The following is a 1135238-nucleotide window of genomic DNA, read 5'->3' on the forward strand; positions in this document are numbered from 1 at the left end:
AATTAGTTTTTACTGCGTAACCAAGGACTCCGAAACATATTGGCCTGTGGATCAGCAGTTGAACCAAGTTGAACTTGGCTGGGCTGGACAATCCTTCTGGACTTGGCTGAGCTCATTCATGCAGCTGTGGTCGGTTATGGGGTTGGCTGGGGGGAGGGGGCTGGCTGGTCTAAGTGGTCTCAGCTGGGGTGGCTCTTTCACACTCCATGGATTCTTTCATCCTCTAGCAGACTGTGCTGGGCTTGCTCACACACGGGAGGGTCAGGGTTCGATGGTGCAAAGTGGGAGCACGGGAAGCTTCTTGAGGACCCAGCTCAGAACTGGCTTTCTGGTGCTCCCGCTGCATTCTCACAGAAGGCTGGTTGGGTTTGAGGGAAGGACAAACAAACTCTATCTCTTGACAGGAGATGCTATGCTTTGTGAAAGAACAGGGAGAAGAGCGTTGTGGCCACTTCTACAATCCAGCCCAGTAAATAACATGTATACACGCGTCTTCAGTCCTCCTCACCACCGTCGTCTTTATAGAGCCACCAGCAGGTCCTATAGCACCCACCGGAGTGAAGTCAGTATTCAGTATTTGCCGTATTGTAGTGATTGACACCCACGTATGACTAGAGCTCATCCTGGCCTAGGATTATATTTTCTTTTACATACACAGATTTCTGCTCCAATCCTCCGAGCAAATAATTGTCTTGTTTTGAATTGTGTGCTGTGTTTTTCAAAATCAGCTCCAGTGAAGCTCTCTGCAGTAAGCATGCACTTCCTAAGGACCAATGCAACAGATGAATTGCCAGTTGCTTCCCCCACGGCCTTGGATTCATCCCTTCTGAGCCCTCTGTCCTTCTGTTCCAAGCTGAGCTGGGTGTTCTTTGGGCCTGTTACATAGTAATCATTCTGAGGTTCTCTCCGCTGCTTTCTTCTGTAGAGTGCCCTGTTGCTTGGCTAGAGCATCTGCTTTCTGAGTTTCCTCCTCATCTTGGAGGAACATAACTTCTAGTAGATTCCTGAAAAACAGTGCATGGGAGGCAACTTTTTGAGTCTTCAAATGGCCGAAGAGCAATGCTGTTGCACTTGCAGACTTGTTTGCTCACTTGGAAACTTTATGGGGGAAACCACTTTCTCCAGTGCTGTTCAGGCACTGCTCTTCTACTTTCCAGTATTACTTTTAAGACCACTGAGATCATTCCGATGCCTGATCCTTTGTCCATCATCAGGTATTCTTCTCTAGAAGTTTCTTGAAGAGTCACCTGTGTTACTGGACTTCTGAAAAAACACAGTGCTGTCTGTATCTCATTGGGGGTCTTCTTCCATTCCTGCACTAGGCTTGTTGACTCTGGGTCCAGTAACTTCCATCTCGTTCTGGGACACCTGTTGGGTATCCTTTATAGAGACTCTTATTTTCTCATTTTTCTCTTACTTTAAAACTATTTGTTTTATTTTATTTTTTTAAAAGATTTTTTTTACTTATTCATAAGAGACACAGAGAGAGGCAGAGAGAGAGAGGCGGAAACAGGAGAAGCAGGCTCCATGCAAGGAGCCTGATATGGGACTCGATCCCAGGACTCCGGGATCACGCCCTGAGCCGAAGGCAGACGCTCAACCACTGAGCCACCCAGGTGCCCTCTGAGGCTTCACCTTATAGTCTGGATTCTTCCATATAGTAGTATGAGTTTTCTTGTTTGGAGTTTATGTCATTCTCCACAGAGCGAGAGAATTGTTTCTTGTAAGCATCATCTTTCTTCCCTTCCATTAGGTAATACATGTCCTCTGCCGTGATCTGACCCACGGTATGCCTTCAGTGGACTTCTGCATTGAATTCCTTGCTTTCTGAATCATAACCAGGGAGTCATGTGGTCTTGTGAGGGCCTCCAAAACTATATTAGTGGTAGTTCTATCAAAGGCCTGCAGGTAGGTGAAACACCAGCTTGACAAAGACAATCCTCCTTGTGATTACCTCTGGTCACCCCCCACTTGGCCTTCATAGATCTTGTCTCTGTCAAACCTACTGAGAAACCTACAGGCCAGCAGTAGGTCAGTATGATATGGGGTAGCATGCTTTGTCAGGTGGGTCTTCACACCATACTTTGGAAGCTCATAAGCATTCACTGCATAGGCTATCATATCCCCTTCCATGTAAGCATGAGCAATCTGACATATAACTTCTCTGTCAGTTACTCGAACTGTTTTGGGGAAATTGTACTTATTTTTGTCCTGGGTTAATAAGTGTTTCTGAGCATAATAATCCATTTTATCCTCTTGTTTTCTCCTAGGTTTCATTTGGTATCGCTCAAAGTAGCGTATCTACTTTTAATAAGGACCCATGTCCACAGCTTGCCATAGACCTCTTTTTTGGGAGGTTTTTAAACTTATTTCTCTACATTTTTAATTTAATATTTATTTAGCCTATTATATTTTTTAATACTGAGAGCTCTTTAAATCTGTTGGATGTTCCTTTTTAAGGGCATTCGGTTCTTTGGTTTGGTGGATACAATATTCTCTCTTATTTCTCTGAGGGTTCGTTTGTTTGTTTGCCTGTTTATTCTTTACATTGTCCCCTGGTCCCTTCATGGTCTCTTCCCTCTGTGATGTTTATTAATTTTGAACTTTGCCTTTTATGTTAGATATTTCCTTCAAATATCTGTTATTCCTTGGATGTTGTAAAAAGCTAATGGCACTCCAGAGAGTATGGGTAGGATTTGCAACTGATGGGATCCAGGAGGTGGGTCCCCTTCCCCATAGTATCTGCATGGGTTTTCTATTGCAGCAGCAGCAAATGACCACAAACTTGGTTCTTTCAAACAACACATTTTATTTATCTTACAGTTCTGGAGAGGTCAGAAGTTTGGTACAGTCTCGCTGGGCTAAAACTAGGGTGTTGGGAGGGCTGCATTCCTTTCTGGAGCCTCTCAGGAAGGATCCATTTTCTTCCTTTTCCCAGCTTCTAGAAGCCGCCCATACTCTTTAGATTTGGGCTCCCTTCCTCCATCTTCAGAGCTATCAACATTGGGTCAGCTTCTTTCACGTCACATCACTCTGACCTGTTCTCTCTCTTCTGCTTTTTCAGAACCCTGGTGATTATGTTGGATCCACCTAGATGACCTGGGACACTCTCCCTATGTCAGGGGCAGCTGATTAGCACAATCTTCATTCCACTGCCGTGTAATTCTGCTTTGCCCTGTACTCTAATATATGCACGGGTTTCAGGGATTGGACATGGACTAACTATTCTGCTTATCACAGTATCTGTAGATACTTTCTCTTGGGTCGACCAGTTTACCCAAAACAAAGTCTCCTTTCTCCTATCAGTGCATTTGCCAGCCTGGCTGCCAGCAGTCTAGGAGCAAGAGTACAATGGTGCTGGTGGTGTCATTGCTAGGTTTGCAGATGCTGCCACCCTCCCCCGCCCCCTTCCGCTTAGTCTCCATGGCTGCCATATGTCACAGATGCCCTCAGCCATTCCCAGTGGTCCTTAGTCTAGGATCTTCTTGCTCAACCTCTTTTGAGAATAAACCTCCTGTCTTATATGAGGTAGGGCAGGGATGCTGTAGGAGATCCTCGGTGGAACTACCACTTCAACAGACTTCCAACCACTCCTCCTGGTTCCAGTCCTGCATACACCCCTTTGGAAGCAGCTGGTGCCGCTGCTGACACTATAGACTTCTGTGGCTCTGTTAATCCTGCTTTTTGGCTTCACTTCTCATGGGCTCTTGCCATTCATCTTTCTCTTGCCCTCCTAAGTCACTTATTGCCTATCCATCTGCTCCCTGGCTTTCAAAATATTGCTATTTCCCCTTTTGTTCTCAAAGTCCTTATTGATGTGTGCTTTTTTTCCTTTCTCTTCCTGTCATCTTAATGGGAGTTTGAGAGGGATTGGAGGTAAAGTCATTTTTTTTTAAATCTTCCATGTTTCTCTGGAAGTCCCTATGGTTTGTTTTTTAGGAGCATTAGTAATTGTGAAACCAATTATACTCTTTGTGTTCTGCATGACAGTCAGTTTCTGGTAGTTTTCATTAAACACCAGTGACAAGAGTTCAGAAATTTTTGTATTCCCTCTGAAGGAAAAGGAAAAAAAAATAATGCAGAGAAGGTGGCAATTACCACGTAGCAATCTCAAAATAGGAATGTCAAAACAGCCTTCTCTGCCTGGGCCAGATTGGTACTCAATAGGGCATTTATATGGATTGCATGAGGCCTTCAATGCACTCCCAGGATTGTGCAGGTCCGAGCTTTCACCCCAGCATCTGAGCACAGGCTCAGGCCTATTGAGTTGGTGCTGAATAAATACTTGGTGAATTCATTAGTTGTTTTTCTGAGTCCAAGCTGGGAAAGCAAACTCCCTATTCTCAACATCTGAAATGAAACGTGAAAGTGCCACAATCGATCCTTTTCAATGAAGGTGAAATAACAAAATCCCCTGGAATCATCAAATAGAACTTTGCTATCTTACGTCCTAGTGATGCTATTAGAAGTAGATCAGATAAATTATGTCTACAAGATGTGGATTGATCACCTCCTCGTCCTCTTACATTAATACAGCATCGCTCTCCACCCCTGAAAGCATGAGATTTCATTACTTGTTGGACTCTTGCCTGATAACTTCTGTCCCAGGAATGAAAGCTTGGCCAAATACAATTTTGACAAAGTGTGTGGATGGGGTGGGAACATCACCCAGCTGGAGGCAGGCTGGTGGGTAGAATTCAGTTTCTTTCTCTTAGCACTATGGCTCTTTTCACAAGTACGTGCTGCTTCTTTGGGTGCCAGCAGTTGGTTCCATGTGAATATCTGTGAGAGGTGTTGGGAGCTAGCTCTGGGTTACCAGGGGCCTTCAGGCATCTAGCACTTTTCTCAGACCAATGGCCAATACAACTACTTAGAAGGCTCCAAATGAGGTCATCTGCTGCTCTCAGAAGACTTCTCCTAGCCCTGGGTAATGTCTCCATTGTATTGAGGTTTGTTGACACCTAAGAGCAGCACCTGCATCCAGCAGCACTGTGACACAAAGACTCAGGTTGTGTTAGCAAGGTCTACTTCTGCTCAGAAATGCTACTAATTAGCTTGTTAACACATGACATCCTCACACACACACACCTCAGTGCAAAGAACAACCAGTTCAACCCAGGCATAAAAAGCTGACAACAAAAGTGAGAAAGAGTGAATGGTGATGATACATTTTGCTCCTACAGAGTACAAAAAATAATCATCATCATTTGATAAATAGTATATAGTATTGCTTTGTTGTGCCATATTTATGATTCCAAACAGTCGGGTCGCATCTGGAATGCTGGTGACTGAGAAAACAGAAGGGGAGGGAAAAATATTTTTTTTAATCTGTTCTGCAAAGATATGAAAGGAATGGAAGGGATACTTATTAAAACCTCCACTAGCTTTGTGACCTTGGGCACAATCTTGCGTGTCCTAAGACCTCAAATTTTCTCATTCATAAATGAGGGGACTGGATTACTTATATATTGAGCTAAGAGGTTTCTTTCAATGTTAAAACCTGAGATTCTAAGCTGGGCCACTTTACCTAAAGCGCCAAGGAGGAGAACCTGTGAGAAAGCACATCTCCCATTACATCAGGATTTGTTATAGCCAAGTCTGATTTAGCACCCTTATACACATACAGGTGTCAGAAATTTGTAACAAGCAAGAAATACACTGAAAGGTTGAGTAGAAAGGGACAACACATTGTTTGTTTTTTAAAAATAGCAATATTATTGTTTGAAGAGCTCTGTGCTTTGGGACATTGCCATCTACCAAAGAACATGTTGGTCAGATTTTCTGTTTTCTTTTTTTAAACATTTATTTGAGAGGAGGGGGTGGGGCAGAGGGAGAGAGAGAGTCTGAAGCAGACTCCTCACCAAGTGCAGAGCACAATGCAGGGCTTTATCTCACAACCCCAAGATCATGACCTGACCCAAAACCAAGAGGTAGTTGCTCAACCCACTGAGTCACCAAGGTGCCCCTCATATTTATTTTTTCATTTCATTATCCCAACTACAACGTTGTAAACTGTCATTGTGACTAGCCCACCTGTCAGCTCAAGACTTGGAGATTTCTAAACCCCATAGAAAGACATCGGTATGGCCTGACACTGCTCTTCTCAGCACACATGGCATCTTATTCCTCATTCTCTCAAGCAAAACCCACTTCTTAGACTCAGGGAGACACACAACATGAAGGAATGTTCCTTTACAAACATTCTGAAAGCTAAAGTTCTCTTTTGTGGGTGGTAGGTGAAAGCTCAATGTTTGGTTACCCACAACCTTATGGCAGAGATGAATATTCCATTCCACTTCCCCCCACTTTTCCATGGCACAACGAATATTCCTGATGGATAGAGGAATAAGTGGGCTGACACAACTGTGCGGAGACAATTGGCCTAGGAGCCTCAAGGGGAGTTCAAAGGCTAATCATGTTGTTAGCAAAGTAGGTGGGTGGTTTGGGGTGAATCACTTTCCTTTCTGGATGTCAGTTTCTCTACCAGAACGTAATGCCCATGTCACTGCATTATTGGCAAGGATTTCCTTGGGTGGTTTGCTCTGTGGAATAATGATGCCAGACTAGAATTTTTTTTTTTTTTGTTGCTTTCTTCTTTCAAATTCCTGGCAATAGCTCAAATAAAGAGAGGTATTATTACTAAAATTTCATTTTAATGTGTTAGTTGCCATAAACAAAATTAGCTGTAGTTGAGGAATGAAGGTATCATGTGATCAAATTCTACATCTCCTATGCTTTGAAGTCAGCTACTGATAGTCTGAAAAGCCAGGACACATTACATTCGAGCTTCCATAACACATTGTGGTTTTTGTCTTGTTCCTGTTTCAGTTCTCTGATATTCCTTTCCCTTCCAGAGTATTTAAACTGCATTATGGGCACAGTCTCTGCTCTCAACAAGAAGGAAATATGACCATTAGTGAGCAATTTTGATCTTCTTCCTCTCCCCTTTAATGATTTATAAGGTATTCTTTTTTAAAGATTTTATCTATTTATTCATAAGAGGCATACAAAGAGAGGCAGAGATATAGGCAGAGGGAGAAGCAGTCTCCCTGAGGGGAGCGTGATGCAGAACTCGATCCCAGGATTCTGGGAACATGACCTAAGCCAAAGGCAGACAGACACTCAACCGCTAAGCCACCCAGGTGCCCCTGTAAATTATTCTTATCCAGGCAGAGTATCAGTTTGGTTCTTGCATGAGGGATCCTTGTAAATCTCCACACTCTGTCCTTTCCTATGACTATATTCACTTGGGATTAGGTTTGGCCAAGAACAATGAAACACTAAATCATGAAGACCCACACAAGACTGAAGCCTTATTTCTCATGTCTAAGAAGTCTGGAGATAGGCAGTCTAGAAACGCATCTTCAGAAAGTCATCACAGACTCAGGCTCTTTGTATCTCACTACACAGCTGTTTTTAGCCTTAGAGATTACACCTCAGTGTAAGATGGTTGCTCAAGTTTCACTCATTACCTTGGCATCCCTCTCAGTGGGAAGGAGAAAGGGCCCCAAAGGGGGAGACTTCTTACTTCAAAAGCCAGTTCTGGAAGTTATATGTGGCATTTCTGTTTACATCTCATTGACGGGAACATAGTCACATGGCCACACAGAGATGCAAAGAAGCCTAAGAAAACCTAATCTCCATTCTAGGCAGTCATGGGAGAGGCTGGGTCTGACCCACTCACAAATCCTGAAGAATGCTCCCGCTATCAAATATTAATGAGCTCTTTCTCTAGAAAAGCTACAAGATTAAATAGGAAATACAATCAAGAAGAACAATCCAAAGAGGAGATAAGACAGACAAAGGGTAGCCTCAAGATACAATACAATAATGTCTTGGCACACCCATGCAGAATATATTAACCTAGCAGAGTGATGTAAGGTGGATGGTTGCGAGTTAACTAGAAAAGTTTTAATGGATACATTTCATCCAAAGTCAAAAAGATGGGAAGGATATAGTTTGGTAGGATAATGAGACAGGCTACCTCAGGAATGAGCAGAGATACTCTGGCAAAATGCAGAGTAGATATTCTCCTCACTGACCTTCACTTCTAACGTCTACATATACTCTCCCTCCGTCTCGACACCATTCTCCTCCTGTGAACATGTTCCCTCTATCTCTCTCTCTCATAAACACACACACACACACACACACACACACACACACACACACTAATGTTTTCATGAACCATAATTTAAGAAAAAACCCACTGTGCTAAACTAACTCTTACTTATGTAAGTCTTAAGTTGCTATCTATCCCAGGAGTATTGTGCAAATTTATTTAAAATTAAAGTTCCTAGAATTGAGTGTTGCCTCAATTCTAGTCAACAAGTGCCTTAGAGACTACTTCTTACAGAACCCTATGAGGATATTTCTGCCCTCAAAGAGATCATACTCTGGTAGATGGAGAGCCATGCACATGCCTTCCAAGAAAAACATAGAATATGTTCTTTTAGCTTTTTTTTTTTTAGGGAGAGAGAGAATGCACATGTGTGTGAGCAGTAGGAGAGAATCAGAGGGGGAGAGAGAATCCTAAGCAGACTCCATACTCAGCACAGAGCCTAATACAGGGCTTGATCTCAGGACTCTAAGATCATGATCTGATCCGAAGAGTCTGATGCTCAACTGACTGAGCCACCCAGGCACCCCTGATCTTTTATCTTTTTAAAATATTGTGAGCACCCTGGGAAAACAGAACTCAATCCCATCTTGAGAGGAGGATGGTGAGAAATGGGAAATACTTAGTAGGTAGATTAGACTGGATTAAAAGAGGACATGCCAGGTGGAAGGAACAACCTGAGAAGGACATTGAGGTGGATGAGGCAAGAAGCCCATGGGATGGAACAAAAGGTATCAGCGAGAGCATAATGAGACATGCAGCTGAACACGTCCTTTGAGACCTTCTCAGGAAGGAAGTGGAAAGCATAATATTGAACGAAATGGGCAATACAAGAAAGCTGGAGGAGAAAGTGGTCTGATCCGGACTATTCTATAAGAAGTGTCATCTGGAGGCAGCATATAGGCTGGAGGTCAGAGAGACAGGATCTAGGCAGCCAAACTTGGGGACGGGCTTAAATCCAGACAAGAGGTAACAAAGACTTGAACAAAGTCTGTGGGAATTAAGACTGAATGTATCACTGATGGTGAAAATTAGGTTGAATCCGTGTGGGTAGGGAGCCTTTCCAGGCGCTTCCCAGGTAACATTATGTTAGCCTCCACCTTTCCCAATGATATAAGAACCCCTAGAGCTCCAGCTTAGAGAGGCAGAGGGAGGGGAAGGCAGGGGAAACATAAGCAAACCAGAACATTTTCAGAGATGAGGGGGCCCTGGAGACCATCTACAACACAGCTCACCTTTTTTTTTTTTAACAGATTGAAAAAAAAAGGTTTTGGGATGATAGAGGTGCCAAAAAGAGATGTGTGTCTGGCATTATTAGTGTCTTAGCAGGAGAAATAGTTACTGACTATCCAAAATCACCATATGGAAAGCCGTAAGAATGACAGACTGGGGGAAACATTTGCAAAACATATCACAGATACATGGCTAATATCTGTAATAAAAAGCACCTAGATAACAGGAAGGAAGAGATTAAGCACGCAATAGAAATTGGGCAAGGAACATGGACATACATTTTATACACACAAAACCCACTAAGGGTCCTGAAGCACCTGAAAAGGCAGCCAACTGTAATCAATATAAGAAAGATACATGTTTAAACTGTACAGAGGACCACTTCTCACCTCCCAGACACAAACTTGGGACAAACAGGACTGGAAAGCCGGGGAGAAATGGACAATCATGTTTTGCTGATGAAGCTGCAAGATGATACAGCTCACAGCATTGTGGTATCTACTGTAATTACTCGTACACTCATTCATCCTTTGACCCAGTAAACCTATCTTTGGGTATTTACTCCACCTATAACCTGCACATGCATAAATAACAGAAAGAGAGAGAGAGAGAGAGAGAGAGAGAGACATGCATGCATACATGGGGTTACTAATTGCAGCAGTATTTGTAACAGTAAAAGGCTGAAAGCAATGTAACTGCCAGCCTAAGGAATCGGTTCCATAAACAATGGAAGAGTTACACAGTGGAAGTCTATGCAGCTATAAAAAGGAGAAACATTCTTTATGTCTCAATACAGAATAAGCTCCAGAGTCATGATGTAGACCATATATAAAGTACATTATCTTTTGTGTTAAAAGGGCAAAACCAACATATATATTTAGGATATATATTTGCATTTGTCCTTGCAAAAAAGAATACTGGAAAGATAAATAAGAAACTAATAAAAAAAAAAAAGTAGCTCTCTAGTGGAAGACGTAATGGAATACATGAGAATGTGAATCAAAGCTAGACAGCTTTAGATAATCTTTTTTATTTCATTTTAAGTTTTTAGCCATGAAGATTATAACAATTAAAAATTTCTTCAACTAAAAATTTCAACTGTGACAAATATTTAAATGAGACATTCATGGTATTGTTACAGCCAGGAAAGATTTGACCTAACCAGAGAGGTCAGGGAAGGCTTTCTGGAGGAAGTGGCTATTGAGATCTGAAGAATGAATAGGAGTCGGTGGGTTCAAAGAGCAGAGAAGAGCATTGTAATCAGAGAGGGACACCTGTTCAAAGGCCCTGTGGTGGGGAGATAGTGGTGCTTATGAAGAACCAAGAGCAAGCGGCATAGTAAGCAAGCTGGGAAGCAAGGCTGGACCAGTAGGCTGGGCAGGGCAGACCATGTGGGACTTGTAGATTGTGCTGAGAAATGTTTTTCTATCCTAGGAGCAATGAAATGTTTAAAAGTTGGCAGGTAGGAGGAGGTCCAGGGAAGCCTGTAACTTGTTCAAGGGAATATTCATAGTCATTGAAGATTTAGAGGAAAGGTATGACATGGTCACTGCATTTGTTCTTCGAAAGAACAGACAAGTCCCACCCATCTCCCAGATGCTCCTCTAAAATTACACCCAATGCTTGCTAACAACATTCCACGTATTTCAATTATGACCCATCAGTCGCTATTTGCTAAAAACATTACACAAATTGCACAAAGGATAAAGTTGTATAGTCTAATTTACGTTGGGAACTTATCTCCGTTTCTAGGCAACACCATTGCACTGGATAATGATGGCTCCGACCCTCAGAATCTTTCACAATCTGGTAAGTGGAATGAACACAATTTCTGTGTGTTAAGGCCGGTATCTCAACCTATTAGATCCAGCCTGGGAATAAAACCCATTTTTAATGCACCATTTGATAAGAACACTTAACCTCAGTATGTGTTGTAATTAGAGAGATAATTAGAACTTCACTAGAACCTTTTAAGACGAGGGATACATTTGAAATTCACCTAGAATGAAAATTGCATTATCTAAGACCAATCCAACTTATTTTTTCTTCCACCTTTACCTTGCTTCCTCCCCCCACTCCAAAGATTTTGCAGTCTAAGGAGTGTGAAAAGATAAGAATTTTATATGTAGTGCACATTACAGAAGGCTAATGGATTCCGTTGAAAACTGCTCTACAGTTATTTGAAAAGAAAAAAAAACTTAATTTTGAAAATGAGCTTCAGAGGGCGAGCATGAAGACGAAGTGTGAGTCATGTGTGCAGAGAGAGAAAAAACTGCTCTTGCATGAATCCACTCATAAAATGTTAATATATGCATAAGAAAATTGTGTTCCTTAATCTCTGAAGAAACACTTATCACTAAGAACCCTTTAATTCCTTTCCTGTGCTTGATTTATTAGCTTATGAAATTATGTTAATAACCTTCATGTTAATGGTTTGGGGGCTCAAATGACCTGATTTTAATAATGAAGTAATTTATGCAATAAATGCAATCAGCATCTATGAATCTCACTTAACAGAACATATTGGTGATTAGCCAATGCTAAAATAAGTGACTGTCAGCATGGGGCAATGCATGTGCTTCTGTAGAGAAAATAGATCTGGCTGATGGGTGCAGGGGTGGGGGCTACTCGGGCACATGATCTGAGCTGCAGCTCTTGGCTGCAAAAGCTGTGCCAGAGAGGTTGAGACTGAATTTGAAATTAATTCACGCACTGCGAAATGAGTCTGCTCCTTCAGTAACCATGCAGTAAATCTACATACGAGGTGTATCCATGACAAGGAACACGTGTATCTTTGTTGGCGTGGAGTGACTTCCTGGAAAGAAACTGGGGAGTACAGAAATGAGGGGTGAAGCAGCAGCCAGAAGCTTCCTGGGGGAGAGCAATGCAACGGGAGGGGAAGAGGTCCATTGGAGGAGGCCAACAGATGCCTAGGAGGAATGGAGGGTTTCCAATCCTGCCGCCATAAAATCCATGTCCTAGAATAACCTGATGCTACTGTTACTCAACTTTGGCTTTTCAGAATATTACACTGAGTTACCTTTTTGCTTTGCTTTGTTTTTTACATTTTTCCATTCCCTACAGATCTAAAGCCTATAACAGCTAATTGACACACCATTCTCTACTTTTCTTGATACAGAGACACATTTCAACCTTGCTAGATGGATGAGATTGGTCTCCTGTCTTCCTTCAGAGACCCCCAGGGAATAAGCTTACATTTCTTTCTCTTCTTATTTAAATATTCCTTCAAGAATGCTGTCTCCCTCCCAGTGAAAACCTACTAAACCTCTGACTTCCTAGAAAGAAAGACAGGTGTGGTCATTGCCCTGCCTACCGACTATTTGCCTACTGACTATGCAAAACCCCAGCCCAGGTTGAGGAGAGCAGGTCCTTGTACAAAAGCCGTGTTTCCAGCAGCATCTAGATGCCACAGTAGAGTTCCCCATATCCATGATCTTCACCCTCGACAATAATGTTCCACAAAATATTATTTTTCAATGTTTGAAAACACTTCTGGAGCACTTGATAGAAGGTTCTAACTTCCTCTGAGTCCACCTCTGACTCCTTGTGGAACTTGTTGAGGCCCTTGACTCTAAGGGAGATTTATACTTGTTTTTAGTTTAGTTTAGTTTTGTTTTGTTTTTTTGAAGATTTTATTTATTCATGAGAGACACAGAGAGAGAAGCAAACACATAGGCAGAGGGAGAAGCAGGTTCTCTTTGGGGAGCCTGATGTGGGACTCCATCCCAAGACCCCAGGATCACGACCTGAACCAAAGGCAGATGGTCAACCGCTGAGCCACCAGGTGCCCCTCTGTTTTTTTTCTTTCTATATTTTAAAAAATGGGTGTTAATTTTATAAAATCATAAAATGCATAATTTTGGAAACTATAGATGGAACATATCTTTCAAGAATAGAAATCTTTAGTAGAATTTTAATTCTTCACCCCCTGCTATACGTTGGCACTGTATCAGCTGTAGCAGAAATGAGAGACAACCTCATGTTTCACATGAAACATGAGCTTTCCTCTTCCTTCGGATTTGCACAGAGTTGATCATAGTTGCACCACACGGTAAAGCATGAAGTAAAATGCCTTTGAGAGGAGGCTTTATGTGCCATCTGCAATAAGGGCTGCTATATGTCATTCCGTAATTTAAAAAATTACAAGGGATGATAATGGCTTGAACTCTGCAACCTCCAAAAGTCTCGAATCTACACACAGGTAGTCAAGCCTGGTGCTGTGTTGGTGGTGAAGACATGTTCAACACTGCTGTCCCCCGAATCCCCACTACTGGGATGCATCCACAAATGCTGTTCCATTTTACCAACAGAAATACCTCTCTGCAGAAATACCTGCAGAGAGACCTTGTATTGGCTGTGCTCATGTCTCCAAGTTCTGGATTCTTAGATTATTAAATCATGGCATGGCCATATTTCCCTCTCTCAGGATTCTCAGCAAATATGTGTTGAACCTGGGACCTCACAAATAAGTGAATTAATAAAATTGCAAGCACACTGTCTTCTCATGGCAGAGAGAACGTCTGCAGTTATTTCATCCATTTCTCCTTGTGCAAAATTGTGAGGGTTTTTTTTTTTTTTACATAGTTAGAAAATATTGGAAAAAGAGAGAAATTTTACTTTTTCCCTAATATCAATGTAGAAAGTAGAAGATTGAAGTTAAGCTTTCCTTGGACCCTAAGCAATGGCATCCTAGATGCACAGCTATTGCTTTTGCATTTTTATGGAATCCCCATGGCTTTTAATATTTTTCTGTCTAAGTTCTTACCACTGTTACTTTAGGTGCCTTCTCCCTTACCGGGTAGAGCTTTCAGACTCACAGGGTATTTTCTTACATTTTTGTGGCAAACATCATATCTTGCAAAGCAGGAAGAATAAAAGGGATACGTGTTATTAGTAATGGGGTTGGAAGTGGCCAGCCCCAGGATTCTCCCTTTATCCCTTTCTTGAGCTCCTGATTCGGCACAACTCTCCAGTTTATTTGGGGGGCTGATCTCTTCCACTTTGCTCTAATTTCTCTAGTTTGCACCACATGCCCTCTCTACCCCTCGAGGAACACTGCCCAGCTCACAGCCACTTCAACCATGTTGAGAGGTTGTGTCAATTATTCTTTGGGTGCAAGAAACAGATGCTGCTTCTACTCCTGTGGTGCTGAGACATCCATCATATTAAGAGACACTTGTGCTTCCTCTTGCTCTGAGGAGTGTGGCAACCAACTCCTCCTCTGCCAGCAGCTGGCCCCTGGTAAATCGGAGTTTCTCACACCTTCTGACTTCATGGTTCAAAACATGCTTCTTTCACGCGCTTAATTAAAGCATGTCTCTTATCACTCCCTGCTGCTCAGTAATTTAAACCAGCCATTATGTCAAAGAAAAGAAAATAAATTAAAAACATGATCAGTTATTTAAGTTTTATCACAATTTCTTTTTTCTTAGAAGGAACTTATCACACTTGATCCCAGGAGGGCCAGGAAGATGGTAGCGATCTCTTCTGAACGCAGGCTTGTCTTCTGTATTCTCTCCAAACATTCCTGTCATCTTCTGGCTGTGTGAAGACTGACTTGTTTTGTATTTAAACTCATTTTGTGAAATGAATGAGTAACAGAAAAGAGACTTCCTCCTGCCAACAAAACTATTCCAGGATAAATGAATATATCTTCCTACCAATGGCCAGAAATGGATTATTTAAAAAAAAAAAAATCTAAAAAAAAAAAATCTCAGTGTCCTAGGGCACCGGGGTGGCTCATTTGGTTGAGCGTCTGACTCATGGTTTTGTCTCAGGCCATGATCTCAGGGTCTTGGACTGAGCTCCCATTGGGGTCCTCACTTGGTGGGGTGGGGAGTATGCTTGGGAATCCCTGTCACTCTCTCTGTCCCTATCCCCTCTGCTCTCTCTCTCTACAATAAATAAATAAAATCTTAAAAATAAAAAACAACCCTTGAGTGTCTTTATATAGTGGGAAGACCACAGTATTGCAGTTGTTAAGTGTGGATTTGGGAGTCAGAATAACTCAGATATGAATCCTGCCTCTCTTATAAAGACCTGTGTGACCTCAGGCAATGACCCAAATTTGGTTTTCTCATCTTTACAACAGGGATAATAATACTTCCACCTTTGACTGCGGTGAAGACTAACTGAATTCGTACGTATAAAGCACTTGGAATGGTGCCTGGCATAGAACAAATGCTCAATTACTGCTATCTGTTATTCATGTGATATAAGTAATCCATGAATGATCCCATTAATAGAAGGCCATTCACCCACTGTAACTCCAGGATGATTCTGGGAACTCCAAGTAGGATCACAAACAGGGAAAATGTTTGGTAGGTTATTTCTTCTCCAAGACATTTTCCTCTTTACTAATCAAAAATTCTTTTGACTCAGCACAGTCTTGAAAAGATACTTATCAAGACAATAGTTCAAGGAAGTGTATTCTTTAAATATGACAACTGGAGTCAGCCAGATAAGCATTTGACTCATAATGTTTGGAACCCTTCACAACTTTGGTTTAAGCCCTATGTCACTGAAAGCCAGCGAAGTGTGGCTCTGTGAACTTCTCCACAGAAACAGAAAATAATCAGAGGCCAGAGGATGTTAAGACATTTGTCCTTTTCCTGTAAGAATTTCTCATCTTATATGCTTCAAGTTTTAGGGAAATTAAGATACGACTTCTGGAAGGAATTAGGAAGTAATTGAGCCACACCAGGGGCACCTGGGTGGCTCAGTCGGTTAAGCATCTGCCTTCATCTCAGGGTCCTGGGATGGACCTACATTGGGCTCCCTGTTCAGTTAGGGGTCTGCTTCTTTCTCTCCCTCTGCCCCTCGCATTGCTCATGCTCTCTCTCTCTCTCTTAAATAAATAAAAACTTTTAAAGAGAAGTATTTATCCAAGGAATTTGCAATATTCTATGTGCAGGGTGGGGAGGGTGGGGGAAAGTCACTATTTCTCTTTCTTCCACCCCATCAAGATTATCCTGCAATCTGACATTTCTTAATCTGAGTTTATTTTCCAGGTCATTACTTTAAATTCTCAATGTTTTGCAGCCTTTAAAACTCTCAGTTAAGAAAGCATATTGACAATCATCATTTCCCCTCCTTCCTTATTTTTTTCTTTTCTCCCACTTTTTGGTTGACTTGTTTCTTTAGTCCTTTTTCCATCACTTCTTTTGAGTAGTCTTTGACATTTCTTTGCATCAAGCCAAGCTAACCCAACTTAATAAATCAATTCTGAGTCTCCCAAAGGAGACAAATGGAAAAGCAGGCAGGCCTATATTCTGGAGGGTGGAAACCAGAGGAACAGCAACATGGAAGCAGATATTAATCTTTGCAGTAGTTTTCTTGAAAAACCGCAAACTAGGCTACCAACCAAACAGATAATATTACAAATGCAAAGCAGATCTTCTAAGTGCATCATGCCACCAACTTCACTTTTATCTGCCATTGGAGTTTTAGAGCTGAACCATGTGGGGATATTTCTCTCACCACTGAACATGCTCTTTCTGGTTATAAATAAGAAGAGCTTCTCTTGACCTCTATTTAAGGCAAATCAGAGCTGTCAAAGTACTGAAACCTTTAGGTAAACTGGGATTTAAATTCAGAAGAAAGAAAAATAATGAGAAAAGACGAATTCCAGGAACTTGGCTGCCCCATTATCTGAAACATAAGTTAAATTAGTTCAAGTGAATGTACTTAAGTCTTAGTATTGCAACTTAATAGTCCTATTGTCCAGAATCACAAGTTGAGGGCATATGTGCACATTTGTTTAATTACTATGTCTGGGTACATGTAAAACTTTGGCCACTTAGCCAAGAACGGGCTTACTGGGATTTTCCTTAAAGGCGCTCTCAACTCTGAAATTGCTTGCAACTTTCCATTATTCATATTGTCTGGTGTCAGGGAAGCTTTGACTATTTAACACCTACCTGGAGGTTCAGTGACCGTTCCTAAAAGACCATGCCAAAGCATTTCCATGACTTTCCAAAACAGAATAGACGCTTTCTTCTTGCTTTTCTTCTATCTTGAGGTTTGATCATCATTTTTCAGCCTTTTGGAAGCTCCCTTTCCACATAAAACTCTTCATAAGTATTGCTGTCATGTGTTCAGGCATTTTGTGCTTGAGCTAATGAGATGTATATAAAGGATCTGGGTAGAAATATCTTTGTAAGGTTTTTCTCTGTTTTTGTTTTAAATCCAGAATGCATTTGCTTTTTCTGCATAACAGAATTCTTTAGGATTAGGTTTCTAGGTCAGCCCTCTGAAAATTTATTTAAACTTTAAGGCAGGTGAATTGGAGTGTTAAAAATCATTTCCAATTGTTTCTTTGGGAAACACAATGAACTAGTCCTAATGAATTTTGAAAGTAGGGTGAGAACTGTGCCCTAAATACAGTTCCAGTCTCCAGAGTTGAATTTCCCTTATATGTCTCTCTTCCTTTTCCACTCAGGGACAGATGAGTCCTCTCTTCACTTTTTCCTTTTTAACTCTTACCCAGGAAATTAGAGTGGGTTTCTTCTTCTTGTTCATGTCTCCTCGAATAACAACAGGACCCTCAGGTTCTGCCCAGCAGCCAGAACAGTGAATCTGATATGAACAGTGACAACAGGGTCAAGAGAGAATCTTCCCACAGAAAATTCCTAAAGAGGAAATATCTGATGTCAGCTGTGTAGTCCTTAGGAACCACTGGTAGTAAAAGATAGTCATGGTCAAACTATGGAGACAGTAAAAAGACCAGTAGTTGTTAGGGACTTGGGGAAGAAGGGATGAAAAGCCAGAGCAGAAAGCAGCAAAAATACTCTGTATGATATCATAATGGTGGATACAGGCCATTAAACATTTGTCCAAACTCACAGAATATAGCACGCCAAGAATGAGCCCTAACATAAACTATGGACTTTGGGTAGTCACAATGTGTCAAAGAAGGTTCATCAGTTGTAATAAATGAACCAGTCTGGTTGGGGATGATGATAATGGGGAAGGCTGTGCATGTGTGGGGACCAGGGCATAGGAGAAATCTCTGTACCTTTTCTTCAACTTTGCAGTGAAACTTAAAATGCTTTATCAAAAATTGGAACCTGAATTTTTTTAAAAAGGAAAAGTGGGGAGGGGGAATGAAATATAGTGGATCAATTCTGGAAAAAAAATGCCACTAACATTGTACAATAACCAGAACCTTCCAGGGTAGATATAATTTCGTCTCCCTTTCACAAAGAAGGTAATTGAAGCAATGACTTCAATGAGGTCACTTGGTTCATAAGTGGCAGGGCTTTGGATTCTCAATACTGTTCACTTCATAGTATCAGCTCAGTCTCTGCTATGCAACTGTGCTTCAATAAAACTGAAACAAATATGCAATTGCCTTAAAAGCACTAGTACAGAAATGCAGTACAAACTTTTCACTGTTAATAATCAACTTGCCTTTGTACATTTAAGTAAAGCAAAGTGAATGAAACTTAATGTGTTTTTCTTTAAAAAAAAAATCATATATATACTAATTTAAATAGGCGCCATGCCCAGCATGGAGCTGAGTATGGAGCTTGAACTCATGACACTGAGATCAAGATCTGAGCTGAGAGCAAGTCAGATACTTAACTAACTGAGCCACCCAGTCACCTCTCAAAGCATTTTAAATTTTAAAGCATAGTATTCTACTTCAACAAGTGGAACGCTTGTTTTTTTTTTTTTAAGATTTTTATTTATTTATTCATGAGAAACAGAGAGGCAGAGACACAGGCAGAGGGAGAAGCAGGATCCATGCAGGGAGCCCGATGTGGGACTCAATCCCCAATCCCAGGATCACACTCTGAGCCGAAGGCAGATGCCCAACCACTGAGCCACCCAGGCATCCCAACAAGTTGAATGTTAAGGGCCTGAACATTTGAAAAGCATACTTAAATAATATAGAAAATAAGAATTTATTACAGAAATCAAATAATGACTGAACATTAGGACTTTTATCAACATAACTTATTCCATTAATATAGCAAGGGGAAAATATAGGATTATACTGTTGTGTGATAGAAGAGTAATTGATACAATTCATTAGGCATTCATAGTAACATCTCTAAGTAAAATAAAAATGGAAGGGGGTTCCTAAGCAAGATAGAGTGTTTATTGGAAAGTAACAGATAATGAAATATTAAAGAAATTTTCATTAAAATCAGAAATAAGAAAGAGCTGCCCAATATTACAATATTCTTCAAAAAGTGTTTTGGAGACAGCTGGAATTGATAGGGGTATAGCCAGAGAAAGGAACTACACAGAGCTGCAGCCCAAGAAGTCTGCATGGAGATTTCCCTGAGAGGTGCACACATTGTCTTGATTCTGTGAATTCTGCTGGTGGGAGGCTGAGGGCCAAAGAAAAATATCAGAGATCACACAGACCTTGAAGATCCTGGGATTGTGGCTCAGTCAGAGTGGAGAATCCTCAATGAAAACAAAAGGCATTAGATTAAGACCCTACAAAGCTATGTCTTATGAGTAAAATCTATATCCTAGAATAAGCGCCACACCCTAGGACATGGAACAAAAATAGCAATAAACCACCCTAAGAAAGCTTAAACAAAGTCTAACTAGATTAAGATCAACCAATCATGTAACTGCTACCAAAACAAAACTTAACACCCTTTAGAAGAAGACAACATAATCAATTTTCCCTATGATGTATCATCTACAATGTCAAGCATGCAATAAAAGATTACTAGACTTGCAAGGAAGTAGATGGTATGATCTATAATCAAGGGGAAAAAATGGAAACAGATCCTAAAATGACTCAGATGTTAGGATTATCAGAAGATTTTTTTTAGAAGAGGATTTAGAAACACCTATTATAATATGCTTAAGGATGTGAAATAAAACATGAATAAATGTGAAGTAAGAGATCTTAGTCAAGATATAAAAACTATAAAAAAGAGCCAATGGAAATACTGAGCTGAAAAATACAAAATCTGAAATAAAAGATCCCTGGCATAAGCTTAATAGCATATTGGACACTACAGAATAAAGTGTCAATGACCTTGAAGAAAGCTCAATAGAAATTTTCCAAATTGATGAACGTAGAGAAAGAAGATTGGAATAAAAATAAGCACAGCCTCAGTGACCCGTGGGGCAATATAAAGTAATCTAGCATAGGGTAAATGAAGGTATAGAGGAGAGGGGAGAGAATAGGAAAAAAAAAAAAAAAGCAATAGTAGCTGAGAATTTTTGAAAAATGATAAAAGACATTGATCACCAAGAAAATCATATCTAGGTATATCATGGTCAAAGAACTGAAAATCAAAGATAAAACTGCAAAGTATTCAGAGGGGAACGAAAGACACATTGTCTATCAGGGGACAGAGATAATAATTATGTATGACTACTACTCCTGGAAAACAATGAGAGTCAGAAAATAATGGAATGAGATCCATAAAGCAGAGGGAAATTGGCACCCTAGGATTCTACAGCCAGTGAAAATAGCCTTTCATAAATTAGGTTTAAATTGCTAGAAAAAGAAAGCTGAGAGAATTCATAACCAGCAGATCTTCACTCCAAGAAATACTAAAGGAAGTTCTTCAGACTAAAGGGAAATTATAACAGATGGAAACTTAGTTATACAGTGAGAAATCAGTACTACGAGGCAGAGTAAATATGTGAATAAGTCAAAAAAAAAAAAACCAACCCCTGCCTTCTGAAATTTTAAAAAATGTCTTTAAAAGAAAGTGGACTCTAACTATAATAACACTGGGTTGTGAATTTTATAATATATATAGAAGTAAAATATATAGCAGTTCATAAAGGATGAAATGGGGGTATACAGAATTACGCTATTTTAAGAATCTCATAGTTTACATGAAGTGGTATAATATTAATTTAAGTGGACTGTGATAAATTAAGAATGCATAATATGAACCCTAAGGCAACAAGATTTTTTAAAAATATAAATAGGAATACTTAAATGTTAACAGATGCCCAATAAATGTTGCTTTTGCAATTGGATAGCGATATGCAAAAAAAAAAAAAAGAAAAGAAAGAAGAAAGAACTTCAATCAATACCTCACACATATACAGAAATTAACTCAAAATATAAAGCCAAGAGCTCTAAAACGTATAGAAGAAAACAAGAGGAAAATCTCTGTGACCTTGAGTAAGGCAAAGGTTTCTTAAGACACTAAAAGCAAGACCCATAAAAGAACAAACTGATAAATTAAATTTAATCAGAATTAGAAACTTCTGCCATTTACAAGAAGTAAATGAAGAGGTTGAAAAGACTGGCTATAATCTGGGAGAAAGCACTTGCAAATCATATATCTGATAAAAGATGGATGTCCAGAAAATACAAATTCAGTAAGAATTCAAATTCAAATATTCAAAATTCAGTATGGATTTCAATAAGAAAATAACAACCCGATCTTCTTAAATGGTCAAAATTTGAACATTCGTGTCATGAAAGAAGGTACACAGATGAAAAATAAGCAGATTTTTTTAAAATGGTCTTAGTCATGAAGACAATGCAAATTAAAACCACAATAGGGGCTCAGTGGTTGAACATCTGCCTTTGGCTCAGGTCATGATTCTGGGATCTTGGGATCAAGTCCCGCATCGGGCTCCCCGCAGGGAGCCTGCTTCTCCCTTTGCCTGTGTCTCACCTCTCTCTGTGTGTGTCTTTCATGAATGGATAAATAAGATATTTAAAAATATATATAAAAATATATATAAAACAAAAACAAACAAACAAACAAAATCCCACAATGAGGTGCTACCAGGTATTTGTTGGTGTCTTATAAAGTTATAAGTATACCTCCCTATGACTCAGCAATTCCATACCAGGTATTTAACCAAAACTAACAACAAACAAACAAACCCAAAAAATGAAAACCAAAAAAACCCACAAACACATATATCCACAGCTTTGTTCCAAGATGACAAGGTAGGAAGGCTCTGAACTCACCTTCTCCACAGAACACATCAAATAATACCTATTAATAGAACAATTCTAGAAGAAGAACTGAGGGCTGACTGAACAGCTTCTGAACACCAAAAGATAGAACATCAAGAGAGTCGGAGACAAAGGGGACCTTCAGCTCCCACACTGTGAACTCAGTGGAGAGAAATAGTGTTGAGGTACTGGGAATGGATTCCTCTGTCCTTGGGCACAGAAAGAGAAAAAAAGCCACAGTTTAAAAGAGCAATTAGTATATAAAACACTAGCAACGTCCATAATAGTCAATCTGTGGAAGGAGCCTCGATGTCCTTCGTCAAATGAATGGATAAAGAAGATGTGGGCTATAGATACAATGGAATATTACTCCGCCATCAGAAAGGACGAATACCCACCATTTGCTTTGACGTGGTTGGAACTGGAGGGTATTATGCTGAATGAAATAAGTCAATCGGAGAAGGACAATCATCATATGGTTTCACTCATATGTGGAATATAAGAAATAGAGAGGTAGACAAACCACGAGAGACTCCTACTCTGGGAAACAAACAAAGGGTTGTGAAAGGGGAGGTGGTTGGGGGGGGGGGTAACTGGGTGATGGGCACTGAGGAGGGCACCTGATGGGATGGGATGAGCACTGGGTGCTATACTATAGGTTGGCAAATTGAATTTAAATTAAAAACAATTTTTTTAAAAGAAAGCGACAACACTAGAACTCTGCCAACCAGCAGCAGAGATACAGGAAAAGTCTCTGGTCAGAGGGGCTGGGGAATTACCCAGTTAATGCTCCCACCCCACCCTAAAAGCCTAGACCAGTGTAGAAGGTGGACCCCACAATAGGTGGTTCTGGTCTTCACAGTGAGCTTGTGACTTCAGCAAGCCCAGGGTTTGCAAGCCCACACCAGGCCTAGTGGTACTACGACACAGAAAATAAACTGCCCCCCTTTTTTTCAGTTAAAAAGATGTAAAATGTTTTAAATTTAATTTTTAAAATTTTCTTATTTTGTCTTGTTTTATTTTGTTTTGTTTTTTTCCCCCTTTTCTCTTTACTTTTCTATCTTTTTCTCTTTTTAACTTCTCTCTTCTTTTATTCCAGTTTTCTGTTATTAGTATTATAGTTTTTCCTCTGTGAACAGCAACAACTGTGATTTAGAAGAGTAACTAGCACATACATCCACAACTCCAGCCAGCCAGCAAGACTCACCAAACACCCATCATCTACATAGGGGACCCCATGCATAAGATCATTCCTTCAGAAAGAGCCATTCTGTCTAATCCATAGAAACAAATACAGAAAGTCAAGAAAATGGAGAGACAGGGAAATATGCACCAAAAGAAAGAATCGGGGGAAAAAAAAACTCAGAAAAGGAACTAAATGAAACAGAGATGAATAATATGCCTGATAAAGAATTTATCACGATAGACTTTAAAACAAAGACTATGGGACTCCTGGGTGGCTCAGCGATTGAGCGTCTGCCTTCGGCTCAGGGTGTGATCCTGGGATCCAGAATCGAGTCCCATATCGGGCTCCCTGCAGGGAGCCTGCTTCCCCCTCTGCCTGTGTCTCTGCCTCTCTCTCTCTGTGTCTCTCATTAATAAATAAATGAATCTTTTAAAAATAAAAAAATAAATAAAGACAAAGGGCAAGAGACAAAGGGCATTACATAATGATAAATGGGTCAATCCAACAAAAGGATATAACAATTGAACATACATATGTAGCCAGCCCTGGAGCACTTAAATACATAAAGCAAATGTTAATAGACACAAAGAGAGAAATTAATGGTAATACAATAATAGTAGGAGACTTTAGCACCTCACATACATCAGTGGATAGATCATCCAGAGAGAAAATCAATAAGGAAACACGGTCTTTGAATGACACATTGGATCCAGATGTATACAGAACATTCCATTCAAAGCAACAAAAATACAAAATCTTTTCAAGTGCACATGGAACATTCTCCAGAATATATCCTTTTTAGGCCATAAAACAAGCCTCAATAAATGGAAAAAGATGGAAATCATACCATGCATCTTTTCTTATGACAACAGTTTGAAACGAGAAATAAATCACAAGAAAAAAAAAACTGGAAAAAAAAACAAATACATGGAGATTCAACAACATGATACTTAATAACCAATGGGCCAACAAAGCAATCAGAGAAGAAATAAAATAAATACATGGAGACAAATGAAAATGAAAACACAATGGCCCAAAATCTTTGGGACACAGTAAAAGCAGTTCTAAGAGAAAAGTGTATAGCAGTACAGGCTTGTCAAGAGACAAGGAAGAGCTCAAATAAACATCTAATTTTACACCTACAAATAAAGCTCAAGGTGAGTAGAAGAAAGGAAATAATAAAGATCAGAGCAGAAATAAATGACACAGAGACTAAAAAAGAAGGAGGAGAAAGAGGACTGAAGAAAAGGAAAAGAGAAAAAAAATCAGTGAAATCAGAGTCAGTTCTTTGAAAAGATAAACAAAATTGAAAAACCCTTAGCTAGACTCAACAAAAAAAGAAAGAACCCAAATAAATAAAATCAGAGGGCACCTGGGTGGCTCAGCAGTTTACAGCTGCCTTCAGTCCAGGGTCTGATCCTGGAGACTTGGGATCAAGTCCCATGTCAGGCTCCCTGCATGGAGCCTGCTTCTCCCTCTGCCTGTATCTCTGCCTCTCCCCCCGCCCCTCTCTCTCTCTGTCTCTCATGAATAAATAAAATCTTTTTAAAAATTAAAATAAAATCAGAAAAGAGAGAATTAACAGCTTACATCACAGAAATACAAAGGATTATAAGAGAATACTACAAAAAAATTATAGGTCAACAAACTGGATAACCTAGAAGAAATAGATAAATTCCTATAAACATACAATCTTCAAAAACTGAACCAGAAAGAAATAGAAAACCTAAACAGACCAATACAAGTAACAAAATTGAATCAGTGATCAAAAAATAATCAAAAAATAAAAGCCCAGGACAAGGTGGATTCACAGGTTAATTCTACCAGACATTTAAAGAAGAGTTAATACCTATTCTCCTCAAACTATTCTAAAAACTAGAAGAGTAAAGAAAGCTTCTAAATATATTCAACAAGGCCAGCATGACAGCCTTGATATCGAAACCAGACAAAAACCCTGCAAAAAAAGAAAACTATAGGCCAGTATCCCTGATGAATATAGATGCAAAAATCATCAACAAAATATTAGCAAACTTCATACAACAATACATTAAAAAGATTATTCACCTCAATCAGATGGGATTTATTCTGAGGATGTGAGGATAGTTCAATATTTGCAAACCAATCAAGTTCATGAACTACATCAGGAACACAGGATAAAAATCATATAATCATCTCAACAGGTGCAGAAAAAGCATTTGACAAGATTCAACACCTATTCATGATAAAAACAGGGAACATATCTCACCATAAGGAAGGTCATACATGACAAACCCATAGCTAACATCATACTCAACGGTAAAAAAACTGGAGGTTTCCCTCTGATGTCAGGAACAAGACAAGGGCATCCACTCTCACCACTTTTATTCAACATAGTACTAGAAGTCCTAGTCACAGCAATCAGACAAGAAAAAGAAATAAGAGGCATCCATATTGGTAAAGAAGAAGTTAAACTGTCACTATTTGTAGATGACATGGTACTATACATAGAAAACCCAAAAGACTCCACCAAAAAACTACTAGAAGTAAAAAACAAATTCAGCAAAGTGGCAGCATACAAAATTAATACCCCAAAATTTGTAGTGTTTCTATTCACTAATTAGGAAGTAGCGGGAAGAATTTTAAGAAAATAACACCATTTATAATTGTACCAAAAAGAATGAAATACCTAGGAATAAACTTAACCAAAGAGGTGAAAGATCTATATTCCAAAAAATATATTCCACAAAGCACTGATGAAAGAAATTGAAAGTGACAAACTAATGGAAAGATACTCCATGTTCATGAATTGGAAGAATTAATCTTGTTAAAATGTCTACATTACCCAAAACAATCTATGGATTCAACACAGCCTCCATCAAAATACCAATAGCATTTTCTGCAAAGCTGGAACAAAAAATATTAAAATGTGTATGGAACCACAGAAGTCCCCAAATAGCCAAAGTAATGCTGAGAAAGAAGAACAAAGGTGGAGGCAGGTTTTAAGATATACCACAGAGCAATAGTAATCAAAACAGAATGATAGTGCCACAAAAATAGACACTGATCAATAGAGCAGAATAGAGACCCTAGAAATAAACCCACACTTTTATGGCCAATTAATCTATGACAAAGGAGATAAGAATATACAATGGGAAAAACGCAGTCTTTTTAATCAGCAGTTCTGGGAAAAATGGATAGCTACATGTAAAAGAATGAAACTGGATCAGTTTCTTTTTTTTTTAATAATAAATTTATTTTGTATTGGTGTTCAATTTGCCAACATACAGAATAACACCCAGTGCTCATCCCATAAAGTGCCCCCCTCAGTGCCCGTCACACATTCACCCCCACCCCCCGCCCTCCTCCCCTTGCACCACCCCTAGTTCATTTCCCAGAGTTAGGAGTCTTCATGTTCTGCTAAACCAGTTTCTAACACCATACACAAAAATAAGTTCAAAATGGATTAAGGAACCAATGTGAAACTGAAATCATAAAACACTTGGAAGAAAACATAAGCAGTAATTTTTTTTTAAGATTTATTTATTTATTGGAGAAGGAAAGAGCATGAGCAAGAGGGACAGAGAGGCAGAGAAGCAGACTTCTTGCTGAGTGTCAAGCCTGATACAGGGCTCGATCCCAGGATCCTGAGATCATGACCTGAGCCTAAACCAGGTGTCAGAGGCTTAACTGACTAAGCCATCCAGGTACCCCAGTAATTTCTTTGACATTGACCTTAGCAACATTTTTCTAGATATGACTTCTCAAGAAAGCAAATCTTTTAAAAAATGTTTTTAAAGATTTAAATTATTTATTCATGAGAGACACAGATTGAAAGGCAGAGACACAGGCAGAGGGAGAAGTAGGCTCCCTGTGGGGAGCCTGATGCAGGACTCAGTCCCAGAACACTGGAATCATGACTTGAGCCAAAGGCAGACCCTCAACCACTGAGCCACCCAGGCGTCCCTCAGGAAAGAAATCTAAAACAAAAATAAAGTATTGGGACTACACCAAAAAGCTTTTGCACAGTAAGGGGACCATCAACAAAACAAAAAGGTAACCTACCAAAAGGGAGAAGGTATTTGCAAATGATATATCTGATAAGGAGTCAATAATAGCCAGTACATATAAAGAGTATATAATGCAACACCAAAAAACCAAACAATCTGATTTAAAAATGGGCAGAGGACCTGAATAGACATTTCCCCAAAAAAGACATACAGATGGCCAATAGACACATGAAAAGATGCTCAACATCACTCGTTATCAGGGAAATGCAAATCAAAACCACAAGATATCACCTTACACCAGTTAGAATGGCCAAAATCAAAATGACAAGAAGTAACAAATGTGGGTGAGGATGTGGAGAAAAAGGAACCCTTTTGCACTGTCGATGGGAACGTAAATTGGCACAGCTACTGTGGAAATCAGTATGGAGGTTCCTCAAAAACTTTAAGATATACCACAGATGAAAAATAAGTCAACTAAGAAAGACAAATATCATATGATTCCACTCATAAGTGGACTCTAACACGAAAATCAATCAATCAACAAATGAAAAACAGTATCAGACCTATTGATACAGAGAACAAACTGATGGTTGCCAGAGGGGAGGGGCTTGGGGGGATGGGGAAAATAGGTGAAGGAGAGAGAGAGATGCAGGCTTCCAGTTATAGAATGAATAAGTCATAGGGATAAAGGGCACAGCATAAGGAATACAGTCAATGATATTGTTATAGTGATGTAACAGTTTAACACTTGCAGTGAACATAGCATCATGTATACACTTGCCAAATCACTAAGGTGTACACCTGAAACTAATGTAACATTGTGTGCCAACTCTACTCAAAAAACTAAAAATATATATCCATATCCATAGAAAGACTTGCACAGGGATCCCTGGGTGGCGCAGCGGTTTGGCGCCTGCCTTTGGCCCAGGGCGCGATCCTGGAGACCCGGGATCGAATCCCATGTCGGGCTCCCGGTGCATGGAGCCTGCTTCTCCCTCTGCCTGTGTCTCTGCCTCTCTCTCTCTCTGTGACTATCAAAAATAAATTAAAAAAAAATACGTACATATCTATTAAAAAAAAAAAAAGAAAGACCTGCACAAGAATGTTCATCACAACTTTATTCATAATAATCCCAAGGTGGAAACAATTCTAAAGTACACCAGCAGGACAATGTGTAAAGTAGTTGTGTCATATTCATGCAATTGAATACTACTAAGCAACATAAAGAACACTACTACCACGCAACAACGTGGATAAATCTTAAACCCATTATGTTGTCAGACACAAATCATTGCACACCATATGAATACATTTAAATGACATTTAAGAACACGCAAAAATAATCTATTGTGATAGAATAGAATTTGCTTTTCAAAGGGCGATTGTAACATGATACAAACGAACTTTGAAGGTGAGGAAACTGTACATTTTTATCGAGATGTTGCTTGCACAGGTGTATGTGTCCGCCAGAAGTCATTGGACTTACACTTATTAATTGTACATTTCACTCTCAATAAATTTTGCCTACGTCCAAAATGAAACTCAAAAGATCATGATGATTTAAGTGAATTCAGAGCTTGAGCAGAAATTTTATTCTGAGTATCACACAAAATGATGAGATGTAAAATATTAAATAAATATTGCAAATGTGGCAAAATGTTACCATGTCAGGATGCTGGATATATGGAGTATCTAAAACTCATCTTCTGTGAATTTTCTGCATGTATAAAATATTTCAAATTAAATTAAAATATGATGAAGTTTAAAATGTCTCTCCAACCTTAGTTGTAGGTTTATAGTGAGGCTTGAGTCAGAGTTCAGCAAATTATGTGATTGCTTTAAAAGACGTCAGGAAAGAGAAATTCAAGCTTCATGATCCATGATTTCTGCAAGTAAAGAGTCACTGTTCTATTGCCACTTCACAGTATGGAATATAACCTTTGTCTCAGCCCACGATGGCAGTTTCCTAATTTGTTAGGTTTATCATAGCTTTATAAATCTTATGAGCCAAGGTTTCATCAGATGGGTTGGTAAAATAATTTCTATCCCATCTTTTGTTTTTTGCTGTCAATTTGCTCTTGAAATTTGGGCATCTGACTGTCTCACTCAACTAGAAAACCAAAACCAAGCCCTCTAGGTGATTTACTCTCCCATTTTATTTTATTTTTTTTTTATTTATTTATTTTTACTCTCACATTTTAAATGCAAAGAGCTTTCCAAGTGAATTGGTACTATTGTTTACAATGCCATTCAGTTGTTATCATTAAATTTCACTCAGTCAGACCTACCAGAGGGACCACATCCTTAAGATTCCATTTTTGTACATTTCTCATACCGAGGTGACATTTTAAAAAATCAACTGCGTTAATTAGTATTCTTACTTTATTAACTATACCAATTAGTGTTTGTTGAGTTCTCAGAGGGTGGGTGGTAAATCAGTCTAGCGGTATTTGATTTCTTCAACAAGTCTCAGTGCTTTTAGTTAGACTCAGACTCTTTTCCAAGTGGGAGGTGAATACAAAGATATGTATGATATAGCCATTATTCTCTGGGACTTTCCAATTAGAAAAAGACGTGTGGTTCACACAAATAACTGTGATGCCGGAATATGAGAAATGCCTGAAGAAATGTATAAGTAAAGGGCTTTTGGAATTCAAAGGATGGAAAACTTTCTGGCACCTTGGAAGGAAAATGTGGGTTATCAAGAAAGACGTCTCAGTAAGGTTTTTAAGAGCTAGGATTTCAGTAGCTGGGCAGAGGAAGAGAATTATGGATTGGGGGTGGGGGGGACACATATATAGAGAAGCATCTGGCTGGGGATCCTGAGGTTGTAAAGATCCAGGTTGGAGTTAGGCTGGGAGAGAAAATGAGAGCAGAACAAGACTGTGCACAATGCTTTTAGCTGCAAGTAGTTGAAATACTGACTCTGATTTAAAATGAAAAGCTATATCATATCATATCTCATATCATATATTATCACTGATTTAAAATGAAAAGCTGTATCACATCACATCTCATGTATCATATCATATCATATCATCACATTAAATCATATCACAAGATCTCCAGAGGCAGAGCAAACTCGAGAGTTGCTCGCTTCCGCAGTATGACTGGGCACGCGTTAAGGACCCAGGTTCTTTCCACCACTGTGTTCTTCCATCCTTGGGGTTGGCTTACTTCCAGGAATCAACACCAAACATGCAACACCCAAAGCCAGACTTCGCCTCTCTCCCTGAGACTCTCTGATAAGCAAGGACATCTCTTCAGAGGCCTCCAGCACACTTCCGCTCATTTCTCATTGACCAGAACTGAGTTACGAAGCGCATCGCAAAAGCGATCACTGGAGAGGGGACTGGGATTATTCTTAGACCCATCAGGGCCTCCCTCTTCTCCTGAGATTTGTCTCTAAGTGTGGGGTAAGTGGGAGATCTGAGTGAAGTGAGGGTTCACTCAGGAGAAAGGAAGGAAGACAAGATGGAATTTGGATAGAAACCAAATCCATTATCGGGACCACGGTGGCCACAGGCCTTCTATGTACAGGCACGGGGCTTGCTATACATTTTAGTTTAACCCATGTGCACACCTAGATAGTGAAGAGCTTTTGCAAGGGCCAGGCTGAGCTATCTGGGCATCATTCCACAGACATGAAATGATGTACAGGATTTTGAGCAGGGAAATGGTATAACCAGAGTATGATATTTAGAGACTGAGAAGAAAGAATTTGTGAAAATGGAGAAAATGCACATGTACCCAAATGTTGTACAGCTACCTGCCAAAACTATGATGTCTAACTTTCACGAGTTTTCTTTGCTCTCCATTTGAAGGAGCACCCCTTCCCGAACCTTCGATCTGGCAGCTGGTCAGCTCAGCCATACACAGTCGGCTTTATGAGCGTAGGGAGCAAATCCCAGGGGCATTCAGGATGGAAGGGAACAGTAACTGAGAAAGTCCCACGCTACTCCCGTGAAAGTTTCATGCCATTTCCAGACAAATCCAGTACCTTTCTGTGCCCCTAGCATAGATGTTGGTTCTGAGGTTCTGCTTTTATCAACATCTGAGTTCTCTCGAGTTCAGCTTCCACGTCCCTCTATAGTATCTGAGTTCAGTTCTTCCAACTACTTTGTTCCTTTCACTTCTCATCATACCCCTTTTCTACTCTTGCTGTAAAGACCTTCCCAGGGATGGCCTGTGGTCCCACCATGGAAGCTCTCTCCCCTTCTTTTCATTTGTGGTTTCCTGTATGCCATCTTGTCACTGCATCTGGACACACAGCATCTTTGTCCCTGGGCACCAGAGGGAGTGAAGTTATTTAAATGTATTTTTACTTTTTTTTTCTTTTAAGATTATTTACTTATTTGAGAGAGAGAGAGAAAGAGAGAGAGAGAGCACAGGCTGGCGGGAGGGGCAGAGGGAGAGGGAGAAGCAGACTCCCCACTGAGCAGGGCTCCATCTCAGGATCCTGAGATCACAACCTGCATTGAAATCAAGGGTCAGACGCTTACCTGACTGAGCTACCCAGGGGACCCAATTTTTTATCTTTTACCATCAGACTTTATTTTATTTATTTTTAAAGATTGTATTTATTTATTATTGAGAGACCCAGAGAAAGGCAGAGACATAAGCAGAGGGAGAAACAGGCTCCTCAGAGGGAGCCTGATGGGACTCAATCCCAGGCCTCAAGATCATGCCCTGAGCTGACGGCAGACACTCAACCACCAGGTATCCCACCATCAGGCTTTAAAAGGGTCCAAAATAAATAAAATTTAGAGCTCAGATCCGAATAGATGTTCAAATATTCACAGGCAGAAAAGGCTTCCAGAAACAATGTTGATAACTCATCTTTGACATGGTAACTGTTCAAATAATATTTTGAAAGCATCTGACTTCTTATTTGCAGTCCACGCTTTGTCAGTTATATCTCCCTTACAACCTAGAGACACGTAAGAGAAGTCTCTTCTCTCATGCATTCTCTTGCTCTAGGGGCTCCTGTGCTGGGCCAGGCTCCAGTGGGAACTCCCCAGTCGTGTCTTCCCTAAGGGAGAAAGGGAGCAGGGAGTGAAGGCCAATGCCAGGTCTAACAGGAGCCCTCTTTCCTTCTTTTCCATGTCCCCTATGCAATTCCACAAGCACTTGTGTGCCTGTAGGTAGCACTTAATAGCAGCATGAGGGGATGGTTCATGTTTTCAAGGGGCTGTATTCTGGGAGACTGGGAAGGAGTGATGGGCATGGAAGAGAAGCAGGACAGCTAAACATGGGCTCAGTGAAACAGAAGCTTACCTAGGGAACTGAGAGCTTTTTCCCTATTAAGATCTGACGTCAGGATGTGCAAATGTAGGACAAATCCCAACCCTGCCCCCTCCCAAACTCGTCATCAGCCTTTGGCCAGCCAACCAGTGACAGTTGGGGCAGGAGACGAGGACTCTGTTTCAAAGCAGGACGGTCCTATCAGGGCCACTGCCCTCTGGGGCAGTGCATTCCTACCGCCTCATATTAGGGTTTTGAACAGATGCCCGCCCCCCCCAAAGTGGGAATCTGGGAAAAGTAGGTTTATTGGATTCCTGAGACAGGCCTGTGCTGATGGTACACAGAGTCTAAAATGGAAACCCAGAGAGTCAAACCCATTGTCCCAAACCACACAACACATAAGTTCCAGGAGTAGAACCCGGTTTCCCAACTGCCAGACCAGCATTCCCTTGTAATTATTCCATTAGGGATGAAGTGGGCTTCCCAGGGCAAATCTGAGGCCGTGAACGCTACTGCTTACATCATTTTTATGAAAGGAAAAAGTAGGTGGAATTTCAAACGATCGACTCTGCTAACAGTATAAATAAGGGACATCCTGTACTGAGCTTTAAGTGTTCTTTGCCAATCTTTTCCTCTAAATGCCTCTAGCATGTCTTCCTAGTATCGAACAAACATCACTTCTGCCTGGGTCATGGATTTTGTCAATACACACTGAAAATGTGCCGGCTTTTTTTATCATCCCTAACAGCTTTCTTAATTAACCTGCTGATAGAGTCAACAGCACAGTTCACTGTTTGCTCTCCAGCCACTACAGAGTCAAGACGCTCTTTGAGAAGTACAGAACACTTGCCTGGGGTTGTTTTGTTTTCCAGAAAGAAAGAAAGCAAGGGGGAAAAATCCTTACAACCACAGTGAATTCGACTTAATTGCTCAAACTTCCTTCTGATTGTTTTGCCCCGGGGAATAGCCCTTCCTTAACTAATAGCTTTAATTATAGCAACCACTAGTTATAAAATGTACCTTTTCTCTTGACTTGGTCTGTTCCTGCAGACTTCTAATTATGAAACCAGGGATCAGCAAGTCACTTTCCTGGGTTTTCGTTAGATGGGATGCAGCATCCCTGGAACCATACACACTGTGTGTTGCATGCTCTGTACATCATCAGCCTGTTGTGGCTGAAGTCAATCCGCTAGGTTTGGTCTCTGAGATTTGCCTGACCCACGGGTTGAGTATGAAGCAAAAACAGGATCCTGATTCTCAAAGAACGCATCTTTAGAGGATAGCAAAGTTGAGGACATTGCATATTATCTTTAAAATAAACGTAGATTTCCCAGTAAAACCCAAATCCCTCATTTCATCTCAAAAAGCTTTACTAGGATGGTACAGGTATTATTAAAAAAAAAAAAAAAAAGTACAGCTGGTCAACTTAAAGGCACCAAAACACATCCAATACAAGCCTGTTCTCTGGCTCTGTACCCACAACATTTTCATCTGATTATGAAGAAAATAAACTTTGCCTGCACTTCAGGCTATTATGTCAGGATTCTTGTTATGGGATGGTTATCGGGCAAAGGCCACGGTGGGTTCAGTAACAACGAGAAACTACTTAAATGACCTATTTCATCTGTGTTATTGCCAGGTAAGGATGGTCTCGTGTTTGATGACACATATTCAGTGGTTGATTGTGCAAGAAATGGTGATGTTTTCCCAGTGTGTTTTTGCCTCCTGATGCACCAATCCAGCTTGTATGTCCCCATGCTGCCCCACAAAGCTGACCTTTCTCTTGAAAATCACTGGGCAGTCTCAGAGGCCCTCCCACTTGCTGGTGCAGCCCCACCCACTCTCCATGATGCTGTGTGTGTATGTGTGTGTGTGTGTGTATGGGAAACCTTCTCACTCCCAGTCCACCCTCCGCCCCCCCCTCACTTTCATATCTAAATTGGGAGAAGCAGGAAGGGCGGTTCTCAGCATGTGGCCACCATATGTGGAGGGCGGTCGGCTGGGTGGGTGGTGGTGCACTACCCATCCTTTCTGTCGCGATGATGGACACCCCCCTACCCACATGCCACAAGAATTTCCCACAGCCTCAGTTGAAAAGCTGGATCCTGGCAGATGATTTCCAACCAGTGACTGTATCTACTTAATGGGATGCTGACTGATAAAAGTTTCACTTCTCAGAGTTCTTTCCTGGTCCCTCCTTTCATGACTCCCTTTCTCTTACTGTGGTTCATCATTTACAGAGAGCTCTCATGGTAAATGAGTGCCTGGTTAATCGGAATTTTTCATGTTAGTTAATTTTTCAATGAAAGTACATAGTTATTTAAAATTTGCCAGCCACTTCTTTCTGGCAAGTCCTCTTGGGGGGGTCCCTTTGCTCTAAGAACAAGTTTAATGTAAGTGGGTAAGTCTGCACGTGGGTCTCTGGTGGATTGAAGTAGACTGACCAAGGAGCACTGGCAGAAAAAAACACCAAGGGCCACCAAGGGGGACTTACCATGGCAGCAAAAGAAAGGTCTAGAAATGTAACCTCAACTCCACAACCAGGGAGGATGAAGAGATGGTTCTGGTATGGGGGGCAAGGTGGGTGTGCTGAGGTGCAGGAGTACAGAAAAGCAAGGAAATGTAAATCGAGAGCCATGGCCCCTGACACTGTGGTCGTCATCTTGCCTTAAAGACCCACTCGGCACAAAGATCTGGACCAGCATTGGCTTTGTCACAGGAGAGGCTGGGGGCATTGAGGCGTGACTCTGTGGGTCTACAGGGAGGCAGTGATGGAGCAAAAGCAACCACAAGTGGGCTACCTAGTGAACTGGTCACACATGCAGTTCTCTCACCAAAAGGGGTTTATTTCCAGAACTGAGTAATCTGGATAATGTAGACAGAGGGACTGGAGAGCCTGCCAAACTCTGGAGACCCAAGCTAGATTTAATTTGAAAGACAGAAGAACGTGGCTTCCTTGGTACGCAGGGTGGTACTACAGTCATTCAGGCTAATTTAGAACCAAAAGGGACCACAGAGATCGTTTAGTTCTCATTTTGCAGAAAAGAACTAATCAAGTGCAGATCCACACACTCCATCACAAACCAATGAGGGACAGAATCCGTAGAGAAGACACAGAGCTGATCGCCACCCCCGGGTCATTTCCATGGTCCAAACTTGTAACTCTCCCTGAATGCAGTATGGTTCGCTTCAAACTGAGATTTAACAGGGTGTAAACTTTAGCTCCTACTCTGGAATTCAGAGACAACCGACTTTTCCAGTTTCACACATTGGTACATATGTTATTAGGTATCCTCTGGTCACGAGGAGAGCCTAGAGGTTTGTTGGCGAGGTAACTATAGACATGAACCTCTTATTTTTTACCCTAATCCTGGAGCTCCAGTCCTTTATATGTAACCACCTAGATAATCAGCATGGTTAAAGCCTAGTGTGTATCTTCAGCACCACCCAACCAGCTCCTTCTCCCCCAAATAAAATCCTGTTCCTCCTCCTGAGTCCTCTGTTTGGAGAAGAGCACCTGCCAGCCTTCTCCTCAGCCATACAAAGTCCCACACATTTCAGCTCCTCAAAAGTGATTCTATTTCCTCTTCTCCATTCCCACTGCTGCTGTGGTAACTTTGTAGGATCTTACCATCTCCCACCTGCACTGCCGTAATTCCTAACTGGCCCCCTGGGTTTTGATCCCATTTCAGATCTGTTCCCTTACTGCCACCAATACAATTTTTCACAAACATAAGTCTGATCATGTTATTCTTTCAATGGCTCTGTAACCCATTACAATAAGCTCGAAACCCCTCTGCATGTGCTGAGGGCCCCCACGATGCAGCTTCTACTTTATTTCATCTAAGCCTTCTTCCACGCAGTCCACCAGCCTCGCCTTTTACCAGCCACCCAAGATGCTACATCCTGGCCACGCCAGGCTCTCAGAGTCCCTCTGGGCACCCACCTCTTTTTCATGGACCTGTTTTCTGACTGTGGGTTCCCCTCAACCTGGGAATCTCCCTCTACCTTTTAGCCTGGTTACTGCCTACATCTTTGAAGACTCAGTTCAAGTGCCACCATCTCTAAGGAGCTTCTTTAACCTCTCAACCCCACAGGGTAAAGATGAATGCTCTACCTTGTGTGTCCCGATGGAGCCTTGTTTAGATGTCTATCCTAGCTCCTCTAACACTGCAGGCAATTCTTTGTTTCATGTCTGTCTCTCCCCCAGGATGTTGGGCACAACTTGATGGTAAAGAGCATAACTTACTTATCTTTGATTTTCTAGGATGAAGCACAGTTCCTGGTATTTAGTAGGCATTTGACAGTGTTTTCAGAATAGAGAAAGGAAGGAAGGAGGGAAGGGAGGGAGGGAGAAAAACATATGTCATAATATAATATCGTTCCATTCTTTTATTTCCAGAAAAAAAAGGCATGTGACAAAACTTTGACCATGATTTCTATAAGGTCCTGAAGCTAATTACCCAAGGCATTTCAGGAATTCAATTAGTAGTGTTAAAAAATATATTACTCATTTTCATATGGTACAATGTGGCCATTGGTGAGATACCTTAATTTTTTTTGAGAGAGAGACAGAGAGACAGAGAGAGAGAGAGAGAGGAGAGAGAATGAGCACATCAAGGGGAGGGGCAGAGTGAGAGAGAGAGAATTTTAAGCAGGTTCCATGCTCAACATGGGGCCTGATGTGAGGCTCGATCTCATTACCCTGAGATCATGATCTGAGCCAAAACTGAGAGTCAGATGCTTAAATGATTGAGCCACCCAGGTGCTCTGAGATACCTTAATCTTAAGATTTAAAATTAATCTTAGTGACTATAGTGGACATTGGTCATATTTTTGGCTACTCAGATGCCCTTCTATGTTTGGAGAATTGCCCTGTGTATAAGTCTTTTGGGGAGGCAGAGGTCTTGACTGTCTATAGGAGCTGCAGAAGTGGACTATCCACATTCCCAGCATCCCATTCAGCCAGACACAGACTTACGAGTGCATAGGGCCCACTCAGTGCATGTACCCTAAGGAAGGGGAGCCACTGACAGTAAGGTATGGAAACAAGAAAATGATTCTTCTCTGGTGGCAATAATGGTACCAGCAGCATCAGAGTTCAGCACCAGCAAGCCACATGGACCACAGTGACCTGGAGGCAGAGGGAGGGGGCCAGGAATAGTGTCTCCACTGGCACTTTCTGCCAACAGACTGAGCCAAGGGTCTGAGCTATTACCTCCTTCTGTTTCTGTCCAATTCCCAAATTTGGTCCTCCAACTGTCCTAATGGTTCTCTGAGCCAACTAATCTTTTCAATAAATTCCTTTTCTGCTTAGAGTCTTTTCTGTTGCAACTAACAAACCCAAAAATCTATAACTCTTTGGTGATTCATAAATGCTTCTCGCTTCAAGGATTTAGGTCTACCAGTGGGCATGATTTATGTGAGTCTGGCTGATAGAATATCTCATCCACTGGTGAGTCAATGGTTAATTCATTCCACGTTATTAGAGATATTTTTCCAGGCAGACTATTTTCCAGAAAAGCTTCCATGGGGCAGTTTTTCTTGCCCTAAATCACACTCCTTTGTATTGGCACAGTGCCTGACATATATTAAGCACCTGATAAATACTTACTAAAGGAACTAGTGAATGAATATTTCAAATCCAGGAGACTCATTTTACTCTATTAAATTTGGTACTGTTGAGGCGCCTGGATGGCTCAGTTGGTTAAGTGTCTATGTTCAGCTCAGGTCGTGATCCCAGGGTCCTGGGAGAGAGCCCCATATTGTGCTCCCTGCATAGTGGTGAACCTGCTTCTCCCTCTTTCTCTGCCTGCTGCTCTGCCTACCTGTGCTCTCTCTCTATGTCAAATAAGTAAAAAAAAAATCTTAAAAACAAAATAAAACCAATTTGATACTGTTAAGGTAAAAGCCCTACAGAAAGAAGCAACAAAGAAGGTCTTTAAAGAACCTCTGTCCTGAGGCACCTGGATGGCTCAGTCAAATGTCCAACTGTTGATTTTGGCTCAGGTTGTGATCTTGGGGTCATGGGATTGAGCCCCACATCCGGATCTGGGCTTAGCGCAGTCTGCTTCTCTCCCTCTCCCTCTGTCCCTCCTTGAGTGCTCTCTCTCTCTCTCTGTCTGTCTCTCAAATTAATAAATAGATCTTAAAAAAAAAAAAAGACTTCTTCCCACATGTGATTTGATGATGAACCCACTCAAGAGTAATACCTGCAGATACGCTAGCAACCGGTTCAATGCCACAAATGTTTATTGATCCTTACAGATCCTTTCCTGGAACTGTTCTAGGTGTTCCTGCTCACACTATCTCTTGAGCTTAATCTCAAGCGATTAATCCCAAACTTAATTTTTGTGGCCCTCAGTTTCCTCCTCAACAAAATGGAAATGATAATCGTTCCTCAGAGTGTTGTTACTAAACTCAGGATGTTATTGGTGCTCATTTCTTTCTGCCTTATACTCTTCCTGTTTATATGCTCAGCATCCTTTTCTAAATTTAGTTCAAAAACCCTCCTGAACACTGTCTCTGTTCCACCACTGAGTAAGTCACCGTGGTTACAAAGTTGAGTAAGGGGTGCTGCTACTCTCAAGGAATTGATGGTGTTGTCAAGGATATGGATGGACAAAAACCCCCAGTAAACATGGTGATGATGGCAAACACAGGTACTGGTAGGAAGTATGAGGAAGGGTAGCTGATAGATGGAGAGACAGCAAATGTGGAAGGATTCCTGGAGATGTCCTTGAGGGGAGTCTCTAAGAGGGAAAACTGGGAAAAGAGCAAGGAATGGACCTCCAAGAAAAACAAACTGTAGGGTCAAAGGCAAACATGGAAGCCAAGTCTGCAGGGTGAGGTGGGTGAGATCATGGTGATCCTGTACATTAGAAAAGGGGCATGGGACTAGATATAGGGAGCCTCAAGAGGATTGTAAACAAGTAGGTATTTTTATTTGTTTGTTTGTTTGTTTGTTTGTTTAGAGCAGGTGTGGGCAGGGATGGGGGTGGTGGGGAGGGAAGGGAGAGGAAGAGAGAGAGAATCTTAGCAGGCTCCACACCCAACACGGAGCCTGACATGGGGCTCGATCCCATGATCCTGAGATCAAGACCTGAGCTCAAATCAAGACTCGGATGCTTAACTGACTGAGCCACCCAATAAGCAGGTATTTTTCAAATCTCAGTCTGGCAATGGTAGGAGGATGAATATTGGAAGCCACGAGACCGACAGAGGGGAGGTCCAGTAGAACACCATCATCCCTGGTCCAGATGAATGACCCTGTGGGTCCCAACTGGCGAAATGGTGGAAGGGAAAGAGATGAGGAAGAGAGTCAAGCAGCATTTAGAAGACATTAAACATGCTTTGGGAAGTCCTATTAGTCCCCTCAGGGTTCACCTTGGTTCTGTTTCCTAAATTTTGCCATGGTGCAAAGGGGTTGAGCTGATGATGATAAATGGTCACTTGACACACACATTCCTCAGCCTCTCCATTTTCAAATAGGCTGGAATTACCACTGATCAGGCGCTGTGCCCCGCACCAGGTTGTGGCAGCAGGATTCCAACCACCTTTGATCTATATTCAAAGAGCACACAAGTAGCGGAAGGGCTTCTAACATCTCCTGTGGCAGGAAACATTTTTGACTTGGTGTGAATTGTTCACCTTTCTGGCATTCCTTGTGAGATATTTTACATTTTTCAGACAACCCTATTCAGAAGTTCAAAGGAATCTTTAACTAGGATTTCTTTTCTCATTTTCCCCGAATAGCCTACCTACATTTAAATCAAGCAGGGAAAAGGGGAGCTAAGAGGATATTAGGGTAAACACATGATAACACTGGCCAAAAATGTTGGGAATGGCCGCCCCATTCTGTCAAACAGAAATGAAGCCAGACAGCTATGTCACTGGGATTTAGATTCTCCACCCCAAACAAATCTAATCTCATCCTGGTGTTCACAGGCTAGGCCAGCAGGAAGACGGTCTAAATGTGGAGTGCAGAGATGCAGATATGCTGGCTCCGTTCCCAGGAGGCCAGGTCAGGAGGAGAATCAATATTTCAATAGCTTGGGATTAGGAAACACACATATCAAATCTTGCCCATTAAGGAAACAAACGTTAAACCCACAGACATCCTGTATCTCGCAGGGGCCGATAGGGATGAAGCGTTTGACCCATGTGTAGAAATGCACCCCATTATTCTTGCACTTTCTTGATGAGTACAAGTTGTGTAAAAAATTCTCAGAATGAGACCGAGGTTGCTTAGAAGACTGCCATAAATAATATCTTAAAGCCCCTGATAAGCAGCTTTCCGGGGTAAAGGGGAGACAGAGCGGGGCTCTCGGCGCAGTGGTACAGTCTATGTTATTTGGAAAATAAAGGTCACAGAAATCAAAAAGAGGTAGGATTCAGCTTGGGTCTGCAGCGGCCTTTGCTCAGATTTGACAGACCTCCCCTGGGGACCCCCTGCCCCAAACATTTGGAAAATCCAGGCAACCAAAAGATAGCCCCAGCCAGTTGGTACCTTTCCTGTTTGTATCAAAGGAAAAGCCCTGAAACCACAGGATGATTAATATCAGCTCACACACTGGAACATGCATCTGCAGGTATAACTGGGGTGGGGGGATTTCACATTTACCTTTTTTCCCAAAAAAAAATAATGAATGAAAGCACCAGTGTTTAGAAAAGGGGTTTTCCTCCAGGAGAGTGTACGTCTTTCGTGTCCTAGGGCACACTCAGATTTCCCGTGGCCACACGGGGCTGTTTCTAGGGCATGCCTTGGTCTAGCACTTCCAGGTGTTCAAGACAGAGAAGCAAAGTGAAGCAAAGGGCGGGTGTGGGGTGGGGGTGTGGACAAGTGCAGAGTCTCAAAGATCTAATTGCAACTCTGACAAGCATCAGATCAAAGGAGTCTCTCTTTGGTTCTTTGATCTCTTGATAACCACATTTAGCACCCTCCCCTGGCTGTGCCTGGGGCAGGCAGCCCTCCCTTCTAACTCCCTCCTCATCTTTTTCTAGTTTAAATAATTCAACTGCTAAACAGTTTCAAAGGGGTGGAAATAAGCAAGCGCTTGAAGATCCAACTCGTTTGCTAGATTTAGTAAAGCCTCGTTATCATACCAACACCAGATTGGAGAATAAAAATAAGCACCACAGAGTCCTAGAAAAGGATGGTTATCGCTTTTAATACCTTATCTGAGGGCACCTGGGTGGCTCAGTCGGTTGAGCAACTGCCTTGGGGTCAGGTCATAATTCCAGGGCCCTGGGATTGAGCCCTGCATCGGGTGCCCTTGCTCAGTGGGGAGTCTGCTTCTCCCTCTGCCCACTCCCTGCTTGTGATCTCTGTCTTTCAAATAAATAGATAAAATCTGAAAAAAATAACAATACATTGTCTGACTCACATTTGTGCAGCAACAGCACAGAAATAGGGCCATGGCCACAACCTCACCTCCAGAGGTGCCTAATATGGTACCTGGTCCTTCTACTAGATTCTGTAAGAAGCTGAGTTGCATCTACCATCATGTCAGTCCTCGCCTCTCCTTTCTTCTCTCCCCCAAATCTCCAAGACAAGCAGACGGGCCTCCTCCTTTGAGACCACATCATCCAGTGTCTTCCGGTGTTGGATGCTCTCATCAGGTGCGCCCAGCATGTTCAGCTCAGAAATGGCCTTTATTCTCAGGGTCATGAGTTTGAGCCCCACATCAGCCTCTGCACTCAGCGAGGAGTCTGCTTAAGACTCTCTCTCCATTTCCCTCTGCCCTTCCCCATTGTGCAGTCACTCTCTTTCTCAAATAAATAAATAAATAAGTCTTTTTTAAAAAAATGGCATTTACTATAAAACATTAGGGAGGGAGGAAAAAAAGCTATGCCAGTGAACTTGCTTCTACCATAAGATAATCCTAGGTTGCTGGGTTTAGCAAATAAAAACCTAAGACATCCAGTTAAATTTGAATTTCAGATAAATGATGAATTTTTTTTAGCATGAATATGTCCTAAATATTGCATGGTACACATTAATAGTAACTTAAAAAACTGTTCATCGAAATTCAAGTTTAATTGAATGCTCTGTATTTTATCTGGCAACCCTCCTAGGGTCCCTCTGTCACCAAACCTTGCTAGAATATCTCAGGGGTAGCCTGGCCTCCGAGTGCAACAAAGAGGTTCTCTACTGGGTGATGGGAGAACGTAAAGGGGCTAGCATTTGCTGAGCACCTGTAGACACTAAATGCAACATGATCCCCTCAAGAACCCCAGAGGATGGGGACTATTATTCCCCTTTCACTGTGATGGAGCTAAAGCCCATGAAAGTCAAAGGGTTTGTCAGCTTTAAATTACAGCAGGTAGGATTCTAACCCAGGCGTTCCTAACTTCCCATCTGTGATCTGTCCATTACCTGCCACAGTCTCCTTCTCCCTCCCCAATTAAGGCATGACACACCTTGAGGCTAATGGACTTGTTTCAACATAAACAGGCCTTTTTCATTCCAGATATATCTTTTCATGTTCATCAAAAGTTCTAGATCTTATCCTCTAGAACTCTCTGTCCTGGCATTAGAAAACTGAAGGGTGTGGGAAATCCAATGTAAGAGCAATAAATAGATCTGAACGAGGGTCTTAGGTGTTTAAATAAATTGAAGAGAGTCACCAGCAACTTTCCTCACACCGGAGAGCCTGTGTAAACTCATTAATCTGTATTGAATTCAAACTAGGACACCAGCATATTGTGAAATCCTGACTTCCTTATTCTCCAGGGCAGGTGTTCTCAAATCTAAGTGTGCTTCAGAATCACCTGGAAGGCTTATAAAATACTAATTGCTGGGTCCCGGTCCCAGAGTTTCTGCCTCAGTAGGTCTTGAGGGAGCCCCAGGAATGTTCATTTCGGACTTTTTTTTTTTTTAAGATTTTATTTATTTATTCATGAGAGACACAGAGAGAGGCAGAGACATAGGCAGAGGGAGAAGCAGGCTCCCTGTGGGGAGCCTGATGGGGGACTTGATCCCAGAACCCCAGAATCACAACCTGAGCCAAAGGCAGATGCTCAACCACTGAGCCACGCAGGTGCCCTTGGAAACCTTTTCAGGTAACTCTGATGCTGCCGGTCTGGGGAATCCTACCCTGAAAACCACTGTTCTAGGACCAAAATAACACAGGCATCCTCCACTTTTCACAAGTGGGTATTACATCGCTTCACTCTTACGAAAGACCTACATTATGACCTGTTTTCATTAATTGATCGAAATCATGAGGATTTTCGCTCTTACACAAAAAGGCAAAATGTGAAAATAGCGTTCAGCATGTGTTTTGCAGGAAGCCCTCACAGAGGAAGTGCACCCCAAGAAGGGAGACGGATCCCGAGGAGCTCCTTCCCCTGAGAACTACACTCAGCATTGGGTCCCCAGAGCCCCGGACCATGTCTGGGAGCACTTGCATTTTACCTTGGTTTATTCTGTGCATCTGTGAGCAAAGTATGTCCTAAGGCTTCAGGAAGCCTAGCAGGCTGAGGTCCGAGAATGCTCAGAAAAGCATTCCTTTTTAATCAATGGTGATTCCTTTTTTGTTTTACACCACTTTCAGCTTACAGAAAGTTCCATGGGACCAGTCTACTTTCGGAGAGTGGGAGACACCCACCTGTAGACGGAATTTGCTCTTCAATCCATGTACACGTTGGAATTCAAGGTCACTCCACACCTGTGGTCCCCACCGCTTGTCCCATCCCTTCTATGGCATCTACATCCTTTCCTTCACTCATTCTCCCCACAGATAGGACTTCGCACCCACCACGTACCAGATACTCTGTGGAACCTCAGGGCACGCACAGGAACCGAACCTAGCTTCTGCCAGTGGCCAGGAGGCCATCACATAATCTGTGTAATGCCAGTGGAACGAGAGGTGCTATCATAGGAGCGGACACAGGCAGTCACCAAGGAGGAGAGAGAGAAGAGGAAGGGCGGATTTTGATGCACTTACCCCTTGGGCTGACCCTGAAATGCTGAAGGTAGGTAGGGAGACGGGGGGGGGGGGGGGGGGGGGGGGGGGTTGAGGGTTGGGGGACGTCCATGCAGAGGGAACAGCATGCGCCAAAGTGCAGAGGTGGGAAGCAGCACAGCAAGGTCGAGAGCTGCAAGAGACTTATCATGACTGATGTATACGGTTGACCTGGTGGCAGGTGGAGAGGGATGGGGGATGGGGGAGCCCAACAGGCAGATTAGGATGAGGTGCTTGGTTTCTTTTAAGATGACGATGAGGCATTAGGTGGTTTTAGGGAAGGGATGCCATGTGGACATATGATTGGAAAGCTTATCTGAGTGGAGGGTCAGGATGGCCCCTGATTGTGCATCTCTGTTCCAGCAATTACCACCCTTCATACAACTGCTATAACTTAGTCCTGATTGTTCGGTTTCACTCTCCTCCCGATGGCTGGACATTTATTTATTCACCCCCAATCATTTACTTGCTGACCGGCTGGTAGAGGACATAAGCAAGGAAATGTGCAGTTGGAATTCAGTGTGGCACACAAAACGGTGGAAGTATCTACAAAGACACATGAGACCAAAGAGACAAGAAGGTCGAACCTAAAAACAGTCAATTGTACAATTAATTTTCAAGTCACGTTGCAATTAATTTGTGCACTTGAATAGAAAATATCAATTCATTCCCTAGATTGAAAATGACTTCCCAGAAGATGACGTATTTTTGTTTTCTTTATACAAGGCCTAACGGAGCCTCTCTAGCACTGGCACTTGATAAATATATTTTGGTAATTAAGAAGATTAATTGAACTCTTTTAGCCTATTAATTTCACTAGACTATCAAAATTCCAAAATCAAATAGAATGGTCTTCTATTATCCGACTTTCCCCAAATTACAAATATTTGATTTGATTTTTTAAAATGTTGTTTTGCTTATGGTAATCAAGGACGAGCATGTACTATCAAGTTACTGGATACAGAAATCTGGCCTTGGAGGGGAGAGTTTGACTTATTTTATTTTATTTTTTTTGACTCATGAGAGACACAGAGAGAGAAGCAGAGACATAGGCAGAGGGAGAAGCAAGCTCCACGCAGGGAGCCCGATGCGGGACTCGATCCCAGGACCCCGGGATCATGCCCTGAGCTGAAGGCAGACCCTCAACAGCTGAGCCACCCAGGTGACTCGAGAGCTTGACTTTAAAGCAGTAATCAGAGCCCATTGCTGAGTACACGGGAGCATGAGGACACCAAGGTTCAGAAGTCGCAGCTTTAGGGAATGAACACTTTTTCAGGGATCACCTTCACTCCTGTATTGGGAAAGTCCAGGAGAATGATAAATCAATAGAATCTCTTTAAATAAGGCAAGTTTGAAAACTCATCTTCCAGCAATTTGTTGCCAAAGGCATAAGGTGGAGATGAGAAATTTCACAGCCCGCCAGCTGTTAGGTCAACTGGAAGTCCCGAGGATGGCAGCTTTCCTCCTTAGATGACCCTCTGGCGAGTCACCCACTGCGGTGCCCACAAAGCTGCAGTGTCTGCATTTGAGAGCTGCCTGCAGCTCTATCCATCGGGAGACCAAGGTGGTCAGCATCCGCCCCAAGCCCTGTGCCTGGGCCTCATTGCTGGCGGAGGGGGTGGGTCGGTGGAGGGAACCCACGCCTCCACAGCCCAGGGAACTTTGAGATAAAACCGACAAAATATTAACTGGAAAAAAATGAGAGAAAAGAAATCCAGTGGAATGCTTGAGGATCTCCTCTCCTTTGGGATCCTTCCACTGAATTAACTCCTGCTTGGTCTTGTTCCTGATAAAGGAATTCAAGATTGGCCCTACTAGTCTTTGGGGGACTGAAGGCAGCCTCCAGGGTGCATGGTGGCTCCACCCCAGGCCCTACAGCAACGTGAGGACCAGGTGGCCTCCCAGAGAGAAGGGCAGAAGCCCCGAGGGCCGGTCAGTTCCTTGGGTCCCTGCACCTGCAGCCCCTGCCTTAGGTCACCTGGAAGGGGCCCTGGGGGTGTGTTTCTTAGAGCAGGCATCTGGGAAGTCCAGTTTGCACAGCAAAGAGAGGCACTGAAGAAGATTTTTAGCAACCAGTGCACCAGAAAAAATGTCAATTCTGGGAAAATTGCAAAATAAATCGGACGCATCATTGCTGCCATCCCTTCCTGCATTCATCACCTCCGCTGGATCCTGGGACCTTAGGGGCACCTGCCCCCCCCCCCCATCCAGCTGTTCTGTCTACACAGCAATCTGCATTTGAACGTCTCAGAAACCCATTTCCTTAGAGCACGCCGTCCATGGAAACGATCCCTCCTTTTATCCTCACCTTGGGTATCCTTGCAGTCTGCGTACCTCTCCACGTTCCTGTCTCACAGCGCAACTGACCTCAGATAAGAAGCAAACCCATCCGTTATTCATACTAAGGTGTGAACAGCAACAGCAGCCAGCAGACACGGTGACTCGCTCACCCAGCTCTTCTCTCTGGCAGCTACCTTTCCAGCTCTCTGACTCCGCCACCCCCCTCCTTCTCAGCCCAGGGCTACCCTGGGTTCCCAAGACACAAGGCCACCACCGCTGGGAGTGTCCTTGAGAACATTCTCCTGATAGAAAGGGACAGATGCAGCTGACACCTTTTGCAATCCTTCCACCTGGAAGCGGCATATGAGCTGGAGGTGAGGAGGAGGGGAGGAGGAGAGGGCAAGGGAATCGGGGAGGACAAGCCCTGGCCTGGCTCCCTCCTCTCTCGGTCTGGACTCCAGATCGTCCAGCGCACACGCTCCTGTTGGCATCTCCATTCGCTGTGTCCCCCCCTCCCCACCCTTCACCCCACAATCTACCACTCAGGCTCCATCCCTTTAACAGATTTTCAGGTAGACACAGCGCTGGTAACTGGAGACAGGTGGCACAGCAGAGCTCTGTGACGCGCTCACCTGATAGAACTGGATCTTCAGGTCTCTTGAACAGCAGCTCTACCTCCTCCCTCCCCCCAGGCCCGGCAACCAGCATCCCCCTGTTTCTAGGGGTTTGACTATTTTAGATTCCTCCCGTAAGTGGAGCCACGCAGTGGTTGTTCCTCTGCGAGGGGCTTGTTTCATTTAACATAACATCCTTGAGGTTCTTCTATATTGTCACACAGGGCAGGATTTCCTTCTTTTCTTAAAGGCTGAATGATATTCCATTGTATGCACATATTTGATCTTTTAACCAGTTTTAACCTTTCCCCAGGCCTCATCTGAGGCCAGGAACACCCCCAACCAAACCCCCTAACACCCCCCACCCACACCCAGTGGAAGAAGGAAGATGGAAAATACTGGAACTCTTGAACGATGCTGCTTTCAAGAAGACGCTATGATCTCTTCCTTTGTGTTCTCCTGGTTCTTCCCCCCCCCCCTCGGCTATTACATAGTTAGGGCTCAAGTTGCATTCAGAAAGACCTGGGTTCCTATCCTCACTTTGCCAGGACTGCTGGGTAACTTGTGATTTCTTTCAGCCTCACATTCTTCACGTGTAAAATGAAATCGCGGCACATTTCATCACGGGTTGTTACAAAACACAAATGAGTTAACGTCTAAGTGCAAAAATCACGTTTATCTAATTTTATATTTTCAAAAGATTTTTATTTACTTATTTGAGAGAGAGCGAGCGAGCGAGCGGGAGTGTGAGCATGAGGAGGGGGAGGGGCAGAGGGAGAAGCAGGCTCCTCGCTGAGCTGGGAGCCTGATGCGGGACTCGATCCCAGGACCCTGGAATCATGACCTGAGCCAAAGGCAGATGCTTCACTGACTGAGCCACCCAGGCACCTACATAATACATGTTTAATGGCTATGAGCCATTGGCGGTGCGGGGCGGGGGCGGGGGGACCTGTGCCACCTAGGGCCACCCTTACCTGACACCTCCAATTCCTCATCCCCAAACCCCCTCTATTCTGGAGAGGGAAAAGTACATTGTTACACAGATTAAATTTGTTTCTAAAGGCTCATTATTTTGGTAGAAGGAGCTGGGACGGAATGATAACAGGAGAGCTTTAGCAGGGACAGGAGGCCCGGAGCATGGGGAGGAGGTAGAGGACGCCGAAAAAATGCAGAAGGAACCAGAGCTGACGTGCATTTGCCCCAGAGACTGCCCTAATTAGGCTCTTTTCTTCTCGGTTGCTGTTTTTGCTTCCTTGGGTTTAAAAATAAAGTGTCCCGCTTTTAGCTCTAATTACGCCTTTTAATTTTCATATTTATAAGATTAAGATTGCATAACTTGCCCAGGACAAACTGTGATATAAAGCATTTGATGTGCATTAAAAAAAGGAAAGGGGAAAAAAAAAACCTCAAGCTCAACCCGACGAGGCAAAATGCTTATGTACTATGAGAACATTATTGACTTAAGTTTCAGGATTGTTCTCCCAGGCAAGGAAAACCATCTTAAAAAACAAACAAGCTTGTATTCTGGGGCATTTCCCAGAAAAGACGCAGGTACGGTTTAGTAAGATGGGATTTGGTTTTGTTTTTGGAGCTTGGGCTGGGTGGTAAAAGGTCAGCGCTGTGTTGTAATCCACTCTGGTGCCTCGCTCCCGTAATCCTAACCACAGCCCTCTAAAAGCTGGGCAGCATGGCAATTAGTAAAATGAAATTTCATTTTCTAAACATCTCCTCCTTGATACCTTAAAAACTCTCTGCTGAGGGTTGAAATGTTCTGGAAAGACTCTGGTGGTCGAAATTCCAGAATTCAGTTTCCCCAGGAGAAAGCTGTTAAAATCCCTTCTCCTAAAACTCAGTTAATAAGATGGGAAGAGGGGGCAAGGCGGTATGTCTAACATGAGATCTTAAGAGTGAGTTAGAAAGAAAACAAGGTAGAGAAGTGTGGGAGGGAAGAGGTGTCTTTTTGTTTTGTTTTCCAAAAAATAAGGGCTGTGTCACATTTTGACCTGCAAACGGGTCTGCTCGTGGGTGTGAAAGCCCACCAGCTCTGTCCCCATCTGCTCAAGGCACGACAGCATGTCTCAAGCACAGGCAGCACGTCAGCACCATCCTGGGTCCCGGGCCTCCAGACGGGGATGCTCTCGGGATGCTCCACAGCCAGCCTCGGGTCAACCTGGACTAGAAGTGCCACCTGTGCTACCTGACGGTGTCAAGTAAACACATCCCACACCAGTGAGCATCATTAGAACTAGACACACTAACACTGTGCCTCCTGACGTCAAACTGGATGACAATGCTTACTTCATCATTGTCATTTATAATTAGTTCTGGCACTTCTGGACACGGCCACCACCCTATCATTCGTCATTTTGATGGGAAGCCACCTACACCACGAGGAATTAAAAGCCTCACTGTGACCACCAACTTGTTACTGGAGTTAGTGCAACAAAGTGAGATATGTTGGCTTGGACTTTTTTTTTTTTTCTCTTCTTTTTTTTTTATAAAGATTTTATTTATTTGAGAGAGAGTTGGAGAGAGAGAACACGAGTTAGGGGGAGGGGCAGAGGGAGAAGCAGACTCCCCAGTGAGCGGGGAGCCCGATGTGGGGCTCAATCCCAGGACCCTGAGATCAGGACCTGAGCCAAAGGCAGACACTTGACCGACTGAGCCACCCAGGCACCTTTTCTTTAGTAACCTTTATTATAAGAAGCTGGGAAGACAAAAAAAAAAAAAAAAAAAAAAAAATGAAGAGCCTATATTATCTATAAATTAGTTACTAACCTTCTAAGTTAAGAGACCAACTCTTTTGTTATGTCTTGAATTATGTGCCCCCCACTCCAATTCATATGTTGAAGTTCTAACCCCCAGCACCTCAGAATGTGGACTTACTTGGAAATAGGATCACTGTAAAGGTAATTACTTAAGATACTTTTCAGGAACAGGGTGGGCCCTAATCCAGGACTGTTGTCCTTAATAGCGGGAGAAATTTGGACACAGAGACACACACAGGCAAAGGCCAAGGTAAGGTGGTGCTTCTCAAAGCCAAGGAATACCAAAGATCACCAGCAACCGCCAGAAGCTAGAGGACAGGTCTGGAACAAGTTCTCCCTCCCGGCCTCAGGAGGAACCAATCCTACCAACACCTTCCTCTTGACTTCCAGCTTCCAGATCTGGGACAATGAATGTCTGCTGCTTAAGCCCTCCAGTCTGTGGGGTCCTTTGTACCCCAGCCCTAGAGAACTCAATATGTCTTTGTATTTGAAAACATCGTGATTGACAAACAGGGCCTTCTGATCATGAAGAGTGTAGGTACCATGTACATTCTAGCCAGGTTCCCAACCTGCTTTGTGTCTGTGAGGTGATGTGTGAGGTTCTCATAGTTTGAACAGGAATCTTCATTATGATGAAAAGTGAAATGTGTTGTTTTCACTCATTCACCCCTAGGTAAGTCTTATCTACATCAGGTTTTTTTTTTTTAAGATTTTACTTATTTATTCATGAGAGACACAGAGAAAGAGGCAGAGACATAGGCAGAGGGAGAAGCAGGCTCCCAGTAGGGAGCCCAATGGGGGGACTTGATCCCAGGACCCCAGGATCATGACCTGAGCCAAAGGCAGATGCTCAACCACTGAGCCACCCAAGTGCCCCCACATCAGGTTATTAGCAGGTTAATTTAGTTTCTTTCTTTTTTTTTTTTTAATTTAGATTCTAGGTTAATTTAGTTCCACAGCAGTGATCTGATGAAGATGAGAGGGACCTTACCACCATTTCTTGAACTTCCTATAAAACCATCACACCATATTCTTTGTCACTTTCATCTCTCCCCCATGTGCTACCACCACTCTAAAAGCATCACAGATGTAAAAGGAACTAAGGAAAAATAATATCTGAGGCCTTGACATCAACATTCCCTCTGCCATGCAATAGTCATCCTGCATCCAACTCTTCAGTATATTAAAATCTATTACTCATAAGATCAGTTACCAAGGGCTCAGCAAGAGTCTGGAGAGGAGGCAGGGGATCTTTCGATGCACCAATTGACTTCTTTGGGTTTCATGATTGTGATTGCCAGGACTGAACACCATTCCAGCAGGTCCCCAATGGAACCACCTCTGCCTTACCCAGAGCAGGCCCATTTGGGAAGGTTTCCTGCCTGGGGTCGCACCCTCCTTGTGGCTCAGGGACACCGGCTTCTGCTGGGAAACAGTGACATCAACAGGAAAGCCATGCAGGTTGGGTGAGTATTATCAAGCAGATTTTCTGAACTGACTCTTGCCAAAATAATCCATCCGGTTGACGACTTACATGTGAGCCGATCGTGAAAATACGTTTCTTCTTGGAAATATGCCGTGAGGTGGACTGGCACTTCATCATCCTCACTCTAGCCTGTTTCCTTATATTTACTTTCCCTTACGTTACCTCGCTTTGATCTGGCTTTTTTCCCTTCCAAGCTCCCATGCTGGAATTTCAACAAAACTCCACCCCGAAAGCTGCTCCCCATACTACCGGTCCTAATAATTTTTATAAACAGCAAAACTGAAGTCTAGAATACTAGCATTAAGCAGGGCAGAAAATTATGGCTTTCACTCTGTGCCCCTGAAGGCAACACCTTATGTCCAAACTGCAAAGTGCCAAAGATACCATTTGGTGCTTAAAAGGAGAGAAAGGATGGCCGCAAATGGAACCCAATATGTGGCGCTTCCATGAGGGCTTTCCAATCCACCCATCATCAAAAAAGGATAGATTGCTGGGCAAGGTCATTTTAAGCAGCCGTTTGCAAAAAAAGAAAAGATTCTAGGCTCAAATGGAAGTAACTTGACAATGAAATGCTGGGGGGGGGGGGAGCGGGGAGGACCAACTATTTGTCTCTCATGGGCACACAGAAGATCTGCCTGTTGTAAACCTTCTGAGGGTTTTGCCTGCGTTTCGATCCTCCACGACTGCTTTGGAATGATCACCGGTGAACGTGAAGCCGCACACACTCGGTAGAGTAGGGGCGTGAGGAGAGCCCGGCGTCTGCAAGTAGAGAGAGGCCTCGGGCTAATGGGGGCTGTGCCACTTGCTCACTGTCCGAACTTCAGGAGGTTACTTACTCTAGAGGGTTGTTGTGAGGATCAAAGGAGCTAATGTGCAAAATGCAAGCTCTGATTTGGAAACATGGCAGCATAAAAAAAAAAAAAAATTGGTATCTCCTCGACTGGAAGACTATCATTCTCTCCCTCTGTCATTGTGGAAAAGCATACCAACAGAAAATGTGACCTTTCTGCCGTATTTAAGTGTACAGTTCAGCGGCATTAAGTACACGCACGGTTTTGTGCAGCCACCACCCACTGTGCCCACCAGACAACATCCTTTCTCTGTTACCTTCCCTCCTCTGTGCCACCAGCAGCAGCTTCCACGCTGTCTTGATGGACAGTGGGCCTTTCCCTGCCAAGGCCTGTCCTTCCAACGTTCATGTGAATGAATGAATGAATGACAATATATATATATGTATTTTTTTAAAGATTAATTTATTTGAGGGAACATGAGTGGGGGCCGGGGCAGAGGAAGAGAGAGAGTTTCAAGCAGATTCTACACTGAGCACAGAGCCCACTGTGGGGCTTGAACCCCTGGCCCTGAGATCATGACCTGAGCCAAAATCAAGAGTTGAAGCTCAACTGACCAAACCACCCAGGTGCCACCATTATTTATTGACTTATTCATTCATTTATTTAAAACCCTTCCTTCCATAATAAGCTCCCTCGACGTGAGACTAATTCCGCCTTCACTTCAAGGCCTAGGCGCCACCGCCAGTGCCCTCAGCCCTGGCCCTGCTGCAGCAGGTGACACTGTTCACTGCCTCCTTCTGCCCTGAAGTTCCTTGACGTGGCCTCTGTCATGCTGCCCTTCGGCGGCCCCCCACACCGCCAGTGCCTCCCGTTTGTGTGCGCCCCCTCCCCCTGTCCCTAAACACAGAATGCTTCCTTCTGCTCCTGACTCAGTGCTTCTACCATCGGGCCCAGCGTTCCAGCCGCCTGCAGAGCACTTCCCCAGGGACAGCCTGCCAGCGTCTCAGATGCAATAGGTCCAAGATGAAAGCCAGAATATTCCCTGAGCAGGCCCAGCTGTGCTTCTGGTTCATGGGTCCCGAAGGCCATCATGGCCACTGCCCTCGTCCAGGCCTGGGCGAAAGCTTCCCTTTGCCATGGCAAGGATCTCTATGTGTGACCCCACTCTTGCCCAGCAGGAATCCGCCCTCTCTGCTGCTGCCAGATTAAACCTGGGCTCGGCCGTGGTGCTCACCTGTTCAAGCACATGGGTGACACACACAGACACACCTCTGACCTGACATACAACTATTCCCAGCCTGCCTCTGAGTCTTACCTTGGACAATGCACTGGACCAACTGCAAGACTTCAAGCTTCTGCGGCCCCTGGGCCCCAGGGCCTTCCCCTGCTACCCCATCTGACTCCAGAGGCCTTTCTTTCTTCAAGCTCCTTTCAGCTGATGTTATTCCTTCCATAACCTTTCTCGGATGCTCTCTCCCTATTGCACTCTGTGGCAACTTTCCTGTTGAGTCTCCTCCTGCTCTTAGTGGCTCAGCATTTCTCTCCAATCTCTTCTCCAAACCATCTTGCTCAGTCAGTAAAGTGATGGCTGGAAGCCTTGGTGCCTTCTCCTGTGTCTTCCCACCAGCATCTCTGAGCCTGTGGCTTCGGCGTGGGGAAGGCCTGGCCCAGTACAAAGGACTGTGGAGCCGAGTCTTGGACCTGAGTTCCGCAAGCTGTTCCACACGAACAGGCCATCCGGCCACAGCGGAACTTCATCTATGAAACTAATGATTTAGATTATGAAGATCTTTAAATTCCTGTTCCTCCCAACACCTAAGACAATGCCTGCTGTTTAAAGAACAGAAAGTTAACTGCTTTCACCAATAATGTTATTTCCTGAACCCTCTCCCGCCTCCCAAAAAATTTATTTCCTGGATGTGATCGCATTTTTCAAAAGGAAGAGTTTATTTTCTCCCACTTTCTTTTATGACTCTGATTTCCAACATATAATCAAATGTGTGCTCTAAAATAAGTTATAGGGATTACCTGGGTGGCTCAGTCAGTTGAACATCTGACTCTTGATTTCAGCTCAGGTCATGATCTCAGGGTCGTGGGATCGAGCCCCGTGTTGGGCTCCGTGCTCAGTGGAGAGTCTGCTTGAGGATTCTCTCTCTCTCTCTCTGTCTCCCTTTGCCCTTCCCTCTGCTCATGCTCTATCTCTAAAAATCAATCAACCAATCAAATAAATAAAAAGTAAGTTATGTGCACAAATAGAAATGCTTACACGCAGACTGAACTACAACTATAACCTATATACCATGCAAGTTATTGGCATTCAGGGTTGGCAGCAAATTTTTCTCCACTTGAGCATCTCACCAGGCAGCTAGGAACATTTATGAGCATCAGCCCATGTCCCATTCAGATCAGAGAGGTCTCCTATGCCAGGACTCATCACCTTTCTGGCTGAGATGCCCCTTCTGCTTTCAGGGAAGGCCTCACATCTCCCAGGAGGCTCCTCACTGGAGATAAGGTCAGCTTTCAGGTCTTCCTGGGCTCCTCAACTTGGCCAGGGACATTCCAGGCCTTTCCATTTCCACGGACTCAGTCTTTATGAGGCCCTCGCTGTTCCTGGAAAGTCTGCTTGAGAATAAACCTGGTTCCCAGTCTCCTCGGCAGACTTCCCAAAGTCTAGGCCACATATTTGGCCGCACTCTTCCTCATGGTGGAGGGTCTATGCCCTCAGACCTCCCAGGGTGCATGTTCCTGATGAAGAATGGATGAGAGGGTGTACGCCCTCAGTTCTCCTGCAGGGTATTCAGGGGAACATTCTCCAGATCAAACGCTGCTACTATTTGCTCACCGAACTGCAAATGTTAAAGATTTCAGACCCTCTTGCCCAGTAAAAAGCTTCCCAGAATACGACCATACCTACATTGTCCTTAAGAATGTGGGGAGCTTTTTGTATTCCTTGTCATCTGTTTCTATATTTCATTTTATTTTTTAAAAAAGATTTTATTTATTCATGAGACACACACACACACACACACACAGAGAGAGAGAGAGAGAGAGAGAGGCAGAGACACAGGCAGAGGGAGAAGCAGGCTCCATGCAGGGAGCCTGATGGGAGACTCGATCCCAGGACCCCAGGATCACATCCTGGGATGAAGGCAAGCACTAAACCCCTGAGCCACCCAGGGATCCCTGTTTCTATTTTTTAAATGCCTGGCTAGTACTGATGACTCTCCAGGGCTCACACTGAAAGAGTGAAGGAGGTGGTGGTGTGGCCCGTGCCTACATGTCCCCTGCCCTTCTCACAGTGTACCTGCCCAGCACCCCTCTTCTTCTGGAGAAAGGACCCGACTTCAGGCACACACACCTGAATGTAGAATGGCTCAAAGTGGAATCCAGGTGAATTCCCATCAGGAAGCCCTTGGGTGCTTGTTAACTGTAAACCCCTGGCCTCACGCAGACCCACAGAATAAGAATATTAGGGAGGACTGTTTGAGCTCTGCTGCTTGGGCTTAACATGCATTTCAGTCCACTTGCTAGCCAATCTTAGGGATTTTTTAGTGGAAGGCACTGTTCTTAACTATGGGAACTTGGGGATTTATGACCAATTAGTATGTGGGGTATGGGAGGCCGGAGATGGGGGGGGTACATTTTGAAAACCAGGGGTCTTATTTAGAATGTTAAAGTCACACCACCTTTGGGTCACACCACCTGAGTCTATTCATATATTCTTCTCTAACTAGCTGTCACCTCAAATCTGTGCCAGTTTTGAAATTCTGAAAATAGTTCTGTTGCTGAGCTTTTGAAATGAGCTGTTGGTGTCATGAATGTGACACCCCTCTTTCAGGGCTTTTAACTTCTTCCCACATTCAGCTATAACAATTGTACTTTGGGCACGGCTGGAGGAGCAAATGGCCAAATTAAAACTATTCAGAGCTCTGCTCCCTCTCCTCTCCCTTATATGCACACAGCTAATATATATCCCTCTATCTGCACACAACTTCTTTATATAACAACATGGGGACGTTCTGCAGCAAGAAGCCTTCACAACAGATTTGAGGGATTTTTAGAATCCAGCTAAAAGAGTTAGTGGAACAGCTCCATGCTGCATTTTTTCCAAAAATAATTCTCATACGATACAAAAATACTTCTCTTTACTAAGGAGCATTAATATTTTCCAGCCTAAAGTGAAAGTTGTGTCTGTGTGTACCTTAATTTTATAAACACATAAATGTATACATATATTTATATTTAAAATGTAAAAACAAGGCACATACAAATATTACATATGCTATGTATAATCTATATTAATCCTCGAAGCTATCTTTCAGGGCATGGAGTTTGAGAAAATCTTCTTAGCTGGGGACCATCTCTCCTGCCTAACATTTTTTTTTAAAAGACTTATTTATTTATTTATTTATTTGAAAGAGAGAGAGAGAGAGGGAGAGAGCACACAAGGGTGTATGGGGGAGGGGCAGAGGAGGAGGGAAAGGGAGGGAACCTAAGCAGGTTCTACACCCAGGGTGGAGCCCAACATGGGGCTGGATCCCATGACCCTGAGATCACAACCTGAACTGAAACCAAGAGCCGGAAGCTCAACCAACTGAGTCACCCAGGCGCCCCCCTCCTACCTAACATTTTCTCAACAGATGAAGCCTGGTGTAAATGAGGACAGCTTTCATCGGTAGCATCCAAAAACCGTGGGGGCTTGTGAGCATGCAGATTCCTGGGCTCTGTATTCTACTAACTAAATCAGAATCTCAGCAGGTGAAGGGCAAGTAGTCTACATTGTGGACATGCTCCCCCGGAGACTATCACAGTCGTGATCTCCTATTCCAGAACATAAGTATCAGTTGGAAGGTAGATGTGTTCTTGCCAGGCTAAGAAAGTGCACAGGTTGTCTGGCGAGGCTGGGTGGCAAGGTAAGAGCCCAGTCTTTCCCTTCTGGAATATCTCACAGCATATCATGGGTGCTCCATATGGAAATGTGCTTCACTGTCTGCCCTGCTTTTGATGAAGAGAGGATGGGTCATGACATGCCAGTTAGAGAGTGGGCAGGTGAAGGGCCTCATGCTAATAGCATTTTACCTGTGAACTCCTATCAGCCAGCTCATAGTGATTTCTACTCCATTTTCCAGAGCCCCTCAGACTTCTGATGGAAGGATGGCCCCTTTTGCTCTTCCATGGGCTAGTTCCACTGTCCCTGCAGCTGCAGCAGACAACTTCACCCTGAACCTCTACTTTGATTGGAGCTTAAGTACCACAGACTTCTATGTCACCTTTCATATTGGCTAAAGACACGCTGGCCTCAGACCAACAGTAAATTCTTTCTAGAAATCAAACACTTTGTCAAGGGGGCACCTGGGTGGTTCAATGGTTCAGTGTCTGCCTTCGGCTCAGGGCATGATCCTGGGGTCCTTGAATCGAGTCCTGTATCAGGCTCCCTGCAGGAAGCCTGCTTCTCCTTCTGCCTATGTCTCTGCCTCTCTCTGTATCTGTCATGAATAAATAAATAAAATAAAACAACAACAACAACAAATAATGTTGTCAAGTAAGTGTAATAGTATAGCTTGGTACCGTCACCCCCTGCCCCGCCAGAGAAAGGGAATACTTTTTCAGCAGTCTTTGGAATCACCCTCATTTTAATGAGCCCTCCATAGCCAATGGAATTAAAAGTATGGAAAAACAATATAACAATGTCTTTGGTAACTGAAAATACCCTTCAGAATGGGGAGAGGATATGGGAAGACTGGAAAAAGGACTAAATAATTCAAGAAGTAGTTTTTCATAGTAGTGATGTAAGAACTATAGTCACTGCTATAAAGTTTTAGGGTTTGAATTAGGGGATCTGCACACTATCAAAAACATTAAGTTTATTATTATTTTAACTTTTTTTTTTTTTACGATCTAACTCCCAGGCACCCTCTAAAGCTATATATTTCAAAATAATAATGCTGGGGCCAATTTTTTAACAAAAGAAATTCTTTAAAATGACCATTTTGAGTCACAACCATTTGACTGTGCCTTATTGCACATAAAAAATCTCATTTCAGCTTCCCTTCACTGCAAGATTCTAGGCCTGGCTGGAGCTAAAATTTTCCTTTCCTGAGTGTGGTTGGAATTTCCATGAAGGTCAGGGTTGATCTCTGCAACAGAGGTTAGACAGGTCAGTGATTTGGCAGTAGAATAAAGGGCTTGGGAGGGAGCAAAGAGCGAGATCACAGAGAATATTCAAGTACAGTTTACTGCCCAAAATGTAAAACAGTTTAGCATACCATGCACATACATGAGGCTAATTAACAGAACTACTAGAGACCAAGGAAAGGAGGAAAATTGTTTTCTTTCACTGCTTTTTTTTTTTTGCCCCGAAGATCTTTGAGTTTGCACAGACACACCCGATACATCTGGCTCCTTCCCAAAGCTCCAGACTCTCGGGCTGCTGTAAAAATAGCTAGGGAGAACGAAGAAGGGTAGCAAAGGTCCATGTTCCTGAAAAAGACCTTGCTGGGCTTCAGCCTCAAAGATTTTGACACGTCCCAAGTCATGTGTCCACGTGGATGAACATGGTCACAGCGACAATCACATTAACAGGGCAAATAGTCCCCATGAAGTAAAAGGCTCCGAGGGTGTTCGCGTTTTGAGGGGAAAAGAGTGAGAGTCATTCCAGATGTTGCTAGATAGTCCTGAGCTGTTTCCATAAAAAGCTGTAGGAATGGCATTAGCTCACATGGAAATAATGTTTTAACTAGCTGGGAGTGGTTCCTGGAGCTTGCCCCAGCTCTGCCCAGATCTAATGCACCCTGGGTCACTGCAGAAACTATCCTCAGGTACTGAACTGATAGAACTTGTTCAGCAGAACCCTGAGTAGATATGACCTCTGGTAGAGGGAGCCATGGCATTTATCACTGCCAGTCTGGGCAGCAGTAGAGATGCCTCCGAAGACCAAGAAGAGAACTCCTGGGGCTCTAGGTCACAAGAAATGCTCAGATGTCACCACAGAGATGAAAGCAAGGAGCCCAGTTTCAGAGGACTCAATGGAATCAAGTACATCTTGTAGCAAAAAAAAAAAGTACATCAAGTAGCAAAAAAAAAAAAAAAAAGGCATCTTCTTTCCATAACCACTGGGTGAAATCTGCCACTCTTGGATTATATATATAAATGTGTGTGTGTATATGTATTTCATTCTCTGTAGTAAACAATCTGATGACATGAATTGATTTTACATGATTTCAGTGCTAATGAAATGTCGAGATTGTCAGCTCGAATTAAAATCTTTTTATTTCAGGGTGAATAAATATGAAAGTGTTCTTTGAAATTAGGCTTTGAGCTTGACTCTAGAGATCCTAAGGAAATAATGTGACACCCCTCCCTCCCAAATCCTAGTACTGTATTATGACATAAAACAGTGTAAAAATACTCTCAGATGTGCCTCTGCCTTAACCACATGATTGCTAAGAGCTGGCTCCTCACTCCCTGTGGGGCCTGTCCAAACATCCATCACTGAAAACCCTGCAGAACTCAGCCTTAACGAGATAGTGCTCTGTCAGAGAGACTTCTCTCCTTGTCTTGGCCACCATGGGCATGGAAGTCTTGACTTGAATACATTAGGGAGGACTTCTCAGATCTGTCTTGCCAACTGGGGCAAGAAGGGTAAGAAGAGAACCTTCTGGATCACAATCCTTCAACTGCTACTTGGAAGGGGGCAAGGCTGGCTCTCAGCTGTGGGGTGTGAAGCAGAGAGAATCTGCAGATGACAGGAGGGGGTCGCCTGGCAAAGAAAAGACCCTCTGAAGAGCCAAATGGTGGGAGAGTGGGTGGAAAGATGAGAAAAAACTAGAAGAAAAGATTAAGAATAGAAAACCACATGAAGGGCCTAGTGGCTTTGGAAGGCAAGAATCTGGAATGTTTCTTGAAGCCTTTGGTATTCAAGGGAATGGAGATGTTACAGAGAAATGGGAGAAACATGTGGTGAAGCCATCGAGGACAAGTCAGCTCAGAGGACAACAGCAATACCTGGAGGGGCCTTTAACTGGAGTCCTTATGAGGAAAACAGCAGGTTTTGTTGAGAATGTTGGATATGATGGCCCTCTAATGGGAATTCGATCCAGTTTATGGTTGTCCTGTAAATATAGGCTAGATATTGCACAGGACAGGGATACGTGAAAGCAATTGTTCATTGTGGATCTGAAACTCAACATTAGCTATGCAGCTTGTATTTTTATTTGCTAAATCTGAGGACCCGGATTCAATTTATAATGCGTACTGTGACTTCTTGTATGAAACAAATCACAAAGTTTACTCGGTGGGCTTTGCGCATGCCTCCAATTCTTTTTCCTCTAAGGGTCAAGGCAGCAGGGAGGGGGATAACCTTTAACATAACGTGGCTTCTGAAACAGTCTCTCTTGATCTCAGGTCTCCATGCCAGTGTCTACGCCACATGTGGTTTGGGGATCACAGATCACACAACTGCGCCATGGTGGCCCCTTACTGTCTCCAGGCCCTAATTGCTAAGTCTTTGTCTCCCTTATGCATTCATTCTTAGTACGGTTGCTCAGTACCGAGTCTATAAATCATTATAAATTAACTTTTACAGAAGGCTTTGTTTGCCTCCAAAATATGCTTCAAAAGGCTTAATGACCTGCATTCCTCATTAACTTAGGAAAAGCTGCACAAAATTGCATAGCATCCTTTTTCTGGGCCATAATCATTCTCTACATGGTGTAGCTTCCCAATTGTTATACTTTCTCTCTCTCCTCTCTCTCTCTCTCTTTCTCTCTCTCTCATACACAGGAGACCAAGCCCTTGGAGCTTGTCCACACCTTCCCAGAGCATTCCAGATGCTGTGGAATTTTGTTTCCATTTTCCATCTCCTCGGCTGACAATCTTACCCTCTGCCATGATGTCAACTAACAGCTCCACAGGGGGTGATCAAAAGGCCTGTCTCCAGCTGTGATCTCTTTCCCAAGTTCCAGATTTACACAGCCTGCCCCACCTGGGCACAAGGGTGCTTCATCAAAAGAGCCAGAAAAACATCTTGCACCAGATTGCAGGCCATTCTTAAAAAGGCATGTTGGAGATGAGGCACCCTATCATCACAGGAAGTGGTTTTACACTGGAAAGAAGCATGCTGTGCAGGTGGCCTTCTCTAGGGGCCTCTGAAGGAGAATAAGCCATGGACTCATGGAAAGGAGTTCTACTCTGAAGGGGAGATGCCGGGCATCCATCCCATTTTCTGAAACAGAGGAGCCATGGAAGAGTCTCTGTGCCTCCATGAAAGTGAGTGGAGCTCCCCAAGGCTGGAGGGAAGACTGGAGGGAGATGCTGTTTGGCTGCACTTAACTCAGGCTGAGTCTGGCCAAGAAGGAGCTTCTCCTCCCTTCTTTTCTATGAGTGAGGACAGGTGGGTCTTTGTTTTGTTCTTTCCACAAAGTCTTATGGGGGCTAACATTTCAAGGGTGGTAACTGTGAGTCTGAAAGAACCCTCCTTAGGGACAGGAGTGGTACCTTTTAGCCAATAGTACCTCCTCAGGCAGGGACACCTGAGGAGAACAGTCACCACTGTGCAGTGAAGCATCTGAAAAGGCAGATTTGGTCAGTGCTGTGGATTGTTCCCACAGCCTAAAACTTCAAATTAGATTACTGGCGAGGTGAATTTTCTATGGGATATGGGATTTGGTTTGCATTTTAGAATCAGAGCTCATTAAATTTGCAGTGCAGTTGATGATCTTCCATTTATGAAGCACGTCTTAGAAGTTTCATTACTGAGAAATGTACGTGTGTTGACACCTCCTTAGTTCCAACGCTAAGAATGCAAATATAGGAGCTTCCTATTGATTTTGTCGAATTTCACTGGGCAGCCTACATCCATATTTTTGTTTTAAGATTTTATTTATTTATTCATGAAAGGCACACAGAAAGAGGCAGAGACCTAGGCAGACAGAGAAGCAGGATCCCCATGGGGAGCCTGATATGGGACTTGATCCCAGGGCCCCACGATCACCACTTGAGCCAAAGGCAGATGCTCAACCATTGAGCCACCCAGGCGCCCCCATATTTTATTTTAAATCCTCATCCCAGTTTCTTGAAAAATTAGCACCACTACCTATGCATAATTACAAAGGGGGCAAGCCTTAGAAAACTATTTTTAAATTGTATGGGTTCTTCACAGAATGAACAAAGAATAATTTATTTTTTTGAACAAAGAATAATTTAATGAAAAAAGCTGCTTTAAAGCAATCTTTCTGCCTAACTTAGCAAGTATATGATTCAATACCTTTTGAAGACAACTTATTAGTCTTCTCAGGAGTTGGTTTTTTTTTTTTTTAATAGTACCATACTTATCCAGGTATTTAAAGCTATATTGCAGATTGATAGCCTAGGGGGTGGTGCATCAGATCACAGAATCTGAGCTAAGGAAAACCATCATTTGAAACCACCACATCGAAAAAATACTTAAGAAAGAAGAAATAATCCCATGAAACAGCAAGTCAGCTTTGCAGAACTGAAAATCTCTTCCAGTCAGCTCTGGCTTTGGGTGATATTCCCGACTCTCCTCTTTAAGGCAGAAGAGTAGGTTCAAAGGTAAATAAGAATTTCAAAGAAGAGCTCACAACTTCCCAACTTTTTTTTTTTAACATCTCACTTTCAAGAGACCAGGACTCCTGAAGATTTTAACTAAAGCTGCTGACATGTGGAAAGTTCTCACTCTCTTTTTTAACAGCCTCATTGGATGGCCCATGCCTCAGGGTAATCAACTCAATGAGGAAGATATCTGTAAGGCCTAATAAAACTTTATAAGCATTCTACCTTATTTCCAAATTCTGGAAGCCATACATTGTCCTTTCTGTTTTCTCAATAATAAAATGAGGATTTTATTTTTTTATTTTTATTTTTTTTAAATTTTTATTTATTTATGATAGTCACAGAGAGAGAGAGAGAGGCAGAGACACAGGCGGAGGGAGAAGCAGGCTCCATGCACCGGGAGCCTGATGTGGGATTCGATCCCGGGTCTCCAGGATCGCGCCCTGGGCCAAAGGCAGGCGCCAAACCGCTGCGCCACCCAGGGATCCCTATTTTTTTTTTTAATTAACTTTTATTGGTGTTTAATTTACCAACATACAGAAAAACACCCAGTGCTCATCCCGTCAAGTGACCACCTCAGTGCCCGTCACCCATTCCCCTCCAACACCCGCCCTCCTCCCCTTCCACCACCCCTAGTTCGTTTCCCCGAGTTAGGAGTCTTTATGTTCTGTCTCCCTTCCTGATATTTCCCAACATTTCTTTTCCCTTCCTTTATATTCCCTTTCACTATTATTCATATTCCCCAAATAAAATGAGGATTTTAAACAACACACAGGAGCCCTACAGTAGAGGTTGGGTATTTTTTGCCTCATGGAAAATTTACTTCATGTGGCTGTACATTTAAGGCAAAGTGTGAACTTTGATCAGACTGTCTATCTCCCTGTTCCAAGGGGCATAAAGTTCTTCAACTGGAGTGATGTCTCTGAGTTGGAGACACCATACAACCACCTTCCAGCTCCCTCTTGTGTCTAGAGCTCAAGAAGCCATGAAGATGGCAAGAACCCTGAAGACTTGTTTTTATAGCCTTGAGGTTGTGATCCCAGAGGCTCCCATGACCACATATCCTCTTTGTTTAATGTCTCACAGCCAGACACTTAAGAAGGAACCAGAAAATCATGTGCTGGTCACTGGAATTACCAAAATGCTTTTGTCATGGTTGTTTTTTTTTTTTTTTTTTTTTTTTTTAATTTTTTTTATTTTTATTTATTTATGATAGTCACAGAGAGAGAGAGAGAGGCAGAGACACAGGCAGAGGGAGAAACAGGCTCCATGCACCGGGAGCCCGACGTGGGATTCGATCCCGGGTCTCCAGGATCGCGCCCTGGGTCAAGGGCAGGCGCCAAACCGCTGCGCCACCCAGGGATCCCCTCATGGTTGTTTTTTTCTCTAGGAAAAGCCATATTCAAGAAGTCCTGCATAGTAAAATGCCAGTTTCAGAGGCCAGGTAGGCAGTGGGTTGAGAGACAAAACAAAAAGTCACCAGAGGTTAGAACCCAGGCTGACTGGAGAGTCAATGCAAGACCAATTCAATATAAGTCAACGCAACAAAAGCAAAGATAAACCCTACACAGAATCCAGATGGAGACTCAGGTGAGCAATGGTTCTCAGCTCTGGCTCAACATTAGAATCAACTGGACTATGTGTTTTGTTTTTTTTTTTTTTTGGACTATGTGTTAATCCAAATTCAATACCCAACCCTTCTCCATACTACCTGAATCTACATTTGGAACATGGGCATTTTTATGTTTAAAACAGGTAGAATTGAGAAGCACTACACTAAAGATTTCCTTAAAAGTCAAGCTAGAGCGGACTTTTGTCCGCTTGTCCATGTTGTGGACAAGAAGAGCTTAATCCTGAGTGAAGACAGGAATAGATTGAAGCCAGCTGGAAATAGAGTGGGAGGAGGCCGATGAAAGTAGAATTTGATACAGATGCTCAAGCAGCTGTATCCAACCTGGTTAGAAAACACTTCTGGGCCCAGGAAAATAAAAGAGGGCCTGATCCTCAGTTAGTGGTAGTCATATTGCTATCATTCCCCAGGTCTACATGCATAGTCCCTTCGAAGACAAGTGGACCTGTTTTTGGCTCCCCTACCTCAGCTCCAGGTTTATCAATCAGGATCATGACACGGTCGTCTCCAATTAAACTGCTACACTCCTGAGGTCCTGCTACCTCAGAGGTCCTGCACATGTGTGGGCTCAATTATCCACTTCCTGAAGTACCTGCATTCCCCAGCATCCTTCCCAGTCTCCACGGATCCAACACAAAGATGTTTCAGATCTGTTCCATCCCTTGCAGGAAAGAAAGTTACCACAGATATGTTTCATCCAAAAGTATCTTTGAGCATTGCATTAAAATCTTGTCACGTTCTTTCTTGTCTGATTGTGGATATACCGAAAAGCCGTGAGTATTATCAAAACCATCTTGGAGAACAATCACTGAGGGGAGATACGAGTTTCTGGCCAAGTTCAAAGATGTAATGACTTCCTCCAAGGGTGACTCAATGTACCTTATTTTATTTTATTTTTTTAAGATGTATTTATTTACTTGAGAGAGAGAGAGAGAGACAAAGAGAATGAACAGGGGGAGGGAGAGGGGAAGAGGGAGACAAGCAGACTCCTGATGAGCAGGGAGCCCAACACGGGTCATGATCCCAGGACCCCAAGATCATGACCTGAGCCAAAATCAAGAGTTAGACACTCAACGGACTGAGCTATCCAGGGGCCCTTCACATCTACCTTTTTATAATAAACACAGTCAATCCCCAGGTGCGTTCTCTGTTTTATAATAACCTTCCAAGATTAACAGCTTTGAGTACTTTCCCACCTAACTGGAACTATCCTGTCTTTTATCATCATACCTTCTGAGCATCATTTTAGAGTAAATCGCTTTAGTAGTTGAAGTTCTTTTGTGTGATAACTATGGGTTCTATTATTAAACCAATTTAGAAACCATCTGTTTTTAGCGTTGATGTCAGCAATTTCTAGGTTAGGGGGTATAATATATCCACCAGAGGGATCCTTCTAGCTGTAACAATATTCCCCAAATTGACCACTGCAGTTAAGAAGACCAGCACTAATAGAATTATTTTTCTTTTGACAATCATATTTTCTTTCATGCTTCCTTTTCCTTCATGCTTTTATTCTCTTAAACCCTTAAGAATTATCCCTGTTACACCCTAAGATGCCCAGAATACAAAACCTAGCCTGCTCAAGAAAGCCACTCAAAGCAGCCACACATGATTTTTTTCTGGATTTTGCTGGAAATTTGTGGATTTCCAGGAAGGAGTCACCCTGCAGGCCCCTCAGCCTCTGACTACCTCCCTTGCTCGGCCTTTATTCCTCTTTTCTACTGCACCACACTGAAAAGAATACCTGAAATCTTCCAAAAACAACGCTCTCAGAGGAACCATAATGAAAAAACAGCTTCTCCCTCTCATCACTTTTAACTGAAAACTTTATAGATCAATGTTTGATGTGTTTATTGGAAACAAAGGCTTTCAAATGAATTTTTCTTTCTTTCCTGCCTTAAAAAAAAAAAAAAAACACCTCATTTCTAGTCATTCAAGGTCCAGAGCCTCTCCAAATATACACTCAGAGCCTGGCTTTCCTGGTACCTATTAGAAATATCACCACTCTGGCAGGTGCATTTTTCCACCCTGAGAATGGCTTCCTTAGAACAGGGATTTTTTTTAATAGACTTCGTTTTTTAGAACAGTTCACAGCAAAATTAATCGAAAAGCACAGAGATTTCCTATATATCCTCTGCCCCACATTTGCACAGCCTCCCCCACAATCACGAACATCTCACACCACAGGCGCACACCTGTAACCAGTGATGCACCTACACTGCCACACCATTACTACTGAGTCCATAGTGGACGTTAGCCTTACTCTTGGTAGATGGAAGCATTTTTAGAATCGGGTTTTATGACACCTGCTCTGTGATTTGAGCTCTGCTAGGTCTTCTGAACTAATGCTTACCTTGTATCCTGCATCAGAGGGCAGACAATTCAATTCTGAGTTCTGTTTGATCCCAACAGCCTTCAGTTTTCTGCAAAGTTATTCCTATGGGCTTGTCTTCAAGCTCGGGAACAGAAAAATGAACTTATCTTCAAGTTTTAGAATAGTCTCAAGAGTGATTTTAGACAAGCCTTTGGGGGCTATTTTCATGACACTGTGTGTGTGAGCTTCCAGGAAAGGGCCAATTGCAGTGCCCTTCAAGATTGTAAGGTTAGCCAGCAGAATGCACTGGTACCCCGGCTGTGCCAGGTCCAGGGTGTTTAACTGAAGTCCCCAGTGTGACAGCATCAAAATGTAGGGTAACAAGTTATAAGTGTTATTTAAAAAGAAGAGAGCGTCTTGTCCCTGCTTCTCTCATTACATTTGGATCCTCATCTTATTTCTAAAACAGTCTTAGATCCAAAGCAAATACATCTCAGCAAATGTGCCCTGACAGCTGCCCTGTGTGGATATTCGAACACACCATGATTATTGCTGACCTTCCTGTTGTTTGATTGGAAGAGGCCTTCGTTTTTTGTTTTGTTTTTTTTTCTGGTTTGAAATAAAAAAGGATTTTCTTCTTCTTCTTCTTCTTTTTTTTTTTTTTTAATTAACTTTTATTGGTGTTCAATTTACCAACATACAGAAAAACACCCAGTGCTCATCCCGTCAAGTGTCCACCTCAGTGCCCGTCACCCATTCCCCTCCAACACCCGCCCTCCTCCCCTTCCACCACCCCTAGTTCGTTTCCCCGAGTTAGGAGTCTTTATGTTCTGTCTCCCTTCCTGATATTTCCCAACATTTCTTTTCCCTTCCTTTATATTCCCTTTCACTATTATTCATATTCCCCAAATGAATGAGAACATACACTGTTTGTCCTTCTCCGATTGACTTACTTCACTCAGCATAATACCCTCCAGTTCCATCCACGTTGAAGCAAATGGTGGGTATTTCTCGTTTCTAATTGCTGAGTAATATTCCATTGTATACATAAACCACATCTTCTTTATCCATTCATCTTTCGATGGACACCGAGGCTCCTTCCACAGTTTGGCTATTGTGGCCATTGCTGATAGAAACATCGGGGTGCAGGTGTCCCGACGTTTCATTGCATCTGAATCTTTGGGGTAAATCCCCAACAATGCAATTGCTGGGTCGTAGGGCAGGTCTATTTTTAACTCTTTGAGGAACCTCCACACAGTTTTCCAGAGTGGCTGCACCAGTTCACATTCCCACCAACAGTGTAAGAGGGTTCCCTTTTCTCCGCATCCTCTCCAACATTTGTTGTTTCCTGCCTTGTTAATTTTCCCCATTCTCACTGGTGTGAGGTGGTATCTCATTGTGGTTTTGATTTGTATTTCCCTGATGGCAAGTGATGCAGAGCATTTTCTCATGTGCTTGTTGGCCATGTCCATGTCTTCCTCTGTGAGATTTCTCTTCATGTCTTTTGCCCATTTCATGATTGGATTGTTTGTTTCTTTGGTGTTGAGTTTAATAAGTTCTTTATAGATTTTGGAAACTAGCCCTTTATCTGATATGTCATTTGCAAATATCTTCTCCCATTCTGTAGGTTGTCTTTTAGTTTTGTTGACTGTATCCTTTGCTGTGCAAAAGCTTCTTATCTTGATGAAGTCCCAATAGTTCATTTTTGCTTTTGTTTCTTTTGCCTTCGTGGATGTATCTTGCAAGAAGTTACTGTGGCCGAGTTCAAAAAGGGTGTTGCCTGTGTTCTCCTCTAGGATTTTGATGGAATCTTGTCTCACATTTAGATCTCTCATCCATTTTGAGTTTATCTTTGTGTATGGTGAAAGAGAGTGGTCCAGTTTCATTCTTCTGCATGTGGATGTCCAATTTTCCCAGCACCATTTATTGAAGAGACTGTCTTTCTTCCAATGGATAGTCTTTCCTCCTTTATCGAATATTAGATGACCGTACATTTCAGGGTCCACTTCTGGGTTCTCTATTCTGTTCCATTGATCTATGTGTCTGTTTTTGTGCCAGTACCACACTGTCTTGATGACCACAGCTTTGTAATACAACCTGAAATCTGGCATTGTGATGCCCCCAGCTAAGGTTTTCTTTTTTAAAATTCCCCTGGCTATTCGGGGTCTTTTCTGATTCCACACAAATCTTAAAATAATTTGTTCTAACTCTCTGAAGAAAGTCCATGGTATTTTGATAGGGATTGCATTAAACGTATAAATTGCCCTGGGTAACATTGACATTTTTACAATATTAATTCTGCCAATCCATGAGCATGGAATATTTTTCCATCTCTTTGTGTCTTCCTCAATTTCTTTCAGAAGTGTTCTATAGTTTTTAGGGTATAGATCTTTTACCTCTTTGGTTAGGTTTATTCCTAGGTATCTTATGTTTTTGGGTGCAATTGTAAATGGGATTGACTCCTTAATTTCTCTTTCTTCAGTCTCATTGTTAGTGTATAGAAATGCCATTGATTTCTGGGCATTGATTTTGTATCCTGCCACGCTACCAAATTGCTGTATGAGTTCTAGCAATCTGGGGGTGGAGGCTTTTGGGTTTTCTATGTAGAGTATCATGTCATCGGCGAAGAGGGAGAGTTTGACTTCTTCTTTGCCAATTTGAATGCCTTTAATGTCTTTTTGTTGTCTGATTGCTGAGGCGAGGACTTCCAGAACTATGTTGAACAGCAGTGGTGAGAGTGGACATCCCTGTCTTGTTCCTGATCTTAGGGGAAAGGCTCCCAGTGCTTCCCCATTGAGAATGATATTTGCTGTGGGCTTTTCGTAGATGGCTTTTTTTTTTTTTTTTCGTAGATGGCTTTTAAGATGTCGAGGAAAGTTCCCTCTATCCCAACACTCTGAAGGGTTTTGATCAGGAATGGATGCTCTATTTTGTCAAATGCTTTCTCTGCATCTAATGAGAGTATCATATGGTTCTTGGTTTTTCTCTTGCTGATATGATGAATCACATTGATGGTTTTACGAGTGTTGAACCAGCCTTGTGTCCCAGGGATAAATCCTACTTGGTCATGGTGAATAATTTTCTTAATGTGTTGTTGGATCCTATTGGCTAGTATCTTGTTGAGAATTTTTGCATCCATGTTCATCAGGGATATTGGTCTGTAATTCTCCTTTTTGGTGGGGTCTTTGTCTGGTTTCGGAATTAAGGTGATGCTGGCCTCATAGAACGAATTTGGAAGTACTCCATCTCTTTCTATCTTTCCAAACAGCTTTAGTAGAATAGGTATGATTTCTTCTTTAAACGTTTGATAGAATTCCCCTGGGAAGCCATCTGGCCCTGGACTCTTGTGTCTTGGGAGGTTTTTTATGACTGCTTCAATTTCCTCCCGGGTTATTGGCCTGTTCAGGTTTTCTATTTCTTCCTGCTCCAGTTTTGGTAGTTTGTGGCTTTCCAGGAATGCGTCCATTTCTTCTAGATTTCCTAATTTATTGGCGTACAGCTGTTCATAATATGTTTTTAAAATCGTTTGTATTTCCTTGGTGTTGGTAGTGATGTCCCCTTTCTCATTCATGATTTTATTTATTTATTTATTTTTTTTTTTCATTCATGATTTTATTAATTTGAGTCTTCTCTCTCTTCTTTTTAATAAGGTTGGCTAATGGTTTATCTATCTTATTAATTCTTTCAAAGAACCAACTCCTGGTTCTGTTGATCTGTTCCACAGTTCTTTTGGTCTCGATATCATTGAGTTCTGCTCGAATTTTAATTAACTCTCTTCTTCTGCTGGGGGTGGGGTCTATTTGTTGCTTTTTCTCTAGTTCCTTTATGTGTAAGGTGAGCTTTTGAATTTGAGTTCTTTCCAGTTTTTGAATGTATGCTTGTATTGCGATGTATTTCCCCCTCAGGACTGCTTTTGCTGCATCCCAAAGATTTTGAACGGTTGTATCTTCATTTTCATTAGTTTCCATGAATCTTTTTAATTCTTCCTTAATTTCCTGGTTGACCTTTTCATCTTTTAGCAGGATGGTCCTTAACCTCCACGTGTTTGTGGTCCTTCCATACTTCTTGTTGTGATTAAGTTCTAATTTCAAGGCATTATGGTCTGAGAATATACAGGGGACTATCCCGATCTTTTGGTATCGGTTCAGACCCGATTTGTGACCCAGTATGTGGTCTATTCTGGAGAAAGTTCCATGTGCACTTGAGAAGAATGTGTATTCAGTTGAGTTTGGATGTAAAGTTCTGTAGATATCTGTGAAATCCATCTGGTCCAGTGTATCATTTAAAGCTCTCGTTTCTTTGGAGATGTTGTGCTTAGAAGACCTATCCAGGGTAGAAAGAGCTAGATTGAAGTCACCAAGTATAAGTGTATTATTATCAAGGTATTTCTTGAGTTTGGTTATTAATTGGTTTAAATATTTGGCAGCTCCCACATTCGGGGCATATATATTGAGGAGTGTTAAGTCCTCTTGTTGGATAGATCCTTTGAGTATGAGATAGTGTCCCTCTTCATCTCTCACTATAGTCTTCGGGGTAAATTTTAATTTATCTGATATAAGGATGGCAACCCCTGCTTTCTTTTGAGGACCATTTGAATGGTAAATGGTTCTCCAACCTTTTATTTTCAGGTTGTAGGTGTCCTTCTGTCTAAAATGAGTCTCTTGTAGACAGCAAATAGATGGGTCCTGCTTTTTTATCCAGTCTGAAACCCTGCGCCTTTTGATGGGGTCATTAAGCCCTTTCACATTCAGAGTTACTATTGATAGATATGAGTTTAGTGTCATCATATCTATTCAGTCCTTGTTTTTGTGGATTGTTCCACTGAACTTCTTCTTAAAGGGGAATTTTAAGAGTCCCCCTTAAAATTTCTTGCAGAGCTGGTTTGGAGGTTACATATTCTTTCAGTTCCTGCCTGTCTTGGAAGCTCTTTATCTCTCCTTCCATTTTGAATGAAAGCCTTGCTGGGTAAAGTATTCTTGGTTGCATGTTCTTTTCATTTAGGACCCTGAATATATCCTGCCAGCCCTTTCTGGCCTGCCAGGTCTCTGTGGAGAGGTCTGCTGTTACCCTAATATTCCTCCCCATAAAAGTCAGGGACTTTTTTTCTCTTGCTGCTTTAAGGATCTTCTCCTTATCTTTGGAATTTGCAAGCTTCACTATTAAATGTCGAGGTGTTGAACGGTTTTTGTTGATTTTAGGGGGGGATCTCTCTATTTCCTGGATCTGAATGCCTGTTTCCCTTCCCAGATTCGGAAAGTTTTCAGCTAGGATTTGTTCAAATACATATTCTGGCCCTCTGTCCCTTTCCGCGCCCTCAGGAACCCCAATTAAACGTAGGTTTTTCTTCCTCAGGCTATCATTTATTTCCCTTAATCTATCCTCATGGTATTTTAATTGCCTGTCTCTTTTTTCCTCAGTTTCCCTCTTTGCCATCAACTTGTCTTCTATGTCACTCACTCGTTCTTCCACCTCGTCAAGCCTTGTCGTTAGGACTTCTAGCTTGGATTGCATCTCATTTAATTGATTTTTAATTTCTGCCTGATTGGATCTAAATTCTGCAGTCATGAAGTCTCTTGAGTCCTTTATGGTTTTTTCTAGAGCCACCAGTAGCTGTAAAATAGTGCTTCTGAATTGGCTTTCTGACATTGAATTGTAATCCATATTTTGTAACTCTGTGGGAGAGTGGGCTGTTTCTGATTCTTTTTTTTAAGGTGAGGTTTTCCTTCTAGTCATTTTGCTCAGTGCAGAGTGGCCAAAAACAAGTTGTATTGGGAAAAGGAGAAAAAGAGAGAGAAGGAAAGAAAAGAGAAAAAGAAAAAAGAGAAAGAAGAAAAAAATAGGGGAAAAAGAGAAGAAAAAGAAAGGAGAAAAAAGAAAAAAAAGGGGGGGTGGGGGAAGCAATCAGAAATCAAGAAGAAAGAGAGAGGAAAAAAAAGCACAAAACAAAACAAAAAAAACAAAAACAAAAACAAAAAAACAAAAAACAAAAAAACCACGGGTGAGTATCTTCCGATTCTGTGTAGTTTAAGTCCCTTGACTTCCCTTGGAACTGGTCCGTCTCGCTGGTCTTCTGGGGGAGGGGCCTGCTGTGCTGATTCTCAGGTGTGAGCACTTGGGGGAGCTGCTCCGCCCCTGCCTGGTGCAGGGCTCAGTGGGGGTTGTTCACCCCGTGAGGCCCCGGGAGGAAGCCACAGTGGCGGGGGCAGCTCTGGGACCCTGGAGTCAGCTCCCGCAGTAGCTCCGGGGCTCTCCGTCTGCAGGGCCTGGGGGCTCCGGGGCGGGGCCGCTGATCTGCTCAGTTCCAGGCAGGAGCGTCCTCGCTGTCCTGGGCCCTCCCGGCCTCTGCCTGTCCCGGGGGAGGCCGGATCCTGGGCTGTGTCCCGGCGCCCTGTGCTCCGGGGCCTGCGCTGTTGGATTCGCGCTCCCGGCGGTGCAGCCCCCTCCGCGGAGCCGCCGCCCGAGCCCCTCCGAGCTGTTCCCGGAGCCGCGCCGCCCCCTCCGCGGAGCTTCTTCCTCCGCCCGAGCCACCGCCACTGAGCTGTTCCCGGAGCCGAGCAGCCCCCTCCGCGGAGCCGCAGCCCGAGCCCCTCCGAGCTGTTCCCGGAGCCGCGCAGCCCCCTCCGCGGAGCTTCTTCCTCCGCCCGAGCCGCCGCCGCCGAGCTGTTCCCGGAGCCCCGCAGCCCCCTCCGCGGAGCCGCCGCCCGAGCCCCTCCGAGCTGCTCCGGGTCCGCCGAGCGCTGCAGCCCTTAGGGAGCTCGGCGCACTCTCCCGGGGCGCAGTTCCTCTGTTACTGTCCCAGGGAGCCCGAGGGCGTCCCCGCCTTTCTGGGGATCCTGCTCCAATTCCCGGGGAGCCCCTTTCCGCGGGGAAGGTCGGTGCAGCTCCTGCTCCTCCGGGACGGGGCTCTCCTGTCCTGGGGACACTCGCCCCGGCCTCAGCCCGGCTCCTCGGGGCCCCTCCCCCTTGGAGGCCTTTTGTGTCTTTATTTCTTTTTCCCCGTCTTCCTACCTTGATAGAAGCGTGAACTCTTCTCACTGTAGCGTTCCAGCTGGTCTCTCTTTAAATCTCAGGCCGAATTCGTAGGTTTTCAGGATGATTGGATGGTTTTCTAGGTAATTTGCTGAGGACAGGGGACCTGGGGACCCTGCTCTGCCGCCTTCTTGCCCCTCCCCCGAGGCCTTCGTTTTTAAATGATTCTAAAGACTAAACTCACTTTGGAGGACCATTTCTCAGGGAGCTCATATGTAACAAATGAAGAATTGTCAGGACAGTTTAGCTTATTATTTGTCGCCTCTAAAATTCCTGTTAACACACTAAGTCAGAAAATAATCCTAATTTTCTTGGACATTGGAATCCTGGACAAAAGGAGGGCAACTGGCACTTATTTTCAGTTTGTGGAAAAGCATCTTTTCTTTTTGGAATTGTGGCTAATTTAAGTGCTCATGAAGGAATGAAAATTAACCTTTCCAGTTGGCCTTTTCAACAGTGAAGAAGGGTCATTTAAAAAAAATTTTTTTTTAATTTTATTTAAGGGGCACCTGGGTGGCTCAGTGGTTGAGCATCTGCCTTAGGCTCAGGTCATGATCCCAGGGTCTGGGATAGAGTCCTGCATTGGGTTCCCCGCAGGGAGCCTGCTTTTCCCTCTGCCTATGTCTCTGCTTCTCTGTGTCTCTAATGAATAAATAAAATCTTTTTAAAAATTTTTATTTGAATTCAAATTATGAACATATAGTGTAATACCCAGTGCTTATCGTCATGTGTCCTCCTTAGTGCCTGTCACCCAGCTACCCATCCCCCACCTCCCTTTCTGTAACCTTTTCTTTGTTTCCCAGAGTTAGGAGTCTCTCGTGGTTTGGCTCCCTCTCTAATTATTCCCTACTCAGTTCCCCTCCTTTCCCTTATGGTCCCTTTCACTATTTCTTATATTCCACATATGACTGAAACCATATGATAATTGTCTTTCTTTGACTGCCTTATTTCACTCAGCATAATACCCTCCAGTTCCATCCATGTTGAAGTAAATGGTGGGTATTCATTCTTTCTGATGGCGGAGTAATATTCCATTATATATCACATCTTCTTTATCCACTCATCTATTGAAAGACATCGTGGCTCCTTCCACAGTTTGGCTATTACGGACATTGCTGCTATAAACATTGGGGTGCAGGTGTTCTGGCGTTCCACTACATCTCTATCTTTGTGGTAAATACCCAGTAGTGCACTTGCTAAGTCATAGGGCAGCTCTATTTTTAACTCTTGAGGAACCTCCACACTGTTTTCCAGAGTGGCTGCACCAGCTTGCATTCCCACCAACAGTGCAAGAGGGTTCCCAAGAAGGGTCATTTTAACATAATCAAAAGGAGTGCTTCCCTTTTGTGGCCTTGTAATTTACTTCCCTCCCTCCTCTCTCCCTCCTTCCTTCCTTCCATCTTTCCTTCCTTCCTAGACTTATTTATTTTAAAGGGGTGGTGGGGGAGCAGGGAGAGGGATAGAGAGTCCCAGCTGACTCTGTGCTAAGTGTGGAGCCTGATGCAGGGCTCCATCTCATGACCCTGAGATCACAAACAGAGCTGAAACCAAGAGCTGATTGCCCAAATGACTGAGCCACCAGGCACCCCTGTGACTTGCTTTCTTAAAAATAAAGCTTGGTTGGGGGATCCCTGGGTGGCTCAGTGGTTTAGCGTCTGCCTGTGGCCCAGGGCGTGATCCTGGAGTCCCAGGTTCGAGTCCCACATCAGGCTTCCCACATGGAGCCTGCTTCTCCTCTGCCTGTATCTTGCCCTTTCTCTCTCTCTCTCTGTCTCTCATGAATAAATAAATAAAATCTTTAAAAAATAAAGCTTCGTCAAGCAACTTAACTTTGCTTTTAAAATTCTATTTTAAAAATTAGCCTCTTTGGAGGATAAGACCAAGGGCGATAATTTGCAGTGTTTTTATTTCTCTGTAGTGTCTCACTAACCCATAAGAAATATGTGTTGCTTTTATCATTTTAAAACCTTGTTTATAAATACATATACATTGAAAAACCCTAGGGTTCTTATAAGACAAATTAAAACCTTTCTTGAGCATCATTATGGAATAAAAATAGGGGTAGGTAGGTCGACTTAATTTAATGATATAGCAAACTTAGACCAATGTGGCCATTCCCTATATACCCCAGGGGCTGGGGGCAGTGGTGTGTGGATACAAGTGTAAGGAGCGGCTTCCCCACAGGAAGGGAAAAATTTGTGGCCTTGTGGCCTGATTTGTGGCCTTGTTTATTTTCATGGTGGATCTCAAGCTACTTTGTGATGTCTTGAAGGCAGAGTTGAGGAGCAAAGTTGCATGCTGACCTCTTTTGAGGCCACAGGGGCTAGTGCATATGCCCAGCACACCAGTGGGATAGCAGGTGTACACACAGGCACACATCCTCACCACCAGGGCTGTGTTACAGTGAAAGTACATCTCAGACTGGGTCTGCAAACATTTACCAGCAAACGGTCATACATACAGCACATGTTCTGGGAAGGTAAGTCAAGTCCCAGGTCTCTGCCCTTCTAGGCACTCCCATGAGAGCTGTCTGAGAAAGATTCCTTTGAGTCACATATTCCCAAACCTTAGCAGCAGGATTCAGTTTACTTTCCAGTGGATATCACGTAACAGAATCAGGACCAAACAAGATGGCATTCCGAGGCATGCAAACAGCCAGGCGGGCTACATCCTGAAACCCTGTGTATACAAGGACAAAGGTGCCAGGAGACTGTCCCCAGCCAGCCCAAGCATCTTGAACACCGCTCGGCTTGATGAGCACAGTTGCTCTCTCACACCTACACTAGGTGGCAGAGCCAAGAAGTGAAGCCTTGAAAGAGCTACGTCGAGACGTGGGGACAGAGGATTACCAATGGCAGTGAACCACCCTGCCCAGAGTACACATGCCCCACTGCAGAGTAGAGATTAAAAACCCATGTCTGTCTATCTCATGGCTGGGCTTTTGGAACACACAGGCCCCTAGGTCTAAGTAAAACCGGTGCCAGCCTGGTCCCACACACTCCCCAGGGGCTGTCAGCTGAGGTGCACCCGTTCCATCCCACATGGCCTGCCTCCGTGTGGGAAAGGGCAGCTGGGTTGAAGGCCTTTGGGCAACTGGACCACTGATTGGTCCGATGGCCAGGTCGACCTAATGTCCTGGTCTCCAGATTTGCTGCAGGACAACTCTGGAGCCTATTCCCATGGGCTTGGGTCCATAGCTAGGCTTTGGCAGGTTACTCCGGGGAAGGAGGTGGTAAAGTCAGAAGACAGCTAAGCAGTCCAGAGAAACCTAGGGCTGAACATCAACATTAAGATCCACAATGCCTGGGCCAGCTCCTTTCATGGGATCTCGGCCTATGTCCACAGCTGCTGGTCACGTGACCTGAGGCAAGTCATATAGTCTTTGGAGCCTCTTGATTCCTTATCTATAAAACGGAGATGCTGTGACTAAATGAAAAACAGCCTCTGCAGTGCGGTCACAGGCATTGTAGGACACTCACATTTTTTTTTTTAATTTTCCTTTTAAGATTTATAGAGAGCAGGAGCAGGGGGAGGGGAGAAGGGAGAAGGAGAGAGAGAATCTCAAGCAGACTCTGCACCCAGCATGCAGCCCAACGCAGAGCTCGGGATCTCATGACCCCAAGACCACGACCTGAGCTGAAACCAAGACTTGGATGCTTAACAGACCAAGCCACTCTGGTGCCCCAGGTCACTCAAATTTTTATTATTTTTGTTAATCTTGACTAACTGATGTGAGGCTGAAAAGTCAGGGCTGATGTCATGTGACAAGAAACTCTTTAAAAACATGAAACAATGCTTTATATTCCTCAAGTTTTCTCCTTCCTCCCTCATTCCTATCATTTATTCTGAATCCAATTTCTTGAATTAATTTATCAATCTATCAATTAATGATCTCTTATTTTGTTTCTTCTTTCTTTCTTTCTCTTTTTCTTCTTCTTCTTCTTCTTCTTCTTCTTCTTCTTCTTCTTCTTCTTCTTCTTCTTCTTCTTCTTCTTCTCTTCTTCTTCTTCTTCTTCTTCTTCTTCTTCTTCTTCTTTCTTCTTCTTTCTTCTTCTTCTTCTTCTTCTTCTCCTCCTCCTCCTCTTCTTCTTCTCCTTTCTTTTTTGCATTATATTGATCCCAGACTTGAGAAAGATGGGGAGGCTCTGGGCAGGAACTGGGAGAAATGCAACATTGTCATCATTTTTACACACTAAAAAAATAAGAGCTAAATATAGTTCACTGATTATTCGGGAAAAGAGGGTCTAGATTTGCTGATCTCATATCATCACTTTTATTTCTGCTTGACTATCATGCCTCCTACTGTTTTAACCCAGTTTTTAAAATTTATTCTACGCACTCCAGCAGCATCCTGCCTGTCATGAGCAGTTTTTATTGCCATGATATGTCATGCCAAGAGATTTGTTGCTGCTGACAACATCTTTAGGGGATAACATGATTTAATGATCAAGCCTCTGTGAGTAAATACATAAGCACAAACATAGGCCAGAACATATCGCCCGTAGACACTATCAGGTTAACAAAGATTTCTTCACTTCTGAGAAACTGGCCCAAATCTCAGGACTTTTCTTTATTCTTTCCATTTGTCTGGTTCCCTCTAATGCCTTGGTTACACATTCTGCAAAAGCATCAAGTGAGGTCTGGCTGGCAGGCCTGAGATCGCAGTGTCCTTCTACCCTGTCAGTGCCAGCCTGCTGAGGACCTGGGTGACAAGGAGTGAGCAAGTGCACAGCACAGAGGCGGGCTGACCAGGGAGGGGAAACATGAGCTCATTCCTTCCCTGCTCCCCCTGTCTGTCAGGAGACAGAGGCCACTGAAGGCCGTAGGTCCAGTCAGAAGATTCCCCAGAGGCCTGGCTCTGCAGGAACTGCCAGGGCTGTGCTTGCTACCGGTGCAACCGTGCCTGTGCAACCTTCCTTGGGAGCACCTCCTGGGCAGATGCCCCATGATAGGCTAGTCCAAGTCACCAGAGACAGCATTCCACCCCAGTTTTTCCCAAGGCACCATATTAGGGTCTAAAGACCCAGAGGCAGATAGTAGTCTAATTCCTATTTTATGTCAGAAAGGATGATGTCTACACCCAATAAAAATGGGTTAAGACTGCTCAGTGGGAATATTTAAAAGTCAGCTCGGCCAGTGGCAGGTGCCTATGGCTCTAATGCACACAGTTTTGGGCAGGGGTTCAGAGCTGTTACAGCTAGAGGGCATTTGTACTACCTGGAAGCATCTTAGAGTCTCTACCCTCTTCCTATTAGTGGGAGAGGGAGACAGAGAGTGAGAGGGCAGGAGGGATTCCCACTCCACCTAAAGCTACGACAGGACACCCTCCCTGGCAGGGGCAGCACGGGGGACAGATTCGAGAACTCCCTGACCTGAGCCATGCACCCTGAGCCATGCACCCTGCAAAGGTTCGTCTCCAAGCATAAACAGTGGTGCTTCATTTTTAGAGGCAAAGATACTCTCCTCAAGAGTTGCACAATGAGGGGCGCCTGGGTGGCTCAGTGGGTTAAGTGTCTGACTCTTGATTTCGGCTCAGGTCATGATCTCCGGGTTGTGAAATTAAGCCTGTGAGGGCTCTATGCTGGGCATGGAGCCTGCTTGAGATTCTCTCTCTCTACCTCCCTTTGTCTGCCCCCCACCTCCTGTTTAAAAAAAAAAAGTTGCACAATTAAAGACTGAGTCAGTAGAACTATATAAATCCATTGATGACACTCTCTAGTGGAGAAAATCCTCTTTTCCCCCCTTAAAGAAAATGACTTGGCCAGCTCCTGGAATGAGGAAGAAGGGGTGAAGGGGAAGCTCAGAAGGGGCAGGATACATGAAATATAAGAAGAAAGCACTGGGGGCATGGGGGTGGGAGGGGAGCTGTGAAGCAGGGAGGGAGGGAGGGAGTTCCTTATGGTCCCCAGGGAGGTCTGACTTCCCTTCTGTGCACTTAGGGACAATCCCCTTGGCCTCTTTCCCCTGTTCAAGCCTCCTCACTCCCTACCCCGAGTTCCTGCTCCAGGGGTAGCTAAGCCTACCTCTGCTCAGACCAAGCTGCCAGTCAGGTTCCCGGGCTCTAGGATCCAGCAGAGAAAATCTTACTCACCTCCCTATATTTCACTTACAGCCCCAAGACAGTATTATTATAAGCACATATATCAATGAATATATCTAAATATATATACCATACAAGCATATAAGCCAATGGTTTTATATTAAAAAAAATCTTTTATGGGGCACCTGGGTGGCTCAGTTGGTTGAGCATCTGACTCTTGGTTTCTGCTGGGGTCATGGTGTCAGGGTCGTGGGATCAAGCCCAACTGGCTCTGTATTCAATGTGGAGTCTGCTTGAGATTCTCTCCCTCTGCCCCTCCCTCTGCTGGCACACGTAATCTCTCTCTCTCTCTCTCTCAAATAAATGAATAATCCTAAAAAAAAAAAAAAATCTAGTTTACTGACTTCTCTTCTCAAGGGCTTGATTTAGCTCAGCCCCTAAAGAAAGGAATGATCTTGAAGACTCACACATAACTCTCTGCTAAAGATGCCTCTTTTTATGGGTTGAATTCTGTTCCTCAAAAGGATGGACTGAAGCCCTTCCTAATGCCCATACTTGTGACTGTGTCCTTATTTGGAAATACGGTCGTTGTGGATGTAATGGAGTTGAGATGAGGTCGTGAGGCTGGGCACTCAAGCCAACATGACTGGTGTCTTTATAAGAGAGAGAAGAATGTGTGAAGATACAGACACACAGGGGGGGATGGTGGCCATGTGAAGACAGGGTCAGACGTGGGAGTAATGCAGCCACAAACCGAGAATGCCTGGGGCTGCCAGAAGCTAGAAGAAGCAAGGGAGGATCCTCTCCAAGAGGACTTGGAGGGAGCAAAGACCTGCCAACATCTTGGTTTTGGACTTCTGGCTGTGAGAGAACCAGTTTCTCCGGTTTCACATCAGCTGGTTTGTGCGACGACTTTGCTATAGGCAGTTCCAGGAGACTAACAAACCTCCTTGGCCTTCACTGGCCTACAGGCCTTGACTGAATAATATCATGACCCTTTACTCTCTGTTCCCTGAGGGTGAGTCCCTTTCCAGAGGCTCCTTGGATCACCTGCCAATGGGTCTCGGTGGGACCACCCCACCCTTCCAGATACACCTCGCTCCTAGAATGAAAACAGCTAACCCTCTTCAGCTGGAGCTTCTGCTATTTTTCTCTGAAACATGTCTTTTTCTAAATGTTGTAGACAGAGAGTCCTCTTCAAAACCTATCTTCAAAATTCTCATTTTCTTTTTTTTATAAGATTTTACTCATTTATTAGAAAAAGAGAGAGAGAATGAGCAAGGGGAGGAGCAAAGTGAGAGGGACGAGCAGACTCCATGCTAAGCATGGAGCCCAATGTGGGGCTCGATCTCACCACCCTGAGATCATGACCTGGACCAAAATCAAGAGTTGGATGCTCAATCAACTGAGCCACCCAGGCACCCCTAGAATTCTCCACTTCAACAGCATTTACTGACTAGCTACTGTATACCAACTACTATTTTAGATCAGTGGGGAAGGTTCAAATGAAGTAGATGGTCTCTGCCTTTAAGAAGCTGATGTTCTTGCTAGAGAGGAGAGAGTATATTTGTTTTAAGTGGGCTCTAACTAATAGCATCTAATTCAATGCAAAACATGGTGCAGAGCTCAGGTTCTGAGCATAGGGCCCCAAGATGCCAGAAGCAGCTCCATGCAGACAGGCTTGAGGAGCAGGAAGGCAGCAGTAGGATGGGGAGGTGGAATATTGTGGAACATCCACCTGCCTGGAGCGGAAGACCAGAGAGTCATGACCAAAAAAATGTTCCCAAGATTGCAGAGGGCCTTGAAATCTCAGCAGGGAGATGTCCCTTTGCCTTCAATTGCTGAGGGAAGTGGATGGCTCCACAGGGTAAAATGGGCAGCATGCTAATTAGCTAGCCTGACCCTAAGTTATGATTTTTTACTCTTTGTTTCTATGAGTTTCAAAACTCCTTTGGGACTAGATGTAAATATCCTTTTTTTGTTGTTGTTTTAAAGATTTTGTTTATTTATTCATGACAGACACACAGAGAGGCAGAGACACAGGCAGAGGGAGAAGCAGCCTCCATGCAGGGAGCCCAACACGGGACTCGATCCCAGGACTCTAGGATCACGCCCTGGGCCAAAGGCAGGCGCTCAACCGCTGAGCCACCCGGGCGTCCCTAGATGTAAGTATCCTACTTGCAAGAGCAATTCTCCAAAGATTAACAGAGCAGTGAAATGTCCTGGTGACTCTCCAAAATATCTCGTCCCCTCCCTCCTGCCATAAACAGACTCCCCGCCTCCACGGTTGCACGTGGTGGGGAGGCTGGGCATGTATGAGGTGTCTTCAGGGTGCTCTCAGCGACAGGTTCCACAAATAGCCCTGCAAGCATTCCTCAGCCACGAGCTGCGGATGCCAGATGCTGTTAGCAGCTCGGAACCGTGAAGACCAGAAACAGGGGCCCTGGCGATACCAGCATAATCTAGCTCCTGGTGGTCAGGCTCCTATCACAAGTACCCACTGACTAAGTGGGGAACAATCTTCTTTCCAGGAACAGCCCCCTGGCCTTTGTGCTTTGCTGTTGGCACGCTTGGTCTGTGAACACCAGGCAGCTGAGTTTAGGGTGCCGAGCTCCACAAAGTCGTTGAGATGGACTTTCGGAATGCTGGTGTCACTGAGTGATCCAGACCATCCACGAGGGGAGACCCGGTGGTCCTAAACACTCATTCACACTCCAGCGGGACCTAAGGATGGATGTTTGGAAGCATCACCCAGACGTCTCTTGTGTGCTGTTAAACTTTCAGGATTGCTCTTGTAAGTGAGTGCCTATCTCCGATCCCTAAGGATTTTGGCAACACTATGCCCTCAGCTGCAGTGTGCAATGATGCATTTGTGACAAACGGGCCCTCTGCTTGCTCCACCGGCTCCGAGCTGCATGCCCTTTCGCTCCTCCTTCTACTCGGAGGGGTTGGGCAGTCTTCAGAGATTTGCTGCCAGTGTCCAGACAGGTTCATCACCCAAGCTATTGTCTGGAAGAAGTCTGTGTGCAGCTATTTTGCCACCTTCCTGCTAGATGTGGAGACCTTACCATTAGATCTACCTGGAGAGGCAGGGCAGAGCCATCCGGGCGCCCTAAGACAAGAATTCAGGCCCAGGACCTCACCCTATTGCCACTTCACACTTTCTCAAGTGAAGCAGAAACAGATCTGTCATCTCTCTTCCCACAGACATAACGTGTCCTTGAATATAAATGATTTTTATTATAGAAAAGGGATAAGCAAACTTTTTTCTTTTCTTTCTTTTTTAGCAAACTTTTTTTCTGTTAAGGGTCAAGTAGTAAACATTTCAGGCTCTGTGAACCTCGTGGTCTCTGTCTCAACTGCTGAGCTCCCCATTGGAGTGCAACAGCAGCCACAGATGATCATAAGCAAATGAGTATGGCTGTGTCCCAATAAAACTTTATTTACAAAGGGCATTGTGACAGATTTAGCCTACAGGCCATTCTCTGTTACAGATGTACATATATAAGTCTTTTTGAGCAGCCTGTTACAATTTTGGAAGTGCTTTTGCAGACATCTTTGTTTCTCCTAACCGTAACTGGCAGGAGGCCAGTGCTGTGTACGCCCATTTTATATGTAAGGCAGTTGAAGCTCACTAATAACTTACCTGATGCCAATAGTTAGGAGATCACAGAGAGAAGGTTCAGACCCAGGTCTATTGTTCCAAAGTCCCAACATGTCTTCCACCATGCCAGTATTTTCCAGAATGTGTCTCTCCCCATTGAGAGGAGTTACGTGAAAGAGAAGTACTGGAGTCAAGTAAGTTTGGGAAACCCCGCATTAACTGAGGTTAAGGAGGCTTTTAATGTTTATTATGAATTTCCAAGTGGGGATTACAGCATGCTAAGTTTTCTAAACATATCAGACGCCAGACCTCTTCTATTTTCCTGTCAAAGCAGCTTTCAAGACTCCATGCTTCTTGGATCGGAGTCTAGGAAAGCCTTTGCAAAGCAGAAAAGCAAGCTACAGAGAAGACATTTCAGAGAAGAAATGTTGAACTGGGAAGTTGGACAGGTGAGGGCCCATGGCAGCCCGCTGAAGACAGACCATGGATTTTGATCAGATCTTGGTGCAGCAAAGCAATAACTCAATGGAATTGGGGACCACTATACCCTAGACACAAGCTCAGTACAATGCAGGTAACCCACAAAAGTGAGGAGGGAAACGCATTTTGCTCTGCTCACACTATATGTGTCTCTGCTTCTTCTCCTTGCCAGGAGGAATTACTAATCTGATTAGTCACAATCCAAATTGATGATTGGGCCTCTTTCCCTTGCAATCTCGTGAGTGGAGGGCACAGGCACTAGCCAAGATGCAGCATGGGGTTTGGTTGCAGTCCACAGTGTCTAAAGAAATGCTCCTTTTTATGATGACAGTTGCCAGTTACAGTGAATACAGTATTTCATCGAGCCAACCATAGATGTAAATGTTCCCTGGGAAAGGTTTCGATGACTGTCTTAAAGGTATTTATGACTAGAAACCCAGGAATGTCTGAACCCCATCTGCAAACACCCCACCGCCCTCCAGGATTCTGGAAGGAATAGTAGTAAAGGAACAGTAACAGGATAAGATTCCAAATTCACATTCTTAATAATGGCATGAATGCTCCCAAATCCCCAGTGCTGGCTTTCTCTGGTAAAACCAGGACGGGAGCCCACAGCTGAGGTCTCCAGGTCTAAGTGAAGGCTCTGCTCACTCTTTATCATCAAATCCAAGAATCCAGCACACTTGGATTTGTCTGTGGGGAGCTAGAGTTTAAAATATGGCAGGGCCCTAACAGGGGTCCTGCCTCAGTCTACTAATGATGCTGTGTGTAGTGATAGAAGATGTGCAAGAGAGGAGTTCCTTGTGAGCTTCACAGAACAGAGATAAGAAGACATGGGGGAGCAGAGTATGGCTACTGTGTTACAAGCTAGGCCACAAGTCCCACTGGAGCTTGTTGGCTACATTGCCTGTTGCAAGCCAAAGAAGTTAATGCTTGTCACTCAATGTCCTCTGTCTCTTCCTCTCTGGTCACCTCACCAGGGGGTATTGTAGGATGTTGAGGACATTTCTTCCCCTTAAATGTTTAAGGAGCATGATTCAACAAGCAGTTAAGGAGTCTATAATCGCAGGAAGGCAGACAGTCACTGTAGGAGAAGCTTCCCAGGAGGCCAAGCAAACCTGGGATGACAAGGTTCTTGGTAGAACGTGGGCAGGACAGTAACAAAACTATCCTCCCCCACCTTTTGTGAATCAGTGCTCCTCATGCTCGGAGGCACCCAAGAAGGGCTTGCAAGTCCCAGAGACCACTGGGTAAAGCTGCCAGAAACATATAGATCTAGACTACAAATGATTGCTCTTCATAAAGAGTGTGTGACTTCATGCATCTATCTTAAAACTTTTCTGAAGCAAAGTAAAGTACACAAAAGAAATAAAGGCATTTATGCAATTTGGTCAACCAATCTCTAATGACGCACCTATTTCTAAACTTTTTCCTGTGAGCCATCAACAGTTTTGGATACTGTAGTGGGGTAGATGGTGCCCCCCCCCCAAAAAAAGATGTCCAAGTCCTAATCCCTAGAATCTATGATCTTATTTGAAAAAAAAAAGAGTCTTTGCAGATAGAAGTAAGTAATAGATCTTGAGATGAGGAGATGGTTATGGATTATTCAAGGGGACCCTAAATCCAATAAGAAGTGTTGTCAGTAAAAACACACAGATGAAAAAGTGGTGTGAAGATGGGGGCAGAGATGATGAGGATGATGTGACTCCAACCAAGGCAGGCCAGCAGTCCCAGAACCTAGAGGAGGTGAAAGCAGCTTCTCCCCTACAGTCTTTGGGGGGGAGCACAGCCCTGCTGTCACCTTGCTTTTGGACTTCTAGTGTCCAGAACTGTGAAAGAATGAACTTCTGTGGCTTTAAGTCTCCAGCGTGTGGAAATTTGTTACAGGAAAGGAATAAAGGTGCTCCTTTTTTGAGGTACTTTTTTGTTAAATTTCAAATGCACACCTGTGCACTCACACAGACATAGACGCACACACACACACACACACAGATATTCACTCATACTGAGCTTCTGCAAGTCTGTACCTCCAAGTACCAAGACCTCATAGGTGTCCCATCACACAGACCTGGTCTCAGTTCCTCTCTTGGTTCTGGAACAGGCAAGAAGCATCTCATGCTTACGGGTGGCACACTGTGGGTGGGGAGGATGGGAACCTTCCCATAGGCCCAACCAATGGAGTAAGAGGTGATCAGAGACGTTTACCAGGGACTTGACTTTCGTTTCAGAGAAAAGAAAAAATTAAGGTAATGCCACCAAACTCATATCCACCCCCTCACTCTGCTCAGAACAGTGGGGACACCCCTTGGACAGCTCCTTTCTGAGCTACTAAAATGGGATTCCGTCTGGCTGACTTCCTGGGTCTGCAATCCATAGCGCAAATCTCCTTATCCCCTCTCCCATTTAATCTAGGACAGTGTTTTAATTTGGTCTTGGTTCACTGTCTTTGAAGAAGCTTCTGCTTTACCCAGAGTTGATTTTTGTCTCCTGCGAGAAACTACAAGGGCTAGGATAGAGCCTAGGAGAGCACCAGGGAGCATGGGTTAGCTGAGAAAATTATCGGAGTTCCTGACTTGCACAATTACATGGAAGGCCTTTTTGTTTTGTTTTATTTTTATTTTTGTTTTAATCAATCAATTAGGTCAAAAGGCATAGCAGATTTTGGAGGAATGAAATGACCAAAGGGCACTCCCCCTACGAGGATTTGAATAAGCCCATTTCAATGAAGTTTCTGAGAGGAAGGCACTTAATTTTTCTAATAAACAGGTATCCAGCCAGAAGGCAGCTGTAAGCAAATTCTAGGAAAAAAGCAATAGGCAGTGTTCTCAGCAGTCACTTTTCAAGTTTTTAGGGTCTGGTGCTGTACTTTTCCATTACCAAAAAAAAAAAAAAAAGATTATGCATAGAAAAAAAAAAAGGAAACTAGAAGTTACTGCCAAAACAGATCAGTTCCACCAAAAATGTACCAACGAGCACTCTTTTCCCTGCCCTGGAAATTATGTGGCTCTCTCCACCCTTCTAAATTACACTGTCCTGATAGACTTTATTTTCCCACTAAATATACAGAATGGCGATATTAGCTGATAACATGGCCTGTGCTACTTTTGGCAGAACATGTGTGTTGTTGTGTGTGTGGGTTTTTTTTTCCAAGAGCACAACCAGGTTCTGGATCACAAGGCCTTTCGAGATTATGGCCAGTATTTCCCTGTTTCTTGCAAAACTGTGGCGCCTGTCTCTTATAGCAGAGCACAGATGGGGCCCAGAGGCTGCAGCAAGAGTCCACACGCAACCATTGGCAGAAATCATAGCTGAAGAAGAGGTGCATTAACACCATATTTGGATTTTGCCCCATATGTATGTGTCCCTTGATTTACGCCAGATGATACCCGCCGATCATAAATATTCCAGACCCTGAGACAGAGAAAAAGAGTGGCAGTGGGCTCGGTTTCTAAGTTAAAAGCAATGACAGCCTGGATGTAAAAACGGCAGCCAGGAGCCTCAGTGTTGGCCACAGTCTGGGCTCAGGTTGGCCTGGTTAAGAAATCCACCAGCCTGAGAACCCCGGCTGGTCCCCACCTCGATTACTTTCCACCGAGAGAAAAGCATATAATTTCTAAATGGTAGCTTCAAATAAAGGCAATAATTCGTTTCCAGCTGATACAATTGTTTAATAAAACGCCAGCTGGGTCTCCCAAAGTAATATTCTCCTCTCCTCAGCACCAATGAAAACCACCCCATCCTGGGGACCACCAACTCAATCCATACAAAATGTTCTCGACTTGAAGTACCGTGAGATTTTCAATGACAGTCATTTGCCATATGGAGGAATGAAAAAAAGTTTCAGAGATACATAGTAAACTGGAGAAGGGGAAAAAAAAAACTTAACAGAAGGCTGAAACCATTTCACTATTGTAATAATTATTCTTGTAATGTTTTAATCAAAGGAAACAGCCTGTCTCCCTCCCCTCATCTATATTCAAGCCACCACACTTGGTAGGTGTTAATCCCCACGCCTTCAGGCTGTTCGGGGGAGCCGATGTTGGCAGTCCCCAAACTGCAGAAGCCTGTATGATAACAGTACCTGGCACTGCCCTTAATTATCTCAATTATGTTAATGTGTGTTGTTTGTCAACAGCTAGGAAGAGAGGAGACTGGTAGGCACTGGGAGAGATGGGTTTGTGGATGTAGGTTTGGGCAAGGAAGGTTTCTTTCCTGTGAGGAAGTTTTTCAACTTTTTTAAAAAAGGAGTTCATACTTTTGAGAGTAAAAGGAGAAACTGAAAACATCATTCATAAGCTCAGCAGGTAGGCATTTTCTTAGAGTCATTCATCTAGCATGGTTTCAGGAGTTTCTCCTCTTCCCCATAAGTGATCGAAAACAATATAAATCTATAAAAAAGCTAACCAAATGGATGAATGAATGAATACAAATGCTGTGTACGCAGAACACAGGGGATGAGGGTGATTTATTTTTCAGGGGCTAAATAAATAAACAAACCAATTTTAGAAATTAGGATAAATACGATAAACCAGGAGCACATATTTTGGAATGCAACAGGAGAGCATCTGGCTACCCTTCCAAAAGCAGACGATGCTATTTAGCATCCAAAACCCTAAAACTAGCTGATCTTTTTCAGAGCAGCATGGCAAAGTTGGTATAACGAGAGTCCTGGTCAGTTTGCTAGTCTGCTGCACAAACCGCCCCTGGAACCCAACCTGGTCTATCCAACCAGAGACCCACCACAGAAGTGAACTGGGTCAATGGCTGGGGAGGTATCGCTAGTCCCGGATCAAACAACACAGTGCTGGTTCCCATACCAGCAACGGGAGAAGAGGAAAGTATGAGCTGTTTTTCTTAAGCCACATGCTCTTTCTTACCTACCCTGAATTTGAGCTTTTCTGAGTGTTTTCTGAGCTGCTTGGGTGGAGCTCAGTCTAATCACTGGAGGGAGAGGAACAGAGTAAGGCCTCTCCTGAAGGTCTGCATCCTAACTTCGAATGTCGCGGTCTCCTCACCTGCTGAATTGATGCTCACCAAACCAGCTGGTTCTTACCAGTTAGCTCTTGCAGCCTCTGAGTTGTGGCTTGATGGAGGGGCTGGACGAGTAGGGAAGCAAGATGGGACATGAGTAGAGACAGGCACGTTACCAGAAGCATGGAAAGGTATGCTTCGAACTTTTCTGAAGTCCACAGGGACCCCCTGCATGTGTGACTCCTTTCGTGAAGAGACCTCACAGCAGTGCAGTGGAGTGGAGAGAGAGCAAGGTGACCAGCACTCAAGGGCCCGGCTCTTGCACTGACTGGCCGGGTAATTTGGGTCAGTCACTATTTACTCGCTGGGTGACTTGGGTGAGAAACTTAACATTTCTAGGCCAAATTCCTCACCTGTAGAACGGAACTAATACACTAACTCTTTCCTCGGGTGATCTGTAAGAATTAAAGGATGTCAGAGAGAAAATGTGTAAGCTACCAAATGCTCTACAGACGTCATTCCCTCCTGCCCCCCCCCCCTTTAAGACAAATCCTACTTCTCTTTTCAAGTCCTCTTTATTTGCACTGAGGTGCTGGACATGTCACCCTCCCAGAGTGAATTTTCGTCCAATATTCTGTTGAGGAGTGATCTACCTCCTTGGTCATGTGTTAGAATTTAATCCCACAGAGAAAGAAAAAAAATAATTGTCTCCTCCTCATGAAAGGCAATTGTTTTTAGTTTTTTGGTTTTTTTTTTTTTTTTTGGTTTTTGTTCTTGTTTTTTTTAAAGACAACAATACCGATTGGAAATGAAGCCAAATGAAATATAAGTTTGAGATTTCTGCCTGAAAAGAACTGGAGAGAACTGTAGTTTGCAGTGTCCCCAATCAGAGACCAGCTGCCTGGGACAGTGAGGCCTCTTCCTGCTCTGCAACCAGGGTGAGCCAGGGAGATGGGGGCGGGAGGGAGCCCCATGCCCATGGGTACCTTCCACCCGGTCCCCCAAGCCACCAGCGAGCTAGTGGGACCTGGCCTAGTCACTCCCTTCCCCACAATATTTGAACTGTCATAGGGTTGCCAGATACCATCCGGAATACCCGGTTACATTTGAGTTTCAGATAAACAACAAATGGACTTTCAGAAGGAGTGTGTCCCAAATATTGCTAAATCTGGTCATCCTAAACTGTTGCCAGAGACACCAAGGCGATCGTCCGACTTTCTCTTCATCTTCTGTATGTGAAAGAGGAGGCCCTGAGAAACAAAGCTGCCTGTCCCCATAAACAGCAACAGAACAGAGGCCTAGAATGTTCCCAGAGAGCTGACTTTCTACCAATAGTAATTTTATGACTAATTTTTCTTTTTTTTTTTTTCAAAAAAAGCCAATAAATACACAGGACCCTTCACTTTTTTCTGAAAGTCTGTTCCCATAAATCCAGGAAACTATGGAGCTGTGATTAGTGGTTGCTCTTTTTACACCGAAGCCTATGTGTGCCTGTGGCCAACAGAAACAACCAGCACTACTTAGAAGGCTAATTAATGACCACCTAGACCTACCTCCACTGACCACAGGATGTAAGAACAGGAGGGGACTTTGTCTGAGGTCGGTGATTTCACAGGATTTCCACCATGACCTGACGCAAGATAATGAGGTCACCAAGCCAAGAAGGGGCAGATTAAAGACCAGCTAAGAGAGAGGCAGACCAGGAACAGACTTTACCTCAGAACTCAGAACCCCAGTATCTATGTTTGGTCACAGTCTCACCCTTTGCACTTTTGTCCTTTGACCCCACTTTACCCACAGCCCGGAGGATGCCCTTGCCTCATCCCCCTTCCACACCTGGGCCACAGGTGGGTGTACCCATCCATCAAAGCAACTCCATTTCTCCTCTAAGAAGGACAAGGACTGGGAAATGTTTGCACACAGATTCCTACTTCAAGGTCAAAGCAGGCGACAAAAGAAAACTGTGGCAAAATTAAAGCTGGGTTTGAAAGGAGGCTGGAACACATGCTGTGTTTTAGGTGGCTACAGGGGATAGAGATAATACTTCAAGACTTCAATTTCATGAATATAAACCAGTACCTTTTTTTTCCCCTTTTCTTTTCAAATGTTTTCACCTTGTGCTATGAGACACTGGGTACACACAGAGCATTATAAAAAGAACGCTAGGAGACAAGCTTTGTCTCATCACTTTTTTTTTTCCTCTCCGCACTTCAGAGTTGGCCAGAACACTTTAGCTCTGTAATTGGCCAAGTCTCAATGCCTGCAAAGTGTTTCTGGAACTATTTATTGTATCCTCTTCTGTGACTTGCCTTTAACGGCACACACAGCCCACCAAGGGACTTTCCCTTCGTGTTCAGCACTTAGCACTGAATCTCCCTGGCAAGGCTCTCCATGACTGCACAATCTCACACCTGCCAGTGCTGGAAAGTTCTGGAAATAAGGACTCTGCCAGACATTCCTTCAGAGTACTTCACCTCAGCCAGTTCCTCATTCTCCCAGCCATTGCACAAGTAATCAACTTTTTGAACTTGGTTAAACTTTTCACGGCGACAGTGCAAGGAGCATATCCAAGATCTGAAATGGATGCCAAGGTCCTCGGGTTCTAACACTGGCTCTCGTGCTGTTTTTCTTATGGCTTTGCTTTTTATATCATGCCTCACACTTTCCAGAGCGCCCTCATATCCATTCCTCCTTTGTTCTTCATGACAGCTCCATAAGACGGGGTTGGGCAGGTTCAGATCAGATGACACATTTGTGCCAGGTTCTGTGCTAGGCATTTTCATGTATTCTGTCTCATGTGATCCTGTTGACAATCCTACAGGGCAGGCCAAGGGAAGGTACCCACCATGTAGACAAAACACTTGAGGATCAGAGAGGGAATGCCCAAGGGTTGAAAGCTCACCCTTTTCTGTAGTACATATAATCTGTCTTAAACTCTGTGCCTTAGTTGAAATTCTTTCACTAACTACAGTGAGCCTCAGAGGTGGCACCTGTGTAAGTGAATAATATCTGACTTGCACAGATGTGCATTTGTGTTTGACTTAAACACAATGACCACAACTTGCTACTTATGCCCATTCACAGCTTCCTGGACTGAAACTGGCTTCCATTCAGCCCATTGGATGGATAATGCTTCTTGATGTTACAGGAGCAGTGCTAGGTGCCTCTGCTCTGAGCTCCCGGAACACCCTCAATCTTCTCTGTACTATTTTATTAGTAATTAAACTGCTAATGTTAAAATTCTCTATATTTAGTATTTTATACTAGTAATACAACATAAGGTATAAAAGAAAAAAGCTAATCATCTACCCAATCCCATTTCCCCACAGTGGTCATTATTAATACTGTGCTAGGTCTCTGTGCACACATTTCTCCTTGATCATATAAATAGACAAGCTTATACTTATATTTGCTTTTGCTGGCTTATCTTTCACTGAAAGAGACTCATACCTTTTTCACTATTGTGAAACTCTTTTTTTCTTTCTTCTTCCTTTTCTTTTCTTTTTAGTTAATATCTCATGGATATTCTTAAATCCAATCCTTCCCTAATTTCTTTGTGTATGTATATGTATACATGTATATATGTATATGCATAGGTGTGCATACATGTCTATATGCATGTGTACATATGTGTGTACACATATGTGTATGTATGTGTAAATGCATATGTGTATATATGTCTGATTTTCCCTAATTTTTTATGTGTGTGTATGTATGAATATATACATGCATATACACAGTGGAATATCATATAAGACATAATGAAAGTATAAAAATCCCCATGTAGTGGCTATACCATAATTCCCCTTTTGCTGTCTGTTCTTCATCACTATGAACAAAGCTGCAATAAACAAGGTTGAATGTGTAGGGGAGGAATAAAAGCCCAAACTTTACCCACTTAGGTTCAGTTACTGAGGCCTGCTAAGAAAGCTGGCAAAAGACAGATTAACAAGAGAAGTTTACTGCACATAGACACGGGAGTTTTATAGGAAAAAGTGAGAACCCAAGGAGTGGGGAGGCCTGAGGGTATATATACCACTTTAACAAAGGGTGATGAAGTGCGGAAAAATGACAAGATGAAGGAAATGGGGTTTGGGCTTCTAGGAGTAGTAAGTTGTAGGAAAGTACATATATGTGGAGACTAGTGGAAGGTTAGGCTTGTTGATGCAGAATCAAGTAAATGCAGTCTCCCAGGACAATTCATCTCCTCCTCTTGCTTTGAGTCAGGGAGTGGGAAGATCTTTACAAAGGGAACGTGTGCCATGTTTTAGGCAGAAAAGGGGAGGGCAGAGTCACTCTGATGAATCCTCTGACTAAAATTATCCTTCTGCCAAAGTGGCTTTTTTTGGGCGGTGGCATACTCTGATCCTCTTTAAATGTATGTATTTAAATACATACGTATTTACATATATACACGTATACACATACATACATATTTCTATGGATATATTTCCCAGAATGCTGAGTGAAAAGTATATGTGCATTTTATTTGTTCTAAATGTGGCCAGATCTGTTCCACTGATCTATGTGTCTGTTTTTGTGCCAGTACCACACTGTCTTGATGACCACAGCTTTGTAGTACAACCTGAAATCTGGCATTGTGATGCCCCCAGCTATGGTTTTCTTTTTTAAAATTCCCCTGGCTATTCGGGGTCTTTTCTGATTCCACACAAATCTTAAAATAATTTGTTCTAACTCTCTGAAGAAAGTCCATGGTATTTTGATAGGGATTGCATTAAACGTATAAATTGCCCTGGGTAACATTGACATTTTTACAATATTAATTCTGCCAATCCATGAGCATGGAATATTTTTCCATCTCTTTGTGTCTTCCTCAATTTCTATCAGCAATGGCCACAATAGCCAAACTGTGGAAGGAGCCTCGGTGTCCATCGAAAGATGAATGGATAAAGAAGATGTGGTTTATGTATACAATGGAATATTACTCAGCAATTAGAAACGACAAATACCCACCATTTGCTTCAACGTGGATGGAACTGGAGGGTATTATGCTGAGTGAAATAAGTCAATCGGAGAAGGACAAACAGTGTATGTTCTCATTCATTTGGGGAATATGAATAATAGTGAAAGGGAATATAAAGGAAGGGAGAAGAAATGTTGGGAAATATCAGGAAGGGAGACAGAACATAAAGACTCCTAACTCGGGGAAACGAACTAGGGGTGGTGGAAGGGGAGGAGGGCGGGTGTTGGAGGGGAATGGGTGACGGGCACTGAGGTGGACACTTGATGGGATGAGCACTGGGTGTTTTTCTGTATGTTGGTAAATTGAACACCAATAAAAATTAATTAAAAAAAAATAAATGTGGCCAGATCACTTTCCAAAAAGACTAATAATAATTCACCTTTCACACAGCAATGTGATTCCAGGGGCACCCGTCTCTTTCACATCCTGGTTGGCTTTTGGTATTTGTTAGTTTTGTCAATCTAATGAATGTAAAGTGGCACCACTTTGTTATTCTAATTTGCCTTTTGTTCCCTACTAGGGCAGGCTGAGTATCTTTTTACGTGTTTATTGACCACGTGCATTTGCTTTCCCTGAGTTCCCTCTAATTATGTAATTGTTTTCCCTCTCTCCCTGGGGTGTAAGCTCTACTACAGCAGGTACCAAGTACATCTTCTTATTCTGATTATTCTTTCTAGCTCCTGGCATATGGTAAATACAAAATAAAGAGTTGCTTAATGAGTAAGTGAACATCCTACAACCTAGCATTTCTTCTCTGAGGACCTATATTCAAGAAATAATAATGTCTATATGTAAGACTATGCCCGTGAAAATATTCACTATAGGATGTTTTATAACTGGAAATAAAATAGGTAATGATATTTGATACAAAAGGAAAATAATTATGACAATAACTAACTTTTATTTAGTGGAAACTCTCAGGTAGTATGTTAAAAGTTATTTTTAAATAATTTATCCTGTCTAATCCTCACAATATATTACATTTTAAAAAGCTATTAAAACACTGCATGCACAATAAAATTCTAATTCTTTAAAGAAATGTTTCCATATGCATAAATAACTGAAAGATACATACCGCTGTTGACAGCAGTTTATTTGTGTGATTAAAAAAGTATGGATTATTTTAATTTAATTTAATTTTTTTGCCTATACCTACTTTTATCAAAGTCTTCACCTCTTGTAATAAGAAAAAACATGTAAGAAAACTTTTCTCTTAATAATATTATAGTATGTAGAGGTTTCTTCTTATTCTTTTTAAATAAAGTGCATGTATGTATAGATACATACATATAATATATTTTATTACATATAAGTATATATAAATAAGTAAAATAATACATATTATTTTAAAATGTATATTAAAGTGTATATATAGTCTAAGTACATCTATATATGCATAGAGACCTCTCTTTACACACATATATAAATATATATGGATATGAAAACCAAATAAAGTCCTATAATAAAAACTAAAGCTGATAAACACCCAATGAAATAGCTTATTGGCCATCTCATTTTTCCGAGATAATATATGTCCTGGGGCTTGCTTCCCCATGAATGAGGTATATTTGTCTCCCAGTGTTTTAGGGTTGGCCCAAAGGGCCATTAATCATTCTGTCTGGAGCTCAGAGAGAGCCCTCTGGAAACAGGGACGGGGTAACAGGCCTGTCCAGGCTTGGCAGCAGTGATGAAGGTCCCCAGCCGCAGGGCCAAGAAGGTAATGATGAAGAGGGTCATTCCCTACCTCCCTGGCCTGTGTGATAGGTGAGGCCCGCCCCCCCCCCCCCCCCCCCCACTCACACCTTCTGAGGCAGTTCCAGCCCTCAATGTCATACGAAACCCAGTGAGGTTTTCCTCCCCGAGGAGGTCAAGGCTGGGATCCCTGAATTGTGGTATAGTGAGCGGTAGAACATGACAATGATGAAACAATTGACAATAAAACACAAGGCATCTTTCCCCTTAAAGGCAAAAACACCCAAAACCCAAAGAGATAAATGAGTCATAAATTTAAAAAAAAAAAAAAAAAAAAGGCCTACTCTGGTTTTCCCAGTTTGTTTCACCCGAAATTCCCAATCTGTGTATCAGATACCTTGATGGAAGCTGCCGTGAACAAGTCTTCCCGTTCTCTGCCCTCAGAGCACTCATGGGCTGGTTTCATTTCCATTGATTTAACCTATTTCTAAGGACCCTTTGGACACGAAGTAAAGCCCAGGCCCAGTTCAGAGGCTCAAGGAAGCCTGTATGGAGACACAGCACAAACCCCACAGGTCAGTCCCAAAGAATCAATAAAAGCCCTAACATAAATATGGAAACTGGCCAATCCATGTCTCCCCTCCATGGACTCTAGAGTGAGGCCCACCATCCCTCCTGCTGTGCATCCTTTCCATAGTCCAACACCATGGTACCACCCTCTGTGAACCCAGGCCAGGTGTCAATGAAAATCAGCCTGTAGGCAGGGGTATCCATACCATCTAATATGGTCTTCATATTAGAATAAATTTCCTTTTCTCAAGAGACCCGGATGTGCCGTAAACTAACTGCAGCTCCCTTGACATGGGTGGTTATCCCCACAGAGGCAGGTCTTTACCTGGAGAGCTCTGTAGTTGTCAGGTCCCCATGAGCTCTGAACAGCTGTCACCTCTTCCCCTCAGTGGCTGAGCTCTCCTCTCCTTACCCTCCTTCCAAAAATATTCTGTTCCTCACCGTGTGTGTGTGTGTGTGTGTGTGTGTGTGTGTGTGTGTTCATTTGCCTAAGCAAGCTGCTGGTTTTGCTTCTACACCTGACCTGAGAGGGGACCTCACCTGTTTCTGACACTTGGGGTGCAGCACTGTGGAGGCTGGGGGCCTCCTTTCCCATCACAAGATGGCATGGTCCCAGAAGTCAGGACGGGGCCTAGCAGGGGGGAGGTAGGCACAGAAGCAACCAGCCCAGTCACCAGTCACAGGTGGGGGGGGTGGTTATCAAGGGGGCTGCCCCCCTAGTGCACAGAACCCCCTTCTGCTGCTACACAGGAAAATGCAGGAAACCTGTCTGGAGCCGGCTCATACAGACTCCTGAAAGCCCACGATTCAGCTCTAGGGCAAGTTTGGGAGACAGCTGAGTTCCCGCTGGGCATCAGAAACCTGCCAGTCACAGAAGGCTGAAGCGTGGAGATGAGCGACACTTGCCACTAACAACGAGGGCTCTTTTGGGGGGGTTGCTTGAGATCTGGTTGCTAAGTCTTTCCCAGGTGTGGGATGAGAGGAAGCCTGGGTTCCCTTCCCCACTTCTCTGATTGTTGCCTGGAAAACAGAGGGGGCCTTCCCAGCCTCCCTGTGCCTCTTTTGCTTCCTGGGGTGGGGGACAAGGATGGAGCCCATGGAAGGACTGAAAGAGTTAATCGTTTATTTAAAATGGTAGGAATGATGCCTGGCCCAATGCATTTTCCATTAATACCTATTTTTAATCCTCAAGGACACAGAATGGAGTTAAGACTGATTAAAAAAAAAAAACAAATACACCTCTCCCCCATACCACCCCATAATAAACCTGAATGCTTAATGCACTAGTTTCAGGGCTTAAATGGGACTGGCTGCTTGAAGACATCCAGGTGCTAGAACGTTTCCAAGTGAGTTGGGAAAATGAGCAGAAACACTAAAACAAGGGTTCATCAGGCTTAAAAAAGAGAAAATGTAAAGATATAAAAATGCACGATGAGGATAGCAGCTTCCTTGGCTGATTCCCCCTCCAACATGCACAAATAAGGATGAAGAGACAGGAAAGACGGGAAACCGTGATTAGCTGATACACTTTCAAAGTCCATCTGAGAAGCCGAATTCCTTCATAGCAATTATTTGGACGGTGTTTCTTTTTGCTGTGTTTAGAAGAAGCTCCCAGAGCATTTAATTTGCAGATGCAAGAGATCTCAGTGACTACTTGTGCTTTTTTTTTTTCAAAGCTGCCGCTGGAGCCAAGCATTACCGTGAGCTGCGTGGGTACCAGAACTCATCTGGGGGCTTATTTTGTCCCGAGCTTCGCTCATCTGGCAGTCAGAGGCAAAGATTCAAGTTTGGAATCCTGTTTCCCGCTTCATTTCCTAGAGGACTTGGCCCCCTGCCTTCTTTTGGACTCTGTGACTTAAGATATTTATCATTTCAGGGCCAGGCTTTGCCAAGGGTATTTTGGTCTCAGGCAGAAAACAAAAATAGACTCATTTCAAAAACAATCCAACTGTTGTTATGTTTCTGATTTTTGAATCCCACCCCCCAACCCGTTTAAAAGAAATTCCTGCCATTTGAAATAATCACCTGAATCTCCTAAGAAGCTTTAAATCATGTGAGACAATTAAACAGATCCCTGGCTTTGCTAAGGCCATCTGCATGTACGCAACAGTGTGGAGCCAGAGGGAATAATAGGAAGGCATGCGCAGGTGTAAGCAGTACCATTTTTCCCCCAAGAAGAGACCACATTTCCAGGGAACTTTAATAACATTCCCACGATTTCTTGTCAGCATGATGCTTCCACCACAATTTGGTTGAAAACTGCCTTTTGTGCTGACAAGACCATGTGGGCGTTGAGCCCACCCTTTTTCTCAGTTTTAATAAATTAGAAGACAGAGCTAGAGACATTACTTCAAAACCCTAAACTTTCTTTTCCAAGATTATGTATCTACAGCATAGCAGTGCCCAAGAACACAGACAGGGGGTGCTACGGTAATGTGACCATCCTGGAACCAAACTGAACAAAGGAGCCTAGGCCCTTAAGCATTGGCATCTGATGGACAGGGTTACTTTGAGGCACTGAATGGTTGACAAAGAAGCAGCACCATAATGTATGTAGCTATAAAGAATGCTCCAGTCTTAAATACATATTGTGATCAAAGAGAGCTTTTTTTCCAAGATCCATTATTTATTTTTATTTAAATTTTTTTAAAAAATTTATTTAAATTCAACTAATTAACATGTAATGTATTATTGGTTTCAGAGGTAGAGTTCAGTGATTTATCAGTCTTATATAATACCCAATGCTCATTACATCACATGCCCTCCTTAATGCCCATTCCTCCCCACCCCTTTCCCCTCCAGAGACTCTCAGTTTGTTTCCTATGATTGAGTCTCTTATAGTTTGTCTCTCTCTCTCTGATTTCATCTCATTTTATTTTTCCTCTCTTCCCCTAGGATCCTCTGTTTTGTTTCTGAAATTCCAGATGAGTGAGATCATATGATAAATGTCTTTCTCTGATTGACTTATTTTGTTAGCATAACACTCTCAACTTCCAACCACATAATTGCAAATGGCAGGTTTCTTTTTTTGATGGCTGAGAAGCATCCCATTGTGTATATATACCACATCTTCTGTATCCATTTATCTGTTGATGGGCACTCTTTCCACAGTTTGGCTATTGTGGACATTGCTGCTATGAACATTGGGGTGCACTTGCCCCTTCCGATCACTACATTTGTATCTTTGGGGTAAATACCCATTAGTGCAATTGCTGTGTCATAGGGTAGCTCTATTTTCAGATAAATGGCTAGTAACCAAAATCTATAAAGAAATTATCAAGCTCAACACCCAAAGAACAAATAATTTGATCAAGAAATGGGCAGAAGGGGCACCTGGATGGCTCAGTTTGTTAAACATCTGCCTTGAGTAGGGTCATGATCCTAGGATCCTGGAATCAAGCCCTGCATCAGGCAGGCTCCCTGTTCAGTGGGGCCCTGCGTCTCCCTCTCCCTCTGCCTGTTGCTCCCCCTGCTTGTGCTCTCTCTCTCTCTTTCTCTCTTTCTCTCCATCAAAGAAATAAATAAAATCTTAAAAAAAAAAAAAAAGAAATGGGAAGAAGACACGAACAGGCATCTCTCCAAAGAAGACATACAAATGGCGAATAGACACAAGAAAAAAATGTTCCACATCACACAGCATCAGGGAAATACAAATCAAAACCACAATAAAGATATCACCTCACACTAGTCAGAATGGCTAAAATGAACAAGTCAGAAAAGGACAGATGTTGGCAAGGATGTGGAGAAAAGGGACTCCTCACATAATACTGGTGGGAATGAAAGCTGGGATAGCCACTCTGGAAAACGGTATGGAGATTCCTCAAACAGTTGAGGAGAGCTTTTGACTTGGAATCATTCTACTTACCAACCTGACAATTCCTCTTAATGGACTAAAAAAGGCTGGTGAGGAAATTAGAGTAGACTGACACAAGGGTAGGCAACAGTAGAATGACATAGAATAGACATACACATAAAATGTCATAGAATGACATACACATACAATACATGTTGCGAGGCTCAGTGCATTGCATTAGCCAGGCCACAGAATTCTCTGGAGGCCTTCCAGCAGCAGATGTGAAGATGAGCAGTCACAGGAAGCAAAAGCAGATCCACTGCTACTTTCTTGAGACCAGCCAAGAAGTAAGTTTCAGGAAAGGGCAGTGACTCAGGGGTGTTGGCAAGGAGTGTATAAGATTCAGACCAGACAGGTTGGAGGTGAATGGAAATGGGAAGAACCCAGGGCAGAAGTTAAGAGAACCTAAATGAAACTAGAGGCTCCTTCTAGATTTTATGAGTGGAAAGACAGCATGCAAGGTGTTTGACCCTGGCTGGGGGTGAGGGATGAAGACAGAACAAAAGACCCTAATTACAGACTCCAGAGCAACCAACAGTGAACTAACTCCAAGTCAGGAGAGGAGCAAGGTCAGGAGAGAATGCTCTGTCAATGTGGGGAAGTTCCTCTCTAGAAAGGGCCTTCTTCATATCCAAGCCAGTGGTCATAAGAGGCACACTCACTCTAAAATCTATTTCAAAGCTGAGTGCCCGGAACCCATATTCTAATGGATATCTCATACTTCCATATTCCTCATTCCATACTACACATTGCACTTTAAAGCATTCCAAGATTATATCCTAAAGAGGAAAATCCTTTGGATGTTGGTACTGGAATCTACTAGAAGAAAATAAAGAAAATGTCTGCTAAATTTCAGGCATAAACAGATACGAAAATCTGTCTCTTAGGATTGATGGCAGAGATGGTGTAGAAGAGAAGGTTTTCTCAGATTCTCGAAAGATGCTTTTAGAGCCATGGAAGAGAAACAGTCAAATGTGGATGTTCCTGACAGCATCTCACAGCTTTACTTGGAGAAATGTTAGCAATGTTTTCTGAAATTTGGAGAGTTTTCAATTAGAGTCTATGGCTTTTTTTTTTTTTAGAAAGCTATATTCTATAGAACCAGAATATTACTCTTACACTTTGGAAAAAATGCTACCATAACACTTTGGCTGTAGTAGGTGCCAGAGTGGAGTGGGTGCACCTGTGGGAGGTCCCAGGACAAGCCCCATTATTTATTAGCTATGCAACATTGGGGAAATCACACAAACTCTCCAACCTTCAGGTTTCCATCTGTCACCTGATGATACTGTCTTATGGAAATCATCAGGAGGGATATGGATCAAATGGGATATAAGAAAGTGTTAGAAGGATTGAAGAACGTAATATCAAACTTCAGCGGCATAGCAGATGAACCTGATGTCGCTCGGATTCCTCCAGTTACATAGAGACCTAAACCCTGGATAAAATAGAACATCTAAAAATGTAGAAGGAAAGAAGGGAAACCATCAGGTGCCAGAGATGAAAGAAAGCAGAGCCAGTGGAGTGAGTACGAGCTGAGGAGATGTAGGCCCAGGGTTTCCAGTGCCCACGATGTAAGAGGTGGAACCTCTGCCAATAGAAGGTGACGAGAGAATCATGTTCTGAGTGAAGAGCCACTCCTGACTTAGAAGGGCTGTATTCGTTTGCCCAAGCTGCCATTATGTAATACCACAGGCTGGGTGGCTTCTGGGAAATTTATTTTCTCAAAGTTCTGGAGGCTGAAAGTCTGAGATCAAGGTACTGGCAGATTTGGTGTCACCCGAGGACACTCTCCTGTGTCCCCACGTGGCCTTTTCTGTGTGTGTGTGTGTGTGTGTGTGTGTGTGTGTGTGTGTATTCCTGGTGTCTCTTCTTATAATGACACCACTCATGTTGGATTCGGGTCACACCCTTATGACCACATTTAACCTTAACTGACTCTTTGAGGTCTTATCTCCAAACAGTCATTTTGGAGGGTGGTCCTGGAGGTCAGGGTTTCAACATAGAAATTTTGAGTGATACAACAGAGTCCATAACAGGGGCAGACAAAAGCTCTATGTGTGGGATCAGAGATGCAGGAAGAAAGCTTAAGAAGGCTTGCTGTTTATCAGGGCCTTCGATGGGAAGAGGGGACAGATCACCAGTAAGAAATAAAAGTCCAAGCTTACAGAATGTACAGATATGGGCTGTGAATCTGTCCTCCCACCATGGTATGGGAGCTGGAAACTAAGAAACTACCAAAAATCCTGGTCCAGGGGACCTGAAGTTTCTGGAATTCCATCAGAAACTAAAAAAACTCACCCACAAACAACTCATTTGAGCAAACATTTTACAAGTCAGGATAGGACATTTTACAAATCTTGCTGAAAATGAATGCACTAAAAAAATACATAAACTACACAAGGAAAGTAGAAATTATCATATTGCATCAAATGCATGAGACCAATGGCTCTCCAACTGTGTTCCCTGGATCCATAGTATTGCATCACTTTAGAACTTATTAGAAATGCAAATTCTCGGGCCCCATCCAGACCTGATGAATTAGTAACCTTAAAGTGGGGCCCAGAAATCTGTATTTTCTTCATAAGCCTTCCAGAGGATTCTGATGGCTGATGATGTGTAGGAAGCAATGACATAGAGTAATGGGCATAGCAGCAGTTGCAGAACATGGCACCAGTGGATAACAGTTCCACCTTCTCTTTAGAAGCTGCCAGCCCAGATGCTCAGGCCTCCACCCACACCATCCCCTGCCTTACCCTGTCAGCATATGTTTAAAGCCCAGGTCACTTGTCTTTGCTCCTAGTGGGATTTCCCCAAGCTCACTAACCTTCCCCATGCTCTCCTCAAGGCTGGGTGTGTAGTCAGTACTCAGTACATTTCTATTGAATGAAAGCATAAACGAGAGCTACAGGTGTCACTGGGCTGTGTTCCTTATGAAACAAACACACCCTTGAAGCCCACATTTGATATTTAAAATAGGAATGGTGGGCTGCTGCTCTAACATGGCCAAACTAAGAGAACATGCCCAAAGTTGGGCAAAGAAAGCCAACTTTGCAGAAGGATCCGGTATACGTCTGCTAGGGCTGCTCTTACAAAGTCCCACAGGTGACATGGCTTAAATGACAGACAGGTACTGCCACAGAGTTCTGGAGCCTGGAAGTCCAAGATCAAGGGGTCAGCAGATTTGTTTCCTTGTGAGGCTGTGTGGGAGGATGTCTTCCAAGCCTCTCTCCCAGGCCCTGGTACCCCAGGCGTCCGTTGTCTTCCTGAACGTATTTTCCCTCTGTCTTCACATCATTTTCCCTCCTTAGGTGTTTCTGTCTCTTCCAATGGCATTCTTTTTATAAGGACTCCAGTCACAGGGACTCACCCTACTCCAGTATGGCATCATTGTGACAACTAATTACACTTACAATGGCCCTTTTCTCAAAGAAGGTCACATTGTAAGGACCTAAGGGTTAGGGCTTTGACCTATGAATGTAGGGGAACAAAATTCAACCCATTACAGATATAGTCAGCATAATATGTAAAATTTGAAATTATATAAAAATTTTGAAATACAAAACAGTGCAGTTGTGGACATATAAATAAATGCTTAGTGAAAGTATGAAAATATATATGAGAGTAAAATGAGCAACTTCAGCAGAGTGCTTCCCTCCGAGGAGGGAGAAAAAGAAGGAAATGGTACCTATAAGGGATCTGGAAAGGGCATTTGACTGTACCTGCACCATTCAGTTTTTTTATAATATGAAGCAAATATAGTTCAACATCAACATTTGCTAAATGTCACTGGAGGGGGTATTATTTTATTCTTTGTGTTTTTTTCCACATCTGAAATATTTCAAGATTTGATTTATTATTTATTTATTTATTTATTTTCAGAGAGAGAGAGAGAGAAAGCAGGGGTTGGGGAGGGGCTGAGGGAGGGGGAGAGGGAGAGAGAATCCCAAGCAGACTCCCTGCTGAGCGCAGAGCCTGACTCCGGGCTTGATCCTGCCACTCCAAGATTATGACCTGAGCTGAAATCAAGAGTCAGGAAATTAATTGACTGAGCCACCCAGGCACCCCTGAAATATTTCAAAGTGTTTGTTCGAGAACGTAGTATTGGGGAAGAGGTATCCTTTGTTGTAAGGAACATGACATTGGGCAGCCCCAGTGGCCTAGCAGTTTAGCGCTGCCTTCAGCCTCGGGTGTGGTTCTGGAGACCCGGGATGGAGTCCCACGTCAGGCTCCCTGCATGGAGCCTGCTTCTCCCTCTGCCTGTGTCTCTGCTTCTGTGTGTGTGTGTGTGTGTGTGTGTGTGTGTGTGTGTGTGTGTGCCTGTCATAAATAAATAAAAAATCTTTAAAAAAAAAAGGAACATGACATTGGGACAAACTCATATATAAGGCAATATCAATTTTGTGCAGGTGAAGACAACTTGCAGGGACAAATACAGGGGCTTGAAACCAGGATCTAGGCCAGCCTGCAGGAGGGTGGATGTGTCCCATGTCAGGCTGTAAGTCACAGGATGTGGGGGGATCGGGCAGGTCCACACAGGCGAAATCCAGGCAACACTGCCAAGGTCAGCAGGGGAGGTGCAGCTGCCATGTAGTTGCAAGTGACATCCAGGTGAGCCAGGCCCAGCAATGCCATCCAAACAGAGAAGCATCCAAGATTCAGATGTGCTGCAGGCAGTAAGGTAAGACTGGTGCGGGATCAAGAATTCTCTTCTGTGGAGCAGTACTGGATTACAAATTTTGCAGTAGAATTCTAGAGGGAGAATTCTACAACTTCACAATTGAAGCTTAGGAAGAAAATGACTGCAGTTTAGCAGAGTCCCCCATCCCCACCGCATGTGGGCATCTGGGTGTTTAGCTCTCCTCGCGCTTCAGAGAAGACAGATGTCGGGGGGCAGGGTGCGGTATTAGCCTTGATCCTTTGTCAGCCTCACTTGAGAGAGTGAATGTCTTCCAGGCTTGGAGTAGGCCCGTGACAGGCATGATCTCCCTTCATCTTACAACAGCCCCAAGAAGGTAGTACTATTATTTTCATTGTAGAGATGAGGACACTGTGCCTGTGGCGTAGCCAGCCAGTGACACAAGGCCGGTAGATGGCACAACTGGGATCCAGTCCCTGGTCCAGGGCTTGCAATCTCATTCCCTGTCATCATCTCCTGTCATTCACATTAAAAATACTTGCCTGACTCTGTGTCCAGAGGGAAGTATGGCTCGGGGGAAGCCAGATAATGTCTCTGTGTTCACCGCACTCACGTCCTTGAAAGCAGCTGACCACCCCCACCTCAAGGAGCAAATGCAGGATGAGAGGCTTTTTTAGAACATGTCCCAATAACCTTAGCCTGACATTATTTTTTTAAGTGGTGGAGGAGGGCATTTGGAGGGAGGTGGTGTAATCAAGAGACTGTCCAGGCAGGAGGTCCTGTTACACGGAAAGGCTAGGGTTTCTAAAAGATACTTCTAATCGTTTTTGATGTGACAGGACTCTGATGATGACCTTTGAGCTAAGAGGAAAAGAAGGAGGCCCATCCCACTGGAAGGCCACTGACAGGGAGGCCCCTGCCTGGCCAAGGAGCACACTGATTACGAGTCCAGCCTGAGGAAGAAAAAAGCCAATTCAGAAATTGCTTGTTCATGTCATGGTAAATCCTTAATGCTTTTAATGAAAATTCTTCTCCTTCATGAAATATTTTCTATTTTAAAGAAGAACAGCAAATTAATACAGCATTTCCAATAGCCTTTAAGTCAGGTTTAATTGAAGCAACTCCCTCCAGTGAATCGAAAGATGACATTCGTCTTCATTGCCTGAGTGGAATGTTAAACCGGAAGCGGGGATGAAATGTCAAGGTAAAATAATGCCGATAATTATTCTGAATGTTACATTCCCCTTGACCTTGGAATTTAAAGGGCCAAGATGAAGGCTTTTTGTCAAAAGTCAAGAAGTCATCTAGAGACGCTGCTGACATTTATGATTAATGTAATCTGGGATTATTAGGGGAGAAATGCAGAATATGATTAGCTTCTAGTAACTCAGTAATTCATTTTTATATCATTATAGAAACCGCAGAGTATATGGACATAAAAAGAGCTGACATGCTGTGGATAATCCCAATCTCTAGGAATTTAAAAAGGAAACCTCCAAAGATAAGTCAGACTTTTTAATTAAAGCAGCAGTGACCAAATAATTAAATTTATAGGTCTGTAGTAAAAGAGGGAAGAAAATGACCCCCATCTAAGGAAAGATAATGATTTCTTATGCATAATACACATGTGCACACAAAAGAAATCAAGCCTCTATCTGCTGGGTCCTGTCGCTGCGGAGAATTTTCTGGTTCATTTGCAGTGACAAGAGAGTGCAGCTCCGGGAAAGCTCCCCCGGCACAGTGCCCTGAGCTGGCAAGTCAAGCGGCCCCCGAAAAATGAGACTCTGGGTGACAGCAACGCACCTAATGGGAAAGATGGCTTTCTATATTTGCTGAGAAAAATGTAGCTCCTGTTTCAAATAAAGTTTTTGGTCCAAAGCCCTGGCTTCTTCACCCCCTTCCCTGTTCACCACAGGACATGTCATCTCTTCCCGTCCCCTCTTCTCCCTCGGCCTGAAGCAGGAATGCAGAGTGGGGGTGGGGGAGGGAAGGGATTGATTCTTAGAAAGAAAAATACATAAATAAGAAAGACTCACATTAAATTAGAAACAAATTAAAGGGAGAAAAAAGGCTTTTGAGAGAAAACTATAAAATATGTCCAGGCTGAAATGAAAAGCTAGAAATATGAAGCTTTATGCCACACGGTCAAGGAATCCATATATATGTACAAATGACATATACGTATATGATGTGGAATAATATACTATAAGTAAGGCCCTGATGTTCTCTGTCATTGTTCCCTTGAGAGGGACAGAGGAGAGGTGAGGAGGTGAGACAGTGCATGGAAGGTAGAGGGAGGGGAAGAGTGAGCCCAAACAGAAGCCCACCTATAGGGGCTTGTGTTGTTTCCTAGTATTGCAGGGTGCTGCTGACAGCTTTTTATTAAATATTTTATTTATTCATAAAAGACACAGAGAGGCAGAGACATAGGCAGAGGGAGAAGCAGGCTCTCTCTGGGGAGCCCGATGCGGAACTCGATCCCAGGACCCCGGGATCATGACCTGAGCTGAAGGCAGATGCTCAACCACTGAGCCACCCAGGCGTCCCATGCTTCTGACAGCTTTTGATCAGCTCTCCGGTGACCAGGAGCAGACTGCTGTAAAGGCTCGCTCTCCCTGTCTCGCCCAGTCGGCCTGAGTGCTGGTGGATTTCTACAGTGGTGCACAGATCAATTGATATCCTCCACCTGCAAAAGCCGTGGAGGTGTGAGAAAGGCTCGCACTTCTGTTACGTCTGTATCACCCCACAGGCCCTTAGCATCCTAACAAATAATAGTTTAGGGGAAGTTAAGAGAGGCACTGTCTGAAAAGGGATCACACGAGCACTCCTTATGTGGTACTGAAGGTACCTGGGAAAACAAAGCATATAGGCTTACAAAATCCCAATAAGGCTGTGAAAAATGGTGATAGAAAATCCCACTGAATCAATACAGCCAACACGGGGGCCCGTGAAGCCTTTGAAGCATCTGAGGCATGGTGGTAACCACAGAGCTTTCGACTCATTCCAACCCCCTCCATGTTGCTGTCTTCAATAAGCACACTTTATTCACACGTCCCCTTTCCCCCCTTGTTCTGCCCAACTCCTGTTCCTGCTCTGAAATCTCAGCTCAGGAGTCACCTCCCCAGAGGACTCTTATCACCCCTTCTCCAGAACAGGGGGAAGAGGGGATGTATGTGTGAGTGTCGGGGCGAGTAGGCTGTGGGTGTGCACCAGTGGGGGCTCCCACCACAGTGAGATATGACACCAAGCCCACTTCCAACAAATGGCACCACTGCCTACCTGGTGGCTGAGCTAAAACCATGGAGTCACCTTGATCTCCTTCTTCCCCTCATTGCCCACATCTAATCATTGAATCCTATCAACTTTTATTCCAAAATAGGTCCCGAATCCATCTAGTTCTTGCTTCCTGCCACTTCCTAGCAGAAGCCCTGTCCTTTCTCCTCCAGACTCTACAATGGCCTCCTAACTTGTTCTGAATTGCATCCCCTGCCACCACGCCCCAATTCATATATTGGAATCCTAATCGCCTCACACATCAAAATGTACTACACTTAGAGAGAAAACCTTAATTAAGTGGTTAAGTTAAATGAGGCCATTTTAGGGGCCCCCTATTCCCATCTTTACTAGTGTCTTTACCAGAAGAGATTAAGACACAAAGAGACACAAGGGATACACACACAGATGGGAAAGACCATGTGAAGACTCAGGGAGATGGCGTCTATCTGCAAGCCAGGGAGAGGCCTCAGAAGAAACCACCCCTGCTCACACCCTGATCTTGGACTTCTGGCCCCCAGAACTGTGGGACACACTCTTCTGCTATCTAAGCCTCTCAGTCTTTATATTTTGTTATCACTGACCAAGCAGGTGTCTCAGTCTTTATATTTTGTTATCACCAACCGAGCAGGTGTATACCTCTCTTCCTGCTTCCGCTCAGGCCCTCTAAAGTCCACTGTCCAGCAGCTAAGCCATATCACACCACCATCCTGTTTAAAAACTTCCAGCACCGCACCAGAAAGTGTGCTTTATTTTCTTCATAGAATCCATCAGTATCTGGTAGTTTCTTGCTTATGCAATGGTTTACTTCTGTGCCTTCCTACTGGAATGTAACCTTTATCTCGGAACCTTTATCAGTCACATTCTGTCTCTTGAGCTCAGAACACAGTAGATGCTTAAATATTGTTTTGAATGAATGAACGAGAGCAGAGTGCATGAGCTATTAGAGAAATGCAGGTAGTTCAGGTTGGCAGGTAGTTCAGGAGGATAGCAAAAGAGGGGCCTGGAGAGGTAGACAGGAGTCAGTTAAGCATCTGACTCTTGATTTCCAGGAGTCAGGACATAAAGCATCTTACATGAGCAAAACACAAAGAGCAGGGCATAAAGCATCTTACATGCCAATAATATCATGGCTGAGCAGAGTCGATACCCACCCACCTACACCTGGCATCTGCTGTGCATTCTCGTCAATGTCTCCTTAATTGCTACAGAATATTTAGAGACAATTGAATAGTTATGTAGCCACAAAGCCACTTCATAAGGGAGCTAAGGAGTCCCATGAGAAAGGACCCAAATCTTGTCGACAGTTGGGGATCAACACCCATTAACATGATTGATGGACCCTGGGGGTGAGATGGGTCGGGTCAAGGATGGAGATGACAGATGACACGGGAACAGAGAGTCACTGACAGGAAGTCACCAAGCCAAGAATAAACCTGGAAGAATGGGCTCAAGCACATGGTTGACCTTGAGTGACAGAAGGCTGGAGAAGGTCAGGATACAGCACAAGGTTCATATTTGCACCCATCCGCACGTCTCCCAGATACCTGGGTACCATGGAGAGGAAGAAGCCCTAAGGAAAGTGGCAAAATGTTCTCACTAAGGGGCCTGGTCCCTCTGCCATGGCCTTTCCCCCCAGAGATGGGCACTTTCAGTGGGAGAAAGAGCCTGAGGGATGGAGCTGGGAAACAAATATTGTTTGTGGGGGGGAAAAATCCCTCAGCAATGGGAAGTGAAGCTGAGCCCAGAGAGCCCTTTGCAGAGACCTGGAGATGTCAACAGAGACAGGGTTGATGATGAGAGAGTCACAGCTGGAAGGGAGGAAGGCATGGCGGCGGTGCCCAGTCCATATGAAGCAAACCTACCGATGATGGGAAGAAATGGAAGACTGGAAAGCTTGTAAAAATGGTCTCACTAAAGAGTCAAGTTGACAAAGCCAACAGATATAAGCTTTTAGACTTGGGGGAACCAATGAAAATTTCAAAGTGGGAAAATGCTAACATATCATTTTAAAAGATCATTCTTGATGTCTAACAGAAGAGGGATTGTAGGGAAGAGAAGCCACATAGACGGAGAGCTCTGACCCTTTCCAACTCTCCAAAAATTCTGAAAAACTCTTTGGGGTGTCTACATTTCACCTCAGTTTGACAATATGATTTTTATTATTTCAAAGAACTGCATGGTAATTAATTGCCAGACTAAAAGATTTCTCCCATTCAACATCACTAGAATACCCATCTCCATGAAAGAACACAGTGCTCCGATATCTACAGATACAGCCATTCATTAAAAGTGTGTAAATCACAGAAGTAAAAACTCTCAAGACTTAATTAGGATATTGTTTTTAATTAAAAATTATATTTTCCAACCTGATAAACTATCTTAATTGACAAATTTGGCCCTGAAAGCCTCCCAATTGCTTCTGAACATCATTTCATCCCTGTTAGGGCAAAGATTTGTCAATTTTACTATTGAAAAAAAAATCCTGAGACAGGTCCTGGCAGCATGTGTTTTAAAAAGTCAAAACTGGTTTGAGCAACAGAAATGTTTAGGCAACATTGTTTTAATAAGCTTATAGTCTCAGAAAGTAATGGGGTGGTAGAGGTCACTGGGATATAATTTCTAGCATGTGTATTTTTTAAAAATAAGACTTATGATTTTATATCATATATTTGTATACTTTGGAGTGACAGAAACAAGGCAGAGAACACATATATATGTTTCATAGACTAGAGGCATTGTCAAGATTCTAATGGAATACTTCTAGAATCTCATTATTCTTGAAATGGGCCAAACAAAATGTAATTACAACACATGCAAACTAGCTATATTATAATCAACCATTATGTTCAGTTTCACTTTTACCAAACAAAAGAAGCAACAGAATTCCTTTGGTTCAGTTTCTAAACTGTGGCTGCTTAAAAAATGGCACTAATTTGGATACGCTAATACACATTTATGCAAGATCCCATTAAACAGTCACAGAGGAAGGCCAATTACTTTTGTTTCTGACAACACATCTTTTCCTGGCTAGCACACATTGGCTTCAACTAGTTCAGAGAAGGACAAGATAATAGTTACAATCTACAGAGCTAATTCCTCCTATTCTCCACTCAATATATTCTCCTGCAAAGTTGCAAAAGGTCATTTCTAAAAATCTGCAGTGAAATTCATAAAATACTGGGGGTAGGTGATAAATATCCTGTAAGAAAATTTACTGTTGGAACTAAATATATTTCATCAGCGTCAGTACCAATTACCCAATTACACAATGCATTTTAAAACCCTGTTGGCCAGCTACAATACCGCTTACTGCAGGATAAGGATTGATGCCAGAACAAACCTCAGATATGTTCAGCCTTTTAAAAACCAAGAGATCTCTTTTGTCCAGCTTTACTGAGATATAACTGACATACAACATCGTGTTAGTTTGAGGTGTACCATGTGTTGATTTGATATGTATTACAAAATGATCACCACTAGAGCGTTAGCTAACACTTCTATCACGTCACATAATTACCATTTTTTTTTTTTTTTGTGGTGAGGACATTTAAGATCTGCTCTCAGCAACTTTCAAGTATACAGCACAGAATTAACTATAATTACTGTGCTATACAGTGGATCCTTACAATTTATTCATCTTAAAACCTGAAGTTTTGTACCTCGTGACCAACATCTCCTCATCCTCACCTGCATCAAAACAAAAACAAAAACAAAACAAGTAATTCCTGGTAACCACCACTATGCTCTGTTTCTATGAGTTCAGCTTTTTTTAGAGTCCACATGTAAGTGAGATCACACTACATTTGCCTCTCTTGGCTGACTTACTTCACTTAGCATAATGCCTTCTTCCACATCCATCCAAGCTGATGCAAATGGCAAGATTTCCTTCTTTCTCATGATTGAATAATATTCTTGTGTGTGCACCACATTATCTTTGTCATTTATCTGTTGACAGATACTTGCATTTTCTCCCCATATCTTGGCTATTGTGAATAATGCTGCAGTGAACACGGAAGTGCAGATATCTCTTCAAGCTCCTGCTTTCATTTCCATTGGATATATACCCAGAAGTGGAATTGATGGATCATATGGAAGATCTATTTTTAATTTTTTGAGGAACCTCCAATTTGTTTGCCATAGTGGCTGAACTAGCTTATATCTCATCAACAGTACTGCACAAAGGTATATCTTCTTTGGTGAAATGACTACTTAAATCTGCAAATTTTTAATTGGGTTTATTATTTGGCTATAAGAGAGTTTCAAAATATATATTCCATATAAAAGCTCTCTGTCAGATTTGCAAATATATGATTTGCAGTAAAATTATATATAATATATACCCTGTGTGTATGTGTGTTTTATAGGTACAAGTGCTCCATTAGATTTGCAAATATTTTCTCATCTGTGGCTTGTTTTTTAATTTTCTCAATAATGTGATTTGAGGAGCAAAGATTTTTAATTTTAATTGAGTATAATTTACTAATTTTTTGTGGAAGGTAATTTTGGTGTTTATCTAGGAAATCATAGGCTAACCCAAGGTCAAAAATACCTTTTCCTATTTTTCTAGAACTTTTAGAGCTTAAATCTTAAATTTAAGTCTACCATCTATTTTAAGTTCATTTTTGTGTATGGTGTAAGGTTTAGGTGGAGGTTTCTCTTTTCCTACAGAAAAAAAAAATGCCAATTGTTCTAGCACCCTTTGTTGAAAAGACTGTTCTTTCTCCCATTGACCTGCCTTTGTACTCTTGTCAAAATCAGTAGATAATTAAATGTAAGAGATTATTTCAGAACACTAAATTTTGTTCCATTGGTGTGTATGTGCTTCCTATGCCAATTATATAATCTTAGTTGCTATATCTTTATAGTGTTTTAAAATTGGGTAATGTGTATCAACAAGCTTTGTTATTTTTCAAAATTGTTTTGGCTATTCTAATAGGTCCTTTGCCTTTCATACACATTTAGGATCAGTTTGCCAGTTCCTACCAAAACACAAAAACAAAACCTGCTGATATTTTCATACGGAGAATGCTGAATCTATAGATCAATTTGAGGAGAACTGTCATCTTAATTAACAACACTGATTGTTCAATACATGCACATGGAATGTTTCTCCCTTTACTTAGATCTTCTTAGAGCTGACAGATCTTTCTGTCATCGATGCTTTGCAAATTCTCAGCATAAAAGAGTTGCTCTTTTATTAATTTTTCCCTAATATCTTATTCTTTTGGAAGCTACTATAATTGTTTCCCAATTTCATTTTGGGATTGTCACTAATACATAGAAAAATGAGTGGTTTTTTGTATAATGATCTTTTATCCTGGAAACTTGCTAAATACTCTTACTAATTTTGGTAGCTTTTAAAAAATTTCCTTAGTATTTTCTATACAGAAATATAGAATCATATTGTCTATAAACAAAGATTTACTTCTTCCTTTCCATTTCAGATACCTTTAATTTCTTCTTCTTGCTTTATTTCACTGGCTAGAATCCCCATATTATGTTATACAGGGGTGGTGAAAGCATTCGTTTACTGTTATGTATTTTGTTAACTGTAAATTTTTCATACCTACCACTTGACAAATTGAGGAAGTTCCTTTTTATTCCTTGATTAATATGAGTTTGTATAATAAGCAGGTGATCAATATTATCAAATGCTTTTTCTGCACTTAATGAGATTACCATTAGCTAATCACATGAGGGGTATTTTTGGCCCTTTATTGTATTAATATGGAATGCTACATTGCTTGGCTTTTGGATGTTAAACCAACCTTGCATTTTTGGGATGAATCTCATTTGGTCATGCTGTATCTTTTTTTTTTTTTAGATGTTGCTAGATTCACTTTGCTAATATTTTTTTAAAAGATTTTTGCATCTTTGTTAATGTTGAATATTGGCCTGTGGTGTCTTTGTTTGGCTTTGATATCAGGGCAATTGTGTTTTCAAAGAATGTATTGGGAAGTATTCTTTTCTATTCTATATTATGAAAGAATATGTCTAGAATTGTTATTATTTCATCTTTAAATAGTTGATAAAGTTCCCCAGTGAAGCATTTGGGACTGAGATTTCCTTTGTGGGAAGATTTCTGTTACTATTTTAATCTCTTGTTACATTTCTATTCAGATTTTCTACTGTTTTCTTAAGTTAATTTTGATAATGCCTGTCTGAGAATTTATCGGTATTATCTGTCTAATTTATTGGCATGAAATTATGTAATATTCCATTTATAATTTTTATTTATGTAGGGTCAGTGATGTCCCTTCTTTCATTACTGATTTTGATGATTTGTGTCTTCCCTCTTTTTCTCCTGATCAGTCTAGCTAAAGGTTTATCAATTTTCTTCATCTCTTCAAAGAATCAACTTTTACTTTATTGATTTTCTTTTCTATGCTTTTGCTTTCTATTTCATTGATTTCTAATCTTTTTATTTCCTTCATTTTCCTTGCTTTGGATTTAATTTGGTCTTTTTTTGCTGGTTTAGACTGGAAGCTTAGCTGATTTGAAAACCTTTTCCTTAACATAGCTATTTAAACTTACAAATACTCCTCTAAGTACTATTCCAACTGCATCCATAATTTTTTGGTATGTTGTGCTCTCACTTTCACTCAATTCAAATATTTCCTAGTTTCCCTTTTGATATATTCTTAGATCCATAGTTTTATTTATAATTGTGTTAATTCCCAATAATTTGGGGTATTCCTAAATTTCTTTCTTCTATAGATTTCTACATGAAGTCTGTTATGGTCAAATGGTTTCAATACTTTTAAATTGATTAAACTTGCCTTCTGACATAGCATATGATCTATCTGGGAAATATTCCTTTTACACTTGAAAGGAATATATATTGTGCTGTTGCTGGGTGGAATGTTTTGTAAATGCCATTTGAGACCATTTGATAGTATTGTTCACATTTTTTGTATCTTTGCTGGGTCTCTGGTTAGCTAGTCTATCAATTATTGAAATGAGAGTATTGAAATCTCTAACTCTGATTGTTGAATTTGACATTTCTTCTTTCCTTCTGTCAATTTTTGGTTCATGGATTTGGGGACACTATTGTTAGATATGTATACATTTGTCAACTGTCATGTCATCTTCATGTATTGATTCTTTTATCATTTTATCATTATCTTTTATCATTTATAATTCTCTTATCATTCTCTTCTACATACTAATAGTTCTTTTTTTTTTTAATTTTTTTTTAATTTTTTATTTATTTATGATAGTCACAGAGAGAGAGAGAGAGGCAGAGACACAGGCGGAGGGAGAAGCAGGCTCCATGCACCGGGAGCCTGATGTGGGATTCGATCCCGGGTCTCCAGGATCGCGCCCTGGGCCAAAGGCAGGCGCCAAACCGCTGCGCCACCCAGGGATCCCATACATACTAATAGTTCTTAATTAAAGTCTATTTTGTCTAAGTTAATATAACTACTCAAGCTCTCTTAAGGTCACTAATTTCACAGAATATCTTCTTCTACATTTTTACATTCAATCTATTTGTGCCTTTGATTTGTTGCACACAGCATATTGTTAGACCTTGCTTATGTATCCATTCTGGCAATCTCTGCCCTTTGATTGGGTTGTTTAGTACACTCACATTTAATGAACTCTTTGATTGGGTTGGATTTAAATTTGCCATTTTGCTATTTGTTTCCATGTCTCACATCTTTTTGGGTTTCTTTGTTTCTCTTTAACTATTTTATTTTGTGTTAAATAGTTATTTTCTAGTTTTCTATTTAATTCCTTTTTAAAATTCTTAACTCTTTTTGGACTATTTTCTTAGTGGCTGTCCTAGGTATCACAGTATGCATCCCAAATTATAACGATCTACTCTAGTTTGATTCTGACTAAATTCTAGTAAAATAGAGAAATTTGACTTCAATATAGCTCTATTTCCCCTCTCTTCATTATTATTCTCACAATATTGATGTCTATATGTCATAAGCCTAGCAATACAGTGCTACAATGATCACTATACAATTTTAAATGTCTTTTAAGGAACTTAAGAGAAATATTAATTTATTCAGTCTTTTCAGACTTTTATTTTTATCCATATGTTTGCTATTTCTAACCCTTGTTTTTTTAGTTTTTGTGTTTTTGTTTTTTTAAAGAGAGACTGAGAGTGGAGGGACAGAACAAGAGGGAGAGCTCCATGCTTAGAGTGGAGCCTGACAACAGAGCTTGAGCTTAAGACCCTGAGATCATGACCTGAGCTGAAATCAAGAGTCGGATGCTTAACTGACTGAGCCACACAGGTGCCCTTGTAACCCTTGGTTTTATTTTCTTCCCATATGTTCTCTACTTTAACTTTCTCTTCTACTTCCCACAAAGTGGCCTGGCCATAGGAAAACATGGTGATAATCACAGAAGACATCCTGAAACTAAAGAGTGTCCAGAAGTAAAATTTCTGAGATAAGCTCTGAAAGGAAGAAACTTCAAAAAATGAGTCAAATGCTATCTTCTTATGTAGCCTCTTAGAAGTAATCTTCCTGTGAAGAGCATTTCATTCTATTATCTAACATTCTTCTGCTTTGAGGGTAACTTACGACACTCATGAACTTCATCCTTGAACAGTTGCTGAATTATTCCTTCCCAGAGATATTCCTTGCAATCTCATTTGCTATACAGTTCTAACATCCAGATGTTTCCCTTTACTTCTCGATGAGCTGGTTCATTTCCTTGGTGTGATTACTTGGAATAGTCTTCCTCAGTATTTCTGAATAAGGGGGTGGCAGGAGGATATCTTTCTGACCTACAGAAACCGAACCCAGACTTAAATCTATAAAACACCACCTTGGAAAAAATGAACCCTTCGACATGCAAGCTGTTTCAACCCTAGGATAATTAGAATTCCTAGACATCTAAGTTTGCATTCCCCAAAGAACAGTAAAATAATTATTCTTGGACCTATTAAAACTTGACTAAATGTTTCATTAAGATAGAATTACAGTTTCAGGACATCACTAAGGAAATAATTCCAACATGTCATAGCTGTTTGATTGTATGTATAAACCTATGCATTTGCTTCATGAACATAAATACACATTTGTTTTCTATTTTATTGCTGTTGTTGTTCTTGCTGTTCTCACTGGTAGTTAACATACTGCTGATAGAGTTTCTCATCACTTCATAATAGAAATATAATGTTTGTAGATATAATGTCCCTGACACAACAGTCTGCTTCATTCAGTTGAAAGGGGGAAAACAAAAAGAAAGAAAAAGAAAATATAACCTATGAAATGCTGATGAGAATTGGGAAGAAGTCATCTGTGTCTGAGTCCTTTGCTTGGTCTAATTATTACCTGAAAGAGCAAAATCTTGGAGCTTTGAAGAGAAAGAATAATGGAGAATGAGGTTCAGAGGAAAGTCTGAAAAAATTGTGTATTAGTCACCAACATGCTTTAATTAAAAAAGGTAAAAAGGACGTTCTTTTCCCTCTAAAAAATAGGCCCATTGAAATGGAAACGAGTGATATCTTCAGGAAAATAGAAAGAGTTTGATGCGGAAAATAACTAACATCCTACACAGTAATATTTTGTTATTGGCAAACAGAAAGCAATAGTTCAAAATTTATCAAGCTTATCAGTTCCACCTAATTAAGGATAGAGCCAGAGGGTATCGTAAACAAAACCCTAATAACTCACTTCTGAGCTCCTGGCCCCAGCGAAATCTAATATCCTTCTTGAAATGTGCTTGGTGGTCTCTGTTCATCTCGACCTTCGTCAAAAAGGCGACCATACGGAAACACTGTGCTCTGTTGAGGCCAAGGATAAAATTATTTAGAGATTACATCCTTGTCGTTTATGACATACTCTTGTCTCCAGCCAGAATATTGCCAGAGGATGCATGAAATTTGTATGTGATTCTTTGAGAAAAAAAGAAGGTCTATAGAACCTGGAGGAGGATAATATAAGAATTTCTATTTCAATGACTGCCACCATCTCCACTCCATTTGTTTCAAAATGAAGCCCAATATTTCCCCAGAAAACCTCCCCTCTCAACTTAGAAGATATTGTTCACTGAAAATTGTGTGTTCATCAGGATACTTTGGATGAGGGTCATGAAAGGTTCTCTAAAGCTAAAATTAGAAACAGTTTAAATATTAGGTGAATGCAAATCCAAAGACACACAGGCTCCTTACCTCTCCTCATCTTTTCCCTGCCCCAAATTCTCTTTTTCTTTGGAAGTCACTTCTTATCCCTTCAGTCTATGGCCAGAGAGGAGAGTGTTATGGACTAAATGCTTGTGTTTCCTCAGATTTGTATGTTGAAGCCCTAAACCCTCAATTTGATGGTGTTTGGAGATGGAGCCTTTGGGAGGTAATTACATTTCGATGAGATTATGAGGGTGGTGCCCCCATATGGGACTAGTATTCTTATTTAAAAAAAAAAATGGAAGAGGCCAGAGCCCCTTCCCTCTCCACCACGTGAGCACATAGTGAGAAGGTTGCCATTTGCAAGCCAGGAAGAGAGTTCTCACCAGAACCCAGCCATGCTGGCACCCTGATCTCAGACTTCCCGACTCTAGAACTATGAAAAATAAATGTCTGTTGTTTAAGTCTGTCTATGGTATTTGGTTATGGCAGCCAAACAGACTGAGAAAGGGAGATGTCCTTAAGAAAGGATGGTTGCCCTTAAGCCACATCTCTGTGTCACACTGAAATATGGGTGGCCATAGGAGCCAGCAGCCAAGAGGAACAGGGTAACATGAGTCAGGTAGGGAAGACATCTCTGCAAGAGTGCCTGTGACTGGAAGGGCCAGGTAGATAAATGAGTCAGAGGCAGGAATTCCACTTTTCAAAGGAATCAAATAAGGTAGGGAGTATGCAATGCTGGGTTTACCTGGTGATAAGTCACTGAATACTCTTTGGCTAAGAGCACAGAAAAGCAGAGAGAGAACCAAAAAAGGAATCTGCCTTCATACAAGGTAGTCAGGGTCCTATGCTCTATAGCTTTGGGTCCTCTATAATGCCCTCCCATCATAAGGAGCCTAATAAGTGATTCTTGGAAGTGGGACTGGCCCCACATGAGGTGGTGATATTCTGGGATCATAAAGTCTAGAAACTCAGAGATAAGAGAAACAAGAGAGATCAGTGAAATACTCTTAATTATGCAGATGAGGAAATTTAGAACCCAAAAGACTAAATGAAATTTTCTCCCCAAGGTTACACCATTAGGAGTTACAAAACTAGTTAAGTTACAAATCTTAATGCCCATGTCAGTGCTTTGCATGCTACCTCACAATATCTTCCCTTACACAGTGTCTGGACACAATTACACATCATTTTGGCTTAGATATCAGCGTACTGTCCAGGCACAATCTTGTCTCAAAACAAATAATTCCTTAATGGAGAAGTATACTGCAGCCAAACTACGGAAGATCTAGAATGCAAGCTTATGGAATTGGATTTTCTACAGGTCAGGTTTCTTTATATGAAAATGCTATAGGCTCCTAAAGTTATTGCACCCACACATTTTTCTTAACAGAAACTTTTAAAAAAATTATCATGTAGGTAAAGAACCACTGTTGTAGATAAGAGGGAGTTAAGCTGGAGAATGTCATGATCCAGAATCTTTTCTCCTGGATTATAAAGAAGTGGGATTCTGTTTATAAAGTATTATTTTTAACAACCATCCTTACTTTAGAGAAAGTAAGACTTCTTTTTCTGTCCCTTATACCCTCTCAAAGAAATATATTTCCTTACTCTTAGAAATTCTTTGTGCACAAGTACTTCCAGGAATGTAACTCCCATTCTTCCCGATTGGAGCCATGTTGTCAAGATGAGAAACGCCATTCATAGGTCTGCGTATGCCAAGAAACTTGATCTGGGCAGACAGAGGAGAAAGGGGAGTATACCCAACCTAACCCAGCCTTCACCTAGTGTTCTGGGAAACCATACTTTAGGGTCCAGTTTGCTACTCTGTCATTCTGCCTTTTCTCCGTGTATGACAGGAGAGTTTCCTGTTCCCAGTCCATCTTCAGGGATTGCCCTCAGCAAAACTGAAAAGTAGGAAAAGTTTGCCTTCCTTAGTCTCTGCCACCTTTCTGGCTTTGGGCTTCTAAAAATTGAGTCTGACAGCTAAGCACTTTGTGGTTTTCAAATCATATTGCCTGTCTTGCCATAAAATCCTCCTTTTAACCAAGCTTTTTCCTTTTGTTTTATTTATTTTTTTTCCTTTTGTTTTATTGACATCTTCAGTTCCTCCTCTCTATTAGTGCCTTGCTAAGACATAGATTCACAACTGGGTCTGGTATATTTGTACCTTTGGAAATTTATATCAATGTGTTACTTCTCCCAAAGCTGCTAAAGTGTAGAATTTATCTTCAGATGTAGAATAAAAGGCTTTATCAGAGAGTAATATCAGTAAAAAAAAAAACATCATTTGGGGAGGTAGGGACATTTTCTTAGTTCCTAAAATCACACCAAAGGGTCCTGCCTATGGGAAAAAGCTGTCTTGCCCATATGCACCTGTAAGCCAGGCTACTGGAAATTTTCCTTTAACACAAAAAACAATGTTTGGAAGGAAAGTGAAGAACTATAGCTCCAAAACAGATGCACAGAAATCACCACAGTATCTCTTCAAATATGTATTTAAAATCTGTCGACAATTCTTCTCTAAGTACTAGTGTGCGTATATGATGAATCAATCTATTTAGCACTTAAAAAAAGGCTGAAGAAGAAATTTTCAGCTCTACATGCAAATGTTTATTTTTTAAAAAATGCAGATGTTGCGTGGCTCATAGTTCCACCCAAGCATGTAGAAGATCACTTGATACCAGGAATCCCACCAGGAACTCTGAGGTGCCAGGAATTGTGGGATCATTTTTCATACAAGTCAGAGAATTGTTTTAAATCCCTTCCACACAATTTTTTTTTTTTTTGCAGAAGTTCTGCTAATGCAAACCATACTGTCTTGAGTTCAGTAAATAGCAAACACAAAATGACTACGCCTTTTTAAAGATATTATGCCTTTGCTAACCTTAAGAGAGGAACCAGAACACCATTTTAAATGCTGGAGAAGCCCAAATCCAACTTCTAGATCTTTCCCTTTGGTCACTGGGGAACACTAGCCTTCACCTCGATTGTTGTTGTTTATAAGATTTTATTTATTTATTCATGAGAGAGAGACAGAGAGAGAGGCAGAGACATAGGCAGAGGGAGAAGCAGTCTCCCTGCAGGGAGCCCTATGTGGGACTCAATCGTAGGACTCTGGGATCACACCCTGAGCCAAAGGCAGATGCTCAATCGCTGAGCCACCCAGGTGTCCCTTTCTCTGTTTTTCTAAAGGCTGAACAAGTATGGCTTACAAAAATTCAGTCTGACAGGGAGTTTGAGGACTTTGAATCACATAGTAAGTCTTGCTGTAGAATTCTAACATGGTAATCAAAACATTATGTTTCTGTGAAATCTAATTTTGACCAACTACAGGCAATGGGCATTATCAAACAGGAAATTCCATAATCCAAATAGACCATTTATCTATTTTCTGCATTTCAGAAAGATCCTTGATGGGATTTGAGTTTTTCCAGTTTTCTTCTACAGCCATTGATCTGATGTGTGACATGCAACATATCTCTCCTGGCTTCAAATTCTGTTATCTTGACAAGGGACTTAAAATGCCCCTTACCAGAGAAGTAGAAAAAAAATTCTAAAGTCATCTTGGGTGCTTTGGGATTCAAGATGATAGAGTACACATGTTTGTGAAAATGTGTGAAAATAATAATCCCTAGAAGCACCTCAAAACAACAAAGATGCAGGAATACAAAGTATATGCTTAATGAAACCAGAAGATATCTATAACTGAAACAATAATACATAAAGACAGAAAGAAAACAGAGAAATGGTAAATGCTGCAAAGGAGGCAAAGATCAAACTTAAGTGTTGGTAGGAATGGAAATGCTGAAAAATAAACCATTCTCTATCTCAGAAGTCCAGAAAACGTACCAGAGATACCATTTTCATCACGAAGGAGGTACATATGTAATAGGAGATAAACACAGGGAAATTGTTTGGAATTCTGCACGGGAAACAAGTTGATCCTGGTCCCCTTCTCAAACTTTATTAAGGCAAACTTCCAAAATTGAGAGAACTATAAGTAAATACTTCTCCCCCCAAAAATAACTCAGAGGAAATTAAGACAATGTACAAAGCAGATGAAAACTTCAAGACATTACATTCATGAAACAAGAATAAGATACTATTTAATAATGATGATGATCAGCATTTGAGAGTTTCCAGAAGTTAAAAATATGACAGCCAAACTTGCATGTTCAATAAAGCAACTGGAAGATAAAGTAGACTTTAAAAAAAATAATAAAGATTGACAATAGGAGAAAAAAAGGCAAGAAAATTAAGAGTTCTATGAGAAAGTCCAACAACCGAATAATGCAAGTCCCAGAAAAAGAAGATATTAGGGGGAAACATTATAGTAATACAAGAAAAAAATCTATTACTGAAGTAAATGAAGCTGCATCTCCAAACTGAGAATATCTATTGAGTGAATATTTTTTTAATGACCCACACAAAGATACACTATCATATTTCTGAACTCTAGAAACAATGAACAGATCCTACATTCTTCTAGAAAGGGAACCTAAGTTACATACAAAAGAGCAGGAGTCAGAGCAGCATTGGGCATTGTGTTAGTCTACTCAGGTTGCCATAACAAAATAGCATCGACTGGGTGGCTTGAACAACAGAAATTTATTTTGTCACAGTTATAGAGGCTGGAAGTCCAAGATTGGGGTGGTAGCATGGTCAGGTTCTGGTGACAGTTCTCTTCCTAGTTTGCAGATGGCCACCTTCTTGCAGGGCCCTCATGTTCTTCTGTGTATATATAGAGAGAAGGAGATTCCTCTCTTCTTCTTCTTATTAAGACACCAATCCTATCAGATTAGGACCCCATCCTTATGACCTCCTTTAATCTTAATTATCCCCTAAAAGCCATATCTCCAAATATAATCACATTGGGGTTAGGGCTTCCACATATGAATTTTGGACAATTCAGTCCATAGCACCACAGCAACATCAGAAGCTAGAGGAGGTGTGCCTGAGTGCCTCAGTCAGTTAAGTGTCGGCCGTCAGCTCAGGTCATGATCCCAGGGTCCTGGGTTTGAGTCCCATGTGAGGCTCCCTGCTCAGCAGGGACTCTGCTTCTCTCTCTCCCTCTGCCCCTGCCCCTGCATGCATGCTCTCTTTTCTTTCTCTGTCTCTCTCAAATAAATAAATAAAATATTTTTAAAAATAAGCTAGAAGATAATAGACACATACAAGGGGTGTGGTACAGGAGGTGGAATCATTAGGTAATTCCTCAAAAATAGCAACAGTGTTCAAAGGAGACTACAAAATATGACAAATGTCCACCAACAATGTACATGATACAGTAAAGTTTCATATATGGATTTAATTTTTAAAAAGTGATATAACTAAATTGAGAGGGGAAGAGAAAGGAGAGGAAGAAGGGCATAAGAGCTAAAATACTATGGATCAAAAAAGAAACTTGGTGATATCTAAAATGGATTGATCTGATATTGCTTTATAGGTCATGGCAGAGATACTCTACAGTGACCCCAGTGTGGGATGATGCCCTTGGATACCTCCTCCCCTTAAGTGAAAGTGGAAGCTAACTTGTTTCCCTCCAACAGAATATGGCAAAGGGGAACAGATTTTGCAAGTGCAATTAAGGTCCCAAATCAGTTGATTTAAAGGTAAATGAAATGGAGGTTATCCTTGGTGGACCGGAAATAATCAAGTGAAAGCCTTTAAAAAGAGATTTTTTTTTGCTGAAAGAAGTGAGAGGCCCCGGTGACAGAAAACATCAGGTGGCCTTGAGGAGCTGAGAACAGGCCACAGCTAACAGTGAGCAAGAAAATGAGGATCTCAGTCCTACAACCTCTGCCAGCAAGCATGTAAGCTTGGAAGAAGGTTCTGAGCTCAAGAACATAACACAGCTCAGCAGACATCCCGGTTGCAGTTCTGTGTTACCCTAAGCAGAGGACACTGAAGCTGTGCCTGGACTCCTGACCTATAGAAATAATGAACTGGGAAATATATATTAAGCCATTAAGTTTGTAGGAACTTTTTATGTAGAGTAATTAATACATAGGCATAGTATTTAGAAATATGAAGAAATGTGCCCAAAGGCATTAATACAGTTACTTTTGAAATGCTAGACCCAAGAAGGGTGGGGTGGGGTGGTTGGTTGGTAGAGAAGGATTATTTCAGTTGTTGTTATAAGGCTTTTATTATTATTATTTGACTTTGAAAACTATATCCACATATTACTCTGGAAAAAAAAAACCACTGATTTTCACAGAAGCTAACCTGAGGGAAATTTGAAGATTATAGGATGCCTTTCAAATGAAATGGGATAATATATGTAAAAGTGCTTAAAAATTAAAAAGTACTGTACAAAGATAAGGACTTATAATTAAGTTTCAAAATCTCAGTCTGCTATTAACTTAATATTTGTGTTCCTCCAAAACATCCATATGTTGAAACCCTAACCTCTGGTGTGGCTGTATTTGTGACAGGGCCTCTGCAAAAGTAATTAAGTTTAAGGTGGTCATAAAGGAGGGGTCCTGATCCAATAAGAGTAGTGTCCCAAGAGAAGCCACACCAGAGAGCTTGCTAGTATGCCCTCTCTCCCTCCCTCCCTCCCCCATTCACACAATGAAGAAAGTCCATGTGAGGGCATGGGGAGAAGTTGAGTGTCTGTAAGCCAAAAAGAGAGTCCTCACAGAAAATGAACCAGCTGGAACCCTGATCTTGGACTTCCAGCCTCCAGACCTATGAGAAAATAAAATTCTGTTGTTTAAGCCACCCAATCTATGGTATTTTATTATAGCAACCCAAGCAGACTAATGCAGAATTTGGCACCAAGAAGCAGGTTGTTGTAAATATGTAGAATATGGTTGTGGAACTACTAAGTATGTAGAAATGGTTTTGGAACTAGGTAGCGAGTAGTGGGTGGAAGGGCTTTGAGGCTCTATATTGCTAGAATTACAGCTCTTAGAAGTGACTCTGGTCAGGACACAGAAAGAAAAGAGGAGAAAACACAGAAAGCCTCCATCTTCCTGAAGAACATGTACGTCATCACAAACCAAAGGATAGGACAAATAGGGACACTGGAGGCCATTCTGATGAGATCTCAGACAGAAATGAGTAACAGGTCCCCAGTAATTGGAGGAAAGGCAGTTTTGTTACAAAGTGGCAAAGAACTTAGCTGAATTGTGCCCTGGTGCTTTGTAGATGGTAGAACCCGCAAGTGAACAACTGGATATTTACCTGAGGAGACAGCTAAGCAAAGTGTTGAAGAAGTGGTTTGGTTCCTTCTTACTGCATAACAGAAAAAAAATGCAAGGGGGAGAGTTAAATGGAAGGAATTGTTAACAACAACAATAAAAAAGGAATCAGAACTTGAAGATCTAGAAAATTCTAAGCCTACTCACATTGCAAAACTTGAGGAAGCATATTCTGAAAACACTAAGGATATGGCTGAACAACCATCTCAAGAAGCTCTTAGGATGGGTATGATCTGCACATTTACTCAGCCATCTCAGAAGAAGCCAGGATTACAGCGGCAGAAACACTGCTGGCTGGGACAAAAAGAAACAGAAAAGAAAGGAACTGAAGGCAGACAGCAAATATGCATTATCATTCAGGAAAAAGGAAAAACAACCCCAGAGGTGATTCAGAGATACTCGGGCTGCTATTCTCATCACTGCCCCAGAAGGTAAGATGGCTTCCCCCTCCATTTCAGAGAATTAGGCCCCTCTTCAGTTTCAGGTGGCTGGAGAGAGTTGGGTAGGTGGGGTGCTGGCAGAGAGTGAAGGAGGGAAAGTGCAGGCCACCCTGAAGAGCCTAAGGGTGCTACCACCACCCCAGTGGGCCTGGAGGGCACAGGGTTGAACCAAAGAGGATCATTTTTGAACCTTAAGATCTCAAGGAATTTGCTTATCTAGGTTTTGGACTCTCTTGGGGCTCGTCATCCTCTTCTTCCTTCAGATTTCTCCCTCTGGGGATGGGAATGTCTATCCTATTCCTGTGCCACCACTGTAGTTTGGAGGCACATAACTTTGGTTTCCAAAACTGCAGAGGACTTTTGCCTCAGGACCAGTCTTACCTCTAGTCTCACCCATAGCTGATTTAAATGATATTTAGATGAGACTTGGGTTTTAGACTTTAGAATTGCTCCTGGAATAAATTAAGACTTTGAGGGCTGTTGGGATGGAATAAATGTACTTTGCATGTGAGAAGAATATGAATTTGGGGGACCCAGAGGTAGAATGCTATGAGCAACCCCCACAATTCATATGTTGAAGCCCCAACCCTCAGTGTGATTCTATTTGGAGATGGAGACACTAAGGAAATATTTAAGGTTAACAAGGTTATAGAGTGGGGTCCTGATCCAACAGGATTAGAGCCCTTATAAGAAGATACACAAGAGAGCTCCCTCTCTCTGTGAGTGTGTGCACACCAAGAAAAGGCCATGTGAGGACACAGAGTCTGTCTGCAAGCCAGGAACAGAGCTCTCATGAGAATCTGAAATGACCAGAATCTTGCTCTTCAACTTCTAGTATCCAGAACTATGAGAAAATAAATACCTGTTCTTTAAGCTGCATAGTCTGGGTAGCTAAGCAGCAGCCTAAGCAGACTAATACACAGTCCCAGGTTCTGGCATGTTTTATAGATGAATATAAGAATTTTTTAAGCTCATTATAATTATTTAAATTTAAGAAGCACATTTAAAAAAAGATTTTATTTATTTATTTGAGAGAGAGAGAGAGACCATGAGCAAAGGGGAGGAGTAGAGGGAGAAACAGACTCCCCACTGAGCAGGGAGCCTGACGTGGGGCTCAATCTCTGGACCCTGAGATCATGACCTGAGCCAAAGGCAGATGCTTAACTGACTGAGCCACCAAGGCACCCCAAGAAATACATTTAAAGTGGAAAATATTCTTGCTTCATGGGTGGGAGCAAATAAAACAAGAGCTTCCTCAATATAATACATGAGTACAACTTGAAATTGCTATTGCTAAGTGAATGCGTATGTATGGAGAAAGTAGCAAAAACAGAAAAGAACACAGCAAAGCAATTATCTGATAAGGATGTGCATTAACACTTTCACACAAGGATGCTTACTGTAGTACCACTTGCCAGAGTGAAAAACTAGAGACAAGCTAAATGACCAATAATTAGAACATTAGTTAGATAAATTGTGTCGCAGCCATCCAACGTAATATTATTTAGTCATTTAAAATCAGTTCTACAGGAATAATTAACACCTTAAGAAATCATTAACAATATTGTGTAGAGGAAAGTGTTACAAAGCAGTATGAACAATATGGTCCATATTAGGAGTATGTACATATTTGTTCATGATATATGTCAAAATGTCAATAGTTATCACTAGATGGTAGGAGTAGAAAGAGTTTTATTTTCTTTTTAGGGCTTTTGTCCATGGTCTAAATATTCTGCAATAAGCGTTGCTTGCTTTTCTACTATGTACTTTTTTTTATTTGGAGACCACATTATGATAAATTTCCTTTTATTAGCTCTTAGAGAATTTGACAGGTTGGTTCATATATTTTAATGCAGCAGATAAGCGCTGAATTCACAGTTCTATCTAGCACACTTTCTTCTTCTAGTAGATGAGAAATGTCAGTGGAATGTCCCAAATCTTGCTAATCACAAAAGCAAAGGAATTTGCAGTGGATAGTGAAGGGATCCATTCTGAGGTTTTGCAGCTCCTCCTGTGCTAGACCACCCACCATGTCCACCCTACAGCATATCGCCTCCAAGACTGGAAAGAGTGTTTAGAACATAGCAAATTCTTCTGGTGCAAACTTTCTCTGTTCTTCTAGGGACTCTAGGGGTTTGGGCAAAGCTTTCTCTCCATGATTTAAATGGAGTTGCCAAAGGAGAAAAGTATACCTTCTCCTAGCCTTTCTGCCTCCCTCATATCTCCTCTTCTGTTCCTTCTCCTTATAGCAAAAAACTCACTTCACTGAAACACGGGGACACCTGACTCTCTAAGCAGTGGGTGAACCATCTCTCAGTGTAGGGCTGAGAACTGTGTGGGTAGAGCCCTCTTCAGGGAAGCAGATGTTCCCAGGAGTTGATAAAACTGTGGAACTACAGTAGTAATAATCAATTTCTTTTAATTTTCCCCCATCAGCATTAGCTGAAGCTATTCCAATAACCACAGATTTGACTCATTAATTCACAAAATTATTTTTTAAGATTTATTTATTTATTTATTCATGAGAGGGAGAGAGAGAGACAGAGAGGCAGAGACACAGGAGGAGGGAGAAGCAGGCTCCCTGCAGGGAGACCGATGTGGGACTGATCCCGGGACTCTAGGATTGTGCCCCGGGCCAAAGACAGGCGCTAAACTGCTGAGCCACCCAGGGATCCCACACACAAAATTTTTTTTAAACATGAACCATTTCTATTAAGAAAGGAAAGTGAATGGTGTAGACAATGATTGATAAGCTTGAAGTCAACTGGAAGTGGTACTCTTTTTCTCACAAACAAGGGAGGTGGATATACCATAATCAGTGTCACTCTAAAGCTTCTGAACCACCAAACAAATGATATCTTGGCTCCAGAACTTCTCAGTCACCAGTATCCCACATCACCCCCATTTGGGACTCTGTGTTCCACCTGGAATCCTACCACGGAACTGCCCAGTAGGTAACTCAAGTGATCGGGGTGTAGGAATGATCCATGTCTCCCATCTCAAGGGCCTCCAGGAGTCCTCCAGACTATCCTGATGACTAAGGCAGTCTACTCCTCTCTTCACCCCATTTCCTGCCTAACTCCTTGTCTTCCTCTCCCATCGCCATTCATTTCTTACGAAGCAGCAACCCTATCTGAACTTGTAGAGGTGCACTAGGCCTCACACATGGGATGGAATGCTGTGTTGAGGAGCAGAAAAGAGGGTATGGGCAGTCCTTCAATGAGCTCTGTGCTCACTGCTCCCTGCATCACAGCAGCACACATTTACTTCAGTGAGTCTCAAAGTGGCAGGGGGTGGGAGGGGCGGGTACGGTAAGAGTACATCCCCTCTCAGAAGGTGAAAGAACAGAGACCAGATGTGTGCAAGGTGGCAAAGCACATTTCATTGATCTAATGTTCATTGACAAAACGTCCAAAGGCAAGTTCCAGAATGTTGGTTTAGCTGGTGGGGAAAGTATCACATGAGTTTGAAAGGGCTGAGAAACACAGCAGCCTTGCCAACTCAAAAGTGAACAAAAGATAATCTAATAAGAACTCATAGGGAACAAAATCAGAACACTCAGTGACCAATCATTTAATCAGCAATGGTGTATCTTTTTGCAAAACCTTCTGTAATACCACTGGGTATAGATAAGAACTCTAGGTGACACACTTATAGTCCTCTCGTGGTTAACAATTCTTGGGACATCTTTTTTTCTTGAGACTCAGCAGGGCTGAGTTCTCTTTTTGAACATAGAAAAATAGATTAGTGGTATTATGGGTTGAATTGTATCCTCCTAAAAGATATGAAGTCCCAGTCCTAGTACCTCAGAATATAAAATCTTTGAAAATAGAGTTGTTGTAGATATAACTAGTTAGGTCAGGATAAAGTCATACTGAGGTAGCATGGGCCCTTAATCCAATATGACTAATATCCTTGTAAGAAGAGGAGAAGAGATACAGACACAAAAAGCGAGAAAACCATGTAATGTTAAAGGCAGAAATTGAAGTGCTACATCTCTAAGCCAAGGAGCGCTAGGGCCTACCAGAAGCCAGAGAAGAATCCTCCCCGAGAGCCTGCAGACAGAATATGGCCTTGCCAACACCTTGATTCAGATGTCTAACCTCTAGAACTGTAAGAAAACACATTTCTATTGTTTTAAGCTGCCCAGGTTGGTGATAACTTTGTTATGGCAGCCCAATACAAGTGGCAACTTTCCTCCAACAATTTGTAAGTAACGCAGTCGATCCAGAGTGCAAGTGGTCTGGCTGAGAATCACGAGGACTCATCGCATTTGGTGAGCTTCCTGTGCACAAGGTACAAATGAGGCCAGTGTTTCATGTTTAGAAATAAGAGGAGTAAGATCATGCTGGTTGAAGAGCTGGTGAAGATGCCCAAACACAGATAGGATGCCCACTCAACAGAGATGTTGAAGAAACATTTAGTTTTATATGTGAAGATCTGGACTCTAGAAACACCCTGAAGCATCTCACCAAATGCAATGCCTCCATCCAGAAGTTCCTTCGCAAGAGGTATACAGAATCCACATCGAATCACACTGAATCACTTTGATCATATCTCAGTCAAAACTAAAAATGTTTTGCAGGATGTGCCAAAAGGCCTAGAATATGCCTTAGTTGCTTCTATCTTTTCCACCTGGAAAATATTCTCCTGACATAGAGGTTTGCCAATGCTTTCAAATGAAGGATCATGTATTAAGCACTGACCATGTTGCAAATTTTCTGTTACTTTCCTTTTACACTTAGATTCATGCTTAATCCCGTGTGGTAGCTCCTAATGTGCTGCATTAGCACAACTAAGGTACTATGATAATACCCTTCTAGAAAGACAACACACTTCCCTCCAAACCCATCCTGCCTAGGTAGATAAGTCATGCTCATAGTTTGTGAATCACTTCAACTTTGACCCATACGATGTGCACTTGCAGACATGAACCAATCTGGGATCTTGTCTAATAACTGCAGGGGTGGGCCAGGGAGAAGTTCCGATACCAGCAATTGAAGTGCAAGTGGCAGACCACATCTGGGGTCTGCAGCAGTAGAGGATGCAGGACATTATTATTCAATATCGCTCATTTAGACTTTCCGGTAAGCCCCACACAGACAGATGCTGTGTGGTATACAGCGAACTAATTAAGGGTATGGGCTATTTTTTTAAAAGGAAAAGCAATTATTATCCATTTTAATTTTAACCACTTAGTTTGTGTAGAACATTTTAAGAATCTGTTATAAATTCAGAAGACACATAGGAGTTTTTTTTTTTAAATCTATAAAAGGTATAAAGACTATCATACAACAGCGAATACCTATGTTCCCACATCCTCTGTTTAAGAAGCTGGCATTTTTTTTCTCCTATGATAGAACTACCAAAGTTTGCAAACTATCTTGAAAGAAGACTGACATAAGTCTCCAAATACACAAGGCTGAGTTGATTAAAACTGGTCAAGACCTGTGTAAACTATAGAACTAAATGTGCCCACCTTCCTCTTGTCTGTGACACCTACCAACCCTCAGCAGTTTCTAAACCAGCTCAGTTTCAAACACAAGGTTTCTGGTTACACCCCAGACTAGCTAGCCCTTGTCCCCATGTGAATATAGATGCCTCTATCCACGCAGCCCCACTCTCTTCATGTCAGTCCCACTACCAGTCTCCGTGGCTGTGGGTCTCCCATTCTATGTTCCATCCCAGCCTTTAAGTCAACAGTTCCAGGTGCAGCAGTAGCACACAGAAACCCCAACCCTGTGGAGTGTCTTTGATAGGGGATGATCATTTGCATACCTGAAGTAGAATCATTCATGAGCATCAACAAAACTCTAGCCAGAAAGGTAGAGAAAAAGTGCCTCCACACACATGTAACCCAGGAGACCGCTCCTGGACCTCCCTCCTAGAACCTCCCAGAAAGCTTTCCACAACCATGCTACTAAGACCAACTTTTCCTCATAATAACTCTAGCTGCAAATGCCAGAACCTGTTAAAAAAAAAAGTCCTCCAGCAATTCAGTAGATCAGTTTTCTCAGGATAATGAGATCTTTCAAATACTTTCTCTCTGTCAGCATTTTAAAGGATAAAGATAAATCATGAATCTTGGCTTTCAGAAAAAGGAGTCCATATCTGTGATCTGCTGGCTAAAGAGTAGTCCATGTCTGAAGTTCAGTTCTAAATGATTACTACTAATATAGACATCTATTAATTAGTCATAGATACTTAAAAGAATTTTAGTTCATGTTGCTGCTAATTCATGTTAAAAGCATTTAATATGTGTCCATCAACTGATGAATGGATAACCAAAATGTGGTATATCTGTGCAATGGATAATAGCCATAAAAGGGATTGAAACACTGATAGAAGCAGACATAAAAGCCACATATTCTATGATCCCATTTACATGAAATATACAAAACAGGCAAATCTGGAGAGACAGTAGACTAGTGGTTGCTGAGAATGAGGAGTAGAGAAGACAGGGAGTGCTTATTTAATAGGTAAGAGGTTTCCTTTTGGGGTAAAGAAGAGTTCTGAAACTAGATCTTGTTAACGGTTACACAACATTGTGAGTGTACTTAGGTGTGCTGAATTGCACACTTCAAGATGGTCACAAGAAGTCAATTTTATGTTATGCATATTTTATTTATTCATTTACTTATTTATTTATGAGAGACAGAGAGAGAACAACAGCGGGAGGGGTAGGGGGGAGAGAATCTCAAGCAGACTCCCCGCTGAGTGTGGAACCCAACACAGGGCTCCATCTCAAGAATCTGAGATCAAAGCCTGAGCTGAAACCAGCTGACTACACCACCCAGGTGCCCCATGATGATTTTTTAAAAAAAGGATTTAACCTCTGGCTTTCTATCTCCTGAGCTACATTCATGGATGTATTTCTTTGGCACATTACAGGAAATAGAGAAATGCACTATTTTGTGAAAATCTTTGCAGATGGAAACTTGTACGTAAGTGGAATTCGAGAACCAGCATGCTGACATGTGAGTGACATTCAAGAACCACTCAGTGGCCGACACTGTTCATGACATCAGGCCACTGGGACAAGATGGTAAAAGTGACGATTGTACTCCCCACACATTATAATCCCTGTAACTTCTCTATTCTCTCTCCACCCCCACCCCTGGAGCAAAACAGCTCCCAAGATAAATTGCTAGTCACAATTTACAATCAGAACACTAGTTAGCATAAGCAGGCAGTCATGTTTGTTCCTAATGTATTCTAGGTACTTGATATGCCGAGAGCACAGACAATTTTTTCACACGATTGAACTCCTTAGGGTCTGTCTTCTAGATCATTTTGTTGGTTTAAAATACACCATTGCTCAAGCATTGTGAAGTCTGCCCATGTGCCTGGTGGGCAAAAGAAGAGCAATTCGGTTCACTGTGCTGAGATTTTTCTTTTATGTAAATTGCTTAAGTTTCAAGCTACATCTTTGATTTCTTTCAACAACATCAAGTGTTAGCATGCCACTTGCCTCTCTGTTTCTAGGAATGGAGTCTAGAAATCTCAATACAAAACATTAACTCAGTGGGCTGGTCCGGCAGAGTAATAGATCTTCAAAACTACAGTGGCAAAACCCTGCCTGGGCTTCCTCAAGGGGCGATAAAGCACGGTAGTTTTTTCGTCAAACCAAGGGCATTTAAGTCACAAATCTACCTATGCAGAAAGCAATTGTGGCAGCTCCTCAAATAGATGACAGAAGGAACTATTCAGAACCAGTGCTGATGGGCCCTTGTGCTAACGGTGAAAATAGGTTAGATTAGAAAGAACTGCAGAGACCCCAAGCAAATCAATGACACCCTCAGAATTGCTTATTTGAGCTGGGATCGCTCTTATTTCACATGCAAAGCACGTTACATTAGCAACCAGATGGTATCTTCCTTTTCCTGGTGGGCCTTCTAGAACTCCCAAAGATTCTTGCCTCAATTAGTTCACTTTCTCTGGCTAGCCTAATAAGATTTCAGCTAGCTGACAAGCCTGAAATACAAGGAAGAATGAATCCTAACAAATAAGCACAACTATTTATTGGGCTTCATAAGCAGAAAGGAGAAAGAAAAAGGAAGAACAGCTTGGACATCAATACAGTTGGTACCTTTAGTCTCATTTTGTTAACCCCTGAAACTCATAAAATCCTAGGTCTGGGAGGGATACCAGAGGTCAACTGTTTAACATGCTGGATTTGTCATCTACTGCCACATAACATATTACTCCAAAATATAGTGTCTTGAAAGAATAACATTATCTCACTGTTTCTAACCTTCAAGAATCTGGGTGCAGCCTACCTGGGTCTTCTGCCTCAGATTCGCCGATTGGCTGTAATCCCGGTGTTGGCAGGGGCTAAAGTCATCTGAAGACTGGACAGGGGAAGAATCTACCTCTAAGCCCACTCAAGTGACTGTTGGCAGGAGCCAGCTCCTCATGAGCTGTCGGCCAGGGCTCCCACTCTGCTCTTCCCGAGTGAGTCTGTCCATAGAGCAGCTCACTATATGTCGGCTGACTTCGTCAAGCAAACAATGGAGGGCACAAGAAAACAGAAGTCACAATCTTTTGCAAACTAATATCAGAAGTGATATTCTATTATGTTTTCTATTTATTAGAAGCAAGTCACTAAGTTCCACCCACACTTAAGAGGGTGGATTACACGAGGGCCAGCAACTAGAAGGTGGGGTCACTAGGGGCCATCTCAGAGGCTGCTGGCCACCTATGCCCATTAAACATTTTTATCTTCTCCAGAGACTCCTCACTGGCTTCTGCTTTAACTACTTTTGCAGTGAAGAGCTAACTCACAATCATTTCAGAATCCTAACTACTTAAGCAGGTCTCATGGTTAACCCACCTACTGTCCATGAGATTCTATTAAATACCCAGAAACTCTTAAGAGACCCTTGAATTTAAGATGTTTCTAAAGGAAATGGAAACTCTGGGAGCCATTTGCCTTTGGCTCAGGTCATGATCCCATGGTCCTGGAAAGAAGCCTCATGTAGGGCTCCCTGCTCAGTGGGAAGTCTGCTTCTCCCTCTCCCTCTGCCTGCCACTCTCCCTGCTTGTTCTCTCTCTCTGTGTCAAATAAATAAATAAAATCTTAAGAGAGAGAGAGAGAGAGAAATGGAAACTGCTCATGTGACAAGATCTGGGAAGCACATTAGTGTAGTTATCTATAAGGGGAAGTTTTAACACACTGTTTAGGGCAATCTGAAGCATATAGGTTTTATAGACCAGCTGTGTAAGGGGAAGCCAAAAACCATGATGACCCCTTGGCCAAATTCCACCTAATCAGCTCCATTCAGGGTTTTCCAAATCATTTTGGAGATGCATACAGTTCTGTTTGTCCTTAGAGTTATTAAGGGATGTTTAAAACAACTCTGGACTGTGCTGAGCTTATGGAGATTCAAAGGCATGATGCCAAGGACAGTTGCCTGGGTTCTGAAGGATTCCAGAGCAATCTGTAAAAGGGGTGGAGGCAGTGAGACAGCCCTGGAGATAAGTGAGAAAGGCCTTCTAATCAATCAGGAAAGAAAAGAGCCTAAGAACCATCACCCTGAGGATACAGTCACATCAAAAACCTCAGAGGGGGGCAGCTCAGCGGTTTAGCGCTGCCTTCAACCCAGGGTGTGGTCCTGGAGATCTGGGATCGAGTCCCACATTAGGCTCTCTGCATGGAATGGAGCCTTCTTCTCCCTCTGCCTGTGTCTGTGCCTCTCTCTCTCTCACTCTCTCTCTCTGTCTGTCTGTCTCTCATGAATAAATAAATTAAATCTTTAAAACAAAACAAAAAACCTCAGAGGTCTTGATATCCCAAGATACTGGGTTGTGTCTGGTCAGAAAGGGTTAGAGAGGCATAAATGTGGACTGAAGATAGGTAAGTAGGAAGTGCAAGGGGGGGGCGGGTTCAAGGCCTGTGCCCTGGTTGGTTCTGTTCACCCCATTTCAGTGGTCACATTCATCCTTTTTGCCATAATGCCCAAATGCCACGTTTAAAGTACAGAATGCACACAGAGCTGGATGGGGTGGGGGGAGAGGGAGAAGTGAAGGGAAATCTAGCATGAGTCTGTTCTCCTTGCTCCACCACCTTCACATCATCTGACGTTCCATGACGGCCTCCTGAGGCCTGAACTGGTGGACAGTAATGTTCTAACTTAGACTGTAGCTGAAATCTAACTTACCAACTTCAACAGACCTATCATCTATTAATGAGAAAGCCGAGGGAGTCAGACGTGGTTGGCAGTGGAAAGCTGTCACACTTGGACGCAAGAGCAACGCACTTGCTCTCAGGATCAGCTAAGACCCCCCTGAATCAATATGCTGGAAAGGTTCTTTCCAAGGAGTATGACGGTGGGAGTGCTGGTTGTGGCTGTGCTGACCTGCTTGTCACTTTCTCTTCTTAGCTTCTCTCTTTGCCATTCTACTCAGAAATGAACCATGACCTCGCCACGTGGTTGTCCTTGGCTTCCCAGATGACCGTCAGCACCCGCCCACTGGGAGTTCAATTTTTGTCTTCGGCTCAACCGTAAGGACCAGAAGCAAAAAGTGTAAGCACCGTGCCAACTCTCTAACTAAAATGTTTCTCAAAATGCCCTGGAGCAAATTCAACATGCTCATTCAGCCTCAAATGCTGAGTCACCCCAAGATGACAAACACAAATCCCAACCGATGTAAGAAAGGGCCTTACAGAGCTGACGAGAGCGCATGGGTGCATTTCTCCACGGTGTTCTGCTGAGAACCGGGTCGGCATTGACCATTTAGAGATACTGTGTGCAGGGATGTGACAAACATGAACTCCCAACTTGTACGAAAAACTTAAGCAGACCTGTGAGTGAGCTTCAAAATGAAGGCTTCCGAATCCGAAGAGCCTCCCAGCCTGTCAATTAGTTATCTCCAGTCAACATGAGCAATCTACATCCATACTTTCCACTCTCTATTGCAGGCCTGCCACACAGGGGAAAAAAATCAAGAACAGGGAATTGTGTTTTAAGCTTTAATTTAAAGGAAAATGAAGGTGCCTTCCACCAGTCTGATCAACAACTGATCGATCTTCACCTGTTACAGTGTCAATGTTTCTTTTGTGAACCTTGCACTCTGTGGTTCACAGGTTACTAAGCTAAGGCTCATACAGCAATTTGTACTTTCAAAAGATAAAAGCTTTAAAGAAAAACCTGTTACCAAATGAAGGAGAAGGGGCCATGGAATGGTTTCTTCCCCAATCTTTTTCTACTAGAAGAAAATGCAAGGTGGGCTTCTCCAAACGTGGGCTGCATAAATCTTCCACACAGTCTGTCGGCTGGCCTCTTGTGAGATTGGAGATTACAAGGAGACCAATCCATGCTTCCGTTTCTGGCCTGACTTAATAACTTACTAATTATAATTGACTAAATACCAGGCTTCAACCCACACATGTCAAGACTCATTTCTGTCACCATTTTGGATCTATTGTGTACTACAGACAAGCATGCCGGGAAGAGTCCAATGGGTCACCAGAACATGGTCAATATCACGATCCAGAATATGAAGCCAGATGGTCCAAGAGCCTGGGGATAAGAGCAGGAATCTGAGGTCAAGCAGGCACTGCAGGAGGCAGGAATGAGGTCACTGAGCCCGGGTCACTGTGATTATATGCTCTTAGAGATAAGTGAGTGAGCACAATCCCTCTGAAGGGGCACTGAGTTGTTTTTTTTTTTTTTTTTTTTTTTTTAACAGGGCTGATCTCACACTTAGATAGGTCCACAGCCCAAAGCATACTTTCATTTCTGGATGCCTCTAGTCTAATCCCCATAATTGGAGTTCTTTGCTTCAGGGGATGAGGGAAGGGGAGTAACGGCATGAGACAGTTTTCTAAACATATGAATTCATCTAGGTTTAGGCCTGATGAAGATATAAAGGGGCAGCTTGCCTACCCCATTGTCATCCTTTGTCACCACCAAATAGAATTGTCCTGAGGAATCAGCACAGAGAAAGGTGAAGTGTCTTTGCCAAGGGTCTTCCGAATCTAAAAGATAGACTACAGATAGACCTCGGGACTTCTGATTCCTAACTTCTTGCCCTTTCCAAGTGTACTCAACTATCTTTACATGCAAATTATTAAGAGAAAATAGCTCTTTCCATGGCCTTCCAGCAACAGATGCAAGTCTGTGTCATTTAGAAGCATCTACAAAACTAGGCTCAAGAAACATTCATTCAGATTGTTCTTGACCTCAAGAAGCTTGCACTGAGCGGGTCACCTCTTTGTCCAGACACTGCTCAGAGACACATTCCCCACAGGATCCAGCTTTTTCTTGGCTTCTCTTGAACTGTCATGGGGTTAATCTCTCAACCACAAGAAACCTAGTTATTTACTAGCTTAGGTATCTCTTCCTCCCTTTTTCCCTCCTCCAGCTCACACGGAAGGGCACTGGACCCCGCCAACAACCTTTGCCTCAAATCTTGTCAAGATGGAAGAGCCAGCCTGTTAGCCGTCTGTCCCCAGCCCCATGCGTTTGCTAGGACAGATTTCTTCTCTCAACACTGTATTTATTACTGGGGCGTGAAACACAGATCTGCAGATGTCTTTTCCACTCGCCTGCTGCTAAGAGTCTACTCAATAATTTAGCTCTCTCTCCCTTAAGTACATTTGGTTTCTGTTGGCTGTTGCCTAAGATGGTGCGGGATGAATTTGGAGGTGTCCTGGATTCCTCCCACCCTCTCTTGTGCCTCCTCTGTGTTTGGCTTTTGCAAGTATTGGTTTGCAGCTGCAAGAGCAGCATCTCCTTAACTCTTGGGCAGCCACAACCATCCCTGCTTTTTCACAGCCATAGCACTCCTCTGTCTCCCCATCAGATTCTCACAGCAAATTGATGGTTACTTACACACACACACACACACACACACACACACACACACACAAACCTGTCACAATAGGAGACCAAACACTGGCAACAGATAAAACAAAAGGAGGTACCAAGCTCTTTAATTAAGGTTCATGAAGGCATGTGAATCCTAGCTTTTAGTTACCCTGCTGCGCCGCTGCCTGATTAGCCACAATGCATCTGCTCGGTTTCCTGGTATCCATCTGTACTGCTAGAGAGAAATGTATTCGGGTCGCCCTGATTCTCAATAAGATGGCTCAAAGGCATCAGCTGTAGATAGACTAATGCTTATGCGTGTTGACAGAGTGTTTCCTGCGCTCCTTGCTGTGTTGACATGCAAGATCACACTACCTTACATGTACCTGGGATTAACCCATAGCCACACAGGCGCCCCAAATGAAATGCCTACCCCCAGGAAACTCGGATGCTTTTAGGATGACTCACTTCTTCACTGTAGCGTTTCAAGCTGGAAATATACCTCAAACATACCGCTTTCTTAGAGTCCAGCTATCTGTTCTGCCAGTGGCTTATGCCATAACATTCCTCCTTTCATAGATTAAAAAGACCATGAGAATTGGGATCTTTTGACACGTTACAACTTTTCATTTCAACATGGCATGCGTGTTTGTCTGCGTATGCAGGATTCTTTCTCTAAGAAAGAACCTAAGAAAAGGGCAGCCAAACTCAAGTGACCAGTATTTGGAGCCACTGGGTAGAGCATGCTGTAGAATGAAGGTTATGTTGGCCCTGTGTGACTTTAGTTTCCCCAAAGAGTTTATTTGCCTTATTTATAAAAATGTGTTAGTACTATGTGGATCCTAAAATTCTTTACTAATGTGCCATTCTGTGATCCAGTAACATTAATCTCATAAACTCAGGTTCATAGAATTTGAAACAGCTTACCCCAGACACAAACTCAGACATATGGAGCTTAGAAATATTTTCCTAAAACTGGTGAAATCTGAATACAGTCTGGGGTTTAGTTGAAAGTAGTAATATAGCAGGGCACCTGGGTGGCTCAGTCAGTTAGGCGTCTGCCTTTGGCTCAGGTCATGATCCTGGAGTCCTGGAATCGAGCCTCACATTGGGCACCCTGCTCAGTGGGGAGCCTGCTTTCCCCCTCCCTCTGCCCCCACCCTGCTCATGCTCTCTCTCTCTCCTTCTTTCACTCAAATAAATAAATAAAATCTTAAAAAAAAAAAAAAGGTAATGTACCATTGAGGGTTTCTTAGGTTTGACAAATGTATCATGATAATGTAAGGTGTTAACATTAGGGAGAACTGGGTGAGGGAGGGATGTAGGGGAATTTTCAACTTTTCTGTAAATATAGAATTGTCTCAAAACATTTATTTAAAAACATATATATTTCCCTCCCTTAGGTATAAATAAAAGTAACATATACTTTAAATTGTGTATTACAAAGTAGCATCCTGCTACACCTCCATCAGAAAAGACAAGGTAAGAGGGCAGCCCAGGTGGCTCAGAGGTTTAGCGCCACCATTGGCCCAAGGCCTGATTCTGGAGACCTGAGATCGAGTACCATGTCAGGCTCCCTGCATGGAGCCTGCTTCTCCCTCTGCCAGTGTCTCTGCCTCTCTCTCTCTCTCTCTCTCTCTCTCTCTGTCATGAATAAATAAATAAAATTAAAAAAAAAAAGACAAAGTAAGAAAGAGACATGGATTCACATTTTGCTGTAGTTATGAGCCTGATGTCAGTAGTCATTAGATGTTTCCGTCACTCCCTGAGCATTTCATTCCTACTGCTGTTGTAGGAAGAACCTCAGCGTAAGAAGAATTTCATATTCTTTGTAGAATTCCAGACTGCATGCCTTGAAGACAGAATTGGTATAAAATACTAGGAATAAGATAAACTGCAGGAGGAATTTTTCTTATCAAATGACCAAACCTAAGTACAAAGCTTTATAAATTCTGAGAGTTTGTTTATTGGCAAGAATGGACCAAGCATTGTTTTGTCACAGCATCCTAGATTTTCCACTCCTTGTTCACATTAGTGGATCAATTAGGGTGAAATTTGTTGTGGTTATCATTAGTCTAGGCCTTTCTTTTCTTATCCCCACTTAAGCACCTTATGGAACTTAAAATGGTAGTTCTAAAAAGGTCTTAAAAATGGCCTGACCCATTCTTCTCTCAAGGCCCAGAGATAGTTTTCAAATTAGAGGACACAGAGGCATAAGTACTTTGACTAAGCTGCAGCATAATTATAAGATATCATTACTATTGATATCAGACCAGCCAATCAGCCAAGATCACCCAGCTGCTTTGACCATAGAAGATTCTAAATGCCAGGGAGCCTGGCATGAGTCTTTGTAATTTAATTATGGATAGTTCTGAATCCCACATGAGGAAGTATTTAATAAATAATCAACTGTTTGCAATGTGGGCTCTCATCCCACGCCAGTAGAGAGGTTACCTTTCCTTCTCAGAAAGAGTGAGGCTTGAAGACAGAGCATTTGTTTGCTGGTTTGAACAGGGAAAAGAAAGAAGTCTGTGTTTATTCCTGGGGGAGAATAATGTAGCTGCTATAAGCCTCTGTGTTACATCAATTTAAAAGTAATTTTTCTGAATTAAGAGAAGATTGAGTGGAGAAAATGCTTCCTTTTAGAAATTTAATTCCCAACTGAGTATTTATATGCTGATACTCTTTGAAAGTACACAAGCCATAAGCTGCTTCATGTGCCAGCAACATCAACCAGGACAGGAAAAAAGTCATTCTTCCATCATTCATTTTCTTCTCACTCTTCCCCTTCCCCCACTCTCCTTGATCTCACCAAAATCCAAGCCAACTCCTTTAAAGACAGAGAGGCAGAAAATAATCAAGTTCCATGCTGAATATCAACAAAATCCATGGCAATGAATGGGAATGAAGGAGAACATTTCATTTCATATTTAAAAATGTTAAATTGGATGCTTATAATTCCCCTGATTTAGCTTTTTTAATTAAAAAATTCAAGCTTTATTCAACATTTGCATATTCATGCCTCCATAATGTGCACTGATTGCATTAAAGGCAGAGAAAAAGCATGTAAGTGCAGCATAAATATAGTTACTCATCAAGTGCACCATCTATGTATGCATAGATAAATATTTCCAAACAAATTAACATACACCCGAGCACAGGTGCTCTGGCCTCACAACTCCCTCCAGCTACTTCAACCCTACTTTTCCTTCCATCAAGTTTCAAGAGCCAGAGCATCAGCTTGGAAATTTTGTAATTTGGTATTTTGTAGAATTAGTGAGTCCCTTTGCCAAAGTCTCTGATCAGTGACTGTCTAGTACCAGCAATAGTAAGGGGGAAAAAAATTCAACTGCACTCTTTATTAAAAGCCAAAAATACATCTTCCATAATTCAACAAATACTTCCAATAGTTCGTAGCTGCAAGTCATCAGGAAGGGCAGTGAATATTGTGGACCAGGCATGGTGAGCACCATTAAGGCCCCTCATGAGCCAGTCCCCTCTCACTTCTTACTTATGAAATGAGGACTGTTTGAAGCGACAGTGTGCCCAGCTCTTAGAAGTGGGGTGTGTTTCATCTAAGCCAGAGATTGGCAAACTATCTCTGAGCCAAAGCCAGCCCACCACCTAGTTTTGTGAATGAAACTATATTGGAACACAGACACATCCATTCATTTACTTATTGTCTATGGATCTTCTCACACTTCAAGGATTTGAGGAGCTGCAACAGAAAGCATAGGGTGTGCAAAGCCTCAAATATTAACTACTTGACCCTGGACAGGAAACATTTCCCAAGTTCTGGGCTAAGCCAACCCCAGCCAACGTCTCAGCTTTCCTTGCAGCCAGGAGGATGTTGGATTGTATGCATTAGGTGAGGAAGAAGTCACTGCCAGTGGCTACTTTAGGATAACAGAATAGAATAGATGATAGACACATTCACTGAAATAAGAATGATGGAAAAGCAAGAGATTTGGGGATTAGATTGTAGGGAGGAGGAGAGAAGTTCAATTCATATGAATGTAAGATTTGAGGTACTTTTGGGGAGTCAAGTAAACATGTCAATATACACGTAATAACTCTGAAAAGAAGCCTAGATCTTTAACTTTAATTCAAAGGATGCATCTTAGGTCTTATCTCCTGCAAACTGGTATCTCCAATTAAATCCTCTTAACTACTACTTCCTTCTTATAACTCCATCTTAACTCAGTTTCTGTAGCACTAGCCTTCCTTGGTTCTCTGCTCACTTTTCTGGTTGCTCTTTTATGTCCCTTGCCTGCCCACATCTTGTCCTTCACTCTCTAAATTGGGGGATTCTTTCAGGGTTTATCATCCCATATTTTTGCTTCTCTCCCTTGAACATTCACATTAGCCTCATAACCTTTAAACAAATGACTTTCAAGTTGACTCCTAGCCTAGACTTTTCTCTTCATTTTGACCCACTGTTACCTGTTGTGTATCCCCAAATAGGTGCCATGTTGGTAACTCAAACTCTATGTACCTAAAATGTTTACTTATCTTCCCCTAAATACAGAAAAGACACTGGTTGTAGAGTCAGAACTACTTGTTATGAGTCCTGGTTTTGAGTTTTCCTAGCCATGTGAGCTCTAACAAATGCCTTTTTTTTTTTCCTAAAGATTTAATTTATTTATTTCAGAAAGAGAGTGTGCGCATGTGGGTGTGCAAGTAGGGAGAGGAGCAGAGGAAGAGGGATCAGCAGACTCTGCACTGAGCATGGAGACCTACACAGGGGCTCCACCCCAGGACCCTGAGATCATGACTTGAGACCAAAAAATCGGAGTCGGCCATTCAATAGACTCAACCACCCAGGTGCCCCAGAAGCTGCTAATTCAGAATAAATGGTGAGGAAGCCTGGAAAGACTTTTAGAAGATAATATTTAAGCTTCAAGAGTGGGTGAAACTTCAAAAATCTGTATGTTCACCTTTTAAAGGACCCACCTGATTTAAATCTGAGTATGCACATTAGGTGGAACATGCTCTGGCTTCTGGCCCCCTGCTGGGAAGCAGAAGTTTTTGCTTTTGAACCCTGTTCCATGCTTCATTTCATACTTGCTTGGTCCCAACCTGGTTCTGACCTCTGCTCTGCTGTCTAGGGCCTGTGTTGATTGCTTTGTCCAGCTCATCTTATTCTCTGGCTATTCCTGAAACCTGGGCTTTTGAGTCAGATCAAATTTGATCTCAGGTTTGCATCTCCTTGTCTTAGGCTTTAAACTCCTTGATTTAGAAAGTTATATGGATGATGAGAGCAACAAAAACTAACTGTAAATGAGCTTTACAAAGAGGCATGCATTTAAAGTGGGTTCATATCAAATAGATCAGGGAATACAGGCTAGACCCAAGGAACAACTTTCAGGGGTGTTCACTTAGGCAGCAGCGGCAAAGCTACGCCCTAGGCCCTTCCTTGCCATGGTGGCGTTGCTGCTGGTCACCTCAGAAGCCAACCTGAAAAAAAAAAAAAAAGAAACCAACCTGAACGTGTAATGGAAGTGAGCTCCTCTTGCTCCTTTTTTATTTTCTACACTATATTTCTTTCTCTTTTTAAGATTTATTTATTTTATTGGAGAGAGAAAGAGCAACAGAGAGAACATGAGTGAAGAGGAGAGGGAGAAGCAGGATCCCCACTGAGCAGGGAGCCCTGAGATCGTGAAGTGAGCTGGAGGCAGACACTTAACAGACTGAGCCACCCAGGCTCCCCTCAACACTACAGTTCTAGTTAAGTGTTTGCTCAAGGATCAGCTCTGAACCTTCGTGTTTGACCTCAGCTGAATCCCTTTACCAAAGAATGCATTTCCTGATGTCATAAGCACTCAAAGACCAAATTCAGAATACTTTATTCATCTCCCTTTTAAAGATCTTTTCAAGAAGGCTATCACTCCAGAGATCCACAATGTGGTCTATTTATTCCTACTCTTCAAGAACATGAAAAAGCAAACTGGATATTAGAAGGAAAAGAAAAACAAAAACAATAAACCATTTCCAAGCTGGTGTGGTTCCAAAAAACAGAAAATGAAGAAGGAATTCCTTGTCGCTCTCTCCTGACTGTTGCTTCAGGACTGGGAGCTGCCCAGGAAGATCGAGTTAATACAGAAGCCAAACTTCCCTACGAGAGTCTAGGGGCAGAGTTCTTTCTTTGTAGTGATGACTAGATAGCTCTGCCAGTTAGTGTGGGGCCGTAGGCCTGGCATTTGAACAGGAAGTGGGGCCAATACTAAATGAAATCAAACTGTGAATAAAGGAGGATTAAAATAAAAATTGACAGCACAGTTCACAGAGCTAGTGTGTGGCTCAGCTGCCTGAAAGTCGCTGCCATCATACGCCTTGGAGACGAAACATGAAAAATTGCCTAGATAGCTATTGGCTGAGGAGGTTGTGAGAAGTGCGTCTGCCTGCACTTCGTCGTGCCTATGACGCTCTCAAGGTAAGAGGGGCTGGTGAGAATGTTGACAGGCTGATAAGTTTCTTTGGAAACAGCCTCAAAAGCCTGCCAGGAATGCAGGAAGCTTAATGTTCTAATTCAACAGCTCTACTCCCCATGCTTTATAACCACAGCAATAAGATTTGAAAATAACCATTTCAGAAAGGACATTGGATTAGGAATCGGGAACTCTGAACTCCAGCCCTGCCACTGCTAACTGGACGTATAACCTGGACAAAAGCTTCATTCTTCCAGGCTCTTGTGTTTAAAAGTGTATTTTCAGCTTGGAGGGGAGAGGATGGAGAAGGGAGACTGAGCACAGGGGCTCTGGGGAGGGATGAGACTTGGTTCCTGGGTTTCTGGGCCCACGCTTGGCAGACATAGGGCCCAGAGAACAGAGAAATGCAAAATAGGATGTGACCAACACTGCTTTAAAGAGGTTTTAGCTTTTCTCCACCATCACGACTGAAATATTTCCATCAGCAGTGGGTTGAAGGATGTCTGAGTCCTGAGCATCAGAGCCTGAGTGTGATCTGGTTTGGAAGAAAGATTTTTGCATCTGTAATTAAGGATCTCAAGATCAGATCATTCTGGTTTGAGGTGGGCCCTAAAACCAGCACCAAGTGTCCTTATAAGAGAAGCGCAGAGAGAGGATTGAGGGATCAGACACATAGGGCAGGCCACGTGAAGATAAGGCAGAGACGGGATTCTGCAGCCCCCAGTCAAAGACACCTGGAGGCACCTAAAGTTGGGAGAGGTATGGAAGGGTCCCCTGTAGAGACTTCAGAGGGGGTGTGGCTCTGCTAACACCTTGACCTCAGACTTCTGGCCACCAGATGTGAGAGACTAAGTTTCCTTTTTTTTTTTTTTTTAAGATTTACTTATTTATTAGAGATAGAGAGAGCACAAGCAGGGAGGAAGGGTAGAGGCAGAGGGAGAAGCAAGACTCCACACAGAGCGGGGAGCCCAGGGTCCCAGGACCCTGGGATCATGACCTGAGCCAAAGGCAGACACTTAACCTACTAAGCCACCCAGGCGCCTCTAAGTTTCCATTGTTTTAAGCCACACAATTTGCAGTAATTTTTTAGAGCAGCTCTAACACCCCTGTGAACAGAACAGTCTAGCATCTCTTTAAAAATACCTCCTTACTCATCATGGGGTCTCAGAGATGTTCCTTTAAACCATCTCTCCGTCCTGATTTAAACACAGGCAAGGGATCCCTGGGTGGCGCAGCGGTTTGGCGCCTGCCTTTGGCCCAGGGCGCGATCCTGGAGACCCAGGATCGAATCCCACGTCGGGCTCCTGGTGCATGGAGCCTGCTTCTCCCTCTGCCTCTCTCTCTCTCTCTCTCTCTCTCTCTCTCTCTGTGTGTGTGTGTGTGACTATCATAAATAAATAAAAATTTAAAAAAAAAAAACACAGGCAAGAGGGTAGTAATACATGTCTCTAATTCTATGGAACGGCAACCTATTCCTAGAAAGAAGAGAATTCCCTGCTTTAATTCAACTCTAGATGAACGCCAAAGTGGTAGAGGTACTTCAAGCTGTTTGGTGATATGGCCAGGAGACACTTTTTGACAAGCACTTGCTGAGAAAAGACAAGGTAGGCTGATAGCACAAGAATGGCCAGCGAAGAGTTGTTGGCACTGGTCATTTCCAGTGTGAGTGCTTCAGAGTGAGACTATGGTGCTCAGCACATGCTTGCATACCCTCCCTGACACAGCAGGCCTCCTTACACACCAGTGATACTCCCCCATCCTTCACATGGCTGTGCCATGGACCCTCAGGTCTTGTTCATTCTCTGACTCATTAATGGGATAAGTACATTCTGAACTTGACAGTGGGCTGGCCATCCCACATGCTCACCCAACTGCCCAGTGACCCATGACATGACTTACATAAAGAATGGTAGGTATGCAGAAGAAGTAGAAGGATGGGTGTGGCCCTAGAATAAGTTGAAGCTAATTGGTTGACCAGCAACCCAAGAAGAGAGAGAGACAGACACACAGACAGACTGCAGTATAAATAGGTAACAAAGACTGTTCAATTGCTCAAGAGAGCTGAGATGATTCCTGATTTAAAGTAAAGCCCTCAAGGCTTTCATACTGAATTCACCATCTCTCTGTGCCAGGACCAAAAGAACTTCCCCACAGAACTTCATTCAGGTAAAATACTTCTTTTTTTTTTTTTTTTTTTTTTTTAGGTTCTTGGGGGAGAACATTGAGAGGAATCAGATACGCTTCACAGTTTAAGTGAATGTAAGTGGTTTTACAAAGGGGAGCTACAGAGAGAGACTCTTTAGCAGACTCTGTGCTGAGCATGGAGCCCAACAGGGGGTTCGAGCCCACAGCCCTGAGATCACAACCTGAGCCAAAACCAAGAGTCAGACGCTTAACCAACTGTGCCACTCACTATTTTTAATTGTGGTAAAAACAACATAAAATTTATCACCTTAACCATTTTTAAGTGTGAAGTTTAGTGTGTTTAGTATATTCACAGTGCTGTGCAACCTGCCTCCAGAATGTTTTCATGTTGTAAACTGAAACTCTGCTCCCACTTCCCTACTCTCCCTTCCCTCCAGAGCCCTGGCAATCACCATTCTACTTTCTGTCACGATGATTTGCTCTAGGCACCTTGTATAAGTGGAATTATACAGTATTTGTCCTTTTGTGTCTGGCTTCCTTCCCTTAGCATAATGTCTTTGAGGTTCATCCATGTTATAGCAGGTGACAGGATGATCCTCCTTTTTAAGGCTGAATAATTTTCTATTGCATGTGGGACACCTGTGTGGCTCAGGGGTTGAGCATCTGCTTTCAGCTCAGGGCATGATCCTGGGATCTGGGATCGAGTCCCACATCAGGCTCCTAGCAGGAAGCCTGCTTATCCCGCTGCCTGCGTCTCTGCCTCTCTCTCCCTTTTTCTTTGTCTCTCATGAATAAATAAATAAAATCTTTAAAATATATATTCTTATTGCATGGACAGACCATATTTTTTTATCCATTAATCCAATGACAGATATTTAGGTTGCTTCTGCCTGTAGATGCACAAAATTAATTAAAGCTGTTCAAATCTTATTTTATGGCTAAGATTCTAGTGCTTTTCTTTGCATATTTTCATCTCATTTAGAACTACAATACACAATGTAATTGGTAGTTGTGAATGACCCTGAAGAGATTCCTGGAGGTGTAAACCAATCTTTCTCAAAGTGTTCCTCTTTTATCCAAAAATTCACCCAAGGGAGCCCCATTGCACATTGAGGAAGCAATGTTTAGCAGTTGTATTCTTGCTTGGTCATGAAGAATACATGTAGTTTCTCTTCTTTGCCAAAGGGTTTTGTTATTTACATGCTTGAACTGAAATTGATTTCCATCTTCTACTGGTAGACACTTATCTGCAAATTGTCCCTGGAACTCCCAACTCCCCAAACTGTTTTAATGGATTATTAATAGTATGTATTTTATGGTACAATCTATAAGAAGAAGGCTATATTCCTTATCCTTAATTTCCAGATGAAGTCCTCTGTTACCTTAAGCATAGTTTGAAATAGAGATTTGGGGTTCACATTTCCCCCAAACGTATGTTACAGATCTTATGAGCATTATGATGCTTGCGTGTCATCTTAATTTTTAAAGACAGGGATGCCTGGGTGGCTCAGCGATTGAGCATCTGCCTTCAGCTCAGGGTCTGATCCTGGGTCCGGGGATCAAGTCCCACACTGGGCTCCCTGCGAGGAGTCTGCTTCTCCCTTTGCCTATGTCTCTGCCTCTCTCTGTGTGTCTCTCATGAATAAATAAATAAAATCTTTAATACAATTTTTTTTAATTTAATTTAATTTTTTTATTCATAACAGACACAGAGAGAGAGAGAGAGAGAGAGGCAGAGACACAGGCAGAGGGAGAAGCAGACTCCATGTGGGAGCCTGACGTGGGACTTGATCCCAAGACTCCAGGGCCATGCCTTAGGCCGAAGGCAGGCACTAAACCACTGAGCCATCCAGGGATCCCCAATAAAAAAATTTTTTAAAGACAGTCCTTAATTTCTGTTGAAAGGCTAACATGCATGTTTATGCCAGGCAGATGGTCCCAGGCCAGGTGGCATCTCAGACCAACCACTCCACTGCAAAGACCAAGGAGAACATAGAGACCAGCACAGGAATATAGAAACCAGTCCCTTCTCTGCCCTGACAGCCCTGCCTACATCTTCCTAGATGTCACATTTAAAAAGAGCAAGGGGAAGGGTGGAACTATCAAAGAACAATCACTTATCTGCATCATTAAAGAGGTTCCCAGTCCACCAATTACTTGATGCACAACCCTGGCTCCCCACATAACTGCTCTGTGTCTCAGTTTCCTCATTTGCAGTAAGGGATTAATAGTGGTACCTACATCACCATGTTATAATTATTAAATGAGTTGACATTTCTGAAATGCCTAGAAGACCATCTTATACATATTCAGTTCTCGGCACATGTTAGCCATCATATCATTATTACTAGATGACTAGTTTGGACTGGACTAGAGCCATTCTTGTCTGGCTCTCTCTCTCTCTCCCTCCCCCCCTCCCCAAATACCCAATGAGAACACCCCACAGATTTCACTGGTTTTCACCCCATAGCTATTTGCTTTTGCTGACACAAGCACCCTGAATTCCTCCTTGCTCCCTATTATTCCCCCTGTCCCCACCAGAGCTAATAAGGACCAGCAGCCAGCCCAGGCCTCTGCAGCTGCAGAAGTACAAGATGCCAGCCCAGATCCCCATGACCTCTACCACCATATGTGTGCTGGGGCTAACCCCTCTAACTCTGCACTTGTACTCCACCAACCTGATGCCTATCACTGGTCTCCATTGTCATGTGTGCACTCATGGCAAGATCGTATAGCCATGGAAGTATACACCAATAGTCAAGGCCCTTACAGCTGCTTATAGGCCCAGATTCAGCCCTGTCTCCAGGTACTGGCCTATACCATTGGGTTCAACTGCAACTAGATATCCTCCTCCCCCACCCCTAAGCCTCCACTTGCACACCCCAAACCCAACCTCTGGCACTGGCCTCCACTGTCATTTCCACACATCCATGGTGAGACCATATAGCCACAGGAGGAAATACTGATAGCCAGGGCCCCTGAAGTGGCTTGTGGGCCCAGCTCCAGCTTCTTTTCTGTCACAGGCCTATGCAACGGGGTTTAATTGCAACTAGTCCCACCAGCAATGTACCCGCATGTTTCTGGCTTGACTCCCAACACTGGCCTCTACTGCTGTGCACCCGTGGCAAGAACCAGCAACCATAATAGTATATGCTAACAGTCAGGGCCACCCCGACAGCTACCACCGTGCCTGCAGATGGCCCTGGCCCTTGCTGTCTGCCATGGGGCCCACCTCCATGTTTGCATCTGTACACTGGCCCCTGCCACAAACAGGCACCCATGGCTGGGCCCCACAGCTAAGTGTGTGTACACTGTCAGCTCTGGCCACCACCGCTGCCTGCTTTGATCCTTAGCTATTGGACCTAGAAGTGTTGCCTAGGCTCTAAATTATTCTTGCACCCTCTTTGGACCCTCTCAACACTCATCAAGGACAATGCAGTTGTCAGTGCTGTTGCCCTTTGTGGTCTGAACCAATGAGGTACCACACCCTCTAGACCCAGAGCTGTTATATATCCCTGCACTTAGTGCCTTGACCCATGAGAACCTGTTTTATAGCACATTCCACCAAGCTGCCACCCACAGGTAAACATTTTTCTCTACTTACGTTAGTCCGTAAAGTCTGTTAGAGGCGACTGTTTCTTCAAATGTACACACACCTACTCAAGGCTACAGAATCATGAAGAATCAGAAAAACATGACTTCATCAACAGAACACAGTGAACTTCCAGCAACTGACCCCCAAAAAATGATGATACAGGAATTGCCCAACAAAGAATTCAAAATAATTCTTCTAAAGATGCGCAGAGAAATATACAAGAACACAGATAAACAAGTAAATGAAATCAGGAAAATAACACAAGAACAAAATGAGAAGTTCAGTGGAGATCAAAAACATTTAAAAGAGCCAAAGAAAAACTTTGGAGCTGGAGAATTCAATGACTGAACTGAAGAACTCAACAGAGAGCTTCAACAACAGACTGTGCCAAGCAGAAGAAAGAACCAGTGAGCCCAAAGACAGATCATTTGAAATTAACTAATTAGAGGAGGAAAAAAAGAACAGGAATGAAGAAAATCTATGGATCTTACTGGATACTATTAAGAGAAATCATCTATGCATCACTGGAGTCCCAAAAAATTTTTTTTAATTTTAAAAATAAAAATAAGAAATAATTGTCAAGAATTTCCCAAACTTGGAAGATGTGGGCACCCAAGTTTGTGCAGCTGAAAGGTCCCCCCCAAATTTCAATTGAGAATGATTTTCAACAAGACTCATTATAATAAAATTGTCTAAAGATAAAGGCAGAGAAAAATTGTAAAACAGCAGGAGAAAAATACTTCTCTGATATAAAGGAAACCCATAACACCATCAGCAGAATTCTCAGAAGAAATCTTTGCAAGCTAAGAGAGAATAAGATGATATGTTTAAAGTGCTAAGGGAAAAAAAAAAATAACCCTGCCAACCAAGAATACTTTTTACCCAGAAAAGATGTCCTTCAGATATGGAGAGGTAAGGACATTCCCTAATAACCAAAAGCTGAAAGAAAAGGGCACCAACTAGTAAATTGAAAACATATAAGAAACACAATGCCAATAGGCAATACACTGGTATATAGTGAGTATACAGTCAGATTCATAACACTCTAATACTATAATATGGAGATATGCTAACTAACCACTTGACTCTAGCAAAAAGATTAAAGGAAAAAAATATTAAAAGCAGCTATAGCTATAATAATTTCACATTGGATACACAATTTAAAAATATATAAATCATGACATCAAAAACATAAATGTGGGGCAGCCCGAGTGGCTCAGCGGTTTAGTGCCGCCTTCAGCGCAGGGCATGATCCTGGAGACCTGGGATCGAGTCCTACATCAGGCTCCCTGCATGGAGTCTGTTTCTCCCTCTGCCTGTGTCTCTGCCTCTCTCTCTCTCTCTCTCTCTCTCTCTCTCTCTCTATATATATATATATATATATATATATATATACACACACACACACACACACACATAATGAATAAATAAATAAAATCTTTAAAAAACATAAATGTGGGGCAGGGAAGTAAAAAGATAGAGTTTTAATATGTGATCACAGTTAAATTGTTATCAGTTTAAAATAGACTATCTATATGATGTTTCAAGCAAGCCATGGGGTGACCACAACCTATACTAGATAACATAAAATAGAAAGGAGGGGATCAAAGTATACCACTATCAGCTCAAAAAGGAAGACAGCAAGAGAGGAAGAAAGAAAATATAAAACAGCCAGAAAACAACAAGAAGGCAATACTTGGAAGGGGGAAGGGGGAATGGGTGAAATAGGTAAAAGGGATGAAAAGTACACTTATCATGATGAGCACTGAGTTACTGTATTGTACACCTGAAACTAATATAACACCACATGTTAATTATATTGAGATTTAAAAACTAAATAATTCTTTTTAAAAAGAAGGCAAAAAACAGTTAAGTCCTTATCCATCAACAGTTATTTTAAATGTAAATGGATTAATTTCTCCAATCAAAAGGTACAACAGAGTGGCTGAATGGATAAAAAACAAAACATAACTATATGCTATCCATAAAAAGCCAAAGACTCACTTTGGCTTCCATGACACACACAGGCTAAAAGTGAAGGGATGGAGAAAGATATCCTGCAGAAATGGAAACCAAAGAAAGCAGGGGTAGCTATACATATATCTGATAATTAGACTTAAGTCAAAAACTGTAACAACAAACAATGAAGTCAGGGAGGCTGTGTGGCTCAGTCAGTTAAGCATCTGACTCTTGGTTTTGGCTTAACTCCTGATCTCTGGGTCTTGAAATTGAGCCCCACATCAGTCTCCCTCCCTTAAATCTTTTAGAAAACAGAAAGCCAATAAAGGTTATTATCTATCGACAAAAGGGTCAATAGAGAATATAAAGCTGTAAATATATATGCAACCAATATTGAAACACCTAAACATAGTAAGGAAAAACTAACAGATCTAAAGGGAGTAAAGGATGACAATACAATAATAATAATAGGAAATATCAATACACCACTTTCTTTTTTTTTAAGATTTATTTATTTATTTATTCGTGATAGACACACACACACACACACACACACACACACACACACAGAGACAGAGACACAGGAGGAGGGAGAAGCAGGCTCCATGCCGGGAGCCCAATGCGGGACTCCATCCCGGAACTCCAGGATCGCGCCCCAGGCCAAAGGCAGGCGCTAAACCACTAAGCCACCCAGGGATCCCCAATACACCACTGTCAACAGTGGATAGAACATCTAGACAGAAAATCAATGAGAAAATACTGGACCTGAACTGTACTTAGACCAAAAGGACCTTTTAGATGTATATGGTCTGTTCTATCCAACAGCAAGCAAAATGTAATTCTTCTCTTGTGTATACATTCTCCATGATAGATCATATGTAAGTAAGGTCGCAAAAACAAGTCTCAGCAAATTTCAAAAGACTGAAACCACACCAAGTATCTTTTCCAAGCACAATCATGTGAAACTAGAAATCACTGACAAGAGGAAAACTGGAAAATTCACAAGCATGAAAATTAAGCAACACATTCTTGAATAACAAATGGATCAAAGATAAAATAAAATCAAAAGATAAATAAAAAAGTATCTTGAAACAAATGAAAATGGAAACACAATATACCAAAACTTATACCATGCAGCAAAACCAGTGCTAAAAAAAGAAACTTACAGTGACAAACGTGTGCCTACATTAAGACATAACAAAGATCTCACGTAAACAACCTAACTTTATGTCTTAAGGGACTAGGAAAACAAGACTAAAACTAAGGCTAAAGTTAACAGAAGAAGAGAAGTAACAAAGACAAGAACAGAAATTTTAAAAATAGAGAATGGAAAAATAGATCAACAAAAAAGATCAACAAAACTAAGTTGTTTTTTGAAAAGATCAACAAAATTGATAAACCTTTAGCTACACTTACCAAGAAAAAGGAGAGAAGACTCTAATAAATATAATTATAAACGCATTACAACCAATAGCATAGAGATACAAAGAATCAGGGGAACCCATGTGGCTCAATTGGTTGAGCACCTGAGTCTTGGTTTGGGCTCAAGTCATGATCTTGGTGTCATGGTATAGAGCCCTGTGTCAGGCTCCATGTTCAGCAGGGAGTCTGCTTGGGATTTTTTCTCCCATTCTCCTTCTGCCCCTCCCCACTACTTGCATGCTCTCTTTCTCTAAAATAAAATAAATCATTAAATAAATAAATAGATAGATAGATAATAAATAGAAATACAAAGGATCATAAGAGATTGCTATGAAAATTTATACATAAGCAAACTGAGCAACCTAGAGGAAATGGATGAGGGGCACCTCTGTGGGTCAGCAGATGAGCATCTGCCTTTGAATCGGGGTGTGATCCCAGGTCAGGGGATTGAGTGCCACATCAGGCTCCCTGAAAGGAGCCTGCTTCTCCCTCTGCCTACCTCTGACTCTCTGTGTGTCTCTCATGAATAAATTAATAAAATCTTTAAAAAAAAAAAAGAAATGGATGAATTCCTAGAAATATGCAAACTACTAAATCTGAATCCTGAAGAAATAGAAAATCTGAATAGATCAATAGCAAGTTAGGAGATTGAATCAGTAATTAAAAACCTCCCAACAACAACAAAACTCAAAACAGATGGCTTCATGAGTAAATCCCACCAGACATTTACAGAAGAAATAATACCAATTCTTCTCAAACTCTTTCAAGGAAATTGAAGAGGAAGGAACACTACCAAATTCAGCATTACAAAGTCAGCATTACTGATTGTAAAGTCAGAGAAGGAAACTGCACAGCCAATATCTCTGATAAATATAAATGCAAAAATCTTCAACAAAATACCAGCAAACTGAGTTCAACAATATATTTATTTTTTTCAACAATATATTTAAAGGATCATGTACTATAATCAAGTGTGATTTATCTCTGTGATGCAAGGATCGTTTGACATATGCAAATCAATTTGCTACATCACAGAATGAATGATAAAAATCATATGATAATCTCAATAGATGCAGAAAAAGCATTTGATAAAATTCAACGTCCATTCTTGATCAAAACTGAACAAACAGGATGTAGAAGAAACATACTTTAACATCATAAAGGCCATATATGACAAGCACCATGATACTCAAAGGTGAAAGGTTGAAATATTTGTCTTTAAGATCAGGAACAAGAGAAGTTTGCTACTCTCATAACTTCTATTCAACATAGTACTGGGAGTCTTAGGCAGAGCAACCAGGCAATAAAGGTATCCAAATGGGAAAGAAAAAAGCAAAATTTCCTCCATTTGTTGATGACATGATCTTGAATATGAAAATCCTAAATGCTCCAAAAAAAAATACAACCCCCCAAAACAAAATGACTGTTGAACTAATAAACAAATTAAGTAAAGTTGCAGGATATAAAATCAATACACAAATATCAGTTGTGGGGCACCTAGGTGGCTCAGTCTGTTAAGCATCTGACTCTTGATTTCAGCTCAGGTCATGATCTCAGGGTTGTGAGCTTCACTGGGTGTGAAGCTTGCTTGGGATTCCCTCTCTCCTTCTCCCTCTGCCTCTTTCTCTCTCTCTAATAAAAAATAAATAGTAAATAAATAAACAAACAAATATCATTAGCATTTCTATGCACTAACAGCAAACTATCTGATAAAGAAATAAAGCAATTCCCTTTACAGTAGCATCAAAAACAATAAAGTATTTAGGGAGAAATTTAACCAAGAAAGTGAAAGATCTGTACACTAAAAATATAAGATATTGATAAAAGAAATTAAAGAAGATATAAATAAGTGGAAACATATCCCATGTTCATGGATCAGAAGTGTTAATATTGTTAAATGTCCATACTACCCAAACCATCTATCTGCAATCCCTATCACAATTCCAATGATGTTCTTCACAGAAACAGAAATCCTAAAATTTCTATGGAACCACAAAAGATCCTAAGTAGCTAAGGCAATCCTTAGAAAGAATGAAACTAGAGACATCACACCTTCTTATTTCTAACTATATTATAAAGCTATATTAATCAAACAGCGGGGTGCTGGCATAAAAACATATAGACCAACAACAGAATGAAAAACCCAGGAATAAACCCATGCCTATATGGTCAATTAATTTACAACAAAGGAGACAAGAATATGTAATAAGGAAAGGATAGTCTCTTCAATAAATGTTGGGAAAACTGAACAGCCATATGCAGAAGAATGAAATTATCTTACACCATACATAAAAATGAACTCAAAATGGATTAAAGACCTGCATGTAAGACCTGAAACAATAAAATTCCTAGAAGAAAACATAAATAATAAACCCTTTGTCTTTGGGTTGATTCTTTTAAATGTGACACCAAAGGCAAAGGCAACAAAAGAAAATAAACAAGTGGGACTACATCCAACTAAAAAGCTTCTGTACAGCAAAAGAAACCACCAACAAAATGAAAATGTCAGCTATCACATGGGAAATAATATTCAAAAATCATATATTTGATAAAGGGTTAATGTCCAAAATATACAAAGATCTCATGCAACTCAATAGCAAAAAACAACAACAAAAATCAATTAAAAAATAGGCAGAGGACTTGAATAGACATTTTCTCGAAGAAGACAAACAGATGGCAAACAAGTACATGAAAAGGTGCTCAATGTCATTAATCATCAGGGTGAGGCAAATTAGAACTACAGTGAGGTATCACCTCAGAGGTGTTAGAATGGCTATCACCAAAAGGACAAGAATTAACAAGTGTTGGTGAGGATGCAGAGAAAAGGAACACCCATGCACTGCAGGTGGGAATGCAAATCAGTGCAGCCACTGTGGAAAACGGTATGGAGGTTCCTCACAAAATTAAAAGCACAACGACCATATGATCTAGCAATTCCACTCTGGGGATATATCTGGAAGAAATGAAATCACTGTCTTAAAGAGACATATTCATTGCAGCATTATTCACAACAGCCAAGTCATGGAAACAACCTAAACATCCACCAATGGACAAATGGATAAAGAAAAGGTGATATATATATATATACATAAAGGTGTGTATATATATATATATATAAAGGTGTATCTATATATATATCTACATAATAGGATATTATTCAGTCATAAAAAAGAGGGAAATCTTGTCACGTGTGACAAGGTGAATGAATCTGAGGGTGTTATACTGAGTGAAGGAAGTCAGAAAAAGACAAATACTGTGTGATATCACTTATATGTGGAATCTAAATGCATCAAACTCCTAGAAACAGTAGAATGGGGCTCATGGCATGAAGGAAATGGGGAGATGCTGGGCACAAGGTACAAATTTTTAGTCGTAAGTTGAATACTGTATTGTATGCATGACAGCTGCCATGAAAGTATAGTTTTAGTATTCTCACCATAACAAAAACAACAAAATTGTAATTATGTGAGATGACAGATGTGCTAACTTATGGTAGTCAATACTTCATAACATACACATGTATTAAATAATCACATTCTATACCTTAAACTTACACAATGTTATATGTCTGTCAATCACATCTCAATAAAATAATTTATTTATTTATTTTAAAGATTTTATTTATTTATTCACGAGAAATACAGAGACAGAGAGGCAGACACACAGGCAGAGAGAGAAGCAGGCTCCATGCAGGGAGCCCGATGTGGGACCCGATCCTAGGACCCCAGAATTATGCCCTGGGTGGAAGGCAGGCGCTAAACCACTGAGCCACCCAAGCATCCCTCAATAAAGCTATTTTAAAAACCCACTAATCTCATTCATGAGGGCGGATCCCACCTGCAATTACCATCACCTTGGGGGGTAAAGATTCAACGTATAAGTTTGGGGGGCCTTATTCAGACCATGGCAGGAAACAAGGCTAAACACATGGAGAACTTAATAAAGACCCTGAAACTCGATGTGCCATAGGAACCGGCTGGTTTTGCAGTTTTGTCTGAGTGTGGATGGTGCCAATTTGTGGGTACCACCTGGAGATGGGAAGGCTGTTTGCGAAACCGCACAGGCTTTAGAAAGAAAGAGGTGCCAGCCACAATAGCCTTTCCTCCCTGTGTCCTCCACCTTAAGCCCGGTCCTACATTAGCCCAATGAGTTAATTCCAGAAGAAATAAAGTGCTAATTCTTCTGTCCGTAAGCCCCTCGTCTCAAGAGTCTGTGCCCTTCCCATTGTTCCCTCCTGCTAGACCCTCCCACTAATTCTCAGTGGATACCCCGAGCTGGACCTTCTCTTATCTTTTATGGAAACATCCTTTCAAGGTAATGAAAGAAAGATGTTGATTCTTATGGCTCCTAGAGCTGCTGCAGATACTCAATCTTGCACAACCTCCTACCATTCACTGTATAGTCTGGCACCTCTTCCACGCCATAGTGATCCTAAATTTTCTGTAGCCAATGATGAACTCAAAAGAAGGCTATAATGTGAAGAGGGGTGCTTGTAAATCAAAAGTTCGTGTCCCATGTCTGAAACCTGACATCTTTAGAAAATGACAAGGAGAGCCTTTTTGAGCATCATCACCAAACAAATGTGGAGATGTATGATGTTTTTGGGGAGCGTAATCAAATCGTAAGGCTGATGTGCAATCCCTCTTAGCCTGTTTTCTCATCTGCCAAATAAGAGGGTTGAAATAGTTGGTCTCTGAGTCTCTTACAGCTCTTAATACCATGATCCTGCTAATATTGGAGGGCCTGTGGCAATGCTACTTGGGATTCCCAAATCTTTCACAAATTTGTATCAGATGTCCCTGTCTACTCTGGACCCCAAGTCCTCCCACAGCTGGTGAGGATGGCAGGGACCCTGCCTTTCTTCCCAGCTGCCTCATTCTCCCTCTGGTGTTGAGCCCTGGGTCTGGAGTCCAGAAGCAGCCTTGGGAGCCCGTGGTACTCCCCTCCATTCTCCAGCTAGCTGGGTGGTGCCACGGACACGACTCTGCAGGTGATTGTGACTTTCTGTGCCAGCTGAGCACCTTTGCAGCAGACCCGGCTCTCCAAGAGAGGGGGACTAGCCTCCATCTTTGAAGCTTAAGAGCAGGAAGTCCACCTGGGGTTAGGCTTTGGTTTTGGAAGTGGAGGGCACATGGCCCACAGTTTTCCAGGAAAGGCTTGCTTTGGGTAATGCAGCTGTTATCTCTGTTCCTCATTTGATCCATAGGGTTTGTTCTCAATTAGTTGAACGTTGCAGTCAATGAGTGATGCGTGTGGACACTCCAAGCACTCCAGCAATATCACGCATTTACTGAGGACCTGCCAAAGGCCAGGCACTCAGCTTAGCCACACTTTCAAACTCATGCTCTTTTTGCTGTGCAGATGGCTTTTTGTGCCCATTTCCCCAACAACTAAAGAAACTCTTTCTTCCTATCTGTCAAGCATAAGTTTCAAATTGACCTCTTCCAAGAAGCCTCCCGAAATAATTTCAAGTCAATAGATACCACATCTCTACTTAGAATTTCTTTCTATTTACAAATGCTATGTAATATATTCACTTTAAATATGTTTAAATACACTAGTTGTCTTCCTCAGATTCACCATTTCTTTCCAAATCTGTTAAAAGTTACATGTTTAGAGGGACTCCTGGGTGGCTCAGGGGTTGAACGTCTGCCTTCGGCTCAGGGTATGATACCAGAGTTCTGGGATCGAGTCCCACATCGGAGCCTGCTTCTTCCTCTGCCTATGTCTCTGCTTCTGTGTCTCTCTCATGAATAAATAGATAAAATCTTTTTTAAAAAGTTACATGTTTAGAAACAGTATTTTTTCCAACATCTCTCCTGCTCCTTATAAATACTCTCACTACCCAGATTATCTGACACAGTTTTAACCTTGTGTGATTTTATTAACTTATTCAGCAAAACCACTACCAAACTCCTACAATGGGCAGGCACAAAAGAGGCAAAGATAAATGAAACACAGTCCCAGCCTTTGCGGACTTCAAATTCCACTGGGAGAGAAGTTGCTCTAGGAAATACTTTCACCGAAGTGTGAATAACGTTGGGAAAACAGAAGATAGAACAACTCATTTTGCCTGAGAAAGAGTCAGGAAGGCCTTAAGGGGGAGAGGAAAGGGGGAAAATGTGTGAGTGGCGTTTTGAAGGAAGAACAGGAGTGCCTCATGTAGATTAGGGGAAAATTTATTCTGAACAGAAGACATTACATGTGCAAAGGCAGAGAATCATTAGTGGATCAATGATGGTCCAAAGTATGACCCAGAGATAATGGAAGTCTTAGATGAGCTGGAATGAGTTTACATGGAGATGACTGGCAAGGATGATTAGTTTTGCAAGGCAGATTGGCAGCATGTAGTAAGAACTTTGTGTGCTAAGCAAAGGGGTTTAGACACCATGCGTTCAGAAACTGGCAACCAGTAGCACTTCATAAAATCACCTTTAGCTGTAAGAATTTTTTTTTTTTAGTAGATAGACACTTAGAATACATTTCTGGTGTGAAAATAATGGTCAGGATGTGCACAGTGCCCAGGGTAACGCTGGACACACAGAAGGTACTAACTACATTCCCATGAATATGAAGTCAAAGAGAAGCAGAGGGAGGAACCACGAAAAGAGAGGATGAGGCCACATTTTTCACTTTCCCAAATCTTAGCTGCCATTACTCATTTGACCAAAGATAGGAGGCTCCACAGCGACACAAGGAGAAGCTATTTTTCTTAAAAAGAACGACACTGTGCTTCCACAGGTGCTGCCGATCTTAGTCATCACTGTGATGGCTCAGCACCTGCTCTTGGCAGGTGGGCTGGGGCTGCCCAGGGTTGGGCGTGGCTGCCCTGGCGCCCTGGCTCTCACCTCGTAGCTGAAGGCACCGTGCAGAAGCCACACTCGCACACTCCCATCCTTTCCACGAGGGCGGTTATGATGCCCCCGTCTCATGGTGGCTGATGAAGTGACTCACCGTATCTAGACATGAGGTGGAGAGATCAGATAAACATATTTTGAAACACAGGGCACCTGGGTGGCTCAGTGAGTCATGCGTCCTCTTGATTTGAACTCAGATCAGGATCTCAGGGTCCTGAATGGAGCCCCGCACCAGGCTCCATGCTCATCGGGGAGTCTGCTGGAGATCCTCTCCCTCTCTCTCTCTCTGCCCCTCCCACCACGCACTCTCTCTCTAAAATAAATAGATAATATCTTTGAAAAAATATTTTGAACCATTAGGCACAGAGGGTTGAGTGTTTCTGCAACACTTTCTTAGATTTCTTCTCCTCCTTCTGTTTCCCTCCTTCTCCTCTTTCTTCAGAGAAAGAGATGCAATTAAAGAGATCCCTAGGGTGAGACCCAGTATCAAGTACTGGCTCTGTCCCTTACCAGCTACATGACTCTAGTCAAGTCAATTTACTCCTCCAAGCCTTCAATTACTTTTCTGTAAAATGAGCTGTTGTAGGGATGGCATGAGATAACGTGCATGAAAGGACAAGAACAGCACCTGCTACAAGCGCTTAATACAGGGTTCAAATTATTAGAACAAATTCGTTTTGATATTCCAATCTCTCAGGCCTCCGGATGAATTCCAAGAAGGATGAGAGGATACAGAATGCATCAGGGTGACAAGTGGGGGATTGTCCAGAGAACTGCCTCCTTATATTTTGATGGCCAAACCTATGTTCTCAATTTCAGTTCTCCTTTCATAGTAATTATCACTGAGTCTCCAGTCTTATCTGTTTCGTCTTTGCCATAAAACTGACTGTGTTTCCCAAAATGGCCTGAGCTTAGCCTATCCATAAGCAAGCTTCTGGGTCAATGGCTGGGCTCTGGAAATGCTTTAAAAGCATTTTAAAAATCACTAACAAGTTCTCCAAAATGATATAGTCTGCCCTAGGTGAAACCCTCCAGTTCAAACATAAATGAAGCAATAATATTAAATTATTAATTGCTATTAATTATAAATGAATGGAAAAATAATCTCATAGTTGCTCTGACCTCTTTTTAAATTCAAAGCAGGCGAATCATGAACACAACACACTCTCTTCACCCTTCCAGAATAAGCAGGATTAGTATGAACATAGGCAAGGATTCACTGAAAACAAAGTCCCTTGTAAGAGTGTGAACAACCCACATGCCGGCCCCAGGATGGAAACCAATTAAACCCGGAAGGGCTGCTCCACACCCCCTCATGCCCCACTCCCCACAATTAAAAGATGACATCTCACCCAGCTGTTGGGTGAGAAGGGATTGGACATGGACAGAAAATCCCTTATGAGTCGTTCACAGATCTTTATGTTAATCACTAGTGTTTTACAAGCCAGGAGAGATGGAATTCTTTCTCTTAATTACTATCTCTGAATAGCTTCTTGTCTGTGGTCTGTCTATAGGCCCAAGTGAAAGGGACTCCAAAGATCCAGTTGTTAAGAACAGGCGGGGAAGACCACAGCGATTCCATCCCAGCACCAACGAGCTTCCCACTAAAAGGAAAGCTGCCTTAATGCAATGGTTCTCAGTCCTGGCTGCACACTGGAATCACCTGGGGAGCTTGTGAAACTCCCATGGCCCAGGTTGCACGCGTGACCAATGGCATCATTTTCTCTGGGGGTGGCATCAGGTGTCAATAGTTCCTAAAACTTCTCAGGTGGTTCCGTATGCAGCCAAGACTGAGAACCAGTATGCAAGAGGTTCTGATGTGAGTGGTCCGGCGGGTCGCCTTGGCAGTTGCCACAGTCCCCTGGGGGATGCTCATGGACACAGCCCTTCCTCCGTGGGAGCCCTGAGTAATGGGATCAAATAAGGATGCGGGAGATGGTGTGGAATAAGATGCACTCGTGTGAAGGAATACTGCGAAGTGGAGAGAATTCTCCTTGGCGACAAGGTAACTTATGCTCAACACGTTGCTGGCATTCACCACTAGCTGCCTCTACAATAGCCATGTTCACTCCTTCACTGACAGAGCATCAGTGTTGTTCTGGTAACAATGTGTCCAGCTTAAAACATTACATCCCCCAGCTTCTTGAAAAAAAAATATATATCATGTGAAATATGATTTATATATTAAGTGTACTTATATATTTATATATAATTATATAATTATATACATTTTTTCTAAAATATGTTTATATATAAATATATATTTAAAACAAAGTGAAACTATTGTTTTTCTAGTATTTTGAACATAGAATATTTCTTTACCCTGCTCCTACCCCCCCCATGATATGTTTACATGGTTTTCTTTTTTTTTTTTTTTTTTAATTGTTTACATGGGTTTCTTTCTTGCTGAAGACTGTTAGCTCCTGTGGATGATACTGTGCCTCTTTTATCTCAGATCCCCATTACTTAGCAGACTTTAGCACATAACAGATATTGTTAAATGGAGGGAAGGACAGAGAAATTATAGGTATGTCAGGAGGAGGACAAAAAAACCCTTCCTTGGGGGACATTTTAATGAAGAACAGTGTTTAAACAATTTCTTGTGCTAGCCACTAGGTAATGATGTTGGCTTAAGACAGTCTGGTTATTCAAATTGTGCATAAAATGATTTATTATATATGGGGCATTTTAAACGTGGGCTCTTTGGAAATAGTATGATTTCATTATGGAGTTCGGTTCCTCTCCATGCCTATATTTCTTTTCCAGTCTTTATCCAGCATCCTGCTAACAGGCTGACCTGCACAACAACCAGAGAGGACGGGCCCCTGGCTGCTGTCCTGGGAGGTGAGAAGAGCCCCTGCAGTAGTGGGGGATGGGATGGGCTCAGCCTCCATCTCCAAGCAGTAGCCTTACCGTTCTCTGGCAAGGGCTACATGGGGAGCTTTACTGAGCACTTACTGTATGCCAACCCCTGTGCTAGTGCTTGGGATGCATCGTCTCCTTCTGTTCTCACAGGTGTCCAAATAACAAGGTTATAACCATCTCCACTTTATAGATAGGAAACAGTGTTTGAGAAGGAGAGGCCTGTACCCTAGCTCAGTCTGGCAGCAAACAGTGGGGCTGGATACAAGGTCAGGGGGGTCTCTGCCACAGAGCAGCATCCTTAAGTACCAAGTAACACTGTCTCCCCTGCACCTAACCTGACCTGGCCTCTCAAGGGTGCTTCTCCAACTACTGCTACTCCCACTCATGGATTTCCTTAAAGAAAATATGGCCATCTTTAATTTTCTTTATCTCAATATTAGCAGGTCCTGTCTCAACTCTGTATGGCAAACTATTTCCAGATTTTGATAACTCTAAGACCATTAATTATGTTTGTGAGATGACTCCTGTAAAGTGCCTGTTATTGTGCCTGGAAAAATCAAAAAGCATATGTTGGTTTCTTTCCTCCTTCTTTTGATTGAGAACCATACATGTCCTCTGGAATAGTAGTGTAAGTGCTGATGCTAGTTAATGACAAGGATTGAGACATATTAAGATATTCTTCTATTTTTGCCATGTGTTGTTTCAAATTTTTGTTTAATTAATTTTTATTGGTGTTCAATTTACCAACATACAGAAAAACACCCAGTGCTCATCCCGTCAAGTGTCCACCTCAGTGCCCGTCACCCATTCCCCTCCAACACCCGCCCTCCTCCCCTTCCACCACCCCTAGTTCGTTTCCCCGAGTTAGGAGTCTTTATGTTCTGTCTCCCTTCCTGATATTTCCCAACATTTCTTTTCCCTTCCTTTATATTCCCTTTCACTTGTTTCAAATTTTTTGAAAAATTACCAAGAGCAACTGTTGAAATTAAATAATATACTGGACCCCCCTCCCTGCAGTTTTCTAACATTTTCCTTTCTCCCCTTTATATCTCCAGGCTTCTCTTTTTCTCTAATTCTTTCTGACAAAAAGTGACCGGTTATACAGTAAGTAACACCAGAGGGAGAAGGGAGTGGCTGACAGTAGTGGGGATGGTGGTCCTGGTGCAATTTCCTCAATGACAGTGAGCCTGGGTCTCACTTTCCTGTGCTTTCCTCATGTGAATGGGCAGTGAACTTATGGCCTTGTTTTCTCTTAATTAATGATTTGTGGCTCATGACATCAGGAATGTGCTGATATTGAAACCTCTTAGGAAAAGGTTGATGATGAACAGAAGAGGTGAATCCATTATTTTGCAAATGCCTGGGAGGATATGAAGACTCAAGAACCTCAGATCCTTCTTGGAAGGAGGTAGAAGAATTACTCTTAAATAAGTTAAATCATCTCACAGATAATTCTCCTCTCAAAGATCCATAGTGAGACAGTAATAGCAAATGCTAACCTAGGTCTTTTTCTATATAAATATAAAATAAAATACTGATGTCTAAGGAACCTTACTTTAGAGAAACTGATTAATTTTAAGAGCTTATCAAAATAAAGTTTTTGCCCAGAGAAGTGAATCACAGTTCAAAGTGAATCTCCACTGGTAATTTGAAAGTTATTCCCAAAGCTATTTTAAGGCTTTCATTAGTTCAAATACTGCATTCATTCATAGATGATGAAAAATAAGATTAGTGTTTGTTAAGTAAGATTATTTGACTGGGTATTTTGGGATGAGGCAGTGATTTAACAAATTGAGAAAGGAACAATAGTTGTTAGGCAATTAACACTACAGCTTTATAATAATGAATATGGTTTTGTTAAGATACTCCAAATAATGCTAGACAACTACAGTTGACCCTTAACACAGGTTTGAACTGCACAGGTCTACTTAATTACACATGGATTGTTTCAATATATATAGTAATCTCTAAATTATTTTCTCTTCCTTATGACTTTGTTTCTTTTTAAGATTTTTATTTATTTATTTGACAGAGAGAGAATGAGAGAGCACAAGCAGGGGAAGCATCAGAGAGAGAAGCAGGCTCCCTACTGAGCAGGTAACCTGATTCAGGGCTTGATCTCAGGATCTGAGGTCATGACCTGAGTTGAAGGCAGATGCCTAACTGACTGAGCCACCCAGGTGGCCCTTCCTTATGACTTTCTTAATACCATTTTCCTTTCTCTAACTTACTTTATTGTAAGAATACAATATGTAATATATATAACATACAAAATATGTTTTCATCTACTGCTTATTTTATCAGTAAGGCTATCAGTCAACAGTAGGCTATTAGTAGTTAAGTCTTTGGGAACTTAAAAGTTTTCCATTTTAGGGGTGCCCACGTGGTTCAGTCCGTTAAGCATCTGACTCTTGCTCTTGGCTCAGGTCATGATGTCAGTGGCGAGATTAAGCCCATCAGGTTCCGTGCTCAATGTGGCGTGTGCTTAAGATTTTCTCTCTCCTTCTCCCTTTGCACCTCCCCCACTATGCTTGCTCACTTGCATGCATGCACACGCTCCCTCTCAAATAAATAAATAAATAAATAAATAAATAAAATCTTAAAAAAAAGTGTACCCAATTTTCAACTATGTGGGAGATCAGTCCCCCTGCCTCCTTCATTGTTCAAGGGTCAACTGTACACATTACAATGCTAACCTCTCTAGTATTAGGATGAACAAAAGGATGTAAAACTCCTCCAAACCACCAAACACTTGCCCTTGCTAGTTACGAACACTCAGATAAGAACACTGAATATATATCTCAATGTCCAAAGTAAGGTATCCGTTGTCCACACTGATTAATATAACCTATCTATTGACTACTATTTCTTTTAATGAGGAATGAGAGTGAAAACTAGTTAGCAACCTTGGTCAGTCATGGTGATTTAGCACCCTTTCTTGTGCTTTCTGATTGATTTCACACCAACACATGCAAAGATGACAGAAACAAACAAAATGATAATATTGTACAGCAAGGGGGGTATACTGAGAAGCCAGGTAAGCCCATGCTCCTATCTCTTGCCTACCCTACACCCTGAAAGGTGAGGAAATCACTGCCTTGGCAGGCCCTGGTGGGAACCTGAGTTTAGCTATTTTAGTGGATAATGAAGTTGTGGGCAATGTACAGTGTTGCATCAGAGCAGGGAATGTAGGGTGCTTATTTCTGGTTTATGAAGGGTAGCATTACAGATATAGCATTCTTACTCACACTCTGTCAGTGGGTTGAGGAATAAAAAATAGTGACTTTGAAATATATAAATGTCCTTTCATTTGAATCTTTCCCTGTAGAACCACAGCATTTTCTCTGATGAAGAGCCTACTGACTGGAATCATTTTTTTTGTACAAACCACAACCATAAGCACCACCTTCAATTTCCAGTTTCTGTTTCTTTAAAGAGGAGTGAGAATTTGGCCACTTGTGAAGTCTGGGTGCAAGGTCCTCCTACCCTTGTACAGTTTTTCCCTCTATTCTAGGTATCTTACTCTCCATTTCAATTAATCACCTATAGATCTTGTCACTTGCTTCTATCACGTCTTTACAAAGCTTTCAACATAGTTTCCAATGAAATCATGATTACGAGCCTCCATTTCAAACTCACATTTCATGTTCATAATAGGATTTAAATAAAGTACAGAACTGTGGTAGGTAAAACGGCATTTTGGGAACAACCTACCCACCTCTTGGGAGCAGAAGTCCTGGCAAAGTGCATAGAAGCTCCCAGAGCCATTTCATGGCCTTACAGGGGAGGGAGAACTGGTAGGGGTGACCCTAAGCCTTGGTTTGCTGCAAGAGCATCTACTGAACTCTCTAGTTTGGATATGTACATTTTCATGGATGGTGTTTATTGTTTGTGGATTGTGTTCTATATGTTTCTTTCTCTTTGGTTTTTATATTTTTCACACAGTGTGCAGATGATAGAATGATGTGTATTGTAACTGCTCAAAGTGTGCACACCCTGGAGAGAGTTGTGAGGGCCTGAGAAAATGCTTGCTGTGCGCAGACTGGTTCAACGTTTTCCTGTAGTTTTTCTTTGTGATTTGTTATTCATCACCAGAGACTTATAATGGGAATTGCTAGATAGGGTAAAGGGGCCACAGGGTGAGGGGGTGGGGGTTCTCCTGTGAGTTTGGTGTGGTCTGTGATATAGGACTATTTTCTTCCTTTGGTTGTTCTGATACTTGCTAATAAAATGTCTTCAGACATTTTTATAATAAATGCATGACATTGCCTAGACATATTTAATAATAAGCTTCAATAATAAGCTTTCCTTGAGAGATGAGAGCCCTTTTCCCTTGGTGCTGTTTGAGGGTGTGAGATCTGAGAGAAGGAGGGCTATGGAAGCCGGGGGGAGGGCGGTCACACTCATATTGATTTGGTTTCCAGAACTCATGGTGTGCTCTATGAACCAAGAAACAATTCTGTGTTGTTTCTTTAAAAAAAAAAGAAAAAAAATATGTAAACAGGAATAAGATGCCACTATATAACTATTAGAATGGCTAAAATTAAAAAAAAAAAAAAAACCCTGATAATACCCACTGCTGGTGATAATTTGCAGAAACCAGAACTTTCATTGCTAGTAGAAGTGCAAAATGGTATAGCCACTTTAGAAAATAGTTTGGCAATTTCTTATAAAATGAAACATATTCTTCTTATACATTCCAGCAATTGTGCTTCTTGGTATTCACCCAAATAACCTGAAAACTTAAGTCCATGTTAAAACCTACATGCAAATGTTCATAGGAACTTTATATGTGATTGTCAAAAATCTGGAAGCACCTAAGATGTTCTTTAATAAGTAAATGGATAAACACTGTGGTATATGCATATGATGGAATTTGAAAAGAACTGAGCTATTGAAACAAAAGAGACATGAATAGGTCATAAATGGATATTACAAAGGGAGAAAAGCCAGTCTGTAAAGGCTACAAAGTATATGATTCCAACTATATAACATTCCAGAAGAGTCAAAACCATAGAGATGACAAACAAATCAGTGTTGCCAGGGAATCAGGAGATGGAGGATAGGGCTGAACAGGTTAAGCCCAGGGATTTCTTTTTAGGTCAGTAAAGTTTTACTTTTATCATACTGACTCCGTATGATACTGTAATGATGAATGTAAGACTAAAGCATCATCTAAACCTGTAGAGAGAAACAGCGCAAAGAATAAAATCCAATGTATGAAAATTTTAAAAAAATCATTCTGAGATCAAAGGATCCTAAGAAGAAATGCAAAATGTGGCAAAAAAAAATCTGAATGTATCCTAAATGTATGAAACAATCTCATTGAAGGGAGCAGTGGAGTCATTCAGAGATATCTATCTAATTAACTTTGGAAATAAGTAGAGTCTATAAAATTAGGGAAACTCTACCAAAGAACTATACTTTGGTTGATAAAGTGGCTTCCAGCAGGGATTCACATTAACAATTCTGATATTGCTGTAGATATATACTGGAACAGATCAATTAAGTTAATGGACAGTGATAGTAGGAGCCAGGTTTCCCACTGTTGGACAACAACTTACAGATAAGCAAGGAGAGGAGGCTACAATGATACATGTGGTAATAATTAACAGGTGAAGACATCATAAAGAACTGTATTTTTTAACTTAATATAGATATAGCTGGTTATATATGGAAATATTCACAGAAATACCTATATATAGGGGTTAGTCATTCACACACACATTTCTGTGCTCTTGTCAATGAGAGGGCCTAAGAGCCATGACACCCCAGTAACAATCAGCACACCTAGCATCCAGATCTTGGTTTCTAATACCATTCCCTAATAAAAGGAAACAGGGCTGATTCTAGGATTAGGGCAGGGGCAAGATGATCCTGGAGCATCTTGTAATGCCACAAAGTAAGGAAGTGCTCATAACAAACCAAGAAAACAAACCAAAACCCCACCACATCGATGGGGATATATCAAAGGTGCACTCAGGAGCCAATGGAAGAGCTCCTAATGGCCACAGCTTTGAGCAACAAAATCAATAAATAAAATAGTATTGGATTATAACCCAAAGTATAAAATAAGTATCCATGAGCCTGTAAGTGATACAAATAAATGACTGAATAAATATGTGGGAAAAAAATAATTCCAGAAGAGTTACAAATTATTCATGTAGATACTGTGCCCTCAGGAAGTGCAACATGATCAACTCCCACCAATTCCTGAAGTGTGGGCTGCATGGTGACTCCTTTCCAGAGGGCCTTCCTCCCGGAGTTGGTAGGCTCCTAGCGGGTTAACACATCATCAGAATGACCCCTGGCAGGGATCCCTGGGTGGCTCAGCAGTTTGGCGCCTGCCTTTGGCCGAGGGCGCGATCCTGGAGTCCCGGGATCGAGTCCCGCGTCGGGCTCCCGGCATGGAGCTTGCTTGTCTCTGCCACCATCTCTTTCTCTATGTTTATCATAAATGAATAAAAATAAATGAATCTTAAAAAAAAAATGACCCCTGGCTGAGTCGGCCAAAGTTAGCCAAATTGTAAATAGCGTAAATCCCTGTTCATCTTTCCACTGGACCCCAGGGCACTTTTTGGGATCTCCTTCAGCAGAATAAAGCTGTTTTTCTCATGGTGGAGCAAAACTGATTTGATAAAACTCCATCACTGCGAGGGTGGTGCTCCTACCTTGTAGTTAAGGACTGCCTGCATCCACATTGCCTAAGGCGCTTGCTAGAGACACACATTTCTGGGTTGCAGCCCAAACTTCTTCAACTCTTGGGCTATGGGGGGTAAGCGTGGGGGGAACAGGAAGTTGGGAAAGAGTGAGTGGCAAAAGGGCCAGGAATCTGTATCTTTAAAAAAGTACATGAGGTGGGGGGTGCCTGGGTGGCTCAGTCCATTAACCTTCTTCCTTCAGCTCAGGCCATGATCTCAGGGTCTTGGGACTAAGCCCCACATCAGGCTCCCTGCTCAGTATGGAGTCTGCTTCTCCCTCTTCTCTGTCCCTCCCCCTACTGCTTGTGCTCTCTCTCTCAAATAAATAAATAAAATCTTTTTATTTTATTTTGTTTAAAGATTATTTATTTGAGAGAGAAAGACAGAGGGAGAAGCTCCTTAGCAGGGAGCCTGACATGAGGCTTGATCCTAGGACCCCAGGATCATGACCTGAACTGAAGGCAGACACTTAACCAACTGAGCAACCCAGGCACCCCAATAAAATCTTTTTAAAAAGTACATGAGGTGTTTCCTACATTTGGTTGAGAACAACATCTATAGGAATCAACCACACTAGTAATGCAGAAATAGGTTGTTTACTTTGAAAGAGGATGTAAATAATACCACAAGGGAGACATTGCAGACATTCCATAAGGCACCTAGTCTGCTTTCTTTCACAAGTCAGTGACATAGATAAAAAGGAAAGTGATTAAAATCAACTTAGTGGACACTTCAGACATAAACTAATCAAATGCAGTAGATCTTGTTTGGATCTTGATTCAAACAAATTAAAAGTAAGATAGTATTTTAAGATTATGAGGGAAATGTAAATATAGGCTATGTATTGGTTGATATTACAGGATTAGTGTTAATTTTGTGGTGGTGGTGATGTAAGAAGATATGCTCGCTATTTTTAGTAGTATACTTAAGTTTTTTGGGGGGGTAATTTACATAATGTCTAGTATGTGTTTTAAAAATCCTCTGGCAGGGGCACCTGGGTCATGCAGTCAATTGAGTGCTGACTCTTGACTTTAGCTCAGGTAATGATCTTGGGGTTTCAGGATTGGGCCCTGTGTTGTGCTCCATGCTGGATGTGGAGCCTGCTTGAGATTCTCTCCCTCTCTGCCTCCCTCTCTAATAAAAAAATAAAATAAAATACTCTGACAAAATGTGAGGCAGTGGGTAGAGGAAATAGGAGAAACAGGTATGGATACATGGTTGATGGCTATTGAAGATGAGTAGTAGATACATGGGATTTGTTGTACTCCGCAGTTCCATGTATGTTTGGAGATTTTTATAGTAAATTGTTAAAAAATCTAAGGAAACAGAAATGCATAATCCAACGGGATGAGTTGCCAAAGATGGACTTCTAGGAAAACAGTTTGGCGGCTCCTCAGAAAGTTAAACATAGAATTACCATACGACCCAGCGATTCCACGCTATGTACATACCCCAAAGAACTGAAAACAGAGACTCAACCAAATACATGTACATCTGCATTCTTAACAGCACTAGTAACAGTAGCCAAAAGAGAGAAACAGCCCAAATATCTATCAGATGACTGGAATAAATAGGTAAATAAAATGTGCTACACACACACACACACACACACACACACACGATTGAATATTATTCAGCCATAAAAGTTATGAAGTTCTGGGACGCCTGGGTGGCTCAGCAGTTGGGTGTCTGCCTTTGGCTCAGGGCGTGATCTGGAATCTGGGATCGAGTCCCACATCGGGCTCCCTGCATGGACCCTGCTTCTCCCTCCTCCTGTGTCTCTGCCCCTCTCTATGTCTCTCCTGAATGAATAAATAAAATCTTTCAAAAAAGTTATGAAGTTGTGATACATGTTACTATCATTATTTTCAGGTGAACTAAGCCAGACACAAAGAAGAGAAACACTGCATGATTCCACATATATGATCAGCTATGTAGAACAGGCAAATTCATGGAGGTAGAGGGTAGAACAGAGGTCACCAGGGGCTGGAGGAAAGAGAGAATGAAGAGTTACTGCTTACTGGGTAGTTTCTGTCTCTGTGATGAACACGTTTTGGAAACAGAAGTGGTGGTTGCATAGCTTGCGGATGTACAGAATGCCAGGGAAATGCTCCCTTTAAAATGGTTAATTTTATGTTATGGGACTTTCACCTCAATTTAAAAATATAAGGTGGAATTCTAACGATGGGAAGGAAGGGTTTTGCAAGGCGATGTCAGGTCCCTTGCTCGACCTCCTGCAAGCATCAGCGAACTTAGCGCTACATTTAGCCATTTTGTCTGTGACCAAGGAAATGTTGTGTGATAAGAGAAAATGTAACAAATGACTCCTAACACCTATAGGACACTGTATTTTATAAGCTTACACATTTTACTGACATTAGCTTCTTTGATTCCTTGGAGGGGAATTTTTCATGTTATTATATTAACTCAGGTCTGGAGTCCTTACTGAGGAAAAACTCCTGTTGAGGTTTAATTGAATTAAATGCACAGAATCAGACTGAATTTTAATACATTATAGATTATCATTGACATCATTATTCTGGTTAACAATTAGATATGTCAGAAAGTGGGGTAAGTGTGGCAATGACTTCAGCGAAGTCCGGAAAACGTCCTGACACTAAGTTAGTTAAAAAAAAGGGGGGGGGGGGTGTCCTACCTCTGTACTCATTGAAACCACTGGCCCAAGACACCACCTGATGGTAAAGTGATCATTCTACATAAAAGATGAATCCAAGGACTACATTCCATTTACTACTGAATCTCAATAACTTCTTTGTATACTTTCTTGATGCGTCTTTGTATACTTTCTTGAAGGACAATCTTACTATCTTTTTTTCTCAGTCCTGAAACTAATTTTTATTAGTTTTATGTCATAAATGCTTTGACCCCTTTGCATGATGATCTTCTCCTGGGTTCACTTTGGAGTCAGACTGTGGATGGTACGATTGAGAATGAATAGATGGCACTTTCTGAGGGTCAGCCATGGTTGGCAACCCGGGGTGTGCGAGCTGCTGGGGCACCCCAAGAGGTGACAGGGGTGGGCAAGAGACAGAAAGTCTACAGCAGAAGTTAAAATTTCTCATCATCAGAATCCTCTTTCTTCCCAGAAATACTGATGTAGCAAGCCTTGGACTTTTGCCTGTTGATATGCATTCCATTAGAGTTATTTTAAAATTTTTATTTATTTCTTTGAGAGAGTGGGCAGCTCGGGTGACTCAGCGGTTTAGTGCCACCTTCAGCCCAGGGCCTGATCCTGGAGACCTGGGATCCAGTCCTACGTCAGGCTTCCTGCTTGGAGCCTGCTTCTCCCTCTGCCTGTATCTCTGCTTCTCTCTCTGTGTGTCTCTCATGAATAAATAAATGAAAATCTTAAAAAAAAAAAATTAAAAGAGAGCGAGAGAGAGAGAGAGAGAGAGAGAGAGCAGGAGCAGGGGCAGAGGGAGAAGGAGAAGCAGACTCCCTCCTGAGCAGGGAGCCTGATGCGGGCTCGATCCCAGGACCCTGAGATCATGACCTGAGCTAAGGTAGACACTCAGCCAGCTGAGCCACCAGGCACCCCTTATTAGAGTTTTAAAAATGTAGCTGGAATAAGTCTTGCTATTCCCACAGTGGATATGTGCCGAGTAGGGAAAATTTAGAAGAATTCTTTCAAAAGATGAAACTAGAAATTGAGAAACTCACACGATGTGATCTGGTAGAGGTAGAGAAAGGTCCTGCTTCCAAATTTTCCTCCCCCAAATCGGTCGAAGCAAAAGTAACAAGGTGCAAATGGACGAGAAGCCTCAGTTGCTCCCATCTGTATGGCAGAGCTGGGCACTCGGGAAGGCACAGAGGACACCGGGGCCCTGATGAATCATCTGTCAGCTCGGCCCTGTCAAACTTCCCGCCTACCGAGAAATTCAGGGGTATTGCCGGATGACTACCGTCTTTCATAGGGGCCAACACTTCATCAGAAACAAAGAAAATGAGCTTCACCCATGTGTTTTCACTTGTAAACTCAGAGTCCAGGGAATAAAGTGAAAGAAAAACTCGGAGGGCTTGATGCACTTCTCTGTCAGATATTTCTTTTCCTATTTTCAGATGTGAGAGTGAGGCTACAGGAAACAGAACCGTATCCTTCCTGACACTGCCCAGGTCCCTCAGTAAGGGGGGCGGCTCACAGCAGGCTTACCTGGGACAGGGGTGGCCTTGACACCTCTCCAGTGGTTTCATCTCCTCCTTTGTGTTTTGTTTTTTTAAGTGACCACTGTAAGCCTCAGTCCAGAGCATTCATCAAACAATGCTAAGTAGAGTTGGACAGCCTTTTCTTTTCTTTTTTTTTCTAAAGATTTATTTATTTGAGAGAAAGCATAGGAGCACGTGTGAGAGAGCATGAGCAGGGGGAGGGGCAAGGGGTAAAGGAGAGAAAGAATCCCAAGCAGACTCCCTGCTGAGTGCAGAGCCCCACTCAGGGCTCCATTCCAGGACCTGAGCTGAAGACTAAGAGCTGGACACTCACCTTATGACCTGAGCCATGACCATGACCTGAGCTGAAAACTAAGAGCTGGACACTCACCTTACTGAGCCACTCAGCTGCCCCTACTTTTCATTGTTTTATATGGTAACCATTTTGTATGACCAATGACATTCTTTGTCATTGGAGGAGAAATTTTCGTTTGAAATAAAAGTTTACCTTTATTCATTTATTTAATTTTAAATTATTTAATTTTATTTTTTATCTTTTTAAAAAGATTTATTTATTTGAGAGAGAGAGAGAAAGTGCACAAGGGGAGAGAATCTCAAGCAGACTCCCCCCTCATCATGGAACCCGACTTGGGGCTTTATCTCATGACCCTGAGGTCATGACTTTGAGGAGCTAATGCTTAGCTGACTGAGCCACCCAGACACCCCTCCTTTATTTATTTTAAATATTTTATTTTTGCATAACCTCCACACCTAACATGGGGTTTGAACTCATGACACTGAGATCAAGCGTCACATGCTCCACCAAATGAGCCAGTCAGGTGCCCATAAAAGTTTTCCTTTAAAATAGATACATAAATAGGTAGATAAATAAAAGAGACAAACTTAAGTTTCCAGAGTAACTGACTGAAGGCAAACCACCGAGTAACCCATTCTGCCGATGGTTATTGGCTGTGACAAACCTATGAGGGTTCTAGGTCAGACAAAGCCTTTTGTCCACCGACGACAGCTAATAATTTATTCAGCAGCCACTGTGACAGGCCACTGTGAGGAGCACTTTTCACAACGCTGTGAGGTGGGTATTAGGAGCCCCAAAGGACAGAAGGAAGTTGAGTCTGTGAGGTGAAATTTCATTGTGTGAGATGACGTAGTAAGAGAAGCTAGAATCTGAACCCAAGTCTAATGATCAAAGCTCTACAAAAAAGTTGTAACTCTCAGGGGCGCCTGGGTGGCTCAGATGGTTAAGCATCTGCCTTCAGCTCAGGTCATGATCCCAGGGTTCTGGGATGGGGCCCCATGTTGGGCTTTCTGCTCAGTTGGGAGCCTGCTTCTCCCTCTGCTTGCACTCTGTCTCTGTCTCTCAACTGAATAAATAAAAAATCTTAAAAAAAAAAAAAGAGTTATAACTCTTAGGGGCGCCTGGCTGGCTCAGTCTGTTGGGTAGGCGACTCTTGATCTCAGGGCCTTGAGTTCAAGCCCCACGCTGGACTAAGAGCTCACTTAAAAAAACAGTTTCAAGTCACGCCTCCCGGGTCCTCCTTGCACCATGGGGGCTGTACCCTCTGATCTGGGGGCCCTCCCAGGGCGCCTCACAAGGGGCACTGCCCCACACCCTCCCCCCAGCTTAGGCCTCAGGGGTTACCCTACCCTTCTCTCCTCCATCCAGCTCACGCAAGAGCTGGGGCCCTTTTCCATTTTTTTCGTTCCCTGGCTGAGTGCTTCCTCCTTCTCCCCAGAACCTTGAACCTCAGCTTCATCATCATGAAAACACCCACCTTCCCCGACCTGGTGCCCTGACGACTTCTGGTCAAATTCCCAGTGCCAATTAAAACCCATCGGAGATTCCAAGTTTTAATTTTAAGTTTAAGGCCTCTGTTACCACGAGGAGGAACCCTATTTTCACTCAGGCCCCGGCAAGGGGTCAGCAGCTTGAAATCACTTTGACACTGTCTGTCGGAGTGCTGCGGGCTGTGGGGGGTTAATTCCAGCCGGTCACCTCAGCCGGCACGGGGTCGGGCAAGGCCGCGCTGAGCTCAAGGTGGTCAGGGTCGCCACCGCGCCACAGCAGATGCCACTTGCTGAATCCCTGCAGCTTTCCAGCTGGCTGGGGGGCTGGGGAGCAGGGGCCACTGGACGGGGCCTGCCAGTGGTTGGAACAGCTGCCACACTAACAGGTGGCCTCCCATCACAAAACCGGACTTCCCTCTTCTTTTGCTGAAGACAGAGAGTTTCACAAACACATTTCATTACTCAAGGTGTGCAGCTAAATGGTGCCGCTGTTAAGCAAAAAAAAAAAAAAAAGGTCTGCGGCCTGGTAAGATTAAAGCTGCCAATTTCTAGTCATTCCTTCCTGGAAAGAGTGGGGGGGGGGGTGGCCCCAAAGAGTAATGAAAATAATGAAGACAGCAAGTCCATGTCAGGTTGATGTTCACGATGGATTCAAATTACCTGCCGTCAAAGTTGAACGGAGGCATTGCTTCCCGGCTACGCTTGAGATGAAGAGGATTCAGAGCCCCCACGTCTGGTGACAAAACATTTAGAGACGGAGAAAATTATCTGCAAAGGCAAGGACTTGCTCCCTGTCACCTGGGAAGCCTGGGCGAGTTCTGAGGAGCAGGAGGCAGTTCTGAAAAGAATTTTTAAAGTTTTTCTCCCAAGGGTCAGAGAGGAGACAGAAGGGGCCGGATACAATCGCTTAGGGAGGCGGACACCGTCCGTGGCATTGCTTTTGTTTTGTTTCGGTCGTGGCACATGTAGGCTCCACTTTGTCTCATTTCATGATCTTTAGGGCAAATTCACGTATTCGACTTTACTTCTCCGATTAGAGAGAATTTGCCCTTAGAAGGTCCTTCTGCGTGGGATACCTTCTCCTAAAGATGACCCCACGCCACCCACATCCCCCTCTATCCCTCACTCCTCTCTCCCCAAAACTCCACCCCGCTTCTCTGCTGGCTAAGCCCATCCTCTGCAGCCACCTGCCCACATGCTCCGTGTGCCCCGCCGTCTCGTGGCACCTGGCCCTGCCCCTCCATGTACTTACCGTTTTTTCCCTCCATCTTCGTGGGCCCACCCTCCCTCAGACAGCCTCTGTGGGGTCCCCCGTCCGGGCTGATGGCCCTCCTGTGCTTCTGACAATTCCCTCTAGTTTCTACCTCGAGCAGCTGGATGGCACTGCCTTCGAGCATCACAGGGTAGGGACGGTGTCTGTCTTGTTCACGTCTTTTATCCCAGGGCCCAGTACAGTGCCTGGTGGATAGTAAGTACTCACCAAACATGTGCCGCATTGTCTTTCCCCTCCAGAAGTCTCCATCCCGCATCCAGAAGGGACTCATTTTCTCCCCGTGTCCTCGCATCACCTTAAGCACATCCTAATGCTGAGCCACCTGTGTTCATGGTCTCAGTGCATCTGCCCCCCCCGCCCCCCGTGTGGCACCAACTAAAGTATGCTGCAGGCCCCACAGACTCTAGCTTGAGAGCAGTACAATACGCTGGTCAACAACAGGACTCTAGGGGCACCTGGGTGGCTCAGTCGGTTAAGCATCTGTCTTTGGCTCAGGTCGTGATCCCAGGGTCCTGGGATTGAGTCCAGCGTCGGGCTCCCTGCTCAGCAGAGAATCTGTTTCTCCCTCTGGCCAGCAAATCCCACCTTCCATCCCCAGCTTGTTCTCTCTCATGCACAGTAGTACAGAAACTCCAATTACTATGGCTACGACTCACTGTGTCATGGCCTCAAACGATGTTCTAATTCCAGTCACAAAAGCCATGAATCGTAACCTCAAGTACTAAGGGTTGAGCAATTTCCCTACCAATTGAGGATAGTAGAATGTTTTCTCCTTCAGGGCATACACAACGAAAGACAGTGTTTGTGGTAACAGAGTCATGAGTGAGATAACCAGCCCCTGACACATTGGGTCATCCTGGGACCACTGGCTGTAAGTGACTCTAGTGGATGGTCAGTGACTGTGTGCACTGAATAGATACCAGCTGCTGCAGGGAACCTGGCCCAATCAAAGACACCTAACACTGGGGCAGTTTTAGGAGGAAAGGGTGAAAGTCTGCACTGCTCTGGGTGTGGAGAAGGCAGAGATTTCAGATCTGGTGCCGAAAATCAAGAATAATGATCAGTATATTATAAAAATATAACAGTTGTAACAAAGAGTCTACAAACTCAGAGTATAATGAATATGAACTCCTTTTTATAACTTCATTCAAGTTTCTTTTTATAACTCAACTTTTTTAAAAAAAGATTTTATTTATTTATTTGAGAGAGAGAGAGAGAGTGCACACACTCAAGCTGGGGTGAGTTTCTGTACTAATTTCTGTACTACTGTTGGAGCAGGAACAGGAAACTGGTACAGAAATCCAGGAACAGACATGGTGGGAGGACCTGAAATGGAACAGAAATAAGGAGATGGGTCCTGGGTCACCACTTTGGAGGAAGCTGAAGTCACTGTAGTTTGCCATTATTGATTTTAGAAATCATATTCAAGGGTTGGTTAGCACAGGAGTCCGGGAAGAGAGCACACACAAACTGGGGGTGGGGGTGGGGCAGAGGGAGAGGGAGAAGCAGGCTCCCCCCTGAGCATGCAGCCCAACACAGGCGGATCCAAGGACCCCAAGATGATGGCCTGAGCCCAAATCAGACACCTAATGAACTGAGCTACCCAGGAGCCCCATATAACTCAACTTTGTATGACCCCATTCCAGTGGACAGAGAAAAGTCAACCTGGGCTAATTCACAGCTCCCTACCCCCACCCTCCACCCCCACCAGCCTCTTCCTGCTGCCTTCTCTCTGGGTTTGGGACTAAGAACTCAGGGGGAGGAAACAGCTGTAGTGACACCTCTGGCCCGTGCTGCTCAGATATTCTCTTAGCTGTGAGGGGAGCCTCAAGAGACGCACTCAGTTCTGATATGTGTCTGGGCATAGGTAGGTCTAGGGTTCCACCCCAAGCATCTCGACACCAAAGAGAACACTCTTTGCTCCAAACTAGAGGGATGGCATAGACAAGTCACTTAACTCACTTTCACCTCAGTTTCTCCATCTTTAAAATAAGGGGAAAAAACTCCATGGTTTCCAGGAGCCCCTCTGCTCTTATTCTAGGCTACCCTGCAGCGTTACCACCTCTGCCATCTCAAGCAAAACCAGGTCCTAGGTGAAGCAGAGAGAAACACACTGACCCCTTTCTGTCAAGTGTTGAGCAGGAGCAGTCTTTCCACATAACCAATTCAAACGTCAACTCAAATTTCAAATGTTTCTGTAAGAAAGTTGAACTCCCTGACACATTTGAGAGAAACGGAGGCTGTTTAGGATTGATTACCAGAAGGCAGCCCGTAGTGACTTTCAGGGAGTTTACATTTGTGACTTCAGTGTTATGCTGACATGGGCTTCGCTTTTAATATTAATTGAAGTTACTTCAGCTCCTCAGACAGCTAGAATTTGCCACACAGCATGAGGAAAGGCCGGTATTAAATTGCTTCCCCTACCCCACTTTCCTTTTGATTTGTATGTCTCAAGGCATTAAAAATATTCTTTGACCTGAAATACAATATTTTTAGCTACTGAATTTTCTTGTAGCTTATATAATTCTGATTGCCCAAAGCAATCGGGTTTCATGAGATTACATTTTTTAGACTGCTATCCAACCAACTTCTGCTTTTTGTAAGATTGCTTTGGAACATTTGACCCTTTTAACTTCAGAAATCTTGGAGGCTGTTGTGTTAAGAGGGACAGAGAGAAGAGGGGCTTTAACGAGAGATGTTAGAATCTTGTTTTGAGCAGATGGGGTTAGAGTGCTTCCACACGGAAGGAATGTGTGAATAGAAAAATTGTTGGGAGAATCAGAGACAAAAAAAAAAGATATAAAAAGAAGAAAGATGGTCAAGGACGACAGACATAACTGCTTCCTTCAAAGGTTTGCAGATCGTTCTTTTAAAGGAGACAAAACCCAGCCTATCCTGAATAGGTTAATCCATGTTAAAATGTAAAAAGAAATTTCAAAAGATTCTTTACTTCCTCTGGGTGGGACCTGGACTCTTAAGCTCTGTCTCCTTGTTCATTTTCCATTTGATTTCTGACTTCACTCTTGGAACCAAAGGAGACATGATATTGACCACCCACCACTGTTTCCTGGGTGCAACAGTGGGCTACAGTCAGGTTTACTTACACCCAAAGCCTGGAGTGGAGACCAAATTATAGTCTAGTTTTTTTGGTCTTATAGATGTGACAAGTTTTAATGCGTTAATGGGCCAATCATGAGGAATTTAGGTTGGAATTGAGGGTAGGGGGCCATGATTTGGTATCTATAGGCAGCAGAAGCCCTTCCCTTATATCTCGAGTTAGATGGTAGAAGTCACGATGGCTAAAAACAAAAAATGAGACAAAAATCCAGGAACACATCCTTGTTCTCTAAGGATCACAGCCTGAGATGGTTATCACAAGTGGCTTTTTGGTTAAAAAAAAAAAAAAGTCACATCCATGTCTTGAGAAGAGAGCATCTGAATCCTTAACTGAACAGGTGTATTTACAGAATTTGAGATACAGAGGATCAAACCAGAGAGCTGGAGTCACTCACTTAAATCGCACAGTAGATACACAGGGAAGGTAGCAGGTGCTGGAGGGATAGAGGGTTGCTAGGTCCCCAGACGTCACTCGGTATGGAAGTGCCAAAGCAAAGATTAAAGATCAAGGACGCTGAACTACAAAGACAGGAGCTAGACTCTTAGTGAGGCATTTTCTTAATTAAAATACTGATGGGATCCACACATTGGGTTATCTGTTCGGTGTTACAGCAACAGTTGTAAAATAAACCAACTCCCAGGGTCAGCAGTACTGGTGTCAGTAATGACAATGACAAGAACCATCACCAACCAACTGGCTAAGCTGAGGTCTGCTCACAATTCTCCTGGGAAACAGACAGATTTAGAAGCTTAGCAGCAGATGAAAAACTCAAGATAAAGCACAGAGCTAAACTCTACACCTAAACCTTGCTTCGTGGTCCCGAAAAAGTGGTTATTACGTTGTATGTTTCCAAAAGCCTCATACAGAGTAAGGTGAAGAGGAACCCATTGGCTTGGAACACCAACAGGAGACCAGCCATCCTGCTCACGGACAGTGCTTCTCTTCCCAAACAGGACTTTGGAGCCTTCGATATTTAGAAGTCTGTTTAGAAGTCTGGAGTGGCCCTTCCTTGACTATCAGATAAGGTTGAGATTCCTTCCTTCCTGGTGTCAAAACACTTCACAAATGTGATCTGAGCAGATTTCTTAATTTCCAGTCACTTCCCTTGTATATACTATGCTCTCGCTGCACTCTGTCTCAAAGTCACCATGAACTTTTACAGTATAATGCCTTTCTAATTTTGGTGAAATATGCATAAGAACATTTATCATGGTAACCATTTCTTAGTATATAATTCAGGGGCATTAAATAAATTTACAGTGGTGTATGCCTAACTATTAACAAGGTCTATTTATTTTTTTAAAAAGATTTTATTCATTTATTCATGACAGAGAGAGAGAGAGAGAGAGAGAGAGAGAGAGAGAGAGAGGCAGAGACACAGGCAGAGGGAGAAGCAGGCTACATGCAGGGAGCCCGACGCAGGACTCGATCCCGGGACCCCAGGATCATGCCCCAGGCCAAAGGCAGGTGCCAAACCGCCAAGGACCCAGGGATCCCCGACATGGTCTATTTATAAAACTGTTTCATTATACCCAACATAAACTCTGTACCCATTAAACAATAACTGCCTCTTTCCTCCTCCCCTCAGCTCCTGGTAACTTTAATTCTACTTTCTGTATCTATGTATTAATCTAGCCTAGGTACTTCCTATAAGTAGGATTATACAATATCTGTCCTTCTGTGCCTGGCTTTTTTCACTGTATGCCTAGTGTTTTCAAGGTTCATCCATGTTGTAGCATGTTGTTACAATTTCACTTCTTTTTAAGGCTAATATACCATTGTCTACTACACTGTGTACTACATTTTGCTTATGCATTCATCTATCAATGGACATTTGGATTGTTTCCACCTTTTGCCTATTGTGAATAATGCTGTTAGGAACATATGGGCACCTGTTAGAGTCCCTATGTTCAAATCTTTTGGACCATATACATATATATAGCTAGCATAGAATTGCTGGGTCATAAGGGAATTCTAGGTTTAAATTTGAAGAACTGCCAAGCTATATCCCATCGTGGCTGACCCATTTTATATTTTCACTCATAATAAATGAGGGTTCCAATTTCTCTATATTATCTTTTACTTTGATGGCAGCCATATTAATGGGTGTGAAATAGTAACTCACTGTGATTTTGATGTGTATTTTCGTTTTTTTTTAAAAAAGACTTATTTATTATTTGTACAGGGAAGGGGGGCAGAGAGAGAGGGAGAGAGAATTTCAAGTAGACTCCTCCACTGAGCATGGAGCCTAATGCAGGGCTCGAACGCAAGACCCTGAAATTATGACCCGAGCTGAAATCAAGAGTCAGGCCCTTAACTGACTGAGCCATGCAGGTGTCCTGATTTGCATTTTCCTAAGGACTACTGATATTGAGCATTTTTTCATGTGCTTTATCGGCCATATGTGTATCTTCTTTGGAGAAATATCTACTCAACTCTCTTACACATTTAAAAATATATATTTATTAGAGACAGAGAGAGAGAGATAGCATGTATGCAAGGGGGAGGAGGGGTAGAGGGAGAGAATCTTCAAACAGACTCCCTGTTGAGGACAAAGCCCAACTCAGGGCTCAATCCTAGGACCCAGGAGATCATCACCTGAGTCAAAACCAAGAGTCAGACGTTCAACGTACTGAGCCTCTTGGGCGCCCCTACACATTTTTTAAGTTCAGTTGTTTATTAGTGGTTTGTTGAATTTTAGGACTTCTCTATATATTCTGGATATTAATCTCTTATCAGAGATAGGATTTGCAAATATTTTCTCCCATTCTGTAGGTTATCATCTTGCTTGATAGTGTCCTTTGATGTATAAAAGTTCTTAATTTTGATGGAATACAAAATTTTTCTGCTGTTTCCTGTATTTTGGAATCACATCTATGAAATTTTTACCAAATCTAAAGTCGTGAAGATTTTCACCAATGTTTTGTTTTCTTCTAGAAGTTCTATAAACTTACCTTTTAAGTTTATTTTGGTCTTTTATCCATTTTGAGATCATTTTTATATAGAGAGTAAGGTAAAAGCCCAACTTTATTCTTCTGTATGTAGATATCCAGTTTTCCCAATACCATTCGTTGAAAAGACTGCCCTTTATTGAATGGTTTTGGCTCTCCCAAATGGGAGAGGCAGAGGCAGAGAGGGAGAGAGAGAATCCCAAGCAGGCTCCCTGCTGAGCACAAAGCCCACGTGGGGCTGGATCTCGTGACCATGAGATCATGACCTGACTTGAAATCAAGAATTGGATACTCACTGTACTGAGCCACTCAGATACCCAGAACTTTGTTATTCTTTTTCAAGACTATTTTGGCAGTTAGGGACCCCTTGCAATTCCATTTGAATTTGAGAGTTGGCTTTTCCATTTATGCAAAAAAAAAAAAAAAAAAAAGGCTGTTTTGATAGGGATTGCATTGAATCTGTAGCTCGTATTAGATAGTGTTTTAACATTGTGAAGTCCTTTCTGTGAACAAGGGATATCTTTACATTTATTTAGATATTTAAAAATTTCTTTCAGCAATGGTGTATCGTTTTCAGCATACAAGTCTTTTACCACTCTTGTCAAATTTATTCTTTGGTATTTAATTCTTTAGGTGTTATTGTAAATGGAATTGCTTTCTTTTTTTAATTTTAATTTTTTTTAATTTTAATTTTTTTTAAAGATTTTATTTATTTATTCATGAGAGACTCAGAGAGAGAAAGAGACAGAGACAGAGGCAGAGGGAGAAGCAGGCTCCATGCAGGGAGCCTGATGTGGGACTCGATCCCGGGTCTCCAGGATCATGCCCTGGGCTAAAGGCGGCACTAAACTGCTGAGCCACCTGGGCTGCTCTGCCTTTTTTTTTTTTTTTTAATGGTTCATTGCTGGTATATAGAAACACAACTGATTTGTGTGTATTGATCTTAAAATCTACAACTGGGCCAAATTTGTTTATTAGCTCTAACAGCTTTCTTGTGAATTCTTTGGAATTCTTTTATGCCTTGCTTCATCATGTTATCAGCAAATACAGTTTTACTTCTTCCTTTCCAATTTGGATACCTTTTATTTAATCTTCTTGGCAAACAGCTCTCACTGGAACCTCTAGTACAGTGTTTTATAGCAGCAGTGAAAGTGGGCATCTCTGTCTTGTTCTGTATCTTAGGGGGAAACCTTTGTCTTTTACCACCGAATATGGTGTGAGCTGTGGGTTTTCATAAATAGCCTTTATCGTGTTGAGGAATTTCCCCTCTGTTCCTAGTTTTCTAAGAAGTTTTTGTCATGAAAGGTATTGGATTTTGTCAAATGCTTTGCTGTGTCAGTTGAAATAATCAAATGTTTTTTTTATTTCCCCTTCATTTTATTTTATTTTATTTTATTTATTTTTTAAGATTTTACTTATTTATTCATGAGAGAGAGAGAGAGAGAGGCAGAGACACAGGCAGAGGGAGAAGCAGGCTCCATGCAGGGAGCCTGACATGGGACTTGATCCCGGGTCTCCAGGATCACACCCTGGGCCGAAGGCAGGTGTTAAACTGCTGAGCCACCCAGGGATCCTCCTCCCCTTCATTTTATTAGTGTGATATGTAATGTCAATTTTATGTTGAACTACCCTTACATTCTTGGAATAAATCCTGCCATGTCATGGTAAATAATCCTTTTAATATGTTGTTGAGATCAACTTGCTAATACTTTAAGTATTTTTGAATTTATATTCATAAGGGACATTGGTTCTCCATTTTCTTTCTTTCTTTCTTTTTTTTTTGTGGTATCTTTATTTGGCTCTAGTATCAAGGTAATGCTGGCCTCATAGTATGAATTAGAAAATGTCCTTCCTTTTTCATTTTTTTGGAAAGTGTATGAGAAGGATGGGTGTTCATTATTCTTTATATATGTTTTATAGAATTCACTAGTGAAGCCACTTCCTCTTGTTTGTCCATGCTGCTCAGGAGAAAGTCTAGTGTTTAAGGGAAGAAAGTTTTACTACAAGGCATTTTCTTAAGATGGCCAATGTCCACGGAAGAATTTTCTCAGGGACCCCTACCAGTATATCTCGTTCAATCTAATCTTCACTCACCAGGTATGTTTAAATTACTTCTGGCCATTTCAAAACAGATCACACCTGGAAGAGTAAAGATATCACAGAAATTCCTCCTGCAAGGGCAGAGACTCACAAGCTAGCACCAGGAGCTACATTCAGGATTGAGTGTCATCGGAGTCATTCCAAAGTGACTCTTCAAGGGAGATAACACTCAAAAGTAAGCTGTAGTTTGCAACTAGCCTCATTACTTATGCATACACTATATGGATGGTATGCTTTAGTTCACAAAGGTTGGGCCCAAGTAAAACAAGTCAACAACATGCTTTGTATCTATTTGAAAATCTCTAGGTCTGTTTAAAAACCACATATGCATTATTCCTCTTTGTGGAAATTGGGGGTAAAAACAGAAGTTAAAAGCTTGGACCTTGGAATCAGACAGTCTAGAGTAACATCTGTATTCACTACAATTAAGTAGGCATATTAAGAGCAAATTAGATAAACCTAAGAGTTAAAATTTCTAGTTCTTTAGGCTTTTCTGAATTCCAGGTTTTCTCTTACCTTTATCCAAGGTTGGGCTTCTAAAAATTTGTGTGTGTGTGTGTGTGTGTGTGTGTGTGTGTGTGTATATATAATATGTATATTTAATTATAATTACATAAATGTATTTTTTTCCCTGGGAACTTGCCTTATCAGTATGTGTAAGTATATTCAGATGTCCATTAACTAGGAAGACCATAAGAGACCAAATGAAACTCTTTGGTCCAACCTTTATACAGTTGGGATATTTTGGGTATGGAACCCTTAGAAACAGTACCGGTAGGAAATAATTGACAGAAAAGTAATGAAGAATAATAGTGCATTTCCTTTTACCCCCAAGGCAGGGTGGGGGAGGGCATGACTTCTAGGTCTCCTATTAGTCTGCTTGCTCTTTTCATCTTTGGCCATGGAAAATCTCCTTCTTGATCTTAGATTGGCCACCCAAATCTGTGCCCCATTCATTAATTTGATCTCCTCAAATACAGCTGCAATCCATTTTCTTTGAATTTTTCTTCCTTTGCTGCGTTTGTTAGAATTAGACTCTAAGTCCCTTGAGGCAGGAATCTTTTTATTCCATATATAATTCTTTTGGGTGGTCGTGTGTTAATATCAGAATTTAAGACCACCTAGCCTTATTTATAAAATTGGTTTTCATGTTTAAATGGGCAAAGTAAATCATGAAAGGGGAAGAAATTAGGTGTGCCAAGGACATACTGCTTGATATGTGTGATCCCATTTCATCTTTCAATGATCTTGCAGTGGAATCATGTCTCTATTTTACAGATGAAGGTTAGAAGGTGGCCTGGCTGCAAGTTAAACTGAACTTTTGCAGATGTCAAAAACCTCATGCTCTTTCCCTAAATTATTTGCCTCTAATTTATACTGAGATTTGAGGAAACTACTGAGGTCTGAATCCAGTTGATTCAGATCCTTGACTCATTCACATAAGTTCCTTAACTCAGTAAGTTTTTCTTTATAGTTTCTTTCCTTTTTTAAGATTTTTTTATTTATTAGAGAGAGAGGGAGGGAGGGGGAGAGGAAGAGGAAGACAGAGAGAATCCCAAGCAGACTCCCCACTGAGCATGGAGCCCAACATGGGGCTTGATCCCAGGGCTCCAAGATCGTGACCTGAGCTGAAACCAAGAGCCAATGCTCAACTGACTGAGCCACCTATGCACTGCAAATTTTATAGTTTCAACATCATAAATTCTAGCTCAGTGGGAAGGCAAATGTAAATTTATCCAACACATACTATTAATAAATTAAAAGACTAAAAAATATTTTGAGGAATAATTATGATCCCAGATTAAATATAAATTTGGCATGGATCCTTTACAGGTTATGCCACAGAGCTGAGGTTCTCAAGTTTTCTCGATTCATGGCACTCCTAGCAAATAGAAACAGCTAACCATTCTGTTTACTAAGCAGGTAGGTACTAACAATTTAATAAAAACCTGTGTATGAAATATCTTATAAAATCTGTGTGAAAAAGTAATATAAGTAAACTGAAGTAAATCTATTTTTATTTTATATTTTATTCCAAAATTACCATAATTAATGGAACATGTGCATCTGTTGGGCATTGCACAACTTCTCAAACTGTGAAATAAGGTAAGTCTGTAGTTCCTGTTCCACATTTTCACTTTATACTTGCTTTTTTTGTCACAGCAACTGCCTAAAATCCAGTCTTAGACATGGCATCATGGAAAAGTGTGCATTCCAATACTGAAATGGAACCATTTTGAGTGACTAGTTTGCATGGTATCTGACAGATGTCACTGTGTTTGCCTCAAAAATTTAAAATATCCTGGGGTGCCTCAGGGGCCAGGCAAATCTTAAGAATATCTTTTTCCCGTTTTTCTTCTCTCTTTTCTTCCTTTCTCTCCCTCTTGCCCTTCCTTTACTTCCTCCTTCTTTGTGTTATGATAAAACCCCTTGAAGTTTCATTTGTAACTCCAATTCTCTTTCCATGACTGAAATTGTCAACCTGGACTGAAGTCAACAGAAAAGCATATGTTTTGACTGAAAGACATATGGAAATCTGATGTTTAGACACATTTTCCCAGCAACAAAGCAAAGTTTTCATGAAAGATTTTTTTTTTTTTTTACATTATTCTACTGACTATCTCACACTTGATGAATGAAGACAGAATGAAAGAGAGGAACAGGGAGAGGGAGGAAGAGAAAAGAAACCTGATTAATATATCTTATTTAAAAATGTGATGATGGGGCACTTGGGTGGCTCAGTGGTTGAGTGTCTGCCTTTGGCTCAAGTCGTGATCCTGGGGTCCTGGGATCGAGTCCCATATCAGGCTCCCTGTAGGGAGCCTGCCTTTCTCTCTGCCTATGTCGCTGCCTCTCATTCTGTGTCTTTCATGAATAAATAAATAAAATCTTAAAAAAAATGTGATGATAGGAGATGGAGCCTTTGAGAGGTGACCAGATCATGAGGGTGGAGTCCTGACCAATGGGATTACAAGACCTGGAGAGCTCCCTCACCCCTTCTACCATATGAGATGCATAAGCAGATGGCCATCTCTGAAGCAGGAAGTGAGTCTTCACAAGATATTAAATCTGCCAGTGCCTTGACCTTGAACTGTCTAGTATCCAGAACCATGAGAAATAGATTTCTGCTGGTTATAAGCCACCCAGTCTATGGAAGTGTTATGGCAGCCTGAATGCACCAAGATAGATCTCTTCATAGTTACTTTTCAGCAGGAATAGCCACTATTAAAAAAAAAAAGGGAAATTTAAAAAAAAAAAAAAAAGGACTTTGGTACTAAGGGAAAACATGACAAGAAAAATACCAGGCACATCACCAGCAACATTCACAAATGCAAAGTCAACCATCCTATCATGGCTGACTCTTTGAATGAATCAGGATAGCTTATTCTAGGTGGACAATGCCCAATCTCGGTGGCTTAACACAACTAAAGTTCCTTTCCTGTTTTACACATGTCTAGTGCATGCTGGTAGGGGGCTCTGCTCCTTGGACTCCCTCAGGGACTCAGCCAAGGAAAGCTTTATCCTGACATGTGTGCCCATAATCACCCTTGTACTAGAGTAACAAGGGTGTGGCAGGAAAAGCATATGGCAAATGTACCCCAGCTCTGAACGTGTCTGCCTCAAAGATAGGACCCTTCCACTCCTGTTGCATTGGCCAACAAAGGTCACAAGGCCAGGCCTACCTCCAGAGGGGTGGGCCATGTGCAGTAGTACTGTGGCCAGGAAAGACCTGGAAAGGTGATGGCCTTTCTGATGAATGCACTTGCTCCTAGGGCTCCCAGGCTCATCCTGTCCACAAGAGAACTATGTTGTCAGCAACCACCACACCCTGCCCTTCTCCCTCCCTCCAGCAGGAGGTCATGGAAAAAAGCAAACTGGATTTTCAGACCGTAGCCACCCCTTCTGCCAACTGCTCACCAGTATAGCAAATGCTATCACGTATGGTCTGGTCCCTGCTTTTACACTTTTTGAACCAAAGAGCAAAATGAAGTTGCAGCCCAGGTGGGAGTAAGAAACAGTAGAGGCAGAGAGGAAACAACCCCAAATGGCTGAAACAATCCCTGAGAAGCCCCACCACGGTGGTGAGGGGCAGTGGGGCTGTTGGATTATTTCACAGGAAGGACAACTGAAGAGAGGAGAGTGGAGGCAAGGAGACTAGGGTGCAAAGAGCAGGAGGGGAGGAAAGAAACAGGGGAGGAGTAAGAGGGAAATAGCGGGGAAAGGATGAGATGGGGCTTGTCTCGGGTCAGTTAGGGGCGCAAAGCTCTTCTTGTGTCCTACCCAGCGTGACTCTAGGCTTTAGCCAGGGCCATCCCAAAGGCATGTTCCCCTGGGGGACTTGGGAGGGGCACAGGCAGGTGGTCTGCATCCGAAACGTGTTTTCCTTTTAGCAGCACACGCCAGATACTGGGGAACTGTACTGACACTAGTTTTGTTTGCTTGGTTTGTTCTTTTAGCTGCACTAACTGATGACACAAATACATTTTAATTTGGATTCCTGAAAGACACATAAAAGAGCTGAACAGGAGCGTGGGTTAACGATGAAATGTCCTGTGGTAACCAGAAGGCACCCAAATTCCCTGTGCCTAGATGATCCAAATAACATTTAAATTCTGATGTTCCTAAGGTGGCTTAGTACATCGATTCCTTCTGTTGTGAAATAAGTCACTCTATTTAGTAAAGGCCAAGGGTGTCAGGTAGAAACAAACATTGGTGTCATCGATCAAAACTGTCAGAAAAGGGGCACAGCTGGTTTTAGACAAACCCAGTTTTTTAAAGTTTGTGGGTGCCAAAGAAGTGGGTGATTCCTCATGCTTCTAGAAAATGTCACCGAGAGTCCTTTACCTGGTGACTCTCGTTGTGCATTCCAAGATAATTCTTGTTTTAAACACAGGTTTCTATATAAACCTTCCAGGAAAGCATCTGCTGTGAGAAATAAGATGTTGGTAGCACTGGGACTCCAAACAAAGCATAAGGAAAAAGGTACTTTTTTTTAAAAATGTTTATTGAAGTCTCAAAATTCTTCCCACATCAGGAAAAGATGACTGGATCCGGGGTACAATGAAGTTCTGACTTGAAGACTGGAGAGTGAAAGAAAAATGCAACCACTTGCATTTCTTGCTGCAAATAAACCAAAAGGAGCTTAATTTAGAAGATATGCTATGGCAACAGTTAGTAGGTTTTAGGTCAAATAACCGATGGCCCAACTCAATGCGACAGAGGAAGCCCATTAAAAAGTAGGGCTGAAGGGGAGGCAGTGAGACCAGGATAGATTACTGCTCTTGGAGAACCGACGTGGTTGTGTTTCCATTCGTTGCAGGTTTTACTTAGAAATTTATTCTTCTTCACAAATGCTTCGTTTAGTTGTGTTTTAATTATAGACTTTGACCAAAAAAGCCAGAAGAAGAGCAAATAGAGCCAGGCCCACAGACACCCTCAGTGCACAGTCTTGATGGAGTTTCTGCAAGTGGAGCACCAGTCTGGAGCTAGCAGAGTCCCGCCGCACCGCAGCAGAAGGGTGGCGAGCCGAGCTCAGGTGACTCCTCGGCCCGTTTCTGAAGCCCTAGGAAGACGGGGAAAAAAATGACTTTAAGATGCAAAAAAAGCCCTACTGTGACATCAGTCAACTAACGAGTCCCTAGAAGAAGCTTTTTTTTTTCTTTATTGAGATACAACTGACACATAACATTGTTCTTAGTTCAACATAATGATTCGATGTTTTCTGCATTCCCAAATGACCCCCACGATGAGTCTAGTTAACACCCACTGCCATGCATGGTTCCAACTCTTTCTGTTGCGATGAGAGCTTGTAGGGTCTCCTCTCTTAGCAACTTTCAAATACACAACACAGTATTGCTAACCACAGTCCCCGCGTTGTACATTACATCCCCGGGGCATATTCATGCCGCAACTGGAAGCGTGCACCTTCTGACTACCTTCACCCATTTCGCTCACCCCCCACCCCCTCCTCTGGCAACCACCAATCTGTTCTCTGGATCCACGAGCTCAATTTTTTAATTCTTTTTTAGATTCCACATACAATTGAACCCAAATGATATTTATCCTTTTGAGGCTTATTTCACTTAGTATGTGTCCCAGAGGTCCATCCATGTTGTTGCAAAAGGTAAGATTTCCCTCTTTTTTATGGCTGAGTAATATTCATATATACATAACACACACACATAGGAATATATATCCCACATCTTCTCTATCCATTTATCCACTGATGGACACTTAGGCTGTTTGGATATTTTGATAACTGTAAATAATGCTACAATGAACACAGGGGTTAGTGTTATTTCTTCAAATAAATAAGCAGGAGTTTTTGGATCATTCTGTTTTTAATTTTTTGAGGAAGCTCCATACTGTTTTCCACAGTGGTTACACAAATTTACACTCCCTCACAACAGTGCCCTTTTCTCCATACCTTTACCAACACTTGTTATTTCTTGTCTTTTTGATAAAGGCCCTTCTAACAGGTGTGAGGTGATAGCTCACTGTGGTTTTGATTTGCACTGCCCTGATGATGAGGGATGATTAGCATCTTTCATGTACCCGTTAAGCATCTGTATGTCTTCTGTGGAAAAATGTCTACTCAGATCCTCTGCCCATTTTTTAATCAGATTTTTTTTTTTTTTTGCTAGTGGGTTGTAGGAGTTCTTTACATATTTTGAGTTTTACTCACTTATCAGATATCAGACATGTTGATTTGTAAATATTTTCTCTATTTGAGCAAACTGCTTTTTTGTTTTGTTGATGGTTTTCTTTGCTGTGCAGAAGCTTTTTAGTCTGATGTAAGAAGCAGCTATCACTTAGTTACTGCTTCACCACAGACCCATCTGAACACCCTCCGTGGGCCAGTGGCCCCAAGTTAGGCATGAATAAGTCACATTTCCTTTCCTTGAAGTGTCAGACCAAGTTCATGATTTTCCAGATTATACACAAAATAGATGAGAGAGAGAGAGAGCGAGAGCGAAACAGAGAGAGCATGTTTATGGAGAATCAAGGCAATATTCATGAAACATAATATTTATGTAGAGTAAAAAATGTAACTTTTACGGATGTAACCACATCCCTACTTGGCAAAAAAAAAAAAAAAAAAAAAAAAAAAGAATGACAGAGGAGAGACCATGGAGGCCATCTTTTTCCACAAACATATCCCTCAGGGTGGAGATCCTGGGGTGGGGGTGCTGCTGGCTGGGGCTGCTCCAAACTCAAGAGGGAGCTGGGTCTGGGTGGCCAGAGGCATAGGCCCTCCACACGCAGCTCCCTCTGTTTCTCTGGTGTGCTATGTGGCCACCGTCACTTTTTCTGTGTGCCAGACAAAGAAAAGGTGGAAAGTCCTGCTTGGAAGGAGTATGAGGAACTAGGAGTCACTGCCACACTGCTTTTTGGGTGGTCTCTGTTCCCTGGTGCTTTTTGCTGGGTGTGCAGAGGAGCAAGGAGGGGGCACCTGGCTGCTGTCAAGATGGTTCTCGTGCTTGAAAGCGTGATTTTAATTCTATTATATAAGATCTCCATCTTAGGTTTAGAATTGGTGCCTCCCCTGTTGAGACCTGAGACAAGCCTTTGAAAGATGGAGGTGGAGGTGGGGGCAGGGGAGCACTGACGGGAGGAGCACAGTGAGGGGCGAGGGGCCAAGCCAGGGCAGGACAGCATATGGCATGTCTGTGGGAGAGCCAGGAATCCACAGCAGCACATGTGCGCAGCAGCCATCTTATTTTGCTTATTCTTCCCTTCTGAGCTCCCTAAGGATCTCTCACTGACACCTTCGCCCTCTGTGTGGGGCTCACCGTGCACTGGAGAATCAAGGAGACCGGAATTCCCAGGAAGGTGCAGGGTCGGTTGGAGGGAAGGAAGAGAATGGGAATAGACAATCCAGTGGCAAGTTGAGGTGAGAGGTGATGAGCACTGAGGTCAGGATGATGGCTGAAGGTTTGGGAAGGAGGGGCAGTGGCCGTTTGATGGAGAACCAACAGGATGTTAGTTCAGATGAGTAACAAGAGGTATGAAGTATAGCAATGCGGAAATAAAAATATCTTTTAGAATCCAATGTCCACTGGCTAATGCGTGTGGTGAATGTACAAGAAATCTTGCTTTGACTATAGGAGACTCATTGCAAAGTTAAAACAAAACAAAACAAAACACCAATCTGTTAACTAAAAGGATAAATTTTCCAACCCAACGGCAGTCGTATCATGATTTAGTTCTCTGCTGCACAGGTATGTGGGCCCTCACCCTGCTGGTGTCCACACCTCAAAGAGGGGGCATGCAGCTGAGCAGAGTGGGGGCTTCCTTCCCTGCAGCAGCGGGGGCCGTGCCCAGAGCCCAGAAGTATACCCAAACCTGCCTCTGCCCCAGCAGACCATTCTCTTGTGAGACTGGCTTTCTGTGTGATATTTTGGGCGATGACTATGTTGGCAAACTTTTATTTTGACTAAAAGTAGTCTCTGTATCTCAAGGTCAGCGCTCCTCTGGACTCAGCAGCCTTGGGAAGGAATGCAAGCCTCCCTCAGCTCCAAGGACACAAGCGGTATGAGTTCTTCAAATGTGGGAGGCTGTCTACTTCACCTCTGGGTCCTTGGACCTGCACGGCTGCAAGGAGCGTGCAGGTACTAAGTGTTTGGATGTGAGTGAGTGAGTGAGTGAGTGGGGGTGTGGATTGCAGATGAGGTGCAAACAATCGAACAGCTGCCTATCCAGATCGCTGGTGACCTGTGTGTCCTGTGATGTATTCAGGGTACTAAGAAGATGTTGCCTCTACAGATGAAACCTTCACTTAACTTTGGGCTTACAGGACCCTAACTAAGAGGTTGCTTACTTTCTCCTTGGTCTGAGTTTGTCATATTTGAGTCATACATGGCTTTGAGAAGCCAGTGAAGACTACAGACTGTTCCCCAGAGACCTGCAGACGTGACCGTGCCCTATGCACACAATGCCACTCACACTTCCAGGTATTATGTTAGAAGGTTCATAGACACCCTCACCTAGGAGTAGACCCAGGTAGTGTGGGGGACTGAAGCTTTCTTTTTAAGAAAAAAATATGAATACAAAAGTAAGTACAGGGCCTTGGAAAGGGCCCACTGAAGAGTGAGCCTGTGAAATGAAATGTCTCCCAGCTTCAGGGACAGTCCCCTGGTCCAGTCCTCATTCTGAATGCTGGGCCCTGCTTCTCCACCTGCAATTCAAAGCTGTCACTTGGTGATCACTGGTGCCAGGCCGGCGGTCAGGCTGACCTGCACAAGGCTGGGCAAGTCTTAAGGCATTAAGCTTTCTGTTGAGTTTACAATACACTCTGCTTCACGAAGCTACAGTGCTGGTGAAGTGTTTGTGCTCTCAGCCTTAAAAAGAACCCTTGACTTTTGATGAGCATTTCACAAAATTTCGTCTCCTTCTTGTAACTCATTTGCCATAAAATTTTGCTCCAAACATGAAAGTTACGTATTGAATTGCCACAGTGGATCAGCTATAGTTGTATTTGATGCAGCTGTTCCTCCTTGGGTCCCTCCACACCCTTGCCCCCCCACCCACTCCCATCAAACACCTAAGTCTGAACGTAACTGGTGATGAGCTGCCCTCCTGTTCCTAGTGGCGAAGTGTGCGTCACAGAATCACACCGAGAGCAACAGCATGCGAGGGCAGCCACAAGAAACCCACCTGACCTGCCCCTCTCCCTGGGATCAAGGTGGGTGCTTGACAAACCAACATAGCAGGAGAGGGACAAGGTAGCACTGTGCTTCTTTCATATCCTCACCTCTTACCAACTCAAGATCTTGATTAAAAGAGTGTGAAGGTATATTTTTAAACATAAAATTGAAAGAAAGGTTTCTCAGATGACTGTAATCAGTGGCGGCTGGTTTCATACACTTCAGTTGTCACTAGCAATGGGATACTGAAAGGAAACTATAAAAAATACAGGAAACAGCAGGACTTTCTCATGAAGTCCAAGACACTCCAACATCTAAACGTACAACTATGGCAGATCTCTACACAGGAGCAGTATTCGTGAACAGGAACTAATGCAGCATTTTTAGGATGCAATTAAACAAAAAGTGCTTTGAGGTGATGATACATAACCTATGTTAAGGTACAAGTTTACATATCCACACACACACAGACACAAACACATACACACAGATATACACACACACAAAGATACCCACAGACATACACACACAGACTCTGACACACACACACAGACACACAAAAATACCCACACAGACACATACACACAGACTCTGACACACACACACACACAGAGACATACAGACACACATAGACACAAAGAGACACACACAGACACATAGATACCACAGACAGACACACAGTTACACACAGACACACACACAAACACAGAACAATGTATAGAGCTGACTTAGAGAAATACTTTGTATGGTCAATAGTTCTGGAAAATAAACAGAAGGCGGGATGCCAGGGTGGCTCAGCGGTTGAGCATCTGCCTTTGGCTTGGGGCGTTATCCTGGAGTCCCACGTCAGGCTCCCTGCATGGAGCCTGCTTCTCCCTCTGCCTGTGTCTCTGCCTCTCTCTCTCTCTCTCTCTCTCTCTCTCTGTGTCTCTCATGAATAAATAAATAAAATCTTAAAAAATAAATAAATAAACAGAAGGCTCAAACCTTCCCTAAACTTCTTAAACATCGTTACCAGAAGTTATTAATTCTTGAAATTCAAGATGCACTTCCATCTCTCAAACTGGAACACACCCAGTATGAGAAACGTTATTGCTTGCTAAGACTAGGTAAACACCAACTCTCAAACTTACTTTTTAAAAAATCAAACTCAAAAAAAAAAAAAAATAAATAAAAAAATAAAAAATCAAACTCCATTCAGAATTGCCTTTCTCAAAAGAGATATTTGAAACGAGGCAGGATATGAACTCTGTTCAATCACAAAGATCCCCATTTTCACCCAGTTACAGTAGACTCAGGACAACACTGGGGAAGTGTTCACTTTGATTAACACGGGCTATTCCTCCCTTGTAAATCTCACTGTTCCCCTGATTAATTCCTAAACATACTTACTAATTCCTAACGTAGCCTACTAATTTTCAAAAATATAGCTTATCAAATCCTATTAAAGTAATAAATCTGTTAAAGTAGAACCAAGTACCTACATTGAAAACAAAACCAAACAAAAACCACTTTGATGTTCAGGAACGCTACAGATCAGATTTCAATCAGATGGAGACAAAGACTTCAGAAAAAAACCCTGGTCTGGCTAGATGGTAATGACAGTTCATCTCAAATTATTCCCTCCTTGGAGAGCTATCCGTGTGCTGCTGGGAAAGGAAAGAGAAGCCTTCCTTACTACACCTGAACACATTCAGTGCAACGAGGTATCGCATGGGACCAGTGCCAGGAGCAGGATGTGCACTGGTTCTGGGCTCTCATCCCAAGTCCATCTTAGAATTTGGGGACAAATGATTCATCCTCTCTATTTGCACATAAAATCACCTAAGAGATGGGGATACTGTGAGTGTTTTCACATTAGAGGGTTGTTATGGGATCAAGTGAGACACGCATATTAAGTTCTTTGAGCATGTAAAACTCCAGACTAACACATTCCATGGCATTTTGCCGTTCTAATGGAATTGGCAAACCATCTCAGATATTCTTTTTGTGGGGCACCTGGGTGGCTCAGTTGGTTAAGCAGCTGCCTTTGGCTCAGGTCATGATCCCAGGGTCCTGGGATGGAGCCCCACATCGGGTTCTCTGCTCAGTGGGGAGCCTGCTTCTCCCTCTCCCTCTGCCTACCATTCCCCCTGCCTGTGCTCTCTCTCCTTCTTTGTCAAATAAAATAAAATTTTAAAAAATAGATATATTCTTTTTGTAAAATTAAAAAGTCACTATTTTATTGCTCCTCAAATATGATTAATTGATTTATGTTATTTCCATCCCTTACGTATCATCAGGAGACACACAGTGTATAACCAAGGAGCATAGGGTTCAAATTCTGGCAGGGCAGAGACTGAATCCAGGTTCAGACATTTAGCAGCTGTGTGACCTTGGGCAAGTGGTTTAAGCCCCCTAAGGCTAGCTCCCCCCTCCATGAAGCAGATATCCACATCTACCATAAGCTGATGTCGACAGGGTCAGAGGTAACACTCCCAGTGCCCCAGTGGAGCGCCTGGGTCTCCTACAGAAGGTCTAAATGAAGGGCTATTGTACTACATCTCAGCAGTGTAATCTGGGACAGGGAAAGGCCAGAGCTTCCCAGGGCACTTGTCAGTGGTACCGAGGTAAAGACGTCCTGTCCTGGATGCTGCCCTCACAAGCGCTAAACCACAACCAAGAAGCTACACGTCTCCTACTCCCTGGGCTTGTCCTCTGTGGAATGAGGCTTCTGGAACGGCTCTTAACTAAAACTGTCTCATATGCCAAGGGAAACTCAAACTCCACAATTTATGAAGAGGAGCTCAACTGTCAGATGTGCCATTTTTTACATCTGCTTTTTTCTTTCAATATTTACTTTTGTTATAAAAATTTTTTCAAGGAAACTAAAAAAAGTCACTGCCAATCCCACAAAGGTACACAGAATCTTTTTGCCCCTGGTCTGTGCCCAGCCCGAACCAGCCAGCTCTCCTCCGCCCACCGTCTGCCTCCTGCTTCCTCTCGTGATTGTTTTCCCAGGGCTTGGTCAGACAGGACCTCCTGTCGGAAAAACTCTCTCAACCGGCCCACAGCCCCAGATGAGCGGGGTGCTTCCCCTCTGTGGGGCTGGGCATCCTGTTGGCTGGCCTTCATCATGGCCCTTGTCAGTGGTGGTCAATGGCCTGTCTACTCCTGCATGATCCTGTGCACATTCCTTGAGAGCGGACTCGCCAGTGCCCAGGGCCCAGCACAGAGGCAGGTGGGCAGTGCTAGCTGAAAGGATGTTTGTGTTTTCACCTGTGCCACAGTATGACAGGTTCACATTTTTCACAGGCACAGTCTTTCCATATAAATTGCCATTTATTTCTTATTCGATTATTAGGTAGATAGAATAGAGGGTCAAACATCATCAATACTACAAGGTACAAAAATAAAATAATACCAATAGGGGAAAGCTGGCCAGCAGAAAAATAGCATGGCATATTAGTTTTCTATAGCTACTTTAATAAATTGCCATAAACCTCAGGTTTTAATACAATTCATTTTCTTGTAGTTCTGGAGGTCCAAAAGGCTAAAATCGAGGTGTCAGCAGAGCTGCCAGCAAGCTGAATTCTTTCTGGCAGTTCTAGGACAGGACTGGTTTCCTTGCTTCTTATCGAGCTTCTAGAGGCTGCGCTGACTTGTGACTTTTTGCCTATATCTTGAAAGCCAGTAATACAGGCTTTAGCAATGAGGATCCTTGTGATTTATGCTGGCCCATGGGGATAACCCAGGATAAGTTCTCCATCTCAACCTTTAACTGAATCACGTACCTGAAGTTCCTTCCCTTTTGCCATGTAAGGCAACACATTCACAGGCTGCTGGGATCCCAACGTGGGTTGTCATGTGTGAGCACATTATTGTGCTGACCACTCCTGGCATGTGTGACTTCCCCATGTTCTCATTGTCCCACCAGAAGGTGTGCTTAGTTCAGGCAGAGCTGCACCAGCTGCACGAGAGAATGGGCCCCAAGAGAAGCCTGATGTTCTTCATGTTTATGGGAAAAAGGGCATAGGGCACCTCCCAGCAGCTGTATGGCTGGCTGCCATGAAGCACCTGGTGGAGGAAGATGGTGTCTCTGGGGCTCAGCCTCTGCTAACGCAGACCTGCTAAGCTACCATGTTGGTCCTCCTCACGGCTCTTTCAGCCAAAAGAGAAAGGACCAGAAGGAGGTGGTCAATTATTGTTCTCTGAAAGAACATTTGTACTTCTATGTGTTCCTTTGCATTCTATATATATATATATATATATATATATAAATTTATTTATTTGAGAGAGAAAGAGAGCATGAGAGAGCACAAGCAGGGGAAGGAGCAGAGGGAGAGGAAGAAGCAGACTCTCCACTGAGCAGGGATCCTGATGTGGGGCTCCATCCCAGGACCCTGAGATCATGACCTGAGTCGAAGGCAGATGCTTAACCAACTGAGCCACCCAGATGTCCTATATTTATATTTTCATACAGGTGCAAACATCCTGTCCTTTTCTTGGGAGCTGGATAGGTGTGGCCTTCCAGTGGAAAAAGTCATGCTGTTCAGAGGCTTCTCCTGCCGTTCCTTCTTATCAAAAATATTTGCAAACTGCAATATGTAAATATGCACCAGAACCGGAAGCGTAAGGATCCAGGAGGACAGGTGGATGACAACCTCTATATATAAACACTAAGTAGATGAGAAACATTTAGGCGCTGGTTATCACAGGCCTGGAGGGACTCTACGTGCTCTATATGCATTCTTTCATTCCTCTCGAATTCCTAGGGAACTGTTAACATGACTTAATTCCAATTCGTCCAGTTTATGGAGAGCAGGTATACATGACAGAGTAGACGAGAGGCTTGGCTTTCGTCATACTAAGTTCAACCTTGGTAAAAACCTATCAGAAGCACTTTTATAATGCAATATAAAGGAATAAGAAAAGCCAAGGCACTGCATATCAAATGACTATCAGGACTAAGAGTCCTTCCAAGCAGACTTTATCCACTTTACTTGCCACTGCATCTCATGGACATAATGGTATGACTTTGTGTTTCTTTACAGAAGGCCATTCCAAGAAAGCCAGCCTCAGATCTTGCAGGGACGCTTCAACCTACCTATCTTGCAGTTCTGAACCATGCTGAGATTTTGTAAATGTGACCTGGAGTTGGCACATTGCTGAATTTTCTCTGAACACACACTCACATACACACACATTTGATCTGCACATTAGAACATGTTGCAAAATGTGTTTTAATGAGGAACAGTTGGTCTGGTTCTGCTCAAATAAAAGATATCCCTGTAAGAGAGTTGCCACCTGTCTTCCCATCTTGCAGAGCAGCGTCTAAATGAGTTTTTCTGTCCTCGACACCTGCAGGTATTGCCAGGGCCCTGTGACTGGTCCCTGCGCCAGCTCCGTTCCTCGGACTGACAGACAATCTTGTCCCGGTGCTTTGTGTCATCACCAGACACGAGAACATACAAGGGAGTAAGGGTGCCAAGCTACCTTTGTCCACTACTTTTCCAGACAATTCTTCAAACTGGGAGCCTTTTAATATCACACAGCTAGGAGTGCCCACTGAGCTGTGAACCAAAGATCTTAGTAGTTTTGAGTTCCTGAAATCTCTGTAAAGAATGTTATACCTGTCATCTATCAGCCCTGTAGGTTCACTGGCATGTAACAAGCTCCACAAATGAAACCTGGCATCCATGACACCTTTCCATGTATTTGGGGAGAATATTTACATCATAAGACCTCTGTCACTGAGTTATGTGACAAGAGCACAGTACTGTCAGCCTTTCTGTATCCCTTTGGGCACAGGCAATTCTAAATTAGACATTATTCATATGTAATTTCCCCATATCCTCTCACCTCAAATGTATAATTGCTATCAGGTCATTAAAATCGCAAAAAAAAAAAAAAAAAAAAAAAATTAAACCGGAACATACCCACACACATGAAATCACTATAATCTTGTTTTAGATCTTGTTTTGATGACAGCAGAGTAAATACAAGGCTTTGCTAATAAGGCCAAAAATAAATTATTAAACTATCTACCATATGATCAAATGCATTTCAGATTATATTCTGAATAATTTTGCCTTGACGATCACCAAAGGAAGAGCTCTGATGTGCCTCTGCATGGTCTGGGTGATCCTTCTCTTTCAGGATGTCCAACCCTCTGACTTGAACTGAGCCAAATGAAAGAAAGAGATAATCATACCAAAAATCAAAGCTCGGCATCTACCCATCACATAATTACTATTTTCTGTGAGATCATAATTCATCCGACTCAAGAGATACAAAAACAACTCTTAAGCTCTGAACTTCTTTTAATGGATTCAAAATATTATGTGTAAATTTTTCTCATGGCTCAAAGGCATTGTTAGAGCTTGAAGTGGAAGCTACCAGGGATGAAGAAAAAAATGTTTGATAGCTCTTAACTCAAGATAAATTAGAGTTTAGAATCACCTTCTTTTTTTCTTTTTTCCAACTGAGACTGCACATATGGCCTATGCAGAAAATCTATCAAAACCAAATATGTGATCAATGCAAGGAAATTATGTTAAAATATACATTATGCAGTGCAGTATGCTATCAGAAAAGACCCTGAAAATCTGATTCTGTAAAGTTTGCTTTAAATACAAAATCATCTTTATATCTGAAAGTTATTTCTATCATAAGATTGCATTTTAATTCCCAAAATATAATCTTAAGGAAGCATCTCTTATGTAAGTATCTCTAATGTAAAGTGTTGCCTCAGTCCCTGATCATCAAGAATGAACAATGGTGGTGGTCCCACCTTGGTAAGGCCTCCTCAACTCTCTGGTTGTGGGCTTCTACCTGAGTTCTGTCATCTTCTTTAAAGTTCCTAATCTCTCTTTAACTTAACACAAATGGTGGTTCAAATGCCTTACACTGGCCTAATTTCTGGCTCATTAGATTTACCAAAGTAAGTGTATGGAGGGCAGGATAGAATAGGAGCCAGAATTAATACAATATAAAAATCTTTGCTAACAGTGGTATCTTGTGATTTGCTTATATGTAACCTCCTTAGTTCTACACGAACCAAGAGGTAGCAAGCTTTGCCAAAGGTATATTATTAGAGATCTGGCATCTTAGATGGAGATGCATTTATTTTAATTTCTTATTCATTGTGATTTAAGTCATCTTCTTCAAAGAGAAGGCATATAGGGAAGATTTTGTTGCTAGCTGCACTTAGAACCCAAGTTATTTATTTACCATGTCAAAATTTGGAAACTTGGGATCCCTGGGTGGTGCAGCGGTTTAGCGCCTGCCTTTGGCCCGGGGCGCGATCCTGGAGACCCGGGATCGAATCCCATGTCGGACTCCCGGTGCGTGGAGCCTGTTTCTCCCTCTGCCTGTGTCTCTGCCTCTCTCTCTCTCTCTGTGTGTGTGACTATCATAAGTAAATAAAAATTAAAAAAAAAATTTGGAAACTACTTTAGAATGTATATGTAGGTCTCTCTTTTGTTAACTAAATATCAGCCACGGATGTATACACAAGCATACACACACAAGTACACAAGTACACACACACACACACACACACACACACACACACACACGGGACGGGAAATTAAGAAGGAACCAAAAGGCTCCCTTAGAACTATGCAGTCAGTAGGCACAATGTTCATGATGATGGCAGAAATGTGAACTCCTCTATTCCAAAACATTGGCTGCGAGTACGCATCTGTACAAACTAACACTGCCCCACAGGTGTGGCAAAGCTGAAGAAAGGAAAGGTGGATTGGGTCCAGATGCTTTCCTGATGATGAAGTCTTTTCAATAATCTCTTAAGCTCCAACTGAAACCACCCTCATTCCATGGAGTGTACACAGGAAGCTGCGAACTAGAATGTCGACAAACGGAACAATCAGGTGTATGAAAGTTAATCTTTAAGCAAGCAATTCAATTCAAAATAATTACTCTCAAGGATTTCTTCCCACTAGGTAACCATGAGAGTATGCTGGCAATGTTTGTGCTTTAAAGGAAAACGAAGCCATGTGTAATGCTAACCGCTATGACAATGCAACCCTCCCATCCTGTTCTAAGCATCATTTTCAGTGACACTGAGAATATGGTTCTAGGATCATTGAACTTCATGAACTGCCTAAGATGAATAAAAGAGATGGCAGGTGCTTTGTTCTATTTCAGAGAATCTCATAAATGATGAGCTAACATGTAAAATGTTTCCTATAGATCACCATGAAGATTATTCAGCTACAAAAAATTCAGACAAGCCAGTTAAGAAAAATTACATGGTATGCACTTACCATGATTACATTAAACTCAGTCGTCTGAACCAAGTTCACATTTGTATTTTCCTCACTTCCAAAGTTCCATTATGTGTTCTTCTAAAAATCCATCCCAAGGCATGCTCATTTCCCCTTTCTATTTTTTGTTCTGAATATGGATAGTTTTAAAAAAGTAAAAAATAAATAACCTTACCAAATGTCACTGAAGATAACAGAGAAGATTAACATGAGGAGATTTAATTATTTATATCACGATAAAAATGTGGTGGGCAACCCCAAGATGGCTCCCAGTGATCTTTGCCTTCTAGTATTCACACCCTCATGTAATATCTTCCCTCTCCCTCCCAACTATGAGCTGAATGGGCCTGGCTTTTAATTAATAACACTAGACATAAATGATGGGATGTCACTTCTGAAATTAGGTCACAAATAACTGTGGTTTCCAAGTTTCTCACTCCCTCTGCTTGCTCACTTTGAGGAAAGCCAGCTGCCATGTTGTGAAGTATCCTACGCAAAAGCCCATATAAAAAGAGACTGAAGATCTCTGACCAAAGGCCATGAAGGACCAAGACCTCAACCTCACAACCCATCGGAAATGGAATCCCATCATCACCACACAAGTGAATACAGAGGCAACTCTTCCCCCAGCTGACGGTTCAGTAAGACTACACTCCTGGCTGCAGCCTCATGACAGGTACAAGGCCAGAGGCACCCCAGCTACGCTGTGCCGGGATTTCTGACCCACAGAAGCTCTGAGATAATAAATGTTTTTTGTTTCACGCTGCTAAATTTTGAAGTAATTTGTTCCATAGCAATAGACAACTAATATAAAAAGATGCCAGGCAGAGGGCTAGAAACTGACCCACATGAAAGATGGACTTTCAAAACATTTTCTTAAACAATTGATTATACACATAAAACAATGAAATTTGACCCCTACCTACCATCCCTAAAAATTAATTCCAGGTAGATTGATTATTTACCTGAGAAAGGTAACAGTGAAAAAATTTTAGGTAATATGGGCAGAAAACCTTTCTAACCCACAAGGTAGAGGGACAGCTCTTAAATCACAAAAATACATGATGTTCTAAAGGTGCCAACAAGAGGTTAAAAGACAAGCCACAAACTGAGAGAAGACATGTGCTTCATATACAGCTGAATGTAGACTTTTATAATATAAATAACTCTTCAAAATTAAAAAGGTATCAACTCACAGAAGAAAATGGGCAACAGACTCACATGGACTCTTTACTGACGAAGAAATCTAAATAAATATATGAAAGGAATCTAACAAATGTATATGCATATGCTAACCTCATTTGTAATTAGAGAAACACAATGAGACACCAATTCACAGACACCAGGTTGCCAAAAGATAAGAAGCCATCCAATAGTTGAGATTAGCTGGACTGCTCTAAGGTTTGTGGTTGTGTCATGAGGCATTTATAGTGGCAATAGTTAACTGACATATAAGATGACCAAATATTTGGCCCTGCAATCCTTTTCAGTATCTTTCTCTCTCTTTCCAACACAAATACATTCATTCATTCACTCAACAGATATTTCCTAAGCATCTGCTATGCCATGCCAGGCAATGTCCTAGACATTAAAGACGAAGAAGTGAATGAAGCAAAATATCCCAGCACTTACGAATGGAGTTTCCACTTTAGTAATGGGAGACAAACACATAAATATTTGGTGTGTTTGACAGTGAGATTTTCCATGAAGAAAAATGGAGTATGGATGGGGGGTGGCACTTGGTTGTGGTGGGGATGGTGATGTTATAGAGAGCTAATCAGGAAGGATTCGCTGACAAGGAGGAATTTCAGCAGATACTTGAATGAAGGAAATGACAAATGTGCCACATGAGCATCTAAGAGAAGTATGTTCCAAGCAAAGGGCCTGGCATGTGGACAGGCCAACCCTGAGGGAGTTTAGCTGGTGTGCTCACACTCAAGGAGCAGTATGGAGACCAATATGGGGCTAGACAAGTCAATGATGATGTCAGAGAGGCAATGGTGGCACAAAGATGGTAGGCCTTGAAGGCTTTCCTCTGTAAGCATGAGGAAACTCAACATTTTAAAAAAAATGTTTTTATTATGTTAAGGTATAGGTATATATAACATAATATTCACAGTTTTACTCATTCTCAAGTGCTTAATTCATCAGCATGAATTATATTTGTCATGTTGTACAACCATCACCACTGTTTCTAAAACTTTTTCATTACTCTACTCCAGAGACTCTGTAACCAATAAGAAGTAACTCCCCATCTCTACCTCTAGCCCCAGATAACCTCTAATCTACTTTCTGCTTCTATAAAATTTGCCTATTTTAAGTCTTTCATATAAGTGGAATCATATATTTCTCCTTTTGTGCCTGGCTTACTTCACTTAGCATAATGTTTTCAAGGATCACTCATATGGTAGTATATATCAAAAATTCATTTCCTCTTATGGATGAGTCAAATTCCACTTTATGTATGTATCACATTTTGTGTATCCATTCATTTGCTGATTGACATTTGGGTTCTTTCCCCTTTATCATTATTGCGAATAATGCTGCTATGACAAAGAAGAATGCTGCTATGAATATTGGTGTAGAAGTATTGGCTTGAGTGTCTGCTTTCAGTTTTTGGGTACATATGCTGGGTCATATGGAATCCTTGATGGTTTTAAACATAAGGGAGACACGATCTGATTTATATAGAGGGTAGAAACAGGGAGACCAATTAGGCAGATTGTGTTTATTTTCAGATAATATAGTACAACACAGAACAGGAAATTACCTTCTACAAGAATATCTAAAAGAAAAAGATCTGTAGCAAATAACACTGTCCTGTACCATAGATGTTCTGTGATTGTTCACAGGAACTAACCTCATCTGAAGGGATAATAGAAAAGAAATAGCCACTCAAAGTCAGTGAAAAAGGGGACTTAAATCATGAACATGAATGTTTATTTTAGGCAACTAGACTTTACAAATGCTCTTGCTGGTGATATATGTACCTGAAAAAAACAATGATCAAATCCTCTTCTCGTGGTATATATGTGATTTGTGCAAAACATAACCTATGCCCATGGACACAATATCATTAGCATCTTGATTAACTAGGCCCAGATAAATCTTCACGGATGATCATCATGCCCCCAATTTCATACCACATATTCATTGATCACTTCCTATGTGCCAGGTAATGCTCTAAGTGCTTCCCATGCATTACCTCATTTGTCAAAATCACCCTGTCAAATAGATTCTATTATCCCCAATTTATAAAAGAGGAAACATACCAAGAGAAGGTAAGTGATCAAAGATCATACAGTTAATAAGGAATAGAGCCAAGAGTCCAAATCCACATAGTATGACTCCAAAGCTCATATGCTAAAGAGATACTCTATCTTTCAAAATGGACATCTGTAAGAAAGAAGCCCTCGAGGCCAAGAGTTTCTGGAAGGAACATGCTAATCTTGATAAAGTACATCTACAATTCTTTGTGTGGTCCTTTGCTTTCTCTCTCAAGTGGTAGCAAATCTGAAGGGCATCCCATTTTTTTGGGTTGACTTCCTACCAGATAACTGTTGACTTGACACATGGCTTGAATATTTATGTTTCTCAGTAATTTTATAGAATTGCACTGGGGAGGCAGAGGGGCAGGAGAAAATTTATTTCTCCAAAACCCTTTCCATTTAAAACACTGCAAACTACATTGGAAAACAGAAATATCCATAGTCCTATTATTTGAGGCACATTTCAAAGTCAATATTCTTGAGTATGACAGGAGAAACAGGCTGTCAGTTTTATCATTAGAGGGGAAAAGGGAAGAAAACTCAAATTTATAGTTAGAAGCATCCCAGCTCTAAAGTACTCATCCTTACAGTTTCCATGAAAAGAATTTAAATTTGCAAGATTATTATCAATTTAAAAAAGGGGCTTTTGCAATCTGCTTATCAAGATGTCAAATGACTTCAAAGAACAGGTTGTGTAGCTTGACTATGATTTTTTTCTTTTTTAGCCGTTGAAGAATATACTAATATCCTAAGTTGAAGTAATAGATTTATTCTTAACTTCTCTGCCTCTGGCAGAGAAACTATCCATTCCATCCTGCACGTCACTGAAAACCAAGTTCATTCAACAAACTCAGGAGTACTGGGCCACCCTATCTGTCCTATTCACCAGCAGCCCCAAATCCTAGCACAGTATGTGACTCGTAATTGGTGCTCGATACATATTTGTTGCATATTCTGGTCAATGGATGTGGATCTGCCACTCTTGTGCTGAGGGAGGGTCATCAGCCTGGGTCCCTGAGGGACTGGGTGGTATGGACCATCCCTGATTCCACTTGGCCCACTACAGGATATGAGATGTGTTATAGTGTGTACAGGAAATAGAACTTTGGTAGTGAAGCCCGAGATTTCAGACTTCATGTGTTACTGCCGCTAAGTCTAATGTATATCTCACACATTAGGTAGAAGTTCTATTTGATTTCCAAGTCCAGAGCTCTCACTTTTCAGAGTGGATTCCATTTCTCATGCCTCCCACCTGCTTACATCTGCTTATAGACGCCCAAGTAAGGCCAGATTTATTCCCGTGCTTTCTGTCATTAGACTTGTGTTCCTTTCTCACTGAGAAAAATGTCTTTCTTTGCTTGCCTTACGAGGCCCTTTCCACCCTCCAAGGCCAGTTCTAACCCCAGCACACCCACGAAACCCTCTGCAGTGGAAACTGTCTGTGTAGTGTCTTCACACTGCTGGGTCTCCACACTGGAAATTCTGCCTTCCTTACAGTACAGATTCCAAAGAACATCTCCCATCCTCCTTTGTTGCTGGGTGCAGGCTTGAGGCAGACCCAGGTTCCACACTCAGAGGCCATGCAGTGAGACATGGATTGTGGATAAAGTCGTAAGGAAGCAGATGAGGCCGTCTCTGTGGTGTAGGGTGGGGCAGAGACAGCACGTCTTACCAGGAGCTTCTACTCACCAGCCCTGCAAACAGTTCTGTGAACTGTACCCCTTGGTTAACCCTTTGCTGTTTACACTAGATGAACACTTTTCTGTTGTCTACAAAGAACCCTGACCACACATCCCTTGATACCTCAAATCTTTAGAGGTTTCCTATCTTCCAATTTCTCATTGAGCACTTGCTCTATTACACATTTTGTTTCAAACACACATATCTTCTCTTCCCAACTAGAATTTCTTGTCCTGAGGGCAAGAACCACATCTCAGATTTCTGTGTCCCAAGCAGTGCTTAGCAAAGTGCTGTGTCCACTTTAGAAACTGATGGGATGACTGCATAATGCATCATCCAAACCAGGATATGGTGAAGAGTCAACAAAAAGGCACCATTATTAATTATATCAGGACAACGGATAAAAAACGAGACTGTCTCAGGCAAACTGAAGCCTATGGCCATGCCTGACATTGGTAACTGTTGATGGAGGAAAAGAGGAAAGACGTCTAAAGGAAGAGTCATGTTGTCAAAGTGAGAGCATGAAAGTGCAATTCAGGACAACAGAGTTCCCATCATCACAGGAGACAATCCTCTCCAGGAGTCTCCCTCCTCCCAGTTGGTAGGGATAGGAGATTGGGCTTGGATGACCTCTCATACTGGGGGTTGCTGAGACACCACTTTGGTTTCCATAAGCAAGCTTTTTCTATTTGGTGTTTTTATGATAAAGATTACCTTTTGTTTTCAATGGACTCATTTTAGACTTGGTAAAAATCACGCATAAAACTTTAACCCTGAGAGCAATCACATACCTATCTAAGACCCCCCCCTCACCCTAATCCCTGCCTACAAGGGTCATCAAGAGAACAGCAGTATTACCAGAAGAACACCCAGACTAAAATCTCCTCAGAGGCCAGGATCACATATGTTAATTCTATCTCCGACATTTGGCCCAGTGCCTAGATATCACTATAGTGAGTAAGTGCTGAAACACACCATAAGAAGCTGGGCATCACCCACATGACGTATGTATGAATAATCGAGTCTTAGGGGACCCAGTCTTTTTCCTTCCTTGCTCTGGGAGTATGCCCATGCCTCTGACCTCAAGTCTGCTCTGCCTTCTACTCCTTCCCGCAGTGTGGACAACGGGTCTAGAGGGAAGGACAGCACCTATTCCAGTCCTCCCTGATGCTGCTCCGTGAGTGCCCACAGCATTGTCCATGCGTTCTAATTCCTGTGCTCTAGTTGCCCTGGTCTAGGCTAGAATACTGCACTGAGGAAATCCAGGTAAAAAGCCTCAACACCATGCCCATAGTAGAGGCTCAGTGGATGGGAGCTATTATTATTATGAAGGCACAATTAGTTCCTTGATGCATGTGATTCCCCTCAGCATGTCCCAGCGACAAGCCTCAGGAGGAGGAAAATTATTGTCAGTGGTTGCACAAGTAGCGATGCAAGTGGGATGAAAGCTAATTGTTGAGCATCAGGTGGCTCTCACGATACTTTGGATGGTACAGGAGCAGGTACACAAAAGGTACCACGAGCACACTAAGCATATTTTGAACTGACATAATCACACTAGTTTACCTGTAATGCCCGATAAAATACATAGCTCAGTAGCATAGAATAAGATCTATGTATCTAGATGGTGAAACCCAACTACGTCCTGCCGGGTGGGCAAAAGAAACTAATTAGGAGCAGTATGAAAGAAAGAAATGGACTAAATGTTAAATGGATTATGGTTCTCATTGTGCGTGACACCAATTGAACACAGGGGCAATGAAGAAGTCAATTTTACATAAAGTTTAAAGAGAAAAAAAAGAAACTAAAAAAACTGCTTGGAGTTGGAGCTAATCTCAGGAGTGGAAGGAAAATAGGAAGGAACACACCCTCATTTGCTTCTAACACGGTTAGCTGATCTGTTTGAAATTAGATCCACTTTCAACTGTTTTAACTTAATTATTAAGCCATTTCTTAACCTCATGAATGCAGTTTCCATGTGCTTTCAAATCTGGCCCTGAACTAATGGACCCTTTCACTTCAGTGGTTTTGGAAATGAATGTTAGATGGAGAGGAAAGCACTGTAACGGTGCTTTTGTAAGGGTCAAAGCTCTGAAAATATCGTATAGTTTGTACATAAAACTCAGCACACCTGAATATCCTGCTGGCCCTTTGTCCGGTAATGAAGGCAAACCATGGCACCCTTTAAAACCTCTGCTTCCTTTCCACGTGCAGCCAGCTGTGTGGGTGCCGAGCTATCTAACTGCTCAAGTGAATCCATTGTTGGGATCAAAGTCTCAACACATGAGAAACAGGTGTAGCCAGGCACCCTAAGGGTAGCCTGCCCCTCGCTTGTGAGAAACAGAATGGGAGGTCCAGCTCTCCATTCTAGAATATTCTCCTTTAAAAAGCAGCATAAAGAGAAAGAAACATCTGTTGGGAAGCATGGTCAATGCTATTAAATTGCTACTAAGTCTCTTTCTGCTAATTTGTTATTCTCCTTATGTGGAAGAGCCTCAAGTTTATCTGTTTTCATCTGCCATTTTGTATGAAATCAACAGTTGATGATGACAACTTTTTTTTTAAAGATTTGTTTGAGAGATAGCGAGTGTGTGTGCTTGCATGGCATGCACAGTGGGGAGGGGTAGAAGGAGAAGGAATCTTAAGCACACTCCACGCTGAGCAAAGAGGCTAGTGCCGGGCTCGATCTCATGACCCCAAGAACATGACCTGAGCCAAAACCAAGAGGTGGATGCTCAACTGACTGTGCCACCCAGGAATCCCGATGACAACGCTTGAAATGACAAAAGGTTGGGCAATTTTTAACCCTTTCTGCTTCACTGCTTGGCATGTATCACAAATTAGTAATAATACTAAGAGTGGCCAACCTTTATTGACCATTAAGCCATTTTCATGTAATCCTATGAAGTAGGTACTATTGTTATTCATATTTACAGAGGAGAGAGCGGAGGTGGAGAGAGGCAGAGTAGTTTACCCAAGGTCATACATTTCTTTTAAGTGTGAAACAAAGATTCAGACCCATGTCATCAGAATCCAGAAGCAGTGTTAACTGCTCTACAATGTTACACAGTGAAAGCCAATGGAAGTCAAGTACCTTTTAAGAAAAAACTGAAGTTAAAAAAAAATTAAGAGCCAGGAAATCACTGATTTTTAGAACTATACTTCCTGAATCCCTTTATCAAAGATTAATATACCTATGATGCACCAGGCACTTTGTCCACAATAAGTAATTTAATCCTCTCTAAAGGATTAAATCCTCTTTAATTTAATCCTCCATTTTACAAATGAAAACTGTGATTCAAGGAAGTTGTCCAAGACCAGAGGAAAGTGTAATTCCAATTTGAACCCAAACATGAGAGACTCGAAATCTCAAGCTCTTTTCACAAAGCCACCCTACCTCTTCTTTCTTTAAAGCAACCCTTTTAGGGTACCTGGGTGGCTCAGTGGTTAAGCATCTGCCTTTGGCTCAGATCATGATCCTGGGGTCCTGGGATCAAGTCCTGCATCAGGTTCCCCACAGGGAGCCTGCTTCTCCCTGTGCTTATGTCTCTGCCTCTCTGTGTCTCTCATGAATAAATAAATAAAATCCTAAAAAAAAAAAAACAAAACCCAAAACCCAACAATAATAAGGTAACGCTTTCCTACTAGGAATAAACTCAAAAAGAGAAATATTTTGGAAAACTCACTGCTTAATAAGTTTAGAATCAGAAGAGAATTTTCTTCTGATTCAGGCACAAAATAGCTCTGACTTAAATATCTATTGTAGAAATAGTAGGATTCAAGTGATTTGTTAGAACATGGCCCACAAAAGGAGAAAAAATATCAGAAGTAAAACTAGTTAGCTTTGATCAAGCAGTGGTAGTGTTCATATTCTCCTGTCTTCCTAACACAGGCTGATAACTCCAACGCCACTTTTCACAAAACACAGAGAAGATAGTTAATACTGCCCATTTTCTCATCATTTTCTCTCTCTCTCTCTGGATCCAGCATAAGCCCACACTGGTATATAGAAGAAAACTAATATCCTGAAGTTATCAGCAAGACTCTTGCAACTCCAAAGGGAAAGGTCGTATATGCCTGGTCTAAAAAAAAAACACAGGCCTGACCTCACGCCTATTAGGATGGCCACTATCAAAGAAACAGAAAATACCAAGTGTTGGTGAAGATGTGGAGAAATGGGAAGGCTTGTGTACTGTTTGCTGGGAATAGAAATGATATAGTTGCTGTGGAAAACATTTTTGGTGATTCCTAAAAATATTAAACTGCCATATGCTATAGTAATTCCACTTCTGGGTATATACTTAAGAGAAAGCAAGGTCTCAAAGAAGTATTTGTACAACCATATTCATACCAGCATTATTCACAATAGCCAAAAACGTGGAAGCAACCCCAGTATTCACTGACAGATAAATGGATAGATAAAATGTGGTGGATACATAAAATGGAATATTGTTCAGCCTTCTAAAGGAAGGAAACTGTGATACATGGTATAATGTAGATGAACCTTGAGGATCCTAGGCTGGGTGAAATTAAAAAAAAACACAGATACTGTATGATTGTTCCTCTATGAGGTATCCAGAGTAGTCAACTTCCCGGAGACAGAAAAGAGAACCGTGGCTGCTAAGGGCTGGGGGACAGGTGAATGAAGAGTTGCTTAACTGGAAAAGAGTTTCAGCTTTACAGGATGAAAGATGTTATGGAGATTTGTCACACATTAATGTGAATGTATAGTACTTTTTACATTTCTGAACTGTACACTTCAAAATGGTTAAGATGGTAAGATTTATGTATATGTTACCACAATTCACAAACAAGAACACAGGCTTGAAAGTTGATAAGAATTGCATATAAATCCTGGCTTGCCTCTCCCACCTTCTGATTTTGTGACTTCAGTTCTTTACTGAGTTACTGATGCTCAGTTCCCTTATCTGTGAAAGAAGAATACTAACAGTACCTTCCTCAGAGGGTTATCAGTGAATGCATGTAAGATATTTGGCATAGCACTTGGCCTATAATAAGCATTCCATGGAAGTTGGCTTTGAGTCATAGCAGTAGGCATGGGATATTAGCCAATGACAGAATGGGTACTAAGAGAAGAAAAATCCCGTGACACCTCTTGAGAGGTCACATGAGGTGGCATTTGTTACTTTGGGGAATTTAATGGGGCCAGGGCTTGGCTCACAACCTTGAAAGCTCAGAAACTGTCCTTCACCTACAGAAAAGACCATACAGAGAGGACAAAGGAGACCAGCATACAAAACCAGAATGCCGATTTATTAACAGCACACTTATAGCGGGCTGAATGAATCTATTTTCTTCCTGTAGGCAGATATGCATAGGAAGGCAAATTATAATCACAAGCCTGACTGGTAAGCATGGACTCAACAAAGGGAAGTAAGTGAATCCAATGTATGATGGTACTAGGCTAAGGTAACAAGGTGCATTCATTTCCAAATAGGGAAGGTCTTCAGAGTTCTTGAGCTCCAATGGCCAAAGCATCCTCTCTTCTGGATGCAGGTGTTCATAACCACTATTGGCTTCTGCAGTTTGTTGTGCTTCTATGGCTGACCACTCCTAACCTCTGACTGGCCTACTGGTTCTCTGTCTACCTTAATGCCGTGAGGTAATTCCGTCTATCTTTTCTTTGACCAAAAAGATGTTGGGTTTCATACAGGGTGATATTATTCAACTTAGATGCTAGAACAATATAGACCCTCATGTATTTTAATTTAAAAGCCTAACAAAAATCATTAAAAACATTCATTGAATTTTTATGTACTGTGAGGCAGTAACTGTCAAGATACACTGTCAAGTGAAAAATGGCAAAAGTGTCTACGATTTATCTAGGAAGGAGGTGACAAAAAATATGTACATGTATTTGTTTATATTGTTAAAGTAAACCATTGGGAGAATAAGCTGAACACAAAAACAAACAAAATTCTTTAAATAGGTAAGAAAAGAAACAGGGTAGAGAAGACAGAAGGTGAACTTCTCAGAACATACTTCTGTAGATTTGATTTTGTAAAATATTTTACATAATTCTGAAACAAAATTAAATTTTTAAAATTCCAAAAAATTGAAAACAAAGTGGAACAAATGCCAACAGAAGAGTCATGTGTTGGTATAGCTGTACAGAGAGGAATGATTTCAGCACATTCTGAAACCACTATTTACCTGTACATCCCTCGAAGGATATACCCAGGAACAAAAACAACTGCAAAACCACCACCACTACCATCACCACCACCACCACAACTAAACTCTGTATTCAGTAATCACACTGTTGGTGGTAGTGTTGATATGGTTATTGTTAGTTATGTGAGTACTACAGGACAAAGCTTGTGAGTACTGATGTTGGGTGACTGGGAACTGGGATTTTCAGTGTGAAAGAAAGAAGTTATGGGTGTTAAAGGTGGGTGATGGGTATATGTGAGGATATTATACTCTTCTACTTTTTTGTATTATGCTTGAAATATGCTGTAATATAACATTCCCGTAACAGAGTTGAAACAAAATAACTCATCGATCCCAATCTTTGAATGACAGCTCTCAGGTTAATTTCTCATATTATCAAATGGTCATGAATTTGGTACAGGTGATAGTACACCCTGTTTCCCTGCAGGTTTTCTTTGAGTGAAATGGATGGCATAGCAATTTTCTAAGGAAACTTCAACTGTATAATATGATCATCATATTGAACAGGGTATGTTCAAATTTGGGCTCCATGAGGGGGCAAGGCAAAAACATCACAGCTCTTCAAAATCCTAAAAGTGTGCTTCTTCTAACAGTTCCGATGCCTCTGGCCCCTCTTGCTAAATACCTCCTCCCCACACGTATGCAACTTCTGCACATTCCTGCAATCGTTTTTACAGCCCACTTATGAAGAATTATTAATACATAGATGGTCTCCACCATCCAAGGGGATGCTTGTCTCATGCTACTTTCTGAAGTTGGAGGTGTGAAAATTTGGCATTATAACACTATTAAAAACTGTTTTTATAAATAGCAAACATTCTCACTTGAGAATCATTTTCTTAGAAGAGTGGTTTTCAAACTTCAGCATGCATCAGTATTACCCAGAAAACTTATTAAGAAAACCGGTTACTGCATCTTGCTCTCAGTGTTTCTGAATCATGTCCAGTTTGAATCCCAAGAATTTGCCTTTTTAACAAGTTCCTAGATTTGTTAACTTGGAGACTGGAGACTACATTTGAGAATTATTATCTGAGAACATATATGAAAATCTGTGTCCCTTGCTTCCTCCTAAGAACAAAGCCCCCTGATACTTTCCATATAAAAGCTCATAATCTCCCCCTTTCTTTGATTTATATTTATCCCTTTGAACTCATGATGTCTTCTACTGTTTATTACATAACCGTTTTCTGAAATTAATTATCCTTAAAATGACACTTACTCAGAAATGTTCCCTATTAGCTTACAGGTGGCATTTTGTACCCTTTTCCCCTAAAAACAGACTAATTTTGGCTCTTTCCTCTTGCTCCCTTCTTCCAATCCTCTATTCCTCCAACCAAACTGAAAAGAAGACAGGAATAACCATAAAAAGATGTTACTATGTGCTGTTTTCACTAGCATATAATTTCGTAGAATATAGTAGCCTTCTGGCTTTATTATTGCTTTTCTTTTCCATCATGTTGTGGGCATTTACCTATTATTATCTGAAAATAACAAGGCCTGATGTCTATTAATATTTATAGAATTCAAAGTCCTGCTACAGGGTAGGCATTCAATCCATTTTTGTCAAAATATTTCAATCACAGGATCTCAGAGACAACTGATGTTTGGGGAACCTAAGTGATATACACAAGGTCACAAAGTCTGTTACTGCAAATGCCAGAATGCTATAATCTGGATCTCATGATGCCCACCCAGCCTGTTGTACCACTTACCAGTTTTATCAGAATATGTCAACAGGGCCTAAAGTGAGACAAGATAACTCTAAAGTAGCATAGGGCTAAATACCTACAGAATAATCACAAAATTCTCAATGAGGGTAATGAATGCATTTATCATGGACAATAATTTTTTAACACCATATTTTGCTTTACATGCTCTGAACTTTTCAGATTTCTTTACAAAGTGTAGAGGGGAGGTCAATATTCTAGAAAAAAAACTAAGGAAAAGCCTACAAAATGCAGAAACACATTCCGATGGAACTGGTCCTCTAGCCCTGAACAAATTATCATAATACAGAAATCCACACCCTAGGCTTACTCCCGTACAGCGCATACTGCATGATGATGGCTAAAACAATTAACACAGCCACAACTGTTGGTACCAGGTCATCTTCAGGGTCTGCTTCTTCTAGATACAACTAGATTTAAGGGAAAGGAGAAACAACCACTTGGTAGCTGTTCACTATGTTCTAGGAACTACCAAACAGGCTCCTTTCAATTATCCTAGGAGATAGACATTATTATTTCCATGATAATTAAGAGTAAGTTAAGCTCTGGAGTTGCATGATTAGGGTAAACGGACAACTCCAGATGCAAACTCAGGTCTGTCTGCCCCCAGGTCACGCTTCTAGTATCTGAGACAGGATTACCTCTACCATCTACTTCTCCATTCTATAAAGATGGAAGCTGTTCTCTTCCTGTTTAATTTATTTTGGCTTCTATCATCAGCAAAAAGATTTTTAACCGCAGGATAAATTCATTGAAGAAGATTTTTCGACCCTGAGTGCAGCATATCTTTAAAAGCTGACAAGTAATGAAGTGTAAAGCTAGGCTCATTAACAATAGGAAGTCACAAACGGTGATGGAAGACTTGTCTGATTTTTCCTTTGATGCAAATATCTGAATTGATGACCCTAACCCTTTGGCATCATGAGTGTAGTAAGACTCCTCCTAGAAACCCAGGAGGGCCAGAACACAAGTGACCCTTTCGTCATCTTACCTAGGATCTGGGACAGCCCAATGTGGAGGAAGGCTGGTGGCACAAGAGATGACAACACGTTTTCTAGGCTGAAGGAGGGAGGAATGGAGAGGGAAGAGGCTGCCCCCCGGAATTTAAATGGGGCTGCCCTTGTAGCAACAGTATTATTAAGGAATCAACAGAAGGGTATCGTTTCCCTTTGCTTATGGTAATGTTTCAAAATGTTATCCTTCTCCAATAGACCTACATGGAAGAAATTCAATCTGTGAAATAATAATTTGCACACTACTGCCATTTGCTCTGAAATCCTCTTCACTGCAGCAACTTAAAGCCAATCTTGTAATACATACTCTGTAGAAAAAGAAACAGCAACAACAAAAAGCCAACTTCCTTTAAAAATCTCTAAAGTATCCGCTAACACATCAAAAGTCAAATCTCAAGCAACAGAATTTAAATTCTGAATTCTATTGTTCCTTCCTGGTCATTCATCCCAAACCTCAAGTTTTTTTTTTTTTTTTTTTTAACGACAGCAAAACATTAATGATTATGCTTCTCAAGTATTAGGGTTCACTCCTGGTGGAGCAGGACGGCACACAGTTGGCAGGGTTTTGACAAAGGCTATCGGTCAGATGGCCATGCGCACAGATTCTTCACATGCACCTGTCGGGCTCGTGAGGGGTGTCACTCATGTTTGGACACCAGAGTCCATCACCACAGTAAGTGAGAACATAGATAACAGGACCCTCTTTGTCACTCTGCTCAAAGTTTAATTAACATGCCCCTGCAATTTATTTTGAGCAGAAAGATAATACATATATTTAAACAATTGTGGAACTGTGCGGCAAGATAAATATCGCTTCTCTTTTTTCCGTATGTGAAGTCATTGCTGCATACTTTTTTTTTTTTTTTTTGGAGTGCTTAACAATTGTGTTGGAGAAAGGCCATCAAATGATGCTTAGAAATGTGATACACATTTTCATTTCACACTCCATCAGCTTTTACAACTGTAGCTCAATGAAATGTAAGAGAGAGGTTGGCAAACAGCCATATTTACACCAAGGTATAAAAGAAGGGTCAGGTTACTTTTTTAGAGGGAGAAAAAAAAATTGTTTAATTTTCACTCCACATGACTAAAGCAGAATATTCAATGAACGCCCTAGAGAAAGGCACCCAACCGCCCACACTGCCACGCTGTAGTAGTGCATGTTTAACTGTAGGTTTTACTATATTATAAGCAGCTTTGTAAAGCAAGGGAATCTTCCTTTCCTTACCGCCCCCCTTCCCTTGGGATCTACTGACACAGAAACATACGAGATCAGATGATGTTCAGTGTTCAATCTTACACCTGAAAATAATGCCTTTTGCCCTCTGCTTCTAGCATTGAAGCAGGGACACCTTATTCCCTCTACAGGCAGAGAAGCAAACCTAAGGCATCAGCAAAAATGCATCTTTCTAATTCAGATTGCAATCTGTCAGAAGGGATTAAAGCCTCATGCATACATAAAAAGGGAACTATAAATGATAACAGAAGCACGGTCTGGAATCACTGTGCTTCCACAGCTGCTGTTTTAGCAGAAGGGTAGAGAGAAAAGCATCTTTTACTCACCTCTGTTAAACCTGAGACTTCTCCCTTTGCTAATGGTTTGCTGATGGATGGCGTGTATACTTTGGCGTCTGATACTGGCTGCCCTTTCATAAAATGTTTGCCGGATTCGTAAATGTCCACTTCGATCATTTTCCCCATGAATGTGGGGTTCTTTGGCACTAAAACCTTTAAAAGACATTTTCAAAAGGCTTAATTTAAGAAAAATAATAAACTTTCAATTTTAGAACACAGTTTTAGATTTATAGAATTACTGCAAAGAAAGCAGAGGCTTCCTGGATACCTCGTGCCCAGTTTCCCTAGTTATGAATATCCTACACGAGTATGATATGTTTGTCACAATTCATGAACCAATATGGAGCTATTTCTATTCACTAAAGTCCATCCTTTATTCAGATTTCTCCAGTTGTCCCTTAGTATCTTTTCTTCTGTTCTGAGATCCAACCCTCAGCCAGCTCTACCTTCCAGCTGCTCAAGGATCTGGAGATCCTGTAGGCTGGGAAGGCATTTCTAGGAGGAGCTACGGGCCTGGAGACAATGCTCTTTGATGGCGGGACGCCTGCTGTCCAGAGGCATGTGGCAGGCAGACCCGGGGAAGCCCCCAGCCATCAGCCAGTCACTTCTGGACAGGCCTTTGATATTCTGCTCTCGGCTGTCCCAGGCAATGAAGAAAACTGAGACAACTCTGATGAAAGCCTTATAGTTTTAATACCTGCCAAGTCAGCTGTCAGAAGAACAAGGCCTGCTGGTTCGTGTGTATGTGAGCACTTGTATGTGGGAGCGTGGGCATGTGACTCGGAGGGGGCAGGGGAAGAACATTTAAAAGCGACCCTTTAGTCTCCCAAATTTGTTGTTTTGTAGCTAAATGACTCCTTTGCTCTGTCATGAAATGCATATGTTTGGTTTGTTGCCTCTACCTACACTTAGGATCAGCTGCTCTGAAGGCTGCTTTGGTGAGTTCACAGGAAACTGTCAGCAGCCTCTCACCACTGGAGATTTCTGGTAAAAGTACCTGTTTACATCGAGCAAATGCCTCCCTCCTTCAGAGGTGGCTTGGCACTTAGTGTGTCTCCCCCACGCTTCTGTTTTCCTGCTGCAGCTACTCGCCAGTCTTCAAGTCAAGATCCAAAATAAATAGACTAATTCTAATCCAGTAATACTTTGATACCTAGATGAAATCTTCACTTTTGGAACTCATCTTATTTAGAAAAATCATGCCTCTGAAATCCTTGATATGCTTAGTTGTACAGACAAACACGTCAGGGGAGCTAGAGTTCCACAGCCAATTTCTCTGGGAGGCAGAAATGGATCTTGGTCTTTCTGGGTTTGATTTTTTTTTTTTTTTTTTTAATGGCCACTGCGTACACTGCCTCATCAAAGCATAGGAAAAAGGTCACCTGAGTAGTGAATTACTCCCAGCAAAGAGCTTTAGTATCAGAATATGAAAGCCCCTTTAAATCGTTTTGTTTGTTTGTTTTTTTGTTTTTTTAATAAAACAAGAAAATCTCTAGAAATCTCTAGAGTAAACTATCTCTGGGAGATGTGGTCCCATTCTGGGGAAATATAGCTCTGCTGCCTTGATCTGAATGAAGGGCTCAGTGTTTTTCCCCCCTCCAGTTTTAATAACTGGAAAAAGCCGGACTGCTTTAAATTGGAGGAAACAGCTAATGAGGCATGCCATCGCCTTTAAAATGCAGGGGAAAAAAGCTCCCTGCTGAGGCAAGAACCCAGATGGCAGAGAAACAGAGGGGGAAGAGGCCACGAAATTCAATCAGGTTCCTCCCCAGGGCTGAGCAGGTTGGCCTGAAGAGGTTGGTTCTCTGGGGACAAATAATGAAATGGAGAATGGGTTAGAGATGTGGCTCTGGCAGGGAGTGCTGGGGAAGCCTTCCTCAACAGTAGTACTCTGCGGGTATGGAATAGGGTGCATTTAGTTTGAGCCTTCAACACTGCCCCCCCATGTTTCCCCAGGCTCCAGGGCCCAGGCTGGGACCATTCCCTGTGCAGTGGAGAGGGAGATCTCTGCAACTACTTCCCCAAGGGCAGTGGGCGTTGGCTTCCCCCCCAAGGGCAGTGGGCTTCTCTCACTTGCCCACCCAGCCCTGAAGAGGCTTTTCCGGCTCTAATTTCAGCCCTAGCTCACAGAAAAAAAAAATTCACTTCTCATCTGATGAGAAAGAAACAAAAAAGTAGGAAAACACATTCGATATTTAGGATAAGTTCATCAGGTCCAGTAATGATCAGGATATCCCTATGCCCCTAGGGGAGTCTCCCATTGAGGAAGGCAGATGCCATTGCTTCCTGGGCCTTTTTGGGGCCACTGCCCTTGAAGGAGGCAATGAGTTTTCTTTCATCACTTCTGAACTGCTCGCTGACCTGGGGAAGTGGGATCCCAGGCGCTGCAAGAAAGCCTGGCAGGCCAGGTTCCACGGGCAGGGCATGGCTGTGAATGAGAGGGGTCCCTAGGCGCGGCCCCCCAGTAAGGCTCTCAAAGGGAAGCTGTTTTGCCCCGTACTTGTCTCCAGGGTTGGTCATATGATTTGAGTTGAATCCACAGAACTGACTCTTTTCCCTTGGCCTCCAACATTCTTATCAGGGTGGAAGTTAAGGAAAAAAAAAAAAAAAACACCTAAAACTAAACAAAACTAAAAAAAAATAATAATAATAATTTAAAAAAGCAAGCAACTGCCCGACCACCTGAGTGAGTGCAGGGAGGAGAGGAAATCCCTGCCCTTCCACACTGATGTCTCAGACATCCTTCCTGTGCCCTGCACAGGCCTCTCCCCTCCCCTCTGCCAGCCGGTGGGAATTCCTTCTGGCAGCGGTAACTACCTGTTCCCGATGCCCAAAGCCTAAGGCTGGTCCCAGCAAAGATTCATGAGGAGGAAGACACGTTTACTCCTCTGTGTGGGGTGTTTGGTAGACTAAGCCATGAAGCGGAGCCCCTGGTGGCCTAGCTGGCTTGATGCTCTGCAACAGCCTTGATGCAACAAGACTCTACAACCTCCCTAAAGTTTCTTTTGCTTAAAGTGATCTACCTCACCGCCTTTCCTCACTTTGGGGAAAGCTTAAGAAGGTCAAAGTGTATCTCACCTGCTCATAGAATCGATTGTGTGCCACATAAAACTTGGAATCGAAAGATTCTTCTGTCACTAACACTTGTTGCCTTTCGCCAATCTGTGAAGAATAAAAGGAAAGATAAGGGCAAACACCGGAGAATCCAAACCAAAAATGCCAGCCCAAAGAGTCGTGGGTCAGTAAGCAGTGTCCTCTTGGATTCAAAGTAGACTCTCAATTGCAAGTTACTTAATAGCTAATGTAAGAACTACGAATTCATATTTCCCCAAGAGACATTATTATCTATGTGCTAATATAAAATGAGCATAGCCTGAAATCTTATTTTCTTACACAACTATGAAACAAAACTTATCTTCCTCCTTCAACATAAGATAATTAAAGCTTCGAAGACATATAAAAATCTTCTAAGTATCACTTGGTTTCTTGAAGCAACGTTGCAAAACAAGCCAGAACAAGCTGCTTCTAATCCAAATTCATGAAAATATTTTGGCAATAGGAAAGAGTAGTAATAAACATTAATTTGAGTTATGAGGGATGTAACGCTAAAGAAAGTGCCTCAAAAACTAGTCATTAAGTCCTTGCATCTAAACACTTCATGTATTGCATATAACTCTGAAATTATGGATTAATTCCTACAGCTATTTATTTATTATATACATTGCCTCTCTCATATACAACTGTCTCCTCTTTCTTGCAGCCATGACCCCGTCCTTCATTATTTTATTTTTTATTTTTTTAGAAAGACAGCAGAGATACAGAACTGTTAATTCTCTACAGGATCGATCTACATTTATGTTCTAAGAGTGCAACTTTAATAACCAAGAAGTTAAATCAACCAAAACATTGCTTAAAGAAATATGACTACTTGAAAAAATTCCACCATTTCCAAGTTTGGTCCACTGTGAAATGCAACATTTAAAGTATCAATTACTTCTTTTTTATTTTTTTAAACAAGGTTGTCGAAATGTGTGATGTAGTAGCAACTAGCTGTACTGAATGGTTGTGCCTAGAATTATTTTTGCCTTTGCTACTTGATAAATACAACTCTGTATTAAAGCATGCTGATAAGAAGATTTCAAAGAAGCAGTCCCTATTCTCATATATAGACTTGTCACCATGTTCAGGCAGTTAGCATTTAGGAAACGTAAACACAGCTGTGCCAAACAGACCACCTAACAATTAAAAATAAAACAAAACGCTAAACTCCCCTCTCCATCATACAATGCCAATACCTAAACACACCATCATTTACTATCTTTCTTACTATCTCCTTCAAAACGTGGTCCCCTTAGCCGAAGGTCATAAGGTCTCCAGGACGATAGTTACCAACAGCTTCCTTCACTCCCTCCAAACTAATGACCCTTCCTGCAACAGGAGTCCCTTTTAACAATCAAGCAGCAACTAAGGAAAGTCTCCCCAATTTCTACTTTGAATGGGAACGGCTTTGTTTATTTAAAAAGACTGATGAATACTGGTTTTCACTGAAGTATATTCTTCTGGAGGAAAACTGAGCATGTTTGTACACATTTCACAGTGTGAGTTGCTTATAACTTAGGATAAGTGTCTGTCGATGGTTCTTAAGGAAATCTGCAATTATACTTCATCTCACATTAAGTTTTCGGGAAATTAACCTAGCAACAATATGAGATTGTAAAGCTGCTTCTTTGCTCTTGTGAGAACGAAAGCGGACGGCTGTAGACATCACTGTTGGGCTGTTCTAGTTTACCTGGAGGTAAGAGCCGTGATTGTAAGATATACACAGAGTCTGAAGGACCTGTGTTATGTTTGTACAGTAGCGGGCAGGGCTTTGATCAACCAGCAGAAGAATATTTGTAGGTGAGTATTTAACCATTTGCTGCCAGGATACAAGAAAATGGCTGTGTGCAGTGATTTATGGTGGTAAACATCTCTCCAGTTGTCCCTTCAGTCCCCTCAGCTAAGGATTCTGCATCACTGGTGAGGCTCTTAAAGTTCCTCTGAAGACACTAAGCAAGAATGCGCATAAGAAAGCTAGGACTTTGATCAAGAGCTGCCCCAATCTATCCCAACCCCCTTAAAAAAACAACAAAAATAATAACTGCTCCCCTCAATGTTTTATTTTTTTTTAAGAATGAAGTTGCCATGAAGTGGATATCAAACCTTTAAGAGAATCAACTATTTCCGGTAACTAAAAACACCAGTGATGATAAGGAAGGTTGGGGGGCAGGGGCAGTTCAGGTGGAACTCTGAAGAGGCAACTTTGCCTTGGTGACAGCAAGGGACCTTGTGGGCCAAGGGTTTGTGCATAGGCCTCAAATCTTTTTCTAAATGAGCCACCTTGCCCCATATTTTGCAACTGTTCTCTCCTCAACCCCACAGGATAGATAACCCAGCAGTTAATGACCCACATACAAGAAAAAAGGTTTAGCGTAATCATCCTGATTCGCCTAAGAATGTCTCTGCTAACCAGCAAGGATGTGCCAGTCTGAGAGGAAAAGCAGGCTATCTGGAGAAAAAGGGTAAAGCTACAGATATCCATCCTTAGGCCAGTAGGACAACAACCACAGCTGAGCTATCTATTGTGCTAAAGGCGAGGAGAATCCACTAGTAGGGATGAGTTTGTCTTCCCAGTGGAGAATGATGGAGAGTATGCTACGTCTCATCTGATCTGCAGTATCTATATTCATCTGACATTCTGATATTCTTCTCTGGTTGCCTTACCATCACTGACAGGAGTGCAAGGTTATATCCCTGGCTTTAGACAGCCCTTTGCAGAAGAAGTTAACACAAAGATGACTTGGGTAGTTTTTGTTTGTTTGTTCTTTAAAGATTTTATTTATTTATTTATTAATGAGAGACACACACAGAGAGAGGCAGAGACACAGGCAGAGGGAGAAGCAGGCTCCATGCAGGGAGCCTGATGTGGGACTTGATCCTGGGTCTCCAGGATCACGCCCTGGGCCAAAGGCAGGAGCTTAACTGCTGAGCCACCCAGGGATCCCCTGACTTGGGTAGTTTAAGCAACCAACAAACTCCTAAGAATATGTAAGAGGCTGAAAATGAAGTTTTTCATGAAGATTGTGACTAGTAGCACAAATTAAGATGCTAGTGGAACTGCAAACCTAGAGAATGGTCTGGAGGCAGCATCAGGATAGCTGGAACATTCAAGGAGAGGAGAGAAGGGGTCACTTGGAGGGAAGAGGGATGGTCAGAAACCGGGTGCCAGAGTTCTAGCAGAACCTAGGAAAGAGGAGTCTCAAACAAGGAGGATTATTTAAACATACCAGCTGCCCCATGTTTGAAGCAGATGCTAGGGGGCAGGACATGGGTCTGAGTAGATTATTTTTAAGATAAAAGAGATGTGACTACTTTTTGGTCCTTCACATTCCTTGCCACAGAAAGAAGAGGTCAGTGAAAGTGGCCAGACGTGGGAAAGGGAGAGGTGGGCGGAAGAGGAAATGGGTTATAATATTTAAAGGACCTCATTATTCATTCATGAGAGACAGAGAGAGAAAGAGAGACAGAGACATAGGCAGAGGGAGAAACAGGCTCCTTGCAGGAGCCTGATTGGGACTCGATCCCAGGACCCCAGAATCACAACCTGAGCCGAAGGCAGACTCTCAACCACTGAGCCATGCAGGTGCCCCCAGGAGACTATATGCTTAAAGCCTTCTGCAAATTACAACAGTTACTGTCTTGCTGCATTTAGAGGAGTGTGATCTCTAATATCCACCACAGAAATATTTACAAAGTCTCCCAAAAGCTGTCCTGTGACCTGAACCTAAAGAAGTCTGTCAAAAATCTTCTCAACAAAGCCCTCGTTTCATAATCCTAAGAAAGACAACTTCTTTCTGATTTGTTTTACAGGGATATAATTTACAGTTGGTTAATGAAAATGCTTATTTAACTTTTTCAATGTTTTTGGGTTTAGGAACTTGGGATGGGAAGTTAAGAATTATTGTGGGAGGGGCACCTGGGTGGCTCAGTGGTTGAGCATCTGCCTTTGGATCAGGTCATGATCCTGTGGTCCTGGGATCGAATCCTATTCGGGTGCCTGCAGAGAGCCTGTTTCTCCTTCAGCCGGTGTCTCTGCCTATGTCTCTGTGTCTACCATGAATAAATAAATAAAACCTTAAAAATAAAAAAGAAAAAGAATTGCTGTGGGAAATTCAGTTTCCTTTTACGAAGTCTGACCCTTGGGACATTTATCAGGATTTCTGCAAGCGGCGGTCAGTCCTGGTACCTGCACTAATGAATTAGGCCTATTTTGTCATTTCTTCCTCAAATGTCCATGGAGAAAGCTGTTTTTCTTAGAGTATGCACAATTTCAGTTAGTCCATTTTAACCTAGCTTTAAAAATATGTTTTATGAAGGGCCTCTGGCTGGTTTGGTCAGAAGAGCAAGATGACTCTTTATCTCAGGGTAGTAAGTTCGAGCCCCACACCGGGTGTAGAGATGACTTAGATAAATAAAACTTAAAAAAAAAAAAAGATGTCTTGGGCAGCCCCGGTGGCCCAGCGGTTTGGCGCCAACTTCAGCCCAGGGTGTGATCCTGGAGACCTGGGATCGAGTCCCACGTCGGGCTCCCTGCATGGAGCCTGCTTCTCCCTCTGCCTATGTCTCTGCCTCAATCTCTCTCTCTCTGTATCTCTCATGAATGAATAAATAAAATCTTTAAAAAAAAAAAAGATGTCTTAAGAAAAATGAATTATAAAGACAGTCTTGTGAAACCATTCTTCCATTTCACAGAATGCATCACCAAATTGAGGTGAGGTGTAGAAAAAAAGGACTCATGAGATCCTGCATTACTGGTGACCTCACTGTGGATAAGAAAGAATGCGCAGGCCTTGTTGGAAAGGTAAGAGAAAGGGTCTTATGGTTAGTTATTTGTTTATCCATAAAGGCTGGAAATGAAGGCAGTAGTCCCGTAAAGAGACCAGGAAGTAAGAAGGAGAAGGGAGTTTGGCAATCTCAGATTTCGCAGAAAGGAAACTGAGGTCCAGCAAGATTGCTGGGTGGTAACTTGCTCAGTGGCAGGGGCAGAAGGAAGAGGAGAAGGTCTTGGAACCCATTCTCACTACCTGGTGCCTCCTATTTAAGTGCTAGCTGGAGAAAACATAGAACATCATAGATCTCATTCTGCAGTGCATGACTTTTCCTTGAGTAGAGAAACATCTGTGACAAACAAGACGGAATGTTTTTAAATTCAAGTTTGGGGTAAAATTTTTCAGTGCATTACATAATCAGCTAGCTGTGTTATTTGTGTCACATCTATACTTAAAATTTCCCAAGTGCCCGAAGTTGTGAGAAACATCAGTTCTAACCAGATGGCCAGATAACACACATAAAACACACGATTGCATTAAAAAAGCAGTGGTTTCCAACATTTCCAACAGAATTTGGTTGCTGAATGAATGCTCATTCGAGTATACTCTATTTCTCCATTTGTCCTCAAAAAGTTTCTACGTGGCTGTGTAAGGATTAAACAAAGACATTAGAGTATGTGGGCTTTGACCTTAAACTCAGGAAGAAATGTTACTTGTATGAAGACTCCTTGCACTAGAAGAAGTAAAAGGCTTCTTTTAAACTCCTATATGTGACTTTAAATATCAACTTCACATAAAGTTTATATTTTCTTTATTAGGCACTTCTCACACCCAGCCACTTCTCACTTCTGTTTCACTTATACAAAGAGCCTGAGATAAGGCTTTGGAAAAAAAATTCTAATTCAAGCTCTACTGGAAGGTCAGGTGAGAAAGATCCCCGTATTTCAATAGAATTGTTCTACGTCCAAAAAACATTCACAAAGGACAGATATATATACTTGGGTACCAGTATAAGAGAAATATTTATTTCCTGTAACAGTTATAGGAAGGTAAAGAAATTATTTTGCTTCCCCTGAAGAGTTTCTAGAAATTAATTTTTCTGCCCAATTGCCTTAGGGTAAAAAGGGAGATTAAAACACATATATCAAATGCTCTTGTAATTATTTACATCACATTCCTAATAAACTTGAGTATTATCTTAGTTTACTCTACAAAATATTCTGACATGCAGTTTCTGCAGCTAAGTTGTTGAGGTATTCTTTTTATTATTATTGTTTTTCATTGTTTTCTTGGTTTTTGTAGATAATAAAAAACAATTTTTCTACCTGACTGGTTTCTGAATGCATGACTCTGGGAAATGTCAAATGTCTTTCTTTAGCTCCAGTCAAATTAGTTTTTTTTTTTTTCCCTAAGCTGCCTGGAACATGTTAAACACAAGGCTGTGACCTTAAACTCTGAAATAATATTTCTAGTGTCTGTGCAAAAGCCTGCCCTCACATACACCTTTAGACTAATTACTGCAGTGTAATGTTGCCAGTGAACCACTGTAATTACACTTGGAGAAAAGTATGGTCTTGTTCTTTCCTAGCTAATGAAAATGATAACCTTTCCGTTTTGATTCATCATTCACAACAGGCAGAGCATGCGATGCTGGGTCTCCAGGGTATAGGGTAATTTTCCTGACTGTTTATGCACACTTCTGTTTTCTGGCCCTGCAGAAGCTGGAATGAAAGAACCAGGCATACTAATGCTAAAAACAGTCAACAGTAATAATAGCAATAACATTAAAATTTAATATCATCCTTACTCAACAATTCCATTCTATAATGAAAGGGCCATGACACAGGAATGTGTGTCAAAAACCATGATGCCACAGAAAACAAGTAATGAGACTCAAAGTCCATCGTATTCGAAATGCTTGCCATCAGTTGTTGCTGGTCTACTTAAAAGATTCTTGGGGGATGTTGGATGGTTTATTCTCAAAGGGGCTGACTCATATCTGACTCTTAGACAATGAGTAAAAAGACATTTGATGACACTTTTTTAAAAGCAGTATCTTCTGGGTGAAAAGACATATATTCTTTAGGTCTACTTACTAACAGGAATAAATATATTCAAGAGGGAAAGAATGTTCCTTTGGGGTGAAATATCCATACCTTCACATATTGGACCTATGAATTGCCATGAGTGTCTTAGTGGCACTAATGTTCCTTCCTCACATCTCAGGAGAAAACACAAAGAAAACTGAAAAAAATTATATATATATATTTTTTTTGCCTTTTTGCCTTTTTGCAAAAGCAGTGATGTGATATACAAAGACCAGATCCAAGGTCTCTCTGGAACCAAATCAGACTATGACATTTCTTCTAACAACAGCCCTGTGTCCTGTCTTCTTCAATTGCTGGCTGGTTTTCTTCCAGTCATGTGCCTACTCCAGCAAGAGAAAAGGGAGAGAAGAGGGAGTCTCTTCACACTTAGAGGTAAAATTTCATTCTTGAGAATAGAGCTGTTTGCATCTGTTGGTGTAGAGCCAACAGTAATAGTATGGTAACTGTGCTTTATTGAACTGGTTAAAATAATTCTCAATGGCAAAGAGTTACATGAGAAATGCCAATCTGATCCCTGTTCAGCATTAGAAATGTATATACCTCGGTGCTTGCTGAACTGCCAATTCAAAAAAACAGCCAAGTTTTGACCACCTGCCTGTTCCTTTTTAGTATTCTAGAACATTTTAAGGCATTACCTACAATGCTTCTGTGGATTTTTTTTTAAAACTGTGTTAAGAACACATATTCTCTTAACAAATCAAAACAAGTTGCCCTTTCTTATCACGGAACTGGCACAAAGTATGTTTGATCTTTTTTCCCCACATCAGGTAAAAAGCTTGACTATGCCCAGGCACTGTTAGGAAAGGGCTCAACATTTAACACTATGTCAAATCCTGAGGCCAGATGTTGCCAGTAATATCTATCCATGAGATCTTATTAATGGGATGACTAAATGGTACGAACACCATATGTGGAACCCTTTTTTATTAAAAGTTTGATTCTAAATTGAACAATTATCTCCATGCACTTCCACTTTCCTGATCTTTTCACATTGGTCTCTACCAATCAATACTCAACAAGTCTGGGCCACTCTTCTTTGATGGGCTTCTCTTAAAGGCACAGGAAGTGACCACATTTACAGCTCAGGACTGTTGAATAGAAAAACCTTATTGGAAAGTGTCTTTAGGATTTTTGTTTCACTGATGACACGATAAATTAGCTAGATTACAGAGAGAGAGAGAGAGGGAGAAAAGAAAGAAAGAAAGCAAAGAAAGAAAGGAAAGAAAGAAAGAAAGAAAGAAAGAAAGAAAGAAAGAAAGAAAGAAAGAAAAAGACGATCAAAAAAAAAAAGAAAGAAAAAGACGATCAGGTTTTGGAGATTTAGTGTTTATATAATTCTAGTGCAGTAATTACTTGCCAATCCCCCTCACATCTTTGCTCAAAAACCCCATTCCAAAAGTACTGAGTAAAGAAAGACTGCTGAGTCTAAACTCTACCAAACGCTTTATTGAAACAGTATAAGCCTCAGAAGAATTCAAAGAAAAGTCCACACATTTGGAGGAAGAAAGGTATGGATATGGTATGCAGGACATCTTTCAATATCCTCTATGGTGAAAGAAGGCTTCTTTTCAAATATTAAATTATAGGAAAGGATAGATAAGTTCTAATATATCTAGACCCTAAATGTGAATTTCTGGAATAAAGAATTTCAGAGCTGGCATGGGTGGAAGAATTAATAGATCATTTAGTTCAAATACATCATTTTACAGATGAGAAAAGTAGGGCTCATTAGAGACTAAGTGTCATGGCCAAAGTCATACAGCTCATAATATTTATCCGTAACATGAAAAATGGATTTTATCCTGACAATTGTTTTTATACAAGTGAATTACTGAGTTATGCTAAACCTACACCATCCAGTACAATGGCCACTAGCTCAAGGCTGTTGAGCCCTTAAAATGTGGCAAACCTCAATTGAGAGGTGCTATAAAATACACACCAGTACAAGATACACACTGGATTTCAAAAATTTAACATGAATAGAAGAATTTAAACTATTTTGTGAATTTTATTGATTATAAGCCAAAATATTTTTGATATATTGAGTTAAATATATTATTAAAATTACCTTCATCTGTTTTTTTTTCTTTTTTTTCTTTTTTAGTGTTGCTGCCAGGAAATTTACAAGAGTATCTGTGGTTCATAGGACATTTTTATTGGACAGGGTTGCTCTAAACCAGTATTATCTAGTTTTTAAGGATTTCACAGAAATCCTCCATTTTACTATTTCAGGAAAGACCACACTGGTCATAAAAAAAAAATTTTTTTTTTAACTCAACACACTCATAATTTAGGTAATCATATAAATACAACACTTTAATTTCAGGAAAGAAGGCACATGTATCTATAAATTATAAAGGCAGGAATTTTAAACTGGTTAACTCCTCTTTTTGACCTTTGTATTATTCTTGCTCCTATTTTTCTGGTCCATCAAAGCCTCCCCAAAAGCTAAGGCATGATCACCTTGCTTGTTGTTTTTAGGGAAATCCAGACAACCAAGGGGAGGCTGTCTAAATTTTCCATTCTGTCCTTTTCCATTTTGCATGGCCGCAAAAGCAGTCATTTAAAACAAACAAACAAACATACAATAGTGTTTGTACCAAAAAGGCAGAGATCGAGCATTCTCAAATTCATTAAAAACAAAACCAAAAATGAATGTCCCAAATACATACCGCCTTTGGTAAGAGAAATCTTTTCGTTACCAACCCTGTTACCAGAGAACTCAGCATAGATGTGAACAATAAATAACACATGCACTACACCCCACCATCTTCCAACCATTTGCCAGCCAGGATTGAGGCTGAGGGAAGCAGAAAGGATTAAGCAGAAATCAGACAGCCAAGCTCTAATGGTGTCTAATTAGCATAACAAAAGACACTGCCACAATCTTTCAGCATTGGGCAATACATCTCATTAAAGAAGACTGAATAACAATTATTCTCTCCTGCTCCCCCATCCTTCCCCTTCCCCCCACTTCTTCTTTCTTGGCTTAGCTCCGGGAGACCCTGAGAGCTCAGCTCTAGACCTTCTGCTTTATTGGCCAGGCATTCAGGCTGCAGGGGAAAGAGCCTACTTGTATTACTGTGCACCTGCATCTCAGTGATTTATTCCGATTTTCTCTCCTGCCATGAAAATGTAGCTTCTTCAAGCACATACAAGTCCTGCTATGCAGTTTATAGGTATATAATATAGAGGAATGGCAATGATACCCTAAAAAATGGATACTAGTTCCCCCTAAAATGTCTTTATTTAAAGAAAATTGATGTTTCTCTTCACCTATTATGTTTTTCCCCTTGAATATTACTTCACTGTCTCAGAGTTAATGAAGCTAAACTGAAATTCTACCAAATTTTTATTGCAACCAGTCGTTAGCTGTGAGCATGCGTGCACACAGGCATACATGCGTTGGGGAATTTAAATGGGAGTTGTCTGGTTCAAACCTATCTTCTGTCTCTATTTCCTCTTGAGGATAGAGAACTAAGAAAATATGCATAGAACCCAACCTTGAAAAAACCAAGGCTTTGGGTGAAGGTGGTAGCTTTTGTCTAGTGGGCGCATAGTTTTCATATAAAATTTATACTGGAAATAAAGGATTCTATGTAAACCAAGAACAAAAAAATATTCTTCCATGGTGATTACTAAGAAAAATGGAAGCTTCAAGTCATCCTATACAATCTTTTGTATCAAGCTACTGTAGGGTAAGGACTGGGTCCGGGGCAGAGAGAGAAAAAGAGACAGTTAGCTTAATCCAAACAAATTCTAATTCTGAGCTTTATTTTTTGATTAGGAACACCTTTCAAAAGGGAATCTAGTTCTGAGGGTTGCTTTGATGTCTTTTTTAATGGCCTCTCCTGCCAAACACAATATTATATAGTCTACTGAAACCCGAGCATTGCCAGGTCTGTGCGAGGCTCTAGGAAAAGCTGTTTATCACATATGCAGATGATCACTACCAAGACTACATAGCAGAAGCCAAGCCAGCTCCGAGTAGCTGAGGAAACCCCACTGGTCTGTGTGGATCTTTCAAACTGCAAAGTTACTGTATTGCAGGAACCTAGAGATCCCGAGTCCTCAAGCCATTAAGTAACAGTGCAGACTGCTGACCTGGGGTAAGACATTTTAATGCAACATGTAGGCTGCACATGGGAGCATACAGTTAAAATAAACCTGGGGATATCACTTAAATTCTAAAAGGCCTTTCTCTACATGGTGAACTACTCAGCATTCACCAGTCGGTTCTCATCGTCCGTCCTACAGGTAGAGGATTTTAAAAAATCTTCTCTCCTACTGAATTTCTCCTGTTTCACAGATCACACTGTATTTTGTTTTTTACTTCTTGTCTATTTCCACCTTAAAGCGTTGCCTAAAAGGACACGCAAATGCAATGCATTGTTGTGAAATTCTCTACTGCTTTATCTTTTAAAGCACAATCATTTGTATCTTTTTAAAAAGATTTTACTTATTTATTCACGAGAGACACAGAGAGGCAGAGACATAGGCAGAGGGAGAAGCAGGCTCCCTGTGGGAAGCCTGAGGTGGGACTGGATCCCAGGACCCCAGGATCACGCCCTGAGCCAAAGGCAGATGCTCAACCACTGAGCCACCCAGGTGCCCCAATCATTTGTATTTTAATCCAATCAATGACTAGATTTCTCTTAACAACCACAGTCCCAGTCTATGGCCCTGCATCTCACCAAAGGCTTCTGAGTACCTTGGTATAATCTCCTTCCCTTTTTGAGACAGGCCCCAGCCAAGAGCAGAAAAGCTTGAGGAGTACTAATTAGTAAGTTATGATGGCTTCAGTTTTACCTGTGTCATTCACTAGCTGTTTGACCCTGAGCAAATCATTTCCCTTTAGAGCCTCAGTTTCTCCATCTAAAAACAAAGCAGGGAGGGATTTGCAATCACTGATCTGTAAGGCCCTTTCTGGCTCACATATGCTGTGTTTCTATATTTGGAGTTCCATGGAGAAGGCAGGAACCGGAGGAGTCCTGCAATGATGCGGAGGGCTCAGGGAGGACAGCAAGGTGCTGCTGGCAGTGGCTGTGGTGGTGGCAGTGGCAGCCACAGAAGTGGCACCCATAGCTGGGACTAGCAGTCAGCCCTTGTCTAACAGCGCAGACTAGTCTCAATACCACTGCTCTCTCCTTTCTCTTCCAGAGCTGACACACGGTCTAAAGCTTAATGTTTGCCAAAGGGCAAGGATGAGTGAAGAATGAAAAGGAGTTAACAATTAGGGGATTCGGTTTACCTACGTGAAAGAAATCATTAAGGCAATTTTATCTGGCCAGAGCCTTGAGTTTTCAGATTAATAACCTAGCTTCTGGGAGTCAGTGTATATGCTGGAGAAGTCTGACTACTATCAGTAATACAGCTGATTGCACTACTGCCAGGAGTACATTCTAAGATTTCCTACACCTTCCATTTATTCTAAGAAGATAGCCCTGTGAGCTGAGGCACGTTCATAAGTTCACCATTACTACCAGAGATGTTGATTCAAGCAGCTGGGAGACAATTTTAATTTCAAGTAGAGAAGTGTCTTGCGGCTCTATCCAATTATTGCTTCAGAACAGGAATAAAAAAAAAAAAAGAACAGGAATAACTTTTAGAAAGCAACACTTGGGATATATGACTATTTAGAGTCTAGACTGTTGCTAAACCTGCTAACGAGGCAGTGGCTGCTGGAGAATCCAGATCCCAGCCTTGAGGAGTGCAGGTCAGCAGTCCTGCTGGGCCCTACTGCATCCCTCTGGAGCAATCTTGCCTGAAAAGCAGAGATAGCTCTTGTGGCTTCCTTTTCAAAGCTATGACTCAAAAGGATTTCAGAGAAGGAAGACAAAGCGTATTTAATGGGGAAAGAGGAGGAAAACTGTCCAATATTGATAAAACTACAATTCATTTCTCAGGAGCTATTGGAAAGATGAATTATGCTGAAAAAGATCCGGAGTAGCTTCTTGTCATTTCTAAAACATGATCCTATGTCTGCCTGAAAGAGTTAAGGCTGTATAAATATTTATCATTCTTCTTTCAAAAGGATAAGAAAAATTCCTTTTGCATACATGAATTTCAGATTGTTAAGCAAACATTAGGATATGGTCAGAGGCCCATCATCTTAATGAGGATATGGTAATGATAATGTGTTGGGCTTCTTTTTTGTGTGTGTGGGTTGCTTATATGTGATCCAAAAAAACCTAGAGATTTTGATTTTATACTTAGGCATGCACAGACCCGAGAATAGTTAATGCTCTCTGAAGCATATGGACGGGATGACAGGAATACCATCAAGGGCTTACAGTGGGACCAGGGTGAAAGATTCATTAAAAGTGATAAATAGGATATGCTTTTCTTAATGTTTTGCAATTGCATATTCAATATAGCAGGCCAGTGACTACGCATTTTAACTGTCTTTATTTTTAAGAGAGCTGCCAGATTTTAATTACAGATTAAACAGTTATTTGCAAATGAGTACCTCTTCATTAACATATCAGAATCATAATAATAAACAATTCTCTGCTACAAAACAGCACACAGAACAGTGTGACGTTAAGAACAGTACATACATATGGCATTACAGCAGGGCAAAATATCCTACTTGCCTTGAGCACGCTGATCGGTTAAAAAAAATTTAAGGGAAATAAATGATCTTGGTGAAAGCTCACAGGATTCTAAATTTATGAGATTGGAGATTTTGTTTCTTTTATTTGCAGCCATGTCCCTCGTGCTGACCTCCCTGCCTGGTTTACAGCAGGTTCTCACCAAATATTTGTTGAATGAGTGAATGAAAGAGCCAGCTCTTTTTTTTTTTTTTAAAGGAGTATATAGCTATATTTTTGCAGTTATACTGTCATGCACTAATACTTTTTTATAATACCACTAAACTGAAATCAAATCATCTGTGAGGTTATTCTAAAGGGATTTAATTTGGTAATTTATTTGAAGGGCCATTGAAGAAATGCATTTTTCTGTTACTGCCTTCATAACTTCATAACAAATCACAGCTGTAATAATCTTATTTTATATAGTCCCTCATTTATTTTTATTAAAGACTTAGTTCTTTTCAGAGCAGTTTTACAGCAAAATTGAAAGGAGGGTACAGAGATGCCCCATACATCTCCCTGCCCCCTACACACCACAGCCTCCCCAACTGATGTGTCAGTGTCAGTTCATGGACTGTAGCAAGTGTACCACTCTGGTGAGCGACATCCACAACAGTCCCTTATTTTTCATTTTCTCGTATACTTTTCTTGTTTCCAACTCATAAATGAAGAAACAAAGAGAAGTTCAGTAAGCTGCTACTTTGTGAGATACAGTTCCTAGATACCATGCTTCCAGGCCCAGTCTTTTCTGAAGTATACAGTGTGCTACACCATCTCTTTGCTACTTATTTTGTGTCTGGAACAAAGCACACACACACACACAAAAACTCCTAAAAAAAAAAAAAAGGTGCCATAATAAGCACACACAACATAGTGAAAGCAGAAAAAGACAAGAAATGGAAAAGTAATTTTTGCCATCATTCACTCCATAGAGAAAGATGGGACATAATTAAAGTATTTTCTCAAAACAGTCACTGAGAGTTCCCTGCTTTGTTTTAGGTTACAGCATATCAAATACAGAACTGCTAATGTCCAAACACATGCTAAGAAAGCCATCTTTGAGACTGCCTTCAGCAAGATGAAAATGCACTGGGGCACCTTGCTGGCTGTCTCTAGAATGTGTGACTCCGGGTCTCGGGGTTCTGAGTTCAAGCTCCACATTCGGCGTAGAGATTACTTAAAAAATCAAATCTCAAAAAAACATAGAAAACCCAAGAGGAAGATGCACTGGACTTGGCACCAGTCAGAGATGGAGATGCAGAGAGAAGCAAAGTCAGATTGGGGAGTTTCTCATGTAGCAGGTCATAAGCAGAAGACAAAACCACAAAGGTTCTTCAGAAGATGTACTTCCCCCCTCTCCTTTTTTAAGGGGATCTACAAGATGAGTCATTAATAAGGCAATTCGGTAGCCCCATGGATCATTCACACCTAGGCAGAGAAGTCTTAAAATTCAAGATGTTAATCTAGTTCCTTAACAGTTATTTCAGATTGGCCACGGAGTCCTAAAAACCCCTGGAGCTGTAAATAGTGGATTTTACCAAGCCCACTGGTGTGTTACTGTTGGTACGTTCTTTGGGATCACAAGGACTGACAAGTAATATAAAACTTATAAAAGGTCTCAGATTTACTGTTTCAAATAATGGTGGTGGGGGTTAGCGAGGTCGGAAGGATTCATGATAAAGGTGGAACAATCAGATGAGGGCAATCTCACTCTACTACTTCTATTCACCACCATGGTTATGAGCACAGATACCATCCCTACCACTAATTCTGTTCCAGTGCTGACACGCTTTCCTTTCTTTCTTCACAGAATACCCTCACTCTACAGACCAGAAAAGTAAGGCCCACTAATGTGTTCTTAGCTGAAGTCAGGGTTTATAATGGTGAAGTTGAAGGATTTCTTTTCTTTTTCTTTTTTTGAATGTTTAAATATTCAAAGTGATAGTAATCTATCACTTGGAATATACATAAACATAATTATACAGCAAATAAAAATGTTGTATGAAGGTGAAAGTTAATAGCTTAAAATATTCAGTCATAAAAATTTTATTCCTAATTGTAAAAAAATATGAAGATATATTATAAATAAATGATGACTTTCAAATTCTGCAGCTTGCCAGAAAGCTAATAGGCAAAAAAAGGGGGGGTTTAATGCTAATTATTCACCCCTCTTTCCCCTACACCAGAATTTCCTAGAAAACACAGGAGGAATGCCCCTTGAGGAACCACTTGCTTGCCCCTAACCAGGCAACTTCATCTTCTGTACCTACTTTGTGAAGCATAACATATCTGAGGTTACATAAGGCCCAGGCTGAGCATCTGATTATTAAGAAGTAAACCCATGATAATGAATTGTTGATTCAGGGCCATTAGCTTTATAATAAGAGCCTATTTCAGGTAATGTTTCTATTCTGCTCTCATTGTCCCTCATTCCCCTCCCTCATCTCTGCCGCCCAACACCTCTCCCCACCAACCAGGCAGGCACCATGAACCCTCTTCTCTCTTGCAAAATCCCAGACCTTCTCTGCAAAGGGATTTGGGTCTTCCCTCACCCTAAAAAGAGGTGAGGGAAGACAAGCAGTGCCACGCTCACAGCAGAGGATTACTTTCCTCCTAATGAATCTATCCCTGGCTGTTGTCCTAGGTTAAAAGGTAATAGGTGCCCTGGCAAATAAGAGTTTCTGGACCTGTAAAACTAACTGTGGCAGCAATCCTGTCACAATTTTAGAGTTGAAATGTTTGGTTAAAAAAAATGAAACCAAAACCCAGAAAAATGTGGCAGGCTGGAATCACGCCCTTAGGGGTGTGCTCTGCTAGTGAGTGTTCACAGCACTGCACGAAAAAAGGCAGAAGGTGCACAAGCTGGAGACCGGGCTTTGGGCTCCCCTGTGTTTGGTGAATCCTCCTGGATCCTCACTCAGAGGTGAGTACAGCTGGTTCACGTCACACAGGAGAGCAGGTGCCACTCCTCCGAGAACACAGAGTGTCAGAGATACTGCAGAGGTCCGGGGACTGCACATGTGAATATGTTATTGTCTGGCAATTTTCCTTAGTACCATTTTCAATCAAATGAATTCTTTTCACAATGACTTTAACAAGACCATCTTTCATAATGTGATCTGTCCTTTTCTCCAACTAAAAAACCTTATGTACAAGTTAGAATTAACATTAAAGCAGGTTTTTTAAAAAAATAGCTAAAAAATATGCCCTCCTCTTCATTATCTGGGTTTGGAATTACACAGGGCACACATCGTATGAACAACATGCCCATGTTCTGTCCGCAGATGTATCAGTGGGATTACCACATAAATGGTGGTAATTTACATTTACAGAGAAACAATAAGCATTGGCTTTGTGAAATAGTATTGTGTTGTAAAGATCCTTAAATAGATAGCCCCTGCCATATGGCTTAAAATGACGGTAAGAAATTTAATTTCACTGTTTTCTCTTCTCTCCCACCTCACTCTCTCCCAGTGCACCGCCCTTGCTTTGGACACACTATATGAGCCCCTTGACACTCCATTCCTCACCATCACTGCCCAAGGCTTGCAACTCTGGCTGCTATTTTCTTTTTTAAGTCCTGTTTTCTTATTCAGGGACGCACCAAAGTATCAATGGGTGATAAAAGAGGGTGAGTTCAAGTGAGATTCTGACTCTTCATTTGGACAAGTGATTCATCTTTGACATCTATAAAATGGGGAAAGCTTACATCTAACTATGTTTGAATTAGAAAGACACATGAAAATATCAGTGAAAATACAATAGAGTACATTTAAAAATTTCGCTTCTCCTACTGATTTATCCAACATTTCTGGGTAGGTTGTTAGGCTTTGAGAATATTTTTATCAAAAATAAACTATTATTCTGTGTGTTTGCTTTTATTATCTTTTTGGTAGATCATCAAATAGGCTCAGTAACTGATGATTCTTCAACTTCCTTAAACAAACAAATGTTTGAGTAGATTCAATAGTCATTTTTGAGACAATGTATCTCCCTGCTACTAAAATAAATAAGTAAGTAAGTAAGTAAGTCAGATGGAAACCTTAAATAATACCTAGCCAGGTTAAAGATCATATCACACTCTTTAAATCAAGCCTTTGGGTTTGTAAATCAAGTGTTCTGGTTTTGTTCAAAACACCTACTTTCCTCATGTATCCTTTTTGGTAGTTAATGAAAAGAGGGTAGAAAAAAAACCCCACAAAGTTTCCAAACAGAATTAGTCAGTTAAATCAAATCTATGAAAAATTCATAATCATTACAAACTAGAACTAGCTCTTCTTTGTATCTAATAACAGATATGCCCTCTACAAAATGAAGTGGGTATGGGGGGTGGGGAGCTGATGTTCAATTTATCAAAACAGTAATTATCATGATATATAAAAACTAAGTATCATAAAAATGGAAATAAGCCAGTATATTAAAGCAGAGGGAGGAAAAAAAAACCTAAAGTAAAAGGGAATAGGCCTAACTTTAAAAACAATGCAGTATTTTATAGATTTGCATTCTGTTCAAGCTTGCTTAAATTAACTGAGAATACCCAAAAGTCTAAAATAGCATATTTCAGTATGATTTTAATTTAAGAAGGAGAAGCCTTGCTTATGTAAATAATTGAAATGAACAGCAGAATTGTGGGTTTTAAAAATCATAATTCTTCTCTAATAGGCAGGGGATGGTGAGGCTTGCTTTTCTAAAATGAACCTCATGCTGCAGAGACATTTTCAGACTACAACGGTAGGGAGACACACTGCCTCAGCTGTCCTGTGCCTTCTACGACGTCATATTCTAGCACATATGTGTCATCCTTCATTCATGTATGGGCGGCTACCTGTACACATGAATTCAAAGCAATATTTTTGACTCCTTTATTTAGACTATAATTTACAGAAACCTCCCAGGCGGATCCAACATTTCACCACTGGGGAGATGTGCTGCGTGTTCAGCACATCCACCTGCCTTCCTTGCACATCTCCTAGAGGACAACCTTTCACATCTTTGTGTTTTTGCTCTTTGGCTCCGCAACAGCCACATGAAGTGAATCAGCATGGACACTTGTAAACAAGCCATGGTTTTCTTTCTTTCTTTCTTCTTTTTTTTTAAGCCATGGTTTTCAACTGATTAAGGTATAGAAAGAGATAATAGAAGAATACTCACATAAAAAAACCTAAACCAAAGCTTTAAGACTTTAATGCTGCTTTTATCACAGTCTTAAATAAATGTCTATTCCATCTCAAGATGTTTGCTAGGAAAGAATATTCATTACCATTTTTTTTTTCTTAATGAATACCTATAGCGAGCACTTTACAAATGTTAGCTAGTTCAAATGCTCGAAACAACCTCATGCTGTAGGGACTTCCTCATGAGTCTGAGGTCTAGGGGCACCAAGTCCCTTGCTGGTAAGTGACAGGCACAGCCTGTGTTCAGACCTAGAGGTCTGGCTCCAGAGTCTGAGCTCGTTAACTACCATGTTAGGCTACCTCTTCAATTTTCTTTTTTTAATTTAAAAAATTTTTAAAGAGCGTGAAAGAGTGGGCAGAAGGAGAAGAGCTCAATCCCATGAGCTTGAGATCATGACCTGATCATGACCTGAGTCTAAATCAAGTGTTGGACCCTTAATTGCCTGAGTCATGCAGGAGCTCTGCTACCCCTTCAATTTTAAAGTCAAGCTACAATTTTAAAATGATTTTACTAATGTTTAATTAATCCTGGGAAGCTGATAACTATTGTGTAATCTGCTCTGGAGTTAACATGGTCCCTTTCTTATTAAGAGGGCTTTGCTGAACCAATATAGTATATTCACAACCTTAGGAGATAAGTCAAATGATGGCTTTGAAGTTACCAAGGGATCAAAGTGACTGTGCAGCTAAAATGGTGACATGAATCCTCATTTATTCATTAGTAACTTAAACAGGTCTTTTTTTTTTTTAATGGATACTCAGTGTACAGTAATAGACACACACAACCATGCAGCTTTTGGAAATGAAAATTTGGAGGAGAAAGTGGAAGGTAGTTATATCCTAAACCCAAGCTTTATGGTCACTGCTGCTGGGCACTGAATTTGTCTCTGAGCTTCCTGACAATCAAAACCAAAAGACTAGTATGGTCACCTAGATGCACTCCACTGTTTCCAGAGGGGCAGTGGCCTCATTTGGAAAGCAAACTTAATAAAACCAATAGATTTACACTTTTAACCTATTAGTAAATAGATTCTATAGTCGGGAAACCTATCTTATGTATTTTTTTGTGTATTCTGCATATTTCAGGCCTAGGAAAGTATTTTGTACAAAGGAGCTACTCCACAAATGCACATTAAGAGAGAAGACAAAAACGTACTACGATGTAAGAATGTTTTTGGCTATGTGACAACAGTTTCAGCTCTGTCATATTTTGGGGCCACCACTGATGTGTGACCAAATTAACAGCCTTGTACTGGGAACCTGGCCTCGATCTTTTTTTTTTTTTTAATTTTTATTTATTTATGATAGTCACACACAGAGAGAAAGAGAGGCACACAGGCAGAGGGAGAAGCAGGCTCCATGCACCGGGAGCCCGACGTGGGATTCGATCCCGGGTCTCCAGGATCGCGCCCTGGGCCAAAGGCAGGTGCCAAACCGCTGCGCCACCCAGGGATCCCCCTGGCCTCGATCTTATAGCTCTCTGATCCATTCCTTCTAATCCACCTAGAGAGATATTCTAAACACTGAAGTCTGGTCATGTTGTGTCTCCACTTAAAACGCCACAACGGCTCCCCACTGCTCTCAGGAGAAAGTTACCACATAAAACACTACTTAATTTTTTTTTTTTTAATTAGTGCACAGGAGGCCATATAATGAAGATGTCATAATTTATTTAACTACTTTCCTATTAATAGATGTCTGGCTTGTTTCCAATTTTTGGCTATTACCAGCAATAACACATGTCTCTTTGGACACATGGGTGAGCATTTCTCTAGAAGTGGGATTACAAGGTTGACTGAAGAATATTTAAACTTATGACTGTCATATACACAACTAAATTGGCCTGCAAATGGCTTTATCAATTTCTACATTCCCACTTTGTATATGAGGGCTTTCCTTCCTGCCACCCAGCAAAACTGTCTATTATCAATGAAAAGAAAAAAACAGGGCAGCCCCAGTGGCCCAGTGGTTTAGCGCTGCCTTCAGCCTGGGGTGTGATCCTGGAGACCCAGGATTGAGTCCCATGTCAGGCTCCCTGCATGGAGCCTGCTTCTCCCTCTGCCTGTGTCTCTGCCTCTCTCTCTCTCTGTGTCTCTCATGAATAAATAAATAAAATCTTAAAAAAAAAAGAAAAGAAAAAAACAACTTTGTTTGCAAGCATAAAAAGTGAGCATTTTTGCTGTGATTTTCATTTTCCTAGTCGCCAGTGAGATGAACACCTGTCATATGTACTGTTGAACTCCTTGCCCACTTTTCTGTTGAGTTATATTGCCCTATTCAGGGCAATTATATTTCATAACTTAAATATATTTTGTATTTTTGAGACAATTTTTTGAAATTTGAATAAAATATATTTTATATTCTTTGAAACATTAGTTTTCATCATGAAGATCTTGTACATTTCTTGTTAGGTTTACCTGTAGGAAATTATGTATTTGCTTAGGTTTTTTTTTTTGGTGAATGAGGTCTTTTTCTATTACATCTACCTATCTAGCTATCTACTTTTTTTTCTTTTTTTTAATAAATATTTTATTTATTCATTTATTTGAGAGAGAGAGAGCACACAAGCAGGGGGAGAAACAAAGGGAAAGGAGAAGCAGACATCCCACTAAGCAGGGAGCCCAATGCAGGGCTGGATCCCAGGACCCTGGGATCACGACCTGAGCCAAAGGCAGATGCTTAACTGACTGAGCCACCCAGGTGCCCCATCTATCTATTTTTCTTAAAACTTGTTTAGTTTAAGTATCTTTCAGGCAGCAAACAAATGTATGATGCATTAAAGAACCAGTGAATAATGGTGGAAAACAGTCAAGTCAGAAATGCTTTTGATCTTTTGATTACTAAAGCATTATTACTAATGAGGAAAGAAGGGAAACTGGACTTAAGAGAAACTAATTTATAATTTTGATTTTAAAAATTCCAGAAAATGACAGTGTCTATTTTTTGTAGAGAAAACAGTCCCCTGGAAAGTAACCTGATGGTGTTTCCAGGTCTAACTTCATATTTAAGTCACCTGTGGATTTTTTAGACTCTTAAAAAAAAGACAAGATGCCTTTCCTTAATTGCTAGGTTAGTATTGAACAGACTGTTCTATTATTAATTATTGTTCCTCATCTCTTATGCCTAGTTTAGAAATTAAACTTTATCCCAGGGATGTATATAAAGGGAAAAACTGCATATATAAGTCAATATTCTCTGTGGCATCAGGGATCCATGGAGGGTCCTGGAATGTAGCCCCTGCAGATATGAGGGGAGAAATTCTGTAGCTATCCCTCTTAAGAATGTGTAACGAACCCAATTTATTAACACTCAGCTTCACCAATTAACTCAGGACAAGTCTTGTTTCACGTATTATGCCACCTGTTACCACTACAGATTTCTTTTTACCTATTGATGCCCTTCATCCACTTCCCTTGAGACACCAATTTGTTTTGTATCTATGAGCCCATGTGTGTGTGTTTTTAAGATTCTACATGTAAAAGAGAACAATGGGATTTGTCTTTGACTTAATTTGCTTTACATAATGTTTTCAAGGTTCATCCTATGTTGTTGCAAATGTCAAGATTTCATTCTTTTTTTATGGCTGCATAAAATTCCATTGTATATGAAGGCATTTATGTATCTATGTATAAATGTGTACACACACACACACAAAACACCCCACTTCTTTTTTTTTTAAAGATTTTATTTATTTATTCATGAGAAACACAGAGAGAGAGGCAGAGACATAGGCAGAGAGAGAAGCAGGCTCCCCATAGGGAACCCGATGCAGGACTCAATCCCAGAACCCTGGGATCAGATGCTCAACCACTGAGCCACCCAGGTGCCCCAACACCTCACTTCTTTATGTTCATTCACTGATGGATATTTAGGTTGTTTCCATACCTTGGCTATTATAAACAATGCTGTCATGAATATGGGGATGCAGGCTGCTTTATGCATTCGTGTTCTCATTTTCTTCAGATAAATACCTAGAGGTGGAGTTGCTGGTTCATAGGGTAGTTCTATTTTTAATTTTTGAGGAACCTCCATTCTGTTTTCTAGAGTGATTGAACTGGTTTACATTCCCCTCAAAACTGCACAAGGGCTCCTTTGTTCTCTACATCCTTGCCAACACTTGCTATTTTTTGGTCTTTTTGATAATAACCATTTTAACAAGTATGAGGTGAAATCTCAATATGGTCCTAATTTGCATTTCCTTGATAATTAATAATGTTAAACATATTTTTATGCATCTATTGGCCATTTGTATGTCTTCTTTGGAAAAACAGATATTCCCATCTTTTTAAAAAGATTTTCTTTATTCATGACAGAGAGAGAGAGAGAGAGAGAGAGAGAGAGAGAGGCAGAGACACAGGCAGAGGGAGAAGCAGGTTCCATGCAAGGAGCCTGATGTGGGACCCGATCCCAGGACTCCAGGATCACGACCTGAGCTGAAGGCAGACCCTCAACCACTGAACACAGGCAGAGGGAGAAGCAGGCTCCATGCAGGGAGCCTGATGTGGGACTCGATCCCAGGACTCCAGGATCATGCCCTGGGCTGAAGGCAGGCGCTAAACCGCTGAGCCACCCGGGCTGCCCCCGATGTTCCCATTTTTAAATTCAATTGTCTTTTTAGCCTTGAGTTATAGAAGTTCATTATATATTTTGGATACTAGCCCAAATCACATATATGATTTGCAAATATTTTCTTCCATTCAATAGGTTGCTTTTCGTTTTGTTGATTCCTTTGCTGTGCAGCAGCTTTTTACATTTGATATGGTCATACTTGTTTATTTTTACTTTTGTTTTTGGTATCAGATTTTAAAAATCATCAACAAGATCTATGTCTAGGGGTTTTATGTTTCAGGTCTTATGTTCAAGTCTTTAACCCATTTTAAGTAAATTTTTGTGTATGTAAGACAGTGGTCCAGTTTGATTCTTTTGCACGTGGCTAGTTATTCAATTTTCCCAGTACTATTTTTAAAAAATATATTTGTTTTTAAAGATTTTTATTACTTTGAGAGATAGCAAGAGTGGGAGTGGGGGGTGGAGGTGGGGGTGGGGGGAGTGGTACAGAGGGAGAGGGAGAAGCAGATTCCCTGCTCAGCAGGGAGTCTGACTGGGGCTGAATCCCAGGACCTGGGATCATGACCTGAGCCAAAGGCAGATGCTCAACCAACCCAGCCACCCAGGCATCCCTTCCCAACACCATTTATTGCTTAGACTGTCCTTTCCTCATTGCGTATTCTTGGCTGCTTTGTTGTTAAATTAATTGACCATATATGTCTAGGTTTATTTCTGGGTTCTCTGGTCTGTCCCATGGACCTATATGTCCCTTTAAATTGTCCTTTTCTGTTAATTTTAGTTTTGATGGGATCTTGTAGCTGGCTTATACTCAACTGTCTTGTTTTTCAATTAATTCCATTGTATTTCCTATAATTGTATACTTGTGTTTTCTACTGGAATAAGATTTTCATGACAACATAAACTATTTTTGCCTTTTTACACTACCATGTTCTTACTACTTACTTAGCACAGCTCTTGGCACACAGCTATCAATAATTATTTCTTGAGTTGAAGAGATTTTTAACATGTAAATTCAGGCTCCTTTTCGCATACATGGGTGTCAACACATGTTTATTTCTCCCTACAATGGTCAAACTTCTTGAAGGAATTAACTTTGGATTCTAAATATCCAAAAACTTAATGATTAACCTATGAAAATTACACATATGAAAATTAAATACTTTTCTAAATAATCACTCAATAAAGGAAGAAAAAAAAGCTCCAAATAAGTCAATGTGAAAATAAAAAAAGATCAAAACACTACATGCTGGATATGGAAGAACAAGATTTGGAAGAATAAAACAAGTAACAAATATTCCACTTTAGAAATTAGAAAAATAAGAACAATGATCATCCCAAGAACAGCCATACCACAAAAAGTGCAGAAGAAAGGAATTCATTTAAAAACAGAAATAGAAACTACAAAAATATGGACAAATAACCATGCAAATATATTTGTGTATGTATAAATGTATGTGCATGGGAGGTGGAAGGGTCTCACCAAAACAATACGACGACAAATCAACTGAAGCAGAAAAAACTTTAGCGAAACCAATCATGGGGAAAAACCATAAAATACAAAATGGGGAACCAAGAGGGCATGCTATGACATAGAACTGTGTGCTAAAAAAATGTGAAAAAGAAAAAAAGAAAGCCAATATGCATATAAGCAATTGAAAAGGTTATAAAAACAATTTCCTATTCAAAGACTCTGGGCAAGAACGTTTCTGAGCCATGAACTCCTTTAAACTTTTAAGAAGCTGATAACCTAATGCTACAGGAAACAAATTTGGAGCATAGAAAATATAAGGCCAACTACCCCATTAGGTTTTAGGAAGCTAGCGTCACTATGACTGGAAACAACTGAACAAAGAAACATGAAGAAAGAATAATAAAGACAAAGGTTAAGACCTTGAGAGAGTAGAAAAAAATCATGGTTAAAAGGACAGGTCCTGGATTTTGAATCCCAACTTTACCATTTATTAGATTTGCCCCTTAGGGTGCGATACTTTTCCTCTGTGATGTCCCAGATTGTAAGGGTTAAATGGAATAATCCATCTAAAGCACTCAGTATTGTGTGGGAAACAATATTTTACAGGGGCTACCCCAGATTCTCTTAAAATAGTAAAAATCTGCATTCTGTCAGTATGTTCATTTTCTGAGAGGAAGGTTCACGGTTTTGATGAGATTTCTAAATGAATCATCTATCTCCCCCCACCTTCTTGTTCAATTTAAGACCCACTAACATGAATCTCTCTTCTGAGTATAGATACAGAACAAAAGCCTGGATATAATATAAACAAAATAAATACAAAGAACATTAAAAGAACCACTCATCAATACCAAAAAAATACTAATCTTTGAGATTGAAGGCTACCCTGAGGTGAGAGTGTACACAGGGCAGCTTTTCTAGAAAACAATTTGGTAGCATCTATCACAAATTCTTTAACCTGCTAATATCTGTACTCTTCAACCTAATAATCATGTTTCCAGGAACACATCTAAATAAAATGGCCACTGAAACAAAAAAAAAATGTGTCTATAGATGTGTATTTTGGGGTAATTTATAATAATGAAACATTAGACATAATCTGTCCAACATCAGAGGACTAGTTAATAAATAGATGCATCCATTCAATGATGTGGTCTGTAGCCACTTAAAAAGGGTTTTGAGAACTTCAGTAACACAAAACAATGCTCAAAATACGATTTTAAAAAAATAAGTTAGGTAGCCAGCATCATAAAATAAATGAACATAGTCTAAATGAAGGAAATATGCCAAAAAGGTCATAATGGTTAACTCTGGGTGGTGGGATTATGGGTGATTAATATTTTTCTTTCTTTTAAAAACTATTTCCCAGATATTCTATAATAAGCATTTTATTTTATTTTATTTTTGAAGCTTTTTTATTTAGGTAATCTCTATACCCAACGTGGGGCTTGGACCAGCAACCCTGAGATCAAGAATCACAAGCTCCATTGACCAAGCTAGATGGGTGCCCCCATGATAAACATTTTAAAAATAATCATATAAAAACTGTTTTAGGGGGCACCTGGCTGGCTCAGTTGGTGTAGCAAGCAACTCTTAATCTTAGGGTTATAGGTTTAAGCCCCACATTGGGTGTAGAGATTACTTAAAAAATAAAATCCTAAAAAAATTTTTATCTCAAAATATCCTACTAATAAAGGCATATAATCAAATGGATCATCAGAACTCCTGCTCCTCATGTGTTTTTTGCTTATATTATTTCAGCTTTTTATTTATTATTAAGAGAATTTAAGAATTCTGATAATTAATGAGAGAGCTGCAAACAGACGATTACTGTCTTCTAAATGACAGAAAAGTGTTGGCCAAAAGAAATGTAATTGATTTTGGTAAGTCAGGGTACTGGTATTGTCTTTCTCAGCTTCTGTAAAAAGCTGAGCTTCTTCTGTAAAAGCTTCTTCTGTGTGAGGTCTTCCCTACCTTGCACATGAAAGTATCAGTGAGGGGTGCCTGGGCGGGGATCAGGCAGTTAAGTTTCTGACTGTTGATTTCAGCTCAGGTCATGATCTCTGGGTCCTGAGATCGAGTCCCACAAAGGGCTCTTTGCTCAGCAGAGAGTTGGCTTGAGGATTCTCTCTCTCTCCCTCTGTCCCTCCCCCTGCTCACATGTGTTCTCTCTCTCAAATAAATAAATCTTTAAAAAAATATATGTCAGTGAAAAATGTTCATGGCATCAATAATGTTAGAAACAGTGTCATGATTTTTTGCCCCATATTTTATAAAAAGAGGAAACCTGCAAACGAAGTCATTGGGTAGGTAATACATATGAAATAAGATGACAAAACTACTTTTGTAATCTTCCCTCCTAACTCCAGTATTACACATTCTTCCAGTCAACCAGTCCATCTTTTCTAACTTAAAACATGGTCCTGGTGATCACTTCGGTGGCATGCTGTTAGGTGTGCTATCAGACAAAGCTGCAGACAGCACACACCGAACCTCACTTGTATGCTCCACAGATCATTAGTTGTCTTCACTGTTCCGTTGCTTCCCTCACTGGTAGGTATGAGTTCATCTACATTTATCAAACATTTGATGGCTTTTCTATCATTTTTTTTTCTTCATCCTGTCAGAAAACTGACAAATCCACCAAAGGTTATTGCTGGCTGGTAAATATCACTTTTTAAATTATACAGGCTTTTTAGTGGGGACACACAGGTGTGCAGCATTTGTAATATCTCCTCATCCCTGTTACTGTCATAGGGTGGCGTTTGTAAAATATTCTAATTATATATATATATTTAAAATATTTATATATAAATACTTAATGTCTAAGTTGTAGACCATCTTATTTTGCTTCTTCCAGAATTCCTTTCATCTGATAAAAATTATCCTGCATATAGGTTCCTATTTTCTCTAAGTAAGATTTCTTCATTGCTTCTCATGAATTTCTCACAGGTTTTCACTGAGCTGGACCTCAGTCTCATAGCCCTAGAGGTCTATCTACATTAAATCAGCTGTCTTGGCACTTACATATTTATGTTTTAGCAAAGGAGGTTATTTATAAAGAGGAAGAAAGGAGAAAGCGAGAGGGATAAACAGTGAGATGAGTATAAGAAGCAAGATGGAGATCCAGAAAAATATTGAAGTCCTGTTGGTTTGGGGTAAATGTCTTAAACATATGAAAACTGCTCAAACCTTGTAATTTACATGGGCTATGCATAGATTAGAAATTGTTTTTATAGTTCTTCAAAACTACACTGATTTTTCAAATATTCCCTTTAGCCTGCAGAAACAGATGGTATGCTTTTTATTTTGAAATTACCGCATCAACTTTTCCCAGTTGTGGTGTATTACTTTCTGATTTGTGAGACAATAGCTCTGAGTCCAAGGAAATGTCCAATTACACAAAAAAATTTTCCTCATGTGTAGCTATGTCAGTTAAGTATTAAAGGTTCTTCCCAAGAGTGAATCAAAATTAATCTCTCTGAAGCTTCCATATGTTACTTGTAGAGCATCTGCTCAAATGAGTTGTCTTTCCAGGCTGGTTGACATTTTAGGACCCTGATAATAATCCCATCCTGCTTTAATCTCCAATGCCCTTCCTAAGAACATTGATGAACTAGCTCGAGCACCTGGATGTAACCTGTTTGGAATCTGCTTCTCACCAGAAGTAGAAGTAGAAGAAGTAGAAGTTCATTGATGTCACAAGTTGTCTATTACCTTCCCAGAGAATACACTGATTGACATGATTTCGTTTTCTGGTTTTGTATTCATGTCGCAAGTCATCATGCTCACTTATAGTCAACTGCAATCTCAGGCTATGTACAGGACATCCAAATGCAGCCTGGGATCTTACCCACCACTTCTTGGGCTTCCTGTTCAAACAATCATGCTCTCCAATTCTGCAAAGCTGCTTATAATCTGGTTCCCTTCTTGGGTATGCAAGTCTAGAGTCTATTTATCAGCACACAATAGTTTCAAGGGCTTCTGCAGGCATCTGTAGAATGAGATGGAAGAAGGCCTCAGAAACTCTGACAGATATTCTGACATCAGCTTGCAAGTCCTTGTATCTCTGTAAAGCATCTGAAGCCCCAGGTTAAATGAATTTTATTAAATTAAATAGAATGGAATCTGTGACAATCTTGATTTACTTCACTGGCAAGAAGAATATGTTAGACAAGATGTCATCAACCGGCCATCCATTTATAACATACTTTGAATTTTGGTCACTGGATCAGTGGTCCCTTGAGAGTGGGCATGCTCACTGTGTTCCAAGGAAGGTCACACAACAGAATACAGGGGCTCTTGCACTTTCCATAAATTTGATGTGAATAGACTGTATGTTCTTGAGCACAATGAGGTCTAAAATTATTCAATAAATTTGGTGACATAAACCAAATGACAAAGTTGGGAGTTGAGAAGCCTTTGTGAGAAAAGATTCTCATGTCTATTTTAAATTAGTTGCTGTCTTTGTTTCTATGATAGTTAAATATTTTCAGTATTTACTAAATAGTCCTTCCACATTTCATGGGGCTCAATGATGAGCCCCAGTAGCACTTTCACAAGAAGTAATTAAGTTAATCAACTGTCAGCTTTGACGGTACATTTGGCGAGAGAAATATTTTATTTTATTTTATTTTATTTATTTATTTTTTTTTTCGAGAGAAATATTTTAAAAAGGCACCTTGAAGATTAAAGTTTAACAGCATTACAACTTCAACTCCTTCTTACCTGGTTCAAGAATGCCACTAAAACTGGAGTGCCTGGGGGACTCAGTCGGGTAAGTGCCTCCCTTCGATTCAGGTCATGATCCCAGGGTCCTGGGATTGAGCCCTGTGTCGGACTACCTGCTCAGTGGGGAGTCTCCCTCTCCCTCTCCTCCTTACTCATGCTCTCTTTCTTTCTCTCTCAAAGAAATAAAATCATTAAAAAAAAAAATTCCACTAAAACTAAGCACAAAGTTATAAAAACTGGAGGATAAACAAAAGTCTAAAACAGTCCATTTGGGACACACAGCTAGAAAAACCAGGGCACCTATTCTGTTTTTCTGATTTCATAGCACCCTCACCCTCACTATGGCATCTATTCCTCAGGATGATGATGAGGTATGTAGTATTATCTCCAGGACACAGAGAAAAAGATGGGGCTCCTGGGAAGTAAGGGACACACTCAGAGCCCCCCAGCAGGGGAGCTCACTGGCCCTCCACTCTCACGCCCTACCTCATAACACAACAACACTGATGTACATGTAAGGAAGATATTTAGGAGTCATGGGTGAGGCAGATAGAGTGGGGGTAATGATGGACTTGTTGGCTTCTCCTTCTTCTGAGTTATTTTATTATTCCTCTATTTTTTAAAAATTCATATTCCAAATACCTCATAGTAAGTTTGAAATTTTCCCTTTCAGCAAAAAAATTTCACTATGCTATCTATGATTAATCTAGTAAAAGCTAAGCCTTGGAGCACCTTAGTGGCTCAATGTTTGAGCATGTGCCTTTGGCTCAGGGTATGATCCTGGGGTCCTGGGATACAGTTGCTGCAGGGAGTCTACTTCTCCCTCTACCTGTGTGTCTCTGCCTCTCTCTGTTTGTCTCTCATGAATAAATAAATAAAACCTTAAAAAAAAAGAGGCTTAGCCTTAGTCCATCTAAAGTATTTTAGCTAGTTAAGATCTGAGATGAGGATGAGATGCAAGTACTGATGTTTGGTTTGGTTTGGTTGAAGGCTAGTGCACCAAAGGACCTGGCCCATCACGAAGGCCTTAAAACTAAGAGCTTTTCCCCACCACTCCTAGAGGTCTGTGCATGTCTTCCTGGCTCGTTACACCAGCCACTTTCTATTTTCCTCAGGTTCACCCTATCTGTTCCCTTTCCAGCCTTAAAATTGCAAAGAGGATATTTTTTACAAAGTCCAAATCTAAGCATCTAAAACCTGTGAGTAGGTCTCAAAACGTAGCCTCAAGTTCAAATCCTGCCCACCTGCATGCTTTTCACCTCACTACACTCTTTGGTGTAAAACCTTCTTTTCAGAACAATGCTGAAAAGCTACACAAAGATCTCTGGACATGACATGCCTTCCTGACATTTACTCCTCTCCTCTTAATTGAATTATCAGGTCACCTCACGATAGTAATAAAAGCTAGTTCTGGGCTGTTCTAATATATTAATGTGTCACTAAATGTGGGTGATGCTTACAAAGACCCTACAAAGTAAGTCCTGCTTTATCCCCCATTTAATGAGCACAGGCAAATTATGTTACTTTCTGAGGGTCACACAGGTAATAAATGGAAGAACCAGGATATAAATCAAGGTAATCTGCTTCCAGAATTCTCTCCTAAGCACTGAACTAGTCATTTTGTTTGTTTGTTTTCAGGTAGTCTACATGCCCAGTGTAGAGCCCAAAGTGGAGCTTAAACTCATGATCCTGAGATTAAGACCTGAGCTGAGGGCAACCACAGTGGCTCAGCGATTTGGCACCGCCTTTGGCCCAGGGCGTGATCCTGGAGACTCGGGATCGAGTCCTGCGTTGGGCTCCCTGCATAGAGTCTGCTTCTCCCTCTGCCTGTGTCTCTGCCTCTCTCTCCTTCTGTTACTCTCATAAATAAATAAATAAATAAATAAATGAATAAATAAATAAATAAATAAATAAATAAATAAATAAATAAACTGGAAAAAAAACAAAAAAAAGACCTGAGCTGAGATAAAGAGTCGGATGCTTCACTGACTGAGCCCCCTGGTTGCCCTAGCACTGAACAAGTTTCTTGAAAAGTTAAGCTCAGGCTTCACTTCTTCGTGAAATTTGAGTCATCCCTGTCTGCAGAGAGGTAAGTCACCACTGTTCTCCACTGACAGTATGCCACACACTGTTGGCGTACTATCATAATGCTGACCCCTCACTAACCTCCCTGTCTAGAGCAATAGTCGTTTTTCTCTTCATCTTCTATCTCAGCATCTGCCACATGCTTGGGTATAGTCAATGCTAAAGAAATACCTTTTGATTCAGTAGAATGAAAAATCTTATTAAAATGAGAATAAGTCTGGCTCAGTCAGAAGAGCATGTGACTTTTGATCTTGGGGTTGTGAGTTTGGGTCCCACACGGGATTTAGAGATTACTTAAATGAATAAAAAACTTGAAAAGAGAAAATAAAACAAAATGAGAATAATATGTCAACACAATAATTTACTAATCTAGGTACTTCTGATGGTTCTCAAACCAGAGTGTTTAACTTCAATATTTCCTTCCCCATAAAGCAAGATAAAGAAAATGGGTTTATAAATAAGTCGTTTTTTAAAGCCCCCAAATGTAAATAAGCTATTAACTTGTTCATTATATTGTTTCAGAACTATTCTAAGTAAATAAAAATAATCTGACATTTCAATTTCAGCTGTTTTTTGCTCCTTATATAGTCTGACCTTAAAGCCCAATAATAATAATTTTTTAATAAGTTCAAATAAAAATAATCATTTTACTTTATTTTTTTACTGTAGCACAGGAAAATTTTGGCACCATATCTTAGGTGAGTTGGGGAATAAAGAAGCAGCTGATTTCAGGAGTGGAATGACTGCTCAGAAACACTTAGGAAAGGCTAGTAATTTTTTTTTTTAATTTTTATTCATTTATGATAGTCACACACAGAGAGAGAGAGAGAGAAGCAGAGACACAGGCAGAGGGAGAAGCAGGCTCCATGCACCGGGAGCCCGAGGTGGGACTCTATCCCGGGTCTCTAGGATCGTGCCCTGGGCCAAAGGCTAGTAATTTAAACAAAGACAAAGTAGTCTCTCCTCTCGGAAACCAGAAAATGTAAAGAAGGGAATACTGAAGGTTGTCTTTGCTGTGGCCAAAGCCGTGGTCAGATACTTTGCAACAAGGTTTTAGTTGGGGAGAAGATTCGTTCTTGGGGAAAAAGGAAAGAGTTTTTGACTCCATACTGTATAACAGCATCTTAGCTATCTGTTCTGTTCGTTTCTGTTCAAAGACTTCAGACGGTGTGCCGGCTAAGGTCACAAAGACCAAAAAGCCTGATCCCTTACCTCAAGGAACCTTCCAGTTTAGTGATAGCAACAGACATAAAAAAGAGATGCAATGTAATGTGTGTGTTCACGCTGGTGATAAAAGCAGCAGGCACAGGTACAGACCACAGCGGGCAGTCAAGGTGCAAAAAAGTGTAAAAGGTACTGAGGTGTGGAAGAGTGGGAAGGCTGGTTCAAGCAGAGAAAGGACATGAAGGAGGAGAGGGCCTCCTTATCTTTGATGGTGAGAACTTTCGGACTCTATTTATGAAGGTAAGCTGCTCAGTTTATACTAGATCATTAATGATGGATTGCTACCTGGCTAGTACTGTTAGGGATCAATGCCACCAAGCCAGTTTCGTTTCAGGACAGAAAGTGGTGGGAGTGGATGATGGAAAGTAGACAGAGGCCAGTCCAGGCCTTTGAGTACTGTGTTCAAGCATGTGGGCTTGATTTTGTATATAATGGTGGGTGCTGCAGGGTACTGGGCATGGCAGTGACATGGTTACATTTGTGTCCTGCCTAGATCTATGATTCCTACTCTTTCAGATTTTAAATGCTAGTAAAATTCTGTATGTTGGGGGGAGGTTAAAGGTGTTTTTATTTAAAGTCTGTTTACAAGGTTAAATGCTTTCTATTTTACAAGTAGGGACATAACATTTTTGAAAATTTAGTATCTACGACTACATGTAATATCATTATTTCATAATAAAAAGGGATCTGAAAGACGAGTCCTTTAAAATAGGGAATTTAAACTGACAGTGTTATATGGTCCATATTTTTCTTATGTCAGATTAATAAAAACATCATCCTGGGCCAGGATTTAATAGTCCCAACAGAGCAGAGCACTGGGTCAGATCCTTTTGGGTTTATAATTTAGACAAGGGTAGAGGGGCAAGGCTAGGAGCAGGGGGACTCAACTAATCATTTAAAAAGACAGCATCATTTTCAGAACACAGAGTTTATGGTAAGATTTGCTTTGGAACTCACCTGCATCTACCTTTTCTCTGATTTTCACCTAGCAAATGTCTGTGGCTTAGGAGCCTCCACAGAATGAGAATATTGGTGGACTGGTTAGAGCCATTGAGGGAAAGGCAGTGACCTTGAAGTCAAGATACTCCAGCTACTCTATCCCCAGGCTGCAGATGGTTCGCTCTCTGCCCCAGGCTGGTGTTTGTTTTGTGTTCTTGGGAACGCCAAGAGGCGAGGGTCCAGCTTAACACAGCTAGTGCTGTATGCGAAGCCCCCCACGCTGTAGAAGTGGAAAACAGGTGACGGAAAAAAACCCAGGAAGGGGGCCAACGAACCCGGAGCCCAAAGACTACAACCTCATCTTTAGTCAGCTCAAGGAAAGCAGCTAGTTCACAAGATGGGATTGAGTAGGGAGTAGGGAGGAAGCCAGGAGGACCATGTGCAGCTTCAGCCAGAAGGCATGGGTTCAAGGCCGAATCCTGTGTCGTGTTGTGTGTGTGCCTTGCTGGGTTATAACTGGTTCAGGGTGGCATCAGTACATGTAAGAATAAGTAAGACATGCCCAGGCTTATTCCAGGGCCTTGGGAGTAAACTAGAGACAGGAAAGCTACAAATGTGATGCTGAGCCTGACTGAGTCCGGTAGTTTGGGTTTTATTTTCAATACTGGGGTAGTCTCTACTGAGTGGGATTTCATCTAACACTAGTCACAGGGCCAGGGCTGGTTCCAGGCAAAACTCTGGAATGAATCTTACACTTCTGGGCCCCATTTGTGTGTGTGTGTGTGTGTGTGTGTGTGTGTTGAGATTTTATTATTTATTTGAAAGACAGAGAGAGAGAGAGAGAGAGAGAGAGAGAGAGGGAGGGAGAGAGAGGACAAGCCAAGGGCGCGGTAGGCAGAGGGAGAGGGAGAAGCAGGCTCCCCGCTGAGCAGGAAGCCAGACAGACATGGGCCTTGATCCCAGGACCCCAAGATCATGACCTGAGCGGAAGGCAGACATTTCACTAACTGAGCCACCCAGGGCAACCCCCATTCTCTCTCTCTCTCTTTTTTAAGATTTTATTTATTTATTCATGAGGGAGAGAGAGAGAGAGAGAGAGAGAGAGAGAGAGAGGCAGAGACACAGGAAAAGGGAGAAGCAGACTCCATGCAGGGAGCCCAACGTGGGACTCGATCCCAGGACTCCGGCCAGGATCATGCCCTGAGCCAAAAGCAGATGCTCAACCACTGAGCCACCCAGGCATCCCCCTATTTGCTCTTTTTAAATCAAAAGCAGTTTTCAGTTCTAGGGTCTGTTTTATTTTAAAATGTTGCCTCTGTTGGAGAAATATTCATTCTCAGGACCCACACGAGATGAATCCTTAGGGGGAATTAGAAGTCAACTTGGAAAAAGATGGAAGGTGTGTTTCATCTGTTGCCCTGACTACTAGGCAATGCTTCTGGATGTTCTCTAGATTCTAGAACTGTAAATTAAGATTCCCTGATTATCTGGGATTATTTTTAAGACAAAAATTTAAGAAATTTTGTGGGGTCAGTCATGTTCAATACCTCATAGCATCCACAGATTGAATTTCAGTACTAGAGAAATTAATATTCAGAAAAAAATCCTCAAGAATCAAAGATACTGTACTTAATATGTTTTAGACAGAATTTCAAAAACAGATTAAAACTGAAAGGATGCTGTGTTTAACCAGAAGACAGCTATTCAGCATTACACACCATTCCAGAGTTCACTCTGCCAGCTCCTGGAACTGTCCCAGTGTGTTTTTTGAGTCAGTAGTCAAACTGAAAACCTTTCTTAGACTTAAATTGGCCTGGCAAATTAGTCACTCACATTTTTGGTGTTTGAAACCAATCTTTCCCTTCCTATCAAGGCATATCTCAATCTCAAACCTCTCCTTCCTGTAATTAACACTGTTTCAAGAAAATATCAGCACAAAATAACTCATGGAAGCTGTGTCTGTATTACTTATTAAAAGCCTCACACTAGGCACACAGACATTTGAATGCAAGGGTTGAATTAATGAAAACAGCACTTTGTACTTTCCACTGGAACACATCTTTCCCTAGCACCGTAGCTTAACTTGTTTCTAAATGTCGCTTTTAGTAGAAAGTGACAATTATGAGCCCTTTGAGATTTAAAATCTGAAACTCAAATTATCAAGCCTTAATAAAAGCCTAATAAATTCCTTTATGTGTTAAATTATGTCTGCTTAATTACTCCAAGCCCATAAAGCAAGCAGTGTAGAAGCAGAGTTTGTATGTTAGCTTTACTGAAGAGTGATTTTTGAGACTCCTTCTTCTAAATTTAATTTCTATGTATACATTTAAAAACATATATATTCAGAAACATTGTAAATCTAAAACACAGATTGCTCCTGTAAATATATTAAGTGGATAAGTTCTCTTGGAAGGCAAAAAGTGATTAAAACCACCAGAAAGTTCTTTATCTCAAAACAGTATATTCCCAGTTCGGTGGGCATCTCCTTATTATTGCCAAGTTTATCTATTGCTCTGATAGGAAAGAGAGATACAGTTTGCTTGCTGGAACTACTGTTTCAATACTTTTTCAACAGAACATAAATAATCTTTTAATGAAGCAGGAAGTCACCATTACTTAGAAAATGGGCTTTGCTTATCTGCTGCTGTTTAGGAAAATATTGCAAGCAAGATTATTTTTATTCTGATAATGTCAATCTTATACAGTGTATTGGGGGGGGCGTGGTGGGGGGGAATACAGCCTTGTCAAGCACCGGAGGAAGACAGGCCCATATAAGGTTTCTGCAATGTCTTTAGCTTGCAGGGCAGGGTGATTACTCTCTGCTGATGCACAGTATTGGGCTGGTGTCTCCGGGTCCTCTTCCCTGTACACCTTGACCTACCTTTACTGCACCCCCCAGACAGCCAAGAGGGCTTCCTGTATTAAACCTGACTCTCATTTTCCCTTAATCTGCATCTTCTAAATCTCTAGTAGCTATTTTCTCAACTGAATTAGTCTTTGTTTAAGTAAAAATATATGAGTTCCAAAATTGTAGTGAATGAAAAATTGTTCTTCTCTTTCAAAAGCAAAAGACAGAATGAAGACAAAAAGTAGGAGGCTCACACACCATTTGAAAGCCAAAAGGTTCTTAGTGGTCTTTCACTGAAACTTCTAAACCTAGGATTATTTAGTTCCAAGTGGATCTGCCAAAATATGTGTAGGCCACGAATATGCTCCTTACTGCCTAAATCAGCAAAGTCTACCTCAGAAAACTCTCCCAAGTGGACAAAAGCAAACGGTAATCCCAAATCACAAAGAATAAATCCTATACATGTGGCGTCACAGTGGGATTTTTGTTTTGTTTTGTTTTGCTTTACATCTCTTGTTCTGGAAATACACTGATAGGAAAATAATCAGGCCTCACTACAAAGGTCTTTTTTAAGAGTAGCTGGGAAGTCACTAATCTCCCTCTCTTGTGTATATGTAAACATATCTTCAAAACCAATCCGTGCTCAGTGGAACCAGAGGGAAATTTTTGAATCTCCTGGCCTGGAGCAGGGGTCTACAATGCAGACACAAAACAAATACACAAAGGAGGCAGGATCTCAACAGAGTGGTAACTAAGTGTATTAGATGTCACTATTGAAGAGTGGATATCTGTGAGAAATGTGTAGACCAGGGCAAGTGAAGGCATGCTTTCATAAAAGAGAACATATAACGGATAAACTTATCTTCATTTAATTTTTCCACAAGTCTTCCCTGAGCACATTACCCTACATTAGGCACTGGGCTGGGCTCTGGGGATAGAGAGGTGAACGAAACTAGATTGAGTCCTTGTCCTATGGAGCTTACTATCTAGTGAGAAAGGGTGATCAGATAATCACACAGATGTAAATGCTAACTGATGGGTGTTTTTTTTTTTTTTTTTTTTTTAATTTTATGATAGTCACAGAGAGAGAGAGAGAGAGGCAGAGACACAGGCGGAGGAAGAAGCAGGCTCCATGCACCGGGAGCCTGATGTGGGATTCGATCCCAGGTCTCCAGGATCGCGTCCTGGGCCAAAGGCAGGCGCCAAACCGCTGCGCCACCCAGGGATCCCCTGATGGGTGTTAAGAGCAGTAAAACCTATTGCTATGAGAGTGTATGTGATGGCCATCTGGTCTACTCAGAAAGGTTCTCTGAGGAGGCTCTGGGGCTGAGATCTGGCAACTTGACCAAGAACTAACGGGGTGAAAGACAAGGAGAGCATTTTGGATGGAGAAATAGCATGGAAAGGCCTCATGGTGGGAAGGAGCAGCATTGCTGGGGGTAGCAGAAGGCAGCAAGGACTGCCCAGAGCAGAAACAGCCCGGGGAGGCAGGGGAGAGAGTCAGTCTCACACACACAAAAGGGTTTTGCCTATTTCCTAAAAGGAATGGAAAGCCACTGAGGAATTTTAAGCAGAGAATGCTGCTGAATATGATCAGATTCATTGGCATAGAAGATCATTCCAGTTTCCCTTTGGTGAATAGGCTTGAACTGACAGGGAGCAGTTAGTATAGCCCAGGCAAGAGAAGGGGGCTGCCCAGGCCTGGATGGTTGTAAGCAGAAAATGCAAATGTGTCCTGGTCTGTAATCAGTGTGGTGTTTTTCATCGGTGGATTTCCCTTTATCTGGCTAAGAGATATTGTGCTGTATCTTAGAAATGAAAGCATCTTTTGGCACAATGAAACTTTATCCTGGAAAGACAAATTATACACAGTTACATATGTGATTATAATTATATAAAGCTAAAAACACATAATTACGTACACATAGGTTTCTAGCTGAAAAAAAATAAAGGTTAGAGGGTGAATATTTTAAAAATTAAATGTGCATGTTTTGTTATCCTGGACTAGGTTTTCAAGGATACAATATTTCTGTTTACCTAAATTGAACTGCTCAGATTATAGACCACATTATTTGTAGTTAGCAAGGAAATTCACACTATGTTTCCAGACTTAAACTGTCAATATTTCTATGAATACCATCATATATGATTTGCTTGTGATTACCCAAGTCTTGACAGAAGAAACATGGAAATAGATAAGGAACTAACACATATCCATAAAACAGACTGCATGTTTGTTCTCCAGGAAGGGAAATGGTGGGACAGAAACTCACCCCAAGCTTTAGTAAAGAAGGTAACCAGTGCCTACAGCCTTAATCATGATCACGTGAGTCTCCTCCCTCGTGCCCCCACCCCAGGAAAGCAAGAATAGCATATCAGATCCTTGCAGATGCTGAAAGCTGAAGGCCACAGAAAGAAAAACTTTGACATTTTGTCACTGGGATGACAGGACAAAATGGACTGCAATAAACAACAGTTTGAGCAGGATAATTTGATGCACTGGGTCCTTAAGCTTCTCCAGATGCTGAACTCAGCTTGGAGTGTGAGATAAGAGAAGAGCATTTACCGCCAAATAAAGTCAGGTTGGGGGAAACCTCCTTGTGTTTACAGAAACTGGCTCATTCACATGCGTATCCCCGGATATCGACATCAACCCACCTAGGGGATCGGTGCCATATTCGTATGTGTAACATATGTAAAGCATCAATCACATTTACACACGTGTATACAGTAGAACTTGTCCACTGGCCTAATGAACAACGGGAAAACCAGAAAGACAAATGCTCATGAGGGCTCTTAAGTAGAAATAGCACTAAACCGACACTGGGCTCACTTAATATCATATTGCTCCACAACTAGCACAAATAAAATGCTTCTGAATAACATTTCTTTTCCAAATAAACAAGCACATGCAGACACAGATTTTGACTGTGAAGATTTAATTCACAACAGAAGGATGTTGCTTATGGAGTGAGAAGTGAAATCACAGTCCCTCTGGGCACATCCAGGTGTCTGCCAGTTTTCCATAACAAGGCTGAGTGATGTGCTTGCATTTTCAAAGACTGTTTTGTTTCTGTAAGGCCAGGTTAGGTGACTGGTAGATGGCATAATGAAATAGAAGTACCGCCACACTGCTGATCTGGGTTAGGGTGACTCAGAACCAACAAAGCAGCTTGCTCTTACTGGTGAAGATTTTGACTTCCTTTTTCTTTATGTTACTTTAAGTAAAAAAAAAAAAAAAAAAAAAAAGAAAAACAAAAACAAAAACAAGCCATCAACACAAGCATGTGGTTTTGTAATTATAAGATACTCCATGCTTATGCAATCAAGAACCATGAGAGAAGACAATCTGAAGAACAACAGCTAACATTTATTGGCTATTGTCTTATTGTGAGAGGTATTGAATTAATGACTCCCTATACGTTTATCTTGTTTCACATCATGCAAGGGGGCTGTTATTAGTCTCATTTTAACACTTCTGTCTCAGATCATCAAAGCAAGTTTGTCCAACGTCTTAGAGCTTTTAAGTTACAGAGCAAGGATCAAACCCCTATGTGCTGAATTCTGGTGACCTCCAAGCCCAACTTTTTCCATTCCCCCTACCATCTCTCAAAATATCACTGCAGACACAAAGAACAAGGTGCAGAAAAAGAAATCAGTAAAGATCATACCAAGAGCCAAATTAATGTATGGCTAAAATCTGTGCTTCAGTCCTAGGCTAAAAATCAACCTGGGCAAACAGCAGACCCTTTCCATTGGCAAAGCTTAGCAGGTATTCAGGGCTCTGTTTCCTTCCTACTGCAAATGCCTTGATACATGGCAGGCATACCAGTCTTGCCCCTCAGGGGCAAGTGATCTCTCTGTACCTTTCCAGCTGTTTGAGTTCCGTCATGAAACCTCTATGTTTTACAAACACCTTCCATGTTTTAGAAATTAAAAAAAATACATAGAAGGGCTCACACACAGAAATAAAATCACCAGGGATTAATGCCACTTACAGGTAACTACTGTTAACGTTGTGGTGTATATTTTGCCAATCTTATTTTTTCTAAGTACACATATAATAATTATTATTTTAAAAAACTGCTATTGTGTATGTTATCTTGTAACACTTTTTCAATTTTTGGCATATCAAATAACATTTTCCCCATCATTCAATATTCTTTTGAATATTCTTTTTCACTGTGATTTTCAGTGACTGCATGGCATCCAATCACATCAACCCAGCACACTTAACTCAGCATCTAGTATTGGATATTTAGGTTGTTTGCAACATTCTATTATTATAAACAGTTCTGCAATGAACATTCTCACAGATCTATATTTACTGAGATTTGTGATTGTTTCTTTATAATATATTCCTCTGCACATTTGGAAGGCTTTGATATTGTAGGTTGCCCTTCTCACAGATTTTACAAATTAAGTACTAATGCATGGGAAATGGGTATCTGGAACATAATAAGTAATCACCACTTGCAAAGTGACTTTTAAGTGAATCAACTAATCCATTCACCAAATGCGTATTCATCTTCTAAATGTTCTAAGTACTGGGAATACAGCAAGTAGGCACCATCCTTGGTCTTAGACAGCTTTCATTATGTCAAGAGAGAAAATGAAGGAATGAATAATAAACTATAAGAAGCACAAAAGTGGGAGGCCATGAAAATGAGGAATGGCTGGATTGGAAGGATGAACGGCAGTGGAAGTGGAAGTCTTGGGATGGACAGAGTGTCTTGGGAGGGGTCAGGCTTCTCAGCAGTTTCTCAAACCAACTTTCTAACCCTTCCTGCTGCCACAGCTATCCCCTTCATCTCTTCATGCTTGCTTTCTTTCTCTTAAAAAAAATATATATTTTATTTATTTATTTGACAGAGAGAAAGCACACACAGGGGGAGTGGCAGGCTAAGGGAGAGGCAAAAGCAGATGCAATGCTGAGCAGGGAGGCTGATGTGGGGTTCGATCCCAGGACCCCTAGATCATGACCTGAGCTGAAGGCAGATGCTTAACCGACTGAACCATCTAGGCGCCCCCACAGTAATTATATCCTCAAAATAACTTCATGATCCCCGCATTTTAATATTTTACACAGTATAGCATTTAGCAACCAAGGAAGCTAACGACTTCTACAAAGTAAGCTACTTTTCCATTTCATGTAGATAAGAGCCAAATGTTTAAAACTTTCAAAATGATGTCTAATGAGTCCTAGTTACACAACTGCTTTAGAAACAGTGCACTACTTTCTCTCTCAAAGAACAAATGTATGAGGATTGAAAAATATATGAAGACTTTGATAACATTCTGGTCTTTTTAAATACATTATAATGTTGGTACAGATATAATGTTAGTACAGGTATAATGTTGGTAAAGATAATACATCACTCACCATTTGACTTGTTTGTTTGAGGCACAAGACACTTTGCATTTAAAGGAGAAATGTAGGGGTTAGAGAGAAGGGATATTGAATCATACTTGATTCCTTAGAATGGCTTTATACATGCTAACTTCTTTGTAATTAACTCTAAGCACAGGCATATAAAGCAACCCCAAGTCTTCCATATATATATATATATGGCATTTATCTTTTTTCTTTTTTTTTTTTGAAAGCATTTTTCTGATTTCTTCACACGTATTAGTTTCATCATTAAGACAACCCCATGGGAAAATATACTTTTATTATTTCTCTTTTATGAATGAGGAAACTTAAGACACAGAAAAACTAAGTATCTTTTTTCCAAGAGTATTTAGCTAATAAAAAGTGGAGCTGGGAATTAAAGCCAGATGTGAATATGCATGAAACTCAGAGGGCATCTGGGGTCCCACTGCCCCTTTAGATCTAAGCTCCACCCTCCTACATTTTGTCTTATGCAAAAAAAAAAGCTCAGTGCCTTTCCCCAAATGGCTTCAAACATCAAGGGAAAGGGGACTTGCATTCTCAAGCTCATATCTGGCTCCCAATTCCTGGTCTTCTGACTTAGTTTTGTGGGTCAGTGCACACAGGGAAAAAAAATGCCAGGGCACTTGGATGGCTCAATGGTTGAGCATCTGCCTTTGGCTCAGGTTGTGACCTCAGGGTCCTGGGATCGAGTCCTGCATCAGGCTCCCTGCAGGGAGCCTACTTCTCCCTCCGCTTGTGTCTCTGCCTCTTTCTCTGTGTCTCTCATGAGTAAATAATAAAATCTTGTTCCTTCTAACTCACAGCCTCAGGTTCTCACTTTGTCCATTAAACTGTTTATCAAGATGGTTTCCTAAACAAGGCTTCTTCCTTGCCTGCGAGGAATCCTGTGCCAGCTGAGAGAATGGATGATACCCTTCCTCCCATATGTGCACACAAGGATGGAGGGGAGGCATCCTAGATAATGGTTAGCAGAAAATATACCTACTGATGATTATGCAGCTGCCATAATAGAACAAATCTAGCGTATGTTCACTGACTTATCAGAATAGAGACAGAGGCAATCCAAGTTCAAATGACATCAGGTTAATTCATTAAATTCTTAAATAAATCCATACGGGAGCAATTATTTTTCTTTGTATTTGAGAATCCATGGTTAGAAATGACAAATCTTAATGATAAAAAGAAATCACATACCTCCACCGTGCCAATGAGGTTGTCAATATGCTTAACAAACGTTAAAAAGTCATGTCAAAACACTATTAGAAAAAACGAGTTAGGAATATAATTGGGGGCATATACAAATTACTAGATCACATATATTTAATTCATAGGAAAATGAATTTTCAAAACATCACCTACTTCTAAACCTATGTGGCTTTGTATACTAGAGGGGATTCAAAAGAGTAGGAGCACAGATTTAAAAATAAATTTCAGAAAATGAAATGACCTTTCACAAATTGTTAGTATCGTAAGACTCAAACAAAAATATTTCTTGAGCACCAATGCAAGGCCACCTGGATTGAGATGTATTTGATAATCCCCAGAGCTGAGCAGCACACAGCCTGAGTGGCTGTAGGAGATGACCCTGTGTTTAGGGCACCGGGTTGGGTGATGATTATAAAAGATAAAAAGTAATTCAGTTTTTGAGAAACTGTCTTCAAAATGTTTTCATAATAAGTGAAGAAAAATTACATTAAACATTATGGATATATGTAGAAAACATACTTCATAGTTTTGAGTAGGAAATGAATACAAGTTCACAATGAGAGGTGTTGCCGGTATGGGCTCTAGAAGCAGTGTATACTGCATGATCCTCGAGTGGGAAGGACTGCCATTAGGAGTCATCGGATCTCCTGATTTACTCACTGAGAGTTTGCGGGATGAATGTCTGTGGAAGAGGTTCTTTGTTGAGCACAAAGTTATGAGCTCTGTAAGAGGACAGAGTCTATCTTACTCAGCAATATACCCTTATGACCCAGCTCAATATCTGGTCCCTTCTGCATGCTCCATTCATATTTAGCAATTTAATGGGAATTTGAGAAGGCAGCAGGTTAAATTGCAGGCTATCACTACTCACTGGGAAGCCAACAGGAAGGAGTCCCAAAGAAGGGAGACAAGAGCTTTGTCAAGGAAAAGAGGAACCTCCTCTGAGAAAGGAAGGAAAAAACGGATCATGAATGAACACTACATGTGTATGCAAGGGGGGAAGAAAGAACTTCAAAAAAAAAAAAAAAGTCACAGTTGTCTTCATCTTCTCACTTAACAAAGATGATCATCCCTCTCTAAAAGTGCGTCAGTAATTGCCAGCAGACTGTTAGTATTACCCCATTGGAGGAATGGTGGAGTGAGCCTTGAGAAAAGCCAAGGATGAAAATAATCACTGGCATGCTAGGGAGAGCTAGAAAGTTAAAAAAAAAGAAAGAAAAGAAAAGAAAAGAAAAGAAAAGAAAAGAAAAGAAAAGAAAAGAAAAGAAAAGAAAAGAAAAGAAAATATATGAACCCTATTTCTCAAACCAATGCTTTAATTGTTCAATAGTTTTATCAAGAACTGTGCTAGGCACCATGGGGAATTCAGAGAAATATAAGATATGGCTTCTGTCCCTGAGAAGTTAAATAACAACCCAGAGATATTTCATGGTAGAAGGTAAACGGATGCCAAAACGAGTGGAACAGATAAGGGGTGAATGTTCTGCAACAAGAACTATATTTATTGCATGTTTTCTAAGGTAAATTCAAATCATTCTCTCCTCTACGTCCTTCACTGTTTATTTCGTGCCTTCTTGATGGTGAAGTCATTTTCTGGCCTTCCTATTGGAATAGTTATTTTGGTAGGTATTGCGAGTTCTTCTGTTTGTGAAAAAAACAAAACAAAACAAAACTGACTTCTCTTCAAGGTTCACTGAATGTAACAGGTCACAGAGCTTTGGCTGAACACAGGGTCATTTGCTTAGGTGGACAGGGTGGATTATTTTAAGAACCACCCCGTGCAAATACGGGCAGGCTTCCTGGAGCTTACACGACACACAGCCATGGTTGTGACCCTCCATCTCCACTGAGGCTGGGTCTGAGGGGGTTAAACTACAAGTTATTGTGGCTTCTCTTGTGATTCAACACAGCTTTTCTGTAATTCTCCAGAGCTAGGCAGCTGACAGCATGGATTTTTATTGAAGAAATGCTATGACATTTGTTCTAAATGTCACATTTCTCCCCCACAAGCTAAAAATAGCATGTCACCATACCCCTACCCCTAATAAAATTGTTGGCTTGGAAATGACATTGATAAGCAAAATGAAGCATATAACCTTTTCTCCCCTTTTCTATAAATGTTTTATTTATTCCTGGGTAGCATTTGGTATCTTTTGTGGGCTGAGATCAAAGGGACAGATCAGTAAATTTTTACTGCCGAAGTAGTCTTGACAGTACGGGATTGTCATTTTGAAAGCATGTTCCAGGCAGGCACTGCTGTCATTTGAGTAGCGATCTGGTGACTGACACAAAATATCTGTAGAAATAATGTGTGCTCTCGTAGTGACGTGACATTTTATGAGCAGTTTGACTGTTTTCATTACTCTGATTTCAGTCTGGTTGAGAGAACGTTGGAAAGCCAGCAGTGGAAGATGGAAAGCCTGTCAGGATGAACCTGAAAGGACAGTCCTGAAATTGGGCTGCTGTATTAAATAAGACTTTGTGGCAATGGTCGGAAAGTATTTTAAATATGATGTTGACGTGAATGCTTAATCTGATCAATTCCAAGGTCACCGGTTTTATTGATAAGAGTGCCCAGCTAATTGACACAAGTAGACAGGTTTCAGGCCAACTTTGCAGAGGCTTTGGCTGTGCTGGCCTTCACTACCTGTAACTGTTAGGTCTAGTTCCCAAGGTGAAGACTTAGTTATGTAGCAGAACTTTCAGCATAGTGAACTTCGCATCTGAACCATTCTCTCTGGTGGTGGAACTATGCAAGGAAGAACGTACCACTAGAAAACTCAGTCCTGAACCGAAGGCCATGAGGGCAAGCTTGCCCCACATGCTCTCCAAGGCATCAGCAGGAATTCTGGTTTTCAGCACCGCAAGTAAGGAACAGTGGTGCACCTTGCTTATAAATACTAAACACCCGTCCCGGGTTTAGACTGAATACTAAACACCCATTTCTTTCTCTTTCTCTTTCTTTTCTTTTCTTTTTTCTTTTCTTTTCTTTTCTTTTTTTTCTTTCTTTTCTTTTCTTTCTTTCTTTCTTTCTTTCTTTCTTTCTTTCTTTCTTTCTTTCTCTTTCTTTCTTTCTTTTTTTTTCTCTCTTGGATGTGTGTGTTGTTTGGTAAATGTGTAGTTAATGTGGAAATTCTTTAGGCCCTTGCTACTCATTTGAACTGGGGTGTTCAGGGGGTATGCTTGCTATTTTAATGATGTACAATCTGGAATTCCCCAATGGCTTCAGGATTGGAAGATGGGATGGACCCACTTATTTATTTATTTTTAAATATTTTATTTATTTGACACAGAGAGAGGTAAGAGAGAGCAGGGGGAGGGGCAAAGGGAGAGGGAGAAGCAGATTCCCTGCTGAACAGGGGGCCAGACAGGGGTGCTCCATACCAGGACCCCAAGATCATGACCTGAGCCAAAGGAAGATGCTTAACTGACTGAACCACACCCCAGGATGGACCCATTTAAAGAGTGAATTTAGCCAGTGTTTGCATCTTTACATGGCTTCTTTACTGTCAGCGTACACAGTCCCCTTCAGAGATACCTGAAGGTGCCATTCTAAATTTTTAATTACATTGATTAGCATAATTTAGGGCTACAACTAGAAGCTGTAAGGTTGTTTGGGAATTTGAGGATTTACAAAGGCTTGAGGGTGCAAAGCCAGCAAACGTCAAAAGACCACTAGATACAAATGACTGCAACCAGATTAAGTTGAGATCTATTTCCACCATCTAGTAATTTTATTATGTAAGTTTCTCTTTGAGAAAATGCTTTATATTTCTACATTTTCTATTTTGCTGTAACTCCTAGTCCCACACATGCTGACTTATGCCTAAATTCTCTGATGGAAGCTTAATCTTTTATCTTCAGATTAATCTGTCTTAATCATTTGTATCCCTAAGCACCCAGAGCAGCACAGATGCACAATATATACGGCTATTCCCTTCACGATACTAAAGCCAATGGCTCTCATGATTCTGGACGTAAAAGTTTGTCCTGGTATTCTAGGACTTAACTAAAGATTCAGGCTTCACCTTATATAGCTTTTAATTTTTTTTTTTTTTTGTCAAGAATGATAATTTTTTTCTATCTGAAAAGTATGTGTACCCCTTTTTGGGTTAATAGTCTGCAGCTTGCATTGTGTCTTGCCTGCCTATCATCCACCCCCCCATTCCTCCCCTCCCTGGCCAAACCAATTTTATCATTGGTTTTATCATTTATTTATCATAAATTTATCATTGTCTGTTCCTATGGACATTATATCAGTATACCACGACTCTCTGAAATTACAATCTGATGCTTTAAAAACTGTGATCATTCTCTTGAATTTTGAACATATAATCAGCATACTTTTAAAAAGCTTATAGCAGTAGTTACTAGCAAAAAAAAAAGGTAAGCATATACAGAAAACCTGTAATTTTTTTAAAAAAAGGATAAAATAACAATTTATTTGGAACTAAAAGCTATTTCCATGATCTGTGCTCCATTCAAGACACACAAAATACTGAAAAATGAGTTTCACAAAATAATTACATATTCTTCTGTATATAGTCTATTGTATATGAATGAGGCTACTTAGATTTTTGACTAGATGATGGCTGTACTTTCTATTAGATCAGATTTTTTAAAGGATTAATTAATACTATTATTTCAATTAATTGTAGTTATAAGGTGGGGCAGGGAAGAGCAACACCAAACTCTCAGCATTTCCCTTCATGGCTCCTCGGTGAAGGCACAGTCTCTTGCTTTGCTTCATTCACAAACACTCCCCTCTTCTTGTCTGCTTTCCCATCCCCCTCCATAACAAAACATTTATTAACCGAAGCTTCCAACTGTGACAGAAATTACAGTCATGTTAATGGTACAGATGGTGTAAAAAATGCAATCTAAAAACATGATTAAAAAACTCAGGAGCTAGGTAACCCAAGTTCATCTCGGATATGGCTGACCAGACATCTATGAGGAAGGAAATACACGTTTTTGGTTAATTAATTTGCTTTTATCCATCCCTGTAATTAGAACATGCTTTTCCCCTACTTAATCCTAAAACAGTCATTAGATTTAATAAACCTTTCTCGATTGCCACAAATGAGAAAATGAATTAGTTTAAAAGTAAGTATTAAGCTGGTATTAGCAGGATGATTGTGACATTATGTGAATAAAAATGTTTTTGTTTAATTATTCAAGACTAAATAATATTTTATAGCTTGTTGCAAAAGGGTATACAGGGTTTTCTCCTTCTTCCTTATGTTGTTCATAAGGTAGTAAAAACATTAATGTTGCCTCCACAGATTACATTCCACCAAATGGGGTGATTATTAATCATTCTTTCCAAAAGTCAACCCATAATTAGCTTCTTCTCAAGTCAAAGTAGAGCCCACATGACCAAAGGAGGAGAGGTTGGTCTTGGGTGTGCTAACTTAAAAGCTTGGTTTATATAATTTTCAAGGCTCCTGTGAAAGGATGGTGGAAACAGAGCTACCAGTTAGGCTTTGTTATTTTTATTATTCTAACCTCTAAGCCTTTGTGTGGTGGCCTGCTCTCTCAGGGACTCCTGAATGGCCTCCTAACCTAACAAACAGGTCCCCAGAATGCTCTATCTGCCAATCTGGTAAGAGAGCTGGTTATGCACGTGGTGGTGCTACTTTTCACACGATGAAAGGATAAAATGTTTTAAAGAGTGAAAAACAATATACCAGAAAGTTGAGGACCCAAGCTTTCCAGATTTTCATCTTGTTGAACATTCTCTATATTAAATGAAGTTAGCCTTTCTTAAATGTCAAGAAGCATCCTGATGTTTATAGCAGCATTGTCAACAATAGCCAAGTTATGGAAAGACCCCAAATATCCATTACAGATGAATGGATAAAGAAGTGGCTTACAAATATAATGAAATATTACTCGCCATTTTTATGCCATTTTTAGAATGGCATCTTGCCATTTGCAACAATGTGGATGGAGCTACAGTGTATTATGCTAAGTGAAATAAGTCAGTCAGACAAAGATAAATACCATAGACTTTCACTCATACGTGCAATTTAAGAAACAAAATAGATGAACATAAGGGGTAAAAAGAGAGAGGCAGACCCACAAAACACTCTTAACTATAGAGAACAAACTGAGGGGAGGTGGGCAGGGGATGGGTTAAATGAGTGATGGGTATTAAGGAGGGCACTTGTGATGAGGACTTGGTTTTGTATTTAAATGATGAATCACTACTAGGCTATGCACCTGAAACTAATAATTTACTGTTTGTTAACTAATTGGGATGTAAAAGAAAAAAAACTTTTTAAAAAAGGAAAATTATAAGTCAAACTATTGTTAACTTGCAGACTCTAGATTTTTACTCCACATTTTGGTCAATAGTAGCATGCATATTTATAGTCAACTGTTGTGTGGTTAACTAAAGAGTATGAAAATAAATATTGAATAACCACCACAATGAAGGAGAAAAGAAGCATCTTGGTAAAGTAACTTCATGTATTAAAAATAACCCAAGTTGGTCCTCACCTGGATTGTGTGATACACCCATAGCAAAAAACTCTTTGTAGGATGGTAGGTCGTAGGGCATTGACATTTCCCCCAATTGACTCCCTGCCTGTGCCTGTTGAAGGGGCCTCTGGTCATGGCACCAGAGCTGTTACTGCTTGTAGGCCACACATAACTGTGAGCTCCCACAAATGTAGATCAGGACCAGAATGATCAGAGGGGAAAGTATGGGAGACAGGAGGTTTATGTTGATCACTGGACCACAGTAGAGACTTGAAAGAACCCTGGACAGGAAGGTAAGTTTGAGAATGTATCAGAGAGGGACCAGTCTCTCCCAGGAATAGCAGTGGAGGCTCTAGAAATGATTCCACATATTATCTTCCTCACTCCCAAACTCCTAAGGTTAAGAATGATGGCAATAGGTAGGTCTTGGTGCCTTTCTTTTGAGCTGAACCTTCTTTGGAATTTGTAGGCTGGATTAGAAAGATTAGGGTCAGAGAACAAAGATGTTTTGTTCCTCTGGGCTAAAGGATATAAACTGCAATATTTGGGGGTAATTTTAATGGAAGAATGGTACTCCATGGAGCTGTCAGTTGGTCATGTCAGCCTTCTTATTATTCTAATTTCGAGTAGGTAAAAACCCAAGATCCAGAAGGTGCATGTTGGAGCTCTGTAAATGCCTGATCCCTGACTCCCAAAGCAATATTTGATGATAATTTTTCTCTTACTAGGCAACCATATTACACCACACAGTCCAGACCCACAAAGTGGAAAGCTGTAGCTCTGGACACAAGCAGTTTAGAGATGCAGAATCTCCAAGTCACTTTTCTTATTCATTTACTTGGCTAAAAAAAAAAAAAAAAAAAAAAAAAAAAAAGTTATGTTCTAGTCCTCCATCACTTTTAGAAAATGTCACTGTGCTGCCTGGTGTCACTGGTACCAAACTACAGGATTGGCCACCAATCGGCTGCATGATTCTAGAGAGATAGTTTCTCTGAGCCGCGGTTGCCTCACAGCAAAATGAAGAGGTTAGATAAGACGAGCTCCATGATTCCTTCTAATACTAAAATGACTTGATTTCATTCTATTCCCTAATACCACAGATTGCAAAGTCTGATTTACTGTTCTTTGTTGAGATTAACTTTGAATGCTCCCTAAAAAGAAGCTAGGAATTAAGTGAAGAATAAACTGCTCCTTTATAAATGAGGTGGAATAAAAGAGATGTGTGTCAAGATGGATGCTTGACCTAGGGGTTAATAGAGAATTCCAGTTTTCTGGGATGTTGCTAACACAGTTTCACAGGGAGGAAAAAAATATGTCCTTTCTAATAATAATGTTACAAAGCTTTTGGGATCTTTTTTCTTTCAAGGAGGTGCTACAGAGGAGATATTTATTCTCAACGTGAAAAGATCAGCTCAGCAAATGAAGACATTTACATTATTACTTTAATTTAAAATTTTTATAGACTTTCTGCTCTTCATCATTAAGAACAAACATGAAAATCTGCACACTTTCAGCAGTCAGGACATTGTTCTGGGAAGGAAAATGTGCCTGCCTGGAAACGGAGGCTGTGAATTTTGTGCATGACTCCTGGGCTCTGTAGACCTCACAGAAGCCTGTGGAGGACATTACATCCTTAAGGCTCCAGGCTACCTGAGAGGACATGACCCCCTAGTGCTCAGGCCTAGCAGAATAATGAATGTGGGACACCTGATGAAGTTGAAGCCACTTTTTGTAAATCTCTGGCTTAAATCAAATAAGAATACTTGAAGCAGGACATCCTTGAAAACACTTGAGGCCATGGCTTTCTCTTTGTCTCCCTTCTCACCCAGCCCCAGCTTGCGTGGCCTCATCTCCTCCATTTTTAAGAATAAGTGCATCGGGCCAAACGGCCCCTTTGCAGAATCTGTTCATCGTATGTGATCTGGGGTTCCCCGCTCATAGCATGGTATGTGCTGCATAGTAGCTGTTTTAGAAAGAGTTAATGGAATACGTGTGACTTCACTCTGGTGAACACTTGCTTGAGTAAGCTCTGTGTCTTCTGACCTTCCCAACTGTGTGGCTGATTGGACAACTTGCCATTTTGTGTCCATTTTCACACATCAGAACAGAAGATCATGGAAATTGTTCAAGAGAATACATAGTGGTCATGAGAAGTTTCTTATGTAAAGTGCTTTGTGTAAAGTATAAGTGAAAGTAATAGGATTTTGGCACATTTCTGTGCATTAAGGCAGAATGTAAAACTTCATATATGAGAATATTTTATTTTTTTCTGAATATGATGCGTCTACTAAAATGGTGGTGTTTTTCACCTTCAAACCCCCTTTTCTGTTAGCTGTAAGTAAGGAGATGTTCCTCCTTTATCCCAGGAATAGCAGGGAGTTCAGCCATGGTGAGATGCACTGTTCTACGACCTGAGCTATTCCAGACAGGCTGTCAGTGGGCGTTCTGCTCTCTGTTGAGAGCTACACAATTACCCTCCTGACTGGGGTCCCTGGAGACACAGGTCTGGAAAATTATGGCATTAAGAAACAGTGTTTGGTACAATCAATAGTCTTTCGGGTGGACTTAATGTGGAAAGAAAACATGTATTCAACAATTAGGCTGCACATGAACATTCTATATATGAGTACGCAGTTGATCATTTTTATGGTTTAATAAAAATATATTTGCTTTTGTTTATGACAAATACATCAGGAAACTGAAACATTTCACACAGAATGGCAGCTGGCTGGCAATACACCAGGTAAAAAAATAAAAGCTCAATGAATTAAAAAAAAAAGAGAAATATTCATTTCTATTTTAAATAATATCAAGCCAACTTTTCTTAAGGGTAAACAAAAAAACTTGAGGCTGTCATCTTCATTTTTCCTCAGCAAAGAAGATAACAAAAGGAGTTTTATGATGGAAAACATTACAGGTTTATATGGTTGTACACCTTGCATTCATGAGACACACTTGCTTTGATGATACAATACTTAAGTAGAAAGAAAAAAAAACCGAACTACCAAGTAGAAAGATGCTGAGGGAAAAACAAACTTATAAATGTATTACTGTGTGTGTTTTTAACTTTCCAAATCACAGTATACTGATCTATATGTACTAGTGGTTGCTTTTGTTTTTGATCTTCTAGCAAAATTGTGTCTCAAGCTTTACGAAATAAAATATGACTAAATAAAATATGAACTTAAAGACTGGTTTCACCATCTGAGAATGAGGATTGGGCCAAATCAGCAAATTAACTATGTTCTTTACATTTTGAGCCTAATGGGATGATTATTTGGCTACATGCAGCATAGACCATGCATTCTTCTCTGTAACAAGGCAAATTAGATATTTATTCTTCTATTTCAAACAAAGCAGACTTGCTGTCTGGCAGGAATTTTTTTCTACACTAGTTAGAACTTGAGTAAGTAAAGCTTATGAGTTTGATCATTTGGCACTTCAACCCTGCTGTACATAAACAATCTTTATGAGGGTCATTCTGCTTCTTATTTAGCAGTCAGTAAGTGCCCTACTGCCATTACCATGTCTAACTTCTTGTAATAATGTTGTAAAAAATGTTTCCTTGCTTGAATTTGCACACAAACTAGTTCATATTTTTTCTTTAAGGTGGCTTTACTATAATTTGTACTTTCCTTTTTCCCTAAAGCATTCTACTTGTGTTCTTGCCTAAGCTTCAAATTCTCAACCTAACTGCTCATCTCTCAATCTTCGGAATACCTGGTGCATCACTCCTCACGCCTCCCAGAACCTGCTGGGCTGCTGCTGCTGAAGGTCCACAGCCTGTGAAGCCAGCTGGCCTCCCTTCATCCTGGAGCTAATCACTGCCAGAGTGGGCAGTACCTTAGTGGCCAGCGGCTCAGCAGGAGGCAGGTGCCGGAATTAGCCGTGTTACCACAAACCCTGCTGCTAGCAGTGAGCACTAGGCACCCTAAATTCTGTGGAGCTCTCCTGAAACTCATGATAGGCAGGCTTGATCCACACAAGCAGACTTTTGTTTTGGTTCTCTCCTTGTTCTTGAAAAGTTTTTAGTCCAAGGAAAGACAGGCAGTAAAGAGACAACCCTAATTCACTGGTTTAAATGTCACGGCAGGGGGAAGCACATAGAAGCGCCTCTTATCCCAGTCTGGGTTTGTAACTGACAAAAGCTTCTTGGAGGAGATGGTGCTGGAGCTGAGTCTTGAGGGATTAGAATACATTCACTAGGAGAGAAAGTAGGACCAAAGTAAAAAATAAAACCTGCAGAGATAAAGAATTAGACAGAACTTGGTATGATCAAGAAATAGCTTAGTAGAGCATAAACATAAGAGTACAAGAAGGAGGTGTGAGTTTGAGGTCTGAATGGTAGGAAGGGCAGATGTTATAATGAATCCAGTGTTTCTTAGTGAGGTGTATTAGTGCTATTGTGAACACAACAATTTTTTTTTTTTTGCTGTGAAGGACTATGCTGTGCCACATTCAGGATAATATAGCATCCCTGGCCTCTGAGCACCAAATGCCAGGATACTGTCTGGTGACATCAACCCTCGTTGAGAACATTGGGTAGATGGATGATTTGGTCAAAAACTGGACAAGTCTCTTAGGAAGATGCAGTGGTTCCAATTTGCTGAAATTAAAGTGCTATTTTAAAGGTAAGTCCAAGAAAAACCGTATCAGCCACACCCAAGGAGTTGCCAAAGAAAATCACCTCGGACTCCTCTAGTGTTTACATCTGGCATCTACACGAGTAATTCGCAAGTGACTTTACCATAAATTCAACTCCACTCAGCAAGTATTTATTTAAATCCTATGAAATATCAGCTACTAGCTAGTTTCCTTTCAGAGAATTTGAAAATATAAGATAGAGTCTCTACCCATGAGAAATTTACAGTCTACCTGCTAAGACATAGCTAAGTAAACACACAAGGCAGTATATAATCCAGTGTTTGACAGTGTATTATCCATATGTTTCATGGGAACATTTAGCAAGTGAGTGGACTCCTCCTTATTCCTGTTTCTTGATCTTTCATATCTGACCCACATCCTCTAACAGAAGAGTACAATACAGAAAGACACAAAGTTGGCAGAGAGCTGAGACTCCTGACAATTACCTGTGAGCCTTCCCAGTGTTCCCCTTATTAGAGATTTGGAGAAAAATACTATTCTAACTTACCTGGGAGAAACAAAAATATTCTCGTCTGTAATATAGAGCCTAGTAATTAAGGAGATTTTTGTTTGCTTTCCTATTATTTTCCATAAGTGAAGATTTTTAAGGAAAGGCACCAATAACACTGATCTTGCACTGAAGTTTGAAATTATTTTTCTTTACTTTCTCCAGCTCTGTTATGCCTTTCTTAAGGGATGTTGATGGCCAGAAATATCTACATCTAGTAGCTGAGCTGTAGTTGCTGTCCTCTGCCCTTCCCAATGCCCTTCCTTGATGACAGTATGCATTTTACTGGACTACCCGGTCACAAATATAATGGGCTTCTGCCCAAAGGGAACAGTTTCCAGTGATTTGTGGATCTCTTTGCTGGGGTCACAAGTCATCAAAAATAACCTCTTAAAGGGGAAAAAGCCAATTCAAAGTTATAATTCTCAGGGACACTTATAATTGATAAGTCCCAGAAAGTCTGTTATAAAGTAGGAAAGTTCATTAATATGTGAGAATCAACAATTAGTAGTTAATACTTGGAATTAAATCCTTTTCTCTTATGTTAACATGAAAATAGCCAGGGAGAGTCTCATATTGACCCTTTTCAATAATTTATATCTTGTAATGGAAGTGTTTATCACATTCTCTGCTGAAAGCAGTCTTGACCGTGGATGACTGGAGACAGCAAGAGGTTGTGGTGGTCACGAGCAATGAAAAGGTCATGCAAAGGGTAAACGAGACACTGAGTGCTGGAAGAGGCAAACTATTTCACAATTTTCTCCAGGGTTGGATTTGACTTTGAATTTATGTATAAAAATGGGCTTGCCTGAGCTAATCCATGATGTGTGTATGTTTTCATTATAATGTATTTTTCTCAACTGCCATGGAATGATGTGAGAAATAAAACATGAAAATATTTAATAATTCAGTATTTCCAAATGTCTAGACTACTGAGCATATTAAGTAGTAATTGTTTAGAAGAAAGGGAAGGAAAATGGGTTAGGAGATTTTATGAGTACTTACAATGAATCAGTTGTTCTCAGAGGTTTATTTCTCACAAAAAGTACATCTATTTTCCCTATTTTACAGATGACAAATGTGAGGGGCGGACAGATTAGGAAACATGCCCAAAGTTTTATAGCTGGTAAGTGAGAGAATGCACATTCCAAGCCAGGTTCACTTGAACTGCAAAGCCACTGGCTCTTTCTTGATAGATACCATCCTGCCCCGATGCTTTGGCAAGTCTGAATTATAGAAATGTTAGAAATAAAACTATGTTCATTGCAGAATGGTTGTTAAAAAGCTTCGGGTTGTGCCTATCTGTGGTTGAAAGGACAAAACGATGGTTTCCCATGAACTCGCATGCAAGCGCGTGTGCGCACACACACACACACACACACACACACACACACCCCTCTTGATGACTTTGGTTATTATGGTTGAGCTACCTAATTTATATGGAGGAACTGTTTTCTTTTGCATGACAAGATCTAGATGGCTATAACTATACCCAGATCTTTTGCGGTTGAAGGATACAAGCATCATTTGAAACAAAAATACCACCTCGATAACACTCGTCAAGGTGAACTGCTATGTTAATGTCCAAGGGAGCAAAGGAGGGGAAAATGAATAAAACACCGAGAATAAAACCAAAATGAGACAGAAAGGAGGAGGAAACACTGAGTACAAGGTACGTGTATGTGTTACCTAGAGAACAGTTCTAGAGATGTTTACAAATAATACATGGGGAATAGAAAGTGAATCACTGTGATATTAAGACTTTCTGGAAAAAAAACAAAAGACTTTCTGCTCTTGGGAGAAATATGGACACTATGGCCTCTCAGTCCCTGTATTCTGACAAGCATCTTCCCATCTCGTCCAACATTTAGTTACATTAGTCATTTAAGAGACCCCTTTCATGATACCATGTCTCTGTCATCTGTGAAAACAATGCACTTAAACAGCAACTGTGCTATCATTTTACCCTATGAATAGGTTCTCTTAATGAAAAATTCTTTTCTTTTTAAAGATTTTATTTATTTATTCATGAGAGACAGACAGAGAGAGAGAGAGGCAGAGACACAGGCAGAGGGAGAAACAGGTTCCATGTAGGGAGCCCGACGTGGGACTCGATCCCGGGTCTCCAGGATCAGGCCCTGGGCTGAAGGTGGCGCTAAACTGCTGAGCCACCCAGGCTGCCCCTTAATGAAAAATTATAATGAAATTACTGCATTAGAAGAGAAAACCAATTCATCACATTTTTATATATTAAAAAAAACCCCAATCATAAAAATACTTTTTCAAAAGAGAAGTATCTCATATACTTAGAAGAATAGCTTATATAGGGATCCCTGGGTGGCGCAGCGGTTTAGCGCCTGCCTTTGGCCCAGGGCGCGATCCTGGAGACCCGGGATCGAATCCCACATCGGGCTCCCGGTGCACGGAGCCTGCTTCTCCCTCTGCCTATGTCTCTGCCTCTCTCTCTCTCTCTCTCTGTGACTATCATACATAAATAAATAAAAAAAAATTTTAAAAAAAGAATAGCTTATATATTTATCATTTCAAGGCTTTCTCATGCTTTAACTACCTTTTGAAAATTGTAATGGGCTGTGGAAAAGAAAGTAAGTTAAGGGCAGATCTGCCTTTGGAAGGGAAGGTCAAGTGCACCCGGTGAATTACTGAAATAACTTGTAACTGGTAATACATAGGTTGATCAAATATTACTAAAAATAAATAGCTTTTTTTTTTTTGGTAGCAAGAACACTATCTTCAACTTGAAACAAAATCACTGCAGTGTACCAGCTTAATAACATGAGATGAGGAATTCTAAAAAGCAAGTGTTCTCTCCCTATTCTATATGTGATGAGTCTCAGTGACCTTTTGTTCACATTAAGGCTGACAAAGGCTGCATAATGCATGACTGTCCCACCCTCCAGCCTCTTCCAGTACCTTCCTGCTTTTATTCCAGTCAGTGTATTCGATGGTGGTGGATACGGAACAGGACGCATTAGCACGGAGGGGAGGGGTGCGGAGGGGATAGCTACAGTAGACGTCAGTCTAGACTGTCAGTAACAATGGAGGCCTCCGGGAAAAGTGGAGGGCAAATGATTTATTACAGGAGAGGAGCGATGGCTAGGAAGTAGTTCCTCAGAATTATCTTTATGATTCGAAATCAAGTCTAAAGAAATAATATGAGAGTGTTGTGTTATTAAGGAAAAAGCACTGGACAGTTAATTGGACAGGTGTGCACTCAGTTTAGGGGCTATAAGTCAGACGTGAAACCCAAAACAGGTAAATTGGGACCATTATTGCATCCTTGGCGAATTGGTAGACACACCTCTGCATATGGGTTTCAGGGGGAAAAGAACACGGGGATTTTTAGGTCTTGCAGGGAATGAGGAATAAATGTATCTGAATCAAATACTTGATTAGCCCCGGTCCCCATAACTGTTCTCAGGCGTGAAGACAGTACTGGGTTCCTTGTGCTTTCAAAGCTTCAAATGATCTTCATTTAAACTTTGAAAACATTTGCTTTAGAAGATATTTATACATCGCTATTAACGCTATTAGTAACACTACCGTAGTTAATACCAGTGGGATTAGTGACATTGTATGGGACTGTTAGAAGTAAAATCAGCTGGTCGCCTGTTGCCCCCCAACACATGGCGTGTTGATACCTGGGACCACAGGATACCTGATTTTTTGTGTTCCTAGAGCCCTGTGCACAGCAGCTGAACAAATAAATGAACATGAGTTTTGTCAAATTTTATATAATGACTATTGCGTCCCACTGACAACGCTGACATCAGGGCACGACTTACACTGTTTACAGACATAAAAATCTCTCTGTAATACGAGGTACAGTGTACAGGAGCCACCTGATTTCATCTAAAGTCAAAGGAGACACAAAAGACAGCCTAGAACAGAAGTCATTTTCCCCAGACTGTGGAGAACCACACATATGTCCTTCAGACAAGCTGGAAACACTAACAAAAGCCTGAAATTCAATAATAATGTAAATGTCCGTATATTCATGGTAATGCAAAAAACACAATAGCGTAAACTCCTTAAATGTTACACATTTAAAAAGGACTTGTGTTTTTGCATCTCTGTATTTGAAAGAGGGTTATTTGTCATTCTGGGGATTCACTGCATTTTGCATGGAAGTCTGATGACGACGTGTGGAAGAAGGGGAGAGCTGTCTACTTTGCTAACTTGTCCATCTGTTCATGCCCTCCTTCCTGCGTGGCCCCAGTTCTCCGACAAGGAAGTGAAGCATTGGCCTTTGAAAGCTGTCGTTTTGGCGGCTGCCTCCCTGAACTAAGAAGATGTTTTGGTTTAAAAGTCCACCCCCCTCAACCCCCCATTTCAGTCCTGTCCGAGCTTCAGAATGAATGTTGTTAATTTTAAGGAAGCACAGCCCAATGGTTTATATGTTGCCTGAAGAAGGAAATTAAATTATGCTGCATTTCTCTAGCATATGGTCCTTTACAGGGGAAAAAAGAGCGTTCAGCCTCTGCTGCAAACTCTACAGTGAACTTCTACAAGAACAGGACTTTAAGCACCAGGAAACACCTGTATTCACCATTACGCTGCCTCTCAAATTTATTGTGGCAGGAGGAGAATGGATCCCAGGGCAAACTCTCATGAACAGAACAGATGAGATTCAGGGTAATTCAGCAAACAAAAATAACAATACCTGTATTTTTATAGCATTTCACAGTTTATAATGCACACGGCTAACTCATTCGACCCTTGTGAACACTAACGGTCGATAGAGCAGGGATGATCTCCATTTTTAAGATAAGAAATCAGGTCTGAGGTTCCTCAAAGATATTCCTTTTTTTTTTTTTTTAGATAAAAAGCTCAGTAAGACTATTATATCTTAGAAGGATAGAATCTGGAGACAGGCCAGCCAGCTTGAACCCATTTTCATCCAACTAGTCGAGTGGGAGAGCCAAGGCTCGAACCCCTGCCTTCTCACAGCAAAATCGGTGCTTTTTCCAAATTCCTAGGTCTACACCAGTGTTCTTACACTCATCGGCCTGTTTATTATGGATTTTCTGTTCACTAGTGTGTCAGTTCAGTGTTCTCAGCAGTGAATGTATTTTTAAAAGAACCAATTAATAGGATGAATTAAGCAATAATGGGGATCTCAAGTATTGTATGGCACAACTAAAAAATACCTTTAAAATGAGAAATGGATGAACTGAATATTTAATTTTACTGATTTTATTCCTAAAATGATTTTTTCCAGCTTTCTATAGGTTATCTTAGTATTTTAAACTGTTATGATGTCAGTTTGTACCCATGTGCTACATTTCATAAAGCGTCCATGGATACTGCTCATCGTGCTCAAGTGACTAATTAAGCCTCACTGAAATTACGTGTCAAACAGAAGCTGTAGTTTACTTATTTCTCAGCAAAAACTATGATCATCTGCCTTGTTTCCCGTGCATTATTCCATGATTGATTACTGTTACAGTGTGGATTGTATTTTGCATTCTGCAACACACGAGCATTAATCTTCACTCATTCTTCAATAGTATAATTCATTAAAATACATACTTTGAATCTGGGGCACATACAAGAAGATGTAACCACAGAGGAATATGGTGCTGTTACAACAAAAAATAATTAATAAAACATAGAATGTGTTTTATGAAGTTATGGTTTTAATTTGCTACCTCAAGAAATATGCTCTCACAGTTTTGCACAAGGTAACTTCCCATGAAAATTTAAATCCCCTTACCCTGCCTCCTCTAGGTAGGGAAAGGATAATAATTAATGCATACTAAATCTCCCTTAACTGGAAAAGGTCCTAGCAAATTTCTAAAACCAAATTTAAGCTACTGATAAGTATCATGGTCCTAAATCTGGAGCAAACTTTGTTTGACTTGTGAATTCCTATCCTGCCTCTCCTTGTCCCTCTCTCTCTTTCTCTCTCTTTTCTGGATGTTATTACACAGCAGGGGACAGAATGTGTCAAAAGTGGGCCCAGCCGGAGGCAGCACAAAAGAGCAGGCCACATACACCCCCAGTGACCTCAGCAAACAGATGACCTACATTTGATGCAAGCAGTTCACATGAGAAAAAGTGAATCTGTTGTTGCAGCTTGCATTTAACCTGTATCTTAAGAGGCAATTAGAAATATAACATAAATATGGGGAAGGTAAGTATTACGGACATACATCACTCTAAATTCATAGAAGACATCAGCAAAATTATACATGTTCATATAAATGCACACATGGTCTTCTTTCTCTTAATTCCTCAATCTTCATAAACAAATGTACTAGTGGGAGGTTAATACAAGTAAAAACAGCATTAATGGGTCGCATATTAATATTTATGTTTTACTATATAAAGACCTCGCATACATTATGACTCTGTTTTGCAAGCTGAATGAATAACTAATGTTACATTATGTATGGGTACATATTAAACAGACATGTCTACACTTTCTTAGTTCAGGATATGATTAATGCAGCCTATCAGAAGCCAGATGGTGCAGAACCAGAACCATCAATCAAAATGAAAAGACCACTGCGTGCTATCCACAATGAGGTTCTCACAAATGGAGATTCTGTTCACAGACCCTAACTGGTAATAGGCAGAAAACGCCAAGAACATAGCTACACTGTCCCACTGGGATAAAAAGTCGTAGCTCAGGCTTGGCTAGATAAAAAATCTGGCACAGGAACATTCATTGCTGGAGCCCCGAGCAGCAGAGCTGGGAAAGCCCAAGCAAACCAAATAGCCTGTCCTAACAATTAAAAAAAAAAAATTAGAAGCTTTTAAATTATTTTAATAATGTGTGAACTGATGACAGTATCTGTCATACAGTACCCATTTCCCGTATGATTTAGGATGGGACAGTGCCATGCAGTAACAAAGCAGCTGCTACTGTCTTGCCTGACACGCGAGCTGGCATCTTGTTTCCCTTGCACAGGCTTTATTACAAATAACCCCAAATGCTTTAGTGTTACTTTGCAACCTTTCTCCCTGGAATCTATGGGATTAAATAAATAAATCTATGGGGAACAATTATGTTTAATACTAATCATTATTTTGGGGGAAGTTGTAGGGAGAAAGGCAGTCGAAAGACTAAAGACTTTTTCTGTTCCTTTAATAGCTTTACATAAAAATAACTCTAGAAACACAACATGCTTTTGTCTTTGTAAATGGATCATGTGTGCTTAGAAAATGTTAAATAATCCCCATGCACTGTGGGACCTAAAAAGAAAAAAAAAATTTTTAAACAAATACATAGGTTCCAATTCCTACCAGTCACTGAAATACCATTTGGGGTTCTGATTTTGTAGAGTTCTGGGAGGTAGACAGATATGCAGGCAAGGAGAAAATGCCAAGAAACACAAACTTCTTCCAGAAGAGTTATGTAGCAAAATGAGATAAATTATACATTAAACCCCACAAATATAAAAAGGCTAATAGAAGTGAAAATATTTGGAAAATCAAAAGATATTTCTGCTTCATCATAAAAATTATATTATGGCCTGCATAACTTGACATGTGAGATAATTTGTAAAGAGAACAGCCTACTTTTACTTTTGCAGAAAGACAAAACAGGAGTGACTATGCATATTAATATAAATAAGACTGTAAGTGGAATGATTGAGCTTGAGACTTCAAAGATCTTGTTTTTTTTTTTCCTGTGTTTAATGTTTTACAGTAGGACCAACATCCTAAACTCCTGTGAAATTTTGTTACCATCTTTTCCCTAAAAATATGAGCACTTCCCATACTGTTATAAATTCTGTATAATAATATTTATTGGTTGGGTTTTATTCTACTGCGTAGACACACTGTGATTAACTCATATAGTTAATTTCATTAATGGTGGATGTTTAAGTTTTTACTCTCTCTCTCCTATTATTTAATAATACTGTGGACATTATTGTGAAAGGTGGCATTTTGGTCTTTAAGATTATTTCCTTAGAACAGATTTCTCAGAAGCTGAACTGCTGAGCAAAGTGATAGGAACTTTAAGGCTCCTTCTTAAATTTATATCCTCATCCAGTACTTGGTAGTCTAAATTTAAAAATCTTTAGTAATTTCATAGGTGAAAATAATATTTTGTTGTAAATTAAATTTGTATTATTTTAAGTACCAGCTAGGTTAAGAATGTTTCTGTTGTTTCTGTTTAACAGCTTTTTTCCTTTTTAAAGTCTTACTGATATCTTAAGAAATGTATCATTTTTATCTACTCATAAAAAGAATCAGGGAGTACTCCTTCTTGGAACACTGAATTTGTTTAATTACTTGAAAGTAATGAACGGTACTCCTTTAAAATATTTGAAAATATTTTTCCTTAATTCAGACCTTGTACACATTATGGCTCTGATTTGCAAGCTGGAGGAATAACTAACATTACGTTCATTTATGGGTACACATGAAGTAGACATGTCTGCACTTTCTCAGTTCAGGATGTGGTTAATGGAGTTTCAGTCCCCTTGACACTAGTTCAAATCAGTGAAAATTTAGCATAAATAACTAAATGCTCTGAATGGATCAATAGCATTTTAGAGTAACCATCGAGTTTTTATGTTTTTTTGGTTTGTTTGTTTCCAGTGTTGGGAATGCTAAAATGACAGCTAACTTTTGCAGCAGCTCCCTCCCATGAAATGTGTATCTGGTCTACGTCTACCAAAACCTGAACATTGGGTGGCCAGCCTCAACTCCTCTTGACTTGCTCATTTTGATTTTCTGAAATACATGTATAATATGGATCTCACCAACATAATGAAGATGCATGATATGAAAGAAAAGTAGCTGTGATCAAAATCTGTAAGAACATATCATTAAATGGCTCAACGAGAGTCAAAATTAAACTGATACAGAAACAATATATTTTTCTAAAACTAGATGTAATTGAGTAAATACCCCAAAGGCACTGCCTGTCATGAAGAACCGGTATATTCAAAATTCAGTGATGTAGTAACTGATCGATTTTTGAAAGATTTTATTTTAAAGTAATCTTTACACCCAATGTGGAGCTTGAATTCACAACCCTGAGATCTGGAGTCCCATGCTCTACCAACCAAGCCAGTCAGGTGCCTCAGCGATATTTATATTTACAACATATAATTCGTTTAAAATTGTCAGAGCCTACCAGAATTTGAAAAAATCCAGAGTCATCCAGATTTCTTTTGGCCTATCACAGACTTTTAAAATGAAAAACAATATTTACTCCTTTTATTCTTCATCAGAAGATCCTAATATAAAAAGCAGACAATTCAGAAGCACGTATCATCCTGAGAATCCTGTTGTGTAGCTGCTTACTAAACTTTGGTGTATCATAAGCACTACCGGTATTGTTAAGCAGTCTTTGGGCACATGCTGTCTTAAGTTCCACTGTGGCAGCTGATGCAGAGGGAAAACCACGGGTAAGAGACATACAGAACTATGACAAAAACGTCAAATACAGTTCTCACTGGCAGGGCTTTCTCTTCCTGGCATTGGTGACTTCTTCCACACATTTTCCTCACCACCCAGGTTTTCCAGCACTAGCCACTGTACTCCTTGGGTGCTGGCTATGAGAGGTGTGCCAGAGAGTAAAGGAGCTACCATGAGCCTGGCCCATCCTATGGCTTTCTGCCAACAGAAAAGTGAAATGGGAAGAGCTAGAGTTGCTTTCTTTTATACAAACCCACAATAGGTCTATATAAACCAAGAGCAGTTATCTTCTACTAAACCACTCTAACTTCTGTGATCTCTACGCCTGGCCTCTGATAAAAGCCAAGTAAGCTAAAAGTTCACATTTAGTTGAGCAAATCAAGTTTAAATCAACCCCGGAGGCTTCAAATGTTAAGTCCAGTTTGGCAACAGATGGAATGCAACTGGAGTTTTGAATTGCAGAATAACTAGAAATAAAAGGAGTTTTTATTCTGCAGAATGCAAATATTGAAACTCAACAATAGCCGCAGACAAAAACAAACAACAATGATCAAAAAACGAAAAAAAAAATCTTGTGGTGATGTGTAAGGCCTAGGAGATGAGGAGGGAGCAAATCTGATTTTTAAGGTACAGTCTTATGATTGCCAGCTGCCTGTGCTACTTAACTCCTGTGGACCTTGGTTTTCATATCTAAATGAGAAAGAAGGAAAAAAGAAGGCACTCTATTAAACTGACCTTACAATTCCTCTGGGTGCTAAAATTCAATGATTCTACACATATTCTCTATTACTTTGGCCACTTAGGGGGCAAATATAAAAATCCACCTATTACCGATAATATTGGCATACATACGGTAGTCTTATTTTGGGTTCTATCTAGTTATCAGTACATTTGTTCTACTTTTCCCCCTGCCCTTTCTTATTTGGGGGGGCAGAGGGGTATTGCGGGGAGGGAGGTAAACCAGAGCTACGGTTTAGAGACAGTACCCTGCAGGACACTGCTGTGGATGCAGGGAAATGCCAGGCATGTCACTTAGGCCACGGCACTCTGGGTGTGGCACACATACCCAACCAGATGTGTGGTACAGGTCTTGTCAGCAGAAGTGTGAATTATAAGGTCTACTTCTGGTCCACATGTTAGCTTTCTGACCCTTCCACCACAGGCTTCTCACTGTTACGATATCTTAAACGGCCTCAGTGCTGTTCTAAAATGACTTTAACCAGCTCACAGAACCAGGACAATATTTTCATTTTCCTCCTTTACTCTCCAGCTGGTTACTTTTCTCCAGTAGAGGACCTTGGTGATACTTTCTACTATCCAATCCCATGCCTGCTTTGATCACAAGAAAGTTACTTCACTGCTAATAGTCTTTTGTATCTAAGTATAACAAAAAATGCTTACTGTTTACTGTTGGACTCAGCCTCTGGAGGAGTGTGTGGAGAGCGTGACAGGGGTGCCTCAGGGTTGCTGAGGGGCTTGTTGATGGGGTTTGAAGAGATGATAGCAACTAACATTTATTAAGCACTTACTATATTCAGAGCCCTGTTCCCATCTCTTCCAGATACATTCTCTTTTTTCCTTCCTTCTAATAATCCCATATGGTAGGTACTACTTTTTTCAAAATATCCATTTTAGAGATTAGCTCAGAGAAGTGAAGCAAACTGTGTTGCACAGCTACGACATGGCATATTGCAATGCAGGCTGGTGTGTGTCTCTGTTGAAAACTGTCCAAACGAGTTCCAAAGCTTACTGAGGTTTGTAACTTTCATGGTACGACGGTTCATTATGCTGTTCAATGCCCCTTGCAGCAAGACTGATGGGACACATTCTATTTAGAAATTTGCCTTAAAAAAACATTGTCACTCCTCTTCAATGATATATTTTCCATGACTACACGACGAAAGCTGTGCACTTAGCTGTTTACCTATTTGCTTTTGCTCCCCAGAAGCCCCAGCCTTTATTCTCAGCTATAGCAAGGACTCAGATTTTGTGGGTGGACAACATGGTCCTTCCTATTTTGCCCTAAGATATAGCATTATATACTTTTTATATAAGCTACTCTGAGGCTTTAGACAAAAACAAAAATAAAAACAAAACAAGTTTTCAGTAGTAAAGGCAATATGCTTAGTAAAACAGAATTACATTTTAATTAATAGCTATACTTTATTTGGCCATGTAAAGTCAACCTGGTAAGGTAGAGAAATAATAAATAACAATTAACTGTGCCTTTTTTATTACATGCTTTAACATATATTATCTCATTTGATATAATGACTCTGTCAGATAAGACAGGTATAACTTATATCTGCATCTAGCAAATAACAAAACTAGTGATTAGAGAAAATAACTTATCCAAAGTCACGTGACAAAACATCAATCTGAAGTCAGTTCTTTAGTTTCTACTTATCATACTTTTAATATTTAATAGACTGTTTTATCCTTTTTTTAAAAAAAAAGAAAATTCACAAATTCAATGACAAAGAATGATTTCTTACATTGCTTATAAAAATATATTGCTTAAAAAGTAGAACATATTGTAACTATTCTTTTTGCATTCACTTCACTAGAGATTTGAAATGGTCCAACCTGACTCAGCAATTTCACTATACATGTATGTAGGACACTTCGTATTAAAAGTATATTGTTCAAAGGTGGATGAAACCTTATAGATAATATGATAATTGGTATTATTGTGAGGATTTCTTGTTTCCTTTTCTGTATTTATTCTTTATTCCTTGGGGAATTGACTGCCCCTACCCGCCTTTCACCCACGGTGTAGCCAATGTGGCTTAAGAGGGTTAATTACACCTCTGGCTGCTGGGGTGAGAATCCTAGCTGGCTTAAGTCAATCAACAAGTTAACTCCAAATTCAGGGAAGTGCACACAAACCAAATCAATCAGGTTTGATGGAACTCTGGTTGGATCTTCCAGGACAGTGGCCTGCTCTCTCCTCTGGTTTTGGTAGCATGAGGCATGATGAGTGGAGCCGCGGCAGCCACTTTGCTAACTCCCAGGAGGTAAGCCAGAGAATAGCGGATACATAAGATTGCTAAGTGAAACAGCAAAGATTGCTGGTGATGACTCCCTTTGAGTTCTGAATCAAGTTTCATTTAATGCAAAATCTATCTTGATATTTTAATTAAGGAAGCCAATAAATTATAAGTATAAATTATCTCTGTGTTGAAGCCAGCATTAAGTGGGTTATTCACAGCACAGTCGTGAATACAATATCCAGGAAGTCAATTAGGATCCTTAGTGATCAGTCACATTATCAGTTTAAGTACAATATGGGTAAAAAAAGAAATTCAAAATGGTAGATCCAGGCCTGCTGTTTGACCTGTATAAACAGAAGATCAATTCACAGATAATATGTGTGCAAGCATGTGTGTGTGCATGCACGCAGTATAGGTGGGAGTGTGGTAGAAGAATGATAGATGTTTAGGGCAAGTGCCAGGAAAAATGGGAAAAAGAGCGGAGTGCAGATGCAAAAAAGGATTATGATCGAGGGCTCAGCTGAGATGGGAATGCATGACTTTATAATGATGCCAATTAGCATAATCTCATTTAGAGCATTTGGAAGCAACGTAACATGTGCACACACACACATATACAAGTTGTGCAGACATGTGGGACCCAAGCTTCAGTATATTTTAAAGCACCCCAGGCTATCCTAATGTGCCAGTAAGTTTGTGAACCTCTGGTGTAGAAGGGGCATCACTCCATTCTGAGGAGCTTATACATTCCTCATACAGCTATAGCAGAAAGCACATTCTGCTTTCAAATCATTCTCCTTAATTTTATATAAATGGAACATAACAGGGAATAGAAAATGTGTCTTTTAAATATGAAATATGGAAAACCAGTGGAACCACTGCTTGTTCACATAAGCTTTCTAATTTACCATGTGTGCACAGAATACTGAAGATACTTCAGAAATACATATTCAAGAGTACCTATGCAAGAGACAATCAGACCTTGGAAAACTATTGTCTTCATTCTTTAATTTACCTTTTATTGAACATCTACTATGTGTTGGCCATTGCACTAGTCCTGCAGGGCCTCAGGCCCTACTGACACAGTGCCTGTCCTCAGAAAGTCCACAGTCATCCAGGGGAGACAGAAAGACAATGAGGCTGGGGTTGTCCACTGAACAGACACCTAACCCTGTTAGGAGAGGGTGGGGAGGAGAAGACAAGGATGGCTTTCTGGAGCAAATGGCTGTCTTTGAGTTCTGAAGGGGAGAGAAGAAACAGGTGAAAGAAGTGACAGTAAGTTCTAGAGAAAGCAAAAGCAGGCCATACAAAGACATGGGGAACAGAGATGCTGAGCGTGGACTATCTGGGGAAGGCATGTAACTCAGTAGGGCTAGACTACAAGGTAAAAGGAAGGAGCCACTGGCCATCAGGGGCCTGAGGCAGCATGCTGGGGCTTTTCTTTTGTAAGGGACCAGAGCCATAATGTATTTTACACCCGGGACACACACAACGTGTGCAGCATCTTATAAACATTCCCAGCAAAGCAGTGGAAGACTAGACCAGGGTGTGGGAGGACAGCGAGGGTGGCAATGGGGAAGTCGGTCTGGGGTAGACCAAGAAATCCAGCAGCCAGCTGCTGACCGCCTGCCCAGAGGCGACAGCAAGGATGACGAGGTCATACCCAGAGGGGTCACAGTGCAGATTTGGAAAAATGTGACCGACCAAAGGTAGTGGGTTATGCAGACGGAGAAATCCAGGATACCATTGTATCCAGCTAAGCAGCTGGAAAGATGCGTTCGTGTGCATCAAGGCAGTAAACACAGCATGTAAGGAAAGGATGGGTTCTGTCCCACACACAGTCCACACCATGGAGGGCCCTCGAAAGGAAAGGCCCTGGAGTCTGCTTCATGGATAACTGGGTGGCTGGGGGCAGCCAGACAGGGTGCCTAAGGACCGCAGCACCTAGTGCACAGGCTCGAGGAAGGCGCAAGGCGAAGCCGACTAGAGAGAGAAGCCAAGGAGGTGCCCTAAAGGCCCGGCAGAGATCAGTACTAACATGCATTATTAGCTCTCGAATTCATTATCTGAATATTATAAACTTAGATACCCAGGTAGGTTTTTCGCAGTTCCCGAGGGAAGTGTTAGATGCACATCAGTTACATATCCCAAATCAATTATTATGAATGCTTAATTTGAAAAAGGTTTTCCAGCTGTGAGTTAAAGCCATTTGTCTTGGGACACCTGGGTGGCTCAGCAGTTGGGTGTCTGCCTTTGGCTCAGGGAATGATCCTGGGGTCCTGGGTTCGAGTCCCATGTCAGGCTCTCTGCATGGACCCTGCTTCTCCTCCCTCTTCCTGTATCTCTGCCTCTCTCTCTGTGTCTCTCATGAATAAATAAATAAAATCTTTAAAAATAATAAAGCCATTTGTCTTTATTTAAAACTGAGTGGGGAAAAAATTAGGAGACAAACCATGAGAGATTCCTAACTCTGGGAAACAAACAGAGGGTTGCAAAGGGGAGGTGGGTGGGGAGATGGGGTGACAGGCATCCCATTTGATGGGATGAGCACTGGATGTTACACTATATGCTGGCAAATTGAATTTAAATAAGAAAAAATAAATAAAACTGAGGATATCTGCGTGTTAGAACAAAAGTGGAAAACTGGTCAATGTTCAAGACTTTCAAGTTCCAAAAAGGGGCGTTGACTTCATCAGGCCTAGAGAGGGATCACTGATAGACCCAAGTTGCTGGCAGCTGCTGACCTTCTGGAGGCACATAGTTAGCAACAGCTCGGCAGCAATTCCAATCCATTGTTCTAAGCCTCACTGTGGGCTGTGACAGGATTTTGGTAGGAGGCGTTAAGTTTGCCTCAATTTTTTTTTTTGAGCAAATGTTCAGGTTTTGACTTCTCTCCTTCAAGAAGGTGAAAGGTGAGTGAAACACATGAGCAGACGAGTCTGTGATAAAAGTGGATGAGTTTGTGATAAAATTAAAACACGTGACCTTCCCCCACATAAAGATGCTGGTGCAGGAGCAAGGGGGCCTCATCTCCTTCCACAGTAAGGCCCAGAGCAGGAAAGATTTAGCACATAGGCTGAGTTTTCAACGAGACTTCGACTCAAACACTTTTGACTGAATGTAAGGTAGAAACATGCACGTTTAATTTCTGGTACACCTGAAACCATTCAAAGAATTTTTAAGGCTGGTAAGGTGGGCAATATAACATCAGCCAAAAAAAATATTTGTTGAGAAATAGGTTATATCAGCTAATCTCAATATTAGCTGATTATATTTTGGTCACAATGCACATCTCTCTGCATGTTTTTATTTATCTTATATCTATGTACGTACATACAAATCTTTATTAAAACACATACTCAAAGTCTGTATTTCACATCTTTTTTAAAGTGACTAAATCAATATTGGGTTTTAAATTCTGAAAGTGTCCAAATCAGATCTATGCTTCATGGAAATATTCTAATGCCTGGGGATCCCTGGGTGGCGCAGCGGTTTGGCGCCTGCCTTTGGCTCAGGGCGCGATCCTGGAGACCCAGGATCGAATCCCACGTCGGGCTCCTGGTGCATGGAGCCTGCTTCTCCCTCTGCCTGTGTCTCTGCCTCTCTCTCTCTCTCCCTCTCTGTGACTATCGTAAATAAATAATAAAAAAAAATAAAAAAAAATATTCTAATGCCTGTAACCAAGTTAAATAAAGCAAAGTCTATCAAATCAATCAGTCTGAAGTGAGAAAATACTAAAATTCAAAAAGCAGAAGGTAAAGGATACATGCTTTATATAACACCGAAGAGTTTTCTAAAGCCCACATCTGTATAGCCAGGAAGAAGCAAAGGCTTTCCATAAGAGCTCAGGTTCAATTAAAAAAATACTTTCAAAAGAACTTTCAAAAGAAAAGGTCTTATTTCTTTACTCCTTCTGTAGTGGATGCATAACAAGAGCCCATGACTAGATCAGTTGTAAAAAGAGAACATTGTATTTTTAAAATGCAGACTCTAAAATGGAGGACTTAACACAAATCTTATCAGATGCTTAATAGGAACCTGCACAGATTATAAAAAATACACTTTGACTAGGGTTTAGGGAAAAAAAGTTATACCAATAATATTCTGAAGAGTCCCTTCTAGTCAAAGTTTTTGATTTTATAAATAAAAGTCTGGTTTTAAATGTTTACACTGAGCTCCATAGGGCTCAGGTGTTTTCTGGGTTTTTTTGTTTTTTTGTTTTAAAGGAAATCATGTGGTTTGTGATGAGGTCCAGAAGTCTGGGTGAGTAAGGGGCAGGAAGGGGAAAGTCAAAGAAAACAGAACCCTGAGATCACCAGCCACTGCACTTGCTACTCAGGAAAAATTAGATTCCTACGTATACTTCTTCTGAAGTTTTGGAGGAAGAAATAAATTAATTTCCTCAGTCACTAAATATTTATAAAGCACCTTCCATATGCCAAGCACTGTTTTAGGTGTTGAAGAAAAAGTATTCAATAAAACAGACAAAATTCCTGCTTGCATTCTAATAACTATAAATAACTATACATCGCATTAATAATAACACTGATAATGGGATCAGTTACTGACGATGTACTATGTGCTGGATACCAGTGGTTGAGCTAACATTTTAATAACTCTACCTCTACTTTAAGAACAGGAATAGTCACTGTTAAGTTGACCACTTACTATGCACTGGGTACTCTTCTGGAAGCCTTCCATTTCACCCTTATGACAGTCCTATAAGGCAGGTACTTGCCAACTTCACAGTCTAAAATTCACATTTCTTTACGTTTAGTATCTCTCAGTTGAGAAGTGTCTTCTAATCAGCAGTCTTGACATTATAATGAGTAATGCCTCTTTCCTTCCCTGGTGTTATATAAGTCAGTGGCAAGACTTATAATTAATAGTGTTCTAGAGTCTATGAAGTATAGTATTATTCTCCTTTTACAGAAATAAAGAAAACACAAGGTCATACAGCTGGTAGGTATAGGACTTAGAACTTAAAGTTCTCAATGTAGAGGTAGCTATATAAACTCAAAGACCAAATTATTCTTTGTGAATATTTCTAACAACTGAGTGGCTATACTCAAAATAGAAATATAAAGGGAAATATAATAAACATAAAAATATTTATAAATGATACATATAAATTGATATATTTTAATAAAACTTTTTCCCTAGAAGAGGATTTTTAAAAAAGATTTTTTATTTATTTATTTATTTATTTATTTATTTATTTATTTATTTATTTATTTATAGTAAGAGAGAGCAGAGTGAAAGGAGGGGTCACCCTCCACTGAGCAGGGAGCCTGACATGGTCCCAGGACCCTGTGACCATGAGCAGAGCCGAAGGCAGATGCTTAACCAACTGAGCCACTCAGGCACCCCAGAGGAAAGGATTTTAAAACTCAGTTGACACAGTATATAGGGAAGGGTGTGAGGAAACACTGTTTTATTTTGTCGATACCCTGGAGCACCTTGTTTACTGGGTAACTTGAGATACTTAGGATTTAAAACGCACTCACTTATGTAATGCAGCCATTCTACTTCTAGATATCTATCATACAGTTAATATTTATACATATATGAAATGATACGTTTGTGAGATAATACACTGCAGCACTGCCTGTTAAGATGAAAGGATCAGAAGCTACCCAAGGATCCATCAGTAAGAATCCAGTTAAATATAGTCAATATCTGGTATGGAATATACACATTTACTTTTTTAAAAAGGAATGAGGTAGCTCTGGGATCCCTGGGTGGCGCAGCGGTTTAGCGCCTGCCTTTGGCCCAGGGCGCGATCCTGGAGACCCGGGATCGAATCCCACGTCGGGTTCCCAGTGCATGGAGGCTGCTTCTCCCTCTGCCTGTGTCTCTGCCTCTCTCTCTCTCTCTCTCTGTCTCTGTGTGACTATCATTAAAAAAAAAAAAAAAAAAAAGGAATGAGGTAGCTCTTTATGTACTGACTGAAATTATCTCCAAAACATGCTATCAAGTGAAAAAAAAAAAGCATAAGAATTTATAGTTATGTTAACATCTGAATAAAAAAATAAGTGTCTATATAAAAACACACATGTAGCTATGTGTTGATAGATGCAAAAATAACTCTAGAAATATACACATAAAACCAGAAATAATGATTGCTTCTGGAGAAGGGAATAAGAGTCTGTAAGGGTTAGGAGGAAGACTTCCTTTGAATACAGTATTAAGCATTCTATTACAGATTTTAAATATTTTAGTTCATTGATTCATGAGAGACACACGGAGAGGAGAGACATAGGCAGAGGGAGAAGCAGGCTCCTCGTGGGGAGCCCAATGCAGGACCCGATCCCAGGACCCCGGGATCACAACCTGAGCCAAAGGCAGATGCTCAACCACTGAGCACCCAGGTGCCCCCATTACAGATTTTATAATTAAAAGCCAAGAACAAACTTTGGACCTTCTCCCATAGCTGTGGCCATTACTCCTGGAACATCCCACCTATGTAGTGACATGGACAGAGCACCAAAATACAGGGTTTTAAGCCTGTATTTTCCATGGGGTGATGTGGAAGTGCTTTTGTAGAGTTAGGGATGCAGATCAAAAGAAAAGTAAAATACACTTCATACATACAGCATATTAAATTCTAGTCTCTAATTCAGGGTCTTTTCTTAGAGTGGGGAAAAAAACCTCCACCAAGATATGCTTTCTGTCCTAAAGACATTCACAGTGCAACAGGGTGGAATAGTTATGCTAATAATAAATATATAACATAGCAACCTAATTCAATGTACTATTTGTTGCCATCTCCCTCTGCGACCCCATTAGATTCCAAGCATCTTTTCCATGTTATTATTCATGTTATTGTGCCTGTCTTCTAGGGAAAAACTCACATTTACTGAATGGAACTGAAATCTAAGAGCATAACAAGTCAAGGAATAAAGGCAGATGCCCATCAAAGGAGTAGCATAAGAATGATTTCCTGTGGGGGGTCAGAAAAGATGCAAAGAAGGGGAAATTAAACTGGGCTTTGAAGAATGAATTCAATAGGACAAACGAATGCTTTCCTTACCTATACAGTAGAGGTGTGGTGAGGGGGCAGTAAGATTACAATGAGCTCTAAAGGTGTTCATTCCCAGCTCTATGGTTTGAGACGATATGTAGGGAGGGCAGACCCCAGCGCTGAGTTGTCAGTTACTATCTCCAGCGGAATGGAAGTACCAGGATCACCATGTTGAAGATCCCAAGAGTTATACCCCCAGGCAGAAACATTTTGGAGGGCAAAAGGTGAAAATACCTAAGAAACTGCGTGGAGAAATGCAAAGAGGAATGGTAAGAAATCATGACTGCAAAGAATGGATAGGTGAAGATAATCAGCCTGTACCTACAGACAACTGAAAAAAAACAAAAAACAAAAAACAAACCCAAGAGAATATAAGAATGTCTTGGGGAGGGGGGGGAGGCCAATTGTACCCTTAAGGGCATCAACTTAAAATTTTAAATCAAATCAGAAAAAGAAAGTGTTGATAAGAAATAAAAAGTGAGGAGTAAAGACACACACAGCTTTAAAATCATCCCCCTTCAAAAGAAAAAGTCCTAAATTGAATTAGGAAGATTTTTTTTTTAATGCACAGTAGCTGATTATTATACTTTACGGTAATTAAAAATGGGATAGTCTCCCTTCTTACCCACGTGTGTTTCATATATTAACGGAGCTAAATTAAAAAGAACTTGAGTTTTTAAAACTCTTTTATTTTTATTTGACACGTGTGCGTTTAAAATATCTCTGGAATTTTGAAAGGCACCCAAAGGTAGTGTTGAATAATGGAAAATATTAACAGTCATTAGAAGAAGCTAGTTAACTTTTTTCTCCCCAGATGCTAGAATTCCAGTTTTCCAATTTCAAGAGAAGAGTGTTAATGTATACACTAAAGAAGCACCACAGATGCTAACTGTAATCCTGTCTTCTTAATCTTGCGCAAAAAACCCTTGAGAAAATGAATTATTGGCCCGTGGAAATACTTGCATTTCACTATCCTTGGTCAACAGAATTCTGGAAATTGTGCAAGTCAGAATGTGTATGGCAGGTTGGTAATCACATGAGAGCGGTGCACAGACTGGGGCCTTTCAGCCTCTGTTAATAATGTGCTGAGGAAGACACAGGCCAGGCCTGGGGAGCCCATTCTGCAAACAGCATCAACCCACACTCCACCAATCACAGGACTCTCGACAGTCTTAAAACTTGAGCAGTAGAGCTAAAGAGAAAAAAAAGTAAAAGGCAGAACTAGCTTCCTCATTTCTCTAGTGCCTGCCCTCAGTGCCGGCTGTGAGCATCACTAGCATTAATGTTTCTCCGTGTATCTCAATAGAAACAACTTCGGCTATGAAGAAGTCATTAATTATATTTTATGATAAAACATATTGCTGAGAAACAAAGTGTACTTTTTCAGGGGGGAAATGAAAATCCTCATTCTTTGAAAATAAAGTATGGGTACGTTTTAATTTAACTTCTGTTTGTGTCTTCTAAGCAATTTTCCAGACAGACTTCCCAGGTTAAAACATTATTATAAGATTTTAGAGAACTAAGGTCAATTGAACAAGTTGTTTTATCGTCTTTTTTTTATTTAAGTGTTTATTTAAATCCCAGTTACTTAACATACAGTGTAATATTAGCTTCAAGTTTACAATATAGTGATTCAGCACTTGCATACATCATTGGTGCCATCGCAAGTGCCCTCCTTACCCCCCCATTACCTGTTTCCCCCACACCCCCCCCCCCACTTCTCCTCTGGTAGGTTCTATCTTCTTCTTCTTTTTTTTCTAAGATCATTTATTTATTTACTAATTTGGGGAGAGAGAGAGACCATGTACGTGCAAGCAGGAGGAGGGGCAGAGAGAAAGGATGAAGCAGACTCCCTACCAAGCAGGGAGCGCAACACTGGGCTCGATCTCAGGACCCTGAGATCATGACCTGAGCTGAAGGCAGATGCTTAACCCTCTGACCCACCAGGTGCCCCTGTTCTATCTTCTTAATTAAAATATCTGACATAGGTGTCAGCCTTTGAGAGGAGGCCAGGCATGTTATACAAATAAGGATGGGATGAGGAACAGGAACACACATTCTCACGTCCTTCACATTAAATGCAGGCAAGGCTTTAAAATCATTTTTTAAAAATTTCATTCCATTTTGGACTTTCTTTTCACCTTTCTATCTCAACTTGCCAAAGTGAAATATGTCATACACATGCAGCCTGGGTTGCCAGATAAAACGAGAACACCTAGTTGCATATGAATTTTAGATGAATGAATACATTTTTAATATAACTATGTGCCACTTATTGCATGGGACATAATTTATATTAAAAAATGATCACTGTTTATCTGAAATTCAAATTTAACTGGGTGTCCTGCATTTATACTTGCTAATTCCGGCAAGCCTAACATATCCAGTGGATATTGTGCTAGTCAGACACATCATCCCAGTGGAAACAGGAAGGGTTGGTAAGTGGGTAGTGCACAGTGGCGAGGAGGCACAAAACAGGGTTAGGCAGGTGCAGAGGCTGCCGATGGAGGACGAGCGGGGTGGCTGCTGGAGCAGTGGGAGGCAGCCCAGGGGTGGCTGTAGTACCCATGCTCTAGCTCCTCTGCCCTTTGCTCATTTCTTCCTGATGCTAGTGAACTTCGCAGAGGCGGCATACAACCAATGGCAGTAAAAACGGAGATTCTTTGAGGTTTGAGAAATCATTTGAAAGTACGCTAACTGCCATATCTATGTAGACCTTCTTTTGATTATTTTTTATCAATACTTTTAAGCTGAATGTTGGCAAAGGATTTCATCGTGAACGTTGCTTTCTAGTCGGTTACTAGTATTTCTGAGAGTGTGTGGGTGGAGAGGCGACACAGAGAGAGTAATCTACTAAATACAACATTCTTGGGATCCCTGGGTGGCGCAGCGGTTTGGCGCCTGCCTTTGGCCCAGGGCGCGATCCTGGAGACCCGGGATCGAATCCCACGTCGGGCTCCCGGTGCATGGAGCCTGCTTCTCCCTCTGTCTGTGTCTCTGCCTCTCTCTCTCTCTGTGACTATCATAAAAAAATAAAAATAAATAAAAAAATAAAGTAAAAATTTAAAATAAATAAATAAATAAATAAATAAATAAATACAACATTCTTATCCCAGGATCTGGGAAACTTTCCATCTTCTGCATCACGACCCTACCTGCCTGTTAAAGGAAGTCATGAATGCCCGCTGGTGTCTGGATAAGTGAACGGGACACCTTCTTACCTGTTTCTAGCTGCCCTGCTGCCAGTTTCCTATTGATGTGTCCTGGCTTTACAGGATTTTCTCCTTTTCTCCCCAACCTTTCTCAGTGATTTAGACTCTGACTGACCCTGTTTCTGTGGCCTGGACACCTTCTGCTGTGTTGGTCCTAAAGAATTCCTACCCTTTGGTGTGAAGCCTTGGGCTGCCAGCCACACCTGCCCCGCCCTCAGCTGCACAGTGAAGAGTCAAGGAAGAAAGCCAGTTGGACAGGGCTCTAGGAGGAATGGAGCGCAGGATGAGCTTGATCTGTTGGTCTCTGGTGGTATTAGCCCCAACACCCGCTTTATTCAAGATGTCTTTGCCCCAGGCTGATGGTGAATCAATCAGGTGGGCGGGGGTGGGGGGTGGGATGGGGTGGATGGAGAGTGGAGGTGACAGTGCTGGTTTTCATGATCAGCTTGGCTGCTCTACTGTCTGCTTTACCCGGAGGTCATTCAATGGAATCCTCAATGCTTGTCCCCTACTTCTGACTTCTGTTTCTCTTATTCCTTTTCACACCTCTTTCTAACTAGAGGTTACCTATTTAAATTTAGACTTGGAAGTTGGGGAAAGAGACAGGGTAAGACCCACTTTGACCTTGGGCTTAAGCTGTCAATCTACCTTTTATTAGAGTATCTTACACTCGGGCTTTTCAGCTCCTATGTCAGGGGTGACATAGGAAACTGCTCTGTAACCTACTCTGAGCAGTCACTGAATCTCTGTGTCTGTTTCCTCATCTGTAGAATAGGGGATACTGAGAGTTTTCATCACAGAGGCTGGGTATTAAGAGTAAATTAGGTATGCATATACATAAAGCTTTGAGAATAGCGCCAGTTACATGGTGTATGTCAAAGAGTTTAATAATAATAATAATAATAATAATAATAATAATAATAATAACAATAAAAGGTCCACTCGGATTCCATTCTCTTTGTCAGTCCTTCGGGCCCTGGAAATATCTCTGCCATTGACACATACTTCCATACCCTCCATCCTTGCAGTTACAGTCACAACATAAACTAATGTGTAAAAAAAAAAAAAAAAGGTTTAGTTTTTAGATGTCATTTTAGAAGGAAAAGAGAAAAATACACAGAATCCATTGGCAAGGGTAGGCTCAAGGAAACATGACTTACTGCACTTGAATCACAAGCTGAGGAGGGTTAAAAATGAGGGAAGTGGCTTTGGGTCAGGATGACATGGATCAGGAAGCAAAAGGGGAGTTAGATACATCTACTGCTGAAATAACACACACACACACACACACACACAAATAAAAAATAAAACACAGCCGAACAATGTCTGTCTCTTTGGTAACAAGTATATGATCACCTTGAGAAGAAAGACATTTTAACAAACGGGAGCACAGATTTTCCACCAAGGGAGCGCTTTAGTTATGCCTTTTATTTTGAGGCTGAGTTAGTCATTTGGCTCTAGAGTAGAGCTCCCAGGGCCCATGAGAATGGTTTGCTACTTACTGGAGAACTGGCTTCCCCATGCATCAACGCCATCTCCTGAGCGTGGTGTTAGTACGGCATGTGTTACAACAATACGGCCACTTAATCAGCCGGACATTTATCCACTTGTTCCTGATATTTAGCAACATCCCTGAAATGACTTTTTAAACATTTTTTAGTCTTTGCCAGCAATGGGGAAGAGAGTTAAGTGCACAAATGGCTTTGGACAATCTGCTGCGGAGAACTGTTTTAAGCATGGCATAAACATGCCAAATCAATAACTTGTTTCTTTATCCGCATGTGCCATGAAAATCTGGCTATCATAGAGTGCCGGATCCATTAAAAACTGAATATGCTATTTCCAGACAGCAGATAGCTCAGAGCTCAACGGGGCCAGCAGGCAGGGATCCAAATTCCCATCTCCCTCTCGAGAAGAACCACTCAAGGCACTCTGTTGCTACATTATGTTCCTCAAAGCACAGGGAATAATGAAGGCTTGACAATCCTGTGGCTGCCTCGGGACTGCGTCAAATGGCCATTATTCTTTGAACAGAGAGAGCTGGGTAAAGTGACTTTTGTTATCTTAAATCACTAGGCGAATCTGATTAAGGGAGAAATGTAGATCAATACAGGATTTCTAAAGTGCAACTGCCCCTTTTGCTCCAGGTATGACATATGTGTTTATGAAACTTGATGTCACAGAGGTGAACAGTCTCTTGGGGAAGGAAAGATGGTGGTATGACCCAAGACTTTTTTCCCCCAAGACTTTTAAAATAAATTTTTGCTGTATGCTTCTGATCACATGAAACCACAAACAATATTTTTTTTACACTTTTTATTAAACCATATTTCACTGTACACTAGAAGACATGAATTCCCAGATGTGTTTGAATTAATAGCAGTGCTTCAGGTAGTCTTAGGAAGCATGAGTGATGCAAATTCACATAGACCTTTTTTCGTATATTTAGTATTACACTTAAGAATGCACTGTATTTGTATATTACTTACAATTCTTCTACTCAAGTTATGCCTAGCATAAATCTTTAGATAAAAATATCATATACTTTAATATTTTTATAGAATTATATAAATAAGTAATTTGGGGGGAATATGGATCCTATCCTCATTTTTTCTGCTCACACACGTTTGTGGTCCTTTACCCAACGACCAACACATGTTCAACCACTCTTACCATTTCTCTGTTATTAAACTGCATTCTATAGTAATACTTCATTCAACCTAACCTTTAAAAATCAGCTATTCCTAGACTTTCTAAGATAAATAATATCTATCCTTAAAATAGCAATGTTTCTAAAAATAGACAAGCTCTATTTTAAAACATCTGCTTCTTGATGTAATTTAGGTCCAATTATTTCACTCTGGGACTACTAAACTGTGTAGGGATCTCTGGGTATTTGGGTCCAAATTAACTGGTCCTGGGAAGCTGTACTTTTGGTGTTCCTTTGTTAATGACTTAGTATCTTTATGGCCTTGCCCTTGCCTTCACTTTAGTATGCCGCCACTTTTTAATGGAGCTCTGGCTTCTTGAAGCAATAACCACTCTCTCTGTGACTGCTGCTAGGGTTGATTGTTTTTAGGGAAACCAGACATCTATGTTTGTTAGAAATATTCTTTTTAAAAGTGGATGGCTTGTGGATGGGAGGACTTGAAGAAGTAATGAGGTGGGGAGAGAGAATTAAGCCAGGATTTGGACAGGCTGGGTCCTGGCTGGCGGGCTGGCAGACTTGCAGACTTTGAGCCGGGTTTCAGAGAGCAGAAACTCTTGCATCAAAGGCCTCTGGCTGTGCAAAGCACTAGGATTTGTTTTCTAATTGCTCCAGTGCTAACTCATCAAGCATATCCATACGTAGCTGTTTTGGGGAGCACATATGAACTGTTTATAGTTTAGCTGATGTATGTCTGTGTCTGCAGAAAAATCATTAAAATAACACTAGCCACCAAAAAATAAGGTTGACGGAAGAAAAGCTTTTTCTACCAACATAGTTTTATGATGACATTTCTTCTCACGTGTGTCCATTCATTTGTGTCCATGAATGTATAAAATTATTAAAATAATAATAGTCACTGAAAGAACATGAGATGCCCACTTCACAAAATACAGAACCTATAACAGTGGTGATGGGTTAAAGACTCACTTTTAATGGTGGAATATATATAAAATTATGCAGATTAACTGTATTTAGAAAATTCATTATGCAGATGTTAAAAACCACTATAGACTGAAACAGAATTGTATGCTTTTTCCTTCCAAGCATCTTCATGTTTTATAATAGCTTTTTACATTAGCAGATTATAAACATCTTTGTTTAGCTAATAAACTGAGATTTCTCCCCTGAACACATAGCTCTGATAAAATCTAACAAGAAAGAAAAAATGGGGGGAAGAAAAGGAAAGAGAGAGAGAGAGGGAGATCTTTTATATGCATGGCAATACTTCTTTCAGGCCAGAGACAAAGCACATGCTAATAAGCAGGGTTTTAATAAAAAGTGTTCTAATTATAGCCTACTACTCTACTTACCCATAACTTATCCAAAGAAAAAATTCAACTCTAGTGACATGGAAGGCCTCTGGACCTGTAACCTTTCCTGGTAGTTAGCATGGTGCGTTTTCAGAAATTACAAGCTATGTTTATTATGTGTTTATTAAAATAACAGAGGACAGCATACAGTGCACAAAACAAAATCAGATTACCCGCTGCTTTGGATACTCTTTACCAATGTTCCCTTTTATTATGACAGAAAAATGGGAATTAGCTTTGTGTCAAGCCATTCTGTCCAAATCTGTAGTATAAGAACTGAATATTGTTTTCTTAAAAAAATGGTCATGGAACCAGACATAATGCTCCAAAATGAAATTCTTCTCATCTCCAGCAAAATTTGTCTTAGAGTATAAAAAATAAATCAGATATTTTCCTTAAGACTCGTTTTGAGTGCACATTTTGCTCTAAGCTTTATTTGCTTTCTGCAACAGCATTTGAGAGAAAACCAACTGACCATTTACAACGTAAACAATGGCTTCAGAGTATGGTTAAGAAGTGCACCTGGCCTCACTCAAACAACACATTTGTTTAACCTGGTGACTTTCCTGTGCCTGGGGTCAGGCAGAAGCAATCTTGGTAGGGTTGGGGGCGTTGGGGAGGAAAGAAGAGCAAACATAACTGATTTACTGAGAACACTACGGTTGTATTAACTATCCTTTGTAATTACCACTGTTTTAACAGTTTCTAGCAAGCTAGGCTATCATTTAAGTGACCCACTATAATTTGGGATGAAGCCCCAGGAAATTATGCCAACTTTAGACCAGGAGCTGCATTTCTGAGTGTACTCAGCATAACCAACCCACTGAAATGCTGAGTGTTCCTTCTTTGGTATAAATTTACGTCAAGGGAAAAATTAACAATAAAAGGAATCTAGCTAGAGAAGGAAAAGAATGCCACAACATTCACTCCCAGGAAAATTTCCATCATGAAAAAAAAAAAAAAAAGCAAGCAAGCAAGCAGAATAGCATGATGAACCCCATAAACTCATCACTCAGTTTCAATAATCATCAACACACGGCCAATCTGATTTTATTGTACCCTACCCACTCCCTGCCCTGTATTCTTTTTTTAAAAGCAAATTGCAGAAAGCCTGTATTTTATATAAGCTTTGATTTATAATGTATGTATATATTTAACCTAAAGATCACTATAGAAATCTCACTGAGCTTGAGATGTTTAAGCCAACTCTAACCACATCTTATGAAACATTTTATGCTACAACCTATCTGCTTCGAGAGCTAATTTGTTCGAATATAATTGGGTACTTAAAATGACAAAGCAACTTGAATTGCAACCCCCTTCTATTTTATTTATGGAGGGGAGAAAAAGGGATATTCTAATGAGAAAGAATGTATGTTACTCAATCCCTGTGATGCTAGTCTTTGTAGACACTCATCCACAGAAGAAAAGGTTGACAGTGAGCCGATGAGGCGTGCCTGGATGGAGGTAGAGAACGCGGCAGGAGCTGCCTGGAAATGTTCCCCGTTTCCATCCCTCCACATGCAAAATAAAGCAGAATGCCAACAGGCCAAACCTTTGGAACTTCAAAAATCACTCATCAAGCACTCTAGCTCCTTACGATAATTTATTACCATTTATTACCGATCTTAAAGGAAAGATCAAAAGGAACCCCATCTAGCATTTACATTCAATTCCTCATTGCCCAATGACTAATTTGTAGAGGAATGGAGTCTTCACAAGAGAAGCCAAAATAATCCTGAGGTGACTTTGATACAATGCCACAAAGGATATGAAGAGGAAGCCGGTAGAAGCTGCAAATGGCCAAGTTCCATTAAGAGTTCTAATAAAAGGATAATGGAATTTCCCTTAACTGTGAATTAAAAAATGTTAGAAGTGGGCAAGATTTAGACAAGTCAGGCAAAACCTTTGATTTGTCACAGCCTTTTGTTGTTCTTGAATTTAACTTTAGCCACTGCTGCATTTATGTTAATTAAATGGCTTCATCTAAAAAACAGCAACATTCCTATCAGGAACCTGGCCAATCTCCTTCCCTTTTGCTAGCGTATTACTTATCAGCCTGCACCTTCTCTCGCTACTTGTCAGGCATTACTGGCTCTCCTGATCTCTTTCAAACAAATTGCCATATTCTGCAAAGTGATTGGTTTAACTTGAAAAATGCAACTGGAAGTGCTATAATTTTTAGTACTGTATATTACCATGGTCACACGAAGCATAAACACCTCTTTCACAAATTGTTGGTGCTGAAAGTCAATTGGTCACTATAGAAACACCAGAAGCTACTGAAAATCTTTCAACTTCTATGAACAACTGGCACAGTTTTTCCTCCTGAATCCAGACATCTCCAGTAATTCTCAACTGAGGAAAATAGTTTTCACACTACTTATTTTGGCTAGTTAAAAAATCCCCACCACATGTCTCCTTGTAAATTCATAGATAAAGATTTAAGTTTATATTAGCATTTCAAGTGTGCAAATTTTTTGTTCGCTTCTGAAATCCCTCAAATTAACAGATTTACTAGAACCTTCCATGATATAGAAGTTGTGCACAAGTCTCGGGAATCTTGTAATATATTTCCCTATGATGATGTGGTGTTGAGCATTTTCTTTAAAAACAGAAGTGCTTTTTTTTTTTTTTTAAGAGTTCTTATCTTTTACAAATATTTGGTGAAATGCTTCTAAGTAAAAAGATGTCTAGAAATACAGGGAGTGAAAAGCATGGGGTACGAATGAACCAACACTGGCCATGGGTTTATAAAGCTGGGGGATGAATTCATACGAGTCATGGTGATATTTGGTCTTCTGTGCAGCAAAACTTTTGGCAGTCGATCTTTCAGATATTATGCTATGTACTGCTCTATTATGGATTTTATTTCGAAAAAATAACTATCAAGAGCTATGGAAAATCAAAGAGTTGGCAATTACTATTTCAACTATCTTTACCAATTCAAAGTCAAGTCCATCACTTCAGTGCTTGGAAAAAACAAACAAACAACCAAATAAATTACACCCACAAGTCTGCCTTTACATCATCTTTGAGATTCTAGAACATGTGTGAGTAGATTTTAATATGAATGAAGTATGATTATTTTAGGTCAGAAATAAAGATTTTCTGACTTCCTTAGATAAAGAGTTGACAAAATGAGAACATAAGTGTAATTGGAAAACATACTTCAAAATCACTATCTACTGGTGAGAATTGTGCTTTATGTTCAGAAAGACTTCTATCCAACACACAAATAACAAACTTTTCTTACCTTGTGATCATATGGATTGTAAGAATGGAATACCCGAGAAAGATCTTTTGTTCTTTGCTTTTTCTGTGGAAGAAAATGCAAACATCTAAGTTACAGGTGGCAAAAATATTCACATACATAAGTATCTATGTATCTATGTACCTATTTATCTATCCATCTATCTACACCTCTGTTTACCTATCCACCTGCATTAAGATATTGTTTAGAGATTCTTCCTCAGGCAAAGTGAGGGGCTACAGGGCCAATCTGGGATACATAGTTGCAATAAGAAACCAAAGCCACTTGATGGTTTTGTGGGTCGTGGCCACATGCCAGCCAGGTGACCTTTTCCTATGATTTCATAGTTGAAACACTAATCATCCTCAAAAACTCTATTTTTAAACACATCATTTGGAGGCTAAAATGAAGAAAGAAAACTGAAGAGAAAGAAAACTTAAACCCATTTAGGACACTTGCGATTTCATTTTTTTTTTTTTTAATTTTATTTATTTATGATAGGCACACAGTGAGAGAGAGAGAAGCAGAGACATAGGCAGAGGGAGAAGCAGGCTCCATGCACCGGGAGCCCGACGTGGGATTCGATCCCGGGTCTCCAGGATCACGCCCCGGGCCAAACGCAGGCGCCAAACCGCTGCGCCACCCAGGGATCCCAAGCGATTTCATTTTAATACAAATGGCTATTACTCTGACCTGGGCACCAATATGCATCCAATTAAACATACCTTCCACCTGGCTTCCTTGTCACACCTGGGTTCTGTCTGTTTGAGGCTGCCCTGTTCTGTCCCTGTTGTATAGCTCAAGTGCCTTGCATGGTGTCTCACACACACTACCCAATGTGTATTTGTTTATAATGATGACATAAAGCCTCATATAACATCTTTTCACTGCTAATGACATGTTCTTCTCAAGCTGAACCCACTACTTGAAGACTGTCTCTACCTCCTGCTCCTCCAGTGTCTGTGACAGTGAAGAGAGGGTGGGGTTCACTTATGGTCGGCTATAAGAAGCAGCTTGTTTTCTCAAACACTTCAAACTGTCCACGCACCATAACCACCACAGGAAATTTTGCACATGGTTCTAGATCTTCTGTGCATATATTTTCACATACAATTATTACTTTCCTTTATTTTTTTTTTTGAAGATTTTACTTATTTATTTGAGAAAAGCAGAGTGTGTGCACGAGAGAGCACGGGCAGGAGGAGGGGCAGAGGGAAAGCAAGAAGCAGACTCCCAGCTGAGTAGGCAGCCCAATGCAGGACTCAATCCTAGGATCCTGGGATCAAAACCGGAGCTGATGGCAGATGCTGAACTATTACTTTCAAAGAAAAGGGATCATTCTTTATATGCTGTCCTAAAATTTACTTTTTCCACATCACAATTTATCCTTGCCAAACTTAAACACTTGTATAACCAGATCTGTAATCCCTTATATGGAGTACTGAAGTCACAACACTTCTGAAATCTCAACTTTTTTTCTGCATCTCATTTTTTTAATGAAATGATCATCTTTGCCAGCTTGACGGTATGCATTTTTTTCAAAAAAGATATATTGTACAAGTGCAGATGCAGAGTCAAAGAGCATGCCGTGCCAATCACCTTGATGGATAATGACAAACTGCCTCCACCCTCCCAACACTACCCCAATCTGCCTTCTTACCAAGAGTGAACAAGAGAAGGGGCTGCAGCTTAAGTTGGAAATTCTTAATTTCTCTTTTCCATTTAAAGGTTAGAACATTTCTTGACTCACAGAGCAGATCAAATATCTTTAAAATGGATGTTGGACATCTTCCCAGAGGCTAGTTATAGAATTTCTGAAGTGTCATAGAGTTAGCCCACTACCATATCTTGCAATTCTGGCAGTAGTCTGTTTGTCCTTAATACTCCCCGTCTTGCTTCTGGCTCTACTCTGCTGTTGTTAGCTGAGCTGCTTCTGTCTTCACTTGTGAATGAATCCTTGCCTGGTACACAGGTTTTCTGGGGAAGTATTTCCATATTTCTTTCCTTTAAATTCCAGCATCTGCATGAGCATACCTGACACACCTCCCCAGGGCCAGGGATCCAAGCAGACCCTCGGCCTGGGCTTTACATGACCTTCAGCAGCCACTTGGCTAAGCAGCTGAATCTAGTATTAATTAGGATTTTATATTAGAGTCATTTGTACACACTCACTGTTGTCCCATAGACCAATTTTCCTATTTTAGAATTACCTTTGGAGTTACAATTCCAGCTGGCAGTGCATCAAATCACTTGACTTTGTTTCCGCATCACCCACCAGAAATCACCCATCCCTGCTGCCAGCCCAAATCCTCACCTCCCCCGTGCACCTTGTAAGTGGGCTTCTGACCATCCTAATTCTAAAGTAACATAACACTCCTCCCCACAGAGCAGGGATGAGCCTCTAACTGATTGGATATAGTCTCCACTCTCCAAGAGCCCTGAAATTTGTTCTGAATAGGTCACTTGCTCACCAAAGTTTTCGTTAGCATACAATTTTCTCTTTCCTTCCATGTACTTGATTCATTGTATAACAGTTCTTGGCTTATACTTCAATCAGAAGAAAAATGACGGATATTAACATTTCCTTTGGTAGAAGACTCACTATAAAACATGGGGTAAAAATTTTTTCAGAAAGGAAATTATGCTAGAAAAGATAAAACATGGAACATCAGTATTCAATTTAGGAGGTGTCCGAAAGACTGTTTAGTCTCGAAAAGGTTGAGCTACCAGCTTGAGCTGGAGGGTAGAAATGGAATATTCAGAGGTTGTTTTGTGTGACATTTTCATGTGGTTTTAGATTTACATCTCTATTTTGACAGCTGAAACCTATACATGCCTTTTACTATAAGCTACCTCAAATTATTTTGGGAAGGAAGTGGGGTGTAAATGACAAATAAGTAATACATTTTGGGTTAGCCCCCAAAGAAGCCAGCAAGGAAAAAATGCTCTTCTTTCTGACAACGAATTTATCACATACAAATACGGTGAAGTCTTGGCTAGGAATACTGAAGGTTATGTGTATTAGTTCAGATAAGTGGAAACTACTGCTATTTTTTCCTGGAGGTCAGAATCAAACAGCTCAGTGGTCTATGTTCAGGGATCTAGAATAGGGGATGGCCCATGGGCCTATCTCATCCACCACCTGTTTCTGTAAGTAAAGTTCTACTGAGACACAGCCACATGCACTTGTTTATGTACTTCTATGGCCGCTTCCATGCTACAGCAGCAGCACTGAAGGGTTATAACAGAGATCACACAGACCATTAATGCTAAAGTATTTACTCACTGGCCCTTTACAGAAATAGTTAGCCATCCCAGATCTTGAATCTTTATCTTGGACCATGTCTACTTCTGGCCACAGTCCCTTGTCCCCAAACCAAATAAACAATTACTGAGCAAAATTCCTTGCTCCTTCTACTCAATGAAGACAGTTCAAGGACCAATCATAACCTGTACCCTAACACAGCAGGATGAACAAACCAGGCAAAAGAACCATTAGTTCTTTTGCTTCTAGGATTTTATTTTTTGGGATTCTATGTTCAGACAGAGAATATTACAAGTCAGCTTGTAGGGCACGCTGAAATACACATGGCACTTTTGGAGCTTTCTGTAACCACACTGCTGATGACAGAGATGCTGAGATCCTTTACTAAACTCTAGTGCTAAAGCCAAGGAGAAGATTTCGTGTACTGGGGACTAACGCATGGCCATTATTGCTAGTGAGCCAGTAACTCACATGCAGATAGTGCTAAGAGTGCTAAGCTACAAAACTTGTTGAGCCTTGCTAACAGCAGTTTTACCTGAAACTAAAAGCTGAGCCAAAAATGGAATAATTAGACACTTTCCTATTACATCATAGTGTGTGTCTAAACTACCTCCCACTGTTTAGCCTGTGAAAACAAACATCTCTGTCATGTAACCACCTGATAATTCTCTGAGTATTTAAAAAGTAAACATGTTGAACAAGGTGTATGATGAACTTGGAATGAGGGCGGCCCGAGTACAGTGAGTATGGTGGACATCTTTCATAGAACCGTATGGGGAACCTTCGAGTCCCCTTCATCACGCTTCCGGAGGAACAGGCCACAGAGAGGTGAAGGGATTACAGAGTAACTGCCCACCGAGCCCTGCAGTTGGTGTGGGTTGCAGCTGGGTTTAGAAGATGAGGCAGTCTGAAAATTTGGTAAAACCTTCAGAGTTGGGAGAATCTCTATCCTAGAAGTATTTTCCTAAACTGCTTTTATATTTCACTCGTCAAGAACAGAAAACACTGACGACCCCTTTAATATCCACGCTTAAACTCCTTTTCAGACAAAACCAAATGAAACTCAAGCCCCCAGTGGAGCATTTTTAACAGTTCAGGTTTCCAGACAATGGAATCATTTCAATTTTTATCAAAGGGACTCAAGGAGTTAGATTTGAAAGAGGCTCCACATGCAATGAAAATCTGTATTTTGAAGGTGAGGTTATACAATCAATTAAATTGTAACAACATCCACAGTTTAACTTCTGGGCTCCCCAAATGAATCCAATGTTTTCTGTACTTATCCTCTACTTGTAAATCATAAGATGTAAATCTTTCAGGATACTCAGTGGTAAGAAGCCAAAAGAGCAGGTGTGAGTTTCAGTGCCCTAACTTCCTATTGTCAGCTCCTCATATAAAGAACTTGGAAGTCACCACTCCGGGCTCAACAAGGAACAAGCTGAACAGACTGAAAAGTCAAGAACTCTGTCTTGGATGCACAAGGGAGGGAAAGAAGGAAACACTCCCCAGAACGGTGAGAGACCTGTAAGCCGACGTGGGGAATGCGGCTTCCCAGAGCATGAAGCTGCCCCAGGAACCAGTGCTGAGTAGGAAAACCTGAGCCTTAATTGACCGGCTGCTGGAGGCTAAGCGCAGACAACTCTGTTAGGAACTCCAGTCATGGGGTGTGCCAGTCATGGGGCAGGAGTGGGTGGTCTACAACACTGGGGGATCTACCTCCAGGAGCTCAACCAGGCTCTGGTAACACATATGGAAGGAAAAGTGCCTGTGGCTTCTGGCAGGGGGAGGAGAAAAAGAAGCATTTTGAAATACAACAGAGCCTAGCCTGCTGGGGTGTTAGCAGAGTCTAGCTAAACTGAGAAGGGAAAATACTCAATTTTAGCCCACTAAGCCATCCTGGAACACCCAAGGAGGGAGGAAAGACACTGAGGAAGGAGAAACACCTGCTTACAGTCCAGAGGCACAGGGTTGCAAAAAGACTGAGATCTAATCATAGGACTCTAGAATGCTTCCCCTGTCCTCACACCTCACCATCATGTACTAAAGGTCTATTTGCAGCAGTTCCTTTTACCCAGCACATCATGTGCAGCTATCAAGAAAATTTAAAAGACATACCAAGAAGCAAAAAACAATTTGAAGAGCTAGGCCAAGCTTCAGAAGCAGACATGCAGAGTGCTGGAATTATCAGACTGGGAATTTAAAATATGTTGTTGGTTCTCATGGATAAAGTAGACAGTAGGCAAGAACAGATGAAAAATGTAAGCAGAGAAATGGAAATCTAAGAATGAACCTCTCCCAAATTTCTCTCCCTAAAATGCTAGAGATGAACACTATAATGGAAATGAAGAATGTCTTTGACAGGCTTATTAGTAGACTGGACATGGCTGAGGAAGGAGTCTCTGAGTTGGAGATATAACACCCTCAAAAACCAAAAAGAAGAGAGGACAAGGATTGGGAAAAAAAAGCAAAAACAAAAAACAAACAAACAAAAAAACCCAGAATATCTAAGGACTGTAGGCAGCTAAAAAAAGGTGTAAAATATGCATAACGGGGACATCAGAAGAAGAGAGAGAGAAATATTTCTACAAGAAATATTTGAAACAATAATGACTGAGAGTTTCTCCAAATTAACGTCAAACACCCAACTACAGACCTAGGAAGCTCAGACAACATGCACAACAAATGCCAAGGAATCCTATTCTCTGGCATATTATTTTCAAATTACAGTAAATCAAGGATATAGAAAACTTTCTGATAGAAGCCAAAGGGGGTTGGAATTCCTCATCTACAGAGGAACAAAGATAAGAACCATATCTGATTTCTCAGAAACTTTGCTGGCAAGAAGAGAGAGAAATATTCAGTGTTGAGAGAAAAAAACCCCCACCAACTTAGAATCCTGTACCCTGCAAAATTATCCTTCAAAAATGAATGGATAAAAACCTCCTCAGAGAAACAACAATTGAGAGAATCTATTTATAGTAGACTTTGTCTGCAAGAAACATTAAAAGAAGTTCTTTGGAGAGAAGGAAATTACATAGGTCAGAAATCTGGATCTGAAGGAAGAGCACTGAATAAGTGGAGAAGAGCAAGTGCAGGTAAAAGAAGTTTTTTTTTTTTTCTTATTCTTAATTGATCTAGCAGGTAACAGTGTATGTGGAACAATAATAACAAAAATGTATTCAATTATATATGCTTATGTTTATGTGGAATGAATGACAATGACAGTAAGGGTTGGAGAAAGAAATTAAGATAATTGTGTTATTGGGGGGCTTGGGTGACTCAGGTCATGATTTCAGGATCCTGGGACTGAGCCCTGGTCAGGCTCCCTGCTCAGTGGAGAGTCTGCTCCTCCTCCCTCTGCCTCTCTCCTTCCCCTGACTCCACTTATGCATGTGTGCTCTCTCTCTAATAAATAAATAAAACCTTTAAAAAAAAGATGATTGTGTTATTATTATAAGGTACTCATACTACCCCTGCAGTTGAGTTGTGTTACATCAAAGTGGATGTTTTTTGCTGGGATTGGTTGGTACTGTGTATTGCAAACTCTAGGGCAACCATTAACACAGATTAAATACAAAAGTATAACTGATATGCTAAGAAGGGAGAGTTTCAAGCCGCTTATTTTTCCTTGTCCCTTTGTTGCAGCGAACCTGAGAAATGGTTAACCAACTGACTGGCCAGTAGCAGCAGAAAGTAAACGTGAAAAGATAAGAAGCCAAGACAACTCATTAACTGGGCTAGCAGGTTCTTGAATAGTGATCTTTGTGCCATGCAGGGGCACTTAAGACAGTAAGGCAATCGATGATGGGGGGGTGGGGGGTGCTAGGAGACTTGGGTTCTAAACAAATTTTAAAAGGAGACCGAGGTCAAAATTCTAGGAAATAAATGCCAAGGAACAAGAACTGGTCAGTTAATACCTGCCAGGAATAGGCATTTAGTAGAGAAGTCAGAGAAATACATCCTGAGGCAGAAGGGACAAAATAGCAAAGAGGTACAAGATAGAAACAAATGCCTGAGGGGCTCAGGGGTCCTTGGTGAAACTGGCCAGGAACTAGGAGACTGCAGTGAGGATAGGGCTTAGCAAGAAGCAATGAGACACTAAAGTCAGGGATAGGAAATGAAGTAGCCAGGAAACCTTAAGAGGTGAGTGAAGGCACTAACCACCAAAGCCGTGGTCTGATGATCAAGTAGGTCTGAGGTTTGCCTTGGGATCTTCAATTATACTTCCTGCAGGGGCAGGTTCCCGCTGTCAGAGGGTGGGCAAGGCTGAACTTCTTACACTCAGCCTGTAATGTGACAGCATTTGGTTGAAAGGGGAAAATATGACAGCTTACTGGAGAGTTCAGCTTTTGATAAAAGCAGAAATAAAAGAACTGGGTCTATAGATATATTATGCCATTTATAAACTGTAGGAAAGTAGGCCTGGATGTAGGCTCATGGAGAACAGGGAGGAAGGAAGTAGTCCTCTGAGAGCAGAGAGATGCCTAAGTGATTAGAGCGCACGATGTAAGAAATGGGACGAAGGATCACAGCTGTGTTTCAGAGAGCATTTCCTACTGTTGTTAGAGATGGAGCAAGAGTGCAAGGCTAGAGGTTGGAGATGGTGTGAGAGGATGTGGTGATGCTCCAAAGGAAAAGGACAACATCCCATCCCAGATTCAGCTAGGGTGAGGACGGGTGGGCTGGATGGAGGAGGAGCAGAGGCAGGACGGACAGCTCTTGGTGATCCATTAGGTAAAGAGTACGAGAGGGAAGAACAGTGAAGACTCTAAGATTTGGGGCTCAGGTAACCAAGGGGAGAGAAGTGCCTGCACCTATATAAGGAATCCAGGCAAAAAGTAAGTTTTAGGGGGAGGGGAATTCAGGTTTGAACAGAATGCATTTGAGTGGCCGGCCATGAGACATTTGGGGAGATAACAAGAGGAAGTTAGATATAAGGGTTATGGTGCTGGAGGAGGGATGGGGGCCACAGATTTGGGAGTTATGAGCCTGCTGGTATAATTTAAAGCAGAAGAGGGGATGTGATCACACAGGGAGCATACAGAATAAAGGAGGTAAGAAGATAAGAGAAGATTGAGGTTAATATCCCAGCAAATCACAGCTCTCTGACCTTGGGCGAGGAATCAGCTCTGGACTTCATATGGATCAGGCCACTGGTTCTCAAGCCTGGTTGCAGGTTGGAACCAATGAGGAACTTTTAAAATATGCCAGTGCTCTGGTCTTAATCCCCAGTGGCACCAAACCAACTGGCATGGTGGGATGGTAGGCAAGGGTATTACTTAAAAGCTCTTGGGTTTTCCAATGTGCAGTCAAAGTTGAGAACCACTAGCCAATAAGGTCCCTGAGGTCTTTTCTGGCTGTCTTCCAGGTGGATTCCTCACTGTCTTTCAGCTTTTGCTATTCTGGGTTCTGAATTCTATCAAGTATTTTCATTTTTAATCTCCATAATACATCTGCAGCTTTGCCTTATTTCCCAACCTCTTCCTTTACTTAAAAATGAATTCTATGTAGGAATTCCTCTGGGGCACATTGAGGCTTTGGCTGCAGAGAACAGGCTGCTATTTTATATTTAGTTTCCTACTTGGTGAGCACTTCTGAAAAATTAATGGAAAGCTAACTTAATAAACCCCTGAACCTTTATTTTGTTATCAATGTATAAAACATCAGAAACTTAATTAAAAGCACTTGATGTTATCAGCACTCAATCACAATCTCACTTCTATATTGGACATATTTGGATGGTGTCCCTACGAGGATAATAATCATTCAAGATCTCTGAGAAGAAGGAACAGGTCCCTGGAATCTAAAACAATGAACCTCAAAATTCAGAAATGAGTAAAAAAAAAAAATCAGTGATGTGAAGTATGTTTAGTGGTAAAATACCCAAAATACTCAGCAAAACAGACAAACTTTAAAACCTCACCTGTTTTTTCCTTCATAAGACACACATGTAATATTTTTGTGTTCTGGGAGGAGAGAAGGGAAAATAAAGAAAAATAGGTTGCTCTACATCTATACACATTTTCCACCTCTTCCTTCCTAGTAAGATCTGGAAGGTAATGGACAAGACCATAAAATGGTGCTAACTTTGTACTTTTGAATTTCCTTCTCTGCGTTCAGTTACAGCAAATTCAACAAGTGCTGCAGGTTCTTTAGTTTTTGGCATTTTCACAATGGGGGGCTTAAGGGGGGATACAGTGTAAGCATGTCTCAGAGGCCATGAAAAAAGCAGAGCTCTAAGAGTGGAAGTTAGCAAAGAGATGAGTGAATTTGCTCACTCATTGTAACAGATTAAAAAAACAAACAAACAAACAAAAAAACCCAACCAGGTAAATATGGAAATGGACCACTGATTCTCATGCACAGCAGCTACCAGTAGGAGCACTTGGATGGTATTTTGTTTTTGTTTTTCTGATTTTTTTTTTTTAAGCTTTATGGTTTCTAAAATATCCTTAGTGGAATTGTAGATGCAGTAATCAGTCCTTCATTTTCACAGTGGGGGTGGTAGGGGAGCAGCGGCTCCATTTACCCATTTACCCTGGCAGGTCCTTGACTGGGGTGACAAATACTGGAGGGAAGTATACACAGGGAAATCTGTATTAATTCAGCTGATAAAGTGTAAGTAGCCATATCTTCTTATATCAAGTTCACCTTATTTTCTAAGGAGAACGTTTGTTTGCAAGGAAAGGTCACTTGAGAAAGGAAGGTGATTGAACTATTCTGCAGTGCGAGGTGTTGCCAAAATGAGTAGCCATTATAAGCAGTTAGAAAAGAAACAGCCTTTCAACATAAAACAAATCCCTCTAAAGGTAAAGACACAAAGGCGAAGGGTACTAAGTACTACCTACCACACAATGGCTCACTCAAAGTTCCTTTGTATGCTCACTCTGGAGCTCGAAAGTAGCACAGGAGAACAGGAGTTGCTATAAATATCAACTCAATATCTCGTATCCTCACTCTGACCTTCTAACCGACCACAAAAGAGAGCTAACTTGACTTCTTATCTGGATTACTGTAGTACTGTTTTCTCTCCTGGACTTTCTGGGTCCAATTTTGCCCTCCAAATCAAGAGTTGGCAGAAAATTCAGCTGAGCACCGATTTTTGCACAGTCTGTGATTTGTTTTTACGATTTTAAGCAGCTGAGGGGAAAAAAAAAAAAACCTCCAGAGAACAAGAACGTTGGTGACGTGAAAAATATACGAAATTCAGGTCGCCATCGACTTCTACTGGAGCCCAGCCACGCTCCTCTGTCCACGTACTGTCTGTGGCTGACGGTGTGCTACACTGGCAGGGTAGGAGGGCACGAGGGAAACCATGCGACCTGTAGGCCAAACACCTTCACTCTCTGGCCCTTGACAGAAAAGAGTCTGCCAACCCCTGCTCTAAGTCACTGGGATGTGACCTTGGCTGCACATGGGACTGCCTGGGGATTTAAATAATACTGATGTCCAGGTCCCACTACCATGGATTCTGATTTAGCTGACCTGCATTGCAGCCTAGGATCTGGAAATTTCTAATGTGTGGTCATCTGATGTCACTCTCTTCTTTAAAAACCTTCATGATGCCGGACTGCTCAGAGAATCAAGTTTCAAGTATTTTGCATTTTCAGGCTCTGCCCCACGGTCCCCGCTAACTCTAGAGACCATGTCTTGTTCCTGACAGACCCTCCATTTTCTTGAGTCCACATCTCTCTGATGCTATTCTCTGTTTGGAGCACCTACCCTACCATGTCCATGTAACAAATAAATTTATCCTGAAAAGCCTAGTTCAAAGATCACCTCTTTTATGCTGTATCCACCAACCCCCTCACCAAACAGTAAGAATCTTTTTAACTCTGTGTTCCTGTGTTCCCACAGACCCTGTCCCCACTTTTGCTGTGGTGTTGTCTCCTGGAGAGCAGAAACCATGTCTGGGTCTTCTGGGAGGCCTCTCCCCTGTCCATAAAACTCTATTAAAGTGCCTAGCACATGGGAGGTGGCTCTGCAAATGGCACCCTCTGCCCAGTCCTACAATATTTGGGATTTACCTTCATTGAGCCTTCTAGTCCCTCACACTAACCACTCAGGTCACCTTTTTCCCTCCAGGATGTCAATTCATGACAGTTCACCTGTAGTCACCTCTGTTCCTCCATCCTTTGCCCTGTATTCTCCCTGCAGACTCTTGCTCCCCTCCTTACGGTGATGCACTCATTTCTGCCCTGAACAATTCAGAGACCATGTGTGGACTGACACCTCGTACTGCTCCTTGGTCTTTCCTCTTTGAGGAGACAGTCTGCTGCTCTTCCCAATCCTCACAAGAGTCTCCCAATCAGTTTTTCTGTCTCTGTCCTCACCCTCTATATCTAAAATACATTCTCTCAGCTCTAAAACTTAGTTACTAATTGAATGACACATTCATTCATTGAACACATTTACAGCATGCCCATCATGCTGCAGGGACCATACTAAGCCTTGGGTGAGACATAAAGCAAGCCAGATGAGGCCCCGAGACACAACAAACTAGAGGGGAGAAGCTACTCACTATACTTAACTAGTAACCAAGCACACATTAAGTACATAAATGTTCGCTAAATGAATTAAAAAAATTCTGGGTATTAGTATTTGGTATGAACACTGCTCACACCCAGTGGCTGTGCCAGCGAATGATCTGTTTATGTTTCTCACATAGATTATTAGATCAGAGGCCAATTTATTTAATGATGGAATTATTTTTATGACTATAAATGGCAGTTTCAGACAATAATCATAAAGACCCCAGAATTTTGAAATTTGTTTCCCATGGGACTCTGTCTTTCAGTTCATTTATATTTTATGCACACACATTTAAAAAAATGTTTGCTGTCTTATAAAGCTTAATCCTTTAACTGAGAAGTTATATACAGGATCAGGGAATGGCAGCTTTCAGTATCTTTTGCTGGGTAGAAAAGTATTAGGAAAGGACAAAATCAACAGCTCTATGTCATGGATTACCCTTCCCTTAAAAAGAAATGAGTTAATGTAACAAGGAATAACATTTCAGAATGTAGTCAGATAATTAATTTGTTGTCTGAAAATTAGACACTAGGTTTACAACATGCCCAAACACCTGATTATAATAACAAGAATTACAAGAATAAATATTACCTCCCCACCAAACTCCTCTTCCTTCTGGTTGCTTTGAATCTAACTAGTTTGACAAAGCAAAGCAAATAGGTTTTAATCTAATTTCTGTTAAATGTTCTTTCACACAATTTTAGTATTTATAGACCAATCCATAGGTATAAAGAATATCCACACATGAAGAGGTTTCCCTGTTATTTTTAAAATTTAAAACATTCCTTTAATATATGACAAGATAACTTTCCTCTCAGTGATATTTTAGAATTAGCAGTCACAGTGTTAAAACTCTGGAAGCCCCCTGCCATCATCACAATCTAGCAAATAGCGTGGGCAGCAAATTTGCTTCTACATGCTACACTGTTATTTTTGTCTTCAAAATTTTACTAGGTTATAAATTATTTGAAATCAGGGAGAGGTTGAGGAAAAATGGTTTTATTTAACTTCTATCTACCTGCATAATAATAACATCTGGTACCTGTAAATTATTTTAGTAGAGACAAACCATACAATTAAACAAAAGGCCAAAATAGGAAGCCTTATTAGAGATGTACATAGGAGAGAGCAATATTTTGCAGGTGTCTCTAATACACGCAAGGTGAATTTTCCTAATGAGTACCTCGGAGCGCTCTGTACTTCTGTATTATCATCACACATCTCTCTTCCTTTTATTTGCAGAGAGATGGTAACGTGCCTTTATGGGCTCTAACATTCCATGAGGATGCGCCTGGGAGCCCAACATCATGAAATACAGAGTTGGGCAGTCTGGATCTGCACGAACTCTATTAACGCTCAGAGCCTCATACCAGCTTCCAGAGGCTAATCCACATAGCACCCAGGGGGGAAAATGATGAAAAAAGAATGGAGGAAACTAAATTTCTCTGACCTACAGATAAGCTGCTATCCAGTTCTAAAAACTGATCAAAACCAATGCATCTCCGTCCTGACCCAGCATAACCCCTGGTGTCACCCCATTTGAAGAGAAGCTTGAAAATTGTTCTGTGCCAGTTATTGCTGCATCTCCAGATAAGCCCACAACTCGTTTTTATTATGATTCCACGACTGGGACCTGGAAGGTCAGACATGACAATGTAGGGCTGATGACTCTTCTACTTTCTACATCTAATTTAGCACCTACTGTAAAAAAATCATTTCTATCAGCAATGCACCATCACTGATATCTCTCTCTGCCCCATCACATCAATAAGAAGAGTCTAAAATTCATTTCAGGGGTGGCTGGGCTTTTTGACCTATCTTCTCCTCGAGTACTATGTCAAAAATAGACTGATTTTTGTTCCATATATTAAACATACACATTTTCTTTTTTATCTTTGGCCTTTATGATCAAAGAGCCTTTATTTGATAACCAGAAGACAATTTAATATACAGTTCAATCTTCTCCCTTCTCTCATCCCCGTGCCATTTTAGAATCAGGGGGGTTCTTTTTGATACTCTGGAGCAAGGTTACTGCACAGAGAGTCAGTGGGTGAGGATTTCTGAGGTTGGCCCCAGGCTCATAGGACAGAAAGGTATGGGGATGGATGTGAGGGGGCGGAGGCGGGGGGAGGGATGTTCGCTGAGGGCTCGTGAAATTAGAACAAGGACAAGGCAAGAGGAATGTGAAGTGTGAGGTTTCCCTTGAGCCCATTCCAACACCTCAAACAACCCCCATTATCTATAATCCATGTTGTAGAACAGCGTTCATGAAATGAACACATATTCTCACAAATGGGGAAAAACTGCCCCACACAGTGTAGATACCAAATGACTGGCTGGACCGTTTTAAGTCATGAGAAGACAGGCAGAATGAGATGCTTGGACTTGGTCCACCACTATAGACTCTGGGGGTGGCGGGGAGGGAGGAGCCAGGCTCTCCACCCATCGGGGGCCTGTGTCTACCACCTGAGCACATCCTCACAGTAAGCGCAAGCCTGTCCACTGGGCCTCAGGGTACTGCCCTCACATCAATGTCCCTCTTCCCTTCCCTCTTCAAAGAGGGACAGCTAAGAAGTGAAAGGACCCTGCCATCTACTTATTGCATATATTGTACACTTTCTGCATTTCCTTTTTTTTTTTAAAGATTTTATTTATTTATTAATGAGAGACACACAGAGGCAGAGACATAGGCAGAGGGAGAAGCAGGCTCCTACGGGGAGCCCAGTATAGGACTTGGTCCCAGGACCCCAGGATCACGCCCTGAGATGAGGGCAGATGCTCAACTGCTAAGCCACTCAGGTGTCCCGCTTTATGCTTTTCCATGGGAGAGGATCCTAAGATGATTTATTGTTATTATTGTTTTTAAAAAGTCCTATAGGTTTAACGTGCGTTTATGTTTGGGACACAAAAGAACAAGAGTACCTTGGAAGTTCAATCAACTACCTGACTGTGAGGATTTTATTATTTTTTTATTATTTTTAAAGATTTTATTTATTTATTCATGAGAGACACGGGGTGGGAGGGGCACAGGCAGAGGGAGAAGCAGGCTCCATGCAGGGAGCCCGATGTGAGATTCGATCCCAGGTCTCCAGGATCACGTCCTGGACTGAAGGTGGCACTAAACCGCTGAGCCACGCAGGCTGCCCCCACCAATATTTTAATAAGCACCCATGTACTCAAAGATCTACTAAATGTCTGCTCCGTGCATTTTTATCAGTGATTAACCTCCTTCCTTCACCCGGTGACTGGATCTAGTGGCTTTCTCTGTTACCAGAGCCAAGAACCATAAATTTCTTCCTTATTTTTTAAATTTCAGAGCACTGTTGGAAGTTATCAACCTATTAATTGTAGAGAAATGCTCTAGTCCTTCTTGCTTCTTTTTCTTTTTCATTGCCAGCATCTTCCTTGCTCTTTATACTCACAGGTGCCTAAAACACATTTCCAGATGGAAGAGATGCCTCGGTGTTTGTCCTGGGGTCCTTTGTGTGTGTGTGTGTTGTTCGGTTCCAGTAACTCTGTTAATCCTAACCTCCCCCTCCCCAAATAGGCATCTGTTTCTTTTTTCCAGTTGTTTTCCAAAATCAGTTATGCAGGCATATCATTGAAAGGGTCAATGCACTCAACAGTTCCCAGCTTCTTTCCCCTTTCTGATTCTTTACAAGTAGCTCCCCTTCAACTCTTTTAGTTTATTATTCTTTTGGTATTTGTCACCATATTGGTAAATAATGTGTCTTCATGGTGAGTCTGAATTTATTTTTATTATTTTTTTTAAAGATTTATTTATTCATTTATTTATGAGGGGGGGGGGGCAGAGACACAGGAGGAGAGAGAAGCAGGCTCCACGCCAGGAGCCCGACATGGGACTCGACCCCGGGCTCCGGGATTGCGCCCTGGGCCAAAGGCAGGCACTAAAACACTGAGCCACCCAGGGATCCCTTTTTATTATATTTTAAAAAAAGATTTTATTCACTTATTTATGAGACACACACATACAGAGACAGAGACATAGGCAGAAGGAGAAGCAGGATCCCTGCAGGGAGCCCACTGCAGGAATCGATCCCAAGACTCCAGGATCCTGCCCTGAGCTGAAGGCAGAGGCTCAACTACTGAGTCTCCCAAGCGCCCCTAAATTTTTTAATACTAGATACTACCCACTGGTTTTCCACTATGGCAGATATTCTCTCTCCTTCCCACTACATTTACCTGTATTTCCCATAGCCACTTGCCAATACAATTACATCATGCACATGTCATTCAGAATTCAGCTGTGTAATAACTATGATTATACATCCTCTCCTGTATATTTTACTTTCCTGGGAGTTAAAAAAAAATCTTCATTTTCTATCTGCTTGTCTTTGTGTTTATCACTAATTCAACCTCAGATTCTCCTCCACTTACCTAAATCACTCTTCAGGAATGCAATTCCCATGAAATATTTATCCTTTCCATTTTCCTTGAAGAAGTTTCTCCCAGGGCTTTCAAGCCTGGCCTGATTTAGTCTGGTTGCTCTAAAGCTCTCATGAGCAGCTCGGCTCTTTCACCTTCATCCCGGAGATTCTCTTCTCTGCTTTGTGTTGTTTTGTTTCCTTTCTCTTACATCTTCCTTCTGAATGTACTCTGTTTTGATGATGCCCAGACATTCAAAGTTTCCAGAGCAGGGGATATGCTGATTGATGCTTTGGTGGGATATTAAACCTGAAGATGGAAAGCGCTTTTTTCTTTTTTTTTCACCCTAGAATCAAGAAGGCATCATTCATTTGTCACGTGGGTGCTAATAAGACATTCGAAGATATTCTGATTTCTGGTTCTTCAAACATGACTCGTGTTGCCCTCTTGTCTTGATGCTTGTCTCTTTCTCATTCACAATGTTGGGTCCAGGGTGACTGTGGTCTGTCTGGCCTGCCGTGTTCTTCTGTGACAGGAAGTGCCCTTGAATTACTTCACCGAGAGCTTCTTCCTCCCCTGCCTCACTCCTACTGGAATTCCTACCATTTGAGTGTTGGGCTATCCTGGATTGGTCCTTGACTTCCCTTTCTTTCTCTGCTTTCTACCTCATTTCTTTTTGTTCTGTTTCCGGCAGATGTCCTCTATTTTATCTCACAACTCCACTGATCTTTAATTTTGTTGCAATGTTTTTAATCTGAGTATTGCTTTTGTTCCCTCTTTTAATGATATCCTGATGTTGTGTCATGAATATGATACCTTTTCTCATTTCTCTGAGAATGTCAAAGGTGTATTTTTAAAAAGTTTTCTTCTTCCTGAATAGTCCTCTCTTTCTTCCCCCCTTCTCATCCTACTCCTTTGTTTTGGTTCTGTCCTTCTTGTTAATTGGTGGCTTTCCTCAGATGTCTGGAAAATCCCTGATTGGGTGGCTTAGTCGGTTAAGAACCTGACTTTTGGTTTCAGCTGAGGTCGTGATCTCAGGGTTGGGAGATCAAGCCCAGTGTTGGGTTCCATGCTCAGTGCAGAGTCTACTTGAAATTCTCTCTCTCCCTCTGCCCTTGCTCCTACTTGTGCTCTCTAAATAAATAGTCTTTAAAAAAAAAAATGGAGTAAGGAGTTGTTATGGACTAAACTGTGTCTCCCCCAAAATTCATATAATGAAGTCCTAATTCCCAATGGGACATACAGGGCCTTTGAGAAAGTAATTAAGGCAGGGAGGGGGTGGCACCTGGCTGGTTCAGTCAGTAGAACATGTGACTCTTGATCTTAGGGTGGTGAGTTTAAGCCCCATGTTGAATGTGAAGCCTACTTTTAAAAAAAATTAAATGGAGGAGTTAATTAAGGGTAATGAGGTCATAAAGGTGGGGCCTTAAAACAAGTAACAAGACTGGCAGAGGAAAAGGGACTAGAGACCCTGCTCTCCTGCTGTGCATTCAAGAGAAGAAAGGCCATGATGTGACACATGGAAAAGGAGACCATCTATAAGCCAGGAAGAAAAGTCTCCACCAGAAACCAACTCTGCGGGCTTTTTTTTTTTTTTTTAAAGATTTTATTTATTTATTCAAGAGTGACACAGAGAGGCAGAGACACAGGCAGAGGGAGAAGCAAGCTTCCTGCAGGGAGCTCCATGGGGGACTCGATCCCAGGACCCCAGGATAACAACCTGAGTCAAAGGCAGATGCTCAACCACTGAGCCACCCAGGTGCCCCTATCCTGCTGGCATCTTGATCTTGGATTTTCAAACTCCAGAATGATGAGAAATAAATTCTGTTGTTTAAGCCACCGAGCCTGTGTTATTTTGTCATGGCCACCCCAGGAGACTAACGTAGGGGCTAAAAACTGATTGAAGGTTCTGAGCCTATGGCTGGGTTTGTCAGTATAAGCCTTGCTACAGAGTGACATGGCTGGATGTTTTAATTCTGGAATCTCTGATGCCAACACCTTTTCAGTGTCGGACTGGTTAGGTTTCCCAAAGAAACTCTTCCAAACTCTTGCTGGGAAGGTAAAGGCATTTGTGACTGCCAGCATCCTAGCTACATGAAGGAACAAAGAGGGTGTGCAATATCCCATATACATGGGCAGAATCCCTCTTGCTCTCAACTGTGCCCAGTGGCTTCCAGTCCAGGGACCTTCCATATTCCCGTAATAGTTAAATTTATGTAGCAATTTGTTCCTGCCATGGGGTACCCAGACATTTGGCCAAATGTTACTGTGGGTATATATGCGAGCACATTTCCAGACGAGATTAACACTTAAGCTGGTAGACTGAGTAAGGCAGACTGCATTCCTAATGTGAGTCAGCTTCATCCCATCAGCTCAAGGCTCGGAGAGAACAAAAAGGTTGAGTGACGAGCAAGTCCTCCTGACAGACAGATACAGCTGGGGCACAGGTCTTTTCTGACTTCTGGACTGGACTGTACCATTGGCTCTTTTTGGGTCTAGCGCTGGCAGCGTTAGGACTGTGACACCATTGCCCCCCCCTGGTTGTCAGGTCCTTGGATGTAGAAGGGAACTACATGTGGGCTCTCCTGGGTCTCCAGCTTGCTGATGATAGGTCTTGGGACTTCTCAGCACCTCTCTCTCTTTCTCTTCATGTATGCGTGTGTGTGAGTGTGTGTGCGTGTCTACACACATATACATCCTACTGGTCCTCTTTCTCTGAAGAACAAGCCTCTAGTCCTCTATCAGGGAAGGTGAAGGGCTACTGTCTGGTAGCCTGAGTTGGGAATGTAATGGACAAATGTAACTGTTTTCTTACACAGTTTTTGAACAATTTTCCTTATTTTAGTCCTCTCCCTTGTCTCATTCTCCTTCCAGAGGTTCCAGCCAATCTTGGGACAAGCAAGGATCCCATGGCATATACATTATGCAGCTTTTTGGTTTGGGTTTTGGCTTTTCTGTGCTGCCAGACGGGTATGTAGGATTCCCTAGGGCAGTGGGGCTAGTTGTCAACTGTCCATCTATTTTCTTGCCACCACAATTTTGTGGTTGTTTCATCTCCTGTTTTCTTTAGCCTTGTGGATTAATAATGCCTGTAATAAAAGCCTCTGCACTATAGTTTTAGAAGGATTTGTAAGAGAATGAAATTTCATCTATCTAGAACTTTCTTTTCAAAACTGAAGCCAAACTTATTCTTGGACAAACGGTTTATACTCAAAAAAATTCTCTTAATTCACATATTACACATATGGAATTTATGTTTAATTTTAAAAGAATCAATTTAAAGAACAAAGTAAATAATAATCTAATGTTAGAACTCCTGATATAAGAGTGAAGAAGTTTGGGATAACACTAGAAGTTACATTTATGTATTCTGTTTATGCATCTTTGACACCTCCCCCCCTCCCCCACACACTCACGTTGCATCCCATGATTCTGGAGGCTATGCGTAAGAGTAAATAATCTCACAACCTACAAGATCAGTCTCTGTCAGCAAAAGGCACCTGTGAAAGTGGCATTTACAACTCTTTTTTGTTTGTTTTCCCCAAATACAACAGATTCTCTGTTTTCTTAAGACTATATTCAAAGACGAAGGGATTGAGCATTCTGGCTATGAAATGGTGTTAAAGTTGGGCTTACCCTTTTGGCTCAGTTGGCAATTAGAGTCAGGCTTCATCTATAGCCTTAAATATATGCCGCCCTTTGTAGGATCGCCACAAGATTAGATCCAATGTCAACAAAATGCTTCCCAGTATTGGCATACAGTAATCACTCAAATAATGTAAGCTCCTATTATCAACATGCAAGCTTCTGAATTAGTCTTCCAATTAATGTAACTGTAATAGTTCAATAATATCACTTGTATTCACTATCTTATTGCAAGCTAACATTTAACAGATGTCTATTCAGCTACAGCTACAAAGATCTGACCCTCATAAATTTTCTTCCTAAATGACCAAATGTGTGTCTCAATAAAAGTCAAGGAATGATGATGGCTTTCATGCTGGCATGCTGTAGAGGAACACCTGAAAACATCATTAAGTTGTTTTCTAACCATTGCTTCAGTTCATCTGGATATTTCCATTTCAATGTGTTGTATCTATAAATCTTCAAAATTTCAAAAGCAAAAAATAACTCCAGTGTCCTCCGATGTTACCATACAGAATTAGTATTGCAGGTAGGGCTTATTCTGTGCCCATACCTTTCTCTGGCTTATAAAGTCTGACCTGCTCTGACTCTTGTTCTCCTTGCCTTACTGCGATTCCTAGAAGTGTCTCTCCCTCACCCACGAGACTGTAGCCACAATGCCTTCCCTTGTGTTCCTCCAAGCTCATCTATTCTGAAGGTCTCTGTATGGAAGACAAGGTTGTCTCCTTACTCTGATCAGAGTTCAGGCATCATCTCTACAGAGAGGTCGTTGCTGATCAACACAAAGGATCCACCCACTCATTATCTATTATGTTAATCTATTAATTCACAACATACCCTTTGGTATTTTGCTGATTTTCGTTTGTTTGCTGTTTTCCTCCCTGGGTAGAATATAAGCTTCCTGTGGAAAGAGTCCTTAGCAATGCTGCCCAACACTAGTGTCAGGCACAGGGTAGCACTCAATATTTGCTGAATGAAGGGGGATGGGGAAGATCATAAAGGCAGTTCTCATGATTATATAGGTTTGGCAAAACAAAACAAAACAAAACAAAAAACCCTTAAGCCCATATTCAAAAAATATGGGAAACAATTAAATTTCCAAGTCCTATGTACAGTTTCCTGGGTCACTTATATCAGGCTTAGAGAATCTTTGACATGGGGGCTACCAAAGAATACTGGGTCCGAAAACACAGTTTATAAGGTAATGAAATTTTATTTTATTTTTTCTTGTAACCAGAAAGTAAAAGTTTAAGTTTTATTTTTGGTTAATTTTTTAACCTGCTGATTTTCCAGGTCAAGATTAGAAGACTACTAAGCACTGATGATTTTAACAAACAGGTGTTAAAAACAAGACAACAGGCCCCAAATAGAGTCATTTACACTAAGCCCTATATCACCAAACCAAGATTTATTATTTTTTTTATATATTTTTTTATTGGAGTTTGATTTGCCAACATATAGTATAACACCCAGTGCTCATCGTGTCAAGTGCCCCCAAGTGCCCATCACCCAGTCACCCCATCCCCCCGGCTACCTCCCCTTCCACTACCCCTTGTTCATTTCCCAGAGTTAGGAGTCTTTCATGTTTTATCCCCCTCTCTGATATTTCCCACTCATTGTCTCTCCTTTACCCTTAAATCCCTTTCACTGTATTTTTATATTCCTCAAATGAATAAAATCATATAATGTTTGTCATTCTCCAATTGACTTACTTCACTCAGCACAATACCCTCCAGTTCTATCCACGTTGAAGCAAATGGTGGGTATTCGTTCTTTCTGATGGCTGAGTGATATTCCATTGTATATACAGACCACATCTTCTTTATCCATTCATCTGTCGATGGACACCGAAGCTCCTTCCACAGTTTGGCTATTGTGGACATTGCTGCTAAAACATTGGGGTGCAGATGTCTTGACCAAACCAAGATTTAATTAAAGTTCTGGCTCTTCCAGAAATGTACTCTTAAGCCAGTCAATCAGGAATCACCTGATTGGCACCAGTAGGTCATCTACCTGATAAGACTTCTGGCATTCCCTAAAGGAAAGCAACCTTGCAATAACCAACCTGCAGTTTTGCCTGGTGTAACTTCCTTGTTTCCGCTCCCTTCTGCCTATAAATCTCTCATTTTGTATAGCTCCTCAGAGTTCCTTTCTATCTGCTGGATTAGGCGCTACCCCATTCATGAACTGTTGACTAAAGCCATTAAGATCTTTAAAATTTACCCAGGTAAATTTTGTTTTTTAGCATAGGTTTTGTATAGACACACACACACACACACACAGATACCCTATTTTTGTGCCTTCCCCCATTAGTTGTTGCTGGTGAATAGGTCTGTCTGTCTCTCTCTCTTTTAAAAGCAATCTCTACACCCAGTGTGGGGCTCAAACTCATGACCTCGAGATCAAGAATAGCGTGCTCTTCCAACTGACCCGGCCATGTGTCTCTTTGTTTTCTTAAACTGAAGACATTAATGCCACATAATTGGTTCTTAACCTTTTGTGGGATAAGGATCCCTTTAAGATCTGAAGAAAATGGGCAGCCCTGGTGGCGCAGCGGTTTAGCACCGCCTACAGCCCAGGGCGTGATCCTGGAGACCCAGGATCGAGTCCCACATCGCACTCCCTGCATGGAGCCCGCCTCTCTCTCTGAATGAATAAATAAATAAACCTTAAAAAAAAAAAAAAAAAAAGATTTGAAGAAAACCAGTGAGTCCCCTAGGGGGAGAAAATATGTAGACTCTTACAATCTTCTACACAACTTTGATTGGTTTCCAGACCCTCTGAAGACTATGGATATAGTAACCCAGGTCAAAAAACTCCTGTGTGGTTTTTAATTTTAGAATTTTAGAATATTCATCTTACCACCCCTAACCTCATCAAGAATGCCAGCTTATCTTTTTTGTTTTATATTTTAAAAATCAAGAAAAGTAAATGCTACATTTTTAATTCCCGGAAACACAAAATGCTATAAAGCTGCATGGTGATGATTTCATATCCACAGACGACAATGTAGCAGTATCACTGGGCACTCTCTATATCATATTGATTTTCAAGACTCTTAGCAACACAGTTTCAATTTGAAGATAAAAAACAGTGCTGTGGAGACACATGTATAAATAAAAGCAATTAGTAAAAAATGAATGCAGTTCTTAACTTTTAAATAAGTGTAACTTTGTTTTTAGCTTGATCATTTGGAATTGGACCCTATTTTTTCCATTATAAATGATGATTATATTCTCGGAGAACTTCCATGCTCTTCAAAGCCCAAAACAATTAGCAGCAAGGATGACAAAAAATCCAGACAATTATTTAACCTGCAGAGCATTTGCCTTATTTCAACTTAAGAGTACTAAAACTACTGACTTTGTTTTTGATCTGTGAGGTTTACACGAAGTATATTTATGACCAGATGGTCCAGCATGTTGTTCTCATGAATGAACCCATTTCTTTAGGTTAGTGTCTTTTTCCAGCCTTCTCAGCAATTATGTGGTCAGCCTACACTTCATTTTCCATTCAACAAGCATTCACTGTTGGTGTCTGCCATTATGAGAAATGTCCTATGGTAGCTCTTCTGTGGTGGACAGAGAATAAACTGAGACAGGAAAAAGCCAGTCATATGACACAAATCACGATGCATAGTGCTCTGAAAGCCCATGGATAGTTTTATCTGCATATTCCAAAAATACATTAACATTTTTGGAAAAATCTGCATTTTCTGGGAAGAGTGCATATGAATGTGTGTGTGCAGAGCAAATATTACATATAATCAGAGTTTCAAAAAATGTTAACCATTAGCCTAGAATGAGGGAGAGGTGAAGGTCTCTTACAAACTACTCATTGGGGGACCACAGAAACCAATGTTCTTTAAATATTTGATGTTTTGAAAGGACCAGCTGAGCACTACACAGGAAGGAGTGGAAGACAGTGACCCAGGGACTGGTGTCCTAGCTTGTTCACTACATTTGACAAATCAGAAGGCAAGACGTGCACTAGACTCTTCCTCTTTAGAAGGCAGCTATACAAGCATATCCCCTGGGAGTGGGAGGCTCCATTTCAGGGGGCTTCTCAGAATTGTGGTTATAACCCACAAATAGTCCATCTCCCTTATTAGAATAATTTCAATAAAAACTGTTTCCTGGCCTCATTCTACTTCCAATGATGTCTGGTATCACATGCCAATTAGTGGGGAGGCAAAGGGAGCAGGTTAGAGATGAGACACAAGCCAGAGCCTGACCCTCAACACTTATGATACCCCTTATATGCCAGAACAATCCTAGTGTCTGCTATAGCCCCTGTGGATTCACCCATTTTGCCCTCACCATGGAAGAAGCACTGGGGCAAATCACTTTCCCTCACCAAGCCTCAGGGAGTGCAGATTCCGGCATCTTTAAGGTTGCCATGATGGTTTAAAGCATGTTGCTCTCGGGCAGCCTGGGTGGCTCAGTGGTTTAGCACTGCCTTTGGCCCAGGGCGTGATCCTGGGGACCCGGGATCAAGTCCCACATCAGGCTCCCTGCATGGAGCCTGCTTCTCCCTCTGCCTGTGTCTCTGCCTCTCATTCTCTCTCTGTATCTCTCATGAATAAATAAATAAAGTCTTAAAAAAAAAAAAAGCATGTTGCCTTTAAATGAGTAGGATTTTGGCTCTAAAATTCTGTATTTAAAATAGAAAAATCAAGGATTCTGTATTTTAATTAAATCTCTCAGAGCTTTATTTGTGGCCCTGTTCTTCTTTTTCCTTGGCCTCTATAATCTTTTATAGACAAAGTGGTTAGGAAGCAGAGTGCGACTTTGAACAAGTTACATACACTCTCCATGCCTCAGTTTCCTCAAATGTAAAATGGGGACAGAAGCAGTCACTGCCTAGGGTTATTGTGAAGATTAAACGCATCAATGTATATAAAGCACCAGGACAGCTTGGTACAAGGTGAGCAGTACCCACAGTACAAGCCCCCAGCACCATCCAGTGTACAGGTCATAGGGATTCTTCCTCCCAAGTCTCTTGTTCATTGTTTCTACCTATTCTTATATCCACCAGCAACCTCGTGGCAACACTATTTCTTCCCCTCGCCCTCCATTCTTACCTGCAGCCTCTCTCCATTTTGATGCATCCTATACATGGTCTCTAATTTCATTTCCTCTAGCTACTCCTCTACTTAAGCAGACTGGAGGCTGCCTGTAGAGTACACGTGGTGTACTTCTGATAGATCATCTTGAGATCATTATCTAGGAACATTCTCAAGACCTAACAAGATTGTGTGTGATTACAGAGCCAAAAATCCCCTTGACTGGCTCCCAAACCAATTCCCTAAAGGATCCTTCTCATTATTCCCTGAAAATTCTCTATTCTACAAGGGCTAAACTTATCATTTTCTAGAAACACTTGGTACCTCACTCCTAATGTTACATACAATGAAAAGCTCAGCTTAAAAGTTCCTTTTTCCTGACAGTGATTTTGATCATTCCACTCATCAGAATCTGAATTATAACCACCCTTGGTATCATTATAGCAGTTGAGACATGTTGCCTTGTATTATCGTCCTTTACATCATCCTTCTCCTCTTTCTGGAGTATATGCTGCTTGAGACTAAGGAAAAACTCAGAAGTCACCTGATATGTGCTGTAGCACCCAGCCCAGTCCCTTGATGTAGAAGTTTATTTGATACTAGGTAAATTAATTAGTTACCCTAATTGCAGTTTTCAAAATAGTTTTTAATAAAATATCAGTAGTTCTGATTGCCAAAGTGATCAAGAAATTTAAACCATTCCCCAAAGCCATGTTTTTGGTCATGATGGTCAATATGACAGCTGTAGTTATTCGGCGGGAGGAGTCCCAGCAGAGAGCCCTCTTCCCACCTCCCATCTGCCCTTGCACAACTCTGGCTGCTAAGAGAAGATAAAATCAAATTAAATTTTTTCACAGTGGTCTTTATGTTCTTTACTGGGATGGGATTTCAGGTACCTGACAAATTATTCATTTGGATAACCTTTTTAAAACTTTGGAGAGGGATCCCTGGGTGGCGCAGCGGTTTAGCGCCTGTCTTTGGCCCTTTGGCCCAGGGCGCGATCCTGGAGACCCAGGATTGAATCCCACGTCGGGCTCCCGGTGCATGGAGCCTGCTTCTCCCTCTGCCTGTGTCTCTGCCTCTCTCTCTCTCTGTGTGACTATCATAAATAAATAAAAATTTAAAAAAATTAAAAAAAAATAAAACTTTGGAGAACACAATGATTTTCATTTTAATAGCATTTGACTGATTCTGGGTTAACTCAGTGAGAAGAATGAAAAGGGCTATTCTCTGGGGGCCCAAGAAGCCCTGGAGCCCTCTCCTAAGAATTAATATCGAGTTAGTTGGGAAGAGAACCATCAATTACTGCTTTGCATTAACTCTGGATGGCCCTAGTATATCATTCATACATTTTTGTGCTTGATTACAGAACCAACGGGAATTTACCTGTAGAATTCCTTTACCTTTTTATATTTGATTGTCCTAACAAAACAAGTTCAAAGCACCCAGAAAGTGGGTGGAGAGGATACTTTGTGATCCCACAGATACCAAAGGTTGAGAGGAAAGGCAGTAAAGGAATATAGCATACATGCAAAGTATTTCTGATTCCAACAGAATGCCTTTGACACTCAGTGATATTCAGGTAGAGCTGCTGAGTTAGTATCATAGCATTTGGGGAATAATATTTCACTCGTGGTCTATGAATTCCCCTTAAAAATTAAATAAAGAGTCTCCATCTGTGAATTTTTCTAGTTCTTCTTGACTCACACAAGTTTTTGATCTGCACAATTTTTGAGGATGAAAACTCTATCTTGTACTGCTTGCTGTGTAAACAAATATACAGATACTGCAAAGAAATACATTTCTGCCTTTCCAAGTTTCCTTTCCCCTCTGTGTCACTGCACATACTCAATGTGAAGCACCTTGTTTAGAAGTAAAATGGTCTAAGCATTAAACACGGTGAGAAATAATTTCAGGATTTAGAATGAATGAAAAGTAAGGAATAAGTCTTTTAGAGTACACCCATTATGAAATGAAAAGTATGAACTACACTAGAATCTCTGAGTTCTTAGGGCTTACTTTTTCTTTCTTCTATGTTATTAAAGAGTTAGGGCTAAAAATTCTTATGCTAAAAATGGATTAACTACACAGTAGAGAAACCAGACAACACCATAACCCCCAGTGATCAAGGTTAGCAGCATCAATAAGGATGAAAGGACACCAAGCACCTCCAGATGTGACATTCTGAGGACAGAACATCATTTACTTGGTTAAATGAGACTCTCATCAGGGAAACAAAACCTAAATGGAGGGACACTGTATCAAGTATCAGGTCAGTATTCTTTAAAAAATGTCAATATATCATGAAAGATAAAGAAAAGCTGAGGAAGTATCTAGGTTAAAGGAGACCTAGAGACGTGACAGCTAAGTTTAGACCTGATCCGGAACGGAGACCTAGATCAGAAAATGACAGCTCCAGAGTACGTTGCTCGGACTCTTGATAGACTGGAATATAAACAGTAGGCCAAAGTCTTGTATCCATATTAAATTTCCTGATTTAGATAACAATATCATGATTACAGAAGATCTTCATCCTTAGAAGACAGTCACCAAATATTAAGCAGTAAAGGGGCAAGATATCTGTAATCTACTCTGAAATTGTTCAGGAGAAAACTATCAGCCAGTCTGTCTCTGTGTCTATCTAGCCAACTCTTGAGAGAAAGCAAATTTAGCAAAATGTTGAAGCTTGGCGAAGGGTATGCTGGAGATGAGCTATTCTTACAACTTCTCTGCAAGTTTAAAGTCATTTTAAGAAGTTTACAATTTTTCTAGGACCTATAAATAAAAACTCACTGCCATAATAGAAAAATAAAACTCGAAACCAGTACTTTTTTGGTCAAATGTTTTAAAATTATTTTGAGTTTATGGGGTAAATATTTATTTTATGGTTTATAAGGGCATGGAGCAAAGAGTCAGAAAGAAGAGCCTACCTCTCAGGCATTTTCACTTAATTGTTATAAAACCTTAGGCCAATTTACTTTTCTTTGAGCCTCAGCCAGCTCGTCAGAAAAGTAAAAAAATAATACCAGATACATAAAAGTATAGTTGGAAGAATAATATGAGACAAGTACACAAAAAGCACAGGCTATGCTTATTTCTGGCACACATTAACATTCAAACAATGGAAACTTCTTTTCCCTGCCCGTAGAACTTCTAATCTTATAGACCACCTCTATAGAGGTGCTTTATTATAGCAGCAAAAAGCAAAAACCAGGACATTCATCTTAGATTATAAGATGTCAGAACAAAATTAGCACAGTATATTTTATCTATTTGAATGCTTATCTGCTCATATTTGATATTTTGTGTTCGTAATTATGAAGTAAACATGGCTCTAAGAGACAGGAGTGAGAAAAGCATGTTAAGTTGCCAAATATATTTTGTTGACCTACATACACATTTAATATTACCTTTATTACTAGGAACTACACTTATAGGTCCCTTGAAGGTTATAAATATGAAGTTATTAATGAACTATAGTTATCACAGAAAAATAATAAGATCGAAAAATAAGATAGTTATAAGGTTCTTTATCTTTTGAAGTTACTCCAAAGAGTCTACTCACTTCTAAAGTTGTTAATAAAAAGTGAATTCAAATTGAATATTATGATTTTAATAAATCAAGTTCATATAAAAGGTATAAAAGAATTAGGTAGATCCTTGTAATTTTTCTGAAACTTATATAAAACAAGGTATATAATAACTATTGAAAAAAAGTTAGACTAAAATATAATAAAGATGACTTTCCAAAGGATAGAATTTATATTCTCTTAATATGAATTCACTCGGTCCATCTCAACCCTAATACCTACCACCATTCAGCATCTGAGAGAAAAATTCACAACCACATGCCTCCCTACTGTTTTGCGGTAATTATAAATTCATAAAAGAAACAAGATAAAAATAAATGCCAACAGGAAAACAAAAAAATTAAACAATCATAAGAAACAAGTTGAATGTATTTTTTCTACAGGAGTGTTCTTTTTATATGATTGTCTATAAGCTGATTACAAATATGAGAAGATTGCTATCACTGAACTTAAGGCTCTCAAGTCATAATCAACTCTTGGTTGTCCTAAAGTTGATTGTACAAACCATCGTTCCAAAATATGGTCATCACTGATTTATTTCTTACAATGGCTTGTAATTAACAGAAGAGTCATATGAAAGGACTTTAGGTATCAACAAAAACCCGTGTCTTTCTTTTCTTATCTTTACCATCCTAAACAAAAAATAATTCCACAGAAACATGCACCATCCTGGAGCCACAGTCTATGCATGTCTAGTACAGTCCTAGTCCTGTGGGTCTGATTACATGAAGCTGATATGCATGATAATGAAATTCAGTTCATCACTGTCAGTCAGAACCAAATAAAAAGTCAGGCAGTGTTCTGTGGCAGGCAGGCAAGAGGTCAGATTCAGAAGGCAGAAAATTAGGGTGCATGGAGAGAAGGTTGGCATTTTCTGAAAGAATGATTCAGGCTGAGAGGAATTAGGAGGATGATTTTTTTTTTTTCCTGAAAAAAATCATTTGTGGCAGTAAACAGTAATGAAGATCTCACCAGTGATCTCTCCCCTGAGGTACTTCACTGGGTCCCCTGGACAGGTTCCTGGGTGGTGAATTACTGCATCAGTCCCTATCCATGTATATTTTTTTATACCTCCAAGAATACTGTCTTCTTAAGAAATAGCACTTATTTTCTTTTCATGAGATCTTGACAAAACATTCCACTTTTATTTACTCCAAATTAATCACATTTGTTGAATTCTCTAACACTTCCGTTCATGGTAGACAACCAAAGGGCTTAATAGTCCTGGCAAGGCCAAGGTATTATCCACATTGGCAGACTTCCCTCTACACAACTGGGGCTGAACAATTCTTGTTATTTTCACATTCTTCAAAGCTCCAAACATTATCATCCTGTTTTTCCTTCACTTTTTTTAGTGTGAGAGTTGGATTAAGGGAAAGTACTCAGTTTCAAAAGGATTTAAAAAAGAATGATCCTATCAGAGCATCAGCTTCTTCAAACAGTCCCAAATTCAGAGTTTTCAATGGGTTCAACACACACACACACACACACACACACACACACACACACACACATTGATAAGCTTATCTTATAGCACTTAGAACAAAAACACAAAAAAAGATAAAGAGGTTACAAGGAAAAAGCCAATCCTTTAACTGCCATGTAGAAACAGTTTGGGAAGAGATAAAATCATGTTGGGGAGGGACAGGGAACAGATGAGGGCAGGGGTCTGGAGGGTCTGGCACTTCTGCTGAGCAGAAAAGGCCTAGGCCTTGCCTGGGGAACAATCTTGTGACTAGTAAGAAACATAACACCATAGCGCCAGCAAGAACAAAGGCAGAAATAAGATGCAATGCCCTAAAGTTTTGGCATTTTCAAGGGTACCAATATTTGTCTATGAGCCTGGAATCAATCAAACACCAACTAAGTGACCTCCTGTACAGCAAATTAATATTCTCCACTGTAACACAGAATAACTTTGCAGACATGTAGCTAAGTCTAAGACTTGTAATTACTAAGTCCCAAAGAACGATTTATTGAAGGTCCCAGAGACTCCTGAAAACTCACCTATTAAGTCTTCAAACCTGTCTTGTGCAAATTCCGAATTGGGCTCCCTGACTCTTATGTCCACTGCACCTAGAATGACCTTTCAGAAACAAACACATGATCACTGCTATTCAGTAGCTCCCCACTATACACAGGAGAGTCTAAGGCCACTTCACATGGCTGATAAAGCCATCTTAGTCTAAGCCTGCCTCCAGCCCTGCTCATTCACTGATACCACCTTATAGTTGCAGGATGCTCTCCACAACACCCAAACCAAAAAATTGCAACACACTTACTGTCCTACATATCATGTATTTTATGCGCATTAAATGATCCATGTTTTCTATATTCCCAGGTCTCTTCACATGTTGCTGGAAAAAGAAAGCACCTAAACTTTTAAAATATGGTTTGAAAGGTGGCCTCACAAATGATAGAGAATCAAAGATTATTAAGAATTTCAAGGGGCCTTAGAGACTATAAATTCAATTTTCTACTTGTTAAATGAAATGCCTTCTGTATAAAAACTCACACCAGGTAGGAGGTTCTCCACAACCTCTCTGGATTAGAATGTGGATCATTCTTTCCTGCTATTAATGCAGAATCTTCATGGGAGACTATCAAGTGATCTGCTGAAGTCTATATACAACAAAACTATGGTCAGGCTAAAAACTCTATCCAAAATGGAAGTGAAAAGAGAAACGATATGTCCAGAAGAATTTAAAAGATTAACTGTATTTGGAGGGATCAAATACAATTAATTGCAGAAGAATCCCAAGATATTCTTTCTTTAAAAAACAAAAACAAAAAACAAAAAAAGAAGTTAAAATAAAAAGGATCTTGAGTAAGGAAGTGTCTACATATAGGTATGTTTGGGAATCAGATTAGAATAAAGAATACCAGACAATCTACAGTATAAAGACTCCTGAAATATTTTTACCTCTCCTCCAAAGAAAAAAGCTTAGTTTGAAAATAGGAGACTGTGTAAACAATGTGGCTATCTTATCAAATAAGGCAAAAATGCCAAGATGTAAAAGTACTTTTCCATTAAGGCAATTTGATGTACTCAAAGAATTTTAGGAATGTCTAGAAAAAGTGACAAAGCCCTTTCTATATGCTGTATTTCTGTTTTGCTTTTTAAAATGAAGTATGTCCTGGACTCATAAGCAGCTAGATTCGGGAGAGTCACTGTATGTCACTGAATAAGCTCTGTATATGATTTAAGAACAATTGCTCATTCAACATCTCTACCAAGTGGTCACCTTGCCTTAGTGTGATTACTTCCAGCAAAAACTCAGTCCCTCACAGGGAAACCTACTGTGGACAGTTCTGGTGAAGCTGCCCTGTCTACCCCAAAGGGCAGACCTCTAGATCTTTCAGGAACACATACCCACACTCCTCAGGGCTGAATCAAGAGGAGTATCATGGCTTCATTATCCTTAGGGTAAATACTCTAGAAACTGCAGCTAAATGAGTTATGATTCTTTTTATGCTCACATATATCTGAAGACATGGTCTTACTTCTCTAGTTCTAAGATGTGAGACAAGCAAGCAGGTGGATTTAATATCACAATTTAACATTTTATCTTATTTATTTTATTTTATTTTTATTTTTTTAAGATTTTATTTATTTATTCCTGAGAGACACAGAGAGAAAGGCGAGACACAGGCAGAGGGAGAAGCAGGCTCCATGCAGGGAGCTTGATGCGGGACTCGATCCCGGTACTCTGGGATCACAACCTGAGCAGAAGGCAGATGCTCAACCTGTTGAGCCACCCAGGCGTCCCGACAATTTAACATTTTAAACCAATATGAACATTCCAACAGTCATGCTTGTCATCTAAAGATTTTTCTTTTCCAAGTCCCAGGCCTCTTAGAGATTTCATCCCAACTTCATTATTTTTCATCAGAATTTCCTTAAAAAGAAACTCTGGAATTGATAGCTAAAGATCCAAAGACTTCTTAAACTTAAGTGATCTTTTTCAAACCTTGGCAACAATTTGAAAATACTCTTAGAGTTACTTAAGATTAATGAAGACTAATGAAGAAAGACTCAATAGAAAAGAAAATATAAACAGGCAAATCTGACCTTTCATCTAAAAGTCTAAGGTCACCCTCGTTTAGCTTAGGTGATCTTACTATCAGATCTCTTCTACGTTAATAATAATCTTGCAGAAGCTAAGAAAAAAGATCAATTTTAGTTTATCTTGCCTAATGTATTTTCATTATATATTTAATAGAGTTATACTTTTTTTTCAGCAGGCAAAAAGAGATTGGAGGAACCCCTTCTACCCCCACCTATGCAAATACAAAACCCAACGGGGCTTTATCCATTTGGTGATTTAAATGATTAAGAAATGCATATAATTTAGTTCGTTTATCAGAGCTCTACTATAAGACATTAACAACTGGAATTTATTTATATTAATGCTAGTAGTATTCATGTAAAAGTAGCTATGAAAAAAAGGGAATTTATTTTACATCATTTATGGTGAGGAGATGAGGAGAACACTTTCAGGGCTTAATTTTAGTGAAAATAAAGTATGCCTAAGAAAACGAGATTTTCACTAAGGGGCATTCTAAAGCCAGAATAAAAAGCTGTTATTTGAAAACAACCACATTGTGCTTTCTTTCAATAATGGGTTAGATTCTACCTTTATTTTTGATGTTTTGGCCAGGAAAATGGGAGATAAGTTAGGTTAAGAAAGAATTGCTAGCCATTTGCAGCTGTGTTTTACTTCAGGAAAGTCTGGTTGCTAAGAAGTTACATCAAGTACCTGAGGGAAGTAGACAATTATTAATTTTTTTTTTGCTTTTGGAGCAATTATTAATTTTTGATAAATCTCAGAGAACCATGGAGAGTCAATGCACATTCATGGTTCTGAATGTTATAAAAGTGAACCTCTTCTGGGCGACAGTTTTTACCTGGAGCACAATTACAGAAAGGTAGAGATGTGTCATGGATTACCTTGTATCTGCTCCTGAGAAGACGTGGAAAGTACTTAACCCTGACACCTCCAATGCAACTGAAAAGAGGCCCATTCCAGAGGTACCTAATTAAGATGAGGAGTACAGTAGAGTCCCTAATCAAACACAACTGGGGTCCTTATACAGAGATTGTCATGGGAAGACAGCTACATGGGGACACCATGTGACAATGGAAAAGAGACTGGAATTATGTACGCCACAAGTGGAGGAAAGACTACCAGCAACCTGCCCGGAGCAGAGAAGGAAAAACTCTGCCACATGTCCAGAGGGAGCAGGGGGGGCATGCTTTAGACTTCTAATTTCTAGAACTGTGAGGCAATATATTTCTGTTGTTTTAAAATGAAAGCATAGAAAGACATGGAGCAAACTCAAATGTATGTTACTAAGTGAAATAAGCCAATCTGAAAAGGCTACATATGGTATGATTCCAACTCTCTGACATCCCGGAAAAGACAAAGCTGTAGAGCCAGTAAACATCAGTGGTTGCCCGGTGCTAGGGGAAGGGAGGGATGAACAGGTGGAACACAGAGCAGTGGAACTAGGCTGCATGTTGCTGTAACAGTGGATACATGTAATTACACATTTTTCCAAACCCTTAGAATGTGTATCACCAAGAACAGAATGTAATGTCAGCTATGGAGTTTGGGTGATAATGATGTGTCAATGTAGGTTCATCAGTGTGACAAATGTACCACTCTGGGGCGGAATGGTGATACTGGGCAGGAAGTCTATGGGAAGTCTACGTACTTCCCATGCAAGTTTGCTGTAAACCTAAAACTGCTCTAAAATATAAAGTCTAAAACAGTAAAACAGGCTCTGCTATACCAGGACTGGGTTATTAAAATCTTAAAATGCAAGGAAGATGTTAAGGGGCCATGTTAAAAGATAAAAGACAAGAGGAAAAGAGAAAGCATCTGAAAGCTGATTTTATGCAGTGAGTCTTGCTTCTGGCTGAGGCAAACTAGCTTGTATCAGGCCAATGATCTTGCCAAGAACAATTAGAAAAGGTGAATAAAATGTATAATATGTTCTATTTCAACATCAAAAACTACCAAGGCAGTGAGGACCTGAGGGACCAAGATCCCCTGAGAGAAGGGAAGTCCATAAGCTTAACATTTGGAGCCACTTTTCCCTTCTACATATTCATTGGTTTGGAAGCAGTGGCTGGGAGGCTGAGGAGCCATGCAAAAGCTAAGAGGCTTAGAGACTGTGCAGAGCCTTCTGCATTCTCATGAGCCTGGGGAGACAAAAATTAGAGTTGAAAAAATGGCCCTGGTAAGCACCAAGAATGTCAGATGAGACCCTGAAGAGGTACACTGGATAGTATGCTGGCTCTGGCTTTTTATCAGCTTACAAGAGCTGATGTTGTGCATCTCTTCCCAATTCCATGTTCACCGATGCCACATTGGTAGCCTGAAACTGGCAAGAGTAGTATTTTTATTATGGAAACTGGCAAATGCTACAAGAAAGAAGCCTTCCCACTGAGAGTCAGTCATTAAATATCAGCACATCACTGGCTGCATTCAATAAGTAAGGGCAAACCGGAAATAAATGAATCCCTAGAAAGGCTAAAAATAGATTCAAAAATCAATCTCAGATCAATTAAAATAATCAACCCTTACCTTAGAGCCTGGCAGAAGCAAAATCAAATCGTCCTGGAGGAAGATACATTACTATCTAGAACCTACTGCTTCATTTTGGTTTTTTAAACAAACAATGGTCACCACTTAACAAAGATAATCAGGTACATGGAAAGAAAAGACAAATGACCAAAATCAAGGGAAAAAAAAAAAAGGACAACAGAAATAACCAATATTAGAACTAGATATTAGAGAATTCAGAATGAGCTTTAAGATAACTAATATGTTCAAAAAATACAAAAGAAAATATAAGGAATTTCACTAGAACACTAGAATCCACGAAGAAAAAAAAATCAAATTCTACTTCTAGAAGAAGAAATAAATTAACTAAAAATTAGAAATTTCAAAGACGGGTTGGACAGCTAAATAAACACCGATGAAGAGAGGCTTAGTGAATTTGAAGAGCACTTCACAGATAGTATTGCACACCCAAATCACTTGGAGATGCAGACTATGACCGAGAAGGTCTGGGGTGGCACCTGGGACTCTGCCTGTGTGGCAGCCCGATGAGTGACAGTAGTGCTCCTTCTCCAGGGAACACAGCGTGCTACTGCTGTGGTGAATATCAGGGAACTAAAAAACAGGTAAAGAGAAAAAAATCCAGAAACATAAAGAGAACAAAGAATGAAAAATGTAAGAAAGGACAGCTTAGACACTGGGGAACATAATGAAAATATTTAACATATATAATGGAAATCCCAGAAGAAGGGATGGAGGATGGAACCTCCTTTGGGAATATCTGAAAAGAGAACGGCTGACATTTTCCAAAGTTGATGAAAGAGACTGGGGTGGAGTAAAGAAGCCCCACAAGTTCCAAGCAGGATAAATACAAAGAAAAATATCAGCAGGGGGCTACAGTAGGGAAGGGCTCATATCATAAAGATCTGTTGATGTGGCTTTGGCCTAATGGAATCAATTCTAGGGAAATCTAGGAAAGACTCACAAAGGTTTGAGAAAATTGTGCTACCTTCCATGAGAAAAGGGAAAGATGACTCAGCAGAACCAAGAAACCAAAGGGCAGAGCATATATCAAATTAACAGTCCCAGGACTTATTTAGTTGAGGGGCTGAGGGAGTTTGTGGGGCCATTTTGCAATTCTGCTTACCACATAAGGCAATTCTGTCAAACATTTAAGGAAGAAATAATACAAATTCCTTACAAACTCTTCCAAAAAATGTAGAGAAAGAAATACTTTCCAATTGTCATACCCAAATTAAGAAGACATCACAAGAAAACTACAGATCAAAATCCTATATGAACAAAGATGCAAAGATTCTTCAAAAAATTTTAGCAAATTAACTAAAATAGTATATCAAATTATGATATACTATGATCAAATGAAGTTTGTCCCAGGAACGCAAGGTTGATTTAAACATTTGAAAACATTCAGCATATTTCACAATATTAACAGATTTAATGCAGAACAAACTATATGATAATTCTGGCAGATGAAGAGAAAGTGATTAAGTTCAATTCTATTCATGAGTAAAACACACACACAGACATGCACAGGCACACATGACCATGCACACGTACACATACACACATGCAGGCATGCTTACACACACAAGCCCACATACAAACTCTGAGTGAATTAGGAATAGAAAGGAACTTCCCTAATCTCAAAAGTATAGTCAACTTTTATACTGAAAGGAGAAATTCTGAAGACTATTCCTTTGAGTTTGGGAAAAAGAGATAAATGGTCAACTCTATTCAACAGCATATTGTAAATCCCAGCCAGTGCAATAGGACAAGAAATAAAAGTTATGAGGACAAGAAAGGGAGAAACAAAACTGCAACTATCAGCAGATGATATAACTATATACATAGAAAACTCTATAAAGAAAAGTCAAAGGATGCCTGGGTGGCTCAGCAGTTAAGCGTGTCTGCCTTCAGCCCGGGGTGTGATCCTGGAGTACTGGGATCAAGTCCCACATCGGGCTCCCTGCATGGAGCCTGCTTCTCCCTCTGCCTGTGTCTTTGCCCCTCTCTTTCTTTGTCTCTCATGAATAAATAAATAAAATATTTTAAAAAGAATAAAGAAAAATCTATAGAACAATAATCAGAATTACTAAGTGAATTTAGCAAAGTTGACAGGAAAAAGATAGATATATTAAAATCAACCAAAATTTTAAATAGCAATAACAATAAAAAATGAAAATCAGTCATTTCAACAGTACCCAGGGACACACATGCAGGAACAGAACTAATAAATGATATGCAAGGTTTGTATACAGAAAACATTAAAGCATTACTGAGAGAAATTAGAGAGATTAAAATAAAGAAGATATATATATTTTTTTAATTAATTTTTATTGGTGTTCATTTACCAACATACAGAAAAACACCCAGTGCTCATCCCGTCAAGTGTCCACCTCAGTGCCCGTCACACATTCCCCTCCAACACCCGCCCTCCTCCCCTTCCACCACCCCTAGTTCGTTTCCCCGAGTTAGGAGTCTTTATGTTCTGTCTCCCTTCCTGATATTTCCCAACATTTCTTTTCCCTTCCTTTATATTCCCTTTCACTATTATTCATATTCCCCAAATGAATGAGAACATACACTGTTTGTCCTTCTCCGATTGACTTATTTCACTCAGCATAATACCCTCCAGTTCCATCCACGTTGAAGCAAATGGTGGGTATTTGTCGTTTCTAATGGCTGAGTAATATTCCATTGTGTACATAAACCACATCTTCTTTATCCATTCATCTTTCGATGGACACCGAGGCTCCTTCCACAGTTTGGCTATTGTGGCCATTGCTGCTAGAAACATCGGGGTGCAGGTGTCCCGACGTTTCATTGCATCTGAATCTTTGGGGTAAATCCCCAACAGTGCAATTCCTGGGTCGTAGGGCAGGTCTATTTTTAACTCTTTGAGGAACCTCCACACAGTTTTCCAGAGTGGCTGCACCAGTTCACATTCCCACCAACAGTGTAAGAGGGTTCCCTTTTCTCCGCATCCTCTCCAACATTTGTGGTTTCCTGCCTTGTTAATTTTCCCCATTCTCACTGGTGTGAGGTGGTATCTCATTGTGGTTTTGATTTGTATTTCCCTGATGGCAAGTGATGCAGAGCATTTTCTCATGTGCATGTTGGCCATGTCCATGTCTTCCTCTGTGAGATTTCTGTTCATGTCTTTTGCCCATTTCATGATTGGATTGTTTGTTTCTTTGGTGTTGAGTTTAATAAGTTCTTTATAGATTTTGGAAACTAGCCCTTTATCTGATATGTCATTTGCAAATATCTTCTCCCATTCTGTAGGTTGTCTTTTAGTTTTGTTGACTGTATCCTTTGCTGTGCAAAAGCTTCTTATCTTGATGAAGTCCCAATAGTTCATTTTTGCTTTTGTTTCTTTTGCCTTTGTGGATGTATCTTGCAAGAAGTTACTGTGGCCGAGTTCAAAGAGGGTGTTGTCTGTGTTCTCTTCTATGATTTTGATGGACTCTTGTCTCACATTTAGATCTCTCATCCATTTTGAGTTTATCTTTGTGTATGGTGAAAGAGAGTGGTCCAGTTTCATTCTTCTGCATGTGGATGTCCAATTTTCCCAGCACCATTTATTGAAGAGACTGTCTTTCTTCCAATGGATAGTCTTTCCTCCTTTATCGAATATTAGATGACCATACATTTCAGGGTCCACTTCTGGGTTCTCTATTCTGTTCCATTGATCTATGTGTCTGTTTTTGTGCCAGTACCACACTGTCTTGATGACCACAGCTTTGTAGTACAACCTGAAATCTGGCATTGTGATGCCCCCAGGTATGGTTTTCTTTTTTAAAATTCCCCTGGCTATTCGGGGTCTTTTCTGATTCCACACAAATCTTAAAATAATTTGTTCTAACTCTCTGAAGAAAGTCCATGGTATTGAAGAGATATATTTTATTCAAAGATGGAGAACTAGGTATTATTACATCGTTACTTTCCCTCCAAATGAGCTAGAGAATCAATACAATCTCAATCAGAATGCCAGCAAAATGTTTTGACGTATGTTGACAAATTTAGAAAGGCAAAGGGCCAAGAATACTTAGGACAATGTTCAAGAAAAAAACAGGGTTGAAAGGCATATACTGCAGTGTCAATACTTATTACAAAGCCATGGTAATTAATGTTGTGATTTGGTAGAAAGATGGACAAATAGATAAAAAAAAAATAAAGTTCCAGAATATATGCACATGGAGAGATAGACACCGATTTATGAAAAAGATGATCAGGTAGAGAATGGGGCAAGGATGAGATTCAATAAACGGCAATAACTCAAGTGGATATCCTTGTAGAAAATAAAACTCTTGACCTCTATACCTCAACAAAAATACATTCCATTTGGATTAAAGATCTAAAGGTAAAAGGCAAAATCATAAAATATCTAGATGAGTACACTGAGGGGTGTATTCATGACGGTGTGGGGAAGGAATCTGAAACAGGATCCAAAAGAATCAACATAAAATGAAAAGTACTGATAAATCCTACCATTAAAACTGACAATGTCTGGCCTTCGAAAGAGATCAGTAAGAAAGTAAAAAGACTGGTTACAGAATGGAAGAAGATATTTAAATTACCATGACTAACAAGGGACTTGAATTCTGAATATACAAATAATTCCTATAAATTAGAAGAAAGGGTGTGGGGATGCTGGGACACAGGAAAATAAGCAAACCAAAAGATAAGTGGGCAGAAGTTCTGAATAGAGACTTCCAAAAAATTATATCCAAATACCCAACATATAAAAAGTATTCAATGTCATTAGATACCAGAGAACAATACAACCACAATTAGATTACAATGCCTTCCCAGCAGAATGGCTAATAACAGAAATATAACAATGCCAAGTGTTGGCAAGAATATGGAGCTGCTAGTATTTTTATATATTGCTGGGGGAAATGTAAATTTACTCAACTATTTGGGAAAACTATTTGGCAATAGAAAGCAGATCCACTGTATTTCCTATGACCTAGAAATTACAGCTAAATGCCCAGCGGAAATGTGTATGTAGATGAGTCAAACAGAAGATATATACAAGAATGCTGATGGTGGTATCAGTTGCTAAGCTAATACTGTAATGTTGCAAATACCCAATTCTCTTTTCACATTAGGATGGATAAATGTCGATGAGATGAGTTATTATATTATATGCTGGCAAACTGAATTTAAATTTAAAAAAAAAAGGATGGATAAATATGCATGCAACAGAATACTACATAGCAATGAAAATGGATGAACTATAGCTACTTGCAAAAACAGACTAATCTCCCATAATATTGTTTGAAAAAAAAAAAAAAGCTTTGGGGCTGGAGAAAGGTGCTCATGGCACAGCTGGTGCTCCAGGAAAGCCAGTGTCTGACTATTTTAGGACAGATTAGAGGGACTGTAACCATGCCTGAAATAAATACCCACAATCTCAATAAGCAACAGGTCCAACTCCTGGCAGAGAGATGTACAGATTTTTCAGATGTGAAATCTTAGGACAGCTGTATTATCTTTAAAAGCAGTATAATAATAAACAATGAAGAAAATGATGAAAAATTATTTCTTGACAAAGTTACATGTTTTATAAACTCAGTAGAAAAATCCACTGCTTGTTAACTCTAAAGAGTTAAGACTTAAAGCAGGACTGTATGTAAAGTATTAATTTTATCAAAAAATATAAACAATAAAAAGAATTACCACAGTTTTTAAAAAGTGCCAAACATTCAGACTCTGATGAATTCTTCCATTTATATCAAGTTTATGAATAGGTCAAAGTTATGTATGGTGTTAAAATAAGAGATAGTGATTTCTGTTGGGGAATGGGAGAGAATTGGATGGGGAGGGCAGGATGGGAAGCTCTGGGGTCTGGTAATGTTCTGTTTCTTGATCTGACTCAGGGTACATGCAAGTATTCACTTTAGAGAAATGTATAGCTGTACATGTTTTCTGTAGGGATGTTGTAGTTCAAAAAATGTTTTTATTTAAGTAAAGTTTAAGAAGAAATGGATGAAACTATAAGAACAAGAGATCAGTAGTTTTCAGGATCTGCAGATGGAGGGAGTAAAGAAATACAAAAAAGTAAAAAGAAAATTTTGGGAAGCTGCTGGAACTGCTCTGTACCTTGACTGTAGTAGCAGTTACACTAGTGTGTGCATTCATCAAAATTTGAAGAACTGTAGACCAAGGAAGGTAAATTTTGCTATATGCAATAAAAGCTATTATAATTTAGGTATAAAAATAATGAATTAACTTATTTTTATGTTTGTGAAAAGTCAACTGTCCATGGTGTTATAGTCTTCTTCTCATTGATTAAATTAGATATAAAATTAAATAGTCTACCTGTAAAATATTTTCTTACCTTTGTATATACAGAAACTTGTGAAATAAAAATGTAGAAAATTTTGAAAAAACAAAGAATGATATTCACTTCAGTTTTAATGGGGAAAACAGACTTTAAAGTGTATCTCTGTATATACAAATAAAAAATATATTTGTTTTCTTCAACCAAATGTTGAAATAAAAAATCTGTATGTTTTATGTTTGATATTCACATATGGCATAATAGAAAAAAAAATAACAAGCTTGAGTTATTCCTTTTAGTATTTATTCATGGAAGCTTTGAGGAAAATTAATATAGGGCATAATGTTTTAGTTATTTGAAACAAAACAAAATTTTCAGTTAAAAACATATGACTTCCTCTTAAAGCTTATTAACATTTTTCCATCTTTAGCCAATGAATCTAGCAACTAAATTACTCTGAGAACATTAATTGCTGAGGCATTCTGGAAAATAAGTGACCTTTACTGGATCTCAAACTTTTTTACATTCATTTTAAATTATCTTATTCTAGGGTACCTGGGTGGCTCAGTCGGTGTAAGTGTCTGCCCTTGGGTGGGTCATGATCTCAGGGTTCTGGGATGGAGCCTCACATGGGGCTCCCTGCTTAGCGGGAGTCTGCTTCTCCTTCTCTCTCTGCCCCTTCCCCTGCTTGTGTTCTTTCTCTCTAATAAATTAATAAAACTCTTAAAAAAAAACTATCTTATTTTAATACATTTCTGAACCTGTAAGGATGAAATTAAGTTGAGGTTCATTTGTGTGAAAGTAACACAAATCTGAAATAGACAGATGGCAAGCATCAAATCTATTCCATGGAAAAGGAAGGAAAACATAGGGCCCCCAGTGAGCAACAAATTATGAAAATCAGGGTAAACATGAAGCTTCTTTTGCTCACAGATATTTAAAGGTTGTCTTCTTTTCAAATATCCAAGGATTTCTCTTATAAACACAGGTAATACCAGATTATTATTCTCCCTCCCCCCCGTGTCATCTGAACCTCACTCTTCAAAAGATAAAGAAAAAAAAAAAAAAAGGTGATACTTTAGTTTCCTACAGTCATTTAAATCCTCTAAGGTTCCCCCACCCCTGACCCCATCTTGAAAAACTCCCCATATTTTCTAACTTGGAAGTTATACTACGAACTAGTTGTGTTAAGGCAGGCAAGAAACAGCTGCATTTTTTATAGATACTGGCTGGTAAATTGAATACTCTGTGAGAGAAATATCTTACCACTTGTGCTGGAACTTGTACCATTTTCGCTGCAGGAGTTCCTGGTCTGGGATAAAACTGGTTAATAAAGAGGCTTGGAAATTTGTAGTCTTCCACAAGTTTCACTGTTTCTTGAAAATCTTGATCTGTTTCTCCAGGAAAACCACAGATAATATCTGTAGCAAGGGTTATTCCGGGAACTCTAGAAAATAACATGACAAAAATGTAAAAAGCTGAATACAATCCATAATTATTCTATTCCTTTGACATTTTAAATGCCATTATTCCTCTTAAAACTAAATTTTATTTTTTAGGAAAGGGGCATTTGCAAAGAGTTTTAGAGTCTTAAATACTAAGTTTCTGAGCAACAGTGGCCCCCGTCATCCTCAAGGGACACTCATATTTAATTCTTTTTAATGTTCTTTTTTCCTATATTTTAAAACAGATACTTATTCTATTTCTGGATTTACTGATTTTTAGGCAGTATTTAGTAACTTCTCTACTACGGTAAGTGAGGATTCAATCCATTAAACTATCCTATCCCTCCCCTCTCAATGTAATCACTGCAGAGTTTAAAATCAATCAATCACATTTCCATTAGTATAACTACAAAGATACTGTTCACTGTGGCGCCAACTGGTATATGCTACTATCATGTTTTCTTTTGCTACAATGTTTAATTTTTCCTAGAATTAATAACAGTCTCTTTTAAAAGATTCTTGCTTCATAGTCTAGGTACCTGTGTTCACGTTTTCCACAAGCTCCATCAGATTGATCAAAAATGAATACTATTTTCTAAACACTCAATGGACTATACATAATTCACTGATTCTATTTAATTCTGGAAATGCCACTCCTACTTTCTTTGTGTGTTGAACCAGTCATAATGTCACTCTTGAATGTTGCTCTTCAGTCGCCTTTTTCCCCACATTTCCCTTCTTCCTGAATCCTAAGTATTCTTACATCTCGATTACCCTATTCTCCTTAATTTTGTAGGAGCATTCTTTCAGAAGCTTCACCAAAAGGCATGCCAGGGAAATTTTGTTGTTATCGTTTTAGCATATCTGAACATGTCTTAATCCACACCACTGACTGATAGTGAAAAATATTATCATCAGAATTTTTTTTTCAAGCTGGCAAGGTTGTGGATGAGACGTCCTGATTCACTTTGATACAAGCTTCTTTATGTGTGCCCCCACTCTCTTTTTGAAAGCTTTTAGGATATTCATTTTATTCTCAATGTTTTAATTTTTTAAAAAAGATTTTATTTGACAGAGAGCACAAGCAGGGGGAGTGGCAGGCAGAGGGAGAGGGAGACGCAGGCTCCCCGCTGAGCAGAGAGCCTGATGCTGGACTCGATCCCAGGACCCTGGGATCTTTACCTGACCCAAAGGCAGATGCTTAACTGACTGAGCGACCCAGGTGCACCTTCTTCAGGTTTCTAAATTTCATGATAATAGGCCTTGTAAATCTTTGATGAGGCATGTAAATCTTTGTACAGGGGCACAATCTAGACACTCACAGTCTTTAGGTCTAGCAAATTTTCTTATGTTGCCATTTACTCATTTGTTTTAGAGACGCAATATCTTTCCTCATCTTTCTAAAGATACTAATTAAAGTTTTTCACAAATCTTCCTCTGCTCACTGTAAGTGTGACTACTTTCTCCAGGTCCCTCTCATCCATGGCTGAGACTTGCCATCAGTTAACATTGACTCTGCCCTTTAATATTAAAGAATAAATCACCGAAAGCTTCTCATCACATGTTGTTGGGTAACAGGCTGCCCTTGGTTTTGATAAAACCACATGTTACCCTCTTGGATGTACTTTCTCTGCGGCCCTTGGAGTTCTTCCATAAGGATATTTTACCCTGTAGTAACAATGCAATAATAACAAAATAACACAAACAGTATTCATAACTACAATAGTCTTCTCAATCCATAAACAACAGGAAAAATAGCCTCAAATATCACAATCTATAGATACCTAACCATATCAAAGTTTTCTATCCCTTAAATGTAGTTCTATATGGATGAACAGAACAAAATGATTTTTCTCATTGAAATATATTAGATTTTGGGAGCATAAGAGAGAACAAAGAATGTGACAATGGAAAGTCGAATTGTTGGCTGCCTAATACAAATGGCATCATCAAAACAACAGCTTTCTACACCTTGTTTGGATAACACTTTAATGCCTGGGTGAGAGGAGAATGACATTTATTTATTTTTTTCGACATTTATTTTTGAAAATATTTCTGTCCTGATTTCCACTTAGTCTCATCCAGCTATTAATTTGGCTAACCTTGAATTAGTGAGATAAGTTCCAAAGGCTGGAACTTTTCTTTGTGATGGTAAATTAAAAAAAGCAGTAATATGCATAAAAGAAAAATGAAACCGTATTTGAAAAAAAAATTTAATTTTTATTGTGATGCAAAAACATTTTCTCCTTCAAGGGTGATTACCAAGATTACATTTTAAAGTCATAAGAGACATGTTTTCACAGTAAGATCTAGATAAAAAGACCATTTTCTAGACTCACTAAAAGCATGTGGAATAGAAAAAGTATGTCAATAATTTTAATTAGCAAATGTTTACACTTGACTTATAAATCCTTCTGAACAAAAGAAATCCACAACTAAACTCTAAGTAATAGATCATAGCAGAAATGACAGAGAAGAGTCCATCTCCCCTAGGAAATAAAAAAAAAAATCTTAGAAACTGCCTGTGAAATATTATAGAAACCAAGACAATTGGTTATTGTCCTACACTATGAATTGCAATGAACTTGGCACTAGATCATGGGGTATTCCCAAAGGAAAGTACCTTACTGATTCTCCCTCCCCCCAATCCTCCTTGATCCATGATAGCTGAGCTCAGTATTATGCAACACCTGCTTACTTTGGCATTAAGATCACCAGTGAGAAAAGACAAACCTTTACAAAAGTCACCTTAAATGTTTAAGAAGGGCATGTTCAATTTGTGAATATATTTGATAATCTACACAAAAAGCTTACAGATAACAAAGGAGAGAATTAGGTAAACTATGAATTTGTGAAAGACCTATGTTGGCTAGTATTTAAAAGTAAAAGCAATTTACTTTTGGTGTCCAAAATTTGGTGTCAAAGTATGTAAGAATATAAATTGATTGCCTATAAAATGTTTTCAAAGTAAAGACTACACTTTAATGTTAGAAGAGGCTCATCTATACATTAATTTTATATATGCAAATGATGCTTCTTAAAAACAATTTGGCTCCTTAGATGAACCAACTAAAAAGACTCCTATTTACACTGTTAATTTCCCTAAGTAAATAATTCTCTTCAGTTCATAAGAAAATCAAGAAAGTCTGAAGTGGACCTAATTCTAAATTAATTGCATATGATTTAAGTGGCTAGGAGGAAATTATAAGGAGTGTAAAATAGAACATTAATCCTAATATTTAATATGTTAATTGTAAATGCTGTTTTTGAGAAGCAATGCATTTTCAAAATACTAATTTTTTTAAATGATCATTTCTGCACATGTACTGAAGCTGTGAGTCTAATGAATATAATTATCAGGTATTCTATATTTTTAAAATTTAAAAGATCTATATTTATGTTTTCATAGCAGTATTGGAAAATAATTCTGAAAGAAGATGAAAATGAAAATGTTCAATTAGCTTAAATAACACATACATTCTGACTCAATATTTTTTCTGACATATACAAGCTTTTTACTAGCAAAATGGGTTCATTAAGTAACTTGGGAATAGAATTAATGAGAAAGATTCCAATTATGCATCTGCCTTGGCAGAAGCAGTGCTATGATCAGTTATGCAAATCTATCAGTAGGATATCAGATCTCTTTGCTGGCCCTAGGCTAGAATTTAAGAGAGCCTCAAACATTTAAAGACTTTATTATTTACCATGAATAAAAAAATAAACACATACACATCATATTTGAAATACTACTTAAAATGTACTTTAATCATCTCAAGATTTTTACTTGCAATTTGGTGTTCTACTGGCAAAAAATGAGAAAATGATTCTATTCTTGCTTTAGAACAATAAATGAGTTTCAAATCCACATGTGAAAAAAATTAATACTAATATACATGCTATTTATCTCAAAAGAAAGAAATAAAAACAATCAGAAAAAGAATCAGATACATTAAAATTATTAACCATAAATGCATGATTAAAAGAAACTTTTTTTAAAGTTCTGAATGAAAATAAAAACACCTAAGTCTACGGGACATAGCTTAAATAAGTGCTTAGAAAGAAATTAATGGATTTAAATGTCTGTGCTAAAAAGAGGTAAACTCAATAATTTCAAGCTTTCACCTCAAGAAGCTAAAAAAGAAGCAAATCCAAAAAATAAAAAAATAAAAATAAATAAAAAAGAAGCAAATCCAAAGTAGAACAAAAAATAAATTACTAAATAAAGGTTTAAAAATAAATCAATGAAAAAGAAAATAAAGAAAAAAAATCAATAAAAGATGTCTTTTTGACATATAAACAATAAAATTACTAAACTATTAACTAGACTGAGAAGAAAAAATAAGTCACAAATGACCAACTTTAGGCATGAGGGAGGAGGCTGTACTACGGATGTTATCAATATGAAAAAAAATACTAAGGGTATATTTATTACAATTTTATGACGATAAATTAAAATTTTAAGCTAAAATGAGCAGATTCTTTAAAAGACATAAATTACAAAAACTGACTCAAGAAGAAGCAGAAAATCAAATAGTCTTTTATCTATTACAAAAATTTAACTTGTAATTAAAAATCGTGCCACTTAAAAAAAAACAATAGAAAACAACTCAGGCTCAGATGGCTTCACTAGTGAATTATATCAAACATTTAAGAAAGAATAAAACCAATTCTATAGAAATTGTTCAAAGATAGATGAAAAAAGAGCTCAATGTGTAAGCCCAGCAGTAGACAAAATACAAACCAGAGAAAAAGATCAGAAATAAACTCCAGACTGAGATTTTTTAAAAGATTTTATTTATTTGTTAGAGAGAAAGAGCAAGACAGTGAGCATTCATGCACTCAAGCAGGGTGAGGAGCAGAGGGGAAGGGAGATTATCTCCAGCAGACTCTGCACTGAGCGCAGAGCCCAACTCGGGGCTTGATCCCACCACCCCAAGATCATAAAACCAAGTGTCAGATGCTCAACTGACTGAGCCACAGGCACCTCTAGACCAATATCTTTTCTGAACACAGAGGCACTTAATAAAATATTAGAAAACAAGCCGAGAAACATATAAAAAGGATTATTTTCATGATCAAGTTTTAATTCCAGGAATTCAAGGTTGCTTTGACAAACAAATTAACTAATGCAATAAGCCATATTAAAAGGATAGAAGATGACCCTATGGTCATCTCAATAGATGCAGAAAACTCAGCTGACAAATCCAACACTCATTCATGATAAAAACTCTCAGTAAAAAAGGAATAGAGAAAAACTATCTCAACCCAAGAGTTTACAGCTATTATTATGTTTATTGGTGAAAGACTGAATGCTTTTTCACTTAGATTAGTAACAAGACAAGGGTGTCTGTTCTTACTTCTACAACTCAATATATTACAGAGGATCTAGTCAGTGCAAGAAAGACACGAAGAAGAAATTACAGGCATATAGGTTGGAAAAGTACAAGTAAACTCATTTTTGCAGGTCACATGATTTTGTCTATGGAAACTCTAAGGAATCTAATGAACCTACCATTATAAGTGAGTCTAGCAGAGCTAAAGATTAATATATAAAAATCAACTGTACTTTTTATATTAGTAATGAACAATTAGAAAATGAAAAGAAGGAAACAATTTTATTCACAATAGCATAAAAAATACTTAGAATGAATTTGGAAAATGAAAGACCTATACTCTAGAAACAAAGAACTTAAATCTAGGGGTGCCTGGTGGCTCAGTTGGTTAACTATCTGCCTTCAGCTCAGGTCATAATCTCAGGGTCCTGGGATCAAGCCCAACACTGGCTTCTCTGCTTGGTGGAGAGTCTGCTTCTTTCTCTCCCACTGCCCTTTGCCAAACCCAATCCCTGCTAATGCTTGCACTCTTGCGTGTGCTCTCTGTCCCTCTCTCATAAATAAATAAAATCTTTTAAATAAGTAAATAAATACCTAAATAGATGAAACAATATACATATTTTCACAGATTGGAGGATTTTTTGCTGTTAAGATTGCATGTGTCCTCAGATTGATACATAGATTCATTGCAACTGCTATCAACATATCAGCATATTTTTCTGTAGACATTGATAAGCTGATTCTAAAATTTATATGGAAACACAAAGAACTTAGAGTGGTCAAAGCAATTTTCTTTTTAATTGCCCCACAAGGGGAATTTTCCTGATGGCACTAGTTTATTTCCCTCTTAAAATGACCAACTGCAATTAAATAAAGTGAACATAACCTCAAGATTTTATTGTCTTCATAACAAAATATGAAGCTTAGAACTGGATCACTTAGCCCATTCCCTTCTTATCTCCTCCCAGTTCAAAATGCTTGGATCTCTAACAGCCAGCATTCTCTTAGATATGCAGTTGGGCTCAACACATTCAAGCCTCAGCACAATCTCCTTTGTAGTTTTAGCTTTTTTTCTGGAAAATTGGCTTAGTCTGCCCACCACAGCCACTGTGCTTCCTGTCATAATGCTGCTTTCCCTGGGCATAAAGAGAATCTTTGCCTTTCTTGTACTGTGTTACTTTGTGGCATTGATGCTTGCCACATTTCTTGCAGAAATTCTGGCAGGTTTTAGGAATGTTCACCATGTTTGCAAGAGCACAGTCGGCACAGAAAGCACAATTTTGATAAAGAACAAAGTTGGTGCAATGGATGAATCTGACTTAAAGACAGTAATCACAACAGTGTGGTATTAGTATAAGGACAGATCAGTGGAATGGAACAATACAGAGAGTCAAAAAACATACCCATATTTTTATGGTTACTTAATTTTCTTTTCTTTTTTAAGTTTTTATTTATTTATCTGAGAGAGAGGTAGTGAGAGAGCACTAGTGGGAAGAGTGGAGAGGGAGAAGACCCCTTGCTGAGCAGGGAGCCTGATGTGGAGCTCAATCCCAGGATCATGACCTGAGCGAAAGGCAGATGCAAACCAAATATCGATAAAAATATTTGTATCCAGAATATATCAAGAACTCTTATGGCTCACAAATAAGAAGACAAACATGGACAATGGGCAAAGGATTTTAACCAACACTTCACTCCAGAAGATATATGAATAGCTAATAGGTGCATCAAAAGTTGGCTTAACATCACGAATAATCAGGGTAATGCAAGTTAAAACCGTGTGCCATGAAACACATCCAAGAGTATGGCTACACTGAAAAAAGACTGAAAAATAAGACATTGATGGGCATCTAGAGAAACTAAAATCCTTATGCATTGTAGGTGGGAATTCAAAACACTGCAGTCACTTTGGAAAATAGTGTGGCAGTTTCTTAAAACCTTAAACATAGGGGTGCCTGGTTGGCTCAGATGGTTAAGCATCTGCCTTCAGCTCAGGTCATGATCTCAGGTCCTGGGATCCAGCCCTACCTCTGGCTCCCTGGTCCCAAGGGAGTCTGCCTCTCCCTCCTACTAATGTTCTCTCTCTCAAATGAATAGAAGATAAAATCTAAAAGAAAAAAAAAAGTTAAACCTACTCTCACTATAACTAAGAAAGTTTACTTCTTAGTTATCTACCCAAGAAAAATTAAAACATATCTCCACACAAAGATTTCTATGTGGATTTTTATTTCGGCATTTCTCATAATAGTTCTAAACTGGAAATAGTCCAAATGTCTGTCAACTGGTGAATGGATCAACAAAATGTGGCATATGCATACAATGAAAATTTACCTACAAAGGGAAGAGAACCAGCTATATGTGCACCACACAGATGAAGCTTGAAAAACATTCTTTTTTTTTTTTTAAGATTTTATTTATTCATGAGAGACACAGAAAGGCAGAGACAGAGGCAGAAGGAGAAGCAGGCTCCCTGCAAGGAGCCCTATGTGGGACTCGATCCCAGATCCCTAGATCATACCCTGAGCCAAAACAGAAGCTCAACTGCTGAGCCACCCAGGCATCCCCTAAAAATATTCTTAATAAAAGCAGGAAGTCACAAAGGACCATTTATTGTCTGATTCTATTTATATGAAATTTCTATTAGAAGCAAAACTACAGGAACAGAAAACAGATCAGTGGTTGCTTGGGTCTCCGGGTGGAAACACGATGGACTCCAAATAGGCAGTTAGAAATTTTTTCTCATAACTGATTGCATCGTGATGATGGCTGCACTAATTATTAATTTAAAAGAATCTTCAAAGTATATACTTACGTTGAGTGCATACGCATGGTATCTAAAGTATATCCATAATAAACCTGTTAAAAGTGGGGGAAAAATATACTATTTTGTGTCCCAGCTACCAACACTTAACATCATGGAATCATTCTGCTCATCTTGAGGGAGGAAATTTAAGGAGAAACATGACGTCTTCAAGTAAATTTGAGAAAATCGAGAACAATCTCAGCAGCTTTAAAATTATCATCATGCTTTTACAAAAACCAATTCTTTTTTTTTTAAGATCTATTTTAGAGAGAGAGAGTGAGTGTGTGTGTGTGTGTGTGTGCTTGAATGGGGGGCACAGAGGGAGAAGGAGAGAGAATCTTAAGCTAACTCTGCACTCAGTGTGGAGCCCAGTGCAGGGCTCAATCCCACAACCCTGAGATCGCAACCTAAGGTGAAATCAAGAGTCAGATGCTTAACCACTGAGTCACCCAGGTACCCCATGAAAAACAATTCTAAGTGACCTGAGTGAAAAGAGAAAAAATACCTGATCATTAGGATGAGGGGTGAAAAGCCATAATGAGTCGCTAAGACAAAGACTAGTGAGGTGATGGCTCATCCCTCATCTTTAACATGGATATCTGGGAGAAAAATCTCCCCTTGCATATATATATAAGAGGCTCTGTTACCACCGAGTTGCATACTCCAGGGCAAATTACTTTACCTTAGTATGCTTTGGTTTCCTATTCTCTAAAACTGAGCTAGTAAAAGTCAGTACATTGTACTGACTGCTCTGGACAACAACCGCCACACAGGGCCTGGTATGTTTTAGCAATTACTAGCATAACCCTGTCAAAGAAATAATACCTGCCATCTCTTATACTAAGTGCCAGGTAATGTGTTAGCAACTTGCATGTTCCTTAGTACAACTTCCCAATATGGTAGACTCTATTTTAATCTGAGACCCAGAGCAAGTACCATCAGGGAAATAAGGTTGAGAAGAAAATTGCCCATATTTGCAGAATCACTAAATGATAAGGCAGTCTTATTTCTATCCATATTACTGAAGTCATGGATCTGAGATACTAAGCACTGGTGGATCATAAGTTTTCCTTAAAAATATTCAGAAATAATAATATTTGCAAAGCAATTTACTACAGTAAGTAAAACTTGCCTGTATCTTCAGAATTACATTTTAAAGAGAGGGTAATTGTGGTCTCAAAAGGTTAAATGTTTTGTCAAAGGTCACCAAGCTGTTGCTGGAGGGATCATAATTCAAACCCAAACCTTTCCACCTGGCTGGCACTCTTTCCATCACTCTTCCCTGGTGAATAGAGAGGCATTTAAAACCTAAAGGGTTATATGCTAAATTTATTCTTCAGAAGACATCTTGTTTTTTATCATTATCATCACTCATCAAGAAACAGGTAGATGAAATTATTCCTATTTCCAGATGGCTTAGAGGGAAGCAGCAGCAATAGTATTAGCAGAAAAGAAACTAGATTTTAAATCCAGACAGATTTGAGCTCCCAGTTCCTAGCTAAATTATCACAAGTTATGTTACTATTCAGAGCCTCAGGTCACTGTTTTCGACACAATGGGGATAACAACACATCCCTTCCTGGATTGTTGTGAGACAGAGTGAAGTAATGAATACAGAGCACTTACAACAGTAGCTGACACATAGTAGATGCTTAATAGATGTCAACTTGCTTTTGTGTTCCTTTTTTTTTTTTTAAAGATTTCATTTATTTATGCATGAGAGACAGAGAGAAAGAGAGAGAGAGAGAGAGAGAGAGAGAGAGAGGCAGAGACACAGGCAGAGGGAGAAGCAGGCTCCATGCAGGGAGCCTGATGTGGGATTCGATCCCGGGACTCCAGAATCATGCCCTGGGCAGAAGGCAGGAACTTAACTGCTGAGCCATCCAGGGATCCCCTGTGTTCCTTTTTTTTTTTTTTTTTTTACTTAATTATTTGACCCAGAGAGAGACACACACACACACAGAGAAAAAATAAATGGGGAAGGGGCAGAGGGAGAAGCAGACTCCCTGCGGAGCTGGGAGCCCAACATGGGGCTCGATCCCAGGACCCTGGGATCATGACCTGAGCTGAAGGCAGATGATTGACCAACTGAGCCACCCAGGCGCCCCTGCTTTTGTGTTCCTTAAGGAACCAGTAGAAGTGAGGAACACCACCACATCATATACCTTAAACCTATACTCCTTCACCTTCTACTACCCCTATGGCCCATATTCCCGCTCATATTTCTTTTGTGTTTTGTGCCATGGATATATACTAGTAGAAAATTATATAAGGAGTATATGATCAGCATATAAGAGACAAATAGAGTTTACATGACACAATCAGTTTGATATTCTTTATCACAGAAAAGGATAGGAAGACACCAACATTTGGTGAGCTGATTTATGTGTAAAGTTTAAAAACTCCCCAAATGCTCTAGATATGAATAATATCCTGGCTGTAGTGCTACCTGAAAAAATTCCTAAAATATCTAATGAGGGAATTATACTAGTATTAGTTTGCTTCTGGAATTTTAATCATGTTAAAACTGCACAAATGAAAACTGGTTAATACTAGTTGAAACCTTAAAATTAAATATAAATAAATAAAGTAAAAATAGCTCAGGTAAGTTTTTACTTAATAATTGGCTTAATTAGCAGTTCTGTGTATAATTTTCTGTTTGGTGAAATCTGCTCAAATGTATACTTATCTATCTGTGCATCCATTTGTCTAATTGTCCATCCATCTCTCCATCCATCCAGCTACCCATCTATCCATTTATTGCTCTCTCTATGGTATTCACCATTTAAGTACCTAGAATCACTCTCCTACTATAAACTCATAAAAGGGTGGTGTGTATGCATTTCAGGTAGGCATGCTTATAAGGAATGAGAACTAAAGAAACAAAATAAAGAAGTGCCAATGCCAGTACAGTCCTTTCTTTATGTCATTCTAGGATTTCTTTTCTTGGGAGTCTGTGGACTCCTTAAAATTGCATGCATATATTTCAGGGGGAAGGGACTACAGATTTCTTCTGATTTTTTTTTAAGATTTTATTTATTTATTCAAGAGAGACACATAGAGAGAGGCAGAGACATAGGCAGAGAGAGAAGACGGCTCCCTGTTGGGAGCCTGATGCGGTACTTGATCTCAGGACTCCGGGATCATGACCTGAGCTGAAGGCAGATGCTCAACTGCTGGGACACCTGGGCATCCCTGATACTTTTTTTTTTTTTTTTTTTTTTGACAGAGAGAGAGAGGTGGAGGGAGAAAGAGAGCGCACACAAGCAAAGGGAGCAAGAAGGGAGAAGCAGGCTCCCTGGTGAGCAGGGAGCCCAAAGCAGGACTTGATCCCAGGACCCCAAGATCAAGACCTGAGCTGAAGACATATACTTAACTGACTAAGCCACCCATGCAACCCAAGATTTCTTCTGATTCTTGTTTTTTTTTTTTTAGATTTTATTTATTTATTCATGATAGACACAGAGGGGTGGGGTGGGGACAGAGACACAGGCAGAGGGAGGAGCAGGCTCCATGCCAGGAGCCTGATGTGGGACTCGATCCCGGGACTCCAGGATCACACCCTGGGCCAAAGACAGGCGCTAAACTGCTGAGCCACCCAGGGATCTCTCTTCTAATTCTTAAAGCCTTCTGTGACCCAAATAAGATTAGGAGATATATTCTGTGAATGTTTCTTGATAAACCAAAAAATATTAGGAAAAAAAGATAACAGGTAACTTGACCTAATGACAGAGGGTATTAGGCTTTTTTTTTTCATCCAGACAGAAAAGGTTCCTTTGACAAATCTGAGTGAAATCATCATCTCTGCAGTGGTAGATTTAGTATAATCAGAAGCTGAGTTACATATTGCTGTTCTATTCATTTATTTTGTTTGCAAATAAAAAATGGTCAGAAGGCTGTAAATTTCATAAAGTTTAACCTAAGAGAAAGTCAGTGACATCAAATGGGTCCTAGTCTGTCAGTTATTATACTACTTTGGTCATGATGAAAATTGGTGTTACCCCACCATCTCTTAGCCTCAGACTCATATATTCTTAATGGTATTGCTGGTGCTAAAAGTCCAAAAAGTACATTTGGCTCTTTTGGCAGTTGGCCTCCTGTCAGGTCTTAAGAAAAGAGGTGTGACAGGAGATGAGAAGCTGGGAGCAAGGAGAAGCTTGGGTGTCTCTGACGGTGGTCACCTGCTGCTGGGTCGCTGGTCCTGGGTTCCAGCAACACAAACTCTTCCCTTTTGTCTCCCTAGCCTGCCTGGCAGGAGTGCTTCTTTCAGTAGTTACTATGCTCTGATAACCTACCTTATCCCTTCCCATCTTTACTTCCACAATCTTCTAGCTTCTGTGCCATCCACTTCCTGTATTAAATATCCTCTGGTAGGTACACGTGGCCTAGTTTTTCTTCCTGACTGGAACTAGATCAAACACATCAAACTCACCAGTGTCCATATGCTGTGACCTTGATGAAGTCACACCAACACAGACCACATTGTCTTGGGGTAAAGCAACAGATTTGAAATAAACGGTAAAAAGACAGGGTTAATAAAACATCAATGCTATTTGTTTGGAAACTGAGGACAAATAATATAAATGCATTCCTGTAAATGAGTATTTGTGATCTTCAAACGAGAGCTCGCAAAATTTGTGACCTTTAGAGAGGAGTTTACATCTATTTGAAGAAACTATTTTCAAATATTAGTCAAAATCTATAGCTAATTCACATATTATTTATAAGTGATATTTATAGCCAAAAATAACTTTAAGGCCTCTCCTAGACAGAAAAATGTAGCAGCAATAGATTTTTAAAAAATCATTACCTCTTTTCAAAAGTAATAAAACTACTTTTAATATGCTAAACACACACACACACACACACACACACACACACAAACACACACACAGTCCAGATGGCTTATTTTGTTTAAATGTGGTATACTTTTAGTTTTTGGAATAAAAACAAGGTAGTATGTCTAAGACAGGAAAAGGAAAAAGTGTATGAATAGAAGGAAAAAGAACTTGCTAAGGCTCTGTAAATCTCTGGATATTCTGAGAAATCAGAATTTAAAGTGGTAGAAAATAATATATTAAATGTCGATGGTAGAAACTGATTGAGTATGTGGGAAAGTACTTCTGAAACTTAGAAAGAGAAATGACATTTACAAAGGGCAAAAACAGGGAGAGGGGCCACGTAGATGCAGGTAACACCAAAAAAGTTAGTGTCATCTATCTTATACATTACTAAACCCAGTATAAATTATGAATACACAGTTTGGCTTCAAGTGAAAAACAAATGAATCATCACTGTTAACTAAAAATTAAATAAACACTGTAAAGTTAAGGGTTTTTTTTTTTAATCCCGTAACACTACTGCTTGCATTCCATAGCAAATATTTTGGAATAAGCACAAAGCCTTACATAAGACCAAAGATACTGTTTTAAAAAGTGTAAGTAGGCATACCGGATAATATTGTTATAATATTTAAAAGGGACCATATTAAATCTCAGAATTTTTACACATCTGTTATTAAAATCATTTTATGATATTGCTGGTGGAAGTGAAGGTATTTACTATCTATGGTACTGTTAACACAATTCTTATATGAGTTTTTCTGTTTCTATGGTAACATGAATTATAAGGTTCAATGAAGCCAGATTCAGTAATGTGTATTTTTCTGTTATTCAAGGTGAAAAGGAAATGAAACATTTCCAACATTCATAAACTGCAGCAAATGTCTGAATTCCATTTAGAGATAAGATGATAATTACTAAAGTAATTAGAATTCTTCCTGGATGGAATTATTTTGCACACAGTGGAAATTTAGATTTGGGAATGAAAGCAGGGACCAGAGTATATTCAGCATCAGTAATTAATTACAACCCAAACCAATATGGTATTCTGATACCTCGGAACAGACTATACCTTCTTCTGTCTGCTTCTGATGACAATGCGAAAGAAAACTGGTCTCCCCAGCCCCATCCCTTAAGTCAGAAAGATAACGTGGGTAAAATCATTTTATTCAAGAGAAAATCCAATTACAGAAATAATCAACTTTTCCTTCCTGCTTTATTTTTTTTTTCATATTTGAAAGGGCATTCACATTAGCAGAGCCAATTAAACGAATATCAGGACAGGGCAAAAACTATAAAGTTAGGCAAGTTTCTTATATCTTTTAAAATTAAACTTTGAAAAAAACACCCACTTATTGAAATTTTAGAGACTCACACCCAGATCATAGTATTCTTTAGTAGGGAGGCATGATTAGAAGGTGGCTTAATGTCAGGTCTCAGAAAGAATAATTTCTAAAATTATATGGTAATAATGCCATTGACTCTAATATCCAGCCCATTATAAATAAGAAATCAGGCAAATTCTTGTTTTTAATGGAATTGTTGTCATCATCAAGAAATGGTACTCAGAGATATTATATTTCAAGTCTTATGCCATCGTAAAATGCAATTTGCATAGCAGCATCACAAAGAATACTGGAAAAAAAACACGAAAGAAAGCGAGCATGGGACAGAAGCTATCAAATCAAAACGTGGTATAGCATCATTCACAATTACATTCTTTATTCCTTATTAGTTGAACCCTCATTTTGTTTGGTTTAAATTCAGCCTACCCTAAAGATCATTATCAAGAGTTGACAAACTATGGCTGAATGATCAAATTCAGCCACTGCCTGTTTTTGTAAATAAAGTTTTATTTGAATACAGCCATGCCCACTCTTTTACACACTAAGGCAGCTTTGGCTACAAGAGCAGATCTGAGTAATTGTGACAGTTGCCAACTGAGATCATGCAATTCACAAGGTCAAAAATATTTATTGTCTGCAGGGAGCCTAGCTAGCCATGCCCACGACTCTAATTTTTGTTAAGTACCCCCAGAGATGCCCTAGGGTGAATCTAAGAGACAGAAGGCATCAACTTTTTCTGTTGTCGCCACATACGCATTGATAAAATTCAAAGGAGGACTTCCTCCCTGAATGATCCTGGTCCATTACCTATGAGTATCCATCCATACGAGTCAGAGCTATAGCCTAGTTCTCAGATGAAATCTTCCCTGATTTTCTCTCCACATCTCAACTCAGTGGCACGCCTTCCTATACACCTCTGAGGGCACCGTTATGATCTGGCCTGGTACCTTCCACATTTGTAACCTTGTCTTATGTCTCCATGTAAAGCATAAGCATTTGCTGGTCAAGGATGGGGTGGTGCTCGTATTCTTATACTCTGCAGTAATGAGGCAGTACACAGAGTTCATGGTGCCCGATGACTTAAAGGTGAAGGGGATGGGAGAACAAGACAAAAAGAGCCTCATGAATAAACAAACTCAGTAAGGTAACAGGCTTTACTCACACCTATTACTGATTAATCTCCATTTTATCTAATATCAATCTCAGTATTTTACTTGAAAGTCCTAAAGGTGAACTTCTAGCCTTTATCTATCTGGTAGGGGAAAAGAAGAGGCAATTCAGAGGGCTTTGTCAGTGGCAGCCTTCTCCCTGGGGTAAAGGCTACACAGCTGCTGCCTCAGTACTGGCCTATTAGGATTGGCCTGTCCTGCTTACAATGAAGGCATTTTTCTCAAATGAGTATTGAAAAAAAAGTGTGTAAGTTAACTAATAGCTGTTTCACCTTAAATTTCTATTTCTAGAAATAATAAAATACCGACAAGGGACCGATGCTTATTTTAAATGACCTGAGTTTACTTGCAACTTTTGGTTTAAAATTGCACAGAATGAGGTGCACACTGGAATCCCAGAAGTTGAAGAATAAGACTGGGAAGAGGAGTCTTCATTCTAATTCTGCATCACAGTTGCTCTGTTTTTGATAATAAATCCCATCATTCAAACATCATCTATCGACTAAATGATATGTTCTTGGCAAAATTCTGGATAGTCAAGATCCATGAGGACTGCTGTGGCAGAGAGACAGCAGGCAGTCATGAGTCCTTTCTGTACATAGCACACACAACACGTGTCCGGTCATTAGGCACTGCAGTTTTTATGTTAACAGCCTGTCACTTTCTATGACACTGCCTGTTGGATTCCCATGTGGCCCAAATCTCCAGCTCTAAAAGGGCAATTCCGCTCAGTCTCATGCCCTGCTTGGCTAGTCTATCAGCTGCAGTTGCTCCTAGCCTGGCATAGTCACACAGCACTGCCTGAGACATGTTTCACCAATCCTGAACACACCTCGAGGCTCTTCTTGCCACAAGAGTTCTCTGGGAACCATCTCACAACCCCCAGATCAGCAGCACTGGGATACTGGGCATTGTTGCGATGCTGGTGGTAGCTGACCCTAAACCAAAAAACATTTCAAAACCCAAGAAGAAAGCTACTACACTAGGGAACATCAGGACACTACAACAATGCCCAAAGTTATTGTTTAGAGAAAATCACATTCATGAACTACTCACACATGAACAAGCTCGATATCGGGTTGATACTGTGGCATTTTTGACAGCAGCCTCTCTGACCTTTACTGAGCACAGCACGTTGCCAGGCACTCAGTTAAGTGTTTTTCATAATACGGATTTATTTAATCCTCAGAGCAGTTCATGAGATATGTAATGTAATATATTCCCCATTTTATAGATGTGGCAATGGAAGCACAGAGAGATTAAGTAACTGTCTGTTTTCAGAGTCTATGATCTTAAATGATAATGTGCCTCCCACTGATGTTGGGCAGTGCACACAAACAGTGCCAGATACATTTATTCCAAAAGGCCTCCTTTCTCAGAAACAGTAACTATCAGGTATCCTCATAGAGTAACTTGTTTGAGACTCTCATCTAGGAGCATGAATGCGAGCAGATGACCTCACAACTACTAAACCACAAAACTACCCATTTAGGATTATCTTCCCATCATTCCTCAGGTATTCAATTATTACTCCCATGTTAAAAAAAAGGCCTCATGTACTTATCCTTTTAGCCAGTGAGAAGAAACGTAGAGAAAAATATCCTTACCAGATCTCCTATCGGCGCCACCAGTAGCCCACGAAAAGATTCGTGACAGCTCAGATTTTATCACATACATTTACAGTGGTGCCAAAATGAGAGAAGGAGATAGGGCCCCATGAGACTAGAAACATTAATAGACAGAACTAGCCTTTGGCTCAGAGAGGCAGTGAGAAAACAAGAAATCCTGTTAATTTTTAACACTTCGCATCATGTCCCAAGCCATGCAGCATCTAGAAAGTCGTCCCAATTACATCATCTTTGGCAAAAGAATGTGAGGAATATTTTAGACAACTATAGTGATGCTTGATACCAAGTCCTGAATGGTTCAAAGCCTGGCACAGAAGCCAAAGAATCTCTGTCTTTTACATAATTCAAATCCAACCAATGGCTGTAAAGACACATGAAGGGTCACATGCTGAAACTCCCTTTCCACGTTATGTCACAAACATCAAAACAACCCTCTGCAAAGGAAGCAGTGTTATGTTTACTTGGCAGAGGTTCAGGTAGGTGAAGTATTTGCACAGAGAAATCAGGCTTTGAACACAAACTATTGCCTCTCCAACCTGCTAAACTGAATAATTCTTAGGAATGATAGCCTGTGCAAAGGATTTTGTTGCTATGATGTCAGAGAGACCAGTAAAGGAGAAGTTGTGTCTATGACCACCAATGTTAATGTTAAGTGTGACACTGCCTAGTAGGCACCAGTGTGCTAAGGTCTAGTAGAGAGAAGTCTGATTTAAAGATGACTTGATTCAATCCAACTAACACTAATTGAATACCTACAAGTAAAGGGCCAAGAAAACAGATGCAGAGTCCAGTAGAGGGCTGTGCACCATTCCCAGCCACCGACAGAAGTAAACAGTGATGTGTGATGGTGTCAAGCTCTACACAACACAAGGGAGAGAGTGGGATAAGGATGGGAAGTGGAATAAATGGGATTATGAGCCGTAAAGAAAATGAAATTAGGGACAGTACTGGGGTGGGGGTGGGGGGTGGGTAGGGCAGGAGGTGGAGCAACAAAGAAAAAATGCAGAGGTCTGTGGGCATTTTGCAGAATCTGCTGCATTACAAGCAGATGAAACAAAGTGTGACAGCATTCGAATTTATATTCCATTTCCACTATTTATGTAGCTCCAATTACAGAAAGCAGTTCCTTTAGCAAACAGCTTTAACAAAATAAATTTCTGATCAAAACAGTAAGTGAAGAGACCCCAGGTGGTACAAGACAGCCAATGACTCTTATCACAGCTGAGTGTCCAACACATGGAGCTGTGTCATCAGGAACAGGCTTCCTGCACAGAGCCCTCTCCTCAACACACAGTCACATTCTCCAAGTAGCCCTGAATAAGAATCGTCTTTAGTTACATGGTGATATTTTCACAAAATGTTAACATAAACAAGCTGACTACAAGAGAAAAATCACAAGAAGATGACATGGAGAGCAAAATGCATATACTGGCATTAAAATAGGGATAGTGAACAGAATGATTTCCAGAGATAGGAGAGCACAGGGATACCACATATTCTTAAGTGAGTCCACAATGGTTTATGGAAGGAAGGAAGGGTGGTCTTAGTGGTATTTCTACCTAGGAAATATCTCTGAGGACAGTAAAATGGGAGGAATAAGGAATCATTATCACACATATTTGGGCAGCTGAAAGAACTGTAAATGTCCCTGGAGTTTATCTCTCTGGTGAAATTTTTTTTTTATATGCTGGCAGATGAGTCACTTGGGGTTTTGATGCTCTCTCAAAGAAAATTCAACTCAATCAACAGTATCAATTAAATTGACAAATTTAATCCATAGTTTATTTAACCAATATCATAGAAGGAGGCCCTTCTATGCCCTTGCCCTCTGCTATATAAAGACGGTAAGGTGCTACCCCTGCCCTTGAAGATCATTCAGAGAGATGTCAGATGTACACCAGCAGAAGCAGTAGTGGTAGCAGTAGCAATAATATTATTAGTTACAGAAAACATGCACATTGTATTTTGTGCCAGGCACTGCTCTAAGTGCTCTCCATATATTAAGTCATTTAATTCCCCTTGTAATCCTATACTACTAGTAATCCTATACTAGTAGGTACTAGTATCATCGTTGTCTTCCAGGAAGGAAACTGAAGCTCAGTAAGGATGGATGACTTCCCCCTAGGACATTAAGTTAGTAGATGACAAAACTGTGATGTGAATCACAGGCATCTTGGTTCCAAATTCTGAGCTCTTCACTCCACACCACACTATTTCCCCATAAATAACCATAATTTGAGGCACAGTGATTAAGTGCTACGTGCGCACTGTAAATAAATGCTACAGTAATACAATGCAGAGGGAGAGAAATGCAAGAAGCCTTTGTGAAAGTGGCTCAGAGGACACAGGTAAATGGTAGAGGGTGTCAAAGCACAACAGAAATATAATGCAAGTGACATGTAATTTTAAGTTTTCTGATAATCATATTAAAAAAGGAAACAGGCGAAATTAAAAATATGCAAACCCAAATGCATAAAATACTGTCATTTCAACGTGCAATCAATATAAAAATTAATGAATTATATTTAGATTCCTTTTTCATGCTAAGTCTTTGAAAGCTGGTATGTATTTTACACTCACAGCACTTCTCCATTTGGACTTGCTACATTCCCATGCTCAGAAGACAGACATAAATGGCTCCTATTTTGAATAGCACATATAGAAAAGGTGAACATATACTCTAAACAGAAGGAAAAAGCAAGAGCAAAGTCATTCAGGCAAAAAAGAAATAAGCAGCAACCACCCCATAGGATGTGGTATGCATGGAGACGAGTACTGGAATTGTTAGCTAAAATGTTAAGCAGGTTAGGACCAATGTGTTGAAGTTGGGCAAAGAGGCACGACGCAAAGGCTTCTGGGAGGAGCGACACTTTAAAACTCTGCATCAGTAAGGAGATTCTAGGAGTACCTTAAGAATGACCCAGAAGGCAGAGAGATTGATAGAGTAGCAGATAGTGATGGCCTTTACTAGGACAGCAAGAGTGGGGATGGTGAGCAGGAAGGGGTGTGGGAAACTACAGAATCATCAAAACCGTGAGGTGGCTGACTCAGGTGGAGGCATGTGTGGGTGGACGGGAGCAGAGGCAGTAAGGAAGGAGTGGGATTCAGGGTGCTAGGCCAGGGTGAATGAGGAACAGAAAGTCATTAATTCAGATACCTACCAGGGTACCCTGCGACACCAGGAAAGTGTTCATTCTGTAACTGATGGACTGTAAGTGTGGTGAGGGCAGGAGCCAGGCGGTGGCTACAACCCTAGGGGTTTTCTATCCCCGGGGCTTGATGCATGATGAGAACTCAAAATATGTTCTTTAGCAGAGGAGAGGGGATAGGAGGTAGGTGGTGGTAGCAAGGGTAGAGAGGGGCAGGTAGGAAATAAGCTTAAAGTTAAAAGATAAGCAAGATGACCAAGTTACAGGAGACTCCAAATGGATTAAGACTTGAGTGCTTTGGCTAAATTTTCCCCAGTAGTTAAAAATATTGAAGGGATTTAAAAAATAGTGTAAAAGAAAGAAACAAACAAAAAAAAAAAAAAGAGGAGGGAAAGATTTTCACTAAAAAGCAAATTGCATTCTAGGTGGTGTTCCTTTATTTAAAGTTAAAACTGTTATCCATGCAATTGATTGCACTAAAATCGATTTCACTGATGAACATGAAATAAAGAAATGTGTCTTTTTACACTGACTATAATAATGTGATGTTTGCAAATCTGTATGCTACTAACCATAAAAATTACAATCTGGAGATATATTAAACATTAAGACCCTATTAACCAAAAGTTTAAATGCTACAAAACTCTTTATCCAATTATGCAGCAGGCAAGTCAACTAGAGGAAAGTATTATAAGTTGTATTTTATAGTATTTTGAAGCAAAAAAAAAAACTGAAATGCCAAGAAAAACATGATTTTCAGAGTTACACTGAAAGATCTAAGACAGAAAGCTAATTTGATGCAAACACTGTATTTTATTAAATTGGAAATTCAGTTTAAAAGAGTTACATGATTTTAAGCCTGAGTTTTTATTCAAGCCTTCTGTTTTGATTACTTTTTACAAATTTAAATCTGCTGATGGTGTGCATATTTCCAATAAATACAACAGCATGAGAGTCTATACTAGCAGGACACCTGCTAACATCTTTTATCCATGTACGTGTTCCTGGTGCAAAGCAATTATATTATTTCAAATATTTTAAAATGTTTTCTATTACTGCCTAACATAACTGCAGGTCCCTTCACAAATCATTGCTTTCCTTTTGCACTCCCTCTCTCTAAATCTCTGAGAAAAAGACTTATTTGCAGTGTTGTCTGCAGAAGTCAATAATAGCTCAGAAGTAATCTCAGTCTGGTTTCCTTGCATCTGATTGTGGATGTGAGAATATAGCTTCTATCAAATGCAAGAAAAAAGGCATGCATATATAGATTTTGTTTCTTATCCTTGATCTAGCTCTTTGGAAATGGTTCCCAGCGTTATAAATCCAGAAGAAAGAAATAAGTGTTAAAAAAGCTACTTATTATATCTCTGGAAACTCTGCAAGAGTTACTCATCTCCCAACAAGGGCTCACCATTACAAGGGCAACTGGTGGTCTTGTCTGCTTCCTAAGTGTAGGTGTGAGCATAGAAGTACATGGGGGTGGGGAGCAAGAGGAGTGCATGGTTTTGTCATATTTTTCTATATTTGTTGAAATGACAATAATTTAAGTATAACTCATAATTGAAAACAGTAAATCTAAAAGGCAGTAAGTACTAATTTTAGGTTACTCATGCCATTCATTTGGGGGAAAAAAGTTCGCTTTGAAGGTAAGTAAAGAAATCTTATTTTAGGCATTGAAATAATGACTCCAGTATATAGAAGTAATTTTTAATAACTCTGAAACCATTCATTGACATATTCCTAAAGTGAATGAAGATTTTCAGTGAAGCTAGTCTATCTTTTAAAATCCATTATCTATATGACTTAAGTATTAATTATAGCTAGGATCGAATTGTCAATGCCTAATGTTTACACCCTATCTCTTTCTTATTGAATTTTCTCAACATGATGGTGACTACTCAATAAAAAGATAATTTTAATCTCAATTTGACTGAGAGACTCTCATCTGAAAGAAAACAGTCTCACACAACGCTTTATAACATAGGGGCACAAGACTTCAGACCATTATTGTTTTATGACTAAAAAATGAGTGACTTAAGACAAAAAGCTCAGCATCCTTAAACTTCATTTCTATTCATTCTCTAATAAATACCATCTGTTGTGTACTTTAGGGATATAATACCCGTCAAAAACTCCATCGTATTATGAGAACCGGCACCAAGTTGATCTGAAATGCATATTTGAACAGATGTGTTTAAATTACATCTCCGTCTATCCACATGCATAAATTCAGAGCAAGCGTGTGTTGATTTAAAATGCATAAAAAAAGGGATTTGGAGATGCATCAAAAGTGAACAGCATCTCAATGGATCAAGGCTCACATTACAAAAGGTCATTACTAAAAATAAAGTTTGCATTTATTAAGGGTTGCACCAGGGGGCCGTTCATGGGAACTGACTTAATGTTGGCTGCACAAAATCAGCCACTGAAACTAATTTTTTACAACTCCTCCATGTAAAACATTAAAACTGTCATGCATGGACAGGAAAAAAATGCAGAAGTAGACCTCAAAATAGAGAAAATTAAATGGCACATCTATTGACTGACATTGGTTCATATGGCTCTGTCCCCCATGTTTCAACCATACTTTGCATTTCTCTAAGAAAAAAAACATCTGAGTGATTTCTGTGGGCATAATACTGTTCTGATCCCATTTTTTACAGATATGCTTTCAAAAATTACAATTAATTAAATCCTTTTGGAATTATGAAGGCCATCAATGTTTAGCAAGAAATGAAACACAGAGGGACACAAGTATGAAGGCACAGATCTTAAATGTTTTCTGTATTCCACTCCACCAGGTGCTAATTTCTATGCTGGCTTTTCAAAAACTATCAACATAAAGCCTGGTGAGCTACTGTTCTTCATAAGGTGATCAGTATAAAGAGAAGAAAACAAATGGCTGAGTGACATCCCTAGTTATCAATATCACCAATAAACATCGAATTGATTGATACTACTTTACGTAGCAGCTTCTGTAGACTCAGCTTTCTGTGAAGAAGCTGAAAGTGAGAATAAGTATGTAACACCCATTTGTGAATATCCATTCTTAGGAAGTACCACAACCCACACCAGTGCTAGAGCATTATTAGTTTTCTTGGTTTGTCGATAAGGAAAGTAAAGATTACAAATAAAACCGATGGAAGACAAAAGCTTTACAAACTGGTCGTTTTTCAAATAAACCCTCCAGGTACTATCATATGGGAGGTCAGTTTTAAGGAAAAAAAAAAAAGGAATGATTATTTCACTTTTTTTTTTAAGATTTTATTCATTTATTCATGAGAGAGAGAGAGAGAGGCAGAGACACAAGAAGAGAGAGAAGTAGGCTCCATGCAGGGAGCCGATGTGGGACTCGATCCCAGGACTCCAGGATCATGTCGGGAGCCAAAGGTAGGCACTCAACTGCTGAGCCATCCAGGAGTCCCATGAATGACCATTTCAAAAGGAATTTCAGATCTGTACAAAGAGATCTCTGAAATGCAAAAGGAAATCTGCTTTTTCAGAGTACATCTAGTCTCTTAAAGGTGTAGGCTAACAGTTCTCATTGATAGACTCGGAAAATTACTCTAATGTCTGAACTAATTCACCAAGGGACAGTAAGGAAGTAAACATGGCTAGGATGAAGTACAGTGATATCAGTGTGAATTTTTTTTTTCTTTTTACTAAGCTCCTAAATATCTTCCAGGTGTATAATTTGTGCTATTCTTCTGTTGTTCCCCACAGCCTCCCTGCCCTGGTGCCCTCTCTGGCCCGGAGAGTTCATACAGGCCCCATGTCTCAGTAGAGTCTAGCCCCACCGAACTTCCATTCCCTTCAGTGAAGTGCCATTGTTCCTCCAAGCCTGTTTGGCAGAGCTAACTCCCCTCACAATTTAGGCCTCTGCTTAAAAAGAGTATTTCCTCTAGGGAAGATTCCCTGAACTTATGCTATATATAGTGCCTTCTTCAAGCTCCCAAATACTATATTTCCTAAATATCCTATTGGAATTGCTGGTTCTTTCTAAGCTTTCTCCACTGGGACTGTAGATTTCTTGAGGACAGTGAGCATGTCTGTCTGGTGTGCTACATTCCCAGGGTTTTCAACTCAGCACTTGGCATAAAGCAGGTACTTAATGAATATTAACGAGTCAATGTAAGACTCATGCGTTCCTTTTTAACACTTTTTAAAAGATTTTATTTATTCATGAGAGACATAGAGGGAGAGAGAGGCAGAGACACAGGCAGTGGGAGAAGCAGGCTCCATGCAGGGAGCCTGACGTAGGACTCGATCCCAGGTCTCCAGGATCACACCCTGGGCTGAAGGCGGCTCTAAACCACTGAGCCACCCAGGGATCCCCATGAGTTCCTTTTTTAAGAAAGAAAAGTCAAATGTCATATGAAATTTTTACTGAGACCCCAGTGTCAACTTCTACATTGAAACAGGTGGAAATTAAATGTGATACATTCAACAAAACATTCTAAGATAAATATAAACTACAGAGTAAATCTTGCAAAGCAAGTGGCAAAGTAAGACAGAATCATTTGAGAACAAATACACTCCAGAATCACTTGGAGACTGTTATCTAGACGTGAAACTTTCCAATACAGTAAATGCTATCTACTTGTGGCTATTAAAATGAAAATGAATTAAAAGCAAATAAAATTTAAAACCCAGTTCCTCATTTAGGTTAGCCACCTTTCAGATATTCAGTAACCACATATGGTCACTTTCTACCATATTCAACAGCACAGAGACAGAACATTTCCATTACTAGAAAGTTCTACTGTACTGTTCCAGAAAATTGAGATCTTATAAATAACAGTACTAAAAAAAAAAAAACCCTCTATATTTGAATCTTTTCTTGGTTTAATAAAATGGCAATAATACTGATCACATTGCTGTGAGGATTAAATGAGATATTTGAAAGGACTTAGTTCAGTGTCTGATACCTAAGAGGTGATGATATGGGCTCCTACCTCTGCTCAAAGTACATCATACTACAAGTTCCCCATTTATGCTAAAAATAATGGTTTTCAGACTATTCTGCAAAAAAGGCTAAGGGGACAGGGCCTGAGTGGCACTTCAGGCCTGTGGAATGCTAGGTCTTCCACCTCTTGACTTTTCAACTGAATAAACTTCAGATTTTACTGTTACAGATTGGGTTTCCATTTCAGTTTTTTTTTTTTTTCCCAATGAAGGGCTATCAGGTTAAGCACATAAACTTAATAAAAGTAAAAGAAAAATAATAACAAACAACAAACAAACAAGTTTGGAAGATACATCTCCAGCGTTAATGAATGGCAAGTAAGTGAAGCCCATCAAAACCTCTGGTCTCATCTCCTCCTATGACAATGTTCTAACCACACTGGGTTGAGGATATTGGGACCAATACTAACAGTTAACTAGAAAACAAAGCAAATGATTCTGAGCAGTAATCTTTGGCTCGGATTAATCAAGAAATGTTACTAATACCATTAAGTTATTTTTATTTGTGGAGTTAATGCCAAAACTGAAGTGACTGAAAATTAGCCTCTAAGAATAGTCTGTGTGGAGGAACTATAGGCAGGAACATTTTCAAAAAAATTGAGATAACAGTCTTTCATTACAACCTGAAGTGGAATCTGCTATGATGTGTTACAATTGATGGCAGCTTAAAATATGTGTGAAACACACAAAGGCTTAGACAAACTGACAAGGTTCTGAGGATGAAAGTCTATGATATTAATTACACAGGTCCTTTGTGGAATATCTGAATCTTAAATGATACTGAGCCAGTAGTGTCAACAATGAATTTCATTCACTCTTGTTGACTTGATTTTTATCAATTCCACAACTTTTTGCCAGAAACATCAATAGAATATTTTGATGTGCCCTACCACATGCAATTTCAAAGGCTTAGCAGTGGTAAAGTTACACTGTGAATCTTTTGAGATCAGTGTTGATAATTAAAATTTTTCTTTATGAGAAGAATCACCAACTATTATTATCAAACATTGAATGGTCTTGGAAATTAACTTTTGTTATAGATTTGATAAGGTTTCATAATGAATTCAACCTAATATTACCTAGCAAATAATGTTTTCATGCAAAACTTACACTTCAGTAAGGTCATTTTTAACAATTAAGTTGTTTGAATCACAAGCAATACTAAGATGTTTTATATATATATATAAATAAATATATATACATATATTTATATTATATATATAATATATACACACATTATATATATATAGATATTATATATATAATATACACACACACCAGGCTGTCAAAACTTAAAGCATTAAGTGTATTCTCCATTCCCGCACTAATTTGCAGCATATTTATTTTTCTGAGCTCAATCTACAGTACCAGCAACACTTTTCAGGTCTCACTACAAGTGCAAAGGAAATACTACATTTAAAAGCCCATTTAACTCTGTGATTGAGGAGCTTTGACTTAACCTTCAGTTGGAAGTGAGTGATCTGATAAAAGGTAAGTATCAAGAAAAGAATCTAATACAATTCTATAAATCCTTTTCAAGTGACAAATATGTTCAATTAAAGCCATGTTAAACTGATATCATGAGCTGATATCAATGTTTGGCATTGTCAATCTGCATGAAAAGACATATTCAAAAAATCCCATTATACATCAATGTAGACAAGCGAACTCTAGCAATTGGTTTTGACAACAGAGAATATTAAACCATGAACCTCAATAAGTGAAATGTTATCCAAATAAAGGAATTCCATTCTTCTCACCAGTAGGTCTATATTTTAAATATTATACTACATTATTACATTTTTATCAATAAAAAATTTGTGGAACTTTGTTTTTCTTACAGATAGATGGTAGACGGATAGACAGTTTATCCTTTATTTTGTGTCTTAGTCGACAAAATCTAAAATACTATCTGGCCCTTTACCAATAGAGCTTACTGACCCCTGGACTAGATGCTTCTTTAATGACTCTGAATAGTTTAAAATACATAGAAAAGTTTTCTTTTTTTTTCTTTTTCTTTTTTTTTTTTTATTTATGATAGTCACAGAGAGAGAGAGAGAGAGGCAGAGACACAGGCTGAGGAAGAAGCAGGCTCCATGCACCGGGAGCCTGATGTGGGATTCGATCCCGGGTCTCCAGGATCGCGCCCTGGGCCAAAGGCAGGCGCCAAACCGTTGCGCCACCCAGGGATCCCGAAAAGTTTTCCTCTTAAACATGAATTATGCTCAAAACAAAATCTATGGCTGCTGTATTTTTTTAATAGTAAAGAAACGCATCAGAGTACAGGTGATTCCAGGTATGAGGCAAGGTGTGCCTTGTCTTAGGGACTGTCTGTGCTTTACTCTGAATAATTCTCAAAAAGAATTCCAGTGGATTTTAAACAAGCCTAACCTCCAACCGTAGGTCTCAGAATTTTGCTTATTGAGAACGCTTAAGGCAGTATTTAATGTTAACTAAATACAATATGTTCCTGTGATTATATGTTCCTGTGATTGCCTAAAATCGATGTTGATAGAGAGAAAGATGCTGAAATAAAATCCATATTGAATCTCAAGCACAAACATCAAATGCACAAACAGTAACAGAAAATTTCAATATGAAAAATTCTTATGCTATTTCAATTTTGTTCTATTTCATTAAAATTAGCACCAGTTGGGGATCCCTGGGTGGCTCAGCGGTTTAGCACCTGCCTTCGGCCCAGGGCATAATCCTGGAGTCCCGGGATCAAGTCCCACATCAGGCTCTCTGCATGGAGCCTGTTTCTCCCTCTGCCTGTGTCTCTGCCTCTCTCTGTCTCTCATGAATAAATAAATAAAAATCTAAAAAATAAATAAATAAAAAATAAAAAAAATAAAATTAGCACCAGTAAAAGACATTATGTATTTACATGTGATGTACAGACAAGCCACAAAAATGAAAAATTTATAGATTAAAAATTTAGAAAGTAATTTGAGTATACAATTCACAAATAAAATTCCTAAAATGAAATTTTGTGCACTTGTGCCTTTATATAGATAGGGAAAATGTCATTCATGAACTGCTCATATTTGATTTATGTTTATCCAGTTGAACTGAAATTGGTTCTTTTAAAAATAACAACAAAAATAATTTCCTAAGATTAGATTATCCACTTTTTGCTTGGATGAATGAACCGTTGTACTAAACTAATCCTATGTTCACATGAACAAGTCTTTCATGCACTGAACTTGTAGGCAGTTTGTCTTGGCCTGATAACAAAACAGATGTTTTCCTTAGTGATTTCACTAGCTTTATTATGTACAGACCCACCTTGAGATCAAGCTACATGTGTTTTTTAACAAATCGTATTCATCTCTGTTAAACAAAGCCTATCAGAGTAGCTCATCCATGAGCTGCTTTAATTGACCACTTACTTTAAATCAAACAGGTGTGATTCCAAACAGTTTTTATTTTTTAAGTATATTTTATTAAAAATAAAGGATGTAAAAACCTCTAGAGGTAAGACAATGATGGCTCACAGGTAAGGCTGAGGAACTCATACTTTTTTTTTTTTTTTGAACTCATAATTCTGAGTAAGAGTTGCAGAGCCAACAAGTAGTTACAGAAGATGACATAGAGGATGGAGACCATCTGGTGGCACCAACATTTTGTCTTCATCCACGTATCTCACTGTTGTTTGGTTTAATTTTCGGTATCCTCTTTCCAAATTCTGAGGAACACATTGCTGTTTTCTTTATAACAAGCTCTAGATTTCATTCTTCTAGAACCCATGCTGGGCTTGCTTATCCTTCAATCTTTTCCTTTCTCCAGCATTACCATATTCTTCCCAATACCAGGGCTCATCTCTATTAAGGAATAATTCAACCAACTTGTCTTGCCTAACTCTTCCCTCCCCTTTCCCTAATTCGTTCTGAATGTTTTCCCCTCTTCCTTTCCCTTCCAGGCCTCTGGAAAAATGGTCTCTCATTGCTGCTTCTGCACTATTCACTTTCTGATAAGTCCTCTATAACCTGTCTCCTGCCCCAACACAATGATGAAATGATCTCATCACTAGCAAATCTATGAATGTTACTTTCTGTCCTAATTCCATCTGACCTACTTACTGTATTTGACACTATTAATCATCCTTTCTTTCATTGTTCATTTGACAAATGATGTGATGGGGTGAGCTTAAGGTCCATGGCTTGTCAGTGTATAAACGGCATTAGGATGATAGAAAGAAGCAGCTGAGAAAGATGGGACTTGCAGGAGCCTAAATGGTATAGATAGCATGTCTACATTTATTCTCCAAAGACAGACACTGTTAAGTGAAAGTGAGGTGCTGTTAATAAATATGCTGGGACAGCAAGCAGAAACCAGGATGGTCCTGGGCAGAGACAAAGGTGACCCCAGGTACTGGAGGAAAAAAGGGCTACCTAACCCCACACCATCAGGAAACCTTGGGACATTAAACTAGTCTCCAAATAGTATTCAAAAGTCATGCAAATAATACACTGATGAAGATTAGGCCTTGATACAAAAGCAGAGGAGATCAAGATTGTTCGATCTCATAGAGTACACTCAGTCATAGAAACAATCCCTTTCATCGGATTTCACCCACCTCCAATCTTGACTTTTACCCTCTAGGATGTTGTTTTCCACCTTATTTCCTAGCCAAGACGATCTGTCATAACCCAAGATAAAGCATAAACTAGAGCATGGTAGGCAGAATTCTAACATGGTCCCCAAACTCCCCAGCCCCTAATGTGTGGGTAGCTTCTCCTAGTTATTCAGCCAAACTAAACTAGCTGTTCTAGGGAAAGATCTTGTAGACATAATTAAGGTCTCAATCAGTTGACCTTAAAATAAGATTATCCTGGGATCCCTGGGTGGCGCAGCGGTTTAGCGCCTGCCTTTGGCCCAGGGCGCGATCCTGGAGACCCGGGATCGAATCCCACGTCGGGCTCCCGGTGCATGGAGCCTGCTTCTCCCTCTGCCTGTGTCTCTGCCTCTCTCTCTCTCTCTCTGTGTGACTATCATAAATAAAAAAATAAAAAAATAAAAAATAAGATTATCCTGATGCACCTGACCTAACAAGGTTATCTTGTAATAAAAACCACGAGATTTTTTTTTTTTTTTTTTTTTTGCCATTGCTGACAAAAGGGGAAGTGAGAAAGAATTCTGGCCAGCCAGGAAGAAAGCAAATATCCATGGAAGAAAGCTATCCATGGAGACCGCACAGCAGGGAACTGTGAGTGGCCACTAAAAGAATAGCACCCAGACAACAGCTAGCAGGGATACAGGGAGCTCAGCTCAAGGAATGGGGTATATCCATGGCCAGTAAAGTTTGAAGAGAACCCTGAGGCCCAGACAAGAAAACAGTCAACCTTGGGATTTCTACCTTGGGAGAATCTGAGCAGAGGACCCAGCCATATTGTACCAGACCTGAGATCTACAGGAACTCTGAGATGACTAATATGTGCTATTTTAGGTCATTATATCCGTGGTAGTTTTTTACATGGTAACAGAAAATGAATACACAGAGAATGGAATGAGGACTAGACATCTAGCTCTGTCAGCTTCAAAACAAAGAGAATGTGCCAAAAGAGTAATGAAATCAAGACTCCCCTGAAATTAACACCCCAGGGAAGGAGAAGCTGAGTGGTCAGACTTGTTAAGCCAACTACTTTTCAATGCTATCCCCTTTGTACTTAATTTTTTCCCCCATTTTCCCGATGATGAAGTAAATAAAAATCACCATGGCATATCAGCAGATGATTTAAGGAAAGAATCAAAGGAAGCAATTCAACAGAAAGCTGATGCTTATCCCCACACAGACCATGGAGTTACAGCACTTAACCAGCATATGGTACCCCACGTACCCTACAGGAAGCACTAAACAAAGAAATCTCCCAGGAAACAGGGCTTCCCCATGACACCTCTGATTCCCAACACTCTCTCCCTACTTTTACTTTCATCAACATATCTCCTTTTCTAACTTGTTCATTCAGAGAATGATCAACATTAGAAAACAAAAAACAAAAAACAAAAAAAGGAGAATTTGTGACAAGGAGTTAGACGCAGGATACAGGGAGCAGGAAGGAAAACAGCATCATGCTCAGTATCAACACACCTTGAGTCACAGTAGCTCTGAAAACAGTACAATGAAGAGAAATACCAGAGCCTGAAAGCAGTGAGGCTGGCTTGGGGAAGGGAATGTGATTTCTGCTGTAAACTGAACTTCAAGTGTCAATCGAACATCCAGGTTCAAAAGTCTGGCAGGTACTTAGCCCCTAGCTGTGTTACCTGAAGCCTCTGGGAGCATCTTTGTTTTAATCTACATATTTTTTTAATATTCTATTTATTTATTCATGAGAGACAGAGAGAGAAGCAGAGACACAGGCAGAGGGAGAAGCAGGCTCTATGTAGGGAGCCCGATGCAGGACTCCAGGATCACTCTCTGAGCTGAAGGCAGACACCGAACCGCTGAGCCACCCAGGCGTCCCTGTTTTAGTCTACATATTGAGAAGAACAGCTGACTGGCTGTATGTGGGGAAGCTGCAGAGAGACTACTGTACACACAGTACTAAGATACTGCGCAGCACCAAGTCAACCCTTACATGGTAACTATTAGAATTGTTGGAAATGGGGGCAGTGAGTCAGAGTCAGGAAAGATACCTATGAAGACGTTCTTTCAATAGTCCAGACCCAATACTTTGACACACCCTGTGGGTTTTTACCTTCTTCACAATGACGTGACTCTGCCCTGTCACCTTGCTTCCTTTGTACTCCTTCCTCTCTGGGCCCACCTGCTTCTTTCTTGGACTCCCCAATTCATCCTGAGTTCCTATGTGTAGCCCACCTGTATTTCTACCTCTCTGGCCTAACTTTGCACCCTAGGCTTAGGATATTTACTGCAGAATTGTGAGCCTTCGGATGACTCTGCTCAAAACACAGTCGGCATGGAACCTGGCACTAGTCTCCCCTCTCTGTTAGGGTTCCCTTCAGGCTAGCTGGAGAGAGGAGAGACACATCCTTAAGCAGGAAGGATGTGGAAGTGGCCAGTATATAACCATATTCTAAGCATGGTGAGTAGGGGAGTGGAGGTGATACTTGTCAGGAGGCCCCATCTTGCTGCTGAACAAGTTAGGTAAAGTTGGGGCACTATCTTTGAAATGGATGAAAACAGTTGGTCTGTGGCTACTGTGAATATGGAAAAATGGCCTAAAAAAGAAAATAGACATGTGGACATCCTACAGTGCTCAACAGGGATCAAATAAAAGGACATTTCAGTCAGGTTTAGGCCAGGCTTCTTTTTTTTTTTTTTTTTAAATAAAGATTTTATTTATTTATTCATGTGTGAGAGAGAGATAGACAGACAGACAGACAGACAGAGAGGCAGAGGGAGAAGCAGGCTCTATGCAGGGAGCCTGACATGGGACTCGATCCCGGGCCTCCAGGATCACACCCTGGGCTGAAGGTGGCACTAAACCCCTAAGCCATCGGGCCGCCCCTAGGCCAGGCTTCTAAAGGCATACATAGCAACAGAGGTGGAGAAGAGGGGGCTAGTGGCAGGGCCAACGCTGGGGGTTAAGGAATGCCAAAGCAATTATCAGAAGACATCACTAAAACTCAGGCCAGGTGGAAGCCAGATGATTTGAGAACTGGAAGAAATAAGTGATGGGTGATCTTGATGAGGATAGAGAACAGGAAAGGGCTGAAGTTCACTGCAGAGTGATGGTGAATCCTCTGGCAGCCAGGAGTCATTGTAAGTGGACAAAACAATGCAGGAAATCAAGTCCAACAACAGATAAAGAAGTGTCTAGAAATGAAACCATTTTCTCTGATAACATCTGATAACATCTTAATTATGACTGCATATATGTCTGATTTCACACATGGGCAGTCTCCACTTTCCTCCAAAATGAATTCCTGCAGAATGCAACATAAAAGTCTTCCTTTTTTCATAAGAGCAATAAAAACATTGGTTGTTGCTCTCCTGGTTGTGACTCAGCATTAGTTACAGATAAGACCAAGAATAAATCATAAAAGCAAAGACATAACAATAAACATGTATAATCATTTAAAACAGTAAAATTGTTCTAAGTTATTACAATGAAAAATTTTAGATCAAGAATGAATAGTAGAGTTTGTGTAGTCTACTCTCATTCAAAAGATGAGACTCAAAACTACAACAACAAACTTATTTCTTGATGCTCAATCACATAAATGTTTGCACAGCCTATTTCAAGAGTCCCATGAGGAGATACATTGTACAGGATATTCCGAACATATAAGTATATACAGTTTACTCAGAGTGATTCTACAGAACAGAAAAATACAAGACTGTACTGGATCATAATTTTGTATTACCTAACATTAAAATATTAGCTACAAATAGCTATAATGAATCCTAACTAGATTCTATGGTCTCCATTCCAAAATAAGGAAAAATAATTCTTAGCCAACTCTTTACATGATAGAAATTGAAAATAATCTAAATGTTTAACAATGAGCAAAGAAGGGAATATAAACCTAATGAAATGTTATATAAGCTCTAAAAATGATAAATTCATGGACAGCAGAGAATCACAGAAATGTGTATTCAGAATAATGATGAAAGGAAAATGCATATAAATAGGTCTTCTGCAGCAAATTCAGACAACAATAGAAACAGTTGAAAATTAACCTTCATTGTATACATATTTTTTCTATAAAGTTATTCTCTGTCCATAATATAAACCAACAAGAGGCAAGCAGATGAATGAGCAAACTGTTAGGGAAGTCTACCATGAAGCTTTCTTTCTCTTGATAAATTTCTTTGCAGCTAGAAATAGGAGCAGGGCTTTATAAAATCATTTTACTATTTATTTATTTTAAAGAGAATGATTAGAGCACTTAGGTATTCAAAGAATTCCCTAAAAACTTTAGTTTCCAAGCCTTTGAGAATATAATTGTTTGAATTCTTTTTGTTCATCGTAATTTCATTGCCCATTTTCCTCCTATCCCCCCAGTAAACAAACAAATGAAGCTCTCTATGTCTCCAAGTGAGAAAAGAAGTCAGAGGAGGTGGTCTGAAAGTTTTAGAGGAAGAAGAATAAGAACATTCATCCACCTTTGCATTTCTTTAAAATTTACTTAAATTTATAATAAAACAAGTAAAACCAAAAAAAAAAAAAAACACTAAAGCAGACAAGTATGACTTCAAGAGACACTGAACTGGAATTACATAGAAAAGTATATAGATAAGAGTATGCTTAGTCAGAAAAAGTGTGTCTATTAATTACAATGATAAAAAGATACTATCTTAGCCCCCAACTTTATAGTCCAAATAGCAAAAGGAATTTTGGGGAGGGGAAAGAATGGGGTGACTAATTGTACAATTGACAATTAACCAGGACTATTTTTTTTTTTTAAGATTTTATTTATTTATTCAGGAGAGACACAGAGAGAGGCAGAGACACAAGCAGAGGGAGAAGCAAGCTCCGGGCGGGGAGCCCGATATAGGACTTGATCCTAGGATCCCCAGGATCACGACCTGAGCCAAAGGCAGACGCTCAACCACTGAGCCACCCAGGTGTCCCTCACCAGAACCAATTTTAAAGTGATTTAAAATATTCTTTCACATCAACTTTATAAGGATTAAAGTCTTACTAGAGAAGCAGACTTTTAAAGCCTGTTGATCCATCTTTAAGAGGCAACAAAATACACCCTATTCTATGTATTTTTCAGATAACACAATATTAAATTTTCTGCAATCCATTATTTATTGATAACATAGCTGTGAGCAATAGCAGAGGATGCGCTGAAGGACGGGAGTCATCCATCCCTCTGCATGGTCTAAATTTATTCTTGTATTAAACCAGACAGTGAGAAGGCTTTGAACTTGGGCTTTTTCTGAACTGTGACTAGCATCCTCTGATCTACAATAAAAAGAAAAGAGGAAAAGAGCTTCCACGGACCACTGATGAGGACATGGCATGTTATGACAAGGGTCACAGCAGAATTTTTGTTGTAGTTTCAATATTAGGAACAGCTATGTTCCTGAGCACAGACTCTTTAATCCTACACTGTTTGTGTATATTGTTTAACTGATAGATAGTATTTCTGTCTTTGCACTGACTTCTACAAAGCCTTGTCAAATATTCAGTGCCAGTCAAACAAACTAATATGACTAGAGGACATGTCATTTTGATAACAACTTTACCATTGGTATCATCTTATTTTTTCTAGTTTTAATTTTCTTTCTCTTGATTTTTTCAAATGCATTTTTAAAAATCTTGGATTTTACATGTTTGTCTCTAAACTACTCAATTCCTGGGCAGCCCAGGTGGCTCAGCAGTTTAGCGCCGCCTTCAGCCCAGGGCCTGATCCTGGAGACCCGGGATCGAGTCCCACGTCAGGCTCCCTGTGTGGAGCCTGTTTCTCCCTCTGCCTGTGTCTCTGCCTCTCTCTCTCTCTCTCTCTCTCTCTCTGTGTCTCTCATAAATAAATAAAATCTTAAAAAAAGATAAACTACTCAATTCCTAAGTGCAGGTATAAATAAATGAATTGTGTTCATACGTTAAAATCAGACAGACTCATGTCATGTATTAAACTGTTCCATATGTTGTCCCAGAGAAAGAAAACTACTTCCAATTTTTAAGGGCTCATCTCTCAAGTTTATCCTCATCTCATAAAGTAAAGTAAAATCCAGCAAATATAACTACAAGAAAATATGTATATCTTAATATTTTCTTGGTTAAAATATAACTGTCAAGTTCTTGTTCATTAACATATTAATATAAAAGGAAATGCCACAGACTAAATTCATGAAACATCCTTTCTTCAACTGAGGACAGTTTCCCTCATTTGAAGATACCACGTAAACCAAGAAAAACAATTGTAATCTTCCTTTCCTGCATTACACCATGTGAGTAACTAATGTGCCCCATTAACTAACGTGAATGACATAGGGCAGAACGATGAAAGAGCCATGATGGATCTGTTCCCATTTTGCTACGGAAAAGCGAAATGGATATGATCCCGGGTAAATAAAAATATAGTGTGCCATTATTTCTGTTTATTGTTTCTATTCTGGTGAAATTTTGCACTCTGCTCTAAGATAGATGAAAACTAAACAGGAAACTAAAATAAGAACCAAGGGAAATGTTTAGCAGACATTCTCTTGACGACAACATTCTAGTCATCAGAAAAATGGAACCATCTATCACGGGGAAGCAAATCACTGAAATGATATGAGGACTTACAAAGTTATAACAGGGAAGAGACAAGGGTATGAAGTTTCATAAAGGAAGGCAGGAAGAAAATCAACTTGAATTATATATTTAAAATAAGGCTTGAGCTTTCTAATTTTCCATACCAGAAACTAATTTACAGAAAGAACACAAAGGTCATCCATGTCAGAACTCAGATATCCAAGGTTTCCTGAGACTCAGAGCCAGGTAGTAACAGGAGGGTGTGAGGTTACAACTGCCCTGGATCACCCTTAGAGATTCAGCTCCTCATAGCACCTCACCATTACATTAGGGTATTATTTGATCAGACCTACTGAAACAAACATACCTGTACAGGGACTTTCAATCACCTCAGAGTAAACACATTTAAACTGGTATCCAACGGGTAACAAATTTTCATTTGTGTGTATGTCTAGATTTTAAATTGCTACTACTTATTTCAAAGGCTAAAGGTAGAAAACAAATTTAATTACTTATTGAGAAACATTTACCTTCAAACTTCTTTTAAAAACTTACATTAAACAAACTGCTAATACTTGGCCCGCATTTATCCTCATGCTTTCAACCTTAAATCACTCTTTCGACCAGTATTTAACCTGAATGATCTAATCAAAGGGTAATGAGAATGATTAATGCTGATGCAATGTAATTCCTGCTCTGCTCTAGCCTACAATGTATTGGACAGCTGTGAGTTCCCATGAAAATCATGAAATGCTACAGAGCTAAATGCCACCAACACAAGTTAGAAAAGAGTAGAAAGTGCACAGTTGACCGGCATTCCTTCAGGCACATGGCTGGGTAGCCGGTGTGGCTCCTGAGTGCTACAAAGAAGCTAAAGCCTCTGCACAAAGTCAGAAAGAGCCTGAGAACCAGGCTGTGGAGGCTGCAGTGAGCAGGAAGGGGAACCTGACCCGGAGGGATCTTCCTCTCCCTCCCCGCCCATGAAAGAAGCCTCATTTACTGGTAATGGTTTACAGCTAAGCCAGCTGACCCATCTGGTGTCAGGTCCAACTATGAGTCAAACTCTCTTGACAACTTAAGTCAACAGTTTGGGTGCAGCCAACCCGCCACTTAGCCGAGTTCCCGCCACCATCTATTGTTCCGAATGGACCGAAATGGATTCCATCTCCCAGGACTCTGAGCAGCAGCCAGTCCACGAGTCTTCAAGCTAATTTATACCCTGTAAATAATGCTCAAAATTAATTCTGGCAATGGGCATAAACCCTGTGGAGCAACTCCAGACAGTATTTTTATGTATTTATTCTTAAACAAACTGTGTAACAAGATAATGTTTTACACCATCCAGAGATGACAAAATGAATTCTGACTTTCCATGCAACAAAATTTCATACATGGGGACCTAGAACAGGGGAGGCTGTGCTGGTAGTCAGAACCACTCCAGACACTGGTAGCTTTTCTGAAATGTGTTCACGGGTCCTATGAAAATATGACTTTGGCTCAGAGGCAACAGGTGCTGAAATTTCTTTCTGAACAAAATATCTTGCACACTGGCCCTTCAGAGTCCCTAACCTGCTCTCTGTTATTCTTTCTTTTTCTTAAGATCTCAAAGACGCTAGCTGAGCCTGCTGATTTTATTTAGGAAAGCAGTTTACAGGCATTATCACCTGATGATACTCCAACAGAAATGATTTCATGGAAGACTATGGACTGTGACAAGGACTGTGAGGAATTCCAGGAAAGCAAAGGTTGGCAAGGAAGAGGAAAGACTAAAATAAAATGTTTGGAAGACTGGCACTGTTGGGGGCTGAATTAGGGTGTGGAGTGAATAAAGGAAGAAAGGTCTAGAAAATGGCGATGAGAACTCTGCTCCTGAAAAAAATTGTCTAATTACAACCCTGATGCCCCCAATTGATAGCAGCATTTTGGGAGACATTAGTGAAATCTGACTAATATGTAACTGTTGCAGGGGCACCTGGGGGGCTCAGTCAAACTTCCAACTTCTGGTTTAGGCTCAGTCATGATCTTAGGGTCTTGGGGTCGAGCCCTACATTGGGCTCCCTGGTCAGCGGGGAATCTGCTTGAGAGTCTCTCCCTCTACCTTTCCCCTGCTTGTGTCCAAGGGCTCTCACTCTCAAATCAATCAATCAATCTAATGTGTAACTATTGCATACTCATTCTGTTTTCCCAATCTTTTGGATGAGTTCTGCCAACTGAACTATACTTTTAACCTAAGGAGACATTTTACTAAAATCTGTGAGAAAGAAAATAAAACAGAAAAATGTTTTCAGCTTATTTTCTTCTTCACACTAATCTTTTATATATTTTAGATTAAAAACAAGACATATGTATTGGCTTCTACCTAACACATATCAAATTTCTTTAAAGTATCACTTAATGACTGTTCTGTGTTGTAGGCGTGTTTTGGTGTTATTACTGGGAGAAAAAAATAGCAGTAACCATTTAATGTAATGAGTACCAAGCACTGTCCTGTCTACCCTAACACATATTATCTAATTTAAATCTCCCACTAGTCTTAATGAGAAGGGTATTATTATCCTCATTCTACAGATAAGAAAACCAAGGTCAGAGAGGTTAAACAACCTGATCAGTATCACAAACCTACAGAGGATTTCAACCTCTTTTATCTGACCCTACCCCGGTGCTCTCAATTACTGGGCTAAATTAAAGTCTCTAACATTAGTGCTCTGACTTTGATTACTCCCACATAAAAGTTCTTGCTTGGAGGAAAATTATGACAGCACCTCACTTAATATTTCTACCAAAGTGGCTGAGTTCATAAAATACTTAAGCTTGAGCATTCTTTTCTTTTTCCTTTTTATTTATTTATTTTTTAAATATCATAGTACCTTTGAATTTGCTAGAGTTCCTTTCTGTCAAAAATTGCAGAAATTAGTTGAAAATGTGGGGTTATATCCAATACAACCAATTTATATAATTCTGACATTTTGAGAGAAGCAACTTATATATTTATGTCTGACATTTTGAGAGAATGAGCCTTTCATGGCAGCTGGGTGGTGCCAAGGAAAATCAGAGACTGATGCAGCCATTAAATATATATGGGGAAAATTTAACTTTTCTGGGCTTTAGGTGAAAATGAGGGAAGGCAGGGCTATGAGTTTTAAGCTGTCTTCTAATTCCATGTGTTCATGATCATACTAATTAAATTCTCATCTTTTAATTTTTCTCATATCTCCCCTCTCTCCCTCCCTTCTCCTTCCTTCCTTCCTTCCTTCCTTCCTTCCTTCCTTCCTTCCTTCCGTCCCTCTTCCTCTGCCTGCCTGCCTGCTTGCTTGCTTTCTGGAGGAAAGAAGAAAAGAAGAAAAGAGAAGGAAACATTTGTTTCTGATAAGGTTAGCACCACAGCTTCTAAAACTTTGAGACAATATCATTCAGGATATTGGTGTTAGGCTATTTTTACTGTGGAGATAAAATATTTATTGGGTAAAGAAGGGAAAATGAGATAATGGCCACTATAAACACAATGCTTTGAAAGAAGTTAAAATTAAGCTAGAAGCAACTTTTAAGATTCTTGGTGCAGGTTCAAACAAGTAAATTAAATGGGCCATATTGTTATTTAGCATCTCCTAGTGGCCTGCTGGCATATGAACCATTTTGAACATAGGCATTAACAGCTTATGTTCCACTTCCTGTTGTATGGATAATGACTCCTATATCTAATTATTTAAGAAAAAAAATTTTAAAGCTCTCCATAATGCACACTGCACAAGGCAACAGTTCATCATTGACAACAGCAGAGCCATAGGCCGTGCTACAACCGAGAGGCTTCGAAGGCTCCTGGCTGAGGTGTTATTTAAATTTCCTATGTGTAATCATAGCCCAAATCACTAATATTTATGCTATGTAGTCTTCAGTCTTTTTTTTTTTTTTAATGTAGAACAACACTCCTTTAGGAACTCTAATTGTATATACAATGTAATTGTATATACCTGACATGGCAGCAGAAAGAATACCACATAGGAGCTAAATTTGGAGAAAAATGGAATGCATTTGCAGTGCTGTAACAAAGAGGCACCTGGAGAACTAGTTTCTCTTGAAAGTAGGAGATAGAAGAGAAAATAAAAGGAATAACTCGATGGTGACAACAGACACTAATTAGTTAAAAAAAAAAGCAACAACAAACAAACAAGACATATGACAAATAACAAGGCAGGCTGGGTATAACCTTCTTTTTGCCACTAAGTTTACACACCTAGTTTATAAGAGGACAGGACTTCGTTTAAATAACCTACGAGGGATATTGAACAAAGAGTTTACTTCCTACCTTCACAAAGAAAAAATTCACCATAATAAGTAATAAAAGGTAATGCCTGAAAATAAAATAAAAATGGAAAAAACTTATTATGTAATTTTAGGTTCTTAAAGGCTTGCATAACCTAAGAGTTAATCTTTACCAAAAGCATCCAAAGTCACAATATTTGCAAAAAGGTAGCCATTCCTTCTATTTTCTATGCAAATATAACTTCCATTATTTAGAAGCTTATTCTAATAATAACATTCAGAATTTCACTTTTATAAGAACACATTCTTTTAAGGGAACATAAAATAAATAGGCATGAGCAAAATTGCAACATATACATATTTACACTGTAAGGATCAACTTTGGTTTTAGCACTTTGTTTTAGGTAATTAGCAGCAAATTAGTTCATTTGGAATCATCTTCTATTTTTCTCTGGAGCTCTTACAGCAAAAAAAAACAGAAATCTGAAACTCTATCTTAAAACATGCAGTGTGGACCAAACAGAGGCTGTCTGCATATGCTTGACTAGATTATTAGATTTATTTCTCTTGGCTGATATTATTTCCAGAAAAAATAATCTTAGGCTCTATGTTTAGCTGTCTAAATAAGAAGTTCTATTAATCCACATATCTCTTAAGCAGTGAATATTCTGGCAATTTATTTGAAAAAGGTGTAAATTCACTCTGCCCTTTCTGCTGGTGCACCAAATACTGCAATGGTTTACCCAAGGGAGATTGTACAGAGAGAGCAGAGACTCCTGTTTGACCCCTGCTGGCAATCAATTTATGGCCTCAAGCATAGAGCCTGATAGCCCTTGCAATTCTATATTAGCTTTTGTAACTCTTGGTATTATTCTTATTCATATAAATGTCAAATTCCTATCGGTAACCTGACCCAATAGTGTTCATAACCTCAGTTTACACCCTTTAAAACATCTCAGAAGTAGAGGGATTAAATTACATTTTATATACTTTAAACACCCAAGAAAGAGAATTAAAAAGAATAGTTTTTGCTGCTAAACACAGGATACCACACTATGTCAAGGTTGATAATTTAAGAAATGTGGATGGCTTGGAAGAACAAGCTGTCTAACAATAATAACAAAATAATCAGTCTTTCAGTGAAGGGTCAGCAATGAAGAATTAAGACAAGCCAGAGCTAGGAAGGCAATTGACTCTCCAAGATTATTTTCTTAAAATACAATTATTTTGCCTTAAAATATGGCACATGTGAGTGTGAGGCTGCTAGAATGAGGCTGTCTGCACTAGAACCAAACACGGAGGCAGTCATTTCTGCCTGTTCCTGAGTCCTGGTCTATTTGGTTGATGATGTCATCATAAGGACTTGAGAGAGGTGCCTTGGGTAACAGGACCCTAGGCTCCCTTGACCTGACCTAGGACTAAATTCTGCCCAAGTCAGCAAAACCTCTTTTGTCCTTCCTGTAGGCTTTTCTACTATAAGATGCCACAAGATACACCATATCCCACAAGCTAGTCCTATGATGAGAAGAGAAATCATTTATCAAAGATGTAATGGGTTTGTACTGTAGGCGCTATATTCAGTGCTGAAGATACACATACGTGAAAAGCCTCATAAGATTATTTGGGGGAGGGGGAGTCTCTAGTGGGAAGACCCTGCACCAGCACAGAAGAGTACAGTCATTACCATACTGGAGATTATGCAAGGAGATGATGTATGCAGAATACTTTGCAAAATTGCTGGCAGCACAAATCAGCCAGTGGTAGGTGGCATAATTGCTGCTGTTACTGTTTCTTATACTGGAGGCCACGGGGGGAGCTAGGGAAGAATTTTTGTAAAAGAAATACAAGGTTTGTATTTTAGAAAGAAACTTTCTGGCAGTGAAGCGAAGAAGGGTAGATCATAAGGAGTGAGTCTGGGGGAATCTGTGAGGCAATGCAATTCAAAAGAACTTTTTCACTGAGGCACGGACAGTGGGGATGGGGAGGCAGACACGGGTCATTCAGCAGACCAAAGTCACAGGACCTGATGGCACTAGATTGGGTGGAAGAAGGCAATAAGCAAGTCCGAGAAACAGAAAGGCACTTCTGATTTGGTTGGATGGATAATGAGGCCTTTTACTTAGATAAAGAGCATGGCAGAAAGAGTAAGTATGAACGGTGGAGACCCCAGTGGAAAGTTCTCATTCAGAAGCCAGTCAAGATAGACAGATAGATGGCTGTGAAGGAGGAAAGAGGGGACTGGAGGGCCAGAAGCATGGAGGGAGGGAGGGGTTGGGAAGGAATTCAAGGAGTAGAGGGTTGGCCAAAGTAAGAGAAGAAAAAGAAAGATGGAAGGCTGCTTGCTGGAGTCCACAGTTAGGAATTTAACCAGAGCAGTCATAACGAAGGAGCATGAGGAGAAACCAGGCCAGAGGGTCAAGGAGTGCAAGGATGGTGGGGAAGGTGGAGGCAGGCAGCAGGGATCATTCTGCACAGAAAGTGGGCTGTGAGGAAGAATACAGGGCACAGAGGCAAAAGAGGTAAAGGCAGGTGCAATGAGGGGTTTCTGTGCAACAGTAGTCACTGCCAAGTTGAAAAGAATAAAACTCATCAAGAGAAAGCTAAGAAAAGTAAAGACGTCTCCGAATTTTTCAGTTAGACAGGAATACAAAATCATTTGGTTCCTCTTTTATTTTACAGACGGGGAAACTCCAGGAATCCTACCTCACATTCTGCCATTACAATGAGAAGTAGCGGCAAAAAAAGATCTGAATTGTCCATTCTAAGAAGTATTTACTCACTAGGGCTGCCAAAAGACATTTTAAAAATTGCCTCTAGTAAGTCACTTATAAGATATTGGTAAATATCTTAACAAAGGATTAATAAAGACCGTGTTGTATTTTTCTCTTTAGGGTTAAGGAATCTTTAAAATTTTTAAAGATACTTATTCAATCCAAGTTCTTTTATAAAGATAACCAGCAAAAAAGAAAAAAAAATGTTTTGAAAGGTTTTAACCGATTTACATAGGTTAATTAAATGCTCCAGTATGGGGGTGCCTGGCTGGCTCAGTCTGGAGCGTGTGACTCTTGATGTTAGCGTTGGGAGTCTGAGCCCTATATTGGGTGTAAAAATAATTTAAAAATTTCTTTTAAAAATCTTCTTCTTAAATATGTTCTAATATGAATGTCACTAGGGACAGGAGAATATAGTTTCTATATTTATAGAATAAAGATTAGGCTTTCAATTCCAGGTATACCACATACATACCTTCTCTGATTTTTAGTTTCTCAACCTGAAGACATAAAAATAGCACCATGTACTTTGCAAGGTTATTGAATGAGCTAAATGAAATTATGAATTTAAAAGAACCTAACACACCATAAAAGGCACTCTACTTAAAGCAGTGCTTCTTGAATTGTGGGTAATAACCAGTCTTCCTTCTAATTCATTATGGACTTGATACATTCTAAAAGCACAACTACTTAAGTGAATTACTAGAAAACATGTCATAAATTTGATGTCTTGCAAATGTTAAATTACTGGAAAAATTTCTAAGTGAATACTTTTGATTTCATTAATAATCTTGTACATTGATGACAAAAAGTTTGTACATGGGCACTAGTCTCTGAGCCATTTCTTGAGCAGCCCTTACTCAGAGCACAGCATGTATGATATGATAGCATAACAGTTAAAAGGTGCTAGCTCTAGTACCAGGGGACCTGGACTCACAGTCTTCTCCACCATCTACCACCTTTGTATCTTCATGCTTGCTGTTTCCTCACTGTGTAATGTGGATGTAAGTAACACCTCTCTCAGCATTGTTGTAAGAATTAAATGAGCTCCTACATACCAACCATTCTGAAGTGACTGGAACATCTTATTATTTATTTATTTGGAATATTGTAAATGCTCAGTAAGAATAAGAAATATAATTATTTGAAAGGAGTGAGCATATACACACACACACACATGCAAACACATACACAAAGTCATAGCCCTAAGAATATTTTTATGCTAGTGCTATTAATTTGCATATTTTTGTTTTTTTTTTAATTGGGAAAAGTGGAGATTTTAGCCAATGAAAATGGATAATATCTTGTCTTTTATGTACAAAAACAGTTTTAAGTCATTAAAATTGAATAGCTGTTTTTTTTTCATTGTGTGTATGTGTGTGTGTGTGTGTGTGTGTGTGTGTGTCTAAGCTCTCCATATACCCGGTTTCTTAAAGTTCTCAAGGGTTTTCCACTAAATTTAGCTTCTCTTATCACTTTAAGTACAATTCAGGGAATCATACCATAAAAGTTTTTAAGATGCAATCTGACTTTTTTCTTTTTTAAGATTTTTATTTATTTATTCATGAGAGACAAAGAGAGAGAGGTGGTGACCCAGGCAGAGGGAGAAGCAGGCTCCCTGTTGGGAGCCCAATGTGGGACTTGATCCCAGGACCCCAGGATCATGATCTGAGCCAAAGGCAGACGCTCAACCACTGAGCCACCCAGGCACCCCATCTGACTTTTTTCTAAGTAGAAAAATGCTCTTCAAAATTTAATTATATCATGATTCTTGAAAGTACAACATTTAAAAGGAGAAGGTGTGCCTGGGTGGCTTAGTTCAGTAGCAGACTTGATTTGGGCTCAGGTCATGATCCCAGAGTCCTGGGATGGAGGCCTTCATCGTGCTCTGTGCTGTGGGGAGCCTGCTTGAGGATCTTCCCTCTCCCTTTGCCCTTTCCCCCACTTGTGTACCTGCTCTCTATAAAATAAATAAATACATCTCAAAAAGAAATAAATAGAAGGGAGAAAAAAGAATAAAGCCCAATCAGAACAGCTGACAACAGAAAAACTGGGCAATGACTTTTTTTTCAGAAAAAAACTCAAGAATAATGTATTTTTCTAATCACATGGTTAAAAGACTAAATCACAATAAATTAGGAAAAAGCATATGAAAAAAATCATTATTGCCCAGTTCAACTAAAATGGTATTTTTTTTTAAAAAGTTTAATGCTTGGTCTTATTTACATGCTTTGGCTAAAACCAACTTGCCCTAAATAATAAGGGAAGAGAAATCTGTTCATCTTAAAGACTATTAATAAGAAATGGCTGATTTCATTAATCAAAATAGATGTAATTCCTTTTAGGGGCAGTTCTCAAACTGTACCATGGGAACATTTTGAAAAGCAACTGTAGTGACAGAGATTGTTGGTGGCTCCTCCATTCCTTTCCCTTCATCTCCTACAGAAATAGATTTTCAGCCAGATTCACCGAAACACTATTATTTCCAAGTTTCCCTTGCACCTAGAGACCGCCATCTTCTATTCAAAGTTATGTTAAGTGGAAGTGCTGTGTACAACACCAAGACAGGAATTTTAAAGGGAGTGAGGGAGAGATACATCTTTCTCTTTCTTTTTGCTAGCCAGGATGCAGACTTGATGGGTGGACTTTAAGCAGTCACCATGACCGTGGCATAGGAACTGATGGATAGCTAAGCACCAAGACAGAATCCTAGGTCTGCGCTTTGTGGACCATCCCCTCATTGCAAGACGACTGCCTACTAAATATTTTGGTATTATTTTTTCCCTTTGTGATGGAGTAATGTAAGATCTATTCTGTTTGAGATACTATTTTTGTTTTGTTCATTTACAGTCCATACCAAATCTATTGGAAGTCAGATACCACCAGTGACAGAACCTAAAAGTATGCCATTAGTTTAGTTATGTAGCAGGTAGGAAGTACTCTTATTGCAAACTGGAAAGCTAATTAATGTTATAAGCTGGCAAAATATTTGGTCAAATTGTCAACTGCTGAACCTCAGTAGACAGATCAAGTGTTAACTAGGTCTACAGCAGCGGACGTGCTAGAAAAAATTCAGGATGTTAAATATTAGCTGGCTCCTTCTTATTGCTCTTAGCAACAAAGAACTGTGATGAAGAGTAGCCAGTTGCAAGCTGAGATTTAAGAAAAACCTGTGTTTGTGAATTATAATCTAATTTGACTGAGAAACCTGCGATTTTGAGATTTGCAAGTGTGCAGAAGCCAAGCAAAGCAATTTTAAGCATTGACTACAATGCCACTGCTATCTAAGATAGATTAGGTGCCTCACCGTATACTGGCCCAGTTTCCTGGCAGCATTGGGATTAAAAGTGTTTCAGATGGCCTCAGGGAGTCATCACTAGATTCAGAGTTGGGGGCATAGGATAGAGGCCAATAAATAAAATACAGAGTCTTTAGGTTCAAAACTACATCCATACATGATTTTTGACCACACTTGTTCATGGAACTGACAAGAAATAAATAGATGGGAAGTATACTAAAATTTTAAGGGAAGTTGGTTGCCAAAGATGCACCAGGACGGTTTGCATAATATGCATCTGCACAACTCTTAAAGCAACATCTTGGTCTGAAATCAGCACCAGAAGAAAGCAGACATAGAGGTATTAGAACCCAGCCAGAAGAGTATACTCTCCAATGCCCAACTCAAATATGGCCTTGGAGACCAGAGCAATGGAGGACAATCAGCTAGGAGTTTTTCCCATAGAAGGATATCAGGGATCATGGGATAGACTAACAAAGAATGCCTTTGAGTGGTAGGGCAGGAAGTCCTCATGATTCTGCAAAGCATGATTTGGTAATTCCCACTCAATAACTGCTGATGTGTGTTTCCTATTACACTTTTAAAATCAGTTTCAAAGGTAGAATTAGTGGTTCATCAGTTGCATCTTCAAAAATCTTAAAAAAAAAAAATCATGGTTATATTACCCAGTCTTTTTCCTACTGTTTGCTGCTCACTTAATTATGGTGCCTTTCAGATATTACTGCAAAGTCTAGTACAACAATCCAAATTACATGAACTATATATGCTCCCTTGAGTTCTTGTTTTTTTTTAAGATTTTATTTTTTTATTCATGAGAGACACAGAGAGAGGCAAAGACACATGCAGAGGGAGAAGCCTGATGTGGGACTCAATCCCTGGACTCCAGGATCATGCCCTGGGCCAAAGGGAGGTGCTCAACCACTGAGCCACCCAGGCATCCCTTCTTGGTTTTTGAGAGAACATAAAGTCTTAGATAATAATGAGGACTCAGGAAATGTCCATCAGAGTATGATGATAGGGATGAATGTGGGAGGTAAGAGTGGCCAATAACAGACTTTCCTTGTGCCAACATCAAGTGATGAAATGGATCAGTGTGAAGAAGTACGGCTGTTTTATGGGTGGGAGTTTGAGCTGGATATTTCACATATTTGGTTTCAGGAAGGATGGATAAACAGGATATAGAAATGAGGACTCATAAAGTATGTGCAACACAGCAGATTATGTAGGACAACAGCTTTGCAACGCATAACCATTAGAACAGCATTTTATTTTACCTGTACACACACTTCATGAAGACACTCTGCAGTTTATAGTTAAAGATGTTGTTACAGATAAACCAGTCATTATATACTATTGTTTTTCTACCTGTGTTCACAATCAAATACAGCTTATCATACCCTTATACAGTGACTCTCCACCTGGATGGGGAAAGAAAGCAAAAAGGAGAGGACACTGACTCTAGAAGATGTAGTAAATTTTCGGAAGAAGGTATGTATAATTTAACACTCTCTAATTATGTACAATCCTTAATTTAAAAATTATGATTATCCCTAATGTTTCTAAAAATTATCCCACCTGGAAAAGCTAGATGCCATAGTAGCAATGAAAGGAAGTTTATGGAGGTTCATAGGCTGGAGCAGGAATCTGAATTCTACCAGTTATTAGCACAGTAAGTTTGGGCAAGCCACTGTATGCCTTAATTTCCTCACCTGCTAATGGGAGTACTGATATTTCCTATCTGGTATGAGTCATTGTGAGAATTAAATGAGCTAATAAACAACATAAAGTACTTATCACATTGCTTCTAACATATTATACACTCAGTAAATATTGCCTTATAATTATTGTTAGCTATTAGCCAGCAGGAGTTCATAGGACACAGAATCTCTATGAATGCAGAGTATGATGTTCTTCTAAAGGGAATATTATCAGTCTCTGCAAAAAGCAGGGGATTTTCTTGTTTATGAAAAGAGAACTTTAATTAAAATATACTGAGAAATATTACTCTAAATCTTAATCTCATTGGTTCCAGAGTGAGTACCATTTATTCAACGAATGTATAGTATCCCTACCTCCTGCTTTCCTGGCCCTGGATGCTGTGTGGCCATATGGGGGGTTCAGGGGGACAAAGTGAGCACCATGCTAGAAATGGGAAATGCAGTCAACAAAGGACCATGAAGACATGTCTCATGTTTGGGCATGAGACATTACTACATCTCAACAGCTTTTGAACACCTATGGTTATTGGGGAAAGAATCTAAAGATTTTTTTTTCTCCCTCCAGAGCACCTGTGCCAGCATCTGTTTATAAGAGGCAACTCTACTTGACAGTTGACCCTTATCATTTTCATTTTCCTGAAACTACTATGTCCCTTGGCTTCCGTGGTGTCCTACTCTCTTGTTTCTCCTCTTACCCTGGTCTGACCCTGTCTTTTCAACCTCTGTCACAGGGTCCTTTCACCTTTACTATCACTCAGATACTGGTGTCCCCTAGTCTCTGTTCCTACCCTTCCATTTTCTACCTCTGGGATGATCTCATCATCCACAACATCATCTACCACTCAAAAGCTAATTATTCCCAAACATTTATGTCTATATCTCTGGGCTTTAGCTCATATTTTGTGTACCCTACAGGGGCTCTCCCCCTGGATTTCCTATTTCAAATTCATTTCTATTTCCAATTGCATTTCCACTTCAGTATGCCCCAAAGCACACTCACCTCTTCTATTCAAAGTTCTCCTTCTCACTTCCCTTCTTGGTTAACTATACCATCTTCTACTATGTCTTGGGATAAAATACCAAGAAGTCATCCTTGACACTCATGCATACTTTCCTCATCCTTCCTTTTAACCACATGTTATAAATTGTACTTCATCAATATTTGATGACTCCACTTCATTGTCTCCAATGCTAGGACAACATGCCTCAGACTGGAACAAGGTACAGCATGATGATTGAGTTCTGGCTCAGGCATCACACGGCCTGAGTTTTCACCAATGTTCCATCACTTACTGCTTGTGAAAATTACTTAACATCCTTGGGACCTAAGGCTTAAATAAGCTAATATATGCCATTGCCCTCATAGCTGTGCTTGGCACAGAGGTAAAACTTAAAAAATATTAGCTACTGGTTTTGTAACTATTACCATATGAAGTATCCCTATTGGTATTGGTATTGTTGCATTTATTACAGTGCTGAGCACAAAACTGATAAATTAAAAAAAGAGAGTGATTAAATCAATATTGTTAGAATTGGCAGAAAGAGTGCTCATAGTAGAAACCGAAGATCTAGTTCTATTATGCATTAAACACTGCAGACTCTCACCAAGTCTTTTAAACCAGTGTGAACCCTGACATTCAGTTAAAAAGTACAGATTAAAAATGCCTATCCTACATACTTGGCTGGGTTTCTGTGACAACATCATGACATAATACATGAGCCCCGTAGAATATGAAAAACACTCTATCAATGAAAGGAAAAATGCTTACTATCAGTATATGATTTGGCCCTTACGCTTACAAGAAGATGTAGAGAAAATGTACAAAGCATTAAGGCAAGGTAGCTTCTCTGTTTCTAAAGGGAATAACACAATTGTATTATGAAGTCAAGATATAAGGTAGAAAAAGATTAGGAATGATGAGGTTTCTCTCTTGACCAGGCTAGACAAAAAACATAAAGCTAAGTCCATAGAAAATGTAATTACCTTCAAACCAATGAATCACATTTAGGGTAATCCCAAAATAATATGGTATTTAGCACATGATGTCAGTATCTTCCAAATATAAATATAATACCATAGGAAAAAAGAAAAAGTAAATGTTTTCCTTGCTGTATAACTGTTCAAATGATACATATTCATTTTTTTTGAAATAATGTAAATGTAGGAAAGGAGACAGAGAAAGAGAAAGGAACATCACTATTTCAGAAAGATATTTGATGAGATAAAATAGTGAACAAGGCCTTCAGGACAACCAAAATAAAAACCTAGTTAAAGATATTAGAAATGATGAGATAAAGCCAGAAAACAACTTTGAGGGAAATATTCTGCCAAAATTATTTCAGAGGTGGTTATTCAGTGAACAGAAACACATCTGGGAATGCATCTGGAAGAAAACTTAATTACCTAATCCTTGCCGAATTGAGTTTGGTTTGTTTTATGTTTTTGTTTTTTTTGCAATTTCTTTGCTTCTGCTCTGACAAATATTGCTGCTTGTGTTTCCAAGCCACTAGGAATAAAACTAGATATATAAAAAAAATGGAACAAAATACAAAGTTAGCACAATTTGTCTTTCATCAGATTGTGTGCCAGTACGGACACGTGGATAACTGGAAGTCAATGAAAGGAAGAAAAAGAACTCAGGATGTTAGTAAGTTAGCCTTTTTTTTTAAGACACACACTGGAAAAATCAGTCATAGTATAGGCTGGGTAGTATGAGATAACTCTGTGACTCACTCACAGAAATCACCCTGCCAAAGTGATGCCGACTTTGTGGCCATGTGCCCTTCTCTGCCTGAGTATACAGTGGAAAGATCAGAGGACAGAACTTTCTCTGCAAGGCTTCCACCTGCCCTCTAGTGAGTTCTCCCCATTTAAAGGTTCCCTTTTACCCATGAGTGCTCAAGAGTTACTGGTTGTGGCATTTCACAGGGCAATCTCTTGAGTACAGGAAGCTTGGGGTGTGAGTATATCATGCTAAAGGGCTAATAGTCTATAAGCAACATGACAAATTAATCTAGAATTACACAGCACATTGACAAATGATAATGGCAAATTCTGAGGTGAATAACATTATGGCATTAAAAGTCAACACAAAGATGCTACAGTAAGGCACAATTTAAAGTCTATGCGACTTGCAGGTAAAAACATAAGTGATCATTAATTCTTTCAAAACGTATTTACTGAGTAAGGGGAATGGATCTTGTCTCCCAAGTTTAAGGTCTGGTTAACATAAACCAAAAGGCCACCGGACTTCCCACAAAATAATCTATAAAAACAAATAGATCCTTTAATATATAAACTGTTTCATGTCTTAAAATATATCTATCAACAGGACATTCTTATGTATTTCTTTCACACTTTAATGTGTGAATGTGAGGACGCAGAGTTTCTTTTACTTAGCATGAGAACATATGCTTGAGAGAACCACTCTGCATGTTGTCATATTTTGAATACATGTGAGGATACAGTTTTATGGTGGGGAGTGACTGTGTAAATTTAATGCTGCTCAAATGAGGGGGGCCCAATTAAAGTCTATGTCCAAGCTCACAAGGTCCTAGGACCCCTAATTATATCATCCTCAGAACAGCAAAGTAAAGAATCTTCTCATTAGGAAATAACTCAAAATTACATGAAAAAATAAAAATAAATGATTCAAATTTTATATTTAAAAAATCCCACTAATAGCATAAAAAGATGACAGAAAAATCAGTTCAGTGACAATTAATAAAAGTAGTCAAACTTATGAGGTATTTATTAAAAATCATAAAACTTACATCTTCTTGAAATCAGAACTGCACCTTTTCAATGTTAGGTTTCTTCCATATCCTGACATATCCCATTATATGTGTCAAGAAACCATCTTATCCATTCATATAAAAACATTAACTTAGTTAATTTTCCAACTGGATTAATAAATCTGAATAAAACAATTTAAGTCATATGATTGTCTGCTCATGACCAGCTGTTTTAAATTAGTATATTCAGTAATTTAAACACTTTTCTTTGCAAAGGTTGTGTGATTTAATAAATTTCCATATGCCTCAACATGTGCCAGTACTACTAGGTTATCTTCAATCCAGCTGCTGTTATAGTAATAGCTGCCAACTTTTAAACAACTGAAGAGAATAATGAATCAACTTCAAGTTGGCTCATAAGTAAACTTCTATTGCTCCCAGCTAAAACATGGGCCAGTTTCAACTGTAAAGAAAATTAATTAAAAAGATTTCACCTCTAGTGTCTCAGAGACAAGGCATCATGAACATCACTGAATTAGTAGTTTAAAAGCCTGCAGCTCCATATTAACTCCCACAGTTTGGATTTCAGTGTTAAATGCAATAGACTGTTTTTCAAAATTGAATTTTTTTGATGAAACAGATTAGGAGATGCCCCGTCCCTAATTCATACATGAGTATATAAGTCTCTTGTTGATGGAGAAAAAAAAAAGATCAAGATTCTTAGCTGTTAAAGACTCATTAGAAAAAGAAAAAATAAAAAAGAAAAAGGCTTCAAAAGCTTCAGAGAAAACAAGACATTAGTACAGGAGCTTAAAAGGGGAAAGCACCAAACCATTTTAAGTCAGGGTCATTTTATGAACACATGAAAGCAAAAATGACAGTGTGAAGCTCTCTTTAAAACACACACACACACACACACACACACACACACACATGAACAATATTTTACTGAATTTTGATAAAACACTGGCCAAAACAATTTTGTGCTGGATCAGTTATCCTGACTAGTCGTCTGCTATTGAAGTCCCTGAAACTTTGGTGTTTCCCTTAAGTACTAATCTATTTGGCATAAAGCTGTGCTGGTTTTTATAGGGGAAAGTAAGCAAACTATGAGAGCAGCAGCCTGCTTAAAATGCCTCATTTATTTCTAAATGTTTGTTGCAGTTGAAAATAACTCCCTGGATGGGTGGACTTCCCTGAAGGGACAGGAACACTTTATCTGAAGAGCACTACACTGAAGAGCAAAGTTGGATAATATTGTCCGCACAGCAATGAGTGAGTGCTGAACTATTCCTCACAAGCAACAGGACAGACTGGAGAGAAGATACAATTTTATGGCTCTGATGAACTGCCTAAAACCATGCAAGGATCACCTTATTAGTAGTGATAATTCGATTTCTTCTTGTTTTCAAAGAAAACAAAAAGGCATTATCAGGTATAACATATCATATCATCTCCCTTCTACATTTTTCCAATACAACTTGTAAGTTATAATCTAAGTATGGAATTGTATACTGAGGTTGCTTCCGCCCTCATTGTGCATATCCTATACAGAGTTTTAATAAAAAAACAACCTCTTAGAGATGCTATCTAGACTCATACTCTACCATTCCAGTGATTCATACCACTTGACATTGACATTGTGGATGGCTGGGTTGTGGGATGGAGTATCTTCTCCAGGGGTCTCCAATATCCTCTCCAGGGATCCCTGATATTTCCAGTGCTGGAAATATTAGAGATCCTCAGGGAGAGTACTTGGTTCTGGGATCTTCCAGATAGTAGAATAGTTCTAGAAAAGCTACACAGATGCCTCAGGGTAATTCAGAATCTAAAGAAAGGACAATATGTTTAACCCTTGAATAAAGGCAAGAGAGTACTCTTTAATACTTTGATTTGATCATCTTTAACCCCTCAAGGAGTCTGTTGAAACTGTTCAAGATGCAGCAGATTTAAAAACTCCATCTTTGGAACAACATAAAAGGCTAAAAACTGATTGTGAAATTGTTGCCCAGTTAGTAATTCCCCAAACAACTGAATCAGCACTCACCCAAGTGGAGGAGAAAGAGAGGTGTTGATTCCTTAACCTCACTGAATCACATTAATGCAACAGACCATTTGGAAAGTGTTCTAGTCTATTCTGGACAACAGGATGCATGTCTACACTTGGCAAAATCTTGTGCAACAGGTATGAATTGTGCACATTATTTGCTACTGCCCTAGTAATAAGCAAGAGGCAAGACATTTCACAGGTGCAACAATATATTTGCAATTTTGAAAACATTCCATTAACCAAAGCCAATGTGCACAAAAGGACTCTCTCACATGAGACAAATTTACCTACAATAAGCTAAAAGAAATGCAAAGGAAGGACACCAGACCATTTAACAGATATCTAGCACAAGAATTCTTATTCTTTAGCTTTGACCTCAGTTCTCTTTAGGAGCAGAAAGTATTATTTAAAAAAAAAAGAAAGAAAGTATTATAGATGGTAGAGATCTGTCATTATTCTGTTTTCTGCTTTGAAGGCTGTATATACTTAATGATTATAATTATGAAATCCTAGAATAAATATGCCTTCTATTCACTGATTTGAATATTCGAACAATTAGCTGTGTTTGTTTGAATGCACACAAGTGTCTTTATTTCTAGTGGTTAGGATAATCAAGAAATGCCTAGAGGTGAAAAAAAATTAGAAAGACATAAAGGAAAGATGAGGAAGGAAGGAGAAAGTAAATAGAAGAAAAAAAAGATTTTAAAAGATTTCCATGTAGTCAGGATAAGTCACTAATTGAAGGTGGAAAAAATAATTGCTTACAATTTGTATAAAGCAATCATATCCATGTAGCACTTCGACATGGTACAAAAGTACATAATTATAAACAAGAAGATGAAAATAAAAATTTGTATCTTAATTAAGAAAAACAACAGAGGAAAAATTATGGGGAAAAAATTATGGAAAGTAGGAAGACCCATGCCGCAAATATGCCAAGATAAATGACATTACCCCAGAGGGGAGAACAGTGCCCTAGACTTAAGAAGGTTTTATATGACCTTGGCCAGCCCTACTATTTCCTGCCTTGTATAATCACAGAAGGCAGTCAGTGTTTGGTGATGATGAGAAGTAGGATTTTAAAGAATATAATTATGGGCTGCAAGTGTTTTCTGTGGAAACAAAATGATCATTCATGTCTAAGATTGTGTAAATATGCCTTAATTTTGGTCAACAGCAATTTCAACTTTAAAAAACAGAATCCTAAGACCTCCTTATAAATCACAATTCTTCAAGTAATCTTCAGGGATAAGCGTGTAAAAGCAAAGACATTCCAGATAGTCTTCAAAAAATGCTACTTGGTAGAAAATTATCTATTTTGTAATGACATGACTTGGCCTACCTCGACATCAGAACCAGCTCACAACCTCAAAAAGCCACATGAAAGGGGATTTAAGCAAAGCCAAAGCAGTTTTCATCTACTAGGACAGGTATAAAAATGATCACAATGCACATTACCTTAGAGAGACTGGCAATCTTACACAAATTAATGGTGTGTCGTACACAGATGGGAGGTGGATATAAGAAAAACCACATCAAGGCTCCCTAAGGAAACTTAAAGGCTAGGAAAGCTTCAAAACTCTCGCCTTCTCTCTGGTACCTTTAATTGTGGCTACAATAAGTGCGTTTTTGCCACATGCTTTTGAAAGGAATAAAAGAATGGTTATTTCCTTAAGTACTAACAGACTTACTTCTCTTTCAGAAAATCCACTACTCTTTTGAAGTCAGCCACGCAGTATTCTCTTTTCATTTCCATGAGTACGGTGTCAGAGGCAGATTGGACTGGTATGTGCAGAAAAGCATAGACTCTGGGATGATTAAGGATTTTTGCCATTTCCTTTAAAAAAATGGAGAGAGAAAACATTAATCATTTTAAAGAATTAGGTAATGGTTTTTCCTTCAGATCAACACTCACAAAGGCAAGCAAATAAACATGGCTGAAAACCGACTGTCAACCAGGCTCTTCAAGCGAACGTCAATGGGTAATACTCTATGATGCCGTTTGGAAATTTAATATGACTTTCAGGGGATTCCATGCAAGACTTACTTCCTCACGTTAGGTGACAAAACGAAGGTAAACTCACAGACAGAATCGCTGAGGAATAAAATTTTTGAGTACCTCAAAATAAATACCATTCTTCCCTTGCCTCAAAGAAGTTTTATATTCTGTTTTGCTGCATAAGGAGAAACAGCAATAGTTAAACTGTTAAGGCTCTATAATCCTGTGTACTTGAATAAAATCTCTCAATTTAAGGCTAGTCAACACTTTTTTTTTTTTTAAATACCAAAGGAGAAGAAGGAATGCATAACCTGTTGCTTTTTCAGCTAGTTGACTAACACGTATGTTTTGAGTATCTAACTATGCAAAAGAGACAGCGTCACACAATGAAGCCAGCAGATGGCCAGGGCTCACCTGCTGACATCTAGAAGTAGAGTAGGGAAGGAGGGAAGAACCTGTAGAAGAGCCTCTCTGGCAAAGTTAGAGCAAACTGGAGTGAAACAAATTAGGAAACCCAGAGAGTGTTTTATAAAATTCCTCAGAGGACACAAAGGAGGGCAGGAAAAAGAGTAAGGAAAGAAAGTGTGCAAGAGAAACTGCACTCCCCTTTCTGGCCCAGGGTCATGATTGCTGGGAAGCCCTTTCTGATCTATTGTATAAAATCAGTGCAAGTTTAACTCTCCTTCACTCACTAGCTACTAAGGGAATTAGCTCATTGAAGAGCTATTCTTTTTAGGTTCCCATTCATCTGTATGAAAATGTGTGACCATGAACTTCAGGTACTTTCAAGGAAGAAAAATAGTATTGGATAACTTGTCTATTGAGTGCTTACATATAAGCACACACTGAATTATTTTGTTTTTTCCCTCTAGCTCAGTAGCTCTGGGAGGTGGGTACTGCTACTGTCTCTGTTTCACAGATAAGAAAACCAAAGCACAGAGGAGAGTGAAATTTCATTTTCCAGATTGTGTTTTTGGTTAAGGTGTCATCTTTTATCATGTTGAAAGTTAGCTGATACAGAGTCCTGCCCCTTTAGAAAACAAAGATTTTTCTTACATTGTGTGGTGAATCTTAATGTTGAGTCATGAAAGACCTGAAAGGTACAGAAGCCATAGCACAAAGCCAGCATATTTACTATGGGCTACATAATGCTAAGTGTTGTCTCACACAGCTTCATACACAGTAGGCGTTGAGTAAGGGTAGGAAGAGCTTACTGGCTAAATACCCAGCCAAGAAATGTAACAATTTTGTGAACAGATAATATATTAACCAGTTATTTCTCTGTTAAATAAGAAACTCTTAAATTCTAGTTCTAATGTATATATCGATGTCTATAGGTATCTATCTATCTATCTATCTATCTATCTATCTATCTATCTATTCATCCTAAGCTATATATACCTAGTAATTTCTAGCAAAGAAAGTATGGATAAAACATATCCATTAGTAATATTACTGGGCTGTTCAATTTCTGAGTCCAAAGAGATTTTTTAAAACAACTAAGTTGCAAAAAAAAAAAAAAAAAAAAACAAACAAACAAACAAACAAAAAAAAACCAACAACTAAGCTGCTATTAAGAAGGTGACAGATCTGAGTTAATTGCACTTTTCTCTCACATTGGTAAAAGCCCTAATGTTTGTAGTCAGTAGAAAGAAAAGTGGAGATGCACAGGGCATGGTTGATACATATGCATGGGTGACCCCTGAATAACTGGGAGGTGACTATGGAATTAGCTGGCTCTCCTGACTCCGTAGATCCTCAAAATACCTCAGGGTGGCCTACTGCTACTACTACAAGCAGGATACTGCTCTGGATGAAGTACTGCCCTGTTACAGTACGACAATTTGCAAATTAAGATGGTAATAGTAACAAGTTGGATAAATATGGTGGATTTTTCCCTTTGGCTCTCAAAATAAGACTTCCCACTAATAATTATCTTCAGCATCGTACTATAGACTTTGCAATTTTAGAATAGCAGGCACCAGAAGACAAAATAAAAATAAACTTGCCCCTTAAAGTCTATATTTCTCCTACTGAAAGAATTATGACTTAACATAGATTAATGTATCCCAAAGAGACAAAGTACAGACAAATATTTTTGTTCTGTTTTTAGTTCTATTTCTCTTCTTGAGAACTCAACATGTTAGTTAAAAACCATTTGGTTTCTTCACCCTTTGAAATCCTTTTATTTCTAAGGTTTGGCTGATAGATAGCTACAGGTTCTCTGGTGCCAGAGATTACTTCTTCCTCTCTGATTCCTCAACAACTGTTCCTAGTGTTATCAGAGTGTTTTCTTGGTTCTAACTTGAAACGTGAGAATCAGACTCTCAGATGGAAGCTCTATGAGAGCAGGGAGTATGTTTTACTCCTCTTGCTGGATCCCCACAATGGCTAGTACTGCGCTAAGTATACCACCAAACCATATATATGTATCTGGGTTAAAGATGCATAAACATACATGCAAAGAGATTTAAAATATAAATGCTATTCGATAGGAAGATAAATTTTCAATGAGTAATAGTTCAGGTTTGATTAAAGCAGGTAACACATATTCAAGAAGGTAAACAAACATATAATTGGCTTGCCTTAATTTTTGGGAGTGAAAAATTACATGTTCATGTATAAGTAAACACAAAGTAAAAATCAGACATTTTGTAGGTAGCCACCTCCTCCATGGGTTTTATTTCTGAAAGTCTGTTGCATCTTTATATTGGAATCATAATGTATTTTCTTATCCAAGTAATTTATAAATGACCTGGGGTCCAGGTTAACCAAAGGATAAAGAAACATTTAGTTCAAAATGTGGCTAACAAAAGAATGGCAGCCATGAGCAACCCCGAGCTCTGAGCTGGTGGAAAGTCTTGAGTAGACAGGCAAGTATGCTAGTTGGCATGTATGCATACAAGGTGTGTGTGTGTGTGTGTGTGTGTGTGTGTGTGTGTGTAGTTCTGGTAGCAAGTAGCACAGAAACAGTAGCTCTTTTAACATAAGGTCATTTATAGTTTAAGGGCTAATGTATCAAGGCTGCTTAGCATCTAGACGGTGACTACTTTATAAGCAGGGACTGCAGAATTGCTAACCAAATCCATGAAAGAGTATTTCCATTCAGTGCTTTTATTTGGAGTTGTCCTTTCATGAACTGGGTGTCATCTCAGTGTTATTTTTTCATAAACTTAAAAAGCAAAGAAAAAATAATGAGTGGAAGAAAAGGGGCTTAATTTTAAAAAGGCAATTCTATGTATGGGTACATTTTTATTTATTTTATTTTTGAAAGAGAGAGAGAACAAATGTGCCCACATGAAGTGGGGGGGTGTGTGTGTGGGGGGAGGGACACAGGAGAGCCTGATGCAGGGCTTGATCCCATGACTCCAAGACCATCATGACTCGAGCCACCTCAAGGTGGCTCAACCAACTGAGCCACCCAGGTCACACAATGAAGGGTACATTTTTAAAAGAAATGTTCCATTTCATTTTTGTTGTTCTGTAATCATCACATTCATTATCATATTCTACCCGGGTTTGAATACGCACTCTGCTAGCTTAATAAGGTTACTTAGTGTGTGTGTGTGTGTGTGTGTGTAAAATATATTAATACTTGCATTCAGATGCCTGTGCATTCATTTTATAGTTATCTGTCCAAAAGCCCTCTCAGATTATAGCTTTGTTAGAAAGTATATGCATATTGAGAATGCGAACCTTCACAATGCTACATTTTCCACTAAACTAAGACAGATGATGAAGCAAAAAGATACTTCAAAAAAGACAAATTACACCACTATCTTTAAGCATTATAAAAAATAGCTTATTCGAGATATAATTCAAATGCCACACAACTGACCTATTAAAAAAGTATTCAATTAAATGCTTTTTAGTATATTCATAGGATGGTGCACCATTACCAAAATCTAATTTTAGGGCATTTTCATTTTCCCTAAAACAAATCCTGTACCTACTAGCAGTCTCTTCCCATTTTCTCCATTCCCCAACACCTTTCCTCCAGCCTACAACAGCCGGCAATCTACTTTCTAGCTCTATGATATATCCTATTCCACACATCTCATATAAATAGAATCATTAGTCTTTTGTTACTAGCTTCTCACTTAAAATGTTCTCAAGGGTCATCCTTGTTGAAGTATGTAGGTATTTTTTTCAATTAAGTAAAATATAGGAATTTAGAATTCATTAAATATGCCACTTTATACAAAAGTATCTCAAACGTTCTGAATATTATTAGCTTGATTAAGGTAGTAAAGCAAGTTTGAGTCATACTTATGAACTTTAACAACACAATCTGGTGGCATAAATCTAATAGAGATTAACTTTTATATACAAAATCTTATTAGGAAAAACTATAAGAGATACTATAAAACATAGGGGAGAAATGTTACAAAAATTCTTCTAAAAAACTTTTCCTAGAAGGAGAACTGGGGGTGGGGGCTATAATCTTTTTTTTTTTTTGGCTCCCATTATTTGTTGTTGTTTTTTTAATTTTTTTTAATTTGTTGTTTTATTGTGGTAAAGTACGTATGATGTAAAATTTCCCATTTTGACCATTTTTGAGTGTACAATTTCATGACACTACGTGCCTTTACAGTGTTGTGCCACCATGATCACCATCCATCTCTAGAACGTTTTCATCATCCCCAAGTGAAACTCTATACCTGTTAAACACTAACTTCCATGACTCCATATCCCCCACCTTTTATTATCACTAGTTTCTTTCTCTAGGAGTGTGACTAATCTAGGCACTTCATATAAGGGAAATCATACAATATTTGTCCTTTTGTGTCTGACTTATTTCACTTAGCATAATGTTTTCAAAGTTCACCCCTGCTGCAGCAATATTATGTTATTCTAAATATCTCTTTTCCAGGCAGTTGGGTGTTCTACTCTCAGTGCCAGGGCACACCATATAGGCTCCTATTAGCACCAGTTTCCCTGTCCTGTAATTTTACCATACATGTTCACACCCCAAGGATATATCTTATTTATCTGCATCTCCCAATTTCTTTGCTAATGCCCGGCCCTTAAATGCTTAAGTTATAGTTAAATGAATGAATGACTGAATGACCCAAGTAATTAGTCAATATGGTTATATTACAGTAAGTCCTACAAAGACTTCTAGCTAAAGGTCAAAACAGTAATGCTTGTGTTCTAGGAGATTCTATTTCTGGAGTCACCTTCAACACTCTGAAAGTCATGTAAGTCAAGATAAAAATAGGACCAGAGTCCTATTTCATCCATTACTTCTCATTAATGACACTGTAACAGCCACTAAGTGAATTACCAGCACCTACATTTACTCAGCAATCTAAAAATACATTATCATTTAATAGCATCAGAAAGTGAATGAGGGAGCCTAAGAAGAGAATATTTCCAATCCTTATGTCCCAAGTGAAGAGGATTAGATATTGTGAATAGATTCTAATTTGCATTTGATCTATAACTTAATTATAACAGGAAATTCACTTTAAACTGCAAAGAGTTAACATTTTCAGTATTTGCTTTAAAAGAAGTTGAGACAAATGTCCATTCTAATTAGGCTTCTCAGAAATGTTAAAAGGACTTCAATGTTCCTTTACCATTACCATTTCATCTAAGTGTCACAGTCAATAATCAGACTTTACATTACAAAGATAAAAATATACATTAATACTAATGTCAGAACGCTGAGAGTTATACACATTTTTAAACTGATATTATCATTATTCTATTTTATAATTATGATTCTGCTCTGCCATCATCAAGAAATCAAAAGAAAGTTTTGTATCCTGACTGCGGTGATGGCCACACAAATCTCTACATACATGAGAATTCATGAAACTTGAACACATGATTAAGTCAATTTTACTGTATGAGTTTTCAGACAAAATAACAAAGAAGAAAATTCACAGTAAAATCTGTTGTGTTTTAAACTATATAATATGAACAGGTATATCCTAAAAAAACAAATGTATAATATATGTACAGTTGCCTTTTTCCTATTAAAAAAAATATTGAGTCTACTAACCACTAAAAGAACAAATCAATACATGATCAATTTAATGGGGAAAGTGCATCCCAGTTAGACTGAGCACTCAGTAAAGACAATTCTATTGGCTTCTCTCAGACCTGATATAAATAATTAAGGAATGTGATGGAAAGGCAGATGTTATTTTTTAAAAATATTTTATTTATTTATTTATTTGAGAGAGAGAGCGCGTGCGCGTGCGTGCGCGCACGCACAAGCAGGGGGGAGGGGCAGAAGGAGAGGGAGAAGCAGACTCCCTGCTGAGCAGTTTTGGGGGGGGGGGGGGGAATGAGGGTAAGCCTTGATCCCAGGACTCTAGGATCCTGACCTGAGCCAAGGCGATGCTTAACTGACAGAGCCACCTAAGCATCTGGTAAACTCAGATGTTAAAGATTTGTTTTTAAATATTTAACACATTTATTTATGGTCAGATTATTCAATCTAAAGTTAATTTAGATAACTTTTGTTTCAGGCGTTAGGTGGTAACAGTGAAAGGAATGTTCTAGTGATTGAACTGCTCCAGTCAGAATTGCTTGGTATGTAAAAGGAAGCAGCTAAGCAAGTATTTAGTAAACATCAAACTATATTTCTGGGACCGGGGATGCAGAGAAGACAGTAAGCTCCTCTGCCTTTTATAAACATGGAAACACAGAGCCGCCTGCTTCCATGAAGGAGCAGGGTGTGTGTCAGACACTCTGCTGAGCAGCTTGTGTGTATCTCATCTGTCCCCTCATCTCACAATGTAGGTTTTTGTTTGTTTGTTTGTTTTTCTGTTTTTTTGTTTTGGTTTTTGTATGGTAGACTGTGTCGCTATTTGCCAAATATTCTAGTTTCCCCTCCCTGTGGAACTCAGGAGCAGTTGTGTGACTTGAAAGGCCAATGAAATGTGGACAGAAATGACAGGTGTTACTTCTGGGCAGAAGGTTTAAAGCCAGGGGTTCTCTATTTCTTTCATTTTTCCCTTCTTCTACAGTCTAAGTTCTGAAGCAGAGACAACCTGAACAGAGCTTCAGTCGATCCATGACAGATACTTAGCATGAGCAAGGAAAAACATTTTTGTCGTTATAAGACACTGACATTTTTTGAGATCATTTGTCATACAGCATAACCTAATGCATCCTACTGCCACGTTGTCATTTTATGGATGAAGGAAACAAACATTCGGAGACATTTAAAATAATATGTTCACAATGAATAGTAGTAAGTGGAATAATGGCATTCAGGACCTATGCCTGTCAGACTGCAAAGTCCTTTTTTCTTAACCATTTTTCAAAACACTGGAATGGAAGTATATATCAATTATAAAGGGAGAACAAAGGAGGAAGAAATTAACTGTTAACATGAGCAACAGACAATTTCATCCCAAATGGAGTTCAATTTTCAATGACAAACAAAAATTTTCCAGGCAAACCACAACAGGCAACACATAACTTAACCCAGTGCCTTGAGGTACAAGGCTGTGTATTTTGTACAATAATCTGGCAACCTGTCACATCAATTCTGCTTTTTTTTTTTCACTTAATAATATCAATTATATCTTTTAAACTACATTTGGGAAAAATAAGAAATACACTTGGGGACCACTTAATGCTTCTCTACCTATTTACTCTTTTACCAAATATACCAATGGTAACATTCTTTCTTGAACTCATTTTAAAGAGGGAATTGTTTGAGGGGTTGGGCTTATAGATCTTAAGCTGAATCTGTTACACACCTTTGGAAAAAAGATACATAAGGTAAGTAGAATAACATAACAAAAAACACTTCTTTTCAAAAATGAATGTAAAAAAATTAAGGCTTTTCTGCATTATAAAACTAATATATATTCATTTTTGAGACTTTGGAAAACAGAATGGGAAAAATTAGCCCTACTTATAACAATCACTGTTAAAAGAAAACCACTGCTCTTGTTATCATCTTGAAAGAATTAAATAATAAAATTATATCGATATTACCCAGTAGGTTTAGAAAAACAGAAATGATTTTCAAAGACCAAAATATTAGGCTTAATAATATTTCTTAACAATACATCATTCCTGTGAGTTCAATTTCTTCAATAATGAAAGAAGAAAACCTTTCTTTTAAACCGGGTCCAAATCACCCAGGCACTTACACTCCAGGGGCTCATAATGCTGCCACATTAGCATAACAGGAGGGAGAAATCTGAATATGAAAACAACAAACAAAGGAGAATCAGAGACAAGAATCAGCAAAACAACTTAGAATCATTCTTGAAGAAGTTATTACCATTAGAGCAATGTTGTCCCTGGAGCTAGGATGAAAGAATGAAAAAGATGAATAAACTTGAAAGAAATTTCTTTGTTCAAGAAAAACATAAAAATGGGAATGAAAGTAAAAGGAGAGAAGAGGGACAGGCAATTCTTTCCCCACTCCCAAATACACTGTCACGTAAGGGAGTTCTTAGAAGACATTCAAGACTTTCGTCTTAAAAACATGGACCATAAGCAGTCATTTAATTGGAATGATTATAAGAGGAACCAAAAATGTTCCCAGCCCTCTCCAAATCACGATGCTATGAGTGGTGTAGCAGCAGTGATGATGATGATGACAAAAATATAGCAGTTAGCATCCTCAGGTGTTAGACTCTGCTGAGTCACACTCATCACATTTAAACTTCTGAACAAACTTAGAAAGTAGTTTTACTCAATCTAATACTAACAGAAGTTAACTACCTTGCCCAAGGGACAATGGCAGAGCTGGAACAGGCCCACCAGCACTCTAACTCTTGAAGGGTATCAGAACGCCACCCCAACATATGCCTCTTTGGTGTATGAATTATTTTGAGCTAAAGGCAATTAAGAACAGCAGACCCAGGAAAGGCTCTAAAACACGGGGCCTTTCCCTTTTGTAAAGGAAATTTCTATTTATAAAGGAAATTTTCATTTTTTAAAGATGGAAATTTGGAAAAAAGAAAAAGATGTAAATACAGACATTCCAAACTATGATGAGAACTTTTGATAACTCTTACCAAACATGAAAAGCAAACCTTAGATCTGCATTGCAAACCTTACTAAAGTATCCTCCTTCATCATCTTTTCCTGGTCACCTTTTCTTAATTTGTCTCCCTCACCCTGACGCCCCCAATCCTTTGCTTTTGTTTTAGCATAGGATGGCATATAAACCCAAGTTCTAAACACCCATTTGGGCTGCTGATGGCTGGGGGCTTCCATTTGTACAGGAGTGATGCACCTGTTATTGAACTTCTGTTTTTCTCTTATTAATGTGCCTTTGGCCAGTCTAACTTACAGAATCTCACGTAAAGAACCTAAGATGCGTAGAGGAAAAGATTTTTTTCCACACCTAGACACTGCTCCATCAAATGTAACTCACAAAGGCATCGTTCCTGCAGACTAATGTGTGATCCTCCCTAAACCTAAAACTATTCTTGAGAAATAGCACAAACCAATTCACATAAAGATGTTAGCAATCATTTCTGGGAGGACTGGAAAGAAGCAGTGAAGAGTGGTCTCTCTAAATAAGACATAAAATATAGTCAGATCAATAGATCAATATCTGTAGATACATTAAAGGCAATTTAAATTTTGTTAAGTTGCAAGTTTCCTTATATCCAATTTATTAGAAATTTATGGATTTTTAAAAAATGTCTCAATGCATAAATTAAAATGCTCTTATTATATTACTTGAAATTAGATGATAATAAACAAAATCTTTGTAATCTTTTGCTACTGGACACTATGAAATTTGAATTCAAACTGATAAATGGGTATGGGTATATCATTTTTACAAGGCAACAAGGCAGGGCATATTTCCTCCTTGTTCTACTTTAATTGTTTTCACTTGGTAAAACTGGCTTCACACATCAGTTCTTTAATTGGAGCTGAAATGAAAGCATTTCCAGTTACTGCAGGGTAGGCTAGCTTGTCTAAGAACACCTTGTCAGAATATTTTGATATTTTAACCTGCTGCTTTTTAAAGTACTGTAGCTCCAAAGTTACAGGATCAGATAGATTGTCTAGCACATAAAGAAAGATCAGGAAAAACTTCCATTTGATGAACCAAATTTACCTTTGAGAACTTGAGCTAATTTTTAAATGTTTTGTTGTTTTTTAATCAAATGGAAGTTAAAATTCTATGCCATTGAAATAGATTTCTTCAGAAGAGTAAGGAAAATGAAGATTTTTATCACCCTCTTTTCTGTCAAAGCCTGTGGCCTCTACAAATATAAAAATCTGCTTTACCTTTATAGGAAGTTTCTGGCTAATGCTAATAGAAACAATCATTTGATACAAAAGGATTTTCAGATCTTGAATTTTGCCATTTTTATAGGCAAAAATAAATTTTTTAAATTACTTTTAAAAAAGACAGAAGAGGGGATCCCTGGGTGGCTCAGCGGTTTAGCACCTGCCTTAGGCCCAGGATGTGATCATGGAGACCTGGGATCGAGTCCCACGTCGGGCTCCCTGCATGGAGCCTGCTTCTCTGCCTCTCTCTCTCTCTCTCTCTGTGTGTGTGTGTCTCTCATGAATAAATAAAATCTTTAAAACAAAAAAAAAAAATAAAGAAGAAGAATAGGCTTTGCACTTCATCTTTCCAATGATCAGATGAGTCATAAATATGTATTATTAATACATTATGTTTACCTGCCTTCAGAACAGGATAAACATGGGTCTAAGTAACAATGATTAAGGAGCTACAATGTACCAGGTTATAGGCTAAGGACTTCCTTCTGTCTTAGGTGAGAAAAATAATTTCCAAATCAAGAATTGTACCCTTTTTATAAATATTTCAAAATTAGCTGGAGATTGAGAATATAGAAAGCAGAAAATAAAACTATGTCAAAGATAAATGTAACAGAATATGGTGAAGTGACCTAGGACACAGGGTAATGGTCATCAACAAATTTCCTATATCATGTTAGATCATTTCTCTGGTTCCATCCTCACAGGACTCTGACTATAATCTCTCCATACAACTACCCAATGACCACAGTTCAGAAGATATCTAGGAACAACTGGAAATTATTCAGAAAGGCGTAAAGAACTAGGAGAACACATTCCAGATGAAATTTATCCCAAGTATCCCCTGAGTAAAATTAGCACTCTGGAATGTCTTCTGAGAGAAATGAACAAAGGAAAATCCAACCCCATTGAGGTTTAAAGATTACACATTAAACCTACTCATTCGAAGCTAAAACCAAATGGGTGTTTAACTTTTATTTTTTCCTTAATAAACTATTGAATGACTTTCTACAATCTCCGGTTATATAAGTTTAAAAAAGAAGTTAGTATAGAATAATGGATCAAGGAAATGTGGTATATATTGTGTTGTGTGTACACACAGGAATATATTCAGCCATTAAGAAAAAAAAAATCCTGCCACTTCTAACAGTTTGACTGGACCTCAATGGCAATATGCTAAGTGAAATCAGCTAGATTTTAAAAGTTCTCATCATAAGAAAAAATCATTCCAACTATGTGTGGTGAGGGTTGTTAACTAGATTTACTGGGGTTATTATTTCACAAAATATACAACTATTGAATCATTATGTTGAATGCATGAAACTAGTATAAGTCAATTATATCTCAACTTTAAAAGTGATTTTGCTAACTGGATTGTGGCAATGGTTGTACAAGTATATAAATTTACTAAAAATTATCATCAAACTTAATACTTAAAAAAGAGTATAATTTTCAAGCTTAAAATGAAAAAATCTAGGTGTAAATCACCTAATATTGAGGTTTACTTAGAGGCGCATGCATACCAGGTCATTGAAAAAGCCAAAATAAGAATTGTGAATATCAAATCTTAGTTTGTCTCACTTAAATACACTGCTTCTTGGTAAACTCAGGTGCTATCAACTCAATTTGGCAAATTAATTTAAAAGTATAATGTGGTGATTGTCTAGTAGAGGCATAAAGTGTTTGGAGTAAGAACTGAAAATAAATTAATTCCTTTTGTACAATGGGAAAGACAGGGGAATTGATAATGGAAGTATGGATGGATTTTTAGTAGGCAGGAGTAGCTTAGAGGTGGGGAGTGATATTCTAGACCAAGGGTGACATTCAAACAAGTGTGAAGTCTAGAGCATGTTCTAGGCAGAGCCGCAGATCTGTTTTAAGTAGAAATATGTTACCTGAAAATTGATATATGTTAGAGGGAGGGAGGAAAGTCATCATTGGAAAATAAGATCGGAAAGGCAGGGTAGACAGTTAGACTAAGGTGCAGGATTTTGTTTTACAGACAAGTGAGTGGTACTGAAACTTTTACTTGGTAATATTTTTTTAATTTAATTTTATTTTTTTTTATTTATGATAGTCACAGAGAGAGAGAGAGGGGGGGGGGGCAGAGACACAGGCAGAGGGAGAAGCAGGCTCCATGCACTGGGAGCCCGACGTGGGACTCGATCCTGGGTCTCCAGGATCGCGCCCTCGACCAAAGGCAGGCGCCAAACCGCTGCGCCACCCAGGGATCCCCCAAAATAATTTTTTAAAAAAACCATGTGCCACCTCATACATTTTTTATTGACACTGAAATATTTTTCGTAAGTTTAAATAGTTGCAAGGTTCAAATACGGAATTGTAAAATAAAACTGTTATAACACCTTCTTAAATCTATTCAATGAAATGTAAAACATAGGAAAAGTGACATTCTCTTTTTTCTTTCAATTTGAATTTCCTTTCTACTTCCTCCACAGAATTTTATTTAGTATATATATTTTAAGATTTTATCTATTTGACAGAGAGAGACACACAGAGAGAGGGAGTAGTAGAGGGAGAGGGAGATGCAGACTCCCCTCTGAGCAGGGACTTGATCTCAGGACTCTGAGATCATGATAGGAGCTGAAGGCAGATGCTTAACTGACTGAGCCACCGAGGCATCCCTTATATATTTGTATGCTTGAAAGTCTACTACTGATCATTCGAACCATCCTTCTCTGCATCAAAATACGTGTGTGTATGTTAAAATAAAAATATTATTGTGACTGCAAGGCTCTAAGTATTTTTAAAGAATGCTTTTTAAAAAACTGAATTGTCATTAAATTACTGGTACACAACTCATCAAAACAACATAATGAGTTATTAAGCATAAACGTATAAACTTATTATAAATGTAGTCTTCAATCAAATGGACGGTGAGGGCAGCAGGCCCGAAACTCTTTATGTGTTGCTTTAAAAAAAAGGCAGCTTGGGAAGCCTGGGTGGCTCAGCAGTTTAGCACCGCCTTCAGCCCAGGGCATGATCCTGGAGACCCGGGATCAGGTCCCGCTTTGGGCTCCCTTCATGGAGCCTGCTTCTCTCTCTGCCTGTGTCTCTGCCTGTCTCTCTCTGTGTCTCTCATGAATAAATAAATAAAATCTTTTTAAAAAAAGAAAAAAGGCAGCTTAACAAGTGCTTTGTTTGGTGACTGGAAGGTGTTCAATAAAGATGAGTGGGAGGTGTGGCAGGAGACACAGCAAGAAGCCTTCACTACAGACAAATCAGTTTTAGGAAAGAGTACAAATGGAAAATGAAGACCTGGAAATGGATTCATTTTTAAATGACCTTTGCCTGCTAGTCTGTTTTCCTCTAGAAATACACTACAGCCATTTGAAGATGCACACTTACACAATGGTTTGTTAGGAAGAAGTGTGTGACCCGGACAGTGCAAAGTTATGTGCAGGAGGTGGATATGGCAAAATGTCAGAGAATTCTAAGGGTTGATTAATAAAAGAAACACATAGCAACTACTGGGGGATAGTGGATGAGGGCGAGAAATTCACTGATTTTGAAACTCATGGCCAAGCAGGAAAAGGTTGTAATTCTTTGGCAAGGAAATAATGAGCTCATTTTTTAAAATTGAGATATAATTGACATATAACATTATATTAGTTTCAGGTGTACAACATAATGATTTGATACTTATGTATATTGTGAAATAATCACAAGAAATCTAGTTAACATGCCTCATCAGACATAATTACATTTTTTCTTATGATAAGAACTTTTAAGATCCACTCTCTAACTTTCTTACCTATAATACAGTATTGCTAACTGTCACCATGCTATACAGTATACCTTCACACCTTGTTTGTTTTATTAGTGAAAGTTTATACCTTTACACCACCTTCACCCATTTCACCTACTCCTTCACCCCTATCCCCACCCCACTCTGGCAACCACTGATCTGTTGTTCTCTGTATCCATGAGCTCATTTTCATTTCTTTTTTAATTTCCTCATCTAAGTGAGATCATACAGTATTTGTCTTTCTCTGCTGGGCTTATTTCACTTTAGAATGATGGCCTCAAAGTCCACCCAGGTTATTGCTAGTGACAGGATTTTCTTCTTTTTTTTATGCCTGAATAATATTTCACTGTATCTATAAATACCACATTTTCCTTACCCATTCATTCATCTATAAATATCTTACTTACTATAGAGGAGAATTTTTAATAAACAGCCCAAAATAATTTGTCATCATTTCAAATACAAAAAAACTAATTATGATGATCACTATATTTCAGATGCCTAAAACTCTTATTAAGAATAGTAAGATACAAGGAGTTCACATGACAATCAGTTGAAGAGCAGAGGATACTGCTAAGCTAGTGTACAATCTTATTTTAATTTTGCTGTCCAAAATAAGAGGTATTTTAAATAAATGAAAACTCCATACTCCAGAAAAAAAGTCCACATTCACTATTTTGCACATTTTACTACTATTCCTGTCTCTAAATTAAAAACCATAAAAAAATGATGATTAAATTCATTAAGTTTTTACTGAACTTTAAATTTAAAATGTGCAACATGATAAATTCCGAGTCCACTTTAAAAAGCAAAAAAAAAACAAAAAAGTACCATACTACATCACTCGGTAACAAAACTGTTAACTTGTAGCCCAAAGAGAATATGAAAACCTGGTAGTTTCAAATACAGCTCAACTTTATAGCTATCTGTATGTCTAACTTAACATTTATATCCTACTTCTATTTTTTACAAAGTATTTTGTGTTACTAGATAATATTATATATTCTGCAGAATGAAAAAGTAAAATATCAGGCCTCCTTTAGTGCCATCTGGATATAATAATCAAATTTTGAAATGGCAGGACTGTGAAAGGAAAATTCTACCTTTAATCAAAACAGAAGCAGCTGATTGCCCTTTTCCCTATACTGTGGCACCTACTAATAACTGTTAAGAAAAACACTAGCCACATGTGAAACTCTGAATCCGCGTAGGATCTGAAGAGCCACAGCCTGGTTGAATCAGTTTCAAGCTGACTTTACAAAACCTAGTCCAAAGTTGAACCTTTGCAACATTATATGTGGAATGTCCTTTAGGATTTTGATTACGTAGTAGCTGAGCGGCCACATCTGTGATACATTATAAAACCAAAGTAGTTGCCAGTAAAGTTGTTAGTATTTCATCTTTTAAGAACAAACACTTTTGGTTTAGTAAAACCTACACTGTCTTTATAGTCTAAAATTTTAGACTCATTTCCTTGTCTTCGAATCTGAACTGTTTTCTCTCCCTTGAGTTAGTACAGATTGATTTATTAGACTATTAATCTATTAATTAGATATGTAAGAAAAAAACATATTAAATAACTTTAGGTGACTTATTAAAAAGCCATAGAATGAGAAAACTGGGAAGAACCTAAGAGATATATAGATCAAACTACATTCCCACTACTACAACTTGAAGGCAAAGATGAACATTTAAAAAGGTTAAATGACTTGTTTAAGGTCATACAGTTAAACAGGGTTAGAATAAGGGTTAGATCCAAGGTTTTCAGATTTTCAAAACAGTGAGTGCCTTCTTAAATGCAAGCAAGTTAAAATTTATGATAGGTTTCATAACAAAATATTTTTATTACAGATTTAACCAAATTACACAAAAATGTATTTTACCAGTGTATGTGACTTTTTGAGTCTTCCATCATATAGATATATTTAATATAAATAAAACCTCTAATTCCAAATTTTTTCATTCTCTTGAATAGGCATTACTACTACATCAACCACTCACTAAGAAAAACCAACTCAAAACAAATCCGAAACACTTGACCATTTGGGGGTATTAAATACTGAGTCATCTGTTGAACGGTCTTTATGATGTCTGAATCAAAATTTACTTAAAAGAATAGTGGCAAGTCTCATACATGGCTGGCAATTTTATTAAGATCAAACATATGCTTACTCTGTGACCCAGCAATTCCACTCCCTCCTTTAGGTATATACCCAAGAGAAATGAGTACATATGTTTACCAAAGGACACATATGATGTTCATGTAAGCTTTATTCATAATAACTGAAGTCCAGAAATCATCCCAATGTTCAACAGAATGACAAAAAAATGTGAAGGCACACAATAATGGAAGAGAGACAATTCCCCATACACACACACGGATGCCTCCCACAGACGTTCTGTTGGGCAAATAACAAGGTGGCAGCTCTAAAGCAGAGGCCCAGGTGAATACTGGCATACCTGTCTCTGCTTACAGTGACTAGTTATCTTCGAGACACTCCTCCCCCCTCAGCTCTCAGATAACCTCACACTTCTTTCATGAGTCCTGCTTCATTCGCTTCCTTGACAGCTTTCTCCTTCCCTGGAAGGACACTAAAATTCATTCTGCTCTGTGTCAATCATAAGATTTCTAATGAAAAAATACTTAGGAGTTAGAGCCAAAAGATCTTATTTTCGTTCAGGAATTTAAGAAACAATTTCTGTACTTTCAGATCTGAAGCATTGTTTTAAGATAAAATGCCAAAATTCCTTTAAGATAACAGTAATAATATCAGCTAAGAACTATTGAGCACTTTCTATGTGTCAAGTACTATCCCAAGCATTCTACATATATTAATTCACTGTTACTCTATTCTAAGCTAAAACAAAATACTAAATTTATAGAGTATTCCACAAAGCACTGCTGATACATTATTTAATATTCTTTGTACAGGGTAAATGCTATTATGCTCCAACTGATATCTGAAAACATTAAAACCTGGAGAAAGGTGACAATCTTTCCAGTGCCCCATTCAAATCAGCAGCACATCCAGGACTGTATCAGGGAATGGCCCTGACACCTGCCAAACAGCAACACTCAGTTCTGTTTTTACAGATGCCCTGTAAGTTCACGTCAAGAATGCTTGCTTAAGACAAGAGAAGAGAGGCTCAAAAGATAGCCCACACTCAGGTCCCCGAATTAACTGACAACACATGTTCCAAGCAGGAAATGCACCTGAAACTGAGGACATGAACAGCGGTGAAGGTGGGCTAGGCTGGTGATGAGAGCAAGAGGAAGAGAAGTAGTTTAATGTTTATTTGGCTTTCTTCTGACAACTTCTTTCCAGAATTAGTAAGGACTTTAACTGACAACACATGTTCCAAGCAGGAAATGCATCTGAAACTGAGGAAATGAACAGCAGTGAAGGTGGGCTAGGCTGGTGATGAGAGCAAGAGGAAGAGTAGTTTAACGTTTATTTGGCTTTCTTCTGACAACTTCTTTCCAGAAATAGTAAGGACTTTGAGGAGAGATATATAAAGAAATTTACAAGCTTCCACTGGTAAAACTGGGAGTAAAGGAAGAGGAGCTGGTGCCTGGAGAGACTTAGGAAGGCTCACAAAGAATGTGGAGAGTGCCCCAAGCCCAGGGTGCCTGGGAGTGAAGGCTAGAGGGGGTGTGTCTGAAGACTCAGGGAACCAGCAACCAAAACGATCCCCAATTCCTCTCCAGGGCCATAGTTAAGGAATGAATAGAATCCATCTGCTGAGCAATCATCTCTTGAACAACAGAGAGATCTCTGTGATCATGCTGTCTGTAAATTTCACTTTTATACCACATTACTTGCAATATAAAAAGTACCTGAATTTGTGGAGGGGGCCATGCTATCCAAAAGAATGTTTCTTTCTCAGGTTTTGGATGGAGGATGCTAGTCAAGTAATTGACTCCTCACATTCATTACAGGCCTCACCTGACAAAGGTTTCTATAAATAAGATACAATGTTGAAAGCAAGGGTTGAGATGATTAGTTCATATTAAATTACCAGGTAATGAAATGGCACAACAATTTTTTTAAATGCTACTTTCTTTCTTTTGAGTTTTAGCTCACATCAAGTAAAATGAGTTTGAAAAGATTTTAGAAGGCTCAGAATTAGAAATCAAATGGAAATTTTTAAGTATCTCATTGAGTGAAATCCCTTCAAAATGTTTGCTTTTCAGAAAGACTCAGATAAGAATGAAGTGATCAAGATTCAACTAAATAGCCAGATTAATGACAAAACAGATTTAGATTCAGGTTTTCTATTTGTGTGAACACTTCACTACAATCATGACCCATTTAAGTTAGAAAACTAAATAAAAACATCATAAAGATATTTTAACAAAAATGTTGGTAATAAAACTGAGGTACTTTAAAATCTTTGTTTACTTCCATGACAGTAAAACAATGTACTACGCATTTCAAAATAACTCATTAATCCTGGAATTAAATATATCTGAATTACCAGTGTTTTCCAGTGGTGTATTGCAAATCCTAGAGTTAGAGCTATTTAGTTGCCAATTTGATCTTTTTAGTTTAGTAAATTGACGTAAAGCACAAATATCTTTTTAATTAACAAAATCCTAATCAATTGATGTGCAAAGCTTTCTGAAAGAAAATACAAATGATGGAACATAGTGAAGAAAACAAAATATTTTTATGAATCAAGACAAATAGCAATCTCAACATAAAAGATAGTGATTGTAGAAGTGGCATTATCTATTAGAACAGAAATAGCAAAATATTGTTTGATACGGTTTTTAATAAGAGAACCAATTAAAAAAAGAGAGCCATAAGCAATCAACTGTCATAGTCAAGATTCAGTCTATGTATGCCACATTACCTCCTATGTGGTGCCCAGAGCTATGAGTATCTAATGAGGTATGCATTTTATCTCTGCTTTCTGTGAGGGTGATGTTTGTTACAGGCCACTGAGAGACTCAATTAATAGTGATCTTTTGCTGTCAATAACCTACTAATGACATGAACTCCTCCTCAAAAGCGTTAGGAGGGCAGATGGCACCATAAGTGATTGATGGAACCTTTGACATGGAACACAAAAACTAAGCAAGAAAATTGACTAACCTAATACACTAATGGTCTGACAGATATATAGGCAGCCCATTTCAAGGCATAAATAATATTTACTGACATCAGAAGAATGGCAGAATAAAGACATCTGAAAATCCTCTCCTCCATAAAAGCAATGAAGATAGTGACAAAATGGTCAAAATCAACTTTTTCAGAATTCTGGAAATTAACTAAGGCTTATAGCAATCTGAGTAGCTTTATGCAAGGAAAACAGAGGAATCCTAGTAAGAACAGTGACATATGAGGCATTTTAAACCTGCCCTTTCCTCACCTCTCACTCCCCAGTTCTGTGGTACCCTGGAAAACCATCGGCCTTTAATCATAGTGAAAACCAGCAACTAGGCAGCCACTGGAGGGGATAAAAGAGGGTTAAAGCTCCTTCAAAGCCCTATTCCAAGGAAACTGTCATTATCTGATCTGTCTAGTGGTTCTATGGAAGACTCTACTCACTCAGCTTGCTTATTTAACCTGACCTGGCATTCACACAGTGAAAACAGCCTTCTTCCCAGGGGCATTTGTCAAAAATAATCAGCTGCAATTGTTTAACATCACGGCTGCCTGGGGCTGTGAATAAGTTCAGGCAAATGATAAACAAACCCAAAAGCTTAACAGGGAAAGCTAGGGAATGTGATGTCCAAAGGGGGCTTTGAAAAACCCTGACATATCGTGGGGAATCTGGAAGGCCATATGTATGCATAGGACTGTGTGTATGTCAAGGTTATACATGTACTCACTAAAGACCTAAGAAGGCCCTCTGCCTTCACCTCTGGCTAAATCTGAAGTTTTGCACAACCAGAAAATAAAGCTAAAGACATAGCTGTAAGCAGCCTGACTGAGCATTTAAGGTATGTTCCAATATGCTCCTCCGTGAAGAGTGAGAGACTTACGGTTCTAGGCACTCAAGAAAATCAACCTATCAGATGACCACTGAGCTAATCAGGTAGAAACTTCAATATCTACACATAACAAAAATACAGACTTTATTGAAATAAATTAACAAAAGTCACTATACAAACAACAACAATAACAACAACATACTGGGAGGTCAGAGGACTATTTGATTTCCAGAGCTTCCACACTATATTTAAATGTTTGTTTAAATATCTAGTTTTCAGGGAGAAAAAAAAAAAAAAAAAAACATGCAAAACACACCGGGAAAAGAAAAGCCCATAGAGATTGTCCTGTCAAAAGCCTATATGGTACAACTTGAAATCACCATTTTAAATATGTTCATGTGTGTGTGTGTGTGTGTGTGTGTGTGTATCTATATATACCTATATCTATATATAGATATAGATATATATTTTTTAGGGAGTAAAAGAAAGCATGAGAATAATGTCTCACCAAATAAATAATATTGATACTGAGAGAGAAATTAAAAAAAAAAAAAAAAAGAGCCAGATAGAAATTCTGGTAAGAAAAGTACAAGAGTGGAAACACAAAATTCACTAGAGGGGTTTAGTGGGAGACCTGAGCAGACAGAAGAAAAATCAGCAAACCTGAAGACAGGTAAGTTGAGACTACTTGGTCTCAAGAACAGAGAGAAAAAAGAACAATTAAAAATGAACAATGCCTCAGAAATCTGTGGGGTACCATCAAGCATACCAACACACACATCATGTGAATTCCAGAAGGAGGCAAGGAAAAAAGGCAGAAAGAATATCTGAAGAAATAATGGCAAAAAACCTCTACAACTTTGAAGAGAAACGTTATACATTCTAGAAGCTCTAAGTAGGATAAACTCAGAGATCTATCCAAGGTATTTTCACAATTAACCTGTTGAAAGACAGAGAGAAAATCCTGACAGCAGTAAGAGAGGAGCAACTTGCCATGTTCCATGGATGCCCAATAGGATTAACAGCTGATTTCTAATCAGGATTCACAGAGGCTAGGGGAGCTTGGGTGGCTTAGTGGCAGAGCATCTGCCTTTGTATCAGATCATGAAACCAGGGTCCTGGGATCGAGTTCTGCAACAGGCTCCCCGCAGGGAGCCTTCTCCCTATGCCTATGTCTTTGCCTCTCTCTGTGTGTCTCTCATGAATAAATAAATAAAATCTTAAAAAAAAAAATCAGAGGCCAGAAGGCACTGGCATGACATAAAAGTGGCTGAAAGAAAAAGACTGTTAATCAAGAATTCTAGATCCAGAGAAGTCATCCTCCAAAAAAAGAAGAAAAAAATTAAGACATTCCCAGATAAATAAAAACTGAGAAAATCTAGCAGATCTATGTTAAAAATACTAAATGAAGTTCTTCAGGCTGAAATCAAAGGATACGAGGCAGTAACTACAATACATATGAAAAAACACAGAGCACAGGGGTGCCTGGGTGGCTCAGTTGGTTAAGTGTCTGCCATCAGCTCAGGTCATGATCCCAGAGTCCTGGGATTGAGCCCTGCATTGGGCTCTCTGCTCAGTGGGGAGTCTGCTTTTCCCTCTCTCTCTCTCTGCCCCACCCCTTGCTTGTGCTCTCTCTCTCTCAAATAAATAAAATATTTTTTAAGAATGTTAAAAAAAAAGAAAATAGAGTGCTGATAATGAAAGCTATACAGATAAATATAAAAGAGTATAAATGTGGTTTCTGTTTGTAACACTTATTTTTATCTTACCTAATTTAAATTTTTTTTTTTTTTTATGATAGTCACAGAGAGAGAGAGAGAGAGAGAGGCAGAGACATACGCAGAGGGAGAAGCAGGCTCCTTGCATCGGGAGCCTGACGTGGGATTCGATCCCGGGTCTCCAGGATCGCGCCCTGGGCCAAAGGCAGGCACCAAATGCTGCACCGCCCAGGGATCCCTATCTTACCTAATTTAAAAGACAATGGCATAAAGTACTAATTGCAAATGTGATGATGAGGAGTACCTGAGTGGCTCAGTTTGGTAAGCATCTAACTCCTGATTTTGGCTCAGGTAGTGATCTCAGGGTCATAAGATTGAGCCCCATGTCAGGCTCTGTGCTGAGTGTGGAACCTGCTTAAGATGCTCTTTCTCCCTCTCCTTCTGTTCCTAGCCCCCCACTCACACTCTCTCAAGCTAGAGAGAGAGAGAGAGAGAGAAAGAGAAAGAAAAGAAAGAAAGAAAGAAAGAAAGAAAGAAAGAAAGAAAAGAAAGGAAAGAAAGAAAGAAAGAAAGAAAGAAAGAAAGAAAGAAAGAAAGAGAAAGAAAGAAAGATAGATGTTGACTAGCATATGCTGTACAAAGATATCTATGACAATGACAGCAAAGAAGGCGAGAGGGTACTGAGGTGTATACATACAAGCAAAGTTTTTGTATACTAGTATAAAGTTGGTATTAATTCAAAGTAGACTGCTAAAAATTAAGTTATTAACTGTAGTCCCTAAGGTATCCACTAAGAAAATAACTAAACACACACACACAGACATTTACATAGATAAAACAAGAGAATTAAAATGTCGCACTGTAGAATGTCTGTTTACTACAAAAAAAGGCTGTTATGGATTGTACTGTGTCTCAAAAAAGATACACTGGAGTCATCACCTTCAGTACCTGTGAATATGATCCATGGGAAACATGGTCTTCATGGATATAATCAAGTTTAAATGAAGTAAAACTTAATTCAGATGCACCCTAATTCAATGACTGGTGTACCTATAAGAAGAAGAAATTTAGACACAATGAAGAGAACACCATGTGAAGACTGACATAGAAATTGCAGTGACATGTCTATCAGCCAAGGAATGCCAAAATCTGCCAGCAGCCACCAGAAGCCAGGAGAGAGAAATAGAACAGATTCTCAATTCAGAACCTCCAGAAAGGAACTAAACCTGCCAAACTCTGACTATTGGACCTCTGGCCTCCAAAACTGGGCGAGAATAAATAGGTGTTATTTTAAGGAGCCTAGAGTGTGGTACTTTGTTACATCAACCTTAGGAAAGTGTGACATAGGCAGTAATAGAAGAATAGAGGAACAAAATCAAGAATTTGTTGAGGTAGGAAAAAAACAAAGGCTGGAAACAGTAATAGTAAATTAATCAGAAGATTAATCCCTGGGGCAGCCTGGGTGTCTCAGCAGTTTAGTGCCACCTTCAGCCCAGGGCCTGAGTCTCTGTCTCTCTCTCTCTCTGTGTCTCTCATGAATAAATAAAAAAAAATTTTTTTAAAAAAGAAGATTAATCCCTGAAGTTTCAACTGATCAGAATGTAGGCTGATATTCCATGACACTAAATAGTAAGAATTTATATAAAGCTTGCTTTCTAGATATATTTTAACATGTAGTTATGAATGAATTATATTAGAGACAGACTTAGCCATAGTATTTTTCTGTAATCAAATGTTTATGTGTAGCAAACTTTTCAGTGATTTTTAAAAAACACACAAAAATACATGCTATAAAAAAACAATATATTTTCCCCCTAAATTAATGAATAATTAATTCAAAATTTCTTTCAACATCACAGTTTGAATTTCTCTGGCCCACATGAGGCATCTCAGATACTGAAAAGATTTCTTACACATGGGCTATTCATGCCCATTTAATCTATTTGACAGTTTTGCTACACGACATGCAAATAAAGGAGTGATTAACAATAATCATAAAAACCCTTATGCTTCTAATCTAGGGCACAATCATTATTTACTGTTAAATGGCATTACAGAATTCGGGACTTAAATTTTGAAAGCTTAACATGCCGATTATTATTGTAGCATGCAAAGGAAGATGTGGGGAAAAAAAAAAACCAATACATTCTGGACCTAGAAGTGACAAACAATTTAGTAGATTAGACACAAATGAAAGCAAACTAAGAAACTGCACTTTACTTTCTGAAAAATATGCAGAATGTCACTCTACTATTCTATGAACCATTAACTTCATTACCAACCTTTCTGTTCTACACCATGAATCATCTGAAAATTCCATTACCCACCTGATATAAAATATGAGGATTTCATTTTACTAAGTGCTGAATTAGCAAGTGCCTAAGGTAGCCTTTCATAGGCTATCAGAGCAAAGAAATCAATAGAGAAATGATCCTAGAATCAAAAGGAAAGTATAAAGGAATGACCGTTGATTGCCTCATGTGTTAGCTGCTCTCTGTGCTTTATGAAGGTAAGTCAAAGGCAGCTTTTCTCAATGGTTTGAGCATAAGTGACTTCCTAAATTAATGAGGAAGATAAAGCACATAGATGGTGTATTGTGGAGTTTGAGCTATACTAATTTTGACAGGTGACATGGAAGCCTTCTTAGCTACTCCTGTGAAATTAAGGATTCAGAGGAATGGCAATGTGAAATGCCTTTTAAGATGCAAATTAAACCACATACATATCTAATGTCCTCCTTTATAAACAGAAATATACATGGGAATACTAAAAGATGGAACAGGAACATTTGTATGCCACAATTGAAATATGTAAATTTCCAGGCTTCCTAAGTATTCTAGAAAGTATTTCATATGTATAATCTCCATGATATATAATTCTTGATATAGCTAATATACTATATTACATGTTATATATATTAGGAATTTATCTAATTATATAATTTCTAATACATATGTTCACATATAGATTATATTTTTTAAAGTATTTTGTTTTGTTAAAAGAGATCTATACAGAGAGACATGGTTCCATATATTTGACCATGGTGTCAGTTTCTTTACAGAGCATATGTTGAGGCCTTTTCACTTATCATCTTGATACATGTTTTATCCCTACACACTTTTCCTCTCAGGAAATATCCTCTTTATTCTCAAAAGAATAACTATCCATATGTCATCAGATTTCATGAGCAATATTCAGAATTTTAGGTCAATGACAAGGGGGAAAATGATATTAGAGACCGAGAGAAATACAGACAGCTTTTACTACAAAGTACATTGAAGCATCTTATGGTAACCAAAAATGATTTGATGATTTATATTCCCACACTGGGTCTAGACTCCCACCTATGCTATCTGGTAATTCAGAAATGGGAACTGAGAATAGCAGTGAAGCCCACAGTATAGGTCTCTATAAATTATTGATGACCATATAAATAGAATTTTTAAACAATGCATTTTCCATTGTGCATCCCAGGAAGACAGAGGTAACCAGTCTTTTCAACATGTGGAACATTCATCCACAAAATAGCTCATTTTCCCCTGAAAATTTGGGACAATAAGCATAAATAAAATTCCTGACAGATTAAAAAAAAATTCCTGACAGAACCTTTTGAGTCTCTTGGCTGTGAGAGCAGCAAAAGAGAGTCATTTCTTGAGATCACATCTATCTGTTTCTGAGTTCATTTATTTTCTGGGTTCTTGGGTCTGCATGGAATCACGAGGCTTCGTCACCCAGACGGGATATGACAAACAGACTGCAGTAAGAAGCAATAAGCTATGGAGATTTTTCAAGAAAAGTTTAGGCTTCTTGCACGGGGCTCAGAGGCTGGAACCTGACAGAGAGGAACAAATGAGGAGCACAGGAATGAAGGGGCAGAGATGGAAGGGTCTGAGCGGGCTCTATTGAAGCTTTGCTGATGCGCACATGCCCATCCAAGGCACAGAACTGTAACGTGGGTTGGAGCCTTTGATCATGCTTATGTGGAGGAACATTTTCATTTCATCTTTCATCACAAGTAGTCAAGTCATTTCACAGAGCTGAGGCCTCCCCTCCATCCTTCCCTTCCTTTCCCTTCCAAAAGGGCTGCTCCCAGCACTCAGTGTTAGGCTCCCAGGAAAGTCTGAGAAACTTGTTTTATGGAGGCTTCAGCCTTTTAGTATTTGATGCCTGTTCTCTTCCCCTAGATTTTCAAGTAGGCACAAACTTTGGCTTCCAGTTTCAGAGGTGTTGGGGATCTCTTGAAATTCACAAATGCCAGGTTAAGAATGAAGTGCTGATGGTTATAATTGGCCAGAAAAATGGGTTCCACAGTCAGATCAAATCATACACTGATGTCCCAAAGCTAAATATGGATGGCAGAAATAGAAAATTTATCCTTTTCACTTCTTGCTCAAAATAAATAATCTAGCATGTCCTTCCATTTATTAAAAAGGGGAAACATTTTGGATACAACAGCACAAAGTCCATTTACATATTTTTTTATTATTCTGAAAAGTATAAGCCTTACGGAAAAACAATTTTAAAGGCCCCCATGTGAATTATCGACTTTAGTTTGGAAATTCTATATTGCTTTGATGAAACAGAAGTATAGCAAGCATTGAATTTGCTATTATTTTGAAACTATAAGGCAGTTTTTAAGTCTGCCAAGCCAAACATATTATTAATGCTCATAAATTACTATGTGACATATTTATTGTCTTTTACCAGATAAATTAATTTTGATAAGTATGTAATTACGTTAGAATATAAGATCATTTAAGTGGAAGTAAATATACAATAATCAAGGGTAGCGGAGAACTGATTTGTTAGTCATTATAAGATTTCTCAACTAAAAGCTGATGCAACATTTTAAGTATCACTATTTATGATCAATCTCAGATCATATAACAAAATACACTAAATGTAAATCTTGTAAAAAACTATACATTTTAACTGAACTGAAATAAAATGTAGTATAATATCAATGTGAATAGTATTTTTAGTGATATTTTACAGAGTAATATAAATTAATTGAAAAACAAGTAGTTTGGTCTGTTTATAACTTTGAATATAGGTAAGTCCTTAATACCAAGCATTTGCACTCCAGATTAATCAACTTGCCCTCTCTGGACCAGGCTGTAAGTAATGTACTAAAATTCTGATACAATTTTAAGACCTGCAGGAATCTTAAGGGAGATAACAGTTATTTTAAATTATTCATAACACAGGGAGAACCAGAATAGCTTAGATAAATAAAATCCATAGATACATCCTATATCCCCTACTGGTCAACAGCTTTAATATCTTTTCCTTACCAGCCAACCCATAAAATGAAAAACAAGACAAATTGCCCGATTTTAATTTCTCCTCCTTGACCATCTACTGCTGACTTCTCAGATGGGAGATTATTAAAAAAATAAAGCAAAACAACAACAACAACAAAACACTGAAAGCTAAGGAACAAGAAGGAGAAGATAGAAGCTAAGGGCCTAGATCTAATCTATAAGTTAAGTAATCATGCAGGGAGCTCATTTACTCCAGGTAGTTCTAAAGATACTATCTATTATTATATTTCAGCAGGGGAAATAAATAAAATGCATCCCTTGGATGGATTTTCCCTCAACATCTAGTACCCTCTCACAGAAATGTGACTCATAAGTAAGAAACACACATGACAGTCATCCACAAAGTTTTCCAAAACTAGATGCTCAGGACAGATAGGAAGATTCTTCAACATATGTAAGACATGCAGTAAAGGAACAGCTAAACTTTGGAGCTATCAAATCATCCTGTAATATTCATTAAGTGCATGTTATCACAGGCACTGAAATATAAAGGTGTGACCAAGACAGTCTCTCCCTAAAGACGGTAACAGTTTTGTTGGATTTACATGTAAATAAGTAAAGACAGAGCACCAGGACGAGTGCCCACAGAGATATGTTGCACAGAATCTGACAAAGCATGGAGGGAATCTGGGAAGCATTAGGGAAGGCACTGTGAAACATGCAGTACAGGATAAAGCTTTGTAGAGTCAGACAAGATAAGAAACCAGTCCAGCTGCTAGCAGGTTCTGCAATGTGGCTTCTGAACCAATAAAAGGAGTTAGCTTTTTTTTATATGTTTGTTTTATTTTTTATTTCTTTTTACATTTTTAAAATTTAAATTCAATTTGCCAACATATAGCATAGCACCCAGTGCTCATCCCATCAAGTGCAGGTAGCTTATTTTAAGAAGGAAAAGAGATAATGTATGGAAAGCAATCAGTGTGGTTTCTAGAAAATAATGAGCACTCAATACATTGTACTGATATTATTATTTATACAGTCTTGAGAAAAGGTATCAGCAATTTCTGGTGCCTGAGGAGTGGGAGCCACTGTATCACTGCCACTGGCTTCGAGATGCCCTGTGGGGTTCACATGTATTATGTTGTCTGAGTTCATACCTTAGTTGTGAGTTGCCTACACCAAGCTGGAGAGCAACACCAAGCAGTGTGGTTCAGGAGTGATCCAGGTCACAAGCCACACTGCAGTCTGTAAGGTTGGAGTTCACTCGAGAGGAACATACCAGGGTTTCTGCCTTAGTAATATCAACAGGAGACCAAGCACAGAGCAAAAATCTCTCTTATCTGCCATAATAGGGCAATATATCCTTCAACACATGTAGTAGCAGATAATAGTACATCTGATTAACTCGTTATTACCAATGGTTATTGCGTAGTAAGAATGGAAGGAGAAAAAGAGTAAAAACGGAAGGAGTATGAAACACGCAGCATACCCAGGAGGCACCACAGGGTACTCAGGGACGAGAACATAGCGGTGCACTGGACGAAGGCCTCTTCAGGCCGCTGTACGCCAAGCTAAAGAATGTGAATTCTTCCTGTGGGTAATGGACAGATGCTGAGGTCTTCAAGGTGAGCTGGGCTGTATCTATTGTTTTGACCTTATGTCCATATTTAATAAGTATTACATAAGGTTATACTTATGTTTCTGCAATTCTAGGGTGCTTTTCCAAGATACATGTATGTAAGTATGAATATTTGAGATTTCTTTGTCAGCGGTATCATCATTTAAAATGAATCTTAAATTATTTTTTTAAGGCAGCTATATATTAAAATTAGGGTTTGTAGATGTTCCAAACAACATTTGACTACTTGCCTGACTGTTAAAGATTAAGAATTCTCCCCACCCCTTTTATTCACTACACATTTAATCAAGGTCTACTATATAAAGTGCCACACATAATGTTAGACTCTTTTTTTAAAGTAGGCTCTATGCCCAGTGTGGGGCTTGAACTCATGACCCCGAGATCAGGAATCACATACTCCATTGACTGAGCCAGCCAGGTGCCCCTAGACTCTTGATAAAACCTTAAAAGTGCATCCTATGTTAATTGAAATATGCATCTTCTGTTCCTATGGAGATTTAATAAAATGTAATATCAATGGATCTATTTTTCCACATGGTATTTTTAAATATGACAGATACTCTGAAATTTCCCTTTAAATGGTTTCCCCTTTGTTGGACACCTGGGTGGCTCAGTTGGTTAAGTGTCTGACTCTTGATTTTAGCTCAGGTCATGATCTCAGGGTTGCAAGATGGAGCATCATCGTGTCAGACTCCCTGCTGGACATGGGCCTGTTTGAGATTCTTTCTCTCCATCTGTGCTCCCCACTGCTCTGCTCTCTCTCTCTCTCTCTCAAAAAAAAAAAAAAGAAAAATTCCCCTTTAAACTGTTCAGTCAAATACATATAGACATACATGAACAAGGAAGCAAGCAAGCAAGCTGGTAAAAGGATTTTTAAGAAAGATCATGAGCGGTAGGTGAATGTGAAGTAAACAGAACAAAGGGGAAGAGAAAGAGTGCAGTAAAGTGCTCTATAATTAAAGTCTGATGCATGCGGCATCTTCCAGAAACCTAAGAAGGCATGGTCCTATCAATATAATTCTCGAGGAAACCCTCTGTGAGGGTATTAAAGTATCAGAGTAGTTATTTCAAGAGTGGGTGCCTTCTATCCCTACAGTTTTAGAAGACATCACCATCTGTCATTCACTGGTGTTCTTTTTGTTGTTTTGATTTTTTTTCTCCAGTTTTCTTTTTTTCTCATTGGGGAACTCTCTCCAGCACTCTTTAGATAAATCAGGTAATTTCAGTCAAGTGCCTGAAGCTTAGTGAGAGGAATATGGGGATGTGCAATGTATTGAGGGGTACAGGCTGAGGCTCACTAGGTTTGGGCTCCCTTCCCTAATGTCCTGCTTCCACTGGGGAGCCAGGGGAGCCTCTGCAGCTCAGTTCCCTTTCCTGTGACAAGATGAATGTGTTTGGGGAACACTGTAAGCTCTGGGCTCTTCCACTCAGAGGAGGAAAAGAACTGCCAAGGCCAAGGTGTAAAGGTCTTGCCAAAGCGTCAAAGGAAGACTTTGCAAACTCCTACTGTCTGATGGCGCGAGTCTTTTACTTTTGCACACAGCTGTCTGCCTGTTTCATTTGCTCTGTCTTCCTGTGGATTGCCTTCTCCCCTGATGTGGTACAGCAGGACTGGATTGCTCCCCACATATCAAGTGCAGGGGACTGAGTGGCTTTCTTTGGGGCAAACTCTCACCCCGGCAGTTCATTTACTCTGTCATCTTCTGTGGCCTCTTCTGACCAGACTCTTAAGACTTAAAAGTTCACGGTTATTAAGTGGGCTGTATAATTTATTTTTTGAAGAAGGCCCTTCCTTTTTTCATTCTTTATTCTCTCAGTTATGGAACTACCATTGGGTAGGGTCCATCCAGATATGGATAGGATAAGGTCTGCCTTGTAAAAGACCACAGTGGAGGAGGGAAGGCCACCATTACAGATTATCTGATGGCAAGAATTGTTAAAGGATAACATCATGACAGTAAGAACTTGTTATCACTCCAACCACAATCTGAGAACCAAACACCTGGTGTTTTTCCAGGTAAACTGTATAGCTATGTTTAGCAACTTCTGTTGATTTTTAGAAGCTTTCCTGGAGTATCTATTTGGAGGTCAACTACTTTAGATACTGAGCAGTAGGATCTGCGATAAATGTAGCATGCATTTCTGCAACCTTGCAATTAATTGAAGTGCTGAATGTATTCCAAGAGGTACTTTATTCAGTCATCTCAGAGCCTATGATGATTTTCCCCCTTATGTTAACCCCCTACCTTGAGCTGTGCTGATTCTAGCTACTATGGCTTCCTTGATCCTTGATGAGGTTTTTTTCAAACCACGTATCTAGCATATCGCCTGGTGCATACCTTGTGCATTTACTTCAAACGCAGCAAAACTACTAGAGCTCTTAGAATATTTTATTTTTACACTTGCTATTTTCAAGTGTTGGGTCAAAGGATTATGTATAAACAGACATACCTGCAACTTATTTTTAATGGCAAATCTTAACTGTCCCACACTCTCCAAAGTACCAAAGTTAACTCATCAATCATAGATCTTTACTAAAAAGATCTGGCAAGGAATCTGTGAAAACTGAAATTGCTCAATCTCTTCACTGTATATTTATAATTACCAATCAGATTGCTACCAAATCTGTTTTCATAATTTCTAAAATACATCACTGATGGTAGGGAGGCTTTTCTGCCCAACTCCAAGTACAGGCTTCTGATCAAATTAGCAGAAACAATCTTTGCATTGTTGATGATTCATGGGATTTGCACGCTAAATTTTAGCAGCTATACTCACTTTTAGATTTTGGAATTTTTTTTTCCTGCACAAACTGACTACAAAGAACATAACTGATGTTTATATCACTATATAAACTGATGTTTATATCACTTATTTCTATACTTTGCACATGGTTTTCCAACAGCAGTTATCAGATTTCTTATCCATGGCTACAGGTCCAATGTAATTATTTTATTCCTTAAATAGGAGTCATGGATCGCAGCATGCATTTTTTCATTTAAATGGTTGCTCGCCTGTCTGGATTTCTTGCTTATATTCACTGTGGCATGTGTCATCACATCACACTGGTACGTGTGTCTGTTTTTCTTGTTTCATGGTAAGCCCCTTGAGGGGAGGAAGCTGACCAGGGGAAGGGATACAAATAAGACCAGGCATCTCCCATCGCCACAACCCCTTTGTTTTCACAGTGACCACAAGAGAATCAAGGAAAAGAATACCAAGTTCTGTCTCTCCAGGATCTCATTTCGCCCCTAACTATCTCAAAAGGGAGGAGGTGTGAAACATCCTCAAATTTGCAGCCCAATATCCTCACTGATAGGGCTAACAGCAGTTCAGTTAACATGCTCACGTATGGTTGCAAAATTAATGCAATGTCTTGGCACACGTGAACTAGACTAGACCAGGGTCCTAAGTGGAGGAATCAAGGCAAATTTATGCAATGGGAGTCTGAGGTGCTGCAAAGAAGAAACAAAGAACTGTGACAAGATGGCAAGTGCTGAAAAATCCAAGCAACATTAATTAATGGAGTGCAAGCAAAAACAAGATGTGCAGACTGACAAAGAAGATGATTTGAAATTCTCCACTAATTCTTGGTAATGTGGGACCACCAAAAATAAATAAATAAATAAATAAATAAATAAATAAATAAATAAATAAATAAATAAAGTTTTAAATATGACCATGTGATGATGCTGAGGCTGCCACATTGTCTGGATTGGTTCACATCTGTGTCAGCAGGGAAATGGGGTGCTTTTTTCCTTACCTCCAGATGCTCTAAAATATAGGGTGGATTTGTCATGCCAAGCCTTAGCATTGCTCCCTCAGGAATCACTTCAACCAGTTTCCACAGCAGTGCAGGGAGATTGGTGCCAATGTCTCTGCCATAAGCCCCTGTGTCTTCACTGGTCAACCATATCTCACAAACACCCTCTGTGAATCAAAGGAGATAATTAACAAATCTGTTGCAGAGCTGTTTCCTTCATCATACAGCTGCTCACTCTTTTTAATGCAGTATTACTCAACACCATTATGCAGGCAGTCTGGGTATTCAATTGCAGAGAAAAAGCAGCTTATCCCATGGTGGCACTGGGTTATTAAGTTCATTTCATGAACACCAGAGAGTTACAACAATGCTGTAAATTATCAGTGCGTCCTATGGAGTGATTAACATTCACAGCCAATCAGTTCAACCATGCTTCCTCCACAGCACTTTGATCAGGACTAAAGCTACAATCCCATCACAATGAATACCGATTTTATGAAGCACCACAAGCCTTGGAACAGTCACTCTGCAGAATAGGGACTATCAGGAGTTAACTCACTAATCAGTCTGTCACCAACCCAAAGAAAAATGTCAAGTGTAGTTAAGGTTAAACTTGCAAATTATTAATTATGAGGCACCCATTTCTCCTGCAGTAACTATTCTAATTTGTTTTCTTTATTCAATTAAGAATAGAGTGTTCTGTACTGCTGCGTTCACAGAAGTCAGTTGCTGTATAAACTAAGTGTTTGTGTCAAAGAACTTGTTTACTGACAGCTTGCATCCTATTTTCCATCAATCAGACTTCAGGAGAATGTATGTATGTTTTGTTGTTATTGCTATAATAAAGAATCCTGACTTCAAATATTATGGCCTGCAATAACATCCTTCTAAAAATCAAAAAGAAATACTTCTGGATAACCTAGTACCATTTAAACTGAATAAAACAGAGTTAGCAAGAGCCACACAGGTTTTCAGAACCTTTCTGAAAGCATATTCAATTAAAGGATTAGCTTATTTTAAAAGGCCAAATGATTCACACAAAGCTAAGACCAACAATCAAACAGCCCTGTGAAATTTGTTCATGCTAAAGTGATTTGTTGCTTCAGCAGAACGTCAGCACACCCGCAAGGCCCACAAAGATGACAGCCTGACCCAAAAGTATACATTTCTAGAAAGAGTCTTCAAATTTTAAATTGTCTTTAGTTGATGGAAGAGAAGAATTTTAAAAATACATTTAAATATTCCTAGCCAAGAGAGACAACAAATAAAACACATGGCTTTTATGTGAATATAAACTTAAAAACTTATAGAAAAGAGAAGCAGGAAAAGTAAGGATCCTCACTCTGATGCATTCCACAGAGGGGGGAAAAATGTACATGAAATTGAGATTTCCAATAACTATTATTTCCTCTAGAATAAGAGATATATTTACTTTACCAAATACCAGCCAAACCATGTAACAACATGCTTCACTTTACCCTATTTGTCTATCTATCTGAGACCTGCACCTCCTCACACACACCCACACAACACAGTAAATACAAGGATAGAAATAAAAATTTAGTTTTCTGAAATTAAAAAATCAATAACTTAGCAGAGAGAACAGGAGGTATTAAAAAAACCTAGCTCTATTTAAAAAGTTGGAGATGTTTTCAGCATTTGCAAATCAGTAGTGCTATGAATGTATGGGTTTTCCTTACTTAAATTAAAAATGTAGTTCCAGAAACCAATAAACATTTGCTTAGTTTTAATCATTTAATAAAAACTTTTCTTGTCAAAAGAAACAGTCTGCCATGTTCATAGGTTACCTTTGTAGTCTGACAGATGTATAAATATTCTCTGTACATGGAATAAATATTTTTCTATTTTAAAAAGAAGGGTGGCAATTAGTGGTATCATCTTTATTTTAATATTACATATGCCATCAGACACTGGACTCCTACAACTTTTTTTTTTTTTTTTTTGGTTTGTTTTTAATCTTATCACAAAATCCATTCCAGGAAAGGAGATGGCTAAGTAACAACATATACAGATTTTAAAACACTCTGAAAGAGGTTATAAAAACAGGACATTATCCATGATTTTCCAGTTACTGGCACTTGAGCAACACAATATGAATATTTTAAAATGAACAGAATAATTTTAATTTATAATTTTTCCATCCAAATGGTTCCATGTTACGCCTTATGTAGAGAGAACGAGTTCCTGGAACAGTGCCTTGCTGTTGCTCGATGAATATAGAAAGGGGGAAAAAATCACTATGAATAGGAATGGAAATAACATCCATGCAGAAAACAGCAGCCAGCTCTTAAAGCTGCATAGGTGGGGACCAATAGCCCCCTGGTGGGCTGAAACTTCAAATTAAATCACATAAAGAGGAAGCAGCTGTAACACTAAATCAGCAACAACAGGAATAATGGTCTTGATGTCTCCAAGATCAAGGCCGCTAAAATGCTCTGTATAATAGCAACCTGGCTTAAAACACAATGAAATGAGAGAATATGCGCAAAATGTGAAAATCCCTGGACTTTCGGAGAATTGTGCCTTGCCAGTTCAATCCAGAATTTGTCAAAGCTGATGATGCTCTTCATCAACGTGAGAAAGTCAGATTTTTGCAGCGTTCTATTTCCAGAATTCTACTGAGTTCTGAGCCTTCCAATCGTCAGGATAGAGAAGGCCATTTCCTAATAAAGGTGAAGCTAAATGCAGAAACCCTGTCCTGACATCCTTTTCTCCGGGAAGTCTTGTGATTGTTGGCTGTGCAAGCAGTTCCTTTCAGGTCAGCTTGCATATGAATTCACGAGGGAAAAGTGAATGCTCCAGTCTGTGATCACTAATGGAGACCCGGGCATGCTTCTAGCTGCACACTTAATTGGCGATACTTATGGACAGAAGGGTTTGCCTAAACAGCTTCATTCCTTAAGGACTTCAGTTATGAGCTATATTCCTTCGCACATTCATTTCTTTATTGGTCTATCAAATATTTATTAAGCCCCTACCTACTATGTGCCCTGCATCAATTCCAGCTCATGACAGACATGGATTCATCATTAAGCTTCTGGGAGCTAACTCTGGCTGTCATCCAGGCACTGGCATGGGGGACATTAGCAGACAGCCTGGGAACTGCACAGACGTCCCTAGCAGGAGTGGCAGAGGCAGAGGGGGTGGGTACTGGGGAACACAACCTTGGAAACCAGAATGAGAGTCAGGAGAGCGGGGTTGGCTCCAAGTAAGGATGATGTCAGCCAACATGAGATAGGCCCAGTCTGCACTCTAACGTGGACGTTGATGAAAATGTGTAAAGGAAAACAAATGCACGTAAGAGACGCCAGCAGGAAGAGTGGAGATAAGAGGAGTGAATGCCCAGTAAAAACTCCCAGGGCTGCAAAAAACATGGGAGGCAGAAATTAGTTTTTTATAAGCATTTGAGGAGAGATTTTTACTTTTTCCTATGACTGTTCATCCAACTGAGTTTTTGTTCGTGTTCCTGAAATTGTTCCGGTTGCCTTTCCTAATGAGCATTAGGTTCATCAGATCATCTCTCATCCTTTTGCTGTTATTCGTTCCGGTGAAAAGAAGAACAAACACTAGAAAGAAATGAAATGCACCTTGCCAGGGAAAAATCCTTTGAAAAGTTTGGTTATTAGACCCCATTACCATTTTATCCAAGTAATTATGGATCAGCCTAAAGCTGAAACACACAGTGTTTTTCTCCCTGAAACAGAACCACATCCACAGCTGGATTCAGATCTCTGCTCCATAGTAATCTGAGATGACAGAGGACAGAAAAAGGAGAAGACATAAAAGGTTAACAATAAAAGAAAGATAATATCCTCAAATAAAAGAGTCCCACAACAAAGAAAATCCTTTTTGAAAAATCAAACTTTGCCAAAACTCAATTTCAAAAGATCATGACTCACTGTAACTTGTCCTATGTGGGGGCTTCACTGTAATAAACGGAGCATGTGGGTGAAAACTGACTTCAGCTAATCAGAGAAGGGATTTTTTTCTTTTTCCCCTCCAGCAGACTTGCTTTTTACCATTTGGAAAATTTCTACCATATTAAGGTGTTTCACTGATTCCACTGGGAGTAGAGTCTCTAGAAGTGAGGATTACAAAAACAGGGAAACTGTAAGCAATGATTATATGGGATTGGAAGTTAAGGAGCACCAGACAGCCAGAAAATCTTTATCTGTGACATAGAATTAAAAAAAAAAAAAAGGCACCTCAAAATCTGCTAGGTCTTTCTTCCTCAGAACATGCTTATTCTCCTTCTCCTGCTGTCTTGTTTCCCCATCATTAGCCTTGTCTTTCCTTCCTTCTCTGGGGCCCATCCCCTCTTCCTTCCCCAATTCTGGCATTCAATCTCCATTTCCCTCAAAGGCCAATAAGGAATATGAATTAAACATGCATTATATTGTATTTATTTAATATGCATTCAATTCTCTGCTTTTCATTCCTGATGCTCTCTTTTAAGGGTGACAAGGGAATATTAATTAGATTTTTATGGGTTCTTTTTTCTTAAAAAAAAACTTAGAAAATTCATAAATAAATATGACCCTCTGATTAGGCATTTGAAGAGTCATAGAAACTTCTTCAATGGTGATGTTTTTAAGTAATAATATACATAGCTCTCCATCTAATTAGTCTATCCACTTAATAGTGAATTAGACAATGTAACTTCTTTGGGCCCTTCTAATCCTATCATTGGATGCTCAAGAGTTTTATAAAAAACTTTTTCCATTTAAAAAAAACCTGAAATGACAATATTATTAAGGATACCATCATAACAGGACCAACCACGGCTATTCTTCATAGAATAATGATATGCACCACTAATAAAGACCCAATTAATAGGCCACCATCAAAGATAAGTATTAATTACCTAATTCTTCAACTATATCATTGTTTACACTACTTTTGGGAGCTAACAACAGTTATCAGAGACATGAAGGTGTTTTTTTTTTCTTTTTACTTTGAACAATGTTTCATTTACAAAAAAGTTTCCAGAGTTGTACACCTAATGCCCATACTTTCTTCACTCAGACTCCCCAACAAAATTTTGCCACATTTGTGAGCTCTCTCTCTTTCCCCACCCTTTTGCTTGCTCTCTCTCCAAATGGACAAACACATGATTGTTTTTTTTTTATTTGTTTGGTTTTTCCTTGAAAATTAGTTGCAGACAATGTGGCACTTCAGATCTGAATACGTCAGCATGTACCTTCTAAGACCAAGAACATTCTCCCTCATAATCACAACACTACTCTTGGCAAAAAGCCAACATTGGACAACACTCTCACTGTATTCCAGTTCCAGTTCAAGGATCCCCCAGTGACAACGGGACCCAATGCAGCACCCCCATCCCTGGGTTGGACATGCCTGTGTCCACACAACACATCAGTGTGACATCTCCACTGACTATGGCTATAGCCCTGCATGAAGGACTTGGGAGCTAGATGCCGTGGGATCACCATGGCCCTTGCTGCTGTTTTGTACTCTACACTTGGGTTTTCAATTAAGCTTAATGGCTTTTCAAAACATGATTTGAGGGCAGCCCGGGTGGCTCAGTGGTTTAGCGCCTGCCTTCAGCCCAGGGCGTGTTCCTGGAGACCCAGGGTCGAGTCCCGAGTCCCACGTTGGGCTCCCAGCACGGAGCCTGCTTCTCCCTCTGCCTGCGTCTCTGCCTGTCTCTCTCTCTCTCTGCGTTTCTCATGAATAAATAAATAAAATCTTAAAAAAAAAAAAAAAAAGAATGGCTTGAAGATCTAGTTTTCTAGACCTTTTACAGTGTACAGTATTTTACATAACTGAGCTATATTAAAAGCTTGTTCATTAAAAAAAAAACTGAATTACTTGCATTTCTTTGTACAAGTCCTGCATCTCAGGCCTCTGTGCTTTAGCATATGCTGTTCCCTCTTTCTAAAATGTCTTCCACTCATCTTTGCATAATGAATATAATCTTATGGGAAATTTTCTTGACCACCCAAACTAATTCAGATGTTCTCCTGTGCTCCCAAGCATCTTGTGAAAAATTTTGTATCACAGTGCATTATACTTAGTGGTTTGTTTCTTTCCTCTGATAGGACGTAAGCATTGACCGGCAGAGGTGCCTGACAAAACCTTGCTAATATATATATGCCTACGACCTACTACATTGCATATAGCACATAGGAAACACTCAATAAATTCTGGTTCCATCTACATACATAGTACATAGGGTGTGTGCACAGGAGTACACTAGGTTCTGTATTAGGCAGTGAGGAAATACCAAATTAAATTTCCTTTAGACAATATGGAAATGCAGCTTGAATGTGGCCAAGTGTGTTGCATGGCCTCTTAAACTCTACAGAAGATTAGTTGTCTTGCCTATTATCTATAGTGATAGCTGGACAGCACAGCAAGTGAATACAAACTGTTTTCGTTTTTTTTTTTGTTTTTTGTTTTTTTTTTACTTAAAAGTACGATTTTCCACTTACAGGTAAGTTCAGATAGATCAATTATCCATGAAACAATTAAACTTTAAAATTACCTTTTTTTTGCTTTAATAGGAAGAGTTAACAGAGTATTCGCAGTGCTACACAGAAAAGAAGTTGTTGACATAAATTGTGTTGTCACTAAGCAAAAGCAACCTGTTTAATTTATTTCTTTTGAAAGGTCATAATCAGAAAGAATACTGTTTATTTTCATACTCCTACAAGAATCTGGAAATAATGGAAAGTTAAAAACAAACTAAACACCACAAAAGGATGACACACTTACGGAAAACCACGCATCTGACTCCCCAGCCTCCAAAATCAGCAATAAGCCTCAATGAGGCAGATTAAGTTTATCCTCTTAATCCTATAAAATCCATAAAACAGTGTGTTTTATCCCATATATGGGCTTTTCTAATACTCCTAGAGAGGATACAGACATCAGTGTCGATGAATGGTATTTTAGAGGGATACAAGGAGAGAGGTTATATATGGTCTTTAAAACACCAAGATGTCCCAACAACACAGATATAAAAGGAAGTAGGAAGAGGAAAAGGAGAACATGATGCCTACAACACAGTATCTTGTGCTCAGAAAGGAATTAGTATCAAATGATAGTGGTGAAAAAAAAAATGATAGTGGTGATGGGTAAAAATTCCTCTAGATTCCAAGACCTAGTTAAAGAATGGGTTAGAGTGTGAAGCAAACCATTTTGCATTATTTGGGTGAATGAATCCACAGAACAAAGGACAAACAGAACTTAAATTTTACTTATTTATTTATTTCTTAAAAGATTTATTTATTTATTCATGAGAAACACACACAGAGTGAGGCAGAAACCAGCAGAGGGAAAAGCAGGCTCCCTACAGGGAGTCCAATGCGGGACTTGATGCCAGATCCCAGGATTGAGCCCTGAGCCGAAGGGAGACGCTCAACTGCTGAGCCACCCAGGCGTCCCCACAACTTAAATTTTAAAAGGACAGAATATTTTTATGACTGATATTTTATGGTCCTAAAGGTCTTTCTCAAATGTGAACTCCACCACAGACCTGAAATTCTGTAGTTCACGTATACGGTCAAACAGGACCTGAAATTCTGGAGTTATCATTGGGGAAATTGGACTTTGTATATCAAACTTATAAATAAGTAATTTCAGGTACTTAAACAGCAGATATAGCTTTCTATTTTCTATCACATTCTTATATTCATTTTGGAGGTATACTAGGTTGATAGTTTAGATGTCCTAATACAAATAAAACACTGCCCATTCATTTATTCATTGCTCAATCTTCATCTAGCAAGTATTTGTTGAGTAGTATAATGTGCTGGACATTGTATAAGATCTTGTTTTTTTAAAAAATATTTTATTTATTTATTCATGACAGATGTACAGAAAGCAGCAGAGACAAACGCAGAGGGAGGCAGGCTCCCTGTGGGGAGTCCTTGATCCCAAGACCCCAGGATCATGACCTGGGCCGAAGGTAGATGCTCAACCACTGAGCCACCCAGGTGCCCAACTGTGTAAGATCTTAATGAAATTTGTTCACATGAGAGATACAATAAAATAAAAGATGAATAATATATTATCAGGTATAAGTAAGTGCTCTAAAATGTTTAAAAGTAGGATAAAGAATGAGTGATAAAGTGGTTGGGTCAGGACGCTGTTGTTTTTGACAAGAAGTAGTCGAGGAAGACTTAGGATGACATGAAACCTGAATGAACCAAGGCAGTAAGTACACCATGTGCATTCAGCTGAAGGAAGAATGCTTGTAGCAGAGGGAATATAAGATCCAGCATCAGCATGTTTATTGTTCCCAAGCAACCACAAGGAGGTCAGTGTGGGTGGGGTGAAGTGGTGGAAGAGAGGTATTTGTGGTGAAAAAGAATTATAAGATGGGAGCCAGTGGTGGTGTAAGTTGTTAAGAGGTTTAAGCTCATAGAGCAGAGCTAAAGGAACAAACATTACATGTTGATAACCTATTCACTGTCATAGGCAATGAATATGCAAGTTGTATATTATACTTGCTAGTGAAAGCTCTCAATAACTCCATGTTTTAAGATATTTTCGTGTTTAAGCTCATGAATATTCGGTGCCATTTCAGAATTCTCAAATTCACTATATTTGGTATATAAGAAGAAACAGGAAAAGGAGTAACAGATAATGTCAATGTCCAGTCTGGCTAAAAGAAATTCTCACTCTTTTTTTGGAGGGAGAATTTATTATAGTGGACCAAAATGCCTGAAATCAGACTCACAAAATTAAATAGAAACAAGTAAAAGGAGTCTGAGACCAGTAACATATTTATGCCATTTGGTTGGTAGCACCCAGAGGGAAAGGAGGTGGTGCCAGTCTTTTATTTCTTCTCTTGTTTTTCTCCCTTCTACAGGGCCTATATATTACTAAGGAGTCCCCAGCTTCTCATTTCACAACATTTAAGTTAACATCCACCAAACAACATTTGCCACAAACTTAGACAGTCTTCAGAGTTTGAACCACTACTACAATTTCAGAAGGAAGGACAAATAATACATAAAATACAATCCTTTCTTACGAGGCAGGAAAAGTAAAGGAAAAATGAATTTTTCCTTCATTAAAAAAAAATAGGCTCACCCTCAAGAATCGATTACCCACACACCAAGTAATTATACTGATAAATAGCATAATTCAGGTCAGTTTGGCTCTTTTTAGCTACTACACTTTGGCAACTGACCAAAAAGTGGGTTAAAATATTCTTGTGTTTAAATGTGTCCTTTCTAGGTTTGATGTAATTGAAATCTGATTTTTTTTTTCCTGTTGAATAAAAAGTAAAAAAAGGGGTAGGGGTGGGGTGGTGATCACTGTTCCTATATAATAAAAGAATAAGGTCCAACTCTAAAAAAATTTTTAAACATTTGGAAGTTCTACAGACATGCTGGTAGTTTTGTGCCTTAAGGAAAAAAGAACCATCAGAATAGGAAGGTCTGATAGATACCCCACATATCAAAGATTTAAAATGATCAGCTACCTCTTCAATTTAGAATTTCTATTAAGAAAGCACTACAAACATTTAATAAATGGTGATTTTATCATCTATTATAGTAAAATAACATATATATCAATAACCATCTCTATAACTTGACCAAGCTTTGTTAGTCAAAATTATTTCTACCAATGGGTATTTCAGTGGAGGAATGTATAATACCTGGTATAAATTGTGGACTCTGGTCATCCTGATGACAACACAAAATTTTTTATTAAAAGGAAATACAGTGAGGACTATTTCTATATGTGAAGGATTAACTGTTACAGGAACTGCCACAATACTATAAACAGCTAGGAAATTTGATAATGTGTATGAAATAAGAATCATCAGACAAGTAATAACAGGCAGTGCAGGACTGTGATTTTTGAAAGAAGCTAACAAGGTGAGTCCTATGATTACCCATCCTATTTCCTGAAGGCATTTTTCTAGGCCCCGGTGCAGAAAAGGGAAAAGCAAATAGAGCCCAATGATCTTGCTAGCTGAAAAGAGACTGAAACTCAGAAAGCTACAGTTGGACACAGGTTTAAATATTACAGACGAAAGAGTTGCACAGAGATGGAGCTCCAAAGATCAGCAGAGGGCTTCCCTGAAGTTAGTGTGTCTGAGTATTATCTGGACATGCACAAGAGGAAACTAAATCCCAAGGCTGGGGAAAGAATCACAGCAAAGCAGTAGGCCACACAAGTACTAGAAGTCATGCAGGACCAAGGATGATTTGTGTTCCTATAAGCCAACAGAAAGATCTTAGAGTACACATCTGACTGGATGGAGTCCTTAAAAGGCTATTTGCCTTAATGTTTGAGAAAAATTTGTGTTAAACTAAAACCTGCTCTAGACCTATACTAACAGACCTTAAAAGAAAGCCTCAAAAGATCAACATAATTTCATGTAACTTAACTCCATGAAAGAACAAAGTCCAAACCCTTTAAAGGAAAACAACAAAATCCAATGTTTAACAACATGAAATTTAAAATGCCTACCAGGGCAGCCCAGGTGGCTCAGTGGTTTGGTGCTGCCTTCGGCCCGGGCCATGATCCTGGAGACCCAGGATCGGGTCCCACATTGGGCTCCCTGCATGGAGTCTGCTTCTCCCTCTGCCTGCATCTCTGCCCCTCTCTGTGTCTCTCATGAATAAATAAATAATTTTTAAAAAATACAAATAAAATGCCTAGCATCCAAACAAAAATTATCAGGCATGCAGACAGGAAAGGAAACACTGACTATAATCAGGAGAAACACCAATCAATAGGAAAAGAGTCATGAATGACAGAAATGATGAAATTAGCAGATAAGGACACTAAAAAAGCTGTTGTAAATGTGGTCCATGTACTCAGAAAATATGAATATGATGAGAAAAGAAATAGAAGGTATTAGAAAAAGACCCTATTGAAACTTCTAGAGATGAAGTTGAAGACCTAGTGACATAAACTATCCAAAATGAAGCAAGAGAAAGAACAGAGAATAAGAATGAACAGAGCAGAACACCACCAAACCAAATAACACACGCATAATTAGATTCCCTGAAATAATGGCTGAATGATTTCTAAATTTGTGTAAAAGTATAGACCATAAATTCAAGAAGCTCAATCAACTTCAGAAAAATAAAGAGAAGCACACTAGTGTATTATAAACAAATTGCTTTTTTTAAAAAAAGAGTAATGAAGAGAAAAATATAAAAGCTATTGGGAGTGAAGGGGGTGAGGAAGACATGCACAGGCACAGGCACAAATACATGACAATAAAACTTCTTGTCAGCAACTGTGCAAACCAGAATGTGATGGAGAGATAGCCTCAAAACACTGAAAAACTGCCCTAGTATTCTGTGTTTAATGAAAATTTAAAAATACCTATTAGTATGAGGGCAAAATAAAGACTGCAGCCAAATAAAGTTGAGAGAATTCATTGCCACCAGACCATTAGTCTAAAGAGTAAGAAAAAAAAATCTTTTTTTTTTTTTTAATTTTGTTTATTTATTCATGAGAGACGGGGAGGGGGGGAGAGGGAGAGAGAGAGAGGCAGATACACAGTCGGAGGAAGAGGCAGGTTTCTCACTAAGAGCCTGAAGCAGGACTTGATCCCCAGACCCCAGGATCACGACCTGAGCCAAAGGCAGACGTTCAACCACTGAGCTACCCAGGCACCCAGAAAAAAAAAAAAAAAAAAAAAAAAAAAAAGATCTTTAGGCAGAAAAGAAACAATTCCAGATGGAAAGAGAAGCACCGGAACATACACAAAGGAAAGAACAGTACCAGAAACTGGTAAATCTGAGAGTATCCATAAAAGCTATTTTTCTCACTTTTTATCAGTTCAAGATATATTTGACTGTTTAAAGCAAAAATATATTGTTGAGTCTATATGCAAAAAAAAAAAAGAGACAATAATACAAAAAAATGGAAGGAAGAAACAGAAGTATACAATTATTATAAGGCTCTTATGCTCTAAATGAGAGTGTCGTATTATTTAAAGGTTGACTGTGATAAGTTAAATATGTATATTTGAACCCTTGAGCAACCCACAATCAGTCAAAGGTGTATCTTACAGGCATTAGTGGAGATAAAATGGGATCACAATACTCAATCCAGAAGAAGATAGGAAAAGAAGAAAGAAAAACTGATGGGAATTATAATGAACTATTGATGGAATCATGGAAAGATACACACAGGAGGCTTCAATATTATCTTTATTTTTTTAAAAGTCTGAATTGAATATGATAAAATGTTAAAATTTGCTACAGCTAGTAATTTTTTAACTGTCTCAACTTCTAACTAATTATGTTATTTTTCTCTATTTTGGAAATGTTTAATACTTTAAAATGTGAATGACAAGTAATAGGCCCTGTGATTCAATAAATATTAGTAAAGTCCACCTTTCTCTATTTCATAAAACATTTGAAAGAAGCCAAATCAACCAATGAAGTCAAGGCCTTTTAATTTAAGTAGTTCTATAAACATAATTAAGTGCAATGACCTTTATTAAATTCTGCTATGTGAGGCTAATCTAGACAGCTAATATTCAGTATTTAAAAATAGAATGTTAACTCTCCTATAGCCAAAGGGAAAAATGTGAATGCCATTTAAAAATAACTACCACACAGGGGTAAAACAATGTTAATTTCTTACCATCAGTAATTCCACTTTTCAAAGAAAAATAAAATACAGTTGTTTGGTGACACTGAGAACAACAAACCAATAGCTCCAATGACCTCATCATTTTCCCTTGCCCCAGTTATTCCAATCAGGGCTCTCCAATTTGTATCCAGGTATGATATTAAGACTTTAATAATTCTATACTTGAGAGTGAATTAAGGTCACTTTTTCTCTTCATTATCTATCAACTGGCCACTCACCATAATTCACTAAAAACAGATCCCATTAGATCTTTTCTGTTTTGGATACTATGCCCAGCACAATACATAGTAGGATAATTAATCAATGTATTTGAATAACAAACAAAGATAATTGTAAAAATCATAGTTGTTTAGTTAGAAAATGCAAGACTTTATCAATTTCACTTTATAAACAAAGACTCTGAAGATCAGAAAGATGAAGAGGACTTGCCCAAAGTTATATAATAACTAGTAGCAGAACACGGATAAGAATTAATCTCTTAACTTCCAAGGAAGCAACTCGAATGTAATATTTTTTATGCCAATTAAGTGACTGAAAGACAACCTCTATACAACTTTGACTATAATTATGGCAACGTGACAAGTACCAACTAAAAATCTCAAAAGAAAGAAAGCTTTGTAGCATTAGAAATAAGAAATGACTGAAGAAAACCGAAACAATGCATAAATAACATAATGAGATGCATTAAGAGTATAAGCCTGCACTATCTACTATGGTAGCCATCAGCCAACTGTGGCTATCGAGAGCTCAAAATATAATTAGTCCAGACTGACCCTTGCTGTATGTATACAAATGCTGAAGATTCTGTGAAAAAGGAATGTATATTTACATTCCAAGAATTTTTATATTCATTATAAGTTGAAATAATTGCATATGCATACACTGGATTAATTAAAGTATCTTCTAAATTTACCTGTATCTTTCTACTTTTCTAACATGGCTACTAGAAAGCTTTAAATTATATACATGGCTCACATTACATTTTGATTGGACAGCACTGTTATATAGACAATAGAATTGTCTACAATGCAGAAATGAAAGAATATGAACTTTATTAATAAATTATACTTTCTTCTAAATAATCAAGAAAAACTAAAAATTCTTCAGTTGAATACCTGATAGATATAAGATCTTATACGTTACATATTTTATATTTCATTTACTTATGCTTTTTTCTATCTCCTTGATTGTGTTGCTGTATTTTATGAAAACTCCAAATATTAGAATTAATAAATAAAATATGCCATTAAGCTCTCAATTCTACCATTTTGTGTTATTATGTTAAAGTCATATTTGATTTGTACATTTTATATAGTTCATAATATTAAGACCAATACCAAGATCATTAGTCTATTTAAAACTATACTTAGGGGTGCCTGGGCAAGTCTGTTAGTTAATTGTCTGACTCCTGATCTCAGCTCACATCTTGATCTCAGGATCCTGAGTTCAAGCCCCTCACTGGGCTCCACACTCAGTGTAGAGCCTACTTCAAAAACTAACACACAAAAAACTTGAATCTTTAATTCTCACCACCAAAATATATATTCAATAATGTAGTTTTTACTGCATATAGCATTCCCAATCATGATACATTCAAAGATCTACAAATTGCCTTCAATTGTAAACCATTATTTATCTTATAACTTTAGAGAAAAACAAATGAAGAAAATGGGTAAGATATGTGACTCATCTATTGTTAATCAGGACATGAATTGAATAGGAAACTTTTGAAAAGCTTGTAATTTCCAAGTCTGATTTACACAACTCTTTCCTCTGAGAAAAACTGTTAATATCATCACCAAATCACTCATACCAACTTAATAAAAGCTAATATTTACTACACACCAGTAGCCTTCCATGAAACCGTTACAAGGAAACTCTCCACGTTTCCCTCTATTCCCACAACATCTTACTGTGGTATTGTCTAACGAGGGAGAAATGATTTAAAAACAGAGTACTTGCGGTAATTGCACTGGCTCAAATTCAGCCCATTACAGCAAAATTATTGGTATTTTTTAAAAGATATTGGTTAAGTTTTTTAAATGCTTTAATTTACCTCTACCAAGTTTGACAACCTCTTCCAGGAAACACCATTTTTATACTTCAAACCTGAGTTCATTTAAATATTCTACAAAACCCTTGTGCAAAAGAAATTATTCTCAGTTGGAAATTCCCTCATTCTTTTGTGTTACTTGATGTGACTTCAGCTGGTTATGGATGAAGGTGAGGTTCCTGAGAGGGTCTCTTTCATTCACTAGTTATTTTAAAGATGTCCAACAGTATCCATGCAGAGAAAATTTCTCAGTGAATATAGCAGGAAGGCAGAACAGGCAAAAGGAAAAAAGGAGAGAAGTATCTCATTCTAACATACTATATAATTTATTTCTAATTATGTTTATTGTATATTGTCTCTCCCCCTCACTGCCAACTAGAATGAAAGCTACAATAAGACAGATTTTCATCTGTTTTGTTCACTGATGTATCTCCTGCAACAGAGCACTCTGTCTGAGACACTGCCAAATGGCCAATCTGGGACAATTTGAGCAATAATATAAATAATGATAGTAATGGAATTTGAAGCACAGAATAAATATCTATGAGTCCACACTTACATAAATAAATAAAGGAAAAAGCATAGATCTTCCTGATAATATAATTCCAATTACTAAATATAAGAGGAAAGATAGGAAAGTCACCATTTGGCAAACAACACAGCAATAATCATTGGAGGCAAGAATCATCAATGCATGTTAAAGTTGGTTGGCATTAGTTGAAGAGAAACTAAGGTAACTGCATACATAGTCTTGAAGTTTATCTCTGTAAGGTACTTACTGAGAAAAATAATGAACTTCATAGGGGAGAAATGTGACAGACATCATCTTAACTGAGTGATAAAAATGAACCCCACCTGTAATGAGGCATCTCAACATGATGTACTTGGATGACCTGAAGAGTGCCCAACATCATCAGTTCAGTGGTACTCTTGCCAAAAATACATAATCTGAATTTAATCATGCAAAAGTATCACACAAACTCAAATTGAGAAAGGTTCTGTAGAATAAATGGCTAGTACACACCGTTCAAAAATATCAGTGCTATGAAAGACCAAGAAGGATAAGGTAGACCCGGATGGCAGGCTGTGAGACTAGGGGACATAGTATAACTACACATCAGATGGTCTTCAACTGGATGCTGGACAAGAAAAAGGAATTTAGTGGGACAATGGGGTAACATTTGAATAGCATGTGCAGATTACATAGCAGTACTTTATCAGTGTTAGTCTCCTGGTATTGACCACTGTACGAGGGTCATGGAAGATAATTCACATGTGAGCACAGTGGATGAGGGTAAATGCTAACTCTCTGTACTGATCTGCAACACTCATAAGTCTGTATTTCAAAGTAAAAGTTAAAAAGGAAGAACATTTAGGCAAAGAATTGGTTACCAAGACAAAAGCCTATATATGAAAAGCCTTAACAATGGCAAAGAATATTCTATACTCTTGAGGTATGAAACTCAGACGAAACGAAGATAAGACATATTACACCTGTATTTATTGTGAGACATATACATGCACTAATGCAAAAAGAAACTGTGATGAGGTACAGTGGTATAAAGTAATCAACATGGCATTTGTAGCTGAAAAAGAATCAAATCACTGGCAGGTTGCCAACAAGCTCTTCCAGGTTAGAGGGTAAGGAAGAAGGTCTGGTGCACAGCTTAAAGATTCCATACAGGAGTATGCACACCATATAGGACAGCTTTAACAGCTGGAGGAAAGATAGAAGGATGAACTAGGGGGTAAAGGGTCTGGCTCTCTAACAAATATAATGTAAAAACAAACAAACCAACAAATATAAGGTAGCCTTAGGAAACCATACTTCTCATAATAGTTATCACTTAGAGAAGACTAAAGGTAAAGAATATTCATTACAAATCACAAGGCTATTAAAAGTCATTAGCAAAAAAAAAAAAGATGTTATACAGTTAATCTAATAAAAAGTACATATAAAAAGTGAATTAAATACAGGTTTTTTTTTTTTAATGCAATGACTTTACACCTTAAAGATCTATTCAAGTAGAGAAGGTAGAAAATGATTATGGATTTCCTCTTGGCCAATACGGTACTCATAATAATTCTACAAATGTTAACCGAGTGAGATCCATTTGCCAGGCACCATACCTAGAATACAAGGATGATTAAGACACAGGTCCTGTGTCCCATAAGCACACTGTCTAGTGTCATGCAGCAGCAAAGGCAACTTGTATTAAAACAACAACAAGGTTTGAGTAGGTGTCTATATCCAAAATTCTCCCACAAGAGATGAAATCCCCTTCAGGCCTGATTTCAGGAATGGCCTCATGATACCTGTGCTATGATGTGCCAAGTAGTTTACAGTCCTATCAGCCCATGCTGCTTTCCCATACAGAGACTCTCCCACCCCCAAAGCTACTTATTTCTTTTACCAGAGTCATTTGAAATATTCTATTTTAAGTCCCTTTATTGATCCTTGGTCTTTTCAAAATACTGTGATTAGTACCACAGTACATATAATGTCCTGAACATTACTGGCATTCAGTAAATAACAAACTGGCCTTACTATTAAAAAATATATATTAAAAATTGAACAATGAATCTAGATTGTAGAAATTGTTACTGACCACAGAATTGCTGTGACACTAAAAGCTATTTTACTATAAAAGGCCCTCAAATTATAAAATATGCAAATTACCTTTATGCAAGAAATGTACCAAATATTCTAAGACTCAGAGTGCTTAAAAATATTCACCCAACTGGGATGATTTCAGATTAAAGAAAATAAGGTCTGTGTAATTATATACACTTACCTTGACAAATAGAAAGCAATCTGTGATTAGAACATAGCAATTAGTTACAAAATGCTTCACATGGATTTAATTACCCATCAGTCTACATGTAGCTTAATTACTTTTATCTCATTGCATCAGTAAAAGATTTCTGCCTGAGGCAACTGCCAGTCATATATTTATAAGGCTTCTAGACTTTACAGTGAATACATTATAACATTCAGGCAAATGTGCTAAAGTTACAGTTACAGAGGCATTCTTAATTTTGAGTCTCCAGTTTTAGTTCATAAATATCTCATCACTTTCTTAGAGTCAACTAGCATCAAGGTTCCTTCACACTGACAGTGTCACCTTTTGGCTAAATAATATTGTTGACATAAACATCACCTTTGTTTATTCTAATCCTCTAAGAGCCAGAAGGAAAGACCAAACAATTATCTTATTGCCCCAAGGCAAATGGTACTATATTCTCCTGGGTAAGGTCAATATGTAAGTGCAGAAAGGAGAAGACCCTCTTTCAGTATAGATGAAGAAAGTCCTTTAAATTATAAGTTTGGAATTATAAGTTTGGAAAGATGGTAGCTTCACGGATGGATTTTTTTTTGTGATTTAGTGTGGGAAGCATGGTCTTCCATTTATACAGTTTTGAATTCAGCCAACAAAGGTTTGATTCCTCCCTCCTCTGACTCAATGTCTTTGGGCAAGTTGACCTGAGGATAAATAATAACCCTTTCACATAACTGTTAATTCCAATAATAATTTGAATCCAGTAACACAAAAAATATCTAGTAGAGGGTCTGGCTCATAGCAAGTGTATATATAATAAAAGTTAACACTGTTGGCTGGGTTCCCCTAAGAGGAGCTTCTAAAAAGAACACAAGAATTCATCAGAAGAAGTGGTCTCTTTGGAATTAAGTAAAAATACTCTCCCATCATTTTTAAGGGAACATTTTTAGTATTGGTAGGGAAATTAGGTTCTCAAAGAAGTGAGAGTCCTCAAAAAAAAAAAAAAAAAGTGAGTGTTCAAGATTGGAATTTGGAGTTAGGGGAATCCAGCCTCATTCTACTTAGAGCCACTGAAAAACTCTCGTTTGTTAAGGATGGCGTTTCATCAACTCAATTTACAATCTATGGAGGCTTCCTTTAGGCCTCACAAGGCACCAGGAATCCCTCTGCAATTTCATTTTCACCCAAACCAGAGCTTCTTCAGCTTCTGCTTAAATACAAACAAAATTGACAAGAAAATAGGTCTCTAATTTTACTGTGTTTAAGAATCCCCAAAGGCATGTTAAAAATTCAAGGGAGAAGGGTGGGCAAGATTCTAATGAAGTAGGTCTGAGATGTCTGAGATGTCCAAGACTATGTACCCTGGCGATCCTGATACCACACTTAGAGAAATTTGAGGTTAGGGCTCATAAGAGTATATAGCAACAATGTAAATATATTTAGTTACACAATCTTAAAAAAGAAAAAAAAAAGATTTCACACCTTTACAAGACTTTTAAAACTCCCTCCTTGAATTTAGTTAACACTCACACTATGATTTCATACTTCCCAATTATTAATCCCCAAAAGGAATACAAGCTACAGATTTTTTAAAAAGCTTTTATTTACTTATTTGAGAGACAGAACATGCAAGTGGGGGGAATCTGCACTGAGCTCAGAAGCTAATGCGGGGCTCAATCTCAGGACCCAGAGGATTATGACCTGAGCGGAAATCAGGAGCTGGACGCTCAATGGATTAGGCCCCCTGGTGACCCAGGCTCTAGATTCTTAAAAAGAACCTGCAAATGGTCTGTGTGTTCCCATGCATTCAGTAACAGTTGAAAGAAGCACAGAACTGGAAGAGCTACATACATGACACAGTGAGAGAAGATTCTATGGTTAATGTGAGTACTGAAGCACGGAGAAAGAACTCAATGTTTGAGATGACTATTAAATACATGGAGACAATCTATACTGTAAAATCAATCCCCAGAAGACTCTGTGAATTTTTACTCCTTTATTTGTGAACTTCAAAAGAAGCTGCACGCAGTAGTTAAAGCTAAAGTGGCTTCGAAATGAGCTTTAATGGGGCAGGGGAGAGGGGTTGGGGGGGAGACACCTGGGTGGCTCAGATCTTGAGCATCTGGCTCTTGGTCATGATATCGTGGAGCTCCATGCTCAGGAGTGGGTCTGCTTAAGATTCTTTCCTCCTCCGCCTCTTCCTGCTTTCTCTCTCTCTGATAAATCTTTTTTAAAAAATGAGTTATAACTAGAGAAGCATTACATATATCTCAATAAATATATATCCCTTTGTATCGGTATAGTACAGTGACTCATGTTACAGTAAGCTTTAGAGTCAGCCTGGGTTAGAATTCCAGCTCTACTGTTTACTAGCTAGGTAGCCTTGGGTAAGTTAATTAACTACATGTCTCGGAGCTTAGATTTCCTCAGCTGTGAGATGAAGAAAATTATACGCACACCTCACAGGGTTGATATAAAGATTAAATGAGATAATCCATACAGAATAATTCCCATTCACCAGGCACAGAGTGAACAACAAATTCTAGCAACTGTTATTATTATGTGAGGTACCCCAGTAATGAGGGGATATGGACCCATTTCAGGTCTCAACACAGGTTTTGGTTGCTGGACCAGGGGCCATTGCCTTTGGAAATTGGAAATGACAATATGTTTACTAAGACATTTGAGTTACTCTGGAATTTCCATTTGGAGAAGAAAACTACTTCTTTGACAGTAAAGTTACAATAAAAAGGATAATTGTGGCATAGCCTGTTCAGACCTATATGCAGAAATTGCCCTATTTGCAAATGGGAACTACCCAAGCACAGAAATAGAGCTTGATACAGGGCTTTAAAAACAATAAAGTTAATTAAAAGAAAAAAATACTTTTTATAGAGTTCAAAAACAAGTTAATTTTTCTCAGATTCACATTTATAGTGTTAACAGTCAAGGATTTAAAAAAGCAATGAAATAAATGCTTAAAACCACTTCAACTGACTTCTCCTAAATAGCTTTCATTAGTTTGGTTTGACTCTGCTTTTTAACTCATTAAGTGTTTTTAAAATTAGATTTGTTGTTTTAATGCAGCTTTTCTAGGCACTTTTTGTCAAGAAAGAAGTCCAGAAGTCACTTGCACTTTTGATTTAGAAAATCCAAATTAACTCGATATAGAAATTTTCTTCTAAATCAACTTTATGATGATGAGTCAAAATTAAAAGGAAAAAAGAAAATACAGTTTCATAGTATTTAAACAAGTACTAAAATCATAAACCAGGAACTGGCACCCTGAAAAAAAAAAAAACATGTCAAATCTAAGCCCTTTTTCCTTATATTCTTGAAGTCTGAAGAGTAAACAATGACATGAATTGGTTCTTGGATGATGTGCAGGGGCCTTCCATGGTCTGTCTACCAATGGGGGAGAACACCTGCCACTGACCTCTGAGGTGGAAATAGGGGCAGAACTTCAGGGTTGTTGTCTGCCAGCAAAAATTAAAAATAAAAATAGTGAATCAGCCCATGCTATGCCTGCTACAAAAATAAGCAAAAAACAAACAAACCAGTCGGTTAGAAAAGAAACATCTCAACTCTCAATAGTCAAATGATACAATGAAGATTAATAATTGATCTTCCAGGGATTTAATAAAATTTTGCAGGGGATCCCTGGGTGGCTCAGCGGTTTAGCACCTGCCTTCGGCTCAGGGTGTGATGCTGGCGTCTTGGGATTGAGTCCCACATGCGGCTCCCTGCATGGAGTCTGTTTTTCCCTCTGCCTGTGTCTCTGCCTCTCTCGCTCTCTGTGTCTCTCATGAATAAATAAATAAAATCTTTATTTAAGAGAGTAGCTTTTATGATGACTACCAAAGAAGATAATGTAACTAAAGATGTATATATAGTTCTTCTAAGTTTAACTAGAAGATACCATTCTGAGGGGAAAAAATTGCTAATTGTTTCTAGATTCAGGCTTATTAGTTATCAAGTCAAACAGCAATCAGGAAAGCAAACAAAAACATCTCTCTTTCAGGACACCTAGGATATGATTTCCAATGTAGCTTCCAAGTTTTAGGACTCCAGAGTCTAGGATATATCTTCCTATCAAACACAGGTTGAAAATTTGATTTTCCTCTTTACTTCTGTTACTGGTTAAAAATCGATGAAAAGGTAATATTAATGCAAAAATGGTGTACTCCTACTGAATTATTAATAGGCAATACAACTGTAAATGTTTTTGTTCACCATTCTTCAGTGCCCTTGCAAACAGTTTTAAAATGGGAGGTGCTGAAGCATGAAGATTGTTTGCAGCCACTGCTTTTTTGAAAATTACAGTGCTGGGAATTGGTGGAATTCTTGCCTCCTTGGGTTATTATCAGACATTGTGAACTTTCTTTGAAAGCTGACTATAAATTCACAAGGGGGTCCCTTTCTTTCAATCAAGGAAATGTTTAAAATGACCCCCATCTGCCATTTTAATGTATTCTTCTCAAAGACTGCCATAAATATTTAATATAAGAAAGGCACTGTTTAAACACAATGAATAGCTTATGAAATTAAAGTTGGCTGACGGATTACACTGTGTACATAATACACTGTAAATAATGACAAAGAAAATATGAGAGCATTGCTAACCTTCTCTTGCTTCTCCTGACATTTCTTAAGGAATATTCAAAAGATACTTGATATGAAGGTCAGCTTAATTGACATCAAAGGATGACTAAGTTTATAGAGTCTTTCTATTCTTGTTCTCCATATAACATCTTGGTACATTACCCCCCATGAAAGAATATCATTTAGGTTTGCCATTTCTTGAGAAGTTTCACTTAGCCTGCCAACTACTTCCATGAAAGTCCCAGAAGTAGGAGGGACACCTTATATCTATTCCCTGGTATAGTCTCTTGTATTCAAATGGGAATCAGCACATCACATTAGCCTTGGCTATGGAAGACATGCAATACATCTTTACCAAATGAGTTCACACAAAAGTTTCGCTTTCTGTACTTTCTGTGATTTAAGTGGTCCCTTGTCAACTGTCGTCTGGAGGCAGATGGTTCTCCTTGTACATATCGTCAGAGAGTCACGAGTAGCTGAAACTATGTCACAGTACCTGTAGCATTCACCTCCCTCCGTCCCATCACCCATGCACTTTATTCTCTTATATTATCACAAGCACGAGTGAATAACAGGACGATAAGACATTTTGAGAGACAAATCACATTCACATAACTTTTATTACAGTATGTTGTTATAACTGTTCTATTTTTTTCATGTTGTTAATCTCATGCTATGCTTAATACATAAATTAAACTTTATCATAGGAGAAACATAGTACATATAGGGTTTGGTACTATCTGCAGTTTCAGGCAGGCATTGGAGATTCTTGGAGTGTTTACTCTGTGGAGACTATTATACCATTATCATCAGATACAATTATAAACTTCATTCAAAATTTCCAAGAAAAGATGCTCCTTTCCTTTCTGTACTATCATAACAACCAGCCTGTATATTTCCCACTCTCATTGATATTCATTTGTTCTTACTCTCTGTTAACAGGAATGGGAGAAGAGCTAAACAATTTCAATTTCTTTAATTTTTCTGAGAAGTGCTGCCCAAATTATTTTCCCCCTAAGGGGTACTAATGCCAAGGCTTAATTCTTTACATAAATAACTCTATAGTTCAACATACTATATATCTATTGATGTGTTTGATAAAACCATCCACAGTTTATAATCTTTTATTTCTATAAAAGATTTCTATAAAATCTTATTTATAATCTAAAATTATTTATAATCTAAAATTTAGAATCTTGTATTCTCTTAATGCCACCAATTTATCCCATATTGATGTCATTCATCAGTATCCCTTGTATGGTTTTCATCCCATTTACTAAATAAAACGCAACATTGTTCCAGGCTAATGATATTACCTACAAAAAAATCATCCTTGGGCTATTAATGGAACTCTGCAAGAATATCTTTCAATGTGTATGAACTCAATTTCCTAAAATTCTTATGGTAAAAATATACTGGAAACTGTCAAGATTTTCATTTATGCCTAGATAGTCAATGTGAATTTCTTTTTCCATTTTCAGGTAGGCCATCACTCCATCATAAAAGAGAGAAATAAAATTGATTTGAATGGCAGTATTCTTCAAAATGTTATAGTACTTACTAACCAGCAGCATGGGCTTGGTGTTTTGGCAAGTGGTTATGGTTCTAGTATCTTCCCAATTCTTATCATTACATGATTTATAGATAATGTCTACTTAAAAGATGATTGTTGTGTGTAATGAAACCTAAGACATCAACAATACAAACATATACCTTTTTTTGTTATATATAGGTCAACTATATAATAAATCTGGAAAAAATAAAATATACTTTATAAAATGTACTTCTAAAGGGGAAAAAACACAAAAACACTTCCAAATAATTACAAAATTCCCTCAGTTGTAAGATGCATCGTCATTTGTATATATAAGTATCCTCATTTAAGTGTAAAAATCAGTGCACCCTACAATTTATTAAACAAGGTATTATGGGTTTTTTTACTCTTATAATCGTGTATCTGAAGGTATGTTTCTGAGCGTCACTCATGTAGTACTGATAATGTAACCTAGGGAGTTAACTATTTAACATAACAAGTAAGTATGTTAACCAATTTTCTCTATTAGAATTTTGAAAATCTTAAATACCTAAGAGTTTATATGTACATGCCTCCCCACCAATAACTTTTTTTTTAAAGATTTTATTTATTTATTCATAGAGACATACACAGAGAGACAGAGAGAGAGAGAGGCAGAGACACAGGCAGAGGGAGAAGCAGGCTCCATGCAGGGAGCCCAACGTGGGACTTGATCCTGGGTCTCCAGGATCCCACCCCTGGCTGCAGGTAGCACCAAACTGCTGCATCACCAGGGCTGCCCACCAATAGCTTTTAAAATCATGTTGTCTTCTTTTATAACTTCTAATCTGCCTTAATAAAATATTTTAAGTCAAATATCACTCCGCCTAATAAATACTCTTAATGCCTAGTGCTCAACCTAAGACATAGAGTTTAAATATAAGTTATGCTATTCATTCATTTCACTAGATTAACTCAAATGATATACAGATGCAGTTTAAACTCCAGACCATTGAGTAAATGCTGGAAATTTCTGTGCATTATTTAGATTCACTAAAACAACCTATTTTTATAATACACAAAGGCTGCCTACACGAGAGTCACTGCCTGAATAAAGCCCTTCTTCTCTCTTCTCACACCAGTCTCAAGTCGGAGCTTATGAACTGCAGACTACTATTCTGGGTGATAAACGATGGAGCTGTTTGATTCAAACAATCACGGCCTAATAGGGATGCAGCACATGGGGAAATGAAGCAGTCCTCAGTTTACACTTGCCATTCCTTCAAGGTAGCAGCTGGCCTCTGCCCTTTCCCATAAAACAGTGTCCACATATATGCACACACTATTACATGCATGAAGACTCGAGATCTTCATTCAGACACTACCCCTTCACCTGTATTTCTCAGGTGAGATCACTGTTTTAAGCTCCTCTCTCACCCCCAACACCAATTTCTCAGCAAGACGTGATGCTGTAAGAGGGTAAAGAAAAATTTCAAAATCAGGAATTCTCTGAAGCCTAAAACATGAAAAAGTTTTCATAGTGCTTCGTGTCTGTATTTTGAATATGTGATTAATTATGGCAAGTATAGCAAACCCTTTGAATGTTGGTGGGGCAATGATTTTTTTTTTTTTTTTTGCAATGATTTTTTCAAAAACAAAGTCTGTTCCTCAAATAGCACAGAGGATCAAATAAGTTTGATATCACTCTTCTCTCTGGCATTGCCTCAGAATATGTGCCTTTATCACAAAACCAGTTTGAATTTTGTTCAAATATCCTGTTATGCTTTATTCTAAATATTCTGTGCTTTTATGTACACAGCTCCGGAAAATCTGAGACACGTCGTCCACAGTTACAGCACACGGACATATTAGGGCTTCTCAAGTAGCTGCAAATCAGGCCTAGCATCTGACAAGATCAGAGGAAAAGTTGAAAAGTGTGACTTATTCCTCCTTCGTAAAACAAGAAAATAGTAGAGATGTCTGCAATTATTGAGAAACTAATCAAAGAAGGTTTAAATTCTCTACAGAGCATTCTCTTAGTCATTTGCCATTTTGGCCAAGTGTGAAGAATGGAAACCAGAGAAAGTAAAACTCAAATCTATGAAAAATTACTTCCCCAGTAGGGAGTGAAATGAACCGATTCTTAGTAGTCATTGCCAGCTGCTAAAAGTTCAATAGCCTGTGAAATCAAGCCACACAGTTGGTCCAGGGGTTAAAAACAATTCTCTGAAGATTTAAGTGAGGATGGGCCACAGGGACATTCTACTTAGACTCTATCAGGTTTAGGATAAGTAACAATTAATGATTCCTAAGAAAAGAACCTCAGGCTCCTTTGGTTTCATTTACAATTATTCTGAAACATCAACTTAATATAGACCTGGATGGCCATGAGCTAGGCATACAACCTCTCTGCACCCTATTTTCTTTATAAGCTACAGATAACAACTGGTCTTGCTGGGTGTTGTATGGCTCAAAAATCACTTATGCAAAACATCTAACACAATGACTGGACTCAGCACTAAATAAATGAAAGCTATTATTACGATTATCTTTCTATTTTTTAATAAGAAATTTTAAGAAAGAAACTTTCAGTCATATATGAGAGAGGTTTTAACTAGAGAACCATCTGAATCTTAAGAAAAATAGGCATGTAGCAGTTTGGACCTGATTATTAGAATAACATTGCTTCCTGATTGCCACACTCCTAAATCACTGGGTCAGTAATTCTCTCTATATAAAGGGTGAGACTCTCAATATGAGAATAAATCTGCTAAACTAAGAGTATTTGAATAATAATTTCATAGGTACATAGTTTCTAGAAGCATCTTTTCATTGTAATTGCTTTTTTGGGAATGCTGCTCATGAACTATCAGAAAATTAGCCTCATTGTTTTAATACTAACTAAATGGAATTGTAGATGGGAGTACATAATCTTAAGAACAATAAGAATAATTTTGATTTAGTTACCTCTGTATATGTAGACAAAGAGCCTGATTCTCTAAAACTTCTTAAGACTTACAATCTTAGAAATAGGACAAAGGGCAGTTAGATTGAAAAAATGGTACTGAAACCTAAAATTTTCTAAAACCAAGACAACAATTACCTATACTTTAACTTGTCAATCCAGCGTCAGTCTAACGTACTCCAGTCACTTTTCTGACTTTGATCCATATCTTCAGCCCACTTTGGAGTCCGCTTCCTCCGTAACGAGCTTAAACTTTTATCTTGAGCTCAGGCTCCGCTCCTTGGTTACAGGCCTACAATCTAGGGCTAGTCCTAAAAATTATATCATTCATTTAAGTTTTGAGCCTGGGTCTTGCCCTCTGCCCCTACGTGTCACTGAAACACAGCCAGACCAAATTTAGTCTGGGCGCCCTAATGAGATGCTCCATGGTGCCGATTTAGGATTGATAGCCTTTGACTACTTAGTTGTAAGCAATAGCAGCTGATTCTGAGTCATCACACAGAACACGAGTTTATTAAAAGGACACAGAGAATGAGGCTCCATATTAAACTCCCAGGAACAATGTATAGCACAAAGCAAAAGAGATCTAATGAGAAAACAATCCGTGTTTCTGCTTCATCAAAAATGAAAGCCTGTCAACACTGCCACTGCCAAGAACAGACTGCCACACTGCTACTCCTGCTGGCAAAACACGGATCTTAGCTGGACCCACCAGCCTCAAGTTCCTCACTTCCAAATTTAGAGTGTTGGTGGAATCTTAAGTCACAGCTTTATGCTCCCCAGCAAAGAAGGGAAGTTTTCTGAGCTCTGTCTTGGGGAGGTGGTTTTTGTATAGTTGGAAACATGCTAGATTATTCCAAGAGTATTCAAAAGGTGCTGGGCAGCCAGAATATGCAACTAATGCCAACTGTACAGGGTTATAAATTGCCAAAACCAAGTAAACACCCACATAAAGAAAATGAACAGTCTTTACCCCTTCATCTTGGAAAAGAAACATGTTTTAAAGCAAATAATTAAACCATAAATATTGCAAACAAACATGGTTTGGCTGCAGCAATGTCTCCAATCATGATTTAAGTCTACCATGAATAATGGAGACGAAAAATCTACAGTATTCTTAACTGCCTGGTGCCAACATTTCCGATACCTGTTAGTTAACCTCAACCTTTCCAAGTCACACAACCAAAGCAGACACTTCAGAACCCTATAATGACTTCTGTCACTTCTTGGCTAATTCTGTTCCCCTTATTCCTCCCTGTCCTTTTACCTTCAGCAACCTCGGTGATTACTGACATTTTTGGTTTCACTGAGTGCTCACAGAACATCACTGCCATCACGAAGCATTTCAATTTAAAGAAAAGTGCTTCTGGAATATGAACACTTTGTTCTGACTCAGGAAGTGAGGACTCCAGGACCTGATACATATATATTACAGTATTGCTACTGGCCAGTACTAGAGTATAGGAATGTTTAGGACAAGTAAGCACCGGCATTCTTGCAGAACTCAGCATCACATATGGATAAACATACTGAAGATGAGCTGATCACTGTTTCTTCATGTCCCATAATACAGCAGGACTTTACATGGCTTTCCTTATGCAAACTACATGTAGGGAGGAAGTAAAGAGACCCAGAAGAGGAAATAAGAGAATTGTCACTTGCAAGGAAAGTCCAAAACAAACAATATGCATTCCTGTGCCTTAAAAGTGATTAGGCTACTGGCCTATACTAGAGTGTATTAAGCTACTGGCCGATACTAGAGTGTAGGAATGTTCAGGACAAGTATGCACCGGCATTCCTGTGCCTTAAAAGTGATTAGGATATACAAAAAATTTCACAGTGTCTTATATCTAGGTAAAATATAGAATAAGCACATCTGATTGTCCTTCGCACTTTTTTTTTTTTTTGATCGGCAAGAATGAGCATGTTATGTAAGAAGGCTTGGCAGACTTGTTTATTGGAGTACAGTTCCCCAAATGTAACCCATAATCATCTTACCCCCAAAATTAATTTAATCAAGGTTATGCCTCTCATGGATAAAGGGGGTGTGGTATATATACACAATGGGCTATTACTCAGCCAACAAAAAGAAAGACATCTTGCCATTCTCAATGATGTGGATGGAGTTCCAGGGTATTATGCTAAGTGAAATAAGTCAATCAGAGAAAGACAAATACCATATGATTTCACTCATAAGTGGAATTTAAGGAGCAAAATGGATGAACATATGGGAGGAGGGATAAAGAAAAAAGAGAAAGGGAAACAAACCATAAGCGTCTCCTAGAGAACAAACTGAGGGTGATGGAGGGCTGTGGGTGGGGGGATGGGCTAGGTGGTGATGGGGATTAGGGAAGGTACTTGATATGATAAGCACTGGGTATTGTATGTAAGTGATGAATCACTGGATTCTGCTTCTGAAACCAACATTGCATTGTATGTTCACTAACTAGGATTTAAATAAAAATTTGAAAAGAAGAAAATGAATACAACTCTCATTTTCCTTTTAAAAACAACATTTTTGCAAGGACATTTCCTGGAGAAAGTTTTAAATCAGGCAAAAGCTTGTGATATTTTAATGGCACAATTAATCTCTTTTAAAATATGTGTGGTCAGGACTAAGGCAAACTCTCTCACCATTCTTTTTCAGTATCATATTAAAATTACTAGTTAATAAGGTAATAAAAAGGATAAAGATTAGGAAAGAAAACATAAAACGGCCTTTGTTCACAGATGACATGATCATCTATGCAGAAAATCCAAAAGTATCAACAACAACAACAAAAATTCTCTTGAAACTAATAAATGACCATAGCCTATGCTTCAGGTAACAAGGTTAAAATAAGAGTTAATTTCTTTCCTATATAACAGCAAAGAACAAGTAAAATTTGAAATTAAAAACATAATGCCATTTATATTGCTAACCAAAAAAAGAATATGTTTAGGTATAAATATGACAAAATATGTACAAGATCTATATTAGGAAAACTGTAAAAGCCTGATAATGAAATCAAACAACTAAAGAAACTAAAGAAATAGATGTTCTACATTCATGGGAAGGCTCAATATTATCCATATGTTAGTGCTTCCCAACTTGATCCATGAATTCATTACAATCTCAATTAAAATACCAGCAAGTTATCCACAAGCTGTTTCTAAAGTTTACATGGAGAGGCAAAAGGTAAATAGTCAACACAGTACTAAAGAAGAACAAAGATGAAGGATTTCAAGATATACCATAAAGCTACAGTAGTCAAGATAGTTCAGTACTGGTAAAAGAATAGATTTTTTTTTAAAAAAATCAAAAAAAAAAGATTACAGAGCCCTAGACTCACATTAATTAGTGAACTAATTTTTGACAAAGGAACAAAGGTAGTATAATGGAGAAAAGATGGTCTTTTCAACAAGTGGTGCTGAACCAACTGGACATCCATCGCAAAAAAAATGAATCTAGATACAGGCATTACATTCTATCCAAAAATTAACTCAAACTGGATCACACACCTAATACAAAATGTAAAACTATAAAACTGAGGAAATAAAAAGGAGAAAACCTAGGTGACCTTGCATACGTCAATGACTTTTTAGATACAACATGAAAGAAACCACTGATAAGCTGGACTTGATTAAAATTCAAAATTTCTGCTCTGTGAAAGCATTGTCAAGAGAATGAGAAGGCACAGACTGGGCAAAAATGTCCCCAAAAGGCCTATCTGAGCAAGGACTATGATCTAGAATATATGAAAAATTCAACATTCCAAAATTAAGAATAAACAACCTAATTAAAAAATGGACCAAATACCTTATCAAATACTTCACCAAAAAAGATGCACAGATGGAAAATAGGCACATGCAAAGATGTTCCACATCCCATGTCATCAGGGAAATGCCAATTAAAACAACAAATGAGATACCACTACATATCTGTTAGTATGGCCAAAATCTGGAACACTAGTAACACCCAATGCTGGTGAGGATGTGGAGCGACAGAAGCTCTTACACATTGCTGGTGGGAATACAAAATAGTACAGCCACTACAGAAGTCAGTTTGGCAGTTTCTTACAAGCTAAATATTCATTTATTAACAATTTGAGCTAGGTTGTATGTACCCAAAAGAGTTGAAATTTGTGTCCACGCAGAAACCTGAACACAGTCATTTATAGAAGCTTTATAATAAATGTTAAAACCAGAAAGCAACTAAGATAAATGGATAAATAAACTGTGGTACATCAGACAATGAAATGTTATTTAGCACAAAAAGAAATGAGCTATCAAGCTATAAAAAGACATGGCGGAAACTTAAACGCACATTACTAAGTGGAAGAAGTCAATCTTAAAAAGGATGATTCCAGCCAACAGCCATATGACCTTCTGGAAAAGGCTAAACTATGGAGACAGCAGAAAGATAAGTGGTTGTGTGGGGTGAGGAGGAAGAAGGGTAAAGGATGAACAGGCAGAGCAAAGAGGATTTTTAGAACAGTGAAAATACTCTTATGATACCATAATGATGGGTACACTTATCCAAGTCCATGGTATCATACACTTATCCAAGTCCATGGAATGTATAATGCCAACAGTGAACAATAGGTAAATTATGGACTCTGGGTCATATTGATGTCAATGGAGGGCCACTGATTGTAGGAAATGTACCACTCTGGTGGGGATGTTGATACTGGGGGAGACTATATGTGTGACTACTTGGGAAATCTCTGTAACATCCTCTAAATTTTCTTATAAACCTAAAACTTCTCCAAAAGAAAAAAAAAAAAAAAAGAAACCTTTTAAAAAAGTAAAAAGGGGATCCCTGGGTGGCGCAGCAGTTTGGCGCCTGCCTTTGGCCCAGGGCACGATCCTGGAGACCCGGGATCGAATCCCACGTTGGGCTCCCGGTGCATGGAGCCTGCTTCTCCTCTGCCTCTCTCTCTCTCTCTCTCTCTCTCTCTCTCTGTGACTATCATAAATAATAAATAAAATTTTAAAAAAAAATTTAAAAAAGTAAAAATATGGAAAAAATGTATAAACACCAATCAAATGAAAGCTAGAGTGGGCATAAAAGTACAGAAAAAGTAGACTTCAGAAAAAGCATATTATCAGAGATCATGATACAGGAAATGCATTTGGGAGAAAAATGCATTCCTCAACCATGATCAAAATTCTCAGCAAATTAGGAATGGAAATAAACTTTCTTACAAAAAAATTACAGGGGATCCCTGAGTGGTGCAGCGGTTTGGCGCCTGCCTTTGGCCCAGGGCGCGATCCTGGAGACCCGGGATCGAGTCCCACGTCGGGCTCCTGGTGCATGGAGTCTGCTTCTCCCTCTGCCTATGTCTCTGCCTCTCTCTCTCTGTGTGACTATCATAAGAAAAAATAAATAACTAAATAAAAATAAAAATAAATAAAATTACAACGTATTATCATATTTAATGGGAACAGTTGAATACTTTTTTTACCTTAGACACTGTGAACAAGGATATTTGTTCAATCCAATTCTATTTAACATTTCTGGTAGTCCTACCTGGTACAGTAAGGAGGAATAAGAAACAAAGGCATACACACTGGAAAGAACAATGCATTTATTTGCAGACAACATGCTGGTTGTTACGGCTGAATTGTGTTTGCCTCCCCTACCGCCCTTCTTCATATGTGTCATAAGTCCTGACACCCAGCACCTCAGAATGCAACTACTTGGAGAGAGGGCATTTGGAAAGGTGACTGAGTCACCATAAAGTCTTTAGGGTGGGACCTAATCCAACCTCAATGCTGTCCTTATGACAGGAAACCTAGACAAACAGAGAGACACCAATGGTATGCAAACACACAGAAGAAAGAAAGTGCCATCTGCAAGCCAAGTTGAAAGATCTCAGAAGAAACCAAGGCTAAAACACTTTGAGCTCTAGCCTAACTCTAGCTTCCCGAACTGCCGGAAAAAAATTTCTGTTGCTTAAGTCACAAAAATATTAAAACTTTAAAAATGTGCAGTAAAAATGAGCAACCATATAGGAAATATATATGCTATTGCAAATTTTACTGCTTAGTTCAATAAATGTATCCCAAAGCCTGCCACTTCAAAGGCATCTGATTGTATTGCTTGTACCACTGTATAAATTATTACCGGAAGTCCTCCCTTCAAAAAAATATGTTACTATGTGCAAACCTATCTTAGGACAAAAGTATGCAGAAAGTATATTTTTAAAAAGACACAGATGGAATAAACTCTTAGAATAACTGAGTGATACACTCTTACAAATAAGCACAGTATCACTGCTTCTTGACATTTTCCATTCTTCAGATCTAAACATAAATATCCTTTAAAATTCCACTTAATTTTGACTTCACGAAAATTCTCATGAAAGCTCCCTATCTCCTCCTTTGGAGATACAGTATCAAATGCTGCAAGCAAAGGGCTTCTACAATGATCCATACCCTCTGCATCTGAGGGTCTCTGACTACTACTACCCCACAAATAGTCCTCTTTCATTAGCCTGTCTCATCCACCAATGTTCCCTACAACTTCAGGGCTTTACTTGTTATTTCTTCTGTCTCCCTGTCCACCGATTTGCCACTTTCAGTGACTTCTTCAATATCTAAAGATCTTTTGCTTCTTTCTGCCTTTTAGACAACCTGTAATTTTAAAATAGTTTTTGAGTCACAGAGAAGTTACAAAAAGAGTACAATTCCCTTGTACTTTTCACTCAGATTCCCTGAAGATCATCTTCTACAACCATAGTATCAATGATCAAAACCAGGAAACTGACATCACAATTCTGCTCAATCATAGGGCATTATTTGAATTCCAAGTTTTTCGATGAACTTATTGGCAAGGAGGGGGGTGGGGGGAGTAAGGCAGAGAAGTTTTATAAATTTTATTGCATGTACAAATTCATGTAACTACCACCATAGTGAGCATATAAAATTGTTTCACCAACCCCCAAAAAACTCCCTTATGCTATCCATTTATAATCATTACTCTGCTCATTCTTAACTCCTGGCAATCCTGTTCTCCATTTTTATAACTTAGTCATTCATTCCATAAATATTCTATACAGGGGATCCCTGTGTGGCTCAGCGGTTTAGTGCCTGCCTTCGGCCCAGGGCATGATGCTGGAGACCCGGGATTGAGTCCCATGTCGGGCTCCTGCATGGAGCCTGCTTCTCCCTCTGCCTGTGTCTCTACCCCTCTTTCTCTCTGTGTCTGTCATGATAAATAAAATCTTTAAAGAAAAAATTCTATACAGACTCTCACAGTATGGGATAATTTGAGATTTTTTTTACCTGAACATAATGCCCTTGAGATCATTTCACATGTCAATACTTTGTTCCTTTTTATTGTTGAGCAGTATTCCACTGTATGGATATACCACATTTTGTCTATTCACTTGCTGAAAGACATTTTGGTTGTTACCAGTTTGGAGCTATTACAGATAAAGTTGCTATGAACATCACAGATTTTTGTGTAAACTTAAATTTTCATTTCTCTAAGGTAAATACCCAGGAGGGGGGCTGCTGGGTCATATATTACTTGTGGTAGTCAATTTTTATCTACCAACTTAGCTAGGCTATGCTACCCACTTGTCTGGTGGAACACCAGTCTAGACGTTGCTGTGAAGGTATTTTTTAGATGTGATTAACATTTAAATCAGTATACTTTGAGTAAAGCAGATTACCCTAAAAAATGTGGGTGGGTCTCTTCTAGTCAGCTGAAGTCTTAAGACAAAAGACCAAGGTTCCCAGAAGAGGAAGAAATTCTGCCTCCAGACTGCCCTCAGACTCAAGACTGTAACAGCTACTCCTCCTGGAATTTCCAGATTGCCCTGAAGATTTCTGACTTCCCAGTCTGAACACTCATGTGAAGCAATTCCTTGGAATCAATTTATCAATTGATTGATCAATCGATCCATCTGCATAAGTGTGTGCACGCATGTGTGTATATAAGTGTACATGTGTGTAACTGGCTCTACTTCTTTGGAGAACTCTAATACAGGACCCTAAAGTGGGAAGTAGGCAAGGATGCCTATACTCATCACTTCCTTTTAATTTTTTCTCTTTATTAATAAACTGTGATTTCCAAAATATAAATCAATTTATAATAAATAGATTTCTCAGACATCTGCATATTAGCTAGCTTAGGATTAAGATTTAATAGATATTCAGTAAATATGATGTGACAACATCTTATTTTAAAGTCCATTAGAATTTTGCAAGTAGATTCTGTAAGAAGGAGTAAAACAGACTACTCTATCTCCAGTATTATTCACCATGGTAAACTAAGTAAAAAATCCATCTGTATTTTTGAGTTTGGAGGTGAGCAAATCCTTCACTATGTAAGTGGCAGGTAAACATTGTCAAAGTACTACAAGAGCTATGAGAAAATCTACGCATTAAAAAGGTGAGAAAACCGACTACTGCAGACATTTTTTAGGGGACTACATGAACCTACAAAAAGCTTATTATGTTCTAGACAGGAGTAGCAGATTATTTTTAGAACCTGCTTAAATAATAGTGCTTAGGAAATAATGCAGGACTAGACAGCTAGTGTTAATATCTCTGCCAAGAAGACAGTAATTCAATAGAACAAATGTCTATTGAATATCTGTTAAGTTCAAGACATTAAGAACATAGCAATAAAGAAAATATCCAGTCCAAACTCTCATGGACTATATAGTAGGCTGGGCTAGGGCAAAAGGAAAAAATGAATGGATACTAACTGAGACGTTGAGAAATTCTTTTTTTTTTTTTTTTTTTAAAGATCTTATTCATCCATTCAGAGAGACAGAGAGAGGTAGAGGGAGAAGCAGGCTCCCCATGGGGAGCCTGATATGGGACTCCATCCAAGGAGCCCCAGGATCACGCCGTGAGCCAAAGGCAGACTCAACTACTGAGCCACCCAGGTGCCCCCGACTGTGATAAATTCTTATGAAGAAAAGAAACACAAGCTAAGAAATGAAAAGATGGAAGCATGGGTGGTAGTGGGTGCTACTTTAGAGAGGATGGAAAGGGAAGATGTCCCCAAGAAGGTGACATTTAGGTGAAACTCAGACCCTTTAAAGTCAGGAGTCATCTCCCACAAAGGAAGATAGAAAGAGAGATCCTCAGAATCCTTCAGTGAGGTTGACCTTCTGTTCCCATATTTGGGAACAGTTCCCATATAGGCCCATATAGGCCACTTGAGCCTCCATTTATTTCCTGCTTACTGGCGCTCTGGCTTTCATAAGGTGCCCCTGACTTACTTTGTGAACATCTGCCTCATTCAACTATTCCTGAATGAGGACATTATCCCAACTCCTCACTGGCTGGACTCCTGCATGCCTGTCTCCTTGCTTAGGAATGGAAGGCCTGACCAACAGATTACTTCCCTCATAAAAGTACTCATCTGCTCACCCCAAGAGAAGCTTGACCCTCAGCCTAAGGACTCAGTCCAGAAAAGCCTGCTGCTTCTCCACCCAGGCCAGGATAGTCAAATAGGTTTGAATGAACTCCACTTTAGATGAAGGCAAAAAAAAAAAAAAAAAAACTAATGAAATGGAGGTTGGGGGAAGAAGAACACTGGAATTTTTATGCAGTTGAAAAAAATAATAATGATGATGATAATAATAATAATAATTTCCCAACAGTTTCCTGGTAAAAGTCAACAGCAGAAACAGGAGCTTCTTCATTCACTTCCACTCAAAACAAAATGGCAGTGGATCATGGGCACATCAATCACCATGTGGTAGGAAATAGGAAAACACAAAAACTATCTAACTATTGGGTGGTCCTTCTCAAAGGAAAGTTGTCAGATCTATCTCACTTTGATCTCTCAGAAATAGCCTGGAGAAACTTCTCCACCCCATAAAAATAATAAATCTCAGAAGCCACACACTCTGCAAGCCAGAAATCACCTCTGGTGAGAAATCCTCTTTTCCAATGCACCAAGCAAACATTAACTGTTAGAATGCAGGACTAGGAACTATCCTGAAAACCCAAAGGGATAAAAGTCCACACCACAAACTTCAGGGGTTGGAAAAGAGACAGCAAGTGGAAGAAGAGGGAGGTAGAATCTAGTATCCCATGCATCAGAAAGACTGAATTGCCAGCATCCTTCAGAGAAACTGGCAAACAGTAATAAGAATATAAAACCCAGAAATTAAATTTGACTATGTCTGTTCTGGTTTAAGGGTCAAACAAATAGTATAAATAAAAATGTGTATAATAATGTGAAAACCTGGGAGGGGCAAGATGGCGGAGGAGTAGGGTCCCCAAATCACCTGCCCCAACAAATTACCTGGAAAACCATCCAATCATCCTGAAAATCTACGAATTCGGCCTGAGATTTAAAGAGAGACCAGCTGGAACGCTACAGGGAGAAGAGTTCGCGCTTCTATCAAGGTAGGAAGACGGGGAAAAAGAAATAAAGACACAAAAGGCCTCCAAGGGGGAGGGGCCCCGAGGAGCCGGGCTGAGGCCGGGGCGAGTGTCCCCAGGGCAGGAGAGCCCCGTCCCGGAGGAGCAGGAGCTGCACCGACCTTCCCCGCGGAAAGGGGCTCCCGGGGAATTGGAGCAGGATCCCCAGAAAGGCGGGGACGCCCTCGGGCTCCCCGGGACAGTAACAGAGGAGATGCGCGCCGGGAGATGCGCCGAGCTCCCTAAGGGCTGCAGCGCTCGGCGGGACCCGGAGCAGCTCGGAGGGGCTCGGGCGGCGGCTCCGCGGAGGGGGCTGCGGGGCTCCGGGAACAGCTCGGAGGGGCTCGGGCGGCGGCTCCGCGGAGGGGGCTGCGCGGCTCCGGGAACAGCTCGGAGGGGCTCGGGCGGAGGAAGAAGCTCCGCGGAGGGGGCTGCGCGGCTCCGGGAACAGCTCGGAGGGGCTCGGGCGGCGGCTCCGCGGAGGGGGCTGCGGGGCTCCGGGAACAGCTTGGAGGGGCTCGGGCGGCGGCTCCGCGGAGGGGGCTGCGCGGCTCCGGGAACAGCTTGGAGGGGCTCGGGCGGAGGAAGAAGCTCCGCGGAGGGGGCTGCGCGGCTCCGGGAACAGCTCGGAGGGGCTCGGGCGGCGGCTCCGCGGAGGGGGCTGCGCGGCTCCGGGAACAGCTCGGAGGGGCTCGGGCGGCGGCTCCGCGGAGGGGGCTGCGGGCGGGAGCGCGAATCCACCAGCGCAGGCCCCGGAGCACAGGGCCGGAGACACAGCCCAGGATCCGGCCTCCCCCGGGACAGGCAGAGGCCGGGAGGGCCCAGGACAGCGAGGACGCTCCTGCCCTGAGCTGAGCAGATCAGCGGCCCCGCCCGGGAGCCCCCAGGCCCTGCAGACGGAGAGCCCCGGAGCTACTGCGGGAGCTGACTCCAGGGTCCCAGAGCTGCCCCCGCCACTGTGGCTTCCTCCCGGGGCCTCACGGGGTGAACAACCCCCACTGAGCCCTGCACCAGGCAGGGGCGGAGCAGCTCCCCCAAGTGCTGACACCTGAGAATCAGCACAGGAGGCCCCTCCCCAGAAGACTAGCGAGACGGACCAGTTCTAGGGGAAGTCAAGGGACTTAAAGTGTACAGAATCAGAAGATACTCCCTGTGGTTTTTTTGTTTTTGTTTTTTTAGTTTTTGTTTTGTTTGTGCTTTTTCTTCTTTCTTTCTTCTTGATTTCTGATTGCTTCCCCCACCCCCTTTTTTTTCTCCTTTCTTTCTTTTCCTTTCTCTTTTTCTTCTTTTTCCCCTTTTTTTCTTCTTTCTTTTTCTCTTTTCTTTCCTTCTCTCTCTTTTTCTCCTTTTGCCAATACAACTTGTTTTTGGCCACTCTGCACTGAGCAAAATGACTAGAAGAAAAAAACCTCACCTCAATAAAAAGAATCAGAAACAGCCCTCTCCCCCACAGAGTTACAAAATCAGGATTACAATTCAATGTCAGAAAGCCAATTCAGAAGCACTATTATACAGCTACTGGTGGCTCTAGAAAAAACCATAAAGGACTCAAGAGACTTCATGACTGCAGAATTTAGATCCAATCAGGCAGAAATTAAAAATCAATTAAATGAGATGCAATCCAAGCTAGAAGTCCTAACGACGAGGCTTAACGAGGTGGAAGAACGAGTGAGTGACATAGAAGACAAGTTGATGGCAAAGAGGGAAACTGAGGAAAAAAGAGACAAGCAATTAAAAGATCATGAGGATAGATTAAGGGAAATAAATGACAGTCTGAGGAAGAAAAACCTACGTTTAATTGGGGTTCCCGAGGGCGCCAAAAGGGCCAGAGGGCCAGAATATGTATTTGAACAAATCCTAGCTGAAAACTTTCCTAATCTGGGAAGGGAAACAGGCATTCAGATCCAGGAAATAGAGAGATCCCCCCCTAAAATCAACAAAAACCATTCAACACCTCGACATTTAATAGTGAAGCTGGCAAATTCCAAAGATAAGGAGAAGATCCTTAAAGTAGCAAGAGAAAAAAAGTCCCTGACTTTTATGGGGAGGAATATTAGGGTAACAGCAGACCTCTCCACAGAGACCTGGCAGGCCAGAAAGGGCTGGCAGGATATATTCAGGGTCCTAAATGAGAAGAACATGCAACCAAGAATACTTTATCCAGCAAGGCTCTCATTCAAAATGGAAGGAGAGATAAAGAGCTTCTAAGACAGGCAGGAACTGAAAGAATATGTAACCTCCAAACCAGCTCTGCAAGAAATTTTAAGGGGGACTCTTAAAATTCCCCTTTAAGAAGAAGTTCAGTGGAACAATCCACAAAAACAAGGACTGAATAGATACGATGAGACTAAACTCATATCTGTCAATAGTAACTCTGAATGTGAACGGGCTTAATGACCCCATCAAAAGGCGCAGGGTTTCAGACTGGATAAAAAAGCAGGACACCCCCCCCCCCAAAAAAAAAAGCAGGACCCATCTATTTGCTGTCTACAAGAGACTCATTTTAGACAGAAGGCCACCTACAACCTGAAAATAAAAGGTTGGAGAACCATTTACCATTCAAATGGTCCTCAAAAGAAAGCAGGGGTAGCCATCCTTATATCAGATAAATTAAAATTTACCCCAAAGACTATAGTGAGAGATGAAGAGGGACACTATCTCATACTCAAAGGATCTATCCAACAAGAGGACTTAACAATCCTCAATATATATGCCCCAAATGGGGGAGCTGCCAAATATTTAAACCAATTAATAACCAAACTGAAGAAATACTTTGATAATAATACACTTATACTTGGTGACTTCAATCTAGCTCTCTCTATACTAGATAGGTCTTCTAAGCACAACATATCCAAAGAAACGAGAGCTTTAAATGATACACTGGACCAGATGGATTTCACAGATATCTACAGAACTTTACATCCAAACTCAACTGAATACACATTCTTCTCAAGTGCACATGGAACTTTCTCCAGAATAGACCACATACTGGGTCACAAATCGGGTCTGAACCGATACCAAAAGATCGGGATAGTCCCCTGTATATTCTCAGACCATAATGCCTTGAAATTAGAACTCAATCACAACAAGAAGTTTGGAAGGACCACAAACACGTGGAGGTTAAGGACCATCCTGCTAAAAGATGAAAAGGTCAACCAGGAAATTAAGGAAGAATTAAAAAGATTCATGGAAACTAATGAGAATGAAGATACAACTGTTCAAAATCTTTGGGATGCAGCAAAAGCAGTCCTGAGGGGGAAATACATCGCAATACAAGCATCCATTCAAAAACTGGAAAGAACTCAAATTCAAAAGCTCACCTTACACATAAAGGAACTAGAGAAAAAGCAACAAATGGACCTCACCCCCAGAAGAAGACAGTTAATTAAAATTCGAGCAGAACTAAATGAAATCGAGACCAAAAGAACTGTGGAACAGATCAACAGAACCAGGAGTTGGTTCTTTGAAAGAATTAATAAGATAGATAAGCCATTAGCCAACCTTATTAAAAAGAAGAGAGAGAAGACTCAAATTAATAAAATCATGAATGAGAAAGGAGAGATCACTACCAACACCAAGGAAATACAAACGATTTTAAAAAAATATTATGAACAGCTGTACGCCAATAAATTAGGAAATCTAGAAGAAATGGACGCATTCCTGGAAAGCCACAAACTACCAAAACTGGAGCAGGAAGAAATAGAAAACCTGAACAGGCCAATAACCAGGGAGGAAATTGAAGCAGCCATCAAAAACCTCCCAAGACACAAGAGTCCAGGGCCAGATGGCTTCCCAGGGGAATTCTATCAAACGTTTAAAGAAGAAATCATACCTATTCTACTAAAGCTGTTTGGAAAGATAGAAAGAGATGGAGTACTTCCAAATTCGTTCTATGAGGCCAGCATCACCTTAATTCTGAAACCAGACAAAGATCCCACCAGAAAGGAGAATTACAGACCAATATCCCTGATGAACATGGATGCAAAAATTCTCAACAAGATACTAGGCAACAGGATCCAACAACACATTAAGAAAATTATTCACCATGACCAAGTAGAATTTATCCCCGGGACACAAGGCTGGTTCAACACTCGTAAAACCATCAATGTGATTCATCATATCAGCAAGAGAAAAACCAAGAACCATATGATACTCTCATTAGATGCAGAGAAAGCATTTGACAAAATACAGCATCCATTCCTGATCAAAACCCTTCAGAGTGTTGGGATAGAGGGAACTTTCCTCGACATCTTAAATGCCATTTACGAAAAGCCCACAGCAAATATCATTCTCAATGGGGAAGCACTGGGAGCCTTTCCCCTTAGATCAGGAACAAGACAGGGATGTCCACTCTCACCACTGCTGTTCAACATAGTTCTGGAAGTCCTCGCCTCAGCAATCAGACAACAAAAAGACATTAAAGGCATTCAAATTGGCAAAGAAGAAGTCAAACTCTCCCTCTTCACCGATGACATGATACTCTACATAGAAAACCCAAAAGTCTCCACCCCAAGATTGCTAGAACTCATACAGCAATTTGGTAGCGTGGCAGGATACAAAATCAATGCCCAGAAATCAATGGCATTTCTATACACTAACAATGAGACTGAAGATCGAGAAATTAAGGAGTCAATCCCATTTACAATTGCACCCAAAAGCATAAGATACCTGGGAATAAACCTAACCAAAGAGGTAAAAGATCTATATCCTAAAAACTATAGAACACTTCTGAAAGAAATTGAGGAAGACACAAAGAGATGGAAAAATATTCCATGCTCATGGATTGGCAGAATTAATATTGTAAAAATGTCAATGTTACCCAGGGCAATTTACACGTTTAATGCAATCCCTATCAAAATACCATGGACTTTCTTCAGAGAGTTAGAACAAATTATTTTAAGATTTGTGTGGAATCAGAAAAGACCCCGAATAGCCAGGGGAATTTTAAAAAAGAAAACCATAGCTGGGGTCATCAAGACAGTGTGGTACTGGCACAAAAACAGACACATAGATCAATGGAACAGAATAGAGAACCCAGAAGTGGACCCTGAAAAGTAGGGTCAACTAATATTCGATAAAGGAGGAAAGACTATCCATTGGAAGAAAGACAGTCTCTTCAATAAATGGTGCTGGGAAAATTGGACATCCACATGCAGAAGAATGAAACTGGACCACTCTCTTTCACCATACACAAAGATAAACTCAAAATGGATGAGAGATCTAAATGTGAGACAAGAGTCCATCAAAATCATAGAAGAGAACACAGGCAACACCCTCTTTGAACTCGGCCACAGTAACTTCTTGCAAGATACATCCACAAAGGCAAAAGAAATAAAAGCAAAAATGAACTATTGGGACTTCATCAAGATAAGAAGCTTTTGCACAGCAAAGGATACAGTCAACAAAACTAAAAGACAACCTACAGAATGGGAGAAGATATTTGCAAATGAAATATCAGATAAAGGGCTAGTTTCCAAAATCTATAAAGAACTTATTAAACTCAACACCAAAGAAACAAACAATCCAATCATGAAATGGGCAAAAGACATGAACAGAAATCTCACAGAGGAAGACATGGACATGGCCAACATGCACATGAGAAAATGCTCTGCATCACTTGCCATCAGGGAAATACAAATCAAAACCACAATGAGATACCACCTCACACCAGTGAGAATGGGGAAAATTAACAAGGCAGGAAACCACAAATGTTGGAGAGGATGCGGAGAAAAGGGAACCCTCTTACACTGTTGGTGGGAATGTGAACTGGTGCAGCCACTCTGGAAAACTGTGTGGAGGTTCCTCAAAGAGTTAAAAATAGACCTGCCCTACGACCCAGCAATTGCACTGTTGGGGATTTACCCCAAAGATTCAGATGCAATGAAACGTCGGGACACCTGCACCCCGATGTTTCTAGCAGCAATGGCCACAATAGCCAAACTGTGGAAGGAGCCTCGGTGTCCATCGAAAGATGAATGGATAAAGAAGATGTGGTTTATGTACACAATGGAATATTACTCAGCAATTAGAAACAACAAATACCCACCATTTGCTTCAACGTGGATGGAACTGGAGGGTATTATGCTGAGTGAAATAAGTCAATCGGAGAAGGACAAACAGTGTATGTTCTCATTCATTTGGGGAATATAAATAATAGTGAAAGGGAATATAAAGGAAGGGAAAAGAAATGTTGGGAAATATCAGGAAGGGAGACAGAACATAAAGACTCCTAACTCTGGGAAACGAACTAGGGGTGGTGGAAGGGGAGGAGGGCGGGTGTTGGAGGGGAATGGGTGACGGGCACTGAGGCGGACACTTGACGGGATGAGCACTGGGTGTTTTTCTGTATGTTGGTAAATTGAACACCAATAAAAATTAATTAAAAAAAAATAATGTGAAAACCTTACTTACATTAAATTCTTTCAATTCTTGGTAAAACTCGTGAACAAAGATATTTGGGGTGACCATGTACACATAAACGATTACTGATTCATGTGCATATATGCAAAATTGGTACGTAAACCGAAATCTTTAATTCTAGAGCAAAAATAAAGCCCAATAAAATAAATAGCCCCCTTTCTCTCATTTAGTTCTTTGTGGAGTTACACAACTGGTTAGAATCTCTCTTGTCTAGTACTTGACCTGGACTTCATTTTTGGTTCTACCGCTTGGTAGCTACTATCTAACTCTGCCAACACATTTTCTCTTACTGTGCTTCGGTTTTCATCCATAGAGTTGAGCGACAGGACCCAACTCACTGGTTATCTCGAAGATTAAATTAGATAATGAGCATACAGTTACCTGGCACATGACAATCACTCTCTAAGAGAGTATTACAAATATGCAGACATATATATATATTCCATATTTATGTTCCATATATCCTCTATTTATATGTTAATACATGTTGGTAAATGTTCACTTCTTAATCAGCGACTTGCTGTGTCAGCTTGAGTAAATCATTTAAATCACTCTTAGCTTCAGCTTCTACACTTGTAAAATAGAGATTGTGCTACTTGCCCAGCCTATATTCTACAGATTTCACACACAAGTTAGAGTGTTCATCAACCCAGTTTCTGTATGGCTATGTTCATTAGTTTGGTAGGGTTACCTTAACAAACTACCACAAAGTACCACCCGGTTTAAACAATAGAAAATCCTGTTCTGGGGGCTAGAGCTCTAAGACCAAGATGTTGGCAGGGTTGGTTCCTTCCAAGATCTGTGAGGAAGAGTATGTCACTTCTCTTAGCTTCTGGTGGGTTGCTGGCAATCTTTAGGGTTCCATGGTTTATAGAAGCATCACCCAACAGCTGCCTCCATCTTTACATGGCAATTTTACCATGTGTCTGTCAACGAAAATTCCCTTTAAAAGGTCAGCAGTCATACTGGATTAATGCCCATTATAATGACTTTGTTTTAACTTGATTATTTCTATAAAGATACTATCACCAAAACTGTCACACTTTGAGGTACTGGGACTTAGGACTTCAACATGATATAATTTAACCCATAACACCATGCTTTATTAAAAGAGCTAGGAATTCAGAGAGCACAGGGAGAGTTTGAGTCGCACCTACATTTTGGTACAAGAGAATTCTAAGTAATTCCTAGGCCCCTGTGCAAATTCAAATAGTTATTTCTGCAACACAAATCTATTTTCTCCACAGGCAGGATTGCCAGATAGAACATCCAATTAAATTTGAATTTCAGATAAACAATGAATAGCTTCTCAGCGTAAGTATGTCCTATGATCCTCTTGTATTTTCACTTGCTAAAGCAGGCACCCTCCCCACTGGAGGCCTGCTGGTGGATTGCCACATTGAGCTAGCCTCTCAAGGTCAGGCAGCATTCCTAAACTTTCCTGGTAAGAATTACCTGTGGTGCTTGTCAGGCTCCATCTCAGACCCAGAGAATCAAGACCTTCCATGGAAGGAGTTTGGAAAGTTATAGGCTTAACCTATAGGCAAGGTGATTCTGACCAAAGACATTGGGGAAACACTGGCTCCGATGAGGACAAAGAAAAGTTGAAGAGCTGTTAGTAGAACAGCTACAAGGGAGAATGCTAAAATGAAAACAAAATCTAGAGATCAACAGCTGAGAATAATAAACATTCTTCTAATTTAGAACATGAGAATGTAGGAAATAGGAGTAGGCAACCACAAATAATTAAAGCTTACCGCCTGGGGAGTTGGGAGTTGGTATGATAACTGTATGAGTCAGACTGTTTTCTCCTGGGCATTTTCTGGCCAGGTATAAACCTGCTAAATTCAGAATTCCCAACAACCAAGGCTGCCTCTTGGTGGAAGTGAGAAGCTGCTGTTCTGCCCCTCCTGGCACTGTACCTTTGGCTCTACCTGAGGCCTGCCCAGGAGTGTGTTCCCACTGCCTCCAGATTCTTAACCTCCCTCAAACAGGGAAATACTCTTTCTCCCTACAAGTGGAGACTCTGAGGGCAGAATGGTACCCAGTTAGTGGGTGGTCTGGGCGCAGCTCAAAGCACTAAAACATGTTTCAAACACAGAGGAAAAAATAACAAGCAAAAACCAGGGCAAATGCCACATTAAAATAAAATCTGTGTTTTAAGTTGATTTAATGAGGCACCTAAAGCATTTAAATATATCTCAATGACGGTATATGCAATAATAGTTTAGATATGACTACAAGCCTTTTTAAGAAAAGTATCATTGGTCTACAAAACCTAATTATAGTGAGTAAGATCTGTTGAATTCTAAAAGGTGCTGAACTATGATATACTCTTTGGTCCCTTCATCAATTCTGATGACCTAATCCCAATTTTCTTCTTGTATTAATATTTGGGAATGATTTCTGAGCTCTGTGTAATTTGAACTCTGTCCCAGAGAGGCTTAAATTCAACAAAAGTATTATATATGTATCACTTCATACACACAAATCACACACAAGATACAGACATACACATTTTCATCATACTACAGCTAATTTTAGCGTTCAGATTTCAATTTACAGTGTCTGACTTTTTTTTTGTTTATTAGAAAAGGATGCAGCAACAACACTGGAGAAACAACCAGAAAGTTTGAAAATTTAGTAAAACAGATCCAATATCTAACAGTCTTTCAGATATATTGTAGCAAGACATCCAAGGATATAACTTCTATGACAAATATGAATAATACTCTTATAATTGCAACTAGACCAGCACTATCACCAAAAATATAAATGAAAGTTCCTCTTAGAAAAATACCCAAGAACTAAGAGTATTTAAATTTTAATAAAAATATTCTGTCACAATACAATTGCATTGAGACAGACTTCAGTAGAATCAGACTTAGTATGTGATGGAGGGAATCTATTCATTATAAGATTGTTACTCAGGATAAAAATGTTTATTATATAAGTTAACTTCTTGCTAATTAGAGGAAACCTTCTTCCCTAAGGACATAGTAATATCTGAAAGACTGTATAATGCTTCTCAGTTTTTCACATACATTATTTCTTTTAATCTTCATAAATAAAGAATGTAAGGAGGGGAAATTAAATATTTATATAAAGCCACATAGCTGATTTATGACACAGCCAGTACGAAAATCTAGATCAAATGATGTCTAGTCTGGCATGTCTTTTCATTTGCCTACCAATGAAGATTCAAGAAGGAATCCATTTTAATCATTCGATTAAATTTGTATTTATAATTCCTATGTATCTTAAAGAAAATAAGACATTTTTGATCGATACTAAATATTTTCAAGTAATTATACTTAGACCCATCCAAATCTAATAAATATAGAGAGTACTATTAAATTGATCTTACATAATCAGTTCTGTCATTCAACTACTAGTGAAAGATACATTCTTTTGTTAATGTAGCTTTCAATAATTCTAGTATATGAAGTGGTAGAGAAAAAAATGGCAACCTCTAGGAGCGCCTATTATTCAGATTCCATATGTGGTGGTTTGTTCTGTCTCAAACAGCTCAGTTGGAACCCTCAGAAGGCTTTTCCCAATACGGTTCTGGGTTAAAGCTGACCCAGGGAGGAATGTCCAAGTGATCTGGAAGCTCAAGTGGAGCAGCACCACTACTCTCTGAATGGAGGTTGTCTTGATTAGAAGGGGGGATGGAAGACACAGAGATGCTGGCAGGTACCGGGTTATCCTCACTCTCCTCCACACTACTTTTAGAAACACTGTACAAGCTGACCAACAGTAACCCAGGATCCACTACCAAATGTGTGGCAGCAAAACCACAAAGGCAGCTTCTACACAGAGGCCCAGCTCCCCAAAGCCTCCAAGACCTCCTTCACCATCCACAGTGCTTGACTGCCGACTTACGAAGACACTGACTCCCTCCCCGCCCCGCAACCCTGACCCCTAGCACCAGCTCCCACCACACCACACTGTGGAAGCCCTAATTCTTGTAATGAATCTCTAATCCCATAACTCACAGTGCTTCCAGTTCCCTTGCCTGACCCTTGACTGATACTCATGCTTGGCTAGACCACAATTTTGAGAGGATTAGCCTAGGATTTTTCCCCCAGTGACTATTTTTGTCTTCACAGTCACTTCTAAGACTACTTTTCCCAAATCTAAAAGGGTTTATGTTTTCATGAAAAAATAAAGCAAGCCCAACCTGCCCTGCGATGTGAAGCCACAGGGACTTTAGAGCTTCATGTGTTCCCTAGCAGTGGTTATAAGCACTTTCAAATAAACCATTTTTAATTTAGAAGCAGCACCTTTGTTATCAGAATTTTCTCTTCTTCTCAGTTACTATGTGCAAGTATATGGAAAATACAATCATGATTAAGCAATCAAACTAAAGCATATAGGAGTAGAAAATCATCTCATCTTTTTCAATAAATATATGAGGGCACTATAAAAGCAGCAAAGCTAAAAGAGGGAACATCAAGACCCATCTCTGAAGACTTCTAAAATGATGCATATTACTAATGCTCAATTATAAAATCTCAAAGGAACTCAGGCTGAGTAAAGTAATGAGCATGCATTTACCAATTCCAGCAGCACTTTATTCAAGAACACATCTCCAAATAATGATGCTTGGGAAGATTAAAGGAGATAGTGTGTTTCAAAGACTAACATCCTCAGAAGAGCTTTGACATAAAAATGAAGATATTCAGCATTAAAAGGGTATGTGCATGTGTGTGTATGTGTATCTTGACTGTCTGTTCTTCTCCATCTCCACTGCCATGGCAGGAGGTCTAACAACCACATGATTTTATCAACTAGCCTCTTATCTGGTCCCTCTACTTAAACTCTGGACCCCACCAGTGTTCTCCACACTGCAGCTACTGATCTTTTAGAATGCAAATTGATGATGTCATCTCACTGCCTGGCGCCTTTGGATAAAACTTCCCATTGTTCTTAGGATAAAGGTCAAAATCCTTAATCTCTAATCATTTATAAAGGTAAAACTAATGCATAGTGGTAGAAGTCAGGCAGTGGGTACTTTCAGTGGATGACGAAGTATAAGAACCTAGTTTCTGAGCTGCTGGGAATGCCCTGTTTCTAAATCTGAATGCTAGTTCTGTGTTTTATGTTTCTTGGTTTCAGTCTGTAAAAATCATGAAACTGTACCCTCAGGATTTGTGCATTTTTTGGTATATATGTTTCATGAATAAAAATATAAAACAGATATCCCAGAGGCAGAAAAAAAAAACCAGACTTTGCAAATAAAGATAACAGTCACAAATAAAAACCCCACCTTCATATTTGTACATTAAAAGTGCTATTTAATATGAATATCTTTTAGACCACATTCTGTTCACACAGCAGTCTTCCTTCTTTCCCTTCTTCCTTCCCTCCTCCCCACCCATGCCAAGTAAGCACTAGAGAGGCTGTGAGGACTGCATTTCAAAGGCAACCTAAATGTTCATATTTTAATACGTGACTCCAAACGGACCTTACCTCATCATGAATATGGAGGACAAATTCCACTGATTTCAGCACATGCTTGCAAACTGAAATTACTGTAAATTACAAGTATCCTTCAGGATACTGCTTTTTTCATTTAATTTTAATACAACTTCCAGGAAAAAAACTACTATACAAATGATAAAATTCTATCATATGCTCATGAAAGACTTCCTCAAAGAATGGTGTGCCTTTTCTTACATTTTACAGCACACTGCTTAAGCAGAGATACAACAGAAGATTTTGAAATAGAGAGTTTCTGTGTTTTCCTCTTTTACCAAGAACTCCATTAGCAAAAACAAGGTGATTCCATAAAGACAAAGCTGGAAACGATTCTACCCTACAGGTGTTATTTAAAAGTGACAGTTCTGACAAGGGAGCAGATGTTTAGAGGGGAAACTCTTTGAATAAGCATACAGTTAATGACACTCAGCCTCATCATTAAACTTAACAGCAGCCTTTTTCACTCAAGTAGCCTATATATGATGTGCCACTAGCAGTATCTACTTATGGGGTTGGTACTTTAATTTGCATATTGCATCAGAGCATGCAATATTTAAAATGAAAACATGGGAGGCCATGTGACAGTGCTGATTAGGATATAAGCCTTGTGCTTCTCACAATTCACTAAAGAAGTGAGATCAGCACAGAAGTGTATTACTACAGCAGCTTAGAGATTATCTTTTACATAGATAATAGTAAGTAAAAGATAATAGTATCTTTTACATAGTAAGAGATATAAAAAAGTTGTTGTCATAACACCATTTTACCTACTTGTCTTGGAAAACTGAGATAGTGTGATTCTAGGTATGTGTTTCCTTACCACTTTTCATGAGAATTGGGTCAAACACTCTCGATCTGAATTAGCATGCTAAATTCTATATGGGTATAAACTGAAGGGGGAAGGGCTGTTTAGTCTTAAGCTTCTATGAATAAAAGTTATTGCAGGTAAAATTTAAAGACTAGCATACTGGGAAGGTCAAACATAGTTTAAATTCTTCCCTAAGGTAGTAAGAGCATAGGGTCCAGGCAGCATCTCTAGTCACTAAGCATTTTACCAGTGCTTAAGGCTAACGCGGCATGGTCATAAAAAGCAACCATGGTACATTGGTCATATCTCCCAGGACCCTTTTGCTTCAATTTCTTCATCCACAAATGTTGATGTTAGTAACAACTTCAAAGGATCATTGTGAGAATAAAACTGAAGTTAATGCAAAAGACTTAGGGTACAATATCTGGTAAATATTATATCCCCAATAAAGGGTTTTTAAACACAGCATCATCTTGTTAGGAAGATTCACTCCAACAGTAACTAGATACACTCTGCCCTGAAAAGAACACCTCGTTAATAGGATGTAGTATGATGTGGCAGCTAAAGAACTGAAAGAGGAAGATTTCCAGCAGACTGTGTCTCATTTGAGTCACATTCACTAGACCTAGTTATAGAATATAGACAAGTCACTGACCCCCTATTGCTCTCAATTCCCATACAGATAAAATGTGGAATTTGTAAGATGATGTCCAAAATACTCTTTGGCACTAGTGTTTTGTATGGGGGAATTCTGGGAGCCATATTTAATTGTGCAAACATCTATCAGGAGGAAATTGTTTTACAAAAAGTTTCATCATAGGGTTATTCTAAATACAGAATCTATCGCTTATGAGAATAAAATATTTATGTATGATTGATTTTACAAAATATTATTTTATTCAATAATTTTCATGATTATATAATTTAAATACTGTTTGGTTTATCAGTACTCTAAGTGTTCTAATCCTAATGAATCCAATGTACTTAGAAAGAGACATTGGGTTTCCATCTCTTAGATCTCAGATGCCAAGAAAAACAGTCATTAGTCAAGAGTAAGCCACTTTAGAACAATTATAGTATTTGTACAAAAATAAGTTCACTCCTGGAATGCCTGAGTGGCTCAGTGGTTGACTGTCTGCCTTCAGCTTAGGGCATGATCCCAGGGTCCTGGGATCAAGTCCTTTGTCAAGCTCCCCTCCAAGGGAGCCTGCTTATCCCTCTACCTATGTCTCTGCCTCTAATCTCTGTCTTTCATGAATGAATGAATGAATAAATAAATCTTTTTTTTTTTTTTTTTTAAAGCTCACTCTCAGGAAGAACCCAGAGAAGCCTAAGTAGGAGACCACTCTCAGAATGAGTTGTATTTAGGTCAATCTGCTCTAGTCACTATTGTCTAGTCTGCCTAAAAATCTCGTTCAGAATATCCCAACAAGAGAGGAATAGCAGGGGAGGCAGGAAAAAGAGAGAGAGAGAGAGAAATATGAGCAGAGAGCATGCACCATGAAAGACCAATATACAGAGGTACAGAGAAAGACAACCAGGACAGGAAGACAAACAAATAAACAAGAGACAAAGGCAGAGATATGTGGAAGCAAAAAAAAAAACAAAACCCAGACTAAGTATAAACAATAAAAAGAGCCCGTATATGCCTCCTTTGCAGAATCCAGGTATTGAAAGCTAAAATATACCTAAGAGGAGCTAGGCTATTTTTTCCCACCTGGAAGAAAATGAGGAAAAAATCTGTTGATTAACAAGACTGTATCCTACAGAGCAGCTACATTTTCATGGAATTCTCTGTAGATTCAGAAATTTAATTTCATCAATTCATCAGACCTTGACTGAGTCATATAATCCAATCTTCAACAGATTGATGTATTAGTTATGAAGCCATTTAACTGAAAAGTGAATAAACCACAAAAAAAAACCCCAGCCATCATATCCTTTTACTGTGTAGCATTAAAACCAAGTGCTTTAAATTAGGTATTTTTAAAAATTATTTTATAATAGGAGGGAAGAGTACATTCATGTTCATTAAAAGAAAAAAAATTATAGACACTCACCATAAAAAATTCCATACAATATAAAATTATATTAACTAAATCCCACTACTGAGATATAACCATTCAGATATTTTATTTCAATTCAGCCTTTTTTTTTTTCAATATACATGCAGAGACACCATTTTTTCCTAAATAACCGGCATAGCACTGTTAGTCCCTTACTATAAAATTTGACTTCTCATCTGATTATAAAACTGAAGATTTGGTAGGAAAGAGATCTCACTCTCAGTCTGGACTGGAGCAAGGCTGACAGCCTCCCCTTCTTCATCTGAGCCTGTATCTTCTCATCCCATCCCATTTGTGGGCTCTTCGCTTCAACCAGACATTAGGAAACACAGCTGCTCTTCTTTATGATGCTCCATCTGACTTACCTCACTTCTGAATAAATCTCCACAGTTGAGTCACTTTAATGAAAGGGTATATAGACAGGGGTCTTCCTGGAAACCAAGGCTCAATATATAGTAACCTATGTCGTGTTTCCCCCTCTTTTCTCAAGACTTATGGCACCAGGAGATTGAAAGTTCATCCTCATCCACCCTTTATACCTCAGTGAGTTCTGGACTATAGATGTCTTTTCCATAAATGGAATCATGTCGCCTGTCGAAGCTAGTTGTTTAACACTTTAAATTAATTGCCTGGGATCATTTCAAATCAATATAATTAGTGTAGCAATCCTGAAAACAGTAGAACTTAAAAATTATAGTTTTCAAATTATTAGATACATTTAGCCAGGACAGCCATACTTATCAACACTCCATTGAGCAGGTCATATCACATACTCATCCATCTTTTAAATGTCAGATTTGGGGGCACGTGGGTGGCTTAGTTGATTAAGTCTTCACTCTTGATTTCAGCTCAGGTCATGATCTCAGGGTCCTGGGATCAAGCCCCGCACTGGGCTCCACATTCAGTGGGGAGTCTATTTCTCTCCCTCTGCCCCTCCCCCTGTTCACATGCACACTCACTCTCTAAAATAAATCATTTTTTACGTCAGTTTTAACAATTTTTTTTTTAATTCACTTCTACCGATAGAAGTTCCAAGTCTAAAGCCCTTTTGATTTTCCTTTGGAGGTAGCAGGTCTGAGTAAAAAATAATTTCTGAGACCAGCCTCTGAACTCAGGAACATTTTAGCCTGACTGAGTTGAACATAATAGATACTCCTAAGGCCACAGTTCTCTGAGAAGAGGAGTTTATTTTGAGAAAGGTAAGGAATCATCACCCTGGTGATTCCTCTCTCCCCACACTCCATACCCAACTTAACAACATCTAGGAGTCTCAGGCCCCAACAATGAGGCAGAGAAGCCTAAACTAAATTGAAATGTTAACTGAAAAATAAAAGAACCATGTTAATTTGATGAGTTCACAAATCAAATTCAACTATACATATTTATTTGTCAACCACAAAACCCAATCCACAGCTTTCGTTACTGACTTAACAGTATTCTTCACTCTTTAACAGTGGAAGACACTCACCTAAGCAATTGTGAAAATATGCGTTTTATATCAAATGGACAGAATGTAAATATTTTACTTGCTAATTGTTTTTGCCAAGTCCTGGTTATCTATTCTCCCACACCCTACTGTTAAATTTTATAAAATTATTAGAAAAGAAAAAAGTTACTTCCGAATCCCAACCTCATAATGGTTATCTGTCAGTATCCCTTTCAGCTGCTGCCCAGAATGCTGATTCTCCTTTGACATCACTCTGGTGTTACTGGAGACCTGGTTGTGAGTGGCAGCCTATCAGAAGCTGTAGTGAAAACAGGGAAATAACACTTGCAACTTCCTCCAAAGGGCTGCTGGGTAAAGAAAGTAGAACACAGTTTTAAGGCATGACTATCAAAATATACATATTTCTACAGGCCGTCATGTATCTGAGTGTGTATAGGGGCACTGTGGTGCTTACATTAGGGTAGGTTATTATGGAAAGCCATTCCTTTACTTTTCAGGAATGACTGATTATAAATAGTGGCAGTTAAAGCTAAAGAGAAAGAGACTCTCAACAGACTTCCCACAACCGCCAATGTTAGACATTACTAGAAAACTCTGAAATAATCCTAAAGGAAATCATTAACACAATGATGCTAAATCCCCACTGAGCAAATGCATCACTGCCTGTCTGTCCATTTAGTTATCTATGTATCTATAAGCTTACACAAATACACAGAATACATAAGTTTTTCAAGTTCATCCTTCTGATGACATTTTATAATTCTGAGTTCTAAAAATGAATAGCTGAGTAAGGATGTGGGGAGATAGAAATACTTATATGTTGCTGGAAGGAGTATATAAGAGGATTTGGGTCTATTGAGCAAAGCTGAAAATAAGCACGTTCATTAACCCAAAATTTCACTTAGAGAAAACACACCCTGATGTAACTCCCACATGCTTATATGCAAGGAAATAAGTACAATTGCAATATTCATGCAATTTCCAGTTTGTAACTGGAAATAATCCAAATGTCCATCACCAGATGAATGAATGAATAGTAAATTTATTTAATAGATTACTATAGAGCTATTAAAATGAGTGAAAAATATAGGTGAACTAACATGAAGAGCTCTAAAATACAAAATTTTGAGAAGAAAAAACTTGAAAAATATTTGAAAGTATGAAACCATTTTTTAACATTTTAAACTTATAAAACATACATAGACCTACATACACAATAGATAAACACTGAATTCTTAACAGCAATTACTTTTGGTAGAAGAGAAGGAGAATAAAACCTGTTATGAGATAACGGGGAATTTCATGTTTATCTGTAATATTTTATTTCATAAAAAAAATCTAAAGAGTGTGTGATTAAATACTAACATTTAATCATTTTCTGTGGAAAATACACCAGTATTATTCTATTATATTATGTATTTTATGTGTTATTTTTGTCAAAACTACAGTTAGAAAGTACATAGAGTATAAATAAAAATAGTAGTCATCTGTATAAATCAATGGTTTATCTCTATAAATATGGGGTCAATTATTACATGTGTAACACTCAAATATGAAATAAAAAACATTCCAATTTTTGTAAGTGGAAAGTGGAAAATCTCTGATTCGAAAGAGAAGCCTTTACAAAGAAGGTCATCATGCAGAATCCTTTTTTTTTTTTTTTAAGATTTTATTTATTTATTTGACAGAGAGAGAGAGAGTACAAGCAGGTGGAGAGAGAGAGAGAGAGAAGCAGACTCCCCGCGCTGAGCAGGGAGCCCAATGTGGGGCTCAATCCCAAAACCCTGGGATAATCACCTGAGCCAAAGGCAGATGCTTAACTGACTGAGCCACCCAGGAACCCTGGTCATCATGTAAAACTCTTAAAATACAACAATCTCAAAAAAAAATCCCTTAAATTTAAGACTTTTTAAAAATTTAAGGCATTAATGTGTTCTTCCTCCTGTTACTACTTGAAGAATCATGTACTATGTTTGAAAGCACACCAAAAAAAAAAAGAAAAAAAGAAAAAAAGAAAAAGAAAAAAAGTATAAAATGTAAAATGAGAGGTTAATTCTCTCAATTTCTAATGCCAGTAAATTTATCACTGTTAATTTAAGAAGACTATCTGAATGGTACGATGGGAATAAATAATTTTTGTTAAATACATACAATGATTTACAAAACAATACCTAAGAAGTTGTTAAGCTGATTTTTTTTAAAGAATCAAATAGTTGAGGTCAATACTACTCTGAACTAGAAATTACTCATAAGATTGACTCCAAAATAACATTTCAGATACTTAGTACACAGTCAATAAGCAAACAAACTACCAATATCCTTGACAACAATTCCATTCTCCTCTTGATTAAAATGTACTTAGTACACAATTATATGTCAAACAGTTTGAATCATGTTTCCTTTCTGTGTGTTCACATTTCATTTATAATCACACCACTTGAATGCTTGACAAGGACTGTAATGTTAGCATAAAATAATGTTCACTTCTGCTCTAGTAAGAAATCTTCAAAGTTATATACCCAATCTTTTTGCTCACATACTACTATACCATCCTTCTCCCACTCCCCCTTCCTCCTTCCTCCTCCATCTCTCCTCCTCTTCTTTCTCTCCAACTCTTTCTCCTTTTCCTCCTCACCATCATCATCATCAGTGTTGGAGCACTTTGCCTGCTGCTAAGCCCTTCCCATACATCTTTTCATTCAATTCCCACCATGGTTCCAAGAAGGTCGTTTGGTCTTATCCTCATTTTGCAGAGCGGCAACTGAGAAGAGAGACATTCAGCAACACATTCAAAGTCACACAGATTCAGCAAATAGGAGACCAGTGATTCATCTGACTGCAAAAATACCTGGAACTATTATACATTTTACATACGACCAAAGAGAAAAGCCTGGAAACAATATTGATAAATGCAGCTACACACACAACAAAAAACTATGCAAGATGGCAAAAACACTTTAAAAGTGACATTATTTTCCCCTGGCGTCAGTCCCTCCCCACTCAAATTATCCAGCCTCAACATTCCATATATCCTTTACTCTTTATCGTAATTATTGAAAAACAGTTGCTACAGGCATGAGATCTAAATTGAATATGCCAAGAACCATTTAGTTCTACAATGTGGAGGCAGGTGCACTGAACCCTATTGTTCTTTTGCTCTTAGGCAGGCAAAAGGCCAGCCAATACCTCACTGGCAGGGAGCTATAAACTGCATTCAGGACAGCAAGTTGAATGAATTGTGATTATCTTACTGACTCCAGTCAAAATCCCAAAGAATTGAGGACCTGATTAAGATGTCCTAACGTGCTGCTTTTGTGATGCCAAGTCAAAACTATCAGCTATTAAAAATGAGGCTGCACAGGGAGCTGCATAGTTGGGATCGTTCCAGACCCACCTACAGGGTAATGCTATTCTGCTTTCGACAGCTGTTTCTCCTTTACCTGGGGTAAGGCAGGTGCAGGACAAAAGCAGCAAGTGACTCTGCACCTGCTCCCTCAATTTCAACTCAGGTAAATCAGTAAGACTGGCCTTCGTCACCCTGTAACCAAGAGCAGATGTTTCATGCAAGACCTGGAGGTGCTCACCCACGTGATGGTGCCTCAGTTGAATTTCACTCAAATTACCCAATTCAATCAGACTTTGTTAATACAGATGCTTAAGGCAATTACTCCCTGAAAGTTCAGTGTGCCTGGAAAGACCCCACCAGAAAATATGGAGACAAAAATCTTCCCAGGCCAAGGTAGACATGAAGAGTTAGGATGAGGGAAATGAAAACTCCTTACAGCAATTCTAAAGTAAGAACTGCTTTGTTAGCTCTGGAGGTTTGTGCAGAGGAAGAAGGGTTATAAGCATATTTTATCATAGAAATATATAACCAAATATACTTCAAATATGTACCCAAGTAGATCAGAGAGCATAATGAGTCCTCATGTACTCATGAACCAGCTTCAACAACCATAACCCAGGGCCACCTCTCCATAGGTCCACCCCATCCACCTCGGCCACCGATTTTTGAGGCAAACCAAGATTATGTTGTTTCATCTATAAATATTTCATTATTGCCACACCTAAAATGTTTTTAAACAATTTTTTAAATCATCAGCATTCAGTTTTTTAGTTGTCCATTTTTCACACAGTTTAGGGATCCATATGTGATCCACAAACTGCAGTTTTCTTGTATACCATGTAATCTATGAGGCTGTCTTTCCATTTCTCCCTCTCCCTGCCACCTCCCTCCCCCATCCCCCACCTCTTCTTTACAAAGAAACTACATCTCTGTTCCTAAGGAGTTTCTCACATCTGGCTTTACTGAAGGCATCCTTGAGGCAGAGTTTACCTCGTCCCCATGGCTTCTGCATTACCTTAATCAAATCTGAGCTCAACTTTTTGGTAAGGTTTCCCCATAGGTGTGAGGTGGAGGCAACTCTTTTTAACAGAGATACACAAGAACCAGAAGTCTCAAAGTGCTACAGAAAAGGAAAGACACAAAACAACGGACAAAGGTTACAGTGAGTGAAAGTGGAACCGGGGGAAAAAACTCTCTGGAGGTAAGAATCAGTTGTAAAAAGGAAAACAGACACTCATCAAGGAGGAGGCAAGCCCCAAAGGCACATGGAAATACGCAGACTGGGCAGCAAAGGGTGGGATGAAAAGGAGCGGAGGAGGCCTGACACACCACTTGGCCTCACCCCCTGGGCTCCGCACACCACTGAAGTGTCGCTGCAAGGACAGGCTTCAGCATGCCCTCGGCCCTGCTGCTAACGAGTGATCACGGCAGAACCAAAGCCTGCCAACCCATCTGTAGTTCAAGATCGCTAGTGCTAGACAGGTGGTAAGCAGGTACCTGGAGGAAGCGCTGAGGCAACTGAACTAACCATCACACCTCATTACCGTAGAAGACCCCTTCCCACTCTTCAGAAGAAGCCACTCTTCTAGAACCCATGCTGCAGCCAAACAAATTACTGGCAAAGGCACGGGCTCTGTAGCCAGCATCTCTGGATTGAAAGCCTGACCCCGTCACTGTCTATCTTTGTGACTGAGGGCAAACTATTTGTCCTCTCTGAAACGGTTTCCTTATCCGTAATATGAGATAATCATAGCACCTCCAGGTTTTGTGACAATTTAAACCAGTAACACAACCAAAGCATTCAGAAGTGTTTGGAATACAGTAACTGATATTCAATAACATCATGCATATGCACTGTTTTTATTATTGTCGTATTGGATTTAAGCAATTACTGAAAAAAAATAAAAATAAAAAAATAATAAAAAAATAAAATTAAAATTAAAAAAAAAAAAAAAAGCAATTACTGGTCACCACTAGGGACTACAGGAGTATTTTCTGTCCAGTGCCTTTACTGACAATCTGAAAGCAACATTTCCCAATTTGACGTGATTTATTTGATGCACTTATTGAAAGGACAAATTTCATGATCCCCACTCCTCCCCCACAGAGGCAGACTCTCTAGGAGGAGAGTGTAGGAAATACCTATTTTGAACCAACGCTACAGGTGATCCTTACTTGAAGCAATGTTAAAGAAATACAGGAGAGCTCAGGAAAGAAAAATTTGGATGTCACCAGAAGGATCTGAATACAACTAAATTTTCCATCAGATTGTTTGAAGTTACAATGGACATCAAGAGAAAAACATGATTTTTATGAATACTCTTTCATTCCTGAAAATATATCAGATTATCTATTGCGCACTACTTCCATGTCTTGCTGAACTTTAAAAAAAAAACATTTTTTTTTTTTTTTAAACAACCACTTAAAAAGCTCAAATCTGGGCACCAACAATTTTGTCAGTAGACAGGTTCTAGAGAAGGGAAAGTTTCCTTACACACCATTTTTGCATATTGCTAACAGTCTACAAATTGATAATCAAGCAGTAAGAAACACCAAGCAAGATGTAGCTTAAAGCACTAAGTTATTCCCTTACATGGTGAGTGCATTGCACATCAGGCTGTAACTGCCCAAGGCCAGTGGTGACAGCCCCATAACATGTGGTTGTTTTATGTCACCACGTGACTGTCATCAAAGCCCAGAATTATTTTTTTCTTCATGTCATGAACTGGAGCGTATTTTTTATTTGATGCAAAATTTACATAAAATGAAATGCACAGATATTGAATTTGGGCAGAGAGAACCCAAATTTCTCACAAGATTCAGAACATTAGCACTCCTCTGAAACCTGAACCTACATACCTATCAATCTCCACTACTCTCTCTCTCCTACCATATCACAGAGGCAACACATTTACTGAAAACTTCTCCATCATGGATTAGTTTTGCCTATTCTAGAGAATCATATAAATGGAATCATGCCCTGTGCTCTTTTTTGTATAATGCTCCTTCACCCCCTATGTTTTTTGAGATAGATCCCTATTATTTCTTATTCATTTCTTTAATTGCTGAATAATATTCCACTGTGGGATGCCCAGCTCAGTTCATTGCTACATCTTGTGGTAATTCTGTATTTAACTTTTTGAGGAGGAGCTACTTTTTATATTGCCACCAGCAATGTATGAGTGTTACAAGTTCTGAATGTTACAAGTTCTCCATGTCCTCAGGAACACTTATTTTCCAATTTGTAAACTACAGACGTCTTGGCAGGTGTGAAATGCTATCTCTGAATGTGTGGGGTTTTTTTTAAGATTTTATTTATTTGGGGGATCCCTGGGTGGCGCAGCGGTTTAGCGCCTGCCTTTGGCCCAGAGCGTGATCCTGGAGACCCTGGATCGAATCCCACATCGGGCTCCCGGTGCATGGAGCCTGCTTCTCCCTCTGCCTATGTCTCTGCCTCTCTCTCTCTCTCTCTCTCTGTGACTATCATAAATAAATAAATAAACAAACAAACAAATAAAAATTTTTTAAAAAACCTGAAAAAAAAGGATTTTATTTATTTATTCATGAGAGACACAGGCAGAGGGAGAAGCAGGCTCCACACAGGGAGCCCGACGTCCGACTCGATCCTGGGATTTCAAGGATCATGCCCTGGGGCAAAGGCAAACACTCAATGGCTGAGCCACCCAGGCGTCCCTCTGAATGTGGTTTTAATTTGTAATTTCCTTTTTATATATGGCATGAGGCAAGGGTCTAACTTCATTCTTTGCATGTGCAAATCCAGTTGTCCCAGTAACATCTGGTTAGGACACTATTCTTTTTCCACTGAATGGACTTGGTAACCTTGTTAAAAATTAGATGGCCATAAAGGGACGGGTTTATTTCTGGAATGCCAATTCTATTCCATTGATCTATATGTCTATACCTATGGAGATACCACACTTTTTGATCACTGTAACTCTATGACAACTTTGAAAATTGGGAAGTATGAGTCTTCCAAATAAATTCTTTTTTTAAAAGATTTTATTTATTTATTTATTTATTTATTTATTTATTTATTTATTCATTCATTCATTCATTCATTCATTCATGAGAGACACAGAGAGACAGGCAGAGACATAGACAGAGGGAGAAGCAGGCTCCTCGCAAGGAGCCTGATGCGGGACGCGATCCCTAGACTGGGATCATGCCCTGAGCCAAAGGCAGACGCTCAACAGCTGAGCCACTCAGGGGTCCCTCAATTCTTTTTTTAAGATTATTTCATCTATTTGGGGTTTGTGAGGTGTATTTTGGCTTTTGGTTTTATTTTTGTAATTCCACATGAATTTGAGAATAAACTTTTCCAATTCTGCAAAAACAGCTATCAGAATACTGATTGTGTTGAATCTGTAGATTGCTTTGAACAATACTGACATCTTAATATTAGGTCTTACTATACATAAACATGAAAATCTTCTCATTACTTAAGTCTTTAGTTTCTTTCAGTAATGTTTTAAGTTTTCGGCGTGCAATTCTTTCACTTCCCTGGTTAAATTTATTCCCAAATGTTTTGTTCTTTTAGATGCTATTGCAAATGAAACTGATTTCTTAATTTCATTTTTGGATTGTTCACTGCTAGTGCACAGAAAAACAACTGGTTTTGTGTGTTGACCTTGTAACTACAACTTTTTTTTTAGCTTGAGTTACTTTCTTAAAGATTCTTTGAGCTATTCTGTAGATACCACAACATCATCTGTGAACATAGAAAGTTTTTATTCCTTCCTTTATGATTTTGATGCACTTTATTTATTTATTTATTTATTTATTTATTTATTTATTTATTTATTTTACCTAATTGCTCTGGCTAGAACTTCCAGTAAAATATTAAGGAGCAGTGGTGGAAGTTTGGATCTTTGCCTTGTTCCTAATCTCAGGGGGAAAGCTTTCAGTCTTTCACCACTGACTACGATATTAGTTGTGGGTTTTCATAAACGCCCCTTATCATCATGAAGAAGTTCCTATTTTCAGGGTATTTTGTTTACTGTTTTTTTTTTTTTTTAGTGTTTTTGATCATAAAGAGGTGTTGAATTTTGTCAAATGCCTTATCTGCATCGAGATAATCTTTTTTTTTTTCCTCTTCACTATTTGTTGGGATATTTTTTAACTGAAATATATTTAACATACAAAATTATATTAGTTTCAGATATAATGATTCAACAATTCTATACATTACTTAATGCTCATCACAGTAAGTGTACTCTTCATCTCCATTATCTGTTTCATCTACTCCCCCTACCCACCTTCCCTTTGGCAACCACCAGTTCGTTCTCTATATTTAAGAGTCTGTTTTTGTGTTTGTCTCTTTTTCTTTGTTTTGTTTCTTAAACTACACATGTGAAATCATGTGGTATTTGTCTTTCTCTGTCTGACTTATTTCATCCATGTTGTTGCTTTTTATGGCTTAGTAACGTAACACTGTGTGTGTGTGTGTGTGTGTGTGTATCACTTCTTTATTCATTCATCCATCCAGGGACACCTGAGTTGCTTCCATATATTAGCTATTTTTTTTAATTTTTATTTATTTATGATAGTCACAGAGAGAGAGAGAGAGAGGCAGAGACACAGGCAGAGGGAGAGACAGGCTCCATGCACCGGGAGCCTGACGTGGGATTCGATCCTGGGTCTCCAGGATCGCGCCCTGGGTCAAAGGCAGGCGCCAAACCGCTGCGCCACCCAGGGATCCCCATATATTAGCTATTATAAACAATGCTGCAATAAACATAGGAACACATGTATCTTTTTGAATTAGTATTTTTGTTTTCTCTGGGTAAATACCTAGTACTAGAATTACTGGATTGTATGGGAATTCTATTTTTAATTTTTTGAGGAACCTCCATATTTGTTCTCCACAGTGGCTTGCACCAGTTTGCATTCCTACCAATAGTGCACAAGGGTTCCATTTTCTTGACATCCCCACCAATACTTGTTATGTCATGTCTGACATACAAGTATTTTATTTTAGCCATTCTGACAGATGTGAGATGATCTCATTGTGGTTTTGATTTGTATTTCCCTGATGATTAGTGATGACTGAGCATCTTTTCATGTGTCTATTGACCATCTGTTATGTCTTCTTTCAAAAAATGTCTATTCAGATCTCTGACAACTTTTAGTCAGTTATTTGGGGCTTCTGGTGTTGAGTTGTATGAGATCTTTATAGATTTTGGATTTAACCCCTTATCAAATATGTCATTTGCAAATATCCTCTTCCATTCAGTATGCTGCCTTTTCATTTTGTTGATGGTTTCCTTTGCCGTGCAAAATCTTTTTATTTTGGTGTAGTTCCAATGGTTTAATTTTGCTTTTGTTTCTCTTGCTGGAGGAGACATATTTAAAAAGATAGTTCTATGGCCAATGTCTAAGAGATTACTGCCTATATTTTCTCCTGAGAATTCTATGAATTCAGGTCTCACATTTAGGTCTTTAACCCATTTTGAGCTTATTCTGGGGTATGGTGTAAGAAAGTGTTCCAGTTTCATTGTTTTGCATCTTGCCATCCAGTTTTCCTAGCACCATTCATTGAAGAGGCAATCTTTGTCCCACTATATACTCTTGCCTCCTTTGTTATAAATTAATTGACTATATATGTGTGGGTTTATTTCTGAGCTTTCTATTCTCTTCCATTGATCTCTGAGTCTATTTTTGTGCCAATGCCATACTGCTTTCACTACTATAGCTTTATAGTATATCTTGAAATCTAGGATTGTGATAGCTCTAGCTTTGTTCTTCTTTCTCAAAATTGCTTTGGCTTTTCAGGGTCTTTTGTGGTTCCATACAAACAGTATCATTTGTTTTAATTCTACGAAAAATGTTGATTGTATTTTCATAGGGATTGCATTACATTTGTAGATTGCTTCAGGTAGTATAGACATTTTAACAATGTTGGTCCTTCCAGTCCATGAGCATGGAATATCTTTCCTTTCGTGTCATGCTCAATTTCTTTAATTGATGTTTTAGAGTTTTCAGAGTACAAGTCTTTCAGCTTCTTGGTTAAGTTTATTCTTAGATATTTTATAATATGTACATGTATTATACTGATCTGATCAAATTTCTATGTTCAGCCATCCTTACATTCCCAGACTAAGTCCCACTTAGTGGAGGTGTACAATCCTTTGAATATTCTATGGAATATGATCTCCTAGTATTTTTGCTGAAGATTTTGCCTCTATACTCCTATGTGTGTAGTTTCTTATAATGTCTTTGTCTGACTTTGTTGTCAGAGAAATCATGGCCTCAGAGAATGAGTTAAGAAAAGTTCTCTGCTCTTCTACTTTTTGAAAGAGGTTGAGAAGGACTGGTGTTAATTTTTCTTTAAATGTTTGGTAGAATTCACCAGTCAAGCCATCTGGTCTTGGACTTTTCTCCACAGGGTATGATTAATTTTTCAGTAAAATCCTTTGAAAGATTTCTCCCATCATGTTATTACACAAATTTTCAAATATACAGAAAAAGTTGAAATAATTTTATAATGAACCCCACAGAGCCACCACCTAGATTCTGTGATCAACATTTTATTATACTTACTTATGAATTTCAAAGTACAATGCAGACATCAGTATACTTTACTCCAATTTCAGCAAGCTTATTACTAACTTGAGCTGCAACTAGCTACATATGGCTATTTAGTTTTAAGTTACTTAAAAACAAATAAATAAAACATTTAATTGTTCAGTTGCATTAGCCATGCTTCAATGTTCAACAGCCACATGTGGCCAGTGGTTACAAAAACACTGGAGGAATACGTCATTATATTCAGATTCCCCTCCACATTCAAGGGGAGGGAATTACATGAGTTATGTAGAGCAGAAGGGTGAGAATCTTGGGGACCACATTTTCATTCTGCCTGCCACATGTGAGAAAGGGACAGATGCCTCAAATCAGTCATACTTGTCTTGACTAAAATCCAACAACTGGTAAAAAAAAAAAAAAAATTCAGAGAAATATGAGAAGAGGCACATGCCTATAGCTCCAATCCAATTCCTCACTGCTCCATTTCCCATCTAGCCACCTACTGAGTGTTGGGTTTTGTTGTTTCCTTCGGTATAGATTTGGGAAGGTTCTTTTGGAAGAATCATAGGTGGGGCCCTATACCAATCTGTGTTAGAACTCATGTAATATTTGAATTATCTTATTGTGTTTATACCTCACAAATAACTATAGACTTTTCTACTAAAAAGAATGAGCAAAGAAAACACACAGCCTAAAAAATTCAGCAGCAAAAGGAAAAAATCAAAATGCGAAAGAGACTATTCTCACAATACGAAATGTAAATCAAAAAACTTTTTTTTCAGTTCTGAAATTTGTTCTTAATAACAACACAGAAAATGATACTAACTCTAGAAATCAGAGGAAGCCATTATGAAAAGAAAATACAACACAATAAATGCAGACTACGTGAGAATGAAAACCTGGTGAAAAAAATCAGAAACTACCTTGGAAATGTCTCATAAAAATCTGTATGTGAAATGCTTACAGTGACTTTATTCATAATCCCTCAAATATGGAAACAATCCAAAGGTCCTTCATCTATCTGGTGATCAGAAAGCAAGTTGTGGTACATTCATATTGTGGAATACCTCTCAGTGATGAAAAGGAACAAAGAGGCCACAATATGGATGAATCTCAAACACATTATGCCAAGTGATAGAAGCCAGACTCACAGAGCTAAATACTATATGATTCCATTTATAGGACATTCTGGAAAAGGCAAAACTGTAGGAATAGAAAACAAATTTGTGGTTACCAGGGCTTGCAGTGAGAAGAGGGTTTGACTACAAAGGGACAAGGAAGACATTTTGCAAAGGGTACAGCTGTTTGGTATCTTGATTGTAGTGGCAGTTAAAATTTCCAAAAAGAATAAATTCAGTGTGTAAATTTAAAAAAAAAAATTTAACTGCTTCGGAGGCAGAAACAGCAGATTTGAGATTACAGAAAAATGAATTGAGGACAGACTTAAGAAATAAAACCATAACAACAACAAAGTAATGGCAACATGCTAGCAGACAGGAAAAACATTTCACGGAGAGCCATTTTAGGAATAAGTGGAGCTCAAAGAGAAAAATAGAAGATGGTTGTTTACCTAAAAAGCCCAAAAGAATCAACTAAAAAGCTACAGGATTAATAACTAATGAGAAAGTTCAATCAAATGTCTAGATAAATATAGCAGAATCAATAGCCTGCCCATCTACATGTGATAAAGTTAGAAAACATAACAGATAAAGAGAGTCCATTCACAAGAAAAAGAGTATGCTAACAATAAATTCTTAGTAGAAATGTGCAGCGGAAAGTGCCAAAAATGAAGGTTTATAGATTATCATATATATAGAGAATATATGCTGATAAATATATGAGTAAAGAAGGAATCACATGCCAACGGAGAAAAGAAGGTCTTTTTTCAGTGTTTCTTGAAGTATTATCCCAGACCAGCAGCATCACTATCATCTCGGAACTTGAAAGAAATGCAAATACTCAAGCTTTACTCCAGACTCACTGAATCATAAACCCTGGGGATGGGGTCCAGCAACCTGTGTTTTTAACAAGTCCTGGTGCTGATTGCCATGTCCTTTAAAGTTGGAGAACCAAGATGCTGATGTTGTTGGATTGGGATCACACTTGGATGGAGAACCACTAGTCCATTTAATGGATAATCAACTTTCAAATCATTTTCAGACCCATATTATATATAAATCCAGGGGCTTAATGTATACTGCATAAGTTATAGGTCACAGAGAAATGTATAAATAACAGAGAAACCAGTATTATGACACAGCATCTCAGTTTTATATTAAAATATTGTAAAATCTAAAAGAATTTAGTTTCTTTGATAGGGTTAACAAAACATGTGTAGAACTACTTACTATTACTTCACATTCCCAATATAAGTATTCTGGAGCCCTTGGCAAGCTTCTTCATGTTGATGCATAAGGGAATCGCTTACAGAAATGCCAATATAATAAAATATGCCTGAGTATTTCTTTGCGTGATGTGTAAGACACAGAATTTGTATGACATGTAAGACATAGAATTTACATACATATATAAATATAAAACACACACACACATATAAAACTCAACTGTTAAAGTCACAGCCTCTAAAAAAATTAAAACTACTATCTTGGTGCACAAAACAATGTCTTCAGACAGGAAGACAATGGCAAGAACATGGCCAACAGCACTGCTCCTAACACCCAGAAGAGGCCAGAAGCCGAGGAAGACAAGGGGCAGGTGGACTTAAAATACAGGAAACAAAATATTAAGAAAGGTTAGAAATACAAAAAAAGATAATCAGGATCAAACTTTCATACTGAATTCCAATACCAACACTCAGGGTAAACCTTTTAGTTGTGCGTAAGGACAAGGCTCTATAAAAACTTGATCACCCTCTTGGTTTGGGTAGGTGGGATTCTCTTACTGAACATGACTCCGGGACACAGAACAGGGATCAGTGAACAGAATGGGAACCACCTGTCCAGGGAATCAGGGACAATTTTAGAACCAGAGAGGCAAGAGAAGAAGGAGGAGATCAGGAATGAGAAGTGTAGGAAATCCAGGAATGATAGGAAGGAATTTACTAGTTTCAAGTGCTGAAGGAGAGTGAAATTTTAACTTCAAAACACCCAGCAGAGACAAGAGTAAACCTGCCCCGAGATACCTTTGTGCTTCCCACGTGAATCTCTGAAGTTCACGTTCCTAATCTATAAAAGGAGGAATAAGGTTTACCCAAATGGTTTTGAAAGTAAAATGTCCTAAAAACTGGTGAAGCGCCTTATACACAACAGATAGGAAATACTATTTGAGAGGTTTTAAGCAGATATGCGCACCCAATAGGTGCTCCTCCTAACCATGGAGTACCAATACTTTAAAACCAATTGGAAGTTCTTACTATACCCTCCTCCTCCTACCAAAGTGTTCTTTGCTGCTTTTAGGGAGCATTGCTTTGTCAGAAGTACAGAAATTCGAAGAGGGCCCAGCTGAACATGAATCTTAAGACTGTGCACATAGTTGTCTATCCCCTTACTAGTGAAACTGTCACTGACAGGAGAGATTTATTTAAAAATAAATCAAGAGATAAGATTGATATAGTTGGCTTTAAAGATTCATTGATAACACTGAAGGAGTCCAAGACAATAATGTAAAAGCTGCTGTAACAGAGGAATAGGAGCAGGACAGGTTCAGGTCAGCATAGATAGAGCTGCTGTGGAACAAGGTCTGCGGGGGCCGGGAGAAGCTTTCTGGGACAAACAGATAAAAAGGGCATTCATCCTTGCTGTGTTCTCTGTTACGCTCTTAAGTCTAAGAGCCCACTGCATCCCACTACCAAACTTTACTTAGAACCTAAATGAATAAGACACTATATGGGATACTGACAATGACATCTAACAGTCTAGTAGGGACAACAAGATGTAACATTAGTAACTAGAAGGCAGAGTGGAATAGTGTCAAATGGGGAGAACTTATTTCTAGTGGGAGAAATCGCTGCAAGATCCAAAACTAGTGTGGCCATTTTGAGCTTGGGAAAGGTTTCCTTCCTTTTCCTGAACCTTTTTCTTCAGGCAAAGGAAGGAAACCAGAGCAACAAAGATCCATCAGCTTGGGAGAGAAGTCTGATACACATCCGGAAAAGTATACGTAGGTGAGTTTGACAGGAATAGCAGGAAGTGACGTGGTTCCAGCCACCGCTGCAAAGAAGGACCACAAATGGCCTAAATCTCCAGGCTAAGAAGCTAGGATCATCACCACATAACACCAAACACAGACACTTCAGATAGTCCAGGGCTGAGTCAAAACAACGTAATAAGAGTTTCTGCTTCTAAAAGAAGAAAGGCTCAATGACAGTGATCCCAATGCACACACTGAAAATGAGAGGCAAGCCGTGAGTCCTGGGTGGATGAGTAACACTCAGAAAGCATTCAGGGTCATAAACACGTTCTCTGGGTTCACACTGATCTACAGCTGAGGAAGCAGAGTTAGGGCCAGCTGGACTAAGACATGGTGAGTCAGCAGCAAAACAGTGACACAGGTCTTAGCCCGAAGGGAGTGAGCTCCGGCTGGCCGGTATGTAGCTGGATGAGTATATCTTGGTCCCAGTCAGCCCGTGAGGACACCTGCGAATTCTGCACTGGTGAGACCAGGACAGCGATTTCAGACAAAGAGCGATCTGAAAACTCCCAGAGTACTTTCAGCACATTCGACTAAAAATTCCTTAAATTTGGTCAGGTCTTAGATTGCAGAGATTTGTAAGTGACATGCACAAGTCTGTCAGAGTCAAAATTGCTCCACTCATCTAACACCTGAGGCATTTTCATATTCTCGAGTCATAATCGCTGTTACAAACATATTTTTAGTAAAGTGTTCCATATTTTGTACCACTGCCTGCGGGAGAGCTTCCCTAACCACACAAGTTTTCCCTATCACAGCATGGACCACAGCACAATGTTAGGCTTGTTTGTTCTGAATTCACAGCAGGCCACACCAACCCCTGCCAACCCCATCAGATATCAGCTCTATGGAGCCAGATATGCTGGCACCACTGGGTCGTCCAATACCTTGCACATACTATATACTAAATAAATGTGTTGATTGAGTACATATATTGACTTCTAGTTGGCTCTGGCTAGTATGTAAAATTTTAATATCCGGAAGTCTAATTTATAAGAAGACAGACAATAAAGAGGTAAGAGGGATAAACACACACACAAACACACAGATATTCCAGATCTCTTTGTTATTACTTATAGAATAAGAATACATTGAGTTTGCATGACACTGACATTAGGAACCAAAATGTTTCAGCTCTGAAGCAAATAAAAAACTTTCACTAAAAATTTTCCCTTTGACTGGGATCCCTGGGTGGCTCAGCGGTTTGGCGCCTGCCTTCTGCCCAGGGCATAATCCTGGAGTCCCGGGATGGAGTCCCACTTCGGGCTCCCATCATGGAGCCTGCTTCTCCCTCTGCCTGTGTCTCTGCCTCTCTCTCTATCTGTGTATCTCATGAATAAATAAATAAAATCTTAAAAAAAATAAAAATAAAACTTTTCCCTTTAATAAGTCTACACCAAAGGAAAAAATAATACTAAAAGTATACTAACCAGAATAGTAATTTCCTACCTATGAAATGAATACACTACCATTTGGATACAATATTATAGAGTGGTAAACTTTCACATCTGCTTCTCAGTTACTATTCAAAGTATCATAGATTTTTTTTTTTTTTAAGATTTTATTTATTCGTGAGAGACACAGAGAGAAGCAGAGACACAGGCAGAGGGAGAAGCAGGCTCCCTAATGGGAGCCCAATGTAGGACTTGATCCCAGGACCCTGGGATCACAACCTGAGCGGAAGGCAGAGACACTCAACTACTGAGCCACCAGGTGTCCCAAAGTATTACAGATCTTAATGTCGTATGGGCAATCAACAGATTACCTGCATTAAGCCTTATTCCCTCAGCCAATGCACAGTGACCCCAAATGGACCATCGTTGTATTCCTCCCTTCATGTACACATTTCCCAGGCTAAACAAACACCATCAGACTGAGGTGGCTTTCCATGGAGTATGAATTGTCTTAACAATTCCACCAGGTAGATATTATCACACTATTACAGATGAGGACATCTCGGAAAGTTTAGGCAATCTGTTGGACAAGATCACACACCTAACACATGACAGAGTCTGAATTCATATCTAGGTATGTCTGATTTTAAAGTTCAATTTCTTTCCAAGAAATTATCTCCTCTATGCTCAAAAATAAAAGCCTTGGAAATGAAACACAAGGAGAAAAAATATCAAGGAACTTAATCTGGGATATAAAATTTCCCAGCAATGTACAAATATTGTTATTGTGCCTAAAAATAGGTCTGCTAGATAAAATTGCTGTTTTTCCTTCCAGGGATGACCCCCTCGCTAAAGAGCAGTGGCATTCTGAATGTTCTGAATGTTCTGACACCTTAGCAGCAATTCCTCCTCATATATACTGGCAACATCTGTACACAAAATATATCCCTATTTCCTGCCCTAAGTGGAAAAATCTCAGCTACATAAAACTGCAACAACTTTTCTAACCACCAGTGCAGCCCTGTCAGTTGAAACTACAGGTTCCTTATATTTATCCGCAGCTACCCACCACTGTTTGGATCCTGAGTCAGCGTCAAAAACCCCAGCAGCAGCTGGTAAAATGGAATGCTAATTCATTACAGATGGCAAAACACTGCCTACATTTTAATTTATTTACATTTTCAGAAATTTTGAATCTGCAGTTAGATTGCCAAATTATTTTAACATGTAAGTTTAGCCTTTTCAATTCAGTCTGTGCTCAATAAAAATTAATGTTTATATGTTAAAAATTCTTTCAACAAGCCCAATTAGTCCTATAGTCCCACAGTTTATATTTTAAAAGCTATTTAAGCTGGTAAGCCTTTTTTGAATTTCTTATACAAGCCACACACAGAGATAGGACAAAATTAGGCCAAATCAGACCAAAATTTTTCAAATTACTCTTATATATAAGGATAATTTTCAGGACCTTTGTATTTTCCACAATTGCTATGTTTAGTAATGGGAAACTAATAAATTAAGAAATCGTACGATTATTAAATAGCTTCATAAATCTTGTTTTTTTTTCATTAGTTAAGGCAACGGAGACAGAAAACACATTATTACTTGATTTTTAAAAGCCAAGTGAACAGAGAAAGAAAACACCCAAATAAAATGCTTATAGCACTGCTGCCCCCTCCTGGAAAGTCTTCCAACCACCCCCCCTCCCCGAAACAATAGTGAAGATGAAGTATTTTAAAGCTAAATATTGAAACATATTTTAAGAGCTTCTATAGTATCTTTCTCTTATAACTTCAGAGGTCTACAAAGACATAGAGTTATCAGGTGATCTACAACAGTTCTCCACAAATCCCCAGTGCTTCTTGGGCAGTGACCTTGCTACCTTCTAATTACAAGGGCTAGAGAATATTTGTTTTCAAAGTCTTGAATCTTCCTCCATCACTTGAGAATTTCTCTGCTTTTCTGACAGAAACTCTCCTTTCTCCTCTCTGTGTGAGAGGAAGTTGTCCTGCCCTTTTGCTTGTCACTTGACAGTCCTTCCCTACCTGACTGGAAACCGTCCCATTACACGAGATGCATCTCTCCAGTAAGATTAAACTCATCTTATTCCCTTTTCCCCTGTCATCTAGAAACATGCCGAAAGAATCCCCTATGTAAAAATATGGCTCCTGCCATACGATTCCATCATTTACCACACTATATCTGTTCTTCTTTCCATGGCTGAGGGTACCAAAGAGTGGCTTTCACAGGGTTTTGGCAATCTCCCCCTAATGCCACTCCAAATTCAAATTATTTTCTTCTGCATCTTGGGTCCAATGCCCTTCAAGACAGTACAAATAAACATAACTGAGTGAAATCAGCGTGTTTGTTTTAAAACCACAGCCTCCCACCTGGGACTGCCACCCATGAGGCCCCTTCTACACAGAATTCTGGACCGGCCACTATGCCTTAACCTCCAAACCCTAACTTTGATTTTCTCACCTCCCCTTAACTACTCATGTCCCTCCAATCACTCACCAATGGCTTCTTGGAAATTAAGAGAATCCTGGTCACTTACAGTATTAAAAATTAAGCAAGGTCAAAACAGTGTTACAAGAATTGTAATATGAAACAAAGTAATGCCTTTTAAAACATCTACAGAAATAAATACATTGACGAAGGGCCTTGGTATATGTGAGGCTGGGTCCATGGTCCTCCTGGGCCTGCCTCTGATGGGCCCTATTCGAAGGTACTGATTCTCAGCACCCAATGGGAATAACACAGGGGTGGAGATCATGGGCCACACAGGGACAATTTCCTGGCGATAGGAATTGGGCAAGTTATGTTACATCTTTCTGACTCAGTTTTCTCATTTGTAAAATAGAAAAATTATAGTATATACTTTTCAGGGATCTTATGAGACCGTGGTTATAAACATAATGGACTAAAAGCTGTGCCCGATATATAATAAGTTCTCTTCTAATACCCCCCCCCCATTCCTCCCATCCTCTGATATATATCTCAATTATTATCATCATTACCACCACCATCATCTCAGTGATCAATAGAAGCAGACGTCTAGGTGTGGCCTGATCTTAGACACCTGTAATAAGGGTTCTCACATCTGCTGATAGGCTTCCCAGGTCATTGTCATGCACACTAGCATCTGGAAAGGACTACTCTAATGCAACAGTTTTTTTAGGATAATCAATGAGTTCCTAATTGTCACATCAGCCATACTTTCTTAATCCTACTCAACCTCTGCAAAACAGCTAGGACCTCTTCAGCTTTACTGTTCCAATGTCTGACTCCCAAATTTTTATTTAAACTTGAAAATAAATATACAAATATATAAATAAATATATAAATATAAATATATAATATATAAATATATATAAATAAAAGTATGTTTCAATATTTAGGTTTAAAATACTTCATCTTCACTATTGTTTCAGGGGGTGTTGGAAGCAGTGCTATAATGTATTATAATGTATATAATACATATATATATGTATATATATAAAATTTTAAAGTAATTTCTCCACCCAATATAGTGCTTGAATTTACAACCCGGAGACCACAGGCGTTGCTTGCTCTATCGACTGAGCCAGCCAGGCGCCCCTAAATTTGAACTTTTTTAAGAGAGACTCAGATGAGAATTTGGAAGGGGCAGCTGTATTTTTCTGCAAAGACTTCCAACACTGCACTGAGCCCAGGCCTAAAATTATCCTTTCCTCTAAAGCAAGCTGCTCCTGTTTTGATCTCAATTTCTACTACCAACACAACCTTTTCCAGGCATTCAGGTTACAAATCTCAGTCATTTGGGACTATGCATGTGTGTGTTTTTTCTCATTCTCCAATCTTTCAAAATCCATATTCTAAAATATCCTTGATTTCTTTCCAGTAATTACAAAATAATGGTGAAGCTTCTTAGCTGTAGACAGAAGGCTTCCACAATTCGGCCTTTCTAAAATCCGTCACACACTGCCACAGGCCCATGAATCCAGACAGTGTGGTGTTCCTGACTTTAACGTTCAAGTCCATCTCTTATAGAATTTGCTCACATTATTTCTCCAGCCTAGATTGGGAATGCCTTTGCCACCTTACCATCTACTAAATCCTACATGTCCTTGGAAACCCAGTGTCAAGGAACCTTCTCAGTAACCCAGTACCATCTTGAAAGCCTAAAATTAATCTTTCCTACACTCTGATGATTCTTGCTCACTGTTATTTTTACTTAGTTCTGAGTACAATTTTGATAAACTAAACTATAGTTATGAATTAGCCTTTTGAAAAGATAATCAGGAAAGTACATATTAGGAAAAGTCAGCTTTTCAGAGTACTAAAAAAAAATATTGCTGCTCTAAAACACATTTTAAACTATTTTCAATAATACAAGATGCTGAATATGTTTTGAAAACATGCATTTTTGTAACTATTCTCTTCTATAATTAAAGTTATATAAAACAATGCAACCATAATCTATAAGGAATATGCTTCGATCTTTCCATGTTTGGGCAAAATAATTTCCAGATTTTGGTTTGGACATCTACTATAACTTGGGTCACTTCATTCAAGGACTCCAAACCTATTATGTTCTTAAGCACTCTGCTCACAGATAAAGGGACAGATTCACTGTTTGTAAACTGAATATTATGGACCCATGAGACAACAGATAGACTTAAGTGGAAATGATATTAATTTATGGAAAGGTTGATACTCCAAATAAAACAGCAAGTGTACTTGCAGTCATAATCAAATGACAAGGAACCACTTTGTTTAAAACTTTAAGATACAGATCATCTTATAGGAAGGGATCAACACGGGTAGGACTGAAGGCCCCACCAACCAGGAGTCTTGGTCAAGAGCCAACACAACACAAACCTACCAATCTAGGTCATTTGGGGATTATTTCATTGGTGTTGATGAGTGTGTTTATTAGCATCTGTCGTTGTTGGTGTTTTTATTTTTTCCTTCATTGAGAGAGCCTACGTGAAACTTACCTATACTCCACCAAGGATTCTTATGTAGCATAAGAAACTCTGAATATATTCATGGACAGACTTGAGAGGTGGGGAGAAGAATGTCAGAATTGGATGAGAAAAAAAAAACCTGCAACTCTATTTTCATTAGTCTTCTGCCAAAATTTGGCATTTCTACAATTATGAATGTAGGCAACAAGGTATAGGTATCTGCAGCACCTATGATTTTGTCCAAAAGAAATTATAGTTTTATATCACATTAGTTATTCTAGATATTTTGAAATAGTTTGAAATATTTCTATGAAATTATGATAATCATCAGACACACTGCTGCATCTTATTTAATGTACTGATAAACATATACTATTATATCACAAAATTGTCCTATGTACTGGTAATGCAATTTCAGTGTAGCTTGTTTTCTTATAATCCTATGTGTTTTTATGCATTTAAAACCATCATCATGAGAAGCAATCCACAGGTGTTTCTTCTAATTCATTAACGCCTTTCATTTGACATTTCTTGTCTATTAACCGTCCTGAAACTGTGTAGGTAGGTACACATTCATCCTTGCCTTTGAGAAATAGGCAGTGCTGGTAAATACAGGATAATGACTTCCTCTTGTGTTTTCCTGTGTAATGGTTTCTGGGAACAAAATAGTAAAGCATAGAATTTTAACCATATTTGCTGGTAAAAATTACTACTACAGCAGGAGTCATCCACTGAGAGCCTCTCTATAGGCCCTCTGCTAGAAGTACATTATCACGATTTCTCACAATTCATTCAAGTCAATGAATTAGCATTTTCAGGTTACAGATAAGAAGACTGAGGCTTGGAAAGGTTCAATTACTTGCTCAAAGTCACACACCCGGCTCGCAGCCAAGCCAGGATTCAGACAGTATGACCTCACTGCTCAGCGCTGTATGAAGCTCACAGCCTGGAAAATAGGTAATCTCGCTAATGTCTGTTGAATGTATAAGGGGGAAAAAATCCTGATATTTAAATACTCTGAACACACATGAATAAACTTCAGGAGTTTACTGGCTGGTATATTTTCTGTTCACCACCGTGCTATATATTAAATAATAACCAACTAATCTCCCAGGAAATAATTTTGGAGTTTTCAGCCTCTTCTCATTTGCTGCCCTAAATGAACTTATATAAATAGAAAGGAGGGGGAAATGAGATACATCTTATTAATCTTTTAATAAGGAATCTTATCTAAGGCAAATGTGAGAAAAAATTATTTGGGCATCTTAAAGCACTAAATTAAATCACTTCTTATTCTTTCCCATCATGGAGCTAGAGGTATGTGGACACCAGGTTGTCAGATGGCAGCACGGTCGTCAGCAGAAAAGCTCTCCAAGCCTCTGTCACTCCACTGACAAATACGGGCTTCAGAGACATCCCAGCGAGCATTCATGTAGTTTTTGGAAGGAGCTAGTATGTTTTTTTTTTTTTCCTCTCTCAATTTCCATTTTAGGAAAATTCATGGAAATAAAATGGCAATGCATGGGGATTCTCTTGGTGGAAAATTCTAATAGGGGTATTTTTACTGTTTATACAAAGCTCTTAAAGAACCACTCAGACTGTACAAATATTATTTTGTATTTATTAAAGAGATTGTGAAATCACTAATCTAATGTCAACTAAATGCAACCCACAGGCTCCAGAGGATTGCCCAAATTATTCTGATACACTATACTCTGTTATAAAATACACAGCATAAAAAAGTTGACCATTGAATGTCACTTTATTATTACTATTTGGGTTATGTAAATAGATGCTATAGATTCCATTAAAAACGTTCATGATATTAATATTCATATTAATAAAGAAAGCAGCCATATGTGAACCATATCTATCATGCTAGGTACCTCAAATATATTATTCTTAATATTATGTGAAAATATTCATAAAAATTAACTTAGCAGGTTTAAAGCATTTTATTCTCCTGTAAAATATACAGCCTTGAATATCATTTCCTTATTCTAGAAACCCCTATAACCACTTTTTTTCCCCCTGTAACCACTCTTAAGGGTATAGCTCAGTAGCATTAAGTATATTCATACTGTTGTGTAACCCTCACCATAATTTCATATTCTTCAGCTTGACTGAAAAATAAGTTTTTGTTATATTTGAGCCAAAAGCTAAGTCAGCTTATAGAAACAAAACATGCAATTTTAAAAAAATTACCGAAGAAAACACACTTTTGTAACCATTTTCTCTTTTGGATATACATCATACTGTTATTTATAAATTATTTGGGGAGGACAAGGTGCATCTGGCCAAACTGAACAGCTATCAGACTATTTTACTTAAGAATAACAACATAAGTGGTGACTCATTAAGAATCAGATGGTCATGTGGACATTACTCAGGCCGTCAGCTTTACTCCAAAAAAAAAAAAAAAATTGACTTGATGGTTTGTTTTAATATATTTCACACAGCTGAGATTGTGAGTTACATCATATCAGTACCACTGCTGAAAGCGACTCCCAACTAAAATGAGATGAGATACTGAACAGATGAAGTGCTGTTCAAAGTCAGTGTAGCCCAGACTTAGGGGACAGAAGAATTAATGAGAAAATGAGAATCTACCAGATGGTGCTGGAGGTTCCCCGCCGCACATCCGCCACCTCAAGCAGCTTCTATACGTGCAAAGCCCCAGGGCCCCACCTGGTAGTAGCATAATTACCCTAAATGTGCACTTATGTTTCATTACACCTTGGCCATTACTATGTGCACTGATTACAAGTATCAATCCCTTTTCATTTTCATACACCTCTGCAGTTTCATCGCATTTGACTGTGAAAACTCAGCACTCCACTAGCTTCTAACATGCGGCCCATGCTGATAAAACCACAGAGGGTAAATTATTTGTCACTCTACAGGGTGCCAATTCAGTTTGATAAGGATGACATCATCCCCATTTTACCAATAACAATGGCACTAACAAGACCGTGTAATCAACAAACCTCAGTCCTCTGCTAGCCCTGGCAGGTGCAACTCTTTTTATGCTAAAAATAAGCCAACATTAGCTTCCAGCTCAAAACTATTTCTTTTATCACAATGCTAAGCAGAAGTTGGCTTCCATAAGGCACTGCAGCTGCTGCTGCCGCCGCCGCTTCTGCAGATGCCTGCATTAATTGTATCAAGGACATACTGAACTAAGTGCTTATTCAGCACAATGGCTATTGGGGAGCAGCTGGAGGCACAAGACAAACTGTCTTGAAGAGAATGTACCAACCCAGTGTGTAAATTACAATGATGAAGTACAAAGACAGTCTAAGTTTAAGAGTCTAAGAGAACTGCAGAACAGCATGAAAATTTAGCATTATCAATGGAGTCCCAACCAAAGCATTTTCTAAATAAGAAACAGACCCTTTCAGGTTTCAGTAGAACCACTTTTAGAATGGGGGGTGATATTGAGTGCTCTTTCAACACAGCAAAAATAGAAAGTCATCCTTAAAAATATCAACAGTGTTGATAATACCCTTCCTATAAGGATAAATCATATTGTAATTCCCTTTGTGTGTGTGTGTGTGTGTGTGTATGTGTGTGTATTTCAAAGAATTAAAGAGAAATACAGCATACCATTGTTTATTATACGGAAGCAACATGTGGCTTAAAAGAAAAGACTCATGTGGCTAGCTTTCTTCCCTCTCCTTTTATTACTACTTACTTATTCATGCCTCCTCCATATATCAGTTTTATGTTTTTGGTCATTTCCCTTCCCCTTTCTAACCTTTCCATTAGTGGGCAGAAATGAATTAATGGTGATTAAAGGCTGGTCCAGGTGAGAGGTAATTATGGAGTGCTCAATCATGCCCCTTTGGGTGGGCAGAGGGGAAATGGATGTAAGAAGAGACTGCTGAGGCAACATGTGTCCCTAGAGAGGCATGGGATGAGGGTGAGAGCAATAGGCTCAGGCCTGACCCCAAGTTCCAGGACACTGTCAGCCTTCACCACCATCTCCCTGATAGTATGCACCCTGCCTAGAAGGGGCCCCAGATAGCCACACACCTGCACTGGTCCTGAAATGGCCTGAGTATACAGTGGGCCTACTGATGTGTCAGTCTGCCTAAGGTGCCCGGCCTGTAGTTGACAGCATGACCAAAGGGCTTTCTAGCTGCACCACAGATGCCAATACCACACAGAACACCGTTCAACCAATTAACAGGGCTTTCTGAACTTTCACAGAATGATCCACACTCCTAGTAAAGAGTCACACTTTTACTAATTAGAATTGACCTCAAATCAAAATAACTAAGTATTAGTTACATTTTTCAAATATTCAATTATTAATGCAGTGGAACCTTTCCATCCACAAATCTCCAAATTCACAAAGGCTTTATATACATTAATAACTGGCTCTCCTTTAGGTGACATCTTGGACAAAAAACCCAAAGATTTAGTGCTAAGAAACCGCAACTAAGAAACTGCAACTAAGAAACAACTAAGAAACCGCAAGAGACTCACTCTACATTACACTGAGATGTGAATTCTAAGTGCTGGCTACACTCACTTAGCAGACAAATGACTTGATCTTCCACTCTGGTCTCAGAATACAGCTATTCAAATACAAATTCAAGCCTCAGAAAATTCACAGTGCTTCTTTCCACAGATTTTCAAGTTATCAAGAAACAGTTAAAAACACGAATGGTAAATCTTGAATGCCAAAGGTCTACTATGCAAGTCCGCAGTAAATGGCAAATGCATTTTGCTTTAATTTTAGCTAAAGTGAGGAAAAAAAGAGTGTTTCCCCTGAAGAAGCTGAGACAGTGGTAACACCGTAGGCAAGAGTAACTGGACTTGTAATCAGCACTGGGAAACAACACTTCACTGCCTCTGTAATCATTTCCATTTTTATGTAGCATTTCCTAGCACAATTGCCATGATGCTAAAATGTTATTACCATCATATTCAAACCATTATATCATCTGCAATCCCATAAAATAACAATTAACAGTATGTCTTCATTCAAGTGATATATATGTGAATTTTAAAGTTTCTAACCAATTCAATCACAACAGACACAACTCAAATGATTCCACTCACCCATGACCTTATAATCCATAAAATATGATCTGCATAAGTAGTCCAGGGTTGGACAAGATAAATTCAAAAAAGAATAAGGACAAAATTTGGGTGTCAACCACAGAGCAAGACAGCTATGCCCAAAAGTTTTTATTTTTTTTCCCGAAACAGGTTTTTTTTTTTTTCCCTTAGAGTGTATTTGATATTTGACAGATATATTAGCTCTCAAGCATCATTTATCATGTTTATTTTTAATAGGTTTCCTTTAGAACAGCTGCCTAAGATGCTAATCTTTTCTTTTTTCTTGAGCCTTTTGTAAATATTTGAAATAGCTATTCATTAACAGTTGCACATTTATTCAGTCCTGTTGTACGGCTTGTGAACTGGAATTAGCTTTTATTTTATTTTTTCTATCTGTTGGCCAGACTAGAGAAACCCTGCTGTTTGGGTTCAATCTGTCAAGGTTCAAATTATCCTCCAACTGAGAGCTAATCAAGGGCGTCTGACCTGGTTTGCAAATAAACGAGGAACAAAAGTGGGTTTATTTTTTCCTTTCTTTGGAGCACTGGTTCTCAGAAAGTAAAGCAAAACAAGAGCTGGTCGCAAATGCAATTTGCTTAAAATTAAAAACAGGCAGAACTGGCCACTGAAGAAGAAACTAGATTGACTCAGCATTTCTTAAGTACCAGGTTTGGCTCTGAATCCATTTTCTTCTTTTAAAAAAAAAAAATGGGAATCAGTTTGCAAATATATTTCAAACTCACATGCACAGTATACCTAAGGACAGTCTGTGGCATGAGGAGAACATAGATTTTAGGCAGTCAAGCTCCACTGACGGGTATACTAGAAACTAAGTATCTTCATGACTTCCAGGCCTCAGGTTACTATTATTAGAACAGATCTTTCTGTACAATTAACATCATTACTATATCCATTTTATGTACATTTCTAAAATATGAATACATAATTTTCCCTTCTTTTATTTTTTTAATTAAGTAAACTCTACCCCCAATGTGGGGTTCCAACTCATGACCCCAGGATCAAAGTCATGTGCTCCACTGCCTGAACTAGCCAGGTACCCCAGAATTTTATTTTAAACATTTTAAATTTCCACATTTGAAAAGAGGGTTTTTTTTTTTTTTTAGAGTTTATTTATTTATTCATGAGAGAGAGAGAGAGAGAGAGAGAGAGGCAGAGATACAGGCAGAGGGAGAAGCAGGCTCCATGCAGGGAGCCCCCATGTAGGATTCGATCTGGGTCTCCAGTATCACACCCCGCCGAAGGGAGACACCCAACCACTGAGCCACCCAGGTGTCCCAGAGTATTTTGTTTTGTTTTACAAATTAAGCAGTTACTTTTAAATATACCTTAATGAACTACTTAATGAATATACTTAAATAGTCTTATTTCCTAGCAAATATTAAAACCCTTTCTCTTAGTAGTCTAAGATTTCTAGAGCCTAAAATTAGTCCTTGGATCTGATTTTTAGCATTCTGTTGTTTTTAACAGTTATCTAACCTATTGAAACCATAATGGCCAATGAAACTGAAGACCTGTGAAGTGTGTAGTGCCACCATTCAAGAACATTATGACTGCAACACCACTAAGGGCTTCTCTCAAAATGATCACATCTGATGAAATGACCCCAGTGATCATATAAACTAAATTGCTCTATAGCAAGCAATGCATTTGCAATATCAAGTATCTGAATACACTTTCCCTGAGGGGCAGCATGCTAGAGTACAAAGTGCACTGGCCCATCAATCAGAAAGTCTCTGTTTCAGGACTCTTGCTCAGACTTGCAATGTAACCTCGCTGTGCTTCCATAAAACAGGGACATGAGCACCAGCAGCTGTAATTCACAAGGTGAACATCATGGTGAAGTCAGATGTAAAAACGCAAAGAAAATTATTTGATCCCCACTTCTTAGACAATTTATTAATATAAAGGCCCACAAAACAGCCTATCATCTGAATTATATTTATAATCATACTTGTATTCATTGGGGGGAAAAAAATCACTGTCACAAATAAGAATGAAAATAAAAGCAATAAAACCACTGATGTGTGAAGAGTCCATTTTATGTTTCTGGTGGTAGAATTCAATAAATATTTTGCAGCATATAAAATAAATTTTTATTTGCTTGGTCATAGCCATTCTGCGTCCTGGAGTCCATGTTTAAGAATGATGAGCAAGATGGTGGCTGAATAAATCATCAGATGTCAACCATGAGCTGATACCCAACTAGAGAAATACCTTGTCTTACCTGAAATACATTGGTCCATATTTGATTAAATTAACATGAACAAGCCCCTCATCTTTAAACAGTACCTTCTAATTCAGCAAGTTGTGTTTTAGTGAAGAAAAACTCATATTTGTTTTGTAACTTGTTACCAAGTCATAGTTAATTACAAATTGCTTCTTTGAATGTTCTAATATCCCTTACAGAAAATGTGAAATGTACACAGCATTTCACTGTTACAAATCCTTCACTTAATAGGTACCTGACAAATGTTTTGTTAAATAAATAATAGTAACAACAATTACAATTAAATTGCACACTAACCTTGGCCAATGAGCTAGGGGAAAAAAAACAATCTCTACTCAAAGTGTAAGCTATTTTAAATGTTATTGTTTTAAGTAATCTATACAATAAAGTGCAAAACGTTAGTGAATCTCAGCAAAAACATTACAGATTTCCAAAATTCAGAAGTGGTATAATTTTCATGTAATTGCAATATTTATGAATTTATAAAGAGCACTTGCCACTTGAAAACTTAGCTGCAGAAATCATATTGCTAGAAATATTCAAATGCTACACTAAGACACTGAAAGAAATCATCTTAAAAATCTATTCAATTTCTTCTCTACTTAACATAGTGCCAAGTTTCTCCTACACACACCCCCATCTGCTTTTTACTAAAACTAATTACGTAGTAAATTCTATCTTCAAGTCAGTACAACTGTAAATGCAGGTCAGACTGTTACATACAAATTATCTTAAGTCTGAAAAACAGAGCCTAGATGTAACCAGAGTAAACTAGATGCAAAAACAGAAATGAATTCACTTGTATACAATATGCAGCAACCCACTTTTTCAAAGAAAACAGGTATTATCTTTTTGGTTCCACTTTTCTTCAACGTTTCTTATGTAAAGCATTCATTTTATTTTATTTTAAATATCTAGTTTGCCATTATTTGCTAATATAGTATAGTATGGGTATACATGAATATTCACCAAAAAAGAATAATTTTAACTGTGCCCAATTCACATTATCCTCTCTAAAGTATCTCACATCTATGAACAATCCATCTTTCTCTCATTACCAATCAAGGGCACTGGCTGATGAGTCCTTCAAACCCCAGGACCCATGGCCAAATGTTCAAATAGGCTCATTCTGAGAGCATTCACTACTTCAGCTTGGTAAAAGGTGGAACACAAAGCTTCCAGTCTATAGTAATAACAATCATAAGTGCGTGTGTGCATGCAAAACACAGTTACTGCACATGAACTGTCATGTAAAAATAAGTAAGACTCAGGCAGTCCTTCTCACATAGGAGGGAAAGTAGAAGACAAAACACTGAAACAAATCACTGTAACTGGGGATCCCTGGGTGGCTCAGTGGTTTAGCGCCTCCCTTTGGTTCAGGAGGCAATCCTGGAGTCCTGGGATTGGGTCCCACATCGGGCTCCCTGCGTGGAGCCTGCTTCTCCCTCTGCCTGTGTCTCTGCCTCTCTCTCTCTCTCTCTCTCTCTCTCTCACTCTCTCTCTCTCTCTCCGTCTATCATGAATAAATAAATAAATACAATCTAAAAAAACAAAACAAAACAAAAAAACAAATCACTGTAACTGAGCCTGGCAAGCTCTGCCATGGACCTATGAAGAAAATATATACATGACTAAAGAACAAATAATGTGTTACAGAATGCAGAGAGTTGGTGGCTGAAGAGGAGATTTAAGACCAAAATGCAAAACGTCATGAATAATCTGTCATTCCAAAGGTCCTTTATACTCAGTGCGATCTAAGCACCTGTAACACCAGCATCACCTGGGAGCTTAAAATACTGTCTCAGGCCCCACCCAAGACCTACAGGGACAAAACCTTTGGCCTAACAGAATCCCTAAGTGATGTATGTACAGTTCGAGATGTGAGGAGTCCAGTGTTCTTCTGAATGCGGCCCAGGCACAGACATGTGACAGAGGGTGGGGTAAAAAAGTAAACTATAGTGGCAGAGCATTTTCTTAGGCACTGACTTATTTTCTCCTGTTCTTCTTCCTCCTTCTTGCTCTTTTATTCTATGGTCAAGAACAATATGATATTGGCAATCATTTACTAAGTATTCTCAAAGTATCATAGACTTAGCATTACATTAACTTGTGCTGATGAGCTAATAAGTATGCTTTTCTCCTATTAATCAGATAGGAAAAATTGAGGCTGAGAAAAAGTAAAGCAAACAGTTTTCTTAAGGCCTCAGAGCTAATGAGCTACAGCAGTTAACCTCTTCTGTTCTTAACCAAAATGTCACGTAGTACCTTAGGATTACCTGAGTCACTGGTCTTATCATCCAGGGATAGAATGGCTCACATATTAGACTGTGGACTATAAGCTATCAAAGCTCTGTGATTTTTAATTCTGTGTTTCACAGTTCCTAGTAATATGCCAGTAATAGTTTAAACCGTGATCCTATTATTACCACCATATTTAATTTAATGAGAAGCAATATTGGATATATTTGGCTAATCTTAAAAGGTGTTATAAATATAATAAAGATATTATGAAATTTTATATTAAAATATATTCTTACAAATATCTAACACAATATACTTATGCCTGTACAACACACTGCACTAAAAGTTAGTGGTTTAAACCATTAATTTTAATATTACAATTCTGCAATCTGGGCTAGGCTCAGCTAGGCAGTTCTCTTAATCAATGTAGTAGCTGAAACATTCCACATGCTTCCTTATTCACAGGTCTGGGGTCTCAGTGGGGAAGCCAGAGGATGTGTGGGCTGGCCACACATCTCTCTGCTCATGAGATACTACCAGTAGGGTAGCTGGACCTCCTATGGTGATGCCATCAACTTTGGTTGTCTTTCTCAACATTCCTCTGGCTGCCAGGGATCTTTTCTGGTTCCATGCAAATTTTAGGATTATTTGTTCCCACTCTGATAAATATCGATGGTATTTTGATAGGGATTACATTAAATGTGTATATTATTCTAGGCAGGACAGATATTTTAACAATACTTATTTTTCTAATCCATATTTCCTCCTCAATTCCTTTCATAAGTGTTCTATAGTTTTTAGAGTACAGATCCTTTACCTCTTTGGTTAGGTTTATTCCTAGCTATCTTATGGTTTTTGGTTGCAACTGTAAATGGGATCAATTCCTTAGTTAAAAGCAGAAAAAATTTTAATATGCTCTTTGTCCCTGCAACATATTTGCTTAATTTCTCCTTTTTCTGTACTTACTTGCTTACTTATCAAAAATAGTTATGATTGTACAGTATAGGTGGTTTACAGCATGTTTTTTAACCCAATTATGAAACAACACTTTCCAGGTTATTATAAACTTTGGAAACACTAATACTCAAAACTGTGTAATTCTCCATCATACAAATATATCAAAATTAAGTGCTTTCCAAACTAGAGAAATGTGGATTTCAGCTACCATATAGATTTAGCATTTCTTAAATCATTCTTCTCAAATAAAGAAAAATAAACAATGGCCTACCTCATCTCAAGGAAATAAAGATATTTTACACACTACACAAATGTACGTGTTCTTTCTATATCTATAAAAATAAATTAGCTAGTTAATTACTTCAATTATGTTGATTCACAGTAGGGAATTATTTCCACAATATACATGTATTTGTTTCATAAAATATGTTTGAGAATTAAATGCCCCTTTGTGCTTCTAATTATAATAGTATGATATTCTGCTTTGAAAGGCTTAATTCAAACTGAGCACCAAAAGTGATTAAAGAAAGAAAAAAATAAAAAAGAAGAAAGAAAGAAAAATCAATACAAATTTATCCATCAAAAAAATCAGACTACAAAAAAAAAAAAAAAAATCTAGGCTGGTGATTCCCAAACCTGTGCAGCATTGTAGCTAGCTTTAGGCTAGCTCACGGAATCAGAATCTTTTGAGGTAAAGCCTAGAACCTGTATTTTAACTCCACACAGCAATCTGATAAAAGGCCAGGTGTGGCAGGAAAGGAACAGTGTACACACTTCATCTATTATGTAGGAAAAAGAGATGCAGATTTTTAGTTTATTGCCTCACATCAATGGTATGTTTCTTCTTCATTTCCACTGAATATTTTGATCAGTGTATTTATTTAATAAATAAAGTTTTCTAGACAAAAGTTTCTAGAAGTAGTCCTCATGCATCTGAGTCATGTGTAGTGATTGGTTTGAAAATACAATCCCTGGTCCAACGGCAGACCTACAGAATTGGGAATCTGGCCACATGTCTGCCATTTTTCTTTAAAGATTTATTTATTTATTTTAGAGACAGAGGCAGTGTAAGTGAGGGGTGGGGCAGAGATAGAGACAGAATCTCAAGTGGACTCCTCCCTGAACAGAGCTCAATGCTGGGCTTGATCTCAGAACTCTAAGATCATGACTTGAGCTGAAATCAAGAGTTGATGCTTAACCAACTAAGCTACCTGGGTACCCAGCCCCCCACCCCTTTTTTTAAAGCTTTATTTTAGAGAGAGTGCAAGAAAAGAGGGGAGGAGCAGAGAGAAAGGGAGAGAAAGTACAACCTTAAATATAAACCCCAAAGGTCCAGGGATTATTCACAGAGACAGTAAAGCTTAAGATTCACTTCTATAGATGATTATTACTACAGCATCATTCACTTTCCTTAACTAAAATTGAACAAATCAGAAAGATCTATGTGGAGTGGATGGTCATCGAAGCATTCGTTCTATCCCTTATTCATTCAATTCATTCTTTTCATCAGATCTTGTTCATTCTTTGCCAATTACATTTTCACAGGTTAAACCCTCTTCCCCCATGTTCTCATCTTTCGTTTCTTGACATCAGAAATGATGAACTAAAGGGGCTTATTTTTTAAAGGCAGCAACCTAAATCAAACTTTTTCTTTCTTACATTACAAATAACAAGAAATGTGTTGGAACTTACCAAGAGAAATAAAAAAAAATATATAACAGAGAGCAACAAATAAAAAGAAGCACAGAAATTTATAACCTCTGAAGAACAGCCAAGGTCCTACTAACAAATATTTTTTTTCATGCAGAAAATTTTGCTTGCCATACCTGACATTGTGCAAGTATGTTTACTGCAATTTAATATCCACACAAGCAGGAGGAGAGATTTAATAATTTTTCAGCTGAGATGAATTGACAGCCAGTGGTAGAAAACTGCAGACTCCGTGGAATCAATAAAAGCTGCTGGCATCACAAAGTCGTACTTTTGCCCAGAAAACATCTCACAAAGGTCAGGTTTACAAACCACCAGGTAGCAGTATCACTTTCACATCTTTCCAGGGCTATTAAAATTCCATTAAACAGCCTTCCAAAACTAACTTGCAGCCGTTAAAGTTCACCAAAAGATCCTAGAGACAGATCAGCCTCAGACACTAAAAGCAAACCTTTGGTTAACTTCTCTCCCCCATCCCCAAAAACTCTTCTGCAGAATTCTGTTTAGAAGAAGAAGAAAAAATCAAAGTAAATATGTGTTTATTTGTAACTATATATGTGGACCTAAGTGGGATATACCCACTTAGTGAAATGATAGACACCCATTAACTATCAGGAAATAGTTTCCAAAAGTAAATTATTTCTGTTGCAAATCTTGGAAAGCCACCACCACTGAATATCTGGTGTCATAAAATCAAGCCTGTGTTATAAGACACAGTACCTAGTTGTGCCTGAAGAACAGATGAAACTAAGCAATATCTCTTGCCCACTTTAAAATTTAGCTTTTCCAGGCCATATTTTCACTATAGGTTCCAAGTCGCATGTGGAACTTCATCAGGCCCCATTATTTCAAGATTAGCAACTCATTCAACATTCATTGAGCACCTATTAAACCAATATGCACACTGCCACATATGCCCAGCCCCATGCCCTCCTGGCTGAGTCTTCCAGCCTAAACCACAGATGGAAGGAAAGGGGAAATGTGCCATTGAGGACAAAGAGTCCACCTCTGGGCAGAGATGCATGGCAAGAGTCTTCATTAAGTACTTTAGTGTTCTCCAAAAGACATAAACTTCATTATTTGTTTATTGGATCTCAAAAGCAAAAGGATTTGCACTCAAGCAACACAGAATACAGGCATCTTCAGATCATAACAGAGAGCAAAGAACTCTGGTGCCCTACTCAAACCAAATGCCTGGCTGTAAGAGGTGCATTTGTAGTTGGAAATGGGCCATGTGTTCCTCTAAATCAGTGGTCTCTGCATTTTGAAAAATCACTTTCTTGAATCAGTCAAAAAACTTAAGAATGCATCCCCATCAATGCATGTCATTAATTATACTCATGCATTTTTGTACTAATGTATTATGTACAATATAAAATATATGCAAAAGAAAAATTTAAAGGATGAGAAAATACAAATAAACACAAATTTAAATATTTTCTTCCCGCACTCCAAGGAATCCTCTCATAGGATAACCCAGAGTGTGCAAACCCCTACACTATTAGTTTCTACTGTGGGATTCCTTTGCAGTGCTCAAAAGGTTCAGAAGTGGGACCAGGTCCCTGCAGAGTCACAACTAGTTGGGATGTATTGTTCTAGCCTTCCCCGAAAGGCTTTCAGAGTGTTACACTTTTCAGGACTTGGCTACAAGTTTCAACAAAGAATGCCAAAAGACACAACTTTAAGAAAGCAGCATGTGAATTTCAGTGTTACAGAAATGCTGTTGAGAAGTGCTATATCACTCAGTTTCTCTATATGAACTCACTCTGAAAATCTTTCAAATCTAAATGTGGGACCCAAGGAATTTAACAAAAATCCCCTAACCCCTGGACAAGCAGAGCAGAACTAACTCCATTTTGTGCTACACCTGCCATCTCCTCTATAACCCCCACATGACCTGCTTATTGCTTAAGGCACGCCCCCACCCTAGTCAAGCCGCTGAGCACACCCTTACCGAAAACCAGCTCATAAGAATGTAAACCCTGCCTTTTGCCCGCCAAACCTGTGCACCAATTCTGACCAGAGTGATAGGCTAGTTCAAATGGTCACTATAGGGTAAATTGTAATTCAATTAGCCACCTGCGTGTGGACCAACATGACTATGCAACTTTCTCTGTGTTACAATCTCATTGGACACTGGCCCCTATCAAACTGCTAAGCCTCTTAACCTCGGGGTCCAAGTCCCTGCTCCACTGTGTCGGGTACACTTGGACCCAAGCTCGAGCTTGCAAATAAATCCTCGTGCGCTTGCATTGATGTCGGCTCCTTGATGGTTTCTCGGATTCGCAATCTTGGGCACAACACTAATGCCAAGCTGAGTGAGTTTGTTTGTTTGTTTGTTTTCCCTTATGTACAATAAGTTTTCAAGAAGTTCAGGAGTTTACACTGCATATGTGACTACAGCCTACTTTCAGTGTTGCAATTCCCCGTCAACACTCGACTTTTCTATTCTCATCTGTTTTTCCAGAATCTCATTATTTTATGTATATTTCTATACTTACATACTTACAAGCTGTTTTGTAGAACACAATGAGAAAAAATACAGCTCCTCAATAACAGTAAGGGATTGATGACATTCTAGATTTCCTATATATGGATACAAAAAGGTATTTCCAGATGCTCCAAGTTTTCTGGGCTCTGGATTATGTGTACTGTGAACTAGGAAAATCCAGAGAATTATGAACAAATGCCGTTCTGCTTGAACAGCCTCAGGACTGCATCTCTGTTTCCTACAACAAAGATAAGCTGTTTGTTCCACTGTCAGTAAACTTTATCCAGTGGCCTCCCTATCTTACTGGCATAAGTAATCAAAGGCTGATTGTAATAATGTATTGTTATTCTCACTTTTCTAAAGCATGTGCCTATTATCAAAAACATGAACTATTTCTGACAAATGTTCAATTAATATTTATTGAATGAGTAGAAAAATAATAGCTATATAGTTCCAATAGTTACTTCAGTGAAGGAACCACTGCTTGGTTTCTCTCTTTCATAGACTGCCAGCATCACAGAAACCCCAGAATTCAGAACAGGAGGTAGATTCTACTTAGAATACTAAGCATATTCCAATGGCAGTGGTGACAACTCTGTGGAAAAGGATCCTGAGAAACCCTGTTTGGTTAGTAAAGGGGACCCAGAATTAGGGAAGGTGGAGACGTAACCCAGGTAGTATTGATTTGTGGACACCACCCCACAAATCTAGGATTTGTGGATTTTTTTTGGAAATCCAGGTGCTTGTACATGTTAAAGGCTCAGTGACTTTTGTTATCTGCTTCCTGGTTCTGGGTACGTTAGTTTTCATTAGCCCAACTTGCTATCCTGTCCTTCTAAAGTAGGAGGAGCTCCTTAATGACAAGAACCATGTGTTGTTTTTTTCATCTTTTCAGTTCCCGGACAGAACAGTAAATACTTGGTAAATGTCAGCTGACCCTTTTGTGATACCTTGGGCATAACAAAAATCATTGCCCCTTTTGACTTACATAAGCACCTTTGCATTCTGAAACCATCAGTTGACTCTCAGGGTGATGTCTGCAAATTGACAACACTTGTGTTGTCCCGCCCACTTCCCTAAGTCAGCTCATTCCTTACTAAAGGACCAGAGTTTCCTCTTCAAGATCCCTCTCACCTGATGTGGAGAGGCTTGGTTCATTTTACAGCTTCAACCAAAAATTCTCTTAACTAGCAGTTCTCAACTCTAGTTCTCAGCTCCGGCTATACATCAGACTCCCCTGTATATTACAAAGTGCAGGGCTCCCTGTCCACCGAAAATGTGGTGCAACTGTCAGGAATGGGACACAGACATAAGTCTGGTTTGGGTTTTATAACCACCAAGTGACTACAATGAACAGCCAGACTGAGAAACACCGATGTATTCTAGATCAACATTAGGCCCTAAAGACCATGTCCTTCTCTGGCAGATTGATGACCTATATTAGCATGCTGCAAATAACAGGAAATTCTGCCATAGAGAGTCTTCTCTAATTTTGTTAGCTTTCCCCAAAGTTGACCAACGAACTCTTTCATCCTGTTACAAATACAGCTTTAATGAAACACAGCCACATCCATTCATTTATGCATTGTCTACGTTTGCTTTCACGCTACCAGGGCAGAAATAAACTGCTGCAACAGAGGCCTTAAGGTCCACCAAGCCTAAAAAACCTTACTTGCCCAGCCCTTTCAAGAAGGGCCATTTTCAAGAAAATGTCTGCCATGTTACTAAGGTGCATTAAGGAGTACAGGTATCTGCATTAAGGTGTATTAAGGAACACAGGTATCTCCCACTGGACTGGGATATTAAGGAATATAGGTGTCTCCCGTTGTTCTTAAGTTCCTGTTAGGCCTCTGCTTTTATGAAAGACCTACACTGTTACCTATTATTACCTATCTTCTGCTAACTGAAAGAAATCCAAAGAGGATTTTCATTTTTAGAAAAAAAAAAGGGGGGGGGGGCGAGAAGTGAAAGCAGCATTTAGCATTTGTTTTGCAGTAAGCCCTGACAGGAGGCAGCTCACACCCTGAGCAGCTCCAGTGGCCCATCCAAGCTCCTTCCCAGGAAACTACACTCATCCTCCCAGCCTTGAGCCACCACAGCTCAGAACCCTGTCTGTGAGCATCTGTGCTTTAGCTCTGTTTATTTTGTGTATCTGCTGGCAAGATGTGCCTGTTCTAAGGTATCAGTAAAGCCTAAGAGGGGTTATTTTTTGGGTCTGAAAAATACTCAAAATTGTTTCCATATAAATTAACGGTAATTGCTTCTTTGCCTTACGCCACTCTGGCTTATAGAATATTTCATGGGGATGCTCTATTTGCAGATAGCAGAAAAACCTGTGCAAGAAAGAAATACTAATTAGAAAGAAATACTAATCTAAGCTGGCCAATTCAGGCTGGATTCTAAAGGTCCTGAGGCCAGGACCTCAACTCTACTTCAACTATGGTGGCTCCACTTTTAGTTTTTAAACTTCATTTGAGAAAGGATTCCCTTTATTGCTAAAAAGAAAAGAAAAAAGGAAAGAAAAAGAAAACAAAAGGAAAATATCCCCTGTCTTAGAAACTCAGAGATCTGAACAAAGGCCAGATAAATTTTACTCTGCTTTACCAAAGACAGACATAAGAAGCTTTCTCTGAAATCAAAATGATTAATCTCAGCTTACTTAAATCAAATATCTGACACATGACTATTTAGGCATCATGTCCTCCTATCAAGTTATATGTATTAGACACATCACATTTATTTAGCTCTCCTATTAAAATTCTTTTTGAAAAAATACTTTTTTTTTTTTTTAAAGAATCAGCAGAAGAGGCTGTGTAGAGACTCTATCTGGAATTTCTATGTATGACCAGCTAAAAGCATTTTTATTCTATTATTCAATGTCTCTTAGGAAAATAATTCTTGTTTGTGCCTACAGTCTCAAAACATATACATACTTCATTATAAACTATATACTTCCTTTTATGCACTCATATCAAAGTGTAAGTATCACTGTTATTTCTTTATTCTTCTATAGAGCCAGGATTCACAAGTTTGTAAAATTATCTTCCCTCTTTGCAAACACAATAAACATTTTTTATAGCTTTTATTTTCAGGGTCTGTTAACATGCATAACCCTTTACTGTAAGCTGTCTAAAATCCTCCTTGGAAGTTGACAATGTATAACAAACATGTAAGATTATTAATCCTATAGGAGAAAGAAATTTCTCTATGTGAACACTGCACAAATGAAAAGATAAGAGTCAAAGAGACATTTGAATAACTGCCATATAAATTAACAGGATGTAATTATTGGTCTCTTTTCTGATCACAGATCAAAATCAATATATAGCAATCACTGCTAAAACTGATGAGTCAAATGTAGCTTGATATAAACTATCAACTTCAACAATCTAGGTTCATACATCCAAAAATCAAATACTGCTCATATCCTTTCCTACCTAAAAGTTTAGGGGTAATGTTTTCCAGTTGCATTTCATAGTTAATCTTACACACAGAAGATAGTATCTTTGCAAATCTCAAATAATACAGAATTCATTTTTTTTAAAAAAATTTAACATTAATACTCAAAACCAAGAAACTTTCTCCCTGCTTTGAATATATCTTAATTTATTTACCTTTCCATAACTGGTTTATGCCACTTATCCTGTGAGGGTTTTTTACATTTAGGAGGGAGAGAAAAAGTAGCAACACACAAATGAGATCTAAAAAAGCACACAATCGCTATAAAACAGCTCATCCATCATCTCTACATTTTGATTCCAGAGACAGCACTGAAAGGTGTTGTTTCCACACCACTCACCCAGCACACTTAAAAAGGTTTGCTCCATCACTTATACAACTGAAACTGATTGATTAGCTGCTAGAGAAAAATCAATACAAATATCCTAGAAAACACTAGCTTGTAAATTCATTCTGGCCCCAACAAAGTCCTGGTCACAGCTTGACATGTTTTTCTAGATATCTAAAATGAAACCATGTCAAACCCCAGTCCTCAAACACCGCGATGCCCAGGAATTTTTAAAACCTAAACCTCAGCAGAGGTGAGGAGGTAAGGGGGAATGCTTCCCCACGGTCTGTTACAACAATGAAAGGAGAAGCTCAAGTTATGATAAATCTTATATTCAGAACTGGCCAAAAAAATGATAAACATGGAGGGCAGCCTGGGGGACTCAGCGGTTTAGTGCCACCTTTGGCTTGGGGCGTGATCCAGGAGATCCCGAATCGAGTTCCACATCAGGCTCCTTGCATGGAGCCTGCTTCTCCCTCTACCTGTGTCTCTCCTTCTCTCTCTCTGTGTGTTTCTCATGAATAAATAAATAAAATCTTAAAAAAAAAATGATAAACATGTTGAAAAGGTGAAAATGTCAAGGGGCCCAGGTTGAGGGGAAAAAAAAGAAAAAAGTTAGGAAACCAACTAAATACAAATATATTTTTTTGTAAACGGTAACCTAAAGTTTCTATATAAAAATATAAATAATTTTGACTTTAATGTTATCCATTCAAAATTTAATGAGCTCTCTTTCTCACTTTTTGGCAGCTGAATGTATAGTCAGTATATTTTTAGTGCTTTGGGAATCCACTGTACATTCAGAATGATTTCGTGATTATTTCAGAATTTCTTCTGAATGCTCCCTTGACTTTGGGTCAGCCCTTAGTCTCCTCATTCATTATACTACTAAGAAATAAATTTTTATGAATATAAAATGTTTCATAAATACGCTATTCAGAAAGAAATTGTGCTCTTATCGTATCATATGACAGGCAATCTGGGCTCTAACCCCATTCTACAAGTGGTTCAGTGTTTTTAAAAATCATTTAGTATTTCTGATGCATAGTCATCAAAAATTTGAAGAGAAAGAAAGGAAATGTACTTTGCAGGATGGCAAATTTCATGTCTACCGGCTGAGTGGCTTTCATAATACTAAAATTTACTGGCAGCATATTTAGAGTTTTCACCTTAGTCTCTCAAAGAACCATAATGTTTATTATTAATTACAGGACCATTTAATAATGGTGTTGTGCAGAACTGACCAGGTTCTAGCTCAAAGAATATTCCTAACACCTGAATTATTGAAGAAATAATTATGCAAAAGTCATAGAGATCACAGAGAATTTCTTCTGTTATATTTACCTTCATAATTATTCTTCACAATTTTAAAGCTCACATACAGAAAATCTATAAGATCAGAAATAACCAAATGTCTTTGACAGAAAAAAAAAGATAATGAGCTAACTTGATGCCTTTAAAATTTGATTATCAACGGGTATTTCCTATAGTGGAAAAAGATTTTAAGGCCATCTTCAGCGTGAATTTGCTTTTCTCAAATTAAGAGAATGAAAGGTAGCAATCACACCAAATAGTTTCTATCTATAGAGACATTTTTCCTAAAACATAATTAGCAGCAAAAGAAAATCTGTCACTTGACTCTAGTCATTAATGTCTGTTACAGATGTTCTAATGTTCTCACTAAAAATTAGACTTTTTGAATTCACTTTAAATTCCTTCAGTTAAGTAACATAACATGTCTTCTTTATAAAAGAACACAGCAAATTACTTCCTGTAAGTTATCTCAAATTCTAACACCAAACAGTGCCAAATGTCACAGTAACGAGACCATGGCTTGGAGGGGCCAAGTACTTCTTCAGACCATCGTGGCTGATAAGCAGCAGAGCACTGTTTCAAATTCAAACCCTCCTATGACAAAGGGCATCAAATACCTAATGACCTGAAAGTTTTCCTAACCACCCTGGCTTGCCTAGGAAGTTCTGACCTCAGTATTTTAGTAATAGTAGCATGTATCAATCAGATGAGCTCATCAGTCCAAAAAAGTATTCAGTTTCAGCTCTCACATATAGATAACAAGAAAAAAGAAATGTTACATGGACTATATTCCATGGTTGGGAATAAAAAGGCAATGTACCTATACACACACCCCCAAACACACACTCATGATGATGAAAGCAATACTAAATCAAGCTGTTCTAATGCTTTCTCTATGAATAAACACTGCATCACTGCTAACATCTGATATTCTTTGTAATATTAACATTAACTGGCCCAACCCACTGGTCATGATGATGTCAAGTAACACAAAGTCTGATAGAAGTCACACCCTGTACTTATATTGCTCACAGGGCATTTCTAAAGATAAACCAGAGAACTAAGTTGGATATCTTTAGAAAAATTCTATGATTCATTTATAAAAACTGTGATTATTCCTTCCTGGTTTTTACCTCAGGTCACATGTAATACAAAAAATGTGCATACTATGTCATGAAGCAATCACATCAAAATGTCAGGATAGGTTATGGGTGAGGATAAATATAAGGGAGCCAAGAGACTACGTTCACTTCCTAGCCAGTGATGTATCAGTTTTATATCTTTAAAATAAGTTTTCAGGGTAAAGTGAGAAGATTTTTAAAAGTTATAGTTAGCGGGATCCCTGGGTGGCGCAGCAGTTTGGCGGCTGCCTTTGGCCCAGGGCGCGATCCTGGAGACCCGGGATCGAATCCCACATCGGGCTCCCGGTGCATGGAGCCTGCTTCTCCCTCTGCCTGTGTCTCTGCCTCTCTCTCTCTCTCTCTGTAACTATCATAAATAAATAAAAAAAATTAAAAAAAAAAGTTATAGTTAGCTGTGGTTAGAAATGCATAATGTTGGGAGAATTACTTCAAAAGAACTAATTCATACTCCTACCAATTTGCAGTGTTTGGTGGATAGATCCTAGAGTTTTCATATCCCCATTTTCTGACAGATATATAGAAAAATAAATTTAGAATTTATTTGGAATGCCAGCAAAGGCATCATTTTTTCAAATAGATGAGGTTTCTGTGTAAATGTATGCCCTTTCTGAACATGCCTTAATGTAGTCATGTTGTACAGAAGGCAACTGCTCAGACTGTTCTTCGGATTCAATCATTACTAGACTCTGAAACCCAACACTGGCAAGAGTCAATGAGTTGCCTTTTATTTCCTGTTCAATACTAGTTAAATGTGAATGAAGGGACTAAACTAAGAAACAGAAAGAAATTGTCAGGGGGTGTTAATCAATCAATCAAGGGTACTTTTTTCTCTATTATAAAGAGCATTCCAAAATCACGTTGATGAAAGCTTTACGTAGATTAAAGAGGCACATTCAGAACTCCTACTTGCACTCTCAGGGTGTCAAGTACTGAAATAGCACTTCAAGTTCCTTGCTAAGAGAGGTACATTGCCAATAACTATTAACTCACAAGATTATGAGACAATAGATTATATCATGTTGGGTATAAAGACACACTAATGTTATACACACATTATAAACAAAGACAAAAGAGGAAGTTTATGGTTTAAGCAGTTATGTGTCAACACAACTGTGACTCATGTTAAAGATAAGTCTTACCATATACTGAGAAATACCTATACAAATCATGTTTTCCAGCAAGCGATGATTCAAAAGTAGCTGGCTACCCACACAAAGAATCATCCTCATTAGTACTCTCTACCAGCACCACTGTTTGCTGGTCCAAAGTTCTACAGATAAAGAGGGTTTGATCTTTTCTGACTGAGAGTAAAATCTGCCTTTTTTAAGACTCCTGGAAACACTTATTCATTCTACATTCCAAGTCCAAAAATTACCAAAGAAAGAGATAGAAGTCTTAAAAAGTATTCCCCTCAGTCCACAAAAGTCTTACCACACATCAGACAGCCATGGATTTCATTTTTATATTTTATCTTTTATATGAAAAGAAATGGGTGATAAGTTCAAAATACATCATAAGTAAATGGAAGAATGGTAAAAGAAGAGTAATGTGAATACTACAACATGGCTGACTGAATCTGATAACATTTCTACTGTATGAGCTGAAATATTTGTAAACTCTTCAGAAAGTTAAAGGAGCATGTATCTAAAGTGAAATGTGTTTAGAAGACTATTATGATTTATTAGGAAGACTAAAATCACACATGATTCTAGAACTCTTACCTTGAAAAGACTGTTTGGCTCTTTCCACTAGTTCATCAATTGGGTAACTGGCCAAATTTCCTCTGGCATGTTTAGTTTTGCAGTAGGTACATGCATTGAGACACCTGTTCAAATGATAATAATAAACAAAGCTCAAATTTTTAAAAGAGATAGTACACACTTAACATGGAAAAAGGCCTAAAACATACAATAAGATGTTATTTTAGTAAAATGTGCCACTTTATAGGAGAAATATTTAAAAAACAGTATCTACCATACTTGATAATTTTATTTCCACCCAGCACAGACATTTACATTCGCAATTCTTTTAAGTTTCAACCACTCAAAAATGATTACACAAATCATACAGTATTATCTTCAAATGATCATATCAGTAAGGAATAAAGTTTATAAGCTTACAATGATTAATCAAAAGAAATTCGAGATCTACGTTTTTTTAAACCATTTGACATTGCTTGGCCATTGTAAAAATAGAAATTTAATGTTGCTTAGGTATACTGTATTATTTAGAAATGATAATAAATAGGTAACACAGCATTCTTATTAAAAAAAACACACCCTTAGAAATTTTCAGATTAACATTTTTCACTCCTAAAATCAAAAAAATATATATATATTAAAATAAGTCTAATGAATACTCCCTAGGATTATATTAGAAAAAGTAAACAAGGAGAATGACATTAGTTTTGAAAAATAAAAAATAGATTTTATACATTCAAATGCTATAATAAGCAGCAAGGTTTTAAAACACCATTACACAAATGCTTTAAAATTTCAAAATGAGAAATAAATTAACTTTTAATAATTGAACCTGACCAATGTGTAATTTTGTTAATATCTGACTATGAGATACATATGAATCACTGTACTCTGCGGCCAAGTATACAATGCTTAATTTCTGATTATTTTTGCATGGCACTCTTAAGTAATACATATATTCTGAATTGATTTTTTTTTACTGTTTTTCCAACCACATAATTTAAATAACTAACATTCTTTTCTTCCTAAGCAATTTACTTTTTTTTTTTTTAAGATAAAACATAGATTGTGGCCTCTCTCTTATAAGCACAAATTCTAGTCTCTCAGTTGTTATAGGTCTTCTTTTTTTCAGTTTCCATTCATCCCATAAGAATGAAAAAGAGAAAACTGTTGCTGGCCTCTCCATGGGACAGTAACTCACTTTTGTTTAGCCTTGATTGAGTATCAGACCCTTTTCTGGATGTTTTATATTCTCATTCATCCTTCTAGAGTTCATTGTTACCATCCCCATTTTACAGATGAAGAATTACTTCAAAAACATCTGATAATCAATTGATACCACAGAAATATGAGAGATAAGATACTAGTATGAACAACTATATACCATATAGTTCAATCTAGAAGAAATCTAGAAGAAATGGACAATCTAAAAGAAATGCACCAATTCACGGAAACTTACAACCTACATAGGTTAAGTCTTAAGAAATAGAAAATCTGAATAGATCAATAATGAGTTAAGAGACTGGATCATATCCCACCATAGAAAAGCACAGGACTAGATGGTTTCATCAGTGGTGAATTTTATAAAACATTTAAAAAAAGAACGAATACCAATCCTGTTCAAACTCTTCCAAAAAGCAGTAGAGGAAGGAACACTCTAAAATTCACTTTAGGGATCCCTGGGTGGCGCAGCGGTGTGGCACCTGCCTTTGGCCCAGGGCGCGATCCTGGAGACTCGGGATCGAATCCCACGTCAGGCTCCCGGTGCATGGAGCCTGCTTCTCCCTCTGCCTATGTCTCTGCCTCTCTCTCTCTCACTGTGTGCCTATCATAAATAAATAAAATTTAAAAAATTTAAAAAATAAAATAAAAAATAAAATTCACTTTATAAGGTCAATATTATCCTGATATCAAAGCCAGATAAGAACATTTTAAGAAAAGAATACTACACGTGAATATCCATCATGAATACAGATGCAAAAAAATCTCAACAGAATAATAGCAAACCAAATTCAACAGCATACTAAAAGAATCACACACCATGATCAACTGGAATTCATCCCTCAGTAACAAGGATGGTTCAACACACAAAAATGAAGAACTCTGATACAACACATTCACAGAATTAAGGATTAAATCATATGTTTATCTCAACGGATGCAGAAAAACTATATGACAAAATTCAACATCCAGTCACAATAAGAACTCTCAACAAACTGGGTATAGAATACTATACTACAAGACAAAAGACCATACATGACAAACCCACAGCTAACATACTCAATGGTAAATGGGTCAAAGCTTTTCCTCCAAGGTCAAAAACAAGACAAAGGTATCCACTCTTCCCATTCCTATTCAACACAGTTATGTAATTCTTAGCAGAGTAATTAGGCAAGAAAAAGAAATAAAAGGCATCTCAATTAAAGAGGAAAGGGTAAAATCATATTTGTAGGTGATATGATCTTATACATAAAAAAAAATCCTAAAAACTCCACCAAAAACCTGTTCGATCTAATCAATAAATTCAGTAAAGTTAAATGATACCCAATTAACATACAAAAAAAGTAACATTTCTATCACTAACACTTTATCTGAAAAAGAAATAAAGAAAAAAATCTTATTTATAATAACACCAAAAACAATTATATAGGAACAAATTTAACCAAGGAAGTAAAAAAAAAAAAAATGCTGAAAATAATAAGACAATGATAAAAGAAACTGAAGAAGATACAAATAATTGGAGAAATATTCCACGCTCATGGATTGGAAGATTTAATACTGTTAAAATGTCCATACTACTCAAAGATGTCTAAAGACTCAATGCAATCCCTATCAAGATTCCAATGGCATTTTTTACAGAAACCGAGAAAACAATCTTACAATTTGTCTAGAACTACAAAAGACTCTTAATAATAGCCAAAACAGTCCTGAGAAAGAAGAACACAGCTAGGAAGCATCACATTTCCTGATTTCACACAATATTACAAAGTTACAGTGATCAAAACAGTACTGTAGCAGCATAAAAACAGACAAATAGACAAATGGAAGAGAATTAAGAGCCCAGAAATAAACTTATGCACATACACTCAACTAATATTTGACAAAGGAGGCAAGAAAATTCAATGGAGAGAAAGCCAAGAACCTGCAGTGGAAAAAAAGAAATTCAACTCAGTAAATGTTGCCAGAAAACTAGATGTTCTCTTGCAAAAGAATGAAACTGGACTATTGTCTTATACCACTTGCAAGAATTAATGTGAAATAGATTAAATATTCATATGTAAGACCAAAGCCTGTAAAAGCTCTAGAAGAAAATCAAGGAAGAAACATCCTTGGCATGGGTCTTAGCAATGATTTTTCAGATGTGACACCTAAAGCACAGCAACAAAATCAAAAATAAACAAGTAGGACTACATCAAACTAAAAAGCTTCTGCATGGCAAAAGGAGTGATCAACAAAATGAAAAGGCAGCCTACGGACTGGAAGAAAATATTTTCAAATCACACATCTAATTAGTAATATATTAAGTAATTCAAATATTTGATTATTATTACATAAGAAATTTCTAATATCCAATTAAGAGCTTTATATCCAAAATATATAAGGAACTCAACAGTGAAAACAAACAAATCTAATTTAAAATGGCCAAAATGGCCAACAGGTCCATGAAAAGGGGCTCAACATAACCAGTCATCAAGGAAATGTAAATCAGAACTACAATGAGATAGCACTTCACACCTGTTAGAAAGGCTATCATCAAAAAGACAAAAGATAAGTGTTGGCAGGGATATAGAGAAAAGAAAGGAAACATTTGGACACTGTGGGTGGGGATGTAAACTGGTGCAGCCACAATAAAAAACAGTATGGAGGTTCCTCAAAAAGTTAAAAATACAAGCATCTGATTCAGCAATTCCACTTGAGTATATATCCAAAGGAAAGGGAATCACTATCTCACATATTGCATCTTTGTTGTCATTGCTTTATTTACAATAACCAAGACATGGAAACAACTGAAGTTTCACCAACAGATAAATAAGTGACTAAAACAAGTGGTGTGTGTATTCATACACAATGTAATGTCATTCAGCTGTAAAAAGGAAGGAAATCCTGCCATTTCCAACAACATAGATGAACACTGAGGGTTTTACATGCTACATGAAATAAGTCAAACAGAGAAGCACAAATAGTGTGTGACCTCATTTATAGGTGGAATCTACAAATAAACTCAGAAACAGAGATGAGACTGGTGGCTGCCAGAAATGGGAAGTGGGGGTAGGAAATGAGTGAAGGTAATCTAAAGGTATAAAGTTATAGTTATAAGATAATTAAGTTCCGGGGATGCAATGTACAGCATGGTGATGATAACTGTCAATATTGTATCTTACATTTGAAACTTTCTGAGACCTAGATCTTAAAACTTCTCACAAGAAAAAAATGTTACCCATGTGTAGTAAAGTTAACTAAACTTAATGTGGCAAGCATTCCAAAATACAGACACACATCAAATCATCATGTTGTATACTTTGAACTTATACATAGTTACATGTCAATTATATCTCAGTAAACAGGGGGAGGAGGGGGGGTAAGTCTAGTAAGTAGCTAACTCAAGACATCCAATAGCTGAGATTCAAATTTAGGCCTACCAAATTGCAAACTCCATGCTGTTTCCATACCAATCTGACTCCCTAGAACAAATATGTGTCAAACATCCTAGCTACATACAGGTGCAAATAGTAAAATAGTCAATTATCTGACATGAGATACAAGTAACATATGTATTCAAAGTTACGGCCAGTACTTATCACCCTGTATAAGAACTTAGTTGTCTAAAACATGTGCTTCTCTCTTTAATTTCTTGGAAATCTAAGACTAAAGCTTCTTTTCTATTCCCTAGCCCAAATCAGTTATCTGTGTACAAATTTCATTTTTCATCTTCCTGCTGGCTCTGGGGCAAAATGTGTAATCTCATTTGATAAGTCACGTCATGAATTCTACTGCTCAGGTTCTCTCAGCGCTTCTCAAGCGGCACCATGATAACATTCAATGCAGCGAGCCCTACCATTCCGTCGCCTGTGATATCCCCTTATAATGGGCATTCACTCTGGGCAAATCAGCGCTCTTGCAAAGAATCTGCTCTCATCATCTCCTGAAACTACTTCAAGTCTCCTGACTGACCTCTCTCTTTTATTCCTGTAACTAATGTAGAGCTCCATAAATTATGTGGACAATCATAATAAAAACTACTACTATTTCTGACTTGGGCTATTTCTTAAAAGTAACGTGTTAAGGGACACCAGCCTGAAGGTGAAGGAAAACAGGAGAAGAAAAGGGAAACGTATTTTAAACATTTATAACATGAATGAATTAACACATGTAAAGTACTTAGAAGAGTGTCTATACCTAGTAAGTGATTATAAGTGTTGGCCACTGGTTGTTTAATGTGACTGTTCTAAACAAATCTGTAAGGAAATAATTATGCATTATCATGTTCCAGGTGTACCTAACTTTATGGAACAGATGTGTTGCCGCTAGGTTGGCTTAAATTAACTGTGGAAACTAAATCATATTTTCCTACTGGCTCACTTAATAAAGATGGAAATGTATCCCCCATGGAAAAGTCACTCATGAAAATTCACTAAAACATCTTAATAAAGCAAGGTGATATTCGGAAACATTTATAATAATCAAAATAAGCCAGTAAGTATAAATATTACATTAAGAATTCAAAATATTCTTCACTAAACTGCTCCCCTGGGGTTAATTAGGGTTGCTGATGTGATATGTTTTTTAAGTCCTAAACTATTTTTTGTATAAGACAGACTCATCCTGATCTGCAGTTATCAAAACAATATTTTATTTTGAGAAAGTGAAAATTTCTATAAAGCTTATTTCTTCAAGCATGTTATAAAAGTACTATATCAGGTATTAAATTTGCTATGCCTTATATTTAAAAAAAGAGAGGTATATTTTAATACACAGGAAAAATATGAATAAAAAGAAAGAATGAGTTTTTTTATGATATTTGGGTTAAAAACAATTTCCTCAATCACTAGGAATTATAATGACCAATCATTTCGACATGACAAGCTTCCAATAAAATAAAGGAGTTCATCATAGAAACCTTTACCGGTTACTTGCAGTTATATGTAAACAATTAAATAATTGTCTAAGAATAAGAACACCAAGCCAATTTCTTCAACCGACACAAAACAAAAGATCTTTGAAGGTTGACTGTAGCAAGCCAGAAACAAAAAGAGATGCCTGTGGAACTCCAAGGAAGATGGGAAATCCTGAAGAAACCTCCACTGTCCTGATAGAATAATAAAGCCAGCACACCACACCTACTGATCTGTGTATGGCAAGTCTTATGGCCATGGGCCAAGAAGGAAGGAAACACCTCAAAGGCAAGACAGGTTAGGCGCTCAATTTAGCAGTATAACTCTTAGGTTTTAAAGAGTATTGCATCAGAATATTTTTAAGTTACAGAAACCAAAGAGATGAAATAACAATTTTCACAAATTAAAATATTTCAAAGGGCTCAAATACATAACAAAACGTCAAATTTAATACCTAAATTACATAAAGCAAATGAAAACTAAAAGTTTTAATATACTGTTTTTTTTCTTTTAAAGAGCATCTTTAAATATCACAGGTTCTGAAATAATTTAAAAATCAGAGTTATACTTTTAAAAATTCACCCACACTGATCATTTGTTTTTATGGGGGAGGAAAAAAGCCTATGTGACTCAGAATTCTGTTTCTCTCTGCTTCTTAGGGTTACAAATAAATTTAAATATGCAAAAACTATTTGGACTCAGACATTAAAGCATTAGCATATTCTGTTTCATTCACATAATTTAATTCTTATTTACTTTTAATCAATTGGCAAAGTACAATACTCCTCAAGGCTTCAACTTTACAAAACAATAATCCTTTTACAGAGCTTAAACCTTAGAAAAATCATGCTATGGGCCAGACATATTCTTCCATATTGAAGTAGAATGAAGCAAACAAACAAATCAAAAAGCTCAGGAAACAAAAGGTTCACACACAGTAGGTTGTGCCAGACTTGGCTGTGAAATACAGCTTATTGTGAGCCCTCATCTCGGTTTTAAAAGTATTTCCAGGGAAATTACAAACCTTTTGATCTTTTAAACAAATGTAAGAGATACTTTAATCAGCAGGATCTGATTAGATCTTCAAATGATAATCTAATACCTGTTTATCAAGATCAAAATCTTGAACAAGCAAAGGAAAATGACATCCTTAAAAACTAACGAAATATAGTTACAAAACCTGAAATTCTTTAAGCTTCCTTCCAATCTAAAATGAATCTCTACACCAGCATTCCTGACTCCCACCTTCTGTCCTCAACTCTAAAATCATATTCTAATAATTACTGTCTTTCTTCAACTGTTAGGAAAGGGGGAAACTTAGTAGCAGCTAAACTTTCTCCTACTTATACTGCAGCTACATTTTCTTTTATCCTACCTCCATTAGATACCCAGATGCAGCGCTTGATCCCAGGACCCTCAGATCATGACTTGAGCAGAAGACAGACACTTAACTGGCTGAACCACCCAGGCACCCCCTATCTTTTTTTTTTAAGTAAACTCTACACCCAATGTGGGGCTTGAACACATGACCCTGAGATCAGGAGTCGCAGACTTTTCCAGTTGAGCTCTGAGGAGTCTGCAGAGATGAATCTATCTTATCTGATAGATAAGTTACAAATAGGAGTCTGCAGAGATGAATCTATCTTATCTGATAGATAAGTTACAAATAGCATGTGGATGTTAGTGTGGGCAAAAAACGACCTTGACCTCAAAATATCAGGAATTATGCTCTGATTGATGCTTCTTATCACAGAGACTCAAGATAAGGAGGTGACAGTCATTGTTGCACCTCCCCAGATTGTTAAAAGTCTCTACCTCTCTAGCTAAAGTTACTGTCAGAAGATTTAAAGGGCACGCATCTCTCTTTATCCTTTCATTTTTCACTTTTTTCCCTTTGGGGAGCCAGACATTAAAGATTTTAGGACACTCAAAAACAACTGCACATATAAGCAAAATTAAAAAGTGACCACACATGTCCAGAGAAAGGATCGGAAAAGACCTGAGAAGATCTTAAGTCCATAGCTCAGGCTGATCCTCGCTGCAAACAAAGCATACAATAATTTAAAAATAAACAATAACAAAAACCAGCAAAACCTATGAAGGGGGAGAATCTGATTCCCAAAGTTATCACATTATTAGATTCAAATGTCAGATGTTGGAAAAAAAAAATCACAAGGCATACAAAGAAACAGAAAGTATGGCCCATTCAAAGGAAAAAAAAAGAAGTCAACAGAGATGGTCCCCAAAAATGACCTATGGTGGATATACTAGACAAAGACTTTAAAACAACTCTTACAAATATTCGAAGAACAAAAAATTTGCAAAAATCAAGAGAACAATGGATGGAAAAAAATGGAAATAAAAGAACAGAAATTATTAAGAAAAAGAAATTCTGGAGCTAAAAAGTACAATAAGTAAAATGAAAAATTCACTAGAGGAATTCAGCCTCGACAACCAAAAAACATGGGGATGGAGCTGTAAAGGAGTACAATTTTTGACATTAAGCTGGTATACGTTCAGATTAGTGATAAAACATTAAAATGTGGGATGCCTGGGTGGCTCAGTGTTGAGCATTTGCCTTTGGCTTAGGGCGTGATCCTGGAGTCTCGGATTGAGCCCCACATTGGGCTCTCTGCATAGAGCCTGCTTCTCCCTCTGCCTGTGTCTCTGCCTCTCTCTCTCTCTCTCTCTGTGTGTGTGTCTCTCATGAATAAATAAATAAAATCTTTTAAAAATATAAATAAATTAATAAATTATTTTTAAAAAAAACCTTAGAATGTTAGTTGTAATCCCCATGTAATCCCCATCATAATGAAAATAGCTACAAAATATAAGCAAAAGGAAGTAAGAAAGTTACTTAAAACTTTCACAATAAAAAAATCACTCAAACTAAAGGAAAACAATAATGCAGTAAATTAGGGGCAAAAGCTTTATAAGACATACAGGAAACAAACAGAGCAAAGACCTCCTTATCAGTCCCTCCTCATCAGTCATTGCAAATGAGTTAAACTCTCCAATTAAAAGACAGAGGTTGGTAGAATGGATAAAAACCACATGATGCACATATGGTGTCCACAAGAGACCCATTTTATTTATTTTTTTAAAAAATTTTATTTATTTATAAACAAATATTTTATTTATTTCTTTAACAAAGAAAAGCTGGGAACCTGATGGCTTCCCTGGTGAATTCTATCTAACACTTAAAGAAGCAATACCAACTCTTCTCAAACTTTTCCAAGACACTGAAGACAAAGGAACATTTCCTAACTTATTCTATAAGGGCAGCATTACCTTAATATTAAAGCCAGACAATGACCCCACAAGAAAATCTACAGACCAATATCCCTTGTGAACATGGATACAAAAATCCTCAACAAAATACTAGCAAACAGAACTCATTAGCATATTAAGAGGATTATACATTATCATCAAGTGGGATTTATTCTTGGAATGTAAGGATAGTTCAACCAACAAACATCAATCCATGTAGGGGCACCTGAGTGGCTCAGTCAGTTAATTGTCTGCCTTCCACTCAGGTCATGATCTCAGGGTCCTAGGATGGAACCCCCAAGTCAGGCTCCCTGCTCAGCAGGGATCCTGCTTCTTCCTCCCAGCTCACCCTTCCTCCACTGGTGCTCTCTGGCATGCATGGTCTCTCTCTCAAATAAAATCTTAAAAAAAAAGTCAATCTACATAATATGCCATAGCAACAGAATTAAGGAGAAAAAATAACACACAATCATCTCAGTCGACGCAGAAAAAAGCATTTGACAAAATATTTCCTTGATGAAAACAATCAATAAACCAGGATTAGAAGAAAACTTCCTGAGCACAATAAAAGCTGCATGTGAAAAACTCACAATGAACAACACACTCAAGATAAACAACTGAAAACATTCCCTTTACAGTCAGGAACAAGACAAGGATGCTCAATTTTGCCACTTCTATCCAACATAGCTCTGGAAGTTCTAGCCTGAGCAATTAGGCAAGTGAAAGAAGCAAAAGGCATCCAAATTGGGAAGGAAGATGTAAAGTTATCTGTTTACAGATGACATGATCTTCTACATAGAAAATCTTAAAACCTCCCCCCACACACACACACACTGTTAGAATAAATGAATCCAGCAAAGTATCAGGATACAGAGTCAATATACAAAAATCAGTTGGATTTCTATACATGAATGCTGAAAAATCTTTTTTTTTTTAATTTTATTTATTTATTCATGACAGAGAGAGAGAGGCAGAGACACAGGCAGAGGGAGAAGCAGGGCAGGGAGCCCGATGTAGTACTCGATCCCGAGTCTCCAGGATCATGCCCAGGGCTGAAGGCGGCGCTAAACTGCTGAGCCACCCGGGCTGCCCAAAAGATGAAAAATCTTAAAAGGAAATACAAAAACAACTTCATTTACAACCACATCAGAAAGAATAAAATATTTAGGAATTATCTTAATCAAAATGAAAGATTTGTACTATAAAAACTGCAAAACATTGCTGAAAGAAACTGAAAGAGTGGTATACAGATTCAATGCAATCCCTATAAAATCCCAATGATATTTTTTGCAGGGGGGAAAAAAATCCTAAAATTCAAATGTAATCTCAAGGGACATCAAATAGCCAAAATAATATTGAAAAGAATAAAACTAAAGGGTTCACACTACTGATTTCAAAACTTACTACAAAACTCTTTAGTTTGGTAATTGACATAACACAAACATGCAGGCCAGTGGAATAAAATGAAGAAACCAGAAATAAACCTACACATATATGGTCAAATGATTTTCTCAAGGGTTCCAAAGCCATTCGATAAGGACAATCTTTTCAACAAATGGTCTGGAGAAAACTGGATATGCACATGCAAAATAACGAAGTTGGACCCTTTCCTAAGACCATATGAAAAAATTAACTTACATAAGCATCAAAAAGCTAAATGTGAGACCTAAAACAATGAAACTTTTAAAAGAAAACAAAAAATAAAAGCTTCAAGACCTTGGATTTGGCAATAATTTCTTGGGTAGGACACCAAATACACAGGCAACAAGAGAAAAGACAGAAAATTCTTCTGATTTAAGAAAAAATAAAGTTTTTTTTCTGCAAAGACACAATCAACAGAGTAAAAAGGCAACGCATAGAATCAAAAACAAAAAACAAAAAAACTACAACCCATATATCTGATAAGAGATTAATAGAATTACAGAGAACTCCTAAAACTCAACAACAAAACCAACAACCCATTTCAAAAATGGGCGAAGGACTTGAACAGACATTTCTCCAAAGATACACAAATGTCCTTACTGGACACATGAAGAGATACTCCACATGACTAATCATTAGGGAAATACAAATCAAAACTACAATAAAGTATCATCTTACACCCATTAGGATGGCTATCAAAAAACAAAACAAAACAAAACAAAACACCAGGAAATAGTAAGTGTTGGCAAATATACAGAGAAATTGGAACCCTTGTGAACTGTTGGTGGTAATGTATAATGGTGCAGCCACTGTGGAAAACAGTATGGCAGTTTCTTAAGAAACTAAAAAACAGAATTTACCATTAATTCTACTTCTAAGTATATACCCCAAAGAACTGAAAGCAGGTCTCAAAGAGATATTTATACACGTGTATTCATAGCAGCAGCATTACTTACAATAGATAAAACATGGAATCAACCCTAGTGTCCATTGACAGATAAATGGATAAGGAAAATATACTTGACTATTATTCACCCTTTGAAAGAAAGAAAAGTCTACAATATGCTACAATATGTATGAGTTTTGTATGTATGAGTAGACAACATACTAAATGAAATTAGCCAGTTACAAAAAGACAAATGCTCTTTGGAGTCCACTTGAATGAGGTACTCAGAGCAGTCAAATTCAGAGTCAGAAAGCAAAAGGGTAGCTGCCAGTGGCTGTGGAGAGGGGAGAATGTGGAGCTACTACTTAACAGGTCCAGAGTTTCAGTTTTACAGTATGCAAAGAATTATGAGGATGGCTATTGCAATGATTGCACAAAAATGTGAATTTTTAATACCACTATACTATACCCTTAAAAAGTGAAGATGGTAAAACTTATGTTGTGTGTATTTTACCACAATAAAAAAAAAGTGAAAAGAAAGAATACATGTGTGTTTAATGCTCTTAGTGGTTGACAATTTACTTAAGGAACAGGCATATATTCCACTCATATCACTGAGTGTTGTAACATCGTACATACTGCCTTGTACACTACTAGAATATCAACACACAAAGCTTTGATGATTTCATATTAAACCAACCTAGCTGTCAAGTCAGTACCTAGTTTCAGAACCAGGAGCAGGGCCAAGCAAAAAGGTTGGTGGCATTTATGACTGATCTTCTTGGAAACAAATCTAGTAAGATACAGTGAGGCAGGAAGCCAAAACCAGGAATGGAGAAGACACAAGTAGACAATATGGATCTTGCCAGGCAAAAAGATGAGCCCACTCTTGCCTTCAAGGTCGGGCAGCTGGGAATGGAACACACACCTCCAGAGACTAGAACTATTAAGGCCAGAGACTATAACACAGAATACAGACACAACACAATATGTACACCATGCAAAATACATTGCTCAGTAAGAAAAATCAAAGGGGCAAAGTATTCATCAAAGACTCCATTTTCAATGTACTTGTCTGCACATTTTCCATCAGTAGTTCCCAGACCCTGAGATGTTGCAGACATCAACTTTAAAACTTACACCTGTCCTACCAAACTGGGTGCCAACTTTTCATTTTGCCAAGTAGACACACACAGACACACACAAAAAGGTTTAATTACTCTGTACTGTCATTATTTTATTTAAAAATAAACCATTTTAACACCAAAACAGGAGGAATGTCATGATGAAGGATCACACATTTCGCTTCAGGAAAAATTCACTGTATTTTCCTTATATTTGTCATTTCACCCAAAACCAGCAAAAATCCATCAAGGTCTACAGAAACCATTGCTGCAGATGATTCTATGTCATCTACCTAAGTAAGTTTCCTTACATTTGTGAAATAATCTTTAGAATTGAAAATATACAGATTAAAAATAGGGGAAAAAAAGGCTTCACTGAATATTAGGTCAGATAACATACCAATTGATACGCAGAAGAAATATATTAAGTAACAATAATCCAGTTGGATTTTCAGTGTGTTCTATTTGTAGCTAGTGGTTTACTCCCTGGGAGACAAAGTCCCACGACCATAATAGCAACAACTGTTTTTTTTTTTTTTTTAATTTACTTATGATAGTCATAGAGAGAGAGATAGAGAGGCAGAGACATAGGCAGAGGGAGAAGCAGGCTCCATGCACCGGGAGCCCGACGTGGGATTCGATCCTGGGTCTCCAGGATCACGCCCTGGGCCAAAGGCAGGCGCTAAACCGCTGCGCCACCTAGGGATCCCACAACAACTGTTTTCTGAATGTGTTTACCAGAATAGCATGGTGGAATATGATGAAATTCTGTCAACCATAAAGCACATACTTGTCCAAAACTTTTCTTCTATTCCACCTACAATGTTATTTTTAGTCTTAAAAAACAATGACAGCGGTACAAAAGATTAATGCTAAGCTATTATCTGTACCAAAGAAACCACTGAAGATACTTACAGTCACCCAACTGTATTTGTTAGTGAAGCAAAAATGGCTGGATGACCAATACAAAGGGACTCTGCTACAGACTTGTATTATCTTATGAATATCCAAGCTGAGAAAAACCAGGGCCCCTGAAGGCCATTATTCATCTTCTACCATAGACTTTATTTACACACTGTGTATATGAATCATGTATAGCTATATGTGGTTACATCAAGGTATATGTATTTGTAAGAAATAAATATAGATGATTTGTCCTTTTAAAATACACTTCTGCCATGTAGGATGTATTCCCAAAATTCCCTCAAGTCAAAAAGCAGTAGCACATACTCTTTAAAAAAATATAACCAGGCAGATGTATATTTGTATATAAAGCACAAACCTACAAGCATGCATGCACGTGCACATACACACATGCATGGTTTCCCTCCTTCCACAGCAGAGGGTTTTTTATTGTTGTTTTTGTTTGGACTTTTTCCTTTTAGGTACAAATACCTGCCCCCCTTACCAAACTTACTGAATCAGAACCTGCAAGCATGGAACCAAGGAATCTGTGTTTGTAAAAAGTGGTACTATTCTTACTATCCACCTGAGCTGAGGCCAAATTGACATGATGATATCAGAAATAACACTTACCTATTTCCTGTGGCTTAACACTTCACTGCTATAACTAAGGGACACTAAAACTGCACTTCCAAATATTCTAAAGAACAACATATGGGAAGTGACCTGCAGCAGACTTACCTACGTGGGTTAACCTCCTCCACCCAGGCTTCACCACCCAAACATTAAATGTATTAACAACAACAACAACAACAAACCCTGAATAACAGACCTCAAAATATATTAAGTAGTAAAGGCATATCAGTAAGGAGAGCTTATTGTTTTTGCTTCCTTAGTGGCTCTGGGACTGACGTCTGCCGGGGTGAAATCTCACAGGAAACACTAGCTAAAGCTAATTCCATAACGTATAACAGGTACCACATTTTGGCGCCTGGAATAAAAGGTATTGTTCTAACATGAGTCAAAACATCCTGGGAAAAGAAAAAAAAATATCTTATATTTCAACTATGTTGAAACTAGAAAGCTAAATTCAGATAACTGTCTAACCTGTGTGGGAAAATAACAAAATGTTTGGGTCAAATTATGGTGTAATTATGTAATGAGGAGAGAAGAGGTATTTTAAATTGAAATGGAAAAGTAATGCTTAAGCATTTATGCATTTACTCACCATTTTAATTTCAACAGATTCTCCAAATTTGAATATTTCAGTTCTAATTAGCATTAAAATAATGTAAGTAAAATTCAAATGCCTCTCTCTAGCTTCTGGAGCTTACTAACTAAAGCAGGGCCAAGACAAATACTGATCATCAGAGAGAAAATGAGGGAACCAGCAGGTCTTTGATGGACAGTGACTGGCTGTCAAGCCGCCTGCCCTACCCAAACCTCCCTGGGAGGAAAGATTTTCCCACTTGGGCCTTGATAGCTCAGCGGTTTAGTGCACGTTCTCCTTCATGCATATTACACCTTATTTCCTTGAAAGACTGTATGATTCCCTCTTGAATCAGTACAGCTCCTCTTTTTTCTTTATTGGGACAAGAAGAGAGACCGATTAAAGATACCTCCCTTTAAATATAGAATTCGATGCTTTTTTAAGGAACTATTATGCTGTTTTCAGAAGCATGAGGACAGAAAAGGGATTTTGTATCTCAGATGAAGGGAACAGTGTAAATATAAGAACTAGAATAGGAACGCTAAAGAATAACGTTTTTCAGATGAGCAATATGCCAGCTGAGAATTTTCTTCCCGAGAGGTGGCAGTACGCATGGGGTATAACCCTAGGAAGCTACCCTCTAAAGGAGGCAAAAGTAAATCATAAGATGCCTCTGGCTCCCTGGTAGGCTGAGTCACACAGGCAAACACCAAGGTATGGAATGTTTCCTTTGTTTAAACCAATCAACCAAGGCAATGCAGTAAGACTGTTTATCCAAATATTATAGATTGGGTTCGGTACCTACGTGCCCAAAACTACCAAATAGTGAATAAATAATATGAAATACTGCTTATTAGCATTTCCCAGAGTAGATTCCTTGACTCCTCTTAAATGTTTATTTTCCTGTTTTTCAATAGATTTCCATAGGAAAATTCTTTCTTATATTCTCAAATATCTCCTATCCTATTTGACTTTTTTATTTTCTAGATTAAATAGGGAAACTAAGATTTTCTGAGAGAGAAACATTCTAGTTTGTCTTAGTAATTTCATTTCTAGGGTAGCTCACTGATTGCCGAGAGGAGTGAAAATTGGTTTAATTCTTCTCTTTAGAACCTGTCAGCAAGTGCTAAGGAGTCTTATTATATTTTCCCCAATTTCCAATCTAATAAACATTCATATTTAAATGTTTAATTTGTTTAACTATATAAAAAAAAATCTTTCCAAGTATGCAGTCCTAAAAATAAAATACTCTTTGGCTGGCATAGTAATAAATACTCAGCTAAAAGTTACACAATGCTTGCTGCTTGAAATAATAAATAGTCAGCTAATAGTTACACAATGCCTTACTGTGTGAAAGGCACTGTTTGAAGCACTTTACATATATTAAAGCACTTTTAATCCTTACATCAACCTCATGAAGTCTGCGTTTGTATTGCCCTTCTTTTACAAATGAAGAAACTGAGGCAGAATGAGACTAAGTAATTTATTAAAGGCTACTGATGAGAGGTGAGGCTAGGATCTGGAACTCAGAAGCCCAAGGTCATGCAACTTCAACACATAAACTCAAAATGTGCTACACTAACATACACTACTTCCCCTGGTATGTCCTGATATCCATGACCAGATGTCAATCCTAAGGCATTGAAATTTCATCATTACAGGGGCACCTGGGTGGCTCAGTTGAGAATGAACTCCTGGTTTCGGCTCAGGTTGTGACCTCAGGGTCATGGGATCCAGCTCTAAGTTGGGCTCCACATTTGGCAGGGAGTCGGCCTGAGGAGTCTCTCCCTCACCCTCTACCCCCCCCCCCCTCGCAAATAAATAAGTCTTTAAAAAAGTAAATATCGGGTGGCCCGGGTGGCTCAGTGGTTTAATGCTGCCTTCAGCCCAGGGCGTGACCTGGAGACCCGGGATCGAGTTCCATGTCAGGCTCCCTGCATGGAGCCTGCTTCTCCCTCTGCCTGTGTCTCTGCCTCTCTCTCTCTCTCTCTCTCTCTCTCTCTGTCATGAATAAATAAAATCTTTAAAAAAAAAAAGTAAATATCATCATTACAAAAGAAAAATATCATTAAAAGCAATCATAACATATATAACACTTGGTAAATTCTCAAATTATGCTGACATTTCAGGATCCTTTAACTGCTAAGAAAATCAACAACTTTGTTCCTTATTTGTAAAAAAAAAAGTCATTTGTTGGCTACAAAAATGTTAACTTCAAACAGCGCCAGAACTTGCAGAATCACTATTCATCAGATGCATGCTACACTGGAATATTTACCCCAGGAATGAGATTATCTGTTTCTCTCCAGCTATAACCCCGTTTAAGAGCTGCTGTTTAAAGCTGAGTTTCTAGAAATGACTACCTTATTGGTGCTGCCTTTTTTCCTAAAAGAAAATATTTTTATAAGATGTAAATTGATTACATTTGTAGTAATAGAATGACTGAAACTCGGTGAATCAAACAGCCTCTGTCAGTGTGATTTACCTCAAGACTTTTCTTGTCACGTTGCTATTTCTTTTTTTAAGATTTTATTTATTTATTCATGAGAGACACAGAGAGAGAGAGGCAGAAACATGGGGGAGAAGCAGGTTTCCTGCAAGGAGCCCAATGTGGAACTCGATCTCAGGACCCCAGGATCATGCCCTGAGCCAAAGGCAGATGCTCAACCGCTGAGCCACCCAGGCTGCCTATCACATTGCTATTTCTTGAAGGCTGCTTCAAATTAATGGCACAGTAAGTGAACCAACTCAACACCAGAAGATGTGGGTATGCCCTATCTATAGAAGATACATTCTCACTTTCTCTTCCCATCTATAGAAAAGCAAAAGGAGTCCAGAGCCAAAACCCATGCAGGATCTTTTCAATGGTGCAGGGGGGAAGAGTGTTAATTCACACAACACAAAGTGCTCTCTCCCTCCCGCACAGCCTCCTTATGAGGTATCCTTACTGCAGGTGGTAGAAGCTCTGCTTTTCACTTAAGAAAACTAAAGCTGAAGGAGTTTATTGGATACAGACTTATTAAGAGCCAGGAATAGCATGTGCACTCACATCTTTTTACTTATAATAAGATTCAAGGGGTTGTTTAATTTTGTTTTCTTGGTAAGGAAGCCTGTTTGATTGCTTCATATGTATTATTTTAATTAATAAATGAACTAATAGCTTTACTGAGATAAAACTAACATAAGTTTGTTGCACATATTTAAAATCTACACTTTAGGGGTGTCTGGGAGCTCAGTCAGTTAAGCATCTGAATCTTGGTTTCAGCTCAGGTGGTGATCTCAGGGTCGTGAGATGGGAGTGCTGCATCAAGCTCCAAGCTTAGCTCAGAGTCAGCTTGAGATGCTCCCTCTCCCTCTACCTCCTCCCCTACTTGCTCGTGCTCTTAACACATAAATAAATCTTTTTTTTTAAAGATTTTATTTATTTATTCATGAGAGACACAGAGAGAGAGAGGCAGAGACACAGGCAGATGGAGAAGCAGGCTCCATGCGGGGAACCTGACATGGGACTCAATCCTGGAATTCCAGGATCACGACCCAGGCTGGAGGCAGGCGCTAAACCGCTGAGCCACCCGGGCTGCCCACATAAATAAAGCTTAAAAAAATAAATAAAATGTGCACTTTGATAACAGTTGACACAGGAATATGTATGTGAAATCATAAACCCCAAAGGTTTGTGTCCCTTCGTCACCTTTCCACCCCAGTTCCCAGCACCTGTTCTTTCTCTGTTAGTATTCACGATATATTAGTTCTGTAGAATCTTATATAAATGGAATCATAGGGTATAGTCTTTTTTGTCTGACTACTTTCTGATTGTAGAATGTATCAACAATGCATTGCTTTGCATTCCTGAGTATTATTCCATGGATTCCATATTTTGCCAACTTCTCCTCATGAGGCCATGAGGGCCAGGTGTCAAAAGAGGGAGACACAAAGCCTGGACAAGAGAGAGAGGACTTGCTTCCTGTCTGTTAGAGGCACCAGTTTCTAACCCCAAAAAGAGAGAGTTCAACATTAGCACTCGTAACTAAAGAGCTAATACCTTAAATTTCATAATTATTCCAAGCATTTATTATGGCTGCTTCAAGAAAAAGAGAGGTAAGTGGTACAAAAATTAAGAATGAAAAATAAGTTGCCTGCTTCCTGCAGCCGAAAGATAAACTTAGGCTGAAAGCAGAGAGGGAGAAAACAGAGAGGCCCTCTCTGCCTCTATAACCCAAAAAAGTTAAAAATTTCAGTACTGTAGATGTAGACTCCGGTATGGTTGAAACAGAAACCAACTGACCAACCAAAAAGCCAAATTGTGGAAGCCAAGCAAGGCTTGCAAAAGCAGAGGCTGTGAAGTTAGAGATTCCCCTGGAGATGAGAATGAAGCCAGGATGACACCTAATCCTCACCCTACAAGGGACCTTTCCCCAGCACCTCCTGCTAACAGGCATACCCTTGGCTAACAAAGACAATACACTTTGTTGTCAAAAGACAGTTAAGACCCAGCCTATAGGCAAAGAACAAGCAGAGGCCAAGATAGGGCAATAGCCTTTATAATTAAGAACCCAAGGGATGGGTGGAGACTTCATGCTCCTATAGGCTTAGAGAGGATGACCAGGCAAGGTCTCGGACTATGGTTATTGCAAACGGAACTGATCCTAAGCCAACGAGCAGTCCACTTAGTTTTTAAGGGAGTTGATTTGCCAAAGAAACCACAAAAGTCTGCTGCATGTCTAAGTCAACGGTTCTTAAACTGGAAGGTACATCTGATGCTCCGGGGGGTGTTGTTCAAGGACAAATGGCTGGAGCCCCTATTCTGATGCAATAGATTTGGGATGACATCCCAGACCTTTCTATGCTGCTGTTCCTGAGACCAAATGGAGAACTACTGCTCTGACACAACCTGAGGTCCCTCCCTCCCAATCACGCAGGCAAGGAGAAAGTTACTAGAAGCTGCAATTCCCACATGGCTGGTACTTCTCAAAGGTCACCACAGATGTGCAATGAAGACAAGAGAAGAGGAGACATTCTCAGAGATTAAAAAAAAAAAAATCACTTGCTGTCAAATATGCTAAGAAATTAATCTCCTGACAGTACAGGGGTCATCACTTCTAGACTAGGAAAGAGTGATCGCTGGTCATTCTGTGTCCTTCTCCACTCCACCTTTTTAAAGGTGTCCTCCTTTAAAAATGGAAACTTTTATTACAACCATCCTGCTCTTGCTTGAGCACTAGGAACAGATATGTTATTCTTTCACCATATGGCTACAGGACCATGAAAAGTGCTCCATCAGATCGGAGAAAGAAGTCTATGCGTGACCTAAAGATCCTGGTATTAGAACTAGATGAGACATGGTTAAAATTTTCTTCTCTGGGGAGGTAGAGTGTTTCATCTCAGGGCAGTTTCATTAAGGACATGCATGAGAGGAAGAATGTATTGGACATTTGGGAATGAAAAGAGAGAGCTATAGGGCATGCGGTTAGATCCCTACCCTGGACTTAGTCTCATTCCCATCCTGAAAGATTGCTGGTTTTGTCATCTATAAAGCTCAAGAGAAACTAGCTACAGCACCAATTCTAGAGTATTCTAGGGCATGATTAATCAAAAGGAAGTCCCTTTTCCTCTTCTAGTAAATGGTTAGTCCAAGAACTCTGACCTAAGCCAATCAGCACATGGCCTTCTCATGGAACCTGGAATTAATTCATGTATAGACAAGAATAAAATTCAATGAAATGCACTGAGACTTTAGAGGAAACATTCTTTTGCTCTTAAAATACTGTCCCTTTCTTTTAGGAAATATGACATAAAGACCATTTGACCCTGAGGCTTAATGCCACAGGAAGGTATAGCCAAGGAAATCACAGAGAAACATGGACAAAGCCACTGGACGAAGGTGTATCTCTTAACTTTGAGTTATGCAAATCATTATATTTTATCATTAGGATATCTGTGATCTGCAGGTGAAACGTATGGATCCAAATAACAAAGATAGCTACTGAAACCCATTAAGAGCTTCAAAGAACCAATTCAACAGTGTTTGTGCAACAGTTTTGTACCTTTCATAATCTCAACCAATTTCTGTGCATTCTTTCTGGGTGTCAATTCTAAGAAATGCCTTGTATTGGGAGATTTTGAAGTTTACAAGACGGACAGTTCTTACCTTCAAATTAGAAAATATTAGAGAGTTGGGATATTATAGACACTCTATAAAGGCTGTATGGGTAATTCGCTAGGTTTCTTAATTTGGGGTATTGCTAAGACTCCAGAATCATACACCTCCACCCAACATCCCCTCCAAAAAATTCCCTTTCCAAAAAGTACATCTTTCTAGTTCAATTCTAACATTTTATAAATAATAAAAGGTCAAGTGATTCAGCTAAAATCAGGTTTTTTTAAATGTAACAATACTTCAGTGCTGGTTGTTCTCCACCTTTGCTCCTACCCAGAGACACTGTTGAGCTATACCACAGACCCAACAACAACAGTGATCCTGAACCTAGGGAGGAGAGGATGGGAGAGGTGGGGTACCTGAGCATCACTCAATCAGGAAGGGACAATGTGTTTTATTGTAGCCTTACTAAAGAGTTATATGCAATTTTCTTTAATTTGTTTTGGATTTTAAATTTGGTCCGAATATATAGGACTCTAAAATTCATTTATTAAAAAAATCCTTTATGGCACAAATTCTCTGCCTCAAGAAGTAAAATATAAAGAGTAGAATATAAAGAGTAGTATTTCAAATTATCATGCTCCACTCCATGTAATTTTAAAGTGTTACGGGGATATAAGCCAAAAGGTAATGTTGCACTTTCTTTGCCACTGGGTTTATTTAACTTATTTGAAGGAAGGAAAAAAGGAGTCATATTTCTACTATCAATTAATTTATTAATTTTTGCTAGTTATCATTCTTTTTAAAATTTTTTTTTGCTAGTTATCATTCTAAAATTAGATGAAAAAATTCCAGCTATGATAATGTCATTGGTTGATAATAATCCATTTTAAAGTAAAGAACAAACCTATTTTTAAAAATCGATTTACATAAAGAAATCCATTGTCATATTCACATTGAAAATAGTTTGTTCAAGTACCTAAACATACACAGTAGAGTCTATGGGGTAGTTTCAGGTTGGGATGATGAAAAAGTTCTAGAGATGGACAATGGTGATGGATGCACAAAAATATAAATGTACTTAATGCCACCAAACCAGACACCTACAAATCATTAAAATGGTCATTTATGTCTATGTACATAAATGTCTATGTACATTTTTATTGTACAATTAAAAAAAAGCAAAAGAGTAAAAGATTGGTTAATAACACTGCATTGTAAAAGCGTCAAAAAAAAGTAAAATTCTATAAATAATTTCAAGAGTCCATAGATCACTTAAAGATTAAAAAAAAAAAAAAACAAATCCCAAGTTATAAACTCCTGCTAAATAAAGTTCAACACAAATATAATGAAACAGGCACCATAGTACTTTTTATAGACATTAGCTTTCTGTGATCCCGGCAATGACTGCCAACAAAATCCCATGCCTAAAATATAATGAAAGTTGATTAAAACAGCAGAAGTTATTCTCCTGCTCTGAAGTTGTCTTTCCCACACTAAAATAGAGCAACAGCAATCCACATTTGTTGTTTGTGTTTCATCACTGTTTTCAGACAGAACAAGAGATCTGCTGCCTACACACCATTTCTCAGCATCAACACCCGTTTCCTTATGCAATTTTAAGTTCTGTTGGCAGGTTAGAGACATTTTTTCCAACCACAAACAAAAACTTCTTTTGATACTCTGTGTGAATGTTCAAGGAAATGTTCCCAATAAAAAAAAAAAAAAGACTATTTAAAACAATAATATGGAAGTGTATCCACAGTCAATAAAACTTAAGTGGTAATCCAATGAAAACTAAAGTTCTAGAGATAAGACATAGAAGATCTGGTAGCTACTTGGTTGAAAATCACTTGTCTTTTTCAATCAGGAACTCAGGAAATGTTCAAAGAACACAATGCTAAAAAAGGCAGAAATCCATTACTAAGTCCTCCATATAATTCCATGAACAACTTTTTTGTTTTTAGTTTGTTTTTCATGTTTTAAAACATTACTTTGCCAATAGCCCTTGATAATGAAGTGTTTTGTTTCAACTGTTCATTTCTTAAGAGTTATACATGAAAAGTGGTTTTTTGGTCTTTTTGTTTTGTTTTGTTTTTTTAGGTTTTATTTATTTATTCATGAGAGACACACAGAGAGAGGCAGAGACACAGGCAGAGGGAGAAGCAGGATCCCCACAGGGAGCTCAATGCAGGACTCAATCTCAGGACCCTGGAATGACAACCGGAGCCCAAGGCAGACACTCAACCATTGAGCCACCCTGGCATCCCAAAAAGTGGTTTCCAACTGGAAATTTTTAGTGTTGAAAACTTAAATCTTAGTACACATGTTTAATATATAATAAATTTGTTATTAACAAACCTTTGTAAAACTAAATAATCATAAAGGTGACCAATGACTTACATGCACCTAACTAGCCAGTGCTAGACCCTGTTCATATATACATTAATTAAGTTAAACCTGAAAACAACTTTGTGGAGTAGTACTACTACTACTCCCCATTTTATAAAGACAAAACTGAGGCATGGAAAGATAAAGTTATTTGACAAATATCACAAACGTCATGGAACCAAATAAATGGCAGAGCTAATATATAAGCTCAGACAGTCTGGCTTTTATAGGCATTCTTAACCATCACACATAATACCTGCCATAACATATTGAAAAAATATAGATGATTTTGATACATAACATAATACAAAATATTTCAGTTATCTTTTTGGTCATAGTATTTTTTGCTTTTTTTTAAAAAAACTACCACACTAGAGAGTATAATTCACAGGGACTAAAACACATGGGTGAAATACAGATTTTTGGTACTGTCCATGACCAAGAAGGAAGTCACAGAGATTCAGGCCTACTTCTTTATTTTAATCTTTTTCTAACTTTGCAATCAATATACAAGTACAAAAACAATGTTAGTGCCAACAGGATTGGTAGTTTCCTCAACCAAGAAATAATTACAACAATCTATAAAAGGGAAAGTGTAGATGACTAATCAAACTTTCATAAACAGACATGCAGTTGAAATTTTTAATATATTAGCTTCCAGATGTTGAAGTATAGGTAAGTTGTCCAAAATAATTAGAGGTCTGGAGGAAGGACTTAGTTCATGATAACCATGACTCACATGTGCCTCACAGCAAAACAAAAACCACCAGACGTTTATCTCTTAAAAACAAAAGACACTGAGTCTGGCACCAGCCTGCCAAGCAAGAAATACCATGTGCAAGTCAGACACTCGTGTGCCGTTTAAAAATAAAAGAGATAGGCATGTGATGAGTGATGACTTCTAAACCTGACCCTCTCTGAAATACACAATTCCATTTATAACTTCCCCAAAAAATCAAAACACCTGAAAATAGCAAGCTTCACAAAAGCAGCAAGAAAGACAAACAAAAAGGAAGTTTTATAAGCCAGAGGATAAAATAACTTATAGTAAAAACTACTATATTTAAGGAGAATAAAGGAAGAGCTTTTTTGTCACACTTACTGTATTCATTTAGCACATTCCCTTCCTCTCTATATTTGTTTATAAGAACTCAAGGAGGCCAACGTCTCTCTCCTCAAACTAAGCTGAGTCCACAGGTATGGGGGACTGGCTCCCATTTAGAGAACGTCTAACTCAAAACTCTGGTTTCTACCTCAAAGGAGAAAGGCTGCAAACAGATTGAAGGATGCTATATCTATTTAAATGTGGATTCTGTTTGAACATTATTTAATTACATGTAGCAAGAACACCTCTTCCGAGACCAAATTCAGATCTGTGAGTACAAAGAAAGTAGTTAATCTCTCCAAAATGTAATGCAATGTACTTATCTTCCAAAAATGATCTAAAAAAAAAAAAGAAAAAAAGAATGGAGAGGAGACACACATTCAAAAAATATAAAAGCAGGCTGCAGGGAAGTAGAAGGCCTATCTGTAAAGTCTGCCAGGCCATATTTGGAACTTGGTAGTACTTCCACTAAGTCACAACTAATAATCAACTTGAGTATCAGTAAACTGGGACCATCTAAAAATTCATTAATTAGCCTTGAATAGTAACAGTTTTTAAAGTATTTACAGTAAATACAGCCTGTCACTAGAGATATGCTTTCATGTCACAAGTACTGCCAAGAAGAATTAAGCCGTACTTTAAAAGTTCATGAGAGCTGTCATCAAAGCATAGAGTGTGACACAATGTAGTATTACTTACAACTAAAGTACCAAAACTAGAAAAAAAAAAAAAAACCTGTCAAAAGTGTCTAAGCATGGCTTCCCTATTTCTGTATATATCTGGCCTGAGACTGGTAACAAATCCTTCCAATGTAGCACAGTGTTACAGCTCTAGCTCCGTCTACTTGCCTTCCCACCTACAGCCCTAAGGACCCTGCAGAAACTTCCGAACCCAGCTTCGAAACCTCTGCCTTACTAGTACGAACTTAGCATCCTGCCTTTTAAGTGACATAGTCAACACACACTAACTGAGCCTATAGAAGGTACATGGAGAAGACAAAGCAATTAAGCTATAATAGCAAAAAAGAAAATGATGCAGGAGAGGAGAGAAAATGATGCAACGAAGAAGGAAGGAGGAAAGCCAGAAGAGGGCCTACTTGGTAGCTAAGGGTAAGAGGATGAGAGGTGGAAGAAGGAGTAACAATTTCAGATGCAATCAAGAGGTCATGACCTGATCCATGCTCTCTCTCTCCAATCTACTCATGAGAACAACTGCTGGGAGACAGAAATATAAAAATAAATTCAGCTAGTATTACTAATTAGCTACAACATTTCTTCCAGAAGAGCTAATTAATTATCAAATATTCATAGCATTTTAACAGTTAATTTTTTTTTTAATTTTTATAACTTTTTTTTTGGAGATTTCATTAAGTAAGCTCTCCCCCAAGAGGAGGCTCAAACTTACAACCCTAAGATCAAGAGTTGCATGCTTGGGGGTCACTTAGGTGGCTCAGTGGTTGAGCATCTGCCTTCAGCTCAGGGCGTGATCCTGGTCTAGGGATCGAGTCCTGCATCGGGCTCCCTGTAAGGAGCCTGCATCTCTTTATCCTGTGTCTCTGGCTCTCTCTCTGTGTCTCTCATGAATAAATAAATATAGTCTTAAAAAAAAAAAAAAGAGTTGCATGCTCTACCAACTGAGCCAGCCAGATACCCAAAAGTCAAGAGTTTTTTAAGTAGAGATAAGCAAACCATATCATACCTTCCTAATGTGCAACTCCAGTATAAATGTGTTACATCTGTATAGGCCTCTTTCTTGCTAACAGATTGTAACACGGCCCCCAAATCCCTCCCTCCTGGTCTTCCTGCTTGTGTAATCTCTTCCCCTTAACAAAGAGCAGGACCTCTAACTTGCTTCTAAACAATAAAATAAGGCAAAGATATTAAGAGGTCACTTGAATGATTATGTTAAATAACACCTGTCTAATAAGGAAACTCTCCTTTGATGGCTCTGAAGAGGGAAGCTGTCATGTTGTAAGATGGTCTTTGGAGAGCGCCACATGGCAAGGAACTGAAGGTGGCCTCCAACTGACAACCAAAAAGAAATTGAGCCCTCAATCCAACAGCCTAATCAGAACCAAATGCTCTCAATAACTCTATGAGTTTACAAGAGGGCCCTTCTCCAGTCAAACCTTCCAATGATAATTCAGCCCTCACAGCTACCTTGATGCCAGCCTTTTGGAGGACTCTAAACTAAGCCCAGACTCCTGCCCTTTCTGACGCACTGAGATAATAAATAGTGTTTTAAGTGACTATGTTTGTAGGGATACCAAGAGCTAATGCTGGGCCTTTAGATTATCAAGCCATCTATTTATATGATCACTTGAGAGAAGAACAGCATCCTTCTGAGAGAAGATCAAGAGACTTCACGTACCTTCACTTACACTACAAATTATACAACCCAAAGTATTACCAAGAGTAGTAGAAGTCACAGGAGCAATAGACATGACTAACTCATTTGTTAAAGTTATTTCACACTTGAATCTACTTGAGACTAGACTCAGAGGCAATCTTTTTTTTTTTTTAAGATTTTATTCATTTATTTATGAGAGACACAGAGAGGCAGAGAGATATTGTCAGAGGAAGAAGCAGGATCCTCGCAGGGAGCCCGATGTGGGACTCGATCCCCAAACCCAGGATCACACCCTGAGCCAAAGCAAGACACTCAACTGCTGAGCCACCCAGGTGTCCCTCAAAGGCAATCTTAAAACTTAACATAATAACCATCCATCTCAGCCAGCCACAAAAATACCTTAAAGCAGAGTTTTCTAAACTGTGGGTTGTAATCAGCATTTATTTTTTAATTATTAAAATAGAACAGAAAATATTAGATGGCATCACGTGTAATATTTGTTAGATTAAATCAAATCAAATCAATTCTATAATTACTGAGGACCTATTTTGTGTAAAACACTGTCATCAGAAGAATCTAAGGAGAGAAATGAGACAAATGCACAAGTCACTCTACATAAAGAACAATACAACAGCAAGTTATCCTTGTGGTTGGGGGCACCAGTCCGGTGTTTTACTAATGCTGTGACCTCAAGCAAATAAATTACTTAACTGTTTTTTTGTTTTGTTTTGTTTTGTTTTTTTGCCTTATCCTTAAATTCAGAATGAGTTCCTACCTCACAATGTTGGTAGCAAGAATAAACAAGTTAATATCTGTACCTTCCTTAGAAAGAGTCTGGAACAGTGTAGGTACATTCATTATTTATTTTATTTTGAAATAAATAATATTCTCCCATTTCTCACAGCATCCCCCACTCCCCTCCCTCTGGCAACAACCAATCTGTTCTCTGCGTTTATGAGCTTTTTTTTTTTTTTTAAAGATTCTACATGTAAGAGAGATCATGTGGTATTTGTCTGATTTATTTCACTTAGCATAATGCCCTCAAGGTCCATCCATATCTTTGCAAATGGCAAGATTTCATCCTTTTTAATGGCTGAATAACATTCCATTGCAGATCTCTACCACAATTTCTTCATCCATTCATCCATGAACACTTAGGTTGTTTCCATAACTTGGTTATTGTAAATAAGGCTGCAATGAACATGCAATGTATGCCCAAAAGTGAAATTGCTGGATCATAGTTCCATTTTTAATTTACTGAGGAAGCTCCATTCTGCTTTCCATAGCAGGTGCACCAAGTTACATTCCCACCAACAGTGCACAAGGGTCCCTCCTCTGCCACCAGCCATACCTATACATGGCATCACAGAAAGGGGCAGGTGAGGCCTGGACTAAATGGAAAAGATAACTAACATTTTTCAGCATGGTATTTACTGCTATCTTCCTTTTTCTATAATAACCCATTTGTAAAGCAGAATATAAAAAAAATATTCATACACATTCTAAAAATCTTCACAGTTGCATTTTCAAACACAGAAGAGTCTCATTTGTTTAGTGATCAAAACTGTCAATATAGCAAAAGATGAATGTGGGTCACAATTTTCACAGTACTTCATACCTGAATACCTGGTGACCTCAGGATAATATTCAGTTAGTTGGTGATTTCTGTCACTAAAGGTATGAAGCAAAGTTTAGGTGTCAGTTTCACCCTTAAGAATATAGAAGATATGATCGAATGTCTGGGTGGCTCAGTGGTTGAATGTCTGCCTTCGGCTCAGGTTGTGATCCCAGAGTCCTAGGATTGAGTCCCGCATTGGGGTCCCCATAGGGAGTCTGCTTCTCCCTGTGCCTATGTTTCTGCCTCTCTGTGTCTCTCATGAATAAATAAATAAACCTTTAAAAAAAAGAAGAATATAGGAGACAGAGTCATAAATGAATAAATCAAAAATACATTTGCCAATATCAATTAATATACTGCCGCCACTTTAAAATATCAAAAATCATTATATTCAGAGAGACTTGGAGCCAGAAGAAACCTACAAGGTATACCTATCCAACACTCAAAAAATATACTCTAACTCTTTCATGTATCAAATTCAGAGAGTTGTTTGCTTATAACCTACCTCAAACTTTTTAATATAGCTGTCATTTTGGCCAAACTGTCCATTAATATAAGTAAAAAATATATATATTTATTCTAAACATTGAAGCATATAAAACATGTGAAAAGACAACAGCAAACACATATAAATCAAGGTTTTGCTACAATGTATGCTAGCTACACAGAGGGGAAAAACAGAAGACACCATTTGAAAACAGTACTATCAGATTAAATGAGTAACAAATCAAACACTCAATCAACCAAACTATTGTTTTAATATGAAGCATAAATCAACCGAGCATGTGCATTATTCACAAACTGAAGAAACATATACTTCTGTGTCCATTAATAAAAGAGAATGAAGAGATTTTAAAAATATTCTATAAAACCAAAATTCTAAACATATGCAATAAGCGAAATATGTCACAAGGAGGTAAACTAAATATCTCTCTCACTACTCCCTAGGGTAGGGGATCATTTTACTGTGACTTCACAGCAACAGCAGCACTTCCAAATATATGTCCCACAGTGGAACAGCATAACATATTTATAAGAATTTTACTATGAATTCTTCAATGTTGATATAAGTTTAACACACTCACCTGTTCTTATAAAGTCTACTCTTCCATTCTGAATGAAGCCTTATGAAGTTGATGCCCTGAATGGAGAATTCCTAACAGTGCTCACTTTCAGCAAGCATAATATAGATCCATAATTGTATTTTAAGTATTTGATTTCAATTACAGGGGATAGAAAAGTAGCATTAGCTCAATTTTAATAAGAAAACCTTATTACTTTTCTTACACACAAAACATTCAGGCAAAAAAAAAAGGTAACTGGTTGATACAGGATCACTATTTATAATGCTGACAATCTACTAATGTTAAAATCATTTGAGTTTATTGCTCCATTGAATGTCAGTAATGACTGAGTTACAAATGTGAAACACATGACAGAACACTTTATTATTATCAGAACACTTTACAGGATTCAGTTTAGAAACATTCCTCAGGTAAAGAAATTAACTCCAGTTTGATACATGTTATCAGAAACCATGATCTAACCCTTGATTGTGACAGTATGACATTTGGTCCCACACGACCACACAACAAGAGATTATGAAAAATTCTGAAATAAGCTATCATCACAGAAATGACTCACTAGTTTGAGGAGAGCAGGTTTGGGAAAAGCTGACACCACATATAAACAATAGCATAAATGACTTCTTGGTAAAGAGGATTTATGGGGATGGAGAGTAGGGTTGCAAGGCTTGGAAAAGAATAAGACCTTTTCTTCAGGAACAGGAAGCTTCTTTGAGAGCTAGGCACTTTACATTATAATCATGTTCATTTGGTCTCCCATCATTTTCATAAAGCATTCTATAAACAAAGCAATACTTTGGCAAAAAAAAAAAAAACATGGTTAAGTTACTTGTTGATCTAAAGCATAAACACTCTAAATATAATAATATTAATAATGAATAATAAATCTGTGCTTTCTTGGGTCACATCAAGGTGATTAGAAAAATAGTATGTCTGTGTCCTCGCTGGAGATGCAGGGCAACTTCACTATTATCCTTTAAACAACAATAACTAGTCAATTCTTTTTAGCTAGACCTCATATTATTTAATCCAATTACACAGAGCAAATAAGGAACATTAAATAAAACCAGTTTGGAAATGGGCATGACTTATACCTTCTCTGATCCTCTGACAGAGAACTTTTTGAAATCTATAATTACTATGAATAAATCATGTATGACTTGAGAATTTAAATAATTAAAAGGACAAAATTAATTAAGAAAAATTCCACTTCGACTCTTAAAAATGGATTGCCTTACATAAGACTTAACAGAGGATGTTTATACATATCTTTACCCTGGAGTCTGCAAGTACATATATTAATAAAAAGAACTAGAGCTGTAAGCAAAATCATGGAAATTAAGGTCTAAATTCTAGTTCCAAGTATACCAATTTTTCTGATATTTAAAATAATACTTACCTTTTAGACAGTTTGAGGGATTACACAAAAATAACACATACAGTGTCACACAGCACATCACACATTATGTCCTCAAAGACTGCTGGGTGTGCTGGGTCCTTGCCCACACCCTGCCCTCCACCAGTCCCTGTCTAGACCATTAAAATGCAGTGTCAAACAGCCATGGCCATAAATATGTACTAATTCATCATAATAAAGAAAAGCCATTGATGGGGCATCTTGTGGTTCAGTTGAGTGAAGCATCCGATGCTTGATTTCGGGTCAGGTCATCATGGTGGGGTTGTGATTATCAAGCCCCACGTCAGGCTCCATGTTCAGCAGAGAGTCTCCTTGAGTTTCTCTCCCTCCACCCCTTGTCCTGCTCATGTTCTCTCTCTCTCAAATAAATTAATTAATTAATAAGAGAAAAGAATAGCTATTGGCTCTTGATACACAAGGACAGCAGCAGGATAGCAGAACAACCTTTGTTAAAGAAAAAGAGTATGACTAGAGCATATCACGAGAGACGTGCAAACCAGCATAGATGCTGAGACAAGGTCCTCCACGGCTCGTTGATCAGACTAAGCACCAACAACAAAACATTCAAGCCACTGCTGTTTTCTTGTTAGTGTTCTCATGATACCATTTGATTAACTCTACCTGCTCTTTTATGATTCTTAATTTGAGTTTGAAAAACATCGCTTTCATTCTCTTCACTTATTTATGATGCAATTAAATAATTTTGAAGAACGGTGTAAGAAAGAGCATTCTCATCTTCTAAAATTAACCGAGAAATAAGCCTTGAAGAAATTTAATGAGTTCTGCTTCTCTTCTCTAAGATGATGCTTTGTTAGGTAATGGATGAAAATTTGTGCTGATGGGTAAACCATACATGTAGCTGGCTGGTAGCACCTCAGAATGCTGATACAGGCTAGTGATGATTTTACCCAGCAGCACACTCTAAAATTCCCATATAGAAATGACACCATAGAGAAGACCTTGAAGTAAAGAGAAGGGAATCGGTTGAATATGTACACCCAAAATCCACGTCTACCCAAAGCCTGTGAAGATTCTTATTTCAAAATGGGATCTTTGCAGATATAAGCAAGTTAAGACAAGGTCCAATGGACTGGGATGAACTTAATCCAGTGACTAGTATCCTTATTAAGAACAGGGAAGTTTGGACATAGACGCAGAGGAAAGAAGGCCATGTGAAGATGAATGCAGAGGTTAGTTATGTTCAGAAGGAGCATGACCCTGAGTACACCTTGATTGTGGATTTCTGGCCTCTGGACCTGTGAGAGAACACATCTCTGTTATTTTTAGCCACCCAGTTTATGGTCCCGTTGTCATGATATGCCTAAGAAACTAATACAAATATGTGCACAGAACACAGATCTTGATTGTGCTAAATTAACAGGTGATTGATTATATGTACACCAACACAACCAATGTGACCAAACTGTTAATAATGCCTATCTCTGCATGGTGAACTCAGTGATTTTCATCCTATTATTTGTGCTTCATACAAATTTTCTAAGTCTTTTTTCAATAAACATGTTTACTTTTAAAATCAGAATAAAAGCCAACAAAGATTACTATAAAAAAAAACTATGCTAAACTTAACTAATCACACAGCAAGGCATAAACAAAAAACAAAATTAGAAAGGGCAAGGAAGAAATAACCATCAAAACAGAGAACGGTTTTAAAAATAAGAAACTACTTTGCACAAATTTATGTACATGATTTTGAAAATCTAGATAAATTGGACAATTTTCTAGAAAAATACAAGGTAGCAGAACTGACCCCAGAAAAGACAGGAAGACAACAAATCTACTAGAGCAGAAATAGAGAATCGAATATACTCCTTCCTCCACTGAGCCTTTAAGAAATCAGATGGTACAAGTGCTTTATAAACCATTCTTAAAAAAAGAGAAACAAAATAATTATCCAATACTTTTCTTATTAAGCAAACATAACAATAACTCCAAAACTTCACAAAGAATCAAAAAAAGGAAGCTGTAACCATCCTCAAAAATATTAATGCAAAAAAATGCTAAATAAAACACTGGCAAAAAGACTTTTGCTTCTGGACAAGATGGAGTGACAGGAAACCATATGCACTATGTGGTTTACAAAAAAAAAAAAAAAAAATATATATATATATATATATATATATATATATATATATATATATATAGGATGACAACTGAATCAAGAAGAGGGATGTAACTGCATACTGCTTATAAGGTTCTTAAATCTAATGTGACATAACTTGGAATTAAAACAGTAAATGTAACTATAAATACTACAAACTAAAGGGTAACTACCAAGAAAATGGGACCAAAACAAAGAGAATAATAAAAATTCACAATTCATGGAAAAGAAGGCAGGAGACCAGGAAAAAAGAAACCAAAAACACATGAGATGAACAGAAAACACAAAATGGGGCAATTAAATCCAACACACCAATAACCATACTAAATATAAATGATGTAAACACACCAATATAAAGATGAGGTCAGCATTTCCCTCATATAAAAGCTAAATTTCAAGAAAACTACAGACTAAAATTTCTCTTGAACACAGACTTAAAACTTCTTTGCAAAATCTTAGCACAGTGAATCGAAAAAAGCATTAGAATAGACAAAATCAAGTGGGATTTATACCAGTAAGGCAATGGTGGTTTAACATTTACAAATCTATTGATGTGGAAAACCTGGTGGCTCAGTCAGTTAAGCATCTCACTCTTGATCTCAGTTCAGGTCTTTATTTCAGGGTCACAGCATTCAAGCCCCACATTGTGCTCCACACAGGGCATATAGCCTACTTTTAAAAAATCTATTGATATATTTACCATATAAAGTGCAGAATACTAAAAAAAGAAGAAATATGCATATGATCATCTCAATTAAATGCAGAAAAAGCATTTGAAAAAACTAAACACCCATCTGTGATTAAAATTCTTAGCAAATCAGAAATGGAATCAAACTTCCTCAACCACATAAAACCAATAATTAACACTAATCTAAATGGTGAAAGACTGGTACTTTCCACCTGAGGTCAGGAATAATGCTAGCATTCTTATCCTTCTAATCCACATAGGCTAAAAGTTCTAGCCAGTGCAGTAAGCCAAGAAAAAAATCTAAAGGCATAGAGGTCATAAAGAAGTAAAACTATCTTGTTTGCTGACAACATGATTATCTACGTAAAAAATTCAAAGAAATCTACAAAACACTACCAGACCTAATTAGTAAGCTTAATAAGATGGTAGGATGGGTATAAAAATCAATTAAACTTCTATATAGAGTAATGAGCATTCAGAAATTGAAATTTTTAAAAATACCACTTATAATAATAACACCTCCAAAAAAATCCTTAAAGGTAAATTTATTTTTTTTTTTTTATTTTTTTTTTTTAATTTATTTATGATAGTCACAGAGAGAGAGAGAGAGAAGCAGAGACACAGGCTGAGGAAGAAGCAGGCTCCATGCACCGGGAGCCTGATGTGGGATTCGATCCCGGGTCTCCAGGATCGCGCCCTGGGCCAAAGGCAGGCGCCAAACCGTTGCGCCACCCAGGGATCCCCTTAAAGGTAAATTTAACAAAAGATGTACAACACCTGTTAACAAAAGCTACAAAGTACTATTAGCATTAAGGATCTAAATAGAAAAATATACTATACCCATAGATTAGAACACTCAATATTTAAAGATGTCAATGCTCCCCCCAAATTATCAAAACTTAATATAATTTGATAGAAAATAATGAGACACCATTTTTGCTAAAAACTGAAGATGATTCTAAAATTTATAGAAATGCAAATGGTCGATAATGGCATAACTGGATTTTCAAAAGAAGATGAAGCTAGGGGTGCGTGGGTGGCTCAGTTGGTTAAGCATCTGCCTAGGCTCAGGTCATGATACCAGAGTCCCAAGATGGGAGCTCCGCATCAGGCTCCCTCTCCCGCTGCCTCTCTCCCTGCTCCTTCGCTCTTGCTCACTCTTTCTCAAATAAATAAATAAAATCTTAAAAAAAAAAAAAAAAAGAATGAAGCTGGAAGACAAACTGAGATTTTAAGCTACACTAATCAACACAATGTGGAAGTGATGCTGAGGTAAACATACATATCTGTGACACGAAATAGATAATCCAAAAACAGACACACACATAATACTATCAATTGATTACTGACAAAGGTTCCAAGACAAAGGGAAAGGATTCTTCTCAATAAATGGTACTGGAACAATTGTACCCACAAGAGAACAAACCTCGATCCTTGTCTCACACAACATATAAAAATTAACCAAAAATGCATATATAGTAGAGCTAAATGTAAGAATTCATTAACTAATTAAATAATTGTGGTTTCTATGGGAAAAGAGAAAATGTTAGCAGTCTCAAATTGGATACAGATTTCTAAGTAGAACATTAAAAAGTATAAATCATATTAAAATATGATAAGGAAGACTTCATCAAAGTTTAAAACTGTTGCTTTTCAAAGAACAAGGTTAAGAAAATCAAGACAAGTCATATAATGGAAGAAAACTATTTGAGGGATGCCGGGGTGGCTCAGTGGTTTAGCGCCTGCTTTTGGCCCAGGGCGTGATCCCAGAGTGCAGAGATCGAGTCCCACATCAGGCTACCTGCATGGAGCCTGCTTCTCCCTCTGCCTATGTCTCTACCTCTCTCTCTCTCTCTCTCTCTCTCTCTCTCTCTCTCTCTCTGTCTCCCATGAATAAATAAATAAAATCTTTTTAAAAAATAGAAAATTAAACTATTTGCAAAATATGTATCCAATAAAGAACTTGTCTCCAGCTTTTTTCTTTTAGAGAGAGAAAGCAAGCACGTGGTTGGGGAGGGGCAAAAGAAGAGAGAGAATCTTGACTCTTAAGCAGAATTTGATCTCACAACCCCTTGAGATCATGACCTAAGGTGAAATCAAGAGTTGGATGCTTAACCACCTGAGCCACCCAGTTGCCCCTCCAGCTTCTTATATACATAGATAACTAAACAGTAAGCCAAACAAGCTAATAAGAAAGGACAAAAGTTTGAACAAGCACTTGACCTAGAAAGATATATACATATTCAATATCACCAATCATTAGAGAAATAAAAATTAAAACCACACTGAGATATATACTTGCTATGATGGCTAACAGTAACTATATAAAGTATTGGCAAAAATTCAGAGCAATTGGACCTATCATTACAAATGGTAGTGAAAATATAAAATGGTACAATCTGTTCAGGCCATTCTACTCCTATGAATTTACCTAAGAGGAAAGAAAACAGCTGGAGCCCAATGATTAAGATCAGTCTCATAGGGATGCCTGTGTGGCTCAGCAACTGAGCATCTTCCTTTGGCTCAGGGTGTGATCTGGGTCTGGGGAATCGAGGCCCACATGAGGCTCCCTGCGAGGAGCCTGCTTTTCCTTCTGCCTTCTCTCTGTTGTCTCTCATGAAGGAACAAATAAAATCTTTAAAAAAAAAAGTTCAGTCTCATAATTTTGAGGCTCCAAAGAGAGCCCTTGCCCCTTCCACCATGTGAGGACATAGAGAGAAGCCAATGGCTATAAACCTATGAACCAGGAGGAAGGCCCTCACCAGTAGGTGACTATACTGGCTGATGCTTTGACCTTGGACTTCCCAGCCTCATGACCTGTTAGCAATAAATTTATGTTGTGTATAAACTAGCCAGCCCATGCTATTTTGTTACAGCAGTCAAAATGAACTAAAATAACAAGGTTAACAGAAATAAGATAACTAGACATTGGCATTCTGATATGATGCAACAAGTTGTACACACCACCTGCTATGAAGTTTTCTTGCCAAAATTCTGAACTCTAGATCTAATTTCCACTTTACAGCAGAAACTCAGGATAAAGAAACATATTAAATAACACTGTGTGGATGCAATAAGCAAAATGTGGAATATGAGAAGTTCTAGGACAGGTGAAATGGTCTCCTAAAATCAACAGAAAAAAGAAAGAAAAGAGAAAAGAAAGAAAAGAAAAGAAACGAAAAGAAAAGAAAAGAAAAGAAAAGAAGATAGATAAAAAGCAAAACAAACAATAGGTTAAAAAAAAAATACTTAAGAGGCCATGTGAATAGTTAACATTGGCCTGGATTGATGCAGACTTCCCTGAGAGTGATCTCAGTGTCCCTCTTCACACACTTGTTTCCTTTGAAACATCAGAGTTCAGATAAATGCAGAACATGTGTGTTTCACCTGCTATAGAGAACTGTCACTGGATTGAGTCGTGGTGAAATAGTATGCAGGCCTGTGTCCTACTTAATAGAATGGTCTAAAATTTAGTGAAATATCAAGGCTGGGTCTTCACCATGTCAAGTTGGCAACCACACATCTTAGCTCTGGACCATTGCAGTTAGAATGCCCATTATAAGTAAGGGCTAAAAGAAGCTATATATCAGGGTATGGAGGTTAGGCTCCCTGAGGACATGAAGATGCTGGAACTGCTAGGTCTCTTGTCCTTGTTCCTTCTATGCCTCAAAATAAAAGCAGTATTAAAGTCATTTGAGTCTTAGGAGTATGATGGCCAACTGGGACATTTAGTCGTGCTGTGGTAGTGAAGACATGTCAACCAAAAGTAATGTGTGACTCCCCTTTGGGTCCTGATTCAAAGGAATCAATTGTAAAGATGATGAGGAGGAGTGAGAGAGGGAGAATAAAAAAGAATATCAACTCTGGAAGTTTTGAAACTGACAGGGTCTTGTTGATAGTAAGAAAATCAATTTTATTTTAGGTATGACAATGGTATTTGGGTTAGTTTCTCTTTTTCCCTCTCTTTTTCTTTTAGTCCATAAAGAGAAAGAAAGGGACACCTATGGGGCTTGGTTAAACATGTGACTTTTGATTTTGACTCAGGTCATGATCTCAGGGTTGTGAGATCGAGCCCCACAGCAGGATCCATGCTCAGCATGGAATCTGCATGAGTCTCTCTCTCCCTTTTCTTCTGTCCCTACCCCCAGGCCCACATGCTCTCCTCTCTCTCTTTTCTTAAATAAATAAGTAAATCTTTTTTAAAAAGACAGAAGAAAAAAGTGTAAGAATTTTCTTAAAAGATAGATGACCAATTACATAATGCAATTATCTGGAATTCGCTTCAAAATAATCCAGTTGTGCTGAGACAAGGAAGGAGGGGATGGTGTAAGACAGATAAAATAATAGGGATGACCCATTAGTTGATAATTACTGCAGCATGGTGAATACTTGAGGATTCCTTATACTACCTTCTCTTTTCTGTTTGAAGTATTCCATAATTAAAAAATAAAGGAAATGTGAAAGAGTAAAAGGTAGAAAAATAAAATACAAAACAAAGGATATTGTCCACCTATAACTTTATGTACATCTTCAAACTGATTTGCTTTCTTTGTCATATTAACTTTTCTCATATTACAAAACTAGGATATGGAATACAGTGTATATTCCTGAGTAATTTCCCTTCATAAAAGTTCAAAATTAAAAATTTCTTTAGGGAGTTATGTATCTTTCTTTGGGGGGGGCGGGGGGTTACATATCTTAAGAGAGAAAAAATCAGCTAAGAATACAATAAAAAGGATGAGCCCAATCAATTCCCAACTTTATGTCACTCGATACACTCTTCAAGAACTAGAGCAACTCAGCTTGAAGAGGCTCTTCCTTTCTAAATGCATTTATTCTTCAACTGTTAACCCTCCAATTAGCTCATTTAATTGAATTCAAATGAACAAATATTTACTGAACATTCATTAGAGTGAATGCTCTCTGATAAGAACAAGCAAGAGCAGAAAGAAGTATGTCACCTCCTCAGACCCATGCTTCATCCCCACAAACTCCAGATACGAAGTTATTACTAACATGCTAAAATCCCAATACAGTAAATCCCCTGCTCACAGTTGGCTAACAAAGAGATATACCTATTCATCATGCTGAATTTCTAAATTTGGTTTCAGAAAAAAGCCAAAAAAAAAGTTAAAAATCATTAGTGATATGAAATAAAGGTATCTTTCTCTCTCATATTAGTTTAAGCTAAAAATAAACAAACAAACAAACAAACAAACAAAAAAACCACGGTTCCCTGACACTGACTAGTAACTGGAAAGGCACAGTGTATTAAGGAAGGAATATGTGTGTGTGTGTGTGTGTGTGTGTGTGTGTGTGTGTGTGTGTGTGTATAAGGAACAGCGCTTTGAGTGATGGCTAGGAGTGGGAGCTCCAGCTCCAGCTGAAAAGTCTTAATTAGGAAATACTGACCTTAGATGTCTGTTACAGTAAGTTGTTTTGGAAAGAGTCCTCAGGCAAAAAGATCACAGATTTTGTTATGCTTTCCACTGTAAACAAGTTTTTGCTTTCCCCCTGATAAAAACACTGTGGTTTCTGCAAGCAACATTGATGAAGCCAAAATGCATGTATGCTTTTTGCCTTCAAAAAAAGATCTTCTTACTTCTACTTCAAGTACTGTAGCTGAGAATTAAAGTTATACACAGTGAAAGAGAATTTTACCATGTAGTCAAGAAGAGAAGGTGAAATATTCCCCTTAGTATAAAATCAAAAAACATTAGTTACTTAGTGACCAGTATGTATTTCAGCGACTCCATGAAAAATGAGCCTTGCTTCTAATAGAAAACACAGTAGAAAAATGCCCTGATTTTCTGAAGGAATACAGACTACATTAAAAACCACACCCATGGTTTCAATTACCATCTCATACAACTGACAGCAAATCTAGCCCCAGTTTCTTTTTTTTTTAATCCTTTTTTTTTTTTTAAGATTTTTTGAATTTCTTTATTCATGAGAGACAAAGAGAGAGAGAGGGGGGCGGGGGCCGAGACACAGGCAGAGGGAGAAGCAGGCTCCATGCAGGGAGCCCGATGTGGGACTTGATCCCGGGTCTCCAGGATCACACCCTAGGCTGAAGGCGACGCTAAACCGCTGAGCCACCGGGTTGCCCTAGCCTGTTTCTCTCCGGGAAACCCAACCCTAAATTTTCAATTGGCTGCTAAAAATCTACCCCCCTCCAACACATAGGCCCAAAATTCAACAACTCATCTTTGTCTCACCACCAAACCCATTCTCATTTGATCTCCCTGTATGCAAGACTAGTGCCACAAAGTCCCCACCAGAGACTGTGGCAACATCTATCTCTGTTCCCATCACCACTTCCTTTCCATATTCAATCAACTATCAAAGGTATAGCAATTTTTTTTCTGTAAAGACACAGTAAATATTGTTCCAGGCCAGGCTTTCCAAGGCTAAAGGCAGTATCAAGGTCATTATGTATGTACTTTTATAATGAGAGACAATAAGTTTTTCTGAGCTTTTAATTAACAGAATTCAAAATGTACTAATAACAGAGTACAATTTTTTTTGCATTACAGTTCTGAGGAGTACAATGGAATTCTTTCCTTGGGCAGGGGTAAATATGTTAATTAATGTGGGTTCAAAGTTAATGTCCCCCATCATCAAAGCCAGTTACAAATATTCATATGCTAATACTGATATGTGGAAAGATGTTATTTATTTCATCTTTGAAAATATCTTTTCACACAGATGGGTAATGGCAAATACTGATAGCAACACACAGGAATGCGATTTTAATTGAGCAAATTCATCACATGAAAGGCATCCACCCAATTCTACTCTTGATACTTGCCTTTGAGCCAGTCATTAAAGTACAGATTAATCACTTCCAATGAAGGTCAGGTGGGAGTTCATTCAGCACACTTAAATAGATTTTTAAGTATGGAAATTTCCTTGGTTCTGGCATTAAGGTCCAAAACATGCTGCTAATACTGCAGTTTGAGCTCAGAAAATTTATCTGCTATAAATCTGGATGGGAATGGAGTGCATGCTTCTCAGTCTGAGTCTGGAGAACATATTAAGTGTGGAGAGAAGCCCGACATTACTTGTAATGCTAAGATCAGTTGCTATGAAAATGACAAGGAGTTTCACCTTTAAGCTCCATTTCAACTTTTTTTTTTTTTTTTTAACTAGGTTCCACACCCAGTGTGGGGCTTGAACTCACCACTCTGAGATCAAGAGTCACTTATTCTACCAACTGAACTAGCCAGGGGCCCCCAACTTTTCATTTCAGATTAATTTCATTAAGAAATATTATCCAATCTTTAGCAAAACCGAATCCAAAGCCACTTAGTGTTTAGTAACAGCAGTTGAGACTGGTTCTTCTCATTCAGAAAAGTTTCAGTTCCAGCCCCAACAAACTAAAAAAAAAACAAAAAAAAACAAAAACAAAAACAAAAACAAAAACAAAAAACCACAGTAAAAGCTTTGCCACTGCTAAGTCACCAACTGCTATGTCATAGGGCAAGTCAAGACTTTAGCTTTAGTCTCTGACAAAAATTCATGGAACCAACAAAGGCTAAAGCTGTAAGAAAAAAAAAAAAGAAATTCACACTTAACTTGTGGCACAATACACAAAAGATTCAGGTATTTTCCTCAAAGTGTTTGTTGGTTAATAATAAATGACTATACATTTTAAATACCCTCATTCTCCCAATTTGTGAATCTAAGACTTGCACTGCATGCATATTTTTACCATTATCTGCTGCAACACATCTTAGCAGATTCCACTTCAGCTTGTACTGAATCAGTGTTTTCTTCTTCCTTGTCAACATCCTCTCCTGTAACTGGTCCACCCTCAGTCTGTTCAGAAACTCTAATCCCTTCTGTCACTTCACATTTATCACTGATTCCTCTAATAAACAACTGGGCAGTATTGGAACATTTGCTGACTAATCAAGTGCCAAAGAAACGTACCTGAAATCATTGGTCTCATTTTTGAATTTACAACCGAGATAGCCCCTCATGTCCTCTGCTCTTTGAGCAACTGCTCTCACCTTGTGCGTAATTAACAAGTTTTTATTTCCACTGGACACACTCCTCCAGCTGCTATAGTCAAACAAGACTGCATTAAATCACTACAGACAAGGGGCTTTCCCTGCTTGGCTCACAAAAGCACCAATCAGACACAATTTGGGTTGCAGCCTCATTCTCATTTGTTACAATTCTGCTATAAACAGATATCCCATTTTAAATTGTCTAATTTTTCTAACTGCTGCTTTTCTGTGAACTGGGAATACTGTGATGAGTGCTTAGTCTGATAATGGCAAGGCAGACTGTATTCTTCTAGCAGAGAGCCACTGCATAAAACAAACACAATGCTTTGCCTTCTAATTTTATAACAAAATAATCCACACTCTGCTGTGCCCTAAAAGTGAGACGATTTCTTTGGCTTTTGTTTTGAAATGACGCTAACATAAAATAAAGTAAAAATTTTAAAAACAGCATTATAGATCTACTCAAAACACTGTGGTGTTAGTTGTAACTGCAGTATGTCATGTGCAGAGCAGCAGTGGCAATTACTGAGTGCTTCTGTTTCATTGGGACCTGAGACCACCCACCTACTGGGCAATTTACGAGAAGGACTCCCAGTTCTCAGGAGACTGTTGCACTGAGGGCTGTAGTTTCTCACTGCAATCAGCAAGAGATGGGGACATAACAGGTGACAACTGAAGGAATCATGCACAGACTTCTTACGCTTTTCCTCTCTGGAGGGGCCACACAGAATGCACTTCTCTCTCCAGCAGTGAGACCTAGTAATGTAGTAACATATGTACATACATGTACAATATTTCAGCCTAGGACAGCCCACTGGAGACACAGACTGCAGAATTGCTACTTTGGGCTAGTCACAGAGGCACAATGACAAGCCACATCTAACAAAACTAGACTTCCAGTTTAATTAACTTGGGTAAAATTCCAAAACCAGGTTTATAGATGCCAGAAAAGGGTTAACTCCACCCTCCAGCCCCCTTTGCCCAGCTAGACCCTTCTAAAGATGGCAACCTGAGACCTCTTATATTCACTCATTTTTGCACAGCACACATATAATCTCTGGCATAACTGTTCAACTCAGTCACCATAGCACAAAATGTAGTCATGGTCAACAACAACAGCAACAAAAATTGAGTAATTATGGCTGTTTCCCAATAAAACTTTATTTAGTGCTTTATTCGGCAGTACATATACCAATAAAACTCTATGTGTGCCAAAATTTGAATTTCATGTAACTTTCATGTCATGAAATATTATTCTTATGATTTTTTTCCCTCAAGCTCTTGAAGACTGTGAAAACCATTCTCATTCTTAGATTGCAGGCTGTACCAACAAAGCTAGTGGCTGGATTTGGTCTGCAGGCTGTAGTTGTCCATTCCCTGAACTAAGCAATTACCCGCATCCTCAGTCACAATTACACCTGCCACTTGCTCTCCTACTGCCTTTCTCCAGGTTCATACTACTTTATTTCTTTCCTGAATTGTTAAAATGCACTCACAACTTCTTTACTCACCGCTGCATTTTTCTACCTAGCACTGTGGCTGACACATAATGTGCATTCAGGATAATCTTATTCAATGACTATACTGTAATTCCTAAACCTTTAAAAGTATTCTCCAAGGATGTGGTCATTATAAAATGATATAGTATAGTCCTATTCAGAGATTTCAACAGAATACAATAAACGTAAACAGAATAAAAAGTATGATCTTGGAAAACTGCTACACAGATGATCTAACTATTGTGTCATGTTTTCCCCCCCTAACAGAACTGAAACATTGAAATTCATCCATTTTCTTCTAGTACCCTCCTGCCTTTAAGGTAGAGGCCATACATTATCCCTCTCAATACTTCCACCTATGTTCTTGATTTCTTATTGTACCAGGTACTACTCTACTAAAGAGTCGGTCTTCTCATTATTTCTCCAAGTTATTTCTCCTGAATATAAAACTTCTCCTGTCTTCCTCATGACAGTTTTCCTAGAAGTTAATTTTTTTCCATTTCCTATCTACTTTTTTGGTTGCCTGTTTATTGCATTGGATCTCTAGGATGTTATGTATAAAACATGAATATGTTCCCAATATTTTAAAATAAGATGAAGAAAATTATTTGCTAAAGAAAAATAACGACTCATACTTTTTAAGGGCTGACAGCAAGGGTGGCAGTGGCAAGAAAATATCTTTAAAGAAAATATCTTACTATGTATTTTGTGTAATAGCACACTTAAGAATCTGTAACACAGCTAGGAAAGACACTGCAAAACTAGCTAAAGTAATCTATCATTTCCATCATTCCATGGAGAGAAATTTATACTTTTTTTCTTAACACAGCAAATATAGAATATTTACCAATATTTATTCCCTATAAATCAAGGGTGTGACTATACTTGTATTGTGAATATTATGTGAATAATATCTACACAGGTTCATGTTAAAACTCAGGAAATGTGCTCTTAAGATTTTCATATCCCACTGTTTCACATAAAAACTGTAAACAAATACTGACCTCTAAGTAATGATATGTCTGATGAAGCAGTTAGAGAGAATTGTTCAAATGTCTGCAATTTAATTTGAAATGTGTTTTAAAAAGTAAGCTGGAATGATAGATGGTTAGAAATGGAGAGGTGAGTAAACATATATCAAGGGTAATAAAATTCTTCCAACATTGCTATTTGACATTTTTCATAATAAAATTTTGGAAAAATGTAAACAAGTCTGCTATGGTGCTGTCTGCAGATCCTTGTTACAAAGCCTAAAGGCTTATCTTGTAGGATGTGGCCTCTACTCCACACATTGCCTAAAACAAAGATCTGGACATCCAAAGATATCAATGGAACAGGCGTTCTCACAAAAACAACATTATGACGACCCACTTTAGCTGTTTTTTTTTTTTTTTTAAACTCCCGTGAGTCTGAATTAACTCTTGGAAGAGTTAATATCTATGGCAGATCATTCCACTAGGGGTCACAGTAGTATGCCCACTAAATTGAAAACTAAGTCTAGTCTCTGATGCTATTGGGGAATGAGTAGAGAAGGGGGATGGTGTGGCAGAGGGAGAGTGAGCCTTCACATCACAGAGACAGGGCTGCTATGGGGAGTGAAGGCCTTGGGAACTCTCTATTGCACCTTTTGTATTACTAGGTCTGATGGTGAAAAACAACAGGAAATCCTAAGGACCTTTCACACAAGCCCACCCAGGGAACCAATCCCTCACAAGTGAAAGTATGGGCAATCTGTGGGCTTGAAACTCTGGCCAGTCAAAGGAAACAGGGAATAGGTAAAAGAGCAAGGACATCATAAATATTACCTCCTGAGCCAGTTTTTAATAAAAACTGAATCTCTAAGGATATATATATATATACACACACACAGAATTCAAAGATTTTGTGAACTCCCTCAAACTATACAGCAACACTTAAAGAGGTATATGCATGTGCCCTGTTTTTCCCTGTTGAAAAGGTCCCCAGCAATCAACAGGAGCCAGTTAAAACTCGCAAAAAATCACCGACTGAACTGTATTCACAGATGTAAGTTTATTACATAATAAGCTATTTATAAGGATGACACTAGTAACTCCCTGTTGATAAAAGAGATTGTTTATCACAGTAATTTTCCACATTGTACCTTCCATTCTCTAACCTATATACCTATATCATATGACAAACATGAAAGAGCACTGACTGGCTTATGAATGATGTCTGTGAAGAGTCAGTTACCGGGTGAAGTTAGATGGTTCACAACACTCATAGATATATTAGCCCTAAGTGCCTATCATGTGCCAGTAACTGCCCGGAGGCTTGGATACACAAACCTCAAGAGCAAAGGTATGCACATGCACGCACACGCACAGGCACACACACACACACACACACACACACACACACACACACACGGCTGAAAAAGGGAAAACAAATAAAGGTGCTCTCTGGTGGCCTGCTACTAGTAACATGGGATCTAGCTTACATTCTCCCCTGCTTCCTTCCCTTTTTTTCTCCCTGCTGATTTTTCTTCCTTTGTATTTTCAAGAAGATACTAGAGTGGTAAGTGAACAGAAATTTTTTGGGGGGGAAAAGGGAAGAAAAAAGTGGCATCATTAAAATATATTTAAATTTCTATCAAGTATTAAAAGAATTAAAAGAAGCTGGTCATGATTGAGAAGTGTTTCACATATTTAAGAAAACATCACTGCAAAAAGATAACGTTTCTGTATGTACCTGTGTGTACCCTCCTTTTGCTCCTCCAGGAACACTGCTCTGGTAAACCACCTCTTCTTTAAAGATTTGTCTGCATTTTCTCTAACTTTATGTAGATGGTATAATGCAATGTGCAATGGTTTTGTCTGAGTTCTTTTGCTTAGTTAATTCTGAGTTTCATCTATGCTTTTGCACATATCAAAAGCTAATTCCTTTATTTTGTTAGGTAGTATTCTATTGTATGCCTGTATCATAATTTGTCCTTTTGTCTAGAGATGGACAGTGAGTTGATTCTAGTTTTTGGTTATTACAAATAAAGCTTCTATGATCATGTGATTTTTAAAAAATGAAGCAGCAACAGTTTGGTATGCTCCTAGATACTGTTGAATCTGAATATTAAATTATCCATGCTGTTGGTTTTTTCCTATTACATATTTTTGCAGCCCCCGCAAAAAGAAGACTGCCTTTCTTACAAATATATGGTTAAGATGATTACATGTGAATATGAGAATCGGATTTTGCAGTATCTATTCAGACAAAAAAAATTTCAAATTAAAACAAGCCATTATGACAAAGTAGCTATATACTGTTAAACTTTCTTGCAATTTTTAAGAAGTATTTATTTATGTAATCTCTACCCTCAACATGGAGCTCAATTTATAACCCTGTAATCAAGAGCTGCATGCTCTTCCCACTGAGCCAGCCAGTGCCCCAACTTTTGCAATTTTTATAAGCCCAAGTTCCAAAGCAATAATAATTTCTTTCTTTATGCAAAGAGTAGCAAGAAAAACTGCAAGGTTGGTATATATGTGTGCATAAAGGTAACAAGAGCATACAGGCTCTGGCTTACCTGTAACAAACGCTTTCCTCTGTGACTGTGACATTTTGTCCTAACCAAATTCCATCCTTACCCATTCCCACCTCCAGCAACAGCAGAATAATTCTGAAAGTTGTCTTCTGATCAACAAATGGCAATTGGCAGGAATGCCAAAAGAAAATCTTCTTTAATGGGAAATGACAGCAGATAATTAAAAAGTTTTATTTAATAAATCAAATCATGACATAATCCTGCCATTTAACTGTCTTATTATTCATCTCCTATTACCTAGAGGTGATAATACCCCATTCACCACTGAGGACAAATTCAGTAAGCCTTCATTTACCCTCAGAAGCTGTCCTGATACTAAGTTCTTCTCAAATATACAAACCCAAACCCACCTCTCTCCCTTTGTCTAGATGACTTTGCTTCCTACTGAGATAGGCTGTAACACTTTTTTCAAAATTTTCAATCTCCTACATTTCTTAGTATATTTTTTTTCTTTGCAGGACCCATTAATTAAAAAAAAAAAAAAACCTGTCACATAGTAATTTCTTAACTAATTTCTTGGAGAGAGTACAGTTCAGTTCTATAAATTTCAGCACATGCATAGATATAAGGAATAACCATGGCAATAGGAAGACAGAAGAGTTCTGTCGCCCCAACACTCTCCTTCCTGCTCTCCCTTTCTATCCCCTCTCTCACTCTGCCTCCACCTCTAAGCACTGGAAATCATGATCTCTTCTCCATCATTATCATTTTCTTTTTTCTTGAATGTCACACAAATAAATCATACAGTATATAACCTTTCTAAACTGGCTTTGCTCACTCGGCACAATGCTTTTGAGATTCATCCAAGATGCTAAGGGTATCAATCATTCATTCATGTTTTCATTGCTCACCATCTACTGAATGAATGTAACATAGTTTATTTATCCATTCACCCCCTGAAGGAGGTGACATGAAGGACATATGAAATGTTTTAGTTTGGACGATTTGGAGGGGCACTGCTATAAATACTTGTGTACAGGTATTTTCTCATATGAAGTTTTCATTTCTCATATCCACAAAGGAGGATTAATGGTTGCATGGTAAATTGATGTTACACTTTTTAAGGAAACTGCAAAATTGCTTTATAAAACGGCTACATCATTTTATATCCCTACCAACAATGTGTCAGAAACCCCCCCGGTACTATCAGTATTTCTTAATTTTACCTTGTCTCATATGTAAGGTGCATTATAGCAATGATGCTGAAAAACATTATATGTGCTTATTTACCACTGGAATATCCTCTTTGGCTTAGTGTCTGTTCATGCCACTCGCCCATTTTTAAATTGGGTTTTTGGTTTTCAAACTAAGTTTAGAGAGTTATTTTGGATATTACTCCTATGCTTGGGGATGTCATGTAAAGATTTTCTGCCGGTGTAGCTTCCTATTTCCTCTCTTTATAGTATCATTCACAGAGCAAAATATGTGCATTTTGATCAAGTCCATCCTTTTTTCTTTTATAGATCATGCTTTGGGTAACATGTCAAAGAACTCTTTGCCTTACCACAGATCACAGAAATGTTCTCCTATGTTTTCTTCTAGAATTCTATAATTTAAAATTTTACATTTGGATGGTTGATACCAGGGTTAACTTTCATTATCTGTAAGGTTTAAGTCAAAGTTGTTTTTTTTCTTTTTCTATATGGATAACCTTCATTGCAGCAAAATTTGACATTTTTACTGCTTTCTTATTGGACTTGGTACCTTTGTCAAAAATCAACTAGCCATTCTGTGGGGGTCTATTTCTGGACTTGCTGTTCTGTTCCCAATGACTTCTGTGTCTATCCCTTCACCATTACCACATTGTCTTTTTTTTTTTTTTAAGATTTTATTTATTTGTGATAGTCATAGAGAGAGAGAGAGAGTGAGAGGCAGAGAGACACAGGCAGAGGGAGAAGCAGGCTCCATGCAGGGAGCCCGATGTGGGATTCGATCCCGAGTCTCCAGGATCGCGCCCCGGGCCAAAGGCAGGCACTAAACCGCTGTGCCACCCAGGGATCCCTACCACATTGTCTTGATTGCTGCTGCTTTAGGTTTTAAACTAAGGATGGTGTGATTCCTCTAATTTTATTCTTCTTGAAAACTATTTTAGATGGCTCTAGTTTCTTTGTCTTTCTATATAAAATTTAGGATCAGCTTGTCCATAACTACAAAAAAAAAAATCTAACCATAATTTGTACTGAAATTACTTTAAATATATAGATGAATAAGGGAAGAATTGATAATCTTTACTACATTGAGTCTTACAATTCACAACATCATATGTCTGTATTCTTTTTAGGTCTTCTTTGATTTCTTCCATTGTGTAGTTTTCAACGTACAGATCCTAATATGATCTGTTATATTTATACCTAAGTACTTACACCTAAGTAATTTTTCTTGGAGCTCCCATACAAAATAATTTTTTCAATTTCAGTTTCCAATTGTACATTGGTAGTATGTAGAAATATGATTTTTTTGTGGGTTCATGTTGCATTCTTGTTAAACTCATGAGTTCTACGTGGTTTACTGTAGATTCCATGGGCTTTTCTGTAACTGTGCTCTAACACATCTAATATTGACTCTTTGGAAATAAGACCTCAGAGAGTTCCCAGTCTCAGATACCAGGCCTAAAAACAAGGCTGACTCTCAAGGGTCAGTTGTGGTGGCCAAGCCAGTGTTAACCATCATCTGATCTACTAGTTTCAGTCCCTTTTCTTTATCCTTGGAACTGTGTGGTCATGGTGCTAGTATGTCTCACATACAAAGCAACCCAAGCAATGACCAGTTTGACATTCAAATAATATATGCTTTATATGAGAAAAGTATTGTAATGTCAGCATTCTGTTATATACTTATTCCTTGTGTTTCTCTTTAAAAAATGAGCCAAATTAACTAATTTACACAGCAAAATGCAAACTTAGCAACAGCTCATAGTAAAAAATAAGTCTATGCAATGTAAGGAAATGTGGAGTTTAAAAAAAAAAAAAAAGGACAAAAAAAAGATCCCAACATCAAAATGACATCAATCAGTGATGACACTTCCTACAAAAGTAAGCTTTAAGAAAGGAAGTCTGACGAAGTGAATAAATCAGAGTTTCAACCAGTGTTTCAAGATACAGTACTACAGAAAATAATCTAAAGTATTTCTATAGAAAATAATCTAAGTGATTATTTTTTATTATTTTTATTTTATTATTTATTACTATTATTATTATTATTTAAATGTTTGTCCTTTTCCTTTTTTTTATAATAAATTTATTTTTGGGGGTGTTCAATTTGCCAACATACAGAATAACACCCAGTGCTCATCCCATCAAGTGCCTCCCTCAGTGCCCGTCACCCATTCACCCCACCCCCCGCCCTCATCCCCTTCCACCACCCCTAGTTCGTTTCCCAGAGTTAGGAGTCTTTATGTTCTGTCTCCCTTTCTGATATTTCCCACACATTTCTTCTCCCTTCCCTTATATTCCCTTTCACTATTATTTATATTCCCCAAATGAATGAGAACATACACTGTTTGTCCTTCTCCGATTGACTTATTTCACTCAGCATAATACCCTCCAGTTCCATCCACGTTGAAGCAAATAATCTAAGTGATTATTTTCTAAACTCTCCTAAGGACAGTACACAGGTATTTATCAATCTAGAAGTCTAGGAAAGAAATTAATTCATTTTACACAGCGAATGCTGTAGAACATTCAGGTGTTAGGTTCAAGCTTCATTCTCTCGGAGAACACACTCTGAGAAAGACTAAAATACATACTGAAGAAACAAATAGCAAGAGAGACTTTTAAATAAAAATGTACCACTGGCTTTTAGAAACTGAATCATAAAAAACTTTGAGAGCTTCCATATGCTAGTCATTATTAGGTGCTAGGGATACAAACAAACCTATAGGAATAAAAGGAAGGGAAAGAGTAGAATCAGAAATAAAGATGGAGGACAGCCTGGTGGCTCAGCGGTTTAGCACCGCCTTCAGCCCAGGGTGTGATCCTGGAGACCTGGGATCGAGTCCCATGTCAGGCTCCCTGCATGGAACCTGCTTCTCCCTCTGCCTGTGTCTCTGCCTCCCTCTCTCTCTCTCTCTCTCTCTCTCTCTCTCTCTCAAACAAATAAAATCTTTAAAAATAAAAAAAGAAATAAAGAAAGAAAGAAAGATGGGAAAGGCAAATAATGCATGAATAGAAGACAAACACAAGGAGATATAAGGTGTGAAGTTCTTGTGGAGGTTTTCAGAATCAAAAGAGAAGCCTTGAATCTCAATAGCCTCTTTACCTCATTTAATTTAATTCACTTAATAGAAAGATAATTTCACTGTGTTCCACTGTTCATTCACCAAACATTAATGGCCAAAGTAATATGATTTTCTGGTGTTTCAACCTATATATACTTCAATACAAGTTTACATAAAATATAACTTTTATGATGTCTTACAGATCACAAAAGCTTCTAAATCCTCTCACTGAGCTCTAAAATCCTAACGGTAAAGGTGTACAGCCCATCAGAGTAGCCTCCTTCTGTCACAAACCAAGTTCTCCTATGTGTGGGTGCAACATGCAGGGCCCCAGTGGGTTTCAGTTTCATCATTTATGAAAAAGAAAATTTTAAATCTCTAAAATCCTTTCCAGCTTTCACAGTCTCTGAATATATGAATCTGCCAAAAGGGTTTTTAATTATCCAAGAATGGATTTGTATTAAGGTGTGTGGGCAGTTGGTATTTGGCCACAGGGCTATAAATAATAAAGGAACTTACTGAATAGTTTGCAAAGTCCACCCCTAATTAAAACAGGTTTCCTCCCCATCTTTTAGAAGAAAGGCCTCAGACCATTCTCATTAGTTGGCAAGAGATCTCAGGCAGTATAACCCATTAATAAAGAGTGTAGAATCAATCTGTTGCTCACTATGCAAACTGTCATGCTATTCTACTATCCATGTAAACATTCAGCAGAAACATATTACAAAGGACAAACCCAGATATTTGCATATATTTAAATTCATCTAGTTCTTTCTCACCTACTGCATCAAAGCAAGGAAGCTGTTGTTTTTAAAGATCTTTTAATTTATTTTAGAAAGAGAGCATGTGTGCATGCATGCACACAAGCAAGAGAGGCAAAGAAGGAAGAGGGAGGGAATCTCAAGCAGACCTCCTGACACATGGAGCCCAGCGGGGGCTTGATCCCAGGACCCTGAGATCACCAGCTGAGCCAAAATCAAGACTAGGTCACCCAACTGAATGAGCCATCCAGGTGTCCCAAAACAAGGAGGCTTCTAATAAGACATCCTAATTATATAAAAGTCAAAGATGTGGGTTCCAGGTATTATTCTATCCATTCATTCACTCAGTCATACAAATGTTTGGATGGTTTAGTAACTTGATTACCCAAAATGCCTATATTGTTTTAGAAGGAAATAAACATACATGGGGTTTAAAAAAGAAAAAAAAAGTAAAGAGAATACAGTCTAATTAATGATGATGATAATAGTGATCACTTACACAGTAATTATTATTTGCCAGAGGACATTCTAAGCTATGTACACATACACTTAATCCCCAAGACAAGCCTATGAAACAGATATTAGTATATTATTAACATTTCCCACTTTAGAGATGAAAACACCAACGCACACACAAACTTGCTCAGAGTTACAAAGTAAGCACTGGAGCCAGGATTTAGACCCAAGCAGTTTGGATCCAGAATTATGCTCCTTAACTACATCAAATGGCCCCTCACATTCAGTACATGAGGCTGCAATTTTTAGCTACATTTATGCTAAGATGGTAGCTCTGGGCAAATTACTTAATCTCTTCAACTTCAGTTTCTCTAAAATGGGGATAATAATGAAGACTTTATAGTGGAATAAAGTATGTATCCTCTTAACTGTTAGCACTGTAAATGGCAATGTTTCAGAAAGCAATTTGAGGGGCACTTGGCTGGCTCATTCAGCAGAACCTGTGACTCTTGATCTCAGGGTCATGAGTTCAAACCCCTCTAAAAACACTGCTTTTAGAAAGCACTTTGAATTTATATCCAAGACCTATAAAAGCGTTCTCAAGTTTGACATAATTCCACTTCTGTTAACTCATCCTAATGAAATATATTTGAAAATCCATGCTTTTTAATATGTAGTAGATTTGACCCTTGAACAACACAGAGGGTTGGTATCAACCCCCTACACAGCTGAAAATCCACACAAACTTTTGACTCCCCAAAATCTTAACAACTGTTGATTGGGATCCTTACCTTAACTACTATTGAGCAGAGATGCCTTACCAATAACATAAACAGTTGATAAACACATATTGTTTGTTACGTGTACTGTATGCTGCATTCTTACAATAAAATAAGCTAGAGAAAGTGGTTTTTTTTTATTTTAAAATTTTTTATTTATTTATGATAGTCACAGAGAGAGAGAGAGAGAGAGAGAGAGAGAGAGGCAGAGACATAGGCAGAGGGAGAAGCAGGCTCCATGCACCGGGAGCCCGACATGGGATTCGATCCCGGGTCTCCAGGATCGCGCCCTAGGCCAAAGGCAGGCGCCAAACCGCTGCGCCACCCAGGGATCCCCGAGAAAAGAAAATGTTATTAAGAAAATCATAAGTAAGAAAAAATACATTTTTATAAGGCTGTATGTATACTTATTTTAAAAATCCATATGTAAGTGGACCCCTATGGTTCAAATCTGTCTTATAAGGGTTAACCATAACACATGTTAAACATGTTAAAATTAATTGCACTTAAAAGTATCAGAAAAGAGGGATCCCTGGGTGGCGCAGCGGTTTGGCGCCTGCCTTTGGCCCAGGGCGCGATCCTGGAGACCCGGGATCGAATCCCACATCAGGCTCCCGGTGCATGGAGCCTGCTTCTCCCTCCGCCTGTGTCTCTGCCTCTCTCTCTCTCTCTGTGACTATCATAAATAAATAAAAAATTAAAAAAAAAAAAAGTATCAGAAAAGAAAGGGGGGAAAGACAAAGGTAAATTTATGAAGTACTGTATTCTAAAAAAAAAAATATATAGAGATACTTTAGGCTAGCTTTATTAAAGTTACATTTTGGCTGCTATCAATATATCTAAATTCAGGGAAAAAAGCTCTTTCAAATATCCACTCTCTTTTTTTTTAAGATATTAATTAATTTAATTATTTATTCATTCATTCATTCATTCATTCATTCATTCATGAGAGACAGAGGCAGAGACATAGGCAGAGGGAGAAGCAGGCTCCATGCAGGGAGCCCGATGTGGGACTCAATTCCAGGCCTCCAGGATCACGCCCTGAGCCGGAAGGCAGATGTTAAACTGCTGAGCCACCCAGGTATCCCACAAATATCCATTCTTTAAAAAACAAAACAAAACAAAAAACCCACAACTAATCATCTAGTATTAGATGTAAAGAAGAAAACAGCATGTTGGTGATACTGAAGACCAAAATATCCAGGCAATCAAAGTATCTTAATGATAATGGCCCCTTGTGGATGGACAGGATACACAAAGATGGAAGAATGGTAAGGGAACTAAGCAATAATTTAAAGAAGAGAAAGAGACTGCAGATAAGAGTAATCAAAAAAAAAAAAGGTAAGGCAGGATTAGTCAACCAAAGTGGTCCAGGAACCATTAAGATGCAAGCAAAGCAGTACTGAGTTAAAGAAAGGGAACTAAGAAATTAGGCAAGCCACAGTGATGCTGCCTCCAATAAGCACTGTGGAGCATCACCAGGAAAATATTCTATCTAGGAGTCATACAACAGGCATATTGTGAGTGCTGAATTCTCAATTAGGGCATGCAAGAATAAGGTAACTTATAAATCAAACATGAAGTAAACCCAGAAACGTCTATACTATTCTCCCCTGCTTCATTCACCTATGATAATCCACCATAGAATTTAAAGGTAAGAGAATTACACTATACCTCCAAGGAGCCACTACTAGGTGTCCCTGATCCTTGCAGCAGCAGCACACAGAGCCTCATTCTCTCCTCATGGACATCTGACACAGACAGACATCTCTTTTTCGAAAATCAGTTCAACATGTCAACACAGCTCTGCTATTGCTACTATTGACACAATGTCTTTGTCTTTATAGCTCTGCTTCTTACTTTGCATTTAATTGAAAATTAAGGTGGGAAAATAAATAATAGTGGAAATAAGAATGAGAAAGAAGTTGGGAGTTTGCAGAAAGGGATATGTTTCACTCTTTGGAAATAAGATCAGAGGCACTGAGTTTAACAGGGAAAACAGATAATCCACATTCAAGGGATGGTGGGGTGGCCCAAACTCCAAAGTGAGAACAGTGTGTGAGGGCGGTGAATGAATTATCAAGGGTGATCAACTACCAAAAAGGATCTCTCACACACACACACGTTCCATGTGTCCAACAAGCCCATCTTGGGTCATCATATATTATACAGCTCCTTTCTTATTTTTCTCTATACTTGTGGTCACTTCTAGGTAAATAACCCTAAGTCACACACATATAAAAATAACTGATCATTATTATACTGCACAAAGACCAAAACAGAATTATTTACCAGTGAACTATGCTAGGCTGGGAGTCTCAGAGGCAGGGGTGAACTAGGCAAGCCTTGTTTCTCTCTGCATGTAGAGTACCTGATAGAAACAGAGAGTCTGCAAATATCAGTTGAGTGAGTGAAAGAGCACAGAACAAATACATTGACAAATCCATGAATCAAGAAGACCACCCATCTTGAGATCTTCCAGGCACAAGGTGCTACCAGTCCTAAATAAATAAAACCATTCTTACATACCATTCTCATGATTTTGTAGAGGCACATGGGGAGAAAGAACAACAGAGATGGGGAAAAGGGGCAGGGGAAAAAGAGAAAAGCCTTAAAGTCTCATTTCAGACAATTTATGTTTTCCTCAAGAACTGTAATGGAACAGTTACATAAAAGGTCCTTTACAAGGTAGAAAGATCTTCCTAAGCCCCTATTACCTCTCACAATTAATAGCTATTTTAAGAAGAACCTGAAAAGAACCATAAAATATTCATTACAAATCACAAAGCTACACATATTGTTTGAAAACACAGGCAGGATTTTTAAAAATGACCTTGCCTTAAACTCAGGTTCCTTAGTGGATTTACAGAAATACAGACATTCCTCAGAGACTGCTTCATCAGATAAAGTAAATGAGGTCGTAACTACATGCACTATTGCCTTTTTAAAAAGCCAAACAAAACATTCTGCTTCGTCAGGGTTACAAAAAATAAAACAACTGGTGCTACCATGCTAAGATGTAGCAAAAAAAAAAAAAAGTTTCTAAAATAAATATGAGACATGTACTATTTTTTGAGTCAAAAAAACCGACAAGCCTTTATCCACCATCATATGTGTAGCCAATTATCCTTAATTAAAGTTGTGCTAGACAAGTTTTGGAGGTTCCCCCCTCTTCCTGATAAGGGTTAGAAAATAAGTTTTCTTGAAGCAACAGGAAAATTGACAGATGGCAGCTCTTTGGATACATCCAATCATCCACTCCCAATGTGCCCTTCCCAGTGTAACTCATTTGCATGCACCCTAACTCAAGCACTGGTTAAAAAAAAAAGAGCAAAATTAAAAAATAAAAATATTTTTTTTAAAAAAAGGAAAGGGCAGGAAGATCCAGGAGTCCTCTATCTCTAAATCTGCATGATTTAGCAGTCCCAAATGTTAAACATCAAAATAGGGAACTTAGATCTCATTTCACTGGATGAACTTAATGCAGCTTAAGAGGCACCTGACAAGTATCCTAGCCCACCTCCCTTTGACAGCCCATTCTCTTTTTTAAAAATTTGGGGCCCAGAGCATCATCCAAGGGTTTAGTATGACATCCTCCACATTAGTCTCAAACTTTAGCTCACACTGGCATTCCTTTCAATTAACTAAACAACTACAGGTCGAATGAAAAGGTAAGAAAAAAAAAAAAATGAGCTAGAGATAAAGAACTGGTTAGATGAGGTGGTTCAAGTCACAACTCTGCCACTTACTGCCCTGTGCTCTTCAGCAAACTGCAATCTAAGTAAGTCTGAGGTTTATCTTCTGTATAGTTGTGAAAGTAGTAAACTTAATAATTACACTGAACAGATGCTATATGCCAGGCATTGTGTTAATTTCTTTAAACAGATGACCTCTCAATTCTCACAAAACTATGATTAACCCCATTGTACAAATAAGAGAACTGAGGCTGATGGAGAGGTTGAATAATTTATACAATGTCACAGAGCAAAAGATGAAATCAGGAGGCCAAGGTTTGAACCTAAGCAATCTCAAGCTACCTCTATCTTTCTTCTACCATTCTCTTATTTAAATACCACCATGCTTACCAACTCATCATTCCCTGTGTAGAACACAGCTATATACATTCCCTATAAGCAATGATTCAACATCACTATCCGGGCATGTTTTCCCACCTGCTTAGATTGCCTTTGAACCCACCCATGAGATAAACGTTGAGACACCGCCTGAATATCCACTTTCTATGGAAGCCCTCCCTAACTCATCCCAACAATCCATCATGGTCCTAATATAACTCTGTCTACGCCCATACTGTTGTATTTACAATATTATAATTGTTTTGTGCTTGTTTCACTCTCCTGTAGGATTCTCAAGGGCAGAGACCAATACCAAATGGACACATCTATCTATCCTCAGCACCTAACATATGTTCCATCACATTTGTTGAGTAAACAAATGTCCAGACAGGGGGCACTCTGGTTTTCTTAATAAACAAGCATAAAAGACTTCTACACATGAAAAAACTTTCTAAACCATAAACACATCTGTAACTATTTATAATTAATGTACCTCCTCACCATACAATTCTGTCAACTAACCTGAAGAAAGTGTTAAACCAATCTACAATTAACTGTAATCTAAAGTTTCCTTAACACTGTGCCTAAATTTGAGTATCTTTAAATTTTCAGTTTTTTTTATTATCCCTTCCTCAAACTACATAGTTTTGTTTAATTAGAAACGTGGTAAGCGTGATGATATACTTTCTAGTTAGAGCAATGGTATATTCTATAACATGTTAGAATTTGGAATTTTTTTTTAAAACCAACCTTTTTTTTTTTTTTTAAGATTTTATTTTATTTACTCATGAGAGATACAGAGGGAGAGAGAGAGAGAGGCAGAGGGAGAAGCAGGCTCCATGCAAGGAGCCCAACGTGGGACTCGATCCCAGGTCTCCAGGACCATGCCCCAGGCTGCAGGCAGCGCTAAACCGCTGTGCCACCGGGCTGCCCAAAACCAACCATTTCTTTATATATAGCTGCTAAAACAGTTATATATTCATTTCAAAGTTTATATAAAACAATGACTACATAAAGAATTTACAAAATTTATAATTAAATCCCCATCCTAATACTGCCTAAAATTTCTAACTGAGCCACTTATTTAAAGGCGTTTATTACACCAGCATTTAAAAGTTCTATTTAAAGATAACTACTTCGGGATCCCTGGGTGGCTCAGCGGTTTAGCGCCTGCCTTTGGCCCAGGGCACGATCCTGGAGTCCCGGGATTGAGTCCTGCATCATGCTCCCGGCATGGAGCCTGCTTCTCCCTCCTCCTGTGTCTCTGCCTCTCTCTCTCTCTCTCTCTCTCTCTCTCTCTCTCTCTCTATCATGAATAAATACATGAATCTTTAAAAAATAAAAATTAAAAAAAATAAAGATAACTACTTCACAGGTATGAACCAATAGTGCCATCCACTGTTCTTAGGAATGACGTTTCCCAAATGCAGTTTTTTAATCCACTAAAAAATAAGGTTACTTTAAAATTTCATTTCAACAGTATTTAAGTGAAAATAAGGTATTTGGGGATTTCACTGAAGATATCAAAAAAGCACCAAATTTCAGGACAACTAGTTTTTGGATTAAAAAAATGTAACAAGTTCAAAATTGCCATAAAGACTCCAATTTCACACATTTAATTGTTTGAGATAAGTTTCACTTCATTCACAGTCCAAATTATCATATTCTCTTTTTCTACAAAACAATTGTCTATAGCAAGAGAGAAGTAATTAGAATTACACTCCAGTTCAGCCAGAAAAATTTTCTGCGTTTGAGTAACACTGCTGTCACTAAAATACTAAAATATTTATGAAGTGAATACTGTCAGCAGGACACTAAGCTATGGGAGAATTAAGATTAATTTTTTTTAAGTTGTCACTCACATAACACTAAACAAATGAAGTGGGCAACTGACAAGCTGATGGTGAACTGAATGAACCCTAACTTTAAATCCTAGTACCAGAAATTTTCTTGCTCAGATAGTAAAAAGGATGAAGAGAAAAGATGGGGAGGAGGCGCCCTGGAGAATATTGGCAAAGAGGATACAGCAACATAAAAATTCTAAAAAAAAACACTTATTAAAGTACCCATATTATGTTGGGGGACACATACAATAGGTAACACGTGCCCATGGTAGAAAAGAAATCACCTCTAAGAGATATCTAATTTATCTCAGTCATGAAGCCAGAAAACAACAGTGTCTATAACTCCAGTGCCTTCTCCAGAATAAGCTGGTGTCACATTCAAGGCTCATGATCAAGAGAGAAGGTTCTTGGCGTTCATTAGTTTATAGAAGAATGAGAATAATAACAGCTCTCTGCTCATTTTAGAAATGTGCTAAGAGAACAGTTACAACTTCTAGATTCCGATTTCACAAAAACCATGTTAGGACTTTTATACTGTACTTTTGAAAGAATTTAATGTATATAATATAAAATGTGCAAGTCAGTTTTAGGCTATAACTCTAAGAACAGTCTCTCTTTTCTAGTAATTAATCAGAAAGACTACCTTCCTGAGATTACTGGTATGTTTTAGTTTTTTATCTTTTGTTAACAGCAGAGGCTTTGCAAATTAGCATACTAAATGACCGAAATAAGTTTTCACTTGTAGAAGTAGTGGTTAGGTACTAAGTACAAGAGGCTAACTACTAGCATAAAAGATAGTAGAAACAAGATCTCATTAGTGAAATCAGTGACACTCAAGATAAGTGGATTGGCTAAAATATTCTCCACTACAGGGTAAAGGATCTTGCAACACACTCACTGAGACCAGTGTTTCTCAAACCATAGTGACAGACCAGGGTTTTGATTTCCAAACTCTTAAAAAAACATTATTATTTTTTAAATTACAAGACATATCAGCGATGTTAAACTACCTTAAAAGTTTTTAAAATGTTTGTTCTCAAATCTCTACACTTGTCACAGACCAGCCATCAGTAGTTATTGATTCAGTATTGTCCATGAACCACACTTTGGGTAGTCCTGGCTTGGAACATTAGAGATATTATTCTGGTTTGGTCCCTATTGGACCATCACTCCAGAGACATTGGTAGAGGATTCTGGTCAATTGTGATGGATCATATTGTCTCACTGGGCTCACGTGAACCTTTCATGCAAGGTGTGATTTAATCACCCAAAAGGAAAGAGAATTAGGATTTTACCAGGCTTGTAAGAACAGCTGGACTGTGCCAGCTTGCTTAATAAGTTCTTATTACAGATTTTGGACTGGGACTTGCTTTCATTACAACCTGACAGCTGGGTTATAAGGAAGCAACTAATCCCCATTGGTAGTGACTACTGCCTATCAGGAAAAAACCCTAAGAGTTAGTCGTACATAAGGAAATTGGCTTAGGTTAATTTGCAGTCATCAGTGCCCTGATGAAAGAAAACAAAACAAAACAAAACAAAAAAACAACCAAAAGCCAATACTGCTCCGTAAGTTTTAAATAAGAGAATGATTATATAGTCTGCCAAATCCTTTCTGGGAAATGTTTTATATTGAGATTCTGGCGCTTAAGGAGTGGTGTTATGACCTCCTAACAGCTGTCTCTAAGGATGGCACTGGAGCGGAGGGAGCTATTCTCCAGACAGCACATGTAGAAGGCGGCCACGGTTGACATCATCAGGGCATCTGAACAACAACCTAGCATGAACTACAAAAATAACATCTTATTTCTTCACGTGATGCAAAGATATAAAGCCTCAATAAATCGTTACTGAATATACTAATATACGGAGTCATTTCAAAGACATTATAAGATCCCCCAAATTTTATCCACTCACAATATTAAAAAGATCCTTCCCTAGTATGAGTGAGGGTGATTCCACATATATTCAAACTTCTAATAGGGTCCCTAGGAACCTTCATTTTTTAAAAGCTTTTTAGAGCCCTTCTAATTAAATGCCTTTAAAAATGTTTTATTTTATACATTGTAATTTTCTAAAAGCTCTAACTTAAGAGTAACATAAGATTTGAGGCTTCTATTTTCCACATGTACGAAAGATGGCGGTAGTCCGTTTAATGTCGAAGGCCAAGGGAACTGTTTCACTGTGTTGCTGCCACTGCATCTCATAGAGGGGCAGTAAGGAAATGTCTGAGTATCTCACAACTCTCAAATTTGAGGTCTGTGAGTCCCTGCTGTGCACCCTTAGCCCCTAGAAAAGATAGTCATGCTGTGATCTAAAAGCATTCCCCAGAATACAGAATAGAAAGAGATCCAAATCCTCCCAATACAGGAGCTGCAATTAATTCTGGGTTTAGAACGGAGTGCTTTTGGATTAGTTCATTTCATATTAGTTACCTGCTGACTTGGGAAATGTTTACCTTTGTATATATCATAATACCTAATACAATACCTGGTAATGTGTAAGCACAGAATAATTGTATTTTCAAATGTATCTAGTTAATAACTATTTCAAGATGCAGTCATTAGAACCAGAAAGATAACAAAATATTATTAGTGTGATTATATTTCTCTAAAAACAACTCCACTTGTATAAAAATAAATTATCATTCTTTCATTCACTCATTCATATTTAGAGAGCTTCTATGCATCCAGCACTCGGATACAGATAATAAATTCTGGACATCACAGAAAGAAAGTGAAAACATCCAAATTAGCTTTTTTTCACAAAGATATGATGTTACTGGTGGGGAAAAGTAACAGATACTTTTAAAAAATGATAATAAATTCAAGTATGCAATCTGAAAGAAAATTAGATTCCTTCTTAAAGGTTCCCATATACCATCATTTTATGTCTGACAGATGGCAAGTAACAAGAAAAATGAGATAAATCTTAAAAGAGAAAGTATTAGTAAAATATTACAGGGTCAGACAGAATTTTTCTTAGATGTGTTCAGCCCAGGGGAGGATTATCCCTTCAAACTAGGGATAATCTGATAGTAGTACCTAAAAAGCGTTACAATTTCTATCAGAACTGCTAAGCAGTATCCAGCTCTTGGCTTTGGAAGAACAAAAATTGCCAAGAGATTGTCAAAACTGATGACTTTAATAGTGACAGAGAAGGCAAAAATGAGGCACAGATTTTCTTTATGGCCCAATTTCCAACTTTTTACTTATGTCTCTATACTACCTAGGACCTTCTGTCTCTACTAGGAAAAATAAGGCAATTACACACATGGAGCCCCTAACAAAAACTTAGCATTCTAACCTCAGTTTACTTCTTCTGTTTATACACATAAACTACTTACTATATGGACTACAGTGCTTGATTGATCCTTTTTTTATTTCTCAGCCATTAGAAAGGATGAATACCTACCATTTACATTGACGTGGATGGAACTAGAGGGTATTATACTGAGTAAAATAAGACAGTCAATCAGAGAAAGACAATTATCATATGGTTTTGCTCATATGTGGAATATAAGAAACAGTGCAAAAGATGATAGGGGAAGGTAAGGAAAACTGAATGGGAAGTCATCAGAGGGGGAGACAAACCATGAGAGACTCTTAGTTCTAGGAAACAAACTGAGGGTTGCTGGAAGGGAGGTGAGTGGAAGGAATGGGGTAATTGAGTAATGGGCATTAAGGAGGACATGTGATGTGAAGAGCACTGGGTATTTTATGCAACTGATAAATCACTGAACACTACATCTGAAACTAATGATATACTATATGTTGGCTAATTGAATTTAAAGAAAAAAAGATCTTTTAAAATTTACATATATATCCACATATATCTACTTCAGAACTATGACCTCACTCTACCAATTTAATGAGAAAAATGAAACACCTCAACATGAATCTTCAAATTTTTATCTTTACCTCAGAAACTAGCTTATTTCTGGCTGGATATTTAATTCAAATCTAACATGTTATGTCACTTCCAGTTTACAGAAAATATATAGCGTAGAATAACAACTGAACTTCAACACCAATGGGAGGAAGAGAGGGAAGAAGAGCAGTGACAAGTTTTGAGGAGAGACGTTGGTGTTCCAGTCAAGAACCTACCCTTTCTCGAGTCAGTGCCTTCAAAAGATCATGGTATATTCACTAAAACATAAGGGGATGAAACATGGAAATACTTCCTACCCTCTATTTCACCTGCTAGCATGAAAGAACTGAAATACCTTCTGTACACTTGTACACTCCTCGGTTAAGATCTTTAAGAAAAAGAACTAAGTCCTACACTTGGGCTTACTCGTGTCCTTTACTCCTATACCTGAGGAGGCACAGAAGTGATCTCCTTCCTTGCCAAGGCTTACCTTTCCATCTGTATACAAAGTCCTGCTGAAACACTCTTCTTAAAGTATTTCCACTCCATATGCCCCTGCCTGTAAACAGGCCCAGACAGAAGCATCTTTCTTTCTTTTTAAGATTTTATTTATTTATTTGAGAGAGAGAGAGAGAGAGAGAGCATGAGAAGGAGTGAGGGGCAGAGGCAGAGAGAGAGAAACAGGCTCCCCATGGAGCAGGGAATCAGATGATGCAGAGCTCAATTCCAGGGCCCGGAGATCATGACCTGAGCCGAAGGCAGCTGCTTCACTGACTGAGCCACCCAGGGGCCCGCAGAAACATCTCTCCATTCTCTAGAAATCACTTCTCTTCCTTTACAGTTAAACTCCTCAAAAGAGTAATCTTCTTGGAGGAAAACTTCGTAATTTTGAATCTGGTTTTTCATTTTTCCCAGTCTCCAGAAACGGTTCACCTATCCCAGCATTACTTCTCCTGAAGGCATCTAATACAATTGATGGGATGATACACTCTATTCATACACCTTCATCTCTAACTATTCTTCATTCATAGATGACTCTTTCCATTTCCTATGCACAGGCATTGAGCACTCACCTTCAGTGACCTCAAGCACTCAAGTCTCTCCAACTAAAGCTACTTTCAGGCCTTGTATTTCCACCCCCAGCCATTCTTTGGAACTTCCAAATTAATGCTTACAAATAATTCCACTGGAGAATGCCAAAGCCCATTTTCTTAATGATGACACAGTTGTGGCATCCTTACTTTTCATTCCCCAAGCTGCCACTTGGGCCCTCATTCCTTCCTGGTGGGGTTGCTATAATGACCTCATCAGTGACCTCCTTATACCTACCTTCCAACACTCACCCATATTACAAGCTGGTACTAGAATAATCTTCTTAATGCCCAACCATGATTATTTCTCACCTATGCACCAAACTTTAGTGGCTCTCCTTTTCCTTTACTAACTGAATTAACTGTAATTTCTCACTGTGGGGCAGTTACATTCTTCACACAAAAGATGATTTATCCCAATTCTCCTACTGGAAATACCATACTACAACCCTGAGAAAATTATCTTCTTCACCAACAACTCATATGGTCCACTCATATGCCTTTGTCCATTGTTTTCTCTACATACAATTTTTTCTCATCATACCTATCCTAATCCCTGGAACTAAAACATGCCAAATGGGAAAGCTGCAGATGATACGAAGGTTGCTAAACAGCTACATTAAGATAGAACATCCTGGATTCTCCAGGGGGTTCTAATGTAATCACTGAAAAGTGGGAGAGAGAGATTCAGAGTAGGAGGATAAATACAATAGTGCAGGCTTTGAAGATGGAAGAAGGGGACCATAAGCAAGGAATTTGGGTGGCCTTTACGGGCTAAAGAAAGGAAGTAAACAGATTCTCCCCAACAGCCCAAAGAACACAGCCCTGCCTATATCATGATTTTAACACAGCAAGACCTGTATCAGACTTCTGACTTTCAGAACTATAAAATAATAAATTTGGATACTGTTAAGCCTCCCAGTTTGGTCATTTGAAACCAAACACACCTCCATACATAATTACCACAATTCTACCTATCTTTCAGGGCTTGTTTCAACAACCTCTATAATGCAAAGACTATTCAGCCCCCCTTGAGTTCCCTCTCTGCCAACCATGCTGGATAGGCTTCCTTGCTCCTGTGAACCCACAAAAGTATCTGATGGAAGTAATAGGTCAGTCTCGGTCTTAGCCACTCACCAGCTACAGGACAGTGTAAAGTCCCTTAACCTCACTGCACTTTACTTTCTTCATCTATCAAAAAACAGTCTGATGAGGCTGTTGTGAGGATTAAACACAGGAAAGAATATACATTTCAAAGTACTGTGTCTGGCACATGGTAAGCACTCAAGTGTTAACCATCATCATGAACTTTATTCTTACCTGTCTTTCAGAGCTACAGCCACATCACTGTCTTATCACCATACCAGACAGACACATGCCTACCCACGCTTCTTCTGCAGGGAATCTCTACCGCACAACAGAGAGTTTAACAGAAGAGTGGCAACCTCAAAAAGTTCACCTCAGAAAACAAGAAGAAAAAAAAAAAAGAGAGAAAAAAAAAAAAAAAGAAAACAAGAAGAGCACTGGTAACTGGAACAATGAATCAAGTGTGCCAAAATTTATATACTCACTAGAGCAAATATAAATAAAGAGGAATATCTGAATGCCAGAGAGAGGGTTTAGGAGAAAAGATAAATGTTATTTAAGAAATAAAAGGCACCCTCATTATAGACACTGTAATCAAATAGATAATTCTCTCAGCTCTTCCAGAATCTACCATGACCTGAAAATTCTAACTTCTTCATTGGTAAAGCAATCAATATACTTCTTGTACTCCTTTAGAAAGGGAACAAAGCAAAACAACTTTGTAGACTCTAATAGTAATTTCAACAATTTACTAAAACATTCAATAAAACTTGCTGCAAATGAGTCTTTTCCCAAATGGAAATGGAAAATTTGTATGACATTTAAGATGTCCATTTTTAGTTTGAAAGCAATAAAACTTTGTCAAGATTTTGATGAAAAGGATCATTTTTCTCTTGATAGAAATAATTATGGATATACTTCTTTTAAAACATTTGAATGTAGGTTAAAAAGAAAAAAGGAATGAGCTTCACCAGAGGTAAAAAGTAAAATCCAAGTTAAGATGTTAAGAGTGACACCGTGACAAATGCTATGGGGATGCCCTCACCTGAGAGCAAATGATAAGGCTGATTCAGGAAAGTGATTAGGACTCAGAGAAGGTTACAAACTCCAAACTCAATTAGAGAGAGTATGGACTGAATTCTCTTTACATCAGAAGCATATTTGCTAATTTACTTACTAAGGGTTGGTGCTATATGGTAATATGAGAGATGGCAAATATCCAGTGAGCTTTAAAAAGTTTATAGTGTAGGGACGCCTGGGTGGCTCAGTCAGTTAAGTGTCCAACTCTTTGATTTCAGCTCAGGTCATGATCTAAGGGTCACAAGGTCGAGCCCCATGTCGAGTTCCACATGCAGTGGGGAGTAGGCTTGAGGACAGTCTGTCTCCCTCTCCTCTACCCCTCCCCCCCCCATGCTCATGCTCACATGCGTGCACTCTCTCTAAATAAATTTAATTTTTTTAAATAAAAAGTTTATAGTATAGCCTTACTGTAAGAAACACTAAATCTTGGGATCCCTGGGTGGCGCAGCGGTTTGGCGCCTGCCTTTGGCCCAGGGCGCAATCCTGGGGACCCGGGATCGAATCCCACGTCAGGCTCCCGGTGCATGGAGCCTGCTTCTCCCTCTGCCTGTGTCTCTGCCTGTGTCTCTCCTTCTATCTCTCAAGAATAAAAAAAAAAAGAAAAAGAAACACTAAATCCAAAAGAAGGGAGACTCAAAAAATATACATGAAAAATTTTAACTTAATCACTTTTAAAATGGGTACCTAAAGCAAATTTCGTAATGTTTCTTAGGGCAACAAACAATAGTTATGACTTCAAAACAAAACGTGTATTCAACAAATATTTACTACATACTCAATTTCATACTAGATACTGAACTTAGAGATAATAATACAATAATAATTTAAACACTTTCAGAGCCCAAGAAGTTTACAATTTAAAATATAAATTAGGGGCACCTGGGTGGCTCAGTCGGTTAAGCACCTGCCTTTGGCTCAGGTCATGATCCCAGGGTCCTGGGATCGAGCCCTGCATCAGGCTCCCTGCTCAGTGGGGAATCTGCTTCTCACTTTGCCCTTCCCCCCTGCTCGTGCTTTTTCTCTCAGATAAATAAATAAAATCTTTTTAAAAATAAAATAAAATATAAATTATACAGTCTGAAAGTGCCATAACCTAGATACATAGGGAATGTGGTAGATGCACAATACAAAGAGAGATGTATTCAGCCCAGTCAAGAGAGCACATAACTGCACAGGGAAGGCTTACCAACATGGTGAATAGGGAAAGGGTGAGATGTGCCAGGGACACCTGACAGCATGCACCGGGGCCTGAGGTCAGGAGAGAAGACAACCTTGAGTTTGGGAAGCTCCAGTTGTTCAGTGTGATTGAGCAGGGAGTAACCATATTAGAGGCACAGAGAAACTAGACAAAGTACCTTTGAAGACAAACTGTCAAAAGCAATAGTCAAGAAGTCAGCAAGGGCTGCCAAGTCACCCTGAAGAGACCCAATGGACCTAAATACAAGTGTTTGACAGACCATAAAATCTTAACACACTTAAAGAAATGTATCTCAGCAAAAAAAGGATGAGGGATGATCAATCCTATACTGAAAAAAAAAGATGGAGGGGGGGAGAGAGAGAGAGAGAGAGAGAGAGAGAGAGAGAGAGAGAGAGAAAGAGATTCTCAGAAACACTTGACTTTGTTCTCCTGGAGGCATTGTTCAGGAGAAAGCACACTTAGCCAAACTCCAAGTATCACTGTCCAACTGGTAAGGCAATCTGTACTGTGAAGAGAGTTTAGCATAAATCCATTAAACTTTCAAATTATAAAAATCAATGATTCATTCATTCAGTAAGTAAATATTTATTAAATCCCTGCTGTGTACGTTCTTCCATATTCTGAGGATACAGTAGGAGGCAAGGGAGACAAAACTCCCTGCCACCTTGGAGCTTATTACACGCCAATGACAGGAAAAATGAAAATATAAATGAACTCATATAGATTTCAATAACGAGGGGTGTCACAGAAGAAAATAGGCAAACATGGAGGACAGGGAAAGTAGGGATATGGCAATTTTCAGTAGGAAATCGGGAGTAAAAAGAAAAACTGCAGTGTGTGAAGGAAGGAGGATAGAGATGGAGGGAGAGGCAAACAGCCTTATGCTTGTAATTTGGCTCAGGCTCAAAATATTAGATGCTCCAGTCAATGTGATAACTACACTTTTTGCTGCTATATTCTGATTTAATCACTAGCCTCTGAGCTTGATGAGTATAGGTCTCTGCATCTTCATCACTGAAGGCCAGATAGTGGTCTAATACCCATTCAGCAAAGCAAATAAAAATCACCCTACAGGGCTTTGAGAGAAAAAAACAAACGACTTCTTCAACCTTCCCTGGTCTTTGGTAGCGATAGGAAGGCTTAACCAGAAGGTGATAAAACCAGAGAAAGGGTGACCTATGACTGTTGTCACAGAGCTGCAACTCTGCAGGAGGAAGGGGAGGCTATGCTTAGAGATGGGAAGATGCTGGAGGGAAAAGACAAGCTCATCTGCTCTCCAAAGGGAACAGCATGAAGGAAGCAAAGGACAGAGGAAAACAATTCTAGAAAAGAGGGAAGGATGATGAAATCAAAAAGCAGGAAAGAGGCACCAGGGTGGCTCCATCATTGAGCATCTGACTCTTGATTTTGGCTCAGGTCATCTCAGGATGGTGAGATTGGGCCCACATTGGGCTCCAAGCTCTGCGTGGAGTCTGCTGGAGATTCTCTCCTTTTCCCTCTGTATGCTGCCCCCCATTCATGCTCTCTTTTAAATTAAAAAAAAAAAAAAAAAGGCAGCAGGTTAGCTTACGTTTTATTAGTGGAGGGACTACCATGATTTAAAGAACAGAAGGGGGGATCCCTGGGTGGTTCAGTGGTTCAGTGCCTGCCTTTGGCCCAGGGCGTGATCCTGGAGTCCTGGGATCGAGTCCCAAGTCAGGCTCCCGGCATGGAGCCTGCTTCTCCCTCTGCCTGTGTCTTTGCCTCTCTCTCTCTATGTCTATCATGAATGAATAAATAAATTCTTAAAAACAACAACAACAACAACAGAAGGCCTTGGCCTCATCAGACTTTCAAGTTACACTAATATTGACGACAAATTCCATATATGCAAATAAAACTCAGGATGAATGAGCACACAAAGCATCATAGTAAGAGACAGGAACTTCAGACCTAGATGTGAAATTTTAGAGCGTTTACTACTCAGCTATAATGCTTATTTTTAGTTCAAAGCTCATAAGGGCAATATTTTAAGACATGTGTTTCAGATAGTCAGTAATCAAAATATGGTTAATATCTTGGGCATTATTTACAATAACCCTATTGAAAAAAACAGATGATGGGTATGCTAACCATTCCAACAACAAAACACCCTTTTTAAAAATATATTAACCCAAGGGCATGGCTGGAAAATTAAATCTATGTTTACTACCAAAAAGACGTCAGAATAATATTAATCAAAGACCTAAAGCCCTGCTGCAAATATACATGTAATTTGCACACAGGGAACATTTAATAGGGGACTGTCTTCATGTGGTTTCAAGCTTTTTGATTTTTCTCTCCCATGGAAATGTTCAGCTGCTTTACTGTGTCACATGTCCAGGGGGAAAGCCTGAATTCATGGATACATTGAATAGTGGATGCATGAGTCTGAGAGACACTTACCCAGTATTGACGGAAATGATTTCTATCAGTGGATTTTTCCTAATCTTTGGCAGATCCAACCGTGCTCCACCCAGCCGCTTCCCATTAGCCTTTTTCTGACCCAGCAGCCTCACGGAATGACCTTCAAATAAAGCACATAAATATACTTTAGCACTGGCCACAGAACATCACTTTCATTCACTTCTCTCAACAAACGTGTTCATATTTTCACTTACCTCCTTCTTTGAGGAAACAAACAACTATATATATATATAAAAGAGAGGATGTGATCGTTCACCTAAGAAAACTGTCAAAGGGCAAAACAGCTGCATGTGCGTCCTGCAGTCAAAAGTGCTGTGCTTATATTATTTGCACATTTCTACTGCACAGATGACAGCAACAGAAACATCCTCAGAATGTCATTCCGTAAGGTATACGTGCTCTCAAGCATTGACCAGGTATGTACGTGAAGCAGAAAGGCTTTACATGGGCACTGGCCCTGCCAGGCAACTCACTGCTGGGGGATTAAAAAAAAGAAAAAAAAGCAGAAGCAGATTATCTGCTCAAAGCAAACAGCAAATCAAAGAAATAAAGAATTAAAAAGCTGAGATAAAATAACACTTTAGGGTCAGATTTTTTTAAAACAAAAGTTTTTGAACTTATTTTTTAAAGATATTACAAAAGAAAATCAGACTATTTCTAAGAGTCACAAAAATATTTATAATTTTGAAATTTTGGATTAATTGCAGTTGTAGAAAATATGGAACAACAGTACTAAGACTTCTTATTCCCTTGAGATTCTCCAATTATTATTTTTTCCATGTTTACATGGTCTTTTTCTCATTACATACATAGTGTTCTTTTTAATAATTTTACCAAGGTATATCCTATAAGATTCACTCATTGTGAACATACAACTTAATGATTTTAAATAAAGACAGTTATACAGTCATTACAAAAACCTGGTTTTAGAACATATGCATTACCCCCAAAATTCCCTTAAGTTTATGTATAGTGCACCCTTGCTCCCATTCCAAAATATATCACATTCTGATTGGTTGACCAGCTGGTGGATGTTTGGATTGTTTCCAATTAATATCTATTAGAATAATGCTTCTATGAATATCCACATACAAGTCTTCATGTGGACATAAAATTTTATTTCTCTTGGATAAACTCCTAGGAATAATTGCTGGGTCGTGTGGTCAATTTATATATAACTTTATCAGAAACAACTATTTTCTAAAGTGGTGGTACCATTTTATATCTTGCCAGCAATGTGTGAAGGCTTAAGTTTCCCCACATTGTCAATGAAGACCTCATGCTGTAACTTTTTTGATAGCAGCACTTCTGGTGAGAAGTAATATATGATTGTGGTTTGAATGAATATGCATTTTTCCATAGTGATTATGATGTGGACACGTTTCCATGTGTTTATTAGCCAACTACAGGTCTTATTTGGCAAAATATGGTGATGGCTCATTTTTATGTGTCACCTTGACTAAGCTACAGGGTCCCCAGACACTAACCAAACGTTCTCTCAAGTGTTTCTGTAATGATGTTTCTGGTCTTAACTGATATCTGAGTCAGTAGACTGAGTAAAGCAGATTAACACTAATGGGCCTTATCCAATCAAAGACCCAAATAGAACAAAAAAAGGCTAAGAGGGAACCACTGCTGCCTGGCTGGAGCTAGGTCATTGCTCTTTTCCAGCCTTCAGATTCTGAGAGAAAGAGAGTCTCTTCTTGAATCTTGTTGCTGCCCAATCACAGACTAAAAATTATACCATCAGCTCTACTGATTCTCAGGCTTTTGGACTTGGACTGGACCTACACATCAGCTCTGTTGGGTCTTTATTTTCTTTTAAGATTGTATTTGTTACTTAGGAGAGGGAGAGAGGGAAGGGGGAGACAGAGAGGTAGAGAGAGAGTGAGAGAATGAATGAGTCAGAGGAGGGGCAAGGGACCTCCCACTAAGCAGGGACCCCAACACGGGACTCAATCCCAGGACCCTGAGATCATGACTGGAGCCGAAGGAAGACACTCGACTGAAGAGCCACCCAGGGGCCCCTCTCTTAGATCTTTAGCTTGTGGACTACAGTCTCAGGAATTCTTAATCTCTACAACGTCTCCATAATGGTATGAGCCAATTCCTTATCATACATTTCTTTTCAACACACATACCCTACTGGTTGTTTCTCTAGACAATCCTCAGTAATATAAATGTCTACTCCAGAAGTTTGCCAATATTTTAATTGGAGTAACTGTCATAGAGTTATAAGAATTCTGTACTCTGCCTTCAAAACCTTTTTCAGGGATCCCTGGGTGGCTCAGCGGTTTAGCGCCTGCCTTCCACCCAGGGCGTGATCCTGGAGTCCCGGGATCGAGTCCCACATCGGGCTCCCTGCATGGAGCCTGCTTCTCCCTCTGCCTGTGTCTCTGCCTCCCTCTCTCTCTCTCTCTCTCTCTCTGTGTGTGTGCCTCTCATGAATAAATAAATAAAACCTTTCAAAAAAAATCCTTATTAAAAAAAAAAAAGAATTGTCTCAAAACCTTTTTCAGGTATGTGATTTGTAAATATTTCCTCTCAGGCTGCAGCTTAGTTTCACTTTCATGACAATATGTTTTAAAGAGTAAACTTTTTCAATTTAATAAAGTGCACATTCTCAAATTTTTCTTTTATAACTCACGCTTTTGCTATTCTAGCTAAGGACTTCTTTGCCTAGCCCAAGAGCACAGAGATTTCTTCCATATTTTCTTCTCGAAGTCTTACTGTTTCAGGTCTTATCTTTAGGTCTAGGACGCACTTTGTTACTTTTTGTGTATAAGGGTCTAAGTTCATTTTTTGCATAGGGATATTCAATTGTCCATGTGCCATTTCTTTTCCCTCCTTCTTTTGTACTATTGTTGTCAAACATGTTAACATACGGCTGTATAAACCCCCAAAACAGAGTGCCATAATTATTGTTTTTGCATAGTTGTGGTTTTGGGGTTTTTTTGGGTGGAGCACTGGGAGGTTCTAGAAGAAGGGGCAGAAGGAGAGAATCTTAAGCAGGCTCCACACAGAGCCTGACAGCAGGCTCGATCCCACAACCCCAAGATCATGATCTGAGCTGACATCAAGAGTCAGATGTTTGACTGAGCCACCCAGGCACCCTACACCTATATAGTTTTTGAAAAGAGGAAAAACATACATTTACAGAGGACTTTATATTTACCCACATATTTAACCATTTCTAACACTCATTCCCTCCTGAGAATTCAACTTAGCACTTGATACTACCTCTTTTCTGCCTGAAGGACTTTCTTTACCCTTTCTTGCAAAGGAAATCTGCTAGCAACAGATTCTTGTTTACTTGGGAGAATATTTTGCTTAATTTGTGAAAGATACCTTTGCTGGATACAGAATTATTAGCTGGCAGGTTTTTTTCTTTGAGCACTGAATACAGTTGATCCTTGAATACTGCAGAGGTGAGCAGTACCACACCCCATCCAGGTGAAAATCCACGTACAACTTTTGACTCCCCAAAAACTGAACTCCTAATAGCTTATGCTATTTACTGATAACACAGTTGATGTACAAATAGTTTATATGTCTTATGTATTATATATTTCGTACAATAAAATAAGCTAAAGAAAATGTTAAGAAAAGTACGAGGAAAACTGTATTGTAAACAAATGCATGTAGAAGCGGGCCACACAGTTCAAACACCATGTCGTTCAGAGGTCAGTTCTGTCACATTCCACTACCTTTGACATCTGCTGCTTCTGATGAGAAGTCAGTTATCAATTTTAATGTTGCTCCCCTTGTATATAATGTGTCATTTCTTTCTGATGCTTTCCAGATTTTCTCTCAGTGTAGACCTCTGTGATTTTCATACATGCAATTCATGTGGCTTTTTGGCTCCATAAAGTTTTGTTTTAATCAAGTTTGGGAAGTTTTCACACAGGATTTTTTTTTAAAAAACTGGAGGGAGGGAATCACTTTTTCTATCGTTTTCTGTGGCTCCCTGACACACTTGGTGTGCTGAATGCTGTCCCACAGGTTTCTGAGTCCCTGATGACTTTTCTTATTATTCAGGTTGGATCATTTCTATTGATCTATCCTCAAAATTACTGATTTTTTTTCTCTTGCCATCTTAAACCTGAAATTGAGCCCTTTGAATATTTCATTTCAGTTACTGTACTTTTCAACTATAGATTTCCCATTGACTCTTTATAATTTCTATCTTTTTGTGATTCTGTATTCAAGTCACTATCATCACCCTTTCCTTAAAGGCTTTTAACATGGTATTTAGTACTTGGGAGTTTTTGCTAACTCCAACATTTTTGGCCAAAGACAACCTCTATTGACTGGTTTGACGTTTTTTTTTTCCCCTTGTATGTGGGTATATTTGGTTTTCTTTGCATGTATCATATAATATGTTGTTCAGTTCAGAACACTATAGGTAATATATTGTAGCAACTCTCAATTCAGATTTCCCCCCACCAGGGATTATTGTTGTTTGTTTAGGAGCTTACCTGGACTAAATCTATAAAGTCTATATCTCTACAATGAAAGGTTGTGGACGTCCCTTCTTAGCTTTCTATCTGCTCCCAACAACACCAAGCATTACTTCCAATGGGTCAAATCTGTATCTGCATAGCTTTTTATTAAGAAAAGACTGTCACACATTTGTTCAAACACCACAAACCAGTAAGATTTCAATCTTCTGATGGAACTGTGTATGAACCAGTGAGGTTACTCAAAGTTAGGGCTACTTTCAAGTCTGCCCCTCCTTCTCAGGATGTGCACACAGGCTCCAGCAGGCAGGTGAGTGTGGGTGGCCTAGGCCCACTCCAGTCTCTGTTGTGCACAAGCGCCAATCAACTATTCTTGCTCTACGGAGACTCAACAAGCATCCTATCACTGCATTACATCCTGGAAGTCTCTGTTAAATCTCCAGCTGGTCCACCTGTCCACTCTTCATGCCAGACAGTCCCACAGTTTCAAACAGGTAGAAACACATACCCTCTCTATCACTCACCATCAAAATCTCCACCTTGATGGACAGTTCTTCAAATCAAAGGTGCTGTCTTGGGAGCAGCCACAAAGCCCCCAGTTTTCACAGCCTGCTCGGGTCTGACTGAACAACCTTGCCCACAGAGCTGTCTAAAGAAAATGGGAGTAGTAGCCCCAGGTGCAAATACCATAGATTCACACTGTTCTTACCCAAAGTTCTGTTATTTTCAAGAATAAACACTTCTCAGTTTGCTGAATACTTTTAGTCTTCAGGGTGCTGGGATTGTTTGTTTTTGACTGTTCACCTTTACTGTTGCTCATGAGGAGGTCTGCTGACCTACTCACACAATCATCTCATAAGCAAATCAAAGCCATCTTTTTTAAAGCAATTATTTAAAGTAACTTAACATACATAATTAGTACAGGCGTAAGATTCTAAGGCAATTATATACATGTTTCATCACCCCTCATTTCAGAAAGATATATCGCTTCCATGTCTCTGGTATAGTCAGCTTCTTATGACCAGAAGTAATAAAACCATCAGTCATAGCATTTTTTGCACTAATCAACTTTAATAAGAAACATTAAGTCCTTCATTCATTCTGAAAATTCTTGCTCTGCTATAAAAACATAGACAGTCAAGCAAGCATTTGGCAAACCAGATTTCACAGATTTTCAAGATAAGTTCAACTCTTCAATCAAAAGTCCAGTTAATGAAGAGGTGAGCAAGACTGGCTCACTAGCATAATAGTTCTCTGAGAGATACCAAAAGTTCAATAATGACTATGCAAAGGCATGGTATCTTCACACTAGCATGAGACAAATTTCATTATATCCTGCTGAGATTTCAGTAATATGCAGCCTGCACTAATAACATTTGATAAATTATTCATCTTCACTATCTACATGCAAATAAAGGAACATATCTCTGCCTGATGATATAATGAGTTATTTTCCAATCCAATGATTCATTAAAGAGCAAGAGAACTAACAATAGTGGTTTTTTTTAATTGAAAAATATAGTACACTGAAGACAAAGTAAGAAATAACATAAAAGTCCCTCATTATATCTGGCCAAAGATGAAAAGAAGAAAATTCAACCACAGAGTAATTTTTTTTAATGGACTAGAGGAATGAAACTTTTATTTATTATAAACCAGCTCTTTTTTAAGAATCCTTTTGTAAACAGAGCTGCTGTTTCAAATTAATTCCTTAAATGTACAGACCGCAGAATAAAAACATATACTGCAAATCATTACCTAAGTCTATATGCATTTAACAACACTGGAACCATCTAAAACAAACTGAAATTTGACAGGCTAAAGAATGAAACTGAAGGTGTTGTCTTTGGGAAGAAAAGGAGAGGAAACAAGGACTCTGGAATAGGGAAACATGCTCAGGGAATAAAGATGTGAAAAGTAAAACAAAACAAAAACAAAAACAAAAAAAACAAAAAAGGAAATTTTTGGAGCAATTTGTGCTGCAAATGAAATCGCCATACTTACAAAGGGACCATGGAGCAAGGAACACAATTACACACTCACACATTTGATCCCTTCTGGCCACTGATGCCTCACACTGTGATGGGGAAAACATGCAGCTCAATGAATACTGATTTATTTTGTGACTACTGTGAATTTCATCACCCTTCGTGGCCAGATTGAAGAGAAAGGGAGGAAAAAGAAATCAGGACAACAGAGTCTGAAAGAAAAATGGAGTGAAAATACCAGTTTTGACATCATTTCAATCGCATGGAGCAAGAAATTAAAGGAGGAAGTATTAATAGGAACAGATGGGAATAATGATGCTCAGTGTGACCAGATCAACTGATAATAACAGGAGACCACTGAGGAGACAGTGATAAAGATGTGAAGTGATTACACAGAGATAAGCAATTTTCATAAAAAGATTTCAAAAAAGCAGATTGTTTTTATATGCAGAATGGAACGCACTCAAATGTAGTATTTCTGAGATCTTTTATCTTTTCTATTTTAAATGTAAATTTACATTTCATCTCCTATAAATAATGGTCAAATGTGTCTCAGTGGGTTTATTAACGATTTTTAATAAACATCTCCCTAAGTTGCTACTTACCAATGTCACATAAAATTCAGCCCTGTTAAAACTAAATTTAATTTTAAGCCTGAGGCTTTCAGCAGTTATTTTTCAATCAGCTACAAAACCTTGATTCTGTGCTGGTTTTTACATTTGATCCAATCCACTAAAGAATGTTACTAAACCATTTTATGAGCTGAAATTATTATTTATTAACAAAATTTTGAACCAGAGGCTAATTTTTAAAGTATAATCCACTATTACATGCACATTTGTAAATTCATAATACTGAAAAAAACGATTGGAAAACAAAACAGGCATGTTTTGTACAATAACTGCACTATTGGTTGAATCAATATTCAGTGCTGTTTATAGATCTTCGAGAACAAAATATCTTTTCCAAATCCAACAGTGCTAAGTGTTGAGAACATTATCAAAATCAAGGGGAAACATTCCACCCATGTCTACTAGAAAGACAGTCTGTCAACATGTCAGGAAGGCAATTACAATGGTCATTCACAAACAGAAAAGAATCAACCTCTGGAATATAAGCAGATATGTTAATTGAGTGATAGATACAGGATTACCTACAAAATATGTATCTATTAATTAAATTATGTTTCGATTCACAAAACCAAGCTTCCCTCCTTTGGTTCTCAGAGCTAAAGTAGGTTGTACAAATTAGCTTTAGAATATCATACATCACAGAAGCACCAGTGATCTGGTAACTTGGATTCCTGTTGTTTATTTTCCCCTCTTTAATTTTTTCTGTGCTTCTGAAGGTTCTTTAAACAGTCTTTCCTTCAATACTTTATTCATCTCATCTAATTTCAAAGGCCACTGTTTCCTTAATATGTGACAACCAACCCTCCATTACCACCAGAGAGGTCTCATGCCAAGTTTTCCTGATATCTTACTAACTGCTTTCACTGCACACAAATTCAGTCTTATTAGCTACACATTCAACAGAATGTATGTGTTGTTCACCTGTGTGAACCCCAAGCTCTGGGTCAGACTACTGGAAAACTTCCTAGTAAAACAACCCAACAAGATACAAGGGGCACAGGGTAGCAGAAGATTGGCAGAAATTTCAAGAAAGAACGAAAGAACATAAAGTTACTCCCAATGCCAAATTCTCATGTAAATAAATGTAGTCACATTGATCTGAATATTACCCGCGACTATTAGAAAGGAATGCTCAGTTTAACCTGCTCTTCTACAAAATGTTTGGTGTTACTACGTGACATATACTTCACAGGCACTTTTAACTGTTTGGGAAGGAAAACAAAAATTTGGCCAAAAGGGTGTCTCTGACTCGCTTAATCCAATATCATTCCTCATATGCAGGCACCTCTCAAGCAAGAAAGAATTCTCTGATAGTCACACTCAGCTGTGACCTTCCCTTGAAATGATTTCATTTTAGAAGAAGAAAGCTTTGTAAAACTAGGAATTTGGATTAAGTGGAAAGAGCAGTTTTGCCCCAAGTCTAAACTGGAAAACTTTATATGAAGGACCAGAACAGACTCAAACACACAAAATCATTATCATTCAAGCACACATTTCAGCTTTTAAGATTTCAAATGAGTATGAAAGCTTTAAATGTTAACTAGAACAATGACACCTAGGAAAAGATATGAAAATAAGGAAAAAAACATTAAGACTCAACTGCTGAAAGGGACAGAATCAGAAGTGTGCATCCCAGTGTAAGTGGAGAGAGCCCTACTAAATAAGGTGCTTACATTACCGACACGTATTTCCAGAGGTGAACAGAGTGTAAGGGAAGCCAACACCTTACCTGATGAGCAACGGGGCTGAAGAGGAAGCTAAGATAAGGTCATGATATAAAGTTTAAACCCCTAGCAGGTTGAGGATTATTTAATATAAAAACTCTTTTTGCACACAGAAAGAGTACCTGTGCTGTAATTATAATGATGTGAAATTTAGTATGATCCCAAACTACAGAAGATAGAAAGATGAAAGCATTCACTGCAGTGGAACATTTTTTAAGACAGCATTTTCTTCCATGTGCGCAGCACTGCTGGCGCAACTGATAATGACAGTTAGTTTAAGGTCATCACATTAAACAAAAGACATAACAAAATAATCCACATAAGCAAAATGTCTTCTTACCCTAATGGAGACACCGTCCGGGGGCAAATGACCAGAAGCACTTAATTTTATGTTTAATTACATATTTTACAAGCAGATGCACCTTTTACGACAGCGGGAGATCTGTGTGGCGCCAATTTATTTTTTCAAATGTAAATCAATGTACATCAAAACACTGAAGAGTTAGAGACAGTCTCACATCAATAACTACACATTAGGAAGACCCTTAAAATAACTCCTTAGGTCATTTGCTGTCTTGCCAAAATAGGCTCCTCTGAATTATAAATTTCCTATATAGCTCCAAAAATTTAGTTATTACAGCAATAAAGCTATATCTGCTTCAGTTTTGGTATGCAAAGCATCCATGGCAGCAACACAGAATGCAATCACTCATGCTCAAACCTACATTCAGAAAATTACTTCACTGGGTGACGAAAGCAGAAATAACAGACCTCACAGTACTGTCATTCAGGTAGCTAGGAGACAAGAACAGCAAAATGTAGACATAAGGAACTTGTAAGCCACAAGCTCCTTATGAACTTTCACAAACTGAACTTTCAAAAACCGAAGTTCAAATTCCCACTTTCAATCACAAATGAAACTTTCAAGTTTGTTCCTGTTAATTATTCAACTCAAGCCCAATGAAGTGTCACAGAAGAGACACATGAAGCAGAGAAAGTTGGAGACATGTCCCATCTATGGACCTTGAAACATACCTTGTCTGTACTTCATCTCTCATCGTGAGCTGAACATGCCTGTACTGTGGCAGCTGATATGGGAGGAAGGTAGGAAACGGGGCACCTGGGGCTAACTTGCTCTTTAAATTCACACTCTTAGTCCTCAACCCCTCATGATAGGTCTTATCATTGTCTCTCTATAAAATGACAATGGGCTAAATATAGAAATGTAAGAAAAACAAAATGTTCATTTTATATCATAACATAATAATGTCTGTGCATAACAGAAACAGACATTCCACAGTATTATAGCTTTAAAAAAGGTGTATGAAATATTTTTATCATTACTGAAACACAACATAAAGAATTCCAAAATATACCCTTCCCACATGCAAAAACAAAGAAAAACCTCAAAAAACCAACCCTATATTATCCTGAGTCACCAATACCATTGATTTCTGTCCTAAAGCAATGTAAGGTCTCAAGGAAAGCAGATTTGTAAATAAATAACTGGAATGAAGCTTCATGGTTGGTCTGATCCATGTTTCTAGGAATGGTGGGACCCCATGACAGAGTGGTCAACTTCCCCAGGAAAGATTAGGAATGGCTTCAAAGAGAGGTGACACTGCTGGACAAGCAGGATGCAATTTAAATACAGGATTATATATATTTCACAGTACATTTGGACATAATACTACTAACACAGCAAGTAGAATTCTTCTCTAGAATTCCTGCTTGTTGCTCATTTTCCACTTCTTAAAGCCAATCTAGTTAAGAGCCTATCGCTAAAACCAGATTTCACTGAAAAGATTTATTAAGACGTGGCATGAAGGAGCCCCACTGTGAAAAACCACACCTTCATAAATGAAAATATTTTTAAATATGCTTTATGTAGTATAAATTATGTGGGCTTGAGATGCATTCTTAATTCTAATACAAAGAGTGACCAATCATTATTTTTAAAACTTAATTTTGAGAAATTACAGTTAATGCTCATTATGAAATGCTACAGACCGAAAGTTATCTACATCAAAATCTTCCTCCTTACAGCTTCATTATTTATCTAGCCTAAATACAAAATTGAGATAAAAAAAAAGTCTGTGCCCTTAAGAAATATGGAAGGATTCTCCTGACCTACCCATCTGAGAGTAAATACTATATAAAGTGCATTTCAAATAAAAACCTTTGAAAATTACTCCTAATACACACACCCAAGAGAATTTTCTCTGTAAAATTTTTCCATTAGCTTTTTATTGGTTAGATCAGCTTTTTATTGGTTGCTTACAGTTAAGGTATACTTTTAGTATACTTTTATTCTCCCATTTCCTAAATTAAGCACCTTCTCAGTGGCGTAAGACTCAAATATTCTATTCAGAATTTTTTTTAAATGAAACAAATCATCATTAGCTCCTTACAAAAAAAAAAAATGATGTTGGCACAAAATGGGGGTGGCTAGTAAAGCTGAGCTAGAAGGGGGAAAAGCAGATCACAGAGGAAACAAGAAATGTGAAGGAACGAAATATGTCAGCCAGGACATGAAAGAGAACTAGAAATGGGGGAGGACTGACATTCAACAACAGGCATGAGGAAGGGGAATAATTAACAGGCCTCACTTTCTCACTCTCCTCCAGTCAAGGTAAGCAGCTTAACAGAAAGTAAAGAACACGAGATTAGAAGGGTAGGTTTCAAATTATAACACACTGAGGCCTCGCTGTGTAATCAGTAATGCCAGGGTTCCTGTGGAGTACAAATGAATTAATGTATACGGAAAGGGTGAGCTACAAAGGGCTAGGCAGAAGTTAATTACAGTTGCTACTATAATTAATGCAATTGTAATCCTATCAAGATCTATAGCGCTAATGACGTTTTTCAAAAGCAAGGAGGAAAGGAGATTTTTAAAACTTCCCAATGCTGTAAGTTAAAGTCAGATCCCATTTATTTTTTAAGCTCTGGAGGGCTAAGAAATAGGTCACAAATAATTGCACTGATGATGGTAATCATATTTGTGAATATTTTAAATATATAAATTAAAGTAGATTCAAGGTCATTCTTATTAAATCACTCACTTGCATCCTGATACAATTTCTTGAATACAAGTGAAGAGGAAGAAAGCATAAACAGCGTGCCAGGAACTGCACAGGGAACTGCACAGGATCCTGGATAAGTCTAAGCATCTACGCCTAGGGATCAGTAGCTGTTTCCCCAACCCAGAACACCTGAGTGACAGGATCCTTACCAAGCTGCAACAGTGGCCCCCAGGCCAACGAATCTAGGTGAAGGGCCAAATGGGGGAACCTCCAAGCCTCGCTTCTCCAAGTTCTGATAAACCACTCTTCCCAAAAAAAACAAAACAAAACAAAAAAAACAGAAAAAAACACTCTTCCAACTCCCTCTCTGGCAAGGAGCCCCTCTCAGCTACCATTCCTCCCTCCACAAACACGCCTGAGAATCCCTGCTTCAGGCAATGTTCTCACCTTACATTAAATCCTCGCAAGTTGCTTTTTTCTCTAGCAATCCTAGTCACCAAGACTAAAATGGCCTGTCTTAAAGTCTCAAAAATAAACATGCCCCAGGGTAGAAATGAAAGTTGCTTCAAAGAAGCATAAAACTCTTAAGCAACATTGGGAAATATACAGCCCAGCACCACCCAGGATGGCACTGCAACTGAATGAATAAAGGCGAATGAGTCATAGAACTGCACTTTATGATTTTAAGACCCCCTTCACTGCAGAATACAGAAAAATGCATGGTATGTCCTTTACAAACATTTTCAACTTCATTTTATAAGCAGGAAGGCAGAGGAAAAGAAAAAGTACAATCTGGCAGGAGATCAGGATGTGAGAAAAACCTTCTCCCCTTTGAATAACTTTGGCTAGAGATCACTGTCCAAAATGTCAACATCTCATTCTAATGACAAGACTCTGAAAGTCAGTGTTACGTTGCAGACTCAAACTCTTCTGGAATTTCAGAGCTGAAGGGACCTTCGATGTCAAGCAACGAAACCAATGAGGTTGTATGGGTTGCTGAACAGGACATTGTTAAAAGAACCAGATATTTTGACATGGCTCTTTATACTCTGAATCCAAGATTCCTACTACAGCGGACTTCAGCACAGCTTAAAGAAATGGTGCATTTGAATGTTGCACCATTCTTTACAATAAAGTTAAACAAAGTTACAACAAAGATTACATGTGTTAGAAAACACTTGTTATAAGACATTTTAGGTACTACAACTTTATTATTAAGTAAAATGTATATTTTGTTATAAAACAATGGTACTGATAAACTTCGACTCAAAAATCTATCCATAGTTGATAGTCTAACTGGAGATCCTGCACATGAGTTTTCTTCCCTCGAAATAGTAATTACAGAAAATTAATAATTTATTTTCTCAGTCTCAGAATTGCTACATATATGCTACATGCTTTGTAAAGTGTTACAGAATGAACTTTTAAAAGAAAAATGTGTATCCCCAAACATTATACACAAAATGGTAAAACCAAGAAGCATTCTTTTTCTATGCCAATTATTATCAATATTAGGTTTTTTAGGGAAATGTCGATAGCATTGCCCAATAAAAAATATTCTACTACTGTTTAAGTTTTCCTGTGAAACAAAATTTTCAAGAAAAAGAGAAAATCAGATTTTTTTTTTCTGTTAATCTGTCTCATGTCACTTTAATTCCTAGACCAGTTGGAAGAATATCGAAGATAGAAGTAAATTTTCCTCTGCTACATTGGAACTGTGAATTTGTGTCTGAAATCACTTGGGCTGCCCAGGTGGCTCAGCGGTTTAGCGCCACCTTCAGCCCAGGGCGTGATCCTGGAGACCCAGGATCAAGTCCCATGTTGGGCTCCCTGCATGGGGCCTGCTTCCCCATCTGCCTGTGCCTCTGCCTCTCTCTCTCTCTGTCTCACATGAATAAATAAATAAAATCTTTTTTTCAAAAAAAGTATTGAACATGATGATGAGAGGATTCAGTTAAACGGGCAGAGAAAATCAGATTTAAATTCTTTGTGTATTCATATCTGACTTGTCAACTTACTCTATGTTGCCAGCTTTTTCATGTGGCTATGATATAATACATGACTTTACTGGCAAAAAAAAAAAAAGTTTTTTTAATACATTTCTAAAGGATGATCATGATTTTTATGCATATTTTATTTTGATATGGGGGACGCCTGGGTGGCTCAGCAGTTGAGCGTCTGCATTTGGCTCAGGGCATGATCCCAGGATCTGGGATCAAGTCCCACATCAGGCTCCCTGCAAGGAGCCTCTTCTCCCTCTGCCTATGTCTCTGCCTCCCTCTCTCTCTGTGTCTCTCATGAATAAATAGATCAATCTTTTAAAAAATTAGATAAAATAAAATAAAATAAAATAAAATAAAATAAAATAAAATAAAATAAATAAATAAAATTTTGATATTGAAGTTCTAGTACACCTTTAACATGACCTGGCTTCCACTTTATATTTCTACCAGTTTTCACTTTCTAACTATTTTTATGGAAACCAGCTACAAAGTACAAATGGAGAATTACCAATACAATTTACTACTGTGTTAAGAAAACAGAAAAAATAGCACAATTAACTTACAACTTCATTCTCTATTTGAAAGTGTAATGAAGCTGCTAGTATTATTTAAGTTTATAGACTCAATGATTCTCACTACATTTTACCAAAAATTGCATTCTTTAAATGAAGATTACAAGTTTTCCTAATGAATATAATAAAGCATGTTTGAGATGTGTGCAGAGTTAAAAGCAGTGTAGCACATACTAATTCTCTTCGAATTTAGTCATAATAAAGGAAGAACACTGAAGAAAAATGTTTACATATATTACAGTTTTTTGAAGTCATACTCATTTTCATGTTTCTGAGAGCATCAAAAGAAGATTAAGTCATCCACTTGGCATATTTTGCTAAATAATCCTATCACAGTAAATAGAAATCAGGACCTTGGGATTCAGAAACTGGTATACCTGAGAATACCAACTACTTGAAATGAAAATGATTAATATTCAAACTTAAAAATCAGGATGCTCAAACTTAAAAATTGTTTTACATGAACAGTTTCACAAAATCAAGACTACAATACTATATACACTTTCAGAGAACTCAACGATATTTGTAGTCTCACCTTCATGCAATCTGCTAAGACACTCTAAAGATCTGCATGAGCGGGAAAAAGATGTCACCAACAGGGCGACACATGTAGGTCCTGACTTCACTTCCACCCACAAGAACAACTAACAGCTATTCAAGGACAAGAAATCACTGGGAGAATCCTAGAACTGGGGTGACGCTGAGGCACCCCAGTGCACATCAAAGACCAAGACAGGCTGCATTAGAAGGGTAAGAGGAGTAGCTGCACATTGAAGGCATTGCCCCTCCCCCAGTCAGCAGAGCACCAAGAGGAGAGAGGTTTCCCATGCCACTGGTCTCTCCAGTAGGAAAAGAGAATCCAGGAGCGGTCAATCAATCTCTCCCATATTGTGGGTGATTTGTGAGAGCCCAACTCTGATCTCACGCCACAGGGGTTGCCAAATAATCTGCGTGGCCCAGTCACTGGGGATCTGACTATGACAGAGAAGCGGGGGGGGGGGGGGGGGGGGGGGGGCTTGCAACAACCAGAACACAGATCTTGGCAGACTGAATTCATACTTGCAGTGCCCAAGAAGTAATTCCAAAAAGCACCTATGCTCACCTGCAGAATATGCAAGGGAACTAGGCTGAGTGTAGATCTGCCAGATTCTCATTCTCAAATGGGTACTGCTGGCCCCAGAGATAGGTTTGCCCACGCCCAGGCAAAGCACTGACTCAAAGCCCTACTCAGTTTGAAGCACCTTCCAGTCCCATCTGAACAGAAGGGCTGGCGATGATACGTGGAAGCTACATGGCTGGTAGCACTGGAGCCAAGAGAAGGCTAGGAAGGTTGATAGACTGCGGGGCAAAGCCAGTGCCCTGCTCAGCCAGGAACTTGCGAGTCAGTTTGAGTTAAGACAAAAAACAAAGAGCTTTACCAGTTTTAGAGCTGCTTCTCCTGCTGTGCCTGGGCAGGAAATCTAATTCATAGCCCTGCTTATTGCTGAGTACAGCTTCAGCTCGTCCAACCATGGAAACTTATCAGGCCACACGGGAAGCTGGGTAGCCCATTCAGCAGTCCTACATAAAATGACACTCAGACACGAATGCAACACTTGGCTTTCCCCGCTTGCAGAGTTAAACTGGTGGGTTCACCTGACCAGCAAATTCAGTGCACACTCAGGCATGATTCGGGCCCCCAAACAATGAGCTTTTTGGTTCCTAGGCCCCTCTCTGCCCTCTGCCAGAGCAGAGAAGCTAATTCATAGCCCCACCTATTAGTAAATATAATTCCAAGTCCACACCAGAGACTTGAGGCAACAGCAGAGCCCATCCTATAGGTGCTTTACTTGGGTAGGTAACCAGATCATCAGGCCTACCCAGTCGTTTTCAACAGGGGCACACACTGCTAGCCCTGTCCTCAGAGTTGCCTCATCCACAAAAGATCATAACAGCAGGCCCTACAATCACCCAAAGACATTATCAACGAATATACCCAGAAACCCAAACTGAGCTGACTGGTGCAGAATTATCTCTGCCAAAGGAAACTTGTAAGTATGGAAGATAAGTCATTATCAGTTAAAATGAAGTGTTAAAAGTTTAAAATATTTTATATAAGCTTCATGGTAACTACAAGGGAAAAATGAATTACATGCAAAAAGACATGATATATAAGCCAAAGCATACTAATACAAAAAGATCTCAAAATACATAAAAAGGACAGTAGAATAAGAAACAAAAGGTCTACAAAGCAACCAGAAAACAATCAACAGGATGGCAGTAGTACGTACTTACCTATCAACTATTATTTTAGGTTAGCTGAGAAGATGGCACAGGAGGACCCCTAAGCTCACCTCATCCCACTGACAAAACTAGATGATACCCAAATCAACGTCAGTAAATCAGGCAAGGACCCAAAGACTGGCGGAACAAACTCCATGACTAGTGGCAGGAAAGTGGCCACATCAAAGAGGGTACGAAGGACAAAGACATGGTCTGGCAGTGAAAGGGAATGTGTCCATCCATGATGGAGAGGGGACTGGTGGCTTGAAGAAGCCCAGAAATGGGGAGGACAAGTCTCTGCAACATTTTTCCTTGAAAGTGAGAGGAGGGGTTGAATATCATGAGTTCTTAATATCAGCAGGACTTAAAGCCTAGAATTTTAAAAATCAGTGGGCCTTGCTCAGGTAGAGTAGAGGCTAGAAGATTTGAGGAAACAGGATCTCCACCTTTAAAGAGACAGGACAACAAACAGCCCAAGCAGATAGAGCATACAGCCAGCAATTTGAAAAACATGGGAGGAAGAATGATTTGCTCATCTGAGTGCGGCAGGGAGACCCCTCCAGGAACAAAAAAGGAGCTGACAGGGGCCATTTCCCAATACAGCCTCAGTCAAGCATATAAACAGGGACCACTTGAGGGAAGCAGTGCAGAACCAATACTTCTTACCTAACTTACTTGCAAAGAGTATCCCCCACCTCCACCCCACTTCAATGGTCCATTCTTCCCAGTCACCCTCTAGTTAGTTCCAGCACTGCAGGTCCCTCCTCCAGAAGACTGGCACAAACCCTGCCAGGCCTACATCTTCTGACCTGTGCATTTTGCAGGACCTCTGTTCTAGCAGCAGTGGGAGTAGTTCTCATTTCACAAGCAGATCACCACACAATGGGCAAAGAGAGAATCTGCAGACAATTGGACTAAAGGAAAATGAGGCCTAAGACTCCACAGCAAGGCACATGCATCACACATAGGAGACATTCCCTGTAGAGCCAGGCCCTGGGAAACAGGAGACACTGGACTAGGGGACCTCTTCTCCTCTCTATAAGCCTCTTTTTAAGAGCAAGAGAAGTAGCTGACTTTCCTGACACACAGAAACAGACACAGAAAGTCAGACAATGTGAGGAGACAGAAACATCTTCCAAATGAAAGAACAGGACCAAGCCACAGCAAGAGACCAAAGTGAAAGCGAGAGAAGTAATATATGTAACAAAGAACTTAAAATCATCATCATTAAGATACTCACTGGACTAAAGGAAAGAGTGGAGGACATTAGTGAGACCCTTAAAACAGAGATAAAAGAACCAATCAGAGATCAAGAACACAATAAATAAAATTAAAAGTACACTTCATGAAATAAATAGCAGGTTAGATGAAGCACAGGAATGAATTAATGACCTAGAAGACAGAATAATGAAATCAAACTGAGCACAGGAGAGGACAGAAAATTATGCAATTGAGAATAGTCTTGGGAACTCAGTGGCTCCATCAAATGTAATAACATCAACATTATATGGACCTCAAAAGAAGAGAGAAAGGTAAGGGGACAGAAAATTTATTTGAAGAAATAACAGCTCAAAACATTCTTAATGTGGGGAAGGAAACAGATAACCAGATCCAGGAGGCACAGAGAGCTCTCCCCTAATTTCACACAAGGAGGTCCACACAAAGGCATATCATAATTAAAATGGCAAAAAGTAGTAATAAACAAAATTTTTTTAAAGCAACAAGAAGACAGTTACATAAAAGAGAAACCACATAAGTCTATCAGCAGTTTTTCAGGAGAAATTTTGCTGGCCATTAGGGAGCAGCATGATAAATTCAAAACACTAACAGGGGAAAATCTACAGCCAAAAATGCTCTACCGGACAAGGCTATCATTCAGAGTAGAAGGAGAGAGATAGAGTTTCTCAAACCAGCCTTACAAGAAATATTAAAGGGGACTCTGAGTGGAAAGGAAGGCCATGAGAGTATGAAAAGTTTAAAACACACACACACACAACAACAACAACCCCGCAAGAAGAGTAAAAATAAATATTTCTCTTAAAATCAGTCAAGGGATTCAGAAAATAAAAGTATATAAAAACAACAACAACAACCCCACAAGAACAGTAAAAATAAACATATCTGTTAAAATCAGTCAAGGGATTCAGAAAATAAAAGTATATAAAATATGACACCATATACCTAAAATGTGCATGGGCGGAGGGGAGAGAAGTAAAGAAGGGATGCAAACTTAAGGGACCATCAGCTTCATATAGACTGCTACAGGCACAAGATGCTATATACAAACCAATGGTTAACTACAAATCAAAGCCAGTAATAGATACACAAAGAATATAAAGATAGGCATCCAAGTATATCACTAAAGAAAGCCAACAAACCATGAAACAGAGCAAGGATCAGAGAAAATCTATAGAAATAACGGCAAGTACCAAAATGGCAATAAACATCTATCAATAATTACTTTGACTGTAAATGGATTAAATGTTCTAATCAAAAGGCACAGGTGACAGAGTAGATTAAAAAAATGGGACCTACCTATATGCTGCCTACAAGAGACTCATCTCAGACAGAAAAACTCCTGCAGATTGAAAGTGAGGGGATAGAGAACATTTATCATGCAAATGGATACCAAAAGAAAGCCAGGGCAGCAATAGTTACATCTGACAAAATAGAATTTAAAACAAAGACTATAAAAAGAGACAAAGAAGGACACTATATAATCATAAAGGGGACACTCCAACAAGAGGATATAACAATTGTAAATATTTATACACTCAACATGAGAGCACCAAAATACATTAAACAGTTAAAAACAAGCATAAGGGAACTAATCAAGGGTGCCTGGGTGGCTCAGTTGGTTAACCATCTGCCTGCGGCTCAGGTCATAATCCCAGGGTTCTGGGACTGAGTCCCACATCGGGCTCCCTGCTCAGTCGGGAGTCTGCTTTACCCCCTCCCTCTGGCTTGTGCTTTCTCTTGCACACATGCTCTTTCTCTATCAAATAAAATAAAAAAATTTTTTAAAGAAACTGATGTATAATAATACAATAACAGCAGAGGACTTTTAATACCCCACTTATTCAATGGACATAGCATCCAGATAGAAAATCAACAAGGACAGAGGCTTTGAAACACACATTGAACCAAATGTATATAAAGATATATTCAAAACACTCCATCCTAAAACAGCAGAATGTACATTCTTTGCAAGTGCACATGGAAGGAACATTTTCCAGAAGAGATCACATATTAGGCCAAAAGACAAGTCTCACCAAATTCAAAAAGACTAAAGTCATACCATGCATCTTTTTTGACTCCAACACTATAAAACTAGAAATCAACTCTACGAAAACATCTAGAAGGAGCACAAATACACGGAGGTTAGGTAACATGCTATTAAACAATGAATAAGTTAATCAAGAAATCAAAAATTACATGAAGATGAAATTGTCCGAAATCTTTGGGATGCAGCAGAAGTCATTCTAAGACTTTATAGCAACAAAGGACTACTTAAAGAAGCAAAGAAAAATTTCAAATGACCTAACCTTACCCTCAAGGAGCTAGAAAAAGAACAAACAAAATTCAAACCCATCAAAGGGAAGGAAACAATATTGATTGGAGCAGAAATAAATAATACAGAAACTAAAAAAATAGAATATATCAATGAAATAAGGAGCTGGTTCTCTAAAAGATCAACAAAGTTGATAAACCACTAGCAAGATTCATTAAAAACAGAGAGGTAAGGACCCAAATAAACAAAATTACTAAAGAGGAGAAATACAAACTGTAATAGAATGTTATGAAAACCTACATGCCAACAAATTGGACAACCTAGAAGAAATGGATAAATTCCTAGAAACCTATAACTACCAAAACTAACACAGGAAAAAATAGAAAATTTGAACAGACCAAACACCACCAATGAAATTGAATCAGTAATCAAAAAACTCTCAAAAAGCAAAAATCCAGGACCAGTTTCACAGGCAAATTCTACCAAATATTTTAAGAAGAAATAGCTATTTTAATATCTGTTCTTCTCAAACTGTTCCAAAAACAAAACAAAACAGAGCAAGCTTCCAGATTCATTCTATAAGGCCAGTATCACTCTAATACCAAAATCAGATAAAGACACCATAAAAAAAAAAGAAAAAAGAACTATATACAGGCCAATATCATGAATAAGGATGCAAAAATCATCAGCAAATTGGCAAACCAAGGGATGCCTGGGTGGCTCAGTGGTTGAGCATCTGCCTTTGGCTCGGGGTGTGATCCTGGAGACCCAGGATCGAGTCCCACATCGGGCTCCCTGCATGAAGCCTGCTTCTCCCTCTGCCTGTGTCTCTGCCTCTCTGTCTCTGTGTCTCTCATGAATAAATAAATTTTAAAAAAAATTAGCAAACCAAATCCAACAATATATTTAAAAAATCATATACCATTATTTATTTAGTGAGATTTATTCCCAGATGCAAGGTTGGTTTAATATTTGCAAAACCATCAACATGATACATCACATCAGTAAGAGAAAGGATAAAACCATATGATCATTTCAATAGATGCAGAAAAAGCATTCGACAAAGGACAGCATCCATTCATGACAGAAACCCTCTTTGCAAAGTAGGTCTAGAGGGAACATGTCTCAACCTAATAAAGGCCACTTATAACAAAGCCACAGCCAACATCATACACAGGGTAAAAAACTGACAGCTTTACCCTTAAGGTCAGGAACAAGACAAGAATGTCCACTCTTTCATTCAACACAGAACTATAAGTCCTAGCCACAGCAATTAGAGCCAAAAGAAAAGGCATCCAAAAACTGGCTAAGGAAGAAGTAAACCTCTCACTATTTGCAGATAACATGATACTAGATATAGAAAACCATAAAACCTCCATCAGAAAACTAGTAGAACTGATAAACAAATTTAGTAAAGTCACATGATATAAAAATCAATGTAGAGAAATTTGTTGTATTCCTGTACACTAATAATGAAGCAGTGGAAAGTGAAATTAAGAAAACAATCCCACTCTTACTTCACTTCTTACTCTGGAATCAGTGGTATTGAAGATGGCTGGGTGCTGTTGCTATGGGTTTGAGTTACATTTGGCTATAAAACAATCTTAGAAAAAGTAAGTGGTGAGGTAAGGAACAGGAGAAGACAGGAAGTCCTCTTCTCCCTCTCCCCACACTTTGAGATACATCTCAAATGGTCTCTAACCTTGTTTGTAGGTATTCTTTTGGTGAATGACTAGAAAGGGAGTCAGGATGGCCTTCAGATTGTACCAGCTTAGCTAACATTGCTGACCAACTGTTGCAGGCTCTGAAAAGAGAAACAATCCTGAATCCATTTTAAGAAAAGGAAAAAAGAAAGAAAGAAAAGGATCTCATTTATAATTGCACCAAAAACAATAAAATATCTTGGAATAAACTTAGCCAAAGAGGTGAAGATGAGTACTCTGAAAACTATAAAACACTAATTAAAGAAATTCAAGATGACACAAAGAAATGGAAAGACATTCCATGCTCATGGTATGAAAGAACAAATATTGTTAAAATGTCCATACTACCCAAATAAATCTACACATTTAATGCAATCCCTATCAAAATACCAATAGCATTTTTTATAGAACTAGAACAATCCTAACATCTATATGAAATCACAAAAGATCCTGAATAGCCAAAGCAATCTTGAAAAACAAACCAAAAAAAAAAAAAAAAGAAGAAGAAAAGAAGAAGTAGTAGTAGTAGTAGTAGTAGTAGTAGTAGTAGTAGTATCACACACAATTCCAGATTTGAAGTTATGAGACAAAGTGGTAGTAATTAAAACAGTATACTGCTGGCATTGAAAGACTATTAGATCAATGGGATGGAACAGAAAACCCCAAAATAAAGTCACAATTACATGTTCAATTAATCTTTGAAAAAGAAGGAATTAATATACAATGGGAAAGAATTTCTTCAACAAGAGAACTCCTGGAAAATTCACAAACACATGGAAATTAAGCAAATACTCTTCTGAACAACCAATAAATCAGGAAAAAAAATTGAAAGAGGAATAAAAAAGTTTCTTAAGATAAACAAAAGTGGAAACCAACATACTGGAACTTGTAGGATGTGGCAAAAGCAATTCTAAAATTAAATTTTAATTTATAGCAATAAACACCTACATGAATAAACAAGAAATATCCCAAATAAACAACCTAACTCTAATTGTAAAGATCTGGGAAAAGCCCAGTTAGCAGAAGAGGAATAATGAAAGCTAGAGCAGAAACAACTGAAATAGAGAACAGAAAAACAAAACGAAAAAAAGATTAACCATACTAAGAGTTGGTTTTCTGAAAAGATAAACTAATTTCACAAACCTTTAGCTAGGCTAACCAACGGAACAAGAAAAGGACCAAATGAACAAAATTATAATTGAAAAAGGAGACATTACAATTAATATCACAGAAATTTAAAGGATCCTAAGAGGCTACTATGAACAATTAAATGCCAACAACCTAACTTGACAACCTAAAAGAAATGGAAAAATTCTTGGTAACATACAACTAAGACTGAATCAGGAAGAAATAGAAAATATAAATAGACTAATTACTAGTAAGGAGATTGAATCACTAATCAAAAATCTTCCAACAAAGAAAAGCCCAAAAGCAGATGGCTTTGCTGGTGAATTTTACCAAACATTTAAAGAATATTAACATCAATACTTCTTGAACCCTTCCAAAAAATTGAAGAGGAAGAAATGCTCCTAAACTCATTTTACAAAATCAGTATTATCCTGATAACAAAACTGGCAAAAGATACTAGAAAAAAAAAATCTATAGGCCAATATCCATGATGAATGCATGTAAAAATTTTCAATAAAATACTAAGTAAACTAAGTTCAGGAGCACATTATTCACTATGATCAAATGGGATTTATCCCTCGGATGTAAGGATGGCTCAACATCCACAAACCAACCACTTTGATAAATCACATTAATAGAATAAAAGATGATATAATCATCTGAATAGATGCAGAAAAAGCATTAGACAAAATTCAACATCCTTTCCTGTTAAAAATTCTCAACTAATGAGGCACAGAAGGAATGTGCCACAATATAATTAAGGCCACATATGACAAGCCCACAGTCAACATCATATTTAATGGTGAAAGGATGAAAGCTTTCCCTCTAAGAACAGGAACAAGACAAGGATATATACTCTTACCACTACTATTTAACATACTATTGAAGTCCTACATAGGGCGATCAAGGTAGAAAAAAAGAAATTTTAAAATAGATGAAATGGAAAGGAAGAAGTAAAATTGTCTCTCTTTGCATATCACATGCTTTTATATATAGGCAATCCTAAACACTCAACCAAAGAACTGTCATATCTAATTGATGAATTCAGTAAAATTGTTAGATACAAAATTAACATATAAAAATTCATTTCTATAAACAATAAAATTTCTTAAAAGAAATTAAGAAACTGACCCCATATGCAATAGCATCTCAAGCAATAAGACACTTAGAAATAATTTTAACTAAGAAAATAAAAGATCTCTACAATGAAAATTATAAGATTGACGAAATAAATTGAAGATGACGTACATAAATGGAAAGGTATCCCATGTTCATGGGTTAGAAGAACTGATGTTGTTAAAACATTGATGGTAACAAAAGCCATTTATAGATTCAATGCAGCCCTCATAAGATTAGAAAGGCTTGTCTTTTTTTTTTATAGAAGAAAAAAAAAAAAAACACACTCCTAAAATCTATGTGAAAGTAGAAAAGATCCGAAATAGCCAAAGAAAAAGAGGAACAAAGCAGGAAGTATCACACTTCCTAATTTCACTCTATACTATAAAACTATAGTCATCAAAACAGTATGGTACTGAGAGCCCAAAAATAAACCCATGCCTATACAGTTAACTAATATTTGACAAGGGGGCCAGAAATATTCAATGGAGAAAAGACAATCTATTTAAAAATGGCACTGGGATAACTGAATATTCATGTGAAAAAGGATTAAACTGGATCTGTATCTCATTTTACTCACAAAAAGTAACTCAAAATGGATTAAAGACTTAAATGTAACACATGAAACCATAAAACTCCTAAAAGGAAACATAGGAACAAATCTCCTTGACATGAGTCTTAGTAGTGATTTTCTGGATATGATACCTAAAGTATAAGCAGCAAATTAGAAAATCAACAAGTGGGACTACATCAAACTAAAAAGTTCTTCACAGAAAAAGAAACCATGAAGGAAAAAGGAAGGAAGGAAAGAGGGAAGGAAAGAAGGCAGGCAGGCAGGCAGGCAGGCAGGCCGGCAGAGCAGCCTGCCTACAAAATGGGAAAAAAATGTTTGCAACCATACATCTGTTAAGGGGTTAATATCCAAAACATATAAAGAACTCATATGATTCAACAGCAAAAAAGAAAAAAAAAGACCCAAATAACCCAATTAAAAAATGGGCAGAGGACACAAATAGACTTTCTCCAAAGGAGATATACAAAAGGCCAACAGGTACATGAAAAGATGCTCAACACCACTAGTCATCAGAGAAATGCAAATTAAAGCCATAATGAGATACCACCCCATGCCTATAAGAATGACTGTCATCAAAATACAAAAGAGTTAAATGATGGTATGTATGCATGTGGAGAAAAGGGAACCCTTGTGCACTGCTGGTAGGATTGTAAATTGATACAGCCACTATGGAAAACATTATGGAGGTTCCTCAAAAAATTAAAACTAGAACTACCATATGATCTAGCAATTCCACTTCTAAAAATATATCCAAAGGTGATGAAAAATACTAACTCACAAAGATATCTGCACCCCCATATTTAAAGTAGTATTATTTACAACAGCTAAGATACAGAAATTACCTAAGTGTCTTATCAATGAATGAATAGATAAAGAAGTTGTGGTATACATTCACAGTGGAATATTATTCAGCCACAAAAAAGAGAAAAAAATCCAACCATTTGCAATAACATGGGTAGACCTTGAAGGCATTCTGTTAAGTGAACTAAAAAAGACAAATACTGAATGATCTCATTTATATGAGGGGATTAAGAAGAGGAGGAGGAGGAGGAGAAGGAAAAACCAAATTCTTAGCAAAAGAGTTCATATTTCTAGTTATCATAGGCAGGGAGTCAGTGTGGGAAAAAAAGAGGGCATTGGAGGAAGGTGGTCAAAAGGTACAAATTTAGTACGATAAATAGGTAGTAGGGATGGAATGTACAACATGATAACAGCTAACACTGCTGTAGGGCATATAGGAAAGCTGTTAGGAGAGTTAGTCCTAAGAATTCCCAGCACAAAGAAAATTTTTCTTCCTTCTTTCCTTTTTGATTGTTCCTACATGAGAAGGTACAGGTTAGATGAACCTACCTTGGTAATCATTTCACAATATATAGAAATCTAACCATCATGCTGTATGTCTTAAATTTATACAGTGATGTCTGTCAATTATTTCTCCATCAAACAGGAGAGGAGAGGAATATTAAAGGGATTAATGCATCCAAAACAGAATGAGAAGGGGCCAGAGTAGAAGGGAAAAGAATGAAATTGCAGGGGAAGCAGCTCATACTGACCCCTAGAGGCCACTGTACAAGTTTGCCTTTTACTCTGACTGAGGTTGGGTTGGTGGGGGCATCACAGAAGTCAGACTGAAGGAGGGACATGGTCCCACCTGTGTTAAAAAAAAAAAAAAATCGCAAGAGTTAACATGTACATCCAATTTTCACAGTAGGCAACTCCTTGTTAATATTTAAACAAGGAAGGATGGGGCTGCATTTCCAGACAGATCAGTGAGACCACTAATAGGAGGGTTGGGTCATGGGAAGCCTGAGAGGTTCAAGCTGAAAGTAATTTCCTTTCCTTGTTTTCAACAATCAAATCCACTGAACCATTATAACACTGTGTTCTGTGAAAACTCCACTAAGATCGTCAAACTAACAAACTATTCAATACCAGGTACCCTCCCTTGTAGCCCCACCCCAGAATGAAGAAACAAAAGCTAATGAAAGACCCAAGACTTCATAAAAATTAATTCCATTCATAATAAAAGGTGGCTTCGAACCATAAGAAAACACATCTTTGAACAGAAAAGGAAACGTAAGTGGTGAACATACTAAAGCAGTGTAATTAAAGACAAGCGAATAACATATAAAACAATTCTGAATCATTAAGTAGCAGAATCCACCTGGGGGCGGGCACACTTGTTTTAAAAGCTTTAAGGTAAGAAAAGTATTAGACAAAATGAAAGGTACAATGGATTAAAAAAAATTCATTCTAGAAATAATGTATACTGAAGTAGAGAAGACAAATACATTAAAATCCTACTACTAATCTGGGGGAACCTTCCGGAGGGGAGAGAGAGGAAAAAGAGGAAAAGACAAACTGACATATTTATTAGGAAGGTGGCAAAACACAATGGTTGCAACACTATAATCACATATTAACATGGTACATAAACTTAAAAACAACAGGCTCATTAGGAAAAAAAACTAAATAAATCACAGCAATAAATTCCTGGCTTCTTTAGTTATTACAAGATAGAAGTCATCACTTAGTTAATTACACCAGTGAAACTGGGAAGTATTCCCAATATGTAAAATCAATGTGCAACACCTTCCACTATATTCAGACTATATAGTAACTTTGTCAGAGATTACACATATTGAGAGGATGCAGAGAAGTGTCCCTTCAAATCATACTTTAAAAATCAATAAAATTATTTTATGGAAAAACAAACCTGAAAAAGTAGATGGGCTTTCCTGGTCCAGTACCATCCCAGATGGACCATGTTACATATCCAAGTTCAATTCACTTACTCATTAAGTTTGGAAACCATCCTCAAGTAAATCTCCATAGGACTTTAGGGAGGTTGTTGAATTATTGACACTTAAAAAAACCACGCTTGGTTGTTTTGCCTTCCAGTCTCAATTCACAAAAACTTTACACTCTGAATTTGTATCAAATGCAAAGCACAAAATCTGACAGAGTAAAGATGAATAGCAATGTGTTAAATAAGAAAGAGCTATTTGGGGGGAGGGGCAAGATGGCGGAGGAGTAGGGTCTCCAGGTCACCTGTCCTCAGCAAATTACCTAGAAAACCATCCAATCATCCTGAAAACCTATGAATTCGGCCTGAGATTTAAAGAGAGACCAGCTGGAACGCTACAGTGAGAAGAGTTCGCGCTTCTATCAAGGTAGGAAGACGGGGAAAAAGAAATAAAGAAACAAAAGGCCTCCAAGGGGGAGGGGCCCCGCGAGGAGCCGGGCTGAGGCCGGGGCGAGTGTCCCCAGGACAGGAGAGCCCCGGCCCGGAGAAGCAGGAGCTGCACCAACCTTCCCCGCGGAAAGGCCTCCGGGGAATTGGAGCAGGATCCCCAGAAAGGCGGGGATGCCCTCGGGCTCCCTGGGACAGTAACAGAGGAACTGCGCCCCGGGAGAGTGCGCCGAGCTCCCTAAGGGCTGCAGCGCTCGGCGGGACCCGGAGCAGCTCGGAGGGGCTCGGGCGGCGGCTCCGCGGAGGGGGCTGCGGGGCTCCGGGAACAGCTCAGCGGCGGCGGCTCGGGCGGAGGAAGAAGCTCCGCGCGGAGGGGGCTGCGCGGCTCCGGGAACAGCTCGGAGGGGCTCGGGCGGCGGCTCCGCGGAGGGGGCTGCGCGGCTCCGGGAACAGCTCAGCGGCGGCGGCTCGCGCAGAGGAAGAAGCTCCGCGCGGAGGGGGCTGCGCGGCTCCGGGAACAGCTCAGAGGGGCTCGGGCGGCGGCTCCGCGGAGGGGACTGCACCGCCGGGAGCGCGAATCCAACAGCGCAGGCTCCGGAGCACAGGGCGCCGGGACACAGCCCAGGATCCGGCCTCCCCCGGGACAGGCAGAGGCCGGGAGGGCCCAGGACAGCAAGGACGCTCCTGCCTGGAACTGAGCAGATCAGCGGCCCCGCCCCGGAGCCCCCAGGCCCTGCAGAAGGAGAGCCCCGGAGCTACTGCGGGGGCTGAATCCAGGTTCCCAGAGCTGCCCCCGCCACTGTGGCTTCCTCCCGGGGCCTCACGGGGTGAACAACCCCCACCGAGCCCTGCACCAGGCAGGGGCAGAGCAGCTCCCCCAAGTGCTCACACCTGAGAATCAGCACAGCAGGCCCCTCCCCCAGAAGACCAGCGACACGGACCAGTTCCAAGGGAAATCAAGGGACTTAAACTACACAGAATCGGAAGATACTCCCCCGTGGTTTTTTTTGTTTTTTGTTTTTTTTGTTTTTGTTTTTGTTTTTCTTTTCTTTTGTTTTGTTTTGTGCTTTTTTTTCTCTCTTTCTTCTTGATTTCTGATTGCTTCCCCCACCCCCCCTTTTTTCTTTTTTCTCCTTTCTTTCTTTTTCTTTCTTTTTCTTCTCTTTTTCCCCTATTTTTTTCTTCTTTCTCTTTTTTCTTTTTCTCTTTTCTTTCCTTCTCTCTCTTTTTCTCCTTTTCCCAATACAACTTGTTTTTGGCCACTCTGCACTGAGCAAAATGACTAGAAGGAAAACCCCTCAAAAAAAAGAATCAGAAACAGCCCACTCTCCCACAGAGTTACAAAATATGGATTACAATTCAATGTCAGAAAGCCAATTCAGAAGCACTATTTTACAGCTACTGGTGGCTCTAGAAAAAACCATAAAGGACTCAAGAGACTTCATGACTGCAGAATTTAGATCTAATCAGGCAGAAATTAAAAATCAATTAAATGAGATGCAATCCAAGCTAGAAGTCCTAACGACGAGGCTTGACGAGGTGGAAGAACGAGTGAGTGACATAGAAGACAAGTTGATGGCAAAGAGGGAAACTGAGGAAAAAAGAGACAGGCAATTAAAAGACCATGAGGATAGATTAAGGGAAATAAATGATAGCCTGAGGAAGAAAAACCTACGTTTAATTGGGGTTCCCGAGGGCGCGGAAAGGGACAGAGGGCCAGAATATGTATTTGAACAAATCCTAGCTGAAAACTTTCCGAATCTGGGAAGGGAAACAGGCATTCAGATCCAGGAAATAGAGAGATCCCCCCCTAAAATCAACAAAAACCGTTCAACACCTCGACATTTAATAGTGAAGCTTGCAAATTCCAAAGATAAGGAGAAGATCCTTAAAGCAGCAAGAGAAAAAAAGTCCCTGACCTTTATGGGGAGGAATATTAGGGTAACAGCAGACCTCTCCACAGAGACCTGGCAGGCCAGAAAGGGCTGGCAGGATATATTCAGGGTCCTAAATGAAAAGAACATGCAACCAAGAATACTTTACCCCGCAAGGCTCTCATTCAAAATGGAAGGAGAGATAAAGAGCTTCCAAGACAGGCAGGAACTGAAAGAATATGTGACCTCCAAACCAGCTCTGCAAGAAATTTTAAGGGGGACTCTTAAAATTCCCCTTTAAGAAGAAGTTCAGTGGAACAATCCACAAAAACAAGGACTGAATAGATATGTTGACACTAAACTCATATCTATCAATAGTAACTCTGAATGTGAACGGGCTTAATGACCCCATCAAAAGGCGCAGGGTTTCAGACTGGATAAAAAAGCAGGACCCTTCTATTTGCTGTCTACAAGAGACTCATTTTAGACAGAAGGACACCTACAACCTGAAAATAAAAGGTTGGAGAACCATTTACCATTCAAATGGTCCTCAAAAGAAAGCAGGGGTTGCCATCCTTATATCAGATAAATTAAAATTTACCCCGAAGACTATAGTGAGAGATGAAGAGGGACACTATCTCATACTCAAAGGATCTATCCAACAAGAGGACTTAACAATCCTCAATATATATGCCCCGAATGTGGGAGCTGCCAAATATTTAAACCAATTAATAACCAAACTCAAGAAATACCTTGATAATAATACACTTATACTTGGTGACTTCAATCTAGCTCTTTCTACCCTGGATAGGTCTTCTAAGCACAACATCTCCAAAGAAATGAGAGCTTTAAATGATACACTGGACCAGATGGATTTCACAGATATCTACAGAACTTTACATCCAAACTCAACTGAATACACATTCTTCTCAAGTGCACATGGAACTTTCTCCAGAATAGACCACATACTGGGTCACAAATCGGGTCTGAACCGATACCAAAAGATCGGGATAGTCCCCTGTATATTCTCAGACCATAATGCCTTGAAATTAGAACTTAATCACAACAAGAAATATGGAAGGACCACAAACACGTGGAGGTTAAGGACCATCCTGCTAAAAGATGAAAAGGTCAACCAGGAAATTAAGGAAGAATTAAAAAGATTCATGGAAACTAATGAAAATGAAGATACAACCGTTCAAAATCTTTGGGATGCAGCAAAAGCAGTCCTGAGGGGGAAATACATCGCAATACAAGCATACATTCAAAAACTGGAAAGATCTCAAATTCAAAAGCTAACCTTACACATAAAGGAACTAGAGAAAAAGCAACAAATAGACCCCACCCCCAGCAGAAGAAGAGAGTTAATTAAAATTCGAGCAGAACTCAATGATATCGAGACCAAAAGAACTGTGGAACAGATCAACAGAACCAAGAGTTGGTTCTTTGAAAGAATTAATAAGATAGATAAACCATTAGCCAACCTTATTAAAAAGAAGAGAGAGAAGACTCAAATTAATAAAATCATGAATGAGAAAGGGGACATCACTACCAACACCAAGGAAATACAAACGATTTTAAAAACATATTATGAACAGCTGTACGCCAATAAATTAGGAAATCTAGAAGAAATGGACGCATTCCTGGAAAGCCACAAACTACCAAAACTGGAGCAGGAAGAAATAGAAAACCTGAACAGGCCAATAACCAGGGAGGAAATTGAAGCAGTCATCAAAAACCTCCCAAGACACAAGAGTCCAGGGCCAGATGGCTTCCCAGGGGAATTCTATCAAACGTTTAAAGAAGAAATCATACCTATTCTACTAAAGCTGTTTGGAAAGATAGAAAGAGATGGAGTACTTCCAAATTCGTTCTATGAGGACAGCATCACCTTAATTCCGAAACCAGACAAAGACCCCACCAAAAAGGAGAATTACAGACCAATATCCCTGATGAACATGGATGCAAAAATTCTCAACAAGATACTAGCCAATAGGATCCAACAACACATTAAGAAAATTATTCACCATGACCAAGTAGGATTTATCCCTGGGACACAAGGCTGGTTCAACACTCGTAAAACCATCAATGTGATTCATCATATCAGCAAGAGAAAAACCAAGAACCATATGATACTCTCATTAGATGCAGAGAAAGCATTTGACAAAATACAGCATCCATTCCTGATCAAAACCCTTCAGAGTGTTGGGATAGAGGGAACTTTCCTCGACATCTTAAAAGCCATCTACGAAAAGCCCAAAGCAAATATCATTCTCAATGGGGAAGCACTGGGAGCCTTTCCCCTAAGATCAGGAACAAGACAGGGATGTCCACTCTCACCACTGCTGTTCAACATAGTTCTGGAAGTCCTCGCCTCAGCAATCAGACAACAAAAAGACATTAAAGGCATTCAAATTGGCAAAGAAGAAGTCAAACTCTCCCTCTTCGCCGATGACATGATACTCTACATAGAAAACCCAAAAGCCTCCACCCCCAGATTGCTAGAACTCATACAGCAATTTGGTAGCGTGGCAGGATACAAAATCAATGCCCAGAAATCAATGGCATTTCTATACACTAACAATGAGACTGAAGAAAGAGAAATTAAGGAGTCAATCCCATTTACAATTGCACCCAAAAGCATAAGATACCTAGGAATAAACCTAACCAAAGAGGTAAAAGATCTATACCCTAAAAACTATAGAACACTTCTGAAAGAAATTGAGGAAGACACAAAGAGATGGAAAAATATTCCATGCTCATGGATTGGCAGAATTAATATTGTAAAAATGTCAATGTTACCCAGGGCAATTTATACGTTTAATGCAATCCCTATCAAAATACCATGGACTTTCTTCAGAGAGTTAGAACAAATTATTTTAAGATTTGTGTGGAATCAGAAAAGACCCCGAATAGCCAGGGGAATTTTAAAAAAGAAAACCTTAGCTGGGGGCATCACAATGCCAGATTTCAGGTTGTATTACAAAGCTGTGGTCATCAAGACAGTGTGGTACTGGCACAAAAACAGACACATAGATCAATGGAACAGAATAGAGAACCCAGAAGTGGACCCTGAAATGTACGGCCATCTAATATTCGATAAAGGAGGAAAGACTATCCATTGGAAGACAGTCTCTTCAATAAATGGTGCTGGGAAAATTGGACATCCACATGCAGAAGAATGAAACTGGACCACTCTCTTTCACCATACACAAAGATAAACTCAAAATGGATGAGAGATCTAAATGTGAGACAAGATTCCATCAAAATCCTAGAGGAGAACACAGGCAACACCCTTTTTGAACTTGGCCACAGTAACTTCTTGCAAGATACATCCACGAAGGCAAAAGAAACAAAAGCAAAAATGAACTATTGGGACTTCATCAAGATAAGAAGCTTTTGCACAGCAAAGGATACAGTCAACAAAACTAAAAGACAACCTACAGAATGGGAGAAGATATTTGCAAATGACATATCAGATAAAGGGCTAGTTTCCAAAATCTATAAAGAACTTATTAAACTCAACACCAAAGAAACAAACAATCCAATCATGAAATGGGCAAAAGACATGAAGAGAAATCTCACAGAGGAAGACATGGACATGGCCAACATGCACATGAGAAAATGCTCTGCATCACTTGCCATCAGGGAAATACAAATCAAAACCACAATGAGATACCACCTCACACCAGTGAGAATGGGGAAAATTAACAAGGCAGGAAACAACAAATGTTGGAGAGGATGCGGAGAAAAGGGAACCCTCTTACACTGTTGGTGGGAATGTGAACTGGTGCAGCCACTCTGGAAAACTGTGTGGAGGTTCCTCAAAGAGTTAAAAATAGACCTGCCCTACGACCCAGCAATTGCACTGTTGGGGATTTACCCCAAAGATTCAGATGCAATGAAACGTCGGGACACCTGCACCCCGATGTTTCTATCAGCAATGGCCACAATAGCCAAACTGTGGAAGGAGCCTCGGTGTCCATCGAAAGATGAATGGATAAAGAAGATGTGGTTTATGTATACAATGGAATATTACTCAGCAATTAGAAACGACAAATACCCACCATTTGCTTCAACGTGGATGGAACTGGAGGGTATTATGCTGAGTGAAATAAGTCAATCGGAGAAGGACAAACAGTGTATGTTCTCATTCATTTGGGGAATATGAATAATAGTGAAAGGGAATATAAAGGAAGGGAAAAGAAATGTTGGGAAATATCAGGAAGGGAGACAGAACATAAAGACTCCTAACTCGGGGAAACGAACTAGGGGTGGTGGAAGGGGAGGAGGGCGGGTGGTGGAGGGGAATGGGTGACGGGCACTGAGGTGGACACTTGACGGGATGAGCACTGGGTGTTTTTCTGTATGTTGGTAAATTAAACACCAATAAAAGTTAATTAAAAAAAAAAAAAAAAAAAAAAAGAAAGAGCTATTTGGTGAAGCATCCTGGGAATTTAGTCAGTCTAATCCAAGATTGCATCAATTACTGAGAAGTTAAGGGAAACGGAAAATCAATTAAACTTGCAGATTGTGCCATATTGGGAAAGTCTTGAATTACCGACACTGGAGGCATTTGGAATTAGACTGAATGAAATACCAGCAAACATATTAATAACAATGGAGACTTCTTTTATTAGAGGTTGACTGAGGAAGAAATATGACTTAATAGTAAAAACATCTTTCTAATTTCAATAGGCAATATTTACCTGCAATAATTTGTCTTGTTATCCAGAAGACTATTTTTACAAAGACAAGAATTTTTTAAAGGATTTTTGTGTGTGTTCAGAGGACATAATATACATGTATCAGAAGAAATACAAATTTATATTACCTTCATACAAAAAAAAAGTTTTAATGACTAAGTAAACCAAGCCTAAGGTACATGAATGTTTTAAAAGAAAAAAAGAAATATAAATCCTTTAAACCCTATACTTCTTTCCTCAGAATCAGTTATATGTGTTGCTGAATTACCAAGATGATACACAAGAAAATCCTAAATTCATTATAATCTGTTCTTTCCTAAAGCAAATGCTATAAATGAAGGGAATTTTCAGGGCACTATTAAAATAGGGAGGATTCATTCAGAATAACTTGGAACTTTCCATTTTGTTCCCACCAAGACAGACACAAATGGAATATGCTTTATATGGTTTTATGGTCATTAGAATAGTTAAATGCTTTAGGCATCAATGTAGCATATTAATACATTCTTAAAACATTACTTGGTATATCATAATCAAAATGTAAACAGGCTGTGGCAGAAGCTGTATGTCCAAACCCCCTTCAAGGAAGACATATGAAGAGGGCCCAACAGGAATCAAATGTGGAAACAAGACAGTTGTGGCAAAATCCTCTTGTCAGGCTGTATTCCATCTGGCCCTTCTGGGCAAAGACTTGCTTCTCCACGGAGCATTTATCAAATCAGGGTCCCAGCAAAGCAGATGGCACACTGCATAATTGAAGAGGTTTTAATAAAGGGACTATTTACTAATGTTTGGCAAGGGTAGGAAAACCAACAAGAGACAATGCAATACTCTCAGGCTAGCAACAATGGGGTGCTGTTTCCACCCCTGGGCCTGAAAAAGCAAAGGAAGGGAACAGTTAGAAGAACCTGGAGAAACAGATGAATAGAGTGGGCCATCTGACAGGATCTGTCGTTGTCGCTGACAGAAGCACAAAACGAGCAGAAACAGGGAAGGAAAAAGTGAGAAAGGGTAACAAATATTCCTATCTCACACTCAAGTCACACCTCTAAACTCCAGCTGGAAAAATCTAACCAGGCACCAAAAAGCAAGAATCCTACGCAATACACACAGGTCAGCCTCCATGGACACACATCAAGGTAGAGAATGGGTCCGTAAGGGTAAACAGAAGGCGGATGTCCATTAATGTGCAGGATGCTCAGATGAACATAAAGCAAGCTGCAAATACCACACAAGAAACATCAAATAGTACATCTGCCTGGGACAAAAGATATACATATGGAATCAATGGAAGAAAAAGTGAAAATGACAGGATGGAGGAAAGGATCATTAAAATCAACACTAAAGTCACAATTTAGTTTGGTAAGTAATTGGCAACCACTGAAGATACACATGCAAGAGTGTAAAATAATCCTAGGATAATGGTAGCAGCATACATAGTCAGATGGGAAGGAGAGTCACTTCCAGCAGTCAGATTATTCCAGCAGTGTAGGTATTAAGGAGATAGTAAGAAATGAACAGTAACAAAAATTGATCCTGTAGTTATGTCCTAGGTAGCTCGAAAGTCATATGCATTTAATCCTCTCGACTTAGCACTAAGAAAACTGAGCCTCAGAAAAGCAACCTGCTGAAAGTCAACCAAGAACTAATTAGCTGCTACAAATGCCACATTATTTCACTAACTTGTGCTTTCTAAATGAAATATTGGCAATAGAAAGTGAAGAACAGAAGTTCATGGACAGCCCAGACCTTCATTAGCCAGGAGCTTTCAGATGAGTCATTTGACCGCTTCCCTAGCTCAGCTTCCTTGTTTGCAACTAAAAGCATCTACCAAAATTATTTCTTCCATTTCTAAAGTTCTCCTGTTGCATTACTAATACTTAATTCATCAGCCTTGCCACCCTCAAGCCAATCTGCCAATGAACATCCCCATCAACTACATCTTCAACTCATCTTTCACTGTGGAATCTCAAATTAAATCCAATTTCAATCTCCCCCAATAAATCCATTGAAGCGAAAACTCTTCAGTGAGAAGCCATCCCCAGTCGACTCAAGCTGGAGGTGATAGGCCTTTGGTGATGCTGTGATATACAGGAAATATATAACTGATCTTCATCCTCAGTTCCTAATATAGGGCCCCTAACACTCGTTTAATTCCCTGAATGATAAGGGTGTGAGGAGCATTCTCACCATAAGCTCCTTTCAACCATATCAGAATTTATGCTAATGAAGTAACTCTTAGAGGATGAAGGCTGGTTGCCAAAGGAACCAATTATGTAATTAGAGGGTTGGATCTTTCAGACCAGATCCCAACCTTTGGGAGTTCAACCATCAATGGCCAATGATTTCATCAACCATGCCTATGTAATGTAGACTCCATTAAAAATCCTAAATGATGGAGCTTCCAGGTTGGTAAACATACTGAGGTGCTGAGAGGGTGGTATACCCAGAGAGGCAGGATGTGGAAGCTCCACTTCCATTACCACATAGCTTGCCCTGAGCATTTCTTCCATTTGGATGTTCCTGAGTTATGATCTTTATAATAAACCAGTTTTCCTGAGTTCTACAAGTACTCTAGCAAATTATCAAACCTAAGTAGGGGGTCATGAGAACCCAAGTGATAGCTAGTGACAGTCTGGACTTGCAGCTGGCATCCAAAGTGGTGGGAATTGTAATGGAATTGAGTCTTTAACCTATGAAGTCTGTGCAAACTCCAGTGAGTTAGTGTCAAATCTGCTTGCTTGCTCTCTGAGCAGCGCTATGGTGGCTGGAAAGAACAAACACCTTATGAAAGGCAGCAAAAAGGGAGGCAAGAAGAAAGTGGTTGATCCACTTTCTGAGAAAAACTGGTATAATGTGAAAGCACCAGTGATATTCAATATAAGAAATATTGGGAAAAAACACTAGTCACGAGATCTCAAGGAACCAAACTGGTATGTGATGGCCTCAAGGGCTGTGTTTTTGAAGTGAGCCTTGCTGATCTGCATGATGAAGCAGTTGCATTTAGAAAATCCACACTAACTATTGAGGATATTCAGGGCAAAACTGGCTGCCTAGTAATTTCCATGGGATGGATCTTATCAGTGACAAAATGTGCTCCACGGTCAAAAATGACAGACCAGGATTGAAGCTCATGCTGATATCAAGACTATCAATGCTTATTTGCTTCGTCTATTTTGTGTTGATTTTACTTAAAAATACAGCAGTCACATTCAGAAGACCTCTTACACTCAGCACCATCAGGTCTGCCAAAATCAGAAAAAGATTATGGATATCATGACCCAAGATGTATAAATGACTTGAAAGGAGGAGTCAATAAACGGATTCCAGACAGCACTGGAAAAGACACAGTAAAGGCCTGCCAATCAATTTATCCACTCCATGATGTCTTGGTTAGAAAAGTAAAAAAGTTGAAGAAGCCCAGTTTGAACTGGGAAAGCTCATTAAGCTTCATGGTGAAGGCAGTATCTGAAAAAGCTAGACCCGTGCTAAAGTTGAACAAACTGATGAATATGAGCCATTAGTTCAAACATCTGTTTAAAATTCAGATATTTAATGGTAACCAACAAAAAATCTTATTTGTGACGTTTAAATTTTAAAAATTGCTTTGTATAGAAAACCTATACATTTGGTGTCAGAAGTATTTTCAGTATAGAAAAACATAGTTTGCCTTTACCTTCTATGATTTCCTATAGAAATTATATTTCTAGAAGCCATTTGGTAGCCTTCAGAGCACAATATTACTATATGTTGTTATTTAATAGACTTTATTTTTTAGATCAGGTTTAGGTTCATAGCAATATTGAGCAGAAAAGTACAAGTTCCCATATGCCACCCTCACCCTTGTTGTCCCTATTATCATCCTCCACCAGTCATACATTTGTTACATCAAAAAACCTACACCGAAACATCACCAGCACCCCGAGACCATATTACAATTCACTCATGGTGCCGAACATTCTATGGGCTTGGGAAAATCTGTAATGACGTGTATCCACCATTATAGTATCTATAGAAGAATATCACCAACCTAAAACATTCCCTTATAATCTGTCCAATAATCTTTCTCCCCCTGCCCCAACACTGGCAACACTGATCATTTTACTGTCTCCATGGTTTTGCCTTTGTAGAAGTCACAGAGTTGGAATCACAGTATGTAGCCATTTCTGATTGACTTCTTTCACTTGGTAATGTGCATTTAAGTTTCTTTTAGGTCTTTTCATGACTTGATATCTCATTTCTTTTCAGCACTGAACAATATTCCATTGCCTATACAAACTAGTTTATCCATTTACCTACCGAAGGACATCTTGGTAATTATGCTTTTGGCAATTATGAATAAAGGTGCTACAAACATCTGTATGTAGATTTTTGTGTGAACAAAAATATTCAGCTCCTTTGGGTATACGCCAAGGAGAGTGGACACTAGATCATATGGTAAAAGTATATTATAAGAAACTGCCAAACTGTTCTCCAAAATGGTTGTACCATTTCACACTACTACCAGCAATAAATGAAATTTCCTGTTTCCCCACATCCTCACCAACATTTCGGGTTGTCAGTGATCCAGATTTTAGCCATAAATATAAGTGTGTAGTAGTATCTCATTTTAATGGCATTTCCTCACCGACATGAGGTAGAACATCTTTTCATATGCTTATTTTCCATCTATATATCTTCTTTGGTGAGATGTCTGATGAGGTATTTGGTCCATTTTTTAATTGGGTTGTTTACTTTCTTATTGTTGAGTTTTAAGAGTTCTTTATACATTTAGGATAATAGTCCTTCACCAAACACATCTTTTACAAACATTTTCTCGCAGTCTGTGTCTTGTCTTTTCACTCTCTTGAGAGTCCTTTTTGCAGAGAAGTTTTTAATTTTAATGACGTATAGCTTGTCAATTATTTCTTTCATAGATCAAGGCTTTGGTGTTACATCTAAGAAGTCATTACCATAGCCCAGGTCACCTATATTTTCTCTTGTGCTATCTTTATCACCATTAATTTAAAAAATATGTACATACTGAGTGACTAGTATGTGGCTGGTACTTAAGATGAATAAAGCAACAAAACTTCAAGCATCCTGAAGCACTACTTTCAGAAACTCAGTCAACCACTAACAATGTTTCTCAAGTGGGAGAGATCAGAGAAGTCACAGCAGAGTTGTGTAAATGCAGTATCAAACTTAAGAGCACAGGCATTGAAGCAGGCCTGCCTGGATATGAATCCCAACCCTGCCACTCACTAGCTGTGCACACCTGTGTCCCAGCTTCCTCACCTGAAAAATGAGGAAAATATTTATACCCACACTTCACTTCACAATACTGTTGTGAAGATTAAATGATATGATCCAGGGGAAAGGCTTTGACATAGTGCCTATTATACCCAAACTGCACAATTAATGCCAGCACTTCTACATTCTCCAAGATGGGGACTCAGGCATATAGTTTAACAAACTATTCAAAATTATCACTGCTTTAAGTTTTTAATCATGGTATTTCATTTTATTTTGAGTTTCAAAGAAGACTGAGGTATAGTCTAATTCTCATAATCCATGGCCAGCTAATAAATCAAGGAGTCAAAATAAATGAATAAACAGCATGTGGAAGATCAGTGGACACAGTCAGCAGGAAAAGTATGTGGTTAAAAATCCCAACTTGGTGAAAGTAGTCTGTTTTCCTTTTTTTAGACACACAATGCCCACATATAAGAAAATGATTAAAATTTTAAGTGAGAAGCTTAATTCATGTAATATTTCATTATTACATTACTGGTTTTTATTTGTACTAATCTAACAGAGGAAAACAGACTATGAGTATTTAAAAATTAAACCACAGAACTGAGGATAATTTATTTCTCAGTGACTTCAATAAGAATATGGTTCAAAACACCACAGCTAATGAAACAAAGCATAGTTCTATTCTCTAGTGTAACTACAGAAATTATACACAGGAGAATATCAAAATTGAATACTACTTTTAAAAGTACTTTTAGGGGCACCTGGCTGGCTCAGCTGAAAAAGCGTGCAACTCTTGATTTCGTTGTGAACTTGAGCCCCGTGCTGGGTATATAGATTACTTTAAAAAAAAAAATTAAGTATTTTTAAAAAGGGTAACTGCAACTAATTAGGTGACATGAAAACATGCAAATAACGTCAACTATATCTCAATAAAACTGCTAAAAATACACATAAGTAAAATCATTACCTTTTTTTTTTTAAGTTGGCTCCACACCCAGCATGGAACCCAACATTAGGCTCAAATTCAAAACTGTGAAATCAAGACCTGAGCTGATATGAAGAGTTGGATACTTAACCAAATGAGTTACCCAGGTGTCCCTCATTTCTTTCTTTTCTTTTTTCTTTCTTTCTTTCTTTCTTTCTTTCTTTCTTTCTTTCTTTCTCTCTCTCTTTCTTTCTTTCTTTCTTAAATTTTATTTATTCATGAGAGACACAGAGAGAGAGAGGCAGAGACACAGGCAGAGGAAGAAGCAGGCTCCATGCAGGGAGCCCGACATGGGACTCGATCCCAGGTCTCCAGGATCACACCCTGGGCTGAAGGCGACGCTAAACCGCTGAGCCAACCGGGCTGCCCTCATTTCCTTATTTTAAAACTGGTTATGTCTTTCTGATCTGAAATGCAAATGAAATCTATTTCATACAAAAATAAAAATGAGATTTAAAAAAAGGACTATGATCTGACTCATTTATAAGCCAATCAGATATATACCCCCTATATTAGACTGGACAATGCATGAATCAGTCAAGGACAAAATGTTACACTTTTATATGTAAGTAAATATTAACTGATACTTTAATAATACAGTTCAAACAACACAGTAGTTCCTCTGTCTTATCAGCCAAGGGATACAGTCCAAGACCCCCCAGGGGATACCTGAAAGTATGCAGGGATAGTACCAAACCCTTTATGTACTGTGTTTTTCCCTAAACATACATAGCTACAATGAAGTTTAATTTATAAATTACGCCCAGAAAGAGGTTAACAACAATAACTAATAATAAAATAGAAAAATTACAACCATAGATTGCAATAAAAGTTATGTGAATGTTGTCTCTCTTTCTCTCAAAGTGTCTTATTGTCCTGTATTCATCCTTCTTCTTCTTGTGATGATATGACAGGAAGCGAGGTGAAGAGATAGACACTGTGATGTAGGGTCAGGCTACTATTGACCTTCTGACATAAGTTAGAAGGACAATCATCTGCTTCTGGACATCGGCTGACTGTGGCTAACTCTATCCAGAAAGCAAAACTGCGGATAATGAAGGGCAGAGTACCATATACATCTGCTTATCCTACTTTCAGCAATTACCTTTAATTGTTTCCTCCACAACTTCTACCACTCGATCTATCTGTTGAACCTAAAAAGAAAACAAATTACATTAGACAAGCAATTTACATGGATAAGAAACATTAACTTGTGTTTACCTTTCTGCTTGAGTCAGTGTATCACATTTTCTAAGCACATGAATATAGGTTGTCTTTAATTAATGCATTTGCATTTGGAGATATTATAAAAAATATTCTGTACTAATGTTTTGTGTTACAGTGAAGTATGAAATTACCTCCCTCCTGTCCTCCAATGATAACTGAAGAAATCATAATACATTTAAATAAACTGCCTGGAGTTCTGTTAGCATAGCCTATCAACATAAACTTAACACATCCTGAGATATAAAGTGATGTTTAATTAAAACATGTCTCTTCACACACACATTCTCTTCATTCTTCAAGAAAAATGGCAGAAGATGACAACCTACACAAAGGATACTGGTATTAAGGAGATCTATCCCAAATACTATGCTGTCTTATTCTAACTGAAACCCCCTTTTATGGATGTCTACCATGTACTGGGCACTGTGCTCAGGTCAATAGAATACAAAGTCAAATAATAATAGCTCCTACCCTAGACACAAGTGACTAAGGGAGACTGCCCATGGTACCATAGGAACACAGAGAAAAGGTAACAAATAAATTGTGACTGAATGATCCAGGAATGCTATCAAGGGAAGAAAGGTGACTCTTGAGAGATAAGCCGGATTAAGATAGCAGAAACCCATTAATAAGACTGAGTTAGTGTGGCTAGGGTGTAGATGGAAATGTAAAAAGATTATAGTGCAAGAAGCTAAGTGAAGAGAGAAAGTAAAAAAAAAAAAAAAAAGAGAGAGTCATAAGTCGATATTACTTATACCTTAAAATCTTCAAATGATTGCTTTATTATAGAATACATGCTCTTTGAAAAAATTTAAATAAATTAGAAATATAAAAAGGAAATAAAGTAACCTGTATTATCCTACATCCTCCACTTCCATTCCTAAGATATCATTCATTACAGCCTAATAGATACCAAGACATTTTCCTTTTTTTAAAAATTTTTTTAATTTTTTTTTTAAAATTTACTTATGAAAGGCACACAGTGAGAGAGAGAGAGAGGCAGAGACACAGGCAGAGGGAGAAGCAGGCTCCATGCACCGGGAGCCCAACATGGGATTCGATCCCGGGTCTCCAGGATCACACCCTGGGCCAAAGGCAGGCGCTAAACCGCTGCGCCACCCAGGGATCCCCCCAAGACATTTTCCAAAGCAGAACATTTATATATAGATCTGTTCTTTTTCTTATAAATTATGAGATAAATATTAGGAAACAGAAGAGAGAAAATGACAGACCTGCTTCTTTATTTTTTTTCTATATACCATCAGTACATATAGGTCTACTTCATTTATTTTCCTGACTGCCTAGTATTCATGTATAGATGTACCATAATGCATTCACCCATTCCCCAACTAATGGACCCTTATGTTATTTTTAATCTTTCATTTTTATACAACAATGATGCAATGAACTCAACTGAGCAAGAACCTTTTTAAAAGACTTTAATAAAACCGCAATAGCAAATCCCTTTTAAATATTTCTTTGGCGGGGCCCCTGGGTAGCTTGGTGGTTGAGCATCTGCCTTTGGCTCAGGTCCTGATCCCAAGTCCCACATCAGGTTCCCCACAGAGAGCCTGCTTCTCCTACTGCCTATGACTCTACCTCTCTCTGTGGGTCTCTCATGAATAAATAAAATCTTGAAAATATAAATACTTAAAATATACATATTTATATTCCTTTGGCCTCAGTACCTTATGGGAAATAAGGATAGACTTCTTAGAACACACTTCGATTAGGTTCTGCCTCTGACCACTCAGCCCAGCATAATGGTAGTAGTTGCAATAATTACTGAGAAATTGTCAAAGGCAAAGTAGCCTCTGTTAGATCTTACGTCCCAAACAAACCTACCTCACTGGAACCACTAGGTTCTGGCTTTATGAAGAGAATGAATTTGGCTTCCTTATAGAATGTGATCAAAGCCAAAATAATAGAGTTCAAAGAGGAGGAAAGTACCCAACAGACTTAAATGCTACAGAGCTTATAAGTTACCATAAAGACTGGAATGTCTATGCCTGATTTAGCAATGTGGGAATCAATGAACTCAGAGGAAGCAATGAGTTCAGTAGTAATGAATCATAACTAAGAAAACACTGACACCAAATAGAGACTACTCTTACAGACAGATGAGCTGAAGGAAGGAGACATGGGTAGGACAAGAAAGGAAGAGTTGATCAAATTTCCCAGTGAATGGGATGACCAAGATATCAGCTGAGGATACAAGACAGAGAATAAAAGTAGTATAATACAAGAAAATCAAATGGTGAAACAAAAACATGAAAGCTTTTCTATGCAGCTGGGGGTCTAATAGCTCAAAAGGATCATTGCACCCAGTCTTATAGCTCGTAAGAAGCAGTATCCCTAGAGAAGAGTCAAAATCTAACTTGTTGGAATAGTTAAAAAATTTAAAAATTTAGGGTAAGGTAAAACTACAATATTCGTAGAAGAAAACATAGCCATGAATGGAGGTGAACCTTAGGTTAGACAGTGATGTTTTAGATATTACACCAAAAACATGAATAACAAAAGAAAAAAGATAAACTGAACACCATTAAAATTAAGCCGTCTTGATACATCAAAGGACACCATCAAGAAAGTAGCAAGACAACACAGAAACTGGGGGAACATTTTTGCAAATCATAAATACATGATTCAGATTAATATCTAAAATGTATAAGGGACTCCTTCAACTCAATTACAAAAAAGACAAATAAACCATTGAAAAATGGGCAAAAATGAATGGCTCAGTCAGTTAAGTGTCTGACTCTTGATTTCAGCTCAGGTCATGATCTCCAGGTAATGAGTTCAAGCCCTGCACTCGGCTCCATGCTGGGCATGGTGCATACCTTAAAAAAACAATAAAATAAAAATGAGCAGGGGCACCTGGGCAACTCAGTCAGTAAAGTGTCTGACTCTTGATATCAGCTCAAGTCATGATTTCAGGGTCATGAGATCAAGCCCCGCATTGGGTTCCAGGCTTAGCATGGACTCTTCATGAGATTCTCTTTCTCCTTGTCCTTTTGCCTCTGTCCCTTCTTTGCTCACACTCCCTCTCTCTGATAAATAAAATCTTTTTAAAAAAATAAAAATAGGCAAAAGATTTTAATAGACACTTCTCCAAGGAAGACATACAAGTGGCCCATGAGCATATGAAAAAATGTTCAAAATCCTTAGCCAATCAGGGGATGCAAATCAAAATCACAATGGAGGAATGGGGAGCTATTGTTTAATGGGTCTAGATTTTCAGTTTGGAAAAATAAAAACACCCTGGAGGCGAATGGTGGTGATGGTTGCACAATAGGGTGAATGCACTTAAAGCCACTAAAATATACACCTAAAATGAATCAAAACAGTAACTTTTATGTTATATGTATTTTACCATAATGAGATACTACTTCATACCTACTAGGATAGCTATAATCAAAAAGACAGATAATAACAAGTGTTGGCAAAGATAGAAGCTGGAACCCTCCCACATTGCTAGTGGGGATGTAGTAAAATGGTGCAGTTGCTTTGGAAATAGTCTGTCAGAGCCTCAAATAGTTCAACAGAGTTATAATATAATCTAATAATTCCAATCCTAAGTATACACCCAAGAGAAATAAAAACATATGTCTACACAAAAACTCATACACAAATCTTCATAGCAGCATTATTCAACATAAGTAAAAGGTAGAACCAACTGAAGTCTCATTAACTGATGAATTAAAAAAAAAGTGGCATATCCATATAATGAAATATCATTACACCATAAAGGGGAACATGATATACAGTAGTCCCCCCTTATCCATGGTTTCATTTACCTGCAAGCCAGAAACAGATGGTGCTCTCTATGACATATCATCTGAAGGTCAGTAGGAACCTAATGCTAGATCACAGTGCCTATATCATTTAACTCACTTCATCTCATCAAGTAGGCATTTTACCATGTCACATCATCACAATTAGAAGGATGAGTACAGTAGGATGACCACAGGACATTATATTCTGAGGGAGACCACACTCATATACTATATTACTTAATACATTACCTTGCATTATACTTTTATTATAGCACATGATTATAATTGTTCTTTTTTATTAGTAGTAATTGTGGTTAATCTCTTGTTATACCAATATATAAATTAAACTTTAGCACAGGTATGTACATGTAAGAAAAAACACAGTATACATAGGGTTCAGTACAATCCAGTTTCTAGTGTACACTGGGGATCTTAGAACACATCCCCCATAGATAAAGGGAGGACTCCTAAATGCTAAAACATCAAGCTAACTGAAAGAAGCTAGACAAAAAAGGGCAAAAATTGTATGAGTCCATGTATATGAAATGGCCAGAATGGTTCAATCTTCAATGACAAAGTAGATTAGTGACTGTCTATGGATGGCAGTAAGAGAAATGAGAGAAACTGCCAGAGTGCTGATTTCTTCCTGGAGGAATGAAAAAATTCTAAAATTGATTGTGGTGATTGTGGCAAAATTCTGAATATATTAAAAACCATTAAATTATACATGTTCTATGAAAGCACTGCACAGTGTGTCAATTATGCCTCAAAAAAGTTGTTATTACAAAAATAATAATAATATGGGCCACCTGACTCTTGGTTTTAGCTCAGATCATGATCTCAGGGTCGTGAGATAGAGACTCAGGTCAGACTCCATGCTCAGATTTGAATCTGCTTCAGACTCCCTCCCTCTGGGCCTTCATCCCCAACTCTCTTTCAAATAAATAAATAAATCTTTTTTAAAAAAATTAATAATAATATAGGTTGAAGGTGGCCAAATGTTCTAATGCCAAGGTCATGAAACTCAAGGAAAATCTGAGGAAATATTTCAAATTACTGAAGCCTAAAGAAACCTGACAACTGCACCCAACTTTGCATCTGGGTTTTTAATATCCCTCTAAAGGACATTATTAGGACAACTAGCAAGAGCTGAATAAGGTCTGTGTACTAACTTATGTCAGTGTATCTATGTTAATTTTCTGATTTTTATTATTATACTATAGTAGTATAGGAAAACATCCTTGTTTTTGAAATATATGCATATTCATCATGTATATATGTGTGTGTGTGTATTATATATATATATATATATATATATATATATATAATTCTTTATATATATATGGAATAAGCAAGTTTGGTAAAATACTAACATTTGAGGACTCTGGGTAAAGGGTATATGGCAATTCCTTTTGTTTGCAACTTTCCTGTGAGCAGGAAATTATGTCAAAATAAAAGTTTAAAAATGTGTGTGTGCATGCATATATGTGTTAAAGAAATAAAGAGATTTTTCTTTATGCTGATGGACACGCTTGAAAGTATGCAGCTAAAAATAAATTCTAATTTTTTAAGTACTTGATGACATTTGCTTTACAGCAGAAAAATCAATGCTCCCTACACATAATTTAATCACCAGATGGTGGTGTGGAGGACCTCTAAGGACTTTAAAAAGAAGGGTGTACCAAATATTATGACAAAGAAAAAAAAAACAGCATTTGATTACAAACACTCAAGGGGAAAGTTCAGTGAATGACTTAAAGAAAATATTGTGCTGTTTCCATTTCTAGTGAGAAGGATATCTGAGGAAGTGGTGGGAGAAAAAGAAAGAAATGCAAGCAGAGAAGGAAGGGAGAAAAGAGCCAGGGGAGAGGGGGTTATTGGAAGAGGGGAGTTAGAAGGCAAAAGGAGAACATGTGGGAGGCAGGGGGAGAAGAAAAAACAATCACAAGAGAACAAACTCAAGATTCATACACAGTAATGAAGAATATATTGAATTCATTCTGGAGAGAAAAGGAAAGCTGTTCTTAATTAATACTATAAATTGTAGCCCTGAACACACAAGAGCTTAGTTTCTGGCATATAATTCAAATAAAACAAATAAAATAGTATCTTGTGTCCTTCAGGCACTTAGTTATAAATATACAGAAAAAAAAATTAAAAAGACATGCAGTATGTTCTATTACTGACTCCATATGTCCTCAACAATGCAGAAAGGAGTTAGTGAACAAACAATTCATAAATAACATTAATGAGTCACTCTGCCGCAGAACTTTTAAAAGAAATCCATAAAAATATTTTATTCAGCTATTATGAGCCACTCCAAATTTATAACTGAACACACACTGAAGAAACAAACCTGTACCAAGTCACCTAAAGCAAATAAAAGTGCTCTTCTGGAATTTCCTAATGGTTTAGAGCTATCTCACCCAACAGAACATTCTGCCATGATGGAAATGTCATATGCTGGGCCTTCCAGCATGGCAGCCCCAGGCCCCATGCAGTTACCATGTACTTGAAATGTGACTACTGTGAATGAGAAACTAACTTTAATTAATTTAAAGTCACATGCGGCTACTGGCAGCCATACCAGAAAGCACAGGTTTACAATATGGCTAAGAGAGCCACGCAGTTTGTGGCAATTTGTTATGGCAGCTCTAGGAAACGTATACACACCTCAGACACAAATTGGACAATGAGGCTAAAAAAAAAAAGTCCAGTTAGGGAGTAAGCTGATATTGTTCTGCAGTCCAGAAGTTCTGCTTTGGGATCCATTTGGAAGTATCATTTTTTTTTTCTTGGACAACCAGCTAGATAAGTTAATGACTACTAATAACACAGTAATGGCTGACATTTTTTGAGCAATTACTATGTCCCAGGCTCTGTGCTAACACATCACATGCATTATTACATTTAATCCTCATGACATTCCTAGGCAGTGGATACTATTGTTATTTCCGAGGCTAAGAGAACCAAGGCAATAAGGATATCCAGCTAAAGTCTTGCCAAAGATTTTTTAATAGATCTTATGGAGGAATGGCATGTGGATGGCACATTTCATGAGTTTTCCTTTTCCTATACACATGGAGGTTATTACCTAATGATCACAGAATGTTATCTGACTAAACCTGGACTCTCAAGAGACCCCAGTAACAACTGTTCCCCCAAGCTTTGCCCCACAAATCACCACTAGTATGCATGCATTCACTCGACAAAAATCTCTTATGCACCAACAAAGCACTATTCTGGGGATTTAATGGCAGAAAATACAAATTCCCCACTTCATGGGCCTTACATTCTAATGAGGGAAGGGGGCAAATCACATAAACAACTGAAAATGTTCATTTCTCGTCATGACAGAGGCTATGAAAAAAATAAAATCTGGGAGTGGCCAGAGGTAGAGAGGGCAATTTTGCCACAGGGATCCAGGTGCACCTCCAGGTAAACCCTACGACAGATGCATCAATGTGAACCTCTGGGCTGAGATGGAAATGGTGGTGAGTGAAGGGCAGAGCAAAGGGAAAGAAGAAGGTCAGTTAAAGGAGGAAGATGAGGGGAGACATCATACTACTCCTATTAGATTCAATTCCACTTGTACAAGAAAGTCACTGTGGGGTGAACAGAACTATTTCAACAGCATCACTCAGGCTAATTCAGCGTAATTCTACTGAAAATGTACAAAGATTATTTTTTTCCTACATTCCTCTGTTATTTAGTGAGTCTTTTTATACTTGCACGGATCTGGCTGTGGTTTTACTATTTATAGATTTTATCCCAAGACACCTCAAATCCTATTAAAAGAGAGGTTAATACATTATAGGTACATATTAACACAGATCCAAAAGAATTCTCTCATAGGCTCTCTTAATTTGGATTGTATGTAAAAACAAAACAAAACAAAACAAAACAAAAAAATAAAACAGGACAATCGGTTATTACCATTCTAATTAAGAAATTTCAGACGAAAACTTCAAAACCACCTAAAGATTCTATCAACCTTTAAAAAAAACTTTCTATGTCTGTTAAGAACTATATTATAAAAAGCCTTTCCATCAAATATAAGTCCAAACTTTTCACTTTTATGTTAATGGGAGTTTAATTCAATAATCGGCATTTGGTAGGTTAAAGTTCAATATTGACTTCTCTGTAAAAAAACAAACAAAACAAAAACACATTTTTCTCTCTAAAAATTTTTCTCTTGGCTGTTAAGGAAAGTCCCTACGTCTACATATGGTATTGTAAAAGAGCTCAATGTCCAAATCTCTAAAATTTGGGGAAGTCCACAGTAGTCACTAAGCTAACCCTACTAGAAAAAACACTGAATTCACAAGCCTATGAACAAGTTTGCTCATGAGGTACACAGAAGAATAGCGGTTGCTACATGTGGTTTAACTTCTTGAACAAAACTTTCTCATTTCTCAGTACAGTTTTATTTTCTTTCATCTCTCCATTGAGAAAAATTCTTCCCCTGTAGTAGAAATAGCCCTTTCATCAAAAATTATATGGCAGCACATTCTACACATCACTAAAAGCATATTTTCTATCTGAATGGTACCAGCCAGTGACTAACACTCGGTTAAGAGGTAAGATTTACTAATTGACAGATAAGCCAGACTAGATGGATGCCAAGCAAACAGTATCGGTACCAGAAACTTCTTCCTCTTAAATCCAATTAAGATACCTATAAAACTTTCTGTAGTGGAAAAAAACAACTTTCAGCAATTATAACAAAACTCAATATACTAAGCACAATTGTATAGAGACACATTAGAATACTATAATCATATTCAATAATAGAGTATTATTACAGAGTTAAAAAAATGACTTTAAAGTGATCTGATACTAAAGTTAAAAAGAGTAATAACAGAACCAAATCACAAATACACATTACAGATATAAAACATCAACTAATAAATAACGCTGTCACAGGCAGGATGTTCAAGTCCTAAGCCCTAGAACCTATATGGTTCCCTGGCAAACAGACCTCACAGATGTGATGAGATTAGCCTGGATTCTCTAGATGGGCCCATCTATTCACATGAGTCCTTAAAAGGTGAGGGTCTTACCCACCTGGGATAGAAAGAGAGACATTGATAAAGAGGTCAGAGAGAGAGGGCACTGCTGGCTTAAAACAAGAATGGGACCCAAGTCAATGGAATGTGTGTGGCCTCAAAAAGCTGCAAAAGGCAACAAAAAAGACTCTCAGAGCCTCCAGGAAAGAATGCAGCCCTGTCAACACCTTGATTTTAGTCTAATAAAACTCATATCCAACTTCTGGTCTCCAGAATTGAAAAAGAATAAATACACACCGAGTATTTATTGTGTATTGTATATAAGCAACTATATTTGTGGCAATTCGTTATGTGGCATACAAAACTGATGTGTTAATTAAGAAACCAACATATGACAGCATCAGCACCATGAAACAGGAAAAGTTTAAAACCAAGTGCTATGGGAAAAAGAGAATATGGAAAAAATTAAGTTAAATGCATACCTTATATTTAACATTCATTCAAAAAATATTTATTGAGCCAGACACTGTACTTAGCACTGAAAGTAGTGCAAAATATCTAAAAATGTAAAATAATAATAAACCAAGTCCCTGGCTCTAAAGGAGTGTCCATCAGAATAAGTGCAAATAAACTGAAAAGTTGAATTAATCCTTTTCATACCTTAAAAAAAAAAAAAAAAAAAAAAAAAAAAGCTTTAAAGGTTTAAATGCGTACTTTATCAGACCTGTTCTGAGATCCTGGGAATATAAATTTAAAGTTTTGAAACCACAGAAGAATCTCATTACCAACTCATCCCCTGCCCCAAATTTCCAAGTTTCTAATATATCAAAAATTTTAAAGGCAATGAAAAATGATAAAAAGACAGACAAATCTTTCCCCTATGTTAAAATAGGTTGATTTTCTACTGTTCAGATATAGGAGTCCTTCACATATTCCGGATGTAAACTGTTTAGGAGATATGTTTTACAACTCTTTTCCCCCAGTCTATGGCTTGCCTTTTCATTTCCTTAATAGTATTTTCTGAGGAGCGAAAATATTGAATTTTGATGAAGTCCAATTTATCAACTTTCTTATGTCCTAAGAAGTGTGTGTGTGTGTGCGCGCGCGCGCGCGCACAGTCTCCTAAGAAACAGTTTCTTGGGATCCCTGGGTGGCGCAGCGGTTTGGCGCCTGCCTTCGGCCCAGGGCGCGATCCTGGAGACCCGGGATCGAATCCCACATCAGGCTCCCGGTGCATGGAGCCTGCTTCTCCCTCTGCCTGTGTCTCTGCCTCTCTCTTTCTCTCTGTATGACTATCATAAAAAAAAAAAAAAAAAAAAGAAACAGTTTCTTAACATCACCAAAATAGAGGGGAAGGTGGTAAAAGATTTGAACACTTTGCCAAAGATATATCAATGGCAAATAATCATATGAAAATACACTGAATATCATGAGTCAACAGAGAAAAGCAAATTAAAAGCCCCAAAGAGATACCGCTACACACCTAGTACAATTGCTAAGATTAGAATACCAGCAGTACCAACTTTAGGTGAGGATGCAAAGTAACTGCAAAACAAAATGGTATAGCAGTCCTGAAAAATATTTTGGCAATTTTTTACAAGGTTGAGCAGATGTTTACCATATGACTAGAGGCAGTATCACTCCTGGGCATTGACCCAATAGAGTGCAGACATGTACCCACACAAAGATTTACACATGAATGCTTATAGGAGCTTGATTCTTAAGGGCCCCCAAACTGTAAACAACACAAATTTCTATCAACTTGTGAACAGATAAACTGTGCTCTATCCCTAAAGTGAAATAATTCTAGACAATAAACAGTAACAAACTATCAATAATCACAACAACATGGATGAATACTGAATGCATCAATGCTAAGTGAAAAAGAAATAAAGTAACATATAATTCCATTTCCAGGACATTCTGAAAATGGCAAAACTATAAGGGCAGAAATCAGAAGAACAGTTGCCAAGGACGGTGGGTATGTGTATTTGGTGGGGGAGGGGGGCTGGTGTTGGGAGGGGGGTTGACCACTAAAAAGACACAAGGGAACTTTCTGGTGTAATGGAAATGTTCTGTATCTTAATTATATCTTAGTTGTGCTTATCCAACAGTATACATCTGTCAAAATCCATCAAAGATAAATTTCTTTATTATAGCTCAATAAATCTCACTTAAAGTAAGAAAAAAGATCGGTATAAATAACGTACAAGAAAATAATGAATACAGAGCATATAGAAGCAACCACTAGATCATATGGCTTCTAATTGCCACTTTTTCAGGTTATACAACTCTCCACTGTCTTTTTCCATGTCCTATGGGGTCTGATCTAAGCATTACATGGAATGCAAACTTTTCTCCCCTCACACTACCCTGTTTATCATTCATGAGCATTGCTGCAAACCACACCTCTTAAACCTAACCCCTACGCATTACACTCCGGTCAGGGGTCAGGACACACTACTTGGCATTCCTCTCCCTTTCTGGTGCCCTTAAGCATGCATGCTTTTCTTCAGATACACTGTTGCTTCTGCTGAAAGCCTTCTTTCTCCATCAAACCACGACTCAGGCTTTGAAGCCCAAGTCAAGGATGGTTTCATCCAATGTGTGCCCACCAGACTTTATCCCTCTGCACATTTGATCATGATTATTTGCACCTCTCTTCAGATTTCATGGTTTTTAGGGGAAAGACATTTTACTCAGCTCTGTAACTCTAGCAAATAGTTCTTATTCCAGGCACAGTGCTATGCTCAATGCTGATTCTACTAGCAAGTGAATTATATAAAAATGAAAATAACAATCATAAAGCTAATACAGAGGGAGCACTTATTATATGCCAGGCACCATGCTAACTAACCACATTACAGGTAACTGAATTAATAACCCTTACAAAACTCAGAGTTAGGTCCTATTATTATCACCTATCCAAAGATAAAAAGAAACTGAGGCAAAGAGAGGTTAAGTGACTCGTACACAGTTGCACAGCTAATAAGTGGTGCATCTGGGATATGAGCCTATGCAATCCAGCTCCTGAGTGCATGCTCTTACATACTACAATACACTACTCTTTACTTCTTTTCACATTTGAATAACTGAAGACTGTGTACGCATACAGGTAAAATTAGGAAAGGCCATAAAAGAAATAAAAATAGATCTAAGAAGGTATAAACGTCAACGGGCTTTTAAATTTACCTGTCATTCTGTTATGATACTGCCTTTTTGATAATTACAGGCATAAAAACAAAAGTTAATATAACAAGATGACATATGGAAAGCCATGAAGTAGAGACAGCGAGAAGATATCATTTTTCAATCTTTGCCCTTGATATCAATGCCACTATTACTGGTACACTATCCCACTTCATGAATTCATTTACCTTTTGCAATATATGACAGAAATATTCTCAAATATAGCTCTTTCAAATGCTACTTTATTTATACATGTAATTTTCAAATTAAAGTGTCTGCATTTGAAATACTCACCATGCTGTTTGACTTTTCAGTATTAGGGCAGCCTGCCTGAAAAGATGTTTAAAGCACTACAAACCAATCTGGTTAATAGTCCCTGAGATAAGTGGACATCTGTGTGAAGCAACTTTTTTGTTCAGCTATCCAAAGAAAACTGCACCTGTCTGCAGGGCTCACAGCTGGGAAATCAGCAAGTTTTGTCATTTATAAATTTTTTTACATCAAATGATATATTCTGCTGTGAATTGCATGTTTTCAAATGTTAATAACCTATGTATTAATTCACAGTTTACTTAGGATTTCTAGAGTATACAATCACAAAGATAAGCCTAATGATCAAGTTCAAATGCAGTCCCTGTTTATGAATTAGCACAGGAAATTGACACAAAATGTACAATTTTGTAAATATGCTTTCCTAAAGGGAGTACGAGTCAGCCTTCCTAATAAATGTCACGCCTATTAATGACGACTACTGCAAAAAATGGAGAAATAATACTACCTTAAGAAGAACTTAAGCAAATAAATTGTTTAACCCACCTATCCCCTAACACAACTTCTAACTAATGAGTCAAAGTATATGTGTCAAAGTACATCTCAGCCTTAAGAGGAGATTCTCAACTCACCAATCTCCCTAAAGTCTTCAGGACCCATCCCACCACATTTTCTTGGAGAAGGGATGTTCTAGGCTTAAACCAGGTATCATTAAGAACTGGAACGTAAGCTCTGTAAGGACAGAGATCTTGGATGATTTTCGATGCTGTCGTGTTCCTAGCACCTGCAACAGCAGCTGCCACATAACTGACCCTCAGTAAGTACTTATTAAAGGAAAATTGATGTGGCAGCCCTGGGATTTGAAGCCAGGCTTCTTGAGCTCTGCAATCTATTCTTCTTTTTTTCTATTAGACTTTAACAGAGAACTTGGAGCTTTCCAGCTGACTAATCTAAAAGAAACTTTCTTACCAACAAATGAGCTGAACAGAAGGAAAGGAACATCCAAAAGGTATAGTCACAAGATCCTGGAACTACCTGCAGCTGGACACAGAGTAACCAAAGTAAACAAATAACAGCAGTGATTGAAAAAATGACATTGCATGAAAACTCATTCCAAGGTGGATGGTTAACCATAACTATTTGCCCCAAGACATGTGAAATTTTTCACTCTGAGATAAAATGTTTCAAGATCCTGAAAATTTTTTTGTAAAGATCCTGATTCTGTACTAGTTACCTATAAATACACATATTCTAGATATTAAGTAAAATTTCATTCAACCATTCAAGGAAAGAAGTTTTGGTTATAAAAAGACCTTTTTATCCAAGACATGGATGTTTCCAAATCTTTTCTCTCTCCTTTCCAAACATAAAAAAAATTAGACATTTTTGTGCTCCAGCATGGGAAAAGTACAGATGTTACAGCCACCAAAGCCAGTTCTTCTGAACCCAGAGGTTGGTAGGCTTTGATATTCTGATTTTTTTTTCATTAGCCACCACACAAATAATATTAATTACAACTAGATAGTTTCAGGAGACAGTAGGAAAGATGATAATAACATGCCCAGGGTCTGACAACTGATTGCTATGTGCCCTCACTGCATTGTTATCTCTGATTATGAAAACAAATTAAATGTCCCATTTCTAGAGGCTGATATTGATGGAAATTCACATGTTACAAGGGTAGTAACATCCTTTTTAATTATTAAGTATCTTCTTTTTTACAGGCTAACACCATAAGTACTTGCAAACATAGGGATAATATGTCTTTTTTAACTCAGGTGTGTAGAAAGTAGCTTGTTCCCCCACTGATCCCCACCTCAAGGCAGCTTTTTATTTCAATCACTTGGTCAAAAGAACCGACACACCCTCTCTGTATTGTGGGGTGACACAGACAAATCCTAGCAGAGAGCAGAAGCCCAGAATGTAGTTACATGGGTTCTTTCTTCCACTTCTGTTAAAGCCATGAGTCTCAGGTACTCTCTGAGGGAAATTTTGTGAAGGAGTAAGTTTTTACTTCGTCTGTTTAAAAAAACAAAAACAAAAACAAAAACAAAAACAAAAACAAAAACAAAAAACCTGCAATATAATCCCTAAAACCAGTTTCCTACATCTATGAATTTAAACATTTTTTTTAACACTTCAGAATTTAAAAAAAAAAAACACTTCAGAATTTTTTCGTCTAAATCAATATAATCCATTTCTTTATTTCAATTAAACTCACTATATTTCAGAAGGTTTCTGTTTTTGTAGCAATTCTAAAAATTATCTTCAGAAACGGGTCTTTTCAGATACCAATTATAGATGATTTTGGTTTCCTTCCCCAGATTTTTTAAAATTTTAGGTTCTGTGGACATGACTTTCACATATAAACAGTTATGATAAATGTTATATTGCTGCAAAAAAATTGCTCTATAAAATGATGTTTATAAAGAATGATCTTATAATTTAAGTTACACTAAATGCTGAAGATGTAATTAGATTACAACTCAAACTATGTTACAAATAGTGCAATTTCACTTTTGGAAACTTTTCACAACATACTGATTTGAAATTAAAATAAAAAGTCTTTTGTGGGGGGCACCTGGCTGGCTCACTTGGAAGAGCATGTGACTCTTGGTCTCAAGATTGTGAGTTCAAGCCCCACGCTGGATATAGAGATTACATTTAAAACAAAAGGGGATCCCTGGGTGGCTCAGCGGTCTGGCACCTGCCTTTGGCCCAGGGCGCGATCCTGGGGTCTCGGGATCGAGTCCCGCGTCAGGCTCCCGGCATGGAGCCTGCTTCTCCCTCCTCCTGTGTCTCTGCCTCTCTCTCTCTCTCTCTATGTCTATCATGAACAGATTAATAAATCTTAAAAAAAGAATAGTCATATCACTTTTTAAAAAATAAATAAATAAAACATAAAAAAATAAGACAAAAACCACAGGGGAAAAATAGTCTAGAGGAGATAAGCAAAGTCATAATTATTGTATTTCAGTGATGGAATTATGAATATTCTTTCTATTCCCATTTTTAAATATGTGATCTATAGTTAGTTCTCCAGTTGTAAAGAAGCAAAATACATAAATCTAAAGAATGAGATTGGAGGGCAGAACAAAAAGATGCTAGATTAAATGGGGAGGTGAGAGAGGTTACTTGCCAAAGCCATGAGTTTGTATCATCCCTGAAGATCAGCTTCCCCATTAGCAGCACTGGGGATGCTCCCTCAGAACCTCCCCTACTTCCTTAACTGCACACAGTAGAGTTCAGAAAAGTGTTACCATAATGTACACAGAGAGCTCTTAACTGCACACAGTAGAGTTCAGAAAAGTGTTACCATAATGTACACAGAGAACAGGATTTGTTATAGTAAAGAAATTATCCTATTCCAATAACTTAACTCCTAGAGATGAAATCTGAGATGAATCCTATGCTTTCGCACATTCCATCCTAAAACAGAATTCGAACGAGTTTCCTATTTCCCTAACACAGCAGAACTATGTTTATGGAGAAAGTTAGTCTCACATGAATAGATAACTCAGGAGTCCATATTCATGTCATTCCTTAAACCAAGAGTAATCAAAAAGTAAACAGACAAATGGTGAAAACAAACTAAACTTCTCAAACATTCAGGTTCTGTTTAACACAAGAATGTTTGTTCAAAGATTATTGAATTTTCTAGTGGGCAAGGACTTGACAGCAGAAAACAAGTTCATTACACTGAGAATACAGTATTTAAAAAAGTTGTCAATAGCAGGGCACCTGGCTGGTTTAGTCAGTAGTGCTTACAGCTCTTGATTTCAGGGTAGTAAATTCAATCCCCAAGTTGGACAGAGATTACTTAAAAAAAAAAAAAAAAAAAAAAAGCTGTCAGTAGTAAATCAAATACAGAAAAATCCAATGAATCTCATTCCAGATGCCAATTATTCACATAATTTTTCTCTGAGGGTACTATATTTTCATACATTTTTATGAATTAATATAGCCCCCCCCCTTTTTTTTAAAGAAGATTACTGAGCATATTGAGTACAGTCTTAGTAGTATGGTAGGAAGGATGAAGCACCACCATGTGGTCAATGGATACTGATGGAATTCTAACCACTTGTGGGCACTCTGTGACTAACAATGGCCACAAAAAGTAAGACGGATGACATGCGGTAGTCCCCTGACCCAAGGATGCTAAGAGCAGGAAGACTCATTTAGTCAGTCACAAAACACTCACTGAGTGCCTACTGTATGTTGGGCATCACGGGGAAGGTTGGAGAAACACGATCAGTGTTTAAAAGCAGACTGAAACGCAGTCACTGTGAATTTAGTAATTTAAGTGGCAAGGTGGCCTTTATCAGACAATTATAAATAAGTAAATGTAAAATCATAACCCTGTGAGATGCTGAGAGAGCAAATGACAAGGGGTCAGAGGGGGCGTCCCAGGATGGGCAACGGTGGGGCTGCAACTGGGGGGGTGCAATATAAGGGAGGTGGCAGATTCCCAAAAAAGGCATCTATGTACTAGGGAGATGACAAGGAGTTCAGTGGGATGGAGAAACAACAATGATATGGGAAGAAAAATGGTAATGGACAGGCAGAGAAAATTAACAAGGGACTTAAATTCTGTACAGCGTGTTGTGTTAGGTTATTTATTTATTTATTTATTTATTTATTTATTTGACAAAGAGCCAGAAAGAAAGAAAGAGAGTACAAGCAGGAGGAGTAGCAGAGGGAGAGGGAGAAGGAGACTTCCCGCTAAGCAGGGAGTCCAATGCAAGGCTCCATTCCAGGGCTCTGAGATCATGACCTGAGCCAAAGGCAGATGCTTCATGAACTGAACCACCCAGGCACCCTGGTATTTTTTTTTTTTTTTTTAGGTGAGAGAATCTAGAACATGTTAGTGTGCTACAGTGAAAAAGTTACAGAGACATGACAAAATTTCAGCAGCAATGGGGGAAGTATGATGAGGAGACATAGTCCCAAGTGCAACATAGTTTGTAAATAAAACAGGAAGAGCAAATCTGGGACCCCTGGGTGGCTCAGCAGTTGAGCTGCCTTTGGCTCAGAGCGTGATCCTGGTGTCCTGGGATGGAGTCCTGCATCGGGCTCCCTGCAAGGAGCCTGCTTCTCCCTCTGCCTATGTCTCTGCCTCTCTCTCTCTCTCTCTCTCTCTCTCTCTCTGTGTCTCTCATGAATAAATAAAATCTTTTTTAAAAAGAAGAAAGAAGAAAGAAAGAAAGAAAGAAAGAAAGAAAGAAAGAAAGAAAGAAAGAAAGAAAGAAAGAGAAAAAATCAAAATGTGGATCCATTACATGTTTCAACAACACAAGATTTTCTTTTTTCCCCCATCATGTAGAGCTTACCCCTATGATACTCAGTCCCTTAAAGTAGTCCTGCCGAGGCTGGGCTTGAGGAACACATCCAGCTAGCACTATTTTCTTGTTCTCCTCTTGAGCTTTTCTAAAAGATTGAAGAAAAACAGTTTGATTGTTTTGCTCACAAGTGTACTCTTAGAAACTCATGTTAGTGCATATAAACTGTCCAAATCCTAACAAGCCTTTCTACCATGAAACTGGATTTTCTAACAACTGCTGAAAGAGAAAATACTATAATAAGACTCCGGTACTACATATCTACTGATCATACCATTAGAGAATACAACAGCCATCCAACCTGACCATGTCTTTATCATCCCATTACAAAAGCAAAAACTTTATACAGAATTCTCAAGGATATAAATCATGCTTAAAAGCCACTTTCTAGTTAGCCATTCAATTAAGTTATTTTAAATATTAATGAAAATGTACCTAAAACCCATTCTATGACTTTCCAGGAGTTTGACCACTATTAAAGTTAAACGTACTTTTAAAAATTCTAACAGAAGTCTAAAAAACAGAAGGTATAATATCCCTTCTCTCCTGGGAATTCACACATCTCCCCACTTCTGCTCCCCAGGTACTTATGCTTAAGCATTACAGGGTGCTTATGCTAACTGCCAGCCCAGCCCTCACATATGCAAATATAATGTGTAACTAGACCCATGTTCAGTACTTACACATAAGGATGAAACTACATTTTGCTTTACAAATACCTTTTTCCTTTCACATCTTTACATAACCATCAATCTTATCCTTTTTACCCATCACAATGTGGATATACTATAGCTTAACTATTATTCTTATCAGCAGTTAGGTTGTTTCAAATCTTTCAGTATTAAAAATGATTTTACAATGAGCATGTGTATACATACATATGTACATATGTGGATGGATAGATATCTTTGATTATTTGAGAAAGTGTTTCTGGATTGTGGAAATCCAGATGTGAAATCTATGCTAAGATGTCTACTTATTTCCCTAGCATAAATGCTAAAAAGTAGAAATGCTGATTCCAAGGTCAACATGGCTGGTTATTAAGCACATCTTTGCTTAGGAAGGGGTTGGGATATATTTTATACATTACTCCCTCATCTGTCATTCACATATACAGCAAACACTGACTGTGTGCCAGAAAACAGTGGTCAATTCAGTGGTGCTGGAAATCTTTTTCTAGAAACTATTCACATCCTTTGCCCATTTTAAAATGAAATTTTCAAGTCTTCAACTCTTTTTCAAGTACATGGGTTTTGGGGTACAGTGATGCTTTGTTTCCTTTTTTTGTTTTTCTGGATGCTGGGGTACACTAGGCTTTATGCACCAAATTGTGTTCCTGGCCCCGCTGGCAATCTTTACCTCTCTAAACTGAGGAAGTTAAGAGTATGAGCAGCCCAATTTCAAGACATGTAACTTTTAGAACACACCACTGTGAAATGAAGTCTCTACACCTGGCACATTCATGTTTTCTCCAACCTTTTCAAGAATACAAACTCAGAACTGGCGGCCAAAACAAAAAAACAAAACCCTGGGATTAACAGAACCAGCTATTTGTGATCAACAGCCACATCAAGACCTTCTGGGAGGTATGCAGAGAATGATTAAATGAATAAGTAGAGAATAAAATACTATTTTAACATCATCTCTAAATGTTTCATTTCAAGAACTTATCACAGAGCTTTGGTATAATTTTTCCACTTGGAATCCTGTAATAAAAGAAACTTGTTAATGGAATTTTAAAAATCTGAATTAGGCAGATTTGGCATATCCAAGAGAATTACTGCCTGGCTCTACCACCTGGTTTTACTTTTTTATTAGTGCCATGCACATCATTGTACACAGTTTTCTGGCGGTAAATGCAAAATACCTTATCAAACAAAAAAATAATTTTCCATTTACATTAAGAATCTATACGAGGAAGTAACATCTGGCTTCCTCAAGAATTTTAGCTATAATACCTAGAAACATGGCAAACATCCAAGAGAGTCTGTGAGGTCACCAACAATTACATTCAAATTAAAAGGCCTGCCTCCTATAATGTGACTCATTTTCTTAATTATTAAGCACATCTAAGACATGATGTTGTGAGTTTAAGAGAACACAGTAAAGAAGGCATGCTCTTTGCACCCAACGAGCTTATGGTTTATAATGGACGAGATGTAAAAGAACATCAACAACACAGCATCAAATAAAATGCCTCTAGTGACAGAAAGACACACAGGCAACATATATATCATGGGGAACAAAAGAGTATATAGACAGAAAAAGATAGTACAAGGCTTCCAAACAAACTTGGGGGGATTTTTAAGGCAGACAGTAGGAGGAAAAAGAAGAATTAGAGGCAGAGAAACCATCAGGCAACTGTTGCAGCATGGCAAAAGACAAGAAGGAGGAAGTACTGAACTACAGAATTCATATATATTATAGAGACTGGAAAGCTTCTATTATGGAAGGAGATTTAAGAAAGAGGCTGAAGAGTTTCTATTTAAGTTAGTGGGCAATGGGGAAGTGTTTGGCAGCAGTGTGGACATAGAGTGGAACCAAACTTGAAGAACATGATAATGGTGGCAACACATAAAATGAAACACAAGGGAACAGAAGCTAAGCGGTAAGGAAAAGGGATGTGATGACTGAATGCATGTGGAAGATAAAAAAATTAAAAAAATAAAAATAAAAATAAAAGATTAAAGGAAAGGAGATTAGTTTTCTTGCTAGAATATACTTGAGGAAAACCCAAGGAAGTTCAAAAGTCTACAAGGGATCAGCGAACATCCTACAGAAAAGGCAACATAGTCAATACTTTAGGCTCTGCTACTCACAGGTCCTCTGTTGGAAGAGTTTTAATTCTGTCACTTTAATGCAAAATCAATCGTACATAATATGCAAGTGTGTGTGTGTGTGTGTGTGTGTGTGTGTGTGTAGCATCTGCCAATAAAGCTTCATTTACATAAATAGGCAGTAGGTCAAATTTGGCTCAAGGAAGCAGCTGGCTGAGTAATGAGATGGAAGGCAAAAAATTCACATAGAAAACACTAAATCTGAGGTTCCACTAATGCCCATCAAGTTTCTGGAAATTCGAGTCACCGGCTGGGAAAGAAGCTGGGGGGAGATTTTGGAAACATTCTCTAATAATGTGACAGTTGATAACAGTGCATAGAACCTAGTGGTGTGGAAAGAATCCAACTGAATACAAAATTTTAAGGCTCTTTAGAGATGAAGAAACATTTCCACAGAATAAAAATGTTGGTATGAAAAATAAAAAGGAGGTAACATTACTACCAACCACTATATTCTAATGACAATAATAATCACAGCTAGCATTTACACAGCATTTCAACAAGTTAACCATTATATAATTAGCTACGTAACATATCTGAAAACAGCACAGCCAATATGTTATAAAAATCCATGACAAATGTTATTGTTTTTGTTTTTTGAAAGATTTTATTTATTTATTCATGAAAGACAGAGAGAAAGAGAGAGGCAGAGACACAGGCAGAGACACAGGCAGAGACACAGGCAGAGGGAGAAGCACACTCCATGCAGGCAGCCTGATGTGGGACTCGATCCTGGGACTCTGGGATCACACCCCAAGCCTAAAGCAGACGCCCAACCGCTGACCCACCCAGGCATCCCCAGGGCAAATGTTCTGATGATATAATAAACACTAAATCAGGTCATAAAGCAGTCCAAGGCTGATTTTAAGGGAGTGAGCAGAACACCAGAGAATTAAGAGGAAAAGTTCAAAATAGAGATGCTTGAGTAATTTACTTAGAATATTATTTCATGCTTTCACTGAATATGGATTTAAAATGCTAGGGTAGGGATCCCTGGGTGGCGCAGCGGTTTGGCGCCTGCCTTTGGCCCAGGGTGCGATCCTGGAGACCCGGGATCGAATCCCACATCAGGCTCCCAGTGCATGGAGCCTGCTTCTCCCTCTGCCTGTGTCTCTGCCTCTCTCTCTCTCTCTCTGTGACTATCATAAATAAATAAAAATTTAAAAAAAATAAAAATAAAAAAATAAAATGCTAGGGTAGACCAAAACTATAATCAAAGCAAAAATCATAGCCCTGTTATGGAATATTAATACCACATTTTATATGTGACCAAATAAAGTAGGAAAACTTTTAACCCAATTTCTCTGAATCCTCTTTTTCTAAACATTCCCTTCTTACATCCTGTTCTTTTTGTTTAGTGAGCTTTGTTCAGGTTAATAGAAGCCTGTAAAACAATTTCTTTAGAAACATACCCAACACAGACACATTTTTAAAAGCTTTTGTCCTTCAAAATATGAATGCTGGTAACAATAACACCTTAAGAAACTTTAAAGTAACATGAATCTCTAAAGTCCTCATTTTAGATAGCCTTGAAATATTAATTAAAACAAAAATTACACATAAAGCTAACTCAATATAATCTTTCTTATTTTCTTGAAACATATTTCTAAATTAGAGACATACCCTTGACTAGAACACTAACTTGAGTAATGCAGAAAACATGTAGAAATCCTTCCCTCTTTTCTGCCAACTACTAAATACAAAAATAATTTGTACAGAATCTTAAAATTCACAGAAGCATAGAAAATAAAGATGACATGTCATTTACTTTATTTCACCAAAGAGATGAGGAGCCACTGGCCGGCTCAGCTGGTTAAGCATCTGCCTTTTGCTTAGGTCATGATCTTGGGATCCTGAGACTGAGCCCCACCACGTAGGGCTCCCTGCTCAGCGAGGAATCTGCTTCTCCTTCTGTTCCTCCCCATCCCACTCATCCTCTCTCTCTTAAATAAATAAAATCTTTTTTAAAAAGAGAGAAAAAATTGAGATTCAAGAAGATGTAATAACTGTGGCCCAAAGTCCACACTTTGAGTTAGTGCTGGAGCTGGAATGGATGCCTAAGATTCACTGTTCCTTGAAGATCAGATCTCAGGACATAAATCAAACTTGGGTTTTGATTGTGTAATAAAAATCAGAGCAAATGTTTTTTTAATGAAAACAGTACAGAAATTTATAGGGATTATAACACATCGAATGTCTTCAAAGTAGAAACACAGTATCTGACAGTTCTTGTTTCTCTGAATTCTGCACACAATCTAATTGCAGAGTAATACACTCCTGGATACATCAAGAAAAACACAGTTCTCAACAAATAGCAGGTAGGCAAGAAATGTTGCTTCTCTCTTCATGTTCTTTTCTCCTCTTCCTTACATCTTTCCTGCAACTCGATGCTCAATCAATATAAAAATATTCGTAATAATAACTAGGTCTTCCAATTTTAGTGTACGTGCTACTGAAGCAAGCACAACAATGACTAGGTCTTCACCCAAAGTTTTCTTTCATGAAAAATTATTTTGTAAATATATATCTGACTTTTACAGTTCTTTTTTTTTTTTTTTTTTTGAGGGGGGATAGGGAGGAGCAGAAGGAAAGGGAGACAGGGAGGATCTTAAGCAGGCTCCAACACCCAGTGCAGAGCTGGAGCTCACAACCCTGAGATCATGACCTGAGCCGAAATAAAGAGTCAGAGTGCCTGGGTGGCTAAGTGTCTGCCTTCAGCTCAGGTCATGATCCCGGAATCCTGGGATCAAGCCCCACATCAGGCTCTCTCTGTTCAGCAGAGAGTCTACTTGTATCTCTTGTTCTGCTTGTGCTCTCTTTCTCGCTCACTCGCTCACTCTCTCAAATAAATAAATAAAATCTTAAAAAAAAAAAAGTCGGACACTTAACTGACTGAGCCACCTGAGCACGCTTAATTTTTATGTCTAAATGCATACTGATATACTCATAAAAACTCTTCCTCACAATAGCACTAAAAAGAGAGTCATATTAATCTGTTTGTGTACAAAGCAAGCACAGTCTTCACTACTCCGTGAGTATCCTCTGTACTTAAATATTCAAGTAAGAGAACATTTATTGTATATATTCATAGTTAAGTAGTCATGTGAAACACACAAAAATATTTCAGCAAATAAGGATTTATGTGCATGATAAACTTCAAAAACCACGATGCCTTTTCTAATTTGAAAACAGCAGTCAAGAAAGAAGTAGCCTGTAGCAATGCCACTGTCTACCCTCATAACTACTGTCAGGACTTTGAGAGACTTTGAGAGTTGGGCCAGGGGCTGCCAAAAGTTGAAAATAAAGTTACTCTAAGACTTGATGGGATTTAACATTCTGAAAAAAAAAAAATCATCCTAACATATATTCAAAAATATAACTCAGGATAGTTGCAGACGTTTAAATCCAAAGTAACCGGGGGTATAGTCTCGGGATCTCAAGAATTGATTGTATTTTAACTAAACAAAAACTAGAACATAAGAACACATTTTATGCTCCATAAGAAGGAATGTTATAGAAAGGGTTGTAGTCTTCACTGCAACCCAGAAGAGTCCAAAGGGCAAAAATTTCTCAAAATCTGTAACAGTGGCAAGCAGAGCAGACACCCAAGGCAGATGATCACAGACAAAACAATCATGTCTTCAAACTGTATCTAGGCACAACAAACCACACTGATGAACTGGCCATACAAAACCAGTCAAGAAATTCCCACGTGAGTTCAGCTTCAATGGGTTTCCTTTATGATGCTTACTACCTGGACAAGTTCCTGAGTTCACCTAAAACTTCTATCAATAAAGTCAGTAATTCAGCATTTCATTTATTCAGTCACTCCTTCACTCACCCACACCAAGACACACACAAAAAAAGAAAGATAAAAAGTCCCTGATGTCCAGCAGTTCACAGTCTAGTGAGAAGAGAAAATGGGCTTTAGAGCCCAGGTTCTTTTGCACAGAGGGGAAGAACGGAAATCTGGAGGTGACCAGGAGAACTGTGAGTAGCCCTGTGGGAGAATCACCATGCATCCCTGAAGAGAGACTCCAGGGTACTTTTTTCAACAAAGCAGGGCTATGTAACCCTGACTCCCAAAGAGGTTCGTGAGGGGTGCAGTCAGAGATGCAGAGGAGGCTAAGCAAAGGGTACCATAGTCTTCCCCCTCATCCTCCACTACAACCTGTTACTGTGTGTTTATGTGCTTCATGTATCAAAGACCTGTGAAAGATTTTGTCTGAAGAAATGATTTTATGTTTTTAAATTTAAACAAACAAACAAACAAAAAAAGGTGAGCATAGGAAACAGATTTATTCTCCTGCCAAGGACACAGACTTTTGTTAAGAGGTTAAGGATAGGGCAGCCCCAGTGGCACAGCGGTTTAGCGCCGCCTGCAGCCCGGGGTATGATCCTGGAGTTCCGGGATCGAGTCCTGCGTCGAGCTCCCTGCGTGGAGCCTGCTTCTCTCTCTGCCTGTGTCTCTGCCTCTCTCTCTCTCTCTCTCTCTCTGAATAAATAAATAAAAATCTTTAAAAAAAAGAGGTTAAGGATATAAGGAAAGTTGGATTATAGAAAAGGGAATTTCAGTGAGAAGTGTACACAAGTTTTTAAAAGAAGCTACAAGACAAAAGTGATAGGGGGAATGGGGTGAGACCAAAGACAGGAGAGTCTGGGAAGAAGCAGGAGGAAATCAGAAAATGGGTGATATTCTTGCACACTGGACAAAAGACTAGACACAGGAAGCAGCACAGTAAGAAAGCACCAGGTAGGCCTAACTAGCTCTGAATCCTGTGGCCAGCTGCTGAAAGTCACTCTCCTCTGTAAGTCAGAAAATTATTATTTCCTCCAGAAATGGGGGGTGTGGGGTGGTTCTTCTAATTCTGGGATGCTGGCAGCTATTGACCATGGTCAGATATGCCTACATAAGGAACTGAATTAGTGAGGCTGGCTATTATGAAATCAGTCCCTGGGCCCATTTAACTCTAGGCCAATCTACAGAAAAAGTTTCTGAATCTGCAAAACCAAGTATCATACACTGAAAAATAATGACACCTAGTTATGCCACATGGAAAGCCTGCTTGACATGACATACATTTCCACTGCTCTAAAACTGAAACCCTAATCCCATAAGACAATCAAGCATCCATTCTGTTTCTAAAGCAAGTGGCTTAAAGGTTGAATCAGAAGTACTGAAAGCCACAGGTTTGTTCTTTGATTCAGAAATTCAGCATCAAGACACTTGGGCAAGTTAATGGTAAATCCACGAATAGCAAATCCATCTTTCCAGTTGTCCTTTCAAAAATCACAGAATTATTCTTAATCCACCTTGTTCTCTGATACTCGATCCATCAGCAAACCCCGCTAACGGCACCTCAGAAGGATGTCCAGGTGCCCACCATTTTTTAACCACTTCCCTGCTGCCACCCTGCTCTAACCAGTAACACTTCTCCCCTGTTTCCTTCTATCTTTGTCCTCTTATAGTTTACTCTCAACACAGCAGACAGAGTGATCTTTGTAAAATGTAAGCCAGAACAAAGCACTTTTCTCCTCAAAATGTTATGGATCAGTATCTCATAAAGATTAAAAGCCAAAGTTCTTCAAAACGACCTACAAGGCTCTGCCCCCTCTGGAACCCCTCCTCCTTTCCCTGCTCCCTCTCATCTCCTGTGATACCTTCTACTCTTTCCCCACCCACTCTGTTCCAGCTAGCAGGCCTTCCAAGTCTTCCTGGAAAGTGCCACACATGCACCCACATTAGGCCTTTCCCTCTGCTGATCCACTTTTGTATAGAAGTCCACAGGGTGCTCCTCCCTTCCTCGCCAGGTCCTTGCTTATGGATCATCTTCAGGAAACCTGTGGCATACCATGGCACTGCCATCAACTCCCTTCGCTGCTTGTTTGCTTCTTCACACCACCTCTCACCTTCTCCTCTCCCACACAATTTTCAAAATTTTTAAAAATAGCATGTCCCCTATCTGCACTCCCTCCCAGAGTGTGACTTTATCATAAAGACAAGGATTGGGGTGTATGCTCTCTTACAGAAGTATTTCTAGACTTAAAATAGAACCTGGTATGCTGTAGTAGCAAAAAGGGGGAGGGTAGCACTAAAAGTCCAACCAGAGAGGAGTCAATGAACTATGATAGAAGCATAGAAAGGAACACCACAGTCACTTGAGAAACACTGTAGCGAAGTGACTGACAGACTCTGAAGCCAGACTGCCTAGATTCTAAGGCTGCCTCCATTTACTGTGCAACTGTAGGTGAAATACTTAATCTCTCTGCGCTATGTTTTTTTTTTCATTTGTAATAGAAGTTCTTACTTCATGAGGTTGTGAGACATAAATATGGTAATATATAAAAAGCACTTTAAAAAGTGCTGGCATATAGTAAAAACTTTATCAACGCTCACTATTATTTGAGAGTTTTCTGGAGATCTACAAGGGCTGACATGGATAGATGACTACATTACATGGTTAGGAGAAAATACGAAGTTACAGAACAAAATGGAAACTATGTCCTATGCATACACAGAAGGTATTAAGAAGGCAAATGCAAGGAATAAATCCTGAAAAGAAATGTTCCAACTGGTAAACAACAGCTACCTCTGTTGGATAAAGAATTAAGAAAACAAAGACTGTATTAAAAGCTTGCCACTACAACAGGGAAGGAGAGAGGACCTCCCCCAGAATCCAGACCAGCTCCTGGAAAGGTGTCATCCCAGGATTAAAACCTGTCAAGGAGGCCATACATGGCATGTTCCTTCTTACATACTTTCCTAACTTACCTTGGGTCGCCTCAAAGAGCTCCCCAACAATTGTAGAGCTCCTCCTAGATGGGATGGTTACAAGGTTGAACAGATTTTACCCAAATAATATTTTCTACAATGTCATTTACAAGTGGTCATGTGGCTTCTGCTTTACTTCCCCAGAGGCAGGGAGCCCAGTACTTCACAATTTCCTGTTTAATCACTTGCTTTTGTCTATTAGTTCTTATTTTTAAAATCCACCTCCAGATAATTTCCACTTATTTGCCCAAATTCACCTTCTTTCACCCTCAAAGTCTTATCCCCTAACAGTAGCCCACATCCCAAACCATGTTTGGTCCAAACAATATGTAACCATTCTAAAGTTAATATCTCTAAAGTATGTGTATGGCAGGCTCACAATTTCCTATTGCACAAAATATGGTGAATCTAATTGAACCTGTAGCTGATTGTCTTCATCGCTGTAGATACAGAATTTCACATCCATAAGAGACACCCAAAACTTTCTAACCCTGTGATTTCTTTTTGTAAAAGAGAAAATGGAGGATCAGAAAGATGAAATAGCTTGCCCAAGGTCAAAGTAAAGACAGGACAGGCAGTCATCCATCGCTGCCCTTTGCTTCAATATAATGATGTCCATACCTGGGGTTACTGAGATCTGTAAGACTGTGGCTCCATAATAAATAACCTCGGGAAGCTATACAGATGGATTCTTATCTTCCTTTTGTGTTGGCTCTTACTTCTCAACATGTCATTTCTAACTTGTCTACTCAACTCTCTCATCCTAACTCCTAACTGCTATGCAATGAATCTATGAAACTTCTGGAGTAAATGATGACCAATCAACAACCCCATTTTACACAAAATTTTCACAAAGTCATTAGTGAAATATTTTGTGACTATCATGTGTATAGTATATGCCTAGAAGCTTGTCATATATCAAGAGGAATTTGTGTTTTAAGAAATATACATGAAGTTGAAAAGAACTGAAAAACCTGAAATATACAAATTGAACAGAAATACGAATGGACACTTTAAATACAAGCTTGGTATACTAATAAGGACAACTACATTTACAAACTTTTTACAGACTTAAAGTAGCCACCAAAACTTTTAATTAGAGAACTCACCAGTTAAAAGGGGGGGGGGCAGAAGGGGAATAATCCAGATGCATAAATATATACTACTTTATATAAGTCATACACATGTAGCACTATACTAATATGTTGTATATATTATAAAACCTTAATATTAGTATATTTGTAACGGATTACTGCAAAAGAAAATTGGTGTTCCAAATTCAAATGGAGAAGTTATTGCGGCTTAAATAAAGGATTAGCAAGCCTCCTAAAATCTGGTGTAATGCTAACAGTCACCTAGAACCTTTAGTCATTGGAGAGGATCAGAATATGCCAACACAAAATACAGCACTTTAGCATGAAGATTATTTTGAGCTCAAGGGAATTAAGAAACAGCAAGTTCGGGAAAAAGAGACCCCCTTTCCAGTTGGGCTAGAAGAAGGATGTAAATTTCCACTTGTAAAGGTATCCCCCGTCCAGTCCAGTACCAGGAAGAGAACTACTCCCGAAACAACTCAGACTGCCTGACTCTTCATGCATAACCAGCCCTATTAAACAACCCTGATTTTCCATGCATTTCCTAATCACCTTACCATAAATCTCCTTTCCTTAAGAAACCGCAAGTCCTTTCTCTTTTATCTAAACTCTTCTCTATTCCTTATCACCTTTGTTAAGGCGGTATATAATCTGCAAATTCTAACATCTCCCTTGAGTCACATTTCTTTATGAACTACCCCAACATACCTAAATCTATTTTTCCCTATTAACCCATCTTTTAAAAAAAATATTCTCTTTATTTATTTATGAGAGACACAAAAAGAGGCAGAGACATAGGCAGAGGGAGAAGCAGGCTCCTCACAGGGAGGCTGATGGAGGACTCAATCGCAGAACTGGGATCATGCCCTGAGCCAAAGGCAGACACTCAACTACTGAGCCACCCAGGCATCCCTATTAACCCATCTTTTATGAGCTTGATTCCCAGGCCCCATTTTGTTCTGTTTCGGTTTTTTTGCCCTCCCCTGCGTTATGAAGTTTAAGGTTCAATGGTATTTCTGTGTAACTTCTGATCCAAGGGAAAGTAAGAGGAGTGAGGTCCATGAAAATGTGTCCCCTGGAGAGGACACTTCACCACCTTTAAAACTGCATTTAAGACTTTCCCAACACTTACCATTTGAATCAATCATTTCCTTGGTAAGCTAATTAAAGCAAGTAAAACATTCCTTCCTTAAAAGGATTAACACCAAAAATAACCTAAGGTTCTGACAGATAAAATCCTATTATGGAGAATTCATTTCATAAAACAAAAAGCCAATCTGTAATTAGTTCACCTCCCATAAGATCAGTATCCTGACACTGTCTTCCTAGCAAACACTTTAGGTGGTGATACCTTTGGACAGAGGAAAGAAACGAGAGAGGAAGGGGAGGAAAGTAAGAAAGGAATCTCAAGAGACTGTGAGTGTATCAGAAGGCCTGAATAAAGTGACACTGAGAAGAGATGCCCCAATGGGCTCTTACATTCAACTCACTGTCCAATTTGCACATCTCACTGTACTTTAATTATCACATTTACCAAGAGGAACGAAAATTAAATTACAACAGGAATCTACATTATATTTTGAGAAAGGAATAACGGAAATAGATACTTCCGGTTCCGGCTACAAACTGAATTAAAGGGATCAAAGTTCGGAAGGAAAATGTGCTCATGGGCTTCTTTCTCATCCATCCTGAATACCACTCGGATTGGAATACCGCTAGATCCCAACTAGGTTTCTGGGGGAAGACCCACATGCATTTAGAATTGGCTGATACAGTCTGACTAAAAAGTTATTAGAAACGTATTAGTTATTAGACACAATAAAAAGTTGCTAGACAAAATTTTTCAAAATTTTATGCCTTTTTCAAAGCCATTCTTACAAAGAAGCATTGGTTAATGTAAAGACTGATGCCCTGGAGAGGGGGGGACAAAAGCACTTTGTTATTTAAAACAATACAATAAAAAAGGTAGGCCAAGTAAGACTATGAGTTGTCTCCCTGACTAACTCATACAGTCATGGAATCCCTGCCTACAGAATGAGGCAACAGAAGAGAAACTTCCTTCTAACTGCCTTAACTGGGCTTCAGCAAGCTTAACTCAAACGATGGAGAGGTTTCACTGGAGGGCCAGGAGGCAAAGAATATTAGTATCTCAGGACACCATCAACAACTCATTTTTAACATATTCTAGGTGAACTAGCTAATTCAGAAAAATCATTGTCCTAAATTATCTGTCCTATTCTTGTGACAAACAATTTATAACGTTCAGCACTGATTTATAGTACTATAGTTCTTGCAACAGACATCTCTACCCCTACAGGACTACGAGCCCCTTGAGGACAATGCCAGGATGTGATTCACTTTACACACCTCAGAATAGATTTTCAAAAGACTTCTTTCAATTTAATAAGTGAAAGAAAAGCTAAGACCAGGAAATAATGCTAGAATCAATCAATAACTAAAGTTGTGGTTAACAAGCCATGCTCATGTCTCTTAAAATTTAATAAAGCCACCATTTAACAGGAATCTTTTTCATCATCAGAAACAGATGATCCAGTCAGATGAGCCACACATAATTAGTGTCAATACCGTTTATCTAAACTTGAATTTTATGGTAACTAACAGGATTTTCACTCTCACAGATTAAATAAACAGTTTGTAAGAAATATTATCATATCCTTAAGAATTATTTTCTTAGTGTTTATAAACAGCACGATTTTCCTCTTAACTCTCTTTGTCCCTTCCAACACTCCTTCTTAAAAAAAAATCTATTGACTTTACATCTTCAGAAAAGTATTACAGCTATTGCTTATGATGAATCTGACCCCAGATAAGAAAGCTATTGATAACAAATGCAACTATTTTTTAACTTCACCAGGCAAAAAATTTTCTTTTTACAGGAGCACCTAACATAGTTGGTCATAGACAAATCTTGGAGCTACTGGCTCACTTCTAGTTCCAGAAGGAAAAGCAATTTCAGTGAAACACACATTTGCCCTCTATTCTATGTGAAAAATGCCCTAATACCAACATAAATGGACAAAATGTAATGGGGAGAGGGGGTGCTATCAGGCTTCCACTGTTTGCAATGCCAACCAAAAGACAAATGTCACAGCACTTACACTAGCATCACACAATACCACTCACACTCACATCAATTCAAATTATCAACGGAAATAACCAAGCAAATGGCACTCACCATTTAGCAACATGACCTTAACAAATGAAAATATACTGTAAAATACAACAAAAAACTAGGTTTTCTTCATTAATACCACTGTGTAGTATGAAGAAACAAAAGCTCAGCACTCATATAAAAAAAGACTATGTGAAAAAAAAAAAAAAAAAGACTATGTGCTCCCTCTGAGGCACATAAGAGAACATGTTCAGAGCACCTCTTCTATGTTCAAGGCCCCTAGGAGGAACAGCAATAACAATGAAAATGCTGTGTGTATACAAGAAAACAATACATAGGACTGGCCACAATTAACAAGCTTTATATAATCAACTAACAGTTATTGAACAATCACAATGTAGCAAGTATATCGGATGCAAAGTTATACATGCTGAGGGTGAGGAGAAAGATTAGGTTTGCTTTAACTGCATAATCCTCTACCTGTACAAACAAAGCATGTTGTTCTTAGGATGGTTTTTAATTAAGACTAGAAGCAACATTTGTGGTTAATTTTGAAGTTCCATATCCCTCTGGAGATTTTTCTCTGGATTCTACTGAATGTAGTCAATTTCTCTTTTAAGTAACTGCATATTTTACTGATGCATAGACATGAATATATACATACATACATAAATGAAAGAACCAACACTCCACAAGGCTGAGGTTACCTCCTTTCAATCTCAGAACCAATAAACAAGGTACTACAAATTATCTATATTTTTACACATACAGAAAACAATGGTTATGCTGACATGAATAATATTTAAAATTTGTTAATTTGAAATTAGAAACAAAAGAAATCGGACCTGAAAAATATAAGAAAATTATATTCAGAATAACTGTAGAAAAGCAAGTTCTAACGGGAACAATTGCTATCAAGAGGATTGTGAATTACCATCTTCCGAGTCTTTCTAAAAGATAAAGCCAAGTTACGTAGTTTGATCCCAGAGATGAGATAACCAATGAACAGAATAACCAAAAATTCTACTGAGAAGAGAAAACACACACACACACACACACACGTAAATCCATAGCATTGATGGAGAACTAGGAAAAAAGACTGTGAGTAACCCAAATCGTGGAGCAAACTGGATAAAATTTAAAAAAAAAAAAAAAAAAAAAAAAAAACAAGGCAACTTTTCCAAAGAAAATCCGGAAGTCAGAGGTGAAAGGAGCTGAGAAAAGCTAACCAGTCTAATAAAAGATGCACAAACAATGATTTAAGTCCCCTGCCCTCACAGCAATTGGCTTCCAGAGTGAACTATAAATTAAGGCTACAAGCACAGCTCTCAATATAAAGGAGCTCTTATATATGGGCCCATATTAGCACTGCAACCAAGCAGAAATGTGCGATCAAATGACCTCAAGCTACCACAAGGACTCCAAATCACCACACCTATAAAAGACCAGCACCTACCCTATTCCCAAAAGGAAGGCACTCATGATTCTATCATCCCTTCTATCATCCCCTAAACAATTAGAGTCAAAGCTCCTAAAACAGAACCACATTTACCATATTAACATACTGACAAAGAAAAATCAACTTATCATCTCACTAGCAGAAAAAGCAGTTGACCAAATTCCATATCAATTCATGAAAAAAAAAAACTCTGCAAACTAAAATCAGTAGAGAATTTCCTCAGCTTGACAGAGAATATCTATAATAAGCCAACAGCTAACAGATTTTCTCCATAAATGAGAAACAAGGCAAGGATGCCCACTCTTACCACTTGTATTCAATATTGTCCTGGGGGTGCCAGCTAGTGCAGGAAGGAAAGAAAAGGGGTACAATCCAGGAAGGGTGCCGGGGTGCGGAGGCATTAAAAGAGCTTTGTCATAAGTGAAATGATTGAGTATATATAAAATTCTAGAGGAATTTACCAAAAAGCTACTAAACCTAATAAGTTAGTTTGGCAAGACCACAGAATTAGGAATAAAGTAGCAATTATTGAAGATAGGCAAAGACAAGCCATCATATGAATAAGAAAAGCTCTTGAAGAGGAAAACAAACAAACAAAAAAACCTAAGGCAAAAGAAAGAATACTATAAATATTAATTTAAGAAAACTTACATAGGAAAATTTTAAGAGATTTCACTATACATTCGCATAGACCATACTATGTACCTGAGAATATTGCCCCAGAACAACCAGCACCAAGACAAATTCTAATAAAATCACTGGACCCTGAGGAAAAAGAAAAAACTCCTTTGAGCAAGTAGGCAAAAAAGAGCACATGACTTCTAAGGGGAAAAATATTACATTGCCCCTGGACTTTGAAGGGACTGCACTAGGCCAGAACGAAAATGTGGCCTAAGGATTTTATATCCAGAAAAACTGACTTCCAAGTATAAAGAGCATTATCATCAACATGCCACAACCAAGGGACTGTTGTTCCCAGATGCCCTTCCTAAAGAACCTATTAGACATGCACTTCAAACAACCAAAAAAATTAACTAAAAGGATAGTTACATAAGGATATCTACATATTATCCAGCGGCAAGCACTAACATATGATTATTTATGGAATAAATACCAGATAAGGGTTAAGAGAGAGAGTATGTAATGGCTGTATGTTTTGACAATGTAGATACAGAACTCCCACTGTAAATATTCAGGGAAAGAATGAAGATTTGACAAAAAATCTTTTTAGCTTTTTCAGTCATCATAATAATGGTATATGTGCATGTATTATTATTCTGAAACTGTATGTATGTGTAAAATGGGATAAAACTCATGAGGACTACAGGATAATCCCAATTCTGTCATCCCCAATGTCCTTATGAACTAGGATTCTCAGTGAACTCAGTGAAGAAGGAAGGAGATTAAAACAAAACAAAACAATCTGTAGTCCTAAATGTAAATTGGAAATATCAACATGAACCCATGAGGTATTGTCTTAAAATTTGTGTGTGACAGTGTGTGTGCTGAAAAGACTGAAAAGGCCTAGAAACAAAGATTAACACAAGAAGCAAAGGACCCAGGCATGGTTATGAAATGCCATTTTCCATTAAAGAAACCAGAGCTGATCCCAGGTCTGGGATGGGTGATGAACAGGATGAGCCTAGAACATCTTTTCATACTGCCTGAGAACAAGTAGGTTGTCAAACAGGACCAGGGTCATGTCACAATGACTCAAAAGCCAACTTGAAAGGGGCACAGTAGCCAAAGATGGAACAGCTTGAACCTAGGTAAGAATGGCGATTCAATGAAGTCCAATTCATGAGTTTCTAATCATATTTAAAAAAGAAAAAAGGCAGTTATCTGTCACCTTCTGAGAATCACAAGAAACTAATTCATTATCTTGGAAACCAGGTAAATAATCTAAAATGTACTGTGCCTTTCCCTGTGAACTCTACTAATGAATAAAACAGTAGATGAGGGGAATTGTCTTATAAATTACAGCCAATTTTTGACAAAAAGGAAATTAAACAAAAGATCACCATTTTCCAAACTGCAAAGGATGAGTTTAGACATGAAGCATCCATGGCTGGTAGCATCAAGAAACAAACATACCTAGTGAGCTTTCTGACAAGACGGAACAATGCAATACAACCCGCAGCCCTGCCAAGGCTCCGCTACCCGCTGCCCATGTGCAGGAAGAATAGAGGACAGAGGAGCACCGTGAGTTGCACTCTGGGTGCAATCAGCAAAATCCAGACTGTGTGCAGCCCACACATCAAATGGCCCAGCCTCTTTAGCAGGTAAACTGAGGAGGAGAGATTAGAAAACATGTATCAGGCTTTTTAAAATAGGCAAGATTGAACTTCAGTGTCTAAAAAGAAAATGTGGGTGACCAAGCCGTAAGAGGCAATTACCAGCAAGGTCAAGATGGGGCCTGGTCACTTGTGGAGGCAGGGAGGGAAACATGGCCACAGCTGACAGTGTGGCTAAGCAATGTACTATTTCTTAAACTGGGTGCTAGCTACAAGGATGTCTGGCTTAAAAAAATAATTCACTAACCTCTATACTGTCCTGTGACTTTTAACTTTCTTACTGCATTTTATAATAAAGAAGTTAAGGATAAATACCTAAAAAAAAAAAAATCCTCTAGAACTAAATAACCAGAAATTCCCCAGTCAACAAAAAGGGGAAGAAAAATAAAACTGTGGTGGCTGTCTCTAAAGTCTTTTGAACCTTCCTATATATCTCAGAAGCCACCTGAAAGTGGTTTTAACCCCTGGCACATAAACAGGATGTCACAGTTGGCGGGAAGAACCCCAATGCAGGCTTAAAGAAACAAAATTGTCTTCTGTCCTCGGACCACTCTTGTCAGAGGTCACTGGGATGACAGTGAAAAGAGCAAATATTTCAGAATTCTTGGGGAGGAGATTTCAAAGAGAGTAGCCAAGAGAACCTGTGTATTTTCTGTATGTTGTGGTGACCGATTCTCATCTCTACCACGGAAAGTACGGGAAAATTAAAAGTGTTGAAGAGTGCACAGAACACACACCTGTCTGCTGTGCCACACTGTGTGCACAGATTCACTGGTCCTTTCTTCTATGCACAACAGTGAGCTTCGGAGGGCAGGGGGGCTCAAGGAGGAGCGCCCACACTGACGGCCCAGAGACCCGACTTGGGTCCTGGCTGTGCCGTGAAATGACAGTCAGACACATCTCCCGCTCCGAGCTCACTTCCTCATACATGTGTGGAAATGGTAAAACAAGATGAACTCTTAGGCTGATCCTAGCACTAAAATTCTCCAGTTATGATAGGAAATATCTGTCCCCAAAAGTAGTACTTCCCGCTGAAATTCAACAAGGTTCATGCAAAATAACACCACGTAGCGAATTATATCATTAGCAATTCTTTTTCCAAACATCTACATTTTTTATGAGAAAAAAGTAAAATTTCTTTGAAAACTCTCCCCAAAGAGCTGCAATCTATGTGCAGTTTTATTTTTTTACATCCAGCTGATACAGGAAGAAACTTCCTTTAGTAGGTTTGAAAATCAGCAAATAAAAATGTAAGGAAAAAAGTTTCACTATAACATTTTAAGTTCCGGTTCATTCGTATATTCAACATGTTAAACTGTGATACGAGGGAAAGCTTGTGGTTTTTACAAGTCAGAATAATAAACTATTAAAAAACAGGCAATACATTCAGTTTCCTTTCCTTCACCTCCAGTTTGCAGTGTTCAAACTCCAACCCCTCATACTAAGGTATCAAGGTCTGAATACACAGGTCACTATAACTAAGACTCTGACAGAAAAAAAAAAATCAAACCAACCAACGAGAGAGAGAGAGAGAGAGAGAGAAAAGAGAGAAAGAGCAGAAGAAAGAAAAGATAGAAAAGAAAAGAAAGGAAAAGAAAAGAAAGAAAAGAAAAGAAAAGAAAAGAGAAAGAAAAGAAAAGAAAGAAAAGAAAAGAAAGAAAAGAAAAAAAGAAAGAAAAGAAAAGAAAAGAAAAGAAAGGAAAAGAAAGGAAAAGATGATAGATAGGTTAAAGAGACGTACATGTCTCTGTAAGATGAATGACAGGAGTCTAAGGGATGGTCCTTTGCAACTATCCATCATATTTCTAGAGAACATTCTGCTTTAGATTTTTCCAGAACAACTTTCTTTTTTTTTTTTTTTTAAGTAGGCTCCATACCCAACATGGGGCTAGAACTCATGACCCTGAGATCAAGAGTCACATACTTTACTGACTGAGCCAGCCAGGACCCCATCAGAACAACTTTCACACACGCAGCATGTGCTGCCTCATGCCATCAAGCCTCATGAAGAATCTGAGTATTGAAAGAGAGATGCTTACTTTGCAAACTAGGAAAATGGGGTTTGGAGAAGTGAGCCGGAGGATGGAATACAAGAGTAAGAGACAAATTAACATTAGTCTCTACTAGTTAAAGCAAAAAGAAGCACTTGGGAGTGCTCACAGAATATACAATGTACATAGGAGACCCTTTACCTTCTGAGGGAGAAAAATGATCTCTTCCCTTTAAAACCTGAACCGAAAAAGTATCTATACTCAGGTCTTTGTTAGAGAAGTGGGCCAGGAGATTTTCATCAGGTGGGACATTCCACTCTAGGGTGAAGGAGTATTCAACTCCTCTCAAGTCCCAGAAGCAACTAGATCGTCTGCAACAGGTGAATGAACACACTGAGCCAAATGAAACCATCCTTTCCTACTATGTCCGTGGAGAAATTAGAGAAATTTGGATTTCAGTTCCTAATTCAGGGCTTTTCTTCACAATATCCTAATGCTTCCATGCTGCTTATTAAACATTTACTAAAATTTCTTCACCAAACAAAAATAATCCATTACTGTATGTTCAAGTAAATCAGAAACCTTTTAGTAAATTGAGGTGACAGATGCACATTACCTTATATATTGACTTATTTTTTAAAGTAAGCCTCACTATGTCCTGGTTATCTTTTTCCACTTTTCTAGTCAACAAGATTTCATTTTATTTAAATAATTTAAACATATCAATTGTTATCAGTGCAAACACAGTTACGGGAGAGTCATAGTTCCAACCAATCTCTACGTATCTACTTTCTACTCTACAGAAACAATGCAGCTCGTATTTTTAACAAACCTGGGAAGACAGAACAAAAATTTTCACTTTTTTCATTTAAATGCTGTAATTTCCCTAATGAAGTAATTATGATGATAATGTTGACTTCACCTAGCATCCTCTTGGTTATGAACCTAATTACTCTGGGAAGTCTTATCTCGGAGTTCAGGAAATCAACAGTCTTTAAAAATGTTATTTATAAAGGTTAATTCACATAGGATTTTAATGGATACTGCAGTTGATACCAACATTTATTTCACTTGAGATGTTTAGTAGTCGAAGCCAAATGCTACAATTCTACCTCCTTTGCCAATGTTCAGAGGAGAGCAATCTCAAGTCAACGTGGGCCAATGAGACATGAGGAGGTCACACCCAGGTCTTCAAGGAAAGAAAAGCCAGTCTTTTCCACACTAGATATGAACAAGAAATGTACAGACTCGACTGTTGCTCCTGCACTCACAATCACAGAAAGAACAAGCTGTACGGATGAAGCCAAGAGAGCAAAAGGGGCAGGAGAAAGAGCAAAACGAACCTGGCCCTTACGACAACACCTGAGTTCAGTCAACCCACTCCAAAGTCTTCTTGGACTCGTTGTGATAATAACCCACTTCTTTATTGCTTAAGTGAGTTTTAGCTGAGATTTCTATTACTTGCAACAAAAAGGATCCTAACTGATAAAAGCAGTAAAACCAAGTCGAGGGATTATAAGTGCTAGAAAGGAAAGACTATAAACCTGCATTATTACAAGAAGAATCACTCGAAAGTACTTTCTCCCTCATTAAATGGTTCAAATACCAGCTAAGGATCAAAAGGTGTTCTACAGAGCAAAGTAGCTCTATGACTCTCCCTAATAATATCTGATTTGGTAAACTATCAGAAAGCTATACTTTTTTAAAAATTTTTAAGTACAATCTACCCCTTAGTGTGGGGTTGGAACTCATGACCCCAAGATCACAAGTTGCATGACAGACTTGAGCCAGCCAGGTGTTCCCCCTACCTTTTTTTTTTTTTAATTCACTTTAATCTATCATTTATTAAAAAATAGTTACTGGGTGCCCAGCATACTTCCAGGCTTTGGGGATATAGCTGTTAACAAAGCAGAATGCCTGCCTTGGAGCCTCCCTGCAATAGAGAATGAAAGATAATTAACATGTAAATAAATATCTTACTCATGAATTTAATTCTACTATATTAAAGTCAAGCACACAAGCAAGCTCCCTCATGACCAATATCTGAATATCATAAACAACTGGGGTCAAGACAAATGAGAAGACTTCATGAACAATTTCACTCAGGTGAAAGAGGCAAGGCCAAAACACGAAGAAAAAAAAAAAAAAACTAAAAGATCAAGAGAAAGAAATCAGATCAGAATGGTGGAAAAGCAAAAGGGAAAGATGCAAACAGAACAAGACTATGAAATCATCCAAGACACATATGCACACACAAAGGATAAAGCAATGGAGGTAAAACAGCATCTGTTTCAACTCTTTCATGTTAGAAACAGAGACCAGGATAAATGGGATGTAAATCGATCAATTCACATGGTCTAGAACCAGCAATCTTCCGGCACCTCTCTTTTAAAAACACCTACCTCAGACCAGAAGAAAACACCAAAGTTCCCAAACCACATCATAGAGTCCTTCTAAACCACAACTGACTTTCCAAAACCCCCCAATACTGTAACCCACATTCCAGTGTTGAGCTAAATAAATCCAACTCGCTTCATGAGATGGCCAGATGGGCAACAAACACCATTATTACCTCAGATAGAAAAGGAGAAAAATTCCTGCATCCTTTTCTTATCAGAAATAAATAAGGGCTTATAAAGAAAGAAAATTATTGAAAGTTTCCAAACTGATAAACACAAGATTAAAATTTAGCATAAAAATTTATCCAAAATCTCAATCTTTCCATCCTATGAAAGTCTCAAAGTACGATAAGACAACTAAATTGATTGACTTAGCTTCCTGATTTTCTCAAAAGAAATTTAAGAAATTGCTAGTTAGCCAATAAATTGCTTAACAACTTCGAGTAATAAGGAAAAGTAAGTTACCAGGATAAATCATAATAAGCACTTGACTAAATGGCCCCTTCTACTAGTACACAGTTTAACTTATTTTACACAGAATGATAGGCAACTGCAATTTTTAAGTGTTTCCCTATCCTTATAATATACTACATCCTAAAATGATTTCAGAGTTCAAATCATGAGTCAATAGTTAGCATCAGAGACAGCCTGGGTGTCTCAGCAGTTTAGCGCCACCTTCGGTCCAGGAGGTGATCCTGGAGACCCAGGATCGAGTTCCGAGTTGGGCTCCCTGCATGAAGCCTGCTTCTCTCTCTGCCCGTGTCTCTGCCTCTCATTCTCTCTCTGTATCTCTCATGAATAAATAAATAAAATCTTAAAAAAAAAAAAATAGCATCACGATGGGGAAGCCTGACACTGAAGTTGAGTACCAGGAAAATAGGAGTTTTAATCCAAAGTTGTTTTAAAATGCACATTTTTAAAGATACTTGGCAGGAAGTTTTCATTTTTTTTTTTTTTTTTTTTTTTTTTTTTTATGATAGTCACAGAGAGATAGAGAGAGAGGCAGAGACACAGGCAGAGGGAGAAGCAGGCTCCATGCACCGGGAGCCCGACGTGGGATTCGATCCCGGGTCTCCAGGATCGCGCCCTGGGCCAAAGGCAGGCGCCAAACCGCTGCGCCACCCAGGGATCCCAAGTTTTCATTTTTTAAATGTGAACATTTATTCAATTTGCAAATATTGATTGAGCACCTACTTTATATCAAGGACTGTATCAGTCACAATTAATGAAATTTAAATATAGGAATTATCCTTAAATATATATGAAATATTTGGTTATTCTTGATCACAGCGGATGGTAAAAAAGACCATGCCTTATAAATAGAGCAACCATTCATCTTTGCCTATGCCTCTTATACCAGCATTATTATTAGTGGCTGTCATTCTCAAAAGTGTTCCCAGTTAGTGACTGAATTACAGAATTACCCCCACCACAGTAGGTAAGCAGACAGGTGCTATATGGTAGCTACTTACCAGAATGCCAAATACTACTAGGTTGTTTTTTTTTTTTTTTTTTATGTTGCAGATAAGACTAAGCTACCCCTAGATAAAATGTAAAGACTCAGATGTTATATCAACACATTAAAAGCATTCTGTGATTGCTGAATAATAACTTTAAAAGGGATTTGTTGTCTTAATTCAAAAACCCAGCAGTCAAATATACCACCGTTCTGGGCTACCAGATTAATGGCTTGCCGCGAACCCAGGCAGATCTCAACAGCCACGTGACCAAGGAAAAAACCAAAACACTGGGGCCACTTGCCAGACTGCCACAAGAACAAAGGCCTAGCAGGTGGCCATCCCCTGCTCCAAATTAAATCATGCTGCACAGAACATTATCTCCATCATTGTATAATGTTGTTTTTGTTGTAATGTTACTCCTCACATCCAATTTTCAAAATTAAGACAAAATTGTTTTTAATGACAGGCAAAACACAATAGGAAATAACAAAGATCCAAATAACATTGTTCAAGACTCAGTGAAAAAGGCCCCTCTCAAGTCACAGAAGTAATCACCAAACCCTACCCACTCCTCACCCCAATATTTGTTCAATGAAGCAGTGCTGTAACTGGAACACATCCCAAGGCCTAGTTAAACACCAGGTGGTATACTAGGGTAATTTTTTCTTTTTCTTTCTTTCTTTTTTTTTTTTTTTTTGAAGTAACAGATGGCTCAAACTTTTCATCTTTATGACATGCAGCTCAGGACTTAGGCAAGTGAAACTGTCTTCCAAGTACTTTATACAAGTAATACAATTACTCATGTGACTCATCGCTTCACATCATAAAGAGAACAGCAGCAGGTGGGACAGATGCTGTACTCCTGGATTATTTATTACTTTGTATAATATATATCAATAATATACATAAACAGTTATACACATATATATTTAAATATAGTTATTTGTTTGAGGGTATTCTGTTTCCTATAAAATTAGGGGGCTAAATTTAATGAATATGCAGGTCTGAGTAAATAAAAGTAAAATGTTAACAACTGTGAAATAAAGTCAGGTCTAATAAGGAGAAAAGTGTGTCTAGTTTTATGAAAATTTGAATTATAGGATATTTTTCATAGAAATTTAAGAGTGAAAAGTAGGCAGAAGCTGGCTGGACCAACCTATCAGCATTTGAAAATTACTTCAAATTCACCAGAAAAGGGCTAAAAACAAAACAAAACAAAACAAAAAACAAACAAAAAAAAAAAACCAAAACCATAATGTAATAAAGCTAAACAAGTTAGATTGCATGATTTTTTTTTCCTTCCTTGCCTTCTCCTCTACCACACAACATTCTAGCCAAGACCCATGACAAACAGCTTTGCCTCCCCACACTAGGTATTCCTCAATAAAGTAGCAGAATTAAGGCAAAGGAATCTTCACAAGACATGCATAGGGCTGTAGGTAAAGAGAGCCCACCGGTCCCAGCCCACTGTGCCTGGTCTTCACCACCTCCTAATGTCCTATAAAATGGGGAACAAATGGGTGGCCAGGGACACGGCCTTCCCCATCACCTTGTCTTCTTGTGGCTGATAATCAAGGGCATGGGGATTCATGGTAAGTCCTGCTGCCCTGGGAAGAGCTAGTGACAGAATTCAGTGTTTGAGGATGTCAATAATGGCCTCACTTAGACTCGACTCATACAGCAACTCCTCAAGGAACAAAGACTACCTCACCCACCACAAACACAGAGCAACACAGAAAGCAAAATGAAATAGTAGTCCTGAACAGACTCAAGAAGGTGTGTCCTACTAACACATGTACACCAAGGAAAAGAAAAGCTATAGCTTTTTACTGGAAATTAGATCTGCTGAAAACTATACCAGAGTCCTCCAAAACTCCATGAAATATATATAGATTTCTAATACATTTTGGGTTTGCCTGAAAATCAAATTACCATATACATTATTACTCCAAAGGAAAAAATGCATCCTCAACTCCATTAAGTCTTTGCAAAAGAACTTTTTTAACCCAACCTGTTTCCATGCAGGTGCCCGCCTTCCCAGCGAAAGACTGCTCAAATGCTACACATTTGTCTTGTCTCTGTATGGTGTTTCACTAATCATTACTAACTGCTGACTTTCAAAACCCTGTACTATTTCTAAGTATAGTAACCTTATGATTGTTCTGAGAGATGTTCTTTATAAAATATATATTTGGTGAATAAGCTTAATAATCCTATTATGCCAGAAAAAAAATTCACTTATTGATAACTACCTGTGTTAAAGTTGAAAGAATCACTATAAAAATGTCCTTCGGTGACATTAAAATAAATTAAAACACCATAAATACTGTCATTTGTGAAATGAAAAAAAAAAAAACAAGTCAATTATTTTTAAATATCCACTTTTGCTAAAGCATATCACACGAGCCCTAAGTTAATTAGTTCACACTTGAGGTCAGCTACCTAGCAGACCTCTCAGTTATAAATACCATGATCAGTGTTTCTACGATTTCAGGAATTTGACCATTTTGTAAAACACTTCCAGGAAAAATTAACACTTGGAATAAAGCTGACTTTTAAATTTACAACTATTAATTATTATCCTACTTCTACTCTTCCCTTAACCCTAATACAATAAAAAATTATTGCAGGCTATGCACATTTTAATTGAATGTGAATTGTTATTCTCATTTTAGTCAAACTTTCTTCCCATTTATTCCAAACCTCATACTCTTTGTTACAAATTCACCGGATGGCCACCCCGTAATGGGTATTGGCACACCATAAATTCAACAATTTATACAGGCCTCAGGGCACTGGACTATACCATGCAGAATTCCATTTTGAAAGAGCAAATCACAAAGAGATTCACAGAAGTGAGATTTAATTTGAGGAACAATGAGCAAATTAACTCTATTATTTCCTGACTTCTGATCAAGGGACATCTTCAACAGACCCTTACTACTCCTATTCTGCTGTCACTTCATATAGAATTTAGCTTGGTCCCATGTACCTCTCCTCGGATACATACTCAGAGCCATGCATTAAGTAGAAAGCAAACACATCTCCTACCATTTCCCTCTGGCTCCTTCAACATTGGCTTCTCTTCTTTTCCCTTAAACAACCAAACATACACCTATCCCAGTGCTTTCATACTGCTATTACCCCTGAATGGAATGTTCTTCCCTCAAATATCCCATCACTCATTACCTCCTCCTTTCATTCAGGTTTCTGCTCATACATCACCTTATCGGAGAAACCTATCTTGACCACCTATCCAAAATAACATCCCCACCTCTCCCAAGACCTTTCTTTCATCCTCTTCATAGCATGTTACTCAACTTACATGGCACATCTCTTTTCCAACTGCAACATAAGCTACTTTTAAAAGACAAAAATTTGCTTTACTAACTGCTATATGATCAGGACTTCAAAGAGCATTTGGTATAGCTCAATAAATAACTGAGTTGCTGAGTGCTCATTTGCTTCCTGCTCCAGCCGATGTAAGCTCAAAAGTATATTGAGTTTTTTCTCCTGCAAAAACACCAATGGGAAGCACTTATTGAGTATTTTATTTTATTCAGTGCTGTAATCAGAGTGCCTAGAACAGTGCTGATTCTTGAAACACTCAATAATTATATTAAATGAATCCCACAATACAGGCCTGCTATTTTTAAATGTTCTCCAAGTTGAAAACAACAATAAAAACATAAGTTTATTAAGGTTTAATGTGATCATTAGATGAAAGTTCACTATTTCCCTAATAACTAAAACTTTTGGCAGCTTCAAAGTTTAAATTAACAGTGTAATGGACCATATGTGCACATCTGTGCATTAAATATATTCCTCAAACTATTATGTTTAAAGCTAATTAAGGAACATCATGTTTTTATACTTACTATCATTATACTCTTCCTTCCAAAAAAGCTACAGCCCACGCATAACCAATGTTTTATTTTACTAATTTTTGCTAATATTATATCATGTTTTACTAACTATATTACTTCGTGTTTTCCCATTAGCTATTATAATCTTCCCCAGAAACAGCTGTTGTAAATGACATAATAAAATCATAGCCCCGCTGAAGTCATAGGCATTATAAAATTTTCATTTCATTCAAATGGAACAATAACTCTATATAAAAGATTTGCAAAATCTTCAAAAAACCATATAAATCATGAAAATCAATCACATATCTAATTCCCTCAACAAAAATAACTTAGACCACATCAAAGAGCTGTTTTTTACTTTTTTAGACAGAACGTTCTACACCAAAATCATCATTTTTTTCCTGCAAAGTGCCAGATAATAAATACTTTAGATTTTACAAACCAGACAGTCTGTCACACCTTCTCAACTGTGCCCTTATAATGTGAAAGCAGCCACAGACAATATATAAACTAATGGGTGCAACTGTGTTCCAATAAAACTTTATTTACAAAAACAGGCAGCAAGCTAAGATTTGTCTGCAGGCCACAGCTGTCCAATTCCTAGGCTACACCACTCCTGTACTAACTTTACTCAACAAAGCTCTGAACAACCCAATTTATGAGTCCACTATGTGCCAAGTCAACCTACAATAGAGGTGGGTTTTTACCCATATATATTTTTTTAAGATTTTATTTATGTATTTGACAGAGAGAGAGAGCACACAGACAGAGGTAGAGGGAGAAGCAGGCTCTCATTGAACAGGGTGCTGGGTGTGGGACTCGATCCAGGACCTGGGATCGTGACCAGATCTGAAAGCAGCCGCTTAACCAACTAAGTCACCCAGGTGCCCCCACCCAATATATTTTAGTAGTGAGACTCTTAGACAAATGAAACTCAACTGTTCCCTACTTCTCCTCTCTCCTCCTAATTAGAAACAAGGGAAAAAGCAGAGTTGAAATACCAAACAGTACAAGGGTATGAAGAAGGAAGAAAAGGCCCCTTCTGTCCTTTCTAGGAACATTTTCACATGTGTGATTTTTCTTCTTGTCCACTCTGGGACAAGAAGGGTCACAGGGCTGGCAGTCTCACCAAGAAGACCCACCATGGCATTATGCCATAATCTGTCCTCTCTGTCTTCCCAGAGCTTTAAAAATGTCTATATTCCTTTTCTAATTATTTTAACTCTCATCCTTCAATAAAGCTGATCCCTACTGAAACCAAGGAGACAAACTAGCTGATTAAACTAAATCATATTAACCTGTGAGTTAAAGGACCGGTAATCACTCAGAAAACTCCTCCTCTAGATACCTGGGACATGTCCTTTATTAAGGGCTGCTGCGGGAACAGAACAACTCAGGGCTCTTGTAGTCTACAGTGAAGAGGAAAACAATGCAAATATTACATGGAATAAAAGCAAAAGAGCACTGGGGCACAGAGCACAAGGCAAACCACTCCCAAAAGGATCAACAGTCCACACGTCTCTCCTGATGTTCCTTCTTGTGTCTGCTTGTAAACCCACACATCTCCTCATCCCAGGGGCATCAACTCAAATGTCTTCAGGAGATAAGAGAAGTGAATAAGCAGCAGGAAGAGACGGGCTGCAGCAAACCAAAAAACAGAAAGGGGGGACCTGCTACCCAGCACCGCCAATTGCAGGAATGCAGGCCCGGTACTGCCATATTGCCAGTGTTTCCAAGAAAACCAGAAATACGTATTTTTAATTTTTTTTTTTTTTTTTTATGATAGAGAAAGAGAGGCAGAGACACAGGCAGAGGGAGAAGCAGGCTCCATGCACCGGGAGCCTGATGTGGGATTCGATCCCGGGTCTACAGGATAGCGCCCTGGGCCAAAGGCAGGCGCCAAACCGCTGCGCCACCCAGGGATCCCAGAAATACGTATTTTTAAATGTGAATCTGTCAAAATTTTCTAACACTGTGGAAGCCAAGGAAAACTCGTCTATAGGTTAGACTGGGCCCACAAGTCATCAGCTTTTTACATCTGCTCTGGCAGAAATCCTGTCCTTTCCAGACTACAGCCTTCTGGGGTTAAAACATGGGGTGTGGAGAGAAAGCCACTGGCAATGAAGAGGATTCTTTGTGGATCAGCAACAAATCTGGTGTCCTTAATGTAGGCAACTGCCTAATGGACCTGATGGCAATAAAATTTCATTAAAAATTTGTTTTCCGTCTCTGAAGACCTAAAAAAAAAAAAAATACAACTCAGGTGTTCCCAAGACAAACATCTTAGAAAAGTCAGATATGCTCATAAGAGTAAAAAGTTTAAAGTTTTAGAAATAGGTAACATAAAAATTAAAAAAAAAAAAAAAAAAAAGCCCAGACCACCCAACTCAGATGTAACTGCTGAATACCAGTTGTTGTTGAGTGATTTATTTCAGTCAGAGTGTAAATCAATTTTAGGATTCATCTCTACAAGTTCCATCTGGTCCTGAAGTCGTACAAAAGGTGGCTTGATGGGCATTTTTCTTTCTTAATATTCTGTATAGAGTCCTCCCTTTGCAGCTGGTATCTAGCCTGAATCACTAGAAACGTTTTGTAGCAGAAGGTGAATTTCATACTATAAAACAAATCTCAGCTTGCCATGAAATTTAGGCTACTTAACTCAGGTCAGACCTGTCACAGGTCAGGCCTGCCAGCTGCTATGCAACTTCTGTTCTAGTTTCTGCCCAGGCCTGTAATTATTTACAGTTTTGCACCTGTCAAAATCTTGAAACAATGACTTTCCTTGTTCCTCAGGGTTTACAGACAGTTAAATGTACTGTTTCAAAACTGAACACTTAAGGAATACGTGTTAAAGGGGTCATTATCATTGAGAGGTTTTTTTTTAACTTTTTTTTTTTTTAGAAGTAAAATAGAAATGAGGTGGAAAACATAAATTAGGTTTTGATGGCTAATAAATAAAGCAGCTATTCTCAATCTTCAGGAGTACAGGAATTACCCATGAATTGTTAATAAATAAATAAATAAATAAATAACCAACACAATCCAAAAGCCAGACCTCCAAAATCAAAATTTAGAAATAGGGAGGATGGCTACATCTTTAACAATGTGATCAGGAAAACACGTTTCTAAAAACATTGAGTACAAATAATACAACAATGTAACAAACCATAACCATCTCATAATAAAAGACCTGTGACTATTACCGCTGTTGAATATACAATAGGGGAGGCTATTTCTTAAATAATTCCATAGACAGGTAAAATTAAAGTACTAGTAGGTCAAAAAATGCAAAGGTAAATAATAGTGTGAAAGCGTTTCTTTGGCCTTCCTGACCAACCACTCTAAGAGACATAAATGGCTCTTCTGACTATAGCTGATTCTGCAACTGAGAGAGGCAGAGCTCTGGCTGGTACAGCTTCTCTGCTCCTGAGTTATGCAACTCTATCCAGAAGGTGTGTATTTCTTTAAGAAATCAGCAGCCCTGGGTAAACAGGGTGCATCTGGTGAACACATGTCCATGTACAGGTAAACACATGATTTCAGTAATTACTTCCAACACCATCTGTCAAGCAGGTAGTTCAAAACCTACTCAACAAGAAAGGCAGTTTGAAGTAATTTTTAAGCAAGTATACTTTTCATCTGCCTAATAAAAGTAAAGATCAAAATGCAAACCTAGAAACCTGCTTCCTCTCTCCTGAATTTACCCAGGGCAGAGGCAGGCAGGTTCGTTCTTGTAACTAAAAAAGATGATAATCCTACACTGGTTAAGAAATGCATGAATCTGATTAATTATCCTCAAAAGAAATTTTCTTATGATTAAAAATGGCAGTAATTTATTCATCAGTAATCAATAACTAACAAGACTAGTCTCTGTAATACATTAAAGTGTGTCACCTGTCGGCAAAACCACCTCACCATTAATTAAGGGATAAACTACTCCAGTGACAAATGCTTTGAAATGTTTCTCAATAACATTAACTCAGCTTGAAAAACATAAACCCAAATGCAAAAGAACACAGGGAAAGAAAAAAAACATGGCAGCAGAGGAAAAGAAAAAAAAATCCAATTAAGGATTTTTCTCACTTCAAAAAACTGGTTATTTGAGAGACTCGTAAAAATTATTGCAATTCTGTCTTAATGTGTATCTGTAAACCACTGGCCTTTTTCATTTTTCTGATTTGTATCAGTCAAGCATTTAAATAAGGTAAATATTACCAACCCACAAACATCCAAAGTGAGGCATGACAGGAATACCAAGAGCTGAATTCCCCCAGATAAATTTAAATTTTTCTTTTAGATTCAGTTCCCTTACTTGTCTTTACCACAACTTCTACTATGGCGAAACTGACTGATTTAAATTGCACCTTCCTGCCCTCCTCACCTCTCCTTTTTGAGACTGAAACATTAGAAATAAAACTGTTTAGTATTTCCTATGATATAATAAAGTGTCACTTCACCTCTGTGGTCCTCCTCCCAAAAACCTATGACCCCACTCTAAAGAGGAGAAAACCATCAGACAAACCCAAGTTGAAGGGCATTCTACAAAACGGCTGACCTCCTAACAAAACAGTGCTCCTCAAAACTGTCAAAAGCACGGGTAGTCTGAGAAAGTGCCACAGACCAGAGGACAGTAGGATAACAAGATAATTAAATGCAATGGAGCATCCTAGGTGAAATCCTGGAGCAGAAAAAGGACATTAGGGAAAACTAGTGAAATCTGAATAAAGTATGGTGTTTAGTTAATAATAATGTATCAAGGTACATTTCTCACAACAAATGCACTGCAGTGATGGAACAGGAACCAGTGGGGGAAATGGTGAAGCAGGTACATGAATTCTATCTCTGCAACCTCTCTACTAAAGCTAAAATTATTCTAAAATAAAAAGACTGCCTAAAAATGCGTCCACTTGGGACTCTGAATATTCATTCACTCAACCAAACTTCATTGATTGGTCACTATAGTGGGGGTTCCACCAGGAGACAGGGTCAGTGGGAACACACTGGGACACCACAGAACTGGCACTCAACACCACTACTGGTGGGAAAATGACTAAAGGCAGTTGTGTATGGAAAAAGGAGCCTCACTGACATCAAGAATACAAATTATGGGGCAGCCCAGATGGCTCAGCAGTTTAGCACTGCCTTCGGCCCAGGACATGATCCTGGAGATCCGGGATCAAGTCCCACATCGGGGTCCCTGCAAGGAGCCTGCTTCTCCCTCTGCCTGTGTCTCTGCCTCTCTCTCTGTGTGTGTCTCTCATGAATAAATAAATAAAATCTTTAAAAAATACAAATTATGATCTACTGCCACAATGTCAGCTCCTTAAAAATACTTAAGCATAAAGGAGGAGATGCTGATGTCGCTCAAACTTTAAGTCTAAGGGCACACAGTTGTCCTACTCAAGAATGCAAAGCCCAGGACAATCTAAGCAGACTCCCCATTCCAGAAACAGCTACTTATAAATACTTCCTTATCAATATCTCAAATAACAGCTTAAGTGTGCTGGTCAGTACACTAAATGTCAGAAATGAGTTATTGGTAAAAACTGTAGCTTGTTGGCTGGCGGGATTCTGCTAAAAACAGATTATCTCTTATTGAAAGTAAATGGTATTCAAGAAATGTAGACTGATGGAAATATTCAGAGATACTACACACTTCTGAGTGAACAGGGCTTTTGAATTAGAGAGGCCTGTGGACTTTACCCATAGAGATGACTCCAAAGCTTACACTCTAAAAGTTCCTGAGGTCCAGTCATGCGTTTCGTAGGATTCTCCATTGCCTAATGTTGAATACAGAGGTAACAGAATCCTACTTCTAAAATGTCACAGTGTCTGCCTGAACAAACCTTTCATACAAAGTGGTAGACAAGGTACCTAAAAGTACAGAAATCTGAACCCTCATTAAGCTTATGTAACAAACTGTAGTAATTGTTTTGGGCCTGCTTCACTGATGAATGATTAATAAATTTCTCGTGTTGACAAAAGTGATGTGAGCCTTGTGGAGAAGTACCTCCCCCACCCTGAACTTGTTTGGCAAAAACTAAGTGTTCTGAATGACAAAGCTCACGTATGTCAATTCATCTTATGGAAAGAGTTTCAAACTTAACATCCATGTGTGGTCTCTGAAAACTATACAGAAATCATATGAAAACTTCACATGTTTGTGGATATGCTTCTTTTTGGTAGAGGGGAGAATGTCCTTAGATTATTAAAATAGTCTGTGACTCAAAAATTATTAAGAACCATAGCCCTGAGTAATCAACAGTCAACCATTATTTTTTTCTATTGAAAATCAGTTTTCCTTTAAATTACACAATTTGTATTCCCCCCACCAAAAAAAGTGACCTTCTTGTTTCATCTAAATACTACATCCAATTTTATCTGTTTTTGAAAGGTACTACCAGGAAATACAATTCACTTGACATTTCAAACATCTTACCCAAAGCAGAAACCAAAACTTTAAGGAGCTGTTATTTGCACACAATGATGCACTGTGCAATTTTTATTTCAAACCATTTCACCTAAAGATGTGAATCATCTGTAAACCTCAGTAGAGTTAGGTTTTGCTTTAGTTTTTTGTTTTTTGTTCTTTAAAGATTTTATTTATTCATTTGAGAGAGAGCACAAGTGAGGGTAGGGGGACAGAAGCATGAGGGAGAAAAAGACACCCCACTGAGCAGGGAGCCCAATGCAGAGCTTGATCCCAGGACCCCAGGATCATGACCTGAGCTGAAGGCAGATGCTTAACCAACTGAGCCACCCAGGTGCCCCTTGCTTTGTTTTTTAATCAGTCAGTTACTTCAGCCCTTTTTTACAGCATCTTCACAGCTGGTGTAGTTCATCAAACTCTGGGAAAGATGGGATCCCTGGGTGGCACAGTGGTTTGGCGCCTGCCTTTGGCTCAGGGCGCAATCCTGGAGACCGGGGATCGAATCCCGCGTCGGGCTCCCGGTGCGTGGAGCCTGCTTCTCCCTCTGCCTGTGTCTCTGCCTCTCTCTCTCTCTCTCTGTGTGTGTGTGTGTGTGTGTGTGTGTGACTATCATAAATAAATAAATAAAACTTAAAAAAATAAAAAAAAAAAACTCTGGGAAAGAATAACCGATTTTCTTCATTTTTGTGCCTCTTTGGTGAGTATTTTTTCATCTTGATGAACTGGAATGAGGAAACAACATTCTATATAGTCGCCAGAAATGCCACTAAAGGTTAAAGTACCATCTCAGTAGTCAAACTTCTGATAAAGCCATACAGAGTAATTGTTTTTAACCCTCATGAGCAAACATTGAAAATGGATTTTATTACAAATGAGCATTATGAAGAATGGCTGCTGAGTCCTGACATCATACAGAACACTCTTCAGCATATACTGGTTGAGTCAGGTCCTAACTGGGGAATGCTAGAAAGAATATGAGCAGCAGACACGTCTGGGTGTCTCAGTGGTTGAGCGGCCACCTTCAGCTCAGGGTGTGATCCCGGAAACCCGGGATCGAGTCCCACATCGGGCTTGATGTGGATGGAGCCTACTTCTCCTTCTTCCTATGTCTCTGCCCCTCTCTCCGTGTGTGTCTCTCATGAATAAATGTAAATAAAATCTTTAAAAAATATGAGCAGCAGACAGGTTTGTGGATTAGTTGTCAAAAGTTAGTAAGAGGCTCACACAGCACTGACTCAAATACTATACAAGTTCTTACTCCATAACAGTATCTTTCAACTTAATAGATCTCCCATTAGAAATAATTTGAGTTATCTGATCAAGATTTAAATAGTTTTGTTAAAACATTTCAAATAGTTTTAAAAATAAAATGTCTACTTTTTTCTTTACTTCAAGCATGAAACACGATGGATAAAGATAAAAATGACTGTCCACTAGCTTTAGAGAGAGTCAGAAGAAAACGGCTTTGCTATTCGGATAATTTCTAATTTTTGTTTTTTTAAGGATGGATTTTATTTTCTTCATTAATTTCAGATGCCTTTAGCTGTCTGATTCCTTAAAGAATTCCCAGTGTAGCCTTAAGAACTCTTGGAATCTTGCCTTGGAGCCTGGGTAAAAGCGGAGTATTTTGTAAGAACAACGTTGGTACCACAAGGGCCATACAACTATGGGGAAGAAGGGCAGCTTCATTTTTAGATGATCCCTCAGGATCAGTCTTTACTAAAAGGAGGTAGGCCCATCCTTTGTAGGGTCTCCCCAGGTGCTTTTGTCTGGCTCATAGCCGGTCAGTCAGGGAGGAATGTCTGTGAGGCCAGAACTACAAAAAGAAATGTGAACTGAACTGGTGATTTAAGCCACACGTTCAAGAAATGTGGCAGTGGCTTTTTCAGATCTATTTTTGAAGTGTCAGTGGATCCACTTCTATGAGGTATGTGGAACTGCCAAAGTCACAAAACAGAAAGTTGAACAGGGTTACCAGGGACTGAAGGGAGGGAGTGCAGGGGAATGGGAAGTTATTATTTAATGGGCCAGAGTTTCAGTCTGGTAAGATGAAAAAGCTCTAGGTATGGGTAGTCGTGATGCATGCACAGCAATGTGAATGTACTGAAGGTACTTTTTAGAAATGGCCAAAATGGTAAATTTTATGTGATGTGTATTTTATCACAATAAAGTTATCAGTGAAAACCAGGATGGCTTGCACATAGCACCTTGCAGAATGGGTGGCAATCCAGAGTACACTTGCATGGCCAGAGAACAGGTGAAAAAAAGAATGACATAAGTAGCAGGATTGACGATCATGAAACTAGGGGTGCAACTGAGTTTGCAGATAAGAAGAAACCAAAGCTCTGTATGGTGTAAAAATATCACTTTCTCTGATTAAAAGCTAACAACTGAGCTCAGCCCAAGAAAACAGTGCATATTTATTAGTATCTGGATGGATCTATAACCTGAGCATCTTAAAGGATGATTCTAATAGCAAGCCCTTCACCCAGGTGGAACTAACAGGAATCTTAGAGAGACGAGATCCAATAGGTGATAAAGGGCCACTGGATGGTAGGCCAAATGTCCCAGATCTTCTAAGAAATAATTCTGGATATTCCTAATAGTATCTAATTTGTCTAAAAGCATGAGAACATTCAGTTCTGAAGGCACTGTACAACTTGATTTTTTTCCCCAGACACAGTCCTTAAAAACAAATACTATGTTTCTCTATCTTTCAAAATTACTGGCTGGGAAAGAAGTAACTCTGTATTATACAGGGACTTAAAAAGATTTTCCACTTTTTCGCTAGAGATGAAAAGCACTGAAAAATGCCTTCATTCTGGTTTTCATGTATTTTACCACAAGGGGTCAGGACATATTTCATTCCCTTCATGGATAGTTTGGAGAAAAGACAAAGGGACTTCTCTAGTTCTGGCATCAAATTAACCCTGGTTCCTATGACCTCTGCCTAGTTGCTTCATAACAAAATATAAACATCCAGAATATGCAGAAGATGTGGGAGTAGAACCTTCTGTGCACAATTCCAAGGATGACATCCTGATGTACAAGTAGAGATGTCCACTCTCCTCTTCCTGTGGAACTCAAGGGATTCCTCCTGCATGGAAGTAAAAACTGTGACTCCTAGGGAAACAGTCACAGGCTCTTAAGTAAAACTCATGCCAAGCATGACTATTTACAAGTTAATGAAACAAGCAACTTTTCTGAGGTCAGCATCTCCATGTTCAAGCATAACTAGGTCTTATGAAAAGCTTTTAGTTTAGTCTTCAAGCATCCACATTAAATGGATGAGACATGGCAAGAAAAGGCAGTAGTAGGTCTGTGGTCTTGACCTTTGAGGAAGTCACAGGCAAGAGAATAAGGCTGCTACTGCCTGTAGTGCTGGGTGTACATCAGTATAAGGCATATTAACTATGAAGAATTAAATAGAGAGCATCTGTCCCTGGAAGAAACACATCTATCTGGAAAGATAATTTGGTCATTTGTCCTGTTCTTCACTCTGTGTTTCTGAGAAAGAGGAAAGTGGTGGTTGTTCTTTGTCTCGAATAAAACAGTTTAAATAACTGAGAGTTCTGTTGTTGTTGTTGTTGTTACTGTTGATTTAAGAAAAAACCCAAAATCAATACAGGTTTCATTGCATCTTTCAAATATCACAAATAAGTCTGAAAAATCATCCGGCATCTTGCTGTTTCTGTAGCTGAACAGCTTAGATCTCTCATTTATCAGCCTGCTGAACAACTTTTTCGAAACAGAGACACCATCCAACATTTTTCTGACATCCCTGTTCTTAACTTTTGTGGCGTGCTGAATCAAAGCAGCTGAGTTTGATACACGTTCAATATCATTTCCTCCAAGCATTAACTCATCCTTCTGGGCTCGGCACACTGAATAAGCAAATACCTGGCCTCATCTGAACCATGCAGATATATTGTTCACCCAAGAAATTCCAGATTTCAACAGGAGAACAGTTCTCCTGAAAAACAACGTTGATGTGAAAGTGAGCATATACATAGGCCTCAATCTTGTAAAGGAAGCCCAGCGCAATGCCCTTGACCATGTTCTGTCCATGACTGCAGACAGTGAGAATGGCAGCTAGTGCTATTCCAGTTCCCCCCATTTGTCAACCTGGAGCCTCTTCTTTTTCTTTCCAAGGACACTGAGTTCTACATCGAGGTGACTGACGCCCTTCACAGATTTCCTCTGGGGCACTGCAGAAAACAGTGCGTCCCTTCAGAGTGATGTGCATGTATCCTGGAGTGTCGACAGTTTCACTGCTGAGAATGGTCTTCATTCTCACAGTAGATGCAGCAGAGAGCTAGGTGAGAGGTCTACACATTTAGTCTCAGAGATTTCAGTGACCTGATCTGAACAAGAATCACCTTATTTCAGGCGGATAAATGATTGGAAATGGTTTTTGACGAACCAGAAAAAGGCATAAATATTTACACACTTAAAAATATTTGTCATGGAAATGAGAACACAGGATGACTAAGGAGAGCTGTTTTAGAACTTGAAAGGCCACCCCTGCCACCTGATGGCAGCTGAGGTTTCGTTAAAGAAAGACGTTCTGACCTGCTAAAAACACCACCAACAACTGCCTAAAAACGAAGCCTCAAAAAATAACTTGTCCTAAGGGAAAAAATGCAAAATGTTAACTACTATAAAATCTCAGAGCTATATTCCCTAGCAATGAGCTTTCTACAGTGGCTTTCACTTTAGGCTTCATGATTTTCAAACCATTAGAATATGGAAATTTCAGAGTTCCAAAAAATAACTAACTCCTCTATGACCCAGAGAGAAATTCTGTGGAATACCAAATCAAAAGCCCAGAGTAGTTTTGAACATTATAGATCAGCATTTAAAAGAAGTAAAAATGAAGAAAACCAGAGACAAGTTACATTTATTTATTAGTTGTAGACAGAATTCACAAGAATCCCCTGATGTTTGGGACTCCAAACAGAAAACTACCTAAAACAGTTATAAAACTCCAGATGAACTCTGAGGTTAAATAATAAACTCAAAATACTTCCATGCTAGTCCTTTCTAGAGTCTTTAGTTATTTTGACATTTTTAAATTCAGAGTAAAGTCCTGGCAAAGAAAGACTGTGAACTGTCCTCAACTTCATGCCATTGTACGTGCTCTGTTAAGTCTGACTTAGAAGAAAAAATTTTAAAAAAGGAAAAACTCAAGGCACCTGTATGGCTCAGTCGAGCATCCAACTCTTGATTTCAGAACAGGTCATGATCTCAGGGTTGTGGGATCAAGCCCTGTGACAGGCTCTACACGCAGCGGAAAGTCTGCTGGAAGAGTCTGTCTCCCTTTGTCCCTCCTCCTGCTCATGTGCATGCTCTTGCACACTTACTCTCTCTCAAATAAATATTTTTTAAAATAGATAAAATAAAATTTAAAAAGGAAAAACTCCTAATAGGTAGACAGTAATCTTATGGAAACATCCCAGTGTCCTAGTATTAACAACAAGCGAAAACAGTATACTGGTTTCTCTACTCTAGGGGTATAAACTCCGCACTTTGCAAACAACCATGAGGAAAGGGTGGAAAAATAGATTGAGGCACATAACAAGCTTCCCTTACATTGCCTTGGAGTCCACACTACAGTGTGTAAGCACGGACAACAAAATACCCAATCCAACTCAGGATGGCTGCTTTCACCCCTTTCCATATCTATGATTCTCACCTCCCTCTGAAGATACAGGGCAAGAGAGGAGGCAAGGAAACAAAAAAGCAAGCACTGAGGTCACTGGTTAAAAGCATTAATAAGGAAGTTTAATAAAACTACAGAGTAAATTAAGTGTGTATGTTTGTTCCGCCAGCCCTGACTTTCACTTTGCCTGGAACTCCTGCTCCCCTTGCCTCAGACCATTATGCGGAGTAAGCTGTGTTATCAATCACCTTCTCCAGAACCACCAAGCAGAAGGCAGGCTGGCCCCACCACACCATCTGCACATGCACCTGTGCTCAGCAGCAGTGGCTGCTCGCGATCTGCTGGCCCAGAGATGCCCTGGCCCAGAGGGCACCACTGTGAACTCATATTTTCTGCAGAAACTAGTCCAAGGATTCAGGAAAGAGAAGCTGGAGACACTCAAAGGCTAGAGATAGGACAACAAATGGTAGTTTACAACCACAAAACCTTTTGTGAACCACAAAACCTCTTGGGCAGGAGTCATAAAGCATCTAACTTACCCATAGTTCCTTAAGAATTTGAAAGTCAATATTGTCTATTCCCTTAAATATTTCATTTTATTTTTAAAATATATTTGTCATTATTTATGAGCAAAACAATTATAGCATACCATAATCTCGATATCCTTTTTTTTTTTAATTTTCATTTTTTTTTTTTACTACTCATGAAAGTACAAAAGCAGACAATGGTGGTACATAGGAATATTATTAAATTAATTCATATTATATCTGCAAAACCTTTTCTCAAGTTTTGAAAGTAAAATTTGTTCTTATTACTGTTTGCATGAGTAAAGAAGTCCTAACTTGCATGATAAAGAAGTCCTAAGTCTGAAAGTTCTCTTACAGCTGATTCTCAATATACAAGAAGCTCATATGAGTATACTTGAAAAACATGAAGTCTATAATAAAGACAAAACAAATGGTAACTAATTCAAATAAGTATAAAAATATTAATTTCATTGATAATCAAAGAAATATATAGTAAAATAATGAGCTATCATCCCAATCCCCATTAAATGAGCAAAGACAAAACTGGTAATTCCAAAAGCACAGGAGGGAAAAATATGTCCTCCTCACTCTCCTATACTACTGGTAAGAAGGCTGATGGATACATTTTGTCTAGAAAACAAGGAGACAAAATGTATCCAGAATTGTTAAAATGCTCATTCTTAGACCCCCCAAGTTCCACCTTTGAGAATCTAATCTGCTTAAAAAATATACAATAACCAGAAATGAACACAAAGACTTATACCCAAACATGTTGATTTATTTGATGGCTCTAATATATTTATTGTAGCAAGTGACACACTGGATAAAATCTAAGTACTTGGCCAAAGAATGTACATAAAATGAAACATTATGCAGCCATTTAAAATTAATATATCATGTAATAAACTCAATTGTTTTTGTCAAGTAGGATACAAAAATACCACAAAACAATTTCATCTATGTAAAAGAGAAACCAATACAGAAAAAAGATTTGAAAGTTAAATGCCAACATGTTAACCATGGTAACCATTACATAAGGCAGTACAGGTAACTTTTAAATTATATTTTCCAAATGTTCTACAATCTGCAAGCTACTATTTTATAATTGGCAAGAAAAATAGTTTCAAAAGTCTAAGGATCAATAATGTATGGTATTTTTTGCAATCAGCTATTTTATGCGAAGACCAGCTTTATAAAACATAAGCCTTTTACAATAAAAACAGCATTTCTTATCATTCAATTCTGAATGGTTCCTAGATAAAGCATCTATGACTTTGAAAATCGATGTCACAACATAAACCTTTAACAAATAACCATCAATGACAAAGAAAACACCATTTATCCCCAGGTGGAATTATATAAGTCATAAAATGGACATTATGGTTTTTCCCTCTATGATTTTCTTTTCTGAGAAATAACAGTGAGAGATGAAAGAATCACTTTATTAATTCCAACTTTGAAGAGGACAAGACACTGTTCATAAGCAACTTTCTACTAACAGATAAATCTCTGAGTATATATACAACTAGGAATTTTTAACCAAATGCTGGCTTGTATGGCACTCTACTAGTTCTATGCTAACTTATATAATGAAAATAAACATTAGAAACATACCAAATCTTTAAAAAGTGGGAGAGAAAAACATATAAAAACTTGTTCAAGTTTTAACATCTTCTGAACATTTACAGGTCTTTGAAGTGGGACTGACCCAGGTTTAAAAAAAAAAAAAAAATCACTCCTTAGCCATATAAACCTGGGGGTAAAATGCTTAACTCCTCAAAACATACTTGTTTTCTGAAGTTTAAAATGAGGCTAAATAAGACAAAGTATGCAGAAGCACTTTACACATTACTCAATAAAGATAGCTATTATTTTCCTTCAAAAACATTGTTTACTAGTAGAAGCAAGGAGTAAAGAGCATCCCAGAAGATTTAAATCAATTCAGTAAGCATTTGAGAAGCTATGCTAGAGACACTGGGCATGTTGAAATAAACAAGAGCTGGCAGTTTTCAGGAAGGGAAAAACACAAGCCAACTAAAAGTTACAATACACTCTCAGAGGATAATATAGCTATGGTTAAATACAGGCTGCTTTAAAGAAGTACATAGGAAACATAAGGGGCTGAAGTTCAAGGAAGACTTTGAGAAGTCTGTTAGATCTGGATGATAGAAAAACAAATGTTATCCACTGAGAGAAGGAACAGAACACCAGGCAAGCACAGATGCAATGGTACAGCTGGAACCAGTCACGTAAGGGATGTGGCCTGCAATAGCACGACAAGAAGGCAGGGTCAAGGCTGTCGTCCCCAGAACCACACCATACCTTCCCTATACCCAATAAGGTTCCTGTAGAGAAGGAGAAACAGAAGGAGGGCTGGAGCCCAGAGAAGTGCTTTCCGACCAATCCCACCTTTTGGTTTCTCTCCACCGCCCCCTATTGACAGAGCTCATATTGCAGTGACTAACAAGGGAAAATTATCTCAGGGTAAGGTTTTGGTCCCATAAAGAAGTCTGTATTTGGGAAGAAGTCTGAGAAATGTTAAATTGGTAAGTGGTATACTGTCTTTCCTATCAAGTCAAAGAAGGGCTCTGCCTTCTTCATTTTTTAAAAAATCTTTGGTCTCTATCACAATGCCTGCCATAGAGTAGGATTTCAATAAAATTGCAAAGCAGAGTAAAATGGAAAAAACACAGAATTTAGATGCAGGCAGAGAGATACTAGGTCAAGCCAGCCCGGTCAAGGAGTTAGGGGTGCACGGGAGTTGGGGGAGGAAAACACGCAAATAAGCAGCAGGAAGAAACTGATTTCCTAAAGGTCAGCACGTACAAGACTATTTCTACCTAGAAACAGTTCAGACTCCAGATCACACGTGGGAGTTATTTTAACACTGTCTATAATGTCCTTATAGGAATTCATCTACACAGAGATGCCATCTCGTCCTGCAACTGTAAATGCATTCATTACAATACTAAAACAATGGAGCTAAAGCGGGCCAACTGGAAAGAGGTCTGAGCTAAATACTCCCCACTAATCTGATGCAACAAACAAAATTGAAAACATGGACCCTTCCTAACCTGCTTCTTCATTTCTGATTGTTCATTTCAGGCACTAAGCAGTATCCCTAGTATCAAAAACTGTTATTTTCAAAAAATCACATCATGATGTTGGAAAACTCTGATAAAACAAACACCTCTTTGCAGGTTAGCAAACAAGAAACACAGGGTTAAATGTTGTCCTCTTATAAACAGCCTCACCTTGCTGAACAGAAACATCATTGTTAAATTACATTTTTCAATGTTTTTTAAGGCACAAGAATTGATCCAAAAGTGCTCTGTGGTGCCAGATTTCTATATAAAACTACTTGCAGGAAGTAAAGATTTTCTTTCAATCCGAATAAAGAGAATCACAGATGTAGACAGTGACAGACAACATTCAGTCTTCATAAAGTCTTGCTTATTGAAAGAACAATTCCAGACAAGTGACAACCTGTCCTAGTTTTAAACCATCTTGAAAAAAAGACTAGTCCTAGAATAGTCATTGTTTAAGCAATGAATGTAAAGAATCAAACACTGCTAACAGTGCTTTCTGGCAGGAAATTCATCCTTACTTTTTCTTGATGTGGCACATATTTATAAGAAAACCAACTTCAAATATAATGTCATTTGTTAAAATAATCTCTATGCCCAAAGTGGGGCCTGAACTCACAACCCCGAAATGAAGGATCACAAGCCAGCCAGGTGCCCCGATGTCATATTTTTTTAAAAAACCACCAACACCTGGGAGACTAGAATTATTACAATAAAAAGTTCTTAAAATTCAACATAATTGTATTCTAAAAGATGTTCTTCCACTAAATGTCAAGAGCAATATTCAGTCATCTTTCAGGAACTATACAATTTAATTATACCTGAAGTCTCTCTATAAGCCATTGAACACAGAATAGAACTTCTCAAAAGATCTTCTGTAAAGAGGCTTATTTTCAGCTGAGGATAGGGTCCATGTCCCCAGTGCCTCTTCTGGTGTTCAACATGTAAGAGATGAGTGACAGCATTTGCTCAAGAAATGGCTAAAAGGATCTCCCCACACAGCAGGCTATTCTATCAGGTGGCCGATGCCATTGGGTAACAATGCCACTCACTCTCAGTCTACTTCATATCCACAAGTTACTAATGGAAAATAATTCATTTATTCTATCCACCACTACTGATCATAATGGACCTTTTGTTAACTAGTTCCAAACAGAACAAAACACTACCCACATATAATTTCCATTACTAGTAATAAGCCAAGCCTTGCCTGAAGAGGGTGGAACCAGAATGGTAGCAGTAAGAATTGAAAAAAAAGAAAAAGAAAAAGTGGTTTTTGTTTTGGGGTTTTTTTTTTTAGTGTTTTTCTGCTCTGTTTGGGATATTCTCTTACCGACTACGAATAAATATTGTAGAATTAATCTGAGGTCTACGTTTATCCTTATGTATTCAAAGGGCCCTCCCGACTGGCCCACCCACAAATGATCCCATCTAGATATAAAGATCCATTCTAAAATCCTAATAAAAATTTAATAGAGAGTATTGAAGAAATGTAGTAAAACCATCAAGACAATGAAAATGAGATAAATAAGTCTAAAAAAAAGAGAGAAGTGGTAGAATTATAAAACAGGAAAGAAGGAATAACATTCATAAAACTGGAGTCTCAACAGAAGAGCAAAAAAACAAAAATACTGAGGGGAGGTAAAACCAATATTTAAAAGTATAATCTAAAAAAATGTTGCAGAAATAAAAGATCTAAATCCACATATTGAAAGTGCCAACCCACACTTGGAAGAATTTACCTGAAACAATCAACTCCCAGACATATCTTAGGAAACTCCTAGACTTCAATGATTAAAACAAACAAAAAAAAACCTCAAGCCCTCTTAGCAAAAAGAAGGATAAAACAATGAACAAAGGAAAACAAATCTGACTGGCATCAGAGTTGTCTAGCACAATGCAAGGCAACAATGAAACATCACTGTTTAGAAAGTCAATGAAACAAAGTATCAATAATGGGTTTTATATCCTACGAAGCTGTTCTTCAGGTATCAATGTCTTATAAAAACAGTTTTAGGGCAGCCAGGTAGCTCAGCAGTTCAGCTGAGACTTCAACCCAGGGCCTAATCCTGGAGACCCAGGATCAAGTTGCAGGTTGGGCTCCCAGCATGGAGCCTGTTTCTCACTCTGCCTGTGTCTCTGCCTCTGTCTCTCTCTGTGTCTCTCATGAATTAATAAATAAAATCTTAAAAAAAAAAAGTTTTAAACATAAAACAATCACCATCCCTTCTTAAAGAATCTAGCTTAATGCACCTAACAAATGACAGGAAAAAAAGTGATAAGGCCATTCATATGTCTAACTGTAAATCAACAAATAAAATAAAGGTGGGGTCATTAAGCTTTTAAAGTTGAAGATTAATATGCAAATCGAATATGTTATAACAAACAGAAGTAACACAAAAAAATGCAAAGAAGGGAAAGGAGGTGAGAAAGTAAAATAAGTTCTTTGCTTGGCAAGTCAGAAGTTAAAGGGTATCATTAAACTCTAACACAACAGATCGTAAACAATTAAATGGGTAACAGAGGATCACAGGTATTATTTATTTATTTATTTATTTATTTATTTATTTATTTATTTATTTTAGAGAAGGTGGTTTGCTTTAATGTTGTATGTGACCAACTTCCTGTTGCCTTTTTTTTAATAAATTTATTTTTTATTGGTGTTCAATTTACCAACATACAGAATAACACCCAGTGCTCATCCCGTCAAGTGCCCCCCCCCAGTGCCCGTCACCCATTCACCCCCACCCCCCGCCCTCCTCCCCTTCCACCACCCCTAGTTCCTTTCCCAGAGTTAGGAGTCTCTATGTTCTGTCTCCCTTTCTGTTATTTCCCACACATTTCTTCTCCCTTCCCTTATATTCCCTTTCATGGTTATTTATATTCCCCAAATGAATGAGAACATATAATGTTTGTCCTACTCTGATTGACTTACTTCACTCAGAATAATACCCTCCAGTTCCATCCACGTTGAAACAAATGGTGGGTATTTGTCGTTTCTAATGGCTGAGTAATATTCCATTGTATACATAAACCACATCTTCTTTATCCATTCATCTTTCGATGGACACCGAGGCTCCTTCCACAGTTTGGCTATTGTGGCCATTGCTGCTAGAAACATCGGGGTGCAGGTGTCCCGGCGTTTCATTGCATCTGAATCTTTGGGGTAAATCCCCAACAGTGCAATTGCTGGATCGTCGGGCAGGTCTATTTTTAACTCTTTGAGGAACCTCCACACAGTTTTCCAGAGTGGCTGCACCAGTTCACATTCCCACCAACAGTGCAAGAGGGATCCCCTTCTCCACATCCTCTCCAACATCTGTGGCTTCCTGCCTTGTTAATTTTCCCCATTCTCACTGGTGTGAGGTGGTATCTCATTGTGGTTTTGATTTGTATTTCCCTGATGGCAAGTGATGCGGAATATTTTCTCATGTGCATGTTGGCCATGTCTATGTCTTCCTCTGTGAGATTTCTGTTCATGTCTTTTGCCCATTATATGATTGGATTGTTTGTTTCTTTGCTGTTGAGTTTAATAAATTCTTTATAGATCTTGGAAACTAGCCCATTATCTGATACGTCATTTGCAAATATCTTCTCCCATTCTGTAGGTTGTCTTTTAGTTTTGTTGACTGTATCCTTTGCTGTGCAAAAGCTTCTTATCTTGATGAAGTCCCAATAGTTCATTTTTGCTTTTGTTTCTTTTGCCTTCATGGATGTATCTTGCAAGAAGTTACTGTGGCCGAGTTCAAACAGGGTGTTACCTGTGTTCTCCTCTAGGATTTTGATGGAATCTTGTCTCACATGTAGATCTTTCATCCATTTTGAGTTTATCTTTGTGTATGCTGCAAGAGAGTGGTCTAGTTTCATTCTTCTGCATGTGGATGTCCAATTTTCCCAGCACCATTTATTGAAGAGACTGTCTTTTTTCCAATGGATAGTCTTTCCTCCTTTATCGAATATTGGTTGACTTTAAGTTCAGGGTCCACTTCTGGGTTCTCTATTCTGTTCCATTGATCTATGTGTCTGTTTTTGTGCCAGTACCACACTGTCTTGATGACCACAGCTTTGTAGTACAACCTGAAATCTGGCATTGTGATGCCCCCAGATATGGTTTTCTTTTTTTAAATCCCCTGGGTATTCTTTTCTTATTTCACACAAATCTTAAAATAATTTGTTCTAACTCTCTGAAGAAAGTCCATGGTATTTTGATAGGGATTGCATTAAACATGTAAATTGCCCTGGGTAACACTGACATTTTCACAATATTAATTCTGCCAATCCATGAGCAGAGAATATTTTTCCATCTCTTTGTGTCTTCCTCAATTTCTCTCAGAAGTGTTCTGTAGTTTTTACGGTATAGATCCTTTACCTCTTTGGTTAGGTTTATTCCTAGGTATCTTATGCTTTTGGGTGCAATTGTAAATGGGATTGACTCCTTAACTTCTCTTTCTTCAGCCTCATTGTCAGTGTATAGAAATGCCACTGATTTCTGGGCACTGATTTTGTATCCTGCCACGCTACCAAATTTCTGTATGAGTTCTAGCAATCTTGGGGTGGAGGCTTTTGGGTTTTCTATGTAGAGTATCATGTCATCGGCAAAGAGGGAGAGTTTGACTTCTTCTTTGCCAATTTGAATGCCTTTAATGTCTTTTTGTTGTCTGATTGCTGAGGCTAGGACTTCCAGTACTATGTTGAAGAGCAGTGGTGAGAGTGGACATCCCTGTCTTGTTCCTGATCTTAGGGGAAAGGCTCCCAGTGCTTCCCCATTGAAAATGATATTTGCTGTGGGCTTTTCGTAGATGGCTTTTAAGATGTTGAGGAATGTTCCCTCTATCCCAACACTCTGAAGGGTTTTGATCAGGAATGGATGCTGTATTTTGGCAAATGCTTTCTCTGCATCTAATGAGAGGATCACATGGTTCTTGGTTTTTCTCTTGCTGATATGATGAATCACATTGATGGTTTTATGAGTGTTGAACCAGCCTTGTGTCCCGGGGATAAATCCTACTTGGTCATGGTGAATAATTTTCTTAATGTGTTATTGGATCCTGTTGGCTAGTATCTTGTTGAGACATTTTGCATCCATGTTCATCAGGGATATTGGTCTGTAATTCTCCTTTTTGGTGGGGTCTTTGTCTGGTTTTGGAATTAAGGTGATGCTGGCCTCATAGAACAAATTTGGAAGTACTCCATCTCTTTCTATCTTTCCAAACAGCTTTAGTAGAATAGGTATGGTTTCTTCCTTAAATGTTTGATAGAATTCCCCTGGGAAGCCATCTGACCCTGGACTCTTGTGTCTTGGGAGGTTTTTGATGACTGTTTCAATTTCCTCCCTGGTTATTGGCCTATTCAGGTTTTCTATTTCTTCCTGTTCCAGTTTTGGTAGTTTGTGGCTTTCCAGGAATGCGTCCATTTCTTCTAGATTGCCTAATTTATTGGCATATAGCTGTTTATAATGTTTTTTTAATTTTTATTTATTTACGATAGTCACACAGAGAGAGAGAGAGAGAGAGAGAGAGAGAGAGAGGCAGAGACATAGGCAGAGGGAGAAGCAGGCTCCATGCACCGGGAGCCCGACGTAGGATTCGATCCCAGGTCTCCAGGATCGCGCTCTGGGCCAAAGGCAGGCGCCAAACCATGTGCCACCCAGGGATCCCTATATGTTTTTAAAATCGTTTGCATTTCCTTGGTGTTAGTAGTGATCTCTCCTTTCTCATTCATGATTTTATTGAGTCTTCTCTCTCTTCTTTTTAATAAGGCTGGATAATGGTTTATCTATCTTATTAATTCTTTCAAAGAACCAACTCCTGGTTCTGTTGATCTGTTCCACAGTTCTTCTGGTCTCAATTTCGTTGAGTTCTGCTCGAAGCTTTATTAACTCTCTTCTTCTGCCGGGTGTAGGATCTATTTGCTGTTTTTTCTCTAGCTCCTTTATATGTAAGGTTAGCTTTTGTATTTGAGTTCTATCCAGTTTTTGAATGGATGCTTGTATTGCGATGTATTTCCCCCTTAGGACTGCTTTTGCTGCATCCCAAGTATTTTGAACAGTTGTATCTTCATTCTCATTAGTTTCCATGAATCTTTTTAATTCTTCCTTAATTTCCTGGTTGACCCTTTCATCTTTTAGCAGGATGGTCCTTAACCTCCACGTGTTTGAGGTCCTTCCAAACTTCTTGTTGTGATTTAGTTCTAATTTCAAGGCATTATAGGGATCCCTGGGTGGCGCAGCGGTTTGGCACCTGCCTTTGGCCCAGGGCGCGATCCTGGAGACCCGGGATCGAATCCCACATCAGGCTCCCGGTGCATGGAGCCGGCTTCTCCCTCTGCCTGTGTCTCTGCGCCTCTCTCTCTCTCTCTCTCTCTCTCTCTGTGACTATCATAAATAAATAAAAATTAAAAAAAAAAAAAGGCATTATGGTCTGAGAATATGCAGGAGACGATCCCAATCTTTTGGTATCGGTTCAGACCTGATTTGTGACCCAGGATGTGGTCTATTCTGGAGAAAGTTCCATGTGCACTTGAGAAGAATGTGTATTCAGTTGAGTTTGGATGTAAAGTTCTGTAGATATCTGTGAAATCCATCTGGTCCAGTGTATCATTTATAGCTCTCGTTTCTTTGGAAATGTTGTGCTTAGAGGACCTATCGAGTATAGAAATAGCTAGACTGAAGTCACCAAGTATAAGTGTATTAGTTTCTTCAGTTTGGTTATTTCTTCAGTTTGGTTATTAATTGGTTTAAATATTTGGCAGCTCCCACATTCGGGGCATATATATTGAGGATTGTTAAGTCCTCTTGTTGGATAGATCCTTTAAGTATGATATAGTGTCCCTCTTCATCTCTCATTACAGTCTTCGGGGTAAATTTTAGTTTATCTGATATAAGGATGGCTACCCCTGCTTTCTTTTGAGGACCATTTGAATGGTAAATGGTTCTCCAACCTTTTATTTTCAGGCTGTAGGTGTCCTTCTGTCTAAAATGAGTCTCTTGTAGACAGCAAATAGATGGGTCCTGCTTTTTTATCCAATCTGAAACCCTGCGCCTTTTGATGGGGTCATTAAGCCCGTTCACGTTCAGAGTTACTATTGAGAGATGAGTTTAATGTCACCATGATATCTATTCAGTCCTTGTTTTTGTGGATTGTTCCACTGAACTTCTTCTTAAAGGGGAATTTTAAGAGTCCCCCTTAAAATTTCTTGTAGAGCTGGTTTGGAGGTCACATATTCTTTCAGTTCCTGCCTGTCTTGGAAGCTCTTTATCTCTCCTTCCATTTTGAATGAGAGCCTTGCTGGATAAAGTATCCTTGGTTACATGTTCTTCTCATTTAGGACCCTGAATATATCCTGCCCTTTCTGGCCTGCCAGGTCTCTGTGGAGAGGTCTGCTGTTACCCTAATACTCCTCCCCATAAAAGTCAGGGATTTCTTGTCTCGTGCTGCTTTGAGGATCTCTTTATCTTTGGAATTTGCAAGCTTAACTATTAACTATCGGGAACCCCAATTAAACATACGTTTTTCTTCCTCAGGCTGTCGTTTATTTCCCTTAATCTATCTTCATGGTCTTTTAATTGTTTGTCTCTTTTTTCCTCAGTTTCCCTCTTTGTCATCAACTTGTCTTCTATGTCACTCACTCGTTCTTCCACCTCGTTAACCCTCGTCCTTAGGACTTCTACTTTGGATTGCATCTCATTCAATTGATTTTTAATTTCTGCCTGATTCGGTCTAAATTCTGCAGTCATGAAGTCTCTTGAGTCCTTTATGCTTTTTTTCTAGAGCCACCAGTAGCTGTGTAATAGTGCTTCTGAATTGGCTTTCTGACATTGAATTGTAATCCAGATTTTGTAACTCTGTGGGAGAGAGATTCTTTCTTTTGAGGTGAGGTTTTCCTTCTAGTCATTTTGCTCAGTGCAGAGTGGCCAAAAGCAAGTTGTATTGGGAAAAGGAGAAAAAGAGAGGAGAGAAAGAAGGAAAGAAAAGAGAAAAAGAAAAAAGAAAAAAGGAAGAAAAAAAGAGAAGAAAAAGAGAAAGAAAAAGAAAGAAAGGAAAAAAAAGAGTGGGGGAAAGAACCAAATCAAAAAGCAAAAAGAAAACAAAAACAAAAACAGAAAACGAAACAAAAACAACAACAAAAAAAAAACCACAGGGGAGTATCTTCTGATTTTGTATACTTTAAGTCCCTTGACTTCCCCTGGAACTGGTCCGTCTAGCTGGTCTTCTGGGGGAGGGGCCTGCTGTGCTGAGTTTCAGGTGTTAGCACTGGGGGGAGCTGCTCTGCCCCCTGCCTGGTGCAGGGCTCAGCGGGGGCTGTTTACCCCGTGAGGCCCCAGGAGGAACAGCCACAGTGGCGGCAGCCAGCTCTGCAGCCCTGGAGTCAGCTCCCGCAGTAACTCCGGGGCTCTCCGTCTGCAGGGCCTGGAGGCTCCAGGGCGGGGCCACTGATCTGCTCAGCTCGGGTCAGGAGCGTCCTCGCTGTCCTGGGCCCTGCCGGCCTCTGCCTGTCCCGGGGGAGGCCAGATCCTGGGCTGTGTCCCGGCGCCCAGTGCTCTGGGGCCTGCGCTGTTGGATTCGCGCTCCCACCCCGCAGCCCGAGCCCCTCCGAGCTGCTCCGGGTCCGCCGTGCGCGCTGCAGCCTTTAGGGAGCTCGGGGCGCTCTCCCGGGGCGCAGGTGCCTGTTAGTGTCCCCAGGAGCCCGAGGACATCCCCGCCCTCCTGGGTCCTGCTCCACCTCCCTGCGGGCCCCTTTCCGCGGGGAAGGTTGGTGCAGCTCCTGCTCCTCCGGGACGGGGCACTCCTGTCCTGGGGACACTCGCCCCGGTCTCAGCCCGGCTCCTCACGAGGCCCCTCCCCCTTAGAGGCCTTTTGTTTCTTTATTTCTTTTTTCCCGTCTTCCTACCTTGATAGAAGCGCGAACTCTTCTCACTGTAGCATTCCAGCTGTTCTCTCTTTAAATCTCAGGCCGAATTCATAGATTTTCAGGATAATTTGAAGGTTATCTAGGTAATTTGATGGGGTCAGGTGATTTGGAGACCCTACTCTTCTGCCATCTTGCCCCTCCTCCCTCTCACAGGTATTTAAAAGGTTCAGAGGGAAAGGTAACCACAGAATAATACAAATGTTCCTAAATAATGTAATTAATCTTAATATATATACATATATATATATATATATAATAGAGAAATAGTGCAAATACAAAATAACATATAATTACAAAATTATCACCACAGACTTGAGACCAAATTTATTAATCATATCAACAAAACAACAAAATTTCAAATCTGGCTCATAAAAGTAAGACCCAATGCTATTCTACACGGAAGAGACACATGTTAAGCATACTTTAGAATGGCCACAATTAAAAGGATATACAAAGGTGTAACCGACAAAAGAGAGCAAGGTAGAATTCAGGCAAAAAGAATTAAACATTGAAAAGAGCACTTTAATTTTAAAGCCATAAGTGACAACAAAATTGTAACACTTATAAATATCCATGCACCAAATAATGTTCTAACCACCTTATAAAACTAAACAGAAGTTGCAAGTGTGAAAGGATTTCAGTCTAAAATAGAGCCAGAAGGTATGAAATGGAAAATGTCCCAAAAGACCCCTCAGAAAAAGGGAGCTAAGCGATATTTCCAGTAAATTCTGATTTACAGAAGACAGAAACTTCTCTCCTGTCCAGTGAATATCCTCCAAGAAGCTCTCCCTATCCTCAAGCCAGTGAGGTTACTGTCAATGTAATTAGGCAAGAGAAATAAATTAAAGGCTAAAAATTGGTTAAAGAACCAAACTCTAGGGATCCCTGGGTGGCGCAGTGGTTTGGCGCTTGCCTTTGGCCCGGGGCGCGATCCTGGAGACCTGGGATCGAATCCCACATCAGGCTCCCAGTGCATGGAGCCTGCTTCTCCCTCTGCCTATGTCTCTGCCTCTCTCTCTCTCTCTCTGTGACTATCATAAATAAATAAAAATTAAAAAAAAAAAATTTAAAAAAAAAAAAAAGAACCAAACTCTATTTGCAGAAGAAACGACCGTGCATCTGGAAAATCTAATTAAAAATGATAAATATTAACAATAAAAATTAAGTTAAATATAAAATAAACATAAAGTAACAATAGCCTTTATAGACACAAACAATAACCAATTTGAAGACAAATTATAGAATCTTCATCAGAGGTAGAAAAAGCATTTAAGATAGCAACAAAAACCATAAAATTTTTAGGGATAAACTTAACAAGATACATTCCAAACCTATATTGGGAAAAAGGTTTAAAACACTCCTGAAAGTAACAGAAGGACCACCTCCTATTCTTGGATAGGATGAATCAACATCATAAAAATAGTCTTTCCAAGTTAATTTAAGATTAATTTTTATTTACTAGGAAAAGTACCAACTACTTTTGTCATGGAGTTAGAAAGATGATAGTAAAGTTCATTTGAAGAAACTGGCGTTCAAGAAGTGAGAAAAAAACATGAAAAATGAAAAAACATAAGGAGAGATTAACTCTACCAGATATCAGCTCCTAAGTAAGACTTCCACAAACATAGAGTAGAAGGAACGTAAAAAAATAGACCCGTGGGATAAAGCAGGAAGCTCAAATTAGACGTAGATAAATTGGAAATGTAATACATTGTATCATACATCATCTTTATCAGTGGCATCTCGAAACACTGGAATAAAGATAACATGTTTAATAAAGAGTGCTGTGACAATTAAGTAGCTATTTGAACAGGATGAAAGCAGATCCATACCTCAACATGGTACATAAGCATACATATAAGCAAATGGATCAGGGTGCATGCATTCTTCAAATGCAAAAGAGTGAAACCAAATCAACAGAAGAAACCATAAGTGAACTTCTCTTCACTTTCAGTGTACAGAAAGGTGGGCTTAACTAGGACTCAAAGGTCAGGAAAAATTGGGGAAAAAAAACACTTTACAAACTTAATGAAGTGTTATATATGAGTCACTGAAACCATAAGCATAGTCAGAAAGGTAACTGAAAACCTAGGAAAACATGTCTGTGACATATATTACAGGCAAATATCTGTAATACATAAAAAAAACTTATAAAAACTGAGACAGCTGATAAAAAATAAGAAAAAGACACAAACAATGAACAAAGATCTAAAAATGGCCCAACAAGAGGAAGAGGGAAATGAAAGTGATAACTCTGACACACCATGCACCCTGACTGAATGGTGGAATTATAAAACATCAAGGGACAACACTCTGTTTGAGGGGCCATGGGAATGTCCAATTCTCACAACTGTCAATTAAGAATGCAAATTAGCACAGCCCTTTTGGAGAGTATTTTGGTAAGATCTCTTTATGCACTTGCCTTTTAAACCTAGCAGTCTCCACTCTAGAAACGTATCCTGAAGACACACTTCCAACAATATAAAAATCTATGTGCCAAAGTTTACTTACTGCAGCACTTTGGAATCATAAAATAACAGAAACAACCTAAATGTACACACATAAGAAAGCAGTAGAATAAACCCTGATATGGCTCCAGTGGAGTGCTGTGCAGCCATATGAAAGAATGAGGATGGTCTCTTATCACCTGATAAAAAGCTCCTAGGCTATATTACAGAATAAAAGAGTATCTAGAATATGCTATCAGTTAAGTAAAAAACAAAGGGAAATTTTTAAAAAATTACAGAATTTGGGCCATAAACCCATGGAATAAATAACCCTGAATCCATACTGGTATAAATAATTGAATAAACAAGTAGGGAGAAAAAAACAGTTCTTCATAGTAAAATTCTAATTAATAAATATAAAAGGCATGATAGAAATAGGAAAATCACAACATGACTTGTGCTTATATGTAGAAAAAAAAGGAAGAATAAGCCAGAAGCTTCTGGGGATGGAGGTGAGGAGGATGGTAAGAACAGAGTAATAGGGAGGGTGGGAAGGATGACAAGACACTGATCCTTCTCTCAATAAAATATTTAACATAGTTCTGACTTTGAAAACCATGCTAATGTTTTTCATCCTCATAAAAAAATAAAATAAAATAAAACCAGGCAGGAAGTGGGCAGAATCCATAATGGAATAGAAGTGGCTTCAAATTAACTTAATTGAATCACAAATTAATAACATAACCACATTCAATCTAACTTTGGAAAGCAACATTTGGGTTGTATAAGATTAAAGACAAAAAAAACTTAAACATTATGTTCTAGTTAGTAAAATGTCTTTTTCACAGGAGGCTGGGTTACTAATTCCTAAACTACTCTATATGCTTAATAGATTGAACAAATAACATGTGGTGGGAAATGAGAGGTGTGTTTTTCGCTGCTATAGAATGGAGTTACATATGAGAAAGGAGGGAAAGTTAGAAATAAATCCCATGCAATTGAAATAGAATCAGAGAGAGTAATATGACCTCATGCATTTTAATACCTACAGATATAAATGTGTGTGTGTGTGTATGTATGTGTGTGTGTATATATATATATATATATATATATATATATATATATATATATTTCCTAACTCTGTCCACTAACATTATCTAACTTTGTCCACTAATATTGCCTAGAAGCAATGACATCCCAGTAGCAAAGAACAGACAAGTGCTCAGACTGGGTGTCTTTATCCCATTCACCAATGAAAGGAACCAGGCTCCTTGGAGAAATCGCTCAATCCAGGACTGAAGCAAGGAGAGAACAAGATGAGCCTGGACTATCTTAAGCACCAAAAAGGAGTCAACCTAAAGGAGTCTCCACTGGTCAACTCAAGAACACTCTGAGCAATAAAACAATAATAGTAAGGGATTATTATGCTCCACAGAATAAATAAATAATTTGACTCTATAATGAAATAAATAAATAAGAGTCCACTCTCTTCCTTACAGCAAGATTCCAATTAATTAATGTAGGGAGCATGATGGAAATAGAAAAATCACCACTGGATACTTACTACAGTATTAATTGTAGAAGGCAAGAATAATCAATGGCAAAATTTTATGGTAAAAGCATGATGAGAAACATTATTTGCATAATCCCAAAGTATCACCAAATACTTTTTAATTCCAAAGGGGAAGATAGTAACTTTACAGTGGAGAAAGCCAAAAGCCACTACCTCATGAACTAAATTTAACACTTGTTACTGTATGTTAAAGTTAGCTATAAAGGGATGTTACAACACCCAGAATCTCCTTGGTACGAGTGACCTACTGAGGACACGTATCTATCACTCCTGCAGGCTTGATAAAATGCACAAATGAAGCTAATCATTAGGAAATGCCAGAAAAGCTCTAATTAGGTAACACTTTACAACACAACTGACCACTAGTCTCCAAAAAGTGTCAGTCATAAAAGACAGACAGACTGAGAAACTGTTCCAGATTGAACGAGACTGGCATGACAATTAAATACAATGTGAGACCCAAAATGGGAACCAGAACTAGAAAAAAAGACAACAGGTAAGATCTGTATAAGCACCTGGGTGGCTCAGGTCATGATCCCGGGGTCCTGGGATAGAGCCCCACATCAGGCTCCCTGCTCAGTAGGGAGTCTGCTTCTCCCTCTCCCCTTGCTTATGCTCTCCCTCACTATTTCTCTCCCTCTTTTTCTCAAATAAATAAATAAAATCCTTAAAAAAAATCCATATAATAGTTAATTGTATCAAATCAATATTAATTTCTTGCTTTGTTAACTGCATTATGGTAATGTAAGATACCTGAATATTACAGAAGTGGAGTGAGAGGTGTATCGGAAGTCTTTGCACTACTTCTGCCATCTTTTCTGTAGTATGATATTATTTCAAGATGCAAGTTAAAAAAAATTTTAAGGCTGTATAAAGTCCCAGTCAAAACATGTTCATAGACAATATTTATAATAGCCTATTACTAGAAAAAAACTAAATGTCCATCAGAAGGTAAGTGGTTAAATAAAATATCATGTACATAAAACAGAACCCTATTTCTATGAATCCATGAATCCAAGAATAAGTAAAGAAGCTTTAAATCCATAAATGAAAGGATAAGGAAGCTTTATCTATACCTCCATGGAATTATTCCAGGATATACAGTTGAAGGCAGGGAGGAAGAACAGAGAGAGAGGACAGAACATGGAAGGGGTGTGGAGAGTGGAGGAGTAAGAGCGTTGTAGCACTCTGTGTTGCTATAAACAATAATGCAATCAGTGATTATATCCCTATCCTTACAGGCAAGTCTTTTCCTATCTGTAGGGGAGACAGTCATAAAACACAGAATTCCTCAATTAAGGGGCATATTTTCTTATCAAACAATTACTTTCCCAAAAGATGGCAGTAATTCAAATATATTTGAATGTGCTGGCAGTGTATCAGAGTAACATTTACCCACAATCTTAGAGGCACAGGATCTCCTGGGGGGAAAAAAAAATCTAAAATACTCAGCAAAATACAGTATCCCATTTTAATTTGTATTTCTCTGACCATCAGTAAGGATGGAACTCTTACTGGACATCTTAGTGGACATCTGTCCACTAAGTGGCACTTGCAGTCTCCAAATGCACTGGTCTGTCCTATACAAAGACTTCTTCACAACCTGAATAAGTTTTGAATGTCCCAGTGAACATTCATGTAGGTAAAAAATACATTTGCAATATCTAGAATCTAACTATATTTCATATATAAACACAAGGCATTTTCTTAGACAGTTTAGGGAACCCAAATTATATGAAAATGGGCGGTGGGGGAATCACACTTCGCTGCACTGCGAACTTTACCAAAAGCTGTCATCTAAAAAAAAAAAGAAAGAAAGAGAAAAAAGCCTGCCTGACAGGTTCAGATATACTGCCATTCAGTTTTAGGAGAGGAAATATTTCCCTCATTCCTGGTCTTTGACCTTACTCTCACAGAAAGGGCTCCTCTTCTAATGCCCCTACACAGTAAAGTTTCTTCCCAAGACCCACTGTCTCACCCACGTCAGGGTTCTCCTCAGACATCCAGTTCTAACGCTCAACCACTTACCTGAAATCAGGTAGGCAGTAGGAAGGATAATGAGGGGAGCAGAAATATACACTCAAAATGCCATGTGCCCAAGATTTGCTCAAAGAATATCCATCAGTTCTATTTTAATTATTTTTTTAAGATTTTATTTATTTATTCATGAGAAACACAGAGAGGAGAGAGAGGCAGAGACACAGGCAGAGGGAGAAGCAGGCTCCACACAGGGAGCCGGACGTGGGACTCAATCCCAGGTCGCCAGGATCACGCCCTGGGCTGAAGGCGGAGCTAAACCGCTGAGCCACCCGGGCTGCCCTATTTTAATTTTTTTAATTACCATTTTAAAATTTACTTTATCAAGTATACCAAAATCTTTGTTAATTATTAAAATGGTAAGAACATCAAAACAATAAATTAATCTATGCTTCAACCACAGATGACCAAAAAAACTATAAAATATGCCAACATTTTCTCATTCAAAGAAAAATGTCTTTCTCTTCCATAACTATCATAAAATATTGACATGTGTTTAAGGAAAACATCAAATTAAACTTTTTAGTTTTGACATAAACTTTTCTTATCCGACCCCTTAGAAAAGAAATTTATGAGCTAGAAAACATGTCACTGCCTGGCACAAAGAATGAGCTGTGGATTCTAGAACATGCTGTGAAAGAGATCCTTGACATACACATTAATTTGTACTTTCCCAGAACAGTTTCTATCATGTGATTCTCCCAGTTTTCTTTCTCGATGCATCTACACTGAGAAAGCAGACAAGCGTTTACACACACATTCAACAAAAGAAGAAAAACACTGAAGAATGGGTCATTAGAACATAAATTTGTCTGGGTGGTTCGTAACAATGGTTTAACAGTGTATCTCTGCAGGGACACAAAAAGACACTGTTGCTGAATGTTCCGGGTGCTTTCAGGGTGTGAATTTGATCTTAACCTTAACCTTAACCTTAACTTTCCTCTAATAATATCCACTGGCACCAACCGACAAAAAAATCTACAGCAGGTTTTATAGGACTCTTCCCATTGGTTAGATTTTTAATGGTTACCTCTAATTCTCCATTTTTTTTCACATTAGATGTACAATACTAAATTTCTATTTTAGTGAAAAGCAGCATTGTTCTCACCTGAAACAAACTTTTCAGAATTATATAAAATACTGCTTTCTAACATTTAATTACAGAATGAATTTAAGTCTCAACCTGTCTTCCGAAACTGGACATTGAATTCTACGCTATTCAATTTTAAACTTTATTTTTGTTTTCTATCTAAATTCTTTAAAAATTTCTAGTTTCTAAGCCAGGTTCATAAATTATTGTATCACAAAACTGAATCATAGCAAAGACGAAACACCTTCCTTATAGGTTTCATTTCAAATAATGCTAACTGCAGGTCTAAAGAGCAGAAAGTATTTGAAAATCCCAACTCCTTAACATTACCATCATTGTTAGTAATAGTAGTATTATTGTGTGCAATATCTAAGCCATAAGGTCTTCCTGTATATTTTGTTATTACTTCATCAGAGTCGGATCAAGGTAACCAAAGAGAAAAAGTTCTCAAGTGGTACCTATGTTATTTCTTAAATGTTCTTAAAAAAGAAAACAGGAGAAAGAAGCATCATTTGTCTAAAAGTATATTGAGAACCTAATCCAATACATGGATCATGACAAATAAGAAACGAAATATGTATTTTGTCCCCAAAGTTTACAATCTATAGCAAAGACATCAGGTTAGCCCCAGATAAAGTTCTCCCTTTCTTCCTTACCAAAAGAACCTCAATCCTGTTAGAAGCAACAATGTGACTAGTCTGAAACAAAAATACATTCCCTAACTTCCCTTATAGAATAGTCATATGATATGGTTCCACAGACACTGGGATATAGGCATACAGTTTTGAGTGGGACTTCCTATAGAGCCCCTTTAAAGGAGAGACAAAGTCAAGGGGCACTGTCCCATCTGGTACTTCCTCCTTTTTAGAAAATACACACAATGGCTAGAGGGTAACATTCACTTTACACCATAACAGAAAGATCAATAACATGGCAGAGACTTAGCATGCACATCCCTGAACTGGTAAACCAAAGTCAGCAACTTCCTAACTATAAATTTGGGTCATATAAGAAAAATAAATCCCCCACCTTATTTAAGCCTCTACTTTTTGAGCTTTCTAGGACATGCAGCCTAACCTAATTTCTAAATGATGCAATCTAATAGAAAGCAGGGAAACAGAAAAATTTCTATGAAAAACTACAGAGGAAGACACTTGTTCTGACAGAGGCAGGTGATGGTAGGGGCAGAAGAATAAACATACAGAGAAAGCAAACATATGACTTGGCTCATTCACTAGTTCAATCATCATGGTCAACCGCTGTTACTTAGGTGCCAGGATACAGATAAAAGACATAGTGACTGCCACTCAGGAACTCTGAAATGGCATAAAGAGACGGCTAAATACAGGGTTATTTATGTGGGACAGCCACACATAGCCATGCCGGATTGTGTCTACAAGGACTGCCATCTTTTTCTGACACCCACAAAGGTGCTATCTAGTCATCAAAGCCTGTATTCAAAGGTGCCTTAAGGACTGGCCTCAGCCCTTGAGCTATAAAAACAGTCATAGAAATAAACACAGGGTACTTTGAATAGGATTTGCCTCCCCAGATAAGGCTATTAGCCAACAGTACAGTTGCATTTTACCTGTGGATTCTGTTTATCCTTCACAGCCACACTATCCAATTTTCCATGATCACAGACAACCATGCCTTAACGTGGTCCAAAATCCAAGAAACCCTTTAAATTGGCCCAGAGAACACCTAAACCTAAGTGCATCAACAGCAAGGAACAGAAACAGTAAACATAATAATATCTTAGTTATCACTGTCTGTAGGTTTAAAGGTCAGTTGGTTTTTTTAATTCATTTATTATCAGTTATTAAACAATGCCCCTGAGTGACTAAAAATTAAAAAGATTATGTTTCTTGCACTTAAAGCATACAATAAGGGGAGAAAAAAACACAAGAGTCTTTTTCTCTGTTGTATAAACATACACATCAAGAATAAGTAGAATGTCTTTGAAACCAAAACAATAGGAAATCACTTTTGGCTGAAAGCACAGGCTCAGATCATGTTCATTTCTTCTTTAATCCTGCTAAAACAAGTTTCTGCATGCTTTCTGGGGCCTCCACCTACAGAGTCGTTAGGACAACAGCCAACACATATATTTAATTACGTAAGTATTCAACACTATCAGCCAGCTGTTGCCAGTACATAATACACTGACCTCTTTCACTTACTCTCTTGCTTAAAATTGCAAAACAAAGCAACTGTTGATGTAACAGTAATCATGAAATATGCAAAATACTGCTCACCAAAAAGATTTTAGATAACTGCAAAACTCAGTTTTGCATTTTAAGATGACTTTACTACATCTGAACTGCTTTTTCTGTTCCTGATTTGAAAAATAAGTTACTAATCCTTCAACTGTTAACTATTCCCTCACTTTGTTATTTTTTTTAATTTTTTTTAATTTTTATTTATTTATGATAGTCACAGAGAGAGAGAGAGAGAGAGAGAGAGAGAGAGAGAGAGGCAGAGACACAGGCAAAGGGAGAAGCAGGCTCCATGCACCGGAAGCCCGACGTGGGATTCGATCTTGGATCTCCAGGATCGCGCCCTGGGCCAAAGGCAGGCGCCAAACCACTGCGCCACCCAGGGATCCCCCTCACTTTGTTTAAATCCATCAGAAGTTCAACCCCAAAATACATTTTCTCCTTTATTTCCCATCAAGTTTCTCAATGGGATGCACCACATAATAATCTCCCGATACTACCACTCATCTCCATGTTCTCCCTCAGTTAGGAGGCAAGCTACCTAAAGCCTGTAACAAGGAACTGGTCAAAATCTGCTCTGAACTTTATAACTCTCATCCTTCACTTTAGGAATCAACAGAGAGTTCTTCATTCATGTTTCCAGAAAGCGTGTTCCTCCAAAACCTCAGACTAGCTGATGGGGGAAAAAAATTACAAAGTCCTTGCAACAACAGAAAACAGACTAAAAACAACCATGCCTTAAGACTTGAATAATATGAACTCACACATGGTATGATGATAAGACCTAACTTGTAAACAACTCCAGAGAAATATGGTCTTCAACAGTATCACTGTCTGCATAGATCTATTTGGCTTCTTCACAATATCCTTTCTCAAGGTAACCTTACCAGTGCTTCTGCTTCCTACCCTGCAACAGCCATGTTGATTTTTTTAAATTTGATGGTTTACCTGATGTTTTTTGCTCATTCAATGAAACTAAACAATATAACACCCAAATGTAAAATAAATGCTATGATATTAATATAGCTACAGTATATAATTTATACACTTAACATAGAATAATACATTAATGATGACATGCTTAGGTACAGATAGAACAATGCTAAACTCTCTTCCCCAAAAAAGGAGGATCAGTTCAACCTAACTGTACAAACATGTGCTGAGTAATTATAATTGTGTATCAAACTCAAAGCCAAACACTACCAGGTTTTTATCTACACCTTTCTTTTCTATCCTCTGACGCAAGATGAGATGCTTCAATTGTGTCAAGGGTCAAGATCCTAAAGCTGGCCCAGCTTGCTTAGTTTGGCAGGAAGAACAAGGTCTTGCCATTCACAGCTGGACTTCTGCCAGCCTGACCAAGTGACCAGGAAGGGACAAGGATTCCTACCCTACAATCCTGCAATTGCACAACTAAGTATTTACAAAAAGGATAGAAAACTACTGATTCGAAGGGATACATGCACCCTGATGTTTACAGCAGCATTATCAACAGCCAAATTATGGAAAGAGCCCAAATGTCCATCAACTGAGGAATAAAGAAGATGTGATATATATATATATGTACACATACACACGTGCACACACACACACACCATACATACAATGGAATATTAGTCATCAAGAAAGGATGAAATCTGGCCATTTGCAATGATGTGGATAGAGCTAGAGTGCATTACACTAAGCAAAATAAGTCAGTTGGAGAAAGACAAATATCATCTGATTCCACTCATATATGGAATTTAAGAAACAAGACAAATGAACTTGGCGGGAGGGGGGCACAGAGAGAAAGGCAAACCATAAAACAGTCTCTTAACTACAGAGAACAAACTGAGGATTGCTGGGGGGAGGTGGGAGGAATGGGTTAAATGCATGATGGGGATTAAGGATGGTGATGAGCACTGGGTGCTGCATGTAAGTAACGAATCAGTGAATTCTACTCCTGACACTAATATTACACTATATGTTAACTAATTGGACTTTAAATAAAAACTCAAAAAACAAAACAAAAAAAAATTTCTTACCCCCTTTACATCTTCCCTCTAGAAAGAAAATGCAGAGTACCAATGACAAATACAAGCTTCTTACCTCATTTAGGACAAGAGCCAGGTTTCTTCCTAGTTTACAGGTAAAACATAAAAAGGAAACAGCATGACTTCTTAAAAAGAGGGTCCCTTAACATGACATCTGAAAATCAGAATATTGTCTCTCCTCTCTGCAAATATACAGATAGAGATAGCTCTGTCGGGGGATTCACAGGGGCCTTCAGGGACCATTCTCGGAAGAGTTGACAAGCAGTCTATTAATGGTTTCTGTTTCCCAAGAAAAAGAAGATCATTACACAGTACAGTCAGAGGGTCACAAACTGCACAGAGAAGAATTTTCCTGAGGTCAGTAACCTGACCTCAAGGCTCACAATCTAGTAGAATGCCAAATATGTAAACAAACAATAAAATGTAATATTCAACAATAGATGTTTGTATGGGATTAAGAAGTAGCAGAGAATAGAGAGTGATTAACTCTGCAGACCTTGGAGGTAAGGGGTGGGAATTAGAAGGGAGACGACCTTACAGACTTGTCCCTGTGTGGGTATAAGTGCCACACGTGCACACATGCACAAATTTAGGAGAAAGGGGAGCATATTCCAGGGAAAGGAAGGGTATATAAAACACAAAATCATATAATGCAAAGAGAAGAAGAATTCCATGAAAGAGTGGCAAGAAAAGTTAGAGAGGGAGGCAAGAAAGAAATTTGTAAAGAAGACCTTGTTATGCTGAGAAGTCTTATCTTCATTCTGCGCCTGGGAAGGAACCATGGCAGGGTGTTAAGGAGAGCAAAGCGTGGAGGGGCACAGAAAAGAAGCTGAGAGCAAGCTCAAGTTCTACTGCAAAATTAAGAAGAGACAATGGGTATCATACCTGCAGCATTAAGGACCAGAATGGAGGGAAAGGATTATACTCAAGACATGTGTCTAGGGCAGCCTGGGTAGCTCAGCGGTTTAGCGCCGCCTTCAGCCCAGGGTGTGATCCTGAAGTTCCAGGATCAACTCCCACATTGGGCTCCCTGAATGGAGCCTGCTTCTCCCTCTGCCTGTGTCTCTGCCTCTCTCCCTCTCTGTGTCTCTCATGAATAAATAAATAAAATCTTTAAAAAAAAAAAAAAAAGAGAGAGAGAGAGAGAGAGAGATGTGTTTAGTTCATGGCAGCCCAAGGAAAAATGAGAACACAGAGCTTCACTGCAAGTTCCAAGAGGAATATTTATTACCACCTAAGACGTAAAGAGCTAATAACATCGAGCAAAAGAAAAGAGGGTGAAGAGAGGTCGAAGAGAGGAAGGAAAAGATATTTTCAAAGTAATCAAAGAAAACTCAGAGACTATCTGGAAGACGGCAGTGCAAGCAAATAGCCAAGGCAACAGGCGAGAGGATGTGATGGCTGGGTAAAGGGTGAGGTGCCTAACATAGGGGTTCCCAATGACTGGGGGTGCCCCTGAGTCATCTAAATACAGAAGTCCAGGAAGCAGTAGGATGTAGGGGTCTGGATCCTGGATGGGAAGATAGGGGTCAGAAATAGAGATGTGTGACTCATTGGCACCCAGTATCTAAACAAGTGAAGGAGATGAAAAAAATAACAGTAGGAGGAAACAAAGTCGTTCAGCACCAGCACTGTTCTGAGACCCACACCTGGTGTAAGACACATACGCAGCCCAACTGCATATTCTGAATGCAATATTCTAAATTAACATTCCCTATGGAGGGAAGCTTTCTGGTGAGCAGAGAAAACTGAAGCAAGGAGGCTGTGAGGGGACTCAGATGGCTGCCCCAGACAGTTTACACAAGGACCTAAAACTGACAATGAACCAAAGCCATCTCATACAACTAGAATACCCAAAATCAAAACATCTAAGCTTAAAAAAAAAAAAAAATCAACAACGTACAGTATTAAAAGCTAAGTTTAACAGAACAGCTTGTGTTATCTGTGCAGTGTTCTGCAAAAGGCCGAAACTAAAGCTTACTCTTATTTTTCTCTCCCAGTGCCAATTATTTTTATTTGAAAAGGAAAATGATCACCTGATTACTAGTGAATCCAGGTTAATAACAGAATCAGCAGAGGTTTTTGTTTCCTTATAAGCTGGATAATTACTAACCGAAAGGCCAAGCACTTCTCTGGTCTTAATGTTAGCTTTTTTGAAAACATTTCACATATTCAAGTTGAAACAATACTGTGCTACCTCCCCAATCTTTATTCACAATGAAGACCCCAAGTTAAATCTACATAAAGCAAAAACATAATTTCACAGTAAGAATGACCAATAACTTCTATGTTCTATCAACAGAATGTATATAAGGAGCTCTCCTACAGACAAAAGATGTTATATAAAGCAAACAGTCTCCATCTCAACACAAACCTTTCTTCTCTGTTCACTCCTCCTTATATTCTAATTGTTCTTTCAAGTAATTCCACTCAGATGTCTAAACCATCCCTTCAACATGACCATTTGTTTCTAGAGGAAAGGTGGTTCAAAGAACTAGTGACTCTTGTCCATCCACTATCGGTATGGCTAAACCGCACTGCCCGTTTGGGTTAATAATGCACAAGGTCAAACAGAGGTTGACAGTCCATGATCAAAGCAAGCTGGCTATTCTTTCTGTCATTTATATAGAACACACAAGATGTGTTTATTTTCACCAGCCTCTGAATGACCTCCTTTAGGTGGCACAGAAAAGATCCCACATTTCTATAAAGCATTAACCAAAGGAGTTCTCTTATTTGATACTCTCATTAAGAGCAAATTTTATTTTTTGAAACTTTTGATCTTTTTCATTTATTCAAGAGCGCCTCAAGTTAAAGACCATATTGTCTAAATCAAATTGGTGTAATGAATAAAACAAGGACAGGGCAACTAGCAAATGCTCAAGAAGAAAGAGTACACATTCAATAGGCTGCCATCACAAAATATGGGGCTCATTAGCGATTTTTTTCAAAATTAGCAAAGGCAACAGCATTTGAGATTTCAAAGTTCAAAAGGCAGCCCCTCCCCCCCCAATCACTCAACTCCATTTTTGCTACTTAAAACTCCTACTCTTTTATCAATCTGAATACTAGTAATACAAACACTGTAATACCCCCTCATCATTAAATCAACTAGAAGAGAGCCAATATAAAGTATGTAGCAGTATAGCCTACAGATTAATACAGATGGCCATTTTCATATCAGGTACATTACGTTGCCCAGATTAGGGAATTATTTATAGGTTAAACATTTTCTCATCAGCACTAGTTTATAAAATGAAGACTTTCAAATAATTTTAAACCAATATTCTCTCTCACCAACATTAAATAACACTTCCTACAATACTGTATATGGTGTAAAGTTTCACCACCATCACCATGGGGTGGGGAGGGGGGGAGGGAGTTATCAGTCCATGTCTGTCTTGTCAGGATTTCACAATTCATGGATCTCAATCAATGAGATCAATGATTCACGAACCTTAATATCAGTGGTATTAATCACATAAAAGACAGTAAATCCCTTAGAGTTATCTTTCTTCACTCCTGTTAAAATGAGATGACTAAGTGCATGGTGGCTCGAGAGATAAAAATGAGGTGATAAGTAATTAAAGACAAACAATTATTAAATACCAGAAATACACTGGAAAGGGCACAAAAGGAGGAGATTAGAAATGATGACACTCAGAAATAAGTGGCAAGTTAAGCCATCATTATTTGTACGAGATCTAAGTTTAAAAAAAAATAGACCTCAGCTCATCTTTGTGTATCTGAATTTGAACATGAGGGATTAAGTGAAGCAGAAAAAGGAGAAGGGGAACAGTCCATCAGACTCTCCTTCAATGTAAATGCTGTCCCACGATCATTTAAAAAAAAAAGTGAGAGAGGAAACTGAAGGGAAAGGATGTTGCATGACTTAAGGTAAACTAGAGTTTATGAACTCTCCATCTTCATTTTTCTTCATGAAGGGATGGTGATGACAAGGGAGAAGGCATCCAAATGTATACAGGTCGCTTGAATTTGACATCTTCTCAGTGTTAATTGTTATTGTGTCTTTTACCAGATTATATTTATTCTGGAAATAAGTCAAATGCTAGCATAGGTGTTCTGTTAAACAAGAACTAATTCTGACTATCAAAAGCCTTCAAAATCATTTTTTAAAAAAATTTAATCACCTGTAATACTGTTTTTACATTTCCTTTCAATCAAGCATAAGAGTGCATTAAAGGAAACTATGCTCGCTACCACCAACTTTACAGTATTCAAATGACAATTTTCTTATGGGATTACTGCATTTAATCATTCAAACACCACATCATTACTGAGAACCACATTCACTCATGGTTTATGTAGATAACAAAACCCAATGACATAAGTTATATCTGAGTTTTTAAATAAACTTTCAGGAACAGTCTAGCAGCACAGCCATTAGTTATACTACAAAATTGAGAATCACAGAAACTAAATTCTCTGGACTCTGTACTAAGAGGGTATCAGCAGCATGAAAATATCTTTACATCGTATTTACCTTTCCTAGAGGGAAAGAGTAGATACCCTGGGGACATGAGAGACTTCTCATAAAATGGAAGGCATTCTTTGAAAATGAGCAGCATCAGGTAATAATTTTTGGCTCCCTGTAACAACAACTCCTCCTCCTCACCACAACTCAACTCCCCTGTGCCACCCCACATCACTGCCACCCTCTTCTGCTTCCCACCATGGTACAAGTAAGAACTCTTCTCTGCTCCTTCTGTGGTTTCTGAGTTGAGGATGCCATCACATGCAACCATCACTTCTATGCAAAAAACATAAAATACATAAAATCTCTATCTTTTAGTATTGGTCTCTGATAACTACTTACCTGACAGCTTTACTTAGGAAGCACAATAATAAAATCATTAAACACAGTGACTCTGGTCAGACTGCCTAGGTTAAAATCCCAACTCTACCACTTTTTAATTGAACAGCCTTAGAGAACTTACTCTGAAAAACAGATGCCGCTTCATCTGTAAAGCAGAATAAAACTATAACCTACAACTCAGTGAGACTGCAAGAGTTAAGCGAGGGGAGATCCAACTGAAGTAAAGCATTTTGAACAGTGCCTAGCACATGGAAGGCACTAGATGAGGATCAAACACGATCATCATTAGAGTATTTAGCCGTGACTTCAAATAATGGCCAGCACAAAATCAAAACACTTCTTCCCTTTAACTGAACTCCCTGTCGGTCATTCCCTACTACATTCTACCCATGGGTCTCAAAGTCATACTCAACGATGTTGAAAGTATAAAGAACTCTTCCTTCTTAAGTCGATTCCTTCCTTCCAAATCTGAGTGCCTCCATGTGAGATGAGGCCACCAGCTTCTGAACTACTATAACTCTCTCCTGGTATGGGCCCCTGAGCTATACTCTTTCTTGTGCCCAGCCACCCTTCATACTGTTGCAGGAATTAATCCCGAGAGACCAAGGGAGCAAATGTGGCTAGAAAATGGGTATTTCTTTTAAATTACCTTGTACAGAAGTATAACAATGAAAAAAAAAATTCTACACGGGTAAAAGGAGGACAGATTTTTTTTTAAATAATAATATATAGTACTGGAACAATGTGGCTGTCCCTACATTGTTAAGGGAAAAGAGCTGAAATGTACAGATGCTATATGAAGAAATTATACATTCCTAGAGAGTCAAAGAAGACCTAAATATCTTAATTTATGGACTGGAAAACTCAAAATGAAGAGAGATGCCAATTCTCTCCTCAAACTCATCAAGAGATTCAATGACATCACAATCAGAATCACAACAGTATTTTCCTTGTTGAACTCGGAAACTGATGTTAAATTTGTATGGAAAAACAAAGGGCCAAGAAAAGCCAAGACACTCTTGATATCTAACAAATATCTCAACTTAATGTGAATCTATATTAATCACTCACTGTGTAGAATTGTGCCAGAATAAGGAAAGAGGTCAATGGAACCATACAGGGAGCCCAGGGACAGAACCAAACATGTATAGACATTCAACATGACAGACTGGGTAATACACAGACAAAAGAAGAATGGATTTTTTAAAAACAATAAATGATAGTGTCTACATGGAAAAAAATGAAATAAAATTGGACCTCCTTCCTGGTACCAAACAACAAAAATTAACTGTACCTGTATTATAAACTTAATGTAAGAAGTAAAAACCATGAGACACTTAGAAGACAATATTGGAGAATATCTTAACTTCAAGGAAGAAAGACTTCTTAAATATAAAAGCACAGGCCCAAAAGAAAAAAATTTTAAGCGAAAATTTCTCTTCATCATAAGATACCATTAAAGAAAGTGAAAAGATAAGCCATAATTGACGCTTGCACCATGTATAACATGGAAAGATTAGTATACAGCATACATATAATATGAAAGACCCATATAATAAAATATACAAATAAAGACAAATAAAAGATATAAATGGTAAAAAAGACAGCAGGAAAAATATTCAAAACACCATTTCACAAAAAAGAGAAGTCCAAATGCCCACTAAACATATAAAAAGATGTTCAGCATCATTAGGAATCATGGAAATGCAAATGAAAACCACCATGGAATATCAACTCTACCACAAGACTGGCAAAAATTTAGAAGTCTGACTACATGAAGAACTGGCAAGAATGCAGAACAGCTACACACTTCCATTACTTCTGGGAGTAAACACTAGTACATCTATTCAGGAAAAAGAGTTTGACACTTCTAAAGTCTGAACACACACATACCTGTTATCCAGTAATTCAACTCTGAGGTACATATCCTAAAATAACTCTTGCACATGCACACGCACACCAGAGAAGGCATTCAAAATATTCACAGCAGCAGTGTTCACAAAAGCAAAACTCTGGGAAAACTCTATCAGTAATAAGATGACAAAATGATTCAGTGAAATGTAAGAATAGCCAGTTATACCATGTCCATCAAATGGATAAAACTAAAATTCTAATGCTGAGGAAAAAAGGTAAATCTCAGAACACGCACAGCATGAAGTCCAATAAATAAAGTCCAAATCAGGACAAAACTAAAGCATGCATTTTTTAGAGATACTCTTCATAAATGATAAACTTATTAATAAAAGTTAGACAATGACTCACAAAAATCAAGGTAAAGATGACTTCGTGGAGGTGTTTCAAACAGAGACACATGGTGGTTTTCTAAAGTCTTGGCAATGTTACATTTCTTACGCTGGGTGGATATACTGGTGTTAAGTTTATTACTATATAGACTGTACAGGTTTCATAAAATTATGATATACTTCATTTGATGTATTTCACAATAAAACCCACAGGCTGAGCTTGAATGTGAAGCAAGGAGGAGTCTGGCTGGAAAGGCAAGAAGGAAAACAGCTAAAAGAGGGTCCTGGAGCAGGTTTCACTAAGCAGGAAAAGGCATTAGTGGGGTTAGCTGAGGTTGAAAACACAGAAAAATGAGGACATAACTTATAAAGCGAGGTTTCTGAGAAGGTGATTTAGAGTACACGTGAAAAAGGATCCTTCTTCTCCTTGAACCTGGAGGAACAGTAAGAAGCAAGGACTTACATGACATTCTCCCGCAGTGAACTGTGATTCCCCTGAGAGTGGGTATTATTAGCAACTAGCATAGTGCTAATGGGCAGGAAGAGAAAAGAGGGAAGGACTGTTTCAAGTCAGCCCAAAGTGTGGACTGGATTCCCTGACAAAATGACATCGTGGATACTCAACAAATACTCAAATCACCTTTAATTAGCTAACGTCACCAATATTCAAGTCACCTATCAGAAAAGTCCACAGTAAAGTTTCATTCTTTATCAAATTATGTCAAAACAGTAGAATCTTACCAAGTCCAATTCATACTCTTTTTGATACATACTAAATATTTATATTAGGAAATTTTTTTATTTTTTTTTTATTTTTTTTTTTTATGATAGTCATACAGAGAGAGAGAGAGAGGCAGAGACACAGGCAGAGGGAGAAGCAGGCTCCATACACCGGGAGCCTGACGTGGGATTCGATCCCGGGTCTCCAGGATCGTGCCCTGGGCCAAAGGCAGGCGCCAAACCGCTGCGCCACCCAGGGATCCCTAGGAAATTTTTTTAAAGTGGATTTCCTGAACTTAACTTCACTTATTAAAAAAAAAAATTAAAAAAAAAAAAACTTCCACTTACTTAATTGAGTTTCTAAAGTGGTCTTCAGCAGGATTTTTTACAGTACAACTATTCAGGAGCCATAAATCTGCCTCTGATGCATTTTCTATAAAAAAACAAATTATAAGAAAGAAATTTCAGTATCACATTTAATCATTCAAAAGTCTCCAAGATCTTCCTACAACAGCACTGAGATACACAGAAGCAGGTGGACAGTCAAGTAAGCACGCAACTGCATTACACTAGCTAAATGCTGTACAACATATGCGAATAGTTGTGAGAAACAAATATAAAAATTTGTAACCTGTACTGTAGCTTTTCACTTAAAATATTTTTTAACAAATAAGCATTTTCTTCCTTTCTTTTCCATACTTGAGAGTATTTTAAAACTTCCAAAAACTAAAGTGGAACTGGCCTAATCTTACTTCTGAATATGCAAATTAACTGCCTCTTTTAGGACTATATCAATATGTTTTAGGCACAGATGTTATCATATACTGAATATTCTGCAGCTTAAGAAGTTTTTAAAAATATAATTTGTCTTTTAAAAAGTTAATGATTTACCTCAAAGTGAGCCTTTCATTCCTCTCACCGGTTTGATCAAATATTATTATGTATGTGGTCCCCCCCATCTTATCTGCAGGGACACATTCCAAGACCCCCAGGGGATGCCTGACACCACAGATAATACTGAACCCTATAGGGATGCCTGGGTGGCTTAGTGGTTGAGCATACACCTTTGGCTCAGGGCATGATCCCAGGGTCTGGGATAGAGTCCCACATTGGGCTCCCCACAGGAAGCCTGCTTCTCTATCTGCCTATGTCTCTGCCTCTCTCTGTCTCTCATGAATAAATAAAATGTTTTTTTAAAAAAAACTGAACCCTATATATGCTATAGTTTTTTCTACACCTATATATCTGTGATAAAGTATCATTTATACATTAGGCACAGTAAGAGAATAACAAAAACTGGGATCCCTGGGTGACTCAGTGATTTAGTGCCTGCTTTCAGCCTGGGGCGTGATCCTGGGGTTTGGGGATAGAGTCCCACATTGGGCTCCCTGCATGGAGTCTGTTTCTCCCTCTGCCTGTGTCTCTGCCTCTCTCTCTCTGTGTCTTTCATGAATAAATAATTTTTTTTTAAAAAAAGAGAAAAACTAATAATAAAATAAAACAATTATAACCATATATTGTAATAAAAGTTATGTGAGGGGGTCTCTCTCTGTAAAACTATCTTATTATATTATGCTCACTCCTCTCCTTATGATGACATGAGATGATAAATGCCTACATAATGAGATGATAGCATGTCTATGTGAGATGAAGTGAGGTGAACACACAGGTACTGGGATGCAGCATTAGCCTACTACTTGACCTTCTAACAATATGTCACAGGGAGGATCATCTGCTTCTGGACTGTGATTGACCACGGGTAACTGAAACCGCAGGTAAGGGACGGGATGCTACCACCATACTGTGACAAACTCATTGACAATGCAATCAATAACTCAAACCCATCAAACCTATGAAAGGACTCTGTAAATGCCTTAAGTGTTTACTGGTTATTCCAATACCTTGTTGCCTAACGGGATGCACACAATGAAACAGGACTACCACAATGAAAAAAAAAACCCAACACTGAAGACCGTAGCACCCTCAATGTTTACTAAGGTAGTAACAGAAGCTAAGGTACAATGACATGAAGAACCAGGAAAACAGAGGTCTGCGTGCACCTTCTCTACCTGGGAAGGGAATTTCAAGGGAAAGCATGACGTCAAAGGGATGGCGAGCACAGCAAAGCTCTTAGTAAATTGATAAAAACATTTTTACCAAACATTTTATCATAAAAATGATGAAATATTTTTAGAGACAAGAATAAAAAATTCTCAGATCAATTAAAGGCAAGGGAAGGTGCTTATTACTATTTATCCCTCCTAACCCGTCTCATTCCTTCCATGTGTATCCTCCTCCCACTCCCCATGGTCTAATTTCCCTGCCAACAGTCAGAGGGACCTTTTACTTAAAAAATCCAGCTATGTCACTTCCCTGCTCAAACTCAGAAACAATGGGTACTTACATATTGCCCCTCATTCCCTCCCAATTATTCCCCACAATGACACCCCCGAAGACATCCCTCTAATATCAATCTTCTGATGACTTCCAGGGTATTCAGGGCCCTTCCAGATCCAGCCAGCTCCCCAGCTTCAATATTAACTTCTCCCTACATTCATCTGTCCCTCCAGCCATACCAAATCCCCTGAAATTCCTAAAGCCTGCACTACTCTGTCCGGCTAGAATATCGTTGTTTCCTATCTACCTAACTCCTACTCATCCTTCAGCTGCAGCCTGAGGTCGTAGCTGCCTCTTCTCTGCACTCCCATGGTAGACTGCGAACAGACTATTCTAGTACTTCACATCCTGTATTAAAATAATTCATTTTTCCAGCCTGTCTGTATTACTATTTAAGAAATACAGAAGATAATATATTTTTTAAGATTTTATTTATTTGAGAGAGAGAGAGAGAGCATGAATGGAGAGGCAGAGGTAGAAGCAGACTCCCCACTGAGCAGGGAGCCTGACATGGGGCTCAATCCCAGGACCCCGAGATCATGGCCCGAGCCAAAGGCAGACAACCAACTGAATCACCGAGGTGCGCCTGAAGACAACGTTTTTATCTGCTGCCCCCTGAATGCCCAGAGCCTAACACAGCGATTGATGGACACAGAATAAACATTTATATGCATGGAATGCTCAACAAGGTGCAAGTAGGTTCAGGAAGAGAGAAGGATGATAGCTTATGTGGGACCACATGCATATGGCACTTCTCCCATCCTGGTAAAGCTCTCAAGGCAACATTAATCTTTAGGAATTATCTTCAAGAGAGTAACCAATTTATTTAACAAATATTTAGGGCTGAGACCTTGCTCACAGTTACATGCTCAGCACTTACACCTGGTACATGGTAGATGCCCATCAAATACTGAGTGCTGATTTTTTAAAAGACAAGCTAAACTCTGAGCAATGCATTGCACAGATAAGAAAGAGTCATAGATGTTAACTAATGATTAAAAAATAAAGGCTAGGCATTTGTTTAAAATAAACAAATAGGGGCGCCTGGGTGGCTCAGTCAGTTAAGCGTCCAACTCTTGGTTTCAGCTCAGGTCATGACCTAAGGGTGGTGAGACTGAGCCCCACAATGGGCTTCATGCTGAGTGTGGAGTGTGCTTGAGCTTCTCTCCCTCTCCCTCTGTCCCACTGCCTGCACAAATGTGTGCATGCTCTCTCTAAAATAAATAATCTTTTTTAAAAATTAAACTTAAAAAAATTAACAAACAAAAACATAAAGACAGAACTGTGTCAGATGCCAGCTTTGTATCCTGGCACATTCTTCTATTCAATCACCTTAAAGCCACCTCTCACTGTAAAGACAACTCTCACTATACATATTATAACAAGAGCCCTCTCAAGGAGAACTCCAGCAATAAATAAGGCAAATTATTCTACTTTGTCTGAAATGTTGCCAATGTTGGAATGTACAGACTTTCAAAATAAAGGGAATACTATGCTTGGTGATCTAACTGCAATCAACAGGAATCCAATGCATATACCAAAATGCCTAGAAAATTACACAACTTTTTAACCACCCCTCAAAAGAGAATGTCCTTTCCAAAAAACGCAAGAGTTTCTTATCCAGTTATTTCCGAACTCAGTTAATATTGTCAGAACATGCTATTTATAAGCATAAATGTAGTCAGTAAACCACCATAACACAATGAAGATTTACTACGTGCCAGGCTCTATTCTAGGAACAAGGGATATGGCTGTAAGAAGAGTTTCTACCTTTAAGGAGTTTAAGTCTTGAGGAAGAAGCCTGATGAAAACAAGGTAATTTCAGGTACTGGTCAATGCTACTAAGGTGATGAGAGACAGTAAGGGGCAAAGAATAATTGGTCTCACTTAGGAGTTAATCTGAGTTAAGACTCAAGTAATAAAAGATCATGCAAAGACCAGAAGAAAGAGCATTTCAAGAAGAAAATCCCGCAAGTAAAAGGCCATGAAACAGAGAGCTTGTCGTGTTCTGGTATCAGAGAGACCAGTGTGACAAGACACAGGGAAAGTCGGTATAGGAAGGAAGGTCCAAGAGGCAGGCAGCAACCAGAGTGCTGTATTGTAAATATAACAGGAAATCACCACTGGGTTTCAAACGGCTAATTTCTACTTTGGAAAGCCCATTCTGGAAGTGCCATGAAGACTGTAAATGGGGCAAAAGTAAAGGCAATGGGGGAATAAGGAAAGAAAACCAATTGGAAACTGGTGCATTGGTCTAAGGAGTTAAGTGAAGAGCATGGTAACCTGTGCTGGGATTACAGCGATGGCAAAAGTGAGAAGCAAATGCGGGCCTATTCTGGAGGCAGAATCAAGAGCATTCACAGATAGATTAAATGGGAACAGTACAAGAAGGAATCAGCAGGGTTCACAAGCACATGGAAAGAATTTGGGCCTGAGCCTTTCAGGTGCTTGTGGTGCCATTTACATTTACTAACAGGAGGACGGTGTGCGGACAAGAGAATCAACAGGGCTTTTCATCAACATCTTCTCTTATTGCTTCTGGATTTTGAGTCATAATTAACAAGTTTCCTCTATTCCATCACTAGGGAGATTGACAATGTTTTCTCCTAATACACACATGGTTTTACATGTAGATCGTTGATCTGCTAGGAATGTATCCTGATACACATAGATCTCACTCAATTTTTTAAATGCAAAATGAAATAAAATCTTATATTCTCATATCAAATTGGAAAATATTAAAAGGTATGACACTATGTAGTGCTAGCAAAGGAATGGAGAAACTGGCAACTTTGCTGATGGCAATCTCTACTCACGAAAAGCTTTGGAATGCAATGTGAAAATAGCTCTCAAAAATTTAAATGTGCATCAGAACTTCTCTAACACGTGCTTGTAGACTACTTGCACCACACACGTATATATTTATATACACCTCTATATATGCACATACATACATACACATATATACAGAAAGTAATCAATTTTTTAAATCTCTGTGAACATTACTGACAAAGCAAAAAAATCTAGAAAGCCTATATATCCATTATATGGAAACTGTTTAAATAAATTATGAGACTACTGCTAAAATATCACTGATTTGTCCAGAAAACAAGATACATCTGTAAATGATTTATAATAATCTTTATTAAATCATCAGGTAAAAGAAAGCAAGGTACACATAGGAGTTCTTGTATATGCTTTTTACAAAGGGAAATTCCATTCTAAGCAAAGAAAATTTCTGGAAGTATATACATAACACTGAGATGTTTGCCCTTGGGAGTCAGATGAAGGGCAAGCTGTTCATGTGCCCCTTTTATATTCTTTGTTTCCCATTTTCAAACTTGCATGGGCATTACTTTTATAACTGAATAACGTTTAATCCTGAGAAGGAATATGTTAATATTTCATTTACATCCATCTGTAGTGCTTGAATTTCTTAAAGTATGTATCACTTTTTTTCATTTAAGAAAACGAAATCAAACTTTAAATTTTTTTAAGTTTCCTTTTCCAGAGAGCTTATAATCAATAGTGTTCTCTCATTTTAAGGTGAGAATATAAAAAGCTATTTTCCTGCTGATATCCATCATGAAAACAGAGACCGGATATACATTTTCTGAGGGACTTCTCTCCCCACTGCTAAGAGCTTTTGTCCTCATTGAACCAAGAAAATGATGCATTGGCACACCACCTACTCTGAGGGTGAGGAAGGAGAAACAAACTATTTGTTTTAATCAAAATGCATTACTTTCCAAACTATTTCTTTATGTACACAAGAAAAATTATTTTTAAATCTAAAATAATTGAGTACATATTATGCATCCAGCAATGAACACGCATATCATATTCATTTTTTCCCCCACTCACTCTTCCCAATTTGAGATAGGTTCATTTTTACTCTAATTTTAGACAGGGAATCTAAGCCTTAGAAAGAAAAAGTAACTTGCCTAAAATCACACAGCAAGGCAGGGGTGTGGGGGGCGGGGGGGCCACAGGATTAGAAATCCAGACAAACTGACTCCAGAGACTATAAACTTAAGGAAATTAGAATGCCTCATTAGTGGTTCTTTGCCTCTTGATCAAAAATAATACAGACAATATCTAAAAACAAAGTAAAGAAGTATTACATGGCCTTGAGGTTGCCTCATGGTATTTTCTAAGAAGACTAATAATCAGGCTTCAAAAGGAACTTGTTTGGCTATTTCCAAAATTTCCAAGATCTTGAACATGTCAGCTCTTGGCCTTCTGTAATCCGTGGGAGACATGCAAATCAAGAGAGAATTAATAATGAGCAGAGGATCATTGCTCCAAAGCACAGGCTGACTCTCACAGCAACCAATCTTCCCTTCACCCTGCAGGCTTGCACATAACGGCCACATGACAAAAGAGGTGGCCATGGTTCATATGCACACACTCAGAACACATTTATCTTACACAACTGTTCCTTTGGAAAGTCACCTAGAAGAGATGCACATAACACAGAGAGAAGCCTATTCGTGGATTTAAGTAAGGCAGCTAAGAGAGCTAATACAAAAACAACAATAAAAAATTTCACTAAGAACAAAATGAAGATGGGGAAAAAACACTGATTATTTTAAGCCCACAAGCATTTTGAGGGAGTCTCTTTACCATGGAACTCTGGAAGACAAGTCCAAACAGTTTAAATGTCCATTATGCTTAATCATACCCAGGGAATGAGTTTATGGTACAATCATTGGATGCCTTACTGCGAAGTCAGAGAATATAGTATGCATTTGTAAGAGAATTTAAAAGTGCTGTTAAGGTGCATGTTTAAAAATAACTTCTTAAAACCAATAAAAAGTAAAATTAAAGTTCTGGTCAATGGATTAATTTTTTCTTCTGCATCCCATTCTCTGTTCTCCATAGTGACTATGTAATGCACAGAATGGAATAGCCATGTTTTCACAATATGTTTTACAATAGTAATTAAAATGATCCATGAGGGGGCACCTGGATGGCTCAGTCAATGAAGTATCTGCCTTTGGCTCAGGTTATGATCCCAGGGTCCTGGACCCAGCCCCACATCTGGCTCCCTCTCCCTCTGCTCCTCCGCCCTACCCCTATAGTTCATGTTCTCTCTCTCTTTCTCTTTTTCTCTTCCAATCAAATTAATAAATAAAGTCTAAAAAAAAAAAAAAAAAAAAAAGGATCCATGCCAAAGTAGGAGCGAAAAGAAGGAGCAAAGGCTCAGGAATGAAACTGGACACAATCCGGAGCAAAAAAACAAGAGGAAAATACACTCTCTTCTCCCCATTCCTACCCTCCAGGCTTCCATCGGTGCCTCCCATTGGCCTTTCTGACCCACAAAAGCCAAAAGATAGAGAAGAGAAGACTGTGAGAGGCAGTTCCATGCAGCACAGAGAAAGTCAAGGGACTGTATCTGAGAGCCAACTGGCAAATGATTGAACGTAACCTCTTCCAATCCTCCCATCTTTCTGAACAGCACATCCACCCAAATGTTGAAACCAGAGACCTGGGAGCCACCTTTAATCACACCTTTCCCATTACCATCCGTACAGCACATCCAATTATTCCCAAGATATCTTACCTCCAAAATAATAGGAATGCCTCTACTTCCTTCTACTGTCACTACCTTAGTATGAGCCAAGATGTCTCTCCCAGGCTAGGCAACAGCCTCCTGCCTCCCTATAGCTGCAGTCAGGTGACTTAGAACCAATCAAAGAACCGGGCGCCTGGGTGGCTCATTCGGTGGAGTATCTGCCTTTGGCTCAGGTCATGATCTCAGGGTCCTGGGATCGAGACCCCATCAGGCTCCCTGCTCAGGCTCCCTGCTTCTCCCTCTCCCTCTGCCTGCTGCCCCCTCCCCCACTCATGCTGTCTCTTGATTTCTCTCAAATAAATAAAGTCTTAAAAAAAAAAAAAACCTATCAAGGACCCAAAGGAAAAGCTGGAGCTTTTTGTTTTAACAGGCCTAGGTAATCTATAATATGGATAATGAAAACTGGGTTCATTAGATACGTCCTACTGGCAGCAAGCTGAAAACCTATTTTGGTAAGGGAAAGAATAAGTCACTATTGATAATTCACTACATACAAAAAAACAGAGCTGCTAAAAAATGCAACTATGTCTTTTTTTTTCAAGAACTCAGCAAAACACAATTCCAGTATATTGTTGAACAACAATGTTTCACACTTAAACAGACCAAAAAAATAAACAGCAACTGCATAAACAGAAAAGGGGGAAAAAAAAAAAAACCTTTTTATCTCTGGCCTTTTTTAACCATGTTGTAAAGCCAACTACTTACAGGACGGAAAGCTAGGGATGCTGGGGGTTAGACCTGTGGCTATATTCCCTCCTTAAGAGACTATATGAACATGGTTACAGCACAAACAAAGTCAGAAATAGGCCAGAGAAGGCTCCACAGCTGGTTTGATCGTCTGAGGTCATTTTTTAATGGCTGAACCCTCACAAGATGGACTAAAATATAAAATGTAAATTAAAAACACAAATTTTCCTTTTTAAAGTAGGTTGAAGAAAAACAACAGGGCCATGGCAGTTTGGGTTCTGTCTTCCTCCCTGTTGCAAATCCACTTTGCAGTTGTGGTTGGATGCTGCAGTGCCGAGCACCCATGGGTGGCACTGTCTACAGCAGGCTCTCCACTCACAGGAAGTGGAGCATAAGTGGGTAAAGGTGGCCTTTATTTTTAAGTTTAATTTTTCCTTTTGCTGTTTAGTTATCCTCATCGGTCTTTGCTTCTTGGTATCAACATCATCCTCCTCAACATCTCCTGCTGCCCATTTGCTCCAGTCTACCTCAGCTTCCTCATCATCATCTCCACCCTCTTGATCCTCCTCCCCGGCCCCTAGGCCCCACTGGTGGCCTCCGGCTCCCCACTTTCCTCATCAGCATCCCCACTAGCAAATATAGATTTTCTACCCTCTGCCCTGCCACTATTTCCTTCTCGTCTAGTAAGTCCTTGATGGTGACACAGAGCTGGTGTCCACAACCACATCTGATATGGTGGGGCACACCAGTGATCCAATGCAGCCAACTAGAAAGAAATTCAGAGCCTAGAAACTATGGTGATAGGGTTACCTGAGTCTGCACTGGCAAAGGGAGTGCTGGAGGTGATAGATGCAGCAAGCATGGAGCCAGATAGGGGAAAACTGCCAGAATGACTTTACAGAGCAACCAGTCTAATCATAACCTTAAATTCATGTATTCTATGGAAAATTTCCTTCCTGATTCAAATAGTCTAAAAGTAATATGCTGGAAAAGAGTTCTGTGTAGCCAAGGAGCAAATTATAACCAAGAAAAACGACTCACTAGTAAATATGCAAAACATCTGGTTTTCATTCAGAATGATATACAAACCCTCAATTGTGCAGCACAAATCAATAACTTGAGTCATCTGCTGGGAATGACCAATTCACCCTGATGACCAATTTCTAAGACAAATTCTAGAGTACAGAAATATCTCCTAGAAGTAAAGCTTACATTATATGCTGAATATCATCTCAAATACAGGAGCTACCTCTGGATTTTTAATCTTGGAAACTTACTAGATCAAAACTTACCACTTTGGTGGTAATTAAAAGAAAAAAGCCCATAGGAAACTGCCAAGACAGGAAAGATCCAGATAAAAGATAAAGTTACAGATTAGGTCTAGGTTCGCTAGACTCCAAAGGGCAAAGAACACCAAAGATCTCTGACTAAAACAGTGAAGCTGAATGTATGGAGTCAAGGACTCCAAGGCCAGTCTATTCTGATGTGTCAAGAGTCCACCCCACACCAATGTTAGATATTCTGATACAATCCCTAGAGAGAAAAAAAATGAGCTGGCTATACACTTAGTAGGCATCTAGTAATTGTCCAACTGATTAACAGTTATCCATAAATAATATTCCCCAAATACCAATTTCAGACTTTCTAAAATTACAAATATGAGTTATCAATTTGAGACCAAAAATAAGTAGCAACAAAAAGAAGAAACAATACTAGGGGGCACCTGGGTGGCTCAATTTTAAGCATCAGCTCAGGTCATGATCTCAGTGTCCTGGGACAGAGGCCTGTGTGGGGCTCCCTGCTCAGCCGGGAGTCCACTTCTCCTTCCCCTTCTGCCCACCCCCACCCCCCACCACCCCTGCTTGTGCGCACGCTCTCTGTCAAATAAATAAAGTCTTAAAAGAAAAAAGAGACAGATATATAGTGACAAAAAGGGAGGCTGGTCGCTGCCTAGGGCTGCGAAGGCCCGGTGGACTGAGGGTGAAAGATGTGGAGTTTCTATTTGGAGTAATGAATAGGTTTTAAATTGAACGTAGTGATAGATGCACAACTCTGTGAGTATACAAAAAGCTACTGAATTGTATACTTCCTTTTTTTAAAAAAAAGATTTTATTTATCTATTCATGAGAGACACACAAAGGGGGGGGGGGGCAGAGACACAGACAGAGGGAGAAGCAGACTCCATGCAGGAGCCTAAAAATCCAACTGCTAAAAAATGCAGTGGGACTCGATCCTGGGTCTCCAGGATCATGCCCTGGGCTGAAGGCAGCGCTAAACCGCTGAGCCACCGGGCTGCCCAAATTGTACACTTCCAATGGTATATAATAGGGCAGTTCTTAATACATTTTTTAAAAATGTTTAAATACAAAGAAAAAAAACACACACTAAAGACAAGCTCGAGCCATACCCTCTTTGTTCTCCATTTCTGGGCCCTCTGCCTAAATGCCTCTTCCACCACTCTGCCCCTGGCAGGCTCCTACTCAACCTTTCACAGCTTGGCTGCATGTCACCTGCCCTAAGAGACTGCCCCACCCTCTTCAGAAAGAGGAAAAGCACTGCTTCCCCCACGCCCACAAATGAGTTCATGGCACTCCGTGGCAAATATTCCTAGATATGTCTCCCCCAATCTATGACCCTCAATGCTACACTCCCAGAGCCAACCTCAGGACTTAGAGGAGAGTATGCTCTCACCGTCAACAGATGGATGGATGGGTGGATGGATGGATGGATGGATGGATGGAAGGAAGGAAGGATAGAGGGAAGGAAGGAACAAAGGAATGAAGGAAAAAAAAGAAAACGGAAGGAAGAATGAACAAACAAGCAAAGATCAAGGACACAGAAAGCCATGTTACTGAATAAGCATCAAGACCAAACAAGAGGCAAACGGACTAGTTCTTGTCAGCAATCAAAAAGTTACCACTAGAAAAATACTTTCAGTAGAGGTGGTTGTGAAGGTCTGACAGAGAATCCAGTATTTCTCCCAGGAGAGCTGCTTGTTCTAAAAGGAACACACACACACCAGGAAACCTCTCAATCTACAGGACACTGTATACCAGTAAAAAAACTACACTTACAAAAATATCATGGAAGATGTTTTTTTCATCCTACATGAATAATAATTATAGAAAAAAAAAGAAAAAGAAAAAACCCTATGCATTAAAAATAAATTAGAAGGCCCGACGAGGTATATCTTCCACAGGCCTGATCTCTACCATCTGGAGGTTCTTACAGGGCTCTAGAGACATGTTCTGCATCACCTGACTAGCTCATCTGGAAGAGCTGGCTGCTCAGAAAACCGGCTCCAACCTCAAAAGTCTTCTTCATCTAATTATTCAACAGCAGCCCAAGCTTAGACCTGGAAAGCTACAGTTCTCATGTTGGCCTTGAAGGAGGCTGTTTCAATAATGGTTCAGGGATTAGGTAATAGGACCAAAGGTAGACTGTTCATTATGGGAAAACAAAGGCTCAATTAGGAAAGAAGCTTTTATAAAAATACAAGAACTTGTAGCTGCCTGGATATGGGAAATGACAGAGGGAGGAGCTAAAGGTTTCTGAACTGGAGAGTTGACAGAGAGAGAGAGACACTGAGACACCATAACAAAGGAAGAAGCTCTACAGAGAAGCAGATCAGAGGAGGAGAATGTAGCTTCAGTGGGAAACATGATGTTCACTTTAAGATGACTATCCAGTGATCCACGCCAAGCAACCGCACCACAAGCAACTGTAAACACATGAAAGAACTCATCTAAGATCAGGGATGCCCACGTCACCAGGGATGACAGACAGCAGGCAATGGGGTGAGGAGGGCTATTTTACAGCAGGGGTAAAAATCATCAAGAAGATGGAAATATGTCACACAGGCATAGTAAGCAGTCAGGACTTCAAAAGAGGAGTGTTCGCCTGATTGAGTAATGGTGACAGAACAATGGACCTAAAGTGGCAGCGCAGAACACTCTGCTGACCTCTTCTCCACCTTATGAATCAGAGGGCATTTGCCTAGAAGTCACAAGTGCAATTGAAATGCTTGATTTGATTTCCTACAGATTTCAATGTGACTATGCAATAAATTAGAGCTCAATAACCACATTTGCATAGTATTTTACCACTTGCAAAGCATTTTTAAATACATTATCTCATCTGAGCTCCACAACATCCCCATGAGGTAAGTATTTATAATCTCCACCTTCTGGATGCGGAAACAGGGAAGAAAAATGCTGTGACTTGCAAAAAGGCATCATAAGCAGGAAGTTGGGAGGTGAGGCCAGGATGGATCACTTACTCTCAAGGCTAAACTGACTCTGCACTACCAATTTCCCTCTGAGGAAGGGACTGTGATGTGAGCTGTCCTCACTCACTCCCATGTACAGGCATTTTCTCTTTCATAATGCCCCAAACTAAGCTATTTATTCATACATACACTCACCTATTTTCCTCTAAGGAAAATAAATTTTACATTTAGGATATTACAAATTACCTCTACTCCTCGTGAAAAGAGTTATGAAGTAGAAAGAAGAGGTGAGAAAGCAAGTAACAGGGGCTGATTAAGAATATAAGCTGATTAAGAATATAACCACCAAGAGAAAACTGGAACTCCCCTTACCCTCTCTACCCTTCTCTAACAATTTACTACAAAGTGACTGAGTGGGGCTGAAAGAAGCAAGCAACAGTACTAGGGGAAGGTGAGAGGCAGTACAAGGAGTATCAGAGCCCATCCGCAGTAAAAAGGGTGTCAGAATACAAGCAGAATGAGGAAGGTATCTGTATAGGAGGATGGTGGCATGGGGTATCAGTGCCCGAGAAACAAAGAGCGTGAGTATGGTCAAAAAGGAGAGTGGTCTGACATGAGATAGCACAGTTTGAGCAAAGTGAGAGCACCCACCAAGGCAGACAGCTCAGCTCAGAGTTGCAGAGACTGAGAAGAGCAAGTCAGGCATCCCTGCAGGGGATGGCCCAGCCTGGGTTGTCAGGACTACAGCACAAGGAGATGGACAGGTGCATGAAAGGGCAGCCTGGCATGGAGTATCAAAACCAAAGGGAGGTAAGGTGGCTCAGCCTGTTGCCAAAGCACACACAAGGTGAGAGAGAGAGGTGTGTGTGCAGGAGGATGGCCCCATGCAGTTTTAGAAGAACATGTGCAGAATGCACTGGAATCCAGTAAGGACAAGCAGGCATCCGTGTAAAAACACAGCAATATGCAAGAGCACAGGAGTTCCAGAAACATCAAGGTTTGATAAGGAATAGAAAATTGACACTCCCCCAAAAAAACTCTCACAAAATACATCCTAAGGGAAAAAAATTAACTTTACAGTGTGGAAACTCAGCAGACACCACCTTAACAAATTGATCAAAGTTAACATCACCAATAATGGGACAAATGAAAGTCAGGTGCCACATGACAGGACACATGGAGAGGAAACCAGCATCACTTTCAAAGATATTCCTGCCAAAGATGCAAAACTTGAACCTACTCCTGAGAAACATCAGACAAACACAAGTTAGAGAACAAACATTCAAATTACTGGACTACACCCCCTCAAAAATGTCAAAGATAAAAAGCCAAGAAAAAAGACAAAAACTAGTCCAGATGAAGGGAGTCTTCAAGACATCTGAAAAGTCCGTGCAAGATGGGATTACAAAATTGGTCCCCCTACTGTAAATACAGGGCACCACAGGAGTAACGTGAAAGCGGCGGCCCACAGACCAGGTGGCAGTGCTGTGCAGCTGTTAATGCCCCATGTTTAATGTCTATATTGGGGTTGTGTAAGAGAATAACTTCGCAGACACTGAAGAAATTTGGGAATGATGAGGCATTGAGTAAATGGCTTCCCAGTAAATGGCTGAAAGAAGAGATTTTTGGTATTGCTCTTGTAACTTTACTATAAACACCATTTTTTAAGTGTTATTTTTGAAACGAGATTAGAGAAGTAGGCTGCTCAGCAATATAAGGAGATATAGCTAATACCAAAAAAAAACAAAAAGAACAAAACAAAAATAAACCTCTAAGAGAATGTAAAGCACTATAAAATAAGAAACATGACTCTATCTGCAAGGACATATTTTTTTTCCCTGACAGGAAAACAAGGATCAGTTTTATGGAAACAGCGTCAGTGGCAGGACCAATAAAGCTACTGACAAAGTGGGTTTTTTTTTTTTTTAATGTTTAAAGGAATATTTATTTTAAAAAGTCAAAAGAGAAAAAAAAGAATATTCACATGTATGATTTTCATAAGTCTTTCCCTATATACAGAGAAATAAGTGAAGTTGATTCAGGGCCAAGGAATTAATATCTCCAGTTCCTTTAGTATTGTATTAGATAACATTCAGACTTTAACATTTTACTATTCACATACTACCTCATTTCCAACTAAAAAAGAGTAATCTAGCTTCCTTCATAGTATTTTTATATATCCATAATACATTCAAGATATACTTAGGATAAAAACAGTCATAAACTAGGGGAAAATAGTATTTTCCTCAAACACAAAAAGAGCATCTACCAAAAATCCTACAGCTGACATCATACCTAACAGTGAAAGACTGAATTCTTTCTCCCTAAGATCAAGGATCCAGAAAAGATGTCTAATCTTACCTCTTGTATTCAACATAATACAGGAAGGTTTAGAAGACATGGTGAAGCAAAAGAAGAAATAAAGCAAATATCAATCAGAAAGAGGGAAATAAAACTCTGCAGATAATATGATTATCTATGTAGAAAATTCCAGTTATTTGCAAAAAACAAACTCCTAGCAATAAGTGAATTCTGCAAGGTTGCAGAATATAAGATCAACAAACAAAAGTCAGTCAATTGCATTTGTATATACCAACAACCAATAAGTGAAATCAAAATCAAAAAAGCAATACCGGGCAGCCTGGGTGGCTCAGCGGTTTAGCGCCGCCTTCAGCCCAGGTCGTGATCCTTGGAGACCCGGGATTGAGTCCCACGTCGGCTCCCTGCATGGAGCCTGCTTCTCCCTCTGCCTGTGTCTCTGCCTCTCTCTCTCAATCCTCTCTGTGTGTTCTCATGAATAAATAAATAAAATCTTTTTTAAAAAAAAAAAGCAATACCACTTAACAATTGCCCCAAGAACATGAAAAACTTAGGTATAAACCTAACAAAATATGTACTGGATCTGTAGGCTAAAATTATAAAATTTTGTTGAAAGAAATGAAAGAACAACATCACTGGAGAGACTTATCATGTTACTGGATTGGAAAAAGTCATAAAGATGTTAATTCTTCCCCAAACTAATCTATAAGTTTTAACACAATTCCTATCAAAATTCCAGAAAGGTTTCTGGCACACACAGGTAAACTTATTCCAAAATTTATATAGCAAGGGAAACTCCCTAAAATAGCCAAAAGAAAAAATCAAGTGGAAGGAATCCACCTACGTGATTTCAAGATGACTTCTATCACTATGGTAGTCAACACTTTGTGACCTGGGGAGATGCTTCCTGGGAACAGAAACAGGAATAGTGAACTAGCAAACTAGGAATTTAATCCACTGCCAGAATAGAAGTCTTCACACACAGTATGGTGTGTTCATGGACCAGTTTCTAGCGATGAGTTTCTAATTCACCTGTTTTCTAAGTGGGAGGATTTATCACAATTACCTTGTTCCTTTATCCACAGTACTTTGCTGGATGTACCAGAAGCACAGATTTTCTCTTTTGGCTTTAGGGTCACCAAAGAGCAAGAAGATACTATCAGACCTGATGGAGAAAGCTGTACATCAAACAAACAAGTTGGACTCAGAGGGAAATGCAGTCATGAAGAAGAACAAGTATCTTCTCCCTTGGAAAAGTGGTGACTGTATCCTTATAAAATGTATTCATATAAGAAAGGATGTATTTGGATTTTGGCCAGCCAGAGTGGTAGATTTTGTAAATACTGTTGGTTAGCAAACCCAGCACCCTATTTCCAAACTGTTTCTCCCTTCCTCCAACTCCACCAGAGGCTGGAAAAGCTAACCCCCATTTTCACGGCTAACCCCCTTCCTTCCATCCAGTTAGGCGTGGCCATGTGAAACAGGTGGTCCCTAACACCTACGGGGAAGTCTGCTGTGCTGCAAGGCTTCCAGGAAGACTTTCAGCTTCCCAGAAAAATGAAGAGATGTTCTAGGAAAGCTTTTGGTTTCCTGGTAAAATGAAGAGATGCTGCCGTCAATCCATGCTCCTTTACAGTGCCTCAAACAGAAAGGTAATGCCTCCAGCAGGAGCAACCACCTTGTGACCATGAAGGTGGCCCAGAGAATTTAAAGACCAGCAGCCTTAACACTGCAGAGCTGCTAATCCAATGTCAGCATATACTGACTTCCAAACTTTTTTCGTGAGAAAAATAAGCCCTCCTTAGTTTAATCCACTGTTGATTACATGTTCTGTTCCATACAATGAAAAGCAACCCTATGTCTACTGCAGCACTATTTACAATAGCCAAACTACAGAAGCAGCCCAAGTGTCCAACCACAGACAAATGGATAAGATGTGTATGTGTGTGTGTCTACCTAGAAGGTATTATGCCAAGTGAAATAGGTCAGAGAAAGACAAATACTGTATGATTTCACTTATATGTGGAATCTAAAAAACAAAACTAACAAAAAGCAGAAACAGACCCATAAGTAGAGAACAAACTGATGGTTATCACAGTGGGGGTTGGTGGGAGATGGGCAAAATGGGTGCAGGGAAGTGGGAGATGAAAGCTTCCAGATATGGAGTAAGTCACAGGAATAAAAGGTACAAAATAGATGATACCATGGGTCAATGATAATAAAATATCGTTGTATGGTGACAGATGGGGGCTCCACATCCTCAACCCCCACCTCCATACAAAGTAACTGCAGCAAAGAAAACATTGATCCTAAATCTGACTTGAATGGTTGGGGGTAGCATCACATAATGTATGGAGAAGTCAAATCACTATGTTGTACACTTGAAACTAATATAACAACCTGTGCCAACTACAATAAAGAAAGAAAAGCGGGACGCCTGGGTGGCTCCGCAGTTGGGCATCTGTCTTTGACTCAGTGTGATCCCAGAGTCACAGGATTGAGTCCCAAATCGAGCTTCCTGCATGGAGCCTGCTTCTCCCTCTGCCTATGTCTCTGCCTCTCTCTGTCTCTCATGAATAAATAAATAAAATCTTTAAAAAAGAAAAAAGAAAAGCATTCCTAATATATTATGAGGGTATTATTACCTCATAATAGATTAAAATATGAATAATGATTTACTATCACATGAACACTAATATGTCTAATACTACTGTACCTAATATTTCTAGAGCCTTTTAGAGTACTTTCATATTAATTTGATAATATGTGTTATAATATATAATCTCATGTATTATTTCACATAGCCTCTCAGGACCTCAGTTCTTTTCTCTCATTCAACATGTATTTTTAAGTGGCTACTACATGTTAAGCACTCTTCTAGAATCCAAGAAAACAGAAAGTGATCAAGATTTAGTCAAGACCTCCACTTCCTTCCAGCTGACTTTCCAGCAGGAAACATATTTGCAACATGAAAAAGGCATGAAATGCTCTGTTCTCACACAAATATGTAATAGGCAATGAAATGCTCTGTTCTCACACAAATATGTAATAGGCAATGAACCTCGGTTTGGTGTGTAACATAGGCGGGGCGGGGGGGGGGGGGGGATAATACCGGAAGGGGGCTTCTGAATGAGACCACTCTAACTCAGTCTAGGAAGGGGGGAAGAGTAATACCTGTGAATTTAAAAGTTAAATAATTACAAAGTAAAAGAAGTATGGGAAAGAAGCATACTCAATCCACATCGTCAACCCCCACCTCCATACAAAGTAACTGCAGCAAAGAAAACATTGATCCTAAATCTGACTTGAATGGTTGGGGGTAGCAGAACATAATTAAGGCAGGTCTCAGAGACATGGCTACTGTTTTAAGCTCAAAGCAGAAAGAAGTCTGATAATATGCTTAAATAGGTCAAAGGGGTAGAGAGTCCTCCAATTACAATTTTATAGAAGCTGATTTATTTTTTTTAAGGTAACAGTCCACATTTTCTTCTATTTCAAAATCTTCATTACAGCAAAATCTGTTTGTGCTGAGCTATACCCAGAAGTAATTCGTTGACTCTACATGCCTTACTTCTACTTAATGCCATAGGGAAAATAGATCTAAATATTACAAATCACTTAAGAGGGTTAAAATACACAGAACGCATTTGAACCAAATATGTCTAAAGGCCTATTAAACTGTACCTTATAGCAATATATTGACTTTTTACACACTACCTATATAACTAGACTCAGAAAATCCTAATTTTCAGGAATTTATCATAAGCCACAAAGACATTCAAAACTTTTCAATTAATTTAGTGAATTTCACCTATTTCCCTGGTGAGAACTGTGGGAAGGAAACATACCAGCCCAATACACACACGTCTGGAAATCTTGTTCACTGAGGAATGCAGAAATGGTTAAACAGGGGCGCCTTGGTGGCTCAGCTGGTTAACTGTCTGCCTTTGGCTCAGATCATGATCTCAGAGTCCTGGGATCCAGCCCCATGTCAGACTCCCTGCTCAGCGGGAAGCCTGCTTCCCCTTTTCCCACTACCTCTCCCCTTGCTCGTGTGCATGCTTTCCCAAATAAATGAAATCTTAAAAAAAAAAAAAAAAAAAAAAGTTAAACAGACACATATGAACTGAACATTTTAACTTAATTCACCAATAAATTTTTCTCTAATAGACTTTATTTATGTTTGATAGATAAGAGAACCCAGGTAAATATTTAAAAGTAGCTAGCTAAAATAGAACAGAATATTTAACTATTTCTAGATTACAGTTAGAAAAAATTACTAGTCTCATCTTGGTTTAGTCTTGCAAAAGGCTATACTTTCCCCAATAGAAATAGCATCATTTTTCCTAGGAATTAACTATCTGTAAGATCTTTATCCAGAATGCTTCAGTTGTATCTTTTTGCAACCAGAGCAAAAACAAATATTGTCTTTTTGTATTAAGTATGTTAAGTATTCTGGGAAATCATGTTACTACTCAGAAACAGAGGGAGAGAGGAAGTGAGAATATTTTATAAACCATAATCATAGGATCTATGCCAAAAAACATAGAAACATGAGACAAAATTTCATTCCAACAGAACCATTATTATAAAAAAAACTTTCTAGTCCATAGTCTAATACCACTTGTTGATGTGAGTATAATAAACTCAATTAAACAAACAAAAAAATTGGCTTCCATACACTCTGTAGCAAAGTATGGCATACTGTAGTATGAAATACAAAAGCCTATGTAAAAAATGTTAGTACTAAGTAATCTTATAATTTGGAATACTTCTCAAATTGTTGTCTCATTTTTTTCACACAGTACTTCCTTCACTTGCAGAAATTGATGCCTATAAGTTAATTCTAGCCCTCAGATCTAATCTGTGAGATCATAGCCCAGTTTTATGAGTTTGTGGGACTCAGAGTGGCAGTGAGGTGTTAGGAGCACAGAAGTAAAGAGAAGCAGGGATCCAACTACATCCAAGGCAGGATTTCTGTATTGTATATACAAGACTGAGTAGTAACTGGACACCCTAGTATCTATCTGCCTAGCTTGCTCCTGAGTCAGAGCTAACAAAAAGCATCTTTGGGAAGGAGGAAAGTCTTAGCAAAAACAGATAAATGAAAACTTATGAGTTCTTCTAATGAGTTGCTGCTGATGAGGATGAACAGTCTGTGCAGGACAGTAGGAGCTGCCTCTGTGGATGTCAGCTCTAAACACTCCTACAAAATAAGTCTCTGCCAAGAGCTGACCGCCAGCTCCTCATCTCAGTAGTCACTCCTTAGTAGTACCAAATACCTATTTCATAAACTGAAAACAAACCCCTTAAATCAGGTAGTGAACTCTCCAAACTACAAAGATCTCATCTCAAGAAAAGAATTCCACAACAGGCAGCATGTAAAAGGTTCTCCGGTCTCTCAAAGAAAGCACATTAAGTAGCCAATATTCCTTAAATATATACATAATCCTAACTACCATTTATTAAGCATGTTCCTTTGTGCCAGCCTGTAAGAACTTTATTTGCATAAATTAATTCAATCCTACAACAATTCCATGCAGGAGGTTATCTCAATTTTACGGATAAGGATGCTGAGCTTAATAACTTGACCAAAGTTACACATTACCAAATGGCAAAACAGGAATTTGACTTTGACAGTCTGGCTATAGACTCTTCAACCATAACCATATTTTTTTTCCAAGTATTTATTTAAATTCCAGTTAGTTAACACACAGTATAACATTAGTTTCAGGTGTATAATTCAGTGATTCAACATTTACATACAACATCCAGTGCTCACCACCCATTTAACCCCTCCCGCTCAAGTACCTCCCCTCTGGTGATCATCAGTGTTTTCCCTAGAGTTAAGAGTCTGCTTCCAGGTTTCTTTCTCTTTTTATTCCCCCTATGTTCATCTGTTTTGTTCCTTAAATTCCACACAGGAGTGAAATCATATGGTATTTTTCTTTCTCTGATTGACTTATTTGGCTTAGCATACTCTACCAACATATTAGCTATGTGACATTAGTCAGATCCTTAACCTCTGGAGCTCTGCTGTCTTCATCTATGATGTAGGGATAATATTTGTGGATTTGTTGACAAGATTAAAGATAATCTGTGCAAAGTTGCCTCTAGGACAGAGCCAGCACTGTAGAAGCTTAACAACTGGTACATTATTTAAATTCTGTAAAAATTCTTTAAAAGGGGTGCCTGGCTGGCTTGGGTGGAAGAACATGCAACTCTCAATCCCCAGGCTGGAGGTTTGAGCCCCACATTGGATATAGAGAGTACTTTAAAATAAAACCTTTTTAAAAATTAAATAAATACACAAATAAAAGTTCTTTGAGAATCTGGACAAATAATTATTTTCAACAGTTTTAAATTTAGTAGTTCTAAAAGGATATTAAGTATGTAAATCAGAACATCTTCAAGCTATCTTGTTAAATATACACTGTCTGATTAATAATGTCTCAGATATTACCATTTCCCTCCAACAGACTGAGGTATTTTTGTGGGTTTTTTTTTTCCTCAAATAGAAGCTATGGTGTTTAGCCTGTGAGAAATCAGATTTTTAGCCCAAACTTTGTTTTACCTATTTAGCCAGCAAATATGAATTAAAAATAAGGCTGAAAACCTACCAGAAGGATACTGAGAAATTCTTAACATGGAAAAACCGAGTACACGTGCCATGGATAATTTGCTTATATTGAACACAAGGAGAAAAGAAGATTCCTTAACAATTTATTCAAGTCAGAGAGAGATATGACTAGCTTTCTACTAAATTACTTATTGAGATTGTGCTGCAACCTTTTCAAGTCAGTTGAATGAACACACACAGAAGCTAGATATTTATTTTTTAAACCAGTTTATGGTATTTGGGTTTTTTTTCAAGGTTTTATTTAAATTCCAGTCAGTTAACACGCAGCGTAACGTTAGTTTCAGGTGTACAATATGGTAATTCAGCATGTCCATACATCACCCAGTGCTCATCACAAGTGTACTCCTTAATCGCCATCACCTATTTCCCCCATCCTCTCACCTCCTCTCTGGTGACCATCAGTTTGTTCTTCATTGTTAAGAATCTGTTTTCTTGGTTTGCCTCTTTTTCCCCTTTGCTTCTTTGTTTTGCTTTTTAAATTCCACATGTGTGAGATCATATGGTAGTTGTCTTTCTTTCACTGACTTATTTCACTTAGCATAATACTCTCTAGCTCTACCATGCCATCACAAATGACAAGATTTCATTCTTTTTATGGCTAACACATCACTGTATATATATGTATGTGTGTGTGTGTGTGTGTGTGTGTGTATAGATGTATACATATCTTCTTTATCCATTCATCAATCAATGGGCAGTTGGGCTGTTTCCATAATTTGGCTATTTTAGATATGCTACTACAAAAATGGGGGTGCACATATCCCTTTGAATTATTTTTTGTATTTTGGGGCCAATACCAGTAGTACAATTAGTAGATCATAGGGAGCTCTATTTTTAACTTTTTGAGGAACTTCCATACTATTCTCCAGAGTGGCTGCACTAGTTTATATTCCCACCAAAGGTGCATGAGGGCTCCCCCTTCTCCACATCCTTGCCAACACCTGTTGTTTCTTGTGGTGTTAATTTTAGCCATTCTGACAACTGTAAGGTGATATTTCATTGTAGTTTATTTCCCAGATGTGAGCATCTTTTCATGTGTCTGTTGGCCATCTGTATATCTTCTTTGGAAAAATGTCTATTCATGTCTTCTGCCCATTTTTAATTAGATTATTCATTTTTCACTATTGAGTTTTAGAAGTTCTTTAATACATTTTGGCTACTAACCCTTTATTGGATGTGTCATTTGCAAAAAGCTTCTCCCATTCCATCAAATGCCTTTTAGTTTTGTTGACGGTTTCTTTTTTTTATTTTTAAGATTTATTTATTTATGAGAGACACAGAGAGGCAGAGACATAGGCAGAGGGAGAAGCAGGCTCCCTGCAGGAACCTCGATGTGGGACTTGATCCCAGATCCAGGGATCATGCCCTGAGCCAAAGGCAGAGACGCTCAACCACTGAGCAACCCAGCCGTCCCTGTTAATTGTTTCCTTCACTGGGCAGAAGCTTTTTATTTTGATGTAGTCCCAATAGTTTATTTTTGCTTTTGCTTCCCTGCCTCAGGAGACACATCTAGAAAGAAGTTGCTATGGCAAGTTAGGGGGATACTTAAAAGCAGAAGGAGGATATGGAAACATTAATGCAATTCAATCAAATAACCAGATAGTAGAAACCAATGAGCTAAAACAAAACAGTGCCTCATCAGATCATTTCTTGGAACTGCAGGGCTCCAGAAGACCTAACCAGTCAAGTATCTATGGGACTCACTAGACAGCAGCAGAATGTAAACAGACATATAAACACACTGAAACAGAAGAAAATTAGGGAACTGTGGAATTGTTCAAAAAATGAAGAATTCCCACAGGGATGGCTCAGTCCGTTAAGCGTATGCCTTCAGCTCAGGTCATGACCTCAGGGTCCTGGGATCACACCCTGTGTTGGGCTCCCTACTCAGCAAGGAGCCTGCTTCTCCCTCCCCCTCTGCCTCCTGCTCCCCCTGCTCATGCTCTGTCAAATAAATAAATAGAATCTTTTTTAAAAAAAGGAAGATTTTTCAAATTTGTTTTACAGAATTGTACAAATGGTAACTAAAATCTGTATTTGTTTTACATCACTGCAAGTGAATACTAGGTGAATCCTCGTGAATACCACAGCTATTTAATAAAAGAATACTTTCTCATTATCAAAAGAATCTAATACATGTACAAAAATGTGTACCATATTTTAAGTTTCCAAAACTGTCTTTGGAGAACAAATTTGAGGTTATAACCAAATTATCCAGAACAAGCCCTATGAGGTTAACTCAGCTTCTTAAGAAGATTAAATTGAAAGGAAACATTCTACACGTGCAATCTAATTGACAAATCTAACCTAAAAAGAAACATATAGTTATACAAAATGTTTGTGCCCATTTGGCATGACAGAAGTATATTTTCTCACATGAAACTGACAATGTGAAACTGAGCATTAAATGTAATGGTACAATTCTACAATCAAATAGGACGTATGCCCTGACACTCTTATCCTCAAGACTGCAGTCATTAATTTAATCAAAACATTATTAATTTCTGGCATGAAGCCTTCTGTTACACAGGCAAAAACAGATTAAGCTATATCTGAACTGCCTATGTATCACTCCTCTGCTCCCATCTACACATTTGGCTATATTTTAAGACTGCTTACAATGTTATTAGTTATGCAGCCTACACGCAGACTGCTCATTAGGTGACCCATTAGTGAAGTCACCTGGACAGCTCTAAACTAGTAAAACATTTCAATACCCATGTCACACAGAGGCAGGCCCCTGCTAAAAACAAGTGCAGGAAGAAAGCTTTAAAATGACACTAAACATCTAAAAGGCAATATGATATCACCTTCTGAAGCAACTGATTACTAATAAGAACAGAGAGACACCAAATGTTAGCCCCAAAAGTGTTTTCCCTTAAATTTGGAATAAAAAGTCATTATATTTAACTTATCTTTTAAAATATCCATATTTTTAGAGCTGCATACAGAACTGATACAAGGGTCAAATGACATGGTATCTGGAATTGCTTTAAAACTCCTCAGTAAAAACAGAATTAAGAAAAAAAAAGAAAATAAATCTTATTCAATCTTTTGATAGGTCCGTGTTCACTCACCTATTCCTTCTACTTGTATGTTTGAGCTTTTTCACGATAAACATAACTCTTAAATATGAAAAGAGAATACAAATGCATATAAAAATTTAGCATATGGTAAAGGTGGCATTTCAAATCAGAGGAAAAAGGTAAATGATTCAATAAATGGTATCAGAACTGGTTAGTCCTCAGTGGGGAGGGGAATATCAGGAGAACTGGTTAATCACGGGGGGGGGGGGGGGGGGGGGGAGTGCTGTGTCCATAAATCACAGATAATGCAAAATAAATTGACTATAGCTCAACAATTTTAAGTATAAGAAAATGAAACCATTAAAGTAATAGCAGAAATATTCAAAGAATTATAATCACCACCTTGAAGTAAAAACCAAACATTCACGTCAACTGTATAACAAATAATTACTTTCCTCGTGGCCAAAACAACCATAAGCAAACAAATATAACAAAGAGAGGACAATCTGGAAATTGTGTCACAGAGGTTTAACTTTCCCCAAATAGAGAGTGTCTACAAATTAGTAAGGATCATCCAACAGAAAAATGATCAACGGATATGGATAGGTCACAGAAAAGGAAATAAAAATAGCTCTAATAAGAAATGCAAATTAAAAGACACTGAGATAGCACTTTTCATTCATCAGTCTAATGAAGATTATTAAAAAAGGCTAATAATACACTATATGGGCAAGGCTCTGGAGAAACTAGCAAGCCCATATGTTGATAATGGAAGCCTAAATGAGTACAATCTCTATAGATAACAATTTGGCAATATCCATCAAAATTACAAATTTATAAACCTTTTAAGCCAAGTATTTATTCTATAGATGTATCTACACATGTGCAAAATGATACACACAGAGATGTAGGTATCCCTGTAGCACAGATGCAGGTAGTAGTAAAAAACAAGAAGAGAAACACACATATCTGGAATAAAGACCTGGTTAAATAAATTATCCTATATCTGGACAATAGAATACAATACTACTTTAAAAAAAACAGAATAATGAAATTTGTAATGAAATGGTATTAAATGATCACCAAATTATATTGTTAAATGAAAATGGTGCAAAACCACACGTATTGTATGCTACCTTTTACATAAACAGAGAAAGTAAAAAACATATGTGCAGTTTTGTGTATATACATTCATTCTTATAAACCCAAATCCTTCATAGAAAGAGAAATCATAATACTGGGTTTGTTCAGAAAAAGTTGCTGCCCGGGTCAGATGGATGGAGTCATATCAGTGTATATGCTTGGCTCCTTTAGAATTCTGTACCATGTGAATAAATTATTTATTCAAAAAATTTTAATATTCTTACTTTGAGCCAAAAAAATGACATTGATAGTAAACACCAGAATCTTGATTATGTACACCATCAATTTTAAACTGAAATACTAACAAACATGTTGGGTCCTGAGTCACAGAGAAAGCCTTCCCTATCCAAAATATACTAAGGAAAGAATTAGCCTCCCAAAAGTGTTATCACTTCAAAATAATCTTTCATCTCTAATTTGCTCTCATTGAGACTATCAGAATCCTTCCTACATCCAGAAAGGTAGAAGGCACAATCAACTGTCCATTATATTTGCTAGTCTAGATTACCAAGAGACAATAGTTTGCCAGCAATTTTTCTCTACACTAAAGTAAGTTGATGAAATGATCACAATTGGAATAAAATTAGTTTAGGGTGGACTGATGTGAACTAATGCACATTCTCAGCTGAAAGGAGACAACAAAAATAAAAGGTAGTTAAGTGGTTAAAAGAAAGCAATCTACAGCAGAGAAATGTGGGTAAATTCCAGAGGCATATGAAAGACAAGCCCAGAAAATTACTGATGATAAAATTAAAATGTGGTCATCCTAATATGCAAGGAATATTATGCATCTGTGTGTGTGTGTGTGTGTGTGTATGTGTAGGGGTGTGTGTGTGTGTGTGTGTGTATATATAAAATTCACGAATATATTAAAAATAAATAAATTTCCTAGAGGTCAGACATGAGTCTTCTGATGATCCACAGACTACTACACATGATAACTGAAAAATCATCCACACCTGGAAATACCCTTCTGAGATTTCAGACTGAGGCTAAAGTAAGGTCCCAGACATTTTCTAAAAAGGAAAAATACAAAAAGACACTACAGAGAGAGAACAGATTGCTATTAGACTTCATTTCTATTAGGTTGAATTCTAAAAGAAAAGATCTGAGGAAGAATTATTTCAACCTACAAAATTAGCCCATTCCACCAGATAGGAAACATTTTCGGTCACGCGTGAGCAGAGAATTTACTACCACAGACCTTTTCTGACAAAATTATTCAAAACAGATTTTATAGTTGGATTTTGTTGACATATTTCCTCACCTTTTATATTTTGCTAATTTTTGTTTCCATCATGTGGATACGATTTACTCACAGGAGGGAGAAAGGGAGAACAGGGGGTGGGGAACAAGAGACTGAAAACTCTGAGTATCAGTTATTGGTCCTATAGTGCATTTTGGGCAGGAAGAGTGAGCAATGAGACCACATGTAATTTCCAAGTCAACATTATTTCTAAAAAGTAAGTGTTTCAGGAGCCCAGACAGAGAGAGAATGAGAGTGACAGCATGTGTGCACACAGGTACACACATGTAAACACAAACATACATACACAGCAGCTGTGAGGAACTGCCCCCCCCCCGCCACACACACACACACACACACACCCCCGGCAAGGCCAGTCATTCTGCTAGAGTCCCACACATGCAAAGCAAAACGTTACTTTACGACACGTAAAGTCACAGGCATGAAAAAGAATCAATTATTAATGTCTAATAATTTTAAGATTAGTACAAAACTGGCCCAAATCTAAAAAATCCATGAAAAATCGTTCTTGTAAAGGTGCTTGCCTCATTGCAAAAACATTTTTTCCAATTCACATTACACTAGCTGCAATTACAAACCACAAACACCAGTAGCTCTACAGCATTAAAAACAAAGCATATCATGCAAATCTTTTTGAGTAACTTAAATTATGTTATTTATTTTTTTTATAAAACATTATCCTTGCTAAGAGTAGATATAGGCGCTAAACAAGCATTATCATGTTCTTTCCAGATCTGGCTTCCCAAGGTAGTACTAGCTCCGACTGTTTGACTAAACCAGTTGTAGAGTACTTGACTGCAGGCAACTTCAGGCACATTCTCATTTAGTCCTTGCTCACAAGCTAAAAAAATAACTGGCTTCCTCTCTCGACTGGTAACAAAGTTTTAACAGATGGTGCTGTTAGATGAGTAAAGTATAGTACTGAACACAACTAATGACTAACCATATGTCAGCAACAAAACAGTGTTCTTACTAAGGATATAACACACTGGATTTTGTTTACTTGTTTATTTTTGGATAGACTAAAACACAGTACAATGCTGATACTAATTTAGAACCAGGAACAAACCTAAAAAAGTGCTAAAAGGTAGGAGCAGACCTTCCAAATTCTTAGATTCTTCAATCTCCTAAAGAATACAGAGTATACCAAACAAAAGTACACAAAGTACCAATTTCACCATCAATGCAGATTATTTTTCTTAATTCAAGAACTTTCTCAACTTTGGCCACAGGCCTTTGACAGTGGAGAAGTACTATCACTTGTATGATCTACTTTAAACTTCTCCTTTCCTCAGGAAACTTCTATCAGTCCAAATGGTGATATCTTAGAATCTACTATACATAAGTTAATTTATTTCAGGAACAACAGGCTCCACCTAGATTTAAAGTACCATGAGCTATCTATGAAGAGCTATCTCAGTATATGAGTATTTAACATTCTTAATAATGTAACAGGCTGAAACAAACACAAAAACACAAACATCACACATCCTGGCACTACTCTATTCTTACAAACACCTCCACCCAAAGAAAAAAAAGGGCCAGATACCTGTAGCCATCACCTCCTCTATTAATAGCTCTACTATTATAGTGTTAAATTGTGCTTTGAAGTCAGGCGATTCTAATGGTGAATGGAGATGCTGGAAATCTTTCTCCTCCAACACTAATGTTATGACTCCAAGTGCCATCTGTGACAGCCTATGGATCATTTAACAAGAAGGCATAATTAACTGATTAAAATATGCATTTAAAAATATGTAACATTTTTATTTAGAAACACATGTGGCCATTTCAAGTAAACAAGTATGGGCATTTCAACAAATACAATGTTGGAATAATAGGGAAAATGCAAAACCCAGGTGAGACAGGCTGCTTGCTCCATACTTCCCTTTTTCTGTTAGTTTGGTAACGAGAAGAAATTGATCATCTAAGAACTATTTTCAGTTCAGTTTCTGCTCTTTCCTGATGAAAGAAATATTTGTCTATTACCTTCAGAAAAAGCAACTACAAACACACAACCTATGCATGGGTGAGGTATCAAGAGTATCTGCTTGGGAGTCCATATCCCAAGCATTATCCCCACTTACTTCCTACCACTGACTCTAAGCAAGCTACCTAAACCCTACAAGTCTCAAAACCTTCATCTTTGGGGCACCTGGTGGCTCAGTTGGTTAAGTGTCTGCCTTCAGGTCAGGTCATGATCTTAGGGTCCTGGGATCAAGCCCCAAGGCAAAGGCAAACCCCCTGTCAGGGGGTGGGGTGGGGTCCCTGCTCAGTGGGGAGTCCACTTCTCCCTCTGTTCCTCCCCCCTACCCCTGATCCTGCTCTCTCTGAAATAAATAAATAAAATCTTAAAAAAAAAAAAAAAAAAACCTTCATCTCTAAGATAGATTGATTAACACCATATACCTCACAGGATTCACCAGGAGGACAAGAGAAAATAGTATATGTAAAGCACCGGCATAGAGTAAGGCAAAAAGAAGCCAAATAAATAAAACCTAACTTCATAAAATTCACACAAACAGCCAGAACAGATTTTAAAACCTCGGTGGGAGACACACAGCTCTTTTTTGCCCAGAACTGAAACAGTCTATGAAAAGTTTCATGAAAGTTAACTTTCTTTCCCATTTCATATCTAACTTTTTTGTAGCATTTTAGGATCAGCTCCTTCAAACTGATAAAATTTTCCAACATACCCTAAGCAGACCTCAAATCAATAGGTAATAAACGCAGAAATATATCCTTATGACAAGACCTTAGGAACATTGTGCTTTAAAGTTTTCCTTTTGATTCTTTGCTTTTCTCATTCTACATTTATTTACAAATGATCCTTTGGTGCTCAGATAAACTACACCCAGACTTCTCTATTACCTTCTTGAAATTCTACACATCCAGCTTCTCTGTGTATACAAACCTACAGAGGCAATCAGGTCAACCTTCTGCTTTCTCTCTTCTCTGTGTTCTACAGCTTATAAGGAAAAAGTCTGGAAAGATACAATCTTCAACAAAAATTATCTTGTCATGATAAAGTGGTTATAAATTACTAAAAAAACCAGCTCCCATTATGCAGAAAGCTTTCCTTTTAACTTTCTAAATAATCAACATAGGGATTTTTTTATTTAATCTTAGCCTATTAAATGTTACATGAATATGTTATCTAAAACATAATACTAAAAGCACCCACCTGAAGGGACGCCTGGGTGGCTCAGCAGGTGAGCATCTGCCTTCAGCTCAGGGTGTGATCTCAAGTCTGGGGATCAAGCCCACATCAGGCTCCTAGTGAGGAGCCCACTTCTCCCTCTATGTCTCTGCCTCTCTGTGTCTCTCATGAATAAATAAATAAAATCTTAAAAAAAAAAAAAAGCCCCCACCTGAAACAGCCCCCACAGTTTTTAAGACACTGAACGTCACACAATGAAGGACATTGACCCCCGAGAGGGAGCATGCAAATGAGGTGGGCTCCAGCTTTACTGCCTTGAAAGAGTTTCCAGTCTGAGTTACATGAACAAGACAGTCCAAAGGACTCCACAATGAGAAGACCAGAGTCAAGAGTTCGGGTAACCAAGATTTGCTATAGTCTGCAGGATGGAGTACTGGAGAGAAGCAAGCTACACAGCAAAAGAATTCCAGAGATCTGCAGAGGTTGCTCTTGAAATTTTGTCTGAGTCCTGATCAAGGCATAGTGAGAAAGCTTCCCAAAGGTAGGGAAAGAATGATGTCAGAAGAATGAAGGTAACAGTGTGCAAAGCTCACTCAGGGCTGGAAGTAATGTTTGTTCTCTCCAGTCACGCGGGAAAATAGGATCCATGGGAATACTGGGTAAGGTACACAGAAGGGTCTTGCCTTGGTAGCAGCCTTGACTGAGCATGGTTTTACTCAGATTCAAAAAATCAAGCTACATCCCAGAACAAATATAAAGAATATTTACAGGGATACAAAATTATCCAGCAAGGTAGTACTTATAATGTCAAACATCCAATCAGAAGTTATCGGGCATATAAAAACTAAGGAAAATAAAAATCCCCATAATGCAGAGAAAAATCAGTAAATCAAAATGGACCCAGAACTAATACAGACATTGGAATTAGAAGACAAACAGATTTAAAAAATATAACTAAATTACATATGTTCAAAAAATTAAGCATAGACCTGAATGAAAGATTAAAAAAAAGAAGCAGCAGCACTAGAGATTAAACTCAGCTGCTCTGGGTTCTTTACCTGGCAACCTGACCCTAACCTTTACTCTTCAAAGATCTGAGTCATTAATCATTCTGCCCTTCTGAGTTGCTGTAGGTTCCCACTAACTTTTAGTACTGGGAATGGAAGTACTAAAAGGTAGCCCAGAAAACCTCCTGAATTCCAGATTTTGTCTCCTTGACTCCACTGTGTAACAGTAACCCAATTTCCCCCCTTAGTAATCAGCAAGTAAATTAGCCTATTGCCTATTAGTTCAGCGATACAAAGACCCCAAAATGGCCAAGTTGCGGTCTCATCTTCCAATTCAGTGTAGCCATTGTTGTGTCCCCTAGTGGAAACATCCACCCCTTGGCAACTAAGATCTCCAAACCAGCAGAACCCAGTATTCCCAGGACAGGTAGCAAAAGTTCTACAAATGATTATTAAGTATAATAGTGAGAAAACCACTCTCACTTCCAACCCTTGATTCCCACAACCATAAATTCTCACTATGGGAGAGACAGCACCTTATAATTCAAAGTATATCCTACATCTTGCAAAACAGAACCGCATCCTTTCATGATATTGTCTCTCAACTGGTGCTGTAACTGAAGTAATGAGTTATCAATTCCACCTTTCAATTAAGCTGGCCACTTTCAGGGAACAGGATACACGGCACATGACAAGACCAGTTAATTCCAAGGACATAAGCCCATTCTACACCTTTCTTGTTGTGGAATCATTCCCTGAGCAAAACAATACAGAATGCCAGGACAGTGGATAAAGTATTCTGCGAATACACAGATGGTGGTGCTAGCAAAAGCATTATAGGTAGAGAAAGCAAATTTATGTGAAGAATATGTGGCTATTCCAGTGAGGATAAATCTTTGCCCGCTCTATAATGGAAGAGGTCCACTGTAGTCAACTATCAACAAATAACTGACTGGTTCCCTTGAAGAATGGTACTGCATCAGGGACTCAATTTTGAACTCTCGGTTGTCAGATTAGACACTTAGCAACAGCATTATCCAGGTGAACCTTGTTAAGAGAAAAGCCATACTGCTGAACCATGGACTCCCCATCCTGCCAACACAGCCACTTTCTCATGAGCCCATTGAGCAACCCCTAAAGTGGCTACAGAAAGAGACTGACATTCACAAAGCACATCATTTTGTCCACCTCATTAGCAAGTTTCCTTTGCAGTAGATGCCCTTTAATGAGCATTCACAAGGGACACAATCTTCACAGTCTGTGAATATTTAGAGTGGTTCACTCACACACCTTTTCTCTACTCTTCCTTATCACCCACCTTCAGATCCTTTTCCACCCACGTCCCTGACCATCCAGACAAAACATTACCAACAACTCATTAATCAATGTAGATCTTTATCTCTGGTGCATCTACTCAAAATATAGTAGAAAAAAAAAAGCTCACATTGTTCAAAGTTCTGCCCACTAGATGGACTTTCCTTCATCATTGTCATTCATGGTTAGTCTCAAGTGGTGCTTTGGCGCTGCAATGTTTGCTTTTGAGTGGTACCAGCATGTCATACAGACTCATTTGTAAATCAGGCTCAAGTTTTTTTCTTCTTTGCTCAACTGGTCATAAGGAACTCCCAGGAGGCCATAAGCATGGTCTGAAGGAAACAATGAAACAAAAGCTGGTCTCAAAGGTTTCTGAGCCACCTGCTCGTATAACCTAGCTATACCTTCCAGACCTACCCAAGTTTAGCCTGTTATAACCATCTCCATTTGATAATAGAGTCTGCTGTTCAATCCCACTCAATGGCAAAATGGGTCAGACAACACCTAATTCATGAGAGGAAGCTCAAGCCACATGGTCACCTGACTTCTCACAATTGAGTACTCAGTCTCTAACGAGGCCCCACACAAGCCAGGAGCTGTTTCTCAAAAGAAAAATCATTACCTGCAGAAGAGGACATAGATTTGCATCAAATTCCTTGAGGTCTGCACTGTGACTCTCTTATTGGTACTTGCCAGAGGCAAATAATAGAGAGAAGGAGGAAAAAGTAGGAGGTGAAAAAGTCATAGAATACCACCTTTGCTCACAATATCCTCCTTGCTTCTAAAGGCAATGGAAACAGATGGATGCCACTCCCTAAATCTACACACCTCTGAGATTTAATCAGTATGTCAGGGCTATAGTCCCAAATAATAAAGGAGACCCAGAGAAAAGATTATCAGTGAGTTTTTCTTCCTTGCCCTGAGAAACTGGATGTGACAATTTCCTTCAGATTAGAAAATAATATAATGAATTCGGTTAAAAGGAAGTGGAAACCAAAATGAGTAAGAAGAACTAAATGTCTCACTGTTCAAAACCAGCCCAGGTAACTGAGATCCCAGAGTAATGACAGAACAAGCAGGTGAAGCTGCAGAATCAGTAATTTCTAAAGAATCCCGGAGGAAGAATATGAAAACACAAGAGGTAGGCATATATTCCAATTTTCCAAATTAAGGTAAATTGTGTAACTTGCCCATGTGCTATCAATCCTCAAAGGACTATAATTACACCATTTAAAAGATGGTTTAAGACCACTACAGAAAGAAATCACTAACCAATGGGGCAAAGTCTGAAATCCTAAGGACCAAATAACAGCAAGGCTAACTTCAATTCTTCCTAAGAGTTCGAAGACCTTCCTGAATGAACTTTACCACATGAAGGAGCCTACCCCCCTCAGAAGCTAGAGTGAAATCCAATAAGCTAACCTTCCATATTATAATCGAAAAGAAAAATTTTTTATAAAGAGTTAAAATCCAGTGGTCCCAGGGTGTTAAGAGTTGAAAAGGGCTTTGTGATTTGTTCAAATACCTTCCTTTATATGCTGAATGACATACCATGGGGAAGCTGAATGGGATATGATACTTCAAATCTGTGCTCCCATACTCAATAGGTATGTATTTTTAACACACTACTTCACCTCTCTAAGACTTAGCTTTTGCAACCACAAAATAGTATAATAATGCTATATCGACTTCATTGCTCTTGAGAATTACATGTAAAGTATACGCGCCTCTTATAAAGCAAGCCCTCACAGTTATGTTAGCTACTATTAACTGTCAGTGGCCTTGTCTGTAGCAGAACACTGTGAAACACATTTGCATTAGGTTTTCCCACCTCCTTTCTCAATCATACCTAACCATCCAGTAACCCAGTAAAAATTCTGTATAAGCAATAAACACAGGAGGATAGTGTAGAAAAAGGTGCTGGGCTGAATAACTGGGTTCAATAACTTGGCACAAGGCGAAGGTACCCCATTCTATGTGGGCCTCAGTTTTGTTAGCTATAAGACATGATTATGTTAAATGTTATCAAGAGTTTTTCCTTCCATCATAATTCCAGAATGCAATGCATGTTAAATTTTGAAGGTCTGCTTTATTAGTATGCTAGTACTTGATCCTCTCATATTTTTGTTCACATCATCTTCTTCATCCCCGTCTACTCACTACCAGATCGCTACCAGAGGAGAAGCTCTGAGAGAGCCCTGATCTCTTATTCTCTAAGGACAAATTTAAATCAACTCACAATTTACTTCTTTTCCTTCCATTCCTTCAACTTAAAAATTTATTCACCACTTACTCTTCTCCTTCCAAAATGATCTTTTATTAAAACTTAATAAAAACTTCCTATCCTCAAACATTAATTTACCTAAAAGAAAAAATAAGCATCATTATGATCTTTATCATGGACTCCCAAGCAGTGCTACCCCAAGTGACCAATGACACTGGGCTAATCTACGTTAACTCAAAATTAAACAAGATGCCACCATTTGCATTTAATTGTGTGTTTCGCTCTTTCTCAGTGGTACTGAGAATTTTAGAATCATATACAAAGCATTTATCAGTAACACTGATTTTCTCAGTAATCTGACCAAAGTGTGGGCCACAGGGAGAACAATGCAGAAAGAAAACTGAAAATTTAGCAATGCCATCCAAGGGAAATTGCCAGTTCCCTCAGGGGATCCAGGATCAATGGGACTAAGGAGATGACTGTTTTATCTTTCAGCACACCAAAGAATTTGGGAATAAAGAAATATGCCAGGTTTCAGAGAGGAATACCTTATACTTTATATAACACACATCCTAATCTAATATTGTACATAAAGTGAATTTTACAAATCTCATAGTTTAAAATACACTAAGAGTGCTTGCTAGCCAAACATAATTTATAAATACTGTTTAAAAATATATACTCCTTATCCAGGGTTTTGGTTTTTGTTGTGTTTTGTTTTTGTACATCACTAGATTTACTCAAGGCAACCAAAACTTTATAAATAAAATCAAACATCTTGAGTATCATCTAATTACCATTTTATTAAAATCTTATTCTAAAAGGAATAGACTATTCTTCTGATAAAAGGAGAAAAATTTTAATAGAAATTGTATTATTTAAGAACTGATGTTTGTTCAGTTACCACCCTGAAAGGGGTATCATCCTGACGTCCTAACAAAGAATAATGACTTCATTGAAACAGATAGAATCAAACTATTCAAATACAGAGGCCTAGTAAATGGCCTAATCCCCTTACCAATATACTGACAGAGGTTTAACCACAGATGGAGAAAATAAGAGATGTGATATTCCTCCACTTTTGCAAATCTAAGGCAATCAACGCTCTAAGTAATCAACCTTTGTAAATACCCAAGAACTTCATCTGAAAAGCAGATGTGTACCTGCACACTGCCCCCAGTAAAGTATTACACATAAATACCCACGCTGTACTTAATAAAAAGAATCACCTTCTCCAAACAACAAATTTAAAAAAAAAAAAAAAAAAAAAAAGACCAAATAATTGGCAAGTTACCAATTAAGGCCAGAAAAGAAAGCCTACAATAAAACAAGAACCAACATGAAATGAATAAAAATCATTGTAATTTCTTTCAAAATCATCAAATAAATCACAAGCCACAAGCTCCTCCTGAATGATGTGCCTACCAAGAATGAGATTCATATAGAGAGAATTTGATACAGCACAGCTGCTAGGATTTTAAATACGCTATCCACCATTTCCAGTATGAAAAGGCAAATTGTCAGACATGTTTCTGACATTCTGACATGATACCGCAGTTAATTTCTAGGAAAGATTATCAGTATACCAAATGCGCTTAGATTAATTTTCACCATGACAGTGAGACTTGCACATACTACATAAGGAGTTAACATTTGCTCACTATACCTTAAGCTATCAAGACCAATTTTATGCAAATTATCATCAACTGTAAATGGAGTTAGGTTAATAATCATAGGTGTCGATTCAATATGCAAATTAGATTTAAATACCTAAAACAGAGTTATCCTGAGAACATTGCCTGTCACAGACCTTTTTATTTAGTACACACTATAATCTTTCATATCCACAGCATTTGAACTCTTAACAATATACAAAGCTAAATGAGCCAAGTCATTATGCAAATTTTACCAGAAACTCCTTTGAGAAACACAAATAAAAAATACAGGTGGTAGTATTTGTATAAAGCACCCAGTGTTTGCAGGAGTGAGTACGTTTGCATAGGATGGGTCAAACAGAAACAATTCCAGAAAGGGTAGGTCTTCTCCAGGAACTTTCTCTTCTGAAAATGAAGCAAAATGTACACTCAACCGGAAATAACGGGAAGGGAGGGGTACACGTAACTGAATTAACTGATTTCCAAGTGCAAAAACACTGTGAGTTTGTTCTTTCCAAGTTCTTAACTAATATCTAAGATTTACTATCTATTACCTTATTATCTCTGGACTTCTACTTCTTAAAATGTAATAAAGGAAAAATTTTAAAAATAAAATGTAATAAAGGAGAGAAAATAAAGATATATAGTTGTATTTGTTTGCATTTTTACAAACTATGGAATGATACACAAGAAACCAGTAAACGTTTGTACCTAATGGGGGTAGAGGAACCAAGCAAGTAAGGTATTCAGATAGAAACAAAACTGCCTATAATCTTTTTATATTCTGGAACTTTAAGCCATGTGAAGATATAACCCATTCTAAAGATCAAATTAATAAAAACGTAAATAAAATAATGTGAAAATAAACTACAATAGCAGAAAATACTTTTTTAATTAACTGCAGATGGAATTTTTAAAGATTTTTTATTTATTCATGAGAGACAGGGAGAGAGACAGAGAGAGAGGCAGAGACACAGGCAGAGGGAGAAGCAGGATCCATGCAGGGAGCCCGACGTGGGACTCGTTCCCGGTCTCCAAGATCAGGCCCTGGGCCCAAGGCAGCACTAAACCGCTGAGCCACCAGGGCTGCCCCAGATGGAATTTTAATATTCCAACAGACTACAATCAAATTGAAGCAGACTAAAAAGCACTGAGTATATTTTATCATTATAGTTTTATAACAATAAAAAAACTCACTAAATTCTTATGTTATATACAGACCGTGAGAGTGTGAAAGTAGAAACGCCAATATTTAAGTATATGAAAAATAAACGTCTCCTTTCATCTTCCTGAGGCTGAAATCGTATAGCCTTAGTAAATCTAATTACCTTGACTCTTAGTGCTAAAAACTAATTAATTATTAAGAGTTGATAAAATTAGCTATCTGAAATGTTTAGTGGGACTCCAGCCTCATATGTATATTTTAATGAACACAATAGACACTTTGCAGTAGACTGTCATTTATGAATTTAAAACATGTGTCTATGCTCATGACAGGAGGTCATGTCATTAATGACTTGCTTTAGCAAGATGTGTCAGACATGTAACACATGCTGTACTTAAAGTAAAAGTTCAAATATATTCTCTCTTCAAAAATGGCTCTATCCTATTTTTCTGTCATCACTACACAGCCTTCAAAATCAGTATCAGGCTCAGTTAGCTGAGGTTTCAGTTTAGAAACAATTTTGCCTTTTGGGACAAAGGAAATCAGTATGTGACATTAGCAAAAGTAAATTTATTACAAAACCAGCCCACAGCATTGCCTTCCCTAGATTCCAAATTATGTGAATGCTTTTGGTTACTATGCCCATTATAAATATAAGAATTTAAGGAAATGCAACTTCATCTTTCCAATGATGCCTCTGAAGTTCTTCGAATCCATTAATGCCTGCACAGCATTCTGTGGCCCCCATACCATCAGTCTAAAATAGAAGACCTGCAATTGCTATTACAGGCACCACCACGTCTGCACCATGACTCCAGGTACCATAACAACCTCACAACAGATATTAATGGACAGAGAGAAGGGAATAACAGACAGGAGATAAAGAAGAAAGAAAATGTTGGCTCAGCACTTACATCCTTTTTTAACACTCAGTGGTGGGACTCATGATCCCCACCATGTCTCTCTCAGCCTGCAATTAAGAGACATTTGTTTCAATCATGTCTAAAGCCCCAGAATCCCAAAAGAGTTCCTCCTTTTAGAAACTCTCTAGATATCCACTCAGCAGGATACAGTTAAATACTATAATGTTAAAGGAAAAAGGAAAACAGGTATCAGGCAGGGTTTTCAAGAGAAAAAAATATAAAAACTACCACTATGATTAGTAAAGTTATGGTACCCCACCTACACTGCCTGATAGCAGGCCATTTACATATCCTATCTCTAATCCTCAAGATGACTTTATTAGGCACCACATTACATAGCCTTCATTATGAAGATGAAAAATCAGACTTCAAGTCAAGTAAGCTGGGAAAGTCACTCAACTATGAAACAATAAAGCAGGCATTCAAACACAGACCTATCTGTTGATACTAACAAAGCAACATTAATTCAACAGCTGTAGCAGCTGGCTCCTAGTATTATACTGAGTTTTTTCTCAGTACACTCCTCTAAGTATCTTAAATATTTTCATTTAAATTCATCTCTTAAAAAAAAAAAAATAAAAAAATAAAAAATAAATTCATCTCTTATTCATAATAACTGTATAGAATAGCTACTCTTATCCTACTTTACAGATGAGAAAACTGGGTATAGAGGAGGTAAACAATATCCTCAAGGTCACACAGAAAGTAATGAAGTGGCTTTTGCACTTAAAGCAGCCTGAAATCATCACATACCCCCTTACCTGCTCTCCTGTAACACTTTGCTAATGCTTAAAATAAAGCAACACAATTCTACAGTAAATAACTCTGTGGAACCTGAAAACATAAATTAGGACTTATTCTTACTATTTTGTTGAGAGAAAAACCACCTAACACAATAATTAAGAGAGTATTTTTTGTGGTATATTCTTTTCCTGAAATTCAATCCTGCTGATGTCAATTAGGAGGCCCCTGCTTTCTGAGAGGCAAGGAATGAATAACTGTCTAATCAAACAAGAAATATTGCAGGATCCTAGAATGTTCCATGAGAATACCCACCAAAGGAAACCTGAGAAACAGTAATTATTAATCACAGAATTAAAGGAACAAAAACTCTACTTATAAAGTTAGGCCTTTCACTGGCTTTCAGTAAGAGTTTCGATTACATCTAAAATCAAATAGAAGGCAACCCGAAACTACTTCTCCCTAGTGTCAATATATGTGTGTGTGTACAATATTAAGTATAAAGGAGAAAACACTAAAGCCATCAATGAAGTAAAAGCCCATCACAAATATGCAAAAGACTGTGATACATGTAATTTATTGGCTCTGATGCTATCTAGCCTGAACATTCGTAGTATGCGAATCTGATAACAAAAGGTGAAGTAAATTTCTTAACATAGCAGAGCAGGTATGCAGGGAGACAAAATGACCACCGATAATTTCACACAGGACAACCTGAATGAAGAAAAGTAACAAGATACTTTCTTTCTGTGGTGATATTTTTAATATTATTGCCTGATCCAAGACTTTGATTCACTAAAGCTGCAAAAGTCCAAAACTTCAAGATTTCAAACTTTTCATTTTAAAACTTAAATATCCTTTAAAACAAAAACAGATAGTTGCTAACCTATACTCAAGACATCTTGATTAATTTAAGCTTCCTAGTCTAGTCAAGGAAAATAACAGGTGATTCTTAGGACTATTATATCCACAAGAAGCAGCAATAAAATGTAAAATAAATGAAAATATTTTAAAAAGAGATCTCCTTCCACCCCCAACAACTATCTTAGTAAAAAGCAGAGCTTGAAAACAATAAACAAAACTCGAAGTACAATTTTACTAATTTTGCCTCTGAACTTTTGAATGACTGCCAAAAAGACCTAAGTAAAAGGGGGGAAAATTTAATAAAAAAACCCGCCTCTGAGCCACTGAAAGTAGAAGTGCTAGAGGGAAAAACTGAAATAGAAAGAAAACTTCAAAGAGATTCTGTAATCGAAGATGCCTTATTCTTGACTGCCTCATCTAGGAGATTAAAGAAGATTTTTAAAGCTGTTCCATGGACATAGAGATCAAACATTTATAAATGTTTATAATTTTACAAGTCCTAAATTCAAAGGTGGGCTCAAAGAAATAAGAGTAACACAGGCAGCTAGGAGGAAAGATGAATTTTCTTGGATGAGGGAGGGATGTAGAAGGTGGCTTTGAAGAATACAGTCTGTGGGATGTAGAAAATAAAGAGTATTTTTGAAAAGCTCATTCCTCACCCACAATACCTAAATGAACAACAACACGTAATGAAAAGGGAACTAAGGTCCAGTGTCAAATCTGTTTCTAATGGATTTTAACAGCATTAAACTCATCAGGTATTCACAGCGTACCTATTCTGTAGCAGTCCAAAAGTATCATATAATCCTAGTGCTTCTCTTTCAAAATGAAAATCTCAACAATTCAGATTCGTAATTCTTGCAAGTTTAAGGACAATTAATGAATTTTATTGTCTCAGCTTTCTGCAGAGCTCCCATCCCATAATGAGAAACAGAGGAGGGAAGTAGAAAAGAAAATTTGGGGCACCTGGGTGGCTCAGTTTGCCTTTGGATCCCTGCTCAGCAGGGAGTCTGCTCCTCCCTCTGCCGCTCCCACTCCCTACACCACTCATTCTCTCATTCTATCTCAAAATAAATAAATAAGATCTTTTTAAAAAGGAAAGAAAATTCAATCCCTATCAACAAAAACCTGGTGCTGATGGAAACAGACACATTTCTACTGATACATTTTTCGCCTATCAATCTCTTCATTATTAAAATAATTAAATATGCCACTTAAAATGCTAGAAGAAATAAAGCTGTCCTTGAAACTTTTACCACTTTACTCTAGTTCCGGTCGGCAGATACTACTATATTATCATATACAGTACCCGAGTTCCCTGAAGGAAGTGAGAGCATCCCGTTCATCTTACTTGTATCACCAGTGCCCAGCATAGGGCCCACACAACAGAACTCATGTACTAAATGTCAGCATCATTTAAAATAAAGTAAAAATAAAAATAAAGTCACATAATTTTAATCCTTTGACTAAAATTAGACACATTTCTATTGCTTAAGGCCTAATTTCAACTTCATTGCTCCATGAAATTGTTCCCAAGTCCTGAGGCTGAAGGCATTACTAATTCCTCTGTAACTCCAGGAAGCCTTCATTCATACACCAACAAAGTATATATACCACCTTGATATCTTGACTCTAATTACTATTCATTAACTAAATATTGACTGAGTGCCCACTACAGGCTGGGCAAGTGTCCTAAGCTCCAGGGCTATAAGAGTATCACTGTATAAGGCCCCTGCTCCCCTGGAACACCCATTCTCATGTGGAAGAAGCAGATCATGACCAAATAAATACATCAGGTGGTGATCAGAAAGTAAAGGACACTGGAGACAGAAAGTGAGGGGACGTGCTATTTTATATAGGGTGCTCAGAGAAGGACTCTCTGATAAGGTCACATTTGAGCAAAGATCTGCAATAAGGGAACACAACAAGTGGATAGATACCCTGCAGGAAGAACATTCCAGGCATAGGAATGGGATGTGTGAGCACATGCTTGGGTATGTTCAAAGAACACAAGAAAATAAGGGTAACAGTGGTAGCAGAAGATGAAATCAGAGACGCAAGAGGGGTTGCACTTATCTAACACCTCTTGTGGCACAGTAAAAACTTTGGCTTTCACTCATGTAGCTATTTATATTTAAATTAATTAAAATTAAATAAAATTTAAAATTCAGTCACCTCCTTGGCACTAACTGGATTTTAAGTGCTGAACAGCCATATGTGGTCACAGCTACCGTAGCAGTACTAAACAGAACATTTCCACCACTGCAGAGAATTCTATTGGATAGCACTGTGAAATCTGAGCAGTAGTGTGAAATAATCTGGTTTAGGTATTCAAGAAATCTGACTGCCTTGTAGAAAACAGATTTGGGGCGAGGGTGGGGGGATAGGGGTGGGGGTGGTGTGCAGGGAGCAGAAAGATAAATCAGGCATCTATTATAATCTAGGCAAAATGATGCTGAATTAGACCAAGGTGGTGGCCTAAATGGAAGTGATAAAAATAACAAGACTCCAAATAGGTCTCAAAGGTGGAGCCAGCAGGATTTGCTGATTCAACATGGGACATGATAACAAGAGTAGTTATCCTTGATTCCAAAATTTTTGCGCCATGCAACTCATAGGACATAGATTCCTTCTACTGAAATAGGAAAACTACAGTGGCAGATCTGTGGGGGAGATTAGGACTTTTAGACAAGTTAAATAGATATGCCTATTAAGATTCAAATTCAGATGATATATAGGCAGAGAGTCCAGGGTTCAAAGGAGATCTGATTTAGAAATATATATTTGGGTAGTGTCTGCATACAGAGAGCGCTTCAAAGTTATGTAACTCCATAAAATTCCAAATTGGTAAATGTAGAGAAATAACACAAAGAAATGCCCTGAGGGCTCTAACATTTAGATATCATAATAATTAGCAGAAACCAGCAAAAATGATGGAAGGAGCAGCCAGTGAAATCAGAAAAGAACTAATAATCAAGAGGAACTTGTGTCCAGGAAGCCCAGTAAAGGTATTTCAAGAAGGAAAGAGTTATCTCCTACGTCAAACGTTAGGAGATGGAAGACTATATGGCCTCAGAAGTGACAGCTGCACTTGGCCACACAGAGGTCACTGGTGAACTTGGCAAGAGCAATTTTAGTAAAGGTACCTGATTGGACTAAACTGAGAACAGAAGGGGAAGCAGCAGACATAAACAACTGTCTACAAGGAGCTGTAATACAAAAAGGAAGAAAGAAATGTCAAAGTTGGAGAAGAATATGGTGTCAAGGAAAGGAAGGAAACTGTTTTAAGATCAGGTGTATCATAGTATATTTGGTAACAGGAATGACCCAGTAGAGACAGAATATCATCTAACAGAGAAAGAAGAACTCCTGCAGGAACAATGTCCTGGAACACAGCTGACAGAGCTGGTCTCAGGGGCGTGGACCACTCAAGTACAGTGAAGTGACTACAAGTGCTTCATGAAACTAATTCATACAGGCAGGTGGATGTGGTATTGGGAATGTATGGGTATTCTCTTCCAAAGGTTCTTTTTTTTTTTTTTTTTTTTTAGATTTTATTTATTTATTCATGAGAGAGAGGGGGCGGGGCAGAGACACAGGCAGAGGGAGAAGCAGGCTCCATGCCAGGAGCCTGACATGGAACTTGATCCTGGGACTCCAGGATCATGCCCTGGGCCAAAGACAGGCGCTGAACTGCTGAGCCACCCAGGGATCCCCTCTTCCAGTGGTTCTAAAGAGCTTCACTGGACTGACAGCTTTTCAAAAGAATGGGCTGTGTTTGGGGCATCTTTGTGTATCTAGCACTAGCAAGCTGGCACACATTAAATCATTTAAGAGTCCCACTGAACAAATAAATATATTCTCAGAACTACCGAACTACCCAGGGACCTCAGTGTAAGCCTTGACATGAGCAGGACTTACTAGTCAGTTCTGTGCTGTAGAAGCTCAACATTACACAGAAGAAAAGGCATCACAGCTCTCACCAATCACAGCCCATTCATCCCCACTCCCCACCCAATGCCACTCTTCTTGGATGGGGTGGAAAGATGTGTCCATTTCCAGCCTGCGAGTACAGAAAGTGCTTCCTGCTCATTGGATTAAAGTCCCCAAACGGCAACTATCCACTTTGATTTTGACCGACCCCCTCAGACACTAGTCTACTTACTTGGAATAGACCAACTGGTTCTACTCTTTCTTGGAAAATAACTGAGTTCCTTTTTAAGTATACTACAGAGTACCTTCCTCCCTGTGATCAAACCCAACTCTTATGTGGTATTTCATTCCTAGCCTCCCAGATTTACAGACACTACAGACTCCTATTTACAAAAGCCTTTAGAAATTGTAAAGATTTTTAAAATAAGAATGAGACTAGAAACTAAATATACAAAATGTAATTCAATTTCCTGAGTCCCTTTCTAAGAGTAAAGATACTGAAAACAAATCAAATGTGAAATATGAGTACTAACATTAAAAAAAAAAAAAACACAGCGGACACTGCCAACATTACTGATATTCATTAAAGGGACAAAGTCATATCCTCTAATCCGGAATACATCTGGGCTGTTTCCTATACTTACTTTCCTAACTTAAAGTAGTATTTTTAATAAAATACATTTAGGCTTATTAAATCTGTTAAAATTTGACAAAGATGAAAAAAAAATCCTTAGTCTCTCAAATATTTTGTGAGTAGCCAAAATTGTTCAAAAGAACCATTCTCTGCAACAAGCATGCTGAAACTAATGGAGAGGAGAGCTTTTTCTAACAAAAGTGTCTGATTAGATAAGATAATGCAATACATCTATTATATCTATTGTAACAATACCATTCACATCACTATAGCTAAGACTCTTAGCATTTCCATTATAAAAACCTGTTTTTCAACTCTGCCACCTGCCAGCCATTAAAAAAAAAAAATTTTTGCTCTCCCATAGCATTCAAGTGTTGATCCTGGAAACATTTCTACCACCACTCCTGCTAAATGTTTTTGTTCTTTAGATTATCATGCAAATAATTTTAAAAGTGTATTTTGTCTTTCCACAATTACATAGGTTTGATATCAAATATTAAAGTTTGATCTGCAAGAAAGAATCACGGAAACATTCATTCCAGAAATACATCAATCTGTCCTGGAGGTCAATCTGGTAGACTCAGCCACTGGGACATTAGTCTCACATCCTGAATTAGTTACAGATATTTATGATTCTGAAGACATCAATAGTGATAAACATTCTTCATCTGACTAAAAGGGGGGAAAATCTAACAAGATAATATGAAACAGAGAAATGTGAAAATGAAGAAATAGGTTAAAAAAAAAAAGCTAAATTAATGGCAAGGAAAAGCAGTATGCAAAGGTGACTATATACAAAGAGAAAAAATGGGCTAAAGTACCACTTATCTATTCTCCCTGAGACGTATGGGTTATGAGCTACTAAACAAATGCTCAAATCTAAGGCACAGGTTATTTTCTCCAAAAAAATTATCCCTCAGGAAAGATGGAACTGTTTTATGTTTCTTCTTTATTTTTTTAAGGTTTTATTTAATAATTCATGAGAGACACACAGAGAGAGAGAGAGGGGCAGAGACACAGGCTGAGGGAAAGGGAGAAGCAGGCTCCATGCAGGGAGCCCAACGCGGGACTGACCCGATCCCGGGACTCCAGGATCACGCCCTGGGCCGAAGGCAGGCACCAAACAGCTGGAGCCACCCAGGGATCCCCTGTTTTATATTTCTAATAAAATCCATGCAAAGATCTTTCTTATTACCAAGAGCTCTTTCTTTTACTCTCTCCATTCCTTTATATTGCATAACAGACTATCACTTGGAGAAGACATTACCCTGAGCAACAGGATCTCTGGAAGCCTAGAGAAGTAACTAGGATCAGTAAAAACAGCTGCAGCGAGACTTAACCCTGATTTAACTCCTAGGGCTATAACCTCACACTGGCAAGTATTGAATTTCATTGTAACAAGCTTTTCAAAGATTAATTTTTTTAAAGCATTATAATAAATGGTTACTCTGTAGACATCAGCATATATGCTTTCACAGGAGTAAAAACAAAACCAACTGTTCTTTAATTATAAGAATAGGAGCCTGGGAGAAATTTCTAGAGACCACATGATAGATAGATTCTAAATATGTTGAATTCCAAAAAGCCAAATGGAAATCGAGTCTAGAAAACTGTGTCAGACTGGTCAAAACCTGATTCTAGAGAGGAAAAGCCAGAAAAGAAAGTAACAACTTTAAAATTATTCCATATAATGCAATTTTAACTATGCAAATATAACTTGACTAAATATAAGGATATTTGACAATTTCATTTGACAATTTCACCTTCATCCCTAATGTTTATATATTCCAGTTAATCAAAACAGTTCATTTAATCTTCTCATTAGAAAAATATGCCATCATCTTATATTGGCATCATCCATGTTTTGCCACCTACAATAACTGAAAAAAGAACAAGGACCAAATCTTTCCATTTTTAAAATTATTTCTTTCAGCCCATAGCACTGTACCTCAGATAAGTTGAACAGTTAGGCAACATGTTAATATTTACTTCACATACCTGAATAGGTCTCTGTAAAATGTCTTGTGAAAAGAAAAAGATAACTTTGTGGGTCAGATACATAAAGAAAATACTTCCTCTCCAAAAAGTAATTGTGAATTTGCTATGTTCATTTTTGAAAATATACTTATCTGCATATCTGTATGCACATGTTTTTAAAGGAGGTGTGGAGGTGGGAACTGGACTTTCCAAACCCAGGGTCTGAAAGACAGCTCTGCTGTATTTTTCCAAAAGGATTTAGTATTCATTTTTGAAAACCATGCTTAATCCTTAGCATGAAGTTAATATATGTGAACATTCAGAATAATGCCTACCACACAGTAAAAGTTAAGTACGTTTTAGATACTACCATGAATTGCTAAGCCAAAACCTAGGGTGTTAAGGTTGTAACATTATTTACTGACTTGTACTTTATTGCAAAAAGCAAAACCTGCAATTGCATGATATTTATTATAAATCACAGATATGTAAAAATACCAAATATGGAGATCATACTTTAACGATTACCACAGGCACTTTGTATTGGGCGTAAATCTCCCACTGCTCAATTCTGAAGGCTGCTAAAGCATCCATCATTAATGACTGTCACAGTACTTGGATCTCTTTAATATCTACATTTCATAGGAACAGCATTAAAAAATAAAGGTTAATGAAGTTGCAATAAATTAAGAATTTCATATAGCATGTAAATTTTTTCAAATATTTACCTAAACTCTTAACAACAGGAATTATATTTGGTTTGCCCAAAACATTAGCTTAACACCCTTCAGAGTCTCAAAAGTATGAATGCTTTATAAAAATGAAGACTAGAGAGGCTCCTGGGTGGCTCAGTGGGTTAAGCATCTCCCTTCGTCTCTGGTCATCTCAAGGTCCTAGGATGTTGGGCTCCCTGCTCAGTGGGGAGTCTGCTTCTCCCTCTCCCTTTGCCTACCACTCCCCCTGAAGCTCTGTCAATAAATAAAATATTTTTTAAAAAGAATTAAGAAGAGAGCTTCAGCTCTGTGTCCTGCAGAACATCAAAACTCCGTATCCTCCACATGGTAAGTATATACTAAACAGGTTCTAAAAAAGGGTTCCTTATGAAATTCAAAGAATCATAAGGCTTCATACTAAATCAAATACAGACAGCCTTTCTTATGAATTAGCATGGAAAAACACTCCTTTATCAGAGAAATATATATTTAAAGCAACCTTCACCAATGAGAGGATAAATGGCACCTCTGCTAAGTTAAATATGCAATAACCCATTTTTTTCAAATTACAGTAAAGCATGGTAAAATGGAAGTCTGACTTAAAAAACAAGGGTGTATGACAATAACCACATTCAAGGGTTTTTTTTTTCCCAATAACATCCACCATCCCAAGTTCGTGGGAAGCAAAATGACCTAATGTATCAAGGATTGACCTAGGCTATGGAGGCTGAGCTACAAAAATACCTCGGGTTCTCCTGGAAATTTTAATAATGTATTTTAAGATGAAAAAAGTAAACGGCAGAAAAAGTGTCAGCAAAACCAACTTAATCATGAGTTAAGAAGAGAGACACAGAGTGATAGAGCACAGCAATAAAAGGAAGAATACTGCCCAAGATTACTGTCCAGAATGTTTAACCCATAGCTAGGAAAAGTGACCACCATTAATAGCTTACATTATAGCCTGGAGAGGGGAGTAAATAATATAAAGGAACTTTATCTTTAAAGACCAAATAGAAGTAAACAGTAACCTTTCCATAAAAGACAAGAGAGCAAAGTAACCCTGAAGGCCCAACTCCAGGGAAGAAATTCCACAGGCCTGCAGGGACCAGGAGTGTTGACAACAGTGCCCCCTTAACATGGTAATGGATGCATCTCGAGGCCTCTCCAAATTCATTAGTATTGAAAAGTAGAAGAGACATGAGTGAACCTCTGCTGGGTTCACTCACTAACCAAATGACTAGAATTTATACTCCAGCCTTCTGACAGCCAATGCCTACATACGTTATCTTTATTAATTATCATAACCCCACTACTATATGAAACTGATACTCTCATGACAAACTACTAAATGTCACGGACTTTCTGGGTACTCAAAAATAACTGAAACTCCAAATGCTAAATTCACAAATGTCAAGGACTTAGTACATGTGTGTTTAATCTTTGAGTACAAGGACCCCACATGGTGATAGAATACTTTCAGTTGCCAATGACTAAGACAACACATACTACATTCCTTGTAATAAACCTCGTGGGTCTCCCACCCTTGGGGCCTACTGAGAAGCATCGATCCACTGTACATACAGGCTTGAATAAGCACAGTGTTGGTTGCATGATTAGCTTTGTGGAGGCTTAAAGTACTCACTCTATTATGGTACAGATGCCAAATGTAAATAGTCCCTTCCTAAATATCTTCCCCAGCACCAAATAATTAATAATAATAATAATAATAAAGAACTATGCAATGTCAAGACCGACTTCATGAACATGTCAATTATAAAACTAAGCTCCGTTATTACATATGTTTTGGTATCATCAGTCCCTATTAGCCCTACCAAAACTCATCCAGCATCATCACAAGGATCAAGAAAAAGTCAGGAATGTGATTAGGGATGGGAGTGTGGCACACAGGATAGTGGGGAAAGCTCTGAAACCAGACTGCCTGGGTAGGAATCCCAGCTCCACTCTTCTACCTATGCAGCTTTGGTCCAGTCCTATAATCTCTGAGTACCTCAGAGCCTCATGTGCAAAACACAGACGCAAAAGAAAAAAATTGTGCTTTGCAGAGTTAGGAGAATTAACAGATGTGAAGCAGTTAGGAGTGTCTGCCACATAGTAGGCATTACATAGGCACCAGCAAAACAAATCTACACATAAAAATTCAAAGCTGGACTGATATAATCTGAACAAAGAACAAAGAAGGGCACCACATTATTATAAGGATCTCTGAAAAAGTTAACGTGATTTCCTACATACAAAGACTTTCTTTGCAGCCAGTGTGAGGGGAATTTGAACGGCCTGAACGGCTTTTCCTACCCGGTGCATCTTTTCCATTGCCATTCCACTTTTAGGTCCTCAATACTTGCCATAAACAGTGCTTAGGCCCGAGGAAAACAATTAGAATTTCACAACACAAGACAGTTTCTTTGGGCAAAGATCAAGTCCTTCATCAGACGTCAAGACTTTCACCAAGTATGTCTTCCACAGGGAACTGAGGAAACAGATACTGGAGGAAAGAAACGAAGATAATGCGCAGGCCCAGCCCTCAGCACAGGGGCTGCTGCTCCATAAAGATGAGTTCTTGTCATGAATTCTATTAACAAAACTCCTGAAAAGGCACTCCTCAATTTCCCAGCTTTAAAGTAAAAATAAACTTGTCTTTGGTTGCTAACGTATACACCTTTGTTGGAAGCAAATGAAACTTATACATGCAACAACATCAACGGATCTCAAATACATGAAAGTGAAAGTATCCAGAGACAAAAGGGGACACAGCATGTGACACTAGTTACATGACATCCACAAATAAGAGGCAGCAGACTCAGAAAGTGGCCACTGGCAGAGGGGAAAGGGAAGGGGGCACTGATGGGAAAGAGGTACAAGAAGATGGAAATATTCTCCGTCTCCTCTAGGGGGTGGTACACAGGTGAGTACAATGGGGGAAAAATTCACTGAACTGAATGCTTAGGACCTGTACATTTCACTGCATATAAATCACGCCTGAATCTTTTAGAACTTTAAACAGCAAATATATATGTATATGCTCTCAGTAATTTCAAGTAAGGATGTTACACATGGTGATTAAGGAGAAGAAAGATTAGAATAACTGCCTGAGAAATATGGAGCCAAAGACTTCCAAATTATGGCCTAGGGAGGATAAGCATATGTATTTATTCTTTCTATTAAAACTACACCTAAAAACAAACCCTGTTTCCCATCCACCCTTTTTACTGCATCTCAGCATCTCCTTTTCTTGCGCTCATCCCAGGAATCTGTAGTCTCCACTTACATCACGATACCAACAGAGTTAACAAAAAGGAGGACTATGAATGCTCAATCAAAACAGCAATGTTTTTATTAAAGAGACCAGCAGCTGTGTGAGCAGGGACTTGTAAATGCATCTGTTCTACAGGATTTTATGTTTAATTCAATTTGTTCAAACGAGAGCAGAAAGCCCCTGTAACTATGGGCTAGACAAGGAAATAGTCTTGCTCAACAGAATCCTACACTGAAATGGGGATCATCAGAAAAGAACTGTCCCTATTCATTCATTCACTTATTCATGCCACAAGCACTTACTGAGCACCTATTTCCATCCTAGCCATTGTGCGCTGTGTTGGGAACACAAAGTTGACGCACAGCCTGGTAGAGGTGGCAGACATCTGAACAGATGGTTACGACACACTGGCAGGTTCAATAATACACATGGGCCCGCGGTGCTACTATGAAACCAGAGGGGAGGAAGATTTCCTTTGAAGGCTGAAGCTTTTCTGGAGTAAACAGGCAGAAAGGGAGAATGAAAAGTGTCTCCCACCTATTCCCCACTCCGTACAAAGGGAGCTTCAGCTATATGCATAATGTTTAGTGTCTGAATTCAGGTAGGGGCTGTAGCTTTTCCTTATCTTATTCCTTTGGTCCCTTTCTCTAGCAAATAATTCAGAAAAAAAAATTTTTTTAATTCAGTGCAGCCTTTGGAAACCTCTACCACCACCAGGTCCTTCTCCCACAACAGAGAGCTTAAAATTGCCAGGTTAGCTCATCAAAAATGAAGATAAATGGGAAGAGACAGGCTTACAAGTTCTCTTTGTGATCGCTAAGGATAAGGCCTGGGCAGGCACGAGGAGGTGGACCCAAGATACCAAATATACTGTGAGATAAAAAATGATACAAAATGGTTATGTAAAACATATTCCAACTTCATTTTAAACACACAGGAAAAAAATCAGAATACAGCTTTGCCACAGACACAAATAGTTTATCACAAACAACTAACTCCATTCATTCTGATCCCTATTCTTTCAACAAACATTTACTGAGCACTTGTTCCATGCCACCTATAGACAGAGACACGAAAGTGGCTGCCTCCAAACTTCCTACAGCCACATGGGAGGAGTCAGATGAGCCAACCTCTGGGGTACAGCTGACAGCCCCGATGACAAGGACTGGCACAGATGCACCACACGCCCAGCAAACAGGCCACGCAGGGAAACTGCAAGCACTAAGCTTTGCAACGTGTACCATCCTCACAGCTCACGCCAATGAAACTTGGAAATTTTGCAAAATACATGCAGGGAAAGAAGTAAAACATATTTTGAAAAAAATATTATTAAAAATTTTATTGTACTCCCTAATACCTGATCTCAACAAGTATGAAATTTTCAGTACTTATGATACATCAATTGTTCTGTTCTATAAACAAATACAATTGACCCTTGAACAATGTAGAAATTAAGGGTGCAGAACCCCCAACCCTTGCACATTTGAAAATCCGCATTTACCTTCTGACTCCCCAAAACATAGCTACTAATAGCCTGCTTTAGAAGACTTACCAATAACACAGTCAACTAACACATATTTTGTGATCTACTGTATTCTTACTAGAGAGTAAATGAGAGAAAAGGTTATTAAGAAAATATACTTACAGTGCTGTACGGTACTTATCAAAAAAATTCTGAGCACAAGCAGACCTGCACAGTTCAAACCCATGTTGATCAACGACTAACTACAATCACATCATCTCAATAGCACCTTCTAATAGGGGAAAAAGCCAACAAAATTCTGGAGCTCATTTAAAGTTCAAAGTGCTAGTATCATACCAAAATAATACAATAACACTGCCTTAAGCCAAGATGACTGAAGGGAAAGTGCTAGAACCTCAAAACAAAGGTGGACTTCTCATGACTGAAGCAACAGTGTGATACATTCACATGCACCATGTCACCCAGCTTCTTCTTATTATTATACTGGTGCTAAACAATCACTCTTCAGAAATCAGTTTTTTGAAATCTTTATTTTTCCACCTTAAAAAACTGTTTAATATAAAATATATTCTAATATAAAATGAATTTTATATGCATATATACACACATCATATATGTAGCTAAGTGAATTTAAGTTACTTTTCGGATCAATTTTTTTTAATTGACTTTCTTCTCCTTTCTGCAATCCTGCTATAATCCAATATTCTGTAAGAACAGCAGTGCTGCTTACACACTTCTCGCACTTGAGAGTTTAAAGGTAAGGGACAAGACAGATTTGTGATGTTTTGATAGAGTGCGTTGCCATGGAAATGACTAGCTTGTTCCTTATGAAGCACCATGACCTCATTGCAAATGAAAAAGGAAAAGGATGATTTCCGAGGATTCAACTGAGAGAAAAATTAATAGCTAGAAAAAAAATTTTTTAACTAAAGAGACAATCTGGAATATACTGCAATGTCAAGTGCTATACTGACATATTTTCAAAGAACTTTTAAAGTTCAACCTTCAAAACAGGAACCCTATAATAAAAAAAAAAGTATAATATTAACATGAAGATAAACCATTTAAATAACATGGACCTGTGGTTTCTAAATACATACATGACAGCATCAATCCTGACAGACTGTGAGCAAAATCCTATCACTTTCTGTGGCTACATTACAAAATTAAATCCACATCAGACTTTTTCCTTCCTAAAAGCAGCCTTCTTTTCCTCTTTCAATCTCTCTCTCTCTCTCTCTCTCTCTCTTTTTTTTTTTTCTGGTGCCCCTGTTTATACAGCTTATCCCTTATCACACTGACAAGACTGGGAACCACAGCAGATGGTCCCCCCAGACATAATTCTAACAGGTTTTTTGTGCAAACAAAAGATAAAGAAGGCTACAGCAATGATTTACTGATATCTAAAGTTGAAACTGACAAAACACAAACTGCTTTTTTCTTACTGTTTGAACTGTTTATCCTTTAAACTACCAAGACAGATATGGCCAAAATTAAATATGATTTCAAAACTACAAAACCAAATACCCAGTTTTAACAGCCATTAAGTTTTGTCTTTGAGTTACCAAAATGTCTTAAATCACATGTTTTTTAAACACTACCCACCATTCCCTTTGTACCACCAAAAGAGGAAAATATTTGTAAATTTCTGTCTTATAAATCCTACTTAGTTGCTATGTTGTGAAATAAACTACTCATCTGGATTTTTCTTAAGCAAGGAAAATGCATTTGAATTAAAAACTTGAAAATATTTTCCCCAAGAAAAACTAACTGAAGAATGAATTAACTGAACCAAATCTGGAATCTCGGTTGTAGGGCTAAAATGTATCCTATTTCAAAATAACCCACCAATTGAATATAACTCAAAACCAAATGGAAAATGTCCCCCAAATTACTTATCCTTCAAGATTAAAGAATGTTTACACACCATAAAACAGAAGCTCCCTCAAGACAATCTAATTGCAAAGAGCACTATGTTTATGGTATACCTGAAAATCCAACAAGAGCCCCAAACGATAATATATAATGAAACTGACAAGCATCTGAAATAAACTACCCAGACATCAAGCAAAAATATACCAGACAGACCCACAGGGCTCTTTTAATGTAGGTCATGATTGTCAGACCATAGCAAAAACATGGTGACCCTTGATAAAAATTAACCTTGATTATATGTAATCATGCACATATTTTGCTCTCAGTAACCAGCCCTCTGAACTAAGTCCATAAAACTGCAAGAAATGGAGGTCACAGTCTGCTGTGCATTGCTTTTCACCAAAGAAAATTTCTGCTCCGTCATATTTCTATCAATGGAGGTACAGGGACAGCTTCCATCAAAATAGCCCAAGACCTCTGAGGACTCCACAGTAACTCTAACTTTCCAAGAGGCACTTGTTTTATAGTGTGTTTGTACAGATGTACAGATGACTTTATAAAAACCTACATGTGTACACATTCCACCTAAACTCCTTGATCTTTCTAGAGGTATAATATGGCTGGTTTTTGTGGAAGAATTATAAAAGCAAGCAAATTAGAATCAGATCACAAATCGCTGGCCTAACCATATAATTTCTTACATATTTCTCTTTTTATAGAAATAATTCACAAAGTTTCTGCCTGGGGGAGAGGTGGTGTTAAAATGCTGATTTTCTAATTAATCCAAGCTAATATAAGCTTTTATGAAACCTTGCAGGGGGACAGAAATTTCCCATGCAGAACAAAAATGAGTATGTTCATATGATACAGACACAGCTAATTAATTCAGGTAGTGACAACATAACACTAATCAAGCCTGCATTATAAATTTGAAAGTATGAGCCAGCTAGTTACACTGCCTTCCATAGCCACAAAACAGATATTTAATTTTGCCAACCAGTCATCACAGGAGAACTGAAAATAGGATCGAGTGAGAGGCTATGCTCAAATCAGTGTAAATCCATTACTACTGGAAGAGCGGTAGGTCACAAAGTTCACCTCTATAGGGCATACATCATTCAGTGGAAACAATAGGTGTTCTCTGCACAATGTTTCCAAATCCAATCTAAATCTACTGTACCATGGGGAAAGCACAGATTTTTCTGGTGTTACGGATATCCAAGATTTAGGAAACTATAAATGTATTAAGTATAATCCAACAGTTGTTATCTGATGGCCTATATCCTAAACCAAATATTGTATTTATTTCTGAACAGAAAATAAATTTTATCAGACATAGAAAAATCTAATTTTATTTTTTTATCGTAAAAGTATGGCATTTACAATAATGCTGAGACAAAATACAAAGCATCATATTAACTTAAGAGATATACTTTAAACATGTATTTTCAACACATATTAGGTTCAACCACATCTGCCATCTTTTCAGAAAACAGAAAACTCCTTAGCTGAAATATGTTAATAAATATAAATTGAGATCTTTCTCTGGAATTAAACTGTAAAACTGTTATGAAAACTGGCTTGTAATACATAGCAACAATAGCATACTATTCTCAATATGGTCACTATACATAATAGTCTCAATATATCAATAACCAACATTGACAAGCAAGGTAAAATAATAACACTGAAATCCACAATGGAAATTTTCAATCTGAAAAAGCAGATCTAACATACTTTTTTAAAAAGGCAAACAGGAAATGTATAACAATGAGTTGTGCAACATGGTCCTTAAAATCCTGAACTCACTAAATGTCATCATATTAGTAGGAGACTCTGGCTAAAAGCTAATTTAATACTTAAATGTTAATATAATTTCCCCATTACTACATCTGCCATGAATGTTTTTTCAACCAATAAAGGCAAGTTTTGAAAATGGTATGTAAGAAAAGAAAAATCCTCCAGCAATATCCTTGTTACACAGATAGACACAAATACACACTATTTCCAGGCCTAGTGTATTAAAAATTAGTACCACACTTTGAAAAACTTGGTTTTATTTGAAATAATAAAATAAAGAAAGGAATTAACTTAATAAAAATATCTATAAAAATAATATAATCGAAATTAGACTACTATCTTGCCAGGCATGAATATATATAAAAAGAGTGTAATTTTATTTAGAACATGCAAAGACTAAATCCTAAAATAATTAATTTCTTCAGCCACCACAAGACAAGTCACAAAAACAGTGCTGGATAGATAAATCTTGTTACAAATACTACAATGTGGACCCACACATATGATAAAGTATAAGAAAGCACTCAGCATTTCTATGTAAACTGCTTCTGAAGGATTATTATGGAATGCACACACTGGCTGAACTTAAAGTGTTCGGGTTTTAAACATTAATTTACTTTGACTATGTGCATGTCAAAATGAAAGATTGCTGTCTGGATGCAGACGTGCCGTATTAATATTGAACACGGGCCTTCACTTCAGGTCAGCAGTCACTCTGAGTCTACTTCAGCAAGTGGTCAGAGTAATGTACTCATTAAAATGTATGTGTTACAAGGTTATCTCCCCAAAACAGCTCTCAAATAGAGGTAGCCTTGAAACTTAAGAATTAGATATGCTAGAACCAACCTCTAATTGTCACAAGTCTGGAGAAAATTGAACTTACTCTCACTACCTAATAACGAATAAATTTAGTTGCTTTCATCAGTATCTTGGGAGAAGTCTGAGTTTTAAATTATATGAAGCTAACCTGGCTCTCTGACAGAGTTAAATGCTCTTGAACCAACCTACACAGACCAGAGGATCATTTTAAATCTTGAAGCCAAATGCGGACTTTTCTTCATTTTGGATGCCTCGCCATATTTCTTAATGAAGTAAAATGTTATTCCTTTCATCTTTATTAACTCTATTCAAATTATTTTCCACTTTGGTGAGACAATAAATTTCAATTCACCAGACTAAAGGCTGACATATCAAACAGGTTTTTCCCTCATATTAAAAAAAATTACATCTGACCGTCAGCATATACAATGGCATGAGTAACTACCCCTAAAAAGCTCAAATACTTTTTAATTACTTTTCTGCATCAAGGATAAATCTTTCCCATTTATACCTGGTACACTGAAACAATATTGTTCTCTAGTTCAGATGTTCATTCCTCTCTCTCCCAAGTCACCCAATTATTTCCACTAACAGATCATTCTTCAATTTAATAACATTTTTAACATATATAAACTATTGTCTTTGCAAGTGTGTTTTTCCTCTACAAGATGCTGATTCACTTTGTACATAAACGCAGGCAGGGTCCCCAAATTTGTAATTAATTGTTTCACATTGCTTCATTTCCTCATTATCCACCCCATTAATAGATAAGGGAAGAACAGAAAGGATAGGTCAACAAAGACAGGAGAAGCAGGGTCTTCTTACAAGGATGAGACCATATCTGTCTTTTCACTGAGGAATACACAGTACCTAGCAGCAGCTAACAAATATCTAATGAAAAAATGAATTTATAAAGAACAAAAGAAGATTGGAGTTGAACTCGCTCATTTTATGCAGAAGTACACTGAGGCTCAGAAAGATTAAATGGCTTGGCTACAATCACAAGGCAGGCTGGTCAACCTCACACAGTGTCTCACTCAATGGATACTAGTCTTTAACACCAACATTTTTCTTACTCCATCTATAGTACTTACTCTTTAAGACCAACACAATCTTCTTTCTAAAGATTTACATAGGTTTCCCTCTTATAGAAACAGAGGTGGAAAGTAATCTCTTCCCAATCAGGGGGCTAATTTTCTAAAAATTTCCATAGCAGAAGAATCTATTTCGGGAGAATTTTAAAATCTAAGGAAAGGGCAGAATAGGAAGACCAAAAGTAGAAAAAGAGCCCGAGGAGGGGTGCCTGGGTGGCTCAGTCAGCTGAGCGTCTGACTCTTGGTCTCAGTTCAGGTCTTGATATTGGGTCAAGGGTTCAGGCCTCACATACTAGAAAGACAGAAACACAGAAAAGAAAGAAAAGAACCCATTAAAGCCCCTATCAAAAATTTTTAATTTGCTACAATAAAGATATTGCATTAAAAGAAAGGACTAAGTGACATTTTACTCTTTCAGTTCATAATAACAAATACTGCATATTTAAGGCTGTCTAACCATTCTTTGCTTTTGAGAAAATTCAGGATCTCCCTTCTACAGTCTCACTCAAACATGAGAAAATTTTTTGACATGCAACAGATAAAATACATTCTAAGATGCTTTCACTGTATCTAAAACATTTATGAGTCCAATTGATTCCTTTCATACTATAATAGATTCCTATATTTCTGGAGTCCCACAAGATCCCAGGGACACTTAAACACAGATCTCAACTTCTCATGGCTCTCAAATACAAGATGGTAAATACTAGGGCCCAAGGGTATCTCTGTCTTCCAGGCTGAAAGGTTAAAACCTCTACCTATAGGACCTACCAGCCATTTTTCTTCCTTCTGAATTCCCAATCCTCAACCTCCTCTTTTCTATATTATGTCCAAAAGGGGTGATTTAAATATACCTAAGGAAAAAAAATCTAATGGCCCTGAAAGATTACATAAACATCTACTTAATACAATCCACTGAAACTTTACACAAAGGGAAATTGTACTGGGAGTGGAGGAAGAACCTCCAAATTTGGTAGCTAGTTCCATATTCAGATAAAAGGATTTCTCCATCCTCTATAATACACTTAGGTTTAAAACAGCATAGCACCAGAATTAAAGTATTCGAGTAGCTGGCAGTGAATGCTAATTAGTATGACATGCTTAGACTTATCAGATGGCCCATGACCTATACCCATAATGAAATCTAACTCCAAGTGTTCTTGACCAAAGTAAAAAAGCATTTCTTTGGCAGGTGGCGGAAGGAATGATGAGTCAGGAAGAAATACTCAACACTGGCCAGATGCCTTAAGGTATCACCAGTAAGAACAGGAAAATTAAAAGAACCAATTGAAGAAACTAACAAAGAACAATGTGCCCATTTTATTTAGTCACTTTAAGCATGAAATCTATACTCACAGTGCCCATGAATCACAACATTCGTAAAGCACAAATAAGGCCATTTACTGTGGTCAGGCTCATAAAAGAGTCCCAAAAACTTATAAAAGAACTATTTGAACTAGAAAAACGCTAAACTTAATTTTTCAGGTGGCAAAAAATCATCAGTGATTTACACCTAATGGTAAAAAGAAGAGCAATGCAAATGAGAGATCCATTCTGTACATAATTGTTCAGTACACTTCACATGTTCCTCATGAATGACACGAATATGGATATTAATTCATTCAGCAAACACTGAGAGCTTATTACAGACCAAACATGGTAGCTGGTCGTATGACTAGAAAAGCTGTACTCAAGTTCAGTCTAATAGGACAGAGAGAGGGCTGTGAATACAAAATCCCAACAGAGTCCAGTAAGTGCTAAAAGCAGAGATAAAGATAATCTTCATGACAGCAGTGTGTTAAGGACGAGGTTGATTGGGGGGGGGGGGGGGGCGGAGTTAGAAATGTTCGAAAAAGATTTGCACCTCACATTTCTTAATATAGAGCTTTACCTCTATCAAAATATGTATGTGAAAAAACACGACCCACCCCTCATACTTCTGGAACAGTCAAAATGAGTTCCTCCATAGATGAAAAGTAGAAAAATAAAATAGAAATAAGTTCACTGAAAATAGATAAATAAGTTCACTAAGAATGCCATCTTTGAAGCAAAACCTCGTATCTTTAAACTCATAATCCCCTTTCCTCTTATGAAATCACTCCATTCTGCCTCACTGGCTCCCCAAAGAAGCCATCTATTATATGTTAACTCAATATCCTATTTAGCCTCATTTCCTAATTAACACTCACCATCAGAAAGAGATGTGCAAGAGAGAAACACAAAACCATTTAAGTTGATTAAAATGAATTAAACACATGTATAAAGTTTGTTTCAGAGATTCACATTTAAACCACCTGATTTACCAGTGAATTTTTTTATTAATAGTTAATAAAAGCTAACACTTATCAACCATTCATTAATTTTCTCAATCACCCTGTAACCCATTTTAGAGATGAGGAATCACAGGATCAGAGAGGTCTGAGAAATACTTATTGAGTTATGCCAAGCATGATAATTTAAAAATTACCCCAGGTTTTCAGACATTTGAATTGATCAGTGTCTTTTAGAGCAAAGTGAGACCCAAAAATGGGAAATGACAATTTCAAGGCAAAGCTAAAGGAGCATTACACTTGCAGAGCAAGGGCTAAATACAAGAAGTTTAAAAGAAAGAAAAAAAAAAAAAAACTCCCTCCTAGAATCCTAGAATAAATACTTTCTATTGAAAGGATAAAAATAATTTATAAGGAATTTCTGGGAAGAAGAAAAAATTAATTAATTATATTTAAGTTCTACAAATTTTTATTTCACTTCTATGAGATTTTTAACAAATTTTTAATAAAATATTTTAGTTCTCTCATATGTTTTAGACCTTGGTCATTCTTACCTCTTTTTCTACCCTGAGGCCTTGAAATTCTCAACCACATGTAGTGGTTTCCTACCATGGGGACTTTTAGACACATAACCCTCAAAGTGTACAGAACAGAAAAAGGGCTATAATAAAAGGGTTTACTTCTTTTAAAGTGCCTATAGCATCTATTTCTCATTCTTGTAATATTTCCTCACTGACATTTAAAAAAAATTTTTTTAAATCAAAAGGTATTAACAAGGCCTGCTTAATAATACCAATGACCCAACTCTCTATCCAGATTAAATGCTGACAGTACCTGGAGTACTCACCACTCTCAGTGAATATTCAGATGTAACAGTCTTATTAAAATTATGTCCATTTTGTAATTCCCTCTATAACTAATGCATGCTTAAAGAAAAGGATTCTGAGCTACATTTTTCTTGTTCTTTGCCAGTCCTTGACATAGACTGGTGAGGGGTACCATGGACTACCAAGCACATTCAACCAATACAGATTACTGAAATTAAAAAGCTGTAACATATTAACATATCTAGGCCACACAGAAGTGTCATAAGGTAAGATCATCAGCATAAATTAGCACATTATTATAAGGCATCTACAGGAGCCAGATAAAATCTCCATGATAGGCCTCTTTTCATAACAAATATATAATGCTATTTGATTGGATTTCTTTTAATCACAAGTAGTATTTGCAGGAAAATTTTTGCTGTACAATATCACATTTTACTACATCAGCTTCCCTGAGAAGCAAATTTGAAATTAAGGAGAGCCTGGGTGTGTGTGGAGTCAGGGAGGGGGCAGGGTAGAGAAAGAGAATTCTGTCTAAATCATCTTGGGGACACTTGGCTGTCATTCTCCACTTTGCATTTTTGCAGAAATAGAGGGTTTTTAAAAAATCATTCCGAATGCAATTTTCTAATTTCCTTACAAAAATCTGAAAGCACAAAGTCATTTAGGCAAATAAACCTTTATTAACCAAACCCACAGAATTTTATATTTATATACACATGCAAAAAGGGGAAAGAGCACATCAGCTTCTTGCTATTTTAAATAATTAAGTTTTTTTTAAGTTCTGCAATAATAGTATCCTAAGAGTATGGGGTCTGAAGTATTAAAGTATCATAATACCTTCCTTCTATTTTTTATACTATTCATAGCTCACAGAACAGTTGTCAAATACCAGAAGAAACTATCTAAATAATAGTCTCTAGCTACTGGAACAGTTGCTGAATAATCAAATCCTCCTTTAATTATGCATTTTTAAACAATTCAGACAAATCACATATGTATCACATTGCTAACATCAACAAAGGCAGCAACAAGAGTGAACATTTAAATATAAGTACACACACTCTCATGGACATAAAACAAACCTCTAACTGCTATGTGTGTCCTTACTTCCCCTAAACTACACACACAGTAATGAAACAGTCATGTCAGAGTTAGAAGGATGACTTTTTAACAGAAAAAGAGGAAAATTCTTTATTTCTAAGGCCTGCACCTTAGAAAGTGCTATTTAAGGAAAATTAACAAAAACTCAGAAGTACAAGTTACATTAACGTGAAACATTTTCTAGTTTTAAATAAAGGAAAGTGTTAAAGCATACACGCAATTACCTTAGGTTTTTTAACCTTGCCCCTCGGACAAGGGTTAAGCATTTTATATTAGTCACAGAGGTGTTCTGTGTTTTCTAATTCCAGTGACAATCATTGACAAATTCTGTTCATACTGAAAACCAACTACAGATAGCTTTGACTGGATGTAAAAACACCCTACTCGTATTCTCCTGCTCAGGTCATGAACGATGTTGGCTGGATTGCGCTCCATGAATGAACAATCAGGAGGTTTTCGCCTAACTGCGTGTAGTGTATGCACCGCATGCTGCATAAATAATCCTCACTTCTAGTCACATTCCTGTTATCTAATTTTTGCATTTCTCACCTGAGAAGCTAAGCTATTCATAGAACCTAGATTCTCCTTTCATCACATTACTGCCAGCAGGAAATTCAAGCAATGACAGATTTTGCTAAATTTTCAAAGGTACTTTTATCATAAAATAACATTCCAGAAGGAATAAACCTACATGGTGTGACCTAAAAGCCCACACAAATCATTTATTTATGGCTGTTATGTTTTAATCACTGGATTGTTTTTAGAGGCTTAAAAAAAATTAATGGTTTTTGCTATACAAAAGCAACTATGTTTTCCATGAAACATTAGCTGTCACATTAATACAAGGTTTTATCATTAATTATACTGGATTATACAGGAGTTTATGTCTACAAAATGTTAAATATCTGAATTTCCAAACCATTTCAAAATAAAAATGAAACCTGGTCCTAGTAAACCTTAACATGAATTAAAGATCCATTTACAAAACAGAAAATTAAATGTAAAAAATATAACCTCAATTTAATACATTTGCAGATAAAACATCCAACACATGTTCTCATCAAAAAGCAAATTAAAAATATTTAAACATAGGTCAACAGTGCCACCTTTTGGTATATTTAGGAATTGAGCTTCTATAAAAAACATTTTCAATGTAACACAAATGAAAAAGCAAGGAATTAAAAAGCCATAATTTTACACTTTAATAACATTAAAGCTTAATAAATGAGTTATTTTTTAAATTACCAATATTTTCAAAAACTAAAACATTACCTCATGTTTACAGGTTTTCATTTCAATTTCATGAGGCTGGTCAAACATCAATCACTTCATTAAATTAAAAAAAAAAAACTGACAAAGCTCAGAAAAAAAATTTTTTTAAAGATTTTATTTATCCATTCATGAGAGAGAGAGAGAGAGAGAGAGGCAGAGACACAGGCAAGAGGGAGAAGCAGGCTCCATGCAGGGAGCCCGACGCAGGACCTGATCCCGGGTGTCCAGGATCACACCCTGGGCCGAAGGTGGCACCAATCCGCTGAGCCACCCATGCTGCCCCAAGCTCAGAAAATTTTAATGACTGATCCAAACATCCTTAAAGTGAGAATGGTTGAGCCATCACTCGTTCAAAATTGTTAGTTTTTAAATTCCCACATTAATTCCTAAAACATTATACAGTTAAGTCAAATCCCAGAATTATCCTACGCTGCGCTTAATGTACACATTTCCACCCTGTGTAAAATTTTGCAAAATAGTTCTTGTTTTTTAGAATGTTTTTTGCTGACATGTACAAATGGAAACATATTTATGTTTACATTCCTCCAGGAAGGATACACATAGACTACACTCATAAAGCAGGTTACACATCACAAACACAACACCACCACCAACTCTCCATCCAATGCACTCTTCTTATCTCTATGCTGACAGAAAAACCTTCACTGGAAACTAACTGCAAAGCCTTCTCTCCCCCCACCCCACCCCACCTCCCGCCCCACCCCAGGTGATTGGTGGCTTGCATGCAATTTGCAACTCACCTAAATCACAACATTAAAAGCTGCTAGTAAAGAGATGGAAATGATAAGCTTCATATACTCTCCCCTAAAGCTTCTCTGCCTTAATTTGGTCTCATATTTAGAAGTCTATGTATCATTTTTCAATGTCTTCTGTTTTCACATCTTTCAGCAATTTCCTGACTAGTTTTGTTAGACCTATAAGATATGTATTCTAGAACACCCTCACAGGTCCTTTATTCTTCCCAGCTAACTAAGAACTCAGCTAGCTCTCAGACAAAGAGCTGAAAATATTCCCAATGATCTTGGTCTTGGATTCGCTTGTTAGCATGAATTTTATTCAAACTGCACTCAAGTACTTCCTTACAGAGACTTCCAAATCACAGTTAATTTGTAACGATTCCATCTTAAATTTCACAGCAACTCAATTAAAAAGACAAAGAATGCAAAGGCTAATACAATGGTGGCTAAAATGACTGTGGACAACACTGCAAGAGTCAACCAAAGAGGCAGCCAGAGGGAGGGGCCTCAGGCACTGCTGCTTTGCTGAAACAAAACTCCATGATCCAATACAACAGTCAGACCCCTAACCCAGAAATGTATCTGATGCGTGAATTAGCCTCACCTCTTATTCATAACATATTCAAGGAAAAGGTACAGTAAGACATGAAAGTTGGTAAACTGAGCTATTTGTAAAAATGATTTCGTGGGAAGGACTGAGCAAAAACAAGGCTAAGAATAAGGTTTTTTAGAAGGATTTCATTTCACCCCACAGCAAATTTCTCATGACAAGGGCTGGATGCTCACCCTCAAGAGTAAACATTCTGCATCTTTTCTAGAGACTCTTAATGGCTTTCCCCTATTTCTGAATGGATGAAAATCCCATTTTGAAGATCCTTAGTTTTATTTCTCTCTGCTTTACTTCTGGGTAGAATGGAAAGAAAGAATTAGAAAGTGCCTTTCCTGCTGCCAACCTTATACTATGTACCCTTACCAACTGTCACAAATTGGTACACAAATTCAAATTTGAATACAATTAGTACTCCAAGTTCACCTGTCTTCCTCTACAAGGGCACAGGCATACACACAAATATGTGGAAATATATACATAACCAAATTTTACTAAGTTTGAGGAAACATCAAAATTTCTAGTACTGAATTTGATCCCATTAAATTGAAAGCAATTACTGCTTGCAATTTAATAAAGATGGATTAAATTAGATTTCTGATTCAATATAATTTGTAGTGTCCATGTCAGGAAAAGTGATAGTATGAGGATCTTATCCAAGCCCTGTCAAGACTACACAGACTGGATGTGACACAGACCTAAATAGGATTCTATTGAACAATCTCAAGGGATTCACATACACATGCTCACACATTTATTTAACCTTTAGAATATACTTTGATGTTTTATTCTGCTATAAAGATATGAAGAATAAAGTTACTTTGATATAGTCAAAATAGCATTTTTACTTGTTTACTAATGCAATTACATTGAATTCCTATTCTTTTTTTTTTTTTTAAGATTTTTTTATTTATTTATGACAGAGAGAGACACACACACACAAGCAGAGGGAGAAGCAGGCTCCATGCAGGGAGCCTGACATGGGACTCAATCCTGGGTCTCCAGTATCAGGCCCTGGGCCGAAGGTGGCGCTAAACTGCTAAGCCACCCGAGCTGCCCTGAATTCCTATTCTGTACCAGGTCTTGTGTTTAATGATAATAATGATAATCTAAACACACACTAAATACAATATACATATGTATATATGTATTTAATCTTTAGAAAAAAAGACTATTGTCCTTATTAAGTAAAAAAGGATACTGAGGCACAGAGATATTGCCATTTGTCCAAAGTCATACAGCTACTATTGACAGCTACTATGTGGCAGTAGCTGGTTTTACCGTCTAACTTAATAGCAATAGCTAGCTACAGTCTGCTCCTAAAAATTAAGCGACAGTTGTCTCTGGATGTCAAAGGTAAAAAAAGATGACTAAGATAGAAGGAACTGACATACCGTGGGAGAGAACACGTAAAGCAGACAGAATTAACAGGACCACTTCCTTTCTGCCACTAAGCCAGGGGAATAAACTGACTGCAGGAGCGCAAGCAGAGTTCTGGTAGACACAAGGAGTCAGACCTAAAATGGTATTAGCTGACCTTATATAGTCACAATCATCTCTCTCTCTCTCTCTCTCTCTCTCTCACACACACACACACACACACACACACACACACACACAGACACGCGAGCCAATAAGCCACCATATATATGACATACATGAATCTATGTATATAGCACTACAAAAATTCTTAAAGACTCTTAAATTTGAGAATCACGGAGCTACAATAAAGGAAGGACTAAAAGGAAAGTCTCTGCAAAGGCCTGGACATTAAAATCACCATCCCTTAAATTAACCATCAAATACATGTTGGTCAAGTGGGAATGGTGGGAAATTTTAAAGGGCTGTAGTTTACTGCACTCTCTTTTAATATTAAACCTCTTTAAACCTAGTATATGTCAACGGATTTGAGGATTAAGCTTTTGAAAATGCGTCCTATGCAAAGGTTAGTTTTTTAGATAGTGTCCAAGCAATGTAATAATGATAAAGGTAATAAATGTCCTCAGATTTAAAAACTCCCACCTTAGGGATCCCTGGGTGGCGCAGCGGTTTGGCGCCTGCCTTTGGCCCGGGGCGCAATCCTGGAGACCCGGGATCAAATCCCATGTCCAGCTCCCGGTGCATGGAGCCTGTTTCTCCCTCTGCCTGTGTCTCTGCCTCTCTCTCTCTCTCTCTCTCTCTGTGTGTGTGACTATCATAAATAAATAAAATAAATATTTAAAAAAATAAAAAATAAAAAATAAAAAATAAATAAAAACTCCCACCTTAGCTCCTGTAAGAGGACAACCATCACATTCTAGGACAAACACAGTCATGGCAAGACTACAAAGATGTTAAGTGGTGAGTCAATCAATGAGTTATTTCACATCTGGTCTCCAGCATACATGTTGCAAATAGATTATACACGATCCATGCTGCCTCTGAGAAGGTCAACTCATACAACTCTTACATAAATACTACTACAAAGTATAAAAAGTAAATTAGAAAAAAATAAAGTGCTAACAAATTTAATGACTTCTCATAATTTTCGTATTACAAATACGAAGACAATTTGTAACATGAAATTCACTTTTCATATATGATAGTATAGCTAGAGATCATGCAATAGAATACTGCCATCTATTGCCCAAGAGGTAAAAACACAGCATATCTTTAATCCAAACCCACTAAATTGGCTAACAAGAGCCAACATTAGTTTACATATTCAAGGCTCAACATCTCAAAAACAGGTTTTTCACAAAATCAAAGACAGTAACACAAAAAAAACAGATTTTTAAGTGAAGCTTCCATGAAAATTTATATGCCCTTATCCTTAAAAAGAAAGAAAGAAGAGGGAGGAAGAGAGGGAGAGAAGGAGGGAGGGAGGGAAGGATGGAGACAGGGAAGGAAGGAAGGAAGGAAGGAAGGAAGGAAGGAAGGAAGGAAGGAAAAAGAGTATTACAATTTAAACATAGACTATCTCTAAAAAATATTATCCAAAATAAAAGTTTACAAAATCTCAAAAGGTAATCTGGATCATTAAGGAATTCAGCAAATATCAAGCTTGTGAACATCTTTGGGCCTATGTTGATTTTTCTCTCTAAAAATTAGTCTAAAATATGAAAGTAGAAAATAAGCTGTTCAATATCAGAAGGCCAGCAATTTTAGAGTGGTCACCTCAATACAATTTAGCACTCCACAGCAATTTATTCACAAAAACACAACTACACATGACTTCAGTTCATGTGCATTAATAATAACTACACGATACAAGACAAAAAACCAGGAAAGGTCAGGCCAAACGTAGGACAAGATGAAACATGATATTCAAGTTCCCAAAGACAAAAAGACAAACCTTTCCCATATGTACTAATAAGAAAACTAAGAGGGCAGCCCTAGTGGCTCAGAGGTCTAGCGCCGCCTTCGGCCCAGGGTGTGATCCTGAAGACCCAGGATCGAGTCCCACGTCGGGGTCCTGGCATGGAGCCTGTTTCTCCCATGCCTGTGTCTCTGCCTCTCTCTCTCTCTCTCTCCCTCTCTCTGATGAATAAATAAATAAATATATCTTAAAAAAAAAAAAAAAGAAAGAAAACTAAGAGAAAGAGTTCAAAACTTTTTCAAAATAAATTACCATATAACCATAATACCAGGCTAAGAAAAATTATGAACTAGAACCAACACATTGCAGAATTCACAAGAGTGAACTAGACTTTCTCTTTGTGTTTAAAAGGTGAACATTCTGGGATGCCCAGGTGGTTCGGTGGTTGAGCATCTGCCTTTGACTCAGGACGTGATCCCAGACTCCTGGGATCAATTCCCACATCAGGCTCCCTGCAAGGAGGCTGCTTTGAACCCTCTGCCTGTGTCTCTGCCTTTCTCTTGTGTCTCTCATGAACAAATAAATAAAATCTTTTAAGAAATAAATGAACAGGGCAGCAGGGTGGCTCAGCAGTTTGGCGCTGCCTTTGGCCCGGGATATGACCCTGGAGACCTTGGATCGAGTCCTGCATCGGGCTCCCTACGTGGAGCCTGCTTCTCCCTCTGCCTGCGTCTCTGACTCTCTCTCTGTGTGTGTGTATAAAATCTTAAAAAAAAAAAAAAGAAAAAAACAAAATTTTTAAAAGGTGAAGATTCTCATCGACTGTGCAAATCCAATCTCAATCAGAAGGGAAATAATGCCTGGGATTTAAAAATTTAAAAAAAGAAAGAAAAAGGTTGACACTACTTAATTTGTATAGATAATCCACAATTTAGTACAAAATCAAAACTAGTGATTATGCCCCTTAATAAACTGTTGATTCAAATACATGTAGTTTTGTGCTTCACATGACAAAGAAGACTCTTGGGGTGCACTTGGGTGGCTCAGTCGGTTAAGTGTCTGCCCTCACTCATAATCTCAGGGTCCTGGGCCCTGTCATCACATGGGCTCCCTGCTCAGCGGGGAGTCCGCTTCTCCCTCTCTGCCCCTCCCCCTGCTTGTGCTTTCTCTTTAAGCTCATTCTCTCAAAAAACAAAATCTTTTTTTTTTTTAAAAAAGGAGACTCATTAAAAAAGAAAAATATAACACCCCCCCCCCCCAAAAAAAGGAGACTCGGGCTAAGAAGACAAAAAGTTAACAGAAACTAAATCTTTCTGTGCTCCACTTAAAGAAGGAAAAAGAAAACTAAAATATAGAGATCAGAAAAATGTGCATGCATCCTATATTTTATATCACAGTAATGAGAAGTCCCAACAGTCTGTGAAAATGTATTAAAACATCTCTTTAAAATGTTACATTCAACTGAAGCACCACAAAATTTAAACAAAACTGTTAGCATATCAAACTTAAATTTTAGGGGCTTAAGTAGAGAATCCCATTCGGTTTTTACAATATAAAGCGTAATTATCATTCCTGATGTGATGAAAAGCAATTTTCCTCCATTTCTCAGTCACCTTGGACTCAATTTAAAATAAAGACAACCTCCTTACGAGACCTTCCAGGTAAAATGGGTAAGTTGTATGGGTAAATAAAATGGAAATTATGCTTCATTATAGTTGTTTAAAATTAAAAAAAAAATAGGATAAACACTGATCACAATATGCCAGGAAACTACACAGTATCATTACCACAATGCTTTCCTTAAGAGGTGTACCTATTAGGCTCCATCTTTAATTGACATAACTTTCTACAAGGTATGCATAATATATGTACTGCCTTCCAAGTGGAAGCATTTTTAAGACTAAATTATACAAAAATGGTTTTCCAGTTCTACATGTCCATATCTTTCCAAATGATGGAGTCTTCCATTAGTACCCACCCACAAAATACAAATGCTAATTCTCTTCAAGTCTGTTCTCAACTCTTCCCACTTTCAGAATCCTAATTTAACCCCCTCAGACTATTCTCTGTCTTCCTCAACTTCAACCAGGGCATCTTTTACTTTGCTAGCATTCCCCATCCATTTTCTAATAAAAGCAGACCTTCTTTACTCAATTCCCTTCTGTGATCACAAAAGAATTGTCCCCATCTCAAGCTAGCCATTCCAGAACTTCAAGCAGAGGATTCCAATATTTCATCCTCTATGACACAACATAAGTCAAAGCCTGAAAAAAATGTCTTCTTCTACTACCCATGTGCCGTCAGATCCTCAAACTAAGTCGGTTTTTAGTAACACTCTCAACTTTTGATGTGAAATAATATTTTTCTAGTTATTTTTGCCACTATTAAGACTTAAGAAGAATATTCCTAGTGGTTCATGCAAATAATCGAATATATAAATATGTACATAGTAACCAGGGAGGGAAGGTAAAAATGAATTACTGGCAGGGGTACCTGGGTGAGTGGAGTGTCTGACTCTTGGCTTTGGCTCAGGGCATGATCCCAGAGTGCCAAGATGGGAGTCCCACAACAGGCTTCCTGCATGGAGCCTGCTTCTCCCTCTGCCTCTGTCTCTGCCTCTCTCTGTGTGTCTCTCATGAATAAATAAATAAAATCATTCAAAAAAAATTAAAAAGTGAATTACTGGCAAGGTAAGGAAGTACTTTTTTTTTTTTTTAAGATTTGAGAGAAAGAGGGAACAAGCAGAGGGAGGGGCAGAGGGAGACAGAGTAGGGAAGTAGATTTCCTGCTGACTTCAGAAGGCATCAACTTTAGCTGCAGAATAAAGAATTTCTCCAGGTAAACACTGTGTTACACTTACTAAAATGTCTATTCAGCACATAACTTAATACCTCAAAGTAAATACTCATAACAATACATGTAATTTAAGTCAGAAATGTCAGGATGTTTTTAAGTAATTCTTTAAAAGCTTAGCAAAACATGGGGATCCCTGGGTGGCTCAGCAGTTTAGCGCCTGCCTTCAGCCCAGGGCATGATCCTGGAGTCCCGGGATCGAGTCCCATGTCAGGCTCCCTGCCTGTGGGAGGGAGCCTGCTTCTCCCTCTGCCTGTGTCTCTGCCTCTCTCTCGCTCTGTGTCTCATCAATCAATAAATAAAATCTTTAAATAAATAAATAAATAAATAAATAAATAAATAAATAAATAAATAGAAGCTTAGGAAAACAAAGTCTTTGTTCTCTATCTTCAGGGATGATCCATATAAAATAAGCAATAGAGATTAACTTGTTTTATGAACTATAATGCACTATGTACATGTAAATAACACCAGTGATAGTTAAGAATAAGTAGGCTAGATTAAAGAAGTATATGTAGAAGGCACAAGCCCTACACTAAGACAGCTGACGATTCTTTTAATGAAATCCACTAGAGATTCTAAAACACAAAAATCAAGATGTTTCATTGCGGGTTAAGGGATGAGCAAATGGGTGAAGGAGAACAGGAAATACAGACTTCCAGTCAGAGAATGAGTAAGTCTCAGAAGTAAAAGTTACAGCATAGGAACACAGTTAATGGTCCTGTAAGAGTGTTGTATGGTGACAAATGGGAGCTACACTTGTAGTGAGAACAGCATACAGAGCTACCAAATCACAATGTTGTACATCTGAACCTAATGTAACAGGTGTGTCAACTAAAATTTAAAAAATGTTTGATGGAAACAGTGCCATTCTTAACATATTACTGTGAAGATTAAATGAAGGAATATGGAGAAGGCCCTTGGCATGAGGCCCAGCACATGGTAAACCCCAAATGGAAAGAGGTAACTATTGCTGATCAAAGCTAAAAAGAAAGGAGATGTCATAATTATGTTCCACCAGAAGAAGGCATCTGGCCTTCAACTCAGGATGCAATCCCAAGGTTTAGGAATCGAGTCCCACATTGGGCTCCCCTTGCCGAGCCTGCTTCTCCCTCTACCTGTGTCTCTGCCTCTCTTTGTCTCTCATGAATAAATAAAATCTTTACAAAAAATAAAATAATAAAAATTAAAAAAATAAAACCTACCCAATACAAGATTTCCATACTGACCTGCCTTTAAAGCAAGTCTGAGAGACTACACGGTATAATGCAAAGAGCAGAGGTTGTGCTGACAGATGGCTGTGTGTCAACGTCCACTTCAGCAAACAGTAGCTGGGTGAAGAAGGCTGTCTCCCTTCTCCCAGTCTCAATCTTCTAGTTTTAAAATATGCAGTAACCTCCTGTCAAAGTTACTTCATTTGATATTTGCAATAACTTATGTGAAATGCCTAACACATACATTTTCGCTTAATTTTCAACTAATTCAATTCACTTGCTTGGAGATGTGTACAGAAACTCTGATTTCACTTAGGATTTGCTACCACAAAGTACTATGTGATCTAAAAAAGGCAAAATATACATTTTTTAATTTAGTTCCATTTTTAAGAAGGTGGAGGTCCACTGCTTTCTCGGCTTCCCATAGAATTGGTGTATGCATCTTAATATATTTTATTATATAGGTAAGCTCAACATATTAATGTGAAAGATAATGACAACCAGTTCTTAAAGAAAACAGATAAAAAAGCAGGCAAAATGATTTTTTCCTCTCAAGAAACTTTATGTACATTCATACTTTAATTATGTACAAGTGTGATTTCCAAAAACTCCAAGTTCAAACACAAAAAGGTGGCTTTAATGTCCTTAATATTCTACTGACCTATGAGTGTGGTCCTCGAATGTATTCCTTACAGAAACATCTGTGTGTATCAAACTAATATATCCCACTAATCTGTCTTAAAATTTAAAGGTATTTCAAGTTACATGACCAGAAAAAAAAAAAAAAAGGTTACATGACCAGGTCCAGGAAATATGCTTCCACTTTGGACATTCAATTATAGTATATTATCTCCTAGACTATATAAACTAGAAGTTGTTTCTACAGGGAGATTAATTTTTTTAAGATTTTACTTATTTATTCATGAGAGACACAGTGAGAGAGGTAGAGACAAAGGCAGAGAGAGAAGTAGGCTCCCTGCAAAGAGCCCGATGTGGGACTCGATCCCAGGACACAACCTGAGCCAAAGGCAGACACTCAAATGAGCTACACCCAGGTGGCCCAAGATTAATTTTCTTAATTCAAACATAAAATTTTATATTCTGATAGATGCAAAAATCCTCAATAATATATTAGCAAACCAAATCCAACAATACATCTAAAAAAATTATAGACTACAACCCAGTGGGATTTGTTACCAGAATGCAAGGGTAGTTCAATATTCACAAAACAATCAACAATCAGTGACATAAGTCACATCCAAAAAAGATAAAAACTGCATGATCATTTCAATAGATGCAGAAAAAGCATTCGTTGATCCTGGAGTCCCGGGATTGTGTCCCACATCGGGCCTTCTGCATGGAGCCTGCTTTTCCCTCTGCCTGTGTCTCTGCCTCTCTCTCTCTCTGTGTTTCTCATGAATAAATAAAATATTTTTAAAAAAAAGAAAAAGAAAAAGCATTCGTCAAAGTACGACATCCATTCATGATTTAAAAAAACCCTCTGCAAAGCAGGTCTAGAGGGAACATACCTCCACATAATAAAGTCCATATATGACAAACCCACAGCCATCATACTCAATGGTGAAAAACTGAGAGCCTTTTCCCTAAGGTTAGGAACAAGACAAGAACATGCATGCTCACCACTTTTATTCAACACAGTACTGGAAGTCCTAGCCAGAGCAATGAGACAACAAAAAGAAATAAAAATCATCCAAATTGGTAAGGAAGATATAAAACTCTCACTCTCTACAGATGACATGATACTAAATATAGAAAACCCAAAGACTCCAACAAAAAACTACTAGAATAAATGAATTCTGTACAAGACTAATGTACAGAAATCTGTTGTATTCCTTTACAGCTAATAAAGAAATAGCAAAAAGTGAAATTAAGAAAAAAATCCACTTACAATCACAAGAAAGACAATAATAAATCTAGGAACAAACTTAATCAAAGAAGTGAAAGACCTATACTCTAAAAACTATAAAGCAGTAATGAAAGAAATTGAAGACAATGCAAAGAAATGGAAAGATATTTCATGTTCATGAGTTGGAAGAACAAATATTGTTAAAATGTCTCTACTACCCAAAGCAATCTACAAATTTAATGCAATCTCTAACAAAATATCAATAACATTTCTCACAGAACTAGAACAACCAACCCTATAATTTGTATGAAACCACAAAAGACCCTGAATAGCCAATGCAATCTTGAAAAAGAAATATAAAACTGGAAGTATGACAATTCCAGATTTCAAGTTATATTACAAAGCAGTAGTAATTAAAACAGTATGGTACTGGGGCCGCTGGGTGGCTAAGTCAGTTAAGCATCTGACTCTTGGTCTCAGCTCAGGTCATGATCTCAGGGTAATGGGATCAAGCCCTGCAATGGGCTCCACACTCAGCATGGGGTCTGCTTGACCCTCACCCTCTGCTTCTCTCCAGCTCATGCACTCGCTCTAATAAATAAATAAAATCTTAAAATAAAAAAATTTAAAAAAAAGAAAAAGAGTATGGTACTGGAATAAATATACAGACATAAATCAATGGAATAGAACAGGAAACCCAAAAAGAAACCCATAATTACACAGTCAATTAATTTCAAACAAAGGAAGAATAAATATCCATGGGAAAAGCAGTCTCTTCAACAAATGGCGTTGGGAAAATTGAACAGCAACGTGCAAAAGAATGAAACTGGGCAACTCTATTATACCATACACAAAAATAAACTCAAAATGAATTGAAGACCTAAATACGAAACCTGAAACCATAAAAATCCTTGAAGAGAACACAGGCAGTAATTTCTCTGACATTAGTCATAGCAATATTTTTCTAGATAGGTCTCCTGAGGCAAGGGGGAAAAAAGCAAAAATAATCTATTGGGACTATATCAAAATAAAGGCTTCTGCACAGCAAAGGAAACAATCAACAAAACTGAAAGGCAACCTACAGAATAGAAGAAGATATTTGCAAATGACAGATCCAATAAAGGGTTAGTACCCAATCGTATAAAGAACTGATACAGGGGGATCCCTGGGTGGCTCAGCGGTTTAGCGTCTGCCTTCGGTCCAGAGTGTAATCCTGGAGTCCCAGGATTGAGTCCACATTGGGCTCCCTGCATGGAGCCTACTTCTCTCTCTGCCTATGTCTCTGCCTCTCCTTTTGTGTGTCTCTCATGAATAAATAAATATTCAAAAAAAAAAAAAAAAGCAAGGGTTTAAAAAAAAATAAAAGAAGATTATTCACCATAACCAAGTGGGATTTATCCCAGGGATGCAAGGGTGGTTCAACACTCGTAAAACAATCAACATGATAGAACACATCAACAAGAAAAAGAACAAGAACCATATGATCCTGGGGATCCCTGGGTGGCTCAGCGGTCTGGCGCCTGCCTTTGGCCCAGGGCGCAATCCTGGAGTCCCAGGATCAATTCCTGCATCGGGCTCCTGGCATGGAGCCTGCTTCTCCCTCCTCCTGTGTCTCTGCCCCTCTCTCTCTCTCTCTCTCTCTATCATTCATAAATAAATAAATAAATAAATAAATAAATAAATAAATAAATAAATCTTTGAAGAAAAAAAAAGAACCATATGATCCTCTCAGCAGATGCAGAGAGGGCTGCCTGAGTGGCCCAGCGGTTGAGCATCTGTCTTTTGCTCAGGTCGTGATCCTGGGGTTCCGAGAACAAGTACTACATTGGCCTCTCTGTAAGGAGCCTGCTTCTCCCTCTGCCTATGTCTCTGCCTCTCACTATGTCTCTCATGAATAAATAAATAAAATCTTTAAAGAAAAATAGATGCAGAGAAAGCATTTGACAAAATACAGCATCCATTCCTGATCAAAACTCTTCAGAGTGTAGGGATCGGGGGAACATTCCTCAATATCTTAAGCAATCTATGAAAGCCCACAGCAAATATCATTCTCAATGGGGAAAACCTGAGAGCCTTTCTCCTAAGATCAGGAACATAACAAGGATGTCCACTCTCACCGCTGTTATTCAACATTGTACTAGAAGTCCTAGCCTCAGCAATTAGACAGCGAAAAGAAATAAAATGCATTCAAATCTTCACAGATGACATGATACCGTATGCAGAAAACCCAAAAGACTCCATCCCAAGGTTGCTAGAACTCATACAGCAATTCAGCAATGTGGCAGGATACAAAATCAATGCCCAGAAATCAGTGGCATTTCTGTACACTAACAACGAGACTAAAGAAAGAGAAATTAAGGAGTCAATCCCATTTACAATTGCACCCAAAACCATAAGATACCTAAAGAATAAACCTAACCAAAGAGGTAAAGGATCTATACCCTAAAAACTATAGAACACTTCTGAAAGAAACTGAGGAAGACACAAAGAGATGGAAAAACATTCCATGTTCATAGACTGGAAGAATAAATATTGTGAAAATGTCTATGCTACCCAGGACAATTTATACATTCAACCCAATCCCTACCAAAATATCATGGATGTTCTTCACAGAGTTGGAACAAATCATCTTAAGATTTGTATGGAATCAGAAAAGACCCCAAATAGCCAGAGGAATATTGAAAAAGAAAATCAATGCCAGGGGCATCACAATGGCGGATTTCAAGCTGTATTACAAAGCTATGATCATCAAGACAGTATGGTACTGGCATAAAAACAGACACATAGATCAATGGAACAGAACAGAGAACCCAGAAATGGGCCCTCAACTCTATGGTCAACTAATATTTGACAAAGCAGGAAAGAATATCCACTGGATAAAGGATGGTCTCTTCAATACTGGAATTGAGGAAATTGGACAGCCACATGAAGAATGAAACGAGACCATTCTCTTACACCAGACACAACGATAAACTCAAAATAGATGAAAGACCTAAATGTGAGACGAGAATCCACCAAAATCCTAGAGGAGAACACAGGCAACACCCTTTTTGAACTTGGCCACAACAACTTCTTGCAAGATACATCTTGGAAGGCAAGGGAAACCAAAGCAAAAATGAACTATTGGGACTTAATCAGGATAAAAAGCCTCTGCACAACAAAGAAACAGTCAACAAAACTAAAAGACAACCTACAGAATGGCAGAAGATACTTGTAAATAACATATCAGATAAAGGGCTAGTATCCAAGATCTATAAAGAACTTATTAAAATCAACACCCAAACAATCCAATCATGAGATGGGCAGAAGACATGCACAGAAATTTCACCAAAAATGACACACACATGGTTCCTCAAAGAGTTAAAAACAGAGCTACCCTACGACCCAGCAATTGCACTACTGGGGATTTACCCCAAAGATACAGATGTAGTGAAATGCTGGGACACCTACACCCCAATGTTTATAGCAGCAATGTCCACAGTAGCCAAACTGTGGAAAGAGCCACGATATCCTTTGACAGTTGAGGGATAAAGAAGATGTGGTCTATATATACAATGGAATATTACTCAGCCATTAGAAAGGATGAATACCCACCATTTGCTTCAATGTGGATGGAACTGGAGGGTATTATGCTGAGTAAAGGAAGTCAATTGGAGAAGGAAAATCATCATATGATTTCACTCATACAGGGAATATAAGAAATAGTGAAAGAAACTATAAGGGAAAGGAGGGAAAATGAGAAAAATTAGAGAGGGAGACAAACCATGAGAGACTCCTAACTCTGGGAAACAAACAAAGGGTGTGGAAGGGGAGGTAGGTAGGGGTTTGGGGTAACTGGGTGACGGGCACTGAGGAAGGCATTTGATGGGATGAGCACTGAGTGTTATACTTTATGTTGCCAAATCGAACTTCAATAAAAACAAAAAACAAAAAAAATATATACAAATAAATATGATAAAGTAAACAAAATATCCCTAACATATTTCTATCTAAGTGAGAGCTATCCCTAAAGCAGTCACCTTGGGAGACTTATTCCACTACTGGAATAAGCAATAGTTACAAATTCTTTGATGAAATTATAGGAGTTGTGAGATTCTGAAAAGACCCAAAAACAATAAGAATCACAGCTATAAATATTTTTTGAAACTCTTCTACAGCAGTTTTCAGAATCTATTAAGATTAAAAAACAGCTTACTCTTATCTAAAACTGCCTTGTTCAACATTAAATCACATACTTAATTTATTGGCTTCAAAAGACCTATGATTAGTCTAACATTACATGTACTCTGAAAATATGAAGATCTGCCACCAGTAGAGGACACTGAAAATACTTCCCCAGCATCTCCAAAGAAATAATCCAAGAACAATACCCAAAGGCAGCATAATCGGGGAGAGAAAAAGTTCAGTCTATAAAAATTGCTTATTTGAAGAAACAACACCCTTATAATGTATGCATTCAAATCATGTTTCTTTAAAAAGTCATGGTACCAGGGCACCTGGGTGGCTCAGTGGATGAGCGTCTGCCTTCAGCTCAGATTGTGATCCTGGGGTCCTGGGATCAAGTACCATATCAGGTTCCCCACAGGGAGCCTGCTTCTCCCTCTGCCTATGTCTCTGCCTCTCTGTCTCTCATGAATGAATAAATGAATGAATGAATGAATGAATGAATGAATGAATGAATGAATGAATAAATAAATAAATAAATAAGCAAGCCACGGGACCTATAGGGGCACTTTCACTGTTTTCCATGCATCTATGTATCCATGATACAATTAATTGTTCTGAGTTTTAGGGAATTCCATCATTTTGCCTTGCTGGTCTCATTCTTTGAAATGAGAAACTAGCGAGCACTATTTTATAACTTATGAAGCATCTTTTCCCTCAAAATAGGAAGGGTTTGAAAGTAGCACTGGACAAGAATTAACTGCTCAGAGTTAAGCCTCTACGAGATTTCACTATGTGATAATTATGTTCCCAGATTCCCAAAGTTAAAGATTTTTATTTATTTATTCATGATGGAGAAAGAGAGAGACAGAGACAGAGACACAGGCAGAGGGAGAAGCAGGCTCCATGCCGGGAGCCTGATGCGGGACTCGATCCCGGGACTCCAGGATCACGCCCTATGCCAAAAGCAGATGCCGAACCGCTGAGCCACCCAGGGATTCCCCCCAAATTCCCAAAGTTAAAAGCAATTTCAAGTATATACCCATATAATCTCTCTTCTGTCCCCAAATAGTAAAACTATCTATTATTGGGAAGTGAAAGCTAATTTTTAATTTCTTGTGTACTTTTTTCAATAATTTGTGCATATTTTACATAATCTATATTTATACCTATTTGACATCAAGTAATCAAGTATAAAGTTAAAACAAATTTTTAATATTAACTTGATTAATAAAACATTTTAAATTATTTGACAATAATTTTTATAAAATCCTACCACTCCACAATAATGAAAGACTATTAGTACAGATAACCCAGAAATTACTCATCTCATATATTTAATCTAAGTATAAAATCGAAATATAAAATATATTTAAGTGTCTTACAAAAGCTACTATTGTTCATACTTTCTGGGCCTACAGAACCTGACTGGTGAGGAAGGTGACTCCACAACAGTCTGCTGTATGCCAGTCAGCCTAGAATTAGACACAGACCATAAATTTCTAAAATGGGGGCATTCCACAGCACATAACATTAATAGAAATATATATACGTAATGCAACTATATAAAAGTGATATACCACATTAATAGGAAAAATAAATTTCATACTCAAGTGATTGCTTCCTTAATTCTCTCTCTTTACTATTCCCAAATAAGAAGCCAGAACTGGGTATACATAACAAAACTCTGTATTCTTGTATAAATACATCAGGACTATTGTTCTACTTTTATTATTTAGAAAAGTATTGCCATAAGACCAAATACAAACTGCTAATGGGCTAAAATTTAAATTAAAATGTATTAGGTATTTAATACCACCTTGGGGGAAGAAAATCAAGCTCATCTTTTTTAATATTTTAGTAAATTATCTTATAGGCTATTGTCTCAACACTCAAACTGCACCATCAGAAGGTATTAAGGCAAACTCACACTAATTTACACTAAAAATTACTAATGAATACAAAAAAAATTCCTTTTTGAGGTAAATAATTCTAAAAGCACATTTTGATACTTTTATCTAAGAAAATTTTTGAGGGTGACTTTACTGTCTAAAGAATAAGTTATCAAAAACACAAGTTAAGACATTAGGACCATTTAGCTGCTGAAGGAAGAAGTGAGTTTCCAATCCTTCCAAATTCTCACAGGCCATCTGGAGGCTAGGACTCTGCGGATCACACAGGCAGAGGCAACTGTGAGGTACAGAACAGTAGTCAACAGCAGTGTTTTGATGATGGAGACTTCACACTGTCTGGGTGATTTAAGGCAGGACAGCACACAATCCTTCCATTCTCATTCATGAAGTAGGGATGCCACTATTTCCTCATCTTCCTCCAAAAATCAAGCATGCTAACATACATGAAGCACTGGGTTAGTGCTTGTCACAAATGCAGGCCCCATTTAACACACATGCTAATACATACAGTAACACAGATACATATACATGCCATGTACTATATATACCTATTTGCTAGTGTGGTCCACTGAGAGAACCAGAAGCAGGGACACTTCACAGTGGCAATAAGCACACCGAATGTCCACAGCTCTCATCTGGTTCTAAACACCAGTCTTCTTATGAAAGGGATCAGGACTCCCTGGAAAAGTGGTTGCCTCCAAAGCTGGGGATGGGAAGATATGAGACTAGGACATCTTGTGGTGTCAGAAAATCAGGAAGTGCTCAGAAAGAATGGGTGCATGTTGAGAAGACACAGGTGCCAGCCTGAACAAGGTCCTATTTTTTTTAACATAAGTTCCTAAGGCGAAAGCTGGAACAACGGGAGCAGCAAATTAACAATGATAGTGTTGGACTGTAGCCCAAAGAACTGAAAAATCAACATGGAAGTTCATACTGATACATATAAAGGAAACAGGGGAGAAAGGATAGTCTTTCTTTACAGAATTCCAATTAATAACTGTGGAAGAAGAAAATGATAATCATTCAACAAACTGTAATGACTGTAGCAAACTAGTTGCATGGACAGATACTAAAATTCTCAGACACTAAAAATAGAGAAAAGGCTGAGGAGAAACAGGATATTTACTAATTGCAATGAGAAAAAACGGTAACTTTCCTGTGGAGAAGTCTGGCAGAGACGGTCCACTGGTCCTGACTCATTACAAACTCCTCCGCCCCCCGCCCCCAATCTGATGTATTGGGAAGAACTCAAAGTACCCTCTTGCCAAGACTGCATACAGAACCTTATTCTAATCACATCCAACAAACCCAAGTTGAGGGACATTCTACAATATAACTAATAACTCTGGTTTTCCTCAGAAGTTCACAACACAAAGGACAAGAAAAAATTGAGAAACTGTCACAGACTGAAGTAGACTAAGAAGACATTACAAATAAATATAAAGTGAGAGCCTAGATCAGATCCTGGAACAGAAGGACATAAATGGGAAAAGAGCAAAATTCAAATAAGATCTGCAGTTGAGGGATCCCTGGGTGGCGCAGCGGTTTGGCGCCTGCCTTTGGCCCAGGGCGCGATCCTGGAGACCCGGAATCGAATCCCACATCAGGCTCCCGGTGCATGGAGCCTGCTTCTCCCTCCGCCTGTGTCTCTGCCTCTCTCTCTCTCTCTCTGTGACTATCATAAATAAATAAAAAATTTAAAAAAAAAAAAAAAAAGATCTGCAGTTGAGGTAAAAGCAGTGCTCTAATGGTAACTGCCCAGTTTATAATTACAGTATAATTATGTTACATGTTAATATTAGGGGAAAGGTGGGTAACAGACACGTAAACTGTAATTTTACCACTTTTCTGTAAGTCTAAATTCATTTCAAAATAGTTTTTTGAAGTATTTCTAAAATATCTATAATTATCTAGACAGTGTATAATAGCTATCATTTTGTTTTGCCTTAAAATCATTAAGTTCTGTTAAAATATGCTTTAACTGCTGAAGCTAAAATATCTAACTAAAAAACTTAGCTCTGAAATATTTAATCAATAAAATACATTACAGTTCTCATTACCTGTAATTTCATATCCATAAGCAGCTAGTTGTCCAGCCATATATTCTCCATCTGAATTATTATGAGAACAACCCCATGTTCGCATCCAAATTTTCTGTATGCCTGGAATGGTGCTATTAAACAATCAATTAAAAAAAATAATAAGTCTCATCAGAGGATTTTCAGAACCAAAAAACACAATATGATTTCCGGGCATATTATTCAAAAGCACACAGCAATCCATTCACAATCTATTCATGAAATGCACCAACTTAATCCACAATCAAGTGTTACACCAAGCCTACAATCAAGATAAAATAACCACAGAATTCTAATTAAAGACTCTCTACATAACAAGATCTCCCTTTTTCTCCAAATTGTACCTTAAATTCAGTACTACTGAAGTTCTATCACAAAGTTAAACTCCTAGAGAGATAAATACAAACAATAGCAAAGAAAATGGTTCTAGCAACAGAAAGAAAAACTAAGTACATCCACCTGCTGACTCCTACATATTAGTTACAATCTTTTTTTTATAACTTATAAATAGCCGAATCAAAACAGAAAAACTATCACCCTATAGCATAATTAAAAGTTTTTATTCCATACACAAAAATAGAGTTATAAAAATATAATATTTTTAGGAAGAAAGGAAAGGGCTTTCAACTTTGTCATAATAATTTAAAATTAAATAGTAATTACCTTAAAGACATATTCAAAACAAATTTGATAAATTTCAGGCATTAAAATATAAGAAAAGTTTAAGTTTGCAGATTTTAAAAACTTACTGTTCCAAACAAAATAATGAAGTGTATTAAAACTTTCAACACTTTCCTATCTAAACAAATGTAGGCATATTTGTTTAGACAAACAACTGCATAATCTTTTCCGGCTAAGTTATATTAGAATTTCACTCAACTACAGACCTAATAGAATAAACAGCACATGAATTTATTTCTGCCCAATGCCTTTAGCTGATCCATAGGCATTTGTAAATTTGTTAAGAAAAATGAAATACCCAAACCAACAGTGTCTCATAAGAATTACATATTCAAGTAAAGCTTTCAATTTGGAAGTAACACAACACTATATACCAGCTACAGTAATACATCAAGAAGATCCTGAGGCAGCGGACGTGGGGTGGGGGATTCCCACATTTGTGCTCAATAGTGCTCTTGCCCCTGTCCTCAAGAAACATGCCATCTGACATCTTTTTATTTTTTTTAAGCAATTACTATGTTAAATTTAAAACAATTCAAATAAATCTACATATCTGCTCTCAAAAGTTCAAATGATTTTCAGAAAGAGACATTACCTATATGACATAAGGGAGCACCAGTTTCTTCCCTGGTAGGATACTAAACATAATTTCAAGAGCTTACCTATCGCTTGGTGGACTGTTTTCCTCTTGCAAATACTTTTGGGTATTTCGTTTTCGTGCCTTTGGAACAACGTGCTTTCGTGCGGAATGCCTATCTTGTGGCTTTAAATCTCCCTGTGACACAATATCTTCTATGTCGTCCAATAGTGTGTCACAGGATGCAGAAGGCATCTTCTCTATAGGAAAGTTATAAATGATAGAAGCACATCAGAAATCTGTTTCACGTAGCATCACCTACAAAACATTCTTGGCTGATCTTCAGTCTAATAGAGCCTTTAGATTTAACCTCAGGTTTACAGAAAATGCAAAAGATAAAGGAATGCAAGGAAACAATCAGATAAATCCCACTGATAATGGGACATCCTAAGGTTCAACTGGATCTAGTCCCTCAACAGATCACTATCATGGAGAAAAAAACAGGAATGGGACTATTCATGCTTAAAGTAGACTTAAAAGCATAACAACTAAATGTAATTCAAGTTCTTGGTTATATCCTACTTTGTCCAACCAGCTGTGAGATATTTTGCAGGCAACTAGGGACATGAGAATATGAAGTGGGTGTGAGAGTATACTAGGATATTACTATAAATCATTAGATGTAAAGTAGTCTTATGTTTAAAAATCTTATTTCTGACATTGTGTACGTGATTTTACTTTTTATTTACTATTTTTAGAAATCTTTCTAGAGATATGTATTAAATATTTGGAGAATAAATATTAAACTCACTCAACTTTTGAAATGCCTATTAGCAAACAAGAGTACAAAGATTAGAGACTAGGGGCACCTGGATGGCTCTGTACATTAAGCATCTGCCTTTAGCTCAGGTCATGATCCCATGATCCTGGGATCATTGGGCTCCCTGTGCAGCAGGGAATGTGTTTCTCCTTCTACCTCTGCCCCTGCCCACCCCTCGCTCGTGCATTCTCTCTTCACTTTCTCTTTCTCAAATAAATAAAATCTTTAAAAAATTAAAAAATAAAAATAAATAAAAGCCCCCCACAAAAGCCTGTTCTCTTTGCAAAGAACGAGAAAAGAGGTAGTCTAGTGAAACAGAAAACTTCTATACAATAACAATTCTACCCCATAAAACAAAACAAAACCCACAAAACACAAAAGTATAGTCCCATCACCTGACTTCTGTTGAATCTGTAATGAGGCACCCCAACACACTGCACCAGGGTAGAATTAGAGAAGGCTAAGTACGAACCCTGGACTTCCAAATCAACCAACCAATCAATAATGAACCTCCAGCCCCATCCCAGTCAAGACCAAACTGATATACAAAATTAAATTCCTATCAAAATCCCAGCAAGATGTTTTGTAAGCATAGATAAGATTGTTCTAAAATTTATAACGGAAAGGTAAAAAAATAAATCTGAAACAATTGCGAAAAAGGAATAGTAGGAAGAATTGGGCTGCTCAATTTTAAGACTTACTATACAGCAACAGTAATCAAGACTGTGTGGTATTGGTAAAAGAAAAGAAGTATGAATCACCAGAACAGAGAACCTGGAAATAGACCCACACAAATATGACCAAGTGATTTTTCACAGAAGTACAAAAGCAATTCAATGAAAGATAACCTATTACTGAAGCAATGGGACACTTATAGACCAAAAAATAAACCTCAATCTAAGTTTCATATCTTATACAAAAATTAACTCAAAATGTATCATGAACTTAAACGTAAAATAAAACACTTTAAACTTTTAGGAACAATCATAAGAGAAAATCTTAGACCTAGAGCTAGGCAAAGAACTCTTAAACCTGACATCAAAAGCACAGTCCACAAAAAACAAAAAATTAATAAATCCAGACAACACCAAAATCTGCAAAAGACCCTTTTAAGAGCATAAAAAGTCAAGCTACCAAGTGGAAGAAAATTTTTAAAGACCATCTATCTGACAAAGGAATGGTATCTAGAATTCAAAACATAATAGTAAAGCAGTACCTAGCTGGCTTAGTTGGTGGAGCATGCATCTCTTGATCTCAGGGTTGTGAGTTTGAGCCTCATGTGCAGAGACTACTTAAAAATAAAATCTTAAAAAAATAAAATCACAATAGCAAAAAAAAAAAAATCCAATTAGAAAATGGACAAAAGACACAAAGACATTTCACCTAAGAGGATATACAGAAGGCAAATAAGCAAATTTGAAGTCAACATTACTCCCATCAGAGAAATATAAACTTAAACCACAATAAGGTGTCACTACACACCTATCAGAATGACTAAAAGAAAAAAAAAATGACAACACTAAAAGCTGACAAGGATGTATAGAAACTGACCACTCACACAATCTTAATGGGAACATCAAATAGCATAACCACTCTGGAAAACAGTTTGGCACTTTCTTAAAAAACTCATCATGTAACTACCATGTAACCTGGCAATTATACTTCTGAGGGTTTATCCAAGAGAAATAAAGACATATATTTCCACAAAAGCCTAAACACAAATGTTTGTAACACCTTTCTTTATAATAGTCAAACCGAGATGCCCTTCAGTGGGTGGAATGGTTAAACAAACTGTAGTACATCCATACCACAGAATACTGCTCAGCAATAAAGTTTTCCATTGATAGGTACAACAACCTGGATGACTCTCCAGAGAATTATGCTACATAAACAGAGCCAAGCCCAAAAGGTTACATACATATAACATACTTGGTTATGGTTGTAATGTAACATACTGGTTACATTTATATAACATACTTGAGGCTGAAGTTAACAAAGTAACAGAAATGGGAAACACAACAGAGGTTACCAGGAACTAAGCAGAGGATGGGCAGGAGATAAGTGAATGTGACTATAAAAAGGCAACATAAGAGATCTCTGGAGTGATGGAAATGTTGTTCTACATCCTATCAATGTCAGTATCCTGGCTGTGATACTATTTTACAGTTTTGTAAGATGTTACCATCAGGGAAAACTGGATAAACCTTACAGCATCTCTACATAATTTTTATTACTGTAAGTGAATCCACAGTTATGTGAAAATAATTAAGAAAAAAATTATCTGGAAAGAAAAAGGAATGTATTTGAGTACACTTACTGAAAATACTACTACTATGTTCAGACATGAATGAAGCAAGTGCTTCACAAGGTCATTCATTAACCATTCGCAACTCCTTGAGGTTGGTGGTGTTACTATCCTCACTTTAAGGAGCCATCGGAGGGGCGCCTAAGTGGCTCAGTCAGTTAAGTGGCTGCCTCTGGCTCAGGTCATGATCCCAATGTCCCAGGATCAAGCCCCACATCGGGCTCTCCCTTTCCCTCTGCCTGCTGCTCCCCCTGTTTGTGCGCTCTTTCTCTGTCAACTAAATAAAATCTTTAAAAAAATAAAAAATAATAAAGAGCCATCTGAAACAGAGAAGCTGACTTACCCAAAGAAGTACAACCATGCCAAATGAACCTAAGCCCATTTGTTGTGCAGCACCTGACTGCCTACCTAATGTAGGTACAATGAATGAATGACCACTACTCCTCATCTGGGTTGCCCACAGCAGTATTAGGGATCTTAATACTCTCTGTTGGTCTCAGCCTAACAAATGTTCCCTCTCTTCATTTGCCAGATCCCAATCTCTTCATCAACAACTTTCAATTAACAGAGCAGCTTCTAGCCAGGATCATTTTGTGACCTTTACTGTAATGCACTCTTTACAAGTATGACAAACTATGCCTCGTAAATCAGACAAACCTGTGTTCAAAGCTCAGCTCCTTTTACATTGGGAGTAACAGTAAAAAATGAGAAATAGTGTAATCTAATAATGTAGTTAATACGTACACCACACAGTCGTGGTGGGGCTGCCAATCACAGGCCTCCTCCTTCCCTAGACAAAGGAGTGGGACACATGACCAAAGCCTTTAAAGTAACCTAACCTATCCTCCTGGCCACAACAATTGGTTCAGGGGTGGACATGACAAGCCCAGCCAATGAAAATCATCAAGAGGACTTCTATGGCAAAGCTAACAGAAAGATGAAAGATGGCTTCCCCTTTCACTGAAGTGGCTAAGTGGGGAGGATGTCAAACTGATGATGCTGGAGGCCGTGTTGCCTGCCATAGGACAGAAGCTACATAAGGAATTAAGCTTAATATAAGCTGGAGAAAGACCCATACTGACATTATTTGAGCACCTGGATCAAAGCCCTGCTCTGCCCAGTCATGAGAGCCAGTAAGTTCCCTTTCTGGCTTAAATTAGTTTAAATTGGGTTTTCTGCTCTTGCAAACAAGAGCCCTGGCCAACTCAGCAAATTAGAGAAGGGGAAATGAAGTAGGTTAGTCTTTCCAAAATTGGTTCTATTTATTTGAAATATTAAATGATCAGTGAAAAAAATAGTTTTGTGGTCAAATATATTTAGGAAACTGCCTCCACAGAGATACCCAGTATTCATTAGTAGAGCAAAGACTGAAAAACTGCAGTAAAGAACCTAAAACTCATTTATCTTAGGAATCTTCTGAAAATTAATTTCTCACAGATCTTAATGAGGCTAAAGATGGTACCAAAAACAGAAGGCCTGAATGAAGTAGACCCTCAGATCCCTCCCACATTCTGCACAGATGGATAACTTCCTTCTTTTACAGGGAAATGGTTCTCTGCCCATGTACTCTCCCCACCAATCTGTTCCTGTGAATGAATAGTCCACCCCACCCCCCACCCAAGAACAATCCTACTCTGATTTACTCAAGCACAGAGTCCCAGCAATGATTCCTCTTCCTGTATCATCACTGTCTCTCTACCAAATCATTACTATCTAGATATAAACATGCTGTTACTTCTCCCACTGAAAAAACAAAATCCGTATCTTGACCCCACTTCCTCCCCTTACTATCCCGATGGTATTTCCCTTGAAGAAAAACTCCTTGTCCATTTGCAACAATGTGGATACAACTAGAGTGTATTATACTAAGTGGAATAAGTCAGCCTCAGAAAGACAAATACCATATGATCTCACTCATATGTGGGATTTAAGAAACAAAACAAACAAGCAAAGGGGGGGAAAAAGAGATAAAGAGACAAACTAAGAAACAGACTCTTAACTCTAGAGAAAAATCTGATGGCTACCAGAGGGGTGTTGGGGGAATGGGTTAAAGAGGTGATGGGGGATGAAGGAGAGCACTTATGGTGATAAGCACCAGATGTTTTATGAAAGTTTTGAGTCACTAAATTGTACCCCTGAATCTTATATTACACTGTATGTTAATTAAATGGAATTTAAATAAAAACTTAAAAAAAAAAAAAAAGAGAAACTCCTGCAAGTTCCAAATCAAGATGGTGATGTAGGAAGACTCTGAACTTACCTCCTCCACAGAACACACCAAATTACACCTATTAATAGAACAACTCCTCCTGAAGAACTGCAGGCTGACTGAGCAACTACTGAACAACTAAACACAGAATGGCAGGAGAACAGCAGGAAAGACAGAGTCATGGTAACAGGGAACCCCCACCCCCAACACTGTGAGTTGCACGGGGAAGGGACGGTACTAAAGGACCAGGAACAGATCCCTCTGTCCTTGGGTACAATTTAAAAAAAAAAAAAAACCCACAGTTTAAAGGAGCAACTAGCAAGGGCACCTGGGTCCCTCAGTTGATTAACTGTCTGCCTTCAGCTCAGATCATGATCCCAGGATCCTGGGATCGAGCCCACGTAGGGTTCCCTGTTCCCTGTGTTTCTCCCTTTCCCTCTGCCCCTCTCCTGCTCATGTTCTATCACTCTCACTTGTGCCCTCTCTCAAATAAATAAAATCTTAGGGGAAAAAAAAAAAAAAAGCAACTAGCAGCATATAAAAGAGACAACACTAAAACTCTGCCAAGCAGCAGAGGAGCTGCAGGAAAGGTCTCCAGGTCAGAGGCACTGGGGACTACAAAGTTGATGCTCTCTCCTCACCTTTACAGCCCAGATCAGAACAGGGTCCAGACGCCACAGTAGGCAAGTCCAATCTCCCCAATGACACTGTGATTTCAGGAAGCACAGGATCCACAGACTCACATCAGCCCCAGACACACTAGAACACAGGAAAAAAAGCCATGACTGAAAAGGGCCAAGGAACTGCAGGAATAGTCTCTCCCTCTCCACTTCAAAAGGCAAGGCTGGCAGAAGAGATTGGTTGCCATAAGAAGTGGATTCCAACACCCTAACTGGAGGGTCCCAATGCCATAATTGGCAAGTCCAGTCGTCACAGGGAGCTTGTGACCTCAGGGAACCCAGTTCCACAAGCCTCCCAGCTGCCCTGTGGTGCCAGGGCAAAGAAAACAAGCTGCAGGTTCATGTTTTGTGTGTGTTTTAATTTTGACTATTTAACTTTATAAAATTTGGCTTATTTTCCTTCTATTTTTTTCTTTTTGGTTTTGTTTTCTTTCTTGTTCTTTTTTCCTCTTTTTTTTCTTCTCCCTTTTTTTCTCCTTTTTTATTCTTTTTAAAATTTTTTGCCTTATCCTTTCTGTAAAAAGACATGGTTTGAAAGAGTAACTAGGCACATACACCACGGCTCCAGCCAGACAGCAAGTCAGAAAGCACACACAGTCTGCATAGAGGTCACCATACACAAGACTACTCTTTCAGCTTCTGGAGAACTAACCCTTTTGCCCAATCCACACAAACACAGAAGTCAAGCAAAATGGGGAGACAGAGGAATATGCTCCAAAAGAAAAAAACAAGAAAAAAATCAATAAAATAATTAACTGCAACAGACTTAAAAAATATGCCTGAAAAACAATTTAAAGGATCATAAAGGTACTCACTGGGCTGGAAAAAAAAAACAGTGGAAGAACTCGCTGAGACCTTCAGTGAAGAGATAGAAAATATTTTAAAGAGCCAATCTGAGCTGAGCATACAACCAAATAAAAAACACACCGATGGAATCAACAATAGGTTAGAGGATCTGAAAAACATATCAGCAATCTTGGGTACACACGCTGAATAACAGAGAGAAAAAAAAATTCTTATAAAATGATGAAAGATTAAGAGATCTCTTGGATAACATCAAGTGAATATAACCATTCATATTAGAGGAGTCTCTTTTTGCAGCAGAAATTTTGCAGGCCAGAAGAGCGGGGCATGATATACTTAAAGTGCTGAAAGGAAAAAGCTCACAATCAATAATATTCTACACAGCAAGATTATCATTCAGATTCAAAGGAGATAGAGTTTCCCAGACAAACAAAAGATAAAGGAGTTTATCCCCACTAAGCCAGTCTCACAAAAAATGTTACAGGAACTTTTTTAAGTGGAAAAGAAATGGACGTACTTAGACATAAGAAAAAGATGTAAAATATCACAACATATACACAAAATGTGGAGCAGGAAGTAAAAAGAGAAAGGGAAAAAGGAAAAAGATTTTTTACTTAAATGACCATCAAATTAGTATGAACTGCTCTTACTTAGCATGTTATACATGAACTTCCGAGTAACCACACACCTAACCTACAACAGATACACAAAAAATAAAGAGAAAGAAGGCCAAACAAAATACTACAGATACACATCAATCTCTCAAAGAAAGAGAACAAGAGAAGAAAGGAACAAAGAACTACAAAAACAACCAGAAAACAAATTCTTTGAATGGCAGTAAGTACACACTTATCAATAATTACTTTAAATATAAATGGTCTAAATGTTCCAATCAAAAGACAGAGAGAATGTATTCTTTTTTAACATTTTATTTAGGGATCCCTGGGTGGCACAGCGGTTTGGCGCCTGCCTTTGGCCCAGGGCGCGATCCTGGAGACCCGGGATCGAATCCCACATCGGGCTCCCGGTGCATGGAGCCTGCTTCTCCCTCTGCCTGTGTCTCTGCCTCTCTCTCTCTCTCTCTGTGACTATCATAAATAAAAAATTTAAAAAAAAAAAAAAACATTTTATTTATTTGCAGACAGCAAGAGAGCACAAGCAGGGGGAGCAGCAGAGGGAGAGGGAGAAGCAGACTTCATACTGAGCAGGGAGCCTAAATGTGGGGCTTAGTCCCAGGACCCTAAGATCAAAGCTGAAACCAAGAGTCAAACACTTAATCAACTGAGCCACTGAGGTGCCCCGAGAATGTATTAAAAGAAAGAGAGAGAAAAAAAAAAGAGAGAAAAAAAAAAAAAAAAAGAAAGAGAGAGCATCTGGGCACGTGGGTGGCTCAGTTTATTGAGCACCCAACTTTTGGTTTCAGCTTAAGTTACCATCTCAGGGTCCTGTGATCGGGCCCCAGGTCAGGGTCCATGCTCAGTGCAGATTCTGCTAGTCCCTCTCCCTCTGTTCCTCCCCCTGCTTGCTTGCATTTGCCCTCTAACAGATAAATAAAATCTTAAAAGAAAAAAAAAAAAAGACCCATCTATATGCTGCCTATAAGAGACTCACCGCAAATCTAAAGACACACACAGACTGAAAGTAAAGGGATGGAAAACATTTGCCATGCATACAGAAGCCAAAAGAAAAAAAAAACCTAGGATAGCAATACTTATATCAGACAAAATAGACAAAACAACTATAATAAAAAACAAAGGACGTTACACAACAACAAAGGGATCAATCTAACAAGAGGATAAAATGATTGTTAAGTATCTGTGCACCCAACACCAAAGCACCTAAACAGATAAAGCAATTATTAGTAGATACAAAGAGAAAAATTAATGGTAATACAATAGTAGGAGACCTTAACACCTCACTTACATCAATTGATATATCATCTAGACAGAAAATCAACAAGGAAACAATGTATCTGAATGACACAATGGACCAGATGGACATAACAGATATATAATATTCCATCCAAAATCACAGAATGCACACTTTCTTTCCAAGTGCACATGGAACATTCTCCAGAATAGGTAACATATTAGGCCCAAAAAGACAAGTCTCAATAAGTTTAAGAAGACTGAAATGATATCATGCATCTTTTCCAATTACAATGGTAAAAAACTAGAAATAAATCAAAAGAAAAAAACTGGAAAAAAAACACACACATGGAGACTAAAGAACATGTTGTTTAGGGGCACCTGGGTGGCTTAGTCAGTTAAGCATCTGCCTTTGGCTCAGGTCATGAGCTCAGGGTGTGGCGAGCCCCACACTGGGCTCCCTCCTTGATGGAGAGTATGTTTCTCCCTCTGTTCCTCCCCTCTTCTTGTGCATGTGTGTTCTCTCTCTCTCGCTCTCTCTCTCTCTCTCTCTTTCAAATAAGGAAATCTTTTTAAAAAAAAAAAAGAAATTTAAAAAATACATGAAGACAAATGAAAATGAAAAAACAGTCCAAATTCTATGGGACAGAGCAAAAGCAGTTCTAAAAGGGAAGTATATAGCAATACAGGCCTACCTCCAGCAACAGAAAACTCAATCTAACTTTATCCCTATATGAACTAAAAAAAAAAAAGAACAAAGCCCAAAATGAGAAAAAAAAAAAAGAGAGAGATAGCAAAGATCAGAGCAGAAATAAAAGACACAGAGACTAAAATAACATAAAAAAAAAAAAAATCAATGAAACCAAGAGGTAGTTCTTGGAAAAAATAAACAAAATTGAAAAAAGGCAAAAGGGCCCAAATAAATAAAATGAGAAACTAGAGAGATGTAACAACTGACGCCACAGAAATACAAAGGGTTATAAGAGAATACTATGAAAAACTACATGCTAACAAAATGAACAACCTGAAAGAAATAAATTCCTAGAAACATACAATCTTCCACATTGAACCAAGAAGAAATAGGTAACCTGAATAGACCAATTATGAGTAATGAAACTGAATTGGTAATCAAAACACTACCAAAAAATAAAAGTACAAGGCCAGCTGGGTTCATAAGCGAACTCTACAAGACACTTAAGAACAATTAATAACTACTCTCCTCCAACTATTCCAAAAAACAGAAAAGGAAAGCTTCCAAATACATTTCATGAGGCTACCCTGATACCAAAACCAAAGACACCACAAAAAAAGGACATTATCTTTGATGAACATAGATGCCAAATTCTCCACAAAATATTAGCAAACCTGGGACACCTGAGTGGCTCAGCAGTTGAGCGCTTGCCTTTGCCTCAGGGTATGAGCCCAGATTCCCAAGTTCGAGTCCCACATCGGGCTCCCTGCATGGAGCCCGCTTCTCCCTCTGTCTGTGTCTCTGCCTCTCTCTCTGTGTCACTCATGAAAATATAAAACCTTAAAAAAAAAAATTAGCAAACCTCATAAAACAATATATTAAAAAGATCATTCACTTCAATAGATGGGTTTATTCCTAGGATGCCAGGATGGTTCAATACTCACAAATCAATCCACGTCATGAACCACATCAACATAACAAAGAATAAAAATCATATGATCAACTCAATAGATACAGAAAAAGGTATTTGACAAGATTTAACATCCATTCATGATAAAAACTCTCAACAAAATGAAATTAGAGGGAACATACCTAAACATAATAAAGACCATATATGGGGCAGCCCCTGTGTCACAGTGGTTTAGTGCAGCCTGCAGCCTGGGGTGTGATCCTGGAGGCCTGGGATCGAGACCCACGGCGGGCTCCCTGCGTGGAGCCTGCTTCTCCCTCTGCCTGTGTCTCTGCCTCTCTCTCTCTCTCTCTCTCTCTATCTATGAATAAATAAATAAAAATCTTTAAAAAAAAATAAAGTTTAAAAAAAAAAAAGACCATATATGAAGGATTAAACCCACAGCCAACGGGAAGTGAAAATTTTCCCTTTAACGTTAGGAACAAGACATGGATGTCCATTCTTGCCACTTTTATTCAAAATAGTACTGGAAGTCCTAGCTACATGAGTCAGACTAGAGAAGAACGTAAGTGGCATTCATATTGGTAAAGAAGAAGTTAAGCTGACATTGTACACAGAAGACATGGTTCAGTTTTGGAAGATAGTATGTTTGTAGATGCATCTCCTAAGGCGAGAGAAACAAAAAAACTAACTACTGGAACTGTATCAAATAAAAAGCTTTTGCACAGCAAAGGAAATCATCACCAAAACAAAAAGGCAACCTAATGAATGGGGAAGATATTTGCAAAATGATATATCCAATAAGGGGTAACATACAAAACATATAAAAAACTCATACATCTCAACACCAAAAAAAAAAAAAAATTTCAATTAAAACATGAGTAGAGGACCTGGATAGACACTTTTCTGAAAACAAACAGATGGCCAACAGACACATGAAATGATGCTCAATATCATTCATCATCAGGGAAGTGCAAATTGAAACCGCAATGAACTACCACCTCACACCTGCTAGAATGCCTAAAATCAAGAAGACAAAAATGAACAAGTTACTGGAGAGGATGTGAAGAAAAAAGAACCCTTGTGTGGTGTTGGTAGGAATGTAAATTGGTGCAGCCACCATGGAAATGAGTATGGAGGTTCCTCAAAAAATAAAAAATAGAAACATCACATGATCTAATAAATCCACTATCAGGTACTTACACAGGGAAAACGAAAACACTAATTCAAAAAGATATATGCACCCTATGTTTATTGCAGCATAATTTACAATAACCAAGACATCAACTCCAGCATAGATCATTGCCATAGTCAGTCTCCCTGCTTCTACCCTTAATTCCCAAAGGACATTTCAGCACAGAAGCCAGGGATTCCTTTAAAACTTAACTTCAGGGATCCCTGGGTGGCGCAGCGGTTTGGCGCCTGCCTTTGGCCCAGGGCGCGATCCTGGAGATCCGGGATCGAATCCCACGTCGGGCTTCCGGTGCATGGAGCCTGCTTCTCCCTCTGCCTGTGTCTCTGCCTCTCTCTCTCTCTCTCTGTGACTATCATAAATAAATAAAAATTTAAAAAAAAAAAAAACTTAACTTCATCCCAAGCTTCAAACCAAAACCTGAGAATCATATTCCATCTCAGAGTAAAAAACCAAAATCGCTGCAAAGATCTGCAAGGACATATATAATCAGCCTCCTGTCACCTCTCTGACCCTCTTTCCTATCATTCCCCCTCTCCTTCCACTCGACCAACACATGGATGGGCTTCTTTGCTAGTTCATACTGACCAGTACACACTCGTCCCCAGGTCTCAGTCTTGCCTGGGATGCCTTCAGAACTTTGGTCAAACATCACATGAAATCTTTCTAAGCAACTCCCACCTCACCATGTATACACACATGCTTGCCTGCCATCCCCCTTCCCTGCCTTGTTTCCTTACCACAGCAATTCCATTACCCGCTTTGACGTTTTCATTAGTTCTTGGTATCTCTTTCTACTAAAATATGTACTCCATGAAGATAAAGGATTTGAAGTTGTTGTTTTACTGGGAGAGAGATCTGATCTAAGTGTGTGTGTGTGTGAAGAGGGGGAGGCGCAGAGGAAGAGAGAATCCCAAACAGGCTCCATGCTCAGTACAGAGATGGACACAGGGCCCAATCTCACAACTCCAAGACCATGACCTGAGCGGACATCAAGAGTCTGATGTTTAACCAATTGAGTCACCCAGGTGCCCCAAAGGTAAAGTTTTTTGAGTGCTCTGTTCACTGCTTTATCCCAAGTGGTGACTAAAATACATGTAGCACATTGCAGGTTATCAAGAAATTTTTTTTTTTTTTTTTACGTAGATGACCCCATCTAATAAGATAGGGCCCCTGGCTACTCCCTCTGTCCCAACTGTACTAATCCTTTTAGATCTTCTCTGAGCATGCCAAACAAGTCTCTGACTCACAGGTCTTCACACTTGTTTGTTTTTTCTGTGTGGAATATCATCCCCTAAATATTTGTAAGACTTGCTGACCACTTGTCTAATCAAATGATACCTCTTCAGAGAGGCCTTTCCTAACCACATCTAAAATAACCACCCAGAGTCCAAGCATCCACACACACATTCACAATGACCTCTAACCTGATACCATAACTGCAGAACAGAATTCCATCTTTCGCACTGCACTGTAAGCTCCATAAGGAACGAAGGCATTACCTGTTTTACCACTCTACCTATGACACCTAGAACAATGTCTGGCATAGAGCTGGCACACAGTAGTTGTTGACCAAATGAATGAATTAATAAAATGCTCACGGCAAATTGAGCTAGTCTCTCTATAACAGAGGAAGAAATTCTTAAACTGAATGATAGGTTGAAACAAATAGCTAGTAACTCCTAGAGTTTCTTCTATCACTATAGTCTATGAAATAAATAAGGTGAGGGAGAAAGATTAAGACCAGGTAGTGTCTTCAAATGTTACCCAAGACCTACTGAAGGATTCTGAACTGAAGGACCCATTAAAAGCCCTATTTTTTCACTACATCATTTTTACATCTCATACAGCATTGTGCATGGATCCAAAGAAGGGAAAGAGAACAGAAAAAGAGGAGATGGGTCCCCTGAAGTAGACATTACAATATCACATAGTGAGGGAAGTAGGAAACGTTGCTAAGCCTCTCATTTTACGGAACTGAAATCCAGAGAAAGAAAAAGATTTGTACACTGATAGAGCTAGAATTAGAACCCAGGCCTTCTCTCAACACCAAGCTCCCCCACCTATAGCTCTGCCCAATGGGAAAGCCCAAACCATGTTAAGAGTCCAATGCAACGCTAAGAAATAAACACAATCCAGAAAAAGAGGCAAAAGAAAAACAGGCACTCAAGAAATGCAAATAGCCAATAAGCACTGGAAATAATGCTCGAGCACGACTAATAGCAACTGTTTAAAGAATATATTATTTTTTGTCTACCCTACTGATAAAAAAAAAAATTACAACAGCAACAACAGAAGTCCTATTGTTGGCTGAAAGTATAGTAAAACTGGCAGATCCTTTCTGGAAGGTGTTCTAGCAATACCTATCAAACTTTAAAACATATATATCCTTTGACCCAGCAATTCCATTTCTAGACATTCATTTTAGAGAAAGGAGATAAAAATAAAGCAGAGGATGGTAAATCTGGCTGCATATCATAAGCACGTTAGAACAATCCCACTCATCATTAATAAAATTTTTACTTACAACAAACTGGTAGAAGGAATTGTAAGTCCTCAAAATTTATAAATGAGTAATAAGGAAATGAAAGTTTGGGACAAAAAAGAAAGCAAGACAATATTTAAGGGAACAAGTTCATGAAGTCTTTGTTCAAAAGATAGAGGAATTCAAGTTTGAGAAAGGGAATAAAAATCTGCAGTGGTTTAGAGCTGCCTGCAGCCCGGAGTGTGATCCTGGAGACCCGAGATCGAGTCCCGCGTTGGGCTCCCTGCGTGGAGCCTGCTTCTCCCTCTGCCTGTGTCTCTGCCTCTCTCTCTGTGTCTCTATGAATAAATAAATAAATCTTTAAAAAAAAATCTTCAGTGAAAAGGGAGATACTGAAAATGATGAAAGGAAAAATGAAAAAATATCCTACAGTAGTGTTACTTCCATGTGTGATTTATTAGGAGAGCTAATAAAGAAGTATCAAAGTAGTCTCATTCTGAATTAGAATCTCCAAGAGTGGAATTTAAGGACAGTAATGCAAAACCTGCCCAGGTAATTCCATCCTTGATTGAAATCCACCATTCTCCCAGAGCGACGTTCTCAATCTTGAGTGCTCACTGTATTCACCTGAGTAGCTTTTGGAAATTGCCAACAATTGAGGGGTGCCTGGGTGGCTCAGTTGGTTGAGCATCTGAGCTTTGGATCAGGTCATGATCCTGAGGTCCTGGGATGGAGCCCGCCTGCTTTCTCCCTCTGCCTTTCAACCTCCAGCCCCAACCCCTGCTCTCTCTCTCTCAAGTAAACAAATAAAAAGATCTTTAAAATTTTTACCAAAAATTGACCCTCAGGGCAGTTGAATCAATCATGAGGAATAAGGGTGCCTAGCAGGCTCAGCAGGTAGAGGGCAGTACTCTAGATCTCAGGGTCATGAGCTGGAGCCCCACATTGGGGGCAGAGATTACTTTAAAAAGAAAATCTTGGGGAAAAGATCCTGGGAACTGATAAACTGTCCAGCAGTTCTCATGTGTGTAGCCATATTGTAAACTACAGTTCTACACCAGTAGTTTTCATCATGGTTCCCAGCTAGGATGATTAGCATCACTGGGAAGCTTGGAAGAAATGATAATTCTTGGGCTCCACTCCAGACCTACTGAATCAGATACTCTGAGTAAAACCCAGCAATCTTTACCAAGCCCTCCAGGTGATCGTGATGTGCACTAAAGTTTGAAAATTTTTATCCTAGTTATTCTTTCATAACATACCTCACATACCAAAATTAACTCAAAATGAACCACAGACCTAAATTTGAAAGCTAACCCTATAAAAGTCTTAGAAGAAAACATAGATGTAAATCTCCATGATGTTAGAGCAAGCATTCTTGGTTTCTTAGTTATGACACCAAAAGCACAAGCAACAAAAGAAAAAAACACTGGACTTCACCAAAATTAAAAATTTTTATGCTTCAAAGGACAACACCATCAAGAAAGTGAAAGGACAAGTTATACAATTAGAGAAGATATCTGCAAATCATGTCTTTTTTTAATAATTTTTGTTCTCCATTTTATGTTCTCATTCATTTGGGGAATATAAATAATAGTGAAAGGGAATATAAGGGAAGGGAGAAGAAGTGTGTGGGAAATAACAGAAAGGGAGACAGAACATAAAGACTCCTAACTCTGGGAAATGAACTAGGGGTGGTGAAGGGGAGGGCGAGGGGTGGGGGTGAATGGGTGATGGGCACTGAGGGGGGGCACTTGATGGGATGAGCACTGGGTGTTATTCTATATGTTGGCAAAGTGAACACCAATAAAAAATAAATTTATTATATAAAAAAATAATTTTTGTTTTTATTTTTTTAAAGATTTTATTTACTCATGAGAGACACAGAGAAGCAGAGACAAAGGCAGAGGGAGAAGCAGGCTCCATGCAGGGAGCCCGATGTGGGACTCGATCCCAGGATCCCCAGGGTCAAGATCTGAGCCAAAGGCAGATGCTCAACCGCTGAGCCACCCAGGCGACCCGCAAACCATATTATCTGATAAACATCTAGTGTCAGAATGCAAGCATTACACAAGTCAACAATAAAAAGACAACCCAGTGCAAAACATGACAAAAGATACGAATACATATTTCTCCAAAGAAGGTATACAAATGGCCAATAAGCATATGAAAAGAGGTCAGCATCATTAACTATAGGGGAAACGCAAATCAAAACCACAATGACAGGGATCCCTGGGTGGCTCAGTGGTTTAGCGCCTCCCGCAGCCCAGGGCCTGATCCTGGAGTCTGAGGATTGAGTCCCACGTTGGGCTCCCTGCAGGGAGCCTGCTTCTCCCCCTGCCTGTGTCTCTGCCTCTGTGTGTGTGTCTCTACTGAATAAATAAACAAAAATCTTAAAAAAAAAAAAAAAAAAACCCACAATGACATACCACTCCAGACGCACTAGGATGGCTAAAATAGATATAAAAGCATCAACTACAATGTAGATTAGACCACCCAGAAAGAAAAAGGTTTAATAACCAAGCCCTGAGGATCTCCAAATTTAACCGCCAAATAGAAGAGAACCAGCGTATAACAGAGACCAAGAAGCAGCAACCAGAAAAGGAGAAAATCAGTAGGTGATAGAAGGCGACGGAAGAGAAGATGTCGATGAGGCCGGGAAGGTCAATGCTCTTGAATGAAGTGAAGAGTTAAAGCCAACGAAAAAGTCTCTTAGACTCAGCGCTATGGCATCACATGGAAAAGATGGTATTTCCGTACAACAAGGGTGGCAACGTTACTAGGAAACTGGGCTGCCTTTCTGAACGTTCCGATGTGCAACGCTCCACTCCAGCATGGAAGGTTCGAGATAAAGGAGTACCTCGGTCACCTAACTGATCACCTTGATCAATTAGTCTCAAGTCGTCTGGAAAGTCTGGAAAATAAAAACTGATTAGAAAAAGCGAGCTCCCAGCAAGTTCACAAAACCACAGTAAGAACTCCTTAAAACTAGCTCGAGGAGACGAGAGACTTCGTAAGAGACCGTTTTGCAGGCGGAGCTGGAGGACGTCCCGCCCTGCTTCCGCCTCGCCGGCGAGGGGCTCCGGGGCGTCTACCCGCCGCCGGGAGGGGCCGCCACGGCGACCCGGGGGCCGGCGGCGGCCGCAGACCCCGCCCGGCGCTAGGACCCGCCGGCGACATCCGAGTCCTCCCCACCACCAGACGGAAACTGGGCAGCCAGGCGGGGGTACGGGCCGCCTTCCACCACTGGGACACGTGGCGTCCCCGGGACTCGGAGGCTGTACGAGCAAAAGGGGACAAAAGTGGGAAAATACAAAAATAGAAGGCGCTGGCGCGTCTCGCCAACTTCAGTGGAGATGCAACTCCGCGTAACTGCGAAAGCCTCGTCCCATCCCACAAACGGCTCAGCAAGTGTGAGAACCCCCGGGGTCCGAACCAGGTCGCCCGCACACCCGGCGGCCGGCCCTGCGCTGCGGCCCCTCGAGCGACGCCTGCGTCCTCCCTCGGCAGCCCCGACCCCCGCGGCCAAGTCTCCTTTCAACTACGAAACAAGCCAGCAAACGGCCCGCGAGTGACCGACACTGGAGAAACAGAGCTCCGCCGTTAGAGGGACTCCAGCGCCACTCCGCCCCGCGCCGACGCACCCGCCACGCTCGCCGAGAGATGGGGAAACCACACACCAGCCCGAGGAGACGATCCACACGCCGTCCTCCGGACACGGGAAACCCCTCAGCTGGAGCTCGCCATGACACGTACGTCCCGCCACGCCTCTGTGCGCATGCTCGGCGACGGTGGCCCGGAGACGGCAAATTGCGGCGTCGCCGAGACTGCGAGTTCGGGTTCGCGCTTATTTTGGTGAAAGGTTACCCTTGGAATTCCTTTGGTTGCGAGAGTGAAAACAGGCAGCAACACCTCAGGTTCTTAGAATCGACTAATAGCTGTCTTCTGCTGAACTCTTACTATGTGTCAGGCACCGCATTAACCACTTAACATATTCTCTCCCAACTTGCTGGGTTTTTTTAAAGATCTTATTTTTTGATTCGTGGCACACCGAGGCAGAGACACAGGCAGAGGGAGGGAGAAGCACACTCCCTGCAGGGAGCCCGAGGCGGGACCCCGTCCCAGGACTCCGGGATCAACACCTGAGCCGCCCACGTGCCCCCAGCTCATTATTATTATCATTATTTATTTTTATTATTATTATTATTATTATTATTATTATTATTATTTATTATTATTTATTATTATTATTATTTTACGAAAGAGGATACGGAGGGTAAGTACTTGCCTAAAGTTACTCTACTAGTAGTGACAGTCCTCTGTGCTGAGTCCAACTTTGCCCAACTCTGAAAGAACCTGCTCATTTCATTACATTTTACTTTCTTCCTCAACGTTTTTTGGTGAAAAGTGGTCACATTGGAAAGAGAGTAGAAAAGGACAAAATCCGATTGGATTAAACCGTGTAGACTGTTTAACACCAAGCAAGGTTTGGGGGTTTTTGTTTGTTTTAATTATCCTAGATCGGGATCCCTGGGTGGCGCAGCGGTTTGGCGCCTGCCTTTGGCCCAGGGCGTGATCCTGGAGACCCGGGATCGAATCCCACGTGGGGCTCCCGGTGCATGGAGCCTGCTTCTCCCTCTGCCTGTGTCTCTGCCTCTCTCTCTCTCTCTCTGTGACTATCATAAAAAAAATAAAAAAAAAAAAATTATAATTATCCTAGATCATGTTTGGATTCATTTCTGTTTTATTTCTGAGATTTGCAGATACTTAACAAGCACTTATTTTTAAGACCGTTAAACAGAATTCTTTTTTTTTATATTTATTTATTTATTTATTTATTTATTTATTTATTTATTTTATGATAGTCACACACAGAGAGAGAGAGCGAGGCAGAGGGAGAAGCAGGCTCCATGCACCGGGAGCCCGACGTGGGACTCGATCCCGGGTCTCCAGGGTCGCGCCCCGGGCCAAAGGCAGGCGCCAAACCGCTGCGCCACCCAGGGATCCGTTTGTTTGTTTTTTAATGCTTCGAAGACATTTTAGCAGAAAGAACTTTCATGGACTTGACTGATTCTGACCAATTGCTTCCATGTGTTTTCTCACTTTATCATTGTTTACCCAAAACATTGTGCTTGACCTTGTTTCCTGAAAGAGCATCTCTGCTTTAAAAAAATGGCAGTTATTTAAACAATGACAGTTGGCCATGAAAAAGAAGACAGAAATAGTGAGCTTTATTCCAGGGCAGTTCCTTCTAATTACAATGCCATCCTTTGCTCACCATAGCCATGAAAAATCTAAACTGTGACCTGAAGTCCACTGCAGTCCTTACCCAGCAAATCAGAATTGTACATTTACCTTGCCCCATCTCTTTCTCTGTAATCCCGCTGCCAGCACATAATCTTCCACTTAATGGCCTGCCCATAACCATACCTTGAACAAAGACTGACTCATTCCACCCCTTTTCTCCCAAGACCTAGTTGAGTTCACTTAAAGAAATTTTACAAAGTGCACACCACATGACCTCAAGCACTATGCTGGGCGCTGGAGCTAAAAAGGGGGAGGGAGACCACTCTCTACCTCAAGGATACATCAAGGGTATAGTTTCGGTAGAGAAGAGTGATCACTGTGGAAGATGAATACACAGAAACCTGTGGAGTAGAAAGGGGGAGATTCCTCCTCTTACATAAGGGGGTTGAGACTCCCCAGGGGAGATTAAGAGAAATAGAAAAGGTATTCCAAGCTGGTGAGATAGTAAAAGCAAATGCATGGAGACTTGAAATTATAAACTCTTGTATATTATAAAAGCAAAAAGAGTAAAGGTGGATGATGGTAAGAAGGCTGGAGAGGGAAAATGCAGGGAGGACATGAAGGTTAGCCTTGTTGGCTAAAATAGGCATTAGATCTAATCTGGGATGTATCAGGCAGCATGAAAATCTCTGAGCCGATGATTCTTTCAGGAAGATGGGTTTGAGGACAACACTTCAGAAGTGAATAAATATTGAAAACCTAAATGGAGTTGTTGGCTGTGCAGAATAGGGAAATGAGAGGGGAGGACGCTTTTATTATGAATTATTTGAAAAGCCAGTGACCCTACCTCTAGGAATTTATCTTATAGAAATGTTCAGTTACACCAAATGATATATGTACCATATTATTTTTTGAAACATTGCTTGTAATAACAAAATACCAGAAACCCTTTCTGCTTCTCAATAGAGAATGGTTAAAAAAATTTATGGTATCTATACAGCTCTTAACAGCTCTTAGGAAAGAACAAGATTGCTTTTAATGTACTACCCAAGACATTGTTAAGTGGAAAAAGAAAGTCACAACATAGTGTTTACAGTGTATGAGTATAGTTATTGAAATATATATATAGGATATAGGATATATATATATATATATATATATATGTTACAGGAAGATTTACTTTTCCTTGTATTCCTTTTTGTAACTTTTATTTTTGTACCATGCATATGAATTACTTATTCAAAAACTAAAGATACATTTTATTTTTTAAAAATGGCACTTGATAATTTATAATTTACTAGTGTGTATTTTGTATTCTTGAACTCTGATTTTCTTTTATGTTAATAATTAAATTTTAAATCTTTTTTTTTATTTTGGTGAGATATCCATAATATAAAATACACCATTTCAGCCATTTTTAAATGTGCAATTCAGTAGCATTGAGTACATTCACATTTTTGGGCAACCTACCACCATCAATTACCAGAACTTTTTCATCCCCCCAAACTAATCTACACTCATTAAATAACTTCCCTTTACCCTTCGACCAGTTCTGGCAACCATAGTTCTACTTGAGTGCGTGAATTTGACAGCTCTAAATACTCCGCATAATTAGAATCATACAATATGTGCCCTGCTCTAATGAGTTTATTTCACGTTGCATGTCTTCAATCATGTTGATGTAGTAGCATATCAGAACTTCCTTTTTAAGGCAGAATAATATTCTATTATATGTATATACCACATTTTGCTTATAAATTTTAAGTCTCTGTGCTTTGATTCTCAAATTAGATTGTAAACGCCATAAGAATAGACTATCTTGTTACTTTCTTTTTCAGCCCACAAATACATTAAACACTTTACAAATCTTTGGTGGCAGACAAACCAATTTATGTGCACAAAGACAAACTAAAAACGCAAGTCAATCTGTAAAGTAATAGTTTTTGAGAACTTATAAGCGTGTGCCAATAACCAGTTAGCCTACTATGTGAATTTATCAAATGGATTCAGCATACAACTCTGTAAGTAACCCTATAAATTAGTAGTACTATTATTATTCTATTATCCTCTTTTTTAAAAAAATTATTTATGTATTTTAGAGAGAGACACCATGGGGGTGAGAAGCAGAGCGAGAAAGAGAGAGAAACTCAGGTAGACTCTGAGCTGAGTGCAGAGCCCCTCATAGGGCTCAGTCTCACAACCCTGAGATCACAACCTGAGCTGAAACCAAAAGTCAATCACTTAACCAACTATACCACCCAGGAGAACCTCTCTTATCTTCTTTATACAGAGAAGAAAACTGAAGCTTAGACAGTCTACTCCGGTCTTATTTAGCAACTTTATAGGAATACTTCAGAAGAAAGAAACTGTATACTATCATTAAAAATGCAAAAACTGGGCAGCCCAGGTGGCTCAGCAGTTTGGCGTCCCCTTTGGCCCAAGGCCTGATCCTGGAGACCCGGAATCGGGTCCCACAGCAGGGTCTATGCAAGGGGCTGCTGTGGGACCTAGAGCTCCCTGCATGGACCCTGCTTCTCCCTCTGCCTGTGTCTCTCATGAATAACTAAATAAGATCTTTTAAAAAATAATAAATAAGTAAATAAATAAGTAAATAAATAAGCAAAAACTCACATAGAGAAAAACACTGGAGAGAAAAAAACAGAAATAAGGGAAATGTACGATAAAATCTATAAGCCTTCAGAGTGATCAACTCCATTTTTTATGTTTGTCTTTGCAGTGAAAATTGAAGAGAAAATGTAGACAATAATGAAGTTAGAATTCTTACTATCTCAGCCACTAACCAAGAAAGAAATAACGTAACATGAAAATTATGAACATTTAGGCACATATATTTTAGTTTTAGCTTATAATCTGAGCTTTTAGTTAGTATACTTATAAATTTGTACCAATCGATGTCTTTTTATGAGAGATAAATCATGCACTTAATTCACCCTTGAAAAATGCTAAGGAGCATAATGAAGTTTTCTGTGCAGAATATTAGATAGATTTAGTAAAATGAAATTTAAAATATATTAATCTGTTTCTTATATGAGATCAGAAAAGTATGAGTGTTCTCAATTTGTAAAGTTCATCAGGTCAACATGTATTACTTGAATGTATTATTATTTATGTTAGCTTCCCAATGCATGTGACAGGGAGCTAACTGTAATTTCATAAGCAAAAAAAATGAAAGGGGGCATGAAAATTGATGTTTGACCCAGGGATCTGATTGTCAGAGTAAACTCCCAGCTGGAAACTATAAAAAATAAAGCAATTTTTAGGAAAGCTTTTCAGGTGTTGGTTTTCATAAAGGATTGAAGGTCAGGAGATAATTTAGGACATTATAACAGTATCTAAATACAAACCCAAGGAGAAAGATGGTAACTGTTGAGATAGAGGAGACAAAAAGTATGTCAAAAGAAACTTTGCCCACAATAGGTGAAGGCGTCAGTGGAAAGGATAAAAAGTAAGGACATTGATATTCTTAAGTAAACTGAAAAAAATTTATAAAAATATGATGTGAAATAAATTAACCTGCTTTTGGCTTCGAATGAATGCTGTATTTTCTTTGTGTCATCTAACCACTAGGGGTCAGAGTGCTATATTTGCAATAGCAGCTATTTCTATTCTATTGGCACAAATAGGTTTGGCTCAATTCTGTAATTAATTTTATATTTTGATTCTTCCCCTCTTAGCATAAGTGATTTGGGGACTATGCATGTGGGCCAGAGCAGAACTCTGAGAGCCCCATGTTCCCTTGCCACAGGGCAGATAACCCACGCTAGGCCAGAGTGAACTGGCTCTCTGTCAGCCCAGAGAACCTGCAGTGGAAGCTTCTGAAACTACAAGGCAGAGAGCATCTGCCCAGCTATTTCAGAGGAAAGTAAGTGTGAACAATGAAGGGAGAAATCAGTAAATCCTGAGGACAACTATAAGCCCCACTACATCCAACTTGCCTGAAGCTAGGTTTATTTCCGAGCTGTTTAGTTTTGTGAATAAGTAAATTCCCCCTTTTTATTTCATAAGCTAACTTGAGTGGGTTTCTTTCACTTGCAATTGAAAGAGTACTAGCTAAACTTCTTGGTTTTACATATTCTCTTGATTCAAAAAAAAAAAAAAGATAATTTATATCTGTTGTCTGACTCCCTGATTGCTTCTAACTATCTGTGGGAGAGAGACATAGGATGTTTTTTCTGTCTTTCAGTAATATATGACTCAATATATAATAAACTTACTGAGTCATAGAATAACAGATTTGTAGTGTATATAGTGTACCAATGACTGTTCTGAATTTTCACAGTGAAAAAAAAAAAACAACAATCTCTGCCCTCTTAAGAGTTTTTACATGCTAGCAGGTAGAGATAGATGATACACAAAAAATGACAATTAACATATAATTAAAAATTATATATGTGTTCAAAGGTGATAAAAATGGCGAAAATTTCATAGCAAAGTAAGGATAACCAGGAGTGAAGTCCTGAATTTTTTAAAGACAGTGGTCAGAGTAGGCTATTGAGAAAAAGATGTTTAAACAAAGGCTTGAAAAAGATGAGGAGGTTAGCCAAGGAATGTATGCGGCAAGAACATTTAGGGAAAAGAACACCTGCCAGTAGAAAGGCTCTAAGGGAGAAGCACACCTGGCATGTTCAAGAGATAGCAGGAAGATCAGAGTGGTTTGAATGGAGTGAGCACGTGAATGCATGAGTAATAAGGAAGAAGATTGGAGAGTGAATGATATCAGATCATGTATAGCCTTATGGGCCATAGCCAGAACTTTGGCTTTTCCTCAAAATGAAATGGGAGCCATTAGAGGGTTATGAAGAGACGAGTGGTTCAGGGAGGTGAGATAACTATAATAATCCAGGGGAGAACAGATGGTGTTCTGGATTAGGCAGGTGGCAGCAGAGGTGATAAGAAGTGGTTAGATTCTGGACCTATTTGAGGACACAGCCCATAATATATCCTGTAGATTAGATCTGGAGTATAAGGGAGGAGAAAAGAGAGCTAAAGGATGATTCCAAAGTTTTTGGCCTGGACTATGAAAATAATGAAATGACCACAATTTGGAATTGATTGCTAAAGAAAGCGGGAGATCAGGAATTCAGGGTTTGTTTGGTGGGGGTTTTTTTACCTTTTATTCTCATTTTTTATTTTGAAATCATTTCAACTTTATTTTACAGTTGCAAAAAATAGTACAATGAATTTATGCACAGCCTTCACTCCACTTCCCTAGATGTTAACATTTTATATAACCAGAGTACAACTATCAATACCAAGAAATTAACATTGACACAATATTATTAACTGTCCCAGTCTGGGACACTTCCTTGTTCTTTGTCTTTTTTGAACGCTTTTGAAGAATACTAATCAATTATTTTGTAAGATGTCCCTCAATTTAAGTTGGCCTGATGTTCCCTCATGACAAATTCAGGAATGAAGCGATGGTAGTACTACTATAAAAGTGATGCTGTGCCCCCACTCAATCCATCACATCAAAGAGGCACATGATGTTGAAATGTCTCATTACCAGTGATTATATTGAATACTTGATCTCTCCAATGGAAAGCTACTATTGCCTTGTGTGAAGATACTTTGAGAGTATATAACTATCTTATTTCTCAGCATCTACTCATCCACTAATTTTAGTATCCCTTAATGATTCTTGTAAGCAACAATTATTACCCTGGTGTTTGCCAAATGATAGCTTTCATTTCCATCATTCCTTCTACTTTTATTAGATGATCTGTTCCTTCCCATCATTTATTTATCTGTTCTATTATTTATTTATATTAATATGAACTCATAGATATCTATTTTATTCTATGGCTTATAATCCATTACTGCCATTATTTTGATGCTCCAGTTATCCCAGATTTGGCCATTGGCCTTTGGGATGGCTTCTGCGTTCTGTGGACAAGTTTGCTTTTTCTTTTTTTTTTAAGCACTTTCTTATTCTTTGGAACTACAGATTCTCCAGGCTCATCTTTCACTTTCTCTCCCCCTTGAAATCAGCCAATTCTTCAAGAGGCATGGTTCCTTTTAGTGAGAAATGAGCAAGTGAGCTCACAAACCAAGATGTGAGCAGTAGGTGTGCTCATTGCTAATGGGTGTCATTGCTTCAGAAGCTCATTTTTTAAAAGATATTATTTATTTATTCATGAGAGACACAGAGAGAGAGGCAGAGACATAGGCAGAGGGAGAAGCAGTCTCCCCAGGAGGAGCCTGATGCCGGACTCAGTCCCAGATCCTGGGATCATGTCCTGAGCCAAAGGCAGATGCTCAACCGCTGAGCCACCCAAGCATCCCCAGGAGCTCAGTTTTAAACTTTTTTTTATTTATTCATGAGAGACATAGAAAGAGGCAGAGACACAGGCAGAGAGAGAAGCAAGCTCCATGCTGGGAGCCCGATGTGGGACTGGATCCCAGGACTCCAGGATCATGCCCTGGGCCAAAGGCAGACCCCTTAACTACTGACCCACCCACGTGTCCCTCAGTTTTTTTTTTTTTTATCCTTTTTTTTATTTTAATTTCTTTTAAGATTTTATTTACTTATTCATGAGAGACACAGAGAGAGAGAGAGGCAGAGACACAGGCAGAGGGAGAAGCAGGCTCCATGCAGGGAGCCTGATGTGGGACGCCATCCCAGGACTCCAGGATCACGCCCTGGGCCAAAGGCAGGCGCTAAACCACTGCGCCACCCAGGGATCCCGTGTCCCTCAGTTTTAAACTTCTTAAACTCAAGATACCTTTTAGACATCCAACTGGATTGTTAATTTGGCAATTAGATGGATGATTCTGAAATTTAGGTGAGAAGTTTGGGCTGCAGAAATTAATTTAGGAGTCATTGGCGTATAGCCGACATATAAAGCCAAAAGACTAGATGAGATTAGCTATGGAATGAACAAATGAAGACAACCAAAGACTGAGGCCTGGTGCACTACAATATCAAGATGAGGGAGGGGATATCTGGCTGGCTTAGTACACAACTCTTGATCTTGGAATCACGAGTTCGAGCCCCACAATGGATATAGAGATTACTTTTAAAAATTTAAAAATTTATGAGGCGCCCGGGTAACTCAGCTGGTTAAGCTCTGGCTTCAGCTCAGGTCATGATCTCAGGGTCCTGGGATTGAACCCAGCATCTGGTTCCCTGCTCAGCAGGGTAGTCTGCTTCTCCCTCTGCCCTTCCCCCCATTCATGCATGCACTCTCGAATAAATAAAGAATTAAAATTTTAAAAACTTTTAAAATAAAGAAATTAAAGATGAAGGAGAAGAAGAAGAGCCAGTAAAGAAAACTGAGAAAGAGCAAGCAGTAAGGTAGGAAGAAAACTAACAAAATGCTATCTCAGAAGCCAAATAATAAAGGTGCATCACAAAGGAAGGAATGATCAACAGTGTCAGATTATGCTGATAGGTCAAGATGACTGAGAATTAATCATTGGGTTGAGCAATTTGAAAGGACAGTTTTGGGGGAATGGTGTGGGTAGAAGTCGAATGAAATGGATTCATGGGTGAAGGATAGATGAGAACTGGAGACAGCAATTATAGACAACTCTTTGCAGATTTACTGCAAAGAGGAGCAGAAATATTGGGCTGGAGTGGTAGAGAAAGTGGGTTCATAAAGGACTGTTTTATATAACACTACATTAAATATACCAGAATTAAAATAAAATTTTAAAAAATAAAGGACTATTTTTTTAAAGATAGGAGAAAACAAGGGATTGTTATATGCCAAATAAGTACAATGCCATGGAGATAGAGAACTTGTTGATATAGTAAGGAGAGGTGGAAACCATTGAAATGATATTCCTGGGGAAATACAGTGACTCTTTTCCAAGCATTATATCACAGTTCCTGAAATATAAATATTTGGGGAATAAATGAAGGTTATTCACTTAGTTAAAAATATCTAATACATTTGACTGATGTCATTTTTTTAAATGTTTTCTTTCTTTCTTTCTTTCTTTCTTTCTTTCTTTCTTTTTTTCTTTCCTTTTTTTTTTTTTTATTCATCAGAGACACAGGCAGAGGGAGGAGAAGCAGTCTCCATGCAGGAAGCCTGATGTGGTACACGATGCCGAGATTCCAGGATCACGCCCTGAGCCAAAGGCAACTGCTCAACCACTGAGCCACCCAGGCGTCCCAAGCTGATGTCATTTTAAAAGTTAAACTTAAAAAATATGACTTAAAAAGAACAAAAAAGCTAGTTCTTTCTTTCTTTCTTTTTTTTAAGCCAGAACTTTCTAATTAGACATTAGTAGTGACCATCAAGAGTCACCGAGGGGTGGGAAGGCTGGGTGGATCATTGGATGAGTGTCAGGTTCTTGATTTCGGCTGAGGTCATGATCTCAGGGTCCTGGGATGGAGCCCTGCATGGGCTCCGCCCTCAGGGGAGAGTCTGCTTCTCCCTCTGCCTCTTCTTCTCCCCACCCCCTCTCAAATAGATGAATCTTTTAAAAAAATTAAAAAGAGTCAACTAGGGATGCTAGGCCAGCTCAGTTGGAAGAGCATGTGACTCTTAATCTCAGAGTCCTGAGTTTGAGTCCTACATTGGGTGTAGAGATTACTTAAAAATAAGTAAATAAAACTTAAAAAAAAAAAAGCCACCTAAAATAGGGGTGCTTGGCTGGCTCAGTCAGGAGAACATGATCTGAATCTCAGGGTTGTGAGTTTGAGCCCTACGCTGAGTGTAGAGATTACTTATTTAAATAAATAAATAAATAAAACTTGTTTTAAAAGTTAGTTAAAATATTATGCTGAAAATATATTTCACTGGCAAGTATCAAAATGTGGTCACTTCCAGGAAGATGTGGAAAAAGAAAATTCTTTTTTTTTTTTTTTTTAAACCATAGGACATATGTGGCTTGTGTTTTTTTTTAAAAAATGCATTCACTAATGCTATTAGCCACATCTCTCACTGGCTTCTTTCCAAATAATTTCTTACAAGTGATAAATCTATGGAGGAAATTCAGAGATTTGCAATTCCACTGAGAACAAATCTCTCTGAGAATGAATAGTAGAAGTAACAAAGGCCATGGAGGGCTTTGCTACTCAGAAACTCCGCCAGAGAACAGAACAGAAACCTGCAGCAGCTGACTTTATGAGAATTTTACTCTCTGAAGCCGCAGACAGACCAAGTTTAAGTTGAAACAGCTAAGATGGGAGGAAGAAGAAGGAATATTCAATTATATTTTATTCGTTTTTGGTTTATTTGGTTATTCTAAATTTCTCAAAGACACCCATTGGGGTTGTTATTCATTCAAGGAGAGTAAGAGCCAGATAAAAAGAAAACTAAGCCAAGACAACATAAAGGAAACAAGATTTTATTGCCTTACTTTTTCTTGTGTTCTTATATTTGCCCTCTATGATTTCTCAATAAATGATTTGTAAGGAGGCAGAAAAAATGTTTAGTAAAAAGGCACTCAGTAAATAATTACAGCATTCATTTTCAAGCATATTTAATTATTTTATGCATAAATATGGGCAGAATTCATATCCTAAATGAATTTGCTCAAAGCAAAACTATACTCCCTAAAGTGGATTTGTTTTCATATAACTATGATGTTTATTAGACAACGGACACATAGAAGTTTATTTTTATCCCTTTAAGTTTTTAAGATTTTTTATGAGTTTATTCAGTTGATTGTTGATTATCTTGACTAATGGAAGGAAACAACCCAAAATAAAAGTCTTTTATATTTGACTTTGAAAAAAATTCACCATTTAGCAATGAGTGTGGAATATTTTAACATTCTAAGGGTTTTTTTTAACTTCAAATAAGTCCGTGAAAATATACTGAGCAAAATTTTATTTAGCTTATAGCCTGGCCCTGCAAAAATTACACTTGCAATAAATAGATGGTAATTAATCACCAGGAAAAAATGTCAGCTTCCTTATCTATCATTTAGCAACTATGTCAAATAGTCATTGTTTTTACTTATCCAGAAGAACCTATGCTAATTCTGTGTGTTTCAGGTAACCTCAGACTACTTCAGCGTCTATTAGTGGGTAAAGGAGTAAGACCAGTCTATCAGAACCTCATATTTCTCTAACCCTAGTACTGGATTTCATGAGTACACATAACTCTGGCCAGGTTCATCAGCATATCCTATCCTCCCTGGCCATAGGTTCATGGATGAGCACATGGAAACCACTATGCATCATCTGCCATTTTTGTAAAATATGAGTATGCATTTCTGGCCCTAGTTGATTTAGCATTGACTTCTGACCAAAACTGGCCAGAGGTCTTGCCCCATGATTTTGAAATGGAGACTAAGAATGTCCAGGATTAGTTTTGACACATGTTTAACAGAGGAGTTGTATATTAGGGAGCTTCTATGTGACTATGGGAAAACAGAAAGCCTTCTAGAATAAAGAAGCAGTCGGGAATCAGGAAGAAAGAAGCAGAAATGAAAAATGAAGAAAGAAGTTCTGATTCTGATCCTCTCAAGGCCAGGCTGCATTCATTCATTCATTCATTTGTAAGAGAGAGAGAGAGAGAACAAGCATACATCCATGTACAAGCAAGAAGAGAGGCAGAGGAAGAAGGCAGAGCCTGATGTGGGGGCTCAATCTCATGACCCTGAGATCATGACCTGTGCTGAAATCAAGAGTCAGATGCTTAACTGACTGAGCCACCCCGGCACCTCCAACAAGCTACATTATTGACTCTTTGTCCTCTGAAGGTACAAATTAGAATCCTCATATTAGTTTCTTTCTTTGAAGCTAGCTCCGGTTGGTTTCTCCTTGTCAGTCAAAAATCTGTATTAATTCTGCAGCCCCTGAAGGTAAGCAGAGGAGAAAGCAGATGACCATATTAACCCAGGGTTGTGAATTTGTAGGACACAAAGAGTAGAAAGACAAAAGAGGGATAGGAAACTGAAAGTACCAGAGAGAACAAAATTGAAGTGACTTTGAAAATAAGGATTGAGTTGGGTTTGAGAAGAAAGAAAAACCAAAATGGGCTAAACCCAACTAGAAAAAGGGGAAAGACTGAGGAGCTGAAGAGCAGGGTTAGATGAGTTTGCTGCTTTGTGGGGCCCAGGAATTGAGAGGAAAGATGTAGTCTCCAAGTGAGATACTAAAGGTAGAAGAGTCCCAAATTGTACCAAGGACCAGGATGTGGCTGGGAGAGTGGGCTGTTGAAGAGTTGGAGTGGAGGTTCAGGAACTCTGGCACTGAGAAACAGAAAGTACAATTTACCTAGGAAAGTGGCAGTGGTTAGGTAGAGAAGAATATGAATCAAGTGGCAAAGCCCTGGTGTATATGTGTTTGTTGGAAGCACAGGCAACTGACAGAATGAAAATTATATTGGAGATTTTAATTCTCCAGTGTCAATAATGAGAGACTGAGTGCATGAAGTATTGTGCAAAAGGTTGTAACATCTTCAAATATGGAATTAATTGATATTTGGAATCAATTAAATGAAGTTGAAGACCTCTAGTTATAGTACAGACAAAATGTTCTCTCCACCATCACTTGTGATAAAGACAGAAATTAATAATACCAATATAAAACAAAACATGTAATTACGTGAAAAGAATTTAAATTTTCCTAAATAATAGACTCATTAAGGAGAAAACTAAGAACACAATAGGTCTATTTTAAGATAATGTTAAAAGGACTTCAACACTTATTCACAATATTATTATGTAATTCATTGAAAATAATAATAAAGTACTTCTCAAAAGCTTTGAAATGCAGGAAAACTGTTCTTAGAAGAAAATACAGGCTTTTACATTATTTTATTACCAGTAGAAAACTAAATAAACACTCAGTTTAAGATCTTAGAAAATTTGTAAATCCTGAGTGAAATAAAACTAAGACATGTGTAAGTCAGAAATTGAAAATGCATGGGACCCCAAAGTGGTTCAGTTGGTTAAGTGGCCGGCTCTTGATCTAGGCTCAGGTCATGGGATCCAGCCCAATGCTCAGATCTGCTCTAGATGGGGAGCCCGCTTAAGATTCTCTCTCTCCCTCTGCCCTTTCCCTCCTTCTAAAAAAAAATTTAGAAAAAAGAGAAATAGAAGATGCATTTGACAAAACCAAAAGCTGATTTTTAAGAGATTAATGTAACAAACAAATGACACATATAACACAGCAAAGAGAAAAAAAAAACACAATAACTAGATATAAGAAAACAAATATGGCAAATAAATCAAAAGGAAGATAAAATTATAAGGGAAAATAGGGGTGTCTGGCTGGCTTGGTCAGTGCGACTCTTGATCTAGGGAGGGTGAGTTCAACCCCCACACTGAGTGCAGAGATTACTTAAAGATAAAATCTTTTGAAAACATTATAAGGGAAAATAATTAATATTATAACAATTTTTGTAGACATCAGGAAATGTTCATCAAACTCAGTTTTAAAAATACCAGAAAAATCTGAAAAACAATCTAATGTTCTTCAGCCACTAAATACTGAACTGTATGGTACATACATACAATAGAATATTACTCAGCAGGAAAAATGAATGAACCCCTAAAACATACAATATGGGTAATTCTCAAATACATTGTACTAAATGAAAAAACTCATATTTCAATGGTTACATACCACAGGATTCCATATGTACCACACTCTGAAAAAAGTAAAACGATAGGGGCAGAAAACAGACCATTGATTGACAGGAACTGGGGGGTTGACTATAATAGGCATTGCTGGTTCAGTTCATGGAGTGTGCGACTCTTGATCTTGGGGTTATAAGTTCCAGCCCCATGTTGGGTTTAGAGGCTACTTAAAAATTAAATCTTTAAAAAAATAAATAAAGGTACAAGGAAACATTTTAAAGTGTTGAAAATGTTCTGTGTCTTGATAGTGTTGGCCGTTATGCATTTGTCAAAACTCTTAGAACTGTATACAAAAGGGGTCCCTGGGTGGCCCAGTTGGTTAGTGTCTGACTCTCAGTTTGGGTTCAGGTCATGATCTCCGGGTCCTGGGATCAAGCCCCATGCTGGGACTCTGCTCAGCTCAGTCTGATGGAAATTATCTCCCACTCCCTCTTTTCGTCCCCTGCTTGCATTTGCTCTAAAATAAATAAAATCTTTTTTTTTTTTTAAAGAGCTGTATATTTAAAATGGTGAATCTTATTGTATGCAACCATACCTGAATAACGTGGCTTTTAAAAATTTTTAATGGAGAAAATATTAAAGAATAACAGGTAAAAAGCGTTTTTTTTTTTTTTTAAGATTTTATTTATTTACTAATTCATGATACAGAGAGAGAGAGAGAGAGAGGAAGAGACACAGGCAGAGGAAGAAGCAGGCTCCATGCCGGGAGCCTGACGTGGAACTCGATCCTGGGACTCCAGGATCATGCCCTGGGCCAAAAGCAGGTGCTGAACTGCTGAGCCACCCAGGGAACTGGTAAAAAGTGCTTTTACAAGAAAATATCACATAGCAATAAAAATTTAAATGATGTGTCAATGGTATGAAAACAAAGCAAGATCAAAAGAAAAATTAAAGAAACCAGACATGGACATAAATATAGTTCATAGTTTATTATTCACTCTTCCCTTTCCTCTTTTCCTTCTCTTCTCTCCCTTCATCTTTCCTTCCTTGCTCTGCCCTTTCTGAACTACTTAGTGAAAAGTCATTACCCTGAGGGTAGAAAGTGGTAAAGCCACTCTGGAAAAGAGTTTGGCTCTTTTCTTTTCTTTTCTTTTCTTTCTTTTCTTTTCTTTTCTTTTCTTTCTTTCTAAAATTTTATTTGTTCATGAGAGACAGAGAAAGGCAGAGACACAGAGGAAGAAGCAAGCTCCCTGCGGGGAGCCTGATGAGGGACTTGAGCCCAGGACCCCAGGATCACACCCTGAACCAAAGGCAGGTGCTCAACCTCGGAGCCATCCAGGCATCCCAAGTTTGGTCATTTCTTTTTTTTTTTTCCAAAGATTTTATTTATTTATTCATGAGAGACAGAGAGAGAGAGAGAGAGAGGCAGAGACACAGGCAGAGGGAGAAGCAAGCTCCATGCAGGGATGAGGTGGGATTTGATCCCAGGTCTCCAGGATCAGGCCCTGGGCTGAAGGCGGTGCTAAACCGCTGAGCCACCCAGGCTACCCAGTTTGGCCGTTTCTTAAAAGATTAAACATGCCCTTACCACATGACCCATCAATCCCATTCCTGGTTTCATCCCAGAGAAATGAAACCTATGTTCATACAAAAACGTGTATACAACCTTTCACAATAACTTTGTGAGACACACCCCATACTGGAAATAATGCCCATGTCCTTCCATAGGTGAATGGTGAAACTATAGTACATCCGTACTGTAGATACTACTCAGCAGTGGCGCCCCAGCATAGCATATCTGAGTCAGAGTTGGGTGAAGAGGTTATCTATGTAGGACGGCACCAGTGTCAGCTGGGTTTTCAGAGCTCAGGGAGAGTAAGAATACTGTCTGCCAAGGCGGGGAGGATGTCAGATTCCAAGTGGGGTGAGGAGGGCTCTCTGACGGGGAAGAGGCAGTGGTGGTTACAATGAAAGATGAGCTGCATACAGGAGGATTAAGGAGTTAATATATGTATCATAGTTAATATATGCATCCTACCAGGAGACAAGTTTCTTACTGTAAAATAAGAGAATTAGAGAGAGGAAAATAAGGGGCACCTGACTGGCTCAGTTGGTAGAGCATGTGACCCTTAATCTCGGGGTCATGAGTTTGAGCTCTACATTGGGTATAGAGATTACTTTTTTTTTTTTATGATAGTCACACACAGAGAGAGAGAGAGAGGCAGAGACATAGGCAGAGGGAGAAGCAGGCTCCATGCACCGGGAGCCCAACGTGGGATTCGATCCCGGGTCTCCAGGATCGCGCCCTGGGCCAAAGGCAGGCGCCAAACTGCTGCGCCACTCAGGGATCCCTAGAGATTACTTTTTTTAAAAAAAATAGGAAGGGACACCTGGGTGGCTCAGTGGCTGAGCGTCTGCCTTTGGCTCAGGTCATGATCCTGGGGTCTTGGGGTCGAGTCTCACATCGGGCTCCGTGCAGGGAGTCTGCTTCTCTCTCTGCCTATGTCTCTGCTTCTCTATGTCTCTCATGAATAAATAAATAAAATCTTAAATAAAAAAATAAAAATAGGAAAATAAGAATGAACCCTCTGGCATTGGATTTGAATTGGAGATTTCAGTAACAACTTGTTATTAATATATAACAGTAGATATAGTAAATATAAATGTATATATATGTATATATACCAAATTTTCTTAAGTAAAAGATGTTCAAATCTTAGGGGGGATCATTCATCAGGTAAAACTGGATTTAGAGTCTCAAATAGTTTCAGCCAGCCCCCACCTCTCTCAGCCTCTTGACTCTATCATTCATCTTGACTTCATCTTCATTCTTAGACTACAAGATGTCAAGATGGCTGTCATTAGCATCAAGGCCAATTTCCAGATTCAAGTCCAGAAGAAAATACAAAATGTATTTTTCTCTCAATAATCCAAAAAAAAAAAAAGTATCACTGTGTATTATTGGCTCTGACTGGATCTTGTGCCTGTCCTTGTATTATCCTGGTGGCATACAGAATGCAGTGCACTGCTTGGCTAAGGCTGAGCCACACCCACTCCTGGAAGCAAGAGTGGAATAAGCTTCTCTCTAAAGCATCAGGACTAGTTGCGTAGGACAGAATGGTTCCACAGAGGAAAATTGGGATACTTTTGCTAGAAGAATGATGAAGAGTGCTGGGTAGCAAAATGGATTTTCACTATTTGTATCTTGACATTCCCATATACCCTCCTTCCCATACATATGCTTTAAAACATGCCCGTACTTCCACACTGGAACACCATATGCAACCAAACACAACCACTCCATCCTTAAAATTAGACAACTCAAAGCTCTGTCTACTTGCGCCATTGAAATACTTGTCTAAGTTCTCTAGGTGACTCATATAATCCAGCAAAGCCCAACTTCAATGATAAAAGTAATACACACACCAGCATCCCCAATGTATTATGGTAATAATGGTAATAAAACAAATAACAAAAATAAAATAAATAATATATTAATAAATAAAAAAGAAAATAAAAACTGTGCCAGCCACGGAAGTGCAACCATCAGGTCTGCTCTCAAGAAAGAACATGCTGCTCAGCTGTGAAGAGTGCAGCTAGCTAATAGCTTCCATCAGAAGCACCTTTAGGGCCCACCCATCTTCTCAGCTGAGGCCATGCTCTTCCTGGGCAACCCTCCCAGGCAATGATTGAGCATGACAGGCTTACTCATATCTAGCCATTTCTGTCCAATACAGACTACTGTAACTGCAATTTTGCTCTAGAGCTATCCATTGCACTGACTCAGATGTCGTATGATCTGCACTGCCAGCTGAAGGCTTTGCCCATCCACTCCAATTTGCTCCCCCTTTATCCTTTACAGATATTGCTCCTGATAAATCTTTTTTAGAGTATCAGTTTTCCTATAGATTCTCACCCAACTGACTAATCAACTTTTTGCATTTTTAACTTCCTCAGTATCTGCTTTCGAATAGACTGGAATTGACACAACACTATGCCCAGTATCAAAGTATCTGGGGAACAGAATTAGGAATAAAAGTGTAGTGAAGGACACCTGACTGGCTCAGTCAGTAGAGTATGTGACTCCTTTTTAAAAAATTATTATTTATTATTTGTTTGAGAGAGAGTGCATATGAGTTGGGGGAGCTGGGTGGGCAGAAGGAGAGAAATGGAGAGAAGCAGACTCCCGACTGAGCCTGGAGCCTGACACTGGGCTCAATCTCATGCTCTGAGATCATGACCCTAAGATCATGACCTGAGCCAAAATCAAGAGTAGGATACTTAACTGATTTAGCTATCCAGGTACCCCAAGCATGTGACTCTTGATGTACCCAAGTTCCAGCCCTACATTGGGTACAGAGGTTGCTCAAAAAATAAAAAATCTTTATAAAAACGAAGTGCAATAGTGATCTGTCCATCATCTTGGTTTTTCTTTTTTTTGTTTTTCTTTTTTTGTTACCCAGCCCCCATCAACACTTCCTTACGTAAAAAGAGTAGAAAAATATATATAGTTGTCTCCAATTCATACACTGCTAGATAGGAATAGCAAGGTCCCCAATGTTGGAAGTGAAGTAATTGGCCCAAATAGTCCTTTTTCCTCCAAGGCCCTATTTAAGGTGGATATTGGGGAGGATTTCCCTCTCTAAAGTTACACCTTGTCAGCTACAAATAGTATGACAAGAGACTTAGGGGTGAAATGATCACTAGTCTTTTTGCCAGACTTGGAGTTTTTAGTTAGCTCTTGCTTCCATGCAATTCTCTGAGCTGAAAACCAAAGCCAGACAACTAATCAAGTCTAGAAATGGACCTATGAATTTCTGTTTCTTAGCAGCAGACTCCAGTGCTCTGTTGTTCTTCTATAACCCTTATGTTAATGGCTTCATCTCTACATGTCTTATGAAAATCAAAATGACATTCTTGGATAGGCAGGTGAGGCTAATCTGCTCCAGGTCTCTCTTCCCGCCACATTTTTGTAATTGGTAATTGCCCACTTTCTCAAACAGAAGCACATTAAGAGAGCTGGTTGGATGGGACCTGTGGGATCAGGAGTGTTTTAAAAATATTGATTCTAGCACTTAGATAGCAGATGAGCCACTTTAAACCTAAGTCCTCCTTTATGGAGCACCATAACATAGGCCACAAGAAACAGTCAACACTCTAAAATTCTCATATTGTTGTACTATATCTTTTAACATTCTATTCTTTGGCAATAAATAGTCCTAGTTCCAAGATAAAATACAGGATAGTCATCTGACCAGCTGTTTCCTACTTCAAATGAAGAGTTATAAGAGTTACCAATCTTCCAGTCTAGGAAAGAGGGGTGTTCATTCTTACAGAAACTATTAACTCAGTAATTCTACAGTTGAGTGACTTTTACACACCAGTTGTGTCATCATTTAAAACTTCTTTTTAGTTGCAAATAACAAAAACCACAACCCAAATTGGCTTAAAGAAAGAAAGATTAACTATTGGCATATGGTACTGAAAAGTCTTAATTAAGATCTTCAGGGGCACTTGGATGACTCAGAAGAACATGCAACGCTTGATCTCAGGGAAAGGAGTTCGAGCCCCACATTGGGTGTACAGATGATCTAAACCTTAAAAAGAGAGAGAGAGAAAGAAAAGATCTCCGTTCAATCAAGGCTGGTTGGGAAGAAGGTTAAACAAAGATGTCATCAGGAAACACCATTTAAATGTTTGTCTTGAGAAGGTTGGGCTTGTTCTCTGACCCCATGAGAGAACTATCTGTAGAATCATTTTCCCAGTTCAAGTAAAAAAAGAATTTGTTAAGGTTTGCCTTTCAACAATCCCAGCAAAAGCCTCATTTCTTTTTATTAGCTTGATTGGGTTACATAATTGTCCCTGAACAAATTCACTCTGGCCAGGAGAATGTAATATTCTAATTAGCTTGACTGAGTCTCATGGATTCTATTTTTTTAAATAATAGCTTTATTGAAATATAATTCACATACCATAAAATTCACCCCACATGAACTCTTTGGAAGTAGGACACAATGAATACCACCTGGAGCACCTGGACTGAAAAGCGGGAAGGCAAACTATCCCAGAACAAAATGTGCATTGATTAAAGAATGGCAAATGGATTCTGGCCACCAAAAACTGAGTTTTAAGTAATGTGAACTTATTTTCTAAGGATCCCACCTGACATATTAAAGCTTTGTATAATTAATAGTTATCTCCTGGGTTCTCCACATGAAGCACCCTATGAGACTTGGCCTAAAACAACTTATTCATTGCTTTTCTACAAGTGTTCAAAAAGTGTTAGGTCCTACGTTTACATCCACAACTACCTTGCTTTGTGTTTCCTGTTTTGTTAACACACACTAAAGAAAAGTCTTATGAATGTCCTTATTTAAAACTCACTTTGAAAAAAAAAAAAATTAAAAAAAAAAAAAACTCACTTTGGGGGAGCCAAGGTAGCTCAGTTGATTGAGTGTTATTTCTGCTCAGGTCATGATTTCGGCATTGTGAGATCCAGCCCCAAGTTGGACTCTGAGCTCAGGAAAGAGTTCTCTTTCTCTCCTTCCCTCTTTGCCCCTCCCCTCACTCATGCTTGCATACATGTGCACTCTCTCTCTCTCTTAAATAACTAACTAAATAAGTAAAGTCTTTAAAAAAAACACACACACAAATCACTTTGGGGGCACCTGGCTAGTTCAGTTGGTAGAGCATACAACTCTTGATCTCCGGGTTGTGAGTTCCAGCTTTGTGTTGGCTGTAGATATTACATAAAAATAAAATCTTTAAAAAAAACCCACAACTCACTTTGTTTATTCCAGTCATAGTGTTAATTCTGTAATCCTCCAGCAACTTCCCGGGAAGGCCATGTAGTTGACAGGGAAAGAACTATATCAGTGCTTTCCAGTCAGGTCTCTATGACAGCAGAGATTCACAGGTGCACATAATGTAAGGTAAGGATAAAGAGCACAGGCATGGAATCAGACCGCCCTAGCCAATCCTAGTATACTGCTGCCTAATTCAATGAATTTGGACAAGTCAGTTAAAACCCCTCAACTTTGGTGCACCTGTGTGGCTCAGATAGTTAAACATTTGCCTTCAGCTCAGGTCATGATCTCCGGGTATTGGGATTGAGCCCCGTGTGGGGCTCCCTGCTCCGGGGGAATTTGCTGCACCGTCTCCCTCTGCCTCTCTCTTGTGCTGATTCTCTCTCTCTCTCTCTCTCTCTCTCTCAAATAAATAAATAAATAAATAAATAAATAAATCTTTTTTTTAGAAATCCTTCAACTTCAACTTTTCCAACCAGGGCCCTGCCGAATGGCTCCTCTGAAGAAGGGTGGCGAGAAGAGCTGTTCTGCCATTAACGAAATAATGATCAGGGAATACACCTTCGACATTCACAAGTGCATCCATGGAGTGGGTTTCAAGAAGCCTGCCCCTCAGGCACTGAGAGAGATCTGGAATTTGCCATTAAGAAGATGGGAGCTCCAGATGTGTGCATTGACACCAGGCACAACAAAGCTATCTAAGCCTAAAGAGTAAGAATGTTCAGTATCTTGTCCCTCTGTCATTGTCCAGAAAATGTAGGGAGGATGAAGATTCACCAAACAATTTCTGTACATTGATTACCTATACACTTGTCACCACTTTAAAAAATCTACAGTTACTGTGAATGAGAACTAATCACTGATTGTCAAATAAAGGTATAAAACTGGAAAAAAACTCCCTCAATTTCAAGTTCCTAATTGGAAAATTGGGTAATAATATCCCAAATGAGGGACACCTGGGTGACTCAGTGGTTAAGCATCTGCCTTTGGCTCAGGGGATGATCCTGAAGTCCTGGAATTAAGTCCCACATCAGTCTCCTTGGATGGAACCTGCTTCTCCCTCTGCCTATGTCTCTGCCTCTCTGTCTCTGTCTCTGTCTCTCTCTCTCTTTCTCTCTATGTCTCTCATGAATAAATAAATAAATCTTAAAAAAATAATATCCCAAATGATAGTTACAAAGATTATAAATGAGATGAAGTATCTATAAGGAGAAACAGGAAACATTCTCTCGAATTACTCTTGTCTGTAGTACATGAGTTTAGAAGAAACACTTTGATGGGCTTCTTTGGCCTAAGACCCCAAGAGTCAAGCTCTGTTATCAAAATAGACTGCCTTCTAGGAAGAGTGAATCCATTAACTGAAGGCCTTTTGCTTTTATGAATGTTGAATAGGGTCTGGATAGACAAAGTGTGATGTTTAGGAGCTGAGAGATGGAGTAAATCTGAAGAAGAAAAAAGAATTAAAATGCTGGTGTTGACAAGGTGTTAGGATGTGCTGGAGCTGACTCCTATTGGCTTCCTAGGGCTGATTGTTGGCATCTCCTTCCAGCTCTGTGTTTGGTGATATCATGTTGACAGTGTAAAATTAACCATGGTGAGAATATTTATACCACGGCACTTGGCAACTCTACAAATGAGCCTTTCCACCTTCCGAAGACCTGGTTAGTAAGAATTTACAGCACAACACTAGATGAAATATCTCTATATCAGGGTGCCTGGGTGGCTCAGTCTGTGAAGTGTCTGACTGTTGATCTCAGCTCAGGTCTTGATCTCAGGATAGTGAGGTCAAGCTCCACACTGGGCATGAGCCTACTTAAAAAAAAAAAGTAGAACCTCCCATCCAAACCAAATATTTCTATGTCAGAGCAAAAGGAATATCTATTGTTTACTTGTCATTCTCCTGTGACATCTTTAGTAAAGTCCTTCTGATTCACCATTGTTTTATGCAAGTAAAATCTTTTTTTTTAAGATTTTATTTATTAAAAAAAAAGATTTTATTTATTTATTATAAGAGACAGAGAAAGAGGGGCAGAGACATTGGCAGAGAGAGAGAGAGGCAGGCTCTCCGCAGAGAGCTCTATGTGGGACTCAATCCGGGATTAGGATCACCCTCTGGGCCGATGGCAGATGCCACCCAGGTGGTCCCTATCCAAGTAAATTCTTGAAAGAGCTGAGGAAAGAGCACAACTGCTATCTAAGTACTGACAAATGGTGGCCATAATTGTCTTTATTATTCATGACAACCATAACAAATGTTGCATTTTTTCCCCCAGGAGAGTGCTAATGTAGCTGCCTTCCTCAGGTAAAACAGACATCTTTTCACCTGCTTCCTGGCAGCACATAGCTCAGAACCCCCAATTATGAGAGGCCATTGCTCCTTTTGAGTCCCATTTGAGCAGGGACATTCTCCCTGAGGTAATGACAAGTAAGCTGAAGTCTAGAATAAGAAGCTGAGGGAGAGAGAGAGAGAGCAAGAGGAAGCAAGCCAACGCATTCCAGGCAGAAGCAATTGCAATTTCAAAGGCTCCATGGTGGGGAAAAGGATGGATGAGACTGGAATGTATGAATGGACAGAAAGTGGCCAGGGATGTGGGTTCCACGTAGACAGAAATCGGTTATGCTAGGCCTTCTATACAGTTAACCACCGAGGGAGGCTTCTTGCCCTCAAGGAACTGGTCAGGGATTACAGTGTCAACGTTCCTGATGCTCAACATTGACTAAAGCTTGGTTGACAGATTCAATATTAATAAAGGATTGCCTTCAGGGTATGGAGTGCATACTTGTCTCTAAAAATCTATCCATGAGTTAAATCAGATGAGCTGAGAGCCAGACTGCACTGTTGAAGGTATTGTGACATATTGCCACACCAGCAAATTAAGGGAAACATGGCACCAGAATCCAAGAAGAGCCCAGTGATGCTCACCTCTCTATATTCTCTTCCCACACTCAATCTGGCAGATCTCCTTAATCAGTAGGACACTGAGGAAATGACACTATGTGATTTCTGAGGTGAAGACAAAAGACAAGGTAGCTCCCATCTCTTTCTTTCTTGGATCATTCACTCTAGGGAAGTCAGAGGCCATGTCATGAGGACATCAAGCAGTCCTATGGAGAGGTCCACGGAAGGAACAGAAGCCTCCTGCCAGTCATGGCACCAATGTGCCACCGTGAGAGTGCACCATCTTGAAGTGAACTCTCCAGTTCCAGTCATGCCATCAGATGACTATTGCCCTGGCTGACATCTTGATTACAACCACATGAGACATGCGAAGCCAGAACCACCTAACTAAGCTGCTCCTGAATTCCTGATCCATAGAAAATGTGTGATACGATGAATGTTTATTGTTGGTTTAAACCAATATATTTTGGTACTTTGTTATGCAGCAGTAAATTAATGCAGACATGATAAGAAACAATCCTAATACCCTATTTGCTACTATAACAATAATGCTATTTATCAAGGGTATTGTCTATGAGTTTTGGCAAGTTAGTTGACTTTGGTACACCTCAGCTTTTTTCCTGCCAAAATGTGGATAGCATTAACTGGAATAATAGGTATAGCTAGTTTAAGAATGAAGTGGAGTCATAGATAGCATATAGTAGAAGCTCAGTAAGTATCATCCATCTTTATTATTTGCTGTTATTTGTTATGACTATTATTTTTCGAATTTTAATTTTAACCAAATCTACTTCTGCTCCCATTTTTCAAAATCAATTAGCAACACAATGATCCTGTCAGTCAAAACACCAGAAACCTGTGTATTATCCTTGACTGACTTAATTCTCATTCCTTACCTCTAATCAATCATTGTATTCTAATGATTATATCATACTGAGTACTTTCAGACTATTTTCCTTATCTCATGCATTAGTTCAGGCCTCCATCAACTCTCATCTGGACTATTAAATAGATTCCTAAATTATTTCCTGCTTCTAATCTTATTCCTTTTTTTTTTTTCAAAGATGTTATTTATTTATTCATGAGAGACACAGAGAGAGAGGCAGAGACACAGGCAGAGGGAGAAGCAAGCTCTCTGCAGGAGCCTGATGTGGGACTCAATCCTGGACCCCAGGATCATGCCTGGAGTCAAAGGCAGACACTCAACCGCTGAGCCACCTAGGGATCCCTAATCTTATTCCTTTTAAAACTGTTTCTCGGGCAGCCGGGGTGGCTCAGCAGTTTAGTGCCGCCTTCAGCCCAGGGCGTGATCCTGGAGACCCATGATCAAGTCCCACATCAGGTTCCCTGCAGGGAGCCTGCTTCTCCCTCTGCCTGTGTCTCTGCCTTTCTCTCTGTGTCTCTCATGAGTAAATAAATAAAGTCTTTAAAAACAAAACAAAAAAAAAAAACTGTTTCTCACACTGCAGCTGGTAGCCTATCTATAACACAAATATGATAAAGCCATTCCCTTGTGGAAACCCTCCACTGGCCCTCTGACAGCTCCATAAAGTCCAGGCTCCTTAGCATTACCAATAAAGCTTATCAAGATCTGGCCAATGCCTGCTTCTCCTCTTATTAACACCGTGTTTCCAAGTGTCAATTCTTTGTTTGTTGCATTTGGTGTCTCTCTTTCACAGCATCAAATTTTTTTTTTAAGTGTTTGGTGGATCTAGCTTTTATTTTTTCTTTCTTGTTAATATTTGCTGGTGGACCTAGGTTGAATAGCTTATTTCCATGCCCAAATGAAGCTCTCTGGTCACCTATCACAGTGGGCTCATGTTTTGTTTTTGTTTTTAGAGAGGGAGAGAGCAAGAGAGATTTGGAGGAGCAGAGGGAGAGGGAGAGTCTCTTAGGCACGTTCTACACCCAGCATGGAGCCAGACGTTGGGGCTCAATCTCACGACCCAGAGACCATGAGCTGACCCGAAATCAGGAGTTGGACACTTAAACAACTGAACCACTCTGACACCCTGATGGGTTCAGGTTTTGATCACAGAACATTTATTTTGATGATTGTAGGTGAGAATTGAATCATGTGACAAGGTAACATATGGAGGCATTCACACACCAAGAGCTGGACATAAAAGGCTCTGCGCAAAAATAAATGGTTAAAGAACACATAGGCACCTTTTCCACTCAGTTCTGGCACAGCAAGATCTGCATCCCTTAGCATATACTCTCATGCTAACATTATCCAAACCCCAGAGAAATACTTTTCCTTGTCTAAACCTCTGTGACTTTGAAACCAAAAGAGACAATCCTGTCCAAATGCCATGAAGGTTTGTGAGTTGTACCCTATTTCTGTACCCAGAAATAGGTGTTATTTCAGTATGGAGGATTCAAGAGGCAGAATCATTGAAGGAAGAGAAAATACAAATTACTTATCGTGACAAATCCTTCCTCTGAAGATGAATGCAATAGTTTCTTACATAATGAAGAATTATTCTCTAAGAAGGCTGAGCATCCGTTTTCTCATTTGCCTTTCTGGATCTGGAGGTTCTCTTGAATTAGCTCAATATTTGAAACAATTGTACATGACAGCTGAATAAAATTTTGCAATGTTGATTAATTAATATTACTTTTAAATATATATATACATGTTTAGAACATAATAGGCATATAACATGATACTGAATCTTTCTATTGCCAATCAGATGGACAGTGAAAACTAAATTTTTAACTAGCTTTTAGTGTTAATTTTAATTTTTTTAAAGATTTCATTTATTTACTCATGAGAGACACAGAGAGGCAGAGACATAGGCAGAGGAAGAGGCAGGCTCCCCACAAGGAGCCTAATGTGGGACTCGATCCTGGGACTCTGGGATCATGTACTGAGCTGAAGGCTGACGCTCAACTACTGAGTCACCCAGGTATCTCAGAAAATAGCATTTTTGAAAACATGTCTGGAAAAGTAATGATCACATCAACTTAAATTTACACATTTTGATAAAAGCAATGTAAATTTTGTACATTTTAAAGATTACATTTTATTTTAATCCCTATTTAAATAATTACTTTCAATAGAAGACAAATTATGTAAAAATCTTGATTGTAACAATATAGTAAGTGATTTCACAAAAATGGTCAAGAAAAAGAAATAATTTACGAACTCTAGATTTTTTCCCTTATACATCTAAATATGATTGGTCCTTCTAGAGAATATATAGAGAGGTGCAATACTAATTAAAGTCAGACATTGTTGATATTTTGCAAAACCATGGCTTTGCATACTTTAAAATATTTTAGTGTTCAGGGGAGCCACACTGGGTTGAGCCTCCGACTTTTAGTTTCTGCTCAGTTCATCATCTCCAAGTCATAGAATTGAGCCGCCTGTTGGGCTCCATGCTCTGCCTGAGTTTCCCTCTCCCTCTGCTCCTGCCCACTTCTCTGTCTCTCTCTCTCAAATAAATAAATCTTTAAAAAAATTTTAACAATATTTTGTTATTCAGGTGTACTTGTCAAAGTAGAAAGATAATATACATATATATGTTTGTGTATATGTAATACGTGTACAGAGAGAGAGAACAAGTGATTATGGACGAGGCAGCTTACTCTTACCTGGGGCCCTCTACCTATCTCCTGAAACACTATTCTCTCTTTAGGGAGTAGTGCCTGTGACTTCACTTTGAAATTTTATCCCCTCCATAGTATTGGCCATAGTCTAGAGTCACCAATGGCTCCTCCTTTGCTTTCTGACCAAATATACACAATAATCCTAATTCTGACCTTTCCCTGCCACTCTTAGGAAGAAAACATCCTCAGGCCTTTATTCCGGGAGCAAACTGTTGGATAGCCACATGGAGAGCGGAGGGGAGTCCAACAGATCCTACTGCTCCAAGTCAGGTCTTTCAACAATTATCATCATGAAGTGTCTAGGCTCTTCTATTTTTTCCTATTGATTGACAATGAACTTGGGGTTTCCTTAGGAAAATCTATTCTTACCCTTGAAATATCATGAAGTGGCTCTCTCCCATGTGTGTTTTGGCCACTGTTTCTCCGTCTTATTTCTCTGCTAATCTGATGCTACCAATGTTCTATTTTCCAGGAATTCTTTAACTCTTTTTTATCTGCTGCCTACAGCCCTTCTAGATTTCTAGTGTCATGAATTACAGCTTTTAAACTATCTTTCCTGACATTCCAATTGGCATGTGCACAGGAAGGAAAATCATTGTTTGTATTTAGCATGTCATCTTAATTCCAATACACTTGCTGACATTTTTCATCTCCTTGCCTGGAGCTTGTGAGCTTTAGCGATACCAAGATGCTGGTGTTTTCTACACATACACTGCTGTGTCTTGCTTCTGTGCCTTCAGTCCGGTGGTTTTCTCTTTCTCACTCAAAAACTCTTACCACCTTTCTTCATCTGGTGAACTCTTACTTATCCTTCAAAACTCAACCCCAAGCACTCTTTACTCCAGAAAAGAACTAACCAACTAACTAAATAAAGAAAAAAGATTTCTGAGACATCGTCACTTTAGATTAAGACCCTCCCCCTTTGTCTAACATCTCTGTATATAGCATATCTCTGAGGTTGCCAGATAAAATATTTGGGGAACACTTCTACTAAAAAATTGTCTATTGTTGATCTGAAATTCAAATTTAGCTAGGCATCCTGTTTTTGTTTTTGTTTTCCGAATCTGGCTACACTAAATATTTCCTTACTTGTTATACTGTATGGAATTTATCTGCTTGCATGTATACCTCTCCCTTGGGTACTGGGGGTTTCTTACAGGAAGGAACCATGTCTTTTTTGGTGGGGAGGTGGTGGGGTGAGAGTGTGGCACCGAAACCATATCTTTTTTTTTTTTTTTTAAATCTCTGTATCCTTAGTAGCTGACACACTGTGTGACACACTAGGTTATATTCATTAGACTCTTTGGGTGGCAAGTAATAAAAACAACAAACTCAAGCCCAGTTAAGCAATGAATAATTTATTGTAAGGAGAATTCCTGGGCAACTGGCTTCAGGAAGCATGTGGAACTCATTACTCTTTTTGTCTCTTATCTCTGGTTCTCTCAATTCCCAGAATTCTCTCTTCTCTAATTGCTATGTCTCTCTCTGCTACTCAGTGCATGGGGAGAATGGCTACATGATACTCTAAAATGGTTACATCTCCTCCATTCAAGAGATGGACACTAATTTCTCTTAATCCCAGTTCCAATTCCAGGGCAAGAGACTCTTCCAATCAGCTGAGTCTCAGAAGTGAGGATCATGTACTAGAAGAGAGCCTACCTGTGCCCCTATGGTTTGATAGAGAGTTTTGATAGTTGGAGGGTAGGCAGACCCTGAAAAGTTTTCTACTACATTAATCAGAGTTCTGCAGAAAACAGAACCAGTAGGATGTGTCTGTATATATATGTCTACACAGATCAGTCTTTTGCTCTATTTGAACCTTGAATTGATAGGATGAAGCCCACCCACATTGCAAAGGGTTTACTGGAAGTCCACAGGTTCAGATGTTAATCTCATCCAAAACCATCTTTACAGAAACATCCAGAATATTATTTGACCATCTATCTGGGCATCCATGGCCCAGTCAAGTTGAGACATAAAATTAATGACACATTGTAGATGCTCAATAAACATTTACTGAGTTGAATAATTTTTGTTGTTTATGATGTTTAAACAGTGTTATTTCTGTGAGTATTCTCAGAGGAATTGTGATTTCAGGATCTCAGAACCAAGGAATAGCTAGGACTTCTCATGAGCCCTGGTTTGTTTTATCCAATAAACCCTGAACCATGTAACTGATCATATTTCTCTGTGTTGGCTCTAAAATGTTGGAGCTGGATTAGTTTTTCTAACAAACATGCAGCACTCTACAAAGCATTATGCCTGCTAAGCTCTATCTACATATTATCTTTAAGACAACACTCATTTCTTCTTCTTTTTAAAAATAATCTCTCTGCCCAGTGTGGGGCTGAAACTCACAACCCCAAGACCAAGATCTGCAGGCTCTACCGACTAAGCCAGCCAGGTGCCTACTTTTTCACTTCTTAATTGCCTCTCTAATTTGTTTTTTGTTTGTTTATTTTTCAACTTAACTATAGTCAACTTGCTGTACATTACATCCCCAGAACTTATTTACTTTATAACTGGAAATCTATACTACGTTCACCCATGTCACCCACCTCCCCACTTCCCACTTCTGGCAACCACCAATCTCTGTGTCTATGAGTTTGTTTTTTTTCAGATTCCACATATAAGTGACATCATACCATATTTGTCTTTCTCTAACTTATTTCACTTAGCATAATGCCCTCAAATTCCATCCACGGTGTTGCAGGTTGCAGAATTTCCTTCTTTGTTATGGCTGAATAACTTTCATGGCTAAATATACATTGCATTTTCTTTATTTATTCATCCATCAAAGGACTGACTCTTAGGTATTTCCATGTCTTGGCTATTGTGAATAATGTTACAGTGAGCATAGGGATGTGTACATATTCTTAAGATAGCTATTTCATTTCCTTCAGATAAACACCTAGAAGTAGAATTGCTGGATCATATGGTAGTTCTATTTTTAATTGTCTGAGGAACCTCCATACTGTTTTCTATAGCAGCTGCACCAATTTGCATTCCCACCAGCAGTGCACAAGGGTTCCCCTCACTAATTTGTTTTTCAGCTTATTTTATTTAACAGGACTGTATGGAAAGAATATGAATTAGTAAAGAAAAGAAGCAAACATTTGCAATACTCTTGATCTACTTTTCATAGAGCAAAGACCAATTTGCATGATCTAAAATGAGCAGTGTGTATATTAAGAATCATCATAGGATCTGATCCCCACATCCTTTCCATTATGGGATTCATGTTTATAGTTTTAGAAGAAATTCAGCACCTATCAATCTCTTATCTTTCAAAGCATAACGTGAGTCAAGTGCTCAATGCTGCAATATGTTGTTAAAATACCTCGAGGCACTTCCTTTTTTTCAACCAGCTTAAAATGCTCTTCTTCTACCATCTTAAAACTTAGGCTGTTTTTCCTGTGGTTTTTAAAAATGTTGACTTCTAGGGACGCCTGGGTGGCTCAGTGGTTGGGTGGCTGCCTTTGGCTCAGGTCGTGATTGCTGGATCTGGGATCGAGTACCACATCAAGCTCCTGCAAAGAGCCTGCTTCTCCCTCTGCCTATGTCTCTGCCTCTCTGTGTGTCTCATGAATAAATAGATAAATCTTTAAAAATAAATAAATAAAAACATTAACTTCTAGAAGAGGCTCTTTGTCTAGTGGTGGCAGGGCTGAATAGTGAGGCAAAGTAAGAAAGAGTTGTTGAAAGCCAAGACAGAGCCAGGAGAAAGGTCTTTGTAGGATAACTGAATTTGTGCAATAAACATGGCTGGCCTTAGAATTTTCCTGAACAGTCTGGAAAGTCTCCTTAATTATGCTGCTATATAATTAAGTTTGGGAGGTTACATTGAAACCACTCTATTTTTGATAATTGAAGCAACAGAAACTTTATTATTATACTTAATTCTGAGAGTTGGGGCTTTCCACCTCAGGTTCATTCAGTGTCCTGCAAGCAGTTTTGGGTGTAGCAGCTTTTAGGGGTAGGAAGAGGCCAAAGGATGGTGTCTATTTCCTTTTCTTTTCTGTCCCCTCCTTTCCCTGGTAAGGAAAATAGTCATCCTAAAACAAGAGAAGCCTTCATAAATAATGTAGAATTTCATCATAAAGTTAGCACTACCTATTTCAGTTATGCCAAATAATTGCCAAAAGAAACAGGAGAAAAAAATCTTGGTAATTTTACCATGGAGAGAGTATCTTTGTCATTTTTAATTTAAGAAGCTAACAATTAAAAGATGAAAAGTATATATGGGCTATATGCATTTTACCCCAAAGTATAATAAATAGCATAAAAAAAGAGCAGAGCCTTTCGGAAGGTTTTAAACTGGGTTGGGTGTGTATCTCCACAAATATATATTTTTAAATTTTATTTATTTATTCAGAGAGACACACACAGAGAGAGAGAGAGAGAGAGAGAGGCAGAGACACAGGCAGAGGGAGAAGCAGGCTCCATGCAGGGAGCCCGACGTGGGACTCGATCCTGGGTCCCCAGGATCACACCCTGGGCCAAAGGCAGCGCTAAACCGCTGAGCCACCAGGGCTGCCCTCTGCACAAATATTTAATAGAGTATTGCTTTATTGTCTCTGTTCTTCCATGAAATGCGTGCTGCGATAGAACAGGAATAGCCAGGAACAAGATGCCAGCTGCTAACACTGGGCAGTAGGGAGGGATTTGGGCTTGGGAGATGGTCACTGGGGGTGGGTGCATCCAAGCCGAGGCCACACAGGTGGTGACAGCCTGAGAAACAGGGGACCTCAGAGAAGGAAGGAGTAAAAGAAAGTAGAGATGCTAGGAAGTAAGCCATGCAATTTGGAGGTGGAACAGGGCAAGAAGAAGTAAAGCAGCGAGAATGGCTCAGAAAGGTCTTTCTTACTCTAGTTTTCCCCCAGTCTTGGTATTTTCATGAAATTACTATGAAAGTGGGGCACCCAGGTGGCTCAGTCCTTTAAGTAGCCCATTCTTGATTTCCGCTCAGGTCCTGATCTCAGGGTCCCCAGTCCAGCCCTCAGTGGGGCTCCTTGCTCAGGGGGGAGTCTGCTTGTCTCCCTCTCCCTCTGCCCCTTGCCCCTGCTCATGCGCACGCACACTCTCTCTCTAAAATAAGTAAATAAATCTTAAAAAAAATAATTACTATGAAAGCTGCAGGGCCCTCAGCGCAGTAGCAGTGGAAATCCCTGCTCCTCAACTCTTTCTGTTCTTATCAGTGTCTTACCTGTTGGTAACCCATCCATGAGCAAGTTGTGCCCAAGGCCTTTGAGAAGGAGACTGAACATAGCTGGACAGTAGTCTGGAGGAACTCCAGTTTTTATCAAGAGCAATTCCTGGGGACGCCTGGGTAGCTCAGTGGTTGAGCATCTGCCTTTGGGTCACGCCTGACTCTGCACACATCAGAACTTCAGAGAAGGGCTGAGCACAGCACTTTGTAGTCCTGGTACAGTAAAACTAAATTTTTCTCTCTCCTTGCTGTCTTCTAAGTTGGTGGTTTTGTTTTTGGTCTTGTTTTTGGTTTTGGTTTCTGATTTATTTCTTGGCTTTAAAAAAATGAATTGTAAAGCTTTGTCTTTCGCATAGTTCTACCCAATTCTTGATGTTTCTCTATCAGAGGCCCTTATTGCAGTGCCCAGCAAGTAAAAAAAAAAAAAAAAAAGATGACTTCAATCTGTTGTGTATTATTCCTCTAGGATTAATTCGCAATACAATGGGCAATGACATATCACGTTTGGTGTTCTGAAGATCAGTTTGTCATCAAAGAATCTGTCAATCCCCTACCTTGGGCATCTTGGGGCCCAACCTTAAAAAAATTTGAAATTGTATAATAATTTTATGTATAAAAAGATAGGTAGTAGCATGCAAGTTTTGATACTTAGTAATAAAACAAGACCTATGAATTCACCACTTAAAGTAAGCATGAAGCACCAGTACTGTTGCATCAAACTATGTTCAATTTATCAAGATTGTCTTCGTGGATCACGCTTTTGCTGTTGCAAGTCAAAAGTCATCACCAAACTCTGGGTGACCTAGGTTTTCTTCTATATCATCTTCACATTTTATGGATTTGCATTTTATATTTAGGCCTATGATTCATTTTGAGTTAATTTTTGTGAAAGATCTGAAGGCCGTGTCTAGATTCATTTTTTTCTTTTTGCATTTGGGAGTCTGGCCATTCTTGCACCATCTACTGCAAAGATTGTCTTTTCTCCATCGAGTTGCTTTTGGTCTTTTGTCAAAGATCACTTGACCGTGTTTTCATGGATCTATTTCTGGGCCCTCTATTCTGTTCCACTGATCTATTTGTCTATTTTTCACCAATGCCATACTGACTTGATTACTATAGCATAACAGTATGTCACCAAGATGGATAGTGTCAATTATCCCACTTTGTTCTTCGGTATTGTCTTGGTTATGCTGGGAATTTTCTCTTTCCATATGAACTTTAGATATTCACTTTAGTTGATATCCACAAAATAACTTGCTGGGATTTTAACTGGGATCGAGGTGAATCTATGGATTAAATTGGGAAGAACTGTTATCTTTTAAAAAAATTATTTATTTATTTTTGAGAGAGAGACAGAGAGACAGAGAGAGCACAAACAGGGGCAGAGGCAGAGAGAGAGGGAAAATCAAGCTCTTCACTAAGTGGGGAGCCCAATGCGGGGCTTGATACCAGGACAACAGGATCATGACCTGAGCTGAAGGTAGATGCCTTAACCAGCCGAGGCACCCAGGAACCCTGGGAAGAATTGACATCCTAACAGTATTGAGTCTTCATATCCATGAGCTTGGCCTAACTCTCCATTTATATACATTGATTTTTTTTTCATCAGAAGTTTGAGACTTCTTCATATAGATCTGAAATATATTTTGTTTGGGTTTTACCTAAGTATTTCCTTTTTGAGAGGTACTAATGCAAATAGTGTTGTGTTTTTAATTTGAAATTCCAATTATTTTTTTCTGCTTTTTAGGAACTTGATTGATGTTTGTATACTAACTTTGGTTCCTGCACTATTGCTATAATAACTTATTAGTTCTAGGAGGTTTTATTCTTTGGGATTCTTTGGGTTGATTCTTTGGGATTCTCCACATAAACAATCATGTCTCTGTAAACAAAGGTCATTATATTTCTTTCTTCCCAACCAGTATACCTTTTATTTACTTTTCTTGTCTTATTTCATTAGCAAGGACTTTTAATATGTTGTTGAATAGGAGTGATAAGAGGGAATATTCTCGTCACACTTCTGATTTTAGTGGAAAATCATCTGGTTTTTCACCATTAAGTAAGATGTTAGCTATAGGGTTTTTGTTGATGTTCTTTATCAAGCTTAGGAAGTTCTGCTCTATCTCTCACTTTCTGAGAGTGTTTTTTTTTTTTTTTTTTTTTACCATAGGTGTTAGATTTTTAAAAGACATTCTTTCTAGATTTATTGATTATGATCATATCATTTTTTCTTCTTTTTTAAAAAAAGATTTTTATTTATTAGAGGGGGCGGGGTGCAGAGGCACAGGCAGAGGGAGAAGCAGGCTCCATACAGGGAGCCTGTTCCCGGGCCTCCAGGATCATGCCCTGGGCTGAAGGTGACGTTAAACCGCGGAGCTATGGGGGCTGCCCTTCTTTCTTCTTAACTTGTTGATGTGATGGGTAACATCTCTTCTTCTAGTGTCTTTGTCTGATTTTGGTTTTAGGGTAATGCAGGCCTCAAAAATGAGTTGGAAAGTATTCCCTCTGCTTATATTGTCTGGAAAAGATTGTAGATTACAACTGGTGTAATTTATTTCTTAAACTTTTTTTTTTTTAAGATTTATTTATTCATGAGAGACAGAGAGAGAGAGAGTCAGAGACACAGGCAGAGGGAGAAGCAAGCTCCATGCAGGGAGCCCGACGTGGGACTCGATCCTGGGTCCCCAGGATCAGGCCCTGGGTTGAAGTCGGTGCCAAACCGCTGAGCCACCCGGGCTGCCCTAATTTATTTCTTAAATGTTTGGTAGAACATTTGATGAACCCTCTGTGCCTGTCACTTTCTGTTTTAGAAAGTCACTAATTATTGATTCAATATCTTCAATAGATAGTTTTCCGAATTTGTATTATTATCCCCCTTTTTTCTAAGTTAATTTGCCTGAAAGCATTTCAATTTTATTGATCTTTCCAAAGAAACTGCTTTTATTTTTATTGATTTATCTATTGAGTTTTTGTTTTAAGTTTCACTGTTTTCAGCTCTACTTTTTATTATTTCTTTTCGTATGCTTACTTTGTATTTAATTTGCTCTCCTTTTCTAGGTTCCTAAGGTTGGAAACTTAGATTATTGATTTTTGATCTTTCTTCTTTTCTAATATATCCATACAATGCTATAAATTACCCTTTAAGAACTGCTTTCCCTGAAACCAAAAATTTTGGTAAATTGCATTTTCACTTTCATTTATTTCCAAATATTTAAAAATTTCTTTTGAGATTTCTTTGATTTACATGTTATTTAGAAATGTGGTGTATAATCTCTATGTATTTGGAGGGGTTTTTTTTTTTTACTTCTCTTTCTGTTATTGATTTCTACCTTAATTTTACTGTGGTCTGAGAACATACTTTGTCTGATTTCTATTCTTACACATTTTTTTTAAGTAGCCCAGGAAGTAGTCTATCTTAGTGAATGTTCCATGTGGGCTTGCTGTTGTTAGATGAGATTTTCCATAGGTGTCCATTAGATCTAGTTTATTGATAGTTCTATTGAGTTCAGCTGTGTCCTACTGATGTTTTGCCTGCTGGATTTGTCAAATAGTGATACAGTGGTAGTGGAGTCTCCAACTACAATAGTGGGTTGTCTACTTCTCCTTGCAATTCTATCAGTTTTTGCCTCACATATTTGGACACTATGCTGTTAGGCACATACACAGTAAGGATTGTTATATTTCTTGGAGTATTGACCTCTTTATCATTATGCAATGGTCTTCTCTATCCCTAATAACCATCTTTATTTGAAGGCCTGCTCTGTCTGAAATTGATAGAGCTACTTTTGCTTTGTCTTGATCAGTGTTAACATGGTATATCTTTTTTTGTGTCCTTACCTTTAATCTATGTCTTTATATTTAAAGAGGATTTCTTATAGATAACACATGAGTCTTATTTTTTAATCCACTTTGACAGTCTCTGTCTTTTAATTGATGTATTTAAACCATTGACACTTCAAGTGTTTGTTGATAATAGTTGAATCATTATCTACCATATTCATTACTATTGTCTGTTGCCCTTATTACTTTTTTTTCTTTTGTCTTTCACTTTTTTATCCTCTCTGGTTTTATTTATTTTTTTATTTTAAAAAGATTTTATTTATTTATTCATGAGAGACACAGAGAGAGACAGAGGCAGAAACATAGGCAGAGGGAGAAGCAGGCTCCTCACAGGGAGCCTGATGTGGGACTCGATCCCTGGACTGGGATCATTCCCTGAGCTCAAGGCAGATGCTCAACCACTGAGCCACCCAGATGTCCCTCCTCTCTGGTTTTAATTGGGCATTTTGTGTAATTATATTTTTTACTCCTCTGTTAGTATATCAATTGTACTTCTCTATAAAAAAATTTAGTGGTTGCCATAGGGTTCTCATTTACTAAGTCCATTTTCAGATAACACTATTTTGCTTCACATGTAGTATAAGTATCTCATAACATAGTATTCCAATTCTTCCCTCCCATCCTTTATAACATTGCTGTCATTCATTTCACTTATCCATAAGCTATAAGCATCCAATATATTGTGGCTGTTATAATTTTGAACAAAGTGGGACTCCTGGGTGGGTCAGCAGTTGAGCATCTGCCTTCAGCTCATGGCATGACCCCAGGATCCGGGATTGAGGCCTACACTGGGCTCCCTGTGGAAGCCTGCTTCTCCCTCTGCCTCTGTCTCTCTGTGTTTTTCATGAATAAATAAATAAATTTTTAAAAAAGATAATTTTTGAACAAATTATTACCCATTAGCTCAATTATGAATAAGAAAAATAAAATATTTTACCTTCATTTATTCCTTCTCTGATACTCTTCCTTTCTTACTTTACATCTGAGTTTCTGACCTGTATACTTTGTCTTATTTCTGAAGAACTTTTACCAGTTTTTGTAAGATAGGTCTGCTGGCAACAATTCTAGAATATAGAATATTCCAGAATATAGAATATTCTGGATATAGAATTCTAGGTTGCTAGTCTTTTTTTCTTTCAACACTTTAAATATTTCATGTTATTCTCATCTTGCTAGCATGGTTTCTGAAAAGTCTTATGTAATACTTACCCTTCTTCTACAAATAAGGTGTCTCCTCTCCTCTCCAGCTTCTTTGAAGATTTCCTCTTTGTTTTTGATTTTCTGCAGTTTGAATATGATATACTTAGGTGTAGCTCTTTTATCCTCCTTGGTGTCCTGTGAATTTCCTGGATCATGGTTTGGTGTTTGTCATTACTTTTGGAAAGCTCTCATCTTAATATAATTAAGGTACAGTGTTATATTCACTTCAGCCATTATTGGTTAGAATTTTTCTTCTCCTCCATTCTCTCTTTTTCCTCCTTCTAGTGTTCTTATCGAGTACATAATACAGCTTTTTACGTTCTCCTGCTGTTCTAGGATAGTCTGTTCCTTTTTCTTTCTCTTTTTGGTTTTGTTTTTCAGCTTGGGAAGTCTCTAGTGACATATCTTCAATCTCAGTGATTCTTTCCTCAACCATGTCCAATCTACTAATGAGTCCATCAAAGACATACTTCATTTCTGTTTTAATGTTTTTAATTTCTAGCATTTCCTTTTTAAAAATATATTTTATTTATTTATTTGAGAGACAGAGCATGAATGGGTGGGGGCAGCGGACAAGGGAGCGGCAGGCTTCCTACCCAGCAGGGGCTCCATCCCAGGATCCTCACCTGAGCTAATGGCAGACGCTTAACCAACTGAGCTACCCAGGGGCCCTTCTAGCATTTCCTTTTGATTCTTTTTTATTTATTTATTTGTTTATTTATTTATTTATTTATTTATTTATTTATTTATTTAATGAAAGTCACAGAGAGAGAGAGAGGCAGAGACATAGGCAGAGGGAGAAGCAGGCTCCATGCACCGGGAGCCCGACGTGGGATTCGATCCCGGGTCTCCAGGATCGTGCCCTGGGCCAAAGGCAGGCGCCAAACCACTGCGCCACCCAAGGATCCCCTTTTGATTCTTTCTTAGATTTTCCAACTCTCTGCTTACATTGTCCATCCATTTTTGTATAAAGCCCACTTTTCCCATTAAAGTCCTTAGCGTCTTGGGATGCCTGGGTGGCTCAGTGGTTGGGCGTCTGCCTTTGGCTCAGGTTGTGATTCTGGAGTCCCGGGATCGAGTCCCACATCGGGCTCCCTGCATGGAGCCTGCTTCTCTCTTTGCCTGTGTCTCTACCTCTCTCTCTCTTTGTCTCTCAGGAATAAATTAATAAAATCTTAAAACAAATAAAGTCTTTAGCATCTTAATCACAGTTATTTTAAAATCCTAGTCTTGTAATTCTCAAATCTCTATCATACATGAGTTTGTTTCTGATGCATGCTTTGTCTCTTCAAAATTTGTTTTTTATCTTTTAGCATGCCTCCTTTTTTTTTTTTTTTTTGCCATAAGTCAGACATTATGTATAGGGTAAAAAGAAGTGAGGTAGATAGGACTTTAGTGTGAGGTTTTATGTTTATCTGCTTAGGAGTTAGGCTGTGTGTGTTATTTGGTGTAGCTGCGGTGTCAGTGGCTAAAATTTCCTCTTGTGTCCTTGCTTTTGTCTTTCCTGCTGTCTTCAGATTTTTACTAGAGACTTCTTCCCTTTTAGAGTCTGAGATTTACAGGTCTTACCGTTGTAGTTCCCTATTATTATACACAGTACTATTGATGTGGTGGTCAGGTGTGGTAGATGGAAAGCCCCCAATAATCCTATGATTGTATCTTATTATGTGCCTCTGACTGAGACCTCCACAAGAATCTCATGTATTGTTGTTTTTGTTTTGCGTGTTTGTTCTTTTTTTTCTGCCCCTTAGGTGTGACAGGAAGACTAGAAGTGGCTGGAATTGGGTATGTCCTCTCCCCCCATATCATTTAGGCTCTGACCAAATCCATGTTGGTTAAGATCTGGCAAAATTGTTTTCCTTGAGAGCAGGCATTTGTTAAGGAGACCAGAATGCCCTGGGAATACTTCAAAATAGCTAGTTTCCCTCTCCTCCTGCTAGAAGCATGAGGGAAATATTTTCAGATTTTCACCCTGAGAACTTGATGGGGCTCCTTAAGGAAAAACTGGGAGGGGTCCTCCAAAGACTGGGGCCTCAGGGGATTCTATCTCAATGCTCAGACCCCAACAATTAGTCAATTGACTTCTAAGTTTTCATACTGTTTGCTAGTTCCAGTGGTCATTTCTGCTCTGGGTATCCTGTGATTCTCTGTATTTACCTTTCTGTCCAGTTTTCAGGGTAAGGGGTTGTTCTGGATCTCAAGTCTGTGATGAATCTAAGGACAATTGTTGATTTTCACATTCTTGCTGTGAGGACAGGAGAGACAACTTCTGCACTCTTTACATGTTGGACCAGAAACCACCTACCACCTTCTTTTGTACAACTGTGAGCTGAAAACATTTTGCATTTTTTAAATGTTTGAAAAGAACCAAAAGAGACTATTATTTTATAACTAGAAAAAATTACATGAATATCAAGTTTTAGGACTCATCATTAAATTTTATTGGAATACAGCCATGCTCATTTATTTATACGCTGCTTATGGGTGCTTTCATGCTGCACAGGCAATTTGAATAGTTTTGACAGAGACCTTAGGACCCACAATGCCCCAAACATTTATTATCTGGCTCTATCCAGAGGAAAAAAAAAATCCAATCCCTGCTCCCTGTCTCTTAATATTTCTTTATATTTTTAAATCTCCCTTTCTCTCTGTGCTACATTCTCAGTAATTGTGTTAGATTTACTTTCCAGTTTACTATGACCTCCTTAGCCACATCGAATTTGCTGATTTAGTCATCATTTTCCCTCTTTTCTTCAACAATTTTATTTATAAATTCTAGCATGGTATTTTATTCTTTTTCTGATCTATGCGGCAGGTTTTGATCATCTCATTGCTTACTCATTTTTTGTGATACCATCTTTCATTGCATGAGGCATTTCATGTATTTTCATTTTATATTCTGTATCTGATAATTCTGTTGTATGAATCTTATGAGGTCTAAATTGGATATTGCTGCTTCTGCCACTGATGCTGGTTCATTTCCTTATGTATTTGATGATCTTTGATTGTGAGCTCAGATTTAGTAGATCAAGCCTGTGATCCTACATTAAGGGTCTGTCCAGAGAGGGTTTCACTCTGCTGTAAACCAGGAGATGACTGTCACCTGGAGCATGAGAGCCTTCTTTCAATTTCTCTGACTTAATCTGAGAGTCTGAGGTCCAATTCTTCAGTCTTTCTCTGTTGACCCAAGACTTTTCCCCCCTCAATTCCAGCATCAGTATTGGCAATTAAATGGGTAACTGTCTTCGGGCATACCTGGCTTCCCCATGTGCATGCTCCTCCCATTTTTGTTTTCTGCTCAGTTTTTTATTCTTTTGGTCATTTGGACTTTCTCAGAAAAATGATAAAATTTTTTTTTTCCTGTGCAATCTCACAGTTTTATAAAAAGAGGGTTTCCTGGTTATCTAATCTGCCATATTGCTAGGGTGGGAGTCCTATCCAGTTCTTTATTTTACCCTCATGACTAATTATGGTCTCTACTTGCTGGCTTATCTCCTTCCCCAGACCAGGTAAGGGAATAGTTTTCTATACTTTCTACTTTCCCCTTTCCTTTGTGACAGCCCTGTGCCTCCCCTTCTCTTCATTTTATCTCCTTGACAGATACCCAAACTTGGAGTCGACAATGACCGTATCTTCTATTTGACCAAGGAAACACTCATTCCTTGGTTTCTTGCCAAGGACAGAATTTAGTAGTGACTCTTTTCAAGCACCTTGGGTCTCCTGCCTCCCATTTCTAAACACATCCAGCCTCTATTCTCAGCCCTAACCCACTTAAACATGATCTCTTTGTTGGCATGGTTTAGTTTTTATTTACTGATGTCATTATTTCAGGTCCCTCCTGTGAAACTGCAATGTTCTTTCTTGCTCTTTGGGACCCCAGAGTATGGCTTAAAGCTAAATGCTTTTCTTCCTCAGTTTACATCATTGCCCACATACCACTCTGTCATTTTTAGATTGATTAGTTCCTTCTGCAGTTGTTGCCATTAGTTATGAATGGCTTTAGAAGAACAGATGGGGCATATGAAAATACTCTGTAAACTATAAAGGCCTGCACAATGCTGAGGATGATTCTGGGATGAGTATAGTTAAGGCTTCAGCTGAGGCAAGTGCATCTGACTTTGATTATTTCGAAAAACTGTCTTAAATGCTTCTGAAGCTGAAGTGGTATCCACAGGAAGAGATGTCTGAGTCTTTCCAGGGGGTAAAAGAACATCCTATTTAGGAGCGTGCACTTAGGAAATGTGGTGTGGAAGAGTAGGAGGAATTATAGTGCTAGTGGACAATCTGGATGGGAAACTTCCAGAAGCTATATTAATTCAAAATGATGAATTAACCATGACAGCCAGGCTATGGTTCCAGGGCTAAAACTAGTAAGAGGTAGGTTTCTGATGTGCATGCTGCATACAGGAACTAAACCCCAGGGCTAGAGCCAATAGAGCCTTGGCCTAGGATTCTAGAGAATTTTTTTTTTTCCTGATGAAAAAAATTGCTTGCTGTACTGTCATTTGATGAAACCAGTTCCTTGTTATAAGGTTGCCTTCCAGCTCAAATTCCGGGATTTTATCATCATTACCAGTTGACATAGCTTTGTCTGATTGAAACACTAGGAGTTGATTAATGGTTTGCTTTGTTTCTCTTAATTCCCTGGGTTCTAATTCCCATGTTTCTGTGTTCCTGACTTGCATGCAGTCAGTCCCTGAAAGTGATGTTGGAAAAAGAAGACACAGCCTCCTTTTCCTCCAGGATGTAATTCCACTTATTCCATTATACAGTATATACCCAAGTCCCGAAACCTCACAACAGAAGCACTGCTGGACTTTGCAGTGTTGTTCCTGAGGCTCATCACTGATAACATGGGGCTTTGTCCCTTATGTTTCCCATAGCACTTCTCAGGTACTTCATCAGAAGGAACTCCAGAACTTTTGGATAGTGTTCCTCACACACACAAAAAGCATAATTGTAATTCCTAGTATTAGAAACATTTCAGAATATTTTAATAAATTGCTCCATTTGTCTTTCAACCTTCAAGTCCTAGATTTAAGGGCACAATGCAAAGCCTTCTTTGTGCATTCTATGGATCACCCCAACTTGCCGTTACAAATGTTATTTCTTTTAACTTCTGATGGACTCCTGGCTGATTGATTCTCAAGAGCCAGTGTAGGAATTCTCACTAAATAGCCCGATGCATGGCCTACCATTTACACTCCTCATTTTCCTTCATGATATCAAGGTTGCTTTCCTGGTCTAGATAAAGGCTCCCTAGTTCCTGAGATCCTAGAAAATGAATCCGTTGTTGTATTCACGTTTGAGAATGGGAAATCTACTCATATGGGAAATCTGCAACTACTCCTGCACCTGGATGCCTAGGTCCAGGACTGGGAATTGCCCCTACACCACCTGATTAGGATCTCCCATTTTGTAAAGCTCTTTGGTAGTAAGGCTACATCCTCCCTCCATTTCTGTTCCTGTCTCTATTCATCTGTCCTTCCAAATCCTCCAAATATGGCTTCAGAAAGAAAAATCGCTTATTGAAGATCTGGCTATTTACTTCCAGCTAAGGCTTGCTTCTCACCCAACTAGACTATAAGCTTCCTCTTACTGATAGGAACTGTGCCTTTTTCTGTTTGGAGTCCAGAAACCACAACAGTGCCTGGCATACAGTTATTGCGGTCTCCTTCAGTGACTAAATGAATTAATGATTTCTTCTAATGGACACTGAGTGAATGCGATGCACTTCTCTATTATTTTTTCTCTCTTAATATTACTGAGACTGACTTCTAAATTCTCTCGAGTACAGCCCATCTCTAAAACTATATTTAGGGTCACCTGAGTGGCTCAGTTGATTAAGCACCTGACTCTTGATTTCAGCTCAGGTCTTGATCTCAGTGTTGTGAGTTCAAGCCTCATGCTGGGCTCCACACTGGGCATGGAAACTACTTAACAAAGAAAAAGGTAAAACAATATTTGGGCAGAGTTCTGAATTATTTTTAGATATCCCAGCCCTATATTCACTTTTTTTTAAAGGAATCAGCCCTACATGATTGATTCAATTGTGTTGTGTACATTTTTCAACTGCTTTTGTATATGGGCAATTCTTGTTTCATTTGCTAGATTCCCACCATCCCCATCTCCAGTAGTTTACCTGAAAGAAAGAATACATCTCTGCATTATTTTGTTCAGCTCTTATCACTGGCTTGACTACAGAATACCTGCTGAGCAAATGTGGAGATCCCTAGGTGGGACAACAGCTATGTGGGTAACAAATCAGACAACCACACTGGGAAAATGAGATTCTAGGCAGAGCTCAAGAAGATTAAACGCAGAAAGATAAAAAAGAAAAAAAAAAGAAAAAAGAAAAATGTACTAGGTACAAAATGGGGAAGTTGAGGACAGCACAGATGAAGACTTTGAGCTCACTTCAACACTGTGTTGTCTTTGGGCTCTTTTTTTTTTTTTTTTGGTTTTGTTTTTTTAAACATTTTTAAACCCCAGGCTCATTTGCAAAATAGGAGTAACTCATTCAAATATGTTTTAGGTGCTTATTATGTGCCAGTCACTATTTTAGGCAGTGGGACACAACCATGGGCAATATGAAGTGCCCCTCCTCATTGAGTTTACATTCTAGAAGTAGAGAAATAACAGATACTTATATTAGCCAGCAATGTAGGCTTTGAGAAAACATTGAGCACTCATATAAATCAATTAAAATAGTACCTGGCATTCCAACAGCCCAAAGGTAGAAAAAGCCGAACTTTCATTAACTGATGAGTGAATAGACAAAATGTGGTCTATCCACACAATGCAACATTATCCACGCATAAAAAGGAATGAAGTGCTGACACATATTTGAACACGGATAAACCTTGGACATTATGCTAAGTTACAAAGGCAGATACAAAAGGTCACTTAGAGTATGATTCCATTTGTAGAAAATATCCATAACAGGCCAATCCAGAAAGCAGATTAGTGGTTGCCAGGGCCTAGAAGGGGAATGGGGTTTGGTAATGGGTATGGGGTTTCCTTTTGGGATGATGAAAGTATTCTGGAACTAGATAGTGATGATGATAATCCCACAAAATTATAAATGTACTGAATGTCACTAATGGTAAGTTTTATGTAATGGGTATTTTATCACATTAAAAAGAAATAGTAGGGCAGCCCAGATGGCTCAGTGGTTTAGCGCCGCCTGCAGCCCAGGGCCTGATCCTGGAGACCCGGGATGGAGTCCCACATCGGGCTTCCTGCATGGAGCCTGCTTCTTCCTCTCCCTGTGTCTCTGCCTCTGTCTAGTCTCATGAATAAATAAATAAATAAATAAATCTTTAAAAAAATTAGATAAATAAAAAGAAATAGTATCCGGCATGATAAAAGCATTCAATAAAACTTATTTATTTTTTATAGCAAAACATCACAAATCTCTCAAGGAGAAAATAACCTAGGAGCGCCTACGTGGTTCAGTTGGTTAAGCATCTGCCTTCAGCTCAGGCCATGATCTCGGGGTCCTGGGATGGAGCATTGCATTGGGCTCCCTGCTCTGCAGGGAGTCTGCTTCTCCCTTTGCCTGCTGCTCCCCCTTCTTGTGCTCTCTTTCTCAACCAAATAAATCTTAAAGAAAAAAGAAAACAGAAAATTGCCTATGTAAAATAAATTATTAAATAAATTTTTAATCATTGGAATGCTATGCAGCCTTTGAAGAGAGTGAACATGGTCTGTTGAATACGAACATGGAGAGATGTCCAAGTTATAGTGAGAAAAATAAAGACCTGCAGATGAGTGTACATGGTAGGATTATATATGTGCACATACACACACGTGTATATGTCTGGAAAACAACTGGACTGGAAGCATACACATGAGAAAAATGAGAATGGTGGTTTCCTTTGGGGTGAATAGGTTAGGGGGATGTCAGGGCTGGTTTTGTTTTTGCACTCTATACCCTGGTATTGATCATTTGATTGTGAGTGTGTGTATGTACAATACATAATATGTTGGAATTTTAGATGATGAGCTCAGAGTTAAGAGTATGAGATGGCCATCCAAAAATCCTAACCTGCTCATACGTGGCATTACAAGAAACACAGAATCTAGGACAAGGGAGGTAATTACCCATCTTGAGAATTAAAATTTTTTGGCTTTCGTAATTCGTTATGAAAACTACAATTTGACTTGCCACGTGGCATAAAAATCCTTCAATATCTGAAAGTGGATTTTGCAGGCGGTCAGAGATATGGCAAGTTCTGTTTCTCAAAGTGCCAAGTACCCCACAGGTGATCATCTGATATCTGTCCAGTGTTGCTGAAGCCCCATGTAAAGGGCAAGGGGGGTGATGTTCTTAAGCTTTGGGGCAACCCTTGCCCATGGTAAAGCAGGTCTTTAAGAATGATGTTAATATAGGAACGGAAGATATTCTTTTAAGAAAAGCCATTTACAAGTCTGAACTCTTAAAAAAAATCATTTTATTGATCCTTTACCATACAAAATTTATTCAAATTACACCCATTTTAAGTGGTAAGATCACAGCTAGAGAACAGGTTACCCTGTAACAAATCTATTTACAAAATCCATCATAAAAGCTTTTTTTTTTTTACATTATATTACATATTTTCTTTTTTAAACTAGCATACAACACAAAGCTAAATCGATTAGTAGTTTGCCTACTCCCAATTTTGGGAGAAATACTTCCTTTTGACAAAATCACGTACCCCATAGGAAAAGAAATTCCCACAATCTGACTATTGCCACCCGACTCACTCTTGCAATCCGTGTTCTTCAAATCCCTCCTCTCACACACAGGCTGTCATGCACACATCGAGTTCTTTCTTTTTCCTGAAAGCTAAAGCTTTAAATACTGCAGTTTTATTTACAGATCTACACTTAAACAACAAAAAACGGAAACAAGAACCACAACAACAACAACAACAAAACAGAAACAAAATAGAACACTCTTAAAAAATTACAAACCAGCTAGAAAATATTCTGGCAGTGTTTACAAATTAATTGCTATTTTTTTTTGTACAAAATTGCTAGATAATGAAAGTGTGAGTAGACTACATATCAACTTAAATAAAACAATCGCTATGCACAGATCTGTACATATGAACACACACCTAACACTGTTTGACAGCTCATGTGTTGCCCTTTATACACTTAATTTTGTAAGGCTCACGCAGTCATAATTCGCACACTTGTAACTTTTAGCCATTTCATGTGTGAGCATTAATAGCAGCAACTCAGTGGTACCAGAAAACCTGCATACTTCGTACTTAAAGTAACACAAATACTGTAGTACTAACCCACTTTGTGTGCCAGATACTATGTCAGAAAGAAAAATGGGTAAATGCAAACAGAATACAGCATGGACATCTCATTGATGTACACCAGTTCAGCCCACTAACTGGAAAAATCTTATGCATGAAGGAACTTTTAAAACTTATTAGTATTAGTATTCCTTTCATTTTTCAAACAATAAATACGGCATCATTACAGGACGAAAAGGCTTAACAAGAAAGCCAACAGCACACACAACAACCTAGCCAGGTGAGCTCAGTCTTTAGACTTTGGAAAAAAATCAGCTTTGTGCAAGCTGGCAAAGAGAATCATACAAAGCTGGAAGCAGAGGCAGCTAACCAGATGAGATAAATATGGGAAATGGGGAAAAGCTTGGCATAAACGGTTTCCCGTACAGGAAAAAACCCCACAGTGCATTTCCAGTAGGCACTTGACACAAAGCTCCCCCTCCCTCCCCCACCCCAATGCTTCATCACAGACCACACTGCTATTTGTACCAAATCCAGTGTGTGTGAGGGAGGAGGCTGGGACGGAGGAGGCCAAAGAAGAAAAAGGAGGATAATCTGCACCTTTGTTTTTCTTCCCAAACATACACCCACGCATACCCACACAAATAGTTTAAAGTGCTGGTGTCATTTGTTTTGACCCCACCACCACTTTGCATATTGTGGAAATCTACCTAGAGTAAACTGGCTGGGGCTTTCGTGGTTTTGTTTTGTGTTTTTCCTAAGGGATATTTTCGATTCAATTAAACACACGAATCGAGAATCGAGTGCTACTGTGTCAGGCACATAGCATTTCAATTTAACTGTTTCATTTTGAGGTTTGTGGTTTTTTTGTTTGTTTGTTTGTTTTTTCTTTAACATGACTCCCTCATTCCTGCAGTCTTCAGGATCCAAGGAATGGATCTGAGGTACCATGCCATGTGCCCAGCAAGAGAAGGGGGCTCTCCCCGGGGCCAGTGGGCAAGCCATTCCTGGACACGACTGGTAGGATGTGCAGCTGACATGAAGCCTCCAACTGGGGGACACCATTCCTGAAGAGCAAAGAGGGAGATGCCCTGGCATTCTATCACTTCTTTTTCCATGTCCAGACTTCCCTTGGTCCAGCTTACTCCTTCACAGAGGAAGGGGAATGGGGGTTCTGGGCCAGGACGATTGTAGCCCCTGACGCAGTGGGAGCGCCCTGTTCTCACCAGCTTTTGAGTAAATGCCACTGACAGAATGCCACTCACACGGTGGGGATGTCTTTGTCCCCCGAGGCCTCTCTATCTGACCCCATCCTGAGAAGTGGTCTCCCTGAGTGCAGTGTAAGAGAGCCCTTGCCCCGGTCACGGGGCCAGGAAGCCCAAGGACGGAGGGATCCACACCTGCTGCTCCTTGGGACTGCTATATCATCTGACCTGGTTCTCCTCTCAGATGGGCCACCCATGTCCGCGAGCCCCAGGACCGACTGGCTCCAAGCTCCCCGTCCTGGGAAAGGAAGCGAGACGGGGCAATGGTTCTTGCAGAGGTTGTTAAACCTTGGATCACACACGTTTAGATGCTCTGATCAGTAGAGGTCCTCTACCTCTGCTTAAATAATTTGAATTAGCAAAAACCGTTTCAAAGTAAACAATTAAATTGAAATGGTGCTGGGTGCCACAGGAATGCTTAAATGGCAGCTAAAAAAAAAAAAAAAAAAAAAAAAAAAGGCTAAAACAATCCACAGAAAACTCCTAAGTAAGCATTTGCTACAAATCAACTTTAAACTTACAAATACGTTGGGGGCAGGGGATTGGGAGTGGTTAATGGAGACAGGAAAATCCACAACAGCTTCGAGTAGCAAAACTCTACCGGTTCTTCTGTACCTGCAACAAATATCGGCAAACAGGTTCTTCATCCGAAAGGCTGTGCAGGTTCTCTTGACCTCCTGGCGGGACACGAGGTCCATAGCTTACACTGAATTATGACAGTAATTTAAATATTCCTAAGAAGAGCTGAAGAAATCCATTTCATTCTTTTGCATGACGTCAAGTTTACAGTTCCTGCCGTTCCATTCCATATTAGCAGACCCCAAAGACATGCATTCCGCGGAGAAGGCACGGCTTGAAATGCTATTAAGGAAGATTGCTGTTTTTTGAGTGGGCCAGGTGGCCAGACCCCATTCTACAGCCCATCCGTCAGGCACAGCAAGCCAATCCGGGAGGGAGGGAAGAAAAATACGGGCGAGAGACACCTGATTGCACATTTTCTCACTTGCTGACTCATCCAGGAGATTTTTGGAGCCTGGGGCAAAGCAGGGCTTTCCCAAGGGAGCCTGCGACTGTGCGTGTAGACAAAAAAAAAAAAAAAAAATTTTTTTTTTTAAAATTCATTAAAATGTCAGCTTTGTTCTGAAGTTTGTAGTTTACTTCATGATACTATCTCGGAGGAAGAAGGTAGGAAGGGACAACACTGCATGACAGATGTTCTGGTTCCATAATAAAAAAATATTGGTTTATAAGGGGAGTTCACACAAAGCATAATCAACTACACATAAAGTCTTCCACCAGTGGGAGCTTTTCCAAATCATAAGCATCAAAGAGATCACTGATGCCTTCTTCCTCCCCAAGGCTTAGGAGATAGTCTTCTTGGAGCAGGGGAGGCAGTAAGTTCACAAATGGTCCTTCTAAGTTGGAAGGAATTTGGTCCTCAGTCTGCTGTAAGAGGTTGGCTGGGGAGGCCAAAGGAGAAAGGTTTGCCATAGAAATTGAACAATCGCTATGTCCTGAGTTGGTTGAAGCCAAGTCTGGAAGGGAAAGAATAAAAATTGGAGGAAACCAAAAAATAAGTTAGGGGAAAATCAAAATCAATCTTTTGGAAGAATCTGCAAGCTGCTGCTATAAAAGCATGCACCCTCTGCTAAGGACCATCAGACGGCACTACGATCCAGACCGTCTCAGGCTAACTGTTCACAGTGACTGGCAGCCTTTCTAACTCACTCAACTTTGAAACGCTTACTGTTCACAAACAAGAATACAAATTGCTTCAAAGATTAGAGACTAGGTGTGCCTGGGTGACTCAGTACATTAAGTGTCTGCCTTCGGCTCAGATGGTGATCCCGGGGTCCTGGGATCCTGGCCCCTGTCAGGCTCTCTGCTCAGTAGGGATCCTGCTTCTCCTTTTCCCTCTACCTGCCTGCGCTCTCTCTCTCCCTCTCTGTCTGTCAAATAAGTAAATAAAAAATCTTAAAAAAAAAAAAAAAAAGATTAGAGACTAGCAAGTTCAAACACTTGTCTCTGCTATCAGCCAGCCACTATTTAATTTAAAACAAAACAAAACAAAACAAAACAAAACAAAACATACATACTGAAAAGCTGGTTTCCTAGTAGGGACTCACTTATTTTTAATTCAGCCTTTTTTGAAAAGATCCTTCTAAAAAATGAATAATAAACCCTATCTGCTTTGAATTTCTACAGTGCAAAAAAGTTCGACCATCTCAGGGGCTGTGCTCATTATACATTTTTACTACTCTAGAACAGTCCCGAGTCACTTAAATTGTTGATTCTTGCTGCTGTACTGGGAGACCTGGGGGGGCGGGGGGGGGGGAGAGGTAGGGGAATTAAATACAGAGCCCCAGTCTGAACCTTGCAAAAAGGGGGAGAACTCAGATACTCCTGGGGTTTCCTCCCACATCTTGTCCCCCATGACACTGCGGGGCGGCAAGAGGAGTAGGAGTTAAGTCACAACTTCTTTGACAAAAGGCTCTTCTCTCCAAACCCTGCCCTTTCCCTCTCTAACATGATCTGTGCAGCATAATGTGGAGGTGAGTGGCCCAGTGTAGCTGAGGTTTCACCCAGACAGCCCACTGCTTCACCCCACATTGGAGCTGGTTTTTGAAAACACTGTCTGCCCGTAGCCAAAACCCAAGGGACGCCATCTGTGGGTGGAGGAGTCATTGGCTCAAGTTCATTATCTGATTCGGTAACTAGTCAGAATGCCTATAATAAATAAATAAACAAACAAACAAACAAATAAATAAATAAGCAAGCTACCTTCATAACGTTCAAAAACAGAAGTTTTTGTTTCTTGCTGACGCATGTGGTTCTGACACCGGGTCCTTGTGGTCACCTTCATTTTTAATACAGTTTCCAAATGACAAAAGTGGAATTTTTACCTTTGGAAGGGGGTTTCGGGATATTCCCATTGTGGTCTTGGTTGGTTGTTTTCATTGGACTGTGTGTTTCTGTCTCTTCTGGACACAAATAAACCTCAATGGGCCCTTGGGTACTTGCCAAATGTATTTGTAGGCTCTATCGACAGAAGAAGTGAGACAAGTTCAAACTGAGAAATGAAAGCTATAGTCATTTTCATCTAAAAATGGAAGGTAATTTTCATTGTTCATTTTGTTTCTTCATTGGTAGCCTCTCTACCCCTCCATCAATTGATGACTGGCATCCTCTAGAGCAGGGGCCAACAAACTGCAGGCAGAGGGCCACATCCGGTCCATCAACTGGCTTTGTAAATAAAGTTTATTGGCATAGAATCATGCACATTCCCACTGTTTATGGATTGCCTCTGATTTTTTTTTTTCTCACGCTCAAATGGCAGAGTTGTGTGGTTGAGTAGTCCCAACAGAGATTTACAGTTCACAAAACCAAAAAGATTTACTATCTGGTCCTTTACAGAAAAAGTTTGCTGACCCTGGCCCTAGAGGAGGTGAATTGTGTTCTTTAAATATATTCCTTCTATGTAAACTATTAAAAGGTCCTTTAAGTGTTCCAAATACAGTATTTCCAAGCTGCTATTCCTTTATGGTGGGGCTTTTTTTATCTGAACTTTAATAACCACTGGATGAACAGTATTCTTAAGTGCTATAAGCAGAGTTTAATAAGAGAATGCAGCACACTAACATTTAAAATCCTTCATCTGGGTCATAGAGCTATTATTATCATTTAAGGTGAGAACTCTACCCTAGATGCGAGCTTGTGAATCTCATTCTCTTTTTATTTTCTATGTATTTCTTTTTTTCTTTTTTGCTACATTTCTTTATTTTACAGTTACAGCCCAGGCCTTATGTTAGCAAAGATTGTCTGCAACCAATCACAAAAATATGCTCCCTACTTTCTCATAATATTTGAGCCTATCAATTCAGCCAAAGTTGTATGTGATTTCTTAGAAGTAAATAGAAGTAAATATGTTCTAAAAGATAAATTCTTAAAATGTGCTAAGATAAGTTAGGGAGATACTCTTTTTTTTTTTTTTTTTTTTTAAGTTCGGGAGATGCTTTAAAACATTTACGTCTCTGTTCCCAGTGGGGATCATATCCAGGACAATCAACATAAAATTCCCCAACAGTTCAAATCAATCAGAACTGCCAGACACCAAATTATGAGAAAGAAAATTACCAGAGGGACAGGGCACCCTACTCTGAGCTCAATGCTCCGCTATGTTAAAATTAGATTTTTGGGACACTCGATACATACTGAACTGTTGAGATGTTTTTGAAATTTGGATTAAGTAAAATGGATGGGAAAGAACAATCAAGTGTTTAGGAGGATACACACTTTGACCACGCATCAATGATTCTTTAACTCCAGGCATTCCGAAAAGATCTCTGAAAATGAACAAAGACATTATCTCCTTACCTCTATTGGGTCAGGCACTTCAAGTCTTGTTTCTGGAGGGGCTTTGACAACTATAACAGTTTGGTCTTTAAGGCCACTAATTTTTCGAATATCTTGATATGTAACATAAGCTAACGTAGTGAGTGTTAAGGAAATATTCCAATGAATTACCTCACATATAACCATTTAGAAGATGCATGGAAAAATTTTCAAGTATTTTATGACTTCTAGGAATATATCCATCTCTTTGTCTTGATCTTTAGGTATATGAGACCTCTTGCAAATCTTCTTTCCTGGGGCTGATATTCTAAACAACAGGACAAATGCATAGCTTTCTCCTACCAATTTCTAAAAAGTCCGTGGCGATTTAAAATGTTAAACACGGAAACAGATAGTTGAACTATCAAAAGAACACCAAAACCCAGTTTGGTCAGGGATTTTCACATGGACATTATGTGAACTCTGGTGAAGTGCTTTGTCACTCAAATTGAATGACGGCAGATCCCAATTTACAGGAAAATAAAAAAAAGTAAGCTCGATTGCCCATATATTTTTTGGGACTACAATAACTTCTATCTCCTACTTGACCATTACGAAGTGAATATTTGTGAGTAGCAAACAGATATATTGGTGAAGGAACTCAGAAGACTGGTCAGACAGACAGCTTGTTTTCTTAAGGGCACCCCAGCTGGTTGTGATTTTATACTGCCTACCGATTTCTCTGTTAGAAAAATTATCCCTTGTATGATATTACTATCAATATTTCAGTGTTCATAGGGAGGGAAAGCAACTTCCAAGTGCTTTGCAACCTGAATCAATTTGAGAAACATCATCACAGGAAAAGAGAGTGAAACAGTATTCAGTAACCTTGGTCATGACTTCTGAGCACTGAGTAATTCTTTTAAGTGTCCTGGCAGCCGAAGCTAAGAGGGTATCATAAAAGAATATGGTACTTGTTATATGATGAAAAGTATTCATGCAAGCTTGCCTGGAGAGACAAGTTTTTACTTGGCACTAAAAGAGCTTAGATAGCTCTCTTATAAGAGTCACGTACCTCTCTTCTCTAAGGGACATGGAGTAACATAATTAAAGTACAATGTCTTCAGCCTGTTGCGTATTTTATGTTAACCCACAAAAAATGCCTCAGATAAAACAGCAAATTGCCACTCAATGAAGGCATTTCTGCAGGTAATATAGCAAATAAAGTTTGTGATCTAACACGTTTAATAGAGAAATAGGGTTTAGAGAGTTAGGAGGAAATGACGTCCCTTAGAATAGTGGCTTTTAATTAGAAACTGAAGAAAGCTATGAACCTACTGGGAAGAAAAACAAGCATATTCATCCTAAATCTGTATATACTTTAGGTACATCTATCACAGACTATCTTCTTTAAGTCTTAATGGTTGAGATGATAGTTAATTCGGTGCTGAGCTTGGTAGGATAGCTCATGCAGGAGTCTGGGTCTTAGGTCACCATTTATCTCATCAAGGAAGCCAACTGTTGCCTTCATATGAGACTTGACAGTTCTGAGTTTTTACTGAGAACACTGGGGAAGCTGATAACCAGGTACTTACCCCATAACCCACTGAAAAAAACCGACATGACAAGAACTTACTAAAATAAAAACTCATCTATGATTACTCAACATGCTGTAGGAAGGAAAATTTCAACACATTTGTGAACAAGCTGAATCATATTCAGAACTGAATGGTGAATTGAAATAATTTGTGCAAACATATTTTCTAATCTTACAAACTTAAAAGTACTTCCACTGTGGCTCCCTCTTGAATTTGCTTTTTGGGTTAGCAGCTCCCTGCAAGGAAGCTTTCAGTTTCTGCAACAAAGGCCCCAGAGAAAGCTAATGTCGGTGACTATGCTATGAGCTACACGTTCCAGAGAGCTGCCAATCATGTATAACCACCCCGTCTCGTCCTCCACGGGGGGCCCCCAGCTAAACAGTGAATGAAATAGCCCCACTAGAGCTATTTTTGTTTCTTCCCCTGTAAACCCACTCTATCTGCCACTGGGGGTTCAAATCACCACACCTCTTCTCCACCTCACTAATCATCAGCGGAACAAGATCAATCCTGTGGTCAACAGAAAATGAAGTCGTAATTTCAAAAAATTGCCTGAATTGGAAAATAAATGTCCCCATACCCTCCAAGGGAAAGCCTAGAAGACATAAAAGATAATGTGGAATAATCAGAAGTGGGTGACACAAATTAAATATGGGCTTTGTCTTCTACTTGGAACTGGGAATATTGCAAAATCTTCTTGTCAACATAATGAAGTAATCCTCCTCCCTTTTTGTTCGGAAGTGGGATGATGAACAGTGAGTTTTCCTGTGATGGCCAACATATTGTCAGCCAGTTGACAAGAACTGGCTTTTGAAATTTGTATTTCCAGGGACCAATGTCTGTGGATAAACTGAGATGTCTGTCTCAGGCTTTGGCGGGGGGTGGGGGGTGGAGGGGGTTTACTTCTGAAATCAGTTTTTGGTGTCGTGAATCAGCATTAAGGCATGGAGGAAGTTACAGAATGATTTTCCTATACTCTTCATTCTTTCAGCTATAGCTCAGACAGATGCAACAAATTCCAATTGCTCCAATATCTGATGAAAAGAAAATAGAATGTGAGAACCCCAACACTGACAGCTAACACCCACCAAAAATCTGGGGAGACAAAAAGGAATCTGCTAAATGTTGTCATTAATATTAACACTGACACCTTACATATCTTAGAATAGTGCTGCCTTACACTATGAGTGTATCCGTATGTCCCAACCACACATGAATAACATGCTTCAAACAACAACAAAAACAGTTCCCACCTGGCTATCAAAACAGGCATGAGAGGATACAGTCCAGTGACTATTTTTCCATAAATACTGAGTTCTAAGACAGATAGGTGGATTTACACACACATACACACATGCACGTGCACATGTACATATGTACTTGTGTGAAACCAGAGCAGAAGTCTACCTGTGAGTAAGAGTCAACCAGTCAACTCTGGATCTATTCTAGAAGGCACTAACCCCCCAAGGAACAGGTGGCACAAAGGATATCTTTGATTCTCTGAATCCTCGGTTAGCAGCTTGAGGTCCAGGGTGCAGCTTTGGATCAGTTCATCTAATTTCTTCTCTTCCTGGCTGAGCTCGGTCACTTCCTTTGAGAGGCCTTGACACTGGGCCAGCATGCCCCCATCCTCAGACAGACTGCAGCCCCTGGAAACCCAAACACAGACTCTTCGTGGATACTCGGCGGGGGGGAGGGGGGACACGACAACGGGGAGAGGGTGGAAGGGGAGGCATGAGTAAAGTGTCCCCTCTTGACATAGGAAGTCACACTGCCTGTTAGCCAAGTGTTAACATCAGAACATTTATATGTACATATTTTTGTCCAACACTCCTTCACCTTTCACACCAGAGAAATTAAGTGGGGGCAGAAGGGACACAAAAAAACTCCAACGCTGTTAAGTTTTCAGGTTTCCCCCTCTAGAGAAGGCCCCTTTCTTCAGAAGGCTCAAATTCAAAGAGCACACGGAAGCGCTACTCCCTGCCACATGCCTCTCAGGGAAAAAAAGAAAAACCAAGGGGAAGAAAGGATAGAGAGACACAGAAAGATAGAAAAATCTGAAAGAAAAGAGAAAAGATGAAGAATGGTTCAAAATTCAGCAAAATATCATCCGGGAAGCACAAAAAGACCTACGTAGTTTCTGAGGGTCTTACGCCAACCACCAAAAAGGAAAAGGAGGTTAAGGGAAGAGATCTGTGTGCTGTACGCAAGAACAAAGGCAAATATCTAACAGGTTTCTCCAAACCACAGGCCAAATGGGTCACTGAATCGTCACAAAATTCCAAGAGTACAAAAAGTTACCTGCTCATCTTATGTTTGAGGTAGTATTTCCCCCCACCCGCCCAAAGCTACCCTATAACAGATCTGTTCCTTCTCACTATGCTTTCAGAGTTCCTTCTAATACTGGCTGTTCTGGTGCTCCATCCATAACTCTCCATAACAAACTAAATTAACCATACACCAAACTGCATGTGTGGGTTTACGGGTGACAGGTGTTATCACCCCTGCTTCCAGGAGGAACCGAGGCAGCTAAACCTTGCCTCAGTTTACCCAGAAAGTGAGCTGACCTGCTATTAGAGCCACGGATAAAGATACGTGGCAACGGGGCACATACACGGAGGTGTTAATGCACAGCTATAGTTCCTTTCCAAACCCTTGTTAGAGACAAGCCACAGACATGCACCTGGGCACCACAGCAGCAGACGAATGGCACGGCACCCTACTTTATATCTGCAGGGCCCCCTACTGAATCTCCCTGGATCCCCAAGCGATCCCCTTGCTTGAGGCTAATCAAATGTAATGACCTTTTGGTCTCCGACAGTGTCTAAATAGAAGGCCTGTGTGTAAGGAGACTCTGAACGTCTGGCTAAGGAGCTGAGGGCAGAGAGGAGGAAGCCTTGGAGATGGAGCACAGGTGGGAGCATGAAATCTGGGACCGGGAGTCATGGCCTGTACTTACATCCACTGCACGTTGTTTTTCGACTTCTTCTTAATGAGGTGGATGCCTTCCAGCACGTTGGTGATGTCGTAGATTCTTCTCTTTTGCACTTTCAGCACCTCCGCTGCCTTGTTCAAATCCAAGACCCCATCAGGGGACTGGCTCAGCAGCTGAATGAACTTCTTGGTGAGCAGACCAAGTGATGTGTCATACCGTGTTTTTTCTGAGGGAGATTTTGGAGCTTAAAGAAAAACAAAAGCCGAGCGGGTGGGGAGGGGAGGGATAGGGGGAAAGGTAAAGAAATGAAGGGTTTCTTTGCAGGTAGGCAAGCCGTCTTTCCCACTGCAGCCCAGGTATTAGTGTCCAAGCAAAGCCGCTGCTGTTGTCTGGGTAAGTTACAGAAAGCTCTGAAATGGCTCTATTAGAAAAGGAAGGGACAGCACAAATTCTTATTCGATTAAAGCGTTTTGCTGTGAGTTTCTCAGTGGCTTCTACTTTGGCTTCCCTTACTCCCTCGGTCTAGCGAACCATCTCTGCACATAGTAGGTGCTCAACATTATTTGTTGAGTGCATGAGAACGTGCTACGTCCTCCAAGGACCCGCACGCGGGGAGCCTAACCGGGTGGGGCCAGGCTGCGAATCTCTCCTGTGTTTCATGATGGGGACTCAGACACACCCCAACTGGCTTTGCAGACTCTATGGTCTGTGTGTGTGTGTGTCTATGGCCTATTCACCCGTTTTCCCAAGTACTGCTTCGTGGGGCTGAAGAATACCTAAGCAGTCTTTCTTTCAAATTGCCCCATCCCTCCTGAATTTTATGTCCTCGTGCAATATTGCATTTATTCTGTCTCAAGGATATGCCGGTCTCGGCTTTCACTGAGCATCACACAGGGTTTGTGGCTGGCCTAACCCACAAACTCCATGAAAGGGGGGGCAACTAAGTCTAATTTAGCGTCTACATTAAATGACAGACACGTGAAGGACTATTTGGCTGTTTCCAATCTACTTCTCGCCCTCTCTCTCCCCCAAGAGAAATAATTGATGGAAAGAAAGACTAGCTGCAGTGTATGGGTTTTGGTCAATTCTTACACCGCCTTCTGCTGAGCCCAAGATCGAGGCTGGCCCAGACATCACCGACTCCCGGTTAGCCTGGCCTCAAAAGTCCTGTCCATTAAGGGAAGTTAAAGTCAATAAACTTGATTATAGGATGGTGCCAGCGAGCTTGTATTCCGAGTTGAAAAATGACACCATGCACAGTTACACGGGCCTCCCCCGGAGTCAGTATTCAGGTACCGGAGGGGCTCTTAACGTTTTGTGTGTGGGGTGTCTGCACGGACACCGTATTTATTTTCTGGACAGGCACAGAAAGAAATGAAAAAGGACACAACATGCCAAAATTATTCACGCCTTGGCATCCCCTCAGCCACAAGCTTTGAAAGGTGGGAAGCCCACACCGAGGAGAGTACGAGATGAAAAGATCCTTACTTTTTGGACTATCTGGACTTCGCAGTGTGGCTCTTCCTTTGCCCTTGGGGGTTTTTAAGCCATCTGAGAGGTACTGATGACCGCTTTCTCCCAGCTCCAGCCTTCGCTTTGCCTGCAACGTGAAAGCACAAGCACTCGTCACCAGTCACGTGGGCGATCACAAGACGTGGGGCTGTTCGCGAGCGGCCCTGCCAAGGGCCGTGGGCTGGGGACAGCTCCCCAGCCTCCGCTCTGCGTCCCTCGGGACCCCGTCGCGCCCTGCCACCGACTCCCTGTCTGGGCTCAGATGGTCACAACCAAGGTCCGTTAGGACGAGGCTCAGGAGCCACGTCATTCACTCATTCGTTGACTTGACACATGTGCCAGCATGAGGCGGGACACACAGATGACAGCAGGCACCACGGAACCTAAATTCGCTTTTCCCCTGCGAAACTTTGCGGCCTACCTTCATCTCTGATCTGGGTTAGACCTCTTTCCTTGTGCTCCCCAAAACCCTGTTTATTTGTATTATAACACTTACTGCATAGAAGTTATTTTACTTCTCTGTTTCTCATTTCCTTTACGGCGGGGACTGGTTCCCATTTATCTCTGTATACCTAGGGCTTGGCATGGAGCCTGGGTTTTTGCAGGTATTCAATCACTCTCTCTCTCTCTCTCTCTCTATATATATATATATATATATATATTCATATTGAATGGAAGAGTGATTAAACAGTAACACAGCTAGTCACAGACTACAAATGGTCATTCATCAGAATAACAAATATTGCAAATGCTCAATCTTGGGCTTCAACTAGTGTTACTGTCTCCATTTTTGTCATCAAGCCCGGCAAGTGAGAAGTCTTCACCCAAGTTGCTGTGTGTGTGTGTGTTTAGAGGTAAGGAAGGGCAAAGGGAGAGAGTCATAAGCAGGCTCCATGCCCAGCACAGAGCCTGACAGGGGGCTAAACCTTGCAATCCTGAAATCATGACCTGAGGCAAAATCAAGAGTCAGACGTTTAACCAACTGAGACACCTAGGCACCCCTTCATCGAAGCTTTTAATTTAACTTCACTTAAAAAATATCCACTTAGTGTCTACGGCCTGGTGACTGGGCTTAGAGAACAGAGGTAAGGCAAGACAGGTGAGAATGTCTGTCTCCCTAGTGTGTACAGTCTAAGAGTGACAGGTAAGTGAATGTTGCATACTACCTGTACAGTGTGATGGGTGTTCAGACAGGAGTGGCACCAACTAGACACTCCATGTGGCAATGTGTCTTTTGGTTATCTTAGGGCACATTCTTCTAATGAAGAGATGCACAATTTCAAAGTAATCCCTCATGACATAGAAACTTTACCTGTTTCCTCTTATATATATATTTTTTACTATGTGGCTTGCATTTGTGGCATACGTGATCTTTCTGTTGGGTAATGCCGAGCTGAAGTTCACTCTAAAGGCCTAGGAATGACATTTAGCAAATTTCTTAACTTCAACCAAAGTTGAGTGAACAAAGGCCAACCGGAGAATTCTTCTGGAATTATTGGCAAGAAAGGGTTGTACCTTCCCAGTAAGGGTGACTTTAGCTAGAAGCCACCTGAGAATGGAGGCTCGATAGGGCCAAGTGGAGAGAGAGGGTCTGACGCTCACATTCAAAACTCTGAATCAGGTCATACGCTGGGGGCAACGGTTGGTCTTCCCCCAGACTTCTCAGTTGCATAGGCCATAACATCTGTTTTTTACTTAAAGCTCTCTGAGCTGGGGAAATGGAAGTGTGGTGTTGCAAGTGACAGGCTGTGAAACTGGCTGAGTCAAGAGATGAGCCTCGCTGCCATGGGGAGCTGGCAAGCCTCATTCAAGAGTGGCAGAGGGGTTGGGTCACTTCTTGCGGCCTTCAGGAAGTTACTGCTGATAGGCTTCATTTGAGGCTTGCCTAAACGTAGAGCGGGCAAGAGCTTTGCCGTGGAGGCCTTTTGTCTCCACAGAAAGCAATCCAAGGGATACAGAGCTGTACTGTCTCCATGTGAAGGTCCCCAGAAGGAAGTCACATGGAAAAAGAGCTTGGGACTTAGAACTCTTGGGCCCCTGAATCGGGAAGTCTGTATACTCGCTCTGAATGCTCACAATGAAGAACCACCCACTGGCCAGCAGCCGGGGTGGGGTGGGCGCATATTACTTTCATCTGCCTATCCAGGCTAGTGTTCCAAATTGCTCTGAGGCAAAGAAAGACCTATGGAAGCAGTAAGGTGTAGGCTAGGGAAATTCCCAGAGATCTGTTGCTAAGAAACAGAGATCTAACTCCAAGGACCAGGACTAGGCAGGTTGTGTGACTTTGGATAGTTGATCCAACCTAATACTAGAAAGAAAATCTACTGGATCCTGAAGTCAATTCTACTGCCAGAGAATCCTGAAGTCCAGAAAGCAAAGGTCTGTGATAGCTTGGCCTCTAAGGAAATCAATCATCAAGCCAGTACGTCTACACCAAAGGAGAAATGAGCTGTGGAGGAAGGTCAGCCCCAGCAAATCCTCCTGCAGGGTAGAAACTGAAGCAGTCACATCCCTACCAAGTCTCCAAGTGCCTGGAATTCTTCTGCAGGAGACATGACATGCTTTGGGAGGTGATCACTGTGTCATTTCCCTTTCCTGAACAGACGTTTCTGGTGGGCTATCCTGTGAGTGACCGTTCCTCCGTTGTGTTGTGGGCAGGTGCTGAACTGGATTTGAGAGGAACACACAGCACTTAGTACTTGTAGGTCCCAGACCTGAGGACGGGCATACTAACTGGACTTTCTTTTGGGAAATGGCCAAATGTTTCAATCTCTGATGGAGCAGCCCTACTTCCATACTTACCTTAACAGCCCTACTTCCATACTTACTCACAAATGCTTGGTAAAAAAACCCCCAAAAAACTAGATGTGAGGTTTTAAACAGTACAGGTGGTCTCTGCTTACACCAGAGCAGAGAGAGATCCCTCTCAGTCAGTTCAATTTTGGTTTGCTCTTAGTGTAACCATCTCCCTGAACTGTGAATTATTCTGTTTATAAACAGACCTTCAATATTACATGACCCCTGTTGGTAAAGCAACTCTTCTAGTTGGTGCTCAGTCGAAGGGCCAGCCATTTGGTCTAGGTAAGAGTAAAGGCTGGACAGGAGAGATGCTCCGTAGATTATGCACACTGCCGTCTTCCTGAGGCATTACCAAGGGTAGCTTTTATTATAAAGCAAGTATGTGCTAATTTTAGAGCCTCAGCCCAAACAAAGACGTCGTGCCTCTGTAACGAAACAGTTGTACTGTTAAATTTCTGAAAACGTATATATAAAAATAATAGTAACTGTCAGGAAGCCAAGCAGTGGGCTGTGGGGGCAGCATCCATAGTTTCTGCCTGTCTGGCCCCTATTTTTCTCTTTCTTTGGGGAAGAAACTTCTCCATAGTTCTCAGGTCAGGTGGTGTCTTGGTCTCTAAGCCTGATGAGCAAAAAGGCTGATATTGCTCAACATCTTAGGCTGGCCCTTCCCATCAAGGGTTCAAAGGAGAGGACTGTAATCTGGGTCAACCAATCAGTGTATTCCAGTCCCGTGGCTAATGGCCAGAGCAGGAGCATCAGTCAATGCTGGGACTTCTGTTAGAGACTGTGGGAAAGTACTGGGCTGTACACTGGGAGTTATTAGTAAGACATAAGCCTGGAGCTAACTGGAAAGTCAATCAACTTGGAAGGAAAGAGACAGAGAGAAACTGAGTCCCAGAGCCTTTAAGAGAGGTGCTAGATAGAGCCATGCCCAGAGGCAGGTCTACCCAGGACTTCCATTTGTGTGAACCAACAAATTCCCTTTCTTGGTAAAAGAAAATGGAGTTAGATCACCACCATTTGCAACCCAGAGTCCGGACAGATCTGCTAGCAGCAGCTAGAACACAAGGAACATCTGAGTACGTACGTACAATATGTCATGCATCATGTCAATCGCTTTCCGTTTCATTACGTTATCTCATTTCCATGACATCCCCAGAAGGTAGTTATTATTACTTCCTATTCTACAGGAAAAGATGGAGGTTTAGAGCACTTAAGTAACCTTCCCAAGAGCCCAGTCAGTAAATATGCCTATTCCGAAGTCCATGCCTACAACTGCCTTACAAAATGATTGTGAAAAACTGTCATGGAAAAATATTTGAAGAGTTTCATGAAACTGATGCCATCTTACTCTATGATAAACTTAAGAGTTTTATTTCATTCATCATTCTTAGGGATTTTCCTTTATACAATAAAGGAGGATGGGAATTCAAACCACACACAATGTGCATTTGAGGAAAGCATATCTTTCTCCTACTCCTGATCCCATTCCCTTCCTCAAAGGCAAAACTGTTAAGTTCTTTTGCTATCCATTTATTTATTTATTTATTTAATTTATTTATTTGAAAGAGCGTGAATGTGCACGTGCACATGCATGAGTGTGGGGGAGGGACAGAGGAGAGGAGCAGACTCTTTCAGGACCTTGATATCATGACCTGAACTGACATAGAGTCAGATGCTCAACCAACTGAGCTACCGAGGCCCCCCCCCCCCCCAGCCCGTGATATCCTTCCTTTTAGACAGTCTATGGAAATATAAGTATGTATATAGCTATACACACCACTGAACCCTATAAAAAATTGTACACAAATGATAGCAAACCCCACATTACTCTAGTAACACATCTTCAAGTTTGACCTGTCAGTACACAGAATGGCCTTATTTTTCATAGCTACAGAAGAGTGGATTAATTAAAACACTATGATTTGGGCAGCCCGGGTGGCTCAGCGGTTTAGGGCCGCCTTTGGCCCAGGGTGTGATTCTGGAGACCCGGGATCGAGTCCCATGTCAGGCTCCCTGCATGGAACCTGCTTCTCCCTCTACCTGTTTCTGTGCCTCTCTCTCTCTCTCTCTCTCTGTCTCTCTCATGAATAAATAAAGAAAATCTTTAAAAAAAAAACCACTATGATTTGTTTACTTTTTAAAAGATTTTATTTATTTATTTATTTATTTATTTATTTATTTATTTATTTAAGAGAGTGAGACAGAGCACAAGCAGTGGGGAGAAGCAGGGGAGGAGGAGAGAAAGAAGCAGACTTCCCATTGAGCAGGGAGCCCAAAGTGGAGCTTGATCCTAGGACCCTGGGATCATGACTGAGCTGAAGGCAGGTGCTTATCCAACTGAGCCACCCAGGTGTCCCCATGATTTGTTTACTTAACCAAACACCTCCTGGTGGACAGTCAACACTCTTCTAGAAACTATAATCATTTTCCCAATTAAGCATTCATGATGGCATTTTGGGGTAGGTATAACTATACCCACATTGCACTGAGGCAGACAAGGTAAGGATTTACCTAAAGTCTGTTAATAAGTTGTAGACACGAGGATCTGAGACCATGACTTCCCTGGACTGCTGGAAATGTCCCTCCTATGTTGCCATAGCATCTTCCAGGGCGCCATGGCATCATTTGCCAACAGAATTTACGTATATGCTCTGGGTTTCCTCACTGGACCATGAACTCAGGTCTTAAGCAGCCTTGCACATGGCATGCAATTTACTTATTTATTTTGAATGAACTAAGGAATAAATCCCAAAGTCTCTTGGTAGGTAAATCACAAAGCTCTGACATTACCCACCTGTAAGGCTGGCATGTATGTTGTAATGTATGTGTATATATACATACATACATGCGTGTGCATATATATACATATGCTGGAGATTACTCTCCACATGTTTGGAAAGGTTTTCAAGAATTACAAAGGGGGCATGCCTGGGTGGCTCGGTTGAGTGTCTGCCTCTGGCTCAGGGTGCGATCTCGGGTCCCGGGACTAAGTCCCGCACTGGGCTCCCCTTGAGGAGCCTGCTTCTCCCTCTGCTTATGTATCTGCCTCTCTCTGTGTCTCTCATGAATAAAAAATAAAATCTTAAAAAAAAAAAGAAATACAAAAGGGAAAAATTAAAGTTGTAGAAGGATATGTATAATGAGATTTTACAGGGGTAAGAAAAACTTTAAAATATATACTTTACTATAAAGATTTCCAAGTATCCATAGAGGAAAAACATCTAGAAAGATCCACATCAAATGTTAATCTCTGAGAAGTAAAATTAAATACAGGGTAATGATTTCATGTTTATAGTTCTATAATATTTGATGGTATTTTACAAAGCAATGTGTCATATTAAAGTTATACCTTCTAAACTAGCAATTGCACTCTTTGGAGTATATTTGGAGAACACTTATGTGTTTCTAGGGTTTTCTATTAGAAACAGCACAGCTAGTTTCTTGAATATTTTTGTATTTTTTCCATATATGTCCAACATAAATGCCCAATTTCAGGAGAAAAATTCAGTAAGTTATTGTACATTTATATAATGGAATGTTATGCAATTAATAATGATGTACATCTATATATGTACGTTTAAGAGAAAAGTAGGTTTGAATAGTAAAATTTCATTTTTGTGGGGAAATTATATGCATAGAAAGGAAGGAAATCTAAGGATATGTACCAAATAGTTTAAGAGTATTAATCTTTGGGGGGTAGGATTACAGTGATTTTATTTTCTTCTTTCTTTTTTTTTTTTTAATATTTTATTTATTCATTCATGAGAGGCAGAGAGAGAGAGAGAGAGAGAGAGAGAGAGAGAGAGAGGCAGAGACACAGGCAGAAGGAGAAGCAGGCTCCATGCAGGGAGCCCGACGTGGGACTCGACCTGGGGTCTCCAGGATCACACCCTGGGCTGAAGGCGGCGCTAAACCACTGAGCCACCGGAGCTGCCCTATTCTTTCTAAATCGCTTAAGAGTGAGCGCATGTTACTTGCATAACAAGACAAAAATCACTTCCATTGGCCATTTGAGATTTGACAAAAGAAAGCTGCTGGCTTGTTTTTTAGACTGTTGAAAATCTTTCGTACTGTTCAGGTGTGGGCAGGAGTTCAAAGCAGAAATGGGATATGCTACCAGAAAGGCATCCCAGGCTCATGATGGGGAGGGAAGTGGTGTTCTTATCTACCATTCCACTGAATCACAGGAAAAAATTAAATCAAGAAAAAGGCATAGCCTGCTATAGTTCACACACTGGACCCTACCACAAACTCCCTTTACCTCAGTTAATAAAAGATCTGGGCAAGGGAAAAAACTGGGTCTATGATGTTTTGTTTCATGGCCAAAGATCAGACAGGGCTTTTGAACAGAGGAAGAAGAGAAATAGAAGATGGAAATTAAATTTAAAAAAAAAATGAGGGCCAGTTTAGGTTCATAAGTGAAATAACCGGAAGGCGAGAATCTCCAGCTTGAGACCAGACCACAGCTGAAGCTCACTTGGATCCTGGCCATTAGGTCTGTAGGTTAGGGCAGGATTTTAAGAAAGCAACACCTAGTTTCCAGTTGTAATTCACTCTGGCTAACCATTTTTAAATCCATTCAAATATTTGAGTGCTTGCTGTATACCAAGCCCTACACGGATAGTTCACTGATTATAAAGGCAACATGGTGGTCCCTGCTATAAAAGAGGCTACAGGCAAACAAATAATGGGAAATGCATGATGAATACAGCAATGAGCCCATGGCTGGGGGCAGGAAGGCAGGACGAGGGGGCAGGATGGAGAAGATGGTGGAGGTCTGGAGGGGGTGGCGAGAGGTCGTGGTGCTTGAACCACGTCCTGGAAGGCAATGGGTTCTGTCCCGCAGAGAAGGGAGTGGGGGTCTTGAGATGGCTGTCTAAGCATGAGCAGAAGCAGAGAGACTTGGAAGGGCCATGGTTGAGAGGTGCTGGTGGGTAGTGCCCTGGGTGCAGACCACACCCTTGGTCCCTTCTGTACCATTTGATTACTGAGCCACACTGTGTCTCATTTTCCTTGACATGAGGTTACCTAGGATGAAGAGTTCAAAGGTCCTCCCCAGTTTTCCTCAGCCAGGAGCATGTTCAAAACCCAACAAGAGCAATGTCTCTATGAGCTATTAGGGGAGAAGCCTAATTGGAAACTGAATTATCTCCAAGAAAACTGGTAAACTGAACAGGCACACAAAAAGCCCCCACAGAGGCCTGTGGAAACAGAAGTAGTGAGTGTGCATTTTATCTTGGTGAAGATTTCCCCTTAAATCCTGCATCCCAACTGCCACCCATGGGAGAGTAGAAGTCTCTCTCTTCCCTCAGATGCGCTCTTCCCCACACCTCCTTGCCCCAGCTAAATCTCCCCACTGTCGGGCAACTTGAATGGTCCCCACGCTTGGCCACTTTTCTTCTTTTGACTTTTAAACTACAGATCTCAGGGTATCTTCACTTCACATAACTTATGTTTGTGGGCGGTTTGGGAGTCTAACCACATACATACAAATGTTTCTAAAGGAAAAGAAAGCGTAACTTCTGGAATGGAAGCCATTTACTTATAAGCTGGCGACTGCATCCCTTTCTATTGGCATTTTTTTTGTTTGTTTCTTTATTTTTATAAAGTTGCTTTTTTTTTTTTTTTAAAGATTTTATTTATTCACTCATGAGACACACAGAGGCAGAGACACAGGCAGAAGGAGAAGTAGGCTCCATGCAGGGAGCCCGACATGGGACTTGATCCAGGGTCTCCAGGATCACTCCCTGGGCCAAAGGCAGGGAGGGGCTCAACCACCGGGCTACGCAGGTGTCCCGCATTTGTTTTGTTTTTAAGAATAATTTGAGATGGGGTGCCTGCTGGCTCAGTTGGTAGAGCATATGGCTTTTGAACTCAGTGTACTGAGTTCAAGCCCCATGCTGGGGCATGGAGCCTACAAAAAAGGAATAAGAACAATTTAAGACAATTTAGAAGGAAATCAATGTATATGATTTTTAAAATCCACTAGTTCAGGCAGCTTAGAATGGCTACTGCCCTAGGGGAATCAATTTTACTCTTTCTCCTGGTGGTCACCTCTGCATCTCTAAGGAATAAGCTTGTGTAGCTATTTCTGGACACAACTGTCCAGCCCCCAATGATGACTATCAGCCAACCAAAAATTACCTCGCCTTGTTTACATCCATCATATCTTTTCCTCCATCATATGAGGTATTCTATAGATACATATCTATATATGTCCCTACTTTTTCTCCTACCTAAAACTCTTGGACCTCTTGCTGGCTAGACGACTGATTGTTCTGCAAGCCTGTTGCAAAGCTGTCCTGTGATTTTCCACTCACTGTACAGTGTTGAAGACTGAGTGGGACATCTGTCACTCTATTTGACTGCCCAGCCTTGAACCTTCCCTCTTCTGGTTAGGAAACTCCCCACTTTATCAGTTGTGGTGGGAGGAAGAGCTGCATTTCTACCATAGAGGCTGAAGACTCTGTGCGCTCTTTCCCAGCTGCCCCAGAACCAGGGCCAGGCCCGTTACCTACACGGGATAGGCAGACACACCCGCCCTGGAACCTGGAATCTGGGAGTTGCTCTGGCAAAGCCAGCAGGCCAGTTGGTGATGGATGCTGGAGCCCAGGAGAAATCACTAGGGTGGTTTGACATTTTGGCTGTGGTTCTGGCCACTGATCCTTCCTCACTCTTGCCTCTTCTCTGAGCCTGGTTCTCTAATCTTCAATATCCTCCGATAAATTCCTTTTTGGCTTAAGTCAACCAGGGTTGGTTTCTGTTGCCTGTGAGAGTCAGTTTCCTGAGCCCACTTCCTGGAACACATCCGAAGAATGAAGTGATACAGTGAAAACTGTAGGACTCACACTTGCCTTCTGTGCAAGAGCAGAGCTAATCTATTTATTTTGAGAAGATTTCTCAAAACCCATTCGTCTGGGGAAAAGATTCCCAGATTCTACACAAAGTCCTTCATGGGAATTCCCCTTTTACCTTTGGTTTTGTCACCTCTGAGCTTCTCCAAGGCAGACTGACGCCCTTTCTGGCCACTGCTTCCTGTGTTCTGCTTTACTGACTGCCACTCCTCCATCCTTTCTCGGTGTTCCAGAAATCTGCTGTATTATCTTGTCCACTAAATACGCAACTCTCATTTTCAATGACTTTTACATTGGGCTCCCTGCTCAGTGGGGAGTCGGCTTCCCCTTCTCCCTCTGTCCCTCCCCTTCCTTGTGCTCTCTCTCATTCTCTTAAATAAATAGATGATATCTTTTAAAAACAAACAAACAAATAAAATGTTTACTATTATTTTCATAGGGGTTCAAGGCAAAGGAGATACCTGTTTGACAGTGCGCCTTTCTGAACCAGAAGTGTCTACATATTTAATTCTCACTTATCAGCAGGTGATACCAGCTACTCACCATATGTAAGGCACCATGCTAGGCACCTCCATGATAAAGGCAAAGGCTCCTTTCTATCTCAGTTTCTACCCCAATAATTGACTATTGATTATAAAAAAGCAAAAAACTTCTGAAAACCTTCTACAGATTAATTCTGTATCTATGCTAGATTTTTTAAAAAATATTTATTTATTTTTAAAGATTTTCTTTATTTATTCATGAGAGACACAGAGAGTCAGAGAGAGAGAGAGAGGCAGAGATAGGAGAAGCAGGCTCCATGCAGGGAACCCGATGTGGGACTTGATCCTGGGACTCTGGGATCACGCCCCAAGCCGAAGGCAGTCGCTCAACCACTGAGCCACCCAGGCGTCTCTTATCTATGCCAAATTAAGAGTAAATGAATAATAAGAAGATTATGAGAAGGGCCTAGTTAATAAATTAAATAGACTTAATGCTGTGCAAGGGAAAATAAGTAATATTTTTAATAATGAGAAATATCGTGATGACTTTTTTATCATAACCTTTGTGGTCTCTCAAACAGAGGGGGCAAAAAGGTTTTTAACCGTCACCCCCACCAACACAATGCTCAAGTTTTATTATTCCCTTTGAAGTCTATATTTTACATGCTTTTCCAGGAAAAGCATGGGGCACCTGGGTGGCTGAATGGTTTGACCAAAGGCTCAGGTCATGATCCTGGGGTCCTGGGATCGAGCTCCCCCATCGGGCTCCCTGTAGGGAGCCTGCTTCTCCTCTGAGTCTCTGCCTCTCTCTCTGTGTCTCTCATAAATAAATAAATAAAAAAAATCTTAAAAAAACACCCAAAACCAAAAAAAAAAAAAAAAAAAACTAACTGAAAAGAAAGTGTTAAATTTAGTCATATTACCAAATTCCTAATGTGTTTTCCTGTAAGTTACTGCTAACCTTAAATATGTAGTTACCGCCCATAAAAGAGAATTTAAGAACTCCTCTCTTCTGACAGCTCAATTTCCAGCTTGGAGGTTGACAAAAAGGACTTAAACTAGATTTAGCGATGGGCAGTTACAAAGCATAGGCTCTGCCACTCAGATGTCTCCCTGCAACGGCATGCTTGAATCTCCCACTGGAATACTATTTAGTGTATCTCAATGTTCCTTTCCATTGCCTAGTTTTTGGTCTTAGGATTTTACCTCCCTTCAACACCAACAGAATAAATCAGGAGTTGATGTTTTTTGTAGAAGGCCAGCTGGTAAGTATTTCAGACCTTGTGGTACCGAGCCCTGTTGGAGTTCCCTTCACTGTTCTACTGCAGCAGAAAAGTAGACATATTACATAAATAAATGGACTTTGCTGTATTCCAATAAAACTTATTTACAAAATAAGCCGGGGGCCAGATTTGGCCCATGGGCAACAGTCTGTGGACTCATGAGATAAAGCATTATCCCCCTACAATCTGATTTATGTTTTTATTAAAGGATATTTATGTTACTCACACCATATACTGAAATTTTATGAAGAAAGCCAATCATCCTTTGGGGTAATGGAATTTTGTCTCTGTCATGCTTTGTATTATATGTGAGGACTACAAAGAAGTACTAAAAATACAAGCAAATTTAAGTGATCCTTTTGAATAGCTGAACCTCATCCCATCCATAGAAAATAACAATTAAACACATGAAGATACTCTTTTTCTATGTCCTCAATCTCTATATTTAAAGAGATAATATAGATGCAACGAAGAGCCATAAACAAATTCAAACTATGGGTTTGACAGATCAATTTTTAGAGAATATTAATTTAACTGCTTCATGACTTGTATAAAAAAATCTTCTCTCAGCAAACTTTCTCCTATTGAGTTATTACAGAAACATAAGAGTAGCTGTTTTGAATTTCAATGACTTCAGAATATAGTTGCTAAAATGGCTTGCAGCACAGTGTGAGCACCTTAAGTCTCAGAAAAAGAGCATGTGTTTAATGATTACTAGGCACTTGGTCCTGGTGGACAGTTTCACAAACTGTCCCCTGACACAGAAGAATGATAAATGGACTCCAAGAAGTAAGAACACTTTTGGAAGATTTATGAACCTAAGAACTAATTGAAGAACTTTTTCTTTAAAGTAGTAAAGTGCTGCTTTAAGAAATACAAAGAACAGAAAGCAGACACTTGGTAGTCTCGCATCACGTCAGGAATATCTAATACTTGTACAACTGACTTGAAGACCAAAGAGTACTACTTTCCCACTCACTCAATTTTTCATTTAGTGGCAAACTTGATTCCTAGAGTTTCTGAGAGTTGGGGAGTTTCTGGGTTCTATCTCCCCCTGAGTTGAAAAGATGGAATGGAAAGTCGAGGGAGGTCAAAGTAGCTTGAATTTGGATGGAGCCCTGAAAGGAGGGCACTGGTCAGAGAGAGTCTTTGAAATCTGCAGAAGGTCCTTCTTGAGAATCCAGCAGAATTCAGTGTATATGTATGAGGAAACTACCGTAGGCCACCTGATAACAAAGAGAGTGCCTAGAGTTCCCATAGGACTCAGAATTACAAAATTGTAGGCACACTGTTCCTGTAATTGTTCCTAGCAGACAAGACTGGGTGAAAAAAACACCAAAAAAACCAAACCAAGTAAAAAAGCAGCCTCATAACTCGGAGGCATGGGTAGAGTACTCAGAATGATGTTGGTACATTGGCAAGGCAAAATTAGCCCTAGAATAATACTGCTCTGGTCCCATCCTACAAAGCAAAAACTGAAAGATCAAATTGTTTCTAAGAAATCTAATGACATCTCAGAGCAAAACTGAAGAATATTTACAGAAATACAAAAATGTCCAGCACCCAATAATGACTATCATTCAACCAAAGATTACCTGGCTTCGAAGGAAGCATGAAAATATGACCCAGACTCAGGAGAAAAATCAATCAAAACTGACATAATACTAATAACATTACTAATGTTATTACTAATAACATACTAATGTTATTAGTATTATGTAATACTGTACATACTACATACTAATTCTACGAACCTAATTCTATGAACAATTAGAATTAGTTGACAAAGACATAGAAAAAAGTTAAAAGTTAATGTGACTGTATTCCACATGTTCAAAAAGTTAAGAGGCATTATCAATGATTTAAACCTACAGATTCAATGAGCTCAATGAATCTCAAACACAAGAAAACATAAAAAACTGTAACAAGGCACATCACAGTCAAATTGCTCATAATCAGTGATGAAGAGAAAAAAATCTCAAAAGTTAGTGGGGGTGAGTGGAGGAATAGGTTACAGAAAAACAAAAACAAGAATTCTCATTGGTAATAATGTAGCCAGAAGACAGTGTAGCAGCATTTTTTTAAAAGTGAAAGAAACTGTCAAGCTAGAATTCCATACCTAACAAAAATATCTTTCAAAATCCAAAGGCAAATACTTTTCCAGTTATAGAAAAGCTTAAGGATTTTCTTAAATCCAGTGGATTCATAGTGAGAGAAATATTAAAGGAAGACCTTCAAGCAGAAGGAAATGATGCCAGCTGGAAATATGGATCTATATGAAGAAATTGTATCACAAATGGTAACTACATGGTACATATGTGACTTACTCTTCCCCTTATATTTAAATCTCTATATAAGACAATTAACTAAGCAAAACCAGTAAATTATATTATGGGATTTATACCATATGTGTAAGTAAAATACAAGACAATACTAGCATAAAGGCCAGAAGGGGCCTTTATTATATTATCATAAGGTAAGTGGTATAATCTTAAGCATACCTAAAGAATGAATAGGGTGAGTACAAAGAGCCAAGAATAACCAAGAAAATTTTGAAGAATTTAAGAACAAGGCAGAGACTTGCACTACTGGATATCCAGACTTGTACTGTAAAATTATAGTAATTAATAAGATGTGTATTGGCACAGGGATAGGCAAACAGACCAAGAGAACAGAATAGAAAATCCAGAAACAATTCCACACATACATGGAAATCTCATGTATTGCAAATGAGGCACTGCAGATTGCTGGAAAGGATGACTATTTTTTGTTTATGTGTATGTTTTTTTTTTTAATTGAAGTATAGTTGACACATACCACAACATTAGTTTCAGGTGTACAGAATAGTGATTCAACAACCCTTTACATTCTGCTATGCTCACCACAAGTGTAGCTACCAAAGGATGATTATTTAACAAATGGTGCCAGGACAACTGCTTATCTGAGAAGAAAAAAAAATCTGGATCCCTACTTCAAACCACATACAAAATTCAATCGCAAATCTAAATGAAGGGACTAAATCCTACAGCTATGAGAAGAAACAAAAGAAATATTTGGCTTCAGGTTTTTCCTAAGAAAGAAATGCACAAATCATACATGTGAAAAACCACATTAAAATTAACTCGAGGGCAGCCCCAGTGGCTCAGCAGTTTAGTGCTGGCTTAAGCCTAGGGTATGATCCTGGAGACCCGGGATCAAGTCCCATGTCAGGCTCCCTCACGGAGCCTGCTTCTCCCTCTGCCTGTGTCTCTGCCTCTCTCTTTCTCTCTCTCTCTCTCTGTGTCTCTAATGAATAAATAAATAAAAAATATTAAAAAAAATTAACTCTAGTCATCAAAAGACCACAATAAAGTCAAGCCACTGGTCAGGAGAAGATATGCACAATGCACATAATACCCTAAAAATTATTATCTGAGAAAGATAAAAGAATTAGTAGAAACTGGTAAGAAAGCAGAAGGGAATAAAACTCGAGAAAAAAGTGTAGGAACAGGTGATTCCCAGAAGTCGGTACTAAATAGTCAGATTATTAAAATATATCATTTGGGAAATGTAAATTAAAAAGAAAGGATCTTTTTACTCACCAGGGGGCAAAAATTGTGAAGTCTGAAAATACCAGCTGTTGCAAACATGCAAAATTGTTACACCTTCCTAGTGAGTGGGTGGGGGATAATGGGTGCAAACCCTTTGGATGAAAGTTTTATCCATACTTAATGAAAACCATCAGTATGAACCATAAACTCTTGCACATCTGGAGGCATGAACTAGAATTTGTACCAGGCTATAGCTATCAACTTGGATAAATCATACATATTCTGAGTAAAAAAAAAAAAAAAAAAGAAAAGAAAAGAAAAAAAAAAACCTACCACAGAATGGACATGGTACCCTTACATAAAAATTTAAAACGTTAAAAACCTTATTAAATAGCATTAGGGTAATACATACGCGGTATGAGTATACATAAGACATAGGTAGAAAAGTATGAGAAACACAGAAAATAGAGAAGAAAAAGAGAAAAAGCAATTGGGGAGGGAAACAAGAATCTTCAACTGCGTTGTTGATGTATTATATGGTGCTATTCTTTCTACCTTTTGTATCTGAAATATAATAGAATTTTAAAAATTCAAAATGAGTAGGAGTCAGCTGGCAAGGGAGAAGTATGGGTATGTGACCAACCACCTGGAGCAAAATCTGGCAATATTATTAATATTTTATTTACTTATTTATTTATTTATTTTTGTTTTTTTTTTCTCTTTTTTTTAAATTTTTTTTTTTTAATATTTATTTATGATAGTCACAGAGAGAGAGAGAGAGAGAGAGGCAGAGACATAGGCTGAGGAAGAAGCAGGCTCCATGCACCAGGAGCCTGATGTGGGATTCAATCCCGGGTCTCCAGGATCGCGCCCTGGGCCAAAGGCAGGCGCCAAACCGTTGCGCCACCCAGGGATCCCTATTATTAATATTTTAAACAGGCATGTCCTTTTGATCCCACAATGGTACTTCTGGAAATCAATTTATCCTAGAGAAACACTACAAAAATATACACAGGGAGGCATGTACAGGAAGTTTGTAACAACATTATATTTAACACAGGAAGTTAAAAAAAAAAACAACCCTAAATGTCTGTTGTCCATTAACAGGGGGATACTTAAGTAAACCATTCTGTCATATACCTGCATTGGAGAACATTATGTAGCTCCTATATTCTATGGTAGGGTCCATCTTTAGCTTTATCTAGTAAGAAAAAAAGCAAGCCAGAACAGAATTTGCAGTAGGATTTCCTATGTAAAAACAAACCCAGAGAAGGCCTGGAAGGAAGCTGGTCAGTGAAGAGGGAAGTGAAGAGTAGAGGAAGTCAGAACCGTCTACTGATGGAAGGTATGCAAAAATACAGTATCTCTGTTGTTCATGTTAAACTGATGAAACCAGAATATAAACAAAGGGAGGGGCATTGGGGGGCTCAGTCTGTTGTGGCCAATTCTTGATTTCCGCTCAGGTCATGATCTCAGGGTGGGGAGATAAAGCCCTGCATCAGGCTCTGTAATCAGTGGAGAGTCTGCTTGAGATTCTCTCTGCCCCTCCTCCTACTTGTGTGCTCTGCTCTCTCTCTCTTTCAAATAAATAAATAATTACAAAAAGCAAAGGAATATAAACAAAGGAAACACATGTTAAAAACACAGTAACAGCCCAAGCACCAAAGAAATTATGAGAAATCCGAGGAACCAGAAGTTAAAGGTAGGGACAGTGGGGGCCAGCCATGCCAGGAGAAGTCCTGAAATGGGGGGTTCTGTGGGCCAGGGCATGGAGGTTCTCCAGGAGAATGATAAAGGACAAAGTTCAGTGAATGAATGGCTGGATGACAAGAAGGAAGGAAGGAATGGGGGTGGGAGCCTTTGGATTTTAGAATTAGTGGCCATTTCTTATAATTATCACTTCTCTACACTTTCCTATAGTTCCCAAATTTTTAGAAAGGAAACTAAAATTTATCCAGTGCCTACTGTGTCCTTTCATAGATGGTTGACCCTTGAACACAGGGGTTGGGGCACTGACCCCTCAGGCAGTCAAAAATTGCATATAACATCCAGCTCCCCCAAACTTAACTACTAATAACCTACTATTGACTGGAAGCCTTACTGACAACATAAACAGTTAATACATATTTTGTATATCATGTGTATTATATATTAGACTCTGACAATAAAGTATGCTACCGAAAAGAAAAAAATCACAAGGAAAATACATTTAATAGTACCATACTGCATTTACTGAAAAAAATCTGCATATAAGTGGACCTACACAAGGTCAACTGCAGATTATTTTAATTATGGAAAAGTGGGTCCTATAACAAACCTTTAACTTGTTAAGATGAAAATTTCTCTGCATTTAAAAAGATCAATGTATAGGGGAAGGGGATTAAAAGGCATAAACTCCCAGTTACAAAATATGTAAGTCCTGGGGATGAAAAGTTGTGATGGAACAAAAATTAATATATACATAGTGACATCAATCCTCAGATACCCTGACTATTCAGAAGCAGTATTTCACATATGTCAGTAACAGGAGGAATGCAGAATAGTCTCTTCATCTAACGATATGAGTGATAGTTGGTTTTCACAGGTGGTGTTCCTGGGATGAATGAGTCCCCATCAATAATCCCTGTGCATTCATTCCTCTCACTGGGCCTCTTCCTAGCTAGATTACTGAAGAGCAAACAACCAGAAAATAGGACTTAGACCCCAATTCACACAATCTGCAATGTGGCAGGTAAAGGATTAAGCAACTCTGGAGGTAGGTACATCACCCTAAAACACCCAGAATGGGTTAGATGCTAGACCCCTCCATTATCCTATTTGTTTTTTTCCCAATAATTTCCAGAGAAGCATCCTGGAATCTTGCTTCTGGGAAAAGAATATTCATAAAGCATTATTCACACATATAAGCAAATTTTGCCCCTTTGCCATGGCAGGGTTTTACCAACAGGTTAATGACCTATTTTTGAGAAATCTCCTAGAGTTTAAAGGATCAAATGGAATCCTGGGGCAGGTGAGTAAAGTTACACTGAAAAGACATGGATTGGCCCTAAGATTAGAATTCAACTTTCATAAAAGCAACAATCACCAGGGAACAGAAATTTACCTCCAAACCACCCATGAACTTCCTGAGGCTGAGGAAACAGAGAAATAGTCTAGGAGGGGGTTCAGAGAGGAGCCAGACCAGGCTGGGAGGACAGGCAGGACTTCAGTCCTGTGCTAGCAGGTACTGCTTCTGCTTTATCTGGAAAACACAAGGATGGATCCTCTTGATTTACAGGGCAGACCAACATCACCATCGAAACAGAAAAAGTACAACTCTTTGGAAGGAGTCACATCCTCCACTTACATCCTGCAATTTTATGACTCCCCAGGTTCTGTTACATGAATCAGACATTAGCTCCCTGTTGGAATAACTGGGCCGACATTCTGATAGAGATCATGACTTGGGAGCCTGTGACTTACTCACTAAAGGTTCAGAACAAGGTCTTAGCTTTTATCAACTTCATAATGAGACACAACCTATGAAGCAAAGAAGAAAAATCAGACCAGAAAGGTCTAGGGCAGTGATTGCTACTGAACTGTGTTTGAAATTGTGTTCCTTTTCCACATGCATAGAAGATCTTGAAAACGTCCCAGGAATAAATGCTATGAAAAATGTAGGATGGAGTGTGGTGGTACAATAGCTTTGAAGATACACAAAGTTGGTAATACCAAATTAAATGAACATGTGGACAAAGAAAATGTTTAAACTAGTTTTGAACAAAAAAAAAAAGCTAGGCTAGTGTTATATAGGAAAGGGATGATAATGCTAACCTTTATTAATAATAAAAAAAATAGTTAACAGGGGCACCAGGGTGGACCAGTCAGTTCAGTGTCTAACTCTTGGTTTCAGCTGGGATCACGATCTCAGGGTCGTGGGATCAAGCACCACATCGGGCTCCACAGGGAGTCTACTTGGGATTCTCTCTCTCTCTCTCTCCCTCTGTCCCCCCACCCCCCGCTCATGCTCTCTCTAAAATAAATAAATCTTAAAAAAAAAATCAATAAAATTTATCAAGGACCTGAGTCTATCTAGCAGCTCCATGATTACAGGAAAAGCAACGTTTATCTGAATGGGTCTGAAGCTCAAGTGGAGCCAATGAGGCTCTCTCAAGGGACATGAATGAGTAGCATGTCCAGTTAGGTGGCCACTCTGATGGCCTGCCTCCTTTTCTACAGGCAGATTTTTTTCCCTTGCTTATTGACCCCTTCCTACTCTAGCCTATATACTTGAGGATAATTCCAGGCATCAGATGTTACCTCAACTGATATATAGATTTTTTTTTTTATTAAAGATTTTATTTATTCATGAGAGACAGAGAAAGAAAGGGAAAGAGAGAGAAGCAAAGACACAGGCAGAGGGAGAAGCAGGCGCCTTGCAGGGAGCCCAATGTGGGACTTGACTCCGGGACTCCAGGATCATGCCCTGTGCCAAAGGCAGGCACTAAACTGCTGAGCCACCCAGGCGTCCCTCAACTGATACTATTAACTGGGAAACTAAAGAGAGCTCTAAGGATCTCAAAAAGTACTCCACTGGAACCTGACACTTTGGAGGACAATTTCTCCCTAATCTATACTTATTTCCAGATGTAGGCAAGGGGTGGGGGTTGCACCAAGGAGAAACCCTCTCATCTCTGAAGCCCCACATACATCAGATCCTCCCACTGTCTCTCCTCCCGCTGGTTCTCAACCTGAAAGCTCACCTGTGTGCAAAATTGAGTTCATAAACCTGAAATGCATTGCCTTCTTGATGAATGACCCTCAGTGAATCTCAGGCTTTACAGGAGGTCTCACCTGAGAATTCATCTAGAGTTTCCTATTGCCGGTGTTAACTTTTTTGCAGTTAGTTATTATGAATGCAAAATATCTGCTTACTAAAAAAATAAATGCTTATCTGTGTGATAAATAAAGCTTCAAGATCTCTATGGATCATTTGAAGTTTACATATCTGAGAACATTAACTTTATAAAACAAAATTAAGCAATCTAAAAAAAACCTTGATAGTTTTATTAATCACATGATTAATAAGTCTTATAATTTACCTTGACACTTTTCTTAACTAATGGACTGACAATCTTTTACAAAATCTATTTCTATTTGTACTCATACAATGATTGCTCACTAGGATGCACACACGTGTAGGCAGTGACTTCACAAAAATCAGAGAGGAAAAGAGGGCTGTTTGAATCACATTCCAATTTAGGAGAATGTTCTTCATGATGATATTCTCAGAGTGGTTTATAAAGGTGAATAAAATAAGACACTACAGGAACAGATACATTAAAATGAGTGTTATTTCCATCATATTATATAATTCTGTCAGTTTGCAAAATGTAACTTAAAAAAAATTTTTTTTAAACTGTAAGATTGTAGAGAAATGGCAAGAAACCTTGGCCAAGATACAGAGCCTTCCTGGGCCGTGGCTTCCTCATTGTACAAAGTGTACAGAAGACTAGAAATATCCCTAAGAGTCTCTGGAAGCCTCACCCACCTATAAAGCTCACCTCTTTTGTCCACCTGTGCTCACCATCTTTGAGCAAGATTCCTTGCCCCCGTGTGTATCGACAAGAACCTGGAAAGCGTTCAATTCACCAGAAATTTCTACTTGACTATAGTTATCAACATAAGGTTAGAGAAATCTACTTTGAAAACCATCATAGAATCTTAAGGGAAAATGTAATACTTGAGGTCTCTTAATTTGTGACTTAGTTTGTAGAGGAAACTTGTACAGTAGGGCTCAATTAATAAAATCACGGGCTTCCAGGAGGGACTATAACTGCTGCTGTGGACAAAACAGTATCTGATGCCAAAAAAGTGCGAAAAGGTCTAACAAGGACCAGAGCTTAGAGAACAGAAGCTTCTGGGGGGGCGGGGGGGGGGATCAAAAGTTTCCACAAAGGGTTTGAATCAATTTGTTAAATGCATCAAAGCAGAGTTGGTGGGATGGCCCAATATTGTCCTCCCTACCCCCAAGTCCTCATCACTTGCCCTGCAGTTATAACAAAATCAGCAAGGCTATTATGATGAAATGCAGAGGATACAGAGAAAAGCTTGCCTCAACATGGGTTCTTTCGGAAGATGAGAAAGTCACCCAAAATGGAGGTGATCTGAGTTTCAAACAAGTTGCTATTTCAACTACAAATGTCTTGTTTGGATTGCATTTGCCATTTTCAGGACCACCTCCTCACATGCAGTGGTATCTGCTCCTGGTCACACTCCTTGTTGTGACAACCCAAATCACTTTAAAACAAGTGTACAAGTTCTGGTTCTGGAGCTGGGAGACACACAAGAATTCAGTAGGAAATTTTGAGGGGCAACTGGGTGGCTCAGCGGTTGAGTGTTGGCCTTGGGCTCAGGGTGTGACCCCAGGGTCCTGGGACTGAGTCCACATCTAGCTCCCCATAGGGAGCCTGCTTCTCCCTCTCCCTAGGTCTCTGCTTCTCTGTGTGTCTCTCATGAGTAAATAAATAAAATCTTTTTTTTTTTAATTTTTATTTATTTATGATAGTCACAGAGAGATAGAGAGAGAGGCAGAGAGAGAAGCAGGCTCCATGCACCGGGAGCCCGACGTGGGATTCGATCCCGGGTCTCCAGGATCGCGCCCTGGGCCAAAGGCAGGCGCCAAACCGCTGCGCCACCCAGGGATCCCTAAAATCTTAAAAAAAAAAAAAAAAAAGAAAAGAAAAGAAAAGAAAAGTCTGATGCCTTGGGTCCCACCCTTGAGAGACTGGTTTTCGTATACCGGTGTGGTCTGGGTGGCAGGACTTTTCAAAGCTGCCCAGCTGATTCTCATGTCCAGCAGAGTTTCAGAACCGCTGCTCTAAGCTGAGTCCTGGTTGGCAATTATAGCTGTTTATGGCAAGTCCGCCTTAACCTGCCAAATATAAGCATAATTATGGTGTGGCTAACAGTCATCAGAGGTAAATATGGATTCTGTTAGGATATCAAATTATTTTTAAAGGCAGAGGGGCAAAGGACGACAAGGAACAATGATGCTTTTGTAGAGGTAAGACAAGTCTTCAATGCTACAAAACTTCCTAGCATATTATAGGAACCAGTTTTGCTGGTTTTTTATTATAGGACAAAGGGAATCACTGACCCAATCGCAGGATTTTGGATGTAAGATGTTCTAGTCCAAAGCCTAAGGGGGATAGCTTTGTGACTTCTGGAAAAATCCAGGGAAGTTTTCTACTCTAAGAATACCACTGTCGGAGAACAAGATGTTGTTTAGTGCTGGTGTTTGCGTTTCCATATCAAGAAGGGCCCAACCCCATCCACCATCTACCAGGAAAGCAGCATGATAGGGCTGTAGGTTCCCACCAAGATTAAATATAACTTGGAAGGCCATGGGTCTCAAACTTGGGCAAGCTCAGAATCACCTGGTGGGCTTACTCCTCGCAGATTATCAGGCGCCACCACATAGGCTCTGTGATTGTATGTGGAGGATGGGAATGTGCTTTTCTGACAAGTTCCTAGGTGATGCTGAGGCTGCTGGTCTGAGGACCACACTTTGAGAATCCATTTTAAGGGCTCACAAGTGGTGTGATTCTTGAGTGGTATCAAGAAATAGTTCTGTCCTGCTTCAGGCTTTGTGAGTAAGATACATGGTCTTAGGATAAATCTTGAGATGTCAGGAGGCAAAATTTTATCATCCCCCCAGAGAGGAACAGATGGGTTCAGTTAACTTCATTCATTCAACTCATGAGGAAACGTCACCTTTGGCGTAGAAAATGGAAGAGTTGCCTTAAGAGAAGGATCTAAACATTCTCTCTACAAAATGTTCACCTATGATTTGTTTCACAAGGGAGTCATGGCTATTTTTATTTTTCACTAATAAAATGTTTTATTTTATAATGTGGCACTTTAGGGGAGGCAAAGGTAGGCTTTTTTTAAACTCAGGGATTGGGGCAACTGAGATAACTGGGAAAAATAATGTTGAATCCATATGTTACAGAATAGAGGGTAAGCCTCAAATGGTGTAAATATTTAAATGTAAAAAAATACCCACAAATTCTGCAAAAAAACGGGGGGGGGGTCAACTTCTGTATGTTGTATGTTGAAGCAGCATAGTGGAGTATGCCTTCTAACTTACTCCGAGTCTGGAAGACAAAAAAGAAAAAAATGGAAAAACTCTGCTACATGAATATCACTGCCTGTACGGGACACATAAAACTCCAAAGACTAAGAAAAGGACTAATTGAGAACACTGTCTGGGAATCGTAACATGGACTTAGAGCTAATTAAGCTCCCTATTATATAAAGAGCCTTATAGATCAATAAGGATAAGATCAACAAACCAATAGAAGAATAAGTACAGGAACATACAGTCCACACACACACACACACACACACACACACACAAGGCCTCTAAACCTAACAGATGTCCAACCTCACACTTACAAAAAGGCATGCACACTCAAACCGTATCAATATTCTACTTTGCATATCAGATTGGCTAAAAACCAAAAGGGTGATGACCCCTTTTGTTGGTGAAGCTCTCCTAAGTTGTTGGTAGGAGGGCAAAAATGCAACAGTCCTACGAAAGGGCAATCACCACCACCACAAATTCATTCGCACATATCCTCTGGCCAGAATTCCAACCCATCTTGCAATAAGCTACCATACAGGTACACTTGCCCCTGTAGAAACTGAGAAACGTGCCACTTTGTTCGTAACAGCTGAAGGTTGGGGACGCCTGGGTGGCTCAGTGGTTGAGCGTCTGCCTTTGGCCCAGAGCGTGATCTCAGAGTTCAGGGATCGAGTTCCACATTGGGCTCCCTGCATGGAGCCTGCTTCTCCCTCTCCCTGTGTGTCTCTGCCTCTCTCTCTGTGTCTCGCATAAATAAATAAATAAATAAATAAATAAATAAATAAATAAATAAATAAATAAATAAATAAAATCTTAAAAAATAAAAACAAAAAGAGAGCTGAAAGTTGAAAGAATCCAGGCGTCTATTCACAGGAGATTGATTCAATAACTATGGTACATCCATACACTGGAAGATAAAACATACCAGGCAGTTCTGTATGTTCTGGAAAGCTCATTAAAGAGTATCACTAAATGTAAGAAGGAGGTAGAGAATAACATATAGATATCTTTTCTAAGAAAGCGAAAAATATTTTATTTCTTGAATTTGCATCAACAGTGGAAGAATTCACAACAAACTAGGGAAATGAACCGTAAAAGGCACAGGAGGACAGTGTGGTGGTGGTGGTGGTAGGGAGACCAGGTTTGAGAGCACGATTTTCATGTGTACCTTCTTACACAGTTCCTTTATAAAGCTATTAAAAATCAAATTGTTATATAATCAACAAGAAAACTTTGGTGTATGTGAACATATTTTTTCTTTACATGCTTTCAGCACAATTCAAAGCCAAGTGTACATGTGTGTGCACACACGCACACACATCCCTAAGTACTTGGTAAATACCAGTCAAGTGATAGGGCTTGGCCAAAGTTATTGACCTCCAGGAGGCCAGACATCGGATGGCAAAGTCCACTTTGTATGCAAGGGCTTTCAGAACAGCATTTACTAGGGCCTCAGAAGATGAAAGAAGCCAGGCTTTTAGTTTTTACTGGATCATTCAATTTCTATAAATACTCTCTTCCAATTAAGCCAATGAATTTACATTTCTTTGGAGCCCATGCTTTTAAGTGAAGCTCAGATGTTAGCCCTAGAATGCTTCTCACTTTGTGGCATTTCCACCCACCCCCCTTTGTTTTAATAAATAAGCAATCAACATCAGTGCCTAATTATTGACTTTAATATTATATAAAATTCCCCAGACCAGACAAGCAATACAATCAACCCTTCCCCACCTCTTAAGACTGTCTCTTATCTAACTCAAAATGAGGAAACACCTTTCGATACTGTACAGAGTATACCACGCAGAGTATACAAAGGAGTCATAGTAACCGAGGGTTTCTGGTACCTCCCTGTCTCCCGGAAGAGATGCCAGCTTTTACATATTCCCTAAAACATCACATTTTAACATTATGCCCTATATTTAGACTGTTACATAAAATTTATAAAAATTTAATATAAACCTTATATAAATGTTATGTAAAAAACTGAAATAAAGACAAACACATGTAACTTACCCTGGGCTCATGTCAAGGCTCTGGAGCTACAATTCTATGATCGTCTGTCATATTATCAATGAAAGAAGCCATGTCTGCTGACCCTCCCTGTACTGATGATTCTTGATGCCAGGACTTTCCAGGAGCATATATACTAGAGTGGGCAGGGAACATGCCGGTCCCACTAGCACTCCTTGGAGAGCTGATTATCATTTATCTGGAGATGTTTCTAAGCTAATGCGTGGAGAGCACTCCTGACAACCAAACCAAAAAAGCCCCCTACACAAATTAGCTTTTCAGCATCCCTTGCTCGGCTTCTAAAGCTCCCATATGTGATCCACTTGGGAAAAGAGAATGGGGTTGGACAAGAGAAAAATTTTTCATATCAACCTCAGGAATGACACTTGAGGAGAGTCCTAGCTATTGTGTCACAAGGAATTAGAGTGGAAAGACCCAAGGACAGAGCATCCAGAATGGCCAGTTCTCTAGTCCTTGACCTAACTCCATGAGTGTGTGGCCCTGGGCAAGTCACTTCCCCTCTCTGGGCCTCCATTTGCTCATCCCCCAAATGCAGTGATGGTACCTGAGATCTCACAAGGATCTTTTTTCCAGCCACATGAACAGAGACTGGAAAGTTAGGTGGCTTAATTCTGCTAACTTACTCTGTCACTTAAAAAACCCAAGTTCCTGGCAGGAATAAATTATGTCAGTGACTGTGGGTTCTTGTTGGTGACTGCTTACAATGAATGGGTGTGTTGTAACCCAAAGTATGCATAAAGTGACTTCAGAGCTTAATCCTTTAGATATCTGGCTCCTGATTATACAGCACAAGATGACATAATATACAAATAAATTCTCTATTTCATCCTGTCCCCTATCCTTGAAGACTGATTCGGTGCAAATCTCAGACATTCTGGGGGAAAAAAAAATCCCAGAAGATTGCTGTGGTTCTCAATCTGATGCAGTGGTGAATTGCCTCCAGGACCTGTTCGAGTTTAGAAGCTCAAGCAGACAAAGCAGTAGCTTGGGGTTATGATTACATTTCTGGGTTGAGGGCTGGGGGTGGGTTGTCAGAGACAAAGCAAAATGACAAGACTTATTGGCTCTGCCTCTCTCCATACATACACAATAATGCAGTATTGCTTAGCTCATTTGTCCCTTGGGCAAGAAACCTCACAAGACAGGCAGTGCCCTGCCCCCATGTCTGTCAAAAGCTGCAGAACACCAGGCATTGCCTGGTTCTATTTCCCTTCAAAATGACATTAAACAGGTGATAGGGAGTGTCCTCTGTCCTCTATGCTCTGCGGACCTACCTATTTTGCTTGACAAGGAGACACAAGCTAATACATTAATCTAACTTATTACACTGCATCCTGATATTACCCAAGAAAGACAACTTAAAAAACAATCATCGTTTGGGCACATGGTGGTTGCATTTCTTTATAAAGATGCAGTAGAGGGGCACCTGCGTGGCTCAGTGGATGAGGGTCTGCCTTTGGCTCAGCTCATGATCCCAGAGTCCTGGGATCAAGTCCCACATCGGACTCCCTGCAGGTGCAGGGAAGCCAGCTTTTCCCTCTGCCTATGTGTCTGCCTCTCTGTGTCTCTCATGAATACATTTTAAAAAATCTTAAAAAAAAAAAAAAAAAAAAAAGAATGTAGTGGAACAGTAACATTACGTGACACTGCTTTTTTCTTGAGATTTATCTGTTTTAACTTTTAACTTTCTAGTTTCCCTCTAATGCAACGTGTTGTTCATCCGGTCAAAAATAATACAGAGGGTAAATTGCCAATCACTTTCCGTTTCCTAGTATAGAAACAGATATTTTCCATCAGGGGGTCAGCGATGCTCCCAACCTTTGGTGCTGCCCACGTGGACACGTGGTATCACACACCCGTACGCATCCAGTAGGCCATCCTTATGCATTCAAGTGTGAATCCCTGACCTTTGGGCAAAATGATTGTACAAAATGATTGTAGTGCCGAGCCTCTCTTGAAAGTCAGATTGCTGTGTTAGACAATATTATTTCATCTTCCCCAAACTTCTAAGTCCCAGATGGGGACACTGAACATCAGCCAGGGAGTGGCAAAGTGGAGACTTGCACCCATCTTTCTAATAGCTAATCCGCCTCTAAGAGCAAAGTGAAGACAATGTCCTTGGCTCTAAGAAGCAACTGGTTGCAAAATGTACTGTGGTTTTGTAAACAAATGTAGAGAGATACGGTAAGATGTATATGGACATAAAAGAGGAAGTGTAGGTCTCAGAAAATGGAGAAAATGCACATTCCTATCCGAAAGGAACATCTGCTATGACCTGCTCCCTTCTCTTCCACGCTGACATGAGATGAACTGCAGGCCTGGAAAACTGTGAAGTGTCCAGGGCTACGAGCAGCTCAGTTCAGAAGACAGGTATTGAGCCCTGGTGTGACCTGGACTGTGGGAGGCCTGGTGCTCAGTGTGACTCCTGCCCTCAGGGAACCTAGCCTCAGAACAAAAGCCCAGTGGTCCAGGCGCAAAAGGTCCAAAGCCCAGGCCTGGACCACCCCTTCCACCCCCGGATGCAGGGGGACTTCCTGTGAATTTTGGTTTAACTGTGCAACACTTCCCAAGACTTTCAATTAAGTGTTGAATGGTTAAGAAAATGTGTTTTCTGTGCTTTGTGGGTTTTTTGTTTGTTTGACATAACCTTTCATTTCCAAGGATCTTGCTTCTGGGTGGGCATGTGGGTAATAAGCCGTGCATAACTGCAGGACCAGCACACACGCTGCTTTCCTGCATTGGGATCTGGATGCTGCCAGGGAAGGCAGAGGAACAAGTCTATACCTTGACTTCGGGTGGAGGTGGAGGACCCACAGCGACCGTGCTAGATGCTACTATTCTTTTGTGAAGGAACTAAGAAACAGGCAAGTCTTTCATCTGTCTGGGGAGTCAACTGTGTAGCTCTACTGAAAAAATGGACATCTTAAGAATTTGAGTAAGTTTATTTTACAAAGACTGAACTCATTATGAATCATGAGTACCTAGTATTAAAAATCTCCTTGCCAGGGCAGCCTGGGTGGCTCAGCAGTTTAATGCCGCCTTCAGCCCAGGGCCTGATCCTGGAGTCCCAGGATCAAGTCCCACTTCAGGCTCTCTGCATGGAGCCTGTTTCTCCCTCTGCCTGTGTCTCTGCCTCTCTCTCTCTCTCTCTGTGTGTCTCTCATGAATAAATAAATAAAATCTTAAAAAAAAAATCTTCTTGCCAGGGCACCTGGGTGGCTCAGTCAGTCAAGCATCTGTCTTTAGCTCAGGTCATGATCCCAGGGTCCTGGGACTGAGCCCCACATCGGGCTCCCTGAACAGTGGAGAGTCTGCTTCTCCCTCTGCCCCTTCCCCCTGCTTGTGCTCTCGCGCTCTCTCTGTCATATAAATAAATAAATAAAATCTTAAAAAAAGTTTTAAAATACAAATCTCAGTGCCTAAAAGCACCGTATCAAATCCTAAGTATGTGGCATGTATCTACAATATAGGAGATGCCACAGGATTGCAAATAGGTGACATATATCTCTAGAAAGCTTACAATCTAGCTGGGAAGAGTGTTCTATCATTTCAAAAGCTAAATGAGAATAAAGTAGCGATAGGAAATTGAAATAAAATAAATAAAATAATTTTTAACTGGATGGAAGACGTAATATCGGTGGGCACAACAAACTATTATTAACAAATAATTTCCATAGGCGATCAAGCTACTGGAATTCCCACAGGCTGAGACAGTATCTGAGGCACTACAGTTTTCAAGCAATATGATCAACAACCATGCTGGGGATTTCAGATGAACGACGTGTACATTCTGTGAAGAGCTTAAGGTCTGGGGCAGCTCTGAGTTATGGTGCAGGGCAACCACTTACAAACCCAACATAGTAACTCTATGAAGAGAAAAAGAATGAGGGCCAGGGGCTTGCACACCTACGGAGAGATACCCCAGAGATGAAAGCAGATATCTCTGTCCCAACCTGTGCCCCCCTCCCATTTGGGGCAGCTCCAGTGCCATTCAGTCTACACTTGCTCCTCCCACACTGTCCCAATGGGAATTCTCGGGCAGGTCCCACTTTCCTTGTTGACAGACACACTGGTTTCCTTATCTGCCAAAAGAAGATAAAGGTGCTCATGAGCTACCTGCTTCACACAAACGTCTCAAAGGTTAAATAAAAAGTGGACTGGGGTTTCTATAAAATGATTAATCGAGAAACCTAAATGTTTACTAAAGGCTTTATCTACATCGATCAATGAAAGGAATTGCGTCCTGATATAAATATGCACATTCACAAACACATATATAATTGAATGTGTTATAGCTTTTCAAATAATTTGAGACTCTGCGTAATTTATTGTTACTACATAATGATAAAAAGGGATAAAGAGCTGAATGTTATTGGAACCCAAATAATTCTAAACTTCACTTTAAGAAATAAAGAAAGTGCAGAAGTTTCCAACATAATTGGTAAAATAATATCTGACATATGAGGAGCCTTTCCTTTGGTAAGCAGCGCAAGATAAATTTTTCATTTAGATGAACCAGCAGCTATTAAGAAGCTGGTTACCAGGATAATGAAAAGACTCACGGGCAGATTGTTTCTGGAGGAGGCGGGGTGAGCACACTTCACCACGCTGGCTCCCTTTACAAGTGAAGAATACAAAGCAGCACCGCACTGGACCCCACAGCCACAGGAAGCCTTCTGGTACCCTATACACAGGCTGGCATATTCACCAGTAAAGGACAGAACAAAAATGGCCCTTTCCTCAATCAAAGCCAATCCCCTAGAATGAGGCCTGGAGAGCACATCAGTTAGGTGACATTCAGAGGGGGTCAACACAAGGGTCTCCCACTTGTGTACTGGTGGGAACATAAAATGGTGCAGCCACTGTGGAGAAAAGTTGGGTGGTTCCTCAAAAAGTTAAACACAGACATACCATACAATTTAACAGTCCCAATTCTGGTATATACTCAAAGGAATTGAAAGCCGGGACTCAAACACACAGTTCTATGCCAGGGTTCATAGCAGCTTTCCTCACAGTAACCTGATGCTGGAAACAACCCATCGAGAGATGAATGGATAAACAAATGGGGATACATATACTTAATGGAATATTACTCGGCCACTAAAAAGGAATGGCATTCTGACATGTTACAACAGGGATGGACCCTGAAAATACTATGCTAAGTGAAATAAGACAGGCACAAAAGTACAAATATTCTGACTCCACTTATAGGAAGCACCTAGAGTAATCAAATTCAGAGAAGGTAAGTAGAACAGTGCTTGCCTAGGAACTGGGAAGAGAGGGGCGTGGGGGTGATTGTTTATTAAGTGTGGAGTATCTGTTAAGGATGGTGGGGGGGAAAAATCTAGAAATGAACACTAGTGATAGTTGCACAACACTATAAATGTACTTAATGACACCAAATTATACATCTAAAAATGATAAGTTTCATATTATATGTATTCTACTAAAATAAAACAAGGATTCCCAAGGGATGCCCTTACCCCTTCTGGGTCTTCCCACCCCCTTCTCTGGTCACCGTTCTTGTCCTTGTCCACTGAAATTAGCCCTGGCACAAGTAGGCTCCAACAAATCTGGGCCCCAGGGTTAAAGGAGGAGGCTTACGATCCTCGGTCCTGTGCTGCACTGGTACCTCCAGTATGTGACCTCTCCTTCCAAAGGAAAATAAGTCATTCTTAATGAGTTTTCACACAGGTGGTAACTAGCAACACTTAAGATCATTTTGGAAAGAAAATTTCAGTTTCTCCAGTAGGTTCCAGAGAACAGAGTAAACCCTATGTAGGACAAGTGGGATTTTTCTGTTGGTATCATTGACTGCCTACCAAGAAGTCAGAGAGACAAAAGGGGCCAAGCCTCCCATGTGCCCGTGAGTGAATCATCCACTCTCCCCCACTCAGAGGCAATGTCCCCTCCCCTCTCCTTTGGGCTGATGTGTATGCTTCGCTAGCTAGAGCTGCCTGGACCAGAGGCAGGCAGGGGCCAAGGTGAAAATTCACATCGGCCATTTGTTTCCATTGAGTAATTCTGGAAAAATGTTCGATGAAAGACAATGCTGACACTATTAACCTATGTTATTATAATTCTTCTGCATAACCTATTCAAATAACTATGATTTCTTCGGTGGTAACAAAGTATACACTGGGTAAGTACTTGTGAAAAAAAGACAGTATTCCTTAAACAAAAGAGGAGTTCAGGATGTAATGAAGCCCAAAGTGTAACAACATGGATAAATTGCTGATATGTAGGAACAGGAGTCCAAGGAATTGCAGTGGAGGGGTCAGGAGATGAGGACACTGGGGGTAGCACACCCTGGCCAGGCTGAGAAAACATCGGTAGTGGTCAAAACTTTAAGCATTTCCATTATGTATGCTTAAGCAAGACACAGTTTGTGAGATTAATGAAATGTGAACTCTCTCTCTCTCTTTTTTCTTTTGTTGTTTTTTTCCTTTTTCTTTCTTTAAAAAGGAAAAATGAGGGGAAAAAAGACAGTTGCAGAGGCACACGTCATAGCATTTGTCATCAGTTATGAGTATATGGAAGTATATTAAAATCAGATCCAACAGAGAAATGGGCAAACAAATTAAGATGTAAAATAAAGACACACACACAAAGGAACATCCGAGGGAGCCTGTTCCTCCTCCCCAAAGGGCAGCTTGCTTCATCAACCCATGCCAAGGGTGGTCTCTACATTCTAGAACTCAGTGCAAAATCTGAGCCATTCTGCATTCTGTTCCACATTGACAAAGTCGTTCTTTGCTACTTATTTATAATTTAATTCCCCGATGGTTCTAAAAACAAGGGAAGAAATATTTCCAAACAAAAATCATTATTTATACAGCTGGAGTCTCCATTTAGTGAGGAAAATTAGTAGAAAAATGTTTGGTCAGAATTTGAGATAAGTTTTGAATGTTTCACAAAACCTCATGCCACCAATTCCCCAATCTCTTTTAGCATATTTAAGTCTTTTCCCCAAGTCAACAAGGGAAGCCCCCAAATCAACTAAATTAATGGGTTCTGATCTGGGCAGCTCCTTTGGCAAGGGGTGGAGCATTTCTGAATCAGCAGCAAAAATAGCTCAATTAAAATACCAACCTAACATGTAGTTCGTTTTTGTTTGAAAATGGAACAAGCAACTTGCTTGCACGAGTAAATAAAAGACAATTATTCAGGCTGAGGTTACAGAGCAGAGAGCAGAGGAGACAGCTGCCAATTATCTGGCTAACTTAACCAGATAATCCATGCCTAAAAATTCACTCTGGTGCCCAAATTGCCCAGACTGGCTATATTCAGAGAAGAACTAAAGAGTATAATTACCCAATCTCTTTCCAATCTGTGCTGTCAAGGCTGTGCCTAGGTGGGCTGCTGCCGGGTGATGAGTGTATCACAAACTGTACTCCATCACTCCTCTCCCCACTGAAGAGCACACTTGGGTTTTCACAATGTTAAGCCTGACCATTTGCTGAAGTGTCCTGTGGCCTCGTAGGACACAGTTATCATACACAGAGTAGAGTATCAAAAATTTCCAAGAGGCCAACGGACTGAAAAATTACACCAGAAGTAATGCTTTAAGTGTATACACTGTGAGACAAAGTTCGCACGAGGAGAGATCTCTAAATGCCTCACAAGAAGGGATGCTAAAGGAAAAAAAAAAAAACCAGAGTAAAAATAGGGAAAGAATTTGCAAGATTATGCAAATGAGAGTTAGCCCAAATTTGAAAATGTGCCTTTTAGTTTATCACCAAAGTGTGAGACTAACACTCTCACACTTGTGTAACACTTTGCGCCTTTTTTTTTTTTAAACCAGGCCCTCCACCATTTATCCTCACAACTCTGTAAGGTAACCTGGGTGAGTGGTGTATTCCCATTTTATGGATGAAGAATATGGGGCCCGCAGGTTTGCTGAAACAGAGCTAACACAGGAGCTGAAAGTTGAACCCAGGCCCTCCAGGTCCAAGCTGAGTGCCCTTTCCATCTCATGCTAACGGCTCAAGTTAACACAAATAAAAAAGATCAGGTTACCCAGTCAAATCTGTGGTACTCGCCATCACACTGTCTTAAGAGTCAACACATGCCATTAAAGAAATCTTATAACCGGGCACAGCTCGAGGATACATAGGCTGCATAGGAAGGCAGGTCACCAAGGCTGCTTCCCACTGGCTCTATCTGCTCCTGGACTCAGTTTCCTAATCAGTAAAGAAACGACTTGAGTGGAGAACCCTAGAGTCCCTTCACCATCAAGCTGATTAGAAAATTGTCCAGCCTCAGTTTGTGTGTGCACTCCTATCCACAATTTGGTGTCAATGCTCTTCCTCCTTCAGGATTAATAGATGCTTCTCCATGTCCACAGCTCCCGACCTACCCTAACTCCATGAAAACAGGGTTCTAAAATGCATTTTGCCAACTTTTGCCCAACCTAAGAAGTAAACGAGACACAAATGCTACAGAACCAACATTGTTAGAATTAGTCAGGGTTTTCTGCAGGTTCCTACATGGCCTTGGATGAGTGAGGTCAGGATGGACCACTTTTCAGAGCATCTCATGGTAGCTTTTCTTAGTTCTTCCCAAGTTGGGAGCCACCCTTCCAAACTTGATTGGCATCAACTAATTTGTGTACTCTTCAGATAGATCAGGGGTAGTGGAGGCCGAAATAAGAATAGTCTTCCCTAGAGACAAACACTACTCCTTTTAAACAGATGTCGTTTCAAATGCTGATAAATTCTATTCAAAATCACCAACCGGTTGCCTGTAATACGGCAAAATGCTTTCCATATATGCCAGGTCCAAGCTGGAGACTTCCAATTTCTCAGGAGAACATCCCACCCGGCAATGTTGACTTCTGATGTCTTAGGAGGTACAAAAGACATTCGCGCTGCCTAAATGGTCCTCACTCTTACACCTTCCACGTGAGTCCGTATCTGAGCTTTACCTGAAGTCAAGAGCTTCAATTATGGGCAGCATGTTCCCTGCACCTTCCTGCTTTCTCACCACTGCCTCATACCTGTTTAAGAGAGGAGGGGGACAGGGCTACTACCAGCATCAGAGAGCATCTAACACGCTGGTACAGAGGAAGAGCGAGAAATTCCATTTTACCATAATAGGAAAAACTCAGACATTCCTTTTTCATGAAGACAATTCTTCAATGTACAATCTTAGTTTGGTGAAGTGCTCTTTTCCCCAGAGGAGGCTGAGAGGAATAAGCGGAAGAAATGTCATAATAATTGCTATTATTATTATTACTCTATAATAACAGAAGGAGCTCCTTCCTACCTCCTGTATTTCTTTAATTATGGTATTGAGCAATTCAGTGAGGTTTGGTGATGTTTATGGTTCCCTCTGTTTTTTTCTTTTTTTTTTTTCTTTCCAAGTTAAAAAAATTGCCAGGGATCCCTGGGTGGCTCAGCGGTCTGGCGCCTGCCTTCAGCCCAGGGAGTGATCCTGGAGCCCTGGGATCGAGTCCCGCATCGGGCTCCCTGCATGGAGCCTGCTTCTCCCTCTGCCTGTGTCTCTGCCTCTCTCTCTCTGTCTCTCAGGAATAAATAAATAAAATCTAAAAAAAAAAAAAAAAATTGCCTTGGTGAGCTACCTTCATTTATGCTACAGTGGTCTGGTCTCACCATCAAATCAAAGGCCAAGCAATATTCAAGTTACCACGCACTTGGGGTTCACTGTGAATTTTATAACTTTGGGCACGTTATAACCAACCTAGGTCTCCTGTTTTTCCTTTGGAAAATGGATACACCACTAAACTACTTCCAAGTGGGAAAAACAAATAACAACTACCGTGAAATGCTCTGAAAAGTGGTCCATCCTTACCTCACTCATCCAAGGCCACACTCATTTGCACACCGGTGCTGTGCAGCATCCCCAGGGCGGGTGCCAGCTGTTCTGGCTCCTGTATCCACCCCTCCAGTGCCTCTGCCTGGCACCGGTCACCCCCTAGGTCCCCCACCCCCTCGTCATCTGCCGGGCTCCAATTAAGTGCACGCACCTTCGCTATGCTCAGTGCTGCCCAGGGCTTGCTCATACCAAGGATGAGCACAAGCATGACAAAGCTCGAAGAAGTGAACAGGGTGTTTGGACAAGAAAGAGATATTCAGCTACCTGACCCCCTTCTGGTCCTAAATTAGACAAAGAAGTGAAGCTCCAAGGTACGAGAGCTAAGCTTAATAGAGGTCTTCTGGAAGTTTGAAACCTGTGTTTCTCTGCATATTTTCCAGAGAAATAGCAAGCACCATGCTTTGGGTAATGCTCAAGAATCCACTGATGCGTTTGGATGCTTCCAGCGGGTCTAAGATTGAAGCGGCACAGGAGAAGCGAAACAGATGCATTACTTGTAAATTTCCTTCCGACACCTTGATATCACAGTATAAATTGTACCTAATTATGCCACAAATCACAGTGTCTTCAAGTTCAGAGATTCTCAGATCTTAGTGACCAACCACCCTCTAATTATATGGATCACAAACTGAGGACGCCGTTGGGGTTTCCTGGCTGTTCTGTACCCAGCTCACCAGAATGCAAGCTCCCTGACTCCCACTACCGCGCTCCCTTCTTTATACCACAACAGGCATTGGCTCACAGTTATTTTCCTTTAATAAATTCTTGCCACAAGTGAATTTAGGCTGCTTTTAATTAAGGTCTTAACCAAAAGATCGTTTGGAAGGGTCCCTCCCACAAAGCAGGACATGCTTGTTTTGACCAGCTGTCCTAAGATCTTTCTGCTCAATCATCAAGGCTTGTAATACCCTCTTCTGGTCCTGATGAGGCGAGTACCTCTCGCAACCAGACTATGAAAAAAAAGAATCTTTCACAGAAAGTCCATCCCAAAATGTACAAAAGATTGGGTGGGTGGGCGGGGAGGGGGGCGGGGAGGGGGGGGGAGAAAAGAAAGAGGAGATTCTAAAGGAATCAATAAACCCAGAGCAGGGGTGGGCTCTGATAGGAATCTTCACTAATACAATGTTAAGTCAAGGTGATAGGACCTCTATTTTTACGTATTTCCACCACGGCTCTTAAACTTTTTGTGTGTGTGCCACGGACTCCTTTGGCTCTCTGGTGAACCTAGAGGCCCCTTCTCAGACTAACGTTTTTATATACCTAAAACATAGCATGTAGGATTACCAAGGAAACGCTTTGTACTAAAATACAGCTACTCAAAATATTAAAAAGAAATTTTATGATTGTCATCAATGTACTTTTTTATTAATGCGTTAAATACAAGAATTCAGTAGCAGGTCAAAAAATTACTGTAATTTTTTTTTTAAAGTAGGCTCCACGCCCAATGTGGGGCTTGAACTTATGACCCTGAGATCAAGAGTCATGCACTCCACGGACTGAGCCAGCCATGCACCCCCAAATGACTGTAATTTTGAGGCGATGGCGAAGGTACACAATATTTTGAGATTATCTGCCAACAAGCGATATTGAAATGTGATATGAAAAGATCTGTGATTTCTATGGGTGACAAAGTCATAGGGTGCTGCCAAAACAACAGCAGTTTGCTGCCACCACATTCAGAGTGGAAGGAAATGCAAAATTCCAGTTAGAGGGTCATAATATAAAGGAGTGAGACTTAGAATCCAATTCAGGGACCCGGGTTAGGAGTCACACACTGGACAAAGATCACCTTAGGGTCTTACTTATCCAGGATTTCTGAGAGCTAATGAGCGAGAGGCACAGCACCAAATAGGCACTCAGTAAATGTTTGAACCGAGTCAACAGATAACTCTGACTTATCTACCAGGTGACCTTCCAAACTCCAAGTCTCAGCTAGCCCCCCGATGGCCAGCCTACTTCAGCATCTTCATTTGCTGAGCTGATATTCACAGAGCACCCAGGAGGCGTCAGGCAGCATTCTGGGCACTGCTGGACACGAGAGCCTAACTTCAGATGGTGATTAATGTTAAGAAAAGAAAACGTGCAGACAGGGTAAGGACTGACCGGTGGGGGAGGGGCGTTAAGCTGGATGGTGGCCGTTCTGGGGTGGCAGCTGAGCCTGTGATGACTGGGAGCCAAGGTCACAGGGGAAGAAGTGCGGCAAGGCCATTCCAGGAGGAAGGGATAGCAAGCGCAGACTGTGAAGCAGGAAGAACAGCCTTGGCACAGGCTGTTTAACATTTCCTCCCACCCCCCTCCCTTACACAAACCCTCTGGCTTCTTCCAAGGCTCTGGACCCTTCCCTTCTTCCCTCCATTGCTCACACCACTTTCACAAACTCCGGGCCATGCTGACCTCTCACATCCGAGGGTTTCAGGGCAGAGGTTCCAGAAATCACCTAATTCAACCATACATCTGATAATCTGACCGCTCTTTCAGTGACAGGAAACCAAGCCCCCCTGAAATGGCACATGGGCCCTAATCTTCTAAATTTATGGTGTCTATCATCTAGCTTGCCTTAAACAAACTTACCCTGTTCTCTGCTGATGTACGAGTAATGGTCTTGTCTTCTTCAGGGCAGCCTTGCCTTCCTCTCCAGAATGTATGGAGTAGAAGCAGAGACAGGCTGCTCGGTGAATTTAAAGGAAGACAGCCAAGGGCATAATTATTCCCCTCCAAGTTCACAGACCCACCTCCCCAAAGCCCTAGAGTAGACAAGATGGAAAAGTTTTGTGAAAATAGCCACAAGCTTGAGACCAGCTATAATGGTAGCCCGTATTCTAGATTGTTTCTCTTCCTCACAGGTGTTATGGGCTGAAGTGGTTCCTGCCTCAAAATTCTTATGTTGGAGCCCTTAATCCCCCAATAACTCACGATGTGACTGCAATCAGAGACAGACTCTTTTGAAATGAGGCTGTGAACATAGGCTCTAGTCCAAAGAGACCAGTGTCCTCGCAAGAGATGTGGACACACAGGGGACACAGCAAGGACACCAGTGCAAGTGTACAGGGGACCAGTGGGAGAGGCAAGAGGGGACCATCTGCAAGCCAAGGAGAGCGGCCTCGGAGGAAACCAACCCTGTTGGCCTTGGTTAAAGTCAACCTCGATCTTGGGACTTCCTGGCCTCCGAAACAGTGAAAAAGAAATTGGCTGTTTAAGCCACGCAGTTGGTGCTATTCTTCTACGGCAGCCCTAGCAAACTATCATGACAGGTGTCTGAGTTTAGAGATTTCAGAAAACAGAGACCAAATCAAGCACTTGGGTGCAAGCAATTTATCTGGAAGCGATCCCAGGAAGCAGGAGTTAGGGAACAGGGCGGGAGGGGCAGGTGTATTATTAAGGTGTGTGAACCTGGTCATGGCTATGGATGATGGGGGGGACTCGGCTGCGGCCCCCTGGAACCGTTCTGGAAGGCAGGGACGATTTACCCCCTGGCTCCCTTCCACTCCCAGAGGGCACGGGGTTGCCTCCAGGTGGGTGGCAGTGTGCACACCAGTAGCCCTAGAGAAGCAGCTGGGGAGAAAGCAGAAAGTGAGGCTGCCTGCACCTACACCCAGATACCAGTGCGGGGGACAACCCAAGCTCCAAGGACATGGCTCACACAACCAGGTAGAGGCAGGCCCCCGCGATGGCATGTGGGACCGGAAGGAACGTCCAGGTACTTGGCCACGGCTGACACGGCTGGTTCTTCCCCCGGAGGCAGAAACAACGTTCGGGCTGCCGGAGGCAGGAGGACCGTATTGGACCATTTCGAGGTCATGGACATGGACAGATGCTGGTGTCAGCTGCTAGACGTGGCCATGTCGGGGCACAGGGACATCACTAGCTACTGGGGAGGGCATGCTGAGGGATGCTTGCTCACGCACACCCACCTTCAGCAGATGCCTGCAAGCTCTGTTATTGTTAATGAGAATTTTGGTTGGGCCTTTTTGCTGTTTTCCAAAGCTAATCTAGTTCTTTTACAATCAGCCTGTTCCCTTTGCTGTGACCGGCCTTTGAGCTCGAAGGTAAATTCTGCCAATGATGAACAGAGCACGCTTGGATACTGTACAATCTCACTTAAGTTTCAGGTAATGCCTGGGAGCCAAACCATAAAAAGGATTCTCTCTCCCATCCAGGTTTTGCCTCTGAATTGAGTTTTTAGGTCAAATACAGGGCACTTTCTGAACATGAGTTAAGAGATTTCCAACTCTGGTGTATTCGAGCCACCTTCAAAGACCAAGGAATGTGACTGGAGAACACAAACTTTTCTAAATTCCCTTCAGAAAATTTTTCTTTCTTTTTGGCAAATAATTGCCTGAGATTTATTATTGAACACTTTCATCAAGTCCAACATCCAAGATAAAGTTATGCAGGGAGATGCCAGACATGAGTGGTATTTCCTGGTATTTTCCAATCCTGAGTCCTATCTTTAGGGCTGCCAGATTTAGCAAATAAAAAAGCAGAACGCTCAGCTGAATTACAATTTCAGACAAACAACAAATAATTTCTAGCATAAGTATATCTCAAATATTGCATAGGCCATACTTATATTAAAAGGCATTCGTTGGTCGTCTGATTTCAAATTGAGCTTGGCATCATGTGTTTTATATGGCAATCCTACCTATCTTAATATTCCAGAATGGAAAATTAGCAGAGTCAGAATTTTAAAGTAGGAGTTCTATTTAAAATACGAAACTTCCTGTTTTAACTTTGATAAACTACAGCAGAATGTTCAAAGCATGACTAGCTTGAACAGGCTGCTATCCCAATAGTCAGGCTTCGTTTTAGAACTGATGGTTCATTCTAACAACTGGGTTGTTCCGTTTGAAAGAAATAAGTTTCAAAACAAAGATTAAAGTTCCCCTAGAAATCCGTGTGTGCGAGAATAAAAAGTCACGTATCATCTGTATTTTAAAAAAAGAGTAATTAACAATGTAATTAATCATATAGCTTGCCACTGTTTACTTACTTGCTCACAAAAACATTAAAATATCAATGACACCTGTGGGTGGGTCAATAGAAAGCCACTGAGAAAATTTCTGAGAGGATCTGAAAGCTTTCTACGGTCTCAAGCTATATGGCAGAAGGAAACCATTTCCTTTCAAACTTCCTCCTCCCCTTACAGGTTGGTTGAGAGATGGTTCTAGATTTTTGGTATTTTGAAGATTTTTCATATGGAAAAACCAATATACATTAGAGAATGAATAGGACTTTGCCAAAAAGGCCGCCAGCCTGGGTCACCCCAGGAAGACCTTCACCAGAGAGCAGGGCTTCTCGACGTCAGCTCAAAGGACACTGGGGCCCAATAATTCTTTGTTGGGTGGGGGGCTGCCCTGTGTGTTGTAGCACAATTAACAGCATCTACCCACTAGATGCCAGCAGCATCCCCGCTTTCCCTCTCCTCAGTTACGACAACCAAAAATGGGAGCAGACTTGACCCTGGTTGAGAACTACTGCACCCTCGTTGAGAACTACTGGACTAGGAGAACCTTTAGTGTCCTGCCTCTCCCCTGGCAATTGAGCAGTCCTGAGTTCCAGCGATTTTTAAAAATACCATTGCAGGGCAGCTTAGAATAACAAGAGTGAGAGAGAGAGAGAAAGAGAGAGAGAGAGAGAGAGAAAGAGAGTAACGATAAAATCTGCACCAAAGCCATGCTGATCGAAATGGTTCTAAATATACATACGGTGGAATTAAAATAAACAGGTCTATCTAAAGACACTTTCGAGCCTCTGTACACATGCGGAGTTGTGTGCTAACATGACACTTAGACGCTAGACCTGCTTTGAGCCTGTCTCTCCAACTTCTTCCCCAGACAGAGCAAGAGCTAACCTTTCCGATCACCTGCTACATCCCTGGCCTGCATTCTCATTCATCCCTCATCTCTACCCTGAGAGGTAAGTCATTAATTCTCGTGTGTTATGGTGAAGGAAATAAGGACCTTGAAAAGGGAAATGGCTTGCCCAAGCTCCCAGAGTTCATGAGATTTTCAACTTAAGTAACTCCACAGTCTAATCTCATCTCAGCTAGAGGGAAAAATAAAGTCACTAAATGTCTCTGACTTTCATTCTGTTTCCTTATCCGTTACCTGGAAATAACATTTCTTAGTATTTTTTCAGAACTGCTCTAAGAAGCCAAATGCAGTTTACTGGGTTATTTGAGGGAAGGGACCAAAGTCCTGGCAGCCGTCGAGCAATGATATGCAGCGATTTCTGGGCGAGTGTAACACTCAGTCAGGCCTGCTGCATTGGAGCTGGAGCTGGGCCCATCTCAAAGGCCAGGAGAACCACACCCGAGTCTGAGATTTGCTTAGGCTTGAAAATGACCCAGTGCCACTCACTTTGAAAGAATACTATCAGGAATGTAAATAGTAAACATCATAATTAACCCTTAGTACTTTGAAAAGTGTAGGAAGCCAGAGACCTCAAGTCTAGTAGGGGAGGGGTGTGGTGAGTGGTGGGAGGGAGGCAACTCACTCTGGGGCTCCCTGCCTTGCACAAGGTCGGAGTCACCTGCAGTGGTATGCCAAATGCAGGGTGGCAAATGAGTGGCCACTGGAGCAGCAGAAGTTCCCCGAGGTCCTCAGGAAGCTAAGGGCTACGGTGCTAGGTGTCTGTGGCTTTAGTAGTCAAATCACAGAAGGTCTGAGTGGAAGGAGGCTTTAAAGATCACGCACATTTGGGGCACTCGGGTGGCTCAGTGGTAGAGCATCTGCCTTTGGCTCAGGTCGTGATCCCAGGGTCCTGGAATCAGGTCCAGTACTGAGCTTCTGGCAGGGAGCCTGCTTCTCCCTCTGCCTCTCTCTCTGTGTCTCTCATGAATAAATAAATAAAATAAAATAAAAAGAAGAAGAAGAAGAAGATGATGATGATGATCAGATACATTTGATAATAAGGAACTGGAGCCTAGAGATGAAAGGAATGATCTTGACCATCCAGGCTGTGAGCCCCACCAGATACCAGGTCCCCCTGAGTGTGACCACACAGCAAACCCACTGCTGCCCAGGCCCTGGCCAAACCCACCCTCCTAAGCAGCCCCCTGTGCCCTGTAAGAGATCACCGTGCAGCCTGGCCCACCTCCAGCACAGAGTCACATTTGTCATCTACCTATTTTGCAGCAGTTTCTGGACCAAATTATTGTTTTGCACTTCTAAGATGAAAAGGAGCAGATACAAAGTGTTTCAGTAACTCTGGCAGGAGAAGCCGAAATAAAACGTTTCATCTGTGGGTTACAAAGTCTCATCAGGGTAAGAAGCAGCCATAGGAGCAAACCTAGCGAGGTTCTGGATTCCTTTTAGATGGTAAGAAATGCAGTTAGTTTGAAGGTGGTTCACTCTGCATGGGGGAGGCAGGCAACAATGGTGGTGAACACCTCTCTACTTCATTACAGATGCAAAAACAGCTAAAGCCACCTCTTACACAAAAGTTTTCATCCTCAATCACTTTCAGACCCAGATCACCCCATCCCCCCCTCTGCAAACACACACACACACACACACACACACACACAGACACACACACACTCACACACACATCACAGTGGAGAACATACAGTTGGGTGGTTTGGGTGCCAGGAGGCCATAGACTATTCGAAGAGAAAGATGTCCCACCCATCGTTTCATGAAGCCACATTTAGATTCTGGGTCTAATTTCAACAGATATCAGCATAGTAGAGCTACAGTTACAGTGGACAGATCATTTGTCAAGAATGGAAAAATCCGGGATGCCAGGGACGTTGTCCTGGGGGGCTGGGGGGGGGGGGAAGGAAGAAGTGAAAATACATTTTAAAGGCAATCTGAAGGAAACTGCTATGAGCAGAGTTAAAGCTGACGCCCTGGGAGTGACAGACAGACAGCTCAGGTCAGCGCGGGGGAAGCCACAGACCAGACGCCACAGTTAGCAGCTCGGCGGTCACCAGCAGCGCAACCCTGACGCGCCCACCTGTGGCCATGCTCCTGGGGCGACACTAGGTGGTGACCGGGGAGACACCGGAACCTGGAAGCTCGGACGAGAGTGCAGATAGAACGAACAGGGCCGCCGTTGCTAAATAGATAATAAGATGATTATAGATTCATTTACCCCTCAATCGGGAAGGAAACCTCGCAGACTTTCACAAAATTAAGATTGCAGTTATGCAGTGAAAAGGAAGAGTCCTTTGATGAGGCGCCTTCTGTTTTACAAGATCAGGGGACGTGGACTGATTAAACACATGAATGAACGACGGAGGCACAATTATCTATTTTGATAAAGGCCTATAGGATTCAATAGCGATTCCTCTATCCTTATCACCAGCGATTGTTGAAGAAAAAAAGGAAATGAAATGATTTAGGATCTGAAAACAAACTTGACCCTACCAATTACCAATTTAATTACACGTACATGAGAAATTCACTAAGCGCCTAATCGTTTATATTCTGGAGTAGCAGTTCAGCACAGCTAGTCTGATATTTTAAATTATAATTTCAGGTGGACTCATTGTCATGGGCCTCTGGGCCCATTTTACACACAGAATCAATATACTCCCACTAATAAATAGGATTACTTTTCTAAGGCTCCCGGTGGGTGCTCAGCTGGACTTCTGTTTGGGAGGCAGTTTCGAAGTTCTCCTAAAGAACTACTTCCCTGATGTTAACCCTCGAGAACAGAAGGTGCCTGAAAGAAATTGAATCAAGGGGCAACCACTTGCAAAGGAGGTAAGCTTAGCCCAGCAGGGAGATTGATGCAGACACCGAGGAAAAAAAAAAAGATGCCCGTTTAAATTCTCCTTTGCAGCAATGTATTTCCAGATCCACCAAGACCTTTCTTTTTTATTCCTCCACCAGAGCCACACATGCTACCTTTTCTTTGAAAAAGCAGAAGCTCCCGGGGTTGGGACGATGGCCTTTCCCTTGGAATGCCCTGGAACATCAGGGGCTGCATTCCACACCCTAGTGCTTCTAGCTGGAAAAGCATTTAGCGAAACCATTTCCCTCCCCTCGAGTTTGTGTCTTGCACAGTGGTCCCACCTCAACCCAGTGCCTGAATGGGAACACATGCCCGTACATGCCCGTATTTATGAGGCTGGATTTTTCAAGCCTTGCTGCTCTAAGATTGGGAGTCCTTAGGGGGGCTCTCATTGGCTCTTCCACTTCACACAGTAAACGCTGACCACCCCCCATAGCACAGGAGACACCTCATAACCCATCCCAGAGGCCCTTAAACATCCTGGGAGTGACTCGATGTGTCTGGCTGGCATCAGGATTAAAGAAGAGATTGGAAATCACTTGGTGTGTGGAATCCTGCTTCTACCACTGTCTAGAAGCAGGGCCTGGGACACACTGCTTAACTACTGAACTTCCCTTTCCACATCTACAGATGAGGAAGGGTTGCTCTACCAGATGTAGTGACATACACAAGATGCTCATTGCCACGGCTGGCATATGAAACTATTCAGTAAAGGCAGACAAGAATTATTTTCCTATTACCCTAAATTCACAGTAGATAGAGGGGGATACTATTCACATAGTAGGGGGGAGATAGAGCCCAAGTCTGTAAAACTGCTAGAAAGTATAATGTTGAACACTGTCATTTTAATGATAGAAAAAAAACGGTATAAGAGAGGCGGTGAGATTTTCTCTATTTATAGCAAAACATACCATTAAAGCTGCTGTATTTAAAGCAGTGTGCTATTTCCTTAGAAAGAGACAAAGAAAACAGTGGAACAGAGTAGAAGGTCCAGAATCAGACCAATACAGATCCATATGTGCATGCACACCCACATACTTTCATATGATAAAAGTGGTATTTGTTTTTTTTTTAAAAGTAATCTCTACTCCCAAGGTGGGACTTGAACTCACAACCTCGAGATCAAGAACCACATCCTCTACCAATGGAGCCAGCCAGGCGCCCCAAAGTGGCATTTCAAATTCATGGGGAAAGGATGAACCATTCAGTAAAGGGCATCAGTATGACTGCCTATCCATTTGGGAAAATATAAAGTTAGATCTCTAACACACACATATACAAACATGCCCCCTTCCAAAGAGGCTAAAGATCAAAATAAAAAAAATTATGAAATCAGGAGAAGAAATTACAAAATATTGTTATAATTTAGGGATTAGGAAAGACTTTCCCAAAGCAAGCCACCAAACTCATAAACCGTTAAGATTATAGTTTTACGTATTTTAAAAAATGAGCAAAACTTTGGTAGAGAGAAATATTTCATAGATAAAATTAATAGGAAAATGACAAAAAGGGAAAAATATTTACTACACACACACACACACACACACACACGCACACACACACACCAGAAAAAGTCCAGTATCTGTAACTCCTTAAAAGTTCCAGTAATTCAAAAAGAAAGTTATAAATAGCCTTATAAACAAAGATCATAATGGATTCCAAGAGGCAATTCACAGAAATACAAATCAGAGATGCTTAAATTTACATCTGCAAAATGAGTACAATAATCCTACCAAATTCACAGGGATGTTGAAGTTTAAATTAATAAATGCCATGTAAAGTGCTTAAAACAACCGTGGCACATAACCACACTCCATAAATACTAGCCAGTAGCCGTGATAGTAGTAGCAGTGGTGGTGGTAACTAGTATTCATTAGGAAAATACAAAATAAAAATCAGACGGCCAAACCATCACTAGCAAAATTGCAACAAAGACCAACATTACCCCAATATTGGAAAGAGTACAGAAAAACAGGCATCCTTTACTCTGGGAGCAGGGACAGGACTTGCTCAGCCTCTCTGGAGGACAATTTGGCCTTACCTATCAGCATTTTACCATCTGCGCCCTGTGACAGAAATATTCAGTATATAGAAATGCCACCTACAGAGAAACACACGTGCAAAAACATATGTACAAGGACAGTTAAAACCAGAGATAACAGAAGCCACACTCACACGGGAAGAGCTAACTATATTCTAGTGTATCCATACAACGGGCAGCAGGGCAGCCATGGTGAAGCACGAACACCAACGTGGAGATGTGTCTACGGCCCTGCCAGCCACAGACTGCAAGCCACAATTTGCACCTTCCTATAAAATATGTATTTGCAGATGCACAAAACAGGGAAAGGCCAAGCTGTTATTGTGGTTACATCCAAGGAGGGAAGCAGGACTAGGAAGGAGGACAGGGTATTGAAGATTTTACTCCGCTGATGATCTCTGATTTCTTTAAAGAACCAAGTGTGTACTAAAAACACGTGTTTTTTGTTTGTTTGTTTTGTTTTATAAGGCAACACAATCAGTGTTTCATAGCAGTCATCGGAGGACACCTGAGTAAATGACAGGGTCCGTTATGTCCCTACACCAGCCACATCTGCAGATGCGCACCGGAGAGGAGCTTGCACGGCTGGATATGGACAGGCCCATTCAACGTGAACCTGACTCTGCTAGTGACCTCCCGATCAGGAATGTGAGGCCACAGCTATGTCAGCAACTGGCAGTTCAGTGTCTCAGGGTGAAGGAGTTAAGTTCACATGAGAGTTTACCAGGCTTCAGAAGTCTGATTTACAAAAAGTAGGTTCCTCAGGGGCAAGAGATCCGAGTTCCCAATCATGTCAAGTTGGGGCCTACGTGTCTTCCTACAGAGATCCCTTCTCTACGGCGCAAAAATAACGGGAGACTTTCCTTACCTAAAAAGGGCAGCCAACAAGCTGGCCATTTCAACACCATTATTCTTGTATTACAGCAAAAGGTAAAAGCAAGACCCAACAGAACTCAATGTGTGGCAGCCTGTAACTGTCAAACGTGACAACGTAGGCCTGGACCCATTTAAAAAATATTTCTAAAATGCATCTACAGTAGATAGCATGGCTAACTTTTGCTCCACAAGGCAAGGCGGGAGGACCACACCCTGGACCTGGTTTTGAGAAGGATGGCAGTGGCTGAGTCATGCCAGACCTTCAGAAGTGGCCGGTGTTTTAGGGCCACGCCTTGGCCACCCTTAGGACACAGAGCAGCAGACGTCGGAAGTCAAGGACTTAGAAAAGCTGATCCTCACACTCTCGAGCAAAGCAGGAAGCAAGAAATGAGTAGTGCTTGCCATACTTGCTCGACCTCTATAATATCCTCAACCGCAAATGGCAAACTTAAAACTGTCAAACTTAAAACTGTCACTGTCACCAGAAGTTGTTTGGCTGAGAGAGGGTGGATGGAAAGGAGGCGGAGTTGCCCACCACATGGCTAAAGGCACATTTTTAGAGAAACACCAAGACACACCTGGCCATAATAAAGCCACATGATCCTTCCCATGCATCTTCAAGACAGCCTTTTATCAAAAGAAACCATCATTCCATTCCAAACACTCCTTTTAACACAGAAGCAGTAGCCTTTATAAACTGAGGACAAGTTGCTTAGAAGCAGACCCTGGCTTAGGCTGGCGCAGATGTAAAGAATTTCTGCCACTCTGATTAGGGTCTTTTTTTTCATCCTTCTTCATGAAGGAAAAAAAAAAAATCAGGTTAACATCTTTGTTTGTTTCTAGTTTCTAAATTTAATTACCTATATAAAAGTTTTAACCAATCAAAATTTCTGATTCCATGATTATGATTATAATTTACACAATGGTTATTCATACCCATTCAAACCGTGGGTGGTCAAAAGCTTTTCACACAAAGTAGTGTGCGATCTGTTTAATGCCTTTATCGGGGACAGGGGCAGGAACTGCAGGGACTGGTAATCGAGTGCCAGGCCAGCTCCAAGCTGGATGCTTTCCCGTGGTCTCTCATTTCATCTGCTCCTCACAATATCTTTAAATACCCAAATTACCAGACACGTAAGGAGAGCAACCATTTCATTTCCAGATAAGTCCTGTACATCTGGCTGGCAATTTGATTCTAGAGATTTTTAGTGGTGCCAGATAAGGGGACCCTGAAAAGAGAGGAGGAATTAAAATGAGGAAAATATTTGTCAAGCAAACATGTCAACAGTCTCTGGAGAAAAGGGAAGCAGTTTCCCTGTTTGCTGGATGATGAAAAGCCCAAAGAAGGCTAAGAATTTGTGCTACTGAGTTCTGGGCTGTGGTGTGCAGGATCCTCCCGGAGTCCTCCAGTTTCAGGGAGGGATGCCAGGCCCAGGAAGAGGTCAAGGGGTACTTACTGCCAGTTTCCAACTGTCTTGATACACCCAAGACTATCATTTGGGAGCTCTGTTGTTACTAGCACCATGGAGGCCTTAGCATTCCCCAGGCCTTCCTTGTTGAGGCAGCTGTTCTCAAACCATGCCTTTCAAACCTGGTGCACCAGAATGGGCCGCGGGGGTGGGGGTGGGGGTGGGGTGGGGAAGGGGAGGGCTGTTTAACCCTACACTGCTGGTCCCACCCCAGAGTTTCTGACTCAGTAGGTCTTGGGTGTGAACGGAAATTCTGCATTTCTAACATGCTCCCAAGCGCTGCTGCTGGTCAGAGACCACACAACCAAGAACCACTATTCTTTAAAAAGAAAAAAAAAAAAAAAACAAAAAAAACAACCAGAATCCATTAAAGAAAGGAACAGGGTTATTTATTATGTGGCAAAATCTTTATTGGTTATGACCCGAGCCACAGAAAGGTAGGGCATTTTGTCCTTTGCTGTATGCCCAGCGCCTACAACAGGGGCTAGCGTGTACCAGGTGCTCCATATGTATCTAACCAGGTAAGTCAAATCCATCAGGATGCTCCAAGCTGGAGCCTGGCCTACCTGGGCACGAGTGAGCCAGGGAAAGTGATTGTATCCGTACGAGCTACAATGGTAATGGCTGCAAACAATTTTTGTTTTGTTTTTCATGGTCACAACAGAATACATTTTTAAATCACAACTGGCTTTCAAGGAAAAAAAAGAAAGGAAAAAAAAAGGCCCTAATTTGTAGCATGTACCATTTTCCTTGGTGTAAATATTTCTACCATGGTCCATTACAAGCTATCAACATGCCATCATTGAATGCAGAGTTAGGGAGGGATGAACACAGTTGGCTCTTGTGAGCAGTGGAAAACTTCCATACACCCCTGGACACAGTTAAACGTTGTACAGAGTCCACACCAGGGCCACTCAGTTGACCTCTTTGTGGTATTTTCTTGTCTTTCTAGTCCTGTGGTCGAATACTACTTTAGAATGCAAAGTAAATGATATGCATATTCCTTCTAAAGCATCTCATTCTGAAAACTCTAAAACTCAGATTTTGCATGTTTTAGTGTGCAAGTTGGAATGAAGACTGAGCTATATAGTGTGAATATAGTACCTTTTTTTTATTAGTGCAAGTTAAAATTGTGTCACTTCATTTATTTCTGTTATCTGCTTCTGTGTGTACCATAGTTAATATCATCACTTGCAAAATGTAGTAAACATGATGTCAAAAAAAACAACAACCAGTTTTTCTCTTCGTTTACAAATTTAATCTAGTTCTCAACAATGTGTAAATTTCCTGGTTGGCTGGTGTATTTCAAAATGTTTGGCTTGTACAACTACTATATATAATGAAAAATGTATATTATGCATTTTTCTCTTATCAAGTATTTGATGCAAATTAATGTTTCTCAGCGGACATTGATTCACTTCTGCTAGCTTATTGAGAGCACACTGACAGGTGTTTCTTAAATCTCTACAGACAATTCCAATTATTTTTAAAAGATTTTTACCTTTCTAATTTTTTTGATATGTACATTTAAGATTATTTTCTTCTGAGAATTTGTTAGGGATTGATTGATTGATTGATTGACTGAGGATGGAGGAGGGGGGAGAGGGAGAGAATCCTAAAGACTGTGCTGAGCATGGAGCCCAACTCAGAGCTCAATCTCAGGACCCTGAGATCATGACCTGAGCCAAAATCAAGAGTTGGATGCTTACGACTGAGCCACCTAGGTGCCCCGTTATTTTTAATTGAAGTATAGTTGACACATGTTAGATTTACAATGATTCAACAATTATACATGCTAGGAAATGCTCACCACGATAAGTGTAGTTACCATCTGTCACTATATGAAGTTATTGCAATATTATTGACTATGTTCCCTATGCTGTACTTTTCATCCTTGTGACTAACTTATTTTGTAACTGGAAGTACGTGCCTCTCACTCCACTTCACCTTACTTGGTAACAGTTGGTGGTGTGCTGGGATGGAAGCTCTACTTAACAACGATGGTACTACTACCGACAGTCATACAGACATTGATGGCAAACACTTCTGAGTTTAGCATGTGGCTGGCCCTGGAGCCAGCACTACATATGTTATGGCACTCAACTTTCACAACAGTCCTGTGAGGTAGGAGCCCCAATTCAGGTGGCGGAAACGGAGGTGAGAGGGGAGGTAGTGTGTCCAAATTGTCAAAGCATGGCATGGTCACACTGGCATCAATAACCATGGTGGCAAGTAGGTCCTGAGCAGGTCTGTCTCAATGACCCAGGTCAGTAAATGATAAATGCAAAACTTCCTGGGCCTTCCCTGAACTGCAGACTTCGATCCTTTCTTCTGGAAGTTACAGGGAGGCTTCGAGGGGCCGATTCACAGCATGCTTGACCATATACCAGGCAGGGCTTTGGCAGGCTATGCAGAGTGCGTTTTCTCTCTATCATCTACGAAGTGTGGGAGCACAGCTCTGGGGTTCCACGGGAGATTAGGCATGCCAAAATTAAAACCCAGCTATGAGAAATTACTTGCTTTAAAAGTCTCTACCAAACTTTAAAATGTAAATGTACACTTCAGATAGAAGATGCATCTCTGGGATCCCCTGTTTCTGTCCTAGAACCTCAAGGTCTAGGACAGTGGTTCTCAATGGGAATGGGGGTCGATTTTGCTCAACTCAGGAGGCCATGTGGCAATGTCCACAGACAATTTGATCGTCATAATCGGAGGGGCTACTGGCAGCCTCTGGCCAAAACCCCAGTGGTGCCAAAATCCTGCTCCGCTTTCAAACATCCTAAAGCTTTCTCCGTCCTCCCCCCCAAGTCTGGGTGCATAAGAAACTCCACTGATACTATCTTACAGCCTTCGCTGTCTTTTATCCCGTCTTAGTGACTAAAGAAACACGTTCCATCTTGCCTTTTCTCCTGATGAGGGCAAGAGCCTCTTGGTCACCCTTGAAAGCCTCAGAGTCCTGGGAACTGCATTCCGCGCAAAGTGGGTATGCGATGGGCTATCTGTCCAACACTCTGCTTTCCCTGGAGGGGGTAAAAATACTGAGAATTCAGACTCACCAGCACTCAAAGAGTTTCTACTGTGGAGGTGGGGAAGAGGTACACACTGAATCTGGAACACACAACGCATTTCCTGTAAACGCTATCTCAATGAATCCTTCCAATCATTGAAGGAGATAGGGAACACTCACTATTAGGTGCTCCGAGATCTAATGGGTGAAAGGTCTCATGCCAGTTTCTGAAGCCAGATCTTCGAGCCCTGTGCTCTTTCCATGTCACTGGGCTCCCGGGCTGAGAGCCTTGCGTCCTACAAAATCCCAGATTCAGGGGGTCTGAGATGCTCACAGGGAAAAGAGCAAAGTCAAAGGTTGGACACTTTACATTACTGGTATGATTGCAACAAAATCAGTCAGTTCCAGGACTGCTACAAATGGGCTTAAGTACAAGTTACATATTTAAAAATTAATTATAATGATACTTAGAATTTACAGGAGTCTTTCCTCCAGAGGAGTACTCAAAGACTCATTTTTAAATGCTGATGTGCTAGAGCTTAGGGAAATTCAAGAATTTTTTTTGTTTTAAATCAGCAAAATCAGAGAGCCTAGGAAATTATGGTCCGAAGAGCCATCTTAGTTCAAGATGTGATTATGTGACCTTTCCTTATGCACAGCACTCACTAGCTGGCTGCAGCCTTCCAGAGGTTACAAACCATGGGCTTTCTCCAAGCAGCCAGGAGTCAGGCCCAGACCTGATAAGGCACATAATAAATAACTAATCTGATGGCTTGTCTCTGTGAGCCCTCACAGTATTGATCCCCCAAATCAACCCGTTGGATCTGTCTCATTTTAATATTACACAGGGAGAAGTGAAAACAACGTAAGGTTTTGGTGGCACCACATTTTTTTTTTTTTTTTTAAGTTAGGGAGGCCAGTTCTTGGCTCACCATCATTCAAGACTCCAACTATGATCTCTATGCCAAAGCCACGTTTCCAGTGCTGGATTGTCTATGGTGTCACTCACAACTAACTCCTACCAAATAACCATCCCCTCCCCCTAGCGCACACCTTGATGAAGGATGTGCTCAGCCTCATCCAGTCTGTCTAACAGTCCCAGGAGCCTGTCCCTCACATCCATCCTGCCTTTTCACAGTCACAGTTACTATCCTGCTTCCAGACTCATTAAATCTATGGTACCTATCTATGGCACTCATTATATTTATGGTATATTAAATCTATATACCCTACATGGTGTGACCTGGTTCTCTTCTCGGGGGAATTTCTTGGCTTTCTGTTCACTGGGTAACCTGTTCCAGGCAGGCCTAGACCAATAGAATAAAAAGCCTTCCTGCTACAGGGTAAAGTAGATCCCCTGAGGGTAGGACATCCAGCATATTCTATTACCCTGTTCCCAGCCCATGTTGCTGCATGGCATGCAGCAACCACCCACTTGGACCTCCTGAGCCAAGATTCTCAATGCTTTGGGAACCCCTTCTTGTTTCACCCACTTTGGGTTTTGGGTAATCTTCCGATGGCTTGCCTTGGAAAATACCTGGAAATACAGGTGTTGGAAATACAGTGGGCATGGGGTACCAGTGCACCTGGCCCAGGTTGCTGGGGCCTGGTCTCTTCCCTCTGATTGAGGAAGGAGGTGGAATGAGCCTGACACTAGTGCATTCATTCATTCTGCAGGCAGCTTCAGCCTTCATTCACCTAGGCCTTCCAGTCTCAAGAACCTTTGCTCAGCTATTCCCAGCAGTGTTTGCCAAATGTCCCAGGAGATCAGAAGATCTTGGTATTTCCCTCTAATTGAGGAGGGTAGAGGTAGAGCCTGGAACCAGTGTTATAGGCAATTCTTACTCTCAGGTAGGCTTGGAAAAACCCCGGGCTATTTCTTTTTTGACAGGTATCTTGAGTTTCTACTATATAATTAATACAACACCAAAGACCGTAGAGGATAAAAGCCAGGAAGAAGCTGAGACTTTGTAGCCAGGCTCTTTGGGTTCCATTTCTGGTTGCCCCACTCATCAGTGGGGATCAGAGCCAGCCCCTTAACCCCTCACTGTCTGTTTCCTCCTGTGCAGCACAAGCACCATGATAATATCCACTTCATAGGTTGTTACATGGATAATGTGCTAATGTGTGTAAAGCACTTAGTTTAGTGCCCTCCACACACGTGGGCACTCAATAAACATTAGCTATTATTATCCCATAGACCAGAGACTGCTGAGTGGCAGCCCTTAAGCCAAATCTGTCCTAGAGACCTATTTTGTTTGGCCTGCACATTTTCCTATTTAATCGAGCCAACATTTTAAAACTAGTAGATTTCTGGCATTATAAGAAGGTTGAAGATGTGGCAACACACAGGGCTTTGCCTTCCCCTCTGGCAGACATTGCCTAGGGCAGGGCCCCATGGCCCCCTTTACATAGGGCATTTCTTCTTCAAGCATAGCCTCCACACCCCTAACCCTCCACCCCCATTAACTCCCTGCCTGACCCTCGCAGGAAGGCCAGTCCCTATTCTAGACCAATTTTACCAATATACCCAATGTTAGGTCTTAACCATTCCCCCATATTGACTTCAATCCAACTGGTCTCTCCTTATGTAACCTATCTGCTGCTCCCTAACCTCTGCCTTAGGGTGTTTCCCCAGCCATGAACAATCTCCTCAATCATCCCTCTCCACCTGGCTCAGTGGTTTCAATGAGAATGCACAGCAAAATGATCTGGGACAATTCGAAAAAACAAAAACAAAAACAAAAACAACCCACAACCCATGTCTGGATCCCACCCTCACAGATTCTAATAATTAATCTGGGTGGGGCCTGAGTTTTGGTATTTTTTGAAAAGTGCCCAGATGATTCAAATGCGCACCCCGGTGTGCTCCAAGACAGATGACCATGGGAGCTCCCCACTCTCATGGCCCAGCTGGTGCTTCCTGTCGACACCACACAACTGAAGACTGGATGAGTCTTGTTTTCCTCCCAACTCCTGTTTAGTCTTGCTTGAGAATCACCTTGTGTTTAAAGCCTGTCTCCCCAAACAGACTGTAAACTTGAGAGTGGGCGGGTCACACCTCATACTTCTTTTGCATCCCCAACAGCACACCAGGGTGCCAAGCACACCAGAGATGAGATGTCTAATGAAAACGCCTCTCAAAACTTGCGGTCTCCCGCGTGGAAGGGATCACACGAAAACACCACCGACAGATTTCTTGGAGCTTGGAGGAGTGAGTCAAGAACACCAATGATAAGGCTACAAGGAGGCGTACCTCATGGGCCAGTGGGAATGAGGGCAGCAGAAGTGAGGCTGAGTGGGAGGAGAAGGAACCCACGGGCAAAGGGCGACCTGCAGCCATCTCAGCACCCAGCCAGGCCAGCATCCAAGCGGGGAGGAATAGGAGGCCGAACGGGAAAGGCGAGATTTCACCGTACCCCGAAGAACACCAGGGAAAAGGTTGTAATTAACTGGGTAAGTCAGTCACAGACGCAGCCGGAGAAGGCTGCAGTTCTGGCATCCTTCTGGAAGCCAGGCAGAAGGGTTCCCCGATTCCAGAGGGCACCACAGCCCTGCCCTCCCCTCCCTCCCTCCTCCTACCCTGACAGCACCTCCAGGCCGGCGGAGGCCCAGGGTGCTCAGACACCCTGATTTCTGCCACAGTGGACGGTGCAGAAGTGAAATCGTGTTAACCGCGCAATGCATATTGGTAGTGCGGCTTTATTAACACATTTAATCACGGAAACAAAGATTTTAGTCACGACGCTGTTACTACTGCTAGTACTCTCAGAAGCAGCAGCTCCTTCTCCCAAGTCAAAGCACAGCTTAGAGAGAGACACCCTAATGACCATGTCGGGCGCAGACTGCCCCGTGCCTCGCTCCTCCGCCCCTTCACCGCCACCTGAGGAGGGGTAACTGGGTTTAAACGAACACAGGGCTTGTGTGTCAAACAGGCCACAAAGGACAGCCCAAGAGGTGGCCGTGGAAGGGGAGGATGGTTCTGCCATCAATCTACTGACTCCGCTCTCTGGATCCCTCCCGCGCACCAGGCCTGGCCCTGCGCACTTTACATTTAGGGACTCCTTCGATTTTGCCAACCCTGGGAGGCAGGTGCTGGGATTCTCCCATTTTGCAGGTGAGGAAGTTAAGACGCAGAGGTTGCTGGTGTTAAGCCCCAGTCACGCAGCTGACACGCAGAGCCAGAATGAGAACCCAGGCGCTGTGGCTCTGGCCTCCATCATCGGCCCCTCCTGCCCAGCTGCCCTTCACTCGCCTCCAAGGTGAGGGTATGGTTTCGTACACATGAGCCTCCCTCGCTCCTGAGGGCTGCCAGACCCAGCAGGGCTCAAAGGAGAAGGGGTTAGGGGCCACAGCTCTGGTTTCCTATCTCTAGAGCCTCGGATCATCAGAAATGGCACAGGGCAAAGGAGGGAGTGAGCTCCAATGGCGCGGAGTTCCCTTCCACAACCCCAGTGTCTTGAACCACAACATTTGGGGTCATGAAAACTAGAGCATGGAGAAGCCCTTCTCAGCAGTTCAGGCAAGAGCATGCCGGAGGAGCCAAAAGGAGCCAAAAGGATCGTGGGGTAGCCAGGCACTAGCTGGCCAGGAGGACCAAGGGCGTTCAGCTTCTCGCCGCCTGAAAGGCAGACTCCATTTACCAAAATACCTTCTGGGAAAGTAAGTTCCACTGATAACCACAGCTGCTGTCATCATGCTCCTGACCGCTCACTGGCCAAGAGACCTTCTCTCCATACGTGGCCCCTTTCTGGTCCGTAGATGGCAGACAGACAAGCCATATATCCGAGCCCCTAATGAGTGGGTGAGCTACAGCCACCTCAGATTATGTTTCACTTTTAGGCTTCAGGCTCGAAGTGCTTCTATTTTTAAGCTTTCTCAGTTCCACTTGTAAAAGAAGACATTTTAATGAAATTAGTTCTGGGTTTTAAGGGATGGTTGGCTTCCTCTGAAAGAGTTAACTGACCAGCCACTCTGCTAAACCAGAGGGCTTCTTGCGGGAACAGCATCCGGACCAATGTGAAGGGGCAAGCACCTGGGACCTCTGAAAACCTGTCTAGTAACTCAGGACGTGCCTGGCCCTGGACAAATATGCCAACACTGGATCCATGTGGGGCCCCTGTCCTGGAGAAAGTTTCAAAAATCCTCTTAGGTTCTATTCTCTGTGAAGTACATGTTTCACCTTTTAAGGACCAGCAATGTGCTACACACAGAGAACCGATTTGTAAGTAACAAAGCTTTAAAAATGCTACCGTTTGTGTAGAGTCAGTCATTCCTTCCATTAAAAAAAAAAAAACAAATCCCTTTCGTTTAACATCTAAAGCAGCTTTGCTTATTCTGAATATTTGAGAGTAAGTTATTATTCATATGTGTACATTAAAAAAAAAAAAAAAAGCAACCCCTCCTGAAGACCATCTAAAAGGTACTCAATCAATCCCAATTCTCCTATTTAGGGCCCGTGAGACACGGTTAACTTTTTCTTGGTGAATGAGGCTTCCTCTAAGAATTCAAGTCTCCAATTTCAGTCCTGGCTTTGCCACTAGCTAGCTTGTGACCTTGGGCAAGTAACTGAACTCCACTGGGGCTGAATTTCTCCACCTGCAAAATGAAGGGGACTGGGTCAGATGATGATTCGAACAAAGACCAGTGGGAATCATTGATTGTGGCCTGTGTTAAACCTAAAGTACTGTTCTTAGGGACTGGTAAGTTATAAGAGTATTACCTGGACCCTACAGATAGCCCCAGACACTGGGGCCACAGCAATAGAAAGCAGACTAGTCACTTTTAGTTGACCCGTGAACAACACAGGTTTGAAGTAACACGGGTCCACTTATATGAGGTTGTCTTTTTCTTTTTTTGCAGTACTCTCAGTGTATTTTCTCTTCCTTGGGATTTTCTTAATAACATTTTCTTTTCTCAGGCTTACTTTATTATAACACTGTATATAATATGTAGGCAAAATGGTGTTAATGGTGTTATCAGTAAAGCTTCAAAGGGAGGCTATCGGTAGTTAGGTTTTTGGGGAGTCAAAAGCTATTCTCAGGTTTTTGACTGTGTGTGTGTGTGCTATTCAAGGGTCAACTTTTTTTTTTTTAATCCCTTCCCTATTCCATCAGCTGTCAGTTCTCCCTATCAAACTCCAGCTGACAGAAACCCCTGCCTTAGTTGACAAATCTAAGTAATGGCCTGTTTTCCTCAGGTTCTTCAGCAAAGTGAAGTGCATGGGCTTTGTGATACAATCTGGCAACCAGTGGGCTTTATCTCTTCTTGTTCAAAGAGATACAGCAGATGACTGCAGCCACCAGGGCCACAGGACTGACCCCCTCCTCCCCTACTTAAGGTCCACGGAAGATTAAGAACACATTTTTGTAACTTGTACATTCTTTGACTTCTACAAACACACTGCTCTTTGGCGGTTGGGGGATGGGGAGAGTGTTTGAAGCAAAAGTGACAACAGAAAGTAAACCAATTTCCTTCTTATTGGAGCAAGAGCGATGTGTGTTATCCCTCTATATCAACCCATCCTGGGTTTCCTGGCCCCACCTCGGCTGTTTTCTAAGCCTTCGTTGTAAACTTCTCTCTGTGTGAGATACATTTTCCAAGTCACTCTGTGAAGCCAAAGAGCGGATCAGGGTAGGAGGAAGGAGATACCATTAGTGGTTTCCGATATTTACTGCTTTCCTACTTTATCTGTCCTTCTTCGTCCCATGAGAAATGATTAGCAGAAAAAAAATGTTTCTTAACAATTGTAAATACAGTCCCCAAAACACTATTTTTTAAGCAGCTAACAAGCATGAAAATATGCATTAAACCACATGCTTAGTACCTCAAAGAATTCAGGAAAGTTCCTCTTGAAAAACCAAATTGAAACAGAGAATCTGGTAAGAACTGAAATCTACTTTTGTGCCTTGCCCTCTGTGGGGTGGTTTCATGGCCCCAATGTGGGGCTCGATATCCTGAGCACAGGCAATTGTTGGTTTTCTCTCATTCTGGTTTAACAACGTTAGTGAGAAAGGAGGTGGTTCCAAAGGAATGGGAGCCAGTGAGCCTGGCAAACTGGATGTAAACTGGACAAATAGAAGACAACAAAATCCTGTGAAATCAGAAAACCAGCCAGAAAACAAACGAGGAGGTAGCTGAAGCTTTGCCAAATAGGTCCCAATCCAGTGGAAAGGGGGTTAAAGGTGTGTGGGTGGTATATCTTCTGGAAGGCAATAAAGACAGAAGAGGTTTTGTTTGCTTGTTTTTTTTAAAGTAGGCTCCACGCCCAGCATGGGGCCCAACGCAGGGCTTGAACCCAGGACCCCGAGATCAAGACCAGAGCTGAGATCAAGAGTAGGATGCTTAACCCACTGAGGCACCCAGGTGTCCCAAGACAGATGAATCAAAACTACTGCATGAGATCTCTGAGAAATGAGAATAAATGCAACTCCCCATCTGCCCTGCCCCTCCAGCCTTTAAATCTCCAGGTGCTGCTGTTTATTCAGGTCTAAGCTTTGAGTATCATTTTCTGTTTTCAAGTTAGCTTTACACAGCACAACATTAATCTCAGAATCTCCTCTTCCAAGTATTACACAAGGTGATGACCTATAGAAAAACAAAACAAAACAAAACAAAAAATCCTTTCCTGTTCGCAAGCTTGAGTTCCTTAGCTCACACTGCCACATTTAAGGGTGCTTTGTTTCAGAGGATGATTAGAGTGGCGCCCTTGGTACTGATTATAGTGGAGCTATTTGAACTGTCCAGAGTCTGGGCACTGCAGTATATTAAAACTTCCATTTTGGGGTATGTAGTGACTAAAAATTCTCTCCTAGTTTAAACTTGGCATCAATCATATAGCTCAGCAGAAGCAAGATTATTGAGTATAGAACCACAGGAACCCAGCATTTTTCTTTTATACTCACACAAGGAAAAAAAAAAAAAAAAACCCAACAACAAAAAACCAGACCCAGCTATAGCATCTACAGTTCCTCCACTCTTACACCGAAATTTCAAGCACCATGGGTTCTCTCCCAGAGTATAATCAGTAGGCTGCTGTGACTGGATTAAATTAAATCAGATGTGAAAGGCTACTGTCTCATATTAATACATCCCAAATTTTCTAGGACTAGAAGGAAATAAAATTCACCTTCTTTTTAGAAGAGGCAGAAAATGAGGAAACCCTTTCTGCTCCAGAAAATAGTTCTTCTGGCTATGGTTCTCTATAATTCTTCCACTTCCAAGGGCTCACCATCTGAAAACGAATTTATCTGGAGCATGCCTCTGACTTGGTGACAATTTAGAGCAGAGTTCCGCAAGAGCCACGAAGCACAGACTGCACCCAAAAGTTAGCAGTCCATGGAATCATGGGAGAAGTAGAGCCCAGGTGAAAAAGTGAGGGTGAGTTGATCTAAATTTATCACATCTTAGGGCACAAGGTCATATACAGACAGTTTGACACCATCTCTGCATAGTCCCATCCTACTGACATGTCCCTATTTTACCCATTGCTAGAACTGTCATGTTTTGTGGATATAAAAACCCAAATTAATTGGGTATAATTAATTAGATATCACCTTAGAAAACTTTTAAGCATTTTATTCACATGTAAACAAAGGACTGTGCACCAAGTCTTAACACTATTTCTCTAAGTTATAGAAGAAACCACATTTCTGAATAACTAATTTTATTGGACATCTACCATTTGCCCGGCACTGTGCAAAGTCTTTTACACACATTATCATAGTTAACCCTTAAAAAGAACCTTTAGGTTAGTATTGCTATTTTTTTTTTTTAACTTTTATTTATTTATGATAGTCACAGAGAGACAGAGAGAGAGGCAGAGACATAGGCAGAGGGAGAAACAGGCTCCATGCACCGGGAGCCTGATGTGGGATTCGATCCCGGGTCTCCAGGATCGCGCCCTGGGCCAAAGGCAAGCGCCAAACCACTGCGCCACCCAGGGATCCAGGTTAGTATTGCTATTGCTCCTATTTTACAGAAAAGGAAACTTTCTTAAGAAGTTATTTGCCTAAGATCATGAAATTTGTCAATGATAGAGACAATACAGCCAGTAAGGTAGTACTCATCTATTTTCTCCCATTAAAGTAAGGTGAGAATCTGCTCCTATTAAGTTCTTAGATGTTCCTGAGAACTGGAACCAGGTGGGTCTGCAAATCCGGCCACCAGAAGAGAGTTCTCAACCTCTCCTTGGACACCAAGTGTTTAAATGGTCTCTCTGCTCAGGCAATCACTCAGCTACGCCCTAGCGGTCTTCTCACTTAGGCAAGGAGATGAACCAAATTTCAAGACTTAAAAAAAACAACAACAAAAAACTAACATATTTTCGATAAGAAAATCAAACTTTAGATTCAGTGCTCATGGCTTTGGAATAATAATCCCATGGAAAGAAAGATAAAAGTTTTTGAAATAACTTGGAAGACAGTGAGGATAATCTTTATCCTTGAAATACAATGAAGCACATGTAAGTTTGTCCAGATAGCTTTGGAGGTTCGACAAGCAGGCTAAGATTCAAAAAGAAAAGAAAAGAAAGGAAAGAAAAGAAACACAAACCCAGCAATCTGGTGGTCTCATAATTTCCCATTATCAAAACTACTCTCCCATAAATCTGAAGCCAATCCAAGAAATATGTCAATAGCTGGTTGTTTCGGATTAGGTCGAGGACATAGTAACACAACTGTGTAAGGGGCCAAGAGGCTTAAAATATATTCTAACCATGCTCGGGTCAGGTCAAGCGACAGTATTTAATGTGAACAGCATGGAATGTTCTTGAGACTGAGACCCAGCATACTGGATACAGTATGTGTAAGTAGGTACTGTACTCTCCCTCCCCCCTGCTGGCAGACCCTTGTCACTAAAAAAACGATGAGCTTCTTTTGAGACTCTATCACACATCCTCAGCAAGTATCTCCCGGGCTGGAAAGCAGTTAAGATCCAACCATGGGCGAAATTGGAAAAGAGTTAAGGGAATCAAAAACGTTCATTATTCCGAAACCCATCTCAGTTCCCAAAGTGCTGGCTACAGGGCTGACTCTCTCCAAAGAGCCCTGCAGAAATCTCGATCCTGCACAAAATAAATCCATCTGCGAGCGACACAAGGTGAGGTCAACGGCTGGTCTTCCTGACCACGTATCCGACTCTGGGTCCCTCTGCAGCCTCGTGGGGGCCAAGCCTCACCACGAGGGTGAAGACAGGAGCCATGCAGGAAAGGGAGAAAAGGAGAGAGGGGGGGAAGACCTCCGGGCCACACTTCTTTCTAGTATCAACAAAAAGAGAAGCCGCATCCTGACCTAAATCATCTCTCAAAGGCGCTTTATAAATTACAGGGACAAAGGGAGGGGGTGGCGGGTGGCCTGGGAACCCTGCAGACACCCCACCCGCTGACCCGCCCCCTCCCCCTCCGCACCGGGGAAGGAAGACGGAAAACAGAGCCCGACTCGGCCCTCGGCGAGGAGCCCCCTCCGGCTCCCGGGCGCCCACCCCTCGGCCCCCGGGAACAAGAAAATCCACGTAAACAGCAGAGCCGCCCCCTGGGGCGGACACTCCCGGCCCGAGGCTCCTGGACCCAGAGGCCGGGGCATTTACTTAGTTGGATTTTTCTTGCTTACTCATTTCCCTCGAGCACCCAACCCCCCGTTCCCGCTCCGAGCCCCGCTGCACCGCCGCCCCCCGCGCCGCACCCCCGCAGGCCCCCGCAGGCCCCCGCCCGCGCCGTCCCGGCCACTAACCTGCTGCTGTAAGGGCATTTCCGAAACCGGCCAGGCTCGGGGCGGCGGGGGCCGGCGGGCGAGGGCGCCGGGAGGGCCGAGCGAGCGGCGGCGCCGGGCGGGGGCGGGCGCGGGCGCGGGGCGGGCGCGGGGCGGGCGCCCGGGGGTCGCGAGCGCCGAGGGAGGGTGGCCGCGCCGGGGGCGGTGCGAGGGCGCCGGGACCGTCCCAGGCCAGGGAGCCGGCGAGCAGGAGGAAGTGGGTGCCCCCCGCTCCCCCTCCAGCGCCCCCTCCCGCCGCCGCCTCCTCCCCAGTCACAGGCGCGTCCTCCGCGCACGTGTGCGAGACGTCACCGGCGGGTCCCGGGGAGAGGGACAGACCCGGGCGGCGGGACGGGAACGCGGCTGCCCCCGCCCTCCGCCGCCGGGGGGCGGGGAGGGGGCCGGGGGCAGGGCGGGGAAGGAAGGGGCCCGGAGAGAGGCGGGTCAAGGGCAGGCCCGGGGCCCGGCGAGCCAGGCCCGGGCGCACGGGCCACGCGGGCGCCGCCGCGGCCGCCGCCAGGATGCGCCCAGGCCGGGGCCCCCGGCCTCGAGGCCGCCCGCGCCCGCGCCCGCGCCCCCGCCCCGCCCCGCCCCGGCGCGCCCCCGCCCGCGCCCCTTGGTGGCCGGGAGCCGCAGCCCCCCGAGTGCGTCCGGCGCCCCGAGCACGCCCTGGGGACCCCCCGCCGGCCGGAGGGCCTCGGGGCCCGGCCGGCGCCGCCAGCGCAGCAGCCCCCCGCGCCCCGCGCCGCACCCGGGCCCCCACCCCCTCCCCCTCCCCCTCTCCATCCGGGGCGTGACCCCTTCCCACGCCCGAGAAACAGGAGGCTTCGAGTGGCGGGGGGTGGCGGGAGTGCGGGGGGCGCGAAAACTTTGCGAGTGTTGGACGTGGTGGGCGCCAGGCCCTCGCCGCCGCCCCGCGCGCCCGGCCGCGCCCCCGACCCGGGCGCAGGGGTGCGGGGGGCGCGCGCCCAACAATGGAGCCGCGGCGCCCGCGGCCGGCGAGGCCCGAGACGCCCCCCCCGCGGCGCGAGCCCCCCCCCGGGCCGGGCGCCGAGGCATTACCGGAGGGCCGCCGCCGCCGCCGCCGCCGCGTCCCGGCGCTGGAGGCTGCTGCAGCCCGGCTCTGGCCGAGGGTCCGTGCGGCGTGGTGTAGAGGAGGCTGCCGGCCGTCGGCTCCGCGCCGGGCGCGCCGGGGAGGAGGGGGCCGGCGGCGGCGCCGCTGTGGAGGGAGGAGGAGCAGGAGGTGGTGGAAGTGTTCGTGGTGAGGATCTGGAGGTACGCGCCCGGGGCGGCGGGGGCGGCGGCGGCGGCGGCGGCGGGGAGGCCGGGGCTGCCCGGCAGTGCCCTTTTGTCCATGGAGGCTGCGGCGGCGGCGGCGGCGGCGACGACAGCCGCCCCCTCCCCACCCGCGGCGGTCACCAGGTACTGCTCCAGGGCGGGCTGGATCCCCCTTCTCATCTCTCGCTCCTGCTCTTTTTATTGCTACGGTATATTAACGTTTTGTTTTCAATTTCTTTTATTATTTGCAGCCGGAGTTTCCGAGTCTCTCCTCCTTCTCTCCTCCCCGCCCGGCGCTTCCGAGCCCCTTCTCTCTCTTTTCTTTTTATTTTTCCGCACCGCACGGGCCCCGGGGGCCAAAAATAATCGGGGCTCTGGAGAGAGGAGGGTCCCGGCCGCACGGATACCGGGCCCCGAGGGGGGATGGAGGCGTCGGGGGCGGCCGATGCAACGGATTGCGAGGCGGCGGCGGCAGCCCGGGTGCTGCGGCCGGCAGCTGAAAAATGGCTCCAGGAAGCTGCTGCTGACAATGAATGAAGGGATACGGTTTACGCGCCAAGGTCCTCCCGCGAAACTCAGATTTCCCGCCGGCTTTTCAAACCATATTTGCATATCCCCGCCCCTCAGCCCGCCGAGGACCGTTCCCGCAGCCCATTGGGCCTCTGGCTCCCGACTTAAGGCCCAATCGCGGCGCGGGGCCGCGGCCTGCTGGTCTCCATTGGCTACCGTGCATCACGGTTACCGGGGCGACAGGGGCTCCATTTGCATAGGCCTCCTCGATTGGCTGGGCGAGAGCAGGGTTTTTCTTTGGGAGGGGGGGAGAGGCGGGGCAAAGCCCTTCCTTCTCTCCCACGGAAAACCACGCCTCGTCCAGGCCCCGCCCGGTCCCCGCCCGCGCGCGGGGCGGGCGCTGCTGACCTGGGCAGGCGCTCCGCGCCCCGCAGACTCAGTGCGCATCCAGTCCCGAGCGCAAGTTTCGCTTTTAGAAATTGTCAAGGTGACCAAGGGGACACTTGCGGGAACTCTCTTTCCTTTGGCCAGTCAGTGTGATAGATGCACACCAGCTGGAGATTCTGCCAGATAATGTTGCAAAGGCAAGTTGGACCATGCGGACCACGCCTGGCAGGTGGGACTGAGCCCTTTAAATCGTGGGGTTTCTCTTTTCCTGAAATCCAACCAATGCGGCGGCGAGAGCTGATCCCGAGGCCCAGGCTGATAGACAGAAGCATGTGGGCAGGCGGGATCGTGGGGGCAGAAGGTTCGCCTGTCGTGATTGCGGGCACCACTTTAGTTAGCGTTCCAGATCATTCCTGGCAGCTTCATTATTAGCCAGGATTGCGTTTAGGTCAAAAATTAACTCTGGAACGTTTGGAGCGAAAGCTTACCGCGAGCATTGGTTTGAGTCCAGCCGACAAGCCACCCCACCCCACAACCCCACTCCCCCCCCCCGTCCCGCCCCGCCCCGCCCCGCCCACCACTGGCCCAGAAGCACCCAGGGCAGTTAATTAGGGCTCATCTCGGACTGATCTGCGGGTTTCTAATCCGCCAGGCAGTAATCCCAAGAAGTACACGCTTCCCACGATGACGTCTTGCTCCCCGCAAGCGCCGTACGCCCAGGCACCAGCGCTTTGCAATTTCGGTTTCCTACCAAGTTCTCGGACTTGAAAGCAAACGCAAGGATCCAGATCCATTCCAAAACCCTTTAAACGACTTTTTTTTTTTTTTTTTAAAGTAAACTAGAAACTGTCACCAGAAGTCTGTTAAATGATTGTGAAATTGACTTCTGTATTTCTTTTTTAAAGATTGTATTTATTCATGAGAGACACAGAGAGAGAGGGAGAGAGGGAGAGGCAGAGACACAGGCAGAGGGAGAGGCAGGCTCCCTATGGGGAGCTCATGGGGGATTCTATCCCAGGACCCGGGGATCACGACCTGAGCCAAAGCAGATGCTCAACCACCGAGCCACCCAGGTGCCCCCTTGACTTCTGTACTGGTGCAGCTGTTCATGGGTCTTAAAAGTGAAGATTGCTTCTGTGAGCCTGAACAGAAAAAGGAAAAAGCAGGAATGTGGGGAAAGGTATACATGTCAGGTGTCATTCGCAATTCCAGTCACCGAGAATTGTACACACTAGCTGCTAAGCTGGTGTTCACGGGGTGATGAGGGTTGCGATTCTTCTTGCCCTTATGCAGAACGTTATTACTGTTGTTATTGATAATAATAATTTCCCCAAACTCACATAGTCAGTATTATGAAAGGCCTGACCAGTATTATGAAAGTCCTGAGGCTCAGATTCGTTAATGCTTCAGCCCTGTTACCTAGTCTGAAACAGGATGAGATAAAAGTCCTGTTAAACCTTGCGCCAGGCTCGGGAAAGTTTTGGTCTTGCATGCAAGGTGGTTGAGGACACATGGCCTAGTACCCACACATTTATTGGCGCTCTACCATAAATCTGACACTATCTTTAGGGAAGATTAGGTGATACTCAAAGGGCATCAATTCTTGTTGGACTAGAGGCATAATGTATCAGCAGTTTCCTTGATCTTGTTCTATCGATGCTGTTTTCCACCCTGGGCGCTACTGAGAAACCTAGTACTTTAACTATTTGGTCATCACCACCTATAGAACTTCATTGACAGCATGCTTGTGATGGTGGTAGTGAGGATTGTGGGGGGCGGGAGAGGGGGGGGAGAGGTGACAGACCTGCATTATTAAGATTAGAGACAAACCCAGGATTTGAAACTGTGTACAAAAATCCCCGCTAGAGCTCCCCACAAGTGATTACATTAAGATAAATATGACAGTCACAAAGGAGCAAGTGTTCACAATCCAGATCCCCACCTGTGAATCTGGTTTAGAAAGCTTTGAACTACTTATTCTCCTTTAGCCACGTTATATTTTTAACATAGGGTACCTGGTAGAAAACAAATGTTTTGACATGTGCAGTGACATAAAATAAGATGCTAAAATTTGAGGTAGGCTATTGATTGATTTGTGGAGAGGCAGCATGTTTCAGGAGAAGGATAATGGGCTTTGGAGCCACTCACTAGTTACATAACTTTAATCTTTAAAAGCCCGTTTTCTCATATGTCCAGTGGGAACTCCTATTGCAGTGCCCATATTACAAGGTCATGATGAGAAGAGGCAATAATAAATGTAAAGTGCCAGGCAAATAGCATAGCAGGTGCTCAATAAGTGGTAGCTGTTTATGATTCTATTTATTTGCGTGATTGCACTTTGTAGCTCTGTGTAGTCCAATCTGACTCGCAGCCTCAAATCTTCCTATTACCCCTGGATGTCCACTTGCTGTGGCAGCTTAGCTTTGTCCCAATGTAGGAGCACAGTCATGACCTGGTTAGTAGGGATTATAGAATCCTGACTCAGAAATTCAGGGTAATAAAATAAAGTCAGCTCTGCTCCTCATCCCACTCCCACCTCATCTGTTCGTGGCTTCTGGCAGGTTCCTAAGTCTGAGCCTCCCTGACCTTTCCTTGAAGGTTAGACTGATCTAACACTAGACTGGCACTGCCCTTGCCAATCACCACCCCCGTTCAAATCTTGCTTTGACAGCGGCCCAGGCAACTAGTTGTTAAAATTGGCCTGTGTAATTGGTTGAATGGTGGCCCCTCAAAAACATGTCTTCATCCTTATCACTAGAAACCTATATTGTGAACTTATTTGGAAAAAGGATCTTTCCAGATGTAATTAAGTTGAGAATCTCAAGATCATTCTAGAGTTACCTGGGCGAGCCTTAAATTCTAAGGACGAGTATCCTTATAGAAGACACCCCAAGGAAGGACACAGAGGAGGAGAGGCTTTGTGAGGATGGAGGCAGAGGTTGGAATGAGCAGCGGAAAGTCAAGAAATGCCAACAGCCACCAGAAGCCATAAGAGACAAGGAGTAGAATCTTCCATAGGCTTTACTCTGGAGGAAACAGAGCACTGCCAACACCTAGGTTTGGGACTTCTGGCCTCTACCCTGTGATAGAATAAATTTCTGTTGTTTTGAGCTACCCAGTTTGTGGCAATTTATTATGGCAGCGCTGGGGAATGAATTCGGTCTGCTAGCCTGCCTACCCGAATCTCACACCTCTTCACCGCTACTCACCATGTCTTGTACTGCTGCCAAGATACTATTCCTTGCCGGACACCAGTGACACTAATTGTCAGCCTGTGCCAGAGCCCCTGTGGAGGACTTCTCAAAGTATGACTTGTTGCAGACTTGCCTAAGAAGTTCGTAAAAATGCAGATTCCTGAGCTCTCCCCAAACCATTTAATGAGTCGGAATCCTTTGAGGCAGGGCCCAAGAATCTTATATAACAAGTCCCTCCAGGTAATTTCTTCCAGCACTAGATATTGAGAGCTGGAGTCAGCTGTGTGACTTTGGATTTCTTCCCATTACTTTCTATTCTAGCTACAGCTGGAGTTTGCCACTCCTGTGCCTAAATGCCTTGATTCTCTTGTTTCTCATCCTCTTGCCTCTTCTCATCCTGCCAGTTAACATAACAAGCTCTGAATTCCTATTCACTCACGTACACACACACTCACACACTCATATGTAATACATATATATGAAAATGGATGTTATAATCTTCTCTAAAAGTCTTCGTTTTCAATTTCAAAATACAATTTTGCCAACACCCATAAGATCGATATATAAGTGATTCCCAAGAAACGATACTGCTCAACAGTTTTGTGGCAATTCAATATTAAATCATCAGACAAAAAAAAAATAAAAAATCATAGGTTTGGGAAGCTGAAGAAACTGCTCGTAAGCCCAGAAAATCTTTGAAACAGCTAACGTTTAAATTGTGCCTCTAATTTCATTTCAGTCAAATCTGGTTGCCACATTGGACTTTGAGTACATAGCTTTAAAGTTTTAGGGCCTGGAGAAGACTCATTTAAGAGTTTAAGGCGCTTGTAGTGCAATTCAGTTAGTTGCCCATAGAGAAGTAACATTCTCTGTTTTATCTTTCTGGTTAGGAAGATCATGTCCTTAAGCCATTACCACATCACACACTACTAACAAAATTTCTAGGTGCTCATTCTAGAAACTTGACCATTCTAGTTATTATAGATTATGGTTTAGATACCAGTATAGAGTTTCTTGCCTTCAGGTCTTTGTCCAGGAAGATACTGTTTGAATAGAGTTCTTGTGTATGTATGTATGTATGTATGTATGTATGTATGTATTTATTTATTTATTTATTTATTTACTTTTTTATTTAAGATTTTATTTATTCATTTGAGAGACAGAGAGAGTGAGAGTGGGAAGGGGCAGAGGGAGAGGGAGAAAGAATCAGAAGCAGACTGCACTGAGTGTAGAGCCCGACTGCAGTCTCTGTCCCACAACCAGGAGGTCATAACCTGAGATGAGATGCTTAATGGACTGTGCCCCCCAGACGCCCCTAAAGCTCCTGCATTTTTTTTTAAATTTTATTTTATTTATTTATGATAGGCACACAGTGAGAGAGAGAGAGAGAGAGGCAGAGACATAGGCAGAGGGAGAAGCAGGCTCCATGCACCGGGAGCCTGACGTGGGATTCGATCCCGAGTCTCCAGGATCGCGCCCTGGGCCAAAGGCAGGCGCCAAACCGCTGCGCCACCCAGGGATCCCAAGCTCCTGCATTTTTAAATAAATCTGGGATGAACTTCTGGCATAGAGCATAGCTCTCAATCACATCTACCGAATCTGTATCTCTGATTAGAGTCCAGGAATGTGCCTTATTATAAACAGAGTAATTGTGATGCAGGCCATCTGCAGAACACACTTCGAGAAACATCCACGGGCATCCATCCGTGATCTAGCAATCTCTGCCCTATCAATTGGCTTCTTAGGCAACTATGACATTGACTGGAAGTCCCTTTCTTGTATGCTCCATCCTGATCACAGCCCCTGGCCTCCCACCAAAAGTAACCATTAGCCTCATATTTTTAGTCTTCACTTCTCTGTATTTTTTAAAGTATCATGACCTAAATATGCATCTTTATAAACTATAGTTTCATCTTGCCCATTTAAAAAAATATTGATATGCCTTTTAAGTTTCTTTTAATCTATAGTTCCTGGTCTATCCTTTTATTTTCCTCACGATTTGTCTCGACGTGTATAGTAGGTTGAATCGTGGCTGCCCCTACAAGATATGCCCACTAAAACTTTGATTTTGACTTTGACCCTATTTAGAAAAATGGTCTTTGCAGAATAATTAAGGTTAAGGACCTCAAGATGCAATGACCTTGGATTAGGATGAGTCCTAAATCTAATGTCAGTTATTTTTACAACAGAAGAGAAGAAAACATAGAGGAGGTATGAGAGCAGAGGCGGAGAATGAAGTGTTGTGTCCACAAGCCAAGGCACACCAAGGATTGCCAGTTACCAGAAGCTGCGAGACAGACATGGAGCAGCTCTATGAAGGAAACAACCCTACTGCCATCTTGATTTCAGACTTCTGGCCTCCAGAACTGGGAGAGAATAAATTTCTGTTGTTTTAAGCTACCTTGTTTGTGGCCATTCATTATAGCAGCTCCAGGAACTCATTCAAAGAATTTGGGGCATTGAACCTCATGGCCTAAATTTAGCAGAATGCACACTATGGTGCACTTGCCCCTGTTGCTCTGTCTTCTGCATTTCCTGCAGATTTTGCAGCTGGACGCACAGTATGGACCAGACTCAAATTTGGTTCCTTTGGCAAATCTGAGGCATACAATGCCATTTTGTTCCTTGTCCTGTGATCTTGGCAATCATTCATGCTCCTTATTTTCTTTTTCCCACAGTATTTGTTATGAATACTTTTCTGTATGTGAAATTTGTCTTCTTGGACTTGAAGAGTGAGGAGGGTTCAGATAATCTTGTCTGTCTTCAGGAGCTCCATCTTACATTGTTGTCATGAGGGTGCAGGCTTACTTTCTGAGGTTTCCTTGTTACATCCCCTCCACCCCTACTTTAGTGTAGACCTTCCATTTCCTTTTGCCTTGTCCCTCTCCTGGTCAGTTTTTGGTTTTTGGTTTTGGTTTAGAGAGAGAGCGGGCAAGCAGGGTGAGAGTGGGAGAGGGAGAGAGAGAGAGAGAGAATGTTAAATAGTCTCCATGCCCTGTGTAGAGCCTGACTTGGGGCTTGATCTCACAACCCTGAGATCATGATCTGAGCCAAAATTAAGAGTAGAATGCTCAACTGACTGTCCTGGTCGGTTTTGATTCCCTCCCAGCACTTCCTGCTTGGTGTCTCCCCTTCTTAAAATGGAGCCCCGAGGGTTTTGAGAGGCAGAGGCTAGATTGTTTCCAACCCTGCAGACCATCCTACCACTGTCCTTGCTCTCACCTGCTTTTGGAGGGTAGAACATCCCACGTTTTCAGCTGCCATTCCCACATCACCCTGCTCACAGCCCTGTGAAGCTCTGCTGGCTCTTTGGCAGTTCTCCTGTTCATAGGTCCAACAGGCGCCACTGGGTTCTTTCCTTCTTTCTCAGACACAGGTGCCGATATCTTATGGCAGCTGTTTTGGCAGTTGGGCTGTTCCCTCTCATTTGTATTTTGGGACTCGTGGAGTTACTCTGTCACCAAATTTTGTCAGAAAAATTGCTTCGTGGGTTTCTGGTTTTCCTATCTAGGTGTCCTTTCTATTTTCATGCAGAGGTAGGGAGAGATTGAAGAATAGTGCTGCTCCTCACCACCTTTGGATTTACTTTTCCTTTTTTGTTTTCAAATTTGTTTTCATATTCATGTTTTAATTTTAGTTAACATACAATGTTATATTAGTTTCAGGTGTACAATATAGTGATTCAACAATCCCCATCAGCTATTTCACGCATCCCCCTCCCCTCTGGTAACCACCAGTCTGTTCTCTATGATTAAGAGTGTTACTCGATTTGTCTCTCTCTTTATTTCCTCTTTGCTCATGTGTTTTGTTTCTTAAATTCCACATCAGGGTGAAATCAGAGGGTATTTGTCTTTCTCTGACCAACTTTGCTTAGCATTATATTCTCTAGATTCATCCAAGTTGTTACAAAAGGCAAAATTTCATTCTTTTTTATGGCCGAATAATATTCCACTTATATATGTACCACATCAAAGGATTTATTTATTTATTTTTGAGAGAGAGTGAGAGAGGGGATGAGCACGGGGAAAGACAGAGGGAGAGAAGTCGACTTCCTGCTGAGAGGTGGAGCCTGACACTGGCTCCATCTCTCAGCCCTGAGATCATGACCTAAGCCAAATCAAGAGCTGGACGCTAAACTGACAGAGCCACCCAGATGCCCCTATACCACATCCTTTTTATCCATTCATATATCAGTGGACTACTTGGGCTGCTTCCATAGTTTGGCTATTGTATGCTATAAATGCTGCTATAAACAGGGGTGCATGTGTCACTTTGAACTAGATTTATTTGTTATTCTTTGGGTAAATATCCTTACCTTGCCTTTTAATCAAATTGATTTTGAATCCACCACATTGGACTGTCACGAAAATAATGCCTTACAGCCACACATTTCCATAAGCATGGAGGGGAAGGAAAATTATGAGCTGTTTACTTGCCAGGTTATCAGATAGAACTTGAAAAAGCAAACTGAGGAAGAGAACTAGAGTCGAGTTACTTACTTTTGCTTAGGCAGTGACTCCAATGGATCTAGAATAGGAGGAAGCAGAAGAACACAAGCTACCTTTCCACACTTGGTAGTCCGGTTGTACCTCTTTCTTGTGGGTTTTAAATAGGGAGCGTTGTTGGCAGCACATCACAAATGGGTCTGTGGGTAATGACTTTTTCTCCTCCACCTTGGTTTTTTTTGACAGCATTCCTCTAGTTTCCCATTGTACCCTCTGTACTTTCCAGAATTCCTTGATGGCTTCCTTTTCTACTTTATTCTCTCAAAAATTTCTTCAACCTTCTCTTCCTCCTGTTCAATATATTTTCCCTGGACAATAATTTTTTTATAATTATTATAGTAAAATATGCACAACATAATTATTGTTTTAACCACTTGTAAGTGTACAGTTCAGTGGCATCAAATACATACAATGTTTTGTAACCGTTGCCACTACCTATACCCAAAACTTTTTAAATTATCCCCAACAGAAATTCTGTACCCGTTAAATAATACCTGCCCACCCCCCACATCCCCTAGTCCCTGGTAATCACCAGTCTTTGTGAATTTGACTACTCTAGGTACCCCATATAAGTGGAATTATATAATATTTGTCCTTTGTGTGGCTTATTTCACTTAGCACAATGTTTTCAAAGCCCATCCGTGTTGTAAGAGATATCAAAATTTCATTCCTTTTCATAGGCCAAGTAATATTCCATTCGATGTATATACCACATTTTGTTTATCCAATCAGCTATCCAAGTGGATCTTTATCATCGATCCAAGTAGACTCTTGGGTGGCTTCCACCTTTTAGATATGTTAAATAATGTTGCCATGATGTTAGTCTACAAATATCTGTACAGGTCCCTGTTTTCAGTTCTTTGGGGTACATACCTAGTAGTGGAATTTCTGAGTCCTATGGTCATTCTATGTTTAACTCTTTGGGGGGGCTTCCTGGACAGTCTTGACTTTAACTGTAATTTCAGCTTTAGACTAGATGGTGTTGTTCAATAGAACCTTCTGCAGGGACGCCTGGATGGCTCAGCAGTTGAGCCTCTGTCTTTGGCTGGGGGCGGGTCCCAGGTCTGAGGATCGAGTAGGGCATCAGGCTCCCTGTGAGGAGCCTGCTTCTCCCTCTGCCTCCCCCTCTGTGTCTCTCATGAATAAATGAATAAAATCTTAAAAAAGAAAAAAGAACCTTCTGCAATGTTGGAAATTTCTGTAATTCTGTACTGCCAGGTATATAGCCATTAGCTACATGTGGCTAATGGTCACATGAAGTGTAGCTACTGTGATGAATTAATTGGCTTTTTAAGATTTATTTATTTGTTCTGCAACACAGTATTGTTAATTACAGTCAGTGTGCTGTACATTGCATCCCCATGACTTGTTTGTTTTATAGCTGGAAATTAACTTTTGAACTCTTTCACTCACTTCATTAACTTAAATTCAAATTTATTTTTATTTTTTATTTATTTTTACTTATTATTGTTATTTTTGAAGTAGAGCTTAAAGTGGAGCTTGAACTCACAACCCTGAGATCAAGACCTGAGCTGAGATCAAGAGTCAGGCGCTTAACCAGCTGAGCCACCCAGATTCCCCTAAATTCAAATTTAAATAGCCATGCATAGGCTAGTGAGTCAGATAGCGTATACTTACAGGCTATGGCTTTTCCTTTTTTTTTTTTTTTAATTTTTATTTATTTATGATAGTCATACAGAGAGAGAGAGAGGCAGAGACACAGGCAGAGGGAGAAGCAGGCTCCATGCACCGGGAGCCTGATGTGGGATTCGATCCCGGGTCTCCAGGATCGCGCCCTGGGCCAAAGGCAGGCGCCAAACCGCTGCGCCACCCAGGGATCCCCGCTATGGCTTTTCCTAATCCTCTATTTCCAATCTGGCCATTTTTTCTGAATTTCAAGTATGAAACTTCCTCTGTGTTTCCACTAACCTATCCTTAATTCGTGTGGTCTTTACTTCTTTTGTGAACTCTTGCTGCAGACTACAAATTTATTTCCTAATGTGAAATTGGCATCAAATTCCAGTCAATTCTACTGCCAAGATGATCTTGTCTACTTTATCTCAGACACTTTAATTGGATCTGGACTATCTACATGGGCAATGAGATCTAAGTGAAGTTTCTAAAAGGTCAATCCAAAAAACCTTGTCTTTCCAAGGCTCCCCATTACCTGAGGAATTAAGTAAGACAGAATTTCTTTTTTTTTTTAAAGATTTTATTTATTTATTCATAAGAATACACAGAAAGGAGAGAGGGAGAGAGAGGCAGAGACACAGGCAGAGGGAGAAGCAGGCTTCATGCAGGGAGCCCGATGTGGGACTCGATCCAGGACTCCAGGATCACACCCTGGGCTGAAGGCGGCACTAAACCACTGAGCCACAGGGGCTGCCCAAGACTGAATTTCTTATCTTAGCATACAAGTTCTCAGGTTCTCTCTCTAGTCTCACTTCACATTATTTTCGCACCAAGCACTCCAGCCATACCAAACTACCTGGAGTTCCTCAAATGCTCTCTCCCACTTCCATAACAGCTACAGATGCTTGGAAATGCCTATCCCTTTCTGTCAAAATTATACACTGTTATTCATTTTGTAAGACTTAGCTCAGGGAACACCTCCTCTGCCTCGCTTCCTCAGACCCAGGATTTTTCCTTCAATAAATGTTTGTCCAGTATCTACTTTGTGCCAGACTCCAATTTAGAAACTGTGGCTGTAAGTGAGAAACAGATAGACTTAAAGGTGTTTTCTTCAAGGCTTGAAGATAGAGGCTAGCAAATAGGGAATAATAATAATGATATGGTTAAAATTATATATAATAATAATACATAATAAGTCTGTGATGTGAGGCAATGCATGGTGCTATCAAAACACTGCAGAGGGCACCTCACCTGGGCTTAGGGGAGGTGAATTTAAGGAAAGCTTTGTGGAGGAGGGAATAGAGGAATGAGGAGGAATTATTTAGGATATATAGAATGGGAGCAGAGAACATGAATGCATGGCTTCTTGATGGAAATAGAGGTAGTCCAGCAGGGGATTGTGGAAGACCTTATAAGCCAGTATCAAGACATTTGGAGTTCATCCTGAGGGCAATGAGAAGTCATTGAGACAATGTGTGACATGATAAGATCTGATCTAAGAAGGACTCTTCTGGCTACAGTATGGGGAATATATTGGAGACAGCACTAGGGTGATAATCTAGGTCAGCGAACCATGGCTTCATCTCAAATCTGGCCATAGTCTGTTTTTATACACCCTGCAAGCAAAGAATGATTTTTAACTTTTTATATTTTTGAATGGTTGAAAAAAATTATAAGAAGAATATATCCCATGACACATGAAAAATGGAATTCAAAGCTTGGTTTTTGTTAATAAAGTTTTATTAGAGCATAGACAAGCCCATCTCTTTACATATTGTCTATGGCTTCTTTCGGGTTCCAAGGGCAGAGCTGAGTAGTTGCAACATAATTTAATCCACAAAGTTGAAAATATTTATCTGGCCCTTCACGGAAGAAGTTGGCCAACCTCTAATCAAGTGAAACATTATAGTGAATGAGACCAGACAACCCAGGCAGGTTGAGTGTCATGTCTTTTCCTAGCATGTGACTTAAAATGATAATCTATTGGTTTCTTATTTTCTTTCTTTTTTCTCTTCCAATTGTGAACATTTTGAGAGTGGATATTTTTTCTTCCGTTAACTTTGTCTTTTGGTAGTTAGTACACTGTACTTGCTTAGTAATGTTTACTGGAGAAATAGATGTATATGGATTTACATGGTTGTGACACACTTGATATACAGAAAGCATCTGCTGCTTTTGCTTGCTGACCCCTATTCCCTACTGCCAGGGACCATGTGATTTAGTCGAAGCTGAGCCCTTTTACCCCTACTCTGGGGGCGGGAATGTGATCCAGGCCTGTCCCCTGAGTCTTTTTTACATCTTTGTTTTTAATAGGGCCACCTTTCCCTTAATCTAGTAATGCCTACAGTTGACCTTACTATTATCCTGTTCCAAACTGGAGGGATATCCATGAGGAAAAGTGAAAGTTTACCCCTCTGGGTACTCACTAGTTCTGTTCTTGTATGGTATATGTGCACACACACACACACACACACATACATAGAACCTAATGTCAGGGGTGAACAGGTGCATTAGAGCACCCTGTGTGCTCTTTGGAATGCCCCTGGGTAGAGAACAAGTGCTAAGGCAAACAAACAGGAAAAGTAAAAGAAGAGCAAATGCAAAAAGTGGAAGCCAAGAGGAAGAAAAGAAAAAGGTCAGATGTGAAACTGCTGCTGTGCTATGTACAATTGCCTCAAGTGCCATTTATTTGTATAAGTGAAATCTAAGGTGAATGGTAGGTGCTTTGGAAGGACTCTTAATACTTTTAAGACAAGGGGTATGATTTATCAAATATAATAATTTCTTAATTGGTGAGTGCTTTACAGATTCTAAAGCCTTATACTTTTACATTAAAATATTTTAAATTTACAAGTAATATATGGAGACATACTTGTTTAAAATTTAAAGCATACATATATATTCACAATCAACAGCAAGGAGAGGTGCTTCTACCCTCTGTAATACATAGAGGTTTTTAACCTTCTGAAGAACATAGGTATTTTTACCCTCTCTAACACAGAGGATGACGGATTTATAATGTCAAACACAAAGTGTCATATGTGCTAGATGACAAAGCTGAATTTCTGACTCAGATGTTCATAGTCTTGATTCAGTGATTCTTCTACAACCCATGACACTGTAAAGGGGATCCCTGTGGCCTATAGACACAGCTGTGAAAGTAGAACCCAGGTTTAACCTGAGTAACCAGCTTCGTCAGAGAGCAATACCTGGTTTCCAAGTCACTCTCAAATAAAATTGCAAATCCCAAATGTTATGGGTTGAAGTATGTCCCCCTATAAAAGATACATTGAAGTTCTAACCCCTAACATGTCTGAATATGACTCCATTTGTAAATAGGGTCATTGCAGATATAAGTAGTTAAATGAGGTCATATGGGGGTAGAGTGAGCCCATTTAATATGACTGGTGTCCTTTTAAGAGGATGGCCACATGAAGACACAGAGACACAAGGAAAATGTCATCTGATGATGAAAGCAGAGATTGGAGTGTATAGCTACAAGCCAAGGAGTGCTGAAGATTGCCAGCAGACTGCCAGAAGGTAAAAGAGACAATGTAAGATTTCCCCATAATTTTAAGAAAGAGCATGGTCCCAACATCTTGATTTCAGTCTTCATCCTCCAGAACTATGAGACAATTTGAATTTCGATTGTTTTTAGGCTGCAGTTCCAGCAGCCCTAGATACCAGTACACCAGGTAAATTCTACGTAACAGAGGTGAAAGCCCTTGCTAACAACTTATTCATAAAAAGTGATCATATTCTTTTGGTCAGGATGACATTTTCTGTTTATATCTTAAGTTGCTCAAAACAAAATAAAAACTCGTAAAATGCCAGAAATATGATTTTTATCTTTCAGTTACTCAATGAAGATATAAGAGGTCAAAGGAAAATAATGTGCTCTTGTCTCGAGAGCAAACAGTCAATATTTAATCCCTGAGGTTATTTTCCTCAATATCTTATTATAATTTTTTTTTAACTCTGAGGTTATTTTGTTGGAAACATAAAGAAATACACCTTATTGTTGTATGAGAGCCTTTTCAACTTAAAATACAGCAGAAAATTTATAAAACATGAATGCTACTTGAAGTGTATATTAATTTTTTTTTCTCTTCTTGCAAAAGAGGGCTTGCGAGAAGGTCACTGAATTTTTTCCATTGAGCTAATTTTGTGCTGGTGATGACCTGTATGTAATAATATGAGGTGAAGGTCCTTCTAGTTTTAATATATTTTCCATCCTTACTACCTGATTTAAAATTCTTTCCCTTAGAGTCATTTCGTTGGTCTAGAGAACAAAGGTGGGGGGATTGTCTTTAGAGATTGCAATAATTCAGACACCTGAGAGAAGCAAAAGATGAGTGTTTAGATTCTCCACGGCTCTTGTCCATTGGGTGGTTAGTATGGAATAATTTACATGATCTGCTAAAATTTACCAGCAATGCCAAAGAATCTGGATTGGAGAGACTCAATTTGGTGGTGGAGAAAGCACCAAGAGCATGGAGGGTTGTTGGAAAGACCGGTGGGCTCCTTATATGGATGATGCTCATATGTGGATCATGTCCTAAGATGGATGACAGTCTTACCTGGACAACATTCTTACTTGGACAGTGGTCCTTTGCTATCTGGGAAGGCCATCTTCTCCCTTGGGTGAGCCAGCTTTAGGAGTGATGTTCTGGAGCAAGTAAGAATGAAGATCCACCTGCCAAGGAGCAGTTGGAGTCACCCTATTGATGAATGGAAGTGGGGGTGGGTACAAATACTACCTTCATACCCTAGTGAGGAGGCAGGACACATGGTGTAGCCGGAGTAACAGTGTTCTAGGAGCAGAAAGATGAGAGTTGGTGCTAATGAGCAAGCCCAGCTGAGAAGGAGCGAGAAGAACAAAGGAGAACAGAACTCAGAGGACCACCTTCCCTTTAGTTGGTTTTATCTAGAGCTAACCTTTTTCATCCTGTCCAAAGCTGGTAAGTTATCCACCAGGATCAGTGAAAAGTTTATCCCTTTAGGTACCCACCCCACCAGTTCTGTTCTTGCAACAGACACACACGCGCACACACACACACACGTAATAAACAACATGAAGGTGTTCACGATGAGGTAGTCATCATTTTGGCTGTGGACTACAAGAGGAGATAACTTGCCTGTCACTTTTAAACTCCTTCATTCTCCTTTCAGATGACTGCAGGGAGAGGGTAGGCCTCTGTTATCCTTACAGAGATACCCCTCACAGGAAGCTTGATATGTTTCTTGAGAATGAGGGCCTCGTTTTATACGTCCAAGGAATGTCTACAGAAATATTTGTCAATTGATTGATTATGTCTACACGGCCCATCAAATCAAATCTACCCAAGGTATGTACATATAAACATTCTGCTCCAAGATATTTTTCTGACATGTCATGTCGAATATAAAACAGAAGGAAATAAAGCCTGGGAAGAAGCACATGTTATCCAGACGTACTTATTTTATGCCCTGCCTGGTTCAGAACCAATGGCAGAGCTATGTAGGGACTAATACACTTCAGATGAGCAAATGTTAAAATCTGTGTTTGCAAATAAATAGAAATGACTTTCTGGAGGGAAAAAAGGGTGGCAGAGAGGGGGTGGAGTAAGAAAGAATGTGTAGAATTATGGGAGAAACATCTGGTTCAGTTAAAGAATAAAACCTAGAAAAACAAAATCTGGATGTTCAGTTTATGTTGATGATAGCTTCATCAGAGCTGGGACTTTGTCCTTTTCACAGCTGAGACCTGTGATATTGTGATTTATGACAAGAAATGTGTATTTGGTCTATGTCCCATTTCTGGCACAGAGCTCCTATTCCGTCCTACCCCTTGACCTCAGGGTGGTGAGAGGGCCTGGAGGTTGAATCAGCCACCAGTGGTCAATGATTTAATCAATCGTGACTAAGTAATGAAGTATCCATAAAAACTCAAAAGGATGGGGCTCAGAGAGCTTCCAGGTTGGTGGGCACGTGGAGATTTGGGGAGAATAGGGGGCCTGGCAGGGCCTGGAAGCTTTGCACCCTTTCCCCACACCCTGCCATACACATCTCTCCCATTTGGCTCTTCCTGGGCTATAGCCTTTGATACTAAACCAGTATTCTAGTAAGTTTTGTGAGCCACTCTAGCAAATGAATGAAATTCAAGGGGGGAAGTTGTTGGAACTTCAAACGTATAAGTTGGTCAGTCAGAAGTTCAGGTGACAACCTAGGTTTATAAAGGGGCATCTGAGACACCTGGGTGGCTCGTCGGTTGAGCGTCTGCCTTCGGCTCAGGTCGTGATCCCGCGGTCCCGGGATTGAGTCCTGCATTGGGCTCCTTGCACAGAGCCTGCCTTTCCCTCTGCCTGTGTCTCTGCCTTTCTTTCTGTGTCTCTCATGAATAAATAAATAAAATCTTAAAATATATATATATAAAGGGGCATCTGAAGCGGGGGTGGGAAGGGGGCAGCCTTGTTGGAGTGAGCCCCTTCTCCCCCCACACTGGAAATGGGTGTAGACCCTTCCGAGACCCTAGCGCCATGACTGGCATACAATAAATATTTGTTGAAGGAACGGAAGAAACTCTGGAAACAATTTCCTGCTTATGAGGAAACCCGTTAGACCCATGGTTTTTTAAATCAAAGGGTTGTTTTGTTTTGTTGTTCTAGATGTTAAATTCTCTCTTCAAACAACATCTTGCTGAACATAAATAATGGCAGAGCCACACTTGAATGCAAGTTCAAATGGGAAGTCCAGTGATGTCATCCAAGTCTGCCTTCTTTATTCCAGATGCTCCAATTCTTTATACCTGGAGAGAGGCGGATCTGGGTGTTTGGGGAGATGCAGAGGCAGGTTGGAAAGTATAACTCAAGGGCACCGGACTGGATGCTCTATGAGAGCAGGGAGTCTACACCCTATATCCCTTACAACTCGAGGGCCATTTTCATCTTAGGTGCCAGCACTATGTTCCCTGCTTCTACTACCGCTGCATGTTTGTGGTCTTCCAAGATTCCCTCAGAGCCAATTTTGGATTTCTAAGGGTTGTTAGGGTCATAACAGATGCTCAGTGAGTGTCTATTGGTGTAGTCCAGTATTCTCAGAAAATTTGGGGATAGGGCAGAAAGATTTGTTTTCTTCCCCTCATCCAAGATAGAGCTTACTCCCTTTGAAATGTCTCTTTATTTTATTCTTCACAGCATCCCAGTGAGTGAGGAAAGAAGCATTTTCCCCCTTTATTTTATAGATGGGGAAACTGAGAACTAGAAAAATGTATTCGTTTACTCCTTGCCAAAAAGACAATTCAAAGCAGAGTGGGAACTGGCTTCCATGGACATATTTACAGTGATTGGCTCTCCTTAAGCAATAAAAAGGAAGATCTTTTCTCACAACAGTGCATTAGAATCAGCCCTAATATAAATGTCTTCTATTCCACAGATAGCTGGTAATGTATGATTATGATACGATCTCATGATTTTGTTCAGCAGCAAACACAATCTTATATTTTATTTCAGAGATGATAAACTTTACAATCAGATAATGTTATTTTATACACTTTGGGTCCCACGGCCCCTTTCAAACTTCTACTTAGACTTTTCCTATCGGCAGTATTTATATACTGCATTTCCCATTTATTTTCATCAAGTCTGTTCTCTCAAAGATCCTAATAAGCTTCCTTTGTAACTGAATTCCTCTATTTCCTCTCCAGTACATATTAAAGAACAGACCGCCTCTGAAAGACACAGCATTTAATGTATTAGCTTACACTCTGATTCTCAGACTTTTTGAGATAACCTTGAAAGGGCACCAGCTCTATGGCGTTCTCTAATGAATATCACGGGAACGTGCACGTTTTGACCCAACCACGAGAGGAGCTCCTTTGGAAGTTATCCCAGATCTGGGTCTGCAGGATCATAAGAATGAGTTTATTTATGGACAATGATTATGTGAAATCTTCTGTAAAAATACAGAAAATTCTAATCATTGCCTTACTCTCGAGCATCTCTCCTCAATCTGAGCATAATTTCTTTCAGTTTTGATCAGGATGTGTGATGCATATCTAATGGGCTTCCCACTGCCATCTGGCAGACTGTGGAAGTTCACAGCTCACACTACGGCAGAAGCAATACCACCAGCCAAATTTAAAGTAAAAGTGGGCTACAGGACAGTTCAGTCTATAAGAATGAATTCTCATTTAGCTCCAAAAATTCTTTTTGGTGGGACAACCATTTGTAAATAGTTTGTAAATTTCCATAGCCTTCAGATAGGGCCCTTTACGTGTACTGCCAAGATAAATCTGAGTTTTCAAATTGTTTCACCAAAGAAAAGTTTGCTTCTTTGTGGAGTTTCAAAGCTTTCTTCAGTTTGAGTCATTCATTCACTAGTTAGAAAACAATTTAATTATATTAGGAAGGTGGATTCTGGGGACTTTCTAACTTCTGGCTTGAGAATATGCTCATGTACATTAGCCAATATTCAAAATTTCTATTTGTGAATAATAATTATAGGAAAGCACCTCAGTTGACTTGCTTGAAACTACTATTACTGCCAGTCATTCACCTAATGATGGGTCACTACAGTGCTCCTAAGTAACACTGGAGGAGCATATGAAGACACTGGCAATCGCAATTACTTTCAGGGTAATTTATGCTCTTTAAAATTCTTGAATAAAATGATTTTTCCCTTAAGAAATACTTACTGCAAGGGCTCCTGGGTCCATTAAGCATCCAATTCTTGAGTTCAGATCAGGTCATGATCTCAGGATCCTGAGATCAAGCCCCATGTCAGGCTCTGAGCTGGACATGGAGCTTGCTTGAGATTCTCTCTTCCTCTCCCTCTGTCTATCTCTCCCTCTTAAAGAAGAAGAGGAAGAAGAAGAAGACGAAGAAGAAGAAAAGAAATACTTACTGCCATGTCTTGGCCACATTATCCTGTTCCCAGGTCAGAACCTATCTTTCCATTGTCTTCACTGATATTATATTGATCGATGCTCAAGGAAGCCACCTTAAATTTGCTTAGACTCCAAGGAGTTGAATAACTATTTCATTGGTTCTAAGACTTACATTACAATTTTTAAAAATATCCCTGCAATAAAATCAGTCTAACACACTTGATAGCACATTATGCTTTCACTGCAAGTGTATTTACATAACATACCTACTAACAAAGTGGTGCATCTTTTAAGTGATGGTATCTTAAACTTGATCAGATATGGGAAGTCACAAGAAGATTGTAATGCAGTTGAGTCTCAGGAATGACTTAAACCAAAAGCTCAAATCCTACAGGACTCACTCCGACTATCTTCCCTCCTTTGGGTTGGCTGTATTTCTGTCACTGCAGACTGGCTTCCACTACATGCAAGACACTAGGCTACCAACAGCTTTTCAGGTTCATATCTTCTGGGCTTCACAGACTGAGACACAAGTTCAAAACTACCAGTAAAGGAGCCCATTGTCTTAATTTGGGTCAGGTGCCCTTCCCTCGATCAGTCACATTGGGTTGGGGAAATGAAGTGGAAGAATCATAAGGAGAATAAATGAATAAGGAAGGTCCTATATAGTAGCCATGCATGCAGACGGGAGGAGTGGTGGGGGGTGTACTTCTCAGGAGCAGAGAAGTCAAGTCTGGGGGGATGATGCACTGATATTATATCTATACTAACAGGTGATCTATTTTTATATCTATATTAACTGTTATATCTATATTAACAGGTGGTCAAATTTTAAAAAGATTTTATTCATTTGATATAGAGAGAGAGAGTGAGCGCATGAGCAGGGATAGAAGGAGAGGGAGAAGCAGGATCCCCACTGGGCAGAAAGCCCCATATGAGCTTGATCCCAGGACCCCAGGATCATGACCTGAGCTGAATGCAGACACTTAACCAACTGAGCCACCCAGGTGCCTGAACAGGTAATCGATGATCTTGCCCTGAGAATGCTAAATCTTTACTGGTCCAATTCTGTTCTCTTTACAGCTGGAGCCACTGGTTTTCAGACTGCCCTCGTATTTAGGACAAATTGCAAGAGGGAAAATTCAGGAAAAATAAAGATATTTTTAGATAACATTATACACACACACCCTTTTCACAGAGGACAAAACTTTATTGAATCATTAGGGAGACTAAGTGTGTATGCTTATAATGGAAGCTGCCATTTGTGTAGGACTTACTCCAAACCCTTCTGGATTATATCTCAGAGTCTAGCAAGCTAAAAATCCATCTCAGGCTCTTTTGCAAGTAGGTTCTACTGGAAACTTAGAAGGTGGTGTGGATAAGAGGAACTGGCAGCTCCTCAGGATCTAGTGTCCTGTGTGATTTTTCAAGAGCCACTGACACAACTGTCTGCTGTCCCATGCTCTCAATGGCAGCCATCAGGTTCCTTGGTGTCCATTGGGATCCTAGTGTGGTTGGGTATTTCTCCTGGTGGTATTGTTCCTGGCCATGTGGCTGCCAAACTTCATTCTGGCCCTCTTGGAAGTTCTATAAACCCAGATAACAAACAATAAATCCATCTCTGTTGAAACTAGCTTGTGTGGATTCTGCTGTCTACCACTCAGATCCCTAACTGATAACTCTCACCCTGTCAGCAAGGACATTAGAACTTTTTGTTTTGTCACAAAAATATTAAAAATTGGGTCTACTGGAGAAATAGCTGCATGGAATCAACTTTCTAATTTTTATCTGTTGTGTCCCCTTTTGAGCTCATACAGTATGTTCGCTCACATTATCTCTTAACAGATGGACAGAAATGCGTAATCTCCTATTATTACTTAAGGTGTAGGAAAACAGACACCCTTCCTGTAGGGCAGGACACACGCTCTGGAGTCCAGTTTACTAATCCACGACTTTGGTCAAGTTGTTTGACTTGTCTATGCTTCCATTTCTAAAGAAAATGTAAAAAGAAGACAAAAGTACCTGTCTTAAAGGGCTGCTTTAAGGAATAAACTAAGCAGCCCACGCAGAATATTTGGGAAGTTGCCTTAGGTACAATAAACTCTAAGTCAACATTTGCTATTATATCATTTACCTTTGCTGCCTGTAAATCAGTATATCCTTATTGGAGGACAGTTTGGCAGTATCTTTCAAAATGTGTATGTACTTTGGCTCTGCAGTTGTACTTTGTATCTAACCTACAGCAGTACACTTGCAGAAGTATTCTTAGGTGGGGAAATAGTTAAGTAGATTGTATCATATCATAGGGTGCTGTGCAGCCAGTTAAAAAGAGTAATGGAAGTCTGTACATTCTCCAAGGAAAGATCACCCTTATATTAGCTATTTACTCATCAAATAGTTACAGAGGACTTACTTTGCCCGAACTGTTCCCGGTGCTGAAAGTTAAAACTATTAAATCATGGAATAGTCTACATAGGATGACCAATGTGTGTTACAGAGTCATCTGCACCTGTGTACAAATGCCTACTGAGCGGTGGTTGCCCCTGCCAGGGAGTAAGGAGCTCTTGGGTTGGCTCTCCCCCGGCTGCCCAGTATGGATGTGGGTACTTGCTTTACCACATCTCCACCTCTTAGGTATCCTGGCTCCATCTTGGAGGTCTATAAATGGCCTGAACCTTTGGAAAGGGCAAAGTTCTAAGGCATGAACAGCCACCATATCTGCTGGACAGTTGATGGCTGTCCAGCTGGCTGCTGTTTATAGAAAGCCCTTGCCAGAGGACAGCCAGAAGAACAACTAAAGTGTTTGTTGGCTCTGTATACTCAAATGGTTGGTTGCTGGATCCTCTGCAGTCATTGCCTTGGCTCCCGGTAGCTCTCTGCTGCTCCCAAGGAGGAGGGTGGAGTCTCCTCCTGTATGGATGTGGTTGCTTCAGGTCCTGCCCTCATCCTGACTCACACAGACCCCTTGTCACATCCTGTTCCTTCTATCACTCCACTTCCTAGCTAGTCTGTGGTGGCAAAGAAGTTGGCCTCTGTGTGTGTTCTATTTCCAAACTACTGTTCTATGCTGCAGATATTTCAGGGCTTTGTTTTGAATACATCACATCAAGATTTGGGAACTGAGGATACTTTTATTTCAGGTTTTTGGAATTTACAGCTTTTACCATGTATCCTTTTGATTCCTGCAATGCTCTTGCCCCATTATCGTGCTTTAATGGTGTATGTGTTTGGGGAGTATGACCAAAGGAGGCAAAAAAACCCAAGAGTTAAAAAAAAAAAAAAGAAAAAGGCCATCAGAAATAACAACAACAAATATTGAGGACAAAACCACAATGATTAAAATACCAAAATATTATTTCACCACCCATAGAAGAAAATCCAGGAAACCTGCCTGGCTACTAGTGGGATTTTCCTGTGAGGAATGGAGGGGGATGGGTAGTGAAGTGAAAGCAGACTGCTTTCTCTCTGAAAACTTCTTTTGGTTTCTTTAGACTGTTTATAGACATATGTTAATGATATCTTTGGGGGGCATTTGGGTGGTTGGTCAGTTAAGCATCCAGCTTTTGATTTTAGCCCAGGTCATGATCTCAGGGTTGAGGGATAGGGGTCTGTGTCAGGCTGTGCACTGGGCCTGGAGCCTGCTTAAGATTCTCTCTCTCTCCCTCTGCCCTTGCCCCTTCGTGTGCTCACTCTCTTGCTCTCTCTCTCTCTCTCAAAAAAAAAAAAAAAGAGGTATCTTTTGTAATTAAAACTAATGATAAAACACAACAGTTTCCCATTCAGGCCACAGTGTTTGGCTCTCAGGCCTGGTATCAGGTGTGTGGGTCCTGTGCTCTCACCTCTTTGGTCTTCTCCTCTGCTCACTGTACTTATGCCCAAATCTAGGCCACCCTTCTTTGCCTGACTGATGCTTTCAGGATGCCTCTCAGAGCTCACTTTCTCAGGAAGTCTTTCTGGATTTTTTCACGTTATCTCCTCCAGGCTGGGTTGGATAACTTATCCTGAGTCTGTCTGCACTCTCCACAGACTATAGTCCTTACCAGGTGGCCTTAAAGTCTGTTTATGTGTTTGTCTCCCTCTCTCTCAAGAATAGAAACTGTGTCTCATTCATCCCTATGACTCCAGGTCCTACTACAATGCCTGACACTTGGGGCTGCTCAGTACAATGTTTATTTGAATTCTGTTCCTGCATCCAAGCCAGAGAATCACTGTCCTGACATACTATAAATATGTGCAGTTGCATAAACAATTAAAAAAAATACTAGCATCAACTATTTCCCTCTTTTTTCTGTATCTTCCACATCTTGTCTTTCACATCAATTGCTCCAACCTTCTTCACATTCCAGAGGTGAACTTCCCTTCTAAATTTACCAGGAGGATTCAGACCCTCACTTCTTTTCTCTAGTCCTAAACAATTATGAGTCACTCTGTTGAGACTTATACCCCACCTGTGTTTTTGGAAGTACCTCCTGCTATTTCTCCTTGAGCCTATTTTCAATGGGTTCACTCATTACCACCACTATCTGTTGTCTCAGACATGGCTGGGCATAACTTGGCAAATAGCAGCAAGATGACCCATTCATTCGTTCAACCATTATTGAGCACCGACTGTATGCCAAGTGCTGTGTTGGATGTGAGGCTTCAGAGATAGATAAGAAGCTGTCCTTGTAGCAGTTAGAATCCCAGCAGAAGATAGATGGCACTTCATATTGGGTCATTTGAGAATGTAGACAGAAGTTAGGGAAACCACATGGGATAGTGTAGTCCCCTAAGGCTAGTAGTATTGGGAATTACCATCCTTTGGTCTGAAGTGGAGGGAGGGTGGGAGGCATAGCTTCGGGAATGTAGGAAGTGAAGAAGTACCAGCCAGCTATGTAGAGAGGCTTCCTGACAGCGTGGTCTTCAATCGAGGACACAGTCAACTGATGGCCATCTGGCAAGGAGGGAACTGAGGAATACATACCTTGACTTCACCTACCTTACTCTTTCCCAAGAAAGAAAAGTAGCTCAGTCGATTAAGCAGCCGACCCTAGATTTCAGCTCAGGTCATAATCTCAGGGTCATATGATTGAGCCCCATGCTGGGCACGCAGCTCAGTGGGGAGTCTGCTTAGGATTCTCAACCTCTTTCTCTCTAAATAAATAAATCTTTAAAAATTAAAAAAAAAAAAAGGTGCCCTTTCCCAACCAACTGGAAGCCAGTGGAAGAGGAAGCCAGTTGATGCAGTCTATACATTGGCCTCCTGGAGCAGAGCAGGAAGGAGGAGGGTACAGTGGACCTGGATGGGCAAACAAGAGGTATCCTGTGAGTCTTCAAGGAGATGAGTATCTAACAGAAATAAAAACAGGTGCTTATAATACAATATGGAATGTGATGGAGTAGCTATATAGCGTTCAGTGATGTGATTACAATATACCAGGCACTATTCGGAGTATTTTGCCTGCATGACCTAAAAATAAAAAAACCCTACAATGTATAAGGTACTGAGGAGGGAAACTAGTCTGGAAGGATCAGATAAGTTTTTTGGAGAAAGCAAAGTGGAGATGGGTCCTAGAGTATGGGTGTGAGATAGTTGGGCAAGGCTGGGTTTAGGGAGGGGGCAGGAGCAGAAATACAGAGAAATAAAATGGTGTGATTGGAACCTAATGAAGTTCATTGTTGGGTTTTGGGAAGGGAGCATTAAGACCATCTTGAAGAGGGAGGCAGGGGCTGGATGACAGAAGGCCCATATAAATTTTATCCAATGGATAATGGGCAGCAAATGGACGATTTTTTTTCATTGAGATATAGCTGATGTATTAGTGTCAGGGGTACAACATAATTATTCGATATTTGTGTATATTGTGAGGTGATTGCCACTTAAGTCTAGTTAACATCCATCACCCTACATAGCTACAATTTTTTTCTTTTCTTTCTTTCTTTTTTTAAATTGATTCATTCATGAGAGAGACACAGAGAGAGAGGAAGAGACATAGGCAGAGGGAGAAGCAGGCTCCATGCAGGGAGCCTGAGGTAGGACTCGATCCCGGGACTCTAGGATCGCGCCCTGAGCTGAAAGCAGACGCTCAACCACTGAGCCACCCCGGTGTCCTGAATTTTTTTTTCTTGTGATAGAACTTATGATCTACTCTCTCAGCAACTTTTGAAAATGCAGTGCAGTAAGTATAGGCACCACATTGTCATCCCCATGACTTATTTATGTTATAATTAGAAGTTTCTACCTTTTGACCTGCTTCACCATTTGGCTGCCCCCTCCCCCTTTCTGGCAACCACTAATCTATTCTCCATATCAATGAGCTTGTTTTTTGTTTTTGTTTTTTGGATTCCATATATGAGTGAGATTATGGTATTTATCTTTCTCTGTCTGACATTTTACTTACCATAATGCCCTCTAGATCTATCCATGTTGTTGCAAATGGCAAGATTTCCTTCTTTTTTTATTATGGAGTAATACTTTTGTACATAGATACCACATCTTCTTTATGCATTTATTCACCCATGGGCACTTACGTAGTTTAGATAGTGTCCCTGGCTGAGGGCAGCAGATGGTTTTCAAGAAGATGGTGAAATGGTGGTCTTGGCAATCAGGTGACTAGGAGGCTGTGGGAAGCATGGATTTGAGGGAGGCAGGACCAGAGATGAGGAGACCAATGACAGAAAACCACAGTGATGGTAGAGGAAAGATGATGTGGCAGGAACCCAGACTGGAAAAAGTTTGATGAATGTGACGAATGCTGAGGAGACAGAATGGCAAGTCTCGGGATTGGAAATCAAGATTAGGGGGCAAGGAGTTATCAAAGATGACACACAGGTCATGTTAATTGTCAGATGACAGCAACTCCTGCTGCGCATGGATGAATAAAGGGAAGAAGGATGGGTTCAGTTGGGTCCATGGGACATCCAAGTGAAAGTATTTAGCAAGTAGTTGAAAAAAACCAAGAGTCTAAACTGCAGGAACAGATGTGGGAGTCCTGGTCACTAAGACAAGCGGGGTCTGATGGCCAGAGAGAAGGAGGAGGTGTGGGGGGACCTTCTTTCTAAAGGAATATAAGTTTCAAGAAGCTTGATGTTTAGACACTTTTAACTCTCCCCTTCCCTCATGGCTTTCATGAACTTGTTTTCCCTGGTCTTCCTTGTCTTGTCACTCTGCCTCTTTCTTCCCGTTGTCCCTCCATTCTCTGTCCTCTAAACATGAAGTACTTCCAGACTCCTCATGGTTCTAAATAGTCGTAGTTCTTACTGACTGTTCTAAATTCAAGCTAACCTCTCATGACTGCCTCAGGGATGGCCCCAGAGGCTCCCAGGATGTGAGATCATTTGCCACATCAAACCTCCATGCCTTGGGGAGGGAGTTCTATCTGTGCCAATATAGCTTTCAGCTACTATCCTCCATACAGGACACTTGGACTCTCCCGCTTCTTATCTTCACAATTAACACCTTTACATGTACCAGCAGGTGGGTATGCTGTAGATGAAGCAGTGATGATGATGATGATGATGATAATCAATAAACATTTATAAGTAATAGATCATTGGAGGTATTCTCACAAGTTTTCCACACATGCATACGTTACAAATTTAGAGAAGGATCAAGGAGCAAATCAGATAGAAGGGGCTAAATGATAGGGAGAGTGAGACGTTAGGGCCAAATGCTTTTGCTGCCCTGCATGCTGTAGATGTTTCATGTTTCCGTCCTGCTCCTGAGCTGAGCATCCTGCCTTCGCCTGTCTTTCCTATTCATGATTTGGGGAGTTTGGAACAATTCAGGCACTTTCTTGGAGCTTTCAAAATCCATCATCCTTCACATGTGGGAATTATTTTAGGGTAACAAGCTCTAGAACACAAGACACCGAGTCCAGATAGAAAGCTTTTAAATCACTGGTTTGTAAGCCAGATGGCTCTCTGGAAGCAATATTGGGGATTATTATTGAGCTGATTGTTAATTGGTGGAATATTACACTCCCTACAGTAAACTAGTGACTACAAGACAGATATGTCCCTCCAGGAATTCATTACAATAAATGGCCTATTCTGCCTCCTGTTAATTTAATCTCCAGTCCACTATGCGTCATGTTTGTATGCCCTAATAGAAAATGGATGACATCCATGCTTATGTAACTTCTGGTTGAGTGCTTTATGCTCCAGCCATGCTTATTCGTGAGTCATAATTATGTCTGTGTTAAGACACTGCTGCAAGCCCTGTGTGCTTGTGTGGGTGTTTTATATATGGGTGTAGTCTACAGCCTGGGAAGCTAAACCTGTTGGTAAAGGGATTTCCACTTACCTACGAGAAAGATCTGAACACTTAATAGAAATCAGATTAATTTCAACTGGTTATTTACATGTAAAGTAAGGTTTGTTAGCAAAAGAAAGTGCAACCAGATGGCAGGCCCCTTGCTCCTCCCCAGCTACTCTCTGGGGGAGGGGAGTGGAGAGCAAAATCAAAGAGTTCCTCTCCCAGGGTGGACAGTTTGTAATTAGTCTCCTATCTACCTGGTAAACAAAACGGGCTTCTCCAGCTCTAGAGCAGTAAAACGTGTTCTCTCTTTCTCTCTCTCTCTTTTTTGAGTACAAGATAGCAAGTTGTATAATAGGAGCAAGATTCTGGATCCAGACCACCTTGCTGGCTGTGTGCCCTTGTGCAAAGTTTCCTTATCTGTAAAATGGGATGATAATTGTGACTATCTCATAGGGCTGCTGTAAGGATTAAATGACTTAATACATTTAAAAAACTTGGCCCCTAGCACAGTGGTACTCAAATAGCTGTCTTCTCTCGGAAAGGTTCAGCAAGGGTCCCGAGGCTGGAGCTGGCCCACTTGCTTGAATCGCACAAAGGAATCTGGTCTCAGACTTCCTGAGGTGGGCCTTAAGAGGATGGCTCACATGGGTATCTTCTCACTGGCTGTCTTCTCTTGGATCCCTTCTTCCGAGGGCCCTGATCACTGGATGGCTCTGTCTTGTCCTGGAGCCTCTGCTAAGGGCAATTCTTTCTTTTCCTTGAGTTAAGTGTTCACGCAGGCTGCGGTGTGTTTGTCTTTTGTTAGACTGTTCTTTCCACCCCTACTCCACCCCCAGCCCCGCAGGCACCGGGGCCTCCTTGCCAGGGCTGATTCTTTTCATCTTGCTCAAGTTTGGGCAGCTCTGTCAAACCCCCTGTTTGCTCTGATGGAGTGTGGGTGACTTCGTGACTCCCTTCCCACCTTATCTGAGACCAGTTTGTTTTCCCCAAAGTGCTATGATTGGCGGGCTTGGTGTTTCCTGTTTTTTTGTGCCCTGTGGGCATGGTAGGGGGGCTCAGTGGGCAGCTGCGTGCACTCTTCAATAGAAACCCGGAGCGCTGTGCTCATTTCTATTTCAGAGAGTTCATATCACCTGGTGTATTCCACTTCCACAGGCTTCGGGTCCCCTTCTGTCATTAAGAGGGCAGCCCCTGGAGCTTTCACATCCCTGCCATTCCAGTGGAATGTTTCGCCCAATCTCTCCCCAGCAGCGATTTTCATCCCCTGTGATCAGAAAAGATAAAGGGAACCGAGCAGGTCGGCTCTTTGCAGATTGGAGGGTTGATGACAATGCTTAACATTTTGTGACCTCTGAGAGAAGGAGCTGGGGGCGAGGGGGTTGGAAGCCCTACCAACATGGCAGGGCCAGTTAGCTCCCAAGTCGAGTGTCCTTTCTGGATCACCTTTTTGATGCTATCATTGGAATGTGCTTCTTTCCTCATTTGACTACTGCTGATGAATTTCTGGAGGATTTGCTTTTACTTTTTACATTATTTCCTTTGGAATTAGCTATGAGGCAGTTTCATTGCTCCATAGTAGGCCAGAAGTTGTACTTTTCCCTTTTAATATGAATGAGACCTATTCCATATGCAGTAGAAACCCTGATCTTGTTAGGCTACACTATATTTGCCTCTTTTCTGGCCTGGCTTTTTCTTTATGGGGCTCCACACATAAGCCAGTCACACTTCTACATGAACCATCTGGTCAAATGGCACCATATATTATCTCCAGCTTTCAAATCTCTCCCCAGTAATCGGGGTAATGGTGGAGCAGAGAATCATTTCAGTGTGCTATACAAACTGATTTGCTATAACCAGCCACAGAAGTTAGTTTCCCAAAAGAGCAGGGATGTAGTAGAGTAATGACACCATGGGCTTTGGAGAAACACTGCTCAGGTTCAACTTTTGTCTCTCCCACTTTGTAGCTAGCTAGTTATGCAAACTTGACAAGTCACTTCATTCCCTCTGCCTTGATTTCCTCATCTGTAAAATGGGATGATGGTAATTCACTCTCCTTCCCTATTAGAGTTCTGTGAAGCTTAAATGAGTGATTATGGGTGATGTGTTTAAAATAGTGCCTAGCTCTGGCGCCTGACTGACTCAGTGGGTAGAGCATCTGACTCTTGATCTTGGGGTCATGAGTTCAAGGCCCACATTGAGCAAAGAATTTACTTTAAGAAAAAAAAAAGAAGTAAGCAAAGAAAGAAAATGAAGCACCTGGCTGGCTTAGTCAAAAGAACATGCAACTCTTCATCTCTGGGTCGTGAGTTTGAGCCCATGTTAGGTGTAGAGATTACTTAAATAAATAAATTTTTAAAAATAAAATGCTGCCTAGCTCATTATAACCATTTGGGATCGGAGTAGCTATGATCTCCTCTTCTATTCATTGTTGTTGATTGTCTGACTTCACTATTTCCAGCAAGTCCTGGTTTTCATTGACTAAGAGGAACAAATATACTTTTATTGAGGAAGAGTGATATCGAAATATAATAGCTCTGCTGATAGAGATAGGAGGAGGAAGGGGAAGAGATGAAATAAATGTGGGAATTATAAAGTGGGTGATGGGCACATGGATGTTTTGTTCATACACTATTTTCTTTTTTATTCATATACTATTTTCTCATTTTTGTGCATTTTCATTTTCCATAGTAAAAATTCACAAACAAAATGAGAGGTAAACTCTGAAATGTACCAGCCTGGATAAAGTGCAGGGAGCTGGGAGCTGCCAGTGAATCTAGGTGGGAAGCCAGATTGCTACAAGCTGCCTGGAAAACAGTCTGACAGGATATATCAAGAACCCTAAACATGTTTTTTCTAGTTACTATTGCTGCATGAAAAATTACCCAGAAACTTGGTTTAAAACACTATTTTTTAAATTTAAAAAAAGAAAGAAAACAAGAACAAAACCGAAGCCCATACCATTTTATTAAGCTCACAGATTCTATACATCAGGAATTCAAACAGTAGGGATGGATAGTCTGTTCTATGGTGTGTGGGGCCTTAGCAGGTAAGACTTGAAGGCTGCATGGGGGTGACTCAGCGACCTGGGGTTGCAATCTTCTGATGATAGGTTAGGTTATTCACAAGTTTAATGCCTGAACTGGTGTGATGCAGAGTAGTGCCTTACTGGGCCCCCACATGGGTTGGCCTCCTCTTGGTATGGTGGCCTTGGATATCTGGTTGGTGATGTGGTGGCTCGGGGCTTCAAGTGTGCGTGCTCCAGCCGTCAAAGTTCAAAGGTCACACAGCCTCATTTCTGCCCAGTCTGTGGGTTCAAGTTGTCAAGAGCCCACCCAGATCCAAGGAGAGAGGAGATAGACCCCAGCTCTCTATGGGAGGGGTGTCAGAGGATTTGAGGGGTCTTGTTTCAAAACTGCCTCAGTGTTTATATTTTCTGATTCATTTGGTGATTTCACTTAGAGGAATTTATCTTAATGAAATGATTTAAAATGTGAACAAAGGCTTGTGTGTAGATATATGTATGTATATATATATATAATATTTCAGTACAATTTACAATAATGAAATATTAGAAATAAACTTAATGACTCACAATAGAAAAAGAGTAAACAAATGTTGGCAAACCACAAAGGTTGTGTAAAGCCCTTAAATAGGGATAGCTTTTTAGTACACAGGGAAGTGTTATTTTAATTGAAAATGATAAATGTAGGATTCATTCTGTATATAACATTTAATCTAAAATGTTTTTTTAAAAATCTAAATTGCCAAAAATTGCACAAAGACCAGAGGGAAACATATTAAATATTAATAGTAACTATCTCCCAGCAGTGAGATTATGGGCACTTTAAATTTTTTCTTTATAATTTTCTGTTTTTCCAAAAATTTCTGCAATTTGCATGTACTGCTTTTGTAATTACAAAAAGAAATTCTAATTTATTGGATGCATTAAAAAATAATAGTGACTCTTAATCATTATGCTTGTTATATTAAACTGAAAAAATATGTGCTGATTTATGTCACCAAGCATATACCTTCTCGACTCCAAAAGTGGGATGGACTAACTGAATTGTAGCAGGATTGGCTGTGTTTTTCTGAATTAAGTTTAGCCTGTTCTATACCTCTTCCAACACCCTGTGTCCTCCATTTTTAGGAATGAGAAAACTCTCTGCTCAGAGTAGTTAAGATCTGGCAAGAGAGTGTGTGTTCGACACAAGACATTTGCACCCTCCCTATCTGTTCAGCGAGCAGAAGTCAGGACCAGGAAGCTAAACTCCAGCTAGAAGTTTTCTCTGCAATGAACTTTGGATCTTCAGTAAGTCTTTCTGGCAACTGCTGGCCCAGCTCCCCTTTCCAGGGGCTTTCTACCTCTACCAGCCCTGAATTTGGTCACCTCTTTTCACTCGCTGCATGCCTGCTGCACCATTACCAGTGAGTTGATGAGATTGGTTGTAAGCAAGCATTTGTGTCTAGTCTCATTGGAGGGCTTCCCTGGAACCTGCCTGAAATCTGTAGCTTCCAGTTGTTGGCTACCTTTGCTCCCATCTCAGCCTCCAGCTCAGATGATTGTATGTGGTTCCAATGGTACCCAGCTTGTCCTTGGCTCAGGTGAACCTCTGATGACGCCCTATGCCATCTTTCCTTCCCCAAGGCTGCAGCCCCTTGGGAGCCATCAATAAATGTAACAAATGGAGAGACCTGAGTCCCACCACGCAGTGTAACTCCAGGTATAGTTTTTCCATAATCTATATAATACATGACTTTTTTTACAAAGATCTCAAATATTTAATCAGTTAATACATTCAGTAGGCAACACTTGAAATAAACTGGCTCCAAGGCTGTATATTATTACTGGTATTATTTTCATAATAGTCTCCTGGTCTGACTCACTGATAATAGTGCTCTCGTTTTTAATATTAAATTCCTCAGGATAGTTTTTAAAATGGTTTACGTTATCAAAACTACTCATATTTTGTTTTCGATCGCCTAGAACTAATAACCACTGGGCGTTTTAGCATATCACAAAATCATCTTCTGTGTGTTACCAGAACCAGCTGTTGGTGTTCTTACTTTCTGGTTTGTGTGATATATGAACAGAGGACTGGGGGAGAGACAAAAATATAGTTTAGGATAGGAAGGGAAATGGTTTATGATGCAAACTCTGATTAATATGGTTAAACCATTTGATCCTCTTTAAAGGATTTGCAAATCGGAAAAGATTTTATTCTCCATTCCAACCCAATTTCGAACTCCTAAATTGTTTATACACTCAAACAAAGTATCATCTTTGCTACTTGCCACTCACAAATAATCTAGTTCTTCTGGAGATGTAAGGGTGCATGGCAGGATTGCTACTTTGGTGATAGTTTGGCTGTGAGACTTATATTGGCTGATGACTGGTGAGTGGAAGTAACAAGATGTAGCACTTCTGGGTGAAGCTTCAGGAACTGGAATGTACTTTGCCACATTCCGTGCCCCTACTGGGTTGAAATGAAGCTTTTATCACCTTGGTTCCCAAGTGCTTAGATGAGAAGTCTCCCCAACCTGCACTGGACATGAAGCAGGATGGAGAAATGGATTTATGAAATCACTGAGGTCTCAAGATTATTTGTTATTGGACTATATAACTTAATCCATCATGACTGGTAAAATAGGTAGCTAACTAGCTGATGGGTAGGGGTATATGTAGGTAGACAGACCTAAAAAAGATAAAAATTCAGATATCCTGGTAGTAATTGTTCATTGATAGGACGGTAGGTCTAGAAATCATAACTCCAAAATTCCTATTCTAACATTGACTAATTAGTCTGTTGGTCACTATCTTTGATTATAATTCATTTGAATCTCCTTACTCTGAATTAAAAATTATATTTTAATACTGCTGCTATTTGGGCAGCCCAGGTGGCTCAGCGGTTTAGCACTGCCTTCGGCCCAGGGCGTGATGTGATCCTGGAGAACCGGGATCGAGTCCCACGTCGGGCTTCTTGCATGGAGCCTCCTTCTCCCTCTGCCTGTGTCTCTGCCTCTCTCTGTCTGTGTCTCTCATGAATAAATAAACAAAATATTAAAAAAATACTGCTGCTATTTATGTGGACTTTTCACAAGGTATTTTAAGTGTGGGGGGGAGACAAATTGCAATGCAGAATATACAGTATGGCTCAGTTTTTGCAAGAAAAAATATATGATTAGAGAAATGTCTGGAAGGCAAAATGTAAACTATAGTGGGAATACAGGTGATTTTCATTTTTTGTGTGCACTTATTTTCTACTTTAAAAATATAAACACATGTAAACATCCATTACTTTTGTTCTAATCAGTGTCTGTTCCTTTGAGTAACTGCCCTGCCTTTGATCCATTTGACTCTGGATGTTCTGGGAGCTAAGAATTCCTTCCTTCCCACCTCCCTGCCTCCCCGCCCCATCCAGCCTAACGGTGAATATATATCCTCTGGGCTTGGCCAGTCAGATGCCTTCCTGGAATCTGAATCTCAGTACATATACAAAGGAAGGGTTCTGGAGTTGTATTATCTGCTGGCAATGTCAAAAAAAGAAGAATCTGTGGAACTTCTTTGGTGTCTGTCTTTCTTGAGGCTTTAGGAATTAATTTTAGGCTTATGCAACTTCTGTTCATTTTTAAAATTTTTTACGTTAAGTAATTTCTATATCCAACATGGGGCTCAAACTCATGACTCCAAGATCAAGAGGCACATGCTGTACCTACTGAGCCAGCCAGGCATCCCTGTTCATTTGTCTTTGGTTTCATCTTTGTTCTGAATCGATGTGGGGGTTTCCAATGAAAATATTGTTACTAACACAATGTGTATTACTTGTTTAGTTTAAAAGATTCACAGGATAAAACATAAAGAATGAATTCATTTTTTCCTCTTGCCCATGAAGAGTTGAATTATAGAAACTTTTTAGCTTTTTATTCTTGCTTCTTTTAAGCCGTTGTGATTATTAGCAGGCTTCTTTTAAGAATGAACAAGACAGGGGTGCCTAGGGGGCTCAGTCGGTTAAGATTCTACCTTCAGCTCCCTTCATGATCTCAGGGGCCTGGATCAAGCCCCACATTTGGCTCTCTGCTTGGCTGGGAGCTTGCTTTTCCTACTCCTCTCCCTCTCCCATTCCCCCTGCTTTGTGCTCTGTGGCTCTCTGTATTTCTCTGTCAAATGGATAAATAATATCTAAAAAAAAATGAACAAAACATTTATAATCAACTAGTGCTGAGAGTATGTGTGTACATGTTTATGAAGACACATAGTGTTATGTGATAATTGGAACTTAAGCTGATACATGAGTGAACTCAGACCCTCTGGGAATGTGTGAGGTCAAACTCACACAAGCACGGGTGTGTGATGGTGTGAATGGTGGGTCATTTTGGCTAGCCACTCACCATTTCATCCACATCTCCTACTTATACTATATGAACATGCTTTTTCTGGCTCTTTTAATGTAGTGACTTGGACTGCCACAAGCAACGGGCCACCCTTCCTAGCATTTTGGTCCTATGCTGTCTAGAACTTTTTATATAAGAGCTTTCCAGGGATGGTATTCCCTCTCTCATTCCCCATTCAATAAATATTTGTTGAACAATTGCCATGTACCAAGAGATGCACCAGTTGCTGGGGACCCAGACCCAAATCAAGTAAGGCAAGATTTTGTTTTAAGCCTACAGGTTCATAAGGACCATGGGAGACATACCTAGACCCCTTAAGAAACCAACCAGGATAGCTCTGGAGACTCCCCAAATCTGAAGTCCACTCCACACCCTTTACTTCCACGGGAATGGGAGTCTGGTAGTCACTAAGGTTATTCCTCGATATTTCTGGTTCTCCTCCTTTAGAGAACATGGCACCATTGCATTTCCCTCCCTCTTGGAAATTAAGAGCAGCCATGTGACTTGCTTTGGCCAATGAGATGTGTGTGGAAGTAACATATGTCATTTCTGAGAAAAAACCTTTATGAACAAATGCATGATTTTCTATGTCAGTGACTGGCCATATTCTAGATGTTGAGGCTTTACTAGCCTGGGTTCCATGCAAAGGGTGATTTGGAATGGAGCCCCTGACACTGACCCAAAATAGACAATTATGTAAACATGAAAAAAACGTTGTTATTAATCAGCCACTGAAATTTGGGAATGTTTCTTACCTCAGCATAACCCAGCCTTTCCTGATAGATACAGCAGATATCTCCCAGACCAGACAGGAGGCTCTGTGGCCCTGAACCAGCCTGAACCAGGCTGTCCAGTCTGAGTTAGGACTGGGGGTCCCAGGTGGCTTGCAGCACTAAATGAACAAAGATAATACTGAATTTGGTCTAGATGGAATTCTCAGAAGCAACAGTCCTTTCAAGTTGAGTAATTCCCCGTTAGCTTCAAAGGGACCGCCTCACCATGCCATCAAAGTCTTTGAAATAGCAAAACCCCAGGGCAGACCCACTTGGCAAGAGTAGGTCCATACCTGGTGAAAAAAAAAGGGACCGCCCCTGAGAACCAGGATTAGAATTGTCTGTAACAGAACAGACCTGGAGATGGTGGGCATGAGGGCGTGGCCTACTGAGTCTATAATCTGGAAATCCGGGTTTCCCACTTCACTCGGCATTTAGAATCACTTGCTAAAGCGACTTCTGAGCTGTCTTCCAACAGACAAAAAAGTGGTGCAGACATCACCAGAAATTAAGAAAATGCAAGGGCAGCCCAGGTGGCTCAGCAATTTAGCGCTGCATTCGGCTCACGGTGTGATCCTGGAGACCTGGATGGGGTCCCACTTCGGGCTCCCTGCATGGAGCCTGCTTCTCCCTCTGCCTGTGTCTCTGCCCCTCTCTCTCCCTGTTTCTCATGAATGAATAAATAAAATCTTAAAAAAAAAGAAAAGAAAATGCAAAATAAAACAGCACAACAATCATTTTCTTGTGTTATTAATTTGGCGAAATATTTTAAATGTCCTATGTTGGGAAGGGTAATATAAATTGCTACAGTCTTTCTGCAGACCAATAAGGTGGCATATATCAAAGCCTTAAAAATTAAAAAAAATTTAAAGCCTTAAAAGTAATATATGCTCATTAATCCCTTCTTCCATGGTAATAGAATTTTTAGCTGGGCTATTCAGAATAAAGATTATATTCCCAACTTCACCTGCAGCTGAGAATGAGCTCATGAATAAGTTCTGGCCAATGGGATGAGAGCAGAAGTGATGTGGTGACCTCCAGGTTGAGCCGTAAAAGGACAAAGTGAGGTCTCTTGTTCCCTCACCCCTTTTTCTTTGTCCTGCCTTGTGGAATACAGATCCCAGGGACAAGAGCAACATCTAGGAATGGCAGAGCTGCAAGAGCCTGGGCCCTTGAAATCATGGAGCAAAACCACCCCACACGAGCTCTGACTTTATCCCAGATATAAATACACACATGTTAATTAAGTCCCAGCATGTCACACATGTGGCCCAAAATACCCTAATTAATGCATCAGACTTTTGGAGATTAATCCTAAGTCAATAATTGAGGGTATGTGTAAAGATTTACACAACAGTGAAATTCATCACAGATTTTATGTGAAAGTTGCAAAGCAACTACTAGTGGGTTGGTTAAAGAAACTGTAGTTTATTTATAATAATTTATTTGAATTTACAATGGAATACCATTCAAAATTATTACCTACAAGGATATTTATTGAGGTAGAAAAACATCTATTTCTTTTTCACTGCATATGTAAGACAAGAAAAATGATTGCCAGTATACACAACTAAGCTTGTCCTTCTCTCCACCTGCAAAGAATTCAAACTGGTTCCTGCAGGTTTTTTCTCTCTCTCCCTCATTCTCTGTGGAAGGACCTGCCTTGCCAGATGAGCTTTCCTGGGCTTCTGTCTTGAGAGCTGAGAGGAAAGTAAAAGGGGGAGAAAGATACGAGGCACATTGGTTAGAACGAGGAGATTATTTCCTGAAAGGTTTTGAGAAAGGAGAGGTGAACTGTTGCATGTGAGACAATGGGTGGGATTTTGCAAAGTATGCCTGTGGACCATATGCCTCTTCCAGGTATTTGGGCTGAAATTATTTCAGGCTGCTATGCTATGTGGGCATTGAACCATTTTTTTTTTTATTGTGGACATAGAAATGGGTCCTGAAGATATATATCAAACACCCAGTTTTTTTTTTTTTTTTTTTTTTTTTTTTTTTTTTTTTTTTTTTTTTACCAGCTTTCCTCTGGGTGTGTAAAATTCCATTTTCTGCTTTTTGGTTTCTGCTAGTACTTCTCCATTTGTGATGCAAAACAAATGCTCAGATTTATTTTTTAAAAAATGTTTGCTGAGCCCTGCTAATAAAAGTGGTAACATAAATCCATCTTGTCCTTTGCTCTTAGCACAGGGACAGGTAAGGGGAAGGAGATAAATTCCCACCTTCACTGTCTCCATCTCTCAGCAACATGCATCCCTATCTGCTAGGAATGACCATGTGCCATCCCCTGCAGCCCCTGAGCCAATTAGAGTCAGGTCATGTGGTGCATGTCCACACTTCCCCAACCATCCAGTGGTGGAGAGGATAAGGGACCTTATCCCTTATGGTGTGGTGGTCTACTGCTTTATTTCTGGAGTGGTCTACTGCTTTATTTCTGGAGTGGTCTACTGCTTTATTTCTGGGGTGGTGGGACCATGACACCCTCATGAGCATCCATTCCAGGCCCTCTCACTACCTTAGTGAGTCCTCACCATACCCAATAGACCTCCTGCTCCCATTCCTGGTTTTAACTTTTGGTAGAACTGAAACTCAGCTGGTTGGAAATCTGGTCACCATGACTCCATCTAGAAAAGGAATGAACTCCACCTATGGAATTCTTGATTTATAGCTATGGCACATCCCGGATGGCTTGAAAATGGCAGCTTCACAGGACATTCTGTTGTCCCTTTTGCTCTGCTTCAGGGGGTATCTATGAGAAGCAATGGGGCAACTCCCAGGTTCTGGTAATCTCAACATAGAAAGGAAAGAGAGAATAGTGTTTTGTTAACCCACATCAGTGAGAGTTGATCAAATCACTTGCCTGACTAATTTTAGGTATCTAAGTCCCCAGAGAGACATCCTGAAGTCTTCTGGGAAGCTAGAGAGATAAAATACAAACAGTATGGTAGGAACACTTGTGCAGTGTTGGTAGGAATGCAAACTGGTACCACCACCATGAAAAACAGTGTGGAAGTTTCTCAAAAAATTAAAAATAGAAATATCATATGTACTACTGAGTATTTACCCAAAGAAAACAAAAACACTAATTCAAAAAGACAGATGCACCCCTATGTTTATTGCAACATTATTTGCATTCGCCAAGGTATGGAAATAAACCAAGTGTCCACTGATAGATGAATGGATAAAGTTGTGATATATACATATCACACATCTATAATGGAATATAAAAAGGCCATAAAAAAGAATGAGATCTTGCCATTTATAACAACATGGATGGACCTAGTGGGCATTATGCTAAATGAAATAAGTCAGGCAGAGAAAGACAAATGCCATGCGCTTGCACTTATATGTGGAATCTAAAAAACAAAACTAACAAAAAACAGAAACAGACCCATAAATACAGAGACCAAACTGATGGCTGCCAGAGGGGAGGTTGGTGGGAGATGGGTAAATGGGTGAAAGGAAGTGGGAGATTCAGGCTTCCAGTTATGGAGTAAGTCACAAGAAAGGCATAGCATAGGGAATTCAGTCAATAATACTGTAACAGCGTTGCATGGTGACAGATGGGAGCTACACCTGTGGCGAGCACAGCATCATGTAGAGAGTTGTTGAATCACTATATTATATGCCAGAAACTCATGTAAAATTGTGTGTCAACTGTACTCAGATTAAAAATTAACAAAGAGGATGCAACCAACGTAATTCTGTCTATGGAGGATCTCCTTTGATTGGCTGCATTTTTTCTTAAGATTTAATTTATTTTTATGTATTTATTCATAAGAGACACAGAGAGGCAGAGACATAGGTAGAGAGAGAAACAGGCTCCCTGTGGGGAGCCCAATGTGGGACTCTCTCCCAGGACCCCGGGATTACAACCTAAGCCAAAGGCAGACGTTCAACCACGGAGACACCCAGGTGCCCCTAACTGGCTGCATTTTTTAGACATTTCATACCAAGCCTTTGTTCCATGAAGTACATCCCAGGGATTGACCTGGAGCTTATTCTATAGGTATAATTGTAGTTCTGGGGTAGATGAGAGGATAAACAGGAGAATCCATAATTACTGTGGAAGGAATATTTTAGTAGGTCATATGGAAAGTATTTGTAAGCCGCTGGCCACTAATCTTCCCAGTAATCTGGGTGACATGTGCTATAGTTCTTGAGGAACTGATTCATAGCTCTGCTAATGGATGCAACCACCATGGTGCAGGTGCTGGGCAGGGGACCCATGGACCTGAACAGCACAACTTTATTAATAAGGATATTCAGGAGTCTCTCTGGGTTTGCAATCATTCCTCAGGGCTAAAATATTCTCCAAATGGAAAGTCACTGTCTTGATGGTCATCTGAGGATGTGTCCATATGACAACATGTGCCATGTTACTTAAAAACAGAACCAATGCCCTTAAAGATCAATGGGTGATACAAGCCCAAGTTGTTTCTTAGTACCACCCATGAGTTGGTAATGAGAGTGAAAACTTTTTAGGCAGGACTATCTAAGTTATTTTCAGGAATCAATGCAAAATGAAAATGAGGCCCCTGTTTATTAAGAATTTCAAGACATAGTAGAGCATTAAATCAAACATGGAGTCCCTCTAAGCATGAGGCCCTCATATAACTATAGGTTGTACACCATGAAGCCAGCTCTATTTTAATAATTCCTGGTAGAGGGATGCCTGGGTGGCTCAGTTGTTGAGTGTCTGCCTTTGGCTCAGGTCATGATCCCAGGGTCCTGGGATCTAGTCCCACATCAGGCTCCCTGTAGGGAATCTGCTTCTCCCTCTGCCTATGTCTCTGCCTCACTCTGTGTGTCTCTTATGAATAAATAAATAAAATCTTTAAAAAAAATAATAAAAATAATAAAAATGCCCGGGAGAGTCTTTGAGATTGGCTGAAGATGGAGAGGGCCAAAGCAGGGTTTGACTGTAATAATAATAATTGCTGATGTTATTCACTTTCCTGCTTTAATCTCTTGGCTTTACTAGATATTTCCTCATGGACTATAAAATTTGCCCACATGATCTCCTTAGCTACCAATTCATTTCCCTCATTTTCTTCACAGCCAAACTTCTCAGAAGACCAGGCTATGATTGCTATCTCTATTTTTATCCTAATTAGACAGCCATCAGTATATTAAAATAAAGTTTTATCCCCCATGAATCCACCAAATCTTACCAGTGGGGATCACATGTATGAGTAAGGGGTGCTTCTAACTACAGGGAACAGATAACCTGGCATTCAGTGGCACAGAGCAACAGGAGTGTATTGTTTCTCACATTCCAGGAGGCCTGGAGATAGACAGTTGCTGGTGTTGGTTTAACAGACCAACAATTTCAAGATCAATATCACACTTTCACGACATGATTGTTAATATCTCCCCTACTCCCACCCTGCTCAGCTCTTAGAGGCTGAAAGAAGAGACAAAGAGGCCAGCCATATCCTCAGTCCAGATGTAAAACAAACCACCCTAAAGCGAAGTGGCATAAAACAACCATTTTATTATGCTCACGGATCCTGTGGTGCAGTTTGTACAGAGCACAATGGGGAAAGGTTGTCCTACTCGTACAGAGCACAATGGGGAAAGGTTGTCCTACTCCATGATGTCTAGGGTCTCAGCAAGGAAAACTTGAAATCTCAATTCAATCTTGGGGCTGCAATCACTGACATTGCAATCACACGTCCTTACACCTAGGACTCATAGTTGGTGTTGACTCTTGGCCGAACCTCCACTGTGCTGCCATCCGGAACATCTACACCCAGTCTTGCCATGTGGTCTCTTGGCATAGGCTGGTTGGGCTTCCACACAGCATGGCTGCTGGCTTCCAGAAGCAAGTCCACTGAAAGAATAGGTGGAAATGCATGGCACTTTCACTGTGTTGAGGGAGACTTAAAAAAACAAACAAAGAAACAAACGAACAAACCCACCTCACTCCAGGATCAAGAAAAGAGGATATTGACTCTACCTGTTAATGGGAGGAGTTTTACAATCACATTGAAAGAAGAGCACACCCAGTGGGAGATATTGTGATGGCCACCTTTGAAAAATACAAACTACCACAAACCCTTACGTTAAGAAAGCAATGCTTTCCCAGAAACCACCCAGCAATGTTAGATTTTTATCTCATTGCACCCATGTAGGTCACGTGTGTGCTAAGTTGGTAGGGAGGGTGAGAAAGGGAGCATTTGACTTTCAAGTCTATTTAGTGGAAACTGGGGTGGGGGAAAGGGAAGGGATGATTGTTAGGTAGACAATCAGCAAAGTCTGTCAGGCTCCCGCCCACGCTAGGTTCAACCACTCCCTCCTCTCTGCTCTTTGTTCTCCATACAGGCTTCTAGATAGCACCTATAAAATTTTTACTGCATTTATTTATTTGTTTATTTCGGCTATATTCCAAGCTCTTTATATGCAGACTATGAATTATTTGTCTTAGCATCTCCCAGGTCTATTGCTTTGCCTGGCACAGGGGAACATTTAATATGATTCTTATTGAAGGAATGACAGGTAAGGTTCTAGAATTGCACGAGTAGAGCAGCTTCTGGACTTAGATGATTTGGGTTCAAGACTAGGAGTAGTATTAATAGAAAGACACAAAGAAGTCTATCTTCAATATCCACAATAGCTAAGGTACCTGGTGGCTTATAGGTAACAAAGGAAGGACCCAAAGGCCTAGAAGATACTTTTGAATAATAATCCTAACTCCCTTGTTTTATATAAAGTGGTTTTACCAACATCATCCTATTTGTTCCTCATAACCACTTTGAAAATTCAGAAGGGCAGATATTCCCATTTGTAAAAGTATCTCAGATTTAGCATAAGTGACTTGTTCAGGCTAATATGTGGAGGAAAGCATGGTAATCTCTTTTTAAATTAACCACACGTACCGTTTAAGTCTGGAAACCTGTGTGATGCAATCAAACCACTTACTGCCTACTTGGAGTTGGCTCTAATTGTGGTGCAGTTTCTGAAAATAACCAAGAAGTTTAAAATTACAAGTTTACATACACACATCGAATATATATGTATATATGTGTGTGTGTGTATATATATATACACATATATATGTATATATATAAATATACATATATACGTATATAGGCATTAGGATACACACACACACACACACACACACATGCACATAGAAATATGTATAAAATCAAGTACCATTTACCTTGGAGTTTTTTGACAGAATTATGTAAAACGATATTCTAGTAAAATGGCTATGATTTTCCTTAAACGTAATTTTCTCTCAAAAATTAGGGTAGAGTGATGTCTGTTTGAAAATTTGGTTTCATCCAGTTCTTGGATGCTTGGCTTATAGGCTTGGGGTGGGGACACGTAAGAACAATAGACCCTGTCAGGAAGAAGGAATGGAACAAAATTGTGCAGGGTGTTAATTCAGCACATTGCCTTTGCCAAGGTGCTAGGGAGAGTCCTCCGGAGCAGAGTCCTCACACGCAGGAATGCTGAAACTTAGCAGCTGAACGTGTCTGGGTCGACAGGATACTAGAACCATTGGGACTGGAAATCAGGTAAGAAGGTGAAGCAGGAAATATGCAAGTAAAGTCACAAAAACTCAGGGCCATCCTAAAAATGTTTGTGCATCTCCCAAGGAGATGATCCACACCATATGTTCACACAAAGAACCCAGAAGTGGAGGAACGAGAATGATGGTTACTGGAAGGACGTGTCAGGGTTAATCATGAAGGAAGTAACCAAGGTACCTAACACCAGGTGAGTCAGTGTTCTTTATGCTCTGTTTTAAGAACAAGTGTTAAAAATCTATAGAGCCATTACTATTTCAAACAAATAATTTGGATCTTTACCATTTCAACCCAATAATTAGCGATGACGGCTGTGATGGCTCTCTACATTTCTTTTACAGTATTTAGCTTAGATTTCCCTTGTGAGAGTATCAGTCTATAAACCCTAACGGTTCCAGCACTGGGGCCTGCCGGGCTAGTGGTCGACAGGGGCTATGTCTTATTTATCTTTGTGTCTAGCAGAGGCTCCGCACATGGCTTTGTGCTTAGGAGCTTAGTAAATGTTGTTTGAATTGAATAGTTCCGTGTTGAGGCTGCTAAGGCAGATAATAGAGAGCAGGTCCTTGACTTAATTAGGTTCAATCAATATATCATAAAATTCCTGGAGAAATTCAATTATAGGTCTAGGCTATGAAGGTAAGAGCAGTGTCAAAATCAGCCAGGATTATTATCTATCTCTTTTGGCATTCGGAAGAACTTGACCCCCATATCCTGGTGCCTGCAGGAAGTGAAACGAGGATCTGGCTGGCAATTTAAGAGGCAGCCTTCTACAGAAGTGCTTGAAATGCCTTTTCAAGAATGTTCCATACCTTTGGCCACTTTTTAGGAGTAACAACATCCAACAAAAAAGTATATTCCCTATAGACCAGATTTTGGATATGGCATAAAATATAATTACCAGTATCCAGAAGGCAGGCACGTCACATGCAGAGTATCTTTATGCCTCTGACGGATGCTCATTATAATGTTACATGACAACCATGATAAGGGTGAGTGAACCTTGAGCCGGCTGGCAAATAAAAAAATTACTTTTCATATTCAGAAAGCCCTGGGTGGATGACAATATCCCAGACTCCTTATTTGATCGTTATGATCCCTGACGCCTGAATGTTAGGTCAAAGTTTAAAAGCATGCTTCATTAGAACTACCTCCTCTACTTGTGGCATCCGATTGATAACAGATCAAATGGCCACCCCCCCTCCATTGTGCTATTTATCATGGCTTCAACTCTTTCCTCTGAAAGTGGCTTGTCATCCCCAGCCTGAACCTTTTATCTGAGTTCCGTTCCATTCAAGGAATTCATTCAAAATTTGTTTATTGAGCATCTACTAGGTGCCAGATAGTCTATGTGGTACTAGAGATATAAGACATGATCTCTTCCCTGAAGGGCTCACAGACTGTTAGCAAGCCAGAAAAGTAAGCCCATATTTATGATATAGGGTTATCAGGGCTACGATAAAAGCACAACCAGAGGAGCACCTGGGTGATTCAGTCGGTTAAGGGCCTGACACTTGGTTTTGGCTCAGGTCATGATCTCAGGCTGGTGAGGTCCAGCCCCACATCGGGCTCCATGCTGGGCATGGAGCCTGCTTGGGAGTCTCTCTTTTCCTCCCCCTCTGCCCCTCCCCAGGCTTGCCTGCATAACCGGAGGATTCTGGAAGCATCAGAGTTGAAGATAAGACTTTCCGTGGAGGATGAGCTTCCTAGTGGTCATTTCCAGCTACCTGAGACTCAACATTTCAAATAAAGAATTCGTAATTTTCTCTCCAAAACTTTCATTGCAGGGCGTCTGGCACCTTGGTGGGTTGAGCTGCCGACCCTCAATTTTGACTCAGCTCATGATCTCAGGGCTGTGAGACTGAGGCCCCCATTGGGCTCCTGGCTCAGCTGGGGGTCTGCTTTAGATTCTCTCTCTCCCCTCTCACTCTGTCCTTCCTCCTGCTTGTACTCTCTTTCTTTAAAATAAATAAATAAAAAAAATATTTTTTAAAAACCTTTCATTGCTTCCTAATATTTTGCTTCTAATATGTACTTTGGTACATAGCACCACTATTTATTTCCTCCAGTGATTTATGTTTAAAACCTGGTGTTTCTATGTTCTTCATTCCCCTAGAGCCATCAGCCATTAGGTCTTATCATGTCTTCCTTAAATTTTAGGTTCCCAAAGCCCCAGGTACAGTGATGCCCAGAGCTTTTGTTTTTTTGCCTCTACAGATCACAATTCCAGGCACCTGATGTTGTCAACATTAAAAAAAACAAAGCAAGCTAACTAGCTCCAGCCACCCACTCATCCACACCTCACCACCTCTCCTACAGGTTACTGAGCTAGCCTCCCAGCTAGCCCAGGCTCGCCGAGACGGTCACCCTGGATATGTGCCTGGCGACTGGCTGGCTTGATCATATGGCTTTAAGATGAAGGGGGGCAGGAGGAAGAAAACACCTCCACAAACCCATGAAATAGTACGCAACCCATATGAGTGGGTCTGACATAAAGAAGCATGAGAGGACAGGAAGTACCTAGCAATTCACAGGGAGAGCTGGCCGGGAAGCAAGGATGACCCGAGGGACAAGATGCCCAGGTAAAGAGCAAGGTAATTGTATTAATTTGCTGTGGCTGTTGTAGCAAATTGCCATAAACTTGGTAGCTTACAGCAACAGAAATTTATTCCTTCATAGTTCTGGAAACCCAGAAATCCGAAATCAGTGTCACTGGGCCAGGTGTCAACAGGACCACCTTCTCTCCGGAGGCTGTAGAGGAGAATCTGTTCTTGCCTCCCCTTCTTCTGATGGCTGCTGTCCTTTGACGAGGAGCTACATGGCTCCCATCTCTGGCTCCACAGTCCCACGGCCTCCCCCACTTCTGTGTGTTTTCACTCTCCGCTTCTCTCTCATAAAGATACATGTGGTTGCATTTAGGACCCCTCCAGATAATCCAGGATAGTCCCCCGTGTCAAAATCCTTAATTTAGTCACATCTGCAAAGACTTTTTTTCCTTTTTTGCCACATACAGTAATGGTCACAGGTTCCAGAGATTAGTGTGGAGATATATAGATATAGATTAGATATAGATATAGATATAGATATAGATATAGATAGATATAGATATTGATACAGATATTTTTTGTGGGGTTGGGGAAGGCGTTATTCAGCCTGCTGCAATAATAAACAAAGTAAATTTGAAATCATGATCCTGGCTTATATATCTGACCTCATGGTTATTTTAGGACTGGAGCTGGGTTTTGGCAATGTGGATGAAGCACCAGGTATTTCTTTCCAGGGAAACAGCATGAGCCAAGGCCCAGGGGCAGCTGTGAGGATGTAGGGAAGAGACTAGGGCGTAGGCCAAGTGGACTGGAAATGTCATATATATTTTATCATAGTAGGCACTCATATAGGCTACATAATTAAAGAGGGACAAAATAACACAAGAGCCTGGAGTAGTTGGGGGCTGCTTCTGATAGAGGGAGAATGTTGTTGCTTCCTGCACCAGAAATGACATCTTGGAAGCCTTCTTGTAGGAGGACCAGTCTGCTCTCTCCATGTAAATACCACTCCCTTCCTAACTAAGGAGCTTTATGCAGAAGCTTAAATTAATGGTCCAGATGCCTAAATGCCATCCCTGGATACCACCTCAGATTCCTCGCAACATGTTACTGACCTGGAGCCTTAGACAAAACTGTGAATAAAATCTAATCTCTACCACCTGTTCCTTTATGATTTAGCTTCTGGATGCCTCTTCAACATCAATTCCTATTTTTCTCATTGCCCACTGTCCCCCTTTCAGTTCTTTGAAGATGTCTAACTCATTCCTGCTGAAGGATCTTTGAATGTGCTGGGTTTGTTTGTTTTTTTTCCTTCCGAATGGGGTTCCCACCACATGTGGGGCCAGCCCCGTCTCATCCTTCTAATCCTACCCCAAATGCCATTATTTCTAGAAGATGCCCTCCTACCACCCTATTTAAAGTAGGTTCTCCATCACTGGACCAGTTAACTTCCTCCCTGCACTCATCACCGTTTGTAATGGCGTGTATTTAATCTTGTGCATGTTTAGTGCCTACTTCAGAGTTTTCACAAGGGAAAACCACTTCTTCACCATCATGTACTCAACAAGTGTTGATTGAGCACTTGCAATGTATCAGGGGCTGTCCCAGATGCTGGGAGACAGCAGTGAACAAAAAGGCGCCATCCCTGGTGTCAGAGGGCTCATGTTCCAGTGGGAGGCAGGCAATAAACATGCATGTGAATGTACAGTATACCAGGTGGTGACAAGCACCAGGAAGAAAAATCGAGCAGGATAAGGGAATACAAAGGTTCAATGCAGAGTGCTGCTTTAAAAAAAAATTTTTTTTAAAGATGTTGTTTATATATTAGAGAGAGCATGAGCAGGGGGAAGGGGAAAAGGAGAGGAAGAAGAAAGAGAAAGAGAATCTCAAGCAGGCTCTGCTGAGCCCAGAGACCCACGGGGGCCTTGATCTCATGACCCTGAGATCATGACCTGAGCAGAAACCAGAGTCGGATGCTTAACCGACTGAGCCACCCAGGCACCCCCAGGGTACTGATTTTTAAGAGGTGGCCAGGGGAGGTAACATTGGAACAGAGACCTGAAGGGAGTAAGGGAGCAGGCCATGCAGATATCTAGAAGGAGAGTTTTCTGCATAGAGACAAGAGCAAATTCAAAGCCTCTGAAATGGGAGCAGTTTGGCTCCTATGCTCAAGGATAGTGAGGAGGCCGTGTGACTACGCTAGCGACAGTGAGGAGAGAGTGTGGTTGGCCCAGTAGATGCAGCAAATACTTTGGATTTCTCTCAGAGAGACATGGAAGTTGTTGCAGGTTTCTGAGCAGTGGAATAAAATGCAACATCCTCCATTTCTCAAGGATCACTCTGGCTTCGGACTTGAGAATAGATTATATGGGAAGGGAAGGATAACAGCAGGAAGACCCGCTAGGAAACTATTGCAAAAATCCCCCACATGCAATGATAGTGGCTTGACCCAAGGGAATAGAGGCTGGGATGGAAAGAGTGGGCAGGATGTGGGTGTATTTCGAAGAAGAACTAATAGGACTTGCTGACAGATTAGAAGTGGGATGTGACAGGAAGAGGAGTCGAGGACGATTCAATTTTTTTTCTTTTAAACCCGAACAACCGGAAGGATGCATTCTCAGTATTCCAAGTTGGAGCAGATTTTGGCAGAGAAACTAGAATTTAGATTTGGATATGTGACATTTTGAGATGCCTATGAGACATCCAACTGGAAATGTTGAAAAGAGAGATGGATTTATGAGTCTGGGGTGCAAGCAAGATGTTGGGACCAGCCCAGGTCATGAAGATGAGACGTTTTCAGTGTACTGGTTGTACTTGGAACAGAGCAATAACTTGAGGACTTTGTGACAATTAAAAAGATGAGGTGTGAAGACTGAGGGGATGCTCGTATTCAAAGACCAGGACTCGTAGGAGCTAGTTAAGAGGAAGAGGGAATGGACGAAAAAATGGGAAGAAGTAAGATAAAGCCATGTCTAAGCCACGTGAAGTAAGTTTTTCAAGAAGGAAAGAGCCATGGGCTCATGCAATGTGTAGACAGAGCCACGTTGTTAGCTCTGTTTTGTTAGCTCTTCTCTTCAATGTTGGGCATGCAGTAGATGCCACATGAATGTGCGTTGAACGAATACACAGATGAGGTGAAGCTTGTGTCCTTACTAATCTAATAAAGGACTAACTTTCGAGTTTTGGAAGAGGTGCCAGAATAGATTTTTTGATCTAGATGAAAGGGTCTTAACATGGCTTTCTAAGCTCACTACAATAGAGAAGCACAGGGTGCTTTAATGGAGCCAGCTGGTGGAAAAATAGGGAGTTAAGAATTTTTGCTTTTCAGGGCACCTGAGTGGCTCAGTTAGTTAAGCATCTGCCTTTGGCTCAGGTCATGATTTCAGGGTCCTGGGATCGAGCCCCACATCGGGCTCCCTGCTCAGCAGGGGAGTCTGCTTCTTCCTCTCCTTCCCCTTACCCTGCTCATGCTCATGGTCTCTCTCTTGCAAATAAATAAATAAAATCTAAAAAAAAAAGTTTCTATTTCTCATCACAGGGAGGAACCATAAGGTGGTGATGGGGGAAGAACTAGGAGAGCTTCCCAACTCCCTAAGTGAGGATAAGTGTCTGAGAAGAAGAGAGACAGCACTTCCCTGATGGATCCAACAGGGGAGAAAGGGAATGTTCAGTTATCTTTGCCTACAATCATCACCCTCCCTCTCACCACCGAAGCTGACCCCTCTGTGACCAGTCAAAGGTCAGGTCCCCACCCAACTGACAAATCACAGTGGGGGTGGCCAGACCCTTAGGAGCTGGCACCCCTAGAACAAAACTGACTTATCGATTTGCATATAACAGTGCTGTCCCATAGGAATATAATGTGAATCATGTATAGAGTCTAAAATGTCTAGCAGTTCCATTAAAAAAGTTAAAAAAGTAGAATTAATGTTAATAATATATTTTAGTAGGCCAACATATCCCAAGAATTATCATTCCAACAGGTAATCAATGTACAAAATATCGAGGGACATTTTACATTCTTTTTCCTTTTCATCATGAGGCTTTCAAATCCGGTGTGTATTGTACACGTCATGACAGCACATCTCAATTCAGTCAGGCCACGTTTCAAGGACTCGGGAACCACACGTAGCGAGGGGTTGCCATGAATTGCACACCACTGGTCAAACATGTTGCAAGCCAGCCGCACACATACATTTCCAATATACTAGTGGTGCCTAACCTTGAAGCTGCCTTAGCAGCTTTCAAGCCATGGCTTACAGGTGTTAGCTTCTTTGGGAGAAGGCCAGAGACCAGAGGAAGAAAATCTCGGGGGGTTGCGGCCCCAGAGAGAGGAGATTGTCCATACAGTGTCCCACTCCCTACCTTTGTAAGACTATCTTCCCCATGACTAGATGCCTGAAGTCCTCATGCTACTTAGGATCTTCAGATCCACAAAAAGAATTGGGTATACAAACTAGCTCCCGGGAAAGCCTGATGTCAGCAGAAAGAGGAGAACAAACACTGTGTCAGCTTCTACCTTTTCCTGATTCTTTCCCAGGGCTTCATAGTCCTAAAAATGCTCCCTCTCCTTCCCTCGTGCTGGCTGCCCCATGTCTGGGGAGGGTCAACATCCACGTGAGTCCTCTGGGGGAGTTGCAGGTTCTCAGCAGGTGGAAACTTGGGTACCTGAATTATGAGTGACCCAATGTGTTCCATGTCCCATGGTGCTTACATTTAAACAGTTACGCCAGGGGAGAAGGATATTTAATGCAAAGAAGTGAATATATAATGGTGGAATTTCAGGTACCATTGATCCTATTTCTAAGGAGAGGAGGATATTTTTCGGATAACAGTATCCACTGGTTCTCAGTGTAATGAGCTGTTTGGTTGCCTAATCCCATGTTCCTTTCTTCTTTCTGCAAGGGGATATTAGGACCCTGCCTGTAGGCTCAGTGTTCCTTGAGCTGGAAATGAGGGCCAGTAAGTTAGCACCTCACAGTTGGTCCTTCTCTGAACCTGAAGTCCTGTTTTTTAGAAATTGAGCCCTTGCTTTTTCCATGGGACCAAGGCCAATCCTAGTCCCTGCCTGTGTCAGCACCATCCAGCTTTAAACCTGCAGGCTGAGCACCATCTGTTTCCCTTTGGTAATTTGGGCCAGCCTGGCAGCGTAGTAAAAGTCCTATTTGCCTCCCTCCCTATAGGTGTGGTTTGGATTTAGTCTTAATGGTAGTAATAGTTCTGTTTATGGAGCATCTATAATGGCGGTGGGCACCGAGGGAGCTTGGTGCTTCACACATTACATCACCTAATCTACACACAGCCATGCCAAGTACATGTTGTTATCCCCATCTTAAAGATGAGGCAACCACAACTCAGAAATATTAATTAACTAGCTGACGATCTCACAGCCAGCAAATGGTGGATCAAGATTAAAACTCCAATTAGGGGCACCTGGGTGTCTCAGTTGGGAAGTATCTGCCTTAAGCTCAGGTCATGATCTCCTAGGGTCCTGGGATGGAGCCCGAGTTCAGTTGCCTGCTCCGCGGGGATTCTGTTTCTCCCACTCCCTCTGCCTGTCACTCCACCTGCTTATGTGCTCTTTCTCTCTCTGTCAAATAAATAAATAAAATCTTTTAAAAACCCAACAATAACAATTACTCTGAGTCCAGAGCACAGACCCAATTCCACCACTGCATGGTCTTGCTGCCCCAGCTGATATTTGGTAGGGCTGGGGCAAGTTCAACACACTCAAGTTTTCCTGGGCACCTTACATGTGTGTGCCCTATGTGGCTATGCTCCTGTCCTGGATCCTGACTTTCATTCCTGGGACTAAAGCCCACCCTGACTTCTGTTCTGGGACTTGCCTATGTCCTGTCCCCCAGGGCCGCACCTGTTCCCTCCGGCTGCTAGATGGAGTCTTGTGAACCATTAACCACCTCCTGATCTCCGCCTGGAGATGGTTATTGCCATGTGCTATCAGATCCTCTTTTATTTATGTATTTATTTATTATTTAAATTCAGTTTTCCAACATATACCACCAAGTGTTCATCATATCATGTGCCCTCCTTAATGCCCGTCACCCAGTTACCCCATCCCCTACTCACCTCCCCTTCCGTAACCCTTTGTTTCTCAGAGTTAGGAGTCTCTCATGGTTTGTCTTCTTCTCTAATTTTTCCCCACTCAGTTTCCCCTCCTTTCCTTATGGTCCCTTTCACTATTTCTTATATTCCACATATGAGACCATAAAATCATTGTCTTTCTCCAATTGACTTATTTCACTCAGTATAATACCCTCCAATCCCATCCACAGCAAAACAAATAGTAGGTATTCATCTTTTCTGATGGCTGAGTAATACTCCATTGTATACATAAACCACATCTTCTTTATCCATTCATCTTTCGATGGACACCGAGGCTCCTTCCACAGTTTGGTTATCGTGGACATTGTTGCTATAAACATTGGGATGCAGGTGTCCCGGCGTTTCACTGCATCTGTATCTTTGGGGTAAATCCCAGTAGTGCAATTGCTGGGTCGTAGGGCAGCTTTATTTTTAACTTCTTGAGGAACCTCCACACAGTTTTCCAGAGCGGCTGCACCAATCGATTCCTCTTTAAATGGCTCAAGCACACGTTTGTCAGTGGGATTGCTATAGGTAACGCCACCATCGTGGCTCACGCTTTGTTATCAAATTCCTATGAGAAGTGTCCTGTGTTCCCTGACTCTTCACCCCTCTTCCTAATTTCATTATCTCCCATTGGGCCCTTTAACTCAAAACCTGTTCTCAGTCAAACTCCTGTTTTATGGCCCAATTTTGGATTTGCTAAAAATTTTACATGATTCCCAGACTCGGCTTTCAACCCACTTCCTGTAACCACGCTGGGGAAGATGCGCCATGCCCCAGGACCTACCATAACTTGTTGGATTTTGCCCTTGTGGTTTGCCTGCCTTCTACCTATCAGAGGAAGCAGGGATCAGGCTCTTGCTGGCAGATTTGAACACTGGCACCAACTCATGTCAGACCCTAGTTTGTGGTTTGGACAGCTGGCTCCTCTCCTTGGGGCCATGCCCAAAACCAAATTAATCCCTCTTGCATGGTTGCTGCCAATTTTCAGGTCATTCTTCCAGTGCTCACCCACCACTGAGATCTTGCATGCCTAGTAACCAAATCGGCCCAAATCATAGCATCCACTTTCCCCTGCCTTTCAGACAGTCCCTGCCTAAACTGCTGGGCCCTGTTCTCACCTCCGGACTCCCTTTCCCTAGATCTAGAGACTGCATGGGCTTCCAGGACCCAGCACCTGGCTTTCCCCTACCACGCTGCCCTCACTGCTGTCGGTCCTCCACATACAGACTTCGCTGACACCAACTGCCTACCTGGACCACTGCCCAACGACACCCCCCAGTGGAGCATGGCCAACTGGCCAGACCCCATCCAGGCCCAGCCTCTGCCTCCCTGACACTCACCACCTTGTCACCCCTGTTGCTCCAATCATGTGTCCCATGCACTGGTCTGTCTGGTGTCTGGTTGCGGCCCTTCCTTTTCTGGCCTCTCTCCCTGGCTCTGATGTTTAAAATCGAATTGCTAGGAAGGGACTGCCTGCCTGCAGCATGGAGTGCATGGGACCTGCCAGTGGCTCTCCTCATTTATCTTACAGTTTACCCCTTCCACACACTGACTTGTATGATTTCTAGAGGCTTCATACATGTACAGCATCTCCTCAATTAGGTTTTGAGCTCCTTTAGGTAATAACCATGTCTTATCCTGAACTAATTTAATAGACATTGAGTCCTATTGTGTCTTTAGCCCTATGCTGGATCCCAGGGTGGGAGTGAGTGGGTGGGGGGAAGCAGAAGCCTAGCATCATGAATCAAAAAGAGGCCTTATAACCAGAATACGCCTTTGAAAAGAAATGTGCCCTTGAAGTTTGTATCTGATAGGAGCTCTGGATCATAGAACTTGCTGCCGATCTTGACCTTGTATCCAAGTTAACTGTCCCCTCGGTTCAACACCCTGCACATACCTTTGATTTATTTAAAAAAATTTTTTTTTTCGTACCTTTGATTTAAACTCTTAGTATAGGCAACTCGGTCAATTCATGGCTGAAGTGTAGAACACGTGTATGGAAGAGAAATCCATTGGTTTGAGAATCTGCAAGGCCATGAGGTTCTTGATCCATGCAGGCTGTTCATGTGTCAGAGCTGCCTATTCCAGAATTTCTCCAGAGACTAGCAAGAACCTTGAACCACTTGTCACTTCTGTCCTGCCAATCTGATAGGATTGGGAAGGTCCAAGCCTTGGGACCCACTGTCCTTTCTTACTAGATGTTTTCCTGCCAGGACACTGTGAGTTGTTAATTGCCTTGAGCTGGAAAACAGTTTGCCTTTACAACTGTAAATTTATTCATCCTTTTCATTTGTGTAAGGTTTCTATAGACAATTCCCAATTCCTTCAGATATGACAACAAATTTTGGTTTTCTCCTGTCATGTGAGAACATGAGGCCCCAGTAACGCATCACTGTGTGGGGGAAGTAAAGTGCTGCAGTGAATAAAAAAAGAGAGAAAGAAAGAAAAAAAGAATATAAAGTGCTGCAATGAACAAAAAAAAGGATGAAAAAAGAAAAGTGGCCTTATATATAAAGAGGTCATATGATTTGATTGATCATCCAAATTGGGAGACTTTTGAGAATGACCACATCCTGAAACTTGTCACCTGGTCTACGGCAAGTACAAACCAGGACTCTCATGAGAATCTGGGAACCATGTCACACGTCTCACATATGGTCTAGTGTGGCTTTGTGGGCTCAGCACACTGAATGGGCTGATGCACAGGGTCTGATGAGTGGCACTGCCAGGCCCAGAGCTGCCATGTCCTGCCTCCCAGCCTTTGTTGTTTCTCTTGCCTCTCATTTGAATCTTTCCCCTTTAGAAATCTGTAATCTAGTAATGAACATACAAGAATCAGAAGAAAAAAAAAAAAGACAATGTATGTCAATTCATTGCCAAGTAACTGACACAGGCAAGTACTTTTCAAACGGTGCCCTATAATAAATACCCCAGTGTTTCTGAGGCTGTCAACAGAGGGAAGACCAGGTGACCACATCCCCACTTCGGCCAGAGTCCCTCTGCTTAGATCTGGTTTCCATGTTGGCTACTGCTGGATTTTTGTCCTCAACAAAGAGTTTTATGGCCTTAAAAAACGTGAAATCTCTTGGTGGACAATAAATAGAATGAAAATCAGAGGAGGGAGAGATCTTCTTGTGTTGTTAGGCTTTTAGAAGCCATGGTACTTAAGTCAGGGCTTAAATGATGGGCGTAATTTAGATACTTCTAATGTACTTCCAACCACATCCAACTCACTATCGTGATCAAAGTTGTTGCTTAATAGATACTAGTTGACTTTTTTGGCCTTGATTTATGCACAAATACATTTTGTGGTTTAAGAAAAGTACTAAGATCATAGCTCACCAACATTACCTCATATTTTTTACTTTGATTCCTGCTTCCTGAATAGGCTACACATCCTCATGCTTCCTACCTTACTCCTAATATACATTGTGCATTGCTGTTTCCCAATGACGATAGCCTGAGAATCTTTCTCTAGGAGGAGTGCCCACTTCTCCCCAACATGAAGGAGTCCTGTTGACTTGCTTCCTAGTGGTGATGAAGGCTGTGTGAATGAGGGGGTGGGGTGGGCGTGGTGCTGCTTGTCCACAGGCAGGCCGGTTGGTGGGGGTCAGTGACTTAGGATTGGTCATGGGTCTGATTGCAGCTCACTTCCACCCGTAGAACACCTCAGCCGTTGGCCCCATTCACACAGGAAGTGGAATTGCTAATAAGCTCCTTCCCTAGTGTGAGCACCTGCAACACACAGATCTTCTATCTCTAGGATCTGTGGGGCTCTATACCCTTGTAGTAGAATAGACGAGAAGGGAAGCCTGGGAGGCTCAGAGTAAAGACAGGCTAGTGGCGGCTGCTAGTAATTCCAGCTGCCTTGCTGGATGTAAAGAAGTACAGATGGGCCACAGGGTTTCTGTGCGCATTTGTCGAATACACCAGACAGAGGAGGAGATGGAGGAGAAACTGAGTTTAGATAATGTCTAAGCCCTTATGGCTCAGCCTCTTACAGTCACGGTGGTGTCAGAGGACACCTAAGAAGCTTCAGTTCTACTTCAGTTTTTAGTGAGAGGTTTTGTTTTTTTTTGTTTTTTTTTGTTTTTTTTTCTGTGTGCCTTAGCCTGGAGCTTCAGATTAGATCAGTTGCAAAAATAGTTAAGTTCAATTCCATTCCATCTACAAAGATTTTCTATTTAAGAAAAGGTAACCAGTGCAGTTCTCTAATCTTCAAAGATACACCACTCCCTTTCTGTGACCCTGGAGGAGGTAGAAGGAATCTGTCTCCCTCCTCTTTGTAAAGATAGGAAATCAATTCTCTCCTTTCTTACAGAAACATAAAGCTCTACCACATGCAGACCAGAGACCCAGACCGTCTGTACTCATTCAAATTATAAATGGACACCTGGTGACTTGCTGCTTGGTGCCTGATATGTAGCAATGTATGTAAAATAAACATTTTGCAGAGGTCAACTTATCACCAATCATTGGTGACAAATTGCCTTGAATACTCACACACATGCAGGGACAATTAATAGCCTTATTTATTTATATTTTAAGATTTTTTTTATTTTAAGATTTTTTTAAAAAGTAATTTCTACACCCAATGTGGGGCTCGAACTTACAACCCCCAGGTCAAAAATTGCATGCTCTACCAACTGAGCCAGCCAGGTGCCCAAGACACTCCCCCCCTTTTTAAGACTTTATTTAATTGAGAAAGAGAGACAGAGAGAGAGAGAGAGAGAAAGCATAGGGGGAGGAGCAGAGGAAGCAGAACCCCTACTGAGCAGGGAGCCAGACATGGAGCTCCATCCTAGGACCCTAGGATCATGACTTGAGCCGAAGGCAGACGCTCAACTGACTGAGCCACCCAGGCACCCCAGCCTTATTTATTTTTAAACACACCTTCAAATATGGTTATTCATTGAGTATATAATAAGTACTTTACATACCTCATCATGTTTTGGCTTCACCTGGACGCTAGGAAGCAGGTATCACCAGCACTGTTTTACAGGTGAAGAGACAGGCACAGGAAACCAAATGATTTTCTCAAGGCAGCGGAGCTGAGTTCTGAATCCACATCGCTAAAAAGCTCAATCTCTTAACCAACACGTTCTACCCTCCTATCAAAGGCTTCATCAAATATTGACTCTTTATTCTCTGGACTTGATTTTCATGATACCTGATAGTCAGAGAGAGAGAGAGAGAGAGAGGCAGAGACACAGGCAGAGGGAGAAGCAGGCTCTATGCACCGACAGCCCGACGTGGGATTCGATCCCGGGTCTCCAGGATCGCGCCCTGGGCCAAAGGCAGGCGCCAAACCGCTGCGCCACCCAGGGATCCCTTCACGATACATTTTTGATAAGGGAAACAGCTTCTAGAAGTGGGTAGAAGCCCCTGCATCCTAGGAGGTAATTAATGCTAAATAAATGCGTCCCCTTTACAAGTTGTGATATGTTTAAAGAACAAACGATCAGGAAAGAGTTCAGTATTTAGTGCAAGCCATAGGAATCGTTGTGAACCTTTTACTTACTGCCTGTCAAAAGCATATCCAAGCCCTAAAGATTCAACTTTTCTCTTGCTTCACCATGACAAGGCATTGCAAAGACATTTCATTATAACCCCTAAGGGAAGTTACACTCCTGGGAAACGAAGAGTTATTTAACACTGGCTTAAAAAGAATAATAATAAAACATTTATCAAATTTAGACTTACATCAGGGAAGGACAGACACATGCCTCCTGGAAATCAGTGCTGAATAGCATCAGACCTGTACCTTGGGCACCCATAAACCTTTATATTTTCATTTTGCAACATTTTGTGCCCCCTTTATCAATTTCACTGAATTTCAATGTGTGTCACAAGAATTTTGGCTCATGTCTTTTAGCTAGTGAAATAAATGCACTCATGAGCTTCAGGAACACACACGGGAAATTGATGTATATTGAGAGACAACCAAGGATTAGAAGAAAAAATTCTGGTGTCAGGAAGAGAATGGACATCCAGGAAGAAAAAGAGAACAGGAGTTCAGAGAAGACACAAAGAAGAGCCGCGTGTAGAATAAAGGTTAATAACTGAGTTGGGTGGGTCTCAGTTTCTAAAAATATGAGTAGGAAAAATTCTGGACTGACTGAGAATAGAAAGCCGACTTGATTCCCAGCGTCCTCTGATGTATGTGACTTTGAGAAACCCAATTATTCTGTGCCTCAATTTCTTTATCTGTAAAATGGAGTCATTGACCGCCTACTCCTCTCCCCTTGTGGTTATAAAGATTACCAAGATAAGGGTTACAACATGCTCTGATGAAAGGCACTGCACAGATATGGAATACTTCTGTTATTAGAAGCAATGCTATACTTCACTTTCAATTTCCTCTGACAAGTGTGTGAAAGTCATATTCTAAGACAAATCATCAGGCCCTCTTTCAATCTCCCTATCCTGGGTAATTACTTTCCCATTCTCTTTGTTAGGTTCTTATTTGGAATGCGTGACAAATCAGAAGTTTATTCGTTACGCTGAGGTTAGTGGATGATGCCTGCGTAAGAGTACATGTCTACATTTAGTACCTCAAATTTCGGGTTTATTTATTTTTTAAAGTATGGGTGGTAAAAATAGAAAATTGGATCTTTGATTTTGTGGAGCACACACTTTATGATAAAGATTGATCGTTGTTATGTACATTGTAAAATTTTTAATGAGTGCATCGATTAGGAAGATAGGAAAATTAATTATTGTAGGAAAACAAAGAGGACTGCTGGCATCCTGTTATGCTAACGTGGCATATGAGTTTTATAATATAAGAAGATTCAGTCAGCTGCAAGTTCTTTTGAGGGTGGTGGAACATGGCCTCCAAAACCAGAACAGCCTGGAAACAAGTGTGTCTTCTCACAGATACTACACAGGGCTTAGCGACTGACTTCCTGTTTCCAGGGCACAATATTGCCTGGTCAGTTAGTACAATACTCTGAGATCAGACTTGATCAGTGCAGCTGTAACTTGTGGAAACAGAAACTACTGCCACCTTGAAAAACCTCTGGTCCTACTCTCAGGCTATCAAACAGGTACACTGTGGCAAAGAGGCCATGAACTGCTTGGGAAGACGATGGAATGGGGCATCTAGAAGATCAAGTTTCAGTTCTGGCATTCTTTTTCTTCCTGTCCTCCACCCTGGTGTAGCAAGGCACCTGGTCCAATTTGTGTCTCACCCAGGACAGCTCAGGTCCAATCGAGTTCTGTGGACCGGGCCAGGAGGTCATGGGTGTTACCTTCTAAAGAGCTCCACCTCAGCGGAAAGAGCCTAAGCTGGTCAGGATGGGAGAACAGAAGGCATGTTGTGGGATAGAGGAAATTATCCAGCCTCAAGTGCAGCTTACAGGGCTGGAATCAGAACTCTGATAAGAGGAGCCAAGAGAAAAGAAATCCAAGATGGGCATCAGTTACCCAAACCGCTGGGTGCCTGAGGCAGGGCCCTGCTTCAAGGACAGGTCTGCACCAGGCAGCACGTCCTCCTTCAACAATAAATTGAATAAAAACTTCCGAGCTCCTAGATGTGCCAAGCGCTGTGTTGGGCATTGAGTGTTAGTCTGGTCACTTCCTATCCAACCCATTTTTTCTTCTGGTGATAACTCCATGAATTTATTTTTTAGGGAACCACATCCATGTTCCTACCCCTGGCCCACATGGTTTAGAGAGTCTCCATGCCCCAGCTCCAGGGATGGAGCAGGTGCCTCAGGGCCAGTTGCCACAGAGTCCCCTTGCTGGTGATCGGTTTAGAGATGGCTGAGTTCCTCAGGTTCTTCCAATCAGAAGAAAGCCAGAATTCAAGAGGGAAGCGCTAGGAAGGCATCTTTCTCCTGGGATTACTAACAGCAAGAATGAAGTGAGCTGGAATTGCCAGGACCTACCGCATAGCCCCGAACCCACATCGTGGGAGGCAGAGCTAGGATGGAGGAAAAAATGGAATTCTGAAGATATTATTAGAGCCTCTGGAACTGGGCCAAATCAGTCTGGCACTAGCCTTGAACTTTCCAATTTTATGAGCCAATTTTTTTTTTGTTTTTTTGTTTTTTTAACTCTATCTTGGCCTAAGCCAGTTTGAATTAGTGTGTATGTCCTTTGCCACAAACACTGAAAGAATTTTGATATAGAGGCAGAAATGGAAAGATAATCATTCCTGATACTGAGGCTTCGGGCCTGTGGTAAGGGCAAATCTAGAGAGACATTCCCAGTGTGGGGGCAGAGCAGGGGAGGAAGCTGATTCTGCCCAGGGAGTAAGTTCCCGCGGCCTGGAGAGGGGGATGGTGATCAGCCCACACTCCTACTGGCCATGAGATGTACATTCTCCCTTCCTACATGCCTCAAGCTAATTAGTTCTAGGAGGACCCAGTGGTCTGGAAAGAATTTCTGGCAACTCCTTTTCGTCTCCAATTTCCTCTAGTCTGTGCATTTCCATTAACTGGTGGATATTGCCATAAACCTTCTGGTCAAGTCAAAGCCTGAGCTGGTGAAAATGACAAGAGAAAAATCTTTTCTTTCCATAGGGAGGCAGTGATTGGCATTAAGCCCCCTCCACAGCAAGAACAGGTCGCGTAGATCACCACCACCAGCAAAAAACGTGCAACTTACGGTGTGGCCAAATATTTCTTATGGTGGGCTACACGGTGATCTTGGAGATACTCCTGAAAACCACCAAATTCCTGGGTTCATACAGCTGTTGTGACCTCCTCCAGTGTGAATTGGCAAGATTTGCTTGATAAAGACTGGCAGTGTTCTCTAGGATGCGACCACTGTCTGCGGCGGCCGGCTGGCACCAAGGGGGCAGAGTAGTGAAGTGGAAAGAACGTGACCTTAGAGTCAGATGGACCTCTTTTGATTTCGTACCGTGCCCAATCAAGATAATTAAGTGCCGTGAACATTGATCTCACTCATAAAAGCAAGATCATCGTAGCTCACTCCCACGGTCTCCGTGAAGAGTGGACGGGACCCAGTGCCTCACACTCTGCTCCCCATGCTCCATGTTCATGATGGGATAACTGTGTATGATCAGTGTGTGTGTTCTATTTGAATCCTGTCTCTTAAAAAAAAAGATTTTGTAAATATCTAACCAGACTCTACTCTCCCTTCTCCAAGCGTGGGGTACCCTGGCTTACCCCCTTCCATTTCGGTGTTAAGTTCTTCCTCGTAACCTCCAGGATAATGGGGAAACGGATGAGCCATGTGGGATCACGGTGGGGAAGGCAGACCATAGCACGATTGCTGGTCTGAGAGAGACCCCTTTCCTTGCAAGAGGGGGTCTCCTCCAGGCTGCAGAGCCTTCACTGGCTGAGGTCAGGTGGCAGATTTCTTCTCTGCTTCCATCTGTGCCGTCACCTCTGCTCAGCCCATCCTGCACCACAGCTCAGCTTCTTGGAAGGGGTCCCGTAGAGTGCACACTGCTTGAGGACAGGGTCCCGATCTCTCATTCATTGCTGGCTCTCAATGCCCAGGCCATTCCATGGCGTCAGGGAGACACACCATGAATATTGAGGAAGCACTGTGTAAGCAAATGAATCCAGAAGCCTGAGTACCTTCCCTTTCTCAGTGTCTCCCTAGGGCTCTCTGTCCAGATTTGGAAAAACACGAAAGGAATCCCCTTGCTGGGTTATAGGGCTATCCACCCTCCTAGCTTGGCTGTCCAGATAAGCATCTGGAGATCTTGAACTGCTCCGAAGGTGGAGGAAGATACTTCGGTGGCTCAAAACAGATTAGCCTGGGCACGTGAAAAGGCTAAGTTGTCTTTCTAGTACCCCGTTCCTGAGAACTAAAAACACTCAAAACATCTATTTTCCAGCTGAATATTCTATTACGTTATATTTATATTATAAGGAACAGCTTTAAACTCTTAGGGACTGGGACCCTCAAATAATAGTAGCTTAGGCAAGACGATTTTGTTTGTCTCTCAAATAATGAGAAGGCTGGAGGCAGGTGGTCAAGGGTTGACAAGATGACACCACAGCGGCACCAATATCCAGCCTCCGTCTGGCTTTCTTCTCTGCCATCCTTCGCATGTGGCTTCCATCTTCACAAGAGGCTGTCAGTGCTAAAAACATCACATCCAAGTCGGAGCATGGACAGAGGATGAATGAGTCCTTGCCAGCTGAGCAGACCCCTTTAAAGAGCTTTCCCAGAAGCCCTGCACGACGTCTTCCATTTCCACTCCTTGGCCATTCATCCTGCAGGGGAACATGGAGATGGAGCATATGTTTTTTAAAGCATGCCATATTTATGCTTCCCAAATATAGAAGTTAGTGAAGAGCAGCATGAATACTGGCTAGGCAATTAGCAGTCTCTGACCAATTATTGTATCAAAATGAACAAATGAAGATAATGGAATTCATAGTGTAAATTTATGGAGAAAGTCTTGGGGGGAAGAAAAAGCGAGCTTGAGGAGGCTCTGCATAGGGGCCAGCTCCCAGAACCACAACGCAGGACCGGCCTGCTTAGTTAGCTGCTGCTTCCAGGCCCCCACACTGTGCTGCCTCTGCACCACTCAGGATGCTGCTGGTCTCAGAATAACCAAATGTCTCCACTACGGGGCTTGCCAGGAAAGAAAAAAAAAAAAAGCCCTCTCCCTGTGCATGGCTTCCTCCTTATGTGGCTTCCTTCTTCCTTCCAAGTTTGGGAAAGCAAGTTTGTCAGGACTCGTGTCCCATGAGGAAGCCCAGCTTCCTATAAGATAGAAAGTAGGTTAGAACAAACGTTGAATAAATCAACTGGCAATATTTGCCCCAATAATTGAACCTGATGATGTCATATGCGAATTTGCCATTTTCAGTAACTGCGTGTCCTTTCCTTCAGGCACTCATTCATTCACCTATTTACTTAACCAACATTATCAAGTGCACGCTCTGTGTCAGCAACATGCTAGGTGCTAGGCATAAAAGATGAAGTTAAGGTCTACACTGGGGGTGACATGAGGGTCGGTAGTGAAGTGATTTGTGGAGACCTCGGAGGTGCTGGCAGCCACTTCTCATTGCCACTCGTTTGTTTCCTGGAAGGACTGCAGTCTTCATGTTTTCACATCTCCCCATCTGTCAAGAAAAGCCAGAATTTGAACTTTCAGGCAAACTCTTCACATTCTCAGAATCAAAGAGGTTTTAAAATGCTAGTTGGACTTCAGAATAATCTAGAAATCTTATTTTAAAAAAACACACTAGTCTAATCATGAGAAAAACATCAAACAAATCTGGAGCAAGGGACATTCTATAAATACCTGACCAGTATTTGTCAGAACTATCAAGATTACCAAGACCAAGGTAAGTCTGAGCGACTGTGATGACCAATGGCCATCTAAGGAGACGTGACAACTGAATGTAATGTGGCCACCTGGATGAGATCCGGGACAGAAAAAAATGAGGTAAGTCTGAATAAAGTAAAATATTGTGTCAAGGGACACCTGCGTGGCTCAGTGGTTGAGCATCTGCCTTCGGCCCTGGTCGTGACCTCAGGGTCCTGGGATCAAGTCCCACATCAGGTTCCCCACAGGGAGCCTGCTTCTCCCTCTGCCTGTGTCTCTGCCTCTCTGTGTCTCTCATGAATAACTAAATAAAATCTCATACAAAAATAATATTGCGTCAATACGGTTCACTAATTTTAACAGCCGTATCATAGTAATGTAAGGTGTTAAGAAGGAAAACCGGCTATGCGGTACAGGAAAATACTCAGTACTATCTGCAATAATTCTGTAACTCTATCACTGTCCTAGAATTCAAAGTTTATTAAAAATAAATTCTGATGTCTAGGACCCTTCTCAGACAAATGAAAGCAGAATCGCTAAGGGGGTCGGACTCAGACACTGACGTTTTTGGAAAGTTTTCCAGGCGATCGTAATGTGCAGTCGGGGTTGAGAATCAGCGCTTTGCATTTGGCAACCGACTCATATATTTTAAAAACACTGTGATGGTAAAACAAAACATCTGTGGGGCCATATGCAGCCTGTCACCACCAGTTTGGGAATTCTACTCTACACTTTCAAGAAAATTATAGTATAGTTAGGGAGAAACACATATAATCAAATACAGAAGTAATGGCTGAAATTTGTAGAGCAGATGAGTCTCGAAGAAGCAGTGAGGTTCAAGTGGGAGAGGGAAAAGTGGTGGTGGTCAGTGGCACTGAGCTCCTGACATCTCTTCCCACTGCTCTATGTTCTTTCCTGGGAGCCTTGTCTGCTATTATCTTCCCAGGGAAGCAGAGTGGGGGCAGCACAGACAAAATCCAGAGCTTGATCAGATTCGCTTCTCCAGAGTGGTTGGCCAGCCTGGCCACGTTCCCTGGGAGCTTCTTAGAAATGCTGAGTCTTGGGCCCTGCTCCAGGGCCATTGACTTGGAATCTGTATTTTCATAGCATCCTCAGGTGATTTATATTCACATCAACTTTTGAGAAGCACTGGTGTCAGTAATTCCTGTAAGTCAGGAAGCGTGATTAGAAACCTATTCCAGTGCTAAGAGAAAGCAATGAGAAGGATGAGAGCCCAGCCCTAAGTAGTGGACTCTCTCTTCAGGGTTGGCAGAGGGTATAGGACCAGCCAGGTAGGGTTAAGGCAACCACAAATATTGGGGCAGATTCCTTGTTTCTTCGGGTGTTATTTGGGGGCAATTCATCACATGGTCACATCTACTATGATGCAAGAACAATAGAATAAGGGCAGCCCAGGTGGCTCATCTGTTTGGCACCGCCTTCAGCCGGGGTGTGATCCTGAAGACCCAGGATCGAGTCCCACGTCAGGCTCCCTGCATGGAGCCTGCTTCTCCCTCTGCCTGTGTCTGTTCCTCAGTGTGTGTGTGTGTGTGTGTGTGTGTGTGTGTGATGAATAAATAAATAAAATTTTTAAAAAGAACAATAGAAAGGGTCAAAATTTATGAGGGTGAGGCAGTTAGCAGGGTTCCATAGCCTGCACACAGCACTGAGAGCTCCAGAGGCTCCACATGCCTCAGAGCAGAGCTGCTAATGGGACTGGAAAGGTCCCCTGGGCTTCGGAACGCAGGGGCAATGCCAGAGGTCATGGATTTCTGCAGTTGGTGTCATCACTGCATCCCCAAATCCCAAGTTGGACAAGCCGTATCTCAGCAGCTACCAGTTCAGTACCTACAGAAGCTTAGTAAGGCAAGTGACATCTCCGCACAGCCAGGGAGGAGCCTGACGTGTGTCACCTCACTGCAGGACAGAGCTGTATTCCCTCACATCCCAGTGCCATCTTGGGAAGTGTTGGGGGTTGCATCAGTTCCTCTGAAACGAAAGAAATCGTCTGATGCACTGGAACCTTCCCTAGCTTCCTGAAGGCCACAGCTTTAAACCTAAAGAGACTGCACTACCTTTGATTGGCAAGTTGAGGTGCTCCTAGTCTACTGCTCCTGTCATTAGCAGGAATACAGAATACAGAGAAGGTAAAGCGTGGTCATGTATTTTTGCACATCTGAGCTGAAGTGCATGCATTTCCTGCTATGTCAGGAAAGGCTCATGGGGCAGTGAAGCTTGAGTTCAGGTTAAACGATGAGGAGTGTTGGTTGGGAGGACGGGAGGGTGGGGCATTCTAGGCCAAGACATAGGGCTGTCCACAGCATGATGGACTTCAACTGAAAATCTTCCAAATGGTTAGAGCATTGGGTGTGTGTGAGGGAAGAAATACACGGGTAGGTAGGGTCAGATTTCAGTGGACTCTGGATGCCATGCAGTTTGGATTTTACATTTATGGGTAATTGCAGAGGGAGACGTAGATTCAGTTTTCAGAACTAGCATCCTAGCACCACTGAGGAAAAGGAGTTGGAGGAGGAAGGCACTGGAAGCAGAGACCAGTTAGGAGGCTCTGGATGGGGGGAGGCTGGAATAAGGTTAAGAAAGCAGTCTTAGGTTTCTCTGTTGTGTGGGCGGTGCTGTCATTCTCTCGGAGAGAAGAGCTCCGAGAGAAAGGAGGCGCTCCACTTGGCATGTACCAGCATCTGCTTAAACATCTCCCTATTGTCATGCATTCAGGCTGTTTGGAATGTCTTGCTATTAAAGTGCGGCCATCAACATTCTTTAAAAAAAAAAAACCCAAACATTTATTTATTTGAGAGAGAGTGAGAGCACACAAGTGCGGAGAGGGACAGGGGGGGAGGCAGCATCTCAAGCAGCCTCCCTGATGGGTGCAGAGCCGGACTCAGGGCTGGATCCCACAACCCTGAGATCGTGACCTGAGCCAAAATCAAGAATCAGGTGCTTAATGGACTGAGCCACCCGGGTACCTTGAACTTTCTTATATAAATTCTTATTTTTTAAAGTTTGGAGGTTTTGTTTTCAAATAAATTAAATTAAATTAAATTTGAAGATTTGAGGAGACAGTATCTCCAAGTTATGACTATTTTGTCAACGTGCAGAACAATGTCATAATGCTTTTAAATATTGGCAGATTGCTTTCTGGAAAGATGTACCACGTTGTAGCTTACCAGCTCTTGTTAGTACACCTGTCTGCCTACAGTTCTGACGCGTTGTATTTTTTTTCTAAAGATTTTATTTATTTGAGAGAGAGAGAGAGAGAGAGAGAGCAGGAGGAGGAGCAGAGGAACAGGGAGAGGGAGAAGCAGGTTCCCCATGGAGCATGGGGAGCCTGACCCGGGGTTGAGATCATGACCTGAGCTAACGGCAGATGCTTAACCGACTGAGCCACCTAGGCGCCCCTGGATTTTTAGCTAATTTAAAAGGTGGCTCCTAGAGTTATTTAATTTAAATTCTGATTTTCATAATGAAGGGTAAGCCTGTGGATTTTTGTATGTATTGTTCTGCTGTATTTTTTCAGGCTACTTGTTCATCTCTTTTGATACCTTATCTTCGATTGAAAATAGGGACTACCAAACCTCCATGGTTAGAGAACTCTCACTTTAAGTTTTTAAAATAGGCTTTCTTTCACTAAAAACTGAGGTAATAATTCATATAATTCCTAATATTGACAGTCATTGTTTTCTGGTTTCTAGAACAAACCTTTGCTATATCTACTTCATTGGTTGTTTTTAAGTTATGTCACTAATTCATGGCAATTTCATTAAAATGTGTGGATCTTCCTTATAAACTGCTTCTTCATGAAACTCACATTTTGTATAAAGTGATATATTACTTTTCCCTTTTTCTATATTTGCATCTTTTTTTGATTTTATTTGAAATAATGGCAGAGATGCCTGAGTGGCTCATTTGGTTAAGCGTCTGACTCTTGGTTTCTGCTCAGGTCAGGATCTCAGGGTCATGGGATCAAGTCCCACCTCAGGTACCAGGCTCAGCACAGGGTCCAGGCTCAGCAGGGAGTCTGCTAAAGATTCTCTCTCTCTTCCTCGCCCACTGCCCCTCCCTCACTGTGCTTGTGCTCTCTGTCACTGTCTCTCAAATAAATAAATAAATCTTTAAAAAAAATAACAAAGAACAGCCTTTCTAGTATAGAATTAAGATTAATGACAGGGAAATTTGACATGTTCCTACTTTTGAGCTAAACTTTTCTGATGTTCTGCACTAGGTGTGATAGTTACTATCAGCTTTAAATCTGTACCTCTATCGAATTCAGAAAAATTCCTTTTAATCAAGAAAATATTTTGTGTTGAATCAAATGCTTTATTTCTATCTATTCATATCATTATGGGATCCTTCTTCTTTCCTGTGAATATACTGAAACACCTTGATGTTGTTTTATGTGTCACCTTAAACTTGCTCTCCTGAAAATCATCAGTGATAATTTATTTTTAGATGCTTGGAGTGATCTCATTTTTTCTTCCTTCCTACTTTTGCTTCCTCACTTCCTACTTCCCTCTGGTTTCCTCCCTCCCTTTCTCCCTTTCTTCCTTTGCATTTGGGCTGATAATTACAATTTTTTCCTTTGATACTGGCCTTCGGCTAGAGAAACAAATGCACGTTTCACTTATAGAGTCAGTTCAGAAATGTATTGTCTTTACCAGTTTTTTGAAACTACACGTGATAGAATTCTTCCTTATTTAAAGATCTGCAGAGCCAGGTGCCTTTTCTCCTTCTGCTCTTTTATTTCATTATGTTGTAATAGTTTTGCCTATTTTTTTGTACTTAGTCTCTATTTCTTTAGTTTCTCTTGATGCTTTCTTCCTTTTTAAAAAGCAGATAATTTAGAAAATTTACAAAATAATTAAAATTATGGCTCAGTCCCAGAAAGCAAAGACAACTATGATTATTTTTATGCATTTATTTGTGCATTATTTACATAATTATGTAAATAATTGAATATACAACTTTACATATTGTTCATCATGTATGTCTTTTATACAGTATGAATATATTGTTTAAAGTATATTGGAATTATGTAGTAGATTTCATCTCTGATGTAGGTTATTATTTAAGAGACCAGTTTAAAATTTTAATCAATTCTGCTATTGCTCTTTATTTCAAATTGGCTCTTTTCCCCTCAGCCATAATAAGTCTATTGTAATAAATCATCTCCTCTTGCTGATCTTTCCACTCAAGGCGGAATAACAGGGATAATTGGTGTCTGTGGACCACTTCTTAGAGGTTCCCTGGAAGCCTCGTGAGATGTTCTTTAGGAGACTGTACCAGTGGGAATGAGGCCTGTATTTATGCCCGTTCTCTTTGCTTATATATCTCATGTTTTTGAAAACTCACCCATTTCATTTTGGTTATCAAGTGTTTTAACATGTAACTGAAAATATTTTTCCATTTCAACAAAACAGAAACACTTTGGTTCAAGTTGTAATCGCTTTCTTCTTGTACTGAATATGAATGGTTTGGGTTTTCCTCTTATTTCGATGACTAATACTTTTTAAAAACTGTCAACAGGGGCACCTGGGTGGCTCAGTTGACAGAGAGTTCAACTCTAGATCTCAGCTCAGATCTTGATCTCAGGGTTATGAGTTCAAACCCTGAGTCAGGCTGTTCACTGGGTGTGGAGCCTGCTTAATTAATTAATTAAAATAAGAAAAAATAAACATTGCCGACAGACCTGCTGTTATTGATTTTACAGCTTTCTTCTACTTTATTTACGCTTCATTTATTCTCTATTTCTTTAGTTTCTCTTGATGCTTTCTTCCTCTTTAAAAAGCAGATAATCAAAAAATAAAATAAAATAAAAAGCAGATAATCTAGAAAATTTATAAAATAAGCAAAATTATGGCTCAGTCCTAGAAACCAAAGACAACTGTGATTATTCTTATGCATTTACTTGCACATTATTTACATAATTATGGAAACATTTTAAAATGTTAATCAATTCTGCTATTGCTCTTTATTTCAAATTGTACTTCTTTTTAGTTTGGGAATTTAGTATGTAGAAATCTCTCTTTTTTTTCTTCATGTAAATAATTTTTTTGTGCCTTCTTTGATTGATATTTGAGATGACCCATTACACTGGAAAAAATGTATTAACTACTTCTTTGATTCTACATGTCTGTTAATTCCACCTAATTTATTGTACTAATCAACTCCATACTTTGTTCATTAAATCCGGTTCCTACCAATTTGTCATGTGGAACGTTGATATTTCAAATTACAATTCTAATTCCTGTCTATTTTTTCCTTGCGTGGTGTTCTGGTGTTCTCAAGCTTTTGTTGTTTATTGCACCTTTTATTATTATCTAATGACTTTCTTCATTTCACTTTGAAATCAGACAGTGAGAGAACTACTCTTATTCTTCTTAAAATCAAACAGGAAAACCATGTTGACCCCTTCCAGGATGTTTGCCCCAAGCACGTTCCTTGGTATACATATTGGTTTGCTCAAGGCTGCCATAACAAAACACCACAGGCTGTGTGGCTTAAACAACAGAAATCTATTACCTCACAGCTCTGGAGGCTAAGTCAAGTGGTGAAAGTGTTGGCGGGGTTGGTTTCTTCTGAGAGCTATGTGGAGAACCTGTTTCATGCCTCTCTCTCTGGCTTGTAGGTATCTGTCTTCCTTGTGTCTCTCCCTATTGCCTTCCTTCTATGTGTGTGTTTCTGTGTTCAAATTCCTCCTCTTTATAAGGACACCAATCAGCTTGGATTAGGGCTTATCTCAATCCCCATTTTAACTCCATTACTTCTGTAAAGACCCTTGTCTCCAATCAGGTCCCATTCTGAGGTCCTGGGCATTGGGACTACAACATATGAATTTAAGAAGTGAAATATTTGGTTTGTGATATTTTGGGGACTACTCAGCTCAATTCTGTTCAATTCAACAAATCTTTATTAAGTATTCCAAATACAATGGTCCAAAAACCGAGTAGTCATACTCTTTTTTTTTTTTGCATCTCCTTGTACAATGTATTTTTATTTTTACTATTCTTTCTTCTTTCAGTCATAGGGTTTTAAAAAGTGTGCTTGGAACGCTATATCTTCTTGAGATGATGATGATAATGATGGTGATGATCTTATCTCATTTGGTTACTTTTATAACATTTTTTAATATTAATTTTTTAACACAATGTTTTTTATTTACTTCTATAAGTTTCTCATGCAAATTGGTGAACTTTCTCTCCTGGGGATGATAAGAAGTCAAAAAGTTTTCTGTGAAGGTGTCATCTCTCAGCTGTGTGTGTGTGTGTGTGTGTGTGTGTGTGTGTGTGTTTTCCTTTACATCTATCAGGCTTCTGGGTAAGATTTTGTTTGGAAAGACATGGATCGGTTCTCTGTCTAGATTCCCTTTACCAAGCCTGGTGCACCCATCCCCCAGCTGCTGTAAGCATAGGCTGCTTCTGACCCCCAGCTGCCCCTTGTCCAAAGAATTGCCCTCAGCATGGGCTTCTTGGAGATTACAACCCTACTCAGCAGCCCGAGGCCAATGGCCAACTGATGGGATACAAAAGGCTGGCCCCTTGCCTGGCAGGTCATGGACTCTGAAGTGTAGATTGGCTCCTGGGCTCCCTGGGGGAATGCGGCTGAAGCTAGAGCCCAGCTGAGACCACATCCTTATTCACTGTTTCCATCTTGTCCTGTCCTGCTTCCCCCATGTCTCTGCGCCAAGAGCATTTCTTCCACAGATCATTTGCACAAGAATCTCCATCTCAGGTTCTGTTTCTAGACCAAAGGATTCCTTAGACAAAAGAGTTCCACCGCTAAACACAATGTAAAAATCATGGACCTAATTCATGATATGACCTAATATGTTGTAACATACCTACCAGGGTAAATGGGACCCCTGGTGGTTCTAAGGAAAGAAGTTAGAATCTATCTTTTAATGATTTTCTGGCCATCCTCTCAGACAGATCCCACTGGAGATGGACTTTGATCAGCCTTTATAAGAGGGATACCAACTATCACTCTGGAGAACCTCCAGCCCAGGGGACATAATCCATCGGAAGCAGATGCCTTAGACTCTGATGTTAAATTGTTCAGTGTCTTCTCTGGAGAATATCTAAAGGATATTAATCCTTCTTGTTTTTTATGTGTTTTAAAAAAAAATTTTATGTGCTCCCTCTGAAGGAAGACCAAGCTCAGAGGTGTTGGGCTCAGGAGTAAAGGGAACAAGGGAGACAAGTGGGAGCATGGTGGGAGGTGAGCAGCTGAGGAGAAGGGGGAAGCTCTGTCTCCCCTGAGCACCATGGGTCTCTCAAACTCAACACGTGTGACATGGAAACATCTTGTCCCTCAATCATACTACTACTCTACCCACTTCTCTTGTCAGACTATCACTCTGCCCTTTCTCCCCAAAAGACAGCCTAACATTACTGTCTCAACTGTACTTTCTAAGTATTTCTCAGACACATTCACTTTTCTCCATCCCCTCGGCTGCTAATCCTATCCACACCACGGCACGTCGTACCTGAGTTGTACAATGGATTCCTGACTAATGGCGCCCATCCAGTCCCCACACAGTAGCCACAGTGTCTTCTGAAACACACATCTGTTTGTGCCTTCTCTGACTGAAAGCTCTTTGTGAGCTATCCACTTGCCTCAGGATGGAGCCTACAACCCTTATCAGGACCCACTGACCCCACTTCCCTTGGCCTCTGCCTGTTAACATGTCTTTTTTTTTCATGACTTAATCTCCCTCAACACCCTGTGCTCTTCACCCAGCTGACTCCCTCCCACTCAGTATTCAGATTTCAGCTTCTCCCGATACCTCACCTGCTCACCCTTGTGCTCGGCACACTTTTTAAAAAATTATGCTTTAAAGTTTTTTATCAAAATTCAGATTAGTTAAGATACAGTGTGATATTAGTTTCAGGTGCACAGTATGGTGATTCAACACTTTCATACATCTCAAGTGCCCTCCTTCATCCCCATCACCTACTTTAGCCATCTCCTACCCCCTCATCTCCCCTCTGGCAACCATCAGTTTGTTTTCTAGAGTTAAGAGTCTGTTTCTTGATTTGTCTCTCTCTGTCTTTTTTTCCCTTTGTTCATTTGCTTTGTTTCTTCAATTCCACATATGAGTGAGATCATGTGATATCTGTCTTCTTGGACTGACTTATTTCACTTAGTATTATACTCTCTAGTTTCATCCAAATTGGCAAGATTTCATTCTCTTTTATGGCTGGATAACTTTACATTGCATGTGTATACCACATCTTCTTTATCCATTCGTCTGTTGATGGACACTTGGGCTGCTTCCAAAATTTGGCTTTTGTAAATAATGTTGTTATAAACATTGTGGTGCATGTATCCCTTTGAATTAGTATTTTTGTATCCTTTACACTACTGGCAAATTCCTAGTGGGGCAATTTCTGGATTGTAGGGTAGTTATATGTTTAACTTTCTGAGGAACCTCCATACTATTTTCCAGAGTAGCTGCGCTAGTTTGTATTCCCACCCATAGTGCAAGAGGATTCTCCATTCTCCACATCTTTGCCAATACCTGTTGTTTCTTGTGTTGTTGATTTTAGTCATTTTGACAGGTGTGAAGTGATATTTCATTGTGGCCTTGATTTGTATTTCCCTGATGATGAGTAATTTTGAGCTGTTGGTCATCTGGGTGTCTTCTTTGGAAAAGTATCTATTCAGATCTTCTGCCCATTTTTAAATTGGATTGTCTTTGGGTGTTGAATTTTACCAGTCCTTTATATGTTTTGGATATTAACCCTTTTTCAGATATGCAATTTGCAAATATCTTCTCCCATTCTGTTGGCTGCCTTTTGGTTTGGTTGATTGTTTCTTTCACTGTGCACAAGCTTTTTTGATGTAGTCCTAATAGTTATCTTTGCTTTTTATTTCCCTTCCGGGAGACTTCACTTGAAAAATGTTGCTATGGCTGATGTTGGAGACAATACTGTCTGTGCTCTCTTCTAGGATTTGTATGGTTTCAGGCCTAACATTTAAGTCTTTATTTTGAGTTTATTTTTGTGTATGGTGAAAGAAAGTAGTCCAGTTTCATTCTTCTGCATATTGCTGTCCAGTTTTCCCAACACCATTTGTTGAAGAGACTGTATTTTTTCCATTGGATATTCTTTCCTGCTTTGTTGAAAATTAGTTGACCATATAAACGTGGGTTCATTTCTGTTCTGTTGATCTATGAGTCTATTTTTGTATCAGTACTATGCTGTTTTGATTACTACACCTACGTAATATACCTTGAAGTCCACAATTGTGATGCTTTTAGCTTTGCTTTTCTTTCTCAAGATTGCTTTAGCCATTTGGGGTCTTTGGTTGTTCCATACAAGTTGTAAGATTGTGAAAAATGCTGTTGGTGTGTTGGTAGAGATTGCATTGAATGTGTAGATTGCTTTGGATAGTATAGATATATTTTTAAAAGATTTTATTTATTTATTTATGACAGACACAGAGAGAGGGGAAGAGATATAGGCAGAGAGAGAAGCAGGCTTCCTGCAGGGAGCCCGATATGGGACTCTATCCCAGGACCCTGGGATCATGACCTGAGCCAAAGGCAGACCTTCAACTGCTGAGCCACTCAAGCATCCTGGGTAGTATAGATATTTTAACAATATTTGTTCTTCCATTCCATGAGCATGGAATGTCTTTCCATTTCCTTGCATCACTTGAGCTTCTTTCATAAGTATTTTATAGTTTTTAGAGTACAGAACTTTCACCTTTTTGGTTAGAGCTCATTCCTAGGTATCTTAACTGTTCTTGGTGCAATTATAAATGGGATTGATTCTTTAATCAATTGATTCTTTCTTCTGTTTCATTATTGGTGTATAAAAATGTAACAGATTTCTCTACATTGATTTTGTATCCTACAACTTTACTAATTCATTTATCAGTTCTAGCCATTTCTTGGTGGAATCTTTTTTTTAAAGATTTTATTTTTATTTATTCATGAGAGACACAGAAAGATACAGAGAGAGTCAGAGACAAATGCAGGGAGCCCAACACGCGACTCGATCCTAGTTCCCCAGTCTCAGGCCCCAGGCTGAAGGCAGGCGCTAAACCTCTGAGCCAGCCGGGCTGCCCATTCTTGGAATCTTTGAGGTTTTCTGTATAGAGTACCATGTTATCTGCAAATTATAAAAGTTTTAGTTCTTCCTTGCCTATATGGATGCCTTTTCTTTCTTTTTGTTGTCTGTTTGCTAGACTGGACTCCTAGTACTATGTTAAATAACAGTGGTGAGAATAGATATCCATGTCTTGTTCCTGACTGTAGAGAAAAAGCTCAGTTTTTCCTTGTGGAGGATGATATTAGCTGTGAATTTTTCATGTAGGCTTTATTATGTTGAGGTATGTTCCCCCTAAACCTACTTTGTTGAGGGTTTTTATCAATGAATGGTTGCTATACTTTGTCAAATACTTTTTCTGCATCTATTGGCAGGATCGTATGAGTCTTATCCCTTCTTTCATTAATGCCACATATCATGTTGATTGATTTGTGAATATTGAACTACCCTTGCAACCCGGAAATAAATCCCACTTGGTCATGATGAATAATTTCTTTAATGTAGCTGGATTTAGTTTGCTAGTATTTTGTTGAGAATTTTTTATTCCTTTTTTTTAAAAGTAGGTTTCATGCCCATGTGGGGCTTGAGCCCACAACCCTAAGATCAAGAGCAATATGCTCTACTGATTGAGCCGGACAGATGGCCCCCACCTTTTACAAAAAGATTTTATTTATTTATTCATGAGAGACACACAGAGAAAGAGAGAGAGAGAGAGAGAGAGAGGCAAAGACACAGGCAGAGGGAGAAGCAGGCTCCATGCAGGGAGCCCGATGTGGGACTCAATCCCGGGTCTCCAGGAGCATGCCCTGGGCTGAAGGCAGGTGCCAAACTGCTGAGCCACCCAGGGATCCCAAGAAGCCCCTTTTTAATTTCTTATTTTATTTCCTGATTGACTCATTCATTGTTTAGTAGGGTGTTATTTAATCTCCATGTGTTTGTGGTCTTTCCCGATTTTTTCTTGTAGTTAATTTATAGTTTCATAGTGGTGTGGTCAGAAAAGGTATATTGAATGACTTCAGTCTTCTTGTATTTGTTGAGGCCTGTTTTGTGACCCAGTATGTGATCTGTTCTGGAAAATGTTCCATGTGCACTTGAAAAGAATATGTATTTTTCTGTTTTAGGATGGAATGTTCTGAACATATCTGTTAAGTCCATCTGGTCCAGTGTGTCATTCAAAGCCACTGTTTCCTTGCTGATCTTCTATTTAAATCATCTGTCCTTTGATGTAAGTGGGGTGTCAAAGTCCCCTACTATTATTGTATTAAGAGACTATCAACTAGTCTCTTTATGTTTGTTATTGTTTTATATATTTGGGTGCTCCCAGGTTGGGTGCATAAATATTTACAATTCTTCTATCTTCTTTTTGGATTGTCACCTTTTTTATTATATAGTGCCCTTCTTTGTATCTTGCTACAGTTTTTGTGTTAAAGTCTAGTTTGTCTGATGTAAGTATTGCTACTCTGGCTTTCTTTTGACATCTATTTGCATGAGAAAAGTCTCTTCATCCCCTCACTTTGAATCTGCAGGTGTCTTTAGATCTAAAACGAGACTCTTGTAGGCAACATATAGACTGGTTTTGTGTGTGTTTTTTTTTTTAATCCATTCTGACATCCTATGTCTTTTGGTTGGAGTGTTTACTCCATTTAAATTCACAGTAATAAAAAAAAATAAATTCACGGTAATTATTGACAGATATGTATTTATTGCCATTTTATTACTTGTTTTTTGGTTGTTTCCGGAGATTTTCTCTGATCCTTTCTTGTCTTTGTCTCTTTCATGTTTTGTTGATTTTCTTTAGTGGTATATTTGGATTTCTTTCTCTTTATTCTTTGCATGTTTATTAGTATTTTTTGATTTATGGTTACCATTAGGTTTGGATATAACCTCTTCTGCATATAGTAGTCTGTATTAAGTTGATGATCACTTGTGTTTGAACCCATTTTAGACACTCTTGTTTTGTGCTCTCAGAGCCTGGATGTTCTCCTTCACCCTCGTTGTCACACATCATTGTTTGCTATCCTTCTACCTCACAAGACTTCAAGAACTAGGAAGTCAGGAACCACGTCTCTCTTTTTGTCCACTATATTCCTAGTGCAAAGGCTACAGCAAAGACACTGAACCTTTATGGCAATCAGGAAAAGGCTCTTCTCTAAGCAACAGATTTTTCTCTTTCATTTTGGTAGCAGTTACATACCAGAATATTAGAGTTTGGGCTACATTGGGCCTTCCTTTGCCCTGCTTGGTCAGATATTTTTGTGCAAAGCACAGGCCACACACAACCATACACAATGGCCTTCTAAAGCAACAACCAAGTGCTCTGTGGGACCTAAGAAAAGGATATACTCACAAGTATATTTTGGTTAATCACTGACATATGTGTAAAAGGATAGCTTATCATGCCTCTGTAATGGAATGCATAGCTAGAATGAGTGGAAAATCCTTCAGAACAGGTGAAAGAAATTTCAAAGCTAGAAAGAGAGGTGTCATGGCCGACCCACATATCTAATAGGGCTGTTATGGCACCGTGTTATAGTATAACTGGCAACATTTTTTTCTTAGTAAGTTGTGCACAAAATAATGGTGCATCTTACAATCTACAGCATCCTAGATTTGACAATATATGGTCATCAGTTAGGGATTATATTCAGTTGCATATAGAAGAAGAGGCCTGTGTTTTTTTTTTTGTTTGTTTGTTTTTAAATTTAAATTTGTGTTTATTTTGTAATTCCAAACTGAATCTTTCCTTTTCCTTTCTAAACAGTCCACTATGTTATTTGTCTTACAAGCAATTAACCCAAAATCCCCAAATCCATTCTCTAGCAGTTGCTGCTACAAAACTGGAACTTTATATTCCACGTCCAAAAGAGATGTGCAAATGAAATGCTTCTTGCTTCATCCTTATTATCTGGAGTCCCTGGAAGTCTTATTTTCCCTTTGGACATGAATTCAGGAACAATTCAATATATCTATGGTGAACATGGGACCGATCCTTGAGCATAGCTGCAACAGCATCCTCATGGGTATCGAAGTGCACATCAGCTTCTCCAGTGGCCTTCCCTTCCCTTCTTCTTTCATATAGAAGAAAATGTACTCTACTGGGAAACTCAAATATAGTTTATTTTTCTCATGTGTCAAGAAGTATGAAGGCAGGCAGTCCTGGGCTGGTCTACCAACTCTATGATGTCATCAATCACGGTTGTCAGCAAGTACCCAGGTTCTGTCCATTTTCCTTCTATCCTCAGCATGTGGTTTTCTCACAGTTCCCTCAAGACTCCCAAGAGTACATATTGAATTAGCAACCAGCAGTGTCTGGTACACAGTGGTTTCCATTATGGCCTTATCTAGTTTTTTAAATTATCCTTTAGTTGGATCTTCTTATTCTTTATTTTTGGTTTGCCATTTATTTTTCATTCTTATCAATTGTTGTGTTATTTAGCTGTGATTTTTGTTTTCTAAGTGGACCCTCAATGCTCCATTAATTCTATTCTTTACAAATTCCTGGAGTTGTTTTGTTGTTTCAGTGTTTACACATTTATTGAGATCTTTCTGTATTGCTGCATATTCTTTATTTTGTAGTCCCACTCTCTTCTTTATCTCTCATAGCCTGTTAGTACCAGATAATTTCTTCTCACCTTGCCATCTTTGGGGAGTATTTGGGGAGTATCCCAGCATTGTGTATAGTTTGTCTTCTGTGATTTTGCTTTCCCCTTCGGGTTTGTAATTCCTTTTATTTAATTTTCATTACTAGAATATTTAGACTTGGAACTCCTGGGTGGCTCAGTGGTTAAGTGCCTGATCTTTGGTTCAGAGTCCTCCATCTGGGTCCCTGAAGAGGGCCTGCTTCTCCCTCTGTCTATATCTCTGCGTCTCTTTGTGTGTTCTCTCATTAATAAATAAATACAATCTTAAAAAAATATTTAGACTTGCTTATTGTTTTGGAAGCTTGTCTTTTTTGTTTTTGTTGTTGCTATATTTTTCTTTTCTTCCCTAGAAATTATAACTACATATGTGTTTGTGTGTTTTAAAGATTTTGTCAGAAACAGGTGACCTGGGCTATGGCTCATTGAATTTGTATGGATACCTAACAGGAGTAATTGTGTATAAACACACAGATGTTGAGGACAAGATTGGAATCTTCAGTTCTTTTCCTTTATCTCTCATTTAATGCCAATTACCTTAATTAAAAAGATTGTGTTTCTGGGGCTCCTGACTTAATTAATTGGTAGAGCATGAGATTCTTGATCTTAGAGTTATGAGTTCAAGCCCCATGTTGGGTGTAGAGATCACTTTAAAATTTTTTTAAAAAGATTGTGTTACTTACTAGAGTTTTATCATTTATCATCAGGAATTGACCCATAATGGCTTATGGACAAAATCTGGTTCATCACTTGTTTCTGTAACATTTTAGGGGAGCACAGATATACCCATTCATTTAAACATTTATGCCACATGGGGTGCCTGCATAGCTCAGTGGTTGAGCATCTGTCTTTGTCTCAGGTCGTGATCCTGGGGTCCTGGGATCCAGTTCCACATTCCGGCTCCCCGCAGGGAGCCTGCATCTCCCTCTGCCTGTGTCTCTGCCTCTCTCTGTGTCTCTCATGAATAAATAAATAAAATCTTTTAAAAATAAAAATAAAAAAATAAATATTTGTGCCACAAAGGTAAAGCAGTTGTGATAAAGACCATATGGCCTCCAAAGGCTAAACTATTTACAATCTTAATTTTTTTTTTAAAAAAAAAGATTGTTGATTCCTGTACTAATTTAATTCTACAACAGCTCTATGAGATATGTATCATAGCATCTAAGCTCAGGGAGGTTATACAATCTGCTGAAAGTCACATAACTAGTAAACAGCAATGCTAGGATCTGATCCCAAGTCAGGGACTCCACTATTTTTTTAAAAGATTTTATTTATTCATGAGAGACAGAGAGAGAGAAAGAGAGAGAGAGAGGCAGAGACACAGGCAGAGGGAGAAGCAGGCTCCATGCAGGGAGCCCGATATGGGACTCGATCCCGGGACCGCGGGGTAACGACCTGAGCCGAAGGCAGACGCTCAACGGCAGAGCCCCCAGGTGAGGGACTCCACTATTTACGTCATGCCTCTTTTATATACGTACAGTCATTTTAATCTCAAAAAAATCCTCTCATTTCCCTTTTGCAGATGAGGAAACTGAGGCTTAGTAATTTGTCCAAGTTCATAGGGCTGGTGAACAGCAGAGGCAAGATTTGAACCCACATCAGTCTACACTCTAACCGCTCTGCTCTTTCTACCAGGCAACACTCCTCCAAATATTATATTGTTAGATGTATTGTATTACTTCTCAAACATTCTTTGAGCAGCAATGATTTGATCCTAGCTTTAAAAAAAAGTGTCATGAAATTAACACTGGGTCCAGTTCCCTTCAGAAGTAGAAGGAAAACTGCTGACAGGGGTTGACAGTTTTTGACAGGTCCATTTTTGTCCTTCCAGCTCCAGGTTTTCCTGATCCTTAAAGCATTTGGGGATATCATTTGCCTAACAAAGCAGTCATTGCAGGAACCTGCTAAGCCTGAACTAATTTGCTGCTTTCTAGCATTCTCCCTATTTTTTTTTTTCCAGATTAGCAGGCAATAAATGCAAAAATTACTCCTTAAACAAAGTCACTATGTAATCTCATCAGTTTGATTGCAAGCATAAAGTTTAAAAAGGAAACTGGATCAGATTCCCCCTCCCTATTTCTTTTGACCCTTGAACATGTAACACTAAAAGGTAATCATCTTTTTATGGTGTTCAAAGATTCTCATTTTATCAAAGTACAGATAGGATGCATAAGACAAGTAGGTACCCACATTCAAACTGTGCAATGTTGGGTTGTAATTCCATCTGGCTTTGTGGGAAGGAATTGGCAGCCAGATGGAAGTCAGTAGAACTAGAGAGACAGTGTCAGCAGCAGAATAGGAAAAGAGGATGTGATAAAGACAGAGAGAGAAACAGAAATCCCCCCCCCCCCCCATATTTCCAAGTGAGTCTTGCAGGCACAAGCGAGTGACGTGACACAGACATAGGGACACGGCTGTGGGGCCAGTCCTTGCTGGCACAACTGATGTGTGAGGTTATCACTGTGCTCGTTTCACACCTGGAAGAGCAGGGCCCTCCTCCCAAGTCTCACCAGGAGAGTACGGGGGAGAGAAGGGCACACAGCAGGACCACAGTCTTTGAGCACCTGCCATCCTGTGACAGAAGAGCCTCTAGATGAAATCTTTCATCCATGACTTCATGGGTCTGGTAATGCATTTTGTCTCCATGTCAGTTTGTTTCTATCCCATAAGAACGAACAGCATGGGCTTGCTTTGCATCACAGACAGGAGTGCATTTGCCCATTCTTTGTGAGGCTTCTTGTAAAAGGAAGTATTTTTCGGCCAGAAGTCCATTCTACAGAGAGCAAGGAAGAAATAGAAAAAAAAATACTCGTGGGACAAGGGGTCCCCTTCTAATTCTATTTCTGCCAGTCTCCTGTTTACTGCCTAGGCTGCCCTGAGTCAAGCCCCAGGGCACTAACAAGCAACAGGTGAAATTCACACCAGGCAGTCCCTGGGGGTTGGAAATTGACACCAGTAATTCCCAACGGGCTATTTTTGCAAAGGTGTAAAGTGTATTTTCTTAAATTACTTGGAATACACTTGCCCATGATTTTAGAGGCTCCTTTAAAGGACCCAAAACGTCTAGCAGGAGGTATGAGAGGACACTGTCGTTACAAGGACTTTTTGAAATTAGTTATGACATCAGTCTTAAGTACTCAAAACGTTGCTATTGTCATTGTCACGCTTTTCTCTTCATAACGCAACAGGACAAATACGCAACAGATTGCTTATTCGGCCAGCTTCTACGTACCACTGAAAAAAATATTTGCAGAATCGGTGGGGGAGTCTAATGAGGCGTTCAATGAGAAAAGAACCAGGTGTTCTTTCATTTGTATTAGACCAGAGAGACAAATTCATTCATGAAACAAAAATACAGACTAGGCCCTGGTAGAGAAAATGCACGCCCTGGGACACCAGCTGGATGACCCTGAGTGACCACTGGAGAGAGCCAGTGCTCTGAAGGAAAGCGACCCACCGGGCTGCTTTTCTGGCTTGTTTTGACAAAAAGTTTGGCCTGTGTGTGGTTACAGTGGCGTGCTACAAGTCAACTGGTGTAGTGAGCGTCCAGGTTTCCTACCACAGAGAACATTGACATCATTTTCTGACTTGACATGATTAATAAGAAAGGTGACTTGATTTAAGAAATAGCAGATAGTGGAAAGAGGCCCAATAAAACATGGACAGAGCGTATTTTTATTTTGTTATTTTCGAGCACCAGAGTAATCAAAAGTGTCTCTCAAGAGCGAGGACGCAGAGGCTCCCTCCCTAAAAGAGTCAGGCTGGGTGTCAGCACGCCTGGGGTTGGGGTTGCCACCAACTGGCTCCCAGCAGCCGGGCACTGGTGCCTGAAATAGTACCACCAACGGCTCATTCCTCTGGGTTTGGGTTGGTTATTAAAGGACCGGTGCCCAGGCAGTAGAAAACCTGAAGTGTAGCCTAGCTTATTGGTGATGTGTCACTTTCCCTGGTGTGGCAGATGATTGGCTGGGGGTGGGGGTGGGGTATAGATATTCCAGAGGGTGGTTCCAGGCAGGCAGAGTGTCACCACGTGGCAGCTGGGAGAAGATGAAGCTCTGAGGGTGCTAAGGGGTGTTCGAACAGAGCCAGGAAAAGCCAGCTCCATCCATTTCACAGTGTTTCCTGGGCTGGTGGTAAATTCAAGAAGGATGACAAAATATTGTTCAGACTTCTGCCCCCCTGTTGCCTGCAAAGTTGGGGAACCGAGGGAACGGCTCCGGATTTCAGAGGCCCTACTATCACTATGATTTGTAAGACCAGGAGGAAAACCACAGAGGATCTAAGAAACAACCCATGGTTGGCAAGATCTTGACTTCTGAGTTGACTAACATTGTCGCTCAGGGAGCTTGGCCTCAGTGTGGTAGCACAGACTGAACCATGATCTCTGCAGAATGACGGATGCAGGGAAAGCCAGCAGATGGTTTACAGTGATGTGGCCAAGGCGCTAATAGCAACAGAGCCCAGTGCCTGCAATTGCTTCGTCAGCTGAGGCCTTAACATACCGCACAGACGAGGGAGTGGGCTGTTCCAGGGTCGTGTGAGGACAGGAGCCGAGCCTGAGTCTGGCCGGACTAAGCAGATTTCCCCTAATCTGCTCAGCACTTAGTCACGGGGGGGTGCAGCCCTATAGAGCTTTACAAGTCCTCCAAGAGTGTCTCTAACGCTTTGTATGATTTCATGCTCCTAGGATATTCTCTGGAATCTTTTGGTAACATTCGGAGCTCACCAAATTAGAAAAGTTTTCATGTGTTTGGAAGTTTTCTTTGTATATCAACGTTTTAGGATTCTTTTCCTTTTTTTTTTTTTGACATCGATCTTCTTTATTTTTAATTCCAGTGTGCTTAACATAGTGTTATATTGGATACGAGTGTATAATAGAGTGATTCAAAAATTCTATACATTACTTAGTGCTCATCATACTAAGTGTACTCTTAATCCCCTTCACCTGGTTCACTCATCCCCCCACCCACCTCCCCTCTGGTGACTGACTACCAGTCTGTTCTCTAGAGTTAAGAATCTGTTCCTTGGTTTGTCTCTGTTCTTTTGTTTTGTTTCTTAAATTCCACATATGTGCGAGATCATATGGTATTTATCTTTCTCTGACTCACTTATTTCATTTAGCATTATACTCTCTAGATCCATTCATGTTGCCAATGGCAAGATTTCATTCTTTTTTATGGCTGAATAATATTCCATTCTTTGTTGTCCATTCATCTATCAATGGACACTGGAGCTATTTCCATAGTTTGACTACTGTAGATAATGCTGCCATACACATAGGGGTGCATTATCTCTTTGAATTAGTGTTTTCATATTTTTTGGGTAAATACCTAGTAGTGGGATTACTGGATCATAGGGTATTTCTATTTTTAACTTTTTGAGGAACCTCCATACTGCTCTCCACAGTGGCTGCCCCAGTTTGCATTCCCACCAACCGTGCATGAGGATTCCTTTTTCTCCACATTCTTGCCAACACTTGTTTCCTGTGTTGTTGATTTTAGCCATTCTGACAGGTGTGAGGAGAGATCTCATTGTAGTTTTGATTTGCATTTTCCTGATGATGAGTGCTGTTAGGCATCTTTTCATGTGTCTGTTGGCCATCTGGATGTCTTATTTGAAGCAATATCTATTCATATCTAATGCTCATTTTTAAATTGGGTTACTTGGTTTTTGGGGCGATGAGTTTTATGATTTATTTATATATTGTCAATATTAACCCTTTATCAGATATGCTATTTGCAAATATCTTCTCCCATTCCATAAGTTGCCTTTCAGTTTTGTTGATGGCTTCCTTTACTGTGTACAAACTTTTTATTTTGATGTCGTTCCAATAGTTAATTTTTGCTTTCATTTCCCTGCCTCAGGAGACATATCTAGAAAAATGTTGCTATGGCTAATGTCAAAGAAGTTACTGCCTGTGTTTTCTTTTAGGATTCTTATGGTTTCAGGTCTCATGTTTTGGTCGTCAATCCATTTTGAGTTTATTTTTGTGTATCATATAAGAAAGCGGTCCAATTTCATTCTCTTGCATATTGCTGCCTGGTTTTCCCAATACCATTTTTGAAGAAACTCTTACCCATTGTATATTCTTCCCTGCTTTGTCAAAGATTAATTGACCATATAAATGTGGGTTCATTTCTTGTTTTTTTTTTTCTCTTTTATTGATCAATGAGTCAATTTTTGTGTCAGTACCATACTGTTTTGATGACTACTGCTATATCTTGGTATCTGGGATTGTGATACCTCCAGCTTTGTCCTTCTTCTTCAAGATTACTTTGGCTATTTAGGGTCTTTTGTGATTCCATACAAATGTTGAGATTATTTGTTCTAACTCTGTGAAGAATCCTATTGATATTTTGATAAGGATTGCAGTAAATGTAGAGTTCAGTTATTCATAATTTGTGTATAACACCCAGGACTATCATCACATTATGTGCTCTCCTTAATGCCTGTCACCCAGTTACCTCATCCCCCGACCCACTTCTCCTCCAGCAGCTCTCAGTGTGTTTCCTATAATTAAGAGTCTGTCATAGCTTGTCTTCCTCTCTGATTTCTTCCCAGTTTTCCTTCTCTTCCCCCATGATCCTCTGCACTGCTTATATTCCATATATGAGTGAAACCATATGGTAATTGTCTTTCTATGATTGATTTATTGTGCTCTGCATAATACCCTCCAGTTGTTATTTCTCTTTCTTGTCTGATTGCTGTGGCTAGGACTTTCCAAAACTATGTTGAATAAAAGTAGTGAGAGGGCACATCCTTGTCTTCCCTGACCAGGGGGAAAAGATTTTTCCCCATTGAGTATGATGTTAACTGTGGGTTTTTCATATATGGCCTTTATTATGTTGAAGTGTGTTCCCTCTAAACCTACTTTGTTGGAGGTTTTTATCATGAATGGATTAGAGGTTTTTTTTTTTTTTTCATAGCTGATTGTTGCTATATAACAACTGAACTAAGAAAATCTTATACAAGCAGTTCCTAATTGGGAGAGGAGGTGTTGAAGACTCTATCATCTATCTATCTATCTATCTATCTATCTATCTATCTATCTATCTATCAACTGGGCCCAGCCATAAATATTATACATATAAAATATACAAATGTGTAAGTTATATATATATAACTGGGTCCTACCCACAGATATTCTGATAGGTTCCATCCCCCAACTCTTTTTACTTGAATTATTTCATTGGTATTTTGGCTACAATTGCATTTAGATGTGGGAAACAGAAAATACATCTATAGTGGCTTAAACAAAAAGAGAATAAATTTCTCACACAATAAGAAATGTGGAGTTGGTGGGTTTAGTTCAGCAGTTAGACAATGACGGGGCCTACACTGTATGGTTCCCTTGGCCTTTTCCTTCATAAATGCAAGGTAATTGCTATGGCATGCCATCCTGCCCATCAGCAGGAAAGCAGACAGGGAAGAGGGACAGGCCAGCTTTCAAGCAGTTGCCTGGGAAGACTTCTGCTTGTGTTTCTTGGGTCTGAACCGGGCCAGTTGAACACCTCCAGCTGCAAGGAAGGATATACAGCAAGAGAGGACAAGAAGAAGACATTGGGAAGCGTTTGGAGTAGCCATTCCATGAATCTGCCACAATTAGTTTCTGGGATGGTAAGAAAAGGTACCAGCTCTGGCTGGTTGACTATCACTATTACTTTATTCTGCCTCTAATGTAAAATTTTCATTGTAGGAGTGGGTTGTTAAATTTTGGTCCTTAGGGACACCATCTAATAATGCTTTACCATGAAATAAGAAACTCATTCAAGAGGAGTTTGTGAGTGATATCAAAGCCTGGGCCTTAAACCTCGAGGTACAGATGGCTATACTTTTTAGGAATGGGAACTCTGGAATGTCAAATCTTTATTCTCAAGCAGTTCTATTACATGTTTAGCAGTGAGGTAAACTGTGCTAAAATGTAAAAAAAAGAGCAAACTGTGTCTGACAATAGCTTCACTGAGCTGATAGGGCATGGCCTTGAGATATCCAGATAGCTTTGTTCTTGGTCAACTTCAGTGCAGTCATGATGAGCAACCTTCTTCACTGCATGTATGTATGTATATACTTAAGTATGTTATGTATGTACGTATATTTTATTCCAGTATAATTAACATACAATGTTATATTAGTTTCAGGCGTACAAAGATAATGATTCAGCAATTCTAGACATTACTCAGGGCTCATCCTAACAAGTGTTCTCTTAATCCCCTCTACCTATTTCACTTATCCTCCCACCCAGCTCCTTGCTGGTGACCATCAGTGTGTTCTCTGTAGTTAAGAGTCTATTTTTTTGGTCTCCTTTTCTTTGTTCATTTGTTTTGTTTCTTAAATTCCACATATGCGTGAAATCATACAATATTCATCTTTCCATGATGAGCAATTTTGAAGGAGTCCTTCCAAGGATAGGCCAAAACAGAAATCAAAACAACTGTGCATAATTATAAACTACTTACATAGAAGTGGAGGATCCAGTCTAGTTCTGAATTTGCTACTGCCCAGCAGTGTGACTTTAGGCACATCAGTAATGTCTTGGGATTTTATGTCCACCTATGTGCGATGATAAAGCTGGATTCGGAGGTCTCTCACAAATGGAAAAGAAAATGATGTTCCCATAAAGGCTGAACATTAATTATTTAGTTAGATGGATTATAGAATATATGGCTTAAGGTTTGGATATCATCAATGAAAATTGACCCAGTTGCAGTGGCAAAAAAAGATGGAAAAAGAGTAGCATTATTTTACTTTTTAAAAATAGTTTCTCAGAACTTTTAAAAATATGACCAACTTGGCTGACAGTGAAGTACATGAGTCTGAAATTGGCAGCATTGCACATGTACGTTGACATAATTATTCAAAAAAGTATAGCCTCTAACTACTGTTCAACAGTCCTCAAAGTTTCCCCAAGATTTTATTTAGGAATTGCTGAAATGAGAGGCACCTGATGGCTCAGTGGTTGAGCATCTGCCTTTGGCTCAGCTTGTGATCCCGGGGTCCTGGGATTGAGTCCCACATTGGGCTCCCTGTGGGGAGCCTGCTTCTCCCTCTGTCTGTCTCTCCCTCACTCTCTGTGTCTCTTATGAATAAATAAATAAAATCTAAAAAAAAAAAAAAGAATTGCTGAAATGACATTTCTAGCTCAGATCTCTCTGCTGAACATGCATAACTTACCCCCGAATATCTCTAAGGGGATAGCCCACTGCAAGTGTTTATTTTTTATTTATTTATTTATTTTAAATTTTTATTTATTTATGATAGTCACAGAGAGACAGAGAGAGAGAGGCAGAGACACAGGCAGAGGGAGAAGCAGGCTCCATGCACCGGGAGCCCGACGTGGGATTCGATCCCGGGTCTCCAGGATCGCGCCCTGGGCCAAAGGCAGGCGCCAAACCGCTGTGCCACCCAGGGATCCCCCACTGCAAGTGTTTAAAACAGAGCTTGCTTCTTTTGCAAACCTGCTCCCCCAACGAACCCTCCATCCAACCTCTTGATTCTTTCTTCTAAATATCTGTGTCCCTGAACTTCTCTGTGCCCCCACTGCCACCATCCTGGCCATCTTGACCCCTCATGTGATTGCCCCAGGAGCCAAAACAATTACCAGCTGTTTTGTCCTGGCACTGCAAACCCATGCCCACAATATTCCAACACAAATATAATTCTTTAACTCAGCAAATATTTATTGAATGTCCCCTACATGACTGGCCCTGTTCCAGTCACTGGGGATTCAGTAGTGTACACAATAAAGTCCTTGCCTTTGTGGAGCTTACATTACAGAAGAGGCAGATAATTAAATTAACAAATGGATATATATTAAAATGATGGAGGGGGGAAGTGCTATAAAGAAAAGCAAGGTAGGAATGTTTTTAGATAGGGTGGTCAAGGATGATACTTGAAAGGTGGTAGAGAAAGCCCTAGGAGAGAGGCCTGCTTGGTGGGTCTGAAGAGCAGCAAAGAAGCCAGTGGAGTCACAGTGGAGGGAAACAGGGGTAGAGTGGATGTGAGGCCCTGGAGGTGACAAGGGACCAATGACTAGAGGCCTGTCTGGCCAGTAAAAGCTTTTCCACAGGGGAGTGGGGTGTCTGCACTTGCATTTCAAAATTCCCTCTGTTGTGTAGAAAATAAACTGTAAAGGATCGAGAATGGTCACAGAGAACTCAGGAGATCAGTTGTGTAGTTTTAGAGGACTTATTATTTTTTTTATTATGGGGGAATAAACATAACATAAAATTCACGTTTTAACCATTTTTAAGTATGCAATTGAGGGGCATTATATACATTCACACTCAGCAGTGTGACTACCACCCAGCTCCAGAACGCTTGCATCTTCTCAAACTGGAACTCGTGAAGTACTCATTACTCATGAATACCTGTTAAACAGCATCTCCCACCTCTCTCCTCCCCCAGCATTCTACTTCCTATCTCTATGAATTTGACCATTCTAGGTACCTAATATAAATAGAATCATATATTTATCTTCTTGTCTCTGACTTATTCATTTAGTGGTGTCTTCAAGGTTCATCCATGTGGTAGCATGTGTCAGGATTTCCTTCCTTACAAAGGCTGAATAATAGTCCACTGTAGGTCTATACATTTTATTTATCCATTCAGTGGATATCCACCATTGTCATTGGATTGGGTGGTTTCCACCTTTTGACCTTTGTGAATACTGCCGCTGTGAACATGGGTAAGCAAGTATCTAGTCAAGCCCCTGTGCTACTTTCAGTTCTTTTGGGTAGATGCCCAGAAATGGACTTGCAGGATCATATGCTAATTCCTGTGGGTCTGTTTTGAACAGCAGATATGATAGGAACCTACACCTCTGCTTATTATTTTTCAGTGGTTTTCTTCGGTCATCAGGACAAAGTCCAAAGTCAGGTGAACACAGTTCTGACATCCCACACGGTCTCATCCTGGTGCATCTTCACAGCCCCTGCCACGGCATTCTTAGTTCTAGAGAATTTCTTCGAATCCCCAGAATAGGTCACACTGTTTCCTCTTCTGAGAATTGTTCCCTGCTCTCTCTCTCTCTTGCTCTCTTGCTCTGTCTCTCTCTCTCTGTCTCTCTGTGTCAAATAAATATATAAAATCTTTAAAGGGGAGGAGTGGCTCCCACGGTAAGCATCTGCCTTTTGGCTCAGGTCATGATTCTGGGGCCCCAGGATCAAGTCCTGCATCGGGCTCCCTGCTCAGTGGGAAGTCTGCTTCTTCCTCTCCCTCTGCCCCTCCTTCTCCCTCTACCTCTCTCCATTGCCTGTGCTCTCTTGTGAGTGCTTGAGCTCGTGTGCATTCTCTCTCTCAAAAAAATAAATTAAATCTCTACAAAAAAGATTTAGCACTTCTCTGCCCACCAAATTCAAGTTAGGATTCCTAACATCAACCTGTGCTCCTCGAGGACCTTGCATTCCCCACTGTATGCATGGCCTATCCATCATGCAGTGCAGTCCTACCTCGTTCCGTGTTGCACTTGAGGGGGTAAGTGCTGTCTCTGACCCAGACCTAATACCTCCAAGTAGAAAGAGTATTTATTGAATAAGTGAACAAAGGTGGATATACAATCCAATCAGAATGGAGATTTAATAAGGTAGAGAATGTGAGTGGAGGACCCATGGCTTTCCAAGAGCTCCTCTTCTAGCGTCCCGTGCAATAGGGTTACCACTGGCCACACATGACTCTTTAAATTAAAATGAATTAAAATTAAATAAGATTTAAAGCCAGTTCCTTCACCAAACTCACCCCATTTCAAGTACTCAGTTGGCAGCCACATGTGACTGTTGGCTACCCCACTGTGCAGGGAAGACATGGGACATTCTCATCATTCCAAGCAGTTCTATTCAATGCTGCTATTCCAAGGAGTGTATGTCCCACCAAAAGCATTCAAGTTTAAAAATGTCAAACACTGTGCTGCCCGAGGAGAATACTGGGCACCTTATTTTCAATCCCCTGCTCTCAAAAATGAATCTTCTGATAAAGTCAGACACTTAGAGATTGCAGTACAGGGACTCATCTTTGCAGAAATGACGGTCAGCCCTATGGATGAGAGAATGATGTTTGAGGACGTTGCTTATTATGCACTATACATGGTGGCCTTTTTCTAAAAAGCCTGGAGGAAATTTCTCTCTGACCTTAGTGTCAGGAATGGTCGTATGTCTCTACATCAAGGTCCAATTGTGTAATAGATCAGATTTCTCATCTTTGCATTGGCGTCTAAAAGTGAAGAGCCAAATGTGACCCAGTTCTATCTAGCAGGTGAGCCAAACCTCATTATGTGCTTAAAACCCTTAGTTGAATCTTATTTTTTTCTTTTTTTTTTCTTAAAGATTATTTATTCGTGAGAGACACACTGAGAGAAAGAGAGACACAGGCAGAGGGAGAAAAGCAGGCTCCATGCAGGGAGCTTGACGTGGGACTCGATCCCGGGTCTCCAGGATCAGGCCCTGGGCTGAAGGCGGCGCTAAACCACTGAGCCACATGGGCTGCCCGAATCTAATTTTTCTTATTCCTCCTCCTTTAAGAAAAGTCCTGTGGCCTGTGTTTTGTAAATGTTTTTCTCCTTGCGAATCTAATGTATTTATTTGGGGCTATGTAGTATCCCATTGTATATATGTGATATAGTTTAATTCTTAATCCCTTTATTGATAGGGATTTGCCATCAGTGCTAATGGATGTCCCTGTGTGCATGAGTGTGCTGAGAAATGGAAGTGCTGGGTTGTTGCCTACACTTATTCTTCCTTTTGAGATCTTGCCAAATTGCCCTCCAACACTGTTGAACCAATTTATGTCCCTGCCAGCTCTGTATGAGAGTCTCACTCATACCTCCTGCTATCATTGGGGACTGTTATGATTCTGTCAATAGAATGGGCTGAAACATCACATTGTTGTTTTGTTTTGCATTTTTCCCCAACTGTTCATGATACTTTGTCTGTTTACATACTTATTTGACTGATTAAATTTCCTACTACACTGAGTTTCCAGGACACATCATTTGCCCATTGTCTTCCCCTGCCCCCCAGGTTTTGAATGCATTTAATAAACATATAGAGAAGCAAAACATTCTAATTAGCTTATAAACTGATAACAGAAAAAATAGAAATTTAGTGGATACATTTTGATAAAGACTTTTGCATAAGTGGTAGATGTCATTTGCCCATTTTCTACTGGGTTGTCATCTTGTTGATGGAAGGGAACTATGTAAATATGTTTTTAAAAAGAACAGCTTTTCTGGGATATTATGCACATAACCATAAAACTTAGCCTTTTAAAGTATACAATCCAGTGGTGTTTAGTATATTCCCAGAGTCGTGTAACCATCGCCATCATCTAATTTTAGAACATTTTCATTGCCCCAAGAAGGAACCCTGTATGCATTAGCAGCTATTCCTTATCTCTTCCCACCACCTCCTGGCCCCAGGCAGCCACCAATCTACATTCTGTCTCAATGGATTTGCTTCTTTTAGACTTTTCATATAATGGAATCATATAATAACATCCATTTTGAAATAAGATGGGGGTATAAATCAATACTTCAATGAATTATAGGACGATTTTGCATTTTTGAATTATATAAGTGGCCTGCCATGCTTAGGTGCTTTTTACTTGCATCTAAATCTATTTCTTCCTCTAACATAAGTTATGAATGGTAAATATATACATTTTACAATCTGCCTTCCTGATCCTTGGCATCTTTCACCTTCAAGGATTTCCAGAGATCAAATCTTCCCTTTGAAAAGCATTGGCCTGAAGCAAATTGTAGTCTAAACACAGCTCTTCTAAGAGCAGAGCTAAAATTCTGTTTTGTTTACATTTGGCTGAACTAAAAGGGGTCATTTCAAGAAAGAGTCAAGGACTAGAAAAGGAAATGGCCCAGAATGAGTCTAAAAGATTTAATTTTTAAACATTGAGGAACTCTAAAGAAACTTCCAGTTATCATCAACTGCGTGATTGAAAAGGAATCATACAAAGTGTTAGGGTAACGGGCCAAACCAAAGTTCTTTAAGGGCAAACATCACAAAGTATATATTTATATGTATATATAACACAATGTATGGTGCAGAAGTGAGACTGCAGACCACGAGGTTCCTCTAGGAAATAACATTCCTTGAGAGTTGAAGGTGGAGGAGTAGAAAAGAAAGAGTGGGCTGTATTGAATGAGAAACTTATACTCAAGAAATTTTCAGCCCACAAGACAAAAAGGATTGGGTCAAATAGAATTGAAAGTTAAGGGCAGCCCCAGTGGCTGAGCAGTTTAGCGCCTGCCTTCGGCCCAGGGCGTGATCCTGGAGGCCCGGGATCGAGTCCCACATCGGGCTCCCTGTATGGAGCCTGCTTCTCCCTCTGCCTGTGTCTCTGCCTCCTATTCTCTCTCTGTTTCTCATGAATAAATAAATAAAATCTTTAAAAAAGAAAAGAAAGTTAAATCTAATCAGCAAATCAACTATAATGTTCACATGTTTTGTTTTTCTAATTTTTCCAAAGCAAACAATGGTGGTGGTTGTTGATTTTCTCTATACCATTCTGATAGGCATGACGGTGTTTTTAATTTTATGGACTGAAAGTTCCATATCGTGTTATTTTCAGTGGAAGCATTCTTCCTATTTTTCTGTTGGGTTTTAGAAATCCAAGTTATCCGAACATATCTTTCAACGTGGATCTGGTGTTATTTTTTTCCTCAAAATTGTAAACACTTATAGAGGCTTTGTAAACACATCCAGCATTTCACACATGCCCACGAGGGCCTAACAAATGCTATTTGCTGCCAGACACAGAGTGACCGTGGATATTGTTATTCAGGCTGGCATCTTCTTCCATGAAGTATATGTATATCAAGATCTCTGGGGAAGTGTTAGATTTAAGCATAAATAGGCTTGTAAAATAAATGCAATATGTTTTTTTGACTTGAAACTTCCACTTATTTCTCGCTGGTTAGCCTCTTCTATTTATGCTGCTTTTAAAGAGAAAATTGTCTAATCCCCTAGTGATTTCCTGCAGAAAGAATAAGGAGATTCATGAAACATAGTCTAACACTTCAGTAACCTCTGCTAACTGTGGGAGCACAATCCAAACCTGAGAATATTTTTAGGAACTGCAGTTTATGACTTTCAGGCACATGTAAACTATGTGGGGTAGGTGTTTCCAAGCCAAGGACCTCCTGGTCTGTGTTTATGTCTCATTCAGGATGGACAGGGCAGACACTAACACTCAGAGAGCTAACACACTTGGAGCAGATTGTTTGGGCAAGTAGAAACGAAAATATCATCAACTTCTCTTCTTTATTAATATGCTTATCAAGAGTTTTTGAAGAGATGAGCCACAGTACAACTTCTTTTGTGGGCTAACACACTTCAAAGTATTTAAATTAGAAAGATTTAGTCAATAAAGAGAAGGTGCACACCCCAGGCACTTGCCAAAGAACTCAGCTCTTAATTGGCTGCCAAAAAGCACAGTGGAAGCAATTAATATCCACAGAAGCAGCTTGAAGGACATGTTAATTATTCATTTTCCTAAATCTCTCCATTTCTGTTTCTGCATTATTACATGGCCTAAGAGCAACCATACTTTTCTATATAAGTGTTTCTCAAACTTTCATGTGCCAGATGCCTGGGATCTGTCCCCGCATCCCCTCCCAATTTTGATTTAGTTGGTCTGAGACAGGGCTTAAAAATTTGCATGTGTGTCAAGTATCCCTAGGTGATCTTTACCTCTGGTGATATCACTGACCACATCTGAAAAAAGAGATGTGAATACATCAAAATTTTCCACATGTTATGTTCTGATGGATTATGCTGAAGATGGATAAAAGACAATTTCTTATGGGGGCTCTGGCCAGCTTGGTTGGAGGGGCATGCACCTCTTGATCTCAGGGTTGTGAGTTCGAGCCTCAGCCTGGGTATAGAGATTTCTTAATTAATTAATTAATTTTTAAAAAAGAAGCAATTTCCTATGAAGAAAACTTTGCATCTCTTGCAAAACTGCTGTTTTCACAATGTTTTCAATTTCTTTTTCTTTTTTTTTTTTTTTAAAGATTTTATTTATTTATTCATGATAGTCAGAGAGAGAGAGAGAGGCAGAGACACAGGCAGAGGGAGAAGCAGGCTCCATGCACCGGGAGCCTGACGTGGGATTTGATCCCGGGCCTCCAGGATCGCGCCCTGGGCCAAAGGCAGGCGCCAAACCGCTGCGCCACCCAGGGATCCCAATGTTTTCAATTTCTTATGAGTCTTTTATATAAGAAATTATGTGACAATTTATTAACAAGATTTATTTATTTGAGATAGAGAGAGAAACCCAAGTAGACTCCTTGCTGAGTGCAGAGCCTGATACGGGGCTCAACCTCAGGGCCCTGAGATCATGGCCTGCGCTGAAGCAAAGAGTCACTTAACCAACTGCACCACCCAGGCATTCCTTATGGGACAGATATACCTGAGATTTTCCCGAGTGACAGGAAAACGTTTTCCTCTCCTGAAAAGCAGATTCTCTTCCAACTAACAACCAAAACACTAGAAATTATCTCCCTGTTCCCTGCCCCTGGAATAGACAAGGGAAGCTCAGAAAACAGAAAAAGCATGTCATTTGAGGTGCTCAGCTGGATATTTTCCTGGCTCTCTTCCTCAATAGGCTTCTGAACTTTTCTCCCCATTTAGGTTTTAGCTGTTCTGGTGCAAATCGCTTTTTATTGGTTATAATGGTTTCTGAGAAGTAGAGAGGAGAAATTATAAAAATGTAAGTAAAATATTTAATATGATTGTAGCTTCATAATGTTACCAGTAATTCTCTTGCATTCAACGGCAAGCGAAAGTCCTGTGTTGCATGGGCTGCCTTTCATGCTCCTCATGCTCATTTTGGGCTTCTCTCGTTCCCTGAGGGTACATGACCCTGGGCTGGCCCCATGATGGTCTTTCTGTCCACTTTGCTAATAACTCTTCTTCATTGGCTTTCTCAAACTTAACAGTGTTTCTTAAATCTATTGTCTTCAACAATATCCGATATTTTGTGTTTATCATAAGGATTATTTTCCAAAAAATCCTTATGGCCAAAAACTGGAAATAACTTAACTGTCCTTTAGTGGGCAAATGGGTAAATAAGCTGTGATACATCCATGTAACAGACCACTGTTCAGCATTATACTAAGTGAAAGAAGCCAGTCTCAAAGGATTATATACTATAAGACTGCATTTTATTTGAGATGTGGAAAAAAGCAAAACTATAGGAACAGAGAACAGATTGCCAGAGGCTGCGGTGGTGAGAGGTTCTGACCAAAGGGAGAACATGAGCGAATTCTTTTAGCGAATTCTTCTGTGTCCTGTTTGTGGAGGTGGTTACAAGAGTCTGTGCATGTGTTAAAATTCATTGGATTGTTCACCAATGTGAATTCTATTGTATGCAAAGTTTTTTAAAAAGGCAAACTAAGAGAAAATATTTGCAAAACATATATTTGTTAGAAGACTTGTATCCAGAATTATAATAAATTCTCCAAAGTCCATAATAAGAAAACAAACAAAGCAGTTAAAAACACGGAACGAGTTGAGTAGACATTTCACCAAGACAATATATAGATGGCAAGTAAGCATGGGGGAAGATGCTCAACATTGTCATTAGGGAAAGGTGAATTAAAACTGCCATGAAATATACCTGTTTGCCTTGGTAAAATAATAATAAAAAAGAAAAACCTGATGATACCAAGTGCTGGTGTGGACTAGAACACATGGAATGGTCCTAAATTGCTGGCGGGAATGGAAGATGGTTACAGCCCCTTTGGGAAAACAGTGTGATGTTTCTTTTAAAAATTAGCAGATAGGGGACCCCTGGGTGGCTCAGCAGTTTGGCACCTGACTTTGGCCCAGGGTGTGATCCTGGAGACCTGGGATCGAGTCCCACGTCAGGCTTCTTGCCTGGAGCCTGCTTCTCCCTCTGCCTGTGTCTCTGACTCTCTCTCTCTCTCTCTGTCTCTCATGAATAAATGAATAAAATCTTAAAAAAAAAATTAAGCAGGGGCACCTGGTGGCTCAATTGGTTGAGCATCCGACTGTTGATTTCGGCTCAGGTCGTGCCCTCAGGGTTGTGAGATAGAGCCCCATGTTGGGCTCTGCAATGGTCATGGAGCCTAAGATTCTCTCTCTCCGTCCCTCCCTGCTTGCTTGCTCTCTCTCTCTCTCTCTCTAATAAATAAATTAACAGGTAAATAAAGTAAAATAAATAAAGTAAAAATAAAGTATATCACAGGCTCCGACAATTCTACTTCTATGTATTTATCTGAAGAAAAATGAACGCAAATGTTCACACAAAAACCTGGATGTGAATGATTATAGCAGCTCTATTCATAATTACCCCAAATTGGAAACAGTCTAATGTTCTTCAGCTGGTAAGTGGATAAACAAACTGGTCCATCCATAAAGTGGGAAAAGGAACAAAGTATTGATACCTGCAAAAAGAGGGGTGAATTTAAATTACATGATGCTAAGTGAAAGAAGTCAGGCTCAAAAGCTCATCTACTGGATGATTCCATTTACAGGACATGCAGAAAAGGAGAAAAGTATAGGAACATGGAGCAGATCAATAATTGCTGGAGGCAGAGGGAGGGGTTGCCTGTAAAGGTACGCCAGGGAATGTTTTAGAGTGCCCAGCGGTTCTATATCTTGATTACAATAGTAGTGACATAACCATATGCGTTTGTCAAAACTCAGAATTATACACGAATAAATCTTACTGTATGTAAATTATACCTCAAGGAATCTGATTTTAAAATAAAAAACAAAACCCAACAATATAGCCCTCAGAGGGGCAGCACTTGGCATTAGGTAAATTTAATTTTCTTTTCTTTTCAAATAAATTCAGTAATGTCTCCCTCACCATGCTAAGTCTTTCTTGGACTACAGAAGAAGTTTCTGATCTCGAGTTGTTAATAATTAGGAGGATGGGCATTGCAATTTAGACTGTATCCAGTAAGTAATAAATAGTCACGACAGAGTCCTTACACAGAGAGATGACTAATGAATGTGGTATCTTAAAAAGGTCAATCAGAAAGTTTTGCATCATATTGATTATAGCTGGGAGGTCAGTGGGGAGACTCTTAAGAAACAATCCAACTATCTTAGAAGTAAGGTGGGTGATAAGCGTGCAGACAGAGGCGAGGCAGTTTTGAATACCTGAGAGGCAGATCAAGCACACAGGGAGGGACAAAGCAGGGGCACCTAAGAATGAGAAATGCTCAGCTTCATAAAATTTCACAGACCTTTGCAACTTATAAAGAAGGGCACCATACATTTTTTGGTCTTAGGGCCAAGTTGTATTCTGTCTTCGTGTTACGACAGCCGAGATGGAAAGAAAAGGATAAATCTAAAGACACCAAGAAAACCCTAATAATAGTAATAGTAATAATAATAATATAATAATAATAATAGTAATAATAATAATATAATGTCAGGAATGAAGTCTAGAAGGAATAAAAAAAAAATGACCTCAAGGTTATTTCTTGGAAGAATGTACCATTTATAAGGAGGGAAAAAGTGACAGGCTTGAAAAGACAGGGATACTGTGTTTGTTTTTGGGCCTCACAGTGGTTGATGTGAGAATGGGTCATTCGGTCTGGAGATGTTCTCTCTGCTTCAGCTGCCCTGGGCTCCTGTTCTGTTCTGAAGCAAGCCAGGCACATTTTTGCTGCAGAGCCTTTGAACGGCTGTTCCATTGGCCTGTAATGCTCCCTGCCTGCCACGTGGTATCTCCTACACCTTCTCCAAATCTTAACTTAAGCCCCACCTTTAAATGAGGCCTACCTGACCTCCCTTTTGAAGACTGTGACTAATTTTTCAAGTTCTATATTCTGCTTACTTACTTTCCTTTTCACAACACAAGCACAACATGCTTGCTGTCTAGCATGTTATCCACTTAGCATGCCTCTAGTGTAATGCCAGGGATCATTCCCAGTTTTATTCATCGATGCACCCCAGGCACCGAGGAGAGTACCTGGCATGCCATAGGTGTTCGAGAAGTATCTGTGAAGAAATGAATTATAATAATGAACATTTATGGGGTATGTAGTTGGACCAAGCACTTTACCAAATGCTTTACATTGTTTTTCTTATTGGATACTTAAAGTTGCTCGCTGGGGGAGGTCCTGTTATTATTCCCATTTTACAGATAAGGAAACAGAGGCTCAGGCAGGTTACACAATGAATCCAAGGTTACAGATAACCAGCAATCAGATCTGCAGGATGGATTTGTCAGTGGAAGCCATTTGAAGGAATGAGTTATCCAAGAGAAACCTTGTACCAGCGATCTGGAGAGACAAAGAGGCTGAGACAGCTGCTATGCATACTTTCGAGAGATAATAAAAATGGAATTTGAACCTAAGGTTTTCATTCTTCGGTGGTTTATAAGGGTTACCAAGGTTTAAATGCACATTTCCCCCTGCCTTTCTAAAAGGGAAACGCAGGCTGGATCCCCTTTATTCGCCCTTTTTTGGCGAAGTCCACCAAAACTAAGACTCCCTTAATGCCAGCACCTGTTGGCATTGTTTTATGTGAACAATTCGTTTGGTTTCTGTTTTACCATACAGACAGGCACACCTGGCATTCTGTGTGTACTGTCCCTGAGCACTCATTACAGAAATGGGAGTGACACCCACAAAAGTGGTATTGGAGAAAACTCTTAATTTGGATCCTTGTTTCACCCATTCTGTCAAGCAGCCCCTGGTTATAAAAATATGCTTAACCCCTTTGGACAGGGAGGTGGCTCTTCCGGTGCGAATTGAGGGCAGGATGACCTTTCACTCCCTTTGGATGGGCGCCCTCTCGCGGCGGATGGGGAGTTCGCACGTGTCCATCCCTCTGCAAGGTTCTTTGTGAGCCCTGCAGAGGTCTGGATCCTTCTCTGACACCCCTGGCAAAGGGGTTTTACTTCTTGAGCGGTCTCTGGTGTTCTTTAAACAGAAGGGCAAAGATGCCGTTTTTATTTCTAGACTTTATCACTCTATATTTCTATGCCAACTGCTGTTACCGTGACCCATTTTAGTTACACTTGGTTTCTCCATTTTATGGAGGGTGATTGGTGAAGGAGAGTAGAAAGGCTTCACATTTTTAAATTATAGACTCGTCCTTTGCCCAAAGAACGCTGCATGTTTGTGTTAAAAAGCATAATAGGATGTCAGGCAGAGGAATATCAGAATGTCTGGGGATTTGGGAGTTCGTCTCAATGTCAAAGCTGTCTCAAGGTCAGGGAGAAAATGGCAAGATTTGGGGAGAGGCCAAGAGGGTGAAGATTGTGTAAAACTTTGGAACGAGCCTCTCATGCGTGGTTGCTTGAGAAGATGCCTCCTGGGAAATGATAGATAGATCCCTTGTCCCGATTTTAATTCTCCTGCATAATGGCTGCCATTTTAACTTCAATAAATCAAGGGACAGTGTCTTATGCTTATTTCATGATACTCTGAAAAGGTCCTGGGTCTTTGGAGTCAAACAGAACTAAATTCGAATCCAAATTCTGATACTTAGCGATATGACTTTGGGCAAATTACTTCATCTGTCTTATTGCAAGAAGGGGGATCAAAGGAGGTCATGAGTGTCAAGGGCCTCACCTAGCGCCTTTCAAGGTGACCTTGGAAGTCATTCTTGTGTGAAAACATCCCCTCGACACCCATTTATTATAATCTAGCTGGCACGATAGACACACACTAAAATACGGAACAAATAGGGTATAATAAATTGAAAATTATTTGATGGGTACAACACATTTTCCTCGTACTATCAATTTCTCTTTATGTTTGGAGGCTATCTCAATAAGTGTATATAAATTTAGAATTGTTGTATCTTCCTGGTACATTGAGGCTTTAAAAAATAGCTTTGTGTGGCAACCCCTAGTAATGTGGTTTGCCTTAGAATCTATTTTGTTTGACCCTGCCCCAGGTATGCCAGTTCTTTTGGCTAGTATTTGCTTGGTTTAAGTCTGTAATTACATACCTGCAGTTCTGAAAACCATAAAGCTCTGAAAACAAAGTTTTTCTCATAATTTATTTGACAGCAAAATCTGCTGTTATGCTCAGGCGAAGCCATTTATAGTTTTATTCTTCTTAGTGTGAATATTTATGTTTTTCCAGAAATATTACTGTGTTTGATTATGAGGTGATGACTCAAACCCCAATGGGAGTGTTACATGAAATATAACACATGACCTATATTAATTTCTTAAATTAAAATTAACCTGAATTTGGAAATACATTTGATTCTAGGGTTTGGGTTAATGGATGCATTTTGGGTTTGGGTTAACCTGAATTTGGAAACACATTTGGTTCTAGGGTTTGGGTTAATGGATGCATTTTGGGTTTGGGTTATATATGTGCATTTTTTTTCTGTGTTCTTATGTTTTAGATGTATGTCTTTAAGTAGCATTGAGCTGGATTTGTGTTCAAGTTAATGTAATAATCTATCTTTTAAATGGAAGCTTTTGTCTATTTCCACCCATTTCTGATGTATTTGGATTTTTTCCTGTCCTCTCATTTATTTTGCTTTCTAATTGTCCCACATTATCTACACTTCCCTCCTTTCCAGCATTCTACTGGATTAATTGATCTGACCTTTCTCTTTTTTTCCGAGTTTTTGCTCAATTAGCTAGGAAGTTATACCCTCTTTATCTCGTAATTGTTCCTTTTGAAATAGTTTCATGCATATTTAATTTACAAAGTCCCAAATTAATGACTTTAGCCTATGCCTTAAAAATTCCAAAATATTTCATTGTTTTAACTGTGAATACTCTCTCAGTTTGATCTATGTTTTATCTTATTGGTTTTTTTATTGAAGCATAATTAGTACACTGTGCTATATTAGTTTCAAGTGTACAGTATAATGATTCAACAACTCTGTGCATTACTCAGCGCTCACCACAGTAAGTACACTCTTAATCCCCATCACTGATTTCACCCATCGCCCCACCCACCTGCCCTCTGGCGACTCACAGTTTGTTCCTATAATTAAGAGTCTGATTTTTTGTTTGTCTCTTTTCTTCTTTGTTCACCCATTTGTTTTGTTTCTTAAATTCCACATATGAGTGAAATCATATGGTATCTGTCTTTCTCTGACAGATGTATTTCACTTAGCATTATACCCTTCAGGTCCATTTGTGTTGTTACAAATGGGGAGATCTCATTCTCTTTTATGGCTGAGTAATTAATATTCCATTGCATATATGTATACCATGTCTTCTCTATCCATTCATCTGTTGATGGACACCTGGGCTATTTACATATTTTGGCTGTTGCAAACAATGAGGCAATAAATATAGGAGTGCATATATCTTTTCGAATTAGTTTTTTTGTATTCTTTGGGCAAATACCCTGTGGTTGCCATTGCTGGATCATAAGTAGTTCTATTTTTTAACTTTTTGAGGGACCTCCATACTGTTTGCCACAGTGGCTGCACCAGTTGGCATTCCCACTAGTGTATGAGAATTCCTTTTTCTCCACACTTGTTGTTTCTTGTGTTTTTGATCTTAGCCATTCTCACAGGTATGAGATGACATGTTATTGTGGTTTTGATTTGCATTTGCCTGATGATGAGTGATGTTGAGCATCTTTTCATGTGTCTGTTGGGCATCTGCATATCTTCTTTGGAGAAATGTCTATTCATATCTTCTGCCCATTTTTAAAAAATATTTTTTAATGATTTATTTATTTATTTATGATAGACAGAGAGAGACAGAGACAGAGACAGAGACAGAGACACAGGAGGAGGGAGGAGCAGGCTCCATGCCAGGAGCCCGACGTGGGACTCGATCTCGGGACTCCAGTCCTGGCCAAAGGCAGTCGCTAAACCTCTGAGCCACCCAGGGATCCCCTTCTGCCCATTTTTTAATCAGATTATTTATCTTTGGGTGTTGAATTATATCAGTTCTTTTTGGATGCTCTTTATTGGATATGTCATTTGCAAATATAGTCTTCCATTCAGTAGGTTGCCTTTTTGCTCTGTTGATGGTTTCCTTCACTGTGCAAAAGCTTTCTCTTTTGGTGTGGTCCTACTAGTTTAATTTTGCTTTTGTTTCCTTTGCCTGAGGAGACATATCTAGAAATGTCTCTATAGCTGATGTAAAATAAATTACCGCCTATGTTTTCATCTAGGAGTTTTATGGTTTAAAGTCTCACATTTAGGTCTTTAATCAATTTTTTAAAAAAAGATTTTATTTATTTATTTATTTGAGAGAGAGAGAGAGAGAGAGAGAGAGAAAGGCAGAGACACAAGCAGAGGGAGAAGCAGGCTCCATGCAGGGAGCCAGATGTGGGACTCGATCCCAGGACTCCAGGATCACACTCCAGGCCAAAGGCAGGCGCCAAACCACTGAGCCACCCAGGGATCCCCTAAAAGATTTTTTAAAAAAGATTTTATTTATTCATGAGAGACAGAGATGAGGCAGAGACATAGGCAGAGGAAGAAGCAGGCTCCATGTAAGGGGCCCAATGTGGGACTCGATCCTGGGACCCCAGGATCATGCCCTGGGCTGAAGACAGACGCTCAACCGCTGAGCCACCCAGGCATCCCTCTTTAATCAATTTTGAGTTCATTTTTGTGTACAGTGTAAGAAAGTGGTCCAGTTTCATTCTTTGCATTGCATATGCATGGGTTTATTTCTGGGCTCTCTAATCTGTTCTCTTAACCAATGTGTATGTTTTTGTGCCAGTACCATATTGTTTTGATTAGGACAGCTTTGTAGTGTATCTTGAAATCTGGGATTATCATACCTTCAGCTTTGTTCTTTCTCAAGATTGCTTTGTCTAGTTGGGGTCTTTTGTGGTTCCATACAAATTTTAATATTATTTGTTCTAGTTCTGTGAAAATTGTTGTTGGTATTTTGATAGGGACTGCATTAAACCTATGGATTGCTGTGGTAGTATGGACATCTTAACATTATTTGTTCTTCCAATCCATGTGCCATGGAATATATTTTCTTTCATCATGGAATATAAATTTATATCGTCAATGTTTTATATTGATATATTTATATCAATGAAATATATATATTTCAGGTCTTTAACTTCCTTCGTTAAGTTTCTTTCTAGGTATTTTATTCTTTGTGGTGCAATTGTAAATGGGATTATCTTCTTAATTTCCCTTTCTGCTACTTCACCATTAGTGTATAGAAATGCAATAAATTTCTGTATATTGATTTTGTATTCTGTGACTTTACTGAATTCATTTATCAGTTCTGGTAGTTTTTTGGTGGAGTCTATAAGGTTTCCTATATAGAGTATCATGTCATCTGCAGATAGTAAAAGTTTTACTTCTTCCTTACCAATTCGGATGTCTTTTATTTCTTTCTGTTGTCTAATTGCTGTGGCTAAGACTTCTAGTACTATATTGACTAGAAGTGGTGGGAGTGGACAACCTCGTCTTGCTCCTGCTCTTCAGGGAAAAGCTCTCAGTTTTTCACCATTGAGGATGTTAGCTGTGGTTTTTTCAGATGTGGCCTTACTTATGTTGAAGTTTGTACCCTTTAAACATAATTTGCTGAGACTTTTTATTATGAATGGATATTGCACTTTGTCGAATGCTTTTTCTGCATCTATTGATATGACCATATGATTTTTATCCTTTCTCTTATTAATGCGATGTATCATATTGATTAATTTGTGAGTATTGAATCACACCTGCATTTCTAGAATATATCCCACTTGTTCATGTGGATGATTTTTTTAATGTATTATTGATTTCAGTTTGCTAATATTTTGTTGAAGATTTTTGCATCTATATTTATCAGAGATTGTAGTTCTTTTTTTTGTAGTCTTTATCTGGTTTTGGTATTATAGTAATGCTGGCTTCATAGAATGAATTTGAAAGCTTTCCTTCCTCTTCTATTTTTTGGACTACTTTGAGAAGCATAGGTATTAACTCTATGTTAAATGTTTGGTAGAATTAACCTGTGAAGCCGTCTGGTCCTGGACTTTGGTTTGGTGGTTGTTTTTTGCTTACAGATTAAATTTCATTGCTGGTAAGCAATCTGTTCAAAATTTCTATTTCTTCTTGATAAAGTTTTAGAAGATTATATGTTTCTAGGAATTTATCCATTTTTTCTAGGCTGTCCAGTTTGTTGGCTCATAATTTTCTATGATATCCTCTTATAATCTCTTGCATCTCTGTGGTGTTGGTGGTTGTTTCTCCTCTTTCGTTTCTGATTTATGTGAATCCTCTATCTTATTTTTCTTGGTGAATCTGACTAAAGGTTTATCAATTTTGTTGATCTCTTCAAACAACCAGCTCTTTGGTCTCTATTTCTGCTCTAATGTTTATTATTTCCTTCCTTCTACTATCTTTGGATTTTGTTTGTTCTTCTTTTTCTATCTCCTTTAGGTGTATGGTTAGGTTGTTTTTTGAGATTTTTTTCTACCTCTTTTTCTTTTTAAATATTTTATTTATTTATTCATCACACACACACACACATACACACACACACACACAGAGGCAGAGATATAGGCAGAGGAAGAAGCAGGCTCCATGTAGGGGGCCCGATGTGGGACTGGATCCCGGGACTCCAGGATTATGGCCTGGGCCAAAGGCAGGCGCTAAACCCTGAGCCACCCAGGTATCCAGAGAGTTTCCTAGTTCTTGAGGTAGGCCTGTATTGCTAAAACTTCTGTCTTAGAAATGCTTTTGCTGCATCCCAAGACTTTGGACCATTGTGTTTTCATTTTCATTTGTCTCCATGTATTTTTTGATTTCTTGGTTGGCCCATTCATTTGTTTGGTACCTTGTTATTTGGCCTCCATATATTTGTGCTCTTTCCAGAATTTTTCTTGTGATTCATTTCTAATTTTATACCGCTGTGTTCAGAAAAGATGCATGATATGATTTCAGTCTTTTTGAATCCATCGAGACTTGTTTTGTGGTCCAATATGTGATGTATTCTGGAGAATGTTCCATGTGTACTTGAAAAGAATGTGCATTCTGGAGTTTTGGATGCAGTGTTCTGTATATATCAGTTAGGTCCATCGGGTCTAATAGGTCATTCAAAGCCTGTTTCCTTGTTGATTTGCTGTCTGGATGATCTATCCATTGATGTAAGTGGGATGCCAAAGTCCCCTGATATTGTTGTATTACTACCAATTTCTTCTTTTATGTATGTTAATAGTTGCTTTATGTATTTAGGTGTTCCCATGTTGGGTGAATAAATATTTGTATTTGTTATACTGTCTTGTTGGATTATTCCCTTTAACATTATGTACTGTTCTTTGTTTCTTTTTATAGTCTTTGCTTTAAAGTCTATTTTCTCCAATACGGGTATTGCTACACAAGCTTTATTTTTGCTTCTGTTTGCATGGTAAATGCTTTTCTACTGCTTCACTTTCAATCTTCATGTGTTTCTAAGGTCTCAATTGAGTCTCTTGTAGGAAGTATATATCCATTCAGCCGCCCTGTCTTTTGATTGAAGCATTTAGTTCATTTGCATTTAAAATAACTATCGTTAGATATGTACTTATTGCCATTTTGTTACTTGTTTTACCATTGTTTTTGTAGTTCCTCTCTGTTTCATTCTTCTCCTCTGGCTCACTTCCCTGTGGTCTGATGGCTTTCCTCAGTGTTATGATTGGATTCCTTTCTCTCTCTCTTTTGTCTACTATAGGTTTTTGATTTGTGGTTACCATTAGGTTCATATACAACATCTTATGTGCATTGCATTCTTTTTTTTTTTTTTAAAGATTTATTTATTCATTCATTCAGAGAGAGCGAGAGAGAGGCAGAGACACAGGCAGAGGGAGAAGCAGGCTCCATGCAGGAAGCCGATGCCGGACTCGATTCCGGGTCTCCAGGATCACACCCCAGGCTGCAGGCGGCGCTAAACCACTGCGCCACCAGGGCTGCCCTGCATAGCATTCTATATTGAGCTGATGGTTGTTTAAGTTTGAACCCATTGTAAAAGCACTAAACTTTTACTCCCTTCCCCATGTTTTATATATATGATGTTATAATTTACATCCTTTTATTTTGTGAATCTCTTGACTGAGAGAGATTCTTTTTGGAGATATCATTGATTTTCTTGCTGTTGTTTTGTAACTCCATACGGGTTTTATAAGTCATTAATCTACTACTTTTATATGTTTGCATTTACCTGTGAATTTTTTTCTTTCAAAATTTTCTATTCCTAATTATGGCCTTTTCTTTCCACTCTAAAAATTCTTGAAAGGCTGAGTTAGTGGTGATAAACTCTTTTGTTTATCTTCTTAAACTTTTGTTTCAGAAATTCTTTATCTCTAATTCTGAATGATAACCCTGTTAGGTAGAGTATTCTTGGTTGCAGGTTTCTTCCTTTCAGCACTTTGAATATATCATGCCACTTTCTTATGGTTTTTTTTCTTAGAAATATTCTTTATTTTTTAATTTATTTTTTATTGGTTTTCAATTTGCCAACATATAGAATAACACCCAGTGCTCATTCCATCAAGTGCCCCCCTCAGTGCCCGTCACCCAGTCACCCCCAACCCCCTCCCACCTCCTTTTCTACCACCCCTTGTTCATTTCCCTGAGTTAGGAGTCTCTCATGTTCTGTCTCCCTTTCTGGTATTTCCCACTCATTTTTTCTCCTTTCCCCTTTGTTCCTTTTCACTATTTTTTGTATTGCCCAAATGAATGAGACCATATAATGTTTGTCCTTCCCCAATTGACTTATTTCATTCAACATAATACCCTTCAGTTCCATCCACGTCGAAGCAAATGGTGGGTATTTGTCGTTTGTAATGGCTGAGCAATATTCCATTGTATACATAGACCACATCTTCTTTATCCATTCATCTTTCAATGGACACTGAGGCTCCTTCCACAGTTTGGCTATTGTGGACATTACTGCTGTAAACATTGCGGTGCAGGTGTCCCAGCGTTTCATTGTATCTGTATCTTTGGGGGTAAATCCCCAGCAGTGCAATTGCTGGGTTGTAGGGCAGGTCTATTTTTAACTCTTTGAGGAACCTCCACAGAGTTTTCCAGAGTGGCTGCATCAGTTCACATTCCCACTAACAGTGCAAGAGGGTTCCCCTTTCTCTACATCCTCTCCAACATTTGTGGCTTCCTGCCTTGTTAATTTTCCCCATTCTCACTGGTGTGAGGTGGTATCTCATTGTGGTTTTGATTTGTATTTCCCTGATGGCCAATGATGCGGAGCATTTTCTCATGTGCTTGTTGGCCATGTCTATGTCTTCCTCTGTGAGATTTCTGTTCATGTCTTTTGCCCATTTCATGATTGGATGGTTTGTTTCTTTACTGTTGAGTTTAATAAGTTCTTTATAGATCTTGGATACTGGCCCTTTATCTGATACGTCATTTGCAAATATCTTCTCCCATTCTGTAGGTTGTCTTTTAGTTTTGTTGACTGTTTCTTTTGCTGTGCAAAAGCTTCTTATCTTGATGAAGTCCCAATAGTTCATTTTGCTTTTGTTTCTCTTGCCTTCATAAATGTATCTTGCAAGAAGTTAACCGTGGCCAAGTTCAAAAAGGGTGTTGCCTGTGTTCTCCTCTAGGATTTTGACAGAATCTTGTCTCACATTAAGATCTTTCATCCATGTTGAGTTTATCTTTGTGTCTGGTGTAAGAGAGTGGTCTAGTTTCATTCTTCTGCACGTGGATGTCCAATTTTCCCAGCACCATTTATTGAAGAGACTGTCTTTTTTCCAGTGGATAGTCTTTCCTTCTTTGTCGAATATTAGTTGACCATAAAGTTGAGGGTCCACTTCTGGGTTCTCTATTCTGTTCCATTGATCTATGTGTCTGTTTTTGTGCCAGTACCACGCTGTCTTGATGACCACAGCTTTGTAGTACAACCTGAAATCTGGCATTGTGATGCCCCCAGCTATGGTTTTCTTTTTTAAGATTCCCCTGGCTATTCGGGGTCTTTTCTGATTCTACACAAATCTTAAAATAATTTGTTCCAACTCTCTGAAGAAAGTCCATGGTATTTTGATAGGGATTGCATTAAACGTGTAAATTGCCCTGGGTAACATTGACATTTTCACAATATTAATTCTGCCAATCCAGGAGCATGGAATATTTTTCCATCTCTTTGTGTCTTCCTCAATTTCTTTCAGAAGTGTTCTGTAGTTTTTAGGGTATAGATCCTTTACCTCTTTGGTTAGATTTATTCCTAGGTATCTTATGCTTTTGGGTGCAATTGTAAATGGGATTGACTCCTTAATTTCTCTTTCTTCAGTCTCATTGTTAGTATATAGAAATGCCACTGACGGGGATCCCTGGGTGGCTCAGTGGTTTAGCGCCTGCCTTTGGCCCAGGGTGCGATCCTTGAGTCCGGGGTTGAGTCCCATGTCGGGCTCCCAGCATGGAGCCTGCTTCTCCCTCTGCCTGTGTCTCTGCCTCTCTCTCTGTGTCTATCATAAATAAATTAATAAAATCTTTAAAAAAATGCCACTGACTTCTGGGCATTGATTTTGTATCCTGACACACTGCCAAATTGCTGTATGAGTTCTAGCAATCTTGGGGTGGAGTCTTTTGGGTTTTCTATGTAGAGTATCATGTCATCTGCGAAGAGGGAGAGTTTGAATTCTTCTTTGCCAATTTGTATGCCTTTTATTTCTTTTTGTTGTCTGATTGCTGAGGCTAGGACTTCTAGTACTATGTTGAATAGCAGTGGTGAGAGTGGACATCCCTGTCTTTTTCTGATCTTAGGGGAAAGGCTCCCAGTGTTTCCCCATTGAGAATGATATTTGCTGTGGGCTTTTTGTAGATGGTTTTTAAGCCCCTTTCTTATGGTCTATGAGGTGTCTGCTGAAAAGTCAGCTCAGAGCCTAATGGGATTTCCTTTGTATGTAACTATTTTCTTTCCTCTTGCTACTTAAAAGCTCCCTCTTTGTCACTCCTTTTTGCCATTTTAATTATTATGTGTCTTGGTGTGGATCTCCTTGAGTTAGTTTTGTTGGAAGATCTATGTGCCTCCTGGATCTGGATGTCTGTTTCCTTTCCCAGATTAGGGAAGTATTTAGCTATTATTTCTTTAAATACATTTTCTGCTCTTTTTCTCTCTCTCCTCCTTTTTGGAATCCATAGAATGCAAATATTATTGTATTTGATGGTGTCCCTAAGTTCTCTTAACCTATTCTTCATTTTTGTTATTCTTTTTTCTTTTGCTGTTCAGCGTGCTTGCTTTCCATTATCCTGTCTTCCAGATTGCTAATCTACTCTTCTGCATCCTCTAATCCGTTATTGACTCCTTCTATTACATTTCTTATTTCAGTTTTTGAGTTCTTCATCTCTTACTGGTTCTTTTTTATATTTTCTCTTTGTTGAAGGTCTCACTGAGATCCTCTTCTCTTTTCAATTCTAGTGAGTATCTTTATGATCATTACTTTGAATTATTTATCAGGCATATTGCTTATCTCCATTTAATTTAGCTCTTCTGCTGTGATTTTTATCCTGTCCTTTCATCTGGGACATAGTCTTCTGTCTCCTCATTTTGTCTAACACTCTGTGTTTGTTTGTGTACTAGGAAAGTCAGCTATATTTCCTGTCTACTAGGAAAGTTGACCACATCTTCTGTGTATTAGGAAAATCAGCTATATCTCAAGAAGTGGCCTTATGAAGAAGAGGTCCTGTGGGGCCTTATAGCACAGTGGTCCCTGTTCACCAGAACTTGGTGCTTCAGGGGTGCCTCTATGTGTGCTGTGTGCACCCTACTCTTATGGCTGAGCTATATTTGCCTTTAGTCCAGTCAGCTGCAATGGCTCACTTGCCAGGCAGGGTTTGGTCCCTGAGCTGTTCACGGAACTATCCGGGGCCATGTGCTTGCACTTAGGTGATGTTAGCAGTCAGACCTGACACCTGCCCTTAGTCTGTCTGGCAGGGCTACAGTCACAAACACCTGCCAGGTGCTCTCTCTACCTTGTCCACTGAAAGGCTTTCATTGGTAAGTGGGGCTCAAAGTCAGACCAGATGCCTGCCCACAGTCTATCTCCTGGGGCTATAGTCACACTGATTGTTAAGGCACTTTCTCTAGTACTGCCACCTATAAGGTTAGCTGCTGGGGCTGTGGGTGCACTGGTGTGTGCTTATCTTTCTCTCTCACCAGGGCAAGAGTCATTTTGGAGTGGCACTGGTCCCTGCTGAGATTGCTTAAAAGGTGTGTCAAGCAGGAGCCAGTTTGGAGGGACACCTGCAAGAGGGGTGGCCTGGATAGGGAAGATCCACAGCACAACATAGGGACAGGGCATGTAGTGTTAGCAAGATACGTGGAGTTTTTGTGCTAGTTCCCAGAGATGTCTGGCTCTCTAGGCTGGGTGTTGGGAGAAATGGTGTCTACTAGCTCTTTTATTTTTGGAGAAGTCTCCTAAAGACTCCTGTTCTTCTAGAACATGTTTTAAGATTAGTAAATGAATCCCCTTCTTGTATAACCTAGCTGCTTTTCAAACTGCTACTTCTATGCTGTATATTTAAGGGCAAAGACTCAGTTTCCTATTGCCTTAAGCTCTCCTGGAACTAAGCCTACTGATTTTCAAAGTACCTGGAATTCCAGGAAAAACAGATATTGGCGGGAATATGGAGAAAGGGGAATGCTTTTGTACCATTGGAGGGAATTCAAAGTGGTGCAGCCACTTTAGAAAATAGTATGGGGTTTCCTCAAAAAGTTAAAAATAGAACTACCCTATGACCTGGCAATTGCACTACTAGATATTTATTCAAAGGATACAAAAATGCTGATTCAAAGGGGCACATGCGCCCAGATATTTGTAGCAGCACTATCAACAATAGCCAAATTATGAAAAGAGCCGAATGTCTGTCAGCTGGTGAATGGATAAAGAAGACATTATATATATGCAATATATATACATTATACATATAACGTAATATTACTAGGCAATCAAAAAGAATGACATTTTGCCACTTGCAACAACGTGGATGGAACAAGAGTGTACTATGATAAGCAAAACAAGTCAGTCAGAGAAAGACAAACATATAATTTCACTCATATGTGGAATTTAAGAAACAAAACAGATGAACACAGGGGAGAGGAGGAAAAATAAAATAAAAACAGAGAGGGAAGCAAACCATAAGAGACTCTTAAATATAGAGAACAAATTGGGGGTTGCTGGAGAGGAGGGGAGATGGGCTAAATGGGTGATGGGCATTAAGGAGGGCACTTGTTGGGAAGAGCACTGGGGGGTTACATAGAAGTGATAAATTACTAAATTCTACTCCTGAAAAATAAAGGTCCCTGGAGTTAAGCCCCACTGATTGTAAAAATTTGCAAAGTTAAGAAGTGAAGACCTGATGGTTTTCAAAGCCAAAGTGGTGTAGTGACTCATCTCAGTGCACATCCCCTGTTCCTGGGGTCCTGGGGTGGGGTCTGATATCTTGCTTCTCTGTGTTTGTGGTGTCCCTCTTATTTGTGGTTAGTCTTACCAGGGATTTGGTTCCTAGCCATATCTCTGCCCCTTTTTTTGATGTGGCCTCTCTGTGATTAACTGTGGAAAGTCTCTGCCAGTCTCTGGGTCACTTTCAGTGAGTTCCACTGATGTGGCTATTATCTCAGTGTGTCCATGAGATGAAGTGAGTTCAGGGTCCTCCTACTCTGCTATCTTCCCAGAACTAGTTATTTAGTTTTCTTAAACCAGAAAATTTAGCTATTATTATTTAAATTTTTTAAATTGTATTTTTATTTTTAAAAATATTTTATTTATTTATTCATGAGAGACACACACACACACACACACACACACAGAGAGAGAGAGAGAGAGGCAGAGACACAGGCAGAGGGAAAAGCAGGCTCCACGCAGGGAGCCCAATGCGGGATTCAATCCTGGGTTCCCAGGATCACAACCTGAGCCGAAGACAGGCGCTAAACCGCTGAGCTACCCAGGGATACCCAGCTATTATTATTTTATGAAAATGTTTATTTTTATTTACATCTCTAGTTACCAATTTGTTTTCACACCAACCACTTATCTAATACATATTTTTGAAGACTTACTGTAGGTCTAGGGACTCAAGAAGTGAAGAAAATAAAGTCCCTGATCTTCAGAGACTTAACTTTCAGCTCATGCTAACTGTTCCTTACTATACCTCAGATCTTCCTGATCTTCCTCCTGGGATCATTTTTCCTTCTTCCTGCACATCTTTTATTTTTATTTTTTAAAACATTGTATTTATTTATTTGACAGAGAGCAAGAAAGGGAGCACAAGCAGGGGGAGTGGCAGAGGTTGAGGGAGAAGTAGACTCCCCACTCAGCAGAGGATCTGGGATCATGACTGAGCTGAAGACAGACACTTAACAACTGAGCCACCCAGGCGTCCTCCTGCACATCTTTTAGAAGTTCCTTTACTGAAGGTTTTTGAATCAATTATTTTTGCTTTTTAGATAGCCCTTCTTTGAGATATAATTCATGGACTACATAGTTCTCCCACTTAAAGTATATAATTAAGTTGTTTTTAGTACACTTACATGTATATGCAACCATCACCACAGTCAATTTTAGAGCATTTTCAAAAAGAAACCTTGTACCTGCTAGTAGTCACTCCCTATAATGGGTTGAATGTGTCCCTTAAAATTTATGTCTACCTGGAACCTCCGAATGTGACCATATTTGGAAATAAAATCTTTACACATATAGTTCGTTCAGATGAGGTCATACTAAATTAGCCAGGCCCTAAATCCAATGACTAGTGCCCTTGTAAGAAGAGGAGAGGGCACACAGAGATAAACACAGAATAGAAGACCATATGGAGGTGATGGCAGATTATATGATGCAGCTACAAGCCAAGGGATGTGCAGGATTGCCTGGAACCTCCGGAAGCGAGGAAGAGGCAATGAAGGATCCTTCCCTAGAGCCTTCAGAGGAAGTACGGCTCTTTATATTTCTGACTTTCAGAACTGTGAAAGGATACATTTCTGTGGTTTTAATCTATCCAGTTTGTGGTAATTTGTTATGAAAGGAATACACTTTCCATTCTTCTTTTCTCTCAACCCTTGGCAACCACTAATCTATTTTCCCTCTCCATTGATTTGGTTATTCTGGACATTTAATCTGTTAAGTGGAATCACATAACATGTGCCTTCTTGTATCTGGCTTCTTTAACTTAATGTTTTCAAGGGTCATCCATGTTATAGCATATACAGTACTTCATTCCATTTTATGACCAAATATTATTCCATTCTAAAAAGATGTCATATTTTGCATTCATCAGTTGATTAACATTTGGGTTCTTTTTAATTTTTGGCTATTATGAATAATGCTGCTATAGACATTTGTGTACAAATTTTTGTGTGGCCATATTTCCATTTCTCTTGGGTGTATACTTAGGGGTGGAATCACTGGTCACATGATAACTCTACATTTAATTATTTGAAAAACTGCCAGACTATTTTCCAAAGTAGCTATACCACTTTACATCCCCACCAGCGGTGATTGAGACTTCCAATTTCTATAAAGCCTTAACAACATGTGTTGCTGACTTCTTGATTCTAGCCATCCCAGTGGTTCTGAAGTGTATCTCACTGTGGTTTTGATTTACATTTCCTTGATGAGTAATGATGTTGAGCTTCTCTTCCTGAATATTTTGGCCATGTGTATATCCTCCTTGGAGAAATATCTATTCAGATTCTTCACTCAATTTTTAAATTGGCTTATTTGCTTTCTTAATGTTGACTTGTAAGTGTTCCTTTATATATTGTAGATAAATGACTCTTATCAGATAATATGAATTTCAAATATTTTTTCCCATCTGTGGGTTGTTTTTCTAGTTTCTTGATAGTGTCCTTTGAAGCACAAATGTTTTTAATTTTTATGAACTCAAATTTATCTTTTTTTTCTTTGTTGCTCATGGTTTTGGTGTCCTATCTAAGAATCCATTGCCATATCTAGGATTATGAAGACTTACTCCTATATTTTTTCTAAAAATCTTACAGTCATAGCTTGTACATTTAGGTCTGTCATTCATTTTGAGTGTATTTTTATGTGTGTTGTGAGATAACGGTTCAACTTCATTCCCTTACATGTGGCTATCCAGTAGTCCCAGCATCATTTATTGAAAAGGCTATTCTTTCCCATTTGAATAGTTTTGGCCATTGTTGAAAATCATTTGGCCATAGACACATGGTTCTATTTCTGAACTCTCGATTCTATTAATCTGTATGTCTATTCTTATGCTGCAATAATTGTATTGATTGTCATTGCTTTGTATTAAGTTATTAAGTCAGGAAGTATGAGTTTTCCAACATTGTTGTTTTCAAGATTGTTTTGGCTATTCTGGGTGATTTATAGTCCCATATAAATTTTAGGATTGACTTATGAATTCAAGTTAGATGGAATTTTTTTAAATTTTTATTTATTTATGATAGTCACAGAGAGAGAGAGAGAGAGGCAGAGACACAGGCCGAAGGAGAAGCAGGCTCCATGTGGGGAGCCTGACGCGGGACTCGATCCGGGGTCTCCAGGATCACGGCGCTAAACTGCTGAGCCACCCGGGCTGCCCTCAGATGGAATTCTGTTAGAAATTGCACTGAGTCTTTAGATCAATTTGAGGAGTATTGCCATCTTAACACTATTATGTCTTCTGATCCATGAACATCAGGTGTTCTTCCATTTATTTAGATCTTTAAATAAATTTTTCAACAGTGTTTTGTAGTTTTTAGAGTATAGTATTGCTCTTATTTGTTGAATTTATTATGACTGTTTTATTCTTTTTGATGCTACTATAACTGGAATTATTTTCTTAACTATAATTTCAGATTATTTCATTGCAAGAATATAGGAATACAATTTACTTTTTTGTTGATCATGTATTGTACACATTGCCAAACCCATTTATTAGTTCAATAATTTTTTAGTGGAGTCATTAGGATTTTATATTTACAGGATCATGCCATTTTCAAAAAGAGATAGCTTTATTTCTTCCTTTCAAATCTGTATACCTTTTCTTTTTCTTGCCTAATTGTCCTAGCTAGAAATTCCAGTACAATGTTGAATAAAGTGGTGAGGACAGACATCCTTGTCCTGTTCCTGATCTTCAGAGGAAATCCTAGTTTTTCATTTTTAAGTATAATTTTAGCTGTGAGCTTTTCATAGATGGCTGTTATCAGGTAGAGAAAATCCTCTTCCTAGTTTATTGAGGGTTTTTTTTCATTTTGATATGATATTTGAATTTTGTCATATGCTTTTCCTGCATCTATTAAGATGATCTTATAGTTCTATTTATTTAATTGATATGGTGCATTATATTAATTGATTTTTAGATGTTAAACCAACCTTACATTCCTAGGGTAAATCCTATGTGACCATGGTGTGTCATTCTTTTTATATATTGCTGATCTAGTTTGCTAGTATTTTGTTGAGGATTTTTACATTCATATTCATGACATTACAATGGTCTTTAGTTTTCTTTCCTTGTGATGTTTTGTCTGGTTTTGGTGTCAGCTTAATAACTCATAGGAAGAGTTGGAAAATGTTTCCTTCCTTTCCTTCCTTTCTTTCTTTCTTTCTTTCTTTCTTTCTTTCTTTCTTTCTTTTTCTTTAAGAATGTGAAGAATTGGTATTAATTATTTAAATGTTTGGTAGCTTTTATTGGTGAAACCATTTGGGACTGGGTTTTTTGTGTATATTGGTAGTGTTTTTTTTTTTTTTAATTTTTATTTATTTATGATAGTCACAGAGAGAGAGAGAGAGGCAGAGACACAGGCAGAGGAAGAAGCAGGCTCCATGCACTGGGAGCCTGATGTGGGATTCGATCCCGGGTCTCCAGGATCGCGCCCTGGGCCAAAGGCAGGCGCCAAACCGCTGCGCCACCCAGGGATCCCCATATTGGTAGTGTTTTAATTATAAATTGGATCTCTTTTATTTGTTATATGTCTTTCCAATTGTCTATTTTTTCTTGAGTCAGTTTTAGTAGTTCATGTCTTGCTAGGAATTTGTTCATTTCATCTAAGTTATCTAATTTATTGGCATACATTGGGCACAGCATTCCTTTATAATTCTTTTTTATTTCTGTAAGATTGGTGGTAGTTTCCCTTTTTCATTTCTGATTCTGCTATTTTGATTCTTCTTTTTTCCTTTGTCAGTGTTAGGTTAAGTGCTGCCAGTTTTGTTGATCTTTTCAAAGAACCAGCTTTTAGTACCATTGTTTTTTTCCCCTATTATTTCTCTGTTAACTATTTCATTAATTCTTTTCTAATCATTATTTTTTTCCCTGCTACTTATTTTAGGTTTAGTTTGCACTTCTTATTCTAGTGTCTTAAGGTGGAAAGTTAGATTATCGATTTAAGATCTTTGTTCTTTTTTAATATATACATTTACAACAATAAATTTCCCCCTAAGCATTGCTTTGGCCACATCCCCTAGGTTTTTGTATGCTGTGTCTTAATTTCCATTCATCTCCAAGTTTCTAATATTCCTATTGATTTCTTCTTTGACCCAACTTAACTTTTTCTTTCATAATCATCCTTTTGATATTATATCTAAAAAGTCATCACCAAATGTAAGGTCACCTAGATTTTCTCCTTTGTTATCTTCTACAAGTTTAATCGTTGCATTTCACTCTTTAGATTTGGAGATCCATTTTGAGTAAATTTCTTTAACAGGTGCAAGGTCTGTGTCTAGATTCTTTTGTTTGTGTGTTTGTTTGTGGATGGCTAGTTTTTTCAACACCATTTGTTGAAAAGATTATCCTTTCTTCATTTAATTATTAACTGTTTTTTAGTGATTCCTCTAGAACACCTTATCAGAATCTGCTTCAGATTTACATGACTTAATTCTAGTGAGATATAGAAGCATTAATCCTACTTAGTTCTATTCTCATTTCTTCCTTTTCTATGGTATTATTGTTATACATATTATACCTATAAATGTTATAAAACCAAGAATACATTGTTATAATTATTACATTATATAATATATAATATTTTATGTAATAAATACCTAATAATATAATATATTTTATATCTTTTTAAAAAGATTTTATGTATTTATTCATGAGAGACATAGAGAGAGAGGCAGAGACATAGGCAGAGGGAGAAGCAGGCTCCCATGTAGGGAGCCTGATGTGGGGCTTGATCCAAGCCCTGAGCCAAAAGCAGATGCTCAACCACTAAGCCACCCAGGTGTCCCTATTTTGTCTTTTAAGGAAACTGAGAGTAATAAGGAGAGCACGTATATATCTGTAGCTTTTGGTATGTTAAACTTATTTAGCATTTGTTGTACTCTCATAAGCATATTTTAATTTCTGGTTCTCTCCATTTGTTCTTGTAGAGTTACCATTATTTTTTGCAATCATTTTCTTAGTCCAGTACAGCTTTGATCCTACTCACTTTTTTAATGCTCTTATTGATAAATATATTATATTTACATATGTTATAGACCCAACAATACATTATATGCATATTATTTTAGATGGCTGCTTTATAAATCAGTTAAGACAAAAAGAAAAAAAATACATTTATTAGTGTCTTTTATAATTACATAATTAGCTTTCTCAGTGCTCCTTGCCTTTCACATAGATTCAGATAATCATCTGGAATTACTTCCTTCCAGCCTGAATAATTTCCATTAGTATTTCTTGTAAAGCAAGTCTGATGTCAACAAATATTCTCATTTTTTGTTTATATCATTTTTGTTTATTTAGACTTCACTTTGAAAGATAGCTTTGTCAAATATAAGATTATTTTATTTTAACTGAAGTATAATTGACATATTCCCTGTTATTGACCCTATTCCCTGTTAGTTTCATTCCCATATTCCCATATTGACCCTATTCCCTGTTAGTTTCAGGTATACATTATAGTGTCAATATTTTATGCATTATGAAATGATTCCTACAATAAGTCTTATTACCATCTGTCACCATACAAAGATATTACAATATTATTGACTATATTCCCTATGCTATGCTTTTCATCCCTATGACTTATTTATTTTAAAACTGTAAGTTTGTACCTCTTAACCCCCTTCACCTATTTTGCTCACCCCTCAATACCCACCCCACCACTGTGCTAGCCAAGGGTTTGTTTCCTGGATCTATGAGTCTGTTCTGTTTTTTAGATTCCACATATAATATTTGTCTTTCTCTGCCTGACTTATTTCACTTAGCATAATACCCTTAGGTCCAGCCATGTTGTGGCAGATGGGAAGATTTCATTCTGTTTTATGGCTGAGTAATATTCTATTGTATGTATATACAAAATCTTCTTTATCCCTCTGTGAATGGACACTTTATCATCTTTATCACTTGATCATCTTTATCCCTCTGTGGATGGACACTTAGGTTGCTTCCATATCTTGCCTATTATAAATAATGCTGCAATGAACATAGGGATGCATTTGTGTTTTTGTTTTGTTTGGATAAATACCTAGAAGTGGAATTGGTGGATTGTATGGTAGTTCTGGTTTTAATTTTTTGAGGCACCTCCATGCTGTTTGCCATAGTGGCTGCACCAATTTACATTTTCACCCGCAGTGCACAAATGTTTCCTTGTCTCCATATCCTCACCAATGCTCATTTTTTTTGTCTTTTTCATAATAGCCATTCTAACAGGTGTGAGCTAATAATATCTCATTGTGGTTTTAATTTGCATTTCCCTGATGGTAAACATCTTTTTATGTGTCTGTTCTGTTGTCCATCTGTGTATCTTCTTTGGAAAAACTTCTTTTTAAGTCTTCTGTCCATTTTCCAATGTCCATTGTCCATTGGATTTTGTTTGTTTTTATATTAAATTATATGAGTTATTTATATATTTTGATATTAACCCCTTATCGGGTTTATGATTTGCAAATACCTTTTCTCATTCAACAGATTGCCTTTTTGTTTTGTTGACTATTTCCTTCTCTGTGTAAAAGTTTTTCAGAAAAAAAAAAAAAAGTTTTTCAGTGTGATGGAGTCCTATTTGTTTATTTTAGCTTGTGTTGCCCTTGCCTAGGGGACTGGTCTAAAAAAATATTCCTAACACTGATGTCAGAATTCTTACTGCTAATGTTTGCTTCTGGAGTTTTATATTTCAGGTCTTACATTCAAGTCTTTAATCCATTTTGAGTTTGTTTTTATGTATGGTGTAAGTGGTTCAGTTTTATTCTTTTACATGTGGCTGTCTAGTTTCCCCACCAACATTTATTGAAAAGACTGTCTTTTCCTTTTGTATATTCTTGCCTCCTTTGTCATAGATTAATTGACAATATATGCATAGGTATGTTTCTGGACTTATGCTCTGTTCTATTGATCTATATGTCTGTTTTGATCACTATAGCTTTGTAATATAGTTTAAAATTAGGGATCATAGTATGTCTAGCTTTGTTATTCTTTCTCAAGATGCTTTGGCTATACAATGTCTTTTGTGGTTCCATAAAAATTTGAGGATTCCTTCTTTTAATTCTGTGAAGAATGTCATTTGTATTATAATAAAGATTCCTTTGAATCTGTAAGTGCTTTGGGTAGTATGGACACTTAAAAAATATTAATTGTTCCAATTCATTGCATGGAGTATCTTTCCATTTATTTGTATCTTCTAGAATTTCTTTCATTAATATCTTAGAGTTTTTGTTTTCAGAGTACAGGTCTTTCACTTCCTTGGTTAAATTTATTTCTAGGTATCTTAATCTTTTTGATGCAATTACAAATGGGATCCTTAATTTCTCTTTCTGATAGCTCATTACTGATGTATAGAAACACAATCAATTTCTGTATATTAATTTTGTGTCCTGTGACTGCACTTAATTCATTTATTAGTTCTAATAGTTTTTTTATGTTAATTTGTTGGCATATAATTGTGCTGGTCTCTTATGATCCTTTTTATTTCTGTAGTGACAGTTGTAACTTCTCTTTCATTTCTCATTTTATGTATTGTTCTTCTCTTTTTTTCTTGATGAGTCTGGATAGAGGTTTATTGATTTTGTTACCTTTTCCAAGAATCCGCTCTTGGCATCATTGATCTTTTCTATTATTATTTTTTAGTCTATTTATTTCTGCTCTGATCTTTATTGTTTCCTTCCTTCTACTAACTTACTAACTTTGAGCTTTGTCCTTCTTTTCTCATTCCTTAAGGTATAAAGTTAGACTGTTTATTTGAGAATTTTCTTGTTTCTTGAGATAGAACTGTGTCACTCTGAACTTCCCTCTTAGAACTGCTTTTGCTGCATCCAAAAGATTTTGGGATGACAGTGGTTTGGGCCCTCTGTGACTGTCTCCCTCAGACAACTAGTCATTAAATTCTATTAATTGCTGGCTGATTGCTCTAATCTCCCCTCCCACCTCCCTGCCCAATGACCTGGGACATAAATTGCTCCACAGACCAAACAAATTAAAGCTGTTCTTCTTTGAAAAGATAGTTCCTAAATCAGTGCTTGAGACTTTTTCTAAATCCAGGAAGGCTCCTCCCACCTGCCTCTTTCTCCAGTTCTCTCAGGTAAACCAGTCAGACTACAGTTTAACCTATATGTCAAATATATCTACCACCCACCTCCCAATTGCATATCAACACAAGCTCCACTGTTTTTGAGAGTGCCTGTAGGCTTGAACTTCTTCACATTGTTGCAAATGAAGTCTGTACCTTTAGGAAGAGATTAGGAGTTATCTGTCTTATGGCCTGCTTCTCTTCAAATCTCTGAGCCTGGCTCTAGATAAAAAGGTTGTGGACAACAGCAAAGCTCTCTCTGCGTGACATTCCACTTTGAGAACTGAGTTCTTGGTTGTAGAGGGGGGGCATTGTTCTTAGCTTGTCCTGACATGGAATTGCTGTTTTGAGAACTTAATTAAGGGCAATCAAGGTCTCAGTATTCTCAGCTGTGCCACACGGAGGAAGGTAGAGTCTCCACCCTACGAATGGGATTTGGATAGAAGAGATCCACCTCACGTTTTAGCCATTCTTAGCTAGAACTTTACCTCAGTAATAAGTAGCAGGGGGGCAGCATGAAAAAATGCTGACATCCTGCTTTGCCTGGGAGGATAGACCTCTGGCTGGGAGCTGGGACAAGAATGAGCCCCATATTCTTGGCAGCACCAGTCCGGAGTGGAGTTTCCATCTTGCTGAGTTGGGATAGAGTAAGGAGGCTGTGTTCAAATACCACAGACAATCACTGTTCTTACTGAATTTTAGCAGATTTTCTTGAGTAAATGTTTCTTTATTTGCTGTATATCCTTGGGTCCATTTCTAGAGACTTTAAATGGTTAGTGGTTGTTTTTTTTAACTGTCTATCCAGTTTTGCTGGCTGGGTCTGCAGAATTCTGCAGAATTCTTCATGTGTCCCTCTCAATGCCCACTAAAGGTTAATACCTCCTAGTTTTCTTTTAATCTGAAAGTTATTTTACCCTCAGTTGTGAAAGATATACATTTTTTGAGAGTGATACATAACTCTAGGTTGATAGTTATTTTCTCTCAGTATATATTCTTCCACTGTTTTCTGGACTTTCTTGTTAAGAAGTCTGCTGTCAGTATAATTTTAATTCCTTTACAATGATCTGTCTTTTATTTCGGATTTTTTTCCCCCACCTTCTATAAACATTTAAAAAATAAAGCTTGGGTTTAACATAATATAAATTAAATGCAATGTATATAAAGTTCTATGAATTTTGGCAAATATGTATAACTCATCAGTCATCACTACAGTGTAGATATAGACTATTTTCATCATCTGCAAGAGTTCCCTAGTCCCCCTTTGTAATCAAATTTTTTCCCCTCATTCACAGTCTGTACAAACACTGATCTATCCCTATCTTTTTGCTCTTTCCTGGATATCATATAAATGGAATCATGCTGTATATAGTCCTTCAGTCTGTTTTTTTTCATTTAGCATAATATTTGAAGATTTATCCATGTTGTATTTTTAATCTGTTCCTTTTTATTATGAGATAGTATTTGATTGTGTGGGCATACCGTAGTTCAATATCTGTTCACTTGTGGAAAGACATGTTTAACTGTTTCTAGTTTGGGTGATTATAAAACTGCTAAAAAAAAAAATAAAAAAAAAAATAAAACTGCTAAAAAAAAAAATAACAAAAAAAATAAAACTGCTATATATATAGATACATATCTTAATTTCTCTTGAATAAATAGCTAGGAATGGGATTGCTGGTCTTATGGTAAGTATATGTTTAACTATAAGAAAATGCCAAACTGTTTCCTAAAGTGGTTGTACCAGTTTGCATTCCCTCTGGCAATGAGTGCTTTTTTAGTGCTTTCCTAACTTTGATTTTCTAAATTCTTATTACACTGTGTCCAAGGGTTGTTTTTTTCTCCTCAAATTTGAGAATATATACCTGCTATCATTTATAGAAAATTCTTAGCTGTTATGTCTTTGAGACAAGACTATCATTTCTATTCTGTAGAACTCTCATTACATGTACTGTTAGGCTGTCTTATTCTAAAATACATGCCTCTTAACCATTCTTTCATATTTTTCAACTGCTTTTTATCCTGTACTAAATTATGGGCAATTTCTACAACTCTATCTACCAGTTAAGTGTCTTTTTGTTTATACATGTTTACGTATATATTTAACTATTGGATATTTTGAGTATTTCAAATTCATTTTTTCTTAATACTATCATAAACATTTTGGGTCTTATTCCTTGTGGAAATATTTGTAAGAATTTCTCTAGGTTATATGACAAAGAGCAAGATTGTTGGACCACTGGGATGACATGTTCAGCTGTATGAGAGATTGCCAAATTTGACTCCAGAATGCCTGTGACATTTTATTAGTAACAAATAATGAGTTTCTACTGGTCGATATTGTTGCCAAAACTTGGTACCACCAAACTAATTTTTGTCTATCTGATGGGTAGGAAATGGCATCTGCTTATTGTATAAATTTGCATCTGTCTGATTACCGATAGTCGAGTATCTATTCCTATATTTTTTTGCCATTTAGAATTCCTTTATTGGATATTAACAGTGTATATCCTTTGCTCATTTTATATATAGTTGTTTTTTTCTCATTTATTTATTAGACATCTTTGTATATCCTTTTCAGTTATAGTCTAAATATCTTCCCATTCTGTGTCATGCCATTTTGTTTAATATACCCAAGATGAATCAGTTTTTTTCTTTATGTCTATGTTTTGGGTTTTGTTTATGGACTTCTTCCTAACCCTGAAGGCAAAAATATATTCTCCTATATTCTCATAGCACATTCTTGGATACTAACTGATGTAAATATCTTAATTTTTAGAGATCTGTGATTTAAGTCCTCTGCCCCTTCCCCAGGTTTTTGCTACACAAGGAGACAGCATTTCATTTTGGGGATGGGGAGAGGTGTCAGGATGGTTAATATATTTAGCTCATAGCCCATTTATTACCTAGAAAACTCCTTTACCCTTGTCTCAGCTCAAAAATGTTCTCCTCCATGAAGCTTTTACTAACTTCCTTAATTGAATTCAATTCAATATACATTTATATTGAACACCTTTTATATATGAGGCCATTTCCTAGAAGCTTCGGACACAGTGTTGAATAGAGTTTATATTTCAGTGGAGAACTTAACATGTTAGCCAGATCTAGGCATAAATTCTCTTATTGTTTTCTGTATGCTGTAAACCTCCACCACAGTATTATTATCTTAGTAGAATAATGTAGCCAGTTAAGCACCTGACTCTTGGTTTCAGTTCAAGTCAGATCTCAGGGTCTGGGATAGAGCCCTGTATGGGACTCTACACTCAGTGTGGAGTCTGCTTGGGATTCTCCTTTTCCTTCTCCGACCAACCCTCTTGGCTCTCCCTCTGCCCCTTCCCCCAACCTCTCTTTCTCTGGAATGCTTAAATAAAATCTTTTTTTAAGAAGAGATTTTATTTATTTTAAAGATTTTATTTATTTATTCATGACAGACACAGAGAAAGAGACAGAGACACAGACAGAGGGAGAAGCAGGCTCCATGCAGGGAGCTGGATGTGGGACTTGATCCCAGGACCGGGATCATGCCCTGAACGTGAAGGCAGATGCTCAACCGCTGAGCCACCCAGGCATCCCTTAAATAAAATCTTTAAAAAGTACAAAGAGTAATGCATGCATGATCTTCTTTTCCATCAACCCATATCATGGGCTCTACCTTCACAATATAACTAAAATCTGACAACTTCTCAAGATTTTCAAAATGACTTCCATCTTGTGCCTGGATTATGTAATGGCCTCCATTGGATCTCCCCATTCCTGTCTTTGTCAGCCCCAGCCCATCTCTTCTCAACATAACATCCCAAGTAATTCCACTAAAGTGGACATCAGCTCCTGTCATTCTTTTCAGAATCCTCCAGTGGCTACCATCTCACACAAAGAAAGGCAAAACTCTCCCACCTTGCCCTCAGGATCTGGCCTGCTCCTCCTCTCCTTTCTCTCCCCCTCTACTGAGATCCCAACTACACTGGTTCCCTGCTGTTTCTACAACATTCCAAGCACTCTCCTGCCTTATGGGTTTTTGCTTTTGTGGTTTCTTTCCCTGCTGAGACTTCCTATCCCATCATCCCATATCCACATGGTTTACTCTCTCACTTCTATTGAATCTCTGCCCAAATACCCCATTTTCAGTAGTACCTCTAGCCAAAAATGAAATAAAAAATATAAATAACAAGTAAAAAGTAAAATTAAAAATAGCACACACAACACACAACCTTTCTCTGTCTACCTTAACCAAGTTACTTTCTTTCACAGCACTAATTAATATCTGATCTGCTATGTATTTCTGTCTTTCTACCTATCACCACTAGGATATAAGCTCCCCAAAGGCCAGGATAAACGCTCCCTCAGGGCCAGGAAGTTTATCTATTCATTGTCATTGCCTTGAACAGTGGATACCCATATGTTTATTGAATGAATAAATGTATGCATGGAGGAATGAATGAATGGCAGGTCTAGGAGTGGATGGGAGAGCCTAAAACATTGGTTATATGAGGCTCCTGGGTGGCTCAGTTGGTTAAGTGTCTGCCTTTGGCTCAGGTCATGATGTCAGTGTTCTGGGATTGAACTCCACATCAAGCCCCACATCAGGCTCTGGGCTCAGTGGAGAGTCTACTTGTTTCTCTCCCTTGCCAGCCCCCCAACCCCCCAGTAGATTTCTCTCTCTGTCTCTCTCTTAAATAAATGAACAAAATCTTAAAACAAACAAACAAATCTAGTTATCTTAGAAAAAAATAGGTACAGAATGGAGAAGAGACCATAAGCAAAGGAATAGGGCAAATAGATTTTCCCATTTTGCAATTTTACTTAAAGCTTTTCATGCAGCCAACCCACTTGGCACTGGCCTCCTCTGTTGTCTTTGACATTTGTTTCTCTCCTCAAGGGTCTGAAGATGGCTTTCAATAAAGACTTCTTGACTGACAGCCTAACTAAGTTAGTTTATGAGGTTTTCTCCTGGATCAGAAGATGGAATCACTTTCCAGACTGGCAAACAGTCTTGTCCTCAGAGCTACCAAGAGAGGGAAGGACTGGGAGCTTCCTCCATTTGTGTTGAGACCCCAGAAGTTGACCTAAAGACATGGTCTCCATGAGGAGAAGACTCCTGAATACAAAGCCATACAAGAAAAATTCAAAACAAATTATAACTTGGCTGGAATCCAAGATTTAGCTCTTAATTTGAAACTGTAGTAAGAAATAATACCAGTAAGTTTGGTCTCAACTTTTCTTGGTTGTCACCTTTGTCTCACCAATTTTTACTTTCAAAAACTTTGATTTTTGTTTATATATTTAGAGACAGTGTTGTCTACTAGAACATAAACTGGGGAAGACAAGACCTGCTTATCTGCTAACCAACTGTGTCTTGTAGGCAAAATATTTATTCACACTGTGGCTCACATATGGTGGAGACAAAATAGTTCAAAAACAAAACTCCAAAGGAAGCAGCCAATTTTTAACCCCAGCTATGACAATCAGAGACTATCAATCAGAGAGGGACAGACTTCCAGGAAAAAGTTGTCCATGCTACCCTTCACATGTAAGGTACTCATTCTCTGCTTAAAGACATTTCATCATTGGAAAGAAAAAGCACCCAAATATTGGAGCATTTCCTGCCCTTGTTCATTTCCTTAGCTTTGTATAATAGCAGTTAAAATGGGAGATATCTAGAGAGATGGCAATATGAATACAACGCATAGGTGCTAGAAAGGCTAAACTTTGAGAATGGTGGGTATAAGTGACTGGAATCTTTTCTACAATGCACAAATTAGAATGCAGATAATGTGGTGTAGACTGATGTGAATCAGCACAGGATGTGGACTGGCATAGAAATGGATCCTTGTGGGCTTCCTTGAGTGAAGCACCTCAGTAGCTGACCAAGAACCAGAAGGGGTGGATGGAGCTATAACGAGAGAAGAGTGTTCAGACAGGACACTCTGAGCAACAAGTGATGGAAAATAAGCCCAAATTAGGTTAAACAGAGTGATCTATGTAAAGAACTCAGCACATTCTTCCTCTCTCTGCCTCTCTCTCTTCTCTTATCTGCTCCACTTAAGCCTCCTTCTCTGTTAATAATGCTAGAAGTTCTCTGTTTAGCAGGAAAAGTGGTCTTCAGCAAGCGTCAAAATCACATCCTGAAAGATTTGCAACCAGAGTTGTCTTTCGTCTCTGAATTTCAATTGGAAAGATCTGGGAAAGAGCTCAGATGGTCCAGATGGATTTCTGATGCCCACCTCCCGGACTGTCACTGTGGTTGGGAGGTGGCTTTCTGTTGACCCAGCTTGGATCATATCCCTTTTCTGGAGAGAGTGAGCAAGCTTCTGTGCCAGATGGTGGCTTAGCACGGACATGACCGCTGATGCATTTGTTTGTGTTGTATACCCCTTCTGTCGGGTCCCCGACAGTCATACCATTTTTCTTCCTAGGACCTCACTGAGAAGGAGAGATGGGCATTTACTATAAGAACCCCACCCTGGGGTATAACACAGGTAGTCAAACTGACTAGGCTCATATGACTACTCTACCATTTACTAGCCAAGCAATCTTTCTATGTATCAGTTTCCTTGTTTATAAATTGAAAATAATGGTTATTAACTCCATGGGTTTGTTAATAGGATTACGTGTCTGATATGTAAAGCCCTTAGAATAAGCCTGGAATAGGAATGCTTAGTTATCACTATTACTAACATATAGGTCACTGGAATAAAACCATAAAGACAACCCTAGTAAATAAGGATACTTTTCATGATATTTTCATGCTCTTTATCGACCACGAGGTCTGTGAAGCTACCTTCCATTTATCATCTTTTGCTCACTAGAAGATGCGCAGTGGGACTCAGAGGCTGCTCTGTGTCTTTCCAGCCTTCCACCCCTGAGAGAGTGTCTTCCTCATTTTGTGATTCAAAACGGCTTATCTCAAATAAATAAACTTTTACTGTAGAGTCCTTATAAGGGCTCAGAGTTAAAGCCTCACTTGAAAGCCCACAGTAGGCAAAGCTGTGTGACTTTTGCTTAGTTTACTTGACCTGGTCAGGTCCATACTTCTGAGCAGCTTCTCTCCACTTTGCAACAATGGCTCCTCCTGCCTTTGGTGGCTTTATGTCAGTCAATTTGTCATCAGACACTCTTTCCCCCACCACAGACTTCTCATTCTTAATAGTGCATTTCTAAAGTCTAATAATGTGTTTACTTTCCCATAGCCTTTTCATTTTTTTAAATAAATGTTTTCTTTGCCTCATTACACAAATCTTTATGTTCATCCAATCTTGGTTCAACTCAACTCAGTAAATACTGTTTGTAGTTTTACTATATACCAATTACTGTGCTTGATATCACTTCTTTTACTTCCTTCTTCTTTTCTCTGCCTTTAATTCTCTCTTTCTAAGATTCCCTGATAGAATCACAACTTTTAATGCACATTTTAATATTGAAATAAAATGATCTTGGTTGTTGAAAATGTGTGCATAAATAAATCTCCACGCATTAAAACTTTGTGTGAGAGCAAATTCCAGTCCAGAAGGGATTCTATATACTTGACTCTATCTATTTATATGTCTGTAGTTAATGAATTCATAGTATGGATTCATTATTCTCAACTAATCTTTTTGTTGCATTTATAAAGTCCTGAGTTTTGAAGTAATTCTTCATATACTTTTAATGAGAGATACCTGAATCAGATAAACCTCTTGTAGCATTTAGGGTCTCTAATTAGTTGCTGAAGGCAGTTAAATCACTCAAGAACAGGTTAATGCATGACTATGTGCCTCCTTGCACTGTCCTGGATTCTTCTTCTTCTTTTTAAGATTTTATTTTTTTAAGTAAGCTCTATACCCAATGTGGGCCTCAACCTACAACCCCAAGATCAAGAGTCGCATGCTCTACCAACTGAACCAGCCAGGTGCCCCATTCTTTCCTGGCTTCTTAAGGTGAGAATAATACTACCTCATGTATGGAAGACAGGTTATATGTCAGTCAACTTCTTTGAATGTGTTACTATGTAACTAAAGAAAGACATGATTTAAATAATTTATCATATAATTATAATCATTGGGAGGGCCAAGATTCACAAATGGATACTATATTATGTTTGCAGAGATTTACCTAAATATATTGCCTCTCATTTTTTTTTTCAGAGGGAGTACTGGAATTCTGAGTCAATTTCTATAAAATGGTACCTATTTATTAAATAGTTATTTTCTTGGATGACATCCTAGGTCTTCTGCAGGATCAGAAGAGAGAGGATTGAGGAAAAAGGAAAGGTTCACACCCTACATCTTCTTTTTGAAAATCCCATTCACTAACCATTCATTAATTCATCAGTCATTTGCTGAGCATGTGCTATATGTCAAAAACCATGATATGAGCTGAAGACTCAAAGATGAGTAGCAGAAAGCTGTGTCCTTGCATAGTTAGCTGTACTACTAGGGGAGACAGACCTGTAAATGAATAATATAGAGATTAAGTACTAATAGACAATTGTCATGAGAAGGAGAAGCAAGGAATGACTCATTGTGCATAGTGGGGAGTCAGGAACATCCTCATTCATGAGTTTTAAGGAATTCAATGAGAAGTTGGGTCTAGAGGAGGGAAGTTCTGGAAGAGGAAATAGTGCAAAGACCATGGTGGTTTGAAAGAGTGTGGAGATGTTCAGAAGTTGGAGGGGAGCTCAATGAGCCATACAGGTAGTATCGTGTGGAAGGAGAACCTGGGAATGATGCTGGGAAGACACTGTGTCATGCTAGGGATTTCAGACTTTCTTTTGGATGAAATAATGTAATGATATTACATGGGGAAATGATTTGATCAGAATCTAATAGGAAATCTTAAGTATTGGGATCCTTGGGTGGCTCAGCAGTTGAGCGCCTCCCTTCAGCCCAGGGCATGATCCTGGAGTCCCAGGATCGAGTCCCCCATGGGGCTCCCTGCATGGAGCCTGCTTCTCTCTCTGCCTGTGTCTCTGTCTCTCTCTGTGTCTCTCATGAATAAATAAATACAAATCTTAAAAAAAGAAATCTTAAGTATTCACTTAGTGAATAAGACACTAAATCTACAGAGGTAATTAAGCAATTGCCGTTCAGAGTAGCTTTTGGGGGTACTCATTTAAAAACTTATGTTCAAATAAGTTTGAGAAAAGCTGCATCCTCGGTTTCCTCCCAGAGAAATTTTATATACCAGAACTTACTAGTGGCTCCGTGAAGACCAGCATTAAGGATATTTATATCACTTTATTTAACTCAGAATATCCCAACCCTGCAAGCATATAAAATTATTGCCAGATGAGATATTGGACACCCAGTTTAAAGCTGAATTTCAGATAAGCAACAAATAAATTTTAAATAGAAATAAGGGATATTGCATGGATGGGATACAATATATGGAGTTAGAATTCTAAGGCACACCTGAACAGTGCTTTGCCCTGCAAAGACATTTTCCTTTTTTAATTTAAACCCAATTTGCCTTCATATACTGTAACACCCAGTTCTCTTCTCATCATGTGCCCTCCTTAACGCTCGCCACCCAATTACCCCATTCCTCCACCCACCTCCCCTTCTACACCCCTTTGCTTGTTTCCCAGAGTCCGGAGTCTCTCATGGTTTGTCTTCCTCTCTAATTATTCCCTACTCAAAAATTTCACCAGGTTTCTGTTAAGACTCCTATGATTTATCCTAAGTAAAATAGGTGTCTTGATCTCTAGGGATAGTGGAAAGTACAACCCAATTGGGAAACAAATTTTTAATTTTTAAAATTAAAAAAAAAATTTCAACTGTAAAGCCATCAGCCTTGTGACAAAGGAAGGCTTTAATCCATCCAGAAAACACATATACAATACAAGAACATATTAATAACTCATACTAAGTGGTAGTGTAATTAAGTTCAGTTGCAGGTGTTAAAATTTTGTAGAAGTCTCTACACCAATGTCTATTCATAATTTGAGTCATCTTAAGTGTACTATGGTCAGTGAAGGAATGCAAAAACTGATGAATGAGGTTTGTCAGGGACTAAGAAGAACCAAGTGACATCTTGGGCTTCTCATGTGTACTGAATTTATAATCATTATTTGTCTATATTAATTTTCCCCCCCAAAGATACTGTTGCTATGTCACAATGACATTAGGATAACAAAAGTCTAGCAAGGAGAAGCCAGTTTTTTTGTAGAAGTAGAATAGACTTTATCAACATGGACCACAATTTTGTAAATATAATCTGAAAAAGTCTTAATATTATTTCCTTGACAGTATTTTCTATATAATTTACATATTAAATGAGCCTAATTAGTTTGATAAATCTTTTGGAATACTTTAGGTTCAAAGACTTTTTTTTTTTTTTTTTTTTTTTTTTAGAATTTGATTTTGGCCAGTTTGCCAAAAATATCAGAAAAAGTTATAAGCACTTCTCTAAATAAGATCATTGATCATTATAAAACTTAGTATTTTAAAAGTTAAATAAATTTATAGAAATTAATATCAAAAGCAGACCAAAGTCCAAGAAAACTTTATCCTTTTAACAGACAGAAGACCAGATTTTAATTTTGTGTAACTGAACTCAGAAGTTTGCTGCTTGGGATGAATTAAATTGAACACAACCTAAGGAAGTATTGGAGGCAAAGAACTTATATTACTCGTTACGAATAAGGAGACAGGGAGATGGCTCTCAAAGCACTATTTTCCTGTAGAGTTAGCACAGGAAGCTAATAAGCAATGTATTAAGGGGTAGGGAGCTTACATATACACTAAGGAACTCACACATACTCTATTACTTAAGCGCTTTGGCTTGTTTGTATAAATCTAGCATGTCAACATGCTAGTACACACATCATATGTTCAAAAGATGACAGGAAACCCAACGCACTGGAGGAGATCTTTGTATTATAATGAGCTAAAGGTAACTTCAGGACAGCTCAGGGGGACTTCTGCACAGGTCCTCCGCTCCAAACAGGGTCACACTGGCTCATGTAAGGAACTACCAGGCAAGACACACGTAGCAAAGGACTATCAAGTGAGAAAACCTTGCATCTCGTAGGTGGGAACTGCTGGTTTTGTGAAACAAAACACATTATTTCCCTGCCTTTGTTCCTTCCTCCTCCTCTTTTCTGCTAATAATTTTCAGCCCTCTGATTTGAGTAACTTCCAGTTGCATCCTAACTAACATTTGTACCAGTTTAATTTGGATATTAAAACTTACTTTAATCTTAGCCAGCTTGACCACACATTAAAATTTAAAAATAAATTTATAATTTTTTTCTATATTCTGATTTTGTCTTCATTTTTCACTTTAAACTAGCTTCATTTTAAGGTAAAAGTATTATGATTTACATATCTTTTATCTTATTTTCCTGGCACATGAAGATGCTATCACGCTATTTTTAATAGTTTTAATTGCATATTAATTAGAATTTTTAACCCTTAGTAATCTTGGTATCTAGTGAAAATTAAGCAATCGTGAACAGTTTGTCATATCAACTTTTTTTTTTTAAGATTTTATTTATTTATTCATGAGAGACACAGAGAGAGAGAGAGAGAGAGGGGCAGAGACACAGGCAGAGGGAGAAGCAGGCTCAATGCAGGGAGCTCAATGTGGCACTCGATCCTGGGTCTCCAGGATCACGTCCTGGGCTGAAGGCAGGTGCTAAACCGCTGAGCCACCTGGGCTGCCCTCACCATTTTTTTAAAGTGAAAATTTATGAATATATTTAAGAATTTTTAGAAGCATATGCCTTTGTAGTTTATTTTAATGTAACATTAGCATATACAAACATTTTTAGTTTCTCTGTAAGAAGAAGCCAAAAGCAGATGAAACTATATTTAGTAATTAGTATTCTAGTATTTTGTCTTATTTGGAAATGATTTACATATTTAATGAATTTAATTCAACTCCTTATTTAATTTAGCAAAACTTTAAAAATTTTCAAGTTACCAGAAAGTTTGGAGAAAACTAGTGTTGGGGAGGGAGAAATTTTATTTTCCCTTTAAGGTCCTTCTAGCTGGACTAAGAATCAAATTGATAGGAGACAGATTTACAAGAGACAATCAAATTTAGTTTCTTACATGCATAGACATGAAATGTTAAAGTCAGGCAACATGAGGCTAAGAGGACAACTGGAACTGAAGAGAAGAGTAGGAGTCAGGGGATACAAAACAGAAAGATCATTAGCAAGAGTGTAAAAGGAGGTGTTTGGAAACAAACGTTGCCCTGCTATGCAGGTAAGTTTCTTAGATAAAGAGGAATCTCTACTAAAAGCTCTTCTTGGTACAGGCAGGCAGTATATGGGGGAGGAGGGGAGATAAAGAGGTTTTCCTGAATCTGCTGGGTTTTGACTGCTTTTAATTCAAAATAATGTTCATGCCAAAATGGCCCATCTTAGGGTGGTCAGCCCTTGGCCCCTACAGTATTAAGAACATTTACCTAAAACTTTTCAATTTAACCTAGTTGTTTTTTTTTTTTTTTAAGATTTATTTATTTATTTTAGAGAGAGTGAGCATATGAGCAAGAGGAAGTGGAAGAGGGAGAAGGAAAATGTGTCATTTTTTTTTGCTGTTTGAGGCTGTTTGTTTATTTATTTATTTTTGTATATTTTTTTTATTGGAGTTTGATTTGCCAACATATACTATAACACCCAATGCTCATCTGGTCAAGTGCCCCCCCAGTGCCCATCACCCAGTCACCCCATCCCCCCCCCACCTCCCCTTCCACTACCCCTTGTTCATTTCCCAGAGTTAGGAGTCTCCTCCTCCTGAAAAATCAAGGAAAGAGTGTCTTAAGCAGACTCCATGCTCAGTGGGGAGCCTGATGCACAGTTCCATCTAACCACCTTCGAAATCACAACCTGAACTGAAACCAAGAGTCAGATGCTTAACCAACTGTGCCACTCAGGCACCTCAACCTACTTGTTTTTAATAGTTATGTTTAGATTACTTACAAAAACTTAATTAAACATTAGACAAAGTCAGTCATTATTATAAGCTACTATTTTTTGTCAATAAATTTTGTAAGAGGGGATTCCTGAGTGGCTCAGTGGTTTAGCGCGGCCTTCAGCCCAGGGACTGATTCTGGAGACTCGGGATCGAGTCTCACGTCGGGCTCCCAGCATGGAGCCTGCTTCTCCCTCTGCCTGTGTCTCTGCCTCTCTCTCTTTCTGTGTCTCTCATGAATAAATAAAATAATTTTTTTTTTGTAAGAGATAACATAAACTTATTTGGCTAGTAAACTCAGGTAGAATAAAAATTTTATATTTAATGTCAATAGCTCTGAAGACATATTTATTTTTGTAGGGGCCAGGGGAAGGCAGCCCCATGATGGACCACTCTGACATTGAGATTAATTTGATTAATCTGATTAAAAGTAGTCAAAATTGAGATTAATTTGATTAATTTGATTAAAAGTAGTCAAAACCCAGTAGTTCAGGAGAAGTCCCTTACCACCCCTTTGACTACCTGCTTTACCAGGAAGGGAGTAATTAACAGATTCCTCTTTACCTAAGAGACTTATCTGCATTATAGGGCACCTGTGTGCCCTATACCTCCTTTCACCTTCCTGCTAGTGATCTTTCTCCTCTTGGATTCTCACACCCCTGCCCCTCTCTTTAGCTCATATAAATCTTGTTATCTGAGTATTTTTGGAATTTTCATGTCTGTGTGGATTTCTTGTACATACACGCTTAAATTTTATTTTCTCCTTTAATCTGTCTCATGTCAGTTTGATTCTAAGTCCATCTAGAAGGGCAGCCCGGGTGGCTCAGCAGTTCAGCACCGCCTTCAACCCGGGGCTTGATCCTGGAGACCCAGAATCGAGTCTCACCTCAGGCTCCCTGCATGGAGCCTGCTTCTCCCTCTGCCTGTGTCTCTGCCTCTCTCTCTCTATGTTTCTCATGAATAAATATTATATATATATATAAAGTAAGTCCAGCTAGAAGAATCTTGAAGGGTAGATAAAATTCTTCCTCCCCAACATTTTGATTATACCATCAATTGCAAACTAGCTTTCATATCAAATATTCTTTCCAGGTCACACAGACTTAAAGCATTTGGGTTAGTTTTTATTGTTTTGAGTTTCAGAATAGTCATTTCTTACAAGCACTTGCCTTCAAACCAACTAAGCAGAATTCTTCTGCAAATTTCAGCAATACCATCATGAGATAGAAACACATTTACAACAGATAGACATACATGAACATACAGATAGATGCAGACATTCTAGCTTCTATTTATTTATTTATTGACTTTATTTTTTAAGTAATCTCTACACCCAATGTGAGGCTTGAACTTACAACCCAGAGGTGAAGAGTTTCATGCTCATCAACTGAGCCAGCCAGGTGCCCCTGATAGCTTTTATTTTCAAATTACTGCCTTGAAATAGGTACAAAGTTACTAATTATGGAAGTTGAATCTGAGTTTGTTTTTCTGATAAATGGAATACTTTAAGATTATTGATCCAGATGTCTAATGCTTTTTTTTTATATATATTTGTGGAGAAAACACTTAAGGTTTGTGTTTGTCTTTGGCAAATCAAGTTTTAAATCACCTTTCCCTTGTTTTTACTTGATAAGATTTAGCTCCCTGGAATTTGAATTTTCTTTTATTTATTTATTTATTTATTTATTTATTTATTTTTTAATAAATTAATTTTTATTGGTGTTCAATTTACCAACAAACAGAAAAACACCCATTGCTCATCCCGTCAAGTGTCCCCCTCAGTGCCCGTCACCCATTGCCCCCCCCCCCCCCCCGCCCTCCTCCCCTTTCACCACCCCTAGTTCATTTCCCAGAGTTAGGAGTCTTTATGTTCTGTCTCCCTTCCTGATATTTCCCACACATTTCTTCTCCCTTCCTTTATATTCCCTTTCACTATTATTTATATTCCCCAAATGAATGAGAACATATAATGTTTGTCCTTCTCCGATTGACTTACTGCACTCAGCATAATACCCTCCAGTTATTTATTTTTTTTAAAGATTTATTTATTTATTCATGATAGACAGAGGGGAGGGGGGCAGAGACTCAGGAGGAGGGAGATGCAGGTTCCATGCCGGGAGCCTGACGCGGGACTCCAGGATCGCACCCTGGGCCAAAGGCAGGCGCTAAACCGCTGAGCCACCCAGGGATCCCTGGAATTTGAATTTTAAAGAAATGGGCTAGATAAAGAATTCTTGCAGAAAAACAGGCAAAACATTGTATATTTATATTGTGAAGGCACGAGGAAAAAAAAAAAGCACTTTCTAGAAGAACTTCTATTCTCTTAAGGACAGAATTTTTATAACACTTATATGCTCTTTGAGATAAGTACTGGAGATTTTGAAATTAGTAAAAATGATTGGTCTTTGAATTATTTTTGGAACTATACCTCTGGTCCTATAAAGACTAGATTTGTAAAACATGGCTGTTTTTAGTTTCTCAAAGAATTGGGCTGTTGCCTAAAACATATCAAATATTTCACACATCCATCTTCCTATGGAAAGTCAAAAAAAGAAAGTCTTCTTTTTTTGAGGGTATGGCTTTATTTAGAGGGGAAGGCCTAAAATTTTTTTATCAGGCTCTGAATATCAGCTTTTAATTTGGCCAGATTTTTTATTACAGATTTGTAAAATCTTTAAAAAATATCTTGTTAGGGTTTAGCTGGGACAAAAGTAAAGATTTCTGGCAATATATAACAACCTCATGGACCCAAGAGGCATCCTCAAGGAGGGTGTAAAAGATACTATTTTTATAAGATCTAGAGCCACTCCCAGAGAGAGCCAAAGAAAGAATCAAGGCAGGCAGAAAGCCAAGCCATGTTCTCAGAATGTAAAACAAGATGAGCAAGAAGGAAAAACAAGATGAGCAAGAAGGAAACAGCTATTCTCAGGAGAAAAGGATCAATAACCAATGGGTTGGGATTTGGAAAGGAAGGAATACCATGAATTTTTATTTCCCTTTCTCAGCTGGCTTAGGTGGTAATCTATGTTTAAGACAACTTTTGAGCACTCTCCCTTGGTTCAAGAAATTAACTATGGTCCTTAGTTAGTCTTTGACTAAGAAGAGTGAATGATCTCTAAGGAGGATCACTTGTAACCTTAGGTAGTCTTATTTTAAAAGGTAACCATCTCTTCCAAGTGGAAAGGCAGTTCAGACAGAAAGACTGAGTCCTCAGATAAGGACACAGAGGAGTAGGAGTCAAACAGTGTTAGAGCCTTTTGTCCTCAATACCTTTTATGTTTTTAATTCTTTCATTAACCTTTTGTTACAAATCTTTCAATGCGACTATTTTGGAATCTTGAAGACTTTCGGAAGTTTCGGTATGCCAAGTAAAATAGAATAGAATAGAGAGAGCATGCAAGAGTCAGGGGAGGGGCAGAGGGAGAGAGCAAGAATCTCAAGCAGACTCCACACCGAGTGCAGAGCCCTACATGGGCCTTGATCTCACAACCCTGAGATCAAAACCCGAGCTGAAATCAAGAGTGAATGCTTAACTGACTGCACCATGCAGGTGCCCCGAGTTTTTTTTTTTTTAAGAGCTTTTATTTTCAAGTACATTGTTCTTAAATGAACAATCTTGTCTCCTTAGAACAGTCACCATAATGGCCACTGTAATTCTAAGTTTTTAAAATAATTTCTTTTATATTGCTAGGTACATTTAACTTCTGGGACTATTGTGCTTAGACATAAAATAAGCAGGTGTGCTGGAAAGCAGTATGTGGACTCTTTGGAACTTAAAGATCCCATTAGCTAAGTCTTTGGGTTTCTTGGAGCTGAACTAATAACCTACAAGGGGTGTGCCTTAGGGCTGGGAATTGTGCATGTTTTATAGTGTACCTTGTTGCAAGGAAGTTTTCTTGAGGTTGGCAGGTGATCCAGTGTCGATCTAACTTGTTCCATGACCAAATTATCCTTTCATGGGAGTCTTCTTGAGATGGTATAAGAGTCTTTAAATGCTTGATCCATGCCCACTGATTTTGTGCTTTTTGGCCTTTGAGATCCCACTAGCAGTAGCCTGCTATTTACAGAAAACCAGACAAACCAACAAGTGCCTTACTATATCCGCAGTACTGCATCCTGGCCCTGTGTGCACCATCACCAATTCCCATGGAACCTTGCTGAGGTTTTTCAGCCGAGGAGTTGTGGCCTGAAAGGCTAGAGGCTTGGCTCCAGGCAGACCGTTCTGCTAGCTTAGTTAGGCTTCAGGTAAATATGCCAGCTCAGTTGGCTCTGGGCATAACTGTCCTCAAGGTCAAGCTCACCTACTCTGTAAAGGAAAGCCAATTAGATCAGGGGCTCAAATGCAAAGTGACAATTGCAAAGTGACAATTCAGACTGAGAGGAGTTTAAGCAGAGACCCTGGAAACTGTGAGAAAGACAGTGAGCTCAGAGTTTGCAGGTACCATGCCTGTGTTTCTCATTGTCCCCAAATGCTGCTGGAAGTTTCCTTCCAATGCTTTCACTGCCACCACTTCTACTAAATAACAAAATTCAAACAAGTAAATATGACAGTCTAATTGGCTTTATTAAATGATTTATGAATTGGGCAGCATCCCATCTAGCAAGTAGAGAGGCATCCCAAGGAGTTGTACACAATGGAAGGTTCTTATAGACGGGAGATGGGGACAAGAAAATTATTAGTACAAGAAAAGGATTGTCCCAGAAGAGGCTGTTTGCTAGGGGAAAAGCAAGGTGCAGATGACTTCATCTGTCTTTGGGGATAGAGAGGACCCCGGTGACAGACTGATTGGCAGTGATGAAAAGAAACATTTCCCAACTGACTGGTTCAGGTCAAACTGTTGGCCTTGTAAAATGGATCCTGAAGTGTTCCCTCTTCTTCAGCTTTTGGGAAGAGTTTGCTATCCAACCTTCATTAAGTGTTTGGTAGAATTTGCCAATGAGAAAAAAACAATGAAGGCATTTGGTCCTGGACTTTTGTTTGTTGGGAGGTTGTTTTTTTATTTTTATTTTTATTTTTTATTACTTATTGAACGTCCTTACTAGTCATCATGTCTTCAGATTTTCCATTTCTTCATGATTCACTCTTGATAGGTTGGATGTTTATCAATTTCTTCTAGGTCATCTGATTTATTGGCATATAATTGTTTTATAGTGATCTCTAATGATTCTTTGTATTTTTGTGGTATCTGTTGTAATGTCCCCTCTTTCATTTCTAATTTTTTAAAAAGATTTTATTTATTTATTCATGAGAGACACACAGAAAGAGACAGAGACACAGGCAGAGGGAGAAGCAGGCTCCATGCAAGGACCTGGGATCACGCCCTGAGCCAAAGGCAGATGCTCAACTGCTGAGCCACCCAGGCATCCCTCTCATTTCTAATTTTATTTGAAATCTCTTTTTTCTTGTGTCTAGCTAAGGTTTGTCAATTTTGTTCATCTTTTTAAAAAAGCAAAACATTTGTCTATCTTTAATATATCTTTTGTGATTTATGTTATTTTTCTTCATTCCTCAGTAACTATATGCTACTATAAGTAAAAGTTGCCCTTGTCATTGGTAAAAATATACTTCCTTCCTGGAGATAGGGTTTAATTAATGAAGTAATTTAATTATTCAACACACGTGTTGATAGTCTACCATGTACCACACTGAGGATACAGAAATGTACAAGGAAGATAACATTCTATGTCCTTTTTGGCATTTATACAAATGCCAAATGGATACAATGGTACAAATGGTACAATGGATAGCTTAATCCAATCTGTGATCCTCTAAACTGAGCTTAATTTACTAGTCCTTCATGATCTGGGTCCAGACATCTCTTTAGCCCACCTCCTACCATCCCTCAACCTGCCCTCTTTCCTATCTGTATTTGCAATTCTGAAGACATAGGAAGCTTCTGTACCTCTGTTCCCTTGCATGTACAAGGGCCTCTCCCCAGAATGCCCCTGCTCTTTCCTTTCCCCCTCACCTTTTCCATATCAGACTTGGCCTTCAAGATTCAATGTAAGCATGACTCTTGAAGGTAGTTCCTGACACCGCCTCCCGCAGTGTGATTGCATACCCTTTTTCTTTTTGCACTGCAAGTATTTCTCCCTACCCAAATATAGCTCTATCAGAACATTTGCCAAATAAACTTGCTGTCATTGCTGGGTTACTTCAGTCTTTCCCCCACATTAAGCTATTAGTCCCTGGAGACCAAGGTGTATGTCTTCTTCCATGCTGTGTGACTTTATGTTCTTATCACCTAGCATCAGTCCAGCCATATATTCTGTAACTATTTGTGGAATTATATACTGAGAGTCACTATCTTTCCATCTGATATTGATAGAACCTCATCCGTATTCTCTTGCTGTCATCACAATGCTGAATGATTCTGAAATGAATTGTCAGGAAGAAAATATCATTATTGGGATCCCTGGGTGGCTCAGTGATTGAGTGTCTGCCTTTGGCTCAGGGCATGATCCCAGTTTGGGGATCAAGTCCCACATAAGGCTTCCTGTGAGGAGCCTGCTTCTCCCTCTGCCTATGTTTCTGCCTCTCTCTGTGTCTCTCATGAATAAATAAATAAAATCTATAAATAAATAAATAAATAAATAAATAAATAAATAAATAAAGGCTTCTTTGAAAAAAATCATTATTTTCCATCTTGAGAACTATAGGACATCAAGTTGAAATGAAAGAAAAACTTGAAGTACCCTCTGAAGAAAAATTTTGAGTAGTGCTGCTACTTGGTTTCTAAGAACCATAGCCAAGGCTGTGCCTGAGGTAAGTAGGAGAAGACAGCTTGACCCACAAAGGCTCTTTGTCAAAGAGGCTGATTTATAAACGGTCATGCTGATTTTGTAAATGGCAGCTACGGACAAGGAGCAGTTAATATCTTCTCAGAGTGGTAGGATGGTTTGGCTTGCCTTGCTGTGTATAGTTATACATTATGCTTGATAAGAATTTTTCTGAGTAGTTATCACCTACAAATGCAAATGCCAGAAAGAAAGTTAGAATTATTCTCTGTTAGAGGATGATAAAACTATAACTTAGTTAATGATGGCTTTATTGGAATAAGAGCTAAGAATGAGGATAGAAGCAAACCTCTTCTGTGTCTTGTTCTTTAATTCCATTTTGGTAGTATCCATCTCTCCTGGTTTCATTTTTACCACCCAACGAAGACAGGTGAGTAGATGCAGTGTGGCCGTAGTTAAAGGCTGCAGCCCTTATAATGAAAGAGAGTAGTTTCCACGGCAGGGAGCTTATGCCGTGTCCCTTAGGAATCCAAACAGAAACATGCTTCCCCCTCCTCTCCTAGTCACACCCCTAATTTTGAGTAGTTGTCTTAATATCTCAGACACTTGTAAATAATATAAGGAGATACAAATAAGTCTTATGATAAGGGACTTAGAAGATGTAAAAAAGAAACATCTTAGAGAAGAGGATAATATGTAGCCTGCTGACCAGAGGAAATAAATAAAACTGTCCAGACCATCTCTGTAGAAGAGTTGGATAGCTGCTTTGACTCATTCTGCTTTAGGAAAAAAGAGTGAGGTCAAGGCTCTGCATTGGGCAATGGAGACTCTATAGTTCAGATGTCCCTGCTTTTCACAGCTTCTTCAACTAACTAACATGGTGAGAACAAACAGAGACAGTGGTGGTAGAATTAGTGCTGGCTGGCAGGGCCAGGATGAGGAATGTCACTGTCAGGGGAGTGTCCAAGTGTCTATCGAGCTAGCTATGACAGCTGTGACTGTGTTCCAGCAGTCAGGAAGTAAATACCAGCTTACCATCACATAAGCGAGGTGGTAAAAGAATAAAAGCAACATGGCACCCAAGGGTAAAGAAGAGCAGCCTGAGCAATATCTGGGGTTTGTGAAAGGATTTACCTGGGTTACATGCACTTGTTTGGAAGGGGAGAAGTAAGGGAGAAGTAAGAGAGGATTTTGGATTGTTTGTCACTGGAAAGGAATTGTCCTTATAAGGGTCTCATCTGGATAGTGATTGAACTTGTATTCTTTTCAGGATGTTCTTTTACCTCTATACTTTGCATGTCCAAACCAGTAAGATAATGGAATTTAATATCCATTTCAAAACATTAATTGAATGCATGAAACCCAATGATGGAGCCAGGAAGAGTCAACTGTATTCTACTCCTTTTTTACAAAGACTTTGAAAACATCTGTATTCATGGTTGTTGGCGTTTTACGAGGATGCTGTTCCCAAGATTGCTGTTAGGACTGGAGCACGGGCAAGATCCTGCGATAACAAGGTTCCTTGGCAACTAAGTGCCTTAAACAGTGTTAGAAACAGACTATAAAACAGACTTCTGTACTGTGTCAGGATGCATTTAACAAGACTTCAGTGTCTATTTGGTATTTTTATGATTTGCAAAGCAGCAAGGCAAGTGAACATGACAGCCCAGCAGAGTTACTATAGTAATAACCAGGGCAAGTTTTGAGATCTACTAAACATTTTTAAAAATTAAAGATGTTTAAATATTTTGATAGGGCTCTCTCTAACACAAATCAAAATACAGAAAATCACTAGTTTGCTAAATTCTCAGACTTCACAACATCCTTTTATAAAGACTCTTAGGAAAAAATGTTTAGAAATTTAAATAAAATGAGCAGCTATCACTGGAGTGACTTCTTGAAACCATCATCTAATCTGACACCTTCATTTTCGTGTGCACTAAAAACTATAGCCTCTCTTCTGATATTGTCAAGAATTATTGACATGAGGTTAAAAATTACCCCGGATATAGAGCATAACAATCTCTTTGACAGACTTAAAATTGATATGTATCAAAGAAACTACCCTTCACTACCCACCAAATTCAGACCACTTATGTCACCACAAAAGCAATAAATAATCAATATCGGGTTGAAATGCATGTTGTGCTCACCCCACTTCCAACATTTGCAGGGCCCAGTAAAGTATACAAAAAGATGCTCACATGCCTTAGGTCTAAAGTCATAAACCAAGCTAATAACTTTCTCAACAAAATATGTTCTATCCTTTTATATTAACTAATACACTTTCATGATTGGAAGGCAAGCTCAAATTTAGAATTCTTGGACCACTTAATGTTGTATGCCTGCAATTCCCCTCTCCCGGCACCCTCTCCTTCTTACTACTGGCTCCATCCTGTACTGAAGGGCCTTGGAACATGGCACATGTGGGTAGCCATGCCTTGCACATATGGGCTTTGTCAACCTTTCACTACTTCTCCAATAGCTGTCCATGGCCACCTGTAGGTCTAGGAGTGGGTATTTCAGTTCTTCTGTCCACCCTTGGGCCAGATGCAGAGAATAGACCAGTGCAGGCTCTGGAAGAGGGCTCAGGGTATTTGGGGAAGGAAATTCCAGGGTCTTGGGTACACGGAATGTGATTTAGGAGAGAGGTTATGGGTGCCAGTTTGGTGTGTCCCTTTGGCCATGAAGGAAGGGCATGGCCAGAGAAGAGCAAGAGTGAGCTCTCTAAAGTACGGGATCCGGGGCAGGAGCCTCTGTTGCCCATATTGCAGGGAGGGTACTAGGTAACTTCTTTGTACTTGACTAAGGCTGAAACCACCCCACTCCTATCTACCATAGGATATACTATGTTATAGTCCCCCAGAGTGCTTACTTCCCTAGAATAATAGTTTTTCTGGGTTTCTGGACAAACACTAAGCTGTGCTATCATTCATGAGAAAATAGCAAAGTTGTTTCCGCATATTTATGCGAAGTTTGGGCTGTAGAGAGGATATTGAAAGCAAGGAACTGAAACCATCCTCTTATATTTGGATACTTCTTCAACATGGCAAATTTTCTACAACAAGCAAATGCAGCAGCTCCTTATGTCAGACCTCCCTTCCCAATGGCACTTGTACATCTTGGTCCTCCTTGTGAAGGATGCCAATAGGATGCATTGTATCACCTTTACCTCTGTCCAATGGCTCTCATAGCTATTGCCCTCCGTATCTCCCTGTCTGACATCAATAGTTTCTTTGTGGATGAATAGTTTCTTCATCAAGGCTTGACCCAGATCTTCTGAGTCCAGTTATGTGCTGCTTTGCTCACAGAATGTCAATTCATCCCCCTCTGCCTGCCTCCTGCCAAGTGATTCATCCAGAGATGCAGTGGGGAGGCCAGCCCTACCTGAAAAAATATGCCTTGTGGATCGTGGAGATTTAGTTGCTCTGTACTTTGCATTTGATTTTACAACTTCAACCAATATAATCAGAGAGATGAGAATAAAGCTACTTGTTGACATTTTCTTATTTCATCTTGGGAACTAGAAAATGAAAAGAACTATCTTTTTTTTTTTTTTTTCTTTTTCTGGAGAAGGCATCTCTCTTCCACTTATACTGTGCTCCTTAGCTCATTTCCTGCTGGGGCAATTTCAGGTTCAACCTGTTTTTTAAAGTTATGAATCCTATGAGTGGCTCAAAACCAATTTGGGGAAAGGAAAAAAAAAAAAAAAGCTAAAGCTAAGCTGGCTGTCTATAAAGAATCCAACCTAGTAGTGAATATGTATTATTATTCATGGAACTTTTGGCAAACACCCACTAAGGACTTATTCATCCATTCATTCAGCAAAAATATGTTGAAGCAAAAATATGCTCAGTGGATGGTGTCATATATAAAGGCAATTAAATACTCTTTTCTGAGAGATGCATAGTTTTTTTTAAGTCAGATCCTTATTTTTCTCATGTCAGAAACAAAACTTAGAAGTTGTAGTTACTATAAATTTGTCAACTGTGTTGCTATTTTTTTTAAAAAGGAAATTATGGAGTTTTGTTAACCCAGATATACTATGATAATGAGTTGATGTGTTAGACGTTTATTTTCTAAGTCACATTGCTGAGAGAGACCACAAAGATTATAAATACAACTTTTAAATTTCACCAATGAGAAATGGGAGTTTCAGAAAGAATGAATGACTGACTGAGCCGATGACAGAGCCAGATCTGGAGTCTGGATCTTCCATCTTTCTTTCGTTTCTTTAAAAAAAAAAAAGATTTATTTATTATTTGAGAGAGAGAGAGAGAGAGAGAGAGAGAGTGCATGCACAGAAGCAGGGGGAGGGGCAGAGAGAGAAAGGGGGAGAGAATCCCAAGCAGAGAATCTGTGCTGAGCACAGAGCTTGATGTGGGACTGGATCTCACTGAAACCATGACTTAAACCAAAACCAAGAGTTGGATGCATAACAACTGAGCCACCCAGGTGCCCCTATATATTCCATCTTTCTATGAGCAAGCAGCTTTTCCAGGTACAATCAAGGTCATTATTATTTATTTATTATGAGAACAAGGCACTTTCTCTTATGCTATACTACTGATATTCATACACCTTTGTAAGATAGATAGTATTATATTTAGACACAGAGAAAGCAAGGCTAAGAGAAAATGTCACTCAGTCAATGATGTCCTAGCCAGTGGCAAAGCCAGGATTGGAAAAGCAAGAATCTGATCCTCAGGGTCGTGTTCTTTCCACACTTCCACCATACTTACAACCACTTTTCCATACCTCACACTGCCAGGGAGCGTTTTCTTATGGTTGTCATCTTTTCTTGTATAACAAGACCAAACGGGGATGAATGATAATCTGTCTCCAAGTTAAAGTTAATGTGTTTGTCTGTTTGGTCATTTGTTCCTTCCTTCATTCTTCTCTGTGTGAACACATTGAGTTAAGTGCCATGAAAGATGAATGGGAACATACAGACCTATCACTTAAGAGATATATCCAGTGTCTAAAAGGGGATATAGGACTTGCTCACAAATAACTGTAGCATAAGATAAGGATGTAATAACAAATTATGAGAAGTACAAAGTGTTACAGGCATTCCTGTGTTGGAGGAAAAAAAGGTAATTTGATACAGTTTAGAAGGCTTAAGAATTCTGGGAAAAAATGTCTTGCAAAGATTATGAGTTGTTTCACTCTTTGGCCTGTAGGTGGGGAAAGAGGGCACACGCTCCTGGAGATTTTCTTCTTTGAGAATTGGTGTAATACTTTATCAAAGAGTAATTTGAATTAAAGGGCTTAGGGGAAGATGAGGAAATTCGGATTTTCCAAATGGGTCCTTGGAAAATATCAAAAACTTCTACATTTCTAGACAGTCCAGGCTTCTAAAACGTGAAAATTTTATAGGCTAACTAAAATTTAGTTAATAACTAAAAATATATAGTATTTACATTCATTGGACTCTTACCTTGAGTTATGTAAATTTGAATGAAGTTAACATTCAAATTTTTATGGAAATCAGTAAGAAGTCAGTTGGATAGGCAGACTTTCAACTGGGCAAAAGCCAACCAGTTATTTTTGCAGGGATATTTGCAACCCTAAATGGCTATTCTCTGGGGAGAAAAACATGAAATCACAGTGCTTGGCTGGCTCAATCAGTAGAGCAAGTGACTCTTGATCTCAGGGTGTGGGTTCAAGCCCCACATTGGGTATAGAGGCTACTTAAAAATAAAGTCTTAAAATCATATATATATATATATATATATATATATATATATATACACACATACATATATTTTTCCACATATATATATGAAATCAAATATCTTAGTTTTTGATATTACACAAGATCATCAGGATGTCTTATGGCATCTTATTTTTTAATTTAAATTCAATTTGCCAACATATAGTACATACATCATTAAGTTTCAGATGTGGTTTTCAGTAATTCATTAGCTGTAAAACACCCAGTCTCATCACATGATGTGTCTTAGGGCATTTTAAACTTGTTACTTAGACTGAAGTCAGGTAAAAATTTCAAAGTAAAATTAGATCTTTTTTTTTTGTTCACAACCTAATAGCCTGGTGAATTCTAATTCTGGTTTTGAGATTCTTGGAAAAATGAAAAAGAGATGCGCTGTACGTGAGAAAGACAACACACTCTATGACTAACTAGGTTAAAACCCATGGCAACATAAGAAGAAAATTGTTACTCAGCCTTTGAATGCTGTCTTTAGATGTTCACTACTGTGCTAAAACCTGCTGTTTAGTTAAAAGTTAAAAGAATACTCATAATAACTGCACCTTCAAGAAAAGATATAAGGAGGACTTCATATCTGTGATATTATATTTCCTTAGAAACATCTCAAGAAAACATGGGGGAAATGAGGATAATCAGAATGGTGGTGACTAAGATGTTATTTTGTTCCTTTCCTTTATTGTCTGTTTGAAATGCCTCGTGATAAAACACCTGCCCACAGGCTTTAAGGAAGACTCGATCATTTTTATAAGTCATCAAATCATTCTGCGCACCCACTCTGATATGTGGGTTTTGACTCCCCCCTGGGGAAATTACACCACAAAAGTGACAGTATAAAGTGACAACAACTTCCAAGCAATTAGTTGGAGGTAGGGAAAGTAATTGGTAGAAGGAGAGCCTGTGGTGCTGTGGGCAGGTGCATGGTAGGGGCAGGGCAGGGGGGATGTGGGTCTTGTGGGTCCTCCTCACTCAGAGCAAGTTTTCTCCCTGCCAGGAGTTGCTGAGACTTTTCTGAGGGGATCTGCCTACCAGATAACTGAAGAATGCCTTTCCAAGGGTCTGGGAAAAGTGTCCCCACCACAAAACCCCTCAATTACCTTGTGAAATGTCACGCTGGTTGAGTTTAGATTATCGGAGATACAGGGAAGGAAGACCTGTATGATACCAAACTAGGATACCTGGCAATCTTTTACTTATAACTGCCCTGTTCTATCTCATAGTGTGGGTTTTGGTGTGAAGGCGGGAGATTTAGCAGCCTTACCTAAAAAGATGGTGATTGAGGGAAAGCAGTTTAGAAAGTGTCGAAATCTTCCAGGATGTTCTCAGTCCGACACTAGTAGTGTATGACCTGATAGTTCTGCAGAATAGAACTTACTATGTGCTAGGCTTGGGGGTCTCCATAGTGATCAGATATAGTTTCAGTCTGGGAAACGAACTAGGGGTGGTGGAAGGGGAGGTGGGCGGGGGGTGGGGGTGACTGGGTGACGGGCACTGAGGGGGGCACTTGATGGGATGAGCACTGGGTGTTATTCTATATGTTGGCAAATTGGACACCAATAAAAGTACATTCATAAAAAAATACAGTTTCAGGCAAATTTGTAAACTAGGTGAAGAGGGTTCTTAGTATCTGATGAGAGGCTGGATGCTGCGTCTTCTTTTTCTTTCTTTCTTTCTTTCTTTCTTTCTTTCTTTCTTTCTTTCTTTCTTTCTTTCTTCTTCTTTCTTTCCTTTTAGAGAGGGTGAGAGAGGGTTAGGGAAGGAACAGAGGGAGAGGGAGAGAGAGAATGTTAAGCAGTCTGCATGCCCAGCACAGAGCCTCAGGGGTCCATCTCACACCCCTGAGATCATGATCTGAGCCTAAATCAGGAGTCAGACGCTCAACCAATGGAGCCCCCCAGGTGCCCTGACACTGGGTGCTTCTGATGACACAGTCACTCTGCTAAGCACTTCCTTGTGTGCATTGTTTTATTTAACTCTCCCACAATTCTTTAAGATACAAAGTTTCTTCCCTATTTCGATTATAAGGAGATAGGCTCAGAAGTTCAAGTAACCTGGCCTCGGTCACTTGGTACACAGTAGAATCAGGATTTGAACGCAGACCTGTCTGCCATCTCAGGTTATGCTTGTGTAAGATATCCCAGACTGCTTCCTTTTTTCTTCACATTCATCTTTGAAGACTTTAATCTAACTTTATATGCTTTCTTTAGAGATACAGGGGGTGGGGTTTATGGAAATGTAGTAGAAGGGCTTGGTGGCAGCTCTGGGGCTGGAGTAAGATGTCTCTCCTCCTCTCCAAGCTGATCTCCTTGGGGACATTGTCCATCATCATGTAGAATGCATGCCTCATCTATATCACTGGACAAGCATCACCTCAGTGTGCAGTGTGTGCAGGGCCTCCCTTGTCCTGTGAGAAGCTCCCCGGGACCCTGTGTTTCCCTTTACCTACCACCCGATACAGAAGCTGCTAGCCTTGTGTGGCTGCTGTGTACTTAGCATAAGGCTAGTGTAACTGAGGAAGTGTATTTTTCATTTTATTGAATTTTTAACTAATTTTCATTTTAACTTAAGAAACTGAAGCAGAGTGAATTATTCACCCATTAAATACAAGCTCACCATTTTTGGCAGATCTATGTTTCACCTGCATCATGACATCACATAAGGAGCTGTTGTGTTGTAATGCATGTGTCATATGGGTCATCTAGTATTACACATAAATACATCACCTATCTAATTGGTCGGTGGGTGCATTTAATTTGAATTGCCTTTTACATGGACAATGTAACCTTGCAATGTGTTTAATTAAATATTTTATGCAGAGAGCCAGTGATACTTATACGAATCATAATTGGGAAATACCTTTAAATATTATTATTTTAATTGTAATATATTTAATTCATTTTCCTAGCAGTCTACATTATAGTTATTTGTGAATAAATCTTATGTCCTCTATTAAAAGTTGAAAGTCTTTAAAAAAAATCTTAAGGAGCAGATTTGTAAGCACGGGAAAATTTTAAATTTAAAATGAAGGGATAGGGAGCACCTGGGTGGCTCAGTTGGCTAAGCATTGACTCTTGATTTCAAGATCTCAGGGTCATGGGATCTAGCCCCCACATTGGGCTCTGTGCTCAGCAAGACTCTGCTTGTCCCTCTCCCTCCCCCCTCCTCTGCTCTCTCTCTCTAAAATAAACAAAAGTGGAACGCCTGGGTGGCTCAGCGGTTGAGCATCTGCCTTTGGCTCAGGACATGATCCTGGGGTCCTGGGATTGAGTCCCCCATCAGGCTCCCTGCGAGGAACTTGCTTCTCCCTCTGCCTGTGTCTCTGGCTCTCTCTCTGTCTCATGAATAAATAAATAAATTAATAAATAAATAGATAAATAAATAAATAAATCTTTAAAATAAATAAAAAAATCTTTAAAAATAAAATAAAATGAAGTTAGAGTACTGATGCAGCATGGAGTAGAGCTGTAGAAGCTAGTGCTACAACTGGAATGGTGATGAAAAGCAGACTGGAAAGAGGTAGATCACAAATTTCACAGTGAATGGTAATTGCAATTAGCTGAGGCATAGTGAAATGAAAAAGCTGTTATATGAAAAAATGCATGTGTGTTGTTTCCATCATATCATATTGAGTAGTACTTCCTGAAACGAGCTCCAGAGAATATTAGTCAGGAGACATGTTTGTAAAAGGCGAAAAAAAGGGGGTTGTGGCCAAATAAGCTCTGGAGGTGGTGAATATTTAATTTATCGGAGATTCACAGTGTAACATAGCATAGTGAAAGCATTGCAGTACCTGGCAAAAAAAAAAAAAAAAAAGAAATTTTTAAAACTTGATTTAACCCAGTGTCCCCTGAACCTACTTTACCATTAAAACTTCTGTCCTATTTTATCTGTTCAGATCTCCTGCTGGAGAACGACACCATTATCGTGGCCAAGTTTGGTGACTCTTATTCTCACGCAGTAAAGCTCTGGGCAGGGTGTTCTTGGCTAAGGCCCTGGCAGAAATGGGCTTGTCCTTGTCTAAATAAAGCAGACGGAATTCCCTGGCCTTTGATGTGATGTGAACAGAAGAATAAATACAACTCAAACTAAATAAATAAGTTTCCAGGAAGTTGAGAGTATGGGGATTGCTTTTGGCAGAGTCCACTTAGAGGTGACAGTCTTTCTGGAGGATAACCAACAACTTAAAAAAAAAAAAACTCCTCGAGGCCTTAAGCCTGGGGTTTTTACTTTTGGAGGTGTGCAAACTCATTCTGGAATTACCTTCTGGTTTGGATGGTGCTTGGTATGGACAATGGAGTTTCTGGTTCGGCTCTAAGAGGGAGAGAGGGGCCAACAGGCATTAGGTTTAAAAGTTAGCTTCTTAAATCGAGAAAGTGCTTAGATACAGCTTAAGAACTGTAGAAGGATCTGGAACATTTACAAGCAACATCAGTAAAGGTAATTGCACAATGTGTGCATCACATGTTTTAAAAGACATTCGTCTGCTTCTCACATTCCCTCACATTCCCAGGGGCGTTGGGCCCAGACTCTAGCTGGGATCTCTGGGGAGGATGACACAGATGATTTGGGACAAAAGGCAGAGAAGAAAGCAGCCTTCCAGGGAAAGGTCAGCCTCAGGTCAAAGGCAATTTGGGGCAGGTAGGCTCAGGTGAAGTCTGCAGGGAGCAGCTGAGGGCTGGAATGAGGAAGCGCCACACCTCAGACAGACTCTGTGAAGTCTGGCCCGGCATTCTGCATTTAGACAGGCCTCTCTGTGGTGCATTTCAGTTCAGCTTCTGAATCAGTTGTGTTTTCCAGCATGAATCAGCCTCTCGGCAAGCTCAGCTCTAATCTCTGCCAATTTGGGTTTAATCTATCTTATCCTTGAGTTTGCCTTCTGCTGAGAGGGCTGTTTTGCAGCAGGCTCAATCACTTGAGCATGGTCCATTGGCCTGACCTGCTCATCCACCTCTCAACAAGAGCACTTGGTCGCCCCAATTATGGTCACAACCAGCACCACCACCACCACCACTACCACCACCCGAGTCCCCTTCCCTATTTCTGACCTGCCCCTCTTGTCGTGGGCTACATGTCTGTGGGCTAGATCTCTCAGAGCTCCGTTCTCTTCTTTACCCTCCAGCCCCACTTTGTAATAACCTTTAAGCCTCCCTGTCTCCTCCAAAGCTTCCTGAGTCTTATCTAGTTTTTGCAAGGTGTTGGCCAGGCACTCATGAGCTTCTGTGATAGGGTTTTTAAAAGATATGTGCAGTGTGTAATAAATATATCAGTATTTCAATTTTGCAGTGCTTTATTTTGAGAATCTATATTAATATTCCAGGATGCTGCCACTTGTTCGAGTTGTTTTGGATTCTCCTTTTGAGTCTCTGGCATATCCTTTGGAAACCTTTTGATGGTAGAAGTCCATTGTGGGCAGACATACTTTTTGGGGTGAAAATCACTTTGAGCCCAGAATGGTAAAGCAAGTTGGTCATCAAATGAGTCACTCACACAATTGAAATATAAACAATAAAATGAGACTTATATGATACTATATGTGCCATACTGCCCTTAGTCCTGGGTCAAGGGAGCCCCAATATTGGGCCCCTGAAAATACCACACATACACTCAAAGAACATGTGAAACTTCTATCACTCAGGGTCTAGTGTTCCACACTGGTACAGTACAACTCCTATCCTTGAAACATCTGCCCTTGTGATCATACTGTTCAGGCCCTGGAGAGCTACTTCTTGATGGTTTCTTTTCTTTTCTTTTCTTTTCTTTTCTTTTCTTTTCTTTTCTTTTCTTTTCTCTTTTCTTTTCTTTTCTTTTATCTTTCTTTTTTAAGAATTTATTTATTTATTCACGAAAGACACAGAGAGAGGCAGAGACATAGGCACAGGAGAAGCAGGCTCCATGCAGGGAGCCTGATGCGGAACTTGATCCCAGGATCCTGGGATCAAGACTTGAGCCGAAGGCAGACACTCAACCACTGAGCCACCCAGGCACCCTTCACTGGTTTCTATACAATACTCTTGATGTCTTTGAACAAAAGGTATGTGTCAGTGCTGTGAGGTTGTACTGCTGCCACACTGCTTTGGAGAGCCAGTTGGTTTGGAGCAGTAGATGTGCTTAATAAGAGACAAGATTAACACACTCGTCAAATACATGTTCTTAGAGCACTGAACGCAATAGTTTCTTACTTTAGGAAGTGTCATTTCCCAGTTAGTATCTCTGTCTAATTCACTCTTCTTTTCATGTTGCTACTTATGATGGAAGAAGCAGTTCACACAAATTACACATGTTAACTGAGGATGATTTTGCAATATTAAGTTTCAAGCAATTCACGTTACTTTTAGATATCTATAGGGGTTTAGATGTAATGTGCATGGGATTTTAATTCTTTATAGTAGCTACAAATGGACATTGAAGACTAAAGTTGTGAGTAGCTATGCTTTTACAAATATTTCATAATGTTTAATGAAAATCTCAAAAAAAACCCAAAAAATCTCAATTTCAAATATTTGTTTTAAATTTTAGTATTCAGTAATTTTAATTTGTAATCTGCCGTTCACATCAGAAGATGATTTTAAAAGTGTGGAAGAAAAATGACTTCTTTGGAAAGCATATATACAAATAATTTATTTTTTAACTTTTTAACTGTTACTTTAATTCACATTCTTATGAAAATGCATTTAAATTACATCTATATCTATATCTATATGGATATATATATATATGTCCCTAAAAGGTAATATGTAAATTGGACTTCTTGAGGCATTTACAGGGCTATTTGAAAGACTGCTTGTGATCAATTTTGTACTTTATTTTATTTTTTAAAAATATTTTATTTATTTATTCATGAGAGACACAAAAAGAAGCAGACTCCATGCAGGAGCCCGATGCAGGACTCGATCCCGGAACTCTGGGATCATGCCATGAGCCCAACTGCTGAGCCACCCAGGCATCCCACAATTTTGTATTTTAGAGCAAAGACTCTTTACAAAGTAAGTTATCATCTTTTTAATTTACATATTTAAAAAAATCTATGCTTGCTTAAAACAGTGGTTCAACCCTAAGCATGCAGTAGAATCATCTGGAAAGGGTTTAAAAAAATATTGACGTCCTGTCCTACCCCAGAAGATTTTTATCTAATTGGTCTGGAATAGGGCCCAGGCATTTTTATCTAATTAGTCTGGAAAGGACCCAGTATTTTATTCATGTATTTTAATTTATTTTTTGCTTCAAAGTTTTACTTTGAAGTAATTATAAATTCGCAAAAAAATTGCAAAAAAAAAGAATAAAAGTACATGGAGATCCCATGTACCCTTCACCCAGTTTTCCCCAATGATAGATAATCTTGCATAACCATAGAACAACATCAATTCCAAGAAAAGGACATTTTGCTGAGTTTATTCAGATTTCATCAGTTTCATATATGCTCGCACTTGTATGTGTGTTTCTTGGCAATTTTAGCACATGTATAGATTCGTGTGACCACCACCACAATCAACATACAGCACTGTGCCTTTCTGTTCATGCCGCCTCCCTTCTAACACCTGGCAACCACTAATCTGTTCTTCATTTCTATAATTTGATATTTCAAGAATGTTATGTAAATGGGATCATACAATGTGCAGTATGAAACATTTTGAGATTGACTGTTTTCACTTAGCATAATTCCCTTGAGATTCATATAAATTGTTGCACGTATCAACCTGTGTTCCCTAGTAATCCGTGGTATGGATGTACCACAGTGTATTTAACCATCTACCCATTGAGGGTACATTTCCAGTTTGTGGCTGTTATGAATAAAGCTGCTGTAAAGATTCATGTAACAGGTTTTTGTGTGGACCTTAATTTTCATTTCTCTGGCACAAATGACCAAATGTGGAATTGCTGGGTCATATGACAAGTATGTGTTTAGCTTTATAAGAAGCTGCCAAACTATTTTCCAGAGTGGTTGTACATTCCCACCAGCAATGTACGAGGAGTCCAGTTTCTCCCCATCCTTGTCAGCATTTGGTGGTATCTCTGTTTTTTTTTATTAGCTATTCTGATTGATGTGTAGTGATATTTCATGGGTTTTTTTTTGCAGCTCCCTTTCACTAATGATATTGAACATATTTTCATGTGCTTATTCACCATCTCTATATTATCCTCTTAGGTGAGATGTACCTTCATGACTTTTGCGCATTTTTAAAAAGATTTTATTTGTTTATTTGACAGAGAGAGCATGCACAAGTAGGCAGAATGGCAGGCAGAGGGAGAGGAGAAACATGCTTCCCCCTGAGCAGAGAGGCTGATGCGGGGCTCGATCCCAGGACCCTGGGATCATGACCTAAGCTGAAGGCAGATGCTTGGCCAACGGACCCACCCACCTCTTTTTTTGACTTTTGCCCATTTTTAAATTAGATTTTTAAATTTAAATTTACCATGAGTTTTTGAGAATTCTTTATATTTTCTAGGTTTTCTTTATATTTTCTAGATATTTTCTTTTATCGAATATATGATTTGCAAATATTTTCTCTCTCTCTGTAGCTTGTCTTTTTATTCTCCTGAGTGTCTTTCACAGAGTAAAAGTTTTTAATTGTAATGAGATGCAAGTTTTCAATTTTTCCATTATGGATCATGCTTTTGACATCAAGTCTAAGAATTCTTCACCAAGACCAAGGTCCTGGGGCAATAAGGTCTCAGTGGTTGAACGTCTGCCTTCAGCTCAGGTTGTGATCCCAGGGTCCTAGGACAGAGTCCCACATCCAGCTCCCCATGGGGAGGTTGCTTCTCCCTCTGCCTGTGTCTCTGCCTCTCTCTGTGTGTCTGTGTGTCTCTCATGAATTAATAAACAAAATCTTTTTTAAAAAAAAAAGACCAAGGTCCTGAAGATGTTCTCTTATTTTTTTTTCTAAAACATTTAGAGTTTTATATTTTATACTTACATCTGTGATCCACCTTGAGTTAGTTTTTTTTCTCTTCTTTTCTTTTTAATATTTTGTTTATTTATTTGACAGAGAGAGAAAGAGCACAAGCAGTGGGAGCAGCAGAGGGAGAAGGAGAAACAGGCTACCCCCTGAGCAGGGAGCCTGATGCAGGGCTCAATCCCAGGACCCTGAGATCATGACCTGAGCCAAAGGCAGATGCTTAACTGACTGAGCCATCCAGGTGCCCCAATCTTGATCTAGTTTTTGTATATGATGTGAGATTTAGTCAGAGATTCATTTTTTGCCTATGCATGTCCCATTGCTCCAGCACCATTTCTTGAATAGGCTATCCTTTGTCAACTGAATTATTCTTCCATCTTTGTCAAAAATCAGTAGGGCATATTTATGTGGGTCTATTTCCAGGTTTCTTTTCTTTCCCCTTGATCTCTGTATCTATCCCTCCATCAGTACCACACTGCCTTTTTTTTTTTTAAAGATTTTATTTATTCATGAGAGACACAGAGAGAGGCAGAGACATAGGCAGAGGGAGAAGCAGCCTCCCTGAAGGGAGCCCAATGTGGGACTTGATCCCAGGACCCCGGAATCACATCCTGAGCCAAAGGCAGACACCCAACCACTGAGCCACCCAGGCATCTCTATACCACACTATCTTGATTACTGTAGCTGTATAAACTTAATATCAGGCGGAAGTGATTCCTTCCATTTTTTCTTCTTTTTCAGAATTGCCTTAGTTATTCAAGGTTCTTTGCCTCTCTGTATAAATTTTACAGTAAGCTTGTTTACATCTTGCTAGAGATCATCTCAGGAAATTTTGATTTAATTGGACTTCAATAGATCCTTAACCTCAGTAATTTATAAAAGCCACCTCCTGCCTGTCAGATGATTCTAATGTATAGCCAAGGTTGTGAACTTTGGTTTAAAGTTAGACACAGCTAAACAAAAATTGTTTTTGGAGAGTGTAGAACTCAAGTGTTAGCTTGGAAGTTTGAATAGGTGGGATCTTCTAAAAAAAATGGATCATGAAATGAAATTTAAATAAGTGAAAGGAAGAGAAACAGCCATCTCTTAGTGGCCAGGTAGTCTCTACTAAATGCTCATCCAAGGAAGTAGAAGCCTATGTTTGAAAAAGTAGCTCACCTAAATTTTTTTTAAAGATTTACTTATTTATTTGTGAGAGAGAGGGCAAGGGGAAGGGGTAGAGGGAAAGTGAGAGAGAAACTTGAGCAGACTCCACGCTGAGCACAGAGACCAATGTGGGGGTCGATCTCACCACCCTGAGATCACAATCTGAGCCAAAACCAAGAATCTGATGCCTAACCAACTACACCGCCCAGGGGACCCTGCTCAAGTAATCTTGATGAAGCTCCAAAGAATGAAAGGAATTGCTGTCTAGCCACGGAGTTCTCACTTGGCTTGAACACATGAAAGACTTAGGTGCAGTCTTGGTCACGCCTATGAAGGCAAAATACTCTAGACAGGTGTGGTGCAATTTAGAAAGCATTTCTTTCTCCACAAACTGGTGGTGATAAAAAGAAGTGTTGAAAATTTAAAGGATTTTAAAAGGTGGGCCATCGGCTCAACAATATATTTTGAATCCTCAGCCACATTCAGAAGCTTATCTGAAGTAAAATCAGTAATGACAGATATGGTAATATATTTGTTGTTGTTTTCTTTTTTTAAGATTCATTTATTTATTTTAGAGAGAGAGAGAGAGAACGAGAGCACATGTATGTGAGTAGGGGGAGGGGCATCTGAGACGGAGAGAAGCAGACTCCGAGCTGAGCACAGAACACGATGGGGGTTCCATCTCATGCCCTTGAGTCCATGACCTGAGCCAAGATCAAGAGTCAGGTGCTTAACTGACTGAGCCACCTGGGTGCCTCACTTTTCTTTCTTTCTTTTTTCTTTTTTTAACTGAAAAACTTTTTATCTATATCCAGTGAGCATCAATGTCATTCATTTTCTTACAATTTCCCTATAATTTAGAACAGTCACTAGTGACGAAGTTAATATATGCTTGAGAGGGTATCTGCTCCCTTTCAATGCAGTTCATATTCTCTCCATCCCCTGCAATTAATACATACCTAGCTATAGAAATTTCAGATTTATTAAAATAATAGCATTTCAGAGCAAGTTACAGTCCTTTTCCTATCTTCAACAGCTTACCAGGTAGCTGGCACCACCAGAGTGTGGGTCTGAAAGCAGATAGATTGGAGAAGGTAGGTGTTTGTCTGCGACTCCATCTATATTTCTCAAGGCTGCTTTCCACAGTGGCTACAGTACTGGGAAAGAAGAGTCTTTTTCTTCCCGTTTTCTTCCTCTTGCCTGATTAGTTCATCACCTGTCCCTGCTGGTGATGTCTCTCACAGTGAAGGAAACTGTGCCACCTGCCAGCACAACCCCTCACTTTCCCGCCCTTGGAGAACCTTGCACAAGATGAAGATTCCTGGCCTCCAGCTCCAGCCATTCTGAAGGTCTGACGCCAAGTCTGCATTTTGTTTTATTTTGTTTTAAAGAAATTTAATAATTAATTAGGTATCTGGTAGTGTAGGCCAAAATGTCTGCAAAGCAAAACTTCTTTGAAGTTTTATTTAAAAGCCGTTAGACAGTTTATAGCGTCCTAAGTCACGACATATTTATATTTGCTTCTGTTTATAGTGCATTTCTCCCAAATCTTTGATTACAGTGACCAACTCTGAAAACGTGTTGGACGCATCCTGTGGCTTTGAGTACCTCTGCCCTACATTGCAACATGGCTTCTTTTGCCATTGGTGTTCCAGTCCAAAAACAGTATTGAGAGGCTTCCCCAGCTGTCTACTCTCTCCAGCGGCTTCTCCCACAGAATGTTCTCTGTTCTGTCAGCAGCCACAATGGTCCTCGTCTTTCATTTGTCCCAACTTCATTGAGAACGTGACTTACTGCTTTGGCTGGATGTCTGCCTTTCCTAGACTTGCCACCCTCACAATGAATGAACCAGCAGCATTCTGAGGGCTGGCTTCTCATCTGAAATTTCATGAGGAAGCTTCTAGGCTCTGGCCCACCACTGAGGTGTTTTTACTTAGAAGTAGATCTTCCCCTGACATGTCTGTTGCTGCCTCTCTGTTCCTGCCACAGCCCCCCACCCCATCCTCCTGCCCTCCCCCTCAGCCTTGGCTGCCTCTGTAGCTTCACCCTGCCACTTCCTCAGCCATATCCCTCTTCCCCCCTCTTCCCTGGCCTTTGGGACATCACTGCCCAACCCCCAAATCAGCTCCATGCCCTCCCCATTTGCATTCAAGAAATTTAGCAAGTTGTTTTTATGAGCACAGCCATAATAGAACTAAAAATCAGTACTCGGGCTTCCACACCCAGAGATTGTGTAAAGTGAGTTATAGCTGTGGTACTATTATGGCCTTTGTCACCCACAGACCCAAATTGGCTCTTATACTATATATGAGTTCGTCTTGCTTCAACTCCACTGGACACTCCTGAAGAATGGGGGCTGTGTCTTCTAGTTTTTCCTACATTTGCCATAAGCTTCATTGAGAATTGAGAAGGATGGTGGCCGGCTCAGTTGGTAGAGCATGAGACTCTTGATCTTGGGGTGGTGAATTCGATCCCCATGTTGGGGATAGAGTTTACTTAAGAAAAAAAATGAATTGAGGAGGATATTAGAGAGGCAGCAAGGAGAGGTATGATAAAGAAAAGAGAATGGGTTTTGGAATCTGTATAGTTAGAATAATGGCCTCCCCAAAGATGGCAACATTCTAATCCCCAGAGCTTGTGAATTAAGGTTGCAGGTGGAATTAAGGTTGTTCATCAGCTGACCTGAAAGTATATCATCCAGGTGGGCTCAATTTAATCAGGAGGCTCCTTTGAAATACAGAGGCAGAAGAATCAGTGCCAGAGTGATGTGATGTGAAAAAGACCTGACCAGCCACGGTTGGCTTTGAAGATGGAAGAGATGCATGGATCATGGCCAATGTGGGCAGTCTCTAGAAGATGGCAGAGGCAAGAGGATAGATTTTCTAGAGTCTCCAGAAAAGAATGCCACCCTGTTGACACTTTCATTTAAGCTCAGCGAAATTCATTTTGGATTTCTGAGCTTCCAGAACTGTAAGATAAAATAGATCTGACATTTAAAGCCACAAAGCTTAGGGCAATTTGTTATAGCCACAATTGAAAATAGAGTTGGCCAGTTTCTTTACTGCCACCTACGAGCTTTATATGAATTTTGGCAGGCTACATGACCTCCTCATTTTCAAAACAGGCATAAGGACAAAACTTTGAAGGACTCTTACCAGGATTCAGGGTGATAATTTCTGTGTGCTTCTGGCACAATATACACACATAGCTGATGCTTTGTGAATGTGAATTCTCTTTCCTATACAAATGATCATTTCTAACTTGTACTTGATCGAGGAATTTCTTTTTTCTCTCTCTTTTTAAAATATTTATATATTTATTTGAGAGAGAGAGCAGCGTGAAGGGAGGAGGGGCAGAGGGAGAGGGAGAAGAAGAGAAGCAGACTCCCTGATGGGGCTCCAGCTCAGGACCCTGAGACCATTACCTGACCCAAAAATCAAGAGTTGGAGGCTTAATCTACTGAACCACCCATGCACCGCTTAAGATTTCTGATAGATCCCTCATTTATGGTGAGTCAGCCTTTCTTGAATACCCTGAGCGACAGGGAGCTCATTCCGCTCAGTTTGTTTTCCAAGTGATTGTTATTACACTCTTCTCCCCAGTTCCCATGTACTAGTTTTATTCTATCTTTTGGAGTTAATTGGAATAAAAAGCCACATGGACACTGCTAGCCTATAAAGTGCTTTTGTGCAAGTCAGAAAAGAGACTACCTTTTTTCAAGGCATTTTACTTTCCTCTGATGGAAAATTATGATAATTTACCAATTTTGCAGCACCAACCACTTTGTTGGCACAGTCAGGAAATTGTTCCATTAGATGTATAGATCCATGATGTCTCTGAAGTGAATGGTGCCCTCTTAAATGCAGCCCTTTGTGCAGGGCACCATTTGCAAATCCAATCGTGGCACCCTTGAGTGACCACTGATTTATACAATGCTTTATAGTTTAGATAAGTTTTCACAAAAGTGATACAATTAGCTCTTCACAGTAGTCTGTAGTGTAGGTAAATAAGATCATCTTAATTTTATTGAGTGGGGAACCAGGTTCAAATGTTTAACAAGTGCCAAAGATCACGTAGCAAGGTAGTGGGAAACCTTTCTGACCTCTGGCTTTCGTCCAATTCCTCTTTCTTTAGTTTCATATCCTTTGTGAAATCAAGTGCATGTCTCTGTGATTTCAGACAAGAGATTGATAAAAATGTTCATAAGATCAGGCCTATTAATGATGAAGGGGAATCTACTAAACGATTCTTGGTGCTAGCAGCTTTATTTGATATAATCCCATTCTTTTGAGAAAAATCATTATATCCATTTTATAGGTAAGGATATAGAGAGGTTAGCAAGTTGCTAATATTCCTGAAACCAACAAATAGTAAGCATAGAGATTGTCTTTGCCTCCAATTCTGTCTGAATTCAAAGGCCTGTGTTTTTTTTCTTTACCCCATACCACATCTCACAGGCAGGCCTCAAATTATTCTGGATTTTAGACTTCCTGTTATTTCTTATAGGTCAATGTCATATTTTGTTTGTGCTTGGTTGCTTCCTTCCTTCCACCTTTCCTGAATATCTTTTTAAAAATCTGAGTTAAATAGAGCCTGCAATTTGAAAAGATTTCTTTAGGTCCCCACCTCCAACCTCCACCCCTTTTGGTGATCATTTGCAATAATGAAATCAGAATTCCTGTCTTGAATACATCCCAAGAGCCTTTTTCCATTTAGAGGAGTACTTGCTGATTAATTGATAGTAGGCACTCAATGAAGATTTTTAGAATTTAATTTAGGGATTCCCAGGGAGTCAGCATACTTGATAAACCTCATAGCCACAAGAATTTTAATTTTATCATTGCTTTCATTTGAGAATACATTTTATTTATTTATTTTTAAAGATTTTATTTATTTGACAGAGAGAGTGGGAGACAGTACACAAGCAGGGGGAGCAGCAGACAGAGTGAGAAGCAAACTCCCTACCAAGCAGAGAGCCCGATGCTGTACTGGATCCCAGGACCACGTGATCATGACCTGAGCCAAAGGCAGATGCTCAACCGACTGAGACACTCAGGCACCTCGGGTTGAGAATACAGTTTAAGGTTTTGTCTTCCTCCAGTCATTTAACATATGTATCACAAAATGAGGGAATTAAGAGGGGCACATCGCTTTAGTGATTATTTTACCTCTTCTTTCCTCCATTTTACAATTAGAAAATTAACTCAGAGGGGTTGAGTAATGAGGACATAACACTGGAATGAGAAAAATGGGTTCAATTCAACAGGGATAAATATATTAGAAATTTATAGATGAAATGGGTATTTCTTTTTATTTAAAGTCTGATACCCAGGATGCTTGTAGCTCAGTGGTTGAGAGTCTGCCTTCAGCTCAGAGCATGATCCTGGGGTCCTGGGATCGAGTCTCCCATCAGGCTCCCTGCAGGGAGCCTGCTTCTCCTTCTATGCTCTGCCTCTCTTATGTGTCTCTCATGAATTAAAAAAAATCTTAAAAAACAAAAAGTCTGATTTCCATAGCCCCTTCATTTGGTAAAGAGAACCCTATATTTTTTTTTTTGAAAATTACTCTTCCCTCCAAACCCCCACTTTTTTCTTTTACACAGCATTCCACTTACAGCCTGGGGGTTGCAAGGAGTGAATTCATTCCCCGCTCCATGGATGGGCAGTGGTACAGGCCTGACCAATCAGAGTGGTGCATACCTTGCTTGGTTGGCGGGGGCACCAAGTGACCCATCCTGAGGTGGGCCAGTGAGACTCAGTCCTGGGGTTTTGGGTAAGAGGCCAGAATCACTCTCGTTCCTGAGAGGGGAGGAATTTTAGCCTGAACTGCAGGCAGGCATCCTGCCATGTTAAGGGGAGTGTTGCAGAAGAATGGAGCCATCCTAGAGAAATACAAAGCCTAGGTATGGCCCTGGACCAGTCCTGAAGACATTGAGACCCTAGATCTAGATGTGTTTGAATTGTGAATGCTCAGACTTTTCATTTATCTGACTAATTATTTATGTGAGATAGTGAATCTCTATCCTGTTTTTTGTTTGTTTTAATTGGGTAAGAATACTTGAAGTGGGATTTCTGTCACTTGCAACAGAAAGAAACAGTGAAAACTTGATCAAAAAGCCAATTGATAAGTACAGGGTTGGGAGACATGGCCTAATAGCTATTCATTTGGAAAAAGGATCTTAGTAGAAATTCTTTACTCATATTTAGTTGATATCTGATTTCCTGAAATAGGTACTATTAGGTTTCAGTTCTTTTTTTTTTTTTTTTAAGGAGTTTATTTATTCATAAGAGACACAGATAGAGAGGCAGAGACATAGGCAGAAGGAGAAGCAGGCTCCCTGTGGGGAACCCGATGCGGGACTTGATCCCAAGACCCCAGAATCATGCCCTGAGCCAAAAGTAGATGCTTAACCACTGAACCACCCGGGTGCCCATAGGTGTCAGTTCTATACTGAGGAACCAAACGAAATAATGTAAATTTACTTCTATCTGGCAGGGATATTATCAACCTCTAGAAAAAGCTGATGATAGTTTCCACCTACACTGCACTGGCCATTTCTCATTTGGAAGATTATATTCAGTTTTGTGAAATGTTTTAAGAGAGATGGGAACAAGGAATAGGGTCTCAGGAGAAGAGGGGCTAGGGTGGCATGAGATCTTAAAATCACACTATTATTGAAGGAATAGAAGTTTAGATAAGAGTGGCACCTGGGCGGCTCAGTCAGTTAAGCATCCAACTTTTGATTTTGGCTCAAATTATGATCTCAGGGTTGTGAGATCGAGCCCCAGGTTAGGCTCTGTGCTGGGTGTGGAGCCTACTTAAGATTCTTCTTTCCCTCTGCCCCTCCTCACCCCCCCTCCTAAAAAAAAAAAAAAAAAAAGAAAAGAATAAAAGAAAAAAAAAGAAAGAATAAAAGTTTAGGGGCACCTGGATGTATCTGCCGGTTAAGCAACCAACTCTTGGTTTCAGCTCAGGTCATGATCTCAGGGTCGTGAGATGGAGCCCCCTCCATCAGGCTCCAGGCTTAGCTTGGGGTCAGCTTGGTATTATTCCTGCCCTCCCCCACTGCTTGCACATGTGCATGCACACATGTGCCCTCTCTGTCTCTCAAATAAATAAATATATCTTTAAAAAAAGAAGTTTAAACAAGAAAGAAAAAGGCTTGTGGGGGATAAAAGGGGATCTTTACATAATTTTAATTGCTATCAATTGGAAGAAAACTTATTTTATCACTTTCTTTTCTTTGGCAGAACTGGGAATAGTGGTTAGGAGTTTCAGAAAGGCAGATTTTAACTCAATGTGAGCAAAATTTTTGGGTAATATGCTCTTTCTACCATGTTGGTCATGGGTTACATATGAGCCCCATATGTTGGTTATTTTCTTAGAGGAACCAGTTGACATGAAAGTGTTTTCACTGTTTAAACAGAGTTCCTCCCCCACCTCCAGTTAATAACTGAGAGCAGACTGTGTTTGTGCATCACTATATTTGTAGGGTCTGAGACAATTTTGGATAAGAATTTTATAATATATATTCAACGAACGTACGAATAAAATTGTTGTTGGTTGTTTTAAGGTTACTCACTTCAAAAACAATGTTCTACCTGTCTTAAGACTTTGTGAATTTATATATAATTGACTTAAATTAGCAAAAAAATACTTTATACTTTTATGCTACAATGGTAAGCACATACCAGGACTCGACCTCTGTCTACCAAGGAGAAATTAAATGTGGTCTCATTTAGTTATACTTTATATAAACTATCTGTATGTCCCATCATACTGTATCATATTGATATGCTAACTTCCCTTCCCCTAACTTCTTAGAGAAGGACTATGTCTTATCAAACTCCATATGAAAGTACTGGGAGGTTCTAGCCTACTCAATAGGATGAAAATAAGAAATGGAAATAGAACAATGAGAAAGGAGGGAATAAATTAACTTTTTAAAGAAGATGATATGAGGGACGCCTGGGTGGCTCAGTTAGTTAAGCATCTGTCTTCAGCTCGGGTCATGATCTCCAAGGTCCTGGGGTCGAGTCCACATTGAGCCCCCTGCTCAGTGGGGAGCCTGCTTCTCCCTCTGCCTGTCCCTCCACCGGCTTGTGCTCTCTAGCTCTCTCTCTGTCAAATAAATAAATAAAATCTTTAAAAAAAACCTTAAAGATGATATGATTTTCTACATAGAAAACTCAAAAGAAGCTATGTACAAATAAATTAATAATAAAAATATAAAAGGTTGCCATATATAAGATGATAAATCAATTTTAAGAATAAATTGCAGCAAACAGGACACATAGTATAAAAAAGAAAAATTTACAAGTACAGCAGAAAGCATATAGTTGTTGAATCACCTGTTGTACCCCTGAAGACAATGTAATAGTGTGTCTCAACTATACTAAAAATAAAATAATAATAATAATAAATAACAATAATATAAACTATAAAATTAAAAAAATAAAATACAAATAATTGTTACCTTTGTGAGGTGGTGATGCATTGAGAAGGGGAACAAGGCTTTTTAAGGCACTGGCTTTCAAATATTTTGTTCTCATTTTCCCTAAAAGATTTTTGAAAAACCATGTGTTTGCTCCTGTACTTTAAACTTAACATAAAAATTTTTCCATTGCAAGTTGAAAAAGTTGCAAAGAATGTAATTTCCAGCATGTTGTAAATATTGACATTTTAAAAATAAAACTGTAATATTTTGCTTTTAAAAGTATTAAAAGTATTTGATAGTGTCACCAACCAACCATTTAAAACACACATGAAGAAACTCTTAATATTAAAATATATGTAAATCTTTCCCTTTTCTCTGTGAATCAAATTTCTACTCCACTTCCTCCACAAACCTTCGTCCTGATACTTATGTATGCTTGAAAGTCCTCTACTGATTACCCTTTCAAATTTTCCAAAGCAAAGTTCATGTAAATGTAATTCTTGACATGCATCTAATTTCTTGACAGCATAAGGCTATAAGATTAAAAAAAAATTCTCCGGGTGCCTGAGTGGCTCAGTCGGTTAAGCGTCTGCCTTCTGCTCAGGTCATATCATCTCAGGGTCCTGGGATGAAGCCTGCATCAGGTTCCTTGCAGGGACCCTGCTTCTCCCTCTCCCGTTCCCTTTGTCCCCACCCCCCCGCTTGTGCTCTCACTCTCTCAAATAAATAAATAAAATCTTTAAAATAAAATAAATTCTTCTTGTTGGAGTTATCTTTTATAATTATTATTATACAGATCAAACTCAAATATATTATAAATACTGATAATCATTTAATATAAAAAGTAAAATTTATTAGAAATACATCTCTTTGTAAGAATCATGATCTGATTTCTATGCTTTTAATGAAGAAAAAGGTTTCTACTGGTAAGAAATGGAAGGACTAGCAGTTAATTTAAAAATTTTTATTAATAGAAGATAGAGGGATACCTGGCTGACTCAGTCAGTGGAGCATGGAACTCTTGATCTCTTGATCAAGCCCCATGATGGGCGTAGAGATTGCTTAAAAAAAAATGAGATAGAAATTATAGGCATCTTATAGGATGAAATAAGATGAGGAATCTCCATAATTACAAAAAATTCAAAATATAATCATTAAAATAGTTTTTAATTACTCCATTGAGTGCTGTATATCAAAATGGAACAAAATTACATAAAAGTTTTATCTTTGGTTTTTACCCAAAGTTAAACTGAAATGTTGGCAGTCCCAGAAAACATTCCAGTTACATTGAAAACAATCAGAATCATTCTGTTTCTTTAGTTGATCAAGATATTTTTATTTCCAGCAAATGACATACTCTAGGAGAGAGTATTGAGAATAGCTGAAAATAAATGTTTATTTTTAAAATATGGGGAAAAAAGCCCAAGTTTTGAGTGTTGAATATTTCTTGTCCATGTTCTCTTTGTTTTGGCTTCTCAAGACATTTTCTGCAATCTTTGAAAATGGGCCAGAGAAAGAAGAGGTGAAAATCATCATTGCTACCCTTCCATCCTTATTATCATCATTGATCTGATTTCAGAGCACCTCCACAGGAGCTGAAATATTCGATTCTCAGACTCATGCTTTACTCTTAACAGAAATGTATATAAAATGGGAAACAAAGCAAGCTCTGTGGGTTGGCAGTACCATGCTTAATCCTTCAGGAGACCTGGTCATCTGGAGATGAGAAGGTTTCCACTCCAGGATGGTGGTCCACTGTGAGATTTGCAAGGGGTCCTCTGGTTAAGTGGAAAGATAATTGTGAACTCGAGAATTCTTAGCCAAATTGGCTTTAGGAAGAGTATATATGTAATTTGGGTATCTAGAAACAGACTTCCTGAAATTGGTAGGTGCTTATGTACCCAGGGGTGGGAAGGTGAGTCTCCATTAGAAGAGCACTATTGATGGTATTCCTGATGTTCTGTTTCTTAAAATGGGTTGAAGGAACATTCATACCTGTTTTACTTGGCTATTTTAATTTAAATTACATATGATATATGCAATTTATGCATATGATATGCATATGATATATATTTTAATAAATATAGTTTAAGAAATCTGTGACATTTGCAGGCAGATTTCTCTCTCTCTCTCTCTCTCTCTCTCTCTCTCACACACACACACACACACACACACACACACACACATGGGGAAACTGCAGCCCAGGAAGATTGGGTTCATAGTGAGAGAGGGAAGCTGAAGGACTCGATACAAATCTGCTTTTTGCTCCTTTTCCTGCTTCTATTCTTCCTAGGACCTGCACCTTACCCCACTTCACACATGCTTCATAATGTAAATAGTGTATGTCCTCCTTGTAAGGGACAAAGAGTTAATGATTTCTTTAAAATAGATAACATCTAAGGAAGGAGCAGGTGAGAATAACCAGATAAAGCTCTCAGATGCATATTCTAGGCCACTTGTACGGGACGTTTTGACACGAAGGACCCTGGCTCCAAGAAACAAGACTTGGGCCTCTGTTTTTGTTCTAACTGGTACCTGGATGCCTGAGGAGACACACACCAAACTACTGTCCTCAGTAGAAACTTCCAGGCCCAGAACAAACATAAGATTCCCTTCTTTCCTTTCTGAGTCTCCGAGACACTCTGTACCTGCATTCTCTCTATACCTCCAATAAACTCTTTCACTTCTTGCTGTCCTGGCCTTAATTTCCATCCTGGGCAAAGCCAGGAATCTTCTCAGTTGGTCCTACAGGGCCCCCTCTGGGTCCTTGGACCTGGCCCATCTGCATTAACAGGTGTGTGTTCTGTGAAAGGGAGCTATGTGCAAAATGACCTCCAAAGGCCAAAGGAGCTGGAAGACTGAAGGAAAGGTTCCTTACATCCAGCTTGATTAGAAATGGCTTATTAGGGGGACTTAGAGACAGAAGTATGTCTTGGAATGGTGCAACAGGAATAGGTCTTTGCAACCCCACCTCCTGCTAAGATCTGCTTGTATAGTCCTCGAGGCTGGGAATATATGCTGGGGATCACCCAGAAGGAGAATGTTTGAGAATAGGTGTGTGTCATAGTCATATCTCCAAGGCAGATCAAGGACATTATGCCTCCAGGAAGTATGTAAGGCTGTGGTTAAACAAAAAGAATGTGTGGTGGGGGGCTGGGCTCAAGATGGTTTCAGGTCACAGAAAGACCATCATAGCTGATTTTCCAAGATGGTCTTAGTCTGGTTCACGCAGTGTGACAGTTGAGAAAAAATGTAAAATTTTCATCCTGACAAGAGAATTAATTCATCTAGGGAGAGAACTGACTTTATGTAGGAAAATAATAAGCCCTTTTATGGGATAGATTTTAAAGAACTTAGCAAAATGATAGTTCAATAGTTTTACATTAAAAATAAAGGAATTTAGATACATCCTTGGATATATGGTTAAATGATCTTCCACATGGGCGTCAAGACCATTCAATGGGGAAATTACAGTCTCTTCAATGAATGGTGTTGGGAAAACTGGATACTCACATGCAAAAGAATGAAGTCAGACCCTTATCTTACACCATATCCAAAAATTAATTCCATATGAATTGCTGACTCAAACATAAGGCCTAAAACTTAAAAACTCCTAGTAGGAAACAGGGGAAAACTTAATGACATTAAATTTGGGAACATTTTCTTGGATACAGTACCAAAAGCACAAGCAACAAAGTATAAAGAGATAAGTGGAAATAAATTAAACTTAAACACTTTTATCAAAGGACACAATCAACAAAGTGAAAAAGCAACCTATGGATCAGGAGAAAATAATTGCAAATATCTGACAAGGAAGAGATTAATATCTAGAATACATAGAGAATGCCTACCACTTCACAACAAAAAGCCCAAACAACCTGCCTTAAAAATCAACAGAGGACCTCAATAGCCATTTCTCTAAAGAAGACATCCAGATGGCCAAAAACCACCTGAAAAGATGTTCAATATCACTCATCATCAGAGAAATGCAAATCAAAACCACAATGAGAGTGAGATGCCTGGGTGGCTCAGCGGTTTAGCGCCTGCCTTTGGCTCAGGGCGTGATCCTGGAGTCCCGGGAACAAGTTCCACATCGGGCTGGCTGCATGGAGCCTGCTTCTCCCTCTGCCCGTGTCTCTGCCTCTCTCTCTTTCTCTCTCTTTCTCTCATGAATAAATAAATAAAATCTTACAAAACAAACAAACAAACAAAACCACAATGAGGGATAGTACCTTATACCCATTTGGATGAATACTATTTTTAAAAATTATGGAAAATAATAGGTGTTGGCAAGGATGTGTACAAATTGGAAGCCTTGTGTGCCATTGGTGGGAATGTAGAATGGCACAGCTACTATGGAACAGAGTATGATGGTTCCTCAAAAAGTAAAACATATGATTATTAAATGATTCAGCAATTCTACTTCTGGATATATACACAAAAGAATTGAAAGCAGGTTCTCAAAGACTATTTTCACAGCAGCAGTATTCACAATAGCAAAAAAGGTGGAAACAAGTGTTTCTTGATGGATGAAAAGATAAAATGTGGTCTATACATAGAATATCGTTCAACCTTAAAAAGGAAGGAAATCCTGTTGCATGCTATTACGTGCATGAATCTTGAGGACATTATGCCATATGAAATAAGCCAGTAACCACAAGACAAACACTGAATGATCGCACTTATATGAAATATCTAATGTAGTCAACTTCACAGAAACAGAAGTAAAATGGTAGTTACCAGGGCTAGAGAGAGGGGAAAAAGAGAATGATTATGATTAAGAACGATTTCTTAAAATGTTTATTTAGCATTTACAATCTATTGAAAGAGCTTCAGGAAATATATTTGATCATTTTATCTCCAAGTATATATCTACAACTTTTAAAAAATCTACAATATTGCAATGATAATGTGCAATTGTTTTTTTTTTTTAATTTTATTTATTTATGATAGGCACACAGTGAGAGAGAGAGAGAGAGGCAGAGACACAGGCAGAGGGAGAAGCAGGCTCCATGCACCGGGAGCCCGACGTGGGATTCGATCCCGGGTCTCCAGGATCGCGCCCTGGGCCAAAGGCAGGCACCAAACCGCTGCGCCACCCAGGGATCCTGTGCAATTGTTTTTAAGAGAACTTTGTTTTCCAGTATCAGCTGAATAGCTTTTCTTAACATCGATGAATGTTTTCATAACAGAAACAGCCTTACGATGATGTGTATTTAATGGATTATTATTGTGCTAAAATATGTTTTTTCTGATTAAGTTTTGGAATTAGAATTGAGATGTTTTATTCAAATGCAGTTTACTGTTCTTTTGTTACTCCTTACAAATGTCATTGATAATATTTGATTGAATGTAATAAAGAAGTGTTAAGGTAAAAAAATTAAATTAAAAAATAATAATCATAAGAGACAGAGAGAGAAGCAGAGACATAGGCAGAGGGAGAAGCAGGCTCTCTGAGGGGAACCCATTTCAGAACTCAATCCCAGGACCCTGGGATCATGCCCTGAGCCAAAGGCAGATGCTCAACCACTGAGCCGCCGAGGCATCCCTAATTTCAATTTTTTAAAATTGTTATAACTTCCAAGATCCCTAGAGCCTGTTCCCCATACCTTGTTGGCCTATCTGCTTTCTCTCTCCCCTTACTCACTCTGCTCCGGCCTTCTGGGCCAATCTGACGTTTCTCCACCCTGCCAGGCCTATTCCTATCTTAGAGTCTTTGCTCTAGACAGTTCCTCTTTTTGGAATGTTCTGTGCCCAGAAATCCTCAGCTTCCTTCAAGTCTTTGTTCAGATGTGACTTTCTCAATGCAGCCTACCCTGACTGCCCTACTGAACCCTGTAATGTACGTACACTGCTTACCCTGCTGTACTTTTCTTTTATTCTATGTACTTCTCATCTTCTGGCATTTTAATATTATCTTTTCATATTTTTTATGTCTTCCCCTATTGGAGTGGAAGCTCCACTGAGGGAGTGATTTTTGTCTGTTTATCGTTGATGTGTATTCTAAGCACCTAGAATGATTCTTTATAAATAATGGCTCCTTAATAAATATTTGCTGAGTGTTGAATCAATCTTCACAAGGGAAAGCACTGTTTCCGCAAGTGAATCTGGGGAATGCTAATTCTGAAGGATACATCAAATACACAAAAAACATCCTGTGGTCCACTAAGCTTGATGTGCCTTTCTTGAAGATTGACAATTGTCATGAGTAGTATTTTTGTGAAAAATCTAAGCTTGTTTTACAGGATACTCTGAGAATTGACCAAGAACGACCGAAAAATGGTTAGAAATGTATGAAAGCTGCAGAAATGGCACATTAGGGATATAGGAAAGAGCCAAGGGAATACAGGCCAATACTTACTTCAGTCCTATAAATAACAGACTCCACTGTGCACTCAGCATTTAGGGCTGGCCAGCCTGATGTGCTGATCAAAGGCTGCACAGGCTCCAAACAAGATGGGTCACAAGGACTTGAATTATAGAGAAAGAGACTGTCATGAGTCCTGTTGGTTGTACTGATTGCTAGGGAATCATCTATCCATTCATCTATCCATCCATCCAAAAAAATTAAATTAAAAAAGTAATTGTGCCTGGCACTATCACTGGGTCAGGTGCAAAATGGAGAGTGAAGGAGGCACCTGGGTTAGGCATCTGCCTTTGGCTCAGGTCACGATCTCAGGGTCCTGGGATTGAGCCCCATGTTGGGCTCCCTGCTCAGCAGGGGGCCTGCTTCTCCTTCTCCCTCTGGCCCTTTCCCTACTCATGCCTTCACTCTTTCTCTCAAATAAATAAATAAATAATCTTAAAAGAAAAAAAAAGAAAGTGAAAAGGGTGAAAAATACAAGATCTGAGAAATGTTCCAAGGGGTCCCCAAGACAAATATAAGGACTGGGCTAATGAGTTAATGCTGTGCAGTTCTCTGAAGCCTAAGATGATGGTGGCCTGGGCAGCCACACCCATAGTGAGGCTTGAGGGGGTGGGGAGATGGAAAGAGTGGGGGCCGAGCATGTCAGCACACCCAACGGCTCCAGACCATCAGACAAGATCCTACCCTGCTCTTTTTTTTTTTTTTTTCCACTGAAGCCAACCAGAGAATCCTGGCAGCATAAGCAGATAGGTTTCTGCCTATCTCTATACTTTCAAGTATTATCTTCAATCACACTTTATTATTCACAGAATGCTTCTTTGGCAAGAGTAAGTATTTGGAACACAGCCAAAGAAGCAGGAAGTAAGAGGGAGGAAAAAGTCTCTGAATATCTAAGATAGACAGTATGGAGTTTACTTAAAATCGAAATACTTCGCTTCTTCAAGAACTCCTTAGACACTAAAGCCAAAGTCTGGTGAAGGCAATCTATGGAGTTCCCCAGACCATAGGAGAACCAAAATGTGAGGCAAGGCAGTGACACCTGAAATAGGAGAGCAGAAGAGGAGATTGAAAAACTAGGAAACAGGGGCACCTGGGTGGCTCAGTGGTTGAGCATCTGTCTTTGACTCAGGTTGTGATTCCAGGGCTCTGGGATCAAGTCTCGCATCAAGGTCCCCACAGGGAGCCTGCTTCTCCCTCTGCCTATGGCTCTGCCTCTCTCTGTGTCTGTCATGAATAAATAAATGAATAAATCTTCAGAAAAAAAAAGAAAAGAAAAACTAGGAAACAGACACAAATTGAGAGAGCTTAGCTTTTTGGGCATCATTTCAGGGCAAGGACAAACTTTTGCCACATTAGTGGACTCCCAAGATGTTGAATTGCAGGCTATTCCCCATAATGCCTGACTCACTGATAAAAATTCAGTCGTGAGCACTCACCCCAGTTAAGTATGCAGGGACACACTCTGGGAAGCTCTTATTCCCCAAAGACGAAAGTTAAAAATAAAATGTCAGCTTGTAAAGGGGAAGCTTTAGCTAAGCAGAGTTAATTAATTTGTTAATTAATCTGTTCTTAGGCTCTAGTCCTGAGATTCGGAAGTTGGTTTTTTTTTTTTTTTTAGATTCGGAAGTTCTATAAAATCACAGTTGTAAATATCGCTCTGAGTATTTTTAGTTCATGGAGTTGTGTTAGCTGACTTTATTCCTGCAATCCATTTTCAGTGATTAATTTCTGCTTCGTATTTCTCATAACCGGTTTCTTTCAGAGGTTGGGGTATTATTTTGGGTTCTTTCATCTTTAGACATAAGAAACATTTCCTTGATTATACATAGGTTAGCACAATGAGATGATGTGTGCTGATTTATCTTGAATGGACTAAATGGTACGGTATCCTTAGGGGAAAATGCTAATACTCAACAGTAATAGCTAAATTTGGTAAGTACTCGGGTCTATTAATTTCTTCATTTTCTGAATATGTACACATATAAAAACAATGTTTCACTGTGATCTCAAGCTCGGAAAAGATGCTAGGCAGGTAGGTGGTAAAATATCTTCTGAGCGTGAACAGATTGAGCTAAAATGTGAAGAAATGGGATTGCAAAATCTAAATTCCTTAAGGTTTCATGGATGATGTTTAAAGAATGTGCTCACAAAGCCAGAGTGATATCCATGCTGGGTCGTTTTAGACCATTCTTGGGATCAGTTCTCAAATGTTAAGTGTGGAGTTTAATGTCCTATGCAGGCAACAATTTCTGCTGTTTTCCTGAAGGTGGACTCCTTGTATAATAAAAAGAGTTCTGTATAATAAAAACAACAATGGAATACCCGGGTTTGAATCCTCCTTTTGCTGTTTATTAGCTATATAAAGTACCTGCCAATTACCAGAAATGAGTATTATGGATAAAAATGGAGAGGATGGTGGTGGCATAACAATAAAAATGATATTGCCTACCCTTCCAACTTCATAAATTTTTTGGGAGGATCAGAAAGGATGATATAAATGAATATACTTTGTGCATATGATATAGAATTATTAAGATGGTAATCTTAATATTTTTTCATGGGTTAAATCACTGTAGATGGTGTTAATGTGGCTTGGTTGGTGATTATCTTTGGTTGAATCTCTTCTAAATGGATTATTAGAATTTACCTTCTCGAGGGGTTGGGTTATACTTTTGTAAACTTTGAGGACTGTTTTAATTCAGTTTTGTTGTTTGCATATCTTTGGCTGTTTTGGGGAGTGCATGTGACTGGTCTTGAGTTGTATCAGTCCATAGGATCATGCTGCCTTCCTGAAACATGCCAGGATTTTTTTCCAGTTTTTTTTTTTTTTTTTGTCTGGCCTTTCATTTTAAACCAGTCATCAGGATGAGCACTGGATCTTCTGGATGAGTTCACAACCTGAGCATGGTTCTGTAAAGGAGATTAAAAGAGTCATTCTATTGCAGATAGAAAACAGGCAAGAGAGGGGCCCCTGACTGGCCCCGTTGGTTAAGTGTCTGATTCTTTTTTTTTTTTTTTTTAATTTTTTTTTTAAATTTTTATTTATTTATGATAGTCACAGAGAGAGAGAGAGAGGCAGAGACACAGGCGGAGGGAGAAGCAGGCTCCAAGCACCGGGAGCCTGATGTGGGATTCGATCCCGGGTCTCCAGGATCGCGCCCTGGGCCAAAGGCAGGCGCCAAACCGCTGCGCCACCCAGGGATCCCTAAGTGTCTGATTCTTGATCTCAGTTCAGGTCTTGATCTCAGGGTAGTGAGTTCAAGTCCTGCACTGGGCTCCACTCTGGGTGTGGAGCTTACTTAAAAAGAAGAATAAAAAAGAAAACAGGCAAGACAGAGCGCCTGTAGCATCACCGCTGCCACCTCATTTTTGAACAATAAATGTATGTAATTCTTGTCCACAGGAATGATAGGCCTGTGTCACATGTGTGAGTGGGTCTTTAATAGAGAAATGCTTTGTTTTAGAGGAGGCAATGTGGCATAATGACTGAGAACCCAGGCTCTGGAATCAGATATGCTTTGTCTTCACCCCCCAAACCAACCATGATACTTAACTTTCTAAACTCCAGTTTTCTGATCTACAGAATAGAAATTATAGTAACTACCTCATGGGCTATTGGAACTCTTGTAAAGTTATAGCTACTATATAATAATAATTATTATAAATCTATAGTTGACAAGGGATGTGAACAGAGATAAATGTGAAGGAAAAGAGAGTGATGTGTCCATGGTGGAGTTCTTATGGACCTTAAAATCCTAGCCCATCCTTCAGAAGCCCATTTAATTAATCTGTAGTGGAACTGTTTCATTCGCTGGATATTGTACCATCTGATAGTTCTTTTCTTTTTTTAAATTTTTAAAAAAGATTTTATTTATTCATGAGAGACACACAGAGAGAGGCAGAGGCATAGGCAGAGGGAGAAGCAGGCTCCCTGTGGGGAGCCTCATGCAGGATACATGACCTGAGCCAAAGGCAGACAATTAGCCACTGAGCCACCCAGGTGCCCCATCTGATAGTTCTTTTTAGCATTAATTGTACTATAGTATCAACAGGACAGAACTATTAAGATTTAAGTTCTCTGACATTTTGTTTTCAGGATCTAAGCGTAGTTACTTTGTTTTAAAGGGAAAATTAAAAAAAAATAAAGGGAAAATTTATTTTTAAATTTATTTTATTTTAAAGATTTATTTATTAATGAGAGACACAGAGCGAGAGAGAGGCAGAGACATAGGTAGAGGGAGAAGCAGGCTCCATGCAGGGAACCTGATGTGGGACTCAATCTAGGGAGTCCAGGATCACACTCTGAGCCAAAGGCAGATGCCCAACTGCTGAGCCACTGAGGAGTCCCTAAAGAGAAAATTTTAAAGAAGATTGGAACCTGTTTTATTGAGCAGAAGGAAATCTGTGGAGGGCTATTCTTCTCTTTTCACATCTATGACAATGCGAAGACCTTTTTTTTTTTTTTTTGGTGTCTGAAGAGCATAGATTTGTTTGTAGAAGATTATGAGTGGTCTGAGTACTTCCTTCATGAATACGCCCCAAGTTGGCCTACTTTTCCTGGGAGTTCACATCTAAGTGCTGATTTTTTGAAAGAAAGAGAGAGAGAGGGAGAGAATGCGAGTGTGAGCCTAAGCATGGAGAGGAGGAACGGAGGGAGAGAAAATCCCAAGCAGATGGTGCTGAGCGTGGAGCTAGATGCAGAGCTCCATCTCAGGACCTTGAGGTCACACAACCTTGAGATCAGGACCCAAGCCTAAGCCGGAACCAAGAGTCACATGCTTAACTGTCTGCCATCTAGGTGCCTTAGTTTTTTTTCCCCACGCAATGATTTCAAGCCCCTCCTGCCCTCAGACGTTTCACTTCAGCTGCCATTCTGCTCCAGGTAAGAGGAGCACTGCTTCAGTTCTGCTCAGTTTCCAGAACTATGTGATATCTCATGAGCCTGTCTTAGCCTAGCTGATGGGCAATCCTATGCCTGTGTGAGTGTGAATGTGGGTGTGGTAAGGGTCAAGCAGAGATTGTCATCTGCTGTTGGTGGCCTCCCATAACAGCTCCATGGGGACCGGCAGTAGGGACATTTACTTTTCTTTTTCTTTCTTTCTTTCTTTCTTTCTTTCTTTCTTTCTTTCTTTCTTTCTTTCTTTCTTTCTTTCTTTTTTTCTTTCTTCTTTCTTTCTTTCTTTTTCTTTTCTTCCTTCCTTCCTTCCTTCCTTCCTTCCTTCCTTCCTTCCTTCCTTCCTTCCTTCCATTGGTGAGGGAACATTGGTTGAGGGACTCTGGCCTGGTGATGTAAAATTCAGGGCAGCCCCTTGGTGATGGGAGTCCTCCAGAAGGCAAAGCTGAATGCTGGGCCGCGGAGGGGAAGTTGTTCCCAGTATCTGGCAGGCCTGCAAGTGCATCTGAAGCCAGAGGCCGCACTGATCACCGTACAAGGTCTGCCTGGACGTCACTGCCCCCCTCTTTGGATTCTCCTCGGTTCAGTAACATCTCCCAGGTAAACTGCCGATGCAAAAGCTTTGGGCTCGGTGTTCCCGTGAATCCGGCGGGCTCCGTGGGCTCCCCGTCCCCTGGTCTTCTGCCCATCAGTTCAGGGCACCACTTTCCCGGAAGCTTTCTTCATCAGCTGGCACACGGCAATTCCTGGGAAGACTCTGCAAGACTCTCATGATTCTGGAAACCCACGGATCAAGTGAAAGTCTTCCCGAGGGCCAGGGATACATTTGTCTGCGTCTGGGGACCGAGAGGAAGCGTTTCCCCTTTGAGAACCCGCGCACGAAAACAGTGTATGGGGACGCACGTAGCACAAACACCCGTTTCGTCCAGAGGCCAAGGGATTCTCGGTCCGGAGGGGTGGGAGGAAGCGACCAGAAGCCGGCCGCGCTCTGCCTCTGCTGGGGTGACGCGGCCCAGGGTGCAGGAAACCGCGTCTGGCTCAGAGGAGGGTGAAGACAGGGAGGGAGCGTGGGTGCCGGGGCGCCGGCTCTCCCGGGCTCCCAGCCGCGGGCAACGGCCGCCAGGGGGGGCGCTGGAAGGGGGAGCGCCGAGCGGCGGGCGCGGAGGGGCAG

The 1135238-nt window shown here is 39.6% G+C and overlaps 3 protein-coding genes, 2 long non-coding RNA genes and 2 pseudogenes across 8 annotated transcripts; 3 read left to right on the forward strand and 4 right to left on the reverse strand.

Annotated features, from left to right (window-relative positions):
• Positions 1-223: 223 nt before the first annotated feature.
• Positions 224-2322, reverse strand: LOC121499909 (annotated as a pseudogene).
• Positions 2323-78217: 75895 nt separating this feature from the next.
• Positions 78218-96859, reverse strand: LOC121500727. The gene is made up of 3 exons (XR_005990446.1): positions 96819-96859; positions 96321-96468; positions 78218-78308 (listed from the first exon to the last, which is right to left on the reverse strand). It is a non-coding gene; the product is annotated as an uncharacterized LOC121500727 (long non-coding RNA).
• A 93533-nt stretch (positions 96860-190392) lies between these two features.
• CDKAL1 (CDK5 regulatory subunit associated protein 1 like 1) lies at positions 190393-837688 on the reverse strand. Of its 4 annotated transcripts, none has more exons than XM_041769775.1 (16): positions 837319-837688; positions 825650-825767; positions 819760-819934; positions 818399-818511; positions 736600-736684; positions 665121-665217; positions 647425-647473; positions 605607-605727; positions 535880-535983; positions 438674-438840; positions 406045-406190; positions 349950-350130; positions 307325-307387; positions 222647-222730; positions 219557-219721; positions 190395-191758 (listed from the first exon to the last, which is right to left on the reverse strand). In XM_041769775.1, exons 3-16 carry the CDS (start codon positions 819927-819929, stop codon positions 191567-191569), a joined length of 1737 nt encoding a protein of 578 aa, XP_041625709.1. In that variant the 5' UTR covers positions 819930-819934; positions 825650-825767; positions 837319-837688; the 3' UTR covers positions 190395-191566. The 4 variants fall into 4 exon arrangements, with proteins under 4 accessions (XP_041625712.1, XP_041625711.1, XP_041625709.1 ...); XM_041769776.1 differs by having other exon boundaries at positions 837283-837688; XM_041769778.1 differs by lacking the exon at positions 825650-825767 and having other exon boundaries at positions 190393-191758; positions 837283-837688.
• LOC121499276 lies at positions 642857-643390 on the forward strand (annotated as a pseudogene).
• Positions 837689-883403: 45715 nt separating the features above from the next.
• On the reverse strand, positions 883404-957749 carry E2F3 (E2F transcription factor 3). Its single transcript, XM_041772885.1, has 7 exons — positions 957673-957749; positions 895840-895951; positions 894376-894577; positions 892907-893065; positions 889861-889975; positions 888390-888525; positions 883404-887021 (listed from the first exon to the last, which is right to left on the reverse strand). The coding sequence occupies exons 1-7, from the start codon at positions 957688-957690 to the stop codon at positions 886759-886761; spliced, it is 1005 nt and encodes a 334-aa protein (XP_041628819.1). The 5' UTR covers positions 957691-957749; the 3' UTR covers positions 883404-886758.
• A 462-nt stretch (positions 957750-958211) lies between these two features.
• LOC121499910 (translation initiation factor IF-2-like) lies at positions 958212-965455 on the forward strand. Its single transcript, XM_041771154.1, has 4 exons — positions 958212-958234; positions 958512-959112; positions 959220-960094; positions 965249-965455. Exons 1-3 carry the CDS (start codon positions 958212-958214, stop codon positions 959466-959468), a joined length of 873 nt encoding a protein of 290 aa, XP_041627088.1. The 3' UTR covers positions 959469-960094; positions 965249-965455.
• A 7092-nt stretch (positions 965456-972547) lies between these two features.
• On the forward strand, positions 972548-1003919 carry LOC121499403. The gene is made up of 6 exons (XR_005990113.1): positions 972548-972736; positions 974369-974544; positions 990452-990613; positions 1001884-1001995; positions 1002077-1002197; positions 1003638-1003919. It is a non-coding gene; the product is annotated as an uncharacterized LOC121499403 (long non-coding RNA).
• Positions 1003920-1135238: the final 131319 nt, after the last annotated feature.

The sequence above is a fragment of the Vulpes lagopus genome, chromosome 10 (assembly GCF_018345385.1).
Source record: "Vulpes lagopus strain Blue_001 chromosome 10, ASM1834538v1, whole genome shotgun sequence".
Lineage (NCBI taxonomy): Eukaryota > Metazoa > Chordata > Mammalia > Carnivora > Canidae > Vulpes > Vulpes lagopus.

Bases quoted from the DNA above. Each gene is read 5' to 3' on its own strand.
- CDKAL1 (XM_041769778.1), bottom strand. From the start codon at position 819,929: ATGCCTTCTGCATCCTGTGACACACTATTGGACGACATAGAAGATATT. The intron at 647,474-665,120 runs GTAAGCTCTACA...TTTTCTTTTTAG, and splicing joins AGGGACTGAGTATCATAGGG to GTTCAACAGATAGATCGAGT. The intron at 438,841-535,879 runs GTAAGAGTTCTA...TTTGATTCACAG, and splicing joins AGCCAAACAGTCTTTTCAAG to AGGGTGTTTGTGAGATATGG.
- E2F3 (XM_041772885.1), bottom strand. The intron at 893,066-894,375 runs GTAAGTACAGGC...TTGGGTTTCCAG, and splicing joins AAAAACAACGTGCAGTGGAT to GGGCTGCAGTCTGTCTGAGG. The intron at 889,976-892,906 runs ATATCCTTTGTG...AACACTCACTAC, and splicing joins GAGGATTCAGAGAATCAAAG to GTTAGCTTATGTTACATATC.
- LOC121499910 (XM_041771154.1), top strand. From the start codon at position 958,212: ATGCGCCCAGGCCGGGGCCCCCG. The intron at 958,235-958,511 runs GCCTCGAGGCCG...CCCGAGAAACAG, and splicing joins CGCCCAGGCCGGGGCCCCCG to GAGGCTTCGAGTGGCGGGGG. The intron at 959,113-959,219 runs GTACTGCTCCAG...TATTATTTGCAG, and splicing joins CCACCCGCGGCGGTCACCAG to CCGGAGTTTCCGAGTCTCTC.